Below are 1,153,433 nucleotides of genomic sequence, written 5' to 3'. Positions count from 1 at the left end.
TCTTGTTCGATGGGTACACCTCCCGTGCATGCACAAATAAAAGTTCAAACAAAGAAACTTGAGTCTCATGTGGTATGAAAGAGAGATTAAAAAGATAAAGTTACTCTTTCAAAATGCTGCAGAGAAAGGAAGGAGCAGGCAGATCGTCCAGAAATGTTCACTTCATAGGCTGTTGTCAGGCAGGAAAGGGGCTTCCCTCTTTGTGAGGTTCCCCTTTGACCAATAGAAGTATTTCCTTCTCCATGATCATATCCTTTCTTTAAACCTTATCCCTCTGACCTGAACCTCCTTTATTCTTTGCTGGGCCAGCTAGGTTTATTCAAAATCTAAGACTTAGCTTGAATGCTGTGTACCACCACTTCTCTTTTTGATTGTTTGAGGGTGGAGCATAGAGCTGCAATTAATGAAATGAGAAAGCTTAAAAACTGTTTGCTTTTCTTGTGTGAGAGCAATGAGCTGAGGTGATATTTATGATTGAATGCTCATTGTATTTGTGTTTGTACAGGAAGCCTAAAACATGCAATGGTGATATCCCTTTATGTCCAATTTTTGTCTTTCATTGGTTCTGCATAACATGAACTGACTAATTGGTTGGATGAATTGCTACAAGTTTTAAGTTTTCTACTTACATGGTGAAGGATTCCTTCACATTTGCAAAGTCCATGCAGGAATTGCATAGGATAACAATGTAGTGTTTATGTGTTTAATTACATTGCTGTCCTGTTTATCGATGTATTACTTACATAGACATCTGCACTGTGGCACTGTAACATCTAGACCAGTCACCATTGTGTGAAATAGTGTTTAATGAGCTGATCAACTCAGCAACTCGTGCTATTGAGTTCATTAAAATGACACACCATACGTCCAAATAGTGGGCATGGTGATAGGATTCCCCACAAGACCCACCTCTTATAAATATATTGGATTCCATGAGAAATATGTCCTTGAGGGAACGACGCCTTATGCCTCTTGCATATTACTGATTGATAGATGTTATGTTTGCCTACAAAAGAATAATACTATGGATGCTCAAAATCTGAAACAATCACGGTAGGCCTGGCAGCATCTATGGACGGGGAAACAGAGCTAACTTTTTGAATCTGTTATGACTCTTCTTCAGAACTGAAGAATCTTCAGTTTGAGGCGTTAGCGTGTACTAGAAGCTACCTTTATTAATACACAGGGCCCTATTCTTTGCAGACAGAGAGAGCATGTATATGCCTGTGGCCTATTTTAACTCAATAAAATAGGTGACAGCCTTTCATTAGTTTATTTCTTGGAGTAATTCCCAATTCAATCAGTCAACCTGCCTGGTTTAAAATCTCTACACATCCTAGCAGTTAACAGTCTATCAATGTCAACTGTTACATTCCCCTGAGGATGCTTCTATCAATCAAAGTCTACTTATGAATTGAATCTTTTTGTACAGCATTGATGCTGGCTTTACCCTTTATTGGTATTTCTTGTGAAGTGTCCTGATGAGAACAAGATGAAAAGCTTCAATCAAATAGATCTTTTTTAAGTAATTCACATTTTTTAGCCAATGTGCAGGGGTCAACAAAATGAGCATTTAGAAACATACCAGTTTTCACTGTCTTGCTATCACAGATTGAAGAGCATTCCTGCCAACCTCAGTCCCCAAAGTGATGCAAAAGGAGCTCAGCACACAACATCGAAAAGGTAACCTTAATATCACATATTGACACATGCACATCTGAGGAGCCTTCAAAGTTGTGCTGGTCTATAATTCTCTTAAGGATTACTTTTACACTAGGGCAAGTTTGATATCAGCAGCGAGTGCGTATAATAGCACAAGAGTTTTAGATTTTTTTGACCAAAAGTTGGGTTTGACTTTTATGTGGGGTTGACTATTACATGTGTAGATACAGCAGGGCTTCCTAAAGTGTAGAATTGCATGAAATGAATTTTAGGATAACAAGCTCTGAAGGAGCAATTGGCAGACTGGATTTCAGTTGGATTTCTGGAATACTTCGTGAGCTATGTTTGTTTATCCTGGAAAAAAACTGTTTTTTCATCATCTCCCCTCACATTCAACTCTTGATTCCCACCTACCCCAAGTTATGAACCAGATTCCCCCACTCTCTCTATTTAATGTGAAGTTCCTCCCTCACCTATCCAACAACTATCAACAAACACATTGACTTAGATCCCATTTACCACCCCCAAGAAAAATAACTGGAAATGACATCACCATAGGAAATGATGTCACCACAGGAAATGGTATCTCCAACCCAAGAAAACTCAAACATATAAATAGAAAGCGGGCTACATCACTGGTGCTTCATTTGGAGGCTCACTGAAGATGTTACCTATCATGGTGATGAAACATTTGAAAATGAATCTTCCAGCTTAGTGAGCAAACCTACATCCAGAACTGTCAAACCACTCAAATTTTCACCTGGTTGTCACACAAAATCTGAGGCATTAAAACGTGGTGATAAATAGAAAAATATTTGGGAAGCACTGATATGCAATATCATTGCTCCTTAATTGTTTTCTGAGCACATTGCTCTCAGGATCCTTTTCGAAATACTGGCTCTGTAGAAAGAAACATATTTTCTAACTGTTAATGTATCTACTTATCAGTATCAAGTACCCATAGTCAGATGGAACAGAATAAGATTACACTGACTACCCTAACAATATAGTCTGACCTAACACACTTGGCATTTACATTCATGTACTAGCCGTCATACCAAGACTGAAAATTTATTTGCAGTTATAACTTAATTACAAGAAATTAAGGTTGTATATTTGTTTGTAACAAACAAAATTGATACAGTTTGAACTCAATAGCTTTCTAAACAACTGGCAAAGAGATGATGAATTTGAAAAAAAAATCCAGATTCTGTAGGTGGATGATCAGCGAACTTACTAACTGAATAGGAACTTTAATTAAGATTGTTCTTGGATTAAAGCACAGTCATTTTGTAAAAATGACACTTCTAGCCTTAAACCTTGAACTGTCCTCACAGGCAGTAAAACTTAAAATGAAACTTATCCTTGTCCCACAGTATGACACAAAACTTTTGTTTTGGCAAATTAACTTTTAGCCAGATTTAAGACCAAATGTCCCTTTGTAAGCAATCAGCAGTCCATTCAAGTTATGAAACTGTTCGTCACAGGTTTGGCAGAACCCATTCATGACTCATGATTTTCTAACTTTTAAAATTAAAAGTTACAGTCTCATAAAATTAGAAAGTGCAATTTCATAAGAAGTGCACCCTACATCCAACCAAAACTCACAATTTTATTCACAATTTTGTAAAAATGCACTGAACATAATATGAAACTTTTCTTCATGAGTTGCCATTTGTGCGTGTTTGCATATACTTGGAGTGGAGGTTTTTATACACTGTGTCAGCTTTAAATACCAATGTTGATTTTACGTAATTGAAGTGTTATGGGTGTTAAACATTTGCAAAGCAAACCATTTTTGCAGTGCAGAGACCAATCGTTGGTTTACAGATGTTCAGGACACTGCTAAATTGACCAAAGTCTTGCTTGAGGCAATCTTGAAACAAAACTGCTTCACTGTTTCTTCATCCAGAATCCATCAGTACAAAGTTTGGGAGAAGATTTGTAGCTCGGGTGCTCGTTGTTGTGGTTCTGTTTGCCGAGCTGGGAATTTGTGTTGCAGACGTTTCATCCCCTGTCTAGGTGACATCCTCAGTGCTTGGGAGCCTCCTGTGAAAGCGCTTCTGTGATGTTTCCTCTGGCATTGATTTTGTACCTGCCGCTTTCGGTTGTCAGTTCCAGATATCTGCTGCAGTGGCCGGTATATTGGGTCCAGGTCGATGTGCTTATTGATTGAATCTGTGGATGAGTGCCATGCCTCTAGACAACAACTCACCAGGACGAAGGACCTGATTTTGCATGAGCAAAACCAATGTAGTGTACAAAATCCCATGCATGGACTGCACAAAACACTACATAGGACAAACAGGAAGACAGCTAACGGTCCACATCCATGAACACCAACTAGCCAAGAAGCGACATGACCAGCTATCCTTAGTAGCCACACACTCAGATGACAAGCAACATGAGTTCGACTGGGACAACACTATTATTATAGGACAAGCCGAACAGAGAACAGCCAGGGAATTCCTAGAGGCATGGCACTCATCCACAGATTCAATCAATAAGCACATCGACCTGGACTCAATATACCGGCCACTGCAGCGGACAGCTGGAACTGACAACCGGAAGCGGCAGGTACAAATCACTATAAATGCCAGAGGAAACATCACAGAAACGCTTCACAGGAGGCTTCCAAGCACTGAGGATGTCACCTAGACAGGGGATGAAACGTCTGCAACACAAATTCCCAGCACGGCGAACAGAACCATAACATCCATCAGTACAGTTTCCTTAGGGAAACCTCTACAGTGGTTGTAACTCGGTCAGTCAGAGTAAGAGTTCCCTGACTGGGGCTGTTAACTTGGTTCAATCAGGGAGAACTGGCTGACAGAAATAAACAGAAGTGTCAGTGATTCTGTTCACTCTGAGAGCTGGCTCTGAGGACGCCAGGCCACTACTGTCAAGTGCCATGCACTTGTAAATAAAGGGTAACTTGGTGACTGGATGCTGGCTTCTGTGGAGTTCTTTCACCCTCTTTCCAAACTTCTCAGCCCAAAGTAACACAATGCAATGAAAAAACCATAGGTATAGAAAATGCTGATATAAAAATACAATATACAGAAACACTGACAAAGCCTTATATAAATACCATGCGGCTTTTGTTTCCTTAATGTGTTCCATTAAGACTTTGCTGTATGTGACCCCATCCATTTTAACAGTACGTTATGATAAAGTTACAACTGTATATGGGTATAACTGAATTCAAAGTCCTGGCTCATAACTCTGCTTTGTTTAGTACCCATTAACAACTGTAATGGGATCTTGAAGCATAAATCTCTGTACACAAACAAGGCGATATCTTGTAATAAACAAGCTAGTTTAAATGTTGAATCTCACCATTAGAGCCGGTGGATTAATTATTTCAATATATCGCTATCAAGACACTTTCCCCCTGACAGTTAATTATAGTCCCCCAAATAAGTATGCTTATCTGGAACAAACAAGCTAAGAGTACCAGCAATGAAATAGAATTTTTTTATGCTCTGAAAGAACTGCTGATGTACAATAATATGTTAAATATTTTTATTTATGAAAATGACCGCTGAGGATGAATTAACTCTGCAAAAATATATCATATGAATACATTTTACTCAATTCATACTCTGTCATGGGTAAAAGTCCTGATGCTATTTGGTTGTTAAGTTTTACTCCGAAATCACCAATTACATTTGCTGCACTGGAGATCTCTGAAGGTGGATTCTTCTGCTCTTAAGAAATTATGAGGCATATGGACCATTTCAACATCCCAACTTCACATGGCTCAGAGGCAAAGCCACTTCTGCATTCGGTGTTCAATGAAGGAGAGTGGATAGTGTCCACAGATTGGAGTGGAGGACATTGTGGGCCATTCCAATGGAATGAGACCAATGGAAGTGCTTCAGAGGATCAGGTATGTGTGGTAGCAAGAAGGCATTACAGCCACTATGACTGTTCATGGTGCACCTGAAAGCTGAATGAAAAGGCCAGTTGTGGCATCTATATGCACTATTTCAGAGCTCAGTCCACATGGAAGTGGCATAGACAGTACAGCAACTCTGCCATTTGCTGCTGCTGAGTTTTTTTAAATCTTGGTTTGAACATAAATGATGCTCCAAACTTCAATTGTCTGGCTGCATTCCCCCAGCTTCAGAGGGCACGGGGATGCTGGGAAAGTGGCAATGATGTATAGTGCAGACATCCTTGCTCCTTTCACAAGACCACTCAACACTCTGTTCAAACGTTATAAATTGCCTGGAAGTTAGCTGCATTGCATGTCCTGGCATGATGGATGGCACATTGCTCAGTGGTTAGCACTGCTGCCTCACAGTGCCAGGGACCCAGATTCAATTCCTGCCTTGGGTGACTGTGTGGAGTTTGCACATTCTCCCCATATCTGCATGGGTTTCCTCTCACCATCCAAAGATGTGCACATTAGGTGAATTGGTCGTGCTAAATTGTCCATAGCCAGTGATGAATATGGGGAATGGGTCTGGGTGGGTTATTCTTTGGAGGGTCGATGTGGTCTTGTTGGGCTGAAGGGCCTGTTTCCATACTGTAGGGAATCTTAAAAAAATCATATCTATCCAAAGACATGTTTTCCAGCCTATTCATACAAATTGATTAAGGAGTGTGTGACAACTTTTACAAGTTCCTTTGGTAATTTTATTTTTAAGCACCACAGTATTAACCAATAAGATTTTAAAGGATCACCTTTTGAATTTTCAATTTCTGATTCATTCTTCAATTGTTCTGATATTTTTATATCACCCTTTATTTCTTTCACCAGTATAAATTTACCTGTCCTAATTATTCTCCCTGTGATAGTTTTATTTTAACATGTTAATGTGACATACTTTTCTTTCCTCCTGTTTGGTGGAGGAAGCAAGCTCTGCACATGTACCCTGTCAAGTCCCAAAGAATCTTATACATTTCAATACTCTTTCATTTAAATTCCAAGGAGTACAGAATGCACCTACTCATCTCTCCTCATTAAACAAATAATTCCCTTTGCGCTTAGTATCAACCTAGTGAACATCTCTGGACTGCCTCCATTGCCAGTTTATCTTTCCTTCGATAAGAGGACTGAAACTATGAGCAATATTCCAGGTGTGATCTAATTAATGTCTTGTATGGATTTAGCAAGACCTTCTCACTTTAAAATTCCATTCAATTGGAAATAAAGACTAAAATTCCTTTTGCCTTCCCTATTAGCTGCTGCATTGGTATGCCAGCTTTTTTGAGATTCACGCACAGGGGCATCCAAATCCCTCTGTGCTGTTACTTTCTGTAGCCTTTCTCCATTAAAGTACATTGCCTGTCAAGTTGCGTAATTTCACAGTTTCTCATATTACATTCCATCTGTCAATTTTATTATTTCCTCACTTTAACCTGGTTTTATCCCTCTGCAGACTTTTTGATTCATCCTCACCTCTTGCCTTCCAACCTATATTTCTGTCATCTACAAACTTGACAGCAGTACATTCACTTCCTTCATTCTTCATTATCGTTATCATCAAATATATTGTAAATAATTGGGGTCCCAGTACTGATCCTTTTGGTTCTCCACTAGTTACAGATTGCAATCCTGAATTTTACTCCCTAATTCCTGAAGAAGGGCTTATGCCCGAAATGTCGATTCTCCTGCTCCTTGGATGCTGCCTGACCTGCTGCGCTTTTCCAGCAACACATTTTTCAGCTTTTTCTCCCTAATCCCAAGTCTTTGTCTTCAATTAGTTAACCATCCCTGATCAATGCTAATGTACTACCTCCAATGCCTTAGGTTCTTACCTTATTAAATAAACTTACTGGTTGCCTTTGGTAATACAAACACATTACATCTATTGGTTCACCTTTTTTATCCTGCTTCTTGTCTTTTCAAAGCATTCCAACAAAGTTGACAGACCTTACTACCCCTTCATTAAACTATGGTTTTATTTTGTATTTCTAAATGTTCTGCTATAGCAGTTTTTATAATGAACTCTAACTTTTTCGCAATGACTTGGTAGAAAGGATCCTAAATGATTTGAATGATGTGCCCGTATTGTTGTTACATGTTTACATGTTTTTTTTCTGAGCTGTTTCTCACATAACATTATTATTGGATGGTTATTTGGTTCTGTGTAAGTGTACACTGGCTCATCTTCGTTATTGGTTGTCCTTTAACTCCAAGAATAACATCTGCTGAGGATCATGATTTCTGCTATGGTTGATCAGGCTTTGGTCACAGGACTTTGGTCACATGGACAGGATATTTAACAATGTAATGGAATCCAAAGTGCAGCATTTGCTCTCTTTTATTTCTTCCCCTGCTGCTTTTCTGCCTCATCACGAAAATATTTTGGACTCAAAGCATGATGCAGCTTGATGGATAGATTGTCATCTTGGACTATTGATCTCTGCTCCTCCCAGTTATTAATGTCAATGCTAGGTTGTATAGAGAAGGATATTAGCTATTAGCTCCCCATCTCATCAGTCATCTTGCCTGATTATAGCAGAAACCTTTACTTCCTACCATGACTTTTAGATGAATCCAGATTCCATGCTATAGATCAGTAGTTAATGGAGTCATTCAAGACCTGGCTATTGAAGAAATTGGAGGAAATGGAGACAAATAAAAGTGCTGAATGGATCTTTTCTGACTGAGCAGTAGCATTTCAGTTAGTGTCTCAGAGGTTGATATTAAAATTGTTCCCTTTCTTGTTAAAAGAAGTGACCTCCAAACTATTAAATAGCAAGGAAGCTAATAGCAGAATTCCAGGAGAATGACTAATGAAAAGGATAAACACATATCAGATGAAATTTAATGTGAATAAATAGAGTCACAGAGTCTTAGAATTGCACAACATGGAAACAGACCCTTCAGTCTAACTTGTCCATGCCAACCAGATAACCTAAATTAATCTAGTCCTATTTGCCAGCATTTGACCCATAGTCCTCTACATGTACTGTTCCAGATGCCTTTTAAATGCTGTAATTGTACCAGCCTCTATCACTTCCTCTGGCAGTTCATTCCATACACGCATCATCCTCTGTGTGAAAAGGTTGCCCCTTAGTTTTCTTTTATATCATTCCCCTCTCACCTTAAACCTATGCCCTCTAGTTTTGGACTCCTCCACTCTGAGAAAAAGACCTTGGCAATTCACCCTACCAATGCCTTTCACGACTTTTTAAATCTCTATAATGTGGTGTAGTGCTTTTTGGAATGGACAAGAAGAAGCAGCATAATTAGACGAGAGCAGATGCAAAAGCAAAGGATCTACGACATATCATTCCTAAAATTTTGAATCTAACAGGGCAAATTGATAATGTGATGCAGACAATACAAAGGATCCATGACTTTGTAAATGTGGCAGAGTACAAAGGCATGCAAAGCATTACAGATCTCTCATTAACCTTCATCTGAAGCATTTTGCAGGTGCCCACTTTAGGAGGGAAAGGACAATAAAGAGAGTCAAGAGAAATTTACCAAGAATCCAGAGCTTGGATAAATTCTCCTTTGAGTACAGGGTGTGAAGGGGAAATTTAGTCAAGGTATTTAAAACAATTCTGAGCATTAAAAGAGCAAGTAGGGAAACTATTCTACTGGAAAACGTGTTAGTAACTATGTTTAAAATAATTGCCAAAAGGTCTAATGGGAAAACAAGGAGAATGTTTTTCACACAATGGATTGTTAAGATAGAAAACATAACCTAAAATAAAATGTGATGGAATCAGATTCCATTGGTACTTTCAAGATTAAATTAGATTAGATTCCCTACATGTGGAAACAGGCCCTTCGGCCCAACAAGTCCACACCGACCCTCTGAAGAGTAACCCACCCAGACCCATTTCACTTCGACTAATGCACACTGTGGGCAATTTAGCACGGCCAATTCACCTGACCTGCACATCTTTGGACTGTGGGAGGAAACCGGAGCACCCGGGGCAAATCCACGCAGACACAGAGAGAATGTGCAAACTCCACACTTTCAAAGATGAAAGAGAATGAGGAAGCCTAAATTACAGAGTTAGGAAGAGTGTAGGTCTAAATTAGTCTTTCAAAGGTCCAAGTACAATTGCAATTGACTAAATGATCTATATTGTCCTGTAGGATTATGCGAGGAAACTCTTAGAACTCTTAGAATACAACTGTGATCTATTGACTGTCGTGCAATCAAAACTATTATGGTACAGGCTTGAAAAATGTGATATTCGAAAAACAATGAGATTAGATGGCAGGCTGAGTCACTGCCCTGAGAAAATCAATAAAATTTACTTTGGAGTTTCCATCAACTGAACAAAAACCAAACTCTGGGAGCCAAAGGCACTAGTGTAACACAAAACCAATATGTGTGCAGCTCCTGACTGCCACACTTTCATTCTATCTTGTTCCTTTCCCAGCAGCAGTCAGCAGGGAATAAGATACATTCGCATTGCTTAAATTTCAATGTTAAATGTGGTGCAGGGTGTAGAGGATGTGAACATATTTGAACCCATTTTTAATACATTCTATACTATGATAGTAAGTGTCTCTTTGTGGCCTGTTTTCCAGTAAGAAATTCAAACTGAAATTTATTGTGAAAACAGTGCAGCAAAAAATCCCAGTCACCAACTGAATTATTTGCTCATTTTTCATAATCAAGAGCAAATTTTTTACTATTTGATCAATTTACACTGGAATTAAAAATTTGATTTTTAGTATGTCTATGTGAGAGGGAACCTGCTACAATTATACCATCATTTCTGCTGGTCTTTCTATAGATTCATAACAGAGGAAAATGGATCAGAAACCCAAAACATCAGGTCTCTGTACCCTGAGCCTCTTCCATGAGATCTTTATCTGCATGATTTGGGTTTTGTCTCCAGTAGGGAATTGTACTTGATGTGGCAACACTTACATTACCCCATTACAAAAAAAACCTGGACATGAATGTCAAGATATTGAAGAATCCACTTATTAAATACAAATATTGCATTAATAGGCACGTCAGTATCTAATATCAAACAATTCTGTTACACACAGCAGCATGCTTCTGATAGCCTATCAACCTTAAAATGACCAAAGTTAAGATGAAATATGCAATTTTTGTGTCTTTTGATCATGTGTTCTGATACAGAGATGATATCATGAGCTCATTTCTTAAAAGTATAATGGCATATTGCATCTCTTCAGATACTGACTACGAGACATTACACAACAGTAGACCCAGGAAATATAATTTGTTGTGTGAGGTAGAGGTAGAAGGCAGCATTCCTGGTTTCCTGCCTGGTGTGTTGAAATATCTGTTTGAAGGTTGCTGCTGAAGAGGTCCCTTTGGTCTGGCCACAGATCTCCTCTGAACATCAATATCTAGGACAGATTGAACATAAATACATATGTACACACCGCACAGCCCCTTCCAATTCAGTATCTCCTGAATGCTTCAGGCACTTGAGATGAGATGGCCTTGTGGGATCTATGAGATCTCTTTTTTCTTTGATGTCTAAGTTCAGTTAGGCAAAAGGCCTGATGTAGCACAAACAGGAACAATTATCTCCTCTCAAGTGCGACTGGTCTCCTGTTTTGTTTTCGCAAGATGTCATCTCTTACCTGGCATAACCCTTGTCTCCCCTTCTCCATCCATTGCTAAAAACCGCATTGTTTTCTGACTCAATATTTAAGGAAAAACCATTTATTTTGTAAAATAAAGAAAGAAATTATTATAAATGCACATCAGGTTAGTCAACTTTTGGGAAAGAAAGGATAAAGCTGTGTGTATGGCTCTCTGTCACGACTGAATGTGAGACACACTTGAAATCCTAACTTACCATTTATTTTGGACTTTAAACATTTGCATCTCTAATTTTTTTATTTTCCAGGAACCATTCTGACATTCGGGCATTGTTAAGTAGATTGCCAACCAAGTTAACTGTTGGTGGAACAGAAATATCCTGCAACACAGCACAAGACTAGTAGAGAAAATTGCTGACTATTTTAATGAATGGAACTGCACCTTTGAAAGTTACACTGCAAATGTATAGTTAAGAGTTGAATCCTGATAAAACTAATTGCTTGTAACATTAAAGCAACAAAGTTCAGAAGAGAAAGACAAAAAAGTGTGGAACTAATTTCTAAAATCAAAATCTTCTTAAGCGTGTGTTGTAATTTTCCATTGTACGAATAACTGAAGCAACAATCGACTAAATGATTCATTGAATTGGCGAGGAAGCCTTAAGAGAAAAATAAAAGCTTTCCTTAGTTTAATCAAGGCCACATGGTACCCAGCTTTACTCTTGAGTAGCTGCTGACAGGCTCTCATTTTGCCTGTCAAACTGAGACAACTTCTCTATGATGTCTTCCTTTGTATTGGCCTTCACAAAGGTATTTCCGTCATTATCTGATCTGAGCTCAGTACCCCTTCTGTTATTGCCACAGTTTTTGTCACTGCAACCTTCACATTTATGAAAGTGTGTTTTTACTGATTCTATCTCAGCATACACAGCATCTATTCAAGTTAAAACCCACACATCACATGCTCTTTAAAGGATTCTCGGGCTGAATGCTGATAAATGGTTGAAACCTTGTAGCTACCAAGATGTAAAAGAAAACATGAAACCTTTCATCCACTTTTACCATCTACAATATTTAATCTCCATTATTACATAAAAGCATCAATACTATTTGTTGAAAATGTATAATTAAATTCACCCTCGATATTTTCTTTTTCTTAAAATTTGACCTTTTCCAGAAAGTGATTTTCTCAGTTATTGTAGACATTCAATCTAGAAATTAAAAAAAGCCATTATGAGCAATACTCTTAGAGTGCCTCCAGAGGATTATTAAATCTGTCATGTTGAATTTTGCTGAGATTTCAGGTACATTTTTAGTTATATTGGAGATAAAGACCCTAGATCCTTATAACAACTCCATCGGTGATATTATAACTTAAGCGAGAACTTTGGACAAAAATATGCTTTGCGTGGTTTTGGGCCATTATTTTATTACACAGATTTATATCTGTTAAAATATGCAATGTGATTATACATGAAAAATATTAAAAATTCAAGAATGTCTGATATTTAAGGGTAATATGAGCACTAGAACATCATTATGATGAGCTAGGTTCTCATTGCATGTTAGATTCACACATCGACCACAATGGATTTGGATACTCTCCAGAAAACAAGGACATAAACTATAATTATTTGACTTCAAAGGATTATAATCTTGTTGATATTGGACAGCATCAATACCTGACAAGATGAAAACCAAGAACTGCTTGTGGGGCAAACAGGCAAGGAACAGCCAATAGCACTGAGGTTTCAAATTCTCCGCCAACAGACTGCTTTGTCATTTGAGGCTGATGGTTAACTTTGTGATATTTTTTGGTGTGTTTCTGTAAAACCTAATTCAGGCTTCTGAGTGTTTTTGTTTTTTCAGTGATTTCTTATTTTTGGCTTCTTTTGCAGCAGTAGCCTCATGAATGTTTGGATTTGGAGGGAAAGAACAAGCAGCAAGAAAAGCAGGAACAACCTTACAGAAGAAGGAAGAGAAAGCACTGTGTAGGAGGCTAACCAACAGTGGATCATCAGGGAACACTTCTTATGCATGGAAATTATTGAGGAGCAACATCTTAGACATTGTGCTTCACACAGAATAGTGCCACTGGGTAATGTTAGTCAGTGAAACTACAATTGAAACTTGCAATAGGACAGCATTATCCAGAGCTGTCAGGGCACCACGTCTCTTTAATGTTTAAATTAGGAGCTGCAGCTGGCATCCATGATATTGAACAGACTGAAGTCTGCTGGTGAATCAGGGGTGTCACTGAAGTTCTCTGTCGCAAACAGAACAATTACATTTCAAAGACAAAATGAAACAAAATGTGAAAACACTAACCTTTGCCTGCAGTGCAAGCTTTACATGAATCCAAGGTATAAAGTATACATTAATTGGAAGTAAACATCACTAGCAAGATTTGAACTTTTGGTTGTTCCTAAGAATAAAGGTTCAATTTCACCCTTGGACAACTGCGTAGAGTTTGCACATTCTCCCCGTGTCTGCGTGGGTTTCCTCCAAGTGCTCCAGCTTCCTCCCACAGTCCAAAGATGTGCAGGTTAGGTGGATTGGCTATGTTAAGTTGCCCACGGTGTGCAGGGATTCAGGGATAGAGTAGGGGTGGGTGGGTCTGAGTGGGACACTCTTCAGAGGGTTGGTATGGACTTAAGGAGATGAATGGTCTACTTCTACACAGTAGGGATTCGATGGATCCTATGATTCTAACTGTCTTGATTGTTTTCAGTGGTCATCTTGAGCTTCTTCAGTCTATGTGGTGGAGTTAAATGTACAGTGCGGTTAGTTCAGGAGTTCCAGGATTTTGATCCTGTGTGACTTTTTTGCAAAACTTTCAGCTGGTGGTTTTCTGTGAACCTGATTCCCTTGTTGATTATATGAATATATAAGCATGCGAACCAGGAACAGAAGTAGACAAGTTGACCTCTTGAGTCTGCTCTGTAATTCAATAAAATCATAGTCGATCCATTTTTGTTTGAAAACCTTTGATTGTTTTACTTAACAAGAATCTACCCAGGTCTGATTAAAGATAATCAATAGTCCTGTCTCTACCATGTTCAGAGATAGATGGATGTGTGGCTTTGGAACACTGAGAGAAGGAAATTTCTTTTGATTTTTGTCCTGAAATTTTAAAACAGTGTCCCTTTGTTCTGGACTTATCCGCAAGAGGAAACATTCTTTCCACATGCACCTTGGAAAGACCATTCAGGATCTTATAGATTGGGATGAAGTCTCTCATCAGCCTTCCAAATGCTAATGGAAACAAACTCAGTCCATCCAATCCACCATAAGCCAGCATACTCAGTCTTTGTACTTAGCTATTCAGTAATTCTCCTCTGAACTGCCTTTATATTCCTCTTTAAGTAGGAACAAAGGAAATAAAAGTAGAGTGTTTTTACTCTACATTGTTACGATATGTCTGAAGAGGTGAATCCATGATTGGTGCAGCCTGCACTATGTGGGAAATTGTAGATGTTTCTGACTATCTGGATGACAGTGAGTACAGGAGACCCTCCTGATGAAGGGTTTATGCCCAAAACGTCGACTCTCTTGCTCCTTGGATGCTGCCTGACCTGCTGTGCTTTGCCAGCATCATACTCTCAACTCTGATCCCCAGCATCTGCAGTTCTCACTTTCTCCTAGTAAAGGAAGTCCCTATGGCAGAAGCAAGCTTTAGGTCTTGGAACTTGAGCTGCAGCTAAGGCCACTATGATGCATTTATGAAGCTCGGAGGATTGTGAATAGCTCACGTCAGGAAATCGCACCTCCTGCTATTCAAGAAGATGCAGGCAGAGAGGGAGTGGATGCCCACCACAATTAGGGGATCAGGCAGGTAATGAGGGAATCCTGCTTGCAAACCATTTCTTGGCCTTTGAAAGCAGTGAGAGTGGTGATTCCTATGTGGAGGCCAACCCGAGCTGAAGCATGACAATGTGAGTGGTCCACCTGCTCAGGACGGAGGAGGTGGGGTATGAAGTGTGGAAAGGCAATAGTGCTAAGGAATTCATTTGTGATGGGGTAGACAGGCACTTCTGCAACCTTAGAGGTGACTCCAGGATGACATGTTGCTAGGGGGGGTCAGGGTCAAGTTAGCCATGGAATTGTTGCAGGGTATTCTGAAGGGGAGAGGGTGAACAGAGGTCATTGTTGATGTTGGGAACCAATGACATAGGAAGAAAGAGAAATGAGGCCTTGTAAGCAGATCTTAAGAAATTCGATGGAAAATTGGAAAACAAGATTCTGGATTAGTCCTGATTCCACACAATAGTGAGTATGAGAAAAAAAGGACAGAGCAGATGAATGTGTCGCTGGAGAGGAAGTGCACAAGGGAAGACTTTAGATTGTTAAGGTACTGGGACTGTTTTTGGAGCACATGGGACCCACACAAGTTGGATGGGTTACATTGGAACAGGAAAGGGATTAACATTTTTGTGGGAAGTTTGCTCATCTCTCACATATGATTCACATCACCTGGTCCGGCAGTGAATACAGCAGCCAGTTCAATATGCAAGGGAGGATATGTGTACGAAAGTGAAAGGTTAATTACAATAAAATTTCATCTGTGCCACCTATATACCCTCAGTAAGTTTTCTTCTTCCACTACCCTCCACTTTGTCCAAACGCAATACTGATTTTTGCAGATAGGGTAGAGGGATCCTGCCCTGTGGTTGAACCTGTTGCCTTGGAAAACTTGGGTTATTGCCCTCTAATTGGCTTTCAAATGCCCACACCCCTACAGGGAGTCTTTCAACCATATTCAGGATCACCCTCCTCAGCTCACACTTCTCCAGGCTTTGGTATCAAGGCAAAGGGGAGAAGTGGAGATGGAGAGGCCAGGCATGTTTAGAATGTCTTGGGAAGAAGCTTCTGGGTGGCCTGTGTGTTGCTGTTCCTCTGAGTGCCAGATAGCACCACCTTATCTGAATAAGAAAAAGGAATAGTTGGACTGACCTCAAGATCTCACTTCTTCACCTGGAGCTTCATGCGCATTATTCAGAAGATGGTACATGCGCTGGTCTGGCTTTCTGTGGCAGGCACCAACCTGTCCATAGAAATAACCAGATTCAAACATAACAGAGTCAGCATGGTATTGGCAAAATTGGTGATCTCTTCTATCCTTCCATCCAGTTCACAGAAAACGTCTGTCAAACACCTCTGATATTGCTGTCCATTTTGACAAAGGTCTGAAAACATGGCTGATCACTGATATTCCTCTGACTGGCAGAGACATGGGGTGTTCCTTCGTTGATCAGGAGAGATGTCAATGATGTCAGGTTATGCCCCCAAGTCTAATCGAGAAAGAGCACCCACCAAGGTGAAAGTCTTTGAGCAGGACAAGGCTGTGGCCAAAATCTTTGCCAGTGCACCCTGTGAGGATCCATTGTCTTCCTTCTCAAAGGTAGAGGTGGAGCTGAGGGTCTTTGCTGCTGACCTCTTGTGGAGATTTGCTGGCTGCTACTAATGCCCTATAGGAGAGGAGAGGGAATTAGTTGTTGAGATATTTATAAATGTTTATGTAGATTAGTCATGAGTTAGCATAGTGTTACACAGTGCAATGACATTTACTGGGTCAGATCTGCCTCATCTGAGCAGTTCTGTATCTCTCCAGCCAAATCTTCTCTTTGCAATGCCTCCCAGTCTGCTGTTGGTTTTTAACCTCTTGGGCTGATTGTGGGCTAATAATTCCTGCAATGAGACAAAAGGAAAGATTATGTTTGATGGAAGTGGTTGGAAAAGCAAATAGTGCTGATGCAGGAGCAGGCAAGGTTATGAGATGTGCTAACTCAGACAAGGAAATACAGAGAGCAGAAAGGCCCAATAGTCTGGGTATCAGCAAGTGGACATGATGCATACAACAGTGAGAGTTGTAGTCAATGAACTTAGGTGAGATCAGCATACAGTAGCAGAGTTACAGTAAGTGGTGGCTAGATGTGTGTGAAGCAACAGATGATGGAACTTGCTCTTGTGTGTAATGCAAAGGGTCATTGACCTTCTTTCTGCATTGCTGGACAGCTCACTTTAACTCAAGACTCAGCACTGGCCCAGGCTGCAATTAGTATCCATGCTGGTTGGCCCTGATGGAAGAGCTCAGGCTCACTTCTGCTGGCCTGTCTCTAAATGTTGACCTCATATGGCAACTGGCTGGAAAAAGGAATGCCTTTGTCTCCTTCCCCCAACACCGCCAGGTCCTTGTTCATGAAACAGAAAGCAAGCTTTTCTTTCATCTGCTCAGTATTAGTGTGAGGGCCAATTCCTGGCTTGCAGTGCCTGATGGTCTGGATAGTGAGCATTAAATATGGTGCCAGTGCCATGAAAACCAAAAGTTCCCGCTAGGGGTGAGATCTTCTTCTCTGATCACGTGATTCCCTCCGTAAAGCACCTAAGAGCCCAGATATCATAACTAGTGAGTTGGAGAGTGAAGGATTGTGTAAGAAAAAGCACTCTGAGTTATGTTGAACAGGGCACCATGAATCTCACTTGATAAATCACTTCAACTGAAAATGACCAAATTCCTCCCAATGATTCATCATATAGATCTGACCTTGATAGGTAAGATGGTCCCTGAGATTGAGCAGCCTGGTGTCTTCTGTGCGTGACTGCTCTTTTCCAAAGAAACAGAAAGAAAACACCATAATGCAGCAAAATATGTCTTGAAATATTCTGTCAGCCTGTGCTATCATATTTTTCACTGTGTTTTATATGATTCTGGCTGGAAAAGACAACATGGTTTTGACACTTGAAAAAATATCTATCTACCTGTTCACTCCTATTGATTGATAGGCACTCTGATTTGAAATTGAAATGAGTATCTCTATTTTTCCCAGACAACAGAATGTCAGTGGACAATTGGCTTGGCTTCAAGTGCTAATGGCTTTTAAGAATGAATGACAGCTTCACAAAGTTACAGAAACAGATTGTGCAGTTGATGTAGTTTGTAATTTACTGACACAAACAAACGTGGCAAGACTTCTTGCATATGTCAAATGTATTCGTTCTCGAAGTCAATGGTATTTAGGCATTTACTAGATGGTGACAAATATTGTAAAATATTTTCCACTGAGATTGAATCAAAACAGAACCCTCTACATAGAGCATTCTGCATAAATTGCTATGGAGAATACATGAGGTAAGATGCACAGAGGGGATTGAGGAGAAAATGAAGGGGCATGGAAGAGATATATTGGCATATTGAGGTGGTATAGAGGAAACAAGCAGGCATGGAGATGGCATGAGTGACTCAAGAGTGCATGAGGGTATAGAGGTGCCATGAGAGTGAGTGTGGGAGGTAAGGCTTGTGGTTCAGGAGCTGTTAAACATTATTGGGAGCTGCGATGCTGATTTAGATAATTGAAGATGCATTCTCTCCGGTCAACCATAGTGTCCACCAGTCTCCAATCTCAACTACATCTTCGTACTGGTTAGTGGTTCTGATTTCTGTGTGTTTTGAAAAGCAAGTAACCTGACACTCATGGCAAACATCTTTTAAACTGCTGTTTTGACCAGCAATAATTGAAGATTAGGCTGCAGACAAAATGGAGCAGAGATGTTCTATATTCAGATGGATCACTTGTTGACAACAAGTACCTGACTGGTCTGTGGACTATTGATCAGTTATTGATGTCTAAGACCTTTTGCCTGCCAACAACTGTGTGATTGGTTCTCAGGTGACTGAACAGCTTGGGCTGGGAGCAAAATGCAAAAAGGTAATCAGATCTTCACCAGCTCAGCAATTCCTTCATTGTTCTCTGCAATCAAAACTCACTTTAAACCTGAAGTAAAACAATTTATCCTTCCTTAAACAGTTGCTAGAAGTTGTGACTTTTTAATTAAAAGATCAGAGATTATTATAAGTGAATCAACTACCATGTTCCTCTTGCAAACCATTGAAAGCATTTGACAAAGGAATGTTGAGAAGAAACCCTCTGATCAGTAAGAACAACTCAACAGATCTTGTGAAACAGACTGTGGAACAGCTTTCCCATTACCATTCCATCTATTTGTTTTTTTCCCAGTCCATGACTATGTCTGTCTACAAGAGTGAGTTTATAAGAGGATTAGAGTTTTAACTTGTAGTGTTATGAGCTGTCGGTTTATAACTATTTACCCCTATCTAGAGGTTTAATGCTTGTAATAAATAGTCATTCTTGTTAAGTACAGAAATCTGGTCCATGCTTTCTATCAACCTGTGTTAGAAAATCAAACGAACTGTGTGTTTTTTAAAAAATTCGTTAACTTTTGTAACAATTCTGGGAATAGCGGGGCTTGATTGTTAGCCCAATGAGTCATATAACTTACTCCTGTCCAAAGACTGACATTATGTTACATACCACCTGACATTTCAGGATCAATCGATGTATCAAGAATACAAGAACAAGCCATTATTAAGCTTGTCTGCACATATGAGAACAGGCCATGTGGAGTCATTGAGTCGTGGAGTCATTGAGTCATTGAGTCATACAGCACGGAAACAGATCCTTCAGTCCAACCAGTCCATACCAACCATAATCCCAAATTAAACTAATCCCATCTGCCTGTGCTTGGCCCATATCCATCCAAACATTTCTTATTAATGTACTTATCTAAATTACTTTCAAATGTTGCAACTGTACCCCCATCCATTACTTCCTCTGTCAGTTCATTCCATGCATGAATCAGTCTGTGTGTGAAAAGTTGCCAAATATGGACAGAAACCTCACCTGCTGTTGGCCACAACAATCCCTCCGGATGGTTTTTTAACTCTCATCATTGAGGAGATGTGTTAAACCCTCACTTTTGGCAGATTATGGACATATTCAATCTTCAAAACTTGGGAAATGGTGGTGTGCTTTGGCCCCCTTTAATATTTTATTGCTGGCTCTGGGAGTTGATTAGGATGGATAGGGCATTCAACTGCGACCTGGTCTAGTGTCAGAAAGACTGAGGGAAGCAAATATATTTGATTGTTTTGAGGATTATCTTACAACCAGAACTGTTCTTTTGGGAATCATGAAGCTCCCTTTCTCTGAGTTACCCTCTCCTTTTATACAATTATAGTAAACTTTGATGAAACCTCAATGCCCAGTCGCCACCATTATTTCTTCATTATAATGGGAACTCTTTCTTTGAGCTCCTATTGATGGCATGCTGCTGTGTAATTCCCAGCTCCTGTTGGCAGGCCATCTTGTTATACATATCTGAAAGTATAAATGGAAATGTTGAAATGAGGAACCCAGGTGTGAGTCAATAATGGCTTACATGAAATGATCTATTATCTATTGTATTTGTCTATCTGCTTACAGTTGGTGACATCTAGGAGAGGGTGTGAAAAGGCAATATCTTCTCACTGCCTTATTTTTACCTCCTGTTATTCAGGATGTGGAGCACTTTCCAGAGGCAGCTCAGTGCATTCTGAATATTCAAAAAGCATGGTGCATGACAACCTGATCACCTATAGGCACCATGCCTTTCCTATTATGTGTTTTTACAAGCTTGGCACTTAAATGACAAAGAGCTGTTTAAAATAAAGATTGAAAGGATGTTCTGAAGAAAGCTCACTGGACCCAAAATGTTAACTCTGACTTCTCTCAACAGATGCTGCCAGATTAGCTGAGCTTTTCCAGAAATCCCTTTTTTTGTTATAGAAAGGAAATCTGCAGTTTTGAAAATCAGTCGCTTGACACCTATTCCAGGCATCATGTAAACAATAGTTTGAACAAGCAGTCACTTCAGTTAGAATTGGAGATAATTTACAACTGAGGGGATGTACTGCTTTTTCTGTCGACAAGAAGTTAATTGGTCTATGGACTAATGACCAGTTATCAATGAAAGAGACTTCTCTCTCTCCCTCTCTCTCTCTCCCTTCCTCTTCCTGTCCTTCATATTCTCTCTGTTCTCTGCAGTCAAAGTTCATCGTATGCCTAAAGCAATAGTTTTTGTATGCTGTGATTTTTAACTGTTAAATTAGAGACTTTTTATAAGCATACCAGCACCTTTCAGTTCTCACCAACCTTACAGTCATAGAGTCATAAAGATGTACAGCATGGAAACAAACCCTTTGGTCCAACTTGTCCATGTACATCTCTATGACTCTATGACACCTGCCAACACCTGGCCCATAACTCTCCAAACCCTCCCTATTCATATACCCATCCAGATGCCTTTTAAATGTTGTAATTGTACTAGCCTCCAACATTTCGTCTGGTAGCTCATTCCATACACGTTACCACCCTCTGTGTGAAAATGTTGCCCCCTAGGTCTCTTTTATATCTTTCCCCTCTCACCCGAAACCAATGCCCTCTAGCTCTGCACTCGCCCACCCCAGCGAAGAGACTTTGTCTATTTATCCTATCCATGCCTCTCATGATTTTATAAACCTCTATAAGGTCACCCCTCAGCCTCCGATGCTCCAGGGAAAACAGCCCTAGCCTATTCAACCTCACCCTACAGTTCAAATCTTCCAACTCTGGCAATATCTTTGTAAATCTTTTCTGAACCTTTTCAAGTTTTGCAACATCTTTCCGATAGGAAGGAGACTAGAATTGCACACAATATTCCAACAGTGGCTGAACCAATGTCCTGTACAGCGGCAACATGACTTCCCAACTCCTGTACTCAATACTCTGACCAATAAAGGAAAGCATACCAAATGCCTTCTTCATTATCCTATCTACCTGCGACTCCACTTTCAAGGAGCTATGAACCTGCACTCCAAGGTCTCTTTGTTCAGCAACACTCCCAAGGACCTTACCGTTAAGTGTATGTCCTGCTAAGATTTGTTTTCCCAAAATGCAGCACCTCACATTTATCTAAATTAAACGCCATCTGCCACTTCTCAGCCCATTGGCCCATCTGATCAAGATCCCATTGTAATCTGAGGTAACCTTCTTCGCTGTCCACTCCACCTCTAATTTTGGTGTCATCTGCAAACTTACTGACTGTACCTCTTATGTTCACATCCAAATTATTTATGTAAATGATGAAAAGTAGTAGACCCAGCACCAATCCTTGTGGCACTCCACAGGTCACAGGATTTGAGAAAGATGATTGGAGCAACACATAGGCTGGCACAGATGTCATAAGGACCATCTCAATAACAGAATCTAGGAAAAAAGACAAATGAATTGTCTTTCCAGTATTTTTACCTCGGTCTATTCATTATTTAATCCTGTCTGTTTTGTCTATCTGGGTCTGTGTAAGGGGAGTTTAGATGGAAATTAGAGTTTTAATTCATGTTATTATATACCACCATTTAATAGCTGTTTACCTGTAACTAGAGTTTAAGTACTTGTCATGAATACTGATTCTTGTACAGTACAGAAGCCTGCCTACGCTTTCTATCAATCTGGGTCTGAAAGTCAGGTAAATCAGGAAATTTTGTCTACTCTATAAAATCTTAGACTCCTAGAATTCAATTTCTGCTGTGCTGCCCAGTGAGTTGTATCAACTGTAGTGTCTTATTAGTACCAAGGCAGTCAGGCTCAGCTGGCTTTTTGACATCAGTGTAGGTATTGGTTAAGTCAGAATGGTAGAATCGTGGACTTGCTGCCAACTTGAAATAAGGAAACACACTCCTTCTCCATTCATTTCCCATATTCCTGCACTAATACGTAAGAATTTGTGGCAGGACCTACTTCTCAGGGGCTAGTCTCTTCAGACATCAGAAGTGTCCCATGCTACCTCATGCTCATCACATTTGGTTGATGATAACTCCATTGCTTTCGATGATAAAGGGATGAGTAGAAAATTCAAACTGTGAGGAAATCTGTGCTGGTACAGGAAGCATAATCATTTGGTATCCCAGTCTACCCAAGAGGGAGGTGGTTGTGTACTGGTAATGTCATTGAAGTATAAATCGAGAGCCAACATTAATGTTCTGGGGACAGGTATTGAAATTCCACATACAATTTGAATTCAATGAATATTGGTTCACTAATTTCCTTCCTTTTGGCAGCTAATGATGATTGCCCCTGTGATATTGTGCTATAGTCAATGACTATATCCAGCCAAACAGGGTCTAACTATTTCCCCTTGACATTCAATGGATTTCCCATTACTGAATCTTGCACTATCAACATATGGGGGTTACCATAGAGTCATAGATTCATAGAGAAGTACAACATGGAAACAGACCCTTCGGTCCAACTCATCCATGCCAACCAGATATCCTAACCTCACCTAGTCCCATTTGCCAGCACTTGGCCCATATCCCTCTAAACCCTTCCTATTCATATATCCATCCAGATGCTTTCTAAATGATGTAATTGTCCCAGCCTCCACCACTTCCTCTGGCAACTCATTCTGTACACGTATCATCCTCTGAGTGAAAAAAGTTGCCCCTTATGTCCCTTTTAAATTTTTCCCCTCTCACCCTATACCTATGCCCTCTGGTTCTGGACTCCACCACGCCATAGAAAAGACCTTGTCTATTTACCCTATCCATGCCTCTCATGATTTTATAAACCTCTGTAAGGTCACCCTTCAGCCTCTGATGCTCTGGGGAAAGCAGCCCTCTTCAAAAACCTCAATCAAGTTAATGAGACATGATTTGTTATGCACAGCCATGCTGATTATCCCTAATCAGTCCAAATACATATAATTCCTGTTCCTCAGGATTCCCTTCAACAACTTGCCCACCACTGATTTCAGGCTCACTGATCTATAGTTCCCTCGCATTGGCGAGAAACTGCATAGACTAGGCCATGTCAATACTGTGGCTATAAGAACAAGTCAGAGAGTGGGATTCTGAGATTAATAATTCACGTCTTGATGCCTCAAATGAATCCACCATCTACTTGGCACAAGTCAGGAGCATGGTGGAAAATGCTCCACTTGCCTGGATGACTACAGTTGCAACAGCATACAACAGGCACAACACCATCCAGAACAAAGCAGGCTAGATATTTAGAGTGTGGATGTACCATGGTAATCTTCCAAGAACCTGTACACTCCAGAAAAGTCTCAGAGAATTGGACAACTGCCCATCTAACAGCCTTTTACAAAAAAGGAAAAGGACAAAATAATGGGGAACTAAAAATGTTGGAGAACTTTTTGGAACAGTACATTTCCAGTCTTACCAGGAAGGGAGTTGTCCTGGATCTGATCCTAGGAAATGAGGCAAGCCAAGTGAAGAATGTCAGCAAACATGTTTAAGAAAGGAGCAAAGCAACGTCAATAATGAGGAGGTCATAATATGGGATAGGGAAAGTATATGGTTAAAGAAAAAGAAGTCAATATCAGACAGTCAACATGGCTTAGTAACGTCTGACAAATTATGTTGAGTTCTTTGACGAGGTGACACAAGCAGTGGATGAATGCTGTGGATATTGTATATTCATAAAACATACAATGTCACGTGGCAGGTTGGTTAGCAAATTAGAAATGTTTGGGATTGATGGATCCTTGGCAGCATGGATTAGAAGTTAGGTGCAATGAAAATTTAGAGAAATTGCAATTATTCTGCTTGGAGCAGAGAAGATTGACATTATTGAGGTGTTCAAAATTATGAACAATTTTGACAGGGTAAAGAAGGATATTTTGTTTCCACTAGTTGGTATGTCAGTAACTGGGGGTCACAATGTCAAGATTGTCAGATTGTCAGCAAGATAGCCAAAACCGAGATGAGGAGAAAGTCCTTTACTCAGAGAGTTGTTAGTATTTTGGAATGTGCTGCCTGGGAGAGTGGTAGAAGCAATTTCCCTGTGACGTTTCAAAAGATTGCTTGATATATATTTGAAGGTGATGAATTTAGAGGGCTACGGAGATAGGACTGGAGAATGGAATTAGCTGGGTAGCTCTTTCAGAAGCCAGTAAAAACACTATGGGCTGAATGGCCTCCTTCTGTACTGTAAAATTCTATGTTTCTATCTATAGGCCATTTAACATTGTTATTAGGAAAATGTTAGAATGTATTATAAAGGCTATAATAGTAGAACATCTAGGAAAGCATAATAAATGTCAGTATAGTCAGTATGGATTCAAGAAGGGGCCATGATGTTAAAGCATACATTAGCATGGATTGAGGTTTGGCAACTAATAGAAGACAGAGAGTAGTGATAAAGGAGCAACCTCTGAAGTGCTTTAGGAGGACAAGTTGAGTAGGTTAGGCCTGTACTCATCGGTGTTTAAAAGAATGAAAGGCAACCTTTTCAAAGTATACAAGTTTCTTATGGGACTTGACAGGGTAGATATGGAAAGATTGTTTCCTTTTTGGGAGATTCTAGATCCAGAAGGCATAATCCCAGAATAAGGGGTCACCCAGTTAAAACAGAGATGAGGAGGAATTTTAATCCCAGGGAGTAGTGAAACTGTGGAATTCTTTGACATAGTGGGCTGAGGAGGCTGGGTCTTATGTTTAGCCTGTTTGGCATCTCATCAATGAACTATAACATACATTCTCTTTACTACCAATCTATGGTGGCAGCAGATGATACATTCTACAAGATGCACAGCAGCAATTCAACAATGCTCCTTTAACAGAAACTTTCTAAGTTTCCAAGCTTCACTACTTGGAGGGACAAGATTTGCAGATGTATCGAAATGCCATTTCCTGCAAGCTCCTCATAATGCCACACACTATCCTGATTTAGAATTATATCACTGACACTGGGATAAAACCTTGGAATTGCCTTCCATCCAGCACTGTAATTATATTGACATGCTATGTAGTGCTTCTCATCTTATGAGGTATAGGACACAAATTCTGGTCTCATAGGAAAGGGTAAAAACAATTTGCCTCGTATTTAGATGAGGCCTAAACATCAAAATTAACGAAGCCTCCTGTTGATATCATTGGACAGGTAGATGGTGAGTCTGGATACCCCATCTAACGTATTCCCCTCATTAACTGATCTCCCATCCAAACTGCCATGTTCCCCTTAATTTTATCATCAGCTCTCCCAAGCAAGCATCTTTAAAAAAAATAAGAAATTGGTTGCTCTACCTTTATTAAATACTCCGGCATTTCCTCCTGGATCAGTATTAAATTTGGTAGACAGGTTGTGGCTTTTATTAAAGTAATTTTCAATTAAAGGCTTCTAAGTATTTGTCTGTATTTTGTTGGAAGTTCTCTAAAGTGAATGGGATTTATGAGTTTTAACTCAAAAACGCAGCCAAAAATTAAATGAAATTGAATATTTACACATCGCTTTGTTTTCTTTGATTTGAAATATCTCTTCGTTCATTCTGTATTAACAGATCTATTTGTGCCTTTTTTGTATTTATTAAATTTTAAAACTTTAATACTTAGATTCCAAGGACTAAGTTTACTACTTGGCACAAAGGTATATAATTTGCATTGGTAAGATGGAATCTTCTTGTCAGGGTAATGGTGAAAACCTATTTGAAGTAGTCTTGCATTGATTTTCTTGGTACTGACAGCACTTCAGCTTTAGTTGGCATATAATTTGTCTTTTATTTACTATCTCATTGACTCTTTTCAATCAAAGGAAAATACTGCCTCAGTATAGGGAGCTGGTAAATTGTGCTCAGTGTGTTAATTTATGTATGGAACTTTGATGTGGTGCTGCAAGTGGTCAAAATAAATAACACCAATACTGCACTATTTAATGGAAACAATATATTAATCTAATATCCATCCTGGTCTTTCTCTAGCACAGAACTCATTGTAGGATCATTGGACAATAACATAATCACATGAGGCACTCTCATAACCCAATCTCCTGACCTGCAAAAACATATTTCACAGTCAGAAGTTGGAATAAGAGTCCTGGGTGTTATAATTCAAGCAAAGTTTTGTTTTGATATTGCAAAGTCTTTCGCTATATCTCAATTGTTACTTCTGCTCCATTTACTTTCCTGCTGTGGAACAGCATAGGAAAAACGTAAGCAATTCTATTTTGATGTAATAGTATAGGAGAACAAAAGCAAAAAAAACCTAAAATAGAGATTTTTGGAAGGGGTAGAAAATGGTGAGTGGCTGTGTAAAATCAAATCATGTTTTCTTGCCGAGAACAAGGTTCACAATCACTGTGATCTATTACACTCCAATTATTTTTTCCATCATCCAGATAGGCAATGGATCTCAGCATAGTTGCTATGTGATATCAAAACATTAAAACGCAATACAAATCCTGGTAACTGGTGGCAGCCTCTGGCTAATTATTACTACATTAACTGACTTTTGTTATCTTTTTGTAATCACTGTTCTGTGCACAGTTTCAGTTGGAAGCTAATTCGTGGATGTTAACTTCTTACAAAATAACATATGGATATGGAAGAGAAGATGTTCTGGGTGAAGAGGATTTCTAGGAGTTTGTAAATTTCACTTGCATTGGCAAATGATGGGATCTAAAGTAGTCTTGTTGCAATACTCTCCCAGTGAACATCTAGAAAATTAGACAGTACATAATAGGTAACAACATGAAGACAATTTTTTTCCCACAAGAAAGCAAGACCTACACGAAATTCAACTTGTAGTCTTAAACAAATATCTCATTTTGTACCATCTTTAGTTAAATGGCTGGTGAAACATTAAGTGATCCTACAGTAGGCATTTCCAAAATAAACTAAATGTCCTTGAATATAATTAAAAGAAAATTAGGATTAAGCATAACGGCCATAATCAATCCGGTTTTGAAATAATTGTACAGAAGGGAAAGGAACAAACGCAGGCTGAAAGTAAAATAAACACATGTAGAAATAAAAAATGAACATTAGTCCCTAAGCCCATAAGATATAGGAACAGAAGTAGGTCACTTAGTCCATCGAAATTGCTCCACCATTCATTAAAATTGTGGCTGACCTGATAATCGTCAACTCCACTTTCCTGCCTCACCCCTGGTTTTGCTTACTGATTAAAAATCTATCTATCTCAGCTTTGAAAATAATCAATAACCCAATCCCCATACCCTTCTGCGGTAAAAAGTTCATCAGATTCACTACTGTCTGAGAAGGAGAAATTCCTCCTCATTTCTGTCTTTAGTGGTGGCCCTTCATTCTGAGACCAGGCCCTCTGTCCTAGAGCATCTTACAAGGGAAAACAACTTGCTACATCTACCCTATCACGTACCCTAAGACAGTACAGGTCCAATCTACTCAGCGTTTCCTCATACAACTCCTCCACTATACCCAGTATCAGCCTAATGAACCTTCTGTGGACTGCCTCCAAGATAGCTTTCATCAAATAAGGGACCCAAAGCAGTTTACAATATTCCAGTTGTGTTCTCACTAGTGCATTGTTTATTTTTAGCAAGGCATCCCTATTTTCATAATAAGTTCCTTTTCAAATAAATGCCATCATTACATCTATCTTCTCTGTTACCAGCTGAACTCATATGTTTACAGTATGAAAATCGAATTACTTAAAGATCCAATGCAGTGATCATCCTAATGAAGGACAGGGGTGTAGAGGAATTGACTGTCTATTTTCTGGTTTCAAGATGCTTTTATTTATTGATGCTTTTCACTTTCTGAACCTAATAGTCAATCATTATGTATGAAATATAGCAAACCACACTCAGTGAATTGAAGTATATTCTGGTTTTATTTTCTAGAAGTGAGGCATTTTTGAATATCCTCAGAGATGTACTATATTTCTTTATAAGTGTGAGTTTTTCTGTTCCTCTCAGTTTTTGATGCATACCCAAGAATAAAACTTTCCACAAATGCTCTGAAAGACCATAGAAAAGTGCAATTGGATAGAAACTTGTAAATGAGTTTTGCTTAGGTAAATGATTCTTGTGAATGAAACATCACAGGTCAGTGTGGGCTGTTAAGCAATAAATTCAAGTACACAAATACATTTTATTCATTACAAACAAATATCTGGAGAGTGTGATTAATGTTAGAAATAATAAACAACTGAAGTGTGTAGTTTTCAATTTGTATCATTGTGAATATTTCATATTTTCTAAAATGCTCTGTAATACTGGTGTTATAGTAAAAATACAATGGGGAATCCTTCTATCATTATCAAACCACACCACATCAGTATCGATGTATAATGAAAATGAAAGGTTCTACATGATTCCAATTTCATTCATGATATAGCACTTTAGATACACCAAGAGGGATTTTGATCATTATGCTTATATTTATTTGACTGATTATTATTTAGAGTGATACATTAGCTAGAGAATCTAGTGCAAAAATGATTTTATGTTGTGCTCCGTGGAACAAAAGTGGCAAACTTGAAATCTATTTCATTTCAAACAAACACAATGGGAAAGGGGACATTTTCATTAGATTTGGATCTAAATCCTGATGACAAGATTGGGATTTTTTTGACGCCTAAAGGGACTTGGGTGTCCTTGATCATGAGCCACTAAAACCTAACGTGCAGCTGTACAGAGTAATTAGGAAGACAAATGGTAAATTGACTTTTATCAAATGGGGATTTGACCACAGGAGCAAAGACAGCTTGCTGCAGTAATATCCAGCCTGAGTATATTGTGTTTAATACTGTTTTGGTCTCCTTATCAAAGGAAGGATATATCTGTCACACAGATGACACAGTGGAGGTTCACCAGACTAATCCCTGGGATAGCAGGTTTGTTTTATGAGGAGAGATTATGGAAATTGGGCCTGTATTTTCTAATGTTTTGCAGAATGAGATGTGATCTCATTGAAAACACAGAAAACTAAACAGGATATAATAGGAAGGATGGAGTTTAGACATTTTCTCTGATTGGTAAATCTAGAACCAGGAAACATAATCCCAGGTTAAGGTGCAGGCCATTTAAGACTGGGATGGGAAGGAATTTACTCACCCAGATGGAATTTAGAATTGTCAGAAGGCTGTGAGAGCTCAATTACTGACATATTCAAGACAGAAGTTAATAGATTTGTGAATATGAATTATATCAAGGGATATGGGTAATATGCAAAAAGTGGTTTTGAAGGAGATGATCTAATTAAATGGTGGAACAGGTTCAATGGGCCTATTGGCCTACTCTTGATTCTAATAATTATTGTAGATGGAGAGAACTTTTCCAACTCGTTGTATTATCTTATTAAAATGCACAGGACAAACACAGTGATAATGTACTCGTCTCACTTACCCATGTTCTAAAACAAACAATGAGATCAAGGGCAAATCAATAAATGGGATCATTACTTGTGTGGTTGCACTTCTGCTGGTGAAAAAGCATTGGATAGTTTAGAAATGGATGCCCACAATGTAAAAGCATAGAAGTGAGTTGAAAAATTGCCAGTTTATCTTTCAGAAATTTAAAAGCAGTGTATTTATTAAGTGGGAGCTGTTGTGCACACAATAAGTTGAAACCTATACTATAGATGCCGAAGAACAGATGTGAATCTTCTTTTACTCTTTGTTCATAACCTCAATTTAACCTGCTTTAGAAGGCATGAACAGCATATGTGTCTATTTCAGTATGTGTCCATAAAGTGGCCTTAACCAATCTTCATTCCAGTCCCTGCATGTCTTTGTATTATGCTAAATCATTCCATTTACAACATGGTTTAGTCATAGAGCTTGATGCTATTATTTTAAGTCATTTGCTTTTATTGTGTGAAAACTTGCACCAACATAATGCTGTAAAATTAACCTGTTGCTTATGAGGTACCATTGTGAAGACCTGATGAAGTGATAGGTGCAATATAAATTTAAAGCCTTTTTTCCTTACTTATTGCAAGGCCATGACGAAATCTGTGAAAATATTGGCTTGACATCTAATTTTCGATTCCTTCTTGTGGGAGAACTGTCAACAGCAAAGATGTTTGCAACTAGCACGAATGATGCAGATCATGAGCTTATTTAAATGTATGAAGGAATGTTTATTTTTAAAGATCTCTTTCATTAAAATAGATTATATATTTAAAGCAGAATGAGTGATTCTCACTGTTAGTGAGTGTCACTTGCCAGGTCTGATTGCTTCTGCTCCATTCCCTTCCCAGACAACCTAATTGAGAGAGGGAGGGTAACAGTGAGAGATATTGTGTGCGGAACAGAATTGCTTTCAGGTTCTATGGCTAAGCATGAAGGCTGATCAACGTGTTTCAACATAGACAGTATCATGTAAATAGCTACTTTCCAATTTTGATGAAAATTCTAATTATGTTAAAACACCAAATGCTTGACAAAAATTTATGATCCTCAAGTAATGCCTTACAATTCCAAAGCCTCAATACACACATGGCATGAATCCAGGTATATAGAAAAAAAATACAATAAATAGAGACCTAAGAGTTCTTTTGCCCTAGGGAACTTTAATTGCCTTAACTAATTTTTTTGGCAAGTGCTTTTTTTAACACATATATCTCCCCAATTAATAATTTATGAAATAAATTATTAGATATTTGGACTACAAGCCTTAGCAAAATAATTGGAAATTAAAGGCAGCTATATTTAAAGTAGAAAGTTCAATGGCTGCAATTAATCAATCCACTGTTCATTTCTATGCTGCTCACACTCCAATATGCCAGTTCCTGTGCTGCTGCGGTGCACAGCACATCAGGGGATCTGAACAAACAATCATTATAAACCTGAGTACAAGTCATGCATTCCACAATGAGAAAACCTTCTAAAAATGTTTTTTTCAACATTTTTGTATTTGTGCCCTTCTTAAGTTTAATCACCATGAATCAATATCGACACATAACCTCAACTAGAAAATACTATCAGAAGAGACGTGTTATGTAATTTTTGACTGAATTTGTACCTGGCCATAGTCACATGGAATGATCTTGCTGCTTTCAGAAATTAGTTAATTATCATTGAATGTCAAGGGGATTACAGAATTAATTTCCAATTTTAGTTTTGAAATGTCAACCGAAATAAACTTATGGTCCCATCTGAGGGATAGGTTGACAGACAGAGAAGCATTGTAAAGCTACACTGTTGTCATTCTGCAGGATCCTTAACAAACTTCTTTCAACATGGTCTCTAACACAGATGGACTCCTTTCCTTTCTCGGCAATGATTTGTGCTAATTGTCTGATTGAAAGGGCATGCGAATGTTGAGTTAGGGAAGGTTTTATGAAGACTAACAGTGATTTCTTACTCAACAGAGCACACATATATTTTATGTTGGAGCTGTATTTGTCTGCAGCAATGTTAATAATGCAACTTTCTGGAAATCTTTACTGACTTCAGCCTAAGTTATTGAATGTCATGGTATCAGAATCCAACAGCGTTTTCTGTCAGCATTGGATGTTTGGAGCTCTCCACTGCCTCACTTTTGCAACATCAATTCATCAGGCCATTTTTTATTTGTAGGAGTGACAAGGGATAGTCTGCAGTCTCAAATAAGGGATATTCTTCTTTTTGTTGTTTGAGTTAATGTCCCAAAGCCAGTAAATAAGCATTTAAGTTATACAGCAGTGTAAGTCTCCATAAACAAAATTATGAGATATCATATCACAAAACAACAAGACCAATATTAATTCAAAGCATGAGACTCCCATGTAGAACAATGATACCTTAAAAGTGAGATGCACTTCTGCACAATGAGCTCTTCACATTTAAAGAAGACTCTCCCAAATACAAACACTTACAATTCTTGCCCTGTTACACAAGAAGGTCCTGAGATCCCAAGGGTGAGCCCAACATGGTGATGGAGGGTCCAGCAACAAACGCAGTGATGATGAGAGCAGGAAAGACCAAGCCAGTAGGGGGAAAGTATGCCAGAGCGGAGGAGATCAAGCTGTTGTAGGAAGCACTTAAGAAAGACTACAATGGTTGAACTATTAGCTTTATTTCTTTCTTTTTTGACTTAATACTAAGAGTGACTGTAATGTTTAACTTTTAACTTTGTTCCTTATTTCCTTCTACCTTGTTTTTAATCTTTTGTACCCAGGTACTTCTACCTAAGTTGTGTGTAGCGATATTGAAAACTTTATCGTACTCCTGTACTTGAGTACAAGTGACAAGAAAGTCTGAATCTAAAAAAAACTAAGAAGAGAGACTGCTTAACATATCACCAGTTTAGAACAATAATATGCAAAAAAAATGACTGCTTCATTCACAAATTCATATACCTCTGACATGCACAATCATTAAAAGAATAATATCATTTGCTGCCCTTTTGTCAATGGCATAAATGAAATAGCTGAAAAATGGAAATTTAAGTCATCTCTTTAAAAGTTCTAGACAAGAAATATTAATCATTAAAATTCCAATAGTGAGGAAGAGGAAGAGAGACAGTGGCTTTGTGGTATAGACTCTGGACTAGTTGTGTAGAGAGATGCTCTGGGGACATGGGTTAGAATTTCGTCATGACAGATGGCTGAAATTTGAATTTCATGAATAAATTTGGAATGAAAAACATGAAATGATTGTTGATTGTCATAAAAGCCTTGTGGGAAGGAAATCCTACCATCCTCACTTATTCTGGCTAACATGTGACTTCAGATCCAAAGCAATGTCATTGCTTAAATTCACTCTGAGATGTCCTAGGCACATTATTGTATCTATCCATTAACAAATCTGATAAAAGGAATAAAACTGGATTGATCACACAACATCACCCAAAGCACCAGAAATGATATAAAAAGCCAAAACTGGAAGAATAGGCAGCAGCCCAATGTTGTCATAGCTTACACACATCATTCCACATATGCAACCTCCAGGGACCACTATCACCACCCCCTGGTGAGTTGAAAGCACACTCGCAAAGCATTGGGAGGCAGTTGCACTGGGTCTCTTACACATTGACTTCAAACCTTATGAAGCTTCAAGATATCAGGTCAAACATAAGCAAGGAGGCCTGCTGGTTACCAACTATGGACCCCCCATTTGTTTGAGGAATCATAATTCCTCCATGTTGAAGACCGTTTGGAGGATGCACCAAGCGTGGCAAGGATGCAGAACGTAGTCTAATTTGGGAATTTCAATGTAAGTAAGACTGCCTCTGTAGTACCAGTACTAATTATGCTGATTGATTCTCACAGGGCATATCTGCTGGACTGGGTCTATAGCAGATTGTGAAGGAACTAACAAAAGGGAAAGAACATACTTGACCATGTTCTCACCAATGCAGACACATCTGTCCATGATAGTTTGGTAGAAGTGACCATTGCACAGTTGTTATGGAGACCAAGTCCCATTTCACATTGAGGATACTTCATTGTGTTGTGTGGTGTTGCCACTATTTCAAATAAGATAGATTTCAAAAAGAGCAAGCAACTCAAGACTGGTCAACTTTAAAACATTATACATCATTAGCAGTAGAAGTCTATTCAACAACAATCTGTTGAGGCAGCTCAGTTAAAACTCCATAGGTTTGAAAAGGAACCTGTGATTCGGCTAAGCAAGGTCCCCCACTTGGTCAAGAGGCCTAAAGTAAATCACTTGGTGGATATAAGGGTCAAAGCTAAGCCTAGTTAGTGGAAAGAGGCAGACAGAGGATCAACAAAAAAACTATCAAATGAAGCTGCAGAAACAGAGGCAACTGGACCCTATTTGGAAGCAGTTCCACATGATTAAAATAAAATAATTTACATGGTGAAAGGCAGATTCAAGTTACTTGAGAAGTGCAATTCTAAAACCCTCAAGCATTTGATATTGCTCAGATAGAATTAAATAAAATTTGCTCTGATTGGAAATAAGTGAAGAGGAAAGATTTAAAAATATTGGGAGAACAAACTAGGCAAGAAGATCGTACATTTTGCTTGAATGTACAAAGGCTCAATGGCATTCTTGTAAAAGGAAAAAGGAATTGGACCAGAAATTCACCAGCACAGAAGGAACCCTAAAAGAACCCTATGCTAACTTGTTATTTTGGAGGGATATAATTCATGTGAAAAAATGATCTAACCAGTTGCAGAAATGTTAAATAGTTTCTTTGTAGACTTCCAAAACAAAGAGCCCTTCCAAATGAAGAGGTCCTGCCTGAAATGTTGATTTTCCTGCTCCTCGGATGCTGCCTGACCTGCTGTGCTTTTCCAGCATCACTCTAATCTTGACTCTAATCTCCAGCATCTGCAGTCCTCACTTTCACCTTCCAAGGCAAAGAGGCAGGTGAGACTGGAGCAGCCCCAGAGTGAGCTTTTTTCACAGGAAGAATGAGGAGAGGCAGTATAACAGAAAGGAACTGAGAAGCCTGGGCTATGAGAGTGCCAATCATTGAAGCTAGAGGGTAGGTTGAGAAAGTGCATTAAAAAGGCAGAAAGCAACCCTTGTGTAAATAGACAATTAGGTTACAAAGTCAAGGAAATCATGATAAATCTTTAGAAAATGTATCAGCCTATACTTGAGTATGTGCCCAATTTTGACCTTGTATTTTTGTAAGGATGTGCAACCTGAGAATGCAGAAAAGATGATGAAAAAGAGTCCACTTGTGGATAGATTTGAGTAGCTGTTTAAGGAAAGGGAAGAGATTCAATAGAATTGTATAAAATAATGAGAAGTCTGGACAGAAATAGGGGGAATTGTTTGCATTGGTGAAAATGTCCACCAATGTCTAGAGGACAACTAATTTAAGATGGTTGTTTTCCTCATTGAGTGATGAAGAACTAGCATGTGCTACCTGAGAGTATGGTGGAGCCAGACTTGTGAAAACATTTGAAGGGTCATGGCAAGAAGGTGAAGGGGTTGGATTAGCAGAGAGCCAGCATGGATAATGCAGCAGAATGTTCTTTTTCAGTGGGCGACATGGTGTCACAGTGGTTAGCACTGCTGCCTCACAGTGCCAGAGACCCGGGTTCAATTCCCGCCTCAGGCGACTGACTCTGTAGAGTTTGCACATTCTCCCCGTGTCTGCGTGGGTTTCCTCCAGTGCTCCGGTTTCCTCCCACAGTCCAAAAATGTGCAGGTTAGTGAATTGGCCGTGATAAATTGTCCGTAGTGTTAGGTGAAGAAGTAAATGTAGGGGAATGGGTCTGGGTGGGTAGCGTTTCGGCAGGTCGGTGTGGACTTGTTGGGCCGAAGGGCCTGTTTCCACTCTGTAAGTAAGATTCTATGATTCCCTGAAATAGTATATGGCTCTTTCCAACCATATACTAGAACACCATTCTCCTGCCATCTGACATGATGAGCAAGTTGTTGATGTACGTCTGGCATACCACCATCACACACATTCCCTCATAACAACCTGACTCTTCCGAAATGCTGTTTCCAGATTCTGAAGAACTACCCCTTGCCCAGCCACAACAGCCCAAAGAGAAAGAAAGAGAGCAACAACACAACACTGATGAAAAAAACCACCATTTGATCTAACCCTTACTATTATTTCATATACCATCACTGCACATATCTTTGATGTAATTATAACATTGGATCAGGATATGTTGAGTCACTGAACCTGAGTGACTGGTGCATTGGCTGGGCTCCCAGATAGCCTCCTATCACTGCCAACTAAGAAGCATGAGGAATATGGCTCTAAGTTGATCGAATGCTTCATGTGGAGCCTCCCTGTTCTCCAGCCTGTGTCCCTGTCATGAGGCTGAACTGGCGACAGTGTAACTGCTTCCTCTCCTTCTGTGGCAGTCTTTAAATGGTTTTGCCATCCCTGTGAGATTGTAAAAGTGCTGTCTGGACAATCTAGGAACTCACTGCAAAGAACAGATCATGTCCACATACCTTGGCATAGAAGAGGTTAGTAACCATTATCTTGGGCACCCGTCACTTTACAGAGCGAAGGTGAAGGGTCTAACTTGCAGCTGGGGTCTTGCTTGCAGAATGACAAGTGAATTTGTAGTCTGAACATCTGTTGTGTATATGTGATGCGCTATTACCTCAGCAGCAGGTTGAACTGTGTCATGTCAGGACAACACTCTTTCCTAGCTTTCAGTGCAACCTGTGGTTGCTGGCATCAGTATAATTCTCAAGAGCATGACCCATGCAGGCTGCACCAGAAGCTGTTGGTAACATGGTGTGTCTCAGCAAAATGGTGTTGGCTCTGCTGAGCACAGTCTCCCAAAGTGCAATTCTTGCTCATTATCTAACTGATAAATACCAGTCACATGTCCTTGCATGTGACTTCTCGAAAATTTCATTTGTGCATTCTGCAAATCACTTCACATTGCAAATAACAGCTTCACTTGTTAACTTCTTCTTTCACAGAGATCTTTATTGTTGCCTAAACTACATTGAAAATAAGATTTAAGTGGAATGAATGAAAATGAGACATTTTCATGTGGAAAATTAACTGTTGCAGTGATCTGAGGAAATTAGAATTCTCTATAGTGTGAACAACTGATTAAAGAAAAGCAAAGATCTCAGAAGGAAATTGCCATGTATGCATATTAAGCAGTGGATATAATATTCTATTTAAAAAAGTTAAGCATTTTCCCAAATCTACAATCCTGTGTGATTCTGCCCACCTTATTTTCTTTGTCATGGAGATGGACATGAGCTAGAGGCAGGCAACAGGGATGGCCAGATGGTGAAGCTAACAGTTTAGAAGGTTCATCTTAATTTACTGCACTTATGTTCATGATTGCTAGGCCCCTCTTGGACATTTTTGATGAGTGACCAGATGTTCTGGAGGGAGGAGTAGGGAGGACTGGTGACACTAGGCCTACTGGCAGAGCCCACAAGTACAGCACAGGGAAGCAGAGGGTGGTATGATTTTGATTACATTAGATTCCCTAAGTATGGAAACAGCTCTTCGGCCCAACAAGTCCACACTGACCCTCTCTGAAGAGTAGCCCACCCAGACCCATTCCCCTACATTTACCACTGAACAGTATGGGCAATTTAGCACAGCCAATTCACCTGACCTGCACATCTTTGGATTGTGGGAGGAAACCCACGCAGCTTTGGGGAGAACGCGCAAACTCCACACAGACAGTCACTCGTGTAGAGAATTGAGCCCAGGTCCTTGGCAGTGTGATGCAGCAGTGCTGACCACTGAGCCACCATGCCGTCCATTCAGATAGGCGTGAAGTTGGAAAATTCAGTCTCCATCTCGTGAGCTGGGTAAGAGCTTGGCAAGGCAGTGGGATGGGGCAATGTGAGTTGTTGCTGGTGGGAACAATCAAAGTAAGTTGGAAATATAAGTGATAGAGCAGGTCAGAGGCACAGCAGTTGTGTAATACTATGTACTCCAATGTAGGAGTACAATATTAGTGTTCACACAAGTCTAGAGAATTGAGGAGTTTGAAGTCAAAATTTCAAGCAAAGACTGTGATCTCCTGGAGGATAGCAATGGGTACATAAGGGTAGGGAATTGGACAGTAGCAGTTGAAAATAGAACTAAAATGCATGACTATTTGAGCCATGGGAGGTTAAGCAATGGAATAGAGAAGATTGGGGACAGAGTAAAGTCAAGGAATTGTTGACCAAAGACAATGGCACGCAGTAAAGAGTTTTCTTGGGGACTGACAGCTCAAAAGCCATCTTTAAAACATTCTCAGTGCTAAAAGTCTAGTCAATCGATATGACAGTACTAACAATATATCATTTTCCTAGGTTAGCTAGCTTGCATACTTACTCACAGCTTTAAGTGTCATTTTAAGGTTCTGGACAAACCATACTTGGCATATTGTGAACGGTTTTGGGAGCCTTGTCTAAAGGAGCATGTGCTGGCCTTGGCTCAGGTCCAAAAGAAGTTTAAAAGAATGATCACAGGGATAAAGAGCTTGTCATATGAGGAGTGGTTGAGGACTCTGGGTTATTCTCAATGAAGTTTAGAAGGATTTCTTACAAAATACTGAGAAGCCTGGACAGAGTGGACATGAACAAAATGTTTCAACTCGTACAAGAGACGGGGACTCAAGGGCACAGCCTCATAGTGAAGAAATGACCCTTTAGAACTGAAATGAGGAGGAATTTCCTCACCTAGAGAGTGATCATTCTGTGCAACTCTGTCACAGAATTAAGTGGAGGCCAAGTCATTGAGTATATTTAAGACAAAGATAGATAGGTTCTTGACTAGTAAGGGGATCAAAGGTTACGAGGACAAGGCAGATATCAACCATGATCGAATGGCATAGCAGACTTGATGGGCTGAATAGCTTAATTCTGCTGTTATGGTCTGATGGTCAGAAGGAACTGCTATCGCTGCTTGATTGTTAGAGCCATTAACTTGTAATAACTTGACCTTTCTTTGAAGTGGTTTCTCCAATACCTGTGTGTTTATTTGGGTGAGATTAAGAGGTGGGAAGTGGATTGGAGGTTTTGTGAATGGGACTTGCTTGTGTTTGATTGACAGATTTATGAGGAACTAAGAAGAGCAAAATTTTTCAAAGCAAATGTTTAATGTCAAATTTTTGTTTTGGTTCCTGTTTCCTAGATAAGGGATTAGAATCTTTTGAGAGCCTGTGGACTAGGTTTCTTGCAAACGTTCTGACTCCATCAAAATTACAGTGGGTCTAAAATGTTCATCCCCACATGAAGAAAATGTTGCATGATTCTTTCCGGGCTCTCTACCCAATGATTATTCCAAGCTGGCAACACTTGCTGGAAATAGGCCAAGGGACGGGAATCACAAAAGTCCTTTCACCTCCTTTCTGACACAAACAGAAGAATGAAACTGTGGACAAAGAGTCTGTTTGGATTAACTTGAGTGAGGAGCAGAAGTATGTTGGGTGAAGTATAATGTGGGGAAGTATGTGGTTGTTCAATTTGGTAGGAAGAATAGAAAAGCAAAATATTAGGTAAATGGAGAGAAACTGCAGAATGGTGCAGCAAAGGATGATCTCAGTGGCTTCTAACATCAATTGCAAAAATGCATGCAGATTCAATTAGTAATTAGGAAGGCAAATGGACCATAAGAAATAGGAATAGAAGTAAGGCCATTCAGCCCATCGAGTCTACTCTGCCATTCAATCATGGCTGATGGTATATTATTTGCAATTACAAATGTATGAGCCTTAATGGGAAGAGTGCTTTGCAGTCAGCATAGTGGTGAAGCAGTCTGGGAAGAGGTTCATGCAGTCAGATTCAGTGATGTCAACTGTGGAGAGCGTCCTGCAGTTAGTATCATGGCAAAGCAGCTTGGGAAGTGTCTTTCAGTCAGTGTAACAGTGAAACAGTCCAGGAAGAGTGCCCTGCAGTCAGCATCATCACAATGCAGACCGGAAGAGTGCTTTGTCGTTAGTTGTTGAAAAAGCAAGAGAGACGTCACAAAAAAATCTATACGTTCATTGGGTGTTAAGAAATTGCTGTTAAAGACTATGTATAAACTGTTACAAATTAGAAAAGTGTACTGTTAAGGGGATCAGCAATAAGTGAAATTCAGAATCTATATAATAAATTAATATAAGTAAGTCAATGTAGGGTAAAGGAAGAAGAGTTAAGTTAAGTTAATGTAAGGGAAGTCATTTTAAGACTAAGACTACATAAGGCAAGGGAACCCAATCTGGTTTGTTGCATGGCCTACTCTATGTGGGAAATCTTAAACACTCCTAGTTGTCCAGATACATCATCTGCAGGAAATGTTATTAATTTGATCAGTTTGAGTGCCGGGCTTTGGAACTCAAGGCACAGCAGAGTGAATCTGTGATGTTGAGAGTTGGGTGACAGTACGTATTTAGACATAGTCACTCTCTTAAGGGACTGTATCCAGAACCCAGCTACACAAGGGAGGAATAAAAAGATACAAAGTGCAATAGTGGCCTGAGACTCCTTAGTGAGGAGTAGAGGCAGAAATTTCTGCAATCACAACTGTGACTCCAGGATGATGTGTTGCCTCCCTGGGGCCAGGATGAAGAATGTCATTGAATGGCTGTAGAGCATTCTAAAGAAGATGGACAAACAGTCAGAGATCATGGCTCACCTTAGGGTCAACAACATAGGCAGAAAGAGGGAGGATGTCCTGCAAAAATAATTTAGAGCCAGCTGATTGATTAAAATACAAGACCCTACAGTTGGTAATTTCTGGATTACTCCGGATGCCACCTACTAGTGAATATAGGAATAGGTGGGTAGAACAGGTGAATGTGTGGCATGATTGAAGAGTTGGAGCAGGAGGGAAGAGATTCACCAGAATTGTTGCCTGGCCTGGAATGATCCAGTTTTGAAGAGACGTTGGATAGGCCAAACACTGATGGGGGATCTGATTGAGGTGTACAAAGTTCTAAAGGGCATAGATAGGGCAGATATGGAGACAGCTTTCCCTTTAGTAGAGGGCTCAATGACATGGGCTTTGACATTATAGATGCAGTTAGGAAGTCCCCCCTGTTGGGAATCTGGAAATAGAGTGCTCAGTTTAGATGGAGATGAGGAAGAATTTCTTCACTCAAAGGGTTATTCATGTCTGAAATTCTCTATGCCAGAAAGCAATGGAGACTAGGTTGTTGAATATCCTCCAAGCTGAGTTAGACAGATTTTTGATTTGCAATGGAGACTAGAGCTATCGGGGACAGGCAGAAACGTGAATTTGAGGTCACAGTCAGACCAGCTGCAGTTTTATTGAACGGTAGAGCAAGTTGAGGGGCTAAATGGTGTACTTCTGCTTCTATTTTTTATGTTCAATAGGAAAGACTATCAGCTAGATATGTGCAAAAAAATATTCTTGATTAGTATTACCTTTATAAATTGACCACACCAATATTATTGAACACAATGTTACATGTTTTGGTGTTTATTGAAACAAAAATGATCAATCAGGTGGTATATCCTTGTAGGTTTCTTTCATTTGTCAAGTTGAATTGGCTGTTGTATTCAGGTCACTATTGTGGATAGGAACTTACAGTATAGAGTAAAATATCACATCCATATTCAAGTGTTTTGGCCATCAATGATAACATAGGGAGTGTTTCGTTTTGCCATTACTTTCTTGAACAGACCCTTCATGGCTGTCATGGAAGACACAGTGAAAAAGAACAAAACAACTTCCAAATGAAGAAAAATACAAGGACTGCTGTTTAATTGTTTTCAAAAGCATAAAATGAACCCATAATATTCATTACTATACACACAGTTTGCAATAAATCAGGCTTAATGAATTAAAACTCGAGTAAATTTCAAAGTGCAGCAATGTAATAAGACAAATTATAAAGCTGAAGCATGCATTTCCTGCATATGGAAATGCACTTTTACAGGATCACTCAATTACTACAGTGCAGATGGAGGCCATTTGAGCCATCATGCCTGCACCAGCTGATAGAGGGTACCTTGAATTTTAAGGGCTTCAATGCGATGATCACAGCAGTTCTCAGGTACTACTAGAAAAAGGGCACTAGACAGGTGGTGGAGAAATACCTCACTTACGTAAGTCCCTTCGTTTTGCCCAAGATTTCTGGGGCTTTCTCAGACTGGCAGAGCTGGTCTTGTAACCAGCCCAGACAAACTGTAATGAAAATAAGATGGGCTGGTGCTTACTCATTCTTACACTTTAGCATTTTTTCCATTGGGAGACCCACTACTTTGAAGGATGCATTAAAAAGCAATTAGGCCTTAGTTTGGGAATGTCAGCCACTCAGCACCTTCACAGCACCTGCCTAATCCACTTACAGGGCACTACATTATTATAAACCTGCACCTTGGGGTGCACTGACAACTAGCAGTATATTCTGTCGCAGGAACACTAATTGCACAGAGACAAGTAACCTGGTTGAGCAGGGAAGATCATTGGCCTTTTTTTGCTGCTAGACCTCCTCCCAGAGAGCTGAAACACCAATGACAACCTTGATAACTTTACACCTAGCTGGCAAAGTGTGTTGGTATGGTCTGGAGGAAGAAAATGTCCTCTCACACTAGCTCAGCCACCAGAGGCCTGACCAAATATTTCCATTTTTCTGCCATCTTCAGGGAAAATGTCCATGCAGGAAAAGTCTAGGATGACAGTACCTGTTTGAGTGCACAAAGACTTTTTAAAGATGGAGGGGGGTGCCAGTGATGCCAGTCTATAATGGAATATCATGCTAAATGTTTAATGAGGCAGTTTGAGGTGATAGCAAAAGAAAACCCCGAGAACTTGTGGAGAGAACCCCTTCATAGAATTGAAACAGCCAGAATGTTTGAAAACTCAGCTCATAATCCTGATTATGGAGGTTTCAGAGGTGTCAAGGATTACTTTGTATTCTGACTAGACTATAGGACTCATCTTTACTTCTATTTGTTTCATATTGCTCATGGCTCTTCTCTCTCTATTCCCCAACAAGTTCAACCAACCAGACAAACTTCACTTGAGTTTGAAACCTTAACTAAGGAAAATTTCAAATCTTGAAAGAAACTTGGCCAGCTAAATAAAGCTTTTTAAATAGGCTTCCATTGTCCATTGTAGGTCCACAAACTAAAGCTTATCACTCTGCTTATACTGTCTCTATGAATTCCTATGGTTCAGTTCATTGTCCAATTTGGCTATAGTCCAAGATCCCTAAAATGCCACATACTTTTCTACAATTCTTCTTTATTAGTTTCTTCACACTTATTCAAAATCTCTACATAGTAGACACTATTTTTTTACTTAATCTTTTTACTTGATTAACATCTTATTTTTTTCATTATTTGGCCAATTAGATTAGATTCCCCACAGTGTGGATACAGGCCCCTTGGCCCAACAAGTTCACACCGACCCTCCAAAGAGCAACCCACCCAGACCCAATTCCCTCTGACTAATGCACTTAACACTATGGGCAATTTAGCATGGCCAATCCAGCTGGCCTGCACACCTTTGGACTGTGGGAGGAAATCGGAGCACCCGGAGGAAACCCATGCATACAGGAGGAGAATGCAAAAACTCCACACAGACAGTCGCCCGAGGCTGGAATTGAACCTGTGTACTTAGCGCTGTGAGGCAGCATCGCTAATCACTGAGCCACCATATGGCAAATTCGTTTGCAATCTCGCTGTATTCTGGCTGAATGGAAAAGTTTACAAAATTTTACACCAGCCTACATATCCTGCAGGATAATGAATTGGAATATCTTCAGATCATTCCATGTTTTGGAAGCTAATCCTGAAGTAAAGAACAAAGAATAATACAGTGCAGAAACAGGCCCTTCGGCCCTCCAAGCCTGCACTGACATATTTTGCCCTTCCATTCTAAAACTGTCTTCACTTATAGGATCCCTATCCCTCTATCCCGTCTGATTCATGTATTCGTCTAAGTGTTTCTTGAATGCTGCCATTGTGTCTGCTTCCTCTGGCAGTGTGTTCCAGGCACTCATAATCCTTTGTGTGAAAACCTTGCCTCACACATCCCTTTTAAACTTTCACTGCCACACCTTGAACCTGTATTCCCTAGTAATTGACCTCTCCACCCTGGTTTCCACTCCATCTCATGCTTTCCACTCTATCCATGCTATTCACAATCTTATACATTTCTATCAGGTCACCCCTCAACCTCCTGGGTTCTAATGAAAACAAACCCAATCTATCCAACCTTTCTTGATAGCCAAAATTCCCCGTATCAGGCAACATCCTTTTCTGTACCCTCTCCAAAGCATCCACATCCTTCTGGTAGTGTGGAGACCAGAGTTGTATGCAATATTCCAAATGTGGCCTAACTGAAGTTCCATAAGGTTGCAGAATAACTTGTCAATTCTTATACTCAATGCCCATTCCAATAAAAGTAAAATGCCGTCGGCCTTTTTTTTACCACCTTACCTACTTGAGCTGCCAACTTCAGTGACCTGCACACCCCGATCCCTCTGCATATCAATACTCCTAAGAGTTCCATCATTCACTATATAATTTCTACCTGTAATTAACCTTCCAAAATGCATCACCTCACATCTGTAACATGTACAAATATATAACAGAATATTCAATATATGTTACTTTTATTTAGGAATATCAGGTGCACAGTGTGTTTTGGTTTATACTAGCAACATGTATATTATCGAGAAGCCTAATAACTTTACATTTGAGTTACACAAGACAGTGTGAATTATTACATTTTGCCTTTGCCATAAGTTGCACCATGGAATGTATGAGGAAGAGGCTACAATAAGAGGCAGAATTCTTAGGCCCTAAAAAGTTCTTCAATACATTTTATATTTTAAAGTTTCCTGAAACATTTTAAAACTTTTTATAGATCTCAGTAAGTGATTTGTAAAAGGTGATGGTTTGTTTTGGAATTTGAAGTTAGACTGTGAAGGCCATCACAGCAAATATTTTTGAAATAGTTTCTTTGCACCAAACTCTGCCTGCATTAATAAAAGGAATCCATACAAAAGCTGACATTGCAGCTATAATGCAGGACTAAGAACAAGGGCAAATGGCATTGTTAAAGATTGAAATCATGCAACGTATTGTCAGAGACATTTCATTCTTTTCAAGTTCACCTTGAGTAAGTGAAAAGGAAGCTCTTACTGACATCTCACTTTAGAAAACAATTCTAGAAGTGAGGCTGCCAATTCAAAAACCTAAGACAATATGGAAAACTGACTCATTATTCATGGTTTGAAAGTTGAATAATTGCATCAGCCCACAATGTGGATTGAACCTTAAGCCCCTGAAAACCTGTGAGGTTGGAGTTGGGTAAGATGTTAAAGTTAAGAAAACTTTAAGTCTGACACTGTCTCCAAACTTGCATCATTTCAGGTTTTATTGGCGGTTTGATGAGTGAAAGGTAACTTTCAAAGTGAATTGGAAATCAAAATATTTTAAAAAGGTACCATGCTTTCAATTTTAACAGTGATTTTAATTTTAGATGTGGACAGCTGGGTTTCAGGAGCCTGGGGAAGGTCAGTAGATGTAAGGAGGTGGAAATGTTGAATCAATGAGGTCAGTACAGGAACAGTGAAAGTGTTTGCGCTCAGCTCTACAAGCTTCCCAATGCTGTTTGGGCTGTGATCCTTCCCCCACTACTGTACCTTTACATATCCACTACCTAGCTATCATCTATTCACACTACCACTAACTGCAAACTCCTGACCACCAACTGCCTCTTCAGACCACCAGTGGAATTTCCCTAATCACTGTCAATCATTCCATCAACATACCACTGGGCACCACTAACTATCAATGGCTCCTTGTGACACCATTAGATCTCTCTAATACCATTGGACTTCCTGGAACACCACTGGACACTCCCAACCATCATTTTCTTCTTCTGATCACCATGGACTCTCCTGACCAGTGGCAGATCTCTCCATCAATGTCTACAGTCACTGAGCATCATCAGAACCTCTGGACCACAATTGGACTCCTTATCAGCAATTAGACCCATTACAATCAGGGCTTCCCCCTCATTAGCAGAACACCCTGAGATCTTCCCCAGCCTCTGACTAGACATATCTACCTTCAGAGCAGCTTGACTAGGGCCTGGTGCTGTAGGCGTCCTGAACTCACATTCCTCCATGTTAGGCTATACCTTAACCCCCAACAAACCTTTGAGGTTAGCATGGGGGAAAACATCAATCGGGCAATTAGGCTGCCTGTGGGTTGTGAAACAAGAGGAAAAGCATAAAGGTCCTGGTATTTCAAAGTGCAGCATGTTGGGAAAGTCTTCCTTCTGGGTATCCAGCAACATTACAGCCTCTTCTAATTTACATGGCCTCAAGTCGAGACCTTTAATTCTGCTCAATGTTAAAGGATATTTTGTAGAAAAAAATTGCAGTTTAGCCATTGTTGAAAGAAGCAAGACACTGTAAATCCTACTGTATGTCCAGCCCTTGAACAGTTTTCTCTATGTGGCCAAAGCTTGTCCACTTTGAGAAGTGACTACTTGACCCAGATATTGCCCTTGACCATAGTTCACTGACATTGAAAGATATAGATCTCACTCATTTTTATCCCTGTATTCTCCTGCAGCCCTACACTCTGAAAATTCTGCCTTTTCCTAAATCTGACCACTTGTGTATCCATGATATCCCTGAATGTTAGAACATGGCTCTCTAAGTGCCTCTGCCTTTACTCCATTCTGCCTGTTCACCAACACCTTCATAACTACAGAGAAAATCTTGCTTGCAATTTGAGTATCTCAGCAGAGGGCCTTTGTACCAGCTGGAAAACTGTGGTCATCTTGCTGTAGCCTTACCTCGGAGACCCAATGGGATTTAGCCCAGTACTCACCTTAGTAGTGTCAGGCCTCCCATTGAGTTAAGCTTGGTGCAGTGCAGGACGTCCACTCCCAGTACTGCCATTTAATCAGAGGCCAGCATGTCTCCAGTACTGTCTGTGTCATAAGGAGCAGTGGCCACTGCTGGTACAACACATGGCCTTCATCAAGATTGCCACTGGAGGCACATACAGACAGGTAAGTGGGACAGGGTGGAGATACTCACTAGGGAATCATCTGTGAGGGAGTGGTGTGTAGACAATAATTGAAGGGATATTTTGATCAGCCCTCAAAATGAGGCACCTTTCTAGTAGGTTGTGGTTTTCCCACTTGGCAAGTCCCCTGCTCACTGCTGGTTTAATTCCAGAAATACAGCAATAACAAGATAAGGTCTTTAAGAAGGTTTCAATTGGTCTTCAGGCATGTAGGCCATCTTCTTCCCTATAATCATGGACCTTGATTGAGGGAGTCAGGAATGTGGTTGCAACTCAAACCCACCCCTCACCCCCACCCCCACTTCACTCCCACTTCACCCACACACCCCACCTCCCCACCAACCCCCGCATCCTTTGCCTAATCACAATCCCTGCTTCCAAACATCCCTAGGGAACGTACAATAAATTCTTTCTTTGTCACAACTCATTCAGCCCATTTACTAGCAGGACTTTTAACAGGTCCTTGGAGGCAGACTTGGAGATGGGTGGGACAGAAAAGTTCAGGAAAACTAACAATGGATGAAATCTTCAGGTCCAGGAGAAATCAAGAAGAATGGTGGCTAATGGAACTTATTTGGATAAGAATCTAAGATTTCAGTATCTCAAAGGCAGGCTAAAGCTTAGCGATTAAGTCATTTTACTTTAAAACCACGTTAACCAGGAAGCATATCTGCACACATTTGCGTTCTAGAAAAACACAATTAGCTGGAATTAGTGCCATTATTTAAGAAAGGTGATAATGAAAAGTCAGGGAACAATAGGCTAGTGAGCCTGACATCAGTGGTGGATAAGTTGCTGGAGAGGATTCTGAGGAACAGGATTTACATGCATTTGGAAAGGCAAGTCTGATTAGGGATAGTCAGCATGGCTTTGCGAATGGAAAATCATGTCTCACTAACTTGATTGAGTTTTTTGAAAAAGTAAGGAAAAGGATTGATGAGGGCAGAGCGGTGGACATGATCTATATGGACTTCAGTAAGGCATTCGGCAAGATTCCCCATGGTAAACTGGTTCGCAAGGTTAGATCACACAGAATACAGGATCACATGAAATACAGAACTGGTTTGAAGGTAGGAGTCAGAGGGTGGTGGTGGAGGATTGCTTTTCAGTCTGGAGGTCAGTGACCAGCGGTGTGCCACAAGGACCAGTGCTGGGTCCACTGCTTTTTGCCTTTATATCAATGATTTGGATGTGAATATAATGATTAGTAAGTTTGCAGATGACAGCAATGATGTACTGGACAGCGAAGAAGACAACGGTGCCTTGATCAGATGGGCTAATATACTGAGGAGTGCAGATGGAGTTTAACTTAGATCAATGTGAGGCATGGCATTTTGGAAAGGCAAATCAGGGCAGGACCTATACATTTAAGGGTAAGGTACTGGGGAGGGCTGGGGAGACAAACAGACCTCAGGGTGTAGGGTCATAGTTCCTCGAAAGTGGAGTCACAAGTAGATAGGATAGTGAAGAAGGCTTTTGCCATGGTTTGCCATGACTGGTCTGTGCATTGAGTATAGGAGTTGGGAGGTCATGTTGCAGCTGTACAGGACATTGGTTAGGCCACTTTTGGAATATAGTCTCCCAGTTACAGGGATGATGATTTGGACTTCACAACCATCTGATGAAAGAGCAGTGCTCTGAAAGCTAGTGATACCAAATAAATCTGTTGGACTATAACCTGGTGTTGTGTGAATTTTAACTAGCTATAGGAAAGCTGTTGTGAAACTTGAAAGGATTCAGGAATGGTTTACAAGAATGTTGCTGGGTGAGGTTTGGAGATATAGGGAGAGATGAATAGGCTGGGGCTATTTTCCCTGGAGTGTCAGAGGCTGAGGGGTGATCTTACAGAAGTATATAAAATCATGAGGGGCATGGATAAGTCTTTTTCCCCAGGATAGGAGTGTCCGAAACTCAAGGGCATAGGTTTAAGATGTGAGGGGAAAGATTTATAAGACACCTAAGGAGCAACTTTTTCATGCGGAGGGTGGTTTATGTATGGAATGAGCTGTCAGAGGAAGAAGTGGAGGCTAGTGCAATTACAATATTTAAAAGGCATCCAGCTGGGTACATTAAGAGGAAGGGTTTTGAGGGACATGGGCCAAATACTGGCAAATGGGACTAGACTAATTTAGGATAACTGGTTGATATGGACAGAAGGGTCTGACTTCATGCTATACATCTCTGTGACACCATGACTCTAAGTGTTCAGTATTACTTAAGTTTGATCCAATAGAAACATATATGCCTTCAGATGCCCAATTGCTATAAGCTGCATCTACCTGGTGAGTTTGACTTGTTCCATGACTTTGGAGTAATTTGCTGCTTTCTCATTATGGTTATATGACTTAAAATTAACGCTAGACTGAGTTCCAGTGCAAGATCTCCAAATGGATCTGAAGTGACATAGATAAGGATCAGTGAGGGAAAGGACAGAGTCGTCTGGGTAAGGTTAGGGCCCTATCAGGGTAAAGGTTAGAGCTTGGTCAGGTCTGGAGTAGACATTGCAACATGTCTCTGTCTTCATTCGGTTGGGGTGATGGATCAGAGAGATTCATCATGGTGTCCAGGCATGGTCGATACTGTGGAATGTTCATGTGTGGCGATTTGGCTGTCTGTATGTGTGACAGAGCCTATACTGATAGTCATATGAGGGAGTTGTATGTTATAGAGTGGGAGTCATAAGGTCAAGGGCAGAGCGTACTTGAATTTCCAAAAGGCATTTGATCATATGCCATATCAAAGGTTACTATAAAAGATAAGAGCACATTGTGTAAAAGTTAGCATTTTAGTGTAGATAAAGGAGTGGTCAACTAACCTGAAGTATTTGATGAGGAACAGTGTCAAGGGAGTTTTATGTTCAGTTTAAAAGGGTTAAGGTATGAAAGTAAGAATACATTTTTTGTCACATTGGCACGCTGTCATTAGTGAAATGCCATAGTGATCAATTCTGGCTCCAAAATTACTTGCAATCTATATAAATAAGTTGGATGAGGGGACTAGAGGTATGGCAATGAAATTTGGGTTCATGCTAAAGTTGATAGGAATATAGTCGAAGAGTCTGGTGCTGGAAAGCACAGCTGGTCAGGTAGTATCCAAGGAGCAGGAGAATCAATGTTTTGGGCATAAGGCCTTCATCAAGAATGACGCTTGTGGGCCAAAGGGGCTGAGAGATAAATGGGAGGGGGGTGGGGCTGGGGGAAAGGCAGCTGGGAGTGCAATAGGTAGATGAAGGTGGGGGTGAAAGTGATAGGTTGGAGAGGAGGGTGGAGCAGTTAGGTGGGAAGCAAGATAGATGGGCAGGACCGTTCAAGAGGGTGATACCAAGTTGGAAGATTGGGACTGGGATAAGGTGAGGGGAGTGGAAATGGGGAAACTGATGAAATCCACAATGATCCCATGTGGTTTGAGGGTCCCAAGGTGGAAATGAGGCGTTCTTCCTCCAGGGGTGGTTAGGGCTTGGCGATGCAGGAGGCCCAGGATGTGCATGTCCTTGGTGAAGTGGGAGGGTGAGTTAAAGTGTTCAGCCACAGAGCAGTGGGGGTTGGTTAGTGTGGGTGTCCCAGAGATGTTCTCTGAAACTATCCGCAAGTTGGCATCCTGTCTCCCCAATGGAAGTACAGGTAAATTTCCGTCAGATTAGATTAGATTACTTACAGTGTGGAAACAGGCCCTTTGGCCCAACAAGTCCACTCCAACCCTCCAAAGAGCAACCCGCCCCGACCCATTCCCCTACATTTGCCCCTTCATCTAACACTATGGTGCAATTTAGCATGGCCAATTCACCTAACCTGCACATTTTTGGACTATGGGAGGAAACCGGAGCACCCTGAGGAAACCCATGCAGATACAGGGAGAATGTGCAAACTCCACACAGACAGTTGCCTGAGGCAGGAATTAAACCCGGGTCCCTGGTGCTGTAAGGCAGCAGTGCTAACCACTGTGCCACTGTGCCACCCCGTGCTGTGGAAAGATCCTTTGGGGCCTTGGACAGAGGTAAGGATGGAGGTGTGGGCTCAGGTTTTGCAATTCTTGTGGTGGCAGGGGAAGGTGCGGGCAAGGTGGGGGGGGAAGGGTGGTAGGTTGGTGGGGGAAGGGTATTCTTGACAAGGGAGTCACGGAGGGACCGGTCTCTCTGAAACACAGATAGGACTGGGAAGGGATATATATCTGGTGATGGGGACTGTTTGTAGGTGAGGGAAATGGCAGAGGACCATGCAATGTATACTGATAAAGGGCTTATGCCCGAAATGTCAACTCGCCTGCTCCTCGGATGCTGTCTGACCTGCTGTGCTTTTCCAACAGCATACTCTTTGACTCTGATCTCCAGCATCTGCAGTCCTCACTTTCTCCTAGTTGATCAGAACATAGCATGTTAAAGGATGTAGAGAGTCTGCAAAGGTGTTTAGATCGTTTAAGTGAGTAGGGAATAATTAGGAACAAAATAGAATATACTTGTTAAAAACCAAAAGAACAGCATATGCTGTAAATCAGAAGCAAACACAGAAATTGCTGGAAAAGCTCAGCAGGTCTGGCAGCTTCTGTGAAGAGAAATCATAGTTAAACTTCTGGGTCTGGTGATTCGGTTCTGAGGAAGGGTCACTCGGCCCTAAATGTTAATTCTGATTTCTCTTCACAGAATTTGGCTATTTATTGCAAGTGGAATAGAATATGGAAGTACAGAAGTTTGGTTATAGTTTTACAAGTATTCGTGAAACCACTTCTGGTATACCATGTACAGTTATAGACTCCTTGTTTTGATAAAAAAATATAGATTTTCAGAAGCAGTTCAGGCAGGGTTCATTACTGGGATGAATAAAGATTGAACGAGTCAGGTGCACACTTGTTAGATTTTAGAAAAATGAGGGGTGACCTTGTTAAGACATATATGATTTTCTGGGGACTGCATAGGTGGATCCAGAGAATATTTCCTCTTGTGAGGGAGTCTAAAACCAGATGACACAGTTTAAGAATAAGTGGCTCATAGAAAGGGAAAGTGGTCTTTAGTAGAAGGGATTTGTCAGAAGAGATATTGGGACCTTGGTTGTGATGAGGTCTAGGTCTGGAAGTGGGTAAGTCAACACATGTGTGGATGGGATCTGTGGAAATTGGGGGAGATTCAAAGGTAACAGAGGTGACCGAATGATAAGTCTTTGTGGGTGAAAGATAGGGGAGGAATTTGTTTGACAGGTTTCAATGCTTGGGCTTGAGCCATATTGAGATCTTGGCTAATGGGATTTCATTCTGCTCTATGCCAGCAGCAAGATACTTGGTTTGTTCAGGAAGCAGGTAAATTAGTTTAAAATGAAATTCAACACCGAGAATAGCTGAACTTATTATATTTTAGTCCATTGCTTGCCAGAATACCGCACCTTCATCTTATATGAAGATAACATTAACTACATAATGTATGAATAGCAGCTTTGAAACAATGGAGTGATTTGATTTTTAAATTTCTGCTGGCCATATATTTTCTGCTACTCTTGTTCATTTCTTTTCATCTGTTGGTGTTATGCTGCTCAAGGCTTGCATTTCAAATATCTACCATATTTGATTCGTTTCTAAATTACCACACTACTCTGTCCAAATATTAATAGTGACAGGTATTTTCCCAAGTCTCCTGGTGTTGATTGTATTCCATTCATTTTATTCTGATGTCATGCTTTCTTTAATTTGATGTACAAACTTTATATTTATCAATATTTAATCAGTCTAATTGCAAACATGAACCAATACTCTCTAGAAATCCTCAGCTTTGAAATCAAGCAGTACTCATCAGGAGTACATTGGTATATTTGAAGACATGAAACATAAAATGCACATGCAAAACCTCTTTTATTATCACTTCAGTTTCCTTTTTTATTCTTTTCAATTTTCATTGTTTCCTTCTTAACTGTTTGCCTGCTTCTCTTTTGCTTGGCTGTAATACGATTGACTTGCCCCCCTTCTTAATTGTACAGTGATATTAAAAGGGCAGAAGACCCTTCACCGTGATTTCCCATTTTCACCCCTCTAGAATCATCTTTGTTTCTTTATTTGTTCTGTTGCCCGTTTGTTTTTCCTGGCATCATGAGCCTTTGTATTGACTAATCTCTCATGCCTTCTACCTTACCATGGATCTTCACTTTTGTTCGTCCTCAATTTGCTACATGCCATTGCTGCTTGCAAAAGAACCTTGGACATCTCAGTAATGTGGAAGTGAGCATCAGTGATGCTTCAAGAGGTGAAGTGTTGGCTGAATTTCCAAAGGTGATGTGGGAGTCATACAACATTGCTTCCTCATCAGTCACATAAGTGTCATGATAGTCTGAATGCAATGAGGAGTTGAATGGTTGATGGAAGCAGAGCACTGCAAGGATTCTCTTCTCATTGACATGTGGTGGTCACTCAATTGGTGTAACACTTTCAAACCATTAGTGCACAGGCTGCTCCTGAATGTGTATGGATGATGGAGACATGTCCTAGGATGCAGTTTGTCTGAATGGGGAAGTGTGCTCAGCCTACATCTGAAGAGTATGCCACGGATGACGGTTCTGAGATCTAAGAAAGTCTTGCATTCCTTCTGTTGCCATTTCAGGCCATTTCCACTGAAAGCCTGGTATACTGCCATTGGTGGGATGTTGGTTGGGGATGTTGGTTGCTGTGTCTGCCTTGCTAAGAAGATAAAGGCAGTTATAGGAGGACCAGGACCGATGGCAAACCCAGAGACAGCAACAGGCTGGCACAGTATATGAGCAGCTGCCAGATTAGACAGAGGTTCCTGCCATAGGGCATTTCCTGGGGATGTGCACGGTGCAATACTGATGCAGGCTCTGTATGGCCTGGGACACTGAAGCAGAATTTGTGCTCAATACTGCCAGGAGCTTAATGACTGCCTGAGTCTAAGACCAGCTTATTACAGTAACTCTGAAGGTCACTGCAGCTCTGAATTTCAATGTGACTAGCTCCTTTCAGGGAGTGATGGGTGACCTGCATGGGATCTCTCAGTCGTGCACCACAAATGCATCAGGACAGTGACCTGTGCAAAGGTCACAGCAGTTCATTCCACCTCACGGTGATAAGGTCAGTGTTAAAGCCAGGCAGTAGAATTTAGGAGCATAACTGGCTTCCAATGGCTAGGTACCACTGACTGCACACATGCTGCACTGAGAAGGCAATACCATGATGCTGCAGGATCCGTCGACAGGAAGGGCTTCCGTCCAATTAATGTCCAGGTGATGAGTCATCGCTGTTAACACTTCCTGGAGGTGTGTGCCTGCTACTCGGGACCCACCATGTCTCTTACATCCTGAAGCACTTTCCTGTGTTTGAGGGTCCAGGTGCCTTACAAGGCTTGTTAGAGCGAACAAGAGATATTAATAAGTATGTCACTTAGCTCGCTGAGCTTGAAGGTTTGTTTTCAGATGGTTTGTTACCATACTAGATAACCTCGTCAGTGAGATCTCTGGTGAAGTGCTGGTGGTATGTCCCATTTCTCTATTTATAGGTTTGGTTTCTTAAGGTGGGTGATATCATTTGCGATTTTTTTTTTCAAGTCAAGGTAGATAGGGTGTAATTCTGGTTAGAATGCCATGCCTCTAAGAATTTTCGTGTGTGTCTTTGCTTCCTGTCCAGTTGGTGTTCATGTATTCTTGTATCAAAGACATATCAGAAATGATTTCCAGACTATTCAGCTCCCTTGGCATCATGGTAGCCCACAAACCTACCAACACACTTAAACAGCGACTAATGAACCTAAAGGATTCATTGGGTACCACCAGCAAAACTAATGTCATTTACAAGACACATTGCAAGAACTGCAAAAAACACTACTTCAGACAAACTAGCAGGAAACTTGCCACCAGGATACATGAACACCAACTGGCCACCAAAAGACATGACCCACTATCATTAGTTTCTATACATACAGACAAAGAAGAACACCACTTTGACTGGGACACCACACACATCCTAGGACAGGTGAAACAAAGACACACTCGAGAATTCTTAGAGGCATGGTATTCTAACCAGAACTCCAACAAAAAACACATCGATTTAGATCCTATCTACCTTCGCTTGAAAAAAGAACCGGAAATGACATGACCCACTTTAATGAACCAACACCTATAAATAGAGAGGCGTGACATCCCACCAGCGCTTCACCAGAGACTCTCACTGATGATGTTACCTAGTATGGTGACAGAACATCTGAAAACAATCCTTCAAGCTCAGTGAGCTAACTTACATACTTATCATCAACCTGAGCTACAAATCTTCTAAAAAATCGCTGAGATATTAGTGCAATCACAGCTCATAACGTCATTGCACACAACACTGATGTGAAGTGCAGCTACAATGCTGCATGTGCCTTGTGTAGGACCCTGGCAGAGCAGACGATAAGGATGCTGGAAATACGATTCCACTGCTTGGACTAATCTGGATCATCCAGTATCATCTGGACAGAGTACTACATCAGCCTGGCATGCTGGACTCTGCATCACTGGCACAGGCAATGTGCTGGGTGCTGAGGAACCAGGAAAATGGGAGCAGTTTTCCAAGAGGAGGATGAGGACACTGGGGGTGAGGGAGCTCTCCTTTACCATGACAGAGCTCAGCTGTGCCGGGTGTTACAAGGCAGACAGGATTTGACTGACTCCCAGTTCCAGTCAATGGGACCTGGGTGCAGCAAGACCCTCATGGACTGTGGAATGGTAGTTGGTCCTGATTAACATTGTTGAGTCAAGTCTCAACTTCTATTTAGTTTTGGGCTCCTTTTCGTTTATTGCAAACAAAAGCTCATGTTTGTATTGTCCCATTGTTTGCCTGTATCTGATGTTTCCCTACAGGACAATGACAAGATGCAGATCCACAGATGGCTTTGGGGACAATATATCATTGACTCAGAGAGTATGCAGACTGGGTATAGCTACAGACAGATAAAGTGTCTGGCATGGTAACTAAACAGCGACTGGGGTGAGACAGGTTGTATGTGTAAGGGAGTGTCAACCATGCTGGCTATGTGCCATTGGCAGGGCAGTGCCAAAATGCCAATGATGTTAAGGTGCACAGGGGCCTTTCAAAGATGGCATGGGTGTAAGATATTCTCGTCTTTTGGCTGATACCCTCTGAGTGGGGAGTCTCTGCAAGTCTACCTGGTGGCCTGTCTTCAAAAGTAAGGCTTTAATTCAGATGTTAAGGAGTTGGAAGGAGGGTTCTACCCCTTCTTATACAGCGCCCTCTCTCTTATGTAATTTGCTCACTGTTGAAGCTTCTGGTTGGTGCTCCATCTCTGTTAGCCTGCCCACTGCCTTTCATTTAATCATGAACTTGGCTCCAGGCCAATAGGTGAGGCATCCCCGTGAAAATGGCACTGAGTGACTGGTCACCTGGAGAATAGGTTTGGGACCCAGAAATAATCCCAACATTTGTTTCCTGGTCCCCTAAGGAAAATGCTCTCCATGGCTAAACCTTCGATTTTGATCAAAGCTTGCAATAATCTATCATTCGGATTAAGCAGATTTGTTTGAAACAGTCAAATATATGTCATTTGACATTTAAATTTAAATTTAAAAATAGATCTATATTCAAAAGGTTATGCATTGTAATGCTGTAAAACTATGAATAAAGATAAATGGGTTTTAACTCTGTTGTTTAAAACTGCCAATATTCAACTTTACTGAATTCTGAAAGAGAGGAAAAGCTGGCTTTTAGGAGATTTAACTTTACATTCTAAATTAGGAAATAAAAACAATATATACAGGTTTTGAGGACAATGCAAAGTTTATTATATAGATTGTTATCAACTGTTCTGGAATCCTAGATAATAATCTGCCTAAAGGCTATTTATTACATTTTGTTATTAAATTGCATGCATTAATTCAAAATGAAGACATCAACTAGTTCTCTTTTACATCACACCACTTGAATTTCTGCCTTTAATAATCTCAAAATAGTATATTTTAATAATCTGTCAAAGTGCTAGTCTAAATTTCTGGCTGCATGACTCACTGGCACTGAAAACGTAAACAAATTTTAAAATTGGCTGTTTGGGAAGGAATTGAAGCAGGAAGTGTGTCTGTTGCCTGCGGTAAGGGAAAAAGCTGTATGACGACATTAATGCTGCTTATTTATAGTCCTGTTAAAATTTAGGGCATGATAGAAATCAAGAAAATTGAGATTCACACTGGATCTGAAACAAGTTATTTAAGTATATAATTATTTTGTTTCTTTTACTGCTATTTAAAAACAATCCTTGATATTTTCATGAGAACTGAAATCTTCCCCAGAACAGTAAAAGCTTTCTATCCAAAAGCAAAATTGTATGTCTACACTATCCTAGATAAAAATAACATAAATAAGAACAATAAGTTAAAGCCAAACTATTCTTTTTACTGAGTTTGTGCATGCAGATCAATTGGCGGTTTATTTTTGACAATACCATTTTTACAGGCAGGATTTGTTTGCTTGCTTGGAGCCACTGAATATTTCAGCAACTCTTCCTAAACCCATGTAATTCCTTTAATTTTTCTGAATGAAACTGGAAAACCAGTTGCATATTTCAAAGTTTAGCAATCCTCTTTCACATTGCTGCTTCACTCTTTGGAAATTCTAGAGTTCCAAAATGGCAAGGAAAAAAAATTACAAAGAATTACATTTCAAAAGAGGTATGGAGATGGACAAAACTGGTCCATGGGTTCAAGTTCTAAATTGGGGCAAGGTGAATTTTTATGGAATCAGACAGGAGCTTGCAGGAGTTGACTGGAACACTTTGTTTTGCAGACTAAGGGACATCTAGCGAGTGGGAGGTCTTTAAAAGTCAGATAGCTAGAGTTCCAGGTCTACATGTTCCTGTGAGGCTGAAGGGTAAGGTTGGCAGGAATAGGAAACCCTGGATGACAAAAGATATTGAGGCTTTGACCAGAAAAAAGAAGGCATGGCTCAGGAACAGGTGTCTAGGCTCAAGGGAATCCCTGGAGGTATACAGAGGATACAGGAGTTTACTGAAGAAGGAAATCAGGAGGCAAAAAGGGGGCACAAGATAGCCTTGGCTGAGAAGGTTAGGGTGAATCCAAAAAGTAAAAAGAATAACTGGAGAGAATAGGACCCCTCAAAGACCATAGTGGACATGTAACTGTGGAATTGCAGGAGATGGGAGAGGTCCTCAATAAATAGTTCTCCTCTGTGTTTACCGTGGAGTTACTTGACTAAGTTACTTGAGAAGATTCTGAGATAAGATATACATGCATTTGGAAAGACAGGGTTTGATTAGAGGTAGTCAGCGTGGCTTTGTGAGTGGGAGATCATGCCTCACAAATTTGTTAGAGTTCTTTAATGAAATGCCAGGAAGGTTGATAAAGGTAGGGTGGTAGATATAGTCAATATGGATTTTAGTCAGGCCTTTGATAAGGTTTCACATTGTAAGCTGCTCTGGAAAGTTAGATCACATGGAATCCAGGGGAAGCTGGCAAATTGGATACTCAATTGACTTGATGGTAGGAAGCAGAGGGCAATAGTGGGAGGATGCTTGTTGGACTGGAGGCCTGTGACTCGTGGTGTGCCTCAGGTATTGGTGCTGGGCCCTTGCTGTTTATTAACTATATCAAGGCATGATTATTAAGTTTGCAGATGATACTAAAATAGGCGGTATCATGGACAGTGAGGAAGGTTATCAGAAGTTGCAGTAGGACCTTGATCAGCTGGGGAAGTGGGCTGAGAAATAGCAAATGGAGTTTATTATAGATAAAGTTCAAATCACACAACACCAGGAGAAAGTCCAGCAGGTTTATTTGGAAGCACTAGCTTTCGGAATACCGCTCCTTCATCAAGAAGCTGTGGAGCAGAACCATAAAACACAGAATTTATAGCAAAAGATTAGGGTCATGCAACTGAAATGATAAGAGGAATGTTGATTATCTGAACGAGATGGGCGGGCAGTATTTTGTTCAGATAATTGATTATTCGGATAACTGATTTAATGCCTCTTCTCTGGAACTCTGATGTTTCCTTTTTCCTCGCTTTGCCTGCCTTGTTCCCTCTCTCTGTCTCAGCGTTTGTTTCTGAGCAGACACATATTTGTGTGTAAGGGACCTCCAGCATTGCTAAAGCCTCCCGCCTCCAATCACCCCCACCCCCTCATCAGTTCAATGGGATTGACACAGCAAGCACTTGCTATGTCCGCTCCCTGTTCAGTAGACTAGGCAGCAGCACATCGTGAGCAAGCACCCGCTCCCTCCCCCCCCCACCAGCCGACCCTCCCGTCCACTCCCATCGCGCCCCTATTTGTCCACACCCCCAACCCCCATCTTCCAGGGATGCTGGACTGGACGCCAACAGCAAGATTGCTGCTGTCTTTGGAGGGTGTGAGTCTCAAATTAGCACACACCCACATGTAGCCACACAACCTTTTGACAAGTTCCCACTCTGCCCTGTACAGGACAATGTTGGAGAGATTATCTGGGGAAGGGGGCTTTAGGGTACACTCCTGTGTAGAATTCCAGGGAAAGTGTTGGGGGTGGGGGGGCAGAGAGAGAGAGAGAGAGAGAGAGAGAGAGAGAGAGAGCGGTCAGTCATTTGGAGATTGATGTCCATGACTGTTCTCGGCAGCATTTCACTAAGGTGAGTTCATTTTTAATCATTGTAAACAAAAGCGTGATCAGTGTTGGAAACACCTCTTTGATGTAACGTTTCTATCGGGACCTTGAGATCTTCTTTGGATAATCCGACATTCGGATAATTGATATTCGGATAATCGAGGTTATTGAACAAACCTAGATTGCTGTTAAGTCTGTTGTGCTTTAGCATGGCTTGCAGGTTACGATTCATTAATATGTAAATCCCAGAATTTCTTTTAAGTCACATTCTCGGGATAATTTAAGATTTTCCAAAAAAGGGTGACGTCCTAGCTCAGACAATGAATTAAATGTGTGAGATTAGAGTTTGTCTGTATCCCAATCTTGAGTCAGACAGGTTCTATTTCCAAAGTGGAATTTATAAAATCTTACATGGATTGACTGCCTGCATTGACTGCCTGCAGATTGTGCACTTTTTGAGCAAAATAGAATGTATCTGCAAATATAATTCTGCAAATGCAAATTCACCCCAAAGACTAATATGTGTGTGCGCATGCATGAGAGAGAGATTTACTGCATTTGGAAAGACATTGTTCGCTTAGCAGGAGTAAAGAATGGCTTTGTGCATGGCCTCACACGTGTGAGAGAGACCGTGTGAATGTGTGTGTGTGTGTGAGTGTGAGTGCACATGAGAGAGTGTGTATTTGCGTGTATGCATGCTTGATAAAGTATGTGTGTGAGTGTGATGGAGCATAAGCTTGTGCGAGAGGGTCTGCTTGATGTGTGATTATCTAAGTGTGTGTGTGAGTGAGAGAGACAGTGTATAGTATAGTGGGTTCACCTTTAGTGTGACATGAACCCAAGATCCTGGTTGAGCAACTCTCATGGTTACCGAACTTGGCTGATAGACATATAAAGTGAGCTGCGTACAGTAAGATGTTGCTGATTGTTTTGTGCAGTTATTGCTTATTGTCAATGACAAAATCCATCAATCTGACAGCAACTATCAAATTGACTCTTGGGTAGCTCAACAGTGTGTGGGTGTGCACAGCACAGGCAGAAGCCTTTAGTTAGCAGCAAGGGGAACTGGTGTGTCTTTCTTTCCTGTAAAATACTAAAGCCTGAGGTGAAATAACTTCACCTGTCACCAAGTCACCCTTTATTTGCACATGCATAGTACTTGACATAGGTCTGGCTTCCTCAGAGCCAGCTCTCAAAGTGAACAGAATGCTTGACACTCCAGGTTTTTTTTCTCAAAGGCCAGTATCCTGTCACCAAGTCACTCTTTATTTACACATGGAGAGCCCTCGACACTAATCCAGCTCCTTCAGAGCCAGCTCTCAGAAGGAACAGAACCTCTGACACTCCTGTTTCTTTTTCTTTTTCTCTTTTTTCTTATTTCTCTTTTTAATGCTTATTTTCCCCCAACACCCATGTCATGTGTTTGCAGGTGTAGGATACAGTGAAGAACAGCAAGTGAAGAAATCTTTATTGTATTCCACCATCGGGCCTTTTAGAAGGGGGTTAGAGTTTTAACTGGTAGAGCTATATGTCAACAGTTGATAGCTATTTATCTGTGTTTAGAATCTCTCTATTTATAAGAAATAGTGATTTTTGTTAAGTAAAGAAATCCAGTCCATGTTTTCTGTTAACCTATGTGTATCTGACAGGTAAATTGGGAGTTTTCCACACTTTGATAAAATCCTTTTGACAACTCTGGGAATAGTAGGCCTTGACTTTCAGCACACTAACCCAGTGAATCATGCCAATTCTCCATGTCAACACCTTGACCAATCAAAACTGACCTGTCAATCAGTGTTCTGCTTGCTGCTCTCTTTGAAGTCTGGCATCTGTTCTGTTGAGTGTAGATGAAAAGTTTTGTCAACTTGTCAGTACACCATAGATTTAAAATTACAGAGTTTACATAATGTGGAAAGAGACCATTCAGCCTATTGTGTCCATGCCAGTCATCAAATACCCGTCTATTCTGATCCCATTTTTCACCTCTTGGCCTATTGCCTTCTCTATTATGGCACTTCAAGTTGTCTTTAAATGTTCTTTAAATGTCTTGAGAGTTCTTCCTTCTATCACCCTTTTGGACATTGTGTTCCAGATAACCAACACCTTCTGAATCATCACCAAAGAAATGGAATGGGCCAGTCGATGGTAAGAACTGATACTTGCTCAACTCCTCGTTACTGGTCTGTTTGAGTTCCCTTCGGGCTATTCAGCCCTGAACTGATTACTGCTTTAATCCAAACTTTGACAAAACACAGAGAGCAGGTTGTGTAAACAATTTGGATGAGATGGAAATCAATGAAGACCAAGAATCATAGAATCCCGACAGTGTGGAAGCAGACCATTCTTCCTACATCAACTCTCCGAAGAGTATCCCACCCAAACACTCCCTATCCCCATAACCCAAATTTACCAGGGGGGTTACACCTAGCCTGCACATCCCTGGACTCTCTCTACAAGAATCTCTCCCACTGCAACTCCCAGGTCATTTCCTATGCTACTTTCTCCCCACCCCCACCCTCCTCTAGCTTATCTCTCCACGCTTCAGGCTCACTGCCTTTATTCCTGATGAAGGGCTTTTGCCCGAAACGTCGATTTCGAAGCTACTTGGATGCTGCCTGAACTGCTGTGCTCTTCCAGCACCACTAATCCAGAATCTGGTTTCCAGCATCTGCAGTCATTGTTTTTACCTCATTGATTTTAACCCTACTGCGAATCCTCTTGCAAGGATGCCTGCCTTGAAGAAGTTTTCCTCCTCTCTCTACAAGAATCTCAGGGAGTCCCTCTCCCACTGCAACTCCCAGGTCATTTCCTATGCTACTTTCTCCCCACCCCCACCCTCCTCTAGCTTATCTCTCCACGCTTCAGGCTCACTGCCTTTATTCCTGATGAAGGGCTTTTGCCCGAAACGTCGATTTCGAAGTTACTTGGATGCTGCCTGAACTGCTGTGCTCTTCCAGCACCACTAATCCAGAATCTGGTTTCCAGCATCTGCAGTCGTTGTTTTTACCTTTGGGAAGAACCTAGTGGAATCCCACACAGACACAGGGAGAATGTACAAACACCACACAGATGGTCACCTAAGGGTGGGGTTGAACCCAGGTTCCTGGCACTGTGAGGTAGCAATGCTAACCACTGAACCACATTGCTGTCCCATAGTGGTGGGCGGCACGGTGGCACAGTGGTTAGCACTGCTGCCTCACAGCACCAGAGACCCGGGTTCAATTCCCGCCTCAGGCGACTAACTGTGTGGAGTTTGCACGTCCTCCCCGTGTCTGCGTGGGTTTCCTCCGGGTGCTCCGGTTTCCTCCCACAGTCCAAAGATGTGCAGGTCAGGTGAATTGGCCATGTTAAATTGCCTGTAGTGTTTGGTAAGGGGTCAATGTAGGGGTATGGGTGGGTTGCGCTTCAGTGGGGCAGTGTGGACTTGTTGGGCCGAAGGGCCTGTTTCCACACTGTAAGTAATCTAATCTAATAAAGTTGCATGTGTATGTGGTATACAGGAAAGTAAGGCAATAATTATGGACATTTTAATCTACATATGGACTGGAAAAGTCAAATAGACAAAGAGAGGCTTTAGAAAGGAAAGTTCAGCAGCTGACTAAAGAACAGGCTACACTAGACCTGGTATTGTGTAGACGTTCTCTTGGATGCAAATTAAGAATTTGACTCCACCCTTGCTTGCTGTCTAAAACTATCCCAGTTAATATGTGGATAGTTAAAATCCCCTACTATTACTGCCTTACCATTCACACATTTCTCATGAGATTTGTACATATATTTGATCCTCTATCTCTTCCTTAATGTTTGGGGGCCTATAGTACATAACCAACAACATATTTGCTCCTTTTGTGCTCTGCACTGTGCCTCATATGATATCATCCTTTGTCACTGCTATACTTGATTCCTTGATCAATATTGTGAACATGGTTTCCCTTCTTTCCCCCTTTTTATCTCATCTGAATCCTCTATCAGCAGGAATATTGATCTGTGAATCCTGCCAACTTTCAGCCACCTCTGAGTCATAATAATGATATGATCTCTCATGTGTCTAAACGTACCCTCTGCTTGATTATGTTATTCCTCAGACTCTTTGCATTAAAATATATTTTGCTTTCTTCCTTTGTCATTGGTTGCAACTTGGGCAGTTACCATCCCTTCAGAATACACTGCAGCTGTTCCGTGACGTCGATGACCCTGACACCCAGGAGGCAATGCACCATCTTGCAATCAGGTCTATGGCCACAGATGCTCTTGTCTACTCCACTCAGCAGTGAAACTCTTACCATCAGTGCCATCCACAGTTCTTCCTCCCCATCGCCAAGCACTCCATGCTGGACCATCCACAGTGCCATCACCAAGACCCAGAGTCAAAGTTCCTCTGGCTGTAGGGACCTTCTGCACTCATGGTCATCCTGACCACCACTAGGGTCTCTGATTTCCCATCTAAAGCAGGATATGCAAAGCACAGGCTTGAACTTGCCAGACATTTCTTAGCTAATTAAAATATGGACTCTTGTTTTTATTGTACCCTTTCTCCTTTAAATATACAAATAGTTCTTCTATAATGTGATGGTTGCATTCTTGTGTTACTCCATGTTATAGAAAAATCAGGCTTTAGAAACAGCGCTTAAAGTGTTGATGATGTAATCAATTTACAACCAATTCATGTTTTAAAAGTTTGCACATTAAAAGCAGCATTCCCAATTCTTCAATCGTGTTATAGTGAATTTGTGTCAACGAAACATGCAGAACAACCTGTAGACTAGAAAAATCATATTCTTATATCAAGCAAATGACCAGAATCACCTAACTCTGTCAAGTGAATAATTTTAATTTTGAAGTTATAAAATATTAATTATCCATGGAAATGTTTTAAGCTGTACTTATGGCCTTAGCTTAAATCAATATCCAGTAATAAGAGATAAGAAAGGAATACTCATCACTCACCTACATGCCATGCTGTTACAGCACCCTTCAGTTTTGTTGAAGCTATCTATCTCAGGCTGTCTGTTTCTGGGACCTCTGCTCCTTGTAATCTTACTGCTGCTGCTCCCAAGTCCCACACAGGCCAATCTCCGGTCTGTTTGTATCTGAGACTTCTCTGCTCTTGCTGTTCCTGTTAACTTTGTTGCTACCACTCCCAAATTTCACATGCTGCCAGTCTGCCTGCTTCTGGAACCTCTCCAACTCTTGCTTTTCCTTGTAACTTTGCTGTTGCTGCTTCCATGTTGCACACAGGTCTGCCCCCAGTCTGTCTGCTCCTGAGTTCTTAACTCATCAGCTCTTTTCTGTGATGCTAACTGTCTGTTTTGAGTTCATGACCTTGCCATCTGCTCTTTTAACTGAACAAGCAAGGATGCAGTTGTAGTCAAGAAGACAGTTCATCATCTCTTTCTTATGAGAAGGTAGGGATGTGTTACAAATACTGGCCTTGTCAATGATGCACACAGCCTGTCAATTAACAAATTCACAAGCATCAGAAGAGCTGGCCCCAAAATGAAATTACAAAGCTCCTCTTTGTGGGTATGGAGGTTCAGGAGTGTTTCTTCAGATCCAACAAAGAAGAGTTGGCTCCAGTTCCCACTCCATTCCCTGCATACAAAAGACTCCAGGATTCCGTCTGTGACTTACCTGAGCTGAACAATAACAGAATCTCAGAATTATTACAGCATGGAAGGAGGCTATTCAGCCCATCTTGTCTATATGGGTTCTCCAAATGAGCATCTCAACTCCCGCTTTCCCGCCCCCACCCTCATAATCAATTTCTTCCCTTTCAGAAAGTAGTTTAATTCTTTTTGACTGCTGCAATTGATCTTGATACTACCACATTCTCTATCCTTCCAGACCTTATCCATTTGTTTCACGGCAAGGATTCTCCTGGCATCACTTATACTCTTTCCTTTGTGCTTGATGGTGTACCTCTTTCTGTCCATTTTCTGTGAGTATCTGACTGACCAATGGTTAGTCCTCTTCATTGAAATTGATCCAAACTCTTACATAAACCCAAGGGCATCTAGTCTAGTACCTGTCCACTGTTTTCTGTGGAGGTTCAGTGATTAGCACTGCTGCCTCACAGCACCAGGAACCTGGGTTTGATTCCACCCTCACGTGCCTGTCTGTGTGGAGATCTCTTTGTGTCTGCATGGGTTTCTGCTGGGTGCTCCAGTTTCCTCTCACATTCTAAAGACGTGTAGGTTAGTTGGATTGGTCATGGTAAATTGCCCCATATTGTCCATGGATGTGCAGGCTATGATTCTGTGCTATTCCCGAGGCATAAGTTGCTTTTTAGTACCTTGTTCAAGTGGTCACTACTCTTCTATACATAGGACATTGGTGCATCATAACAGATTTAGGAGTGGGGCCAAGGAAACTGTATACTCCATGGTTCTGTTTATCTGATCAGGAGTTTAGAACTTAAATGGTAGTTATTAAAATCAACGAGTTTGAGGAAGGATAACAGCAACCTTTTTATTAACTAGCACCTATATTAGACAAGTATTGTGCTGGTTGATCTAATATTCCAGTTGACCAAGAGGACCACATGCCCAATGTAAAACACCCACACTAAGTATTACAACATAATGCATGAACTATACGCTTACTTTTATATTTTGTTCATAGCATAATTACTTAAATAATAATGCAACTTTGCCGAAAGTAAAGCTTACTGGCAGAGACCCTTCTCACTCATACCCTCAACTGACTACTTGGACATCATGGTGAACGTGATGATACAGTAACTTCCGGTATTTCAGGTGTGTACTTTCTGCTGGTTTAACTATTGCGCTTGTTCATAAGATGATGGTTAAAACTAAGTTTACTGTATTTGAGAAAAAGTGATTTTGGAAGGCAGTGCTGGAGGGTGGGGAACACATAGTTAATAACAGGGGGCAAGAAAAGAAGATAAATGGAAGAGGAATTATGTCCAGACTGCAGAAAGGTGAATTGAAGCTGATGAAAATAGAGACTATGTGAAATATAGCAAAGATAAACTTGCAGAGATGCAATGCAGCAGAGCATCATGTCCATACTCCACATTTGGTTTATGCACATCCCATGAATGAATAAACAAATTAGACAATAGAGGTGAAGATACAAACAGAATAGAAAATTTAAATTAGTAATTGTTCATTATCAATTCTGATTGGTTTGGATTGAAATTGTTGAGATTATTTGCACACGTTTCTTCGAATCTTCTTTTAGGAACATTTTAAAAAGTCTACTAAGTAAGGATATTGTGATGTTTATTGAATACCTTGTTCAAATGGTTGCTATTCCTTTTTAACTATGGCATTTGTGCACCATAACAGAGTATTTAACTAAAGGAAGAGGGGTCAAGTACACAGGCTGCACTATAGTTCAGCGCAATCTTCTGTTCACCTGGACAGGAGTTCAGAGTTTAGGTGGCAGACCTGACCTGGAATTTTAACTTCCATGACATGTTAGTGATGTCAGATTGGTTTTTTGCAAAGTCCTCAACTTGGCGAAGCTGCTTGGTTTGTTGATACAAGCAATAGTGGCATAAATTCAAACGTTGTACCAAATTGTACCTCATTATCACTTGCAAAGTTGAAACCCACCTCACAGAAGCAGGTTGGTCACCAACCCAAATTCCCGTTTCAGTTACAGCTGGAATGTCATTAGAAAGTACAGTTCTCAGACCTTAAACCATTCTACTCAATCCAAACCATCCTGTCAGTGATTCTCACACCCACTCGCTGGCCTGACTTGAAAATATAGCATCGTTGCTTCACTGTCGCTGGGCCAAAATTTGGAATTCTGTCGCTAAGGGCATTGTGGGTCAACCTACAGCACGTGGATGTGGTGGTTCAAGAAGGCAGCTCACCAGCTCCTCTTCAGGGGAAACAAGGGACTGGCAATGAAAATGCTGGCCAGCCAGAGATGCCAAATCCCATGAGTGAATGAAGAAAAGAAAACACACTCATATCAACAGAAGCACATTAGGGCTCCTCTTGACTTACCTTCCCTCTATTCTTTCTTTTCCATTTCTGCAAACTCCAGAATGATGCCAATATCAAGCACACCTTTTGCTCTTTCATCATTCTGATCTTTCCATGATATCCAGATCCACTCTTCAATCATTGCAGTACTCTGCCCCTTTACTACGCCACTTATGCATGCAAGCTCAAGAGGTACAACAGCTCTTCTTTATTCCTCCCTTCTCACAGACCAAGGATGCAAATACTCCTTCCGGATGAAACGGTTAATTTATTGCATTCGTTGCTCACAATATGGGTTCCCTATGGTGGGATGATCAAACGCAGAATGTCCGATCACTTTTCAAATCAACTCTGTTTACAGTTTGCACACGTGATCTTAAACTTCCAGTCATCCGTAATTTTATTTCTGCACCCTGTTCTCAATCTGATCTTTCTGTCCTCACACTGTTATGCTGTCTCAGTAAATATCAGCATAAGGTGAAGGAACAGTGCCTTATATCTTTTGATTTGGTACGTAACAGCTTCCTTATTAAAGACAGGAAAGGCAGTCCTATGAAGACTTAACATGAGCTACCACGGTTGTGGCCTCTGAATTTCAAAATGAGTTACAGGTAGGTGGCTTTGGTTCATACATTGCCAGGAATAAATGCATCAATGTTTCTGAGATGTGATCATATGGTGTAACTGCTTTCTTTTGAGATTTGACAGTTGTGTATTGGGGGGGTGAAATGGTTACATTTCCGTTGTTTTTGTGTGTATGCCCCTGGGATATTAAACTGTCTTCCATTCAGGTTTGTCTGTCAAACTGATGCTGTCAATCTTTGCTGAATTGGACCAAGAGGTGGCTGTGCCAGAAAATAATGCATTAATGAGTTCTCTCACACTGTATTACCCAGTATACTGGATTACAGCCAATGTAGGCTTTAGCAGGATCTAGAACTATAAACATCAATGTAATCAGTCCTCACTTTTAATAGTGATACAGTCCTATTGGTGCACAGGGTGCCCAGATATGAATGTAGAAGGTAAGGCAGTATTATGACCATGTCTTTATTAATGGCCTGCATTTCTATTCATTAATAGGAATTAATGCTACAATGTTCACTGCCACCAAGGGCTACAATGACATTGCAAATTCCTGTCATCCCACAGTGGCAAAATTTGGAAATTGTACTGTGTGACAATGGGCTCTGGATTACTGCAATCTAAGTGATGCACGCGTATCTTCTCCACCTCCTAATGCTGCCTAGTTTGCTGTGTTCTTCCATCCTCCTGCTTATCTACCTTGGATTCCAGCATCTGCAGTTTTTTTGTCTCTAACAAATTGTATCAGCTGAGATGTAGAAAAATCCACATCATGATCATATTGAAATCAGGCAGTCAGATTTTGAAACGTGGTCAGATTTTGTTGGGGTTGCTATATTTTGTCCTTAGTCCTCATGAGCAAACTTCAAGATCACTTTAGATGTCAGTTGAATGAATCTGAATATTTTGAAGGCAATTAGATGATGCTAAAATATTCTGGCTGGTGTTGTTTGAGTCTTTAATGATGTTATTCGCTATCAATTGATTATTAATGGTGTCAGTTGACCATTGGTGTGTTGTCAAATAATGGCTGAATGACTAATGACTAGACATACACAGGATTCCTGAAGGTGGCCATGATGCTTTTCATGCTCACTGATGTCTTTGGACTTGCAAGCCACTGGTGGTGTGGAAGCAGAGTCATTAGGGACATTTAAGTGACTGCTGGACATGGACATGGATAGCGGTGAGTTGAGGGGTGCATAGGTTAAGTTATTATACTTTACATTAGAATTAAACCTCAGTACAACATCATTGGTCAAAGGGCCTGTTCTGTGCTATACTTTTCTATGTTCTATGTTCTATAAGATAAAATATAACTGGAGGAAGTGGGAACAAACTGGAGAAGTTCAAGTGAGTCTGCATATTATAACCCCTATGGAAGAAACAGTGTGGGTCATCATAGGAAGGGGCATCACTGAGGCTCCCGAACTGGCAAGGCTGGAGTGAACAGCAGTGAAAGTACCTGTAGAGGGAAACCTTCTCCTCATCCTACAATTTCAGAAAACTCAGAAGCTACAGATATTGTACTTCACTCACTTTTCCACTTTCTCATACTACAGCCATTGTCCATTTTTAGTTTCAAATGTCCAAGAGTCAGAAATTTCCAAACCAGAGAAGGAAGAAGAAAAGGATGGTGAAAATGAAGATTCAGCATTGTCGGATCTTACACTTTGGTCAATCTTTTTTCCATTGCTAAATTAGGCATTTTTACAGTCTTTGAGACTCAGGAGTGGATTTAACAATTACAGACCCTCCCGGCAGTTCATTTATTTCCTTCTTTATGTTTGTCTTATTCTTAGTCTTAATCTTCTTTTGCTTTCAAATGGAAAATGCTCATAATGAATGTACAACTCTCCAAATCAGATGAAGTAGGCTCTCTGGGCCTGTGAGCTTTCTCTGCAATTGTGTCACTTACATATGCTCTGGAGAATTCTCCTATTTCTTTACTAGTCCCTTTGGCTCTGTCCCATTAATATTTAAGCCACTTATGAGGGGAAGTGATGGCCTATTGGTATTATCACTGAACTGTCAATCCAGAGTCCTAGGTAATGTTCTGGGGCCTGTGTTTGAACCCCACCATGGTGGATGCTCAAATTTGAGTTGAATAGAAGTCTGGAGTTAAGAGTCTAATCATGATCATGAATCCAATGCCAATTGTCAGGAAAAACCCATATGGTTCACTCATGTCCTTTAGGGAAGGAAACTGCTGACTGGACCACATATGACCCCAGATCCATCACTGCTCTCTAGGATGGCAATAATTGCTAGCATAATCAGTAACATGAATTAAAAATCAAATCATCTTGTTAATTAATTCAAAAAAGAATTATTGACACTCATCTTTGCCCAAATACAGATCTTGCCTTTTGTATTTTCTACTCTCCCCCAGTTCATCAACTTAAAACTTATTACATAAAGTGAAGGTCATCAAACTAAAAAGTTAAATTTGTCTTCGTCTCCACACAGACTGCTGAGTGTTTACAGCACTTCCATTTTTATACCAAAAGACATGTAATTAATTATGTTAGCATTGTTTCACATTCTAAGTTTCCTGATGGGTATTTGAGCTTCATATTATTCCTGTTGGGTGGAAATGGCAAATGTTGTTCTTGAGCTTGGAACACTAAGAAAATAATGGTTGTCAAAAGTACTTTGGCTGCTGAAACACTTTCTCTTCTGGAGATTTTGAGTTTGAGAATCTGATTTGTTGAATATTTTAAATGAAACTTTGTATCAAAGTTATCCTGAAGATCATATACCCATTAATTGTTATATAGATATTTTCCACTGTAGACTAGAGTACACTCTATGAAAGATCTGAATGATATGGGATTATGGGTGACCTTTTTGCCTTAAATAAAGTGCCAGAGAGAATGGAAATAATTCAAATTATATGGGTTGATGTGAATTATCAATTATTTTACAAAAATAAATATACTTTTGGAAAGGTGCTCTTAGTGGAAAGGTGTTTTGAAATATAATTCCTTGTATGAAGCTCTAGTTTAGTTTGTTTTGAAATTTTTGCTTGTACATATTAACTAATTTTTATTTAAAGACAGAAGAAAATCTGTTAATTGTGTATTAATTGTGTTAATGGTTTGGAGGCGGTTGACAGTAACAGAAGATTCATTTGAATCCCAACAAATAGACTGACTGAAGTTATGGAGGTTGAATTAGGATGAACATGCTTGTTATCTATGTCTCCCTAACTATAGCTTGTAAAAGGCTGTAAAGATTAGTTGCAATATAATAATTTTACAGCTGGATTTCTGGGGAAGAATGGATATGATCCAAAGGCAGAAGCTAATAGATTTTTTCAGGGAAAGGGATAAAGAAAACACCACAGATCAGAACGTCTGAAATTGAACAATGTCTCTATTTGAGAAATTAACAGCTGAAATACATGTTGGAACCCATTGCCCTTCGATGGAAAGTGCAACAGCTACATTCGCTGGCAGGATCAAACTTTAAATAAGATATACCCAAGAGATAACATGTTGCTCCAGTTAATTAAGGTATTGATAGGTTTCAAATGGAAAAATTTAACGCTCAATGGAAAGGAATTTACCAGAAAGTTTGAGTATACTTGAGTATGTAATGTCATAAAGGTGAAATAGAAGCATGTTTTACATACTATTAAAAATGTATGAAGGAGCCAATAGCATCAACATCAAGGCCATGATAATCCAAAATTAACTCTGCTCAGTTGGCCATGTGTTTAGGAAGCGTGGGTTCTGATTACCAAAGCAAATCTTCTTCACCCAGCTCAAGGAAAGCATTCATAGTATAGAATCCCTACAGGGTGGAAGCAGGCCATTCAGCCTATCAAGTCTACACTGACCCTCCAAAGAGCATCCTACCCAGGACCACCATTTCCCTGCATTTTTCCATGGCTAATTAGATTAGATTAGATTCCCTACAGTGTGGAAACAGGCCCTTCGGCCCAACAAGTCCACACTGACCCTCCGAAGAGTAACCCACCCCACTCCTCTGACTAATGCACCGAACACGCTGGACAATTTAGCACAGCCAATTGACCTGACCTACACATTTTTGGAATGTGAGAGGAAACCGGAGCACTTGGAGGAAACCCACGCAGACACGGGGAGAATGTGGGAAACTCCACACAGTCAGTCACCCAAGGCTGGAATCGAACCTGGGACCCTAGCACTGTGAGGCAGCTGTGCTAACCACTGAGTCACAGTGCCACCCTAATTCACATAGCCTGCACATCCCTGGACACTACGGGCAATTTAGAATGGCCAATCCACCCAACCTGCATCTCTTTTATTGTGGGAGGAAACCCATGTGGAGACAGGGAAAATTTGCAAACTCTACACAATCACCTGACGTTGGGATCAAACTGGGGTCCTTAGGTCTATGAGGCAGCAGTGCTAACCACTGAGCCACCATGCCACCCTATTCAAAGGAAGGTTGGGGGTTGGGGTGGGGTGGGGTCAGGGGCAAAGGAAGCATTTCAAAGACTTTTTGAAGGCTTCCCTCAAGAAATACAACACAAGTGTCAATGCATGGAAGACCTTCATTCAGAAGAAACTTGGAGGAAACTCCTTTACGAAGGGGCACAGTCTTTTGAGAACACACATCGGCAAGTGGAAATGTGGAAAAGGAACTGGAGAAAGGGATGCCACTTACCTCAAAGCCAAGAACTAATTCCACCAGCCGGAAAGACCTGTCACACGTGTGGTCCAGAGATATAGCTCTTGCATGTAAGAACCTGCAGAGCCCATGACCAGTGACACTGAGTTTAATAACGGACCATTATACATTTATTCGCAAGTATTTGCCAATGACTTAAAATGTCAAATATAATTTGTTTACGTGCCAGAAAAAGACTGAGCAGAAAATTAAGTGACGCTGCAGTGATATCTGAAAAAATAATAGCACTGTGTCAATTCAGTTTGGAAATTCGTTGCGTAGGTTTTTGCAAATTTGGCTGCAAATTCTTGAACAGCTCTAGCCACCGAAGTCACATTTCTGTGCTGGTTTACATGGAATAAATCAGTAGATTCTATCTCCCTCTACAATTTGCTATTCTGTTTTGTTCTCTAGACTACAGAAGACATTTGGAACAATCTAGATCTAGATCTTCTCTCAAACTCGGCCACTGGTCTTTGGCGAGAGAAAATCATTCTCTGGGGCTGAAGAGCAAACATCTTATCAATTCACAGAACAGCAATGTCACTGGTCAGGCTAAAATTTCTTAAGCCATCCCTAATTCCCTTGAAAAGGTAATGTTGAGTAGCCATCTTGATAAGTGAGTGGCAATTTTCAGAGGGTAGTTAAGAGTCACCTCTGAAGTTACATGTAACCCAGATCAGATAAGGATTGCAGATTTTTTTCCCTAAGGGACATTACTAGCCAGTTGGGCTTTTATAATATGATCTTCATTATGCTTTTTATTCCAGTTTTATTCAACTAACCGACTTTAAATTTCCTGGCTGTAATGGGGAATTTATTGGAATACTAGCAACAGTACTATAACCTATTGTACAGTTCCCATTAATTCTGAATAATAATGTATTGAGTTCTTTTGTTTTGAATAATCTTGTCCTTGGTCAGATTTAAAGAAGTACAGGAGCCATGAATTTTTTGTCATGGTAACCTGACATTCAAACGATAGTGCATTGCATTACGACATCAGAGCAGTGTGAATCGGTAAAAAAGATTTTTGGTGAACACTTTCTTGAGAAATAAGAAGTCACTTTAAGACATAACGAATTTCCAGTTTTCATTAAACATTCAGGTATGCGTAGTTCTGAACAATGAATTTGCTGATGCTGATCTACTCAACCTTCAAGTCTCAAAAACTCAATTCTATGCTGATGAATCACCCCTTCTGTTGTTGGTATAAGTCGCAACGGAGGACAGGATTTGGCTGCAATTATGTGCCTGACGACTGTAACATCATGACCAGCTGTCTTAGGGTAAAGGTGGCAAATGTGTTAAAATAACACTTCTTAGTTGAATAAGGAAATTTAAGTTCTTTCATTGAAACATAGCAAGACACCTGATTATATAATATAAGAAATGAAACCAGCTTAAAAAGGCAATGTCTTCAGGCACTATGCAAACAATTTTTGTTTCATTTTCTATAACTTTTTTTGCAAAATGATTGCAACTTGGAGGGAATGTCTATCTTAAAATCTCACATTTAGGGGATGGAGTGATAAAGTCACTGGGTTAGTAATCCAAGACCCCAGGTTAATGTTCCAGGAATGCTGGTTTGAATCCCTCAGTGGCAGATGCTGAAATTAAAAAGGTGAGCCGGAATTAAAAATGTTAGCCCAATAGTAACCATGTAACTACTGTTAATTGTCACAAAAAGCTGACTGATTCAATAATGTCCTTTAGGGAAGGCAATCTGGCATTTTACCTGGTTTGGCCTACATATTATTCCAGACCAACAGCAATGTGATTAACTCTCAGTTGTCCTCTGAAATGGCTCAGCAAGGTCCTCAATTCCAGGGCAAATAGGGATGGGAATTAAATTCTTGTCTAGTTGACAATGCCCACAGTAAAATAATTTCTCAATTTTTAAAAGTTTTTCATGGATCTCCATGCAAGTGCTATTGTGGCATTGGTTAGACTTTTGCTGGGGTAGTGGAAATCCAATAACAGGTTGGAAAGCTAGGGACAAGCCCACCTTGGTTGGTTTCTGGTAATCAAGAGCTAATGAACATTTGGTGGAGTGTCCAAACCTGGAGATGAAGCATGGAATCTGCCTCTTGGAAGTGGCTGAATGGAGACAGGATCATGTGGCTAGTTGGCCAGGCTTCGGTGAGGTTGAGGTGGTAATGGAGCCATGGTGGTTATAGCTGGTGGCAAGGTAGAGTGCTATTGTATTGTGTGATTGCAAAAGTCTCCTGATCCCCTGGTCCAAGGCTGCATGGAAGATATCAGGGTTTACCCTGCAGTCTTTCAATATGGGTACATGCTGCTGGTAAAATACCAATGGCAACTTAACGATCTTCACCTTTCCACTCGCAGATGTAATTCCACAACACTAGGAAGGCAGCAAACATGCCACTCCATACCTTCCTTCACCATTTTGTGGCTGCCACCCACATCCCAGCCCCCAAAATATGGCCCTATATGATATCAATGGTTTATTGTGATGATAGTTATAGTAGTACCAACACATTTCATATTGGACTAATGAAATATGGGTTGTTGATTATTATAGTCCACGAATACTTATATACCTTGTGTGCAAAAAAAGAAAACTCATTAATAAATGTATCAATTAGAAAGCAACAGAGATCTCACCGCAGTTCTGGTGTGCATCCTCTCTACTATGGATGATGCAAGGTTCTTGAGAAAGTGTAGAGGAGAAAACTACATTAAATTAATACAGCAGAGCCCTGATTTTTTCTGGTTCGCAGCTTACAAATGGTCCTTTGAGTTTGAAAGATGTCTATCTCCCTGTCTGGCCTCATTAAGTAAAGGTAACTATCCTCCAGGATTGCATGTGAAATCTCTAGCAAATACATTTTAATGATCAGATACTACCATGAGGAACTGAGAGATAAATCCCAGTGGTATTTTGTAACTTTGTGATTATTTACTTAGGATATGATTGTTCATTTATTTCAACATAAGAAATGAGAAATAAATGCTATTTAACTGGTTGAGATATTGTACACTGGAAATAAAATCTCTAGAAATTGATCTGACCAGATTGCCAACACTATTCTGGTGATGTTCCCACCCAACATCACAGGGATATAGTCATTTGCACCAAAAACATTGTTTCTCTATCATTTATAAAGAGATACAACATGGAAACAGACCCTTTGGTCCAATTCATCCATGTCGACCAGATAGCCTAAATTGATCTAATCCCATTTTCCAGCATTTGGCCTATATCCCTCCAAACATTTCTATTCATATACCCATTCAGATTCCTTTTAAATGTAATTGTACCAGGTTCACCACTTCCCCTGGCAGCTTGCTCCATTCATGTACCATCCTCTGCGTGAAAAAGTTGCTCCTCAGGTCATTTTTAATTTTTCCCCTTTCACCTTAAACCTATGGCCTTTAGTTTTGGACTCCCTCAAGCCTGGAACAAGACCATGACTATTCATCCTATTCATGCCCCTCATGATTTATAAACTTCTATAAGGTCACCCCTCAGTCTCAGATGCTCCAGGGTAAAAAAGCCTCAGTCTATTCAGCCTCCCCCTACAGCTCAAACCCTCCAACCCTGGCACCATCTTTTCTGCACCCTCTCAAGCTTAACAACATTTTTCATAAAGAAGGGCTACCAGAATTTTGCGGTTATTTGAAAAGTGGCCACACCAATGTCCTGTACAACTGCAATATAACCATTTGTAGCATAGAATACAAGAGCAAAGATACTAAGCTGGTTTTGTATAAAAAACTGGTTGGGACACCACTGAAGCCATGTGCAGTTCTAGTCACTGCATAATGGGAAGGATGTGATTGCACTGGAGAGATTGGAAAGGCAATTCACAAGAATGCTGCCTGGACAAGATTGTCTGAGGCCTGAGGGAAGATTAGCCAGGCTGCAGTTGGTTTCCTTGAAGTAGTGAGGGTTTAGAGGGGATTTAATTGGGGGTGACTGAAAATGTGAGGGTATAGATGGTGTGGATAGGAAGGTACTTTTTTCCATTAGTAAAGAGGGTCAATATCAAGGGAGTATGGAGTTAAGGTAAGAAGTGGAAGACTAAGAGGAGAGTTAAGGAGATTTGTTTTTGCAAAGAGGGTGGTGGGAGAATTCACAGTCTAAAAGGGTGTTTGAGTCAGAAACTCATGTAACATTTGAGTAGTATTTCAATATTCACTTGCTTCACCACTGATTCCAGGGCTATGGGCAAAAAGCTGGAATTGGGAATAGTATAGTCAGATCTTTGTTGACTAGCATGGACACAAATGGCCTTCTTCTGTACTGTACACTTCAATGAGTTGTATAGCACAAATGGCAAATGTAATACAGTAGTTAAATGTGAAGCTAAACTGCTTGAGCATGAAAAAACATGAAGGAAGAGCATTAGTTGAACGATGATATATTTAGAATTAAGGATATACAAAGGGATCTGGGTGTCCATGTGCACTAGTCATGAAGATACACCAGATGGATGCCATAAGCTATTAAGAAAGCAAATGGTATATTAGCCTTCATTTCAAGAGGATTTGAGTTCTGAAGTAGAGATATCTTGGTGCAGTTACATAGAGCCTTTGTAAGGCCACATCTGGAGTATTATGTATGGTTTTAGTGTCCCTACCTAAGAAAAGAGATACATGCCACAGCGGGAGTACAGCAACAGTAGAGCTTTGAGGTTTGGTTAACTCCGTTGGCTGGACAGCTGGTTTGCAACGCTAAATGATGCCAAAGACGTGGGTACCATTCCTGCACCAGCTGAGCTTACCATGAAACACTCTCCTTCTCAACCTTTTCCCTTAGCTAAGGTGCTGTGACCCTCAGGTTAAACCATCAGCAGCCAGCTCTCCCTAATGGAAGAGCAGACCTATAATCTGGTAGGACTATAGCAATTTTACCTTTTCACAGCAGAGGTTCACTAAGCTGACACCAGGACTGGCAGCACTGCCCTATGAGGAGAGATTGGTTTGACTGAGTTTGTATTCATCAGAGTTTAGAATTTGATGGAAAAGTACAAAGTTCTAAAAAGACTGGACAGGTGCAGGGAAGATGTTTTCTGTGCCTGAGGAGTCCAGAATCAGGGTACTGTTAGCGCGGATGAAATGATCTCAGTCCGAGCCCAGAGTGCGGTTCGACAATCGGTAATTTTATTAAAGTGTTTAACGCTGACGGAGACCAACCGAGGTCTGAATCTCGATCGCTCTCCCGTTCCCCGCGCGATGTTACAAGTTATATACTTCATGAGTCAGGATGTAGGAGATTGGGTATGAATGAGTGTGAATGGTGGCAATCATGGCTGGAGTATGTGTGAATGTCAAGCTTCCTGCCGTCCTTGGAGAGTCGGCAGCATACACAAAAGGTGTGCTGTTTATCTTTACGTGAATGGGTCCAGGTGCTATCTGCTTGTCTCTCCGTGAGGGCTGGAGGCTAGCACCCCCCTTTGTTACTTCCAAAGTGTCTGTTAGGTTCATCCTGTTTGTTTGGTGTTTGCCTTTTGTGTAGGACTGTTTTGCATGATCAGGTTATGGGTGTGTGTCAGCTGGAACCTTGACGAGATTATAAGGTGGGTTTCGATCTGTGAGTCATGACCATTGTCTGGAGTCCTGACTAGTGTCTGGTCCGGTGTGTATTCGGATCTGTCTTTGGGCCCCCTTCTCCCGATCATGTGGTCGGGCTGGCAGCTGCTGTTTTAGAATGAATACTGTTTGCTTTAAAATGGATACTGCTGGCTCTCCCGATGTGGGCCTTGCTCCACGGTAAACACGGGGCGGTTTATCACCCCCCTTCAGTACATTCTCAGGATACAGGATAGGCCATGCAGGACTTAGAAAAGGAAGCGTTTCTTCATTCGAAGCATAATGAACAGAAGGCTGTGGAAGCCAAATCATTGAACATATTCAACAATGAGAGAGAGATCAATTTTTATATTTGAAAGGCATCAATGAGTATGGGGAGAAAGCGAGAATATAGCATTGAGACAGGTGATCAGCCATGATCATGATGAATGACAGTACAGACTCAAAGGGCTGAATGGCCTACTCCTGCTTTTAGTATCTATATCTCTATGTCTATTACCAGATTGCAGGTTCTGCAGCAACTCAAAATTCTGCAGCAGCATTGATTCATCGAGTTTTGCTGCATGCAAAGAGACCCTTCAGCCCATTGTATCTAAGCTGGTCATCAAGCTGGTCTATTAACTCTAGCCCTGTTTTCTGACACTTGTTCTATAGCATGTTATACCATGGCACTTTAAATGATCAGCTAACCACTTATGTCAAGATGGATCCCAGGTCTATCACTCTTTCAGGCAATGATTTCCAGAAACCTGGGTAAAATAATTCTTTCTTCAACTACCACCCCCACCCCCACCCCTCCCCCCTCCACCCCCCACCAAACTTTCTGTCTTTACCTTAAATTTATATTCCTTGGTTATTGATTCCTCTACTATCTCTTTTCATGGGTAAGTCACTACAGCCCAAGCAACATCCTGATGAATCTCCTCTGCACCTTGTCTAGGACAATCACAACATCCCTATAGTATGATGATGAGAACTGCAAATAGTAATTCTGCTATGGCCAAATTTCAGACAGCTCTATCATAACCTCCCTACTCTTCTAATTTTTGCCTTGATTAATAATGGTAAGTATCCTACATACATTCTTAATCATCTTAACCCAATTGTCCTTTTGCTTTCAATGATCTGTGGACATGCACAGCAATGTCTCCCTGATCCTTTGTAGCTCCTTGGGGCCTACCAATCATTGTGTAGTCCCTTTTTAGTCCTTGTTAGTCCCATCAAAATCCATCACCTCATACTTTTCAGGACTAAATTCCATTTACATTTGTTCTGCCCTTCTGGCAAGCCTCTGATTATGTTCTTTTCGATTGATTTCGTATTCGTGCATGGATAAAATGCTACGTTTTCTGAGCGGGAGCTCCTGCCTCAGACCAGGACATCCCAGCCTCCAGCTTTCAGGCATTATATTTAAATGGTACCTGGATAGCACTTTACTCTCTACAACATCAGTCATTCTCTGCTTATTGCCTTCACCCATCCTGGAGATGTCAGATACCAGGCAAAAGACAAACAACACCATGGTTCAGCAATCGTTCCTTTGAGCATCTCCTGAAGGAAAGAAGGAAATACATTTCCCTAGGGATGACATCAAGTGGCTATTTTGACTGATAAAGGCGGCCTGGACAGACATGGCTGCAAATGTTAGTGCCTGTATGGCTAAAGAGATCCTGGCTCCAGGACTGCAAAAGTTTGAATGAACTGCTGTGGTCTACCAGAGAATGTGTCACCAGCTATGCAGTGGTTCATGCCCCTGTGAGTATGAGTAATAGGGGGAGGCTGGATAGGCTGGGACATTTTTCACTGAACGTAGGAGGTTGAGGGGTTCCTTGACAGTGGTTTTTAAATCATGAAGGGTATAGATAAGGTGAATGGCAGGTGTCTTTTCCATAAGATGGAGGATTTCAAGATGAGGGGGCATACTTTTAAGATGAGGGGAGAAAGAGTTAAAAAGATCATGGGGGCAATTTCTTTACACAGAGAGTGGTTCATGTGTGGAATCAACTTCCCAGAGGAAGTAGTGAATACAGGTACAGTTACAATGTTTAAAAGACATTTGGAAAAGTATATGAATAAGACATGTTTGGAGGGAAATGGGCCGAGCACAGGCAGGTGGAACTAGTTTAGTTTGGGATTATGGTCGATATGGATTGGTTTGACCGAAGCATCTGTTTCTGTGCTATTTGACTCTGTCTCAAATAAGATTTGCTATCATGTGTTTGCAGCAGATGCCCCATGTGCTGTCAATCTGCCTGTAACTCATCTGCCAAGATCATACTTTAAACATAAAAGAAGCTACAACACTCAGCAGCTCACTCACCATTCACTCATTGACCTTTCATTTCAACTGGGAGACTGTACACTCTGATAACTTTCCATCAAAGGCATGTGTGGGACAAGGACACCGCCACAAAAAATGCTTTGTGATGAATCCCTCACAGGTATCTCAGGCGCAGTCATTATGTGGTACTTTATTGAATTGCATGACATCCAACTCTTTGTCTCCTAAAATCCATCATACCACACTATTCTTAATATTAACACATGCAGGTAATCACAACTCTGGGGAGTGACATTTCTATCTGTGTGAATCAACACAAACAAAGTACTCATATACCTGTGATCATATATTTTAAAGCTTCTTTTCTTTCAAGACATTATATACCACAAGTAACAGGCATATCTTCAAAAGAGATTCCCGCTAACGTTAAGTAAATGACAAAACTAATGAAACACATATCAAAACCAAAGTGGTTTTGTCTAAATGGATATTTCTTGCTGAATATTTTTCTTGTTATGATTTATATTTTCTGCTAATTGAATTTTTAACCTGCGTGATATCCATTATTTATTTAATTAACCTAAATGATCTGGACTTAAAAGCATTTCCATGTGAAAATGGGGTCAAAAATTATTAATTTATCAGCAATATGCTTTACAATCATCTGGCATCATATTGGCCTCTTTTTTTTGAGCATTAAGTATTAAACAATGGGAGGACAAATTTGTGTGCTGAATTCATAGCAAAGAAAGTAAAGTGCAGGGAACAAAAGAATTATTGGATTAAGGAAGCATGATAAAATGAGGTAAAAAAGAAAAGGTATATGTACTTTTAATTGTCAACAATAAGTAAAAGCTGAAGAAATGCAATTATTTATTTTTAGAAGTTGGTATTCAGTGCTAGACAGTTTGTTTGCAAATAATTAAAACTTATCAGACTACTAAAAGGGTCCTTTTGACTGCAATGAGTAGACCATTTTCTTGGTGAATAGTGTTTGTGTCAATTATACACAGAAAAGTTATGCTGTTTAATATTTTTAAATAGTGAGCCAGGCAGTGAGATGCCATCTTCAGGGAACCTTGCAGATTTCCTTGTTGGATGATGCATGGTGCTTATGTAAATTTTAGTCTGATAAATACAGAAATACCAGTGGGCACTGGTGGTCTCAATTATTGTTAAACCCAAAATGCAGCCTAAATGTGGATTTTTGTATTCGTTCATGGGATGTGGGTGATGCTGGCCAGGTCAGCATTTATTGATTGTCCTTATTGGCCTTGAGAAGCTGGTGTTGAACAAGAACAGTTGATCGTGGGTGGGTACATCCACAGTGCTGGTGGGAAGGAAGTTTCAAGATTTAGACCCTTTGACAGTGAAAGAGCGGTGATGTATTTCAAAGAAAGGATGGCTTATGGCTCAAAGGGAACATGCAGGTGGTAGTGTTTCCATGCATCTGCTGCTGGTGAGTTTCTAGGTGATAGAGACAGCAGGTTGGAAGGTCCTGCCTCAAGGGTCCTGCTGAGTTGCTGTTGAGCATCTTGTAGATGGTGCACACTGCTGCAACTATGGATCAGTGGTGGAGAGAATTAATGCTGAAGGTGAAAGATGGGGTGCCAATCACATGGGCTGCTTTGTCCTGAATGTTGTTTCATATCTTGAGTGTTGTTCGAGCTGCACTCTACCAGGCAAATGGGGAGTATTGCCTCACTTGATTTGTGCCTTGGAAAATGGGACAGGAGTTGAGTATCACAACAGAATTCTTCGCCTCCAAATTGCTTATGTAACCACAGGATTTATATGGCTAGTCCAGTGCAGTTTAGAACCAATGCTAGAAGAAAAATGTCAATTATACCTTTACTCCAAGAACGTCTACTGAGGATGTGTGTAAGGAGCTATGACATGACGATGTCAGATCTCATGAAATTGAAGACTGAGTCTATACGTTTCCTTAAGATGCTGTCTCTTACTATCTCTTATATATAGTTATGTTTAATAAAGCTTGCTAGTATTCACTCATCTGAGTGTTGACCTGATCTTACAAGATGGTTAGAGTCTCTCTTGATGGAGGTGGTCATTGTCTGGCATTTGAGTGACATATGTTTTACTTGTGCTTTACCAGAACCAGCACAAATGCTGTCCAGATCTTGTTGCACATAGGCACAGATTGTTTCAATATCTGAAGAGTCAGGCATGGAGTTGAACAATGTGCAATCATCACAATTTGCAGGCACATTTGGTCTTGTGATGGTAGGAAGGACATAGATGAAGCAGCTGAAGATTGTTTGACCAAGGGCACTACGCTGAAGTACTTCAGCTGTGCTGCCTTTAGACTGAGTTGACTGACTCATGTCACATCTGGAACTCAACTCTTTTGCCCATGCTTGATCCAAAGCTGTAATCAGATCAATGACTGAATGACTGTGGTGGAACCCAGACTGAGTGCTGTGACTTGCTGAGCGAGTACTGCTTTCCTTCTATCACTTTGCTGATGATCGAGAGTATAGTGGTAAAGCACTAAATAGTCAGGTTGGATTTGTCCTGCTCATTGTGGACAATACATAACTGGGCAATTTTCCATACTACCAAGCAAATTCACCTGCACCTCCACTCACATCATTTACTGCATCCGCTGCACCTGATGTGGCCTTCTCTACATTGGGGAGACAGGCCGCCTACTTGCGGAACGTTTCAGAGAACACCTCTGGGACACCCGCACCAACCAACCCAACCACCCTGTGGCTGAACACTTTAACTCCCCGTCCCACTCCACCAAGGACATGCAGGTCCTTGGCCTCCTCTATCGCCAGACCATGGCAACACGACGCCTGGAGAAGAGCGCCTCATCTTCTGCCTAGGAACCCTCCAACCACAAGAGATGAATGCAGATTTCTCCAGCTTCCTCATTTCCCCTCCCCCCACCTTATCTCCGTCCCAACCCTTGGACTTAGCACCGCCTTCTTGACCTGCAATCTTCTTCCTGACCTCTCCGCCCCCACCCCCTCTCTGGCCTATCACCCTCACCTTAGCCTCCTTCCACCTATCGCATTCCCAACACCCGTCCCCCAAGTCCCTCCTCCCTACCTTTTATCTTAGCCTGCTTGCCACACCCTCCTCATTCCCGAAGAAGGGCTTATGCCCGAAACGTCAATTCTCCTGCTCCTTGGATGCTGCCTGACCTGCTGCGCTTTTCCAGCAACACATTTTTCAGCTCTGATCTCCAGCATCTGCAGTCCTCACTTTCTCCTACCAAGAAAATATCAATGTTGTATTGGAAGTGCTTAGCTTTGGCCAAATTAGTTTTGGATTCAATTGGATGAAAAGGATATGTTGAATGCAAACTTGAACCAAGAGCATCTGAATCTGATCAAAATATCACTAATCATATTCTACAAATATATTAATACATGGACAAGAATATCACATCTTTTCCTGTTAAAAATTTGAAGGGATTATTTATTATCAATATGCAATTATGGATTCTTGGAAGCTTCATTAAACTAACAACACAGAACAGCTCCAAATTGCTCACAGAAATAGTCATCTTGTTAAATTATTATTAGCATTAGATTTTAGAAAAGTTATAAAGCTATCAGTGTCTCATAATGGCTTGACATCAATAAATTTAGATAAAATAATATCATGTTATAAAATGTTTAAATGAAATCTGCATGCACATTAGAAACACAATTAGCAATTCACTTTGCTTACTTGGTTGTTACAATTACCATTGCAACTCATCATATGACAACCACCTGACAAAGAAGTAGCTCTTTGAAAGCTTGTGTCTCCAAATAAACCTGTTGGATTATACCTAGTGTTGTGTGATTTTTAACGTTGTCCTCTCCAGTCCAACTCCGGCATCTCCAAATCATCTTATCCTCATTTGTGTCGCTATACTGCTCTTCTGTATCCGCCCCAATTTTTTCATAAAATCCCCACAGTACAGAAAGATGTAATTTGGCCTACTGAATCTGTACTCAAAGCGTATCCCAGCCCATCCCTAGAAACCTGTTTGGGCTTTCACATTATGGTCAACCCATCGAGCTGGAAAATCGCTGGGACACAATGGGGCAGTTTTCAGCTTGACTAATCCACCTAACGTGGACACCTTTGAAATGTGGGAGGGAGCTGGAGCACCAAGAGGAAGCCAAAAAGATATGGGGGGATTGCGCAAACTCCACACAATCACCCAAGGCTGGAATTGAACCCAGGTCCCTAGTATTGTGAGGCAACAGTGCTAACTGCTGAATCAGTTCCACCCTTCATATAAAATCTAAAATCAACACCACTTTTTAACTTTGACATCTCATGTGACCTCTGTACCTCTGTGGCCTTATTCTGAAATAAGGCCATCACTGACCACCCACATTCTCTTCTCTTTTTCTAATCTCATGCATGGGACTTACCTCTGATACCTTGCTCTCATTCTCACTGAACGGATACCCACTGAACTTCCCATCTGCCATTGCCAATGATTCTCATTCTCAGGAGCTATTCTGATCCCATTCAAAACAAACATCAACCCAAACCCCACCTCAAAACACTTTCTGAGACATTTCTATTATTCATTCATTTTTCTTTCTTTTTTTCTGATCTACACTAGTTCTCGGACCCCCAAAGCCTTTAGTTTAATATTTCTGTCATTGTATTTAAAACTCTTAGTGGTTTCGCACCATCCTATTCTTCCAATATACTCTAGCCCGACAATTCTTCCAATACCTCATGCTCCTCATGAGACCACTGATGGCCGTATCTTCAGTTTGCTACTTGATTCTCTTCACACAGACCTTTACCTCTTTAACTCCCTTTCTCTTTCTCTTTAAGAAAAGAACAAGCTTGTGGTTAACTTTGCTTATTGTGCCCTTTGATGTCCATTGTCTTTGCTTATTCTGAAATACCTTGGGAAGTCCTTTTATGTTGAAGGCATTCTTCAGTTTTGTGGGGTTTTTTCCCATTGCTGCTCCTGTTGCTGAAACTGCAGTGCTTCTGAAAATACTCTTTTATTACTTTACTGCAAAATTGCAGCAAAGTAATTTGGGAAAATACTAGTGCTATTTAGCTGTCTTCAATTTTGTCACAAATCACACAACACCAGGATGTAGTCCAACAGGTTTAATTGGAAGCACTAGCTTTCGGAGCGACGCTCCTTCATCAGGTGGTTGTGGAGACACAATTGTAAGGCACAGAATTTATAGCAAAAATTTACAGTGTGATGTAACTGAAATTATACGTTGAAAAATATCTTGATTGTTTGTTAAGTCTCTCATCTGTTACAATGACCATGTTGCTTTCATTTCTTTCATATGTAAATCACAAAACGTTTTTTAAAAGTTACATTCTCAGGTTAGCTGTAACAATTGGTGTCAGCGCAGATAAGATGTTGAGATGTTGAAGGTGTTAGCCCCCTGTGTTCCCTGTCTGTGCCATAATGTTTAGACCAATTCTAATCTAAAAAGTGAGTTAACAGTCTTACATGGATTCGTGCAGTTTTTGAGCAAAGTACAACGTATTGCTGCAAGTAGAAATTCACTCCACTCATGTATATTTGTATGTGTGCATGTGGGTTTGTGTGTGTGTGTGTGTCTGTGTCTGGGGTGGGGGTTTATGAGTGTCTGTTAGAGACAGCGTATATGTGCGTAAAGTGGTCTAAGCCTGTGAAGGGGTCAATGTGTGAGTGTGGGAGTGTGTGTGTCTATAGGAGTGTGTGTGAGTGTCAGCCAACTAAACATAATCTCAGCAGCTCATAACAAACACTACTCTTCATTTATTAAACTTATTGAGAAGTGAAATATCCATAATTTACCATTGTTTTTGGCAAATGTAGATTCATTCCAAGTAAAAGACATAGGCCCTGTCTCTGATGTGCAAGTCGCTGGGGAACTAGCAGATTGGCTTACAGCTGTTATGAACATGTTACAACAGAAGATGAGAAGAACCATTGGGGAATTTCAGGACCTACATGTCTTGGATTCTGAACAATAAAATGTGGATTGTTGCCTCAAAGTGTTTTAAGAGTAGATCACTTTGTTTGGAAAGGCAGAACACTATGGAAAACTGACTAGAATTTCCCAGTTATTGTGCGCCATTCATTGCACAAGACTGAAGGGATACCTGTTGGGATTGGGGGTCCCTTGAGATTGAATGTGTCTAATACGTGCTGTATAGCAGGATACCTGATTGAGAATATTGCAATTAGCCTTCACCAAACAGTTCTCAGGGGAATGCATGGCAGAAGTGTGGAGGTTCTTTAGGCAGCACCTGCTGATAGTGCTGGACAGGTTTGTCCCACTGAGGTAAGAAAGGGATGGTAGGTTGAAAGAACCTTGGATGACAAGGGATGTGGAACATCAAGTCAAGAGGAAGAAGGAAGCTTACTTACGGTTGAGGAGGCAAGGATCAGACAGGGCTCTAGAGGGATACAAGGTGGCCAGAAAGGAACTGAAGAATGTACATGGGGAGCTAGAAGGGGGTATGAAAAAGCTTTAGTGTGTAGGATTAATGAAACCCTAAGGGTCTGTTTCCATGTTTTACATCTCTATGACTCTAAGACATTGTCCACTTATGTGAAGAACACAAGGATGGCCAGAGTGAGAGTAGGTGGAGGGATAGTGGAGGGAACTTGCGTCTGGAGTTGGAGTAAGTAGAGGAGGTCCTTAATGAATACTTGCTTCAGTATTCACTACTGAGAGGGACCTTGATGTTTCTGAGGACAGTGTGAAAGAGGCTGATATACTAGAACAGGTTAATGTTAGGAAGGAGGATGTGCTGAAAATTTTGAAAAGCATAAGGATAGATAAATCCCCTGGGTCAGATGGGATATACCCTAGGTTTCTACAGAAAATGAGGGAAGAGTTTACTGCACATTTGGTGATGATCTTTGCATCCTCACTGTGCATTGGAGTAATACCAGATGATTAGAGGGTGGAAAAGCTATTCCATTGTTCAAGAAAAGGACTAGGGATAATCCTGGGAATTATAGACCAATCAATTTTATGTCAGTGGTGGTCAAAGTATTGGAGAGGATTCTGAGAGACAGGATTTATGATTACCTGGATAACCATATTTTGATTAGACCTAGTTCAGCATGGCTTTGTGAGGGGCAGGTCATGTCTCACAGACCTTATTGACTCTTTGAGTATGTGACAAAGCATGTAGATGAAGGTAGCGCAGTGGATCTGGTGTACATAGATTTTAGCAAGGTGTTTGATAAGGTTCCCCATGACAGGCTTATTGAGAAAGTAAGGAAGCAAGGGATACAGGGGAAATTTGGCTGTCTGGATACAGATTTGGCTGGACAATTGAAGATAGACAGTGATGGTATATGGAAAGTATTCAGCCTGGAGCTTGGTGACCAGTGGTGTTCTGCAGGGATCAGTTCTGGGACCTCTGGTCTTTGTGATTTTTATAAATGACTTGGATGAGGAATTGGAAGGGTGGGTTGGTAAGTTTGCCAATGACTCAAAGGTTGGTGGAGTTGTTGATAGTGTGGAGCACTGTTGTAGGTTGCAATGGGATATTGACAGGATGTAGAACTGGGCTGATAAATGACAGATGGAGTTTAACCTGGCAAAGTGCGAAATCATTCACTTTGGAAGGTTGAAATTGAATGATGAAAATAGGGTTAAAGGCAGGATTCTTGGCAGCGTGGAGGAAGAGAGGGGTCTTGGGGTCCATGTCAACAGATCCCTCAAAATTGCCACCCAAATTGAAAGGGTTGTTAAGAAGGCCAATGGTATGTTGACTTTCATTTGCTGGGAAATTTAGTTTAAGAGCCATGAGATTATGCTGTAGCTCTATAGAGCCTGGTTAGACTATACTTGGAATATTGTGTTGAGTTCTGGTCACCTCATTATAGGAAAGATGTGGAATCTTTACAGAGGGTGCAGAGGGGATTTACCAGGATGCTGCCTGAACTGGAGGGCATGTCGTATAAGCGAGCTTGGGCTTTTCTCATTGGAGCGAAGAAGAATGAGAGATGACTTGATAGAAGTGTACAAGATGTTGAGAGACATAGAAGGAGTGGATAGCCAGAGACTTTTTCCCATGGCAGAAATGTCTATCATGAGGGGCATAATTTTAAGGTAATTGTAGGAAAGTTTAGGGGAGATCTCAGCGGTAGTTTATTTACACAGAGAGTGGTGAGTGTATGGTATGCACTGTCCGCAGGAGTAGTAGTCAGATACATTAGGGACATTTAAGCGATTCTTGAAAAGGCATTGGATGCACTCCACTCCCTGTAGCGCCCACCTCTCCCTGAACAACTCCAGGGTGTTGGTAGACACCGCGTGCTCCTTCTCCAAGGACACCCGGGCTCTAACGTAACCCCGGAAGAGGGGCAGGCAGTCGGCCATAACACTCTTGTTCTTTTTTTCTTCTTTTTCAAGAGCCAGCTCTCAGAGTGAACAGGATGTTTGACACCCCTGTGTTTTTTTTTTGTCTTTTTTAAATTCTTTTAAACTGCCTAACTGCGGTAGTGCTTATTTTTTCCCCAGCACCCATGGTGAGTGTGCAGGTGTGAGACACAGTGAGAGACATAACGTGTAGGAATCTTTATTCAATTTTCACCACCAGGAAGAAAGGAAACACCCGAGTGGCCAGTGACAAGCAGTGCCCTACACATCAAAAGGCAATGCTGTGTGATCAAACAGTGAAGGGGAGGGCAGGGACTAAATCAAAGTAGAGTTGGAGGGGGAAATAATACACTCCACTCCCTGCGGCGCCCACCTCTCCCTGAACAACTCCAGGGTGTCGGTGGACACCGCGTGCTCCTTCTCCAAGGACACCCAGGCTGTAACGTAACCGCGGAAGAGGGGCAGGCAGTCGGCCATAACACTACTGTTCTTTTTTTTCTTTTTCTTTTTTTTCTTTCTTTTTTTAACCCCCACAACACTACTGCCTAACTGCAGTTATGCCTAACACTCTGGTTTTTTTTTTGTTTTCTTTCTTTTTTTGAAGGGGAGGGAATCCCCTGTGTTTTTTCTCTTTTTTTTCTTTCCTTTAACCCCCACACTACCTTCTAACTGCGGTAGTGCTTATTTTTTCCCCAGCACCCATGGTGTGTGTGTGCAGGTGTGAGCAAAGTGAGAGATACAAAGTGCACGAATCTTTATTCAATTTCCACCACCAGGGAGAAAGGAAAACACCCAAGTGGCCAGTGACAAGCACTGCCCTTCACATCAAAGGGCAGTGCTGTGTGATCAAAACAGTGAAGGGGAGGGTAGGGACTAAATCAAAATAGAGTTGGAGGGGGAAATAATGCACTCCACTCCCTGCGGCACCCACCTCTCCCTGAACAACTCCAGAGTGTTGGTGGACACCGTGTGCTCCTTCTCCAAGGACACCCAGGCCATAATGTAACCGCGGAAGAGGGGCAGGCCATAACACTCCTGTTCTTACCTGCCAGCCAGGGGTCTCTGATTGGACCAGATTAGCAGCCCTGATCAGGGAATTCACATTCTATGTACGCCATCTGGCTGACCTTATTACAATCACTACATCTCTCCCCCCTTGGAGCATTAGGAGATAGGCCTTTTTTTTTGTTTTATTGCTCCACCTGGCGTCTTTTAGCACTGGGTCAGGTTTCTCCAACTCAGACTTGGATATGGATGGCATATAATGCACAGTAGATTGCCTCATGCACATGGAGCATCTCAGAAGTAATTAATTCTCCTCTTCAGGTGGCAAAGACGTTGAGGCACGTCCACTGTGTTCATCTCAGGTATTGAGGTATCTTCAATGCTTGTCAGAGAGGGAGAATACATAACTTCCAGAACAGTCTGAAAGGCTGTCAAGGAGACAGGCACATTTTTGCTCCTGCACCGTTTGCAAGTTTGCAACTTTTATATGGTCCACATGCTTGTTCAAGACCATTGCACCCTCCCGAACTTTATACATCACTGGACTTGACCTCGTGTCGAACATGCCTTGTTCCCATGCAGGGCTATTCCCATGGTTCCTAAGCCAAACTTCATTCCCTGAACTTCATTTCGTGCTTAGCTGAGTCTTGTGTCCACACTGGCGTTCCTGGTGCCATTTCACACTGCCTCCCCTGGCCCAGGAAGATCAGATTAAAACTGTTGTGGAGTCTTCTCTTTGCTGGAGCTCTTCGTGAAATTGCATGAGGGATGGTCCTATAATCAAATAGGAACCAGGACAGTTTAGTATCTAGTGAAGCTGTAGGCTGTTTCTTTAAGCCTGTCTTCAAAGTTTGGACTGCTCTTTCTACCAGACCATTGGATGATGGATGATATGGAGCCGTCTTTGTACGTCAAAAACTCGACTTTATGAAATACTTAAATTCCCTACTGGTAAATGATGCCTGTTATCTTTGACTAACACTTTGGGATCCGATTGCAAAAGATGGGTGCAGTTTTTCTATCATCATACCTGTGTTTAACAAATGAACTCTGTGCACATCCAGGCACTTTGAGCGGGAGTTCACAATAACTAAGTACATTGGGTCCATGAAAGGACCTGCATAGTCGAGGTGTAACTGAGCACAGGGTTTACCCGGCCATTCCCATGAAGTGGGGAAGCTGGTGGTGGCAATTTCTGTCCTTGTTGGTACTCTGGGCAATGCTCCACTAATGTAGCTATGTCTGCATCCAAGCCTGGCCACCAGATATAACTTCTCACCAACATCTTCAGATGACGCTGGAGGTGTTTGACCATATCTGGCAGTGACTTTGCTCAAGACAATTACTCTTGTACCCAATAATAATATGCCATTCTCTACTGTGATCTGGTCTCTCAGAGTCTAAAAGGTTTCAATTCTGGCTGTGATGGCCCTTTGGATTCCCCCATCCCACCAGCTGTTTCAGTTTTGCTAGGACTGCTTCTTTCTGCATCTTGAGTCTGATATTGTCACCTGTGATTGGAAGTGTGTACAGAAAATATAAAACCATCACAGACTGTTCTGGTGGCGGTACCACTGGTAGTGTATCCTTTCCAGCAAGAGGCAGCTCAATGCATCCGCATTTACTACTTGGCCTCCCAGACAATGTTCCAACTTGGAATTTCATACACTTAGTATTAGAGCCCACCACTGAATTTGGCCTGAAGGTATGGGGGTGGGGGGGGGGAGGGGGGGTGAGGGGGCACTTATCCTTTTTATATGGACTTAGCAGGGGTTTATGGTCTGTTATTATTACAAACTTATATCTGAAAAGGTATTGCTAGAACTTCCTGTTTCCAAATATGACCACCAAATCTTCCTTCTCTATCTGGGCATATTTATGCTCTGCATTAGTTAAAGTCCTGGATACATATGCTTTTGGACATTCCTCTCCGTTGGGCCACCTATGAGCTAATACTACTCCTATGCTATATGGAGAGGCATCACATACCAGGTCTTGCCTGGGATCATAGAGCAACAACATCTTAGAGAATGGTAACTATTTCTTCATTTCTTTGAAAGTATGGCTTGGCTACATGACCATTTCCAAGGCTGACCCTTTTTTAAGAATTGATGCAAATGTGCCAGGATAGACACCAGGTTTTGTATGAACCTTCTGTAATAATTCACCAGCCCAAGGAAAGACCTAAGCTCCGGTACAGATGTAATCATCTTCAATTTACCTTCCAATGGTTGTAACCTGGTCTTGTTGACTGAAGCCCAAGTAGGTCACTTTGGGTGCCTGGAACACATATTTTATTTCTAAGGTGTAAGCCCATCTGGGAGATACATCGATAGACTATGTCCAAGTTCTCTATGTGCTCCTTATTGGTCTTCCCTGTTATGTGCACATCATGTAGATAAATTGGATTTTTCAGGCTGATGCTATCCCAGATGGCAGTCTTGTATATTGGTACAAACCCAGTCTGTATCAGTATGGCTACCTGGTTGATTGTGCCACTTGCACATGCTTGTCTCAAAGATTAGGCCAAAAATGATTTGGATGTGAAAATAGGAGGTATAGTTAGTAAGTTTGCAAACGACACCAAAATTGGAGGTGTAGTGGACAGCGAAGAAGGTTACCTCAGAGTACAATGGGATCTTAATCAGATGGGCCAATGGGCTGAGGAGTGGCAGATGGAGTTTGATTTAGACAAATGCAAAGTACTGTATTTTGGGAAAGCAAATCATAGCAGGACTTATACACTTATTGGTAAGGTCCTAGGGAGTGTTGCTGAACAGAGAGACCTTGGAGTGCAGGTTCATAGTTCCCCGAAAGTAGAGTCGCAGGTAAATAGGATAGTGAAGAAGATGTTTGGTATGCTTTCCTTTATTGGTCAGAGCATTGATTACAGGAGTTGGGAGGTCATGTTGCAGCTCTATAGGACATTGGTTAGGCCACATTTGGAATATCGTGTGCAATTCTGGTCTCCTTCCTATCAGAAGGATGTTGTGAAACTTGAAAGGATTCAGAAAAGATTTACAAGGATGTTGGCAGGGTTGGAGGATTTGAGCTATAGGGAGAGGCTGAACAGGCTGGGGCTGGAGCATCGGAAGCTGAGGGGTGACCTTATAAAATCATGATGGGCTTGGATAGGACAAATAGACTAAGTCTTTTCTCTGGTGTGGGGTGGGGGAGCCCAGAACTAGAGGGCATAAATTTAGGGTGGGAGAGGAAAGATATAAAAAGGACCTCAGGGGCAACTTTTTCACACAGAGGATGGTGCATTTATGGAATGAGCTGCCAGAGGAAGTGGTGGAGGCTGCTACAATTGCAGCATTTAAAAGGCATCTGGGTGGGTATATGAATAGGAAAGGTTTAGACGGATATGGGTCAATTGCTGGCAAATGGGACTAGATTAGGTTAGGAGGTCTAGTCGGCATGGATGGGTTGGACCGAAAGGTCCGTTTCTGTGCTGTACATCTCTATACTATGATTCTTTGCATGTATAAGTACATACAGCCAGAACAGTGAAACTGCGAATGGTTCATTAATCAGTCATGGATTAATGTTAGCAAATTATTTAGTTGTAACATACTTCTGGGAATCCTCATCTAACCACAACTGCAAGTATGCATGGCTCATGTCCAGCTTTGTGAAGAATAGCCCCCTGACAGCTTGCCCATAAATTCTCTATGTGAGGGACTGGGTATTTATCTAGCTGAGAATAGTGGTTTGTTTAAAATCTCCACAAAGACAAATTGACCCACCTGGCTTCACCATCAGTCCAACCAGTGCTGCCCCTTCTGCAAACTGTGCTGGTTTGATGATTCCTTCACTTTCCAACCTCATGATTTCTATGTCTATTTTTGCCGGAGCCTTTTCCTACAATTGGTGGTAACTGAACCAGCTGCTTCTCCGAAGAAACAGGAACCAAAGTTGTATTGTTAATCTGTAAAGGTTCCCCAGTATAGGTTCTCTGTTTAGCCGAGGTCTTGTGCAAAATTAAGAGTTGTAGTCCAGAGTGAATTTTTTTAAAGACTGGTTCTGCGATCACTGAAATGACCATGCCAACATCTACTTCCATTTGGGTTACCATTTAACCAGATGTTTATTTTAATTATGGATTTGGATGTTACTAAGCAATTCAACTGCTCCACTCCAGATGTAGGTGGACCTTTCAGTGTGTGACTCTCCTAGATGCTGCCCTCTGAGTTCGCTTACTCAATTTAGGTCTTGTGGGATTCTTTTGCTGTCTTGAGTCCAGTTACTAGCAGCAAATAAAATGGCTAGCCAGCCCGAATCCTGAAGACAATTTTAACCATTTGGCTGAGGCTTGGCTTTTTTTTCGGGATTTGCTGTGGAATAATGTGGAGTCACTCTGTTCAGGATATTTCCTGAGTGAGGCTATGCAATTGCCTTCACTGAAGTAGTTTTCTCTAAGCTTAGTGGGACTGGTGAAGGTGTCCATGTCTACCATAATACCCTACAACCCATATGCTCCACTTGATGCATTTTCCAATGATAATACCAGTTGCAACCCCTGCTTCAAGTCCAGTTGGTCTTCAGCTGGTCTGAGCTTTTGCATGGTCACATTATTAATCTCACATACCAAAAGGAATTCTCCGCATCTCATTAAGAGTTAAACAAACATCACATGCCTCTGCCAGTTGTCTTAACCTGGTCAAAAACCCTGATTTGGTTTCCCCTTGCTCCTGAACTACCAAGTAAAACTGATAGTGTCTCAGAATTAAAGGAGGTCTGTGCTCATAATATTCCTTCCCTAAATCCATTAACTCTTGACAGGCTGAAGTATCTGGTGCCTCAGAAAAAGCTGATGTCCACAAGTTGTCAGGAGAATTACTCATTGCTTCTCATCTGCCCCAATGTCACTTGCCTGGAAAAAGTGTTCTTTCCACATACTTTGTCTGGTCTTCATTGGCAGGTTTGAATGTATTACGCTTCCCAAATAATGGCATGATGCCAGAAATGCAGAGCCCAACTCAAAGATGACTGTTGAGAGCAAATTTTGACAGGACCATGCTTTTCTCTCTTTGCCACTGAAATAACTCCACAGAATCTGGTATCCCATGGCAAAGTCACCCTTTATTTACATATAGAATGTCCTTGACACTGATCCAGCTTCCTCAGAGCCAGCTCTCAGGTGTATTGGATGTCTGACACTGCTGTTTGATCTGTCCGTCAGAGCTCTTGATTGGTTTAGATTAGCAGCCCCAGTCAGAAATCTCATATTCTATGTGGTCAATATTGCTGACCTCATTACAATCACTATAAATAAGATGATGTGTTTGTGTTTCAACTATCACATTCCCACGTGTTCCTGACAATCCTTGATTCTCCTGCGGAACACGACTCCGTCCACCTCTTTCTTAAGAATACTCAATGTCCCTGTTTCCACTGCCCACTGAAGTATTCATAAAGTCCTGTCCTTGGTATAAAGTTAGCAACAAAGAAGATTCTCATAGCATACACCAGTCAGCCATCAACAGTCATGTCTAACGTAAATGGACAGACATATTGATACCTATAGTTCAAGTGGTTGGGCGTGCAAAAATAGATGTTTCGCTGTTGGCAGGTGTGGACGGAGGGGATAGCAAAGGGTGGTCTTCAAGTGCAGTCAGCTGCATGGATCTTATTGCTGCATCTAGATTCAACCCTGAGACGACCAGCTGAGGTAGAGGCAGTCTTCTCAGTGCCCTGTCTAGTTGCCTGTGAGGACCTGCTGGGCATATTCTGCAGGTACGAGGCCTTCAGACCTCCAGCCTATTCAGGTCTCCCCAGGACTGATAGAGAGATGTCCCTCTCTCGGCCTTACCTGTTGGAGCTATTTGGGTCAATGGTGGAAGAGATGAGGAACTCACCCTGTGACTCTCATGAGAGGTAGCCACTGGGGCAGCTGTCAAGCACACCTTCTCCATCTGGGCACAGAAATGCAACTCCATGTGTCCTTGAGGGAGGGTGACTCCTAGGGAACGGTCCAGGGGCCTCACTGCACCATTGTGCCTCACTCAGCTCTCTCACCTAGACACTGCTACACTGAGCCCACAGCTAGAATGATGGGCTGCTGGTCAATGAGCATACGGATTAGATGCTTGGCCTCACTTCATGAATGTCACCGTCCTATGCATGGGTGAAGTTATGCACAAATACCTGAGATATGGTAGAACCCGTGGGGTTCATGGAGCCATCCATATCTTGTGAAAAGCTGCAAATGATCCCTGACACCTCTACCATAGTTTCCCAGAGGCCCTGTTCCACATATAGCACACTTCATGCAGCCACAACCAGATGCCCCTCATCAATGAGGGACTCAGCAGAGATTTGATCCTCATTAGTCCCTGATTATCTTGGGACCCAGCTGTCACGTCCTCCCATAATTGAGGTGTCCTCATCAGTCTGTATTCCTAAATCGAAATACAACCCCCTGTGTGGACAATATGGGATATAATACCTCCAGAGGTCCTCAGCATCACAAATGCCAATTTGAATCACTTTAGGTAATACTCAGAGAAAACTGAAAGCACTGGATACTGCAAAGGGTATGACTCCTGACAATATCCCATTAATAGGCTTGTAAACTTCATTGCACTGGTTACAATAGTACTGAAGGGGAAGTGACTGTGTAATGGGTACTGTCACTGGACTAGTAACCCTGAACCACAGACTAATAATGGATATGAATTTGAATCCTGCTATGGCAGATGGTGAAATTTGAATTAAACAAAAGTTTGGAATAACAACAATTCTAATGGTGGCTGTATAACCACTGTCAGTACGTATAAAAACCCATCTGTTTCTCTAATTTTCTTTTAGGAGGAAAACCTGTCACCATTGTCAATCTGACCTACAATATAACTCCAGAACTACAGCAATGCTGTTGGTTATTAACTGCCCATAGGGCATTTAGGCATGGGCTACAAATGATGACCTAGCTTGTATAAAACTGTGCAAATCCAAATAAAGTGCTACAGAACTTGCTATGAACCTAGCCAAGCTGTCTAGTACAGTTATATCACTGGTATTGCCAATTATGTGAAAAATTACCCAGATACATCCCATAAATGAATACGGGACAAATCTAACCTAGCCAATTATGGTCACATTAGCCTACACTTGATCATCAGAAAAGTGATGGTAGATACGATCAACAGTACCATCAAGCATATTTGCTTCGCGATAATCTGTTCACTGGTGCCCAGTTTGGATTCTGCCAGGGCCAGTCAGTTCCTGACCTCATTACAGGCTTTGTTCAAACAAGGACAAAAGAACTGAATCCCAAAAGGAAGATGACAGTCTCTACCCTTGGCATCACAAATTTCTTTGTCTGAGTTTGATATCTTTGTTCCTGAGCAAAACTGGAGACAATAGGAATCAAGGGAAACCTCCTCGGCTGGTTGGGGTTATACCTAATATAAGTGACAATGATTGTGGTTGTTGGAAGTCAGTGATCTTGAACTAGGACATTTCTCAGGGTAGTGTCCTCGGCCCAACCATCTTCAGCTGCTTCATCAATGACTTACCCTTCATCTTAAGGTCAGAAGTGGAGATGTTTGTAATGATCACACAATGTCCAAAATCGATTGTGAATCATCAGATACTGAAGCAGCCCAAGTCCAAGTGCAACAAGACTTGCACAGTATCAGATTTGGGCTGACAAATAGCAAGCAATGCTTGTAATATAAAGGTCCCTCGTAATAATCATCTCCAACAAGAGAATATCTAACTATAGCCCTTTGACATTTAATGACATTGCTACCATTGAATCTAAGCATTATCAACACGGTAAGGGATATATCAGACTAGAAACTGAGCTGAACTAGCCATATAAATACATTGGCTATTGAAGCAGGTCAATGCTAAGAATACAGCTGTGAGTAACTCACCTCCTGAATCCTTCAAGCCTGTTCACCATCTACAGAGTACAAGTCAGCAATGAGGGGAATACTCCCCACTTGCCTGGATGGATGCAACTCCAACAATGTTCAAGCAGCTTGACACTATCCAGGACAAATCAGCACTTGATTGTCTCTACAGCCACAAGCATTCACTCTGTCCAGCCCCAATGCTTAGCAGTTGCGTTTGCCATCGGCTAGAAGCTCTACATGAATTCATCAATATACTTAGATAGCACCTTCCAAACCCACGAACACTGCCATCTGAAAAGATAAGTTACACGGAAACATCATTGCCTGCAGTTCCCTTCCAAGGCACACACCATCCTGACTTAGAAATATATTGTTGCTCCTTCAGTGTCAATGAATCAAAATCCTGGACCTCCATTGTTAATGGCACAATGGGTAGAGCACTTGGACTGCAGTGGTTTCAAGAAGGTGGTTCACCACCACTTTCTCAAGATTGCGTGGGGAAGCAATAAATGCTAGGCCAGGCAATGATGGCCTCGTCCCAATGCTGGTCAAAGATGATGATGATTAGGCACATATTGGTGCATTCTCTGGGAACATGGAATCTTCATCTCCAGAAGGAGAATCTTCAGTCTCCACCCATGACCATACAATGAAAATAAAAAAAATAGAATGAAGAATGAAGAACCTTCACATTTCATTACATCCATTCTGTGTGAGGGTAAGTCATCAGCATGGTGGTAGCGTAGTGCTTGACTATGATTGATTGTAGAGGTACTCTCTTGTCAGTGACAGTCACTTGTAGCTCCTCAGCTGATATGAGGAACCTAATTTCAGGAACCCCTTCTTCTATGTGACTCTTCTTATAGACATTATGCGTTTGCTATGCTGCATACGAAAATGCAAAGTTAGTGGCATACCAAATGACACCTAACCCCATTTTCTGTGTCCACATCATCACACAAACTGTCCTGTCCTTCACACATTGCCTAGCGTAGATCACCCACTTTGGCCTTAGTTTCCATATGACACAAGACTGATTTTACACTTACACTTGCTCACCATTATTGATGACGAAACAAAAGAACTCTGTTGAAGGCAACATTGAGTCTTACACTTGGGGACTGGAGCAGGTTGTTCACCCATTTTGTCCATGTTTAGTGCAGGACCCTCATGGTTGCAGAACACATCTACCACCTCCATCCAGGCTGCTTTGGTCCCATGGGAACACTTCTTGGTGCCATCTTCAATAAAGATCTCCTGCCATCTTTCTGTGATAATCTGCAGGAGAATGTGCAGTCAGCCATTGCTAAACTATGAGGCTGCTCTGACTCAGCAATCCGCCCTGATGGAACTGATTGAGTCTATATATGGCTCACTCTGTAGCATTAGAATATCCCAACAGCAATGCATAGTTTCTCTATTTGAACATGAGGCTCTTTTATAAAATGTCTGTGGATACAGCATTGTCAACTGATGGCAGGTTTCACCAATGAATAGCTTCCCCTGCTGCTGAATTATACATTTTCCATGCAAACGACCAGCTCCTAAAATGGCAACCATACAGGAAACAGCAAAATCCAAGACCACACTTTTGGTTAGACTGCTCAGAAGGCAGCCTGTTAACTAAATCCCCCGAAAGTCTCATTGAACCTGACCCCTTACTGCATTGTTTGCCTTATGGGGTAAACAATGCCATACAGTGGATCATACTGTGTCTATTTTCTCAATGAAAAAATGTATGTAATAGTCTCCAAATGTTGCTTTATACATCATTATTTCAGTCAGGGACTTGGCAGATTATCGGTCCTGTGAAAAGCAGTTCTGGTAATAACAGAACAATCTTCTATTGTGGACAAGTCAGACCAGAGTTCAAGATAAGAAGCAATTTCTGCAGAAACACCAATTATGCGTGTTGAGTAGTAAGTGGATCTAATCAATAATGGACATTTTGTGGTCTCAGATCACTGAAGAGTCCTGTGAATGTATTATTGATAAGGCCAGCTCAGAATAGCACCACCTTAAAGTAAATCTTTTACCAGGCTCAGTATTATGAGACATAAAAGTGGAATCATCTTAACGTCCTAATCTCAGAGAAGACAGAAAAGAATGAGGGAAAATCTATCACAACTGTGTTGTTAAGTGTAATGAAGTTTTATAATATATTATCCTTATTATTATTATTTGTATACTTGGATTCTAATGCAGAGGTAAATGGATTTCTGATTTTAGTTCTGTAAAACATGACTTTTGTTAAAGGGTCAGAAACTCATTTTCTCTTTCCAATGGGTCAAAACAACATTTCCAACATATCATTAGCATGCTAAATGAATAGACACACTCGATGAAAGGTAATGAATTGCTTATCAAATTGATCTTTTATGGCCTAGAAAAAGAGAGTTCAGAAGCCAGCGGCAAGTCTAATTCAAAATAAAAGAACTAAACTAGCTGAAAGCCAGTTCAGTTTTATCAGGCTCAAAGTTGGAAGTAAGTCTTAGGTTGTTTTAACAGTCCAAGTAAAAAGCCCTGGAAAAAGACTGTAAGCTTTTCTTAAGAGTTCAGTGAGAAAACAGCTTCTTCCCCAATGTTATCAGTCTTAATGAACAGATCTCCCACAGATTAGAGTTGATCTTTTTCTGTATCTTCTCTATAGTTGTAACACTATATTCTGCAGTTTGTTCCATTACCTTGGTATACTTATGTAAGGTATGATGCGTCTAGATACCACACAATACAATACTTCTCACTGTATCTTGGTACATGTGACAGTAACACATTAAATCAAATCAAATGTCAATGACTTAACCTGTGTATCTTGGAGAGAGATGAAGAGAGCCATATGTCATCAATTGAGTAAGAAACTAAAGAATGAAAATAGTAGTGATTAGGTTTGAATGTCTGCAAAGGATATTGCTAGGAAAATATAGTGAATCTTTCTTTATGTGGTTTATGGTAAGATGTTTTCAAATTATCTTATGTAGATATATGTAAGGGTTTTTTTTTCTATTCTTCTGCCTAACAAACCCATATTCTTTTGTTAGCACCCTTACTGAAGTATTCAAATCTTTCTCAATCTAACAAAGTTTTACAGAAATAAAAACAGAAAATTTGAGAGGGACTCAGCAGTTCTAGTAGCACCAGTGGAGAGTGAAATTAAGTTAAAGTTTTGTGTTACAATATGTTTCTCATGGTTGGGGAGTCTAGAGCCTGGGGTCACAGTCTCAGTACATGGGATAGGCTGTTTAGGACTGAGTTAAGGAAACAGTTCTTCATTCACAGGATAGTCAGTCTGTGGAATTTGCTGTCGAGATGAGTCACTGACTATATCGAAGAAAGGGAGAGATATACTTTTAGACATGTAAGGCATCATGGGATGTGGAGAGAATGTAGCTTTGAGATAGAGGATCAGCCATGATCATGGTGACTGGTGGAGCAGGCTCAAAAGGCTGAGAGGTCTAATCCTGCTTCTCCTTTCCATGCTTCTACGGCTCTTCTTCTCTCCACAGATTCTGCCAAACCTTCTTGGTTTCGCCATCACTTCCTGTTTGTGCACCAGATTTCCAACATCCACAGAATTTTGCTTTTATTTGAGAGTTTTTCAAAAGTGGGATAATTGGAATGTTTGAGGAATTAGATTTGGAAAGACCGCAGGAAGAGTAATTCACAACCTGGAGTCACATTGTTCATTTAAAAGAGCACAGAGAGCCGAAGAACTCTGGGGTAATGCCAAAGAACATATGCAAATAGATAATATTCAAACTTTTTAAAGTTAAAAGTTTTTAAGAAGTTGGAAAATTACTCAGCTTAATGTTTGCTTTGTTAAAAACAGACAAAAAAGCATTAAGAGATCAGAGGCCACTCCACAATGCCACCACATGGCTAGAGTCTGCAAATTCAGGCGGACTGCAAGCACTTTGTCTTTTTCCATAAATACTCTCTGCATTAAATAGAAATTTATAAAATATAAATGTCATAGTTCTGTTGAAGAAGACCCTGCTGATTGTTTCACAGTATTCCTTGTTATTATTTTGTATTTCAAGCATCTGTGGTATTTCATTTTGATACAATTAGATGAGTTAGATGGTCTTGCAAAAGGCAAAACATTTATTTGTATTGCAAACCACTATCACACCACAACACACAAATGTCACAGAGACTGCTAACTCACTTAAAATTAATTTCCAATTGACTGACCCTGACGTGGGAGCTTTCAATGCATTTTGAAGGGGAATCTTAACCCACTTATGGAATTTAATAAACATTGGACATACTTAGTGGACTGCTGGTGAAAACTCAATGGCATCTATTTTTCATAAGATTTGCTGTATTAAGTGCCAATCAGGCACTCAACTGGCCAGTAGAAATTCCTTAGGATGATAGAAATGATGGGGAAAAGACAGGCAAATGTCTGTTGGAGACATGGTACGAATACAATGGACTGAATTGCCTCCTTCTGCACAGTAACAATTCGGTGATTCAGTGACTAAGGACTCTGGAAGTGAAAGCAACCTAATGAGAGATGGTGGCCAATCAAAAACCAGCTACTTTCATTGCTCTAAATTGTCACAAAACTACGGCCTTTCCGGTTCTGATGTAGTTTTAAATACTTCTTAGTAATTGCTGTAACCTATTCACAAACTCCTATTATTTCTTCCTTGAGACCCTGTTCTACACATGGTTACTATCAGGGGGCATGAACACATCTCCCACAATCAACCTCTTACCTTTATCATTCATCTCTACCCAGACTGCTTCTATATCTTGGCTTCCTGACAGGGTGAGAGCTGTCACAGACATGCAGCGATCAACAGAAATGAAAGCAGTACAACAATGTATTGGATTTGTGCATTATTTAGCAAAGTTATTCCCTAATTTTTCATCATTAGGTTTGACTGTCTGCAAAGGATATTGCTGGAAAAAAACAGTGAATCTTTCTTTATGTGGTTTATCATAAGATGTTTTCAAATTCTCTTATGTACCTATACATAAGGGTTTTTTTCTATTCTTCTGTCTAACAAATCCATATTCTTTTCTTCGAAGTATATTGGCATCCTCACTGAAGCATTGATGTGTTTGAATGGATCTCTGTGTAAGCCAATTGCTAAGGACATGCAGTGGTATTGTGGCACAAAATGAGAAGCAGCTTTCACTAATGAAATGACTAGTACTCATACTAGTATGACTAGTGCGAACAATGGCTGTACTGAGGTCCAAAGATAGCAATGATGCAGTCACCTTTGCAATATGCTGCCAGTGAGACAGGGCTTGGAGAAACACTTGGGCAGTAAGGCCAATGAACTGCATTAGCATCTCAGGGTATTAATGTAAACAATGTTATGCCTGGATTGGGAAAGCGAAGAGAGCTTGACCATTCCCTTTGCTTGTGAGTATTTTAATCAATATCTAATTGACAGAGGTAAAATGACAGTTGAGCCCAACTACAAGGCAAGACAAAGCATCTTTCATAAACTGTTTTGATCTGCAAAAAATATTCTTTAATTTGCAGAGGTATCTTTGGACCTGACATACAAACAAAGGAAACAGATGTAGATTGCTGTTATGCTTTGAAAACAGAACTAAATTTCCTTAGGGAAAGAAATCTACAGTCATTATCTAGTCTGGCCTACATGTGACTCCACACCAAACAAACGTCTCTCTGAAATGGCCAAGCAAACCACTTACTTCAAGGGCAATTGTGGGTGGGCAATAAATGCTGGCCTTGCAAGGGATATGCACATTCTATAAAAGAATTTTTAAAAAGTACACTCAAAGAAGAACATTTAAGATGCTAATACAGAGTGTGATATCTTCCAGATTCAATGACAAGCTCTGGAGACAAACATTATGATCAGATAAAAAAAATGCAACAAAACACAGCTCTCCAAGTGCTGCTAAAAATAGTGAGATCCTGAAAGCATCAAGGCCTCACCTACTGCTAGAAGAGAAAGAAGTGCTCTAAAGAAACAGAGCTAATGTTTCGAGTCCAATATGTCTCTTGTTTGGAACAGCAACTGCAAGATTCTAACAATCACACTAATGCCCTCTCCAAATTGGCAGCTGGTTCAGCCCACGCAAAAAGGGTATTCATCAAATATTTACAATATCTTCAGCCAGAATTGGTTGATTCCTTTCAACCTCCTCCTGAGGTTCCCGGTATAACAGATACTTGATCTTTGGTCAATTCAGTTCACTCTATATGATTACAAAACATGTCTGATAATTAATGCAGAAAAGGCTATGGACTCTGAAAACTTCCTGAAGCTTGCGTTCAAGAATCAGCTGACGTTTACTCAAGCTGTCAAGTACAGCTACAACACTGGGCATCTATCTATACAGGTATATTGTGTTTAGAAAGAACAGGGGAAATTCAACCCAGTCTATCTAGAACCTAGATAATCAACAAAGTGTGAAGATGTCATTGACTGTGCTATCAAGAGGCACTTACTTACAAATAAAATGGTCACCAGTGGTCAGTTTGGTTTCTACCAGGGTCAGTTGGCATTATAGCCTCGGTCCAAACAAGGCTATAACAGCTGAATGTAAAGGTGGAGTGAGCGTGACTGCCCTTAACACCAGGTGGCATTTAACCAAATGTACCATTAAAGAAAACTTATAAAATCAAAGTCAATGGGAATCAGGGGAAAATTCTCCACTGGTTCAAGTCAATCCTCATAAAGACAAACTGTTTTGTTGTTGGAGGTCAATAAACTAGGAGATTGCTGCATGAGGGCCTCAGTGCTGTTTCCCAGGTCCAAATGTTTTCAGCATCATCAGCATTTACGCTCCTCTCATCATAACGTTACAAGTAGGGATGTTTGCAAATGAATGCAGTTCAGTTCCATTTGCAACACCTCAAGCAATAAAACAGTTTGTGCCAGTTGTAACAGAATCTGGATAACAATCAGGCTGGAACTGATATATTGTAAGTAACATTTGTGATACACAACTGCCAACAGGAGGGAAAATTACCATACGTCCTTGTGTTACATGGCATTATAACATCAGTGTATCCTCCACCATCAATATTCCAAATATTATCATTGATTAGCCATGAAAATATTGTGATTGCAAGAGCACGTCAAAGGCTGACAATTCTCTAGAAAGTGACACAATTCTCAACTCTCCCAAACCAATCCACCATCTACAAGCTGGTTAGGAGTGTGATGGAATCTCTCCACTTGGCTGGTTGTGTGCAGCTCCAGCAAAATTCAACAAACTTGATACCAAGGAGGAGAAAGTGAGGGCTGCAGATGCTGGAGTACCAGAGTTGAAAAATGTGGTGCTGGAAAAACACAGGCCAGGCAGCATCCGAGGAGCAGGAGAATCAACGTTTTGGGCATAAGCCCTTCTTCTGGCCCAAGCCACAGGCACTAGCCGTATGTATCCTTCCCTCAAGGACTCTGGCATCCAACATTCAGTGATCCCTTGCCACCCTTTCCTGAAGAAGGGCTTATGCCCGAAACATCGATTCTTCTGCTCCTCGGATGCTGCCTGGCCTGCTGTGTTTTTCCAGCACCACATTTTTCAAAACTTGATACCAACCAGAATAAAGTAGCCACTTGAATGACTCCTCATCCAATAATTTGAAATTTTACTTCCACCATCACTAGTACATAATAGCTGTAGAGTGAGCCATCTTAAAATGTACCACAGCAGCACACCAGGGCTTTTTTGACACCAAAGGGTGCCAACTTTATTGACTGAAAGAGTGGGGCAGCCTATGCATAGGAGAACCACTGTCTGAAAGCCCTTCTTCAAATCACACATCACCCTGACTTTCTCGTCACTGGGTCAAAATTCTGTAACTCTGTACCCAACAGAGTTGGGTACCCTATGGGAATATATCATCACATTTGAGAAGGTGTCTTACCACCAGTTTCTCAGGGGTAAATAAACATGATAATATATTGCCAGCAGCACCCAAATCCTATGAATGAACAAAAATAACGAATGGAATTTTAAAAGGGTCAGCGTGATGTGTGGAAGAATTAGAAAAGAAGTTGGTGAAGCCCATCTTGAAGTTGACATCATTTCTCTCCATCCTGTGTGCTTTTCACAAGCTACATGGCAAAATTCTCACTTGGCTGTGCCAAATTGCTAATTGACAGCACTTAATGCTTGTTAACCTCCTTCTTGACAGCACAAATTGTCTTATTAATATTTTGCTTCCACTCTTAACTAAACATGCCATCAAACTAATCATCAGGAAAGCTGATCATGGAAACTGGAGTGGGTACTTGATAAATTTAGTTCCCCACTCCCTTCATAGGATCTCCATGTTGCCCACACATAAACTGCAACCTATAGCCCAAGCCACAGGCACTAGCCGTATGTATCCTCCCTTCAAGGACCCTGGCATCCAACATTCAGTGATCCCTTGCCACTATCCTGGTGCACTGGATGCACTGACAGTGTGCCTTAGAAACAGTGACTTGAATACAGATAATTAGCGGTACATAGCTGCATCAGGTACAGTTAGCCTAGGCACAGGAGGGCTGTTGACCAGGGCTGCTCATTTGCTCGCCTGCAGTGCATTCACCTGACACCTATGGGCATGCCTGCAACATGCCATGCTGTGCGTTCTGGTAGTAAGTGGAGCAGTCATGCTACTAGACAGATTGCCGTGCTGCTCAGCAGTCCTCAGACAAGGGAACATACATATTGCTATACAGCAGTATGTCATGCCATTGACCCACTTGACCCAAGCAGAATTTAGTTTGTGGTTCAACTCGATCTTATCAACAAAATAGTCTTTATTAAAAACACCATAAAAGCATTTCCCAAATTAGCACAATATTTACTCTCAACCCAGCTCCATCTGCCTCAGAAAGGATATTACTTACATTCGAGGTGGGAGTGTTTGAACCTCCTTCCTCTCTAATGTATGGCTAACTCTCAGGAATGAAGGTAGGTGTCAAGGTCATGGTGGATTGTCTCTTCCCCGTCTGTCTCTAGGTGTTTGAAACTCCATTACTGGGCCAGGTCGAAACTTTGCTGTGAGTTTCTGCTGTGGGGTTGGCTTCCAGGTGCCTATTTATAGCCCCCTCACACGAAACCTTCCAGAAAGTTTTGTGGCTTTTGGCCAATGGGGTCATGAACTGCACTCAATTTATCCAATGCAGTCATGCCAACACCTTTCACTGATGCCATGACAGGGAGGTATAAAGTACATGTCCTCAGGCAGTCAAGGTGCTAGAAAGTCTGACTTCTCCAATACACAACTGTCGGGCTGGTCATAACTGGCTCTTCCTGAATCTTTGGGACCTCTTTGTCACAGAGAGTAATGGGAAGTTGGAGATAGTTTAAAGTGGGAGGGGTGAAGTAGTCAGGTGGAGATGCATGTGTAAATTGGTAGGGACTTGGGGAGGTGTAAAGCCTGTGGGGTTGATGGGGGGGAACCTAAGAAAGGGACATTTGGAGTCTCAGTAACATGTCCAAGTTGAGGCTGGAGGCTACTGGCAGAGGCGCTGTATGTGTCTCTGATTCTATGACCTCTCACTGTAACTTACTATCAGAAGCAAACAGAAAGTGTGCAATGGGAAAGTAATGGTGGCAGCCACACTCAGAATAGGAGAGGTAAACGAGATGATGTTTGAAGGAGGGAGCTGAGCTTTTGATCATTGGGCTATTAAAAGGGAAGAACCTTGGTGTAGATCAATGTCCTGTTTATACCACGGGCATGAAGGCTGCCCAATCCCTGGTCATTGTGCAGCATTGACCGTCCTTGTGCGTGCACCTCCCTAACACAGCCACTGCTGGGGAGCTCACTGCCGAACAGTCAGGAATGTTGAATAGGGTGCCTAAGCTAGAATGACCCAGGTCATGTACACGTATGGTTAGCTCGAACCAACAATGATCTGTTAGATGCTCAACACACACACCCATCTGTGACACCCCATTATGTTTGTGAAATGATGCCAGAGGATGCAATGAAGTGGCTGTGCCCTACAAAGAGAAACAAGTAATGACATGATCACTGATTAAAAAATATAGTGCATTTCTCAAGCATTTACAGTCTCACCAAGCTCCCAGTCTAGTTTCCATTCTCACTTTTTCCATTGTAGTGATCGCCCCTGTTCTGCACAATGGTGGAGGGTTCCTGCTCACCAGCGGAGCTGTAGGCTCTGGAAACTTGGCATGGTAATGCTGGTGGATGGTATAGGGGATGCATTGTGTCTGGACAACCTAGACATACTGAGTGCCTTCTTGCAACGGAGGTTAGTTGACTCTCCTTAACCTGAATAGGCGGAGGCAGAGGTCTTGGTCACCGCTGCCGTGACCGAGTAGAGAATATCGAGAACTCTGTGTCTTACTCTTCCTCCAGCTGGGTGCTTCCGTGTGAGGACAGGACACCTGGTTTGCGGGTCAAGGTTCTCAGAGCCCCTTCTCATACAGCATGGTCCTGAGGACCAATAGGTGTATTGATGGAGTGTAGATGTGTGCCATTCTCTAGTGGTACTGAGGATCCTAGCCTGTCTCTCTATGGTAGCTGCCAACCTCTCTTGGAAACTGATTAACTGTTGCACAATTTGCTGCACTGGTGCTGCTTTTGGGCACATATACGGGTCAGCCACTCTTGTTCCTCCCAGTACATTTGAATGAAATCACTCCATGCACATGGGCACTTCTCCTTCCTGGGGTTGAGCAGGTGTCCAGGCTCAATCAGTCCTCGAAGTGCCATAGACCAGGAACATTTCTCCCTTGCCTGTTTGCGGAGCAGTCGCTATGTGGCATTCACCAGCCTACGATCCTACACTCTGTGCATCTATTGATCTTAGTGAGGTGTCAGGATCAGAGCTTGAGGAGGTGGGGTGCAGGAAAGAAGCCTTGCCTGATGCACCCTCTGCTGATCAACATTGTTCTTTCTTCTCAGAGGCTGAGGACGTACCTTCTGGGCAGTGCTCCACAAGTATAATCAGGAGGCTGGCTGCATCTGTAAGGTCCAAGGGGCAGAGACATTGTGGCCAGTGGTCAGACATAATGTTTGATGCATGGTTAATGTCAGAAATCTACTACAATGATGTGTGGTACCTACTTGGTTGCTAGGCCATAGATGTCTCTGCATCCTCACAGGAGAATCATAGGCTCCTTACTTAGCAGAAAGAGGCCATTCGGCCAATTCAGACTGCACTACTCTCCGAAGAGCGTGTCTCACAGACTCAGGCCCTCACTCTATCTCCGTAACTCTGGATTTCCCATGGCTAATTCACCCAACCTACACATCCCTGGATACTATGAGACATTTTAACATGGCCAATCCACCTAACTTGCACATCTTTGAGGGACTGACGGAGGAAACTGGAGCACCTGGAGGAAGCCCACATAAACACGTGGAGAACATGTAAACTTTACACAGACAGTCACCCACGGATGGAATTGAACCCAGGTCCCTGGCACCATGAGGCAGCCATGCTAACCATTGTGCCACCATGTCACCCAGTCCTGGTACTCTCCTGCGTGGACAAGGGTCCTTGTCTTTTAGGAAGTGAGGACATGGCTATTGGATGCCAACACATCTGTATAGAGCCACTCCATCCTGTTATGGGATGCCTTCTTCTGTAATGATATAAAGTGGTGGTCAAGGGGGGTGGAGGGGGGGGGGGGAGAAACAGAAGATTAAAGCACATGTGGATGAAATAAATGTTAGTGCTGGCATGTGAGGTGTCCTGAGGGAGTGATGAGGCAGGAGGGACTGCTGACTGAATGCTTTGGGAGGATGGAGGTATAAGGAAGGGTGTTGTATGCAACAGTGTGGATGACAGAGCATGAGCCTTGGTGGCACAGATAGAGAACAAAAAGTAGCAGAGGGCAGAGTATGGCAATTACCCTGGCAGAGCCAAAATGGGTATTGACCTTCTTTTGTCACTGCAGCCTACCCCTCTGCATCCTCAGGATGACACTGACCCTGGTGGCAATCTCCAACCAGACCAGTATCATCTGGTATCTCAGCCTCCACTTTTGGTCCTCCATGAGGAGGGAGGTTTATTATTGTACCATGCTATTGACTGGAGCCTCCATGTTGACAAAATGCAGAGCCAACTGCCCTTCTCAGTCATCTCTCCTTACAATCTCCAAAAACTGAGCAGGACAGCTACCAAATGTCAGTGTTCTTCCAAGTGTGCAGTGGTCTGATGTTAGAGCACATTTTCCTCGAGTGCAAATGGTGCATGCTAAGGTGGGTCAGAAATTAGACATAACGGTCCTTATTGGGACATTGTTGGCAATTATTGCAGTAAGTGTGGTGAGATATAGCGAGAAAAGCTGCTGGAATTTGTGGAAATATTCTCTTGGACTTAGCAAAAAAAAACTAACATTCAGCTCAAAAGATAGAAAAAACCATACAGGGGTGTGTGTGTATAGAATCATAGAATCTCTACAGTGTGGAAGCAGGCCATTCAGCCTCTGAAGAGTATGCCACCCAGACCCATTCCCCTAACCTACACATCCTTGAGCACAATGGGCAATTTAGCATGGTGAATTCACCTAACCTGCACATCTTTGGACAGTGGGAGGAAACTCGAGGAGACATAGGGAGAATATGTAAACTCCAGACAGACAGTCACTCAAGTCTGGAATCAAACCCAGTACCTGGTGTTGTGACGCAGCAGTGCTAACCACTGAGCCACCATACCACCCTTGAAGTGGGACTTGTGTCAGGATTGGACTATCTTGACAGTGGGAACAGCTCAGTTTAACATCGATGCTTTCTGCAAGAGGTGTGGCAAGTTTCTCACTAGGCAGTGGTACGTTGACAATTAAAAGGGATTATTATTATTTGTTAAACATCTTGTTGGCTAAATCAACTTCCTCATTAATATTCAGCTTTCTATCTTACCAAACTCCCAAACACATTAGACATTGATGAAACTCAACAAGGTATCTGGCAACCTCACTTGCTCCAAAGGAACTCCACAATGGACATGGACAATAACATCTCATGACTCAATCGATGGGAACCAGTCACATATGAAACCCATGTTCACGGACGTTGGCATCTGAAATGTGCCAACCTCCAAGATCCCTCAAGGCACATTTCCAATCAACTTAGAAGATGCTTCTACACTTCAGTTTTGCAACTCCAGCTGCACTGACAACTAAACTGTAATGTTGCTGTAAGTTCATTGTGCACTCAGGAACATGGACCCCGCTCATGTAGGATACATATCTGCACACTTTGCCTACTGTCATAGTTCTCACCAACTCTGAGCTCACGTGGATGATCATAGCATCTCTGCTTTGCGTTTTTGCACCTTGCCCCCTCAGCCAGAGACACCAGGCTCATATTACTTCCAACTTGCCTTGCAGTTTAACACAGACATAATGGAAGCAAGCTTGGCTGCAGGCCTTAGTTGTGTTAGGGAGTTAGCCTTTGGTGAGGGGTCCCTGTACAGCAAGTCAAGGGCAGCCTCTATTACCAGTCTGGAATCTTGAAAATGGTCAGTTGTGTGATCAGGGTCAGGATACTCTCCTCATTAAAGCAAACCCCCACTCCCAATCCGTCTTTATTCTTTGTGCCATATTGAGTTTGCCTCCATGAATGAGAGTGAGAGGCAAGTACTATGGAACTTGATAGTAGTTGGACTCTGTTTCTCTCTCCATAGATGTAGCTGGATCTGCTGAGTTTCCCCAGCATTCTTTGTGTCTGTTCCATGACAATAGTGTCATTTTCCTTTTAATTACATGGCCTTCCGTCATCTCAACAAACCTCCCATGTGACGCCCTTGAAGATGCCTTTCTAGAGTCCACACAAATGACAATTCCTGCAAATTTTAACCCAAATTTTCTGTAAGTTCATTTATAACAACATTTATAATTGGTTGGAACAATTGCTTAGTCACCACAAAACAGTTTATCCTTGGCTCATATAAGCAATGCTGTGCTTTTCCAGCACCACTCTAATCTAGACTCTGGTTTCTAGCATCTGCAGTCCTTGTTTTCACCTCTGGATTAACAGTCCAGCAATTACACCACAAGGCCATCACCTTCCCTACATTCATGTCCTGAATGCTCATAGCCAATGTTGAAGTGTAATGTAGGGAAACACAGAAGCCCAATTTTGCACACAGCTATGTCTCATTAACTGCACAGAGATGAGGGAGCACATAATTGGCTTCAGTGATATTGTTCAAGAGAAAAAGATTGGTCAGGTCACAGAGAGAACTTCTGTTCTCATAAGGCATGTGATGGGATCTTCTACATCCGGTCAAACAGACAGGGAACCTAGTTCTAATAAAAGTAAATTACTGTGGATCCTGGAAATCCGAAATAACATCAGAAAGTGCTGGGGAACTCAGCAGGTCTGGCAGCATCTGTGGAGAGAATAAAAAGAATTAATGTTTTGAATATGGTATGACTCTTCTTTGGAACATTGATTTAATATTCCATGATGCACTGCAGCTGAACTGAAGTGTCAGCCTAGATTTTATACTGAACTTGATTTCAGGCTTGTAGGTGTAGCCGATTGCCCAGAAATATCCTCAGTGCTCCACCACCAAGTCGAAGTTGGTACTGCATAAATAAAGCAGTGTAGCTTGTATTTGCTCAACATAGATATACCCACACAATATATTAAAAAGACAGTTACTGACCTGCAGTTTTAAATTTGCAAGCAGTTGCGTTTACCCCTGGGAGTGTACTAGGCACTGTAATGATATTTTCTTGTATTCTGCGTATGCTGCTATCATCTGCAAAGGGACAAGCTATACAAGTGCTGCTTTGGATTATTCCTGAGTGATGTTTTAGGGCTATATTACATGATATAAAGGTTTGATTAGCTTTATTACACTTACAATTATAACTGGTAAAATTATTAGGAAGGTCATTCATCTAACTTTTCCCCTCTGAATTGGAGCCTGAAATTTACAAGCACCCTCGAATCTTCTTCCCTCTAACCTCCCTTGCCAAATGACAATAGCTTATATTGGTCTCTGATTAAAGTTACTTACAACACAGTGTAGCCTCAAAGGCACAGACTGGCTATGACACAGCTCCACAAGATACACAGTAAATGATACACATTTTCTCATTCGTAGTTAGTGGGTGGAAAATCTAGAAAACAATATATCATTTGATTTAATGTGAGAATAGTGCCACAGGCTATCTGTTTTAGTGTAATAATCTTGAATTCCATTCTACATTATTATCAACCATTGTGACAGGAGCATTTATAAAGAAAGGGATACATTTTCAACAAAGCTTATATTTCAGTATAAGAGCTTACTTCACTGGTGAAAGACTGTACAACCTAAGGGGATTGTGTAATTATCAGACCCAGCAATCCATTTTTGTAAAAGAAGACTGATTTCAGCAGTGTCATCTCACAAAGATAAATAACTTTTTATCACAGTAAGTTCATTGAGCTGTTTTTACTCATGGTTTAATTGAAGAAGATGAACGTTTCTTATAATGTTTTCCACTTATTAGTAATGCAAAGGTGAAAATGATTAATATAGGTTTCATACTGGGTGCAGAGCCACATCACACCTACACAACACACAAAAACACATCCATTGGGATTTTAGGGTGGCAAGGTTTCCCTTCTCACCAGCCAAAGAGTTGACGCAAATGTATTGCTGCTGACATAGGCTGCCCCGCATGGAGAGCACATTTCTGACCCTCTTCCAAGAGGATGGCCCACTAATTAGCAGTCAATCTAATTGATTGGCTCCTGTCAAGCCAGAGCAGCACCCGAAAATGCAGTGGACAGGCCTGGGGATGCATGTTAAAGAAGCTGGTGTATTGTAAAGTTAGATTGCCTGATCGGAAATCGAATGCGGGCCGCAGCGCTGAGAGCACCGAGTCCTGACCACTAGGCCTCCAGGGACTGGAACTGCAAGCAATCCCCAGGGTCTAAATCCCAGGAGGCCAGGACTGAGCTCATGTTGAGGATCTCAGGAGTGGGGAGGTGCAGACCAAGGGGTGGGGGTTGAAGTGGTCTTGGGCAGATAGGAAGCTGAAATTAACTTAACTAGCTTGTGACTAACTAATTGACTATTCTTTTCTAATTAGTCTAGAGGCACATTGTAGACACTTGAGTGACTGTGTAAAATTGTCAATGCATGGCCAAACTACCCTTGACAGCATTTCCTAGAAGAATTCCTACTTCCATGCCACTCTGGTTAATCCTTATCCACCTACTCCTTCCTCCATCTTAGACTGTTGCATGTTATTCTTCCCACATGCAGTTAAAAAAAATGTATTTGTCAACAAATCTAACATTTCCTTATTCAGTCCTGAGTTTATGTACACCAGTAGTCATTTATTTAAGTGACAGCTCTTTATTTCCTGTAAAATGAGAATCATAGGATTTCAGCAAAATTACTTAATAAAATCCTATCGCTTAACTATTGCCTGAAGTAAAATGTTACCTTTTATTATAATTGATTAATTTAGCAGGCAGTTTGTACATAGCTAGACATTCCGTGATCAGTGAATGATCAGGTTGCAAAGTTGTTTTTTGCAACCTCTGGGACTTTACTTTTCCATTAACACAAAAGATTGACATTTTCCAGGGAGTTTGGCTAATAAAGTGTTCAGGCTAGGGAATGAACCTTGCTGCAGCATGCTCTCTGTGTGTACAACAGCAGAATACTGTCAAAGGTCTTCCAGGAAAGACCAAAATCATCACATTGCTTTCTTTTGCATAGCCTATTGTGTGAGAGTATGCTTGTAAACAGTGTAAGTGCAACTTTTTAAAAAAGATATTGCCTTTTTAATCAGTTCAATAATTACTGCAGCTTTGGTTGAAAAATTACCATTATGAGTATTCAATTTTGCAATGAAACTCAAACTACTTACTCTAGTGATATACAGACTATGCTCCACACGCTCCAGGGGTAAACATGTCTTGGACATTGGGGCAAATGCCACAATGGAGTGCTGGTTAAATCTATCAAACAACATCTGTTTGAGAAGCATATTGCATGTATCTGTCTGATGTTCACAAAACTAACTTCACATTTGTGGCATACAGGTAAGTACATTTCATTCTCACCCAAGTTGTGCATTAGATAGGAGACAAAAGACATGTTTAAATAAAGAAGAAATTTTTAAAAATGTAAGCCATCCCTTGTGGGCTGTTCGTTTATAATTTCAATACAACTAAACATTATGGTACCATATCAAAATTAATTTGAGAAAGCTAGTTTAGATGCCAGCTATTTAGATCATTAGGTCAGATAAATTGAGGGTAGGAGTAGGATGTTTGATTCATCCTGATGATTCTTTCCTGATGAAGGGCTTTTGCCCGAAACAGCGAATCTCCACCAACTCGGATGCTGCCTGATCTGTTGTGCTTTTCCCATCACACTCTCGAATCTGATCTCCAGCATCTGCAGTCCTCACTTTCTCCTATTCGACTCATCCACCCTACTGCATAATTCAATAGATCATGGTTGATCTGATTGTGGCCTTAATGCTGTTTGCTTGCCTGTCCCCCGTAACCCTTGACTACCTTGTCAATCAAAATAAATAAGAAATTTTCAAAAATGTAAGCCACCCTTGTGGGCTGTTTGTTTATAATTTCAATACAACTAAACATTATGGTACCATATCAAAATTAATTTGAGAAAGCTAGTTTAGATGCCAGCTATTTAGATCATTAGGTCAGATAAATTGAGGTTAGGAGTGTGCAGAACCGTGCAGATGGAAAGAAATTTGAGAAAATGCTGGTGGTGTCCTTCAGTTCCTCAGTCCTTAGGTACAGAGAATCCTGACTCTGATTGTCCTGAGTGGCTGACTATCCGAATCCTAGCCCCTGGACTGATATTGGAGGCTGCCGTTGACTTACTGTACTAGGACCCCTTGACTGAAGGCTATCTTACCTGACTTGACTGAGATCTGCTGACAACCATGACAAGCTTCCTTCTTTTATTTCTGCACTAAATGGCAAGGCAAGACAACAGTAATGTGAGCCTGGTATCTCTGTTGGGGACAAAGGGCAAACAGACAATACAGAGCAATGCAAAGCAGGTATACTGTGAGCATGCAGGTAGGCTCATATAGTGAGTGCTATGATAGTGACCACAAGAGCTGAAGCTGCATTGTGGGCTAGTCCTTGACCTGTGTGCATGCTCCTGAGCGTACGATATCCTAGCTGCTGCATTCCAATGGTTGTTGTGGTGCAGCCCATGATACAACATTGAATGCCTGGGCAACAGTACTTCATCTTCCACCTGAGCAGCCTACAGCCCAGAGGACTTAACATTGAGTTCTCTAATTTCAAATAACCTCCCTTCCAATCCCCCTGACTCGCTTCCCAGCCGCTGCTTTCCATTCCTCTGACCGACCCTTCCTTCCAGTTACCAACCAGATTCATTCCTCCCATCGCCCAACCAGATCATACCCTCTACCTGTGTTCACCTATCCCTACCTCACCACCCTACAGTCCCCTCTTCCCTACCTCCCTCTTTATCTGCAGCTCTTCATGTTCCCATGAATTCGTCAGGTACCTACTCAGATTTCTATGAGGAGTTTTCCTGACATGTAGCTTGTTTGGTGAGATAGAAAGCTGAATTCTTATGAGGTTTCTTGGTCCAACAACAAAGCGTTTCACAAGTGTAAGGCCCCTTTAAGTTGGCATCACGTTCTCACTTGGAAAAAGCATAATGGATGGGATGAGATGCTCCCGATGCTGAGATTGCTTGACATCTCATTCAATTCTGCCACAAATCACACCTTATCCTATGTTGCTCAGAGCCTGATAAGATTCTTTGCTATGTTTTTCAAAACAACTAAATGAATCTCTAGTTGTTCCCTTACTACAAGTGTTATCAAAATCAGTAACCCTCAGTTATATTCTGACCAGTCCTTCATTTCCATGTTACAATAACAACATAGCAACAACGGCTCTGATTGGCATCTCAATGCCCTTTAAACTGGTCTGTCTCCTTTCTGCTAACATTAAAAATTAAACACAGCAATTAAGAGTGTGAGACCACCTTCATGAGATGGCTTCACATCAATTGCCTAAAATTGATTCTTGTGACATTAAACACTTGGATTGGAGATAAATATACAGAAATGGGTGGGTTGGGGTTACGTTAGAGCTTAAAATGTTAAAGATCTCAAATCATATCCCAATCTGACTCTGATCTGCTCATGTCTGAGTTTAAAAGGCACAGAACAGGAGGCAAGTTGCTGATTAAAGATAGAGGTGAGTAGTTTATTTTCTCTGAGGGGTTATTAAGAGTCTGGAATACTCTACACCAGAAGGTAGTAAAGTCTTTAAATTTATTCAAGGCTTCTATAGATTGATTTTTGATGGACAAATTAGGGGGTGCAGGGAGGAACATTAGACCATGATCACAACCAGGTCAATTATACTGGCGTCAGTTCAAAGAACCTCCTGCTCTAATGTTCATCAGCATTTAAATGAAATGAGTAGCCTATAATATAACATATTTTTTCAAACAGGGAAAGAAGCCTACAACTGTCAATTATCAGGTCCTCTCCCCTACATGAAGACTCCTGAGATTGTGAAACAGGATCAGCCACTGTCGACAGTTAGATCTGACCGCCCTGGCATCTGACCAGTGTTCTTCCCCCTCCCCAGGATTGGGATCAAATCCCCCTCCTCACCTTGAAGTCATGGATTGGGCCTACTTAATCCTATGGCCTGGTTAGGATTTCTCTATTCAAACTGGAAGCTGACATTGTTTGTTAGGCTGAAGTCTGAATGGGAAAGCTGTCAAAAGGGCAAAATATGCATGCTCTGGAGGTACAACGTAACAGCATGTAGGTAACACTGGACCAAGTTTCCCATTAAAATCACTCAATCTCTTCCCACATTGAGTCTTTTTTTTAGATTAGATTAGATTAGATTAGATTACTTACAGTGTGGAAACAGGCCCTTCGGCCCAACAAGTCCACACCACCCCGCCGAAGCGTAACCCATCCATACCCCTACCTCTACATCTACCCCTTACCTAACACTACGAGCAATTTAGCATGGCCAATTCACCTGACCTGCACATCTTTGGAGTGTGGGAGGAAACCGGAGCACCCGGAGGAAACCCACGCAGACACGGGGAGAACGTGCAAACTCCACACAGTCAGTCGCCTGAGGCGGGAATTGAACCCAAGTCTCTGGCGCTATGAGGCAGCAGTGCTAACCACTGTGCCACCGTGCCGCCCAAAAGAGACATCGGAGTCATTGGCTGGACCAGCATTTACTTCAAATCCCTGATTGTCCTGAGAAGGCAGTTGGTGAATTGCCATCCTGAACCACTGCAGTCCTATTACTCCCCAATGTTAGTATCCACTAATTTCACAGAATCAGTTATGATGGTGTGGAAGGAGGCCACTTGACCTCATTTGTAATTTTGCAAAACAACATGAATTGTTCAGTACAATATGGCCTCTAAAACTAATATCTCTTTCTAGGCCTAATAATGTGCCATTTTAACTTCCTTTCCTTTGTGTGATCTAATTTGTGATGCAGAGTAGGTTTTGTAATGCTCACAGGGCAAACCACCAATGGTCATGTGGAAAATGAGATAGTTCTACTGCTACTTTTCCCACTCATTCTGTAAGCATCATTGACAAGATCAGCATTTATTGTCCATTCCTAATTGTGGGGCTGTCGCCAGGCAATTTTGCTGTAATTTCATGGGCTGCGCCATGACAATACAACAAAAATAGCTGATGACAGCCCCAACATTAATTGTTATGACTGAGCTGCCTCCTGAACTGCTGCAGTCCATGTAGTGGATGAATGAAGTTAAAGTTGGATAAGGAAACCGCACTTCTCATCTATTTGCATTGCTTTTCCGGTTAATTTGGGACAGAGATATCATCCAAAAGGTTATATGCTTTTTGTACTGATTAGACAGATTAGATCTGTTCGTACTGAGACCTGTGTTGGAATTCATGAACACCAAAGCTGTGAAATACTTTTCCACACTAATCTTTCTCTCTACTGTCTGTAAGAATCTAGATGGAATGTTCTTGGATCTTTCTGTTGCAAAACAAAACATGATGAATGAATTCCATGCCAGAAGTCATAGTGAATATCATGATAAGAGGTACATGTACTTTTATGAGACTACATCTTAGAGTCATAGAGTCATAGAATGTACAGCATGGAAACAGACCCTTCAGTCCAACCCATCCATGCCAACCACATATCCCAACCCAATCTAGTCCCACCTGCCAGCACCCAGCCCATATCCCTCCAAAACCTTCCTATTTATATACCCATCCAGATGCCTTTTAAATGTTGCAATTCTACCAGCCTCCACCACTTCCTCTGGCAGCTCATTCCATACATGTACCACCGTTTGTGTGAAAAAGTTGCCCCATAGGTATCTTTCCCCTCTCACCGTAAACCTATGCCCTCTAGTTCTGGACTCCCCGACCCCAGGGAAAACATCAGGCTTTGACACGGCATGACACGTATGTCTCATGTCCTGTAGTCAGTCCATATGCTGCAGCAGCTGCAGTTAGATGTATATATTTAGCTTTTATCTCAACATTGCCTTACTGCCAAGTAAAGAATGCATATTGTTTCACCAATTCTTGTCATATGTTTGGTACATTTTCCATTGAAAAGAAGAATGTAACAGTGAGGAAAATGGTTGAGCATTTACTAAGATGCTAATTTAAGAAGTTTATACAGCAATCAATATAAATTTAGAAGTTTTGCATCTCACCTCTGAGTCAGGAAGTCATGGATTTAAGCCTTACTCCAGAGTCAATAGCACATAATCCAGACTGACACATTAAGCAATATCAAGGGAGTGCAGAAGCGAAGGTGACATCTTGCAGGCTTCTTAGATCACCATATAAATTTTGATAGCATTATTGAAAGAAGAGCTGCATGTCCTGTCGAATATTTAACATCATATAATCATGTAAAAAAGCAGATTGTCTGATAATTTACTTGTTTTTATTATTTCACTGGACCTCTCTGAGTGCAAGGTGGCAGCTATTACACATTCAAAGTCCTTTATTAAAAGTCCTTTAGGATGTGATGAGGAATTGTACGACACAGAATAAATGCAGGTTCTTTTTATTCTTTTGATTAACTTGTTCAAATTCAGCACGTTAGCCAAATGTGCTTTGGTAAAGCAGTAATCCTCCTGCACCATTTTATCAAGACTTTGGCTGTAATTTTGCAAAGTCTTGGACCACCACAGTTTCCAGTGTTTGCAAAGTGGCAAGGAAGTGAAAGGCATTGCAAATGTCATCAACATTGACATGTGGCTGTTGTAGATATAAGAGAGAAATGTTTCGATGTTGTCTGGAGATATGTTGAAGCAACTGTTAAGAATGTGGCAAAATCAGTTTAGGGGCAGAAGAAAATGTCCCATTAATGATTCAGTAATGCAGAATGGAGTTTATTTTCATTTTATCACAACGCAATGCCATTTGATCAAACTGCTTATTAGTTTGTAGGATGAAAACTTTAGACTTATGTTGGCAAGAACATTTCACTATTTAATTCTGAAAATCATACTGGAAAATATGAATTCCCCTTTCGGTCTGCTTGGCTTAATATTTTCAGAATTTGCAGCACAATTATTGGGAAAGGGGAACCATTGATCTGATGCAATTGAAATTACTCAGATATGCATAAAGGAAACAATATATTTAAATGACCTAGTTTTGTTCACCAAAATAGCAACACTGTACAATCAGTAGTCTGCAACTTCAAACAAACAAGTGAATGAGGATTAGGAGTGGGCTACTTGGCCTTTTCAGTTTCCTTCTCCATTCAATAACATCATGGATGATCTGACTGAATTCTCAATTCCATCTAACTTTATTTCCTTCCTACCCCTGATAACCTTTCCTACTCCTCAGTGATTGTTGAGGATCTATCTAGTTCTGTCTTGAAAATATTCAAAGATTGTTTCCTTTGCCTTTTGAGGAAGAGTTCCAAAGACTCACAACTCTGTGAGAAAACATTTCACATCAATACTGTCCAAAGTGGGCAATGCTTATTTTTAACAGTGACACCTAGTTCTAATGTCTTCCATGAATAAAGCATCCTTTCCATATCAAGATCTTGCAGGTCAGGCAACATCCAAGGAGCAGGAGAATCTATGTTGGGCATAAACTGATGGAGGGCTTATGCCTGAAACATCAATTCTCCTGCTCCTCAAATGCTGCCTGACCTGCTGTGCTTTTCTAGCACCACATTCTCGACTCTGATCTCCAGCAGATGCATATCTAGCTCATCCAACCATCCTTCATAAAGCAACCCATCCATTCCAGGTAATAAGACCATTAGACCATAAGATATAGGAGCAGAAGTTAGGCCATTCAGCCCATTGAGTCCGCTCCAGCATTCAATCATGGCCGATAAGTTTCTCAACCCCATTGTCCTACCTTCTTCTGGTAACCTTTGATCCCCTTGACAAGAACCTATCTATCTCAGTCTTAAATATACTCAATGACCTGTGGCAATTAATTCAGCAGATTCGCCACTCTTTGACAGAAGAAGTTTCTCCTCATCTCATTCTAAAGGGTCTTTCCTTTACTCTAAGGCTGTGCCCTCAGGTCCTAAGCACTACTGCTAATGGAAACATCTTCCCAAAGTACATTCTGTCCAGGCCATTCAGTATTCTGTAACTTTCAATTATATCCTCCCTCATCTTTCAGAACTCCATCAAGTATAGACCCAGATTCCGCAAACATTTCTCAAATGTTAAGCCTTTCATTCCTAAGATCATTCTCTTGAACATCCTCTGGACCCACCTCAGGGCCAGTACATCCCTCCTTAAATTGCTCACAATATTCTTCATGTGGTCTGACCAGAGCCTTATAAAGCTTCAGAAGTATATCCATGCTTTTATATTATAGTCCTCTTGAAATAAATGCCAACAGTGTATTTGCCTTCCTACTGACTCAACCTGCAAGTTTAACTTAAGAGTAACCTGGACTAGGATTCCCAAGTCTCTTTGCACTTCAGATTTCTGAATTTTCTCCCCATTAAGAAAATAGTCCCATGCCTCTATTCTTCCCACCAAAGTGCATGACCTCACACTTTCCCACATCGCATTCCATCTGCCACTTCTTTGCCCACTCTCCTAAACTGTCCAAATTCTTCTGCAGTCTCCCCACCTCCTCAATGCTACTTGTCCCTCCACCGACCTTTGTATCATCTGCAAGCTTAGCCAGAATGCCTCCGGTTCCTTCATCTAGATTGTTTTATTTTATAGATATTTTTATTAGAAATTTAACATTTTTATAAGTTTACAAAAATAAACAAAACTCTCATATACAATCATTGATACACAATTAAATCAAATATACAATAGCCAAAATTTAACAAAAGAAAAAAAAATACCGAAAAAGAAAAAAAAACAAAACTCAACTGTCTACTAATCTAACCTACAACTAACCAGAGTGTATATTTAGATCTCTTACATGCTCGGAATGTATTAGCATCAGATGTAATAAAACCTGTATTCATGCGGGATTCCTCTCCCAGCCAGGTTTGTAATCTCAATTAAATAAAAGCCATTGTTAGGATAGCCGAAATATCTGTATTTATGTAATTCAAGAAGGGCTGCCATATTTTATAAAATAATTCGGTCTTTCGGTGCACCATATTTGTAAGGAAGTCAAGGGGAATACATTCCATAATTAATCTGTGCCAATTTGAAAGTCCAGGAGGGCCCTCAGCCACCCAGTTCACCAAAATATTTTTCCTTTCACAGAAAGAGAGAATAGAAGATAGTCTCTTCCCGTACAGGTCCAGGGAGGGAAAGTTCGAAAAGCCCAAAAGGAGAGATACAGGGTCCACTTTAATTTCCGTTCCTAAAATTTCTGTCAGGGTACTTGCTACTTTAGTCCAATATCTACGGATCTTATGACAGGTCCATAGGCAATGTACAAGAGTGCCCACCTCTATTTTGCATTTGGGACACATTGGAGATGCTCCTGCCTTAAATTTTGCCAATCGAACCGGTGCTATATGGGCCCTATGAAGTATCTTCAGCTGGATAGCCTGGGTTCTGTTACAGATAGTAATTCTTCTAGCGTTTTCCCAAATATCATTCCACGTTTCTATAGAGATTTCTAGTCCTAAATCCTGATCCCCTGTTTTAAGCAGATTGTCCATATCTCCCGATACTTCATCATGTAGTAAATGATAAATAGTACTGACGGAAGATACCCCCACTGGTCGTAGGACACTACATTCTCTATCTGATTTATAAAGACTATCTAATAACGTAGTCTTCTTCTGTATATAGTCTCGAATTTGGAAGTATCGAAAGAGGTCTCCATTAGGTAATCCGAATTTCTGACGCAGCTGTTTAAAAGATATCAGGACCCCATCCTTAAATAGGTCCCCTAGACATGAGATACCCCTGGATCTCCAGAGTTTAAAAGTGGCATCTGTAAACCCTGGTTGGAATCCCCATGCTCCCACTATCGGTGCATAGGGAGATGTTTTATGTGAATTACCCTCATTTTGCCGCATTATATTCCAAGCCTTAATTGTGTTTAGTATTATAGGGTTTTTACAGTGATCTGTAATGATTTTCCTCTTGTCTGAAAATAAAAGGTTAATAAATGGGTATTTTACTTGAGAGGCCTCAATGTCCAACCAGATTGATTGTGGATCAGACAAGACCCAATCAGCTATGTAACTTAATAGGGAACTTAACTGATATTTCCTAAAATCTGGTAAGTCCAATCCTCCCCTTGTCTGTGGAAGCTGTAGCTTCTTCAGCTTAATTAGGGGCCGTCTATGATTCCAGATAAAGGAACCCAGCCAGCCATATAATTTACGTAGTGCCAGGCTCGGCAGCATCACTGGAAGCATTCTCATGGGGTATAGGAGACAGGGCAGGACACTCATTTTAATTAGTGCTATTCTACCCAACCACGAAATTGGAAGGTCTCCCCATTGCTGGAGGTCCTGCCTTATCCTTTCCAGTAAATGCACAAAATTAGCCTTATACAACTGACCAAATACTGGAGTAATAAAAATGCCTAAATATAAGAAGCCCTCCAGGGACCAATGAAAGGGAAAAAGGGATCCGTCCACTAAGTGGGGTGTCATAGCAAGGCCACCCATTGGCATAGCCTCCGATTTTGAAAAATTAATTTTATAGCCTGAGAATGCGCTAAATGTATTAATAACTTGGATTAGGCGAGGTACGGACATCAGAGGATTACTGAGGAATAGAAGAACATCATCTGCATAAAGGGTAATTTTATGTTTACCTGTACCAATCCTCAGGGCCGTTATATTAGGATCAGCCCGTATAGCTTCTGCTAGTGGCTCAATTATTAGCGTAAATAACAATGACGAGAGAGGACATCCCTGACGGCAGCCCCTACCCACACTGAAGCTATGCGAACCTAATCCATTGGTAATCACAACTGCTTTGGGATCACTGTACAATATTGAGACCCGTTTGGTAAATACCTTTCCAATGCCAAACCTTTCCAATGTGTAAAACAAATATGACCATTCAACCCTATCAAATGCCTTTTCCGCGTCTAATGAAACTACTACTCCTGGTATCTTTCCCTGAAGACAGGCTTGAATCATATTCAAAACCCTTCTAATATTATTGGATGAGCTACAGCCCTTAATAAACCCTGTCTGATCCTCCTTTATGATATATGGCAGTACCCTTTCTAGTCTCAGTGCTAACGTTTTAGAAAGGATTTTAAAATCTACATTTAGCAAGGATATTGGTCTGTATGACATACAATCTTCTGGATCCTTTCCTTTTTTAAGGATAAGAGAGATATTTGCCTCTTTCAGCGAAGGCGGGAGACAGCCCTGATTATATGCATAGTTATACATGTCCATAAGTGGACCAGCCAATATTCTTGTAAATTCTTTATAGAATTCAGCTTGAAAACCATCTGGGCCAGGTGCCTTACCGCTCTGAAATTGCTTAATTGCATCAAGTATTTCTTGGACTGTTAGAGGAGCATTTAGGACCGATACCTGTCCCGGAGTTAGGCACGGAAAGGTCAAATTTTTAAAGAATGACTGCATCCTCCTAGTCCTGTCTTCACAATCCTGCGATTTATATAAATCAGAATAAAATTCTCTAAAGATTGCATTAATCTTTTTATGATCATGAGTCAAAATACCCGTACTTTCCTTGATAGACTTAATAGTCTGAGGGGCCTTGTTTTTCTTTGCAAGAAATGCTAAGTATCTACCCGGTTTGTTGCCATATTCATATAACCTTTGTTTTGCAAATTTCCCTCTTAGCCGTTTGAGTAAGCGTAGTGTTTAGAGCTGTCCTAAGAGCCGTAATCCTTTGCAATTTAATAATAGAAGGTCTGTCAGCGTATACTGTTTCAGCTGCTTTTAAGCGAGCTTCAAGCAGACACTGTTGTTCTCTCTTTAATTTTTTCTGGGTCGCTGAATAGGAGATGATCAAATCTCGCGTGTAAGCTTTGATGGTCTCCCACATCATTGATGGGTTGCTAGCCGTACCTGAATTAATTTCTAAAAAAGTTTTAAATTCTTGAGAGAAGTACTTTACAAATTAACTATCTTTCATTAGGAAGGGGTCCGTACGCCAATGCCGAGGGGATGTCCCATTGTTCCTCGCCTTAGTTTCCATATATACAGCAGCGTGGTCGGAAATTGCTATACTACCTATTTTACAGGATGATATGGAATTTTTAAAAATCGAGGGGGCAAAAAACATACCAATTCTGGTATGACATTTATGTGGATTGGAGTAGAAAGAAAAATCTCTGCCCTGTGGATGAAGACATCTCCATATATCTACTAATCCTAATTCTTTGTTCAGATCCACCAATTGTCTAGATCTGGGAAATACTCCTGCAGTACTCTTGGGAATCCTATCTATTTCCGGATCCATAATACAATTAAAGTCTCCCCCTATAATTGTATGATGGGCACCAAAAGCCATCACTTTTGAAAAGGCTTCCGTTATAAATTTAAAGGGGTGTGCCGGGGGGGCAGTACAAATTTAAAATCCCATATTCCTCTCCATTTATGAGGGCTTTAATCAAAATATATCGTCCAGCTTCATCTTTTATCTGATTTAGGATTTTGAAAGGGAAATTCTTCCGAACAAGAATAACAACTCCCCTGCTTTTTGAGCTAAAAGAAGAAAAAAGGCCTGTCAAATCCACCCTGTCGTAATTTCAAGTGTTCTTTATCCAACAGGTGTGCCTCCTGTAGGAGAGCTATATCAACTCTTTCTTTCTTAAGATTTGAGAATACTTTCTTCCTTTTGACTGGCGAATTACTCCCCTTGACATTCCAGGTGCACCACTTAACCGACTGTTCAACCATAATCATCTGGGCAAATCCGAGAACATCCCGAGCATAGAGTATATAAAATTCACAAAAGTAAAGGTTCTCTAATACACTCACAACAGTATAATAAAAAAACTATTTCTAAATAAAAAAAATATAAAACTTATCTAAGTGGAGATTTTCCCGCTTGTTCCCAGGGGGTGGCACTTCCTCTCCAAAAGTCTGTCACATCCTCTCCCAACCAATGCCCCACCCTTGACCCAAGCACTCCTCAATAAAATGAGGAGAATTTAGATATAATACAAAGCTAGAGTTAACAGTGAGCACCCTACCCCCACCCATACCAACACCTGGATATATTCGGTAATGTTAATACCATATATAAACATATAACTATAAAATTACAACCTCAACAAATAATATTTAAATATAATACTACAAAATAACAAGGGAGAAACAACCCCACTCCTAAAGACAGAGGTAAAATAGAATAAGGTAACCACCTCCCCCCACCAACACCAACTAAACACCCCAGCTTATATATATATATATATATATATACATACATACATACATATACACATACACACATACACATACATACATACACACACACACACACACATAATATATATATATATATACACACATATATATACATAAAATAATAAAAGAAAACAACCCCAAGGCGGGGGGGTGGGAGAAAATCAAATCCCTCTCCCCACCCCCCATGATAATATTAAACAGTAAGGTAAGAAAAAAGAAAAAAAAAGGGGGGGTGGATATAAACCAAAGCGAAGGGGAAGGCAAACCAACATCCATTATCTCTTACAGTTTATCCGCCATCTTGGATCCCCCATCTAGATTGTTAATGCATAAAGTGAAAAGTCGTAGTCTCAACACTGACGCTTGTGGAACTCCACTGAGAATGGCCCCTTTATCCCCATTCTCTGCCTTCTGCCAGACTAGCCAAGCTTCTAGTCAAGCTTGCACCTTACTTCTGACACCAAGGGCCCTTATCTTAGTCAGTAACCTCCTGTGTGGCATCTTGTCAAAGGCCTTCTGAAAGATGAAGACACCCACTGGGTCTCCTTGGTCTAACCTGCTTATTACCTCCTCAAAGAATTCTAATAGATTTGTCAGGCATGACCTCACCTTAATTAAACCATGCTGACTTTGCCCTATTTTGCCATGTACTTCCAAGTATTCAGGAATCTTATCCTTCTCAATGGATTCCAAAATCTTACCAACGGCCAAGGTCAGCCTAATTGCCCTGTAATTTCCCTGTCTTTTGCTTTGCTCACTTCTTAAATGGGGGGTTACATTAGCGATTCTTCAGTCCTCTGGGACCCTCCCTGACTCCAGTGATTCCTGAAAGATCACTAACGCCTCCACCAGCCCTTTGGCTATCTCTTTCAGAATTCTGGGGTGTAGTCCATCTAGTCCAGGTGATTTATCTACCTTCAGACCTTTCAGTTTTTTCTAGCACCTTCTTCTTGGTGATGGTGAGGACAGCAAATGCTGGAGATCAGAGCTGAAAAATATGGTGCTGGAAAAGCGCAGCAGGTCAGGCAGCATCGAAGGAGCAGGAGAATTGATGTTTCGGGCATAAGCCCTTCTTCATCTCCCTGGTGATGGCCACTAAACTCAGCCCTGCCCCCGATGCTCTTGACTTTTTGGGATATTGCTAGTATTTTCCACCATGAAGACTGACTCAAAGTATGTGTTCAGTTCCTCAGCTATTTCTTTGTTCCCCATTACTTTTTCTTCAGTATAATTTTCCAGCAGCCAAATATCCACGTTTGCCTCTTTCTTGCTCTATATATATATCTAAAGAAACTCTTGCAATCTTCTTTTATATTACTGGCTAGCTTACTGTCATATTTAATCTTCTCCCTCCTTATTTCTTAATTTGTTGTCCTCTGTTGGTCTTTGTAGGCTTCCCAATCCTCTGGCTTCCCACTGCCTTTTGCTGCATTAGATGCTTTCTCTTTTGCTGTTATGCTATCCCTGACTTCCCTTGTCAGCCATGGTTGTCTCATCTTCCCTTTGTTATGCTTCTTTTTCCTAGGGATAAATTTTTGCTGTGTCTCCTGAATTACTCCCAGAAACTCCTGCCATTGCTGTTCTATTGTCTTTCCTGCTGGGCTCCTCTCCCATTTAGTTCTGGTTAGCTCATCCCTCATGCCTCTGTAATTGCTGTTATTCAGCTGTAATACTGCTACTTCTGATTCCAGCTCCTGCCTCTCAAATTGCAGAGTAAATTCTATCATGTTATTATCACTGCTTTCTAAGGGTTCCTTCACCTTAATTAGGGTTCCCTAATTAAGTTTGCCTCATTGCACAACACTAAATCCAGTATTGTTTGTTCCCTAATGGGCTCCACCACACGCTGCTCCAAACAGCCATCTCGTAGACATTGCCCATTTTCTTATGATCCACTGCCAACCACATTTTCCCAGTCTACCTGCGTTTTGAAATCTCCCATATAACCTTGCCTTTCCTACATGCCTTTTCTTTCTCCTGGTGTATCTTGTGCTCCACATCCTGACTATTGTTTGCAGGCCTATACGTAACTCACATTATAGTTCTTTTACCTTTGGGGCTCCTCAACTCTACCCACATCAGATTTCAAATCAGGATTCTGGGTAATCCAAGATGGAGGGCGGGAAAAATTTCTGGCTGTAACAGCTGCTCCTTTTTGAGGCATTTTAGGCGTTGGAGGTGATTTCCCTCGAATCCCAGGAGCAGCAATTACTGTTTCATATGCTGATACATTGTTTTGGAACTTTGGAGAAAAAAAAATCAAAACAACAGCAGTTTTAAAAGGGAGAGGTACAGACAAAGGAAGCACATGGTGAGGTCAGTGCAGGAGAGAGAGAGAGATAGAAACTGACACCACAGTGAACCTGCATAGTTACTACCTTTGCTGTTTGAATTCATGTATCGCTGGACATCGGAGTGCATCTGGGAAAATTAACAAACAGTGAGATTCACAACTGATCTTGGAGGAACTGTTTGGACAATGTCGCAGCACAGAAACAGATAAGTGAATAGTTTTAAGTGGGGCCTACAGAAAGTCTGCAGTAGTGAGTAGAGTGGGTTCTTTCTTGATTATATGTTTTTTAAGATGTCTCTTGATTAAACTTAAAATATAAACCATAACTATTAACTTAACCTGGAGCAGTGTTTTGCAGAGGAATAAGATGGTGTTATTTTCTGGGTCAGTAGATTGTGAAGGAGCAAAAATGGACTTTACTAGAGTGATAAGCACTTGTTGTCAGATGTGGGAGTTTAAGGAGAGTTTACAGGTTTCTGTGGATTTTATCTGCAATAAATACTGTTGGGTTGCAAATCTTATCAGATTGAGTGGATCAGTTGGAGAGCCAGTTAGAGGCAATGAGGAATTTGCAACAGCAACAGTATGTGATGGATGGCAGTTATAGGAAGGGGGAAAAGTCACAATTATAGTCACATAGATGGGTTAACTCCAGGAAAGGTAAGAAAGGTAGGCAGTTAGTGCAGGAGTCTTCTGTGGCTATCCCCATTTCAACAAGTATGCTGTTTTGGAAAATGTGATGGATTCAAAGGAAAACGTAGCAACAACAGCCAAGTTTCTGATATTGAGACTGGATCCATTGCAATGAGGGGTATATCAGGTTCCAAGAGATCAGTTGTGTTCGGAGACTCTCTGGTCTGAGGTACAGACAGACGTTTCTGTGGCCAGCAGCGAAAAATCAGAATAGTGTGTTGCTTCCCTGGTGCCAGGATCAAGGATGCCTCATGAAGGGTGCCGAATATTCTCAAGGGGGAGAGGGGCCAACAAGAGGTCCATAAGACCATAAGACATAGGAGTGGAAGTAAGGCCATTCGGCCCATCGAGTCCACTCCGCCATTCAATCATGGCTGATGCGCATTTCAGCTCCACTTACCAGCGTTCTCCCCGTAGCCCTTAATTCCTCGAGACAACAAGAATCTATCAATCTCGGCCTTGAAGACATTTAGCGTCCCGGCTTCCACTGCACTCCGTGGCAATGAATTCCACAGGCCCACCACTCTCTGGCTGAAGAAATGTCTCCGCATTTCTGTTCTGAAATGACCCCCTTTAATTCTAAGGCTGTGTCCACGGGTCCTAGTCTCCTCGTCTAACGGAAACAATTTCCTAGCATCCACCTTTTCCAAGCCATGTATTATTTTGTACGTCTCTATTAAGTCTCCCCTTAATCTTCTAAACTCCAATGAATACAATCCCATAATCCTCAGCCGTTCCTCATATACTAGATCTGTCATTCCAGGGATCATCCGTGTGAATCTCCGCTGGACACGTTCCAGTGCCAGTATGTCCTTCCTGAGGTGTGGGGACCAAAACTGGACACAGTACTCCAAATGGGGCCTAACCAGAGCTTTATAAAGTCTTAGTAGTACATCTCTGCTTTTATATTCCAACCCTCTTGAGATAAGAGACAACATTGCATTCGCTTTCTTAATCACAGACTCAACCTGCATGTTTACCTTTAGAGAATCCTCGACTAGCACTCCCAGATCCCTTTGTGCTTTTCTCACCATTTAGAAAGTAGTCCATGCTTTTATTCTTTTTGCCAAAGTGCAAGACCTCGCACTTGCTCACGTTAAATTCCATCAGCCATTTCCTGGACCACTCTCCCAACCTGTCTAGATCCTTCTGTAGCCTCCCCACTTCCTCAGTACTACCTGCCTGTCCACCTAACTTCGTATCATCGGCAAACTTCGCTAGAATGCCCTCGGTTCCCTCATCCAAATCATTAATATATAATGCGAACAGCTGTGGCCCCAGCACCGAACCCTGCGGGACACCGCTCGTCACCGGCTGCCATTCTGAAAAAGAACCTTTTATCCCAACTCTCTGCCTTCTGTTAGACAGCCAATCCTCAATCCATCCCAGCAGCTCACCTCGAACACCATGGGCCCTCACCTTGCTCAGCAGCCTCCCGTGTGGCACCTTATCAAAGGCCTTTTGAAAGTCTAGATAGACCACATCCACTGGGTTTCCCTGGTCTAACCTACTTGTTACCTCTTCAAAAAATTCCAACAGGTTTGTCAGGCACGACCTCCCTTTACTAAATCCATGTTGACTTGTTCTAATCAGACTCTGCTCTTCCAAGAATTTAGAAACCTCATCCTTAATGATGGATTCTAGAATTTTATCAACAACCGAGATTAAGCTGATTGGCCTATAATTTTCCATCTTTTGCCTTGATCCTTTCTTGAACGAGGGGGTTACAACAGCCATCTTCCAATCATTCGGGACCTTTCCTGACTCTAGTGACTCTTGAAAGATCTCAACCAATGCCTCTGCTATTTCCTCAGCCACCTCTCTCAGAACTCTAGGGTGTATCCCAATTTTAAGACTTTTTAACTTTTCGAGCACTATCTCTTTCGTAATGACAACCATACTCAACTCAGCCCCATGACACCCTTTAATTTTTGGGATATTACTCATGTCTTCCATTGTGAAAACTGACGCAAAGTACTTGTTAAGTTCTCCTGCTATTTCCTTATCTCCCATCACTAGGCTTCCTGCATCAGTTTGAAGTGGCCCAATGTCTACTTTTGCCTGTCGTTTGTTTCTTACGTACTGAAAGAAACTTTTACTATTATTTCTAAAATTACTGGCTAGCCTACCTTCATATTTGATCCTCTCATTTCTTATTATACTCTTTGTTATCCTCCGTTTGCTTTTGTATCCTTCCCAATCTTCTGATTTCCCACTGTTCTTAGCCACTTTATAGGATCTCTCTTTTTCTTTAATACATTTCCTGACTTCCTTTGTCAGCCAAGGTTGTCTAATTCCTCCCCGGTTAATCTTTCTTTTCTTGGGAATGAACCTTTGTACAGTGTCCTCAATTATACCTACAAACTCCTGCCATTTTTGCTCTGCTGTCTTCCCAGTTAGCCTCTGCTTCCAGTCTATTTTAGTCAGTTCCTCTCTCATGCCCTCATAATTACCTTTATTCAACTGTAACACCATTACATCCGATTTTGCCTTCTCCCTTTCAAACTCCAGACTGAACTCTACCATATTATGGTCGCTACTTCCTAAGGGTTCCCTTACTTTAAGATCTTTTATAGAGTCTGGTTCATTGCAAAGCACTAGGTCCAGAATAGCCTGTTCTCTTGTGGGCTCCATGACAAGCTGTTCCAAAAAGCCATCCTGTAAGCATTCCATGAATTCCCTTTCTTTAGATCCACTAGCAACATTATTTACCCAGTCCACCTGCATATTGAAGTCTCCCATGATCAATGTAACCTTGCCTTTCTGACATGCCTTCTCTATTTCAAATGACATAGGAAGGTAAAAGGTTGAGATTCTCAAGGGAGATTACAGAGAGTTAGGCAGGAATTTAAAAAGGTGGTCCTTGAGAGTAGTAATATCTGGATTACTCCTGGTGCTACGAGCTAGTGAGGGCAGGACTAGGAGGATACATCAGATGAATGCATGGCTGCGGGGCTGGTGTATGGGAGAAGGATTCACATTTTTGGATCATTGGAATCGCTTTTGGGATAGAAGCGACCTGTACAAGAAGGACGGATTGCACCTAAATTAGAAGGGAACTAATATACTGGCAGGGAGATTTGTTAGAGCTGCTTGGGAGGATTTAAACTAGTAAGGTGGGGGTGGGACCCAGGGAGATAGTGAGGAAAGAGATCAATCTGAGACTGGTACAGTTGAGAACAGAAGCGAGTCAAACAGTCAGGGCAGGCAGGGACAAGGTAGGACTAATAAATTAAACTGCATTTATTTCAATGCAAGGGGCCTAACAGGGAAGGCAGATAAACTCACAGCATGGTTAGGAACATGGGATTGGGATATCATAGCACTTACAGAAACATGGCTCAGGGATGGGCAGGACTGGCAATTTAATGTTCCAGGATACAAATGCTACAGGAAGGATAGAAAGGGAGGCAAGAGAGGAGAGGGAGTGGTGTTTTTGAGAAGGGATAACATTACAGCTGTATTGAGGGAGGATATTCCTGGAAATACATCCAGGGAAGTTATTTGGGTGGAACTGAGAAATAAGAAAGGGATGATCACTTTATTGGGATTGTATTACAGACTCCTTAATAGTCAGAGAGAAATTGAAAAACAAATGTGTAAGGAGATCCCACTATCTGTAAGAATAATAGGGTGGTTATGGTAGGGGATTTTAACTTTCCAAACATAGACTGGGACTGCCATATTGTTAAGGGTTTAGATGGAGAGGAAATGGTAAAGTGTGTACAAGAAAATTATCTGATTCAGTCTGTGGATGTACCTACTCGAGAAGGTGCAAAACCTGACTTCCTCTTGGGAAATAAGGCAAGGCAGGTGCTTGAGGTGTCAGTGGGGGAGCGACCATAATTCTATTAGATTTAAAATAGTGATGGAAAAGGGTAGACCAGAAGTAAAAGTTTAAGTTCTAAATTGGAGAAAGGCCAATTTTGACGGTATGAGGCAGGAACTTTTGAAAGCTGATTAAGGTAAAGGGACGGCTGGACGGTGGGAAATCATGTCTCACAAACTTGATTGGGTTTTTTTAAACAGTAACAAAGAGGATTGATGAGGGCAGAGCAGTAGATGTGATCTATATGGACTTTAGTAAGGCGTTCGACAAGGTTCCCCATGCGAAACTGGTTAGCAAGGTTAGATCTCATGGAATACAGGGAGAACTCACCATTTGGATACAGAACTGGCTGTGGTGGTGGAGGATTGTTTTTCAGTCTGGAGGCCTGTGACCAGTGGAGTGCCACAAGGATCGGTGCTGGGGTCCATTACTTTTCGTCACTTATATAAATGATTTGGATGTGAGCATAAGAGGTATAGTTAGTAAGTTTATAGATGTCACCAAACTTGGAGGTGTAGTGAGCAGCGAAGAAGGTTACCTCAGATTACAACAGGATCTTGATCAGATGGACCAATGGACTGAGGAGTGACAGATGAAATTTAATTCAGATAAATGCGAAGTGCTGCATCTTAGGAAAGCAAATCTTAGCAGGACTTATACACTTAATGGTAAGGTCCTTGGGTCTGTTGCTGAACAAAGAGACCTTGGAGTGCAGGTTCATAGCTCCTTGAAAGTGGAGTTGCAGGTAGATAGGATAGTGAAGAAGGCGTTTGGTATGCTTTCCTTTATCGGTCAGGGTATTGAGTACAGGAGTTGGGAGATCATGTTGCAGCTGTATAGTATATTGTTTAGACCACTGTTGGAATATTGCATGCAATTCTGGTCTCCTTCCTATCAGAAAGATGTTGTGAATCTTGAATGTTGCCAGGGTTGGAGGATTTGAGCTATAGGGATAGGCTGAACAGACTGGGTCTATTTTCTCTGGAGCGTCGGAGGTTGACCCTAGCTTGGTTCAGGTTGAGACCTTCCCGACAGCATAGATCCCTCTTGTTCCATTACTGATGCTAGTGCCCCATGAAAAGGAACCCTCTTTCCCACACCACTCCTTTAACCACATGTCGGACTTCCTGTTTTCTCGCATCCGTGTGCCAACTCGCATGTCACTTGAGTAGGAGTTTGGAGATTATAACCGTTGAGTATTTGTTCTTTAATTTAGTTCCTAGTTCCTGATAATCCCTAAACGGGTCCTCTTTCCTTGTCTTGCCTACGTTGTTTGCCTCAATGTGGACCACAACACCTGTATACTCCCCCTCCTGTTCCAATATCCTTTCAAGAAGGTGAGAGATGTCCCTCACCCTGGCACCAGGCAGGGATCATACAAGTCGGAACTCTCAAACCAGTTTACAAAAGATGCTATCTATTTCCCTAATTATAGAACCCCCTATAGCTACCACTTGTCTTTATGCTCCTCCCTCTTGAATGGCCTTCCGTACCACGGTGCAGTGGTCAGCTGGCTCATCCTCCCTGCAGCCCTGTTCCTCATCCACATCGGGAGTGAGTACCTCATGCTTGTTGGACAAGGTCAATAGCTGAGTGTTCTTTCTTTCTCCGTTTCTACTGACTGACAGAATTTGAGGTAATTGCCCTACCAGGTGTGACCGCCTCCTGAAACAAAGCTCCCAGTAAGATTTCCCCCTTCCCGGATGTGCCGCGGTGTCCAAAACTTGGACTCCAGCTCATCAATTCTTAGCCAAAGTTCCTCCAGCGACCAGATTTGCTGTAGATGTGGTCACTGCAGCTCACAGTGGGTTCTGCTAGCTCCCACATCATACAGCTATATCACATCGCCTGCCCAGCCATCTCTACTTAATCAATTAATTTATTAGGTAGTTAACCTCTGACTGGTTAATTATTTCTTAATTAGTTTTGCAGTATTGTTTTCAAATTTTGGACAGATTTCCTACCAGTCAATTAGGTCACAGCTCTGCTGTGATGTCACTTTTTCACTTTGGCTTCAGTTACTCCACGTGTTCCTCCCTCTGACTCCGCTCCCTGGAAACAAGGCCGTGAATCCCCAAGGTAAGTTAGGTTTTATACTCATTGCACGTGTTCCTCCCTCTGACCCTGCTCGCTGGAAACAAGACCGTGAATCCCCAAGGTAAGTTAGGTTTTATACTCATTGCACGTGTTCCTCCCTCTGACTCCGCTCCCTGGAAACAATGCAGTAAAACTTGCACAAACTGTGTTGGATGCATTTACACCCTTCCAGGCCAATACTGTACGTAGTAGTACAGAATAGAATATCCTTTTATTGTCACTTGTACTCCACTCTAAGTGTATAGTGAAAAGCTTTTGCAATGTCTGCTTTCTTCTGGCGACACCTTAGGTCCAAGCACCTAGGTACAATTCTTGGGTACAGTACAGGAATAAAAGTATTTGCATTACTTTGGAGAGTTGAAAAATAAGTTAAAAATAGGATGCCGTTAAAAAGTTGACATTAAACTAAAGTAAGAAATTTCAAGTAAACGTCATAGTGTAGCAGCTCAGCACAAGGTGAGTCTGACTGCCCAATCCACACCCCAGTCTAACAGCCACCACACTCTGCTCAAAGTCCCAGTCCGCTCTGTGCCTGCACTCTGCTGCTCCAAGGAAAGCTCCAGGACTGCCTTCCCTGTACCAGTCATCGACTGGGACTCGCTGCCTGCATGCTGGTCCAGGGCTGCTTCCACATGCTGCTCAGAGCCTCATTGCTCTGCTGCTCACACAGTTCTGGGCTCACTGCTCAAATAATGTACTGGGCCGCACTGCCCACATTCTGTTCCAGGGCTCACTGTCCGCATACTGTTCCCGGGCTCACTGCCCACATATTGTTCTGGGGCTCACTGCCCACATCCTGTTCAGGGGTTCACTGCCCACATATTATTCAGGGGCATATTGCCCACGTCGTGTTCTAGGGCTCATTGCCTGTGCACTAGTCCGGGCTCGCTGCTCTGGGGACCTGCTGCGGCACCTGGTCCTGCTCCAGGACTCTTCTCCAGTAAAAATGGGGGAGAAGAAGAAAAATAACAGAGGAAAAGGAAACACAAGATGAAGAACAGGCAGAGCTCTGATAGGAGCATCCTATTCTGCTGCCATTTGTAGATATGGTTTCATCAGTGCCCTGTATTACTGAAGCAGAATCTCCCTACCTTTGTATTCATTTCCCCTTGCAATAAACAATAACATTCTGTTAGCTTTGCTAGTTACTTGCTTTAGCTTCATGCTGACCTTCTGCCCCATATTTCTCTGTACCTCGGCGCTCTACAATCTCTCACCATTTACATTCAGCAAACTTTGTTTTAACCAGTCCCTTACAAACCAACACTTTTGATAAACAGGTATCTCAAATACCTGAAGTTTATTGCATTATTGCGGTCTTTGTGATGCCCGAGCAGTCAATTGATGGTGAGAAGGCTCGCTGTTAGTGAATTTTATTAAGGCAAAGTTGCACTGTTACTTAAGTGATTTATGCCAGAAATAAAGTATAATGCAACTTTGCCTTAAATAAAGTTCACGAACCCATTTTATTTTCTTTGTTTTCTGTGAACTAGCCAATCTTTTATTCATGCCAATTTGTTTATGAACATTTGAGTTTTGCAATTACTTTAATCTTGCAGCTACCAAATATCTTTTGGAAACATATGGACAATACATCCAACAGTTTATATTTATCCACAGAGCGTTACTTCTTCACCCAACTCCAATAAATTGGTTAAACATGATCTTCCTTTCACAAAACCGTTTTGAATCTGCCTCATTACTTTGAACCTTTTAAGTGGCCTGCTATAATGCCTTTAATTGTTGCTCCTAATGTTTTCACTATGACAGATATTGAGCTAACTGGCCTGTCGTTTCCAGCTTTCTGTCTTTCTCCGGCTTTAATCAAAGGATTACATTCATTATGTTCAAATCTAATGGAAACTTCCTTGAATTGAGGCGACTTCTGAAAATGAAAACCAATTATTTCACTACAGCTACATCTTTCAAGGCCTTAAAATGAACTCTCTCAGGATCTGAGGGCTTGTCAGCTCACAACTCTAACAATTTCCCAATTCCTCTTCTCTAGGGAATGTAACTTTCTTGAGTTAATCCCTCCCTTCAATTTCTTGAATTAAGGCAGTTTTATAGCTATCAATTTGTTACAGTTGTGTATTTGTGCAGTTTAACTTTATGCTGCATTTCATATCAAAAATAATTAAAATAATGCAACAGTGGATGGAAAGCAAATTAAAATACTTATAGGACATGCAATGGTGTTCAAACAATGAAATGCTTCAAGATGACCCTTAAAAAGGTTAACTGATCAACCGTGGTAATATTCAGGTGCTGTCATATGTGGCATTGTCTATGAAGAATAGATGTGACTCATTAGTTCTGAACATTTGAAAAATTAAGCAGCACAATTAGTTTTTAGGGAATGAAAACCATTTTAAAACTGTTCTCCAGCCTCCAATCTAAATAATGAAGGCAAGAGGTGGAAGAGGAAGCAGGGTACCAAATCAAACATTTGACTGTAAAGTTCAGTTTCTGAGTATCTGTTAGTTGTGCCAGATGGACATGTATATTCGATTAAACCATAATCCTTGTATTTGTGTGATATATTTCTTAATTTAGTTTCAAAAATGGCACCTGTGCCATGTAGGAGAAAGTGAGGTCTGCAGGTGCTGGAGATCAGAAAAGCACAGCAGGTCAGGCAGCATCCGAGAAGCAGGAGAATCGACATTTCACGCTGGAGCCCTTCATCATACCTGTGCCATTTATCCAGGTTGTGTCAGACACAGTATGGATAAGGGTGACAGTGCACATGGTAGCATTATGCAGATGAGGCAGATTGTGCCAATAGTCAGTGTATAAGGCTGATGGAGTCATAGAGCCAAACAGCATGCACATAGGCCCTTCAGTCCATCCAGACCATGTCAACCATAATCCCAAACTAAGCTAGTCCCACCTGTCTGCTCCTGGATCATATGCCTTCAAACCCTTCCTATTCATGTACTTATCCAAATGGTTTGTAATTGTACCTGCATCCACCATTTCTTCTGGAACCACCCACTGTGTAAAGAAATTGCCCCTCATGTCTTTTTAAAATCTATATCTTCCCAACTTAAAAATGTACCCCCTAGTCTTGAAATCCCCCACCATAAGAAAAAGACAATTGCTGTTAACTCTAGCTATACCCCTCATTATTTTGTGGGTGGTATGGTGGCTCAGTGGTTAGCATTGCTACCTCACAGTAGCAGGGACCTGGGTTCAATTCCTGCTTTGGGCATCTGTCTGTATGGAATTTGCATATTCTCCTTCTGTCTGTGCAGATTTCCTCCCACAGTCCAAAGATGTGCAGGTTAGATAAATTGGCCACGCTAAATTGCCTGTAGTGTTAGGTGAATTAGTTGGGTAAATATAGGGTAGGGGAATGGGTCTGGGTGGATTGCTCTTCAGAGGGTTTGTGTGGACTTGTTGGGCCAAATGGCATGTTTCCATACTGTATGGAATCTAAACTTCTATAAGGTCAACTCACACTGCAGTGAAAAGTGTCCCAACCTTTCTTTATAACTCAAACCTTCCATACTTGGCAACATTCTGGTAGATCTCTTCTGAACTCCCTCCAGCGTAATAATATCCTTCCTATACCTAGGCGACCAGAACTGGACACAGTATTCCAAAACAGGCCTCACCAATGTCGTATACAGCCTCAACGTGACTTCCCAACTCCTATACTGATCTTGCTACTCCTCTCAGAACCCCATGTGGTTGAATGTATTTGCTGCAAAAAGGCCTTCCACCAGTGATACTTAAAGAAACCATCAGCTACATTCAGGTTAGTTTCTGATCAACATCTACAGGTTCTGCTGATTGAGTTTTCTCTGTGAACTGCTGTGAGTTTCCTCCTGCTATTTAAAGTTGGTAACATCTACAGGGAATGATTTTTCACTTGCAAAAGGCATTAATGTTCTGACTTGCAGAGTCCTACACAAGCCAGTTTCTCCTATTATGGATACTATTCATTCTCCTTGGCCTGGAGCAGGGAGACTGAGCCAATATAACACAGAGCAGGGCAAACTACTCATGGAGGTAGAGGAGGGAAGGGAGCAAAAAGGCTCTCAGCAAGAGATCTTATCTACCCAGACTCTTCACAGAGCAATCTCTTAACCTCATTTCAGTGAGTACCAATATGGACCTTAATGCAAGAAGTGCTCATGAAAATCAACCACCTCTTGCAGACAGACCTGTAGCCTCATAACAGAGTGAAGGCAGTGTTGAATAGTGGCTGTAAAGGTGACTGTGGTCATGACCCTCTTCAAGTCAGCATTCTTCCAGATTGGAGCAGGTCACACCATCAACATCTTCCAGTTCCCCGTCCATGGTTACATCAGAGATGTGATAGATGCTCTTTATGTTGGGAATGGGGAGTTCACTGCTCTCTCTGAACAGAGAGAATGCACATGGCTCTGTCAGAAAACAGAAGCTTCTCCATGAGGAAGAGTGCCATCAACTGCCTACACTTGCCTGTGTTTAAATTAAATGAAAATAAAACAACTGGAAAGGATTCCAGTCCTGATTATGTAGCTGCTGTGTGACCTTACTCAGTACATTGGGAGGCCCAATGTCCATCACAGAAACTGCCTTTGCTCTGTTTCTGTCCCTGACCTCAAACCAGAGGCCAGTTATAGGACAATAAGATATGCAATAAGTCCAAATATATGTAGGTTAGGTGGATTAGCCATGTTAAATTGCCCATAGTGTCCAGGGATGTGTAGGTTAGGTGGATTAACCATATTAAATTGCCCATAGTGTCCAGGGATGTGTAGGTTAGGTGGATTAGCCATGTTAAATTGCTCATAGTGTCGAGGGATGTGCAGGTTAGTTGGATTAGCCATTGGAAATACAGGGTCATAGAGATAGGGTAGGAGAATGGGTCTGTGTGAGATGGTCTTCAGAGGGTTACTGTGGACTTGATGGGTAAATGGCCTGCTGTCACACTGTAGGGATTCTATGATTCTATTAAGGAATAGCATCAATATTTGACTCATGATTCCCCCGGGGAACCCAACCATCATATAAAGAAAGTCATATTACTACATGAAAGCATTGCTTCCACAACCTGGACCACTGGAGGAGCCTGAATACTCGCCAAAGCATGCGTCCGGATTCATGCTCGTCTTCTCTATCCTTCGAAATCTCTCCACTATTAGGGCACAGGCCATGCCGCTGGCTATTTGACAACTAACTGGGGAATAGGAGGAGGAGGAGAAGAAAAGTTTTTGTTCACTAATATGTCACCTTTCCAGAAAAACTGTCCAGAGTCAGACCCTGTGACTGTAGCAGCAGTGAACAACTGTCCTTCTTTCTGTAAGTCCCCATTAAAGTTAATGTATTAGCTGCAATGTTGATGTAAAATACCAAAATAATCATCCAAAAAAAGCAATTAGTCATTCTCCTGAGTTACTTGAGTTTCTGCCTTGCATTTAGCTTTGCCTATTACAGTGCTCCAGACTGTCCCAGTAGCCACAATCTGTCTACTGATTTTCACTGAGGGAAACTACAGATGGCCTGCAGGACATTTTTGAGCACCTGCAGCCTTGAATGTCTGGCTTTAGACTAAACTACCTCAGCTCATGGAAGTTCATCGATGAATTGTGAGGTGGGGTGGTGGGAAAGAACAAATGATGGCTTTTTAAAAATGGAGAGTACGTTCCAAAGAAACATTGCCATTTTCCCAGGGAGGCTCCAAAGCAAATTCTAGTCATCAATTGGAGGACAGAGTTGTTGAGTTGTTCAAGCCTCTTTCAGCACTGGTACCTACATCCACAAAAGCAGCAGTGTAAGCTTGCATAGCACCAAACTGCACTTGGATGGTGACAAACTGAGATTTCAGTCTGTCCTTCTACTGCCACACTCAGATATTGGATGATTTTGCATGTGCTATGACGTATGTGGAAACATTGACTGCTAAATGCGTCATCATGGCTCAGGCTTTAAGGGTTCTCATGGAGTTGGCCATCATGTCCATGTTGGAATGACATGGACATTCCAAGCTCAGCCTGGGCCCTGTGGGAGATTGGAGCAAGACTCCTTTATGTTCCCAGAAAGTGGCAGCAGGAGTTCTGCCAGGTCAACCAATGCATTACACATTCTGTTCGACATGTCACTGTCCTTTATCGATATGACATCCCATAAAAATGTGTCTGTGCCCTCTGCAGTGGAACTCATGTGTAATGCCATCCTCTCGTAACCTGGTTCTTATGTTATCCTTATCCTCTTAGTTGTCACTCATCATGTACAAATTTTTCTTCTTCGGCAGTCCCTCAGGACTGAGGATCTAATGAAGATTCATCTAGACTCTAAACGTTAGTTTGCTGTCTCTCCATGGATGCTGCCTGACCTGCTGTGATTTCCAGTCTTTTTGTTTCCTTCAGGATTGGGGATGACTCTGTGGATTTGTGGGTTCTGAAGTGACTAAACCGGCTCCATCCCCTTTCCACAGGTAGGGCAGGTAGTCGTTGCTGGAGTGATGGGGATACTCAGATCTCCATAAGCTCCCCTATGCTTGCACTCTGTTAGGATCTGAAATAGTTGGCTCTTTCCTAACTGCTGCTGGGTAGCCTTATGTTAGAGCTTTGCAGATGGGTATCTTTTTTTCAGGGAAGATAGCAGCGGCACAGTAGCTCAGTGGTTAGCATTACTGCCTCACAGTGCTAGGGACCTGGGTTTGATTACACCCTTGGGCAACTATCTGTGCCGAGTTTGCATGTTCTCCCTGTGTCCGCATGGATTTCCTCCGGGTACTCCAGTTTCCTCCAGAGTTCAAAGATGTGCAGGTTAGGTGGATTGGCCATGCTAAATTTCCATAGTGTCCAGGGATGTGTAAGTTAAGTGGATTAATCATGGGATATGCAGATTTATTCAGATGGGTCTGTGTGAGATGCTCTTTGGAATGTCGGTGTGGACTCAATGGGCTGAATGCCTGACTTTTGCACTGGAAGGATTCCATGATTCTATGTTTTGAGAACATCCTTAAAACGTTTCCTCTGGCCTTGTGATGAATGCTTGCTGTAGTAAAGTTTGGAATAGAGAGATTGTGTGGGAAGTCTTGTCATCTCTAAGCTAACCTTGAAAGTATGCGCAATGGTAGAATGTGAATTGCTGGTTAGGAGTGTGAGAGTTCATCAACATCAGTCTCTTGTTCCTCTTGCATTTCATGCTCATAGATCAGTGCCTGGTGAAGTAGCAGTTTTTGGTTATTTGATTTGATTTGTTATTGTCACATTTGAATATCCTTTACTGTCACGTGCATTCAATATAAAATACAGTGAAAAGTGTGTACCGTCACTCGACCATAAGCACAAAGTAAAATGGAAAAAATAAACTTAGAGAGATAACTTAAAGAAATAGCAGGAAAGAAAGCAGCCAGGGGAACGTAGCTGGATACAATGCTAAAAATCACGTTCCTTGACCACAGAATTAATTTTTGCAAACAAATTTTAGGAACTTTAAAGATGGGTTGAACTTTCCAGTGCCAAAATGTATGAAGCCCTATTGTGTGTAGTTGTTGTCATACATACTCATTAAAGCTCACCAGAATTAACTCAACACACAGACACTACAAAGACAGGGTGGGCAGATAGCTATCGGAGCTGAATGCCAGCTTGCATCTTGCAGATGGCGCCAACACAGAGCAACTTCTTGCGAGCTCTCTCCAGCAGATCTTATTCTCACATTCCTTATAACCATTCTGCACCTTTGAACCTAAATTCTAAGTCTGTAAAAATTACTAGTAAGTTCTTTTAAATCTACCTACAGATCTGAAGATCCTATGAACATCCAGACCTCGAGTATTAATGACACTGGATTCACAGGCCCAGGGTAAACCTATCAGCTTCCCATAGGCTCCATTAGGATACCTGGAACCAAAGCTCAAACTCTGACCCGACAGCAATCCAACCCCATGGTTGGTGCACAGCCCAAACCGTCATGGAAACAAACCTCCCATCCATGGACTTCATTTACACTTCTCATTGCTGTGGAAAGACTGCTAACATCATCAACCCTTCCATCTAAGTAATGGTCTCTTCCAGGCAGAAGATACAGAAGCTTAAACACACAAACTGACAGGTTCAAGAACAGCTTCTTCCCCGCTGTTATTAGACTTTCTAACTTCATATAATGTTGATTTTGCTAATGTTGATCTCACTTTATGCACCACCTGTGCAGCCATAACCTTTTGTGCCTCACTCTGTCTAAGCACCCTATGATCCTTATATCCTTGTTTACTATGATCTTCCTGTATTGCTCACAAAATGAAGTTTTTTACTGGACTAAGGTACATGTGACTACAATAAATCAAATCAAATCAGTGTCATCCTGGGAAACTGGGTAAAGTACTTGAAGAAGATGAATGTCCTCACTCAAGAATCTTATACTCAAGAAGCTTGACACCATCCAACACAAAGCTATCCTCCTTCCTGGCCACAAATATTCAGCCTTTCTACCATCAATACTCAGCAGCAACAGTGGATGCCAAATGCAAGATGGACCACAGAAATTCATCATGGCTCCATAGACAGCACCTTCCAAACCACAACCACCTCAATCTAGTAGGACAAGGGTGACAGATACATAGGAATGCCACCATCTGCGAGTTCCCCTCCAAGTCACTCACCATCCTGACTTGGAAATATATCGCTGTTCCTTCACTGTCACTGGGTCAAAAATCTGGAAGTCCCTCCCAAACAACACTGTGGGTGAACCTAAATGAATGGACTGTTGTGGTTTAAAAATGCATGAGGGGCAGGTAGAGAAGGACAATATGTACTGTCCCAGCCAATAATGCCTATAAATAAATAAAAAGATGTGGTAAAGATCTGCAAATACATTTCAAAATCTCTATCCTTTCAGCTCACCCACTAATATTCAATGTCACTCCATTCTTCATCATCCCACAGAAACCCCCGTCACTTTCTGATCAATGTTGTCTATCATTCCATGATTTAAACTTTACATTTATAACCACACCTGACATTTAACACTGCAGTAAGTTTCACACGTACATCTCACAGCTTACACTCACTAGCAGATATTCAACAATGGTAGACAAATCACCCATATAGTTAGGTCATGTAAGCAAATGCATTTCCCTTCAGGACAAACTGAACAAGGAGCACCATCTAACTATGGAAGCAGGCTACATGACCTCACCACAAAGAAACATCATTGGAGTGGCTATAGTTAAGGCCATGACCCATAGAAAGAATGAATCGATTAAGTGTAACACTACCCTCCTACTCATACTCCCCCCTCACATCCAACCAGCCAACACCCATCCAAACCTTATTTACAAGCTGCAAATGGTAAAAGCATGGATATTAGGTTTTTCCTCCCTTCCTTCATTGCAACACTATCCTTGCATCTTCCTCCTCAATAACCATGAAGTGCTTCGAGAGGTTAGTCGTGACTGACAGCAACTCTAGTCTCCCAGCCTGCCTTGATCCACTTACCTACTTTTGCAACAGGTCCATGGTGGACACTATCTCCCTGGCCCTACACTCATCCATGGAACATCTAGATAAGAAGAATACCTACATCAGACTCGTACTTACTGACTATAGCTCTGCCTTCAACACAATAATTCCAACCAAACAATTTCCAAATTCTGAGGCCTAGGTCTTTGCTCCACCCTCAGCAACTGGATCCTTGACTTCCTGCCCCACAGATTGCAATTGGTGAGAAAGGCCAACAACAGCTCTTCCATGATAATCCTCAATACCAACACCCCTCAAGGTTGTGCATTCTGCCCCTTATTATACTCCCTATATACTATGACATTGTGGCCAAATTTCTTCCTAACTCCATCATAAGTTCACTGGTAATACCACCATTGTAGGGTGGTTCTCAAACAATGATGAGACAGAAGACAGGAAAGAGATAGAGTGCTTGGTGGCGTGGTGTAAAGATAACAATGTCTCCCTCAATGTCAGCAAATGAAAGAGCTAGTCATTGACTTCAGGAAGCAAGGTGGAGGGCACGCCCACATCTAGTTCAAGGAACTGAGGTGGAGATGGTTGACAGTATCAAGTTCCTCGCAGTGATGGTCACTAACATCCTGATCCAACCACGGTGATGCTATGGTCAATAAAGCACCACAAGGCTGCTACATCCTCAGGAGTCTAAGGGAATTTGGTGCATCTGTAAAGACTCTTCTGAATTTTTATAGATGCACCATCGAAAGCATTCTATCCAGATGCATCATGGTTTGGTGTGGCAACTGCTCTGTCCAGAGCCATAAAAAACTACAGAGAGTTGTGAACACAGCCCAGTCCATCACGCAAGCCAACCTTCCATCCATTGACTCCATCCATTCTTCTGATCTCTTCTGTCAGGCAGTGTTGATTCCACTCTTTGTGCACCTTCTCTGCAGTCATAACATTGTATTCTTTGCTCTGTTCTGTTACTCTTATGCACTTTGCCTATACTGCACACAAAACAAAACTTTTCACTGCACCTAGATACAAGATGATGGCAGCAGAATGGGCAGCATTTGGGCTGCTGTATCCACGCTTGTCCTCCTTGTCTGTGTTTTTCTTTTTATCTTTTTCCTTTTTTTCCCTCAAACCTACCTGAGAGCTCTATGGCAGGAGATGGCTTTGTTGGGCTCTAGGACAGTGGAAGCCTTTTCAGAGGCAGCGTGGCTGCAGAGTCGGTCAGTCAGCCTGTGAAGCCTGGAGCAGGACACTCACTTCCACATGGAGTGGGTCCCTGACAGAGGCATGGTATGAGCTGGGAATTCCAGAGTGGGACACTCTCTGCAGCATGGCATGGGCTGGGAACGCCAGAGTGGGACACTTGGCATGGGCTGGGAATCCCAGAGTGGGACACTCGGCATGGGCTGGGAATTCCCGAGTGAGACACTCTCTGCAGCATGGCATGGGCTGGGAATCCCAGAGTGGGACACTCGGCATGGGCTGGGAATTCCCGAGTGAGACACTCTCTGCAGCATGGCATGGGCTGGGAATCCCAGAGTGGGACTCTCTCTGCAGCATGGCACGGGCTGGGGAGGGTGGAGTGGCATTCTGGGAGCAGTATGCTGTGGCAATGGAGAAGGAAACACTATCTCTCATGACAGTGCTAAGGAGAAGTAAGAGACGACATCTTGAGTCTTTTTGTCTTTCCTAAACTTCATTTTCTCATCCTATCCAATACCCCAAATGTTCAAAAATCCATCAAACTCAATTTATCCAAAAGAATTCCACAGCCCTCAAATAGTATGGAGGGTGACTGAGAGATGTTGGAGTATGGGGAAAGGAGGCTGGCCAACAGAGAGACAAGCTGTCTGGCAAGGGAAACAGACTGACAGGGAAGTATGAAATGGCTAGAATCTTTAGCTGCAGTTAGCCAATATGAGAGCCTGAGTTATGCACCTGGCTTCCAGGATCTGTCTAATTTGGGACATAATGGGGAGCACTAACTTCTTGCCTGTTCCTCACCAGAAGGTTGGCGGTACACCTTCATTCAGTCATTCACATGTAATGAGCTGAGAACCATGTAATCTCGTGAGAAATATCGCCATGCACCTGAATGCAAGTGATGCTCATTGCAACGTCTGCCAAACCTATACTTCCTCCTGAAAGGTTCCATCTTAGACTGCTATCAAGGAAAACACCTGGCAGCTTGGGGTAGCACAGTGGCTCAGTGGTTAGCGCTGACTGCCTCACAGCACCGGGGCCCCGGGTTTGATTTCAGCCTTAGGTGAATGTCTGTGTGGAGTTTGCTGCCACAGTCCAATGATGTGCAGGTCTGGTGAATTGGCCATGCTAAATTGCCAACAGTGTTAGGTGCATTAGTCAGAGGGAAATGGGTCTCGGTGGGGTACTCTTCAGAGGGTCAGCATGGACTTGTTGGGCCGAAGGGCCTGTTTCTACACTGTAGGGAATCTAATCTAATATCCTCCCCTATTATGTCCTCAAAGCATTCTACATGTTTTGATTAGTTCATTTGCTACTCTTCTGAACTTTAGGGAATGTGGACCATTTCTATTCAACCAATGTCAATCTGGTATCTGTCAGGTACCTTATCATAACTAAAAGCAATATTGAAACAGGAAAATTATGAACTTTATTCTTTAGTGGAGAGAATAAAAGATAGAGTTGATTGATACCTTGCTCCTGCCTTTTAAAGTTACTTTGAGGAATATTGAATGACAAAATAATTGTGCTTAGTAATTTGGTAATGATTGTAATCATAGTATTTTAGACTTGTTGTGGATGTGGATAGAAAATGATAGTGTTTAAGTGGAGGGCTTCATATGAAAGGTAGTGATGAAAAGAAGTATATGTGACCAACCTGTAATAATAGCAGTCCGTAGAGTTATGGTGTCAGTCTATAATTTAAGGAGTCAACAGACCCTGTGAGGTGATGATTTAACCTACAATTAATAGTACTTCATATGTCTCTGAAAAGCAAAGGAATCGACACTGTGAAACAAGCAAACCACATTTCCTGTAAAAGCATGTGATGTTACTGCTGTAATAATAATAACAAAAGTGCTTCAATGAATGTGGAAACCTAGTCAGAAATAGCTACACTTTATACTGCTGGAGGAGTCCTAGGCTATGAATCTATGCTGGAATGCACCTTTTATATTGACACAGATATAGTAACCAATATTATATTAGTGAATTTTAAAGGCCCATAATTATTGAATTTATAAAACATAGACCATGTCTAATGAACCTGGTTGAATATTTTGATGAGGTGATTACATTCGTAGATCAGGCAATATTTATGGAAGTGTTCCAAAATGCATCTTTGACCAACCTCAAGGTTACACCATGGAAGCATGGCAATAAAGTGGATGCAAGTATGACAACACACTAATGAATAGTCAGTCTCCAGCCTACGCATACTTTGTCACACATTGGCATGATAGACAATAGAGGCAAGTTTAATAAGCCATGTCATAGTCATACAGCACAGAAACAAATTCTTCAGCCCAAATTGTCCATGCAGTCTAGATTTCCTAAACTGGAATATTCCCACTTGCCTGCACTTGGCCCATTTCCCTCTAAACATTTGCTATCAATGTACCTTTTTAGATGTTTTTTACATATAGTAATTTAACTCGCCCCTACCACATCCATTGGTAGCTCATTCCATGTGCGTGAAAACGTTGCCTGTCAGGTCCCTTTTAAATCTGTTCGCCAAGCTGGGAATTTGTGTTGCAGACGTTTCGTCCCCTGTCTAGGTAACATCCTCAGTGCTTGGGAGCCTCCTGTGAAGCGCATCTGTGATGTTTCCTCCAGCATTTATAGTGATTTGTACCTGCCGCTTCGGTTGTCAGCTCTAGCTGTCCACTGTAGTGGCCGGTATATTGGGTCCAGGTCGATGTGCTTATTGATTGAATCTGTGGATGAGTGCCATGCCTCTAGGACTTCCCTGGCTGTTCTCTGTTTGGCTTGTCCTATAATAGTAGTGTTGTCCCAGTCGAATTCATGTTGCTTGTCATCTGAGTGTGTGGCTACTAAGGATAGCTGGTCATGTCGTTTCGTGGCTAGTTGGTGTTCATGGATGCGGACCATTAATTGTCTTCCTGTTTGTCCTATGTAGTGTTTTGTGCAGTCCTTGCATGGGATTTTGTATACTACATTGGTTTTGCTCACGCAGGGTATTGGGTCCTTCGTCCTGGTGAGTTGTTGTCTGAGAGTAGCTGTTGGTTTGTGTGCTGTTATGAGTCCTAGTGGTCGCAGTAGTCTGGCTGTCAGTTCAGAAATGTTTTTGATGTGGTAGTGTGGCCAGTCCTTTGGGTTGTGGCACGTCCTCATTCCGTTGTCTTTCCCTTAGGCATCTGTTGATGAAATTGCGGGGGTATCCGTTTTTGGCGAATACATTGTATAGGTGTTCTTCTTCCTCTTTTTGCAGTTCTGGTGTACTGCAGTGTGTTGTGGCCCTTTTGAACAGTGTCTTGATGCAACTTTTTTTGTGTGTGTTGGGGTGGTTGCTTTCGTAGTTTAGGACTTGGTCTGTGTGTGTGGCTTTCCTGTATATCTTTGTGGTGAAATCTCCGTTCGGTGTTTACTGTACCATCACGTCTAGGAATGGGAGTTGGTTGTCCTTTTCTTCCTCTCTAGTGAATCATAACAGCACACAAACCAACAGCCACTCTCAGACAACAACTCACCAGGACGAAGGACCTGATACCCAGCATGAGCAAAACCAATGTAGTGTACAAAATCCCATGCGTGGACTGCACAAAACACTGCATAGGACAAACAGGAAGACAGCTAACGGTCCACATCCATGAACACCAACTAGCCACGATACGAAATGACCAGCTATCCTTAGTAGCCACACACGCAGATGACAAGCAACATGAGTTTGACTGGGACAACACTACTATTATAGGACAAGCCAAACAGAGAACAGCCAGGGAATTCCTAGAGGCATGGCACTCATCCACAGATTCAATCAATAAGCACATTGACCTGGACCCAATATACCGGCCACTGCAGTGGACAGCTGGAACTGACAACCGGAAGCGGCAGGTACAAATCAATACCGGAGGAAAGATCACAGAAGCGCTTCACAGGAGGCTCCCAAGCACTGAGGATGTCACCTAGACAGGGGACGAAACGTCTGCAACACAAATTCCCAGCTCGCGAACAGAACCACAACAACGAGCACCCGAGCTACAAATCTTCTCCCAAACTTTGAACCCTTTTAAATCTTTCTCCTCTCACCTTGAGCCTATGCCATCTAGCTTTGGACTTCACTACCCTGGGGAAAAGGATATTCACCTTATTGATGCTCCTCATGATTTTATAAACTACTTAAGGTCACCCCTGAGCCTCCTATGCTCCAGGGAAAATGGTCCCAGCCTATCCAGTCTCCTCCTTATAACTTAAACCCTCTAGTCTTGGTAACATCCATTGGAATCATTTTTACACCAGTTTAATAACATCCATCCTATAGCAGGACGACCAGAATTGTACACAGTATTCCAAATGTGGTTTTATCAATGTCTTATACAGATTTAACATGATGTCTCAACTCCTGTACTCAATGCTCTGCCCGATGAAAGCGAACATGTCTTATTCACCAAGCTCCCTTCGTGGTGATGCCACTTTCAAGGAATGGTGTACCTGCTTCCCTAGGTTTCTCTGTTCAACAACAGTCCCCAGGGTACTATCATTAATTGTATAAGTCCTGCCCAAGTTTAGAATAGAATATCCTTTATTCTAAACCCGGGTAAGACTGAGATAGTTAAAGATAGAATATTGGGGAGTGTTGCAGAACTCCATCTGCTGTTCCTCAGTCCATTGGTCCATTTGATCAAGATCCCATTGTACTGTTACAAAACCTTCTTCACTATACCACTAATTTTGGTGTCATCTGCAAACTTACCAACTACGCCTCCTATAGTCTCAACAAAACAACAGTGGTCCCAGCATATTGCTGGTCACAAGTCTCTAGTCTGAACACAACCTTCTACTACCACCCTCTGTCTGCTACTGTTAAACCAGTTTCATATCCAATAGTTTAGCTCTCCTTGGATGTGATGTAATCTTACTAAACAGTCTACCATGTTGAGCTTTGTTGAAGGCCCCATAGTATCTTAGAGTGGTGGTGGAAAAGCACAGCCGGTCAGGCAACCTCCGAGGAGCAGGAAAATCGATGTTTCGGGCAAAAGTCCTTCATCAGGGTGGACCCTGGAGGCTCCCTGCCTTCAGTCCTGATGAAGGACTTTTGCCCGAAACATCGATTTTCCTGCTCCTTGGATGCTGCCTGACCGGCTGTGCTTTTCCAGCACCACTCTAATCTAGACTTTGATTTCCAGCATCTGCAGTCCTCACTTATGCCCCATAGCATCTTGTCTAGTTCCCACAATGTCCTAGAATACACTCAATCAGGTCCCAGGAATTTATCTACTTTTATGTGTTTTAAGACCTCCAGCACCTCATCTTCTATAATGTGGAACCTTTTCAAGGCCTCACTATTTAATTCCCTGAGATCCCTAGCTTCCATGTTTTTCTCCACAGTAAGTACTGACGTGAAATATTCGTTTAGGATCTCAGCCGTCTCCCGTAGTTCCACATATAGATGGCTTCATTGATCTTCAAGGGGCCCTATTCTATGTCTATGGTATGCCTCATAAATACCCTGAAATGACAAACTTTTAATTTAGTATGAAGGGCTTGTGGCACAATAGGATACTGCAAGTGGAAATGCAGAAATATAAAACTAGACAAGTGGTTGAATATAATGAGAAGCCATAAACAGAGGTCAGATGGGTCTAACCATGCTGTATGGTCAGATGACGAGGATGACAAGACATTTAGTTTTATGAACATTAAAAAATGTATTGGCACAGTGCTACCAATATCCAGATGCAAAAACAGTACTTTACACAACTATATACTTGTGCAGGTACAAACATCCTTCCACTAGAACCAGAGGGGTATTAATATCCTGGGTGGGAAATTTGCTGATGCTATTCGGGTGTGTTTAACCTAGTTCAGTGGGGGATGGGAACCTGAGGTGTAGTTCCAGTACATAGGAGGATGAGAGTAGGGAGGACATGGACAGGATTTCACGGTCACAGGAATGTGCTGGCAGACAGCACAAAGCCAGAAGTTATCCGAAATAAGATAGGTAAGCTTGCAGCATGAATAGGTACCTGAGACTTCGATGCTATGGCCATTTCGGAGGCATGGATAGAGCAGGGTCAGGAATGAATGTTGCAGGTTCCAGGGTTTAGTTCTTTCATTAAGAACAAGGAAGGCAGTAAAAGAGGGGGAGGTGTAGCCTTGTTAGTCGAGGACAGTATAATGGTGGCTGAAAGAACCTTTGATGAGGACTCGTCTACTGAGGTTGTATGGGCTGAGGTTAGAGGAGAAAGTGAGGACTGCAGATGTTGGAGATCAGAGCTGAAAATGTGTTGCTGGAAAAGCGCAGCAGGTCAGGCAGCATCCAAGGAACAGGAGAATCGACGTTTTGGGCATAAGCCCTTCTTCAGGATTCCTGAAGAAGGGCTTATGCCCAAAACGTCGATTCTCCTGTTTCTGGGCTGAGGTTAGAAACAGGAGAGGAGAGGTCACACTGCTGGAAGTTTTTTAGAGGCCTCTGCAGAGTTCCAGGGATGTAGAGGAGAGCTTCGGCAAAACGATTCTGGTTACAAGTGAAAGGAACAGGTTGGTCATTATGGGGACTTTAACTTCCCCAACATTGACTGGAAATGCTATAACTCTAATATGTTGGATGGATTAATTTTTGTCCAATGTGTGCAGCATGGTTTCCTGACTGAAGGGCCGACAAGAGAGGAAGCCACACTTGATCCGGTGTTTGGTAATGAATCAGGTCAGGTGTTTGACGTAGTGGTAGGTGAACACTTTGGAGAGAGTGACCATAATCCGGTTACGTTTAGTTTAGCAATGGAAAGGGATAGGTACATGCCACAGAGCAAGAGTTATCAGTCAGGCAAGGCAATTATAATGCGATTAGACAAGACAGGATGCATAGAATCGGGTAGCAAAATGCAAGGGATGGGGACAATTAAAATGTGGAGCTGCTTTAAGGAACAGATATTGCGTGTCAATGATAGGTATGTCCCTATCAGGCAGGGAGGAAGTGATAAGGTAAGGGAACCATGGTTTATTACAGCAATTGCATCTCTTGTTAAGTGGAAGAAGGAGGCTTACGTGATGTTGAGACGAGATGGTCCGGATGAGGCGATGGAGAGTTACAGATCAGCGAGGAAGGATTTAAAGAGAGAGTTAAGAAGGGCAAAGAGAGGACATGATCAGTCTTTAGCAGGTAGTGTAAAGGGGAACCCTAAAGTTTTCTTTTGGTATGTGAGGAATAAAAGAATGACTAGGGTAGGAATAGGGCCAGTCAAAGGCAGAAGTGGGAAGTTGTGTGTGGACCCTGTGGAGATTGGAGTGGTGCTAAATGAATATTTCTCATCGGTTTTCAATCAGGAAAAGGAGAATATTGTAGATGAGAAGAATGAGATATGAGATATTAGACTAGAAAGGATCGAGGTTAGTAAGGACTTAGGTATTACCAATTCTAGAAGGAGTGAAAGTAGACAAGTCCCCTGGGCTGGAGGGGATTTATCCAAGGATTTTCTGGGACACTAGGGAGGAGATGTTGGAGCCTTTGGCTTTGATCTTTGAGTTGTCAATGTCTACAAGTTTTGTACCAGAGGACTGGAGGTTTGCAAATATTGTGCCCTTATTCAAGAAGGGCAGTAGAGATGACCCAGGTAATTATAGACCAGTGAGCCTTACCCCTGTTGTAGGAAAAAGTTTGGAAAGGATTATAAGAGATAGGATTTATAATCATCTAGCAAGCAACCATTTGATTTAAGATAGTCAACATGGCTTTGTCAAGGGAAGGTCATGTCTCACAAACCTCATTGAGTATTTTGAGGAGGCAACCAAGCATGTGGATGAGGGTAGGGAAGTTAACGTGGTGTACATGGACTTCAGTAAAGCCTTTGACAAAGTTCCACATGATAGGCTGTTGGAGAAAATGTAGAGACATGGGATTGATGGTGATTTAGCAGTTTGGATTAGAAACTGGCTTTCTGTAAGAAGGCAGCAAGCGATGGTTGATGGAAAATATTCAGTCTGGAGTCCAGTTACTAGTGGTGTGCCACAAGGATCTGTTTTGGGACCACTACTGTTTGTCATTTTTTTATAAATGACTTAGATGCAGGCACAGCTGGATGGGTTAGTAAGTTTGTAGATGACACTAAAGTCGGTGGAGTAATGGACAGTGTGGAAGAATGTTGCAGGTTGCAGGGGGACTGGGATAAACTGCAGAATTCGGCTGAGAGGTGGCAAATGGAGTTCAATGCATCTAAATGTGAGGTGATTCACTTAGGGAAGAATAACAGGAAGGCAGAATACTGGGTCAATGGAAAGGTTCTTGGTAGTGTGGATGTGCAGAGAGATCTTGGAGTCCATGTATATAGATCCCTGAAAGTTGCCACCCAGGTTGATAGTGCTGTTAAGAAGGCATACAGTGTGTTAGGTTTTATTGTTAGAGGGACTGAGTTCCAAAGCCATGATGTCATGCTGCAACTATACAAGACGCTAATGCGGTTGCACTTGGAATATTGTGTACAGTTCTGGTTGCCCCATTACAGGAAGGATATGGAAGTATTGGAAAAGGTGCAGGGGAGATTTACCAGGATGTTGCCTGGTCTGGAGGGAAGGTCTTATGAAGAATGGCAGAGATACTTGGGTCTGTTCTCATTGGAAAAAAGAAGGCCATGAGGGGATTTGATAGAGACATACAAGATGATCAGATTAGATAGAGTAAACAGTGAAAGTCTTTTTCCTAGGATGATGACGTCAGCTTGTATGAGGGGGCATAGCTACAAATTGAGGGGTGATCAGATGTCAGAGGCAGGTTTTTTACTCAAATAATGGTAGGGGCATGGAATGCCCTGCCTGCCAATGTCGTTAACTCAGCCACATTACAGAGATTTAAACAATCCTTGAATGATGATGGGATTGTGTAGTGGGGTGAGCTTAGATTAGTTCACAGGTCGGCGTAACCTCGAGGGCCAAAGGGCCTGTTCTGAGCTGTATTGTTCTATGTTCAATGTTCCATTTTGCATACTGAAATGTAAATCCCCATGATATGTAAAATCATGGCAAGTGATAATTCAGCCATTGACAACCAAACTCACTGTGCATAATAACTTGAAAATCATATCGCAATGATGCGTTTATACACATGTATCGCTGCAGAAACTCATACTGAATTTTCTATGTTGCAGACACCCACTTACCAGTGTATAGGCTCTTATCCTTGGTTCCCATCTATGATATCGTCAAAGCAACCAGGAGGAGCCATAAGGAATTCCATTGGAAACTACTTGGCAGACAAGAATGGACAAACCTTTCCAGTCGCTACACATCAAACGTACCCCATAGTACAAGATGCAATAATCGATAAACAGGGGAAGGTGGAAGATGACTGGCACATAGATAATGAACAATCCATCCTGAACATTGGATGGAAGGTTTGAATACGTTACTCAATTTGTAGGGCATAGAACTCAACAGAAATCATCAGTATATGCTCAGAACCAAGATTGTATCAAGTATGAACACCAAAGAGTATGCCAGTTTATGAAAACAGATGCCAAGCTAGAATAATACTATAACCAGAAACACTGAATAATTGTGCCATGAATAGTACATACTACAAACATGGCACCCTGAAACCAGCATTCTGAAAGATAATTATCAGTACGGCTGGACAGATAACCTAACCGCTAATATGGTTTTGTACTTCTTTGCATGGAATTAGATTCAGATCCAATTTGTGTAATTTTTGCTGTCATGTACGTAGTTTGACTCTTTTAATGGTAAACTGCTAGTTTTGAAGTAAAAGAGATGTTGTGAAATGTATGTTTACCTTTTAAGTGAATGAACCATAAACAGCTGTCAATTGCTGGCACCAGGGCACATGGTTAGCACAGTTGGTTGACAGCTGGTTAGTGATACCAACATCATGCTTTCAATTCCAACACGAGCTGAGGTTACCAAGAAGGAACCTTCATCTCAATGTCTTCTTGTGCCTGAGGTGTCACGATCCTCAGGTTAAACCACCATCAGTTGTCTCTCCTTTACTTCTATATGACCAGTTTCCAGTTAATTATGGAGTCCGATGTCAGCCCTCAACCATCTACAGCCTCCAACATTGTCTATTGATTTTCTTTGCAGTTCTTGCAACATTAACAGTTCTTACACACGTATAAGATTGGTTCTGTTCCCATCATGTACTAGAGGCATTTAACTGTTTGTCCATAAGCCCACAGTCCATAAGTCCACAGGGTAAAGAGCTGGTTTACCAAAATTAGACTTGGACATCCATGCTTAAAATACAAGGACAGCATACTAATGTTACAGTTACATTCTCTCGAATTTCGAAGCTTACGTAGTAATTTGATTGAAGTTTTCAGGATCCAAAGCAGAAGAGTTAGGCAAGTTGATCATAAACTACTTTTCCAAATTGCAAATAACAAGTTAGCATCACACTTGTCTTGCCTCTGCATATCACATCATGGAAAGTTATTAAGGGATAGGGGTAGAAGTTTGAAGAGAAGCAATGATCTCATTGGAAGGTGGAACAAGCTAAATGCCTACTCAAGTGTTATCTGCTTATGCTTAGGTAGATGGAGGAGGTAGTGGAAGAGTAGGAAAGTCACTGAACTAGTAATCCAGAGTCTGGACTAATGTTCATGGCAAATGGGGAATCAGAATTCAATAAAATCTGGAATTAAAATCTAACATAATGGCTCCCAAGTCAATTGTTGGAAAAACCCATCTGATTCTCTAACGTCCTTTAGGGGAGAAAATTTAGAATCATTACTTATGTATGACTCCAGATAAGCAGAAAGTTGTTTCCTAATTGCCCCCTAAAATAGCCTCTGTGTCAAATTTCTCCAAAGTCTAAACAAAGAAATGAAACTGGATGAAATATCTGGTATTGACTTGGTCATCGAAGATGACAACAGGAAACCAGTCACCAGTAGAAAGTCCACCTCATTAACACCTGGGAGCTTGTGACAAAATCACAGACTAGTCAAGTGACATCCTGACATAGTCGTACTCACAAATTATGCCTTACAGACAATTTCCCAGACACCACCATCACCATCCCTGTATATGTGCCATCCCACAGCAGGACAGCCCTACCAGAGTGTGGCTCAATGGTAGACATTCGGGATGAAGTAGACCTGGGAATCCTCAAGCATTGCCTCTGGACCCCACGAAATGTCGTGGCATCAGCTCAAATATGAGCACGGAAATTGTTGACTGATTATCACATTCAGCCCATCTTGCCTAATGACTCTTCTATGTTGAACACCACATGAAGTAAATCATGATGGTGACAAGGACATAGGTTGTACACTGGGTGGGAACTTCAATTCCATTGCTAAGACTACCTTGGTAGCCTGACAACTGACTGTGTTGGCTGAGTACTACAGTTCATAACCGCTGGATTGAGTCAGTGGTAGGTGGTGAAGGAACCAACAAGAGGGGAAAATCTACTTGACTCCATGTTAATTAATTTACCTGTCACAGAGACATTGTCCATATCAGTACCAGTCAGAGAAACCACCCCACACTCAGTGAGGAGACAAAAATTCCATCTTCACATTGAGATCTCAATTTTGCAGTCCTACAACAGTTGTGAATGGTGTTGGCCAATTAAACAACTAAAAGCAGGTGCAGGCTCCAAAAATATCCCATTCTCAACAGTAGGGGAGGTCAGCACATTGTTGCAGACAACAAAGCTGAAATATTTGCATCAGTCTTCTGTCAGAAGTACTGAGCAGATGAGTAATTGCAGCATTCTCCTACAGTCCATAGCATCACAGATGTCAGTCGATTCACTCCGTGTGACAGCTGGAAACACATAGTGACACAAAGGCTGTGAAAACTTTCCAACATGAATATGGAAATAGTTATGCTCTAGAACTCCATAAAGTCAGAAATCAGTACACTCCCTGATGTTTGCACACTGTTTAGCACTGTTCCTAATTATTCATATACTGAAGGAACCATTGTCAATACAGTAAGACCTGAGTAACAACCAGACTTGGGCTAACAAGTGTCAGATATCTCCAATAGGAGAAAATTTAACCATCATCTCTTAATGTTCAATGGCATTACCATCATTGAGTGCATTCTGTTCAACATTCTAGAGTTTCCCATTCAGCAGAAGCAGAACTGGACCAACTATTTAACTACTATGGCTATGAGAGAAGGTCAGTCTAGGAATTATGACTCACCTCAAATCTACCCAATTTTTGTCCACCATCTACAAAATTCAAGTTGCTTGTGTGATGAAATGCTCTTCACTGGACCAGATGTTTTCCTTCTTCATTGGATATGCATTGCTGACCAGGTCAGTATTTATTTCCCATCCCAGAGGGCAATTAAGAACTAAGCACTCTGCTGTGGCATGTCTGCAGTCAAATATGGGACAGACCACATAAGGATGACAGTTGCCTTCATTCTGAATGAGATAATCACGTGACATGTAAATTCAGGTTTTTATTGAATTAAGATTCCAAGATCCTATAGCAGGATTTGAACCCAGATCTTTACCTGGGTTTCTGGATTATCCATCTAGCTATAATGCCACAAGGCCACCACCCACATTGACAGCATGTGGATTGGAACAAATCATCTGGGAGTTCACTTCCGAACCACTCACCATCCTTAGAACTATATTGTTGTTGCTTTGTTATTGTTATGCCAGAATCCTGGAACTCCATCCCTATCGACACTGTAAGTGTCCTTACACCCTAATGACTGCATTGTATCATGGAGGAAGTTCACTACTATTTCTCAGGCCAATTTATGATGGGTAATAAATGTTGTTTGATCCAACGATACCTACACACCATGAAAGAATAACAAAAAAAAAGTGAATGGACTGACATCTGTGATGCTATGGACTGTAGGAGAATGCTGCAATTACTCATCTGCTCAGTACTTCTGACAGAAGACTGCTCTATCATCCATCATAGTTCTCATTCATGCTCAATGTGAGAGTGTAAATTACTGGAGTAACATATTTGCTAACATTACCATTAAGAACTATAGAGGTCACCACCATTTTAATGCTATTCTTCAGCTAGTTCTATTTTCTCCTCAAGAAAGGGTAAGGTATACTGTACACAATGAAGGCTGTAGCCCAAAATCCAGTCTCAGTCTGGAAAATCAATTTCTCTGAAGTAGCCGTGAGCTAATCTGTTCAAGGTCACCTACAACAATGTGGAGAATTACTCAGTTATATCATGCTCATGAAATGTAAGACAATTTTGACCCAGTGAAATATAGCACCCACACCCAATCTATCAACAAACACATTGACTTGAAGCCCATTTACCACCCCTTGAGAAAAAGAACAGGAAATTATATTACCACAGGAAATGACATTGTGAAAGGAAATGACATCACCAACCCAAGGAAACCTAAACGCATAAATAGAAAGTGGGCCATACTACCAGTGCTTCACCAGAGGCTCACTGATGATGTTACCTAGTATGGTGACAAAACGTCTAAAAAAGAACCTTCCAGCTCAGCGAGCAAACTTACGTCTAGGGACCTAGAGTCAATATTTAGAAAGTGATGGATTGTGCTATTAAACATACTTTCAAAAGGTGTTTACTCAGAATTAGCCTCTTCACTGGTGTTTGGTTCAAATGTCACAAGGACCACTCATCTCCAGAACCCATTATAGTCTTGGTCTAAATGTGGATACAGAAGTGAAGTTAATATTAGTATCAAGGTATCCTTGTGATTAAGGGTATCAGAAGACAAACTCTCCATTAGTTAGAAGCATCAAATGTGGATGTTCGTGATCAATCATCCTAGACTCATGAGACCAAAACTGGTGTTTCTCAGACTAGCATTATGGGCCCAACCATCTTCAGATGCTTATCACACCTTCATTGTGTCATCAGCCCAGAATTTGAGGGTTTTTTTAAAGCAATGATTTATAGACCCCACAGTTCTTCTTATAATGAGGAAAAAAATCCCTCTGTAGTACGAACATCCAGGTCTAGACAACTAAGTCTCAGTTGATAAGAAAAATTCACCACACACAGGTATAATGCATCCACAAGAGAAAGCACAATTACCTTTCAATTGCCATTCAATGGGATTATCATTGATGAGGCCTTCTGTCATCAACATTGCAGGGATCAACATTGACCAGAAACTTAACTGAACAATCCACTTTAATGCCATGGCTAATAAAGTTAGTGAAAGGTTGGTTAATGTATGGTGACTAACAATATCTGGTATCCCAAAGCTCTGTTACCATCAATAAATCATAAATAAGTAATGTGATGAAATAGTCTTCTTTTGCCTCACTTGCCTCACTCAATGTTCCAGAAGCATGTGTGAAAAGGAAAAGGAGATGGAATAGTCTTCTTCATAAAGATGTGGATCTGAACAGTGGTAGGTAGTGATATAGATGCAATAGATCAACAGCTGGTATCAGTTGGGTGGAGATATGCAATGGCGAAGGAATGAAGTAATGGGTGGAAGTTGTCTATCGGCCCTTGAAGAACTGCCTCTCTGTAGGAACAAGTATAAATTGAAAAGTAATGGAGATATGTAAGAAGGGCACTGCAATTGGTATGGGTGATTTTAATATGCATATCAACTCAACATAAAAGGTGGGCAAAAGTGATATGGAAGTTGATCTTGTAGAGTATATAACTATTTACTTGTTAGAGCAGCATATTGTACAACCTCGACAGGAACAGGCTATTTTCAGTCGAGTAATGTGATGTGAGTAGGATTAATAAGAGATCTCACAGTAAAGATTCTCTATCACAAAGCAATCACAACATCTGGTAGAATTATAATTTCAGTTTGAGGAACAGCAACTCTGGCCTGAAAGCAATGTACTCAACTTAAGTAAGGGCAATTACAGATCAAAGTGAGAGGGAAAATTGATCAAGGGGAAAGTCAGTAGATGAGCAGTGGTAGACATTTAAGGAGATATTTCTTATTGCTCAATAAAACTTTACTCTGGTCAAAAAAGAGAATGATGAACCACTATGGCTAACAAAACGTGGTCAAGAAGAATACCCAAGCAAAACTTAGGGCATACAAAACAGCAAAAATCAATGGTGACCAGAAGGTAGGGTAATTTTTAGGAACTGGAAATGGATGACTAAAAATCTAATATAGTGTAGAAAAATTGACTATGGAAATAAATAGTCAAAATATAAAAACAAAGAGCACGACTTTCTACAGGTATGTAAAAAGAATAGAGTAGAATAGAATAGAATATAGAATATCCTTCATTGGCACGTGTACTCCAAAAGAGAAGCACAGGAGTACAGTTAAAAGTTTGTACAATGGCTGCCTCTCATGGCATCATCTTAGCTACAAGTACATAAGTATAAATCTTGGATACAAAAGCAAAATGAAAGGAAAAGTAGAAGCATTACTTACAGTGTCTACAAAATAAGTTAGAAATAAGATGGTTATAATACATTACAGTCCAACAAAGAATTTCAAATAGACATAATATTGCAGCAGCATTGCAGCAGTAAGCACACGATCTGACTGCCTGCACCAGGCCCCAGTCCAACCACTATCCTGCTCTGCTCCAAGCTTCCAGTCTGCTCTGCACTGGCACTCAGCTGTACCAACATAAATTGCGCTGCTTTGTGACTCAGTTCCCCTTGCGCTGCACCAGATGCTCTGGGACTCACTTCCTCTTGTATTGCTCAGGGACTGCTTCCCTGAACGTTGCTCTAGGAGAGAACTCTGCTCTGCTAAAAAGAGAGAGAAAAAAAGAAGAAAAAGAATAGGTGGAGCAGAGAACCTTCAGGTGGAGATTCCTACTCTGTTGTCATCTTGCCATTGCTTAGGCAATGCAACTCGGAAATTAATAATAGGGAGCAGGGAATTGGCAGGTAACTTCATCCAATATCCTTTAGAGTGAAGGACACGATAAATACCCAAGACATCAGATAAGCAAGATAGTAATGGGCGAAAATGTCTTGTAACTGTCTCTATCATAAGGGTCAAAGTATTTGACACACCATTGGAAGAAAAGGCAGACAAGACAACAAATCCTGATAGCCTGCATTCAAGATTTTTAAAGGAATTGGCTTCAGAAATAGTGGAGGCAATGGTTGTAAGTATTTCAGAACTCACTGGATTTCAGGAGGATTCTAATAGATTGGAAAACTGCAAATTGATGTCTATATTCAAGAAAAGAGGAAAATGGAAAGCAGGAAACTGTAGGCCAGTTAATCTAAAATCTGTCATTTGCAAAATTCTCGAGCCCACAATTAAAGAAAAAATAGCAGAGTATTTAGAAAAGCTTAATGCAATTATATACCATCAACAAGGTTTTTTGATAGAGAAATCATGTTTGATCAATTTGTTAGAGCTTTTTGAGGATGTAACAAGCAAATTTGATGGAAGAAATCACTAGATGTAATGTATTTACATTTTTGGAAAGCATTTGACAAGGTACCTCATAAAGGTTATTGCACAAGATAGGAGCTCATGGTATTGGGTGCAATGTATTATCATGGATTGAGGACATGGTGAACGCATAGAAGACAGAGAGCCGAGACTAATGTTCTTTTTTCAGGTAGGATAAATGCAACTAATGGAAAAGTGCTCATCCTAGGGTTTCTGTTATTTACTATCTAGTAAATAACTTAGAGGAAGGGGCAGAGTATGATGTGTAGAAATTTGTGATGATACAAAAATAAGTAGGAAGGTGTGTTATGATGAAAACATAAGTGGATAGGTTGAGTGAGTGATTACAAACTTGGCATTTGAAGTTTATTTTAGGAAAGTGCGAGGCCATGGAAGAATCAAAGGGCAGATTATCATTTAAATGTAGAGAAACTCAAAAAATCTATGCGTTCTTATACATAAACCTTAGCATGCAGGTGCAGTAAGTAGTTAAGAAGGCAAATTGAATTTTGTCTTTTATTGCTAGGAGTCTGGAGTTTAAAAAAGAAATGTCTTGTTACAACTGTATAAGATGTTGGTGAGACTGCACATGGCACACTGTGTACAGTTTTGGACCTTGAAATTAAAAGGAGATAGTGGCACTGTTAAAAAGAGATTCACAAGGTTAAGGGATTGATTTATCAAGAATGGAAAAAAACAGGTTAATTTATTACTTTATTATAATTCAATTTAATTTATTCATTAGAGTTTAGAAGAATGTAGGCGTGATCTTGTTGAAACATACAAGATTCTGAGGGCTAGCTGTTGAGAGGGTGTTTGCACCAGTTGGGAAATCTCAAAATAGAAGACATTGTTTTAGAATACGGAGACACACATTAAAACTGAAACGTGCAACAACGTCTTCTCCCAGAGGGTACTGAATGTATGGAATTCCTGGCCTTAGGAAGTTGTGGAGGCAAGATCACTGAAAGTATGTACAGAGGTGAATAGATTTTTAATGTATTATAGAGTTGACAGCTGCTTTAAACTGGCATAAAAAAGGAGTTAACATGCGAGGCAAATCAACCATGTTGAACAATGGGGCAAGCTTGAAGGGCCAAATGTACTACTTCTGTGCTCATTTGTTAGGTTCTTGCCTGGCTGCATATAGCCCCAACAACATTCAAGATTTTCAACCCTTGCCAGATGTCAGCCTATTTTATAAACTCAGCCATTAACTTAAATATTCAATCCCTGCCACCACATGTCATGGTTTCAGTGTTTTCAATCTATTGGACATACTTATGATCATCTGCCAAAGCTTTTTCGCCAACGCTTCCCATATCCATGAGCTCCCCCAACTAGAAAGACTTCGGCAGCAGTTGTATGGAGACATCATTTCATCTAAGGTTAACATCAGAATCAATGTACGGCAGATGGTAAACTAACAAGTAGATCACCAATAATATTTTATCAGCTCTCCCATTGGGATCCTGCTGGGCCCAGAAATACAATGTCCTTATTTTTGCTCTTACTGTATTATTTGATTCATGGCAATCAGATTAATATGTTTAATCAGTTTTTCTAGTGTTTATATTTGACAGTTCCTTTGCTATTAATCAATCATGTCATCTTGTGAGATATAGCAATCAGAAGGCCCCTAGTAAAACTAAACGAGAGCAGGGAAGAAAAAGCAGTAGAAAAGACCTGAAAGCTGACCTCAACTTTGGCTTCATACACTATTCCAATGAAATAACATTTAGGAACAGTTTCGGAAATGAAGACCACAGGATCCATGAGTAAGGATGGGGATTGATTGATGAAGTGGAATAGATAATGGCCTCACACAATGGTTTTCCTGTCATTGATTGAAAATTACCAGCAGTGTTGACTACTTTGCTAAACTTTCTAATCTGCCTTCAGCCAAGAACGAGCTTTTTGCCAAGAACGAGCTTTGTGCCAAGAACGAGCTTTGTACCAAGAAGCATGGTCAATACTGTTTACGTGATGACTTCTGAATCCATTTTCTGCTTAGTACAGTAAAATTCTCCTCCCGTCACACATTTTCTATTTGGGTTCCTTAGACAGTGTTAAATAGTTTACATTTAAGTGTATTTCCAAACCACACTTACTAAAGAATCACAATCCTTCTGAAGGTGATAGCACTATTGGGAAGCTGAGTATATTATTTTGATCTTTCTGTCTTTAATTTTAGGAAAATTTGAAAATTTGGGGATTCTTCTTTAAATATAGTTCTTTAAACCTTTTGTAGATCATACTTTATCAATAGCACAGTCTGCTACTTCTTCGGAAGCAATTTTCTATGCGGTATTTCTTCGGTCTTGCTTTACCCTAACCTTCATTGGGGAACCTTGTCACTTCACTTTAAGTATGTACCATGCACTGCCTTTCCCTTTTGCACCATGTTTGTGATATCTTCAAAGACCTCAGTAAGTTAATTAAGTATGACCTGATTTTCTTGATTTCATGCTGGTTGTCCTTTATCAAGCTGAGCTTTACCAAATGTTCTTCCCTCCCCTCAGACTTGAGAAAACTGCTTGAAGATTTTTCTCTGTGCTAAGTATCAGGCTTTATAGTTTATAGCTCTATACACCTTTCAGATCATTTAAAAGAAAATAGAGTTGTACTTCCTATTTTTGCATCCTTGTGGATCATTAAAGGATCAAATAAAATTTCAAAAATTGCCAATTAAATGATTCCATTTGTATGCCTCAAGTGCTCATTAAACACTTCAAACTTTGATTTCCCACTTTGCAAAATAGCTTTTACATACTTGAAAAGTATGTGGAGGCAAAGAGAATCTGGCTGTTGTAACTGTTCTGTTTAGGATAAGAAAGTGAGATACATAAGCAGACTTTGTAAAATAGCTTTTACAAATTCTGCTTATGTATCTCACTTTCTTATCCTAAACAGAACAGTTACAACAGCCAGATTCTCTTTGCCTCCACATACTTTTCAAGTATGATAAGTCTTACTTCAATTTTTCCTACTAATTGCCTATTTCCAATGGCAAAACATATTTCTGTTGTGATTCTGTCTACTAATTCTTTCAAATTCCAAAATCCTTATGTATGTTGACATTTCATTGTTTGCGTTTAACTAAATTACAACATTTTGCAGTGCAATTTTGATAATTCAGCTTTAAAACTCTCGCTCACGGGTTGGGGCGATGCTGATTCTAAAGATTAACTCTTCATTCTAATTGCTAAGGATTAAATATCCACTCCACTGTAATATCAGTGATATACATATTTTGCTCAAAAAACAAAATTGGCATCGCATCAAGTTTTAAGAAATTTGACACTAGACATTATTAATATGAATTGCAGTCTTGCCAGATGTTGTAAAAATGTAACCTTTCTCTACATTGCTGCTGAGAATGGGAATTTATCCTTATTTTTCATTTGACCAAGAAATTCATGCGATTCTGTTATACAACCCTGAGTGGAGTGGGCAATATTGCAACCAAAATAGGAGTAACCACTTCCCATCCAAAATCCCAGCATCTGCTGACTTAAATATTGCTCAGGGAATGGGGAAAGTCCAGCCGGTAGAGGGCCAGATATATCACAGGAACCTAAATTAATTGGACAGCGAATGGATCAGCAAAGCACTTTACGCTGATGAACAATTGAGCAGCCTTTTGAAGGAGGACCTGAAATGGTTAAAGATAAAGAAGGCAATTGGAAGCTTCTGAAATTTCAGAGACTATGAATAGGATTTGAAGAAAGTAGAGTTCATGTAATAATGTACTTTTCTATGCAGAAGACAACAGCACACAATGTCAGAGAATGCCAGTCTGTGACATGATTATTTTTGTTATTTATTCTTGGGATGTAAATATCACTGGCAAGGCTCGTATCCCTAATTACCATTGAGTAAGTGGATGTGAGATACATCCTTTAATTGCTGCATGTGGTGTAGATACATTCATCCAAACGGCAAAATATTCAACTCGTGATTTTTTTAAAAATTAGTCGTGTTTGAGATGGTAGAGAGGGTATTGAACACATGGGCACCTTTTCCTGGATAGTGTAGTTTCTTGAGTGTTGTTGGAATTTCACTCATCCAAGCCTGTGCAGAATGTTTCATCTCACTCCTGACTTGTACCTTGTAGATGAGAAGAGACTTTGAGGAGTCAGGACGTGAGTTATTCATTGCAGAATTCCCAGGTTTGACCTTGTAACACAACATTGGTATGGCTAATCCTGACAGTGTTCCGGTTGGTGCCAACCATGATGATGATGCTGCTGTGTCATTGAGCAATGCCAATACTGTTGAATGTCAGGGGGAGATTATTAGACTCTCTACTGTTGAAGATGACTATTGCCTGACACAAATGCTCTGCTGCATCCAAGAAAAGACAATTCAATGCCTGAGGAGTTGTGTGACATCTTGAACACTGTGCAATCTTCACTGATCATTTATATTTTTGATCCAGTGTTGGAAGAAAAACATTGATGAAGCCTCTAAAGATGATTGGTACACCAAATAAAGGATCTCATACAGTGATGTGCTGGATTGACATTGAAGAACAACAACCATTTTCATTTGTATGATGTACGAAAATCCCTGATTCCCATTGATATCATTTTTTCTGGGTCCCTTAATGCCACGCAGATAAATATTACCTTGATATTAAGCACAACTGTTGCCTCACATCTGGAGTTCACCTGTTTTGATAAGGTTTAGACCAAGCCTCTAAAGATGTAAATTTGTAAGGCCAAGGGCAGGTAGATTTTTCCCTTTTATTGGTTCCCTCACTCCAAGCTGCTGGCCCAGTCTGGCAGCTGATAGGATCCAATCTGTTTGGTCAATAATGGTGATACTGAGTCACACTTGACGATGAACATTGAAGTCCCCCATTGCACCTATGATTTAACTATCCTCAGCGCTTCTTCCACATGCTGTTTAACTTAAGGGAACATTGTTTTATTAGCTATGGCAGGGTAGTGGAGGATAATCACCCAGTGATTCCCTTGTCTATGTTTGTGCTGAAGCTATGAGACTCCATGTGGTCCAAAGTTAATGTTATGGACTTCTAAGTACACTTTCCTGACTGTATACGAGTGTGTAATCACTCTTACTGGGTTTCTCTTGTTGGTTGCATAGTTGGACAGGACATACCCCGAGATGATAATTGGGTTGTCTGGTTATTGTTGTAAGGAATGATTCAGTGAATATAATTAAATCTGACAGACAGCTCTCATAATGTTGGCACAAATATCCAGATATTAATGTGGATGAGGCGGGGGGGGGTCACCTGGACATGGTGTGTCTTTGTTGTTTCTGCTGCCTGGTTTGATGCAGTGTGGTTCTCCCAGTTTTTGTTTCTATTCAACCTTTCTGTCATTTAAGATCATTTCAGAGGCAGCCACTTTGTTGTTGGTCTCAAATCGCGTTTTAGCCAGATTAATGCCCTTGAGGGGTATTTATGAACGACATTTGTTTTAATAACTATCTGGTATTTTCATTATTATAAAGCTGATATTTTTATTCCAGATTTATCAATAACATATTAATTTCTCCAGCTACATGGTAGGATTTGAACATGCATCCTTGGCACATTGGTGCAGGTTTGTTGAATGGTCGAGGAACATTTTCTTTACACTCCTGGCCTCCCACCTGGTACTTTTGTGAAGGGTGCAGTGACCAAAATTGACTTCATCTTCAATCTGGCCATTGAGATTGTAAGCCTGGCTATATCTGGAATGTCAATAAACTTGGGGTAGAATGAGTCCTCATTATTTCTGTTTTGTGCTTTAAACAGAAAAGGCCAATTTTTCAGACTAACATCCTATGCCCAAAGGAATCCTGAATGATGCCTCATTTAAAAATCTGATTGTGCTATTTTTCAGGGGTCCTTGGCATTTTAGTAAAACAAGGTCTTTTGATACATACATGACAATGCTAGGGCATGTTTTAAGTTCCCGATTAATAAGTTGCACAACACCAGGTTATAGTCCAACAGGTTTATTTGGAAGTAATAGTTTTCGGAGTACTGCTCCTTCATTAGGTAGTTGTGGAGCACGATCATGAGAACCAGAATTTATAGCAAAGGATTACAGTGCCATGCAACTGAAGCAATAAGTTGAACAAACCTAGATTACTGTTAAGTCTTTCATCGTTTAGAATGGGTTGCAGGTTTCGGTTCATTAATATGCAAATCCCACGACTTCTTTTGAGTCACGTTCTCAAAATATATTATTTTTTATTATAAATAAAGGTGAAATCTCAGCTCAGACAATGCATCGAAGATGTGAGGTTAGAGTCTGTCTTTATCCCAGTCTTGACTCTAACCTCACACCTTTAATATATTGTCTGAGCTGAGATGTCACCATTTTTTAAATAAAAATCCTTAAGTTACCTCTATAATTCTAAAAGATGAAAGACTTAACAGTAATCTAGGTTTGTTCAATGCATTGTTTCAATTGAATGGTTCTGTAATCTTTTGCTATAAATTCTGTGTCTCATGATGCTGCTCCACAGCTACCTGATGAAGGAGCAGCGCTCCAAAAGCTAGTACACTCTACTTCCAAATAAACCTGTTGGACTATAAGCTGGTGTTGTGTGATTTTTAACTTTGTCCACCCCAGTCCAACACTGACACCTCCACATCGTTAATAAATTGGACATTTCACAGTGCAGCAGAAATCAGGATTCCTCAGGTGGAGCCTAAACAGTAGCCACCATTGAGAGAAGAGTTTAAAATGTAAAGTGAAACATTCCTGCGAAACTAAGAGAAGCAAGAGTGCTCCACAATTCACAGTATCAGCCTCCCCCAACTCCAAACTCATTCTCACCCAAAGTCGTGGATAAAAGTCCAAATCCCACAAACAAGTGGCAATGGATATTCTTTCTTAGTTCTGAAAATGTTCATCCACCCTCATGTTTCAAGAACTATAGCTCATCAAGTTTTAGATGCCTTGCAATAATATGTTCTTAAGGATGTGATATTTTGTACTTGCCAATTAGATATGGAAAGGTTACTTGGGAACTGCAATTTGTCATGATTTATGATGTGTGAGAATGCACAAAATTACAAAAGATATTCAAATTATAGAAACAGTTACATTGGTTACAGGCTGTTGAGAATGATAAAAATGATAACCATGAGGGCTGCCTTTCCTCTAGGGTGAGCTTGATTTCAAGATTATTATGTGCTATGGCAGATTTGCTTTGTTCTGGACAATAGAATCTGCTTGAATTAAATGTTTGAAAGGAAATTTTCATGTTTCCTTTAATCATGGTGGCTCAGTAGTTAATACTGCTACCTTATAGTACTAGGGACACCTGGTTCAATTTCAGCCTGGGGCAACTGTTTGTGTGGAGTTTGCACGTTCTCTCTGTGTGGGCTTCCCAAGGGTACTCCAGTTTTATTCCACAGCCCAAAGATTAGGTGCATTGGCCATACTAAATTGCCCATAGTGTCTAGGGATGTGGATGCTAGGTGGGTTAGCCAAAGGAAATGGAGGGTTACAGGGACAGGGTAGGGTACCTGCTTCCATACTGTGGGGACTCTATCAATCTGGCTTTGTTGACAATTCTGAATCCAGACATCACACAGAAGGAGAATAAAGATGACAGCGTTGATTTAGTTTGCTTGAGTCTACCAAGCATCCAGGTCATTGTAATAACTCCCATGAGATTAAAGAAACACGATGAAAGCTGAACCAGATTATTATAGTTTCAGAAAATGGTTTATTATACAGATGGAAATTAGAACTACTCTTATTTTACTCTAGTGACCTATTTCATCCCTCTATAACTTGTGTGCTCTTAATAAACATAAACCAGTTGTTTTAATTCGATCCTATATAATTTGCCAATATAATGCTTTCCATTAGTTAATTATATATTCCCAAGTGTGCGGTTTCAAGGTTCAATTTGCAGCATTTTATACATAGGGTCAAATTTCAGTTGACAAGAAGATTTTCCTTGTCTCTAAATGCTGATTTTTGATCTGACCATGAATTAAGAGAATACAAAATAAAAAAGGGTCAGATTGGAGCTGGACTGGCTCAATTGTTAGCTCTCCTCCTTTCTATCCAATAGACTCTGAGTTGAAGTGCCACATGAAGACATGTTGGATACCAAAGTCTGCACCAACTGGTACAGGCAAACTGGTGTGTATTGAGCTCTGTGCCCCAGCCTGAATAGTTGAGAAAGATAAGAATATCTACTATTACATAAGCCAGTAAATCTACAAGATATGAAAAAAAGCTGATTGTAACAGTGTGATTCATTACATTGGAAACATTTCTGCAATTTAGAATATACATTTATTTCCAATGAAACCCTTGCCTAGTTTTGTTTTGAAAAGTTTAATCCCTGTTAATCATAATGTATTGCAACAGAATAAACAAAAATAATTAGTAATGGTCGTATGCAGTCTATTCGATACAATCTTGCTACATTCAATCAGCTGATAGCTGAGATTCTAAAAGTCACATTAGGAAATTATTCTTAGCAAGATTTTACGATTTTTCCACAAATAGCACAACTTTACGGCACTGAATTTGATTTTCTAATGTGATGATCAGAAGTCAATCTGGGTGTCAAACAGCTTGACTGAATTGGGTTTTTTTTACACTCAGTGTGGTAAGAATACTTAAACACTAAGAAAACTGGCAGGGTAAGTGAAATGAAAGCAGTGGCACTATATACGCGCACATATATATATATATATATATATATATATAGTATAGCAGTTGGTGCTCTAAACCGTACCATAATCAAACAGTTCTGACAAAGACATGCAATGCATTTTCAAAGGGTTGTTACAGCCCATAACTCCTTCCAGTCCAATAATTATAGAACATTTTGCATATAATTTTTGAAACATTTTTAAAAATCTTTTTTAAGCCTTAAACTCCCTCACTGAGTGTCAGAAAATAGTATTTCTATTAGCATAATATGCAGGATGAATTTTATCACATGCATTGTGCAATTCAGATTTATGTGGCTGAGCGTGGAGAGAATGCTACTTCATTTGCCACAGCAAGGAGATTAAACAACACATTGACCATTCTCACAGAATTCCCTGAGAACAAAAATAAAGCAAACCTAGGAGACCAAGTTGGATTTCCCTGATAATCATAGAATCCTTGCAGAGTGAAAGCAGGCCATTTGGTCCATCAAGTCCACACCATCCCTCCAGACAGCAGTCCATACTATTCCTGTAACCCTACATTTCCCATGGCCAATCCACCTAACCTGCACATTTTATGAGGAAACCAGAGCACACCCACACACACACAGGGAGAATGTACAAACTCCACATAGATAGACACCTGAGGCTGGAATTGAATCCAGGTTCCTGATACTGTAAAGCAGCGGTGTTCACCACTGTGCCACTCCAGAATGGCAGCACAAATTGCAAGTCACAATTAACCTGTAATTGCAATTTTGTAATTGTGTTGTCCATTACTACTGCACCCAGTCAGAGCTAACTCGGCACACTTTTCTATCTCTCTTCGAGTACCTTGCCCTAAGAGGGCATTAGCAACCATCAACTTCTATTGAATAGGTCCATCATTATGCCTGCAGTAGTTTGCCATTACATTTTGATCAGTATGACTGACCAGGAAGTTATCCCATTCTTCCCACTTGCCATCAACAAAGACTTATATTGTCAACTTGTTTAATCCTGGATGAATGGATTTTATCTGGCCAAAATGCCTTGAAGTAGAACCTGAGGCCAGATCTCCTGGCTCAAGACTACCAACACACAACATGAGACCTCCTCCCTGGACCCATCAGCAACTGAAAATACTGTAAGTGCATAGCACAACTTAAACCCAGTGAGCACTGCTTCAAACTGCTTGCATCTCTTGGAAGGAAGTGAATTGGAGCTGGACTAAATGCTGTACAATATGGGTAAAGAAAACGACTTGTTCTGGTAAAAATTGAAGGATTGCACAACAAAGTGAACATACTGTACAAGGACTTCAGCTCATTACTGCTGGGCTTAACAAAGCAACAGATGTCCTATTAACAAGTGACATTCTCAAAAGGCCTTTCATTGGTGGCTTAATTTGTGGTGCAGAGGGGAGGGTGCAATTAGACCAGGGGCCTTCCCTCCCTGAACTAAATTCATATAGCTAGGCAAGTTAATTTCCCTCAAAAGCCTATCCAATTTCCTTTTCAAATAATAAATCATTTCACTTCCATCGCGCTGATAATAAATAGCAAGTTCCTGGCCAAGTAGAAGCAAAATACTGAGGGTAGTGGAGACCTGAAACCACGAAGGTGCTGGAGAACTTTGACAGATCTGGCAAAATAGAGATAATGTTTCGAGGCTGACATGACTCTGTTTTGGAACTGAAAGGGGCTGAAAAATTATGGTTTTTATCCTATTGAAAAAGGGGAGGGAGAAACAAGTGAACCAAATGGTGAGGGTGCTTGGAAAAAAAGGCAAAGGTAATGTTCAAGATAATACAGGAATGGTATTGATGCAAAACATATGTTAATGGGGGCAATTTCAAAATTTGCAGATGACAATAAACTTGGAAAAATTGTGAGAAAGACAGTGTAGAACTCTGGAAGGACATAGACAAGTTGGTGGACTGAGCAGATAGGTGGCAGATGAGTTTCAATGCAGAAAAGTGTGAGGTGAAGCATTTTGGTAGGAGGGACATTAAAAGGCAATATAAACAGGGGATACAATTCCAGGGAGGGTGCAGGAGCAGATGTACACATGTAACCCATACTACACCCATGCCTCAACACTTTAACTAAAGAAATGCAAAGTGGGTCCGGAATCCCGATTGTTCTGTCTCAGAATTGTAAGTGCCACTACTCAAACTAACACAGGAACCAAAGCAGGTCTTGAAGCACTTAATTTACCTCCTTTTTCTCCATATCCCATGAAACCTTTACAGGATTGATGAGACAAACTCAGTATGGAGAGAAAGATTGAAAAAGTATAAATGAGATCAACTCCAAGCTTGGCAGAATTTTCAAAGCCAAACCTGCATCCTCACAGATTTCAATGTTTATAGATGATGTAGGGGTGTCAATGTTGGACTGAGGTGGACAAAGTTAAAAATCACACAATACCAGGTTATAGTCCAACAGGTTTATGTGGAAGTATTTGCTTTTGGAGTGCTGCTCCTTCATCAGGTAGCTGTGGAGCAGGATCATAAGACACAGAATTTATGGCAAAAGATTACAGTGTCATGCAACTGAAATGATATATTGAACAAACCGAGATTGGTGTTAAGTGTTTCATCTTTTAGAATGGGTTGCCTGACCTCGGTGATGGGCAAGTTGTTGGAGGGAATCCTGAGGGACAGGATGTACATGTATTTGGAAAGGCAAGGACTGATTCAGGATAGTCAAAAATATGTGAATCCCGACACCACCCACCATGTACGCAACAGATACTCATGTGGGTCAGCCAACGTTGTCTATCTCATTCACTGCAGGCAAGGATACTCCAAGGTATGGTATGCTAGCGAGACCAGGCAGATGCTACGACAACAGATGAATGGACACTGTGCAATAATTGCCAAATAGGGATGTTCCCTCCCAGTTGGGGAACACTTCAGCGGTCCGGGACATTTGGCCTCGGGTCTTCAGGTGACCATCGTCCAAGGTGGACTTCGGGGTACGCAGCAACACAAAGTGGCTGAGCAGAGGTTGATAGCCATGTTCAGAACCAATAAGGATGGCCTCAACCGGGACCTTGGGCTCATGTCACACTATGGGTGACCCCACTACACTATACATTCTCTCTCACATATGCACAGGCTTTTACATAACCACACATTCACGCAGACCCTCTCTCATATACACACTTACACACACACACACACAAGCACACACACACACACACATATATAAGTCTTTGGGGTGAATTTGCATTTGCAGAATTATATTTGCAGATACATTTTATTTTGTTCAAAAACCGTTCAATCTGCAGGTAGTCAAAGCAGGCAGTCAATGCATGGAATATTTTTAAAATTCCTACTTTGGAAATAGAACCAGTCTGACTCAAGATTGGGATAACAACAGACTCTAACCTCACACATTTAATGCACTGTCTGAGTTAAGTTGTGAACTGTGTCTTGAAACGGTCAAAGGTGGATAAATCCCCAGGACCTGATCAGGTGCACCCGAGAACTCTGTGGGAAGCTAGAAAAGTGATTGCTGGGCCTCTTGCTGAGATATTTGTATCATCGATAGTCACAGGTGAGGTGCTGGAAGACTGGAGGTTGGCAAATGTGGTGCACGGTTTAAGAAGGGCAGTAGAGACAAGCCAGGGAACTATAGACAGGTGAGCCTGACCTCAGTGATGGGCATTTTGTTGGAGGGAATCCTGAGGGATAAGATGTACATGTATTTGGAAAGGCAAGGACTGATTCATGATAGTCAACATGGCTTTGTGCATGGGAAATCATGTCTCACAAACTTGATTGAGTTTTTTGAAGAAGTAACAAAGAAGATTGATGAGGGCAGAGCAGTAGATGTGATCTATATGGACTTCAGTAAGGCGTTCGACAAAGTTCCCCATGGGAGACTGATTAGCAAGGTTAGATCTCATGGAATAAAGGGAGAACTAGCTATTTGGATACAGAACTGGCTGAAAGGTAGAAGACAGAGGGTAGTGGTGTAGGGTTGTTTTTCAGACTGGAGGCCTGTGACCAGTGGAGTGCCACAAGAATCGGTGCTGGGCCCTCTACTTTTTGTCATTTACATAAATGATTTGGATGCGAGCATAAGAGGTACAGTTAGTAAGTTTGCAGATGACACTAAAATTGGAGGTGTAGTGGACAGCGAAGAGGGTTACCTCAGATTACAACAGGATCTGGACCAGTTGGGCTAATGGGCTGAGAAGTGGCAGATGGAGTTTAATTCAGATAAATGCGAAGTGCTATATTTTGGGAAAGCAAATCTTAGCAGGACTTATACACTTAATGGTAAGGTCCTAGGGAGTGTTGCTGAACAAAGGAACATTTGAGTACAGGTTTATAGCTCCGTGAAAGTGGAGTTGCAGGTAAATAGGATAGTGAAGAAGGCGTTTGGTATGCTTTCCTTTATTGGTCAGAGTATTGAGTACAGGAGTTGGGAGGTTATGTTACGTCTGTACAGGACATTGGTTAGGCCACTGTTGGAATATTGCGTGCAATTCTGGTCTCCTTCCTATTGGAAAGATATTGTGAAACTTGAAAGGGTTCAGAAAAGATTTACAAGGATTTTGCCAGGGTTGGAGGATCTGAGCTACAGAGAGATGCTGAACAGGCTGGGGCTGTTTTCTCTGGAGCATCGGAGGCTGAGGGGTGACCTTATAGAGGTTTACAAAATTAGGAGGGGCATGGATAGAATAAATAGGCAAAATATTTTCCCTGGGGTTGGGGAGTCCAGAACTAGAGGGCATAGGTTTAGGGTGAGAGGGGAAGGATATAAAAGAGACCTAATAGGAAACTTTTGCATACAGAGGGTGGTACGTATATGGAATGAGCTGCCAGAGGACGGGGTGGAGGCTGGTACAATTGCAACATTTAAGAGGCATTTGGATGGGTATATGAATAGAAAGGGTTTGAAGGGATATGGGCCGGGTGCTGGTAGGTGGGACTAGATTAGGTTGGGATAGCTGGTCAGCATGGACAAGTTGGACCGAAGGGTCTGTCTCCATGCTGTACATCTCTATAAGTCTAAATCTTAAGTTATCTCGAGAATGCGACTTAAAAGATTTACATATGAATGAACTGAAACCTGCAACCCATTCTAAAAGATGAAAGACTTAACAGAAATCAAGGTTTGTTCAATATATTGTTTCAGCTGCATGACACTGTAATCTTTTGTTATAAATTCTGTGTCTTATGGCCCTGCTCCATAGCTACCTGATGAAGAAGCAGCGCTCCGAAAGCAAGAGCTTCCACATAAACCTGTTGGACTATAACTTGGTGATATGTGCTTTTTAATTACACTTATAGAGATAATGAGAGCTAACCCTGTATCCTTATAGTTTGCATTCCCATATTTTGCTTGAGATTTTAACCCATTAAAAGCCCATTCATTTATAGTGTTAAACCTGGCCTCATTATTCTTCATTGGCCCTGTATTCCACAGTGATATATATTGGAATTTGGAAGCACAGAGTACTATTCAAATGTCCAAAAGAGGAGTTAAAGCTGAGCAACAAATGTTAACCTTGCCAATGATGCTGAAAAGCTAAGAAAGAATAACCTTACAACTAATCCATCAAAAGGCAGCAATCGTGTAAGTTAATGCAGACAGCATGATAATAGGTGTTGCTTTGATATTCAAACCAAACTTCTGTGTTGAGGAGAAAACATGCCTAACAGCAGAGGTATGTAGGTGTATTTGCCAAACAAGTAAATAATCGCTGGAGAGTTACACCAATTACTCGTGTGATGCAATATCGAACGAACAGCAAATTGTTGCTGTCATTCCTAAAAGAAGGAAAGGCACCCATGTATTTATATCTCTGCAATCTACTCCAGTCCCAAAAATATCTTCCTAATCTCCTGTCTCATTCTATGCATGCCTGACAGTTAGTTCACATGCACTGCTGCTTACTGATTCATTTTATGCATATTTATGAGAATTTAAGGCTGTCCCTGGATGTAGAGGAAGACCAATTCCCCAGCAAGATGTTATGAGCCTAAGGTTACCAAAAAACATTCTCAAAATTGTAGCATTCTTTCTCTTCTCCCTTCCTTGTGCCATAGTAGATAGTACATAAGAAGATTTCTGACCAATCAATGGAAGGAGAGCTTAAATAAACTGAGGAGCAGGCCTTCATAATTTTAATATTCTTTGTTTGTGTCATGCAAGAGTCTTACATGGAATTGGCATCTAATCTCCCAACTCCCTTTCTTTTGACATATATTTCAAAGATTCTTTTATAATTCACTTTTGGGATGTGGGTGTCACTGGCTGGGTGTCGCATAAACGACACTTTCCAAGCCCATGATCACTCCCATCTCGTAGATCAAGAGCAGCAGATACATGGGAGGACCACAACCTGCAGGTTCCCCTCTCAGCCACTCACCATCCAAACTTTCAAATATATCACTGCTCTGTCAGTGTCATTGGATCACCCTCCCTAACAGCACTTTGGTCCACCTATAGTACAGGGATTACAGCAGTGCAAGAAGACACCTTCTGAAGAGCAACTAGGGAAGAACAATAAATGCTGACACAACCAGCCATGCCCACGTCCCACAAGTGAATAAAAATAAATACTTTGGCAATCAATGGAGATTGGGAGATAGATAAAATGCAGTAGCCTGTGATCTTGAATCATTGGGTTTAAGCACATTATTCAACTAGATTATGGATCATACCTGAATAGAGAATACTTTCTGTTGATACTAGACACCAAAAATGGAAATTGTCTCACTCCCCAGTACTGACAACCTTCACAAGAATATTTGGAGCAAGATGGAAGGAGTAAGAAAAGAACACCAGGCATAGCGAAGGGATGAACTACACCAAACATGCTTTTCTTTATATTCCCCCCTTAACATTGTCTGTTTTAATGGTAAAAGCTGGAGTATAGTTTTTCAATTGTAAGATGTAATATTGTCATTACAGAAATGTGTATGATATAGTTAAGACTGTTCAGGCTTTGAAATCTGTATGCTACAGTCGGAAAATAAGAACTGGAAGCAAACTCTTCAACTAACGATGTAATTCTTGATAGGACTGTGTTTGCGCATGAATAACTGAGATCCATACAAGTTCAATATTTCTTTCTTGTTTTATGTTTGACTTCTCAAAATAGAAAACTGAGAGTTAACTTTTCCATTGTTTTTCTTACACACATAAACTTCCCATTTACTGACTGTGCACTAAGGTCCCTCTGCTTTTAAAATCCTTACGATTAAAGACTTTTAGGCCCTGAGCAACATGGGTTTTATTAACATGTGAGGCAGAACTGAGCGACAAGTATCCATCTTGATGCCGAGATTGTTTTGCTCCATCCTTTATGCTTTTCACAAGTGATATATCAAGAATCTCGGTATACAGTGGCGAATTGTCAATTGATGGTGATTATTGTTAGTTAAATTCATTGTCATCAGCCCAACTCACCTTATTCAGGTTCAGATTCTCGTCTTTCAACTCGACACTTGCTGCAAATAATCTTCATATTGCAAACTGGGCACCAAAATCTCAAGGCATGCTCCACAGGCACCAGTGACCGATTCTATACATCTATGGACATTGGCATCCTCTAAGATCCCTCATGGTACATCTCCAATCCACCTACAAGAAGTAGTTCTGCACCTTTGGGCTGCAGTGGCAACTATAATTGTCATACTGCAGCAAGGACATTGTGTGCTCAGGGACATGCGCCCAGCTCACAGACTAGTCCAGGCTCTATCTTTGGGCTCTTCATTTGTTCTCATAGTGTTTACTAACTCTGAGCCTACCTGCATACTCACAACATCACTCTTTTACATTGCCTTGCTTTTTTTTTGCACATTTATCCCCTCAGCCAGATATAATAGGCTCATATTATAGTGGTTCACTTTCTAGTCAAGGGGTTTCTGGCACTGTAAGTCAAGGGCAGTATCCTTCACCAATCCAGGCTCTGCTTGGGGTGGTTCTTTCTACATAGTGGAGTATGTGTCATTGCAGTAATGAGTGAGGGGGTTCTAGAAAGCACCTCAAATGAGTCCATCTTGGTAGAACTCAGAAACGGGAGTGGCACAGTGGCTCAGTGGTTAGCACTGTTGCCTCACAGCGCCAGGGACCCGGGTTCAGTTCCAGCCTCGGGCAACTGTCTGTGTAGAGTTTCCACATTCTCCCCGTGTATGCATGGGTTTCTTTCGGGTGCTCCGGTTTCCTCCAACAGGCCAAAGATGTGCAGGCCAGCTGAATTGGCCATACTAAATTGCCTGTAGTGTTAGGTGCATTAGTCAGGGGTAAATGTAGGGGAATGGGTCTGGGTGGATTGCTCTTTGGAGGGTCGATGTGGACTTGTTGGGCTGAAAGGCCTGTTTCCACACTGTAGGGAATCTAATCTAAATAGGGACAATTACCTTGCTGGGATGATAGCACATTGAAAGGTTGCCAGTACCGTGGAGTGATGCAATTTCCATGTTTGGTGTATAGTATCAATAAAATGTATTTTCTATTCAGGTATGATACATAATCTAGTTGAATAATGTGCTTAAAACCAATGATTCAGGAGCACATGCTATTGCATTTTATCTATCTCCCAATCTCCATTGATTGCTAATGTATTTATTTTTATTCTCTGTGGGGCGTGAGCATTACTGGTTGTGCCAGTATTTATTGCTCTTCATAGGGAGGTAGAGGAACAGATACGTAAGGAAATCACAGAAAGGTATGAGTTATAGTTAGAGGGGACCTAAAATTTGCTAGCATTAACTGGGATTGTCTTAGTATGAAATGATTAGATAGAGTGGAATTTTTAAAATACATCCAGGGAAGTGTTTTTTGTGTTAGAACATAGCTAGTCCTACTGGAGATGGGGCAGAGATGGGGCAGTGCTGGACCTAATCCTAGGGAATGAAGCCAGTCAAGTGGTTGATGTTTCAGAAAGTGAGCAGTTTGGGAATAGTGACCATAACTCTGTAAGCTTCAAAATCATCATGGAAAGGGATGACGATAGTGCACAAGTGTCTAAATTGGGGCAAGGGCCAAATTCAATATCATGAGGCAAGATCTGGCAAAATAGACAGGGAGCACTCAACTCCAGTCTGCATTTGACAAGTGGGAGTCTTTTGAAAGTAGTATAGTGAGAATTCACTATAGTAGATTGGAAGTTTAGTGCACTGGCCTCTATACCGCTGAAGCCAGACGCCAACTCGAAGATACCTTCTCCTACCTCCCCCTTGACCATGACCCCATCCCCCCATCACCAAACCATTATCTCCCAGACCATACAGAACCTCATCACCTCAGGAGATCTCCCACCCGCAGCTTCCAACCTTGTAGTCCAGGAACCCCATACCACCTGATTCTACCTCCTTCCCAAGATCCACAAGCCTGACCATCTTGGCCGACCCATTGTCTCAGCCTGCTCCTGCCCCACTGAACTCATCTCTACTTAACTCGATACTGTCCTATCTCCCCTAGTCCAGGAACTCCCCAGGACACCACCCATGCCCTCCACTTCCTCCAAGACTTCCATTTCCCCTGCCCCCAACGCCTCGTCTTCACCATGGATATCCTATCCCTCTACACCTCCATCCGCCATGACCAGGGCCTCCAAGACCTCCGTTTCTTCCTCTCCCGCCTTCCCTTCCACCGACATTCTCATTCGTTTGGCTGAACTGGTCCTCACCCTTAACAATTTCTCCTTCGAATCCTCCCACTTCCTCCAGACCAAAGGGTAGCCATGCACACCTGTTTGGACCGCAGCTATGCCCGTCTCTTTGTCAGCTACGTAGAACAGTCCATCTTCCATAGTTATACTGACACCACTCCCCACCTCTTCCTTCGCTACATTGATGACTGCATTGGCGCCACCTCGTGCTCCCATGAGGAGGTTGAGCAGTTTATCAACTTCACCAACACATTCCACCCCGACCTTAAATTCACCTGAACCGTCTCTGACACCACCCTCCCCTTCCATCTCCATTAATGATGACTGAGTTGACACGGGCATTTTTACAAACCCATCGACTTCCACAGCTACCTGGATTACACCTGTTCCCACCCTACCTCCTGCAAAAATGCCATCCCGTATTCCCAAATCCTCCGCCTCCACCGTATCTGCTCCCAGGACGACCAGTTTCACCACAGAACACACCAGATGGCCTCCTTCTTTAGAGACTGCAATTTCTGTGTGTGCGTGTGTGTGCGTGTGTGTGTGTGTGTGAGAGAGAGAGAGAGGGACAAGTATTACATGAGATAAAAGTGTGTGGACAATTGTTACTGTTGTCCTGAGTGAGCGGGTTGGCAGCAGAGAGGGCATGTTGGGCTACCGGTGTTGGGGTTGGGGAGGGTGACAGCAAGCATGGAAGATGTTGCAGGCATTAGTGAGAGTGTAGATCATGAGCCTTCATTGGAGGTGGGCACAGTAGAAGGGATAGGTTGAGCACAACTTATCGGAAAGTAGAAAGTGGAACTTACCCAGGCAGACTGGAGAAAGTCATTGATCTTCTTTCTACAATGATAGACATTCCTCCAGGTGGCAGAGAGGTTTAACCCAGATGACAACCATCAGCCAGGCTGGCATGGTATAGTGCTGTAGACTCGACAGCTGGTCCCAGGGGATGAGGCAGTCCCCTGTCTGTACCGTCTCATCCAGCAGGATTACTGGGGCCCTGCCTGGACAGCAGGCACCTATTTTCTCCTGTCTGTCAGATCCGAGGCAAATGTCAGGAACTGTGCAGTGCAGCTCCAACTGATAGTGCTTTCAAAGACGGCACAGTTGCAAGGGATACTGGTGAATTATTCTGGGGTGGCATGTGGTAAAATAGGACTGAAATTAGATGTAAGAGATGCCATGGGGTGAGTTTGGTAAGATATGGTGAGGGTACTTGCTAGGCCTCACAGTGACAAACCATCAAAAAGCTCGAAACAACTCAGACTTGGCCAACAACTGTAAGACTCAGCTCTATATGATTTATTAAGTTATAATTTCCAAAATCAATAATTTCATAATTTTGGCACATTGAACTATATTTACTACTTAGCTGCACTTTATATTTTTCCTCTACAGTTTTTCTGATGCCTCAGTGCTTGCGAACTCCATAATTAAGCATATTGATCAAAGTCCAGTATTTTGATTTTAATTCCTTACTCATAATCATTAAACATATAATAAATAAGAATGTCATCCACATAATCAGCAATAGACTAAAACTTACTACATCTTTCTCATCTAAGAAACTAATATTATGTTTACTGCGCTCAATCATGATAAGCTATGCCATGAAACCTTCTGCCATCTACTCTGCTATCCTTACAACTGCCGCCCCACCCCCCACCCCCCCCACCCCCCATAAAGAATCCACCTACAGATTATCCAGTTTGGGAAAAGAAGCAACAAAGCTAAACATGGGAATACACAAAGGAACCATATTGTAAGCAATTGAATAATAGATTTTTAACAGCAGACTAGGAAGGCTTGCACTCTCTCTCTCTCTCTCTCTCTCTCTCTTTGTCTTGCTGTTAACGTCTCAGAAATCAATACCAATTTGGAGAAATATCTATTTACTGAGAATTCAGATTTCTACAAATTTTGTTACTCCTGAGGATACAAGTTATCAGTTGTGGTCTCAGGTTAAATCTAACATCTCAAGGTCTCAGGAATTTTTAAACTGCCTATTCTTAATCTTCCTTTTTGTGCTCACACTCTCTCCTTTCTAAACACAACATCTGTACTTCTGTGTGTATTTTGCATTTTATTATTTTTCTCAGTAATAAAAACTGTCTTTCCTTCAGTTAAGAAAATCTTATATTACTTCCTTAATTTTGATTAATGTTATATTTTAATTAAAGAGTGATCTAGCTTTGTATTAAAAAAAATTAAAAACCTTTATTGTGACAAACCAATTAATGTTAAAAAGATGGGAGCAGTTTCAATCCTTTTCAACTTGTCGCAACAATAACATATTATTTAAATATTGCTTTATTTATTTCATTCCATTTTGCTTCATTGTTTGCATCATTATCTTTGTCATGTCTATCATGTGCATCATATTAAATATAATCTTTTCAACAAAGAGCTCAGGGAAAAGGTTCTTGATTCACTTGATGACATAAGATAAATTACATTAGGGTTCATTTGTAAAATAATGTGTTATAATCCTTAATTTCGGGCAAATAGCAGTGGGAAAAGATGTTACATTTGTATGTCTACTGATGTACACTATTGGACAAATTGGTAATGGTTTATTTGGCCAGGGTTTGGAGCATTAATCTTCCTGAGTTGTGCTCAGAGTAAACAGTTTTTGTTCTTGAAAGATATTAGCATTGTAGTTATAGATCTACTTGGACATGTGTGCCATCAATAATGATCTGCACTCTGGGAAATTAAAACCAGATAATAAAAATGTTGGACTTCTTCAAGTTGCTATCAATTTGCAATGGTAAAATCAATAACATTATTGGACCAGGCAAACCTATGTTTTGATGAACCCTTCTAATTGGCTTCTTCCAATCTTCTTTCAGGCCTTGTGAATACTGAAGTGATGTGACCACCACAATGCAACAATTTTCTGACTGTACAACTGTAGGCCCGTACTATACCCTATCTGTTTAAAAAAACAGGCACAGATAGAGAATGGGGTACAGCCAACCAAGCCTAATTTTGCAAACATAATGAAGCAGCACTGAAAATGTGGCAAACAGATCAGCTGTTTCCGGCAATTAAAAAATAATAGAATTGATTTTACAAATTTATGCTACCTCATGAAGCTTCATGTGCTAACTGTGAGGGTATGCTACCCATGACTTTCCACTTATTAAAATCAGTGAATTATAAATCCTAAATGGAGCAACAACTCCCAGATAGGGTCGAGTATGGGCCTATCAGTCGTACAGTCAGAAAATCGTCGCATTGTGGTGGTCATACCTCCAAAGCCTAAGCACTGAGCATCTGGAGATGTCGGAACTGAATCAATGTCTCATTAATATTTTTGGCTTTAATGAGCTAAGCAAGCATATTTACCATGCCTCAACACCAATAATATGGAACAGTAGTGTGACAATCATCAAGCCTCCTGTTATCTCAATTCAACCTGAGACTGTTGTTTTCTCAGTTGCTTAAGAGCAGGTAATTCTCTAATATAAGTCAAAGCAGAAAAATTTATCAGATACCTTATGGAAAACACTGCATGCACCTGCTAACAATTGGGCTGCAATCAGCAGAAAGTGAAGGGCCAGAACAAACCAGGTTTCCTGGGGCCCTTTCTCACAACGCTTTTGGAGAATGCTATCAGATCTGAGAAAGAAGTTTAGGTAACTGTGGGTACTGGGCACTTTTCTGGGCAGTGACCAAATGGGCAGCAGCAAATAGATTAAAGGGCATGGGTGTCTGATACTTTTAAATAAATGTTAGTGTGTGGTCTCCCTTTCAGCATTTGTTCCAGATGGGCACTGTGTGGCTGGAGTGCTGCTCAGACGCTCCACAGGCATTATGTGGTTGCTGCCAAATTAACATAGATGTCTGGAACACTAATGAGCTTAATGCACAGCTTGCGCTCGGACTCCCCCTTAGTGTTCACACTGAGTGCCTCAAGCAAGTTGCAGACATCAGACTTGTGCATTTTTATATTTTTAAGGGGAATCGTGTTGTTAGGAGTAATATTTCACAGATTAATTAAATATCCATTTACTTTTATAAACTGAATACTCAATAGGGTTGCAACTTCACACGATTACTTTGGATGACAGGTGGTCCTACTTTGCTACAGAGAATGTTGCTAGCATGAATATACATTTAATATCAATATCTGACAAGCACGAGCTCTTTTACTGAAAGGCTTCTGCAACTTGCTTACATCTTCTCAATCCTTATTCCCTTTGTTGCACAATAATGCCACTGAAACACCTGGGAAGTGATGTGTTGGACTTTGTCTGCCATCAAACACCAGCACTGAGAGCTGCTTTGATGCCTTCTTGTGATTGTTGAGCGCATCACTTATACACCCGCTGTCCAAAAACTAATTGCTGTCAGTGTGGAAAGCCCTTTAACACATCGCAGAAATAATTCTGACCCCAGAAGGTACATTGTGCCAGATACATTATGGTTCATTGCCATTTTACTGTCGGTTTGGTTGATGAACACTGTACACGGACTGCAGGTTTTGAGCTGTAGTTTGGATTTCTCTGTAAGCTGCTGCAAAGACAATTAACTTCACCCTTTGATGTTTCACAGTTAAGCACTACATGCCAGCAGGAAGGGTTCAGAGCGTATAAATTGGAGAGAAATATTATTTTAAAGGAAGGGGTTTATTCCATTTCTTAATTCCGTTCAACATTGGAAACTGTCAAGGTGATTTCTTTTTAAACTTCAAGACCAAAATGGAAAAAAGGATTTAATGCCTTAATTAAAATTTTAAAACAGAATTAAAAGGCAAAGGAATTTTAAGACAAATGCATTGACATTAGTACTAATATCGTGCAGCATTCTCAATCTCTTCTGATTTTGAATATTCAGTTGAATTTATCCACATTTTTATATTTGCAGTATTTAATAGAAATATTGGGTTATCATATCTCTCAGAATTATTATCTCTACACAGCTGTTTCTAGGTTTTCTTTAATCGTGAAGAAATTATATTACATTTGGCCACGACAGCCTTTATATTATCTGGAGATTAACGTTAAAATAATTTACTTACAGCAACATCAGCAATAACTTACATCTATACAGAAGGCAGAATTCTGGACTGTGTAGGTGATGGCAAGTCTGTTGGGAAAATATGGAGAAATTTAGATTCTTGGCATCAGAATGTTAGGTCCAATTTTCTACTGAAGCTTTAATGACAAGATTAGAATCTCACTGGTTAGTGCAAAAAGGTCTGTTTGCCTGAATGAACATTTCTTCATGAACTGAGCTCATCTCTTTTATATGAAAGTTACTATTTTCCCAAACAGTGGAGGGAGACGTTATAGTGGTGATCGCCAACATGGGCAGATACTTGGCAGCTGCAGCTCACCAGCAGTTCTCCAGGACTCCATCTTGACCAAGATTCAGCAGCACCTCAGGGCATGCTCCATGGGCAGCATCTCCTGCATGTCGACCAAGGCTGGCAACAGAAAACACCAACCTCACCTCATCGTCATGGCACATCTCAAACTCACTTACAATATGGATTCAACACTTCAATACTGCACTTTGGAGTTCACCAAAACCTTACATTGTGATTCTGCAGCCATCCTACTTTGCAGAGGGCCAGGCAACTCATCTCCACATCAAAACAAGATACATCTCAGAGCCCTTTGCTTGCTGTTCTCGTGCTCACTCACTTTGCATCTCTGCCTCGCCTTTTTGTGTATTGCTGCCTCATTCAGAACTCACAGCTTCATAGTATTTGTGTCTTGACTTAACTTTTAGTACCAACACCATGCCAGGCAGCCTGCAATGTTTGCCAGTCACGATCAGTCAAGGAAGTGAACATGTTGCTGTAGGATGCCATCCCATGTTAATGTCACATCTGCACCGTATGCTAACGGCTTGCATTGTCTTTAGCCAGGAGGCTCTACCACAGTCAGTCAAGGACATCATCTAATATCAGTCCAGGGACTTGGCTGCAGTCTGTTGGCTACTCAGGGTGTTCAGAATTAAGGATCCTGTATGATTATAGGTTGGGGAATGAGCCATGGTTAGTCAAGCACAGCTGGTCAGGCAGCATCTGAAGAGTGGGAGAGTCAATGTTTCGAGCATAAGCCCTTTATCAGGAATGAGGAGATGACCCAAGAGGGCTGAGAGATAAATGGGAGGCTGGCATAGCTGGGGCCCATGGGGGTGCCCATGGCTATCCCTTTGGTCTGGAGGAAGTGGAAGGCTTCAAAAGAGAAATTGTTGAGAGTGAGAACCCATTCAGCCAATCAGATGAGTGTGTCAGTGGAAGGGGACCGGTTGGGTTGGCAGGAGAGAAGGAAATGGAGGCCTTGGAGGCCTTCATCATGGCAGATGGATGTGTATGTGGACTGGATGTCTATGGTGAAGATGAGGCATTGGGGGCTGAGGAAACGAAAGTCATGGAGGGGGTGGAGGGCGTTTATGGTGTCTTGACCATATGTGGGGGGATCCTGGACCAAGGGGGACAGAACAGCATCAAGGTATGCAGAGATATGCTCAGTGGGGCAGGAGCAGGCTGAGATGATATGTCAACCGGGGCAGTCAGGTTTGTGAATGTAGATTTTACCAGTTTCCCCATTTCCCCTCCCCCCATCTTATCCCAGATCCAACCTTCCAACTTGACACTGCCCTCTTGAACTGTCCTACCTGTCCATCTTCCTTCCCACCGATATGCTCCACCCTTCACTCCGACCTATCACCTTCAACCTCATCTTATCCCCCAATCGCATTCTCAGTGACCTTCCCCTCAGCCCCACCCCCCTCCCATTTACCTCTCAGCCCCCTTGGACCACAAGCCTCATTCCTGATGAAGAGCTTATGCTTGAACCGTTGACTCTCCTGCTCCTCAGAAGCTGCCTGACCGGCTGTGCTTGAAACATTCTTCGGACTCAGACCTCTAGCATCTGCAGTCCTCACCTCTGCCATGGTTAGTCATACAAGTTCAGTCCATCCAACTTGGAGATTAGTGGTATGTCAGCTGGAGATGGCAGTTAACAGTCAGAGGTCTGGTGATTCATCAGTCAGGGCTTGTCTTCTAAGTTGCTCAAGGGTTTGGGCTATGATGAGTCATGGGGTCTGTTCACTGAAAGTCAAGCGGGGATGCTATCAAGAACCACTGCTTTAGTGAGAAAGTTGGGGAAATCAATTCTAGGGACTGGAGGCAGCATGCTGGGATGCAGGGATGGCAATAATTGTGAAAAGGGGTAACATAGCATATGAAGATGGGTAACGATAGAGCATAGAAGGCATGGGTTACCGGAGGAAAGTGACAGTTATTGACAATCAGTTCCACTCTGGCTTTGATGGTGGGGAGTGCATTATTAAGACTGATATAACTAAGCTGTAGTTCTGGGGGTCAGGGTGTGATGTAGAGGTATGGAGATTTACATAAGAGCGGTGTGTGACATAGTGGCTCAGTGGTTAGCACTGCTGCCACACAGTGTCACGGACCTGGGTTTGATTCCACTCTCGGGAGACTGTCTGTGTTTAATGTGCATGTTCTCCCTGCATCGGCATAGATCCAGGTGCTCCTGTTTCCTCCTACAGTTCAAGGATATGCAGGTTAGATGGATTGGTCATGAAAAATTGCCTGTAGTGTCCACGGATGTGCAGGCTAGGTGGGTCAGTTATGGGAAATGCAGGCTTACGTGGAATAAGGTTAGGGGTGAGGGAACTAGGTGGAATGCTCTTCGGAGGATTGATGCTGACTCAATGAGCCAAATGGCTTTCTTCTCCACTGTAGAGATGCTTTGAATTCTTCTGTGAAAAGGAGGGTGAGAATGTGTGGAATGTCAGAACTGATGGGGTCAAATGAGAGGTCAAGGATCACAGGGACATGGATGTTCAAGTTTGACTCACTGTGAAGCTTGACTGAGGTTGCCTTCCATCCTTATCCGATTCACAAATATGCAATGGAAATTAAAATGGCTGCCTCCTAGAGTTTGGTGGAGTAAGTGTTTTACTGTCTGAGCATGTGGGACCTACTTTTGAGTGCTGTGAGGCACTTCAAGGGACAATTGCATTAATCAGGAGCTTACACAGTACAGATTCAAGTCTTCTATAATATAGAATTCTGGATTTGAACAGCAAAAATAGTCTCGAAACTCGACCTTGGCACCATCCAGGACAAAGTAGCCCACTTGATTGGTAGCACATCCACAAACATTCATCCTCTCCATCCATTACCTCCAATGCTCAGTAGTGGCAGTGTGCACCATTTACATAATGCACTGCAGAAATTCACTTTCAAACTCATGACCGCTATCATCTGGAAGGTCAAGGGCAACAGAAACATGGGAACATTATCACCTGCAAGTTTCCTCCAAGCCACACATCAAAGAATCATGGAATCATACAGTTCTGAAGAGGTCCTTTGGCCCACCAGGTTTATACTAACAAAAATACTACCTACACAAATCCCACTTTTCTGCATTAGGTCATGGCCTTCCTTACTTGGAATTATATCACTGCTCCTTCACTATCACTGGACCAAAATCCTGGAAGTCTCATCTCAATGATCTACAGAAAATGGACTGCAATGGTTCAAGAAGGCAGTTCACCACCACCTTCTCAAGGGTATCTAGGGACAGGGAATCAATGCTGTCCCAGCCAGCAATACCCACATTCCTTGAGTGAATTAAAAGAAAGTACTATCAATGAATGAGAATGTTTCTGGATTTTGTAAAAACAGTTTGTGAAATGAAAGGGCAGTGTTCATCCCATCCTGACGTCTATCCAGGTGGCAGGTGTGCTAAGTTCCTACTGAGCTGGCTGCTTCCAAGGGACCTGTGTGGAATCTCTCAAACCTCAACCAACGAATATATCAGAATTGTTACCAATGCAATTTGTGCCATACTGCTTCATCGATTTCTCCAAGAAGTGGCCAGTGCATCGACTTGGATAGTAGGATTTGCCAATATTACAGGCTTCCCTCAAGTACAGGGCACTATGGGCTGTACTCACATTACATTGAGCCATATCATAACATGACAGACTTCAACAACAGAAAGGGGTTCCAATTGGTCAATGTACAAAGTATCTGTGATCATTGGTAACACAACTTAGGAGTTTGTGCCAGGTATCCTGGGAGCTGCCATGATGCCTATATCCCTGATAGCTCTCATGTTCCCATTTCATTTCAAGAGCTGGATGCCTTACAAAGATGGTTGCTGGAATGCAAGGGCTACACTCTGCAACCATGATTGATTAGTCGATATGCAACCCCCAGACTTAAGTCATTTTAAAACAATGCAACCCATTCTCAAATAGGCCATCATGATACAGAAGTTCTGAAAATGAAGTTCTGATGCATGGATCAATCTGAGGGCACCTTATGTATACTCTGGAAGTAGGCAATCTTAGTGATGTCATGAATATGAGGTCAAAAGTCTATCACTGGATCAAATATGACACTAATATTGCAAGCGGACAGCCTTATACACAGACTATTGCCAAGTAGAAAGTTGCAGTCAGTGGTTAGTAAATAAAATCTGAATGGGAGCCCAAAACAATGGCTTTGATCTTCCCAATACTTAGATTATGAACAAAAATGGAAATTGCTGGGAAGACTCAGCAGATCTGGCAACATTTGTAAACTGCAAACAGAGTTAATGTTTCAGATTCAGTCACCTTCTTCAGAACCCTTCAGAACTTACGTTATGATCCCAGCTAATGAACTGTTTGACAAATCAAATATCAGAATGAAATCTGCCTTGACAATTTTTTTTGTTTAATTGGTTAATATGGTAATTAGTCACTAAGAGATATTCTCATGAAGCATGAATTTTCTTTAACAACAAAGCAGAAGTTTATCACACAGAAGACAAAAGACAAAGCAAACCAAGCTGTCTAAAGATATATAGCAGTTAGAATTGTCCCAAAACACACAACAAAAGCAATGTTTCAACCTGTTTCCTGATATTAGCTGTTGCAGAAACTCAAATCCAGAGAAATTACAGTCTGATGTCTAGTCTTTGGAACTCTGCTCATCTAACTCATGACAGTTTCCTTGCTCTGATGACAATTTGATGAGTTCTTTGCAAATTTCTCAATATAAACTTTGTACAAATCTGGGAGTCAAAACTTCCTCAGTTCTAATAATGTGAAAATCTCTAACAATTAGAAGTTTCATAAACTCTTCTTCTAATGGGACTTGTTACCTGACTGATATGAATCCTTCTGTTAGAAGAGAAACCATACCTGGTTATCTAATTAACACTATCACTTTCTGAACTCAACTTAGTAAAACTGAAAATGAAAATGAAGCTAATAGGCTTACATATTTACTTTACCATCATAAACCCAACAGTACAAACATCTTTCCATTAATGCAATAGGAATCCATAGTCACATGGTCTATCACAAAAGTTTACATTTAAACATTGTTCTGGAAAAATGCTCTGACTATGTATCCAAGGCCTATCTGCATCAATTTTGAAACTACAATTCCAAAAATGATGTATATTTTACTGTGTTACATTGGGAAAATTTCTCCTTGTGTCATGCAGAACATCAGCTCAGTAGTCTGATAATTTAGCATTAGTGGAGAGAGGTGATGGTGAGGTAGAATTGGACATTATCAATGTACACATTTGAAATAATAATATACCTTTGGCAATGCTGTCCAGGAACAGCATGTAGATGAGAAATAGGAATGGGCCAAGGATAGGTCCTCAGGAAAATACCCAAGATAATGGTTTAACTTCCTAAAAATAAATAAACTTGCAATGCTTTGGTAACTCCATTTGATTTCTGTTGCATTATTTTAACCAGCATTAAAACAAAATAGATGAGACGTAGTGAGGCTGATGCAAAAAGTCTGCAGAGGAATTTAGACAGGTTAAGCGGGTGTGCAGTTGGAATATAAGGTGGGGAATTGTGAGGTATGAACTCTACAGAATGACAGAAGAGCTGAATATTATTTAAATTGATGAAGACTGAAGAAAGCTACAGAACAGAGGGATTTGGGAGTCCCTGTGCGTGAATCACAAAAAGACTAGCATTCCATTTCAGCAGTAATAGGAAAGGCGAATGGAATGTTGGCCTGGATATGTATTTTTAACATAATGGAGTATAAATGTTGGGTGGTTTTGCTAAAACTATATAAGTCACCAGTCAGACAACAACTGGAATACTGTGAACAGTTTTGGATTCCTTATGTAACAAAAGATATACTGGCGTTGGAGGCATCCAGAGAAGGGTCTCTGGGCTGATTCCAGCTGTCTTATGAGAAAAGGTTGAGTAGATTGGGCCTGTAGAAGAATGGGAAGCAACCTAATCCATGCATATAAGACTCTTAGAAGACTTGAAAGAGCACATATGAAAAGTGTTTCTGCTTGTGGGAGAGTCTAGGACGAGAGGGCATTATCCCAGAAGAAGGAGTTGTATACTTAAAAAAGAGATGAGGAGGAATTTCTTCTCTCAGAGAATCTGTGGAATTCTTACCATAGCGGGCTGTCAAGGTTGTTGAGTATATTCAAAATTGAGATGGACAGATTTTTAGTCAGTAAGGGAATCAAGGATTATGGAGAAAGGCCTGGAAAGTAGAGTTGAGGATTATCAGAATATCCATGATCTTATTGCATTATGGGGCAGACCTAATGGGCTGAATGGCCTTCTGTTTTATTCTTCTGCATCTTATGGTCTTATTAAAACATTAAGATTGCATCATCTAGTTTTGCTATCATTTTGTTAAATCCCTATTAAAAATTATAGTTTCCACACTTAATTTGTGTTCAACTATTTAAAAAAAAAACTGATGCTCCTAATTTGTGTTTGTGGGTTCCTTGAATGTGGTGGAAGATTTAAACCAATCTAAGTCTATTACTTCATATTTCCTTGACAAACCATGTTAGTCACCCAAGGTTGGACAGTAATAATTCACTGAGATTGGGCAAGAACAAAGGAATTTTAATGTCTAATTTGAGCTAGCACGTTTGTTCTCAACTCCATTGCACTTTCCTGGAGATAGGAGAGGTGAAGATTAGGAGCTGGGAGAAGTCTTCTCTGCCATTAAGCAGCAAGGTGCAATTTGGCCAAGGAATGCAGTCACTTCAGGTCAATTACAAGAGACTATTTAGCTGCCTGAAGGCAGTTGTTTGGCTACTGAATCTATTTTTTAATTTTGAAAATGACAGAGATAGGTCACTTGTTTTCTGACTGGGCAAGGTATCTCTTTCACTTGTGGTTGCAAATTGACTATTGGATAAATTATTGCATTTTTATGTAGCTGACAACAGCAGAATATAATATGGCTCCCGATACCATGGGATCAGCATGCTTTACCTTTTGTTGGACATACACAAGCATTCAAATATCCACATAAAAATATTTTTAATTGTTGTGCCATTATTTTTTGAATTTTGCTATTTACTATTTAACTTCTAGATTACTTTATTTGCCATATTTTCAGCATATGTTTGGTAGTTTATACTTTAATATTTCATTTGAATCATGGTTTGTCTCCAAGGCAGAATCTAGCCTTGGAGGTTAAGGATATATTCTTGAAATTAAAACTTCAATATGAAAAGTCTTCACCTTGTAAACGACCATCTACTGGATATTGCATATTTATTTGAGACTAACATGAAAGTTGATTACTTTGTTTATATTGTTTTTCTTGTTTTAGAAATGATTATTATGTGTTGTTGTTAAACTTTCATAATTAGGATTATGGTGTAAATTAGTCATCTTTTTTGGATTCCTTGTAATCCCTCCTAATTAGAGTCCTTTTCACCTCAGTGCTGTAAAATGAATTAATTTCCCCTTTGTCCTTCTTTAGCCAGTTTTACACTGTGAATCATGAAGTGTTTGCTCAACTCATTTGTGATTGTTGTGTATTCGAGCAGAATTTGAAATTTTTGTTCAAACATTCTTTTCCCTTCCTCATGCATTTCACTAATCCTCATTATCAGTGGGAAAGCAGAGGTGGGTTTAGTGAAATCAAAGAGGAATCACTCCCTTTGGAGATCAACATCTCGCTGCAGGCATGTTGCAAATATACCCCTTAGGGACAGTGTACTGGAGTGACAAACAACTGGAGTGACATTCCTTGCAACTATCTCATGCAGTATTACTCCCACGTCAGTTGCCTTCACACTGGGTTGTATGCTGAGCTGTCCATCATTCTTGCAGACCTCATTTCATGTCATCCCATTGGAATTTGTTTCACTTTATTTTTTGCCTTTCATTTCTCATTCCTCTCACACTTTAGCCTTGTGTAGACTGCCCACAGGAACAAAATGCTTTTTATCCCTTTTCAAGATAATTTTGCCAGGCATTTGGCTACTTCGCTTTATGTGACCCATACTTTTAAGCTTCAACCGAACTGTAGGCTTCAGGCTCCCTTGACTGGGCCAGCTCCCTATACATGTTCGACTCATGCTGTAAATAATAATTTGAATGAACTGGACACAGAAAATTGTGCCCAATGGACACATCACACTGCAGGTGAATTTTGTACTTGTTTCAAGCCATCCATGGTTACGCTGCCATTATTGTGGAAACTCCAGGATAATGTGTCTGTGGAGTGAATGTTCTACTGGAAAAGCAAAGTATCCTGAAGACGTATCAGCAAAGTACCTACTTGTTTCTTTGCCCTTTTTGCCAGATTTACACCTGTACCCCTTTCAGATACTCTGTCATTTAAGACCACTACCAGCAGAAATTTAATCCCACTGCTCGTGAGTAAGCTTCCAATTCCAATTTAGTCTCTAATCAACAGGCTGGCCAAAGGCTGTTGTTAGTATTTATAGACTTAAGCATCCAATATTGCTGTTGCACTTACAGTCATTTCAACTGCCAAGATGAAAATTGGTTCCACATGTTTCTTAAAATGTAATAGATACATTTGCATACATTATGAAAATTATTGAAATTCAAAAACACGTTCATTTTGTGAAGCATTTTGAAGTGATAAGACATTATGTAAATGTAGCTTTTATTAGAAAAAGAAAGGCATTGAACTTTTTTTACGCTGTATGATAAAAAAACTGTTCTTGCAAATATTTGCTCAGCATACAGTCTGAATCAGAATGCCTGAGAAATATGACACAAAATTGCACGTATGCTCTGTCAGTATTATCGTTGCTACTGATATGGATTTTCCCATTGTCTACATCGTGAAGATAGAAAATTTATTCTAGCCAGCCAGTGAACATTATTTAATGTGACTTTCTGAACTGGGGTGCCTACCTGAAGCTCATTTCAATGCGGAAAGTTGGACAAAACATGACAGATGATGCAAAACACAGCATGATACGGGAAAGGTCAGTTAGCAGAGTCCTCGAATAGAGTCTGTTGATTTATATCCATTGCCCCAGCAGGATTCATAAGCTTCAGTCACAATTATCTTAAAAAATGTAATTACTACCCACACAAAGGTGTTTGTAAGGATCATGAAAAGGCCTGCTAACAACATCACACTGTAATTAGTCTAGTCAAGCTAACTGCTGAAGGCAGATGAGACTCTAGACAATGGCTGCAATACCAATATGAAATGTTTTTTTAAATGTTTTCCTGCAAATTTAAAATAATTGCTGCAAAATGTCTTCATGAACCTTAATGATAAGTGTAAATATTCTAATTATATACATATTGTTAAAGTTTCCCACTAACATTATCATGTTATTTGCAAGATTTTGAGATATACCAAATTTACAGATACTTTATTTGCAAGTTGATGTCCTTAACATTATTTAATGCATGAAGAAGCCAGCCGTGACTAGATGCAACAATGAAGCTTGTTATGTGGCTGGACTCTATGACATTTATTATCGTGTTGGCTTAACAAGCATCTTTAACATTTGTTTTCACATGCAAACAGCTAGGATCATAGCTTATTATTAGTCACGCTGTGAGTGCTGTAACAGCATGTATGCATTACTTTAAACTAATTCCAAGATTGCTGCAAAATGACACTTTTTTGCAGCTCTGTCATACTGATTCAGAGCAGAAGAAAACAAACATCAGGGAAAGAAAGCAAAAAGTTTGGAAACAGCTCATGGAATTCCTCTTAATACCTGAGCCAAATTCTTCCTCCCTGCATTTAGTACACTAACCAAGTTTTGAATATTTTTTATCCGGTAATAGGTGAATTCATTTTGCTGTTGGTACTAATTTATTTTAGGTTATCATGGAGTAATTGTGGTTGGGGCAGCAGTAACCACCTTTTTTCTCATTTTTGAATTTTTATTTGCAGTTTAAAATCTTTTAATCCTCTCTCTCCACTTCTGTTTGATTTGGAAAACTATACTTAAAAGGCCAAAGAGCCAGCAGTGTGTTCAAATATCAACTCAGACAGATAAGTAGCAATGAATAACTTTACCTGATAGCATTCCTGTCATGCAACACTTTAGTCAACTTAGTTTTTCTGTTGGTGGTTATATACCTTGTCGGAAGGCAATTGCAGAACAAAAGCAAGAAGATATTTACATATTTTGATCAATGGATAATATTAATTCAAGGAAACTAAGACTTTGCCTAGAGAAAGGAGCCTTCAGTTCATTGCCCCATATTTAAACAATGAGCTGAATATGTTTAATTGTCTTCATTATGAACTCGTAGGAATTGATTAGCCTTATTTTTCTGGGTGCATGAGTCACAATTCATGACTCAGCCTTAACGTACTGTTTGAGTTGAACAACACACAAACAATGTGCTGATTTTCAATTCTGAATACAACTTGTGAGCCCTGTTCAGTGCGGAATGGCCCAGCAATGTGGTTTGCAAACCAGGAAGCACTGTATAACCAAGTGGTTAATTTAAAGGCAGATTGTAGTTTAAGAGAGAACCTGCAGAAAAGTAGTGTTGGAATCAATATTATTGTAAAGTAAACTCCAGATTAACAGGGGGACCCATCCATAGTGATGTATGCACTGCAGGCGTTAATGATGAAGATGGACAGATGGGAATGTGCAAAGGACTGCCCTGGAGAGTGGAGGTAAATGAACTCACACAGTCTGGAGCTGACGGACTGGAATAGCAGTTCAGCATGAAGTCTAATGACCTCCTGTGGGGGGGTATGTGCAAGTGAACGCATCTTCACATCACACCTCCTATCCAATACAACATCAACTTCATGTTGTTCAATGCTCAACACCTCTGTGTGAGAGAGTGCTAAGGAGAAATTTCTTCTGTCAGACAGTGTGAATCTGTGAAGAGAGGTGAATGTGACGATTAAAGAATGAGAATGTTATAGAGTCTATATAAAGTGATGGACAAGTCCAATGATTATGGTCTTTGAGGTGTCTGGACTGAGGATGAAATTTCATTGTGGATATGGAAAGTCCCATAAAGTATCAATATTGAAATGATATATTGAGACATTAATCCTGTCATGTCGTACTTAAGTTAGCTAATGTTCAAAGGTTCTATGTAAATCAACGAAAGTTAGAGAAACAGAAAAGAGAGGACCAAGTGTTCTCGGGGCATGTGCTTGAAATTTTGTAGCTTTAGTGTAGTTGTGTGCATATGAACAGCATGTGCACATTAATAGCATCTGCATTGGTTTTTAGCAGGGACAATAAAAAGTTTGGGATGCCACCAAATAGAAACTCTCTTGAAACTCGTTACTAAGTTTAATCCATTCTTGCCAGTCATATAAAGCACTCTGGAAGATGTGGACCTGAAAAGATCCCATACTTGTCGAAAACAATATGTGGAGAATTCAGCAACAAAAACAGAAATTGCTGGAAAATCTCAATAGATTTGGCAGAATCTGTGGAGACAAATCAGAGTTAATGTTTTGAGTCCAGTGACCCTTCCCCTGTTCTGAGGAAGGGTCATTGCACCCAGATTGTTAAAAACTCTGATTTCACTTCACAGATGGTGCTAGACCTGCTGAACTTTTTCAGCAACTTCTGTTTTTGTTTCTGATTTCGAACACCCGCAGTTCTTTCAGTTTTTATTCTGTGATGAGCTCATTGAACGTTTGGTGAAAAAAAGTAAGATGATCTATTTTGAATGTCTTGAGAAAAGAAAGAGCCTTCAATTTATTGACTTTTTAGTAGGTCTTTAATGAATTGATCAACTGATTATTATAGTAAGGTATTTGCAACCTGATGGTGGTTTCCTCATTGAACACTTTCCAAACTGATAGCCCTCAGTTCCCATGCAAATCTTTACATGTCACTCTATGTTTTTGAAAGAAACACAAGTTTTGATAAAATTGAACTCAAAGCAAAAGAAACCTGTCTGATGCAAACCACAGTTGTGTAAAGAAAGGAAATGATTGAGAACAGAAGAAGTCCATGCTGGTATTGTATCTAATGCTGATAAAACACTTGCTCCAAGGGATAGATTTTGAGTGAAGTCTTGGTTGTATATGAAAACAATGTGGTGAAGAAAAGCAACCATATCTGAAAATATTGCAAACACCTATTTTGAATTTGTTGATTGAGATGTCTTGAGATATAGCTGTGTGTATGTCTAAAGTTTCTATGAAAAGTTACCCCAGTGATGTTGATGTCAACCTTGTTGGAGAAATAAAACACTTTCAAGTTTACAACAAGGAAACTTATTCATATAAAAGAAATTTATGCTAGAAAGGCCTGTTTAAAGTGAGCATTCAGTTAGAGAGTCAAAGAGTCAAGCAGCATGGAAACAGTCCATGCCAACCAAGTATCCTGAATGAATCCAGTCCCATTTGCCAGCATTTAGCCCATATCCTTTCAAACCCTAGTTATTCATAACTCATTCACGTGCCTTTGAAATGTTGTAATTGTGCTCCCCCCTCCACCAACTCTTCTGACAGCTTGTTCTATACATGCACTACCCTCTGCATGAAAATGTCTGTTTAAAATCTTACCTGTCTCACCTAAATTATGCCCTTTTGGATTCCCCCAATCTAGGAAAAACCTCAACTATTCACTGTATCCATGCTCCTCATGATTTTATAAACCACTATAAGGTCACTCCTCAGCCTTTGATGCTCCAGAGAAAACAGCCCCAGCCTTTTCAGCCTCTCCCTATAGCTCAAACCCTCCAACCCTGGCAACATCCTTATAAACATTTTTCTGCGCCCTCTTAAGTTTAACACCATAATTCCTAAAGAAGGGTGACCAGAATTAGATGCAGTATTCTAAAAGTGGCCTCACCAATGTCCTGTACAGCCACAACATGATATCCCAACTTCTATATTCTGACCAATTAAGGCATGCATACCAAATGCCTTCTTCATCACCCTGTTTATCTGCGACTTCACTTTCAAGGAGCTATGCATGTGGATAAAGTTTTGCAGCACCTTTTGAGTCTATTAGGCAAGTACTTCAATTTTTATTGACAGAATACATTATTTTTGCTGATACTACTGGGCCTAACTTAGGACCTCAGCACATTTTAATTTGCCCTTCTTCCAGCTGAGCAGGTATGTTAGGCATGTCATCCAAACATAGTGTGACACAACAACAACTTTCCTCCCCTTCTTTTCTAAGAGAGGTGGCATACAACAGAAGAGAGCAAAGCATTTGGTGGCTGTCAAGAATGCCTGAGCCTCATAAACTCAGTGAAAGAGAGGATTCTCTGCATGGTGGAGCAAGTTGTGATGAGACATTTGACGTCTGACATTGCTGGGAACACTGAGGATGTGGACATGTTTCTGTCTTATGCCTCTTCTCAACTCCCGATTTCTCTTCATCTTTGTGCTTGGCTCTGCAAGCAGGACATAACAACACAAGTAGTAGGACCAAGAGTCGGCAATTCAGGTGATGATGTAAACTTATGCCCTTTTGGATTCCCCCAACCGAGGAAAAAGACGTCAGCTATTCACTGTATCCATGCCCCTCATGATTTTATAAACCAGTCAGCTTCTGATGCTCCAGGGAAAACAAGCCCAGCCTATTCAGCCTCTCCCTATAGCTCACCCTGTTCACTTATACTCATGCTAACCATTTCCTTCTGTAATCCTTCTGTCCATCAACCACGAACTGTCTTTTTTGTAACCACAACAGCCTCAGGAGGAAGAAAGGGAGCACTGACCCAGTATAAATGAAGAGGGCCTTGTCACTTGATCTAATGCTCTCAGCTACCAGCTTAGATATTGGTTGCTCATGTACGGAGTTGGGTGTAACATACGGTGAGCAACACTGGCAGATGGGGCCTACAGCCACGCTAGCAGAAAGGATGATGTGCTTGCTGCAGAGTGTGAGATGTTAGAAGAGCAAATGCGTGTAAGGAGCTAACTGAGGCAGGATACAGGTAATCATGAATTGCATCATCACATGAAGGTGCTGGGTAAAAGAGGAGCATTGAGGAAATGGTTCCAAGTTAGCAGAAGACATTACATTGTGCTTATATTTTTGAAGCCTTAGTCCATCCACGTAGTAGTGCTGCAGTTCCAGAGGCACTGCCACCATGCCTTCACCTTTGCCTTTGTGTGGACAGCTCTACTACTGTTTTAAAGTCATCCTTGAGATTGTAGTGGCATCTTTAAAAATTAATACACGAATCATCACAAGACTGCCAAAATTGTTTCAAGTACTTGCAAACAATGAACTTAACTGTAGTCAGGTTGCCTGGGCCTTTAATAACCCTCATACAAGGTCCAGCTCACAGTTCATATGTTTGTTGCTCAAGTTCAGGATCCGGACATTACATCAGCGGGTTCTAGCATCAGGAGTTGCAGGGGAAGTGGCTGGTGGTGTGGTGGGCACAGGGATTGTGGCACAAGGTTTCAGTTTGCCACTTCAGTCATAGGGTCATAGAGTCATAGAGCCATAGAGTCATAGAGATGTACAGCATGGAAACAGACCCTTTGGTCCAACCGGTTCATGCCGACCAGATATCCCAACCCAATCTAGTCCCACCTGCCAGCACTCGGCCCATATCCCTCCAAACCCTTCCTATTCATATACCCATCCAAATGCCTTTTAAATGTTGCAATTGTACCAATTCCTCTGGCAGCTCATTCCATACCCGTACCACCCTCTGTGGGAAAAGTTGCCCCTTAGGTCTTTTTTATATCTTTCCCCTCTCATCCTAAACCGATGCCCTCTAGTTCTGGGCTCCCCCACCCCAGGGAAACTACTTTGCAAATTTACCCTATCCATGCCCCTCATAATTTTGTACATCTCTATAAGGTCACCCCTCAGCCTCTGAGGCCCCAGGGAAAACAGTCCCAGCCTGTTCAGCCTCTCTCTATACCTCAAATCCTCCAACCCTGGCAACATCCTTGTAAATCTTTTCAGAATCCTTTCAAATTTCACAACAGCTTTCTGATAGGAAGGAGACCAGAATTGCACGCAATATTCAAACAGTGGCCTAACCAATATCCTGTACAGATGCAACATCACCTCCCACCTCCTGTACTCAATACTCTGACCAATAAAGGAAAGCATACCAAACATCTTCTTCACTATCCTATCTACCTGCAACTCCACTTTCAAGGAGCTATGAACCTGCACTCCAAGGTCATTTTGTTCAGCAACACTCCCTAGGACCTTACCATTAAGTGTATAAGTCCTGCTAAGATTTGCTTTCCTCAAATGCAGCACCTCGCATTTATCTGAATTAAACTCCATCTGCCACTTCTCAGCCCTTTGGCCCATCTGGTCAAGATCCTGTTGTAATCTGAGGTGTATGTGAAGAGAAAAAGATTAGTAAGGACAATTATATGTCTCCTGCAATCAGAAACAAGGGAATTTATAATGGGGAATACTTCATTCTGTCTGAGTACAGCAAATATGGGGGACTCAGTGCCTCATGGGAAGGAAGGATTGAAAGAAATTGATATTAGTAGGAAAATGGTGTTCAGAAAATTAACGGGATGGAAGGATGAATCCCTAAGACCTGATAATCTCCATTACAGCGCATTTAAGAAAATGTCCCTACAATTAACAAGCACACTAGTTATAATCTTCCAAATCTCTAGATTCTGGAACAGTTCCTGTGGATTGAATGGATAGCTAATTTACCCTTATTATTTAAGAAGGGAGGCAGAGAGAAAACAACAAATTATAGACTGGTATCTTGACAATGTTAGTGGGAAATAAACCTAGAACCCATTATAAAAGACATAATAGTTGAGTGATAACATTGGACAGAGTCAGCATGGATTTACAAAGGGGAAGTCATTGGAATTTTTCAGGAATGGATAAGGGAAAGCTAGTGGATGTGGTTTACTTGGATTTTCCAGAAAGCTTTCAATAAGGTCCCATAAAATAGATAACATGCAAAATTAAAGAAAACAGAATTAGAGGTATTTTACTGAAATCGATTGAGACCTGGTTAGCAAACAAGAATGAAAGAGGAGGAATATACAGCGGCAGGCAGTGACTGGTGAGTTACCACAGAGATCAGTGTGTGGATCCCAGCTATTCACAGTATACAGTAATGATCCAGATGAAAAACTCATGTTGCATCCACAACTTTACAGATGACAGAGAGCTGGGTGGAAGGGTCTGCTGTGAGGAAGATGCAGAGAAGGTTCAGTGTAATTTGGATTGCTTAAGTAAATGGGCAAATGCATGGTAGATGCAGTATGATATGTGTAAATATGAGGTTATCCACATTGGTAGCAAAACAGGAAGGCAGACTATTATCTGAATGGTGATGGATTGGGAAAAGGACAGATTCAGCAAGACTTGAGTGTCCTCATACACTAGTCACTGAAAGTAAACATGCATGTGAATCTGATGGTGAAGAAGGGATGTTAGTCTATATGCCGAGAGGATTTGAAGACAAAGGTATTTTGCTCCACTGTACAGGCCATTGTTAAGATCATACTTGGAGTATTAGTGCAGGTATGGTCTCCTTATCTGAGGAAGGATGTTCTGGCTGTGAAGGGAGTGCACTGAAGGCTGAGCAGGCTAATTCCTGGGATAGTGGGACTGATGTAGAAGAGAGGTTGAATCAATCAGTACCATTTTTAATTGAGTTTAGAAGAATAGGGGGGGATCTCATGGAGACCCATAAAATTCTAACAAGATTAAATAGAGTAGATGCAGGTAGGGTTTTCTCGATGACCGGGGAATGCAGAACTAGGGGTCATAGTCGAAAGATAAGAGATAGGCCTTTTAGAACAGAGATGAGAAGAAATTTCTTCACCCAGAGAGTGGCGAGTCTATAGAATTCTCTGCCACAGAAAGTGTTTGAGGTCAAAGAATTGAATGTTTACAAGAAGGATTTAGACATAGTTCTTAGGGTTAAAGGGCTCAAAGAGTATGGGGAGAAAGCAGGAACAGATTACCAAGTTAGATGATCAGCCATGACTATATTGAATGGTGGAGCAGACTCAAAGGGCCAAATGGCCTATTCCTGCTCCTGTATTCTATGTTTTGATGTACACAAGGATCAATTTATTAAACTGTGTCGAAGAGGCATATAAGTTGATGTTTTCTTGAAGGAAGCACGTTATGTTCAACCCAACTGTGAGGCTCATCCACCAGCCATCACAGAGCTGCACATGCTTAAGCAGGTTACAAACTGACTTTGAGCTACCTTTCTTTCTTTGTTCATTGATTAACTGGGTACACAGCAAAAGCCAGAAGACTATGTTTTAAATATGAAAAAAAAGACATGATTTGCATCTGGCGTCACATAGGCAAGCTTGCTGTGTGGCCTGCAATTGTGGCTAGAGACTGTTTTCAGTAAAGAGAAATGTACCTTATGTCAACAGAGGACACTTGGTTTGATTAAATGTCCGTCTACCAGGCTCCACTGAGAAATATTTCAACTGATGGCAATATTTTAAAGGTACCTATTTACAAGGAAATGTTATTGGGAACAGAAAAGATACATCGTTTACTTTGACATTACTTCTCCACGATACGGTTTGCCATGTAAGTTAATGCTCGATAAAATTGGTTTCAGTGTAGCTTGTGTCTTCATTAGAAGATGATTCTTGAATAGTCCCCCACAAGCTAACAATATAATTTTGTAGCTTTTATTTCGAAATGTTGATGGTTTAGTGCTGATCAAGCCATATGGCTGGGAGTTTAAATATTTCCAATTTTTCTTCATCAGTATCAGCAATGAAGAAGGTCAGATTTGCCAAGATTGAAGGCAAAACTTCCTTTCACTGTACAACAATGTCAATTTATATTTATGCTTATAGTCCCAGCTGATGGTACTGCAAGATAAGTCAAATGCCAGAATGAAACCGAGTGGTTAGTCCTGAAATATATTCACATGAGGCTGCAGATTTTCTTGAAAACAGGACAGAACTTTATTGCAAAAAAGAATAGAAAAAGCAATCTAGCTATCTAAATGTAGAAAACAACGAGAATGATCTTAAAACACACAGCAAAACAAAATTTTAATGTTTCCCAACACAATCTCTTACAGAGACTCAAGTCCAGAGAAATGATATGCCTATCTTAACCCCTTAAGTTTTCTACTTGACTGACAGCTTACAGTTTGTTTGCTGTTAACTGTGGGGACAATTTGAGAAGCCCCTTACAATTTGTCAATGTGAACTCTTTGCAAATCTGAAAACCTAAACTTTCTCAGTTCTAATAATCTTTGTATTTCTAATCAAACTCTCTTGGTTTGGAAGTTTCACAAACTAAATCCATCTTCTGATATAACTTGTTGCTGGACCTGCATTCAGCTCCTTGGAGGAAAATCAAACTTATTTTAAAAGCAACCCATGTGTTTCATGAATTGAATTAAAAAAAAATAGTTTAGACTTTTCTGAACTGAAAACCGAGCTAGCAGTCTTGTATGCTTAATCTATCTGTTATAAACCCAGGCAACTGTGAGGATGGCATGTTGTGGATCCATCCCTATGAATCTATGATGTCTGGGTTGGGTCTGGGTTGTGTATAAGAAGACAATGGGGGGCTTAGATTGCTGCTAGCTGAGCACAGACACCATGCGTGACAAGTGGGGTTTTTCTACAAAAAGATGTACAGAAATGGAATGTTTGGCTACCAGGCCAGAACCTATCTGCCAGAGTGGTGCCCTTCCCAACTTCAGAAATGGGGTATGAAAGATCAAGCCCAGCCAGTGAGAAAGATCGAGCCCTGGTGGGGAAAGCCAGTGCAGAGTGACTGGAGGTTCTAATGTTAAGGAAGGATGGTAATTTGGACTTTAACTTTATTTCTTATTTACAAGTTTATTCTGACACGAACTGTAATGTTGAACTTCTAACTTATTTCTTTATTTTCCTACTCGTTACCTAAGATTTTGTACCTAAATACCTTGTACCTAAGATGATGCCAACAATAATGAAATTGTAAACTTTATGCTATACTCCTGTATCCTTGTACTTGAGTACACATGACAATAAAACCTAATTCTAATTCTGATTCTTGTCTTTGACCATTCAGCTATTAGGACAGAAACCAGGGATTGCCACAGGAGAGACCAGACCAAGGCCAGCAGGAAGGAGTAAAGGAAGATATGTTGAATGTTGGAGTGGAGGCCTGTTACCAGTGGTGTTCCATGGGGATCGGTTCTGGGCCCTCTTTTGTTTGTCATAAATGATTTAGATGAGAATATTGAAGGCATGGGTAGTAGGTTTGTGGATGACACCAAAACTGGTGGCATAGTAAACAGTGAAGAAGGTTTTCTAAGATTACAAATGGATCTTGATCAAATGGGTCTGTGGGCTGAAGAATCGCCGATGGAATTCAATCTGGATAAGTGCGAGGTATTGCATTTTGGTACAACAAACAGGGGTAGGGCTTATACAATTAATGGTAGGGCCTTGGATAGTATTGTAGAATAGGGGGCCTTAGGGATTCAGGTATACTGTTCTTTTATGTTTGCATCACATATAGACAGGGTGGTTAAAAAGTCGTTTAACATGCTTGCCTTCATTGCTAAGTCCTCTGAGAATAGAAGTTAGGGTGTCATTTTGAGGTTGCACAGGACATTGGTGAAACCTCTTCTGGAATACTGTGTCCAGCCTGGTCACCCAATTATAGGAAGGATATTATTAAGTTGGAGAGGGCTCAGAAGAGATTTACCAGGATGTTGCTGGGTATAGAATGCTTGAGTTATAAAGAAAGGCTAGATAGGCTGGGACGTTGTTCACTGGAGCATAGGAGATTGAGAGGCAACCTTATAGAAGTTTAAAAAATAATGAGGGGTATTGATACAGAGAACGGTAGTTCTCTTTCCCCAAGGATGGGGGCTTTCAAGACTATTTTTAAGGTGAGAGGAGAGGGGCAAATGTTTTACACAGAGGTTTGTTCATGTGTGGAATGGACTTCCTGAGGAAGTGGTAAATGTGGGTACAATTGCAATGTTTAAAAGATATTTGGATAAGTTCACGATATACACTTAATGGTAAGGTCCTAGGGAGTGTAGCTGAATAAAGAGACCTTGGAGTGCAGGTTCATAGCTTCTGAAAGTGGAGTCGCAGGTAGATAGGATAATGAAGAAGGCATTTGGTGTGCTTTCCTTTATTGGTCAGAGTATTGAGTACAGGAGTTAGGAGGTCATGTTGCGGCTATACAGGACATTGGTTAGGCCACTATTGGAATATTGCATGCAATTCTGGTCTCCTTTCCATCAGAAAGATATTGTGAAACTTGAAAGGATTCTGAAAAGATTTGCAAGGATGTTGCCAGGGTTGGAGGATTTGAGGTATAGGGAGTGGCTGAACAGGCTGGGGCTGTTTTCCCTGGCGTGTTGGAGGCTGAGAGGTGACTTTATAGAGGTTTACAAAATTATGAGGTGCATAGATAGGATAAATAGGCAAAGTCTTTTCCCTAGAGTAAAGTACTAGAGGGCATCGGTTTAGGGTGAGAGGGGAAAGATATAAAAGAGACCTAAGGGGCAACTTTTTCACATAGAGGGTGGCACGTGTATGGAATGAGCTGCCAGAGGAAGTGGTGGAGGCTGGTACAATTGCAACATTTAAGTGGCATTTGGATGGGTATATGAATAAGAAGAGTTTGGAGGGATATGGGCTGGGTGCTGGCAGGTGGGACTAGATTGAGTTGGGATATTTGGTCGGCATGGACAGGTTGGACCGAAGGATCTATTTCCATGCTGTACATCTCTATGACCCTGACTCTATAATAGGATTGATTTGAAGGGATATGGCTGGTGGGACTAGTTTAGTTTGGGATTATGTTTAGCATGGACTGGTTGCATTATAGGGTCTGTTTCCGTGATGGCTCTAATAGTTTATAGAACAAAATTGTTCTATGGCTCTAACAGTTTATAGAACAAAATTATCCACTGTGAATCCCCTCAATTTAACTCATTTGGATAATAAGCTCAGACTTTTAACACAGCAACATAAACAGACCTTGGATAAAATTAATCTGGACAGTCAACGGGATTACCTAAATGAGAATAAAACAAATTAAGGCAGACCAACACCCGGTAAAGGTGCTAGAAAGGGAAGCCTGGACTATAAAAGAGATCATCGGGATAAATTAGGTGATGGCAATAGACAGCAGAATAGGAACCTGCACATCTTGTTTGACCAGTGGATGATTGAACAGTTGAGGCTAAGCAAGATCTGGTTTTGTCTTGGATCAGTCACGAGCAGATAGTGCATTTGTTCCACAGGAAGGGACACCCCGATGTTTCACATTGTCAATACAGCAACTGACAATTGTAAGGTAAGCCCAGGAAAGGCTGTGGGGATGGTACTGGGGAATCTGATCATAACGCCAAATCAAGATGGGTGATAAGGCTTCAAGGTGGAATATGCTGACATTATCCAAAAGGGAACATGGTTAGGATATGGTGGCACCATTCCTGTTGAGAAAGAGGGAAGATCGGCAGGTACTACCCAGGATAAATGTCAGCAGAAAAATAAAATAATTGAGTCCCTCAATCCTATTTAGTCAAATGAACATGGCTTGTGTGGTTTTCAGACAAATGCCATTCTAAATTGTACTTACTGGATTAGTGGTGCTGGAAGAGCACAGCAGTTCAGGCAGCATCCAACGAGCAGCGAAATCGACGTTTCGGGCAAAAGCCCTTCATCAGGAATAAAGGCAGTGAGCCTGAAGCGTGGAGAGAAGCTTACCTCTCCACGCTTCAGGCTCACTGCCTTTATTCCTGATGAAGGGCTTTTGCCCGAAACGTTGATTTCATTGCTCGTTGGATGCTGCCTGAACTGCTGTGCTCTTCCAGCACCACTAATCCAGTATTTGCTTTCCAGCATCTGCAGTCATTGTTTTTACCTCATTCTAAATTGTACTGTAGAGTTACCTATGGTGAACACAGACACCTCCAGGGTAGCATCAGTTTTCTAAAACACTGTCAGTATGAGACCTTCCAATGCAACATCCAAAACACCACCTTTTGTATTAGGCCAAACAAACCAACCAGGGTAGGCTTAATCGAACTCACAGCCATCCACAGGAGGAGTGAGACCTTTGTCAATGTAAGTGACAAACTCGAGGGGATTATAGGGAGAAGAATGACGTTGGTCTTGAACTCCTACTAGAAAAATTACAGCAGGTCAGGACACAATTGACAAATGCAAATAAAGTTTTTGCTACTGTTATTCAGCAGAAAGAGCAAATTCAAAATGGTATCAGGGAAATAAAAGTTGCTAATTGGTGGAATGACTTCTGGGACCGGGAATCAGATGTGCCGAACACCCATGGGTATGTCTCCTGTCACACCCCTGGTTGTGCTGTTTATTTAGATCTACTTCACCGTTCTCATGGTTAAATTCATCCACTGGAAAAAGGAACTCATCCAGAGACTAGCAATGGACTCTATACTCCTACAATGTGAGCCAGGAGAATAATTAACCTAGACTGAGTCACAAAAAGACTGTAAATTGTTGCACGCTATGAATTTTAATTTATTGAGTGCTGCCAGTCACCATAGCAGCTTGAGGGCTAGTAAGTAAATATAAATAAAGGTTATTTCTCAATTTATATATTAGACTATTTGTATATAGGACTGATAAGCATATTGATGTGCATAAGGGAGATGTTTAGTACATAGGGTATTGTTGTCTATATACAATGTGTAACCTAGACACTCGAGGAGTGAGGACATCTGTCTGAGACTTGATATATGTCTGCACAAGAGCATGATTTAAACCTGTGACCCCATTTTCATGAGAAATTTCACAGGATCAGCAGGAGGACTGTCAAGTGACTATGGCCCAAAAAATGGCCATTCTAAATTGATCCACAACTGGAGAAATCCTAACAGAAAATTGCCCACTAAATTAAACAGCAGCTGGCAGCTATCATAGAACATAGAACATAGAACAATACAGCACAGAACAGGCCCTTCGGCCCACGATGTTGTGCCGAGCATTTGTCCTAGCTTAAGCACCTATCCATGTACCTATCCAATTGCTGCTTGAAGGTCACCAATGATTCTGACTCTGCCACTCCCACAGGCAGCGCATTCCATGCCCCCACCACTCTCTGGGTAAAGAACCTACCCCTGTCATCCCCCCTATACCTTCCACCCTTCACCTTAAATTTATGTCCCCTTGTAACACTCTGTTGTACCCGGGGAAAATGTCTCTGACTCTCTACTCTATCTATTCCCCTGATCATCTTATAAACCTTTATCAAGTCACCCTCATCCTTCGCCGTTCCAATGAGAAAAGGCCTACCACTCTCAACCTATCCTCGTACAACCTATTCTCCATTCCAGGCAACATCCTGGTAAATCTCCTCTGCACCCTCTCCAAAGCTTCCACATCTTTCCTAAAGTGAGGCGACCAGAACTGCACACAGTACTCCAAGTGTGGCCTTACCAAGGTCCTGTACAGCTGCAACATCACCTCATGACTCTTGAGGTCAATCCCTCTGCTAATGAACGCTAATACACCATAGGCCTTCTTACAAGCTCTATCCACCTGAGTGGCAACTTTCAAAGAGCTATGAACATAGACTCCAAGATCCCTCTGCTCCTCCACCTTACTAAGAACCCTACCGTTAACCCTGTATTCCGTATTCTTATTTGTCCTTCCAAAATGGACAAACTCACACTTGACAGAGTTGAACTCCATCTGCCACTCCTCAGCCCAGCTCTGCATCATATCTAAGTCCCTTTGCAGCCGACAACAGCCCTCCTCACTATCCACAGCTCCACCAATCTTCATATCATCTGCAAATTTACTGACCCTCCCTTCGACTCCCTCTTCCAAGTCATTAATAAAAATTACAAACAGCAGAGGACCCAGAACTGATCCCTGCGGAACTCCACTTGTAACTGGCCTCCGGGCTGAATATTTACCATCTACCACCACTCTCTGACTTCGACTGGTTAGCCAGTTCTCTATCCAACTGGCCAAATTTCCCACTATCCCATGCCTCCTGACTTTCCACATAAGCCTACCATGGGGAACCTTATCAAATGCCTTACTAAAATCCATGTACACTACATCCACTGCTCTACCCTCATCCACATGCTTGGTCACCTCCTCAAAGAATTCAAAAAGACTTGTAAGGCAAGACCTAACCCTCACAAATCCGTGCTGGCTGTCCCTAATCAAGCAGCGTCTTTCCAGATACTCATAAATCCTATTCCTCAGTACCCTTTCTATTACTTTGCCTACCACCGAAGTAAGACTAACTGGCCTGTAATTCCTGGGGTTATCCCTATTCCCTTTTTTGAACAGGGGCACAACATTCGCCACTCTCCAGTCCTCTGGTACCACCCCCGTTGACAGTGAAGACGAAAAGATCATTGCCAACGGCTCTGCAATTTCCTCTATTGCTTCCCACATAATCCTAGGATATATCCCGTCAGGCCTGGGGGGCTTGTCTATCCTCAAGTTTTTCAAAATGGCCAACACATCTTCCTTCCTAACAAGTATCTCCTCTAGCTTACCAGTCCGTTTCATACTCTCCTCTTCAACAATACGGTCCCTCTCATTTGTAAATACTGAAGAAAAGTACTCATTTAAGACCTCTTCTATTTCTTCCGACTCAATACACAGTCTCCCACTACTGTCCTTGATCAGACCTAACCTCGTTCTCATCATTCTCATGTTTCTCACATACGCATAAAAGGCCTTGGGGTTATCCTTGATCCTACCCGCCAAAGATTTTTCATTCCCTCTCTTAGCTCTCCTAATCCCTTTCTTCAGCTCCGTCCTGGCTATCCTGTATCCCTCCAACGTTCTGTCTGAACCTTGTTTCCTCAACCTTATGTAAGCCTCCTTCTTCCTCCTTACAAGACATTCAACCTCCCTCATCAACCAAGGTTCCCTCACACGACCGTCTCTTTCCTGCCTGACAGGTACATACATATCAAGGACACGTCGTATCTGTTCCTTAAAAAAGTTCCACATTTCAACGACATCCTTCCCTGACAGCCTATGCTCCCAACTTATGCTCCTCAGATCCTATCGACTACTGAGAACAGTGGAAACCAAGACCAAAGAGCTCACAAAAGTTCAGGGGAAACCAGTTATGATCAGTTTCAAGGGTTGTATTGAAAAAATATTGATCAGACTTTCTGACACCTTGACTTCCAGCCAGTGTTGCGCACAATCATTTTACTTTACGCCTCCATGGCATAGCAACAGTGAAGGGTGTTGGTACAACCCTATTGGATGTGCTGAATCCAGGTAATGACCTCATTTGCCAAAGACCACCGAACATTTTAAAAGGTCTGGTGCAAGGAGCATAAAAGCATACTGAAAGCCATCCCCTCACTGAAGACTCACAGCAAGACCCATGGCAGAAAACCCAAGAGAAGATCCTGAATTACGAGATATATCTTTGTGGTAAAGAGCTGACACTATATCTGAAGAAGATTCCTTCGGCCCAGCTCAAGCCCATGGATCATGGTGGGCAATATCCTGTCTCAGACAGATGGAGCTGAATAGAGAGTAAATATTGTGAGAATGTAGGAAATGCTGACATAGTGTTTTTAATAAATATTTTGTTAATAAGATCAAATTGAGTCAGAAACTGAAATTCCGTGTCCCTTTGTCTGTCTCACTGACAACAGCATTTGGGTAAGCTGTTTTAATATAAAAACTAGTTAAAGTCTCCAACACATGGACACACACACAATTGACCCAATCTCTTCATTCAACAAAAACTGCCATTCCCAGAAATCAGGAGAAAGTGAGAACTGCAGATGCTGGAGATCAGAGTCAAGAGTGTGGTGCTGGAAAAGCACAGCAGGTCAGGCAGCATCCGAGGAGCAGGAGAATCAATGTTTCAGGCATAAGCCTCATTCCGGATGACAGATTTATACCCAAAACGTCCAATTCTCCTACTACTCAGATGCTGCCTGACCTGCTGTGCTTTTCCAGGACCACATTCCCAGAAATCGATCTGGTGAACCTTTGCTACACTCCTCCTTTGTCAAGTTTTTGTTTTCTTAATAAGGTGACCAGAATTGTACACAATACTCAAGACACCGCCTCACTAAAGCCCCATACAATTGTAGTGAAGACTTCATTATTTTTGTACTTAAACCTGCTTGTAATGAAGAGAAAAAAAAAGTGTCACAAATAGAGTCAAATCAGTTTTAATATATGTCCATACGCATATTCAGTAACAGCTTTAAAAGTACTTTAAATTACCCAGCAACAATGGTCTCTACAATTATGTGGCTGGACTTAGTATGTCAGAACTTCTGAGAGTCAATGTCTGTCAATATAATTGATGCCCATGTACCCCCGATAGCTTTGCAATGCTACCTTTTGTAGTATAACCTACTAAAGAGATGATCAGGTAAAAGAAAAACTGTTGCACAATAGAATAGCCAAGTTATATCCATCTTTGCAAGATGTGCTAATGACATCTGCATTAAGACATTCCAAGCCTTTGTCTTGATGGTGATTGCTTCGCTCCCTGTAAGAGGCTTACTCACTCACCTCCCTCAGTACTGATTCTGTTGCCTTTTAACTTAATACAATTTTGAGAAAGCAGACAGTTTTGTGGTCAGCACTGCTCAATAAATAATCTTCTGACAATATAAGGTCCCTTTATATCGTCTAATTCTAGGCTACAAAGGAAAAACCTCTGGCCTATTTAAAAAAAAGTCTTGTCCTCTATTTGTATTTTCTACAGGCAAAATTTTCTTTCATTAAAACAGTGAAGCAGAAGTTATATTTCAGCAAACGTCCTCAGATGAATGTTTGTATTTTTAAAGAGAAGAATCTGTTGACTTTGCACTTGCTGGCTAGCCAATCACTTAGCCCCACAAAGTGCTTCCAGACTGCTAACTCCAATTTTGTACTTTTGTACTTAATCTTAAAAGCAAGGGCATTATTAACCTGGCATGTCTCAGTTGCTTTGTACTTAAGTTGATAATACTTGAATAGTCTCTTTATCCTTTCCAATTCTATCTTGTGTATTTTTTTATTGTCAAAATATACTTTATAAAAATATCGTTAATCTACATTCACAGGTCCTAAAGGAGTTCTGCACAGTCTTTGTGTATCATGAAAAACAAACATTGGAATTTGACATTCCCTACACTTGCAAACACCAAAGGCATGACTGATTTATGCAGGATAGGACTGACACACATTGAGGCAATGAGAGTGAAAACTGAATAGACCTTGTTTTTAGTTTGGCAGAAAGACCTGAGATGACCTGACTACACCTTGGTGGTGTATGTTTGTACATATCCCTGTGTTGTGATGCATTTCCCCATGTCGAAGTGTGTGTGAAATATACCCTACTTCAGATGTAACTTTACCACATTGCTTCTGTGGCTCTTGCAAAGTCAGAATTTGCAAACAGAGGGAGTGAGGAAATATACCCCCACTGTCTAAACAAAAAGTGAAAATTTAACTCATAATCTGCTTAATATTAGGTGGTGAGAGTGGGTGCAAATTTGTTTCAAAGCTTGCATTTGTCTGTCGTACATAGTTATAGTGTTAGAGGGCTCCCTTTTAAGACAACAATGACGGGAGTTTGGAACTCTTTTCCTCAAAGGAGACTGGTTCTTGAAATTTATTTGCGTCTGTGTTCAATTTTTGGTAGACAAGGAAATCAAGAGTTATGTGGTGCACACAGGAAAATAGAGCTGAAGCCACAAATAAATCAACAATGATCTTGTAGGAAACTTTGCGATCCAGCATTTTAAGTACCTCCAGATTGTCCAATCTAACTTCTGCACTTTCAATTCCTGATCATTCTCCAATCCTTCTGATATTTTCAGTTTAGTCCCCATTTCTTTCACTTTCCTCCTGACTATCCTTCCTGCTATAGCTTTTAATGTCATTTTTTATTGTCATAATATTTAATATACTAACTTGACATTCTTATCCTCCTGCCTGGAGTATTGACTGGATAATTCCCATCATAGAGTATCTTTTTGGTTTGATAAAGTCTAGAAAACTTTGCTTTTAATTGTTTCCCAGTGACATGTAACAATACTAGCAGGTTGTCTCCAGCAACAATATTTTCCTTTATCCCACTCATTGGGATATTCTTGACAATATGATTTTCAAAGTTTGATGCCATCTTTCCAATGTACCTTGAGATTATAGGTGATAGCTCAAAGGTATAAATTATCTTGTTCACAAATAAGCTATCATTTCATTGAATAGTTGTGACATTAAAATTTGAACCTGGATCAGATTGTATTTCTTTTGTAAATCCATGTATTGTAACAATTTGAACTCATTTTCTGTGACCATTTGCACAGTTTTATTTCCCCTAAAGGCACTGTTTCCAATTCCTGGTTTTTGAGAAAGGTCCTGCACAATCTGTTAAGATCCTGTTAAGAAGTTATTTAAGAGCTAGTGTTGAGGTCAAAGGCACATTTCATTGACGCCTGAGTGTTTCCCACTACCTCACACGTAAAGCATGTCTGGAAAAATATGACAACTTCTTTATATAACCCTAGTCAAGATTAAGTCATCTGCCATTGAAATTTCATGAACCAATCTCAAAAATTTTGCAATCATACTTAGATGCACACTGTCCATTCCTTAATCAGCTGCTATATGAGATGGTCTTCATTTCCTCATTATTTCTTTGTCCTTCAAGTAATAACTCAGGTCTTGATTCTGATCCAATTTTTGCGTATGCTGGTTGGTATGACTCTCAATTCAGGGTCTACTTGTTGCATTACTTCTGTTAAAAAAGGTGGTCTAGACATGTTAGTATCATTGTCCTTGCTCTTTTAATTTGAATTTTTGAAAATTACCTTTGTTCACAGAATTCCTACAGTGTAGAAGCAGCCATTTAGCCCATCAAATCCATGTCAACTCTTATGGACCAGGACAGAACCCTTTTAAAACTTTTCAGGAAGGTAGCCCAGACCCTAACTTTTGTTATTGTTTTAAGTAGGTGTTAGTGGATATTCCAGGAGTAATGCAGTTGGCCCAACTACTCCGTTTTAAACAAAACAGAAGTTATTCGCACATGAACAAAATAAAAACAAATTTAGAATAATATATCTATTTAAAAACTGCAACATAATGGTGCAACGCCCCTATAAATGCCGGAGAGATGTCCGAGAGAGAGAGAAAGAGAGAGAGCGAGAGAGAAAGAGGATCAGCCTGGAGCTGTCTTTTTTTATCAGCAGCCTCAAAAAACCTGACTGCTTGTTAAAACCAAATCAAACCAAACCAAACCAGAGGAAAACTGGGCTGAGAAACTGGCCACTCTCATTTCATTGTACAAGTCCTTTCCCTTAGAACTTGAAAGCTTTTTGCCTGAGACAGTATCTGCCAGCTATAATCAAATTGGCCTTAAAACCTATACAAACCAGGCACATTGCAATCTATGTGTTTACATCCCCTCTGGGAAAGAAAAATAAAGGGCAAGCAAACCTTGTTAAAGGAGCAGAATCATCACACAACATTCTGGAGAGCATCCCACTCAATCCCACCGATCCCTGCATTTCATCCCTCGCTAATCCACTTAGTCTGTACATTATGGGCAATTTAACATGGCCAATGCACCTAATTTGCATATCTTTGCATTGTGGGAGGAATCCCACACAGACACAGGGAGAACATGAGAACTCCACAGAGACAGCCACCCAAAGGACCTTAGCACTGTGAGGCAGCAGTGCTAACTACTGACCCTCTCTATTCTGATAACAATTTATCAGAAAACTGAATTGCCAAGTAATCTCCTTTTTCTCATAGAATTATCTTCCTCCTGTGTAATTCTATGGACCTGGTAACTAGTTGTAATACAATTAGAAAACAATTTAGGCTGTTTCTCTAAAAGAATCTCAGGTTCTTTAATCTCCACTTATTGATTCATCACACTTGGTAAGGCCAACATTTTTGAGTCATCCAGGGTCATTTCAAGAATTTAATATCATTTTTTTCTAGAGGGATTTGTTTCACTATTCCAACTGTAACTTTACCATTGAGTTACTCTTTAATCTAACTCTGTATAACAGCACTAGTTCATAACTGTCATGTATTATGGACCAGACCAAACCCTCTCAAAATATTCAGAAGATAGTGTAGATCTTACATTTTCCTTTACTTAAAGGTGTTGGATTCCAGATGCACTTCAAATGGTCATACTGTCAGATTTAAAGAAAATCACACTTTATTCATCCACTACACTTAAGATACAACCAAAAAAAGGAATCAAAATAACAACTTTATTGAAATAAAAAAACAGAATAATAGATACAGTAACTATTACTAATTAACTGTTTCAATATGGTACTACCCCATAAACACAGCCTTGGCAAAAGGCAAATTCAGAACACAGGTTGTCTCATATGCAACTTCTGTAGCAGGCAGAGAACCCCCTCCCCCAGCTTTTGTCTGTAACTAAGAGAGGGGAAAGAATGGCTTTCACTTCTTCATGACCGCAACAGAAACTGCTGCTAAATGCTAAAACCTAAAATCCTGGTTAAGTGGTTGGGAGCTCGACCACACCCACTCAGGCTGCTTCTATTGTTCCAATTGAAAAAAAAAGCACCCAAAGCTTCAGAAGTTGTTTATCTTCTTATAGATTGCACACCACCTGCCCCCCCCCCCCCCCCCCAAGCTCTCTTGTCTCAATACTAATTCTTTTTACATTGAGTTTTTTTTTCAGAGAGGAGGTAATTGGTCAGGCTTCAACTAGGCTGAGTTTGAAAGTTTTATTGGGGCCCTTTTGTTTACCCCTAACAGATAATACCTCCAGCCTAAGACTTTCATGTCTTAAGAAACTAGTATTATCAAAGGGGAGTAGCCAGCTAGCTGTGAAGCTAGCCTTCATTTAGATTAGAGTTTATTTTGATCCAGGTCAGAACTTTAGTGAGTTTAGTTGCAGCAGGAGATGTGTGAAACAGGCTGCTGACCTCTGTCTCCCTGACTTTGAAAACTGTAAGCTGCCTGTGACATTTTAACCGTTTGTGCTAAGGGATGCATGAATTGGGAGTGTTGCAAGTATTTTTTGGAACAGCATCATTAAGTCAGATTTGGATAGGACACGTTATCCAACATTCCATTCTTTGTGTTTCATTCCATAACTTTGTATATAAATTCTGTTTGCTTAAAACTTGGCAGTTGAACCAGCTAATTCTCTCCAGAAATATCCACTATATACTTGGCTAAAACAAATAGCAAAGTTACGGTGTGGGCAACTTGCTTAAAAACTATTTTGAGGGGTTGGGCCTAGTCCATAATACTCTCTAAAAGAAACTAGGACAAAACACAGCTCTTAAAGGTACAGTATCGTCACACATGTAAACCTCCATATATATTTTTTTCTTCATCAATACCTCTGGAAGACAAATGGCATCATCAGTTAGCTAAAGGGACTCCAGTATCCCTCAGTATCTTGGTTTACCTCCTTCATTTGAAGCATGAGGAAATACCTCTCCTTTTTAGATAATATACACAGAAGCTCCAGTAGTTTGATTCTCTTTATTGATACCTGAGGAAGAATTTTCTTGACTGCCCTGAGTCACAGAAACAAAAATGAGAACTTCCTATGTATGTGATGAAATGTGACAGAAATACTAAGAAACAAAACATGACAAGGAACCACACAGGTAGATAGTGGGTCACTGTCATTTCACGGGTTGAAAGAATGCCATCTAAAGGGAATGAGTTAATTGCTCCTTGATGTTCAAGAATATGGCAGGCGCAATGATTTCATTGGACTAGGAACCAAAAGTCAGCTTCTTGCAGCTGTGATAAGCTTTAGCAAAATGTAAACCCACCTCAGACCCCAAGTCAAATTACTCACCAAGAGGTGGCAAGAAGTCTATTTGCATGAATCTGCGTCTTATTAAAACCAAACTTGCTGCAATTACGTTTGACTTTCCAAGTAACTTTTGTAAAATTGAGATATTCAGTTGCATATGAGAAGAGCATACTTGTCAACTTGATCTTCAGCTTCCAAACCAGGTGGATTTGGGTTTGCCTGTAGCACAATTTTGCCAATGTTTATTGTCTTCTGTGTTGAGCTAAGTTCTACAACCAGAGTAAGCATTTCTGAGGCAGCTATCTCCCCAGACCATCACAGAACCAAGCTGGAGAATGGCACTGCAACAGCTTTTGTAACTGAATGGTAAGTGTTGCACAAAGGGTTAACCAGCAGCTTGTGTCCCAGAGAGGCTACTTAACACAGAAGGCAAGGCAGTATTTTATCAATGTGGGGAACAATGGTAAGTCAATGAAAAAGGGGAATAAATGGTACCGAAGGACACAGTGCTACCTCAATATCAGAGATGGTTTATGTGCCTTCAGCATTCACGGCAAACATATCAATGTTGAAATGTGAAGGGTTTTGGGGAGCATGGTGACAGTGAATGGGAAAGGGAAGGTGTGGTTAGTTGAGTCAAACTGCACTCTGATTGTCAGAGGGGAATGCCACTATCACTTCAGGGGTTTAGCTATTTCTAGTCTTGAGGTTTGGCCACTTTCAGTCAAGCAGTTGGTCCATTTCAAGTCTGGGATAGGTGCTGTTCCAGTCCGGGGATTTGGCTGCCATCAGTGATCAATTCATGCCATTGGATGTTTAATACTGGTCTCTGACGCTTTATTACAGTAACATAGTCACTATGCAAATATCTTACCAATTTGGGAATCAGAAGTAACATTTCAACATTTCCAGAGAACAAGTTAATTGTTAGTTTCAATAGTGTAGATACAATAGCTTGGATTTTGTCACGGTCAGATAATTCTTTTGACAATGTAGTTGGGAATAGAGCTTCAGGGCCCTGCAGTTGTAGAGGTGGCTCGTACAGATACAGTTAAAGGAAAGCAAAATAAGCATATGAGGATGAAAGAAATAGGAAGCTATGTTGATAGAGATCAATGAAAAAGGGTGGGGCAAAGTACTACTAAAATATAGTCAGGCTGAGCACTCCCTTTCAGTCATACATTATGTTACATTATAGAGTCATAGAGTCATGGAGTAATACAGCATGGAACCAGGACCTTCAGCTCAAACTGGTCCATGCTGACCATGATGCCCACTCAACTAGTTTCAAATTACCTGAATTTGGTCCGTATCCCTCTAAACCCTTCCCATCCCAATGTTGTTTAAGTGTTGCTATTGTGATTCCAACATGCATTTAAACAATGTCTAAAATAATTGAACTTCTTATTCACTTGTCTCGTTTCTTTTTTATTATAATGACAACTTTATTCTCAATCCAATTTGTAGCTCCCCTGATGATGCTAATCAGGCTATTGCCAGACTTCAGGCACTATCATAATTATTTATAAAATTTTTGCATATTTTATTTTATACTCATTGTTGGAGGATGTTGCATCTTGTGTACAGAAGACACACACACACGCACACACACACCATGTGAATTATTAGATATATAGTTTCAAACAGGAGATCCAAAGAAAATCTTGAGGTATCAGAATAAATGGTTAGTCAGCGTTCATGAAATATTACAATGTTTTCACATATGATCAAAGTCATTTACATCCCAAACAAATTCTTTGGCTTTATATGCAGCATTATGACCAGGTGGGGTTTTTTAATGAACACTAATTTGCACAAGACAGTGGAAACAGGACATCATGCTGGGTGAAGAAAGCTGAGACCTTTGAGTTGTTGTTAAATATTTAAAGGGGATTTATTATTAAATTTTAATGTTTGCTTCAAGTTCCTTTTTGTTATTGGAGGATTATAGTGGATTAAATGTGAAACTCTGCTACGTTCACAATGAGGCATGTTTGGGCAATCATGCTGGTATATTATTCATTCCCAAATCAATTAACCAGCTAACATATTTGCAGGATAACATTTTGCTTTGTTCTTGTATTCCCATATGGTCTGTTGTTTGGTATACAAGGTTGTTCCCCTGAGTTCCAGTTGCCATGGCAAAAAGCTTTGTCTTTCTTTCTACATTGCAGTAATTTATAGCAAAGTACATGTGCTGTGAATCACTTGAACATTGATAGGCATTATATCTTACCAAGTGGTAGTGAAAAGAAATAATTAGATTCACAGTGCAATGTTTCACTGTGTTGTGCTCAATATTGTATTAAGTCTTTTGCCTGGGACCTTAACCAATGGTTATGTTAATTCAACAATTTGCAAGTTCCTTCTATTTTCATAATTTTTTGAAATATCATTTGGAAGTTGGTAATTTTAGGCTTATAAACAGTTGACATAATTGTTGCTGTTGTCAGGCATCCGTTAACCAGCTGAACATGATTTTTTAAAAAAAATCCTACAACTTATTCCCTACAGAATATTTTCTTTACAATAACTGCATTTCTCCAGATGAGTGATGCACTCAATGACTGAATAATAAAGATGCTATATATGTACGGTATATGCAGGGCTGTGGCATCTTTCCTGTAATCATTCATAAGAGAGCACTGTTACTTTTAGACTGTCATTTCACATAAACTGTTGTGTTATGCATATTTCCTTGATATAGGCTTTATGCTGTCATAAAATTTTGAAGGAAAAGCATGTTATTGGCAAAACAGTACGCAGAATAAATACAAACCTAATACCACCTGCCTTGAAAAGAGGCTAGTAAAATTGCTGAAATAAATCTGGAAAACTTTGTCATCGATTTTCCTGACAATGGAAAGCTATATCAATGATACTTGCACAATAATAACATTCCAATAAACAGGTCAGACATAACTTTTTTTTTAAAAATAGGTTTAATACTTAAAGAAGCCAGGTTTGAGAAGCTAAATTCTGAGTGTGAATTGGATCAGTTTAATTATAGGACCCCCCAGGGATCAGTACTAGGAGTGCCACTGTTTCTAATCATTTTTAACTGGTTCAATTCAGAAAAGATATGAATCAGTTGGGTCTAATGAAGAAATCAAGGAATAATAAAAGGAGTGAAATAAAATCTTCAGGGCAAAATGCACAGAAGACAAATTATGACATAGGTGATATGGTAACAAAAAAATTAATGATGATGATTTTGAAAGAAATCTAGGAAATTAGCAAACTGAACAGTTAACGATGAGCCTTGGCTCAGTGATCACACCCTAGCTTCTGAAGTTTGGATTCAAATTCTACACCAGAGGCATGAACACAGAACGTAGACTGACACTCTAATGCGGTACTGAGGTAGGAATGCACTATCAGAGAGGTTCTGGGCAGTATCTCCCAAGACCTGCAGATGTCAAATGCTTATCAGGAAGGCTCCCAGTGATACATTTCTGCTTCTAGAGTACCTGCCTAGGGATGGCTGCTTTTTCAACAGAGCCAGATTCAATAAGACAATTTAAATCACAGTTTGGTGACATTTTGGGATGGTCCACATATTTTCCTGCCATTTGTGTCATTTCGGAGGATGCCAGTTAACTTGAGGTAACCTTCCTTGTCGCAGGCCAAGTGACCATCAGAGGATGAGGCTCAATGTCCTGCCCTAGTGATGACAAACTGTTCCTCCATCCATTATACCTTGGAAGAGGGATTTTCCTTCAGACCTTATGGTCCCACACGGCTAAATCATACAATATTTTCACTAAATGCTCAACTTCACCAAGTTACACTGCCTGTGAGGCTGAATGCGATCTCTCACCATATTGTCCCAAACCCACCTCATTACCTAGCCTGCCCCTACAGCACTCTTCTTGCCTAATGTTTCACTGCTATGACCAATGGCTATAGCCAGAAGAACTTGCCACATTATATGTCATGGAAGACCAGCATCTCTGGTGCAAGCATCATCTTTATGCATTTGAATTGCGAAGTTGCCCTTCAGTCGTAATATAAATGGTGTAGCAGCTCCAAACACAGGCTGATGGTGACCCATAGCTAGCACGGCTGACACCTCCTGACACAAGCAGCTCCACCTTGTTGCCCCAGCTACTGGTTAACCCTCATGCCACACAGCTTTCCTGTCCTTGAATTGAATGAATTGAATTGAATTAGCTTTATTGTCACATATACTCAAATGAGTACAGTGAAAAGTGTATAAGACACCACATACAGCTCAATCTTAGGTTACAAAGGTACCTCGGTACACCTTCTTCAGTTATAGCTGAGTTACACTGTGATGATGTCATCAACACACGGCACCATTTTAGATACATAGTACCTAGATACAAACCTTAGTTACGGTGTAGAGAAATGAAGAAAAGCAAGTTAGATGACATTTATATACAGTGTGACCATAGGACAGAAAAAACAAGAAGCAAAGTTCAAAAGACAGACATCACAGTTTCTCTTTAAGGACTGTCCACAGCAGACCAGCTCAGGGGGCCTCCACATGGGCTGACTGTTGGCTGGCATCATCCTCTGTACTGGGCCACTGCTGTCACGCCCTGCACTAGGCCGCTGCTATCTCGCTCTGCTCTGGGTGGCTGATCACTGGTATCCCTGCTCCAGGCCTCTGACCCCATTTTGGAGGCTGAGGCTGGGTGCCTGAGGCTGAGAGAAGAGAGAGAAGGGTGGAAGAGAGAGATGATAACAAGAAAAAGAACAAGTGGAGCTGATGAGCTTTGGCTGGAGTGCCCTACTCCTCTGCCATCTAACAGAGATAGTCTTTTCCAGTCACATCCCCTCAGCCACCCTCTGTAAGCTTCCAAAACTCTATTAACCCCATTGCCCATGGCAGACCAGCATCTGATCACTGTCAATTGAAAGACCATCATAGACAGGCAGACACTTGGACAACTCCAAAGTTTGATAATATATTTACTGTTATCAAAACAAACACAAACAAAACTATTAGAGGCTTCAGTTCACCCAACAGTGTGCACCAAATCTGGCATCATAACCAATAACCATTTTACAGTCCATGAGGGTCTTGCTGCACCCAGCTCCCATCGACTGAAACCCATTGTCAGTCAGCTCCTGTCCGTCCTGTAGCACCCAGCACAGCTGAGCTCTGTCATGGACAAGGAGAGCTTCCACCTCCTTGACACCGCCATCCTCCTCCTCGGAAGACTGCCCCCATTGTCCCAGTTCCTCAGCAACCAGTACACTGCTTCATTGCCTCCATAGCAACTTGCTGTCATAGCCCTGCTCCTTCTCTACCTGCCTTCTCCTCCTTAGTAAGGCTGCCAATCGCTCCACCCTGGGCTGGATCCATGCCTCCTGCCAGCAAGAACTCTATCAGGGAACATAAGGAACAGAACAGGGTCTTAGCTCAGAGAAGGGTCAGTGCTGGCCTTGCATGCAGTTGATGACTGCACATCTTCCTCAACACAATGAACCACACAGTGTGCCCAAACAACATGGGTCACTGGGGTCACAACCTGCTTTAATGAGGTGCTGCACTGGCTCAATGAACAATACAGAACAGACTCTTGGGATAGTTCCATGAGCTCTGAATCTTTCCCATCCCAGTCCAACATCAAACATGAATATATATATTGTATATATTGGCATTTGTCATCACACTCACAGTACGGGTATAGAGGGGATCAGTTCCAAGTCCTTGGAAGTCTCACAAGTGCTGTGTTAGCTGTGGCCAGCATCAACCTTATTTAAGGAAAGCAGCAATAACATTTGGTTCAGAGAAATGTCTAAGTGCAACTTGTGAGGACACGGTGGACAACACCGATGATCACCATTTGAGCCTCAATTACTTTCAAACAGCATGCATTCCACATGCTCAATGATGTGTTTGTAAATGAAGTAAAGCTGCATTTTTGTCAGTGCATGGTTGACATATTTATCCTTTCAATGTTCTTCTGTCCAGTAGAAGTGGAGCCTGTGTTTTTTGCCCATCAAACTCTCATGGACATTGCTCACCCTGGGTACTGTCCCAGGCATTTTCTAGTTGCAGAAGGATACCCTCAGCACCAGGCTCATCCTGGTCACCAGGTATCTCAGGAGAAAGTGAGGACTGCAGATGCTGGGGATCAGAGCTTAAAAATGTGTTGCTGGAAAAGCGCAGCAGGTCAGGCAGCATCCAAGGAGCAGGAGAATCAACGTTTTGGGTGTAAGCCTGAAGAAAGGCTTATGCCCGAAATGTCGATTCTCCTGCTCCTTGGATGCTGCCTGACCGACTACGCTTTTCCAGAAACACATTTTTAAACACCAAGTACCTCCCCCAGAATCTCCTGTACCTGGATACCCCATTTCCAGTAATTGTCCCCATGTGGAAACCCACTATGTACAGCTCTGCCTCCAACCTTCCTCTTCACCACCAAGTTCCAGCATTAGATTTTAATGATGGTCTGTACACTCCTATCATGGAGGCTACGAAAGTGGTCACTGAAAATAGCTCTCCTCCCTCAGCCTTTCATGTGGTGGTACAGGCGTTGGACTGGGGTGGACAAAGTCACAAGTTCCCACGGCACCAGGTTATAGTCTAACGGGTTTATTTATAATCACAAACTTTCAGAGTGCTGCTCCTTCATCAGGTGGAGTGCCTTTCCTGCCCTCGCATGCTGTACAAAGCCTACTTACAGCAACATATCAATGCTAGCTGCCTATGCAACATGCAAGTGAGTTGGAGAGGTGCTATGATAGTTCTGCGAGGTTGGCCATTGTTCGATGCCAGTGGTTTCTAGATGTGAGGTGCATTCATCTGGTGCCCTGGAAAGTGCCTGGAGATGTTGACATTGGGTGACCAAGATGATGGCATGGAAGAGCAACCAGTGAGCTGGAGTCCCAAAGTACGCTCTCTGACTCTCATGTCAGGAATTGTCGATGTCACAGGACCCTTGGCAAGTTACTACATCTTGTAAATAATGCACACAGTTGCCACAATAAAGGGAATGAATGCTGAAAGTCCTGGATTGGATGCCAATAAAAAAGGACGACTGAGTTGGGATGGGACTGAGTTTCTTGAGTGCCATTGAACCTGTACTATTCTAAGCAAATGGTGAATATCCCACCACATTCCTGACTCTCATTTTGTAGTTGACAGATAGACAATGGGGAGGTAGAAGTGACTTTGAGTCAGTGTTGGGGGTTAGATATTCAAGTTTCTGATGTACTCTCGTATATAAAATATTTCAATGGTTGGTTCAATTAAGTTGCTGGTAATGCTAAACCCCCTAAGATGTTGGTAGCTATGGTAATGCTATGGTAATGCCATCGAACATCAAGAGGACAATAGTTAGATTCTGCCTTTTTGGAGGAAAAAGACTTGTGTGGCACACATTTTACTTATCATCTATCAGCTCAAGCCTAGATGCTTGATGCATTTGGACAAGAAGTGCTTTAGCATCTGAGGAGTTGTGAATGGTGCTGAAAATAGTGCAATCATCAGCAAACACCCCCACCCCTGACTTTATGATATGGACAAGGTCATTGATGAAGTAGCTGAAGATGGTTGGGTCTGGGTAACTGCCTCGAGAAACTCCTGCTGTGATGTTCTAGAGCTGACATGACTGACCTTCAATGATCACAGCCATTTCCTTTGTTTTAGATATAACTCCAACAATTGGATGGTTTTCCTACTGATTCTCATTGAGTATGGTTTTGCTGGGGCTCCTTGATGCCATACTCAGTCAAATGGTACCTTGATTTCAAGGGTTATTACTCTCACCTGCCCTCTGATGTTCAGCTATTTTGCTCATGTCTGGACCAATGTGCTGGGTGCCATGTGGACCTGGTAGAACTCAGACAGAGTGTCAGTGAACAGTTTAATCCTTTGCAAGTGTCATTTGATGATCCCTTCCATTACTTTACTGATGGTGGAGAGCAGGCTGATTGGGCTGTGACTGACTGAGTTGGATTTGTTCATTTCTTTTGTTCATGGGACATATCTGGGCCACTTTCTACATTGCTGGGGAGATGCCAGGGCTGAAGCTGTTCTGGTACAGCTCAGCTAAGGGCTTAGTAAGTTTTGGAGCACAATGCAGGAGCATTGTCAGGGCTCATATCCTTTGCAGAATCCAATGTCTTCAGCCATTTCTTGATATCACATGAAGTGAATGGAATTGATTGGAAACTTGAGAACTCCAGAGAACACCAAGATGAATCATCTACCCAGTTTCAGAGATTGAAAATGAATGCAAATGCTTCAGCATTGTTGAGCTGGGTTTCCCCATCATTGAGGATGGGGGTAATTTGTTGTGCCTGGTAGTTGTTAAACTATTCACCAACACTATTGACTGTCAGGACTGCATAACTTAGATCTGATCCATTAACTGTTGCATTATCTCGCTTTGCCAGATGAGGATGGCAAATTCTGTTTCCTAAAAGGTGTTAATGTTCTTATCATAGTTGAAAGTGGTTACATTGTTGCCATTACAGTAGATTTTCTTTTAATTCCATATTTTATTGGAGTCGTACCTCACTATCAGCTATGGTGCAACTTTAACCCATTTTCCCCAAGCAGTACCATTAGTGCTCCTAGTCCATTGACAACATGGGTGGGCCTGGGTGTCCCATCTGGGAGCTGATATCAGGACCTCGACAACTGTTGGAGAATTCAACAGACTGTCTCCCTGAGTCCAGGACTCAGCTCAGACACCAACGTGGTTTCTGGCCCTCCTCCACCATTAAATCCAAGCCGCACGACGACTGGAGGAAGAACGGTTCATCCTCCACCATGGCACCCTTTAACTACGTAGCATCAGTGTTGGTTTCACCAGTTTCCTTATCTTCCCTCCCCCCCCCACCTCTCCCAGATCTAACCCTCCAACTCGGCACCACCCTCTTGAACTGTCCTACCTGTCCATCTTCCTTCCCATGTTTCCGCTTCACCCTCCCCTCTGAACTAATACTATCACCACCCACCCGCATGTACCTATTGCTGTCCCAGCTACCTTCCCCTCCACCCACACCCTCCTGTTTATCTTGCAACCCCTTCTCCCTCCAACATTCCTAGTGAAGGGCTTATCCCCAAACTGTCAACTCTCCTGCTTCTTGGAAGCTGCCTGATCTGATGTGCTTTTCTAGCGCCACACTTTTTGACTCTGTTGGCTTCACTCAGTCCACCCTCTACTACACCACAAACTGTTTCTGATTCTGCTGTTTTGCTATTCTATGCTTTGGCAACAGTGATCTTGTATCACTTAATGATTCTGAATTTAAGTTAATCTGTTCCAACCTACAGAGGTCATCATCTCCTTCTGTTACCTAGAAAGCTTGTATTCTTTTGTAATCATATTTTGTAGTCAAAAGCAACATACTTCTGAAACATTAATTTCTCAGTCCTGTATCTTCCAGCCACCGCTGCACTCACTGTGGACCAGCTCCACACTGTAAACCCATATCTTGTTTTGGATATTGTTGAATGATCTCTACCTTCCTGTCTTTGGTTTCTGATTATGCACTGCTCCAAACTCCTTCTCAACTAGCTTAAACCATATTCTTGAGTACATGCAATGTTTGAATAATTGTTTTTGTGAGGTTGTTTTTATAAGTGAGATGTTTCTTCATGGTTTCAGATTGTACAATCATTGAGATGATCAATAGCTGTGCTATTGTTTAAGCCACTTTCACCCACAGGCTTCTACAGATTGGACTTTAAGACCTAAGACATTGGAATTAAGTAGGTCATTTGGCCCATCAAGTCTACTCTGCCATTCCATTAGATCACAGTTGTTCTGATCATCCTCAATGCTAATCTTCCTACCTTTTCCCTATTTCCCTTGAGTCTGAGGCCCCTGTATTGAGCTTCACAAAAGTAGGAAGATGGAGTGTGAAAACTGGAAAGTGAGACCTGCAGGAATGAAAGAGCAGGAAGGCTCAGGATAACCAAAATTCCACTCTTGCATCAGACAGGAAAGAAAAAGAAAATATGGCACTCCACTCCACAGTGTGGAAGGTAGAGAAAGATGGTCATCGACATTGTACACTTGACTGGATCCCGCTAATCATAAGATCAACAACACAGAGGTCTAATTCATTGACAGGCCTCTGCCATATAGTTTATATAAAATGATCAGATGTTTCAAGTGGACACACACAGAAAAAGGAACATTAAGACTAGTCAGCCACAAGTATTGGTTATATATTATTAGTGCTCTCACGGAGTTTCAAATGCAGTCAAGATTAAAGATAATACTCAAGCAAGGGCACAAAAGAATTGGACCATGTTAGGAAAGGGACAGGAACAATTCTGGAGGATGGAGGAGAACAGACATAGGGATGAGAAAAAAGAGGAAGGGAGGGAAATGCAATGAGCAGGATGGAGAGGAAAAGTATAATAAGAGAGAATGTGGAGACAAACAATGTGACCAGAATGTGGGAGAGGTGTAGATGGCAGAGGGGCCCTTATTTCAAGGGGTTTGGTGTCTGAGTAGGAAAAGTCTTGTTACAATTGTTCAAGGTGCTGGTGAGACCACACCTGGAGTACTGTGAGCAGTTTGGGTTCCCTTGTTTAAGAAAAAATATAATTTGATCCGAGGCAGTTCAGAAAAGGTTCACTAGGATGATCTCCGGAATGGCGGGATTGTCTTATGAGCAAAGGCTAAACAAGCTGGGACTGGGAGTTGAGAAGAATGAGAGGTGATCTCAGTGAAATGTACAGGATTCATCAATGCAAATGCCGAGAGGATGTTTCCCCTCACAAGGGAGTCTAGAGCCAGAGGCTATAGTCTCAGAATTAAGGGGCACCAATTTAACACTAAGATAAGGAGGACTTTCTTCTTTCAGAGTATTGTGAACCTTTGAAACTGCGTGCCACAGAGAGCTATGGGGTCTGAGTTCTTCGGTATATTTAAAGCTGAGGAAGTAGATTCTTAATCAGTAAGGGAATCAAGGGATCTGGAGAATGCAGGAAAGTAGACCTGAGAAATGTTGGATCAGTCATGACCCTATTAACTGGTGCAGCAAGCTCGAGGGGACAAACAGTTTACTCCTGTTTTCATTTTTTATGGCCTTATGGGGTAAACACACACACACACACACACACATACACACACACGCACACACGGACACACACATGCACACACACACGCATACACACACACACACATGCACACACACACGCATACACGCACACACACAATATATTCCATGTAGTGGGAACTCATAGAATATGAGTCCCGTGACTGGTGCAATTAGGAAGCCCCAGCTGATACATAAAAAGAGTGATACTGACTCTCTGGTGCCTGACTTTGTCCTGAAATCAAGGGCAGACCATGTGTGAATAAAGGGTGACTAAATGATGAGATATTGGACTCAATGGAGTTATTTCACTCTATATCTCTGTATAAGAAATAATGATCACCATTTGGGTGGTGGCATCCCTGGCAAGGACTGCAACATTTAGCTAAGGTGTGGCAGTGGAGGTGTGTTTGGTTAAGTCAGGTAACAGGAGAGTAGTGGGTTAATCACAAGAAGCCAGTCAATAAAGTCTAATCCCATTAACTTTTCCATTGACTAGTTTATCACCATTTGTTGTGAATTCAAAATTCAATGTGGGGGTAGAATGAAAAAAAAGCTGTCAACAAATTTGCATGAGTTTGACATGGTTAAAATAATACAGAGCATCAGAAACTGCTGGATCGCTCTGTAAATTGCTCCCGCCAGTTTATGTCTCAGTTCCTGTGTACACTGAGCATTTTGAGATTTTGCTTATGAATCAGGGTTGCCAGTTAGTCCTAATGCAAGAAACTATCCCGATTGCAGGATGATTATCTTTTTGTGTTGCTGCAAAAACACAGGAGCCAGAACGCTGGTGTCAACAATCAAGATACAGTCCAGAAATCAGAAAACTTCTGTTCAGAGGACTGGAGAGTTTTGGAGTACAAGGAATTGGATAAAATGTGATGGAACTGGAAATGTTCTGTTCATTTTACAGTCTAATGTAGATGAATTAAGTACAAGCTCAAACGTTGTACAAGTCTTTGACTTGAAATTGAAGCAGACTGTTTTTCAAGTGTATAGGACATAACAATGATTTATATGTGTTGAGCTCAGGAGGTAAGGGGATTGCTGTACAGCCAACATCAATTAGTGTAATGGTTTTAAAATAAATTATTTTAACAAAGGTTTTCCTGTGGAGCCAGAAGTACTCCTGCTCCTTTCACTAACATCTTCTTAGAAGACACAGGTCAGTCTGTGATTGACATGCACTCCAATTGTTCCTTTCACGGTGGCTTGGTGGTTAGCACTAGTATCCTACAATGCCAGGGACTTGGGTTTGATTTCAACCTTGGGTAAGTGTCTGTATGGAGTTTGCACATTCTCCCTGTGTCCTCTGGTTTCCTCCCATACTCCAAAGATATATGTGTTAGATGGCTTGACCCTGTTAAGTTGCACCATAGTGTTCATGGTTGTACAAGCTTGGTGGGTTAGCTGTGGTGTCATGGGATACAATGGGAGCTGGTGAGATGTTCCTCAGTGTGGACTTGATGGGCTGAATGTTCTCTATCTACACTGTAGGGATTCCATAACTTTTCCCATGAGGGTTGCTGTTAAAATTAGTGTCCCTGTGGTTGGGTCATCTGTGCAGGAGTGAGCTGACTGTATACATTCTAATTGTGGGCTTGAGGTCATGTTTTCCTTCAAAATATGCACGAATAATAGAGAAGGACCAGTCGGTGCATTGCAAAAAATACCCCACAGAGGCAACAAAAAAATATAATTAAAGCTTCAGGATTTAGAAAATGAACACAAAATTTTAGTCATTTTGATTTCAATATCCAAAGGTAAAGTATTGGGAGAACCCTATTTATATCATGTTTACATTCTGTTCTTTTATTTGAATTACTTAATTGGACTAATCTTATCATGATGCCTGAATGAGGTTGATATAATTGTCAATCTGTGCTCCACAATGAATGAGCAATTCATGTTCAATGAATATTTACATTTGCACTTTGTGAAAATACGGTACAGTTGGTGCTGTTAATGATCAGCCATGGTCCTAGACGCTTTTTGAAGATGACACTTGCTTGCTGTAATGTTTCTGCCTTAAAATGCCTCTGTAATACAATGCCCACACTAACAAGGTCTGCTGAAAGCCTCCCATCTCCACACGGTTCTGCACATCAGAAAATGATTCATTCATTCTGCGATGCAATTAATGATCTGCTGTCCAAAATTTTAATTGTCTTGTCATTTCTGTGAGATGCAAACTCTCAGCAAAATGAAAGCAAAAAACAATCATATGTTGCTTTACACATTATTGAACTGCTTGGGATCGAAATTAAAAATGAAAATGTTTAAAATACCCATTGGCTCAAGCAGCATTTGTGGAGAGAGATGGCAGGCGGCAGGTTTAGAGGTGGTCATGTGTTCATAAACCCAGTTGGGAATTCTCCCTGGTGTGGTTGTGCTGCAGGTGAGGATTTTTTTTTAAGGGTTGGGCTGTGAGGTAGACAGTCTCAAGGAAGTTGGCAGACAATTATATTGCATGATTAAAGATTAAAGGGGCCATTGAACAGAGCTGTCTGCGTTTTACTGACAGCAGATACCTGACATGTCTGCAGCCAGCCAGCTTCAGCTGTCCCAGGAAGCCACTGCCGTCACAGAGGTTCACTGTCAGATCTGTGGAACTCTGAAATTGGAATCTATAACTGATTGATTTTGAAATGCCCCCAAAGCTCTGCAGTGCCTGCCTCTCCCACTCAGGCTTCAGAGCTCTGGTTAGGTTGGCAGTCTGCCTCTCCTCCTTGATTGGGTGGTGGCCTCCTGGGTGGTCCGTGAGGAAGCATGATGCAATAAGAATCTCCGAGCTGCTCCTGTGTCCTGCTCTAGTCCATTTCACTCCCTTCCTTCTTCCTCATCTGCCATCTCTCTCTCTCTCTCTCTCTTTGAGCCTGTCTACCATGCTTCTTACAGCCTAGACATAGGGCGGCACAGTGGCACAGTGGTTAGCACTGCTGCCTCACAGCGGCAGAGACTAGGTTCAATTCCCAACTTGGGTGAATGTCTGTGTGGAGTTTGCGCATTCTCCCCGTGTCTGTGTGGGTTTCCTCCGGGTGCCCTGGTTTCCTCCCACAGACAAAAAAGATGTGCAGGTCAGGTGAATTGGCCACACTAAAATTGCCTGTAGTGTTAGGTATAGGGGAATGGGTCTGGGTGGGTTGCTCTTCGGAGGGTCGGTGTAGACTTGTTGGGCTGAAGGGCCTGTTTCCACACTGTAAGTAATCTAATCTAAAAAAAAATCCCCATGGTTCCTCACCACAGACCTGTGAATCACTGTAGAGCTAGAAACCTGAACATCCTGTTGCTTAATGATCTGATCTCTTCCAACAGCATCACTGATATATGAATGAAAACTAAGCCCCAGTAGGCAGGCCTCTGTGGATCCAAATATTTGTGATAAATACTCTGCATGGGAGGAGGGTCCAAAGCTGAATGCGCCCAAATTTCTAGGCTAGTAGGTTCAAAATTGCTGTACCGTTGAAATGTGCAGTTAAAAATTTGACCAATCGTGGAATTTATCAAAGGCACATTTATACTACTGCTACTACTATTAATAAACTGGTAAGCATTATTCTTAATACATGAAGAATATTTATTTCTTACATCTGAATATACCTTAAATCAAAAAACCATGGTATACCCCCATGCATTATTCAGATTAATTTGCATTCAATAGAGTTTACTCGAGGTTAATCAAGAGTAACCTACCAATCGTGTCTGATGATCTCACTGCCCACTAATTGATGCTGTTATAGAGCAGTATTCTTAGCAGGGAGGCAGTAGATGTCCAGTTTGCGGCCACCACCATTCAATGCCTTAAAACGGCAGTGCTCAGACCTCAGACAAGTACCAGTTGAAGGATGTTCAGGTCTGTGGTGGAATCCAGTCAGCGCTTACCCCTGCCTGGACGGAATTTCACCTTGGCCCCAAGGTCTTGTACCTCCCATGGAAACCTGTCCCCCACACCCTGAGCCGCCTCCTGAGTTTTAGTTTTGTCCCTTTCAGGGATGTAAAATGGCAGGACCTATAATAACTGCTGCTGCAAACCATCAAACTCTTCTCCCTCATCCATCACCCAGACGCGCTTTGGCATGCCCATTTGCCACCGGGCAGAGAGAATCTCCAGTGGAGAGTTTTCTAGCAGGAGTCCTCCCCCTTTCTCTCAGGGATCTGGAGTGGAGGGCGCTGCAAGCAGCAGTTCCCTGCAATCGCAGATTGCGGTGATTCACAGACTCCCCAAAGTGTTCTGTGGTGCTGTGGAGTCTGTGGACCATGTATATATTGGGTGTGGGCATTTGCACTCCCTTTTCGTTTTCCTTAAAGATCTTCTTTTATGATTTTGGTTACACTTCAGTCCCATGCTCCTGATTTTTGAGCACCTGGTGCGGAGGAGGGTGGTTAGCTCAGAGGCATTGCTGTTTATTTAGTTGCACAGTCAATTGACTTGCTAAAGTTATGTCGTGGCATAATGACTAACTTGTGCCATCCAGGGACCAAGTTCAGTAGGCAGTGATAATGGGAGTAAAATTGGGTCTCATTGCATGAATTTATCCTGGAGTAATCAGGGTTACAGAGGACCAATTTTGGAGAAAGTTTTCCCAAGTTCTGAGCAGCATTGTAAGCAGGTCCAACTTCATTTTCATTCAAACATCACGGAGGTGGCCCTGGAAACTGGCAGGCATTATTTGCTTTGAACAAGTGAATAAAGGAATTACTTGTTTTAAGATTGATTCCAAAACTTAGTTCACCCTTCGCAGCATCCCAGGCCTGGTGATGTCACACTTGGCTGCTTTATGTGAGCTAACCAAAGAACCCCAATGTAATCATGGGTGCCTCCCCGATGAAGGTATGTTTAATTAAATACATCAAAAGTAACTGAGAGGAGTGGCAGCTCTTCCCCCCTCACCACAGCCCTGCCATTCACCCTTTAACATCAGTGCAGGCCAACACTTAGTTTCCTTTCTTCAATTTTCTCCCACCACTTCCAGGAGTTACCCTAGTGCCTCAAACCTGCAGGGACTGCTGTATAATCTCAAAACGCTGTTACCTCACCCAAAATATTGAGATAAAGGCCAAATACTAGTACCAGGTAGTCTTTGGATTGGCCCTTTCTGCAGCATACAACTTCACTGCAAGTATATCCCCCGGATATGTTTGCCTAGACCACTGTCGAAATGTGTGACATTGGAAAAACACAGCAGGTCAGGCAGCATTCGAGGAGCAGGTGGACTTCATAGAATATGAGTTCCCTGCTTGGGGCTGATCAGATAAAAACTGGAGTGTCAGACTTCTCGCTTACACTGAATAAAATCAAAAACTGGAAAGAACTGCACATGTTGTAAATCAAAAACAAAAACAGAAGTTGCTGGAAAAGCTCAGCAGGTCTGACAGCATCTGTGAAGAAAAATCAGAGTTAACATTTTGGGTCCAGTGACCCTTTCCCAGAACATGTTCCTCAGAGATGCAAGGCATAGCAGTGGAGCAGCCATATAACTACTGTGGCTGCAAGAACGAGCCAAAGGGTAGAAATTCTGTGGTGAATAACTCACTTTCTAAATCTTCAAAGGCTATCCACCATATAAAAGAAAACAAGGTCAGAAGTGTAATGGTGTACTTTCACCTTCCCTGATACCTTTGGACTGCTAATCAGTTGGGTAATCAGGTTCCAAGCTGTTAAGTCTCAGTTTAAGTTCTGGAAGTCAGATGGTTCAATTAACTGTTGGACTTAGGGCTCAGAAAAGGCCCTTGGAACCATGGGGGCTTGGGAGACATCATGTGTCCTCAATAGTTTAATGCAAGGGTGAAGGAAGCCTGCAAGAAGTATTTGCTTGGTGTAACCAAGAAACCTGTGAATTCAGAGAACTATCAGGGCAGCACATGCTTGGTGAAACTAGCTGGCTGCAAGTTGGTTGGAATTGTGCCAGCAAGTAAGTACTGGAGTGTAGCTTCCAGTGTAAAATTCAGGGGAATGTAATTCCAGGAATGGAGGGTAACGTATCCAAACTGAGCATTTGTAAATCAGACCTTGATGATGCCACCTGTGAAGGCATTCTTCAGTCTTTGAAAGAAAACTGTTGGAATCCTTATAAAGTTATAAAGAAATTTGACGATGTACAGTATCTGAGGGATGAGTGAGAAATCTAGGTGTTGTGCTTGCGCTTCCTGTTTGATGTGTGCTGTGAGGTCTTCAACCACCATTTGTCTGATACCCATATTTACCTCAGGTTAATCCTGGATGTTAGATTATAAATTTTAATTATTTATAGTTGATTACATAACTTTTCTAACTTCTCTGGTAAAAGTAATTATTGTTGTTTATTTCAAAACCTTGGAACCTTGTGGCTTCATTCTCTTAGTAAACTTCCAGGATTCCACATTTAACTAAAAACAAAGCTATTACTTCCTAGTCATTATATAACCTTGTGGGTGTGGTTTGGGACTATAACAGGATGTAAAACTTTTTCTTAAACTCTTTATTGTTCAGGTTGCAAGTTGATAGCACATTTTTAATGATTTGAGTGACTTCTGCTTGGGGGCAAGTTGCACTTGCCTGGACATTTTTCTTAGTTTGTTACATATGCATCCTCGAGTAAGAATCCAAATTTGATGTGCAGGAAGTTCTGCCTCTGCCTGGACTTGCGTCCTCCAGCACCATATTTATAAAGGTTCCTAGACAACACTTTCCTCTTCTCAACTCAGGACCATCACCCAAGCTTTGCTCATCACCCACACCCACATCCAAAGATGTCAGCGACCAAGCAAGAAAGATCGCCTGAAGGTTCTCCAGGTGATGGAGAAACTTATTTTCCTTATGGGCGGCAAAAAGATGCCATTCCAGCTGATATAGCCAACAAGGGCAGAGGTCACCCATGGACAGCTTAAGGGAACTTGGCTGCAAGAGGACGAATGACCTGCTGTGCTCTGCGAGGTACCACTGACTAAATAATGCATCATTCCCCTATTAGTGTGAGTTAGCATTGTATGTTTGTCACTGCAGATGATTGTCATTTAAAAGGTCAGGTGATAGCCACCTGCATCATGTACAAGAAAGTCTGTCATTTCATTGCAGCAACCAATGTAGCATTACTGGCTGCACATTGGTGTGGCCTCTTGTACACATGCCAGAGTTTTACACTTCGAACACAAAAGGAACTCCAACACTTAACAGCTGTAAAGATTCAAAGTTTGGGAGTTTTGTAGCTCAGGTGCTCGTTGTTGTGGTTCTGTTCGCTGAGCTGGGAATTTGTGTTGCAGACGTTTCGTCCCCTGTCTAGGTGACATCCTCAGTGCTTGGGAGCCTCCTGTGAAGCGCTTCTGTGATCTTTCCTCTGGCATTGATTTGTACCTGCCGCTTCCGGTTGTCAGTTCCAGCTGTCCGCTGCAGTAGCCAGTATTTTGGGTCCAGGTCGATGTGCTTATTGATTGAATCTGAGTCTGTGGATGAGTGCCATGCCTCTAGGAATTCCCTGGCTGTTCTCTGTTTGGCTTGTCCTATAATAGTAGTGTTGTCCCAGTCAAACTCATGTTGCTTGTCATCTGAGTGTGTGGCTACTAAGGATAGCTGGTCATGTCGTTTTGTGGCTAGTTGGTGTTCATGGATGTGGACCGTTAGCTATCTTCCTGTTTGTCCTATGCAGTGTTTTGTGCAGTCCACGCATGGGATTTTGTACACTACATTGGTTTTGCTCATGTTGGGTATCAGGTCCTTCGTCTTGGTGAGTTGTTGTCTGAGAGTGGCTGTTGGTTTGTGAGCTGTTATGAGTCCTCGTGGTCGCAGTAGTCTGGCTGTCAGTTCAGAAATGTTTTTGATGTATAGTAGTGTGGCTAGTCCTTTGGGTTGTGGCATGTCCACATTCCGTTGTCTTTCCCTTAGGCATCTGTTGATGAAATTGCGGGGGTATCCGTTTTTGGCAAATACATTGTATAGGTGTTCCTCTTCCTCTTTTTGCAGTTCTGGTGTACTGCAGTGTGTTGTGGCCCTTTTGAACAGTGTCTTGATGCAACTTCTTATGTACGTGTTGGGGTGGTTGCTTTCGTGGTTTAGGACTTGGTCTGTGTGTGTGGCTTTCCTGCATACCTTTGTGGTGAATTCTCTGTTCAGTGTTCTCTGTACCATCACGTCTAGGAATGGGAGTTGGTTGTCCTTTTCTTCCTCTCTAGCGAATCGGATTCCTGTGAGTGTGGCGTTTCTGAACATTTCTGAACTGACAGCCAGACTACTGCGACCACTAGGACTCATAACAGCACACAAACCAACAGCCACTCTCAGACAACAACTCACCAGGACGAAGGACCTGATACCCAGCATGAGCAAAACCAATGTAGTGTACAAAATCCCATGCGTGGACTGCACAAAACACTACATAGGACAAACAGGAAGACAGTTAACGATCCGCATCCATGAACACCAACTAGCCAAGAAACGACACGACCAGCTATCCTTAGTAGCCACACACTCAGATGACAAGCAACATGAGTTTGACTGGGACAACACTACTATTATAGGACAAGCCAAACAGAGAACAGCCAGGGAATTTCTAGAGGCATGGCACTCATCTACAGATTCAATCAATAAGCACATCGACCTGGACCCAATATACCGGCCACTGCAACGGACAGCTGGAACTGACAACCAGAAGCGGCAGGTACAAATCACTATAAATGCTGGAGGAAAGATCACAGAAGCGCTTCACAGGAGGCTCCCAAGCACTGAGGATGTCACCTAGACAGGGGACGAAATGTCTGCAACACAAATTCCCAGCTCGGCGAACAGAACCACAACAGCTGTAAAGATATTGGCCTTTCATCACAACTTGGAGAACAAATATCTGATAAACCTCTTAATAAAAGCTTGCATGGGACATGGATCCAAGCACCAAAGATGGTTTGTTTGAGTTGCGCCCCCCCCCTTTTGAATTCAGCCCCAGTCAGGTTTGTGAGCCTTATTTGGGCAGGCTTGTTGGCCCAGATAGACTTCAGTCCTTACCCCATATCAACGCCTGCTTTAAGAAATGATGATTTTTGTTTTCTTGCAAAAATGTATATTATTCATAAAAAATCTTTATCGACATTCACAGGTACTAAAAAGGTTCTGCATAATTTTTATGTATCAAGAAAAACAAACATTGGAATTTGACCTTCCCTGCAGTTGTAAAAACCAAAGGTATTTTTGCTCATGCAGGACATTATTTACATACGAGACAATCTGAAAGCTTAATAGACTCTTATTATAATTTGGTAGAAAGATGGCGGTCTTTCCCAATTGCGTCTTGGCAGCAGCTGCCCAAGCTTTAGTGTGTCCCTCAGCACATAGTCCTGGATCTTGGAATGTCTTGGTCAAGGTCAACTCTGCACTGGAATCCTTTCACTGAGTTGACTGTGTCCCAGGTGCAGTCGATGTCTGTCTTGGTGTGCATCCTGGGGGGCAGACCTTAGAGCACAGAGTTCTGTGTCACAGAGCTGCTCAGGACAAATCTTGACAAAAACAAGTGCAACCCTCTGCAGGTCTGTTCTGTGAAGGCACATTTCAGAAAGAGATGTGTGACAGTCTACACCCATCCCTACAGCCACTTTGAAAGCAGTGCAAAATGGCAGAGAGAGAGAGAGTCTGGGCATACAAGAAGGATCTGATGGGCAATGCCCTCTTTCACCACCAGCCATCTTGGTGCTCGTTGGAAAGTTCTGGGGATGAGGCATTCTACCAATTGACTTTGACAGTCTGCTTTGAGAACTCCCCCCCAGTCCTCACTTTACACCCCACCAACCTCTGTATACATTGCATCTTCCTCTGCCATTTCCACCATCTACAAATGGACACCACTACCACCATATATTTCCCTCCCCACCCCTACCATTCCCTCCACAACTCCATAGTCAGGTCCACGCTTTCACACCCCTCCCAACAACCCACAATCCCCTCCCAACACCTTCACCTGGCACTGCAGGAATTGCAAAATCGGCACCCACACTGGCCCCTCACCTCCGTCCAAGGCACTACAGAAGCTTTCCACATCCATCAAAGTTTTACCTGCACTTCCGCCCAAGTCATTTAATGTATCTGTTGCTCCCAATGCGGTCTCCTCTACATTGGTGAAACAGGGTATCTCCTCGCAGAGTGCTTCAGAGAACATCTCTGGGACACCCACACCAACCAACCCCACTGCAACGTGGCTGAATACTTCAACACCCCCTTCCACTCTGCCAAGGGCATGCAGGTTGTGAGCCTTCTCCATCGCCACTCCTTTATTACCCGATGCCTGGAGGAAGAACGCCTCATCTTCCACCTTGCGTACCTCCAACCCCATGGCATAAATGTGGATTTCACCAGTTTCCTCATTTCCCCTCCCCCCACCTTACCCTAGTTCCAACCTTCCAGCTCAGCACCGTCCTTATGACCTATCCCATCTGTCCATCTTCCTTCCCATCTACCTGCACCACCATCCCCTCTGACCTATCACCTTTACGTCCACCTCCATCCACCTATTGCACTCTCAGCTACCTTCCCCCCAGCCCCACCCCCTCTGATTTATCTCTCAGCCCTCTCAGCTTCCAGCCTCATTCCTGATGAAGGGCTTTTGCCTGAAACGCCGATTTTCCTGCTCCTCGGATCCTGCTTGACCTGCTGTGCTTTTCCAGTATGACATTCCTGACTCTAATCTCCAGCATCTGCAGCACTCGTTTTCGGCGTTCGGGAACCATGTGTCAGGATCAACCTTTTCCTACATACTGACCACTTTCTGATGGATTTGCGATCAAAGGTGATTTTCTTTGCAAGTTTCTGTAAGAGGGACAAATGATATGGATTGGTCTAACTACTTAGAACATTCTATGTTGCCAAGGTCAGACCCATGCTTCACAACATTGGGATCAGGTAGAACCTCATTTCTTCGACATGGTTTATAGACATCTTGATGCAGTTATACACATGCTGGTGGCCATCAGGATGCGGGCAGCATTGAGTACATCTTCCCCCCCAACTAATCCAGAACTTTGTACATGATGTATCTACTAACACAGTTTATCTCTGCAGGTATGCCCCATACCACATACACCAACACTGGGAGTACCTCACAATTTATGACCAGGTTTTTACCCAAAAATGGAAGGTATTGGTGTTCCCATTTGCCCAGACTCTGCCTCATTTTGGTGATACGTTCCTCTCAAGTTTTTTGCACACATTCCGGCCCTCCAATCCACATTCCCAGTGCCATCAGGTAATCTGTCCTGACGGTCAAATGGACAAAAGATTGGTTGGCCCATTTCCCAAAGAACATAGCCTCGCTCTTACCTCAATTTAGCTTGGCTTCTGTGACCAGTTCGAACGAGTTGTAGATGCTCAGGAGTTTGTGCATTGACAATGGATCTGAGCAGAAAATGCTGACATCATCCATGTACAGGGATGCTTTGACCTGCAGGTCTCTGCTGCCTGGGATAGTCAACCTCTCAAACTTGTACTGTTCTTGATTAACTTGGCAAAAGGCTATATACAATACACAAAGCAAGGTAGCAGAGGGTAGGTAGCCCTGCCTGACTCTAGATCTGATGGGGAAGCTTTCTGATTCCCACCCATTGATTGAGATTGCACTAACAGTGTTGCTGTAGAGCAATCAAATCCAATTGTTATGAAGGAACCAAGTCAATGAGGAAGTTTGTATTCACTAGAGCATAGTAGAAGATGCCAAACATGCAATGTACACACCTCATATATATAGTTGGGCTATTGAATACATATTTCTCCATTTTTCATTAGATTAGATTATATTAGATTACTTACAGTGTGGAAACAGGCCCTTCAGCCCAACAAGTCCACATCGCCCCGCCGAAGCGCAACCCACCCATACCCCTACATTTAACCCTTACCTAACACTACGGGCAATTTAGCATGGCCAATTCACCTGACCTGCACATCTTTGGACTGTGGGAGGAAACTGGAGCACCCGGAGGAAACCCACGCAGACATGGGGAGAACGTGCAAACTCCACACAGACTGGTTAACAAGACTGTGCCAATGAACATTATTGGCAGTGGGAGTGTTGGAGTGTTAATAAATATTATGGAATGTTAATGAGCACAAAATCCCCACTTGCCTGAAAAGTTCTGAGAACTTAATAATAAGCTTTGGCCTGTAATTGGGAAATTGAATTTTTGCCCTTCCAAAGATTTCAGACAGGCCCAGAAAAATCAGCCCTGGGTTGATATTTTCATTCCATGTTCATATTTATTTTCACTGTGCTTGTCTTTTTCAGACAGAGACAGCTGGGTCAATTGGTCCGTGGTTATTAAAGGCAAATAAAGTTGGGATTACTCTTCCTGAGTAGCCTGTTGTCTGCTGTTTGCGAGCATAAGTTAGGAGGAACTCATCTGAGGGCCAATGTGTTTAAAATAGGTTTGTCATCAAAATGCACTTATATTAGATGCTGCGCAAAGGATAGAGGAAATGAACATAGAAATAAATTGCAATTAGCTTTCTGTATAATGATTTGCAGGCTTTTATTGTTGTTCCCAAGGGCGGATGATTTCTGATATAACTGCTTCCTGTAATCAGTTGCCTGTTAGGCAATGGTTAATGGCCTCCAACTTTGATGTGGTTTTATCGGTTTTTATTAAATGAAATGAGAAGTTCCAGTCACCAAGCTCTTTTTGAGTTTATTAAGCACAGCTCAACAGATCACTTTTTTCTCCCCCCCCCCCCCCCACCCCATCTGCCTTATGTACCATTTCAGAGAAAAAGTAGTAATCACTTCAGGAGGTGTTATTTGTTCTCTTTATTGCTCATCTTGTCCTAGTCCTTTAGTAATTGGAGATTGCAAAGTAATTCCTTGTAAAAGAGAAAACAGAGAATGAAGCAAACAAAATATTGCACAGTCTGCAAACACGCTTATCCTTACATCCCCTGCATCAGATGAATTCAAAAATGGGTGAGACATTTCATTAGCTAGTTTAAGTTTAAAATAAAGCTGCTGTTACAGAAATCAAATGCAACTGAGAAGTATGTTGTATCAATTAAAAGAAACAATGTCCTGATTCCTACAAGTCTATGCCACACATTTAATTAGACTTAGATTACTTTTGAGTTTAGATAGCTTTTGAGTTTTACAAAGAGCTATTAATTGTTATTGATGGTTCTGAAAGTTTTCAATTATATATATTATTTTCTTTTTTTCTCCAAATTGTACATAATGACGCTGTATAACCTAAAATAACTAAAATTTACCCCAAATTCTCTGTTTAAATCTGCAATGTAGATGTTTGGATCCGGGTGATTGTCCCTTGGCTCCGAGATCACTCATAATATCCTAGCAGTCAAAATAGATAGAAATAATCATCACTCAACTTTTATTGACTTCTTTTCTATATTTCTATCTCTCAAACCTCTATGTTCTTGTGTCCTCACAAAATAATAGCAATATAATGTGATTGACAGCCCACTTAACAAATCAGTTTAGGTCTTGATTGAGTCCATTTTAAATTGTTGGTTGGAAAGATGTACAGAAGCCATTTTGCCATTTAAATACACAGGCAAAGCGTAACAAGAAAGAATCCTTTCAATGCTGCAGCTTTCAGGAGCATAAAACGAATGAAAGATGGAAATTGGCTCAAAACTGAGGATAAACACAAAAGTAAAAAGTTTGAATTCACTGAGCACCATTTCCTTCCCCAATCAGGCATAACTGAAATGAAATTTATGATTTTAATATGATTTGGATAGAAGTGCTAGACAAGATAAAATGATTCAGAATAAATAAATCCAAAGGCATAGATGGTATTTATCCCAGAATTATGAGCTACTGACAACCATTATGAGTCAGGCAGGAGAGGGCTTGTGAGTATTTAACTGGTGGAATCCACTTATAATAACTTGAACTCAATGCTGCTTCAATTGTGGGCCCTACAAATTACAGAAATGACTGTCTATACCCACAAACATTGCTGCTTAGCATCTCAGGATGATGATTGATTGTCCCTTGAAGCGAAGAGAATGCTTATCATAGAGCACAGCCCACAATGCATCTTTTCAAGTCTGTTACGTTGTGGTTATCACATGGGGTATGGTGACCTGAAGACTCTCCTGCTCTTACTGCCTCTCAGATTTGCATGGAATGGACTTACAACCATGTAATCAACCTTTCTCAGCCCCCCATGAACACACCTTCCATCGTCTTCACATCCTATGGAGTGGGATTTGAACCGAGAGCTCCAGGATCAGATGTAAGGACAGTTTCACTGTGCTGTAAGACCTCACTTAGTAAATCCTGGATAGGGACGCAGTGCATTTTAGTATTTTTAAACATTTTAATCGAGGAGCAGGAATGCTCAACTTATCCCAAAGACTTGGGTCTCCTCTGTCAGGTTTTCTCAATGTGTCTTCATTTAACTATACTGGACATGGACATATCCCTCGTTAGGCGGGTGTCTTGCTTGGACCACAAATGCTGGTCTTCTGTGTGCATCTCCCCCTACTGCCCACCAGCCACTGCACAACACATTAGGTTCATGAGGGAGGCAGTTTCGGGACAGGGAGGCAGTTTCGGAACATCACCTAAAGATTTCTGGAAACAGAGTCTCACATTTGTGAGTTTAAGTGAGTAGTTTGGGCAAGATTCTAATAATGCCAACTCTTGATCCATGTCAGAAATTGCCTTAGCTATAGGAATGGACACATAATAAGCAGGTTCATTATGATACAATGTGAATAAAGCAGTTGCAGGATCTTGCTTCATTGTTTTCCAGTAACAAAGGGCACATGGGATGTTTCTTCCATCAGAGGGCTACTCAGGGCCTCAGGAAGGTTTAAAAATTAAAAAGCTGTTTTCATGAAAGCAATTGCTTGCATTCTGGAAATCAAACTAATGGACAATCAACAACACATAATGGTGTTTTTGATCTGTTCAAGTGGAACTGCACTGACGCTGCAGAAATCCACCTCCTTTCATCAGTCAATGCAGCTGGTTCATCAGCACATCACATACTGCCCACGTTCAGCAGAATCTCCAGACGTTAGGATTGTCAACTCTTCAAACTCTTAAGAGTTAAATATTGTGGATACGTCTATGAACAATATGACAAAAAAAGTCCCAAAGGAGTGGGTGACAGTTTCCCAGCCCATGAACATGGGTATTGGCAAAAAAGTTGGAAAAAAGGGTGAGATCAGGATTAATAAGATTCTCGGTGTCAAGAACAAAAATCCTGTTCTCCAGCCACGTGTCAGGTAGTGAAACAAGATTCTTCCTAGTGAGAACTGAGATAGGATTGTCACTAGTGAGTGTTGAGATAGCATTCTCACTAGCGAACAGTGAGACAGGATTCACGCTAATGGTTGGTGAAACAGGGTTCAGACTGATGAGCAGTGACACAGGATTCACACTAGTGAACGATGAGACATGATTCACATTGTGAGCGGTGAGACAGGATTCACACTAGTGATCAATGAGACTGGGTTCTCACTAGTGAGCAATGGTGCAGAATTCTCACTCGTGAGCAGTGAGACACGATTCACACTAGTGAGCAGTGAGACACGATTCACACTAGTGAGCGGTGAGACAGGATTCACACTAGTGACCAATGAGACTGGATTCTCACTAGTGAGCGATGGAGCAGAATTCTCACTCGTGAGCAGTGACAGGATTCTCATTAGTGAGCACTGAGACAGGATTCTCACTTGTGAGTGATGAGACAGAATTCTCACTCATGAGCAGTGAGACAGGATTCACAGTAGTGAGTGGTGAGACAGGATTCATGCTGCAACATAGAACATAGAACATTACAGCACAGTACAGGTCCTTTGGCCCTCGATGTTGTGCCAACCTGTGAAACCAACCAGAAGTTCATCTAATCTACAGTATTCCATTCTTGTCCACATGCCTATTCAATGACCATTTAAATGCCTTAACGTTGCAGGCAGTGCGTTCCATGTCCCTACTACTCTCTGAGTAACGAAACTACGTCTGACATCTGTCTTATATCTCACACCCCTCAATTTAATGCTATGTCCCCTTGTGCTAGCCATCATCATCTGAGGAAAAAAGCTCTCACTGTCCAACCTTTCTAACCCTCTGATTATCTTATATGTCTCAATTAAGTCACCTCTCAACCTTCTTCTCTCGAACAAAAACAGCTTCAAGTCTCTCAGCCTTTCCTCATAAGATCTTCCCTCTATACCAGGCAACATTCTAGAAAATCTCCTCTCAACACTTTCCAAAGCTTCCACATCCTTCCGATAATGTGGCGACCAATACTGTACGTTTTACTCCAAGTGCGACATCATCAGAGTTTTGTACAGCTGCAACATGACCTCATGGTTCTGAAACTCTATTCCTCTACTAACACACTGTGTGCCTTCAAAACAACCCTATCAACCTGGGTGACAACTTTCAAGGATCTATGTACCTGGACACTGAGATCTCTCTGCTCATCTACACTACCAAGAATCTTACCATTAGCCCAGTACTCTGCAACCCTGAAACTCCTTCCAAAGTGAATCACCTCACACTTTTCCACATTAAACTCCATTTGCCACCTCTCAGCCCAGCTCTGCAGCTTATCTATGTCTCTCTGTAGCCTACAACATCCTTTGTCACTATCCACAAATCTACCGACTTTAGTGTCATCTGCAAATTTACTAACCCATCCTTCTATGCCCTCATCCAGTAATTTATAAAAATGACAAACAGCAGTGGCCCCAAAACAGATCCTTGTGGTACACCACTAGCAACTGAACTCCAGGACGAACATTTCCCATCAACCACCACCCTCTGTTTTCTTTCAGCTGGACAATTTCTGATCCAAACCGCTAAATCACCCTCAATCTCATGCCTCTGTATTTTATGCAATAGCCTACCATGGGGAACCTTATCAAATGCCTTATTGAAATCCATATACACCACACCAACTGCTTTACCCTCATCCACCTGTTTGGTTACCTTCTCAAAGAACTCAGTAAGGTATATGATGCACGACCTACCCTCCACAAAACCGTATTGACTATCCCTGATCAACTTATTCCTTTCTAGGTGATTGTAAATTCTATCTTTTAGAACCTTTTCCAACACTTTACCCAGGACCAAATTAAGGCTCACTGGTCTATAATTACCAGGGTTGTCTCTACTCCCCTTCTTGAACAAGGGAACAACATTTGCTATCCTCCAGTCTTCCAGTATGATTCCTGTAGACTATGATGACATAAAGATCAAAGCCAAAGGCTTGGCAATCTTCTCCTTGGTTTCCCAGAGAATTCTAGGATAAATCTAGTGGACAGTGAGACAGGATTATCTCCAGTGAGCAGTGAGACAGTATTTTCAACATTGGAGTGGCAAGACAGGATTCTCACTATTGAGCAGTACAACAGGATTCTCACTAATAAGTGGTGAGACAGGTTCTCACTAGTGGCCAGTGAGATGGAATTGTCAGCTGGGAGTAGTGAGGCAGGAACCTCATTTGTGAGGCAAGATAGAGTGAAAGACTTTAAACTTGAATGTTCTATCTTTCCTTCCAGGACCAATAGGGTCACTGAAACTCTTGTGGTACTGTATCCATGAACCAGTGACTAGGCTCATATCCTGAACTAGTTTAGATTAGATTGCTTACAGTGTGGAAACAGGCCCTTTGGCCCAACAGGTCCACACCGACCTGCTGAATTGCAACCCACCCAGACTCATTCCCCTACATTTGCCCCTTCACCTAACACTACGGGCAACTTAGTATGGCCAATTCACCTAACCTGCACATTTTTGGACTGTGGGAAACCAGAACACCCGGAGGAAACCCATGCTGCCTCGTCTCCTGATTGGGGAGCAGACTTTAAAACCTCCACGCCCCAGAGGAAAGGGATTTAATCAATTAACCGAATAATCGATTATCCAGAGAAAATAGTGCCTGCCCATCTTGTTCAGATAATCGAGGTTGCCCTGCTAAACAGAGACAGTATTTTTGTGTCCATTTGGTACTACACCCTCTCCAATTCGCCAACAGTGATGGAATCGGTGGTTTCGGTTTTTCTATGTGGTTTTAGACAGATCTCAATTGAAAGGGAAAGCTGAGAAAGGAAATTGAGCCTTCAAGTTTCTGAGGAAACTAAGACTGAAACTGAGAGTGGAAACTAAAACTTCTGAGGAGACTGAAACAGGTTGAAACCATATAAAAGGACACAGAAACATCAGAGCTCAGATGATGGTATTAGTGAATCAGTACACGCAGGATGAGTGGCTCAGTGATTAGCACTGTTGCCTCACAGCACCAGGGACCTGGGTTTCATTCCAGCCTCAGCCGACTGTCTGTGTGGAGTTTGCACCTTCTCCCTGTGTCTGTGTGGGTTTCCTCTGGGTGCTCTGGTTTCCTCCCACAGTTCAAAGATGTGCAGATTAGGTTAATTGGCCATGCTAAATTGCCCATAGTGTTCAGGGATATGTAGGTTAGGCGCATTATTAAGCAGTAAATATAGGATAATAGGATAGGGGGATGGGCCTGGTTGGGTTACTGTTTGGAGTAGATGGAATCCGGAGCACCCAAAGGAAGCTTATGCAGATACAGGGAGAATGTGCAAACTCCACACAGACAGTTGCCCAAGGCTGGAATCGAACCCAGGTTCCTGGTGCTATGAGGCAGCAGTGCTAACTACTGATGTTACTGCTGTTTCTATTATTTGAAGATAATATAAATGGATTTATGATTACAAACTTCAGCAGTTTGGGAATCCTAGAATATTTTTGTGAGGAAAGAAAGGTTTTGAAGGACTTTGTGGATGGGGACCAATGAATGAACTATAGATGAATATGCTGAATTCACAAGCTCTGTCTTAATTGTTTCTGCCATGAGTTTTAAAATGTAGTTTATACTCGACTGTGAAGTAACTCCACAGAAATTGGTATCCCATCACCAATCACCCTTTATTTATACATGCATACTATTTAAGACTGATCCGGCTTCCTCAGAGCTAGATCTCTGAGTGAACTGAACCCTTGACAGTTCTGTTTATATCTGTCAGATAGGGCTCCCTAATTAGACCAGATTAACAGTCCCAGTCAAGGAACTCATCTTCTATGAGGTCCACCGAGCTGACCTCAATACAATCACTAGGCTGTAATTTGGCTAGTAATTCATGTTTAACTTAAGTTGATGTGGCTTTTAGAATAGAGGTGGTCACTACAAATTGTATTAGTTGAATTCAGCATAGTCAAAGCTATTTTGTTTTAAACCATGAAGTCTTATGGCTTTGTTTTTTTTCAGCAAATCACCAAGATTTTGGATTTTGTTTTCACAAAACAAAAACCATAGTGTCACCAAGATCATAACTCAGCAATTAAACCAGGAGTATTGTAGCTATCAAATAGAGATGCCATTATATGAGCTACAAATTGCTTTTTTTTCCCAGTCTCCATGTTTATTTTGCCTGTCGTTCTTTTTATCTTCCCATTGTTTTTACTTTCAAGACCTATTGACAGTCTAAATTATAATTTCAAATTACTTGAGTCTTTAGTAGAGATGCTGAAGAGGCCATGTACTTTTAAATTGCCTCATCTCTTTAAAACTTTGCAGTGGCTTTTGAAGCATTGCTAGCACCTACAGCTACCTTTAAGGAACTTTGCCAAGCTCAGAGCGCCAATGCTAAAACATGATTAAATCATGATGCCAATTTTAGAAGATTCTAGTGGTTCAAGTGGCACCTTGAAGAAGATATATAGTTTTAATTTCTGTGAATGGACAATATTACATAAAAGATTCAGATTGTAAGAGTTGTTAACACCGTATAGTTTGGAAAAGTATTACAGAGTTCCAAATTTAACAAAAAACGTGATTAATCCACAGGTGACATTTCTCTCTCCTTCATATTTTATGTGAACTCTGTAGTTTTAATACATCTAGACTTAGCAACAGCATTAATCATTGTGGTCCTAAAGCTTCCACCGTGCACTTGACATCAAATAAATCTGACTTGAAATTGGGCTGTGACTGAATTCTGAAAGGGATCAATAGATTCATTTACACAGGTCCCCTGTTCTTTTACTGGAAACGTGCCTGCACATGCAAAAAAATGGATTATTAAACCTGCAACAGATCTTCTCAAGTAGTTTCAAAACCGAATGGGTCTGGAAGGTGAAAAATAACACATTATTAATAAAATGTGGAGAACAGGTTCTACAAGTTATGTGATCTCTCCAAATAATAAACAAAGAGGAGAATTTTGCACTGTACTTCAAGAAGATAGAAGTATCTCAAATATTGTCTCCTGAGCTTATATTCTGATGAGAACATTAAGTTGATTACTGAGTAGATATATACACAGATATCTGAATTAATTTGCACCTTCCTTATTAATGGATAGAATACATGGAGGCCTAATAGAGATAATTCAGACAAAATTAGTTTAATTAATAACACAGCATGAATCAATTATGTTTGTACAAAAAAATTGTAAGGTTTCTTGGCTATGCCTTTCTTAATATATTTTTGGGTAAGATAAACATTTAAGCAAGAGAAATTAACAATACTCAAGATTTAATCAGACATGAAACAACTCCCTGAGCTGCCTGAATCCATGAGATTATATAGTGAGCTTGGGAACATTGTACAACAGAAAATTAATTGAGTTCAAATGCACCCCTAGATCAGAAATATACAGAGGCAGAAAATGTTGGGTATACCATCAGGCAGAAGGGGACGGCCAGACCTTGATTACTTTTTCCCAACTATGGAGCACACTGAAGAAATCATTGGTGTGTGGGTAAGATTCGCTGGCAAGAGAGGGACAAGTGTCGAGGCTGGAGAAGATGTCACACGGGTTTCAACACATATATAAAATGAAGTACTGCGGAAAACAAAAGCTGCTGGAAATTACAACAGGTCAGGCAACATCTGTGGAGAGAGAGCAAGTTAATGTTTCAACTCCAGATGACTCTTCACCAGAGCCCGGCATTCCTTGAAGAGATGTAGCAGTCTATTAAACAGAATGAAGGAGCAAATTACTGCAGATGCTGGAATCTGTGCTGAAAACAAAAAAAAATGCTGGAAATCACAATGGGTCAGGCAGCATCTGTGCAGAGAGAGCAAGCTAATGCTTCAAGCCTGGATGACTCTTCATCAGAGCACAGATGCTGGAATCTGAAACAAACAAAAGCAGGAATTGCTGGAAAAACTCAGCAGGTCTGGCTTCCTTTGTGCAGAGAAAACAGAGCTAACAATCTTCAGAACATTTTTCTGCAGAACAGTTTTGTTTTTTTTCATGTTTTCGAATGCTTGAGCCTCTTTTTCCTTTCTATCTTATCAAGGACCATCTGTAAGATTAACTGTAGATGCTTTCAGAAACCACTTGTTCCTTCCTGCTTTCCTCTGACATGAAACCCGAATCGTTATTTCACTTCAGCTGCTGAAAGTGTGGACATACCTCTGCCACTTCAGCAAATGATTCCCATCCAGGCTGCCCGAAGCTTGTTCGCCATCTACAAGGTGAAAGTGGGTACTGCAGATGCTGGAAGTCAGAGTCAAGATTAGAGTGGTGTTGGAAAAGCACAGCAAGTCAGACAGCATCCGAGGAGCAGGAAAATCGACGTTTCGGGCAAAAGCCCTTCATCAGGAATGAGGCCTCATTCCTGATGAAGGGCTCTTGCCAGAAACGTCGATTTTCCTGCTCTTCGGATGCTGCCTGACCTGCTGTGCTTTTCCAGCACCACTCTAATCTTGACACCATCGACAAGGCACAAGTCAGGAGTGTGATGGAATACTCCCCACTTGCCTGGATGAAAACACCTCCATTGACACACAAGAAGCTTGACACCATCCAGGACAAAGCTTATCCATAATCATTACTCCTCTCCACCACCAATGCAGAGTGGCAAAAGTGTGTACCATCTGTCAGGAGCACTGCAGAAACTTATCAAGTCTTTTTAGATTGAACCTTCCAAACCCATGACCACTATCATCTAGGGCAGTAGATATATGGGAATACCACTGCATGCAAGTTCACTTCCAAAGCACTCACCATCCTGACTTGGACTGTATTACTGTTCTTTCTCTGTCTTTGGGTCAGGAGCCAGCACAGTTACTGGACTGCTGTGATTCAAGAAGGTAACTTACCATCGTTCTCTCACCGGCAATTAGGGATGTGCAATAAATGCTTATCCAGTAACTGAAACCCATATCCCTGAATGAATGTGAAAAAATGAAAATTCCTAGAGACTATCAGCATCCATAACTTGGTCTGTGGGTGAGGGGTTAAACCACCATGCAATAAGTCACCAGGCAGAAACATGCAGGAAATAGGCTTGCAGCAAATGCTAGGAAAGGGGTCTAGTTGGCAGGATTACTCACCAGCTCTGTTGCAGAGAACTGCCTCATCTTCTGCCTTGGGACCCTTCAGCCACACAGCATTAACATTGGTTTTACCAATTTCCTTATCTCCCCTCCCCCCCCACCTCATCCCCAGATCCAACAATTCAACTCGATACCAACATCTTGAACTGTCCTACCTGTCTATCTTCCTTCCCACCTATCCACTCCACCCTCTGCTCTGACCTGTCACTATCACCCTCCACCTGCATCCACCTATTGCCTTCCCAGCTACCTTCCCTCCACACCCACCCCCACCCTATTTATCTCTTAGCCCCCTTTCCCCATAACATTCCTGATGAAGGGGTTATACCGGAAACGTCAATTCTCCTGCTCCTCAGATGCTGCCTGCCCTGCTGTACTTTTCCAGTGCCACACTTCTCAACTTTGAAATCTTGAGCATCTGCTGTCCTCACATTCTCCTACTGATTTTGTGAGCCTAGTCTGCTGAAGATAGCGGATGGCCAGAATATGCCAAATAATCTGGGAAGCCTAGTTGCCATTGGCTTTTCACAAATGGGTCCTAAAACTAGCATAAAAGACTCACTTTATTTATCCAGTGACCTGATGAGTACACCTTCGAATTGCAGGTAGTAGAGTTCTTGTGACTTGGGGCAAAGATGTGCCCTCAAAATTGGACCATGAGGATCAAGTTTGTTGACTAAAAGATAGCATGGCATGATGGAGTTTCTAAAACTATTTGACGTATTCGATAACCTTTTGAGTGATATGTGGACATTAAATAATGTAGACTATGACTACTGCACAAAGGTAGAAATACATCACTCTGATAAAAGGCATTATTTATATTTTCAATGTTATACAAATATATAGACAGCATTCTCATATTGGACTCAAAACCTTAATTCAGTGTCTCGTTTGCAAATAATGCCAAACTTGCTGAGGTTCTCTAGCAGTCGTTGTGTTTCTTTTACCAAGACATCATTCTCAGATTTTCGAAAGCAATTGACTGTGAATTCATGCCAGCATTGCCTGCAAGACAAAAGCCAGATGATGCATCAAAAGAGCTGAAGGTTTAAGCTTGGAAATGGGTTCGTAAATTGAATTATATTATGCCAGACTTCAGATTTTAGGATTTGCTCTGCCAACTCAAGAGTTTCAAAAGCCAGAAATGCATGTTGAGAATTCAGTTGACAAGATAAGCACACCCTACAGGATTTTCAATGCATTTGTAATCTCTACACTTAACTCTTCAAAACATGTTTAAAGAAAACAAATGGCTGAGTACACAATGTAAGAGCATAATACCAAAGTGGGATGTGATTGAAAGGGAAGTACTGTACTGGCGGTCACTTGTTAAGACTCTACAGATTCTGGAACCACCGTATGGATTGGAGGATAGCTCATATAACCTCGCTATTTAAAATGAAAGGTAGAGAGAAAATAGGGAATTATAAACCAGTTACCCTGCTAGAGTCCAATATAAAAGATTTAATAGCAAAGTCTTTCGAAAAGTAATGACAGAATCGGACAGAGCCATATGGATTTATTAAAAGGAAATCATGCTTGACAAATTGATTGGAATTATTTTAGCAATATGGCTGGTAGTTTTGATAAGGGGGAGTCAGTGGATGTGGTTTACTTGGATTCTCAGAAGGCTTTTGGTAAGGTCCCATGTGTAAATTGAAGTGCATGTCATTGGGAGGTCATGTACTGACATGGATAGAAACCTCATTGGCAGACAGGAGCCAAAGAGTAGGAACTAACAGGTCATTTTCTGAGTGGCAGACAGTGACTAGTGGGGTGCCACAGATATCAGTATTTGGACCCTTAACTATTCGCAGTATATATTAATGATTTAAATGAGGGAACCTAATGTCACATCTCCAAGGTTGCAAATGACACAAAGCTGAGTCAGATGGCGAACTGTGAGGAGGATGCAGAGATCTTTCAGTCTGATTTGGACTATGTGGACAAATGCATGACAGATGAAGTATGAAGTGGATAAGTGTGAGGTTATCCACTTTGGTAGCAAATTCACAGAAGTATTTTATTGTGGGAATGGTGATAGCTGGAAAAATGGGAGGTTCAATGAGATCTGGCTATCCTTAAATACCATTTGCTGAAAGCAAGTATAGTGGTGCAGCAGGCAGAGGAGAAGGCAAATGATATGTTGGCCTTCATAGTGATAGGATTCAAGTATGTCTTGCTGTACTCGGTGAGTCCATACCTGGAGTACTATGTGCCATTTTTGTTCCCTATCTAAGAAGGAATTATATTCTCGCAATGGAGGGAGCACAATGATGGCTGACCAGACTGATCCTGGGATGGTGGCACTGACGTATGAAGAGAGATGCTGGATCAGTCAGGACTATGTTCACTGGAGTTTAGAAGAATGAAGGGGGTTCTCACAGAAACCTATAAAATTCTAATGGGATTAAACTGGATCAATGCAAGAAGGCTATTCCCAATGATCAATGAATCCTGAACTTGGAGTTTGGTAGGTTCTTTTGGACTGAGATGATGAGAAATTGCTTCACTCAGATAGTGCTGAGTCTGTGGAATTCCCTGCCCGTGAGCAGTTGAGCTCAAAACATTGAATGTTTTCAAAGAGTTAGATATGGTTTATGGAGCTAAAGGTATCAAAAGATATAAGAAAACAGTAAGAACAATGTATTGAGTTTGACGATCAGCCATGTTCATGTTGAAGGGTGGAGCTGGTTCAAAGGGCTAACTCCTGCTCCTTTTTTTATCTTTCTATGTTTCTGTAAATTCTTCAATAGTTTGAGTTATTAATTTGTTTTTTTTTCAGTACAATAACTGTTCCCACTTCTTTACAAGATCCAAGGCACAAAGAGTGCAGTTTTTCAGTTCTGCACCTGGGAATGCACCACCATACAGACTGAGCTCTAAGAGTAACTCTTTGTGATTGATTTCATGCTGAATTCCATGCTGCTCATAATTACAGCTTTGTCACTGAGCTCATTTAGAAAATTGCTCCAAACTGTTCCTACTGTAATGAGACAATTCTACTCTTTGCAATAAGTTAGCTTGATTTGTAAATTCTGTACAACATTGAGGCCATTAAAAATTCCCAGAATCAATACAAAAAGAAAGTTCATCAGTGCATCTTACAATAATAAAGAAACAGTCACAGTTAAGAAGCATTTTAGCAATAGTTCCTATGAAACAAAGCTATCTATTTTCAAAATCCCACTTTGGATCTATATTCCCATCAACAAATACAAGTCCAAATAAAAGTCTTTTTGACTTGGGAAATTAACTCACAGATTCATCAGTTTTAATCTACCTCTGTTGTCTTGAATTTGATCTTGCATATTGTTGCACCTTTGGAACTATGCTTTTTGTAACCAAAGCCTTTCAAAAGTGTTTTTGAGTCCTCCAGACATACATGAAGTTAGTGTCTTTCAATTCTTCTTTTTGAAGCCCTTTCACATTCTCAGGACATCAATGCCCCTCAGTGCTGATTGCACGTACATGAATACGAAACATTGAATGTTTCTATTCCAATACCCAGTTCGGCAATGTCTTCTCCTTATCATTTTTTTGTCACTGATTCCATAATGAGAGACTGAGCAAATTGTTTGGACACTCTGGGGTTTAGAAGATACAGGGAGTTTCACTTAAACATACAAGATTCTGAAGGAGTTTTTGATTGAAATTGCTACTGGAACTGAAGGTTTTGAGTTATAAGGAGAAGCTGGATAGGCTTGGACTTTTTCACTGGAGTGGAAGAGGTTAAGAGGTGACCTCAGAGAGGATTATAAAATCATGAGGAACATAGATAAGGTGAAAGCAAAGGGTAGGGGCTTTCAAAACTAGAGGGCATTGGTTTAAGGTGAGAGGGGAAAGATTTAAAAGGGATCTGAGGGGCAACATTTTCACACAGAGGGTGGTTTGTATATGGAATGAACTGCCAGAGGGAGTCGTAGAGGCAGGTACAGTTACAAGCTATAAAAGATATTTGGACAGGTACATGGACAGGAAAGGCATAGAGGGATTTGAGCATATTGCAGGCTAGTAGGACTAGTTCAGTTTGGGAAACCTGGTCAGCGTGGACGAATTGGACTGAAGTGTCTGTTTCCATTCTGTATGACTCTCTGACTGTATGGATGTGATAGTTAGAAAATGAGAGATTGTTTCTTCTGGTCAGATGATCTTGAACAAAACAGCATGTGTAGTGTCAAGATAAAGGTTGGATAATTTGGAACAAAGATAAAAAGGAAGTTTTGACTCATCGGATAATGAATATTTGGAATTATCTACTCTAGACAGTTATAGATGCTCTAACATTAAATATACCTAAAGCTGGGTTAGGTAGATCTTTGGCCTCTGAAGGGAGATGCAGAGCCGGTAAGAAAGTGGAGTTGAAGTTGAAGATCAGCCACTGTTGTACTGAATGTTGCAACAGATTCAATGGGCCAACTGGTCTAATTCTCCTCCTTTTTTAAATGTTCATATAGTAGCCAGAGATGATTTCTCTACACCAGCCATTCGGATCCACTGCTTTTTTCTGCACCCATGGGTTTCTCCACTTGCTCAGGAATGTCAAGAAGGTAATTCCTGAGAATAGGACCTGATCAGCTAATTACTAATACAATATAGAACAACACAGCACAGCCTTTTGGCCCAGTTAAACTAATCCCTACTGCCTGCCTTTGGTCCATATCCTCCATCCTGGCAAACTCATGTGCTGATCTAGAAGTCCCTTCAACACCTCTTTGGTATCTACCTCCATCACTATCCAAGGCAGTGCATTCCAGACTCCAACAATCCTCTGAGAAAAAAACTTGCCGCCCATATCTCCTTTGGACTTACCCACTCTCAACTAAAGGCATGCCCCCTTGTTTTAGATGGTTCAATTCTGGGAAACAGATTCTGACCATCAACCCTATTTATGAATCTCATAATTTTGTAGACTTCTATCAAGTCACCCTTCATCTCTCATTACTCTAGAGAAAACAACCTGAGTTTTTCTTGCCTCTCCTTACAGCTCTTCCCCTCGAATCCAAGCAGCATTTTGGTAAACCTCTCCTGCACCCTCACCAAAGCCTCCATATAATTGCCGTGATCTGACAACCAGAATTGAATTCAATACTCGAAGTGTGGCCTAATCAAAATCTTATAAAGCTGCAACATGATATCTTGACTCTTGTACTCAATTCCCCTACCAATAGAGGCAATCAAGCCATATATTTTATTTACCACTATATCCACTTGTGTGGCTACTTTCAGGGAGCTATGGATTTGAACCCCAAGATCTCATTAATGTTGGAGCAAAGGAAAAGCAGGATGCATATGAGGCCAAACATAGAGGAATGGAGGTTGAGAAAGGTTTAGGATGTTCCAGAATTAGCAGAGATTAGGGTGATATGAGAGAACAAAGCCATAAAAGGATGTAAACACGTAGATGAGAATTTTAAATCTAAGATGTTGGGTGACTAGATGTCAATGTGGATTAGGAAAAGTATGGTTAATGAATAGATGGAGTTTGGTGCAGGAGAGTGAAAAGGAATAAGAGTGTAGGGTAGCAAACCAGCCAGGACAGTATTGGAATAGAAGTGAAAGTGGAACAGAGAAAGTTCCAGCTGCAGATGTGTTTAACTAGGTTATGAATATGTTGGTTGGATAGTCAAGTCTGAGTGAAGAACATGCCAAAGTTGTGAATCAATCTTGCTAGTTTGAGGCAGTGGTCTGAGAATAAGGTAGAGCCAATTGCAACAGAATGAAATTGCTGGCATGAGAAGAAGATATTGGTTTTCATTATTCCAATATTAAATTGGAGCAAATTGCAGCATTTTGACAACAGTGGGCAACGCTTGGGAGGTGATGCAGTGGTACAAACTGGGTGTTGTCAACATAAATTTGGAGTTTGCCCTTATGTCTATGGATATTACCACCAAGCGGTAACATATAGTTGTTGAGAAAATGGCCATGATAGAGCCTTTGGATTCCAGAGCAAATGCTATAAGGCGGGAGGTAAGAACAAAAGAAGATATATACACAGTAGCACTGATATCCATTAAGACTGGAATGAAACAAAGACAGTCCTGCTGAGCTGGCAAATTGTACTCCAATCATATGAGATTACTTTACTCTTTGTAGTCCAACTGAATTAAAGATCCTTTCGCAATGCCTCAGCCAAACTCAGAGACTGAGGTGAATTAGGAATGGCTTTTTTGTTACAAACTGAACATCCGAACATTTCAAGAACTGCTTGCCATTAAGAGCAGTTGGCAGTTATTTTACTTCAAGGGATAAATAGGGCAGATGCAGGTAAGATGTTTTGGCTCTTTATAACAAAAGGACACAATTTCAAAATCAAGGAGAACACATGAAGACCGAGATGTGGAGATTTCCTTGAAGTCATGGTTTTGTGAATCTTTGGTATCCTCGACCTCAGACAGAAGAAAAACGGCACTGAAGTGGTTGCTTAACTCTCATTATATTAAATGGCACAGCAGGATTGATGAGATAAATTATTTCCTCTTACTCCTATGTTCATAGATCATTTTATAATCCTCAATCAAATTACCCTTGGACTTATGTTGGTCTGATCTCCAGCATCTGCAGTCCTCACTTTCTCCCTGAAATACAGAGACGCATCTCTTTCAAGCTATTTCTGCAATTAAACTATAATAATCTGGGAATTAACTGACACCCTTTGAAAAGCCTCAATAAGCCCCAATATTTGATGAGGCAAAAAACAGTGCAGAGCTTTCTAATTGAGCCTTAACCAAAGTTTTGTGCAAGGACAACATGGTGTGTTTAATTGTGTAGAGTATTGCTCTGGGAATATACCTGAGGAAAGGTCTTTGTGGTGCAGTCATAGTGCCCCAACCTCTGGGTTCTAAGGCCCAGGTTCAAGTGCTCCCTGCTCCACATGTGTGTCATAATGTGTCTGAACAGGTTGATTAGAAAATACCTACATTGAAGGAATGTGATGTGCTTTAATTATGTTTTTTTGCAGTTTTGTTTTGATGTTCTAAAACAGTCAGAGTGGAAGTTTACTTTGTCAAAATGTTTCTTCGAGTGATATTCATACAGCCTTGTGCCCCGCTGTGGTTCATGTTGACTTTTATCAGCCAATCTTCTGCTCTTCATCTCAATTAATTATATAATCGACCTCTTCAGCACCTGTCACATGGACTGATGTGGCACGAGAAGCTGAAATGCTTAATATGAGCAGGACTTCATGACATTCAAGCCAATGACACTACATTTTAAGGAGAAAGTGGAGACTGCAGATGCTGGAGATCAGAGTCAAAACGTGTGGCACAGGAAATGCACAACCGGGTAGGTAGCATCTGAGGAGCAGGAGAGTTGACATTTCGAGCATAAGCCCTTTGTCGGGGATATCTCAATTGTCCTTTTCCATGGATGCTGCCTGGCTGGATGTGCTTTTCCAGTGCCATACTTTGTGACACCACGTTTTAAACCCAGCTGTACAGCACTTCAGATGTTGCTAGTCAGGAAATGTGCCTCACACAGCGCTCAGAAGGAAATGGCAGGAATGGCAAGTTAACCACTCACTTCACTGACAGGGAGTTGGAAATGGCTGGTGGATGCAATGATGGAAAGGTGGGAAGTGTTCCTTCCCACTGACTGGGAAAGAAGGTCATACCAACCTGATCCGAGTTTGTGAACTGGGTCAGTTCAGAATCCCAGGTGAAATATAACACACATTGGTGTAGGCAGAAGTGTTCATGATCATCTGAACTCTGCAAGGGTAAGTAATACCTTGTGAAATATAACCTAGCATGTCTTTACCTAAATTATGAATGAAAATAATGAAAGGTAAAGGTACTAATACAAATCGCAACAGGAAGCGCTAATGGCCTGCAAGCAGATCCAAATCCATTCACAACTGCCTTCAGTCTATGGGCATTTGGTCAATTCTCAATGCAGCAGATTGTTGCTGCCTTGTGGAGAAGTCTCTGATGTAACACTATGTCAAATCCTTTCCAAATGTCCACTGCCACTCTGATAACTTGTCAAAAATATAACCTTCTTTTCAAAGCCGTGTCATAGAGGTCTACAGCAGAGATAAAGGCTGTTTAACACATTGAGTCTAAACCGATCAAAAAGTAGTACCTAACTATTCTATTCCCATTTTATAGCACTTGGTCTATTGCCTTGTATGCCTTGACATCACAAGTATAATCTCTAAATATTCCTTAAATGTTATGATGGTTTCTGTGTCTGCCGCCCTCATAAGCAATGAGTTCCACTTTCACACCAACTTCTAAATAAAAAAAGTTTCCTCACATCTTCTCTAAACCCCCTGCTCCTTTTCTTAAATCTATGCCCTTTGTTACTGATCTCTTCACCAAGGGGAAAAGCTCCTTCTGCCTAACTATATATGTCTCACATAATTTTATACATCTCAATCATATTCCCCTTGTATTCAAAAAGAACAGGTTCCCAGTGAACACGGTCCGCAGATTTCTCAACAACAAATCAAGACAAGCAAACAAAATGCATCCAGAAACCCTAGCCACTCTCCTCTACATCAAAGACATCTTGGAAATGACTGCCAGACTACTCAGACCCCTTGGCATCACGGTAGCCCACAAACCCACCAACACATTAAAACAGCAGCTAATGAACTTGAAAGACCCTATACAGACAATAAGCAAAACTAATGTTATTTATAAAATACCGTGCAAAGACTGTAACAAACACTAAATTGGACAAACAGGCAGAAAACTAGCCACCAGAATACATGAACATCAACTAGCCACAAAATGTCATGACCCTCTCTCACTAGTATCCTTACATACAGATGAGGAAGGGCACAACTGCGAATGGGACAACACATCCATCCTAGGACAAGCCAAACAGAGAAACACACGAGAATTCCTAGAAGCATGGCATTCCAACCAGAACTCTATCAACAAGCACATTGAATTAGACCCCACCTACCACCCCTGAGATAAAGAACAAGAAATGACATCACCTTGGGAAATGATGTCACCACAGGAAATGACATCACCAACCCAAAGAAACCCAAAGATATAAATAGAAAGCAGGAATTATCAATAGCGCTTCGCCCGGAGGCCCACTGAATATGTTACCTAGGAGGGTGATGAAACGTCTGAAAATGAGCCTTCCAGCTCAGCAAGCAAACCTGCATCCAGAACCTCAACCTGACTTCTCAAACCTCACTAATATACCCTTTTAATCTTCTCTGCTTAAAGGCAAACAACCTCAGTCCACTCAATCTATTTCACAACAAAATTTCTCCAGCCCAGGCAATAGCTTGGTAAATCTCCTGTGCACATTCACCACTCTCACCCTCCTGTAATGTGGATTCTAGAACTCCACACAATACTTGAGCTGTGGCCTAACCAATGTTTTATACAGTTCCAGCATGACCTCGTGGCTCTTAAAATCAATACTTTGGCTAATAGAGGCAAGTATCGCATATGCCTTCTTAACCACTTGATTTACCTGTCTTGTTACCTTCCCTCACCTAAACATACGCACCATGAGTCTCAGTGCTTCCCAGGGTCCTACTGTTCATGTATTCGCTTGACTTATTTATCCTGTGCAAGTGTATCAGCACACATTTATCGGTGTTGAATACCATTTGCCTCTGATCAGTCCATCTGACCAGCCCATCTATATCCTGCAACCTAGCGCTTCCTTTTTACTATTTATCATCCCATGAAGTTTTATTTCATCCACGAACTTAATAAGCAAAAATCTTGCATTCAGGTCTAAATGATTAATATGTACCACATACAACAAGGGCCCCAAACATTAATCCTTGTGAAATGCCACTGGATGCAGGCTTCCAGTCACAAAATACCCTTCAACCACCAACCTCTGTTTGTTGTCATTTAGCCAATTCAGTGACTTCATAGAATCCCTGTAGTGTGGAAGTAGGCTATTCAACCCTTCGATTCCACATTGACCCTCTGAAGATCATCTTACCCAGATCCACCCCCATAACCCCACATTTCTCATGACTAATCTACCTAGTCTGCACTCTGGGCAATTGAGCAAGGCCAGTTCACCTAACCTGCACATTTTTGGACTGTGGGAGGAAACTGGTACTCCCAGAGGGGACCCACACAGACATGGAGTGAATGTGCAAACTCTACACAGGCAGTTGCCCAAGGGTGGAATCAAACATGGGTGCCTGGCACTGTGAAGCAGTATGGCTAACCACTGAGCCACCGTGCCACCCACATTCATTTCAAAGTCTCAGAAACTCGAAAAACTCTGATGCCAAACCTAAATAAATCACTCATAGTCAGAGTTAGAAAACAAATCAACATAATCTCTGCCAGGTTCATAAAATCATAGAATTATATTGTACAGAAGAGGCTCTTTGGCCTATCAAATCTATACCATCAAATGTGACATGTTTTTTTCTCTGTCTGGATGGATTAAAGTTGGACTCCTAATGATTTCCTATTTATGATATGTGTGCTTTTAGTTTACAGTGTCTGTTTATTCTTGTTTATTTCTTAAAGATTGGGAAGGCGTTACATTCCTCCCAGACTGTAGAGTTCTGACTGACAGGATGAGTCTTGAAATTTCTGCAGCACATACCCCCATCTCTTTCAACACCTCATGTGGAGTAGCTCATACAGTTTGTCCTTGATGGCTATAGATGATCACTTAATATTTGAAACAGTAAACTACCCAAACCCTAAGAATTCTGTCAAACAAGTGCTGTGTAATTCCCAGACTGTTATGCGCGTGACATTCCAACCCAACAGGGGAGTAGGACATCAGACCAGGAATGACTAATGTCCTGCGTAATCTATGTCAGATGCAAAACCATGTGCGAGTCATTGCGATGTCTGTTGGATTTGGAAGCCCAAATCAAAAAAATAGCCAATATCATTAGAATGGAACCACAGAAGTATTACAGTGCAGAAGGAGAATGTTCAGTCCATCATGACATTGACTTTCTGAGCCCTTTGAATTAGTGCCAAACTCCTGCCTTTTCCCCACATTCCTGTATCTTGTTTCTATTTGAATATTCATCCACTATCTTCTTGAATGCCTCAAATTAAATCTACCTCCGCCACACCTCCAATCAGTGCATTTTATATCCTAACCCCATGCTGTATGAAAAAGATTTTTCTCATCTCATATTTGCTTCCTTTTACCAACACTTTAAACTCTGCTCGCTGGTTCTTGATTCATTTAAGAACAGGAACAGTTTCTCTTATCTGTAGGTACCTCATGATTTTGAAACATGCTTCAAATTTCCCTTCAACCTTCTTCTTTCCAAGGAAATCAGTCCCAATGTCTCCCATCTATCCACATAACTAAAGTGTCTCATCCCGAGAACCATTCTTGTAAACCTCTTCTGCCTTCCCACCAATTTATTCACACCCTTCCTAAAGTGTGACACTCAGAACTGTACACAATACACAGCTGAGAACTGTATCTTAGAATATAGAATCATATGGTTGTACAGCATGGAAAAGACCCTTTGGTCCAACTTGTGCATGCCGACCAGATATTTTAAATTAATCTAGTCCCATTTGCCATCTCAACCTCTTCTATTCATATACCCATCCTGATGCCTTTTAAATGTAGTAATTGTACCAACCTCCTCCACCTCCCACTCTGGTAGATCATTCCATACATGCACCACCCTCTGTGTGAAAAAGCTGCCCCTTTGGCCCCTTTTAAGTCTTTCCCATCTCACTTAAATCTATGTCCTCTAGTTCTGGACTCCCCTAGCCAAGGAAACAGACCTTGGCTATTCACTCTATCCAGTGCCTCATTATTTTATAAACCTCTATAAGGTCACCCCTCAGCCTCGGATGCGTCAGGGAGTATGACCCCAGCCTATTCAGCCTCTCCCTATAGCTCAAATCCTCCTTGTCAACATCCTCATCAATCTTTTCAGAAGTCTTTCAAGTTTAGCAACATCTTTCCTATAGGAGAGAGACCAGAATTGAATGCAGTATTCCAAAAGTGGCCTAACTAATGTCCTCTACAGCTGGAACATGATCTCCCAACTCCTATACCCAATGCACTGACTAATAAGGGCAAGAGTAACAAACTCCTTCTTCATTACAAAAGTCAGTGGGCAGTAAAGAACTCTGGTTGTGCTAATTTTTTGTGTGCCTGTGGACCTTCCTATAGAGGTCATCAATACTAATGTGAATCCTGTGCAGCATAATCTGCAGAGGATAATCAATTGCTAACTGCATCACCCGACAGTGAACTTTCTGGAGCATCAGATTCTGCAAGGACACTGGTGAGTGATGCACCTGATTGTGCTTCAGTAATGTACTTTATTTCATTGCTAACCCCCAGGAGTGCTGAATCACTAAATGAATCACAGAGATCCTGTCAAGGCTGAGTTGTTGCCAGCCATCTTACAATCTCCGTCTTTGCCCAATCTTCCCCTGTGTGAAATGAGTCATCCTGTTCCTTCCCCTAAGTCTGTATCTGAAGAGAGAAACAGAGTTAATATTTTGAGTCCAACATAATTCTTCCTTTGGAACTTCTTTGGTGTTCCAAAGCAGTGTAATTTTAACTGTTTCTTTCGTCGTAGATGCTGCCAGGCTTGCTGAGTTTCTCCAACAACTTTCTTTCATTTCAGAAGTCCTGCGTCTGCAGTATTTTGCCTTTATTTTGTCTGAATTGCTTATCTCTGCTTTTCAAAATACGAATGATGCTGATGACTATACCTGTTAGGGATCATTGGTAATGGCCTTTGGTATTCTTACAGATCTGATATACCTTCACAGAGAAAAAATTGGCCACACAATTGCTGGGATTTTCTGCGTTCTGTGTACTCACATGTGTGAGGGAGTCACATCCAAAAATTGCTGCCCGCAAAAATTTGGAAATAGCCCTCTTGAAATCATGAGTTATATCGCAAAACATTAAAAATCACACAAGGCCATGTTATAGTCCAACAGGTTTATTTGAAACCACTAGCTTTCACCAGGTGGTTGAGAGCAGCACTCCGAAAGCTAGTGCTTCCAAATCCTTTACGCAGAGAATTGTGAATGCATGGAATGCGTTGCCAGCGGTGGTGGCGAATGCATAGTCATGGGGGACATTTAAGCGACTGCTGGACAGGCACATGGAGAGCAGTGAGTTGAGGGGAGCGTAGGATTAAACCTCGGCACAATATCATGGGCCAAAGGGCCTGTTCTGTGCTGTACTTTTCTATGTTCTATGTAAACCTGTTAGGCAAGAACCTGGTGTTGTGTGATTTATAACTTTGTACACCCCAGTCTAACATCGGCATCTCCAAATCATATTGCACAAAGAAATGTTAGACACATGGAGTAATAATTCAGGAACATGAAATAAACTAGAAAGTTACACCCCTCTTCCAGCACCCTAAGGTTTCAGGTGTGGGGTTAGCATAATATCAGGGAAATATTTGCTTATGGTAGAGCCATCCTCGACAAAGGATGGATGCCTTCTGTCTCTAGAGCTTAAATTAGATTACTTACAGTGTGGAAACAGGCCCTTCAGCCCAACATTCCTCACCGCTCTGCAACCCACCCCCCTAAGACCATGGCCAATTCACCTAACCTGCACATTTCTTTTGGACTGTGGGAGGAAACCGGAGCACCCGGAGGAAACCCACACAGACACAGGGAGAATGTGCAAACTCCACACAGACAGTTGCCTGAGGCAGGAATTGAACCCAGGGCTCTGGCACTGTGAGGCAGCAGTGCTAACCACTGTGCCACCATGCCACCCACTTATTGCACAGCTTTGTCAGCAGCCTGGTTCCCCTTAAAAATGTGCCACTTGGGATTCGGTTTATCTGGTTCCCTCTGATGGGCCTTGACCTTCAACAGTGCAGCCTCCAATGGGAGCTCGCTGGCCTCCAGTAAGCTCTTAATTATCTGCCCATGTTTGACAGAGGTGCCCCCTGTAGTAACAAATCTTCCCTCAACAGTCATGTAATCGTAGACAATCCCAAGTGCATGGAGGAGAAAGTGAGGACTGAAGATGCTGGAGATCAGAGCTGAAAATGTGTTGCTGGAAAAGCGCAGCAGGTCAGGCAGCATCCAAGGAGCAGGAGAATCGACGTTTCGGACATGAGCCCTTCTTCAGGAATCCTGAAGAAGGGCTCATGCCCAAAACGTCGATTCTCCTGCTCCTTGGATGCTGCCTGACCTGCTGCGCAATCCCAAGTGCATATCTAATATCAGTGTAAATGTTAACCTCTTTCCTGTCACCTCCATGAAGGTCTGGGTGAGGTCCATTAACTCCACCATCTGGGCTGACAGGCCTCCCTCTATTCTCCCCGCTCGGACAATTCATAGCTCCGCATTCACTACTGTCCATCCCATTCGTGACAATCCATCTACATATTTCCACAAGCCATCCACTAGCAGGGTCTCATCTGGTGCCTCCATGGGGACATCCTTTATCCCACTTGCCTCTACTTCATTGTGCACATTCCCACATACATGTGGTTCACCATTGCCTAACATTCCTCCGGCTGGGTTCTCCCAGGTATCTTATACAATGGATTTGGCTGGTGGCAAATGAACAGCCTCCTATTTTGCCCTTCTCATGTTGGAAACCGTGCGTAATTTTCCCATTTTTAACATTTCTATGAGGGTGTGTTTGGTATGCAAAACTATATTCCCTGTCATCACAATAGGCTTACTGATCTTCACTGCCCACGCAGCACAGTCTAAAGCAGCTGTGCATTTGGACAAGCCATTCACTCCAGGACCCTCAGCAGGAGAGTAGAACACTATAGGTCGCTGTTTATTGCCATGGAGCTGGGTTACTACTGCTGAGTAAAAACCTCCCTCTTTGTTGCAGTAAATGTGGAAGTCTTTGCTAGCATCTGGTAATCCCAGTCCAGGTGCTGACATTAACTTTGCTTTTAGTTTTGTGTAGGAGTCGTCTTGCTCTGGTCCCCAGTCAACCGGGTCCATTGCAGGTTTACCCCCTTTTTACCAGTCGTTGTATGGGCTCGACAACTTTGGCAAACTCAGGGATAAAATTTGTGTAGTAATTAAACAAGCACAAGACCCTTCTCATACCACGGACTGTCCTGGGCCATGGCATCTGTTGTATAGTTGTCTTCCTCTCTGCAGACATTTCTTTTGTGCATTAGTAAAGAACTCTAGTTTTCCCAGTTTGAGCTTTCTTTGGGCTGGCTTTTAACCCTCTGTCCTGTAAGTGCTTCAGGACTAAGTATAGCGCCTCCTGATGTTTTGGTTTAGATTCAGAAGCCAGGAGGATGTCACTGACATATTGGAGTATCGTACTGCATGGGGCAGGTCAATCTGCCTGAGGACCTGACTCATTACACGATGAAAGATGGCTGGACTATTATGGAGTCCTGGGGAAGTCTGGTCCAGGTGTACTGTTTATCCCCGACGGTAAATGCAAACTTATCTTGGGAGTCACGATGGAGGAGGACAGACCAGAATCCATTCACAATACTCAGTACAGTAAAGATTTTGTGGGTCAGGGAGAGCCCATTTTTAAGATTGTGGATGGACTGGCGACTATAGGTATAATTTCGGAGCGACCCTATTTCGGGCTGTATAATCGATTGTGAGACAGTAACGTCTGTCAGGTTTACTGACTGGTCATGTGGGGGAATTAGTAGTGCTCATAGTGTCTTGGTGAATTCTCCTCTCCACTAATCCTTTCACAATTTCCACAACTGTCCTACTGGTTTTAGGTTTTATGGGGTATTAATGGTGCGGCTTGTGTTCCGGACCCTCAACAATTACGGGTTCGATTTTAATCAAGCCTGTATCTAATTTAGACTCCACCCATATCCCTGGGACAGAGGTGCAACTGGCAGCAAAGTCATTATCCTCTAGCTGTCAATCACGTCCCATAGAGGAGGAGACTTGGACAGTGCTCAAATGGCTCGCCTAAGTCCCCATTTCTTCCTTTCTCCCATCGGGACGGGACCAGGTTATTTCACCCTCGCCACAGTCTATAAGGACTTTGTACTCCTTCATTAAATCGTTTCCCATTATAGTTCCTTCATTATTTTTGCATACATAAAATTGCATTGATATATACAGGTTATTGATTTCTACTAGAATGGTCTCACTCAAGTACACAGGGGTTTGTTGTCCATTAATCCACTCCACATACATCATTTTGTTAGTGTGGGCAGGGGTAGGTCAGTAATAGATATGGAGACTCCCAAGTCCACGAGCATCTCTCACAGTCTGTCCTCTACCAGTGCAGACATGTGAATCCTTCCCTCCTGATCACCCCTGCCCAAGGGGGTGGCCTGACGTCAGTCTGAGGTATTCTCGGTGTTTGTTGGTTTGCCGTGTTTTTCCCAACAAGTGTCTTCAGAGTGGCTCCTTTTGCCAGAGTCCTGACAGACACAAGTGGGCTTCCCGTTGTTCTGTTTCCTCCCCCTGCAATCCTGGACAAAGTAGCTTGTCTTGCCACAACTGTGACATGTAGGTCTGGATTTTGTCTTTGTGATGGTGCCCAGGTTTTCCTGCTTTACGCACACAGAGGGGTTTTCCTCCTGTGTCCTCCTTAACTCCTGTTGCCCATTCTACCAGGGTGTCATTGTCTTGGATAGCGATGACCCCCATTTCTTGGACTGCCTGGTGCGTGGGAGACAGCCCGTCCTTGAAAGCCTGAATGAGTGCCTGATCAGAACGGTCTACCTGGGGAATCCCTGAGCATTCTTGGTCGACCCTAAAGAGTTGTTCCCCATATTCGGAGGCACCTTCCCCCTTCTGTTGTTTAGTGTTTGTTATTTTTGCCCAATTGATGGGCAGTTTCCCCAAAACACATTGGATTTCAGCCTTAAGTCTGCTGAAGGACTCCTGCTGATCCTCGATATCTGCTTTAATAGGGGTGCCCTGGGTCCATCTACCTCTCCTATAATCTTGACTTCGTTGCTGTGCAGTATCGGATATGTCAGACCCGTCAGATACTAGACGCCACTTCTCCTGAGGGTGTGTAGCCCGGACCAGTTGGTGGATATCCCTGAAATGTAGTTGGTGGCCCACCCACATGGTATCTAATTCAGCCCAAATCCTTGTGTTAATACTGCAGGGCTGTAAGCGACCTAGGGAAGCTGAGATCTGCTGTAATTGACCTGGTGTCAACGGCTTATATTTTGCATTCACGTTAGCTCCTTCCCTATTGCGGATTACCGGACCCGAGTTCATTTCCTCAGGATGGTCGTCCGACGTTTCGGGGGGTGTGACCGGGCATTATACGGTGGCAATGATCCCTACTGACTATCCTCCAGGAACTGGTTTTTCTTTGCCAGTTCCCTCAGTCAGTATTGAAGCATTTGTTTTTCCTTGGTCCATTTCTTTATAGCTTCCAAAGTCTGACCTATGAGGCCAGCCAATTGATGGACCAAAAGGACACCTATTTTCTTGGTGTTATCTTTCTTTTCACTCATGAGCCAATTTCACTGTTGATCTAGGTCTAGGATGGATCCCACCTACTCTTTTGCACCTGTCTAATGAGTGAATGTCTGTCTATCATATACTGGTTAATGACAGACCCGGGGGTCCCCATTGATCTCCCTGTCCTGCCATAACACTGACAGATTCTCTGTCGGTCGGTCATGTTTACCCACCGGCCACGACTGTTGAGTCTTTTCCCACTAGCTGCGTCTTACCCGGAATCGTTCCTATCGGAGTCCGCTGCTACCTGTTTCAGGGAGTGATCATTTCCCCATATCCCGCTTATTTAATCTAGGCCTTTATCTCAGGCAGGAAGAATCACACTGGCTCAGCTCAACATACACTCTCTCATTCACTCTTACCAGATCAACAGCCTCTGTGGTTTGGCCTGCTTTTGTCTGATATCCTGCCCCGACTCCCGGGAGGTGGCCACCCTACCCGAGCCCATGAACAGGACCCTGCTTGCAGCGCCAATTTGTTGTAGTAACATTTATAAAACTCAAATTTAGAAGCAAGTCAATCAAATTTAGAAGCAAGTCAATCAAATTTATTAAATCAAAAGCTTCTGGGAGGGGCGTACCACGCCATTGTGTTCTGTGCATACGTGCAGAGATCGCTGGTTCCAGGAGGGACTTATCATGCCATTGTATTCTGTGCATGCACACGCAGAGGTCACTCGTTCTGGGAACAGCATACCACAACGTTCTGTTCTGTAAGTATTTCTTCTTTTGTTAGTTTTTGTTTTCAGGGGAAACCTGCCAATTGCCTACCTGCTGCTGGAATTCTATGCCATGGCAAAGTAGAAGTGGAGTGACTTGCCCACCGTTAAATTAAGTAGCCAATTTGTGAAGTTGACCAGCACCAAGGGATTCCCAGACTATTATGAGGAGGCCATTTCAGGGATTGCTACAGTCCCAGCAGTAGCTACTGTTCAGACTGGAGAGCTGGTGGCATCTGATTGGCTCCTGGAGATAGGCCATATTCCTACATGGCGGTGGAAGCTGCAACCTCAGGTAGTTAAGAACCTGGTGACTAAAGCTAGCTTTAAGATTCCCAGTTTGGTGGACATGAGCTCTTCCTAAACCTGTCATTCAAGAGTAAGAGCAACTATCTCCACAAAAATATCCTGTCAATAATTCATATCCTCCATACTGTCCCTAGCACCTTCAGGATTTATTGTGTCATAGAGTCACAAACTAACAGTTGTTCTCAAACCTATCTGGTTCACTAAGGTCCATTTGTGAAAAAGAAAATCTGTCATCCTTACAGGTCTAGCGTATATGTCGCTGCAGGTCCACAATGGCCTACTTGACTCTTACTTGGCTCCTGAACTGTTATATTTGTGGGACAAAGCATGCTGTCACCATTCCTAGTGGTGAAGTGATGGTGCCTAAAGAGGGTGACTCCTTCATTGGTGGGTCTGGTGCTGGTATGGTGAGGTGGTAGTAGCACAGGTGTGGTTGGTGAGCTGGCTCAGGGCTCAGGAATCATGGTGGAGGTGGCAGAATGAAGATGGACTCTCTTTCAGTTATAACTTTTTATTCTGAAGCTATTAAAAATGGTGCCGCATTGTGGCAACATTTGAAGCTTTTCACTGTATTTTACTTCCATATACTACAAAATGCAAATAGCAATAAATCATTCATTTATTCATTTATCCTCTTCCCTTTGGATTGGGTATCAAGTCTGTTTGACTTATAGTGGTAATCTTATGAGTCTCTGTAAAAAAATATTCTTACTTCAACAAGAAGTAAGTTGATTGCAATGAGGGTACAAGTTGGAATATCTAGTTAGACATTCCCCATAATTGGGGAATATGGATATATTTAAATGTACACTTGTGATGCCAAGGCATGCAAGGCCAGGCACTGGAAATGTGATTAGAATAGTGAAGTAATTGTTTTTGACTGGTGCAGGCGCTAGGGATTGAAGGGTCTTTTTCTATGCTGTGGGCCTCAATCTGCCCCTTCCAGATCCAGAGCTATTTTCCCGACTTCCCAAAAGCTGTCTGACAAGATCAGATTGGGCGGAGCTTAATACCATCTTCAACATTAATCCTTCCAGAATAATTGCCTTATATATCACAGGCTATTAACCTGCATATCTATGTTGGGTAGGGATGACCAATTAATGATGACTTTGTCAGCAGCCCACGTTCAAATAAAATGTACGAAATGCAAGTGCCATATTGTTTACCTCCATCACTTTAATGCTTCACATCTACTGAAACACAGTTGTAGATACAATCTTTATGGTTCGAGTTCTGCAAACTATAAATTCAATTTTTCCCTCTGGTTTATACATAATCTAAACCTCTATCATTACTCCTTTGAAAAATGTAGGGGTTTGATACACTAAGTTTATCTTTATTGACACCTTCTGTTCAGATGAATAGAAAATATAAGCACTGAAAGCTGTTTTATGTCGTGTAATTTACGTTGCAACACATGTTTATGGCCATGTGTGCAGTATATTAGAAAGTACCTTGGCTGTAGAGTGTTGGAAAAGGAAGTGGTGCTGCAAAGGTAACTGAATGTTCCTCCATGTGGACATTGCAGTCCTTAGTGGCAACTTTCCAGTCTTATGGGCTGATATACATCATCTAACTTTATTATTTCTCTTTACTAATATTGCAAGTATATACATTTTATATATGTATTTTGTCATGACACGGTGTCATGAATTTTGAAAACTTAATTTTATTGATTGCCTTTGGAAAAACGTGCACTGACTTTATTGAATCCCTAAAGTGTGGAAACACGGCCTTTGGCCCAACAAGTCCACAGCAAAGAGTAAGCCACCCAGACTCATTCCCACTACCCTGCATTTACTCCTGACTAACGCACCTAACCTACACATCCTTGAACACTACGGACAATTTAGCATGGCCAGTTTACCTGACTTGCACATCTTCAGACTGTGGGAGGAAACCCAAACAGACACAGGAAGAACATACAAACTTCACACAGATGGTCACCGGAGGCTGGAATCAAACCCAGGTCCCTGGCGCTGTGAGGCACCAGTGCTAACCACTGAGCCACTGTGCCACTCCAAATGGCTCTTCGAGCATCCAGCTGGAATTGATTCAAACACTTCTTTAACTCTAAAGCAAACAGCAGAGGACATTTCCAAACATGAGAGGCACCTCAGAAATCAATGCATGCCCACAAATCCATTGACTTTGATGGTTTTCCTTCAGCACAAAGCACTGTTAAGTGCTTTATCACAATCAAATCTTCAAGGATATGACTTTGAGATGAGAAATAATTTAGATGCTGGAGTGATCATGCTATCTGATATGCTCGCAGATTACCAGAACCCACTGAGAACTTCCCCTTGATCTATATGTTAATGGTCCAGACTGTGCAGACATTCTTAAGGTTAACCTGTTACACTTTGCAATTATTCACATGGGCTCTGGCCAATCTGCAAAAAACTGAAGATGAACAACCACAAAAGTTGCAGGAAATCAATTTCCAGGGAGGGATGCATGATGTTAAAGTAGTGCCCAAGAACATTTGTTCAGTTTGGTATATAATGACAAGTTATTTTCAAGATCAAACAATTGATATCAAAAGAATTACACCAAGGTATCATGGCCATATTATGCCAGGGACACATGGGTACCGTCTCATGCCAAAGACAGCCAGCATAAGAATCAGTGTACTGGCAAGGGATGAATCAGGATATTCAATACTCATGAATGCATGTGAGACATGCCAAATGTATCAATTCCGGTAGTGGAGGAAGCCATACAATAGTCCAACACCACCACCCCCTCCCCCCCACCCCCACCCCCCCCTTAGATGAAAGCAGACCCAAACTATTCATAGACCACAGGGAAGATTTCAGCCCTGTGATGAAATACTCTCTGAACTTCCGATTGTTTGAAAACCTAGTTAGACTTTCACATTGTAACACTAACAGAGAAGGGATTACTAACCCCAGCGCAAGTTATGGCAAGAAGGCAAGTATGAGCAATCTTGTGCAACAACCAATTGTCTAACCGTTCTGAGACACAGAACAGTCCTGTTCACAGACAGCAGAAATACACAGTTAGGGAGCAGGTTGGGAATTACCAAACTTGAACACTGAGCAGAAAGTGCAAAATAGAAATTCAGATTCAGGTAATTGGATACCAGAATGATTTCTAAATTAAGTACTGCCCAGATCATATAATGTTATTACTGGTCATGGTGTTACATTGCCAGAAGCTAGAAGTCAGCTCAGACAAATGCATCACATGCTAATCATGTAAGGAGGAAGTAAGGAAGGATGAACTGACAATGAGTCTCAGGCATACATACTTGTATGATGATGTTTAGCGATAGCAGCCAGCATCAAGGCAACTAAGTTTCAAACAGGAGGCATCAAGCCAACTAGCTTAGTTGTCCAGAAGGCGAGCATCTGGTTCAGAATGTCAGCAACTTTGTCAGTTCAATTCTTGCTATAAATGAGGTAAATGTGGGACCTGATTCCCTGTAATGTGGGGGAAAATAAAGCCAAGAAAAATAGTTCAGGCTGAACATTAAGCCAAAGTCTATCCCTTGAGCTGGGCATATATGAGAAAATGAACACGCATCATAGCATTAATTAGAATTTATGGCCATTTAGTCCAACAGATCTGCAGTTCTGTTATTTCCTCCCTTCTACTCACTTCAACTAACCCTGTCAGCATATCCTCCTCTTTACATTTCCCTCATTCCCTTAACAAGCTTCTCTTTATTTACCTCAATTACACCATGTTCCACATTCTCACCACTCTCTGGATAAGAATGTTTCTCTTGAGCTCCTAATCAAATTTATTCACCATCTAGCATATGTATGACTCACATTTTTATATCCTGGTATTAAGTCACTGCTCAGTTTTCTCTTTTCTGGAGAAAATAACCTCTCCTCTTCTGTCTATCCTTTAAGTTATGACCAGTTTCTTTCGCTCTCTAAGAGGTAATTATGAATTGCTTTTAATTATGTACCTTTGCTTGCACTGCCCCTTCAGTCATCTCAGAGAGAGGAGTAGGCAACAAAGGTGTGGGGTGTGGAGTGCGGTGGAAGGAGGGTTCACAGAGAAAGAGAGAGTGAGAGCCTGTCTGCATGGTACGACTCCTGTACTGATTCCCTATATTGGGAGGAGAGGTGGAAGCAAGAACCAATGGAAGTAACATCTTTTCTATAGGATGGAGCAGGAGGAAGAGAGATAAAGAGCGAGAAAGAAACAAGTGAAGGGGGGTGCAGTGGAGTGCTTATCTCCATTACTTCCTCAACATTATTTCAGTTACACAGCTCTTCCTTGAGGCTTTTCATTGCCTACTTCATATTCTGTAACTAGAAAGCCAACAAAAATAAGTGCTTCATCTCATTAAAGCAGCTTCAGGCCAATTCACATCCAACAAGCTGCACTGAAAACTCTGTTTACATCTTAACAACTGAGAAAAATTCTTCCACAGTACCTGAGACAAAACACAACATTCTAAGAAATCAACCATAACGTTTTGAAAAAAGATTGGTTCAACGCATTTCTTAATGATAACGGATCCTTCACAAAATGCTTAGATCCAGATCTACAACACTTAACAACTAAACAGTTCTTCCTAGGGCCATATCTAATCTGTCTACCAAGTTCTGCTGAAATCCATTCATTTGTTTTGAGATAGTCTGTTACACTATAAACAATTTATCTGATATGATGAAAGCATTATCAACACCTTTCTTCAATGGAAGAAGTAATAACAAGGAGAACTTAAGAAATGGAAGCTTGGAGTAGTTTTATGCTGTCTTGATGTTTCAGGAAGAGAAAGGAAAAAAAGCAAGAATTTTGAGAGAGAGATTTTGGTGGTGTCAGGCCTAGAAGCAGAAGGATCCTCCACTTGACGGCAACACAGGTTGGCTCATGTGATTATGCTCTTCTCAGCTTACTTTATAAGCAAAGATGGGCAAGAAATATTCACATTCACACCTGTAGCACCATCTTTAAAGGTCAGTCAAGCTTCATTTAACCTCTGATATTGTGCTCACAGACAGCGATAAATGTCAGACACCAGGCAGAATGTGGCTCCTTCTCCCGTAGATGTCCTCCCTCAAGCCATCCAAAAGGAAGGGAAATCGTGATTGCACAGAATGGCAACAAGAGGCCTTGGAGACTGACAGTGATGGCCTGGACCATGGTCACTATGGAAGCTAGCAATTGCTGGTGGCTCAAGAGAATCTGGCTCCAATGCCAAATTGGAAAGGTTTAACATGGCTGCCTTTTTGCTGAACATCATCTTGAAGTTGATGAGAATGTGAGATTTACTAACTGTGTTCTGAGGAGAGTTCAGCCTGAGAAACAAGACCAAGTAACTTGAAAAGAAGACGGTGATCAAGAAAAGGGAACTCCTACAAACTTGATTTTATCAGCATGAAAACATTTGGAAAGCTGAAAGTATGCACAGATCCAAAGGACCTCAACATAGCTTTGAGCCCAATACTAACCATTGAAGAAATCCTGCCACCAGTTGACAAGATGCTACCCATAATACAAAGGATGGTTTCTGGCAATCGAAATTGGATGGATACTACAGTTTTCTAATGCCAATCTGGATGCCATTTAGATGGTACAGATGGTTGTGTATTCCATTTGGCATTCCTACTGTTCTGGAAGAATATCAATGTGGACAGCTGATGAGACAGACTTGATTTTGACAACAGAACAAGGAACTGAGGTCAACGTTGCGAGAATGTCACTTCAATCTGACTAGCTAAGTTTCTTTTAAAGTTGCTGGTATTTTTTTTCCTGTCTAACAGTGATGTTTCTCACAGAAGGAGCACTTAGCATTCATCTGGTTGGATCAAAAGAGATCTAAATCGATACTCACTTCAATGTCTCTTGTAATGCTTGTAATTGATAACTGCATAAGCAAGTGTTTACAGAAGTGTAGTAAGCTTAACTTCATTGCTTTCTGGAAGGTAACGCTGCCAACCCTTTATGGCTGGGTATCTGATGGGGCTACTAGCATATAGGGAGCAGTGAGAAGTCTCTCCTGGTAGACTTTGAGGACTCCTTTCTTGATTAAACATTACTATTCGTCTCTCAACTGTCAAATTTCCTGAATCTAGGAACCGAGATTGCTCTGTAAAATCTGAAAAGCATTTTAAGGGAGAAACTGCTCGCTTCATTAAAATATTTCATTTGTCATCCTACCTTCTGGAAATGAATATGTTACCAACATGTTATTGTTATTGACCCCCTTGTCATTTAAACCTGGAAGTGGGAAAGTTGGAGGCATAAACAGGTCAAAGCTCAGATAATTGAAATGTTCACCTCTCACTCAAACTCAACAATTCAAATTCTGTCTGCTATAATTACCCCCACATATTCTGACATGTAGCAGAATGCTGTGAATCTGACTATAATGTTACTTCATGAATTTTAAAGGCAAGCCCTATTAACTTCTATGTCACATTTGTTTCAAATCAATTTAACAGTCAGTTATTTTTGTTTCAGGTTCTATAATTATTCTCATACCATTTTTATCACTGCGCTACACATTTGGAAATCATAAAAGTATCTTGTAAAAATTATCAATAACTATTTTATTTGAAAGAAAATTGTCCAGACACGAGGTTTCCTTCAGAAGTAAATGTAATTTTTTTCTCCATCCAAACTATACCCATGAAGATAATACTTGCCAACTGCATCAAATTGGTAAGGTACTTTTCTTCGGGGGTTCTGCCCATTTTTGTCCCAAAGCCATTGCCTATCAACAATTGATTTCAGGGTCTAGTTCCATTTTTAACTTTGTCTCTTCTTCACAATATCGTTCATTTGATACATTCCTCCTTTTAACTCTGCTAAGCTAATCCACTCTTGGCTGGCTTACTCTTGGTGCGGCATTCTTGAAGGTTTTAGGCAGATTAAAAAATGACTTTAAAATGTCATCTAAAGCATAAAAATAGAATTAAAAGCCAAGAATGGAAAAAGAGTATGAATTAATAAAAGGAAAAGCAAGGATGTTCTTACAACACTGAATGGGATATGCAGTTAATGGAGAAGATGACATTAATTATGCTGTTGAGACTGCCCTTTCTGTACAAGGTTAACATGAATTAAACCTTTACTGTGAAAGAGTGGATGGGGATCAAATTGGATAACCCCCAAAAATGGGCATGGGGATCATGGTGAAAGATTAATTTCTGTCTGTTTATTGCTTTACAGACACTAAATTAAATTGCTATTACCTTCTATTATAAATTTTTGCCTCATAAAGCTAGCACTACTTTTTTAAAGGGATTAAAAAACATCCAAAAGGGTTAATGCTGCAGAGTGCATTAAGTACACCCTAATGAGATGTCATCAGATTGATTCAGGCAGGGGAATCTTTGGCTCTTGAGGGAGTAAGACTTAACATTGAGATATCCCTCATAATCTCAGTCACAATGTCTACCTTAGCAATGTAACTTGTGTCTGATTGCAATAACCTTCATTTTGTTTAAGACAGAAGCCTCTTCTCATGATTTTCCTCTACCACACCAGACCAAGCAGGCCCTGGACCCTAACAGGAAAGAGGATGGAGATAGCAGATGGATCCCACACCATGATGTGTTGTGGTAAGAATTCATCCTACAACAAGACTGGCAAATGGTGCAGATTCCACTTAATACTAGCATTCAAAATGCTGGCAGCCATAGAGATCTGAAGATTCATCAGACACAATTTTACGAAGGCTACTTGTGCAGATAGTCAGCAGTTAAGAGAGCTGAGTCTTCAAAATCCATGCAGAAGAGAACCAAGTAGCAAGATTCAACTGTGCAGCATCTACAGTTGATGGCAGTATAATTTTCAACACTGGTGTAGGACTAAACGGGTCCTGTTCTGAATGACCGGCCATGACCAATGGGCTACCTCAGGGATCTGTGCTTGAATCACAGCTCTTCATAATAGATATTAATGATTTGTATGAGAGAACTAAATGTAATATCTCCAGATTTGCAAATTACACAAAGCTGATTCAGAGAGAGAGCTGTGAGGAGGATGCAGAGATGTTTCAGTGCGCACAGATTGCATTGGCTGATCATCTGTAGAAACTGTCTTGAGATGAAGTCCAGCCAGACACCATATGGGTATTGTCGGCATTATGAATATGGTTTAAATCCCTGGTGGAAAGGAACAACCCTGGAAAAAACAAAGGTACAGTTTACAGGCTGAGAAAGCTAGAAGTAAAATACTTCCAGTTTCAGTCAAGCATCACTGTCACAGTGAGGTAGCTCTATAAAGTCTTGGTTACAGTAAAGAAAATCAAGGACCAAACGTCTCAAAGCTAAATTTAATCAAATAAAATGGTAAATTAGACAGATTAGACAAGTTAAACAGATAAACTTTCATAGAAAAAGAAAGTTAGAAGACGAGTGAAGTGGTAGAAAAGACAGGAGGTTCATTACTTAAAGACAAAGTTTTATTTAATATGTAAAAAAAAGGAAATGGGGAGAAATTCAACAGGTGTAGCAGCATTTATGGTCACAGAAAATGCAAATCATCCAAGCCCAAGGAAATCTGTAAATGGATGGGGATTCATTTATTACCACCATGAAGAGCAAGACTCGTCTGGTTAAATCACTAAATAACAGAATTCATTACTTAAAGCCAGAAACCTGGGGATTAATTTAGCCAATTGTTAAGAAACGGGAATTATTGTTAAAGCTGCAAACATGAGATTCATTTAGTAAAGCGGTTAAGAAAACTGAGAGCTGTTTGTTAAATCTATGATTAGTGGTATTCATTTTGAGAAGCCACAGAAAAAGTGGAAGACATCATTTTGCTTGCAAGAGGTGGAGATCCTCCATTTTGACAACAGAAGCATAGGAACCCTCCAGAATGTGGCTGATTCCTGGGATGGTAAGATTGTCCTTTGAGAAGAAATTGTGGAGAATAGGCCTGTATTCTCTTGAGTTTAGAAAAATGAGAGTTGATCTCACAGAAACCTACATAAGTCTTAGCTGGATTGACAGAGGAGATGCAGAAGAACATTTCCCATGGCTTGAGGGGGGGATCTAGAACTAAGGGAGACATAAACAGAATGAAAGTCAAGCCATGTAAGGTCGAGATGAGGAGAGATGTCTTCACTCAGTGAATCTTTCTGTATTCCAGAGTCCGTGGAAGCTTGGTCATTAAGTAAGTGAGAATTGATAGCTTTCTTGTCATGAATGACATCAGAGGTAAGGCGATAATGTGGGTATATAGCTTTGAGATAAATGAACAGCCATGATCTGCAATGTTAAAACAGGATTGGGTTCTAAGTCACACACTCCAGAGCCCATGTTTTATTGTTCATTAGAAATTTGTCAAATTTGTGAATAGTGTCAGATTATCAAACAGCAAGCAGCATTAAAGTTTGCCAGGAGATGCAAATTTTCAGATAGCAAATATGTACCTCATTCGAATTTGCTGATGAATTTATCAGTATGATAGAATTGATACTGCAACTTAACTTGGTGTAGAGACAATGATGACTGACTTGAAGCTGATGTCTGCTACTTCAAAGATACAATTTCAAGCAGAACATTTTATTCTTATGGCTTCCCAGCAAAGATCATTAGGATTGATGACAGGATCACGCAAAGGAAGAATCAGTCCACAACTTGTATGTTTGAGGAAGTGAACAGGTTTGTTTTGCCTACAATGCAATCAATGTGGTCTAATGAAAGCGTTAACCTAATGAACAAGTTTAATGGAAAAATCGACACACAGATTTACTGAGAGATTGAGAATAAAAGTCTACGCACACAGAGTGAAAATATAGTGTACACAATGCCATGGAAGCCACCATATTGACAGGATGACCAATACATACATTAGCCCCCTGAAGGAAACACTCAGAATGGTTGGACAGTGAATAAGATAAAGAAAAACAGAGACAGACAGACAGAAACAGAGAGAGAGAGAGAAAGGGAGAGATGGTGTGAGTGAAAAAGTAAGAATGAGTGAGAGAGTGTTACAGAGTGAACGAGAGTGAGTGTATGTGAGAGGGATGGAGAGTTTTTATGCAAACAAGCTTTGATCACTTTTGATGTCAGTTCAATGTTTCTGAGCATTTTGTAGATGGGTAAATGACGTTAGATGATCACAAGTAATTTTTCTTGAGTATTGTTGATGACAACTGATAATTAATGATGCCAGTTGACCACTATTTCGGATACTAAATGATCAATTTTGAGGGCAGATGATGACAACTGAGTTCAGATTATGTCTTTTCAATGTAAATGGTATGACTGTTCCAGTTTCTACAGCAAGTAGTATTCAGTTAAGCCTCTGTGTCCTTGGGGGAGTCTTGTGTCAAATGCCTCAAATGGGATGGAAAGGTCTGAAAGCTGGATAACATTTGTTCCATTTAGTGTGATCAACTTTGGTAGTGAAATTATTTCTTTGAAATCCTGCTGGGTTGCATCCCAATCATGTCCAACTTGAGTCCATGTAAGGGATTGATCAGATGCAAATATTGAAAACTCGACAGTATACAGTTCTGTATTTACATAACCCAAGAGGCATCTCATACAACTATGCTGAAATTCAGACACAATGGGTGCTGGATTGATAAAAAAGATTCTAATTCCGTCAATTATTACCTACACAAATAACTGAAAGATTACAATAATTGAAACCATTTTGTAAATTCTTTACTACTTCCATGAATTGTAAAGATGATAACTCAAAGCTCAAATTAATACAGAAAATATTATGTATCTGACACTGCAAGTTTGTTTTGCATTTTAAAATATCAGGCAAAGGAAATTAAAGTAATCGTTTTGAGCAAGAGTTGCAATCATCTATATTAGGGACCATTAAACTGTAGTCAAAATATGATAGAATTCATCTTTGGGCACAGATCAAGGAATATTTTCACAAAATGAGACTAAAAAGAACTGATTGGGAAAACTGTTCCTTTTGCTATACATCTCTCACTCATTCAACATCTCAATATCAATGTTATCAACTTACAAGTTGAGAGTGTGGTGCTGGAAAAGCACATCATGTCAGGCAGCATCTGAGGAGCAGGACATAATGTCAATCCTGATGAAGGGCTTACGCCCAATACGTTGATTCTCCTGCTTCTCAGATGCTGCCTGACCTGCTGTGCTTTTCCAGCACCACACTCTCAACTCTGATCTCCAGCATCTGCGGTCTTCGCTTTCTCCTTATCAACTTACAAAGTCAATTGTAACGAATTTGACTTTTTTCTGATTATGTGGAGACATTTATTGTTTTTCTTTTGTTTTTGTGCATATTATTGATGGAATCACATTTAATTCAATGTCAATTCCATGTTGTCTGCATTTAAATCCATACACGTTCCCTATACTGATTATTCCCTGTTTTGTTTTTGTTTTCAAAATATTCAAGCCACATTGGAACTATAAACGTAGGTTCCATCAATAATTTAGCCTTGAATCTTCCAGTTATTTTAAGCTTCTTTCTCATTTCCGCTAACTTGATGTGGTTGACAGATCCCTTTGTGATCTCCCCAATATACTGCCATTGTTAGCATTTGCCAATACGATTCTTTGTTCCTATAAGCTTCGGGCCTCTAACAATATGAGTGACTGCCAATATACAGGACGCAGCTGTCAACTGTCTTTCAAGCTGTCACTGATCCATTCCCAGTTGTTAGCTTCATTTTTTGATCATGTCGAGGTGTATGTAAGACGCTGAGTCACTAATCGTGTCAGCCAAGCAATTTCTTTTTCCAGAACTCCACAGAAAAATTAATTTGAAAGTGTATGCAAATGAATGCAAAGTGAGGATTCTAATTAAGTCTCTCAAAAACAGTTGCAAAAAGGATAAAGCACTTTTCTATAATTTCATACCGATCGGTCAAGTAATTAGTAAACAAAAATACTACAATTAGCATATGTGCATTGAGCGTTAATTAATTACAAACCTGAATTTTTAATACCAAAGAAAAGTCATGTTTGTGTAAACATACTTGGATAAAGTCACAAATATTTTGGTCTTTCTGTCAACACTGAAGAGTGTGGTGCATTATAAAATGGAAGTTGGGCTTGTTTAAAAGAAGGAAGCATATGTCAGGTATAGACAGGATAGATTGATGAATCTTTAGAAAAGTATAAAAGCAGTAGGAGTATACTTAAGAGGGAAATCAGGAGGGCAAAAAGGGGACATGAGATAGCTTTGACAAATTGAATTAAGAAGAATCCAAAAGGTTTTTACAAATACATTAAGGACAAAAGGGTAACTAGGGAGAGAATAGGGCCCCTCAAAGATCAGCAGCCTTTGTGTAGAGCCGCTGAAAATGGGGAGATAGTAAACGAGTATTTTGCAGCAGTATTTACTGTGGAAAAGGATGTGGGAGATATAGAATGGTGACACCTTGAAAAATGTTCATATTACACAGGAGGAAGTGCTGGATGTATTGAAACGCATAAAGGTGGATAAATCCCCAGTACCTGATCAGATGTATCCTAGAACTCTGTGGGAAGCTAGGGAAGTGATTGCTGGGCCTCTTGCTGAGATATTTGTATCATCAATTGTCACAGGTGAGGTGCCGAAAGACTGGAGGTTGGCTAACGTGGTGCCATTATTTAAGAAGGGTGGTAAGAAAAAGCCAAGGAACTATAGACCAGTGAGCCTGACGTCGGTGGTGGGCAAGTTGTTGGAGGGAATTCTGAGGGACAGGATTTACATGTATTTGGAAAGGCAAGGACTGATTAGGGATAGTCAACATGGCTTTGTGTGTCTCACCACAACTGTCTCAAGGGCAGCTAGGGACAGGCAATAAATGCTGGCCCAGCCAATGATGTTCATGTCTCAAGTGAATTAAAAAAAGGTGGACAGATCATTGAAGTTAACAGGACAGGTGGAGAGACCAGTTAATAAAGGATGTAATATTCTCAGCTATATTAATGGGGACTTAGAATACAAGAGCAAGGACGTGATGTTCAACTTGTACAAGATACCCATCAGACCTTGGCTGGAGTATTGTGTACATTTGTGTGTCGCACGTTATAGGAAAGATGTGAATGCATTGGGGAGAGTACCAAAGTGATAAACAAGAATGGATCCAGAAATAAAGAACTTCAGTTATGCGGACAGATTGAAGAAGTTGGAATGAAGAAGAAAAGACAGAAGAAAGTGGAGAGGAGGTTTGATACAAATAGGGAGAAGCTGTTCCCACTTATAAAAGAGAAAGGATGAAAGGGCATAGAATTAAAGCAATGAGCAAACAAAGCAAGGGTGATGGCCATCTCTATTCGGTGGGCCTGAGAGTTATCTCTGGGAGACTCTGCCACCCCCACTTCACTTCATGAAGAAGCAGAGGACCTTCTGTTTATGATCATTGGTGCTCTGTACTCTTCTGGACTTGACAAACAAACTTGGATTGACAACTCAAAGTAGGAACAAATTACTGCAATGCTGCAATTTGTAATGTTGGCAAAAAACTCAAAATGTTAGCTTGCTTCCTCTCCATAGAAGGTGCCTGACCCACTGTGATTTCCAGCATTTTTTGTTTTCAATATGGATTGATAATGATTTGCCAGTGGACCATACCTTTTATAATATTGAGGCAACTTTTTCACGCAGAAGGTGGCACGTGTACGGAATGAGCTGCCAGAGGATGTGGTGGAGGCTGGTACAATTGCAACATTTAAGAGGCATTTGGATGGTTATATGAATAGGAAGGGTTTGGAGGGATATGGGCAGGGTGATGGCAGGTGGGACTAGATTGAGTTGGGATATCCAGTTGGCGTGGACAGTTTGGACCGAAGGGTCTGTTTCCATGATGTACATCTCTATGACTCTATGACTCTACCTCTTTAAATTATGCTCTTACTGCTTAGGCAGAACCTTGAGATCAAGGATGACATTGTACTACTCCATTTTTATGGATCTTGAAGTGATTAAATATCCCAATACTGGTGACTAAATAGAGGATTCTTGGACCCTGCCTCAAGGGAAGGGGTTATTGGCTGAAATGAGTGGGAGGGAGGCCTGGTTTATTGCACATTGCTCCACTATTTGTATTGGGCCTCCATCTGGGCTTGCTGGCAACAGGTTGGCACTTTTGCAGATGCTTCTTCTCCAGTTTGACTGATCTTGGGTAAAAACAATGACTGCAGATGCTGGAAACCAGATTCTGGATTAGTGGTGCTGGAAGAGCACAGCAGTTCAGGCAGCATCCAAGTAGCTTCGAAATCGACGTTTCGGGGAAAAGCCCTTCGAGTTTCCCATTAGTTAGTGGGGACATGGCATCTTTTCAAGGAGGCTTTGAGGATATTAATGAGGGGTTGCCTCTGCCCCTCCTGATACTCACTTACTGTGATGCAGCACGGAGTAGACAGCTTGGTTTGGAAGTCTTGTGTCAGGTGGCACGGTGGCTCAGTCTGCCTCACAGCGCCAGGGAGCCGGGTTTGATTCCAGCCTTGGGTGGTTGTCTGTGTGGAGTTTGCACATTCTCCCTGTGCCTGCGTGGGTTTCCTCTGGGTGCTCTGGTTTCCTCCCACAGTCGATAGATGTGCAGATTAGGTGGATTTGCCCTGCTAAATTTCCCCTTGGTGTACAGGGATGTGCAGGCTAGGTGGATTAGCTGCAGAAAATGCAGGGTTACAGTGATAGGATGGGAACTGCATCTGGGTGGGATGCTCTTTGGAGGGTCAGCATGGACTCAATGGGCCCAATGTCCTCTTTCTGCAATGTAGGCATTCTATGATGAGTGTGGAGCTGATTGTCTTCAACCAGTGCCTCAAAGCTGAGGACACTGATATTGGAGTGTCTATACTGCCAATGGCTTGGCAGGGCCTTTTGTAGGCATCACTGATAATATTGCTCCAAGGATGTGAGGTGTCTGCTGTATAACAAAATCATAGATTAGTTACGGCATGGAGGAGGCAATTCAGCCCATCACATCTGCACCAACTCTTCTCACGAGCATCATCACCGAGCGCCAATCTCCTGCTTTTTCCCCATTCCCATTCAGACTATTCCTATCCAAATAATCATCCAATGCCCTCTTGCATGCTTCAGTTGTCCATGTTTTGTATACATACATGAGGAGCTGCTCTATAGATCATGAGTTTGTTGTTGTGAATGAGGCACTTGTCATCAAACATTCTGTTCCTCAGATGGCCAAAAGCTGCATTGGCACGCTGGAGGCCATGTTAAATGTCATCAATGTCTACCTTCACTGAGAGGAGGCTCCGAACATATGAGATTTGAGAATCCATGTTTTCCAGTGACTCACCAGTGAATCTTGATAGCTGGGGGATTGTGTTGAATAAGGGAAGCAGGATTAGGTGAGAGGCAAGTTTGAGAAATTGGTACCTTCATGGCAACATCAGTCAGTAAGGAATTGAACCTGTGTTGCTAGCATCATTCTGTTTCAGAAACCAGCCATCCAGTCAAATGAGCTAATTGACACCAAATAGCAGTGAGTGGAAATTTGGGACCAAAAAAGGGACATATAAATAGAAGAAGAGAGCTTGGCACTGTTCTAAATGGGTATCCTGCCCTTGTCTTTACCAAGGAAGAAGATACTGCCCAAGTCACAGTAAAAGGGGAAGAAACTAAGATACTAGATAGGTCAACAATTGAAAGAGTAGAGATATGAGAAATGTTGTCCAGCTGTTCTAAATTCTAGAACTTGCTGCTCCCTTTTTAAAAATTTATCCTATTTTTCTAATCAACATGTTCAGAAATGTTGTTACGCACCTTTAGAGGAGATAAGACGTGAAACCAGGCCTTGCGGTCCTGGAGTAGGGACACTATTACTGTACCCTAAGAGGACCATGAAACATGTTAATAAGCCACAAGACCAAATGGATTTCATCCAGTGATGCTGAAGGAAGTAAGGCTGGAAATTGCAGAGGCACTATGATTTTTCAATTCTACTTAAGTACAAGGGTTGTGCCAAAAGGCTGGAGAACTCTAAATGCCAACCCTTGTTCTAACAGCATAAAGCTAGTAACTGCAGACAGATCAGTTTAACCTTAGTTGCGAGAAAGCTTTTAAGAATGATCATCTGGGATGACATTGACTGTCATTTGGACAAGCTTTGTTAATTAAGGAGAACCAGCATGAATTTGTTAAGGGTAAGTAATACTTAACTAAGATGTGCAATTTATTTAATGGGCAACAAAAAAAGATTAATGAATAATAACATGTGGATGCTATGGCCCCAAAAGAAACTTCATAAAGAACCACACAACAGGATTTTTTGGAAAGTTAAAATGCACGGAATAAACTAACAGTAGCTGCATGGATATGAAGTTGGCTGATTGACAAGAAACAGAGTAATGGTGAATGGCTGTTTTTCACATTGAGAAGTTATTTAGCGGTGCTTCCCAGGATCAGTACTGGAGTCATTGATTTTCTTGATATATAAATGACCTATACTTGGGTAGCAGGGGACAGTTTCAAAATTTGCAGATGCTACAAAATTTGGAAGTACTGTGAACTTTGATAAAGTTTGCAATAGAATTAGATCAGACATAGGCAGACTGGTGAAATGGGCAGGTATCGAGCACATGACCTTTAATACAGGGATGTGTAAAGTGATACATTCTATTATGAAGATGTCAAAGCAAGGCAATATAATCTTAAAGAAACAATTCTAAGAGGGATTCAGGAGCAGTGAGATCTCTGCGTACATGTGCATAAATCTTTGAAAGTGGCAAGGTATGTTGAGAAAGAATTTAAGAAGTACATTAGATTCAGCACTGTATAAATTGGGATGGGAATTCTAAAGCAAGGAAGTAATGAAGAACATTTATAAAACACTAGCTTGGGCTTAACTGGAGTATTATGGCCACTTCTGTGCATTATACTTCATGAAGAATGAGAGGTCTTTACAGACAGTGCAGAAAATATTTTGAGAATGGTTCTAGAGATCAGAGACTTCAATTATAATGATAGATTGGAGTAGCTAGGGTTTGTTCTCCTTACTGAGGAGAAATCTTGATAAAGATAAAAGCACAGCAAGTCAGGCAACATCCAAAGAGCAGGAGAGTCGATGTTTCTGGCATAAGCCCCTCATCCTTATGCCAGAAAGGTTGACTCTCCTGCTTCTTGGATGCTGTGCTTTTCCAGCCCCACCCTTTTCATCTCTGATTCTCCAATATCTGCAGTCCTCACTTTCTCCTCTCCACTGGTTTGAGATCATTGGCAAAAGAAGCAATGAGGAAGACCTTTCTCTGCAATGAGTGATAAGTACCTGGAATGTATTTCCTGGGGCTATGACAGAGGCAGATTCAATCATGGCTTCATAATGGAATTTGATAAGCTCCTGAAACAAAAAAAAAATTGGGCTCTTGTAAAATTGCCAGGGACTGACAGTAGCAGTATTGTTTCTGCAGAGAACTAGTACAGATATGATGGATTGAATGGCCTCTTTCTTTACAGTTCGCATTCTATGAATAAGTTATTTTATGACATTATTTTATGAAAGCAATATTGTTATGTTCAAAATCAATGTATTAATATGAAACAAGATAAATGAATTTCTGGAGTATCCCATGGATTTTCAAAAATTTACTCTAACAAACTTAATTTGAAAGATAAACAGTTTATACAAGATCTTTAAAGAAAATCAATATGGTATTTTATATCATGCTGTTCTGTTGGATTATCAAAACTAAGAATATAATTGTAAAACAGGATAATGTTACCTCTGAGTTTCCCAGAAATGTGAACCTTGTGGTAAGATCTATCAAGTATATTTAACCAGTGACAACTGAACATGTATTGCTGAAATTCATTCTTACCTCAGTACTAGTTACTGTAATTTCTAAATCAAAATTAGCAACATAGAAATTAAAGGAGTATAGCTAAATTTTTAATAACATGCAATCATGATATAGTTTATGAAAATATTTTAGAGCAAAATTCTTAATTTTTGATCTGTTGTTCTTTTTCAGCAATGATCTAGCTTCAACACGATCTATGTATTTTTGTGGGACAATTAAGTAAGCCAGTATTTACCAGCTGAATATGCCAGTCCTTTTGGAAATCTCCAAGTATTTATACTCCAGATTGGAATTACAGTCAGTTATTCTAGCACACTATAGCTTGATGAAATCATAGGGGTCAGTTAGTTAGATGGTTGGTTAGCAATATTGATATGTTCAAAATCAATGTATTAATATGAAACAAGATAAATGAATTTCTGGAATATCCCATGGATTTTCAAACAATTCTCTCGAACACACTTCATTTGAAAGATCAACTGTTTATACACGATCTCTAAAGAAAATCAATATGGTATTTTCTATCATGCTGTTCTGTTGGATTGTCAAAGCTAAAAATATAATTGTAAGGCAGGATAATGTTGATGACAACATCGTGGTTTCAACTTCCATCATCAGCTGAGGTTACCATGAAGTACTCTTCTTCTCAACCTCTTCCCATGCCTGAGAGCCCTCAGGTTAAATCACCACCAGTCACGTCTCTCTCGCCAATGAGAAAGCAGCACCATAGTAAGATAAGGATGATGGCGACTTGATACCTTGAAATTTTAGCAAATTCCCTTCTCTAAAATTTAAAAGGAACTGCTAACGTGTTCACTTAAAATGCATTATTACCTATGTCCAAGAAATAGAACAGAAATTGAGACAAGTCTCCCAAATATTCACGCAATGCCATTAAATGATAGGAATTTGGTGTACAGTGAAGAAGTAAGAAAAAGTCCATTTTTGTAGTAATGGCATTCTGCTTCAGTTATAAAGCCAAGAACTGAATTGATGGATTTTACAACAAGATGGCGTTTGGGGTGAGGATTATACATGGTGCTGAGGGGAGAGGGTGTGGTTGATGGTTCTGAGGTTTCTATGAATGCGCACATGCAGGCTTCCTCTCAAGCTCCAGAATTTTAAGTGCATTTTTTTCATTGAATATAATTTCCACTCAGAAGCTGGCTAGGTTGACAGCTTTGCTGCCCATATGGAAAGGGATCAGTCCAGAAGTAAATAGAGCCAGATAAACAGGTAAAGAACTGCAGTACCATTAATAGATGTACATGGTCCATCTAGCTTATGATTGGGGAAATCTGAAAACAGGGCAGGGTGCAATGTTGGGGAAGGGGGCAAGCTGGATGGGAAGTGATGGGCTGGGGCTGGAAGAGACTTCAGGAGGAAGAATCCCTGCTAGCTCACTGCTGTAACTCCCTGAAAACTGGTATCCTGTCACCGAATCACACTTGATTTACATGTGACACTGACCCAGCTCACTAGAGCCAGCTCCTAAAGTGAACAACAATGCTGACACTCCTATCAGCCAGGGCTCCCTGATTGGATCATGTTAACAGTCTCAATCAGGGAATTCCTAATTTATGAGGTCCACCTGAGTGACCTTTTTCCAATTACTGCATCCTTACTTCCTACAGTTGTCGTCAACAGGTTGCCCCGGATACAAAAATGCAAGGTTCAAATGTGAAGAGGTTATATTTGAACGACCAAGCTCATTAAAATTCAGAAATGGTAGCATGTCCACAGTAGCCAGGCAATTCCCTTTCAGTTCCAGTTGTTGAAGCCAAAGGACCAATACAGCATTGAGATATGACTGGAATAATTGACCTGTGTTCTGGGAGCAAGTTGGCTGTTCACCTTCTTCTGTCTTAGTGAAACCTGAAAGGGAGCAGATGGGATTTTAGAATTAACAAGGTTTTACACCTTCTCTAACTCATGGATAGTTAGGAAATTATATTGGTGCTCTAAAGGCTGACTGGAGTTCTAGAGATGTACAAATACACAAGTCATTTAGAATAATAGTACAGGTTATTTAGGCAGAAGAGAATAAACAAAGTATTTGTTCATTTATTGAGGGATAAATTTGAAAAACAGGAAATTTAAGTTAAATCTATAGTCAGTCTTGGTTAGACTACAGTTGGAGAACTCTGTACATTCCTGGTCTCAATATTGTGGAGTTTGATTAATATGGCTATGGCACCCTGAGGTGTGCTATGATCTCAGCTGTCATGTGACAGGATTCAGCTGGAAGGTTGGAATTAGTGCAAGTCAGATCAAGGAACTTTACTGCATTATCATGTATATATTGTTACTAAATATTGGTTAAAAATCCTGAACCTTATCTGAAGACTAGAAGATTCTGTATTAAGATATGAAAGCTGTGGAGGCACCATTCTAAAGGTGGATAATGTTTTGCTTAGAGGAACCTGAAGAAATACACAGAAAGGTTGAAAATACAGGAGGCAATAGTCAGTGTTCATGGCCTTAACTGTCTTTAAAGGGCTTCAAGATGCAGTAAGTTGGTGACTTATCAGAGGTTAGAAAAGTAGGGAATACCCCAAAGTAGTGGCATTTCTGTACTAGCTATGTAATTCTCTACAATTACCATAGCCCTCAATGCTATTAAAAGACAATACAGGCTCTTAGGTTTTGTGGAAGATGAACTTCCATTGATGCTTAACCACAAAAACATAAAGACAAAGAAAACAGGAATATAGGTCGACTTTGAGCCTACTCCATATTCAACATGGCTGATGTTGGAACCATTACTATGTTTCTTTACACTTCTCATTTTTGGTTTGGAACTGTGAGCTGAAGTTAAGAGTGAACTTTGAACTTGGGCAAAGGTTTGTATTTGTTTTCTTAGAAAAGAAAGAACAAACAAACTGATATTTGCTGATGGGAGCTGGCCTGGAATGTTAATTGCTGCATAATTATTGTTCTAAGAACATTGCAGACATCTAAGCATCTGAGATATATTTTGCGCAAAGACTGGTTGCTGCTTGGATGTTAAAAGGGCAATCAAAGAAAAGCTGATACTGACCAGCAAACTACAGAAAATGTGTAAAACAGTAAGAAAAACCAGGATTGAACTGATTTTAACTGTTATTTTGGGCAAAAGACTGTATCTCTAGAAACGACTAGACTGGCTTCTGTGTTTAACTCCCCCTAGTCTATATTCAGTTATCAAATGGTTGGAAGTTCTGAGGAAAGAACTGCAGTCTATAAGACATAAGCAAAGGTCTCCAGCAGTCTGTGGAAGTAGTTTGCATTGATTGGAGACTGAAGTACAAACAAAATGTACAATCCCATGTGTCTGTGAATAAATTATCATGTAAGGATTACATGAAGGTTTCGAAACCAGTTTGTGAAATCATTTCAGTGAACTGGTCAGTTATAGCTCTCTTTTATTTGTTTAATTTATCCCTTAAGTATGTGTCTGTTTATCTGTTTGCGAGTGGGGAGCTATGATCAAAGAAATTTGGTTTGAATCATAGATACTAATTAGGTTCTAGATTAGAGTGGTGTTGGAAAAGCATAGCAGGTCAGGCAGCATCTGAGGAGCATGAAAATCGACGTTTCGGGCAAAAGCCCTTCATCAGGAATAGAGGCAGGGTGCCTGTAGAGTGGAGAGGTAAATGAAAAGGGGCTGGGGGTGGGGATAAAGTGGCATAGAGTACAATAGGTAAATGGGGATGGGGATGGAGGTGATAGGTCAGAGAGGAGAGTGGGGGAAGGTAGCAAAGAGTACAATGGATGAAAGGGGTGGGGATGAAGGTGATAGGTCAGAGAGGAGAGTGGAGTGGATAGGTGGAAAGGAAGATAGGCAGGTAGGACAGGTCATGGGGACGGTGCTGAGCTGGAAGTTTGGAACTGGGGTGAGGTGGGGGGAGGGGAAATGAGGAAGCTGGTGAAGTCCACATTGATGCCCTGGGGTTGAAGTGTTCCGAGGCGGAAGATGAGGTGTTCTTCCTCCAGGCGTTGGGTGGTGAGGGAGCGGCAGTGGAGGAGGCCCAGGACCTGCATGTCCTCGGCAGAATGGGAGGGGGAGTTGAAATGTTGGGCCACAGGGTGATGGGGTTGAATGGTGCGGGTGTCCCGGAGATGTTCCCTAACGTGCTCTGCTAGGAGGCGTTCAGTCTTCCCAATGTAGAAGAGACCGCATCGGGAGCAATGGATACGATAAATTATATTGGTGGGTGTGCAAGGTAAAACTTTGATGGATGTGGAAGACTCCTTTGGGACCTTGGATGGAGGTGAGGGAGGAGGTGTGGGCGCAGGTTTTGCAATTCCTGCGGTGGCAGGGGAAGGTGCCAGGATGGGAGGGTTGGTTGTTGGGGGGCATGGACCTGACCAGGTAGCCATGGAGGGAACGGTCTTTGTGGAAAGCGAAAATGGGTGGGGAGGGAAATATATCCCTGGTAGTGGGGTCCCTTTGGAGGTGGCAGAAATGTCATCGGATGATGTGGCTTATGCGAAGGCTGGTAGGGTGGAAGGTGAGCACCGGGAGTTCTGTCAGGTTACCTCGCTGTTTCGCTTTGCTATGCTAAAGTTACAGTATTAGTAATAACTAGTTGATTTTTATTTAAAGATCTAAACTTGGTGGCTGAGATCTCTAATTTGTAAACTTTGGTTAGGATTAACTGGGAGTGATTTTGATGGTCAATGAATATTTCAGTTGAAGTATGTTATGATATCCAGTATTAGCGAGTCTGATTTGGTCTGACTTACTGTCACTGTGTCCGAACACTGATCATACTACTCAGTACCTCTTTCCACTTTATCCCCATACCCTTTGATTCCTTTAGTCCCAAGACTATGTGTAACTGCTCCTTGAAACATTCAATATTTTGGCTTCAACCACTTTCTTTGGCAGAGGATTCCATAGGTTGACCACTCTGTGGGTGGAGAAAGTTTTCCTTAGCTCAGAACTAAATGATCTAGCCTTTATGCCTAGACTGTGACCCTTGACTCTGGACTGCCCAGTGATTGGAACATCCTTCTTGCATTTATGCATTCATGTTAGAATGTTATAGTTTTCTATGAGGTCTTCCCACTAGATAACAACTTCCTTATGTATTTTTTCTATCGAGTGGATAACATCACATTTATACACAATATATTTTATCTACCATGCATTTGCCCACTTATTCAATCTCATGTTTCCAATTAAAGACTCAACAGATACTCTTTTATACAGTGGGCTCCACTGCAGTGCATACACTCAGCAGGCAAGGTGTTATTGACAGCTCAGGAAGTTTTCAGATAGTCCTAGCAGGGTTCAATGTTCATTTGAATGCTGAAAACTTTGCTATTGAATGTGGTCAATTCAACCAGTGGTTCCAACTGCCAGAGGCCTTGGTACATTGAGCATTTACGTAGAGTATCAATTCATGTGATGATTCATCATTGATGGATGGGCTCATTCAAATTCTCTACATCTTAATCTCTGGTTTACTGGAGTATAAATAAGTCATACTGGCAGAGCAGGCTGTCTAACAAGCTGAGCTTAGAATACAAAGCCAGGATGATTTGACACAACTCTAAGGTTCAATCTAGGCTTATCAGTTGGCTAGGCCCAAGGGCATGCACCTTAATCAACAAGAGTGCCCTTAATTTGAAAAATAAAAGGTCAGGGACTGCCATTTTATAGTGATATTGTAGTAGATACTTAGCAATGGCAAAATTGATCACTCACAGCACTTTTGTAAGACAAGATAACCTTCAAAAGCAAATCAAATAGATCACTTTCTGAAAGAAGAATTCAGAAAATTGAATAATAAAAAGAAGACGTGGAAATTAAAAACTTTCTCGGTCAAGTGGATATTACTGGTTTTGAAGCAGGTGATTTTGTCAAGACATTTTGGTAGTAAAATTGAAAGTTAAGACTTTAATACATTTTGTTGATTCAGAAACAACTATTGGTTTCATTTCAATGCTTTTAACCAACAAATGTCCAGATGCAGGGTTTGGGAGAGCACACACTTTCAGTTAATGGTCATTTTCAGGCAATACTTGCCTACAATGGTAAAGTTATTAAAAAGCCCAGTTAAGTCTTACAGAATCAAAACTTGAGTTAGCAAGCTTATGTTTAACTTTGTCTTCCATAGCAGCTGCTAAACATTCCAGTCCAGGTAAACCACACTCATGATCATTACATCTGTGAAGAAATACCTGAGCTTCTCCAAGAGCATCAGCTTTCATCTAACAAACATACAGCATTACATTTTGATGTTTTCCCATGGCTTTTCCATCTGACTGAACCTTCATGTTACAAACTATGGTTGATCTCTTGTGAAGAAACTTTTCCAAGAGTTTGATCAGTTGTATAGTACTCCTTCTCCAGTGATGCTAGGGGTGGATGGATCTATTTCTTAAGAAATTTCTGAAATTACTAGACTACAAACTAGTACGGGGCCCAGCTTCATCTGTAAAGGAAGGAAATCCTGTAGTATTTGACTCTTCAGTGTTTCATCAAGATCCCATTGATATTCTTAAAGATGAGTGTGAGCGTAATCCTTCCAAAGTATTTGCTGATACCAATGATCTACTGATAATTGCCAATTGTATATGATCCACTCAATTTTTCCCATTCTGTGCAAGCATTATAAAAAAGCCAATTGTTTTTAAAAAAACAAAGTTGTTTTAAATTGTTTTAAAAAAACAAAAAAAGACACTTTGCTTGACATTTTTTTACATTTGCCAATATAAACATTCATTCATATCTTGAATTTTATGTATTTCCTAGCTCTCTTCTGCTTTTTAAAAAATATTGTGTCCTGTACATCATCAAATGCAGCCAAATTCTTCACCCAGGTCAAAGTACTACATTTTACAAATGTGGCTGAACTTCCAATACTTTCAATGGAATAAAGTGGTCACAATGATTTTTCATCCACAGCAAAAGGTTAAACCTAAACGGATTATTCAAGATTACAGAGAGCAGCGAACTCTGCACAATCAGAAAAGTCCCTCAACTTTACTGAAGCATGAGAATACTGTTCAACTTTTGCATGAGAGCCTAATAAATTCTTTATCTTCATCTTGTGTTCCAGAAATGACAGCATTCAATGTTGTAATTCCTGTCATATAGCTTTTCATCCAGAAAGCTTTGTAGCACTTCCAGACACCATATTGACAGCTCTGACAGAAAATCCTCCAATGCAAGAGGCAATCTCTGAAAAGACTTTGTCAATCATTCAAGGAAGTGAGTCTGTATTCTTCAGTCTTCCTGATGATTTACTGTTCACTTTGTCCTAAATTTGAGAATATGAGCAAGATTCCAATTTACCACTTAGTACTTTTTTGAAGGTGTAACCTTATCATTCAGCAGTGTTTCATTGTCAGATGCTTTTTTCAATAGAAGATACCATGAAAGAAACAAGACTGATCTCCATCCAGTCAAGAGGATGTGGTATCCTCTTGATGAGCACTTCCTGCCTTCCTACTTGTGTAGTAGCTCACAGGTGACCCAACCTTTCAGTACCATAAGATGTGTGATGTTACCAATCCTACTTCATCTCAGGGATGTTCCAGGCCAGCCTACAGGCCATCATCCTCTGATGCCATGTTAATGGACCAGATCAAGGAGGACTGTAAAACCTTCACAACATTTGAATCCATGATGTACAGAGTTTGGAGGGAAATGTCAGGATTGGAAATTCATTCTGTTAAAAGGTAATATTAACATTAATTGTGTAACATTCACTCATTTTTTGTTGAATAGTGGGTATATGAAGGGGTTAACTGATATTATGGAATAACCACTCTCCATTAATTAGCTACAAATATCTGTTGCTGCAAGGAGTAAACCTGAGCTCTGCTCAATAATTGTACATGTGTTGACCAGAGAATAAATACTGCTTTAGATTAGATTCCCTACAGTTAGGAAACAGGCCCTTTGGCCCAACATGTGCACACCAACCCTCTGAAAAGTAACCACCTACATCCATTTCCCTCTGACTAATGCACCTAACACTACGGGTAATTTAGCATGGCCAATTCACCTGACCTGCACATCTTTGGACTGTGGGAGGAAACCGGAGCACCCAGAGTAAGCCCACGTAGACAGAAGGAGAATGTGCAAACTCCACACAGACAGTCACCCGAGGGTGGAATCGAACCCGGGTCCCTGGTGCTGTGAGGCTGCAATGCTAACCACTGAGCCACCGTGCCACCCCTTACTCTTTTTATTCTTAACATAAATTACATGTAGCTAAAGTAATAATATATACTTAATCTTAAATTGAGCCTGGTTATCTTACAAGAGACCATCTGATATCCCAAATGCAATGGAAATAGCTACTACATAATATACAATAAACACAGATATTGTTCATCATCAAGGTTGAACCTATCTTCTACTTTGTGGGCATCCTTTCCACCATGGCATTGGGAACTTAGACTGATTTCAGCAAGCAGGATTGTTGGCAATGAACTTACTCAAGGCATCCCCAAAGGTTCTAGCAGAAGGCAACTTATACAAGATGGTAACATTGATTGTTTTCTGAAGATTTCATTTAGCTCTACAGCATGATGGTAGCAGCAATGGTGATGTTTTTAAAAGAATCTTCAGTTCTACAAAAGTCACAATCATCCAAGAAAAAACAGGAAGAAAAATAAAAATCCAGTCAGAGAAGTGAATGGATTATTAAGTATTCAACAGTATACCAAGAGCCAATCAATTTTAGAGATTGCAAAGGCCAGCAATTACAAAGAATGCAGAAGCAATAACAGTACTAAACATGTCCCGAGAAGTTTGAAACTACTAGGAATGGGAAAAGTTTGAATTGATACTGGGAGGGAATGGGCTTTACCAGAAATGCCAGGGGAAAAACGTGAATCCTACCTGGTATACAATAATAGATATCAGGCATCCAAACTTCCGACACTTGAAGAAAGGGTGAACATTGTTATATTTGAGAAAAATCCTAAGCTCAGGCGCGAATGGAAGACTTAATCTCTGTATTAAGCAACTGTGTATTGATTCATACAGTCATAGAGTCACACAGCATAGAAATAGGCCATCTGACCAACCATGTCTATGCTGACCAACAAACACTAAACTATACTAATCCCATTTACCTGAATTTGTCCACAGACTACTTTGCATTGGTATTTTAAGTGTAAAACCAGATGCTTCTTAAATGTTGTAAGAGTTCATTCCTCCACCACACTCTCTCAAGCAGTATATTCCATATTTCTACACCCCTCTGGATTAAAAACCATTTCCTTCGATCTCTCTATACAATCTAGGCCTCAGCATAAACATATGCCCTCTGGTCTTAGACATGTCTGCCATGGAGGAAGGATTCTTATGGCCTACCCGATCTATGCCTCTCATAATTATGTATACCCTCAATCATATCCTCCTTTAGCCTTCACTGTTCCAAGGAAAACAAATCCAGTGAATCATGTCTCTCCTCATAATGGAGACCTTTCATCCCAAGCAGCAAACTGGTGAATCTCCTCTGCATCCTCTGCAATCACATCCTTTTGATAGTATGGTGACCAAAACTGCGCACAGTATTCCATCTGTGGCCTAATAATCCTCCATACATGTGGAACAAGTCTTCCCTTCCCCAAGATTCTACACCACGGCTCTTGTAGGCAAACATCCTCTTTCACTACCCTGTCAACTCATGCTGATAAACAACTTTAGGGATTTATGCACTTGTACTCCAAGGTACCTTTTTTCCTCAGTACTCCCTAGAGACAAATAGCAAGGCTTCCAGCACTGATCGTCATGGTACACTGCTGGTCATAGGTTTCCAATAAAAAAAACCCTCTCGTGCCACTCTCTGCTTCCTATTTGTAAGCCAATTTTGGACCCGGTTTGCCAAATTGGCACCTTTCTGAAGTCCAGATAAACCACATCAACTGCACTTTCTAATCAAAGGATAAAAGCAAATTACTGCAGATGCTGGAATCTGAAACCAAAAGAGAAAATGCTGGAAAATCTCAGCAGGTCTGGCAGCATCTGTAAGGAGAGAAAAGAGCTGACGTTTCGAGGGTAACTGACCCTTTGTCAGAGCTTTGACAAAGGGTCAGTTAGACTCAAAATGTCAGCTCTTTTCTCTCCTTACAGATGCTGCCAGACCTGCTGAGATTTTCCAGCATTTTCTCTTTTGGTTGCACTTTCTAATCAATGTGTCTAGTCACTTTTTCAGAAAACTCAATTAAATTTGTCACATAAGAATGCCTTCCGACAAATCATTGTTGACTATCTCTAATCAGTAGCTGCCTTTTTGAGTGTTGATTAATCCTGTCCCTCAGAAACTTTTCCCAAAATCTCCTTACCTCTGACATCAGACTAACTGGTCTATAATTACCGACCTATCCCTCATGCCCTACTTAAAAAAGGAACCACATTAGCTATCCTCCAGTCATCCGGCACCTCACCTGTGGCCAGAGCAGTATTGAATATCTCTGGTAGGGCCCCAGCAATCTCCTCCCCTACCTCTCATAGCAGCCTAACAAACATCTCACCAGGCTCTGAGGATTTAGGCACCTTGATACCTGTTAAAACAATCGACACCTCCTCCTTATTAATCTTAACACACTTTACAACCTCACCATCCCAATCTTCATCTACGATGGCCTTTGTTAATACAGATGAGAAATATTCAGTTAAGAGCTCACCCACGTCCTTTGGATCCATGTTCACATTGCTCCTTTAGTCTCTAATAGGCTCCAATTCCTTCCTGGGTAATCCACTTACTCTTAATGCATGTATAAAAAGCCTTGGAGCTTTCCTTAATTCTATCTGCTAAAGATATTCCATGCACTCCTAATTCCTTTTTAAAGCACCTCCCTTATCTCTCTATTCCCATGAAGGGCATCCCCCATTTTTAATGCTCTATAATTAACATGTACTTTTTATTTCTCTTTATCAAACTATCACTATCCCTTGACATTTAGCATTCCTTTGACTTGCTGCCCTTGGCCTTCAATCTGAGAAGAACGCCTTGGCCCTGAGCTGTCATGGCACATATTTTGAAAGACTCCCACTTTTCAAGTTTAGACTTACTTGCAGGTCAGAGCTCAGAGCCTAGGTTTGCCAGATCCTATCTCATAATGTTGAAAGTAGCCTTCCCCCAGTTCAGACACTTCTGCAAAATCTTTATCCCTTTCCATAATGAAATTTAAAGATTTATGGTGACTACACCCAAACTGCTAGCCCACTGACTCTTCAACCACTTGACTGGTTTAGTCCTACGAGAGATAGTTAGACCAGCTACAGTAGGATCATCTGCTTACTGGCACAAAAACCACTCCTCCATGCACTTTTAAAATGTTACCCCATCAATCATTAATTGTTAAAATCATTTAAAATTATCAGGAAATATAGTGGATAAAATATCTTTTCATAAAAGGACCTTTGTTAAGAAATGCATTAAACTGCAGTTTAGTTCAGCCAATTAATTGGAAAGTATATGAAGACAGAGCAAGAGTTTACTAAGAATCAGTGTTTTGAGGGAGAAAATAACTTTTGTTGTCCAACCAAAATTACAGCTTTAAGATTTGAGATCATTACAACTTCTTTTTTTCAAAAAAAAGATGTCAAGAAAAAACATTGAGAAGAAGCACAAAGTGCATGGAACCTCCATAGTGTCAAAAGTGTTGTGAAAATCTCCAAGAAGAAGGGGAAGGTAGTGTGAAACAACATCTTTCCTCCATCTGGCGAGAAAATACAAAATGCAATTTTCTTCATTTTAAAGCATTCCAATGATTTTTCTCTAAATGCTTGAAAATATTTTCTCAGATTTTCTTTCATTTTAATTCACCAAAATGAAAGATGTTTTTGCTAACAGTAATAAGAAAATAGATGATCAATGTGTTAAGTAACTCAACAAATTTTCTTAATTCCTTAGATTCTGAAACATTTTATGTCCAAATGCAGAACGATTCAGACCATATTCAAGCTTGAGATGATAAGTGGCAAGAAATGTTCGAGCCAGCCAAGTGCCAGACAATGATCATCTTCAACAAGATAGAACCTAATCATCACTGCTGAATCCCCATGATCAATGGGTTACCATTGACTAAAAAATGAACTAGGCGAACCATATAAGTATTCTAACTATAAGGGCAGGTCAGAGGCCAGGAATCCTGCAGGAAGTAACTCATATCCTAACTTCTCAGTGCCAGTCCATAATTCACAAAGCACTAGTCAGAAGTGAGATGAAATAATCCTCATTTGCATGGATGACAACATTATATCTGTACCTACAGCAAATGAACTACAACAGTCCAACAAAGCAGGTCATTTAGGGATGGATAATAAACACTGGCTCATCCGACAAAGTCCACATCAGCTCCATGAATACAAACAAATAACGTCCTCAACTCATCCTCAGAATACAGCAATTTATAAAAGGGCAATATTTAAAAAGGAAAACGCTTTTACAGCAAAACTACCTATCTATAATCCCTGCAACAACTTTCAAGTGAGTTATTTAAATAGGAGAAGAAACAGCTGCTAAATAGTGAGTATGGAAACAGATTAAATTTCCAAGCAAATTTAATGTCAGAAATAGTTTGGACAGGAAGTTAAACTAGACTTCATGGGAAAGATAATTAATCCAGTGTAGAATTGTATCGGGATTGCAGAGGAAGCCCAGAGAATAACAAACTAGCACATTTCTATATCCTGCAGATCCAATAACATATCAATAACATATCAGTCTACAGAGGATTGAATTTAAGGGAAGAGATAAATATGTTTAACAATACCACAACAGCATTTGACAATTACTACATATTAAAGATTAGTCACATAGCAGAAAGAACAAGATGTAATAGAAGAGTTCTGCTTTGGTGAGAACCTTTTGACTTTAACAATGATTTTTATATATTGTCAGGATTGTGTGATTATGGTGATTTATAACCAGAACTAATTAAAGATAGAATTGTCAGCAGAATTTCTAATGAATCTCTTTCAGAAATGTTACAAAAATAAAGAGGAGCTCACACTGGAAAGAGTTATCCTGAGTGTGGCAAAAGCTGAAATCTGAAAACAACACAATCATTTAGGATAAAATCATTTAGATATTAAAGCCCCCTTTGTTTTTCTAAGCCCAGATATTAATGGTACATGCCAACTTGGATCTGTTCCTAGTAATATGAGGGCACAGCGTTATTAACAGTACATGCTCACAATGAGACAATGACTATTTAGAAATCCCACAAGTCATGGTCAGTCACAAGTATCAATTTATCAACAGTTTTTCTGAACCATTTGCGTAGCAGCTCACTAAACTGCTCTGTGTAGCTGCATCAGTGAGTTATCCTTAACATATTTCTTTAAACCTTTTCCCTTGTTATGACGGTGTGCCATATAAATTAATAACTATTTTTGGCGGTTTAATTGATTTCTAATTACATCACTGCCCTATTCAAAACGATTGCCGGGATATAGTTCCTCTGCCCTCTTTTTCAAGATTAAGCTTGAAGAAGCACAGACATTTGTCTGGAGTATTATCTCCAGTGCATTATCTATCACCAAGTGAGGACAGCATGTTTATGGTCACAGAAACAGTGGGGCCACAGTTCTCTTATTGTTCCAGCACTGTTTAAGAATTTTCTTGGCAGACTTCAGTCAAGTCTGTGTCTTGACTAATATCTCACAACCTGGTTCTTCCCTGTTCTCACAAATACAATGTAGTTCTTCACTTATGGAGCATTTCTGTTCAGTGTTCCAATTACATCACCAGGAGGCAAACCCGCCACACCCAGTTTATGTTATTTAATATGAAATAAAGGGAAACACAAGTTACATGATGCACGTATAAATCATATCTTGGCTTACAGAATGTGTGTGTGTGTGTGTTACTGAGACTGCATGGTCAGCCATGATCGTAATGAATGGTGGTGCAGGTTTGAAGGCCGAATGGTCTACTCCTACTCCTATTTTCTACATTTCTATGTTTTTTCCACTGTATAGTACTAATCTGTGGAAGTCAGCATTAGTGGTTCTGTTGTTCAATGTTTTTTTTTTACTTTTGCACATTTTCTGGACATGTCAATTTTCCTGCAATTGTTGTATTGGCACGAGAAACCTGGGAATTATAACAATTTGTGTTTTTTTTCAACTTCAAATTGGGATGATAATTTCCAACATCAAGTGGTAGGTGGGGCCTTTACAAACAGGATGGTGTTCACCTGAGCCACAGGGGCATCAATACCCTGGGGGGGGGGCGGATTTGCTAATGCTCTTCAGGAGGGTTTAAACTAGTTCAGCAGGAGAATGGGAACCTAAATTGTGGTTCCAGTATACAGGAGGTTGAGAGCAGTGAGGTCAGAAATAAGGTTTCAAGGTTGCAAAAGTGCACCGACAAGCAACAAATTGGTTTAAAGTGTGTCTACTTCAATGCCAGAAGCATCCGGAACAAAGTGGGTTGGAACCTGGGATTTCAAAGTTGCACCCATTTCGGAGTTATGGGTAGAGCAGGGGCAGGAATGGTTGTTGAAGGTTCCATGACTTAGGTGTTTCAGTAAGAACAGAGAAGTTGGTAAGGGCAGAGTGGTTGGTGGGGGGGGGTGGGGGGGGGGGGGGGAGGTGAGCGGGTGGTGGTAGCGGTGCTGGAGGGTGGCATTGTTAATCAAGGACAGTATTATGGTGGCAGAAAGGTTGTTTGAGGACTCATCTACTGAGGTAGTATGGGCTGAGGTTAGAAACAGGAAAGGAGAGGTTACCCTGTTGGGGTTTTCTATAGGCCTTTGAATAGTTCCAGAGATGTGGAGCAAAGGATTGCAAAGATGATCCGAGAGAGACAGGGTAGTTGTTGTGGGAGTCTTTAACTATCCAAATATTGTCTGGGAATACTATAGTTCAAGTACTTTAGATGAGTCAGTTTTTTTCCAATGTGTGCAGGAGGGTTTCCAATGTGTGCAGGAGTAATGAACCTGGCCAAGTGTTAGATTTGGAGGTGGGTGAGCACTTTGGTGATAGTGACCACAATTTGGTTATGTTCACTTTAGTAATGGAAGGGGATAGGTATATACCACAGGGCAAGAGTTATTGCTGGGTGAAAGGCAATTATGATGTGATTAGGCAGGATTTAGGATGCCAAGGATGGGGAAGGAAACTTGCAGGAGATGGGCACAATTGAAATGCAGAGCTTATTCAAAGAACAGCTACTGTGCATCCTTGATAAGTATGTACCTGTCAGGCAGGGAAGAAGTGTTCGAGCGAGGGAGCCATGGTTTACTAAAGAAGTTGAATCTCTTATCAAGACGAAGAAGAAGGCTTATGTTAGGATGACATGTGAAGGCTCAGTTAGGGCTCTTGAGAGTACACGTTAGCCAGGAAAAACTTAAAGAGAGATCTAAGAAGAGCCAGGAGAGGCCATGAGAAGTTGTTGGTGGATAGGATCAAGGAAAACCCTAAGGCTTTCTAGAGGTAGATCAGGAATAAAAGAATGACGAGAGTAAGATTAGGGCCAATTAAGGACAGTAGTGGGAAGTTGTGTGTGGAGTCAGAGGACATAGAGGAAGTTCTAAATGAATATTTTTGATCAGCATTCGCACTGGAAAAAGATAATGTTGCCAAGAAGAATATTGAGATACAGGCTACTAACCTAGATGGAATTGACGTTCACGAGGAGGAGGTGTTAGTAATTCTGGAAGTCCCTAGGGCCAGATGGGATTTATCCTAGGATTCTCTGGGAAGCCAGGGATGAGATTGCTGAGCTTTTGGCTTTGATTTTTATCGCCATTGTCTACAGAAATAATGCAGGAAGTCTGGAGGACAGCAAATGCTGTTCCCTTGATCAAGAAGGGGAGTAAAGACAACCCTGGTAATTATAGACCAGTGAGCCTTACTTTGTTTGTGGGTAAAGTGTTGGAAAAGTTTACAAGAGATAGGATTTATAATAATCGGTAAAGGAATTAAGTTGGTGACCAAACAGGTGGATGAGAGTAAAGCAGTTGATGTGGTGTGTATGGATTTCAGTAAGGTGTTTGATAAGATTCCCTACAGTAGGCTATTTCACAAAATTTGGAGGCATGGGATTGAGGGTGATTTAACTGTTTGGATAAGATATTGGCTAGCTGAAAGAAGACAGAGGGTGGTGGTTGATGGGAAATATTCATCCTTGAGTTCAGTTACTAGTGGTGTACTGCAAGGATCTGTTTGGGGCCACTGCTGTTTGTCATTTTTATAAATGACCTGGATGAGGGCACAGAAGGATGGGTTAGTAAATTTGCGGATGACACTAAGGTTGGTAGAGTTGTGAATAGTGCTGAAGGATGTTGTAGGTTACAGAGGGACATAGTTCAGCTGCAGAGCTGGGCTGAGAGGTGACAAATGGAGTTTAGTGAGGAAAAGTGTGAGATGGTTCATTTTGGAAGGAGTAACAGGAATGCAGAGTACTGGGTTAATGGTTACCCATTCTTGGAAATGTGGACAAACAGAGAGATCTCTGTGTGCATGGACATAGATCCCTGAAAGTTGCCACCCAGATTGATAGGGCTCTTTACAAGGCATATGGTGTGTTAGCTTTTATTAGTAGAGGGATGGAGTTTCAGAGCCATGAGGTCATGCTGTAGCTGTACAAAACTCTGGTGTGGCCGCACTTGCAGTATTGCGTAAAGTTCCGCTCACTGCATTATAGGAAGAATGTGGAAGCATTGGAAAGGGTTCAGAGGAGATTTACTCAACTGTTGCCTGGTATGGAGGGACGGTCTTATGCGGAAAGGCTGAGGGACTAGAGGCTGTTTTCATTAGAGAGAAGAAGGTTGAGAGGTGACTTAATTGAGACATATTAGATAATCAGAGGGTTAGATAGGGTGGATAGTGAGAGCCTTTTTCCTTGGATGGCAATGGCTAGCATGAGGGGACATAACTTTAAATTGAGGGGTGATAGATACAGGACAGATGCCAGAGGTAGTTTCTTTACTCAGAGAATAGTAGGGGCGTGGAACGCACTGCCTGCAACAGTAGTAGACTGGCCGACTTTAAGGACATTTAAATGGTCATTGAATAGACATATGGATGAAAATGGATTAGTGTAGGTTAGATGGGCTTCAGATTGGTTCCACAGGTTGGCGCAACATCGAGGACTGAAGGGCCTGCATTGAGCTGTAATGTTCTATTCTGTGTTCTATACCTTCATTAGAAAGCATATCAATAAATCAGGTTGTGTCACCTTTGGAAAATGTGAACCAACCTTTCCGAGGAGTAGGAATTGAATCATTTGAGCCAGATATCCTTATGGGTTAAGGATAATTCAACCAATTTCAGATTTGATCTGGGGGCTAGTTCTTTATTATTCGAGAAAATCTTTTGGTGTAGGAGAATGCACCTCAAACCTTCTGATCGATATCTGCATGGTGCAGGCAGAGCATCGCTCAAAATAAAGGGACTGTGATACAGACTCATAGAAAACACCAATCAATACATTATGGAGCTAACATTAGAAATCAACGATTCTCACTTCTGAGCAGAACACATGCTTCACTCTTAAAATTTTACAGAATCTTGCAGAACCACACTCAGATCAGAATCCAAATATAGTGAGTGATGTAACTTTACTCACCAAGAGAAGAATTTCATAGGACTCAGAAGAATGTTACTGAAACCTAAGAGAAAATATACATCCTTTGAGGTTAATCTGGGGGAAATGGTGGAGCAGTAGTAATGTCAGTCCAGTAATCCAGAGGCCTAGGCTAACACTGTGGTGTATGGAATAAAATTCTTCTATTTAAGTTCAAATACTATAAAAGCAAATGCAAAATGTCTCAGTAATGGTGACTATGAAACTGCCATCAATTGTAAAAGCCTATCTGGTTGACTAAAGTATTTAAGGGAAGGAAATCAGCCATCCTGATGTTCACCTAGGAAGATGGTTATGGTTGTTGGAGGTCAGTCATCTCAGCTCCAGGACACCTCTGCAGGAGTTCCTCTGTGTAGTGTCCTAGGAACAACCTTCAATGATGTTCCCTTCATCATAAGGTCAGAAGTAGGAATGTTCATGGAAGATTGCACAATGCTCAGCACCTAGTCCTCAGATGCTGAAGCAGTCCATGCCCAAATGCAATATGACCTGAACAATATCCAGGCTTGGGCTGACAGGTGACAAGTAATGTTTGCGCCTCACTAACGCCAGGAATGATCATCCCCAATAAGTGAAATTCTAACCACTGCCCCATGCCATTCAATAACATTACTATCACTGAATCCCCCATTATCAACAGCCTGGGGGATTGCCTTTGACCAGACACTGAGCTTGTAGCAACAGCTACAAGAATAGATTATAGACTAGGAATCCTGCAAGGGAGTAACTCACCTCGTGACACCCCAAAGCCTGGCCATCATCTGCAGTGCACAAGTCAGGAATATGATGGAATACTTTACACTATTCTGGATGGACACAGTTGCAACAATGCTCAAGAAGCTGGACACCATCCAGGGCTAAGCAACCCTTTTGGTTGGCACCTCATCCACAAGCATTCAGTCTCTCCACCCCTTATGCTCTATAACTGCAGTGTATGCTATCTCAAAAATAGAAACATGCTAAAGATCCCCAGATAACACCTTTCAAATCCACAAACATTGAGAAAGACAAGGGCAGCAGGCACATGAGAACATCTGCAAATACCTGCAAATTCCCCCCCAAGTCACTCACCTGTCTTGGAAATGTAGTGCTGTTCCTTCACTTTTACCTGATCAATATTCTGGAATTCTCTTCCTAATGGCATTATGGATCTACCTACAGCACATGAGCTGCAGCGGTTCAAGAAGGCAGCTCACAATCATCTTCTCAAGGAGAACTAAAGATGTAAAATAAATGCTGGGCCAGTCAACAAAGCCTATGTCCCATGAGTGAATATAAACTGATGTGGTCTACTGGATTAGTGGTGCTGGAAGAGCACAGCAGTTCAGGCAGCATCCAACGAGCAACAAAATCGATGTTTCGGGCAAAAGCCCTTCATCAGGAATAAAGGCAGTGAGCCTGAAGCGTGGAGAGATATGCTAGAGGAGGGTGGGGTGGGGAGAAAGTAGCATAGAGTACAATGGGTGACTGGGGGAGGAGATGAAGGTGATAGCTCAAGGAGGAGAGGGTGGAGTGGATAGGTGGAAAGGAGATAGGCAGGTCGGACAAGTCCTGACAAGTCAAGGAGAGAGTGCTGAGCTGGAAGTTTGAAACTAGGATGAGGTGGGGGAAGGGGAAATGAGGAAACTGTTGAAGTCCACATTGATGCCTTGGGGTTGAAGTGTTCCGAGGCAGAAGATGAGGCGTTCTTCCTCCAGGCATCTGGTGGTGAGGGAGCAGTGGTGAAGGAGGCCCAGGACCTCCATGTCCTCGGCAGAGTGGGAGGGGGAGTTGAAATGTTGGGCCACGGGGCGGTTTGGTTGATTGGTGCAGGTGTCTCGGAGATGTTCCCTAAAGCGGTCTGCTAGGAGGCGCCCAGTCTCCCCAGTGTAGAGGAGACCACATCGGGAGCAACGGATACAATAAATGATATTAGTGGATGTGCAGGTAAAACTTTGATGGATGTGGAAGGCTCTTTTAGGGCCTTGGATAGAGGTGAGGGAGGAGGTGTGGGCACAGGTTTTACAGTTCCTGTGGTGGCAGGGGAGAGTGCCAGAATGGGAGGATGGGTTGTAGGGGGGTGTGGACCTGACCAGGTAGTCACGGAGGGAACAGTCTTTGCGGAAGGTGGAAAGGGGTGGGGAGGGAAATATATCCCTGGTGGTGGGGTCTTTTTGGAGGTGGCGGAAATGTCGGTGGATGATTTGGTTTATGCAAAGGTTTGTAAGGTGGAAGGTGAGCACCAGGGGCGTTCTGTCCTTGTTACGGTTGGAGGGGTGGGGTCTGATGGTGGAGGTGCGGGATGTGGATGAGATGCATTGGAGGGCATCTTTAACCACGTGGGAAGGGAAATTGCAGTCTCTAAAGAAGGAGGCCATCTGGTGTGTTCTATGGTGGATCTGGTCCTCCTGGGAGCAGATTTGGCAGAGGCGGAGAAATTGGGAATACGGGATGGCAATTTTGCAAGAGATAGGGTGGGAAGAGGTGTAATCCAGGTAGCTATGGGAGTCGGTGGGTTTGTAAAAAATGTCAGTGTCAAGTCGGTCGTCACTAATGGAGATGGAGAGGTCCAGGAAGGGGAGCGAGGTGTTAGAGATGGTCCAGGTAAATTTAAGGTCAGGGTGGAATGTGTTGGTGAAGTTGCTGAATTGCTCAACCTCCTCGCGGGAGCACGAGGTGGCGCCAATGCAGTCATCAATGTAGCGGAGGAAGAGGTGGGGAATGGTGCCGGTGTAATTACGGAAGATCAACTGTTCTACATAGCCAACAAAGAGACAGGCATAGCTGGGGCCCATACGTGTGCCCATGGCTATGCCTTTGGTCTGGAGGAAGTGGGAGGATTCAAAGGAGAAATTGTAAAGAGTGAGGACCAGTTCAGCCAAACGAATGAGAGTGTCAGTGGAAGGGTACTGTTGGGGACGTCTGGAGAGGAAAAAACGGAGGGCTTGGAGGCCCTGGTCATGGCGGATGGAGGTGTAGAGGGATTGGATATCCATGGTGAAGATGAGGTGTTGGGGGCCGGGGAAACGGAAGTCTTGGAGGAGGTGGAGGGCGTGGGTGGTGTCTCGAACGTATGTGGAGAGTTTCTGGACTAGGGGGGATAGGACAGTGTCGAGGTAGGTAGAGATGCATTCAGTGGGGCAGGAGCATGCTGAGACAATGGGTCGGCCAGGGTGGTCAGGCTTGTGGATCTTGGGAAGAAGGTAGAACCGGGCAGTGCAGGATTCCCGGACTATGAGGTTGGAAGCTGTGGGTGGAAGATCTCCTGAGGTGATGAGGTTCTGTATGGTCTGGGAGATGATGGTTTGGTGATGGGGGGTGGGGTCATGGTCAAGGGGGCAGTCGGAAGAGGTGTCCTTGAGTTGGCGTTTGGCTTCAGCGGTGTAGAGGTCAGTGTGCCAGACTACCACTGCGCCCCCTTTATCCGCTGGCTTAATGGTGAGGTTGGGATTAGAGCAGAGGGATTGGAGGGCTGCGTGTTGTGAGGGTGAGAGGTTGGAGTGGGGGAGGGGGGGTCGACAGGTTGAGGCGGTTAATGTCCCGGCGGCAGTTGGAAATGAAGAGGTCGAGGGCAGGTAATAGGCCAGCGCGGGGTGTCCAGGTGGATGCAGTGTGGTGGAGGTGGGCGAAGGGGTCCTTGGAAGGTGGGTGGGAGTCCTGATTGTGAAAGTAAGCTCGGAGGCGACGGAAGAATTGTTCGATGTCACGTCGTGTATTAAATTCATTGATGCGTGGACGGAGGGGGATGAAGGTGAGTCCTTTGCTGAGGACTGATCGTTCGTCCTCAGTGAGTGGGAGGTCTGGAGGGTTGGTGAAAACTCGGCAGTGCCGGGAGCTGGGATCTGGTGTGGGTGTGGAGCTGGGATTGGGGTTGGAGCCAGTACCTGGAGTGGGTGTGATGGTGGGGAATGGGGGTGGAGTCATGAGCCGGGGTAATGTTCCTCTCAGGGTTCTGGGGGTTGGGGATAGTGATAGTGGGGTCTGTGGGGGGCGTGTCAGCAGAATGCAGGTGAATGGCGCTGGTGGGGGCGGAAGTGGTGGTGATCATGGCAGTAGGGGTGGCGGAAGTCACTGAGCGTGTGGCATCAGCGATGATGTGAGGGCCGGAAGTGGCTGTGGGAGTGGCCATGATGGGGGCGGAAGTGACATCACCACTCAGCGTGGGGGTGGTAGCTGCATCAGCCGCATGGCTAATGGCGTTTCCGAGGCCAGGGGAATCTTCTGGAATGTTTGAGGAGCGCTGGTTATGGAAGTGGGTGGATAAGTTTGTTGTACTTACAGTTTTTGATGTTTGAGATGGAATTGAAATACTGTTTGTTGAGAGTATGAATTCTCCTGAGGATGTAGTACAGAGTGGGTCCTTTGCAATTCTGAGAGAGTGTAGCCCTCAGCTGAGGCAGGGCTGACTGGAGAGAGGTTAGGTGCCGGCGCATTGCTGCAAGCGTGGAGTGGAGGATCTTGAAGGAGAACTGTTGCTGGTGTTTTTGAATCTGTAGTCTGTACTGCTTGTCCTGTTCGGGTCCGAACTCTGCTGGTTTAAAGGTGGTCCGGAGTCCGTGTGGGATGAGTTGGTTACGGAGGCAGGCACTGAGGAAGCAAATGTGGCTGTGGTGCCGAGTTTGTTTCACGACATGGTTGAAGAGCTTCAGGGCAGAGGAAATGACCTGGGAATTGCAGTGGGAGAGGGACTCTCTGAGATTCTTGTAGAGAGAGGAGGAAAACTTCTTCAAGGCAGGCATCCTTGCAAGAGGATTCGCAGTAGGGTTAAAATCAACGAGGTTAAAAACAATAACTGCAGATGCTGGAAACTAAATAATGGATTAGTGGTGCTGGAAGAGCACAGCAGTTCAGGCAGCATCCAACGAGCAGTGAAATCGATGTTTCGGGCAAAAGCCCTTCATCAGGAATAAAGGCAGTGAGCCTGAAGCGTGGAGAGCTGGATGCTGCCTGAACTGATGTGGTCTAGTCTACTTGTGACTCCAGACCAACAGCAATGTGGTTGACTCTTAACTGCCCTCTGGAATTGGCCTGGCAAGCCATTCAATTTGAAAGCAGTTAGGGATTGGCAACAAACTTTGGCCTTCCCAGAAATGTCCACATCCATGAAAGAATATGTTTTGCAAATAACTTTTTTGTGACTGAGAGATTTTAGATTTCACAGGTTTGCTGGAATTATTCATTTGACTCCCAACCACAGAGGAATTGTCAAAATCTAAATGGCTCATATCTTTGTCACCACAACGGCCTGGAATTAATGGTAGGCTCTTGTTACAATTAATTCAGTTGTTTAAAACAAGCAGTATCAAAAGAGTTCAGTCAGCTTTATTGTATATGAATGAATACAATACTAAGATATTATCCAAAGGAACACAAACGAGAATTGAAGGATTAAATGTAAGTCTAACTTATTACAGCATCAATAGGAAAAGATAAGTTCTTTCAGGAACACACTATCTGCTCCAACATGATTTGGAGAAACTAAAGATCCTCCAAGGGAAACTGCAACACTGACACTAGAGGATATCCTCAGGAAAGATCAAACGAGAAATCAAGATTCTGGCATGTCAGTTAACTTTACCGAAATATTTCAGTCTCATTCAGAAAACCAAAGTTTCTCCAAAGCTTCAGAATAACAATGAATTGTACCTGCATGTTTAATTGTCAAACAGCAGATATTCAGCTGACCAAGTCATCAGTCATTTATAAAATCAGACTTGAGGGGAGTTAGGTGATGATAAATCTACTTATTTGAAGCAACTGTACAAAGAATTTGATCGTCATAAAAACAATTGGGTTAAAGGGAAGGTATAATGCATTTACTATTTGCAATGATTTACTGACACTGCAATGCTTGTTCCGTTTTCCAGGACATACAGGACTGTTCTAGGGAGGAGCGAACCAGATTTTGTGTATGCTCTGAATTCTGCACGTGTTCACCAGAGGGTGTATAGTGCTTCAGTGACTGTTACATATAAACCTGGAGCATTCATCCCCTCCAGCCTGCTCCACCATTCAATAAAATAATGACTGACTTGTATGTGTTCCAAATTCCACATTCCTAACTTCTCCTGATGACACATAGAACAGAGAACATTACAATGCAGTACAGGCCCTTCGGCCCTCGATGTTGCACCGACTGTGAAATTAATTTGATGTCCATCTGACCTATACTGTTCCATTATTATCCATATGTGTGTCCAATACTCATTTAAATGCCTTTAATGTCAGCGAGTCTACGACTGTTGCAGGCAGGCCGTTCCATGCCCCTACTACTCTCTGAGTTAAAAAATTGTCCCTATGTCCCTTTGTGTGAGCCATCACCATCAGGAGGAAAAAGGCTTTCACTGTCCACCCTACCTAACCCTCTGACTATCTTATACCTCAATTAAGTCACCTCTCAACCTTATTCTCTCTAACGAAAACAGCTTCAGTTCCCTCAGCCTTTCCTTATAAGACCTTCCTTCCATACCAGGCAACACCCTAGTAAATCTCCTTTGAACCCTTTCCAAAGCTTCCACATCCTTCCTATAATGCAGTGACCAGAACTGTATGCAATACTCCAGATGCAGCCTTACCAGTGTCTTGTACAGCTGAACCATGATCTCGTGGCTCCGAAACTCAATCCCCCTACCAATAAGTGCCAACACACCATATGCTTTCTTAACAACCCTATCAACCTGGGTGGCAACTTTCAGGGATTTATGCACCTGGACACTGAGATCTTTCTGCTCTTCTACACTACCAAGAAGTTTACCATTAGGCCAGTACTCAGCATTCCTGTTACATCTTCCGAAGTGAACTACCCCACACTTTTCCATATTAAACTCCACTTGCCACTTCTCAGCCCAGCTCTGCATCTTATCTGCCCCTCTGTAACCAATAGCATCCTTCGGCACCATCCACAACTCTGCCCACATTAGTGTCATCCTCAAATTTACTAACCCAACCTTCTACGCTCGCATTCAGATCATTTATAAAAATGACAAACAGTAGTGGACCCAAAACAGATCCTTGCGGTAAACCACTAGTAACTGAGCTCTAGGATGAACATTTCCCATCAACCACCCACCCTCTGTCTTCTTTCAGCTAGTCAATTTCTGATCCAAACCACTAAATCACCTTCAATCCTGAAAGTCCGTATTTTGCTCAATAGCCTAACGTATGGAACTTTATCAAATCCATTGACCAATAAGAATCTTTCACCCACCACCTTAAAAATATTCAATGACCCAGTCTCCACCACATTCTGAAGCAGATTTTCACAAGTTGTTCATCTCAGAGACACAAAAAAGCTTCTCATCTCTGTTCCACAGCAGTGTCTCTGCTCTGGACTCATCTACAAGAGGCAATCCTTTTCATGTCTCCCTTGTCAAGTCTTCTCATATACCTCAATCAAGTCACCTCTCATTTCTTTAAACTCCAGTGGAAACAAGCCCTGTCCATCAAACATTTCCTCAGAAAGCAATCTACTCATTGCTGGTATCAATCTAGTAAATCTCCCGTGAACTGCCTCCAATGTATCTAATAACCCTCCTTAAATAAGGAGACCAAAACTTGATACCGATCCAGGATATGATCTCACTGATGCCTTCCATAACTGAAACATTATATATTTACTTCTAGATCCAATTCCTCTTGTAATTAAGGCAAGCATTATACTGAAGCATCCTACTTCTGGGTCAGAAGGTTTGGTCTTAGTTCTATCTGCCATATAGGTGTATCATAACATATACAAACAAGTTAGCTAAAAGAAAGATGATTCATGCCCTAGAGCTCACAGAACTCTCTGCAGTCATTCTCAACTAAAGTTTGTTTATTCAGTTTTTTCATTCTTCCCGTTAAAATGGACAACTTCCCATTTTTCCATATTGATCTATGAGATTTTTGGCCACTTACTCAAACTAACCACGTTTGTCTGTAACCTCCTTATGTCCTCCTCACATATACTTTCATACATCTTTGTCTCATCAGCAAATATAGCCACCATCCTCATTCAAGTCATTTACATAAAAAGCTAAAGACTCAGCACAAACTTCTGCAATACTTCACTCATCACAACCAGCCAATCAGTAAGAGATCCATTCATGCATATGCTCAGTTTTCTGCCAGCCAGCCAATCTTCCATCAATGTGAATGTGTTATCATCTACACCAAGAGTGTCTCCTTTGTATAGTAACCTCTGTTATGGCACCTTGTCAAGTAACATCTCGTAATACAAACACAGTACATTTTCACACTTCCCTTCATTCACAGCACATGTTACTCCTTGAAATGAGCTCTAATGATTTGTTTAAATAGATTTTGTAAAACCATGCTGACTCTTCCCAATTATCTGGAGCTTTTCTAAGTGGCCAGCATTCTTAGTGTTTGATTCTAACACCTTCCCCACCTGACAACATATATCAAGTTTACTGGCCGACAGTTTCCTTTTCCCAGCTTTCCTACCTTCTGGAATACAGGACAATATTTGCTATTGTAAAACATAATGGATCCTTTCCAGAATTTTTTTCTTTCTTCGTGGTGACAGCACATAGCTAAAGTAGTAATATGTAATAAATTTTAAGTAAAGCTGAATTGACTGACAAGAGACAATCATACTAGTCTGAAAACATCCGATCTCGTCTGATCTTGGAAGCTAAGTAGACTCAGGCCTGGTTAGTACTTGGATGGGAGACTGCCTGGGAGCACCAGGTGCAGTAGGCTTCATGTGGCACGGTGGCACAGTGGTTAGCACTGCTGCCTCACAGCGCCAGAGATCTGGGTTCAATTCCCACCTCAGGTGACTGACTGTGTGGAGTTTGCACATTCTCCCCATGTCCCCGTTTCCTCCGGATGTTCTGGTTTCCTCCCTCGGTCCAAAGATGTGCAGGTCAGGTGAATTGGCTATGCTAAATTGCCCGTAGTGTTAGGTGTAGGGGTATGGGTGGGTTGTGCTTTGGCGGGTCAGTGTGGACTTGTTAGACTGAAGGGCCTGTTTCCACACTGTAAGTAATCTAATCCAAATATATCTCAGAGATGATGCAATGAGTAACTACATAAATGTAATAGGCCTATTTATTGATTATCAATGTTTCAACTACCCTATGTGTATGCATGCCTGCCCACATGGTATCAGTAGCTCAGACTCATATCAGAAAGTAGAACTGGTGACAGCCAATGCAAGGTATTCCAAATGATTTCAACTAAAACCAACATTTGCAAGATTTTTGATTTTTGTTCAATATAGCAGAGCTAATGGAAGAATGAATGCTATTGGAGGAGATTTGTAAGGTTTATGGATTTATTAAAAAAATGGTGTATTTTGATAAGGAAATTGGAGAAAGCAACTTGATCCGTTAAAAGAAAGTCTGATTCAGCAATGAATCCTGACAACCTCCTGGGCTGTAGCATGACATGAGAATCAACCACGGGCAATGGAAATGAAAGTCATGCTCAGAAAGTGGAGGTGGCTGTCAATTAAAGACACTCCATACTCAAGGTTCTCTAAATTCTACCTCAGCTTAGAGCAGTGTTTGATAAAAGAGGGGATGGGAACTGTGTCACGTCCTCCAACCTGAATTCTAGCCACTCAACCGACAAAGGACTGTACTGCTATTTGTCGTAAAGCTTACTGTAGCTCTAAGTCTCAATAGCAGCAGATACTTTCAAGTGAGAGCAGATGATGCTTGCAATATTTCACACTGTGCTGTCCATGTTTGAAACATGAAAGTGACAAAGGCCCTGTGTAGAAGGACAGAGGCCTTTACGGTTTTCTCACAGACAAGAGGGAGGTAGGAGGAATGAGCACACATGGTTTTGCCACACCAACAGGATTATAATGCTGCATGGTGCAATCCATTACATGCATATTATTCTGCAGGCTCCATATTTTAATGGCGACATATACTGGAATCTCAAGTGCTCCTTTTGCTTGTCTGTACACGTGGTGCATGAATACATCCAGAAGATTAATTTGGTGCATGCCCTTTAACAAGGCACCAAATGAACAGCATTCATCTACTGGCAGTGAGTGTCACCAGGCATCATAGGTTTACCACACAGAACCCAAGGCAGGTTGCAGGGTATATAGGAATGCTTTGTGATGACTCCCCTCTGCAACCCTACCATACAAGCACAGCCGACTGATAGTAAGAGCCACGCATAAACTGGGAATGATGTAGAGCAAGCCATTGGCATTCACCTTACAGCATGACAGTTTCACTTTGGGAGAGACCTCCAATAACCAAGGGGCATGGTTAAGGCTAGAGGACTGAATGGAAATATTGCAGAGGACACCTACTCCATACCAACCATTGCAGAAATGTTGCCACAACTTGCCAAATCAAAGACTCTTGTTATCTTTGATGCAAAGGATGGTTATTGGCAAGTAGAGCAGGATGAAAGTAATACTTTTCTATCTACATTCAGGATACCATTCAGGAGATACAAGTAGTTGCACATGCTGTTTGGCATTTCCGTGGCTCTGGAAGAGTATCTACACAGACAGCATGAGTTAGTCAGTGATCTTCCCATAGTGGAAACTATTGTGAATTATCTGTAAGGCTATCGATGAGAAGGCACAAAGAATGAGTCCACCACAGACCAGAATCTATATCTAGTGTGATTGCTAGTAAGAGTTCATCAGATGAATGTGGAACTGAAGAAGAAAACAGTATAATTGATGTTGCCTGAAGATAAGTCCATAGATCATGTACTGGCAAGGAAAGGATTTCACTGGATCCTCACAAAGCAAAAGCTGAAGCAGAGATGTAACAATTAATGGATGTGAAAGCATTGCACATATTATTTTGCTGGATTGTGAACTATTCGTAAAGTTCTTGCCTAATTTTTCAGTGTGTAACTGTGTACTATCATTGCTAAGAACCGACAGTGGTATTGGGCAGCGAACATGGAACAGAGTTCTGATTTGGATGATCAGTCATGGTCATACTGAATGGATCAAATGGCCTATTCCTGCTCTGAACTTCTGTGTTTCTATAAAACAACTTCCACTAGAATCGAACAGGTAGTGACCACAATGTCAGTGCTACTGTGAAGTACTATGTCGATAATTACAAAATCACCTTCTGATTTGATTCTCAGCAAGACAGACTGGGAGTAAGTCTTGACCTGGTTCTCGGGAGCAATGACACTGAGGTTTACAGGAGCATTGAGGGCAGAGAGATCCCCGAGACAGACAGAGCAGCCCCCGAGGACCCATATTGGATTCAGTGTGGGGGTAAAATGAGGTTTACAGGAGAAGTGAGGGTAGAGAGATCCCAGGGGAAGATGGGGCAGCCCCAGAGGACCAGTATTAGACTCAGAGTGGGGGGAAAATGAGGTTTACAGGAGCAGTGAGGGCAGAGAGGTTCCACAGGCAGACAGAGCAGCCCAGAGGACCCGTATTAGACTCAGCATGGGGGTAAAATGAGGTTTACAGGAGCAGTGAGGGCAGTGAGATCCCAGGGCAGACAGAGCAGTGCTCAGCTGCTTCAACAAAATTGAAGTGTGACATTACCAGAGAGCACATCAGTAAGTGGTGGATATTTTTCGCATGATTTGTGACTGGATATTGATGTAAGTTAAGGCCGCAAGTACAGCTTAAAACTTTTATATGGAAAGTTAAGATTTTACAACTGTTTTACTTTCAACCTAAATTTCTTCACTTGATAGAGTTTGCCTGTCTGACATAAATACAAACAAGATTTTTCAAATCTATATTTAAGTAGGAGTAAGAGTAAAATAAAAGGAAGCATCTGTATTCTATTTAGTTATGATAGGAATTAAGGAGTGTAATTTGCATCCAGAGCTATAGGCCAAGAGCTGGAAAATGAGATTAGTGCAGTCAGATCTTTGTTGGCTATTGCAAACATGATGGGTCAAATGGCCTCCTTCTTTGCTGTAAATGTTGCTACACTCAGAATGAAAAAAAAAGAGTGCTTGACTATTTTCTTTCCTTGTGAGTATTTTTAATCAATACTTTATTGGGGATGACAAAGTGACAGCAGACTCTGACTACTTGGTATTTCAAAGCACTTTCCTCAATCTCGTCCTATCTGCTCCAAAGTTTAGGCAAATAATGTCACTTTATTAACAGGGCTATCACCTACATATGCTATATAAGCAAGGAAAACAGATGTACATTGCAGACAAACTATCAAGAGCAGCACTACATATGAAAATAGCTGAGTGTGTTAAGATAGAATGCAAACTCTTCTTAGCCAATGCAATGCTTATAAGAAAAACCATACAAAATAACCTAAAGTAGTGCAAATGATACATAATAAACCAGAGAGACCCTAGATGGAGCTTAAAGTAGACATCTTCATGCTCACATGAATTGATGATCTTGACACCATTGATTTCTATTCAGAGTACATGCAATTAGATCAGCTAATATCAACGACTACTCCAGCACATGTTACTCCTTCAGAAGAACTCTAGCTGAAATCAGAACTATGGGCAGAAGCAGTTTGAAGTGGCTTGATAAGGTTCCCCATGGTAGGCTCATTCATAAAGTCAGGAAGTGTGGGATACAGGGAGATTTGGCTATCTGGATTCAGAATTGGTTAGCTGACAGAAGGCAGAGAGTGGTTGTAGATGGAAAGTTTTCTGCCTGGAGGTCAGTGTTGAGTGGGGTTCCACAGGGCTCTGTACTTGGGCCTCTGCTCTTTGAAGTTTTTATAAATGACTTGGATGAGGAGGTTGAGGGGTTGGTGAGTAAATTTGCAGATGACACAAAGGTTGGAGGTGCCATTGATAGTATCGAGAGCTATTGAAGGCTGCAGCATGACATAGACAGGTTGCAGAGCTGGCCTGAGAAATGGCAGGTGGAGTTCAACCTGGATAAATACGAAGTGATGCATATTGGAAGGTCGAACTCGAATGCTGAATATAGGATTAAAGACAAGATTCTTGGCAGTGTGGAGGAACAGAGGGATCTGGGTGTGCAAGTACATAGATCCCTTCAAGTTTCCACCCAAGTGAAAAGGGTTGTTAAGAAAGCATATGGTATTTTGGCTTTCATTAACAGGGGGATCGAGTTTAAAAGCCGTGAAGTTTTGCTACTGCTCTACAAGTCTCTGGTGAGGCCACACTTGGAATATTGTGTCCAGTTCTGGTCGCCCTACTATAGGAAAGATACAGAGGCTTTGGAGAGGGTGCAAAGAAGGTTTACCAGGAGGCTGCCTGGACTGGAGGGCTTGCCTTATGAAGAGAGGTTGAATAAGCTCAGACTTTTCTCTCTGGAGAGAAAAAGGAAGAGAGGTGACCTGATCAAGGCACACAAGATAATGAGAGGAATGGATAGAGTCAATAGCCAGAGACTTTTCCCCAGGGCAGGATTGACTGGTATGAGGGGTCACAGTTTTAAGATATTAGGGGAAAGGTATAGAGGGGACATCAGAGGAAGGTTCTTTACACAGAGAGTTGTGAATGCATGGAATGTGTTGCCAGTGGTGGCGGTGGAAGCAGAATCATTAGGGACATTTAAGCGACTGCTGGACATGCACATGGATAGCGGTGAGTTGAAGGATGCTTAGGTTAAGCTATTTTGCATTAGGATTAACCTTCGGTACAACATCGTGGGCCAAAGGGCCTGTTCTGTGCTGCATTTTTCTATGTTCTATGTTCTATGTAAGTGAGCTGAGCGATGGTGATAGAAGGGAGAATAGTGGCAAAATGACAGTGCACAGCAGACCTTTCCTCCACAGAGTTACCGCCATTCTTTTAGGGTAACATCACAACAATGTTAGTAATTTATTATAGTACAGATTGCCAACTGCTATGAAAGCTTATGAAACCATTTGAGGACTGGTATTGGCTACCATGGTTGACAGCAGTCTGAGCTGAGTGCAGCAATAACTTGTTATAGTGTTTCTCCTTCTCTTGACCTCTATGACAAAAACCTCCAGTACCACTTCTGAAAACCTGGGAGCTCTTCCTCTGGCACGTTGTTCCATTTACTGTCTTGTAACTCCCAGCATTGCTTGTCTGAAACTCTTCAAGTAGCATCTGCAGCTGCCTTGTAAGAAGAGCAGGCAGCCTTTGAGAGATATAGACTAGCAGCACATCTTGCCATCCATCCAAGCGTCTGTGTTTTGTACTGGGCATGCTATCAGCTGTTTTGCACTGAGCTGCATGCGATAATCTTCTTGATTTGTAAGCAAAGTTTTCATGCTACCTGCGTCTGTATGAATGAGTGCAAGGAAGTCACTTACTGTGATCCCCAACCCGATTCTCAAATTTATTTCAGCTCTTTCTCCCTTGCAATTTGATAAATCACTAGTTACCTTCAAACATCTGAACTTATGCAACAAAGCAGCATATGTTGGCTGAATGACTGCCCCTGTCTTTCAACAAAGTGATTTCTGAAGCAGGAAATATTTATTTTAAAGAAAATGACACAATCAGACTAATGACTTTAGTTTAGCAGCAAAAAGGACAATTAGGTATTCATTATTATTGCTTCATTCACTAATATTCTAGGCTTAATGATGCACACTAAACAAATAATGCAAATAACTATAACAAAAAAAAAGGCATTGCTTCATTCTATTAACAAGCAGTCTGGGCTGCGAGGGCTATGATCACAGCTATGAATGCCAGTTCCCCAGTAGTTTAGAAAACTCTTTTTACCACTGCCAAGACTGTCTGTTATTTTTTTTGTTTCCTGTTACACCTTGTAGAACATGATAACACTCAATGGCATCATTACCAACTTGTTGGAAGTTAACAACCAACAGTCACATGGTGACAGGCTCAAATGAGTAAACTGAAATAGAGATCTTGTAGCTGTGAGGTTCCTAACTGACATAAGAACATAAGAAGACATGAAATATTAGCAGGAGTAGGCCATTCAGTCCCTCAAGCCTGCTCCACCATTCAAACAGATCAAGGCTGACCTTCTACTCCCAGAGCATTGTCCTTCTTTATCCCCAAATCCCTTGATGTTTTAAACATACAGGAATCTATTGAGTTCAATCTCGAACATTCTCAACTTTTGACTGCCACAGTCCTCTGGGGCAGAGAATTTCTAAAATTTATTAACCTCTGAGTAAAGAAGTTCCTCTCCATCACAGTTCTAAATATGAGACTGTCCCTTAGTTCTAGGCCACCAGCTCTATAACAGTTTTGCATGTTTGAATAAGATTACCTCTCATTCTATTAAACCTCAATGAATAAAGTCCTAATCTATTTAATCTTTCCTCATAGGGTAATTCCTTCATCCATTTGCTGAATCTTGTGGTAAGTACATCTTTCTTTATGCAAGGGGCTCAAAACAGTACACAATATTCCAAGTGAAGTTTCACTGTTGCTCTATTAAATTGCTGGAAGACATCCTTTATCTTACGCTCAAACCTCTTGTAATAAAGGCTGATATACCTTTAGTCCTCTAAACTGCTTACTATACCCGCATGTATATTTCTAGTGATTCAGTGAACTGGGAGACACAAGTTGAACATTTTCTAGCCTCTCATCACTTAAGAAATACTTTGTTTGGTAGATGTGTTACTCTGGAGAATACACAGCTTAAAGATGACTGATAATTAACTTCCAAACCAGGCAGTTGATTCTGATTGGTCATGATAATAGCCTAAGAAATGGATCACAGAATGGCTGTTACCTGTTTTGATCAGTTGAAACAAGAGCCGTGTGTTACATTTTCTTTCTGTTTTCCAAGAAAAGAGCCCAGTGTATTAAAATACACAACTTTTAGTCCCTAAGTGTGCACCACATATCCAGCCCAACTGACCATCCTAAATTGTTTGTCAGTGTAATCATGGCACATTTGGGATTATTTAGCTAATGCTGTCTACTTGTAAAGTCATATCTAACATCCGATACCTGTGTCCCCAGAGTTTTGCTAGAAAGAGCTGATTGAATAGTCTTGTTTATTATGAACAGCCAAATGTTGTTTGATATGATCTTCCAGTCCTTGGAGGTGTCACCTATGCACCTAGCATCACAGCAGCAGTGAAATTCATTGACTACATGGTATATCAAAAATAATATTAGAATTGTGTACTGCCTAAATGTCCTGTTATCACATTTTTAAAATAAATAGATTCTGGCATTTTCCATAGGGCTTACATTATAGGTCTGTAGTTGCCAGTTTTCTCCCTCCCTCTTTTCTTAAATATTGGATTGTATTTGCAAAATTCCAATCTGCGGAAACCATTCCAGAATCCGTAGAATTTTGAAAGATCATCACCAATGCATCTACCATCTCTACAGCCACCTCCTTCAGCACTGTAGCTCAATGTAGATTGTCAGGTCCAGTGGATTTATTTAGTTTATGTTCCATTAACTCTTTTCGTACATTTTAAAAACTAATATCAATATTTTGCAAATTATTATTTATCTTTGTCCTTCATTGTCCATTATTTCTAGAAGGATTTTGTTTAGTTTTTCTGCCATTCCCTTGTTCCCCACTATAAATCTTCCTGAATCAGCTTGTAATGGACTCACATCTGTCTTTGATCATAACTTTTCCTCTTTTAGAAGCCTTTGGAGGTTTATAAAAATTGTTTTTATGTTTCTCAATAGTTTACTCTTCTATTCAAATTTCCCTTTCTTGGCCCGTCTTTACAGAACTTTCAAAAGCTCCTGACTTTACCCATTAAATCACCATGATAGCAACATGACAGTTCTATGATCCCAGCAGAATATCAATGGGTATCATAGCTAAGACAGATAGATCCTCAGAACAACTCCTTTTGTTATCAATGGTAACTTATTTGAGTGTCATTATCATTTCTACCACCATTCTCAAAATAGTGCTAAAGATCCTTCAGGATTGGTTCCAGGCTATCTATGGTATGCTTATTAAGAGATAGCTATTATCCTTCAGTGTATTGTAGTTAACACTGCTGCTTGAAACAACCATGTTGTCACTGCCTCATATTCCATGCCATGCTTGACCTCCACTGATTATTCCAACTGCTGACATTTTTACTCACTGTGACTGTTGATATGGAAACATGAATGAAATTCAATCTGTACCTTTAAATGGTACTTAGGCCCTTAATAACCCAAAAGAACATTGACACATGCCTTACTGTGTTAATGTTTATTTATTTAATTTTGTCCTTAAAGAATTTGCACACTTATGCTTCCTATTTAACACTGAACTATATACCAGTGTCAACTAGCATATATATTAGCGCAAATGTGGAAGGGAAACCCACTTCTAGAAAACATAGATTGCATTTGAAAGTTTGAAAAGATTACTGCAAAGGAAGAGATTAATCACCAAAAGATGCAAAACTGAGAGTCTCCAGGAATGAACTCCCAAGCACCGCTGTGCAGGCAGCCAAGAAGAAAAAAATAAATGTAGGGAATTGGCAGTGGAATGATAACCCATAGTTTCACCTTCTCCCTGTAACACTCTTCAAGTGAAAGTGATAGCACAGCAACCATGACAGAAGTGATCCAGAAACATGCCTCTTACACCCCTGCAGTCCAGCCAGACTGTGTGATGCCTATTTGCCAAAAGGTTGATTCTGTTGTGTGGAGAATATGAGACCTGTGAATAGTTGTTGTAATAATAAGTCCAGGGACTGTTCATCCAATGAAATCGTCTGCACTGTAAACAACAAATTGAATGTGTGACCGTTCTTGAATTATTCAGAGATGTGGGAGCATATTTATCAAAGTCTATCATTTTTGCTACAGCAGTCTTTTGTTTGTTGATTGGAATCTGTATAAAATTGTCTTATGCTCAAATTATTCACTATAAAGCCACAAACATTCTACGTACAATCACTTGAAGTGTAAAATATCAGGTGATACAACTACCTGGAGTACCTCCAACCAAAGTTGGCATTCCTAATCTGCTAAAATCCAGGCACTCCCTCTCAATATATCAAGTGGATACTGGCAAGAAATCCTTGAAGAGCAGCTGTTGAGGGATTGATAACATGCTCACCTTCATCCCAAGTAAGATGGCCAAACTATATTTGGCTGCTAGTAGACTGAGCATCTGTTCTTCTTCATGAACACAACCATTCATCAAAAGATATGTAATGAAAATAAACAAAGCAAACACCCATGACATTATTGAAAATAAAACTGCAATATTACTTTTCAGGTTGTAGGCTCAAGCTCCACTTCGGAGCCTTGAGAACAGAATCTCGATTGACACTTCGGTGCAGTATTGAGAACCTGCTAAGCAGGTACCATTTTTTATGGATGTGAAGTAGACATGCAAAATCTCCGGACACCATTTTCACCATCTGGACATGGTTGTATCCTGATAATGCTAGTGGACAAGTGATCCAGAGGCCCGTAATATTGCACTTGAAGATGTGAGTTCAAATCCCACTCTGACCGCTGGTAGAGTTAAGTTCTTTCAATAAATTTAGAATGAAAAGCTACTCTCACCGATGTGCGATGTGCGAACTACTGTACTGACTCTTCTACATGTGACTCTAAGTCAACCTAAATCTTAACTGCCATCTGAAATGGCCTTGCAAGTCCTTCAGTTTTATCAAACCACAGATTAAATAAGAAATTTGGAAAAAGATCAAACAGCTGACAGGGAGTCAAGAAGACACTAACCCCACAATACTCCAACACCATGTTGACTACCGCATTTCAAGAAGGTGGCTCAAGATCAGTTAAATACGAGACATTTGTTGACCTTGCCAAAGACAGTCTTATCTCAAGAACATAAAGGATGAGAGTTATCCTATTGTCCTGGTCAGTAGCTATTTATTTAACAAATCAAAAATGATTGATTCATTTTAATGTTGGTTATACTACATGGATGTGCTGCTGTCTTTATTAAAATATCAATAGTGACTACACCTCTGAGGTACTTCATTGACTGTGAACTATTCTGATGTCAAAATAGGAGTAGCTTTTCTTTCTTCTCCTTTTCTTTAAACTCCATTTTTAAATAAAAAGTGTGTAACATCTAGTTTTGCCCGAGTAATATTGCATTCAAATGATGGTGTGCAGTATTGAAGCATTAATAGTATTAAATAATCCTGTACTAATTTTGCACAAATTAATTTCTTGGCTCCTCTTCTTCATTCTGTGATGTAATAATTTGATTCAGTTTGTTGGCTCAGTTCTGTTTGAATGAACCATTGGGTTGAATTTGAACTGAAATTACTTTGCGATTTTGGTGAACTTCATGAAGTGATAATTGATGGTTGATGGTTTAATAATTTACGGCTGATGGTTTTGATAGTTTAATGTATTATCTCTTACAGTGGGACATCAAAATCTCTGATATGGAAGGCAATAGACTATCTCTATTTAGACATTTGACATAAGGACTTTAAGTCAATCAATGCAGCAGAGCCATGACATGCAAAGATAGTAGGTGATTGTAAATACTATGTGAATACTAATACTTCATTGTTTGTTATGGACCAGATCAAATCCCCCTCAAAATGTTTAGTAGGTCATCTAGACCCTACCTTTTTCTTATTTTAAAAGGTAACTGTAAAATGTGTTCCAGATGTAATTTGCTTGTTAAATTACCAGATTTAAAGCAAAACACACTTTATTTGTCCACTTAAGTTAAAACACAACAAAAGAAAGAAGGAATTTAAAGAACTTAACTCTCTCACTCTTGTCTTAATAACAGATTATTTTACTACTAAACAGTAATTGGTCCAATATAGTAACATCCCAATAACCGAGGAGAAAGTGAGGACTGCAGATGCTGGAGATCAGAGCTGAAAATGTGTTGCTGGAAAAGCGCAGCAGGTCAGACAGCATCCAAGGAGCAGGAGAATCGACGTTTCGGGCATAAGCTCTTCTTCATTCCTGAAGAAGGGCTTATGCCCGAAACGTCGATTCCACATCCCAATAACCAAACCCTTAGCAAAAGGCAAATTCAGAACACAGATTGTCTCACATGGATCTCCTATAGCTCAAGAGGAAAAAGATCCAGGGAATCTCAGAGAGATAGAGAGAGAGAGAGAGAGAGGGTAACAGCCGGGAGAGATTCACTGCCTTCCAACCCTGCTGAGACTCAGCAACAACTGTTGAATGCTAAACCTAAAATCCCTGGTTCTGTGGGTGGGAACTTGACCACACTCATAATGTTCCAGCTTTTAAAAACAACAACCAAATGTTCATCTTCTCATAGACCACTTGGTACCTGTCCCCAAAACTCGCCCTTAAAGACACACCGCTTAAAGCCATAGCATCATCACATCTCCCATCCATCACCCCCACCCCCATCAACCAAGAAAGGCAGCATTGCATACAAGAGCATTTTGGAGAATGACATGGAGAATAAGGTGAAAAGAAATCTGCTATGTGCCCTAGTACAGTGTGTGAGATTCTGAATTGTCATCATGAATTGTGGCCATCAGATAACAGTTTTAAGATGATTATCTTCAATCTGCAAAGACCAATTACATGGCCAAAATTGCTTTCAGTCAGGATATTTATCCCACCCAGTCGGACACTGTGTAGCTTACTATGAATTCACATGAGTTCAGCCTGTGCTGTGAATCACATCTGAAAGGCCTCACATCACTCACAAGTGGAGCCTGCACATTCAGACAGACAGAAGCATTTTTGTATTTACTTGAAGTATTGTCACAGCCTTTTTCCAATTCCAGTGCAAACCTATGATTTGCATGTGTATGGAAGGCAGCACAGGTCACACTTGGCACAGTGAATCAAAGGCTCATTCTTGGCATCAAGGCACCTCATCACAACTGTTCCAACTGCTCCACAACCTGCCCAAAGCTCCATGTTCCTTTTTTCCTGGCATTCCCTGCAGACCCCATCAAGACTGAGCTCCCACACATTCCGACACATTTCAAATTAAGTCTTCGTCTCCTAACATTACCCATGAGCACCAGCCCTGCAGTTTGGACATCCCAACCATCAAGTTACACTGTACTTTCTTCAAGCCCAGGTTATTGTTGATAACCTCCTAGCCCATATAAATCCATGACCTGCACTGAAACATCATCTCAATGAATTATCAATATATTTAATTGTTATGTTCATGTAAGGACATCCGTGGGTCACTTACACCACATGCACTGTAGTGGTTCATGAAGGCAGCTCACTACCATCTTCTGAAGGACAACTAGGGACAGGCAATAAATGTTGGCCCAACCAACAATGCCCACGTCTCATGAGTGGATTTTAAAGCAAAGGGTTTGACAGACCTCTAGTAAAGGAAAGACTTGAACACAGGGCTTCTGGCTCAGATGTAGGGACTCTACCAGTGCACCACAAAAGCCCTTATTCTCCAGTTATGTTTTAAGTTCCTGTCTTCAAAATTATTGTCCCTCTGCATCCCAGCATGCAACCTGCAATTCCTAGAATTGACTATCCCAATTTCCCTACCATAGCGGTGGCTCCTGAAAGCCCTCTTTGACTGTTACTGAACTTTTCGAAGGGCTGACCATAACACTCTGCACCTTGTTCCCCTCACTCCCATACCACCTCCCATCCCCACCACCTCCTGCTGATTTAATTAAACAGTGTCAACTGATGGCTGACCAATTTTGAAGAAGTAACGAAGATGATTGAAGAGGGCAGAGCGGTGGATGTGATCTATATGGACTTCAAGAGTAAAAACAATAAATGCAGATGCTGGAGACCAGAGTCTAGATTAGAGTGGTGCTGGAAAAGCACAGCAGTTCAGGCAGCATCCGAGGAGCAGTAAAATCAACATTTCTACCCCCTCCCCCACTCCAACCTCTCACCCTCATAACGCGCAGCCCTCCAGTCCCTCTGCTCCAATCCCGACCTCACCATCAAGCCAGCAGATAAAGGGAGTGCAGTGGTAGTCTGGTGCACTGACCTCTATACTGCTGGCTCGAGGACACCTCTTCCTACCACCCCCTCAAGCATGACCCCACCCCTCATCACCAAACCATCATCTCTCAGACCATACAGAACCTCATCACCTCAGGAGATCTCCCACCCACAGCTTCCAACTTCATAGTCCAGGAACCCTGCACTGCCCGGTTCTACCTGCTTCCCAAGATCCACAAGCCTGACCACCCTGGCCGACCCATTATCTCAGCATGCTCCTGCCCCACTGAACTCAATTCATTTCTACCTCGACACTGTCCTATCCCCTCTAGTCCAGGAACTCCCCACATATGTTCGAGACTCCACCCACGACCTTCACCTCCTCAAAGACTTCCGTTTCCGTGGCCCCCAATGCCTCATCTTCACCATGGATATCCAGTCCCTCTACACCTCCATCTGCCATGACCAGGGCCTCCAAGTCCTCTGTCTCTTCCTCTCCTGACGTCCCCAACAGTACCCTTCCACTGACACTCTCATTTGTTTTGCCGAACTGGTCCTCACCCTTAACAATTTCTCCTTCGCATCCTCCCACTTCCTCCAGACCAAAGGGGTAGCCATGGGCACACGAATGAGCCCCAGCTATGCCTGTCTCTTTGTTGACTACGTAGAGCAGTTGATCTTCTGTAATTACACCAGCACCACTCCCCACCTCTTCCTCCGCTACATTGATGACTGCATTGGTGCCACCTCGTGCTCCCGCGAGGAGGTTGAGCAATTCATTAACTTCACCAACACATGCCACCCTGACCTTAAATTTATCTGGACCATCTCTGACACCTCCCTCCCTCTGACACCTCCTCTGGCTGAGGGGGCAATGCATAGAAAGGCAAGGCAAAGCAAAACCGAGATACTGTGAGCAGCCAAGCAGATACAATATGAGAGAGTGTTAAGAAAGCAAGTCAGAAGCTCTGAGGTGTCTGTTAAACCCATGAGATGGTGCCTGTCCCTGCATGCAAAGCATCATAACAATCATATTATAATGAAAGGTGCTGCTCCACACCAAAGTACAGACTTGTATTGTAAGTGAGCGGGAAATGAGAACTTGAGGTGTGGGTTACATGCCCGATGCCAACCTCTGTGCTCAAGGGCTGTGATAGTTACTGTCCATGGAGCATACTCTAAGATTTTGGGGACTCCTGTCCAAGGTGCAGGTGATAAATTAGGATTCCAGGTGCCTGCTTGACTTTTATGTTGGGAATCATTGTTACCTAGTCTCTATTCAGCAGGTGGAAGAATAGGAATATTTTTTTCATTCACCAAATGATGGCATTGCTAGCTAGGTTAGCATTTATTGCCAATTCCTAATTGTCCAGAGGGCAACCACATTGCTGCAAGCTTGGAGTTACATGTAGGCCAGACCTGTAAGGATGGCAGATTTCTTTCTCTAAAGGACAGTAAGGAGCCAGTTGGGTTTTTCTGACAATTGACAATAGATTTCATTTAACCTGCATATTAATTAGATGAGATTAGATAATAATGGATATTGATACTTGCAAATAGGACTCTTGTCACTCATTTGGAAGATTGTCACCTATCTGTCCATATCGTGGTTGGACTTTTGTTTCCTCAAGGTTGAGAATCTCATTTCTGCCAACCTTATCTGATTTTCTTGACTTGCCAAGGCCCATATCATTCAGGCGAAAGTGAGGAAGGGCTTTTGCCTGAAACGTCAATTTTCCTGCTCCTCGGATGCTGCCTGACCTGCTGTACTTTTCCAGCACCACTCTAATCTTGACCCATATCATTCAGGGGCTAGGGAGCTTCTGCCAATACTTTCAGAATTAGAGCAGGCTGTTTAATGCAACTCCTAAGGTCACCTGATATCAGATATATGGTCTTTGTAATATAAGCTGGATGTGTTTGATTTCTTCCCTTCTGTTGGACAAATTAATCAACTATTTATATGGAAGTCCAAATGCAAAATCCAACTTAGAAGGCACATAAATGGAATTTGTTACCAACAGAGTTCCAATCCACCCAACCTACATCATCCTTTTCCCTTTCCACTGAAATTCACTTCCCGCTCCACTTTTATTACAATTCCTTCTCCCCTTTCACTGATATTTACCCACCACTTTGCCCTACTTAGGGTTTGAACCCCTAAAACTTCTACATGTTCAAACATCATCAATTTCTGTGAACTGTCACTTCGCAAGATAAATCAAAAATTAACCAATAAATAACTGATGTTTATCAAATTTTAGCTTTTGAACATTTCATTGGAGCAAGGCAAATAACTGCAGATCAGCAATTTACTGATAATAATGCTCTTTATCATGTTATTAGGATGCAGGTAAACATGGCTGTATTTTAAAAATAAGATGAAAGCACTTGGCATGAAAGGTATTAGTCCAGTTTTGTTCACAATGTTTTGAATAAATGTATACCTAAGTACAGATAAATATTATGGAACTTGCTCAATGAGGTTATTATTTGTTTCTGTGACTATTAGTTATTAACAAGTTCATTTTAATGAAACTCAGGTTATATATCTTTGTTAAACTGCAACTGTTGAAGTTGTTTTCTCATCTAATTTCCTCTCAAATAATAAAAAAAACTTAAAATAGAAAATGAAAAAGCAGATTATACATTAACCTAACTCAAGGTTGATTTAAAGGCAAATTAAATGCTCATTTCCTTGATCCTGTATTTGTGGTAAGCTTGAGAAATAGCTTGCTGCAATACTAATTGGATTAAAATCACAGGACATTTGTGACGTTAGCTATTTCTTCATCATATTCTAAATTTATTAAATTAATATGTTTGGTGATACAGGTGAGTTAAAGGCTTTGTTCTGTGAACAAGGTTTTGGTTCAGATCTTACGCTGAATGTTACCATAGATTATTATCTTTCCAAATAGGACTGAATACGTAAATGCAATCATTTTAACGTTTTTTAATTAAGTCAATTCTTCTGAGCACAGTTGAGGCCTGTGCAGTGCCAGCTGCCTTCATCCTGTTCCTCATTTCTTTAATAAGTTTTTTTTCTTAATATTTCTCAGCTTGCCTTTGAAAAATAAGTTGTTCTTCCATTATGTTTTTTTGGTGCTTTTGGGTAGTATTTTCCCTCACAGTATTATGCACAATCAAATGAGATAGTAGCAGAGAATTAAAGAAAATATTGATGGTGAGGCCTATGTCAACTGGGTTCTGGACTAACATTCTCCAGTCCTTCTAAAGACGCACACCACCTATGAATGCCACAGATTCTTACCTGTTCCAAATTTCTGTTGTGGAGCTAGAACATGTGTAGAAACAAGGCCGAGGTGTCTACTGGAATTTTTCACCCCCTATCCCTTGGACCACAACATGCAGGCTCAAATTTGGCCTGGAGAAAATAACATTCATGGCCTCTGTCTCACAATTCTTCCCTCAGTAATTACATGTGAATGGAGACAGCCCATTTGAGCTACTACATTTCTTCCAGTCATTTCAGTACTTCTGTCTTTACTTTCACCTTTTCTGCTCAGATTTTACAAATCTAATGCTGATCAGAAGTAGTTTTTTTTTGTGGAGCAGTCTGGATTGGCACCATAATCTATGAAGTAGACCGCTTGACACATAAAGGCCTAGGGAGAGTGCATGCAGCTTTTTAGATGAGGCAGTGCAGTTCTGGTGGAGAAATTTCAAAGGTAAAAAAAAGTCCTGGGCCTACAGGAGAAAAGGAGACCAATTTCTGTCCCTCTTCAGCAACATGTGCTGCTCACCTGATCTCAAGTCCTCTGCCATTTCTTCTGCACAACATTGGGGTCCCAAAGCAAGGCACTGATGATCAAGCACTCCCTTTCTTCTGGTGGTTGTAGTTAGGTTCCATTTGTAGAGTAAAACAGAATTTATTCTTATTTGGTGATGCACTCAGAGAATTTCCTGAAAAAATATTAACAGAAAGCTAGTGAACACTTCGCAATGTGTCCCAAGAAATCTCCTGACACATTCTAAAAACATCTTCAAACCTCCAGCAGCAATTGAACAAGGAAATTTTCTGCGATAGCTAATTTACTATGAATCAGCTGGCCATTGTTAAGAAAGATCCTTATAGGTCAACATTAACTGCCCAACATTCTGGGCAGTTTCGGACAGAGAGCTAGTGAACAATTCAAATTGGGATCAGTGCTTTAACAATCCTTTGGGAAATCATTCCCAGGGCAAGTTTCCGCTCATTTACAGAGTTGCAGATTACACCAGTCTTGTAGTTTAAGATTTCAGCCTGGCCAAATTGGATACTCTTCAACACTTAAAATATCCCGAATTGCTTAAATACTACAAATTTTCCTCATTCAAATTTGTGCTTTTTCTCAACCACAAATTTCAAAATGTCTACTCTATGATTTTGGCAATCAGTTTATCAAACTTACAGCTCCCCTCTACTGAAGTATAAGAGCATTATCCAGGTAAAAGATCATCTTAGTAACAATAGCTTAACGAAACTCACAGTATGAGGAAGCCATTCAACCTGTTATACCTGTGTTTACTTTTCAAAGAGCATATAGCATATAATCCTCCACAATTATCCAAACCATTCCTCAAATTATTCATGAAATCAGATTCCATCACCTTTTCAGATTAATCCTTGCAGAGCAATTCAAAGACGCTCTGAATGAAAATAAATTCTCATTTTCTCTCATCTAAATCTTAACTACCTTTCCCTCTCAGGAGATGATTGACCTGCCATATCTTTCTTGTATTTCCTACTTTCTGTTTTTAAGTAATTCATCCTGGGTGTATGACCAGTTTGAAGACTAAGGTCACTTTCTAGTGCAAAATGTGCGAAAGATTGTGGGAATTGATTTGTGTGGAATACAATGGCAGGGGAAGGGAGCAGGGAATCAATAAGTATAGAGACTAGGGAAGTCAAAGTGAGACTAAGACAATTAAGATGAAGAGAAGTCGGGAAGAGGTTGCTGAGCTTAGCAGAACTAAAGGCTTGGCCTGTATTTGCTTCAGTGCAAAATATATAACAGGTAAGACAGATGAATTTAGACCCTGGATTAATCCATGCACTTATGAGGTTGATGCTGTCATAGAGACATGGTTGAACCAGGAACAGGATTGGCAGCTTAATGTTCCAGGATATGAATGTTTTAGACGAGACAGAGGAGGAAGAAAAAGAATGGAGGCATTACATTACTGGTTAGGCAACATGTCACAGCTATGTTGAAGAAGGATAGCCTGGAGGGATCATACAGCGAGGCATTGTGGGTAGCACTTAGGGACAGGAAGGGTGTAATCACAATGCTGGGATTGTACTACTGACCTCCCTGCTACCAGTGGGAGACAGGTGAAGAGATATGTAGTTAGATTTTAGAAAGATGTGAAAATAACAGGTTTGTTGCGTTGGGTGATTTTAACTTTACCCATATTGACTGAGACTCCCTTAGTGCCAGGTGTCTGGATGGGAAGCAATTTGTTAGGAGTGTCTAGAAGACCTTTTTTTGAAACAGTATGGGATATTCCATTTAGGGAGTGGGGCATACTGGACCTGGTATTGGGAAATGAGACCTGGCAGGTGATCAAAGTTTCAGAGGGGGAGGATTTTGAGTGACCAAAATGCTGTAATATTTTGGATACTTATGGAGTGGATCATGGATGAAGGTGTTAAACTAGGGAAAGGCCAACTGTAACTGAATTAGGCAAGAATTGGAGAATGTGGTTGTTTAAGGGTAATTTGATATCTGACATGTGGGGATCTTTTAATGACTAGTTGATCAGACTGCAGGGCAGGCATATTCCTGTGAAAATGAAGGACAGGAATGGCAGGATTTGGGAAACTTGGATGGCATGGGAAATTATCAGCTTATGTTAAACAAAAGGTTGCATACAATGAATTAGGAGGGCTAAGAGCAGCTATCAAATGTCCTTAGCTAACAGGGTTAAGGAGCATCCCAAGACATTTTATACGTATATTAGAAGCATGAATGTAGCTAGGGAAAGATTAGGCCCATTCAAGGATAAAGAAGGGAGGCTATGTGTTGAGCCAGAGGATGTGAGTGAGATCCAAAGTGATGTATTTTGGAAGATCAAATTCAGGTGCAAATTATACAATAAGTGGCAGAACCCTCAGGAGCATTGACATACAAAGGGATCAGGGCATACAGTTCCACAGTTTCCTGACAGTGGCAATATCGGTGGGTAACGTGGTCAAGAAGACATACAGCACATTTGCCTTCATTGGTCAGGGCACTGAACATAAAAGTTGGCATGTAATGTTACAGCTGTATAAAACTTGAGGTAGGCCATATTTGGACTATTGTATGCAGTTCTGGTTGCCACGCTACCAGAAAGAAGTGGATGCTTTGGGGAGAGTGCAGAGAAGGTTTACCAGGATGTTGCCTGGTCTGGAGGGTTTTAGTTATGAGAAGAGTTTCGATAAACATGGATTGTTTTCACTGGAAAGGCAGAAGCTGTGGGGTGACCTGATAAAGGTCTACAAAATTATGAGAGACATGGATAAGGTGGACAGTCAGAGGCTTTTTCCCAGGATGGAAAGGTCAACAACAAGATGGCACAGGTGCAAGGTGACAGAGAGCAAGATGAGGAGAGAAGTGCAGGGAACATTTTTCACACAGAGGTGGTGGGTGCATGGAACGCACTGCCTATGGAGGTGGTGGAAGCAGGCATATTATCGAGTCATAGAGTCATAGAAATGTACAGCACGGAAACATACCCTTCGGTCCAACTTGTCCATGCTGACCAGATATCCCAACCCAATCTAGTCCCACCTGCCAGCACCCAACCCATATTCTTCCAAACCCTTCTTATTCATATACTCATCCAGATGCCTTTTAAATGTTGCAATTGTACCAGACTCTACCACTTCCTCTGGCAGTTCATTCCATACACGTACCACCCTCTGCATGAAAAAGTTGCCCCTTAGGTCTCTTTTATATCTTTCCCCTCTCACCTTAAACTTAGGTCCTCTAGTTCTGGACTCTACCACCCAGGGAAAAGACTTTGTCTATTTATCCTATTCATGGCCCTCAAGATTTTATAAACCTCTATAAGGACACCCCTCAGACTCTGAAGCTCCAGGGTAAACAGCCCCAGCCTGTTCAGCATCTCCCTATAGCTCAAATCCTCCAACTCTGGCAGCATCCTTGTAAATCTTTTCTGAACCCTTTCGAGTTTCACAACATCTTTCCGATAGGAAGGAGATCAGAATTGCATGCAATATTCCAATAGTGGCCTAACCAGTGACCTGTACAGCTGCAACATGATCCCCCAACTCCTGTACTCAATACTCTGACCAATAAAGGAAAGCATACCAAATGCCTTCTTCACTATCCTATCTATCTGCGACTACACTTTCAAGGAGTTATGAACCTGCACTCCAAGGTCTCTTTGTCTAGCAACCCTCCCTATGACCTTACCATTAAGTGCAAAGATTTGCTCTCCCAAAATGCAGCAATTCGCATTTATCTGAATTAAACTCCATCTGCCACTTCTCAGCCCATTGGCCCATCTGATCAAGATCCTGTTGTTATCTGAGGTAACATTCTTCGCTGTCCACAACATCTCTAATTTTGGTGTCATCTGCAAACTTACGAACCATGCCTCTTCTGCTAGCATCCAAATCATTTATATAAATGACAAAAAGCAGAGGATCCTGCACTCCACTGGTCACAGGCCTCCAGTCTGAAAAACACCTCCTCCACCACCATCCTCTGTCTTCTACCTTTGAACCAGTTCTGTATCCAAATGGCTAGTTCTCCCTGTATTCCGTGCGATCTAACCTTGCCAACAAGTCTCCCATGGGGAACCTTGTCAAACGCCTTACTGAAGTCCATATAGATCACGTCTACTGTTGTGCCCTCATCAATTCTCTTTGTTACTTCTTCAAAAAACTCAATCAAGTTTGTGAGACATGATTTTCCACGCACAAAACCATGTTGATTATCCCTAATCAGTTCTTACCTCTCCAAATAATGTACATCCCGTCCCTTAGGATTCCGTCCAAAAACTTGCCCACCACCGATGAGGTACATTTTAATATACCCATGAACAGGAGAATAGAAACCATTTATGCCCATTAAATATCAGGTCTAAATAAGGATTAGGAATTGGTGTACATTTGGTGGGCTGAAGCGCTGTATTGTGTTGTATGTATTGTCGTTAAAAGTCTACAATCTTCTTTGTGAATTATGCTCATTCCAGGTACACTGCCCCAAAGTAAACAATACAGCTAAATCAAATCTCTAATTCCTGGCATTTACAGGACATGGGATGCAGATGGAAATGGATCACAATGGTCTTTTCAAGTTATGCACCATTCTGCATTCCTAGGATGGTCTATGTCAGTTCTTGTGGCTATCACTGTGCTGTATAGCAACCATGTTGAAAATGTGTACCAAGTATCATTGGATTACATGACCTGCCATCACAGAAGATGATTGGTCCATTGTAATCCTGATCTCCTTGTGGTTTTCAACTCACACCAGTGCCAATCCAAATGTGAGTGCAGAGGTTAGTAGGATATTCCATTCATGAGTAGAATTGAGATTGTGATTTTTTTAACTTTATCTTCATACATTAAATATTTTAGTAACCTTTGAACATAGTATTGTACTGAAAGTACTTTGGGTGCAAATGGAAACTGCAGGCTATTCATATCTACCAGATCTGGAAATTTTGGTTACATATTCCTTTTTGAGATCACATTTGATTGATTTCTCTTAAGTATATGTCTTGCAAAATTAGATAACCAGGCTTCATTAAACATTGATTGATATGTAAACATGCTTACATATAACTTATGAATGAGTTAGTTGATTAACTTCTTGAGGACAGCTATCAATGTTAAAATAATTATGGATTCTGTTTCCACTAATTAAGGATGTAACATGTTCTATAATGCATTTTTTTCTTGTGTAAATTAAGATTGTCATTGTAAAACATCTTAGTTAATATTTGAGATTCTCAAGCTTTCAATTTAATGAGAGCTATTTTGTCTGATTGGGCAGAGGAATTGAGTGTACTTCCTCAGTGGTTAGAGCCTGGATCTCTGCCATTTCTTAGTGGTATCGTGGCTTGGATTTTGAAAAAAAATGTAAAACATTCAGATGGTATTTAATAAGACAGTTCACAACACAGTGAGTAGTTAGGGATTTAGGAGAAATTTGAATAACTTATGCATATTGGCATACAATGTTGGATGAAATTGAAAAGTGACAAGTGCAAAATGCTGCATATTGAATGAAATAATCTGTGACATAAGTGCAAACCAAACAGAACGGAATTAGCACAGGGTGACTCAGAAAGAAAATTAGGAGTATTAGTGAATTTTTCACAGTCAATAGTTTGATGAAGTAATAGCAAAGCTAATAAACTGTCAGATCCTTGACCATCATTGCACAATGCAAGGCTGCTAACTGCATCATACACTGGTCAGTCCAGTTAGATGTGGTTCAGAGCTCTGCACCCATAATTATTAACGTGGAGGCATTGGTCAAATATAGAAAAGTGAGAAAATAACTGTTCCAAGAGTAATTTGGATGACATATGGGGAAAAATTCAGAGAAAAAAAACCTGAGAGACAGGATGGTTGAAGTGAAAGGAGTTCAATTAGACATATAGACCTAGAAATTAGGCATTTCCAGGGTTAAAAAAGGCAGACTTAGGGTAACTTTTGTGGGAAGGTGACAAACAACATCAAAAATTTTGAGGTCGGATATTGTTATTTTTGATTCATGTGTAGATCAATTTATTGGCCCCTCTTCAAACATCTCAAAACATTTCAACATGGAGTTATTATTTTAAAATGCAGAAACTTGCATAGATGGTAAATAGCATTTTGTACATAATAAAATCCCACAAATAAGCATTGTGCTGAGAGTCTACACAATACAAACTCAAAGTCAGTGAATAATCAGTCAAACATTGCTTGGAAATTGCAGCATCGGTTCAAGGTGAGTGGAGTCAATCAGCTGTTTGCCTCAGTATGAAGCTGAAGACTTCATTGCAAATCTTGGGGATGAATTCACTCAACTAACTATGGTATGTTGGTGGAACTTGAAGAATGCTTCAGTAGTACCTGTCTTGTTTCACCAGCTTGAGGTGAGGAGTACTGAGGTCCCAAAGATCTAGGGAAAGTAAGTAAAAAGATCCTCTTGTTCAAAGGGAGCCACTTCAGCAACTATTAAATCTGGGCAAAGTTCTTATAAAAGTTCTTATAAGAATTTGCATTAGATCTCATTCATGGGATTTACAGATGAAAGTCGAACTGGACAGGAATTTCAAGGAAACTCAGGAAGTCATCCAGATATGGGCTCTTCCCCTGGAGTCAAATATAGCTTGAAGAAATTTTAAATGGCCAATGTAAATGGGGCAGCTGCTTCTTTGCTTGCTCAGAAGGAAGGTAATTGGGTTGAGTGTGGGTTAACACTCTTAAATGGCTGCTAATTGACCAAATTAGTGGCATATTGAGAAGTTTACCCATGGACTTTTAGCCCAGAAATGAGGATGTTGTGAAGGGCAATGACCTCTCCAGGACAATTCATTAGGCAGAAGTGGGTACTGTAGATGCTGGAGATTAGAGTCAAAATTAGAGTGGTGCTGGAAAAGCACAGCAGGTTAGGCAGCATCCGAGGAGCAAGAAAAATCAACATTTCAGTCAAATGCCCTTCATCAGGAATGAGGGGATTCCTGATAAAGGACTTCTGCCCAAAATGTTGATTTTTCCTGTTCCTTGGATACTGCCTGACCTGCTGTGCTTTTCCAGCACCACTCTAATCTTGACACACAATTAGGTGGCCATCTCATCTCGTTTCTCATCACCCTGAGAGAGAGAGAAAAAAAAATCACAAGCAAATTCTTGACTCATTTCAGCATAAGTTAGGATTTTTAACATTTCATCTCTGGAATTTCTCAGCTTATTTAGAGATGTGCAGCAGGAAAGCAGACTGTTTGGTAAAATGGCTTCTCCCTTATTCCCATATTTCTTTCATAGAGTCATACAGTCTCACAGCAGAGACACCAGACCCTTCAGTCCAATTAGTCCATACCAACCAGATATCGTAAATTAATCTAGTCCCATTTGCTAGCACTTGACCCATATCCCTCCAAACCCTTCATATTCATGTACCCATCCAGGTGTCTTTGAAATGCTGTAATTATACATGCGACATCCTCTGCCTGAAAATGTTACCCCTTAAGTCCAGCACTGCTGCCTCACAGCACCAGAGACCTGGGTTCAATTCCCGCCTCAGGCTACTGACTGTGTGGAGTTTGCACATTCTCCCTGTGTCTGCGTGGGTTTCCTCCGGATGCTCCGGTTTCCTCCCACAGTCCAAAAATGTGTAGGTCAGGTGAATTGACCACGCTAAATTGCCCGTAGTGTTAGTTGCAGGTGTAAATATAGGGGAATGGGTCTGGGTGGGTGCGCTTCGGCGGGTCGGTGTGGACTTGTTGGGCCGAAGGGCCTGTTTCCACACTGGAAGTAATCTAAAAAAAAATCTTGCCCCCTCACTTTAAACCTATGCTTTCTAGAGTCATAGAGTCATAGAGATGTACAGCATGGAAACAGACCCTTTGGTCCAACCCATCCATGCCAACCAGACATCCCAACCCAATTCAGTCCCATCTGCCAGCACCTGGCCCATATCCCTCAAACCCTTCCTATTCAGATACCCATCCAAATGTTGGAATTGTCCCAGCCTCCACCACTTTCTCTAGCAGCTTATTCCATACACGAACCACTCTCTGCGAGAAAAAGTTGCTCCTTAAGTCTCTTTTATATCTTTCCCCTCTTACCCTAAACCTATGCCCTCTAATTCTGGACTCCCCAACCCCAGGGAAAAGACTTTGTCTATTTATCCTATCCATGAAACCCTCATAACTTTGTAAACCTCTATAAGGTCACCCCTCAACTTCTGACGCTCCAGGGAAAACAGCCCCAGCCTGTTCAGCCTTGCCAATAGTTCAAACCCTCCAACCCTGGCAACATGCTTGGAAATCTTTTATGAACCCTTTCAAGTTTCACAACAACTTCTTGTACCAGGGACACCAGAATTGAATACGATATTCCAGAAGTGGCCTAACCAATGTCCTTCACAGTCACAATATGACCTCCCAACTCTTCTACTCAATGCAATGACCAATAAAGGCAAGCATACCAAACACCTTCTTCATTGTCCAGTCTACCTGGGACTCCACTTTCAAGGAACTATAAACTTGCACTCCAAAGGCCCTTTGTTCAGCAACACTCCCCAGGACTTTACCATTGAATGTATAAGCCCTGACCTGACTTGCCTTTCTAAAATGTAGGACAAATGAGTGAGTTCTTGAGAAAACTGGTGTTAAGAGGGACTTTCTTGAGTGATGCATTAGCTGATTATGATTTGCCAGGTAAGACGTTGTTCCTGACAACTTTTCCCTCAAAATTAGTATAAAAGGAAACATAAATTATTTATTTTTTATTTCAAATAAAACAGCAGCTTCCATGGAGACTGATAAACCTTTCATCAGATTCTGCTGGTAGATGCTGCAAAAGTTGGTTTGCTGTCAAGGTACAACATTGATTCCTTTCGATCCCAGAGCTAGGTTTGAAATGTACAAATACTAATATTCTCACTTCTTTGAGGGCAAAGATTCAGATAGATCCTAAAGAAACTGTGTTGAATCTTGTGACTTTCCAACAGTGGCTACCTGCTAGGCATTTCATAGAATCTCTACAGTGTGGAAGCAGGCCATTTGGCCCATTGAGTCCACATTGACCTTCTGAAGAGCATCCCAACCAGATGTAAGCTGCTACCCTATTCCTGGAACCCTACATTTCCCATGGCTAATTCACCCAATCTACACATTGTGGAAGGAAACTGGAGCACCCAGAGGAAACCCATACAGACACGGGAAGAATGTGCAAACTCCACACATTCACACAAGGGTGGAATTGAACCCAGGTCCCTGGCATTGTGAGGCAGCAGCACTAACCACTAAGCCACTGTCCTGCCCATTTATTATGGCCCAAGCTGTGCAGAGAACTTCTTCCAATGTCAAATATTCTGCTCTGATATCTTAAATTCGCTAGCTGCTGTACAATTATTTGTCTTCTCTGCAATCTCAATGGCTTTTGGTTGGATGTGGGCTGTGGATCTGTTGTCCATTCTTGGTGCCATAGTATCATATTAGAGGGCAAGAAGTAAATGCATAACAGTGAGTTGCTAATTCTGACAGCTCATATTGACAAGTGCATACATGAGAAGCTGAACAGCCTGCTTTTAAGTTGGTTTGGAGCAGGGTATTTCACTCAGTGAAACATGCCTCTGACTGAACTTTAATATGGCAAAGAAGTGAAAAAAAGGCATTCCCAGGGCTCTCGGTTCAGCAAGCGAACATTATTTGCAGTTATCTAACATTACCTTATTTTATAGCTGATTCTAGACTCAGCTTTTAGAAGATTATCACAAAGTGACAAGATAACAGCCATCACATTTCTCTGGATGCTGCCCTTTCCTTTTGATGGAGCTCGGGGATCTCAAGGATGAAAAGCAGCAGTCTAAACTATTCAGCAATCCTGTCAAGAAGTGGATTAGTTTGTAGCTCTGATTCTCTTATTTATAATTAAAGCTGTGTAAGTAATCCCTTAAGACCTGCACTGCGAGTGTTTGTCTTCCTACTGTTTTATTACTCTTGTGTGCCAATAATTTATTTAATTTCTAAAAAATATATTTTTGGAGAAAACTCAACATTTGCATGAAAGCTGAAAAGTGTTGCTTTATTTTGTCTGGCCCAATGGGAATGGGGAAACCTCAGGTAAGCCCCCTGCTTTACACATGATTTTACTCTCTGATGAAGTCAAATAGAAGTGAAAAGTTTCTAGCAGATGGGTTAGGGTTTATTTGTGATTTCCTATTTTTATAATTTGATAACCAAGGGCAAGGATACAATAATAGGCTTGACACATACACAACTGGATACCTGCTCAATTTGTTGTTGCAACTTCTGGTAAATAGCAAAATTGCTTGTTCTGAAATAACAGCCATTACTTAAATGTGGAACAAAGGCTTGTTGTCATTTTACACGTCAGAGCTATCAATTACCTTCACCTCCCAGACTGTAATCTAGGAATTGAATCACATCTGTCATGGGGAAATTGTTAGAAGTTATGATTAAATAATTTATAGCAGGGTTGCTGAGGTAAATTCAAGGTAGAACCAACATGCTTTGTGAAAAGTAAATTATGTCTGACCAATTAGTTGAAGAAGTAACATGTGCTGCGGATAAACAGGAACTAGGAGATGGATTGTACTAAGATTTCCAGGATGAACTTGAAAAAGGTTATTGCAGAAAAAATGTTTCATCATATAGGGGGGTAACATATTGGCATGGTAGGAAGATTGACTGGCTAACAGGAAGCAGAGTAAGCATAAATGGGTCTATTTCAGGTTGGCAAGTTGAAACAAGCTGCGTGCCACCTGGATTGGTATGGAAACCTCAACTGTTTATGATTTATAGAAATGACTTGCATGATGGAATAGTTGCCAAATTTACTGATGACGCAAAGGCAGGCAAGAAAGTAAATTGTGAAGAGAAAGCAAGGAAATTTCAAAAAGACATTGATAGATTAACTGAGTGGGCAAATACATGACAAATAGAATATAACATGAGGAAATGTAAATTGGCTCATTTTATTAGCAAGAATAAAGAAAGAAGCATACCATCTAAATGGTGAGAGATTGCAGAGTTTTGAGATGCAGATGGAAGTCCAAGTGAATGAATCACAAAAAAAACTAGTTTGCAAGAACAGGAAGTAATTAGGAAAGACTGTTATCATTTATTGCAGGTGGAATTGCATACAAAAGTAAGGAGGTTATACTTCACATACACACTACTGTCTCCAATTCTGGGCAGCAGACTGAAAGGAAGATGTGAAGACTTTAGACAGAATGCAGTTTGAGAATGGTTTCAGAGAAGACAGTTTTCAGTGGTGGGGATAGATTGGAGAAGTTGAAATTGTTCTTCTTGGAGAAGAGGTGGTTCAGAAGAAATTTGATAAATGTGTTAAAAATCATGAAGCATATGGACATTAGATAAAGAGAAATTAGTCCCAATAAGTGAAGCATCAAGAACCGGAGAACACTAATGAAAGGCAATTGGCGAAGTACCCATTATAACATGAGGAAAATATGCTTTACGCAGCAAGTTGTTAGGATTGCAAATTCATTGCGTGGTGTATGTGTGATGGAGGAAGATTCAACCATGGCTTTCAAAAGGCAATTGGGTAAGCAGCTTGTGTTTTTTGCCTTAGGGATGTACAGAGATAAAACACAAGATTCTGTGTGGGTAGAAGCTTTGTTTACAAGAGCTTTTTAAAATGACTGCGCTCTCCTTCCATCTTCCTGTTTTCAGTTTAAACTGTGTTTCTCTCCAAAACCACACCCCAGCTTGACTAATAGCAGACAGGACAGAATTGATGGTTAAACATAATCAAACTAACAATTGAATACCACATGGCTGAAGAAAAAGCCTTGCAGCATTGAAGGACAGGGAATTGGGACTAGCTACAGAGAACAAGTACAGATGCTGCATTACTACTCTGTTTTTAAACATGCAAAGTTATACATGCGTTTGACAGAACGAAATGACCACAACCAACCTCAACATGTGATTTTTCCAAAACATGTGATTTTTCCAAAACATGTGATTTTTCCAAAACATGTGATTTTTCCAAGGGACCATCAACTATTGTCAGGTTAATTTTGAAGAATTTTTATCGCTTGAGTAGGTAAAGGTGATTGCTTAAATGTAGTCATGTAGGAAGGGAGTGGGGTTGCACTTGACAGACTACACTTGATTCTGACTGGAAGGTTTGGGTCAGACTACGTGCTGCCCATCATGGATCTGATAGTTGCAGGCCACTTTGAGCTTCAGCATGAGGGGTCTTGGAACTGAAGTAGTATAGGGCAAGCTACTTGTAGAATGGGTACGGGATGGGAGTGGACTGAACAATGATACTTAGGAAGGTCTTACCTACTTAATGGCACCTGGGAACATTTATTGTAGCTCTTGCTTAAGCCAAGAACAATGGGTACTCCAACTGTGCTTTACAATGCAAGTACTCACAGAACTCTGCCACATTTGACACCCAAACCACAACCTCATCAGGACAAGGATGGTGCAGCCTATGGCTGTGTATGTCACTGAGCATGTAACTCATTGGAGGAGGAGGTACCATAAATATCCCCATCCTCAAGATAGAAGAGCCCAGCATATCAGTACAAAAGATAAGGCTGAAGCTTTTGCAGCAATCCTCGACCAGAAGTGCAAAGTGGTTGCTCCAACTTGGCCTCCTCCAGTGGTCCCCAGCATTACAGATATCAGCCTTCAGGCAATTCAATTTACTGAAGGTGATATCAAGAAATGAATGGAGGTACAGGATACTGCAAAGGCTACAGGCCCTGACAACAGTCTGGCAATAGCCCTGAAGACTTGTGCTCCAGAACTTGCCACTCCCCTAATCAAGTTGATCCAGTACAGTTGAAAGACAGGCATTTATTGACAACATGGGAAATTGCCCAAGTATGACCTGTACATAAAAAGCAGAACAAATCCAACCTGTCCAACTACTGCTCCATTACTCTCCTGTCAATTGTCAGTAGAGTGATGGAAGGTGTCATCAACAGTGGTATCAAGCAGCAACTGCTCAGTAACAACCTGCTCAGTGACACCCAGTTTGGATTCTGCCAGGGCGCTCAACTCCTGAACTCATTACAGCCTTGGTTCAAACGTGGACAAAAGAGCTGATTTCCAGAGGTGAGGTGAGAGTGACAGCCCTTGACATCAAGGCTGAATTCGACCGAGTGTGGCATCAGGAAGCCCTGGCAAAACTGGAGTCAATGGGTATATGGGGCAAGTTTTCTGCTGGTTAGAGTCTTACTTGACACATAGGAAGATGGTTGTGGTTGTTCAAGATCAGTTATCTCAGCTCCAGCACATCTCTGCAGGATTTCCTCAGGATAGTGTCCTAGGCCCAACCATCTTCATCAATGACCTTCGCTCCATCATAAGGTCCGAAGTGGGGATATTCGCTGATGATCCTCAGACACTGAACCAGTCTGTGTCCAAATACAATAAGATCTGGACAATATCCAGACTTGGGTTGACAAGTGACAAGTAACTCATGCCACACAAATGCTGGATTATGACCAACACCAATAAGAAAAAATCTAACCACCGCCTCTTGACATTCAATGGTGTTACTGAATCCCTCACTATCTGCATCCTGGGAGTTATCATTGATCAGAAACTCAACTGGTCTCGCCACATAAGTGCAGTGGCTACAAGAATAGGTCAGAGGCTAGGAATATTGCAGCGAGTAAACCACCTCCTGATTCCTCAACGCTTGTCTACCATCTACAAGGCACAAGTCAGGAGTGTGATGGAATACTCCCCACTTCCCTGGATGAGTGCAGCCCCAACAACATTCAAGAAGCTTGACACAATCCAGGACAAAGCAGCCCACTTGATTGGCATTGCATCCACAGTATCCACTCCATCCACCACCAATGCTCAGTAGCTGCAGTGTGTACTATCTACAAGATGCACTGCAGGAATTCATTAAAGATCCCCAGACAGCACCTTCCAAACAAACGACCACTTCCATCCAGAAGGACAAGGGCAGCAGATATATTGGAAAATCACCACTTTCAAGTTCCCCTCCAAGCCACTCACCATCCTGACTTTGAGATATATCGCAGTTCCTTCATTGTCACTGGGTCAAAATTCTGGAATTTCCTCCCTAATGGCATTGTGGGTCAACCAACAACAGGTGGACTGCAGCGGTTCAAGAAGGCAGCTCACCACTACATTCTCAAGGGCATCAAGGAATGGGCAATAAATGCTGGCCCAGCCAGCAACGCCCACACCCCACAAAATGAATAAATAAAAAAAAACCTGCTGCAACATTTACTGTCAACCACTGCATCAGAGACATGACAAAAGCTGTTTATGTGAGGATTGGCAACATCCTTTTGTTCTCTCTAACTAGAGAGAAGCATATAGAGGTGCATGCATCATTTCAAGGTTAGCTAGCTTCTTCATTGTGCAGCATGCCATCGATGCAGACATGCCACTTTAGGTGCTGTATTTCAAATATGACATGTACAAAAACAAAAAGCTAAATTCACAACTCACTGGATGTGTACAATGTGCATGACCCTGCTGAATTCATCATGCAGTTTGGCATTCTCAAAGGAATTATGATGCTTTAATTCTGAGCTGTATCTCTGTATATATCATCCACCATGTCAAACTGGAGATCGGTGCTGGTCATCTGGAGCTATTTATAATATATGTAAATGATATAGAAGATGGTATCAGCAATAACATTAGCAAATTTGCTGATGATACAAAGCTGGGTGGTAGGGTGAAATGTGATGAGGATGTTAGGAGATTACAGGGTGACCTGGACAAGTTAGGTGAGTGGGCAGATGCATGGCAGATGCAGTTTAATGTGGATAAATGTCTGGTTATCCACTTTGGTGGCAAGAACAGGAAGGCAGATTACTACCTCAATGGTATCAAATTAGGTAAAGGGGCTGTTCAGAGAGATCTGGGTGTTCTTGTCCACCAGTCAATGAAGGCAAGCATGCAGGTACAGCAGGTCGTGAAGAAGGCTAATAGCATGCAGGCCTTCATAGCAAGAGGAATTGAGTATAGAAGCAAAGAGGTGCTTCTGCAGCTGTACAGGGCCCTGGTGAGACCACACCTGGAGTACTGTGTACAGTTCTGGTCTCCAAATTTGAGGAAAGACATTCTGGCTATTGAGGGAGTGCAGCGTAGGTTCACGAGGTCAATTCCTGGAATGGCAGGATTGCCTTACACGGAAAGACTGAAGCGACTGGGCTTGTAAACCCGTGAGTTTAGAAGACTGAGAGGGGATCTGATTGAAACGTATAGGATTATGAAAGGATTGGACACTCTGGCAGGAGGAAACATATTTCCGCTGATGGGGGAGTGCCGAACCAGAGGACACAACTTAAAAATACGGGGTAGACCATTTAGGACAGAGATGAGGAGAAACTACTTCACCCAGAGAGTGGTGGCTGTGTGGAATGCTCTGCCCCAGAGGGCAGTGGAGGCCCAGTCTCTGGATTCATTTAAGAAAGAATTGGATAGAGCTCTTAAAGATAGTGGAGTCAAGGGTTATGGAGATAAGGCTGGAACAGGATACTGATTGGGAATGATCAGCCATGATCATATTGAATGGCGGTGCAGGCTCGAAGGGCTGAATGGCCTACTCCTGCATCTATTGTCTATTATCTATTGTCTATTGTCTATTTACACTTGGTACATGACTCTTCTCTGCCAATGACCAATTTTCATTTAGTGGGAACCATGCTGTCAAGTGAAATGTCAGAGAGCAGACAAATGGGATGCTGAAGCAACTGTTTACTGACCTGTTATTGTGTGGTGTGTGGAGGTTATTTGGGGTGCACTATTCTGTGAAAGAGTCTGAGAGTTTTTCAAAGTGGGTTACATAACATAAATAAATATGTTCCTCTCTTCAGAGTCACCCATTGTGTGATCATTACATTATCACTGAAGTGGCTTCTTACATACAAGTTCAAGAGTTGACTATTGTATGGTGGTCCAGACTAATCGGGAGGAGCCCTACAGTCTCCTGAGTCATGGTGGTCTTCTGTATTCTCCATAACCTGACTTTCAAATGAGCAGAATCTTTGCAACAAGTATAAGGTGAACAGCTCAGTAGCAGGAAGGAGAAGTGGAGTACAAGTAGAGGAGAAGTGAGAGGAAATGAGGCATCAACTGTCACATCCCATTTCTGGCAGCTTATTCATGGTTATCTAATTTATCACCAGCACCACTGAGCACAACCTCAAATTCCCTCATTGCAAAGATGCCCCATATTCTACCATCTCTCTGTTACAACCCATTGATTGAAATGACTTGAATGAAGAGGCAGACTCTATTGTAGCCAAATTTACTGGTGATACAAAATAAAGTAGGACAGCAATTTGTGGGGATGATATAAAGATTCTGAAAAGCAAAAAGATAGGTTAATGAGTCAGCAAAAAATATCAAATGGAGTACAATGCAAGAAAATGTGTGATTTAATGGAATGGAGAGCTATGGTTTAGAGGGATCTGAGTGTCCTGTTACATGATTCATAAGACACCAGCCTGCAGGTACGACATATAATCAGGAAAACAAGTGAATCATTGGTCTTTACTGTAAGGAGGATTGTGTGTGAAAGGTAAACATCTTGACACAATTGTACAGGATGTTGGTGAGGCTGAACCTGGAGTAATGTGTGCATTATTGTACTCCTTAAGGGAGGAATAAATAGTTTAATAAACCTATTCTGAGGTATTGTTACATTCCCTTGGATCAGGTGGGATTGAACCCAGGCCTCCTGACTCAGACCCTGTCACTGTGCCATGGGTACTAAAAAGAGGGATATATTTGCATTAGACGATGAAGTTAACAAGGAGAACTCCTTGGTCGAAAAGAGCTATCTAATGAGGAAAGGTTGAGCCATTGAGCCATTTAGGAAAGTAGTCATTGGATTAAAGAAAGATGAGAAGTTATCTTTTTGAAACATAAACTTCTTGATGGGTAAATATTGGGACAATGTTACCTCTTGTGGGGAGAATCTAGAATTTACAAGAAATAGTTTCAGATGAGGGAGTCTCCCATTGAGATGAAGGTGAGGAGACCTTTATCCTCTGAGGCATTTTTAGTCTTTGGAGTGCTTTGAAGAGCAGTGGAGGTTGTGCTAAGTTGAGCAGATTTTTGATAAACAGACAGTTAAGAGTTCTGGAGGGTAGACAAGAAAACTGAGTTAACATCACAATCAGATCCACAGTATTCTTATGGAATGGCAGATCAGGAGTGAAAGCCTAACTTCCTTTGATCAATTATTTCAGAACAACCTTATTCAACAAATGATTGAATTCAACTAATAAGTTTTGCACATCACTTCCTCCTACCTTGCAGGTGGCATTACCTCATCACATCATCAATCCAATATTACCCCAGCGACTGAAGCATGGATGATGAAAAGTTGCTGACCTTCAGGGAGGAACACTCCAGGTAATCATTTTTGTGGTGAAAATGAATGCTCTGGAGTCTACCTACATCAAACAAGCAAAGATTTTATTCAAGGATATGCAAGGGCGAATACTTCACATACCTAAAGAACTTCTCAGTAATAATATTGAAAACAATACTATAAGACTATGAATTTGAAGCTTGTATAAATAATTCTCCAGCTTAAGCAGGCCTCTGTTACCATAATCTTCAGCTTTAGGTCTGCTTGTTTCAAAAAGTCCTGTTTGACTTTTAGTTTCCCTTAATTCATTTCCCTTTGTAGGAAGGGATAATTCATTTACATAGGCTGCTGTAATCACAAGAGTGTAAAGACCATATGTATTTATGTTTCTGCCTTTTTGAATTTGAACTGAAATTGGAAAAGGACTGCTTTTAAAACCAAGGATTGTGGAAAGGCTTTTCTTTAAACACAAAAGCAAACTGCTAGCATTTATTGTCATGATGTTAAGACTTTTTTTTAACAGCCACTGGGAAGGTTTCTTGCAGATAAACTGGCACAAGGGGAGTGTGTACAAAATGTGATTTGGTTGGCAACATGTGGCTGATTGGTCTGTGGAGTGGCGACCAGTTGTTGATGACAAAGGCCCTCTGCCTGCCAACAAGTATATGCTTGGCTTCCATGTAGCTGAACATCTTGTGGATGTGAATGAGATAGAAGCCTTTGGACTTCCAGAAGGAAAGGTGCTATTCTTTCATTTGCAGTAAAAGAAACCTAATTCCTGAAGAAAGTGAATTTATTTCCCTTAACAGTTGCTGCAAGGTGTTGCTTTGGACAAAGGAGTCAGAGACCTTTTAATTTGAGAACTAGTCATTCTGTGCATTCTGCAAGGAAATGAAAAACTCTTAGAGAGAGAGAGAGAGAGATGGACAAGCTAAAACGATCATTTCAGCAAATTCTATGAACAGGGACCATTGAACTGCCTAATTAGATTTTCCCTCCTCCCAGAACAGTTTTTTAAAATTGTGTCCAATTGTATGTGTGTCTAGGGGGAGTTTTATAAGTGGGTTAAAATTTTAACTTGTAGACGTAGCTATATGTAGATGATTTACAAGTCTGGACCTGTAGAAAGAATCTGTTTATTTGTAATAATCAATAATCCTTGTGAAGTACGGAAATTGGCCCCATGTTAACTTTGGTCTAAAAGACAAGTAAATTGGAGAATATTAGGCACTTTCATAATATCCTAACTTTTGCGAGGCCTCCAGGATAGCAGGGCTTGATTTACAGCATGCTACACTGGTGAGTTGTGTCAACTGATGAACCAACACCCCCAAAACCATCCTTGGTCAAGTATTCCAGCATGCCAGGAAGAAATTAACAGACCAACAGCACATACTTAACGACTATCACACATTTTTAATTTTAACCTTATTAATATTAACTTCCCCCTCATCCTTACTTTAGTCTTGCAAGGCTTCCTCAAACAGCCCTGGATCTAGAAGGCAGAGGTTGGATTATGCAACCTTGGCATAGAAGACAGCAGTCAAGATTAGAGTGATGCTGGAAAAGCACAGCAGGTCAGGCAGCATCCGAGGAGCAGGAAAATCAACGTTTTGGGCAGGAGCTCTTCATCAGGAAGATAGCAGTCTGGGCCAACTGACAAGCAACAGCAAGAACACAACTTGAGCACAAATGACTGAACTGACCCTGAAAACCTTTTGAGAGTTGCTTCCTGCAGCTTTGCTGGCAGCAATCTGAGCTTGTATGGCAAGGAACTGGGATTTCCAGATGGCCAATATCTCTGCTCCCATTTCACTGCTCAGACGTAGAGTAGCTTTTGCATGTGCTCTGTTGATGGCAGTTATGTTACCCAACCTTTGAAGCAGCAATGACTGCAGCCTTCCTCTTCACATTCTTCTTTGAAGCCCCAGAGCCTTCAGCTGAGCTTGTGATGACTTTAAGCCATGACATAGCCCACTATAGAGATGCTAAAACTTTGCTTGCTTCTTACTTACTTCTGTTCACACTTACAATCAGTAGGTGTGAATGCAGAGGGCTGCCACACCCTGGCCGATTCAACCAAAATTGAGTGTGTTATGTTTGGGTTATGTACCATTACGCACTTCTGAGAGGGATCTAGCTGCTTGTCCTCTTTCTATCATCAGCAGATAGCCACATGTACTGTGCTGTGGGGGCAGAGATTCCAGATACAGCACAGGTCAGCCCTTTTCTTTTCCAGAGCCGCCTCAAGTTTGTAATGACTGGAACCAGCAAACTCCATCTCTGATTTCAACAAGCAGCCCATAAATAAATGTGATTAAAATTCACTGTATCAGATGATTAGGGAGCTTGAAGGGTTAGACTGTGGGGCAAGAAACATTTAACTATATGTGAAAAAGGCGTCATGGTGATCTTTGTGCTAAACAATTTTTCTCATCTGTACATTGAATGAAGGAGGAACATTGTGAACAATTAATATATCACAGATACTGCTGACCTCTCCTTCTTTTCTGTTCAGCTTTAAAAGTGCTTCAAAAATCCAGCAATATTTGGTATATGCTTGCAGACACATGTGGCAGTCATACTTGCCTTAACTTCAAAGCGATGCAAGTGAACATTGCAATCCTACCCAGCCACTCTCAGTCTTCGTGTAAATGGAATTACTACCATATCTTTAGAAGTGGCATTAATGAATACATCACTGTTTTGTGTTCATCTCCAAATGGCACATCCTGAAGTGTCACTGTTAAGAGTTGTTACCGTGTTACAACAAACATTGCTCTGACATGTTGATTACCAGAAGATTTTGTATCAGTTAAACAGCTGTAAAATGATAACGACATTAGCACACAGTACATAATATTATTCATATTACTATGTAGCTGACTCACCAAGGGAAATATTGCTTCTTATGTAAGTCTGAGCTAATTGAGATCCTTTTGATCTCTATCATCAAAGAAGTCTTTTATAAAATGTCAGTCAATTAAAAGATCTCTATTGACCAAGATCAAGCATAGGTTTGTACATTTGCTTCCTTTGTTTACAAAGCCACTTTGTTCCAACAGATTTATGGATAAAAAGGAATCGACACAAGTTAGCTAAGTATCCAGGTTAAATCCTGCAAAGCCAACATCTGTGCTTGGCTACTTTTTACATAGAATTTTAAGGGCTAATTTAGCTCTTAGAATGGAATGACGTAATAGAATGTCATGGAGTGGTATTTGGGGCAAAAACCGAGCTCCCTTTTCCTTCCATGTTAACTTGTTCTCCATGCACATTATGAGCCCTGAGATTTCAACCATGTTACAATTACTGTTTTACTTCATTGATGGTTCAATCCTAAGGGAGGAAGAACTTAAGTAATAGGAGTAGGATTGGCAATTCAAACCTGCCTCAACATTCTGTAAGATCATTGCTGATCTGTTACAGGCCCCAACTCCTCTTTTGCGCCAGAATACTCTCAACTGCCCAACATTTCAAAAATCTATCTGGCTTCTCTTTAAATACTTTCAGTGATCCACTTCCACAGCTGTCTGTGGTCAAGAATTCCAGACATTTGCTACCTTATGTGAGAAGAAATTCCTTTGCATCTCTATTTTAAGTGAGTGTCTCCCCTTCCTCTGTAAATACATTTCTTAGTTTGAGACTCCCCCATATGTGGAAGCATTTTCTCAATGTTTACACTAAACCCCTTCAGTATCTTGTATGTTTCAATAAGATTATCCCTCATTCTTTTAAACACTAATCAATAAAGGCTTAATTCATTTAGCTGGTCTTGGCAAGGCAGCTTCTTGATCCCAAGAATTAGTCTAGTGAATTTCCTTTGAACAGCCTCCAATGCCGATATGTCTTTCCTTAAATACAGGAACCAATCAGAGGGGTTGCACAGTGGCTCAGTAGTTAACACTGTTGCCTCACAGCACAAGAGACCCTAGTTTGATTCTAGCCTCGGGTATCATTCTCCCCGTGTCTGCATGGGTTTACTCCGGGTGCGCTGGTTTTTTTCCCACAGTCCAAAGATATGCAAGTTAGGTGGATTGGCCATGCTAAATTTCCCATAGTGTCTAGAGATTTGCAGGCTAGGTGGGTTAGCCATGGGAAATGCAGGATTATAAGGATAGGTTGGATCTGGTTGTGATGCTCTTCAGAGAGTTGTTGTGGACTCAATGTCCTGCTTCCACATGAGGGATTCTATGATTTTGGCGAAACACTTGGAAACTTAGGAGTTGTTTGTTCTGCAATAACTAAGATATCAATGTTTTCTTTAGTGTGGATCCAATGACCTGTTCCAGGTTTGAAAGGATAGACTGTACACTGTTTAAAGTCCTATACCAATTAGCACTGGCCTCTTCCAATTACATATACAATGTGTGTAGGCAGTCTGATATGTTCTCCAATGCACCCATCAACCTCCTTGTTTAAAATGGACCATCCAAGTCCTCATCTGAATCCTCTGCAGCAGAACTAGTAAATGAATATAGTTTCTAGTGAGTTCGTGCTTAACCCACAATAGGTACTGTACTGTGTCTCATCATATACAAGATAACATGATTTAAGATTCAGTGTCAGTTTTCTGCATTTCTCTCCTTCCTTAAGAAGCAGAACATTCAAGAAAGGTTTGGAAAGGAAAAGGGTCCAAGTGTTGGGTTGAGGTGATGGGTTAAAGAAAATACAAACTGTGTGTCTACACCTTCTGGAGCTTCTCCACCAGAGGAGATTGTGGAATTGGCTGAAGGTGGGATTTGAAAAAGGAGGATTTATTATGCAGATGGCCTCATCATTGATCCATCCACATTCTTTATGATGTCCTATTTGGTGATGAGCAAGACCATTTTCGACTTGGAGCTTTTTTTTAAGAATTCCTACATTTTGGAAACAGGCCATTTGGTCCAACAAGTCCACACCGACCCTCTGAAGAGTATCCCACCCAGACCCATTCCCTTTCCATATCACTCCACATTTCTTATGACTAATGCATTTAACCTACACGTCCCTGAATACTATGGGCAATTTAGCATGGCCAATTCACCTAACTTGCACATTGCTGGACTGTGGGACAACACCAGAGCACCCGGAGGAAACCCATGCAGACACAAGGAGAATGTACAAACTCCATATAGACAGTCGTCCGAGGCTGGAATTGAACCCGTGTCCCTGGCATTGTGAGGCAGCAGTGCTAACCACCAAGCCACTGTGCCGTTATGTATTCCATGATGGTTAAAAAAAACGCCTCCTCCAGGTTTTTGCAGTTGCTTCCAGCTGAGTTAAATTGGATATCCGAAAAACAGGCATATTGTCATGCAATTATTTGGCACCTGACCAGGCTGGATATGCTTTGTGCTGCCTGCTAATTTCATTGATTGCTACATGCATGCCGCCAGCATGGGCAACATGCCAATGAACAACAGATGATTGGATTAGCGTGCCTACAGTGTGAAAACAGGCCATTTGACCCATCAAGTCCACACTGACCCTGCAGAGAATAACCAACCCGGACCCATTTCCCTCTGACTAATCCACCTAACATTATGGGCAACTTACCATGGCCAACTCACCTGACCTGCACATCTTTGGACTTTAAACAGTAGGAGGAAAGTGGTGCAACCAGAGGAAACTCACACAGACGTGAGGAGAACATGTAAACTCTACACAGACAGTCACCCAAGGCTGGAATCAAACCAGGGTCCCTGATGCTGTGAGTTTTCAGAGCTAACCACTGAACCACCACATCACCCCATTTTAGAATCCGACAGTGTAACTCACTAGCTCCGTTTTAACCTCACCTATGCTGTTTTACAGGATTTAAATGAAGGGAACATGGTGCCTGAAGCATTCGATGACAACCATAGAGGAAACAAATTTGCTTTGTAGCCCAGTGAAGAACAGACCAATGTGGGACAGTGGAGGCTCCAAGGTTTTTGGACACATTGGAGGCCTCGCTGAAGATAATAAAAGTAACAGAAATAGCTTGTATCTGCAGGGGAGTAAAACAACTTCTACTCATGCACAAAATCTGTAAGAACTGAAAGCCATGTATGTTAAAGCCAAGAATCAGGACAAGGAGCTGAATCCAATGACAAAAAGTTCAGTTGTCTAACCTGAGCAGCCAAGAACAGTAAATTAATCATATCCTACCACCTATACCAGCTTCTGCTGCAATAGCCTCAGTTTTCTAGTGTCAGATACTGCTCAATATTGCACCTCCCCTTCTTACCTATTTCTTCTGATGAGGGCACATCCCTAACATTCATATATTTCACTTCACCTCCATGGGGCATTGCTGCAAGCCTCATATTCATATTTTTCAGCTGGCATACTCTGCTGGAAACATATAAAATTATGAAGGAAATAGGTAAAATAGAAACAGGGAGTTTGTTTCCACTAGTGGGTGAAACTTGAGCTCGGGGGCATGGTCTAAAAATAAGTGAAAGCAGGTTTAGGACTGAGTTGAGGAGGAACTTCTTCACCCAAAGGGTTATGAATCCGTGGAATTCCCTGCTCAGTGAACAGTTGAGGCTACATCATTGAATGTTTTTAAGACAGCTAAACTGCTTAGGAAATTAATGGTTTGTATGAGACAGATTCAGAGGTGGAGCATATCCCAGTGACATTGCTGGATGCAGAAAGGGTTCATACTTTAAAAATGTAAGGTATTATTAAAGGCCAATGGGCTGAGGAATGGCAGATGGAGTTTAATTTAGATAAATGCGAGATGCTGAATTTTGGAAAAGCAAATCAGAGCAGGACTTATACACTTAATGGTAAGGTCCTAGGGAGTGTTGCTGAACAAAGAGACCTTGGAGTACAGGTTCATAGTTTCTTAAAAGTGGAGTCGCAAGTAGATAGGATAGTGAAGAAGGCGTTTGGTATGTTTTCCTTTATTGGTCAGAGTATTGAGCACAGGGATTGGGAGATCATGTTGCGACTGTACAGGACGTTAGTTAGGCCAGTTTTGGAATATTGCATGCAATTCTGGTCTCCTTCCTATTGGAAGGATGTGAAACTGGAAAGGGTTCAGAAAAGATTTACAAGGATGTTGCCAGGGTTGGAATATTTGAGATATAGGTAGAGACCGAATAGTTTGGGGTTGTTTTCTCCAGAGTGTCGGAGGCTGAGAGGTGACCTTATAGAGGTTTATAAAATCATGACGGCATGGATAGGATAAATAGAGAAAGCCTTTTCCCTGAGGTAGGAGAGTCCAGAACTAGAGGGTATAGATTTAGGATGAGAGGGAAAAGATATAAAAGGGACCTAAGGGACAACTTTTTCATGCAGATGGTGGTGCTTGTATGGAATGAGGTGCCAGTGGAGGTTGGTACAATTGCAGCATTTAAAAGGCGTCAGGATGGGAATATGATTAGGAAGGGTTTGGAGGGACATGGGCCAAGTATTGGTAATGGGACTAGATTAGGTTAGGATATCTGGTCGGCATGGACGAGTTGGACCGAAGCATCTGTTTCTTTCTGTACATCTCTATGACTCTCACTCTATGACCATTTTACAGCGCAATCAGCGATAGGGCAATTTCCCTCACCAGATGAAGAGGTCTCTAGCTAAATAGAGCCAGCCTTACTGCAGTAGACTCGGCTCAATTACGCTAATAGGAAATTGAAATAGGAAAGGCAGACCCTGCAACTTCAATGATCTTCATAGTGGAGTTTCTCCTCTTACATAGCTCCATGAGGGATTTTCTTTGAGATTTTCAATCAAATCCAGCTCCCAAAATAACCTGTGTATCTCAGCAGTGATCCCCTCCCCTGGTAGCACTGCAATGGCAACAGAGCTGTTGGCCCTCTGATAGGCCAACAGTATCTAGATTTTGTAAACCAATTTTAATGGCAAAATGGTGGCTGCTTGTGGTAACATCTCTGAGGCACTTCTGCTGTCAGCAAGTACAGAGTAAAGGACCCATTTCTTTTTGCAATGTCAAGATTCCAGAGCCTAGGTTTACATTTCGTTGATGCTCTCTCTCCCAGATACAGCCAGAAATAATTGGAAGGGATAGGTGCACCTACATACCCTAATTCACATGGAAAGATGCTGATTGCCATTAACGCAAAAGTCAAACTGTGCTGTTTTCAATGACAAGGCTGAATTTATCAAAGATAATAGAATGTTTATATTTAATTTTTCTCCTCATATATTACCATCTTCAAGCCAAATTACTCCCTCTTCAGAATAACAAGTTGCACTTTTGAATATTATTGTGTTGCTACTTTTTCCTCTCTCAACTAAGACATGCAAACACATACATTACCCTTGTGGTTTTTTTCCCCCCTTTCAGGTACCCAAGAACTGAAACCTGGTAAGGCCATGAGAGATCAAACAAGGAAATCGTGATGATAAAGGCAGAGCACTTTATCTTTGCAGTTACTAACTCAGATATTGACAGTAAACACATCTAAGAGTTTAGATCCAAGCAGATCTGTACATTATTACTCCTTAATGAGATTGTGCTGTAGCCAAAGAGAGCTTAGGTGCCAGTTCTCTGAAGGGTGAGATCTGACCAAGAAAATCCAGATAAGGCTGTCCATGGTGGAGCCGACAGAAGATCATTGATAAGTATAACAAAACCGATGCATTTCAAAAACCACTTAGGAACACTTCAGCCAATGTTAAGATACAAGGAGGTGTCTAGCAGCAAATTGGTATTGGTCTTTGGTAGTATCCATCTACTCTAGCATGGCTTAGGTCCCCAATCGTGCTCTCTTAGTGTGCAATATCCAATGCTTGATGTTGCATCTTCTATTGCCTCTCAAAGACAACCATTCTCAACATTTGAGTGCCACACTGAATGCTCATATTTACATTATACAAGGTCAGATAGCTGTTATCATGACGGTGGTTGAGTGAGAAAGGGGACTTCCAGGGCAGCAGTCGTAGGAGGGCAGCAATCTGTCCTCCAGCAGATTATAAGGAATGCTGAGATGCAACTGTTGAGTTGTAGTAGTGGGTACATTGGAGAATAAATGTCCATGGTACCCTCATGAAGACAGCGTTCATCCTCTCATCATTGCCTTTCCATGAGTACCCTTCTGTTGTCTGTTGTCTGTCAATTCACCAGCCCAGACAGCAGTTGCTGAGATTGTTCGGTTCACAGTCACACCCTTGAGGCCAAGATTTGTTTGAGATGATACTTCAAAAAGCTACCTTCAATTTTCTCCACTGGAAGTCTGCAGCATTTCACTCCCATTTCCAGAATTTACTGTTTTTATTTCTTTCTCCAGCATCCGCACTTAATTGCATTTTTTTCAAGAGTAGGAATTGGTCTGACTCATCCCGTGTGACCTGTTGCTCAGAGCTTTGCAGGAACAAGTGTTTTTTCCCATTATCACATTTCCCAGGTTGATATGTGTTATATGCAGCCTTTCGTTCATTTATTTGTGGATTTTGAGCTTCAGTGGTATTTAATTACTCATCCTTAATTGCTGTTGAAGTGGTGGTGGTGTGCTCCCTTCTCAAACCACTGCAGTCTATGTGGTGCAGCTATACCCACTTTAGGAGAGAAAATTCCAAGATTTTAATCCAGTGACAGAATCATGATACATTGCCAAGTCAGGATGTCATATGATTTGGAAAGAAACTTGGAGGTGGTGGAAATTCCATGCATACACTGTCTTTATTCATCGAGATGGTCAAGATTGTTGTGGACAGGTACTGTCAAAAGAGGCTTGGTGAGTTGCTGCAACCATTTAGATCATATACTGAGTGCCAATCAAGCAGACTGATTTTTCCTTAGATGGTCTCAAACTTCTTGAGTGTTAGTTGAGCTGTACCATCCAGCTGGAGAGTATTCCATCACTGTTGTGACTTATACCTTGTAAGTGGTGGACAGGGTTTTGGACAATTAGAAGAGGAAGCTTTCACCTCCCTTCCCAGCCCTTCTGATCCCACTGTATTCAAATGGCTGATCCGGTTAGGTTTCTGGTTAATGACAACACTCAGAATGTTGATAGTCGGGGAATTCAGCAATTGTGTTGCCATCGAGTATCAAAGAATGATGGTTAGATTCTGCCTTACTGGAGATGATCACTGACTGCCACTTGTGTGACATGAATATCACTTGTTACCTTTCAAGACTGACCTAAATATCGAGGCTTTGCTTCATGTGAACACATGTGGCATCAGTATCTGAGGTGCGAATGTTGCTGAATCCAGTGAAGGTACCAGCAAGCTTTACCACTTCCCCTATTTGCCCACGTTTGTGCCATAATAGAGAGACTCTCCAACATGGTGGCTCAGTGGTTAGCACTGCTGCCTCACAGTGCTAGGGACCTTGGTTCGATCCCTGCCTCGGGTGACTGTGTGGAGTTTGCAAATTCTTCCCGTGTCTGTGTAGGTGTGCTCTGGTTTCCCCTATAGTCCAAAGATGTGCAGGTTAGGTGAGTTGGCCATGCTAAATTGCCCATAATGTTCAGGGATGTGTAGGATAGGTGTATTAGTCAGGGGTAAATATAAGGTAGGGGAACAGGTTTGTGTGGGTTACTCTTCAGAGGGTTGGTGTGGCTTTGTTGGGCCTGTTTCCACAGTGTAGAGATTCTATGGAAGTGACCTGAAGTGACTCCTGAGCGTATTCATATGAGTGGAGTCAGGCTGGGATTTGTGCATATACATTTTACAGAGAGAGCTGCTCATTAAAATTACCAACTGCCTTGACTGAAATGGAATCTCTGAAAAACAGAATCTGAAACTGAATATTTCAGATCTGCTCTGAGAAGTACTGCATATTGTAGATTTGTTTGGATAGCCTGGGGATGCCTGTGGAGAGGCAGATTAGCTCAACGCATACAGCATATATTGAGAGATGTATAGTACCCTTGCAGGTGCGTGATGAGAGTTGGCAATACTTTGGGATTGATCACATTAGAGAATATTGTGCCTGAAAGATGCAGAAACCCATTGGAACTGTCAGACCTGTCCAGAAGTGTCAAACCGTAATTTTATGAATGATAGCAATTTTGTCAACAGTGTTGTCTGCAATATTATTTTGCTTGTGTGAATGTGTATTAGGTGAGTTGACATGGTAGATTAAGGAGAAAGTGAGAACTGCAGATGCTGGAGAGTAAGAGTCGAAAAGTGTGGCACTGGAAAAGCATAGCTGGTCATCCGAGGAGCTGGAAGTTGACGTTTTTGACTTAAGCCCTTCATCAGGAATGTGGAGAGGTAAGGGGGCTGAAAGATGAATAGGAGGTGGGGGTGGGGAGAAGGTAGCTGGGAAGGCAATAGTTGGATGCAGGTGGGGGAATAATTGTGATAGGTCAGTGGGGAGGTTGGAGCGGATAATTGGGAAGGAAGATGGACAGGGAGGACATGTCAAGAGGGTGGTGGCAAGATGGAGGGTTGGATTTGGGATGAGGTGGGGGAGGGGAGATTTGTAAATTGGTGAAGTTGATATTGAATCCATGTGCTTGAAGATGAGGCGTTCATCCCCCAGTCATCAGATGGCTAAGATTTGGCAGTGTAGCAGGCCCAGGACTTGCATGTCCTTGGGGAGTGGGAGTGAGAGTTGAAGTGGTCGGCCACAGGGTGGTGAAGTTGTTTAGTGCGTGTATCCCAGAGATGTTCCCTGAGGTGCACTGCGAGTTGGCGTCCTATCTCCCCGATGTAGAGGAGAGCAACAGACACAGTGGATGAAGTGGGTGGATGTGTAGGAAAATCTCTGCTGGACATTTCTGAAAAGATCCTTTAGGGCCTTGGATCGAGGTGATAGGGGACATGTGGGCACAGGTTTTAAACCTCTTGCAGTGGCAGGGGATGGTGCCAGGTGTGCAGGGTGACTAACGAGGGAGTCACAGAGGGAACGGTCTCTGCGGAACGCGGCTTGGGGTGGGAGGGAAATTTATCTTTGGTGGTGAGATCTGACTGCGGGTGACAGAAATTTGTGGATGATAATGTGCTGTATCTGGAGACTAGTGGGGTGGAAGGTAAGGACCGGAGGATTCTATCTTTGTTGCAGTTGGATGGGTGAGGTTCAAGGGTGGAGGTGTGGGAAGTAGAGGAGATGAACTGGAGGGTTTTGTTGACCATGTGGGAGGGGTAATTGCGGTCTTTGAAAAGGAGCCCACCTGGGATGTATGGGAATGGAATTGCTTCTCCTGGGAGCAGCTGCGGTTGAGGTGGAGGAATTGGGAGTAAGGGATTGCGTTTTTGCAAGGGAGAAGGGGGAGGAGATGGGAGGAAATGTAGCCAAGGTAGCTGTGGGAGGTTGAAATCGATGTCTATGTTGAGTTGGTCACCGAGGAGGAGATGGAGAGGTCCAGGAAGGGGGGAGGGAGGTGTCAGAGATGGTTCAGGTGAACTTGAGGTCAGAGTGAAGTTGTTGAGCTGTTTAAACTCCTCGTGATAGGACAATGTGCCACCAATACAGTAGTCAATGTAGCAGAGGAAAAGCCGTGGAATGGTGCTAGTGTAACTGCAGAAGGTGGACTGTTCCGTGTGTGCACCATAAGTTGGCATTTGGGGATGGCACTAAGTTAGCATATGGAGGAATACTATATCACTGGTGATGGCAGAGAATGTAGAGAACCATGGATAAGGAATAGAGGGATATTGAGGCAGTATGAGCGGCCACAGGAGTTATGTACAGGCAGTTAGGTACTTGGTTGGGCTTTGGGAGTGTCTGAGGATGAGGTGTTGAGCAATGTTCCACGTTTTCATTTGTTGTTAATATTTGGCACTCCCTGCAGTTTTATGACTAGCCACTGTGGAGCACAGCAACCTCCTCAACTCTTCCCAGCATCCCTGGGCCAATTTCTAATGGAAAAGGAGAAAGTGAGGACTGTAGATGCTGGAGATCAGAGCCGAGAGTGTGGTGCTGGAAAAACACAGTAGGTCAGGCAGCATCCGAGGAGCAGGAGAATCGCTGTTTTGGGCATAAACGCTTCATTCCTGATGAAGGGCTTTTGCCTGAAATGTCAATTTTCCTGTTCCTCGGATGCTGCCTGACCTGCTGTGCTTTTCCAGCACCACTCTAATCTTGACTCTGATCTCCAGCATCTGCCGTCCTCATTTTCGCTTGCCATTCCCAAAGGTTAGTTTTGGAAAGAGCCTGGAACTCTGCTGTCTTTGTGCACCTGTCCCAGGAACAGAAGCTGGGATTGTTATGTAGAGGAAAATTCTTACTACAATGTCCTGGAGCTGAGATGATTGCGTCTAAAAACCACAATCAGCTTCTTTTGTGCTGGGTATGACACCATCAAGAGGAGTAATTTCCTCCTCATTGTCACTAACTTCAATTTTACTACAGCTCTTTTTAGCAACCAATCTAATGGCATCTTGATGTCAAGGGAAGACATTCCTTCATCACCTCAGAATTTGGTTCGTTTGTTCATGTTTGAACCAAGGCATGAATTTGTTTTGAGTCAAGTGATCCAAGCAGAAACCAAACTGAATATTTCTGAGCAGGCTATCAGCAATTAATTCTCAATTGGTAACACTGTCAGCACTCTCTATCACTGCGGATAATTGGAATGCTATTTGGCTACATTGGATTTGTGTTGTTTGTGGTAGCACTGTGGCTGCACTGGAACATCTTGTAAATGAACTTCGCCATTTCTGGAACACAAAGCAACAACTGCAATGCTGTCAGGTCCAATAGCCTCCAGGCATTTCTTGAAAGCACATGGAGTTTTGGTTTTCCCATTGCTTTATACTGCGCTCACTGTATAAATTTAAGGAGGAGACAGGCAGATTTATAATTTGTGGTCAGGTGACCCATGACCACCAGGATTGTTACAGAAATATTGACAATCTTTTCATGAGCATGGATTGAAAAGTCAAAATGAGGAAGCCAACTTTAAACCTGGCCAGACTCTGCAATTACTGGAACAGACAGTATTCACACAGCCAAACCTGAGACAATCAACTTCCCACTGAAACCAGACAGGTCTGGAACTGCCTGGTCGGGTGCTAACCATTGCATTGTTTCAGAATGAACTATTGTTTACATCTCTCGGGAACCTGCTTTGTTGAAAGAATGCGTCGGAGGCTGAGGGGAGACCTTATAGAGGCTTACAAAATTATGAGGGGCATGGATAGGGTAAATAGGCAAAGTCTTTTTCCTGGGGTCGGGGAGTCCAGAACTAGAGGGCATAGGTTTACGCTGAGAGGGGAAAGATATAAAAGAGACCTAAGGGGCACCCTTTTCACACAGAGGGTGGTATTAGTATGGAATGAGCTGCCAGAGGAAGTGGTGGAGACTGGTACAATTGCAACATTTAAGAGGCATTTGGATGGGTATATGAATAGGAAGGGTTTGGAGGAATATGGGCCGGGTGCTGGCAGGTGGGACTAGATTGGGTTGGGATATCTGGTCGGCATGGACGGGTTGTTTCTGTGCTGTACATCTCTATGACTCTATGACTCTATGACTTGGTGGCATCCAGCTCAGTAGATGGCCCAAGGAAGAGAGTGACAACAATGACAACACTTGACAGTAGAAAGTTCAAAAGTATGTTCTGCAATCTTCAAATGTAGAAAATTGTCACCTCAATAGATCTGCCTGCCATTGCCTGATGCTGGTATTGGACACAGGCTGCAGAATCTTCATGAAGGACATGAAGAGGGGGATAAAAGGGTTAACCTGGAGCCCCGCTGGCTCTGCTTTGTGCACATCTTTAAGGTTATCTGCTTGATGGCAGCCTTGCTGCACAGCATCATCAGCTCCAGGTACCTTGTAAGGAACATGATCCGACTGATCAGACCCAGGGAGACAACCCTTGGTGAGACAACCTGAAGACCAGAACCAGCCCTAAATGAAAAGGGATGCCTAAATCTACAACTGCAGATCCGAAAGCATCATCCAACTGTCAAAGAGACAGGAATAGCCTGTCCCAGCCTTATTGAATTGGTATTACCAATCGTTTCAGACAAACAGTAGAATGAACCTATAATAGGGTGCAGTGAATCCTCAGAAGCATGTGTCAGAAATCAAAAGCTAGTGTAGATTTGAGACTATTTACTTAGAGATTGAAGACTGTTTACTGAAGAATCCTATGAAAAGATTGATAAGAGATTGGGTAGAGTTTAATTAAAAGACAATAGTAGAGCCTTACAAATATTATTTTTAGATTAGATTAGATTCCCTAGTGTGGAAACAGGCCCTTCGGCCCAACTCAGTCCACACCGACCCGCTGAAGAGCAACCCACCCAGACCCATTTCCATCTGACTAATGCACCTAACACTACAGGCAATTTGGCATGGCCACTTCACCTGGCCCACGCATATTTGGACTGTGGGAGGAAACCGGAGCACCTAGAGGAAACCAACGCAGACATGGGGAGAATGTGCAAACTCCACACAGTCACCCAAGGCTGGAATTGAACCTGGGAGCCTGGTGCTGTGAGGCAGCAGTGCTAACCACTGAGCCACCGTGCCACCCCACTGCTGCATACTGGGCTACAGACGCACAAACAGCCTCTACCATCACCTTCTGTCTCTAGTCACTCAGCCAATACTTGAGAAAGTTGTTTTGGGCCTTCCCCTTACTGTTGTGCCTTTTGTCCATCTCATGTCCCAGAGTTAAAAAGGGTTACTGAAAATTAATCAAGGTTAACCGGGGTACATTTACCCACCTTTCACTTTCCACTGAAGAATAATCGGTTGAAGGGTTATGGGGACCAGGAAGGAAAGTGGACTTGAGGCTAACATGAAATCAGCCATGATTTTATCAAACAGCGAAGCAGGCTTGAGGGGATGAATTGCCTACTCCTGCATTTAGTTCCTATAATGTTTATAATTGGGCATTTAATAGGATCTTGCTGGAGAAAGTTCCAGCGCATCTTTAAAATGGATCTCTTACATGTTGCTTTTAATTCTTTTTCAGGCCCAGTGACCCTTCTTCAGAGCTGCAGGAGTTGTGTTCATTTGTGTCATTCTACCTTAATGTTTTTCTCTCTTTTAGTTAGATTTGAAGGTAAATTCTTCTAATAACCTATCTCCCCTCAAAAAAAGCCTATGCCCCCAGCAAAAAAAGTTAAGAAATAGGGGGAAAGGACCCTATGTTTTGAATCCTTTGTACTGACTCAGGATTGACAGGATTTGACTCTGGGAACAGGAACTGCATCAGCATTAGCTACAACGCTGTAAAGAAAGAAATTTTTTTTCTGGTGTTCCTACCTTAATTTCCCAAGCTTAATGACACAGAGATGTTGCAAGAAAGAAGGTCTGATGGGATTTGGCAGTAAGACAAAGAGAATAGACTTCTTTAAATTGGTCAATTGAATAACGGACCCTTGGTTGTGGCTAATGTTACTCCAGAATAACAAAATACCATAGGACTAGGCAACCTTTTTTTCATCTTGGTTTTCAATATACTATTGCAAAGGGGGTCAATGGATCTTTTTATATTCAGACTTTGCTTAAGACAGTCTTCTCAGTGGAGCTAGACGAAAGTCAGTACTGCTGAAGCTGGAGATGCTGTCAGGTCCACGCCACCCCAATAACCCACACTCCCCTCCTGGCACCTTCCCCTGCCACCGCAGAAATAGCAAAACCTGTGCCCACACCTCCCCCCTCACCTCCGTCCAAGGCCCCAAGGGAGCCTTCCACATCCATCAAAGTTTCACCTGCATTTCCATTCATCTCATTTACTGTATCCGTTGCTCCAGATGCAGCCTCCTCTACACTGGGGAGACAGGACGCCTACTCGCAGAACGCGTCAGAGAACATCTCTGGGACACCCGCACCACCAACCCCATCACCCTGTGGCCGAACACTTCAACTCTGTTGAGGACATATAGGTCCTGAGCCTCTTCCATCGCCACACCCTTACCACCCAACGCCTGGAGGAAGAACGTGTCATCTTCTGCCTCGGGACCCTCCAACCCCATGGCATCAATGTGGATTTCACCAGTTTCCTTATTTCCTCTCCCCCCACCTTACCCCAGTTCCAACCTTCCAGCTCAGCGTTGCCCTCATGATTGTCCCATCTGTCCATCTTCCTTCCCACTTATCCGCTCCACCCTTCCCTCCAACCTATCACCTTTACCTCCACCTCCATCTACCTATTGAACTCTTAGCTACATTTCCCCCAGCCTCGCACCCCTCCCATTTAGCTGTCCACTTTCGAGGTTCCCAGCCTCATTCCTGATGAAGGGCTTTTGCCTGAAATGTTGATTTTCCTGATTCTCGGATGCTGCCTGACCTGCTGTGCTTTTCCAGCACCACTCACTTCTTAGTAGAGCTGCTCACCTCATTGGTATACTGGAGTGGCAGTTAACATTATCTGGTAGATCACTGAAGTGAGTATTGAACCTACAACATTTTGACTTGGGAAGAATATTACCACTGAGCAAGGCTGAGATGGAACAAGGAAATGTAGCTAACTATTCCTGTGTGTCTCTGGAGTGTTCACTCTTAATGAGCAACTTACTGGAATGTGGCTGAAGACTGAAAAAATAGTTTAGTTGGTTAGGCTTTTACAAACCTCAAGTGCATTTGTCCATTTGTAATGTATATAATGTCAGTTCTAGTTTGTACCATGCCACTCCTACTTAGTCAATGTCTATTGATATATGCAGGTTTATGCAGGTCATAGAAATGCCTGCCATGTTTGATTTTGTAGAGCGAAGCACTTAAATTGGATATTCAGTCTCATTGCTACACATTTCACAGCACTTTATTCCTGGAGTGTCTTCAGCTGAATTTGTAAGAAGTCAATTCAGGGATATTAAATAAGAACAAAACTTGGTAGAAATATTGAATCAGGAAATAGTGAGGACTGCAGATGTTGGAGAGTCAGAGCCGATAAAGAGTGGAACTAGTAAAAGTACAGCAGGTCGGCAGCATTAGAGAAGCGGAAGAGTCGATGTCTTGAGCAAGACTGGGGAGGGGGGATTGGGGTGGAGCGGGAGGATAGATAGGTGGGATGGTGATAGGTGGGTTAAGGTAGGAGGTGATTGTGATTGGTCAGTGGGCAGGGTGGAGCAGATAGGTGGGAAGGAAGATGGACAGGTAGGTCCGACCAAGTGGGTGGTGCCCAGTTGGAGGATTGGATCTAGGACCGGGTGTGGGGGGAGGGGGAGGGGAGATTTGAAAATTGGTGAATTCAATGTTTATGCCATGTGGTTGTAAGCTCCCTAGGCAGAAGATGAGGTGTTCCCCCTTCCAGTTTGTGATTGGTCTTGTTTAGGTAGTGGAGGAGGACCAGAACAGATATGTTTTTAGGGGAATGGGAGGGTGAGTTGAAATGGATGACCACCAGAAGGTGGGGTTGAACAGAGATATTCCCTAGTTTGCATTTGGTTTGTCTGATGTAGAGACACATCTAGAGCAACAGATACTGTAAATGAGGTTCAGGGATGTGTAAGTAAATCTCTGCCAGATGTGGAATGGTTCTTTGGGGCCTTGGACAGAAGTGAGGGGGGAGGTATGGGTGCAAGCTTTGCAACTCTTGTGGTGGGAGGGGAAGGTGCCAGGTATGGAGAGAGGGTTGGGGGTGGAGTGTGGACCTAACGAGGGAGTTGCAGACAGAACAGTCCCTGTGGAATGCAGATAGGAGTGAGGACGGAAATATATTTTTTGTGGTGGGGTATGACTGTAGGTGGCAAAACATGCACTGGATTTGGAGATTAGTGGGGTGAAATGTGAGAACTGCAGGGTTCTCTCCTTGTTGTGGTTGGGGGGAAGTGCGATTCAATGGCAGGGGTGCAGGATATGAGTTAGGCTGTTCAAACTGTTTTATTGTTGACGATTAATCATGTTTACAATAATATTGACAAAATACAAAATATGGACATATAATTACATTGTTAATACTTTTTTTTGTTCAGTTAGTCATAACAGCATTTAAGAAGTATTTAGATGAACAATTGAAATGTTATAGCATATAAGGGTCCAGGCTAAGTGCTGGGAAATGGGATTCGAGTAGGTAAGTGCTTGATAACCAGTGTAGACATGATGGGTTGAAGGGCCCCACTGTATGTTGTAATAGAAAGTAGAAGCAGAAGTAGACAATTTGGTCTTTTGAGCTTACTATATTCAAAATGATCATGGCTGATCATCCAACTCCAAATCCTGTTCTAGCTGTATCCAAATACCCTCTGTGCCCTTTTGCTCTGAGAACTGTACCTAACTCCTTCTTGATATCAATGTTTGGCCTCAGTGACTTTCTGTGGCAGAGAATTCCACAGCCTCACCACTCAATGGACAGAGAAACTTCTCCTCATCTCAGTCCAAAATTGCACATCCTGTATCCTTAAGATATGACATGTTGTTCTGGGCATCCCAATCAGCATGAACACCACATTTACCCTGTCTAGTTCTGTTAGTATTTTATAAATTTCTAGAAGATTCTCTTCTCATTCTTTTGAACACCGGTGAATATAGTCCTACCCATTCCAATCTCACTCCCACCCATCAGTCCTGCCATCCCACGAATCAGGCTGGTATTTCTTTGTTGCACTCACACCATAGCCAGAAAAGGAGAACAAAACTGCCCACACTACTCCAGTTGTTTTCTCACCAACGGCCTCAACAATTTCAACAAGGCATCACAGCTGTTGTGCTTAAATCTCTCTCTACAAAGGCCAACACACAGTATTTGCCTTCTTCATCAACTGCTGCACCTTTATATTTACTTTCAGCAACTGACTTACAAGGACACTCAGACGTCATTGCACCTCCCACTTTCCCAATCGATAACCATTCAAATAGTAATCTGTCGTCCAGTTTTTGCTACCAGAGTGAATAACTTCAAATTTATCCACATTTTGCTGCATATTCTGTGAATTTGTCCAAATCACATTGAACCATCTTTACATCCTCCTCATACGCCAACCAGTTTTGTATCACCTGCAAACTGGGAGAGAGTATATTTAATTTACTGAACCTAGATCATTAATATATATTATTAACAGCATGGGTCATGGCACTAATTCATGTGATACCCTACTAGTTAATGTCTGCCACGTAGAAAAAACCCTTTTATTCTTGCTTTGTCTCCTGCGAGACAAACAGTTCTGAGTCAATGATGAACATTAGATATTCAAACAATTTGGAAAGTTGTTCCAGCTTCTCACAGCAGTGTCCTTCCTACGTCCAAACTGCATTTATAGGGGGAGATGTTGAAGTGGGGTTCTGGATTAAAGTGGTGCTGGAAAAGCACAGCAGTTCAGGCGGCATCCGAGGAGCAGTCTATGCTGCCTGAGTTGCTGTGCTTTTCCAGCACCACTCTAATCCAGAATCTGGATTCCAGCATCTGCAGTCATTGTTTTTACCTAGGAGATGTTGAAGTGCCCTGTTTCCATTTCTGGGACATAACATGAGAACAATTTAATTTCTGGGTAAAAGGTTGAATACCAGATTGATAACAATGGCATAGTTGGCAATACAATGGTCCGTACTGCTGTCAGTATCTAATGCTAATATGTGAAGAAGCATCCAACATCTGTTTCAGGATTCTTCTGCATTTTTAATGTAAAGCCACGCCCATCTCACATAGATTGCCTTTTCCAGTTCTGTGGTACTTTCTGTTTGGAGTAAGGCCATGGCAAACAGGTCTGTCTTAATTCAGTTTGAACGTGAGCCTAGAGGAGCAGATCTGTTTCCCTTAACAACAAACCTGTGGGCTGTGATTGTCCTTTGATGTCTCCCTGCTGCCATTTGGTTCCAACGCCTCCCTTTCCTGGTCCCATTGATAGATTGTCATCAGATGGATAAAAACTAGGGAGGTTTGAGTTGGTGAATTGCTGATGGTTTTGTTTTGTCTACTCTTACACTGGGATCACTGGCAAGGCCAGAATTTGTTGAGCGCATTTATTACCTTTGAACTGACTGACTAGCTAGACCATTTCAGAAGGTAGCCAATCACATAGCTGTGGGTATGGAGTCACATTGAGTCCAAACCTGGTAAGCGTGACAGATTTCCTTTCCTGTAAGGCATTTGTGAACTGGATGGCTTTTTAAAAAATTACAATTGATGATGCTCACACAGTCACCATGAGACTTAGCTTCTTAGTTTCAATTTTTATTGAACTCAAATGTCATCATTTGGGTCAGTGGGATCCAGAATCTGTGTGCCTCCTGAATATTAGCCTGGGATACCACCTCTCCACCTGGTGTTGGAGAGACTGTTAGGTCTGAAGGTTGATAAGTCTCCGGGACCTGATGGCCTGCATCCCAGGGTACTGAAGGAGGTGGCTCGGGAAATCGTGGATGCGCTGGTGATTATTTTCCAGAGTTCAATAGAATCGGGGTTGGTTCCTGAGGATTGGAGGGCGGCTAATGTTGTGCCACTTTTTAAGAAGGGTGGGCGGGAGAAAGCAGGAAATTATAGACCAGTTAGTCTGACCTCAGTGGTGGGAAAGATGCTGGAGTCTATTATAAAGGATGAAATTACGGCACATCTGGATAATAGTAACAGGATAGGACAGAGTCAGCATGGATTTATGAAGGGGAAATCATGCTTGACTAATCTTCTTGAATTTTTTGAGGATGTAACTCGGAAGCTGGACGAGGGAGATCCAGTGGATATACTGTACCTGGACTTTCAGAAAGCTTTTGATAAAGTCCCACACAAGAGGTTAGTGAGTAAAATTAGGGCGCACGGGATTGGGGGCAAAGTACTAGATTGGATAGAGAATTGGTTGGCTAATAGGAAACAAAGGGTAGTGATTAACGGCTCCATTTCGAAATGGCAGGCAGTGACCAGTGGGGTACCGCAGGGATCCGTGCTGGGACCGCAGCTTTTTACAATATATGTAAATGATATAGAAGATGGTATCAGCAATAACATTAGCAAATTTGCTGATGACACAAAGCTAGGTGGTAGGGTGAAATGTGATGAGGATGTTAGGGGATTACAGGGTGACCTGGACAAGTTAGGTGAGTGGGCAGATGCATGGCAGATGCAGTTTAATGTGGATAAATGTCTGGTTATCCACTTTGGTGGCAAGAACAGGAAGGCAGATTACTACCTCAATGGTATCAAATTAGGTAAAGGGGCTGTTCAGAGAGATCTGGGTGTTCTTGTCCACCAGTCAATGAAGGCAAGCATGCAGGTACAGCAGGTCGTGAAGAAGGCTAATAGCATGCTGGCCTTCATAACAAGAGGGATTGAGTATAGAAGCAAAGAGGTGCTTCTGCAGCTGTACAGGGCCCTGGTGAGACCACACCTGGAGTACTGTGTACAGTTCTGGTCTCCAAATTTGAGGAAAGACATTCTGGCTATTGAGGGAGTGCAGCGTAGGTTCACGAGGTCAATTCCTGGAATGGCAGGATTGCCTTACACGGAAAGACTGAAGCGACTGGGCTTGTATACCCTTGAGTTTAGAAGACTGAGAGGGGATCTGATTGAAACGTATAGGCTTATGAAAGGACTGGACACTCTGGCAGGAGGGAACATATTTCCGTTGATGGGGGAGTGCCGAACCAGAGGACACAACTTAAAAATACGGGGTAGACCATTTAGGACAGAGATGAGGAGAAACTACTTCACCCAGAGAGTGGTGGCTGTGTGGAATGCTCTGCCCCAGAGGGCAGTGGAGGCCCAGTCTCTGGATTCTTTTAAGAAAGAATTGGATAGAGCTCTTAAAGATAGTGGAGTCAAGGGGTATGGAGATAAGGCTGGAACAGGATACTGATTAGGAATGATCAGCCATGATCATATTGAATGGCGGTGCAGGCTCGAAGGGCAGAATGGCCTACTCCTGCATCTATTGTCTATTGTCTATCTATTGTCTATTGTCTCTCCTACTGCTACCCTTAATACAATAAAGGTAGATAACCAATTTCTTGGAACAAAAACAGAACTTGGGTTCTGAGAAGAGGCACTAGATTTGAAACATTAACTTTACTTTCTCTCCACAAATTCTGCCATAGCTGCTGAGTTTCTCCAGCAATTCCTGTTTTTGCTTTTGATCTTCAGCATCTGCAGTTCTCAGTTTTATAATCAATTTCTTGGAAATCTGCTTTCCAGCACACAATTGTTCCCTCAATATTGTATATTTAAAACTTTATCAAACCAATCTCTGACCCACCCATTTTAGATGTAATTGATATTTCCTGCAAAATTTATGTGAATTTCTCTTAAAAGATTTCAATTAAAGAGGCTTCAAAGCAGAAGAGGTGACATATTCTGATAATCCTTTGAATCAAACAATCTCTTCTAAACTCTTTCATGTGTTAAGCACCAATCCAGAATTGATACTTTCATTAAATCTCTCCAGCTGCGGTATCCTTTTGTATTGATTTAGACAATGAGATTTTATTGGGCTGCAAATTTATTATTTAAAATGATGTCGCCCCATTTCCTGTTAGGTTCTGACATACCAGTGGGCATCCCTCCACTGAAATTAATGGTGCTGATTTCTCAAGGTCTCTTTAGTGAGGGGTTTCTTTCCTCCTTAGGCCTTCAGGCTTAGGCTTCATCAAACTTGGAACCATGTGGCTAAATTTAGAAGCTTTGTTCTTAACCAGTTAGGAATTAATAATGCACAGTTAAGTGGTGTGAATGTACACACGCGAGTAATTGATTTGACATTGACTTTCCAATTTATCTCCATTCGAGCTTCACGGGCATCAGGGAAAACAAATTTTCATTTCATCAGCCTGATTTGTGGTGAAAGGACAACTCCCTGACTCATCATGTTCCCCAACTTCGACATTGTTCTGTGGCCCATAATTTGCTAAATAGTGTGAAACATGACACAAACCATTTGGGATGTGAAAATTGAACAGCAACTTGTGGCAAGGAAGAGCTGGTTCACGAAATGAGTTGCTGTCTGATTGTACTATGCTATCATTAGTCCCTCACCTTTAACCCTTGCCTGATTTCCATGATGTTGGTGAATTTTTGTGTTAATTGCTCATTAAATGCATGGCAGAATGATGAACTTCAATGTAAAAACTGCTGGAAAAACTGAGCAGATTAAGCAGAATCTGTGGAAAGGAAGCAGAGTTACTGTTTCAGGTGCAATGATTTTTCTTTAAGAACAGTCCTGTGGAAGGGTCACTTGACCCAAAACATTAATTCTGCATTCTCTCCATAGATGCTACCAGACCTCATAGTGTCATAGAGTCATACAGCATGGAATCAGAACCTTCAATCCAACTTGTCCATGCCGATCACGTTTCCCAAGCAAAACCAGTCCCATTTACCTGCATTTGGCCTATATCCTTCTAAACATTTCCCATTCATGTATTTGTCCAAATGTCTTTTAAATGTTGTAATTCTAACTGTGTTTACCACTTGATGATTAGATTAGACTAGATTCCCTACAGTGTGGAAACAGGCCCTTCGGCCCAACAAGTCCACATCGACCCTCTGAAGAGTAACCCACCCAGACCCATTTCCCTCTGACGAATGTACCTAATATGACAGGCAATTTAATACGGCCAATTCAGCTGGCCTGCACATCTTTGGACTGTGGGAGGAAACCGGAGCACCCGGAGGAAACCCACGCAGGCACGAAGAGAACGTGCAAACTCCACACAGACAGTTGCCCAAGGCTGGAATTGAACCTGGTTCCCTGGTGCTGTGAGGCAGCAGTGCTAACCACTGAGCTACCGTGCTGCTCTTATGGCAGTTAATTCCAGAGATGTGTCACCCACAGTGTGAAAAAAACTGCCCCTCATGTCCATTTAAAAATTTTCCCCCTCTCACCTTAAACCCAATGCCCTCTAGTTTTGGACTCCTGTAGCATAAGGAAAAGACCTTTGCTATTCACTCAATTTATGCCCCTCACGATTAGATAGACTTTTAAAACGTTACCCTTCAGCCTCCTACGCTTAAGAGAATAAGTCCAAGCCTACCCAACTTCTCCTTATTACTCAAACCCTCAAGTACCTGTAATATTTTTGTAAATCTTGTCTGCACCCTTTCTAATTTAATAATATCCTTCCTATAACTGCTGAGTTTTTTTTTCGCAATTTCTCTTTGTGTTTCTGATTTCTAGCACCTGCAGTTTTTGGGGTCTTTTTGCAGAATGATAAGTCTAATAATCAACGAGTATTCTTACTCCATTGCCTATTAACCTTCCTCCTCCAGAAATTAAACAGTTCTAAGTACGATATCTCATATCATCAAGTTCCGATTTGTTTTTGGAAATTTTTAAAAATGTCAAATTTAAGATTTAAAAGCTTCTTCCTTCCCATTTCCAACAGTTTTTATCCAGTTTATTTTTCTCTACTTTTACCTGATTGATGTTTAATTTCACTCTCCTCCTCGGTGCAAACCGTTATTATGGATATGTAATTAGATAAGTAATTAAACTGTTTCACCAGGACCCCAAATGCTTTACTGCCCTTCACCACAATGTTATCATTTTGTATGCTTGTTTCGTTAAGTCTGCATGTACATCAATAAGTTTAATTAGCAGGCATGCTGCAACATTCCCCAAACCAGCAACATTAGTTTCATCCTAAGAGTTTTCACACAAATTAACCAAAACATTTTGGGAACCTTAACAAATGAACTGAAACCAGCATGTTCCACACTTCAAATATATTTCAGTTTAATGTGGCAAACAGTTGTGATGATAAGTTGCAGGCTTGTGACCAAACCTGGCTACACTCTTTGAAATATATGCTGGTACCCTGTCACGAAGTCAGCCTTTATGTATATGTGCACAGTACATGACTCTCACCAGCCAGCTCAAAGCCAGTCCCTAGACTGAGGAGACCTTCTGAATTTCCAGTTTATATCTGTCAGCCAGGGTTCCCCAATTGGCCCAGGTTAAAAGCCCCAATCATGAATCTCATAGTCAATGAGATCTACCTGGTCATGGTTCCAATCACCAAGTCCTTAAAAGGCCCTTTTGTGAATAGGAAATAATAAGGAATTAATAAGAATAGGAAATCTCAGGATTTTTTTTAATAGATCATGGGATGTGATGTTGTGAGTAAGCCCATTTCAATCTACTCTTGATCAATAGCAAAGTAATAGAAGAAATTGTCAAAAGTACGATGAAGTGGCACAAAAACAGTGACACTCAGTTTAGGTTTGGCCAGTGCAGTTCAGCTCCTGACCTCATTACAGCCTTACTTGAAACATGGATAAAAATGTGGACTCCAGCAGGGACAATAATCACTGTTGAAATTAAGATTACAATTCACTGAGTGTGGCATCAAGGGGCCGAAGAAAAATATTGAATTTGTGGAATCAATGTGAAAATCTTCCACTGGTTGGGAAATGTTCATCACAAAGGAAATGATTACAGTTGTCGCAGGACACTCACCTCAGCTCCAGGACATCTCCTTCCCACACCAGACCCTATTTGCAAACTGCTTCTCCCCTCACTCTCTTGCAGCTACTGTCTTGTCCACACTTACACCCAGTTCTTGCGGGCACCATGCATGGGAGCTGACAAACATCCAACCCCAGAAACCATGGGCCCTATCCAGGCCCCAGAGAAATGCAGTCCTGTCTTCAAGTTATGAGACTTCAGTTCAAGGTTGTAGCAACTCCCTCATTGTTGGCATTTGTTTCCCTAACTGCTCACTCTTTACCCAGGTACATGTTATTTCTCAATGCTGATCAATAGTGGGCCTATCAGCAGCCAACTTGGGAAAGGAGCAGTTTGTGATTGGAAGAACAGCTCCCAGGAGAAAGTGAGGAGTTGAGAGGTCATGTTGTGGCTGTACAAGATATTGGTTCGGCCAGTTTTAGAATATTGTTTGCAGTTCTGGTCTCCCTCCTCTGGAAAAGATGTTGTGAAATTTGTAAAGATTCAGAAAAGATTTATGAGGATGTTGTCAAGGTTGGAGAGTTTGAACTATAGGGAGAGGCTGAATAAGATGGGGCAGTTTTCCCTGCAGCAATGGACTGAGAGGTGACCTTTTAGACATTATAAAAACATGGGGGACATGTATACGGTCAATAGACAAGTCTTCTCCCTGGTTTAGGAGAGTCCAGAACTAGAGGGCATAGGTTTAGGTGAGAGGGGAAAGATATAAAAGGGACCTAAGGGGCAACTTACTCATGCAAAGGATGGTGCATGTATGGAAGAGTTGCCAGAGGAAGTGGTGAAGGCTGGTACAGTTACAAGGCCTCTGGATGGATATATGAATAGGAAGGGTACAGAGGGATATGGGCTATGTGCTGGCAAATGGAACTAGATTAATTTAGTGTATCTGGTTGGCATGGACAAATTGGAATGAAGAGTATATTTCTGCACTGTACAGCTCTATGACTCCATGACTGCAGTCTTTTTTGTGAGGTTGGGGTGAGAGTGGATCTTTATGTGAGCTTGGGGTTGGATTGGATTTTTTGTGAGGTTGGAGCTGGAGCATTTTTTTGTGAGGTTGTAATGTCCTGAATAAAGATTATGCTTGAAACGTTGACTCTCTTGCTCCTCAGCTGCTACCTGACTTCTGCGCTTTTCCAGTGCCACCCTTTTTCAAATTAGAGCAGCTCCTGATCAATTCTACCGACAGGGGGTGACTTTCCTTCCCACTGTTGTGACTGAGCCTGGAGGAACATGCTGTTCATCAAACTTCACCACTTCAAGATTCTCATCATTTGCCAAGATGCTCTGAGTCAGTCATCAAACTAATTGTTTCCTTTTTACACTTCTTTCCAGAAAAGGGGGACTTTTGCCAGGTTTCTATAAGGAACATAAGATAATCCACTTATCATCAATCAAAGCAAATTTCTAGAAATGTGGCAAAACTGGTTAACATCAAAGGCAAAATGCATAAATAGAACTCTCTCTCCTTTAAATACCAACACAAATACACATGCTTTTATACCACAAATACAAGAAAGATGGCAGAGATACCATTTTAAAAACAGCAAAGGAAAAACACCTTTATTTGTCATGTTCTGAAAAACAAAATACAGAATTTGATAAATTATCACTTTCAGATTTCATATTGATGAAATTGAACTGCTGACAGCTATAGCAGATGAAAAGTTTTCTAACAAACTTTGGTTGAGATGAAAATCCAACTCAGCTCAAATGTTTAGAAAATGATCACAGCTCAGCTTCTCAAAGTTTGCAATGTATTTAAAATACTGAAATGTTGAAACGTTATCATGTTTGAAATTACTTCAACCAATCGAGATGCTTACAGATTTTATTGCAGGAGTTTTGGAACAAAAACCGAGATCTTAATGGTCTGCAAGATAACAACTAGTACAGTGCCCATAGCTACTTTTAAAACAAGTTTTCCAGTAATTAACAGTAATAAATGCCATCTTTTATCTCCCTGAAAGTTTTGTTTGGCTGTTTTTTTCCTAAAAATGATCAATTAGCAGATGGATCATGGCATACTGTTGACCTCATTTTCCAAGACACCATGAGCTCCCTTCTACCTTGGTTAATGCTCTGCTCATCCAGAACATGTCAAAGTTTGATATCGTCCAGTTGTTCACAATGTCCCTAAATTTAGATATGTAGTTCCAAAGGTCATTTCCATGGTTCAATGTTCCCTGGTTGGGATGTTGTGCATTTTTACCATTGGTGACTCATGTGGTCTTTTAGGTGGGACCACAACTTGTGTGGGCAGGACCACAATCAAGGGAGCTCCATATTTCCCAGGCTATCCTTGGCTATCTAAGCCAATGGCCACAGGAATACTGTGTTCCCACTTCAGGTCAAGTGGATCTCAAGTCCTGTGGCAGAGTGCTCATAGTCTGCTTATTTGTGAATGCACTGAGGAGGTTGAGAGAGAGTGAGGCAGTGCTGCCTGAGCCTGCGCCCCCAGTGAAGGCACAAGCCCTGGTGATTGCACGCACTTGTCTCGAACAGGCTCTGCCTCGGATATTGTGTTTGCATACTGAGATTGTATTCCCACGATGTAACTAGAGTTAGGAAATAAATTGAACTATTCTGTGTGAATTTCTCAAAATTCTGTAAAATCAAATAACAAAAGCGAAGCAGGAGCTGCAGCTCTTGAGAGCAGATACCATTTTTTGTAGTCCATGAGGGCAAAGAGAAATGGGAGCTCTTCATCCCAGCCTCTAATAAAACTTTCAGCTTAAATTTTGCTGATAGTGACTTCTCTCTAGTTCCTGCCATAATCACATGACTTCTTCGACAAGCCTGTTAACTTTTCTCCTCCGCCAGGCAAGACAATATTATATTCTTTACTTTGTTCTATTATCCTAATTCACTTTGTATAGTATGATTTGCCTGCACTGCACACAAAACTAAACTTTTCACTGTACCTAGGTACATGTGACAATAATAAATCAAATCAAATCAAATTCTCTGAAAGAATGTTAGGAAATAGATTTTAAAAGTAGGTCCAGATATTATATTTGGGAGGATTTCTATATCATCAGCTATGCCGGGTTCATCAACCACTTACAGGCTTCCCTGTTCACTCCCAGGAAGCCGTCTGAAATATTAGAGCCTTTCTGTTTGGCCCTGGGTTCCCTGCTTTAACCAAAGAGCTGCCTCATATTTACAGAGCCACTGGTATCTCAGATGGGAATTTCACCAAAAAGCATAAAGACATTTCAACAGAAATCAGATGAAATGCAGCCCCAGAACAAGAAACATCCTGGTTAGAAAGAGAAGATTCTTTAGTGCTACAAGAGAAAATAACTAAACAACTATATTAATCCTATTTGATGAATATTTTTGAACATTTTCATTTTGAAACTCCAAGATTATTAGTTTGATGTTTAATATGGTGTCGATGATTAATATGTAAATATCTGCAGTCAGTGTGCTTCACTATATTGGAATAGGATATATTTCAAATTAAGGTAACTAAATACTGATTAGAATCAGGCTGTAGTTCCTATATTAGGAACTGTGGTAAATGCTTTTACTGAAGAGCAGCTTCAATACTGAACATTACAAATGTAAAATATTTACTGCCAAATAGTCATTGATCAAACCATTATAATAACGCAAAGATATAGTGTAAAGCAAAAGAAAATCAGGAGTTTGATAAGTATGTTTCAATAATTATATGTCAATGCATTTTTATAACTCTTGTTAAAAGTATTTAATTACATTATTACTCATCAAGACTGAATTAGAAGCTTATCTGAAAGCAGAAATAAATCAACTAGAGAAGTGTTATTTTGGATTTCATTTCATTAAGGTTTTTCCAAGAGAATGATATGAGTCAGCCGGGTGAGCTGAGGAAAATGAGGACGGCTGAAGGGGGAATCCTTATCATCTCTTGCCAATCTGCCCTTGATAGGTCTGCCAGCAGCAGTATGAGAAATCACTGCAGAGGTAACAGCAGATAGTTCACTGCTATCCTTCTGAGTCAGGAGCTTGGTGTTCATAAAATCCAAACCTTGAGCGTGGTTAGTCAAAAAGAGGGAAGTGTAAAACAAAATAAAAAGATGGCTATAATGACAGAGGGATTGCAAACGCAAAATGAGGGTTGTGGGGATAGGGTGGGTGTGGGTGGAACACCCTTCAGTAGGTCAGTGTGGACTCAATGGACCAAATGGCCTTCTTCCACACTGAAGGGATTCTATGATTCTTATCTGAAGCAACAATTAGTGAGATCAAACATAGTCAAACTTATCTCATCAAATGTGCGTTTTAAAGGAACAGAAAGAGGTTTAGAAAGAGAATTCCAGAATATCAGGGCTCAATAATTGAAAGTACAGAAGCCAAAAGTAGGGCAATGTAAATTGGAAGTGTGCAAGAAGGCAGAATTGGAGATGCTTGGAAATCTTATGGAACAGAATGAGGTTACAGAGGTATAGCAGTGGGTCTCTGCTGGATTAAAAAAACAAAAATGAAGGCCTGGATGTATTTCAGCTGCAGATGGGTTGAGACAGGGTGGGGCAGACACAATAGAGCAACAGTATGCCATTGAGATTGAGAAATAGAGGGTATGGCAGATATTAAAGATTCAACACCACTATTCAAAAAATGGAGGATTTCTCCTAATGTCTTAGATGACATGCATCCTTCAGCTAATATGCCTAAGAAAAAAATTAGCGTTATTCATCCTATTGCTATTTGTGGGACTTTGTTAAAAATAGGTATTGCATTCAGGTAAAAAAAGGAAAGACTGCATTTTAGTCAGTAATTCATTGCCTGTAAAGCACTTTTGGATCAAAAGATCAATATAACTGGATCATATTTCTTCATTTTTTTCAGTTTCTTTCCATAAGTAGTGCAGTGAAACAACCAACGAAGTATGTTGCAAGGCAGATACCAAGAGAAGAACCTAATATAACAATTGATTGTTTTTTATTCATCCAAGTTTTAAGGTTCAGGAGTCATAAACTTCCCAGAGTAGGTGGTCACAAACATATAAGTGATTTTTAAAGTGTTTTCTTAATTTTATTAGGGAGTCACAGTTTAGAAAGGATGTATAAGCTAAAGTTTATTGCCCTTGATCTGCTGTTCACTACAGCAATTCAACTGGCAATGCTACTCTCACAGTGCTGTCAGGTTAGGATTCCAACCCAAATTGGAGGTTTTAGGCCAGTCATTGTTTTCATGTGGAGTCAGGTCTTCTTCAGAAGGACTGCATAGTGGTTACTCTGAGGAATAAAGGCATTGACTGACAAATGTAACAGTTCAATTGGAATAAATATCACCAACAATCTGTCCCAGTCCATTCACATTGATGCAATATTCAAGAAAGGACACCAAAGCCTCTACTTCCTCAGAACGGTAAGGAAACTCAACATGGAGGAAGTGAGGACTGCAGATGATGGAGATCAGAGTGGAAGAGTGTGGTTCTGGAAAAGCACAGCTGGTCAGGCAGCATCTGAGAAGCAGGACAGTTGATGTTTTGGGCGTAAGTTCTTCATCAGGAAATTCATCATGTCCACACTGACTCTTACAGGTTTTTTAATACATGCATCACAGCTTGGAGTAGCATCTGCTCTGCCCAAGACCACAGAACTTATAGAGAGTTGTGAACACAGCCAAGTCTATCATCCTTCCATCCATTGAACTTAGTTTATACTTCCCATTTCCTCAGGAAAGCAGTCAACATAATCAAAGACCCTTGCTACCCTGTTCTACTCTCTATTCTACCCTCTTACATTGAGCAGAAGATTAAAAAATCTGAAAACATGTGCCAACAGCTTCTTCCCTGCTGTTATCAGGCTTTTGAACAGATCTTTCATATATTAAAGTTGATATTTCTTTGCACCTTCTCTGTAGCTGCACTACTACAGTCTACATTCTGTTCTGTTAACATGATTTGTTTAGTTAGCATGCAAAACAATACTTTTGACTGTATCTCAGTACATGTGACAATAATAACTGAAATGAAAACAACTCATATCAAAAAGGGTTGCCTTTTCTTGCCAAGGGTTGACCAGGTTTAAATCAGTATTTTCTTTCCAGATTGTAAGAAAACATACAATGCACCAATAAGTTAAATTTAAAGTTTTAATAATTCAAAAACAGAAACTTTCAGACTATCCCTTTTATTGCATGTCAAATTTTAAAAAGAGTGGTATACAACTTTGAATGCTTCAATATTGAGATTCAAAGGGAAAGAGGACTCAGTTATGATCGAAGTAAGACTGAAGTTCGCTACAACACTGATGGGAAATATAGAGAATTAAGTTAAAGCTAAGGTTAAAAGTGAAGCCTAATTAAAAGTGAATATTTGATCTGAAAGAACATGAATGATCTGAATTACATCAAGTAAACCATCACAACGGCAAAACACAGCATCTCCATCTCCGTCCTATTAAAATATTCATTTATTTATTCACTGACCTTTGAGTTTACAAACTTCAAGTTCAAAGAATCCAAGATGTGATGGGAAACTTAGTCAAATAAGAGTCACCTTCATTCACCTTAGCCCTTTGATTTACATTAACTTAATTTATTCAGCTTAGGATGAACAAAAAACATTCCTTAACTTTAATTACTGTAAAATGTTATTTTCTTGAAATCTTATTTTGTGATATTGATAGGTTGAAATATTTCAATGAAATTCCTCTGTTTTCTACTTTAAATGCATTAGCTGCTTGCATTTAGCTAGTAAACAAACTTTGATAAAGCCATGGAAATCTCAGAAAGTAATGCTTAAGAAATCCATGCGATATGAACATCACTGGCAAGGTCAGTATTTTTGCCCATCCCGAACTACTTTTGAATTCAATAGCTAACCAGTCCAGTCTATAGGGCTGTTAACGGTCAAACATATTCCTATGGGTTTGGAGACACTTGTAGGTAAGACCAGGTAAGGACCACAGAAATCCTACCCTAAATGAATGAGTGAATATGATCAGTATGAAAATTGTCAATAGTATCATGGCCATATTCACTGAGATTTGATTTTAATTCTTGTCTTTCATTCATTGAATTTGAACCTGTGCCCTCACAATGTTAGTTTAGGCTTATGGGTTGCTGGTCTTGTGGTATTATCATCCTGTCACCATCTCCCTTCAATAATACCATTGTTGATGCCATATTTACACATCAGCTGAAATTACAAGCAAAAATTACATTTGATTATATGCCAATCTTATTCTCGGAAATTAGAATCCTTTACAGTCTACAGCTTTCTTTCCTATTATCAACCACACAGTCAAAGATTTTATCATCTGCAAATTCTTTACTTGCACCCCTTATAGCTAATTCTAAATTTCCTCAGTAAAAAATATCACAATGTTCCTTTTAAGAAATAATTACATGAAACTGCTCCAGGAAATTACCTAATGATTTCAATTTGAATTTGAATGATGTTCAGAAAACAGATTCAACCATACTGTTCGATTATGTTGTGACCTTTTACGTAAAGTGTGTGATTTTAGTGGCATGTCTGTTTTGCTCTGTTTAAAAGGGTCTTAATCATTACGTTGTATTTCTTTTTGAAATCAAGTTAAGAGAAAGGGAGAAAGATTACAAACCATGAAAGAATAGTTTTTCCTAGAGGAAAGAGTTAGTTCAGAAAAGTTAGAAAATGGATTACTTCAATTTAAGGATTTTAGTTGAACATTTCAGGCAAGAAGTATTTTGTTGGAAGCCATGGAGATTATTTGAAACAGAAAAAAATCTAAGGTCAGTTTTGTGAAACAATGTAGGGGTTATCAAACACTTAAGGCTATGAATTGAAGGAAACATTTAACTTAAAGATATAGACGTGGTAGTGAAAGGAATTCTCTCTGTTTCTAAAGAAATACCATGATATAATTTGGATTGATGGTTTTGACTGCCTGTTTTGAAATCATTCAAATTGGGTTATTATAGTGTGTTATTGAGTTTATTCCATTTTGACTTCTTTTCTTTAATAAACTTCTATTTTATTGTTAAACAAGATCTGCAGTACTGTGAGCTTATGTTTCAGTAAAAGAAAATAATCTGACCTATCAAGCCAGATTATGGTTTCAGATTTGATTTGGTAGAAATGACATTAGCTTGGATCAGAATACCTTATGTAATAAATAGGTTTTTACTATTACAGCATCGTAAATTAGAAAAAAATTAGAGCCAATCAACACTTTAAAAATGTTTGTTGATGATATTATGAGAAGAGGAATTACAATAGTTGGTCAGAAAAAAAAAACAGATTTGGTGATTGGTTTCCTTTTATCAAGATAATTGAGTCATGAGCTATAATAAAATACTAGGCTGGAATCAAATTTAAACAGATGGGCTGGTTTTGTTCTGCTTTTGGCAACCACGATAAATCCTACATTAAACATATTGTGATAGCTTTAAGTTAGTTCCCATTGGGCATTATTTCATAGCACAAAGTAAACTGAAATAAGCACAAAACAAAATATACCAAAGGCATAGTCTATAAAATAATGCCAGATTGATATTTGTTATCCAAAGGTATTAAGGGATTTGAGAGAAAGGAGGGGAAATGGAGTTGGGTCATTAGTCAGCCATCTCATTTTCTGGGCAGAGGATCCAATGGATAAGTGACCTGTTTTAACATTCATGTGTAAAAACATGAAACTGATTTTTGTGATTTTTCTTGAATGAGCTAATAAACATACCAGAAGATAAGTGGTCTTTCTGCATAGCTGTCTGCTTTTCAAGTCACAGCAACCAACTGAGAGTAGATTAGAATCGGTGGGCGTAGTTTATAACCTTGATGTGCCAATGCAGCGTAATCACTGATAGAAGATTGATACATCCACTACACCTGACATATCCTCAAACCTTTCTATTTCCCTTACGAAAATAAAGAAAACAAAGTTTCAGCCTGCTTCATGACTCAAAAGTTAAAGTACAGCAGTCAAAAGCAACTTTCAGAGATCAAGCCATAAATGATCCCAAGAGGAGAAATTCTGAAATATTTCTTGCAATTAGCAGAGGGGTCTTCACAGAATAAATACATCCAATTATTCTAAAGACAGTTTTAAAAAAAAGCATCCAGAGGAGATGTGGGGAGCAGTTGAGGATCAGCTCAAGGTACAAAGCAACCTCTGGATTAACAGACTCCAACTCCTGTCATACAGAGAGAACCCCAAAGGTCTACTCCATTCAAGCGCCAAGTCCACTGCCCATCCCCAATCCGCATGAGTGCCCGGTCCATTGGCCATCCCCACTCTGCTAAAGTGCCCAATCCACTGGCCATCCCCACTCTGCACAAGTGCCTGGTCCATTGGCCGCCCCCAGTCCGCATGAGTGCCCCATCCACAGGCCATCCCCGCTACGCTCAAGTGCCCAATCCACTGGCCATCCCCACTTTGCTAAAGTGCCCAATCCACTGGCCATCCCCACTCCACTGAAGCGCCTAATCCACTGGCCATCCCCAGTCTGCATGACCGCCCAGTCCACTGGCCATCCTTACTCTGCATGAGCACCAAGTCCACTGGCCATCCCCACTCTGCATGAGTGCCCAATCCACTGGCCTTCCCCACTCTGCATGAGCGCCCAGTCCACTGGCCATCCCCACTCTGCACAAGTGCCCAGTCCACTGGCCATCCCACTCTCCATAAGTGCCCAATCCACTGGCCATCCCCAGTCTACATGAGCACCCAGTCCACTGGCCATCCCCACTCTGCATGAGTACCCAATCCACTGGCCTTTCCCACTCTGCATGAACGCTCAGCCCACTGGCCTTCCCCACTCCTCATGAGTGCCCAATCCACTGGCCATCCTCACTCCACTCAAGTGCCATTCCACTAACCTTCCTCACTCCGCACAAGTGCCCAATCCACTTGCCTTCCCCACTCCACCCCAGCACCCAATTCACTGGCCTTCCCCACCCCACCCCAGCGCCTAGTCCACTGGCCTTCTCCACTCCACTCCAGCGCCCTATCCACTAGCCTTACTCACTCTGCACAAGTGCCCAATCCACTGGCCTTCCCCACTCCAGTCGAGCGCCCAGTCCACTGGCCTTCCCCATTCTGCACGGGCCTGCATCCCACTGGCCATCCCCGCTCCGCTTAAACCTCCAGCCTGCACTACCTCAGGGAGAATGCCAAACAGGGAAAAAAGGGGAAAACAAAAGAGAAGAAAAGGTTTAGAGTGAGAGGGGAAAGATATAAAAGAGACCTATGGGGCAACTTTTTCACACAGCGGAATGAGCTGCCAGAGGAAGTGGGGGAGGCTGGTACAATTGCAACATTTATGAGGCATTTGGGTGGGTATATGAATAGGAAGGGTTTAGAGGGACATGGGCTGGGTGCTGGCAGGTGGGACTAGACTCGGTTGGGATATCTGGACGGGTTGGACCGAAGGGTCGAATTCATGCTGTACATCTCTATGACTCAATGACTCTAAAACAAGAAATAAGCAGAAAGAGTGGAGGCAACTCTAGTTGGAGTGTCCTACTCCACCATCATCTTGACCGGAATACTTTCCTTTTCTCAAATGGTGGAGAATGAAACCAGCAATTGAGTAACAAACTCCCACAACTGTGCATCAGAGAGTGAGAGTCAGAAATCCAATCATAAATACCTAGATACTAACAAAGCCATCTAAGTTACACAGTTCGAATGAAGTCATTTCTGATAGTGATGCTACGTTGCAAAGGAACGGAAACCAGCTCAGAAGAATGTTCAATGGGCTAACCACTCACACAGGGAGTGATGATAGAATCTCTGGCAATACTGATTGTGTGATGATGCTGAGTGACCGCAATCATGGCAAATCAACCAAATTGTGAGCTAAGAGCAACGAAGAATATTAGGTACCTCTCAAAGGATTATATGATTGGGATGAGTTGATGAACTTTCAAAATGTTCTTTCAAAATGTGAAGGATTAATTTTAGTAACACTTCGAACATTAAAATGATTTTTTATGTGTTTCTATAATTGTTCAATTGATGTACATGTTCTGATGTACAATGGCATGTAGTTGTTTGAGATATTGGCTTATGTCTCAGAGCAGATGTGCAATGTACCTTTAAGAGATCTGCTCATGAAGTTATCACTATATTGTGGCCTGTGGCCTAATGGTAAAAAGCTCTCAGTCTCTCTCTCATGCTGAGCTCTGTCCTCTCGCAGCATGATTGCTTTAGGAATTATACTCCAGTACATGCTATTTGCTTAGCTTTTGCCTGAACAGGCAAATGCATGTGATTGTAACCTAAATATGTGTGGTCAAATGACAACAGGTCCAAGACTGGACATCCTATCATGACCCTCAGAGGAGAACCCAGGCCTGACAGTAAATGGGTCAAACTAAATTAAACAGCAGTCAGCAGCTATAGACTACAGAGAACAATAGAAACCATGGTCAAAGAGTTAGAAAGTTTCAAGGGGAACCAGTTACAAACAGCCTAAGGGTTATGTATTGGAGAAGTATTGATCAGATGTTCTGGCATCTTGACTGCCTGAGGAAGTGCATTTTATGCCTCCTGGCAAGGCAACAGTTAATGGTGTTGACGGAACCCCGTTGGATGATTTGAATCCAGCTCATGACCCCATTAGTCAAAGGGCACTGAATATTTTAGAAGGTCTGGTGCAAGGAGTAATAAAAACACATGCACCTGGAAGCAGCCCCTTAGTGAACACTCAACAAACACTCACAGCGAAACTTGTGGCAGAAGACACTGGGAACCCAGGAAGACCCAGGAGAAGATCCATTCTAACTTGTGAGATTCACTTTTGGGCAAAAGAGCCAGCCCTATGTTGGAGAAGAAGGAGATTCCAACAGCCCAGCTCAAACACATGGATCATGGTAGGTAATATCCTTTCTGTGGTAGTGTATTCCATAGGCCTACTGTTCTCTGGATGAAGAAAGTTTTCCTCATCTCAATCCTAAACGTTTTACCCTTGATTTTAAATTTTGAGTCCTGGTTCTGGACTACTGAGTACATCCTTCCTACATGTACTCTATCCAGCCCTATTGGAATTCTATCGGTTTATATGAGATCCACCCTCATTCTTCTAAACTCCAGTGAATACAATCCTAATATCCTTGATCTTTCCTTATATGTCATTCCTGCCATCCCAGGAGTCAATCTGTAAACCTTTGCAGGACTCCCACTGTAGCAAAAATATCCTTCCTCAGGTAATGAGAACAAAACTGCACATAACATTCCAGGTGTGGCCTTACCAACGCCCTGTATAATTGCAGCAAGACTTCCTTGTTCCTGCACTCAAATTGTCTGGCTATGAAGGCCAACATACTGTTTGTCTTCTTTATAGTCTGCTGCACCTATGCACTTACTTTCAGTGACTAGGACACAAGGAGATCCAGGTCTCATTGAACATTCTCCTCTCTCAATTGAAATAAAAATAAATAAATCTGTTTAAATAAAAGTCTGTGTCCCAAGAAGGATAACTTCACATTTATCCATATGATACTGCATCTGCCATGCATTTGCCCACCAACTCAGCTTGTCCAAGTCACACTGCAACATTACTGGGATCCTAGCACACTGCATCCATTTGTGGTACCCCATTAGTCATTACCTGCCATTCAGAAAATACCCATTAATTCCTACTCTGTGACTGAACAGCTTAGAGCTGGGAACAAGTCACAGTGAAAGAGAGAAGAGATCACTCCTTATAAAAGCAAAATACTATGGATGTTGGAAATTTGAAACAAACCCAGGGAATGTTGGAGAAACTCAACAGGTCTGGTACTATCTGATCATATCATGTCTGTGCAATTGCAGAATTGTATGGAGGAACTGCAGAAATCTTGTCTCATTGTGAACAATCATCAACCAATGATTGATTGGCATGAACCTGATGAGGAATGTCATGACAGTTTTGCACACCATACAAGGTCAAGTTCAGAATCAAAATCAACAGTCTTAAACTAAATAAAAACCAAAAGAACTGCAGAAGCTGTATATCAGAAACAAAAAAAAAACAGACGTTGTGGAAAAGCTCAGCAGTCTGGTAGTATCTGTGAAGAGATTTCAGTTAATGTTTCGGGTCCGGTGATCCTTCCTCAGACCCTTCCTTCTTAAAATAAAGACCGACTGATCATCCAAGTCTGAAGAAAATGTCGTCTCGAAATTGTGTACCCTTCAGACTACCTGAATTTGTGAAGTCAGAGACTTGCAGGGAGATGGTATTGTAATAAATGTAATAAAGTACATGAATGTACATATATTAACTTTGGGGGAAGAAAGTGCTGAGACAAGATGTTATAATATTTAAAACATTTTTAAAAATTTGATTTGATTTATTGTTGTCACGTGTACCGAGGTACAGTGAAAAGTATTATGTTGTGTGTTTTACAGGCAGATTGTACTATGCAACCCCTTCACAGTAACAGAACAGAGTACTGGATACAACATCACATCTGCTTAGATGGTGCAGAGAGAGATCAACATTAACGTTAAACAGGTCCATTCAAAAGTCTGATAAAAGTGGGGAAGAAGCTGTACGTGTATACAAACTTTTATATCTTCTGCCCAATGGAAGAGGGTTGAAGAGAGTATAAGCAAGGTGGAGGGGTCTTTGATTATGTTTAAAGACCACATTAAGCCCACCCAGTCTGATGATGTAACACAGGCTTGACTGGGGATAAGAGAAAACAAGAATGATCTCATGAAGTCAAGGTGTCTATCCACAGATCTTTTCATAGTCTTAGTAACAATGGCTATCCTAACTGATGTAACTTTTATCCCTTACAATCATGCAATAACTACATCTTGTTCAAATCAAGAGGTTCTGATTAGAATTCATTAGTTCCTCTGCAACTGTAAATAAATTGGACCCTTAGGCCAAGTTAAGACAGAGGATTGGTGGAGCTTATTTTTTGTGGCAAGAAGGATGTACGACCATGAGCTGTGAGTCAATGCAAGTTTCTGCATGATTTGTTTCAGCTGTTAGCCTTGAAAAAAATTCACAATGGATCAGTTTTATTAATGAAATAAACAAATACATCATTATTTCTATCTTCATGTGGGAATTACAGAAATATGTAATCAAGTTACAGTTGACTTGTAGATGTTATTTGTGGACATTCATATTCCATAGCAGAAAAAAAATCAACAGCCTGATATTTGGACAAAAAACATTAAAGGAAGGTCCAGATATTCAGGAGCTCTTTTATTTAATGTAACCAGAACAAATAACAAATGTTTTCTAAGCAAATACCACATAACTGAGATGCATTTTCCAGCTACTGACGAGAGGCAAATTTAACTCTTTCATGCACTAACAACTTTATCAGTGGTAGTTCAAGAAAATCGCTCTTCAACTCCTTCTAAATGGTGAATATTGAAAATAGGAAGAGGAAAATGCAATTCAATCCTTCAGGCTAGCTTTGTCATTCAACATGATCACGGCTGATCATTAAACTCAATGGCCCGTTCCTGCTTTACCCTCATATCCTTTGATTTCTTTAGCCCCAGTAACTACATCCAACTCTTTCTTGAACTGACACTATGTTCTGGCCTCAACTGCTTTCTATGACAGTGAGTTTCACAGCCGCAGCACTGTCCAGGTGAAGAAATTTCTCCTTGACTCACTTCTAAATGGTTTACTGTATCTTTCGACTGTGATCCTTGGCTCTGGTCTTCTCACCACTGGAACATCCTTCTTGCATATACCCTGTCTGGTCCTGTTAAAAAGTTATGGGTTTCTATGAGATCCTTCCTCATTCTACTAAACTCCAGCAAATACAATCCTAACAGATCCATCCTCTTTTCACACCATCCAGGAATGTGTCTGGTAAGTGTTTTACAACATCTTTCCGATAGGAAGGAGACCAGAATTGCACGCAATATTTCAACAGTGGCCTAACCAATGTCCTGTATAGCTGCAACATGACCTTCCAACTCCTGTATTCAATACTCTGATCAATAAAGGAAAGCATACCAAACGCCTTCTTCACTACCCTATCTACCTGCGACTCCACTTTCAAGGAGCTATGAACCTGCATGTCAAGGTCTCTTTGTTCAGCAACACTCCCAAGAACTTACCATTAAGTGTATAAGTCCTGCTAAGATTTGCTTTCCCAAAATGCGGCACCTCGCAATTATCTGAATTAAACTCCATCTGCCACTTCTCAGCCCAGTGGCTCATCTGGTCCAGATCCTGTTGTAATCTGATAAAACTCTCTTCACTGTCCACTACACCTCTGATTTTGGTGTCATCTGCAAACTTACTAACTGCACCTCTTATGCTCGCATCCAAATCATTTATGTAAATGACAAAAATTGGAGGACCCAGCACCGATCCTTGTGGCACTCCACTGTTCACAGGCCTCCAGTCTGAAAAACAACCCTCCATCACCACCCTCTGTCTTCTACCTTTGAGCAAGTTCTGTATCCAAATGGCTAGTTCCCCCTGTATTCCGTGAGATCTAACCTTGCTAATCAGTCTCCCATGGAGAACCTTGTTGAACACCTTACTGAAGTCCATATAGATCACATCTACCGCTCTGTCCTCATCAATCCTCTCTGTTACTTCCTCAAAAAACTCAATCAAGTTTGTGAGACATGATTTCCCATGCACAAAGCCATGTTGACTATCCCTAATCAGTCCTTGCCTTTCCAAATACATGTACATCCTGTCCCTCAGGATTCCCTCCAACTTGCCCACCACTGACATCAGGCTCACTGGTCTATAGTTCCCTGGCTTGTCCTTACCACCCTTCTTAAACAGTGGCACCATGTTAGCCAATCTCCAGTCTTTTGGTGCCACACATGTGACTGTCAATGATACAAATATCTCAACAAGAGGCCCAGCAATCACTTCTCTAGCTTCCCACAGAGTTCTAGGGTACACCTGATCAGGTCCTGGGGATTTATCCAACTTTATGTGTTTCAAGACATCCAGCACTTCCTCCTCAGTCTATATCTTCCATATCCTTTTCCACAGAAAAGATTGATGCAAAATACTAATTTAGTATCTCCCCCATTTTCTGCGGCTCCGCACAAAGGCCACCTTGCTGATCTTTGAAGGGTCCTATTCTCCCTCTCGTTACCCTTTTGTCCTAAATGCATTTGTAATCTTTGGATTTTCCTTAATTCTATTTGCCAAAGCTATCTCATGTCCCCTTTTTGCCCTCCTGATTTCCCTCTTAAGTATACTCCTACTTTCTTTATACTCTTCTAAGGATTCACTCAATCTATCCTGTCTATACCTTACATATACTTGCTTCTTTTTCTTAAATAAATCCTCAATTTCTTTAGTCATCCAGCATTCCCTAAACCTACCAGCCTTTCCTTTCACCCTAACAGGAATATACTTTCTCTGGATTCTCGTTATCTTATTTCTGAAGGCTTCCCATTTTCCAGCCGTCCCTTTACCTGTGAGCATCTGCCCCCAATCAGCTTTCGAAAGTTCTTGCCTTTCTCCAGTTTAGAACTTCAACTTTTAGATCTGGTCTATCCTTTTCCATAACTATTTTAAATCTAATAGAATTATGGTCGCTGGCCTCAAAGTGCTCCCCCACTGACACCTCAGTCACCTGCCCTCCCTTAGTTCCCAAGAGTAGGTCAAGTTTTGCACCTTCTCTAGTAGGTACATCTACATACTGAATCAGAAAATTGTCTTGAACATACTTAACAAAGTCCTCTCCATCTAAACCCTTAACACTATGGCAGTCCCAGTCTATGTTTGGAAAGTTAAAATCCGCTCCCATAACCACCTTAATATTCTTACAGATAGCTGAGATCTCCTTACTAGTTTGTTTCTCAATTTCCCTCTGACTATTGGGGGGTCTATAATACAATCCCAAAAAGGTTATCATCCCTTTCTTATTCCTCAATTCCACCCAAATAACTTCCCTGGATGTATTTCTGGGAATATCCTCCCTCAGCACAGCTGTAAAGCTATCCTTTATCAAAAATGCCACCCCTTCTCTTCTCTTGCCCCCCTTTCTATCGTTCCTTTAGCATTTGTATCCTGGAACATTAAGCTGCCAGTCCTGCCCATCCTGAGCTATGTAATTGCTATGATGTTCCAGTCTCATGTTCCTAACCATGCCCTGAAGTTATCTGCCTTCCCTGTTAGGCCCCTTGCATTGAAATAAATGCAGTTTAATTTATTAGTCCTACCTTGTCCCTGCCTGCCCTGACTGTTTGACTCGCTTCTGTTCTCAACTGTACCAGTCTCAGATTGATCTCTTTCCTCACTATCTCCCTGGGTCCCACCCCCCCACCTTACTAGTTTAAATCCTCCTGAGCAGCTCCAGCAAATTTCCCTGCCAGTATATTAGTCCCCTTCCAATTTAGGTGCAATCCGTCCTTCTTGTACAGGTCACTTCTACCCCAAAAGAGATTCCAATTATTCAAAAATGTGAATCCTTCTCCCATAACCAGCTCCTCAGCCATGCACTCATCTGCTATATCCTCTTATTCCTGCCCTCATTAGCTCATAGCATTGGGAGTAATCCAGATATTACTACTCTCAAGGGAGTCTTTTTAAAATTTCTGCCTATCTCTCTATAATCTCCCTTCAGAAACGCAACCTTTTCGCTTCCTATTTCGTAGGTTCCAATGTGGACAATGACCTCCTGCTGGCCTCTCTCCCCCGTGAGAACATTCTGCACCCTCTCTGAGAATTCTTGATTCAGGGAAGCAACACACCATTCTGCTTTTTTGCTGCTGGGCACAGAAACATCTATCTGTACCTCACACTAGAGAATCCCCTAACACAATTGATCTCTTGATACCCAACGTACCCCTCGTTACATTAGAGCCAGTCTCAATACCAGAAACTTGGCTGTTCCTGCTACACTCTTCTGAGAATTCATCACCCCCTACATTTTCCAAAACAGTATACCTGTTTGAAATGGGTATATGCACAAAAGACTCCTGAACTAGTTGCCTACCTCTCTTACCTTTCCTGGAGTTAACTCATCTATGTGACTGTATCTGAGACTTTCCCCCCTTCCTTTAATTGCCATCCATCACATACTGTTGCTGTTGCAAATTCCTCATTGCTTCTAACTGTGTCTCCAACCCGATTCATTCGATCTGATAAGATTCGCAGCCAACAGCATTTATGACAGATATAATCCGCAGGAACCCTTAAACTCTCTTTAAACTCCCACACCTGACAAGAAGTACATATCACTCTATTAAAGACCATTTTTGCTCCTTCACATTCTACAGACCCAGAAATTAACACTGTCTTATTCCTTTACAAACACTGCCCTAGGTTAAATTAATAGTTATGGCTTATATTTTAAGTTTAATCAAAAGACATATCTCCAAAAACATATAATCAAGAAAGAACCCACTGTACTCACTACTGCAGATTCTCTGTAGGCCACACATAAAACAACGATTAACTTATCTGATTCTGTGTTGTGATAGGAAGGGTTTGGAGGGATATGGGCCAGGTGCTGGCAGGTGGGACTAGAGTGGGTTGGGATATCTGGTCGTCATGGACGGGTTGGACCGAAGGGTCTGTTTCCATGCTGTACATCTCTATGACTCCATGATTCTCTAAGTGTTCATGGCACTTCCTCAATAGTAAGAACATTCTTCCTCACATATCTGCACACAATATTCCAGATGTGGCCTCACCAAGGTCCTGTACAATTTTCCTGAGGCATCCCTACTTGATTCCTCTTGTTATGAAGGCCAACATGCCATTTGCCATCTTCACTGTATGCTGTATCTGCATGTTTAACTTCAGCAACTGATGTAAGTGGAAACCCAGGTCTTGTTGCATTTTCCTCTTTCTCAATTTATAGCCATTCAGTTAATAACCTACTGTCATGATTTTGTTACCAAAGTGGAAAACCTCACATTAATCCACAAAATACATCTGCCATATGTTTGGCCAGTCACTCAGCTTGTCCAAATCACAATGAAGCTTCGCTGCATCCACCTCACAGCTCACCTTCCCATAGCCATAGGAATGAGAATAAACACAACGCGAGTAAGGAATTACAGCAAGAATTAAATAGAAGCCAAAAGTGCACTTAACAATCAATCTTTAGTGTTATATTGCGAACATATTGGATCACTTCAACAGTCGATGATTCCTTTATATTGTCATACCCAGAGGCATGAAGAAAGATCCTAAATTGTATCATCTTGTTTAAATTCCACTTAAAATGATAGACTGTTGCTGGATATAAACCAATTGTTTTTGAACAGACTGTTCAAGTTGACTACTTCCCAAAGTATCCAGTGATTATCAGAACAAAAACTAATTCATCATCTTTCTGGAATACCACTCCTGCATTTGTATGATCATACCCCTAGTCAAACCAACACAAGAAAAGCCCAGATATCTCCAGAGCCAGTCTTGGTTTGATAGAAAGCTGTCAAAACTCATAGTGCTTAATTTGATGCTATTGGCTCCTCTGCTACCTTTTACAACACATAACATGTTGGATAAAGGGTCATCAAAGTTAAGTTAATTGAAGATAACTAAATTGGCACAATCTATAATCTCGTTCATATGACTAAAAATGCAGATTTAGTTGACTCATCTATAATTATACAGTCTTTCATTTCTCTCCTCAGTCTATCATGCAAGAATAGAAAATATCAAACTAGCTCCAGGCATAGTTAATATCTGGTCTCATTCTTGGTCAATAGTCTGATTTCATTAAAGAATCATATATTTCTCTTAACAAGTGAATCAATTCCTGCTTTATAACTACTGCACCTTCTACTCAATTGACTACACATGAGCTCCTGTGAAATAGACTTCAGCATACAGCCAACTGAAAAGGTCTCCACTGGACATTGACCTTTTGGACTCTAATTCATATGACTATTGTCAATATCTTTGAATTTGAATAATTAATCATTCCCTCTCTTTTTTAAAAATTTGTATTTGTGCTTAAATGTGTACTACAAACCATTCTCCCAGATTTTTAATTCAGTAAAATAATTTGGTTTAACCCTGAAGAACTTGCTGTGGATGATTTTTAAATTAGAATTCATTAAAGAGGGTTTGGGAAATACACGGTTGTCTACTTTTATAAAGAAACAAAAAGAAAACAAATAAGATTATCTCATTATAGACTGGAGAGGAAGACATTAAACATAATTGAATTCATCTTCTCCTCCTGTGTGTGACAATTTTAATTCTTGGCTTGAAAACTTACTATTTTTATGGAAATGGAGATCGAGTTATCTGTTTTGATTTAATTCCTGATCCCCTCAGATGCCTGAAGAGATTTGTCCTCAGATGACCAAGTTAACTGAATTGGGTAACCTAGGTTTTGTTGTGGTTTGTTGAAATGCTAGGTAGGTGACCTTGGTGTGTTTGGTGAGGTTCCTGCAAATTGCTTCTTCCATCTGCTGTCAGACCCCAAACTTGATACCTTGTGTATCCATATGTTTCCCACCATGAACCAAATTATAATCTGAGGATGACTCACAACAAAGAGCCACAGGGATATATCAGAACAAAGCAAATAATTAGCTTTCAGTGTACTAATATAGTTTTCCATTTCCGTCTCAGCAGAAAACCTCTGCTGCAATTCTGCCTTATATTGTACGAAAACAATTTTCCCTAATGCTAAATTTTGCAAATCATTACTCTTTACATATATTCCAGTTCTGACCTTTTTTGAGAGGGATCAATTTGTTGCTGTTTGTTGCTATTATATCACTTAATGCAATAAATCCCACATTTATAATAATAAAATAAATACTATGATTGTGTTTTTGTTTTGCTTACATCAATTTAGATAAAAAAAGGTAAGCACAGACAGAAAGGTAAATGCAGAGCAAGAAAATATGTTAAGTAACTTTTGTTAAAACACCAGTGATTTTTTAGCTCAATCGTACTGATTTCAAATTCAACTCATGCAGGTCAGTTAGTGGTCATTTATACAACCATTTGAGATGAAAAATCAATGTGCCAAAACAGCATATTTATTTTCTTAAAAATAATTGTAGACAAATGTACTATTAAATCAGGTTGTAAGTTTGTTCGCTGAGCTGGTAGAGTTGTTCTCAGATGTTTTGTCACCATGTTAGGTAACATCATCAGTGAGCGTCCAATGAAGTGCTTCTGTTCTGTCCCATTATGTGTCTTGGTCTGTTGTGGTGGGTGATATCAATTCTGGTTCTGTTTCTGAGAGGTTGTTAAATGGAGTCCAAATCAATACGTTTGTTAATCGAGTTCCGGTTTGAATGCCAGGCCTCTAGGAATTCCTGTGCGTGTCTTTGTTTAGCCTGTCCCAGAATGGATGTATTGTCCCAATCAATCTGGTGTCCCTCTTCGTCTGTGTGATGAATTTAAAGGACCCCTTATCAACAATCAGCAGAACAAATGTCTCGTACAAAATGTCCTGCAAGAACTGCAACAAACATTACATTAGACAAATTGACAGGAAACTAGCCACCAGGATACATTAGCACCAATTAGCAAGCAAAAGATGTGACCAGCTATCACTGGTATCCATACACACAAATGAAGAGGAACACTATTTCGACAGGGACAACACATCCATCCTGGGACAGACTAAACAAAGACATGCATGGGAATTCCTGGAGGCCTGACATTCAAACCAGAATTCCATTGACAAACATATTGATCTGGACCCCATTAATCAACCTCTCAGAAACAGAACCAGAAGTGATATCACCCACTACAACAGGCCAAGATAGATAAATAGCAAATGGGACAGAACACCAGCGCTTCGTTGGAGGCTCACTGATGATATTACCTACCATGGTGACGAAACATCTAAGAACAAATCTACCAGCTCAACGAGCAAACCTACAACCTGATCCACAACCTGAAACCTGAGCTACAAATCTTCTCCAAATGTCGCATCCTATTAAATCTTCGCATCTTCATGTTAACATTGTAATAAATGTCTTAACAAGATGCTTAAAATGCCCCATTCAGCACATTCCAGGCAATCTGCTGTCAACAAATAAAACAACTTGTTATCATCATTATATCAGTCCTTTCATTAACTTTAAGCAGACCTCACACTAAGGGACCTTTTGCCCTGGAGCGTTAGAGGCTGAGGGGTGACATTATAGAGGTTTATAAAGTTATGAGTGGCATGGATAAGGTAAATAGTCAATTTTTTTTTTGCTGGGAGAGGGGAGTCCAAAACTAGACGGCATTGTTTTAAGGTGCGAGAGGAAAGATTTAAAAGAGACCTAAGAGGCAAATTTTTCACACAGAGGGTGGAACGTATATGGAATGAGCTGCCAGAGGAAATGGTAGATCCCGTTATAATTACAACATTTAAAATACATTTGGACAGGTACATGAATAGGACAGGTTTAGAAAAATATAGACCAAATGCAGGCAAATGGAAGTGGTTAGGGTTAGGAAATCTGGTCAGCATGGACGAGTTGAACTGAAGGGTCAGTTTTCATGATATATGATTCACTGAATCGATGATTTCAAATCAGAGAAACCAGCAGTGAAGTGAGTAACAAACATGAATTGGCCAGGACTTGTATTGAATAATGGGGCTGGAACAGTGGGGCTAGTGACCTTGAAACAGCTAGTATCAGGGAAAACAGTGAGCCTGAAGCTTGCTGCTTGGAGATATTCTTGCACTGTAAGATTTATGTCCAAGCACTTATTTAACTGGAAAATAATAAGAATATTGGTGGAAATGTGGACAATTTGCATAGAAACATAATTTGTATTTGCTGAAGACAACATTCCAGCTTGGCAATTTAAATTAAAATGATGTATTATGGTTTACTTGTCACATGAGCCATCTGTTACAATACCATCACACACAAAAATAACTTGAGTGTTAAATTGGCATCTCTGTAGGCTAGTGTTGGGTCAATATGTGTCTATTCTCTTCCATCTATCAAGTTAATTTATAATAATTACTCGATTGATACCTGTTTCATGCAGACAAGTGACAGAAAATGTCTATAGGACTGTTAGTTTATTAACCCAGAGTGTTCAATTTGTGTGTAAGTGGTACTAATGATCAGAATGCTTATTCAAAAGGAGAAATGCATGAAATTAGCCAGAAAAACAAATGGAAATCTCAGTGTTCAGTTATGTTGTTAAATCTTGTTCTATCATAATGTCTGGATTTCAGGACCAGGCAAGACAATGTACAATGAAGAAGGGCTTATGCCCGAAACGTCGATTCCCCTGCTCCTTGGATGCTGCCTGACCTGCTGCGCTTTTCCAGCAACACATTTTTCAGCTCTGATCTCCAGCACCTGCAGTCCTCACTTTCTCCAAGACAATGTACAAAAAAAGTTTTTAACAATTTTAAAAATTACTCACAGCTGGCTTCAGACTATGAACAATATACAAATGCACATGTTTTATCAAGTTCACAAATGGAATTTGATCATGATTTGAAGTTTTATTCAGAGACCAAGAAACACAATCTTAAAAATAGTTAACAGCAAAATGTAATGTTTAAGCAATAACTGCTTATGCAATTTCAACGTAACTTCCTTTGCACACCAGAACAGTTCTGGTTAGTTAATACATTTTGCAAATTAGTCCTGTAAACATTAATCATTCATATGATTAGCAAATTGTATGACTGCCACATCCTTTATTAATTATTAAGACTGGTCAGTTAATCAGCATCTTCCTCATCAATATTTATCGAATCTAATATTGTGCACCCTTTAAAGTGGTACTGTCTGTGTATTGTATGCTGCTGTGATTTTTCCAGTCCTTTAGAGGATCTCTGCTGATGTATGCTCTGATCATACTATTTACAAACTTTACATATGTATGTATGTGATTTGCAATATTGTAGATGACACACGTTTAAAAATTCAGTTGCAATACCAAACTATGCTTACCACTCTTCAATACATTATAATTGCAAAGCAAAAATCAGTGAGGAGTGATTGCTTGCTCAATATTGACACACTTATTTTTGATGGTCAAACAGGTGTAAATGACTGAACTACTTTCAAATGATTTTGCCTCAACATGCTTTTCAAAGTCACTGTCAAATAAAGTGGAAAAGGAAAGTTGAGGCTTGGAAATTTGGGAGGACATCATTTTGTGGGATTCCTGTCAAATTCACACAGGCTGTGATCTACCTTAAATCAAATGTGAAATGAATTTAAATTAAGCGCAATGTGATTTCTCCACCGCTATGGATCATATTGGATACATTATATTCCACACAAAATAGACGTAAAGTGAAGCTCCACAAGAGTTAAAATAAATAAGATTCTCAACTCTTCTTTTAAATTTAGTTTTACGGAAACTTCTGAAGCTATCTGCTTTCCTAAAGATGTGCCATTCCCCTTTCTCTGCCTTTCTGTTTGAGGTTTATTTCAAACTGAGAAAATTGATATTGTTCGAACAAATGGTATAAAAATCTGTTAGCAATTAAAGATTTGCACAATTGCTTGACAAATTCACTACAAAATAAATTGAAACAGGTGACTAAAGGTGGGAATCTTGGATTATGAGAGCTTTTACTCCTAATTCTCAATAATTTCTGAAACTTTGACTATAATAGGATCACTTCGATAAAAAGCTGAGTAAAACAAGGTTTGCAAGGAAGGCAAATATAAAGGAGGTGCGACACATAAAATTTTTCTGGAGCTTTGAAATTCAAAGGTAATTGATGAGTTCATTCTAGACTTGGATCTGGGGTTTGACCTGGACATGTGCTCTGTTAGGGAAAAATTTGGAAGAACTGGTTTGCCGATTGTCCAGCAAATGCTAAGTCCAGGGTTGTCTAAATGAGGTCCCTGCCCACAGGCTGCCTGATTGCAGACTGGAAATTGTTTTAAGTCAATAGCCTGTCTCATAGGGTTGAAGCTGAGGAATGGAAGGTACGGAGGAGGTATGAGAAGGTGTGGACGAGGAACTGGAAGGTGTGGAGGAGGGATTGGAAGGTGGGGAGGAGGTACTGGAAGGTGTGGGGGAGGTGCTGGAAGGTGTGGAGGAGGTGCTGGAAGGTGTGGGGGAGGTGCTGGAAGGTGTGGGGGAGGTGCTGGAAGGTGTGGAGGAGGTGCTGGAAGGTGTGGGGGAGGTGCTAGAAGGTGTGGAGGATGTGCTGGAAGGTGCGGGGGAGGTGCTGGAAGGTGTGGGGGAGGTCCTGGAAGGTGTGGAGTAGGTGCTGGAAGGTATGGAGGAGGTGCTGGAAGGTGTGGGGGAGGTGCTGGAAGGTGTGGAGGAGGTGCTGGAAGGTGTGGGGGAGGTGCTGGAAGGTATGGAGGAGGTGCTGGAAGGTGTGGGGGAGGTACTCGAAGGTGTGGGGGAGGTACTCGAAGGTGTGGGGGATGTGCTGGTAGGTGTGGAGGATGTGCTGGAAGGTGCGGGGGAGGTGCTGGAAGGTGTGTGGGAGGTGCTGGAAGGTGCCGAGGAGATGCTAGAAGGTGTGGAGGATGTGCTGCAAGGTGCGGGGGAGATACTGGAAGGTGTGGAGGAGGTGCTAGAACATGTGGAGGAGTTGCTGGAAGGTGTGGAGAAGGTACTGGAAGGTATGGAGGAGGTGCTGGAAGGTGCGGGGAGGTGCTGGAAGGTGCGGGGAGGTACTGGAAGGGGTGGAGGAGGTACTGGAAAGCGTGGAGGAGGTACTGGAAGGTGCGGAGGAGGTACCGGAAGGTGCTGGGAGATTCTGGAAGGTGTAGAGAAGGTGCTGGAAGGTGTGGAGGAGGTACCTTTTGTCTTGATTGTGAATTTGGAGGTGAGTGTAGCATGTTGATTAAGAGACTTTCATATTGGTGATAATGCTATCTACATTACAGAGCTGGGAAGATTTATCTTGTGGTAAGTGAGGATCCCACTACATTACAGGAAGTCATTTTATCGGAAGCCAATTGGACATGTGTGAAGGACCCCTATTTTGCTTTGGCTCCCAGTCTGTGCTGTCATCATGGGCTTACCATTGATCAGGCAATGAACTGGAGCCTCCATATAAATACAGTGGCTCCAAGAACACCTCAGAGGTTGTGAATCCTCCACCAGGTAACTCACCTCCTGAGTTCCCAATGTCTGTCTATCACCTAACAATCATAAGTCTGGAGTATGAAGGATTACTTTGCACTTGGTTAGATAAGTGCATCTCTGACAATGGTCTGGAAGCTCAACGCCATCTTGGACAAAGCAGCCCACTTGATTGGTACTACATCCACCTTCTTCAACAGTCCTCATTTCCACACTGACAATCAGAGGCATTGCCATGTAGCATCTATGAGTGGCACAGCAGAATTCATCCAGTTTCCTTCAGCTGCACCTTCCATATCCATGACTTCTACCAGCTAGAAGAAGAAGTACAGCACATACATGCAAACACCACCACCTGCAAGATCCCCTCCAAGTCATACACCATCCTAACTTGGAAATATATTCTCTTCTTACGCGTATGCTTGGTCAACATCCTAAAACTCCCTTCCTAATTACATTGTGGGTGCCCGATGACCTGCAATGGTTCAAGAAGCCAGCTCTATATCGCCAACTCCAGGGCGATTAAGAGTGGACAATAAATGGGCAGTCATGCCCACATCCCCTGATTCAACCCCCCTCAGTCCTAGTGCTAAGTCTTCCAGAACGCAACAAACTGGGTTCAGCTTTGGATAAAAATAGAATATTTACTTCGCTGAGTTATACAGCCGATTGTAATTTTAAAATGACGTACTCACTTAAAGTCATAGAGTCATAGAGATGTACAGCATGGAAACAGACCCTTCGGTCCAACCCATCCATGCCGACCAGATATCCCAACCCAATCTTGTCCCTCCTGCCAGCACCCGGCCCATATCCCTCCAAACCTTTCCTATTCATTTACCCATCCAAATGCCTTTTAAATGTTGCAATTGTACCAGCCTCCACCACTTCCTCTGGCAGCTCTTTCCATACACGTACCACCGTCTGCATGAAAGTGTTGCCCCTTAGGTCTCTTTTATATCTTTCCCCTCTCACCCTAAACCTATGCCCTCTAGTTCTAGACTCCCCCAGCCCAGGGAAAAGACTTTGTCTCTTTATCCTATCCATGCTCCACATCATTTTGTAAACCTCTATAAGGTCACCCCTCAGCCTCTGACGCTCCAGGGAAAACAGCCCCAGCCTGTTCACCCTCTCTGTATAATTCAAATCCTTCAACACTGGCAACATTCTTGTAAATCTTTTCTGAACCCTTTCAAGTTTCACAACATCTTTCCGATAGGAAGGAGATCAGAATTGCATACAATGTTCAAACAGTGGCCGAACCAATGTCCTGTACAGCCGCAACATGACCTCCCAACTCCTGTACTCAATACTCTGACCAATAAAGGAAAGCATACCAAGTGCCTTCTTCACCATTCTATCTGCCTGCGACTCCACATTCAAGTAGCTATGAACCTGCACTCCAAGATCTCTAGGACTCCCTATGACCTTACTATTAAGTGCATAAGTCCTGCGAAGATTTGCTTTCCCAAAATCCAGCACCTCACATTTATCTGAGTTAAACTCCATCTGCCACTTCTCAGCCCTTTCGCCCATTTGATCAAGATCATGTTGTAATCTGAGGTAACCCTCTTCGCTGTCCACTACACCTCCGATTTTGATGTCATCTGCAAACTTACTAGCTGTACCTCTTATGTACACATCCAAATCATTTATACAAATGGCAAAAAGTAGAAGACCCAGCACCGATCCTTGCAGCACTCCACTGGTCACAGGCCTCCAGTCTGAAAAACAACCCTCCACCACCACCCTCTGTCTTCTACCTTTGAGCCAGTTCTGTATCCAAGTGGCTAGTTCCCCCTGTGTTCCATGAGATCTAACCTTGCTGACCAGTCTCTCATGGGGAACCTTGTCGAACACCTTACTGAAGTCCATATAGACCACAAATACCACTCTGCCCTTATCAATCCTCTTTGATACTTCTTCAACAAACTCAATCAAGTTTGTGAGACATGATTTCCCACGCACATAGACATGTTGACTATCTCGAACCAGTCCTTGCCTTTCCAAATACATGTACATCCTGTCCCTCAGGATTCCCTCCAACTTGCCCACCACTGACATCAGGCTCACTGGTCTATAGTTCCCTGGCTTGTCATTACCACTCTTCTTAAACAGTGGCGCCACATTAGCCAATCTCCAGTCTTCCGGCATGTTCTTCTTTCAGATTTCCTACATTTTAACCTCCGGCACAGCATGAACCCACTTGCTTTGAGAATTAAATGTGTAGCCAATTAACACTCACAAAGCATGTTATTCTTGGTCAATGTTTAGCATACTCCCATCTACATGGCTAAATACCCATCTGGGCTGAGATCTAATTTCTAATGCTGATATTGGTCAACCCCACAGAAGAACAATCAGAATCCTGGTCGCATTCTACTCTGGTGTCATTAATGCTAGGACCTGTTTTTGATCGGGGCTTATGGTCAACTGATGATAGGGAGAATGTAAGAAAAATACAAGTAAGCATTTTGTCAAATTTCTACAATTTCCATTGAGACATTCATTTCAAAGGAGCTACTGTAGAAAAAGAAATGGAGTCAAAAACAATTGGTTGAAGCCGTCATTCATTGGAAATCCCAGTAAGACTGCGTAAAATTTCACAACTGATAAAGGACCTGATTTTTCATGGCAGCAGAAGAAGAAGTTGAGATGCGATTGATCCTTCCTGTTTGCATTTGTCATGCATTTCTGGCCATGAGTTGGCTTAGGCCAGATAGCGTGATATCAATATTAAGTCCCCATGACCAGAAGAAGAGGATTAAAGTACAGAGTTAAAGACTTAATTATGGAAAACCTCTTCACAATAAGCTGCATAGAGGGTCACCATCATTTTATGGCAGTGGATATAAATGTTATCTAAGTGCCTTACTTGCAAATCGAATTTAAGATTGCCCTACTTAATAGGGTCACCAGTTTAACATTAATTGCTGCTGAATGGGTTTGCTAAAGTGTCAGGACATCCAGAAATTTATGAGGTGAGAGCTGTTGCTGTTTAAAGGTAAGTACTATTTCTAGCTCTGCTTGTGAATCAGAAGGAGAAGAATGTTTCCCTACCCCTCAAAGAAGCCTTTGGCCTCTCCCTGCTGATTGTGATCCCACCTTGTAGCTGCAGTCACTGCTCCATTTGTCCTTGATGATCTCTATTTTTGGTGGACTCTCCTGCCCTCAGTACCTTTTTCTCCCGTCCAATGATTTCTTCCACTCTCTCCAGTCCTAATGACTTCTCTCACCTGCCAGATTCAACTTCCTCACTTTCTCCACCCTCAATGGTTTCTCCCTGTCACCTTCCAGCGTCAGTAGCTGTCTCTTATCTTACGCCCACAATGGCCTCTCTCTTTGTCCAGATCTAATGGCCTCTCTCTCCCTGTGCTGAAGCCCTGATTGCCAATCCTTCTTCTGCCTGATTTCTAGGGATCATCTCCAACAGCCTGTTACTATGGTCTTCTGTTGCTTTTTTTCTCCCAGTGAATACCTGGTTGCAAATGGGAAAGCAAAATGCAATTTGAAAGGACACCATGAAGTTCTGTTAGACTCCCAATTCCCTATCCTTAATAGCTTCTTCATCTATTTTTTGGATCTTGTCCAAACCTTTTCAGCCATCTTGGAATGTATGTGTCAAGGAGGTGTTGCCAAATAAATGATGTACAAAGAAGATATAATTAATATTGCTGAGGCCATCTCATCTTTTTTTTTTGTTTTAATCTGCATGGTGAAAACACTCCTTAAGATGCAAACGTGAGAACATGTAACATTCAGATATCTTCTACTAGCGGTATATCGCATGAATGATGCTTGCCATGTTTAATGGTTCACTAGGGAAATATATTAAACTGTATCCAGATTCGACACAAGCAACATGCAGGATGTACGTAAGCATTTGCCAATATTCAGTAAATTGCCTTTCTGTGATGCTACATAAAATTCCAACATGAAATTGCAGGTAAGATAAATTGTTACACATAATAGTACAATCAAAACATTTATCAGCAAACTTTTATTGGCAATCTTCCACAAACAGCAATTTTTCCCTCATTTATACTCCCAAGTTTCAGGCAACTTGAGATGACACTTAAGTCTTGCTATTATCTCACTTGTACTATTCTGTGTCTGTTTTTGATTACATATCAATCTTATCCTTGAGTCCAACTGCCCTTTTCTGCAAGACCTCTCTGTGGGGCCCATAAAGCACACTCCCTACATTGCGCAGCTGAATAATCCAGACTTAAAACGGACAGGCTACCTTTGACAGTTCCATGGATGATATTAAGTGGATAGTTAAGACATCACCTTTGGGCCTTCCCTGGTATTCAGGTTCTCAATGAGCTGAAAAACAATAAGAGGCTGGCAGCTCCTCATTGCTATCAGCACCATTGCAAGCTGCAAGCAAAGTGCCACCAGGAGATCCAGGATCATTGAGAGACACCAGGCTAAACCTGAGTGAAGAAAGGTTGAGTCCATGGATTAGGAAGTGTAGGAAAGGGGCAAGAACATTGGAGGCAGCTTTTAGTGTCCGCCTCCAACCTCTGTTGATGCCAGGTCACTTGGTCAGTCAGAGCACTTGATAATGAAGGACAGCTCAGGAGCTGCCATCAAAACTGATTGAGTTAATTGAGCTGCCTCCAATAGGCAGTACAGCTCCCAGTTAATTCCGGAGTGATCACTGAGTTACAGTGGCCTCAGGTATGATGGGCATTAATGAACCAAATTGACACTTCACTATTGTGGCTGAGAATCCTGCGTCAGCCCCTCTGCTCTACAACTCAATGGGGGTGGGGGGGGTCACGTTACTATCACTGGAAGCCTGATAGAGGGTCTGTTCTTTGATTAGGTGGGCCTTGCCCCATGGACCGTGCCGTGACTGGCTTGACTATATTTTGCCTGTTGTGTTGGCTTTCAATGAGGACGGAGTTTATCAACAAGTCTGTTGAAGTTCAAGTAAATTATTTTTTAACTAGGAAATACAAACTCTCATTTTTAATGAAGAAATCCAATGTCCAGTAAGGAAAAACAAGCTACTTAGCACGATAATAGCATTGAAAATTATTCTTGCATAATTAAATACAGAATGTAATTTAATAAATGTTATATCTGTTTTAACTTTAGACATTTAAATTTAGCAATTACGTATTTAGCACTGAACTTCAATGATGTCAAGTTAGCTATATTTAGTAAAATGTATTTTACATATAGTGGTGAAGTTTCCATAATGCGAGGCTGTATTACTGACTCATCTTGATCAGGAAGCTTTCTTGATTATCTTTCTTGGTGCCTCTTCACTCTTCATGCTTACCTTTCTTGATCTTCTCTCCTTTTTCAAAGGATTTCAATTATAAATGAGAATGTCATGAGCTCAAGCCTCAGTTTAAGACCATGCAGTCCCAGTTCGGGGGCACGTTGGTGCAGTGGTAATGTGCTTGGTTAGTAATCCTGAAGACCCAGGCTGATATGCTGTGGGCGTAGGCTTATTTTGCCACCATAACATATTGAACCTCAATTAATAAAACCTGAATTTAAAAGATTTTCTTCGTAATTGTGCTTATGAATCTGTCTTTGATTGTAGCAGAAACCTATCTGATTGACTAATGTCCTTTATATTGGCAAGTCAGCCATCTTTATGTGGTAAGCGAGACCAAGGGTAAGTGAGTTAAATTGATACGAAGTGGAAATTTGGTGCCAAGTGAGGATGAGCTGCTTTAGCTCGAGTTTACTGCAAGAAGTAAACAGAGCAGAATAAGAGGTGATTGGGAAGGGATAAAAGTGTGGATTGAGATGCTGACCTGCAGCAAAACCAGCAACAGAGAGACATTTTTGCAAGGTTTGTGAAGGTTTGTAGCTCAGGTTGAGGTTTAGGGTGTAGGCTTGCTCGCTGAGCTGTAGGTTTGATATCCAGACATTTCATTACCTGGCTAGGTAACATCATCAGTGGCGACCTCCAAGTGAAGCAAAGCTGTTGTCTCCTGCTTTCTATTTATATCGTTCTCCTGGATGGGGTTCCTGGGGTTTGTGGTGATGTCATTTCCTGTTCATTTTCTGAAGGGTTGATAGCTGGCATCTAGATCTATGTGTTTGTTTATGGCGTTAAGGTTGGAGTGCCAGGCCTCTAGGAATTAGGAATTGTCCCCTGCAATTTTCCAGTAGCTACAAGGTTCTGACAAGCTGTGTGGACATGTGTGAGAAACCTCGGCGGTTCTCTGAAATGTTCCGCAAGTAGGCGGCCTGTCTCCCCAATGTAGAGGAGGCCACATCGGGTGCAGCGGCCTCCTCTACATGGGGGAGACAGGCCGCCTACTTGCGGAACATTTCAGAGAACACCTCTGGGACACCCACACCCACTAACCCAACCGCCCTGTGGCTAAACACTTTAACTCCCCTTCCCACTCCACCAAGGACATGCAGGTCCTTGGCCTCCTCCATCGCCAGACCATGGCAACACGACGCCTGGAGGAAGAGCGCCTCATCTTCCACCTAGGAACCCTCCAACCACAAGGGATGAATGCAGATTTCTCCACCTTCCTCATTTCCCCTCCCCCCACCTTATCTCAGTCCCAACCCTCGGACTCAGCACCGCCTTCTTGACCTGCAATCGTCTTCCTGACCTCTCCGCGCCCCCCCCCACCTTTTCCGGCCTATCACCCTCACCTTCCACCTATCGCATTCCCAACGCCCCTCCCCCAAGTCCCTCCTCCCTACCTTTTATCTAAGCCTGCTTGGCACACCCTCCTCATTCCCGAAGAAGGGCTTATGCCCAAAACGTCGATTCTCCTGCTCCTTGTATGCTGCCTGACCTGCTGCGCTTTTCCAGCAACACATTTTTCAGCTCAGATTGATTTGATGTCAGTTGTAGGACACGAAAGTGGGTTTGGCTGAAAGCCTTTGAACAGTTAGAAGGTAAATTAAAATGTAGAACCTCCAAGATTGCTTCCTTGGCAGAGGAAAACTGATGTAGGATAAATAAATAGAGTCAGGAGTTAAATGTGTTTTCAAAGATGGGTGTGGGTGGAATGGATTTCAATTCATGGGATACTGGCAGCAGTATCGGTATAAAAGAGAGCTCTACTGGTGGGATGGGCTTCTCGAACATGTGCTGGGACTAGTATCCTGATGCATTAAATAACTATGGCTGCAGATAGAGCTTTTAAACCAAATGAGTTGGGGAGTGTGGTATTTAGAAAAGGGGAAACATAGGCTTCTAAAGCAAGAGGATATGGCAGATTTATAGGCCAGTATTTGGATAATGACACCCAGAGTGAATTAGGAAGGGACAAAGGATATAAATGTAGAAAAGAGGGCCAAAAAGGGACATAATGACAAAAAGGCAAAATGAATGGCTCTTGAATGCATGTAGTATTCCAAAAAAAAATGCTTATAGATTAATGGGTATGATCTTACAGCCATTACAGAGGCATGGTTGCAAAGAGACCAAGACTGGCAACTAAATATTCAGGGATATGTGAATTTTCTGAAGGACAGGCAGGAAGGAAAGTCTGGTGGGTTAGCATTGTTTGTATGGGATGAATAAATATGAAAGAAATAAATTATCTTGAATCAGAAGATGTAGAATTCATATAGTTGGAGATAATGAATATAAAGGGCAAGAGAACACTAGTTGTGATGGGACAGAGATGAGAGATAGGATATAGTGACAGCACGCAACAAAGACAGTACATTAATCATTAGTGACTTTAACTTTCATTTGATTGGCATAGTCAGATTGGTAGAGGGAACCATGAGGAAGAATTCATAAGTGCATTTGGGACAGTTTCCTAGAACAATATTTTGTGGATCCAACCAGAGATCAGGCAAATTTGGATCTGGTGCTGTGTAATGAGACAGGTTAAAGTGACTGTGACCATAATATGATAGAATTTAGCATTCAGTTTGAGAGGGAGGTACTTGGTTTGGAAACAACTGGACTAAGTTAAATAAGGATAATAACAAATAAATGATGACGAAATGGACTGGAGTGGACTGGAAAAGGAGTTTTGCAACAAAAACCATTGAAGATTAATGATAGATGTTTAGGACAATGATTCAGGGCTCAGCACAAAGAATATTCAAGGGAGGTGAAAGGCCACCTGTAGTTAACCAAGAAAATTAAAGATAATATCAGATTGAATGAACAAAGAAACATGCAACATAGCAATAACAGAGAACTTGATCAGATGGGCTGAGGATTGGCAGATAGAGTTTAATTTAGATAAACATGAAGTGTTATACCTTGGAAAGGCAGGTCAGGACAGGACATAAACACTAAATGGTAGAGTTGCCAAACAAAGAGACCTTGAAGTGTAGGTTCATAATTTCTTGAAAGTGGAGTGATGGATAGACAAGGTAGTGAAGAAGGTGTTTGGTAAGCTTGCCTTTGTTGTATTGATGATAGGGGCTGGGATGTCATTTTGTGACTGTACGGGACATTGGTTAGGCCACTTTTGGAATACTGCATTTCATTCTAGTCTCCCTGCGATAGAAAAGATGTTAAACCTGAAAGGGTGCAGAAAAGATTTACAAGTGGTTAGAGGATTTGAACTGTAAGGAGAGGCTGAATAGTCTTTGGAAGCTCAGGGGTAACATAATAAAGTTTACAAAATCATGAGGAGCATGGTCTTTGTGAAAGACAAGGTCTTTCTCCCTGGGCCAGGGGTAGGTCCACAGCCAGATGACATAGGTTTAAGGTGAGGAGGAAAAAATGTAAAAAGAACTTAAGGGACAACTTTATCACACAGAGGGTGATGCATATAAGGAATGAGTTGCCAAAAGAAATTATGGAGGCTGGTACAATTACACCATTTAAAAAGCATCTGATTGGACACATGAATAGGAAAGGTTTCAAGGGATATGGGCCAAATGCTGGCAAATAGTAATTGTTTAATTTAAGTTATCTAGTTGGCTTGGATGTGTTGGACTGAAGGGCCTATTTCTGTGTGTACAACTCCCTGACTTTAACTGAGAAAGATTTAAAAACTAACAAGAGGCAATCAAAAAAAGGGAAAAAGTAACCTTTGAGGGTAAACTTGCAGATAACATCAAGACAGACAAGAGCTTCTTTAAATATATATATAAAAAAGGAAAAGAGAAGTCAAAGTGAATATAAATCTCTGAGGTAATGAAGTTGTGGAAATAATAATAGGGAATTGGGAAATGGCAGCAGAATTGAACACAACTTTGCATCAGTCTTCACAGTGGAATAAATTAGAAGCATCCCAAAATTACCAATATTCAAGGGGCAAAAGGACAGCAAGTAAGTATAATAACTATCACTAGAGGAGAAGTGCTAAGAAGTTAATGGTGTCAAAGTCCGATAAATCCCACAGATCTGATGAGATGCATCTTACAATATGAAAGGAGGTAACTACAGAAACAATAGATGCCTGGTTGTAATCTTCTAGAAATCCTTAGGTTCCCACATTATACTCTATCTGCCACATTTGTCCACTCACTCATCCTATCCATCTGCAATCTCCTCGGTCCTTTTCAATATATAATTTTCTACCTGTCTTCTTATTGTTTATGAATTTAGCTACCATGCCTTTGGGCTCTCCTAATTAACTGATGTGAACTGTAAAACATTGAGGCACTAGTGGAAATGTCTTCAGGATTCTCTCATTAAATGTTATTATTCAAAGAAAGACTCATCTATGCCTACTCTCTGTTTTCTGTCAGCTTGCTAGCCAATCTTCTATCCTTATCAAGAATATGTCATTCCCAGCCTCTTCCCCACTGTTATGAAACTTCTGAATGGACCTTTCAAACTCAAACCTAATGTTGATCTTGCTTTATTGCACCTTCTTTGCAGCTGTGAATTTGTATTCCTCACCATGTTCAATCATCCTATGATCTGTCTGTACCGCATGCAAAATAGTCATGGGTTTGGAAGACATTCCACCTATAGGGAGTTCAGTCAGGCCTTTGATAAGATTCCACATGGTAGGCTGCTCTGGATGGTTAAATTGCATGGAATCCAAGGCGAGCTAGCGAATTGGATACAAAATTGATTTATTGATAGGAAACAGAGTGCAATAATAAATCAAATTAAATCAAATCAAATCAATATCACCTCCAAGCTTGCCGCTAGAAGCCTCTGCTTCTGCTTTGTAGGCAGGAGACATTTGTAAGAACAAAACAAAATGTTCTCCGTGCCAGGAGAAGTAGAAGTATTCCTCGGATACAGTGAGGAAAGCTGGGTATTTTGCAGTTGCAGTCTGAGACTTTCCACCTATGAATTATTGGAGTGTGTCCAGGCAGCCTCCTGGGCATCTAAGCTCCACTGCCCCCCACCAGGCAACTCTATCTGCCCATTTAAGACAGGCAGCTGGTTGGCTGAATGCAAATGAGGCTCGATGGTTAAAATTGGCACAGCGTCCTGCTGGTACACCCTGGCAGGCCACCTGCTTGCCCAGCTGGTTTCATGCCCGGAAGTTAGAATTCTCTCTGTGCAGCCTGTTCTCTTCAATTTATTCTGGAGTTCCAGCTTGGTGTTTCTCCAGTGGGAGGGTTAACTGATGAGTAATGAAGATGTGGACACACAGTTCCCACAGACTAAGGAGCTCATTATGAAAAGAAAATTAGTACCACTCATCATATTCATAAAATTCTCATTAGTTGGCTTTAATAATACTGTGCAAGGATCTGTTACTGTCCTTTATAGTGAGTCAGAATTTAACTTTGTTCCTTTTAGAAACCATGGTGGCAAAAACAAATAAATCTTTGTATGTCTCACAGTGAGAAGCAACATTTTACTCATGACATCAAATGAATGTGCTCTTCCATTTTAGATCATCAATCTCATTTGAAGGTTGTAACAAGGGGCTGGTAAATTGATGAGTAGTAGGAAAATGTCTTGTTCATTGAGTTGGTTGTCAGATAGTGTACCAAGATGAAGTCTATGTAATAACAGGCTTTATTACACTTTAGTATATGCCAAGAAATGTTAAAACAAGATGCGTTCTCAAATCTCATTGATCAGACTCCAATTCCAATGTGATCTGGCATTATTTGGAGGAAGCAGTAATACTTTGGTAATTTTAAAAACATTCATGTGATTTGGCATCACTGTTTGGGCTAGCATTGAGTGCCATCCTCAGTTGCCCTTGAGATGTTGGAGGTGATCTGTCTTTCTGAACTGCTGCAATCCATTCGATATAGCTATATCCCCAATCTTGTCTGGTGGGCATTCAAGAAGTTACCTCAATGACTCTGAAGGTAAAATGGTGCATTTCCAAATCAGAATAGTAAATGGCTTGGAGGGAAATTTGAAACTGGCGAAACCTTGTCCTAGATATAAGTAAGGCCTTTGATAAGGTTCCAGATGGTAGGCTGGTCTGGAAGTTAGATCACATGAAATCCACAGTGAGCTGGCAAATTAAAAAAACAATTGGTTTATTGGTAGGAAGCAGGGGGTAATAGTGGAAGGATGCATTTGAGATTGGAAGCCTGTGACTAGTGAAGTGCCTCAAGGCTTGGTGCTGGGCCAATTGTTGCTTTTTATCTATATCAATGATTTGGATGAGAAGGTACAAGGCATGATTAGTGAATCTGCAGATGACACTAAAATAGGAGATGTCGTGCATAGCAAGGAATGTTATCAGAAATTGCAGCAGGATCTTGATCAGCTGAGGAAGTGGGCTAAGCAATGGCAAACAGAGTTTAATATGGACAAGTGTGAGGCCTTGCATTTGGGAAAGCCAAATCAACGTAGGAATTTCATGGTGAATGGTCGGGCCTTAAAGATTGTAGTGATACAGAGGGACCTTGGAGTTCAGGTGCATGGTTCTCTGAAAGTGGAGTCACAGGTCGACAGGGCAGGGAAGAAGGCTTTTGGCACACTGGCCTTCATCAGTCAGGGCATTGAGTATAGAAGTTGGGAAGCTATGCTGTAATTGTACAGGATGTTAATGAGGTGACATTTGGAGTATTGAGTTTAGTTTTGGTCAGCTTGCTATAGGAAAGAAGATAGCATGTTTTGAGAAGATTTGTAGTTCAAGCTGAGGTTCTGGGTGCAGGTTTGCTTGATGAGTTGGAAGGTTCATTTTCAGACATTTCTACTAGGTAACATCTTCAGTGAGCCTCTGGATGAAGCACTGCTGATGTTTCCTGCTTTCTATTTATATGTTTGGGTTTCCTTTGGTCGGTGATGTCATTTCCTATGGTGATGTCATTTCCTGTTTTTTTTTCTCAGGGGGTGGTAAATGGGGTCCAAGTCAATGTGTTTGTTGATAGAGTTCCAGTTAGAATGCAATACTTCTAGGAATTCTCATGCATATCTCTGTTTGGCTTGTCCTACGATGGATATGTTGTCCCAGTCGAAGTGGTGTCCTCCCTTATCTGTATGTAAGGATACTAGTGAGAGAGGGTCATGTCATTTTGTGGATAGTTGATGTTCATGTATCCTGGTGGCTAGTTTTCTGCCTGTTTGTCCAATGCAGTGTTTGTTACAGTTCTTACACAGTATTTTGTAAATGACATCAGTTTTACATGTTGTCTGTATAGGATATTTCAAGTTCATTAGCTGCAGTTTTAGTGTGTTGGTGGGTTTGTGGGATACCATGATGTCAAGGGGTCTGAATAGTCTGGCAGCCATTTCCAAGATGTCTTTGATGTAGGGGAGAGTGGCTAAGGTTTCCGGATGCATTTTGTCTGCTTGTTTAGGTTTGTTGCTGAGAAATCAGCGGACAGTGTTCATTGGGTAACCATTCCTTTTGAGTACACTGTATAGGTGATTTTGCTCTGCTCTGTGTAGTTCCTCTGTGCTGCGGTGTGTGTTAGCTTGTTGAAATAATGTTCTGATGCAGCTTCGTTTATGGATGTTGTGATGATTGCTTCTGTAGTTCAATATTTGGACTGTATGTGTTGTTTTCCTGTAGACGCTGGTTTGAAGTTCCCTATTGGCTGTTCGCTCTACTGTGACATCCAGAAATGTCAGTTAGTTGTTGTTTTCCTCCTCTTTAGTGGATTTTATGCCAGTAAGGGTATTATTGATGGTCTCAAAGGTTTCCTCTAGTTTGTTTCATTTAGTGATGACAAAGGTGTCACCCATGTCGTGGACCCAAAGTTTGGGTTGAATAGTTGGCAGAGCTGTTTGTTCGAGTCTCTGCATTATGGTCTCTGCTAAGAACCCTGATATCGAAGATCCCATGGGTGTTCCGTTGGTTTGTTTGTAGGTTTTGTTGTTGAAGGTGAAATGCATGGTAAGGCATAGGTCCACTGGCTTGACAATACTGTCCTTGCTGATGAATATTGAACCACAGAAACAATCATCACAACATCCACAAATGAAGCTGCATCAGAACATTATTTCAATGAGCCACCACACACTGCAGCACAGAGGAACTACATAGAGCAGAGGAAAATCACCTATACAGCGTATTCAGAAAGAATGGGTACCCAATGAACGCAGTCTGCCAATTTCTCAGCAACAAACTCAAACAAGCCGACAGAATGTATCCAGAAACCCTAGCCACTCTCTCCTACATCAAAGACATCTTGGAAATGACTGCCAGACTACTCAGACCCTTTGGCATCATGGTAGCCCACAAACCCACCAATACACTAAAACAGCAGCTAATGAACTTGATAGACCCTATACAGACAACAAGCAAAACTAATGTCATTTACAAAATACTGTGCAAGAACTGTAACAAATGCTACATTGGACAAACAGGCAGAAAACTAGCCACTAGGATACATGAACATCAGCTATCCACAAAACAACATGACCCTCTCTCACTAGTATCCTTACATACAAATGAGGAAGGACACCACTTTGACTGGGACAACACATCCATCCTAGGACAAGCCAAACAGAGACATGCACGAGAATTCCTAGAAGCATGGCATTCCAATCAGACCTCTATCAACAAACGTAATGACTTGGACCCCAATTATCACCCCCCTGAGAAAAAGAACAGGAAATGACAAAACCATAGTAAACGACATCACCACAGGAAATGACATCACCAACCCAAGGAAACCCAAGCATATAAATAGAAAGCAGGAAACATTAACAGTATTTCGTTGGAGGCTCACTGAAGATGTTACCTAGTAGGGTGACAAAACGTCTGAAAATGAACCTTCCAGCTCAGCAAGCAAACCTACATCCAGGAAAGATGTTATTAAACTGGAAAGAATGCAGAAGAAATTTACAAGGATGTGGCCAGGACTCAATGGTTTGAGTTATAAGGAGAGGTTGGACAAGCTAGGACTTTTTTCTTTAGAGTGTAGGAGACTGAGAGGGTACTTATAGAAGTGTATATGATTGGTGAGAGGCATGGATAAAATGAATGCACTCAGTCTTTTTCCCAGGCTTGGGGAATCAGAGATTGGAGGGCATCAACTTAAGGTTAAAGGAGAAAGAATGAAAGGGAACCTGAGGGGCAATTTATTTACACAGAAGGCGTTATGCATGTGGAATGAGCTGTCAGTGGAAGTGGTTGAGTCTGGTACATTAATAACATGTAAAAGTAATTTGTACAAATACATGGATAGGAAAGGTTTAGAAGGATATGGGCCAAATGCAAAGAAATAGTGTTAGCGCTGATGGACATTCTGGTCAGCATGGACTAAATTGGGCTAAAGGGCTGTCTCCATGCTGTAGGGCTCTGTGATATTATTTACAGAGCCTTGGCGAATTATTGCAATGCATCTTGTAGATGGTACTCACTGCTCTTACTGTGCATTGCTGGTGGAAGGAGGAAATGTTTGTGGATGTGGTGCCAATTAAGCAGACTGCTTTGCTCTGGATGGTGTCAAATGTTTTGCTGAGTATTATCGGAATTACATTCAACCAGACAGGTGGAAGCTATTCCATCACACTCCTGGCTTGTAGTTGTGGACAACCTTTAGAGAGCCAGTGGGTGGGTTCCTTGCTGTTGGATTCCTAGCCTTTGACCCACTCTCCTGCTCTTGTAGCCACACTATTTGTATGGCTGGTCCAATTCAGTTCTTGTTCAATGGTAACCCCCAGGATGTTCATAATGGGGTTTCAATGATGGTAATTACATTTAATGTCAAGGCATGATGGTTATATTTTCTCTTTTTGGTCACTACCTAGCATTTGAGTTGCATGCCTCTTGTCATCTTATGCTTGAACATTGTCCAGATTTTGTTGCATTTGGTATGGACTGGTTGGTATCTGAGTAGTTGCTAATGATGCCGAATATTGTGTAATCATTAGCAAATATGCTCATGTAAGACCTTATTGATGAAATAGTTTCAGGTGGTTGGGCCAAGGATATGAAATTGAGGTAGTCCTGCAGAGATAGCCGCAAACTAAAATGACTTACCTCCAACAACCACATCTTTCTTTGTGCCAGGAGTGACACAAACCAACAAAGAGATTTCCCCAAATCCCTTAGTTCCTCATAAAAGCAAAATACTGAGGATGACGGAGATCTGAAGTTTAAAAAAAACAAATGCTGGAGAAACTCAGGCAATCTGATTGTATGTGATTTTGGCGAAACAATGTTAATGTTTCAAGACCAATGTAACCCTTCCCAGGAACACAAGAGCTAATCCTTCACTCTGCACACTGTTTAAATCATTTTACAGATTGGATCTCTTTTGAAATAATGCTTACTTGCCAGCAGAACCTTGAAACTTTACTTCCAATGTAATGGGTGCTCTTGTTATTATCTGGAGGCTCAGAGATCAAGCTTGATAAGTGAGTGATAACTGAATGTATGATTTTGGTGTAACCTTAAATGGAACTTGTACAGCTTCATCTGAAACTGCAGAAACTCCCCTGACATAAACACGGAGGCATGGGTAACTCCTACTCCCCAAAGTGGAAGGATTTAAATTATGTGAAGAATGAATAATATGTTCTGCGGTTGCACAGGTACTCTCCAATAACTTTAAAGATTACTGTTTCAGCTGCAAAAAAAAACATTATTTGTGAACTGAACTGGCTTCATAAGGGCAAGCCGATTTTGCTTCTTGGGCATCTAGCATCAACCTCTTGGGGCAAATTTCCAAAAAAAAGATTGAGCCTTGAGTCAAAGGTGGGCCAGCATGTGACATACGAATAGAGGCTTGAGTGTCAGTTCCTCATCATGATCCCATTCCTGAACCATTTTAAATAGACTGACTCAGAGCTAGATTAATTGCCCACAAGGAAATGCTGCCCAGCCAATTTAGGACAATTATTTATAGTTAAGCGGCTTATTAAGGTCATATTTTCATGTCAACTGGAATTTAGGATTGGCATAGTGGGCAGTCTATAATCACCTGGTTGTCCCTCTAGATTTATGGACAAGAAACCTTTGCATTTTTGACAAAGAAAATTATATTTGTAGGCCTTCATAGACAATTAATAGAATGAAGTCTCTTGTAAACAATTGTTCATGTTTTTCCTATGGGTTTGCGACAATATAAAAGATAAACTGAAAATTTAAATATATTGGTTGACATTGTCAGGCTCCCAACAGCATCCCATTACACAAGAGGAAATCTTTTCTTGTGTTTTATTTCAATCCCACCCCCTTAGTAAAGACGCTTCTTTTATACATGTGGACCATGGATTAAATGCAGTTTTTAACATTTGATCAGTCACAGAACAAAGATGTTTTTTGATACGTTAACGTTAGTATGAATCCTTTGCATAAGTCGGGGTAAATACAAGTATTTATAAGCAAATGAGGTAAATGTTTACGCAGACTTAGTTGAGCTAAAATAATTATATATGGTTACACTTCTCCAAACAATGTTCCTGAAAGTAACAACAGATGTTATAAAATTATTGTAACATTGTAAAATCTAAGCTATAAGCAAATGCATAATACAGAGGAATCTCGATTATCCAGCATTTGATGATCCAAATTTTGAATAATCTGCCAAGATCGCAAGGTCTTGATGCTTGGATAAACCATATTATCTGGCATTCAATTATCTGGAATTCGATTAACTAAACGACATACTCCCCACCCTTGTCCTTTGGATAATCGAGGTTCCTCTGTATATAGGAAAGCAAAATGAAATTGGTGTTTTTGCAGTGTTTATTTAGCCTTTTCAAAATAAACTATTTGTACAACAATAATCCTGGTTTATTGTATGTCCCAGTTGTACCAAAAGGACCCTAAAGTCATTCTCTGTGACTATGATCATGGTTCAGAATCCCTCCTCATCTACCTTCAAATCTGAAGTGCTCAAAACACAACCTTCTTCAAATGCCTCTCCTTAATTATCAATTTGTCCATTCTTAACTCATTGATCCTGTCCAGAAGATCTCTAGCAACACTCCCTTTATCTGTCCCTGTAATAACCTAAAGTCCCTTAGGACTTCATCCTTGACTTCTGCTCATTTATTTCTCTCCCACATACTCTCTTACAGATATTAGTGCACCAAAACATCTTGAATGACTAATATCAGAGCTATACAGAATTGTTTCCACAGTTGTGAGAGTTAGTGAGGGGAATAAAACCAATTGCAGTTTCAGAAGGAAGTCAGACAAGGGCATCTTTTATCATCCATTCTATTTAGTTCTGAGAAACAGCATTGAGGATGGTCCATGAACAGCTATGAGGGAGAAATGGCTGCGACTTAGAAGGTTGTAGCATTACAATGGATAGGTATATAGATGATCCCACACTCCGAACCAGAGCAAAGGAAGAGCTAGAGACTGTGACAGGCTGAGTCAGAAACACAGTGAGTCTTTTGGATTCAATATAAATGAAGCAAAATCCAATGTTATAGCTTTGAAGGACAATGGAAAATTTTCGATTGGAAACCCTGCAATAGACAGCAGACAGTTTCAAAACCTTGGTTCAAAGATCAATGTTACATCCAATAATTAAATCCAAGTTAAATAAACAATGGCGATTCATGTCCATTGACTTGAAAACTATTTAGACATCTATAAACATTTGAAAAAGCTAACAAAATGTTTTGTTCAGCCACTAGCACAGAGTGATGGACTCTTTCAAGACAAGAATTGAGCACTGAATAAAAGATGATGGAAGACTGAAAATGGATTTTGAAATGTGGGTGTGGCAGAAGATCTTTAAGATCAGCTGGATGGATAGAAAAACAAATGAGTTGGTTAGATCAAGAGTAGGAGTTCAGAAATCCAAATGGTTGTTAAGAACAGTTGAGAGAAAGAAAAATAGTGAAGGACACATATTGGACACAAACAACAAAGTCTTAAACTGAAACAATTGAAGGTAAATTAAGGTGGCATTTTATTTCAAAGGGAACAGAGTATAAGAATCTGGAAGGCTGGCACAAACTATATAAATTACTTGTCAGACCATAGCTGGAATACTTTAACAAGGAAAGATTTACTGGCATCAGAGGCAGTCCAGAGAAATTTCACTAGTTGATCCTGGATATGGAGAGACTATCTTATGAGGAGAAGTTGTGTAGTTGGGCCTCTGGAGTTTCGAAGAATGTGAGATGACCTTATTGAAACATAGAAGATTTCTAGGGGACTTCACAGGACAGATGCAGAAAGGTGTTTTCCTTTATGAGAGAGTGTAGTGTAGATCCAGAGGAATAAACTCAGAATAAGTAGTCACCCATGTAGTACAGATAAAAGGAGGAATTTCTTCTCTGAGTTTGCATTTTTGATTCATTCACAAAATGTGGGCATCACTGTCTAGATCAGCATTTTTTGCCCATCCCTTATTAATAGAGAGCATCTAAGAGACAACCACATTGCTGTAAATATGGAGCTACATGTAGGCTGGACTAGGTAAGGTTGGCAGATTTCATCACCAAAGAACATTAGTGAACTTGATGGGTTTTTCTGATGATCAATAATGGTTTCATGGTCATCATTAGATTCTTAATTCTAGATTTTTATTGAATTCAAATCTCATCATCTGCCATGACAGGATTCAAACCCAGCCTTGCAGAACCTTATCTTGCTCTCTGAAATAATAGTCTAGTGATAATATTACTAGGCCATTGTCTCCCACTAAATAGACTCACCCTGATTCTGTTGAGTTCTTCACTGCAGAGGGCTGTGTTATGAAACAGGCAGGCTTTTAATCAGCAAGGTAATTGAGGGCTATGGGGAAAGAGGCAGGTAAGTGGAGTTGAGGGGATTATCACATCAGCCATAATCTCATCAAATGGCAGAGCAGTCTTAATGGGCAGAATGGCCTGCTTCTCCTCCTATGTCACACTGATGAACTCAACAAAACCAGTAACAGTCTTTCATCAGTTCACTTCTCAGGGCAGTGCTCTGACCAATCAAAGTCAACCTGCCTTGTTCAAAATCATCAATTAGTGCATTCTGCATGGCAATGCCCTACAATCACCAACAAATTGGTCATCTCCTCTCATGTGGTATGATTTTGTGGCGTAGTGATAATCTCACTGGATTAGTAATCCAAAACTCCAGATTAATGTCCTAAGGATATAGGTTTGAATCCCACTGTGGTGGATGGTGAAATTTGAATTCAATAAAAGTCTGGTGACTAATGAGGACCATATAACCAGTTCTAGTTATGATAAAGAGAAAACCATCACGTTCACAATGTCCTTTAGATAAGGAAATGTTCTCCCCTTACCTGGTTTAAACTTCAGACCCATAGTAATATGGCTGACTTTCTGAAATAGCCCAGCATTTGAGGGCAATTAAAATTGGTCATTAACCATGGGCTTACCTATTACACCCACATGCCAAGAGTGAATTTTAAAAAGGCTGTTTTTCTCTTTGAATAGGTATTCATGCAAATTGTCCTGATGAGTTTCAGATGACAAATTTTGAGCAATGCTCAAGTTCTGTACAACCACATGACAAAGCATTCCTGATGACTAGCTGATACAACTTTACTGAATTATGTAAACTCTTTATTTTCATTTGTTAATCAACTTAGACAACCTTAGTTGCCATTTGAAGTTACTTGACGGATAAACTAAACATTTTCACATCCTTACTCAAATTACTGGAAGCTTACTCTCTACACAGCATGACATTGTTAATGGAATTGATGGTTCCGTTTCCCAGGAAGTGTTAAGGATTTCTGAATGAGTTCAATTCGGATCTACTGCTCGTCCTTGTTCTCAGTGTTTGCTTTTCTCTGCATACTATGCTTGAGTTTTATCCTCTGATTTGTCCTCAATGATGACAAAAAAAAGTTTTCCAGACCAAAGAATCATAGAGCCATAGAGGTCTGCATTGCTGAAAAGGCCCTTCAGCCTACTGAGTCTGTCCCAGTCAAAACCAACCACCTGACTCTTATTTTTCCAGCATTTGGGCCATTGCCTCGTATGACTTGGCATCACAAAAGCGCTTCTAAGTACTTCTTAAATGCTATGACAGTTTCTGTCTTTACCACTTTTGCATGCAGTGACTTCCAGATTCTCAATGCAAGCTAGGTGAAAATGTTTTTCCTCACATCTTCTCTAAACCTTCTGCCTTTTCCCTTAAAACTGTGCAACCTGGTTATTGATCCCTCCAACAAGCGAAGAAGTTCCTTTCTGTCTGCCTTGACTATATACTTTTCATATCACAATCACATTGCCCCCTCAATCTTCTCTTCTCTCGATCCAATCTCTCTTTATAATTAAGACTCTTCAGCTCAGGCAACATCCTAATAAATCTCCTTGGCCCTCTTTCCAGTACAATCGCATACCTCCTATAATGCAGATTCCAGAAGTGCACCCAATATGTTAGCTGTGTAGGATATTATTACATAAAAGGAATTCAAGTTATTTCGATACTTCTGTTCACCATGCCATTGATTGAGCTCTGGGTGTAAACTTGGCAATATCTGAATGCTTCCAATGGGTCATGTCAATTCCAATATGTCTTCCCAAAGGGAACCTGGAATAACTAATTGTCTATTATTAACAAATAAGTTGACTATGATTATTAAATGCTGTCAGTATTCAAAGTAAATGTTTTCAACATTTTTGCACTGGCCATCTTTCAACACAATGCCATTAGTTGGTTAGACAATCTTGGTCACTCTTTTGCTCATGCGAAATTTGGTTGCATCTCTCTTGACTTGCTGACAGTGGATTTTTCTCAGTCATATGAAGCATTTCTCCTTTGCCATCATAGTTAATCTCAATATATTCCTCCTTTTTAGTGTTCTTCCATGAATCTAACAAAACCAAAGAAATCTTCTATCGGTTGCCACTTGATCAGTTGCTTGTGTGATGATACCATGGCTGTAAAAGTTGTGTTTTGTCCTGTTTTTTTTCTGAAGAGAAGTTTTAAGCTATAGGTACTAAGCTGTTTCCTCCAAAACCAATAAAATAAACATCTTGTGAGGCCTTGAATGTTCTTTAACAGATGGAACAATAGAAGCATCCCGAATGGGTGAAGTCAGGCTCCCAGAAAACCAGGGTTTTAGTTTTGCTTTCAGCAGTTGTCAGAGTTTTGAACATGGATATGAAAGCTATTACACATGTCTTGGCCACAGCAAAAAGTTAAAGTTCTCTCTCTCAACCAGAATTCTCTGCTGCTGTCAGAATCACATGTGAGCCAATCTGTTTTACTGACTTTGCCTTTGCCAAGTCAGTATTAAGATATCTTTCACTTGCCTTCAAATAAGAAAACGTTAGGGTCTAGGCTTCCTCCTTGATATATTTGAAAGGGATTTGGTCTGATCCATAACAGTTGACAATTGTTTGTTTCTGGACCAGTAGTTTCCATGAATTAATGTATCTCTTCTGCCCTCTTGAAGTCAAAGCGTATTGAAAATCAAAAGCAAGGAATGTTGATTGGAAGTTAAACAAACATGTTCAATTCAATGTTGCAGAGTAATTTGAATATTGATGAATTATTTGAGTTGGATATAGTTCAAAGGGCTAAAAGTACCAACAGATATAAGTGAAAGTGGCCACAAGGCACTGAGCTGGATTGTGTAGGAAGCTTGAAGGGCCAAATGGTCTATTCATGCTCTTATCTTCTATGTTTATTCAAAACATACCTACAGAGTTAATGGAGTCTCATCTGTAGTCTCATCTCATCTGGGTCCTCGACTTCTTAAAGTGCAGACTGCAATCAGTAAGGATAGGCGCCAACACCTCCTTCATAATAATCCTCAACAGCAGTGTCCCGCAAGGCTGCATAGTCAGCCACTTCATCTGCACCGAATACACTGTTGACTGTGTGGGCAAATTCAGCTCTAACTCCATTTACAAGTTTGCTGATGACACCACCATAGAAGGTCAGATCACAAACAATGTTGAGTCAGAGCACAGGGAGCAGATAGACAGCTTACTGCCATGGTGTAAAGACAGCAATCTCTCCATCAATGCCAGCAAAACAAAAGAGCTGGTCATCAACTTCTAGAGCCTTGGTGAGTCATTACAGTTCATCATGTAGATTGCATGCATTGTCACCACTATACATTCAGTGGTAGAGGGAATGAATGTTGAAAGTATTAAATAGGATGCCAGTCTACTGGGCTGCTTTGTCTTGGATTGGTTCAAAGCTTCTTGAATATTCTGGTGAGACGACATTGATGAAGAAGCTGGAGATTGGGCTAGGTTGGGCCTGGGACAGCTGTGGTAAGGGCTGTGGGTGATATTCAGCAGGAAGCTTCTTGCCAATGTTTGACGTGAAGCCATGAAGATTCATGGAATCCAGCTTTGCAGTTAAGAATTCCTAGGTCAACTCCCTCCTAACCTTATACCACTATGTCAACACCTCAGGGACAGTAATACTTTTGCCTCGGACGTTGTATCATATGTTACAGACATTGAGGATGTTTATGTCAGGCTGTTGCTTGACTAGTCAGTGGGAAGTATCCCCAATGTTGTCACACAATCTGAAATGTTAGTAAGGAGGATGTCATAGTGTTGGTAGGGTGTCTGTGTTATTGTCATTTTTGATGCTATTATCTCTGCCAAATGACCAGTCCAGCTCCTTCCTATCTTTCAGACTTTGGAACAGTTGGATATAATGGATTGGCTTGCTAGGCCATTTCAAAGGACATTAAAGAGTTAACCACATTGGTATGGATCTGGATTCACATAGAGCTGTTAGCCTGAATTTCTGGGTTATCAGGAGACAATGAGGACTGCTAGAGATCAGAATCAAAAAGTGTGGCACTGGAAAAGCAGAGCAGGTCAGGCAGCATCCTATGAGCAGGGGACTCTACATTTCGAGCATAAGCTCTTCTTCAGGAATGCGCATTCCTGTCCATCATTCCTGACGAAGAGCTTTTGCTCGAAACGTCAACTCTCCTGCTCCTTGGGTGCTGCCTGAGCGGCTGGGCTGATTTGGATTATTTGACCAGTGGCGGCATCAACTAAGTAATTACCTCCCCTTACAAGATGTAGCTTCCTCTCTGGGCATTAGCTGGGCATTAGCTGTGAATCTGAATGTTTGCTGTTCCACAGTGCTGACACTGTCCCATTTCCCTACTTTGGGATTAATTCTTATTATTGTAAAGCCATTTTAAATTTATATCATTTCAATGCAGGTTGAATTCTACTGTTCTTAAGATTGTCTTCAGTATTCATCAGATTTTCTGCAGCAATGTTGCAGTAATTTCTTTATCTACAGTCTCTTTAATCACAATGTGGCATCATACTGTAATAAATTTATCACTTAGGCTTTAAATGTAACAAACAATATAGACAAAGGAGTAGCAGTGGATAAAAATAATTTAGATTTTCAGAAGGTGTTTGAGGTAAAACATATTAGGCTACTTCATTAGAAATAGCCCGTAGTAACAGAGGTAGTTTAGAGGCATGGATAGAGGATTGGCTGACTAATAGAAGGCAGAGAGTTGGGATAATATGGGGGTGGGGCAGGGAAGAGTTATTTTCAGAATGGCAAACTATAACTAACGGAATATCACAGGGATTAGTGCTAGGGCAACAATTACTTACAATATGTATAACAATAATTTGGATGAGGAAAATGAATGTACTATAACCATGTTTGCAGATGCCACTAAGATAGGTGGGAAGGCAAGTAGTAAGGATGATAGAAACAATCTGCAGAGGGACATAGACAGTTTAAGTAAGGGGGAGAAACCATGACAGATGGAATATAATGTGGAGAAATGTGAGGTTATGCACTTTTGCAGGATGAACAAAGGAGCTGAATGTTGTTTCAACAGAGAATGACTGCAGAACACTACAGTATAGAGGGATTTGAGAGTCCTAGTGCATGAATCACAAGGAGCTAGGATACAAGTTCAACAAGTAAAAGGAAAGGCAATTGGAATGTTAGCCTTTGTTTCAAGGAGAGTGGAGTATTAAAATGGGAAGTCTTGCTAAAGCTATAGAAGACACTAGTTAGAGATCAACTGGAACACTGTGAACTGTTTGAGTCCATTTAATCAAAGGAAAGACATAATTGTATTTGAAGTAATGTCGAGAAGGTTCACTAAGTTGGTCTCAGCTATGGAGGTATTAGCTTATGGGGAGGAATTGAGTAGTTCAGGCCTTGCTGGAGTTTAGAAAAATAAGAGACAATTTTATTCAAAAATTCAAAATTCTTACTATGCTTGACAGGATAGATGTAGAAAGGATATTACCCCATTCGGGAAAGTCCAGGACCAAAGTGCATAATCTCAAAGCAAGGGGTAGTCCAGTTTAGATAGAAATGAGGAGGATTTTCTTCTCTCAGTGATAGTGAATCTGTGAAATTCTTTATCACATAGCATCATAGAGGCTGGCTTGTTAAGTCCAAGACAAAAAGATTTATAACCATAAAGGAAAGCAAGAATTATGGAGGCAAGGTAGGAAAGTAGAGTTGAGGATGATCAAGTCAGCCATGATCTCATTGGATAGTGGGGCAAACTCAATTGCCTGAATAGCATAGTCCTCTCCTAGTCTTATGGTTGTATATGCCTGTTTTGTAGTGTTTTACTGTTTTCAAGATTTTGAGTATTGTTTCATTGTAATATTGTCTGCACTGCTTGCTCTGGTTTTGGATCCTTTTTCCACAATCAAAATTCTGACTTCTCAGCTTTTTCAGGATTGTACCTCCTTCTGCAGTGTGATGGCACTGTGCTTTAAGATAGATTTGTTCTGTGCCGTTTCTCTTGCAGAGAGGTGTTGCCATAGTAGTGCTAGGATGTTTGCTTCGGAAGCAGTAGGTAAATAGCTTTGAGCTCACCGAGTTTTTCTTTAAATCAGACAAAGGAAGCATGAGTGGGTGGAGACGGGCTCACACAGAGCTAAGCTGTTAGTTTTGTTTTCAGTTGGAGTTTAGAGTTGGCTTTTGAAGTTGATAGATACAGCTCACTCTCTGCTGCAGCAAAAAGCTTGAGTTCTCTCTCTGCTGCTAGCTTGACATTTTTCCATGTTCCTTTCACCTGAACAGAAGGGAGATAGCACATGAGGAAAATCTGTTTTGCTGAATTTGGCTTTGCCAATGGTTTGTTTATGGAAAGCTGCTATATTGGAACAATTAAGATTAGTAGTTAAACAATACATTATTTTATTAATTATTTCATTAGAATTAAAGTTATACCAATTCTTTTTTTGTTTGTATTTTAACCTGTGGTGCAAGAGAAAAGCCTGTTGTGCTTAAAGCCTAGTGGTGGACCAATCGAATCATATGTGGAACACAGTGCCTTCCAGTTGCCTTTAAATGAAATAAAAAGTTAAGGTCTAGTCTATCTCCTTGATATATTTAGAAGGGGTTTAGTCTGGTCCATAACAGCAAACAAGATGGAGATTTCCTGCTTCCTCACAGGCAAAATATGATGTTTTTGCATCTTTTGCGGTTCAAACCATAACACACTTCATATTGCATAATCTCTTCAGTTATATTCAAGTTCTACACTTATCTTGTATGGTCTCTTTCTTCTCCTGGTGCATTTGGAAGGCCAGTGGAGGTTGGGAAGACAATGGCAGCTTCCCTGCTTAGGTTGGAATAAAATTGTAGTTGCAGTCTACAGACCCCATGAGTTTTCAGTGGATAGCCGCACTCTCAGTCTCTAAGCCTGACTGAAAGCAGGACATTATAGAATGAGGCAAACAGCCTGGAGAAGACACGCCCGTCTGTTTTTTCTCCCTGGAAGATAAGTTGAAATTGCTGCTACATCTGTTTGGCTAAGATCTTTGTTTCATCCATTAAAAATCCATTTTGCTGGCTGCTGTCTTATATGATCTGAGGGTTGGGGGCTATTCAGCATCAGACGGGAGGTCTGGCACACATGTGTTAATATCAGAAGCATGTCACTTGTTATAAATGATCCTACTGCTGATCAAAGATTCATAAAATTCTCCAGAAGAGCAGTACTGTATTGAGTACAGCTCTCCAGGTTCCCTGTCCCCAGGAAACAAAACAAAATCAAAACATTTGACTCATTTACCTTTTGCTGAGTGATGGGTCATCATCTCTGTTCGAGTGCATTCTCCTAAACCTCGAGAAATATTAATTGCTCCTGTATGGATGTCTTTCTGGTGTCCGGCACTTTATGTGCCATATCATTTTAGTATTTGCTTTCTTTGAACAGTCACAAATATTTGCAGATGTTTATTTTATTATTTGCCAACCTGTAGTAAACATATAGAACTAATGATTGTTTTGATGTTTAATCTGTTCCCCAGTGCTATGTGTGGGCTTTAATTGACCTTGGCATTTCACAATGCACAATATAAAGCTGGGGCTTTGTTGATAATGCCATCAAATCTCTGCAGCATTTATTGGTTAAGGGACTAGAGTACTGAGCAAAGTCCAATTTAAATCTGGGGTTATGAATCAAGCAGTTGCACCGCAAATGAAATGCTGTGACGTTGTGAGCATAGGGCTCAAGCTATTTTAACTCCTTGATTTCATTTAAATATGACTGACTGGATCCTCATGGATTCATACTTTGGCATCAGCTAGCTTTCGTAGCCCCATGAAGCTGACTTGCACTTCTTAAGGACGAAAGTGAGTCCTGCAGATGCTGCCGATCAGAGTCAAGATCAGAGTGGTGCTGGGAAAGCACAGCAGGTCAGGCAGCATCCAAGGAGCAAGAAATCGATGTTTCGGGGCAAAAGCCCTCAATTCTGCACTTCTTAAATTTAGGAATAGAACTTGAATTTGCTATTTCTTGGGAATGTTAAAAGGGTTACTGGACCGATTGGAACTAGGTGGACCTCATTGTTTCCAAGGTCCTTGATTGGGATGTTAACCTGGGCCAATCAGGAAAGCCCTAATGAACCAAAATAACCAGGAGATTAGATCTCTTCAGTTCAGGCAACTGACTCTGAATGAAATATCAGTGTCTGTGCAGTTATTTCAGTTACCATACAAGGTTACCATACCACCTTAGCTGATTTTCTCTTGACTCCCAACAGGTCCTGCTAGTGGAGTTGAACATCTGCAAAATCATTCATGGAGTTATCTTATCTACACAACTACAGCCTAACGCAGAGTAATGCCAATGCAATGGGTTCAAGTTTTATACTGGCTGTTCACGGAGGCCTGTCTCTTTACCTTGCAGAGTTGGGCCCCTCAAGCTAGATAACCCTCAATCTGGAGAATCACCTGTCTCTCTCTCTCTCCTGAACTGAGGAAGATGCCTATGGTCACTTGCAGGTTATAAGCAACACAAGAGCATGTCTGGTCTTATATTTATGCAAACCTGAACAGAGATGACTAACAGGAATCATCGTTGGTTTGATATATGAAGAGGTCAGATAATAATAATAACTTCAAGGATGGGAATTGCACCACACTTCTATATTTTTGCCAACCATATGTGATAATAGATAAAGAAGAATTACTTAAACTATGGTTAGCAATCATTATAAAGAAGGCATTCCATTAATCTGGATTATATAAATCATTGAAAGAAGTGTGGGTGCTGTTATGGACTAGACCAGACCAGTCAAAACATGCTTTCGCAGGCAGCCCTTGACATAACCTTGCAATTTGTTTTGGCAAGGAACAGGTTTTAGTAAAAAAGGGACTAGCTTTGTGACAGTACAGATTGTGGAAGCCATGGCCACCATCTTTCAAATTATGTTCGGGGAGAGAGGATGGTGTTAGAGGGCTCAACATTTGGAAATACGACAACTCTATTTAGAAATGTTTAGAAGGATAAAGCAAGCCGCTACAGGCCAATCAGCCTAATGTACAAGACAATGGACAGCATTTTAACTTGCAAGCAGTGGGTTTAGATTCTAACTGAATTTAACTCATCAGTACATATCAGCATATTACTAACAAAAGGTTCTAATTTTATTTGTTTTTACGGGTATGCTATCAAAGTCATGTGGGAAATCCTAGTGGACATACTGAGTATAAATCATTCTGACTTTAACCTAACATCCTGACTTTAACACAAGGACTTGGATTTTCCACGTCAAGTGAGACATTTCAGAGTCAAAAGATGAGCGTGCAATAGGATTGCTCTGTGAAATTGACACTGAAAAATCTTCAAAGACTAAAACTGTGTAGCTCTGTCCATAAAGTAAGCTTTTATTCACAAGACCATTTCTATAACTGTTCGTTCATTGCTTCAGAGATGTATTCCAATTTCTTGGAAGAAATTTCAGCTACTTTGAATTTTAATCATTGTAAACTGTACTTCCCAGCTCTCAGCCCTCACTTTTGAAGACAGCCCTGGATATGTTTTGATTTGGAGATGCCGGTGTTGGACTGGAGTGTACAAAGTTAAAAAACACACAACACCAGGTGATAGTCCAATAGGTTTATTTGGATGCATAGCTTTCAGAGTGCTGCTCCTTCTTCAGGTGGTTGTGGAATATAAGATCCTAGAATTCCGAATTTATAGCAAAACATTTACAATGTGATGTAACTGAAATTATATATTGAAAAAGACCTGGATTGTTTAAGTCTTTCATCTTTTAGAATAACCATGTTGGTTTCAGTTCTTTCATATGTAAATCGCAAAACTTTTTTAAAGCTACATTCTCAAGTGAACTTTAACAATAGGTTTGACAAAGGGTCAGTTAGACTCAAAATGTCAGCTCTTTTCTCTCCTTACAGCTGTTGCCAGACCTGCTGAGATTTTCCAGCATTTTCTCTTTTGGTTTCAGATTCCAGCATCTGCAGTAATTTGCTTTTAACAATAGGTGCCATGCTGGCCCAGTTAATGCATTGAAGGTGTGAAGTGTCCTGTGTGAGGCTGTCTGTGTCCCAATGGTCAGACTGATTCTAATCTAAAAAAGGGATTTACAGAATCTTACATGGATTCATGATGTTTTTGAGCAAAATAAAATGTAATTCTGCAAGTACAAATTTACTCCACAAATGTGTGTGTGTGTGTGTGCAGTGCATTGGGGTCACCTGTAGCGTGACATGGACCCAAGGGTGGTTCCCAACTTGTCTATCAGCCTCTGCTCAGCCACTTTGCATTGTTACCTGTCCTGAATCCACCTTGGAGAATGGTCACCTGAAGGTCCAAGGTCAAATATCCTGGACCGCTGAAGCGTTCTCCGACTGGGAGGGAACATTCTTGTCTGTTGATTGTTGCACGGTGTCCATTCATCCGTTGCCATAGTCTCTGTTCGGTTTCACCAATGTACCATGCCTCAGGGCATCCTTGCCTGCAGCATATGCGATAGACAATGTTGGCTGAGTCACATGAGTATGTGCCACAAATATGGTGGGAGGTGTCCAACATGGATATGTTTCCAACATCGTAATGGTGATTACATTTCAGATAGCTGCGAAAGGCGTTATGTAAATGCAAGCTTTTCTTTAGTCATTCCTTTCGATGAGGACAAGTGAAGCAGCTGCAGCATCACCAACTGGAACATGAGAAGCAGCTACCTTCCTGCCTTCCCCTCACCCAGCTGTTAATCTACAAGCCATGCAGCATGAACACAAAGCTTCAGCACAGCACAGAGCTGAAGACCAGCTTTCTTCACATGTCTCAACCTCAATGCATCAGGAGAGTTACACATTCTCAATAGGTCATTCCTGAACTTAAAGTATCCTGCAACAAGAATCCATTCCCAGTGAATCAAGTAAGCATCATCGTAACACTGAATGTCTTTTCTTGCCTCTGTCTCTTCACAGGGATCAGCTGGTGATGTGTGCAGGTTTTCACAAACTGTTGCTTCTTGAGTCCACATGCTAGGAGTTGACCTTCCTGGCCATCTGCTCCCACTCTCACTGAGAGTGGATCTTGAAGGTCTATTGGCTATTTCTTGCATGACCCCAGTGTCTGTCCTTCTGTCAAAGTGCCTGGTGACTTCATAAACACATGCAAAGCCTGTTACTACCATTTTGGCATTGCTCCATGTGTCATCTGTTAAACATGTGTGAAGTTAAGATTAATACGAGGCGCTGGTGTTGTCCACTGGGGTGGACAAAGTTTAAAAATCATATGACACCAGGTTACAGTCCAACAGGTTTATTTGGAAATACAAGCTTTCGGAGCTCTGCTCCACAGGGAGCTAGTGGAGTAGGATCATTGGATTGGAAGAGAAACCAAAAGACAAAGAATGGCTAGAAAGGTTTAGAAAGCCAGAGATTAACAGTGACAGGCCAGAGAAAGAGACAATTTAGGAAAGTTGGGACATCCAACCAAGATACTGAGAGAATGAGCACGGGGAAATAGGGTAATCCTGGCATATATAAGGCATAGTACGTAATAGTCCACTGTGGGATATGTGAAGCCACACAGTAGGGCGAGCTGGCATATTGTAATGAGGGTCCCTTAATTATTCAATTTATTTGTTCTCTTATGCAGGTCACATGATGACTCAGGTTGAAGAGGTTGCCCTCAGTTATGAATTGAATGTGTACTCCTGTGTTGAGATTTTTAAGTTCATATTGGAAGATGATCAAGGTGTTATAATGCAGCTGAGCTGGAGTCAATTCACAGAAAAGAGTTTGATGACACACCACTTTGCATTATGTTACGACATGGGGTAAACCCTCCTGCTTAATTTAAAACCAGCAACACAGGAAAGATTTATCCCATGCAGTAATCTATAAAACTTCGAGTGGCCAAGAACTATTTAAGGTAAAAATTAACAACTTTATTTCTTCAGGTATAACAGAGAATAATTAACTAACAATTATTTCCAAGTCCTTACTCTAAGCTATCTTTTACCTTCCCTTCTATAACAATAGTCCAACAAAACTCCTGATTACGATTTACAAAACAAAATGTTTTATCTCAAAACATGGCAGCTTTCGTTCTTCTCAGTATTTCAGTGTTTTTTTAGATTAGATTCCCTACAGTGTGGAAACAGGCTCTTCAGCCCAACAAGTCCACACCGACCCTCCAAAGCGTAACCCACCAATGCACCCAACAACTATGGACAATCTAGCATGGCCAATTCACCTAACTTCTCAGTATTTCAGTCTTTTCTTCTTCTTCTTGGAAATCCCACTTTACAGGTTACTGGTCAATAAAGGTTCCTTTTAAGCAAGCTATTTTCTGGGTATGTGCAGATGTGGTTGGCTTGGCAGTTCTCCTCTCAACTTTCAATTTTCCCAGTCTTATACCCTCAAAGCATCCGACTGTGTCATTGGCTTTTAAGACTGTCAATATACTAAATTCAAACTGGATTGGAGTTTGGTATTTTTCGGGGTATAATTTAAACTGATTGGCCTCATTCGAATTTGTTTTGTCATTTCCAGGCAACCAGCTAATTGAGTTTTTCGACCAACTGTTACATTCTCTTTCTTTCCAGAACACGTGGTTTTGTCAGGTAGTTCTGTTGCTTTTAACTCTCTTAAAGGTACAGTACACCCACATCTTCATAACAATTATGTGGCCCATGATTCTATCATGAAATGAACAAATTACACTTAATCAGATTTTCAGGGGAGTTGTACTTGCACAGAATCTTCTATGGAGCTACCTGGTGTCAAAAGCCTTGGTCAGTCAATGAGAATCTTATTGAGTACTGATTCTATGGGTGGGACTTTTTATTGAGTTTGACATACTGCAAAGACCCTGTCTCCAGACCTGCAGAGAAGTCACAATGTTGTTTTGGGTAGCATAGTCAATAACATGAGTACAAAAGTTTGCTAGTTTTAGAGTATCTTTTCTAATAACAATACATTTGATGAAAAAAAACATTCATTGCTAGAAAAAAACAAGATCTCTCAATCACATAGAATCAGTAATCAATAAGATTCTCATTGACTGACCAAGACTTTTGACACCAGGTAGCTCCATAGAAGATACTGTGCAAGTACAACTCCCTGGAAAATCTGATATGTGTCATTTGCTCATTTCATGATAGAGTCATGGGCCACATAATTGTGATGAAGATGTGGGTGTACTGTACCTTTAAGAGAGTTAAAAGCAACATGACTACCTGACAGAACCACGTGTTCTGGAAAGAAAGAGAATATAACAATTGGTCGAAAAACTCGATTAGCTGGTTGCCTGGTCAAAGAGTTTGTCTCAAAACAAGGATCAAAGTTTACCAAGCAATGATTCTTAGGTCCCTTCTTTATGCGGAGTGAAAGACTTGGACAAGTTATTGGCATCACATAAAAGCAACTTGAAACATCCCATCTTCACTTTGAGAGAGCTATTTGCAACATCAGGTGCCAGGGATAATCCCTGCTCAGTTTTGCTGGGTTGACCATGTGGTTCATGTCGAGAATTCCCACATTCCAAAGTATCCCACATGTGGCTGAAATTGGAAAAGCTCACCACAGGACCTCCTAAACTGAGGTATAAAGACAATCTAAAGCAAAACTCAAAGCTTGCCAGCTGGATCCCAACAGTTGGGGAGATAAAACCAACCTTGGCCACCCAATTGAAGTTCAAAAGAAGAATCGCATCGGACTCAAAAATGTTCATTCTGTTTCTCTCTCCACAGATGCTGCCAGACCTGATGAGCTTCTCTGGCATATACTTATCACAAATGGAGAAGTCTCTGCTACCAAATGACTTCAACATTTTAGGATGAGAGAGTCAAGTGTCTTTTGCAGCCTAAAGCCAATTCCTCCATCCATTCTACCAGTATTGAATTCATATGTTGCATTTCATTCTGATCTTTGATGTTTTATGCAGGGTAATTGTAAATAATATTAGTAGAGGTTTCAAGATGGACCTTCAAGGCCTTCAAAATTTTTCCTATCTAACTTTTCTGCTCCTCATTGAGATATAGAACAATACAGCATGTAGCATTCTTTCCCAACAAAGCTGCTACTCATATTTGTTCACATTTTTTGTATAACTGTGAATGTTTCATAATTTTGCCATTGAAACTGAAAGATGCTATATCCTGTCCACTAGACCTACCTGGAATACCTTGGTATCCTTGAGTATACTCACTGCCACCAATCCTTGCTATTGTTATTAGCTTAAGTGACTGATATTTGCATAAGGTCTTCTGTGGAATAAGTTTATTACATAATACTTAATAACCAGTCACACTATATATGATATACATGAAAGTCCTTTGTAAAACCACAGGTTATACTTAAGAGTAAATGCATATTATTTCTCCTGAAAGATTTTGGTATGCGACTGACAGATGACTGGACAACTTGTTAGTTTCTTCCAGGGGCTGCTCTTTATATCCTGTTTGGTGGAGTTTATCTGATGATGTCATTTAACCCTCTCAGGTACTAACTGGTTCATAAAGTTCCAGTTCCTTCTCAAATTGCCTTTCATCTACCCAGGAGCAGGGCCCAGAAAATTCAAGGCCATAACTACAGTAGAAGGTCGCAGATTGAAGTTTGAATTATTACTTGAAGTTCCTTATAGTGGCGAGCTGTCTCACAGCACTACAAAAACCTCACAATTTGAGCTTCACATTCTGACACCATTTTCAATATTTTAGTTTTAATTATTTCTACTCATGATTCAATACATCAGAGGACTGCATCAGAGGTCACAAGTTACAATTTACAAATACACTTCTCCAAATGCAGGTGATTTTCAGTAAATGCAGAAACAAAATAAATTTGTCAGACTTTCAGTCAGATTTTTTCCCATTTAATTTTATAGTTCCACCCACGAAATGATCTGCAAACTGATCCCAAATGCTCCTCTCACATTTAGATGTTTAAATCTTGATTTGATTTGATTTATTATTGTCATATGTACTTACATACAGTGAAAAGTTTTGTTTTGTGTGCAGTACAGGCAGATCATACCATACAAAGAGATTAGGGATAATAGAATAGAGTGAGGAATACAATATTATAGCTGCAGATAAAGGTGTGCAAAGAGTGAGAAAGACATTAAATTTTTAATCTGAGAGGTCCATTCAGAAGTCTAATAACAGCGGGAACGTAGCTGTTCTTGAAACCGTTGGAGTATGGATTTAAGCTTTTGCATTTTCTGCCCGACGGAAGAGGTTGGAAGAGATTATAACTGAGGTGGGAGGGGTCTTAGATGAGGTTGGCTGCCTTCCCAAAGCAGTGAGAAGTATAGCTGGAGTCAATGGATGGAAGACTGGTTCGTGTGATGAACTGGGCTGTGTTCACAACTCTCTGTAGCTACTTTACAGTCCTGGGCAGGGCAATTGCCACACCAAGCTGTGATGCCTCAGGATAGAATGTTTTCAATGGTGCATCTATAAAAATTGGCAAGAGTCTTTATGGATATGCTGAATTTCCATACTGCTTTCTTGAACATGGTATCAACATGGGTTGACCAAGACAAATTGATTGGTAATCACTCCCAGGAACTTGAAGCTCTCAACCATCTTTACCTCAGCACCATTGGCAGGGGCGTGCCCTCCACCCTGCTTCCTGATGTCAATGACCAACTCTTTCATTTTGCTGGTGAGGGAGGAATTGTTGTCTTTATACCACACCACCGAGCACTCTCTTTCCTGCATTCTGTCTCACCATTGTTTGAAATCTGGCTTACAACAGAAGTGCCATCAGCAAATTTGTATATGGATTTAAGGTGGAATTTGGCCACACAGTCATGAGTGTATAGGAGCAAAGTAAGGGGCTGCTAGAGCCTTGTGGGGCACTAGTGTTGAGGATTATTGTGGAGGAGGTTCTGTTATCTATTTACACTGATTGCAGTCTGTGGGTCAGGAAGTTGAGGATCCAGTTGCAGAGGGTGAAGCAGAGACCTTGGTCTCAGAGTTTAGAGATTAATTTGGTTGGAATTATGGTGTTTAAGGTAGAGTTGTCGTTAATACGTAGGAGCATAATGTAGGTATCCTTGTTATCCAGATATTCCAGGGATGAATGTAGTAGGCAAAAGTGAGAACTGCAGTTGCTGGAAACCAGAGTCTAGATTAGAGTGGTGCTGGAAAAGCACAGTAGGTCATGCAGCATCCAAAGAGCAGGAAAATTGACGTTTCAGGCAAAAGCCTTCATCAGGACTGAAGGCAGGGAGCCTCCAGGATGGAGAGATAAATGGGGGGAGGGTGGGGCTGGGGAGAAGGTAGCAAAGAGTATAATAGGTGAATGGGGTTGGGGATGGAGGTGATAGGTCAGAGAGGAGGGTGAAGTGGATAGGTGGGGAGGGAGATTGGCAGGTAGGACAGGTCATGGGGACGGTGCTGAGCTGGAAGGTTGGAACTGGGGTGAAGTAGAGGGAGGGGAAATGAGGAAATCGGTGAAGTCCACGTTGATGCCCTGGGGTTGAACACTTCAACTAGCTGGTATATGCTGGATCTGAGTGCACGGCCAGGACTCCATCTGGACCAGTTGCTTTCTGTGGGTTCACTCTCAAAAAGGCCAACCTGATGTCTATAGCTGAGACTGAGGGAACAAGTGTATCTGAGGTTGTCGAGACAGGTGAGCTGTTTCATTGACCTTCTGTTTGAAACAAGTGTAAAATGTATTGGGGGTGGGGATGTGTTTTTGTCAGCTATTCTGTTCTGCTTCGGTTTGTAGCCCGTTATATTGTGTAAGCTTTGCCATAAGTGGCCGGTGTCCATATGATGAGTTTGGGTCTCTAGCTTAGTGCAGTTTTGCCTCTTGGCATTTCTAATGGCCTTGCAGAGGCTGTGTCTGGATTTCCTGTAAAGGTCAGGGTTGTCTGACTTGAGTGCTTCACAAGTTAGAATCTTCGTCAGTGTGAAGTATCTGACCCACTGTGAGTGCAGATTGGAAAATTGCAGGTGCACTGCCTTTAATTTTCCAATCTAGTTCTGTTTCAATTTCTGACTTGCTGTCTGCTGACTCGGTTACCAGGAACAGCTCTGCAAGGCCTTGAAGGTGCTGCTGGATTTTTATTAACAGCAATAAGTATCATAGCAGGAGAGAGACGAGAGATGAGAACCTGGGACTGGAATGTCAATGCTGCCTTTCAGAGCCCCCATCTCTCTTATCTATAAAACCCAGACTGAGTTCACATACATTTCTGGTCAAATTTTCAAATTCTTCCCTTTCTTTTAATATCAAACCTCCTACCGTTTTTAATTTCCTCACTCTTGATAGTCCCTAATTTCACCAATATAGTCCTACTCTGTCTATTGAGCTGTCTTCAACTTCTCTGCATAAACATTTTGCTTTCTATTCTGGCTGTGATTTTCTAATCTGTTCTTTATTTTCAAACTTTACCACCTGTTTAGTGCACAATGCTTTACAATATTAATGTAAAACCCTTTAGGATGTGTCTTTACATAAGGACTGTTACAGAACTGCAAATTATTTTCTGTTGTACTCCTGATTAAGTGTTGGATTTTGTACTCCCCACAGGAAGATCTGAAGGGCTGTTGAGAAGTGTCTGCCCCTGACCTGACTGAAATGTTACAGGGGCAGGGAAGTTGTCCAGTGGCCTGCCGTCCCTTGTTTCTACTGCTACTATAATCCGCAGTGGGGGAGAGGTCGATGCCATTTGAGGTGCCTTCCAGTTTTAGATGCATAAGCTGGCGCAGGCAAAGGGGAGAACCTGGGTGCATTGGAACCACTCATGTCCTGTAACTTTGTCCAGCTGGCCACTCTTCTGAGACTCTTGGCTTGGTGGAACTGCCTTTACTGCCATTAGATAGCTGGCAGCTCTCAAAGACAAGACCTCCTCCTGAGCAAGAGTGGCCACTTGCCCCTTCAGAGGAGTTGACTGCTCTTGGCATTGATTTGCTGTGTAGTAGCCATTGGAGACGTGGGTTTAAGTTTAACAGGGAAGGGGGGGGAGGGGTTTGTTGGGATTGAGGACTCCATAAAGTCCTGCCCATATAGGTATCTAACTAATCCAAACACTAATAATACAACTAATAAGCAAATCAAACTAATGTAAGCATCACTGACCTAATTATTGAAACTCGTACATTTTTCTGGAGGGTCTTTCAAACCCTTTGGTGATTACAGGTTCAAGTATGGATTGAAGGATAGAATCACCACCTTGTGGATAAGCCTGGAGGTGACAGCAGCCTTTATGCAAGCAAGCCGTAATGTAGCTAAACTTCCTGTCTTCCCACCTCCAAAAGCATTACGTTCTGGCCAGGAAGGCCTAGGGATGAGCTTTTCTCCCCACCACCTATGGAGGCCATTAAAGATTGATTAAGGATCACTTCAGGGCCTCAGCGAACCACCACTAGGGTAAACCCAGCTGCAGGTGAGCTTATAACCATACTGCGTTCAAGATAGCTATTACACCGAGGTCAGCTTGTTACCCATAATTGAGTTTGGAGGGAGGGGGGCATCCTTTGGTCAAAAGCAGTCAGTGCTGGAGCAAAAAATACTGGACTTCAGGGAAAAGGGAACCTTGTTTTTAATTGCACCTTCTAAACCCTCTTCCAGCAATCCCCAACCTGAGAAACCTTCCTCACATCATCACATACCATTGCCTTAGGTCCTCTGTGATGCCAAGATTTCAGAGGCTGTCATCTGGCAACAGCCATGACCGTCTATACTGAGCACACAACCTGCTGGCCTCTGATTGGTTGACAGAGTTTGCTATGCGGGATTACATAACCAAGGGACCTGATTCACTGGTGGCCATGCCACTGCCTGATTAGTCTTGCTGAAATCAGGCAACATGGGTCTCTTCTAAGGTCTCCAGCTGGATGACATGATCATTGACAACTCAAGAAGATTTTGTGAGAAGGTTATGTATCTGAAAGGTGTCTCCAGAACCCATTTCAAAATAAGGCCTATTGAGTTCCTTGTTGTTGGGCAGGGGAGAGAACACACGCAATTTTTAAGCTGTAAATCAGTAAGTTCAAGCAGTCTGATGCACAACACCCTTTTCTCTGTTCACTATTCAACTGATATCTCAGAGGAGGTTGTGTGCAGAAAAGGAAGACTGTAGCTGTGAAAGAGCTTGCCAGAGGAGAACAGGCAGCACTCAGAGAACCAGACACCTCAACACACATAAAAAATAATCAAAAAGCAATGGCCGAACAGAAGGGAAAGCACATGATTGATCAAGGTTCCTGGAAACCCTGACATTTTTCACCTAACTTTTTGAACCCAACAAATATCCAGCATGTGCATCAGACTGCTTGAACTTACTGATTTACAGCTTAAAAATTGCGTGTGTTCTCTCCCCTGCCCATCAACAAGGAACTCAATAGGCCTTATTTTGAAATGGATTCTGGAGACACCTTTCAGATACATAACCTTCACACAAAATCTTCTTGAGTTGTCAATGATCATGTCATCCAGCTGGAGACCTTAGAAGAGACCCATGTTGCCTGATTTCAGCAAGACTAATCAGGCAGTGGCATGGCCACCAGTGAATCAGGTCCCTTGGTTATGTACTCCCACATAGCAATCAGAGGCCAGCAGGTTGTGTGCTCAGTATAGACGGTCATGGCTGTTGCCAGATGACAGGTCCTCTTGATGCCAAGACTCCAGAGGCTAAGGCAATGGTATGTGATGATGTTATCTTGAATCATTGCTGTCCTTGGCATTAACGACACCTGCAATGCTGTTTGGAGGAAATTACCGGATGATGACCTAGTCACAGTAAAGGAACAGCAATATACTTTAACATCGAAGTTATGAGTTGCTTGGAAGAGGGGTTGAAGGTAATGGTGTTCCCTATATCTGCTGCTCTTGTCCTTCTAGATAGTAGAGGTTGTGTCATTGGAAAGTGCTTTCTGAGGAGTCTTGGTGAATTAATGTGGAGCATCACATAGATGGCGTGCATTGTGCATCAATGGTGAAGGGACTGAACGTTTAATTTGATGGACAGAGGGCCAGTCAAATGGACTGCTTTGCCTGAATTGTGTCAAACCTTTTGAGTGTTGTTGGAGTTACATTTATTCAGGCAATTGGAGAGAATTTCTTCACACTCCTGAATTATGCGTCATGGATGGTGGACAGGAAATGTGTAGACAGGACATGAGTTACTCACTATATCCCAGCCTCTGACTTGCTTTTGAAACAACATTATTTCCGTGGTTGCTCTGTTTAAGTTTCCAATTAATGGCAATTCCCAAGATGTTGATGACAGCACAACTAAATTTGGGATTTTTAAAACTTTAATAGTCAGGCTTGCTTCAGCACCATCTAAAGTGAGAATATAACTGGCATTAGACTCCCCACAGGAATTACATGGCCAATTTAAGTGATCACATTTAAACTGTGTCTGTGTCTTATTTTTAAGGAGAAAGTGAGGACTGCAGATGCTGGAGATCAGAGCTGAAAATGTGTTGCTGGAAAAGCGCAGCAGGTCAGGTAGCAACCAAGGAACAGGAGAATCAACGTTTCGGGCATTCTGAAGAAGGGCTGATGCCCAAAATGTCGATTCTCCTGTTCCTTGGATGCTGCCTGACCTGCTGTGCTTTTCCAGCAACACATTTTCAGCTGTGTCTTATTTTTAATCAAGTTAGACAAATTTAGCTTCTGATTTGTATTATTTATTTCCTAGTTTGTCATTGCATGCAATGTGGAGTCATTTTAGTTAAGGTTAATTATTCATTTTGTCTCTGTATTTAAGTCCTTGAATTCTTTTTTCCCAATTTTATTAAATTATTGATTGTTTAAATAAAAATGAATGACTCATTCATTCCAGGGGTTTAGACATGATGTAAAGCCAGTATATTACCTTGACATTCAAGTATGTGATGTGAAATGCAATTGTTTTTTTGTCTGGCAGCATTATCTATAAGTACTATATTAGATTTTGAAAGTTACCTTTTTTTGTCTTTCATTCATTCATGGATTGTAGGCATTGCTAACAAGGCCAAGATTCATTGTTCACCCCTAATTGCCCTTATGAGCCAGCATCTTGAACTGCTAGATTCTGTGTGCTCTGATATGGTCAACCACGTCTATAGTTAGAAATAGTTCATGTTGCAAGGCCGCCATCAGCAGAGTCGTGTGAATGATTTGCTGACCCTTCGCTTGTGGTGATGTCAACACATTCTGACATACCACTATGATGTGCTTGTCCTTGCTACAGAGCCTGAGTGAGTCATTCTCAGTTCTGACGTGGGTACAAAATATTTGAAAGGGAACAGTGAAATATCAAAGTTACCGATGGAATGAAAACATGCAATGTGCCTTTCATGTTGAGCTATCTGTCACGAACTACTCACTAAAGTTTAAGAAAAACTGTTCATCCCATGATATCACCACTGTTAAAGCAGGCTGTTCAGTATTTGAGCACACTTCTGTATCAGGGCTTATGATTGGAATAATTTTGATTGTTCATTTGTAATTTTCTCTTTAATTTTGTGTCACTGCAAATGATGTTATAAGATAAGTCATTGATACTTACCTTGAATTTGACACCAAAGCAGTCATTGTTACTTGATATTATTTGTTGGTGTCAGACAAAATTGTGTTTTTATTCTCCTGTACCTCAGGTGGTGGCAGGGGTTGGGGAGGTGGATTCGTAGGTGCTCAAAGGACAGCATTTTCAACCAAAGTAACCAACTAAGATTGGGTTGGGTGAAGAAAAATCCTAAAACTCAAAATCCCAATTAAAACTGGCCCCAACCCACCCACTTCTATCATTTTAGTCAATGTCTTCTTCAATGGCTGGGGATTTTACTGGTAAGATCAGCATTTGTCCATCCTTGAACTGAATGGCTTCCTATGCCCTTTCAGAGGGCATTAAGAGTCAATCGCTTTGCTTTTCTGGGGTCATATGTATGTTAGACTTGGTAAGACTGGCAGATTTTCTTCCCTAAGGATGATAATGGACCAGAGGGTTCTTATATGGCAATTTATGATAGTTCAAAGGTCAATGTTAAGATTAGCTCTATATTCCAGATTTAGCAATTAAATTTAAAGTACACCAGGTTCTTTGGTGTGAGTTAATCCCATGTCCCCATAGCCTTTGCTGGGTCTTCTGGATTACTGCCGTTTCCCTCAGGTAAAATTAGATGGATGACCAACACATTCTGAGGAGGTCATTTGTCACTTCAACAATGATTAAGCAGCTGCGACTGGAATTGTTATTCAACCTCACATTGTCAAATGAGTTTCCTGAGCCTAATCCAGCTGAGGCCTGTGCAAAGCCAGGGGTTGATCTAACACCAGACCCAATGTGTTTGCTTTTGCCTGAGTAAATCTCTCAATCTGGTACCCCATCCCCAATTTTCCTAACAAGAGAAAAGATATCTTCCTCAACTCAGACCTTCAATTTTCTTCTCAGGACCATTCCCAAGCTCACACACTTGGCCTTTGTCACCTCACTAGGCCTCCAAACCTCCAGGTTCTTCCCTCCTTCCAAAGTCACTGGCTTCTCCCCACAGATTGATCCATCTCAGTCTAGCTGGGATTACACAATCCTGGGCACCTCACATCCCTCTGTTGATACCTTCCCTTCACCAAAATAGACTCCCTTGATGTAGATTCAGAAGTAGGATTCAGCCCATTGACTCTGCTGTGCCACTCAATGAGATCAAGGTTTATCTGATAATCCTCCACTTCTTGTCATTTCTCAGAACCCTCAATTCCCTTACTGGTTCAAATCATGTCTATCTCAACTTTTGAATATATTTAATAACTAGTCTGATCAGTTGTCTGCGGTAAAAATTCTACAAATTCAAAATCTTCTGAGAGAAGAAACTCCTCCTTGTCTTTGTCTTAAATGAGTGGCCCTTTATTCTGAGATCTGCCCTCTGGTCCTAGACTTTCTCACAAGAGGAAACAACCTTTCTGCATTTACTCTGTCAAGTCCTCTAAGAATCTTAACAAAAAGCAAAGATTGCCGATGCTGTAAATCTGAAACAAAAACAGAAATTGATGGGGAAATTTAGCAAGTCTGGCAGAATCTGTAGACAGAACGCACACTCAATGTTTTGGGGCCCAGTGACCCTTCTTCAGAAAGATCTTCCTGCCTACCATGGAAGCTCAATCTAAAGCAATGCCATTCTGTATTCTGAAGAAAGGTCACTGGATACGAAATGTTGACTGTCTTTCTCTACACAGATGCTGCTGGACCTGCTGAGTTTCTCCAATAATTTCTGTTTTTGCCTCTAAGAATCTTGAATATGTCAATCAGGTTGCCCCTCATTCTTGTATATTCCAATGCGTATACATCTCCATTGTACACATGTACAATCTACTCACTCTTTCCTCATTAGACAATTCCTCTGTACCTGGTATCAGCCGAGTGAACCTTCCCTGGACTGCCTCCATTACCATAAGACCATAAAAACATAAGACATAGGAGTAGAACTTGGGCCATGCAACCCATCAAGTCTGCTCCACCATTCGATCAGGGCCGATGGGTTTATTCAACACCATTTTTCCACTTTCTCCCCATAACCTTTGATCCCCTTGGCAATCCAGAAGTTGTTTATTTCTGTTTTAAATATACTCAATGACCTGGCCTCCATTCCTTTCTGTGGCAATGAATTCCATAGATTCATCACTCTCTGGCTAAAGAAGTTTCTCCTTATCTCCATTCTAATGGGTCTTCCCTTTACTCTAAGGCACCTTTACCCTCGTCTCTCCTGCCAAAGGGACCATCTTCCCAATGTCCACTCTATCCAGGCGATTCAGTGTTCTGTAAGTTTCAATCCAATCCCCCCTCAAGCTTTTAAATTCCTTCAAGTATAATCCTAGACTCCTCAAACATTCCACATATGTTAAGCTTTTTATTCCTTGGATCATTCTCACGAACTTCCTCTGGACCCACTCCAGAGCCAATACATCCTTCCTGAGCTATGGGGACCAAAATTGGTCACAATAGTCCAAATGTGGTCTTACCATGGACCGTTAAAGCCACAGAAGTACATCCCTGCTTTCATATTCTATCTTTTTGAGATGAATGGCAAAGTTGTATTTGCCTTCTTAATTACTGACTCAACCTGCAGGTTTACTTGAAGAGAAACCTGGACTAAGATTCCAAAATCCCTTTGCACTTCAGATTTCTGAATTTTCTCCTCATTTAGAAAATAGTCCATGCCCCTATTCTTCCTATCAAAGTGCATGACCTCACACTTTCCCACATTGTATTTCATCTGGCACTTTATCCCCCACTCTCTTAACCGCTGTGCTGCCCACTAACCTGTCTAAATCTTTATGCAGGCTCCCCACCTCCTCAATAATACTTGCCCTCCAACTATCTTTGTATCATCTGCAAACCTAGCCAGAATGCTGTCAGTTCCTCCATCCATTTCATTAATGAATAAAGTAAAAAGGTGTGATCTCAACACTGACCCTTGTGGAACATCACTAGTCAACAGCTGCTATCCTGAGAAGGACCCTTTTATTCTCACTCTCTGCTTTCTGCCAGACAGCCAGTCTTCTATCCATGCTAGCACCTTGCCTCTAATACCATGGGCACTTATTTTACTCATTAGCCTCCTGTGTGGCACCTTATCAAAAACTTTCTGGAAGTTCAGGTAGATGGGCTCTTCTTGATCTAACCTGCTTGTTACCTCCTCAAAGAATTTTTGCAGATTTGTCAGTCATGACCTCTACCTGATGAAACCATGCTGACTTTGCCCTACTTTAGTATATCTTTAGTGTGTCAGTGTATCTTTCCTTAGATAATGGGACTAAAACAGTTAACAATATTCCAGCTGTGATCATCCCTTTCCACTCTTTGGTGTTTTTCTTCACTGAATTGATTGAAAGGCTGGAGATTTACAAACAAGAAACAATGGCCATCTTTGAAGATAGGCTGACCTGCTGGCGACCTTCAGTGTTTCAAAGCTTCCCTATCAAGTGGCGTGCATAATCGAAAAAGGTTTGGGATGTTGGTACCAGAATTTTATTTTCTAACAATGATTAATTGAAGGACTGAATGAGCATTTGTACTGCAAAGTAGGGTTTGTATTGGTTAACCATGTCTCCTACGGCTGGGGTGGTAGCTTCATTCAGATACGTTTTGAACAGTGTAGTGCACAGGGTCCTCTCTCAGAATGACACTGCCTTAGACAGCTCTCCAGCTGAGCTTCCACAATCGACTGGAAGATTTTCTAATTCTGTGATTGCATCAGAACACACGTAACAGAAAAAGAAACACATTTCAATGATGGAAATTCTTGAAAGTATTTCTTAGATATAATGATTAACACTATTGTGGTGCATAAGGTCTTTCTGCAAATTATTTCTTTCTGCATTTATATTAAATATTTTAATTTTTAGATTGTAGTCATCAGTAAAGTTCATTATGGTTGCTGAAACTAGTAAATAATTTAACATCTTGATAAAGTAACCTTAGAGTGTTTGACGATCAGTTGCTTTCTCTACTTGTCTAGTAAACCATTTTGTAATTGGCTTATATAAAGCCAAGCTATATACATGGTGTGAGCAATCATAAATCAATTTTTCTAATGATACTTCTAAGTTGTGATATTTAGTGGATGTGCATTAAATGTAAACATTATGGCAAAATTATAATGCTCATAATTATACATATTTAACAAATCTGTATTTCCTTATGTTGACTTAAATCTAATACCAGTTATTCTTGAATAAACTTGGAAAATGCTGGAGAAATGCAGCAGGTCTTGCAGCAACTTTGAAAAGAGAAAGCAATAATTTTTTAGTCTGATCAAACTCCTGCAGTAGTTTGCTTTATTTGCCCAAAATTATTAAGCATCCCTCTCAATTAGCCAGTCCAAATATGTCAACAAATGCCAACATGCTAAAGCTACAACATAGGATTATATGTATACTAAACAACATACTATACATGTGATCCCATAACCAATAGTTTAGATTAAAGCTCTGCTGTCCAGTCATGAATGATGGTAGACAATTAAATAAGTGACGAGAGGAGACTCTGCAACTAGTTGTTCTTGATGATGTAGGAGCACAGCGGCACAGTGCAAAGGAAAGGCAGAATAATCACTACAATCCTCAGCCACCAACATTCAGTATGGGTCCCAACTGGCCATGCAGCTCTTGACTGTAGTACAGATTTGGTATAAATATGTAAGAGTGATCAGTCTTGACATCAAGGCAGCATTTAACTGAGTATGATATCAAGAGCTCAAGCAAAATTGAAATCAATAGAGTCAGGATGAAAACTTGACACTGACTGGAATTATACCAGCATAAAGGAAGGTAACTGTGTTCATTGGAGTCAGTTATCTTAGACCCAGGATGTTGCTGCAAGATTTTTAACATAGAACATATGTTAAAACATACGGCCCTTGATATTGCACCAATCTGTGAAACCAATCTGAAGCCCAACTAACTGACACAATTCCATTATCATCCATATATTTATCTATAGACCATTTAAATGCCCTTAAAGTTGGCGAGTCTACTACTGTTGCAGGCAAAGCATTCCATGTCCTTACTACTGTCTGAGTAGAGAACCTATCTCTGACATCTGTCCTATATCTATCACCCCTCAATTTAAAGCTATGTCCCCTCCTGTTAGTCATCATCATCATCCAAGGAAAAAAACTTTCACTGTCCACCCAATCTAGTCCTCTGACCATCTTGTATGTCTATTAAGTCACCATTTACTTAACCTTCTTCTCTCTTACAAAAACAGCCTCAAGTCCCTCAACCTTTCCTCCATACTGGGCAACATCCTGGTAAATCTCCTCTGCACCCTTTCCAAAGCTTCTACATCCTTCCTATAATGTGGTGACCAGAACTGTATGCAATACTCCAAGTGCAGCTGCACCAGAGTTTTGTACAGCTGCAACATGACCTCATGGCTCCAAAACTCAATCCCTCTACCAATAAAAGCTAACACACCACATACCTTCTTAACAAAGTGGCAACTTTCTATGAACATGGACACCAAGATCTCTCTGCTCATCCACACTACCAATGACATTACCATTAGCCCAATACTCTTTATTCCTGTTCCTCCTTCCAAAGTGAATCACCTCATACTTTTCCACATTGAACTCCATTTGCCACTTCTCAGCCCAGCTCTGCAGCTTATCTACACCTCTGTAACAGGCAACATCCTTCCACACTATTCACAACTCTGCTGACTTCAGTGTCATCCGCAAATTTGTGAACTTATCCTTCTATGCCCTCAATCAGGTCATTTATAAAAATGACAAAACAGCAGTTAGTGTCCTCCGGTTAGTGTCCTGAACCCAATCATCTTCAGCTGATTTATCAATAACCTACCCTCCATCATAAGGCCAGAAGTGGGATATTTGCACAATGTTCAGCACCATTCATGACACTTCATGTACTGAAGAATTCTATGACCATATGCAGTAAGACCTAGACATCATTTATGTTTAAGCTGATTGTTTATGTTGCAGTTATCCCACACATGCATTATGTAAAGCCCATTTCCAACATGAGAAACTAATCTTTTGACTGATATTCACTGATATTCCTGTCACTGAATCTCCCAATATAAGTATCCTGAGGATTGAACCAGTCATGTAAATATTTTGGCAACCAGAGCCACTCAGAGGGTGGGCATTTTGAACAGAGCCATCAACTGCCTTTTATTGAACACATACAAATTTTGTTCCATTGTTTTCAACAAAAGACATGTCAGTAGATACTGAAAAGTGAAATTTGGGGTTCAGTGTAGGAAGTGATGGGTGCATGATCCTCGCCAACAGATTACTTGCTGAATAGCAAGGGTCAAATTACTTGCAACATCTTCAAATGATAGGGAGGAGAAGTAAAATTAAAATATGAGATGTAAAAAATTTAAAATAACTCGTGTTTTGTCTGGCTGAATATCCTGGACATCTCTGTGTACATTATAATTAGAGATTGATTTGCAATTTATTCATTTGATGTGAAATTGTCATGGATGAGGTACTGCAGCTTTAATTAGAAAATAACCAATCTGTGATTTATTTCTCTGTCTGCCTGTTTTCCTCTATTTTTTCCTGTTGCTGTTGAGGTTTCAATGCTCATTAATGAGACTGAAAAACCAGCACAGTTCCAGCATTTAAACCACAGATGTTAATTAGTAAAATCAATATAACAGGACCAGAACTTGAAGTGAAACATAAGATAACACACCTAGCACATCCTAAAGGGATGTTGAAGCATGTTAAGCATTTGTGCATCCCCAGATGGATCAGTGAATAAATCTATCACAAGCCCCCATGTGAGTCAGAAAGGTCCCTAATCCCTGTTTGGTTCCCAACTTCAGCTGGGGCAGAAATATAGAAGCCTATTATGGTATTTACCTTAGGCTAGAAAAATAGTGTTCAGTCATAAACTCACGCTTAAAATGCTTGTGCACATGATGATTGAGCTCTGGTGGTGTTATTGATCTAAATTTTCACTCCCAAAAATGGGAGTCACTTTGAAAGTTCGAATACAAAGAATCTGGAACAGGAACTGAATGCACATTGAACCGTCCACTCAAGTTGAATGAAAATGGGACAAGCAGTGACTACACCCTTCTCATTCTTATACGGGTCTTGCATCCAGAATAAAAGCTAGTTCACCAGGTCCTAGTATTCACTTTCAAGGCAAATACATGAAGAATGGCTGCTAAGATGAGGTAATTGGTGATCCTGAAAACATATCAAAATATCTAGTTACACTTCAATACTGCTATGTTTATGGTACCCAGCAGTTTGGGGAACAAAATAGCCCGGAAAAGTATCTCCAGGTATTGTCCTTGAGAGCAGAAAATCCACTGTCCTTACTCAATCTGGCTTATATGAAAGATCATGTAAACCAAACAGCCATGTGGGTTGACCCGACTGATCTATAAGAAAAGCCCAGCAAGCCACTCAGTCGTATCAAACTACAGGGAGAAACAGTATATAAATTCCTAATGGGCCACCTGGCATTGAACATATAAACGTACAAATTAGAAGCAGGAATAGATCATTCGACCCTTCGAACCTGCTGTACCATTCAATGGTATCATTAAGAACCGGAGAATGTCCTCAACTCCACATTTCTGCCTTCTTCCAAAAAGATTTCACTCCTTATTAGGTAAAAATCTATCTGTTTGTCTTGGAAATATTGAATGACTCTGTTTTCACTGCTCTGTGAGGACGATCATTCCAAAGACTCATGACCCATTGACCAAACAAAAAAAATGCTTTTTACCTCTGTCTTACATCGAAGACATCATATTTTAAAATTGTGTACATTAGCTTCATTCTGTCTCACAAGGCAAAACACCCTTTTTACACTCAATCTGTCATGTCTTTTCAGCATCTTATATTCTCAAGAAGGTCAATTCTTATTCTTCTCTGCTCCAATGGATACAGGCCCAGTCTGTCTTATCTTTCCTCATAAGAGAACATTCCCAATCCATGACCAGCCAAGTGAAATTTCGAATACATTTATATCTTTTTTTCAAATAAAGGGACCAACACAATCTGTACTCTAGATATAGTCTCACCAGTGCATTGCATGATGTTGCAGAGACATTAGCCTCTGAAAGAATTCATGTTGAAGACAGTCTTAAGTATCACTGACTATGATGTTGACAGACTGACATTGTTTGAAGGGGTATGTGGCAACCAAATAGTCCTGGTGCAGATGGTGTTCACCATAACTGCATTCCTTGCCATCACTTCCCATTTTCTAGATGTGCAATGAAACTGAAAAATGGCTTGGACAATGACAAAGATGGACAGAGACAGTAGCACTGTGAAGGGTGAAAGTGCTGATCGCACCTGCAGGACATCAGGACATTGAAGGGCCAAATATAGGAAGAATACATTTGCAAACTCCAGCCATATTTCATTTGCAAGCATTTCTTCACACATGTACAATGTATGAAGATGTGCTGATGTTTCAAATATTTCAAATATGCCATTGGTGCTAGCTAACTGACATTGTCATCTCAGTGATGCAACAGTTGGTGGCAATATCTTAAAAGGAAGTGAATGCTGGCCAATAGAACCCCATCAGATGTGGGAGTTCCAAAGGGATAAAAGGGGCCATTGCTGTATCATAAGTCTGGGTCTGAGATGAGAAAGGGATGAAAGTGCAGCAGGCACTTCTTTTTGGATGTAATACAGCAAACACTACAATTGAGCAAGTTATTGTACATTCAGAAATGTCTACAGTACATATTGATTAAATACTCATCCGTCCTTGTACTCTCAAAACTTCTTTCTTTGGAAGTTATTATGTGCTGGCCTGACTGTAAACCTGGTGACTGGTAATTCTGGAGACTGGGATGACGTTGGTGGACATTCTCTGCGGCTCACAGTCTGGAGAGCACAGCATGCTGAGAGCCTCCTGTACAGATGTAGGTATATCCTCCTCTGCCTGACTGGCTGTATGGACTGGCTGGGGAGGGGGTGGGATGGAGAGGTAGAGTGTCAATGGAATGCACTGCAATGAATCTCCTTTGGTCCCTACTGTACCTACTCTTCTGGATTTCGGTTGGTACTCTTGAGATTAAGACATCTCACTGCCTTGTCACCTTGTCATTGATGCTGTGCACTCATGGCTACAACTGCATAAGAGGGGTTGCAAAAGTACTCACTCCAGGAGCCACAACAGTTGTCAAAAGTTGGATTGATTTCAGCATCATGGTTGATTTTCACCTGTATGTTTTTGCAAGTTGACTAATAGTGATTCAATGATGTTTGTTAGGGAAGGACATCTGCTGTCCTTACCTGGTCTCGCTGATATGTAACACTACACACACAGCTATGTGGTTTATTCATAACTGCCCTTTGTAATGGTTGAAAAAATCACTCAGTTATATCAAACTGCTATGAAGTCTAAACAAAGGAATTGAATTGGACAGACTACCTGCCATTGACCTAAGTACCAGAAACAATAATGTAAAATGTAATAATGCTGACCCTGAAAAGAGTATTGGCTTGTACTACCATTCAGCTACCTATCCCATAGACAGTCAAGCAACAGCCTGACATTGTCACATTCGTGGAACCAAAATTTACAGAGAATGTCTCAGACACCGTCATTGCAGCCACTGTCCTGTCCTGGTTATACAGACCCAACAGAGGTGGTAGCACAATGGTGTACAGTCCAGAGGGAATTTCACTTTTAATCATCAACATTGACCCTGGCTGCAATGATATCTGACCAGATGTAGGCAAGGAAATTACTTGATGATTACCATCCACTGCTGTCCCTCAGATGATGAATCACTGTATGCCCATGTTGAATGCTAACTTGAATTTGAAGTGTTCAGGGTGGTGAAAGTACAGAACGTACTCTGGGTGAAGGATCTCCAATGTACATCACCCAGAATGACTAGGTAACACTGTTACTGACAGAGCTGGTCAAGTTCTAAAGGACAGAGCTGCTTGACTGGGTCTGCTACAAGTGGTGAGACAGCAAAGAATGAAAATCTGACCTGACCTCATCCTTAACCATCTGTTCATTTCATTGTTTGCAAGAGCGACTGCTGCACTGTCCTAGTAGAAACGGTCTTTACACTGAGAATACCCTCCACCATGTTGTGTGACATGATCATCATGCTAAATAGGTTAGCCTTTGAACAGCTTTAACTCAAACTGGACATCCATAAGCCTTCTGGGCCATCAGTAGCAATAGGATTGTATTGAACTACAATTTGTAGCCACATGACCAGATTAATTCCAACTGATCATTGCCATTAAGCTGATGAATCCACACAGGTTCAATGATTGGTATATCAAAATGTGAGGTATCAACCTGGTTAAACTGCAACACAGGGCTACCTGCGTGTCGAAAAGCAGAAACAGCATTTCATAGATAGGGCTGAGTGATTCCACAATGAATGGATCAGATCTAAGCTCTGCAGATTTTCCACATAGAACATTGGAATAGGAGGAGGCTATTCAGCCCCTTGAGCCCATTCCGCTATTCAGTGAAATCATGGCTGATCTGTGGCTTAACTCCATGTACCTACATTTGGCCCACATCCCTTAATAAGGTTTGTTTCACAAAAGGTTATATTTCTCAGAACTAAAATTAACAACTAATTTGTGGAAGAGACTTCCATTGTGGAAGAGACTTCCAAACCCCAACCATCCTTTCAATTGACAATAGACAATAGGTGCAGGAGTAGGCCATTCTGCCCTTTGAGCCTGCACCACCATTCAATATGATCATGGCTGACCATCCTTAATCAGTATCCTGTTCCTGCCTTATCTCCATGATTCCACTATCCTTGAGAGCTCTATCAAACTCTTTCTTAAATGAATCCAGAGACTGGGCCTCCACTGCCCTCTGGGGTAGAACATTCCACACAGCCACCACTCGCTGGGTGAAGTTTCTCCTCATCTCTGTCCTAAATGGTCTACCCCATATTTTTAAGCTGTGCCCTCTGGTTCGGCACTCACCCATCAGCGGAAACATGTTTCCTGCCTCCAGAGTGTCTAATCCTTTAATAATCTTATATGTCTCAATCAGATCCCCTCTCAGTCTTCTAAACTCAAGGGTGTACAAGCCCAGTCGCTCCAGTCTTTCGGCATAAGATAGTCCTGCCATTCCAGGAATTGACCTCGTGAACCTAAGCTGCACTCCCTCAATAGCCAGAATGTCTTTCCTCAGATTTGGAGACCAGAACTGCACACGCTACTCCAGGTGTGGTCTCACCAGGGCCCTGTACAGCTGCAGAAGAACCTCTTTGCTTCTATACTCGATCCCTCTTGTTATGGAGGCCAGCATGCTATTAGCCTTCTTCACTACCTGCTGTACCTGCATACTTACCTTCATTGACTGGTGCAGAAGAACACCCAGATCTCTTTGTACTGCCCCTTTACCTAAATTGATTCCATTTAGGTAGTAATCTGCCTTTCTGTTCTTGCCACCAAAATGGATAACCATACATTTATCCACATTAAACTGCATCTACCATGCATCTGACCACTCACCTAACCTGTCCAGGTCACCCTGTAATCTCTCTCCTAACATTCTCATCACATTTCACCCTGCCACCCAGCTTAGTATCATCAGCAAATTTGCTAATGTTATTACTAATACTATCTTCTATATCATTAACATATATTGTAAAAAGCTGCAGTCCCAGCACTGATCCCTGTGGTACCCCACTGGTCACTGCCTGCCATTCCAAAATGGAGCCGTTTATCACTATTCTTTATTTCCTATCAGCCAACCAACTTTCAATCCAAGTTAGTACTTGGCCCCCAATACCATGCGCCCTAATTTTGCTCACTAACCTCCTATGTGGGATTTTATCAAAAGCTTTCTGAAAGTCCAGGTACACTACATCTACTGGATCTCCCTCATCCATCTTCAGAGTTACATCCTCAAAAAATTCCAGAAGATTAGTCAAGCATGATTTCTCCTTCATAAATCCATGCTGACTCTGACCTATCCTGTTACTACTATCCAGATGTGTAGTAATTTCATCCTTTATTATAGACTCCAGCATCTTTCCTACCACTGAGGTCAGACTAACTTGTCTATAATTTCCTGCTTTCTCTCTCCCATCTTTCTTAAAAAGTAGTACAACATTAGCCACCCTCCAATCCGCAGGAACTGATCCCGAATCTATCGGACTCTGGAAAATAATCACCAACGCATCCACGATTTCTCGAGCCACCTCCTTCAGTACCCTGGGATGTAGACCATCAGGTCCCGGGGACTTATCAACCTTCAGACCTAACAGTCTCTCCAACACCAATTCCTGGCAAATATAAATTCCCTTAAGTGCAGGTCCTTCAGTCACTGTTACCTCAAGGAGATTGCTTGTGTCTTCCCCAGTGAACACAGATCTGAAGTAACAATTCAATTCTTCTGCTATTTCTTTGTTCCCCGTAATATATTCCCTTGTTTCTGTCTTCAAAGGCCCAATTTTAGTCTTAACCATTTTTTTTGCCTTTCACATACTTAAAAAAGCTTTTACTATCCTCCTTTATATTTCTGGCCAGTTTACCTTCGTACATCATTTTTTCTTTGCGTATTTCCTTCTTAGTAATCCTCTGTTGTTCTTTAAAAGCTTCCCAGTCCTCCGTTTTCCATCTTGCCTTTGCTATGTTATACTTTTTCTCTTTTAACTTTATATTTTTCCTAACTTCCCTCATCAGCCATGGCATCCCATGCCTCCTCCTAGGATCTTTCTTCCTTTTTGGAATGAACTGATCCTGCATCTTCTGCATTATACACAGAAATATCCGCCATTGTTCCTCCACTGTCATCCCTGCTAAGGTATTGCGCCATTGAACTTTGGCCAGCTCCTCCCTCATAGCTCCATAGTTCCCTGTATTCAACAGAAATATTGTCACTTCCGATTGTACCCTCTCCCTCTCAAATTGCAGATTGAAGCTTATTGTATTATGGTCACTACTTCCCAATTGCTCCTTCACTTCGAGGTCCCTGATCAATTCTGGTTCGTTGCACAGTACCAGATCCAGAATTGCCTTCTCCCTAGTAGGCTCCAGCACCAGCTTTCTAACAATCCATCTCGGAGGCACTCCACAAAGTCTCTTTCTTGAGGTCCAATACCATCCTGATTCTCCCAGTCTACCTGCATGTTGAAATCCCCCATAACAACTGTAGTAACATCTTTGCAACAGGCCAATTTCAGCTCCTGATTCAACTTACATCCAACATCCAGACTACTGTTTGGGGGCCTGTAGATAACTCCCAAGAGTGTCTTTTTACCCTTAGAATTTCTCAGCTCTATCCAAACTGACTCTACATCCCCTGATTCTAGGTCCCCCCGCGCAAGGGACTGAATATCATCCCTTACCAACATGGCCACCCCACCCCCTCTACCCGTCAGTCTGTCCTTACGAAAGCACGTGTAGCCTTGAATATTCATTTCCCAGGCCATGTCCACTTGAAGCCATGTCTCAGTTATCCCCACAATGTCGTATCTGCCAATTTCCAAAAGAGCCTCAAGTTCATCCATCTTATTTCTAATGCTTCGTGCATTCATGTATAGTATTTTTAATTTGTTACTGCCCTCACCCTTCCCATCAACTCCTATTTCATTCAACCTGACAGCATGATCCCTTTTTGAGTTTTCTACCTCATTGATGCAGTTGTCTTTCTTGACTTCCCTCCCTTCAATTTTGTTCTTAAACATCCAGTTTGTCCCCTCCCCCCACCCCCCACCCCCCCCCCCCCCCCAACCCCTCTACTTAGATTAAACGTAGCTGTGTTGCAGTAGCAAACCTGCCTGCCAGAATGCTGGTCCCTAACCTATTAAGGTGCAAACGTCTCTCTTATATAATTTACGCTTACCACAAAGCATACCCAGTGATCCAAGAATTTAAATCCTTGCTTCCTGCACCAGTTCCCCAGCCACACGTTCAAGTCCATTATCTCCCTGTTTGTGGCCTCTCCAGCCTGAGGAACTGGAAGCAAACCGGAGATAACCACCCTGGGCGTCCTGCTTTTCAGCCTTCTTCCTAGTTCTCCAAAGTCCCGCTGTAGTACGTTTTTCCTCTTCTTCCCGACATCATTTGTGCTGACATGTACCACCACCTCTGGCTCTTCACCTTGGTCCTTGAGGATTTCCTGCACTCTGTCTGTGATGTCTTTAACCCTGGCACTAGGAAGGCAACACACCATCCTTCAGTCCTGCCTGCTGCCACAAAAACCTCAGCCAGTTCCTCACACTATGGAGTCCCCTATTACCACGGCTCTGTGCGATGTCCGACACTTCCACTCTGCCTCCACGCCAACTTTTGATTGACAGACCTGGCCGCCTCGCAGACTGGCAGTGTCATCTGTCTCTACTGTTTCCAAAAGATTCAACTTGTTCCGACAGTTACTTCCCTTGGCGTCTCTTGCACCTGTCTCCTCTTTGCCTTCCTTATCGTCTGCTCTCTTCTGGTATGGTTGGTGTAATAACCTCGCTGGAGGTCTTGTCCAGAAAGATCTCGTTCTCTCGGATGAGCCTAAGGTCCTCGAGTTCTTTCATCAGTGCTGCAATATGCTCTGTCAGTAGCTGAACGTGCCCATATTTTCCACACTTATACGAGCCAGACACACCAGAGTCATTGACCTCCCACATCAAGCACGTAGCACACTGAACCAGCTTGGCAGTCATGTCTTCACCCTCTTCAACTGTGGCGTAATCACTTCACTCAACCTCCTTGTCAAAGACTCCTGAGCTAAAGCCTCACTCTTCAATTCACAGGAACTTCCTTGGACCCTCTTTTTGGGCCACGTCTGTGGACTTTTAATTTAGGTTAGAGGAGGCCCTACATTGTAGGACCTGGGGTCTAGAACACACCCACTCAAATAACAATCACTTACCTTCCCGACCGGCTTTGCGCTCTGACTTTACTTCTGCCCAGCTCCCGCTGCGCTCTGCTGCGAAAAAGCCGTAGAAGTTAGGGGCGGCACGGTGGCACAGTGGTTAGCACTGCTGCCTCACAGCGCCAGAGACCTGGGTTCAATTCCTGCCTCAGGCGACTGACTGTGTGGAGTTTGCACATTCTCCCCGTGTCTGCGTGGGTTTCCTCCGGGTGCTCCGGTTTCCTCCCACACTCCAAAGATGTGCAGGTCAGGTACATTGCCCGTAGTGTTAGGTAAAGGATAGATGTAGGGGTATGGGTGGGTTGCGCTTCGGCGGGGCGGTGTGGACTTGTTGGGCCGAAGGGCCTGTTTCCACACTGTAAGTAATCTAAAAAAGTGCTTCCTAACATCACTCCTGAATGACTTGGACCTAAATTTTAAACTATGCCCCTTATTTCTAGAATCCCCAACCAGTGGAAATAGTTTATATTTATCTATCTTGTATTTTCCTGGTTTTATCTTGAGACTTAGATCAGATCAGCTCTTAACCTTTGAAATTCTCGAGAAATCAGGCCTAATTTTTATAATTTCGCCTTCTCCTTATGTCTAGGTTTCATTTTTGTAACCCTCTCTAAGGTTTAGTGCCCTGGTCTGCTCACAGTGCTCCAAGTGGAGTCTAACAGGGTTTTGTATAACTGCAGCATAGCTTCTGTGTCCTTGTATTCCAATCCATTAGATAAAAATGACCAGCATTCCATTAGCCGTCTTGATTATTTTCTGCATTCGTTTGTGACATTTTAAAGATCCACATACCTGCACCCATAAGTCTGTTTGGACATCAATTGCATTTAACTTCATAGAATATACAAAGTACACTGGACTCCCTTTTCCCAGTCCAAAATGAATACCTCACACTTGCTTACATTGAACTCCATTAGCCATAGTTGTGAATTTGAATTTGAATTGAATTTATTGTCACGTGTGTCTAACAATGCCCCTTTGTAATTTTATTCTATCATCCACATTATTCACAATCCTTCCAAACTTTGTGTCATCGGCAAATCTGGATATATGACTTTGTATGCCGTTAACCACATGGTTAATAAATAATGCATAATAATAAATAAATATCTCGTCATGAATGGTTGTGGACACTTAAAAAAAACTAACAGATAGGGGAGGGTTTACAAATACCCTGAACCTCAATGATAGGGGAGCCCAGTACATCAGACTAAAAGTCAAATATTTGCAACAATCTTCAACCAGAAATGTTGAGGAAATGATTCACCTTGGCCTCCTCCAGGGCTTCCTGGAATCACAGATACTGATGTTCAGCCAATTCAATTTGCTCCATATAATGCCAAGAAATGGCTGAAGGTATTGGATAAAGGCTAAGGGCACTGACAATATCCCTACAAAAGGACTGAAAACTTGTATTCCTGAATTAGCTGCACCCCTAGCCAGAAACAGCTACAACACTGGCATCTCCAAGACAATGTGGAAAATTGCCAGGGGCACTGTGCTCACAAATTTAATGAAAAATCAAGCTCAGTCAATTACTGCCCCATCTGTTCTAAAGAAGAGTTATGTTGAAATGTTAACAGTTTCTTTCACCCTGGATGCTGCCAGACCCTCTGAGCTTCTCCAGCATTCTCTGTTGTTTTTCCACCCTACCAGTTTACTCTGTTTAGTAATAACATGCCCACTGCCGCTCAGTTTGAATTCTGCAAAGGCCACTCAGCTCCTCAACTCATTACAGGCTTGATTTAAAAGACCTTCCAAAGAATAACCACCCCCCCCCCCCCCCCCACTATTCTATATTTGCCCCTGACTATTGCACCTAACGTACACATCCCTGAACAATATAGGCAATTCAGCCTGACCAATTCGCCTAACCTGCACATCTTTGGACTGTGGTAGAAACCGGTGCACCCAAAAGGAACCCAGGCAGAGACAGGGAGAATGTGTGAGCTCCACCCAGACAGTCACCTGAGATTGGAATTGAGCCCAGGTCCCTGGTGCTGTGAGGCAGCAGTGCTAACCACTGAGCAACCTCTCATTTTCCTTCCCGATCACATACTAACCTTTTGCGAATTATGCACTTAGGCACCCAGATCAATCTCTAGTTCAGAATTCTGCAGTCTCTTTCCATTTAAGTAATATGGTGTTTTCCTATTCTTCCTGCCAAAGTAGAAAAGTTTACATTTTCCACAATTTACCCATCTGCTTAACTTTTACCCACTCACTTAATGTACTTAATTCCATTTACAGACTCACTATGTCCTCTTCATAACTTATTTTCCTATCTGTCTTTGTGTGAACAAATCTAGCAACCACGCCTTCAGTTCCTTCATCTAAGTCATTTATACAGATTGTAAATAATTGAGGTGTGAATACTGATCCCTGTATCACACAAATTGTCACATCCTGCCAGACCAAAAATAATACATTTATAGTGATTATTTGCTTACAATTAGCTGAACAATATTGTATCCATATTAATATTGCCCCTCACTATGACCTCTTATTTTGCATAGTAACTTGCTTCCTCCAAGGCTGCAGATCCATGTCAGTGATATGCTCATTAGATTGTGACTTCACGTCTCCTCTAGATTGTATCATAGAATCCCTACAGTGTGAAAGCAGGCCATTCAGCCCCTTGAGTCTCCACGAACTTTTTGAGAGCATCCTATCCAGACCCACACCCCCTACCCTATTACCTGTTTTTTCCCACAGCTAACCCACTTAGCCTGCGCATCCCTGGATACTATGGGCAATTTAGCATGACTAATTCACCTAATCTCCATATATTTGGACTGTGGGAGGAAACCAGAGCACCTGGTGGAAACCCATGCACATACAGGGAGAATGTGCAAACGCCACACAGACAGGCACCCGAGGCTGGAATCGAACTCAAGTCCCTGGCACTGTGAGACAGCAGTGTTAACCACCATGCCACTATGTTGCCCCAGTATATTGAACAAAATGATCATCACTGTAGTAGTGGAGGGTGTAATAATATTTTTGTGTAATCTAAATATAATACACATGAGCCACACAGATTCTGTTTATTTAAAGATCTCTGGTGAATTTATTTACTGCTTACCAATATATACAGTACAGAATAATCTCCAGATACAGACAGTGTCTTGGCTGTTACAGCCAGTGGCCTTGTGTTATGGGACAACATTCAGGCATTTGACTCAGTTCCATGTTGAGCTCTTAATGGGACACCACTTCAAAGGTGATAACACAACAGAAGGTATAGGTGAATGCTGTGTCATGGCTCTTGCTGACATTTCCAAGCTATCATCTTTGGAGGTGGTGCTGCAGTTGCTTGGGGAAAGGTGGGTGTGAGTGGGGAAGGGGATTGGGGTAGGGCTGGTGTTATGGGGGAATGGATGGGAATGAGAGCAGTGTTGTGGCATCTTTTGCTTATTCCTCTTGTAGGATCTGTTAGCACCTGTCAAGGAGAAGAGAAAGAATCCATTGGTGACAATAAAGGCTGTACAATTCTTTATGCAGATCAAAATGTATATTTCAATTGCGTGCTTATGTAAGAAGTGCAAACTACCACAGTCCTCAACTGACTGCTATCTCCTGATCAGTGCAGACACCCTCACCTGCCATCTCTTCACTAGGGGCATGGATTCAAAGGTCTGCCACTCCTCCATGTGAGCCCTCTCTCCTGTTGTGGGTCATCTTGCCCTGCAAACAGAGAAAGAGAAGATTGAATATGTTGGCAATGGTGCATGAGTCCTTTCTGAGTTTTCATAGGCATGTCAAATCTTGGGCCATACCCACTGAGAGATGATAGGGTATGATGCCCAGAAACTGTCAGAACATTAGCAACATAAGGTGGCTGCAGACCCTTTGGTGCATATTAAACATGTAAGAAGGGTCATTCTATGTTCTATCAGAAATTATGGTCTTGAGTATGCCTGACTCAATTTTTTGACTTCAGAATGGAAAGCCCCATCCTAAAAATTTCTCTTAATCAACATTTTACATATAGACATTTAAAGCTTGTGGGTTAAGCAACATCATAGACGCTGAATGCAGTCTCAGTGTTAGGAACAGGAAGTAACACGAGCTCCATTATGTTGCCTAACTACACTTCCAAAACATTACTTGTTATGTCGACAACAAAATTGTGCAGGAAGTCTGTCTACTTGCCTATTAACTGGTAGTATTCTGAAATTTGTAGTTATTTGTACCTCTGGAATAGAAACACCCCATTCTAATTGTTCAATATTGAATTTCTATTGAATTTCTCTCCATTAAAAAGAAAGCATACTAATGATGCAGTTTCTTAATAAAATTACAGTAGAACATTGAATTAATTCTTTATTTTTGTAAATAAAAATAAATTTTCTTCAGTATTGCATTGACAAGTTTGACAACAAAAGAAAATTACAAAAAAATGCACATTTATTAATGTTTATATGCCAATATTTGTACAGTATGTGATTTTTATTTTTTCTCGTACATTGGATTTGTTAACTCTGTATAGTACAAATTAGTTCTTACATTAAAATTACAAAGTAATTTGTAAGTTGTCATTAATTGTCTAAATGTAAGGTTTAGGCTTTTTGTTGTTGATTTTCAAAGACACTTCATTCCATTAGTCTGACATGAACTAAAATGCAAAATAATCCATCCTTAAACTTTTATTTAAAGTGATGTTGCCAGTTTAAACGAGGGATGAAAAGTAGAGAGATTTAGGGAAAGAATTCCAGAGTTTAAGGCTTGCATCTGAAGACACAGCTGTCCATGCTGCTAGTGATTAAAATCAAGGATACTCAAGAGGCTATAATTAGATCAGCACAGATATTTGAGAAGATTGAGAGGATAGAGGAGATTACAAAGGTAGGCATTGGTAATGCCATTGTGGGATTTGGAAGTATTGATGGGAATTTTAAATTTGAGATGCTGCTTAATTGAGAGACAATTTAGCAAGCATAGGGGTGATCGCTAAGAGGATTTGATATGCATTAGAAGGCAGGCAGCAGAGTTCTACATTAACTTAGGTTTGTGCAAGATAGAATTTGGGAGGCCAGCCAGGAGACTATTGGAATAGCCAATAGTGATTAAGGTTACAAAGATATAAATGTGGGTTTCAACAACATGTAAGCAGAGGCAGGACAATATTATGCAAATGAAGATGGGCCATCTTAATGAACTCCCCCAGTTTACTGTTACGAGTAGGTAAGAGATTCGTGGATATCTTAGGAAAAGGGTGTGCGAGGCTATTTTTGTCCCATTTCTACTGGGGATCTGCTATTTTTCCATTGGAGAAAGAACACATATTTTCTTGGTGTTTATAACAAAATCTATTGATATTACATATAATACCATATTGAATGTGTTAAAATTTGTTTGGTTTAATTGAATAAAGTCACTTCATTGCCTCACTTTACTTAGACTCTGAAGCCTTATTGGCAGAAAATTATAATGGCCTGAAAGATGTGAGCTATACCAGAAAATGAGGCAGAACCAGGCAAAACAGCCAGCAAAGCTATCTCAACACTAGGAGAAATGCCCTTGCATCACGGCGAGATTCTTGGTAAATAGCAGTGACTTCCCCATTCAGGTGAATTATTGCTTGTTGACAACTTTATTGACTGCACAGTTCATCTCATTAATATACAGCATTTTATTTTCCCATCCCTAATAAGCAAACAAGACACTTAGAATTCTCAACATGGAAGTCAGTGACAATATCTGGTGATTTCAGCTCGCCACTTGCTCCAAAGGACTCCCGTATTGGACAGCAGGAACCAACATCTCAGACTATGCTCTATGGTCAGTGGCACCCTATATTGACGGGCTTTGGCATCTGACATGTGCCAACTCTAAGAACCCTCATCGCACATCACTGATCCACTTACAAGATGCTTTTGCACTTCAATGACGTATCTTGGGAGTATGCAACATCAACCATCATTGTAATGTTGGAGTAAGGACACTTTGCACACAATGAAATGCACCCTGCTCATGGATTGGACCAGGCTGCATCTCTGCTTTGACTGTCTTGTGTTTTTGCACCTTGCCCCCCTCCCCCAACTAGGGACACCAAGCTCACAGTACTGCTGTGTTGCCTTGCCATTTAACATAGACACAAAGCCAAAATATATGTCACAGTTGTCAGCAGGCTTCAGTTAAGTCGAAGAGATGGACTTTGCTCAGGTGTTCCCACACAGTTAGTCAAAGGTAACCTCTGATTCCAGCATGTCCTCGAGATCCCAGTCCACAAAATGAGGCACAACATTTCTCTCCTCTGCTACATCCAGAGCAAATATCAGGAATTCTGAAAGGCAGGTCTGCACTAACTTGTGCTTGGCGAAAGTGAGGACTGCAGATGCTGGAGATTCGAGTCGAGAGTGTGGTGCTGGAAAAGCACAGCAGATCAGGTAGCATCCGAAAAGCAGGAGAATCAACTTTCAGGCAAAAGCCCTTCCTGATGAAGGGCTTTTGCCCAAAACATTGATTCTCCTGCTGCTCAGATGCTGCCTGACCTGCTGTGCTTTTCTAGCATCACATTAAATTGTGCTGGTCTGGTTGCACAACTTATAAATATGGCACAGATATCAAGAGTGCTGGTGTATTCTGGGATATCTGGCAGTTATGGGCTGTTCTGGGATTGATGGGTGGTAGGATGGAACTAAACTTGTCTGAGAGGGATGTCTTGGGATGAGAAGGTAGTTAATGAAGTCGGTTTGGTAAGATGCTGTCAGAGATCTCGCCAGCCCTAGTGGAATGAAAGCCTCAATGAAACAAGACACATTTATTCAGATGACTGAGAAACAGTTATGATGTTGTGGTTAACTGTCCTTGAATCTTTTTCATAAAATCTATCAGTTTAGAAGAAAACTATTTGACCCATTGTGGCTGCTTCGGTTCTTTTAAGGAAGTATTCAATTACTCCCACTCAACCAATGTTCCCTGACAAATCTTTCCTTTTTAAGTCTGTGTCCTGAAAAATTAGAATTTGATGGGAGCATCAAAAAAGGATAAAATAAACTCAAATATTGCTTTTAATTTAAATATTGTGCCTAGGTCTGAGGCCAATATCTTTGCTTATTTACTCTTAATGTGAATTTGTATTTAAAAAGTGGTCTGATAAAACTATCAAAAATGTTGTTTCCAGTCAAATATGTATCAAAGCTTGGTGGCCTTAACCTTTTAAATAACTTTAATGAGTAAATCATTCATGTACTAGAAAATCATACCATAGTTCTCATTTTTAAAGTCATATGCTTCATTAAAATTTATGAATGCTTACTCATGTGAGGTAGTGTGACAACATATTCTCACAAATTCTCGAAACCTGCTTAGAGTGTCTGTCACAAATGTACACTCATCAGACATTTCATCAACAAAGAAGGTGATAACACTGAAATAATTTGAAAGACAGATAAACTGCATTTGACAGATGATTCACGAGTGATTATGCACCATGGTGATAGTTCATTATATAAACGTTGCCATTTACAAAGAAAAAGGCATGGTAACAATTGCTTATTTAACAACACATATTCCTGCACTCAGTTCCTCCATTGTGACCTTGCACATGATTTTTTTCCTGCCTGTTTCCTTTCACTACCATGATCAGAAACACAGCAATCAGCTACCACAAGGTCATTTCAATTACCTTTACAGTATTTGGATATCATTTGAAGATCCAAAAATTATTTTGATTTGTAAAGGAGCAGTCTACATCAATAAAAGTTCTATATGGAATATTTACTAAAAGCAGAATCATACCCAGATGCATAAAAAATAATGTGCTGGGTACTCCTAGCATCATTACCTTAGCATAGCATTTCGATGACTAATTTTTATTAATTTTATCTCTGAAGACCAATCATTATCCAGTTATGAACAAGGTAATCCATTATGTTAATTACTGCCCAATTTAGAAGCTTTAGCTTGGTCTTATGTCTAAATGTGTTAAGGAAATGAACAGGACTAAATAAATCTAATTAGTCTCAGTGGCATTTGAAAACTGTTCCATTCATATAGAGGAATTTTTTTGCAAGGTTTGTAGCTCAGGTTGAGGTTTAGGGTGTAGGTTTGCTCATTGAGCTGTAGATTTGATTTCCAGACGTTTCATTACCTGGCTAGGTAACATCATCAGTGGCGACCTCCAAGTGAAGCGAAGCTGTCGTCTCCTGCTTTCTATTTATATGTTTGTCCTGGATGGGGTTCCTGAGGTTTGTGGTGATGTCATTTCCTGTTCGTTTTCTGAGGGGTTGATAGATGGTATCTAGATCTATGTGTTTGTTTATGGTGCTGTGGTTGGAGTGCCAGGCCTCTAGGAATTCTCTGGCATGTCTTTGCTTAGCCTGTCCCAGGATAGATGTGTTGTCCCAGTCGAATTGTCCCATCCATGTATAGGGCTACGAGGCAGAGAGGGTCGTGTCTTTTTGTGGCTAGCTGGTGTTCGTGTATCCTGGTGGCTAACTTTCTTCCTGTTTGTCCTACATAGTGTTTGTGGCAGTCCTTGCATGGAATAGAGGAATCCATTTTAAGGCATGGACAATGAGTTGTTGGAAAATGGTCAGCACTCTACGATAACTCTACTTTGGTACTTTGCATCTTTAAAACAGTTTTCCTGAAGCTATATATCACTTTTAAGGATATTGTTTTGAGGAACATTGGCTTGACAGAATGATTTTGATTCTTCATTTTCGTTATGTCCTATTTTCTGATGAAAATGCTTTAGATTTGCTACCAATGTTGCCACAGTGTGCTACTCTTAACTTTGAAGAAAAACAGCACTCTAGAAATTCAGTTGTGTCTTTAGTTTGTGCAGCTGGTTAAGTTTCTGATCAGTGTCTTGGGGAGAGTTGCAGTCTAGCTTCTGAACGAAGGACAGAAAGCTATCTGCAGTGAGCAATGATTGGGCATCAGTGTTTCCTTATCCTGCCATGAATGCCTTGGATATGGACAGAGGAGGAGATATAATTTGTCCCCAGCAAGCAGAATACCTTTGAGCTTACACTCCACTGCCAGTGGGAAGGGATTGCTAAGGAGGTCAACATACATCTTCAAGAATATACCACAAAAGATTTAAAGAACTCAACAAAGCTGTCAAGCTAAGAATACTGATCCCTTCAGCCTGAGTTTTAATGGAGCTGGAGGGGTTGAGCCAAAATTATTCACAATGAATGGTACAGTGTGTCGTGTCACAAAACACACAGTCAAATGGTCATTCAGGCCATTGGAGTTATACTCTTTCACTCTAGAGATGCTGTAAATCTGACCCAGAGCCCTCCCTGGGACTCCTTTCAGCAACTTTGGCAGTGATGTGGGAATCCTTTCGGTGACTTCAGTGGCTATTTTGATTGGCATCGGTTTGAATCCCCTTGTGGTGGCTTCAGTCGGTCTGTGACTCCACGTGATGCTTCCTTTGGCATAGTGGTGGGTCTGGCCATGGATTCCATTGGGGGTCAGGTCCTTGAGCCCAGAGCCATGAAATGGACTATGTGGGCTTTGTCTTAAGTTCTCTTTTCTTAATTTTTTTGTCTTTACTGTATTATTGTGGAAGGGCTCTTATTATGAACCTCTTACTTCTTTATTTTTCCAACCTATTACTATGACTTTGTACTTTTGAAGGTCTACAATGCTGGACTTGTTATTTTATTTTTTAAATTTTGCTTTTTTGTTCTCATGGGAATTTGAACTCAAGAATCTGCACTCAGGTACTTTGGTACTTAAGATGGCGCCATAAGTGGTGACTTATAAACTTTTCACTATATTCATGTGATGACATGTGACAATAAAGCTAAAGCTAATTCAAAATGGTACTGGGCATCTGTCTCTATAATTCTATCCAATAAACCTGGCATCCACTATTTTTAACAGTGAAGAACAAAGGTATGTTTTCATTTGCACATCCATGGCTCACAGAGATAACTGCACATGAAAAAAGCTACTATCTTAAAACAAATGCAAGCTTCATTAGTGAGATGTCTAAAATATGATACATGGGTTTCAGAGCTTTGTGTAAAAGGTCTAAAGTTTCCAGAGTTTTTAAGGAGGTGGGGCCAGGAATCCCTTTTGGGTGTGTCCAGGCACTTATTTGAGGATAGTTATGTGCCCTTTGGGAAAATTAAGAATAGACAAGAATGTACATTAAAAAGTGGTTCAGCACTATAAAGTTGTCAAGCTTCCAAGATATTTAAATTTTTAAACTTTACAGTTTTAAAAAAAGGCTATAGTCAAAAAAAGGTTAGTGAGTGCATTTTTTCTGTGCCTGTTGATACAAGCCTGAGTGTTACCATTATAATATTAATGCTGTATGACTGATTTCACAACCTATCATTTTAAAAATCGGGTGGAAGGGATTCTGACGGTTCACATTGAGATTACAAATACCAAGAAATTATAAAGCCTTTGCTGTGAGACTATGAATGTAAAGCTGCTTTTTCATTGAGATTAAAAACTTGAATGAGATGTTTGCTTTTATAAGCATTATGTGGTTGAAGAAATTTACACGGATTGGATTAATTTTTAAGAATGACTTTGATAAATCAGAAATTTGCAAAAGACACTTAGAGCTTTATCTTACTTTAACTGATCAGGCCTTCTGCCATCTGCCCATGATGGATGTAGGAGAAAGTGAGGACTGCAGATGCTGGAGATGAGAGTCAACAAGTGTGGCATTAGAAAAGCACAGCAATTTTCTCACAGCGTCCGAGGAGCAGGAGAATCACCATTTCAGACATGAGCCCTTCGTCAGCAATGTAAATGTAGGGTAAGTGAATTCATACTTTGAAAGGAAATATCTGCAGGACTATGAGGAAGGAGCAAAGGAGTGAAATTAATTCCACCATTCTTTCAATAACCATGACAAACATGAATGGTTGGATGACCTTGTTCTGTGCCAAAGGATTGCTTCATTCTGTGAAGGACAGATGTGATGTTTGTAAGCCCACCGACACAACATCTTGTTGTTGTGAAACCTTCTAGTCATCACCAGCTAGAGCAGAGTCATGGCCACAGCAGTTGGCAATACTTAAGGAAACACCATACAAGGAAATGCACATCTTGTCCTCCTTTCTCCCATATTGCTTTTAATTAAGCTTCCATGCTCTACATGAACAATTGTCAATCATTTTGTCAGTCACATGCCCTTCTTTCACAGTAAAGCTAACACTTCACCCCCTCTCGAACACACAAATGTGTATGCATCTACAGTAACCACCAAAACCAGGATCAAGAAGCCTAAACCATCATCCTTGCTCCAAAAAAAACCATTCTCAGTTCATTTGCACATCCCTCCACGTGATCATCCCAAAGCCAGTACATTTTAAACCCTTTGAAACTATACATTGTAGTGGAATATGTCTTTCCCTGTGACTTGCCAGCTAAATTCAGATGAGGCATAAACCTGTGAGTAGTTTGAGCTTCTTGAGAAATGTTTTAGGGCAACATTGTGGACTTTAGGCCTGTCTGAGAACAAGTTGAAAGTCTCCCCTCTATTTCTGACTTGTGTTACTTTTTGGAACTGGGAGACTGACCAAAAGGCTCATTTTAAATATTTCCTCTTTTTGATTGCTGTAGGTTGTAAAAAAATAATTTGCTCTGAGTTATACTATGTAAGTGAAGGAAATAAGCAAATTGCTGTAATGACATAGTTTACGAGGTTTATACTCAGTAAGGGAATTGTAGCATTGTGATGATGCTGCTGGATTAGCAATCCAGACACCTGGACTAATGATCTGGTGAATTTCAAATTCCCCACACAGCAGTTGGGGTATTTAAATTCAATTAATATAAAATCTGCAATAAAAACCTAGTAGAAAGCTACCAGGTTGTCATTAAAAAATCATCTACCCTAATGTCCTTTAGGGAGTGAAATCTTGCTCATTCTGTTCTACATGTAACTCCAAAACCAGAGCAACATGGTTGACTCTTAAATACTCTTTAAAATGGTCTTGGAAGCTATTGGTATTGGGAGATAACTGCCGGTCATGTTTATGTGCAATATGCTGGTGCAGGTTTTGATTGGTCATCTTAGATGGCACGACACGCACCTAGAATGAATAATTTGATCCAATTAATATTTCACAAACAAACAGGCAACAGTGATAACAGTGCTCCTTTAATTATATGGTACATGATGACTGAGCAAGGCATGCAGCATGTGAGAATGGTGAGATGGCAGAATGCACAGTGTGGAAATGTTATTAGCTTTGTGAAGCTGTTATCAATTGTTGTTGTCTTTAGCTGGCAAAAGAAAATACTTTGCATTCTAAATAGCAGGTTGTTTACTTCTGCATAGTTTTTCTTTCCTTTTTGGAAGTAATATAAATCTTTCAACAGAATGTAAGGGCAAAAGTCAAGGCTATGACTATAAGGCAGCAACACTACTGTAATTGGCAATAGAAACTAACAAGTCTAAATGCTCTATGGCCTCTAAATTTGAGTGTTCTTTATGCAGCCGGAAACTAGTAAGGATTTACTAGCCAATAAATCACAGCGAACATGTGTACAAGGTACATGTGTATGAGCAGATATTCTCTTAGCAGGTTTGTGGGGATGAAGATGCGGTGTGTGACTAAATTTCAGCTCTTACCAAGCTAGCACTGGTGCAATGGGCCAAGTGATCTCCTACTGTGTTTAAGATGTATTATTCACCATAGCTGCAGTTGGAGCTCAGTTGGTGTCTCCCTGAGTCAGAAAGTTCTGGATTCAAGTCTCACCTAAATATAAAAATCAAGGCTGATGCTCCAATGTGAGAAAGTGCTCACTCTCGGAGGTGTGATGTACTTTGATGAGATGTTAAACTGAGGATCCGCTTGGGTACATGAGAAAGTTCCTTGGGCACAGTTGTGAAATTGTGAAGGAGCTACCCAATGTTCCTGGCCTATACATAACTCCCAATAAACTGATTGATCATTGTCGCATTGCTGTATGTGGGAGGTTGTTGAGTGTATTTTTAAAAATCTGTTCATTAGAGGCCAGCACTTCCAAATAGGCCAACATTTACCAATACCCTCGTTGCACTTGAGAAAGTGGTGGTACCTTCTTGAATGAATGATATCCATTCAATGTAGGAATGGAGAGGTACTGTATTGATAATCATATTTGACTTATAAAATAGTTAATCCATGTTGGGGCATTGGTTAAAATCCCATCAATGGCTGCTGGTGGAATTGGAATTCAATTAATACATTTCAAATATAAAGCAAGTCTTAGTAAGCATGACATGAAGCAATAATTGGCTGATATAAGAGCCCATCGTCTTTTAGAAAAGGAAATCTACCATCCTTACCTGGTCAGGCCAGACATAACTCTGCTAATGTGATTGACACTTAACTGCCTTCAGCAATGACAAAGTAACTTACTCATTCCAAACTTTCCAAACATAAACTGAGACTGTCATAATGTTAAGGGCTTGGAATTTGTTAGGTGTGGTTAAGAAAATTTTCTTTATCAATATGTGGATGAACCTACTAGAGAAGGAGCAAAACTTGATCTTCTCCTGAGAAATAAGGCAGGGCAAGTGACTGAAATGTTAATGGGGGAGCACTTTGGGACCAGTGATCGTAATTATATTAGTTTTAAAATAGTTATAGAAAAGAATAGGCCTTGTGTAAAAATTAAAGTTCTTATTTGGAGAAAGGCAAATCTTGATGGTTTGAGATGGGAACTGTCAAGATAGACTGTTCACACATAAAGGGTCAGCTGGTAAATAGGAGGCTTCCAAAACAAAGATAATGAGAGTTCAGAGGCGTTATATTCCTGTTAGAGTGAAGGTTAAGGCTGGTAGGAGTAGGGAACAATGGATGAATAAAGATGTTAAAGTTCTGGTCAACAATAAGGAGTCATATATTAGATTCAGACAATTGGGATCATGTAAATCTCTTGAAGAAGATAAGGAGTGTAAGGGCATTCTCAAGAGGGAAATCAGGAGGGCAAAAAGGGGTTATGAGCTAGCCTGGAGGATAAAGTCAAAGGTATACAAAGAGATTCTGCAAATACATTAGGAGCAAAAGAGTGACTAGGGAGAGAATGGGGCCCCTGAAAGATCAAGAAGGTCTTTTATGTGTGGAACCACACGAGATGGGAGAGACACTAAATAAATATTTTGCGTCAGTTTTTACTGTGAATAAATAAATAGAGGGTAGGGAATTTGGGGAAATAATTATTGATGTCTTGAAAACAGTCCACATTACAGAAGAGGAAGTGCTGGAGGTTTTAAAAAACATAACGATGGATACATTTGTGGGACTTGATCAAATGTATCCCAGGATATTGAGGGAAATTAGGGAAGAAGTTACAGGGCCCCAGCAGAGATATTTGTATTATTTACAGCCATGGGTGTGGTGCAGGAGAACTGGAGGGTGGCTAATGTTGTGCCTTTATTTAAGAAAGGCTGTAAGGAGAAGTCTGTGAACAATAGACCTGAGTTTGGCATCAGTGGTGGATAAGTTGCTGAAGGGGATTCTGAAAGGTAGGATTTACATGCATTCAGAAAGGCAAAGACTGATTAGGGGTAGTCAGCATGGCTTTGAGAATGAATAGCATAGAAAAAGTGAATAGCAAACTTGTTTGAGTTTCTTGAAGGCATGACTGAAAAGATTGATGAGAGCAGAGCAGTAGACATTGTCTCAATCAGTTGAGCTAATGGTTTGAGGAGTGGCAGATAGAGTTTAAGTTGGATAAATGTGAGGTATTGCATTTTGGTGAAACAAGCAAGAGCAGGACTTTTCAGTTAGTGACAGGGCCCTGGATAGTGCTGTCAAACAGAGAGACCGAGGGGTTCAGATATGTAGTTCTTTGAAAGTTGAATTGCACGTAGACAGCGTGGCTAAGAAGGCATTTAGCACACATACCTTCATCGTTCAGACTTTTGAGTACAGAAGTTGGGACATCATGTTGAGGTTGTCCAGGATGTTGATGAGGCCATTTTTGGAGAACTGTGTACAGTTCAGGTTGCTTTGCTGTAGGAAGGATAGGATTAAATTGAAGATGGTTCAGAAAAGATTGTTACCAAGACTGTAGTATTTGAATTATAAGGATAGCCTAGATAAGCTGGGACTTTTTTCACTGGAGCGTAGGAGGTTGAGGTGTAAAATCATGAAGGGCATAGATAAAGTGAATAGCAAAAATATTTTTTTCTAAAATGAGTGAGTTCAAAACTAACGAGCATCTTTTTCAGTTGAGGAGAAAGATTTAAAAGGCACCTGAGGGGCAACTTTGTCACACAGGATTTGTATGTGGAATGAACTGACAGAGGAAGTGGTAATTGCAGGTGCAATTATAACTTTTAAAAGACATTTGGATAGATACATGAATATGAAAGGTTTAGAGGGATATGGGCCAAAAGCAGACAAGTGGAACTCTTTTAGTTTGGGAAATTCGGTCAACATAACCAAGTTGGAGCAAAAGGTCTGTTTCCATGCTGCATGGCTCTATGACTCTAATCTAATGAGAAAAGTTTTTTGTCTATAAAAAGGGTAGGAGGGTATCTAATAGGGATTTGAACAAAGTAGGCTGAGGTAAAGGGTGTGGCAGAATTGGGAAATGGGAGCAATGAGGCATATCTCACCCCATCTTTTCACAAGCAGCATAGCAAGATGCCAGTTGATTGTGGTTTAACAGTTGTTTAAAGCCTTGTCAATGGCACAACTTGCCTCAATGTTATTCAGCATCTAGTTTTACCAAACTTGTCAAATAAGACCATTATCAGGAAAACTCAGCAAGCAAACCAGAGAATTTATCCAGCAGATTCAGCTTGCCACTTGCTCCAAATGACATTCATGTTGATCAAACCACAGTCCAGGACCTAATAGCTGGGCATCAACCACATACACCTTTTATCCATGAACATTAGCATCTGCCAGCCTCTTACAACCAGCATAGCATGTCTCCAATACACTGGCACGGTGTTCTGGAAACACAGGCCTGTATTACAGGATGCACTAGGAACCAGCAGCAAAGGAGTACAGTGGGATCACTTTGCATACAGGGACAGTCATCCAGCTTCCAGACTAGACCAGGCAGAATCCTAGCGATACTTGCTTGCTGTCTTAAGGCTCACTCACTGATCACCAATCTTTATGGTGGCTGGTGCTTGCTTTTAACTTTTTCAGATACTTACACCATTATATAATAGCCAGCATAAAGATTTTTTCAGAAAAGGCAATGTTCAACAAATGACACGTAATGCCTCAACTTAGGTTCAAAATGAACCGCAATACATTGGTCATTTTTTGACAATAAATATGCTTGGCAAATCGCTTCAAATAATTTGTGAGGCATTCAAACTTTCAGAAGAACAGAAGTTTAATTAAAGATGTGTGCCTTTCAAAGGTCAAATTTGTAACTGATTTTCACATTGCTTATATTTGTGGAGAACTGTCAGTCCCTTGTTAATTTTCCATCCAAGCTAGGAAGCAATGTTTACTTTAACCAGACTAAGCCGATTAGGAATTGTCCCAAAACACATCCAGGATTTTCTTCTGTTCTATTAGACTAGACAATTATGGGCAGCACGGTGGCACAGTGGTTAGCACTGCTGCCTCACAACACTAGAAGACCCAGGTTCAATTCCCACCTCAGGTGACTGTTTGGAGTTTGCACATTCTCCCCGTGTCTGCGTGGGTGTGCTCTGGTTTCCTCCCACGGTCCTAAAATGTGCAGGTTAGGTGAATATGGAAGCTATCGTGGAATTTCCCTGTTAGCAACAGCAGGAAAGATCCTCACCCGTGTCATGAACAACTGGCTCAAGGTTTCAGCTGAGAAGATCCCTCCGGAGACACAAGCCATTTTAGATCATTACGTGGAACAATCGACATGACCTTCACTATGCAACAACACAACAAAAATGTCGTGAACAACTTCAACCTTTGTATATGTCATTCATCAACCTCACCAAAGCCTTGACTCGGTATCAAGGGAACTCCTACATGATGCCCTATCCACCTATAGATGCCCTGAAAAGTACTCCTCCATGATAGCATGCTTGCCACAGTTATGGTCAGCAACAGCAAGTGGAGCCTTTTCAAGTCAGATCAGGAGTAAAACAGCAATGTGTGACTGCACCAACTTTGTTCACCATTGTTACTGTGACAATCATCTACATTCTCAAGGACAACTGTTCCACAGGAATCAAAATTGTCTGCAAAACTGACAGCAGATTTTTCAATCTCGCCCACCTTAAGTCCAAACACAAAATATCTATGAGCTTCCTCATCGAGTTCCAATATACAGATGAAAACAGTGTTGCAGCTCTCTCAGACAACCACCTATAACAGATTCTCACTGCCTTCAACCACGCATTAAAGAAACTTGGACTTACCATCAATTTCAAGAAGACTCCGATCATCTATCAGCCATCACCAACTAAGACAAATCGGATAGAACCAACAATTAAACTTGGTGAAACCGTCCTGGTATACATGGACCAATTTCCGTATCTTGGAAGTCACCTCTCCTCCAATATCGACTTTAATGATGAGATCCAACATCATCTTAATTGCACTGGAACAGCTTTTGGACATCTCCAAACAAGAGTCTTTCATAATCATGACATCTGAACAGACATCGAAATGTTGGTTTACAAAGCAGTGGTGATCCCAATACTCCTGTATGCATCAGAAACTTGGACAACATACCAATGACATCTGAAGGCACTTGAAAAGTTTCATCAACCCTGCATTCGAAACGTCTTGAATATCAGCTGGGAAGGTAGAAGAACCAACATCAGCTTGCTGAATGAAGCAAAAACAACAGGCATTGAAGCCTACATCATCAAGAACCAATTAAGATGGAGCGGTCATGTTGTTTGGATGAAAGATGATCATCTGCCTAAACAAATCTTCTACTCCCAGCTTAAAGAAGGCAAACGTAAAAAAGGCAGATAACAGAAGAGATTCAAAGATGCTTTAAAAGCCAGCAAGAACAAATGTAACATTGACATCAACAATTGGGAAACCAATGCCATGGACAGGAAACTCTGGCAAACCATCATCCGAGAAGGAACAGCAACTTTCATAGTCAACAGATGTGCAGAACTAGAAGAAAAGGGAAGAAAATGGAAAGTGAGGCAGCAACAACCAAAGCTCAATCTCCCATCTGGAACTACTTATCATGAATGTGGAAGAACATTCAAAGCCACGATTAGACTCATAAGCCACCCGAGAGCCCATAAATAGATCAATGGAACGAAGACCATCATCCTTGATCTTGAAGGATATCCACGGCAACGACACAGTGTGACGCCAAAGATAGTTTTAAATCATTCATAAATTCAAGTGAAACAGCAGGAGCAATAATCAGAATTAAACATTTGTTAAAACTACAAAGTTTAATAGCACAAGTTCACAATCCTACAAACACATCTTTGTTTCTATGACGTGTTTTCTTGGACAGAAATTTTTGGAGGCATTACTTTGAAATTTTTTCTTTACCATAAAATTTATTTCCTTACCTCATTTCTGTAACTGTGTCATTTAGTAATTATTTTTGCCTGATCTCTTGCTTAAGATTTGTTTTACAAGCATTGGGGCACAATCAGTATTTTATTCAAATGTCTGTTATGTATATCTGCATGCACCAGGAGGGATGGGAGGGAAGATGTGGAGTGGGGGAATGTTAAACTTTAAACTTGAAGTGGGTTTGGGGACAGGCAGCATATTAAAAGGGTAGGAATTGATGTCATACTGGGAAGCCAAGAGCAAGCTGCTGACATCAGGCTTTAATTTCAGCATTTTTGGCTTTGTGCAGGAAGCCCCCTCGGAATGGAGCAGGTTGACAATTATAATATGTAATTATAATAGGAGCAGCTGCTTAAATGTGACCTTCTGAGATTAACGCTCTGTCACACGTGTTTTGCAGGGTTCCAAGAACCTGCTAATGAAATCAACATGGGAATTGAGGGAGGTGAAGAAATGACAGGCAAAATATCTGATTAATACTCAGAATTCATTTCTGTTTCCTTGCTCAACTGAGAGGCTTTTGTTCACAAGATTCCATCAGGCAATGCACTTCCACTACTCTTGAGATGATTTCCAATACTTTGTGCTAACTTGTGTTTGTATATTTCCCATGGGTCAGAGATCAGTTTAGAACCGATGACATTTGTGCAGCGCTGCCCAGGATCTCCGATGAGGACTCAGATGGGCAGCAGAGAGTGGAAGCAGGAACAATCCCAACAGCAGGAGCAGCACCGTCTCCTTACCAAGCTGCCACTTATAAATAATAGGCACTTGAGGAAAATACTGATCATGTCCAATACTGTGAAACAGATCTCAAACAAGAAACCAACCCTTTCAGGCTTAAAAGAACACTAAATGACACAGTTATAGAAGTGAAGTATGGAAAGAAATTTACAACATGGTCGAATTGATATATAAAAAGATGTCTTGAATGTATGAACTTGAACAAAACAAACATAAGCAATAATGATTAAGTGAATATTATGTTAAGAGAAGATAATGATACTTGAATATATACATCATTTACGCAATTTAAGCAACTTTCAGGATTAAGATGAGGTAGTTTCTTTGAAGAAGTCACAAAGAAGATTGATGGGGGCGGAGCGGTGGATGTGATCTACAATAAGGGGTTCGACAAGATTCCTCATGGGAGACTGGTTAACAAGGTTAGATCACATGGAATATAGGGAGAACTAGCCACTTGGATTCAGAACTGGCTTGAAGGTTGAAGACAGAAGGTGGTGGTGGAAGGTTGCTTTTCAGACTGAAGGTCTGGATGTGATCAAATGGGCCAATGAGCTGAGGAATGGCAAATGGAGTTTAATTTAGATAAAAGTAAGGTTCGGTATTCTGGAAAGGCAAATCAGAGCAGGAGTTAATGGTAAGGTTTGGGGGAGTGTTGCTGAACAAAGAGACCTTGGAGTGCAGGTTCATAGCTCCTTGAAAGTGCTGTTGCCAGTAGTTAGGACAGTGAAGAAGGCTTTTGGTATGCTTGCCTTTATTGATCAGTGCATTGAGTAGAGGAGTTGGAAGGTCATGTTGCTGTTGTACAGGACACTGGTTCCACTACTTCTGGAATGCTGTGTGCTATTCTAGTCTCCCTGATATAGGAAGGATGTTGTGAAACTTGAAAGGGTTGAGAAAAGATTTACAAGGATGCTACCAGTTTGGAAGGTCTGAGCTATATGGATAGGGATAGAATAGGTTAGGGCTGTTTTCCTAAAACATGGGAGGCTGAGGGATAACCTTATAGGGATTGATAAAATCATGAGTGGCATGGATAGGGTAAATAGACAAAGTATTTTTCCCAGAGTGGGAAAGACCAAAGCTAGAGAGCACATGTTTAAAGAGAAGGGAAAGACTTAAAAGGGACCTAAAGGCCAACATTTTCAGGCAGAGAGTGATGCGTGGATGGAATGAGCTGCCAGAGGAAATGGGAGAGGTTGGTACAATTCCAACATTTAAAAGGCACCTGGACGATTATATGACCAGGAAGGGTTTAGAGGGATATGGCCCAAATACTGGCAAATGGGACTAGATTTATATAGGATATCTGGTCAGCATGGATGTGTTGGACTGAAGGGTCTGTTTCCATGCTGTATATCTCTATGTCTCCATGACTCGACAAGTAACAGATAACAGATAAACTGTGGTTGAATACCCACAAAATGCTCTTTAAATATCTGACGTGGTCAATATCCCACTGAGATGAAGGTGAAATTGTGAGTCATGAAATCTTATTCAACTCTGTCTCCTTTACAAGAAATTCCAAATCTTCAGTTTCAAAGATTTAATTTTGGAAACCTTTAAAAAGTTAAAGACTTTGATTGCCTCAATGACTGCTCATCTCTTGGTAGTTCGATGTGTTCTTGCAAATTCAAATTTCCCATGAATTCAGAGACTAGCATCTAATTATTGGCACAATTTCAGTTTTTTTTCAAACAGTAAACGTCATTGAGCTGCACATAATACTTGCGGATTCCTTTTACCCTCCCCCCACCTTCACCTACACTGAACTATCAATGGCAGCCAAGCTAAAACTAATATTTCATCCAAAGACAATGGACAGAATCTTATTGGGGCCTGAAAGGCTGGGCTATCATGAGATTTGTGTGGCCTATCTCGATGTTGGGAGCAAATTACTTTATGCAACTTCCGGGCTTCAATGGGAGAATCTTGCTGGGCAGCAGTGTGTAATCTATTTATGGGATTATTGCTTGTTAACAACCTTATCAACTGCACATCTCATTTCATTATTGTTCCGTTTCCTGTTTTATCAATTCCACTGAACAAACTTGATGCTGAGATTTCTCGACATAGAAATCCGAACAGTTCAGCTTGTTGCTGGCTGACATGAGGTTCCATGCTGTTCAGCACCAAACAGAATTTCAGGGCACTATCCAGGGGTCCCTGCATCTCATCCCTGAGCATTGACAACCAATAATTGCCAACCCTCAGCTTCCATATGGCACCTCGATAATTTACTTGCTGGACACTTTGAAAACACAGCCCTGTATACCATGATGGACCAGCAATCAGTGCTGAATTGCTGTTGCAAGGTCACTTTGCACTCATGGACAGGCACACATATTGGACCAGACTGGATTAACATAAGCTGCTTACTTGCTGTTCTAGTGTTTGCATACTTATTACCCATGTGCATGTTGTCAGCATTCATGCCTTGCCTTGCCTTGATATGTTGTGTCAACCTGTTAGCTCATTGGTATTTCAACCAGAGCCTAAAGGCCATCAGCACCATCATGTTGACTTACCCTTTTGTGCAGATACGTTGACAGGCTGCTTTTCATGTTGCCAGTAAGGATCTATGTTGCCAGTGAGGCTGGGGGTTAAGTTAGGGGTTCTAGAAGTATATGATGGGAGACAGTAGTGGTGGTACAGTGGTTAGCACTGCTACCTCACTGCACTAGAGACCCAAATTTGATTCCACCCTTGGGTAATTGTCTGTGTCAATTTTCAACTTTCTCCCCAAATCTGTGTGGGTTTCCTTTGTGGTGCTGCTGTTTCCTCCCATATTCCAAAAACGCATCAATTAGGTGCACTGGCCATGCTAAATTGCCCATTGTGTTCAGGGATGTGCAGGATTAGCCATGGGAAAGACAGGATTTTGGGTCTAGGTGGGATGGGTTTTTTGAGGGTTGGTATGGACTCGAAGGGCTGAATGGCCTGCTTCCACATTGTAGGAATTCTTTGATTTTAAGTTTTGGATAAGGATCATGATGGGGGATCTCAAGGTACAAGGAGAGTTGGAGGTCATGTTTGGCCATGAGATGGGTTTATTGGCAGCAACCATCATTGTTGCTTCCAAAGGGAGAGCATGAGCAACCAGGGTGGGGCATCACTGATATAATATCATGGCTCAGGGCAGGGAGGACAGCTGGAGGCAAATGTCAATGTAGTGTTTCTTCATATTGGGAGCCCATTATTAATGATGTACACAATAAGTTATGTCCCTGCCACCACTTGCTATTCTTTAGATACTAACTGCTGCTGGACAATGTTGAGGACAACACGAGAGTGGCTGGAGTCAGTGTCACTTTGATGGGTAAAGTGTAAAGTACAGAATCTATTCTGCTGTTCAGTATAACATTGAAGCATGCATTTGCAAACACCAGCTACATTCACTGCAGAGTGATCTCGCTCTGCAAGTTCAAAAACTGCTAAAAGGTGATTTGCGTGAAAACTGAACAATGGCATAATTGCAGTTAGTAACAATGATCTAAACGGATGTGAATGTTGGCCAAAAGTGACCCATCGGAGGGTTGGTGTGGACTTGTTGGGCTGAATGGCCTGTTTCTACACTGTAGGGAGTCCATGATTCTATGATCACTTGTGAAACATCCAAGGATTGGTGTGAGGCAGAGAACTTTGCTTTTTCAGATGTCATGCATGTATCAGGATGGAATGCAGTGAAAAGTAAAAAATAGAATAAGTGATATGGGTATGGAATTGGAAGAGTTTTGGAATGTATCAGGCACTCCACTTTTGTATGGAATGTGGTGGTCACTTCACAAATTTGGTGCACAAGCTGCAACCAGGGCTGTGGTGAAGCAGAAAATAGGGCTTCTGATGATGTGGAGCTGTCTGGGCTGTCCTCAAGTATAATCCAGACAGAGTGTGCTACACTACTCTGATGTATTGTACTCTGCACAATTGTCTCTTTGTCCACTTCAATATCCTAAATGCTGTGGAACTGGGAGAATGGGAACAGTCTTCCAAGGTGGAAGAGGAGGAGGAGGACATTGAAGAAGACAGAGCTCAATTGTTTCAGGTGCTATCAGTCCGACAGGAATGCTGATTCAAAGTGCTGATGTTTGATGCTATTATTTCCATAGAGGAGGAAAAATAACTTAGGAGCACTGTCCATGGAAGGATTAAAAGTAACAGTGAACCTCTTAGAGGTGGAGCTGTGGCCAAAAGTCATGAAAAAATTGAAAAGTTGGCAACAAAAAACTCAGAGAGCTAGAATCTGAAGACATTTGAAACAGATTAATTAAAACTGGAACATTAGAGATTAGAATTAAAACTCCAGATGTGAAAGGAAGAGAGAGAGAGAGAGAGAGAGAGAAACTGGAAAAGAGAGGAGAGAGAGAATTCAAAGAAGGGAAAATGGAAGAAAAAACTGAGAAGGAAGACTGAAAGCAGTTCAGGTGAGGAAATCATATCTAACTCAAATTTGAGAGCTAAAGTATTCAAATTCACTGATTTAAACTTGATGTGTAAGAGGTGGAAACATTTCTTTCCCTTTTGAAAGATTAACACAATAGTTAGTATGGCCAGCCCATTGTTAGATATTGCTATTAAAGAGCAATGCTGGCGTGTTCACAAAGGTCTCCCCATCTTAGCTGAGGAGCATGACACTGACTGTGAGGCAGCTAAAGGGATTATTTTTAGTTCATAACAGTTAGTGACAGAGGCATAAAGGCAAAAAAATTCCATCCCCTCAGATAATAACCTGACCAGACATACTCCGATTTTGGACAGTTTATGGGCTTATTTTTGACCAGTGAATTACTGGTCAAACAACAAGTGACCCTGCACTTAAAACTGAAGCCACCATCGAAAATCTTTGTGACATAATTCTCCTTGAGGATTGAAAGTTTCCATAATCTTTCCAATTTGGACTCATGATGAGGAACATAATGTGGAAGGTGCAGGTCAGGCAGATATTATGGCTGATGGCTATGATTTAATACACAGGTCCACGAATTCAGGGAAAATTGGATAAGGGTGAGGTACACCTGAGGCAAGCTGGAGAGGAAAGGGAAGCCAGTTGGAGAAACCAGAACTGCCACTGACCATTAAGGGGAGAGATTCAGATAGGAGACAAGTGGGATGTTCTGACTTAAAATGGTTACTGTGATCACTTGACTGTGTTGAAACACACTTATGAAGCCATCAATAAAATATCAGTCTGAGCCAAAATAAATAGCATTTCAAAGGTCATTGAAATTTAGATTTAGATTTCCTGGTTGGTTCACGCCTTTCCAGTTGCTGCATATTGAGATGATAGGTTGATTGCAGAGTGTTCAACTTGGAAAAATAAGACACAGACTGAGAAAAGTAGAAGTGAATCTTTATCAACTCTGTTTCTGTTAGATTTTGGAGGTACATACGTTTATCTAAATATAAGCAGTCAAATATCTGTAAGGAATTTTCAGACAATTTATTACATTTTTTCAGAAGTAGCAGTGTAGATATGATATAAAGATAATTGGACAAAAAAAATATACAACTCATTTAAATTTGTGTAAGCAGCATCTTGCTCTTTAGCCAAACTGTTAGGGGAGACTTCTCTTTCTCAAATTCCTTTAATTCATTTTTTATCTGAAGAACAAAGCCTCTTCATAAAGACTGTAATGTAAAAGAACATCCTGATGAGGACTGCCCTCTTAACTCTGAAAACTTGATGCTATCCCCAATTTCTCAGGGCACGTAACTTACGCTGTGTAAATCAGTTGTCCGAATTGTTTTGGCCAATGTGCAGCTACTCATGATGTCAGAGTGGTCAATTTCCCTTGCTCACCTTCATTCAAAGATTTGTTGACACTCTTTCTTTCTAAAACCAAAACCTCCTGTATTCCCAACTCATGTCCTGTCTCCCCAAGGCCAGCCCATCATCTATAAGGCATAAGGCAGAAGTATGATGAAATAATCCTCACTTGCCTGGATGGTTGGAGCTCCAACAATACTTAACAAGCTTGTTATCATCCAGGGCAAACCAGCCTCCTTGATTGGCATTCCATCCACAAGCATTTACTCCTTCCACCACTAATGCTTAGTCACAGCAGTCCATACTATATACAAGATGCAATGCATAAAATCACCAAATGTCTTTAGATAGTACTTTCCAAACATACAACCACTGCCATCAAGAAGGACAAGGAACAAGATACAGAGGAACATCATCACCGACAGGTTCCTCTCCAAAGCCATTCACCATCATCACTTGGAGATACATCAAATTCCATCGGTGTTGCTGAGGTGATGGCTGAGTGGTATTATTGTTCGACTATTAATCCAGAGACCTAGCTAATGTCCTAGGCACCCGGGTTCAAATGCTGTCATGGCAGAAATTAACCTGGAATTAAGATTCTATTGAAGACCATGAAACTATTGCCAACTGTTGGAAAAAATCAGTCTTATTCACTGATGTCCTTTAAAGAAGAAAATCTATCGTCTGCTCTTCATCTGGCCTTGTGTTTCCAGATCCATAGCAATGGGATTGATTCAACTGTGTTTTGGGCAATTTGGGAGGGGGAATAAATGCTGGCCTACCCAGTGATGCCAACATACTTTCTCTGTCTTTCTCTCCCCTTCAAACTTAAAAGTCAGATGCTGGTGAAAAAGCAATTTGGTAAAAAGTATTGCTTCACCAAGAAATCAAACCACCACTCCTGAGGAAACAGTCCAATAGCAAACTATTTGGACTCAGGTTTCACTCTTATAAGACAATTAGAGTCGAGTTGTGGTGCTGGAAAAGCACAGCAGGTCAGACAGCATCCGAGAAGCAGGAAAATTGACGTTCCAGGCAAAAGCCCTTCATGAGGAAAGGCACTGTCTCCTCCGAAAGGCAAATATTTCTTGGTCAGTCACCAACATGATACATTTGGGATAAAGAAAAAATTGGTAAGATCAAAGTAACTCACTGACCAATTAGTTTAAGAGGGAGATTTTAAAGGAGCAAAAACTGCTACAAGGATCTCTCTCTCACGGCAAGCCCTAGGTCATCTTTCACTCTCATAGGTCAAGGACTCCTGCAAACTTTAAACAACAACTGCCCATAACTTCCTGTTTGTGTAGATGCCCTCTGCACCCATTCATCCATTTAAGTTTTATGCCTGTATGGGGCACATGTGGTAAGAGATTGCATTTTCTCTTTTTCTTAGGTTTAATAGGTAATGAAACTCAAATGTCTTTCTTTTTAGAAAATTATTCTTTCTGTTTTGATCTGGTTAAGTAAGCTTATAAGAAATGGTGTGAAAGTATATTAAGATGAGTATGAGTGTCTGTGATGACTGGTCGGATGGGCATAGGAGGCAGTGGCTTGACATAGAATGATGTGCAGCAGTTAAGCTTGGGAGGGCAGGGTCAGGAAGGCATTGGGTTTATAAGCAAGTCAGGATATTTGAGTGTGCCTTTGCATTTACACTGATCATTAGATAATGTTGGTACTGCTTCTGTATCCATGTACGTGCCGATACACTTTTGCACTAACTTTTACAGCAACTTCCAGTCACACCTTTTTGTTCTCTGTGGCAAGCTTCTTCCTCTCATTGGCATGAGGGAGAATCTCTCAGTGGAACCTTTGAGCCCTTAAAGCACTAGACCCAGAGCAAAATCAGTGAGGGGAATGTGCTATCTTGTGAAACTGTGAATCCATTCCCGCAGTTGCTTCTCTGCTGGAAACAATGCTTCAACTTTCATCTCAGCCATGGTCCTTTCAAATATTTCAGTTGAAACAGTTGTCATCATGCCTGCCCAGACTAATTAATGGGGAAATCCGTGATTCAGATGCTAATGTAGTTGCTGGGTTTATGAGCCACAGTAAACATGCTGCTGACACATTCAGGTTCCCCATGCACTACTGACATCCCTCACTGCAACTGTCAAATATCTATGTGTCAATTGGAGAGCAGACCTCAGCCAAGATCTACCTAGTGTCCACCTAGTCTTCATACATTGTCTGGGTGACTGAACAGAATTTAAGGTTGAAATCTACTACAGAGCTCGCATTTTGCCTATTGTTCTACTTGGTAGATTCTGTGGCAGAAACCCTGCTCACATGAAATACTGCTGATGGATTGGGAGCAGTGCTGAGAAATTACCTGGTCAGGAGTGTGATCTGTTCACATTTTGTCCCTTTATTAATTTCGAGGCACTGAAGCCAATGTGAACCCATTTACAGCTGCATTGGCTGAGATCAGCCAGAAACATGGGCATTAATTACTTTCAAACCTTCAAAATCAGCCGGGCTTAGCTACTTAGTGAGATAAATGTATGTCAGGGAATATTTATTTACCTCCCTGCCTGCATCCTCATGTGAAATATGGCAGTATGATCTAGCAACCTATCTGTAATTCTGTACCTTTTTCATGGGTGTTCCTGCTGAGGGAACGAGTTCAGCGGATTTCTCCTCTTAGTTACCCAATGCAACAAATTATAGTGGATTGCAGCTGGGAAGATTGCATTTGGATTGTCCAATTTTCCACTCAGTCTGAAAGTGTGGCCTCAAGAGCACATCACTTCAGGTTGGTCCCACATGGATGTTGACATCTCACAGGGACAAATGACTGTGAGCAAAAACTAGTTTTTGGCTGAAGTCTACTTTTTCATGCTCACTGCTGAAGAGTACTCATAAATTGCAAAGCATTAAGAGATTGGATTGAATCATAATCGTCCTCTGACATAGCCAAGCAAGTTGTAGATATTTTCTCTAATCAACCTAATCAGAGATGTTACAACACACCTCTGAAGCAGATGAGATTTGAACCCGGGCCTCAAGGTAAGGAGTCCATTAGCCACACGGTTATTTCAAAACTGCTCTTGTGGACGGCAGTAGTTCAAGAAGATGGCTCACCACAACCTGCTCAATGGTAGCCAGGAATGAGCAATGAATATTGGTCTTGTTAGAAGCACCCACATGCAGAGCCTGACAAAAATCCAATGTAATACATTAAGAGGAATACAGACTTTTTCATGAACTGTGAATATTGTTTATAAAAATCTAGGTGAGGTACAATGGGCAGCTGAACCCCTGGAAGTAGAGACAGGACATGATTCTTTTGCTAACACAGGATAGAGACTGATTGAGACAACTGGACTTCAACTGGGAGGTAGGCGTTCAAATGGATCACATGCTAGTGAGGTGGATTGTGTCAAGTCTGACAAGTGAGAGGTGGCCTGGGTTTGGTGGCTTAAATCTGGGGGTCAGAGCTTGTGTGGGGGAGGTGAGGCAGTTTGTGACCTGTGGGGTCAGATTCTGGACTGGGAAGAGTCTTGGGAATAATGCCACAGAGTGAGGGAGTATGGGGGAAGTGAGGTTGTGTCCATGGAGTTAGGGGCTATAGTGGAAGGTTGAGAAGACAAGAGGGGTGGTAGGGACTGGGGGTGTAGTCTTAGTTCTGGGAAGAGTTCAGGCCAATGTTGATTTGATGTTTGGGTCAAAGGGTGTCATGTTTGGTGATGAGAAAGGATATAGGATGGGACAGTTGGGAGGGCTGGCAGGGGTGCTGTAGATTTTGAGAAGTGGTGGGGGGGGGGGAGTGGTATGGGGTGTTGTAGAGCTGTCAGGCTGGTGTCCTGGAGTGTCGGTTCAGGTCCGGGTGATTTTGGGTCTAGATAGGGAACAAATGACAAGCCAAGATCTAGTCAATCATGAGGTGAGTCCAGTCTGACCAGTGGGTTGGGTTGTCAGAGGTACCATGCTGGGGATGTACAGGCATCAGTCAGGAGTCTGGGCACTTCTCATCCAGTGCTGTCAGGTTAGGTTAGGTTTTTCAAAGGTCATGGAAACCGTCATACTGAGGAGTTGTTCTTCCTTGATCGGGAGAAGCCTGGCTTCAAGTGCATGACGAGCATGGTCATCTGCTATACCAGGTTTGGTGGAGCTAGATGTGTAGGCGATTGGGGAAGTCTGGAGGCTCAACTGACATATGGAGATGGTGCTTTCCAGCCACGAGCAGAAGATTGATCACTGTTTCCTTCGTTGTGCTGGAAATAAAAAGTACAAATGCGGAAGCGCATAGCTGCAACTACGCATAATGTGAGAGGGGCAAATGTCTCAACCTGTGCGCAAGGGGTTACAGGACCCATTGAGATGGTCCTTAAAGAGAAAGAGCACAGAATTTTGACCTGTACAGGACACAGAGCTGTGGGGTCCCTATTCCCTGCCAAGCTTAAAACAGTGAATCGCTGTCTGCTGTATACCTCCCTTCCCTAGACATCGCTGACCATCTCATATACATTAGCACTTGTGGATGGAGAGTTCAGGGAGAGTATAATATTGTTTCTGTAAAATGGGCAATGGTGTCAAAGATTGTTCATATTGATCATCTACATGCCATAGCAGGCTTTCAATACAGATAGTGATCCATGGCGCATCCCATAAGGACATGACATTAGCCTCGTTCTGGTACTGTCATATTCAGACTATACAGAGAGCCATACTAACACATGTATTTCAAAGAGTCAGTGTTGTACAACACAGGGATTAGTATTGGATCTTTTATTGGTTGTGATATATGTAAATGATATAGATGAGCATGTGAGGAGGATGATAAGTAAGTTTGTGGATGACTTGAAGATTGGCTGAGGGCTAATAGTGAAGAAGGTCTCAGGTTACAGGAAGATATAGATGGATTAGTTGGATAGACCGATCAGTGACAGATGGAATTTAACCTGGAAAAGTGTCAGGTGATTAACTTTGGAAGTTGTAACCATATAAAAGAATACTTAATGAATGGCAGAATATTAGGAAGCATAAGCAAACAGAGGTATTTTAGAGTATTGGCCACAGATCCCTGAAAGTAGCACGATTGGCTAATAAGGTGGCTAAGGAGGCATATAGGACAGTTGCCTTTGTCAGTTGTGGCATAGATTATAACATTTATGCAAATGTGAGATATTGTATGCAGTGAATTGTCACCAATGTGACCCCAATGTGCCCTCAATATGTTTTCTTATTTCTCTGTCTCCCACTGTACTTCAGTGCAGTGCCGGGTTCCCCTGCTGGATTGAAGGGAAGCTGCTCAGCAGTGGAACCATTGGCTCTGGATGTTTGGTCAATTGACTTTGTGTCCGGACAATCCCAACATAAAAACATCAGAACGTGAAACCTAGGAGCAGGAATAAGCTATTCAGCCCCTTGAGCCTGCTCAGCCACTTGATATGATCATGGCTGATCTCATATTGAACTCAACCCCACTTTCCTGCCTGGTCTCCATAACCCTTCAACCTATGTTTCTGATGAAAAGCAGGATAAAGGCCTGATCATGTTAAATGGCAGAAAGGGTGCGAAGGTCTGAATTGCCTACTCTCACTTTAAATTCTCATGTTCCTATGAATGCAATCCATTACTTCATGACCAAAAGAATACAATCATTCAGGTCTAGACTTATTGCCATGATAGCCACCGTCACTGCCATGATGAAAATGCAGACAAACATGGTGAATCCTAAGAATTGTTCCAAAGCCAACATTTCTCATTTTCAGTGTGAACTGTAGTTCACGACTTTGTGGTTCCTGGACACAATTGGCCATTCAAATGATTAGTTGCCACTGCTGACATGGGACTTTGGAGTCCCTAGTGACTGGAACCTGGAACGTGGAGGATAGACCACATTTGTTCTCAGGTTATTTTTTTCAGATTATCCCTTTGAAGTATTTCCCTTTGAAAAAGCAGCGGGCTAATCTGTTATTTGAAAGAGCCTACTAGTGGTGTGGTTGCTTAGTTCAGTTGGCTGTTCAGCAGTTTTGCAGTGCAGAGTGATGCTAACAGCATGCGTTCAATTTCCAGACTGACTGAGGGGACTGTGAAGATCCTGCCTTCTTCTCAGCCTTGCCCTTTGCCTGAGGTGTGGTGACCCTCAGGTTAGACTTACCACCGGCTTCTCTCTCTCTCTTCCTATAGTGTGGTGACCAGAATTGCACACAGTACTTCAGCTTTAGCCTAACCAAACTTTTGTACAGTTCCAACATAAGCTCCATACCCTTATAATCTATGCCAAAAATGACAAAGAAAAGTGTCCAAAATGCCTCCCTAACCATCCTATTAACCAATCATGCTGCTTTCAAGTATCTGTGGATGAAATCCTAAGATTCCTCTTTTTGCCTGTGCTTCCTAGTGTTCTGTCATTCATTGAGTATTTCTTTGTCTTGTTACAACTTTGAAAGTTAATCGCCTGACACTTTTCAGGGTTAAATTCTATCTGTCACTGATCTGCCCATTTGGCAAACCCATCTATATCTTCCTGTACCCTGAGACCTTCTTCACTATTAACTCTTAGCCAATCACCAGGAGACGCAGAGAGTTCTTCAAGAAGTAGGTCTTTTATTTGCAAACAAAAAACCGTGACACTGAGAAAGCAGATTCTTGAATGCCCATGAACCTCAGGGTCTGTGGATTTTTATATATTTTTTATTATGTTTCTGTTAGCTTGTCAACATGTCCAACTATATTAATCAAAGTACCTCACTCTAGCTACGCAATAAACCAGTGGTGTTAGTTCCCATTATCTCTTTAGTTGTACATTCTACTTAATGTTATTCTAATGTCACGGTTAGGTATTTATTGCTAACTCTGCTCCAGTGATCTTCCATTCCAGACTAACCTGTCATGAGAGATATTTAGCTATTCCATCTATTATAATAGTCTCCTGTCTCAAGCTGACTCTACTAACTATTAATTAGATATTTTAATGTCATGTCCCAAATATTTACGGTCCCAATCCTGCCATAATAACACTTAACAGAGAAACTTGCTTTATTACTTGCGTTATCTCATCTCACCATAGTGACCTTTCAGCCTTAACCTTACTCTGCTAATTGGTGTAAAAACACTTCACTATTCTTATCCCATCTTGCCTTCCACAGACCACAGATTGTCAGTGGTCTTCATGCTTTAACTCTTATTTTCCATAATCCCCTCGACATGCTCATCTATATCATTTATGTATATCACAGCCAATAAGAGGTCCAGCACTAATCCCTGTGGTACAATCCCTGTGGGTGGCACGGTGGCTCAGTGGTTAGCACTGCTGCCTCACAGCGCTAGGGACCCAGGTTTGATTCCAGCCTCAGGCGACTGTCTGTGTGGAGTTTGCACATTCTCCCCGTGTCTGCGTGGGTTTGCTCTGGTTTCCTCCCACAGTCCAAAGCTGTGCAGGTCAGATGAATTAACCTTGCTAAATTGCCCATCATCCTAGGTGCATTAGTTAGAGGGAAATGGGTCTGGGTGGGTTACTCTTCGGAGGGTCAGTGTAGACTTGTTGGGCTGAAGGGCCTGTTTCCACACTGTAGGGAATCTAATCGAATATTGGATACTGGCCTCCAGACACACAAATAGCTTCTACTCTCACCCTCTGACTGCTCCCACAAAGCCCTTTTGGATTCAGTTTACTAAGTTACCCTGAATCCATTGCGCCTCCACCTTTTTGATCATTCATTCATGTGGGACCCTGTCAAAGGCTTTGCTGAAATCCATACAAATGGATCAATGCTCATCTATACACCTGATCACATACTCAAATATTTGAATTAAGTTTATTAGGCATGACGTCCCTCAGATTATCCCTGATTACACTATGTCTCTCCAAGTGGAGATTAAATCTCCATTTCAGTATTTTCTCCAATAGATTCCCTTCTACTGATATGACACTTTATCTCTACCATCCCTTTTGAAAAGTAGAACCATGTGAGCTGTTCTCTAGTTCTTTGGCAGCTCCTCTGTGGTCAGAAAAGAATTAAAATTTTGGGTCAGAGCCCCTGTAATTTCCTTCATCGCTTCCCACAGCAGCCTGGAAAATATCTCATCTACATCTGGGGATTTGTTCACTTTTATTCCTGCCAAAACCTCCAATACTTCCTCACACGCTTTGTTAATCTGATCAAGAACCTCACAAATCCTCTCCCCAAATTTTGTATCTACATCCCCCTTCTTCTGAGTGTAGATAGAAATGAAATACTCATTTTAGCACCCTGTCAATGTCCTCCATCTCCAAGTATAGATTGTCCATTCTGCCCTTAATGGTCTGACTCTTTCCCTAGCTTGCACCTTCCCTTTAACATATATGGAAAAAGTGCATAAACCCTTGGAACTATTCAACTTGTGCATTCAGGAATGTCAACAATATCCACCTGTCAAGACCTGTCAAGATGTGTCAAAATGTGTCTTTTTTAACAAATTAAAGTGCTTTTCTCATTGGAATGTAATGTGCAATATAGAAGTTAAAAATGAACTATTTTCTCCCATTTCTGTGTGTACTTGTGGATACTTAATAAGGTGGTATGGTAGATAAAAGGGGAACAGGTAGAGGGTGGTATTGGGCACCGAGCTTGCATAGAGATAAGAAGGGCCATAGGGGTTAGTATAGCTTGATATAGGGACTGTGTGGAGGTGAGGAGGAGTGAGGATATGTCGAGAGGCACTTCCTCAGGACGCTGAAGAAATTTGACATGTCAATAAAGATTCCTACCAATTTTTCTAGATGCACATAGAAAGCATCCTGTACGGATACATCATGGCTTGGTATGGCAACTGCTTTGCTCAGGACCAGAAGAAACTACAGAGAGTTGTAAACACAGCCTAATCCATGACCCAAGCCAACCTTGCATCCTTACACACCCTCTATATTTCACACTGTCTCTGGAAGGTAGCTGACATCATCAGACTCCTCCCGGCCAAGCTATAATCCCTCCCAACCTCTTCCATCAGCCAAACAATACAAAAATATAAAATTTAATGTTGATCTCGTTCTTTGTGCAGCTTCTCTGTCGCCTTAATATTGTACTCTTTGGTCTATTCTCTTACCCTAATACACTTAGTATGATATGGCCTCTCATACTGCACATAAAACAAAACTTTTAACTCTACCTAGGTATATGTAACAATAATAAACCAAATCAAATCGAAACACTTCTCATCTTTTAGAGAGGGCAAGTCACCCTAAGGATCAGATCATGGGGTACATTTTATGGAGATAAGGTGACCTTCAGTAAAGGAAAGGAATCCTCAGCATTTGCAAAAAGGCACGTTTATGCTAAAAGGCGCATCATTCATTGAAACTGCAGAAGCCTATTTTTCACCTTTCAGGAATATAAGTCAGCATTTGATGCTCCTCTGTTGTGGTGTGATTTGAAAGTATGTTTCCTGAGCTTTACTTTGGGCCTCTGATTTAATTCTGGAACCCGAGGCAGGCTTTCCATCAAGCCCACCTCAGGAACTGACACCCTCTTTGGCTTTTCGTGAGTTGTCTGGGTGGATTTGCAATCCAGCGTGCCCCTTAGGTAGGAAGCTGGGAATTATACCGTAAGACATTGGAGCAGAAATAGCCCATTCCGTCTACTAGAGTCAAAAAGTGTGGTGCTGGAAAAGCACAGCCAGTCAGGCAGCATCTGAGGAACAGAAAAGTCCATGTTTCAAGCATAAGTTCTTCATCAAGAACATTCCTGATGAAGAGCTTATGCTTGATACGTTGACTCTCCTGTTCCTCGGATGCTGTCTGACTGGCTGTGCTTTTTCAGCACACACATTCTGACTCTGATCTCCAGCATCTGCAGTCTTCACTTTCTCCCATTCAGCCTATTAGGTCTGCGCCTCCATTTAATGACATCATAGCTGATCTGATAATCCTCAACTCACTTTCTTGCCTTTTCCCCATAGCTTTGATTAAAGATCTGTCCATTTCAGCCTTGAATATAATTAATGATGCAGTCTGTACGGCCCTCTCTGGTAAAGAATTGCTCATAATCATGACTCTCTGAAAGAAGAAATTCCTCCTCATCTCTGTCCTAACTGGGTGATCTGTTACTATGAGATTACATGCTCTGGTCCTGGATTGTCCCAAAAGGGGAAACATCTTTTTAGTCTCTATCCTGTCATGCCCCCCCAACCCCCCGACCAACAACCTTGCATATTCCATTAAGGTTGCCTCTCATCTTCAAAACTTTAATCAGTTCAGCCCAAATTATTCAACCTCTCCTCATAGACAATCCCTTCATTGTAGGATCAATTAGAGAATATTCGCAGACTGCCTCCATTGCCAATATATCAGATTAGGGGACTAAAACTGTTCACTTTATCCCAGGTATGGTCTGATTAGTGCCTTCAATAGTTTTAGCAAGATTTCCCTATTTTTATATTCCATTCTCTTTGAAATAAAGGCCAACGGTATGAGAACCTGAAACTCATTCTGTGCTATAGCTTTCTGCAGCCTTTTAAAATAATTTGTTCTGTCAAACAGCATATCCTCACATTTTCCCATTTCATATTTCATTTACTAAACTTTTGTCCGCTTGTTTAACCTTTCTATATCCCTCTTCAGACTCTTTGTGTTATCCACACCACATGCCTACTTTTTGTGTCTTCTGCAAACTTGGCTATAGTTTTGGATGTAGGTTTGCTTGCTGAGCTGGAAGGTTCGGTTTCAGACGTTTCGTCACCATACTAGGTAACTTAATCAGTGAGCCTCTGTGGGGCTATAGTACATTCACTTCCCTTATCCAAGTCATAAATATATACATATAGTAAATAATTGTGGCCCCAGCACAGATGCCTGTGGCTCATCACTAGTTGCAGGTTGCCATTCTGAAAATGCCCCTCTTATCCCAAATCTGTTTTCTATTAGTTAGCTAATCCTCTATTCATCCATATTTCCTCCAAAACCGTGGGTTCTTAACTTATTAAGTAGACTAACAAGCTATGAGTCTAGATTAGAGTGGTGCTGGAAAAGCATCGCAGGTCAGGCAACATCTAAGGAGCAGGAAAATCGACTTTTAGGATAAAAGCTCTTCATCAGGAATCAGGCTTTTGCCCGAAACATTGATTTTCCTGCTCCTCGGATGCTGCCTGACCTGCTGTGCTTTTCCAGCACCATTCTAACCTGGACTCTGGTTTCCAACATCTGCAGTCCTCATAAACCTCCTCAAAGTACTTCATGCAGGAGAGAGCCAGATCAAAATGTTTAACACATAAAACTTGCTGGCTGAAAGCATATTCAACTACGTGGATTTTGAGGAAGTTTGTAAAATGAAGCTGCAAGCAGCAAGATTGTGGGAAAGTAATTCAGGAGATGGGAAAAGATGGTTCAAAATCTTATGCCAGACAAGGAGCTGTGGGGGGTAGAAATGTGCGGTAGTTCAGAGCTGACAGTCCGTAGAATCTAAACTGGGATGTACCACTCCAATGTTGCAGAGGAGAGATTACGAAGGGGTTGTAAGTGACAACAGAGGTTTAAAATTTGTTTTTATTTTGTTTATGTTTCACAACTACGTTACCCATTTAAGATGAAATTTACAATTTTGATCACGTCAAGTGGTACTTAAGAATAAATTTCAACAAAGTCATCTTGTTCAACATCAAATGATCACCAACAGCAGAGGTTGGAACTTTTTGATTTCTTACACAAACATTCCCAATGACATAGTCAATACAGAGATGGTCAATTAATGGAACAATGAAGTGTCCTGTACCTTTGCTTAAAATGGCACTGCCCACATTTTGTACAGATCGCATAACAACAAAATAAGGACAGTTCTTCCTATGTGCTCTCTGAAGAAGAGTACTGGGGCAAATTCCCATCTTTGCCGCTGAGGGGTAATTTAGTTAACTGGTTAACCTGGCCTTGACAGAATATGCCCTATTTTCATTTCATTGAAATGTTTTGTATTAACTTTCATTTGCAGTGAATGGCAGTTTTCTTAACTGTTTTTATATTACTGTCATGACTGTTATCTCCTCACACTAAAACAGGTGTTAATTCTGCAGAGTTGACTGAGCGTGGGTGTATTGAGTTCTTTGGCAGCTGCTATAAATTAAAAGTGTTAGGAAATTTCATTAGACTATAATTGCAATCCTCTGCTTTTTCATGGTAAACACACAGTCATATGTTGGGGCTTATATGAAGCCAGCAATGCAAATAAAATTTGAGTAGATGAGAAGATAGACAATGAAGATTAAAAGAAGTTCACATTCAGTATATTTTCTAACTATTGATTGTGATCCAGATTCATTGCATTTCTGCATAGCCTAATTTCAGGATTAACACCAATTTAAGTGTACATAATTGCCCTAATAATTATCTGCTAATTTATTTCTGTTTTACGGATGCTAAATATTCAGTGTTTTTTTTGTTGTAAACCGGCACATACTCAGGGTGGGGAAAGACAGTGAGGAATCTATAAATAGAAGGATAGGTAGCATTAACTGCAGTGTATTTCTCTGACGCATTTCAGAAACATTGCTATTCTCAGCAAGAATGTGCTGATTTGAGGAGTTATTTGAGGAACACAGCCATTTGATAGAAAAGTACACCTTAAGACCATAAAATATAGCCAATTGGCCTATCAAGTCTACTATTTCATTCAATGAGATCATGGCTGATCTGACAATCCTCAACTCCACTTTTCTGTCTTATTTCCATAATCCTCGATTCCTTTACTAATTAAAAATCTGTCTATCTCAGCCTCAAATATACTTATTGACCCAGCCTTGACAGGTCTCTGCAATATAGCTTCACACAACTCTGAGATAAGAACGTCTTCCTCATCTTTGTCTTAAATGGGTGACTCCATCTGTGAGACTCCTTACTCTACTCCTGGCCTTTCTTTCCACAGCTCTCAGGTCCCCCAAGAATTACACATGTTCCAATAAGATCTTCTCTCAATCTTCTAAACTCCAGTGAGTACAAACTCAACCTAATCAAACTCCCCTCATAAGAAAATCCTTCCTTATGAACTGATCTGCCTCCAATGACCATATACCCTTTCTTAGATAAAGTGACCAAACTGCTCACAGTATTCCGTATGTGGTCTGACCAGTGCCTTGATTAGTTTAAATAATCCATTCCCTATGAAATAAAGACCAACATTCCTTTCCCCTTCCCTATTATCTGCTGAACTTGGATGTTAGCTTTTCATGATTTATACAATGGGTCCTCCAAAGTTCTCTGCACTGGCTTTTTCTGCAATCTTTCCCCTTCTAACTAATATTCAGCCCTTCTGTTCTTCCTGCCAAACTGCATCAATTCATGTTATTCCATTTGCCAAGTTTTTCCTCATTCAAATGTTTAAGGCATGGGCATAACATTTTTTCATTGTCATGCCCATTGGATTATAAAGATGTGAGGCAGGTGCTTACAATGAATGAGATCTTCTTTTGCTTTCATTCAAACCTTTGATCCTGCACAGAGTCCTGGACTAGGATATTTTGAATTGCACATTCTAAAATCTATTGTGTGTTTCATCCTCATGTTTTCTTTTAGTAACTGCTGAAAAGAGAAGAGCAAGTAGTTAAAGTGAAACTGCTCTGAAAAGAATTATGTGGAACTGGTATGATAAGTCACTCCTGTATCAGTCAAATTTCTGGCAATTTGCTTGCACAAGGGTCTAGCGACTCCAAGTCAATTAAATTTCACTTTCCTGTGGTTCATATGATTTGAAGCCAAAATTGTCATAGTTACAGAGGTTTACAGCACAGAACATAGCCCTGGGGTCAGTCAAAAACAACCACCTGACCATTCTAATCCCATTTTCCAGCACTTGGTCCCTAGCATTGTATGCCTTGGAAATGTTTCATAAATATTCTGAAGATTTCTGCCTCAAACTCCATTATAAGCGTAGTGATATTTCACTGGTGGCCGAAGCCTCCCACTTATTCTACACCTCTCATGTCTCTTCACAGTGCCAGACTAGAGTCAAGCTCAACAGGGTCTTCTTTCCCCGCTAATTCTGCCAAGCCCATTCCCTTGGCTGTGGTTTCGCTAGATAGTAGGTAGGGACAGTGGGAATCTCGTTCATCCATTCATGCACGTCACTAATTTCATCCTCTGGGTGAAAAAAGGTTTTCCTTACATCCCCATTAAACCTCCTGCCTCTTACTTTCAATCTATTCCCCTCGTCCTTGATCTCTCCACCATGGCAAAAGTTTTGTCCTGCCTATGCCATGACCCTCCTAACTATATACATCCCAATCTTGTCCCCCCTCTCCCAATCTCCTCTACTCCAAGGAAAACAACCCTAGTCTAAACAATCTCCCTTCATATCTAAAGTTCTCCTGTCCTGGCACCATCCTGGTGAATCTCCTCTGTTCACTCTCAACTGCAATGGCATCCCTATTTTATTATGGACTCCAGAGCTGTGCGCTGAAGTTAAGATTTTAATTGAATTTTCATCGGTTGCAAATCTCAGAATTCAAATCTTGATCCAATCTGACAAGCACTCTGTCTCATGATGGACTTGGCAGGCATTGACTGCCCTAAACACAGCAAAATCAATGCATGGTCACCAAGCTTCACGCTGCTAAATAGAAAGAATGTGAAAAGCAACTATGAGCATCCATTTCCTTCATAATTGAGCTCTGGTGCCTTTTCTCCAATGAATTTCATTACTTTAAAATGACAATAGTCATTCCTATGTAAAACCATATCGACTTCAATAGTTTTTCTTGTAATTATTGATTAGTGCTGCTGGGTAGAATATGCTAATTAGAGTAAATTAGTTAAGTCATTGAGTTTCCTTTTTGCTTACAGCTCTTGAATATTAGTAGAGATACAGACAGCTTGAAGCATTCACCAGGAGATCCATTTTGCATTTGAGAGCCAGCTTAGCTGTAATGTTATTTCTCATACCACCTGCATGGGTGAGATTTGATAATGAAGGCTGCTGGTTGGATTACTACCAGTTCAATTCAATTCAATTCACATTTTACTGTCCATTCAGAAGTTCAGTGCAGGTACATTGTTCGTTCATTAAAATTCACACAGAGTTAGAACGATGAGTTACAGCATCAGCAGATGTAGCAAAAATAATTTTTTGATCATTTTTGATTATCCCAATCATTTTTGTGGATATTCTGATATCACTGTCTCTCAGATGAAATGTCAATGACTCTTGAAAATCTTGAAGAAAGAAAACCATGAATAATTTAGAATCCCATGTTGCTGCAGTGTTAGCCATTTTCATCATACATTGTTAAATGTCCAATAGCTCAACACTTTAACCCCACAACAGGTCTGGATACTTCCCCTTTCTAGATATGGGGCAATCCAAAATGTCAGGCCATAGTTTTAGGCTAAGGAGTGGCAGACCTAAAACACAGATAAGGAGGAATTATTTCTCTCAAAAGGTTGTGAATCTGTGGAATTTGTGACCCCAGAGTTCAGCGGATGCTGGGAGACTGAATAAATTTAAGAAGGAGTCCTGTAGTCAATACTCTGACCAATAAAGGAAAGCATACCAAATGCTTTCTTCACTATCCTATCTACCTGTGACTTCATTTTCAAGGAGCTATGAACCTGCACTCCAAGGTCTCTTTGTTCAGCAACACTCTCTAGGACCTTACCATTAAGTGTATAAGTCCTGCTAAAGTTTGCTTTCCCAAAATGCAGCACCTCGCAATTATCGGCTCATTGGCCCATCTGATCAAGATCCTGTTGTAATCTGAGGTGACCTTCTTCGCTGTCCACTACACCTCCAATTTTAGTGTCATCTGCAAACTTACTAACTGTACCTCTTATACTCCTAGTTCTTATGTATTTACATGCATTTTAAATTTACAACAGATTCACACTTTCAAGTATACATGTTGTTGTTTCACAATACTAAACATGCATCATATTCATGAAGTGAAATGTACAGCGAGTCCTCATTTTGAATGTACAGCAGATTTATAGTGCTCGATACTGATTCATCATATTTGCCCATCAGAGAGGTGTAGTTTTAACAGCAGCATTGAAATGTATTTGAGAAACAAAGGCCTTTGAGTTGAAAGTTAAAAACATGAAGAATAGAAGCAAGAGTAGACCACATAGCCCATTATTCAACAATCAGTTTTGATCCTGGGCTTCATTTTCACTTTATCCCGGATGCCCTGACAGACAAAAAGTCTATCTCAGCGTTAAATATATCCAATGATGTATTCAATGCATAATTGTCTGTAGTAGAGAATTTCAAACATTTACAACCTATTCAATAAAGAAACTTCTTGTCGAAACCTAAATGATCAGCCAATTTATCCTTAAACTCTGCAGCCTTGTGCCCGACCTACCTGGCCAGTGGAAATGGGAGACTTCTGTTCCCAGGGCATAAAATTCCCCTTCTTTCAAAACCCACTTGAAGCTACTTTGTCCTGAGATTAGGGTGAGGGGTCAGTGTGGGAGGAAAGGCCTACCAGTCCCAAACACAGATTGGAGACAGTCAGAGTGACTTCAGAGGCCCATGCAGGTTCACTGGGAATTGTTTCAGTTGTTTACTCATATTTTATTTCATCTCACTCTCACCTTTCATATTTCCTTACCCTTCCAATGCACTCATGCTCAAACCATGTTAATTTATAATTGTGACATGTGGTCAATGTCCTCCATATTTTCCATTCCAAAACACACCTCATCACCCAACACGCTGGGTCATCATGCCCTCTATGAGTCCCCACCTCAAGGGCCCCAATCTAATATACTTGGTCTTCATGCATTCAGTGCCAAACTATGTCTCCTACTTATATCACCACTAGCATCAAATATCCCATGTTAACTTAATGCCGTTTCATGGCAATGTTTGCCCACCACCCTTCAGCTTTTGTAGTAACAGTGCCTATATTAAATCACAAACTATCCACCATAGGCATAATTAAAGATTCATATTTGGATGGAATTAAATTAAGTTCCGCAGATTTAACCATGTTAGAACAAAAGATACACTCATTCAAAATTTTAAAATCCTCTCAAGTACATATTCCCTTATGAAAACAAATGACTCGTAACCCCACATTAAACTTGCTGAGACTGCAATCTTTACAGTTTATATCAATGGCATGGATGGAGGGAGTGAAGTTGTGCAGGTAGTCATTTAAAGGCCAGCTGCTTCCACCATTAACTCTGTGAACTCCTGCCATTCCCATCCGGCCCCCATGGAAATAAGAGATGCAAAGGTTGAAGGCAGTATTTGCAATTCACAGCTTCTTCGGACATTTTTGCCATGGTAGAGACAATCATTGTCGTTGCAAAAACTTGGCCGAAAGTCTTAGAATATTTTTAAACAGAGGTGGATTGTTTCTTGGTAACAAGAGGGTAGAAGGTTATCAGTGGGAGCTGTGAATGAGGAATTGAGATTAAAATCAGACCAGTTAAATCTTTTTGAATGGCAAAGATGGCTTGAGTGGCCTACTTTGGCTACCATCTTGTCGTGTCATCTGTGGGCATATAAGTATAGCTAATCTTTAAGCCCCATCAAAAAAAACCTTTAATTTAGGATCTTATGCAGGGAATAATTAAATATTTTGGAAAGCAGTCAAGCATTTATAATCATCTAATGATAGCTCTTAGGATAATGTCAACACATAGCTACTATAATTGCTATTTCAAACTGACCAATGCAGTTTTGTAAAGCTGGGGATTTAAACAACTTCATTGCTTGACAGTTCTAAAGGCCTTATCCATCCTTCAACTGCACTTTCTTGCACTGTAATTATGGCTAACTGCCATACTGCAGGTTAAAATCCTTGCAATAATGGAAGAGGGGTCTGATTGAAGTCAGCATTCAATCTGAACAGCCCAGCTGGGCTTGGGTTATCCTCACACGTGAATCAGACTCAAAACATGTCCACCTCCTCATGAAAATGGCACCACTTGGAAATGAGGAGTGGGAAATGGATCTAAGTCTTTTGGATCTAGGTCTGATCTTTATGGAAGGTCCACAACTCCACAAACGTCAAGGCCAATATCTCAACATCTAACCTGGTGAAGCCTCTTCATAAACTTTAACCTTCAATGCAATCACCATTCATTCTTCTAACCTCTAGAGAATATAGACACAATCTAAACTCTCAATACAGGTTAACCTAAGGATCAATCTAGTCAGCATTTTCTTAACTACCTCCAAAGCAAATATATCCTTCCTTAAACAGAGAGACTAAAGTTAGACACAGTAGGCCAGGTGTGGTCACATCAAGTTCCAGTACAATTATAACAAGAGGCCTATTTGTGCTGAAATCTAGTTAAAATCAGTTGAATAGAAAAAGTTTAGAAGGTTTGTAAAGTTACAAAAAACTTCTGCATAGTTAATTCATTATGCTTTCTTAAAAGATCTTGAGGTGTGCACAAAGTGAAATATTTTTGAATTCTTGTCACTTGTTGACATTGAGTGAAAAAACAGAATAAATCTTGCATAACATTCTTGTGTAATCAACACTGAAATAAATTCATGTTTTACATGTTGTGAATCAAATTTGACCTTTTTAAAAATTATTTCTTTATGGAATGTGTGCATTGCTGGAAGGATAGTATTTATTTCCTATCTATAACTGCCCTTGGGGTGATGGTGAGCTAACTTCTTGAACCACTGCAGTCCTTAGGGTATAGGTACAGTGCTAGGTAAAAACAAGGACTGCAGATGCTGGAAACCACAGGCTAGATTAGAGTGGTACTGGAAAAGCACAGCAGGTCAGGCAGCATCCAAGGAGCAGGAAAATCAATGTTTCAGGCAAAAGCCCTTCATCAGGAATAGGTCTATTGCTGATGAAGGGCTTTTGCCCGAAACATCGATTTTCCTGCTCCTTTCAATGCAGCCTGACCTGCTGTGCTTTTCCAGCACCACTCTATAGGTCCAGTGCTGTTAGGAAGGGAGCTCCAGGATTTTGACCCAGTGATAGTGGAGAAACAGTAACAGCCAGGATGGTGTGTTCCTTGGAGGGGAACTTGCAAGTAGTGGTGTTTCCACACATCTGCTGTCCTTCTCTGTTGAGGCTGTGGGTTATGAATGTTCTGCCAGAGGTTATTTAATGTATTACAGTAGTACATCTTGTAGATGGGCCATACTCTTGTAACTGTGCATTGATGGTGAATGGAGTGAATGTTGAAGTTGTTAGATGGCATGCCAATCCAATGGGAAGCCTTGTCCTGGATGGTATCACATTTATAGAATGTTGTTGGGGCTGCACATAACCAGGCAAATGGAGAGCATTCCTCACTTGTATCTTATGGATAGATGACAGGCTTCTGGGAAATGTGGGTATGAGCTACTTACTACAGAATTACTAGCCTCTGATTGCTGTTGTGGACACAATATTTAAATAGCCAGTCCAGTTCAGTTTCTGGTCAATGATTAACCCCCAGATGTTACTAGTGAAGGAATCAGCTATTTTCATAACATTGAGCATCCAAGGGTGATGGTTACATTTTTTGTTGTTGGAGTTGATATTGTCTGATGCCTGTATGTCATGAATGTTATATTCCTTCATTTCCATCCAGGGCCCCAAACAATCCTTCCAGGTGAGACAGTGGTTCACCTGTCTTTCCTCCAACCTATTTTACTGTATCCAGTGCACCTGATGTGGTTTCTTTACATCGATGAGACCAAACGTAAACTAAAGGCACGCTTTGCCGACATCTCAGCCGGGCCCGTAATGGTCAGCCTGATCTCTAGTCACTGCCTATTTCAATTCACATTCCCAATCTCTCTCCGACATGATTATCCTCGACCTCCTCCATTTCCACAGTGAATCAGACTACAACCTGGAGGAACGACACTTCATCTTCTACCTGGGTAGCTAACAGCCCGGAGGATTCAACATTGAGTTCACCAATTTCAAATAACTTCTCTTCCCATTCCCGACTCCCTTTTCAGCCCCTCACCCTCCCTTCCATTCCTCCAACTGACCTTCCTTCTCACTACCAAACAGATTCATTCCTCCCATCAACCAAACAGGCCATTCCCTCTACCTGTGTTCACCTATTGTTAACTCACCACTCCGTCCTCTAGCTGCCCAAAACCATCCCTCACATCCCCCCTCTTTACCTGCAGCTCCTTATACATTCACCCCTAGTCCTGAAAAAGGGTTACATCTGAAATGTTGACTTCTCCATCTCCTGATGCTGACTGGCTTGCTGCATTCTTCCAGCTTCCTTGTCAATTAAAATGCCTCATCTTCCGCCAAGGAACCCTCCAACCACAAGGGATGAACTCAGACCTCTCCAGTTTCCTCATTTCCCCTTGTCTCAGTCCCAACCCTCAAACTCAGCACGACCTTCCTAAACTGCAATCTTCTTCCTGACCTCTCCGCCCCCATCCCCACTCGAGCCTATCACCCTCACCTTAACCTCCTTCCACCTATCGCATTTCCAACGCCCCTTCCCCAAGTCCCTCCTCCCTACCTTTTATCTTAGCCTGCTTGGCACACTTTCGTCTTTCCTGAAGAAGGGCTCATGCCAGAAACGTCGATTCTCCTGCTTCTTGGATGCTGCCTGATCTGCTGCGCTTTTCCAGCAAAACATTTTCAGCTCACAATTAAAATGAGTCTAGTTTTGTCTAGGTCCGGCTATACTTGAACACAGAATGCTTCAGTGTCTGTGAGGTCACCATGGTTTTATGTATCATACAATCATCAGTGAAGATTCCCATCTCTGACCTTATGTTGGAGAGAAACTCATTGATAAAGCAGCTGAAGATGGTTTAGACATTGGACACTATCCTGAGAAACCCTTGAAAAGATGCTGTGGAGCTGAGATGATTAGCTTCCAATTGCCACAACGATCTTCCTTTGAGCTAGGGACAAGACTTGAACCAGTGTAGAGATTTGACTCTAAATTCCCACAAGAACTCCTTGGTCAAATGTGGCTTAGATGTCAAACACAGTCAATCTCACCTCACCAACCTTTTGTCTATATTCAGATCAAGATTGTAATGAGATTAATAAATGTGTGGCCCTGGCAGAATCTAAACTGAGCTCCAACGAGCAGGTTATTCCTTTGCAAGTGTCGTCTCATAGCACAATTGATAAACTTTTCATCACTTTGCTAATAATCAAGAGTAGACTGATGGGGTGGCAATTGACCTGGTTGGATTTCTCCTGCTTTTGTGCTTTTCCCATATTGTTGGGTAGGTGATAGTGTTGGAGCTTTATTTAAATAGTTTAAGAGGTGGGGAGACTGTGATTGTGAAAGGCATCCTGGAGTTTAAGCCTTCAGTGCTATTGTTGGAATGGTACCAGGACCCACAAACTTTGCGGTATCCAGTGTCTGCACCCATGACTTGATGTCATGTGGAGTCAATTGAATTGGTTGAAGATTGGCATCTGTGAGGCTGATGGCCTCAGGAGGAGGCGAAGGTGGATAATTCACTCAGAACCTCTGGCCCGTAGACAGATGCAAGTGCATTAGACTTGTCTTTTTGCACTGATTTGCTGGACTTCCCATCATCGAGGATAACAGTACTTGTGGAGCTTCCACCTCTTGTTAGTTGTTTAATTATTGACCACCATTCACGGTTGGATGTGGCCAAGGCTGTAGAGCTTCAATCTGATCAGTCAGTTCTGGAATCACTGAGCCCTATCTAATGCATGTCGCTTTCCCCATTTGGCATGCAAGTAGTCCTGTAGAGTCATCAGTTTGACACCTCATTTTCACTATGGCTGATGCTGCTTCTGATAGGCAGTCCTGCAATCTTCATGGAACTAGGATTGATCCTAGTGGTTATTGTAGAGTGTGAGATATTCTGGGGCATATGGTTATACATAAATTTGAATATAATTCTCCTGTGGCTGATGGCCTGCAGGGCATGAGGGATGCCCCGTACTGAGTTGCTAAATCAATTGGATTTCTGCCCCACAATGCAGAGTGAAAATATCATACAATCTAGTAAAGGGTATCGTCAATTTAGGGTGTAGGTTTGCTCGCTGAGCTGTAGGTTTGATATCTCAGATGTTTCATTATCTGGCTAGGTAACATCATCAGTGGCGACCTCCAAGTGAAGCAAAGCTGTCGTCTCCTGCTTTCTATTTATATCTTTCTCCTGGATGGGGTTCCTGAGGTTTGTGGTGATGGCATTTCCTGTTCATTTTCTGAGGGGTTGATAGATGGTATCTAGATCTATGTGTTTGTTTATGGTGCTGTGGTTGGAGTGCCAGGCCTCTAGGAATTCTCTGGCATGTCTTTGCTTAGCCTTTCCCAGGATAGATGTGTTGTCCCAGTCGAAATGGTGATTATTTTCATCTGTGTGTGGGGCTACGAGGGAGAGAGGGTCGTGTCTTTTTGTGACTAGCTGGTGTTCGTGTATCCTGATGGCTAACTTTCTTCCTGTTTGTCCTATGTAGTGTTTGTGGCAGTCCTTGCATGTAATTTTGTAAATGATTTGGTTTTGTCCATGGGTTGTACTGGGTCTTTTAAGTTTGTTAGTTTTTATTTGAGAGTGTTGGTGGGTTTGTGTGCTACTAGGATTCTGAGAGGTCTTAGTAGTCTGGCTGTCATTTCTGAAACTTCTTTGATGTATGGTAAGGTGGTTAGGGTTTCTGGCTGTGTTTGGTATCGTCAATGTCCCAGGAATTCATCTCTGAAAGGACTGTGCAGTGATCTCCCCTACCAATACTATTAGGAACAGACACATTTGTGGCAGGAAGATTGGTGGACACTAGATGAAGTAAATTCTTCCTTCTTGTTGGTTCCCTCGCCAACTTCCATGTACTCAGTCAGCAGTGATGTTACTGAACCACTTTTGGTCATGACCATTGAAATCCCCCACCCAGAGTACAATCTGCGCCCTTGCCAACCTCAATACTTCTCCAAGTGGTGTTCAACATGGAGAGGTGCTGATTCATCAACTCAGATGGAAGTTGTAGCTGGCGGTTTTCTTACCCACATTTGTCCTATTGCCTTGTGTGACCTTACAGAATTCCAGCTGTGCATTTTCTTGGCTTGTGGTGTGAACTTTAAAAATATTTGTTATTTTTTAACTCATGGCCATTAAAAATATAGATCCCTCAAAATTTACAGTTACATTTATTTTTACAATTTTTCTGGTTTGAAGAAGGCCCCTTAATGAAAATTGAATGTGTTGTACAAATGGTTGGTGACTTACTCACCAAATTTCCACCCAGGCAGTAAAGATAAGCATTTCCCACTTAGATATTGATTGAAACTGGACAGCGGTCATGAAGTGAATGCCTGAGGAGTCAAACAATACACACAAGCTAACTATCACTTACATCATCAAGTAAGGTGATGTGTTTCATTTTGACAGGTGTTTTGTTAAATTCCCTGACAGTGAGAAAGAGCTGATTTATTGCCAATAGATACACAGACAAGGTGTTGCTATCCTCTTTCAATGAGGTTAACAATAATACTTAGCAGTTAAGCAATTTTTTTTATCTAAAAGAGAGGAACAAGTAGAACTGCATCTAGAATTATATTGTTCCTTTGGGAACTGAAAAGTTGTATTTTGGTGTTAAAAGCTTGGCGTATTCCTGATTGCAAACTAGACATCAAAACTGGGTGGAGCAGTTGTTCCAGCTATACAAAGAATACACACATTTTAAATTCTGTTACTCCATACTGAGATACATTCTACAAACTATAAGCAATTGTGTCTGGGAATGGTGTAGAAGACCAGGAGTCAATTACATGCTGAAGGTAAACAGAACAGCTGTTTCATACTCACCAGTGAATAATATACAGCATACTGCTGACTACATGCTAATAATGTTAATTTTACATATGCACATTTAAACAGGTTCGGGGTTACATTTGCTGTGGCTTTGAACATGAACTTAAGCTTCACTAGCTGTTGTGGGGTTTGAACCCCCGCCCTCAGAGCATTAAGCACTTCCTTTGGATTACTTGAGCAGTGACATTACCATAACACCATCATTTCCCATGTACAAAGTTAGTCAAAAAATTGATTTAGATTAGTTTCATTTCATTCATGTACATGTTTTTGGTATACGTCACCATTCTTTGTTAAAGTGCTGTGCAAAAGGTAGCAACTCTAATAAGTTCATAATGATTCGCTGATCATTTATTTTGTTGGAAAAGCCTGAAATATGTTGGGAAACAGAAGTGTGTTTCCTGGCAGGCTAAATCAATGACGAAGAGAATTGGGACTAAATTAATTCTGAAAAGCAAGTTTTTATTTCCATCCTTAATTCCGTTATAGGACGAAAGAAATAGGATGACTCCTTTCAAACTCACAGGGTAAAAAAACCTCAACCCCTAGGATTTGTCCCCTTTCTTAACTGTGAGACCCTCAGTGAACTGCTGGTAAAAGACATCTGGGAAGTCAATTTCTATTGAGTCACAAACTTTGTAGCTTCTACTAACTTGGCTCGGTGTTTATTCAGTATGATTCAAATGAAGCCTCAGAGTGAAAATACCTATTACATCAGGAAGAATTTAATACCAACTCTTCTTGTGAATTTGGGCATTTAGTCAGGCTGGAGGGTGCCATCCTTCCACATTCACCTCAATTAACTTGGGGAATACTTGAACATGGCCTTCCTAAACACCACAGCGGACAATTAGTACCCAATCAAGGGCCTCATTCCATTGGTGAACAACAGTTTTTATGCTTGAACGTATAGTGAGTAAAAACAGCCTTGTACAAAATTGCTTGCAGATTTGTGGGGTAGCAGTATTTTGTAACATTTTTCTATATGTATGATTATGGACTGAAATCAGAAAATGATTGTTTTAAAAATCAAGGTTATTTAAAGCAAGTAACCTGAGGGCCATTCTAAGTGCTACTTACACAGCTGCTTTTTCAAGCAATACCTGAAGCCTAGTTTGCAGATAAGTTGAGCTGAAGGGATTTGGAGCTTTAGCTGGCAACAACTAGCTGATTGGTCAGTGGACCAGTGACTAGTTATCAAGGACAAGGGACTTCTTCCTGCCAAACCTATGTGGTTGCCTCCCGGATGGCTGAACAACTTGGGCATGTTAATCTTTTGGCAGAAACCGCTGGACCTCTGGAGGAGAAGGATCCATTTTTGCTCTGCAGTAAGAAAACCGCAAACTGAAGATAGCCAGTTCTTTTCCCTTTTCTAGTTGCTGTAAGCTGTTATTTAATTCATAAGTTATAGACCATTACAAGTGTCTCCTGCAAATAAGTGAAAGTATCTGAGAAGAGCGGTCAAGAAGCAATGTTCTGGACAGCAAAAAAATCCTGTGGACGGGGACTATTGTCCTGTCTTCCCTGTATTGCTTTCCCATCTTATAACATCTGTGTTGTGTGTGTGTGCGCGCGTGTGTGTGTAAAGGAGCCGTTTATAAGGGGACATATATATTGCTGTACGGCAGTGTGCTATGTCAGTCTCATGGCTGCCTCACGTGCCAGCAGCTTATGTAGCAAACACACTGTACATGAAATAAGCAAGTGGCTATGTCTGAAAATCTAAGAGGAGTGGTCCTCACCAAAGTCCATGCAGGTTGTGGTCAGACAGGAGGTCTTAGAACAGTAAGTCAAGGATAACTCCCATCGCTATCCAAAGGAGTGGGCACAGTCAGGCATCCCTCACATGCATATGGCTGGACAGGCCAAACATGCCAAGCATCTTCTTGCCATGAGTCTCACAGTGCCAGAGACCTGGGTTCGATGCCAGCCTTGGTGTGGAGTTGACATGTTCTCCCTGTGGCTGCAAGGGTTTCCCCTGGGTGCTCCATTTCCCTTCTAAAGTCTAAAGATGTGCAAGTTAGGAGGATTGGCCATGTTAAATTGCCCATAGAGTTCAGGGATATGCAGGCTAAGTGGGTCCACTATGGTAAATGTAGGGTTACGGGGATAAATTCTTTGGTGGGGGAGGGGGGTGTGGAGAGCAGTGAGGACTCAAATGTCTAACTGGCCTCGATCTGTGCTGTGGGATTTCTGTGATTTAAAGGACCAATACATCAGAGAATTACAGACCATATGTAGGTATCTGAAAGATCCTATGCAAAAACAGTTGAAGGATTGAGGGGAACCTCAGTGTCATTGGCAGTAAATTCCACATGTTTGTTCAGCATTTTATTTGGTTGAATTATCAGCACAGCCTCCCTGGTAATCCATAACATTTACAAACACTTTCTTTTTGGTGCCCACATAGCTGATGCCATCATGGTAGAACCTTTTTCCTGGGACACTACCTACTGTAACTGATGAGGTTCCACTGCTTTGTTTGGAATTAGGCCGAAGGCAGATGGCATCTTTTGAATCTAGATCAATTTGCTTCATTGATTTAAATTGCTAATAACTGCATCAATATATATAGCAGCTGTTGCTTTCAATCAGAACCAGTTTTCGATATATTTCTTGATAAAATCCTTCTCATCTATCCTGTCTAATGCCTAAGTAAACTGGATTTATACAAAGTTAAATTTACTTTATCCATTCTTGAGATAACTCTTGGCTAAAGTAAGTAGAAACTGTCTGAAATCAGGGGAGTTCAAAGGTGACATCTAATGATGCAAGATCAGAACAAAGTCCTCGGCAGGTCTGCAGCACTCCAGTGCAGTTAATAATTGACCATTTAGGCTGCTTCGCTAATAAAATCTGACAGATTTCACTGGGGTTGGAGATTCTTCACATTTGGCAACAGATAACCTTGAAGTGCAATGCCTTAATAAATATAAACTTAAAAAGGTGTTGCTATGGTAACCATGTAGTGCTAGCCATGCCTGACTTTTCATAGGATACATGGATCAACTTCTGTTTGATTTTGACTTTGGTTCAGTCTCACTTTTTTTTGTACATTATGATTGTATCAGTGGCGCCACTTACTTTCACACTGAACTGAATAATTTCATCAGAGTCAAGATTAGAGTGGTGCTGGAAAAGCACAGCAGGTCAGGCAGAATCCGAGGAGCAGGAGAATTGATGTTTTGGGCAAAAGCCCTTCATCAGGAGCAAGGAGACTTCCTAAAGTTCCTTCAGAGAATCCATGTTAAGCTAAAATCTGACCGATAAAGGCTTGTTGCTATGCTGGACACTCCTGAATCTATAACAGCTGGTGACATTTAAAAAGTCAATCAAAAGACTGTCTCTGGGTGAAACTGTCCTTAACACACACAGGTCTAGACTCAATGTCCCCAAAAGCATCATTGGGCTGAATGTTTTGAGATTATTTTCACTTCATGAAGCATTTCTCTCATCAAGTCCTTTTCATAGGACGAACTTTTGTCTGATTTTGACTTTGGTTCAGTCTCACTTCTTTCTCTTATACATTATGATTGTATCAGTGGTGCTACTTACTTTCACACTGAATTGAATAATTTCATCAGAGTCAAGATGAGAGTGGTGCTGGAAAAGTACAGCAGGTCAGGCAGTATCCGAGGAGCAGGAGAATTGGCGTTTCAGGCAAAAACTCTTCATTAGATGGTACAAACTGTTGTTGTGGTCGAGGGAATGAGTGTTGACAGCTGTGAAATAGATGTTAATCAACCCACTGCTTTGTCCTGGGTAATGTTAGATTTCCTACGTTCTTTTCGAGCTGCATTCTGCAAGGTAGCTGAACAGTATCTCCACACTCCTGACCTGTACTGGTGGATGGTGCACAGTTAATAGAGTGAGGAGAGGAATTACTTGTTACAGATTTCCCAGCCAGATCTGCTGTTGTAGCTTCAGTTTTATTTGACTGCTCCAGTTCATTTCCTGATCAATGATAACTCCTCAGGATATTGATATAGGGGCCTTCAGTGATGGTGGTTCAATTGAATGTCAAATAGTGATAGATGGTATGTTGGACATGGTCATTGCCTGGCACTTGTGTTGCATAAATGTAAACTCACTTAAAAACCAAGTCTGAATGTTATACAGGTCCTGTTGCATTTAGACACAGATTGTTTCAGTATCTGAGGAGACAAGACTTGTCCTAAACATGGAACAGTGAACATCCCCACCTCTCATCTTATGTTGGAGGGAAGGTCATTGATAAAACTGCTGAAGATGGTTGATCCCTGGATGTTACTCTGAGGAACTCCCACAGAGGTGCTCTTGTGCAGAGATAATTGCCTTCCACTCACCTCACCTCTGTTTGAAACAAGGCTATAATATGGTAACTAGTCTTGGCTCAGCCTAAACTGAGTGTCAGTGATCAGATTGTTGCTAAAATGACTAAACATGGAATTTCTACAATAGTTATCAAGTTTTATTCATTCTCAATCTCAATGCAGTTTACAAATAGAAACTGTTGTAAACATGACAAGTGTGCATATTTCATAAAATTTTATGGGGGGGGGGCGGGGAGAAGGGTAAAATATTGGTATTTCATATTATATTCCAACTACCATCTGTTCACTCACATCACCCATCTATGTCTCTTTGCAGTCTCCTGGTGTCTTCTCCACAGAGTACCTTTCCAACTGATTTTATATCATCACCACAATTTTTCAACATTAAAGGAATGGTTCTGAGTCAAGGGAGCTTGAGAGATTTTAATTAAAGCATCATAAATAAAGCATTATAGTGTTCTCACCCGAATACCATTAATCTCTGTTGTGTCAACTCTCCACTCTGGAGGGGTGGTCACTGCTGGAACTTTACCTAATGGGAGAAGCAGCATAGACACTGCTCTTTGAAAAAAGGGTCACTGGGGTCAGACACTGTTCAGGAATGTAAGTGGCTGTTTAGGACAAGTGGTTACCATAGTTGCCACCCATATGAGCTATGGAAGGCCCCAATCCCCTACTTAGCAAACTTACCCCTCAGTCTCCTCATTAACATAATACGAGAGGTGGTGAGAAGAAGCCTTTAATTAGCCATTCAAGTGGCTCGATTGGCCTCTGGTTGGTAGGGTGCTTCACCATCGTCTACCACTGGCAAAATTACCCAACAGCTGAAAGGCAATAGGCATGCAAACCTCATCCACATGACTTTTCAGTTTCCTCAGCGACTCCTGTATGGGTCCATCAGGCACCGTCAAATCTCAACTCAAATATTGCATGATGCCTTGCTGTTTCTGAAGCGTGCTGCAACAAACAAAAACAACAGAAACACTCTGGAAATTCTTTTTTTCTGACATGCATCAGCCAGCTTGTCTCAGTAGGTACAAAAATAAAAACAACTAATTTCAGCTTTGTGAAATTCTTGTTTTAATCTCTGCAATTATACAATCTACACTTTCATAGCTGTAATGTGACACAGCTCCCAAGGTAGTTTTAAATGTTTTTTTCTATTTATTAATTCTATCTATAGTCTGCATTGCATTTTGCCTCTTATTACACCTCTTAGCATCAAAATTCTCTCATCCTTTAATCTCGAAGGTTTTTCCTCCCCTTCTATCATTTTCTTTCTTTATTTTTCTGTAGACTTTATCATCTGGTTTACTTAGCCTCAGTTTCCAGCCAAGTCTCAGTGACAGCTGTATAATCTTCAAGTTAAATTTGCACATTCAAATCATTGAAGTTGTTCTTCATGCTCTACACACCCATATAAATAAATCTAACACATCCTTCTCTGCAATAACTTATTAACACATCTCTTATGGTCTTACATTTACCAGAAGTGCTTAGAGCACAATTTCTGTCTGTTACGCTACTCTCTTACAATTCCCTTTATGTAAAGACACTACATGTCTTAGCTGAGCCTTTCCTCAAGATATTTGGTTAAAATACTCATGTCTTATCTATTTATCTTTTCTGCTAGGACCGCATTCCCAGCTTAGCTTAAGTGAAGCTCATTCCAGCAATACAGTTCCTTCCTGTCCCAATATTGTGCAAGGTTTTCGCGCATTGCCCTTAGCCTTACATTTCCTAATCTGTGTATTTCTGCATCAATTTGCTTTGGTTAATAACCCAGCAATTATAACCTTTGAGGTCATATTCTATAATTTGGTTCCATGCCCATGGTATTCTCTAAACTATGGCTCTTACCTTGATATCTCGATGCCATTAGTCCAAATGGGGACTATGACAATTGGATCCACCCCATTCTACTCCAGCCATAAGGAAATGGTCTGAATCCTGGGGCAGGGCAGATAACACAACTTTCAGAACTCCTGATCAAGGCTGCAGAGAACACTGTCTATCCGCCGAATATCTTGTGTGCTATTGCTATCCTATTCCTTTTCACTCAATCCCTCTAGAATGGTCTATTGTAAAATATTGCCATTCGCAGTTGACTCGCAGATGCAGCAGATTTTGTCCTCATTTACACAGGAAACAAACTTCCTACCTATTTCCCATTCCAATTTAGGATGGACACTAAATGCTGACCCTGCTAACAACACCCACATCTTGTGAATTAATACTTTAAAAGACTATCATGGAAATTGTGTTTAGACTGTAGATATCGGGAAAGAATGAGTGTTGTTGGAAGAGTAAATTCCAAATGTTGGGTTGTGAGTGTAAAGGTAGGATAGTCAGCAGGTTTTGAGTTCTGTGAAGGGACTGACTCATGCATTCTGGAGGAATTAATCCCATTGACATACAAGCTGTGCTTAAATGCATATACTTTATGCATTCAACCAGTCTCACCTCTTTTCACACTTCAGGGAGTTTCTTGAGCCCAAGAAAAGCCCAGCAGCATTAGTCTAAAAAGGACATCATGCAAAAACCTAAACAGAAAAGATTTCAAATACTGACCCACCTCATAAGAGTGAAATAAGGCTAAGCCTGATGAATCTCTGTTAAAACAGAAAATCGGTTCAAGTTTCAAATTTAAAATTTGTTTGATTCCCATCCATCCTCTGCCTACACATTCTTGCATTTAAAACTTAGTCTCTGTTCATAGGAAGGAAAATTTGCCCTTAAACTCCAATGATCTGGATATTTTACAAACATAATTAATGTAATAGTAATATATTTTTCTTAGCAGTTATATTGGTCAAATGTATTGTTCATTTAACATTCTGATACTTATAACTCTCTAAACAACTTGTGACATAATTAATTAGGGAATGTAGTTATCATTAAAATAATTATAACAGTCATCAACTTCCCAATATTTTAGATAATATGAATAAACCTGATGTATTATTTCAGTAAGGCTGTCTCATTCTGAGATGAACAACCACAAGCTTAAGAACTATGACACAGAATGGTTACAGTCTGAAGATAAACAGAAACAAATTCATCAACACTACAGAGACAAATAACTTCAAGCTATCTTTTTGTAAAGATTGTGGAACTTTGGGAATTGGACATTAAAAATTATTCCCTGTAGGACACAGCTTCTGCTAAAGGTGATCTGTTAATGTACACTTTCACTGTTTAAATTGCAGTAATTATGAACTGGCAGTGGTATTGAGAAATTACAAGCTGAGAGATATCTTTATGCTTTAAGGCGAAGACACAAATCTGTCAGAGATGACGTTTTTTAAAAAGTCAGCATCTAAAATGTAGAGGAAGCTTTATTAGCCTGCATGGACCCAGATATTTTCTTATTTACAAATAAAGTTCTAATATTTCCATTTGATTAACTAGAAGCAAGCTCAAAACTTGATTGAAAAACACTGCCAATACTACTTAATGTAACGTGAGTAATGGCAAGAAAGTTGGGAAAGTATAGAGAGAAAGCAAAACTCTAAATTGAGAAACCCTTTTGTGACTTTCCCCTTAAGTTTAAATGGCGAATTCAGAATCTCACCATTAAGTGGCAACAATCTCACTTCTATGCATTTGCATCTTATTAGTGCTCCACATATCCACTTTCAATTCTCCACCCCATCTCCAAGAAGCTACATGGTGAAAATTCCAACTGTAACTCACCAATTGCTTATTGTGATTATCCAGTTGTTTCTTAGAAACAAGTTCCCTCCATGCTCAATGACCACCAATCTATCAAACCTTTTTTCCAAGCAATTTTATAATAGTACATCATCAGCTTCATTAGTTATCAGTCCAATTTATGCATCAGTTTATGGACACAGCATCGGTATGTTTCTGCCAGCTGACTTTGCATGCAGGGACATGTACAACGCTGAGTGCATCTCATTGTTCTTCACTTGATCTCTTAGTGTTTGCATGCTTTGTCTTACATGGAGGCTGTCAACTTTTGTCTACTTCACATTGCTTCAGCACATAGTCACTGACTGCAGAATTGACACACAGATTGCCGGCCTGTGAGTAACTCACATTGCTTTTTTAACACGCAGAGTCTTTAGTGCTCAATTACAAGCTGCCAGTCTATTTGGCTTGCATCACTTTTCAGCAGAAGAGGAGAGGTAGCAGCTTGTCCCATTGTGGGGAGCACTGAACAGTCAGAGACTTTGGCTCACTGTCAGGCCTGCAGGTTACATGCATCCAGTCAGGTGGGTCAGTCAGACTTCTGTGGAGAATCAGTCCAGGAGGTGGGATACACATAGTCAGGGTTGTCCTGCCATGTCAGTCTGGGGTTTGGCCATTGTCAGTCCTGAGTTTTGGCCAATATTGTCAGAGGGTTTATCACGGGGCAGTTCCTGGAATCCTGGGGAAGTACTCAACTGTAGTCTGGTGATGTGCTTTATTGTGTGGGTCATTGCAAGAGTAGTCACTGTGATAGGAATAAATTATAGATAGAATGGTGTGACTTCATAGAGAACAGAAGGGAAATGATAATTCTCATTGATCATGGTCACTTGGGACACAACAGGGTTTAGGATTCATAGGATATGGGAGCTTCCAAAGACATAATCTCTGAGGGAAAAGATAATGCATTTACTTGAATACAAAAGGTGTCAGGGAACCAGGGTAGGTTGAAAGAACCCATGGGGGCATCAACACAAAAGGAAACATGAAAAATGGGGGAAATTCTTGCCTCATAAGTGAAGCTTGCAAACCACTCACATGAGCATGTATCGAATCAAAAGCCAATGATACAATACATGGATAAATGGCTGATATGCATGTAAATTGGATGAGGATAGGTTACTGTTTCTTTCTTCCTGAACAGAATAAAATTCTCAGAATTCAAAGTCAATGGAGATTGCAGTAAACTTGGCTTTACTGAATCAATAATAGCATCAATCTGGTCTCAATTTGAACATCATTGGCAGGACATTCATTGTCCAAAACTGTGCATTCCAAATCTTGATCTCAAGCACTGAAGAGCATCATACTGTGAGCACCAATACTGTCAATGCCATGTCAGTGAAGTATCTGTCAGCAGACAATAGCACTTCAAAGTGGAACCTGAAGTTCCCCATTTCCCATAGGCATCTTGTAGCTAATACTGAAACACAACACATAGCAGCTACCAGATTCTCACACTGAAATGTAACTCTGTAAGGCAAATGGAAAGGAGTATTTTCCTTTGATGGGGAAAGGTGTTTAATGGTGGCTTACTGATAGAATTCTACTCCCTCAATGTAACATGAAAATTTTGGCTGTGCAACACATAATTGGATAATGTCACATTCCTCAGAGCTTATTATGGAAGCATGGTAATGACTTCTTGGGAGGCTTCCCTGCTACACTGTGTGAGGGGCATACATCATTGTCTTGGATGTAATGGCTGAGGAGCTCCTTCATTAAATCTGTGCTATCTTTATGAGATTCCTAGATGGTCTGCTCATGGGAATCACATGGAGATCACGATGGCTACAGTCCTGAATGTCATGATTTAAGGATTACTGATATATGAGGCTACCTGCAGTCAAGGACATAGTTGCTTCTGGGGAAAGATCAATACTTGGTGATTGCAACATATTTCATCTTTGTAATGTCTGAAGACCCTTCTCACCTCTCATATGGGTGTGATGTAACCAGGAAGTGAAAATTATACTACAGCAGGCAGGTTACCAGAACACTATCAGACCAGAGGAAGTAGGAACAGGAGGAGGCCATTTCAACCCCTTGAGCCTGTTCTGCCTTTCAATAGGATCATCCAGTTTTCTGCCTTTTTTCCAAAACCCTTAATTCCCCTGCTGATTAAGAATCTTTCTATTCATCCATAAATATACACAACGGCACTGCTCCTGCAGCTCTCTCTGGTAAGGAGTTCAAAATACTCAACCCTCTGAGAGAAGAAATTCCCCTTTATCTCAGTCTTAAATTGACATCTTTTTATTTTGAGATAATGCCCTCTGGTCCCAGACTCTCCCACAAGGAGAAACATCCTCTCAGCATTTACCCTGTCAAGTCCCTTAAGAATCCTATATGTTTCAATGAGATCAACTCTCACTCTTCTAAACTCCAGTGAATAGAATCCCAATCTGTTTAACTTTGGTCATAAGACAATCCCTCCATACCAGGGATCATCCCAGTGAATCTTTTCTGAAATGCTTAAATTGCAAGTGGTTGAACAGTCATTTACAAGGATGTTTTGTCCATGCCACCTCTATGCCCTCAGTAAGTTTTATTCTTCCTCTGTCTCCCACTATGTGTAAGTGTAGTCCTGACCTCTGCAGCTGGGCTGGAGGGAGCCTTCTCTGGGAGATACCCTGTTGGCCTTGGCCAGTTGTCTGCAGGTGTCTTTGGACTAAGAAGGCTGGGCCAGCTGACAGTCTTCATACCAGATACAGTCTGACCCTCTTCACTTGACATGTTGTAGACTTTGTTCGCATAGCTGGAGGTTGAGGAGCCTGGGATTTCTGGAGGGTCTTGGGAGGAAGCTCTTGGGCCTCACAGTATGTCTTTCTTCAACTTTCCATTGATGCTGTGTATCTATGGCTAGACTGATCAAGTGCATAAAGACTGTTACAGATGTTATTTGTGTGAAATCACAGCAGTTCATCTCATTTCCTAGTGATGAAGTCAGTGCTGCAGCCCTGGCCAGTAGACTTTGCCAACATAGCTGGCTTGCCCCAGTTGCAAATTGTGATAGATTGTACACACATCACATTAAGAAGGCCATTTCCTAATGCAACTGACTTCATCAATAGAAAAGAAAAGTATTCCATTTCAACAATGTACAAGACATTGGTGATCATTGGTAATCCATCATTGGGTTATTTACCAAGTACCCAGGGAGCTGCTGTGATGCCTATATCCTGCAAACTCTTATGTTCCTGCTTCATTTTGAAAGTTCCATATCTTATAAAGATGGCTAGTGGGACAATGGTTACCTTCTTCAACCCTGGTTGGTGTCTCCATTTCACAAGCTCCTGACTGAGGAAGAGGCAAGGAGGGAATGTGATGGATGCTCAAGAGTTGAGAGAGGCGCTGCAGTCCTCTGAAGAAAACATAAGGATCTTGAGAAGACGGAATATCTTCTGCTTGATAAAGCATAGCCAAGGTTAAATACAACAAACCAGGCAGGACTTACTGGTTCCAGTAAATAAGAGCTGTGTATAGTGATCAGTCATTGACTGCATATTTGTTTTTGATTGAAAGACAGTTCCCAGAGGCAAATACAGCTTCTGTGTTTTGTTCTATTTTGCTGTTGTTGAATAAAAGTGAATGTTTTGAATCCTTTCAGACTTTCCAGCATGTGATGGTCCCGCATTGAACAATGAGTTGATGTGAGTTTACATTGGACATTGAGAAAAGACTAACACTCCCTTAAACAGGGTTCTGGAATGGGATGTGGCTATGAGTGAGTAAACTGTATGGCTGTTCTTAAATTGCAATAGGTGTAGGAATGGGCAATGCTTCATTTCTGAAGAAGTCAGTCCAGATTCAAAACATTTACTCTGTTTTTCTCTCTCCATAGATGCTGCCAGAACCTGGTGAGTTTCTTCAACATTCTTGTGTTTGTTTCAGGAGTCAGGATGGAAGGTCCCCTCAGGCTGTGGAGGAGGTACAGGAGGCCCAGAGTCCATTCTCCTCAATACAATTTCCTCCAGATGAGTGAGGTGACTTGCTGCTGCAGACTGCCAGTGTCTTGGAACGGAATTATCCACTCGAGCAGAACTTGTAACATGAAAAGGCAGGTGGCCATCTTATTCCAGTGACTACATCTTTATGCAAATGGTGCTTCCAAGGATCCACTGGTAACCTCTGTGGGAACTCTCAATGCTTGATCCACATACATATTAAGGCTGTTACTAATCCAATTTGTGCCTGATCACAGAACTTCACCTCAGTTCACCATAATGAGATTAGTGCTGTGGCCCTGGCTGTAGTCTTTGAAACAAAGCTGGATTGTCCCTGTCCCCACACTACACACACATCACATTGAGGGAGCCATATCATAATTTAACAGACTTCATCAATTAAAACAAATTCCATCGCATCAACATCTGTCATAATAGGTGCCATATCTTAGAATATAGTACAGTACAGCACAGGAATAGTCCCTATAGCCCATCATGTCTATGCTAACCATAATTTCATTCTAAACTAATCCCATCTGCCTGCACCCCATTGTCTGTATCCCTCTATTCCCTGTCTGTCCATGTTTCTGTTTAAATGCCTCTTAAATGTTGCTATCATATCTGCTACGACCACCTCTCCTGGCAACATGTTCCATGCACCTACTATCCTCTGTGTAAAAAAACGACTTTCCTTGCACATTTACTTTAAACTTTTCCCCCTCACTTTAAACCTGTTTTCACCCTGGCAGCTACAGTCTCGCACCCCAAATTCCCTCTGTATATCAATGTTCCTTAGGATCCATTTAGTGTAATCATTTGTCATGCATTTAACCTCCCAAAATGCATCACCTTACACTTGTCCTGATGAAAATCCATTTCTTGACTAAATTTTTCAACAGATCTATATCCTGCTACATTTCTTAACAACATTCTTCACTATTCACAACTCCATCAACTTTCATGTCATCTGCAAACTTACAAGTCAGACCAGGAACATTTATATTCAAATCATTCATAATATATATATATACAAACAACAGAGATCCCAGCACTTTTTCTCACAGAATCCCACTGTCATAGACCGCCAATCAGTAAAACACCCCTCCATGATTACCCTCTGTCTTCAATGACCAAGCCAATTTTATACCCAACCTATCAACTCAATGTGGATCCCATGCGACTTAATCTTCTGGACTAGCCTACCATGTAAATGCTTCAGTAACGTCCATGTAACAATGTCCACTGCCCTGCCCTCATCAATAAACTTCATCACTTCCTCAAAAAATGAAATTTGGGAAACAAGACCTCCCTTGCACAAAGCCATTCTAATTATCCCTATTAAGTCCACTCATTTTCGTATGCTTGACATTACAGAACATAGCATCATGAAAGCACAGGGTGAAATAAGTGACATCACAAAGACAGGAAGCCTTTCTGATTATTGGCTCATTTCTCCCAACCCTGGGCTTCATTACTGAATTATCCCTGATTAGCGACATATAAATTACTTCAGCATTCCAACCTTACCGCAAAACGTTTTTTTCCTGCACAGGTCATTCCGATATCCATTCTCTTCCTTTTCAGACAAGGGATACTTCAGCCATCTGTGAATTTGTTATCATCTACAACTGACAGAATCAAATCCAGTAAAAGGCTTTCAACTTTGTCAAGTCCATTCTCCTTGATGGATGGGAAGGGTTGCCTCATCAAATGCTTGCTTTTAGATCAGAATACTAATGGTTTTCAATCCATTCTGAGGCTTTCACATTGTGTCTTTATGGAAAAGATATGCTGTTTCTTTGACCTTCAGAGTAATACCTTTGAAAGATCTAAAAAATATATAAAAACGTTCCATCTGACATGAATGACTTGCTTCAGTTTTGAAATCACTTCAACACCACAGCTTCAATAAACACATCAACTCTATTCTCATCTTTAACTTAGTGGCAACTAGTTGTGTTGAAAAACTGATCTATAAGGTAAATTCTATCTTCACATTGCATAGAACCTGAAAATGATGACTGCTGTGATTGAAATAATCAATGTCCATTTGTATCAGAAAAAGTTCCGGATGAGCCCTTAGTGCTGCTTCTAAACCAAAGGACTGCTGATTCATAATGATCTCTTTGTACCTTTGGTGTTCATTGACAATAGTTGAGATTAGATTAGATTAGATTACTTACAGTGTGGAAACAGGCCCTTCGGCCCAACAAGTCCACACCGACCCGCCGAAGCGCAACCCACTCATACCCCTACATCTACCCCTTACCTAACACTACGGGCAATTTAGCGTGGTCAATTCACCTAACCTGCACATCTTTGGAGTGTGGGAGGAAACCGGAGCACCCGGAGGAAACCCACGCAGACACGGGGAGAATGTGCAAACTCCACACAGAGAGTCGCCTGAGGCAGGAAATGAACCCGGGTCTCTGGCGCTGTGAGGCAGTAGTTATATTTCCATTTCTGGAGAAACTATAGTGCCTTTAAAAAAAGTAACAAATTCAATAAATCCATTAGAACTTTCTTTATGAATGAGTCAAATGTGGAATTTGTTAGCACAAGGATTAGTTGAAATTAATAACACAGATATGTTTAAGGGAAAGCTCGATAAACATATGGGACTGCTTCATGTTCTCAGTTCACTCTGGCTAAATGATAAAAGGGGTCCCAATGGCTACCCTGTACCATTTATAACTAGGAAAATCTACAATAAATAGATGGAAGAAACAAATGATCATTACAAAGAAGTTCGCAAAGTGCTTCATTTCTTTGAGTGCTACTTCAACAGAATGAACAGAACCCATCTTCCCATTGATAACACCTCAGGACCAACCACAAAAGAAGCACAGTTGATCAACAATAGGGGTGGAACATAGAGTCATCTTCTGAAAAGTGCTCTCCTTGAACTTGTACCATGAATGCTGAAGGCCACTACATTGCTATAGTTTTTGTGAGCACAAATGAGGAAAATTGAAACTTATTTGCAATGTGGATGATATATGTGTATGAGCAAGCTGCATTGCCATTTATGGATGCCATACCAATTGTATATAGCAAATAATCTACCAGAAAAAGAAAGCAATGAGACATGCTAAAGAGTTGTTAGAGTACTAGAAGGCTTGACTCAGAATAGCTACAATGAAAAGAAAACCATTGAGATGGAGGAGCATTTATGTTGTTAAAAGGAATGCTTCTTTTAGTTTATCCCGGGACCTTGAAAGTTACATGATGAGAAAGTGATGAGCTCATTATCTTGATTGTCTTGAAAGTATCTTTGGTAAACCGTTATTCAGATGGCCTGAAATTACATCCAACTTTGAGTTACAAACAACAATTAACCAGTTGCAATTAACTGCTTCATGGTCTCAGTTTAAAAACTTGCAAACAGCTACCATATTTGTAAATACCATATACCAAGTATAAAGCTTTCCAAATAAGTCCTGCATGTTTCAATGATTAACATCTTAAGAAATAAAAACAACCAATTCCATGATTTTTATAATTTGCAGTGTCCAATGGATGTAGTGACACACATACTCAGCACTTTATTTCTACATATAATAGAAGTTTATCAGTAATACTTACCACTAACTCAAAATCTGCCAAAAATCTGTTCACCTTTTTGCATCATAGAGCTGTGCATTAGGCCTTGTTGTTTTGTACATACTCATTTTCATGAAAATGTGCCCAATCAAAAGCTGAATGAATTTTTTACTTATATTTGTTTAGAAGTTTCTTGGATTCTTCAGATAAAACATCAACATTCTTGAGGCATACTATCAAATTAGTTGTTCGTTTTTTTGTCAATGCTAAGAAAACCATAACATGCTGGTCAGGAACCCAACTATAGTATGGGCTGCTGTCACACGTGACTTCTTCTCTTCATGATCATGTCCCCCTGTTAAAATTTGCCATTCGGTGTGTGTTGTGCAACCATTAGGCTCTACCCTCAGTTTGGAGCCAGCCACTCACTGGGAGGTGATAGCCTAGTGATATTATCGCTGGACTATTAATTCAGAGACCCAGATAATGTTCCGGGGACCTGGGTTTGATTCGTCCCATGGAAGATGGTGGATTTTGAATTCAATAAAAATCTGGAATGAAGAGCCTAAAGATGACAATGAATTGATGGAACAACCCATCTTGGTGACTCATGTCTTTTAGGGAAGGAAATAACCATCCTTACCTGATCTGGCCTACACGAATCCAGACCCACGGAAATGTGGTTGACTCTTAACCTCCCTCCAGGCAATTAGGGATGGACAATAAGTGCTGGCCTGGCCAGTCATTCAGTTAAGACCATTCCTTTGAAGAGCATTCCATCCAGAATCATCCCGACCTTATCCATGCATTCCCATGACCAGCCCATCTAGCCTACGCATCCCAATGGGCAATTTAACATGGTCAATCTACTTAACCTGAACATCTTTGAACTGTGGGACAAAACTGGAACACCCATAGGAAACCCAAGCTGACACAGGGAGAATGTGCAAACTCCACACAGACAGTCCTCCGAGGCTCGAATCACACCCAGGTCCCTGGTGCTGAAAGGCAGGAGTGCTAACCACTGAGCCACTGTGCCACCCTAATGAATACATTAAAATAATTGATTCAATAGGCCAGTCCTCCAAGTCAAAATCTTCCTCATATTCAGTTCTGAAAGATTATTTAGTCAGTGTTAAAACAATTGAATCTCAAGATAAGTTAAGTGTTTTCATATTGGAATGTACAGTAGCATATTCAAAATAAAAGAGGGTTTTTTTAATGTTCCATCCTGCCAACTTAACATGAGAGAAGTCATACACCAGTGGAACCATTGAGTGGGTGATGCTATCACTGAATTTATGCTGTTTTGAGAATGTAAAATTAACATAATTAATTTGACTCATGCTCTAAATAAATGGAATAAATGCATTCATGTAATCTCATGTGACTTTTCTCAGGTCACACGTTTCATCGTTGGAGGGTGACTCATTCAAAATCAGTGGAAGAGCAAAATGAAATCGACATTTGGCTGTGAAGAGTACTTCAACTCATTATATCCCACCTAATACGAGACAGATTTCATTATTTTATAAGTGTACTTAGTTATCTACTCACATGCAACAGGGTTAGTACAAAAAAATGCAGAACTATCTGTTAACTCAGAGGAGTATTGTGTGTTCTGCCGTTGACTGAATACAGTTTCATCATTTATTCATAACAAGTGGTAAATTGTAAGTCTTGAGGTTATTCACATATTCTCAAAACTGAGAATTTAAATAAGACAGGAACATACTCAAATATCTGTATTAGATATTACGATTTATTAGGTTAGCAGATTCCAAATATCAAAATCACACACAAAATAGGCCTACTATGACCTATTTGGCACCGAAATATAGTACAAGAATTACAAATAAAATCACAAGTATTGGTCATTACATGTTGATTGTAGTCTCTTAAATGAGTCACCCTGTCATTCTTCCCTCGGATTGCCATAATGAGGTCCCTTTAATCACTATTCCTTTATATTATTGCTTACTAGCAAGCAGGATGTTACACAGATAGAACTTCAATACACAATAAAAGTTTTTTATTATATGAAATATGCATTGGAGCATCAAGTTCTTTTTATAGGTTGAATAATAAGTTAAAGACCACCTTTCTTTTGGGCTTTGGGCTTCTAGAGTTTTCAAGTACGTTCTTTGACCAACCAAGCTTTTACATGATCTTTCCTTCTTTCTTCCTCAGCTATTATTTACAACTCTATTGTCTTCAATCTGTAAATTAAGTTTTAGCTTCCTTATTTAATTAGAAGCCATTTATGCTCAGCACCATTCATAATAACCATCCAGACCCAAATGTCTTTATTTTATTATGTAATTTTAAAAAACGTGAAGGTTTTAAGTGTCAAGGAACATGGTAGTCATGATTTAAAGGTGCTGGTGTTGGACTGGGGTGTACAAATTTAAAAATCACACAACACCAGGTTATAGTCCAATGGGTTTATTTGGAAGCACTAGCTTTTGGAGTGCTGCTCCTTTACCAGGTGGTTGCACTCCACAACCACCTAATGAAGGAGCAGCGCTCCAAAAGCTAGTGCCTCCAAATAAACCTGTTGGACTATAACCTGGTGTGTGATTTTTAACAATAAACATGATATTCTACTTTAAAATTGAAATACAACAATAACCTTTCAATGGCTTTGCCACCCTTGAAACTCCTACTATCAAAGGCTCAATGATTACCATTGACCAGAAACTAACCTGGGTCAATTATATAAATACTACAGCTACAAGAGGAAATCAGAAGGTAAAAAATCTGTGGCAGGTGGTGGTTTTCTCATGTGTCTGCTACACTTGTCCTTTTAGGTGGTAAAGATCATGGGTTGGAGCCTTGCTGAAGGAGCCTTGATGAGTAACAGAAGAGCATCTTGCAGATAGTATACACTGATGCTACAATACATTCATTAGTGTGAAAAAAATGAATGTTTAGGGTAGTGGATTGGAAATCAATCTAGCACATTGCTTCTCAAGTGCACCTATTCAGATATATCAAATATATTTTATCACTCTCCTGTCTTGTGCTGTGTTCATGATTGGTAGAACTTGTGAGTCAGAGGGTGTTACTTGGTGCAGAATTTCTAGCCTCTAATCTGTTGTTTTCGCCATAGTAATTATATAGATGGTTTTGTTTTGTTTCTGGCCATGATGACTGTTGAGAGTGAAGGATTTAGTCATGGTAAGACAATTAAATGTGAAGAGGCAATTGTTATTGATGCCTTGATTTGTGGGTTATGGGCATCATTGGCTAGACCAACATTTAATGGCTGTTTCTAGCTGCTCTTGAGAAGGTAGTAGTGAGCTGCATTTTTGAGATATTGCAGTCTATGTGCTGTAAGTAGACTAACAATGCCACAAAGGAGGAAATTCCACAATATTGGCTCAATGACACTGAAGGAATGGTGATATATTTCCACGTCAAGATGATAAGTGACTTAGAGGGAAACTTGCAGATAGTGGTGTTCTATGTATCTGCTATAACCATCCTTTTAGATAGAAGTGGTCATGGGTTTGGAAGTGTGTGTCTAAGGAGCTCTGGTGAATTTTTGCAGTACATCTTGTGGATAATACACACTGTTGTTATAGACCTTTGGCGGTGGAGGGACGAGATGGCTGTAGTTGTGATGTCAATCAACCAGGCTGCTTTGTCCTGGATGGTTTCAAGTGTGTTGATTGTTTTGTTGGATCTGCACCCATCACAGCAAGTGGGTATCAAATTGTTCCCCTAACTTGTGCCCTGTAGAAAATGGACAGTCTTTGGTGAGTCAGGAGGTGAGTTGAAATGGTCCTTGTCTAACACTTTTGTAGCGTGAATATTACTTTCTGCTTAATAGTCCAAACCTGGTTATTGTTCAGATCTTGCTACACATAGACACAGACAGCTTCCATAACTGAGCAGACATGTAAATTGTTATGCATTGTGCAATTATCAGCAAATATCCCCACCTTTGACTGTAGGATATTAAGTTACTTGTCTGTTGATGGAGCTGCACTCACCCAGCCACACTTCTGACTTGAACCTCATAGATTGTGGACAGTCTTTTGGGAGTTACTCTGCAAGATTCCTGGAATCTGACCAGCTTCTGTGGATGATGACTAGCTGGGATGAAAGGTAATAGGAATCCTAGTGGACTCTGAGGAGCTTGTTGAAGTCAGGGAGAGTGAAGAGTTGCTGGAGAAAGAATCTGATATATTTCCTGACTATGGGGTCACACAATCTAGATAGTCAAGCTCAGGCAGTGAAGGCTGAAGTGGTGCTATACGTGAATGACCCTCCAGTCTGGTTATCTGAAAAAACAATCTAGGAATCTAGAAAACCACAAGAAGGTTAGTGAAACAATGTCACCTGCCCCGACAGATTCAGGTGTGCCCACAGTCACTATCACAGACAACAGATTGGGCCTCTTGGAAAGCAACTGGCCTGGATGGAATCCCCTGCCGTGTACTTTGATCCTGTGCAAACTAGCTGATGGAAGTATTTGCAGACATCTTTCACCTCTCCTTAGTATGATGTGAGGTTCCCACCTGCTTCAAGAAGACCACTATCATCCCAGTGCCAAAGAAAACTCAGGCAATGTGCTTTAATGTCAACCACCCGGTGGCTCTGACATCTATCAGGGCTTTGTGAGGTTAGTAGTGGAACACTCCAGCCTCCCAGATTGCCTTGATCCACTATAATTTGTCCACCATCACAACAGGTCCATGACAGACACCATCTCCTTGGCCTACACTCATCCCTGGAACGTCTGGATAAGAAAAACACCTGTGTCAAACTTTTAGTTATTAACTTTAGCTCTGCCTTCAACATCGTAATTTCAGTAAAACTCATCTCCAAACTCAGGCCTAGAACTCTGCTTTGCCCTCTGCAACTGGATCCTTGACTTCTTGACCTACAGACTGCAGTCGGTAAGAATAAGCTACAACACCTCCTCCACGATAATCCTCAGCACTGATGCCCTACATCGTTGCATACTCAGCCCCTTATTATACTCCTTATACACTCATGAAAATGTGGATAAGTTCAGCTCTAACTCCATTTGCAAATTTGCTGGTGACACCACCATAGTAGGTCAGATCTGAAACAATGACGAGACAGAGTACAGGAAAGAGATAGACAACTTAGTGTCGTGGTGTGAAGACAACAATATCTCCCACAATGTCAGCAAAATTTTAGGAAGTGGAGTGGAGGACATGCCCTTATCTGTATCCATGGTGTTAAAGTGAATATTGTCAAGAACTTCAAGTTCCTAGGAGTAAATACCATGAACAATCAGTCCTGGCCCATCCATGTCACTGCTACAGTCAAGAAAGCACAGAAATACCTTTACTTTCTCAGACAGCTAAGGAAATTTGGCTTGTCCACAATGACTTTACCAATTTCTATAGATGCACCATAGAAAGCATCCTATCCAGAGGGTTGTGAAAGCAGCCCAGTCCATCACACATCCAGCCTTCCTTCCATTGACTCTATCTGCTGCTTCAGATAGGAAGTAGCCAACATAATCAAAGACCTCTCCCACCCCAGTTATACTCTCTTGCACCCTCTTCTATCATACAAAAGGTACAGAAGTTTGAAAACACATACTAACAGATTTGAGAACAACCTCTTCCCTGTTGATATCAGACTTGTGAACGAATCTCTCACAGATTACAGTTAATCTGTCTCTGCACGTTCTCTGGAGCTGAAACATTATATGATGTATTCTGTTCCATCACTCTGATGTACTTATGTAAGGTATGATTTGTCTGGATAGCAAACAAAACAATATTTTCACTGTATTTTTGTAAATGTGATAATAAATCAATCAAATCAAATCAAATCAGCAGAACTTCATGAACAGCAGACAACAAGCAGTTCCACTGTTAAAAACACTGGCTCAGGCTGATCACACTGAAGCTGAGGGAGAAGCAGTTCTTATGACTGTTAAAATAAAAATGAGGTTCTGATGAGGAAATATAAACCTCTCTTCACTGAAACTGCACTTTAGAAATAGATGGTGATCTACCAGGTGGTGTCACTGGGGTATCTGACAGAAAAACTGCAAGGAACTCACAAACTCCCTTTGGCTGGGCATGTGGTATGTGCAAAACTCACACTCACATCAACCTTGACCTAGAGTCATAGTCATAGAGATGTACAGCATGGAAACAGACCCTTCGGTCCAACTCGTCCACGCCGACCTATATCCCAACCCAATCCAGTCCCACCTGCCAGCACCCGGTTCATATCCCTCCAAACCCTTCCTATTCATATACCCATCCAAATGCCTCTTAAATGGTACAATTGTACCAGCCTCCCCCACTTCCTCTGGCAGCTCATTCCATACACATACCACCCTCTATGTGAAAAAGTTGCCCCGTAGGTCTCTTTTATATCTTTCCCCTCTCACACTAAACCTATGTCCTCTGGGTCTGGACTCCCCGACACCAGGGAAAACACTTTGCCTATTTATCCTATCCATGCCCCTCATAATTTTGTAAACCTCTATATAAGGTCACCCTCAGCGTCCAACACTCCAGGGAAAACAGCCCCAGCCTGTTCAGCCTCTTCCTATAGCTCAGATCCTCCAACCCTGGCACATCTTTATCTTTGTAAATCTTTTCTGAACCCTTTCAAGTTTCACAACATCTTTTCGATGGGGAGGAGACCAGAATTGCACACAATATTCCAAAAGTGGCCTAACCAATGTCCTGTACAGCCGCAACATGACCTCCCAGCTCCTGTACTCAATACTCTGACCAATAAAGGAAAGGATATAAAATGCCTTCTTCACTATACTATCTACCTGCGACTCTACTTTCAAGGAGCTATGAACCTGAACTCCAAGGTCTCTTTGTTCAGCAACACTCCCCAGGACCTTACCATTAAGTGTATAAGTCCTGCTAAGATTTGCTTTCCCAAAAAGCAGCACCTCACATTTATCTGAATTAAACTCCATCTGCCACTTCTCAGCCCTTTGGCCATCTGGTCAAGATCCTGTTGTAATCTGAGGAAACCCTCTTCGCTGTTCACTACATCTCCAATTTTGATGTTATCTGCAAACGTACTAATCATACTAATCGTACCTCTTATGCTTGCATCCAAATAATTTATGTAAATGACAAAAAGTAGAGGACCCAGCACTAACCCTTGTGGCATCCAGTCTGAAAAACAACCCTCCACCATGACCTTCTGTCTTCTACCTTTGAGCCAGTTCTGTATCCAAATGGCTAGTTCTCTCTGTATTCTGTGAGATCTAACCTTGCTAATCTGTCTCCCATGGGGAACCTTGTTGAACGCCTTACTGAAGTCCACATAGATCGCATCTACTGCTCTGCCCTCATCAATCCTCTTTGTTACTTCCTCAAAAAACTCAATCAAGTTTGTGAGACATGATTTCTCACACACAAAGCCATGTTGACTATCCCTAATCAGTCCTTGTCCTTCCAAATACATTCCCTCCAACAACTTGCCCATCACCAATGTCAGGCTCACTGGTCTATAGTTCCCTACCTTGTCCTTACCGTCCTTCTTAAACAGTGGCACCACATTAGCCAGCCTCCAGTCTTCCAGCACCTCACCTGTGACTATTGATGAAACAAATATCTCAGCAAGAAACCCAGCAATTGCTTCATTAGCTTCCCACAGAGTTCTCGGGTACACCTGATCAAGTCCTGGGGATTTATGCACCTTTATCCATTTCAAGACATCCAGCACTTCCTCCTCTGTAATATGGACATTCTACAAGATGTCACTATCAATTCCCCCACAGTCTATATCTTCCATATCCTTTTCCACAGTAGATACTGATGCAATATATTCATTTAGTATCTCCCCCATTTTCTACGGCTCCGCTCAAAGGCCACCCTGCTGATCTTTGAGAGCCTCTATTCTCTCCCGAGTTACCTTTTTGTCTTTAATGTATTTGTAAAAACTCTTTGGATTCTCCTTAATTCTATTTGCCAAAGCTATCTCATGTCCCCTTTTTGCCCTCCTGATTTCCCTCTGAAGTATAATATTGCGTGCAATTCTGGTCTCCTTCCTGTCGGAAAAATGTTGTGAAACTTGAAAGGGTTCAGAAAAGACTTACAAGGATGTTGCAAGGGTTGGATGATCTGAGCTACAGGGAGAGGATGAACAGGCTGGGGCTGTTTTCCCTGGAGCGTCGGAGGCTGAGGGATGACCTTATAGAGGTATACAAAATTATGAGGGGCATGGATAGGATAAATAGACAAAGTCTTTCCCTGGAGACGCGGAGTCCAGAACTAGAGGGCATAGGTTTAGGGTGAGAGGGGAAAATATAAAAGAGACCTAAGAGGCAACTTTTTCACGCAGAGGGTGGAACGTGTATGGAAATGAGCTGCCAGAGGATGTGGTGGAGGCTGGTACAATTGGAACATTTAAGAGGCATTTGGATGTGTATAGGAATAGGAAGGGTTTGGAGGGATATGGGCCGGGTGCTGGCAGGTGGGACTAGATTAGGTTGGGATATCTGGTCAGCATGTACGGGTTGGACCGAAGGGTCTGTTTCCATGCTGTACATCTCTATGACTCTATGATTCTATGACTCTTCGAAGGATTCACTCGATCTATCCTGTCTATATCTTGCATATGCTTCCTTCTTTTTCTTAACCAAACCCTCAACATCTTTAGTCATCCAGCATTCCCTACCAGCCTACCTTTTATACCAACCAGCCTTTCCTTTCACCCTGACAGGAACATACTTTCTCTGGATTCTCGTTATCTCATTTCTGAAGGCTTCCCATTTTCCAGCCGTCCTTTTACCTGCGAGCATCTGTCCCCAATTCAGCTTTTGAAGGTTCTTGCCTAATACTGTCAAAATTGGCTTTTCTCCAATTTAGAACTTCAACTTTTAGATCTGGTCTATCCTTTTCCATCACTATTTTAAATCTAATAGAATTATGGTCACCCACTGACACCTCAGTCACCTGCCCTGCCTCATTTCCCAAGAGTAGGTCAAGTTTTACACCTTCTCTAGTAGGTACATCCACATACTGAATCAGAAAATTGCCTTGTTCACACTTAACAAATTCCTCTCCATCTAAACCCTGAACACTATGGCAGTCCCAGTCTATGTTTGGAAAGTTAAAATCCCCTGCCATAACCACTCTATTTTTCTTACAGATAGCTGAGATCTCCTTACATGTTTGTTTCTCAATTTCCCTCTGACTATTGGGGGGTCTATAATAAAATCCCAATAAGGTTATTAACCCTTTCTTATTGCTCAGTTCCACCCAAATAACTTGCCTGGATGTACTTCCAGGAATATCCTCCGTCAGCACAGCTGTAATGCTATTCCTTATCAAAAATGCCACTCCCCCTCCTCTCTTGCCTCCCTTTCTATCCTTCCTGTATTCTGGAACATTAAGCTGCCAGTCCTATCCATCCCTGAGCCATGTTTCTATAATTACTATGATATCCCAGTCCCATGTTCCTAACTATGCCTTGAGTTCATCTGCCTTCCCTGTTAGGCCCCTTGCATTGAAATAAATGCAGTTTAATTTATTAGTCCTACCTTGTCCCTGCCTGCCCTGACTGTTTGACTCTCTTCTGTTCTCAACTTTTGCTGGCCTCAACATCACATTTCTTGCAGATTCCCAAATATTAGATGGTCACCACTCCCCATCATTTTTATTCAAGGTCACGTTTTAGTTTACCTCATGCTGAAGGCTTCTTGCTAACCTCCCAGCAGGCACTTCCTGGCAATAGGTTGAAGACACATAAGCATACCTCAAGAGGACCCGTTATATGTTTCTTTTTCAGAAAGAGAATGAAAATAGTTTATTGCTGAGGTGGCCTTACGCTATGTTTACCAAGTTCATAAGAATTCTATACTCATTCCAAAAAGTAATGCTTTTTTCAAATTTCTATGTCTAACATGGAATGTTGCAGACCTAGACACTACATAGCTCCCATAATTCTTGCAGACCTGATGTGTGTCTATATGCAATGAAATCCTTTACCTTTACTGTATGGATGAATTAAGTGACTGTGAACCCCAAAGATAATCTTCCAAACCTCCAAAGACTTCACCACAGTGTAGTGATTGTAATGAGGTCAACCAAGTGTGCCTCATAGAATATAAGGTCCCTGATTGGGGTCTTAATCTGGTCCAAAGACCAAGGGTGCGACGGGTCTTTGATGATGTTAGCAGCTTTTCCGTGGCAACGAACCATGTAAGTGTAGTCCATTGATGGAAGTTTTGGTTCTGTGATGGTCTGGGCTGTGCACACCATGTTCTGTAGTTTCTTCCAGTCCTAAGCAGAGCAGTTGCCACCCAGACAGTATGTTTTCAATGGTGCATATGTACAGGTTGGTGAGAATCCTTGTGGACATGCCAAACTTCCTGAGCTGCCTGAGGAAGAAGAGACGTGGTTGTGCCTTCTTGACCATCGCATCTACGTGGGAAGACTAGGTCAGATTGTGAGTTATCGTCACTCTGAGGAACTTGATGATGTCCCCAAGCCTCTTCTAATTCTGAGACGCTATCATTTTACTCGGCAATTCGAGAATCAGGGGAATTTGCATTGGGACTTTTGACGAAGTTAAGATGACAGACAGAGACATGTAATGTTGGTTTAATCCTTCATGATATACTTAATGACCAACTGGGCTTCAAATAGGCACTGCAACTTGCTACATCATTAGAAAATGCAGCTAGTGGAGCGTATGAGTTTCAGGGTATTCCTATTGTAATGGACATGTTCGCCAGTCTGACTGAGCTTGGGGAACACCACGTGAGGGAAGGCAATTGCATAGTCTCACTCAGGACATATCCTGATCAGTGGGATTCTCAGTCAGCCCCCATCAAAACCCAAAAACAAAGCCAAGCCTTGGCAAAATATTTAAAAGTTTCTTCAGGATCAGGCCACCAAGCCACTTAGTTGTTGCCGATATGCATACTCAAGACAGCAGAAGAGTCCCATGAAAACTAAATTGTGTAAGTGAACTCGGAGGCCAATATCCAGGAGAGTTCACATTCTGGAAAGTCCACCTACATCTGGTTTGGAACTGTTATACTATTTAGCAACATCTCAATCAGAACCAATCAAAATAAACGTCTGGTTAAATGGTAACCCAGTTCTAAGGGAGGTCAATACTGGCGTTGCCATTTCAATGATCACACAACCAGTCTTAATAAAATTCAATGCAGACTGCAACCCTTACATTTGCACAAGAGCTAAGCTAGACTGAGAACTTATATTGCGGAACCTTTACAGATTAAATGGACAACTTTGGTTTGCTCTTGTATGAGAAGCAGAGGGGTCAGTTACCTCTGATTGTAGTAAAAGGCTTGGGCCCAAGCTTGATGGGGCAGAATTGGTCAAGAAAGATTCACCTAGATTGGCTCAACATTTGAGTATTTCCTAAAGTCAAATGGTTTTTGACAAATAAAGACAGCTCCATACCATCCATTATCCAATGATCTGGTAGAAAGAGCAGTCCAAACTTTGAAGGCAGGCTTCAAGAAATAGCCTTCAGCTTCACTAGATACTAAACTGTCCTGGTTCCTATTTGATTATAGGATCACCCCACATGCAACCACAGGGATACCTCCAGTAGAGTTGCTAATGGACAGAAGACTCAGCACCAGGTTAAATCTGACCTTCCAAGACCTGGGGGAGGAGGGTGAAATGGCATCAGGAACGCCAATGCTGGAGACAAGAACTTCTCTAAGTGAGAGAGGCAGTTTGGTGTAAAAACACAGAAATAGCCCTGCATGGGTAAAAGGCATAGTCAACCCAAAGGTCAGATCCAGTGATGCATAAGTTTCAGGTGATGTGATGGTCCTGACCAAGCATGTGGATCAGCGTCAGAGTATGATAAGCTGCAAACTTGCAAATAATGCGAGAGCAAAATGTGCTCAGATCCTTGATAGCCTTCCAACTGTTCCAAAAACCACGGCTCTCCTTCTCAATCAAGCATTGAAGATATCTTGGAATCTGAGATGGACATGGTACATGTTGTAACCTCAATGTCTTTGCTGCCTGAAGAAAAGAATGAATTTCTTCCAAGATCTCCAAGCCTCTGATATGCCACCCATATCAGAGGCAGAGTTGGAGGAACCTGATCCGGTGCTAAAACACCCCCAGGAGGAATTACATAAAAAAGAACCTGCCTAAATCCTCAGACTCAAAGAGGGAAGGATGTAGTGACTGTAACAAGGTCAGCCAGGGAACCTCTTAGAATGTGAGTTCCCTGATTGGGGCTGCTAACCTGGTCCAATCAGGGAGCCTGGCTGATAGATATGAACAGGAGTGTCAGATATCCTGTTCACTCTGAGAGCTGGCTCTGAGGGAGCTGGATCAGTGCCAAGGACTCTCCATGTGTAAATAAAGTGTGACTTGGTGATGGGATACCAGCCTCTGTGGAGTTATTTTATATGGCAGAGGTAATTTAAAGGGAGCTGAAAATGTGTTGCTGGAAAAGCGCAGCAGGTCAGGCAGCATCCAAGGAACAGGAGAATTGATGTTTCAAGTATAAGCCCTTCTTCTGGAATGAGGCAAGTGTGTCCAGCAGGCTAAGATAAAAGGTAGGGAGGAGGGACTTGGGGGAGGGGCGTTGGAAATGAGATAGGTGGAAGGAGGTCAAGGTGAGGGTGATAGGCCAGAGTGGGGTGGGGGCGGAGAGGTCAGGAAGAAGATTGCAGGTTAGGAAGGCGGTGCTGAGTTCAAGGGATTTGACTGAGACAAGGTGGGGGGAGGGGAAATGAGGAAACTGGAGAAATCTGAGTTCATCCCTTGTGGTTGGAGGATTACTAGGCGGAAGATGAGGCGCTCTTCCTCCAACCGTCATGTTGCTATGGTCTGGCGATGGAGGAGTCCAAGGACCTGCATGTCCTTGGTGGAGTGGGAGGGGGAGTTGAAGTGTTGAGCTACGGGGTGGTTGGGTTGGTTGGTCCGGGTGTCCCAGAGGTGTTCTCTGAAACGTTCCGCAAGTAGGTGGCCTGTCTCCCCAATATAGAGGAGGCCACATCGGGTGCAGCAGATGCAATAGATGATGTGTGTGGAGGTGCAGGTTAATTTGTGGCAGATATGGAAGTATCCCTTGGGGCCTTGGAGGGAAGTAAGGGGGAGGTGTGGGCGCAAGTTTTGCATTTCTTGCGGTTGCAGAGGAAGGTGCCGGGAGTGGAGGTTGGGTTGGTGGGAGGTGTGGACCTGACGAGGGAGTCATGGAGGGAGTGGTCTTTTCAGAATGCTGATAGGGGAGGGAAGGGAAATATGTCCCTGGTGGTGGGGTCCATTTGGAGGTGGCGGAAATGACGGCGGATGATACGCTGTACATGGAGGTTGGTGGGGTGGTAGGTGAGGACCAGTGGGGTTATGTCCTGGTGGCGGTTGGAGGGGCGGGGCTCATGGGCAGAGAAGCAGGAGGTGGAAGAGATGCGGTGGAGGGCATCGTCAACTACGTCTGGGGGGAAATTACGGTCCTTGAAGAAGGAGGCCATCTGGGTTGTACAGTTTTGGAACTGGTCCTCCTGGGAGCAGATGCTGCGGAGATGAAGGAATTGGGAATATGGGATGGCGTTTTTACAGGGGGCAGGGTGGGAGGAGGTGTAGTCTAGGTAGCTGTGGGAGTCGGTCGGTTTATAGTAAATGTCCGTGTTGATTCGGTCGCCCGAGATAGAAATGGAAAGGTCTAGGAAGGGGAGGGAGGAGTCTGAGACGGTCCAGGTGAATTTGAGGTCGGGGTGGAAGGTGTTGGCAAAGTGGATGAACTGTTCCACCTCCTCGTGGGAGCACGAGGCAGCGCCGATACAGTCATCGATGTAGTGGATGAAAAGGTGGGGGGGGGGTGCCAGTGTAGCTGCGGAAGATGGACTGTTCCACATATCCTATGAAGAGGCAGGCATAGCTTGGGCCCATGTGGGTGCCCATGGCTACTCCTTTGGTTTGGAGGAAGTGGGAGGATTGGAAAGAGAAGTTGTTCAGAGTGAGGACCAGTTCAGTCAGTCGAAGGAGGGTGTCAGTGGAAGGGTACTGGTTGGTACGGCGGGAAAGGAAGAAGCGGAGGGCTTTGAGTCCTTCGTGATGGGGGATGGAGGTGTTCAGGGAATGAATGTCCATGGTGAAGATAAGGCGTTGGGGACCGGGAAAGCGAAAATCATGGAGGAGGTGGAGGGCGTGAGTGGTGTCCCGAATGTAGGTGGGGTGTTTCTTGGACTAAAGGGGACAGGACCATGTCAAGGTGTGCAGAGATGAGTTTGGTGGGGCAGGAGCAGGCTGAGACAATGGGTCGGCCGGGGCAGTCAGGTTTGTGGATTTTGGGCCGGAGGTAGAAATGGGCGGTGCGGGGTTGTGGGACTATGAGGTTGGAGGCGGTGGATGGGAGATCCCCTGAGGTGATGAGGTTATGGATGGTCTGGGAGATGATGGTTTGGTGGTGGGGGGTGGGGTCATGGTCAAGGGGGCAGTAGGAGGAGGTGTCCGCGAGTTGGGTCTAGCTTCAGCATTGTAAAGGTCGGGGCGCCAAACTTCTACCACGCCTCCCTTGTCTGCTGGTTTGATAGTGAGGTTGGGGTTGGAACGGAGGGAGTGGAGGGCTGCACGTTCTGAGGGTGAGAGGTTGGAGTGGGTGAGAGGGGTGGAGAAGTTGAGGCGGTTAATGTTGCGGTGGCAGTTGGCTATGAAGAGATCGAGGGCGGGTAAGAGGCCAGCACGGGGTGTCCAGGTGGATGGGGTGTGTTGGAGGCAGGAGAAGGGGTCGTCAGAGGGTGGGCGAGAATCCTGGTTGAAGAAGTAAGCGCGGAGGCGAAGGCAGTGGAAGAAATGTTCGATGTCACGCCGCATGTTGAACTCGTTAATCCGAGAGCGTAGGACCAAGCCTTAAGTTGGAGTTATCCTTTTAAACATTATCCCTTTAAAGGGCAGTACAGTGGTTCAGTGGTTAGCACTGGGGCAGCACTTGGGACCCAAGTTCAATTCCTGTCTGTGTGGAGTTTGCATATTCTCCCCATGTCTACGTAGGTTTCCTCCGGGTGCTCCAGTTTCCTCCCACAATTCAAAGATGTGCAGGTCAGGTGAATTGGCCATGCTAAATTGCCCATAGTGTTAGGTGCATTAGTTTGGGGTAAATATACGGTAAGGGAAAGGGTCTGAGTGGGTTACTCTTCAGAGGGTCAGTGTGGACTTGTTGGGCCGAAGGGCCTGCCTCAATACTGTAGGGAATCTAATCTAATCTAAACTATATTAGTGAGTGAGCAAACTGAGTGCATATTTAGCTGACACTGGTGATCATTTGTGTGGACTCAATCTGTATGTTTCAAGTTTCAAAGGCATTGCATCTGTTGGATTGGATATTTGATAATACAGTGTGACAGTGTGACTACATCTAATGATTGCAACACACATAGACAGTCCTGTGCTTGTGCCCATTCCAGCATGGAATCTCATTCTCTTTGAACTGCTGGATATTGCCACACCAGTTACAGACCCCTGAAACAAACAAAAAAAATGCTGGAAAAGCTCAGCAGGTCTGGCCACACCTGTGGAGAGAAAACAGAGTTAACAAGGGACTCTTCTTTAGAGCTGGAAGTTCTCTAAACAGATGCTGATTTTTCCTAGGAATTTCTGTTTTGTTTCTGATTTCCAGAATCCAGTTATTTTGTTTTTTTTATATACAGACCTTGGTGATTTTGCCATGCCAGGGTCACATGCTCTACATAGTCCAATTTTGTGACCTCTGTGAATTCTTTAGTGGTCTCTTTACTCTTTGTTTTTCTGACTTCTGTGTAATTTCTAAAAGCTGAATGTTTTGAAAAGCTCCCATTAGTTTTTTATTTTGCTTGCCTTCCACTGTTACTCTTCTGTGTTTTCCTTTCTCCCATTTTCTTGAAGAATCCTATTCTAATTCATCTTATAAATCATTGTAAGAAGATCTGCTAGTTAGTTTTAAATATAGCCACTTAATAAACAAAATCCACACCACTCGGAAAATGAACAAAGCTGGCTGGCAAGGAGAGAAGCAGCAATTAGAGGCAAAATATTTCATAAATCCAAAGCCCAGGAAGAATGGATGGAAGGCGAAAGCCACATTTAACATGTTCAAAAGCTGACATGAATATCCATTGTTTTACGATACTTACAAAGAACCATATCAGAAGAGAGAAGTACGGAAACCAATTTGGGTTTAGTATTAATTAGGAAATGAATAGTGCTGCTGTCTCTTTCATGAAATACCTGACATAATACAGATGGCGGTATGTGCAAAGTACTTAACGCAGACACTGTCAATAATGATAGTCATGATTACTTCACGAGCTGCTCGGACCATTACTCAGTCAAGCCTCATTAGCAACATAGTTGTGACAAGGTACACAATAGAATACATTAAATTTTCATCTCTTAAATCTGCCTTGTGCTTTCAGTACAATCCTGAGATGTCCCTAGAATAACAGCAGTATACTAGAGCTCATTGCTGAAACCATACACTTGCTATGAACTAATAGGTAAATGTTACATCAAGATATTATTTCAGAACTTGAAATGGATCAATAGATACTTAAAAGTACAATTATGTTCTTAAGGTTTGTAAGGTTGTAAAGTTTGTCTGCTCTGCCTGGACTTTGTTTTGTGGGGTGGAGCACAATTAGGCCATTCAACCCACTGAGTCTGCTCCATCATTCGATATTGGCTGAGACCTTGTCTTCTTTACATAACCTTTGATTATTCAAGACTGATCTATTTCTGTCTTAAATAGACTCAGTGACTTGGCCTCCAACAGCCTTCTGTGGCAATGAGTTCCATAGAGTCACCACCCTTTGGCTGAAGAAATTCTTCCTCACCTCAGTTCTGAAGGGTTGTCCCTTCACTGTGAGATAATGCCACCACAACCAAGTCGCTCATGTAAATGGAAACATCTCCAAGACCACTCTATCTATCAGTTTCAAAGTATTCCCCCTTATCCTTTAAAACTCCACTGAGTACAAACCCAGATTCCTCAACTGCTCCTCATATGATAAGCCCTTCATCCCCGGGATCATTCTTGTAAACATAAGAACATAAGAACTAGGAGCAGGAGTAGGCCATCTGGTCCTTGTAGCCTACTCCGCCATTCAATAAGATCATGGCTGATCTTTTCGTGAACTCAGCTCCACTTACCCATATCAACTACTTCACTAGGCAAGGAATTCCATAGATTTACAACCCTCTGCATGAAGAAGTTCCTCACAATTCAGTCCTAATCTGCTCCCTCTAACCTTGAGGCTATGCCCTCTTGTCCTAGTTTTACTTGCCAGTGGAAATATCCTCTCGACATCGATCTTATCTATTCCCATCATAATTTCATATGTTTCTATAAGATTCCCCCTCATTCCTCTGAATTCCAATGAATATGATCCCAGTCTACTCAGTCTCTTCTCATAATCCAACCCCTTCAACTCCAGAATCAACTTAGTGAACCTCCTCTGCACCCCCTCCAGAGCCAGGACATCCTTTCTCAAGTTAGGAGGCCAAAACTGCATGCAATACTCCAAGTGTGGCTTCACCAGAACCCTGTACAGCTGCAACATGACCTCTCTGCTTTAAAACTCAATCTCTTTAGCAGTGAAGGACAACATTCCATTTGGCTTCCTAATTACTTGTTGTACCTGCAGACCAACCGTCTGTGATTCATGCACAAGGGATACCCAGGCCCTTCTGCTCAGCAGCATGCTGCCACCTTTTACCATTCAAGTAATAATCCTTTTTACTGTTACTCCTAGCAAAATGGAAGACTTCACATTTATTAACATTGTATTCCGTCTGCTAGACCTTTGTCCACTCACTTAAAGTATCGATGTTGCTTTGCAAAGTTTCACAGTCCTCTGCACACTTCCTCTGTTATTCATCTCAGTGTCATCTGCAAACTGTGACACACTACACGTGGTTTCCAACTTCATATCATCTATTTAAATTGTGGATAATTGCAGTCCCAACACTGATCCCTGAGACACATCACTAGTTACTGATTGTCAGCCAGAATAGCACTCATTTATCCCCACTCTTTGCTTCCTGTTAGTCAACCAATCCTCTATCCATGCTAATATCTTAGCTGTAACGCCATACATCTTTACCTTATGCAGCAGCCTCTTATGCGGTACCTTGTCAAAGGCCGTTTGGAAAGTTGTAAACCTCCTCTGGACCCCCTCCAACACCAGCACATACTTCCTTAGATTCAGAGCCAAACTCTGCTCACAATATTCCAAATGCAGTCTAACCAGAGCCTGATACAGCCTCAGCAGTACATCTCTGCACTTGTATTTCTGCCCTCTCAAAATGAATGCTAACATTATACTGAATGCTCTTGGTCAGATCCACCAACGTCAAGCCGGTGTTCTTCTCTGACCACTGCCTCCTGCTGGCCGACTGTCCCCTACAGGACGAGCAGCGGGCTGGTAAGGGAACGTGGAAGCTGAACACAAAGCTGTTGACCCCGGGAAACATTGAGGAGCTCAAGAGGGACTACGCAGGTTGGAGAACCGTGAAGCATCTCTTTGAGTCCCCAGCGGACTGGTGGGAAACAGTAAAAGGGAACATCAAGAGGTTTTTCATCCTCAAAGGTGTTCAGGAGGCAAGAGAGAGGTGGGGAAAACTGTCCCAACTCCAGGAAAGTATGCAGAGCCAACTCCTGCTGCAGATGATGGGGGTGGATGTCACGGAGGACCTCAAGAAGGTGAAGGGTCAGCAAGCCTCGCTCTTTTCCTTGGGGGCCTCCAAGATAATCTTCGGTCCAGGGTCCACTCGGTGGAGCAGGACGAGACGTGCTCATGTTTCTTCTTCCAGAAGGTACACAAAGAGAGCTCCATGCTCAGCAGCCTGAAGGAAGAAGATGGCTCGATAACGTCATCTCAGGCTGATGTCATGCAGATCAGTAAATCCTTCTATGCCAGTCTGTATGACGCGAAGCTGACCGACAGCGCGGCCCCCCAGTCATTCCTGTCCTCTATCACGGAGGTCTTAGACGACAGAACACGCAAGAGGCTGGACTAGCCGCTATCTCTGGATGACCTGACAAAGGCCCTCGAGTCCTTCGAAAAGAATAAAACTCCCAGAAGCGACGGCTTACCGGTCGAGCTCTATTCCGCTCTGTGGGACTTGATTGGCCAGGACCTGCTGGAGGTGTATGTCAGTATGCTTCGGGCAGGTACCATGAGTGAATCCATGAGGTAAGGCATCATCACCCTCATCTACAAGCAGAAGGGGGAGTGGGAGGAACTCAAAAATTGGAGACCAATCTCACTGTTGAATGCGGATTACAAAATTCTGTCAAAGGTTATTACCAACCGGGTCAGGTCTGCTCTGGGATCAGTGAGCCACCCTGACCAAACCTGTGCTGTACCAGGTAGGAAGATCGCTGAGAGTCTCGCACTCCTCAGGGATTTGATCGCCTACGTGCAGGACAGAGGGTTGGACACCTGCCTGAACAGCCTGGACCAGGAGAAAGCCTTTGACAGGATATCACACATGTATATGAGAGATGTTCTCTCCCAAATGGACTTTGGGGAGAGAATCTGGAATTGGATCAGACCTACACCAACCTTGTCAGTGAAGTCTCAATCAATGGGTGGGAATCAGATAGCTTCCCAGTCAGATCTGGAGTCAGGCAGGGCTGCCCTCTCTCTCCTGCCTTGTTTGTGTGCTGCATAGAGCCATTTGCCGAGTCCATCAGGAAGGATGCGAGCCTGAGAGGGGTGACTATTCCTGGCAGCGGGGGCCTAACAGGTTAAGGCCTCCCTGTACTTGGATGACGTCACTGTTTTTTGCTCGGATCCGCTGTCCGTGAACAGACTGATGTGCATATGTGACCAGTTCGAACGGATCTCGTGGGCCAAGGTAGTGGGCGGCACGGTGGCACAGTGGTTAGCACTGCTGCCTCACAGCACCAGAGACCCAGGTTCAATTCCCGCCTCAGGCGACTGACTGTGTGGAGTTTGCATGTTCTCCCCGTGTCTGCATGGGTTTCCTCTGGGTGCTCCGGTTTCCTCCCACAGTCCAAAGATGTGCAGATCAGGTGAATTGGCCATGCTAAATTGCCCGTAGTGTTAGATAAGGGGTAAATGTAGGGGTATGGGTGGGTTGCGCTTCGGCGGGTCGGTGTGGACTTGTTGGGCCGAAGGGCCTGTTTCCACACTGTAATGTAATGTAATGTAAACCGAGGCAAGAGCAAGGTCATGCTCTTTGGGAACTAGGCCAACCAATCCTCCATCCCCTTCACCGTCAGGAACGACCACCTGAAGGTGCTGGGTATTTGGTTCAGGGGTTCTGGGGCGTGCGCCAAGTCTTGGGAGGAGCGTATCAGCAAAGTGAGGCAGAAACTGGGCAGATGGAAGCTACGGTTGCTCTCCATCGCGGGAAAAAACCTGGTCATCAGGTGTGAGGCACTGTTATTGTTGCTATACGTGGCACAGGTCTGGCCTATTCCCAGAACCTGTGCCGCTGCAGTCACCCGGGCCATCTTCCAATTTATATGGAGATCAAAGATGGACCGGGTCCAAAGGGACTCGATGTATAAAGAGCTGGGCAACGGGGGAAAAAACACACCCAATGCCACCCTCACCCTGATGGCCACCTTTGTGTGTGGCTGCATCAAGCTGTGCGTGGATCCCCGGTACGCAAACACCAAATGTCACTACGTACTGAGGTTCTACCTGTCCCCGGTGTTGCGAAGGATGGGCCTGGCCTCGCTGCCGCAGAACGCTCTGAGCAGTTGGACCGTTCCGTATCACCTGTCCTTCGTGGAGAAGTTTATGAAGAAAAACACCTTTGATCACAAGTCCATCAGGAAGTGGTCAACACATAGTGTCCTTGAGACCCTTTGGGAAAAGGAGAGGGTGGATCCTATCGAGTGGTTCCCTGAGCAGACTGTCAAAGCCATTTGGCAGAATGCCTCATCGCCAGAACTTTCCAACAAGCACCAAGACATGGCTTGGCTGGTGGTGAGAAGGCCTCTGTCTGTGAGATCCTTTATGCACGCCCGGACTCTCAGCCGCACCGCACGCTGCCCTCGAAGTGGCTGCGGGTGGGGACAAGACTGTCACACACCTCCTTCTGGAATGTGCCTATGCAGAAGAAGTCTAGAGAGGAATGCAGCAGTGTTTGTCGAGGTTCGTCCCAAGCAGCGCCATGACGTGGGAGTCCGTGGTCTACGGCCTGTTCCCCGGGACGCACACCGAGACGAACATCAACTGTACCTGGAGGATCGTCAACTTGGTGAAGGACGCTCTCTGGGCGGTCCAAAACCTGTTGATCTTCCAGCTGAGGGAGTTGACCCCGACTGAGTGTTGCAGACTGGCACATTCCAAGGTCCAGGACTACGTGCTGAGGGATGCGCTGAAGCTTGGGGCAGCTGCCACCAAGGCGCGGTAGGGAAAGACCACCGTGTAACATCTGCCTGCCTAAGCACAGGGGTCCGACGCAGTAAGGGGACTCCGCAGACCTCCCTGCTAAATATATGGATAATAATCATATAGACCTGTATATATGAATGATTACTCTGTCTCTGTATGCCAAGAAATGGAATGTTTACATATGTATGGCACGACCAATTGTACAGGTCATCAAAATATTTATGAATAAAGCATAATTTTGAAATAAACAAAAATATGCCTTCCTACCCACTAACTGATTCTGTATATTAAGCTGACAGAATTATGAACTAGGTCTCCCAAGTCCCTTTGTCCTTCATATTTCCAAAGCCATTTCTCATTTAGAAAATAGTCTCAAAGTGTATAATCTCATGCTTTGCCATATGTCACTTCTTTGCCCACTCTCCCAGCCTGTCCAAGTCCTTCTGCAGCCTACCTCCAACATTACCCATTCCTCCATCTATCTTTGTGTCATCTGCAAACTTAGCAACAATGCCCTCCGTTCCTTCACCACGACCCTTAATGTATACAACAAGAATAGTTCTGGTCCCAACATCGATCCCTATGGAATTCCATTAGTCAACGAATGCCGTCCTGAAGAAGATCACTTTATTCCTCGTCTCTGTCTTCTGCCAGTCAGCCAATCCAGTATCCATGTCAGTACCTTTCCTCTAACACCACGGGCTCTTATCGTATTAGCAGCCTCCTGTGTAGTGCCCTGTCAAAGATCATCTGGAACTCCAAATAGATCATGTCCACTGGCTCTTCTCGGTTGGGTCTTCTCTGACTTCAAGGAATTAGAATGTGCCATAGCTATTCTAAAGAGCTATAGGCTGCAGAAGCTTACAAAGATAGGGCAGGGCCAGGCCATGGAGAATTCAAGTTGGATGCAATGTGACTGTAGGTCAGTAAGCACAGAGGCAATGTGTGAGTGACCTTTGATGCAAATTAGGACTCGGACAGCGGAGAGTTGGACAACCACAGTTTTAGAGAAGGTATAAACTGAGAAACAATCCACAGTGCCTTACAATAATCAAATCTGGAGTGAGTAAAAGTGTGCATGAGGACTTCAGTAGCAGAAGAGCTGAAGTAGTAACAGACTGGTGATGCTTTGAGATGATAATAAGGTGGTCTTACTGATAGAGACGTAGATAAATGATTGAAATTTCATCATGGCGCTAAACATAAAACTGATATAGTGAACAATCTGCTTTAGCCTCAGATTGTTAAAAGAGAGGTGGCATGACTTGGTGGCAAGGGAAGACAATTTTTTTAGCAGTAACTGAAGACCTCACCTGCAAAGTTGCAAAATGGAGGAAATTTCTGTATATCCAATATTGGATGCTAGATAAGTAGTTTAACAATCTAGAGACCGTGTCATCTGTTACAATATTGAGCTCTGGCTGAGGGTAGACTGCAGCCACCAATCCTTCACTCAACTTTTTAAACAGCATGGTCCCAGCGGATTGCTCTTTCATTAAAAAGAGAACTGGTGGTGTGTTCAACCTGAGGATCCTCACACTTCATGAGAGACTGAGGAGACAGAACCTTCATGGTGACCTCAGGCAGTGAAAGAATGCAACCCATGCTGTTGGTATCACTGCATACCAGATGTTCAACGAACTGAGCTAACCAACTCCTCAATTTTTCTTTCTCCACTGTATCTAAAGACCTATTTGGTTTGCAGTGGAATAGGATAAATCACTAGAGACACTTGTCTAAACAATACAGTATGATTTATTGCATGATAGCCACAGCTCCATGTTATATCAAGTTGTTAGGTATACTCAGTCATCTAACAGGGGCTGGAGAGAATACATCTGACGTCATTGGAATTTAGAGCTGACTCAGATTCTCTAGCCACGATTGTGGGACTTTACCAGATTTGGTCAAGTCTAACGCGATCTCCCATACTAACGCTTTCAGAATCATTACCTTAAACACCAAGTTCTCCCAGACTTTTATCCCTGTGTGTAATTAACATTTCTACATTCATGTATATAACTATTTTTACATTCACTACTGCCATCATCTTCCCCAAGTTTTTGACTTGACACGTTCAGACATTCTGACAATAAGATAGTGACACATGTTGTTGAACAAATCGATAAGATAGTGATAAGGATTGTTGTATCAGGCTTAAATTAAGATGTTCATTTGAAATAAGGAAGTTCCTTCAAACTCAGGTGATTTGAATTGTCAATATTTACGAGGAATGTTTCTGCTATGTTTCCCAAAGGTGGAAGTTCCACCTAAATAACATTTTTAAATGAGTAAACTGCTGCTTTGTTTCTCTGTCATATTTCTACACATCTGCAGCTAGTGTTATGTAGTTTTACAGATTCAACTTTATTTTGTCATATCTGGGCACTGCTTTTACTTCTGAGGCTTTCTTTGATTCATAGCATGGATAGTGACACTGAGTATCTACTGAATAACCTACTTTTGTGTTGATGTTTAATGTGTGGTCATAGAGTGTCTGTACCTTGTAAAAGTGGAAACTTTCTATTGCTCCTGTGGTATTGTTACCCCTCTCCTCTAAGGATTTGCCTGTGGTTCCGACAACAATTCTGTCTCTTATGAATTCTGACTTCAAAGGTCCTGTACTGGTTGAGGTCACCATGAAGGCACTGCCTTCTTAACTTTGAGATCTTGAGGCCTTCAGCTTAAACTCACCATCTCTGTCTAATGAGCGAGCTGCCCTCGGGATTATACCAACTTTCCCTTTATAGCAATTTTTCTTCCAATAATATTTTAGATTTAACATTGGAGAAATGCTGTAATGTTAGAATTCTTCTAAACTTTAAATGCTGCTAAATAGCACTATTGTATTCCTGTACTGGTTGCAGGGTGGGTTCCTGCCATTTTGATCATCAAAATGGTGGTTTGCCACAATCTGTAGGCAAAATGTAATTTTCCACATCTTCTAAAACCTGGAACGAATTTTCCTGCTTCGTCACAACCAAAGTGAATACTGTCTTGCCATTCATGTCCTAAAACACAATACACATCCCTTTCTACAATTCTTCAAATAAGCTTATGCAGCTGTGGCTTTAATAAACTTTTCCCACCAAATCTACAGTTTAATTTATGTACCTCCTAATCTTATCAAATGCCTAAACTTCTTCTATCTTCTTCTGTCAGACTCTGTCTTGTAAATCTTTTAAATTGTCCATTTCTCACGGTTAAGCTATTCTACAACATTCCTAACTTTGTGGCCTCAGTATGAACTAGTTTAATGACACTAGGCTCTGTTACCTTAATCATGCCTTACAAAGTATGCTCAATATAGTGACAATGCTCATTAGAAACACAAAGTGCTTCTCTTCATTTTTTGTCCTTCCCAGCCTGGTCTTTTGTGCCAATTACATAAAGTTACTTCCTCCTGGTCCAAGTTCACACTATCTTATTTGCTCCTCTTCCCAGTTCTGAGGTAGAGGTTTAAGCTGGGGGTACTATTTTTGTGCTGTCGTCCCTTCCACAGGAGAAAATTGATTTTCATTAATATCAGAAAACCTACTCTGCACTGTGTTAACACAGACCTAATTGATTAAAGGTCTTTAACAAAATTGAGTTTTGAATGAATATCCTTTGGAAATCAGAACATAAGGCCCAACAAAATAATTTGTGATTTGTATTATTAAATATTTTTGTATTATTTAAAACAGAGATAGAATGCTAAATACCACAATTAAAAAGTGGTATAAAACCATTATTTATCTTTGATAATACTTTCTTTTGATCACCATTTTTAATATCATCAGGAGCATAGACTATAAATCACCATGCTTATTTCCATATCACCTTCCAAGCACACTTTGCCTTGAAGGACAAAGGCGACAGATGGATGGGAACACCATAGCCTGCAATGCTCCCTCCAAGGCACACACCATTCAGACTTGGAAACATATTGGTTCCTTCACTGTTGCTGGATGGATTCATGGAATTCCTTTCCTGACAGCACCCCTGACAGACCTACACCACATGAAGGCAGCTCACCACCACTTTCTCTTGCGGAATTAGGGAATAAGCAACAATGTCCACATTCCAAGAATGAATAATAAATAAAAATCTTGATTCTTGACTCAAGAAAAAAGCTAAAACTGACAAGCTTATCTTTATCAATGCAGTTGACCAAAGAAATTATAGTTGCTGCCCAGAGATTTAAATCTTTGCATTATTAAACAAACTACTTCTCAGTTATTTGTTTCCTTTGGAAATGGCAATAACCTGATATTTCATCTTCCAAACAAATTGAAAAGAACAGAGCACTTGGCAGCTTTTTGAAAAAGACTGAAGGACAGAACTGAATAATCAGAAATTGTTGACTTTCACTCCAGTTGGAAAGCCGACTGGGCGCTTATGGATTTTTGACTGGCATTCCTCCCTCAACCAACACTTCCAAGTTAATTCATCTCCTTGTTGTTTGGGGGCCTTGTTGTTTAGGAATTGGCTGCAGCATTTTCTTGAACAGTAACTATGTTTAAAAAAAATTAATTGGCTCTGAAGCACTTAGGGATATCCTGAAGCTTGAGGAGGACTGTATAAATGTATGCTCTCTTTTTATAGGTAGCTTTCAGATGCCTTTTGTTCTCAATAATCCTAAAAAAAAATGGAAACTGATGGTTTTGAGTTATCTTCTGGGGTCAAGATGCAAATGTGTTGCTGATTAAGAAGATAAAAATGAAAAAGACAAGGTACTGTGTTGTTCATCTAGTTTAGAATCTATAGACCAATATATGGCTTTCTTTCAGAATTTTAGGTCTCCTTCAGATAGAGAACTTATTTACAGATAAGGTGTAAAATACATGTTTAAGTTAATAATAAAGCTATATCCTGTTAAGTAAATGTGAAAAATACAGTAACATGTCAAACTAAGACAATATCAACATCTTTTTGAAAACAAGTTGTAAAGAGTTGTAAATAATTGTGAAATATATGTCCATAATTCATGCTTCCATGACTTTGAATGATTGGTGTAAAACAGACTTATTTATCACAATTAGCATATTCTGTGAGAAACTGAAAAGGCATTCAGATGTCAAGCCTAAACTCCTCTCCAAAAATTACATACACCTACTCACGTAGGCTTGCAGGAAAGACTGTGGCCTCACAAAAGCAATCTGCACATGCACAGCAAGCAGCATTATAAAAATAGTTCCTCTGAAGTAAACTTCCTAATTGCAGCAAGTCAGTTAACATCAGTCAACTGCATGCAGGTTTCTTGTCAACTTACATGAAGAACAACCAGTAGGGGAGAACTGGTGGAAACAAAAATCCCTTACGTATATGCATAAGCTAGTTTCCTTGTCTGCCTGCAAACTCCTGCCACCTCCCGGTCAGTTTTTACACATATGCCTTCCCAATTTAGGTTCTCCTCAACTTTCTGTTATTTATGTTAAACAGTTCTTCATCAAACATCATTCAGAATGCATTCACATCTCACTTTTCCACTTGATCGCACTTCCAGCAAGATCATTGAAGGAAATGGTAAAATCAGTCATTTCAAGGTCATATCAAGCCGTGGTAGATGTCAAATGTTTCAAGTCAGTCAGTGGAACCTCTGAAGTCTCCACCTCTGCTGCAGACTTGGAAACAGTTTCGAAAGATTCCAGATGCCAGGCAATTGCCCAGAAGTATAAACTTCCCAGGAATTACCTTGCAGTCAACGATTTGGGATTTCTGAGGGATCCTGTAAGGCATCTGTCAGGATCTGAGTGAGCTATGCGGAGACTGGAAGATTTTTAGTCCATCTGTTCTCAATCCACCCCTGTTGCCTGGCTCTGCACATGCCAATTACCCCGAGCAAGCATTGTCAATGTCTTAAATGATGTTGTTTAGCTAAATGCCTGAAAATGGCTGGGATAGTGGGCAGATTGCTCATCTCACTCTCAAAAGGAAAATTCCTCTATGTGCTGACTCATCCAGTGGAAGCCTACCCCATAACTATGAGGTAACATGGCTGGCCTCCATTCCTCTTAATGGAGAGGAAGCCCCACCTCTAGGAGCTGCTGGTAAATCTGATTGATTCTGTGAGCAGACCCACAAAGACTGCCATGAAATCTGGCCAAAGAAAATTCTGGGGGGGGTGGGGTTGGGTCAGAATGGGTATTGAGGGGAAGGACGGTCTTGGGGTACAAGGGGGAAGACAGGGACAATCTCTAAATTAAGAGGACTAGGTTAGGGCTGAGTGAGAAGGTAGAGGACTACCCTCCACCCAAAGCAAACGGACAAAGATATGCAATATCACTTCAAGTTGGAGGCAGAGTAGGATGCTCCAACTAGAGCTCCACTGTTTCACTAGTTCCTTTTTCCCTGTTAATTTCCTTTTTCTTCTCTTTTCTGCAGTTGCCCTCCTCTTCCCAAAATTCCAACCCCCTCCCCCCCACCCCCGCCCGCCACCACACCACCATTTCCCCAACTTTTCACTTCTTAAACTTACCTGGAGCAAATGGAAAATGAAGGCGAGTCTGAGTCCAGCCCAATCTGGGAGACGAGTCAGAGACCATGCTGCATGGGAGATGGGTTCCTGAGGTGAGTTGTAGGCCAGAGCCTGGAGCAGGACGCAGTCTGAGCCCAAGCTAGCCTGGGGGATGTGTCCCAAAGGTGAGCCACAGGGCTCAGGCTACAGGTGGGAGCCTAGAGCAGGAGGCAGTCCAAGCCCAAGCTGGCCTGGTGGATGAGACTCAGAGGAAAGTTAGAGGTGAGTCACAGGCTGGAGCCCAGGACAAGATGCAGTCTAAGCCCAGGCCGGTCTGGGAGACGAATCCCGTAGGTGAGTCCCGGAAGTGAGTCCCGGAAGTGAGTCTGGTCTGGAAGCCAGGTCACAGAGGCAGCAAGGCCTTGTGCTCTGAAACCCAGTGGGCATAGACTCAGTAAAAAGGGCTATCATTTGAGTACTCCTTAAAGATACATTTATTCTTATTCTGGACTTTGAGGAAGTTGAGTACTGTTTAAAACTTTGGATTACTATGCTAAACATTTTTTTTACTCTTTCAATTCTGTAAGTAACACTTCAAATATCTGTACCTAGGTACCCAATACCTAAGTTGGTGCCAAAGCAGCGACATTACAAACTTTTCACTGCACTCATTCAAGTGCATGTGACAATAAAGGCTATTCTATTCTATTCTATTCTATTCTATTCAAATTAATGTCTTTGTAGAAAACTGCATTCACCCCAAACTATCTAGGCAATAACCCAAAGAGCTGAACTCATTTTAAACTCTTAGCAATTGAAGGAGAAAGAAAACCTTTCCCCCTATCTGTAGACGAACAGCAGAAACCTCATAAGCAGTTGGAAAGTAGTGAGCAGGGTTTTCTTTCACAGACACAGAGCAGAGCTTTCCCTTTCCATAGATCAGTGAGTGTGAGTGATCAGTGTGTGACTCACTGTTGTCAGCTTGTACCGAGTGATATTAGTGTAAGATTAAGAAATGGTTTGATCTCCTTATTCCATTGTGAAGGCTCAATTGAAATATATTTTAGTTCTTACTTCTTCCTAACCTACAAGGAAAGTAGAAATAGGAGCTGAATATTCAGCCCATCAAGCCTACTCTGACATTTAATACCTGTGCAGCCACTTTAGTGACTTTTGCCCACACCATCCCCTTTTACCCTATACATTATTGATAATCCAAAATCTATCAATAACTACTTTAAAGAGACTCAAAGACTAATCTTCACAACTCTCAAGGGCAGAGAATTCCAAAGATTCACCTCCTCTAAGTAAAACAAAAATTTTCCTCATCTCAATCCTGATTGGTATCCCACTTAATTTTAAAGTGTGCTCCTTGGTTCTACATGCCCAAAGCAGGGGAAACATCTTAACCACATTGACTATTTGCACTCCTTCTGTGGCAAAATACGTTTCCTGAGATGAAGAGCGCAAACTGTATGCAGCACGCCAAGTGCGGTCTAACCAAGCTTCTATACTATTGAAGCAAGACTTCTTATGCCTCTTGTGATAAAAGCTAACATTCCATTAGCCTCCATGATAGCTTGCTGCACCTGAATTTTAGCCTTGAATAATTTATTGTCAAGGACTTATATTTCTTTGTAAATCTAAACTTTCCAAACTTACATCATTTAAGAAATACTCTACACATTTGTTCTTCTTATTAAAGTAAGTAACCTCACATTTTTTCATATTATATTCCATCTCCTGTTTCTTGCCCAAGCACTAAGCCTATCCACATCCTGCAAGTAATGTTTTATGTCTTCTTCCCAATGCACATTCCTACTTAGCTTTGTATCCTCTGCAATTTGGGAAGATTACATTTGGTTCCTATGTCCGATCCATTGATACATTGTGAAAGATACAAATGTATTGGAGAAAATGCTGAAGCAATTTACTGGAATGGTTTCAGGCTGAGAAACGTCAATTATGAGGATAGATTGAAGTTGTTGGGACTGTTCTCCCTGGAGAGAAGACGGCTGAGAGGAGATCTTATTGACATTTTCAAAATCATGAGCAGGTTGGACAAGGTCTATAAAGTGAAGTTATTTCCAGATGTAAAAGATACAAATGCAGCAGGGCATAGATTTAATCTGATGTGCAAATGAAGCAAGAGTGATGCGAGAGAAAATGTTTTTTCACACAGCAAGTAGTTAGAATATGGAATACACTGCCTGGAAATGTGATGGAAGAAGGTTCAATTGAGGCATTAAAGGGGGCATTAGATTATTTTGGATAGTCATAGTTTTTAAGGATATGCAGAAAAGGCAGGAGATTGGCACTGGGAACAAAGCTGGAATGGTCTCCTTCTGCACCATAGTAATTTTATGATTCTGTGACTGTGAACAAATAGGGCCCAAGTATTGATCCTTCTGGTACACCATTAACCACAGACTGTCAAAAGGAGAATTTTTTCCTATTCTCTGTTCACTGTCTGCTAGCCAATGCCAATATAAAGCTTCCTATAACATTCTAATGTTGCCAATCAAAAGCCTTCTGAAAATCCAAATATCCTACATCCATTGACTCCCTTTTCTCAATTCTATTGGCAATGTACTTAAAAGCTATAACAAGTTTCACAAACATGATTTTCTATTTGCTAATCCATGCTGACTATACTTAATCAGATCATTTCTTAGCCAATTTGCCACTTATAACCTCCTTTATAATAAAGCATTTTCTTTTATACTGATATAAGGCTGACAAGTCTGCAGTTCTAAAAAAAAATGCAGATGCTGGAATTCTGAAACAAAAACAGAAATCTTTGTTTCAGCATCTTTGGAGAAAAAGCAGAGTTAATGTTTTGAGTCCAGTGACCCTTCTTTAGAACTGTCTGTGCTTCTGATTATTTCCCTTTGCTCCATTCATGGGGAGACATTTGTAAGTATCTAATCAGCAACAGTTCAAGAATTAATGGAATTTTGGAAGATGATTACCAATGCACAGACTATCTCTGTATCCAAACTTTCAACATTCTGGGATGTAGATGATCATTTCCATGGGACTCATCAATTTTCAACCCCATTACTTTCTCTAGTACAACCTTTTATTATTACTAATTTCTTTCAGCTTCACATCTCCCTCGTCACTTAGATTACTAATCTGGGAGACCTCTTGTATCTTCCTCAGTAAAAACAGACACAAAGTAATCATTTAATATCTCTCCTGACTCTGCTTTTAATGGATCCACATTTGTCTTAGCTAAATGTTTCCTTTTTACGTATATAATGAATATCTTATCTGGTTCAGTTTCTAATTCAGGTTCTGTTCATTTACAAGAATAAATAATTGAATGAAAATCAATGAAAGCATATTTAAAAATTAGAGATACTTCAGCAATTGAAGGATTAAAACTGTACTTGTTCCATCAGACCTCTTACCAGCATTTTGGATCCAATAACACAGTAATGTTAGGTGGCATAATTTCTTTACTGGTATTTATCCTCAAAGTAGGAATCATAAATTGAATTTCTTAATTTTTAAAAATCATTTTAGCATATGTTCAAATACTAAGATTTCCTGAGCTGGAACCTTTCTCAACATCTTTGATGTTCTAATATTTATCAATTCAATTAACATAGACAAATTAAATCTGTCATCTCATGAGCTTGAGGTAATAAATACTATATTGAGTCTGACAGTCAGTATTTCTGCACTGCTGAAACATTAATGAAGTAATGTTTGTAAATAAGGACATTCCCTTCCTTTTTTAGAAGTTGTTGATACAATTAATTTTTCTTGAGAAACAGCTGGCCAATTAGAAAACGATGTTCCAGACAGCTAAATCTTATTTTGCATGGCTTCACATTTTTCCAAATGTGAATCCCAAAAATCCTAAAAACATGACTGATTTGTCATCATTAGGTTACGAAAATAGGTGGTGCAGTGATTGTGTCCTTACATCTGAGCCAGAAGCTTCAGATGTAGGAGGTTGAGAGATGACCTTTATAGAAGTTTCATAAAATAACGAGGAGTACAGATTGAGTTAATGGTAGTCGTCTTTTCACTAGGAGGGGGAGTACACTCGGGAACACCGTGTGAAAGGAGAGAGACTTTAAAAAGACATGAAGGGCAAACATTTTACAGAGTATGGAATGAACTCCATGAGGAGGTGGTTAATGTGAGTACAATTACAACATTTTAAAAGACGTTGGAATAAGGACATGAATAGGATAGGTTTGGGGGGATATGGGTGAGGAGAAGGCAGGTGGGACTAGTTTGGTTTGGGATTATGTTCAGCATGGACTGGTTGGACCAAAGGGTCTGTTTCCATGCTGTATGACTCTATAACTCTAAGTATGTATTACACTGGGACTTATTGGCCATAAAGGTGCAGTCACAATGCAACTAAACAAGGCTGCAATTGATGACAAAGCTGCAAATCCTTCCAACAAGCCTAATTATGGGCAGTAAGAGTGAGGTAGTCTCTGGTCAACCATCTTGCATAAAGTAGTGTCAAATCCCTGCAGTATTTTATCCATAGCGTGGACCAGTCCAATAGAGGTCAATGCCCAAACCCTCGGGGATAAGGATGGGAGAAAAGACACATAGGGTACAAAATTAAACAGAAGATTCTTGAATTAACTAGCAGGATAAGGAGTGTCTGTACTGTAGATGGTTTTGGGGCTGCATTGTGTGCTGCTTCTGGGAATGGAAAGCAGCTTAGCTCTGAGAGGTTACCAATGGTAGGACAAAACTGCAGTTTTGAGTTGTTCGACGACTAAAGATGGGGTGTGCTTCCTGGCACCACGTTGTAAGCCAAAATTAAGTACACATGAGTAATTAATTCCCAACTCTGTATAAGTGGTATGCAGCATGTGAGGTTCACATACTTGTCAGAGTTGGAGTGAGCAAATGTTGCTCTTCCCTCTTTGAAGATTTGTGGTGGAGCATGATTGAAATTGAGGGGTGGCAAGCATAAAAACATCATGGGAAGGCAGAAGGTTGGCTGCCAGCTGCAGGGTGAGAAGGAGAATGTCCCAGGCAGACAGGAAAGGTGAGGATGTAGTGATCATTCTGTTGGGTGAAGAGGAGCAGAAATGGCTGGATGGAGATGGAACTAAGGAATTGGTCATGGTAGGTCCTGGAAGTTTAACTAACAGTAGTGGGAAGCAGAGAGAGCAGTCAATATTACTGGGTGGCTGATATGATGGGGTGGGAGCTCTAAGATCATGGTCAGATATTAGATGGTCACATGATATGGGATGTCATGGAATTGAATGGAATAGGTGGCATGGTTAACAGAAGGGATCAGGGAAAGACTGGGGGTGGTGATGGCAGTAGCTGTAGGCACAGGCATGGAGCATGGGAAAGGGAGTCAGCCTGTACAGAGTGATGGTTATAGGCTGAAAGGTCATGGTGGGATGTCCTTAGACATCAAGTTTCAAAGCAATGACCGCTCCTATCAAGTAGGACTACAGCAGTAGATGAATGTGAATACCCTACATGCAAGCTCCTGTACAACTCACTCACCATCCAGGCTTGGGAATGTATCACTACTCCCTCATTGTTGCTGGGTCACAATCCTGGAACCCCTTGTCTCATGGCATTGTGGGGCAACCGAGACTAAGTAGACTGCAGCAGTTTAAGAAGGCAGCTCACCACCAACTCCTTAAGGGCATCAAGGGATTGGCTTCTTCAGTGCCTTGAGAACTTGTTAATTTTTCATTCCTTTCAAAGTGCAGCACTAACATCCCCAGGTTCAGGCAGCTTGCGGACTGCTATGTCCTGTTGAATATGACGTGTTGGCTACCAGACTCTGGTACTTCGAGGTCTGGATATGTCCAGCCTGCTAAAACACTCAACATAGATGTGACTGCACCTTCCTTGGCCAGGTTGAGACAATGGGGTCTCTTTGTATGATCCTGAATGAAACTGCCACATTTATGTAATGGTCCTGAATGAGACTGTTAGCTACAATCCCATCAAGAATGAACAACTTTTCTGAAGAAGTTTGACATCCCAGATACTTCCTAAAATGCAATAGTTTTTACATAGAGGGAAAAAAAAACTTTTCCTATACAAAGTTAGAAAACAATCCATACAGAATGGGTGCAACAAAGAAATACCAGCCTGATTCCTGCGATGCCAGGACTGATAGGTGGAAGTGAGATTGGAATGGGTAGGACTATATTCACTGGAGTTCAAAATAATGAGAAGAGAATCTTCTAGAAACTTATGAAATACTAACAGAACTATAGACAGGGTAAATGTGATGTTCATGCTGATTGGGATGTCTAGAACCACGTGTCACAGCTTAAGATATGGGGATAAAGCTAGAATAGGATACTGAGTTAGATGATCAGCCATGATCATTTTGAATATAGTAAGCTCAAAAGACCAAATTGTCTACTTCTGCTTCTACTTTCTATTACAACATACAATGGGGCCCTTCAACCCATCATGTCTACACTGGTTATCCAGCACTTACCTACTCGAATCCCATTTCCCAGCACTTAGCCTAGACCCTTATATGCTATAACATTTCAATTGTTCATCTAAATACTTCTTAAATGCTGTTATGGATAACTGAACAAAAAAAGTATTAACAATGTAATTATATGTCAATATTTTGTACTTTGTCAATATTATTGTAAACATGATTAATCATCAACAACTATACAGTTGCGCTGTTTGGTAAAAGGCACGGCATGGTAGCTCAGTGGTTAGCACTGCTGCCTCACAGCACCAGGGTCCCAGGTTTGATTCCAGCCTTGGGTGAATGTCTGTGTGGAGTTTGCGCATTCTCCCAGTGTCTGCATGGGTTTCCTCTGGGTGCTCCAGTTTCCTCCCACAGTCCAAAGATGTGCAGGTCAGGTGAATTGGCCAGTCCAAATTGCCCATAGTGTTGGCTGCGTTAGTCAGAGGGAAATGGGTCTGGGTAGATTAATCTTCAGAGGGTCGGTGTGGACTTGTTGGGCCGAAGGACCTGTTTCCACACTGTACAGAAGCTAATCTAATCTAAAATATAAAACACCTACGCTAACATCCAGAATTAGCTTGAGTTAAGTATCAATGGACAATCAAATTGTGGTTGAATATTCTACACAAGACATAAAATAACAATATGGCCATTGCAAATCCAATGGATTTTTCAGCAACCTACACAGATGTTAGTGACACTGTGGGTCACTGAATCACATTTTAAAAGTAGATTGCAATTTTTCGCTATTGAGAGTATAGCCTTAAATACCCCTTGAAGTCATTTCATCATGGATTGCTTTACTCACACAATGGTCGGACACAGAATTGCAGAATTGCAAAATTACCACAGCACAAAATCAAGCAATTCAGCCGATCATGTCTGTGCTGGCTGTCCAAATGAGTATCTTTAAGGTGATTCTCCTGCCTTCTCCCCATCACTCCGTTTGTCGTTACTTTTCAAGGAAGAGTCTAATTTCCTGTGGAATGCCTCTATTGAACCAATGCCTCCACCATGTTCTCAGATACTGCATTCCTGACCCTAATTATTTATGTTAAAAATATTGCCTCATAACGTTTTTGCTTCTTTTAGTCATTACTATGAAGTTGTGCCCTTTTGTTTTTGATTTTCTCAGGAGTGGCAAAATGTTTGCTGTAGTCAGTTAATTTTTACTTTACTCTAACCTTGCATCAGAATTTTTACTGTGACTTTTAAAAAAAAAAGTTGCATGTTGCGGCTTTATTCCCTTAATAAGCTCTTGGGACTTCAAACTTGCTCTATTTTAAGCTAAAGAAAAAGAGACTACTGACTCTTGATGGGGTCATCCGTAAATTTGCTCAGACCTCCCATGATTTTGAATACTTCAATCAGATCTCCTCTTGCCCTTCCCTTCCCAAAGGAAAATAGTCTCAAATTAAACAAACCTTGTTTTAAAATTCAAATTCCTCATTTCTGGCATATCATTCTCTACCTCATTTTTCTGCACCCTCAGCTCTCCCTTAAGCCACATCTCTTTTATAGCCACCACACTATAATGGAAAGGTGATAAATTGTGCCTGCATGCCTGCATGAACCAATCTTATCTATCATAGTCTATGCATTTATTTACATGCAAAGGAACCCTGCTTTAGATTTTATTATTTTCAAATTTAGTCTGACCTATTAACTTACTATTCTCGATTCCAGCACTATCTACCTCTCCCAGTATTAGTGCATCTTGATATCTCTCTCTGATATGATCTCCTGGTTTTCACAACCCTGTCTAATAGACACATTTCGAAAGTACCGACAAAACGACCCACTGTCAATCTCCTCTCTTGATGCTGCACTCCTGAGAATTCCTGAGACTACTTGCAAGCATCTAATCACAAACACAATTTCAACTTCGAAACAAAAAAAGCAAGGCCTTTGCCCCTGAATCTCTCTAAGTTCCAATCTATTTCTGCTGCACTGGGCAAAAGCTACTTCAAAGCTTTCTTGTTCTCCTTTTCAGCTGCATTGAAGTATCAATGGCTCCCAGCGCTTCTGCTTTGCCCTATCCTTTCCATGACATGGAACCAACAAGTGAGTGCTGAAACATCAGCTAGTAGCATCTCTTCAGCTGCATAAAGCCAACTTTTCTGACTCTGACTGACTAAAACAAAATGAATACTAACTCCTGAACTGCTGTTCAATGAACGTTGAAATGATTTGAGCGATCTGGAAAAACTTTCCTCGAGCAACCCGCCAATTTTATGGGTTTGAATCATATGTAATCATCAAAGGCAAATTCTGCAGCAGAATGTTACAATTTCTACATTGTCAGATTTCCCAACAGCAAAAAAATGGAATTTTATCACAACTGGTAAAAGGGAGATATCAATTCATCTGTCAGAGTTGTCGTGAAAGGCCAGTGAAAAGTTCTGAACATTTTGAGTTTATCATCTACCTGTTACCTTTCCAGATTTTTTGCTGCTCTTCCATTGACATTTCAGTGGACTAGCTGAAGAACACTGATGAAAATCAACTGCCTTTGGTGTGGTTAGTCATGATTCAGCCACTGGCCTAGTATTGTCTTGTGTTAATTTCACCATAGAATCATAGAAAATTCCAGCACCCAAAGAGGCTAATTTATCTATCCTATCTCCATCCGTCTTAGAGTCATAGAGTCATAGAGATGCACAGCATGGAAACAGACCCTTCGGTCCAACTCGTCCATGCCGACCAGATATCCCAACCCAATCTAGTCCCATCTGCCAGCACCCGGCCCATATCCCTCCAAACCCTTCCTATTCTTATACACATCCAAATGCCTCTTAAATATTGCAATTGTACCAGCCTCCACCACATCCTCTGGCAGCTTATTCCATACCCGTACCACCCTCTGTGTGAAAATGTTGCCCCATGGGTCTCTTTTATATCTTCCCCCTCTCACCCTAAACCAATGCCCTCTAGTTCTGGACTCCCCGACCCCAGGGAAAATACTTTGTCTATTTATCCTATCCATGCCCCTCATAATTTTGTAAACCTCTATAAGGTCACCCCTCAGCCTCCGACGCTCCAGGGAAAACAGCCCCAGCCTGTTCAGCCTCTCCCTATAGCTCAGATCCTCCAACTCTGGCAACATCCTTGTAAATCTTTTCTGAACCCTTTCAATTTTCACAACATCTTTCCGATAGGAAGGAGACCAGAATTGCACGCAATACTCCAACAGTGGCCTAACCAATGTCCTGTACAGCCACAACATGACCTCCCAACTCCAGTACTCAATACTCTGACCAATAAAGGAAAGCATACCAAACGCCTTCTTCACTATCCTATCTGCCTGCGACTCCACTTTCAAGGAGTTATGAACCTGCACTCCAAGGTCTCTTTGTTCAGCAACTCTCCCTAGGACTTTACCATTAAGTGTATAAGGCCTGCTAAGATTTGCTTTCCCAAAATGCAGCACCTGACATTTATCTGTCTTCTTTCCTTCTGTTTAAAGGCAGATTTCAGAAACAAGATAAACATGATTAATCTTGACATTGTGAGCTACACCTTCTCTTAAGAGTAATAACAAGAGAAAGAATTAGGACCTTGCTGTGTCTGTTTCATATCAGCCAATAGGAAAAAAGAGCATTGTAGTACTTAGGAGCAGTAGTGGGCCATTTGACTGTTTGAGCTTACTTCACATTTATAATAAATAAGATCAAAGCTGATCTGATTGTCTTCTCAGCGCTATTTTCCTGTCTGCATTCCGTTATCCTTGACTTCTTTATTTGTCAAGCAGCCATCGACCCAAGCTTTGAATCATTTAAAGACCCAGACTCCTATACTTTCTGTGGAAGAAAATCTCACATCATTATAACCCTCTTAGAGTTAAAAAAAACTCTCATCTCTGTCTTAAAAGAGATACCTCTTATCCTCAAACTATTTCACCCAGTTTTAAATACCTCCACAAGATGAATATCTCTTGGGTAGCCATCCTTTCCAGTATCCAAGATATTATGATTGGAATCTTACTTTTTTTTTGGATAATTCTGAGTTGTGTTGAGTATTTTGGAAGCTTTTCTGCCATGAAACCTAGTGAGATTTCTCAATGTATCTTACCAATGCACCTCATTAGTTACCTACTCCACTCTTATGGAGTCTCTCCTGTTTGACTCTGGCTCTAAATGTCGATTCTCCTGCTCCTTGGATGCTGCCTGACCTGCTGCGCTTTTCCAGCAACACATTTTCAGCTCTACCTTACCACATGCCATTCCCGGAACTACACACCACTCAGATAAATGGGAATTGTATGGCACCATGTTTAAAAGTCCACACTGCATACTAGTCAAGCACTGTGATTCCAGAGCTGCCCTGCATGGTTTCCAACATTTGCTGTGGACAGACAGGGGAATATCAGTGAACTGCTTGCAGGAAGGGACCTGAGGCTCCTGCTGGATAGCCTGGTGCACAAACAGCTCTTCCCCTTCCCTCAGGACCAAGAGCGGAAGCCATGCCAATCTGGTATGAGGTTGCCACCTGGGTTGTGGCCGGGTTAGCCTGGAGGAATACTCAGCACTATAGATAGAAGGTCAATATCCTTCTCCACCCTGCCAGTGTACATTCCACCATCTCATCTATGCTATCTCACACTGAGTCTATCGCTGCTATTGTACCCACCTCTCATTGCGACTCTCTCATAATTGCACACATCTTTCCTCACTTGCTCATTCTCCCCCACCACAAACTTCAACACCACAAATCCTTTATGTCCTCTGTGCTGCCTACTCACTCACTCTAGACACTTCCCTTCTCGCATTGACAGTAATAGTTGTGTCACCCACTTTCATTTTCCCCAATACTTTTCTAACTCTTATTCCACCCCACAGTAGGAAAGAAAGAGTCACTCTGTGTGTGTGCTATCTGACATTTGGCTGCTCAGTCCCTATGTAGTGAACAACATGACTCTGACCACCTCGATCAGAGCCAGGGCTGGTACCCGAGTCTTCCCTTGACCTATTGCGCTGGGACTTCCTGAGTGAAGTCTAACCTCCTTAACTTGACTGAGGCCATCTGACAACTATAACAAGCTTCCTGGTCATACGTCTGTGCTCAGTGGCAGGGCAAGACAGTAGCAATGTGAGCCCAGGAGGTCTGACTGCTGGATAAGGAACGGCACAGCAATGCAAGGCCAGGATGCTGTGAGAATCCAGGTAGTCTCAGAGTGAGTGAGCACTGTGAGAGTGAGTGAAGAGCCCAGAGATGCAGCCTCATCCAATCCATGAGCTGGGTGCATGTCCCTAAGTGCATGGTGTCCTTCCTGCAGCATTATTATGGTAATTGCTTGTGCAGCTCAAGGTGTAGCATTGAAGTGCAAAAGTATCTTGTAAGTCGATTTGAAATGAACCATAAGCCTTTTTAGAATCTGGCACATATCAGACATCAATGGGCATGTTGGATACATATGGCCGGTGCCCTCAGAGAGTGCTTGGAGTTGTTGGTGACAAATTTCCAAAATGGAGGTCATTTGGAGCAATCAGTGAACTGAGTCTACCAGATGTTTGCTCTGGTTACCATTTTCCTGACATCTAGCTTGTTTGGAGAGTTTGGTAAGATGGAAAACTGAATATTAGTGAAATAAGTTAGGCTGTTTATAAAACTTTTATTAAGCAATAATCATTATCAGTCAGCAACTTGCCACTGTTTAGTGAGAATCTCACCACAGCACTTCCAGAAAGCATAAAATATGGCAAGGATTGCTCCCGGCACAGAAATAGGCCTTGCTGTGCCTTTTTGCTGATCTGCCACACACCTCACTGCAGGCCACACACGTCACCACAGACCACAACCTCAACGTAGACAACACACCTCACTGTGTGCCACACACCTCACCTTGGGCCACACACCTTACTGCAGGCCCCAAACCTCACCGCAGGTCACACACCTCACCGTAGACCACACACCTCACTGTGTGCCACACACCTCACCGTGGGCCACACACCTCACTGTAGGTTACACACTTCACTGCATGCCACACACCTCACCGTGGGCCACACACCTCACCGTGGGCCACACACCTCATTGAGCTTATCTATAGGTTTCAATAAGATTATTTCTCATTCTTCTAATTTCCAATGGATATAAGCTTAACTGGTTCAACCCTTCTTCATGAGATATGCTCTTCATTCCTGAAATGAGTTGAGTAAAACTTCACTTAACTGCTTCCTGTGAAATTATATTTGTTTTCAAATAAGGGGACCAAAACTGAACCCAGTATTACAGATGTGGTTTTACCAAAGCTATGTACAACTTTAGTAAAACTTCACTACTGTATATTTTCTATTTCTCTCGCTATAACCAACAACACTCTATTTGTCTCCTTCTAATCACATACTGTACCTACATACTAACTTTATGTGAATTATATAACAAGACAGCTTGATTGCTTTAGGCTACTGAGTTCTACACCTGTCTCCTAAATATTATATTGCACCTCGTTTCTACATGCCAAAATGTGTACAGTCAAATTTACCCATGTTCTAAGCAATCTGCCAAATTTTCACTCACCTACTTAATCTGTCTGTATCTCTGCAGACTTTTTACAATCTCTTGAAAGCTTTATCCATGTCTCTATAATGTCTATCACATCATACATATTTATTTGTACTTGTGGTAATAATTCATTCCTTTTGTTATAAATGCTGCTGTATACATTCAGATATAGCACTTTAGGCTCTGTTTTTTATCTCTATTTTACAATCCCTGGCCTTATTTGCTGAAGTGCTTTAATGCTTCTATTGTTCTGTTATTTTACTTTACGATATTTCCCCTCACTTGATCCTTTCCATCCACTGTTGAGTTTAAAGCCCGCTTTACTGTCCTAGCTGTAAAACAGTGATCTAAGCATACTTCAGACGCAGAATGTCACAATGCTGCAGATCCCACTTTCCCTAATACTGATACCAGTGCCCTAGGAATCTAAGTCCATTTGCCCCACACTAATCATTGAGCCATGTATTCATCTCAACTTTAGGTTCCACTTTTTAATTTGAACCTAACTGCTCATACACCCTCAGCAATACCTCGTTTGTAATTCTACACAGGTCATTAATAACCTAAATGGGCCACTGAATCATTGTCCTCGCACTGCAAATTCCTGCCCAACCCAGAGCAGATGATCCAAGTTTGAAGGCAGGAAACACAGACATCAAGCCTCCCATTCTTGGCTGCAGAGAAACACATCGGTTCTCTGATCAGGTTAATCCCTACAATCCTCCTGGAATAAAGAGTACAGATAATTTTCCCTCTCCCTGATGCATTTCGGTATCCGCAGCTAGGCCTCCAGCTCATAAACTCCAAGCTGAAACTTTTTGTGCTACATACACTTACTGCAACTGTTTGCTCTCAATCACATTGGCATCTCGGAGCTCCCACATCCTGCAGCCACAATGCATCACCTGCCCTGCTATTGTTATTGTATCTTAATTAACTTAATTTTAATTAATTTATACTTAGTAGTTCTGCAGCTCCCAATAACCTTCATCACCGCTAGTTAGCTTTGGTAGTATTAAGACAACCTCTGAATTCTTAATACATATGTCAAAGTTAAGTGAGCCATATACTCACCAAACAATCATTTACCTGTGTTTCTGTGATGGAAATTCATAGATTACTTACAATGCCATTGCAGATTTCATAGTGCTGAGCTCCTGTGTCTCTTTCTCCCCTCTCATGCAAATGTTCAACACCTGCTCTCCTAGGGGCTGACAAAGTGAAAGAGCACTTCCACCCTTCCTCACCCAATCTCCTTGCTTACCAAACATCCAACTTTGTTCTTTGTTGCAAGCTGTACGCAGACAAGATTTAGTTTGGCATCCTCTATTTGTACTAGAAGCAATTCAGATGAATAGGTGATCTTGCAGTTACAAAAAAGACTAAGTCACTTAACTAATTTTGCCTGCTTTCCTGCAAAGAGCATGTTACTGCCCTGTCCAAGCTTGATTGTACGATCCTCAAACATTACTCTTTCCTTTACTCCAGACCCTGCTCTTCCATTCTAATTCAAAAACTCTGAATCTTCCTACATCATGAGCGTCACTTAGTCATTTCAGTACTAAGTCTGGAAACTTCTCATTCTGTCGATGCACTAATACAAAATCTGATCTTGAATCTAAAATACACCTTTAATAATGATCTTGCTTTGCACAAGGCTGTCTCCATTCCTCATTAAGGACATCCAGTGTGTTGTAAACAAGGTATGCAATGAAAATGTTTACTTACATTGCAACACTTTTCACTCCCATCTAATTCCTCATTGATGTTATTCAATGATATAGAGCGTCATACAAATTTATTACCCTGTTCTGTTGCCCTAGGTCATGCTTTCAGAAATAGGGCATTCATCATGAGAGGATGTAAATCATCTGCTGCAACAGTTAACACAGTCGCAAAGATTGTACATTAGATTTTCTGGCAAAAGAAATAGATGGAAAGATTTTGTTTGAAAAATGACATGAGTTGTACATTGATCATTATCAGGCTGAAAGGTCAACATGGGGGCCTTGGACTGATCTCACTGGTGTCTCCGTTTGCTTGATGTTGCATTACTATTTTACTTGAGCTGGTAGGAAGATTGCAACTTTTGTTTAAAAATGATCGGTATATTTTTTGTTGTTATTTTTGTAATCACTTCGATCAGTGGACTTACAAAAGTAATTTATTTATCATGGTAATAATTCCTTTCTTGATGCCATGTGGCCAGCATTCTGGGAAGGATAAGGAAGATACTATTAAGACACTGTCCTTAAAGCCTGTCAGCGTGATATCAGTAATTGCCACTAATCATTTAAGGCAGCAACAACTTTCCTGTTGACCTGCATTGTGCTAAAAATCCAAAAGCCTTGATGCTGAATTAGAATTGTTGCAGAGAAAATCATGTAATCTGAATTCAACCACCTCATGAGGCACCATGGGGTGGGGGGGTGGGTGTGGGGGTTGGGGGCATAATCTCATCACCCTGATTGGATATCTTCCTTGAATCAAGGGGCAATTGATGATGACTGACTTCTGATGACTGATGAAGTTCACGAGCTACGGCTTGGACTTGTAGTAAATCAATTTAAGCAAAACCGTTTTTACAATATAGTTCACTGCTTTATATCTTAGACTTATAGAAAGATGTCTATTGCACAGAAAACAAGCCTTTTTTCCCATCAAATCTGTGATGGTCAAAACCAGCCACCAACTATTATAATTCCATATAGACATAGAGGTCTACATGGACATCTACAACTGTTCACGTGTCCCATGTTTGTAGTGAGGAATTATAATGACAATCTATGATCCAGAAAGTGCTGGAATCCAGACATGACTTGGCCCCAAGCATTCAAGCTGTTAAAGGTTCTAATCTATGGCTATCATAACAATAATGTGGGCAACACTGTCTGAATGCATTATGACAAATTAGGGGGTTTCATTTTAAATTTAGAAATTTGATTTGGGCCATCACCAAGATTAATCGCAAAAGATTTGGCTGCAAGAATGAAGGAATGATTATGCACTTGTGAGTTCCAATTTTTCTGATCAGTTCTACTCTGATGCACAGCAGCAACAATAACTTTCATTTATGCAGCATCTTTGATGCAATAAAGCACTTTTAAAAAGTTTCCATTTCTGTTGACACAGCCTCATAATGAGATGACAGTACAGATGATCAAAATATCGTCAAAATGATAGTTTTTGTTTAAAGGGGAGGAGGAGATGGAGGATTGAACAGGCTTAGGGAGGGAATTCCACAGTGTAAGTCCTGAAGGGAAGATGATCAATTGTAGCTGGAAGGAAGCAGGGGCCAGAGGAATACAAAGTTTCAAGCGGATTACAGGACTGGAAGAAGCTACAGTGAGAGGTAACACCTTAGATTTGAAATGTTCCATGACAATTGTAGTGCTGAGCCGATTAAGCTTTTCTATAAATGAAGTTATTGCAGAATGGAGACAGCTGACATTTGATTTGTTCGCTCCCTCTGCAGGAAAAACTACTCATTTTTTTATTCTTGCTGTACATTCATCATCTTTAATGTTTTGTACTGATGTGGAGACCATATCTGTGTATATATAGATTTTCTTGGCAATGAAAAATGCTTTTGATGATTTCATTTAGGCAGTGATGACGTCCTATGTGACTGATGACTTGAAAAGAAAAGAGTTTGAAATCTTAGAAGGATATATTCTCCTTGCTACAGCACTGGTAGTCAAGTTGACTCTTAACCTCCCTCTGGAATAACCAAGCACACCACTGAGTTTGATCAAACCTTACAACATAAGAAAAGGAATGAATCTAGTGGCATTGATCTAGGCACCAGACATGATAATGGAATGCAGACAGACCTGTCAATCCCACAAAATCCTACTTCCCAACATCTGGGGCCAGTGCCAAAATTGGGACAGCTGTCTCACAGACAAACCACAGCCTGACATAGTCATACTGACAGAATCATATTTTATAAAATCCCAAACACCAACATCACCAGCCCTGGTATGTCCTGTCACAGCAGCATGGCAGACCCAGCAGAGGTGACAGGACACAGATGAATAATCAGGAAGGAGGTGCCCTCACAGTCCTCAACATTGACTCCAGAATTCCCAAAATCTCATGGCATCAGCTTAGATGTGGGCATGGAGAATATTACCACCTATCACTTGTTCTGGACCAGTCCGGATCCCCTCAAAACATTTTAAGAAAGTACCCCAGACCCTGACTTTGCTCGTTGTTTTCTGCAGGTGTGAATTGGATATTCCAGGAATGATGCAGTTGGCCCCACCACTTAGTTTCAAACAAAACAGAATTTATTGGTGAGAATAGTGAATGAAACACAAACGAAAGAGAATAGAATATAAAATAACTTAACCTATCCAAAAACCCAACAGAGTATCCCAACTTAATGACGCTGTTCCAAATACTTGCAGCAATCCCCAAAAACACCCCTTGGCAAAAAAGGAAAATCAAACACATGGTCTTACTGGAGAGAAAGAGAGAGAGATGACAGAGAGATTCAGAAATGGAACATCTTCTTCCATGTAGCTGTTTCTTTGACCAGCAGTGCTAAATCTGACTGACCGCTTGCTCTGAACAGCCAGACTACTAAAACCCGAACCAAACCAAACCAGAGAAAAGCTAAGTTGCAGAATTGGCCACTCCCCTTTCATAATACAAGCTTTTTTTAAACTTAAAAGCTTCTTCTAGTAGATCAAGCCAGACATTTCGGAACCTATACCTCGTAAAACACTTCTGAGAAGGACAACACCACCTTGCTCCTTGAGTGGCATCATCACACACTCATTCACCAACCGTCCTCCCCTATCTATGATAGCCCAATTAGTGAGGATGGGTCAAGTATGTTTTTCTTTCTTGTTAATTCCCTCACCACTTGCCACTGATTCAATCTAGTAGCTATGTCCTTTACTTAACATAGACATTGAAATCGCTGACTCAGAGTACATTATGTACCCTTGCTACTTACAGTGCTTCTTCCAAGTGGTTATCAACATGGACGAGTACTGATTCACCATCCAATTTTGATAGGTGGATAAGGACATTGAAAATAGATTAAACATACGGTGGTCGTAGAGGGATGATTATTTTGGAGGAATTCAAAAATTTACTTCCTGAAGTAGTGATAACTCATATGGAAGAGCAGACACTTAAGATTGCAAGATTAGCAGTGGAAATGGCTGATGATTATGAGTTGGTTCATAAATCAAAGTTTGGTTTCCAATATCAATTTCAATCTGTGAGGGTTAGAAATTGGGGAGAAGAGAAATCATCAAGTGATTAGGGAAAAGGAGATCTTGTTAAACATAGTAAAAACAGTTTACCACAGAGTAAAAAGGAAACCCATGAGGGGAAGAGAGAAGTAAAAAAGGTCAGGTGTTTTCATTGTAAGTCGCAGTGTTGGTGACTTAGAGTCAATAAAGCATGGAGCTGGAAAAAGCACAGAGGTCATGTAGCATCAGAGGAGCAGGAGAGTCAATGTTTCAGGTCAGGACCTTTAATCAGTTCTGATTACAGGAAGTATATCCCATGATTTTTCCTCACTGTGCTGTAACAAGGTCACAAAGCAATAGGTTAAAGCAGGAGGAGAAATCAAGGAATGAAAATAAGCAAGTAGAAGTTCAATTATCAGAGACCGTGTTTGATCAAATGATCGAGAGAAAAACAAGGATAGATGGAGGACAAAGTGGACATTTTTAGTTCAGAGAAATTAACTGAATTACAATAGAAAGAGAAAAAACTAAAGATGTTTTATCAGAAAGCATACACATAAGAAGAATCTATGTGTATCCAATAATGCTACTATATTAAAAATGACATCTTGATGAGGAAATAGAGAGCATCACATATTCATGATGTGCAAGTGCTGGTGTTGAACTGGGGTGGACCATGTCAGAAGTCACATGATACCAGGTTATAGTCCAACAGATTTATTTGAAATCACAAGCTTTTGGAGTACTCCTCACTGCACTCGATGAGGAAGCAGCTCTCTGAAAGCTCATGATTTCAAATAGACCTGTTGGACTATAACTTGATCACATATACAGAAAGTTGAGAAATGAGCAGCAGTTCATCAAGTTGTAATACTGGCGGATTATAGGAAGGAGGTGTTGTGGGTAGCACATGAATTACCAGTAGGAGGTTATTTGGGAGTAAAAAAACTCAGGCTAAAATAGGAAAACATTTTCATTGGCCCGGATTGCATAAAGATGTGGTTGACTTTTGACAGACATGTCGTATGTGTCAGGTAATAGGCAAACCACAAGCAGTGGTAAAAGCAGTACCCTTAGTACCCATTCCCACATTTGAGGAACATTTTACAAGAGTCTTAGTTGCTTGCGTAGGACCCCTGCCTAAAACAAGAAGTGGGAATCAGTATTTGTTGACCATAATGATTGTGCCTTTTCGATTTTCAGACGCTATTCCATTATGCAGTAACAGGGCTAAAAGGATTGCAGAAGAGTTATTCAATCTTTTTAGTAGATATGCACGACTCACAGAAATATGATTGGATCCAAGATCAAATTTTATATTGAAGTTATTCAAGGAAGTTATGGATAGTTTAGGAATAAAAAAATTCAAATCCACTGCCTACCATCCAGAATCACAGGGAACAATGACATCACACTTTAAATGTTGAAGGCTTATGGCAAAGATTATCTAGAGGATTGGGATAAAGGAATTCCATTTGTACTTTTTGCAATTAGGGATGCACCTAATGAATCAACCAAATTCAGTCCATTTGATTAGTTTTGGTGCATGAGGTGAGAGGATTACTGAAAGTAATTAAGGAGAAATTGAGGTCAGAGTTCAGGGACCACACATTTGATATGTATCAAATTTTAGGGCAAGATCAAATAGAGTGGGTGAGTTGGCTAGACAGCATTTGAATGGAGCACAGCGTGTAATGAAATAGGAATCTGATGAGTGATCAACAATTTGTAACTTTGCAAGTGGAGATAAAGTGTTAACGTTATTCCCAGTGGTTGGTGACTCTTTAAAATCAAGATTTAGTGGGCCTTTTATAACAAAAGGAAATTGAAAGAAGTAAATTATTTGATACAAACACCCAGGAAGAAATTTAACAGTGTTTGTCATGTGAATATACTTAAAAAGTATTTTGATAGGGAAGGAAAACAAAAGGAGCATGTGTTACCCATTTCAACACAGAACGAAGAACCATGTTCAGATGATTCTGAATTAGTCATTCCCCTAATTAAATTGGACAATAAGGAAGTTCTCAGAAATTGGGATACCTGTAACTTGCCTTCCAGGGGAAAACTGAAATGACCTGAAACAATTATTGCAATCACATAGGGTGGCATGTGGGAATAAGCTGGTAAGTTCTAATTTAATTATGTGTGATGTAGATAAAGGAAATGCTGTTCAATTAAGAAACATCCTGATAGACTTAAAATTGGCACAGGTTCAAAAAGAGATTGAATGAATACTCAAGGACAACATAATTGAAATGAGTTGCAGCGACTGGAGCAATCTCATAGTAATGGTGCCCAAACCAAATGGTACCCAATGATTATGCGTGGACTATTGCAAAGTCAATGCAGTTACAAGATCTGATTCATATCCTGTTCCATGAAAGACTGCATTCAGAAGGTAGGCCAAGCAACTTATATTTCAATTTTGGACTTACTCAGAGGATGCTAATAGGTGCCTTTGTCCAAAAGAGTGAACAAAACTTGGCTTTTGTGCTGGCAAATGGACTGTTCCAGCTTAAGTCATGCCATTTGGTATGAGAAATGCCCCAGCCACATTTCAAAGACTAACCAATAAAGGCATTTCGGGATTATCCAGTTGTGTGTTGTACATCAATGATCTGGTGATTTTTAGTCACACAAGGAAGGAACATTTGGAAAATCTGTTGGATTTGTTCAATTGACATCAGGATGAGGGTGTGGTGATAAATCTGGCTAGAAGTTAGTTCGCAAATGCCCATGTCACATCCCTGGATTATGTCATTTGTCATGGACAAATGGCCTCATGGGATATGAAAAGAAAGGGCTATTTGGGAGTTTCTCATACCATCAACAAAAAGGAAAGCAATGCAATTCCTGGGATGGAGTGGTTTTTATTGGACAGTCATGCCGAATTTTATCAGTGTGGTTGCTCTACCTACTGATCTGTTGAAGAAGAGCCGGTAATGTCAGTGGACAGATGAATGTCACAAGATATTTGACAGCGTGAAATCTGTGTTAACCACTGCCCGAGTATTAGCCACACCTGATTATGCGAAGCTATTCAAAGTAGCTATCGATGTGAGCAATGTGGGTGTTGGTGCTGTACTCTTACAAGAAGATGAAGAAAAGTTAGAAAGATCAATTGGGATTTTTTCCAAAAAATTAAATAACCACCAATAGAAATATTCCACAATTGAAGAAACCTTGAGTTTAGTGTTGGCATGGCAACATTTCAACATTTATATTGCTAGTGACGTTTCTGAGATATTTGTATGTATTGATTATAAACCCTTAAAGTTTGAGAAAATTTAAGTATAAAAATTCCAGACTCTTTAGATGGAAGTTATTATTGCAGCTATTCAATTTGAAAATTATACACAAAGAAGAACGAGAGAATGTCACTGTGATTTTGATGAACAAAGACAGAGGCATTCTGTGGCAGAAACGAACTGACTGAAATGGACTGTTTTAGTGAATGTTTGTAGGCTTTGAGGCAATGTAATGTATATCCATTGTAGTTTACTAATAGAGTAAGGCTATGGGGTTTTAAAAGTGAAGCCATCTTAGAATATTAACTTTTTTTAAGGGGGGAGTTATGACAATACAATGATTTTAACAGGTGTATTTTGACATTTTTTTGTGAAGAAAAGTTGAGACAGATCAAGCCAATTATGTAAACAACTTGTGAGCTCTTTGTTTTTATTTTAAAGTTGGAATAGTAGAAGCAGCCTGATCGGGTGGGGTCAGGCTTCCACAGAGCCAGGTCTTTTAGTTTTAGCTTTCTGCAGTTGCTAGGGTCTTGAAACTGGATATGGAAGCTGTTAATTCTCTCTGTTATAGCTAAAGGCTGAGGGTTTTCTTTCTGCTGCTGGAATTACCTGTGAGACAATCTACTTTACTGAACTTACCTTTGCCAAGGGTGTGTGTATGGGCTGTTACTATATTAGAACCATTAATTAGTAGCAGTTAATATATATTATTTTAAGCATTTTGACAGTGACTTAAACTAATTCTTTTCAATTTTATTTTGTCTGTATTTAAACGATTGTGTAAAAATAAAGCATATTTTCCTTAAAGTCAAGGAGTTTGACCAATCGAATTTCATCTGGAACACAATGCCTTACACTTACCTTTAAAATAAGAAAATATTGGGGTCTGGGCAACATTTGTAATATACCTCGAAGGGGTCCATAACAATGTGGCATCAGGAAACTGCTGAGGCATTGAATGCTGCAAAGGCAATGGGCCCTGACAACATTCTGGCAATAGTACTAAGGACTTGTGCTCCAAAACTTGCTGAATCCCTAACCAAGCTGTTCCAGCACATGTTTGGAAATATTTAAGGTTCAGAAAACAACAGCTCAATGCTTTATTGGAACAAAGTAAATTCAATTGAGTGATTAATTGCTATACAACTGAATGCTGGAAATGTTTTGGTCATTTTGCAACAATTCCCTCGCTATTTTTGCAGCTATTTGATTGTATGGAGCTTTTGATAGCTCTGTCATCCAGCTCTTAACCTGAAACTGAGTTGCAGTATCTTTAACATTTACTCTCTTCATTAGTCATAAGTTATCACTTGATTTCAATTGCAGTATGCTTTTACTTCTCTCTTATTTTAGTTATAAATACTGCCCATGGTGCAGTTACTTTAGGTGGAAAAATGGCTGCAGAACTTTCAACGTGAATGCAGATAGTGAAAAAAAAGCATGATTTTATGTGTTTCTCCTATCTCTTACTGGATGGATTCTTTCCAGCACAGTTTGTAGCATTTTAACATTTCCTTGACCTTCAGAACAGGACAATGGATTTACAATAAAAACAGAGATGGCTGGAAAAAGTTTGTTTCAGATTTCCAGCATCTGTCGTTTGTTGCTTTTTTTCTTGTTTTAGCAAGGGATTTGCTCCTGCCTGTACAATTCTACATTGGGACTACATTCTAGAATCTGCTGTTTAATGTCTGTTCCTACTTAAACCTCACAGCAGTTACACATTCACTAGGTGAGCTCTCTCAAACTTGAATAATCTTATTGGAACCCAATATTTGCTGGCAGGAATGAAGTGCAGCACCAGAACAAAGTGACAGTATCTAGCATTTCGACAAATCTGTGACATTACTTGCGTAAGTGGGTCTTGGTGAGATGTGTGGTAGAATCAGATAAGGAATCTGCTGAGGCCCATCTCAATATTGCCAACACCTTGCTCCATTTTTTATCATTTTCATAAGCAGTGTTGCGAGATTCTCACTATGAAGTGGTAAGATACCAACGGATGTAGATTGATGTTTGATAAACACCCTATTAAAACCAAATTCACTGAATTACTATTCAATCTCACATCTTAATAAACTCACCAACCAAGCTAGGCATCAGGAATACCTGACAAGGAAACTAGGGCATGTACGTGGTGGATTCAATGTGAATGACCTCAATATTATCTGCCACCAAAATACAGCCTGGGTCATGACGAACAGATACCAGGTGCATGACCCCTCCTCCACTAATATGGGCATCCATAATCTGCCAACCTATCACAATGATCCTGGCATGTCTATTATTCAATGACAGTGTGATCTGGAAGCACAGACTTGCATTGCTAGGCGCACCAACAACCAGTACTGAAAGGCCATAGTGGGAACAGTTTATGCACAGGCACAGTTCACAGACTGTACTAGGCTGTTAGAGATGTTTGCATGCTTTTCCCAGTGCTTACGCACTTACTCATAACATCACTGCCTTGCCTTGCTGTTCCAATTAGTTTAGTCACAAAACCAGCGAGCTTGCTTTGTTGCTAAGCAGCCCTCAGTCTAGGGGGTGCACAATTTAATATATGGCAGTGCGGTACATCAATCCTACAGTTGATCTATGTGCAAGTCTGGAGTGTCAACATGACGGCCATGCATCCAACACTCAGGGGAGTTGTTTTCAATGATGTTCATTGAGGCAACCATCAAGTCAAGGGGTCCTGGCACGGTAAATCAAGGGCACCTATTTGCCAATCAAGAGAATTGGCCATGGTCAGAGTGTTCTTGGTTAGGAGGTCTGTATCTCTACAGGCCAGCGAGTGGATCATGCTCAGTCTGTTGGTTCTGTAGCTGTCAGTCCATTGAGTAGGGCTAATGCTATTGGGGAAATGTATTGGTATCAGTTTGTGTTCTGGATGCATCTTGACCAGATTGCCTGGTCATGCTAGTCAAGGGGCGAGTGGTAAGTCCATCTACAGACACTAAAGGGAAATGGGATGTGTGTGTGTGTGTGTGTTTGTATGGCTGTACTGCAGGCATGGGATAATTGTGAATGGGTGTGGAAGCAGGACTTACAAGAGCGAAATGCAGTAAAGCTTGGCTAGGAAAATTGTCATGTGGGAGGTAGTATCGTTCATGGTCAGGAGCACCCTGGGTTCAGTGGGGGAGGAGGGGCAATGAGTGATAACACCAAGTATGGTCACCTTTATCTGCTATTGGCTGACAGGGATGAGTAAGCAGGTGTAGGTGGGAGTTTGGGTGGAGACTTTGGAAAGGTGAAGCCTGTAGGCTTAATGGGATGGACTAATAGGGAGGGAATCACTAGCATGTTCAGGCTGAGGCTGGAAGTTATGTGCTAAGGAGTGCTCACTGTCACCTACCATCATACTGGAAATGGGAAGTATGCAATGGGGAAGGAAAGAGCTGTGAGTACACTTCGAGTGGGGAAGCTAAGTGACTCGACCAATGAGTAAGGAGGCTGCAGCACTACTGATCCTCAGGCTTTTAAAGGGAAACAACATTGGTTATGGGTCCATGCAATGTACCACACACAGGCTGCCCAGTCCTGGCCATCCCTTTCTGTAAATTGTGCCTCCCTGGCACAGTTACAGCTGGGCAACTCTTTGATATCTATGTGTTTGCACACAGAGGTAGCCATGCCTTAAGGAAGTTGGATGAGGAGGGACAGAAGTGTTATCATGACCCATGTGCATTCATGTGTCTCCCCCACCCTAAATGATGCAATAGGTTCTCAACACTGACCTCCATCCATGGAGCTTTGTCGGTGCCCAGGAAGTGTCGCTGGATGATGTGAAAATGCAATTAGCGTAGACACAGAGAGACTAACAAACACATGGCAGTTAACTTCAGGAACATTTATGCAGAAAGTGATAGTTACACACAAGCTTTCTCACCAATGCTACCAAAGTGACCTCAATATGTTTTCATCTTTCTCTTCAGCCCTCTATATGTCAATGTATTCCTTTGTTTCACAGCTGGACTGGAGTAAGCCTGTTTAGCACATTGATCCTGGGGTCTTTCTGGGCATCTTTGACAATGCAAGTGTCTAGACGTGCTTGGATTCCTCTTTCTGAAAGTGTCCTTGGCTTCCGCTTCCCAGGGTCACAGAAGGGCGGGCGGGCTCACAGTGGAAGGTCCAGCCATCTCCACTGTGTCTGAGTGTGGGTCCATTGCCAGCAGTGTCTTCTGACACTGTCCTTAGTCTTCGTGAGGAGATTGACATTTGGTCTGGGGTCTAAGTTCTGTGCCTCCAACAGCCATGTGTCTCCAGTAGCCTCTTAGGGTGATGGACCTGGCTGTCCATGGCACTGCAAATCTGCTGCAGTTCCTGGGTAATGAGGATCATGTCCATTTTCTGCTCTTTTCACCTCCCTCCCCCCCACCCCATGTATGTGGGTGATGTCGGTGATGTCTGTGATTGCTGACTGTACTGGGACCCTTCCTGCCTGGCACTAAGCAGGTGCCTGGTATCTGGCAGTCCTTCCAGAGGCAGTAGCATGGAACATTTCTTCCTTGTCCAGCTATGGAGCCATTGCTGTGAGGTCCTGATCAGATTATGCTCCATGTCTATAGCTCCTCCTTGTTGTGGTTCTGTTTGCCGAGCTGGAAATTTGTGTTGCAGACGTTTCGTCCCCTGTCTAGGTGATATCCTCAGTGCTTGGGAGCCTCCTGTGAAGCGCTTCTGTGATTCTTCCTCCAGCATTTATAGTGATTTGTACCTGCCGCTTCCGGTTGTCAATTCCAGCTATCCGCTACAGTGGCCGGTATATTGGGTCCAGGTCGATGTGCTTATTGATTGAATCTGTGGGTGAGTGCCTTGCCTCTAGGAATTCCCTGCCTGTTCTCTGTTTGGCTTGTCCTAAAGTAATAGTGTTGTCCCAGTCGAATTCATGTTGCTTGTCATCTGCGTGTGTGACTATTAAGGATAGCTGGTCATGTCATTTCGTGGCTTGTTGGTGTTCATGGATGCGGATCGTTAGCTGTCTTCCTGTTTGTCCTATGTAGTGTTTTGTACAGTCCTTGCATTGGATTTTGTACACTACATTGGTTTTGCTGATGAGCTGGTGATGATCTCAGAACTCTTGTGCCCATGTGTTAAGGAGGGAGCTTCTAGGGGAGTTCTCCATTTCTCCACAGAGGTCGCTAGGAGAGTGTGGAATCTGCAAGACAGAAAAGAGAGGTGTCACAGCAAATAGTTAGAAATGGTGTACAACTTACTTAAGTAGATGGCAATACTTCTGTTGATTTGTAGAAGTGATTGAAGACATGAAGAAAGGCACCAAGGGAATGTACAGATGTACATTTACATGCAATAAAGCATGATTTCATTTCTAGATTTAGTTTGAAATTGTTTGTTTTGTCATCACTTTAATTTTAATATTCTGACACAGTGGAAACTCACATGGTCAGTGACAGAAGGAAGGAAATACTTGGGATTGTTAGTGAATAAGGAGGTAGGCCTGCAGTTATTCATACTCAGAAAAGTTATTCATGTATAACCCTGACAGAAAGAAGCTGTCTAGACTGTTGCCTTACCTTCTGCTTCAACCAAGCTGTGGCATCTCCTGTAGAGTGCTCCAGTTAACAGTTTCCTTGGTTCAGCACACTGTTGGTCCACAGTATCACATTTACGAGGAAGGATGGATCCAATTGTCTGTGAGCTATGCATGTGGATTACAAAACAGATTCACGAGCCATGTCCTGAGTACATTGGCCTTGTCACCCAAGAGCCTCCCTCTAGTTTGTCTTGCTGCCTGCACAGTGGACAGCTGCAGAGTACACTGCCAGGATACTGGAGACTGGCCTGTAAGATTCTGTATGTATGGTCAGCATGTCATCAATGGCACCCTGCTCCATGCAATCAGAGAATACTGCTGTGCTTATTCCACCTTGTCATTTCTGGTAAAAAGAGATGAAATAAAGTTAGCTCTCTGCACTTGGAGATAATAGTGATCTCTCCTATGCAACAGTGGATAGCAAACTGTGAAATGTTGTAAATATCTCCTGCCAAGAAGGCAACATTGTGTAAAAGTTTATTGCCGCCATCACTTCCACAGCTGCTGGTGATGTAATTGGCCCTGATCTGAGTTTGCAGACTTGACTGCAGAGCTGTCGGATTTCAGTGAAAACATCCTTAATTAAGCATAGGATTCTGACTTTTTTTGCTGAGATTCAGGTAGGAGAATTGATCACTGCAATCCCTATGTAGATATAGCTTCTTGCTGAAAGCCCCAGTACTCCCTACTCCTCCTTCCTTTAGACGGCTTGTCTCACTCTGTATGCACTCTGCTCCAGGCATTGCTATATAGCTGTAGGGAAAAGCTTACTAGTTCACCCTTGTCTAGAAACTACTGTTTTGTTCAAAAACATTGAAGTCAGGAAGGAGTATTTCAGCACTTCACCCACCATTCTCTACAGAACTTTGAAATCTGAAACAAAAACTTGGAGAATTGTAGCAATGACCATAATAAATCAACCAGTAACTATTCCAGAAAATGTTGATAATCTCTTTAAAAGTCCTAGTAGGGTGTGGGATCCTTCCTTCTATTTACCGTGTTCTACCAGGTAGGTTTGAAAGATGTTAACTGGGGCATGACGGGCTCCACAATGGTCATGCTGAGCTTAAGTGGCTGGTGCAAGCTGACTGAGAAAACACTTCATCTCTTCTGTATATTTTCAGTGCTAACATTTTCAACAAGATGATGTCCAGTTTTGCATCAGAAATGTGTGTGTGTGTGTCTGTGTCTGTGTGTGAGTGTACACGTGCCATTTTGGAACGCTAACAACATTCTTAGTGCCTAAAAAATGGCTACCTAGCCACATATCTCAGACAAAATGTCTTAATTATAGTGGTTAAATGTGGAAATTGGCAATTTGCGCACAGTTTACAAGCAGGAATGGAAAATAACGAAGTTTGAGGAGAGGATTAACTTTCGAAGTTGGTATTGGTAAGGAGGATGATGGACAACTTCAGTTCTTATTTCTAATACTTTTGTTCACATCACTTCAACTGCTACTATACACAAACACATCTCACAACCCAAACTGAGATTATATGTGTGTATGGAATATTTTCCACTGCACCTCAGTGTGACAAGATTCAGAGCTAGTTGTTGAGTGACTGTTTTGTGTTTCTTTACCAGATTAATTCAACTCAGGCCAAAGTTCAGATCATTTGCTGAAATTTGATCTTTAATGGTCTGATTTCAGCAATTCAGGGAGAGCTGGGAACTCTGTGGCTATCATGAAAAAACAAACAAACATTAATAAACTTAGATGGAAATTCTCCTGCCACCTTTACAGCTTCAATCCCTCAGCAGCAAGCTATCAGTGAAGAAAAATTTCAAGTCTCTAGGGATTTCTCACTCTGGCACTGAATTCTCAATTATTGTAAACAATCTCACTTAAAGATGAATTATTATCCATCTGCAGTGCCCTCTAGTGCTTAAAATTGGCTCTGCGCTACTCAATGCTGGAGCCTGCACAACCACAAAAACCAGAACAGAGGTAAAACTAGATATTCCCTGACCAGAGGTAAGGGGGTGTGGTGGGGGGGATGTACCCCCAAATCCATTCCTTCTAAAGCTTTGTGCTTCCTGCTGATTTATGTGGTAGTTACATGCAAACCAGCACAAAACAATTTATGCAATCCCCTCGTTCCATGCAAGGCTAGCACCTTGGCTAGCTAATCTATGCTACTTAAAGCTTAAAGAGTAGGTGTATTTTGGCTGATTTAGCAAGGGAAATTATTTCCAGCAGGAAGAACAGACTAATGGCATGACAAGATAGAGAGCATGCTACAACATTCTATGATAGAGCACTAAAGGCGTTGGGATGGTACCGATGAAATGGAGTAAAATGGTTACCTAGAAAAAGTAAGACTATTAAATCTGAGTCCTAGGTTACACTTAAATTGACCTTTGAGCATAGAAGTTGGGTCGTCATGTTGAGGTTGTACAGGACGTTGGTGAGGCCGCTTCTGGAGTACTGTGTTCCGTTCCAGTCACCTTGCTATAGGAAGGATGTTATTAAATTGGAGAGGACTCTGAGAAGACGTACCAGGATGTTGTCAGGAATGGAAGGTTCGAGATATAAAAATAGATTGTAAAGCTCGGTCTTTTTTAACTGGAGTGGAGGAGGTTGAGGGATGACCTTGTTGAGGTTTATAAAAGCATGAGGGGCGTAGACAGGGTGAATGACAAGGCCTTTTTTCATGAGGGTGGGATAATTCAAAACCAGGGGGTATATTTTTAAGGTGAGAGGAAAAAGATTTTAAAAAGACATAAGGGACAACTTTTTTTACACAGTGATGTATGGAATGAACTGCCAGAGGCAGTGGTGGATGTAGGTAAAGCTACAATGTCAAGAAGACATTTTAGGTAAGCTGATGAATAGGAATGGTTTGGAGGAGTATGGGTCAAGCACAGCCAAGTGGGATTAGTTTAGTTTGGGAACGTAGTCGGCATGCACAGGTTGGAACGAAGGGTCAGTTTCCATGTTGTATGACAGACATGAAGAGGGGATTCACTGTCTCTTTACAAAGGAGCAGGAGCAGGCAAATACAGAAACTGCAGTGGGATCAGATTACAACAGTCTGGTACTGAGGTGGCACAGTGGCTCACTGGCTGGCACTGCTGCTACACTGTGCCAGGGACCCGGGTTTGATTCCCACTTCAGGCAACTGTCTGTGTGGAGTTTGCACATTATGCCTGCATGTACGTGAGTTTCCCCTACAATCCAAAGATGTGCAGGCTAGACGAATTGGCCATGCTAAATTGCCCATAGTATTCAGGGATGTGTAGATTAGGTGCATTAGTCAGGGGTAAAGGTAGAATAATAGGATTGGAGAATGGGTCTGGGTGGGTTACTCTTCAGAGGGTTGGTGTGAACTTGATGGGCCAAAGGGTCTGTTTCCATACTGTAGGAATTCGATCCTATTCTAATGTTGTGTTGAAAGCAGTTTAAGCATCTCACGTAATTAGCCAGGGTATGTGAATGCATCTTTGAATGCCATAGTCTTAAACCTGAACTACTACTCATGCTCACTGTTTAATTCACAATGCCACCTATTACTTACCCATCAACAATGCCTGTAAATCACAACTCATAATTCCACTATACATTTAATTTTGCTGCAAACCTCAGATCCACTTTTTAAAAATTTAATCATGCCATCAATGTTCGCTGTAGGCTGTGTAGGCTACATGTACACACAACCGCTCCAGGGTTCCATTTATGGCGATCAGAGTCCGTATGCCAATTGTAGCAATGATTTCTGGTTCTGGACATGGAAGTCATAAGGTGATGATTGCACAATATTCAGCACTATTCACGCCTCCTCTGGTACCATTCACATCCATATACAGCAGGATCTGAACAACATCCAGACTTGGGATGTTTAAGTGGCAAGTAACATTTGCACGATACAAGTGCCAAATAATAACCATCTCCAAAAAGAGAGAATTTACCTATCTCTCCTTGAAGTTCAATTGCACTGTTGTCACTGAATTCCCCACTACCAACAAATTGGGGTTTTCATGTACTAGAAATTGAACTGGATCACCCATATAAATACCATGGCTAGAAGAGAAAGTCAATGATTGGGAATACGGTGGCAAGTAAATTGCCTTGTTTCTGCCTACTGCCTGTGTACTAGCTACAAGGTTTAATTCATAAGTGTGATGGAACACATCTAATGAATGGGTACAACTCAAAGAACAATCAAGAAGCTTGACACCATCCAGGATGCTTGATTGACATCCCACCCACCATATTCAACATTTACTCCCTTTACCACCAATGCTCAGGGGCAACTGTGTGGACCATCTACAAGGTGAACTGCAATGACTCAGCAAAGCTCCTTTAACAGCACAATCCAAACTGCGACCTCTACCACCTAGAAGGACAAGGGCATGGAAACATGTGGCCTACAAGTTTCCCTTTAAGCTACTCCCCATTATGACTTGGAACAACATCGACATTTCTTCATTGTTGCTGAACCAAAATTCAGGAATTTCCTTCTGAATACCCATGTGGGTGTCCTTACTGTACAAGAACTGCTATGGATCAAGAAGCAGCTCTCCACTACCTTTACAAGGGCAACTAGAATTGGCAAGAAATGCTGGTCTAGCCATCAACACCCAAAACCCATGAACAAATAAAAGTATTTGCCTTAATTTATTTAAGCTTGGGAATGTGGTGGAATAAGCCTGTTGGGGGCCACCAAGGTGATTCAGGAATTTGGCGGGAATATATTGGAAAGTTGGGGAGGTGGGGCTGGTGGACGATGTGTGCTTGAAGTGAGTGGGCAATGTAAGATGAATCCTCACCACAGTTCATGATATTATGTGAGTTATCTATATTATTGGCAGATTTCCTGCTGCCATCCCACTTTCAGGTTCAAAACTCCAGGGTCTAATTGGTCTAATGTGGTACAGATTATCTGTAAACTCATCTAAAGAGAAGAATCTCTTGTTTTAAGCAAGATGTAGTTTATGACGCAATACCAATCGGGTATGTTACAAAGGTGTGTGCTAGATGTTGTTACTAAGGTGGCGAGGGAGAACTAGTTGACAGATCCATCTTTTCATGATGCAAAGCTGTTGTCCCTCAAGTCTGTATGATGTCATAATTTTCAAACAATGCTGAAGGCATTCCTTAGCAATAATCCTTTCAGAAGTAAGACTTTATGAAACAAGGGCAAGCTGCAATTTTAAACTTACCAATTTTCTATTGATATATCATTAAAAATAACCACATGTCATTGAACTGAAGGCAGTCCTAACAGGTATGTTTTTAACTCATGATGTTAAAGGAAGCGCCCTTGCCATTAGATCTGTACTTCAGCTGGGAGAATGCATTCCCATTACAGTCAACAGAAAGGCCAAGAACGATGCTCTTAGTGCATCAGTAGCGTACTTCCTCCACTCCCTGTTAACTATATAATCTAATAGAACATAGAACAGTACAGCACAGTGCAGGCACTTCAGCCTCGATGTTGTGCCGACCTTTTATTCTACTCTAACATCAAACTATCCTATATACCCTTCATTTTACTATCATCCATGTGCCTATCCAAGAGTTGCTTAAATGTCCCTAATCTATCTAACTCGACTACCACTGCTGGCAGTGCATTCCACACACCCACCACTCTCTGTGTAAAGAACCTACCTCTGACATTTCCCCTAAACCTTTCCCCAATCACCTTAAAATTTTGCCCCCTCGTGATAGCCATTTCCACTCTGGGAAAAAGTCTTTGGCTATCCACTCTATCTATGCCCCTCATTATCTCGTACACCTCTATTAAGGCCACCTCTCATCCTTCTTTGCTCCAATGAGAAAATTCCTAGCTCCCTCAACCTTTCTCCATAAGACTTGTCCTCCAGTCCAAGCAGCATCCTAATCTGGGCCATTAAAATCAACCAGAACTCATTCAATTACTTTAACCTCCGTTTCCCTTCTCAAACAGGCACAAGTTTTGGAATAACATTTCGGGGCTGAATTCATTTTTGGGATCATGACTTGGGGACACTGGCTGCTTCTGGCGCCCAGTCCTTTATTTTCCCATTCATGTTACTCTGACTGGCTTTGGGCCAGACATGGTTGTGAATATTGAAATGAGTTTGAGCGTTTTAAAAAAAAGTTTGCTTTTATTCTGATTTGCAGCATCATATTGGGCCCAATACTGAATTGTCCTCATTGTTTCTGTCCACTTCATTTGAAATATATTATGCCTTTTACATTATTGGTGTATTCAATTAAATAATGGCTGCAAACCCTCTGGAAAATATTATCCAAGACTTTAACTAAGCATAGCATTGCTTGATCTCTTTTGTATTATTTATCTGTTTATAGCATTAAATTGATTACTAAAATGACATCCTTAAAGTTATCCTTGAATTTAATGCTGCTATTTTTCATCAATCTTCAGCCCATAAGGAGGTGACAGTGTTGAAATATCATACATCTCATCTAGAGGCTTCCATTCCCTGCTGTTCAGCTGATGCTGAGTTGAACCAGTGATGTGTCTCCCAAGTATTCAGTGGCGCTGTTTTCCTGACTGATTTTAGATTTTAAATGTCACTGACAACATATTTCTGTTAAGCATTTTGTACGCACCATAATTCCAATCCAGCTCAGCCATTGACACCTGCATGCAGTTGAGCTATTAGTGTACAAAATGGAATCGAGTCCACTTATTGAAAATATTAGTTACAAAGAAACAACGGAAGAAATTTGAGTTATACAATTCCTTCCATACCGTAAACTCTGCTTCTATACTTGGCAGGAAAAGGTCAGGTATCTCAACCGACAGAAGTAGCCCTCGATCTGACATTTCAAACCTGTCCAATTGATCAGATTTTCATTATTATACAACTAAATAAATCTGAAAAAGAATAACACTAATTGCTATAGTTTCATCCAATCTGAATGCAACCTTATTTTTTAATGCTGCTACCACCTTCAAATTGACCAGAAAGGCAAAGAGAAGTGAGGAAAATATTCAAGTTATTTTTAATAAGAGATTAGGATATTAAGTAGAAATAAAGTGACAATAAAATTAAAATGATAAAATACTATTTGGTCTTTGTTGGCATTGCTCATAACTAATGAGTTGGATTTAGCAGCTGCCTCCTAGCTTTTAACCTGTTCTGTTGTTAAACTAGAATTCTAGGCTTAGTTAAAATCCCAGAGTTTGACTAAGTCCAGGGCTGCAAACTATGTAAACCCTCAGGTTGCTATGCAATTATAGCAACAATCCACTCAGCTGTTCCTGTTGAGCATCTGCTCACCAGCATACAATAAGAAAGAATACCTGGGATGGAACTTCACTAAATTTCATGGTCAATGATAAAATCCATTTTGTTTCCAACCACGTCTGCTGTTAAAACCAACAACCACAGGCTGATGCACCATTATTAGCGACATTGGATTCGACCGAATAAAAAGTGCAAGACCCTCTGTGGGTGTTTTAATAGGTAACTCAAATGGTTCAAGGATCGGCAAGTTCAGAGGCAGTCAGTTTTTAGTTGTAGGGAATCTGAAAAAATCTCTTTGTTGTGGAAAATGTTCAGAATAAAAGGAAGACCTGAGAATCACTGTAGTTGAGAGTGGAGGCAAGGAAGCCAACAAGCAATATTTGTTTGGCACAGTCAAGAAAGTTTGGAGAAAACAGAAATTCAGAGATAGTGGCTTAGCTGTTCGAGAAAACACTGAAGTTGTATCAGTAACTTGACTCTTGGAACAGTAACCCTAAGCAACTTAATCTTGGAAGAAGAGATGGACATATGAAGATATGAGCTGAGGCGGTCCAATTTAGAGCTGGTTCGAGAGGATTGCAAGGCTACATACTTGAAAAATGTGAATTTGGTGACCCAAATTGTCACTAATGTCAGGATAGATTGTTGAAAAATCTAAGGGATTTGTCTTGACTGCATCTGCTATTTGATGCGCTTTGTAGAGTCTTCAACCAATTTGTTAATCTACATTTTATTTACCTGATGTTAATTCTGTATTTTACGATATAAGTTGCAGAGTCAATGAATTTTATATCATGAAAGTGCTTTTTTTTTTCAAAAAGAGGCATTTTGTGACTTTATTCTATTCGCATGTACCTAGAATTTCAAATTTTAATCAAAAAGGTTAGTGATTCCTAAACAAAACATAACAAATATTTAGTGGTCTTGTCCAGGATTGCAAAATAAATTTGACGGTCTTGCCTGAGAGCATAACATGACACTTCATTCTGACAGTTATCTCACTGGAAAATAATAGATAGGGCTCAACAGATGACAGGCAAAGTTTGTTTTCCTAATGTACAAGAAAAGGGAAAGAGAATTTTATAACATAGGAAAGGTCACTTGGCTCAATATTCTTGTTCCGGCTCTTCGCTAGAATGATTAAAAACAGACTCAAATGTGATACCATGCAACTTACTCTGTTCCAAGTGTTTATCTTTTGTTTAAAAAGGTGTCTAAAATACACTTTGCTCCCATAATATCCCATCAGATTTCCTTATTTTCTTAATGACAACTTTAAAATTGATAACTCAAATATCAAATCCTTTAATAGGTTAGAATATTAAATCCTCTCCTACCTTTCTTTAAATGGTCTTATTAGAGGTTAGTAACCCTAATAATATTCATTTCTGCTTAAAAGTATAGTCGCCAATAACTGACATCAACCCATTTCTTTCACAGGTTATATTACCCTTTCTCTTATGAGAAGATCAAACTGCATACATCCTCTGTGGAAAATTTCATTTTTTTGTTTCTTTGTTTTCTTGGGAAAGAAATCACCTCACACTTCTCCCAAATTAAAATGTATTTGCCACTGAATCTGCCTATTACACTAACTTTCTAATGCTTTTCTGAAAAGTGTTGGAAATATTTTCACAAACACTACCAGAGATGCATGGTTACAAATACCGGCAAAGATTAACAGGCTGGGTCTCGCTTCTCTTTAAATAAAAGAAGTCTAAGGCTTCACCTTCATTTCAAAATTCTGAAAGATTTTGAGAGAGTAGATACAGAGAAGATGTCTCCTCTGTAGGGAAAAACATAACTAGTGATAATCAATAAAATATAGGCATCAGAAATCCAGTAGGGAATTCAAAAGAAACAGTACTCTTTACCAAGGAGTAATAAGAATGTGGAACTCATTGCATGGGGAATGATTGAAGTGAACAATATCGATGCATTAAAGGGGAAGCTAGATAAACAAGATAGAGTCTGTGAGTGTGGAAGACGCTATTGAAGGAGCTATGGTGAGCTGCTTCAGTGCATCTTTTATGGGCAATAAAGAGAGTTAAATTTAAAGGTGATGGTGGGATACCAGCTGCATTAGTCTGGATTGTGTCAATCATCTTGATCTTCATTAGAGTTACATTCATCCAGCTAAGTGGTGAATAATGCATCTCACTCCTCTCTTGTTCCTTGTAGATGGTTGACAAGCTTTGGGCAGTCAAGAGGTGAGTTACTCACCTCAGAATTCCCAGCCTCTGACCTGCTTTCATAGTCAACACACTGAAATGCCTGATCCAGTTCAGTTTCTGGTCATTTTTACAATCTAGAGTGTTGATAATGGAGATTCAGCCATGGTAATGTCAATGAAGGTCAAAGCACAGCAGTTGGATTCTCTCTTGTTGCAGATCATGATTTGTGACACTTGAACAACATGAATATTACTGGTCACTTATAAGTTCAGATCTGAATGCAATCTAGGTCTTGCTGTACACAGGCATGGACAGATTCTTTATCTGAGGAGACATGAATGGTTACTGAACATTGTACAATAATCAGTAAATATCTCCATTTCCGACCTTAAAATGGAGGGGCAGATGAAGCAGTTGAACATGTTTGTGCCAGGGGCATTGTACTGAGGACCTCCTGAAGCAACGAACTGGAACTGAAACAATAGACATCCAATAATCTTGGGATGGGTGGAGGTCAAGGGGATGATTTCTGGCCATCCTCCAGATTCCCTCTGCCTGTGATTACCACTTTGAGATATGAAGGAAGAAAAGACATATGATCTCATTGCTGGAGTATGCCCTGAACTGTGAACTTTAGGACTCCGAATCTGCTCGCCTCTGGTCAGCAGCTTCTGGTGACCAAGGTGCCTGTATCAAGGCTTGTGATGGGGCAAGGTACTCAGCCTTGCTTTGCATGCCAGTTGCATCACATTTGTTCCTTTTGCAAATCACTTTAAATCTGTGCCTTTTTTTTCTTTCTTTTATGAGCAGGAACAGTTTTTCTCAGTTTTTCAAGGCGAGAAATCTAGTGTGGGAAAGTGGGACTGATATAGGTAATAGTATATTTCAGACTGTACAGTCTCAAAGGGACTCTACTGTACTGTATGATACTCTATCAAGCTCCATCATGATTTTGAAGACCTCCATCAGATCTCCTCTTAGCCTTGTTCTGTTCAATGAGAATAGTCCCAACTTCTTCATTCTAGCTTCATAACTGAAGCCTCTCATTTCTGGAACCATACTTGTAAATCACTCTGCACTTTTTCCAATGTATTCACGTTCCTCTTATATTGTGGTGCACAGAACTGTACACAATACTTATGCTGAGGTCTAATGAGTGTCTTATACACATTAACCTCATATCCCTTGCCCTTATGCTCTAATATAAAACTGTAAATATCAATATTTTTAAAAAAGTTCTGAAGAGACATATTTAACTCAAAATGCTAACTTTGCTCCTCTCTTCACAAATGATGTTGGTCCAGCTGAGATTTTCCAGCCATCTGTTTTATTTCCTTTAACTAATGTCTAGACCAAACACGAGACAGTAATAACATGTGTGGTATTCTAAGATAGCATCTGTCCATCTTGGGAGATCATTGAGCACAGTATGAATGCCACTTCTGTGTTAAACATCATCCTGTGTTGCTGATTCACAACTGGCTATCCTTTCTGCTGTTGGCAAAGATGACAAACTTTAGCCTGAGGTTGACTGATACTTTTACCTTTCTTTTCTACCATTTGGTTATTTATTATGTGCTCTAATTTTTGGCATGTTCTTATTGATTTCTCTTTGTTGAGGCGACCATTAAGACTGTAATTCATTTTTCTCTTTGAAACATCTTGGCCTGTTACTTAATGTTTGAATTGTGTTGATTTTATTATGATTGTCACAGTGAACGTTTGAAAATTGGAATTTTATATGTTGATTTTCTTTCCAATGGTTTCCTGGGGGTTTCTCTCTTTTAGAAGTTATCAGCTTCTGAGGGAATTAAAAAAATTTTAGGTTAAACTTCTTTAGTGAAGCAAAAGGTCTTTAGTAACACTTCAATGAGGAATTCCTATGGGTAATGCAGGCAGTTGCACTCTGCTATTTGATTTGATTTATTATTATCACATATACTGAGGTACAGTGAAAAGTATTGTATTGCATGCTAATCAGACAAATCATACATTTGCATAAATACATCAGGGTAATACAACAAAATGTATAATATAATGTTACAGCTACAGAGATGGTGCAGAGAAAGGTCAGTTTTAATTTATGAGATGGCAGTTCATAAGTCTGATAACAGTGGGAAGAAGCTGTTCTTAAATCTGTTGATATATGTTTTCAAACTTTTTTCATCTTCTGCCTGATGGAAGAGGGTAGAAGAGATTATAACTGTGATGCGAAGGGTCTTTGATTATGTTGGTTGCTTTCATAAGGCAACAGGAAGTGTAGATGGAGCCAATAGGAGGAAGACTGGTTTGCGTGATGAATTGGGTTGTGTTGCTAACTCCCTGTAATTTCCTATGGTCTTGGGCAAAGCAGTTGCTATACCAAGCTGTGATACATCTGGACAAGATGCTTTTTATGGTGTATCTATAAAATTGGTAAGAGTCATTGCGGATTTGTTGAATTTCTTTACCATTTTGAGGAAGTAGAGGAGTTGGTGTGTTTTCTTGAATATAGCTTCAATGTGGATTGACAAGGTTTAGATTGTTCCTAATATTTACTCCCAGGAACTTGAAGTACTTGGCCACCTCCACCTCAGCACTGTTGATACAGGCAGGGGCATTTTCTCCACTCGGCTTCCTGAAGTCAATGACCAGCTCCTTCATTTTGCTGCCACTGAGGGAGAGATTGGTGTCTTTACACCATGCCATTAAGTCTATGCCTTTCCTATACTCAGTCTCGTTGTTTGAGATTCGATTCCCTACGGTGATGTCACCAGTCAATTTTTAAATGGAGTTCGAGGTGAATTTGGTCACATAGTCATGGATGTATAAGGAGTACAGTAAGGGACTGAGTCCACATGCTTGAGGAGCACTGTTGTTTAGGATTATTGTAGAGGAGATGTTGTCGCCCATCCTTACTGACTGCAGTCTATGGGTCAGGAAGTTGAGGATTCAGTTGCAGAGGGGGGAGCAGAATTTGGAGATGAGTTTGGTTGGAATTATAATGTTGAAGGTGGAGCTAAAGTCAACAAATAAGAGTCTGACATAGGTGTTCTTGCTAGCTAGATGTTCAAGGAATGAGTGTAGGGTCAGCTCTATGAAGTCCTCGAATCCACATTGCATGATTTAAAGCAACGTAGAGTCATAGAGTCATAGAGATGTGCAGCATGGAAACAGACCCTTCAGTCCAACTCGTCCATGCTGACCAGATATCCCAACCCAATCTAGTCCCACCTGCCAGCACCCGGCCCATATCCCTCCAAACCCTTCCCATCCATATACCCATCCAAATGCCTCTTAAATGTTGCAATTGTACCATCCTCCACCACAACCTCCGGCAGCTCATTCCATACACGTACCACCCTCTGTGTGAAAAAGTTGCCCCTTAGGTCTCTTTTATATCTTTCCCCTCTCACCCTAAACCTATGCCCTCTAGTTCTGGACTCCACGACCCCAGGGAAAAGACTTTGTCTATTTAAGACCATAAGACATAGGAGTGGAAGTAAGACCATTCGGCCCATCGAGTCCACTCCGCCATTCAATCATGGCTGATGGGCATTTCAACTCCACTTACCCGCATTCTCCCCGTAGCCCTTAATTCCTTGTGACATCAAGAATTTATCAATCTTTGCCTTGAAGACATTTAGCGTCCCGGCCTCCACTGCACTCTGCGGCAATGAATTCCACAGGCCCATCACTCTCTGGCTGAAGAAATGTCTCCACATTTCTGTTCTGAATTTACCCCCTCTAATTCTAAGGCTGTGTCCACGGGTCCTAGTCTCATCGCCTAACGGAAATAATTTCCTAGCGTCCACCCTTTCCAAGCCATGTATTATCTTGTAAGTTTCTATTAGATCTCCTCTTAATCTTCTAAACTCTTTATCCTATCCATGCCCCTCATAATTTTGTAAACCTCTATAAGGTCACCTCTCAGCCTCCGATGGTCCAGGGAAAACAGTCCCAGCCTGTTCAGCCTCTCCCTGTGGCTCAGATCCTCCAACCTTGGCAACATCCTTGTAAATCTTTTCTGAACCTTTTCAATTTTCACAACATCTTTATGATAGGAAGGAGACCAGAACTGCATGCAATATTCCAACAGTGGCCTAACCAATGTCCTGTACAGCCACAACATGACCTCCCAACTCCTATACTCAATACTCTGACCAATAAAAGAAAGCATTCCAAACGCCTTCTTCACTATCCTATCTACCTGCGACTCCACTTTCAAGGAGCTATGAACCTGCACTCCAAGGTCTCTTTGTTCAGCAACACTCCCTAAGACCTTACCATTAAGTGTATAAGTCCTGCTAAGGTTTGTTTTCCCAAAATGCAGCACCTCACATTTATCTAAATTAAACTCCATCTGTCACCTCTCAGCCCATTGGCCCATCTGGTAAAGATTCTGTTGTAATCTGAGGTAACGTTCTTCGCTGTCCACTACACCTCCAATTTTGGTGTCATCTGCAAACTTGCTAACTGTACCTCTTATGCTTGCATCCAAATCATTTATGAAAATGACAAAAAGTAGTGGACCCAGCACCGATCCTTGTGGCACTCTACTGGTCACAGGCCTCCACTATGAAAAACAACCCTCCACCACCACCTTCTGTCTTCTGCCTTTGAGCCAATATCCAAATGGGTAGTTCTCCCTGTATTCCATGAGATCTAACCTTGCTAATCTGTCTCCCATGGGGAACCTTGTCGAATGCCTTACTGAAGTCCATATAGGTCACATCTACTGCTCTGCCCTCATCAATCTTCTTTGTTACTTCTTCAAAAAACTCAATCAAGTTTGTGAGACATGATTTCCCACTCACAAAGCCATGTTGACTATCTCGAATCAGTCCTTGCCTTTCCAAATACATGTACATCCTGTCCCTCAGGATTCCCTCCAACAACTTGCCCACCACTGAGGTCAGGCTCACCGGTCTATAGTTATCACAAGTAAAGTTCTGCTCCCATTAATATGCAGTCTGAGGTTTGTATTAAGTTAACTGAATAAAAAATATATTTCTCCTTTATACATCTGTCCTTCTTTCAATTTCTTTTGTAACAAGATCAATAAAAGAAATATCTGTTTTTTGCTTCATGTGTCTTTTCTTTGTCCTTTAGCTTTTCTTCTTTCACCTCTATGTTGTACTAATTTTCCTGCTGTGCAGTCCAAGTCTTTCCTCCATCTGATTCAGCATTACTTTCTATTTCTGGTCTTTCTTCCACTATCATCAATTCATTGCATCATAGACATAAAGACCACAAAGTTAGGTTCAGAAGTCAGAGACCCATCCAGTTTAACCTTGCACTGAACATTCCTTCTCCATCACAGCATTAAATGTCATCTTTCGAGATTCAAAAATTTGTGCCTTTAGCTTTATCCTGAAGACCATTCTAGATACCAATTTTTGTATTCAGTTTGGAATCACCTTCTCCCTACTCTTCAGTAAAGCACCGTGTGTTCATTCATTACCTTGCCCAAAGGCTCCAAAATGGTTAAGAACCCTTTATGAAAGATATTGAATCACAGAGTCATGGATTAAGAACCCACCATGAAAGATAGTGAATCACAGAGTCATAGAGATCTACAGCTCAGGAAAAGGCCCATTGATTCATCATATCTGTACTGATCATAAACGACCATGTAAATATTTTAATCCCACTCTCCAGCACTTGGTCCATAGTCTTGTATGTCTTGGCAAAGCAAGTATGCAATGAAATCCTCTTCAATGTTAAGATTATTTCTGTCTTTATTACCCTAACAGTCAATGAGTTCAAGATCTTACCACCTTCTAAATAGATCTCCTGTAAACGTTCAGCTCCTGTAAGCCTTCAGCTCCATACCTTATGCTGCTTAATCAATGATCCTTCCATTGAGAGGAGAAATTCCTTCCTGACTACCCTATCAAAGCACCTTATAATTTTATACATTTTAATCATGTCCCCTCTAAATCTTCTCTTTCTTAAGGAAAATAACCCCAGTCTGTCCAATCACTTTTCATAACCAGGTAACCAATCCAGGTAACATTGTGGTAAATCTTTCTTGCACCCTCTCCAGTGCAACCACATCCTTCCCATAATGTGGATTCCAGAACTGCACACAAAGATTCCAGAATTGCCCAGAATTGCCTCACAGCATTTCAGTAAACCAACTGCTATTTAGAATTCCAATTATTTTGGCAAGCTCAGCCCCTCCTAACATGATAGATAAAAACAATGACTGCAGACGCTGCAAACCAGATTCGGGATTAGTGGTGCTGGAAGAGCACAGCAGTTGAGGCAGCATCCAAGGAGCAGTAAAATCGACGTTTTGGGCAAAAGCCCTTATTCCTGATGAAGGGCTTTTGCCTGAAACGTCGATTTTACTGCTCTTCGGATGCTGCCAGCCTTGCTAACATGATGTTGACTTGCTCTGAGGTAGGTTTAATGAGCCATACTATGATCTCAGTTAATAGTGATTCTAGAGTGGAACCAAGCTTGATAGATCTTATGTTTATCTTTGCAATTTGCTTGCTGTGGTGGTCAGTCAATGGATGCATTCACTAAACATTGCCAATGTTCTTTTAACAAAAGAGTTTCAATATTTATTACACACAAAGTTAATAAAAGATTAACTATAAGTACTAAGAAACGATTTTATCGCAAATATCAGAAATAAAGGTTCAACATTTTTACCCTCATTAATCTGCAGATGCTCAAACCTCAGAGGGAAGGGTTGATTTATTTCCACTTTAAAGCTCTTTGCTCAATTAGCACTACTTCATTTGTTTATTTGTCATAAACCTCTGCAGTAATTTGCTATTCTCTCCTGTAGTTAATGTCTCTTCATCAACCCTTTAACAAACTACTTATATAGCTCACTTATTGCTTAGCATATGTTCCTTACACTCATGCATTCAATTATTGGCTGACTCTCTGACACTTTAAAGGCTTCTGTTTTGGGAGCTTTCTTTATCTTACAAACTTCTAAGCCACTCATGACCTCTTATCAGTTGACTTGACAGTTTTGAAGATGGCTAAATTGCATTGTGTGTGTTACAGACCTTTTCTCTTTGGAAAAAAACACTCAGACTTTCTGGATGATTCTGTTTTTCTAAAACAATTTTTCGCCTTCTGTGTCACCCTGTGTCATAGGACACTTCATTGATAAGCAAGAGCTCAATTATTTTCTCTCTTCTACTTTTTGTTTTTCAAGCTATTTAATTATTCACTGCAAGTGTTTTTTTTTACCAAGCTTCATTTGGAAACAACTTTCCAGATAACCTGTGGCCACTCACAGAACTCAAAAATGAAACTAAAACTCTTCTTATCATACACAACATAGAAATACAAATTAAACTTAAGGGCTATAAATAATTCTGTTCACTTCAGAGCATAAATGTCCCAAATGACAATGTTTCATGAACATTCATCATATTCATTTATCTTCAGTCCAAAAAAATCAACAATGCCAGATGTGTCTGTCCATAGATTTCAAGAACATTTTCGTTGTGAGTTGTTATTGTGAACTTAAATTAACACAAGATTGTTTGTGTCTTGTTCCCTTCACTTTGTAGTGATTTCATTAGGTTTAAACAGAGCAGTGCTGTTATCATCTTGGCACCACATCATGCAAAAGCTGCAATAATAACCTCTAAAGTGATCTTCTATATTCAGATTCATTTCATAACTCTAGAAAATGTAAAGCTCACATGCTGAGGTCAAATTAAGACATAGAATTTCCAGTGATTAAATCTCAGAGAAAAAGTGCTCATGTCATATGGAGAGCCTTAAACTATTGTAGGTTAAAACTATATGTAATTTAAATAATTCCAAATCCAATTTATATTAATAAGTGTCTATAATGAACATGGAAAATGCAAAGTGACGAGGTCACTCAGTAAATCACATGCCTTCAACATGCTGTCTTAATTCAACATTATTACAATTGCAGTACTCTTCCTTGGGTGTCTTGTTGTCCATTGGATGCTCTGTAACTACAAAGGTGAAAGGTAAGCCACTTAATGAAGAACTTTCATCTCACTGGAAAGGTTTCAGGACAATCCTTGTCCAACAACCTGCCCTGAAAATTCTACTCATGTTGTGCCAAATAGTGGAGAGAAGCAATCTAAAACAATCAAAAATATTCTTTAAAAAATGTCAATTTATGCTATATATCAATCTTAACACATCATTTAAAAAAAATCAGTATCAGGATTTGGATTCATTTAATTGACAACTAATCAGTTTTTTTTTGGATTATATGCTATCTGTATATCAAGTTTCATTCATATCTGTCCATTTAATGTTGGAGATATGTTGTTGATAGACAAGCAGGCAGGAGCAAAAACATTATGAGTATTCCCTTCAGTAGCAGATGTAATAGATCATGGCTTTATATTCTTGCTAAATTGTGTGTACCCTTATTTTGATCAATCTGGCATTAGATGCATGTCACAAATCTGTTCAACTTAATGTATTCTTTGTGAAGATGCACTCAACAGATAAATAAAAATTAGGGAGGTGAAAAAGGAGAGAATTTATCCCTAGAGAAATTTCATCTTATGTTCTGAGTGAAAGTGGAGACACGGTGACTACACATGGTGAATACTTAAAGGCCAGCTTCATGACAATGGTCAAAAGACAAGTTTGGTTTCCCTGGTAACAGTGCACTCTAAAGCTACCAGCCTTGTCTCTGAGGACCTTTGTTGAAAGTTAACGTACTGCTCTTTGATTCATTCCAGTAATATTTTCAGCGAAGCTAAAGCAGACCTCTTTACACATAATACATACCCACAAGCTCAAAAACGAGAGATCCTAACTCCGTATATACAAAGCGGAAAGTTCTGTAAGCTTGATGGGAAGCTGTCCATTTATCCCTCAGACATACTCTAATTAAAATGTGGCGCTGGACCTATGTCGTCTACTGTGACATTTCATTTATGTCAAGTCTCCACATTATGCAGCATTACAGTCTTAACATATTGATTGAGAAGCAGTTCATGACACAATAGTAAAGATAGGTAGGGAATCTAATAAATCCTTCAATAATCCAATGTAATGCAAGTTATATCATACAGACTTTGATTTTTTTATTTTGCAACTTCTAAAGACACAATAAGAAAGCAATCTTTCTGAGTTCTCTTCATTTACATTTTGATGAGTTACTCATTTGTTTGTAAATTATATTTTTCCTAATATTTCAGAAAACCATTTCTTTAATGGGAAGTTCTTTGGAACTGAGAAAATTCATATTAAGTGGGATTTATATTCTGCATGGTAAAGGAATGTATGAATCAATTTAAATTTTCAATGGTACCTTCAATATTATTGTTTCCTTTGTCACTCGTGTTATCTTGAACTAGGTACTAATACAAGTGATTAGTACAAACCCAATTGATAGACACTTCCATTAAATGTTTTACGAAGAAGTCTTAATTTGATTCTTTCCTTCATTATTTTTGAATCATATTTTGTGATTTCAGGAACATACAAAGTTTTTAGAAAGGCCTACCCACCATAATCTCACTATTTTAACCACTGATTCAGATTTAAAATCACACCAAAATTAAAGACTGACATGTCCTAATTTGGAATCAGTTATTTGATTCATTAAATGAAATCATTTTGTGCATTTTTGTGTTAGCTTCCTTAATGTCTAACGTTGAGACACCTCTACCATTATGTACGGACAAGGGCTGTTTCAGATAGTTCATTGCCATTAATCCTCCTTTGCCTTTGACCTGTGTAATGATTAGTGAAAAAGAAAATACCACAACGGAGTGCCGATAAAAGGGACACTGTTCCTAAACAACTCAAAGGTTTATTGCATGATAGCTATAAGAACAGTTCTAACTGGATAGGCATGATTTCGAGAGCTTTAAGGAGCCAGTATATCTGTTCCCACTGAAAGATGGAGTTGAAGAAAAATGCAGTACAGAGGAACCTCAGTTAGCTGATATTTGATTATCTGAACAAAATCGCAAGGTCCTGATGCTTGGCTAAATTGTGTTATCCAGCAGTCGATTATCTGAACATTTGACGACCTGAACAAAATACTCCCCGTCTGTGTCATTCCGATAATCAAGGTTCCTCTGTATTATGGAAAGTGGAAATTATTCATCTGTCAAAATGGGAGAGCCAAAGCATTGTGAACTTTAACTCTTTTAGAACAATTATGTCATGCAACAATTTTATGTAATTGGGATGTGTACTTGAAAGAAAGTGTCATAGGCTCAGATTTTCTTCCTATTTACAATCTGTTTGTGACAGACTCTGAGTAGCTGTTTGAACAGAGGAGCTAAACATGAAGCAAAATTAAACTTCTTGTTTTCCGTCCTTGATGTGTGCAGCCTTCAGAATCCATCACAATCCCTGTATTTTAGGCTGTGAAATAACCCATTCCCCAAGACTACTCCCAAAAAGCCCCTTCAAAGAAAACATTGCTGGTTTAGAAAAAGTCTTAGGGGTTGATTGATCACAAATGGTAGCCAAAGTTTATTCAGGTTCTACCATACTTTGTCAATGAAACCTGTCTGTTATGAGATTTGAAATGTCTAATGAGGAAATATCTGAAAGACTATCCCCATAAATAATTTGCTCCAGCAGCCACTTCCCAAGAGGACTCTATTTCCTATGCTAGTTCCTTAACTTTGTTTTAAAAAGGGTGAAAGCAAGTTGCAGAAAGTCTGTTCAGACAGTATCACAGAAAGGACTATTTGTATGGTCAGCAGAACAGTATGAATTAACTGGCGCACAACCAACTGGAATTAACTCATTTGATTGCCTTTTATTTCTCCGTCTCCTCATTCAGATGTCTTGGTGCAAAGGTGGGAAACATTCATCTTCATCAGGGAAAGTGATGGTTAAATTTGACTACAGTTGATTTTAGTCACTGCAGAATTTCTAACATCTGCTCTGCTCTTGTAACCACAACATTTATTTGGCTGGGACAATTAAGTTTATGGTCAATGGTAATCCCTCGGTTGTTGGTAATGGAGGATTCAGAGATGGTAATAGAAATGTATTTAAATGGCAAGAGGAGATTATTAGATTCTCTGCTGCTTGGGTTGGTCGTTGACTGACACTTATATGGCACAAATATTATTTGTCACCTATCAGCCCAATCTTGAATATTGTCCATGACTTGCCTCATTTGGACAGGAACTGAAGAGTTGCAAACTGTGCAGAACATTCTGTAATCATCAGCAAACATCAACATCCCTGACCTTATAGTGGAAGGAGGGTTGTTGATAAAACAGCTAAGATAGTTGGGCCGAGGAATCTGACCTGAGGAATTCCTCCAAAGCTGCTCTTGAACTGAGATGACTGACCTCCAATAACCACTATCTTCTTCTTTTGGGTTAAAAATGACTCCACCCATTGGACTGCATGTTGGCAATTCCCATTGATTTTTGCTTTACTAGGTCAAGTGGTCCCTTGGTGTCAAGGTTAGTTACTATCATGTCACCTCTTCAGTTCAGCTCTTCTCTCTGTTTGGATTAAGTTATAATGAGGCCAAGCAGAGTGGCTCTAAGTGTACCCAAATTGTGCAATTCGCTAAGAGGTTATTGCTGATGGCACTAGTTGAGATAATTGAAAGGGAGCATAACGTTAAAATAATACAAAGTACTTTAAATATTGGCAATGTGAAATAAAAACATAAAATATTGGAAACAGTGTTTCAGGAAATATATCAGACCCACTTAATATTTCATTTTATGTCTTTAGTTGATTTGCTTAGATATTTTCAGGCATACAAAACTAAACCAGAAAAAAAAACAATACAATGGATGCTGGAAATCTGAAACAAACATATAAAATACTGGAGAAACTCAGCAGATCTGATAGGATTTGTGGAGAGAAACAGAGTTAATGTTTTGAGTCCGATATGATTCTTCTTCAGAGCAAGACCAAATAATCACTGGAACAAGTTCAGTAACATCACCAATTCCGAATTACAATATAATACAATATTGTAAAATTAATTGCTTTACACCATTACTTAGTATTACAAAAGTATTATAAAATACAATGGTTAATCAGTAACAGTATGAGGAATGCAGCTGTGAAAAAAAGCTTTTCCAGTTGAAATGTTTTAATTGGAATGGATAGTGCATTGCACTTTATTAATAGGGAAGCTTCAGGCCTCTGCTGGAATTGTCAGGTTCAGACAGGATTATAGGAGTGATGTATCATTCTATGTCATTACAAAAGGCTAGAAACATTTAAATTATCTGCAGTTCTTGCATCTAACCACTTATCAGTGGTACCAATGAGAGAGTGAATACTATATAGGGACAGTATTGGAGTTTGTCGGTGATATCTACCATAATTCAAACTTTACACTTAATACACAGGAGAAATGAGTAGAAAAACAGGAGCAAAAAAAAAAGAGCAATACCTGGATAGAAATCCAAAGCCCTTACTAGGCTTCCATTATGAAGTACACAAGATGTATGTATCATTTGTAATTTTTAACTTAATTTTCCTAAATGATTGACAGTTGTATATAACAAATACTGTTTAAAACTTTATCTACTAAAACGATCTACTTCTTCAGCGCATTCTTTTCTCAAGTATTTCTGAACTTGCTTTTATATTTGTTCATGGGATGTGAATATTGTTAGCTTGGCTGGCGTGCTGTGCCCATCCCTATTTATCCAAGAGGACTGTTCCTGTATAACTACTCTTAGGGGCAGAAGTTTTATGTTTCTTCTTTATCCCAGTGATCAAAGTGTTTCTTGTGTGACATGCTTGTATTTTCTTACCCTCAGAGTGGTGATCCTTTTTAAGTAATTCCATTAACCAAGCTTTCATGTAAGTTTTAAAATCAAGAAGGTTATATATTATCTTATACATGTCCATGGGATTTAAAATGTGACATTTCACTCACTTGATTCATACACAATATAACTTAACAAAGATTAAATGTAGTTGAAGAAAACATAAAATACAATAGACAATTGTCTTGAGTCTCTCTTTTGTGACAGATTTACAGCTTCTTCATTAATTCAAATGAAGTTCAGGTAAACTAAGGTTTCTCTGTAAGCTGCAAGGCTTTATGTAGTTGAATTTCCAAAAAACATTACTTCACAGCTGAACTTGAAGTTGGGACAGTTCTTTTACATAAGATATAACAGTTTATTACCTTGTCTACGGAAATAATGTCTGTCTGCAGACCTGCTCCTATCTGTTCGAAAAGGATGGACCAAACATTGTTGTTTTGTCAATGTGATCTTGTTATCAATTTGAGTATGATTCTAATAGTGTAATGAGTGAATAAACATCCTGTGTTGTGTCTTTTTACTCCCTGAGAATGTGAGATGGCTAAGGTCTTTCTCTTCAGATGATGGGCAACATATAACAATGGAAGTTTGGGATCCATTTCACATTTGGCTAATATGCATTGAGTTTGGGTTTCATTTGTCTACAAAGAACAAAAAGACAAGTTGGCTGGTATGTTATACAGCGAAATCATGATTAATTAAACTCAGATCACACAACATTCTGTTTGCATCAAAGTCATCAACCATTTCTGCTGAAAGAGCAGCAAATTACATGGAATACTGCCCATGATAAACTGAAATTTCATACTGGCAACTCTGACTTGGCCAAACCTGTCTAGGTTTGTTATTGGATCATGCTATTCCATCAAGGTGGAATTCAACCACATAACAGAATGAAAATATGGAACACTGGTCAATCCATCATTTGACATCAGGGACAAATTGAATAAAGACCTTTTCACACAGTTACTCTTTTACTATGTTTTCACTTGGCTTTTGAATCTGTTGTTTTTTATATAGACTGCATTTGCAATCATATCCTGTCACTTCAAGCTGCAGTCATGTGGAAATTAGCCTCCCCAGCTCTCATGAAGCTCTGCTTAACATGAATTTGTGACCAGATTCCCCTGAGACTTGACTCATAGGAATTTTACAGCAATTCTTTTTGTTCATGATCCATCTTTAAACAAGGGATATGTGAATTTCCCAGGTGTCTATCAGTGTCGATATTTAAATAGCCATTTACCTGAGGCACAAGAATATTTGCAAAATATTTGATTCTGTAAAAGGTTACAGGATTTGCAGTAGCCATTTAAAAAGGTTGTTCTAAAATTTCAAAATATTGTCTTAAATCTTCTGATGCTTAGCAGCATGATAGTATGTACTCAGATCAAACATTGTAACTATTTGGCACTATTGGTATATTTGACTCTACATTAGTTACATACCAGTACAGCTTGGGCTGCTAGAGTCCTGAAGTCATTGTTCAGGAATGTTCAGTCTACACTTAGCTTAACTTTAATGCTGGAAACCTCATCTATTAGTTTGACTACTCTGAGTTTTCCACCTGGACCAATGGTGACTTTTCAGAGGTATAATTGCAATTGATGGAGTAACAATTTGAGTGTAGAAGGTTTTAGACAAACAATATGCCAGCAATTGTTGTTAATCCAATTTCAATTTTGATCGTTTCCAAGTATATAGGACAAAGTGAAAAGATTTGAAATGTAAACAAAGTTTTCTGGTCATCATGCTTATTCTTGCTTCTCAGGTTTACACAAAACAGATCAATTTAATTGTATTCAAAGATGTTAATTTACCAGAAATTGTGTGATTAATATAGGGGAGACCTATCTTCTCATTAGAAAAACTGCCTCGTTCAAAAGGAATTGACAAGTCCTCATTTTTGAAAAATGTGTTGCTAGAAAAGCGCAGCAGGTCAGGCAGCATCCAAGGAGCAGGAGAATCGACGTTTCGGGCATAAGCCCTTCTTCAGGAACGTTCATTCTCCTGCTCCTTGGATGCTGCCTGACCTGCTGCACTTTTCCTGCAACACATTTTTCAGCTCTGATCTCCAGCATCTGCAGTCCTCACTTTCTCCAAGTTCTCATTTTTCCAAATTTGAATTTTTGTCATATAACACGGTCCATGTAATGGCTATAGTGTTAGTGCTTTGGCTAATACTTTGTAGAAAATTTTGACTTGGATTGTCAATACAGGACAATAGACAATAGGTGCAGGAGTAGGCCATTCTGCCCTTCAAGCCTGCACCACCATTCAATATGATCTGGCTGATCATCCTTAATCAGTATCCTGTTCCTGCCTTATCTCCATAACCCTTGATTCCACTATCCTTGAGAGCTCTATCCAACTCTTTCTTAAATGAATCCAGAGACTGGGCATCCACTGCCTTCTGGGGCAGAGCATTCCACACAGCCACCACTCTCTCTGGGTGAAGAAGTTTCTCCTCATCTGTCCTAAATGGTCTACCCCATATTTTTAAGCTGTGCCCTCTGGTTCGGCACTCACCCATCAGCGGAAACATGTTTCCTGCCTCCAGAGTATCAAATCCTTTACTAATCTTTATGTCTCAATCAGATCGCCTCTCAGTCTTCTAAACTCAAGGGTATACAAGCCCAGACACTCCAGTCTTTCAACGTAAGGTAGTCCCACCATTCCAGGAATTGACCTTGTGTTATTCTATCAATTGCAATTGACTTGGAGCATGTGCCAGATGTAGATAGTTTGTCATGCTGATTTGATGCTAGTGCTACCATCTTGAAGATGATGAGTTTATCTTCCCTTAACCTTAACCCTCAGTACTTCTTTTATACTCATTGTTGTGTCTACATAGTCTCGTAGAATCCCTGCAGTGTGGAAACAGACCATTTGGACAATTATGTCCGCACAGCGTTATCCCTATAATTCTGAATTTCCCATCACCAATCTACACATTTTAGCACTGTGGGAAGAAATCCACGCAAACAAAGGGATAATCCACAAATTCCACACAGTCGCCTGAGGGTGGAATCAAACCTGGGTCCCTGATGCTGTGAGGCAGCCCTGAAAACCACTGAGCCACCATACTTCTGCTCTCTTCATTGTAATTAAAGCTATTGTCTTTCATTATAGTAATTTTGTTCTGAGTTTCCTTTTCGGAATAATTTTTTTCTTAACTCTAATAAGTTCCATGGCTTTTCTTCTTGAGCTCCCACATTCCAAACAAATGTTACCTTCAGTTCCAGGCTCATTAATTTCTGATCTGAGGAGGAGAGTTTGGGGCACTTCCAGCTATCCATTCACTGCCTTGACAACTTCTTTTTTGCTGTCCATTTTCTATCCCTTTCAAATTTGAGGGTGATAGGAAATAGGTTAAGTTTTATGGATTAGATCATAATCAGCAGCTATTATTGTTGCCTGTCGAACTATTGGTTTTTGACATACATTCTTATTTGTGGTTTCAGCTCATCCTGCTCATATCCAATGCTTAACGCTTTCAAATTCAGTATAGACTTGCTCCAGCCATTTCCTTAACTTCCAGGACATTTGCTATAAGCATCAGCTACTAACTTACATGCCGTCAATATAGTTTTCTTTACAACATCATAATCCTGAGAAACCTTCTCTGACAGTGAAGCATAAATGTCCTGTGCTTTTCCTGCCAACATAACCTACATGATCAATGTTCAGGCGTTTATTGCACAATTCATTTGCCTAGCCATTTTCTCAAATGACATGAAGACTGCCTCAATTTCTCTTCCTTAAATTTTGCTAGGGCATGTGCAAACTTAAATATTTCCTAATTCGACTCTGATTACCTTCACCATACTGCATCAATATCTGACATCGCCTGTGTAGTATCCCTATAATGTGGAAACAGGTCCTTCAGCCCAAGTCCACACTGGCCCTCAGAAGAGTAACCCATCCCCTCCACTCAATATTTACTGCTGACTAATGCACCTAACCTACACATCCTTGAACACTTTGGGCAATTTAGTATGGCCAATTCATCTAACCAGCACATCTTTGGACTGTGGGAGGAAACCAGAGCAAACCCACGCAGATACAGGTCTGTCAAATTTCCCTTATCGTTGCTAGGGGCAACTCTACCACCTGCAGGAAACTCTCTGCTGTTTTCAGTGTCATGTTTTAGATGTAGTACAGAAGTTGGTATTTCTCTCTAGCTGAATAAAGATAAAATACTGCAGATGCTAGAAATCTGATGAAGACTCAGGGAATGCTGGAGAAACCCAACAGGTATGTCAACATTAGTAGACAGTGAAACAGACCTAATATTTGGAGTCAAATACAACTTCTTCAGACAAAAAAAAGACATATTAAGAACCAAGGAGGAGTCAAATTGACTCAAAATATAAACTCTATTTCTCTTTCCATGGACGTAGCCAGACCTGCTGAGTTTCTCCAGACTTTTCCGTGTTGTTTTCCTTTACCTGTTTTTATTTACTAATACCACACCCAAACCATCATTGCCTCTGTTTCACATGTATCCTAGATGAGCCCCTAACTTTGTCACACCTCCTTTCAGTGGTGTGTTGAAAATGAAGCCCGAATATTCATGCAATCACTGCAAAGGCTAAAGGCTATGAAAAGTACAGAAAGATTCCCTACTAACCTGACTTTCAGATGAGATTTACAGAAAACACGGACCATGTTTCTGCATTTAACAAAAATTCCTGTGTATTGAAAGTAGGTAGCTAAACAGTTATGACCTATCTGCATGTACTGAGAATGGAAAATCTATCCTCCTTATGCACAGGAAGACATGGACAGGGGAAAAATGGATGTTATGGATAGTGGGGTTGTGGCGGGGCTGGGTGGTGGTGGGGGAGGTGTGGTAGGGGGCAGTAGTTGGAATATAGTTCCATTCTTCTTGGTCATAGAGTTGCTGAGGTGATTCTTATGATTATTTGTGTTAGTCAGTCTGTTGCTTCTTGGTCTGCCTCATCTGAAGGCTTTCACTGATTTGTTGGAGACACAAGGGACCGGTTCCTCCTTACTAATTAAGAGTCACAGCTACAACAACTGCTGAAGAAGAAAATAAGCTGGTTTTCTAAATGCTTACAGTAGGTTTTATTGCAGAGAACAAAGCAATCTCCAAAGGAGGTAGCCATCTGAAAAGTTCTCTCTATTTTGTTCATAACACCATGTTATTCAGCTACCTGAGAACCAATCACACAGCTGTTGGCAGGCAGAAGGCCTTTGCTATTGGTAACTGCTTATTGGCCAGAGACCAATCAGCTACTTGTACTGACTGAAGCTCCATTTGTATACAACCCCTTCACTCCAACTTATCTGCAATCACACTTTAACTAATGATGGTACCAGCAGCAGCCTATAAACTGTGTTTACAGTGAGTGTCAAGTTATTCACTTTCAAACGTGCAGCAATACTCCAGCAATCCATGTTTTTTAAGACTGTTATTTTCTTGTTTCAGTCCACAAATAAATATACAGAGAAAATAAGAAGGTACAGTCTTTCACAGGAACACTTCTGTCTTGTGAAGCAGGTGGTCTCAGTGGAGATTGCAAAGCTATATTGTTTTTCTGTTTTTGGATCTCCTGTGAGCTCTATTGAGGTAAGGGGAAAGTAGAAGAGACATGCTTATATCAACTGCAACCTGGGAATCAGAGAAATTATGGAACATATAGGGAAGTGCTGAATTAGATGAATGTAAAAATTCCCTGGAACTATTTTAAAGAACAGCATGAGCATTAATTATTCGTGGGACCATGCTGCGTATAAAATAGTTGTCATGTCTCCTGCATTATAGCACACTCATCAAAAGTATGTTGTTGGTTGAAAAGCACATTGAGAAATCCTGTGGTCATGAAGTGGTCTTTATTCATTTTCTATTAGATTATCTCTGCTCCTCTTTGGTGAAACTATCGAATTAACAGCATTGTTGAAACCTCTAAGGAAATATGATGAACACAATTGTGTATAAAGTTAATCTTAATTGAGGCACCACAATAATTATAACATGTAACAATAGGCTTTCCCAAAAATAACAACCGAGATTATTGTGTCAAAATAGCACTGCTATTTAGTGCACGAGATATAAAAATTTCAGGTGAAGGATCCAAAAATGGCTGTCTGAACTGTTGCTTTATCACTTAGCTTCCTGAAAACGAATTCATCATTGAAATGTACAGTGACTTGAAGTTGATACATCTGTGTGTGTGACATGAATATATACTACATTATGCCAAGTATATTAGCCACAGAAAGTTAAGAATATACCAGATTTACTGCCATTTAATGATTATTGTTAATTATGTGATGTGAATATAGCTTACTGTCCACCTCTCTGTTACTGAAAACTAATTGTTATAAACTGGAGTCGCATTCATTCAGGTTGCACATATTCTCTGTTAAAAATATTTGGGAACTTAGTTGGGTTTACTTTTTTTTACTGTATCTGATTTGATATTAAATTCACCCAACTTAATGTACATGTTCCCCAAAGTCAGTAATCGTTCTGTTAATATTACAACCCTTCAACTTGATTATTTAAGGATATCCATAGTTGCTCATCCTGTTCACTCAGGTTCCAAACACCCTGCTTTACTCTCTATGCCATTACCAGCTCACACTTTGTGCAATGGCCACAGAAACACTGTAACAATCTAACATATCCAAGGACAAGTTTAACAAACAACAGTTATCATTAAATAGCCTACTGCAGCAATTAGGGCACAAGTTGTAAGTGATGGATGAAGCAGTCATTTCTAAATGTCACTAGAAGTGACTGAACTCTGCTAGAAAGCTCATCTCATTTATTAAGTCTGTACTTGATTTTTTGTATCCACGAATATTAAACCTTACACTGTTAGCATAAGAAAATAAAATGAATTAATTTGGAAAACATTCACACCATAAACTACGTTTTTAAGTTTTAAATGGGAATTAGGAGATTTTCTGAATGTGTGACTCCACCTGCTACCTGGCACTGATGATGTGATTTAAATATGGGCTGGCAGAAATTGTGTCGCCTCAAGCAGCAACCCTAAAGGAGGCTAGAAGCTGGCTGATGTCAAGGCAGATAAGTTCATCTCCATTCGCTGAGACATTGGCCCTTTTCTAGTGATGGGGTTAACCATGGTGTCACCTCAACACCTGCTCACACCTTAAAACACTCAATCCTGTGACATCCCTTAACCCTGTAATTCTCTGTACCATCCCAAATCTTAGCCCTTTTCTCTAATATCCATTACAAAGAGCACTCAGTCTTATAACAAATTTTGAAGTTTTTAAAAAGATTATCTAACTATTAAAATAAATACATGAACATACAGTTAAGAAGTCCTCTATGAAAAGTTCATAAATTTGTCAGAATAAACAAGTTCATTTCTCTTTAACTAGTCATCAGTAAAACCCTCCATATCAAATCCATTCCCATGAACATCTATATAAACACCTCTTGAGCAGAATTAATTAATGGGTTAGAAGTTAATGAAGCACTCTTAATGAGATTCTACTGAACAAATATGTCATCAAGCCCTTTTGTGCAGAATCTATTAAAACCCATGAACACATATATAGCAACATTTGAAACAGCCAAATAGATGGATGAGATGAACTTCAAGGGAAAAGTAATCAAAGTAGTTGAAACTTTTCACATTGTAAGAACAAGTTTTAATCATACTGGAGCATGGTGTTTTACCCAGTAGATAATGTACTGTAATGCATATGTTTTTTTTCCTCTTTTGTAATGCTTTCTCTGTTAAAAACTTATTAATGTCAGGAGTGACAACCTGGCCACCACGTTATTTAATTGGCATTTACATTTGCAAAAAGCACTCCAATTGTTTGCTGTTCTGAAAGGATTTATACTTTGTGCTATAGGATTTCACTATCTCATGAAAAGAAGGCAACACATTATTGTACATGTTCTTGAAATGTGTCTCAGCACCAAACTATGGTTTCCCCATGGTTCACTGCTCAGATGATTTATAATACCTCTAAAATGACCCTGACACCATCAAAATTGTGCAAACTCTGAAATGCTTCCTTCTACAATGGTGCCAATAACTTCAGTACAACAGTCTGTGGTCTTCTAACCCATTGTCATGTTGGTAGCAATTGCCATCACATTGAAAAGGAGCGAAGCACCCCGATTCCAGTTGCAAATGTACAGTGTTAAAATTATTTGTAAACATGATTGATTTTCCACTTTATTTCACTTACTGTGCCTGATTTGATATTTGATTCACCCATTATAACATAAATCGCATTATGCTTCAAGCCTGCCTGAAATACTTTGGCCTAAAAGCAAGACAAGAAAATCCAGCCCCAGACCACTGTACTCACTCAGCTAACGTTGAATATAGAGCAGTACTGTACGGATTGGAACCAGGTGGATCTTAGTGACTGAGAGATCCTTGGTTGGGGTTATTAACCTGGGCCAATCAGGGAGCCCTGGTTGACTGACAGGAACAGGGAATTCAGAATGTCCTCACTTCAGGGACTGACTCCAAGCTGGCTGGCCATAGCCAGTGTACTGTGCATATGTAAATAAAGGGTGACTTGGTAATGGGATACCGAACTCTGTGCAGTCATTTTAAGTACAACACAGGAACAGGCCTTTTGGCTCATCATGTCTTGCTGAACATAATGCTATTCTAAACTACTCCCATCTACCTGCACAAGGTCTGTGTCCCTTCATTTGCTGATTCTCCATGAGGCTGTCTAAATATTTCTTAAATATTGCTATCATATGTGTTCTACCACCTCCTCTGGTAGTGCATTCCAAACACCTACCATCCTCAGTACAAAAAGCCTTCCTCACATATCACCTTGAAACTTTCTCCTCTCACCTTAAACCAATGCCCTCTAGTGATTGACATGTTCAGCTGAGGAAAGAGACTCTGACTATCCACCCTATCCGTGCCTGTCATTATATTATATGCTTCTATCAGATTGCCCTTCAGCCTCTGACGCTCTCGTTTAAACAATCCAAGTTTACCTAACCTCTCCTGATAGGACTCCAATCCGGGCCACATCCTGGTAAACCTCTTTTGCATCCTCTTCAAAACCTCTGCATCCTTCCTATGGTGTGACGCTGACCAGAACTGCACACCATACTCCAAATGGGACCTAACAAAAGTCTTATACAGCTGCAACATGACTTGCCACCTTTTATATTCAATGTCCTGATTGATGAAGACAAGTGTGCTGTGTGCCTTCTTTACCATGTTGCTACTTTCAGGCAGCTATGGACTGACAGCTCAAGATTCCCTCTGTAATTCAAAGTTTCTAGAAGTCTTGCTATCATTTTGTTTCCCTTACGTTTATTTCCCTTCTGCTGCTTTTCTTGCATCTTAATCTTACTTTGTTGCATGGGCATGTTTTTTCCTCCTTTCTTTATTTTTCCTATCATCGACTATTAGTCTCAGTGATTCTGTATCAATATCTTGCTTTTACTTGTTGTCTTCAAACTTTCTGTTATTTTGCTCTTCTCATTTCTCTGCTCCATATTTTTCTTGCTTTGACAAGATTCTTTTGCTGTTGTCTAATTCTTCAACAAGAACAATTAGATGCATTGACATATTGGTCTCTCAATGATGTTGACTTACCATGCATTGTTAAACTGTATCAACATTTCTTTAGTGATAGTCAAAACAGGAAACCACTTGAGTAGCTAGTGACTCTTTGAAGACCTGAAGAAATGTTAAGTAAATATTTGAGACAAATCAGATGTTGGGAGACAGCAAATTATGGCAGATTAATTCTAACTGGGCACATTTGGCCAAGCTCTGGTGGTGGACTAAGAGGCCGAGGGGTTATCCAAGCAGGTGGGTTAAAGAGGGGGTTTGCTACGTCCATCACCTTCCTGCTTTATCAGGAGAACAGCCTGCCTATCCTTAGGCCAATTGAAGTATTTAGATGGCCAAATAATGCCCTGCTGAGGTCTCAAACCAACACCCTTAGTGATGGTAGATAGGCACTTTGCTACCTTATTGCTTCCCTGCAGGTCTGGAGGTCCCTCAAGTTGACTTAATGATAGCATCAGCTTTTCTTAACCTCACAGCACTCATTGGCATTTACACGTGCAGCAGGAAGTGGTTCAGGATTCCTAAGATGATGATTATTCAAAACATTACAATCTGTTACGAGGATGCAGTTCCATAATGTACTAGCTCAGACATGAAATAACTCCAGACGCTGGTATCCTGTCACCAAGTCACCCTTTATTTACACGTAAAAAATCCTTGACTATAATACTGTTTCTTCTGAGTCACCTCTCAGTATATGAATCTCTGACATCTGTTTTTATCTGTCAGCCAGGGCTCCCTGATTGGACCAGATTAACAACCCCAATCAGGGAAATCATATTTTATGAGGTCGACCTGGCTGATGTCATTACAATCATTAGAAAATATTTACATTTTAAAGAGTATCATTTCAAAACCTACAACTATGGTTCATTTCTGGAGCTATGACTATGACTTCATGAGTTACCATGACAGGGACAACAATGGAGATTTCATGGAGTTGCATACAGATGCCAAAATTTAGGCTCACCAATAAAAATGTATGATATGTCGGCAGATATTCCAGCCTTTATGTTGGATGCTTGTAGAGAAATTCGAATAACTCATCTAACACATGAATGATGTCACACTGCAGGCTAGTGGCCCCATACCTGGAACGACAAATAGGGCAACCGAATAAGAGAATGTGGAATGATCTCCAGTGCCCCGCACATGATAAGTAACACCTTGAAAAGGTTCATTGAGACCCCATACCCACAGGTCTTGTTAAAGGCCTCACTGACCAATAACAAAGGACCCCCCAGCTTATTGCCAGCAGAAAATGCAATGTCTGGAACCCTCCAAAAAGAGTCTCCAACTCTAGCACATTACCTCCACTTCTCGCAATCCGCCCTCGAACCCCACCCCTCCAACTGCAACAAGGATAGAACCCCATTGGTCCTCACCTTCCACCCTACCAATCTCCAGAAACAATGCATCATCCTTCACCATTTGTGCCATCTACAGTCAGATCCCACCACCAGAGATATATGCCCAAGCCCACCCCTATCAGCATTCTGCAGAGACCACTCCCTCAGCGACACCTTCATTAGGTCCATGTCCCCAATAATCCACCCTCCACTCCCGGCACCTTCCCCTGCTACCGCAAGAGATGTAAAACCTGCGCACACACCTTCCCCCCCATTACCTTCATCCAAGACCGAAAGGATCCTTCTACATCTGACAAAGATTTACCCATACTTCCACATATGTCATCTACTGTGTCTGTTGCTCTCAATGTGATCTCCTCGAAATTGGGGAGACAGGACGCCAACTCAAGGAACGTTTCAGAGAACATCTCTGGGATACAGGCACCAAACAATGACACCACTCTGTGGCCACCCACTTCAACTGCACCCCCCCCCCCCCACCAACTCCGCCAAAGACATGCAAGTCCTGGGCTTCCTCCACCACCAAATCATAGCCACCTGATGCCTGGAGGAAGAACGCTTCATCTTCCACCATGGGACCCTCCAACCACATGGTATCAACGTCCATTTCACCAGTTTCTTCATCTCCCCTCTCCCCAGATCCAACTCAGCAATGCCGTCTTGAACTGTCCTACTTGTCCATCTTTGTTGCCACCTTTCTGCTCCACCCTTTGCTCTGACCTATCATCATCATTCCTCCACCTGCATCTACCTATCACCTTACAAGCTACCTTCCCCTCAGCCCCACCCCCCTCCTAGTTATCTCTCAGCACCCCCGCTCCCCATATTCCTGATGAAGGGCTTATGCCCAACTCTCCTGCTCCTCGGATGCTGCCTGTCCTGCTGTGCTTTTTCAGTGCCATACTTTTCAAATCTGAATCAGAGTCAAACAGTTTGGATGGTTCTAACTGAGATACTTGAATAGCTAGCCAAAACATTTTCAAGGAAATAAAATGTCTAACTGTAAAAATGAACCTTCCCACTCATCAATAAACACTAGTCCTGATGCCCCACAGACATTTGACGTCCTGCCCAAAACTCTGACCCCACAAGGGGACCCCAAATCTCTTCCCTTAACTGAAAAATCCCTCTTCCCCAACTCCCAATGCCAACAGACCCAATCTGACCCTATGAACCTCCCACCCGGTCAAATGGATCTGATAACATGCCCTCTAATTCAACCCCCAGCCTTCCAGGACCAGACACCAACATCTCCCAACCCACAGCTCCCACAGTCTCTCCACCTCCCCATGGACCCAAATTCCACCTCCCATTCCACTAGGACACTGTCTCAGACTTAAACCCCCCCATCACTTGAATGTCAACCCCCTTGAACCCTACATCTTCATAGCTGCTGGCCCAAGATTTCACCTGACTCAATCCCCAGGTGATTCTGTAAACCTTGATTAGAGAAATTCCCTGAGATATGACGTCTCCATTCACTCTGCACCACATTTCCCACCAGCCCGACTCCCATTTACACAGACTGACTCAACTTGGCATTGAATCAACCTGCACTGAGAGCCCCCAATTCTGTCCCATTGATGCAAACCCCCAAATATGTTCACTCACCTGGCACCTTCTCTCCTCAGCCATTTGACATCTGTATCCATCAATCACCTGGCACTTTACCTCTTGGCATAGCTGGCATGTGCACATGTTATCCTCATGGCATCATTGCCTCACACTTTGATTAGATTAGATTAGATTAGAGTTGCTGGCACTTTGCTTCACTTTTCCCAACTGAAGACTAGCCCCCCATTCCACCACATACCTGCCAACTATATCATGCATCTGACATTCTATCCCGTCATCCACTTGGCATCCTACTCCACCAGTCCATTCCACCCTACTATCTCAGCCACTTACCAGTCAGCTCCCTCATTTACCTGACATACTACCATCTCTGAGTAATTGGCTTAAGGACTCCTGAAACACAGACTATGACCTACAGTGCTGTAAAGTGGAATGTACTGTCAGTGCCAATCCTCTCTACAGCTCTCTCATTGTTTCAGCTGGGAAGCTTCTCATCCTGAAGGTTCACATAAAACCTGTACCGCAAGTCAGTTGCCAGTTTTTTTTTAGTTTATCCTCAGTTGCAGACACAGGACTTGGACCAAGATCTGAAGATTCTGGTCTTAGGTGGTTGCAGAACTGCATTTTGTTTGGGCCATCATTGACTAGGGATGAATGTGACTTTTGCAAGTGATCCAGAGAATCATAGAATCCCTAAAATGTGGAAGCAAGCCTTTCAGTCCATTGACCTTCTGAAGTGCATCCCTCCAAGACCTACTGCCCGCCCTGTACCTGCAACCCTGCATTTCCCATGATTAATCCATCTGCACATCCCTGGATACAACGGGCAGTTTAGCATAACTAGTCCATCTAACCTGCACATCTTTGGACTTTGGGAGGAAACTGGAGCACACAGAGAAAACCCATGGAGGCATAGGGAGAATGTACAAAATCCACACAGTCACCTGAGGGTGGAATTCAACCTGGGTGCCTGGTGCTATGAGACAAACCACTGAGTCACTTAAGTGCAGTGGTAGACCTTAAGTGAACTGCAGAATAACAAGTGCATCCCGTGCAGTTACATCAATTGCTAGCACTACATTGCGAGCATTGCATTCTGCCTTTACCACCTCTTTGACTGTAGAATTATCTGAAGTGCGTAACTGCTCTGCTCCTTCTTCTCCAAGGTTGTGCAAAGTGTAGCATACATGACAATTGAGGTGACCCTGGTTGGTGACTACTAAAGGGAGAATCTAGAGATAGTTGGACACCTGAGGAGCATCCTTTGCCTATTATTGGTCTGTTCCATCTCACATCTGGTGATCATGCAATACTCATCATGTCATTGCTGGACTACATTTTTCAGAATACTTAGAGTTATCATCAGCCATTTTTTAAGTGAGCTTCCCTTGTCTCTTGTCACCAACATGGAACTCAAGAATGTTTCAATGATGAAGATGTCAGGGAAGATGGATTACTGCAGGCCAAAAATATCACAGCAGCTGTTTGGGAATCTGATGCACACATTTGCATAAACATCTTTTGTCCAATTAGATCTTTGTAAATATTTCTAACAGAGCTCTGTAGGAAGCTAAATGCAAAAACACAGATGTGGTGATAGCGGGCAGAGTTCTCCCAACCCCTTTGAGGGAGTCTTCAAGTTGGGTTGGTGAATAGGAATGTATCATAACACTGCTTTAGGACAGTTCACCAACACTGTCCTGCTTCCAGAAAAGAAACTTGGTGTTATGGATGGAACAAGGTTGCAATGGCAGTCCTTCTCAAAGGCCATCAGCCAATTGCTCCAGATAAGGCCCCAGTCAAGGGTCATAACCTCATGCTAAAGGAATTTTCCCACCGTTGGACAGGCACTGCAGTTGAACCAGGAGGACAGCAACTACTCAGAGGTGACCTCCTCCCAGGAGGTCAGAGGTTCATCACAGCCTCCTCTGAAAGCATCAAAGAAGCTGCTAAACTGAAATAGTCACAACCATGGTCACAATCATTCCTGTGGAAAGGTTTTCCCTTCCTTACCCCCCAACAGCTCTGTTCTATGGCAATTTAAAAGCACTCCCATTTAAGATGCACTCGCACCCAACCTCCAATGGGCAGCCATTGTGTGCTGTGGGTGTTCTCATTGAGCCTGCCAGATCACAATCCCATCTGCATTCTCAATTAGAAAGATGAACATGGCATCCATTTGGGGATAATGTCACCCCACAGCCATCAAATACCAATGAAGTCAGGACCTGGACATGGTGCTTATCTGAGATTATTTTGACAGCCACTGGTCAGATATGGTCACTAGGTGCAGTTGGCAGCAGATCTTGTTCTAATTGATGGTCACTGTTTAATGTGGCACTCTGAGCCTTTTGAAACACTGGTCTTCTGACATTTTGAAGAAGCTTCACATGTGTTTTAAACCTGATATTGTGGGTATAACCTCTTGTGAACTGTAACTTTCTGCTGAAGCCTCTCTCCCATGATCAGCAGAGTGTCCCTCTGGGATCTTTGTTTCCATTTGAGATTAGATTAGATTAGATTAGATTCCCTACAGTGTACAAGCAGGCCCTTCGGCCCAACAAGTCCACACCGACCCTCCAAAGCGTAACCCACTCAGACCCATTTCCCTGATGAATGCACCTAACACTTTGGGCAATTTAGCATGGCCAATTCACCTGACCTGCACATCTTTGGACTGTGGGAGAAAACCAGAGCATCCGGAGGAAACCCATGCAGACACAAAGAGATTGTGCAAACTCCACATATACAGTCGCTCAAGGCTGGATTTGAACCCAGGTCCCTGGTGCTGTGATGCAGCAGTGCTAACCACTGAGCCACCGTGCCCAGATCTAAAAGTAAAACCTGAGAAGAGACATCAATGGTGACTTGATAGTTAAAAACTCTAGGTCAGATACTCTCAACCAGCCAAGACTAGATGGTATCCCCAAAGTGGGGTAAACAATCAGCATCTGTGTTATGAAGAAACCACTTAATACGAGGAAGTAGGAAAGCAGTTGTGATTACTCAATAAGAACTGGTATATTTCTCTGTCATGGATGCAAACTATTCAATTATCAATGTTTTCTCACCTTCCATTCACTGGTGAGTTTCAGGAAAGCTCCAAAGGTTAAATTGCAAAGATTACATTAATATTGAGTGATTAAGAGATCTCAATTAACTTTCCTAATGGGATTGAATGCATGTAGTGCAATGTACTGCAGTCAAATATGAAAACCAATGGGTTGGAATTGGCTTCCTGACATATACAAAATTGTCTCTGTTTCAGCCTCCCCAACTGAATGAAATGTGTTTTTATATGAACTTTTTGTGTGTCTCTCCCTGGAGATATATACAGGTTGATTGTTTGAAAAGTACAGTGTAACTGAGCCTGTTAACAGAAACTGGATGCCATTGAACTGAACCAAATGCTAAATTAGAGGAAGTTGCTACTGTAAAGCCAACAATGAGATTGACTGACTCATAGAAATAAACAGCACAGAAACAGACCCTTTAGCCGAACTCGTCCATGCTGACCAGACATTTCAAATTAATCTAGTCCCATATGCCAGCATTTGGCCCATATCCCTCTAAACCCTTCCTATTCATGTACCCATCCAGATGCCTTTTAAAAGTTGTAATTGTACCAGCCTTCACCACTTCCTCTGGGAGCTTATTCCACATACGTACCACCTTCTGTGTGAAAAAGCTCTCCCTTAAATCCCTTTTAAATCTTTCCCCTCTCACCTAAAACCCATGCCCACCAGTTCTGGACTCCCGCCACCCTTGGGAAAAGACCTTGTTTATTTACACTAACTATGCCCCTCATGAATTTATAAACCTCAACAAAGTCACCCCTCAGTTCTGGATGTTGGCTTGCTCACTGAGCTGGAAGGTTCATTTTCAGGAGTTTCATCACCATACTAGGTAACACCTTCAGTGAGCATCCGAATGAAGCACTTCTATTTATATGTTTGAATTTCGTAGAATTGGTGATGTAATTCCTGTGGTTATATCATTTCCTATGGTGGTGTCATTTCCTGTTCTTTTTCCCAGGGGGTGGTAAATGGGTTCTGAGTCAATGTGTTTGTTGATAGAGTTCCAGTTGGAATGTCATGCTTCCAGGAATTCTCATGCATGTCTCTGTTTGGCCTGTGCTAGGATGGATGTGTTGTCCCAGTCGAAGTGATGTCCTTCCTCATCCGTATATAAAGATATTAGTGAGAGAGGGTCATGTTGTTTTGTGGCTAGTTGACGTTCATGCATCCTGGTGGCTAGTTTTCTGCCTGTTTGCCCAATGTAGTGTTTGTTACAGTTGTTGCATGAAACAAATTAGAGGAAACATTCAAAACTATCAATTAACACAGTCTGCCGATTTCTGAGCAACAAACCCAAACAAGCAGACAAAACACGCCCAGAGATCCTAACCACTCTCCACTACATCAAAGACATCTCAGAAATGACTACTAGACTACTCAGACCCTTTGGCATCGTGGTAGCTCACAAACCCACCAGCACACTAAAACAGTAGCTAATGAACTTGAAAGACCCTATACTGACAACAAACAAAACTAATGTAATTTACAAAATACCTTGCAAGAACTGTAACAAACACTATATTTGGACAAACAGGCAGAAAATGAGCCTTCCACATCTGACAGAAATTTACCGGAACTTCCATACACATCATCCATTGTATCCATTGCACCCAATGTAGTCTCCTCTACATTGGGGAGACAGGATGCCAAATTATGGATCGTTTCAGAGAACATCTCTGGGACAGCTGCACCCACCGACCCTACCACTCCGTGGCTGAACACTTTAACTCCCCCTCCTATTTCACCAAGGACATACATGCAGGTCCTGGGCCTCCTCCATCGATAAACCCTAACCACCTGATGCCTGGAGGAAGAATACCTCATCCTCCATTGGGACCCTCAAGCCACATGGGATCAATGTGGAAATAAGGAAACTGGTGAAATCCACTCCCCCTACCTTATCCCAGTCCCAAGCCTCCAACTCTGCACCTCCCTCTTGACCTGTCCATCTTCCTTCCCACCTATCCACTCTACCCTCCTCTCCAACCTATCACCTTCCCCCCCACCTTCATCTACCTATCACGTTCCCAGCTACCTTCAGCCTCAGCCCCACCCGCTCCCATTTATCTCTCAGCCCCATGGTCCACAAGCCTCATTCCTGATGAAGGGCTTATGCCTGAAATGTTAATTCTCCTTGTCCCCATATCCTAAATTCCAGTCCTTTATAACGTTATCCGCCTTGTTGTAGGCAGCATTATGATTGGAATACTATTTAAATAGTATAAAAGTTATTGAGAAAAAAAGATGCTCAAAACACTGCATTGTTGGAGATGTCTTCCGGGTGAGATTTATTTTACACTGGAGACAAAATAAAGTAAAATATTGCAGATGCTGGAAATCTGAAACAAACATAGAGAAGGCAGCAAATACCGAAAATTTTCTATTTTATGCTGAATGAAGGCTAGGAATCTTGTCTTCAGGGAGAGCTCACAAGATGAACTGGCTAACTTTAAATTCAAGTTATATGCTAATATACAAAATTCTACTCTAATTGTTCTTAGTGATTTAAAATGTTTCTGTCAATACAATTTCATCATTAAGAAGGGACCTCTGTAAAAATTGTTCTGGAAATCCTTCTGATACTCCTTATCAGCCACATTTTAATTGCAAGCATCAAAGACTATCAGGAGAAAATTCCTTCCTATTTGTTTATCCTCTTCATGTAATCTTCTGTTACCGACTGCGACAAACCTTTAAGAAAGGAAAGTACAACTAAGAATGAAATAAAAACCGAAAATAACTCAAGCTGATCAGACAGCATAGGTAGAAGCAAAGTTAAATGATTTAGGCCGCTTAATTCCTCAAGATAAAAGGACATCAATCAGGAATGGTAACTCTGTTTCTCTGTGCAGACCTGCTGAATGTATTCTGCTGTTCTTTCCGATTCCTGACATCTATGGTATTTTGCTGTTATTCCAGTGAATTATGGCTAGATGTACCTCATTAAGATGAAAGTAACAATGAAAAGTTTGGATGGTGTTTACTGCTACTAAGATGAGATGGCAAATGTCCAAGTCTGCATTAATTTCTAGCTTGCACTGTCCCATTGAATCAGAATGTGGTTTTTACAAGTGGACCCCAATTAGTCGAAGCATTGCTATGGAGAATGAGCCAGGCAATAGTTTCCCCAAAGCTTTTGCTGAAATTTTAAAAGAATCAAGTCGACCTTGGATGGTTGAGGTGTATCATAGGTAATGTATCAGTGACCCCCAAGCTCCTTCTCTCACTTTTCTTTTGTAGTACAAATTGTTGTTCCTTGGAAATTTGGTCTATTATATCTGTGTTCTAAGCGTAAGATGTCAAGTTTCAACAGCATGTGTCTTTTTCCAGGAACATTTATGACACTGACTTTAAGGACATGATAACTTCTGTATGAACCAGGGAGAAAGGAGAGAGTTAAAAAGGGGACACATCATTACCACCTTAAGGGTTATTGTTAATTTTACATGTTGCCTGATGCATGTTGACAGTATAGTGGGAGAAATAAGAAAACATTGTCAGCGTTACATTATTGGAAAATCATAGGATGCTCTGCTCTTTAATTCAGATGTAAGGAAGCATGTCCCTGAATTCTTAACATGCATAACCACAACAAGAGCATGTTCATACAAATACTTGAGAAACTGTTTTCTCTAATATCCTTGAATATCCGTCTAGAATCTTTGGTATACTGTGTAGCAATTCTCTTGTAGGTTTTAGCTCCTATATATATATTAATATTTATATATATGATTAGTTTTGTTGCATGTATATAAATCAAATGGAAGGAGAAATGCAATCATAAATATTAAAATATTCTGGTCAGGGAATGACTTTTACTTTAATAATTAATATTAACATATTGAATAAATGTTTGCTTTTGTTATTTTCTTTCTTGTAATTTATTATTGCACCTTTATAAACATAAGTAAAGAAATCAAAAGCTTTATGTAGATTTTTCAATAGTATGGACAATACAGATGCTGAGAAAATAGAAATATGCTATTTATTAGCACATGCAAAGAGTTTGTTAGTTTCACTCAATCAACACCAATTCTTTCTGCTCAAATATTGCTCTTTATGCTAGCTTTCTTGACATACATTGCACTTTTTTCCCCAAGGTGCGAAATATGAGCATTGTTGTTCTAGTTATGTTTGACTTTAAACGCTGATTACCTGAGTCATTTTGATGCAGCCATTGCATGTAGCTAATTCATTTTGGCTATGGATTCTTCAATACGCAGTTACCCTGTTATTTGCAGCAAATCTTTTTGTCCTGTCCTTAACTATAAACAATTCAATAATTACTAATGATTGCTTGTCTGGAAATCTTGTCCATGTTTATGTTTGACTCACAGATAATGTGTAACCTTATTTTTCTTCAAGATATTGCAAATGATAATTTTAGAAACATTAGAAAAGCCATGCCCACATTAATATTATGCGTAGCAATACTAAGAAAGTTTTAAACAACAGCTGCACTCATTTAATCATTTGCAAAGCCTCTTTTATCAATTTGCATAGCTGAAAAAAACAAGCATAGTGTTATCACGGCATGAATCACATTCAAAACATTGTGTTCATGAGCAACTGCATAATGTTGGCTATACGGTTGGATACGAATATGCTCAAAATGTCTCAGACATCTTTTAAAAACTCAGTTTGAGTTTGAAAGACACAGGGAATGTCTGTAGTGCACTTAAAAAGAATGTCCCATAGTGCCTCACAGGAGTTTTATAAAATTATATGATACCGAACCATATAGGAAATATGGAAGAAACTGAGGTAAAGGTGAAAAGATCTAGAAAGGAAATTTCAGAGCTTGGGATCTGCACAACTGAAAGACGGGCCATCAACTTTGGAGCAATTGTTCTTTGGAATGTACATGATAGCAGAATGAGAGAAGAGCTGGAATGTCAGAAGGTTATAGGATTGGAGCAGGGTCCAGAGATAGGGAGGGGCAAGACCATGAAGGGGTTTGGAAACTTGGGTGAGAATGTTAAAAGTATGACTTTGTTTGGCTGGCAGAACATGTAAGACAGAAAAAACATCAGTGAATCGGATTTTACTGCAAATTAAGATATTAGCGGCAGAATTATGAAAGACCTCAAGATTAGAGTTAAAAATCACACAACACTTGGTTATGGCCTATCAGTTTTATTTGGAAGCGCTAGCTTTTGGAGCACTGCTCCTTCATTAGGTGGTTGTGGAGAATAAGATTGTCAGGCACAGAATTTGTACTTGCAGAATTACATTTTACGTTGCTTAAAAACTGCATGAATCCATGTAAGATTCTGTAAATCCATTTTTTAGATTAGAATCAGTCTGACCACTGTGGCATAGACAGCCTCACACAGGAAATCTCAAATCTCAAACCTTCAATGCATTATCTGAGCCAACATGACACCAATTGTTAAAGTTCTCTTGAGAATGTAACTTTTTAAAAAAAAGTTTTGCGATTTACATATGAAATAACTGAAACCAACATGGTCATTCTAAAAGATGAGAGACTTAACAAACAATCCAAGTCTTTTTCATTATATATGATTTCAGTTACGTTACACTGGAAACATTTGCTATAAATTCTGTGCCTTACAATATTATTCTTCACAACCACCTGATGAAGGAGCAGCACTCTGAAAGCTAGTGCTTCTGAATAAACCCATTGGACTATAACCTGGTGTTGTGTGATTTTTAACTTTGTACACCCCAGTCCAACACCAGCATCTCCAAATCAATATCAGAGTAGACAAAATAGGAGAAACCAGCTATAGGGTAAAAACAAGGACTGCAGATGCTGGAAACCAGAGTCTAGATTAGAGTGGTGCTGGAAAAGCACAGCAGGTCCAGCAGCATTCGAGGAGCAGGAAAATCAACGTTTCGGGCAAAAGCCCTTCATCAGGAATAGAGGCAGGGTGCCTGCAGAATGGAGAGATAAATGAGAGGGGGCTGGGGGTGGAGAGAAAGTAGCATAGAGTACAATAGGTGAGTGGGGGTGGGGATGGAGGTGATAGGTCAGAGAGGAGGGTGGAGTAGATAGGTGGAAAGGAAGATAGGCAGGTAGGACAGGTCATGGGGTCAGTGCTGAGCTGGAAGGTTGGAGCTGGGTTAAGGTGGGGGAAGGGGAAATGAGGAAACTGGTGAAATCCAAATTGATGCCATGGGGTTGAAGTGTTCCGAGGCGGAAGATGAGGTGTTCTTCCTCCAGGCGTTGGGTGGTGAGGGAGCGGCAGTGGAGGAGGCCCAGGACCTGCATGCCCCCGGAGAGCGGGAGGGGGATTTGAAATGTTGGGCCACAGGGCGGTGGGGTTGTTTGGTGTGGGTGTCCCAGAGATGTTCCCTAAAGTGCTCTGCTAGGAGGCGTCCAGTCTCCCCAATGTAACTATGCAAATTAGAACAGTGTCGATGAACAAATTGTGAGAAAAGACAGAGCAAGGGAAAGAGGGGAGCAGCTAAAAGGGAACACATAAACACAAAAATAAAGAGAATGAGGTGCAAAGTGAATAAAAGATGGCTTCAAAAAAAGCATTGTGCTAAAGAATGTTTATTTCCTAGAATCTCTGCTTGGGACCATGTCTCTGTATGTGCTTCGTTTACATGGTGTGTGGTGATGATAAAGCAGTTCATTTATATCGAGCAATTTTAATCAAGCTCTCTGACAAAATAAAATTTCAACTGTGGACAACTGAGAGGGAAGTCAGATTTCAACACTTAAAGCTAAGGTTTATGATGCACTTAATTTTGTTACGTTAGTTCACTGTTACCACAAATGAATAAAAACATAACTTCTGCTTTGCAATTAGATAGAATGAAAGCACAAAGCAATTTTCCTGCAATCAAGTTAACCTGTTCATCATTTTCCAAGGCAGCCCTACTATTCAAAACCTTCTTAGAAGTTGTCTGCATGAGTCAGTAAGATCAACAATATCCATAGGTTAATTATTAAACAAAATGAGATGTGGTGAACTGTGTTATCAGCCCAGTAAAAGCACACTTCCATTTTCAAATGTTTTACCATTTAATCAACTTAAATTAGCAAATCAAATCAATATAAAATTACAAAATAAAATTCCAAGAACTTCGGGTTTTACTAAAGGCATTTTTTTGTAGCTAAGGTCTGAACAGTCAGTGTAATTTTTTGAAGTTAGCAAATATCCCTTGACATTGTTCATGGATATTCAGATTCTCCAACAGCACTGCTATTCATTTCCCATTCACATAATGGAAATTATGCCTGCCAATGTAATTCCTGCACCTGTGCCCTTAGCAACACTGCGCAGAGAACTCATCTGCATCCTGCATGCAGTATTTTTTGGAAATTGTATGTGATTAAAATTTAAACACCCGATATCTAGCATCTACAAACGCTTGTAATCTTTTGTTTGATGCATTGCAAATTTACAGCTGAATAACAGACTGTGAAATCATAGCATCCTGAGAACTCTGCACTGCAATTTTACCACACCGGTTGTCTCAGTGTATTGCTCCAAAATGATGAAGCCTAGATAACAAGCGGCAAGCCGGAGAAAAGGTTGTACAGTTTTTACCTTCACTGTCTCAGATGTAGCGTAGGCATTTCTTAGCTGGGTAAGTCATCAATTCTTGTGTCTTGGAGCGAATTCCACCAGCAGACACTGCAAACCAGTGAAAACTAAGCTGGCTCAGCAGCATTCAATGAATTGCCAATGATCGAAGGTGCGAAGGTTTTCTGTATGGTGAATTGGTGACAGGGTCACAAACTACCGGGTGTCCATTCTTTAAATTCAAAGACACCTGCAAGTGAGATTTTAAGATGGTATAAATTGTCTCCCACTTGAGTGTCAGTCATTGATGGCTGTGACCTCTGCAGGCTGTTAGGAAGGGCATTGGAAGAGGAGAGCAGAAATGAAATGCACTGGTTTTGAGAAGAGGGGCCCAGAAACAAAAAAAAAGATGCTAGCACACCCTACAGCTTCTAAACACACGACCTTCCTCTAGAATAAATATGGCAGAGATTGCCTTAAGAATGGGACTCCTGAACCACACCAGATAATGTGATCTATCAGGTCAGCCCATTCTAGACCAAGTTCCACTGTCTAACCACTCACATCAGCCCCCTACCCCACCAATCTGATCCACATAACCCAGTTACAGATGAGTTCTGGATATTAGGATGGATTCAGAGGTAAATCCCTGGTGATATCTACTCCTGGAAATTCGAGCAATCACTATTTTAAACTGGCACGCATTCGTAATCAAAAGTTCCTTATAAGATGTTCTCTGATTAATCTTACAAATATAACTAGGCCAATGACAGGCTGAAAGTCTGCGACTAGCATTAATTTGCCTGTTTTGAAGATTGTTTTGTATCTGTAACAATGCCATGCTAAGAAGTGTAGCAGCAGGGGTTGGATAGGTGCATTCTTAGTGTCAAAGACCCTTCAGTCCAACTCATCCATGCCAACCAGATATCCTAACCTAATCCCATTTGCCAGCACTTGGCCCATATCCCTCTAAACCCTTCCTAATCATGTACCCATCTAGGTGCCTTTTAAATGTTGTAATTGTACCAGCCTCCATCACTTCTTCTGGCAGTTCATTCCATACACACACCACCCTTTGGGTGAATAAGTTGCTCTGTAAGTCCCTTTTTAAATCTTTCTCTTCTTACCTTTTTAGGTGTATGCGTGCTAGCAGAGCTCCTGTGACATTGCTCTTTAGTTGCTGTTTGTTGTACAGTTGTCATTTTTTAAAACATTTTAGCATGTCCCTTTAACATATTCCACTTAATAAGCCAATGTAGATAAGTGTGGCTATCTTTAATCTACAGAAATCAATGAGAGGGTATGTTTATCTATGAGGGATAGCAAGCTGAAGAGTCGCATCTGGTATTAACTTTCCTCTGTTCCAGTAAACAAGATCTCCCATTCTGAAACCAATACAGAGGAACCTCGATTATCCTAGAGGACATAGGCAGGCAGTATTTCATTTGGCTAATCGAATTCCGGATAATTGAATGCCGGCTAGCATAGTTTAGCCAAGCATCGGGACCTTGCAATCTTGTTGGATAATCCAATATTCAGATAATTGAATGCCAAATTATTGAGGTTCCTCTGTATTGAACAAAAATCAAGCAACAGAAGATTATTGCTGAGTAACTAAACAGTGGAAATGATCAGATTTGTAGGGAATAGATATTTGTAGATGGGGATGAATTAATCATCACAATCAGGCCGAAGTTCAGTGAGGATAGGAGTGCATGGGAATGGTTTACTTGTGAATGGTTCAGAACTGCTGCAGTTTTAAGTGGGAGGTAATGGAAATCCAGCCAGAAAAGCATATGACTCTGGCAGCAACATAAGGTGCATAGAAGTTTCACAGATCATTGGCGGACTTCATGACCCCACTTTCCTGAACCATTTATCTCTCCACCCTGCAGGCACTCTGCCTCTATTCCCGATAAAGGGCTTTTGCCTGAAACGTCGATTTTCCTGCTCCTCGGATGCTAACTGAACTGCTGTGCGATCGAACACCAGTCAAATCTAGAATCTGGTTTCCAGCATCTGCAGTCCTTGTTTTTACCTCCCCTGAATCAAGCCAATGTACTTGCAGGTGAGAGTCAGGTTAAACAGGGCAGGTAGTTAGCCCATGGCTTTCCACATTGTCAGCCAGTTTAAGTGGCTATTTCCACTCTCACTGCAATAATCTGTGAGGCTGACGAAAGAAGAGTGAAGGAGAACAATGCAGTGCTTCACCATCCAAGAAGGAAATTCCACTAATATTGATGAGGGACACAAGCTAGTTCAACTTGCCTTTTTGCTTCATAATTGGAGCTCCAGTATGCCCACTTTTCTTCATGCTTCATTTCCAAACATTGTTCCTCTTTTTCTTCCTGTTTCTTCCCAATGGGATCTCAAGTGAAAAGGGAGAAGGAATGGAAGGGTACCTCCATTGAGGGGTTCCCTCTGCTCAATGAGGAATTCCTCCCATTAGATATTATATCTCATACTTCATGACTCCCTCCTGGATTTCCGAAAGCCAATACTCCCCCACCTCCTTTCCCCCTCCCTATAGTATCTGGGAATCCTCTGTTTAACTCAAAGATTAACCACTTTCTGCTTGGGCCTGTATGTGGTCCTAGCAATGGTCACAATCGAGTCATAGCATTGTTGATATTATTCCGCTATTGGCCAATCAGGTTGGTCAACAGGTCTTGAAAGCAAGCCTTCCTTAACCCTCGTGGGCTCTCTTTTCAAGGTCAGTCTTGGTTTTGTTCTGGGAGGATGGTGAGCTATACACAACTCCGTCCTCCTCCCCACACCTGTAAAATTCAGCCCACAGAATTGTTACATGGAGCAGGGAATTCAATCTATAATCTCTCAGTCGGTTGTGCGAGAGAGCAATTAACCAAATTCTACCCCTCCACACTCTTTCTGTGGCTTTACACATTCTTCCATTTCAGAAAACATTACAATTTCTCCTTCAATTAATCCAAACCTAACTCCACCACAGTCATAGGGAGAACATTCTAGACCCTAATCACTAGTTGTATGAAAAGTTTTCTCCTCATGTTGCAATTGCCGATATAAATTACCTTATAACTGCGCCATCTTGTTCTTGATTGGTTCACTAGAGTGAACATTATTCCCTGATCTAATCTGTCCAAACCCCTAGTTATTTTGACTACCTCTATCAAATCTTTCAACTTCCTATTCAACAAAAATAGTCCCACCTTTACTAATCAATCTACATAACTGCCATTCTTCATATAGAACCAGCACATGAATCTTTTCTGCACTCTTTCCAATGTCTTCACATCATTCCTAAAGAACAGGGCATAATATTCTTGGTGAAGCCAAACCAGTCTTCTATATAAATCTCGCGCAACTTTTATATTTTGTGTCCCATTGATGGAGTGGAGAAGAGTGGAGAAGGGGGAGCCAGAGGATGTGGTTTACTTGAATTTTCAGAAGGTGTTTAATAAAGTCCCACATTATAGAACAGTGTTTAAATTAAAGTGCGTGGGATAGGAGGTCATGTACTGAAATGAATTGAGAGCTGGTTGGCAGGCAGGACCGAAAAGTAGGAATAAATGGATCTTTTTCCAAGTAGCAGGATTGGTTAGTGGGGTACTGCAGGGTTCAGTGCTTGGACCTCAGCTATTCATAATTTATGCTGATTTAGATGAAGTTCCATATCACATTTCCAAATTTGTAGACACACACAAAGCTGGATGGGTTGGTGAACTGTGAAGAGGATGCAAAGAAGCTTCAGTGATATTTGGACAAGTTAAGTAAGTGGGCAAATATATGACAGATTTATTGTGAATAAATGTGAGGTTATCCACTTTGATAGAAAAGCAGACAGCCAAATAGATTGGGAAACAAGGAGGTATAATGAAACCTGAATGTCCTTGTACTAAAAGTACACGTTGCTGAAAGTAAGCATGCAGGTGCAGCAGATCATGAAAAGAACAAATGGTCTTCACAGCAATAGGATTCAAATACAGGAGCAGGGATGTCTTGTTGCAATTTTATGCTAAGACCACCTCTGGAGTATTATGTGCATTTTTAGTCTCCTTATCTGAGGATGAGTGTTCTGTCTATTGAGGCAGTTCAAAGAAGGTTTAATAGACTGATTCCAGGGATGGCAGGATTGATTTATGGGGAGAAATCTGGATTGGTTAGAAATATATTCCATAGGGTTTAGAAGAATGAGAGGGGATCTGTTCAAAACTGTATAAAATATGAGCAAGATTAGACAGGGTAGATGCAGGAAGGATGTAGTTGATGGCTGGTGTTCAGAGCCAGTTGTCACAGTCTGAGGATACAAGGTTGGCCATTTAGAACTGATTTGAGAACTTTCTTCTCCAGATAACGATAAGCCTGTGGAACGTTCTGCCACAGGAAACTGTTGAGGCCAATATTTTCAAGCAAGATGTGCATATAGCTCTTAAAACTGAAGAAATCAAAGAATATGGGGATAATACTGGAAACAGAGGACTGAGTTAGATTATTAGACTTGATCATATTGAATGGCAGAGCAAAGTCAAAGAGCTGAGTGGCATTCTCCAATATTCTATGTTTCTATGACACTTATGCTTTATGAACTTTACTGTCACAAAACCAACATTTGAGCATTACCATCTGCCTCCTGCCACTAACCAAGTTTGGATTCAATTTGCCAAACTGTCCTGAGTTCAATGGACTCTAACTTTCTTGATCTGTCTCCCATGCAAGACCTTATCAAAAGCCTTATCAAAATCCACATAGACTGCATCCACCACATTACCTTTATCCATACATCTAGTTACGTCCTTGAAAAGTTCAATCAGAATCTGTCAGATTACAAAGACAGGCTGACTATCCTTGATTAATTCTTGCCTCTCTAGGTGGAGACTGATTCTGTCTCTCAGAATATTTTCTAATAGTTTACCGACCACTGATGTTAAACTCGTTAGTCTAAAGTTTATCGCTATCTCCCTTTTTGAATAATGATACCACATTAGCTGTCCTCTAGTGACTCTCCTGTTTTAACAGAGGATTTAAAAATTAATAACAGAGCCCCTGCAATTTCCTCCCTTGCTTCTCATGACAGCCTGGGATTTGATAAGGAAAACAAATTAAACTTCTCGTAGATAGAATCTTAAAACTATTGAGGTGTATTGAAAATGCAAGAGATTACCTAAAAACAAAATAGAAGCACGCATGAAGAAACACTTGCAGGTAAAATAAAAGAAAGTTCAACAGAAATTAATAGTTAGATTAGGGAGCAGATCCCGTTTAATCATATGAAATTCAACCTTCCCTCAATTCAAAACCTTTATTTCTCATCAACATTTGTTCTTATCCAGGATGACCTTAAATCTTACTGAGTATCTTATCAAATTATGGTGTCTATCACTGAAATGCTTATCCACTGACAATCTCTATGCTTGCCATGCTTTGTTCTCTAAAGTTAAGTCCAGTACTGCACTACAAGTCTCTTGTAGGACTTTTTGCATGTTGGATTAAAAAACTGTCCTGCATTCATTTTAGGAATTCCAACCCTCTAAGCCTTTATTTATATTTATTTATCCTGGATAATATTAGGTAACTTGAAATTCCCTACTATTATTAACCTATTATTTTTACACTTCTGTGTCTTTACTGTATATGCTCTGCCTGCAAGACTGACTTGGCTTTTCTTCGACATTTTTCTATGCATCATCCACTACTGGACCTCTACTCTGTATGCCATTCCCCACAGTCAAACCTCACAAAATGCCTTTTGGAAAATCCCTTTTGTGAGGATTTTGCTTCTATTGCAGTTCACTTGCAATCGGTAGGACATATACAGATCTCACATTGCCCAGAATCTTTTTCTTTTATTTCATTCATTTGTGGGACATGGTCCTCCCTGGCTGGGCCAGCACTTATTGCACCTGTCCCAAGTTGCCCCTGAGAAAGTGGTGGTGAGCTGTCTTCTTAAGTCCACCTGCTGTAAGTTGATCCGCAGTGCCTTTAGGGAGGGAAGTAAACAGTGAAAGAATGGCATTATATTTCCAAGACGGATGGTAAGTAGCTTGGAGGGAACCTTGCAGATGGTGGTGTTCCCATGTATCTGCTGCCCTTGTTCTTCTAGATGGATGTGGTCATGGGTTTGGAAGGTGTTGTCCAAGGAAGTTTAGAAGACTGAGAGAGGATCTGATTGAAACGTATAGGATTATGAAAGGATTGGACACTCTGGCAGGAGGAAACATATTTCCGCTGATGGGGGAGTGCCGAACCAGAGGACACAACTTAAAAATACGGGGTAGACCATTTAGGACAGAGATGAGGAGAAACTACTTCACTCAGAGAGTGGTGGTTGTGTGGAATGCTATGCCCCAGAGGGCAGTGGAGGCCCAGTCTCTGGATTCATTTAAGAAAGAATTGGATAGAGCTCTTAAAGATAGTGGAGTCAAGGGTTATGGAGATAAGGCTGGAACAGGATACTGATTGGGAATGATCAGCCATGATCATATTGAATGGCGGTGCAGGCTCAAAGGGCTGAATGGCCTACTCCTGCATCTATTGTCTATTGTCTATTGAATGGTGGTGGAAAGAGTGAGTGCTTGGGGATGCGGTGCCAATCAAGTGGGCTGCTTTGGCCTGGATAGTGTCAAGGTTTTTGAATGTTGTTAGAGCTGCACTCATCCACACAAATGGGGAGTATTCTGCCACATCCCTGACATGTGGCTTGAAGATGGTGGACAGGCTTTAGGGAGTCAGGAGGTAAGTTGACCTGCAACAGTATTCCTTGTGTCTGATCTGCTCTTGTAACCACTGTGTTTATGTGACATCCCCAATTGAATTTATGATCAATGCCGACCCCAACAATGTTGATACTGGAGGACTGAATGCTGGTAACGTCCTAGAATATCAAGGGGTGATGATTATATTGTCTCTAATTGAAGATGGTCATTGCCTGGCATTTATGTGGTGCAAGTGTTACTCCCCACCTGTCAGCCTCAGCCAAGACATTGTGCAGATCCTGTTGCATTTGAACATGGACTCGTGCTGAACATAGTGCAATTATTGGCAACGTACCCACTTCCGACCTTATGGGAGAGGGAAGGTCATTGATGAAGCAGCTAAAGGTGGTTGGGCCTCAGACACTGACCTGAGGAAGTCCTGCAGACACGTCATGGAACTGAAATATTCTAAATCTCTTTCTCCTGACAATTCTTCAGTCTTGTATTCAGTTGCTCTGTCTATCTATTCCTATAGTCACTAGTACAGTGGAACTAAGACAGAGAGTACAACTGCCACCCTCACTTGGTCTGGCCTACATGTGACTCCAGACCTACAACAATGTGGCTGATTCTCAACTGCCCTCTGAAATTGCCTAATGAACCACCAGTTCAAGGGCAGCTAAGGACAGGCAATAGATGCTGGGCTGCCACCGAAGTCCATGTGCCACAAGTGAATAAAAACCTTTGTTGTCCTGCTTTCCAATCTGCAGTCTAGCTCTTGAAATGCTTGTTAGTGAGCTCATCACTTTTTCTGCCAATGTTGTTGGTCTTAATGAAAACAATGACCACCGACTATTGGCCCACCTTTTTCAGAAAGATCTGCAAACCTTTAGTGACATCTGTGACCCTGGACTCAGACGCAACACACCATTTTGAAGACAGGCTTGTGGTCGCAGAAATACCTGCCTATCCTCTCCATTACTGAGTGTCCTACCATTGTACCTTTCCTTTCTTTCTCCACCTTTTCTTGTGTAGCTGGGCTCTAACAGCACTTTCTTAAAGTCCTCCACATTCTCACCGTTTTCCAACACAGAATATCTGTTCTCGAGTGAGATGCACTCTGGGGTTTTCCTGACTGACTACCTGATTCTCTTCTTCTAACTGATGGTCACCTATTCCTTCTCTGACTGCACTTTCTTAAGCTGCAGAGTGAACATGTCTGAAAACATGCTGTCCACATAACTCTTGGCCTCCCGGATTCGTTGCTGTGTCTCCAGCTGACATTAGCTCCAAAACCCGGCACTTAAACTGACCTTCAGACAACCAGGAACATCTAAGATTTTACACATAAAGCAGGCTATGATACATACAGGACTGAGCTCTCCTGTCTTAACTCTAGTTAGAACAACTCTTACCCAAAATTTAAGCCAAACAGAAATTTAATTCTTTTTTTACAAAGAAACTTGAACTCATCTTTCTTAATGTAACTTTGAAGTGGACGAAAACAACTTACCACTACTTACAAATCAGATCACTATTTTGTCTTAATGTCACTTTCATCAGTCTTTTCGAAGTCTGATGGGGTTCCTGCTGGGGTTTAGCTGCTGCTCAAATTGTGCTCCATCTGGGTTACACGCCTCAGGCATTTATCAGGAAGTTCTGCTGCTACCATTTCTCTCCTTGTTCGCTCCATTCTGTTACTGATCTGACTTTCTCCTCTTTGAGTCAAAGTAGACTGCGGACTAGAAAAATCTGAACTTTATTTATTTCCCAAGTCCCACTCAGGTCTGTTTTCCTAGTCCACTTCATGGTGATGCTGACTTGCTGTATTCTCCAATATATTACAGTTTTCTTTGGATAGATTGTCTTATATTAATGTATTATAAGAAGCAAAAGTCTTGATAATGTATCAGAATCTATTTGAATTCAAATTAAACCTGATGTAGGTCATACTCGGTCTCAGACACACACACACACTCTGCCACACTCTGCACACACACACTCACACTCCCTCCATCTCTCCCACTCACACACACTCTTGCTCTCCCTCACACACACACTGTCTCGCTCTCCTTCACACACACACTGTCTCGCTCTCCTTCACACACACGTGCATACACACATACATAAGTCTATGGGGTGAATTTCCGTATTTGTATTTGCAGATACGTTCTATTTTGTTGAAAAAGCACACAATCTATAGGCAGTCAGTCCAGGTGACAATTTATAAATTCCTACTTTGGAAATAGAACCAGTCTGACTCAAGGTTGGGATACAGACAGACTCTAACCTCATACCTTTAATACATTGGCTGAGCTGTCACTTTTTATGTTTATAAAACCTTTACTTATCTGGAAGTTGTGACTTGAAAGAAGGTCTGTGGTTTACACATTAATCAATCAAAACCTGCATTCGCATTCTAAGTGATTAAAGACCCAGCAGTCAAGGTTTGTTCAGTACATTGCATCAGTTGTATGACACTTTGATATTTTACTAGAAATTCTGTGTCCTATGACCCTGACTAAGGAGCAACACTCCGAAAGCTAATGCTTCCAAATAAGTCTGTTGGACTATAACCTGTCCAACACCAGCATCTCCACATCATAGGTCACATTTATGAGGGATGATCACGGGAGAAAGCATAAATGATTGGATGAGCATAAGCGGGTCATAAAATCCTTGAAAGAAGCAGACAAACTGACCACAAATGCTTCTTATATTGTTTCACTGGGATGGGTGTTGTTGGCTAGGCTGGCACATATTGCTCATCCCTAATTGCCATTCAGAAGATGTTAGGCAAACGTGAGTATTGTAGATGCTGGAGATTTGAGTCGAGAGTGAGGTTCTGGGAAAGCACAGCAGGTCAGGTAGCATCCGAGGAGCTGGAGAACTGATGTTTCAGGCAAAAGCCCTTCATCAGGCATGAGGCTGTGAGCCAAGGGGGTAATGAGATAAATGGGAGGGGGGGGGTGGGGATGCTGGGGGGGGAGGTAGCTGAGAGTGCGATAGGTAGGTGGAGGTGGGGCAATGGTGATAGGTCGGAGAGGAGGGTGGAGCGGATAGGTGAGAAGGAAGATGGACAGGTGGGGCAGGTCATATGGCAGTGCCGAGTTGGAGGGTTGGAAGTGGCATAAGGTGGGGAGAGGGGAAACGAGGAAACTGGTGAAATCCGCAATGATGCGATGGGGTTGGATGGTCCTGAGGCAGAAGATGAGGTGTTCTTCATCCAGGTGGTTAGGGAGTGGCGATGGAGGAGGCCCAGGACCTGCATGTCTTGGAGGAGTGAGAGGGGGAGTTGAAGTGTTCAAGCACAGGGCAGTGGGGTTGGTTGGTGTGGATATCCTGGAGAAGTAGGCATCCTGTCTCCCAATGTAGAGGAGACCACATCGGGAGCAATGGATACAGTAAATTATGTGTGGAAGTGCAGATAAAACTTTGATGGACTTGGAAGGCTCCTTTGAGGCCTTGGATGGAGGTAAGGGTGGAGGTGTGGACACAGGTTTTGCAACTCCAGGGGTGGCAGGGGAAGGTGGCAGGAGGAGAGGGTGGGTGGTTGAAGGGCATGGACCTGAGGAGGTGTATAGGGACTTGATGTCTATGGTGAAGATGCGGCGTTGGTGGCCAGGGAAAATGAAAGTCTTAGAGGAGGTGGAGGGTGGTGTCCTGAACGTATGTGGGGAGTTCTTTGACCAGAGGGGGATAGGACAGTACTGAGGTATGTGGTGATGAGTTCAGTGAGGCAGGAGCAGGCTGAGACAATGGGTCGGCTGGGATAGTTAGGCTTGTGGATCTTGGGTAGGAGGTAGAACCAGGCGGTGTGAGTTTTCCAAATTATGAGTTTGGAAGCTATCCCCCCTTGATCCAGGAGCTCCCCACACAATTTCAGGACACCACACACGCCCTCCACGTCTTCCAAGACTTTCGTTTCCCTGGCCTCTACCACCTCATCTTCACCATGGACATCCAGTCCCTATACACATCCACCCACTACGATGAGGGCCTCCAAGCCCCCCTCTCCTGATATCCCCACCTGTACCCTTCCACTGACACTCTAATTCGTTTGGTTGAATTGGTCCTCACTCTCAATAATGTTTCCTTTGAATCCTCCCACTTCCTCCAGATGAATGGGGGAGGTAGCCGTGGACACCCACAGGGGCCCCAGCTATGCCTGCCTCTTTGTCGGATACGTGGAACAGTCCATCTTCTGCAGCTACACTGGCACCATTCCCTACCTTTTCCTCCACTACATTGATGACTGTATCGGTGCTACTTTGTGCTCTCACAAAGCGGTTGAACAGTTCCTCAACTTCACCAACATATTCCACCCCGACCTTAAGTTCACTGGACCATCTCAGACACCTCCCTCCCCTTCCTGGACCTTTCCATCTCCACCAACGGTGACTGACTCAACACTGTCATCTTCTACAAACTCATCGACTCCCACAGTTACCTGGACTACACGTCATCTCTCCTGTAATCATTGCTCATGATGCAGTCTCCTCTATATTGGGGAGACAGAATACCGACTCACAGATCGCTTCAGAGAACATCTCCAGTTCACCCGCATCAATGAATCCGCACGCCCCATGGCCGAACACTTCAACTCCCCTTCCCCGTCTGCCAAGGATATGTAGGTCTTAGGCCACCTCCATCATCACTGCCTAACCACCTGGAAGAAGAACGCCTCATCCTCCACCTTGGGACCCTCCAATCCCATGACATAAATGTGGATTTCACCAGTTCCTCACTTCCCCTCCCTCCACCTTATCACACTTCCAACCCTCCAACTCGGCACCACCCTTATGACCAGTCCTAACTGTCCATCTTCCTTCCCACCTATCCGTTCCACCCTTCTCTCTGACCTATCAGCATCACCCCATCTCCATCTACCTTTTGCACTCTCAGCTATCTTACCCCCCAGCTCCGCTGCCCTCCCACTTATCTCACCATGCCCTTGGCTCACACCCTTATTCCTGATGAAGGGATTTTGCCCAAAAAGTCAATTCTCCTGCTCCTTAGATGCTGCCTGATCAGCTGTGCTTTTCCAGCACCACACTATCCACTTCAGCAGATGTCAGTGAGTTGCCTGCTTGAACTATTACTCTGCGAGTTCTGTGGGATAAGAAGTTCCAGATTTATTAATTTAATTCAAACTTAGTCATCTGTCATGGTGGATATTTAAACTCATTTCACCAGGGCATTAACCTCGGTCTCTTGATAACTAGCCTAATGACATCACCATTACATCACAATCTCCCCTTAAAACTGTTCATTGCACAGGTACATGACAGTTGGTAACCTAAGTGCCATGTAACTTAGGCAATGTATTTCACCACATTTCATCTGATTTTCCGTCTGGTCACATGCAGTGATGACATTCAAAATAAGAACCCAATGTTTGTATGTTCATGTTTTAGGCTAGACCTTGATTTAGATTTTGGCAGTGTAAAAATGTAAAATTGGTAACAGTGAATTGATAGTCTGCTTTACATCTCTCCTTATGAAGTTTTTTTATTGAAGACCGCCAGAATAAAATTGGAGGACATTTGAAACAGGCTGCTAATTCACCATCATCCATTTTCCACTGCTATACAAAGACAAGATCTAGACTTTGATCATCAAAATCAACGTCCAATGTGTGTGAAGAAAGGACCTTGGTTTGAAACGCCTCAAGATTTTATTACTTTATTATTGCAATATTTGCATTAGGATAAAATTATTTAGCTTTCCTCAAGCAGAATAATGTGCAAACTATGGCAGTTGCATAATTACAAACCAATACTGGAATGTACAGAAGATAAGAGCATTTGACCAAATCATGATAGCTTCTTGACTGACAGACTCTGCTGATAGTGTGAAATATGAAACCATATTTTCAGGATTATTGAGACAATGAAACTTACATTCACATCTTCTCAGCATTTTAAATTTTGTTATTGTGTTGTGCTTTTGAAATTAATATCTTTTCATCTCATGCCTTATTTTTAAAAGACAATGTCTTTATTGCTGATCAAGTGCAATCTAGTTCAAAGGTATTGGTAAACTAAGAAAAAGCAACAAAAGAAGAAACATGTGTAGGAATTATAAAGCATATAACCAACCTGAAGTTCATAATGAGAATTGGTTTGGAAAACATTCCAAGTACTTACTTTATAGCTGATGACAAGGAAGTTGAAAAGAAGCATGCCAAGGTTACCAGGAGACATCAGACTACCCTTATCTATATCTAGGCAAAAGTGAGGACTGCAGATGCTGGAAACCAGAGTTTAGATCAGAGTGGTGCTGGAAAAGCACAGCAGGTCAGGCAGCATCCAAGGATCAGGGAAATTGACATTTCGGGCAAAAGCCCTTTATCAGGAAGGATTCCTGAAGGAGGGCTTTTGCCCAAAACGTCAATTTTCCTGCTTCTCGGATGCTGCCTGACCTGCTGTGCTTTTTCAGCACCACTCTGATCTAAATATCTATATCTAGGCCATTTTTAAATTTGAGATTCAGATCCTTTCTGCTGAAAGACTCTTAGTGTTATGCATCTTAAAATGTAACCTTTACCTTTATTATAGTTTATTTATTGAATTTTGGTGTCAATTGTGCAAAGTCGATATTCATTTCCTATCTCTAGACGCTTTGATATTTACATCATGGAAAGAGACTGTTCAGCCTATTATGTCACATGGTTCAAAGACATTCTGACTACCCTAATCCCATTTTCTAGCTCTAGGTCTATATTCCCGGAGGCTATGGCAATGAAACTGATTTAGATTTTTAGATACAGCTAACATATTGCAAGGATTTCAGACTCAAATTGAGTGGGTGATGGTAAGCTATTTACTTGAACTTTTGGAGCCCTGTGAAGGTACACTCACAAAGTTGTTGGGGAAGGAGTTCCTGAATTTGATGTGAATAAATTTTGACATAAGGCTTTGCTCTCAAAATAAATGTCTTGGACTGGCACACCTAGCTTGGGTAAGAATGCAGTGAATGAGGCAATGATTAGATTACTTACAGTGTGGAAACAGGCCCTTTGGCCCAATGAGTCCACACCGACCCGCCACCCACCCCTTCCCCTACATTTAACCCTTTACCAACACCCTACGGGCAATTTAGCATGGACAATTCACCTGACCTGCACATCTTTGGACTATGGGAGGAAACCAGAGCACCCGGAGAAAACCCACACAGACATGGGGCGAATGTGCAAACTCCACATAGTCAGTCACATGAGTCAGGAATTGAACCTGGGTCTCTGGCGCTGTGAGGTAGCAGTGCTAACCACTGTGCCACCGTGCAACCCTACTCAGGGGTCAAGTGCAGAGTGCAGGATGGAGCTGGACTCAATGTCACCATGAGACCATAAGATGTAAGGACAAGGAAAGAAGTTGTTCTTTGATGATATGAGGAGCTAGGAACCAAATTGAAGAGCAGACCTCAAGAGAAAGAAATTATACTATAAAAAGGAAAATAACTAAAAATCTTTAAAAAAGAAGAGTAAGTATAGTGTCAGTCCTCTTCAGTGTGAGATTGAGAATTAACAGTAGATCACAAGGAAATAGTGGATGGACTAAACAAATGTTTTGCTTCTGTTTTCAATATAGATGGTACAAAAAGAATTCTGTAGTAGCTGTAAATTTGGATGTTGAAAGAAGACAGGAACTTGGTGAAATTGCAAATCAGTGTGAAGTGATACTATGGAAATTGTTGAAGCAGTGGTCTGATGAGTTCTAAACACTTTCTTTTCACCTTAAATAGAAAGGAATTTTAAATAAGTTGGCAAATTGATATATACATTACCTGCCCTTCAAGAACCTTTACATCTTTACCATTAGGTTGCTCAAATTCATACCTTTCAAATATACTGTTTCAAATCAACATGCTCTACTCTCAAACAGCAACAGCAAAGCAGATCACTTCAGATCAATATTCAGTTTTCTAGTTCCATAGAAAACTACTTTTTTTGTTTGCAGCATTTCACTATTTTGCAGTTAATCGATCAAACACAAACTATAGGTTGAAGCCATACTGGAAGTAAAAGTCAACTCCATGTGTCCTGTGCACCCGTAATTCATGTTTGTGGGCTTAATGTTCTGAAACCTTTCTTCTACTGACAAAAATTGATTTGCTGTAAATAGGGGCAGGGCTTCCAATTTCAAGCCATACCCACCCTATTGAATGAATTCTCTATTTCTGCAAATGTTGGGCTCCTTTGAAACCAAATTGCGATATAACTTGGAAGGGAACTGCTGTTCCTGCCCTTCTAGGTTGGAGAAGAGGAAGCTAAATCCATCTTTCAAGATTGAAATTATCATAAAAGCTGGTATCAAGGGTGGGGAACTCAAATTAACTTGCCCAAAAATAGATCAAAAATTAGTGAAAGGTGACTGCTGGCTTCTGGTCACTTGCACTCTCTTTTAATCATCATAAAGATGACTGAATGGAAGATGGTGTTAAAGAGATTCTCCAACTAAAAATGTGAAAAAGGTCAATAAGAAGAAGCATCTTGTTCCAGAGAACCATTGAGACAATTCAATGATGATCTCCCTAGTAATATCAGATGCATGCGAACCCTAGTTTTGGGTACTATGAACATATGTTGACCTGAGGCTGGTGATGTGGTGTCTGGAGAACTGAAGGCTCTATAATTCCTTGCTTGACCCAATAAAGGACACATTCTCTTTTGAGTTCCACAAACAAAACTGGAGAAGTTATTTGTTGTGGCCTCTTTATGTTCCTTCAGTATTTATTGTCCCAGCTTGTTGGGAAAGCCATGACAATTTCCCTACTAAGGTTTGCAGTAAAATATCACTTAAGGCCTGATGAGGACCTTCAATTTTTAGCTGCTGATATAGCTGCCTCTCCAGCAGCCTGACTAAAAGCTACAGGGTACAGAATGGCATTGCTTTTCGAAGGTTATTAACTTGAGATATCTTCAGTCCATATGTCATCTCATACAATAATGTCAACGTTGTTTCTCTTACTTTTAGAATCTTATAATCTGCATACCAATAAAGTCAAAATTTAATCTAACTTTTCAAAATCGCGATTCTCACTTTTACCTTGTATCTTTGAGTTGTATGTGAGTGAAATCAGGATCAAAATGTGAAGATTTGAATCAGTCATTGAGCTCTAAGAAGTAAGGTCATTACACAAGGCTCAAATTTCAATGGCAAGCCTTCTTTGAAGCATTTGAATACTTTGAGTGTGCAGAGTGCTATAACTCAGAATTAAGAGCAGTCAGAGAGATATACAGCATGGAAACAGACCCTTTGGTCCAACCTGTCCATGCCGACCAGATATCCCAACTAAATCTAGTCCCACCCTGCTAGCACCCAGCCCATATCCCTCTAAACCCTTCCTATTCAAATATCTAATGTGGTGCCACTGTTTAAGAAGGGTGGTAAGGACAAGCCAGGGAACTATAGACCGGTGAGCCTGACGTTGGTGCTGGGCAAGTTGCTGGAGGGAATCCTGAGGGCCAGGATGTACATGTATTTGGAAAGGCAAGGACTGATTAGGAATAGTCAACATGGCTTTGTGCATGGCAAATCATGTCTCACAAACTTGATTGACCTTTTTGAAGAAGTAACAAAGAGGATTGATGAGGGCAGAGCAGAAGATGTTATCTATATGGACTTCAGTAAGATGTTCAACACGGTTCCCCATTGGAGACTGGTTAGCAAGGTTAGATCTCACAGAATATAGGGAGAACTAGTCATTTGGATGCAGAACTGGCTCAAAGGTAGAAGACAGAGGTTGGTAGTGGAGGGTTGTTTTTCAGACTGGAGGCCTGTGACCAGTGGAGTGCCACAAGGATCGGTGCTGGGTCCACTACTTTTTGTCATTTACATAAATGATTTGGATGTGTACATAAGAGGTACAGGTAGTAAGCTTGCAGATGACACCAAAATTGGAGGTGTAGTGGACAGCAAAGAACGTTACTTCAGATTACAACAGAATCTTGACCAGATGGGCCAATGGGCTGAGAGGTGACAGATGGAGTTTAATTTAGATAAATGTGAGGTGCTGCATTTTGGGAAAACAAACTTTAGCAGGACTTATACACTTAATAGTTAGGTCTTAGGGAGTGTTGCTGAACAAAGAGACCTTGGAGTGCAGGTTCATAGCTCCTTGAAAGTGGAGTCGCAGGTAGATAGGATAGTGAAGAAGGTGTTTGGTATGCTTTCTTTTATTGGTCAGAGTATTGAGTACAGGAGTTGGGAGGTCATGTTGCGGCTGTACAGGACATTGGTTAGGCCACTGTTGGAATATTGCGTGCAATTCTGGTCTCCTTCCTATCAGAAAGATGTTGTGAAAATTGAAAGGGTTCAGAAAAGATTTACAAGAATGTTGCCAGGGTTGGATGATTTGAACTATAGGGAGAGATTGAACAGGGAGGGGCTGTTTCCCTGGAGCATCGGAGGCTGAGGGGTGACCTTATAGATGTTTATAAAGTCATGAGGGGCATGGATAGGATAAATAGACAAAGTCTTTTCCCTGGGGTCGGGGAGTCCAGAACTAGTGGGTATAGGTTTAGGGTGAGAGAAGAAAGATATAAAAGAGACCTAAGGGACAACATTTTCACACAGAGTGTGGTAAGTGTATGGAATGAGCTGCCAGAGGAGTGGTGGAGGCTGGTACAATTGCAACATTTAAAAGGCACTTGGATGGGTAAATGAGCAGCCAGTTAAAGATAAGTGGCAATATTATTTTAAACATTTCCCTTTTCCCCTTCAAGACTAGAATCAAAACTGAAAGTGTCTGTATGGAAGCAGGAAACAAAATTAGGGGAATATAACAGCAGATTTTTATCCCCATCATTCTTCTGTAAAAGGTCTAGAGAGGTGAACATGTTACTGCATAAGGTGAGTGCGTGTAGAAAGTTCTCTAATTTGGAACTTCACAACAGCTATTGCACAGAATAAAGGGGTATCATGTCTTGCAGGAGATGACACTATTGCCTACAGCATTCAAAATACCAGGAAACAAATGCAGGTCAGTGTTTTCGGGAAATGCAGGTCAGTATTTGAAACTACTACGCATCATATAGGGAGATCAAAATTTTATGCCACAAAGCTTTATCTGTTACTTGGTTTCATGATTGCTGATGTCAATTTTTCAGCCAATCTCCTTATATAGTCATACTTCACAGACCATACAGCACACACAAGTCAAAGGTCTTACACACATTTTGTTTCACACATTACAACACTTAAACCCAAAGGCAACAAGCTAACATCCATAAAAGACTTCAATATTGGCCACATGGCATTCATTAGTGAAATGTAACATTGCAATGACATTGCATAGAAATGCCATGCATTTTGCAGGATTTGGAATGGAAGCCTGGGTTGAACTATGCATCAATATGGGCAACACATCAGCTGAATTTCTGACGCTGGCCAGGATAAACCACAAGCATGATAGATGATGCAAATGCCATATCTGCCAACCACTGGCATTGCGATTCATACTTTCTGAGTTGGCTACAGATGGCAAATTTCTGCTCCGCTGATGAAAGGAAACTAAGCCAGTGTCATTGATCATTGGCAGACACATATATCAAATACTGCAGATCTAGTTTAGTATTAGCTGACCATGCTGGCTCACCTTCTTTTGTATCATTTTACTTCAACCATTACATATTTTACATAGGAACATTGACACTGAAAATACCTTATTGATACACAAGTCTTTTTTCTGAAAATAACTATTGATTAAAAAGATTCAGAAAAATATTGCACTTTTAGTTAATCAACACAGTAAAAAATCGCTTCAATATTGTCAAAATGAAAACAGAACCTGTGACCAGACAACACTTTTTTCTCCCTATTAAAGCATCACTTTCACCCACTGTAAATAATCAATCACACAAAGAAGAGAAATCCAGAATTGCAGATAATTTAGTACAAATCCAGGATTGTAGATAATTTTGTGTTAAAGTTGGAACTGTAATGATGCTAAGGTGCCCTCACTCTGAATTGCAGAAAAGCATTGAACTGCAACTTTGTAGGAATTTGACATAGGGCCTGATATCCCAATTCTTGTTCCTGTGCACTGCCAGTGTACCTGCTCTTTCAGCAGCCAGAGCTACTGAAGTAAACCCATTAGATACAAAAGCAAGTTGCCTCATAATTGATATAATGCAATGAACAAATAAACACCAGAGTCACACCAAAAGAATGATTATAGCTTCATGCAACTTTCATAACAGGATCAACCTAGTTGTTACTATAGCAACAGAAGTGCAAATTGTAAAGATTTCCTTGCTCGTGCTCTTTCCCCTATTTGGACACAGATGTACAGCTTTATCCATACACAGAAATACTCTATTCTGTCCATGGTATAAACCAGTACTCACATGGGAGAAACTGCAGTCAATGATGAGGTACAGTTATGCTTGTTTCTACTCAAGTCAAACTATAATGTACATCCCTAATTCTACAATATGGTTTGTCTCTTTCTTTTATGTATTGTAACATTATATTTCTGTACTGACTGAAATTTCTGGATTGTAATAACCAAAATCAAAGCTGGAAAACTGAAGAGTATTTCCCCACTGCCCCACAACATCATCAGTCACTTACCTCCCACTCACAGCTAAAGCAGCAGGGATCAGCTTTTGCATCAAGTCATTGCTCATGATTTAGTCCCATCAGACCAATTATCTTGCAACATATTCTTTCTCTCCTTTGAACTATTAGAAGAATTATTGTTTACTCCATAATACAATACATTATGCTATTATTCCATTATTTATTTGTTGCATGTTCAACTGCTTCTGAAGTCTTACATTATGGATTGTCATTATTTCCTTGAAAGGAAAGAAAGAACCAAAATAAAATTGACACCACCGGTGGGCAGGGATTGAAATATTTTAACACTAATAAAACATCGTAACTGTAAATCAATAATGTATTGATCTCAGCACTGAATGTCAGAAGATTATTTGACTTGTAAACTAAATTGAACTGGAGTGGGTGAAGATATCATAGGTTTATGTAAAGATTTGTATGAATGTCACTATTGCATCAGACAATAGATATACCAGTAGTATCACTTGAATGCTTACAGCATGGAAGGAGACCATTCAGGCCTATGTGTCCGTGATGGCTGTCCACAAGAGCAACGTACAGGAAAAAAAAGTGACACTTTGCTTTTTATTAAACACTTCCAGGGAACAAAAACACTTGCTGAAGGGAAAGCCCTTAAACTACAAGCACATTTTAAACAATCATAAAGTATCTTCAAGAATTTTAAAAAGTACAAAATTATTGCACTCAGGTGTGTTTTTTGAAATTTCTGTAAGAGTGTTTTGAAGAACTTAATGTGAAGCTTGCTATTGCAACTCATTTAAATTTTTTAAAGTTTAACGTGATTTGCATTAAGTCCTTCCAGAACTGTGTCAGATGGTCCATTCAAGGCAATATGGAAATCATTTCACAGACAATATTATGCTTTTATTGGATTTCCCTGGGTAATTAGCACATTCAATTGCTTTCTTGGAAGAAAGGCTCTGTAAAACCTACCTCTTCCAGATTCATGAAGAATAGAGCTGCAAAGTTTTCAGAATAAAAGGATTTCCGCTCTACATGGATAGAGTGACTTAAACCCAGCATCAAGAACAGCTTCGAGTGAAGCTGATTTGCCCTCGTGATTTAAATTTTGAAAATGTTAAAGATTTTCTTTCGTCTGTGAGGAACAGAAGTGAACTTGTATTATCAATAGCAGCTGCAGGCAGTGAGTAGTTTTTCCTGGATCTTTAGAACTACTAATTTGATTTATATGAGAAAAAAAATTATAGTTATGAGATGGTGCAGTGTGTCAGACTACTGTGATTTGCTTTTGGGATCTAATTTATACCCAATTAAAGTGTACTCTTTCCAGCAACTCTGATGGATTTAATCAATTTGAAACTTACTGATTGACAAAATTTTATTCATTCGTTTCTAATTAGTGCAAAATTGTTAGTTCATGTTCAAGGACGGCAGAAGCACAACATCTTAGGAACTGGGTTTTAAAAGACATGGGATCAATCTCTTGCTATGTACGAAATGTTATGGAATTATGAGAGCATTTATAAATGACGTAGTTACAGTACATATAGGAGAAGACGTCTTCCCCTAGGTTTTAAGGATGAGTCTCACGTGGAAAAATGTCAAAATTGCAACACGATTACAGGCTCTTTTGATCAACGGGTTTAATCCTCCACATGAGCAATTGTTCAAACTCTATGTTCCCACCCTTTTCCCATAATTGAATTGAATTGAATTAGCTTTAATGTCACGTGCATTCAAAGGAATTCAGTCAAAAATTGCAATGTAGCTGCTTATGGTGCCCTGGTACAGATACTTAAATATTTGATATAGAATTGAAATAATAGAAGTCCATCATAAGAATAAGAAGCTTTAAGAAATACTTGAATTACAGTCCTTTTCATCAAGCCCGTGCCAGCACCTAGTTTCCAGACAACATTGGGCCAAGTCTACAGACCACTGCAGGCTTCAAAACTCGATGCGTCACCTCTAGTCTACAAGGGCCTCACCCCACAATGGTCTCCAGTCCGGGACTCATTTCCTGTGCTGGCCTCTAGTGTGGGACTCGTCTGTAAGGGCCTACAATCCAGGAGTCGTCACCTCCATTCCCCTCCATGGAGGTTGAGGAAGTTAAATGTTTGAAAGAAAACACTTCAGAAAAGAGAAGAAAACAAGTAAAAGAACAAGTTGGAGCAGAGTAGTTCCAGCTGGGAGTGTCCTACTCTGCTGCCATCTTATTTCTATCTTTTAGTCCTTTTATCTACAATTGTTTGTAGGACCCAATGGCCTATTTCCACGAGAAAGAAAATCTTGTAAAACTAACAAATTGTCTAAGCCATCTGTATGTTTAAAAATGGAGAACCAGTGTGAGTAGTACGTTCATTTCAAAGTATTATCATTATTCCCTCTGGGTTGTGTTGTAAATACTCTGCAATATCACAGTTTGTATAAATTTAGCCCACGCATAAAAGGTGAGTTAGTTTGCATCCCAATCTTTAATTATCAATGCATTCCAATTCTCATGCTTCTGTGTAAAAAAGGTTTTGTTTGCCCATTGTCCTAAAATGTAACATTTCACCATTTGTGTTCCCCTTTATAATCCTCCCGATCACTGCAATGTATTTCTATCTGTTCTTATCCCATTCTTTCATGATTTTAACACCTCCTCTAAAATCACTCGAAAAATTACAGAAGCCTCTACTGTCATCTCATTTAACTGATTGTCATTCTGAGATGGGCTGAAGAGCCATTTCCCTCACCAGGAATGTCCAGTTAGAAGCCCGCAGGAGAATCAGGAAACCACTTCTTCTCCCTTTTCCTGTTGATCTGAGGAATGATAGGATCCAGCAGTGAACCTGTGGGCATTGTCCACATCTCTCTCTCAGCCTTTAATGTGGATCTCTGACATCCACTGGCAGAAAGAGCTTTCTTTTATGGTCACCATTTGTCTTTTTTATTTATGCATTCACAAAATGTAGATGTTACTGCCAAAGCTGAAATTTATTGCACAACCTTAATTGCTATTGGGAAGGTGTTGTGAGCTACCTTTTGAACTTTTGCAACCTGTGTCATGTAGGTAAAGCCACAGTGCTGTTCAGAAGGAACCCCAATGACAATGTTAATGACAATGACAGTGACAGATATGGTTCCGAAACAACAACAGAAATTGTTGGAAAAGCTCAGTAGGCCTGGCGACATCTGTGGAGAATGACCCTTCCTCAGAGTTCCAAGTCCATATTCCATGATGTGAATCTTGGAGGAAACTTTCCAGTGGCGGTGTTCCCATGCATCTGCCATCCTTGTCCTTTATAAAAGTTAAGCAAAATGTCTGGCAAGCAATGAACTGCAAGATTCTGATGGAAATCTAAAAAATAGAATTGATTAGTTTGAAAACCTGTACCTTGCTAATGGATAATTGAAGTAGTGGTAGGCATAAGATACCCTGAAATAAAGTATTTCAACATTTTCTAGAAGAGAAATCTGTATTGGACAAAACAAATTCTTGAGGTGGGATAAATCTGGCTCTGACTAAATTCCTTCGTTAACTCAAGACAGTTAGACAGATTAGGACTATTCAAATGATTCTTGCTGATTATGGCCTAATGCTTTGACTAGATCATAAGACTGAAGAATACAAAATGCACTGCTCCTTATGGATCAACTCCATTTGTTTGTTTGTCAGGCTAGCGAATGTTTCCGAGGAGACTGCCACTCTCAGTTATGCAGAATAGCATTCCCCTGCTTCTCCGATTAGATCATCAAATCTATGGCCAATAAACAATTCTCAGGACTAGTGCAGTTTGAAAAGCACCGATGGCTTTGACCTCAATTTAGGTAATCTGTGACTGCCAGACCAAAACCTTTCAGCGCTTACCAGAATGTGATTGTTATTGAATGCCTACCAATGTGAGGGTATCTGTGCTGGTTGAGGGAACTGGGGAATTATGTAACAATGACTGTTTTGACTCTCCCATCTCTTCCTTAAAGATGGATGTCTTTCCCCCAGCTGTCTCTGAAGCAGTGTCCTCCAATCTTAGATCTGTGTAAGAATGTGCATTCTGTCACATCTTTCAAAATACTCCTAGTGTGGAATTCCCGTGTTAACAGTGGATGCCACATGACCATTAGGCCTCATGTTCACCAGAGGCTGTCTTAAACTCATTTATTAAGTTGCTCAATCCCTCTTGTCTCCCTCTAATATCTCATTATCTTCAATGTAATAACCCATATGCTGGCCTCTGGGTTCCAGAGCTTCCTCTTCTATTGAGCTAGGATGGACTGGTGTGGAAATATTTTTGGTTTTTTTAGATTAGATTAGATTACTTACAGTGTGGAAACAGGCCCTTCGGCCCAACAAGTCCACACCGACCCGCCGAAGCGCAACCCACCCATTCCCCTACATTTACCCCTTTACCTAACACTACGGGCAATTTAGCATGGCCAATTCACCTGGTCTGCATGTCTTTGGACTGTGGGAGGAAACCAGAGCGCCCGGAGGAACCCACGCAGACGCAAGGAGAACATGCAAACTCCACACAGTCAGTCGTCTGAGTCGGGAATTGAACCCGGGTCCCTGGCGCTGTGAGGAAGCAGTGCTAACCACTGTGCCACCGTGCCGCCCGGTATTCAGAGTTACAATGGCAGAAATAGGATCAAAAGATTCACACATTGTTATTATTACTAGTCATCCACCAATAATATGCACAACACTGTGCTGATAACAGACTGATCATCAATTGTTTACTACCTTCATTAGTAACTCAGAGGAGGGCGCAGAGAGTAATGTCCCTAAATTTGCTGACAATGTGAAAACAGGTAGGAGGGTATGTTGTGATGAGAACATAAGGCATCGACAGAAGGATATAATTAGATTAAGTGAGAGGGCAAAAATTTGGTAGATACAGTTTAAGGTGGGGAAGTATAAGGTCATGCATTTTGGTGGGAAGCACCAAAAGGCAGCCAGTTAGTGAAATGGAGAGAGACTCTGAAAAGTGCAGTACAGTGGGATTGGAGTGTTCTTATGCATGAGAAACAAAACATTAGCATATAGGTACAACAAGTAATTAAGAAGGCAAATGGAGTACTGGTCTTTATTGCTAGGACCATGAAGATTAACAGTGGAGAAGTTTTGTCACAGGGTGTTGGTGAGGTAGTGCCTGGAGTATTGTGTACAGTTTTGGTCCATGTTTTTAAGAAAGTATGCACTGGTATTGGAGTCAAAATAGATTCATTAAATTGATTGCTCAGATGAAAAGGATGATTTATCAAGAACAGCAAGACAGCTTATGCATTTATTCATTAAAGTTTGGAAGAATGAGCTGTGATCTTATTGAAACATACAGGATTATGAGGGACCATGAGAGTGTAGATATTGTGAAGCTTTTCCATTAGTGCGGTACGTGAATTTGGAGACTGTCCCCTTATTTTATAGCTGTCATTTAGAATGTGAAGGAACGTCTTCTCCCAGAGAGTAGCGAGTGCCTGGAATTCTCTTCCCCAGTGAGTTGTGGAGGCTAGATCACTGAAAATATTTAAGAAGGCAGTAGATAGATTTATGAAATATAGAGGATTGAAGGCTATATTGAGTAGGCATGAAAGAGGAGTTGTGGCCTGGGACAAATTTGCTATGATTTTATTGAAATGTCAGGTCAATTGAGAGTGCTTATGGCACAGTGGCAGTCTAATAATCTCTGAGGCAGGAGGCCTGCATCTGAGTCTCATCTGGCCCAGAGGTGTACCGTAACATGTCTTGAATGGCAGGCCAGTCTTGAAAGACCGTATGGCCTACTCCTGCTCCTACATCTTAATTTCCTGCATGAAGCAATGCAGACGCTACAATTGACTACTTATCACGGAGTGGAATTCTTTTCATTTAGCTCCAAACATACATAGCCAATTCATGAGCAGTAGCCTTATCACTGCACATTGCCAGAAGGGTTAGCCAGTTTTGGCTGAATAAATTCCAGCAGCACCCATACACATTCCTAACAGGAAAAGTGTCACTTCGCCTCAAGTGAAGCTAACCCTCTTCTAAGTTTCCTGCCATTAATTAAACGATGTGTAGAAGTAACATGGTGTGAATAGAAATGTCTGAATTTTTGGGTACTTTGGTGTAATGATACTTAGAAAGGAGAGTCAAAATGATTTTATGAGAAAGACCAGGATAAATTACTGCAGTTTAAAAGTATCAAGTTATGTGGGGATAAAGTGGGATAATGGCATTGAAACAGAGAATTAGACGTGATCCTATTCAATGATGGAAAGGGCTTGAAAAGTTGAATGGTTTACTCCTGTTCCTAGCTTCTATATCTCTATGATCAGGAAATTATGCTTGACAAGTATATTCGAGCTTGCTGAGGAAGAAACTCATTCAGCAGATGAGGAAGAAGGAATACATGTCATCTACATCAATTTTCAAAGGACATTCCATATTGTACTATACAAGAGGACGCTACAAAGTTTTATGACTCATTGTGTTGTGTGGCGCTATCAATATGGTAAATGGGACAGACTTCCAACAGATTCAGCAACTCAGGACTGGGCATCCATGAGATGCTGTGGGAAAAAAAACAGCAGCAGAATTGTCTTCCAGCGCAGCCTGCTACCTCATGGCCCAGCATATCCCCATTCAACACTACCATTAAGCGAGGGGATCAACCTGGTTTAATGGACAGTGTAGGAGGACATGCCAGGAGCAGCACCATGCCAATAGAAATGAGGCATCAGTCTGCTAAAGTAACCCCAACAGGACTCCTTATATGCCATACAACAAAAGCAGCAAGAGATAAACAGGGCTTAGCGAGCTCACAACAAACAGATCAGATCGAAGCTCTGCAAGCCTGCCACAACTAGCCATGGATGGATGGATGGTGGTCAATTGAATAACTCACTGGAAGAGGATGCTCCATCCTCAATGATGGAACCCACACATAAGGTAAAAGACAAGGCTGATGCACTTGCACCAATTGTCAGCCAGAGTATTGAGTGCATGATTTATCTTGGCCTGCTCCAATGGTCGTGAGCATTAAACATACCAGGCTTCAGCCACTTTGATTCACTCCACATGATATCAACAAACACTTGCTGGCAAAGGATGTAAGCCTTGACAACATTCCGATGATTGTACTGAAGACCTGTGCTCCAGAAATTCCTAGTCACCTAGGCAAGCTGTTCCAGTATAGCTACAATACTGACATCGACCTGACCATGTGGAAAATTGCCCAGCTCTGTGCTACATATAAAAAGCAGGACAGATCCAACCTGGCCAATTATTGCCCCATCAGTCCAGTCTCAATCATCAGTAAAGGGATGGGAGGTATCATCAACAGTGCTTCCAAGTAGTACCAGCTCAGCAATAACATGCTTAGTGATGCCTAGTTTAGATACCATCAAGGCCACTTAACTCCTGACCTCGTTACAGTCTTGGTTCAAACATGGACAGAACAGCTGAATTCCAGAGGGGAGGTGAGAGTGACACCCCTTGACATCAAGACTGCATTTGACTGAGTGCAGCACCCTAGTGAAAATGGAATCAATGGTTATCAGGGGGCAAAATCTCTGCTGGTTGGATTCATACTGGGCACACAGGAAAATGGTTGTGGTTGCTGGAGGTCAGTTATCTCATCTCCAGGACATCTCTGCAAGAGTTCCTCAGGATAGTGTTCTCAGCCCAATCATCTCCAGCTGCTTTATCAATTACTTTCTCTGCATCATAAGGCTAGAAGTGGCGATGAGTGCACAATGTTCAACACCATTCTTGATTCCTCAGATACTGAAGCAGGTTATGTCCAAATGCAACACGATCTGGACAATATCCAGGTTTGGGCTGACAAGTAGCAAGTAACAGTTGTGTTACACAAATACTAAGAAATGACTAGCTCCAGTAAGAAATAATCTAAGCACCACCCCTTGACATTCAACATGTTACCATTTCTAAGTTCCACAGCTCTTAACATCCTTAGGGTTACTGTTAACCAGAAACTCACCACATAAACACAATGGCTCTGAGAGCAGGTCAGGGGCTTGGAATACGGTGGCAAGTAACTCACTTCCAACTACAGGGTACAGTCAGGAGTGTGATAGAATACTCCCCACTTGCCGGGATGGGTGTAGCTCCAACAACACTCAAGAAGCTTGATACCATCCAGGCCAAAGCAGCCTGCTTGATTGGCACCACGTCCGCAAGCACCCAATCCCTCCACTACTGATGCTCTGTAGCAGTGGTATGTATTATGTAAAAGATGCACTGCAGAAATTCACCAAAGATCCTGAGACACACATTCCAAACCCATAACCACCTCCATCTAGAAGGATGAGGGCAACAAATACATGGGAATACCTGCAACATCCTGCAAGTTCCCCTCCAAGGCATTTACCATCCTGACTTAGAAATATATTGCCATTCTTTCTCTGTTGCTGGGTCAAAATCCTGGGATTCCCTCGCTAGGGGCATTGTGGGTCAATTTGGATGGCATTGGTTCAAGAAGGCAGCTCACTACAATCTTTTAAATGGGAACAATGGACAGGGAATAAATACTGGACAAATCAGTGATGCCCTAGACCCACGAATGAATAAAAAAAATTTACCAACATATAATAGCCTGGTTTGAGTGTTTATTAACGAAGTGAAAATAGAGATAAGGAATAAATGGCCACATACAAGTTGGCAAATTATAACCCAAGGAGTCAATTGAACATTCGGCTTGTAGTTGGATTAAATTTCAACATTTGTCACATGCATATCCAAGTGAACAGCTTTCACCAGTTCTTAATTGGACTCCTAATTTAAAGGCTCTGGTGCTCAGAAGACAAATAAAAAGGGATCTGGGGCTGACAAAGACTCTCACTTAGTACTTTTCTTTCCTTTTCTAACATATCTTGACCTTCTAACTAGCAACCCATCAACTCTTAACCAATCATACATTGGCATTGATAGAGGTTATGAAGAGATTTTCCTGATTTCATTATGTCAACGTTCTGTCTGATAAGAAAATTAAAACAGTGAATGTACAATATAGATCTATTTGCAGATTCTGTTTAGGACATCTCTAAAAACTATTCTGCTGCATTAAGAAATTGATGACAGGGTGCCGTCATGAGATGATGCATATAAATAATTAATTTCGTATAAAGGCAATATGGGATTACTGGAAGTGGATAGACAGTTTCTCATAAAACCATACATATTAGAGTAGGAAATATGATCATATGGTTTATGGAAAGAGATTGCAAAGAATAGGTGAGGAGGGGTAAAACACATCCCCCCCTTCTTAACCCATTCGGTTGGCGACAACAAAAAATTATATTCTTTTTAGCATGCAGCTCTTAGCACTTCAATTCAAAACGTAATTAACTGAATCAAAATAAAGGAACCAAGGTTGCCTTGTGTGAAAGAATTTTGTTTACCTGCTAATCCTGAGAATAATAATATAATGCATAAAACTTACACACTAGGAAAGGTACAATATCTAAGAAAGGGACAGTTTCTAATACAATTCCTCCCAAGCCATTGTCACCCTATTTTAGTTCTTGAAATTTTCCATAACCCCTTGGTGATAACTGAGAGGAGAGCAGTGGAAGGCAAAATACCCGTGAGAATGGGGTGAGGGAGACGTAGAGCTCCACATTGGCTATTGCAGCCTTGAAGCACGTAGCCCAAAATATCAGCTCATGACCCCATTTGGATATTGACCCCCAATTTTAGGAAGACCTGGTCTGGTATCAAAAGGAAGATACAAATTCTGCAGTTTAAGAATTTCTCAATTTTTTGTGTTAATTGAACCTGAGACCATGACTATTTAATTCCTGTCTTGTATCACCACTGGTAGCACAAGTTTTAGAATTCTTGAACTCTTTGTGAATGCTGTGTTTCTGATTTGTTGTATCAACAAAAATGACATTTGGTATGATGAGAAGGGAACAAGGGGAGAAAGAAGGAAGGTGAATATTCCACATCCTTGGTGTTAGTAATTCATTTCTCTCTTGTTATTTGCTGCTCTGTCTTGAAACATTGATCATTTGTGTATTCCAGAGTTTGGCTCCATCATTATGCAAAGCTGGGTAATTGCTAAAGACCATTTCATCTCCAATATATGCAACCTCTCATATTAGTGTAAATAAAACAGTAGTGGAAGTTTCAATATCTTTAGATAAAATTATGATTTTAGTTCAGGCAGTTTTGATTATTCTATATTGCTTTCCTGATCTTGCCTTAATCTGTAGTTAGGTGATAATTGCTGCCATTTCTGGGTAATCATTCTTGTTTTCTAAATCTAATTTTATAATAGATTCCCGACAGTGCGGAAAGAGGCCCTTCGGCCCAACCAGCCCATTCCGACCCTCCGAAGAGTAACCTACCCAGACCCATTTCCCCTCTGACTATAGCACCAACACTAGGGGCAATTTAGCATGACCAATTCACCTGACTTGCACATCTTTGGACTGTGGGAGGAAACTAGAGCACCCAGAGGAAGAATGTGCAAACTCCACACAGTTGCCTGAGGCTGGAATCAAACCTGGAACCCCAACTGTGCCACCCTAGACCATTAAGGGTTTTAAAATCAGATGATGGAATTTGAAAATTGCTTTGATATTTTATCATACCTTATCAATTCCCAAACATGAGAAACATATGCAAAACATTGTGTGGAAATTTATAGGGTGTTTAAGGGTGGAGTGGAGGTGGAGCAGTTGGATCATACCCCCAGAGAAAAATGAAGGCTAGCTAAGAGATGAAGAATACGCCTATCAGGCAGTAATTGACTACAGCTAGAGTGGTAGAGAGTGAATCTTCCATCTTTCAGTGGAACTTCCACCACCCCCCCACCCCAGGTCAAGTTGGCCAGCTACTTAAACAGTCCTGGCTGCATCACAGCTCCATAATGAATTCCACCGTGGCTGTAACCAGTCCAAGGATGAATGCCCAATGGGTTCCCATATGCAGTGGGTGAGGAAGTTATTGCCAGTGTACAGAGGGGTAGAAAATGGTGCCAATGATGAACTTGAAAGTCCATATGGATAGGAAGGTAGGCAGTTACTATTTTATCAGAGGGTGTCCCCAGTGGTTAAGGTATTCTCCAAAGAGAGTGCCCATTTTACTTCGGTCCCTTTTAAAAACTTCAGAGAAAAAAATAACAGGCTGCCCATGCCTGCCTGTATATGAGAACTTTATTCCAGCATGGGCAGGGTAGTATTGGAATAGCATTGATGAGTTATATGCAAATAGTGGTCAGGCTGCCAATTTTGATGCTCACCCCGTACTTCATGTTGTGCAGTTGTACTTGGTGTGGATACAGAAGTGGTGGACAAGATTCTGACTTCCTTTCCTTGGTTCCCTGCCAAAAATACACCTGATGGGATCATATAATATTAAATCTTTCTGCTGACTGTTTCCATGACAAGACCAATATGAACAAGCAACATCAACATTTAATGCAAACACAATCTGCATTTACTCTCTTTATCATAGCCAGGGTTCAAATATGAAGTTGTTTGCTGAGGAGTGTTACCTTTCTGAATATTAAACTTTCACTGTCTTCTCTGTTTTAAATTCCCTACCTTGTGGAAACAGGCCATTTGGCCCATTGAGTCCGCAACAACCCTCCAAAGAGCATCACACCCAGATCCACACTCCTACCCTTTCCTTGTAGCCTTACTTTCCCATGGTTAAATCACCAAGCTTGTACATTCTTGGACACTTTGGACAAATCAGCATGGCCAATCCACCTAACCTACATATTTTTGGACTGTGGGAGGAAACCAACGGAGACATGGGGACAATGTGTAAACTCGACACAGAAAATTGCCCAAGGGTGGAATTGAACTCAGGTGCCTGGCATTATGAGGTGTAAGTGCTAACCACCCAGCCACTGTAATTCATACAGGATTTTGGTGAATGGCAATCTGAATGTTGCTTCCTGTAATGTGTCTGGACTTGCATCCTGGACCTCACTCTCACTTCACTTGACACAAAACTTGTTGAATTTGATTTTGCTCCTTTGAACTACAGAGGATAACTCTGTTTTTAATTCACTCACCTGTTCATGGTCAGTTCTGCCAGTGGACTCCCATGTAGAATAGATTTCCTTTACCTTTCCCTTCAATTTTGGGAATGGGTTTTGTGTTAACCTGTTCCAGGAATTCTGGCAGCTTCAGGTAGATGTTCACCTTCTGTCATACTTCTCTGTAGCTCTTTCACTAAGTGCATCTTTACCTGCACAGTCTCCTCAGCTGACTGCGAATTCCCTGGCATTCTTGTACACTCAACAAGTAGGTCTCTGGCACTGTCTTGTAATCTTTTATCATCATATTGGTTAACTTCTTCAAGTCAGATCCTGATCATTTCTGAAAAACTGCTGGCCTGTCTTCAATCCTGTTAACTGAAGTGACCCTTCCTGAAGTACCATAAACCCAATGTTTTTTTCTGGCCTTTGAAGTCTTCAGAACCTCACACAGTTTCCAGTCTTTCTGTCATTTGTTACAGAATTTCTCCAGCCTTCCTAGTCTCTCTGGACTTTTTTTTTGCTTCAGCAATATAATTTACTACCTGACAAATTATCTCAACCATTAAAGTATCTACCCCTGGCATTCATAAACTTGGGATAACCCTTACTGTTTCCAAACTGTAGCAAGTTCAGTCTCTAAATAAACTCGATACTCTTCCTAAAGAGCTCTTTTACTGGAAATTAACCTTCTTCCAGGTGTGTAGTGATTGTAATGAGGTCAGCCAGGTAGATTTCATTGAATATGAGTTCCCTAATTGCAGCTATTAATCAGGTCCACTCAGGGAGCTCTGGCTGACAAATAAAAAAGGGAGTTGCTAGTAACGCCTTGTGCCTGATGAGTTGGTATTAAATTCAAGGACTGGTTATGTGCTTTTATACAAACAGGGTGTCTTTGTGACAGGATACTGGCCTCCATTATTTTGAGGTGGAATGCCTTTTAACTTTCCAGCAACCAAAATAGATGAGCACATGATATCTCAGAGAATGCTGATTTTTTGCTTTCTGATTAGTTTAAACACTCAGTTGTCATAGTTCCTTGTGACACAAACTCTGACAGCCATTATGCCTGAAAATACACTAACCACCTGCAGTGGTATAAACACTGGTTTTGTAGCTTGGCTTTCTGTGGAATGCCAAAACAAACAATTTTCCTCTCCATGTACTACATAACCATAATGTGATTTCCATCCTTTTTTTATTTAATGATTGGGAACAGTTATATTTTCTTTATCTGGCTTCCCTTTTCCTTGCATCTTGTTTCAAATATATTTACATTTCCCTTAATTCTTGTTGGTTTGTGACAGTTTCCGGTTGAAGTCTGTTGGAGTTTATGGACCTCTTGTTTAGTTGTCAGCCTGTCTGCACCCTGCTTCCCTCTGTTCCTCTTCATGTATCCAATTTGGAAACAGTATTCACTAATTGAGCACCTTAAGAAGAATTACCTCATGCATATTTTCATAGGTTCCTCAACTTTAAGTGATCATATCCATGAGACAAAAATGAGTCTCTCAAACTTCAGGTAGATTTCATTCAGCCATTTCTTGAAGATATGGAATTTATTCCTATGCACCTGTCACTAACTAGTATGCACTTAAATTAGCCCTTTTCCTGCCTCATTGTCAGTGGCACTTCCCTCAGGCAAGAGTGAATAAACTTCATGAGCTCTCCTTGTCAGCTTGTTCAATAATTGAAAGGTCAATTGTTGGAACGACCACAGTAACAGTTGTTAGCCTTTTAAAGCTTTTTCAAATGCAGCATTAAATGGATAAGCTTGAATACCTGAGTCCTTTTATTCTCAGTAGCTTGTGATTCCCTCAATGGTACAGCCTGCATTGGAATTCTCCTTTCTCAACTTAAACTCCCTTCTCTTTCCTGAAATTGTCTCTCTTCTTCCTGATGAAAGGCTTTTGCCTGAAACGTTGATTTTCCTGCTCCTAGGATGCTGCCTGACCTGGTGTTCTTCTCCAGCACCACTCTAATCTTGACTCATTTTAATTCTTCAAGTACAAGCATTTAATTTTTGGAAGGTATTTCATGCTGTTCTACAATATAGTACCATAATGTACAAGCCATTTAGCTCTTTAATTTTACAGACCCAAGAAAACAGTTTTGTTTTGCTAGAAAGGAGCTTTAGGGGGTATAACTTATTTCCCCAACTACAATTTCATTTACTAGCCTGTGGGAATTTACCACCTTGAGTCATGCAGTTGTTATAACTAGGGGAGGACAGGTGAAATGTTTTTTTTTATTTTTAGCTCTCTCATTTGGCATCAACAAAGATTTAAAATTATGTTTAACGTGCAGCTTCAATTCAATGTATATTTAAAATGAAGAAGCTAATAACAAGGTTTCCTCCAGCTTAAAAAGAAGAATAGTATTATTTGCAAATTGCAAAAAAAGTGAAACATGACATCAAATACAGACAAAAACATAGTTACAATGTTTTAAAAAGGAAGGGTATTACAGTAGGTTAAAGAAAATGCAGTTTAAAAGGTTCTAAGAGTCTTTGAGAAATTTTAGTTGAGCCAGAGACCATGGCTGTTTAGTTGATGCCATGCATCCTCAGCAATAGTGAAATTTGTAAAAATTTGAGTTCTTGGTGAATTGATATTCATTTAATTTGCTTTACCAATGTGCTGACTTTCAAAATGAGGAAAGGGAAAGAAAGAGTGTTCCAGTCCTTGCTGTTACCCATCTATTTTCATTCTTTCTATTTGCCCCTCTACAAAGAAGCTACTTAACTAGCCCATTCACAAATACCTGAGTCTGGCTGCATTGTCTTTTCCAAGTTAAAAATCACACAACACAACGTTATAGTCCAACAGGTTTATTTGGAAGTTGAAGCATTTGGAGTGCTGCTCCTTTCTCAGGGAGCTGACAAAGGAGCAACGCACTGAAAGCTTGTACTTCCAAATAATCCTGTTGGACTATAACCTGATGTAATTTTTTAACTCTGTCCACCCCAGTCCAACACCGGCACCTCCACATAATGTTTTCCAAGTTAGATAGTTTTGAGCAGTATTTACATGTCCATTATATGCAAATCCTTATATAAAATGTAAAGTAAAATAGGAGATGCATATTTGTTGATGCCTGCCTAAATTAAATAGTTACAATGTCTTTAGATACAATTGTAATTTTAGTTCCGACAACTTTATTTCACTTGTTTTCTGGAACATACCTTAACCTGTAGCCAGGTGATCTTTATAGCAAGGTCTTTTTTTTCTTGTTTTTTTCTTTTTTTTCTTTTTAAAAGCTTATTTAGTTCATGAAAATGTCAGCTATTAAAATCAGATGATTGATATTGAAAATTCGTGATATTTTACCACTCTCATGACAAAAAGGATAAGTATTCATGGAGTTGAGGATAAATAGCATTGAGATGTGAAATGTCTTGTATTTCAAGCTTTCCGCTCATGCATTTCAAGAAAACTATGGTAAGATTGAAGAAGATTTTTTTTTTCTATTTTAGTGCTTATTAAAGAGAGCAGATAAATATAAAGCATTTTTAAAAAGCGAAAGAAAAGAAATCTGTCATAAAACCGTGGCAGCTACAAATGGTTTTGGATATTCGGATCTAGAAGATTGACTCTGGTAGATTTGTGACCTGAATTCTGAATAGCAGCTTTGACAGCTTATAGAATTATGCTGTCATCTGGGCTACAACAAGCTGTGAAAAATATGCTTTCCTTTACTGATGTAATCAAGTATATGTTTGTGCTATACTTTACTAAAAAGATACCAATTATTATGTTTGACTTGTCAGTGTACACTGACTAATTAGACAAGCTGCTTTTGAGAGAAGTAAGTGGAAATAAAAGGAAAGTTGTAATGTGAATGGAGTCACAGAGATGTCCAGCAAGGAAACAGACCCTTCAGTCCAACTTGTCCATGCTGACCAACATAGAACATAAAACATGACAGCGCAGTATAGGCCCTTCAGCCCTCGATGTTGTGCCGACCTGTGAAACCAATCTGAAGCCCATCTAACCTACACTATTCCATTCTCATCCACATGTCTATCCAATGACCATTTAAATGCCCCTAAATTTGACGAGTCTACCACTGTTGCAGGCACTGTTCCACGCCCCTAAGACTCTCTGAGTAAAGAAACTACCTCTGACATCTATCCTTTATCTATCACTCAATTTAAAGCTATGTCCCCTCATGCTAGTCATCACCATCTGAGGGAAAGGCTCTCCCTGTCCACCCTATCTAACCCTCTCATTATCTTATATGTCTCAATAAAGTCACCTCTCAACCTTCTTCTGTCCAAAGAAAACAGCCTCAAGTCCCTTAGCCTTTCCTCGTAAGACCTTCCCTCCATACCAGGCAACATCCTAGTAAATCTCCTCTTAACATTTTCCAAATCTTCCACATCCTTCCTATAATACAGTGACCAGAACTGTATGCAATACTCTAAGTGCAGCCGCACCAAAGTTTTATACAGCTGCAGCATGACCTCGTGGCTCTGAAACTTCAATCCCTTTACCAATAAAAGCTGTATGTCTTCTTAACAACCCTATCAACCTGGGTGGCAACTTTCAAGGATCTCTGTACCTGGACACCAAGATCCCTCTGCTCATCTATACTACCAAGAATCTTACCATTATCCCCCAGTACTCTGCATTCCTGTTACTCCTTCCAAAGTGAATCACCTCACATTCTTCCGCATTAACCACCATTTTCCACCTCTCAGCCCAGCTCTGCAACTCATCTATGTCCCTCTGTAATTAACAACATCCTTCATCATTATCCACAATTCTACTGACCTTAGTGTCATCCACAACTTTACTAGCTCCTCCGTCTATGCCCTCATCCAGGTCATTTATAAAAATGACAAACAGCAATGGTCCCAAAAGAGATCCTTGTTGTACACCACTAGCAACTGAACTCCACGATGAATATTTCCCATCAACCACCACCCTCTGTCTTCTTTTAGCTAGCCAATTTCTGATCCAAATCACTAAATCATCCTTAATCCCGTGCCTCCGTATTTTGTGCAATAGCTTACCATGGGGAACCTTATCAAATGCCTTACTGAAATCCATATACACCACATCAACGGCTTTATTCTCATCCACTATCGTGTGTATTTTTGAATGTAAAGTATTCTCTGAATTCTGCCATTCAGGTAAACGTTGACACTTTGTAGTATATGTGTAGTATTTATTTACCAGATCCCCAAAATAGCAGAAGTTGTTGGATGTCTTCTGATATGTAGAATGCAGCTGAGCTGCAACACCTATCCCAATTAGTGCAAGCCTTGAAGCTTATATTTTAATAAATCTACTTCTGGTAGTACAAAAAAAAATGGGTGGCACGGTGGCTCAGCAGTTAGCACTGCTGCCTCATAACACCAACAACCCAGGTTCGATTCCTGCCTCGGGTGTCTGTCGGTGTGGAGTTTGTACATTCTCCCATGTCTGCATGGGTTTTCTCTGGGTGCTCTGGTTTCTTCCCACATTCCAAAGATGTGAAGGTTAGAAAAATTGGCCATTTTAAATTGCTCATAATGTTAGGTGCATTAGTCAGGAGTAAATATAGGGTAGGGGAATGGGTCTGGGTGGGTTACTCTTCAGAGGGTTAGTGTGGACTTGTAATCTAATCTAATCTAAATCTAATCCACCTGTTTGGTCACCTCCTCAAAGAACTTTTGTGAGGCACGATCTACTCTTCACAAAACTGTGTTGATTATCCCTAACCAACTTATTCCTTTCTAGATAAGTATAAATCCTATCTCTGATAACCTTTTCCAACACTTTACTCACAACCAACGTAAGGCTCCCTGGTCTATAATTACCAGGGTTGTCTCCATACCCCTTCTTGAACAAGGGAACAACATTTGCTGTCCTCCAGTCTTCTGACACTGTTCCTGTAGACAATGACATCATAAAGATCAAAGCCAAAAGCTCAGTAATTAGGATCCTAGGATAAATCCCATCCAGCTCAGGGAACTTTGTGTATTTTTACACTTTGCAGAATTGCTAACACCTCCTCCTTGTGAATCTCAATCCCATCTAGTCTGGTAACCTGTATCTCAGTATTCCCCTTGACCACATTGTCTTTTTCTAGTGTGAATACTTATGAAAAGTATTCATTTAGCGCTTCCCCTATCTCCTCTGACTTCCCACTACTACCCTTGCTTGGCCCTAATCTTACTGTAGTCATTCTTTTATTCCTGATATATTTATGGAAAGCCTTGAGGTTTTCCTTGATCCTATCTGCCAACAACTTCTCATGTCCCCTCTTGACATTTCTTAGCTCCCTTTTTAGGTCTTTGTCGGCTAACTTGTAACTCTCAAGCGCTTTCACGTCTCATCCTAACATAAGTCTTCTTCTTCCTCTTGACAAGAGATTCAACTTCCTTAGTAAACCACGGTTCCTACGCTCGACAACTTTAAATTAGATTCAATTACTTACAGTGTGGAAACAGGCCCTTTGGCCCAACAAGTCCACACCAACCCGCCGAAGTGCAACCCACCCAGACCCATTCCCCTACACCTAATACAACGGGCAATTTAGCATGGCCAATTCACCCCAACTGCACATTTTTGGACTGTGGGAGGAAACCAGAGCACCCGAGGAAACCCACGCAGACACAAGGAGAATGTGCAAACTCCATACAGAAAGTCGCCTGAGGCAGGAATTGAACCCAGGTCTCTGGCATCGTGAGGCAGCAGTGCTAACCACTGAGCCACCATGCCACCCACTTCCTCACTGCCTGACAGGTACATACTTATCAAGGATGCACACTAGCTGTTCCCTGAATAAGCTCCAGATTTCAATTGTGTCCATTCCCTGCAGTTTCCTTCCCCATCCCATGCATCCTAGATCCTGCCTAATTGCATCATAATTGCCTTTCCCCCAGCTATAACTCTTGCCCTGCAGTATATACCAATCCCTCTTAGTTTTTAAAGTAAACGTAACTGAATTATTGTCACTATCACCAAAGTGCTCACCTCTCTCCAAACCTAACATCTGGTCAGGTTCATTACCCAGTACCAAATCAAATGTGGCCTCGTCCCTTGTTGGCCGGTCTACATACTGTGTCAGAAAACCGTCCTGCACACATTGGACAAAAACCGACCCATCTAAAGCATTTGAATTATAGCATTCTCAGTCAATATTTGGAAAATTAAAGCCCCCATAACAACTACCTTGTTACTCTTGCTTTTATCAAGGATCATCTTTGCTATCCTTTCCTCTACATCTCTGTAACTATTTTGAAGCCTATAGAAAACTCCAAATAGGGTGACCTCTCCTTTCCTGTTTCTAACCTCAGCCCATACTACCTCAGTAGACAAGTTCTCAAATATTGTTTCTGCAAACATAGTACTATCCTTGACTAACAATACTACACCTCTCCCCTCTTTTACCATTTTCTCTGTTTGTACTGAAATATCTAAATCCTGGAACCTACAACAACCATTTCTGTCCCTGTTCTTCCATGTCTCCGAAATGGCCACAACTTCGAAATCCCTGGTATCAACCCATGCTACAAGTTCACCCACATTATTCCGGATGCTCCTGGCGTTGAAGTAGATACATTTCAAAACAACTTCTTGTTTCCCAGTGCCTCCTTGCGACCCTGAAACCTTATTTCTGACCTCACTATTCTCAACCTCCTGTATACTCAAACTACAATTTTGGTTCCCATCGACCTGCTGAATTAGTTTAAACCGACCCAAAGAGCATTGGCAAATTTCCCCTCCAGGCTATTAGTACCCCCCTGGTTCAGATGAAGGCCATCCTATTTGTAGAAGTCCCACCTACCCCAGAAAGAGTTCCAGTTATTTAGGAATCCAAAACCCTCCCTCCTGCAGCCATGTGTACAAATCCTCTTTCTCCCTATTCCTGACCTCGCTAGCACCTGGCATGGGCAACAAACCAGAGATAACAACTCTGCTTGTTCTCACTCTAAACTTCCCTGAATTCCTGCCTTAAATCCCCATCTCTCTTCCTATCTATGTCATTGGTGCCTATGTGGACCATGATTTGGGGCTGCTCCCCTTCCTTGTTAAGGATCCTGAAAACACAATTAGAGACATCATGAACCCTGGCACCTGGCAACCGTGAGACTCTCTCTTTCCTTTCTGTCCCCCTAACTATGGAATCCCCAATGACTAATGCTCTGCTCATTGTCCCCCTTCCTTTCTGAGCAACAGCGACAGACTCTGTACCAGTCACCTGTACCCCATAGTGTCCCCCTGGTAAGTCATCCCCCCCCCCCCCCCCCAACAGTATCAAAACAGTATACTTGTTGTTGAGGGGAACAGCCTCAGGGGAACCCTACACTGACTGCCAGTTCCCTTTCCGTCCCCTGACAGTAACCCATCTACCTTCTCCTTTTACCTAAGTTGTGACTACCCCTCTGTAACTCCTCTCAATAACCCCCACCTTCTCCGAAATGATCTGAATTTCATCCAGTTCCAGCAGCAGTTCCTTAATGCAGTTTTTGAGGGGTTGAAGTTGGGTACACTTCCCACAGATGAAATCAGCAGGAGCACTCGTGGTGACTCTTACCTCCCACATACTGCAGGAGGAACATTCAACTGCCCAATCACCCATTCCCACTATTCTAAATTCCCAATGAGTTTACTGAAAAACTAATAAAAAACAAAGAAACTAGTCACCTTACCAATCTGGCGCAAAGAACCTTTTTTTGTGGTTAGAGGAGGAGGAGGACGGGTGAGAGACACTACCCAAGGAGTGTTTCCTGTAGAGCAACCACCCAAATATAAGGCCTCACTTACCCAGCAGACCCATGTCCGCTCCTGCTTAATGTGCGCTCCGCCTACACATGAAGTAAGGTTTTATATTTTAAATTTACCTCCCTGTCGGGCCTCTGATCCTCGCTGTTGCTCCTCCCACTCCATCTGCCGTTGAAAAAAATGAAGATCCTAAACTAATCTAATCTATTTGCCAGCACTTGGCCCATATCCCTTTAAACCCTTCCTATTCATATACCCATCCAGATGCCTTTTAAATACTGTAATTGTACCAGCCTTCATCAATTCCTCTGGCAGCTCATTCCATATATGCGTGACTTGCTGCATGAAAAAGTTGTCCAGAGGTCCCAGTTACATCTTTCCCCTCCCACCCTAAACCTATGGCCTCTAGCTTTAGACTCCTCCCACCCAAGTGACAAGTCCTTATCTATTTACCCCATCCATGCCCCTTATGATTTTATAAACCTCTGTAAGGTCACCCCTCAGCTTTTGACATTCCAGGGAAAATAGCCCCAACCTATTCAATCTCTCCCTATAGTTCAAATCCACAACCCTGGTAACAACTATGTAAATCTTTTCTGAATCCTTTCAAGTTTCACAACATCCTACCAATAGGAGGGAGACCAGAATTGCACACAATATTCGAAAACTAGCCTTACAACTGATTTCATTTTTGGTGGTCTGTCAATGTTGGCTGGTGGCTTCTTGATCAGGGACCACCAAAACTTTGAGCTGAATATTTCCAAAACCTCCTGTCAATTTTGGAAAGTTTCATGGAGATTTAAGTAAGAGAGGTTAGGTGAGCAAAAGGTTGGCAAATGGGCAATGATGTAGAAACATGTGAAGATGTTCAATTTGGAAGGGAGAACAAAAGCAGTATTATTTAAATGGGAGGGAGGAACCTGTAGAAAACTCCAACACAAAGGGACTGGGGGTACCTTTACATGAAACACTGTTTCAGTAGGTAGTTGGAGTAAAAGTGTAGAGAGGTCCTATCTGCAACTGTATAAGGTGCACGTGGGACTACATCTAGATTGCTGTGAGCAGTTTTGGTCCCTTTATTTTAGGAAAGATATCATTTCATTGCAGACAGTTCAGAGATGGTTCAATGTCTTATGAGCAAAGGTTAAACAGGTTGAGATTCTACTCACTGGAGTTTCAAAGGAGAGCTGACCTCCTGGAAACTTGGGGCTTGACAAAGTAAATGCTGATATGATGTTTCCCCTCATGGGAGGGCCTACGACCAGAGGGCATAGTCTCAGAATAAAGGAGTGCCAGTTTCAGACTGAGATAAGGAGGAATTTCTCCAGATTTGTGGGTCTTTCGAACTCCTTGCCACAGAGAGCTGAGACAGCAAATTCCTTCTATATATTTAAGGTTGAGGTAAATAGACTCTTGATCAGTCAGGGAATCAAGGGTTAAAGGTAAAATGCTGAAAAGTGGACATGAGGAATATCAGGTTGCCCATGATCATCTTGAATGGCTTACTCCTGTTCTAATTTCTTATGGGCTTTGATTTCTCTCTGTGAGCTCCAGTGAGTTTCACTCTTGCTGCCACTCTTGCACTATATTTCACTCACCAGTGGCAAAGACCCGCACTGCCGCTAGGAGGTGCCGATTTCCCAACACCAGTGCCATATTTAAAAAGCCCAGCTCCAGGTCAGATGTTCAGCCCAGGAATCGACTTTTCATAGCTCTAGTGCGAGAAGAATTGCCACCGAAATAGCCAATAGAAGGAAATGGGAACCTTGATTTGCTGACATGGACCTGGAGATTGTGCTGGATGGGATAGCAAAATGGGTGTCCATCCTCTTTCCTTAGGATCACCAAGTGATCCAAAGTTGCCAGCTGGTGTGGTATTCATGCCACATGGATACTAATGCAATCTGCAAGTGTATGTCCCGTTATCTTCTGCCTGGTATCTCACACTCACTCTAACTCTAATGTTGCACTCACCTCCATCGAAGCTCACGGTCTGCCATATTTACTGTTGCAGTGGATGTAGCATCTCTCAATGGCTCTTACCCACATCATTTGTTGCAAATTAATCATGTTTTCTTTGTGTTTTTTACTCACTCACCATGGAATACCTCGCCAACCTTCTCCTATGTGCACCAACACTAAGATCTGTGCCAAACCCTTTCTTACACAATCACTGTTCTTGGCTCATTCCAAGAGTAAACTGCTGATCGTAATGCAAAGCAGGGCAAGACAGGTGTGGCATACTTAACATTTTCCATAAAAGGCAGAATCCTTGAGCTTGTGTGAAAGGATAGAGGTCACTCATGGTGATTCCAAGAATCCATATCCAAGTTAACAAGTAAGCTTTATTATCAAGTGCTATGTTGTGCTCCCATTCCCAGCACTGTGACTGTATTCTAAACATGCTCAAGATTCCAGCCTATTTCGCAACTCATTGTCTTTCTCGTCTTCTGTTGGCACTTGAAGCATCAGTGTGATCTCTTCCTTGAAGAGACTACCCCCTCCAGTCAATATCTCCACATGTGATATGATGTGTGATTTATGTATTTTAATATCAGTTATTAGAAGGTGGATATTTGAGTTTGAATTATTGTCCTTTAGAATTTGTGTCTGAAGTGGCGTTTAATGATTAACTTAATAATTTAATGTTTAATGTTTAATGATTTCTGTGACCATGATGATTTATTTTAAAACAAGTGTAGGACAGAAACTTTCTAGAGACTAACAGTTTTTTGTTTACATTGGAAGATTTTATGCCTGGATTTTATTTAAATTTTGGGGACATGCCTAGAAGAATTTTTTTTTAGTTTCAGTTAGGGCAGTTTTGCAGGATACTTTGTTAAAGCAGGATGTATAAAGCAGTTGCTCCTGAAAGAATTTAGAATTCTTAAAAATAGGTTACCTCAGTATTAGGAGCTTAGCAATAATTCTAGAACAGTGGTGTTTGTTTAAAACCCTGAAGAGGTTATTTGCAATTGAGGAATGTTAGGCTCAGTTATTTATCAAATCCAGTAAGATGCTATCAGATCCTTATGAATGGGAATTAAATCTTTTAATCTTAGATGTGAGTTATATGTAAATAGATTGGTTTTATCTAATGAATCATGTTTTTATTTGCATAATAAACTTCTGTTGATTTTTGTTAAAATCAAATCTGCAATATTGCGTACTTTTACTTTGGTGAATGACTACCTGATTAAAATAAACAAACTTTGAATATGATCTTTTAAGCCAGATGTTAATGCAAGATTTGACTTGTTCAGTATCAACATCAACTGGGATCGTAACACTCCTGAGCAAGAAGATATGCACACCGCTTAGAGGAAACACTGAGAAAGCTCTCCCCTGCATCCTGTACCAGCTTAAAGTACTGATACCTCGGTAGGTACATTAACTAAGTTCGAATTGAGATTACTGGCTGGACAGCACATAACTATCTTGTCTCTGTCAAGGAAGAAACAGTCCAGGTGACTGGCACTTAAAGGCCTGCCAGGCACTCCTCATCGCCAGGCAGAAGAGGATTCCGTGATGTTGGCAATAAATTTAATCAAAATGCATAAGCTGACACAAAAGCAGCAGACAGGCTTGTCAGAGACACTTGGTAAACTGGATTGAAGATTGAAAGAATCTAATGCTGTCTGTACTATGTGGCTTTGGTATTCATCTGTCTGTCTTCATGGATAGGTTGGTGTCTACCACGGATACCCAGGTCCAGTGCTCTGTCTCCTCTGAATATGCACATAGGCTTGTACTCCTCCATTGTAGCTTCTGGTACTCAGCTCCAGTAATGTGCCAATAAAGGGGAAACAAAACACATTGACCATTTTCGAGGATCCGTTTCTCACAATGATAGACAGGTGCCAGCAGGCATCCAGCTGGAGGAGGAGCCACATGTAATTCCCCCAGAAGTCTCTTCTCTGGACACTGCAGTAATGCATGGTCCCTCCATCTCATCCTGCCTGGGACTCTCAGTCTTGTGGATATTCAAGCTGAGGAGGGTAAACTTGCTTTGTGTAGAACACTTTCTACATCTCTGGACCTTCAAGACACAAACACCTCTTTGCCTACCCAAGGCTCCAAGTCAATCAGGCTCCTTTATAAAGCAGGCTCCTTACATCCCAGTTGTGGAGACTGAGATGCAGTAGGAGAGAAAGGGTAAGACAACTTTTTAATGGCACAAAGATGATGAGTGAAACATCATTGTAAATAGAATAACACTTTTGTAAGTATATGTTGACCTCACATCACTAACTATGTGATAGACTGCTATTTTAGCTGCAGCTATAAGAGTGAGGCTAGAGAGACTAATCATCCTCAGCACCACACAATGTTCTAACTCTGTCTAATGGATAGCAATTCTTTCCTTAGCAACCACAGTAGCATGAAATTTTGTTGTGATAAAACAAAGAACTGGAGATCTCATATGAAAACTGATAGTTCTGGAGAAACTCAACAGGTCTGGCAGCATCTGTGCAGTGAAAAAACAGTTAACACTTCAAATCCAATGACCAGTCATCAGACCCTTTGAAACTTTGTCTTGATTAAGTGAGGGAGTATCACATGTTGTGAATGCTTCCATTAATTTGTAACCTCAAATTTTATTAAGCCACAGGGAAACTAAAGGTAAAAACAAGCAGTGAGCTACTGTTGTGTGTGAGATTATATGGGTTGCTAATCTCTGTGGATGCTCTTTGTGCATCGACAACAGAGACAACACCGATTCTGTGCCAGGATCCACTGGGGATAGTTCAAATGAACCGAAGTAGGAATATCAAAAACAAAACAGCTCCTCAGCAGTGCGATTATTCAATTGTCACTCTCAAATAATATTTAAACATCATCAAACATTGGGACAAGGTATCTTTGACAAGAAGGAAAATGGGGTGGGTCTACATGGATCTTTTATGTCATAAGCTTGAATCAAATATGTGCTACAGAAACCATTTGGTACACATCCTGTACAAAAGTGTACATGTGGTGAGAAAAGCAGATTTTAAGATCACGGTGTTGACATTTTATAGTCAAAGGTGTAAAGTGAGTAGTTCCTGGATCTTCTGCAGACTATAACACCTTTGAAAGTGTTTGTAAATTGTGTTAACTCACCTGACTGTTCTTCTGCTTCAGTCTTCCTCAGATTCATTTGTCATTAATGTTTAGTGACATGGTCAGAAATGTTTGTGGCCAAGCCTTCTATTTGACATTGTTGGCCACTGCATGATGTTATCACAGGATTCTGTGGTGACTCAGCAGTAGAGCCCACTTCCACATAGATTAATGAGTTAATGAGTTTTGAGAAGATTTGTAGCTCAGTTGGAGGTTTTGGATGTTGGTTTGCTCGAACTGGAAGGTTCTTTGTCAGACGTTACGTCACCATACTAGATAATATCATCAGTGAGCCTCCGGATGAAGCACTGGTGGTATGGCCAACTTTCTATTTGCATGTTTAGGTTTTCTTGGGTTGGTAATGTCATTTCCTGAGGTAAGATCATTTCCTGTGGTGATGTCATTTCCTGTTCTTTTTCTCAGGGGGTGGTGAATGGGATCCAAGTCAATGTGTTTGTTGATAGAGTTCCGGTTGGAATGCCATGTTTCTAGGAATTCTCATGCTTGTCTCTGTTTGGCTTGTCCTAGGATGGATGTGTTGTCCCAGTCGAAGTGGTGTCCTTCCTCATCTGTATGTAAGGATACTAGTGAGAGAGGGTCATGTCGTTTTGTAGCCAGTTGATTTTCATGTATCCTGGTGGCTAGTTTTCTGCCTGTTTGTCCAACGTAGTGTTTGTTACAGTTCTTGCAAGGTAGTTTGTAAATAACATTAGTTTTGCTTGTTTGTATAGGGTCTATCAAGTTTATTAGCTGCTGTTTTAGTGTGTTGGTGGGTTTGTGGGCTACATGATGCCAAGAGGTCTGAGTTGTCAAGCAGTCATTTCTGAGATGAAAGTGTGTTGTTGGAAAAGCACAGCAGGTCAGGCAGCATCCAAGGAACAGGAGAATCGATGTTTCGGGCATCAGCCCTTCCTGAAGAAGGGCTGATGCCCGAAACGTCGATTCTCCTGTTCCTTGGATGCTGCCTGACCTTCTGCGCTTTTCCAGCAACACACTTTTTCAGCTCTGATCTCCAGCATCTGCAGTCCTCACTTTCTCCTCAGTCATTTCTGAGATACCTTTGATGTAAGGAAGAGTGGCTAGGGTTTCTGGATATGTTATGTCTGCTTGTTTGGGTTTGTTGCTGTGAAATCGGTGGACTGTGTTAATTGGGTACTTGTTCTTTTTGAATATACAGTATAGGTGATTTTCCTCTGCTCTTCGTAGTTCCTCTGTGCTGCAGTGTGTGGTGGCTCATTGAAATAATGTTGGACAAACAAGCAGAAAATTAGACACCAGGATATATGAATATGAACTGGCCACAAAACAACATGACCCTCCCTCACTAGTATCCTTACATACAGATGAGGAAGGACACCACTTCGATTGGGACAACACATCCATCCTAAGACAAGTCAAACAGAAATATACACGAGAATTCCTAGAAGCATGGCATTCCAACTGGAACTCTATCAACAAACATATTGACTTAGATCTCATTTACAACTCTCTGAGAAAAAGAACAGAAAATGACATCACCAACCAAGGAAACCTAAACACATAAATAGAAAGCGGGCCATACCACCAGTGCATCATCCGGAAGCTCACTGATGATGTTACCTAGTATGCTGATGAAATGTTTGAAAATGTTTATTCAGCTCAGTGAATAAACATACATCCAGATTAATGAGTTTGTGAGCAATGCCTGGGGCAGGGAGAGGGTGGCCAGAGATTTAGTACTCTGTTGGTCTGTGTTCAGTACACTGCATGGGCCTGTGTGTAATGCTGTTTCCCTTTAAACATCATCATAACGCTGCCCCTTCCCTTGCAGGCTGAATCACTTATCCTGTCTGCTCCAAGACTGATCATGGTCATTTTCTTCCTTGTTGAGTACATTTGACTTGCAGCATAATGAAAGGTAACAGTGAGAGCTGTTCGGACTATGGATTCCAGTCTTTGCCTCTGTGACAATGAGACTTCAAGCAGTCAAATAGCCTTTCTGGTAGTCTTTTCTGTGAACCTCATAGCCTTCATGCTCCCAGGTCCCACTTTCATGAACATTCACTTGCTCACTTTGCCCCCTAGGCCCTGGCATATGAGGTGACTATGCCAGGCATATACTGTCACTCCTCTGTCCATGGATGAAACCCCTTCTCCTATGACTCAGTACTTTTAATGTATTCCCTTTGGCTCCCTTCAGAATTCTCATATACCCACGTCCCGCTGGCCTGCAGCCTCAATGCCTAGAAATAGATTGCTGAGTCTCATTCCTGCAGGAGCAGTTCCCCCTTCCATCCCCAATTCTCCCTTCGTTTCTGTGCTTGGCCCCTATGGTACAATCTGTAAGCTGTGTTTTTGGCCCTTTCAATGCTAATAGATAGTGTGCCCTGAATTGCAATACTGCGCTTCCAGAGCAGCCTGAAAATGGATTAGTGAGGTTCCGGGATGGCCATGGAGGTTTGACAAATCCAAACCGCCATAGATGAGGACTATATGAGGCTGGGATCTACGGATTGAGCTCCGCCATGCTCTCAGCAGGGTGCGGAAGTCTCTAGGTACCCACTTTGACTTCCATGTTGAGATTCCTTGATGTCTAGGCTTGTTTGGAGCATTTAATAAGATAGGAGGCTGGATATTAGGCAATCTGCAATATGAGCAAAGCATAACCAAGCAATAATCCTGCTTAATTACAATGCCAAATGAGGAAAACATTTTGCCACTTGACAAAGCCATGAAAAATGCATTGGGTAAGCAAAGAGGCCCAGTAGTTAACACTGCCAGTTCACATGGCCAGGAATGGGGTTTGATTCCATCCTGGGGTAACTGTCTGTGTGGAGTTTACATGTCCTGCCTGTGTCCCCGCAGGTTTCCAACAGATGGTCCAGTTTCCTCGCACAGTCCAAAGATGTGCATGTTAAATGGATTGGTCATGCTAAATTGCCCTGTAACGTTCAAGGATGTGCAACCTACTTGGAATAGCCATGGTTAATGCAGGGTTATGGGGATAACATAGGAGGCTGGGTCTGAGTGGGATGCTCTTTGGAAGGTCGGTGCAGGCTCAGTGGGCTAAATAGCCTCATTCTGCACTGTAGGGGTTCGACGGAGTTGATCGAGGTGGGCCTTGTTGAACTTGTCATCTGATTGTACCACAAATCCCCCATCATCCATGTCACTCGGGCCTCTATAAGATTCTGTCCTTCTTTAAGTTTGTTATAGATGGTTATTCTTATACCAGCCTCATGTTTTCTCCCCATCAGTCCATTATGCATTAAATACATTCCTGACTAAATTAATCTCGTCATCACAAGTAACAGTGAATACCTGCAGAATTCAGTCATTATCACAGTATAACTTCACTGACAGAGCAGGATTGGAGATAAATAATAGTTATGCTGTTTCTCTAGAGTTTCAGGCTTTGTCTTGCAGTGGAGTTACATTGAAGCAAATCCAATGTCTATTTGTGCACAACACACACTGCAGATGTGACCAGTGTAAATCTGAATCAACCAGAAAGAACCTTATCTGTTTAGGAGACTTCAGATCTGAACTATTTTTAGGCTGGATTTGGTTTTTAGTAATACACAAGCAGCAAATGCGGCAAGACCTGTGCGGGATCAGATAGAAAACCTATAAGCTTGATCAGAAGATTGCCTCAATGCTGTTAGTCATTACAGTACATATTGATAACGTACCAACTTAGTTTCTTTTGTGCAAAGTTTCGAAAGATGATGGGGGCTAAATTCAATTGTAATCTAAAACAGAGGTGGAGATCTTATTTAGATAAGATTGGGAGCTCTGGAGAAACTCAGCAGATCTGGCAGCAAGTGAAACAGATGACAAAGATGGCCCCAGTGCAACAAGCAAGAGGAGTAGTAATGATAGCAGGGGAAGAATGTAGATGAAAAATAGGTTTACTGATATGTGTCATTAGTAGAAAAAAAAAGGTTAGGCATGTAGAAAACAAAGACAAAAGTGAGGACTGCAGATGCTGGCGATTAGAGTCAAGATTAGAGTCAAGATTAGAGCACAGCAGGTCCTTTCCTGATACAGGACTTTTGCCCGAAACATAGATTTTCCTGCTCCTCGGATGCTGCCTGACCTGCTGTGCTTTTTTCACTCTAATCTTGACTGTGGAGAACAAACTCATGCAAACAAAATACTTAGGGAAAGGAGCAGAATTGAGATAGATTGAATTCTGAGATTGCTGAATTTGATGATAAGTCCTGAAGGCTGGAAAGTGCCTGTATGGAAAATGAGTTGCTGTTCATTCTGTTCATATTGAATCTTGTTGGAGCATGGCAACAGAAAAGTTGGCGTGAGTCATGGAGTCATAGACAGTCCTAATCTGTTCAGCATGGAAAGAATGCTTCAGTGCATTGTATCTGCCTTGGTTATCATGACAGCAAAATTGGATACTGAAATGGTCTACAACTGGAAAGTTAGAGCTTAAAAATGTGTTGCTGGAAAAGCACAGCAGGTCAGGCAGCATCAAAGGAGAAGGAGAATCGACGTTTCGGGCATAAGCCCTTCTTCAGGAATGAGGAGGGTGTGCCAAGCAGGCTAAGATAAAAGGTAGGGAGGAGGGACTTGGGGAGGGGCCTTGGGAATGCGATAGGTGGAAGGAGGTTAAATTGAGGGTGATAGGCCAGAGTGTTCAGCCACGGGGCGGTTGGGTTGGTAGGTGCGGGTGTCCCACTTTAACTCCCCCTCCCACTCCGCCAAGGACATGCAGGTCCTTGGCCTCCTCCATCGCCAGACCATGGCAACACGACGCCTGGAGGAAGAGCGCCTCATCTTCCACCTAGGAACCCTCCAACCACAAGGGATGAATGCAGATTTCTCCAGCTTCCTCATTTCCCCTCCACCCACCTTTTCTCAGTCCCAGCCCTCAGACTCAGCACCACCTTCTTGACCCGCAATCTTCTTCCCGACCTCTCCGCCCCCACCCCCTCTCCGGCCTATCACCCTCACCTTAACCTCCTTCCACCTATCGCATTCTCAACACCCCTCCTCCAAGTCCCTCCTCCCTACCTTTTATCTTAGCCTGCTTGGCACACCCTCCTCATTCCTGAAGAAGGGCTTATGCCCGAAACGTCGATTCTCCTTCTCCTTTGATGCTGCCTGACCTGCTGCGCTTTTCCAGCAACACATCTTTAAGCTCTGATCTCCAGCATCTGCAGTCCTCACTTTCTCCTAACTGGAAAGTCAGTATCATTTTTATGGGCAGAGCAGACTGGTTCTGCAAAGTACTCAGCCTGGTCTTGCCAATATAGAGGACATCGCACTGTGAGCACTGGAAGGCATGTTCCCTCGATGGTAGAAGCTGTGGGTTTGTAAGGTACTGCTGAAGGACCTTTTAGTGAGTTTTTGTAGCATATCTCATAGATGGTACATACCGAAACCATGATGCACCAATGGTAAATGGAATGAATGTTAAGTTGGAGACAGTGACATTCAAGAAAACTGGTCCTGGCTGGTATTGAGTTTCTTCAGTCTGTTTGGAATTACATTCATCCCAAAAAGCGAAGAGGATTGCTGTTAGTTTTAGAAACCAGGGATTTTCTCAGAGCAATACAGATGGCAGTGATCATCAGTCCCCAGTTCACTTACTGGCAGAACTAGCAAGCATTGTGGCAGAAGAAAGTAAACATCAAGAAAATCCACATATAACTTTACAGTTCTTCATTATTTACTGTGCATTCCCATTCTCTATGAATAGATTGTAATTACAAATTAATCCTTTTGCACACAAGTATCTTTAAAAAAGCAAGTCTTTCCAAAAATTACTCCAGATTGCACTGTTAAATTATTAAATTATCTAGTGTTGGACTATGTGTGTCTGTTGACTACTCACTGTGTAGTTGTTGAAAGTTAGGTGTTCCCATTTGAAGAGAGACTGAACTGAGGCTGGTTGTTGTAACTTGGAAACTCATATTTTAAGACATTGAAAATAAAGCTCCTGAATCCGGTGTGTCATCTCTGCATACTTCTGAGCAATAAACAGCTCTAATGTACGGTCAGGTGGTGCTACATAGGCAAAGCCAATTCAGTTTGGATATTTTATGTACTGCTTAAACCTCCAATGTTACAAGCCCACTTCTTAGCTTGCAGGTCAAAATGGTATTTCAAAATTGAAATCTAAACCAAACTGAATTACCAAGGAATAAGTTCCTTGGAGAAGACTTTGGATATCGTAAGACTCTGGGAATGAGAAATGATAGATGTTTCAAAGTTAACTGTTAGTTGCACTCTGCCCTTGTAATTACTTTATCACTTTCTACTCACCCATTCGTACAACCAACATTCTAAAATGTTTCTGTTTTATTTTTTGGTTGAGATATTGGGAGCTTAGAGGCTTGGTGTGAGGCCAGAATACTAGTTCAGCAGCTGTATCATTGCAATTTGCTATTGCTGAAATAAAACAAAATCTTAAATTGGCTTTGGGTAAAACTTTGCAAATAGTAGAAAAGACTGCACAGAAGCAAAGATGAAAGAGGGGTCCACTTTTTTAAACAAAGCCTTGGGATTGTTTTTATCGAGGTAACGCATGGTTGTTACCTTTGATAGCTGCTTTCAAAGAAAGGTTCCTATGTACGTGTGTAGGAGAAGCAGCACACAGTGTTAGAAAAATTTAAATGGTTAGGGCACATGACAATTTAATGAAGTTCAAAGGAATGGTCTCTATTTGAATTTATTTCTATCTGTTGAGGCTCTGTTGCATGGCAACAGCATTTACTTTTAACTCAACCAACTTTACTTCACATAGGACCCATTTGCATCATTAGTGAACTTTTAAAACTATTTGAAACTATCTTGGTGAAACTGTTAGCATAATAACAATCTTGTATAATTGCAGAAAAAGGATAATGTAACCAAAGGTGAATACTATCAACTGAGTGGTGGCACACAAATCACAAGCATCTAATGCACTTTGAGCATATAATTTCAGAGATTGTGAACTGAATTTGCAGACAATTTATTTAAGGTCATAAATTTCGCTTCCAACTTTCACCTGCACTCTCCTTTACTGGTCCATCTCTACATTCTCCCTTCTCTTTCTTAACATCTCTGTTTCCATTTCTGGGGATAGGCTAGCCATCAATGTCTTTCACAAACCCACCAACTTCTACAGTTGCCCTGACTATCCACCCTCAAGCTCCACATCCTGTAAGGATTTCATTCTGTTCTCCCAGTTTCTCTCCAACTCTGTTGCATCTGTTATGACAATGCCACCTTCTAGAGAAGGGGCATCAAAGGTATCCACCATTTTCCTCAACCAAGAATTCTCTGCTAGTGTGGCTGACAGGGCCCTTAGCTGTCTGACCTATCTGCCCTCACCCTTCCCACAACAGTGATAGCAACCCCCTGCTGCTCACTTACCACCCCACTAGCAATCTCATCCAATGGATTGGAAGCTATCTTTCATCACCAGACACATTCCCCCTCCATCTCTTCTCAGCCTTCCACATGGGCGATTTCCCTCTGGGACACTCTGGTCCATTCCTCCACCACTCCCAATACCTCCCCATCACACCCCCCCCCTCCCCCGCACCACTGCCCTCACCCCCCACCACTCCCCAAACACCTGAGAGGTGAAACAGCCATTTACCTGTACTTCATTCAATCTAATCTGCATTCAGTACTCAAAAAGTGATGTCCTCTACAATGGGGAGACAAAACACAGATTGGGCGACTGCTTTGCAGAACAAATATGTTCTGTCCATAAAAAAAGAGCCCAAGCCTTCAGTTGTCTGCCACTTCAACACACTGCTGTTCCCATACCAACATCTCTCTCTCAGGCCTGGTTCAATGTTCCAGCAAGACTTAGCACAAACTCAAAGAACAGCATCTCATTTTCTGCTTTGGAAATCCTCCAGTGCCTAGGACTCAATGTTGAATTCAATAGCTTTTGAGCTTGATTCCTTCCTTCCATGTTTTTTTACCCACTCCCATACCTGTTCCCATTATGACATGGGTTGCTTTTAGCGGTCAGCCATTTTCACCCATTATTAAGCCTATTGTCATATGACATGGGTTGCTTTCAGCATAGCCTACCCATTATCTGATATCCTCAGCTCTCACTTTCACTTATTCAGCTCCTCTTCTGTCATAACCTGCATGCATCATCCCCTCATGGATCTACCCCCTTCATAGGTCCCTCCCTCCACCTCCCCTCCCCCTCCCTCCACCTCCCCAATATCATCTTAACTATAAATATTAGTTTTTACCAAGCTGTTAACAGTTCTGATGAGTCAGTAGACTTGAAATGTTAACTCTGCTTTCTTCCCGTAGGTGCTGCTGGACATGCTGAGTTTCACCAGCACTTTCAGTTTTTGTTTCATTTAGCTGCTACCAGGCTTTACCAGGTGCTTTTTTTCCTTTCCTCTGAATTTGTCATCTATTCAGGCATACTGTTAATAGGAAATTTGGCAAGCACTTAAACACTATAGGATGCTCAGTATTGGCAAGTGGAAACTGTTACAAAGATTGTGATGATACGAGCAATAGATTATTTCTTCTGCTGATCTTCTCTTGATATTCCTGAAAAGCAGTAACTTACAGTGCCTGAACACAACAAAGCTTCCACCTTCTAATACTTAGGAATGCTCTACCTATTTTCAGAAATCATTAGGCCAGGAATATCAACTTAGGTACTGTGCTGTTTTTCAGACCTATGTGTCTATCGTAGTCATAGAGTCATAGAACTGAACAGCATAGAAACAGACCCTTCCGTCCAACTTGTCCATGCTAACCAGATATCCTAAATTAATCTAAATTCATTTGCTAGCATTTGGCCCACATCCATTTAAACTCTTCCTATTCATACACCCATCCAGAAGCCTTTGTACTAGCCTCCACTACCACCTCTGGCAGCTTATTCCATACACACCAACCTCTGTGAAAAAGTTGCCCCTAAGGTTCATTTTAAAACTTTCCTCTCTCAACTTACACCTATGCCCTCTAGTTTCAGATTCCCCTACCTGGGGAAAAAGACGATGGCTATTCACCCTTTCCACGTCCCTCATGATGTAATAAACCTTTACAAGGTAACCTCTCAGCTTCCAAAGCTCCAGGGAAAATAGCCCCAGCCTATTCACCTCTCCCTATAGCTCAAACACTCTAACCCTAGCAACATCCCTATAAATGTTTTCTGAACTCTTTCAAGTTTCACAATATCTTTCCTATAGCTGGGAGACTAGAATTGAATGGAGTATTCCAAAATGACCTAACCAATATCCTGCACAGTTGCAACATGACGTCCCAACTCCTATACTCAATACACTGACCAATAAAGGCAAGCATACCAAATGTTGCCTTCACAACACTTTCGACCAGCAGCTCCACTTTCAAGGAACAATGAACCTGTACTCCTGTACTCCAAGGTCTCTTTGTTCAGTAACACTCCCCAGGACTTTACAATGGTATCCATCCAATATAGCAGAGTGTAACCTTCTTGCATTGAAAAATGCCAACTTCCATATCAGAAAAGGCTGTAAAAGAGGCAGCTATGAATGCATTCAAGGAAGTGGTGGTGCATCTACAGCCTGACCAATAAAGGTACTAATAGAGAAAGCTGTCATAGACATATGACAGTTGAAAAATATTTGCCTATATTTCGAGTCACAAGTTTTTTGAAGAGGTAACAAGTAGGTTAGACCAGGGAAACCCAGTGGATGTGGTCTATCTGGACTTTCAAAAGGCCTTTGATAAGGTGCCACACGGGAGGCTGCTGAGCAAGGTGAGGGCCCATGGTGTTCGAGGTGAGCTGCTGGGATGGATTGAGGATTGGCTATCTAACAGAAGGCAGAGAGTTGGGATAAAAGGTTCTTTTTCAGAATGGCAGCCGGTGACGAGCGGTGTCCCGCAGGGTTCGGTGCTGGGGCCACAGCTGTTCGCATTATATATTAATGATTTGGATGAGGGAACCGGGGGCATTCTAGCGAAGTTTGCCGATGATGCGAAGTTAGGTGGACAGGCAGGTAGTACTAAGGAAGTGGGGAGGCTACAGAAGGATCTAGACAGGTTGGGAGAGTGGTCCAGGAAATGGCTGATGGAACTTAACATGAGCAAGTGCGAGGTCTTGCACTTTGGCAAAAAGAATAAAAGCATGGACTACTTTCTAAATGGTGAGAAAATTAATAAAGCCAAAGCACAAAGGGATCTGGGAGTGCTAGTCGAGGATTCTCTAAAGGTAAACATGCAGGTTGAGTCTGTGATTAAGAAAGCGAATGCAATGTTGTCTCTTATCTCAAGAGGGTTGGAATATAAAAGCAGAGATGTACTACTAAGACTTTATAAAGCTCTGGTTAGGCCCCATTTGGAGTACTGTGTCCAGTTTTGGTCCCCACACCTCAGGAAGGACATACTGGCACTGGAACGTGTCCAGCGGAGATTCACACGGATGATCCCTGGAATGACAGGTCTAGCATATGAGGAACGGCTGAGGATACTGGGATTGTATTCGTTGGAGTTTAGAAGATTAAGGGGAGATCTAATAGAGACGTACAAAATAATACATGGCTTTGAAAAGGTGGATGCTAGAAAATTGTTTCTGTTAGGCGAGGAGACTAGGACCCGTGGACACAGCCTTAGAATTAGAGGGGGTCATTTCAGAACGGAAATGCGGAGACATTTCTTCAGCCAGAGAGTGGTGGGCCTGTGGAATTCATTGCCACGGAGTGCAGTGGAAGCCGGGACGCTAAATGTCTTCAAGGCCGAGATTGATAGGTTCTTGTTGTCTAGAGGAATTAAGGGCTACGGGGAGAACGCTGGCAAGTGGAGCTGAAATGCGCATCAGCCATGATTGAATGGCGGAGTGGACTCGATGGGCCGAATGGCCTTACTTCCACTCCTATGTCTTATGGTCTTATGGTCTTAAGTTTCAGTCATGGTCATTGGATATTGGCTGTGTCACCTAGCTCACTCAGCAACTGAACTGCCACCTGAGAAAATCTTTAATTGGGAAGTGGTCAGCAAAAACAAACAAATATGGCCCCACAATCTTCAGTGTACCAAAAATATTTTTATATGAATGGATCACCAGTATCCAATGACTAAATTCACCACTAAAGGACTGAGGCAAAATACTGTTAAAATAATGGCTAGTTTTGCTATTCCAGAAAATGCTGGTGTATTATATCTAATTCCAAATGGGATGTAAATCACAAATATAGATAACATTTGTTTGTGGCATTTGAACATGAGCAATAAAATGCCATTGGCCACAATTCTCTCCAGCTCTACCCTTTTCCGTAAGGGGTGGACAGAGGCTTTCCCCGTCATCTGCTCCTTAGTAAACTATAGATGAAATCACCCAAACAGCATGGTTTCAGAATCAGTACTTCTGTACTGTTTCCCTGCATATCACACTTACTTCCCATTGGGATTCATGGTCCATGATTGGTGGAAACCCCACAGTAATGTATTTTAAGATTTTCTTTGAAGTTGGCTCAAAAATAAATGAGAATAAGGTATTCGTCTAAGTGCTGAGATCCTCCATGATATGAAAGTTAAGGGAAACTCTTCCTTCCCTTACCATTCACAAGAATCTATGTTACTAGCAACACATTAGGGTTGGGTGACATAGGAACATTTGGAAAGAGTGAGGTAATCTATCTTCAGTGAAGGCCTCAATAATGACCACTTCTAAGCAGATTGTTTTTTTTTTGTTAACACTAATGGCCTTTAGCTAGAGTTGAATTTAAAACTATGCACTCTGAAAAATATTCTTCTTTGGGGAAACCAAGTTTCAAATTCTGAACATTTTGCAGGAAGGAAGCACTCAAAAGCTGTACACTGATACCAGACATTCTTCTACTTATCATAAACTGATTTCCACTGAACTCTCAGTAGAGTAATTAATTAGCCCTGGTGGCATCCTCTCCGCACCATAATAGTCAAAGAACAGATGATCTTTGCATCCCCAGAGAGCTTTTCTTTCTGTCACCTGACCTAAATCTGACTGGGATGAGACCAGAAAATTTTCAAATTTTCACTCCCACAAATGTTTTTCTTTTACTTCCAAAGAAATCTAACTTATACCAATCTGTTTTGTTGTTTGTTCTTAGTATTGGTTAGGGAAGACCCTTGTTTAGGAAGATGATTGTTTTGACCAGTAATTTGAATACTCATAAAACCGAGTTCATGTCATGCTATATCAAAAAAATCCCATAGAAAATATTAAAGAAGAGAAGTCAAGACTAGCTTTAGTGATCAGAAATAAGAAATATGAAAAATATTTGAAAAAGAATATTCCTGGAATTTGCACACTAAGGCAATTTTGATTGCTGAGCAACTGGTAACTTGAAGGGATTAAGAATCAACTCAACAGTGTGAAACTGGATTCATAGCTGAAAATGTGTTGCTGGAAAAGCGCAGCAGGTCAGGCAGCATCCAAGGAACAGAAGAATCGACGTTTCAGGCATAAGCCCTTCTTCAGGAATGAGGAAAGTGTGTCCAGCAGGCTAAGATAAAAGGTAGGGAGGAAGGACTTGGGGGAGGGGCGCTGGAAATGCGATAGGTGGAAGGAGGTCAAGGTGAGGGTGATAGGCCGGAGTGGGGTGGGGGCGGAGAGGTCAGGAAGAAGATTTCATGCATACTCCAGATGGTAAACCAGTTAGCTATTGGTTAATTTTTGGTGTTTGCCAACAAATTATCAATTTAGAAGAAAAATAGGTGTCAGAACATATCATGGGGTGGAGAGCTTAAATGTCCAAGTTGTTAGCTGACCAGTGTAATGACTAGGTTATCAGTAAAGATTTTGTATGTTTATTTTGTAGATATTGAAATATATGTGGAAATGTTGAGGTCATTTTACTAGTTAACATCAATATAATAATTAGTTACTTGATAGCAGAGAACTTGTGCATTGCTAAGAAAAGATACAAGCAATCAAAGCTTTTTGTTAAACTCACCAGAACAAAATTGCAAGAATATCAATATCTAAGATGCTGATTGTTTGGATTGTTGATTTGAAGGGAAGTTATGTCTGATTAATAAGTGTTGTCAGGAAGAACAAATAATTGCTAAACTTTTGTTTCAATTCAAATAAGGCAAGTCAACTCTGTTCGAGGCATTGTCATGAGGTTTTTTATTTATTCAAGGGATGTAAGAGTTGCTGGCTGAACCAACATTGAATGCCTATTCCAAGCGGTTCTTAACAAGGTGACAGTGAGCTGCCCTGTTGAACCACAGTGGTCCATTTCATGTTGGTAGATCCACAATGCTGTTTAAGGAGAGAATTCCATGGTTTTCACCCAGAAATAGTGAGAAAACTATATCTTCAAGTCAGAATGGTGAGTGGTTTGGAGGGAAATTTGCAGGTGATGGTGCTCCCATGTATCTGCTGTCCTGTCTTTCCAGAGGGTTATTGATTGTTATTTTAGAAGGTGTGTCTTTAAGGAGCCTTAGTGAATTTCTGCAGTACATTTTGTAGTTGGCTGCAGACTTCTGCCGAACAACAGTGCTGAAGGGAATGAATATGAATTTAAGGCCAATAAAGCAGGCTGTATCAGAATAAAAATCGAAATTACTGGAGAAACTCAGGAGGTCCGGCAGCATCTGCGGAGAGAGAGCAGAGCTAATGTTTCATATCTTGGACACAAAACATTAACTCTGTTTCTCTCTTCACAGATGCTGCTAGACCTGTTTTTATTTCAGATTTTCAGCATCCATAGTTATTTGTGTTATATGTCCTGCAAACATTACATTATTGATTAGAAATGATAAAGTGGCACAATTCATGTGCAAAATATAAAATGATGACCGGTACAGCAGTCTATTATTCAAAGTAATCTGAATTTTTTTTATTTGTAACCAACCCCTTTTAGTCCTGCATAATGTGAATTACGGTGAGAGTGAAAGATGATATATAATGCATTGTGTTAACTGAGGGAAGATCAATATGGATTCAAAATTGTGGTGAGCTTTGGTTTGGTACCTTCAAAACCTGGTGACACATCTACAAAGAAATAAATCTCATTCTGCACATGTTTTTTTTTCATTGGCTGAACCAACTTTGATATTTTATTCTTCACATCCATATGGAAAAGTGATTTTAAGAGGTTCAAAATTGGCATGATTTCTCAAACTAGAAAATGTCTTAATCTGATTAGTAACCTGCAGTTATGCCACACAGAAACCTAACTCGTACATTTAACTCAAGTTTATTCTTCATGATGTTTTTTAGAAGTGGCTTATACAAAAAATAAATGTCATCTTGCTGCATTTTTGAAAAAGAAACAAGAGATGTTCAAGCCCTTCAGTTGCCCTTAAATTGTCCTGAATTATCTGATAATTCTTGAATACGTCAGTTAAACTCTGAAAACAGCATTTTGCTAGATATTTTGTTAGTACGTGCCATAATAATTATTATTTGATACATTTTCCTTTAAGTCCATGAAGTTAATGATTGATACTTCAAACAATCATCCAAAAATACTGAATTGTGATAAAACTGAAGGGCCATGATATTATTGTGACACGAATCTCATATTCCTACCTGTCCCTCAGCTTTGAGAAATGCATCATATTATTACTTTGTCTTGTTCAAAGCCAAAATATGGTTAGCTGAGCACACTTCAAATTAGTGATGTCTAAAAATATCATCCAAGCTGCCAAGAAATCAGATACAATTTATATTGTGTCAAATTTGATTCCAATCCGTGCCACATTTCCATTTTCCTCTGACTATTCCATCAGCTTTTGAACAATCGAAAGAAGCACTGTAACAAAGAGGAATACTACTTGTGTACTGCTTGGCATTTGGTGAAGTTTTTAGAATATTGTGTCTCACACAATGGATTGAAGAATGACACAGTTAATGTGCTCTGAAGGCACGACCGCAGGCCACAGTAATATAATCAAGAGAAGTATGTTTCAGCAGGGCTACATCGTAATATTCATGCTGTATTTATGGTGAATATTTGGTTCAACGGTTAGGGCAGCTTCCTTAAAAGAAGAATGCCCAGAAATTGATGACTATATTAAATGCAAACACACCAAAATTAGTGTCGACGATAGAGATCTCATTTCTCTACACAAACCATTACTTACCAATGTTGCACATTGAAGACACTCTGCAAGCATTTACATAAATTTCAGTAATTTGCAGCCTGATATAGCTGTTGAATTTTATTATTGTGGTTGCAATTTTGAACTAATTAACTGATTTTTATGCAGAAATTTTATTAATTTATGGAGAAAGTTAATGATTATGAGTTTAATGTGTAGTGTATTGAATGTAAAGCTCAGCTGGTTCACATACCATGTGTCTTTTAGTACTGGTTTTATTACCAAGGCAACAGGCTTATAAATCTAATAAGTATTTTATAGCTTTGAGGAGCTGTTCACTGTTACTGCCGTTGAGAATCGATACAATCTTTTGTTGTTGATCATGTTCAGGTAGTTGAAATAAAGACATTAACTTCTAATAGACTCTCCTTGCACATCATCTAGTTATCTTGAATGTCAAATTATGACTAATTTATATCACATCTTGAGAAAATTTAGAGTTACCTATTGTTAACCAACTAAAGTTTCCCAATCACCTCACTGCTTTAAACTTCAAGCCAGTATCAGCGTATGCAGAATGAAAAACGATGTGTACTGTCAGCACAAAAATTTAGTTTAAGGAACAGCAGTTATGAGATAAAATGAAATGAAATAACAATGGTGAAAGCATCACTGCCCAGGCTTTGAAACCTTGAGATTACTGATAGATTTTCTTGCAATATGAAGGATTTGGACTCTCTTTTTATACCCAGGTCTCTTGCTGATTCTCAAACTGGGGCCAAATTGTTATTAATGACAGCTGTCTTATCTATATATATGCGAGTGGAAGATGACTCATGCAGGGTCATCGAACTGCTTTCGATCAAAACCCTGGTGTCCAACTTTTCAGGTGTTTCTGATTAACAAGGCCACACTGAAAATAAACAAGATGGAATCCTATCACAGCATCCTTTATTGCAATAAGCTTTTAGCTAAACTCAGGAACTTGTTATCGAGGCATGGTGTACTCCATGCAATTGTGATCAGCAATTCAATGTGACAGAAGAGAATAATTGAGACAATTTGCAACCAATGATTTAAGAACTGCATCAAAAACAAAATTGACCACGTATGATTTCTCATGGCCCGTGCAACAAATGCTTGATAGATGAATAAGCATTCTAATTATTTCCCAATGGTTTGCCAGTATTGTATCATTGAATCTATTTCAGGTTGATTTAGATATATCTAAATCTGCAAGGAAGCTAAAGGTTAAGGAAGAGACAGAAAAGTGGAGTTAAAGTCAAAATCCAATCAACTGTGATCTTATCGAATTTTGGAACAAGCTCAAGGGACCAATTAGCTGCAATTTTGTCAGGTTCTTATGTTCTTAATGTCATTATATTGTATAATTTAATGACTGATAATGAATATAGTGTGATAATTTTTATCTTACCCACCATTACAAATTTGAACCTGATGTATAGAACAGGTAACAAAGATTTAAGAGGTGGGGCACTTTTTTACATTTTAATTTTGGATTTTGATGATGTTATTGACACCAAATTGTATGATTTTAACTGATGGCCTGAGAGGGAAAGTTGATGTGGCTTTGCTAATATTTGAAGACAGAGCGAAGGGAAAAAATGTCAAAGAACTGTGGTTGCTGGAAAACTGAAACAACAACAGAAATTGCTGGGGAAAAAAATAACAGCAGGTCTTGGAAAGTCTGTAGAGGAAAAAGCAGAATTAATTATTTAGGTCCAGTGATACTTCTTCAAAACAGTGAGGGAGCTAGTTCTGGAGTAAAGAAAATGTTTGAAGATAGTTACCAATATGTTTAGACGATTCTAATTCATAGAAAGCCTATTCACAAATGGAAGTTCTGATGTAAAGTATTGGAGAAAAATATAATAAACGTTCTGAGTCCAGGGAAAAGTAGGGATACAAAGCCATATACACTTTCAATAGAGATTGTTCGATAAGTCTGGAAGATTCATACTGAAGGACAGCAACTTTTGCTAAGCACTGGAAGTGATGCAAGTGTTCTAAGATGTAATCATTTAACCTTGGTAATGGTAGCAGCCAAATAAAAGGTGATTTGCAAAATATTATTTATTGTTTTAATAGGTACAGTACACTGCACAGTTTGAAAAAAAATGGTTTATGATTTTGGTAAGTAGCCAGAAAGGACATCTTACATTTCACACATGAATTGTGTCATGGTTTCACTTTGAATCAATTTGTTATAAAATTCAGATATAAACAATCTGGAGACTGCAGAGCTTCAAAGCGTGAGGTCTGCATTCATCACATACATTCATAGGCAGCAAGGTGATAATAACCATAGAGCATATGAGCCAGAAGGAAACATTTAAGTAATTTTCTATATTTGACTATGAGTACAAAGTTAGACCAATATTGCCCAACACAAATCATTCATTCAATGTTCCTCAAATACAGTATATTAAGGTCCTTTAAAATATATCTAAACTGGTTATTTTTATTCTTTGGCATAACAGCTTTACGTTTAGGATAGTATTTATTTCTCATGGCTAATTAATCTTGAGATAGTAGTGTAGAAACACACCATACTGTTAGGAAGGAAGTCCCAGGATTTTGATGCACTGACAATGAAAAACAGTGATATGTCTCAAAGTCAGGAAGGTGTATAGCTTGAAGGGCAACTGCAAGTAATGGTTTTCCTATGAATCTGCCACCTTTGTCCTCCTGGTAGAGTTCCTGGGTTTGGAAGGCACGATGGAAGGAGCCTTGGTGAATTACTGTGATGAATATGATAGCTGGAATTGCTGGTTGATGGTTGATAAGTTGGCAAATGTGTAGGCTGCTTAACTTAGGTGGTATCAAGCTGCTTGAGTGTTTTTGCAGCTGTACTTATCCAGGTAAATGGAAAGTATTTGACTCCATACGTGACTTATACTTTCAAGATGGTGATGTGTTTTAAATGTTAGAAGTGCAGCTTTTCAAACATATGAATATTCCATGACGCAAAGATTGGTGGAGTAGTAGAAAGCATAAGGGACTGTCAGAGAATACAGGAGGATATAGATAGACTGGAGAGTTGGGCGGAAAAGTGGCAGGTGGTTTTCAATCCAGAAAAATGTGAAGTGCTGCATTTAGACAAGACTAATTCTAGAGGGAATTATACAATGAACGGAAGAGCCTTGGGAAAAGTTGATAGGCAGAGAGATCTGGGAGTACAGGTCCATTGTACCCTGAAGGTTGCTGCACAGGTGGATAGAGTGGTCAAGAAGGCATATGGTATGCTTGCCTTCATTGGACGGGGTATTGAGTGTAGGAGCTGGCATGTCATGTTAAAATTGTACAAGACATTGGTTCGGCCGCATTTAGAATACCGTATACAGTTCTGGTGGCCACATTACCAAAAGGATGTGGACACTTTAGACAGTGGGCAGAGAAGGTTTACGAGGATGTTGCCTGTAATGGAAGGTGCTAGCTATGAAGAAAGGTTGAGTGGGTTAGGTTTATTTTCATTAGAAACAAGGAAATTGAGGGGGGACCTGATTAAGTTTTACAAAATCATGAAGGGTATAGACAGGGTGGATAGAGACAAACTTTTTCCCAAGTTGAAGGATTCAATAACGAGAGGTCACACTTTCAAGGTGAGAGGTGGAAAGTTTAAGGGGGATACACGTGGTAAGTACTTCACACAAAGGGTGGTGGGCATTTGGAACGCGTTGCCAGCAGAAGTGGCAGAGGCAGGCACGATAGATTCATTTAAGATGCGTCTGGACAAATGCATGAGTAGGTGGGGAGCAGAGGGATACAAATGCTTAGGAATTGACTGACAGGTTTAGACAGTACATTTGGATTGGCTCAGACTTGGGGGGTTGAAGGGCCTGTTCCTGGGCTGTAAATTTTCTTTGTCTTCTTTTTGTTCTTTCCATCAGACTCCTGACTTTGCCTTGTGGATGATCAATCAACAGTGGGGACACAGAGGAGTTACTTTCTGCAGAATTTCTACTCCTTGACCAATTCTTGTAGCTGCAGTCTAAATGTATCTCATCTAGTTTAATTTCTTTTCAGTGGTAATTCCCAATGTGTTCATTGTGGGGGACTGTGATAGCAGTGAGTGTCAAGAATTAGATATACTTGTTGGAAATGGTCATTGCCTGATACTTGTGTGGCATGAAACATTACTTTCCACTTATCAGCTTAAGTCAGGAACTCTGTCCAGGTTTTGCTGCATATGGACAATTTTGACCTTTTTGATGGAGAGATGATCATTGGTAAAGCAGCTGAAGATGGTTGGCCCTAGGTCATTACCCTGAAAAACTCCTGCAGAGATGTTCTGAAATCGAGATGAATGGCCTCCAACAACCCAACTATATTCCTTTTAAGCTGAGTATGACACCAGCCAATGGAGAGGTCTCCCCATGATTCTACAGTGACTCCAGTTTTGCCTGACCTCTTTGATGCCACCCTGTCCAACGTGACCTTGATGTCAAGGAAACTCGTTCTCACCTCCTCCCTTGAGGTGAGTTCTTTTGTCCAGGTTTGGACAAGGTGGTAATGAGGTCAGAGTCTGATTAGTCCTATCAGAAATGAATAGACTGATTAGTTAGGTTGGATTTGTCCTGCTTTTTGTTTAAGGACGTAATTAGTTAATTTTTCACATCGCCAAGAAGATATCAGTATTGTAGCTGCACTGGAACAACTTGACTAGGTTATTTCTGGAGCACACATCTTCAATACTACTGCAGAAATGTTGGTAGGGCCTACAGCACTCAGCACTTCCAGCTATTTCCTGATATTACCTGGAATGAGTTGAATTGGCTGAAAATAGATGATTGATATGGATGATGTCATGGAGAAGTGGTGGAGTGCCAGCTGTGTTTCTGAATCTTACTGTCCAGGCTTCAGCACTCACCATGCCATGAGGGATTAAAATCAGTCAGTATGACCTTGCGCAGGTGGCATCTGTGACTGTCCTGATACATTTGTGGATGAGTTGCTCTCTGGAAGGAGCCAGTCACACACAGAAGTACATAGTGGCTGGTCCCCGCCACAACCACCAGCAGAGGATGACTTCCTGCTTTGGCAGCCCTGAGGTCCTCCTCAAGCAGCCAGCATAGCTGTGCTGCAGTGGCCTGAGTTTTCACAGCTTGCTTGAGAATTGTGTCTCAAAGATCCCAAAAAATTGAGTCAATGTCAAAAAAAACCCTAGGCCTTTTGTATCACACACACACACACACACACACACACACAAACACACACACACACACACACCTACCTGCCTGGGCTGGGTGCTCCTCTGTGGCTGCTCCTAGCCCTGGATCTCCTGCATCTACTTTCAACCTTTTCTGAGATAGGCAATTACCAAAGTCCCATGCATGGTTAGCTGTATGACTCTTGCTGGCAATGACATATGTTGGAAACTTAAGGAGCAAATGATATCTTTGCTCTGAGAGTTAGGAAGTGGTTTACACTGCAGATGGGGGTTGCGCATACTTCTCCATACACGTAGAGTGCAACACCCCAAGAGCCATATCTCCCCCTTCATCATATGCAGCAACTTGATGAAGGTGCTCCAAGAACTGAGTGATCAATACATCACATCAAAAAGGGATTGCCTACTGTGCTCCAATCCCTTCTTATCTCAGACCTAGATCAACCATGAAACTTCTCATTGCATTCAGTAGAGTCTATTGTCATACATAGATGACAGATGATGAAGCAGTCATCTCTACCACCCACAACACACTGGCAGATGTCATGAGTTGTAGCTCTCTTTTGATCAGCACTTGCTTCTTTTTAAGTCATTGCTGCTAACATCTGCATTGTTGTGGAGCAAATGTTCAGTTTGCAAGGATCATGTTGCAAATCATCTTTGATCAATATCTGAATTTAAAAACGTTCACTCACTCTGTATGCATTGCAAATGAATGATGAAATAATTGTAAATGAAATTCATTTAATTGTAAATGAAATTCAATGAATGAATTGCTCTGTGACTCCTGACATTGCACTTTACCAATGTCCATCATGGTCGTGTAGTGTGTTAGCAGTGGTGATCACTGCCAATAAAACCGCCTCCCCCACCCAAGAGCCTACCATGCCCTCTGATGCAGTACTGCATATCTCCCTCATGCATCTGGTTTACTCCACCACCAGTCTCGACTGTCCCAGCTCCTTGGGCAATTAGACCCCTTTACCCTTGCAGCACATCTCTCACTCAGCCCATACCCCTGGGAATGTGGTCATCCAGGAATTCTGACAGTTCAACAAACTGCCTAAGACATGACAGACAATAACTCTGGTTACTGTCATTGCAGCTCCCCAACTGACAATACATGATCGCCCTGACTGTTTGTTTTAGCTGGCCCTACAAGCTTGACTATTTCCCATTCCTTGGCTTATACTCCTAGCCTCTGACCTGCTCTTGTAGCCACTGGGTTTATACAGTGCAACCAATTGCGTTCCTAATCAATGATAACTCCCAGGCTATTGATAGTAGGAGATTCAGTGATGGTAGCACCATTGAAAGTCAAGGAGCGGTGGGTTAAATTGTCTCTTATTGGTGATGGTCACAGGTGTGATGCGAATGTTACTTGCCACTTTCAATCCAAGCCTGGATATTGCCCAGATCTTGTTGCAGTTGGATACAGACTGCTTCAATGTCTGAGGAGTTGTGAATGATGCTGAACATTGTGCAGTCATCAGCTAACATCCCCACTTCTGACCTTATGATGGAGGGAAGATCATTGAAGCAGCTGAAGATGGTTGGGCCAAGGACACTACCCTGAGGAACTCCTGCAGAGATGTGTTGGAGCTAAGCTGACTGGCCTCCAACAACCACTGCCATCTTCCTATGTGTTAGGTATTGGCCAGCAGAGAGTTTGTCCCCTAATACCCATTGATTGCAGTTTTGCTTGGTCTTCTTGATGCCACATTCAGTCAAACACAGCCTTTATATCAAGGGCTTTCACTCTCTCCTCACCTCTAGAATTCAGCTCTTTTGTCCATGTTTGAACTAAGGCTGTAATAAGGTCAGGAGCTGAGTGGTCCTGACGGAATCCAAACTGGATGCCACAGAGCAGGTGCTGCTTGATGGCACTTGGTGACACCTTCCAATCACTTGACTGATAATCGAGGATAGACTGCTGGGGCAGTTATTGGTTAGGTTAGATTTGTCCTACTTTTTAGGTACAGGTCATACTTGGGCAATTTCCCCCATTGTTGGGTAGATGCCAGTGTTGTAATTGTACTGGAACAGCTTGGCTCGGAGAGCAGCAAGTTCTGCAGCACAAGTCTCAGTGCTATTGTCTGAATGTTGTCAGGGCCCGTAGCCTTTGCAGTACCACTTCTTGACATCACGTGGAATTAATCGAATTAGCCGAAGACTGGTATGTATAAATCTAGGGACCAGTGAAAGAGACCAAGTGGGATCATCCACTGCTGTGAAAACATCAGCATTGTCTTTTGCATTGATGTGCTGGGCTTTTCCATCATCAAGGATGGGAACATTTGTGGAGCCTCCTCTTCCAGTGAGTTATTTAATCATTCACCACCATTCGCAACTGGATGTGGCAGGACTGCAGAGTTTAGATCTGACCCATTGTTTGTAAGATCGCTTAGCTCTGCACCTTACGGCTTATGGTGTTTGGCAGGCAAGAAGTCTTATTTGGTGGCTTCACCAGGTTGACACCTCACATTAGGTATGCCCGTTGCTGCTCCTAGTCTGTGCTCCTGCACTTTCCATTGAACTAGGGTTGCTCCTTTGACTTGACAGTAACAGTTGAGTGTGGGATATGCCAAACCATGAGGTTACAGATTGTGCCCTCTACCACCGATGCTCAGTAGCAGCACTGTGTACTATCATTAAGATGCACTTCAGAAACTCACAAAAGATCCTCAGACAGCACCTTCCAAACCCATGAACACTTTCATCTGGAAGGGCAAAGGCAGCAGATACATAGGAACACCACTACCTTCAAGTTCCCTTCCAAGCTACGCACTATCCTGACTTGGAAATATATCCCCATTCCTTTACTGTAGTTGGGTCAAAATCCTGGAACTCCCTCCCGAATGACATTATGGGTCAACCCATAGGAGGTGGACTGCAGCAATTTAAGAAGGCAGCTCACTACCTGCTTAAGCGCAACTAGACACAGGCAAATGCTGACTAGCCAGCAATGCCCACATCCCAGAGAATAAAAATTCAGACATGTCTCCTGGCAATTCCCAGCCAGAGCTGACACATATTCTGGACTGTGTGCAAACTGTGTTAATGCGGTAGTGCTGATAGCCTTTAGGCTGAAATACCAGCATATGTGCAGTCATTTCATGGCAAGGCAAGGATACTGCCAGGATTTATTTGTTATTAAGCGTACGAGTGTTAACAGAGTAAGTGAGCAGCCTTGAGCTACGGCCTGGTCCATAAACTGGGCGCTTGCCTCTGCTCACAGTGTCCTTCCAGCAACCTTTCCATTCTAATTGCTAGTGCACCCTGCAATGCTTTTCTGTACTTCCTCAGTTTCCTGCGAGTGGATTGAAAATATGCCATGAGGATCCTGAGTGGTGATGATTGGATGCTAATGACTGTGGATGAAGACTACAAGTGGCTCATGCCCATGGATTGTGCCCTCAGGCATTGTTGGGTGGAGTAGAACATGGGGACTCTTCACAGCCAGCGGTGAGCTGAAGTCACCAGGTACCCACTTTGACTTCCGCGTTGTGAATTCTCAGCGCCAGTTCGCTCATGATGGGTGGTAGGATAAAAAGTTGCATATTATTCAGATAGGACGTTAAATTAGATTTAGATTTAAGTTTTATTATCACTTGTGCTGAAGTACGGGATAAAAGAGAAAGTCGCTGTGAGAAGTGTACAATGTGGTCTACAATCTACAAGCACTACTGTGTTCTTAGTATAAATGCAGGAAATTAAAGTCATGTTTAAAAAGTCAAAAATTACACTTCTTTCTGAAGCTGTGGGCCTGCAGACACTTCAAACTGGGCTTTGTCCAAAGGGGTCACTCTTGCCGGTGTTGGGCCAAGACCTACCTATGCTTGCCAGCCACCTTTGCCACGAACCTCCATCTTGCTGCTACTCACAAGGCTTTGGCCCGCAACCACCATCTTTCTCTACTGACTGTCGCTGCTGCCATCCAGGCTCAAGCTGGGCCCCATTTGCTGCCACACTCTGTTATTGCGTTAGCCCCCTCACCACAGAGTACTGCTGTGGTACCATTCCGAACACCGGTGAAGCCGCAATGCTGCCAACTGCAACCAGCCACCTCACGGTCCACCATCAACCTCCCCGAGCTGCTGCCACCACAACTGTGCTCCCTCTTCCAGGTATCTGTTTAAAACAAAATTGCTGGAATAGCTCAGCAATAGTGAAGAAGGAGTTTGGTATGCTTTCCTTTATTGGTCAGAGTATTGAGTACAGGAGTTGGGAGGTCATATTGCGGCTGTATAGGACATTGGTTAGGCCACTGTTGGCATATTGTGTGCAATTCTGGTCTCCTTCCAATTGGAAAGGTGTTGTGAAACTTGAAAGGGTTCAGAAAAGGCTTACAAGGATGTTGTCAGGGTTGGAGGATTTGAGCTACAGGGACAGGCTGTGGCTGTTTTCCCTGGAGCTTTGGAGGCTGAGGGGTGACCTTACAAAGGCTTACAAATTTTGAGGGACGTGGATAGGGTAAATAGGCAATGTCTTTTCCCTGGAGTCTGGGAGTGCAGAACTAGAGGGCATAGGTTTAGGGTGAGAGGGGAAAGATATAAAAGAAATCTAAGAGGCAACTTTTTCTCACAGAGGGTGGTACATGTATGGGATGAGCTTCCAGAGGATGTGGTGGAGGCTGGTACAATTGCAACATTTAAGAGGCATTTGGATGGGTATATAAATAGGAGGGGTTTGGATGGATATGGGCCAGGTGCTGGCAGGTGGGACTAGATTGGGTTGGGATATCTGGTCGGCATGGACGAGTTGGACGGAAGGGTCTATTTCCATGCTGTACATCTCAATGACTATGACTCTAAGTCTTGCAGCATTTGAGTCCAGTGACCCTTGCTCAGAATTAATTAATAAATATGTAAGTTTGCTCTCTGAGCTGGAAGGTTTCTCAGTGAGCTAACTTACATAATTAATTAATAAAATTGTTCATCAGTAGTAATCTGCCTCCTTTAATAGACAACTTGCCTCTGCCTAGCAAAACACTTAGCTCGATAACTGGCACTTGGTCAAATGATGCAGTGAATTGTTCATGATATCACGATAGACCTTGTTGGAATTTTTGTGTGATTCTGCCATATTTCTATTGTTCAAGCCCATGTTCAATTTCACTCTTGGTCTCATCAATATCCTGTTTAACTGAAGCAGAACATCATTCCATTTATGTTTGATTTGATTGAAGTTTATAGGATCCAAATAGTCTTGATAAAGTGGATATTGAAAGGAGGGTGTGCTCAAAACTGTGGGGAAGTGTTTTAAAGTTTGGTGTCTTCCTTTCAGGATGGATGAAGGAAATCCTTTTTCTCTCAGTGGGTGTGTGACTTTGGAACTCTCTCTTCCTTATGGTGATGGTGACAGGACTATTAAGTATTCTTAAGGCAGAGATGGATAGATTCTCGTAAGGCAAGGGAACAAAGGTTACCAGGAGTCCATGGCAATGCAGTATTTGGAACTCAAACAGATCAGCCATGATTTTATTGAATGGGAGCACAGATTTACAGGGCCAACTTATCTACTTCTGCTCCTAACTTGTATACTTGCATTATACCAAGATCTCTCTGCACCTTAGAATTCTGCATTCATTCTTCATTGAAGTAATAATCTTCACAATTTCCCATTGACCGTCTGCTGAGCCCTTTTATGATACTGGTTTCTGCCAACCAATCTTCAATACAAACAAATGCTGGAGAAATCATCTTGGAGAAAGTGAGGCTGTAGATGCTGGAGATCAGAGTCGAGAGCGTGGTGCAGGAAAAGCACAGGAGGTCAGGCAGCATCCGAGGAGCAGGAGAATTGGCATTTCAGGCATAAGCCCTTCATCAGGAGTGAGGCTTGTGAGTGGGAGCTGAGAGATAAATGGGAGAGGGGTGGGACTGGGGGTAAAGTAGCTGAGAATGTGATAGATAGATGGAGGTGGGGGAGAAGGTGATAGGTCAGAGAGGAAGGTGGAGCAGATAGATGGGAAAGGCAATGGACAGGTTGGAGGCTTCTAACTAGGATAATGTAGGCAGAGGGAAAATGAGGAAACTGCTGGTCCACATTGATCCCGTGTGATTGGATGGTCCCAAGGTGGAAGATTGAGGTGTTTTTTCTCCAGGCAACAGGTGGTAAGGGTTTGGCGGTGGAGGAGGCCCAGGACCTGCATGTCCTTGGCAGAGTGGAAGGGGGAGTTGAGGTGTTCAGCCATGGGGCGGTGGGGTTGATTGGTGCAGGTGTCCCAGAGATGTTCTCTGGAACGATCTGCAAGTTGGCGTCCTGTATCCCAGATATAGAGGACACCACATCAGGTGCAACAGATGCAGTAGATAACATTGGTGGAGGTACAAGAAAATTTCTGGTGGATGTGGAAGGACTGCTTTGCACTTCCTGCGGTGGCACGGGTAGGTGCCTAAAGAGAAGGGTGGGTTCGTGAAGGACGTAACCTGATGAGAGAGTCGCAAAGGGAATGGTCTCTCCGGAACGCTGATAGGGGTAGGATGGGGAATATATCCCTGTTGGTGTGGTCAGTTTGTAAGTGGTGGAAGTGGCGGAGCGTGATACGATATATACGGAAGTTGGTGGTGTGGAAGGTGAGGACCAGGGGGAATTCTATCCTTGCTGCGTTGGGAAGGGTGGGGTTCAAGGTCAGAGGTGTGAGAAGTGGAGGATCTCCAGCACGTCTCCTCCACTTCCCGCACGTTAGTGTGTTACCCCCATTATATGAGCTCTTACTTTATACAACTACCTTTTATATGGCACCTTGCCTCCTGGAAATCTAAGTGCAGCCCTCCAAGGGATTCCCTTTATCCATAGCCCATTGCTCTTTCAAAAGCTCCAAAGAACTGGCTAAACATGATTTGTCTTCCACATCATGCTAACACTTCCCAAAGACATTTTCCTCATTGTCCAGCTATGTGCTTCTTCATGATCAGTTCTAATACCTTTCCCACAAGAGATATCAGACAAAAATATTTCCTGTTTTCTACCTTATCCTGCTTCACCCTCCAGTGGGCTGGGAGTATGGGGTAATGGGAACAGCCTGGCACATGGATGGACTACTCTATCTTCAGGCCCTGGTGGCTCAGTGGTTAGCTCTGCTGCCTCACAGCACCAAGGATTGGGTTTGATTCCAGCCTCTGGCGACTATCTGTGTGGAGTTTGCACATTCTCCCCGTGTTTCCTTCAGGTGCTCCAGTTTCCTCCCACAGTCCAAAGATGTGCAGGTTAGGTGAATTAGCCATGCTAAATTGCCCATAGTGTGCAGGGTTGTGTACGTTAGGTGCAACAGTCAGGGGTAAATGTAGGGTATGGGAATGGGTCTGTTTGGTTTACTGTTAGGAGGGTTGGTTTGGACCAAATGGCCTGTTTCTAGACTGTTGGGATTCTATGGCTCACCATTTTCATGAGTAGAGGACTTCCTTATTTGATGATACTTGTTCAGAATCAAGAGAACGTTGGAAAATTAGCAACAACACATCTACTATCTCATTAGCCACATCCTTTAAGAGCTTACAATGAAGTCCATCAGAACCTGGGATCTGTCAGCCTATAGCTCCTCCATTTTGCTCAGAACCACTTCCCTGGTAATTTTATAATTACACCAAATTTATTTTCTTCCTTCGACCTCCTGAATTAGAACTATTACTGGAATACTTCTCATATTGACTATAGTGAAGACAGAGCAAGATATTTGTTCATTTCTTCTGTCATTTCCTTATACGTAATTAGTTCCATTCTCGTCCTCAAGAGGAACAACATTCATATTACTTTTTTCCGAGTTAAATACCTCTCAAATATTTTTCCATCTGCATTTTTAGCTAGCTTCCCCCATACTCAAATTTCTTTCCCCTGGTTACTCTTTTAGTCATTTTCTGCAATTCTTTCCAACCTGTCTTCTTTGTACAATTATATTTTTCTTTCAGTTTTGCTTTCCTTAAGTTTGCTTTCCTTAAAAGTCTATAGTTAGCAATGCATGGTGGGTCCACCCCTCACATTTTTCCTCATTGTAAATAAGGTACTTATTCTGAATATTCTGACAGATTCTCTTAAGTCTGCCACTGCTTCTCTATTTTTTAATCTCCTAGACCAGTATCCCAGTTCGTTTTTAGTTAGCTCAGCTGTCAAGAAGGGTTACTGGTTACTTGCCCATCATTTAATTTTAAAATACTAATATTTGACCCATTGTTCTCCCTGACAAACTGGATAGAAAATTTAATCATTTTGTAGCATTTAAAGAGCCAGCTACCCTGATTGCAGGGAAGTAATTTTTTGTTTAAATTAGCAGATGTCTGAAAGTGCTTAGTGTTTTGTTGAGCTGTTTGATCCATTTGCCAGTGATTCTATTTTCCTGAATTTTTAAGGTTGTGGGCATTGATGGCTGGGTCAGCATTTATTGCCATTCCATAGATGTCCTTAAGAAGGTGAGTTGCCTGGTTGAACCCTTTCAGATCATTTGGTGCAGATACAGCCCCAAAGCATTTATAAAGGGTGTTTGAGTATTTTGCCCCAGCAACACTGAAGCCAGAGAGACATATTTTCAAGTCAGGACAGTGAATGCCTTGGAGGGGAATTTGCAGTGTCATTACCGACAAGTACAGTGATGTGGAGCATCAGTGATAGCAGGAGGACAGATTATCTGATGGATACAAGGTTGCAATAGGTATGGGGAAACAGTGACTGTGCTTCAGAATCTGTAACACTACAAGGAGGTGGAGCAGAGGCTTTGAGGGATAAAACTTTTCACCTTGCCCCCTGCTAAGTTGGAGCCAGGCCAGAGACAGAAGGCTGCCTGAAGGACTAGTCACCCAACATTTCAGTGTACGTTTACATCAACATTCCACTCAATAATGCCCCTTTGAGCCTACAGGAAAAGTTGTTTATCTGTTATGTTGCCTTGTAGTAAGCTGACAAATGGACCATCTGTCTGGATAGGTGAGCCTTTCTCCACCATCACTGAAGCTAATAGAATAGCAAGGCCGAAGGAAAATGCCAGGTACTCCAGCCTTTGACTTCCCCATACCATTTCCAGTTCTATTGCCTCCCACCTTGTTCCTTGACACCTAAGAAAATTCAAATGAGAAACTCTCCTTTGCTTTTTCATTTTACTATTATAGCTGAAAGAGGAAAAGGAAGCGGGTTAGTTGTGATTTCTTGACTGGTGATACCACACAGCAATTATCAGCTGATAACTTGTAAACAATTGACTTGCAATCTCTTGCCTGTGTGTTTTTACTCTTCTGTCAGTGAGGAGCTATCTGCTTTCTGCTGGGGATATCTCACTGAGATGTCTGAAATCAGGACCTCACTGTCTAAGAAATCAAAACATTAAAAACCAATATAAGGGAACTTAGAATGTATTATCATCAAGACTGGGATCTTGGTGTTTTTGATAGAAAAGAACTGGATAACTATGAACAATATTTTTAAGGTTACTTCATTGGAACTTTGTCAGAACTATTCTCTCTGCAGATCCTCTGATATCCTCAGAACTCCGATGATGTATCCTGATAATTAGCATGGTAGCTTTTAAATTCTTCTGTTACATCAAGCAAAATCTATGTTCGCTTCGAGAAGCACAATTTGAAGCAAAACATCAGCCATAATATTTTAAAGTAATCTTTAAGCAGTGATTGAAATGAAACAGAATAACATTAATTTCCCACTCATACCACTGCAAACTGAGTGATAGATAACAGATGGAAAAATGTACAAATCTTACCTTCTCTTTAATACAGAAAGTAAATTGCTTCATTGCAAATAAATGATTTTGGTTTTCTCAGCTTTCTTAAACCTAATCTAAAATCTGAGATACCACATTATTCTTTAAAGGTATGTAGAATTTCATTGCATTGATGGAGGCAACTTGTTTATTATATCTGTTTAGCTCCTGAAAAGAGCCAACCACTTATTTCCATTCCCCATAGTCTCACCAGTTTTCTTTCTCAAGTGTTTAATTACATCCACCATTGTTCTTGTCAGATAATTCTATGTTTCAACAATGATCTGCATATAAAAATCATCTAACCACCCCCTTAATTATTATGATAGTCTTTAAGTTATGCCTTCTCGTTAATGAGTCATCAACAAGTACTCTGGTTGATTCTGATTCTACCAAATCTAGAAAGAACTTTTTTCCCTTTTCACTTTGACAAAATCCTCAAACATTAAGTATATAGACTTCCCCTCAACTATTTTTGCTTCTCGTCTGTAATTTTGGTCCTGGGTTAGATATTAAATATATTTACCATGTGTGCTGCTGCCTCACTGAGTGTAGGCTCTTTAAAGAAAAAGGCAAAGGCTAAATCTGCCTTTAGGCTTTAAGTTCAAAGTAACACTATTTATTATGCATTAATACTAAACACCGATACATAGTTATTATGGATATTCCAGGCTCTGACTTTTAATTACATTAAGTAATGACTAATGTCTTCATGAGATCAAGTCCACATGCTCTTTTTCTTTCAGAAAGTCTCATTGTAAAGTGTCTCCCTGAGTGATCTCTGGGGTCTGTTTTAACTGTTGTGTAGCTCCATACCATCACTACAAGGTACTCTCCAGGCATTTTATTGCCTTTACACTACAAATATGTAGTTGGTGTATTTAAAGTAAGAATTATAACATATGAGCAAGAGCAGCCTCACAAGCTTGATTCATCATCCTCGAGATTATGACACCTACCATTATTTTTCTGAGATTATTGAGATCCTTTCTCAATAATCTTAGCTTTGAAATTTCAATACATCTACCTGCAACAACTCTCAAGTGAAAGTGTTTCAAATTACCAAAATAATTTGAACGGACAGTATTCCTCACATTACCTCTGGTTTCTGCAATCCTGGAATCTCATTGCATATATAGCTTCAGGTGCTCTTAACTAAATGTGAAAATGTAACTTGCACAATTAATGAGGTTACACCATCACTATATTTGCTTTAAAGGTGATAAAATATGAATGGTTTTCACGCTGTCTTTTACAAAATGCAAGCACGCAGGCTATAATTTCTTCGGTTGCTGTGATATCGAAGTGACTGTGCTGAACTTCCAGAGTGATGCATTATTAAAAGCAAAACTTTTATTTCTGTCATATTCATGACAACGGAAGGTAAGAAATATTCACCTGGCTGCTTGCCAGGTCATAGCAAATATTAGAAAATTGGGCTGATTAGAACATATCCCAGTCAAATAATATGCACCATTTTCTTGCCAGGGATTCAGTTCATGTGAACATATACCCAGAAGCATGTACCTTTAGGCCTTTCATTGTTGCAATCATCAAAACTTATTGTTTCATGACAAAATCCTCACGGTAGACAAAAAAAAACCATATTTTTGGAAGCTGCAAAAGTGATCTCTTAGTTCCTTTGAAATTGACAAGAAGCCAGAGTAGATAGGAGGAATATTTCCATTAAATTCTTTTCTGGAATACTAGTGTATTAAGGCTTAACTTGTTCCTTGAACTTCTAGCTCTACTCATAATGCCTTTACTAAACTAATGCAGGAAATAATATCAGGTAAGTGTGCAATAGATTCCCACATTAGCATTCCAGGCTTAACTTAAGAAGTCATCGCTTAGAAATTGTTGCTCATTTTTGGTTACAAAATGCTCAGCATGATCCCGATGTATGACAACCTATCAGGCCTCATCTTAATAATTCCAGTCATTTGCTGGTGACTGTCTGTTTGTTTTCCCCTCCAGATGCAGCTTGTTGGTTTGTCTCCCTCCATTAGCTAGCTGTTTTGTTGCAGCAACTTAGTGGACAGTGCTTGATGATAGTAGGAGAATGTGGCTAGTTTGGGCTATTACCAGCCCACAATTGTGCTGTCAAGCTGGGAGGTGCAATCATGCTCCTCCTGACCGAGCCCCTCATTAGTTTCTAAGAATTTTATGTCGGCAGCCTCCAATGGTCCCTTTTAAGACTGCTAGTTAAGCTGTTGATAAAGTTAATTAGAGCATTTTGTCGCTGTTGCACTCAGAACCAATCACCAACATCAATCCTGAAGCAGCCACTAGGCCCTTTATATGAAAAGGTCTAATGCTTCTTTTAGGTGGCTACCAGAGAAGCCGAAATATCTTCACGTGGGGTATTGATCATATTTCAGTCTCGTTGGGCTATAGGAGATAGGAAGTGAAATTAATACCTTGTACCTCTGGAATAAAAACAGAAGTTGTTAGAGAAACTCAGCAGGACTGGCAGAATCTGTGGAGAGAAAGCAGAGTTGGATTTCATTGACTATATATAAACTAAAGTAAGTGCACATACAGTGAGTTTTCTCATTTTGCTAAATAGCTGCTTTGAGAGGCAGCTATTCATCTGTTTATCGTTGCACCTTAATTTCACTGAATTGCTTTTTTATTAAGCAATTAATTGTCTTAAAATAATACCTCAGTGTAACTAATATAAAATAAAAATCTCAAATTTATTGTGGGTTGTTTAGGCACATCTTCCACGGTCTTGCAATTTGAGATAAGTAGTGCTGCAACAGGCCTGGAAGAAAAGATAACTGAAGAACACAAATGAAACAGTGGAACCAGAAAAGTGAACAATTAATACATGTCTGTATTGAGGCTAAAAAAAAACTGGGTGGTGAAATTCAAGATTGGCAGGGGAATAAAATGGGTGTTAGCAAACCAGCTGGTCAATGTACAGACCAACAATGGAAGGAAAGTTGGAGTGGTGAATTCACCACAAATTGCAATTTATGTCTGCCAATGTTTAATTTTACCCCAGTGTAGATTCACACAATGGACCTGTGGGCTAACAGTGAAATGTCTGCAGAGCATGATGGGAACAGAAGCCAAACTTACACAAGTATAAGAGTTGCTGACGTTACAAGAGCTGCAAAGAGAAAATGGAAGAATAGACAAATTTGAGGGAGGTAAAAACAATGACTGCAGATGCTGGAAACCAGATTCTGGATTAGTGATGCTGGAAGAGCTCAGCAGTTCAGGCAGCATTCGAGGAGCAGTAAAATCGATGTTTCGGGCAAAAGCTCTTCATCAGGAATCAGGAATAAATTTGAGGGAGTACCATCCGATTCCATAGCTAGCAAATAACTGGTGAAGCAGAAATACTGTGAGTAATCAGGGATGGAGAAAAGAATCATGATTAACTGAGACTTGGTCAAGCAGATGTCGAGATTAAATCTCAATGAGACAATATAATTGGGCCATATGTATCATGACCTGGCAACTTGGATAAAAGAAGAATAGTCATGAGATTGACAGTGATAATCTGCAGGAGCAACAGTTATGAAGGAATGCTGAGCCTGAGATTCATACATCGGAATGGGTAATATCTAACTCCAAGCTGTGAGTCATGATACTTCTGTAATGGAGTCATGATATTGCATGCGATAACTCAGTTTAAATCAGTAGTTGGTAAGATACAGTAAAGGAGATGGTTATATAATAGTTTAAGAGTTTGAGTGTCATTGTCCATGACATAAGTTCTGCTTAGTCAGAGGCACAAGACCAGATAAGCCATTTTGAGCAGGTAACCAGATAATGCTGTAACTGCGTAATTAGAGATATTTGTCTTGAAATTCAATAGCACTGCATCAGCTTTAAGGCAAAAAAAAGAATCCAAGCGTCCATTATAGCAGTCAAGGCACATCAAGTACACAACTTACTATACTACAAAAATCCTGCGGATGTGCCTCTTGCCTGGTTGAAGAATCTTTTTACAAAAATGTTTTTGTCTGAACATAGTTAACCAGCTGTGTTTAGAAAAGACTGATCTATACAGACTAACTAGAAGTCCCAAAATCAATAGAAATGTAAACTTAACATATTCAGGGAGCTGAAAAATGCAGGAGTGGTCCTGACTTCACTACAGTGCTAAAATCCATTGTTGGATCTCACTTGATAACCTTCCACTCTTCACTCACTCTCCCAATGAGCACCTAAACTCCTTATTTACTATAGCTCCCTCCTGACAATAGCAACATTGAAAATGAGAGCTGGAACAGGCTTTTTGATCCTTTAGTCTGTTCCATCATTCATTACGATAATGGCTGATCATCCAACTTAATAGCTGTTCATGTTCTTCCCACATGGCCTTTGATGCCTCTCAGCCCTAATGCTGCATCTAAGTTCAAATCCAAGCAATGTTTTAGGCTTGACTGCTTTCTGTGGTAACAAATTTCACCAGCTCACCACTCTCTGAATGAAAGAATTTCTCAAGTCAGTCTCAAGTGGTTTATTGCATGTCCTTAGACTTAGACTGAGACTCCTGTCATTGGAAACATTTTTCCTGCATGTATCCTGTCTAGTCCTGTTAGAATTGTAAAGACTTATTTGAGAATCCCTCTCATTATTCTGAACCCCAGTGAATATAAGCCTAACTGATTGAGTCTATTCTCAAACATCAGTCCTGCCAACCCAGGAATCAGTCTGGTAAACCTTCGCTGCTCTCTCTCTGTAGCAAGATCATCCTTCCTCAGGCAAGGAGACCAGAACTGAACACAATATTCCAAATATAGTTTCACCAAAGCCATGTATAATTGAAGCAAGACCTCCCTGCTCCTGACTCAAATCCTCTTGTTATGAAGACCAAACAAACCACTAACTACTTCTCCCAGAACCTAGGTGAATAGTGTTATTGATATTGCAGCAGCCCAGAATTAAAGTCCCCTTCACTGTCAAGCTGTCTGCTATTATCCAGCAGGTATTTCTAAGTTGTTGACCATATATAAATGAGATCCAGGTCCCAAGTCTATCTTGAACCTTTCTGTTCTAATGAAAGGATGGCATCAACTTTGCACTAGCCCATCAGCTGTTTTTTCTTCTATGCCCTCAAGAGCAACAGAGAGACAGAAAAAAATAAATTATTTGCTTCTATGACATCATATCGCAGCTATCTTGCAGACAGCAAAATTACAAAAACAGGAAAAGCTCATACATTTCTTCTGGTACTCCTAGTTAAAATGTTTCAGAATATTGACAAGATACTTGTTTTGCTTTTCTTAGAATATCCCTGAGAATCCTGAACACCCCTTCCACAACCGCACCCCCCCCCCCCCCCACCCCCACTCAATATCCAGCACTGGGCCCTAGAGGTTCTGGTCAGAATCTGAGAAAAGACAGAAGCACATGGCCTATGGTGAGATATGTGGGAAGGTCCAACTTCACTTCAATATCATCTCATTCCATTTGTTTTGCTTTTCACAAGTGACATGGCAAAATTGTCACTAGGCAGCATTGAGATAATAATTGATGGTTATTGTTGATTGTTAAAAACCTTGTTAATGCTTAAACTCCCATATTACTAAACTCAGCAGGCAAAATAGATGTCCGTAAAACCCAACAAGAAATCCAGAGCAAGCAGCTGGCAGATTTCGCTCACTGCCTGCTTTGAGCCACCTCAGTTTTAGAAACCAGGTACCGACATCTCTGGGCACGCTCATGAACAGCAGCCACATGTACCCCATGTTTACGGATATTGGCATCTGACATGTGTCAGCCTCTAAGAGCATTCATGGTACATCTTCATTTCACTACACCTGTATCTGCACTTCTATGCCACAGCTCAGCTACACCAGAAACAATCATTGCAATGCTGCAAAAAGGATGCCTTGTACTCATGGACCCAGCTCAAGGCCTGGATCAGCCTGCATCCCAGAACTCTCTACTCTCTGTCATCTAGGCCCTACCTAGATGCTCACAGTATGCCTGTCTTACCTTTTTATGGTATGTCCCCTCAGTCAGTGATACCGTGCTCACATTGCTGCTTTCTTGTCTTGTTTCCTTCAGCCTACTAAAGCAGAATGGTTGACAGCAGGCCTCTACTCTGTGCTTCCCATCAGAATTAGTCAAGGGCAGGCTCCAATACCAGTCCAGTCGCTGTCAGGATGGTTAGAGTCAGAATCCTCAGCTCAAAACGTGTGGGGAGCAACGTAATGGACAGAACACCACTTCTTAGACTATTTTTTGCCCTAGTGATTGAGAAAAACAGGAGATAAAAGTGGATGGGATAGTTCCTGTTGGTGCAGTGGGAGAGATGTCCCATGTAGGCAGCGCAGATCGCACTTGGGTTAGTGGTGCTGTGAGTTGAAGTGAGTGAGAAAAAGTAGGAAATATATTGTATTAAATAGTGAGAATAGTAGAACATGAGCTGGATGGCGATCTCTCTTATGGTCAGCTCTCATGATCTCCCCTGTGTCCTGGGGAATGTCCTGCCTCAGTACCACCCTGTCCAGCGATACCTCCAAAACACTGTCTGCAAAAAAGGGACAGGCCAAATTCTCACAGTCAGCCATGTCCAGGACAAATTACAGGAAATATATAGGGTAGCTCTTTTAGGGCAGAACAGCTTTTTAAAGATGGTGTGGGTACAGGTTTCCCAGAGATTTTCTGGACATCACTTAGTGGTGAGTTGCTCTAGGAGTGGCAAGTGGCAAAACGGAGTGGAAGTTGGACGTTAGAGATTCCATAGACGTGTGGTCGGCAATTAATGAGGCGAGTTTGATCATTTAGCGCAAGAAAACTCACTAGGCCTCAGAGTAGAAGCCCTAAAAAATTTCCACAGGACTCAAACTTAACAGAAAATTCTGTAAGATTCAGACCCCTATTTCTGAGCCAGATCAGATTAAATATTAAAGACTTATCTTTAAATGTTTTCTGCGTTGGTAATTCCTGGATGGGGGTTCTTTATAAAGCAGCTCAGGAATCATAAAATCTAACAGTCAAGAAAATCCTCTGCGAAACCATACCCCTTGATGCAACAGAATGTGTGCTGTGTAATTTAACTGTTTAGGCTATACCACAATGCTCTCTGCCAGCTCCTGAAAAGGAGAAGGATGGTAAGTGTGTAGTTTGAGTGGCAAGTGCAGTAAGAGGATTAGTCTCTAAGTATTTCAGAAGGTTGATGTGAGGATTATGCCAGGTGGATGAGGTTAAGAGAGTGAAAGATGGGTCAGGTAGCAAACAGGTAAGGTGGGTATGATGCCAGGGTGCTAGGTAAGTGAGAAAGTTCTTGGAATATATCAGGAGTTGGGATTGTTGGATCCAATGATGTGAGAAGGGGCTTTGTCATGATTGACACGTGGGAGATTGTCATTCAGGAAGTGAGACCCGGGGGAAGGGTCAAGTGTTCAGGCATGACGGGTGGTGAGAGGGGGGTTTTTGCTTCATATTAACAGGGTGGTCAGGTCTGGTTGGGGGTGTGGGGAAATGGCAGGTCAGGTTGGTGTCCTGTTGGGATGGGTGAGGGGTATCATGCGTGACAAGTAAGTGAGGTTGTCCTGTCCTTTGTAATTAGGGCAGTGAGAGGCAGCGTCAGGTTTGGGAATGTCATGAGGATGTGGGCATATGGGAGGTAGGACAAAATGGCTGAAGGAGCTGCACAAAATGACTTCTGCATTGTTTATCTGCACAGAACCAGACAGAAACAAGAAACCACAGACAGATGTAGATCCAATTAATTGCAGAAGTAATGGTTTAACCCTAACCAATAGGCAGGACATAGACAATTCCAAGAATAGGTTGTTTGCAAGAAATCCTGATAGGTAGGACAGAATGCACGAGGGCTTTATGCAATTAGATCAGTTGTTATTATGTGATTATGCTCCATGTCTGACTATGAACAATGTAAATAAACCCTATGCAATCTCTGTAAGTCATCAGATGCTTTTGTGGTCAAATCAATTTCAGTAGTGAGCGGGGGAATCAGTTTAATACCTATTTCTGATTAATCCTCCACAGTTTTTACAGCACTTCCAAAATTCCTACTATATTTATTCTCTGTCTAGCTCTGTCATCTGAGAAAGGATATTACCCACAAAACTCTGTTTGAGCTGGGCCTTGAGCTGGAATCTCCTTCCTCTCCAACATAGGGTTGGCTCTCTTCCTTGAAGGTGGGTCTTGCAGGTCAGAGCGGATCTTCTTCTGGGTTTTCTTGGGTTGCTACGCAGATTCCACCATCAGTCTTTACTGAAGGGGTGGCTTCCAGGTGTGTGTGTGTTTAATCCCCCTCAGCCTGGACCTTCCAGAATGTTCTGTAGCCATTGACCAATGGGGTCATGAGCTGAGTTCAAAGCATCCAATGAGGTTGTGCCAACACCCTTCACTGTTGCTATGGCAGGGAGGTGTAAAGTGCATGTCCTCAGGCAAAGGCTGGAAGTCAAGGTGCCAGAATGTCTGATCAATACGTCTTCAATACACAACCCTTGAGCTAATTGTAACTGCTTTCACTGAACCTCTGTGACCTCTTTGACCTTGGTTTCCACTCTTCTCTGTAGCCGATAGCTGTCAGCCTCTGTTTAATTTAATTTGGCAATTTTCTGTCTGTCCCCTCCAGATCTGGATCAATTTAGAATGTCCAATTTTGGGCCCATGATCACTTGACAACAGCTTAATTGAGTTAAAGTTTCCAAACTTAAAGGGTTTTTTTGTTTTGGAGGGTTCGACATGAAGAGTAACTGTCCATCAGAGAGTTCAATTTCCCAGACAATTCCCATGGAGTCTTCTGCTTTGGGCATTCCACCTGGTCCCAACATGAAACATGAGTTTGCATTGCTCCAATGACTCTCTGGACATTGGACTATGTGGAATAGGGTCTCAGTTTGATGTCTCATCTACAGGTGACACATCTGCTAATATATTGGAGATTGATGTATTACTCATGATGATGAGTGCGTTCTATGTCTTTTCATCAGGCTGATTCTCGATACACAGACCTTTTGACCACAGGGTAGTAGGATTGAGCTTGCATGATTCGCTTCCTTTATTCTTCTGTCTTGCTACTCTGTTTCATCACAATAAGATGTTGTGACTCTATATTTGAAGCAATTGGCTGGGCAAGTTGTCACTATTCTAAGCAATTTGTTGCAGGACAACAATATAAGTGCTACTGCACATCAAAGAAAGCTTCAGAGAGTCTTTGAAACACTTGCTTTGTCCATCCCTGGATGACTGCCATTAAAGTTGAAATAACAATATCTGACAAGAAGAGATGCCTTTCAGATACCCAAAATCAATATGAGTTCATCAAAATTGACACAGCAGGCATTTTACCTGGATACCTGTGGAGCTGACTTCAAAAATGACAGTAGCATTTGATTGATGCTCCTCCCATTTTATCCAAAAGATATGGCAGAGATCTTGTTGATAGAATTTCTCTTAGTGATGTTTTCTATTGCTATTACACAGTCCAGGTCTCACTGCAGTACGGGAGTATGAGGACATGAACAAAACAACACTAGAAATCCTCTTTGCAGCTGTGTAAACAATCCTTAACAGCCTAAATAATTTAATAAGTATTGAAGCTCAGCAATGTATTCATAACAAGATGCTATATGGTAACTGTATCTGAAAAGCAGGAAAGGCAGATGGCCAGGCTTCTGTTTGTCTGATAATCTTATTCTAAATGCCTGGCTGAGTTGTGAGACTAAGTAATGGATTCAATCCTGTTGTGAATGTTTACATAGTTGTGAAAGTGATTTCTAGCTTTGTTTCAGAATGAATCTTCAGTCCAATAGATTTTGTCACTTCTAGTCTTGATGATTGCAGTAAACTTCTGGTTGGCCTCTTACACATTTTCCTTCATAAACTTGACACAATCCAAAACTCTACTGCTGCTGGTAACCTCACCCATGCCAAGTACAATTCACCAACCACCCTTGTGCTCACTTTCTACATTGCTTCGTAATCAAGCAATGCCTCCGTTTTAAAATTGTAATCCTTTTCAAATTTTCCCCTTGGTCTCACTATGCCTTATCTCCATGAAATCATCTTTCCCTGCATCTGTCCTAGATATCTGCTCTTCTTCCATTCTGGTTCTTTTAGGTTCACCCATTATAATTGTTCCACCATGAAATGCTTTGCCTGAAGTTACCAAGGCCCAAGATCTGGAATTTTCCATCTAAAACCTCACTACATTTCCTTCCCTTTTTTACCTTTTTAAATACTACCTCTTCGACCAAGTCTTTGTTTTTTTTAATGTAGCCTAGTGTTATGTTTTGAGTGATAAACTGCCTGGAACCTGACATGAAACATATTTTAGATTAGGCATCCATTTATTTCTTGCTGTGTGCCTGTGAAGTGTCTTATACCATTTTGTTTTTTTCCAAATGAAAATATGTTGTTTGCTAGATGTACCACAACTGTTCACCTTGCATTTCTGGGGGGGGGGAATTTTCCCAACTATTTAATGAGTGGGCATTGTCAGGAAAGTTGGGGTAATCATGAAATTGCCAGGGAGGATTTTCACACAATGTGAACAAAAAAAAAATCCTCCTTTTTCTAATTAAACCTTGAGTGGCAAGACTAGATTCTCAGTGATAAGTGGCAAGAGGCCTATTTGCATGCTTTTGCAAATGTAAGCATCTCAGTAATATGGAGCTTCTAATTTTCCACCCACCATGTAGAAACTGGTGCCAATTATTCTCTGTTCAACATTTCTGTTCAAACCATGTAAGGCAGCTATGAACTGGATGCATGTCTGGGCTTTAAAGATGGCACTGCGGCCAGGAATTCTAAGAAAAGCTGGTGGTGGTCAGTTTTTTTCTACCTGTAGCAAGTAGTGCAATACAATGAATGCCATGGATCATGGTGCATAAATAAAGATGTGAATTTGGGAAGAGAGTCTGAGAGTCTAGGATTCGCAAAGAAAAAGCCTGCATGAAACTCACCAATAATGACACTTGACTGATTTCTGGTAAGATTCAGTCTGCGATGTGCATCTATCAAGCCAAAGCCAAAGCAATGACCTGGTGACTCCAGTTTAACCCCTGCCTCTCCAAATCTCACTCAGTCACCAAGAATTGGAGGGTTTTAGTTTTAGGGAAAGGCTGGGGCTGTTTTTCCCTGGAAATTGGAGGCTGTTGGGTTACCCTATAAAGGTTTAGAAAATCATGAGGGACATGGATGGGTGAATTGTCAAGGTCTAAAACTAGAGGACATAGGTTTAATGTTAGAGGGGAAAGATTTAAAAGGGTTTTGAGAGGCAGCTTTTTCTCACCGAGGGTGGAGTGGGAATGAAATGAGCTGCCAGAGAAGGTGGTGAAGGATAGAACAATTGCAACATTTAAAAAGGTATCTGGATGGGAACATGAATAGGAAGGGTTTAGAGGGCTATGAGCCAAATGCTGGCAAGTGGCACGAAATTAATTTCGGAAATCTAGTCAGCAAGGACGAGTTAGATCAAAGGGTTTGTCTCCATGCTGTATATCTCTATGACTCTATCTCAGGGCATGCTCAATGGGCAATGACCACATGCACACCCTATCCAATACAATCCTCCAGATCTCTGTTAACAAAGCAGGGTGCCAATTATTCTCTGTTCAACATTTCTGTTCAAACCATGTAAGGCAGCTATGAACTGGATGCATGTCTGGGCTTTAAAGATGGCACTGCGGCCAGGAATTCTAAGAAAAGCTGGTGGTGGTCAGTTTTTTTCTACCTGTAGCAAGTAGTGCAATACAATGAATGCCATGGATCATGGTGCATAAATAAAGATGTGAATTTGGGAAGAGAGTCTGAGAGTCTAGGATTCGCAAAGAAAAAGCCTGCATGAAACTCACCAATAATGACACTTGACTGATTTCTGGTAAGATTCAGTCTGCGATGTGCATCTATCAAGTTGTTAATTGTTTTAAATAAACACAAAATAAGGAAATATGCCAAGATACATCAACAGGCCCAGATGGTCTATACAATGAAATACTGAAGAAAATTCATGGTATTAACCATAATTTTTCACACTCATTTGAAACACAGATTACCTCAGAAGGTGGCAATTGCTATAAAAGAAATGGACTAGGTAGTTGTTAGAGAAAATAATCATTTGTTAGAGAAAATAGATTTGTGTTTATGTAATGCCACTACTTCTTTCAGCGTTTTTTGAAGTTCTTTTGGATTTGAACAAAAAGATAAAATAAACATTTTTGTAGCTTAGTCACCATTATTTTGTTGATGAATTCATCAACCAGCTTGCCTACAGCATTGTCTCATAAGCAGCAATGAGATAATGATTGGAGATTAAAATAGGGGATAACGTATACTGGAAAATTATAGGATAATTAGAATCAGTTCATATAGATTTGAAAAGTCTAGGTCATTCTTACCTCAGTTAATTAAATTGTTTGACAAACTTACTGACAAACAGGATTCAGTGAATGTGAAGTATTTAAATATTCAAAAGTGTATGGTATAAGTGTCCGATTTACTGCAAAGATTAAGGTCCATAATAGTACAAGGAAAATCAATAATACAAATAATGATATGATGGAAAAATAGATGTAAACAGTCAGTAGATCTAAACAGATGTTTCCTGGATTGACAAGATGTAGTTAGTAGTGTGCTCCTGGGACATTGTTAGGTCATCACTTGATGGCGAACAGGGGTTCTGATACGCAGACCTTTAAAAGTCGAATTGCTGATTAGAAAAATCAAATGAGCAAATGGGACCTTAGTTTTAAATAAGACAGGTAAGCAACTGATGCCGGATCTTTTCAAGATATTGGCCAGGCTACAGCTGAAGTTCTGAAGAAGAGTCACAGGATTCGAAATATTAACTCTGTTTTCAGTTGTTGCCAGACCTGTTGAGTTTCTCCAGCAATTTCTGTGTTAGATCTCCAGCTTCCACAGTTCTTTGTCTTATATTAGTGCGAAGTGCTGTGTATAGTTTGTTTTTCCCAGTTCCATTATACAGAAGGTAATGGAAGCTTGGATAAGTTCTAAGTTGGATTAACTTGGATGGCATCAAAGATGAGAAGATATGATAAATATAAGCTTGAAAAACACGGACTTGGGAGACTGGAGCAGAGGAAGTTAACTAGATGTCAAATGAAATATTAGCAGAAAAAATAGTTTTGGTAATCGATAGTAACACAGAGAAAATAAATCCAGCAGTAACACCAGAAGCTTAATGGAAAAGATACAATACCTCCTTATATGCACAGAGTTTGTAGAGAATGAACTATTATAATGGGTAAAAAAGAGCATGTAGAGTAGGATTTTTGAAGGGACTCATAATGTAGATATTTGTGAGAAATTTGGGAAAATTGTATGAGATCATTAGTAATGAGCTTCTTGATGTTGATCAAGTTTCTATTTTCCAACAAGTCTTAAATGCTGAGTTGAAATCCTTGCTAGTGAGAGGCCTATTTACATGTATTAGCATGTATTAACAGTTTGATGTTAGTCACTTGTGTCTCATTTATTTCCAAATTCCCATTCTCCCACCACTGGATCAAAACTAAATGTCTGCCATCTTTCATAGGAATGCTGCTGCACTAAAATACTTAGCACACAGGGTAAGGCATCTCTCTTGTGAATTGGACCAATCTGTATCTCCGAGAAGCTCTCAGTATTATTGTCTTGCCATTTTGCATGTTTTCTCCTCTGCCATGGTGGAAGTGCTCACCATATTTCTTTCTTGACTTGCCTTTTAGATACAAAGAAACGTGGCCAGTCATGGGTGTCATGAGAAGTCAATGGGCATGCCTGTGGCACCCTGGTTATAGGTTACATACCTTAACACATGCCAGACACCCAGTTTGGGTTCAACCAGGGCCACTCAACTCCTGACATCATTACAGCTTTGGTTGTCGATAAAAGAGCTGAATTTCAGAGGTAAGATGAGAGTGACAGTCCTTGACAGCAAGGCTGCATTCAACTGAGTGTGACATCAAGGAGGCCAAGGAAACCTAAAGTAATTGGAAGTCAGGAGAAATCTCCACTGGTTGGAGTTATGCCTGGCATAAAGGAAGAGTATCCTGATTGTTGGAGGTCAGTTCCAGGACATCTCTGAAGAGTTCCTCAGGGTAGTGTCCTAGGCCCAACCATCTTCAGTTGCTTCATCAGTAGCCATCCCTCCCTCACAAAGTCAGAAGTGGGGATGTTCACTGATGACTGCACAATGTTCAGCATCACTCAAACATCCTCAGATATTGAAGCAGTCCATATCTAAATGCAGTAGAGTCTGGACAATGTCAAGCAGTGGGCTGAGAAGTGGTAAATAACTTTTATCCTTTGTGTGGAACCACAGAAAATGAGGGAGATACTAAATGAATATTTTGCATCAGTACTTACTGTGGAAAAGGATAAGGAAGATATAGACTGTAGGGAAATAGATGGTGACATCTTGCAAAATGTCCAGATTACAGAGTAGGAAGTGTTGGATGTCTTGAAATGGTTAAAGGTGGATAAATACCTAGGATCTGATCAGGTGTTCCGAAAACTCTGTGGGAAGTTAGAGAAGTGATTGCTGGGCCTCTTGATGAGATATTTGTATCATTGATAGTCACAGGTGAGGTGCTGGAAGACTGGAGGTTGGCAAACGTGGTGCCGCTATTTAAGAAGGGCGGTAAAGACAAGCCAGGAAACTATAGACCAGTGAGCCTGATCTCAGTGCTGGGCAAGTTGTTGGAGGGAATCTTGAGGGACAGGATGTATATATATTTGGAAAGGCAAGGACTGATTAGGGATAGTCAACATGCTGTTGTGCGTGGGAAATCATGTCTCACAAACTTGATTGAGTTTATTGAAGAAGTAACAAATAAGATTGATGAGAGCAGAGCAGTTGATGTGATCTATATGGACTTCAGTAAGGCGTTCAACAAGGTTCCCCATGGGAGACTGATTAGCAAGGTTAGATCTCATGCAATACAGGGACAACTAGCCATTTGGATACAGAACTGGCTCAAAGGTAGAAGACAGAGGGTGGTGGTAGAGTGTTGTTTTTCAGACTGGAGGTCTGTGACCAGTGGAGTGCCACAAGGATCAGTGCAAAGTCCTCTACTTTTTGTCATTTACATAAATGATTTGGATGCGAGCATAAGATGTGCAGTTAGTAAGTTTCCAAATGACACTAAAATTGGAGGTGTAGTGGACAGCGAAGAGGGTTACCTCAGATTACAACAGGATCTGGACCAGATGGGCCAATGGGCTAAGAAGTAGCAGATGGAGTTTAATTCAGATAAATGTGAGGTGCTGCATTTTGGTAAAGCAAATCTTAGCAGGATTTATACACTTAATGGTAAGGTCCGAGAGAGTGTTGCTGAACAAAGAGACCTTGGAGTGCAGGTTCATAGCTCCTTGAAAGTGGAGTCGCAGGTAGATAGGATAATGAAGAAGGCATTTGGTATGCTTTCCTTTATTGGTCAGAGTATTGAGTACAGGAGTTGGGAGGTCATGTTATGGCTGTACAGGACATTGGTTAGGCCACTGTTGGAATATTGCGTGCAATTCTGGTCTCCTTTCTATCGGAAAGATGTTGTGAAAGTTGAAAGGGTTCAGAAAAGATTTACAAGGATGTTGCCAGGGTTGGAGGATTTGAGCTATAGGGAGAGGCTGAACAGGCTGGGGCTGTTTTCCCTGGAGCATCGGAGGTTGAGGGGTGACCTTATAGAGGGTTACAAAATTATGAGGGGCATGGATAGGATAAATAGACAAAGTCTTTTCCCTGGGGTCAGGGAGTCCAGAACTAGAGGGCATAGTTTAGGGTGAGAGGGGACAGATATAAAAGAGACCTAAGGCGCAACTTTTTAACATAGATGGTGGTGTGTGTATGGAATGAGCTGCCAGAGGATGTGGTGGAGGGTGGTACAATTGCAACATTTAAGATGCATTTGGATGGGTATATGAATAGGAAGGGTTTGGAGGGATATGAACCGGGTGCTGGCTGGTGGGACTAGATTGGGTTGGGATATCTGGTCGGCATGGACAGGTTGGACTGAAGGGTCTGTTTCCATGCTGTACATCTCTATGACTCTATGACTTTAAATGCCAGGCAATAACTATCTCCAACAAGACATAATCTAACCACTGCTCTACTATCAACATCCTGTGAGTTACGATTGACCAGAAATTGAATTGGACTAGTAATTAACAACAAGGTCTACAAAAACACTGAAGCAAGTAGCTCAGTTCCTGACTCCCTCAAGACTGTCCACCATGTACAAAGTACAAGTCAGTGATTGAATTCTAGCTACTTAGCAGCTCCAATAACACTCCAATATCCATGACAAAACCAACTGAGTATCATCACATCCACAAACATTGTTAAGTCCCTTTACCACTATGTCATATCAATCTTACGCTTGTACCATGTTCACAGGTATGACAAAAACATTGTATGTGTTTCAATCAAATAGCTATGTCTGAAAATCTCAGGGGACATGTTTTCAGTCAAGTCAAGGGAGACACCCTTCTGATAATGGGTCCTGACACAAGTGCACAATATCAGCTTGTTTTTGGCCAGTCAGCTGTGGGAGTCTGTTTTTCTACAATGGGTCATGGTCAAACCTGCAGGTCCAGTGTAAGCAGTCCAGAGAGTCATCAGAGGTTAGTCAGGGAGCTATTTCAACCTGGTTTAAATTCCCTCTCCCCTCATATACAGACAAACCTACAAAAGACAAAAACACTATGGATATTAAGAAGTAAAGTTAGAGAAATGTAGTTTGTTAGCATGGTGCACAGAGTGTTGGTGGGGTCCTGCAGTCTTTGGGTCTGCTTGCCTTGTGCGTCCAACAACCTGTCAGCTGCTTCTGCATTTGCTTGTATATTTCAATGATGTTATGAATTACCAACACCGGGGGTCACTCCATTTCTGGGACTGAAAGATTGCCTGGTCTCTAGCAGTCCTCTGAATGCCAGTATCCTGGGGAATGTCTCTTCCTCAATCAGCTGTGGAGATTTTGGCAATAATGGGGTCACCAGCACCTCATCGAAGTGTCGGTATCTGAGCTGGTCAGGGAGAGCAACCCTTGAGAGATGTGTGGCTTTTTCCTCAGAGGTTGAAGAGGAGTTGTGTTGCTGAGCTGACCTCCTGGCCACAGAAGTGATGCTGATTCCACTGGTACCTACAGGGGACAAAGAGAGAATGCATTGCAAACAAAGGGTGGAAGATGGGGCATGTTTAGAATACATTCATAGTGGCAGTAATGCAAGAGTAACGCAGCAATGAACGCTGCTTTTTTATTTTATTCATTTGTGGAAAGTGGGCTTTGTAGGTTGGTCAGCATTTCTTGTCTGCCCCTAGTTGTCCTTGAGAAGGTGATGATGAGCTGCCTTTTTGAATCACTGCAGTCCACGTGATGTAGGTTGACTCACAATGTTGCTAGGGGGGAGTTCCAGGAATTTGACCCAAAGACAATGAAGGAACTGCATTTTATTTCCAAGTCAGGATGGTGAATGAAGGGAAACTTGCAGGTGGTGGTGTTCACATAAATCCACTGCCATTATCCTTCTCAATGAAGGTGGTCATGGGTTTGGAAGGATCTTTGGTGAATTTCTGCAGTGCTTCCTGTAGATAGTACACACTGCTGCTACTGAGCATCGGTGGTGGAAGGAATGGATTCTGTGGACGTGGTGCCATTCAACTGGTCTGCTTTATCTTGGATGGTGTCAAGCTTCCTAGAGCTACACTCATCCTGGCAAGTGGGGAGTGTTCCATCACATCCTGACTTGTACTTGGTGGTCATGCTTTGGGGAGTCAGGAAGTGAGTTACTTGTTGCAGTATTCCTATCCTCTGACCTGCTCTTGTGATATGGAGAGTCTAGCTGAGTACCTGATTAATGATAATCCCCAGATGTTGATTGTGAGGGATTAATGATGATTATACTGAATGTCAAGGGGTGGTGGTTAGATTCTCCCTTACAGAGAAGATCATTTTCTGGAATTTGTATGATGTAGATGTTACTTGCCACTTGGATATTGTTCAGATCTTGTTGCATTTGAACATGGGTTGCTTCAGTGTTTGAGGAGTTGCAAATGGTGCTGAGCATTGAGCAATCATCAGTGAACATCCCCATATCTGACATTATGATGGTCATTGATGAAGTAGCTGAAGATGATTGGGCTTATGACACTACCGTGAGGAGCTCCTGGAGCTGAGATGACACACCTCCAAGAACTGCAACCATCTTTCTATATGACATTTATGTGTGAAATTTAGTTAACGGGAAAATTGAAATGTTGCTGAGTTGGATTGTTGCTGACTGTGTCACTTTAACTTACGAAGCCTTATCTCTCCTGACTATCCCCGAACAACATTTTCCATCAAGAAATCTTCCAAGAACGAAGTTCTGCATTTTTCAACTCTTCCACAATTGTTGGGTTTTTTTTCTAAATAGTGGAGATGTAAAGGGCAGAGCATGCAAATGCAATTACTGTTAACTGATCCCCACAGTGAAATTAGAAGATGGAAAAACAGAAATAGCTGGAAAGCTCAGCAGCTCTGGCAGCATCTGTAGAGGATCATTGGGTTTGGTGTATTGCTGAATTTTTTTTTAGTTTACAGGTCTCCTTGAGAGTATGCATGGATCACCATGGTCTCTGCAGACCAGCAAGAATACATCATCAGCAGGAAGGGCTTCCAATCACTCAAGTTTCACCAGGTCTGTGTCCACAGTAGAGACATCCATCAGGTGACTGCTCAGTCCGAGGAGGCAGCTATGTGTCTTAGTACTTTAGCAATTCCAGAGACCATAGTTTTCCAGCCTCCTGTAAACCTTCAGGGATACTGGATGATAAGGGATACCCACTGTATTCATTGCTCCTACATCTACAAGGATCCATGTATGGGTGTACAGGAGAGATGCAACAGCTGCCATAGGCTATCCCTTTGACCATTGAGCAGGCCATCGGGTTTCTAATTATGCTGTGCCCTGATTGATCTGGTCAAAGACCTTCAGTACCGCACAACAAGTGGTGGAACTTTGACAGGGCAGTATTAAGAAGTATAATATTATGGGAGGCATGGCCTAGGTCGACAGGAAATAGCTGTTCCTGTGAGTTGAACAGTCGATAACAAGCAGCATATTTTAAGATGAAGGAAAGGAGATTTAGATGGATTTGAGTGGGAATCTGGAATGCATCGTCTGGGAGGGAGTAGAGGTGGGAAACCTCATAATCTTTACAAAATATGTGGATGAGCACTTGAAATTTCATAACATTCAAAGTTATAAATCAAGTGCTGGAAAGTGAGACTAGTGTCGATACGTTATTGTAGACTTGACAGCCCAAAGGGCCTCTTCTTTTCCTGTTTGACTACAATGTGCCACAAGACCCCTCTGATTTTTTTTTATGAATATTTTTCTAATCAATGTGATAGTTTTCCACATCTCTGGAGTTGGTGGGACTTGAACTCGGGTCATCTGGCCCAGAGGCCAGGGGCTCTATCACTGCACCATCAGAGCCTCCTATTGCTATGTAGATAATTTCTCATTAACTTGCTTTGAGAGGTTTATGATACATCTTGGGGACAGATAGGATTTGAAAGGTGGAAAGTAATTGTTCCTATTGTCTGAAGGGTTAAGACCAGAGGAACGAGATTCAGAGAGAATGTGAAGGTGACATGAGGAAAACGCTTTTAGACAATGAGCAGTTGCCACTTGGAATGCATTGTCTGAAGGTGTTCAAGTCAACTTTAATCATGTCTTTCAAAAAGAAATTGGATAAGCACCTGAAGATTTTAAAAAAATTCAGAGAATGAGCTGGGAGTAGAAGAGGGTTCTTGCAGAGGACAGACTGTGGAGGGGTAAACTGGGAAGATCTGGATGCGATGGGTAGGTGTGAGATTAGTAAGTCAAGATAAGGGGTTGAAGATCCCAGCAGACACGTCCATCTCAGGACATTGGCTGCAGAATATTGAGTTCTCCTGCAACATTTCAATTAGTTCCACAAAGAGTCATGTTGGACAATGTCCTTTACAAAGTATAGAAAAGAGGGCCAGCTGAATGCAACAATTCAGTGACATCCACAAAGTGGTGAACTTGACATTGGACATTATCATGAACATTCAATGTAGAGTGAACAAAGAAACACAATATTGTTTTTTCCACAATAAAATAAATACTCTAATCTCCTTTGTAACTCTCTGTGTACCAAACATGAGGCATGTTAAATTTGGTTTTGAGCGTGCCATCCTGACACCAACCTTGGACAAGTACAGCATTTCTGTTCCCATTCTTTTTGACTTTTCCCATGTGATTACAATGACAATTGAAAGTGCCAACAGTGTGTTTATAAGGAAAAATGTAACTTTTTAATCATATTAGATGCTGTTGTAACACCTTCCCTGAGGATGAACAAAATCAATGTATTAAATTATAAGATATATGACTTGCTAATAAGCTTAGTAGAAGCGAGTGTAATAAAAGAAAGCAATGAATCACCACTTAACTGTAAAAAAAAGAGACTTACAGATCTTTGAATTTTAAACAGAAAGTAAAAGTAAAGCGGGAGCAAGGTTAGTCGGATGAATATTTTAATTTGTATGGACATATGTGTTGCACTTCCATCCTAGAAATCTACTCTCAGAAATTCAATCATGAGCCACAGCTAACTTTTTATAAATGTTGAATTGTAGAATTTCACCAGAGAAGGGGAAAAAAAATGGAATCTCAAAAAATAATTTTGTTGATTGATCAACCCAAAAGATTAGAAGGGGCAGGAGGTGGACAATATTCTCACTTTGTTTTGGCAGCACTGTGGCTCAGCGGTTAGCACTGCTGCCTCACAGTGCCAGAGACCCGGGTTCAATTCCCACCTCGGGCAATAGTCTGTGTGGAATTTGGACATTCTTCCCATGTCTGCATGGGTTTCCTCCCACAGTCCAAAGATGTGCAGGTTAGGTGAATTGGTCATGCTAAATGGCCCCGTAGTGTTAGGTGCATTAGTCAGGGATGAATGGGTCTGGGTGGGTTATTCTTCGGAGGGTTGGTATGGACTTGGTGGGCCGAAGGGCCTGTTTCCACACTGTAGATAATCTAATCTAATCTAGATTTGGAGATGCCGGTCTTATACTGGGGTGTACAAAGTTAAAAATCACACAACACCAGGTTATAGTCCAACAGGTTTAATTGGAAGCACACGAGTATGCAGACAAAACTAACCCAGGCTTTCAATCTATTTGGCCTCAAAACGCTGTCTGAGTATAATAGTGGATGATAAGCAGAAAACGTTGAATAACGTATGTCATGGGGCAGTCAAAATTATTTCTTTAGTTCCACAGCTTCACAGCAATTAATGTGTGATTTACAATGGCCCCTGGACCTGGACTTTGTCAGGTGTAGTGCAATCAAAACACATTTTGCATTCTTTCCTTCCAAATTAAAATCCAATGACTCCACTTTGGTGCTTTGATCTATTGTTGACTGTACTTAACTTCATTTCCATGATCGATCCTTTGTAAATGTTTATTGTTCCTTCCATAGTCTAATGCATTTTCCATATCGCTAAACTTTCTCTACCCATCCTTCTCCCCTCCTGACCCCAAGTTCACGTGTTCTTTTATATATAAAACCTGTATGTTTCTTTCGAAAGTGAGTTGCTTTGCAGTTTTTCCTTCATTTTGCAGTCCACGAGAAAGCCTATGGCCTGGCCAGTAAAAAAAGACTTTCCACATTTTGCCCTGAGCCAAAATATAAAATGTTTTTGCATCTCCTATTGAATGATTCATAAGACCATAACACCAAAAGAGAAAAAATTAGGCCATTCAGCCCATTGAGTCTGCCCCACCTTTCAATCAGGGCTGATACGTTTTTCAACCCCATTTTCCCACTCTCTCCCCATAATCTTTGATCCCCATGGCAATCAAAAAATTATTGATCTCTGTTTTAAATATACTCCATGACCTGACCTCCACAGCCTTCTATGGCAATGAATTCCACAGATTCAACTCTCTTTGGCTGAAGAAGTTGCTCCTTATCTCTGTTCTTCAAGCTCTTCCCTTTACTCTAAGGCTGTGCACCTGGGTCCTCGTCTCTCCTGCCAAATGAAACGTCTTCCCAACATCTACTCTGTCCAGGCCTTTCAATGTTCTGGAAGTTTCAATTAGATTCTTGCGTTATCCTTCTAAACTCCATTGAGTATACTCCTCAAACTTCCCTCATAGCTGGGTCTGTTTTCCCTGGAACGTCGGAGGCTGAGAGGTGACCTTATAGAGGTTTATAAAATCACGAGGAGCATGGATAGGATAACTAGACAAAGTCTCTTCCCTGGGGTGGGTGAGTCCAGAACTAGTGGGCATCAGTTCAGGGTAAAAGGGGAAATATGTAAAAGGGACCGAATGGATAACTTTTTCACACAAAAGGTGATGCATGTATGGAATGGGCTGCCAGAGGAAATTGTGGAGACTGGTAAAATTACAACATTTAAAAGGCATCTGGATGGGTACCCGAATATGAAGGGTTGAGAGGGGTATGGGCCAAGTGTGGGCAAATGGGACTAGATTAATTTAGGTTATCTGGTCGGCATGCATGAGTTGGATTGAGGAATCTGTTTCCATGCTGTACATCTCTGTTACTCTGTATGTTAAGCCTTTCATTCATGGGATCATGAACTTGCTGTGGACTCCCTTCAGGGCCAATACATCCTTCCTGAGGTATGGGGCACAAAATTGCTCAAAATATTCTAAATGTGGTCTGAACGGACCCCTACAAAGTCTCAGAATTACATCCCTGCTTTTATATTTGAGACAAATACAATGTTGCATTTTCCTTCCTAACTACCAACTCAACCTGCAAGTTTACCTTAAGAGAATCCTGGACTAGAACTCCCCAAGTCCCTTTGCACTCCAGATTTCTGCACTCTATTCTCCCTGTGTATGACCTCAAACTTTCTCACATTGTACTCCATCTGCCACCACTTTGTCCACTCTGTCTACTTTTTTCTTCAGCCTCCCTGCCTCCTCAATACTACCTGCACCTCCATCTATCTTTGTAACATCTGCAAACTTAGCCAGAATGCCTTCATTCCTTCATCCAGATCATTAGTGTATAAAATGAAATGTTCTGGTCCCAACACTGGCCCTTGTGGAACACCACTAATCATTGGCTGACATCCTGAGAAGGACCCTATCCACCCCACTCTCTGCCTTCTGCCACACAGCCAAGCTTCTATCCATGCTAGTACCTTTCCTCGAACATCATGGGCCCTTACTTTACTCAACAACCTCCAGTACAGCACCTTATCAAAGGCCTTCTGGACATTCAGGTAAATAACATCCATTGGCTGTCCTTGGTCATACCTACTCATTACCTCCTCAAAGAATTCTAACAGGTTTGTTTGGCATGATCTCCCCTGGATGAAACCATGCTGACTTTGCCCTATTTTACCATACACTTTTAAGTATGCAGAAACCTCATCCTTCGCAATGGACCCCAAGATCTTATCAATGACTGAGGTCAGGTTAATCAGCCTATAATTGCCCATCTTTTTCCTTACTCCTTTCTTAAATAGGGGGGTTATATTAGCAGTCCTCTGAGAAGCTCCCTAACTTCATGATGCCTGATAGATAACTACTGAAAGTAGTATCAGCTATCGCCTTTGAAACTCAGGCATGTAGCGCATCTGGTCCAGATGATTTGTCCACTTTCAGACCTTTTCAGTTTTTCTAAAACCTTCTCCTTGGTGATGGCCACCTTACTCATTTCTACGCCCATTCTCTTAAATTTTGGGGATATTACTCGGGTCTTCCACTGTGAAGACTGATGCAAAGTATTCATTCAGTTCCTTGACCATTTTTTTGTTCCCCATTATCAGTTCTCCAACATATTCCAACAGCCCAATGTCCAATTTTGCCTCTTTTGCCCTTTATATATCTAAAGAAACTCTTGCAATCTTCCTTAACTTCAATAGCATAGACACTTTAGACGCTGGAAACCTGAAATGAAAGGCAAACTGCTGGAGAAACACTCAGGATGTTTTCATGTTGTTTTTATTACCAGCAGTATTTTCTGTTTACAACAGCACATCTTTCTCATCAAACACTGAAATTAGCTGTGGTGGAAATCGACAGAATAAATGAAGTTACTAACCAATAAAGTGCAAGGAAGTTTACTTTGAAGAGAAAAAAGCTACAAATGCTAGAAAGGTATTGTAGGGATCATAGTCCTCCTCAGAGTATGCCATTAACATTCGTGACATTTCAGTGATTAAGTATGGACTGAAGTCTCTAAAATTGAAGCTATCAATGTGCATTTTCAGGGTTTAGAGAGCAGACAGTGAAAATACTATCTTGGAGCATCTGGTAGTTTATTCATTGATTATTGGACCCTGCTATCCTGATATAACAATGCCTATATAATATAAGAAACTGGGTAGATATCGTCGTGCTGAAGAATTTCATAGACATTTGCTCCATCTTGTTATTAAATGCAAATGTTACAATCATAGGCACTTAAGTGTCCAGGCTCCCTTCAATCTATTAAGTTATACAAAGCAATATGCTTCCAATAGCAAGTCATGTTTCTTTATACCATCCGGTCACATGTTATGATACAGTAATGATGCAATAAGCATAAGTCTAAAGGTACACTGACACACTCCCCTTTAGAGATACCATAACACCCTCTTTTTTTTTCCCTAAAATGAGAACTTACCCAAACAGATACATGGGCATGTGTTGAAAATTTGATAAGAATACAAACAGATAAAACAGAATTTACAAGATTACATTTCAAGCTTCAATGTAATACCTTGGAGGTCTGACAACTTGTCTTGATCTGGTGATCGTATACCTGTTTGGAAAGGTATATATGGTTTTATTTTGCATTTGTTTGACAACTTGGTTGCCTTGCTACTGATCGCTGTCACTCAACATCATCACACAAGTGTCATGTCATAGCATTTGTCCTCATTCTTTTCAGATAAGATTCCTTTTCCAAACATTTGTCTGAGTTGGCTTCCATTGCTGGTTTCTAAGTATTTGAGTCTTATTCCCTGCTCAATGCACAGTTGTGGTGTTTTCCTACCTATTCACTCATCATGTATCTTTTTCATTCTGCCCTATAGTTGAAGAAGAAAGTCTCATGTCTTGGTGCTATGAACGTCCAATATTAGTCAATTATAAGTTGTAGAGAACCAAATAGGATGGCAGAGGGTAATGATGTCGGGGATGCGTACTTAATGGTGTCTATCTTCTTTATATTCCATCATCACTCCTGGCAGATCAAAACCCAATGTCTTAGACAAGTACATGTCTAATATTGTGAAGCCAGCTGGTGTTATTCTTGGATAGGTTAGTTGCCAGAATTAAATTTGACTTGACAGATCATATTTTATTTTATTTCTAATTTAAAATAGTGGTCTTTTGCTGAAACATACATACAAATGGTGCAGATTTGACTTTATAAAACAAAAGTTTATTACATAAAATACACCAAAACAAAATAAACCAAACCATGCTACCTAAGTATAATACAGTTTAAAGATTTCAAAACACACAGTGAAACAAAGTCCCATCTACTTCCTAACATTAACTGTTTGTAGTTACTCAAAATTCAGAGAAATCGTTCTTTCCTGTCCAATCTGTCAGTTTGATTTAATTGCTTTATTTCAGTTTTTGATCTGTGACATATAAAGTTGTTTTCCTTGAATATTCACATAATTGAGAGCTTAGACTTTCTCAACTTTGAATAATCTGCAGGGTTCTAACTAAACACCCCTGTTCTGAAAGTTTTCACAAGCTATAACCCTTATATTGAGGTAACCTATTCCCTTAACTGCCCTGTAATGATTACTTTATTAGTACATTCTCACAATGCATTTAACTGCAGATTAGAAAAATCAGTCTCCATACTTCATTATGTAGTGATTATTTCTGGTAACAGCAACAAAGTACGATTGATTCTCCATCAATTTGATTTATATGTTAGCAATGGCACTATGCTAATTCTAGAAAGTAGATTTTACCTTCTACATCTGTGCAAAATTAAACTGTTAGATTGTAGACATCAAATGCCACAGGGCAGACTTTTTTTTATTGAATAGGGAATCAGTTGGTTTAGTGGCCCAGAATATGAGTCAACATTTATTGGCAGAGAATATCATTACAGTTATACATTAGTTTGATTTTTAATAGGAATTTTTTTTTCAATGTAGCTGAATATTTGACTTGCTTTTAGATTATTTGTGCTGAAAGGATCTAGATAAGTATTAAAATTTAGGTAACTATAAATCAGAACATGTACTTAAGTTGACTTGACCTATAAGACTGCTCCATTTTTTTTGGCCCAGAATTTATGTTTTCACACATACTCAGCATGGAACTAAACCATTATCTCCTTCAGCCATGATGTGCTGTGCTTGCATTAATAGCGACTCTCAATTTTTCACCCCACAAATGCAAGTTTTACTTATTGATACCTTAACTGGGTGCAAGGGATTTAGCAGATCATCTGGCAAAGGTGTGAAGAGATGTGGGAGTTTAAGCCATGTGTTTTCTGTGTTCAAGCGCTGAAGACATTTTAAAATAACAAATATGCTGGTATTTTGCTTTAATGCATGAAATGTAAGTCAACCCCTACAGTTAGAGGAATTTTACGAACTTCAAAGTTCTACTTCTGACATCTGTAGTAGTTATTGTGGCGGTAAATGTGAAAAGATTGCTATGTTGTGCACATTGCCTCACATGTTGCCTTTGTTCACAGTTAGTCACAGTTTCTACATGAAGATAAAGTTCTTATAAATCATAAGCTATATTTTCATCCATTCTGTTTGGAACTCTTTATCGCTCTGATATCTTTTGTCAATTGTCTACTCTTTCTTGGTCCACTCAAGCATTATTGTCTATAACTTATTGTTATTCTTTTATTACCAAATGTTCTTTCTATATAAGATCAAACTCCCAGTTTAAATTTCCATTTTTGACTCTGATTCTATTCTTTCTCAGCCATTCCAACTTCATCACCAACCTCAAAGATCAAAGCATCTTTCCACCTAATTTTACCGAAATGAAGTAAAATGGGCTTCTTCTTACCAGCCACTCACCAAACTGAAGCTGCAAAGACATCAGAGGTGGCCATCCTCCTGCCTGAATTAATCCAACTCACACCATCATGACTTGTCTCACCAACTGTCCAATCTCAAGTAAAATATAACCTATTCACATGTTATGTCCTTGAACTAAACTGCAAACTTTTTTTATTTTTTATTCATGAGAAATAGGTCTTGCTGGCTTGGTAAGCATTTATTGCCTATCCCTAATTGTCCAGAGGACTGAGAAATGTCAATCACATTACTGTATTTCAAGTCACATACAGAACAGACCAGCTAAGAATTGCAGATTTCTTTCCTTCTAGACATTAGTGATTTAATGTCAATTGCCAGTGGCTACATTGTCACCATTAGACTAGCTTTTTATTTCAGATTTTTATTGAATTAATCTGCCACTGTGGGATTCAAACAAATGTCACAAGACCATTAGCCTGTGGTTCTGGATTACTATTCCAGTCACATTACCACTATGCCACCAGCTCCTCCATAAACGTGCTGGAGCAGAAATCCTTAAACAATTTTCTCATGATTGTGAGAAGATTTGTAGCTCGAAACGTCTGCAACACAAATTCCCAGCTCGGCGAACAGAACCACAACAATTTTCTCATGACTTTGCTATTTGTACTATTCTCATTTTAAACAATAGAGGCCTTCCCCAAAATTATAGTGAGTATTTGAGGAATTATTCCCCTCAATTCAAATGTGACTTTTGAGGAATAGTCAAAAAAAAGCTTTTGAAGCATTGGAGCAGGATTCCATTAAGACCTTCCTAACACCAACAGGGAGGATTTTTTATTTAAACTGCAGACAACTTATTTACCACATGAAACCGCTAACTAAAGGAGATGGACAGTTGTAGCTTGCAGTCTCCTGTTCTGCAGTCACTGCTTGGAATGTATGTCTATTCCTTCATATCTCTTTCCTGCCATTTTCTCTTGTACTTTAAGCTTCTTCACTTCCTCAAGCCTCAAGAGGGAATTTAAGTTCTCATGACTGTTCCTTTTCTACTTCCTGTTCTCTTTTACCACAATCTTGAACCCATTCCTATAAATTATTTGCCATTTCCGTCCATAACATCCCAATCCCACACCCAAACTCAACCCTTCTTGTGGTTTATTGCTTTCACCTGCATGACAATACCAACCCACTTCTTATCCTTCACCACTTCCTCATACCATTGTTCATTCTGAGCACATGACTTTCATTCACCCCATTGTTTCCAAGTGCCATTGCTGGCAACGGTCATCTACAACTTCCTACCTAAATTGAACAATCCACTTCTTTCCGTCACTTAACACACTTTGTAGTTCATGAACCTAAATCTAATAGAAATGGGAGCAGATGTAGACAATTTACCTCATTAAATCTGATCTGCCATTTAAAAGGTCAGGGGTTGTATGATTGTGCCTTCATTAAATTTCAATTTCCATCCTGTCCCCAAAGATCACTCCCTCATCAAACAAATATCCATCTAACTCAATCTGGAATATATTCAACACCCCAATCCCCACTGCTCTTTGTGGAACAGATTCACAAAGGCCAATGACCTTCTGAGAGAAGAAATTCCAATTCAACTCTATTTTAATTGGAACACCTTTCACCTTCAAATAGTGCCTCCTTAGTTCTAGATTCCCCCACATGTTCAAACATTCTCTCTGCAAGTGCACTGTCAAGCCCTTCAGGATCTTAAAAGTTTCAAAATAATCAAATCTCTTTCTTCTAAACCTGAGTCATACCTGTCCCTTCACATTGCAACACTTTAAGAGTCCAATGTTATTTTTGAATGTTACCAAACACAACTAGTATCTCAATTACACCTAAATTCAAGAAAATGTCCATTGCTGTCAAACCTTTTGAAATGTTTGCCACATACTCCATACTCTTGCCATGCATATGCCATATATTTGGAATTATGAGGATCTTTAGAGTATTTTGATATGCATCCTAAACTTTAAATAAGCTAAAGAGTCAAAAATAAAGAATAAATAAATACCTTAAAAATATTCATTTCCAACTTGCAATTTTAAAAAAATCATCGATTTCCATTTATCATTCCCAAGACTACTTCAGATATCAGAATACCATACCAGGAACAGAGTGTCTCATAATCAGTTCATGCAAAACAGGTACTCTGTCAATACATTGTACACCATACAATTAATAATTCCCAAGTTAAAAATCAGCATTTCTCTAACCCACTGTTAGCAACCAATGAGCAGCCTGCTATAAGAAGTTGAAAGCATGTACTGTACCTTGAAGAGAGAGTAAATGATGTTCTGCATGGATACCAGTCTGAGAGTGTACTGGAAAATTAAAAATATGTCATATTTGGCCATGAACTAGATGCCTGAGTTGGTTGCTGTTCTGACAACAATTTGAATTTAACCAATCAGTTTAAATTATGTCCCAGGATATTAAAACATAATCAAGTTTAAATTTATTGTTTTGCGAACATTGAACCAATGAGACGATCCGATGTTGGGGATATGAAAAAGGCAGGAATTTTGAAAAGCAGGCAGAGCAACTGCCATTGAGATAGAGACCCAAGACATTGAAACCTTCCTTTTCAAATGAAACATATTTGCACGAAAATGAAAGGAAATGACCCAGGAAGATCTTCAGCTAGAAGAAGAAAGACACTGAAGACAACAGCTGCTGTTTGCTTTTGAAATTACGTTGATGTAATTTTAATAAGTGTTTTATTGGAATAGTATATTGTCATAGAGTTGGGCACAGATAATAAACAGTTAAGAGAAAGGGGGACTCAGAGTTGTTTAATGTTAGAGTTAAAGATTAATTTTTTTTTAATTGTGGAATTTGGGAGTTCTCTGTCATACATATTTGAACAGATTATGAGGGAGGTGAGTTTTTCTGGGTGTCATAGAGTCATAGAGATGGACAGCATGGAAATAGACTCTTCGGTCCAACCTGTCCATGCCGACCAGATATCCCAATCTAGTGCCACCTGCCAGCACCTGGTCCATATCCCTCCAAACCCTTCTTATTCATATAGCCATCCAAATGCCTCTTAAATGTTGCAATTGCGCCAGCCTCCACCACATCCTCTGGCAGCTCATTCCATATATGTACCACCCTCTGTGTGAAAAAGTTGCCCCTTAGGTCTCTTTTATATCTTTTCCTCTCACACTAAATCAATGCCCTCTAGTTCTGGACTCCCCGTCCCCAGGGAAAAGACTTTGTCTATTTATCCTATCCATGCCCCTCATAATTTTGTAAACATCTATAAGGTCAACCCTCAGCCTCCGATGTTCCAGAGAAAACAGTCCCAGCCTGTTCAGCCTCTCCCTCTAGCTCAGATCCTCCAACCCTGACAACATCCTTGTAAATCTTTTCTGAACCCTTTCAAGTTTCACAACATCTTTCCGATTGGAAGGAGACCAGAATTGCATGCAATATTCTAACAGTGGCCTAACCAATGTCCTGTACAGCCGCAACATGACCTCCCAGCTCTTGTACTCAATACTCTAACCAATAAAGGAAAGCATACCAAACGTCTTCTTCACTATCCTATCTACCTGCGACTCCACTTTCAAGGAGCTATGAACCTGCACTCCAAGGTCTCTTTGTTCAGCAACAGTCCCTAGGACCTTACCATTAAGAGTCTAAGTCCTGCTAAGATTTGCTTTCCAAAAATGCAGCACTTCGCATTTATCTGAATTAAACTCCATCTGCCACTTCTCAGCCCATTGGCCCATCTGGTCCAGATCCTGATGTAATCTGAGGTAACCCTCTTTGCTGTCCACAACACCTCCAATTTTGGTGTCATCTGCAAACTTTCTAAATACCTCTTAAGCTCGCATCCAAATCATTTATGTAAATGACAAAAAGTAGAGGACCCAGCACTGATCCTTGTGGCACTCCACTTGTCACAGACCTCCATCATCACCCTCTGTCTTCTACCTTTGAGCCAGTTCTGTATCCAAATGGCTAGTTCTCCCTTTATTCCATGAGATCTAACCTTGCCAATCAGTCTCCCATGGGGAACCTTGTCAAACGCCTTACTGAAGTCCATATAGATCACATCTACTGCACTGCCCTCATCAATCTTCTTTGTTGCTTCTTCAAAAAACTCAATCAAGTTTGCGAGACATGATTTCCCATGCACAAAGCCATGTTGACTATCCCTAATCAATCCTTGACTTTCCAAATACATGTACATCCTGTTCCTCAGGCTTCCCTCCAACAACTTGCCCACCACTGAGGTCAGGCTCACCAGTCTATAGTTCCCTGGCTTGTCTTTACCGCCCTTCTTAAATAGTGGCACCACATTTGCCAACCTCCAGTCTTCCAGCAGTTCACCTGTGACTATCGATGATACAAATATCTCAGCAAGAGGGCCAGCAATCACCTCTCTAGCTTCCCACAGAGTTCTTGGGTACACCTGTTCAGGTCCTGGGGATTTATCCACCTTTAACTGTTTCAAGACATCCAACACTTGCTCCTCTGTAATCTGGACATTTTGCAAGATGTGACTATCTATTTCCCTACAGTCTATATCTTCCATATCCTTTTCCACAGTAAACACTGATGCAAAATATTCATTTAGTATCTCCCCCATTTTCTGTGGCTCCACACAAAGGCCGCCTTGCTGATCTTTGAGGGGCTGTATTCTCTCCCTCGTTACCCTTTTGTCCTTAATATATTTGTAAATCCCTTTGGATTCTCCTTAATTCTATTTGCCAACACCATCTAATGTCTCCTTTTTGCCCTCCTGATTTCCCTCTTAAGTATACTCCTACTTCCTTTATACTCTTCTAAGGATTCACTCGATCTATCCTGTCTATACCTGACATATGCTTCCTTCTTTTTCTTAACCAAGCCCTCAATTTCTTTCGTCATCCAGCAATACCTATACCTACCAGCCTTTCCTTTCACCCTGACAGGAATATACTTTTTCTGGATTCTTGTTATCTCATTTCTGAAGACTTCCCATTTTCCAGCCGTCCTTTTACCTGTGAACATCTGCCTCCAATCAGCTTTCAAAAGTTCTTGCCTAATACCGTCAAAATTGGCCTTTCTCCAAATTAGAACTTCAACTTTTAGATCTGGTCTATCCTTTTCCATCACGATTTTAAAACGAATAGAATTATGGTCACTGGCCCCCCACTGACACCTCAGTCACCTGGCCTGCCTTATTTCCCAAGAGTAGGTCAAGTTTTGCACCTTCTCTAGTAGGTACATCTGCATACTGAATTAGAAAATTGTCTTGTACCCACTTAATAAATTCCTCTCCATCTAAACCTTTAACACTATGGCACTCCCAGTCGATGTTTGGAAAATTAAAATCCCCTACCATAACTGCCCTATTATTCTTACAGATAGCTGAGATCCCCTTGCAAGTTTGTTTCTCAATTTCCCTCTGACTATTAGGGGGTCTATAATACAATCCCAATAAGGTGATCATCCCTTTCTTATTTCTCAGTTCAACCCAAATAACTTCCCTGGATTTATTTCCGGGAATGAGGATGGTGTAGGTTTGTTGTAGCACAAACTGCACAGGAACATGATGTCTGTTGACAACCATAAAGTGCTTTGTGGCTTTATCTTTGTGCTGAAAGGCAAGGTGTGACAGAAATACTGTGAGACTTTCAGCTCGGGCTGAGGAGGAAATATTCAAGAAGACAAGGCAAGAAAAAGTTGCATGAGAATCAAATAGGCACAAAGTGAATGAACGTTAAAAGAGCAAGTGAACATATCTGGGATATATTCGGATCGAATCCATGAGTTGGGTGTCTGTCACTCTATGCAGTGTGTCCTTGTAGCAACATGGCAATTAAAGGTGCCAGTGTGCTCCAAAGTACAACAGGGCAGTACAGTAATGTATTGTAAGTGAATTGCAGATGTACCATGATGATGTAAAGAAGCTGGCATGTGTCAGCTCCAAAAATGCATGGACATGGATTGTATATCGTCGCTGCTCATGGAATATTCCCTGAGATGTTGACACTGGGTGCCCAAGATGGAGACCTGGAAGAGTAAACAGTGAGCTTGAGTCACTAGGTTACAGCTCTGACTTACATATCGGGAATTCTTGACATCTAACTGCTACCCAGCTGGTGGAGAATGGAAAACTTCCAGTTAATGAGGAGCAATTAGACAATGATGATGTGTTTAATTGAATGATAACTGATGCAAAATAGGGTTCTCTCTGCACATTGGCAAGAATCACATTTTGACATTCAATACTTGATTGGAAAATGGAACGTTCTGCTCTTGAGGTCAAGAAGGTCCTTGCATGACGTCTCAATTTACCCAACCTTCTCGCCATGACTTAATGTTCCAGGATACAAATGCTACAGGAAGGATAGAAAGGGAGGCAAGAGAGGAGGGAGAGTGGCATTTTTGAGAAGGGTTATTTGAATGTCAAAAGAAGTTGAACAGCCTCGGGCTGTTTTCCCTGCAGCGTCAAAGGCTGAGGGGTGACCTGATAAGAGGTTTACAAGATGGATAGAATAAATAGACAAAGTCTTTTCCCTGGGGTCGGGGAGCCCAGAACTAGAGGGCATAGGTTTCGAGTGAGGGGAAAGATATAAAAGATACCTAAGAGACAACCTTTTAGGATCAGCACGATGGCTCAGTGGTGGGCACTGCTGCCGCACAGCACCAGGGACCCGGGTTCAATTCCAGCCTTGGGCAACTGTCTGTGTGGAGTTTGCACATTCTCCCCGTGTCTGCATGGGTTTCCTCCGGGTGCTCTGGTTTTCTCCCACAGTCCAAAGATGTGCAGGTCAGGTGAATTGGCCATGCTAAATTACCCCTAATATTAGGTGCATTAGTCAGGGGGAAATGGGTCTGGGTGGGTTACTCTTCGGAGGGTCAGCATGGACTTGTTGGGCCGAAGGGCCTGTTTCCACACTGTAGGGAATCTAATCTAATCTGAAAGGCAAATCAAAGCAGAACTACTGTGAGACTTTGAGTTAGTCAGGGAGTCTGTACCTCAACAGCCTGGGAGTTAGCCACGGTCAGACCTGTAGGTCCAATAAAAACAGTGTGGGGAGTTGCAGGGAGACAGTCAGCGAGGTATCCAGATGTGGGTCAGGCGCCTTGTCACTCATCATTTGGGCCTGTCCATCTAAATCACTCAAGAAGCTCCACCATGGTTTAGTCCTTGGTTGGGGGGTTGAGTCTGTCCAGTTAACTGTGGTTTATTGGGGTCCTGCAAGAAGGAAGCTGGTCAACTTAATTTAGGAGCTTGCAGATGAGATGCTAGGATGTAGAGGGGACTACAATTGAAAAAGGAGAAGGGGCAACCCAAAATAGCAAACATACCTAAGAAAGTATTAATAGGAAAGGGGCAATGTGGGGTGGGGTGGATCATCGACAATTAGCATATTCTGGCTTTGATGGGGGACAAGGCAGTATCAGCATGTTTACTTGATATGAATGGGACTACAGCGAGGATGTAAAGTGGGGAAACAAAGACTTATGAAGATGATTTAGATTACACTATCCTCATCCGCATATCTAATCACCTCTTCAAAAAGCTCAATCAAAGGCATCCGACATGATCTTCCCCTGACAAAGCCACATAGACTATCTGTAATTAATATTTGTCTCTTCAGATGGAGGTTAATTTTATCCCTCAGATTGTTTTTTCTTCCCTACCAGTGATGTTCGACTCACTGGCCTACAGTTCCCTGCTTTATCCCAAAACTCATCTTTAATAATGGTTCCACATTAGCTGTCTACTAATACCCTGGTAACTCTCCTATGTCCGGAGAGGATTTGAAAATTAATGTCCAATCCCCTGGAATCTCCATCCTCAGTTCCCAGAGCAGCCTGAGATACACCTCATCCCAGCATGTGGATTTGCCCAAGTTTAAGCCTGCTAAAACTGCTGGTGCCTATACCCTCTCAATTAGAATTTGTTCAAGTATATCACAGCCTTCTTCTGATTTCTACATTATATTGCTCTTCTCATTGTGATTATAGATATAAAGTTGTCATTTAAGCCATGCCTTTTTCTTCTGGCTCCATCCACAGTTTGTCACTCAGGCACTTTATCCCTGGTTCTCCTTTTGTCTCTAATATACTTACAAAATGCCTTTGGATTTTCTCTTACTTTAACAGCCAGCATTTTCTCATAACCCCTTTCCATTTTCTTATTTGAAGTGACCCAATATACTTTCCATATGCCTTTGGGGCTTTGGGTGTTTAGAGCCCTTGGTAACTATCTTTGTTTTCCTTATCTAATCTGGTATATGCTGCTCTTTTCAGACAGGAATGAAGGGAGTGGTGTGAATGGTGAGGGAAGCAGGGGAAGAGGCTGAAGACTGCCATTAAAGAGGTAATCAATTCCCTGGACCTGACAATGTCCATCTAAGGTTTAGAAAGAGGCAGCTACAGATCTATGGAACACATTACTTCTAATCACCTAGAATTCATCAGATTCTACGAAGAGGTTCAAAAATTGCAAGACCCAGCCCCACATTTTGTAAAGGAAGTAAGGGAGAAAATGGACAACTATGGGCCAGGCAGTCTAACATCGGTATTGTAAATGTTATAACCAGTTACTTGAATTATGTTAACAGGAAATTTAAAGTATAATTAAGCAGAGTCAATATAAATTAAATGAAAGGAAATCTGTATTTGACAAATCTGTTAATCTTATTGAAGATGCACCTAGTAAAATGAATAACAGATGGATTGTGTGCTCTTATTCAATAATGTTGCTGCACGATATGCTATTACATAAAATGCATTCTTGTGGGAATTAGGGTAATATACATATTGGGGTAATATAGATTAATGATTGAAGATTAGAAATTGAGGATGTTGCCATAAAACTGTTACTTCAGACTGCAAATATTAAGAAAGAGAAGTTTAGTAGTTTGTTTTATATTACAAAACCAATCAAAACTAATTGTAAAATAAATATTTTGTTTGCAATGTTTTCTATACTAAAAGAACAATATGATTGAGCAGAAATAGAGTAATCATTGTTCAGAATTTTATTGTCCTTGGGAGAATGCAAATGCAAATTACCAGGATGATTCACTTCCAGGAATCAAGAATGTGAATTATGAGCAAGGTTTAGGGGACTATCCGAAGTTTTCAAGATTATGAACAAATATAACAAAAAATGATTTAAACTGTTCTTTTTGGACAAGTGTTCAAGTACACAAGCAAACTTTTCAGAAAATATCTTGAAATTAATTCAAGTGCATAGTATAGTAGGGTTCAAAAAGATTTAATTAATACTTGATTCAACATTAAGCAAGAGTGAATTTCTTGATTTTCATTACACATTGAATTTTACTGAGTATGGAAGTCAGAGCTGTGACATAGTGACTCCATCTTGGCTCTTCCTCCTCTGGACTTCCATCTTCAACAGCTGCCACCAACGTCTCAGAGCACACTCCATTGGCAGTGACCACTTGTAACTTTTGTCCATAGACCTTGGCATTCGCCACCTGTTTTCCTTCTCCAGATGCTGCCAGGACTGCTGAGATTCTCCGGTAATTTCTGATTTTGTTTGTTTCAGCATCTGCAATTCATTGTTATCCCAGACTTGCCCCGTCTCTCCTCATAAGTAAAACTTTCCAGCTCAGGCAACATCATGGTAAATCTCCACTGCACTGTCTCCCTTGCAATCACAATAATACAGTATCCAGCGTAGCACACAATACTCTATTCGTAGCTGAGTCAACTTTTTATACAATTCCAGCATCACATCCCTGCTCTTAAATTCTATTCCTTGGCTAATAAAGGCAAGCATCCCATATGCATTTTAAACCACTTTGTCTACCCACCCTGCTACTTTAAGGGACCAGTGGATATGCACACCAAGGTCCCGCTGATCAGTGCTGCTTCCCAGGATCCTGCCTTTCATCATGTATTCCCATGTCTTGTTTGTCCAACCCATGTGTCATCTCACATTTATCCAGATTGAATTCTATTTGTCATTGATCAGCTCCTGATCAAACCATTTATATCATCCTGTAATCTAGTGCTATCTTTCTCACTATTTACCACCACATAAATTTTTGTACCATCCATGAAATTACTAATCAGTTACTAATTGATAAAGGGTAGGTCATGCTGCATAAACTTCATTGAGTTCAGTGAGAAGGTGACCAAATAGGTGGATGAGGGACAAGTGGTTAATGTGGTGTATATGGATTTCAGTAAGATGTTTGGTAAGGTTTCCCACGGTAGGCTATTGCAAAAAATATGGTGGCATGGGATTGAGGGTGATTTAGCGATTTGGATCAGAAATTGGCTAGCTGAAAGAAGACAGAGGGTGTTGTTTGTTGGGAAATATTCATCCTGGAGTTCAGTTGCTAGTGGTGTGCCAAAAGGATCTGTTTTGAGTCTATTGAAGTTTGTCATTTATATGGCATAAAAGGATGAGTTAGTAAATTTGCAGAAGACACTAAGGTTGGTGGAGTTATGGATAGTGACGAAGAATGTTGTAGGTTACAGAGAGACATGGATAAGCTGCAAGCTGGACTAATAGCTGGCAAATGGAGTTTAATGCAGCAAAGTGTGAGGTGATTCACTTTGGAAGGAGTAACAGGAATCCAGAGTACTGGGCTACTAATAAGATTCTTGGTAATGAGGATGAGCAGAGAGATCTTGGTGTCCACTACATAGATCCTTGCCACCCAGATTGATAAGGTTATTAAGAAGGCATTTGGTAAAGGGATTGAGTTTTGGAACCACAAGATCATGCTGCAGATGTATAAAAGCCTGGTGTAACCACATTTGGAGTGTTGCGTACAGTTCTGGTCACTGCATTATAGGAAGGATGTAGAAGCTTTGGAAAGGGTTCAGAGTAGATTTACTAGGATGTTGCCTGGTATGGGTGGAAGTTCTTATGAGGAAAGACTGAGGGACTTGAGGCTGTTTCGTTAGAGAGAAGAAGTTTGAGAGGCAACTTAATTGAGACATATAAGATAATCAGAGGGTTAGATAGGGTGGACAGTGAGAGCCTTTTTTTCTCGGAGGGCAATGACTAGCACGAGGGGGCACAGCTTTAAATTGAAGGCTGATAGTCATAGGACAGATGTCAGAGGTAGTATCTTTACTCAGAGGGTAGTATGGGTGTGGATCAGCCTGCATGCAGCAGTAGAAGACTCACCAACTTTAAGTGCATTTAAATGGTCATTGGATAGCAATGTGGATGAGAATGGAATAGTGTAGGTTAGGTGGGCTTCAGATTGGTTTCACAGATCGGCGCAACATTGGGGGCTGAAGGGCCTATATTGCACTGTAATGTTCTACATTCGATGTTCTATGTTCTAATTACTCATCTCCTACATTCAAGTGTGATGAGAGTGACAGCCCTTGACATCAAAGCTGTATTCAATTGAGTGTGGCATCAAGGAGTATAAGCAAAACTGGAATCAGAATGAATGTTTCTCAGCCTGGAATATGCTGAATAACCCAACTTCAACGCACCTCGAAGCTAAATAATTCACACACTGTCTACCCTCTGAGGGAAGAAATTTCTCCTCATCTGTCTTAAATAGATGTCCTCTCATTCTGAGATCATGCCCTCTGGTCCCAGACTCTCCCACAAGGGGAAACAATCTCTTTGCATCCAACTTGTCAATTTGTCCAAGAATCTTGTATTTCCATAAGGTTGCTTCTGTACATTGTTATACAAGTACTCCGCGAGTGGTTGGAATCTGTACAGCACAGTCTCACTATCATGTACAGTCTAAACATTGTTTAAAAGTAACAGAAGTTTTGCCTGAACTTATGTGAAGAAATGGAAGACCTGTATTAGACCATATTACAACAGAATCCACTTATCCCCATGGAGAAATATGGACCATGTAGTGTCGCAAAGATATTGCTGAATCTTTATTTCCTTTTGCCTCATTTAGAAATGGATGTTAAAGTTCACTTGTTTCTGTCTGTGAGTCACACAGGTTCATTAAGCTGACGGGTGTATCTAGACTTCCTCCAGTTAGATTCATGCCTCATGAATTTGCTAATCTCACAAGACAAAAAGCAACCAATTAGCAGCCACCTGCGCAGTGACATTTTTGCACTCTCAAGCAGTTAACAAGCTGTTTAATTAGGCTGCAAATACAGTGATGCATTGAGGAGCCCAAGTTGTACAAGAACTGGCTGCTTTCAGTATTCACAAACTCAGGCTCTGTGACATTGATGTAATCCGACTTCATGACTTAAGGAAAAGCAAGGTGCCTTTTTCAGATCTAGATCACACCGACCACTTGTCTGGTGATATTGGCTCAGAAATCAAAAGGTTTTGGAAGGATTAGAAGGTAATACCAACACAGCCACCAAAGTAATGTGAAGAAATGGAACTACAATGTTGCACGTTTTAATATGGATATAAACATATTTTTATCCAGGGACAGCTTAAGGAATTTCAACAGATATTTCAAAAGCCTTTGTTATCTACTCAACAAATGTAATTGAGTAAATATATACTAATGAAGCTGATTTGTTCCACAAAAGTTATCTCAACCTGTATTCTTATACGTCAAAGACATTCTAGACACAGTGTTGAACATCTAATGCAGGAGCTTCTTGTGGATCTGACTCTGTGGTAATGTTCAGTGAGATCACTTTTTCAGAAAATGGTGGCTATTAATATGAGGACCTGAAATGTTGCCCGAGAGTTCCCACACTGCATTAGTAATCCTGACATCTTTTAAAACCAAGGCATACTGGTCATCTTGAAAATTGACAAAGTTATAAAGCATTTCTTTCTAGAGGTACAAAAGAGTCACACACACATTCAATTTTCAGGCAATCATTTAATTTGTAAAACAGGTGGTCTTGCAGTTTCTCTGCACACAGAACAAGACGTTTTGAAATACCATATATTCTTGAGTAATAGTCAAATATTTTGACCACTTTTTAAGGTTAAATCTACAGGGTTGACTAATACATGGATACTAGCTTTGAAGGGCTGAAATTCATGCCCATCAAAGTTCATACCATATTATTAGCAGAAGCCTAAATGATCTCTCAATGAATAAAGAAAACAAAGTGAATTATGGTAATTCTGAAAGCCCGGAGCAGACTAGAACAGCCAGCGGACTGGAAGACCGGGAGCAGAGCAGAACAACCGGCACACTGGAAAGCTGGAGCAGGACGTGATGGCCAGCACATTGACTCATAAACATTGTTCTGTTATCTGTGAAGAACTCAGGTTGATCTTTACATGAGATATATGGAAACTTCCAGGTTATTTGGCCAAAAATAGGGGGTCAACTTTTACATGAGATTGACTATTACTCAAGTATATATGGTAAATCAGAACAGAAGTAAACTATTGTAGATGCTGGTGATCGGAATTAAAAATGGAAAATGTTGGAAGTTTTGGTTTCTTTAGCTAAGGAAAGATACCAGCATTGAAGCCAACCTAGGGAAAGTTCACCAGACTGATTCTAGGTATGGAAGGACTGTCTTATGTGGAGAGGTTGTGTACATTGGGCCTGTAGAGTCATTTCAGCTATAAAGCAATAGTCGCATTCCTGTGTGACTCTGAGCTATACAAAAGTCACATAATACAAATAACACTTAAAGTATTGGTGATCTAATCATGTTATAGCCAACACACATTTTGCAAGTTTACATTTTAGAAACAGCATTCCAAATTCACCAATCACGTTACAGCCAATTCACATTAACGCAAGACACTTTACAGTAGAAATGACTGTACTCATTGAAAGGTAGAATAATGGATTGCAACCTTTTGGAAATGCAAGATTCTTGGACAAATTAACAAGTTGGATGCAAAGAGATTGTTTCCCCTTGTGGGAGAGTCTGGGACCAGAGGGCATGATCTCAGAATGAGAGGACATCCATTTAAGACAAATGAGGAGAAATTTCTTCCCTCAGAGGGTAGACAGTGTGTGAATTCTTTAGCTTCGAGGTGCATTGAAGTTGGGTTATTCAGCATATTCCAAGCTGAGAAACAGATTTTTAACCAGTAGAGGAATCAAGGGTCATGAGGAAAAGGCAGCTAAGTGGAGTTGAGGATATCAAATCAGCCACTTATGGACTGAATAGTCTACTTCTACTTCTATGTCTTACGGTCTTGTTAGCAGGGATAGCAACAGCATCTATGGAGAGTGTAATGAACTTGATTTTCAGGCTCTTCTGGGGATGTGTTCAGCAACAGATCTGACAGGGGATGGCTGCAGGGATATTTACCCAGAGGCAGGACTTGGTTGATTCAAATCAATCTATTATGGTTCCCCCAAGTTTGGAGATCCAGTAAAACACCTTCAGAGACCAACAATCCAGACAGTCCAAAAAGACCTAACCCTAACCGAGACTGCATTTTACACCCTCACCACCTTCAGTGCTTCCTCCAAGTGTTGTTCAACATGGAGGAGTACTGAATGTTCAGCCAAGGCAGGACAGCACTTTGTAACCAGCAGGAGGTTTCCTTGCCCGTGTTGAACCTGAAGTGACGACACTTCATTGTTGAGGTCTCAGGTGGGACAGGGCATATCCAGGGATGTTGGCGGTGGTGTCTGGGACATTGTCTGTATGATATGATTCCATGAATATGACTATGTCAGGCTGTTGCTTGGCTTGTCTGTGAGACAGCTCTCTCAATTTTGGGACAGGCTCCCAGGTGTTAGGAAGAATAACTTTGCAGAGTTGACAGGGCTGTTTCTGAGTCGAGAGTGTGTTGCTGGAAAAGTACAGCAGGTCAGGCAGCATCTGAGGAGTAGGAGAATCGATGTTTCCTGATGAAGGGCTTATGCCCAAAAAAATCGATTCTCCTGCTCCTCGGATGCTGCCTGACCTGTTGTGCGTTTCTAGCACCACACTCTCAACTCTGACCTCCAGCATCTGCAGTCCTCACTTTCTCCTAGGGTTGTTTCTGCCAGTGTCTTTTCTGGTGCCTAGGTCCAGGTGGTCTGTCAGTTTCATTTACTTGTTGAAGCTTTAGCAATTGACACAACTGACTACCTTTCTAGGCCATTTCGCGGAGCAGTTAAGATTCAATCTCATTGTTGTGAGTCTGGAGTCACATGTAGGCCAAACTAGGTAAGGATGGCAAATTTCTTTCCCTGAAGGAGATTAGCATTGAGATGGGTTTTTCCAACAAGAATTCATAGTCATCAGGAGATTCTTAATTCCAGATATTTTTTCCTTGAATTCAAATTCCACCATCAGCTGCAACAGGATTTGAACTCAGGTCCCAGAACATTAGCTCAATTTCTGGATTTTAACAGGTTGCAGAAGTTCCAGCCTATTTCTGATAAATCCCATTTTTCTGGGTAACGGTGCAAAGGGGCTTAATTCACACAGGAGGGGTATCCAAATCTCAGTATAGTAATTTGAAGTTAGCCATAAGTTCAAACAGACTGAATCTGCCTGTTGAGGACCTGAACGTACAATGTAGGAATCATGAAGTTATACGGTAAAGGTATTGACTTTTGAAGTGTGCATGAGGTCTGCTTAACTGTCATGACCTGGTGCTCTTAAATCTATTAGGAGAAAGTGAGGACTGCAGATGCTGGAGATCAGAGCTGAAAAATGTGTTGCTGGAAAAGCGCAGCAGGTCAGGCAGCAGTCAGGGAGCAGGAGAATCGACGTTTCGGGCATAAGCTTCGGGCTTCAGGATTCCTGAAGAAGGGTTTATGTCCGAAATGTCAGTTCTCCTGCTCCTTGGATGCTGCCTGACCGGCTGCGCTTTTCCAGCAACACATTTTTCAGCTCTTAAATCTATCACTCTTTTAAACATGTAATAACCTTCAACTGTCAATGATTGTTGGAAATGAAACTTGACGATTGCTTTAATTGATAAACATATTATCATATCATTTATTTAAGTAGTTTCAATTGAATTAATTGCTGATATTTCCCCAAGCTTCAAAAGTCACAGCTTTGTCAGCAGGGGGATGTTCTATGTCTATAGTTTGTTTTTTCCTTCTTTCAAAAAAGTATGGGTAACACTTAAGAGTCAGTATTTCTTGCCTATCGCTAATTACAAATGAAATTTCAGCCATTTCAGGGGGCAATTATGCTTCAGCAGATTCTGGAGTCAAACGTAGGCCAGGCCAGGCAAAGATTGTCTGAAGGATAGCAACGAATGAAATGGATTTCATAACACATTCATCATAACTGGAACTAATTAAAACATATTAATTGAGCTTCAATTCCACAAGAATTAGAAGGTTAGAAACAGAAAAAGAGAGGTCACCCCGTTGGGTGTTTTCTATACGCCTTCAAATAGTTCCAGAGATTAGAGGAAATGATAGCAAAGATAATTCTGGATAGAAGCGAGAGTAACAGGGTAGTATATACTTTATACTATTATAAGTTATGGGTGACTTTAACTTTCCAAATATTGACTAGAAATACTATACCAGAGGTACTTTAGATGGTTCGGATTTTGTTCAAGGTGTGCAGGATGGTTTCCTGATCGAGTAGACAAGTCAACAAGGAGGCGAGGCCATATTGGATTTGGTATTGAGGAGTGAACCTGTCCAGGTGTTAGATTTGGAGTGGGGGGAGCACTTTGGTGATAGTGACCACAATTTGGTTATTTTCACTTTAGCGATGGAAAGGAATAGGTATTTAGCAAGACATTGCTGGGGGAAAGGCAATTCTGATGCGATTTGTCAAGATCTAGGATACATAGGATGGGGAAGGAAACTGTAGGGGATGGGATTCCTTATTAAAGGAACAACTATTGCATGTCCTTGCTAAGTATGTACCTGTCAGGCAGGGAGAGAGGAAGTTGTCGAGCAAGGGAGGAATGGTTTACTAAAAAAGTTGAATCGCTTGTCAAGAGGAAGAAGAAGGCTTATGTTAGGATAAGATGTGAAGGCTCAGTTAGGGCACTTGAGAGTTACATGTTAGCCAGGAAAGACCTTAAGAGAGAGCTAAGAAGATCCAGAAGGGGGGATATGAGAACTCATTGGCAGGTAGGATCAAGGAAAATCCTAAGGCTTTCTATAGGTATATCAACAATAAAATGATGACGAGAGAAAGATTAGGGCAATCAAGGATAACAGTGGGAAGTTGTGCACGGAGTCCAAGGAGATAGGGGCAGCATTAACTTAATATTTTTCATCAGTATTTACACGGGAAAAAGACAATGTTGCCAAGGAGAATACTGAGAAAAAGGCTACTAGACTAGGTGGGATTAAGGTTCACAAGGAGGAGGTGTTAGCAATTCTGGGAAGTGCAAGAATAGATACGTCCTCTGGGCCGGATGGGATTTATCCTACGATTCTCTGGCAAGCCAGGGAGGAGATTGCAGTTCCTTTGAATTTATTCTTTATGTCTCATTGTCAGGAATAGTGCCAGAAGACTGGAGGATAGCAAATGGTATCTCCTTGTTCAAGAAGGGGAATAGAGACAACACTGGTAATTATAGACCAGTGACCCTTCCTTTGGTTGTGGGCAAAGTGTTGGAAAAGGTTATAAGAAATAAAATTTATAATCATCTAGAGTGGAATAAGTTGATTAGGGATAGTCAAGACAGTTTTGTGAAGAGTGTCATGCCTTACAAATCTTATTGAGTTCTTTGAGATGGTGACCAGTTGATGTGGTGTATATGGATTTCAATAAGGTGTTTGATAAGGTTCCCCATGCTAGGCTATTGCATTAAATATGGAGGCATGAGATTGTGGTTTGGATCAGAAATTGGCTCATTGAAAGAAGACAGAGGGTGGTGGTTGATGGGAAATATTCATCCTGGAATTCAGTTACTAGTGGGGTACTGCAAGGATTTGTTTTGGGGCCACTGCAATTTGTCATTTTTATAAAGGACCTGGATAAGAGTATAGAAGGAGGGATTACTAAATTTGTGTATGACATTAAGGTTAGTGGAGTTGTAAATAGTGCTGAAGGACTTTACTGGTTACAGAGGGATATGGATAAGCTGCAGAACTGGGCTGAGAGGTAGCAAATGGAGTTTAAGGCAGAAAAGTGTGAGGTGATTACTTTGGAAGTAATAACAGGAATAAAGAGTAGTGGGCTAATGGCAAGATTCTTGGTACTGTGGATGAGCAGAGGGATCTTGGTGTTCAGGTACATAGATCCCTGAAAGTTTCTACCCAGGTTGATAGGTTTGTGAAGAAAGCATAGAGTGTGGTAGCTTTTATTGGTAGAAGATTGAGTTTTGGAGCCATGAGGTCATGCTGCAGCTGTACAAAAGTCTGGTGAGGCTGCACTTGAAGTATTGCTTAATGTTCTGGTCAACACGAAGGATGTAGAAACTTTGAAAAGGGTTCAGAGGAGATTTACTAGTACGTTGCCTGGTATGGAGAGAAATTCATATGAGGAAAGGCTGAGGGACTTGAGGCTGTTTTGTTAAAGAGGTGACTTAATTGAGACATATAAGATAATCAGAGGGTTACATAGAGTGGACAGTGAGAGCCTTTTTCCTCGGATGGTGATGGCTAACATGAGGGGACATAGCTTTAAATTGAGGGGTGATAGATAGAGGACAAATGGCAGAGGCAGTTTCTTTACTCAGAGAGTAGTAAGGATGTGGAACATACTGCCTGCAACAGTAGTAGACTCACCAAAGTTAAGGGGATTTAAATGGTCATTGGGTAAACATATGGATGAAAATGGAATAGTGTCAGATAGGTGGGCTTCAGATTGGTTCCACAGGTTGGCACAACATTGAGGGCCGAAGGGCCTGTGTTATGAAGATTTGGGCATACTGTATCTTAAGGGAGTTAAAAGCTAGCAGTGACAGCACCAATTGTTCTCAATAAGATACAATGTAAACATGTGGTCCAGCTACTGGGAAGCTACGGTGGTTAGTTGCCTGGAGACAAAAATAGATTTGAATTAGGCCAATCAGTTTAAATATACCCCAAAACAAATGCCAAATTCCAATCAAGTTTGAATTTAGTATATTGACACTCTTAAAAGCCAATGACACAATCCAATGCTTTGGGGGTATAAGACCAGGAAAAATTAAACAGTTGTGAGGAGAACTGCCAAGCTACTACCATGTAAAGACTGTCTGAAAAATAGCTCTCTTAAAGGTACCTTCACCGAACAGTAACGTGTGAAGCAGAATCCCCAAGAAGAAAAGAAGACAGGAATACAGAGAGAACTGAAAGCTGCCTGGTTTGGAGATAACAAGTTTTGTTTTGTAAATCTTAATCGGGGTTTTATCGGACTAGTATTATAGAGGGGAAGGTATAAGATAGGTTAGAGGAAGGGGTTGTAAATAGTTATTAGTTAATTATTATCTGTTATACTTTAAGAAATAAAGTTGTTAATTTTTACTTTAATTAGTTCTTGGCCTCTCGAATTTTCACAGATTGCTGCATGGGTTAAATCTTTTCTGTATTGCTGCTTTAAATTAAACAGGAATGTTTACCCTGTGTCATAACACATGTATTGTGTTATAATGTTCTATGTCCTAAGACTTGAATAATAGAATTCTGCTGTAATTGAATTTTATCTGTTTTCCCAGATGACTCGCCTGGACTGCTAATCCTGTGATATTACCACTATGGCATCACCTATCATGTACCAAAGAAGTACTAAAGAATCAAGAGCATAATTCAACATTTGTCTTCTATTCATTCATGGCAGGTGGTTTTGACTGGATGGGCCAATATTTATTGCCCATCTCTAGTTGCCTTGGAGTAGGTGGTATTAAGCCAGTTTCCTGAGCCACAATGCTGTCCATTTGGTGTACATACACCCACAATGATGTCAGGGAGACAGTTCCAAGATTTTGACCAAATGTGAATAAAGGAGTAGCAATATATTTCCAAGTCTGATGGTGAGTGGTTTAGAGGGGAACCAGCAACTGGCAGTATTTCCATATATTTACTGCTGTTGTCCTTCTAGAAGGACATGGTCATGGATTTGTAAAGATTTGTCTATGGAGCCTTGGTGAATTTCTTCAGTGCAACTTGAAGAGGGTACACATTGCTGTTACTGACTGTTGTGGTGGAGGAAGTGAATGCTTTTGAATGCCAATCAAGCAATTGCTTTGTCCTGGAGGGTGTCAAGTTTCTTGAGTTTTTCTGGACCTGGAAAGTGGGAATTATTCCTTTATATACCTGAGTTGTGTCTTGTAGATGGGGCAGGTTTTGTGGAGTCAGGCTTGAGTTACTCACTACAGGATTTCAAGCCTCTGACCTGTTGTAGTCTAATCTTTGTGTAGTTAGTCCAGTTTAATTTTTTAGTTAATGGTAACTCCTAGGATGTCGGTAGTGGGGGAATTCAATGATCGTAAGACCAGTGATTATTAGGGCTGGTGATTAGATTCTCTTGTTGGAGATTGTCAGTATTGGACACTAGTGTGACATGACTGTCACTTGCCACTTGTCAACCCCAGCCTGGATATTGTCCAGAGCTGAAAATGTGTTGCTGGAAAAGCACAGCAGGTCAGGCAGCATCCAAGGAGCAGGAGAATTGACGTTTCGGGCGTGAGCCCTTCTTCAGTAATGAGCATTCTTGAAGAAGGGCTCATGCCCGAAACGTCGATTCTCCTGCTCCTGTCATTCCTGAAGAAGGGCTCATTCCCGAAACGTCGATTCTCCTGCTCCTTGGATGCTGTCTGACTTGCTGCGCTTTTCCAGCAACACATTTTCAGCTCTGATCTCCAGCATCTGCAGTCCTCACTTTCTCCTGGATATTGTCCAGGTCTTGCTGCATTTGAACATTGATTGCTTCAGTATCTGAGGAGTTGTGAATGGTGCTGAACATTTTGTAATCATCAACGAACATGCCCACTTCTGACCTTATGATGGAACAAAGGTCATTGATCAGATGTTTGAGCTTTGGACACTTTTAAATTAGATTAACAATTTAAACTCTTTGTACTTTCATGAATAGGAGATTTTTTTGCATTGTGAAATTTGTCAGAGCACATTTTTAGGCCTTTAGAAGTTTACATTTTCATTTCTATAGGTACTGAAGTGAATTCAAGTCAGCAGTTAGGTGAATGTCTATAGATATGGCATTGGAGGCTATGAGGAGCCATGGACATGGGTGGCAGTCGTGAGTTGGCATGGAGGTATGAGGGGCAATGTGGTTTAAATGGGAAGATGTTTGCACTGAGTCAATATGGGGATAATGAAGATCCTGAGGGTGAGGGGTAAATGCTTTGTAAATTTAAATCCAACAGGTCCCAGAGAACTGAGACAGGCAGCTTATTAAGCCTGCATCAACACTCACTTACCTTTACACCTTCTGGATGTGCACACCCGACCTTATTCCAGATGTGACCTTCACCCTCCCCACCCATCAGAATGAAAATCCATGAGTCAGGACAATTTATACTGAAATGGGTCTGGTGAGTTGTGAAGTTTTGCCATTCAAGCTACCAATGCAGTTCGACAAACTTTAGCTTACCTTCTCTGATTTGGATTTTTGCTCCCAGTGTAGATAGCTCAAGTTTGTCTATAGCCTGATTTATTGGGTGTACCTCAGAGAAACAAATCTCAATGTGACAATCTTCCATCTCAGGGAAGAGCTTTGGGGTAGAATTAAGCCCATCGTACCCAGAAACAGAGATGAGTGAGAGCCAAGCTTGATCCCTCCCCCCAACACCCCTCCATGACCACAAATATTCCCAGTGCTATCTCAGGGCCCTCACCCACTGTGCACAGTCTTTTACAATGCAATGACCTTTCATGCTACATCATGTATCTGCCCAACAGATATGGCCTTTTATATTCCCATGTTAACTAATACCAACTCACCCACCCTCTTACCTTCAAGCACTCACCTCTCCCTATAACCTCTGTGGCAACTCATGTTCCTCACCTACTTTGTATCCCCATGCCGACTAATCTCCCCTGATCCTGTGCTGTGTTGACTAATGTCAACTCATCCAGGATCAACCTGATGCAGACTTACAGAGCAATGTGCTAATTAAATAAAAGAGAATAAAAAAGAATGAAACCCTAACCCTAAAAATCTACAATTTTCAACCTTGATTCTTGTTTATCAATCCCATTCATGAAAGCATATTCAAGGCTTTTCTTAAATCTCAAAAGTATTCATGTCCTGAGCTTTCCTATACTTTTCTAACTGCTCCACAGGCCTTCATGCAAGCAGAATGTGACACAGAATATTAATGAGAATATCTGAAATAACTCATTCCCTAAAGATGCTGAGGATATATTGTGATGTATGTTTGAGTAAAGACCCATTTCGATAAGCCCACTTGACCGTTAGCTGAGTTTATTATCTGCTAATTCACAATTCACAAGTGAATATGATCAGACAACATTGTCAGAGACAGAAATGGAGAATCTGAACTGTGGGGCACAATTCTGACTAAGCTGTGGTCAGCTGGATATAGTTAACGTTTTCCCAGAGTTATCATTGAGAATGGAAATGTTGGAGGTGCATCAGTAACTGGGAATGCACTGATAAATGAACCCTGTGCACTCTCCATCATTATGGAGTGGAAGTAGTAATCCTGATCAGGAGGATGAGAGCTGCTTGCTAATTATTACTAATCTCATTCAAACGGACTATGGGAATAATACATGGAAGGCAAGTAGATGTGTTCAGCAACACTGATGCTTAGCAGTTAGTTGATAGGTGATACAGACAACTTTAACAAGCTTTCCATGTGGTTACAAGCTGACCATCAAGTGAGTCCACGCAGGCCATGAGCACAGCAATGCAGACTTTGGGTGCTAAATCTCTTCTATTGAAAACAAAGTAACAGATATTGTGGCTTTTCAATGCATTATTGAGCTTCACCATGTGGGCTGCAGCAGAATAATTGAATTGGATTTGTACTGGCCCAGGAGAGGGATGAGAGAAAGTTGGAAGGCGAACCTGATTGAAGAGGAGACTCCACTTAAGGTACTCCCCACATCTCATCTATTGTCCCTCACCTTATCAGTACCTGATATGCTGCCTCATCTTGTTATGGTTCATCATGTCCCTGCAAGGTTAAGTTCTGAAAAGGCGTCTTTTGTGCTTCCCACTGAGTCCAATACCCAGAGGGTGTACTTCAAGAGCATCTCAGCTGTCAGATTAGATCAGGAAACTGAGGAGAATCCTGAAATTACAAATGAGTTACTGCAAAGAGTTTTATAAAGCAGAAAATTTAACATTTGTTGGATACCAAATGTTTTCTCATGTCATTTTGATGTGGATTATCTTTTTTTTTGCCCTTTTTAATAAATTTCATGTTTTTTTTCATAGATGACAATCCCACTGCAGGAATATTAAAAATTATTTGTTCAAATTAAGTTTGATAATGTTATATGCACATCATCAATTCTGGTGCCACAGCCCACTGATGAACCTGCTTGTATTTTCAATCTCCCTATGTCATCTGCTTCTAAAGAGAAATAAATAAAATCTATATGATTCTTGTTATACAGGGCACTTAAGACCAGAAAGAGTTACTGATATCATTAGTAAGCTATGCCCATCAAGATGTAAAGGACTGTTCCCAGAAGGTTGAAACCAGCGTTCACTGTGCTGTATCCATCTCCAATGTGTGTCATAGAGTCATAAAGCACAAAAGAGGGCCTTCAGCCCATTGATTGTATACTAACCTATATACACTAATTCCACTTTCTAGCACTTGGCCAATAATCTTGAATGTTATGACATTTAAATTGCTGTCAAAGTATTTTTTAAAGGCTGTGAGGATTCCCACCTGTACTACCCTCCCAGGCATTGTGTTCCAGATTCCCATCACTGACTGGGTAAACAAGCTTTTCCTCAAGTCCTTTCTAATCCTCCTGCTGTTCACCTTAAAATTATGCCCTCATTATTATTGACCCTTCAAATAAGAGGAACAGCTGTTTCCTATCCAACCTTACTCTGCCACTCATGTTCTTATACACCTCAATCTGGTTCCCTCTCAATCTTTCCTGATCTAAAGAAAATTACCCGTGCTTATCGCCTAAATGCTCCAACCCAGGTAGCATCCTGGTGAATCTCCTCTGCACCACCTCCAGTACAATTATATTCTTACCATAGTGAGGTGGTCAGATCTGCACACAGTACTCCAGCTGTAACCTAAGCCAAGTTCTGTACAGCTCCAACATAACCTCCCTTCTCTTATAATCTATGCCAACACTGATTAAAACAAATGTCCCATATGCCTTTTTAAGCACCCTATTAACCCATCGTGCCAACTTCAGCAATCTACGAGCAAGCACCCCCAGGTCCCTGTTTTTCCCTGAGCTTCCTAGTGTCCTATCATTCATTGAGTACCTTCTTGTCTTGTTTCTTCTCCAATAGTGCATCATCTCACACTTTTCAGGTCAAATTATAGGCAGCACGGAGGCACAGTGGTTAGCACTGCTGCCTTGCAGCACCAGAGACCCGGGTTCAATTCCCGCCACAGGCGACTGACTGTGTGGAGTATGCACATTCTCCCCATGTCTGCGTGGGTTTCCTGCAGGTGCTCTGGTTTCCTTCCACAGTCCAAAAATGTGCAGGTTAGGTGAATTGGTGATGGTAAATTGCCAGTAGTGTCAGGTGAAGGGGGAAATGTAGGGGGATGGGTCTGGGTGGGTTGTGCTTTGGTGGGTCGGTGTGGACTTGTTGGGCCAAAGGGCCTGTTTCCACACTGTAAGTAATCTAATCTAAAAAAAAGCTGTTTGCCATTGAACCAATCTATCTATATTTTCCTGTAACCTATGACCTTGTTCCACACTATTAGCCACCCGGTCGTTTTTGGTATAATCTGCAAACTTACTTTTTAATCTCTCAACTTTCTCATCAATATTGTTCGAGCATATCACAACACTAAGGGACCCAGCACTGATCCCCGTGGTACGCCATTGGATACCAGCCTCAAGACATAAAACTTGCCTTATGCCGCCATTCTCTGTGTCCTAATACTAAGCTAATTTTGGATCCATCTTGCCAAGTTACCTGGATCCCATATGCTTTACAAACCTTCTTTATCGGTCTCCTCTGTGGGACCTTGTCAATGTTTTTACTGAAATTCATATTAACTGTATGAACAACTATTAAAAGAACTCCACTACCCTCATTTACATATCTGCAGCGGTTCAAGAAGGCAGCTCACCACCACCTTTCCAAAAGTAGCTAGGGACAGGCAATAAATGCTAGCCTAGCCAGCAATGCCCATATCCCATGACTGCTTAACCTAAACCTTCACCAACCTCCTTACCTACCTGGACTATTTGGTCACCTCCTCAAAACATTTAATCAAATTTATTAACATGGCCTCCTTCTGATAAAGCCATGTTGAGTATTATTGATCAACCATGCCTCTCCAAATGGAGATTGATTCTATCCTTCTGAATTTTCTTCAATAGTTTCTCTACTACTCACTGCTCTGTTATTCCCTGGTTTATCCCAACCATCCTTCTTGAAAAATGGTACAATACCAATTCTCTAGCACTTCCCCTTTACAAGAAAGTAATAATTCCTCACTCCCTGTGTCAAACTTATCAAGGACTTGAAAGCCCTTCTCCCCAAATTGTGTGCCTATATCATCCTTCTTCCAAGTCAAAACAGAATTGAAGAGCATGTTTAACACCCTACCGATGCCCTCCAGCTCCAAATGGATTTGTTCTCTTAGTTCCCCTAATGGGCCCTACTGTTTCCCTGGTTGTTATCTTCCTCTTGTTATAATTGTGTAAAATCTTGGGAGTTTTTGGGAATTCTTTGGAAATCTCTCTAATTTTACCTGCTCATGTTTTTCAAGCACACTCTTTGTTTTTTAATGGTTTTCTTAAAATCCAGCTTGTATACACCAACTTTCTATTAACCACTAGGACCTCCATTGATTCGTTCCCTTTGTACCTGTTAAAATACTTCCCTTCTCTTCTTATCCAGTCCTGAATATTCCTAGACATCCAGGGTTCTCTGGGCTTGTTGTTCCTACCCTAAAATGGTCATCCTAAAGGAATCAACTTGGTCCTGGACTCTCCCTATTTCCTTTTTGAATGGACTCCATGAGGCATGATTTAAATAAAATCTTCCTTCCCCCAAAGCAAAACGTACTGTTGCAGATCATTTCTTTCTTTACCATAACAAACTTAAATAGTAATGCATTGTGGTCACTATCATTGAAATGCTTCCCACTACCACCTTGAATACTTGGCTGGCTTTATCCCCCAACACTGCACCATCCATTATTAGGCTATTTACAAGTTGACATGAAAATCTCTTCTGGATGCATTCCAAGAAATCCACACTCTCCAAATCCTTCACACTCTGCGTATTCCAATTAATGGAAAAAGACAATATTGTCAATGAGAATACTGAGATACAGGTTACTAGACTAGATGGGATTGAGGTTCGCAAGGAGGAGGTGTTAGTAATTCTAGAACGTGTGAAAATGTATAAGTCCCCTAGGCTGGATGGGATTTATCCGAGGATTCTCTCGGAAGCCAGGGAGGAGATTGCAGAGCTTTGATCTTTATGTTGTCATTGTCTACAGGAATAGTGCCAGAATATTGGAGGATAGCAAATGTTGTCCCCTTGTTCAAGAAGGGGAGTAGGGACAATCCTGGAAATTATAGACCAGTGAACCTTACTTTAGTTGTGAATAAAATGTTGGAAAAGGATCTAAGGGATAGCATTTATAATCATCCAGAAAGGAATAAATTGATTAGGGATAGTCAACACGGTTTTGTGAAGGATAGGTCGTGCCCTACAAACCTTATTGAGTTCTTTGAGAAGATGACCAGACAGATGGATGAGGGTAAAGCAGTTGATGTGGTGCATATAGATTTTAGTAAGGTGTTTGATAAGGTTCCCCATGGTAGGCTATTGCACAAAATACAGAGGCATGGGATTAAGGATGATTTAGCAGTTTGGATCAAAATTTGGCTAGCTGAAAGAAGACAGAGGGTGGCGGTTCATGGGAAATATTCATCCTGGTGTTCAGTTACTAGTGGGGTTGTGCAAGGATCTGTTTTGGGGCCACAGCTGTTTGTCATTTTTATAAATGACCTGTATGAGGGCTAAGAAGGACAGGTTAGTAAATTTGAGGATGACACTAAGGTCGGTAGAGTTGTAGATAGTGCTGAAGGATGTTGTAGGTTATAAAGGGGCATTAATATGTTGCAGAGCTGGGCTGAGAGTGGCAAATGGAGTCTAATATGGAAAAGTGTGAGGTGATTCACTTTGGAAGGAGCAACGGAAATAAAGAGTACTGGATGAATTGTAAAGTTCTTGGTAGTTTAGATGAACAGAGAGATCTTGATGTCCATGTACATGGATCCCTGAAAGTTCCACCCCTGTTGATAGAGCTGTTAAGAAGGCATACGCTGTATTAGCTTTTATTAGTAAAGGGATTGGGTTTCGGAGCCATGAGGTCATGCTGCAGCTGTACAAAACTCTGGCGTGGCCGCACTTTCAATTTTACGTACAGTTCTGGTCACTACATGGTAGGAAGGATGTGAAAGCTTTGGACAGGGTTCAGAGGAGATTTGCTAGTATATTGCCTGGTATGGAGGGAAGTTCTTATGAGGAAAGGCTGAGGGACTTGAGGCTGTTTTCGTTAGAGAGATGAAGGTTGAGAGGGGACTTAATTGAGACATATAAGATAATCAGAGAGTTAAATAGGGTGGACAGTCAGTGCCTTTTTCCTCGGATTGTGATGGCTAGCACAAGGAGATATAGTTTTAAATTGAGGGGTGATAGATATAGGACAGATGTCGAGTCAGTTTTTTTACTCAGGGAGTAGTAAGGGTGTGAAACTTACTGCCTCCAACAGCAGTAGACTCGCCAACTTTAAGTGCATTTAAATGGTCATTGGATAGACATACGGATGAAAATGGAATAGTGTCTGATGGGCTTCAGATTAGTTTCACAGTTTGGTGCAACATTGAGGGCCGAAAGGCCTATACTGCGCTGCAATGTTCTATGTTCTATATGAATAGTCTGCCTAATAACAGTAAGAAAGATCTACCCAAGGTATCGCAGATGGCTCTGATAGAAACCAATATTTACAACATGCTATCAGTGTGGTGCTGGAAAAGCACAGCAGGTCAGGGAGCATCCATGGAACAGGAGAATCGACGTTTCAGGCATGATGCTGTGTGACCTGCTGTGCTTTTCCAGCAACATGCTCTTGGCTCTGATCTCCATCATCTGCAGTCCTCACTTTCTCCAACATGCTGGCAGTGCTAGCAGACCTATTGTTATAACTGTACAATACATTTTTGAAAATGCATTTAGTTAATAGTGTAGCTTGTATTTTAAATAATTCTAATGTATGCCCCATGCATAATTATTATTGCTGATAATAGACTCATGCTAACTGTGTGTAATCACAACCACATTTATCATTTTTATATTTATATGAAGTTGTATGGGAACAACTATCTTTTTTGCAATATACTATCACTGGTTTCAAGCATCTTAGGTTTAGTTATTTTGAAAGCAAACTAGAAAACATGAGTCAATTGGTCAGAAAACGTGGTGGTCATGAGCGAGTTGGTACAAAAATACAGAATGATGCTTTTCTAGTTGAACCTGGCTCAGATATTGTCATCAAACAGGAAAAAAAAACGAACTGATGTTATATAAGATTGTATGAATTTCTGTCAGAATATTATACAAAGCAGTTAAAAACAAACATCATGAACTGCATTCCCAAGAGAGAAAAAACAGCGAACTAATGTAACATTTTGCAAAAACATAACAGTCTTCCATTTTGAAGTATACAAAATGAATATGTGTCATTCACAAGTTTTACTGTTATTTTCTTTTAGTATGGCAAACTGGCACAATCTATCATCAAACTGGATAAGTCGCTGACTAATACCTACAACTTTAAATTGATCACTTAAGGAAAAATTCTCCAGGCATTTTATTTCCTGTTTGACATGTGTTGAGTGCCATGTAAAACTTGACTTTAATGTGTATCTTATTGCAGAAGACAAATACTTACACCGATGACTTTTAGGGAAGTCAATTTTATTTCTAAATACACACAATTCAGCTGTTAATGAGCTGCACATTATCTTCCATGCTTGTCTCTGCATTTCATTTTTTGGAGCAAGTCAGCAGATTTCATCATAATAAAAGGTATGTTCCTACTTTTAGAAAAATCTGATTTAACATAGTTTATTTTTAAGTCAGAGTTCCCAGATGAGATTTATTGTTGACAGCAAAATATTAACCTATTAGTATACAGTGTCGATATAATCTTATTCTCTAATAACATGACAAACATTGTGGTGCAGTGAGAGTGTCCCTGCCTCTGTGCCATTGAGTCCAGGTTCAACTCCAACATGCAGCAGAGAATGCATAATAACATCTGTGCACAGTTTGATTTTTTAAAACAATAAATCAATGTATTCTGTTCAATACACCACATTTTTTATCATTATGCAAAGCACAGTGGATAATTACAAATTTGATCCAACAATCAAAATGACTGTGCTATATCACTTCAACGTTTCTTTGAGGAGCATTCAGTTGTGTTGTGTGTCCAAATAATTGTTCAACTATTGCAAGATTAAAATTTTATTTTTCCAGCATATCATTTATGATTTCCAAAGTACATTAAAAAAAGTAAAGACTGACAAATCCAATAAGTCCTAATGATAATCTTCCACAACTTAGTTGGGCACTGAGAAACACGGAAGCTAGGAACAGGAGTAGGCCATTCAGCCCTTCGAGTCTACTTCTCCATTCAATAGGGTCATGGCTAATCTTCTATCTCTCAATGCCTTGTCCCTGCTTTTTTCCCCATGCACCTTGATGCCTGTCAAATCTAGCGATGTAATTTTCTGTTTCTTGAATATATTCACTGACTTGGCTTCCATAGTTTTTCACAGGTCACTACCCTTTGAGTGAAGATTTTTTTTCTCATCTCAGTAATAAATAATCTACCCCATATCCTGAGACTATGTCCTCTGGTAATAGATTCCCCAACCAGGGAAAATCACATCTATCCTTGCATCTAATTTATACGTTTCAATCAGATTCCTTCCCCTCCTTATAAATTTGAGTGAATACAGGTCTCGTTAAACCAACCTTTCCACAAAGAACACTCTTGCAAACCCAAGTATCAGCCTGTTGAACCTCCGCTGCACATCTTCTATAGAAGCATATCCTCTCATAAGGAGGGAGACCAAAATGATGCATAATATTGAACACGATATAACTCAGAGGCCAGTATCCCGTCGCCAAGTCACCATTTATTTACACATGGAGAGTCCTTGGCACTGATCCAGCTCCCTCAGAGCCAGCTCTCAGAGTGAACAGGATATCTGACACTCCTGTTCTTATCTGTTATCCAGGGCTCCCTGATTGGACCAGATTAACAGACGCAATCAGGGAACTCATATTCTGTGAGGTATATCTGACTGACCTCATTACAATCACAAGAGATACTCCAGTTGTTGTCTCAATAACATCATGTAAAACCACAGCAAGACATCCCTACTTCTGAACTCAAATCTTCTTACAATGAAAACCAACATCCATTTGCCTTCCAAATTATTTGGTACATATCTACTTTCATTCAATTATATACAATTACACTCAGATCCTATTGTATAACCACGTTTCCCAATATGTCACCATTTAAATAAAATTCTTCCTTCTTGTTTTTCACACCAAATCTATAAGTTCATTTTAGCTACATTTACTTCATCTGCCATGTGTTTGCCCACTCACTCAACTTGTTAAAATCACTTTGAAGCCTTTGTGTATTGTCCTTGCAGTTCTGAACCCTATCAGTTTTGTGTCATCAGCAAACTTAGAAATTTTGCATTTGATTCCCTCATCAGAGCCATTTCTATACATGTACAGTTTATGTGTATACATCATGAGTAACTGGGGCCCATGTACTGGTTCTTGCAGTACTCCAGTAGTCACTGCATGCCTCTCAGAAAATAACCCATTTATTTTCATTCTCTGTTTCCTGTTTGTCAACTAGTTCTCAATCCATATCAATATATTACCCCCATCCAATGCACTTTAACTTTGCCCATTAAGAGAACAAAATTATCCAGTCCACCTCATAGTACACTGGAAGGGTAAAGTGTCTCAAACATTTCAACATCAGTAAACATGTGGTAAAATGCAGGAGTAACATGAGTATTACTCTTTATTATCAGCATGTTGCTATGATGCCAAAATGACATTCTGCCCACAATACATATGTGTTATATGAATTTCAGTGCTAGTGTAATGCTGTATATCAAATATCATGTCCCTTTGGATGTTCACAACAGGTAGTGTACAGACAATGTACTATCGTCCTGTGCTTGTAAATTTCACATCATAATGTCCAACATTAAATGCAATCCCAAATTGGAGAACATCCATTTATGCTAAGAACAACACCAACAATCAATTCAAGATCATCAGTTGGTCTTGTGCTGTGACACACTTATATCTGGTGGAAGTCACGTATGTCGACAGGCAGTGCCATAGTCTTTGCAAATACAAAGAATTCTAACCCTATTCACTCATTGACCTTTTTCTGACTTAACAATAGCTTGTTTCTTTGGTGCATTCTCCATTGCAATACCTTGACCAATCAGAGTTGACTTGTTTGGTTTAAATTTAAATAAAAGCTTAAATACATTCATGCATGTGAATCAAAAGCAGTAGGTCACAAGGTCCTTTAAGCCTTCTCCACCTTTCAAAGACATCATAGTTGAACTGATTTTAACATCAACTTTCTGCGTACAGCTTGACAGCTAACTGCTTCCTGGAGCTTTCTTCATAGCTATGACTCCACTTGACAATCAATCAGGACCATCTTCTCACGAAGCATATGTGCTGTTCCCATTGAGATTTTGTATTCTTCTGATTCTATCCCGCTGAATGAAAAGTTAAGAACTTCAATAGTATGTTTGTGAGTTCAGCAATACTCAAGTTCTGTATTACCAAGCCACTCTTTGTATACTTTGGGAAGAGATACAACAAAGACCAAATTCAGGACTACGATAGCAAAAATAGAATGAACAGTTTAAAAATAAAGTTCATTAAGGGGAATATTAGTATTTTCATGTGAGTCACAAATTTTAATCACATCTCAAATGAGAAAGCAATTTTTGCTAACGTTGGAGGTTAGTTCTCCAGTAAATTTGCAGCATCAGCCAGGAGACACCAGAAGATATGAAGTAATACTTATACGATCAATCTGCAGGTTTGCTGAAATGGAACATCATTTCAACGAACATTTCAGGTACCAGGTGAAAGGTCTTACTTTATGGAAGATGTAATATCAAATAACAAGCCTTTGAAGTTAACATGCCAGGATAGTTAGTAAAAATAACATCTACAGAGACAAAGCTGATCTCCTGAATCTTTTAAGAAACTAGGCTGCATGCGTTTATTATGTGTGGCCATGAAATAATTTTAACAAATTCAAGGACAACTTCTTACATACTGCTATCTCTGGTTGCGCCTCAAGTCTCCAGTGTGCCCCATTTTTCAGCCAGCAAGTTCCCAATTGAACTTCAGTGAGGCTAAGTGTAACAGTTCTGACCGAGAGGCAGCCAGCGGTATGAAACTGACCAACTGTGAGGCTTGTTGAGAAGCTAGTGAGACAATCAGGGCCAGGGAGGCAAGCAAAATGTTTCTGTAAATGGTCATGCTTTTTGGGTGACATTCTGATACAATCCCTTTCAAGACCAAAGGCTTGTCTGACATGCAACTGAAAAAGCTAACCTTTCTAGATGATAACTAGCCAACAGTAAAATGTTCCTTTTATCCATCCAGAGCGTTTAATTATTAAGTACTTCTTTTCCTAATTGAGTATCAGGAAGTTTGAAATTATGTGTTAACTTGACTCCAAAATAAGTACATAAACCTTAGTAAAGTATAACTTGAAAATAGAGCTCTTCCTGTTGTGATTTCTTGGAAGTTATCACATTGGAGCATTTAAATAACATATTGACAGAATAGATATTATTCAGTTAAAGCACAACTCCAGATTTCCCAAATTGTTCTTGTTTGTGTTTTTTTTTAATTTACTCATGGGACGTAGACACTATTGTTTGGGCTAGCATTTACTGCTCATCCCTAGTTGCTCTTGAGAAGGGGGTGGTGAGCTGTCTTCCTGGACAGTTACATTCTATTTGGTATAGGTACCCCTCAATGCCATTAGGGAGCATTCCAGGATTTTAACCCAGCAGCATTAAAGGAACAGCAATAGATTTCCAAGTTAGAATTATGTCTCAATGTGTAAAGGGAATTTGTACGTAGTGGTGGTTTTCCCAGGTATGTGCTGTATTTGTCCTTTTGAATAGCAGTGGACATGGGTTTGGACAGTGTCTAAGGAGTCTTGGTGACCATATTCCTCATTGATGAAGCAGCTGAAGATGATTGATAAAAAGATATCACCCTGAGGAACTCCTGTCGATATGTCCTGGTGCTGAGATGACTGACTTCCAACCAGCAACCTTTGTGTCAGGTATGACTCCCACCAACAGAGAGTTGTCCCCCTGATTCTCATTGACTCTAGTTTTGCTAGGGTTCCTTGGTGCCCATTTGGATCGATGCAATCTTGATACCAAAGTCAGTCACTCTTCCCTAATCTCTGGAATTCAACTCTTTTGTCTGTATTTGGATGAGTAATCCTACAGGCACTCAAACTGAGCATCAGTGCACAGGTTAAGTTGCTAATTTAATAGTAATGTTACTGACATCTTCTATCACTTTACTGCTGATCGAGAGTAGACTGATCAGGCAGTAATTGGCCTGGATTGGATTTGTCTTTTTTAAAAAGGACATGCCTGAGCAATTTTCTACATTGTCGTGTAAATGCCAGTGCTGTAGCTGTACTTGGACTATAGCTTGGCAAGGGGCATGGCTAGTTCTGGAGCACAAGTCATTAGTACTATTGCAGGAATGTTGTCAAGACCTACAGCTTTTGCATCATCCAGTGTCTCCAAACATCCTTACATGATCAACATACGACTCCCCAAGCAAATGCTTTACTCCCAGCTTTGAAACAGCAAGTGAGCACCAGGTGGACACAGGAAGCATTTCAAGGATACCCTCAAGGCCTCCTTAGCAAAATGCTGCATTCTCACAAACACCTGGAAATTACCAGCCCAAAACCAACCAAAGTGGAGGAGGAGCATCTCAGAAGGTGTTGGGCACCTCGAGACTTACTGTTGGGAAAAAATGGAAACCAGATGAAAATAGCGACAGGCGTGCACTGCCACGGCAAAGCCACACCTACCCCTTCCTGTGACCTCCACCTGCCCCAAATGTAATAGGGCCTGCAGTAGCCGTACCAGACACCTGTACAGCCACCGATGGACTCACCCTGAGAGTGGTATAGAGTCACCCTCATCTGCGAGAGATAGCTGATGATGATGACCTAGTGTTTTCAAACATTTCATGAAGTCACATGAAATGAGTTGAATTGGCTTAAGACTGGCATATGTGATGGCAGGGACCTGAGATGGGTTGATTATAAAGGGTTCCATGAGAAATTCAATAAGATAGTACGTAACATCAGTCAAAGGAGTTTACATATTTTCCAAGTAATGAGTTATAAGTTAAATATAAAAACCTGCCTGTGTCTAACAATGTTTATAGTTAACCTATTCAGCCACACTTCTGGGGAAGGTGTGACTTGAAACTTTTAAGATTAGAGTGGCGCTGGAAAAGCACAGCAGGTCAGGCAGTATCCAAGGAGCAGGAAGATCAACATTTTGGGCAAAAGCCCATCATTTCTTAAATCTTTTAACTCAGCAGTAGGAATAATAAGTCTACATCACAAGAACTTGATATACTAAAGATCACTGCATCTCTTAAGGACTTTTGCTGGACAGATATTCCCATTCTTATTCTTAAATACTACAAATACTACATTTCTAAGCGTCTTTTACATAGAGTCACGGAGTCATAGAGTCATACAACATGGAATCAGGACCTTTGGCCCAACTCATCCATGCCAATCAAGTTTCCTGAATGAACAAGTCCCATTTGCCTGCATTTGGCCCATATCTCTGTAAACGTTTCCTATCCATGTACCTGTCCAAATGTCTTTTAAATGTTGTAACCGTACTTAGCTCCACCACTTCCTCACCTTTGTGCTTTCTCATGAAATTTTACAATTTATGCATTATTTTGAATTGAACACTAATCTTGTTAAGTATGCAAAAATACTAATTACAGCCAATATATCAGTTATTAAAGAACAACAATTTACATCTTGAGTAGAATGTTTATTCTGTTCTGGTGGTAATCTCATAAAAGTTAATTGGACAGACAAATGCGCAACTTTTCATTCAGCTCTTTAGAGCTTTTTATGTTAAGGTTTCAATTATTGCATGCAGCCATATGAACTGTATGCCCTTTCAATGACATGGAAAGATTTGTTTACAAATGTTAACACAAGCAAGTTAACATTTGAAGGATAAACTCACAGCTGATAAAGATCGTGGTATAATTAAGTCTTTATCTTAGAATTGGGGCAACATGTAAAGACTTTAAAATTAAAGTTCATAATTTTACCATTGAATAACAATATTAAATAGATATCATCAATAGCAAATAAGTGCATATCTGAATTTTTAAAAATTAGTTTTATTTTATTAAATGTGATTAGATATTTGAGATACATCTTGTCAGTGAATTGGTCTGTCATAGGTGATCTATGTGACTTTACTGTTGAAACCAAAATAATTGATTCTGAAGTTACTCTATGGGTTGAATAAATATTAATAAATCCTGCCCAGCTCTTAATGATAGAGTGTCATCAGCAAACATATGTCAGCTTAGTGCAGCGGTATTAATCTGGATAACTGCTAAAAAGTGAGCAACATCAGCATAAGATTAAATATTCTGAAAAGAAAAAAACAGGACCTTGTTAGATAGTGCTATTCACAATTCCAATAAAATGTAACCCTATCCCTTGACCTTTAAATATCTTACAGAATGTCAGCTGTGGTTTTTTTCTTTTGAGATTAAATATGTGTATTTCTTACCGTCCTACTGGACATACATTTTCATCCATTTCTCTACAAAAGGTACTGAATTTTATTTCCCATTTAAAGCATATAATTTCTGTAGTGAATCAAACAGTGTGCAATTATATTAAATGGGAAATCTAATTGAATTTAGAATAACAAACCGTAAGTACTTGTTTTATTTAATAGTTTGCTTTATAGTGTCTAGATTGTTTTCCATAACTCAGTATCAAATTGCTATTTCTTTGGCAATTTCATGGAGACACAGCAGATCAGGATCATGTAAAGAAAAATCAAAACTAGTCAGAGGCTGAGGGGTGACATTATAGAGGTTTATAAAGTCATGAGGAGCATGTTAGGGTGAATAGCCAAGATGTTTTTCCAGAGGAAGTAATTGAGGCTGTTTGCAATTACATTGAAAAGACACCTCAATAGGTACATGAATGGGAAGGGTTTAGAGAGATATGTGCAAAATGCTGGCAAATGGGACTAGATCAGATTGGGATATCAGTCTGCACAGATGAGTTGGACCGAAAGGTTTGTTCCCTTGCAGTATGGCTCTATTCATGCATTATTCAGAACTTCAATTAAATTAGATATTGAATAGACTACTCAAAAGTTGCATGTACCTGAAATAATGAGGTCAAAAGTTTACATTTTTATGGCAGTCTATTAAATAATGCTGGTCTTATATCTTCCACATGCAGCTAAGTCAGGGTGAAGTTAACTGGGGTTTCGAGAATATTAACAAAACAAATGTTGCCTCTACAGTCAAGATTTCTAAAACTCTTAACAGTGGTACACCGAAATAGTCTGGCATAAAATCATCACAGAAAAGAAAGACTCAAATGCAAATTGGATAAGCAGTCATCAATGTAGCAATTTTGCCCCAGAGCTCTTACCCCATAGTCCCAGTGATTGTCAGTGTAGTTCAAGCTTCAATCCTGCGATAAGCAATAACAGTTGCAGCAAGGTGATAACAATTATAACTTGAGAATGTGAAACAAGCAGGTCTATACAACTCTCAATTATTCTGAAGCTGTTATGATGAACTATTACAATTCAACCACTGTTGCTTTTAAATAGAATCTATATTTTAAGGAAGGAAATCTGTTTTGTCTGGCCTATATATGACTCCAGATTTTGAGCAATCTGGTTGTTTCTTTACAGCTTTTTAAAATGGCCCAGCAAGACTCTTAACTTCTCTCAAATCTCAAAAGGAAACAAAACTGGATAGTCTGCCCAGCACCAACCTAGGCACCAGAGACAACAAAGTCAAACTAAGCTCTGTTGATCCTATACAGTCTTCCTCGCTGGAAGCTAAACACTTGGTAAAGTGTCAGAACTCAGGCAGCTGTCTCACAAACCTGTCCACTCAGACATCTTACAGACAACCACCAGCAGGACAGGCAAAGCAAAGGTGTGGGACAGTGGCATACAGTCAGAAAAGGAATTGCTCGGAGAGTCCTCAGCAGCAACTCTGCACCTCAGGAAGTCTTATTATCAGTTCAAACATAGACAGGAAAAGAAAATGATTACCATGTTCCACCCAGCTCCTCCCTTCAGCTGATGAATCAGTGCTTTTCTAAGTTAAACAGCACATGAGAAAGCACTGAGAGTGGCAAGAACACAGAATGTACTTTGGATAGGAGACTTTAATGTCCACCACCAAGAGTGAATTGGCAGCACATTGCTGATTGAGTGATAAAGGATACTGCTGGGAATGATTTGTCTTGCAATTAGGCCATTCAACCCTTTGAGGAGAAAGTGAGGACTGCAGATGCTAGAGATCAAAGTCGAGGGTGTGATGCTAGAGAAGCACAGCAGGTCAGGCAGCATTCAAGGAGTAGGAGAATCAATGTTTTGGGCATAAGTTGGATACTGCCTGACCTGCTGTGTTTTTCTAGAACCACACTCTCCATTCAACCCTTTGAGTCTGCTCAGTCATTCAAAATGATCTGACAGTGCAGTGGATGTTCGCTAGGCTGACACTAGATGAGGGAAGAATTATTCAGTCAAAAGGCAATAAACCTGTGGAATTCTCTACTACAGAAGACGGTATAAGTAAGGTCATTGGATACATTCAAGATGAGACAGACACATCTTTTAAGTTTGAAGGTATTATGGGGTATGGGGAGGAAGCAAGAATATGGCATTGGCAGAGGATCAGCCATGATCATACTGAATGGAGGAGCATGCTCAAAGAGCTGAATGGCCTAATCCTGTTCATAATTTCATTGTTACTATTTCAGAGCTAAATGATTTGATAACTAACAGATTAGCTCCAACATCTGCAGTCCTGCCACAACTAGTCTTGAATGGTGGTGGTCAATTAAACAACTCATTGGAGGAAGATGTTCCACAAACATCCCCATTGCCAATGAGGGGGGGCACAACATATCAGTGCAAAAGATAAGGTTGAAGCAATCTCTAGCCAGAAGTGTCAAGTGGATGATCCTTCTTGGGTTCCTGCAGACGTCCCCAGTTTCATAGAATGCCAATCTTCAATCAATACAATTCACTCTTCATGATAACAAGAAATGGTCAAAGACACTGGATACTCCAAGGGCTATGGGCACTGCCAACATTTCAGCAATTAGTACTGAGGCTCCAGAACTCGCTCAGCCCTTAACCAAATTGTTCCAGCAGAGCCCCACAACATTGTATCATACCTGGCAGTGTGGATGTAGGTTTGCTCACTGAGCTGGAATATTCACTTTCTGACATTTCGTCACCATACTAGGTAACATCTTCAGTGAGCCTCCGGATGAAGCATTGTTGATGATTCCTGTCTTCTATTTATATGTTTGTGATTCTTAGTGTTGGTGTGTCATTTCCTGTGGTGATGTCATTTCCTGTTCTTTTTCTCGGGGGTGGTAATTGGTCCAAGTTAATGTGTTTGTTGATAGAGTTCCGGTTGGAATGCCAATGTTTCTAAGAATTCTTGTGTGTGTCTCTGTTTGGCTTGTCCTAGGATGGATGTGTTGGCCCAGTTGAAGTAGTGTCCTTCCTTATCTGTATGTAAAGGTATTAGTTGATGTTCATGTATCCTGGTGGCTAGTTTTCTGCCTGTTTGTCCAATGTAGTGTTTGTTACAGTCCTTGCACGGTTTTTTGTAGATGACATTAGTTTTGCTTGTTGTCTGTATAGGGTCTTTCAAGTTCATTAGCTGCTGTTTTAGTGTGTTGATGGGTTTGTGGGCTACAAGTGTGAATTTAGTGTGAATTAAAAAGGTAATTATAACTCATTTCAATTTTGTTTTGAGTCCAGATTCTTTTTTGTGCCTGTAATTATCAGCTTCTAATCTATCATATTCCTGTAAAGATACAAACATATTCCAATTCAAATGTGTATCATGTAGTGAAAAAGGGACTATTTCAAAAAATACTACTTCATGTTAACATGACTTCACACAAATCTGGTTCAGTAAAGAGGCTGCAGTATTCATATATGCAAAGGAGAAAGTGTAATTTATGTATGAGCAGACACTCAATTTAGATTTAATTTACAATGAATTAACACAAGGAGCCCTCACAATACTGGTTGCCGTTTCACCATCTTTAGTCTGTTAATTAAGTTCACCAAGAAGATGCTCCAATACCAGATTTGTATGATTAATTCTCATTGGCTGTTCAGTCAGTAGCATTTCCACCTCTGAGTTATAGTTTGTGTGTTCAAGTCCTATTCGAGTACTTGAGCACAGTAATCTTCACAAAGTCCATTACAGTATGGAGGGATTATTGGACTCTCCGATGTGCTGTCGTTCAGATGAGACATAAAGTACAAGGCTCTGCCTGCCATCTTAGCTGAATTTAATCAGTATAGGCCCAACCATTTCAAGCTGTTTCATCAGCTATTTCAAATAAGCACAGGGGTGTTGTCCCTGGTGTCCTGGTCAACATTTATACCACTTCATAAAAACTTGATTTTTGTCCTTCACTGAATTGCTGTACATCAGAGGTTACTATTGCATTGTGGGAGATTGCTCTGACCAAATTAACTGCTACATTTCCATCATTGCAAGAGTGGCAACAATTCAAGAACACTTTGGGTTGTGTGAAAGTTGTGAAGTGTGGCTTATGAATGCATGTTTCTTCTTTTTGCACTCTCTTTCCCTCTATCAGTAAGAACTTAAAAATTTAAACCAATTACATGTACTTAAGGGTATATTCTTATACAATATTTATTTTCATAACCAAAGTGATAGAACCTCTTTGACATGGCAGCAGAGATGACGCACAGTGAAAACAAATTTATACTCTCATAATTCCAAACAGTAATAACCATAAATCATGCAGACCTCTGCAGCCAGAATAAGAGAAGCATGCAGGCTTGGCAAATGAGGTAATATTTTGTGGTAGTTGATGGTCAGCAAATCAGGCTAAAGTCGCTTAGTGACACCTCGGGAAGCTTCAATGTTTTGACCTATTGGCAAAGCATAATTTAGATGCAGCACACAAGAAAGAATATGAGGTGCTTGTACCCCTACACCAGTAAAAACAGTGAATATCAAAACCACAGCTTTTTTGTCTAGAATTAAGGAGAGAAAGAGCACTACTTTACAATGGAGAAGGACATACTCAGGCGTCAAACTTTCTTTGAGCTGCAAGTGGACTCTGAATTCGTAACTCAGCCCATATGAAGCCACAAATTGCATCCATGCCAGAAAAGCCAGTGTCCTTGCCCAAGCAATAAATTTCCGAGGGAGCATGTCTTATTTCAGCATTTCATAGGAAAACATACATTATTTTATGAATTACAGTATCAGGGTAATTACACTACTATATTTTCTTACAGTACTGATGAACCCTGATCCCTTTACAGCATACACATCATGAGCTGTCCCCAGAAAACAACTGCTATTCTTCAACATTAGCGAGATAAATTACTTGCAAAATGGGCAGAGTAAATTACTGATTTTCTTTTTGGGAGTGAAATGTAAATTACTTGCATGTGAGAGCCTGCTAGAGGCAATTGTATTCATCTAGCATCCATTGATTCAGGAATGCCACCCAGCTGACATTAAACTGATTTTATTTGTGGGTAATTCTTTTTGCAGCAATTAACTTTAAAAATCATGGCCTTGAACAATCGTGGCTGTTACATGTTGTGATGTCCAGAGACTGAGTTGTTACGGTTCTGAACAGATGTGCCAAATTGTTCAGCATCTGTGTGAGAAGAGAAAAACTGGCTCACCTTCTTTACTCATCCAACCCACACCACTGTTCAGTGGCTACAAGATTCAGTTAAAAAGGATCTCTCCCTTGTGGATGCCTTTCTTCCAGACTAGATTAATTTATATTTCAACAGGCGCCAATTTAATCAGGCTTCCTTGAGTCAACAGAACAGTGACTTTATTAGTTACTATGTGCAAGATTAATTAATAATGTAATACATATACATACAGAGTAAGATTATGAAACAAGCCCAAAAAAGACAAAAGTTAAAAGACATAAAATCAGTCTGTCTGGTTGGTTCATGATGTGCGATATAGGAATGTTGATAGTTGAACAGTTGATTGCTGAATTATTAGCTTTTCAGTTATTTGCATGCTTTTTATCTTGTTTCTTTTTGACTGGCTTGCTCGCACTGGCTTCAAGCACTCAAATCAAAGGTGTACTTTTACCTGCAATGCAGGTGTGATTGGGGGTCTTTCCTTGATTGTGATCTTCATAACACATTAGCACTTGAACTCAGGCTAGTACACAAGAGACCTCAATTCACTGATATTTTCTTCCGCTAACTAGCAAATAAATACACGTGCGCGCGCACATACACACACTATTCATGGAAAAGCAAAACACAAAAATGTCTGCAAGGATGCTTTCCTCTGACAGTCGGAGATAGTTAACACTCTTGTTAACTGTTCCTGTTATGTATTTATTTCTTTTGAAGTTTCTCTGGCATTTTACAGGTACAACGTTCCATGGGTCCCATACAGGATTTAGATAACCCCATGGTGAATTTGCATCTGCAGTCTAATTTTGTTTACAGCAGTCCTCTTTTAACAAAAGCACACCTTGTGCAACTAAAGGTTAAAAATGCCTGCAGTATATTGATGTTCTGATCCATCATCATGACAGTTCTTTACATCAATTGTGCCACTGTTATGTCAGGAAAGCAAAGCTCTGAAGATGCAAATGTTAAAGTCTTACCTGGTTTGTCAGTTCTGCATCACGTCCTACCTGATACTGGAAGACAATACTAAATCTGCTACCAAATTAAGTGCTACCAAATCTGCCAAATACAGACTTAACAGTAGCAGACAAGGATACAGTCTTTGATATTCACTGTGGTATATGTTTTGGGAGGGCATTCTTTTACATTGGTTAAGTGTCTGAAGTTTGCTCCTCTGATTCATCATCAATATCTGGACCTGCAACATATATCTGGATCAGAGCTCCAAGTCAAGGCTTGACATTGCCTTTCTTGCAAAATTTCTGTGTCAGGGCATTACATGCTGTTTCACAGTGATTGATATGAGGGATCAGGAGTATCATTGCTGGTGTGCCATTCAGTTCTGATATTTCTATGATTACCTGCACATACAGTTGACGTGGTAGCTGCATTTGGAGGATTTCTTGTGACTTTATTGAACATGCCACCATATCATTAAAAAAGACAGTGATTACAACAGTATCACCAAGGAGGTCAGAAACCTCTGCATAGCCTCCAGAGGGACAAGCAGCAGTCAGCGAGACAGAACAATAACATCACTTGCTGCTAAAGATAGTTGGCTTTAAGGCTTTAGTCAGTCTCTAATATCTGAGTGCTGTGCAGTACAGTCTCTCATGATAAGCAACAGGTTGAATGCAATCCCAGCTCACATCCTTCCATCACTGCCTCATAATGTTCCAGGATTCATGTGCGCTGTTAAATTCCCCTGAAATGCTTGAGGATCCTGTAGAATCTGAGAGTATACATTTTGTATAAATTCCCTCATCACGCCACTGAGGTTTAAGGAACAGTGGAGATGTGAACTTCCCATTGTGTACCTCCCAACCTGGAATGGCAATGCACCACCTTGAAAATATGAAAGTAGAATGAGATGTTGCTTTTAAAGATATGTGGAGTCATCACTGATTCCATCCTCTTAATGGCAGGATGATTGTAACTATGGATGATCTATTCAGGGTAGTCACCAGTAAAATCCCTGCGCACTGCTTATAGTCTCAGTGTTGCTCATATTAAAGTGCAATGCTTTGGCAGGAGCCAATAATGTCACATGTTCAAAGACCTGGGACATTTGAGACTTTTGACAGTCAAGTAGTTGGTTGCTTGTGAGAGATGAGTGGGTGTTAGTGGTCAAAGCTTCTTTCAACCTGATGATTTCTGAACATATCTCACCAGGTTCGATGGTCATAAAGAAACCAGAGCAGAGTGTAAGTGAATATAAATTTACAAAAGTACATTATGCGCAATGAAGTGTTACCCATGTTGCCTGTGTTCCCTGAGTATGTTCTTTCCCATCCTTTCCCATCCTTTCTCATCACTGTATTGAAGTGCAGTCTGACTTCTACAGCTGGGATAAAGGGAACCTGCTGTACAGTTGGCCCTGATGGCCTGGAAGACATGGCTGGTCATCCTCCAGGGGTTTTGGGCCTAGATGGCTCAGACCTGCTGAGAGTCTTCGGCCCAAATGTAGGCTCACCCTCCTTGGCCTGAACTTCTACAAGCTTTGGCATTATAGGCAGGAAATAGGTGTAGGAGCTGGGCAGCTCTGGAGGGTACTGTAAAGAAGTCCCTGTATGTGGTTTCTCCTTCTTCAGGTTATCTACTTGACCACCTTGTCTCCCTTATAGAAAGGGGTACCTGGAGTGAGGTCAAGATCCCAAATCCCCCTTTTGCTTTGTCATTGATACTAAGCACCATTGGCTGCAATGATGTACTGAAGGTCAGTGTGCTCTTCTAGCACACATTGAGCATGTTGAATCTGGGTCTCCATGCCAGTTGCTAGCCTATCCATGGTGATAGCAAGACTAATGCATGCTGGAACTAACACAAGACTGATAACACTGGAGGACACATCCATCCTTTGATCCAGTTTTCTAACAGTCTCTTACAAACTGTTCTAACCCTGTTTGCACTTTTTTAGAAAGTCATTAACAGCCAACAGCTCTTGATCATCTTCTGCCTGTGGAGCAGTGTATGAATGGTCTCTACAGCAGTCCTCCAAGTGATAGAAACATGGTCCTTTCCTTCCCTGCCTAGCTGCAGAGATGCGTTAGTGATATGTTCATTAATTTGTGCTCCTAACGCTAATCTAGATGACCCAGTCCATCAGCACTTCGAGGTGTCAGTCTGAGTGCCAACTTGCCTTTCTGAGCCATTTTTGAAGTTGGAACGATGCAGACCACAGTTCCTAGGCCAGCTCCTAGTTTGCGGTCCCTGAAGTGCGCTAGAACTGGGAGTTAAAAATAGGACCGGTGTCATAAATACCACAAAGTGCCAGAATCTGGTAGCATCTCCATTTCTCTTACTATACAAACCAGGTGCATAATAAATGAGCCAAAATGTAGAAGATTGCATGGGAAAAATTGACATGGGTCTTGGCCAACCACTCACCACAAATCTCACAGAAAGAATCACTGTCAAAAAATGGGAACATTTCAGTCCTGTGTTAGTGTTGAATCTAAGATATGCTATCGTTATGGCATTGCTTACCTGAGTGATCCAGTCAAGAGCTAGTTGAGTCAAATGGGGATGATCACTCTTGGTTCCTGCAATGCTGCAGATGTTTAGTTATATGAACAATGTTATTCTTATTGATAGTTAAAAATCACACAACACCAGGTTATAGTATGTTGTGTGATTTTTAACTTTGTACACCCTAGTCCAACACCGGCATTTCCAAATCATTCTTGTTGATGTCATCACCTGGATGTTGCTGTTTGGTTAAAGGTTCAGTTCCAAAAGTTGGCAATTGTGTTGCAGTGTCCCTGCGCAATGTTTCTTACTGAGTTGAGGCAAGTGACATTTTGGAGGTACTTACACTGAATGTTATTATCCAATGGCAAAAAAACCTCCCAAGAAATAGCTTGATGGAATATATGTCCTCCTCTTTTCTGGAAAGCGGTGATGGTATTATAGCTAGACTATTAGAGACCCAGAAAATTGTTCTGGTGACCTGGTTCAAATTCTGACTCTCAATTTTACTTTATGCTGTTAGTAATGGATTAAATACTGTTTGAAATAACCATATTTGAAGATGGAAAAGCTTTGAGCTCTTTATGTTTAATACAACTGCTATGCTGCTTGATAGTAGAGTGCTTATGCTGCTACTGTTCGACAAGGTGCCCCATGGGAGACTGATTAGCAAGGTTAGATCTCATGGAATACAGGGAGAACTAGCCACTTGGATGCAGAACTGGCTCAAAGGTAGAAGACAGAGGGTAGTCGTGGAGGGTTGTTTTTCACAGAGGGTGGTGGAGGCCTGTGACCAGTGGAGTGCCACAAGGATTGGTGCTGGATCCTCTACTTTTTGTCATTTACATAAATGATTTGGATGTGAGCATAAGAGGTATTGTTAGTAAGTTTGCAGATGACACCAAAATTGGAGGTGTAGTGGACAGCGAAGAAGGTTACCTCAGATTACAACATGATTTGGGCCAGATGGGCCAATGGGCTGAGAAGTGGCAGATGGAGTTTAATTCAGATAAATGCGAGGTGCTGCATTTTGGAAAAGCAAATCTTAGCAGGACTTATATATTTAATGGTAATGTCCGAGAGAGTGTTGCTGAACAAAGAGACCTTGGAGTGCAGGTTGATAGCTCTTTGAAAGTGGAGTCGCAGGTAGATAGGATAGTGAAGAAGGCATTTGGTATGCTTTCCTTTGTTGGTCAGAGTATTGACTACAGAGGTTGAGAGGTCATGTTGCGGCTGTCTAGGTCATTGGTTAGGCCACTGTTGGAATATTGCATGCAATTCTGGTCTACTTCCTATTGGAAAGATGTTGTGAAACTTGAAAGGGTTCAGAAAAGATTTACAAGGATGTTGCCAGGGTTGGAGGATTTGAGCTATAGGGAGAGGCTGAACAGGCTGGGGCTGTTTTCCCTGGAGCTTCAGAGGCTGAGGGGTGACCTTATGGAGGTTTATAAAATTATGAGGGGCATGGATAGGGTAAATAGACAAAGTCTTATCCCTGGGGTCAGGGAATCCAGAACTAGAGGGCATAGGTTTAGGGTGAGAGGAGAAAGATATAAAAGAGACCTAAGGGGCAACTTTTTCACACAGAGGGTGGTAAGGGTATGGAATGAGCTGCCAGAGGATGTGGTGGAAGCTGGTACAATTGCAACATTTAAGAGGCATTTGGATGGGTTTGGAGGGATATGGGCCGGGTGCTGGCAGGTGGGACTAGATTGGGTTGGGATATCTGGTCGGCATGGACGGGTTGGAGCGAAGAGTCTGTTTCCATGCTGTACATCTCTATGACTCTATTGACTATACAGAACAGCCATGAATGTTATCATCTAGAACATTTACTGATATAGCTAGTTCCTTACTAATCATTCCCTAGCTCTTTCCAGATAATAGAACAATATATAAAAGCTAAATTTCAATATTGACAAAAAAGTTGTGTCGTTCATAAATACCTCCATCTTTAGTCACTATGTTTCTGCTAGTTTCTTTTAGCTTGAATATCACATTTATTTCAGGTAAGCTAATGTAATGTGGAAGTAAAGTAAATCATTAATAAATTTGTATGTTCCACTACCACTTAGAAAGCTATTAACAAGCTCATTTTAAAAATGTCATGTCTGGTGATACTTTATTCCAAAAGTGACTTTGGGAATATGGGGGATAATGTTAATATTATATTTGGTTCAGGAGAATCCAAAGGGATTCGACAAATACATTAAGAGCAAAAGAGTAATTAGGGCGAGAATAGGGCTCCTCAGAAATCAGCAAAGCTGCCTATGTGTGGAACTGCAGGTGATGGGGAGATATTAAATGAGTATTGTGTATCCGTATTTATTGTAGAGAAGGATATGGAAGTTAGAGAACTTGGAGAAGTAAATAGTGATATCTTGAAAGTGTTCATATGACAAAGGAGGAGGTGCTGGATGTCTTAAAATGCATAAAGCTGGATAAATCCCTGAGACCTGGTCAGGTGTACCCCAAAACATCGTGGGAAGCTAGGGAAGTGATTGCTGGGTTCCTTGCTAAGATATTTGTATCATTGAAATCCACGGGTGAGGTGCTGGAGGACTGGAGATTGGCTAGCCTGGTGCCATTATTCAAGAAAGGTGGTAAGGAAAACCCAGGGAACTATATATCAATGAGCTTGACATCAGTGATGGGCAAGTTGTTGCAGGGGATTCAGAGGAACAGGGTTTCAATATATTTGGGAAGGCATGGATTGATTAGGGATAATCAACATGGCTTTGTGCGTGGGAAATCTTGTCTCACCAACTTGATTGAGTTTTATAAGGAAGTCATGAAGAAGATTGATGAGGGCAGGGCAGTGGACATGGTTTATGTGGACTTCAGTAAGGTGTTTGATAAGGTTCAGCCTGGTAGACTGGTTAACAGAGTTAGATCACATGGAATACAGGGGGAATAAGCCATTTGGATACAGAATTGGCTCAAAGGTAGAAGACAGAGGGTGGTGGTGGAGGGTTGATTTTTGGACTGGAGGTATGTGATCAGTTATGTGCTGTAAGGTTTGGTGCTGGGTCCACTGCTTTCTGTCATTTATAATGATTGTGATGCAATTATAGAAGGTATGGTTAAAAGTTTGCAGATGACATTAAAATTGGTAGTATAATGGACAGTCAAGAAGGTTGCCTCAGAGTACAATGGGACCTTGATTAGCTAGTCCAATGGGCTGAGGAGTGGCAGATGGAGTTTAATTTAGATATATGTGAGGTGCTGCATCTTGGTAGGGAAAATCAGGGCAGGACTTACACATTTAATGGTAAGGTCCTGGTGAGCATTGCCGAACAAAAGGACCTCAGAGTACAGGATCATATTTCCTTGAAAGTGGAGTCGCAGGTAGACAGAGTGATGAAGACAGCATTCAATTCAAGTCTTCAAGTGATAGGAAAAATATTTTGAAACTTGAAAGGGTTCACAAAAGACTTACAAGGATGTTGCCAGGGTTGGAAGATTTGAGCTATAGGGAGAGGCTGAATAGGCTGGAGCTATTTGTCCTGGACAGTCACAGGCTGAGAAGTTTCCTCATAGATGTTTATAGAATCACGAGGGGCATGGATAAGGTGAACAACCAAGGTTTTTACCCTAGGGCAGTTGGGTACAAAACTAGAGGGCATAGGTTGAAGGTTAGAGGGGAAAGAATTAAAAGGGACCGAAGGAGCAATTTTTTTCATGCAATCATAAGTCATCAAGGTCCACATGCTGTAAGGTTTGCGACTAACTCTCATTTTTAAACAGCATGAGGAGCCAACTCACTGGAGAAGGAGGCTCCACAATTATCCTTATCTTCAATAAGCGAAGAGCCTAGCACATCAGTGCAAAAGATAAGGCAGAAGTATTTGCAGCAATTTTCAACCAGACGTGCCAGGTGGATAATTTGTCTTAGCCTCATCCAGAGGTCCCTAGCATCACAGGTTTCAGTCAATTCGATTCACTCCACGTGATCTCAACAAACAGTTGGTGGCGCTGCATATTGTGAAGTCTGTGGCCCCTGACAATATTCTGGTAATTGCACTGATGACTTGTGCTCCAGAACTTGCTGCATCATTAATCAAGCTGTTCCAGTACAGCTACAACACTGGCATCTACCAACTATTTGGAAAATTGCCTTGGTGTCTCCTGTATATAAAAAGCAGAGCATGTTCAAAATGGCCAATTACTGCCCGATCAGTCTAATCTCGATCATGAGTAAAATGAGGGAAGTATCATGCTTAGTGATGCCTAGTTTGGGTTCTGCCAGGGCCATTCAGCTCCTGACCTCATTACAGCTTTGGTTCAATCATAAACAAGGGTTGAATTCCAGAGGGGAGGAGAAAGTGACAGCTGTTGACATCAAGGCCACTTTTTGACCAAATGTGGCTTCAAGAAGCCCCAGCAAAATTGGTATCAATGGGAATCAGTGGGAAAACCCCTCACTGGTTGGAGTCATTCGTGGCACATAGGAAAATGATTGTAGTTGTTTAAGGTCAGTCACCTCAGCTCCAGGACATTCCTGCAGGAATTCCTCAGGACAGTCTCCTAGGCCCATCTATCTACAACTTCATCAATAACCTTCCCTCCTTCATAAGGTCAGAAGTGGGGATGTTCACTGCTGATTGCACATTGTTCAGCACCATTCAAGACTCTTCAGAAATTGAAGCAGTCCATGTTCAAAGGCAACAAGATCTGGACACTATAAAGGAATGAGCTGAGTAATATCTGTGCCACACAACCTGCTGAAGATTTATGCTAAATCGAACTGTTAACTCTGTTTCTTTTTCCACAGATGCTGCAAGACCTGCTGAGTTTCTCCAGGTTTCTTGATGGGTGGCTCCCTAGACTTGACTCAGGACCACAAGCTTCCTGCAAAGCAATACGTAAGTACTGTGAACCCAGTAGCTCCAGCTTAGGGACCCTACTGCAAAAAAGGCAAGGCAGGGCTGCCATCAGAATCCAGGGAAGCTGAAACTGAGTGTGCGCTAAGAGAGTAAGCAAGCAGCCTGAGATGTAGCCTGGTCTAATCCATGAGCTGGCTCCAGAACGGACACCATCCTTGCAACAGCATTTCACTGCTAGTTGCCTGTGCTCCCCAATATGCACCTTCAACATACAGAAGCATCCTGTAAGTGGATTGGAGAAGTTGCACGTAGGCCCTCTGATGCTGATAGGTGTCTGATGGCAGCGTCAGCAGACTGGGGACTGAGTGATTTGATTTGATTTATTGTTCTCACATGTACCGAGAGACAGTGAATGGTGTATAGGCAGATCATATCATACAAAGTGCAACAAGATAGCAGAGTGGAGTGCAGAATACACTGATGGACAGGGGCATGCCCTGATTGGAGGGCTCCAAAATGGAGTCCTGAGGAGGGAGTGGTAATCTAGGGTGGCCAAGTACCCGCTCTGGTTTTTCATATCAGGCAGGTTCAGCATCTGCTTTCCTCACAGTGGATGGTTGGATAGAAAGCTGCACATTAATAAGGTGAGATATGCTGCTAATGAGGGTAGTAATATGCATAAATCCCCTTAATATGCACCTTGAAACTGCCGAGCAAGAATCTCGCCTTGAGGTTCAGAACTCAGCTGAAAATGATGGCGAGAACAGCCTTGCTAGTCTTCTCATGTGATTCTCCCAGATTTTTCATCACAGTTCACATCATTCAGGGCCTGAAGAAGGTGTTTGATATACCTGCCTTTATTGGTCAGTGCGTAGGAGAAAGTGAAGAGTACAGATGCTGGACATCAGTCAAAAAGTCTAGCGCTGGAAAAGCGCAGCAGTTCAGGCAGCATCCGAGGAGCAGGAGAGTCAACATTTCAGGCATAAGCCCTTCATCAGGAATGTCGACTTTCCTGCTCCTCAGATGCTGCCTGAACTGCTGTGCTTTTCCAGCGCCACACCTTCTGATTTTATTGGTCAGTGTATATAAGTTGGGAGGTCATGTTGCACCTATACAGGAATTGGTGAGGCTAATTTTGGAATATTGTGTTCAGTCCTATCCTGTAGGAAGGACGTTGTGAAACTTGAAAGGGTTCAGAAAAGATTTATGAGGATGTTGCCAGGGTTGGAAGGTTTGAGCTATATGGAGGGATTGAATAGGCTGGAGCTATTTTCCCTAGGCTGAGGGGTGACCTTAGAGAGGTTTATAAAATCATGAGGGGCATGGATAGGGTGAATAGCCAAGGTCTTTCCCCATGGTAGGGGAGTCCAAAACTAGAGGGCATAGGTTTAAAGTGAGAGGGGAAAGATTTAAAAGGGACCTAAGGAGAAACTTTTTTACTCAGAGGGTGGTGTGTGTCTGGAGTCACCTCCCAGAGGAAGTGGTGGAGGCTGTTATAATTACAAGAATTAAAAGGCATTTGGATGTATATGTGAATAGAAAGGGTTTAAAGGGAGATGGGCTAAATGCTGGTTATTGGGACGAGATTTATCTAGGATATCTGGTTAGCATGGATGAGTTGGACTGAAGGATCTGTTTCCGTGCTGTACATCTCTATGACTCTATTCTACCCTGGGTTTTAAAGCTTTATTGTTTTTTAAAGTCCTTTTGTAATAAAACAATTTCAGAAATACCTCTTTGCCAAAATTTGACATTTTCTTCAAATTGAGATATCAATTTTGAAGAAGATTGTATTATTTTCAGGGGGGCAGTTACACCTGTTGGGAAAGGCAAACGAGGTTTGGGGGCTTTTTTTCTTTTGAAAAGAGAAGTCTTAAAAATGACCCAATAGAGGTCTTTAAATTTATGAATGAGTTGGAGAGGGTGTGGGAATATCCAGAACTCTCAGACCATGAATACAAAATTACTCCTAATAATTCAACAGGGAAATAAGGCGAAATTAATTTACTCAGAATGTTGTTAGAATGTGAAGCTCAGTGACAGTGAATGGTTGATGCGAACAGCTTAAATGCTTTCATAAGAAGACTAAGTTAGAGAAAGATATGCTGTATGGCTGAAATGAGGTGTATATAAGGAAGGGAGCAAGTATACAGCACAAAAATCAGGGCAAACTAGTTGGACTGCCCTGGACATTCACTTTTGTATAAATTTCCTAATCCTGTTATCACTAGTTATGGTTTGTTTGAAGTTACTCATTATTAGAAGAGTGATAACATCTTCTGAGAAATACTTTAATGAGCCTGTGCTTTGTGCGCTATTAAATACAGGAGAGATTATTTTGTCAAAAAGGTGAAAATAGGTGCTAAATAGGTGTTGTGTTAATAAGAAATCACTGTTGGAAAGTTTCGAGTTAGTGTGCAATTTCCAGGCGAATTGATGGTTATTCTATTTTAAATATGCCTGCAGACTACAAAACCAGCAATTGCAGGTTTGAAGCAAGCATTGATTAGGTAGTTTTTCTGCAGCAATACATGCAATTACCTACTTACACAGGCTGTGTGGTGGGAATGTTGGCACAGATATAGATAGAAGATACCCGGTTCTCCAGTGCTACAGGATATCCTGGTGACTTGCCCAAGAGTATTCACACACATCTTTCCCTAACCCAGAGGAGCACTACCATACAGAGGCATCCACAGATCCTTGAACGTGGACACAGGTGGGTAAGGTGGTCAAGAAGGCATATAGTATGCTTGCCTTCATCGGCTGGGGCATTGAATATATAAGCTGACAGGTTATATTACAGCTGGACAAAACTTCAGTTCAGCCACATTTGGAATATTGCATACATTTCTGGTTGCCACACTAGCAGAAGATGTGAATGCTTTGAAGATGGTGCAGAGAAGGTTAACCAGAATGTTGCCGGGTCTGGAAGGTTTAAGTTATGAGGAGAGGTTGAATAAACTTGGATTGTTTTCTTTGGAGATATAGAGGCTGAGGGGTGACTTGATAGCGGTCTACAAAATTCTGAGAGGCATAGATAGGGTGAATAGTCAGAAGCTTTTCCTCAGGGTGGAATTGTCAACTGCAAAAGGGCACAGGTGCAAGGTAAGAGGGGGAAACTTTAGGGGAGAAGTGCAGGGAAAGTTTTTCACACAGAGGGTGGTGGGTGCTTGGAACGGACTGTCGGTGGCGGTGGTGGAAGCAGGCATGTTAGCAACGTTTAAGATATATCTTGATAGACACATTAACACGAGATGAACAAAGTGATATAAACTGCATATGGGCAATAAGTAGTGGGTCTAAATAACAATTAGGAATCTGCGCAGACTTGGTGAGCTGGAGGGCTGTTCCTGTGCTGTATTGCATTGTATTGGGTGAAACTATATGGCATGCGTTTCAATTCAGAAAATACCAAAACCATTGCATATCTTCCAATTTTTAGCATTGGCCTTAAATATAAATATATAGCTCCTTCAATGGTAGGGGAAGGTGTCCACCTTATTCTGTGGGTTCACACAGAGCTAAGAATCCATCCTTTGCATGATAACGAGGATCAATTTTAGCCAGTGACCTGTAAACCTCAGCAGCATCTATTGCCTGAGAACTGTGGTTGCAAAATTCAATGCAACTGCCGTAATTTTGGGATACTCAATTGAAAGATACATACTGAATATATTCAACTATCAGAGATCTGTCCTCCAGTAGATGATGGACGAAAAGAGAGAAGGTGAGAATATTGGAGCATGAGACTGATAGATTGCTGGCATTGATACATCTTTCCTCCATTTTCTTGTGGTACTCCTTTAAATAAGTGTAACATTCTTTTTATATGTATGTTACTGGAGGGGGTGTATTGCGTGATTCACAACACTGCCAACAATTTCTCAACTCCTTAATAGATGAACCTATGCATTTATGTGAACTACTTATACACGGTTGATTCCCTGATGTTAATAAGCTAAAAGCAAAGAAAAACACAATATTCATCTCTCCACTACAGTTGCCCGGCAACCCAGACTACTGAAGAACAAGCAGGATTGGTATATTCTGAAGCAGGAACACTACAGCTCACAACCTCTCAATGACATTGCAGAAGGCCAACTGAACAACCCTCTCTAGATTTTCAGCAGCCATCCATACCACTGTAGCCATTGGAATTGCTTTTATTTTAAGAAAGTTATCTTCCCCACAGATCATTGAGCACAGATGTAACATGTGGTTGGCTACTAGGGGGCAAGGCGTATTCCCTGATGTCATGTCTTATAACTACTCTCAGAATCCCCAGCAAACCATTCACAAATTAAGAGTCCCTCAACTCTCAGAAATATCATGGAGCAAACGATCGGGTTCCTAAACTGGAGGTTCATAAGCCTTGATCAATTGGGAGCAATACTCTACCAAGAAACCCTAAACATTTTTTATGATTTGTTTTGTGCTCCACAATGTGGGTGCGCATGAGAGACCAGCCATTATCACCTGTAACTGAAGCAAAGGCTCAAGTTCAGGATCCACAAGAGATAGAGATATGGATGGAATCTGGTGTTCGCATGGAGCTTCATTTGGATGCAGGATGACTATGCGATATAGTGCTTTCAACTTGTCACCAGCTTTATGGTCAGCTATAATGAAAGTTCACATGGCATTTGGGAAATCCCTCATTGCCCAACCTCCATGTTCTGCTCTCCATTTCTTTGAGCTGATCTGAACCCAGCTCCCAGCAGGCTAACTGCCAGCTAAAGGAAGCACAGCAATAAGAATATAAAGCATAATAAATAAGAGTAGGTCATTAGGTCCTTTCTGCCTTCTCTGTATTCAAAGAGATCATCTATCTCAAACTTCATCTTCAAATACTATTCTCATGAAAGTCAGACAGATCCCAAAACCTAGCAACATTTAACTTCAATGTTTGGAATGGAACATTTCAAAGCTTCATGACAGTTTGTGTGAGGAACTTTGTCCTTATTGTAGTTGTAAATTCATAATAAGCCATTCAGTCCATAAATCCTGCTCACCATTCAATAAGATCATTACTCATCTGGTTTTGACCATAATTCCATTTTCCTGTCTGTTTCCCATAACATTTGACTCTCTTGTCAATCAAAAATCTTTTAAATTCAAAAACAAAAGAAAAATTGTGGAAAAACTCAGCAGGTCTGGCAGCATCTGTAGAGAGAAATCAGAGTTAACATTAGATATCCAGGGAATCTTCTTCAGAACTTTCCAATTTAACCTTGAATACATTCAATGATCTCCTCATCACTGCTTTCTAGGGAAAACAAATCAAAGACTGAAAACCATTGGAAGAATGAATTTATTTTCATCTTCATCTCAGATGGAAGAGTCTTATTTTTAAACTGTGACCCCTGCTTCTAGACTCTCTCAGGAGAATAAACATTCTTGAGCATCTGCCAATTCATTCCTGTCAGAATCTTGTGCAGTTTAACAACATTCTTCTAAACTCTGTTGTATACAGGCCCAATCTGATCAACCTTTCCTTATATGATCCCTTCATTTAGGAGTCAGTCTAGTGAACCTTCTGTGAACTGCTTCTTTTTTATTCATCAACAGGATGAGGTATCAATGGCTGGCTCAATACCCATCCCTAACTGCCCTGCAAGTCAGTCAAGAGTCAACAACATAGCTGTGGGTCTGGAGTTACACTGAGGTCAGACCAAGTAAAGACTACATGTTCAAGCAGTAATGGAATTCTAGTTTGGAGATGAACTGGAGCCAAGGGTATGTACAAATGGAACATTGGAGGACAACAAGTAGCTGACCGGTTGTGGAGTGGAGGCCAGTTATTAACAAGATTAAGACCGACTCCCAAGCCGCTGAACATCTTGGGGCTGTGAATGTCTGGGGAAAGCAATCTGATTTCTGCAAAGTCAAAGTGGTCTCTTTTCTCTGCAGTAAAATGCATCTCAAGCCTGAAGAAAGCTGACTTATTTCCCTTTTTCCTGTTGTTGTAAATTGTGATTTTTAATTAATATTTCAAATATCTTTTACAACTGGGAACCAGTCTCTCTGTGCCTCCTGTAAACAAGTGAAAGCAACTGGAGGAAGAAAATCAATCACCAATATTCTGACCATCACAAGAATAATTTCAGCAAATCCTACAGACAGGGACCAGTCTTTCCCTTTGCTCATAATACCCATGGTTATTTTCTGTGTGTGTGTGTGTGTGTGTGTATATATCCGGACGTGTGCAATTATAAGGAGATTCAAGATTTAACTACCATATCATGTAGTCGTGCAATTATAAGGAGATTCAAGATTTAACTACCATATCATATAGTCTATTTTCTAAGGTTAAATTTATGGGGTCAACTTTTATGTGGATACTACTTTTAAGGAAATTCATGATACAGTCCAAAATAGTGTATCATTAGCAGAACCCAATTGGCACACAAAAAGAGGAGGTTGTCACCTGACTCTGACCTGCTGCATCTTAAACTTTCATGCCAAATTCTTCCATTTCCCTCTGTTTTCTCTCATTTACTGTGATTTTAGTTTTTCAAACTAACATTTTAAGCTTTTATTTCTGATAAAAAAAATGTTATTAGATATTTGACTCTCATACAGTCTCACTGATCATTGTAGTCGTGAGAAATCATTAACAGCTGCACGTCCAATCGATAAGGGATAGACTAGAAATACATAATTGTAGTGAAGTAAATACATATAGGTCAATCTTTATGTAGGAAATGATGGTGTGATAAATTCTTGAGCTTGTTCGATAATGAACTTAAATCTGTAGCCTAATGTTGATTTGAATTGTACATTATAATAGCACAAAAAATTTCCTCATCACAACATTTATGTCCAAGATAATACCTTGACTCACAAATGTTGATCTGTTATCTGTGAAGAACTAGGGTCGGCATTTACATGAGATGTCTGGAAAATTCCAGATTGTTTGACTAGAAGTAGGCATTTGACCTTTACTGAGATTGACTTTTATTTGAGTATATACAGTAAGAGATTTATATGTCAATGATTCTTAATTGTTTAACTGTAGCTAGAGTCAATTGATTTGTACTTAGTAGCGATGCTCTGAATGCAGAAATCTGGTCCATACTTTCTGTCAACTTGGGTCTAAACAACAGGTAATTATTTAAGAAGTCTTTAACATGTATGATGACATGATTTCCATTGTGCTACTCGAATGAGATGGAGCAAATTTTGGGGCTCATTCAGGATTACTTTGAAACAAGCACAATGAGGATTTTGGTGTTATATTTTGGTGTAAGTAACACAAGTGAGCAAAAATGGAGGTTCTGTCCTGAATTTAAGACATGGTGCAGGAAACAGCAAAGGATTTCCTAGCAGTCTTAAGAGAGCTTTCAAAGACTGGGTTGACTGACTTTGCAGGTAAACTGGAGGTAGGATGTAGCAATAATTGAGGTACTAGTATGATACTCAGGTTTAGAGAAAATAAGAGAGACCAAGTACTTTGAGTAGTGAAACATCAGAGTCAAGTAATATTCAGTTATGGTTAACACAATTTGAGCATAAGGAGAAAAACAAGGAAAGGGAGGTGACAACACATTAAAAATGCAAATTATAAACTAGAATTAGAGGGACAAACTTCAAAGAGAAGGAGAGAACATGACTATAAGCTATGCAGTTGAAAATATTAGATTAGATTCCCTACAGTGTGGAAACAGGCCGGTCAACCCAACAAGTCCACACCGACCCTCCGCAGAGGAACCCACCCAGTCCCCTTTCCCTCTGAGTGATGTCAACAGGTAAAGTATAGGAAATTTCTGCTTCACTGTCAAAGGTTTCTCAGGGCTGTGACATCACAGAAAGCTGTTTTGAGTGTATATCAGTAAGTGCTGATGGCATACAGGCAAAAGTTTTAGAATTTAAGGAAACAATAATTAATTAAGGAATGAATAAAGTGAAATGCTAGAGTCCATTATTAAGGAAGAAATAGCTGGACATTTATAAAAGTTTAACGCAATCAGACACAGTCAACTTTTTTCTGAAAGGGAAATCATATTTGACAAATTTGCTAGATTTCTTCAAGGATATAACATTACATTCTTTTATCAGGCAGGAGATTTCTTAGGATATATTTACCAGTGTCATCAGACCATGATTATAAGTATAGAGTACAATTATGTGCAGTGTGGGCCCATATGTTCTGGGCCATTTTGTGACCTTAACTGGTCTGTTAAAAATTTTACCCCTCAAACTACAACATTAAATTATGAGAATATTATTAGATTTATATTGTGTGTGCTGGCTATGCACAAGCTGACAGTCATATTTCCAATAATACAACAGGAATTACATTAACAGCAATTCAGTGGTTGGAAAACTGTTTAGGTGTCTTGAGATTGTTAAAAGGTGCTAGATAAATGCAAGTCTTTCCCTCTTTTCCTTCTTGCCTTATCTGGAACACAGTCAATCTCACTTCATCCCTGAAGAATTGAGTTTAATTTAGTAGAATTTGTTTAGCTCACCACAAAGGAACATAACAGCATAGAAACAAAAGTAGAAAATAAACCAAAGGGACCAAGATAAGTGCATTGAAGTTTATGTTTTCTCTCATGAGATATAAAGCATCTCCCTGGGAGATGCAAATGCATGACAATCTCTGGTCTTTGGGGTAGCCAGTCCTGCCAGCCATATCCCTTGTGGGGCAAATACCCTCTGTTCACCAGTCTACTGCCTATACAAACTTTGGCATAGTTGGGAGATTAATCTGTGAATAGGCACACTATGGCACTTATGTTGGTTCCTGACCGCCCTATGTATTTTACACTCTCTCCATATTTGAAACAAGCACAAACAGCTATTGGTGCCTCAATGCAAGCAATTATTTGAAATTGAGGTTTGCTGGCCTTTTAAACATTAGAACTAGAAACATCAGGCAGTACAGCCTATTTCACTGTATACCACCAGGGCTTTGAATTTCAATGCATCAGCGTTGTTCCTGTCAAATGCCAGTGATATATGTAATGTCAGCCTGTTTTCTGTACACATGTATTACAAATACCTTCTTCCTTCTTGCCAAGACTTTCATCCAATTCATCATGGATCAACAGCACCAGTAGGCTAGACTGACAGCTCTGTTTTTAAAACAGATTTCAGGACAATATAGAATCTATGAAATTACACACATGAACCTGATACATTTAAAGATCATTGTTATTTTCAGGTTTAGAAAGCTTGCAGAATTTATGTTCCAAATCAACCATTTAGCATAAATTAGATGTGTTTATTTACAATGATTAATTTAGTTATTCCAAATAATTCATTAGAATTCCAAATAATGGCATGCAGAATGGAATGTAAATCTACATGTTAAGACAGCATTTGAGCTCACAGAAATAAAGAGACTTCGGTACAAATATCTCAGTTAATGTTGCAGTAAAGCTTTACGACATTTTTAAAATGTACTCAGTCCTGATTTACAAACACAACTTTGTCATTTTAAAGTCCACAGTAAGCAGAATGTGAGTTTTAGATTTATGGTTGGATTTGAATTTTTAAAATTCAAATCAATGTACAAGGAACATTATTATAATGCAAAATGAATTGTCTGTTGTGACAATACTATCACAATTTGATAGGCTTTGCATAATAGCAGTGGTCTAACCATGTATTGCTTTACTTATATACATTTATTTTCTTAACCACAACACCTCCATTTCTACTGTACCTTGAATATTAACAGCTTATGGCTTTCCACACAAACAACTATTCATTCTGAATGTGTACGGCTGAACAGTCAATGTTTCTGTGCTGTTTTACAATAGGTAGAAAAAAAAATCATATTCAAACCAAGTTCTCTCTTTATTTATACAAAGGCAAAATACTCTCAATGCTGGAGGTTGGAAATAAAAACAGAAAATGGAGAAACTCAGCAGGTGTTCCTGCTGTGGAGAGAAAAACAGTTAACATTTTGGGACACGACAAAGGGTCTCATGCTTTTTCTTTTTTTTTTTGCAGGTATATGTCCACAAAGCTTTGTAGGTGGCAAAGTAGGTTGTGAAAGTGGTTAATAAGTCAGGCAGGATCAAGGGTTTTATAAATAGAGGTATATTCTACCAAAGCAAGGAAGTTGTGTTTAACCTTTATAAAGTTCTAGTTCAGACACAATGGAATTTTGATAGGATTTTACAGCGTGCCACTGAACCCTGGATGTTCAGAAATAGTCAGGACTGGATAAAAAAGAAAAGAGAGGCTTTTAACAGGTACAAAGGCAGCAAATCAATGGAGGCCCCACTGGACTATAGAAAATGCAGAGGGCAGCTCAAGAAAACAGTTAGGAGAGCAAAGAGTGGGCATGAAAAACCAGTGGTAGGTAAGATTAGAGACAAACCCAGCAGTATGTCCTACAGTATATCAAGAGGAAGAGAATAAACAGGGAAACAGTAGGACCTATTCGAGACAAAGAAGGAAATTTGTGCATGGAGCTGGAGGACATTGGTAGAATGTTAAACAAATATTTCACATTCGCTCAGGAGAAGGAGAATCTAGTATACAGAGTTCAAGAAGATGATGGACTGTGACATTCTTGAGCAGTTTGATTGAGGGAGTGAGGAGGTTTAGGTAGGTTTTTAAGTGGACCAGGTCCAGATGAGTTAAATCCCAGGCTGCTGTGATCAAAACTTTGAATTCCTCTCTAGCCACAAGCGAGGTGCTAGTGGACTGGAGGACAGTTAATCTGGTTTCATTTCTCAAAAATGGTGCTAAAGGAAGACCAGGGAATTAGAGGCCAGTGAGTCTCACCTCAGTGGCAAGCAAATTTCGGAGAAAATTCTGAACAAGAGAGTTAATCTGCATTTAGAGAGGCAAAGAATAGACAGCATGGCTTGGTCATGGCATGGCATGCCTAACAAATCTGGTAAAATCTTTGAAGATGTGACCAAGTATGTAGAAAAAGGTAGTGGAGTTGATGTACTTTATATGCATTTCATCAAGGCCTTTAACAAGGACCCACATGGGAGACTGATAAAGAAGATAAAGCACATGAAATTCACAGTAAGTTGGTGAGTTGGATATAAAATTGGCTTTGGGGTGGAAGACAGAGGATGGTGCTAGAGGCTGTTATGTGACTGGAGGCCATTGTCCAGTGACATACCCCAAAGATTAGTGCCAGGTCCCTTGTTGTTTATGATTTATATATAAACAATATAGATGAGGATGTGAGGGAGATGATAATTAAGTTTGTGAATGACATGTGGATTGGCCAGGTGGTTGTAAGAAGGAGTTAAAGAAATACATCTTAGGTTTATAGGATTGTGTAGATGATTGGTCAGATGGACAGATCAGTGACAGATGGACAGATCAGTGACAGATGGAATTTAACCCTGATCACCATCCATAGATCTCCATAAATGCTGCCAAACCTTCCAAGTTTCTCCAACATTCTCTGTGTTTGTTTTGGATTTCCAGCATCCATAAATATTATACTTCTATCGAACTAGTATGGTTTAGATCTAGTTACAAAATTCAAACAATCAGACTATCATTTTCCTGTATAAATAAATAGTATAAAATACACTAACTGAACAATACGACTAATTGCAAATGCAGAATATCTGGTTAACAGTTAATGCTTTGGAAATTTAGAATCCATATATTTGTGACAAATTATACCTTTTGAAGCAAGAAAGAGATAGGAATCAAAACTGGAAATGAATTCACTTGCATGTGTTATCGTCAACAGATAGAGAGAAAAGGATCAAGAACTCAAGAGGAACAAACTTAAAGCAATTTGTCAAGAAATAAATGCAAGGCAAGAAAAAACATTTCCACATTGCATTCATTAGGGTATGGAATGCCCTGCCTGGAATTGTGGTAGAGATAAGTTCAACTGAGGCATTCAAAAGAGTATTAGATGATTATTTGGATAAGAATAATGTGCAAGAGTATGGGAAATAATCAGGATATTGGCAGTGGATAATAATGCTAATTTGAAAAGCCAATGGAGACACAATGGACTGAATAGCTTCTTTCAGTGCTGCACGGTGGCTCAGTGGTTACCCCTGCTGTCTCATAGCTCCAGAGACCTGGGTTTGATTCCAGCCTTGGGCAACTGTCTGTGTGGGGTTTACAAATTCTCCCTGCATCTGTGTGAGTTTCCTCCAGGTGCTCAGTCCAAAGATGTGCAGGGTAAGTAGAATGACCATGCTAAATTGTCCCATAGTGTCCAGGGTTGTATAGGCTAGGTGAATTAGCCATGGGAAATGAAGGGGTAGGGGATAGGTCTGAGTGGGATACTGTATGGAGGGTTGGTGTGGGCTCAATGGGCCAAATGGCCTGTTTCCACACTGTAGGGATTCTATTCTATTCTAAAACTTCTGCTTTGCCTAATCCCATTGTTCATATATAGTCAAACACTATACAGAGGTTGCAGTGACTAAATTAGTGCCAATTCTTATTCAGCAAACAAAATATTTGCCAGCAGTAGGCTGAGACAGACAATGTTGACGTGATTGCTTTGTTAGCTAGTTTCAGAATCTGGGACTAAATGAAGCAATAACTGAAGGTTGATTGTGTAGTAACTCTGAAAAAAAATTTACTTGAGTCCAAACTTCTCATGGTTTAGTTATATGTATGGTAATGACTTTAGTTATTGTTAATGTGGAGCTTTCTTGATAATTTTAAATAGCTGTGATGGCAATTGGATGCCATTAAAATATTAAGACCATAAGTGCTGACAATAGTGAACCAAAATAATCTGGAGGGTATATGCTCATCTACACTTTACCATGCAAAATATAAGTCCCATTTCGATCTGCATTGTGTTTTCAACTCCCATGTGGTCAGAAGTGCCCAGAGAGTTGATTTCTGGTGTGGGTGCAGTTTCAAAACTGAATTTCTAGATGTTATCTCAGTATTCTGATTTCTCAGGACAATTTGGAGTTTTCAAAAGACTAGCAGCGACTTGGGAGTGTAACCTATTCACCACTAATTATCAGCTCCGTCAGCACCATTATGAGCTTCTTCAAGGTTCTGTCCAATGAAAAATGTATTTTTAATATCTTTTTTGGTGAAAATAAACCTGATACATGTCAATAACCAGATGACAAGAGACATTGGAAAGTTCATCTAACTTTGTGGATGACTGAATTTTGATGGGCCACCTCGCCTTCGGTCAAGTGCTTTAAGGTTAACATGTTTGCATAGCCACTTTCCTCTGTGGTTAGCTCCTGGCCTCCTGATCAGATCACGTCACTGTTCTCTTTAGCAAAGCATTGACAACCCTCTACATGGCTGCCATCTGCATTTGTTGCCAAAGCTGGACAGGTGGCTCCTGCCTCATGGAGACACTTGGTGTCACTGGTTGGACAGGAAATTAGTTTGGTGCACAATTATGACACCAGCATTGAAAGAACCCTACTGTTGAAGTCCAATGTTGGGTCACAGAATTCATCTGCAGTTTAGGGCTCCTGATCCAGGATTGAAAGTCCAGGCCTTAATTTCAATGCCTGATATCTTCTGAGATCTCTTATTAAAATTAATGTCCTTTGTCCTTCTAGCCCACACCAAATTCTAAGGTTGTGGTGTTCATCATTTACTCTTCATCACCCTGATTGATGCACTAACATCAATGTGGTTGACTCTTAGGGATGAGCCCTCATCCTATGAATGAATAAAAATAAATAATAGACCATAATTATAAAATTTTCTTCTTTAAAAAATTAACATGTAATTAAGATCAAAACAGGACATTTCCAGCACAGACATGGTGTGCTGAAGGTTCTGTTCTTTACTCTACTCTGTTCTATTTAAGTGAGAGTTGATGTACTTTGGAAGAAGTAACAAAACGAGGGAGTACTCAGTGATTGGCAAGACACTAGAAAGCTCAGAGGAACAGATGTATTTTGGGGTTCTTGTCCACAGAACCCTGAAGGCGGCCGGACTGGTCATTATACTATTTAAGAAGGTATTCAGGACACTTGCCTTTATCAGTCATGTCATAGATTGTAAGAGCAGTAAGATTCTGTTGAAGCTGTACAGGACTTTGGTTAGGTCAAGCTGGAGTACTGTGTACAGTTCTGGCCACTGCACTGAAAGAAGGAATGCTTTGGAGGGAGTACAAAAGAGGTTCACCAGGAATATGCCTGGGATGGAGCATCTCAGCAATGAAAAGAAGCTGAACAAGCTCAGGTTGTTTTATTTGGAGAAGAGAAGGTCGTGGGGGTCCTGACTGAGGTGCATAAAGTTATGAAGGGATGGGAAGAGTGAACTGAAAGCAACTGCTCCCCTTAGTTGAAGGATCAGTAACATTGGGGCGCACCTTTAAGATGAAATGCTGGGGGTTTAGAAGAGAAAAATGTTCTCACCCATTGGGTCTCGGGGCTTGGAATACATTGCCTGAGAGGGTAGGGGTCTGAACTGTAGTCCCTGGAAGGGTAGGGGTCTGAAATGTACTCTCTAGGAGGGTAGGGGTCTGAGATGCACTCACTAAGAGGGTAGGCTCTGAAATGTACTCCCCAAGAGGCTAGGGTCTGAAATGCACTATCTGATGGGGTAGGGGTCCTAACTGTACTCCCTGGGAGGGTAGAAGTCTGAAATGTACTCCCTGAGAGGGTAGGGGTCTGAACGTTACTCTCTGGGAGGGTAGGGGTCTGAAATGTACTCCCTGAGAGGGTAGGGGTCTGAACTGTACTCCTTGGAAGGGTATGGGTCTGAAATGTACTGCCTGAGAGGGTAGGGGTCTGAAATGTACTCCCCATGAGGATAGGGGTCTGAAATGTACTCCCTGGGAGGGTAAGGGACCGAACTGTACTCCCTGAGAGGGTAGGGGTCTGAAATGCAATGCCCGTGAGGGTAGGGGTCTAGAATGTACATTCTGGGAGGGTAGGGGTCTGAACTGTACTCTTTGGCAGGGTAGGGGTCTGAACTGTTCTGACTAAGAGGGTAGGCGTCTAAACTGTACTCACTGGGAGGGTAGGGGTCTGAACTGTATTCCCTGAGAGGGTAGAAGTCTGAAATGTACTCCCTGGGAGGGTAGGTTTGTGAACTGTACTCCCTGGGAGGGTAGGGTCTGAAATATAATCACTTGGATGGTAGGGGTCTCAAATGTACTCTCTGGGAGGATAAATGTTTTTGTAACCTCATAAAGTATAAATATATTTGAATGAGGAATTCAAGTCCCATAATATTCCAAGCTGTAGGTCTAGTACTGGAAAGTGGAACTATAGATTTAGTGTATTTTTAGCAGGACAGACATGATGAACTGAAGGACCCTTTCTGCACTGTATGATTCTATGACACTGGGAAAAAGAACCTTCATGCAGCCAGTGATTAGAATTTGAATACACTATGTCAGAATGTGGTGATGGTAAGTTCAATTAAGGGCTTAAAAAAAATTAATTAATTTCCTGAAGATTAAAAGATTACAAAGCTATGGGGAAAGGGACTGACTGAATTGCTCTTACACCGAGTTGTCATGAATTCAATGGGCTGAATGACTTTCTTCTGATTTGCATTGATTCTATGATTTTTCTGAAGTGTTAGCTGTCAAGACAAATTCATGAACAAATTCATTCAAAAAGCCACGTCTCACTCTACTGTATTTTGTCCTCCAATTCAATTATTCTTGTTGATCATTGTTAGACACAAAGCTGCAGACTGTAGAAGTGACTACTTTAGCATTTGCAATATTTGCCAGTCACTGTTTCTCATAAACTGCTCTGTTTACATTGGTCATTGGAATTTCAAGAAGGAATAGGAGTGCAGAGATTTCTAGCTAGTTTTGTCACCTGGAGACATTTATCTGGAGATTCATTTCATCGCATATCAAGCATCAGCTAATTTTTTATACATACTAATACAAATATATTGCCAGTAGATTCTTTGTGGCACAGCAGACATTTGACAAAAGGGCTGCATCTTACATTTCCTTTGGTTTAAGTTTCAGTTGGGTTGAGATTTTTAGAAGCATTTCTCTCTGACAAGTTGAGCATGATTTCTTACCCTATCTTACCAAACACATCTCATTAACTGGCTACCCATGGCATCCCTTGTGTTGGCTTTAGCCTCACCTTATCATGTGCAGTTCCCAGAGCAACTCATACTCAATGGAGATTTGTCAAAATACCAGCATCCCTCAGGCCTGCCTCATCTTTAAAGACTGCTCTGTCTACCCAACTAACTGTTGGCATTTGGCATTGCCCCTCACCATAATGGCACAAAACTACATTACACATGGCACATAGCCAGCATGGTTCGCCACCCCTCAAATATGTAAACTCATTTTCTCATCCTAGTCACTGTTTAGACACCAAGCCATATATTTTTCCTGTCCTTAACTGCATCAAGTCTAAACTTCCACTCTAAGGGCATCCCTACTCTGTCCCTAATGTCCATAGAAAATGCTGAAGAAACTCAGCAGATGTGGTGGCACGTGTGGAGAGAGAAACAGAGTTAATGTTTCAAGTCCAATGTGACTCTTCTTCTGGTCTGAGAGACCACTATAGGCCCACAGTTTGCGCAGGAAGTGATCATTGCATACAGTGGGACAATTCTAAATATGAGCTTTTATTTGCAGCAGCCAAAGTGAACACAAACAAAACTGTTAGAGTTTGCAGTTCACTCCCTCAGTGTACACCAAACGCTGACATCATAACCAATTGCCATTCTACAGTCCATGAGAGCCTGCTGCACCCAGCTCCCAATGACTGGAACCGGGAGTCAGTCAGCTCCTGTCAGGCTTGGAGCACCTGGGACAGCTGAGCTCTGTTATGGACAAGGAGAGCTCCCTCACCCTCAAAGTTCTCATCCTCCTCCTTAGAAGTCTGCTCTCATTCTCCCAGTTCCTAAGCCTTCAGAACATTGCCTCATAATATGCCATACTCTGTACAGACTTTACTGGAGAATCAAATCCACCACCACAATTCCTCCACCACCACCGCCACTACCATCCCTGCTCCCCACCCCCCCACCACCCTGCCCAGACTGTTCCACACAATAAAACCACATCTTCAACAGCCCCATCATCTACTCCACCTTGACCCTGGTCACAATAAGTGCACCAACATGGATGAAGGTATGTACTGGGCAAAAGTAAGGACTGTAGATGCTGGAAACCAGAGTTTAGTTCAGAGTGATGCTGGAAAAGCACAGGAGGTCAGGGAGCATCCGAGAAGCAGGAAAAGCCCATCAACAGGAATAGAGGCATGACGCCTCAAGAGTGGAGAGATAATTGGGAATGGGGATGGAGGTGATAGGTCAGAGAGGAGGGTGGGGGAAGGTAGCAAAGACTACGGTGGCCGAAATGTCGGCGGATGATATGGTTCCGCCGCCTCCAAATGGACCCCACCACCAGAGATATATTTCCTTCCCCACCCCTTTCTGCTTTCCGCAAAGACCATTGCCTCCATGACTACCTGGTCAGGTCCACACCCCCCAACAAACCACCCTCCCGACCTGGCACCTTCCCCTGCCACCACCAGAATTGCAAAACCTGCACCCACACCTCCTCCCTCACCTCCATCCAAGGCCCCAAAGGAGCCTACCACATCCATCAAAGTTTCACCTGCACATCCACCAATGTCATTTACTGTATTCGTTGCTCCCGATGTGGAATCCTCTACAATGGGGAGACTGGATGCCTCCTAGCAGAGCGCTTTAGGGAACATCTCCGGGACACCCGCACCAATCAACCACACCGCCTCATGGCCCAACATTTCAACTCCCCCTCCCACTCTGCCGAGGACATGGAGGTCCTGGGCTTTCTTGACCACTGCTCCCTCACCACCAGACACATGGAGGAAGAACACCTCATCTTCCGCCTCAGAACACTTCAACCCCAGGGCATCAATGTGGACTTCACCAGTTTCCTCATTTCCCCTCCCCCCACCCTAGTTCCAACCTTCCAGTTCAGCACCATCCCTATGACCTGTCCTACCTGCCAATCTCCCTTCCTACCTATCCGCTCCACCCTCCTCTCTGATCTATCACCTCCATCCCCACCCCCATTCACCTATTGTACTCTTTGCTACCTTCCCCCACCCTCCTCTCTGACCTATCACCTCCATCCCCACCCCCATTCACCAAATGTACTCTTAGCTACCTTCTCCCCAGCCACCCTGCCCCCCTCCCCACCCCCACCCAATTATATCTCCATTCTGGAGGCTTCGTGCCTCGATTCCTAATGAAGGGCTTTTGCCTAAAATGTCGATTTTCCTGCTCCTTGGATGCTGCCTGACCTGCTGTGCTTTTCCAGCACCACTCTGATCTAAACTGAAGGGATGCACTGGCTGAGTGACCAACACATTACATTGAAAAAGGGAGTGACTGTTGCATTCCAAAACCCTTCTCATCCCAGACCTACATCAATCATTCAAGATTTCTTTGCATTCAATAGAGTCCATCATCATACTTAAGCGACATATGACGCAACAATAATTCCCTCATCCCACAGCATCCTTGGAAGTTTCATAATTTATAGGATGCTTATGCCCAAAAATCACTTGTTTTTGGGTTTTTGCCCCTGACTTCTGCATCACTGAGATGTCAATGTTAGATTTGCAAGCCCCAACGTCTTAATGCCATTCACCTTTGACCAACATTTTACCACCAAGCCCATTCATTGGGTGCAAAATTTATTTGAAATTAAATGTAGCTACATTTGCAAAAATATGCTTCTTTTATTGATGTTCAATGTTCTGGTGTCCGGCAGACCTGGATCCTGGGCTTTTTTTTCATTAAACTAATGCTGACTCCACCTGTCCTAAGCATTAGCCCAGCCTATTACATTTAGAGAACTGAAGTGATGGCAAGGAATGAACCTTGCAGTAGACACAATCAGCACTAGGTTTTGCCTGATTGACAGGTACCCTTACCCACCAAACCCACCCCCAAGCTGCAATGTGTCCTTTTATCTTGCACTACTCTGACAGTCCATTTCCATCCATTATCTTATGTGAAAACCTATGACACTCAACTTTGCTTACAAATGTCCTCCATTTTCCCCTAAGTCCGGACATTAGAATTTAATGATGCCAATCCTACCTTTCTGTGCTTCCCCTGTGGAGGGCACAGTGCTGGTGATTGTCAGTAATATCCACTCTTATTGCCTGCCAAGTCCTCTGTTGCTGTTCCACATACTTCTCCTCATAACTTCACATTCTGCTGCCTCCCCACACCAACGCTGACTGCCCCACCCCTTTCCCACTCGTGATTCCCCATTGCCTCTGGAGCATCCCTTGAACCATTCTCAATGATTGATGCATAGATCTCCAGGAGTGTATTGGTCCAGACTTCTGACCAGCATCAATGAGCAACCCCAAGACATAACTGAGCAGACCCCTAAGCATTGCCTTGAGCTCCCTGACAATACATAATTCATCTGACTGCTTGTGATAATCCTACAGGACTAAGTCCTCAGTCTGTAGTCAGACAAATCCAGTAACCATCCCTAGCCCAAGTGGATGACTGTCATTGGCTAAGCCACTGACTGTGTGCAGATTGTGCCTGTGAGTGACTGTACCAGCAACCCCTGAGTGACAGCAGTGCCCATTTCATTGGATTGAGGATTAGCCCCCAGCCACATTCAGCTATAGCTGTTTGATTGAACAAATGTGCAGCGTATTTGCCACACAGGCAGCTGGCACATGCTTAGATGTTACATTGATATCCCAGTGTGCTATACAGAAAGATCTACTCCAACCCAGACAAATCACTACTGACAAGAAGCTTGTCTCTGTTTCTGTACAAAACTGCACATCAATAGGGCAGCATTGATAACCCTTAGGCTTTGGCTGAATGGGCAATGTGGACAAGTGGTGCATATGGCTGGTGCCCATTCATCGTGCCCTGAGAAGCTGTTCTGTGTTGAGTAACATGGAGGCTCCTCATAGCTAGCTACATGCTAAAGTCACCAGGTATCAGTCACTCAGAGTTCCATATCGAGGATTCTCAATGTCAAGTTTGCTTCTGAGTTTGGTAAGATTGGTAACTGCATATTAATAAAGCAAAATGTGAAGTTACTAAGACATTTACCAAACAATCGTGCTCCTTAATTGGCAACTCAATGCTGCCTGGTGAGACGTTAATGTCTGGCAGATGCATTAAAGAAACAACGTTTCTCTCAACATCGAGACGGCCTTGGCAGATTTCTTGCATGATTCCACCACAATCTCCACATAGCGCATTTCATTTAGGCCCCTATAAAACCCCACACAAAGTGTTACTTTGTCAATTCATCTGCAGAACATAATTTGTTCAAGTTTCTTAACAGATGGAACCCAGGAAGATCCCAGTTCTCCAAATTACAAGAATGCCCCACTATCAATACTAAAGCACAACTGTGCCCTCTCCTGGATCACAGAATGTTACTGCTCTTATCTGTTGTGATTTCAAACAAAGAAACAGAAACATAATCAGTCCTCAGGGTGTTGGTTTCACTTTACAGATGTGTCTTACCTATTTCAAAACCTGGAATTCAGAGGAAATTTGAGTTTAATTTGCATTGGCAGAATTGATGGGGTAACAATTGTATTTTTGGGTACAACTACCAGATTGATCACAGGGAGAAATTTTTGGGAAAAAAGTCTGTAATATTTTCACAGAGGTCTGGTACAGATCGAATGGCTTCTTTCAATGCTCTAAACTGATGTTTCCATGTGAGAATCGTACATGTCTAGATGTGAAGGAACAGCCACAGATGCAGTACACGGAACAATTGAAGTGCACTTATGAACTATCCTGCTTTCGAAGTACTACTGCTTCCAAATAAACCTGTTGGACTATAACCTGATGTTGTGTGATTTGTTAACTTTGTCCACTCCAGTCCAACACCAGTTCCTCCAAATCATAATCTTACAGTCATTTAAAATTGTTTCTCATATTTCAATATTCCCAAATCCTGGATACATTTCCTGCTGCATCCTCACACTGTAGAATTTAACCAGTGTGGTGATTTCAAAGGACCCTTAAGGCACATAATCCAAATGTTACCAAAGGTAAACTGTTTGATACGATAGAGTCATTCTGATTTCCTAATGCTTGTTCAAGTACAGTTGTCATACGAATAGTTTGTTGATACCGTACTTAGAAATTAAACCGGTTTTCAACTCCAACCTCTGGCAAAACAAAAATGACAAATCTTTTATTTCTTTTTCATAGATATCCTAGCTTTTCCCACAAAACAGATACCATTTCACTCAACAAATGATGTCAAAGCTGATTCTAAAACAGCCTCCATGCTAAACTGACATAATGCCCCTTCTGCAGTTTAACTCTGATTCAGCTCAGAGTGCTGCAAGGCAAAGGACGTGGTTAAAATGAGAAGAAAAGTTAAAGCAGTGATTGTTTACATTCATTCAAAAGATGTAGCTGCTGGCAAGGCTAGCATTTAGTTTCTGCAACTCATTGTCTGTCAGAAGATAAGCTACTTTCTTGAATTGCTGGGGTTTGTGGGCAAAAGTACTCCACAGGATGAAGTTGCTAGGATGAAGTTCTAGAATTTTGACCCAGTGACTGAAAAGGAATGACAACATTTTTCCAAGTTGAGATGGTGTGTGACTTGCCAGAAAACCTACATGGTGTTCTCACGTGCCTATTACCCATGCACTTAGTGGTAGAAGTCATGGGTTTTGAAAACATTATTGAAGAAACCTTGGCAGGTTGCTGCAATGCATCTTTCATGATGTGCTAAATTTTATCTCTTAGCTAAATCGGTTTGTTTTTCCTTTCCAGACATCTGCTTCACTCACCATCTGAATGGTTTTCTCTAGATTTAAGTCCTCTTTGGGCAATAATACATCTGACAAAGAATCATCATTAATGACTGCACCAAACTGGACTTCTATGAAATCTGACTTGAAATCACACATAATTGAATCTCTCCACTGGCCTGTGGAATTCATGAATGAAATCATTGATTAATTCACGTAGATGTTGCACTGTTCTGTTGAATGTTGCTTTTTCCAGGATTTTCTTGGATCCGAAGTTGAAAAAATCATCAAGTGCTTTCAAGATCTCTCCAAATTTGTTTGACATTTATTCACTCCTTGGGTGTGCAATAACATCATCTGGTATTTTCTAAACTGTGTACTGAAATCTATTTACTAGTTCAGTTTCTGTCTCATTTAGAAGCTATTCTGTACTTTAAAGATTATCTTATTCAGAATGTTCAACTTTGTGTTCTATTTGACCTATCACTGAAATTAATTCTTCCTGGCAATATTATCTCTGAACGCATACCTCTTTGATGTGATTGGGAACTTGTTCTAAGATTTGTATTCTGCAGTTATGGAAGCTCTCCATGTTTCCCTGCTATAATGGAGCGATTCCTGCCCTTCACAGCTGTAATGGAGCCATTCACACCCTTCACTGCTATAATGGAGATATTCCTACCTTCTGGTCTATGACCCCCATTGTGCTGTCCTTGTCTCCCAAAAACAGTTTGCATTAGACCAGAATCACAAACTTCTTAAGTTGTCCAGAGCTTATTTGCTTTACGTGGCTTGGTTTGGTATTTCACTGGCTCTCCGCTCATAGAACCTGCACGTTTTGTCTCGTGAACCTCTTAGTTTTGTTTTCCCAGAGCTGCCCTGTGGTATTCATGCATTATAGTAGCAATGCTCAATTGGAGCTGAAATTTATTTTTAAATTGGTGTCCTTTCATCCTGAATGATTGCATGATTTAAGGTTTCCTCTTTTATACAAGGGATGTTTATTTTGACTCAAGCAAGTTTTGATGTCCGGTCAGATCATCAGCTCAGCTGAACTCAGACCACTTCTACAGATCTCACGATGCAGCCAGTACCTCTGTCGGGAAGCTGCAGATTTCTTCTGCTTCTGTTTAACCTTTGCCAGGTATGAAAAGCTTACTGTGACATTCTCTAAAGTATTTCATGTTCAGTGTTCCCACAAGGTTTGAGAGTTCACTGTCATCAACAATTTTTATGTTGAAGTCACCTGGATTCTGAGCATGTTTTAACCCCTCATTTGTATCGAAGGCTTACATTCTAATTTCTTTTCGTAGGCACTATTTAGAAGTGCTCATCACCACTATTTTGTATTTCATTGCTACCATGATGGTTGTGGATTCCTTCAAGTGATACAACATGGGGTAAACCCTCCTGCTTATTTAAAACCAGCAACACAGAAAAGATCTATCCCATGCAGTAATCTGTGAAAATTCAAGAGGTCAAGAACTATTTAAAGTAAAAATTAACAATTTTATTTCTTAAAGTATAACTGCGAATAATTAACTAACAACTATTTACAACTCCTTCTCTAACCTACCTTTTATCTTCCCCTTTATAATACTTGTCCAATAAAGCCACCGATTAAGATTTATAAAACAAAACTTCTTATTTCAAAACCAGGCAGCTTTCAATTTTCTCTGTATTCCTGTCTTCTGTTCTTCTTCTTGGGGATTCTTCTTCAAAGGTTACTGATCGATAAAGGATCCTTTAAGAGAGCAACTTTTCAGGCAGTCTTTACATGCTGGCAGCTTGGCAGTTCTCCTCTCAATTGTTCAATTTTCCCAGGTCTTATGCCCCAAAGATTGTAAATGTACTAAATTAAAACTGGATTGGAGTTTGGTATTTTTCGGGGTATAATTTAAAATGATATGCCTAATTTGAATCTGTTTTGTCATTTCCAGGCAACCAGCTACCCTAACTATTCCAGTAGCTGGACTGCATGTTACATTGTATCCTATTGAAAGCACTTAGTGCTGTCACTGCTAGCTTTTAACTCTCTCAAAGGTACAAGCCTGAAATGATGTCATGTAGGTTAGGACATCCACCCTGTTGGTCTAACTTGAAATGCCTTGTGAGTAAATAAACTAAAGTTTTTTTTCAATATTGAAATGATTCACAGAATCACAATGGTGTTATGGCGTAGAACGAGACCATTTGGTCCATCGTGCCCATACTAGTTAATTAAATGAGCATCATTAGCACAAGGTAATCTTTTGCATCTTTTCCCATCCTTCTGCACATTACTTCTGTCTAAATAGTCATCCAATGCCCTTTTGAATGCCTTAATTAAATTTGGTTCCTTCACACTTCCAAGCAGAGGATTCCATACCCAATCTACTCACTACCAGAAGTCGCACTACACCAGTTTATAGTCCAAAAGATTTATTTGAAGTCACAAGCTTTCAGGGTGTAACCCTTTGTTAGGTGAAGTAAGAGAGAGGCACACATAACACAGAGTTTATGGGCAGAGACATCAAAGGTGTGACTGCATTGTCAAATAATAACTTGCTGCAGGTGTTCTGAAGTGTTAGTGTGAGTAAAGTGTCAATGGCTGAATAACAAGTGAATAATCCAGGCAGCGAGATAATTAAAAATAAGGTGGTGCTGAAGACAAACCAAATGATTGGACTATCATGTTACTTCACCTGGCGAAGGACCAGCGCTCTGAAAGCTTATGATTTCAAATAAACCCATTGCAATATAACCTGGTGTCTTGTGACTTCTGACTTTGTCCACCCAGCCCAACACCAGCACCTCCACATCCTAACTCCTCACTGAGTGAAAAGCTGTTTCCTCACTTCACCCTTGCTTCTTTTGCAAATCATTTTAAAAAGGACTTTTGTGACCCAGATGGGCTATAATGGTAATCAGCTCTTACAAGGTTACCAGTAGGCTAGGGTTTAATTCTAGACTTTTGTTGAATTCAAATTTCACCATCTGCCACAGTAAGATTTATTAACTCAAGGTTCTGGATTTCTAGACTACTTACATTAAATTACACCAACAACTCACCCCTAACAGATAACCTGCATTAATACAAAGACTGTTAGGAGCACACTAGCCCCAGTTTGCTTTTCAAATTCATTCATGGGCTACAGGCATTGCTGGCTAGGCCAACATTTGCTGTCTACCCCTAATTGCCCTAAAGGACATAAATGAACCAGATGGATTTTTCCATCAATGAACAACGGTTTAATGGTCATCATGAATTCTGTATTTTTATTGAATTCAAATTCTACTATTGAGTCCTAGGGCAGAGATATCTTGCTATAATTATACAGGCCAGTGATGAGATCTCTTCTGGAGTATCGTGTGCAATTTTAGTCTTCTTATCTGAGGAAGGAGTGCAACATTTCTTTTATAAGATTGTTTCAGCCTTAAATATGAGGAAAAGTTGAATCTATTGGATTCTATTCGCTGTAGTTCAAAAGAATGAAACCTATAAAATTCTAACAGCACTGGACAGAGAAGATGCAGGAAGGATGCTCCCAATGGCAAGGGAATCCAGAACCAAATATTACAGTCTAACGATATGGGGTAAAATATTTAGGACTGATATGAGGAGCAATTTCTTCATTTAGAAAGTGGTGAGTCTGTGGAATTCACTACCACAGAAAGCAGTCAAGGCTAAAACATTGTATGACTTCAAAAGGGAATTGGATAATGCGCTTGCAGCTAAAGGAATCAATGAACATGGGGGAAAAGCAGAAATAGCGTATGGAGTTGCATGATCAGCTATGATCATCACAAATGGCAGAAGAGGCTTGAATGGCTGAATGGCCTATTCCAGCTCCTATTTTCTATGTTTCTATGACCAAGACCAATTCTACCCTTGTGGAGAGATCATGACCACCAGAGAAGGCAAATCTTCGCTAACTAATTCTCCTCCTTCATTTCCATAGAACTGAGTAGCCAACATGCCTGTAAACAGACCAGGGCACAAAGGCTGCTCTGCAGCAGCACCATCATTTCTGTGGATGACGCCTGTAAATCCTCAGTGGGTACTATTGCTAGATTAGAGCCTATGATACAATTTGTTGGATATTTTATTGACACATGTCCACAGATAGTGGAGGAAGAAATGTCAATTCAAAGAATAGTCAGGAACATGCTAAATCCCTTTCAGAAGAGATAGATATAGACTCAGCATTACTGGCATGCTCAACCTACAGAGGAAGGGAATATCAGTCAGGAGTTCATCCATTCTCTATCTATCACGGTGCCTCCAATGTGCAACTGCTTGACAGAATCCACAGAAATAATTGCTTAAAAGACATGTATTTAGCATAATGCTCCAGTTCCAGTGGAGTTCCAGTACTGATATCTACCTGATAAAAACTGAATATTGCACAGGTATGTCCCATTTACGAAGAAAGGAGGAATCCAATCTGACCTACTGTCTCCCATCAATCTATTCTCAAGATCAACAAAATGATAGATAATGTCAAATAATCCTATCAAACTCAGTGTAAAGTTGCTTATCGATATTCAGATTGGGTTCCATCAATAACGTAGCATTGGGCAGATTCTAGCACCATGACAGATGGAGTCAATGGGAATCATAGGGAAAAGCTGTTACCGGGTAAATTCATATTTAACACAAAGGAAGTTGGCTATGGTCTTCAAGCCAATCATCTTTGTCATTAATTATCAGCAAACCTCAGTATTAAATGCTTGAGGACTATATAAAAGGAATGAAAAACTGAGCTTAGCAAGGAATTCCAATCTTTAGGTCTAGAGAAGAACAAGTTAGCTACTCATAATAGATTGTAATTCAACACTGAAAATAGAGAGGATGTAAATATATAGGAATTTGTATTTGGAACTTAAAGTAAACAAGTGATGAATACTCAGAACACTGTGTCAATAAAATCAGAAGAAATAAAAAAGACTCTGTGTTGTTTACCAAAATCATGACCTCGATCAGATGCTTTACTCGCTCTACTCTCTCTATGAAAGCTTCAAGCACATGCATAGAAACATAGAAAATAGGAGTGGCAGTAGGTCATTACAATTGTGACATTTAAATGGCATTTGGATGGGTATATGAATAGGAAGGGTTTGGAGGGATATGTGCCGAGTGCTCAGGTGGGACTAGATTGAGTTGGATGGGTTGGACCGAAGGGTCTGTTTCTGTGCTGTGTAAACCTCTATGACTATGACTCTATTTGTCCCTTCCAGCCGGATCTACCGTTCAATAGGGTCATGGTTGATCATCAAACATTCTTTTCCATTTTCTCCCTATAACCTTTGACCTTTTAAGCCTGATAATTGTATTCAACTTCTTTTTGAAAACATTCAATGTTTTGGCCTCAACCTCCTTCTGTGGCAGAGAATTTCACAGTCTCACCACTCTTTGGGTAAAGAGAAGTGAATCTTGTTATCAGCTAGTTTTTATTAGCAGAAAGTGAGGACTGCAGATACTGGAGATCAGGATTGAAAAGTGTGGTGCTGGAAAAGCACAGCAGGTTAGGCAGCATCCAAGGAGCAGAAGAATCGATGTTTCGGGCATAAACCCTTCATCAGGAATGAGTTTTTATTAGTCAACTGTCGCTTCTGGCATTTTATATAATTAGATGTCTTTATTCTTCCAGCTGGAAAACTTTCTCAGTGATAGAAAATTGTGCATTGGGTAGAAGGTCTCATTCACCAGGAATGAAAAAGATATTTTGAACTGTTACATTTTTGTTCCAATCTGGTTAATGATTCATAAAATAATATTCAGATCACATATTCTTTGACTGTTGAGACTTAAAATAACTAGTGAAATGGGTTTGTGCTTAGGTAGGTATTTGTAATGTCAAAATTATAGATAGCTAGGACTATATAAAGATTTGGAAAAACCATTAGGACAGGAATAGAGAATCCATTAGAATGAGTCACATGAAGTATTTAAGATGCACAAATGGTCATTGGCAGAGCTTTAGAAAGAAATGTAATCTTGTCAATCAAAAAATAAGCAGCTTTCTACAATAAACATGCCCATTATAATAGCATTAGCTCAAAAGTCGGATAATAGGAATTGGAAAAAAACAGAACAGCACTTTTATCCAATAATAAAAGCTAAATATTGCTACAAGATACAAATGTCTTAAAGAATGAGCTGTTTTTGTATATTGATCTGAGATCAAATATTGAGTAGTTTATTTTCTCAGGCTATTATTTACATTGGAAATTTACTTCAAACTTTAAATGTACAAAAACAGAAGAACTAGGAGCAAGAATAGATCTTAGAACCTATTGAGCCTGCCCTGCCATTCAACACAATCATGGTTTGCTTTATGTTTCAATTCCATTTGCCCCACTCCAAAAATCTGAGAAAAGTTAAGCTCATTTGTGTGAGTACCCAAGGAAGAGGCTATCAAAATCTCAAGACCAAGAACTGAAAGGAGCAGTTACATCAAACCGATGGATGTGATAGACAAGGGAATTCTGTCTGATGTTGGAGTACTGTTACATAATGAGATTGAGATAAGTGGGATTGCATTTTACATTGTATTTTGAAATATTTGTGTTATATGTAAATAGCTTGAATTATTCTATTTCATCATCATTTCATTTGTATAACAAACTTCATAGCAATGTCTGCTTTGTTTAAGTACAAGACCCATTAAATGGAAACATATGATCTATGAAGACAGATCTCAGCTTGGAATCTGATTTGAAGGATCTGACTTGCCTACTATGTTTTAATTGGGTAATCCCTTACCTTTAAACAGTAACCACTAGAGTCCCCAGTTCTAATTTCTTCCCTAAAAGGAAACATTTGCCCTGTCTAAACCTACAGGATTTTATATGTTTCAATCCAGTCATCTCTGATTGTAGTAATGGATAGAAACCTGTCCAATTTTTCTTTGTAAGACAACCCCTTCCAATCCAAATATTAGCCTAGTAAACCTTCCTGAACTGCCTTCAATGTATTTGCATCCTTCCTTAAATAAGGAGACCAATATTGACAGACTTCATAACCAATTTGAGTTTTCATTGGTGTATGATTCCAAGTGCCTATTAAAGTGCCATTATGAAGATAGCTGGGATTAAAGCGTGGTAGAGTTTTTCCACGTCATACTTGGCAACTTATAAAATTCTCCATCTTGAAACCACAAACTAAATAACAACGTAATGTCTTATGGATAAAACCTAAATTGCAAATAAAATTTTAAAGTGACAGGTTGCCCAAAGTGAAAACTACAGATTGATCCATGAGTGAGTAAATTTATCTGATACAATCTTGCCTTTTTCAGGGTAAATGATGTCATCCTTTGTGGTCAATAGTGATAGTGATGATGGTTGAATGCCTTGATGCAGAGGGACCCTTAACATCAAGTTACAGGATTCAAAGCAATGGGCCCACAGCCAGAAAGTCATCTATATGGTGAGCTAACTTATTCCAGAGGCAAGTCATTTTGAAGGCTGCTAGGGTGTCTTATCTTGTTGAAGGGACTATTTAAATCCAAGTTATAACACTGTCAGATTCTCATTTTGATTTTAATTCAGAGGAAATTTTAACCAAATACAGGATGTACATCCTGTCACAGTGTGGTATCATTCCCAGCCATCCATCTGATCAGGAAAGTTATCAAAATAGCAACTCATCAGTCTAGATGACAGTGGCTAAGTGAACCTTTGTTTGAAGATGATTCAAATCCCATCACAGAATCAATTAGTATTAGAATTAGTTTTATTGTCACTGAAGAGTTGGGAATTAAATTCAATTAATAAATCTGGAAAATAAAGCTAGCCTCATTAAGAGTGATCATGAAACCATCATTGATTGTTGTTAAGCCATCTGCCTCATTAATGTCCAGGTTGTAAACTCTCATCAGCGTGAGAAAAAGTTATAACTACAATACTTTTTAAGGAGGTGAAATGAGAGAAGATAGAGACTATAGAGAACTCTGTGATCGGGCAGAAGAGGGAAAACATTAAATGAATAATGTGAGAACAGCAAAAAAAAAGTAATGATGTGGCAAATAAAGAAACACAAAGGTATTCCCAGAGGAGGTATTAGTGGGTAGGATAATGAAAAGTTGAGAAAACAAGAACATCTGGATGAAGTTTGTTGCATACAAAGGGGGCAAAATGGCAGGGACGCAGTGTGGGGCATCATAAAGACAGAGATTATGGTCTGAAGTTGACAAACTCAATGTGGAGTTTTTGTCCAGTTTCAAATTTAAATTTGATTCTGTTTAATTTAGTTGCACATATCTAATTAGTCAGTCCCAAATTAACCCTTTAAAACAATTTAGATTGAAAGGCTCAACCATCAGGCAAACACTCTAAAATAGAAAATAATAACAAAGATCATTTTTAAAAAAAGAAAAGTAACACATCCAAATACACTGCAGACTTTTACAAATTCTGTTGGGCGATCAATCCAGGTAAATTGTCCTCAAATTCTCTTGCTGACAGTTTCAAAATCCTGCCCCAGGGTGCACTCAGTACCAATACTTGTTTCTATTGTTTTCTGCCAGATACTTAGCTAGATTCATTGCTACTTATCTTGCTTGCTGGTGTAAGTCTAAGCTACTGATATCATTTAGAAAAGGATCTCATAAACATCTTTGGCAGGAGTAGGCTTAATCTTCATGAAGAGTAAGTAGGTTCATCACATGCACCTTCATCACCACTTGCAGATCATGTAAGTTATATGGTTATCTCTTATAAGATATCAAGCTCAAAGTGAGAGTAAATTCAAATTACAGCATTGTTAACAAGCATTAACATAAAAAAAAACAAAAATGCTGGGAAACTCAGTGGGTCTAGCAGTATCTGGAGAGAGAAACATTTAACAAATCATATAATAACAACAACTAGAGTTCGAAAGTATTTCACTGCATGGCTGTGGTTATCGGGCATCTGAAGGGAGTTTTACAAAGATGAATGTTTCTTTCTTAAATTTAGTCAAAAGTGTCCTCCTTCTGATTTAGTTTCCTGGCAGGCCAAAGGGAGCAGGCATACTACTCCAGGCTGCATATGGAAGGTTGCTGCCCAATATCCTTCTCTGGTCAGGACTGTTCCTCTAATTATCCCATTACTGTTGTGCAAAGGACAACTCCTCTGTTGTCATCCTCCACCAGATGACTTCCACTTCAGTTGAAATATTTTGCGCAGAGCAATCAGAAGTCTATGTGAGAACAACAAAAATGAGAGAAACCTTGCCTCTGGCTCTGGGTGGCTATCTCCAGAAGCAAAATTCTAATTAGTGGAAAGCCACTCCAAACTGAAAAGTTAGCCAGTGGCAAGAAACTAAGGCCTGACTTTTAAAGTCAGCCAAACCTACTCACTATCATTCCCAGGTGAATATATTGCTGTGCTCTCTACGTGAATTCAAAACTGAGGTAATTTCTTTGTGAAAACAATCAAGGATTTTGTTAAACAGCAAGCTTTATTTCTGGGTATAAAATTCCCATCTAGAACAGCTGAAATGGATCAAAGATAAGAAAGTTAGGGAAATATTCAAATTCAACAGAATCCCAGGAGCTGCAGGAAACATATTGGTATTGAATGTAACATTACATTCCTCAACACAAAATAACAAATGTAACTGAAGAGAAGAAAAACTGATCACCAGAGAGAGATCACATGACAAGTAAGTACACCGGTCTGCATTTTGTTGTTGCAACATCAGTATCTTGCTATTGATCTGTTATACTGATATAACCTCTGCTATCTATTTTGTCCTTTTCTCTGTTTTTTCAATCTTCTTCTTTTATTTTACTTAACTCTTGAAGAGCTGGGTGGTGGCGATGGCATTGGCGATGGTGAGTGGGCCCAGCGGGGACTCATGGTGGTGGCTTCTGAAGCGAGTTTGTGTTTCCGGCAGCTTTTGCATCAACAAGGTAGTCCTAATACCGACTCATAGCTGCTACAATGGAGACATATTTGGCTTCCCGGCAGTGTTAGAGTCCATTGCGGGTTCATGGAGGTGGTAGAGGCACGTTTGGGCTCAGTACAAGATCTGGCAGCAGTGAGTTGGGCCGAAACCAAGCTCATGGTGGTGGCGGAGTCGAGTTTTGAGTTGGGGGGGGGGGGGTACCCAGCAACATCGGTAGCATCTGTAGTGGCAAGGTCCATTGAGGACTCATATTGGCAAGGCATCGGTGGAGGTGAGATGGTACTGAAGAGTGGTGACCTTTGTCCCAGTGGCTGCAATGTACTGAAGGAGACCCATGCCTGACCACCAGGCTAATGGCAGAGCACCTAACAAGTAGGACTGAATTGTTGGACACTTTTCCTTGATTTCTTCATTTTTGTGCCTTTATATGCTTTGGTTTATTTTTCTGTGTTTTAAGATGGCACCAGAGAGTGGTGACACTATACAACACATTTCACTGTATTTTGTAGCAAAAGTTAAATCAAATCAAAATGCAGAGGTAAACACAGAAATCTAGAGGTTGCCGCATGTTATTTATTCATGGTGAGCAACTATTCCATTTTTCTCCTGGAAAATCATCTCGCCCAAGTTTCTAAAGCCTTGATTGGGCATTGATCGGGGAGACTTCGCTGAGCTGTGCTGTAGTCCCGCAGTCAGCCACATGGTGGCAGTGGACTTGAAGATGGCATGTCCAAATCCAACCACAGTACTGTATCTGGAATTTATATAAACTATGGATGTTCAAAGTTAGTTTGCCAACCTTCATTGCTAAATGTGATAGTGCAACAAACTACAGACATTGTAATTAATCTTTTCAAAATTCTAAACAGATTAAGGCTCTCCCTCTGCTCTGATGGTCACCAGGGGTCCTACCCAGCATTTGCCACTATCCCCAACTGTTACTGATACCAGCAACCTATCACTGACCACCCTCCAGTCAGGGACACCAGCACCTTTCCCATATCACTCACACAGTCACCATCTCACTCCTTGTCCACCTTGTCCCAAGGTTGAAGTGCCCACTTGATTAATTCCAAAAGAGTTGCTCATACTGGATTGCTTGCTCCACCAGGAATATAATGTTTATTTGGCTTCAATTGCAATCATGTGCAAACGTGCCTCTTGGTCTGCCATGAGTCCTGTTATCTCCACCATGAGACAGACCGACAGCTATCTTAGAAAAATCTCAATATGATCAAGGTACACATCAGGTAACATTCCCTCTAAGCTGAGCAACTGTACAACCACTGGGAAGCTCTGTGCATGTCAACCTGTCTCCCAATGCAAAGCTTCCACTTCTGGGTGAGACTGCCATGCACAGAGCTCAGAGGTTCTCATGGAGGAAAATTACAGGGATCGCTGAATCCAAGTTATCGTTCCGTAATCAGAGTCTGGTATCAGGAGTGGGAGCTGAGACTGAGTGTTAAAGAGCTGCATAGTAACACAGATTCTAAAAGAGGAACACAGACATCTTCAGAACTGTGAAAGTCACTATATAAAAAAAAATCACTGAAACAAGAACAAAGAAGCAAGCCAAAGCTTAAAAAGTTTGCGAGTCAATAATGGCTGCAGATTTCCTCTGCTGGCACTGCTCAGAATGAAATGTGATATCAAACAGAAATGGCACATTCTCTACACACAATGGCAAAACTATGGGATTGTGACAGATTTAATTTATAAGCCAGAACAACTAAGAGTAGCTATGCTATTATCACTGCTGTGGCTAGAATATTTCAAAGTGTATTTCATCCAAATTTCTCTGAGGAAGAGAATGAAAACTGACTGCAGAAATTGCGAAAACCTTGAAGGCATGCTTTGAACCCCAAGTGAATGTAACTTATAAATGTTATATGTTCTATATTAGAGATCATGATGAAAAAAAGCTTAATCATAGATACTGGACTGCATCAACACAGTTCACGGAAACTTGCACATGTAGGCACTTGAAAGATAATCTCATTAAAGTTAGAATCATCTTAGGCATAAGAGATCCTTCAATGGCAGCACGACTGCTAAAAGAAAAGAATCTGACTCTTGAATAAGCTATAAACATGTGCAGAAACTCAGAGCTTGTAAATCAATATCTACAGCACATGTATAGGAGAACAGTGTTCACAATGTGAAGAAGCAGTCCAGCTCTGTGAACTATTTTGGTTAGTAGCACAGACTTGAACACTGTGTTGAAAAGGAATCTAAACATACAAAGTTCAGTACTGTCCCAAGAAGCAATGGCTATCCAAAGAAGGGCCAACAGAAAGATAAAGGCCAAAGGAGAGGTTTCAAATATTGCAGAGATTATCTCATAATGCAAAAGAAAGTATGTCCCATGTGTTTGATTGCGAGAATCCAGGTCACTTCAGCGGCAAGTGTTTAGCTAGGAAGCAAACAAGTTTATCCTGATTCTAGCGATGATCATTATAGAGCTGCTATATGACAATTCAGACAGTCCAAGTGGAAGTACTAGAGAATATTGAATGGAGATTTGGACCTGTCAACCTATATCTTAGAGCAGGTTGGCTATGACAAGTCTAAAGGAGAAAAACGGCTTGTATCTATTGCAATGAAGAGAGCTGAAGAAAGGCATGAAATGAACATGAAGGGCCAGGTTGAGAGTGGTGTTTCCTAGAACATCATCAGCTTCGCTTGACAGACCTGTGTAATGTTACACCCAATAGCAATCCAGAAATGAAACACTGGAAGGGAAATTTGAGGCTCTGTAACAGAATAATGCTCATCCCGAGAGGCCAAATTAGTCTGAGAATCCAATTCTGTTGGAAGAGTGAAGATTTGGATTGTTGATATTATATGTGATACTAAAGCCATCATCTCAGAAAGAGCAAATCAAACACCTGGACTAATAAACCCAAACACTGCAGAAGAGGTTTACAGTGTTTAGCATGCCAGGTCGCCTGATAAACAAACAAACAAACAAAGTGTGAGACAGAGAACACCTGACCCAAACAGATTTTCATGCTGAAGTTGAAAAAATGAAAAATATGCCTTACTGGACACAACTAATACAACTGAAGGAAAAAAGTGCCGAAGGCAATAGCATAAATCAGTAGAGTTAGCTGGGGAAATTTCAAATCTGAACCAGCAAGTACATCATTTCAACCAGCAGGTGTTGAAGTTGAGCTGACAACCCATGTGTGCATCATCACAAGACACAAATGTATAATCATCATGTGTGCAAATAAATGGATAAAGTTACACTTTAGAAAGAAAAACAAACCATCGTTGATGTGAGAACCATGTCTACGCAGTGCATTACTTAGGTAAATTACATCTACACATCATGTTAGAATTGACATTCAATAAGGTACAAATGTGTTTACTGGTTTTCCATAGTCATGTGACCTCCACCATGAGGCACTCACAATGCAGATAGCCAGTATCCAAGCACTTTAATAAAGATAACGTGAACCCAGGGCTGTGGTTCTGTGAGCACTAAACCCTGTTACCCACAGTGAAAATACAGGAGGTCAATGCAGTGGTCGGAAGGCACCAACTATCCATTTTAATGGATTCAAATGACCAGTAATCTTTAGCATTCATTTATAGAGTTGTTAAGGCATGTTTTCATTTGCACATCTTTCTTGAGGTTATAATGCTTACGTGTAAAAAACTTTGTAGAGTAGCTGAGACCAGATTTTCTAGAACATTTACACATTCATTTGCTTTCATAAATGTTTTCCACATGGACTGGATCATATTGAAGTTGTGTGATAGAGAATGCCTTTTCTACTCATTATGCACTTTCTATGTGATGGGAGTTTAGAATACAAATACTTACTTTGGTGTCAACATAACTAAAGAAGAAGCGAAATCAGAAAGAGAAGGAGAAGCAGGTTAATCCACATGAACCCATAAGCTTCAAATGGATAGGACTGGCCATTTCAGCAGTGTAAATAGAGAGGCAAATAATGGGGAAAGGAATCAAATTTGGGAAGATACGTTAATCAAAGTATAGTTATAAGAGAATAAGATCTTGACATGGACAATGATTAAAATGACTGTGACAGAGACATATAGACAGTACAAATCTAAGTGTAAATGAAAAGATAAGACTAAGTTTACAAAAATAAAAGAGTAAAACTCAAGGCTGTATTTGAAAGCACATGGCATCAATGCAAAACAGATAAACTCATAGTGCGAACAGAAATAAATGAGTACAAACTGATAACCATTGCAGGGACATGGCAGCAGGATGACTTAGATTAGGATCTGAATATTAAAGAGAACATGTAATTTAAGAAGGATAGGGATCTAGGAAAAGGTGGAGGAGTGACTCTATTAATTCATGATAGCATTAGCACAATTGAGAGGGATGATGTAAATTTAGGAAACCAGATGTGGAAATGGATTGTGCAGAGATGAAAAATAATAAATGTACAAAGTCACTTGTGGGAGTTCTGTACAGGTTCCTTAATGGTAATCACTTAGTTAGGTAGAATATAAAGGAAGAAATAATGAGAGTTTGTCAAAGCTATAGACAGGCAAAATCAGACAGGCAAAGGTAGAGTCGATGAGAACTCATAGAATGTTTTCAGCACAGTTTCTTACAGCAGCGTGTCTGGAGCCAAGCTGAAAGCAAGTGATAGTAGACCTGCTATTGTGCAATGAGAAAGAGCCAATGTATTCCCTTATATTTAAGGAAACCTGAGATAGCAATGACCATAATATGATCATATTTAGCATTCAGTTAGAGGGACATAAAGATGTGTTCAAGTTTAAAGTATTTTAAACTTTAATTTTAAAGTTTCCTTTATATAAGGGCATGAAAGTGAATTGGCAAGTCCCAATAAGACATTGATCAGTATATATGTATTGCAAACATTTAAAGGGATATTTCAGAATACTCAGAAGAGATATATTACAAGAAGAAAAAAATCAAGAAATACTATAGGAGGACTCACCACCTGTGGGGAATGAAAAAAATTACTTGCTGTAACAAAAAACCAAACCAGAAATAACTTGAAAGGATCAGTGGGTCTGGGAGCATCTGCACCGATACACGCAGTCTCTGGGTTACAAATAGATTCCATTTTTGAGTCTATTCACAAGTCAATTCATATACAAGTTGGTAAACAATGGAGGACAATATAAAAGAGCCTGTAAGTACAGGGAATGTTCCTCAGTCAAATCTTTAATATTTCTAAGTACAAGCATTCGTAAGTCTGTCATTCATAAATTGGGGACTTCATGTATATTAACCTTCTTGTGGTTCATACATGAGTACACCCAGATCCCTTTTCATCTCAGCGCTCTGAAATCTCTCACCATTTAGATGTCATGCTTCTTTTTTATTCTTCCTGCTACAGTGAACCGTTTTACAATTTTCCACTGATGATTGCACATTACTCCAAGCTGTAATGGTTTGGTGATTTTTGAGAAGCTGCCTTCAAAAATGGCTTCTATTTGTCTGATGTAGGTACCTACATCCAGACTAACAGAAGGAGGCCATTGGGTTTAGTGTACCTGCATTGACTCTTCAAGCGAGCAACATTACCAACCTCCTGTTTTTCCCCATAGCCCTGAATGCCACTTCTATCCAAGTGACCATCCAATGGTCTCTTGAATGCTTCAACTAAACTTGCTTCCAACACATTTCCAGGCAATGTATTCCATACCCTAGCTACTAACTGTGTGAAATGTCTTTATTTTCTCACATCGCCCTTGCTTCCTTTGCACATCACTTTAAATCTATGATCTTTCATTCTTTTTCTTTTATGAGGAGCAACAGTTTTTCCCTATCAACTCTCATGATTTTGGAAACCTCCATCAAATCTCCTCTCAGCTTTCTGTCCAGAGGAAACAATCCCAACTCTTTTAGTCTATCATCTTGACTAAAGTTTCTCATTCTTAGATTCATTCTTTTACATTGTATTGAAAAGAGTACAATGACAATCTCATCCTTCATGTGATATGGCACCCACAATTATCTGCAATACTCCAGCTGAGATCTAACAAGCATCTTGTAAAAGTTCAACGTCATCCCCTTGCTTTTGTATGCTATGCCTGCACTAATTAAGCCCAAGGTACTGTATTCACCATGAACTGCCCTCTCCACTTGTCCTGCCATCTTCAGTAATCTGTGTACATATGTACCCAGACCCCTTTGCTCCTGCACTTTCTTTGGAATTATACCTGTACTTTACATTGCCTTTCAATGTTCCTCCAACCAAATGGCATCTTTTTGGACTTCTCTGCATTGTACCTCAACTGCCACCTATCCTCCTGCTTCACCAACATATCAATATCTGTTGGAGTTGCACACTGTCCATTTCAGTGTTTATAATTCTTCCACGTTTAGTGTGTTTTGCAATGTTTGGAATTTTCCCTTGCACTCCAAGAGCCAGGTCATTGATGTATATCAGGAAAAGAAAAGGTCGCAACATCTACCCCAAGAGCAATTAAGGATGAGCAATAAGTGCTGGTTTAACCAGAAATGCCCACATCTCATGAATGAATTTAAATAATCCAAAAACAAACGTTGATACACCTTTTCTATTTTCAAGGCACCTTGATAGCTTTGACAATGGGCAATTAAAAGCTCTTTTTAAACATGTGTTCTCTCATTTGCTGTCAAAAGGGGCGGCACGGTGGCACAGTGGTTAGCACTGCTGCCTCACAGCGCCAGAGACCTGGGTTCAATTCCCACCTCAGGTGACTGACTGTGTGGAGTTTGCACGTTCTCCCTGTGTCTGTGTGGGTTTCCTCCGGGTGCTCCGGTTTCCTCCCACAGGTCAGGTGAATTGGCCATGCTAAATTGTCCGTAGGGTTAGGTAAGGGGTAGATGTAGATGTAGATGTAGGGGTATGGGTGGGTTACGCTTCGGCGGGGCGGTGTGGACTTGTTGGGCCAAAGGGCCTGTTTCCACACTGTAAGTAATCTAATCTAATCTAAAAAAAAAGTCACTTTCACAGGATCAAAATGTGTCCTTGTGCAAAGTTATGATTATAAACTTGTCTGTTAATGACAGAAAGGCAATGACATAATGATGACTGACAAATGGAATAGATAGCTGTCCTCTTTCCCTCTCTCAACAGCTGTTTTTAAGTTTAGACCCACATTCTGTTACAAGTTAGGATGCATCACAGAGATAGAGAATTTAAAAATAAAAAGAACTTCAAGTATCACGCTATCCAGTTTGAGAAAGTAACATTTGCAGTTTAAAAGAAACTTCTCCAGAAAAGCAACCTATTTACTTCAGTCACATTACCCTGACCTTCGTGAAAACTAAGAGGACATTAACATGTAGAAATATTGTACTCATGGGCCTTACTGCTTTCCAAGGATGGGCAATGACTCAGTGGTATTATTGGACGACTATTAATCCAGAGAACCAGGTAATGTTGTGGGGACCTGGATACAAAACTTAGCATGGCAGCTTGAGGAATTTTGATTCAATAAAATGTCTGGAGTTAACACGCTAATGATGACCATGAACTAATTGTCAGGGGGAAAGCCCATCAGGTTCACTCGTGTCCTAGAGACTTTTAGAAATAAAAACAATTCTTTACTTTTTAACGTTTTATACCTTTACAAATGGCCAAGTCTATACTGAATTGAAAAAAACACATCTTTTAAAAATTCAAACTCTATACCAACATCAGGAGTGAAAGGAGAGGATTTCATTTCTGCTTCCAGACTTGGCTGTAACATTGACTATAATCATCTTCTGACAAGATGTTTTCTAGTAAATTGTGATACTTGTTCCAACTGTTGATTATTCATTTTGATCTTTACTTCTGCAGCATTGCTTCTAGCAATCTTAATAGTTTTCATTTCTTTTGTAATAATTTCATTCCTCAACATTAATTACTTCATTCATTTCATCCTCTTGTAACAACACATATTCTGCTGTGCTAGCAACTAGGAACTGAACTTCTAGAAATCTCATGTCCTTCGCCAATTGGTGATGCATTGGCAGGGAAGTGATGATGCAATGGTAAAGCTACTGGACTAGTAACCCACAACCCCAAGTTAATATTCTGAGGTCAAGTGTTTGAATTCCATCATGGCAGCTGATCAAACTTGAATTCAATCAAAAATATAATCTGTAACTAAAGAAGCTGGCTTATTGGTGACCAAATAGCTATTGTTGATTGTTGTAAAAACTCATTTGATTCACTAATGTCCTTTAGGGAAAGCAACCCTGGTGTGGCCTACATATGACTGCAGACTCACAGCAATATGATTGACTCTTAACTGCCCTCTGAGCAATTTGGGTTAAACAATAAAGGTTTTTTTAAAATCATGGTTTCTATATAGATATTAGCAATGATGAGAGCAGACAGCTTTGTATCATCTCATGCCAATCCTAATCGTAGCAGTCTGTCCCATGTACAGAATTATGATTATTCTTATAACTCTCCAGCCATCCCTGATATACTCCAACCTTCACTGGCAGCTTTGGAGAAGTCACCTGTCCGTAAACTTTTCATAATCCACCAAGTGGGTGTACGCAGCTTGCTTCTTTTGCTCAACACTCTTATCACTCCAAAGGTCTCTCTCCTTTCATATTGATCTTCCCCAAAACAAAACTGATCACAGTATTGATGCCATGCTTGTCAAGCAGTGATATTGAAACAACATAAAGAGTTCAAGAGCCTGCCCTGGTACAGACATGGACACTGTTCACAACATAATCACCGTGGAAGGGGAAGAAAGAATCATCAGAAGCGAATCAAAATGAAATTAACAGCCAGAGTGAGTAAAATAGAAGATGCCAAACTTGGAGGGGTCAGGTTTTGTGAAGCAGTACAGCAAAGTTTAGAGATTAATAAGAGTTGAGTAAACAATAACCAAAGTCATTAAGATAGATTGAAAAATGGTAGCTTAGAAAGAACAGTACTAAAGAAGATATTGGTGTGGTTAAAGGAAATAGATTAGCAAGTCAAGGATCTCAGAACAAATGTTGAAGGAAATAGATGAGATGAAAGTGGAAGAGCAAAAATACAAAGGTAAACAAATGTATAAGAAACAACGCAATCAGTTAAGAAAAGAGATGAACCATGCAAAAGATCCTATAGCAGTGGATTGGAAGAACTATAAAATGAAATAGGGACTCTTTGTGAGAAAGTAAAGGAACTAACTGGAGGGAGGAAAGGGAAGTAAATACAAAGCAGGATTGATAGTAAAGATAGGACACTGCTTATAGGAAGTAAAGAACAGATGGAAAAAGTACATTAGAAATACTTGTGACAAAGACGACACGCCAGTAACATTGGAACTAGAACAAGAAGAATATATTTTCTTGGATAATTTAGGACCTAATCTTCGGGAGTGTGAAATATTTAAAGCTTTATAAGGACAAAAGCCAAGAGAAGCAGAAGGTTGTAATGGAATCCCTGCACCAAGAGAACTAATTAACTTGTGTTAAATTATATTCATTCAGGAAGAACAATCAGAAGACTTCTGAGAAGCAGAATACACTGGTTAAAGAAATCAAATATAAAATGTGAAGGACAATCTAACTTTGAATACACGTGGATTTTAGATAATGTTAAAGATCATAGAAAAGTGATTGGAAGCCAAGCAAACCATAGTAAATTATATTAACTCATCACACTCCTGTCCAAGATTGATATACACTTGTAGCATGATACGGGTAGTAACCATAAGATTTCTCTGCCACTTCCTTCATTACCAACAGGCTAACAATTTCCAGTGCCCTATATTTCTTGTCCCCTAGAAGTTATTGAAATCACAGTTCCACCCAATTGAGGAATATATTAAGATTCTTGTTACTATAGTTGTGAAATCACCTCATCTATTTTTTACTTTGACATTTTATTTTCTTCAAGCAGGTGCATAGCTTTTTAAAATAAAGTTAATTACATTGCCTTTTTAAAAGGCATTGATTTCACTTTGTCAGTTTTTAAAAATAATCTGCCCTATCCTTTGCCATTTTATTTAAAATTCTTCCAGAAATGCCTCTCGCTTTAAAATAACTAAAAGATTATTTAAACTCTACTCCCCTCTCTTAATGAATTTAGCTGAATTGTGGCCTTATCCTTATGTCAGGCTCGTCAGACTTTGTGGCAATGTCTTGTGGCTGCCCTGTGTTCAGTTCACTGGGAGAGAACGCCACACAGAAATCACACACGTTTTCTTTTCACTTTGAGGGTAGGCAGAAATTTATGCATTGCTTTCTTCAAGGTGAGGAGACAGCACCATCTTCAATTCTAACTATAAGATCCAGCCATCAATAAATAAGGAGTTCCATGGAATAATCAGGATTTATTGAAGGAAATGTAAACAATTTGTGCAGATGTGGTATTTTGTGGAGCACTTCCACCACTCAGAATAGGTGTCATGTTTGTCAAAATCACAAAATGTATTCTCAGGTCCTCTATCTCCTCATCAATCTAAATTTCTCCCTGCTCTTTGGTTCACTATTGCGTTGTATGTTAACTCAGAGGATGGATAGTTCACCGAAACTTGAGTCACCAGAAATGGCTATGATGCGCCTTAACTGACAGTGGCTAACTGTCAAAAATTATGGAAAATGGACTTCAGATGAAACATGAATGTGAACTGGGATAAAGCAACGTCTACTCATTAATAAGGAGAAAGTAGGAAGAGCAAAAATACAAAGGTAAACAAATGTATAAGAAACAACACAATCAGTTAAGGAAAGAGATGACAGGTGACCCAGAGTCAAAACGTGTGGCACTAGGAAAGCACAGCAGGTTGGGCAGCACAGCAGGAGAGTTGATGTTTCAGGCATAAAGCCATCCATCAGGAATGATGAAGGGTTTATGCCCAAAATGTCAACTCTCCTGCTCCTCGGATGCTGTCTGACCTGCTGTGCTTTTCCAGTGCCACACTTTTCAACTCATTAATAAGCTGATCAACGGTGTTCAGTTTGGGTTCATCAAGAACTATCCAACTCCAGAGCATATCGTAGTGTTGATCTATGCAAAATGTGGTATTAAGAATTTAAGAATTGAACACTAGAGGAGAGGTGAGGGTGGCTGCCATTGATATCAAGGTAACAATTGACTGACTCCAAGAAATTAACTAAAACCAAGCTCAACAGCGAGAAATCTCTCCCATATATGACAATAGGGCAGATCATTTGTAGTTGTTGGAAGGCAGTTATCACTGCTACAAATAACTATTTCAGGAATTTTTCAAGGAGGCGTCCTGGGTCTAATGATTTTACATTGCTTCATCAATTCCTTTTTTTTCCATCATAAAGTCAGGGAGTGATTTGATTCACTAACAATTCCACAGTGTTTGGCACCATTCATAGGATATCATGTCTGTTAGCCTGTTCCATCTTCTCATACACAGGCTCACGTTGACATATGGCAAATAACAATTCACGCCATCCAAGTGCCAGGTAATGAACATCTCCAACAACAGAAAGCCCAGTCCTTTCCTTTTGACATTCAATAACTTCCAAATCCCTCACCACTGATATTATAGAACTGAAGGAACCTATTGCAACAACACTGGTATTACAGTAGTAATATAAACCTCAGCTACTCTGTAAAAAGTAGCTCATTTCCTAACACCTGACATTTTCTCAAATATCTGTGAAGCTCAAAACTTAAGAAATTCAACAGTAATCCTCACTAGTACTGGCACACAGAAATTACAGTCTCCATATTCTTTGGGATTAACTCCAGTAGCTCAGCAGGATGCTTTGATAGCAGCTCCCTTGCATTCACCATTACTACAAGTAAGAACAGCCATGATCACTATCATGTCCCTCTGACTAACTCATCATCTTGTCTTGCAAATACCTCACAATTCCTTCATCGTGCCTGTGTCGGAATTTGGAATTCATTTGTTAACTGTTGGGAGTATCTTCACCCTGTAGACTGTGCTATTTCAAGGAGATAATCTATCAGTCATAAGCAGGACAGTTAAAATATCAATAAAATATCTTGTCCTTGCTTGTATCACCAAGAAAGAAGGAACAAATGAAGAATCTGGTGCCTGGGATTTCCTTGGATATTTGGTGAGGTATACATCTAGGAGAAAGTGAGGACTACATATGCTGGAGATCAGAGTCAAGACTGTGGTGCTGGGAAAGCACAGCAGGTCAGGTAGCATCCAAGGTGCAAGAGAAAAGACGTTTCGGGCATAAGCCCTTCATTAGGAATTCCTGATGTAGGGCTTATGCCCGAAACGTTGACTCCCCTGCTTCTACAGGTGGAGGCCTGTAACCATTTGTTAATTAACCCACAGGTGAATGGATGTTTGTTGCCTCCCACATTGTAAAATACACAAGGACGTGGCAGTGGCTAAAAAACTTGTTGCTGTGGTATCTACTTCTTTGCCCTCTTCCAACTAGCCCTACTTTGAAGCAGGTGGGATTAAAATGCAGGATTAGTGGTGCTGGAAGAGCACAGCAGTTCAGGCAGCATTCAAGGAGCAGCGAAATCGACATTTTGGGCAAAAGCCCTTCATCAGGAATAGCTTCATTCCTGATGAAGGGCTTTTGCCCGAAACGTCGATTTTACTGCTCCTTGGATGCTGCCTGAACTGCTGTGCTCTTCCAGCACCACTAATCCAGACTCTAGTTTCCAGCATCTGCAGTCATTGTTTTTACCTTCAAAGTTTGGGAGAAGATTTGTAGCTCGGGTGCTCGTTGTTGTGGTTCTGTTCGCTGAGCTGGGAATTTGTCTTGCAAACGTTTCGTCCCCTGTCTAGGTGACATCCTCAGTGCTTGGGAGCCTCCTGTGAAGCGCTTCTGTGCTGTTTCTTCCGGCATTTATAGTGGCCTGTCTCTGTTTTTGGCGAAAACGGATACCCTCGCAATTTCATCAACAGATGCCTACGGGAGAGACAACGGAACGAGGACATGCCGCAACCCAAAGGACTAGCCACACTACCATACATCAGGAGCATTTCTGAACTGACAGCCAGACTACTTCAACCACTAGGACTCATAACAGCACACAAACCAACAGCCACGCTCAGACAACAACTCACCAGAACAAAGGACCCGATACCCAACATGAGCAAAACCAATGTAGTGTACAAAATCCCATGCGTGGACTGCACAAAACACTACATCAGACAAACAGGAAGACAGTTAACGATCCGTATACACGAACACCAACTAGCCACGAAACGACACGACCAGCTATCCTTAGTAGCCACACACACAGACGACAAGCAACATGAATTCGACTGGGACAACACTACCATTATAGGGCAAGCCAAACAGAGAACAGCCAGGGAATTCCTAGAGGCATGGCACTCATCCACAGACTCTATCAACAAACACATCGACCTGGACCCAATATACCGGCCACTACAGTGGACAGCTCGAGCTGACAACCGGAAGCGGCAGAGACAGGCCACTATAAATGCCGGAAGAAACAGCACAGAAGCGCTTCACAGGAGGCTCCCAAGCACTGAGGATGTCACCTAGACAGGGGACGAAACGTTTGCAAGACAAATTCCCAGCTCGGCGAACAGAACCACAACATTGTTTTTACCTCTGAGATTAAAATTCAGTCCAATGCAGGTTAATTTTGTCATCAATACCCCATGTCCAAAAACGCTTGAAAGACATATGACCCAATATTATAGTGGGTGTTCTTTTTGTAGAGATCCATGAGAATCAGATTTTTAATTGCTTAAAAAATCATTGCTGTGAAGCCAGGAAGAGTAAGAATATTTCCCTGACTACACAGTATCCCATTCAGTGGGCCTCACTATTTCCATTGCTATTCCATAGCCCCCTCACTGAATTGACCTGTGAAAGATTACCAGCATGGTAAATAGCCCAATGTTTGCTTCTACACGTGGCTGAGCTGTTTGCGATCGGCTCCCCCCATGAACATTAAAGAGACTGTCAGCTCAATTTGAGTCTATGGGTTTGGACGCACATTGCAACTACTCTAAGGTTCAACATCAGGTTTCAGGATTATCCTCTCCAATTTTCCTTGCCATTTACTCAATGATTAGAGCCAATGGACAGGACTTCCCAGTCATTCATATTCTCCTCATATTGGTCAATTAATGCAAAAAGGACAGGCTCATTGGCCAAATAAGATAATGGGTGGATCTCAAAGAAAGACAGCTGATTGGAAGAAAGTGGGGTGAGGGACTGACTGGCTCAAAATGGAGGTGGCACCTCTTTGACTTGGGAGCCATACAACTGTTACAGTACAGAAGTGGGCCATTTGGCCCAGAGTGTCTGTGTTAGTTCTCAGAATGTGATGCCATTCTGCTTTCCTGACACTGCAAAGTTGAACATTCATTCTCTTTAAATAACCATCCCCTTGAATGCACCCCCCCCCCCCCACCCCACCCACTGAAGCTCCACCACACTTTGCAGCAGTGCACCCTACACTCCTGTCAGTCTCATTTAAAACCCGAAAGAACTGTGGACGCTGTAAATCAGAAACAATTACAGAAATTGCTGGAAAAGCTCAGCAGGTCCAGCAGCATCCGTGAAGAGAAATCAGAGTTAACGTTTCAGGTCCGGTGACCCTTCCTCAGAACTCAAAATTTGATTAAAGCACAGACTCCCCAGACAGCTCAGTTCAGAACAAATCTCAGCTCTGTTCAGGTGCTATGTGTCTGGGTCCCATCCCATCCCCAGACTAGTCCCTGAGCCTCATGAATCTAAAACCCTCCTTTCTGCATCCTGTTTCCCTTCACATGTTCATCTATCTTATCCTTCTATTTCTGTACTCATTTGTGTGAGAAATCCACAGATTGCTACTGTCATGATGCTGGTTTTCTAAGTGTCTGCCGAGCTCCCTAATTCTAACTGCACGACCATAACCCCCTTTCTACACATACCAGCCATGCCTCCATGAACCACAACCTCTGGCTGATCACCCTACCCGAGAAAAATGTTACAAGTGTGCTTCGCAGCCAGTCCAGCACTGTCACTGGAGGAAGGCTCGTACAAGGCGAACTGGTCCACTGCTGCTTGATGGAACACAGCAGCTGACTGGAAGATCCCTATTAACCATTTTTTTAATTGGCCATGGATCAAAACAAGCCATATCCAGGCAGTTAGTCCTGCATCCATCTACCACCCCACTCCATGCCATCTCTGTCAAAATGGCCTCTGAGTACGATAGACCCAGGCCTGTTTTTTTAAGTTACTTTCCTTCGACACTGAACATACTAAATGAGTTGAAAAATCTACCCTGACTTTTGATGGGCTCGTAAAGTGATACTTGCTGCCCTCTGGTGGTTTATCTATTTCATTGCTTTGTACTTGCATTTGAAACTTACTTATAATTACTTATAACAGGTAACATCACATTACCTGTATGTCTGCAACTGAGAGATAAACACTTGAGAAAAGTTGACCGGAAGTGAGTTAAGTATTTCGATTTACGATAGCAGTTCCCCTTTGAAGTTGCTGAACCTTACCTGCAAATTATTAATGCCGGTTGAAGAGTTCTTTTTAATGTTACAACTGGATTTTTGAGATGCAATGGCATTGATAGTCCCCTAAAGCAGCTACAAATAAGCAGCTTGAAAAACATTGAAGTCGTTCCTGCTCTGTGAATCCTGACCAGCATCTTTAACTCATTTTTAGACATAAACAGCATTTCTTTTGCTGGCCTGAAAGCTGTTTGGCATGATCATGAAGAAAAACAGAAAACTGAGTGTGGGACAGGAAAGGAGTAGCAAGCAAAATAGCACTCCATGTGTAACTCTCTGGTCTGGGGAGGGTGGAGGCCTTGAATGGTGTTTGAGGAGTCGGAGGAGCTGACTGCATAATGGTCATGTTTCAGTAATGGCTGTATGATGACTTCGTCCAAATGCAGCAGAATGCAGTATTAATGAAAATAGTTAAATATACAGTTAAATGCAGAATAAGTAAAATTCACCATGGAATGTATAATCTATCAATCTGGATCTTTGTAGACATCAGCAGAGGACAGTGTAGGGTTATTCAGCTGACAGCTGAGTAGTTAATCAGGTTTGTCAAGTCCTGCATGGAGCAAGGACAAGAAACAAGACAGGATTTCTGGTTACCCCTGAGAAAGAGGGAATGTAGAGGACACGCATCAATGAAGGCTATCCCACAGAGCGCCATGAACAAAGCAGACTTTCACTCCCTTAGAGAATATCTGTTGGCATGCTTGCACACAGAAAAGGGAAGGGGATACTGATGCAATTATATAGCTCAATTCTATCATCTCTCATATACTGCTGGGCAAGAGGAAGGAGTGATCTCCAGTGTTGATAGTTACCCCTTACTACTGTAACTCATGAAACCTGGATGCACTTCTCAGATCAACAGTAAGAAGGAAGAGTTGCTTGATGGGACCACAGGATTGATGAGTAGATTGAGTGATGAGGCTGACGGCCATTGTTGTGGTTGGGTGGTTACAAGGGCTAGAGTGGCAAGTGGCTGCTGGACGAAGGAGTAGACTGGTAAGTGGGTGGCAGAACAGACAGGGTGGTTGGTGGGTGAGTGAGGGAACAGGTTGGATGAGAGATTGTTTCCCAGGTGACTGGATGAGGGATAGGGTGGTTGATGATTGTGTGGAGGCCATTCTGTCACGTGGATGGGTGAGGGTTGAGGTGGGAGAGCAGGCAGGGTGATGGGTGTGAATGGGATAGGCTGGCAGCTAGAACTATGAGAGGTGGAATGGAAAGTGGGTAGATGAGGGGCAGCAGCTAAGCATGACAAATGCTGCTAGCCTTGGAAAAAAAAGACCCTTAATTAAATATGTATATTGGTTACCACTTACATGGAGCAGTCAGCCAAGCAGTCTCATGGGGAGAAGGTGAGGACTTCAGGCACTGGAGAAGTCAGAGGTGAAAAGGGTGGCAATGGAAAAGCACAGGAATTCCTAATGAAAGGCTTATGCCTGAAATGTTGACTCTCCTGCTCCTTGGATGCTGCCTGACCGGCTGTGTATTTCCAGTGCCACCCTTTTTGTCTCAAACAGTCTCACAGTCCAACTCCTGTTCACCTCTGCAACTTGAGCCTGCCTCCTCTTCAATCTCAGGCTATGCATTCCAAATCACTTGCTGAATTCAACACAAAATCCTTATGTCACCATCGGTACTTTTCTCATTCCCCTTAAGTTAGAGTCTACCATTTCTTGAGTCTTCTCACAAGCTACTCTTTCTAGATCCCCCAAGATTTTGAAAAGCTGTATCAATGCGCTTCTCTAAAGTGTCATAGAAGGTCACAATTCTTCTGCAATTAGTAATTTATACAAGATCAATTGTTAGTGTTAAGCCGAGAATGATAGATTTTAGTTAACCAAAGGGATGTTAAATAGGACAAAGGCATGTATTTAGAGTTAGGTCACGATTCAGTCACGATCGCATTAAGGACTAAGCAGCCTATTTCTCTTCCTATGTTCTGATATTTCTAATATTCTAAACCAATTAACAGCTTGTTTAAAAAAGAACACAAATAATTGCTCTGATCCATACATTAGCTGTTGGTATTACTGTAAAGAGTCACTTTTAAGATGTAACTTTTTGCTTAATCTTTACAAAGCAGAAATCTAAAAGGATTATTTGCATCCTTTAGTGCCTTCTCATAAATGGGCTTCATTCGGAATCCCTTATCATAACTAAATGTCTGAAAAAAACATTTCTGTCAACGTTATTTGGTTTTCAAGAGAATGGCCTGTTTTTGTGCTGTAATGTTCTATATTATATGTTCTTGCGCCAAATGGAGAAAATGGTTTCAAGGATCTGGTCTGCAGTATACCAATGTCAGAATCTCCAGTCTCGAAGATCACACCCTTAATTCTGCAACTTTCTTTTGGAAGTTACCCTAAAATTAGAAAGCTTGAGTATACTCTACCTATTAATAACTTTAAAAAAAGCTGGTAACCAGAATCAGTAATGCAGAACCACTTTATTTTTCAAGTAAATCTGAAACTCTATTCCCTGAAGAGCAAAGAGATGCAGTACTAGCAGGAATAGAGAGGTAATGACAACGTCAGACCTACAATCCAGGAATGACAAAATGCCAAAGAACATCAAAATAGAACTGGAGATGAATGCAGAAGAAGAGCTTGAGAAGAAGTCAACAAAACTGATATTTCTCAATGTATTGCCTACATAATACTGTATCTTTACATCAATGGTGATTTTCTATTTCAAAAGCTTTTGTTCTTCACAAATTTATACAGTGGATATATCGAACTGATTCAGAAAAACTCCCAGGAGAGTGGATTGTCTGACAAGTGGCCCTGAAAAGCATTTCAAATTGCCAATCAACATTCTGTGGTTACCCTGCACAGTTCAGCAACCTTGTTTGAATAAGACATGGGTTGCATGGAAGAACTAGTATTAAAGGCAGTTTTACAGTTATTACCCTGAATATGAACTATAGTGTGCTTTGTATCTGCAAAGTACTCATCTGGTCAGACAGTAGAACAAGTACATGCCAGGATTATGGGAGCATAACTTTGTCATCAGCTGATTAGCACCTCGTGTACCTTACCTGGATGCAATATCATAACACATTGCTTTAAAAATTACCAGTCAGGGACAGCACTGATTTCCAGGAATCACTCATTTAAATGGTCTCTTACACATTAAGCAAACTTTTCAGAAGGTTTAGCGAGTAATGTCTGAACTACTGCTCATTATAATATTTTAACAAATTAAGTTTTAGTAGCACCTCAGAAATACTGAACATACAGATTTACAGCATATTATTCAGCATAGGTACAAAGATCAGGGAACAGCAAAAAATAGCAGATGCTGGAAATTTGAGAGAAACAGAAAATGCGGAAACTACTTAATGGGTCTGACAGCTTCCCTGAAATCAAAAATCCCGCAATACCAGGTTATAGTCGAACAGGTTCATTTGAAAAGGCAAGCTTTTGGAGCCCCACTCCTCCTGAGGTTGCGATTTCAAATCAACTTGTTGCATTATAAGCCAGTACCTTGTGATTCTTGACTTTGTCCAACCCAGTCCAACACTGGCACCTCCACATCACAACTTCTGTGAAGAGAAAAACAGAGTTGAGAGGCCTCATTTGAATTAAACTGGCACCTTGCAGTGGGGGAGTGACAATGGGTCAGCAAAGTGATTGGTTCATCAGCAGGCTTTGCCACAGTTTTTCCACTCAGTCACTTCATTAGCAGGCCTCCCCCCCTCCCCCCACCATGTCTGTGTTTCAGACCACAGTCACTGGGGATAGGCATGATGGTGACATACACCTGCCAGTGCAGGTCTCTTCATTTAAGGAGACCCTTGGCAGGGACCAGAATGTCTGTATCCAACATTGTTTTTAATATAAGCAAGGAGCAGAGGGTGGAAGTAAGACAAAGGAAAGTAACTCTTAGTTCGGTAATTCTTCCCTAGAGTTGTTGCTGGAGGTGTTGAGGGTCTGGAGAGCTGTGTTGTTTCACCTGGTTGTAGGAAGGGCCTAGTCATGAAAAATAAACAGACCCAATTGGAAGTCTCTCAATCACAGTTCTCACCCCTCGCCAGCCTTACCAGTCAGAGCCCCACATGCTCCCTCCTGACCACAGGGTTAAGTCTCTCTGTATAGTGGGCTAGCCTTTCTTTTAATTCTTCCATGGTGTGCGAACATTGTGGACAACACCAACGCTTATTGCCCTGCTGAAATCTGGCTTGCTAAGCCATTTATTACAATGGAGCTGATAGAAATCATTCCAGTCCCTTTACTCCTTTGGTCACAACACATAATTAAATACTTTACCCAAATTCCCAGTTATATACATTATCCATATTAGCTTTGAAATACAAAATGATAATCTGTCTAATAAAGGTGACTTTATAAGCAACAATATCATTGATTTATTAGATATATTCAACAAAGATGCAAAAGCTGATTGACACATAGTTTAAAATATAAAAATATGAATATTAGTCCTTCTGAATCACCTAACTTGCATGTACACACCAGCTAAAGAGAAGTACACAGGACAGAACATTTCAGTTACTGAGAAATGTGGATCATGGTGAGAAATTTGGGGAAAGTGCTTAAGATATCCAGCCAGGACTTTATTGACATCAAGGTCAAAGTCACATTTTCTAACCAAGTGTTGGCTGGTGAGGTGAAATTCTTTCCTGTGGGCAATGAGGGGCCTATTAGCATGGATTATCACCATCATTGCCTCCTAATCTAGTCCATCCATGGACTGAAACTGGATTCAGAGAATTTCAGGCATTAACATCTAACTCTAGCTCACTAGCTACTCTTCTGGGTCTTCATCATCTGCCACCAATGACTCAATAGGTATTCTATGGGCCAAAAGCACCTCATATCTACAGAGCTTGGCATCTGACATGTGTCAGCCTCACCACATCATTATGATAGATCTCTGATCCATCTGCAGTATGTTTCTGCACTTCAATACTGCACTTTGGAGCACACTGGCACTTTACATTGGAATGCAGCTGCCAGGAATTTATGTGCTGAGTCGAAGACCCAGCTCATGGTTTGGACCATGGAGCATTGCAGGGCTCCTTGCTTACTCTCGTAGTACTCACAGCATTCCTTACCTTGTACTGCCTTTTTGTGCTATGCCATACTAGTCAGAGTATAAAGACTTACAGTCCATCTGTCTTTCCTAGCTGTTTAGCACAGGGATACAGCTTGTCATAGTTGTTAGTAGTCATCAGCCAAGAAGTGACCATGTTGATGTTTGGCACCATATTGCATCAATGTCAATGTGTCAGCCACATATATGCCAAGCACCAAGTCTGTGCATCAACTGAGGTGGTCATGTCTTTAAGTCTAAGAAGGGTGGTACTCAGACGAGACAAGGAGGGACCATTCATTTTGAGGTTCCTGGCCCAGTAAATCAAGGACAGCCTCTAATATTGATTCAATGGCTTGGGCACAGTTTAGTTGATGTGCCCGTCTCACAGTGAGTCACAGGCAGCTCCGTGAATCCAGGACTTTGAGTCCAGGGAAGGCAATCAGTGGTCTATAGAGATAGCAGCCAGGGATCTGGTCACTTATCTTTTAGGGCTGTACATCTAACTCACTCGAGGTGATGGCCATGATCACTCCACCAATGGAACTGAAAATGACTTGCTCCAGGAAAGTAATGGAGAAATTCAGTTGCTCTAGGTCATTCAGCGCAATGGTTTAACAGTTTCATGAAAGCATGTTCACATAAGTCCTGGATGTTGTTGAGTCTTCAATCAATAATGAAGCATCAACCCTCTTCAGTTTATTATTCTCTGCCATATTCACTGATAGCTTCCGTGCTGGTGCTCCTGCTTCAAAATCAAATCTCAGTGGGTATATCAATAGGGGCCACTGCCTTTTTCTATCTTAAGTACTTTTAGTTGCTTCTTGATGTTGTATGGAGTACAATGAAGTAGCTAAAGATTCATACCTATGAAAGTGGAAACTAAGCAAGATCATCCACTCAGAACAATTTAGTATAGATATTTTAATCAACCTGCACTCACAACCTGTCACTGAACATGTTTTTGATTGTTTCAGCTTTGATCTTTGCATGTCAAATCTGTGCTCATTGACAATGGGGACTATCATGAAGCTCCTGGTCTCAATAGTTGTTTAATTGTTCCTCCATGGACGATGATAAGATGGGAAAAGATTGAAAAGCTTTTACATGATCCATTCAATGGGAATGTTATCTATGGCAAATGTTTCTAAAAATTAACCCAATCATTTTACTGCTTTACCTCAGAACTGCTTATTCTTTGAGTGCAGTCTTACAGTGGACCTATGCAATAGGTGTAACTCCTTGATGCAAACCTCTACTGTCACATTGCTTAAAGATTTGATTCATTGTCTGTAATTTTCAGTTTCTCCAGTAACTATGTTGTTATCGATATGAATTGATTTTTGTTGGAGCTTCATTCTTGTGCATTCTATGTGCCTGTTTACATAGACTGTTAAATCCTTATAATATTACAAGAAATATTAATTTTGATTGCAATTAAGCTTAATTGTCCTGGATGCTGACAATTCAATACAGTTCAATTTTTATTTTATTGAGCTTATTATTTCTTTACTTCTTCAATATTAACAGTCCTTTCTGCTCATCCCAAAGGTAATCTAGTTACTAATTGCTTTGTTGATTATTTCATGTCCCTAACAACCGTTTGAAGTCTGACATGTGATTTAACTCATTTTTAAATTGTTTGCAATTTGTCCAATGAATATAGCCAAGTTGTAAATAATTGATCAGTTGCTTCCATCTTCAATATTCAGCTCTTCTGTAATTTTGTTGATTTCCTCAGGCTGTGTACCAGTGCTTACTGATCTTAACAAATGTCTTAATGCTATTACCAGTGATGCAAGTATCGAGGAGAAATGGATGTTTTCCCTTGTGGGCAAATCTAGAATGAAAGGTCATGGTTTCAGGCTTGGGGGTACCAGTTTTAAAACAGTAATGAGAAGGAATGACTTCTCTCAAAGGGTTGTGTATCTATGGAATTCACTACATCAGAGATACTGGCAGACAGAATAAATTTAAGGAGGAGACAGACAGATTTTTGCTCAATAGGCTTCTACGTGCTATTTATTTGCTCAATAAGTTATATATAACGTTCCAAGTTAATTAAAAAACTTAGAGTACTCTGTTTAACTTGGTTGATGCATTTTTTCTTGGTCTCTGCATATGTAATTCAAATGATATTTTGATTTTATCAATGCATTTATAAAGTTCTAAATTAAAATTTCAAAACATGATAATAATTGAGCATTTCACAGTGATGTTAATTATGAGTATAACTCCACTTAAACAATAGGTATTTGATGGTAGAGATGGGTTCCATGTGGTTCTGTTTGGCTTTTAAAATTTAAAAACTGACCTTTGTCTTCTGCTAATTATGTTTCTTTATTTTCATTGAATTTGTACATTCTGAATTTGAAAAGGACTAACTTATTTGCAATGTGGTAATACTAAGTTACTGTGGGAGCAAATTACTGCAGATGCTGGAATCTGTATTGAAACCAAAAAATGAAATCACAGCGGGTCAGGCAATATCCATGGACAGTGAGCAAGCTAAAATTTTGGGTCTAGATCATCTAAACTTGAAATGTTAGCTTGCTCTCTCTCAATGGATGCTGCCTGACATGCTGTGATTTCCAAGTTTAGTTGGGGGTTATTTTAACTTTGTCAGATAATGTAGAATGAGTGGAGTTAGATCAGCATCCATTCCTCTCAAAATTTCACAAAAGAAAATGAATTTTCATTTCATGCAAATGAAAACTCGAGGTGATATACACTGACTGATGCATCATTCAAAGTCAAAGCTACAAACACGTGTTTAAAGCTGATTTTTACCACTACCTACATTTCTAATACTTTTAACAAGTTCACTTAAGTGCTCTTTACTTGGTGTTCTTCCTCTATCCCCAACTACCTTTGGAAGAGGCAGTGATTTCGTGGTAATGGGCTATATTTTTCTGTTCAAGGATATTTCCCAATTTGACAAAGGGTCAGTTAGACACGAAACGCCAGCTTTTTTCTCTCCTTACAGATGCTGTCAGACCTGCTGAGATTTTGCAGCATTTTCTCTTTTGGTTTCAGATTCCAGCATCCGCAGTAATTTGCTTTTATCCGAATTCTACTCCTTGCCTAGAAAGAGAGAGCGCACCCAAAGTCAGGATTTTATTAACATATAATCATCACTTGTTTCCTAGTTTCATTTGGTCACAGGCATCCCGCCAACCCCTACTAGATGATTACAGATTCCCTTTTTATACTTTACAAAATAATTCAGTACATAATGAATGATAAATAAGTTATAATAAAAAAAATGTAAAAATGGAAAATTGCAACCCATTGCCAAAATGACAGCTTACTATATTCCCACTTTTTTGGTGTACATTACAGTTGCAAATGTCTTTTTTGCCAGTATTTTTAATCATTTCTGAGAGCTTGCTCATTTCTTCAAAAAGCAGTCAGATAGCTGACTGTTGCTAGTCACATATTCCAACTTGGTGATTTCTTTATTATCCAGTTTAAGATTAGAACATCAACCCTCACACCTTTCTGATTTAAATGCTTATTAAATGCATATTATTCTACAGTGCTTATTATTGATGTAGACCTCAATGGATTTTGTTGCTGAATCCCATTTTAGAACTAAATCCAACATCTTTGCTTGGAAAAGTACCATATCAACCATCTTAACAAGAGTAAGACCTTCTCCCCCTCAGAGAGTTCTTAATACTCATCTAATCTTTGAGCACTCCAAGCTAAGGAGCAATAACTACGCACTTCTTCCAAAGATTGTGTGAACTTCTGAGTGTTGTGGCATTCTTGGTTTATATTATATTACTTGACCTTGTTAAATTACTCCCTTTATCTTGCCTTCAATATTTCTATACTATGACTGTTTGATCACTCCTCTAAATAACAGGAATATTTTCAATGGTTCGTGATTTCCTTCCAGGGCATCTTCACTCCCACAGCCATTACATTTACTGTCCTTCCATTTTGTACTTCACGTCCTCATTCCATTGCCTTAACATCTTGACTCTCATACTATTCATTCAACCAAATATTATATTTTCTAGTAGCCTTCCCTGCTACTTGAGTAATAGTTACTTTACTCCATTCATTCCTCTTCTGGTAAATATTTGACTTTAGGGCTCACTGTTGGAAGTTGTCCTGTGAGACCGATGGTCTCATGTTGATTACCAATTGATCTGTCCTATGTCAATAACTGCAATAGTTTCACCCTCATAGCTGTGTAACATATAGGAATAAATGTTGCAGTTTTTTGAACTAAGCTAGATTAATTCACCATAGTCCATATAACTCAGACCCTTTACGCTTCCAATTGTAATTATGAGAAGTGCCTGGTTCCTCATTATTTTCCACACTTCCTTTACTGTTTTCTCATTTGTAGTCCATTCGAAGCAATCTTGAAAATTGTAAAGTTTGAAAACTTTTACTGTTTACCATTTTCTTTTATGTCTCTACTAATAAAATTTTACATACCCCTCTACTCTTTAAGTTGCTTTCCTTTATAATAAACCATGTTTCCTGATTGAAACAGGTTTCCAATAACATCATATTATGTATTAAGACTTAACGAATCCTCACTGAGATTTCAGCTTCAGTGAAAGTCTTTCTGCTGGCATATTCATAATTATAAAGTTCAAATTCACATATCTCCAAATCCATCATTAGCAAACATACCCCTCCTCACATTAGCAGTCTAGTGCCTATGCATTTTTCCATGATGTTAACCTCAACTATTTTCTTATTGTTAATATATATTTTTGTTAACTGAAAAAATCTGATTGCCAAATCCTCAAAACATAAATTCGAATTTTTTTTTTCCTTTGTCCGATATGTTTAATTCCAGAACCATCTCTTGCTAAGGGCAGGCTTACTGTAGATCATGATGGTGTCCTTCAATGATTCTTACAAATCTCACTTTTTAAAAATTTACTCGTGGGATGCAGGCATTGCCAGCTGTCCCTAGTTGCGATCGAGAAAGTGAAGGTGAGTTGTCTTCTTGAACCACTGCAGTCCATTTGGTGTAGGTAGTTCCAAAATGCTGTGAGGGAGGGAGTTTCAAGGTTTGATCTAGTGACACTGAAAGAACAGTGGTATGTTCCAAGTTAAGATAATGAGCGGCTTGGAGGAGAACTTGCAGTTACTGGTATTCCCACATATCTGTAGTCCTTGTCCTTCAAGATGGCAGTGGTCATAGTTTTGGAAAGTGCTGTCAAAGGAGACTTGGTGAATTTTTGCAGCACGTCGTGTAGATCATACACCCTGCTGCTATAATCTATTTGGGTTCTCTACTGTTTGCTTACCATAATTCTATTCCGTATTCCTAATTCTTTAACAATAAATTATACTTTTTAAGAAGATGGATGAACAAGTTGCCAATGTATTTTAACACAATTGACTTTTTTGTCTCCTAAACTTCTAACCTTAATGCTTATAACACTTTTTTAAGTTGAAATGTTACATTCCATTAAAGAAATACAATAATGTCCAGACTGTGTAAATTACAAATTCACAGATATTTTAAATACAATAACTTTGTCACCTTGTGTATTCAGTTTCTTACGTACTTTTTTTATCAATAGCATACTTATTAACAAACATATATCAGCAGATGCTACACACATACGAATCAAATGATTAATTCCATCTATTTTACACATAATGATTACTCTTTTAAAATATTTTTCTGTACTATTATCACCAAACCTGAAATGTGTAGAACAGTCAAATTCCTTAACTTTGTCCTGATCTTTATTAGTCAGAGAGTCTCGGTAGCATTTTAGGAGGTCCTGTTTATTCCATGAAAATAAGAGGCCAGTCGACCAGTAACTCAGAAACCTGGATTAATACTCCGGGAATACACATTCAAAATGCACCATAACAGCTGACAGAATTTAAAATTCAAGGTGTAAAGTGCTTTATTTCCCCTTCCAACACCAATTTAATTTTAGCCTCCTCCCTCTCTCCCCACCTCTCCCTTACTTTTGGTGGTCTGCATTGCTCTCAATGGGCTTTGCATGTAAATTAAGCAATTGGCAAGTATGGATGAATTACATGGTGGTTAGTCAATGAAAAAATACCGTGGGTGATGGCAAAAAAAAGTGTTCAGTTGTGTGTAAAAGCATTTCTAATTTTGGGAAGAAAGAAATCTCCAATCAAAAAGGGTTAGACTCAGAAGCACTACAATTAGACCAGGGATTGGTTAACTCTGTTGATTGGACCACTAGTTTGCAACGAACAATGATGCCAACTGCATGGGTTCAATTCTGCATCAGCTGAGGTTACCATGAAGTACTCTCCTTCTCCACCTCTCTTCTCACCTGACATATGTGGTATCCCTAAAATTAAACCACAACCAGTCATCTATCTGTAATGAGAGCTGCCCTTTGGTTACTAGGGCTATGACTACTTCTACCATTGAGCTATTTTTAATAGATTTTAAAACAACCTGGTTCACTACCATCCCTTAGGAAATAAATATGCCTGCCTTATCTGTTGTATTGTGACTTCAGCAATATAGTTGGCCATTAAATATCCTCAGAAATTGCATTGCAAGCCACAGTTACATCAAAGAGCTGCAAACTTCTAAAAGGCTTGAATGGATCACTTAGCACTGACGTGACACTGGATATGAAAGTGGACCCTCAGCACAGTCACCTTTTCCAAGTTGTCTCTCCTAATATCTGGAGTTCAACCAAAATTAGGTGAGTTGTTCCACAGAGCAGTTAAGCACCAATCTGATATAATCATACATATTGAATTATACCATATTCTTGAATTGATAAGATGAGCACAGCTCAAAAAACACTTGTTAATTAATTGGACACTGTCTTTTAGGGCTATCCCATGACTGCAACTAAAATGTCCAACAACAGTCGCAAAAGCTTTGCAGTACATGTTTAACAGAAATTATAAAATATGAGAAACACTTGTTTAATGTGTTCTCAGCATAGAGGACAATATGAGTCTGTTTACTACAGTAGGATTGAATGTGCAGCATGTTTTGCTGTCCTAAAGATAAAAGCAATTTATACCAATTAGTTATTTCTTTTAAATCTTTTTCTATTCAATTATTTATAATACTACAAGCAGGTTTTAATTAAGATTGTTTAAGATACTCATTGACACAGATTCTGAGATGTTATAGAAACATTATATTAATCGTTAACTATGAGAAAGAAAAGTTTTAAACTCATTACAAGGGGCCTCCCATATCTGTCTTGTTGGAGAGGCACAAAGTCACAAGTAACCATGGAAAACAACCTTGCCACGTACCAAAGAGGTCCATTTGGATCATAGCAACAAGACTATTAATTAAATGATGTACTGGAAACCCAATCATAGTTGAACAACTCAGCACTAATTAACCAACAGTATACATGGGGAGGGACTATGTGACTCCATGTTAATGTAGCAAGAAAAATATATAAAAGACATTTTACTTGGAGTTGAAATTAGAGTGTGTTTGAATTTTCTTCCAATCTGAGCTGCAGATTAAGAGGGTGCTTGAACCCTCAAGTGTAGGTCAGATTGAGGGAAGTCTTTGGCTTCTCCTTTATTGTATCAGTGGAATGCATGAATAAAATTGTCACATGACAAACTCTGTTATTTCCTAAAAATTATTATCTCCATAAGATTCACTCCTACACTGTCCAAGAAAAACAGTGCATTTAGTTGGTACTGTATCCTTCATGGTAAATCTTCATTCCTCCACCACTAATTGGCTAGAATAATGCTCTTCTACAAGATGCACTGCAGTTACTCACCAAGGTCCTACCACCTTCCAAGTCCACTACTCTACAATCTAGAAAGACCTGGACAGGAGATATAGGAGAATACCACCAACTGCAAGTCCTCTTCCATGCCACACACTATCCTAACTTGGAAATACATTGCTGTTCCTTCACTGACATTGGGTCAAAACCTCCTTAACAGCACTGTGGATATACCGACACCAAATAGGTTGCAATGGTTCAAGAAGGCAGCTCATCACCACCTGCCCAAAGGAAATTGGGATGAGAAGAAACAACTTCTACATCCCATGAACAAGTAAATACCTTTGTCATTGAATCAGGGAAGAGTTGACTAATGCCAAAGTAAATGAAGATACATGGCTTTCTTCATTTTGATTAACATCTATGGGTTGTTGGGTATATTCAGACACTAAAAATGATAGGTTTAAAAAAATCTACTGCATGTAGAGTGAATAAAAAATAATAGGACACAATGAAAAACATTGAGTCAGGGCACATAGTTAAGACATCATCTATCATTAGAAAGTTTTAGCTTATTCTAATTGTACATAGATGTTTTTATTTAGCTGGCCATTTTACCAGGATTTGATTTTTACTCAAGTTGATTTCTGCATAATTGTCATTAATTCACTCATGTTGGTATTATACTTGTGTAGGCATTTCTTTTTTAAAAAATATACACTGACTAAATCAAAGATGGCTTAACATTCTAGCAAATTAATCAACAAGTCACTTTTGCTTTTATTTTCATTTTGATTGATAATCACCAAAAAAACCCTCCAATTAACTGTTATCAAAACCATTCATTAAATGTTAGCATCATTATTTTTGTATTTTTAATTTTGAAGTTGTTTGCATGTGTTTGATATCCATCTAATACCCTTTCCTGATGGGATATCCTCCAACCAGCCATGCTCCAACAATTTTGCAGCCATAGCTCAGAGATTTTTCTCTCTTAACCTTTCATTCTTTACCTGACGAATTATGCAACTGGCCTCTTTGACACCCTTGTAAGGGAATCCTGTCACCTAAAGGCAAAGTTGCCATCCAGCTTCACATGTAAAGCTTAACTGCATCAATTGAAATACTGCAAACCAGAAAATGGCCTTCACATGTGGTGTCCATCACTATAAGTGTGTTAGTGGCCCAGTGAACAAAGCTCAGACTCCTCTTTGTGGAAAGGGACCTGACGATGTTGGTGCAAAGGTGGCGGGGGTGGGGGGGAGCACGGTGTGGGCATTCTTTTTCCTGCAAACTATCAAAGAAGGTCATGCCATTGAACACAATTAAAAAGTGTGGTGCTGAAAAAACACAGCCAGTCAGGCAGCATCCGAAGAGCAGGAGAGTTGACGTTTCAAGCATAAGATCTTCGTCAGGAATGTTCCTGATGAAAGGCTTACGCTCAAAACGTCAACTCTCCTGCTCCTCGGATGCTGCCTGACGGTCTGTGTTTTTCCAGCACCATACTTTTTGACTCTGATCTCTAGCATCTGCAGTCCTCTCTTTCACCTAACACTGTTAGCCTGAACACAGATAGTGGTTTCATTCAGTGTATTCACTCTGCTATCTCACGCTCCCTTTAACTCTGCCACTCAACTCCCACCCCTCTCATCATCACAAATTACTAACCATCTTTGCCCTCTGCATTTCCTTCTCATTCCTGGGGGACACTTCACCATCTTTCTCACTCAAGCACTATCACTGACTGCTCACCATTTTGCCACATTGGAGGAAACATTATCCCACAACCAGGCCAGGAAGGCGAAGACCAGCAGGAAGGGGTGGCAGACATCAGGCTGATCTCTCCATTCAAAGAGAAGATTCTCAATCTGGGGTGGCGAAGAACATGACTGCTGATGGAGAGACCTCAATAGCCAGCCAATCTTCCAAGCTTCACTGTGTTGTACTACATTGGTCTCCCATTGCTACCAGTTGTAACTCATTCCTTACTGGCATAAGTTTTTTATAATTCTTACACAATGTATTGCCTCTATCTTCTTAGGCAAGTACCAAAGGCACCCGATAGACCTCTGCAAGGAAGATGCTAGTATTGGAGACTCTAAACTCCACTTGCGCTTCTGAGGAGGAAGTCATTGAACATTCAGGTAATATAATGACAAGGCTTTCACCTGCACCATCCACCAACTCAGAGACTTTAACCTTGCTGGATTTTCTACTAGATAAGATTTAGGAGCATAGTCTAGAGAAATGCTTCCACACTTTATCAAAGAAGACACATCCCAGATCCTTACCACACAAAGCTCTATGGGAGATTAGGTACCTGTTCAGACCCAGGCAGAAGACAAACCACTTTTCTTGGCAAATAATGGCCTTTTCAAAATAGTTGGATAGATGCTACATATTACTGTGGGAGTGCACTGGAATGTAAGCCCTGCTTTTCCCAGAATCAATATAGAAGTTAAAGATTTTATAGAATTACGCAAAATTCCCAATTGATGTCTGTTTGATCCAGCATAACGGAAAACACAGATCAGGTTTCTGCACTTGGCAAGAATTACTATTTATTACATTGACAAGTTGATGGAGTGGGCAGATGCATTGCAGAGAAGTGTAATGTGGGAAGAACATTGCAAGATAATATAAAATACAGGCTATAATTTTAAGAGGTGCAGGAGCAAAGGCACCTGGTGTATATGTATACAGATCATTGAATGTGGCAGTCTAGCTGGAAATAGCAGTTAATAAGTTGTAGTGTTCTTGGCTTTATTAGTAAGTAGTACATGAGCAAGAAGGTGATGTAGAAGTTCCACAACAGCCCCTATCCATCGTGTTCATTGAGATGATTGATTTTGCAGGTCAGGACCCTCTACCTCTAGATCGTCCTTCTCCAGGAACTTGCACTTCTTTGCAGAAAGCGCAGAGTGACAGGTTCACATTTCAAGCTTATAGTGTTTTTGCTGCAGAAAGTAAGGCAGCTCCTTTCTTTCCAGAGATTCGATGACGTCTGACACAAACATTCACACCCACAGGCTGTTCAGCTACCTGGAGTCAATCACCCAGTTGTTAACTGGCAGAAGGCCTTCTTTCTGGAAACTGGTCCATATTGCCCAGACCAATCAGCTACATGTTGCTGACCAAATCTCCATTTATACATACTCCTTGCTCCAGCTCATTTGCAACTAGTCCATCCCCTCTACTGATTGAACAGTAGAGTAACAGTGCTTACAATTAGTGTCAGCTTGCTTTTCAATGGGCAGCAACCTTTCCATAATCTTTGGTTTCTGAAACAGTCCTTTTTCTATTTTAGTCTACAACTGAAAGCACAGAAAGATAACAAGAAATGATGTTTACACCAGCATAGGGATACCAGGCAGATTTGTGAAAGCCAGTAGATAAGTAGAAGGTTAGCAGAGTGTAGCAATGTTATCAGTTCCATTCCAGCTCCAGAAGATGTGCTGTTGGACTTTTCATATGAACAGTCTGGTCACTGCCAAGGAGACCCAATGCAGTACACTATATCTGCTAGATATGCACATGCTCTCAATCACTGTAGATATAGATGCTCTGTATCAAAGGCAAGGCTAAAGAACCTTTATCATTTCTAGCCTTAGATTGCAAATCCTGTAGAAGTTCAAGCTGAGGTGGGATGAGCCTACATCTGGGAAGAATACTGTCAGCAGGCCTGGATGCTGTAGGCCCAAGAATACCTGGAGACAACTTTCCAAGTCTTCCAGGCCAACAGTGTCAAATACAAAGCAGGCTCCGTCCACCACCACTGTAGATATTTGTACTACAGTAAATGTAAAGGACAGAAGAGGAAGAACAAACCTTATTGAGGATATATAGATAGTGTAGGTAAGGGATGCACAATAGAAAGTAACCTTGCACTTCTGTAACTATCTCTTCACTTGCAGTCTTGAAATGACTGTTCCAGTGCCTTTTACATAATGGTGCCTCTCACAGGTTCACTCCTGTCCTAGAGAAGACAAACATTTCAGGGCAGCTTCTCAGACTAACGTCCATTCGAAAACATTGAAAGATCATCGATGCTGGAAGATTCAAAGAGAGATTCCTCAGAATTGCTCTCACCCTGTTGGCTATTATGAGAGACTTCACTGCACAACACTCAGACATGAGTGTGAGAGGTGATGGCCTAGTAGCATTATCACTGGACTGTTAATCCAGAGACCTGGATGATGTTCTGGGGACCTGGTATGAATCCTGCCATAACAGACGGTTGCATTTGAATTCAATAAAAATCTGGAATTAAGAGTCCAACGATGATCATGAATCTAGTGTTGGAAAAACTCCTTTGGTTCACTAATGCCCTTTATCAAAGGAAGCAGTCATTTTTGCCTGGTCAGGCCCACAGCAATGTGCTTGACTCTGCATAGATGGGCAATGAATGTTGGCCAGACAGAGATGTGCCCACCCCATAAATGAATATAAAAGTACAAACAAAAACACAGAATGGTGGAGGAACTCACATGGTATGGCAGTATCTATGAAGAAACAGAGTTAATGTTTCGAGTCCAGTATGACTTTTCTTCAGAAATGATATACGATCTAAAGCCTTACGAACACTCTAATTTTAGTGTTAACTTTAGTTGTTAGTTCATGCTCTCACAGACTGTTGTTTTTCCCCAAATGATTAGTAAGACACATAATGTGGAGATACTTGAAAATGGGATCACACCAAGTGTACACTTAGATGGTTAATGAGACATTTATTCATTAACAAAAAGATGCAAAAATAACAAGATTTACATATCTTTTGCATTAAGTAGGGATTATTTTCCAGATTAATAGTAGAATCTTGAACATTTCAACAAAGTGTTATTTCAGCTCGTTCATCCTGCAAGTAGATTTCAGTAAGGTCATTTCTGGTCTCACTGGCATGACATTTTGGTCTTTGGTACCTAGCTTTATAAGAAGTGTAATACCTTTATTTTTTTCCATGTTTTTTATTCATACCTAAGATTTTGTACCTAGGTATCTTTGTACCTAAAATGGCTCTGGAAATAGAGACTTGTACACATTTTGCTGTAAGCTGTATCCCTGTACTTGAGTACATGTAAAATAAACTGAATTCTGATTCTAAAGGCATGCTTTATTGTCCTGTCATGCTTTCTTGTTTAATTTCCTTGTCTTCATCTTCTGACAATTGTTGTCATTCCCACATTTTGGCTGCATCCAGGGCAATCCTCCTTTTTCAGTTACAGTTGTGAAAGGACCAGCATGTCACGATGATATGGACACATGGCTTGGCCTATATTTTAGTGCTTCTGTAGAGCAATTTAAGCATCAAACTCATCTGGAAGGGTCCTATGGTCTGTTCCAAATTGGCCCTAGTGGTAGCATAAGCAGTATTGTATTTTCATTAATGCGTCAGTCTGAGGGCTTCATAAAAATTTCATGAGTCATGTTTGGAGAGGAAGCCTTCGTCTCCCAGAAGCCACCCCTGTGTGGCCCAAGGACTTTGAAAGAAGGCATTAACCTATGATTTAGGAGTAAGTGAGGACTGCACATGCTGGAGATCAGAGTCAAAGAGTGTCGTGCTGGCTAAGCGCACCCAGTCAAGCTTCATTCAAGATGCTGGAGAATCAAAGTTTCGAGCATAAGCTCTTCATCAGGAATGTGGGCTTATGCCTGATGAAGGGCTTATGCTCGAAATGTTGATTCTCCTACACCTCGGATGCTGCCTACCAGGCTGTGCTTTTCCAGCACCACACTCTTCTACATTAACCTCTGATTTCTCCAGTATGTGAGAGTCATGGAAGGTCCCAGGTATCTGGGACAGACTTTCAATATCTGACTTCAATGGTCACACATCATTTGAACATGAATGGAGTGAAAGCCTTTCTGTTGATGAACTCTGCAGGTCAGTGAAAAGGCAGTCTGAAAGCAGTCTGGGCACAGTTAATAGCATGGTGCCAGTGATGGTAGAGAATCCCTCTGCCCAAACTGCTTGAGTATCATTGTCATGAGGGAACAGCTTGTGACAATTGCATTAATTTCATTCCAGGTGTGTTTATCAGTTGAGGATTGGGAGACACCACATATTTGCTCCTGGAAAAGTGGCATAAATGTTCAGGACAGCTGCAACCTTGCCAGCCACCAGGATGAGATTGCCACCCAGTCCTTCCAAGCATAGGTTCTGTTCCAGGAAATGACAAATTCGGTGCTGATGTCCTGGGACATTGTTGATCAGCTCCTGCACTTTCTTTCAAACAGTTGAAAAAATTGACAATGAGGCCTGTAGATCTAGTATCTCATCATTGTCATTGACCTTTGTGGTAGATCTTGTCGTGCTGCCTCTCTCTCTCTCTGGTGGATGTGCAGTAGCCACTGGGAGTTACTGTTTTTGCTGGCTGGCTGGAAAAGGTAGAATTGCTGCCTCCTTCTACATTATCTTTTGATTTGAAGCATGAACACAGGATCTCCAACCACAGTGATGTACATGTTAGATCCACGGTCAGATAATTTGTGGGAAATTTATGAAAGGTCATGCAGTTGTGTTGCAGGAACCCCTGAGCAATCACATCCACCACTATAAGGCCTTAAGTTATTCCTTCACAAAATGTGACTTAGTAGCAACTCAATAATGTCATTTGCATGCTCAGTAAGAATTTCTGAAGTATGTGACCTTATCCAAATGTACATTGCACAAAGTTTTCATGGCGAAGGAAAACTGTGGGAGTAAAGCAACATGATAACCACTGCCCCCCCAAAACTTCAAAGAAAAATGTCCCTTTCGCCTCACAGATGAGTATGTCAATGTGACATCTGCAGAGTGCTGATGAAGGGTTTATGCCTTGATTCTCCTGCTCCTCGGATGCTGCCTGACCTGCTGTACTTTTTCCAGCATCACACTATCGACTCTGATCTCCAACATCTGCAGTCCTTACATTTTCCTCCCTGACATCTGCTAAGTATTAGTTTCCGGTCATAGAGTCATAGAGATGTACAGCACAGAAACAGACCCTTCAATCCAACCCATCCATGCCAACCAGATATCCCAACCCAATCTAGTCCCACCTGCCAACATCCAGCCCATATCCCTCCAAACCCTTCCTATTCATATACCCATCCAAATGCCTTTTAAATGTTGCAATTGTACCAGCCTCCACCACTTCCTCTAGCAGCTCATTCTAATGAAATATGTTTCTGAAATGAAAATCTCAGGTGACGCTTTTAAGTGTGTGTGGCTAATTACATATGTTTGACTGAATGACAAGGGTGTCAATTAGTATATACAGTATATTGGTCATAATTACTTAAGGCCATAATTGTTATAGTGCGTTCTTGGCTTGCCAGTGAGGTGCAAGTTGAAATCATGTAGGTGACCTTTAAGCGGCATTTGGATAGGTACATGGATGGGTGCTTAATCTAGGATAGAAGTTAGGCACAACATCGTGGGCCGAAGGGCCTGTTCTGTGCTGTATTGTTCTATGTTCTATGTTCTATGTTCTATGGTATTACTGAATCACTCTGACCATGATTATTGCTACTATCCCTTGCAGGGCCTGAAATTCTCAAAGTTTTACTCCTTCCTCCAAAACTTATTCCGTGCATGGAGCATGCATTGTCACTCATTTTATGTAGTCATTTATATTGCTATAACATCAAAAATGGCAAGATTCTAACTCTTTATTCTTGTGAGTGAGTTGTAGGCTCATTTTATGATGCAAAATGATTTCCCAACCTCCACCTTCAATGTTTCTTTTTGTGGTTCCAATCAGGTTTCAACCTCTCCACATTTCTGTGATGGCCTTATTTATGTCTGTTAATGTCCCATATTTCACACCCCCTCTCCCACTTGAGGCCATAGCTTTACAAATTGCCTTTTTAGCCCTACATTGTCCTCATGTGGAGGCCGGAGTGACCACATTCTATGAGAGCCCCTTTTTCTAGGAGCTCTCAACCCCCATTTATGGTCTACGAGTTCCCGCCCTTCTGTCTAGAATTGTCTCCTTTCACTTTGATCATTCCCTCAGTGACCCAATGTAGATAATTCCAACCCCAGACTTGAATTGCCTGCATTCCCATGATTCCATGGACTGTCCCTGACAAGCCCCCCCCCCCCCCCCCCCCCCCCCCCCCCCCCAGATCAGTAAACCCCAGAATTGACTGAGGCACATCCTCCAGACTGACTTAGAAGGGTAATGACAACTCACCATGACCAATCTCCGGGACTAATATCTTCACAGCATCTCAGCTGACCCATCTATAAATCCCCAACTGCTTGCATTTGACCTGGAAGACTGACCAATGCCCAGTCTTTGGACAGTAATGACATGGGTCACATAGACTCTGACAGGACCAAGTATCCGACTGTCATGACCATTCAATGGTTCAACCGTTATTGAATCCACTACTATCAACATCCTGGGTTTACCATTGATCATAAACTCAGTTGGACTCACTATATAAATACAGTGAAGTAAGATCAGGTCAGAGGCTAGGAATATTGCGGCAAGTAGCTCCACTCCTGAGTCTCCAAAGCCTGCCCATCATCAGGCACAAATCAGAAATGTGATGAAATACCACCCACTGGCCTGGATGGGTGCAGCTCCAACAACACTCAAGACATTATCCAGGACAAAACAGCCTGCTTGATTGGCACTGCATCCACAAACATTAACTCCCTCCACATTTGACCCCCAGTAGCAGCAGTGTGTACTATCTACAAGAGGCATTGCAGAAGTTTGTCAAAGAAACTTAGGCAGCACCTTCCAAAATCCACAACCATTTCCATCGAGAAGAGCAAGGACAGAAGATTCATGGGAACACCACCACCTGCAAGTTCCCCTACAAGCCTCTCACCATCCTGACTTGGATATATATTGCCATTCCTTCACTGTCACTGTGTCACAATCCTGGAATTCTCTCTCTAATGGCATTGTGAGTATACCTACAGCACATGGACTGCAGCGTTCACAAAGGCACCTCCTTGCTACCTTCTCAAGGGCAAGTGGGGACATGAAACTAATGTTGTCCTAGCCAGCAATGCCCACATCCCACAAGAGAATTAAAAACAAAAATGGCCATTTGCTTAGCCCCTGCCAGTGTGTTTGCTGCATAAACTGCCAGCACATTCTACAGGGTGTGACATTAATGTTGAACTGAGCTATACAACAAAATATCCAGCCCCTTGGACTATTCAGTGCTCCCAACTTAATAATTTGCCACTCATTCCCTCTGTGTTAAAATTATAATGCAATTATAATGCTGGCCACCTCCAAATAAGTGCAAAGTGAGTGAGTGCTAAGGAAACAAGCTAACAGCTATAAGATGTAGCCTGGGAAGGTGTATAAGACACATGTTTGTCCCCTTTGTGCAAAGTGACCTGGCAGATGCATGTTAGCCATAGGTGTCCCTGAGCTCCAAAGTAAAGCATTGATGGGCTGACATGATGGGGTGAGTTGCTCTAAGAGCAGTTCGTGTGGTGAGGCTGATGGTTTACTGCTGCCGACTTGCTTGGATGAAGGTGAAGGAAGCTCTTGGACATGGACTGTGCAAGGATAATGTGCTGCAAACACAAGTTAACAATGGCCAAGACCGCAGTTGGTTTGCTACAGCCACACTTGACTTGCACGTTAAGGATTTGTGCGGTGGATGTAGGTTTGCTCGCAGAGCTGGGAAGTTCATTTCCAGATGTTTCGTCACCCTACTGGGTAACATCTTCAGTGGGCCTCCGGGCGAAGCACTGTTGATAATTCCTGCTTTCTATTTATATGTTTGGGTTTCTTTGGGTTGGTGATGTCATTTCCTGTTGTGAAATTATTTTCTGCTCTTTTTCTCAGGGGATGGTAGATGGGATCTAACTCAATGTGTTTGTTGATAGAGTTCCGGTTGGAATGCCATGCTTCTAGGAATTCTCGTGCGTGTCTTTGTTTGGTTTGTCCTAGAATAGATGTGTTGTCCCAGTCGAAGTGGTGTACTTCCTCATCTGTATGTAAGGATATTAGTGAGACAGGGTCATGTTATTTTATGGCTAGTTGATGTTCATGTATCCTGGTGGCTAGTTTTCTGCTTGTTTGTCCAATGTTTGTTACAGTTTATGCACGGTATTTTGTAAATGACATTAGTTTTGCTTGGTGTCTATATAGGGTCTTTCTATTTGTGCTGTCTCGTTTCTTAGGAAGAAGAAATGATGGATAATGATGGATAATTGGAAATGATGCATAAGTAAGGCAAATAATGAGATGGAAATGTAAGGGAGTCTCCATTCACTAACAAGATTCTGAAGTCATGATTTAAAGCTAAAGTGGAAAATTGGATAGAATTTTCTTTATTTTGAGATTCTGATTTTATTTTCATTCTCACCATATTTTATTTTCCCTTCATTATCATCATTGCCTCACCAGGGAGGTAAACAGTTTGCAAAAACATTCCTATGCAGATAAAAGCATAACAGCGCAGATGCTGGATATCTTGAAATAAAAATAAAAAATGCTGGAGAAACTCAACAAGTCAGACCGCTTCTGTGGAGAATGAAACAGAATCAATGTTTCTTGAGTCCAATATGACTCGCCTTCAGACTTGAAGAAGGTACTGAAGTTGTATCAAACTTGAAACATTAACCCTATTTCTCTATCCACAGACGCTTCCAGACTTGATGAATTTATCCAGCAAATTTCTACTTTAATCTTGCGTCGATGTTTGTCTAAGTTGGCATTTATGGAGGATGGAATGAGAGGCCACTTAAGACAGAGATAGATCAGTTCTTGATTGGTAAGGGGATCTAGGGTTATTGGGAGAAGGCAAGGAAATGGGCTTGAGAAACATATTAGCCATGATCAAGTAGTACAGCTCACTCGATGGGCCAATCGGTTTAATTCTGTTCCTATGCCTTTATAGTTTTATGATCTGTGGCCAGAAAAAAGAAGTTAGCAACAGTGGTACTGCAGTTAACTTCAATGTCCCAGATTCTGTAAGGGACCTGAATTTCTTTCTGATTTCTGTTCAGTTATTGAAGCTCCATATGGTCAATAAAGAAGAGCAGGATTGAGTCAGCTGTGATTGTTAATGAAACAACCACTGGGTGTTCATATTCAGTTGGTGGGCATTTCTTGAGCTCACCTGTGCTCATCACATTAAGTGAAACCTCATTGGATGTTGTTAACAAATTTTATTATCATAAATCCACAGTGTCGGACAAGCTGTCACTATTTGATTCACACACCAGGGCAAGCAGCTAACACCTTTAGCTTACTCATGCAGTCATATCAGGCTGAGTGTCAGGAACAAACTGCATGTTTTTGAGACCCGTGTATTGTATAGCTGTGAAACACAGGTGATGTACATGTATTTGGAAAGGCAAGGACTGATTCGGGATAGTCAACATGGCTTTGTGCATGGGAAATCATGTCTCACAAACTTGACTGAGTTTTTTGAAGAAGTAACAAAGAAGATTGATGAGGGCAGAGCAGAAGATGTTATCTATACGGACTTCAGTAAGGCGTTCGGCAAGGTTCCCCATGGGAGACTGATTAGCAAGGTTAGATCTCATGGAATACAGGGAGAACTAGCCATTTGGATACAGAACTGGCTCAAAGGTAGAAGACAGAGGGTGGTGGTGGAGTGTTGTTTTTCAGACTGGAGGCCTGTGACCAGTGGAGTGCCACGAGAATCGGTGCTGGGCCCTCTACTTTTTGTCATTTACATAAATGATTTGGATGTGAGCATAAGAGGTAGAGTTAGTAAGTTTGCAGATGACACCAAAATTGGAGGTGCAGTGGACAGCGAAGAGGGTTAGCACTGCTGCCTCACAGCGCCGGAGACCCGGGTTCAATTCCCGCCTCAGGCGACTGACTGTGTGGAGTTTGCACGTTCTCCCCGTGGGTTTTCTCCGGGTGCTCCGGTTTCCTCCCACAGTCCAAAGATGTGCAGGTCAGGTGAATTGGTCATGCTAAATTGCCCGTAGTGTTAGGTAAGGGGTAGATGTAGATGTAGGGGTATGGGTGGGTTACGCTTCGGCGGGGCGGTGTGGACTTGTTGGGCCGAAGGGCCTGTTTCCACACTGTAAGTAATCTAATCTAATCTACCTCAGATTACAACAGGATCTGGACCAGTTGGGACAATGGGCTGAGAAGTGGCAGACGGAGTTTAATTCAGATAAATGCGAGGTGTTGCATTTTGGTAAAGCAAATCTTAGCAGGACTTATACACTTAATGGTAAGGTCCTAGGGAGTGTTGCTGAACAAAGCGACCTTGGAGTGCAGGTTCATAGCTCCTTGAAAGTGGAATCGCAGGTAGATAGGATAGTGAAGAAGGCATTTGGTATGCTTTCATTTATTGGTCAGAGTATTGAGTACAGGAGTTGGGAGGTCAGGTTGCGGCTGTACAGGATATTGGTTAGGCCACTGTTGGAATATTGCGTGCAATTCCGGTCTCCTTCCTATCAGAAAGATGTGAAACTTGAAAGGGTTCAGAAAAGATTTGCAGGAATGTTGCCAGGGTTGGAGGATCTGAGCTACAGGGAGAAGCTGAACAGGCTGGGGCAGTTGCCCCTGGAGCTTCGGAGGCTGAGGGGTGACCTTATAGATGTTTATAAAATTATGAGGGGCATGGATAGGATAAATAGACAAAGTCTTTTCCTTGGGGTCGGGGAGTCCAGAACTAGAGGGCATAGGTTTAGGGTGAGAGGGGAAAGATATAAAAGAGAACTAAGGGGCAACATTTTCACGCAGAGGGTTGTATGTGTATGGAATGAGCTGCCAGAGGATGTGGTGGAGGCTGATACAATTGCAACATTTAAGAGGCATTTGGATGGGTATATGAATGGGAAGTAGTTGGAGGGATATAGGCCGGGTGCTGGCAGGTGGGACTAGATTGGGTTGGGATATCTGGTCGGCATGGACGGGTTGGACCGAAGGGTCTGTTTCCATGCTGTACATCTCTATGACTCTATGACTCTATGAGTTATGGAGACTCAACAAATTTCACTCATGCTGTTTGTAATGTATTGTGAGCCTCACATGGAAAGTCAATTTATAAATGTGGCACTCCTCTCAACAGGAAGTCTCCCAATTATGTTTGCATTCATGAGGTAGAGGCAACTTTTCTGGTAAAGGCACAGTTAGCAAGATCAAAATTGGATGACTGTATGGTGAGGTACCCAGAGCCAGTTGTTTTTTAATTTAATCACAGGATATGAGCATCACAGGCCAACATTTACTGCCCATCCCTAATTCCCCTTGAGAAGTGGGTGGGGAGCTGCCTTCTTGAACTGGTCCAGTCCATGTGCTGTGGGTAGACCCACAAGAGGTTCCCAAAGCTTTTAATATAATATGAAGGCCCTAATCAAATTGTCATAGCTGGGATCCAGTAGCTAATGACAAAGAAAAATGGCACCATCATCTCAAAATTACTATGCATCACCATAACAATCAGTGGCTATAATGTCTTAGTAACAGATGCCCCACATTGATCCCTGATAACCATCTTATATGCAGCATGTGTTACAGAATCTTCTTCTCAGCGATTGGTTTCTTTAGCAATTTGTAAAAGTGAAATAGATTTGACGTCCAGCATGTTATACAGATAGAAGGATGTCAATCGCATCAATGTTCATATAAGTACAGGATGTAAGTGATGTCATTGGGTTGAAATGCATGATGCATAATGTGTGCATCCCTCCCTAAATGAGTTTGTGTAACATTGGGGGTTAGCATCTTTGTCTATTAACCTGAAGCTCTGGCTTCAAGTGCTTCCCTTGGACTTGATAGTCAATTAAAGTATGTTCATAATGTAATCAACCAAGTTGATAATCAACATGCAAATCCTTCCAATACACACCAATGGCACACTGTAAGAGTCGGAGAGATTCTTGATCAGCCATGAGATGTAAAGAGCATTTGTGTCTCTACCATCACTATCCAAAGCTCCTGATTAAAACTTACATGCATTCGTGCATATTGTCACAGCAACCCAGACTCCCTGATTGAACAGCAGCACACCATCACCACCACTTCCCTGTAAATATAACATTGTGAAATTATGAAGACAAGTTTCCAGTGGGCAATTTGAGTTCCAGCAGTGAATCCCTTCAACCTGCTGACATTCACTACCTAACCTCACATCTGCCAGTTTGTCAGTTTTGATAAGGTTTTGGAAAACTGAGGCTCCTTCAGCAAAGCTAACAAAAGCCTGTATCTTTGGGGCTTAGACAAAAAAAAATGTTTTTCTCCAATAATCTTGCAATTTAACAGAAATTTTAATTTCATGAAATGTTCATAAGAACAAAATTGTATTAAACACCTGAAGCAGGTTGCAGTTTATTTTCTGATTTGGTAAATATAACGTATTATAATTTAACTTCAGACAACACCGCTGACCATACATTCTAATTCAATCTGAGTAATTAGCTTCAATTCAATTCGCCTATCTTTATCATTGGAAACCTGGGCTCAGCTGCCAGACTGCTTTCTTATGCAAAGTAAATTATTTCAGCTAAGTGTACTCACTAAGATCCTCATGTCTCTCCTTCATAATTCACTATTTCCCTGGAGGGAGAGATCAAGGATCACAATCTGTGAGAGGTGCCGATGGGTGACAAATTGTTACATAGGAACAGAAGTTGACCATTCAGCCCCCACGCCTGTTCCACCATTCAGAGACATCATGGCTGACCTGTAGCCAACCTCCAGACACTTGACGTTGGACCCTAGCGCTTAATATCCTTGCTTAACAAAATATTATTTAGCACAGATTTAAAATTAACAACTGATCCAAAATCTAATGCCATTTGTAGAAGAGAGTTCCAAATGACTACTACCTTTTGTGTGTAAAAGTGCTTCCTAACATCTCTCCTGAACAGTCTGGCCCTAATTCTCAGACCATGCCTCTAGTTCTAAAATCCCCAGTCAGTGGAAATAGTGTATCCAAATATACCCTGTCTTTTCCTGTTAATACCTTCAAACAGATCATCCCTGAAGCTTCTAAATTTTAGAGAAAACAGGCCTAATTTGTACATGCTCAGGGGGAGTTTGCAGACATTGCAGTGTTTTTTTTAGCAGAGCGAAACATAGCCTAATTCATCAGCCAAGGGCTGAAAAGGGTGTTATTCTGGCAACAGACTTTATGACTTTAAATTCCAGCCAACACCAACATAGGGATTGAGGCAGTTCAAGAAGGGGCTTACCGTCATTTTCAAAATAATCAGGTATACCCCACCTACGTTCGGGACACCACCCACGCCCTCCACCTCCTCCATGATTTTCGCTTCCCCGGTCCCCAATGCCTTATCTTCACCATGGACATTCAGTCCCTGTACACCTCCATCCCCCATCACAAAGGACTCAAAGCCCTCCGCTTCTTCCTTTCCCGCTGTACCAACCAGTACCCTTCCACTGACACCCTCCTTCGACTGACTGAATTGGTCCTCACCCTGAACAACTTCTCTTTCCAATCCTCCCACTTCCTCCAAACCAAAGGAGTAGCCATGGGCACCCGCATGGGCCCCAGCTATGCCTGCCTCTTCGTTGGATATGTGGAACAGTCCATCTTCCGCAGCTACACTGGCCCCACCCTCCACCTTTTCCTCTGCTACATCGATGACTGCATCGGCGCTGCCTCGTGCTCCCACGAGGAGGTTGAACAGTTCATCCACTTTACCAACACCTTCCACCCCGACCTCAAATTTACCTGGACCGTCTCAGACTCCTCCCTCCCCTTCCTAGACCTTTCCATTTCCATCTCGGGTGACCGAATCAACACGGACATTTACTATAAACTGACCGACTCCCACAGCTACCTAGACTACACCTCCTCCCATCCTGCCCCCTGTAAAAATGCCATCCCATATTCCCAATTCCTTCGTCTCTGCCGCATCTGCTCCCAGGAGCACCAGTTCCAAAACCGTACCACCCTTCTTCTTCAAGGACCGTAATTCCCCCCCAGACATAGTCGACAATGCCCTCCACCGCATCTCTTCCACTTCCCGCTCCTCCGCCCTTGAGCCCCGCCCCTCCAACTGCCACCAGGACAGATCCCCACTGGTCCTCACCTACCACCCACCAACCTCCATGTCCAGCGTATCATCCGCCGTCATTTCCGCCACCTCCAAACGGACCCCACCATCAGGGACATATTTCCCTCCCCACCCCTATCAGTGTTCCGAAAAAACCACTCCCTCCATGACTCCCTCGTCAGGTCCACACCCCCCCCCCCCACCAACCCAACCTCCACTCCCAGCACCTTCCCCTGCAACCGCAAGAAATGCAAAACTTGCGCCCACACCTCCCCCCTTACCTCCCTCCAAGGCCCCAAGGGACACTTCCATATCCGCCACAAATTCACCTGCACCTCCACACACATCATCTATTGCATCCGCTGCACCCGATGTGGCCTCCTCTATATTGGGGAGACAGGCCGCCTACTTGCGGAACGTTTCAGAGAACACCTGTGGGACACCCGGACCAACCAACCCAACCACCCCGTAGCCCAACACTTCAACTCCCCCTCCCACTCCACCAAGGACATGCAGGTCCTTGGACTCCTCCATCGCCAGACCATGGCAACACGACGGTTGGAGGAAGAGCGCCTCATCTTCCGCCTGGGAACCCTCCAACCACAAGGGATGAACTCAGATTTCTCCAGTTTCCTCATTTCCCCTCCCCCCACCTTGTCTCAGTCAAATCCCTCGAACTCAGCACCGCCTTCTTAACCTGCAATCTTCTTCCTGACCTCTCCGCCCCCACCCCACTCCGGCCTATCACCCTCACCTTGACCTCCCTCCACCTATCGCATTCCCAACACCCCTCCCCCAAGTCCCTCCTCCCTACCTTTTATCTTAGCCTGCTGGACACACTTTCCTCATTCCTGAAGAAGGGCTGATGCCCGAAACGTCGATTCTTCTGTTCCTTGGATGCTGCCTGACCTGCTGCGCTTTTCCAGCAACACATTTTCAGCTATAAGCAATAAATACCAGCCTTGCCAGTACCCCCATTTCCAATCAAGGCACAAAAAAAAAACTCATGATGAACAACTTAACAACACTGTCCTAGCATTAACTGGTGGTGGTACTCTAAGTCACAAGGTTATGGGTACAAGTTCCACTCCAGGGCTTGAGCACAAAAAAACCATGTCCGATATTCCAGTGTAGTATTGAGAGAGCGGTGTACTGTTGCAGGTGTCCACGGACAAACAAAATGCTAAACTGAGGCACTACCTACCTACTTGAATAGCTAGCTGCCTACCTATGACAATATTTGATGGAAAACAAGAAATCTATCTCCACTGACCTGACTAATGCTTGTTCCTCTTTGACATCTCAAAAATAATTAACCTCGTAATATTCATTTTGCTGTTTGTCATGGGTTACTATGTAAAAATTGGATACCCATGTTTAATACATTGCAACAGTTACATATCAAATGCAGTTTATTGGCTGTAAAGTACTTTAAAGAGTAAGGTAAACATGGGAAAAGCACTATAGTGATACCTTATTTTTAAATTCACTCGTGGGACATGGCCATCGCTGGCTGGCCAGCATCTATTGCCTGACCCTTGTTGCCCTGGAGAAGGTAGTGATTAGTTGCTTTATTGAACCAATGCAGGCTATGTGTTGTACTAGACCTGCAATGCTGTGAGGGAGAGAATAAAAGATTTTGGCTCAGCATCACTGGAATGGTGATATATTTCTGAGTCAAAGTGGCGAGTGGATTGAAGGGGAACCTGTGTTTAGAGCAATACACTGAGGAACTTCTGCAGAGATGACTGACCTCCAACAACTACAAACATCTTACTTTGAGCTAAGTATGACACCAACCAGCAAATAGTTTTCCCCTGATTCCCATTGAGTCTAGTTTCACTGAGCCTCCTTGTTTCACAGTTGTCTAAATGCAGCCTTGATGTCAAGGGCTGAGACTCTCACCTCACCTCACCTCTGGAATTCAACTCTTTAATCAATGTTTGAACCAAGCCTGTAATGAGGTCAGAAGCTAAGTGGCCCTGGTGGAAGTCAAACTGGGTGTTAGTGAGTATGTTATTGCTGAGGAAGTGCAGCTTGCTTGCACTGTTGATGACACTTCCCATCACTTTCCTGATGACTGAGAGTAGACTGAAATGGTAATTAGCTGTTAGATTTGTCCTGCTTTTTATGTACAGGTTAAATCTATCAATTTTCCATATTGTTGGGTAGATACCAATGTTGTAGCTGTACCTGAACAGCTTGGCCAGGAGCATGGAAAGTTCTGGAACACAGGTCTTCGGTACTATCCTGTCAAACATAGCAAAAGAAACCTCATATCAGTGCCCATAACCTCTGACGTACTTAAAGCCTCCAACCTGTTTTCATGTAGACTGAATCAAACTGACTGGATACAGGCATCTGTGATTCTGGGGTCTCTGGAGCAGGGTGAGATGTAACAGTCGAGGATTAGTAACGGTCGAGGATTGTTACTAATGCTTTCGCATTATCTTTTGCACTGAAGTGTTGGCTTCCATCATTGAAGATAGAAACATTTGTGGAGTTTCCATCTCCAATGAATTGTTTAATTGCCTAACACCATTTACAACTGAATGTGGGAGGCCCGCAGAGCTGAGATCTATTGTTTGTGTATTGCTTATCCCTATGACTTCCTGCTTGTACTACTTGTCTTGTAAGTGGTTGCCAAGTACCCTCGCCAGGTTGAAATTTCATTTATAGGTATGCCTAGCACTGATCCCGACATGAACTTCTGTATTATTTATTAAACCAGTTTGGTATTCTGGCTTAAAATAAAACTGAGAAATGCTGATGCTGAAGATCTGAAACAAAAGCAAAAATTGCTGGAGCTTTTGGTAATAGTAGAATGGGGGAATATGCCAGACCAATGAGGTTACAGATTATGTTTTAGTATAATACCTGCTGTTGATGGCCCACAGAGTTTAATAGATGGCCAGTTGAGTGTTGCTGGATGTATTTGAAGTCTATCTTACTTAACTGAGCGACAGGACCACACAAGACAACGAAGGATGTTATCAACATGAAGATAGGCTTTAGTGTCCACAAGAAAGGTGCACCATTGTCTGAGATGGGCAGGATGAGGTCAAGCATGGTTTCCCTTTTGTTGTTACCTTGTCACAGACCCAGTCTCACAATAAAGTCCTTCGGACTCAACCAGCTCAGTCAGTAATGGTGCACCCAAACCACCCTTGGTGGTAAACATTCATGTGTCCTAGCCAGTTTCTAGTTGGTATCCTTGCCACTGTCAGGACTCCCTTCAAATTGTGATGAGCATGAAGGAGTACTGAGTTAGCAGCCAAGGTAGAGTGCAGAAAGAGACTATTCAGCATATCAGGTCTGCACCACCAGTCCAAAGAGCATCGTACTCCCATTCCCATAATTCCACATTTCCCATGGCTAAATCCACCTAACCTGCGCATCCTGTACATGATGGGCAATTTAGCTTGGCCAACTCTGTAACTTGCACAAATTTGGACTGTGGGAGGAAACTGGAGCACCCATAGGAAACCTGTGTAGTCACAGGGAGAACATACAAACCCCACATAGTCACCCAGGGCTGGGTCTCTGGTGCTGTGAGGCAACAGTGTTAACCACTGAGACATCATGCCACCCATGCAATCAAAGAGGAACATGGTAATCAGTATGAGGTTTCTTTTGCTATGTTTGACAGGATGCCATGAGATTACATGGAGGATTCCCAAGGCAGTTTCCTTTAAATTGAACACACCTCCATCTATAAACCATGGTCTCTGTGCCACTGTGCTGCCACAGCTGCTGAGTCTGTCCTTCTAGTGGGACAGGATATGCTCACAGATAATGCTGGTGCTGGTATTGCCCAGGACATAGTGTGAGAGGTATGATTCTCTGAAAATGAATATATTAGACTAGTGTTTGACTGGTCTGTGGCATTGGAGCCACAAGTTCATCTGGGAGACTTTATAAGGTCACAGAGCTGTGTTTGCCATCATCATTTTTGGGATCTCAGTCGATACCAGGTGGTTTGTCAGTCTCTTGTTTCTTTTTTGGAGACTTTCTAGAAACAGTTTAAAATGATTGTGCAGCTTGGTTGGCTGTTTTAGAGAACAAGGAAGTGTAGGCCAGAGCTAGTAAGGATGGCAGTTTCCTCCTATAAAAGACATGAATGAACCAAATGGTTTTTTACAAGAACCCAGACAATGGTTTCATGGTCATAATTAGACTTTCAACTCCAAATTATATTGAGTTCAAATTCCACCATTTTCCATAGTGGGACTCAAACTCAAGTCATCTGATCATTACCTGAGTCTCTGAATTACTTTCTAGGATTATCTTGCCTTCTCCTCCCATCTTGTTTGCTTGTAAACAATTTTGAGAACCATGGTTTGTAGATGGAGGTGTGCTCAATGCAGGAAAACATGCCGCTAATATTTCCATAATAACTGGGGATATAAATTACATGGAATTAACCCATCAAGATTAACAACCAAACAGCTAAAAGATCCCTGAAAGTTATGATTCTTATTGGAAGGCCAACTCAGAGTCAGATTAAACTTTTATGTTCATGAACTAGAAATCTTATGATTTAAACAGAAGCCTACAGAACCCATAAACCGTTATCAGCAAATGCAAAGAAATGGACTCATTATGTGATTTTTCATATAGGGAACTAGCAATTGTTGAGTTGGTGGCTCCATCCTCAGCCATGGAAGCTTTCCAGAAAGCTTTGCTGACAAAGGTGCAAACTTATAGCATCAAAAATCTGCAGAAGGGAGGATATAAGTATGAAGTGATTTTTTCAGGTCTTTAAAGCTTTTTGGTCCAAAGTACAAACTCTATGGTTGATGTAATCACTCAAACATGCACACATAGCAAGATGTGTGGAAAATGTGGCCTTGTGTAAGGAAATGCCTCGCTTTCAATCAATTTTGCAAATCATATGGCAGAAAAAGTCATTGGCCAAAGCAATGCACTAAAGCAAAGGTGAATGTAATTATAAAGAACTGTACGCTGACCCGAACAGAACACTGCATAAAGTGTACCTTCAAGCTACCCCCCCCAGAGGCATATACATAAAATTATCGACAAACCGGAACCTGATGATATATGCAATGAAACAAAAAGTGGTGATATAATGTTTCATCCTACCAATCTTCTGGAAAATGACAATGTCACCGTTCTATCCGAAATGTTTGCAAAAATTCATATGATCTGCCTTCAGAAAATTAGTGAGCATTTGTTAATAGTTAATGTTCACATAAGATCATATGTCAATACTATCTCTGCGAACTTCTAAAACCATGTAGCCACAGGTATGGGAAGCTGAGACATAACCTCAGATGTAAAACTTTATTCATACAACAGTTAGCCAACTCCATGTACAAGGTTAATAATGCTGGAGTGTAAGTACAATCAATTTGTCTGAATGTTTATTCTGTTGGCCCATTACTTAGGGGTCAGTTAGCTCAGTTGGCTGGGCAATTGGTTTGCAATGCAGGATGATGTTAACAGTATGAATTAAATTCCCTATCCCAGCTGAGGCTACTGTCAAGGACTTACCTTCTTGACCTCTCCTATCTCCTGAAGCAGTGGCCCTAAGGTTAAACATCTCTCTCTAATGAGAGAGCAACCCTGTGATCTGGTAAGACCATGGTGACTTTATCTTTATCCACAACATGGAGCTGCAGACTACTCCTGAGACAGTCCCTTCAGAAATAATGCCAGCAATGATGCTTTCATGAAAAGACTCAAGCAGGATATTGAGGATACCGAACAACCACTAAAGCAGCAAATGGAAAAGGTTCAGGTTTCACAGAAAACAAAATGCTTAAAACAAAGTGCTGAACATGCTAGACAGTTATTAGAGTAGGTTATGAAGGAGAAAATATACTGGACCGAAAAGATTGAAACTTGCATACATTCAGAAGAATCCAGGATGTAAAACCAGAAACTTCAAAATAAGCTGATATGTCTTGAGGATCAAAACTGTAAATACAACAATTATTTACACCACTCAAAACAAGTGGAAGAACGAGATGAGTCAGCTGCTAATTTGGAGCAAAATCTGGCTGTAGTGCATCAAGATAAGCATATTCTGCACTTGCAACTGCAGTCCATGAAGAAAAACTTTATGATACAAACGGGAGTGATGGACAATATCATTGACAAGAGAAATCAACAGCACTTCCAGATCTACCACCATATTAAGTGCATGTTATAGAGACACATAGGCTTACTTGTTACTGTTAATAGTTAAACCTTTCTCTTGAGAAGGAGGGAGATGCTGTACGAGTATTGTGCCTTTAAGAAAGTTCACTTTTCTAAGGGTTCCATGTGCTGTGTACACAATTTGTGACTGCTTGCCAGTCAGCCCGCTGTCGGTGTGCAAGATGCACATACAGAAACCTGTAATGTTTGCCACATAACTTGCAATGTATTTTCTTTTCCTGTTTTAAATAAACTAACTCATGGATTTAATGAATCCCTTTCAAACGACTGATTATCAGGCCACTATCATAACAGGACAGAGTAGGCCATCAGTTGAATCCCCTGATAATTTGAAGTTAATATTATAGATTGGCCTTTTCTGAGCCATGCACTATCTTGTAAAAATCCATAAGCTCATCTCTCAGTCCTATTTTTTCTAGCCCATGTTTCTCCAGCATTTCAATACAACGTAGAACTCTTACACAGGAATCAGACTGTAACTTTCTCACCACTGACACTAATAGTTGATTGTCTACCTTTATTCTTCGTGATGATAAATACACACAGTGCCCTGTCTGATCAATATGGCCTGGGTTGCTAGTTTCACTGAGTAATGCTCCAAATTCTTTGGAAATATCAGTCATCTTTCTTTGGTCAGTTGTACAACAATATACTCAGTTGAGTGAAACTTGTTTGCTTTTAGTAACAAAATGTTACTGTAGAAAAGCATGAAAATCATGTACTTGTTATCAGAATCCTAATTGGAAAGCCATTCTTTGCAATATTTTTCATGGGGATTTTTCTGCCTGATATTGTCTCGAGATCAGAAACCAATAATATGTTACCTTATTCGGCACTTCCTGTGCACTCATTATCTTTTCCCCATTGCATTGCCTGCTAGAAACATTTACAGGAATTGAGTTAAATTCACACAAACAAGAAACAGTGACCCACTTTCAACATTCTTTGCTTGTATCCACTCAGTGTTTAAGCATACTTAGCAGTTCAGAGGTCACTGACTGCAATGGCAGCTGTTAACAAGTGGCATTGGAGAATTCATCACAGGGTGGAATCCTCCCACTCACTCCCATGCTCTCTGAAGCCTAACACATTAATGATGCATCTCAGAATACCGTCCCAGGGTCTGACACTTTCAATTTCACTCCATGGCAATTTCACCATTTCACTGATCAAAATCGCATCAGTGTTGCCCTTGGCTTGAACTGTTCGGCATTGCTACCTGCAAAGAAAAAGACCTAAATGTGATTGCAAAAGCATTTAAAACTTTAAAACAAATAATTATAAAAGTAGACTGCATGTTTTTCCCCTTTTGTTTAATAATGTATGTGAAATGGATATGTAAGAAATAATAAAGGTGCAATGGAGTCACATGTCAACCAAGACTAGCTAAGGACGGAAGTTTCCTATTATAAAGGGCATTAGTGTACCAGATGGGCTTTTTCCCAACAATCAGCAATGATTTCATGATACATCTGATTTCAGATTTTCCTTTATTGAATTCAAATTCTACCATCTACCATGGTAGGATTTGAACCTCGGTCCCCAGAACATTATCTGGGTCTCTGTATCAACAGTCCAACGATACTACCGCTAAGCCATTGCCTAGTCACCAATTCCTATCAATAAATGGGGGGGCGAATCCTATGTTGATATGTTTATGATTGACAGTTTCTAAATTGTAACAACTCCTAAATGGGCAGTGGTGCAACTTCCCCAAGATCAAGGACCCCATGTGTGAAGCCGTGTCCACTGAGAGCTGCTGGGCTCTGTTGAATTGGCAGCATCAACACAAAGATGGCGGCTGTTGCTGCTGCTGCTGCTACCTGAGGCTGAGGATCATCCTTCCTAATGATGGATCAGGGACTGAGTGCCTTTGAACAGGGGATTCCCGATAACAGGGCTATAATAGTAGTAGTGATAGGTAAACAAGGGATAGGGAAGCAGTTTGTCGGTAAAAGGATGATATGACTTTCAGAATTGTTCCCCTTTCCCACTAATGGGTCACTTGCTTATGCATTTTTGTCTTTGCACAAGGGGCCACAAGTGAAGCCTGCAAGCAATGCCCCACAGTATTGCTCTTTGTGCTTCTTGCAAAGTGAGCTCTCCCATTTGCTGCTGGGTCATGGCAACAAGCAGGAGAATGAGCCCTTAAATAGTCTTTAAATGGACTATTACCTTTTAAGAGCTTGAATTGAACTGGCCACCCGGGTGTTCTCCTATCTTCCTGGTGGTGGAAATCGAATAAAGATTCGTGCACCATGTGTCTCTCACCTTGTCTCACACCTGTACACACACACCATGGGTGCTGGGGAAAAAATAAGCACTACCGCAGTTAGGTGGTAGTGTGGGGGTTAAAGGAAAGAAAGAACAGGAGTGGGCCCCCAGTGGTGGGCTCTCTATATGGGAGAAAAAAACAAAAAAAAAGAAATAAACAAAGAATGACGAAGGGCACTGCTTGTCACTGGCCACTTGGGTGTTAAAATAAAAAGGAAAATAAGAGCTTGAATTGATTCTGGAACAAAAAAGGCTTCCACCATCAGATTTAACTGAGGTGGAGACAGGAAGGTGGAGCCCATTACATTCCTGTCTGATTAAATATCCACCCACCACCAAACTTGCCATAGGGAAGGGCATTACATTCCCCACTCTGTTTCTCTCTACACAGACACTTCTGCAATGCTGAGCATTTGCAACATTTTCCTTTTATTTTAACTTTCCAACATCCATAGGATTTTGTTTTTCTTTCAAATTCCACCTGTACTCAGTAATTTTAAGTAGTCCTCTGTCAGCACCTTGGCTTCTCATGAACATTAATGATGGAAACCAGAAAATAAAATTATTTTGAGGGAACTCAATTGGGATCAGAAATTCGCTGTGCCACAAGATCGTCCACATTTTCCAAATGCTTTCCCTCACTCTGCCACTCAAAATCTGGCTGTGTTAACAATGGCAGTGCCCACCACACTCCACCACCCAAGTGGCAGTCACTCTGGTTTGTTCAAGAGCAGTTAAATTATTTTGCGCCTGCAGTAAGTGCAAGCAAAGGCAACTCAAGTGAACTGTTGTGTTGACCATCTCTCATTCTGCTGTGGTGAGCAGAACCTCATCAATCCTCTTCACTCAGAGGATCAGAGAGAGTGACGATTTTCATTACCTAGCACATTGTTAAAAATGGGCCTCCCAATTCTCTGTCACCACTTTGTGAATGAAGTGAAAATTCACCTTCAACGTGCATTATACATAATTCTAGAATGCAAACTTCACAATATGTTGATAACATTTGCCAGCATTTGGCCCATATCACTCTAAACCCTTCCTAATAATATAACCATCCAGGTGCCCTTTAAATGTTGTAATTGTACCATCCTCCAACATCTCCTCTGGCAGCTCCTTCCATACATGCACCAGGGGTAACAGTTTTACGTAGAGGGTGGTGTGTGTATGGAAGGAGCTGCCAGAGGAGATGTTTGGAGCTGGTACACTTACAACATTTAAAAGGCATCCGAATGGTTATATTATTAGGAAAGGTTTAGAGTGATATGAGCCAAATGCTGGCAAATGAGACTAGATTAATTTAGGATATCTGGTTAGAACGGACAAGTTGGACTGAAGGGTCTGTTTCTGTGCTGTACGACTCTACGACTATTTTACCCTTGTAGTTTTGTGTCAAAATACAAGCAGAGGCATTTTATGTAACTAAATATCTATTTTATTTCCCCTGTGCATTCACTCTATGTTTGCTATTACCTGTCTTGATATTAACTTCAAGGCCATTTAGGAAGCACATGTTGAGCATGACCTTGCTCTTCCTGACCACTCTCCAAATTAGGTTGTTGCTGAGGCAGTGCACAGCTTGAAGCAAGCACGGTTTAATGAAAAAAAATGAGCTTTCTCACAGCTTAAAATTATTTCTCCTTACTAACCGAGGCCTAACTTGCTACCTGCAGCAAACCTACTAATTTCTTGTGACATCTGTAATGAAACATCATTTTATTAGCTATTTGAGTGCAAGCATTGTCACTTCCACTTGTAATGACAAGAAATATAGCTTCTTTATCATGATCCCCATATCCACAATCAGGAAATAGGACCTTTGAGTCAAAACAAAAGTGTAATGCAATCTATTTCAGAACATGAAACAGTTTCATTCTAAATCCAAACTGAAAGAAAGGGAACCAAGTTGGGTAGCAAAGCAAAGATTATAACAGAGTTATTGTTTTTGACAGAAATAACACAACTGCAGATGGCAAAAATTAAGTAATTGGAATAGATTAATAAACTGAAAAGCAAAGGAGACAGTTGTTAGGGTTTCATGTGCCGAGATTTAATTGATAACACTGGAGAATGTGTGCCTATTAAGTAAGCTTGCATATCCAGTACATGCCAATATTAATATTTAATTTTCCTGGAGAATTTTATTCTCATTAAAGCTAAAGATTGTCAGGATATTGTGTCCATTGTTAGTGCTTATTGTTCAGTTACGGATTAGGCCAGATGCAATGCAAAGTTTCTCTCATCACCAATTGGCTGTAATTTCAGTATCAGAGGATATTCTTAAGCACAGAAATATTAACTCATTTTGGAGGAATGAAAGGAAATGTCATAACTAATACACATTGAATTGTTTTAAATAGAATTAATATTCAATCTGTTCCAATTAAATTTAGTTTGATTTGTCACAATAATAACTAAGTGGTTAAGATTAGTTATTATCTTTGATCAAAATTCATCAGATGGCTTTTGTCTTGAAGTCAATTATACTCTCCTTGTATTAATAGCTTTTGTCCTATTAGATATTGGGAGAATGGGGAATTGAATAAATATGCTAAGGCATGTGTATTATCAGACTGATTTTGTCCTATGAGGAAACATTTTCCTTTTAATGTTTTCCTTTTTAGGATGGTAACCATTAGTTCTAAATTCTCTCACATGAAGAAAATCTTTTCCACATGTTCGCTGTCAAAACTCATCAGGATCTTGTATCTTATAACTGAACCTCCTCATCTAAACACTGGCAGATACAAGCTTAACCTGTCCAATCTCTCCTCATAAGCAAACTGCAGGCAACTTTTTGACAAAGTAAGGGTATTGCACCTTCATTTAAGGTTGACAGTTTTATGTGAAATTTGAATTATCATTAGAATTCTTTGAAGAAGTAATATGTGCTGTGGTTAAAAGGGAAGCAGTTTCTAACTGTGCTTAGTTTTCTGAAAGACAGTTGATAAACTGCCACATGAAATGGATTTTTCCTTGGATAGAAATGGTGTGCAGGGTTATGGGGAAAAAGCAGATACGCATTGGCAAATAGAATGGGTGCAGTCACAATGGGCTGATTGACTGCCTCCTGCATGGTATCATTTCTGTGCATCTATGAAATTTGTTACAGAAAACAAAAGCTCATAGTGTAGGGGGTAATAACATATTGGCATGGATAGAAGAATGGCTGTCTAATTGGAAACGAAGAGTAGACACAAATAAGCTATTTTCTGATTGTCAAGCTATAATTAGTGGTATAGGATTAGAACAAATCCATGAATAGCGGTTTGCTTATGAGAAAAGATTGGACAGGTTAGGCTTGGTGCTGTATCTAATGGAGTTTAGAATAAGAGTTGATTCAATTAAAAGATACAAGATTCTACAAGGCATCAGTTTAAGGTTAGAGGGGAAAGAATAAAAGGGAAACTGAGGGGCAACGTTTTTACATAGAATGTGATACGAACGGGTTGCCAGTAGAAGTACATTACCATTAACAATGTTTAAAAAGCATTTGGACAAAAACATGGATAGGAAAGATTTAGAAGAATATGGGCCAAGTGCAGGGAAATGGGGTTAGTGTGAACGAACGCTTTGGTCAGCATGGACCAATTTGGGCCAACGGGCCTGTCTCCATGCTGTAGGACTCTATGACCCTATCGTGATGAGTCTTGATGGTGCATGTGGAAAGGATGTTTCTTCAGGTGAGAGAATCTAGAACTAACAGTTACCGTCTTAAAAAGGACAAAATTAAAAGGAAAATATTTTCTCACACAACATTGGGAATATTTGGATCTCTCTTCCTCAAAAGTAGCTGGAAGCAGACTGTTTGAATTTATTTAAGGCAGAGACAGATTCTTGGTAAGTAGGAGGATGAAAGCTTATCAGGGGTAGGTGGGAAGGTGCAGTATTCAGCCATGATTTTATTGAATGGTGATTAGGCTTGGTGGGCCACCTGACCAGCTCTTAATTGTTATGTTCATATTTAATCACAAACTTATATGACAGACCCAATTCAGAGGTGATGCATTCGGAATGATTATACATCTGGATCATGTCAGTATTCCAATCAATACATTCAACTGTTCGATTTATAAAGTAGAAATGTGTTAAATTTGGCGCTGTTGATGGACTTGCACCACCAGCACTGTAGTTCTTCAACAAGGTGACTCACCATCACTTTGCCAAAGGTAATTAAGAGATGGGCAATAAATGGGCCTGACCAAGAAATGTTACCTACCTAGAATGATTAAAGGAAAGAATGGCACAACAGGTTCAAACAGCTCAATGGTCTACTGCTGCTTCTAGTCCTTATATTCTATTGTTCTAAAATATTTGCAACCATCTTGAAGGCATTGGAATGAGCATGCAAAATCTTCATGATGTTTTCCTAATTTAATCTAACTTCATGAAAATGGTCCAATAGGGGAGCCCTGCCATCTTCTTTTAGTTTAAAACCAATGTGATGTGAAACAACAAGGTAGGCCTTCTCATTCAAAGGACAGCCACCCTAATGCCAGCTGCACAAAGTTACAGAGTCACAGAGTCATACAGTGTGGAAACAGACCCTTCAGTCCAACCAGTCCATGCCAACCATGGTCCCCAAAACAAATCAGTCCCACCTGCCTAGGCTTTGTCCATATCCCTCCAAACCTTTCCTATTCATGAACATATCCAAATGACTTTTAAACATTTTAACTATTCCTGCATTCATCACTTTTTCTAGCAGTTCATTTCACACACAAACCACTCTTTCTGTCAAAAAAAACGTTGCTCCTCATATCGATTCTAAATCTTTCTCCTCTCCCTAGTTTTGAACTCCCCCACCTTAGGGAAAAGACCCTTGTCATTCACCTTATCTTTGCCCCTCATGATTTTATAAACCTCAAGATCACCCCAAAAACTCCAGTGAAAGACGTCCCAGTCTTTCCAGGCTATTTTTATATCTCAAACCCTTCATTCCTGGCAACATTCTGGTAAATCCTTTCTATATCTTCTCCAGTTTAGTTATATTCTCCCTATAACAGGGTGATCAGAACCCCATGTTAGTACAGAGGAACCTCGATTACCCAAAGGGCACGGGTGGGGAGTATTTTGTTCGGTTAATCAAATTCCGGATAATCAAATGCCAGATAACATAGTTTAGTTAAGCATCGGGACATTGCGATCTTGCTGGATATTCTTATATTGGATAATCGAATGCCGGATAATCAAGATTCCTCTATACTCCAGGAGAGGCCTCACCAACATCCTGTATAACCTCAACGTGAAACTTTTGTGAACCTATTAGCAGAATAGCAACCTTCGGATATTTGCATGAAAAAGCATACGTTCCTCACCAGATGTTGTGGAACCATTTATGAACAAATAATAAAAGCAAAATACTGTAAATGCGGGAAATCTAAAAATATTATTAGAACATTTTCTATAGCAAAGTGTTGAAATGTTCTAGAAAGATTTTTTGGAGGGGATTTGGTCCAGTTGCCTGAGGCTGTTGCCATTGCATCCTTTCAGCTTTATTTTGGGACATCAGACCTCTCCTCCTAGCTTCCAATGGTGTGCTCACAGAGAGCTATCTGGAGGCTGGGTATTCAAAGCTGGCAAGATAGGTGACAGTGTTTGACAAGTGTACTGCAACAATAGTCATCCTGAAATGATGAATGTGGGGCTGCACTGCGAAGCAATCTTTGATTAGAAAAGCATTTTGATAATGTATTGGATACCAAGCTGCAGTGGTTTGGTAGGCAAGGTATTCTTTCTGCTCTCCACCAGCTCTGGACTTGGTGCTTCAGTGGAGGTAGGAGTCTGCTGCAAACTCAATGACATTGTCACAACCTGTACTGATGTCACTGTCAAAAGGTAAGTTCCCTAACGTAATCACAAGTCGGAGCTACAAACTTAAACATTGCACCTGTTATGTTGCCCTGCATCCTTGATAAAATTGATAATGATCTTGTATCCTGTACCTCAAGTCAATTATTCGTCTCATGAATTGGTGCACAAAACTCAATCCAAGATTGTGGCAATGTAGAATATAACACAATTCATTGCTGAGGAGTTACATTGTAACATGGCTTATTAAAATTAATAAACTAGATGCTATTTTGATTTCATAGTGCTATGAATGTGTTTTGCATTTGAATTATTAAATTGGAATTTAGAACAGACAAAGAAAACATCTGTATAAAATATTTTCAAAAGTTACTTTTAATTGAGAGAATATCCATGTCATTTTTATAAATGTAAAATCAACTCTTATCTCTATCACAGAGCTTGGTTTTGGTTCAGAGTTTACAAAGTTGGGCTAGTTATTGACGAGAGCAATATCTTTAGGAATAGTTTCAAACAATTTTAAAATCATTGCATGTTCTGATCCTGCAACAGAAATATTGCAAAGTTGTACCTGCAGGATAAGGAAAATAGCACAATAACTCAAGTAAATATCCTTTGACTGATTTAAGGTTGAAACACTTCCATCTTTTTGATACATAGCTTGATACTGATATGCAATGACATATGATACTCAAAGGATCTATAACTGAAACAACAAAATCAAACATGCGTCACATTTTTTTAAACTAAAAGCAGAACGTGTTGAAAATATTCAGCAGGGCAGGGAGCATCTGTGCAGATTTGATGACAGGATTAATTTTTCCTATGAATGATTGTCAATGTGAAACTTTAACTTTACAATCTTCTCTTCACAGATTTTGCTTAAATTGCTCAGTGTTTCCAGCTTTTCCAGGTTTTATTTTGGATTCAAGCATACAGTATTCTGCTTTCTGTGTTGCTTTTATAAGTTTGACTTTACTTAATTCTTTTTAGTGTTGCTTTCCGTGGATGTTGAGGCATATTGTGGAGAGGGTTGCAACTAAGTTTGTGCAGTTCATTGACAATAACCCTTTAAAAAAATGGTGCTATTTGTGTAGTTTATGAGATGTTCATAGAACTGAACTGGAAACAGAAGCAATTACTACCAGCCTGCTATCAGCCAACTATCACCACAATTACATACATATATAGTGATGATATCATAGCTTTAAGAGGTGTAAGTTGTTTTTTTTTTAAGAGAGGTTTTAAGACAAAGGTGAAAAGCTGTCTATTTAAATCCAAGACGGAAGCAGTTTGTGACACCTTGAGTTTTTTTTTCAAAGTTGCAACAATAGAAGTAACCTGAATGGGTGGGGAAACAGTAGTTGGAGAATCCAAATCTTGTTCTCAGGTATCACAGCCTTTATCCAACCTTCATATAATTGAACTTGTTTAGATTGGGAATAACTAACAATTTAAGCACTAGTTCAGACAAATAGGTTTGCACCTAATCTCTGAGAGCCCAATAGGAAAAGCATGACTGTAGGCTTTGCAACTCAATTGCAAACATTTGTTCATTTTCAGAGGAATTCATGTAGTTATCTTACTCAATATGTTTGGATATGTTGTGGCTCACCTCCAGAACAAGTACGACTTGAACCTAAATCTTTTGACCCAGAGATGGTGGCACTACCACTCCACCTCAAGACCCATTACAAATTGATGCATACATTGTCACTGGATTATATAATGTAATGGACCAGACCAAACCCCCTCAAAATATATTAAGAAGTTAGACTAGACCCTAACTTTTTCTTAAGTTGAAAGCAAGTACCAGGCATTGCATTCAGGATGCAATTTGATTGGCTAAACTACCAGTCTTGAAGCAAAATACCCTTTATGCTTATACTATAAAATAAAACAAAAAAAAATTGAGTAATTTAACTCAATTGGTAAACTTAACATAACAATATATTATTTAACTACTAAACAGTAACTGTTCCAATATAGTAACATCCCATACACACCTCCTTTGTAAAGGCAAATTCAGTAAAATTCTCACATACAATTCTCCAGTGAAGCAGAAAGAAACATCAAGAGAAAATCCTGAGAGAGAGAGAGAGAGAGAGAGAGAGAGTGAGAGTGAGAGTGTAGCAGGGAGAGATGTACCGTGGCTTTCAAACACAGCCTCACGACCTCAGCAACTATTGAAAATCTAAAACTAAAAATAATGGTTTTTGTGGGAGCTTGACCCCATCCATTCAGGTTGCTTCTATTATTGCAACTTTGAAAAAAAAAACCAAGGTCACAAACTGCTTCCTTTATTGGATTCAAATAGACAGCTTTTTACCTTTGTCTTAAAACCTCTTGTCCAAAAAAAAAGAACAAAAAAGAACAAAAGAAAAAAGAACAAAGTGATGGTATCATCATAATATATGTATGTAATTGTGGTGGAAGTTGGATGGTAGCAGGCTGGCAGTAATTGTTTCCATTTCCAGTTCAGTTCTCTGATCCAGAGACTGTCAAGCCTTTTTTTGTTTATGTGTGACAGTTATGAGAAGACCAATAATTGAACAATTTCTTCCCACTCTGGAGGTGCAAACCATACTGCCCTGCATTTTCATACACAATAAAAACAGAGATTGCTGGAGAAAATCTGGGGTTTAGTCAGCATCTGTGGAGAAAGAATGTTTTGAGTGCAATATGACTGATGGGATTGTGAGGAAGAGATGTACTAGATTTGAAACATTAACTTTGTTTCTCTGTCCACACTTGCTGATAAACCCACAGAGTTTCTGCAGCACTTTCTGCTTTTATTTCACATTCCAGCATCCAGAGTATATTGTTTTTATTTGGCTGTATTTCTGCTTGTTTATTGGCATAATGAATACCTAAGTCTTTAAGACGTCCGAAATAGATGTTATGGATAAATAAAAGCCACCACAAGCTGGTATTTAAAATTCAGATCTCCTTTTATAAGCTTCATTATAAGCCTAACAGCATTAGAGATGAATTTATTGTAAGTGTAAAATTCAGTGAGATGGAAAATTCCCACAAAATATTTCCATTGCATTAAAAAGTGAAAACAATTTCTTTCTAAAACTCATAGGAAATAATTTATTTTTTCATTATTATTCTCATTGGGCCTTTGGAGGAATCCCAAATGCATTTGTTCATATATTACCATTACTTGTGAATGAGCGAGTTATTATTCTTAAATATACAGCCAGTCCTATGCTCCAGTAAAGGCAGTAATGCTCCTGGACTAGTGATCTGATTCACAATTAAGGCCTAAGTATGGACTGTGGTGGAATATTCATCACTTGCCTGTGTGAATTCAACTCTAGAACACTCAAGAAACCTGACACCATCCAGGAGAGAGCAGCCTGTTTGAATTGGAATATCATGTGCTACTTACTCTCCAATCTGCAGGCCATGTTGATATGGAAACATGCCACCATTCATTCAATGACACAGGACCAAAATCCTGGAACTTCTTTCCTAACATGAGGATGACTGCAACGGTTCAAGGACATCAGTTCACCACCATCTTTTTGAGGATGATTAGGGATAGGCAACAATGCAGACCTTAACAGCAACAATCAGAGCCCTTGAAATTATATTGAAAGATGATGTGTCACTAATTAGAGAAACTTGGTGCAAATTGGGCCAAATTGTGAATTAAATACCACAGGTGGAAATTATTCAACTCAATATTTGTGCATGGGATTGGGGTTACAATTTGAGGCATTCTGGCACCAAGTTACTGGAGGTCTGTAAGACACAACATGTGCCTATGCAATACAGCTGTAATGTAAGTTCTTGCATCTTCAGAGTAGGTCTCCTCATCTGAATACTGTCAGTGATCTCTGCACACAACAAAAGGTAGGAGCAGTGCATTGACATCCACCTGATACAGTCTATTATCTCATGAAAGCAAGTTGCATCTTATAGTGAAGGTTGGGGTAAAAGAAATCTCTCAAACCAAACTAAACTAGGGCAGGCAGAGGGATGTGCTGCTGAAAAAAGTAGTGGTCAAGATGGACAGGAGTTTAGATGACATGACCCCTTAGGAACCAGGAGACTACAAATCCCACACTGAGAAGACAGTGGATGCAGAATGCTAAGGAAATCGACTGTCCAAATACCAACCCAAAGACATGACAGCAGTGTCACAAGAAGTCAAATTACCTCAGATGGAAGATGAGTGTCAGTGAATGTATCCTCATGTGATACCTCACACTGACCAAAACATAAACCTCGCTCACTGTCCAATGTATCATATCCACCATCCTTTGCCCAACAGACTTGCCTGGCACTCAGGCCCTCATGACTCACATAGAAATACTCCACCCTCAACCCCCACGCCCCCCCCCATCCCCCCCACCAACACACACACACACACACACACACACACACACCTGCTGTTGTCTTCAAATATACCCACCACGTGCCACGCGATCATTAAAATTCTACCTTCTCTCTGTCAGAAGAAGATGACGCCAAATACAGGGCAGCAGAGTAGAACCAGCAGAATATAAGGGCAATGCATTCCCCAGGTCTGATAGAGAAGACGTGAGGCTAGCTGTGGTAGGATGAGGAGGATTATTTTCTCTCTCAGACAGTAGAGAATCTGTGCAATTACTTAAAACAGAAGGCTGTTGTGGCTGTGTCATTGAGTATATTCAAGGTTGAGATTGACAAAATTCTAATTGTTAAAGGATTATGGGGATAAAGCAGGAAAGTGGAGTTGAGAAGCATCAGATCAGCCATGATCTATTGAATGGAGGAAAAGATTTGATCAGCTGAATGGCTTACTTCTGCTACAGTGTGCTCTTGTTTTGCGATTTTACAATAAAAATGCTGATGAGAACTTTTTTTTAAAGACACTATGCTCTTATACATCCAAGAATTAGTACAGGTACAGTAACTCAAGGAGTAAGGGGGAGTAACGGCAGAGCGCTGATTAAGGACTCATTCTATCTAACATCAACAGCCATTATATCTACTCAGAATGCTGTCAGATTGGGAACAACATGTGGTGGGTCCAGTATAAGTACCAAGGCCAGCAAGTGATGATCGTTTGGCAGATTGCAAGAAGGTAAGACACCAGACAATTATTGCTGGTAACGACTCATATGAACTCCAAATGTGCAGCATACAAGTGAATACTGAATGGACATATACAGATGTTGGGTACAATTCAGGAGGGCTGCTGGTGTCTAGTGGGGTCTGCATTGAAATCACAGCTACTCACATTATGCATTAATAATCTGGGTGAAGGAATTGAGGGCATTGACACAAAGAGGGACAGGTAGGGAGACGCAGAAGAACTTGGACAGGTTGGGAGAGTGGGCAAAGAAATTGCAGATGGAATATATTATGGGAAGGTTAAATACTATGGTAGAAAGAGGAGTAAGCTTTTTTTAAATGGGGAAAAGCTTTGGAATCTGAAGCACAAAGGGACTTGGAAGTCCTGGTTCAAGATTATCTTAAGGTTCAATTGGCATTTAAGAAGGCATGCCATGCTAGCAATCATTTCAAGAGGGTTAGAATACAGGTGCAGGGATGTACTGTTGAGAATGTATATGGCTCTGATCAGAATTCATTAGGAATATACTGAACAGTACCTAAGATCTTAGATACAATGTATCTAAGGAAGGATGAGCTCGCTATGGACAATGGGTTTAGATCAGAGTGGTGCTGGAAAAGCAAAGCAGGTCAGGCAGCATCCAAGGAGCAGAAAAATTGACATTTCTGGCAAAAGCCCTTTATCAGGAATAATCTGGATGAATATTCCTGATGAAGGGCTTTTGCCCGAGATTTGATTTTCCTACTCCTCGGATGCTGCCTGACCTGCTGTGCTTTTCCAGCACCACTCTGACCGAAACTCTGGTTTCCAGCATCTCCAGTCCTCACTTTAGCCCCCTTGCTGTTGACAATGTCCAGAGGAGGATCACAAAAGTAATCCTAGGAATGAAGGACTTGTGATATGATGAGCTTTTGAAGACTCTGGGTCTATACTTGATGGAGTTTAGAAGGATGAGGGTGGATCTCACTGAGAGGCCTAGATACAGTGGACATGGAAAAGATGTTTCCACTATTAAGAGAGTTTTGGACCAAAGAGCACAGCTTCAGAGTGAAGGGACAGCCCTTTAAAACTGAGATGAGGAGCAATTTCTTTAGCCAGAGGGTGGTAAATCTGTGGAACTCACTATGGCAGGAGGCTTGGAAGCCAAGTCATTGGGTGTCTTTAAGACAGAGATAGGTTCTTGATTAGTAAGAGGATTTAAGGTAATGTGAAGAAGGCAGGAAAATGAGATTGAGAAACATAACAGTCATAATTGAATAGTGCAGCAGACTCGATGGGTCAATTGGCTTAATTCTTCTCCTATGTCTTCTGATCTTATGGTTTCATGGACTGGCCTATCCAACAATCTCCTGTCACTGTCAAGGGACTTAGTGAGTTTTGAGAATATTTGTAGCTCAGGTTGAGGTTTTGGATATAGGTTTGCTCGCTGAGCTGAAAAGTTCATTTCCAGACGTTTCATTACCTTATTAGGCAACATCTTCAGTGGACCTCATGCGAAGCAATGCTGAAAATTCCTGCTCTCTATTTATATGCTTGGGTCTCTTTGGGTTGGTGATGTCATTTCCTGTGGTGATGTTATTGTCTGTGGTGAAGTCACTTCCTGTTCCTGCTCTCATGGGGTGGTAGATGGGGTCTAACTCGATGTGTTTGTTGATAGAGTTCCGGTTGGAATGCCATGCTTCTAGGAATTCTCATGCGTGTCTTTGTTTGGCTTGTCCTAGGATGGATGTGTTGTCCCAGTCGAAGTGGTCGAACTTGAAAGACCCTACACAGACAATGAGCAAAACTAACATCATTTACAAAATACCGTGCAAGGACTGTAGCAAACACTACATTGGACAAACAGGCAGAAAACTAGCCAGCAGGATACATGAATACCAACTAGCCACAAAAGGACATGACCCTCCCTCCCTCACATACAGATGAGGAAGGACACCACTTCGACTGCGACACTACATCCATTCTAGGACAAGCCAAACAGAGACTCACAGTGCGGTGGTGAGGAATGATAAAGGTGCAATAGTGAAATAACTTTGTGTGGAAATAAGGAAGAGCAAGGGAAAGAAGTCACGGATTGGAGTTGTCTTTAATCCCCTGACTGTAATCTCCTCACTGTAGAACAAAGTATAAATGAGGAAACAATGGAGTTGGTTAAGAAGCGTGCTACTGGACAAACCAGATGGACAAGGATAACATGGAAGATGAACTTGTAAAGTGCATCAGGGGTTGTTTCTTAGAGCAACAATCTACCCAGCAATAGACTAAGTTAGATCTAGCGATGTATAATGAGATAAGATTAATTTAGAGAATTCAGGCTCATAGTCAAAGATCCTCTGGGAGTAGTAAACACAGCATGGGAGAATATCAAATTGTGGGAGAGCAACTCAGGTCTCGAACCAATGTCCTGAACTTAAGCAAAAACAATTGCAGAGGGATGAAGAAAGAGTTGACTAAAGCAGACTCGGAAAATAGATGAAGGGGAAGGTCAGTAAATGAGTAGTAGCAAACATGTAAGTAGATATTTCAAAACACTAAGGCAAAACTTGTTCTAAAAGATTGACTCAGTGAGAAGGATGAACGGCCCATGGTTAACAAAGGTGATCAAAGAGAGTATAAAATCACAAATTTCAGCATTCAAACTCGCAAAAACCAGCAGGCCAGAAGATTGGCTAATTAGTAAGAACCAGCAGCAGATGACTAAGTGTTATTGAAAGTGAAAAGATGCTTATGACCATAAATTGACAAGAAATACAAACAAACCTTCTACACATTGATTAAAAAGAAAGAGGGTAACGAAAATGAGTGTGGGACCTCAGAGGATGTGACTGGGTAATTGACAATGGGGAACAGGGAAACCACAGATAATTCTTACATTGGTGTTCATGGTGGAGGACAACATTAACAAAGATAACAGATAAGCAATGTGCCAATCGGAGGCAAGATTTTATAACAATCTATCACAAAGTACAAAATATTTGACAAACTAATGGGAATAAAGGTCGGCAAAGGGATTGGGCAATATATTCCAGAACTCATTAGATTCAGGGCAGCTTCTAATGGTATGGAAAACCACTAACATGATGCCCCTGTTGAAGAAGGAGGGAAACAGAAAGCAGGAAGTGAAATGCTAGTTTGCCCAACATCTGTTGTTGGGTAAATTCTAGAATCTATTATTAGGGAAGAAATAGCAAGATATTTAGAAAAGCTTAATGTAATCAAACAGAGTCAACACAGGTTTGGGAAGGGGAAATCATGTTTAACATGAGAGTTGGGATTAATAGGGTTTTTTCAGGAGTGTCAGAAGGATCAGTCATAGGGCCTCCATTCTTTAGCATCCAAACAATAACTTGGAGGATGGGATAAATTGTAAAGAATCCAAATTTGCTAATGTTACAAAAATAAGTGGGAAGGTATGTGAATAGGTTGAGTGAGTGGACAAAAACATGGCAGATGGAGTTTACTGAGGGAACGGGTGAAGTTATGCATTTTGATGGGCAGAATCAAAAGGCAGACTAATATTATTGACTTCCACTAGAGGGAGAATCTCAGAAAGGGGCATAGTTACTGGATGATGGGACATCCATTTAAAACTGAGATGTAAAGGAAATTCTTCTTTCAGATGGTTGTGAATGTATGAAATTCTGTAATCCATTGAGTTTGGAGTCTAGATAACAGAAATTATCTACGATTTCCCTGCTCCCCATTGTCAATTACCCAGTCGCATCCTCTGAGGTCCCACACTCATTTTAGTTACCCTCTTTCTTTTTATCAATGTGTAGACGGTCATGCTGTTTGTTTTGTATTTCTTGTCAATTTATGTTCATAAACATTTTTTCCCAAATTTAAAGAGGAAATGGACAGTTTTTTTTAAAATTGAGGATGAGGGCTATGATGAGCTGGAACAAAAGAGGAGCTAAGGCTAGTGATAGACCACCCCAATGACAAGGCAGCTTGAGGGGCTGAATGGCCTATTGCTGCTCTATTTCTTATATCCTTGCGTTCTTATCAATGCAGATAAAAAGAAGGTACTAGCAAGCATAGCAGTGTTAAAAGTGGATAAATCTGCAGGCCTGGATGAGACATACCCCAGGCTGTTGAGGAAGATGAAAGACTAGACTAAGGCATCCTGACTAAGTTTAAAATCCTCTCTGGATGCAGGGGTGATGGCAGAGGACTAGACAAATGCTGCCATTGTCTCAGTATTAAAGAAAAGGAGAATGAGATAGACCTGGAAACCACAAGCCAGTCAGTCTAACCTCAGTTTTAGACTGAGGTTTTCTAATTAGAAAGAATTGTGAACAGCAAAATATATCTGCAGTTGGAGAGGCCTGGATTAATCAGGAATAATCAGTATGGATTTGATAAAGTAAGTTGGACAAATGTGATCAATTTTCTCAAGAAAGTGACCAGGAGTGTTGATTGACTTTAGCAAGACATTTGATGAGGTTCCTCCAGGCAGGCTGATCAAGAAAGTTAGATCCCATAGGATACAAGGGATCTTGAACCCAAAACTGTCAGAGAGGGAAGAAGCAGAAAGTCCTGGTAGAGGTGACTGGATTTCTGTTTCCAGTTGGGTTCCACAGGGCTTGTGGTATGATTTAGTGATTTGGAGTTAAATGTAGGGGATCTGATCAAGATGTTCACAGATGACATGCAAATTGGCAGGGTTGTAAATAATGGAAAGGATAGCCATAAACTGCAGGATGTTAATGGACTGGTCAGGTGGGCAGAGCAATGGGAAATGGAATTGAACCCAGAAAATGCATTTGGGGACAACAAAGGAAGAGATTGCACTCTGAATGGTACGACCTTGGAAAGTTCTGAAGATCAGAGGAACCTTGGTATGTTTATTGACTGACCTCTGGTTTGTGGATGGTGGCCCCCTGATTTTCTTTTCAGACTGCATGTGCCTCCATGCACAGAGTATTGGAGCCATGCAGATGAGACAGAACATTGCTGTGGTAAAAACAATGACTGCAGATGCTGGAAACCAGATTCTGGATTAGTGGTGCTGGAAGAGCACAGCAGTTCAGGCAGCATCCAAGTAGCTTTGAAATCGACGTTTCGGGCAAAAGCCCTTCATCAGGAATAAAGGCAGTGAGCCTGAAGCGTGGAGAGATAAGGTAGAGGAGGGTGGGGGTGGGGAGAAAGTAGCATAGAGTACAATGGGTGAGTGGGGGAGGGGATAAAGGTGATAGGTCAAGGAAGAGAGGGTGGAGTGGATAGGTGGAAAAGAAGATAGGCAGGTAGGACAAGTCCGGACAAGTCATGGGGACAGTTACTGAGCTGGAAGTTTAGAACTAGGGTGAGGTGGGGAAAGGGGAAATGAGGAAACTGTTGAAGTCCACATTGATGCCCTGGGGTTGAAGTGTTCCGAGGCGGAAGATGAGGCGTTCTTCCTCCAGGCGTCTGGTGGTGAGGGAGCGGCAGTGAAGGAGGCCCAGGACCTCCATGTCCTTGGCAGAGTAGGAGGGGGAGTTGAAATGTTGGGCCACGGGGCGGTGTGGTTGATTGGTGTGGGTGTCCCGGAAATGTTCCCTAAAGCGCTCTGCTAGGAGGCGCCCAGTCTCCCCAGTGTAGAGGAGACGGCATCGGGAGCAACGGATACAATAAATGATATTAGTGGATGTGCAAGTAAATCTTTGATGGATGTGGAAGGCTCCTTTAGGGCCTTGGATAGAGGTGAGGGAGGAGGTGTGGGCGCAGGTTTTACAGTTCCTGTGGTGGCAGGGGAAAGTGCCAGGATTGGAGGGTGGGTTGTTTGGGGGCGTGGACCTGACCAGGTAGTCATGGAGGGAACGGTCTTTGTGGAAGGCGGAAAGGGGTGGGGAGGGAAATATATCCCTGGTAGTGGGGTCTGTTTGGAGGTGACGGAAATGTCGGCGGATGATTTGGTTTATGCGAAGGTTGGTAGGGTGGAAGGTGAGCACCAGGGGGGTTCTGTCCTTGTTACGGTTGGAGGGGTGGGGTCTGAGGGTGGAGGTGCGGGATGTAGACGAGATGCGTTGGAGGGCATCTTTAACCACGTGGGAAGGGAAATTGCGGTCTCTAAAGAAGGAGGCCATCTGGTGTGTTCTGTGGTGGAACTGGTCCTCCTGGGAGCAGATCCGGTGGAGGCGGAGGAATTGGGAATACGGGATGGCATTTTTGCAAGAGATAGGGTGGGAAGAGGTGTAATCCAGGTAGCTGTGGGAGTCGGTAGGTTTGTAAAAAATGTCAGTGTCAAGTCGGTCGTCATTAATGGAGATGGAGAGGTCCAGGAAGGGGAGGGAGGTGTCAGAGATGGTCCAGGTAAATTTAAGGTCAGGGTGGAATGTGTTGGTGAAGTTGATGAATTGCTCAACCTTCTCGCGGGAGCACGAGGTGGTGCCAATGCAGTCATCAATGTAGCGGAGGAAGAGGTGGGGAGTGGTGCCGGTGTAATTACGGAAGATCAACTGCTTTACGTAGCCAACAAAGAGACAGGCATAGCTGGGGCCCATACGTGTGCCCATGGCTTTCCCTTTGGTCTGGAGGAAGTGGGAGGATTCAAAGGAGAAATTGTTAAGGGTGAGGACCAGTTCGGCCAAACGAATGAGAGTGTCAGTGGAAGGGTAATGTTGGGGACGTCTGGAGAGGAAAAAACGGAGGGCTTGGAGGCCCTGGTCATGGCGGATGGAGGTGTAGAGGGTTTGGATATCCATGGTGAAGATGAGGTGTTGGGGACCAGGGAAACGGAAGTCTTGGAGGAGGTGGAGGACGTGGGTGGTGTCTCGAACGTATGTGGGGAGTTCCTAGATGAGGGGGGATAGGACAGTGTCGAGGTAGGTAGAGATGAGTTCAGTGGGGCAGGAGCATGCTGAGACAATGGGTCGGCCAGGGTGGTCAGGCTTGTGGATCTTGGGAAGGAGGTAGAACCGGGCAGTGTGGGATTCCCGGACTATGAGGTTGAAAGCTGTGGGTGGGAGATCTCCTGAGGTGATGAGGTTCTGTATGGTCTGGGAGATGATGGTTTGGTGATGGGGGGTGGGGTCATGGTCGAGGGGGCAGTAGGAAGAGGTGTCCTCGAGTTGGCGTTTGGCTTCAGCGGTGTAGAGGTCAGTGCCCCAGGCTACCACTGCGCCCCCTTTATCCGCTGGCTTGATGGTGAGGTTGGGATTGGAGCAGAGGGATTGGAGGGCTGCGCGTTGTGAGGGTGAGAGGTTGGAGTGGGGGAGGGAGGTAGACAGTTTGAGGCGGTTAATGTCCCAGCGGCAGTTGGAAATGAAGAGGTCACGGGCAGGTAATAGGCCAGCGCAGGGTGTCCAGGTGGATGCAGTGTGTTGGAGGTGGGCGAAGGGGTCCTTGGAAGGTGGGCGGGAGTCCTGATTGTGAAAGTAAGCTCGGAGGCGGAGGCGACGGAAGAAGTGTTCGACATCACGGCGTGTATTAAATTCATTGATACGTGGACGGAGGGGGATGAAGGCGAGTTCTTTGCTGAGGACTGATCGTTCGTCCTCAGTGAGGGGGAGATCTGGGGCCACGCTTCAGGCTCACTGCCTTTATTCCTGATGAAGGGCTTTTGCACGAAACGTCGATTTCAAAGCTACTTGGATGCTGCCTGAACTGCTGTGCTCTTCCAGCACCACTAATCCAGAACATTGCTGTGGGCTAACTGCTCTTCAATCCTACATCACTGTTTTAGAAAGGCTGATCACTGATCAGCAAGTTCCTGGAAGTTCAAATCTCACCCACTGGACAAGATATTCAAAGCAGCAAGTATGCTGACATCTGGAGAACACATCTCTGTGCAGTGGACAAGGCATGCATTTGATTGTAGTGGTCCATATTCCACAAGTTTTTGAAAACCTGTCCATGGGAGAAGGAGTTTACACACCTGCCAAAAACCCACTATACTTTAGATTAGATTAGATCCCTACAGTGTGAAAACAGACCCTTCGGCCCAACAAGTCTACATCAACCCTCCAAAGAGCAACCCACCCAGACCCATCCCCTACATTCACCCCTGACTAATGCACCTAACACTATGGGCAATTTCCCATGGCCAATTCACCCAACCTGCACATCTTTGGACTATGGGAGGAAACCGGAGCACCCAGAGGAAACCCACGCAGACACGGGGAGAATGTGCAAACGCCACACAGACAGCTGCCTGAGGGGGGAGTTGAACGCGGGTCTCTGACGCTGTGAGGCAGCAGTGCTAACCACTGAGCCACCCTGCCACCCCTAATGGATGATGGACAATGAGTTTAGAAGGTCTGCCAGTGTGTGCAGATTTTTGTTGTCCTTCAATTTTTATTGACAGCCCACAGGATACAACATCTATATTCAACTGAGTAGAACTTGAAAAGGATTGCACCGTCTGAAGCAGTGTTGCTGCCACCTCTGTCTGTCCTTCAATGTCAGCCATCAAATGAAATCCTGCTTAACTGCCAAACTGGCTGCTCTAAAGTGTAAGCGTCTGCACGGGTGTATTGTAAGCATGAGTTCTGTGATGGTGTATTCTGGAAGAAACATCAATTCACCATTTGTGAAGTCTACTGATTGCTATTGTATGTATTAGGTTTGATGCAGAAATAGAATCAATAAACTGAGGAGCTGAAAAAAGCACAGCAGCTCAAACTGCATCAGAAAAGCAGGAAGGTCGACATTTCAGGCAGAACCCTTCATCAGGACTGCAGGAATGCAGAAAAAGCATGAATTAAGACTAACAAGGAAGATAATTGATACACAGCTCTATGAAGATGATTATATCCTGCTTGCTGCTAAAGTGAAGTTAATATAACGTGGTGGTGAATGATATGTGACTCACTGATATTTAATTCTATTTTTAAGTAGTTGCAAATCTTGTCCTCTCAAATGGCCTAAGATGCCAAAATATCCTCATTGCCATCATTTTCTTCCCTTTCAACTGGGAACTCTGAAGAAGAAACCTTCAGTTCCAGTCTCCTTAATGTTTGCATTCTAATCCTCTTGGAAAGGGAGTAGGAACAATCCACTGAGTCAGTCAAATGAATGGATGCAGTGCAGTGTACATGACGATGTTGATAACTAGAAGCAACTTTAAACTATGAGAATGACAGACATCAGAACAGGAGTAGGCCATTCTGATTGTTGAGAATTTACTTAAGTCTTGGCTGACAATCTACCTCAATCCACCAAGGCAGATGGTGAAATTCGTTTTCACTAAAAACCCGTTCTTCAAATAAAAAACTCACCTAGTGGTGATCTATATCCATTGTTTGTTGTCATAAAGACTCATATGCGTGGCTCTGCCCACCATTTAGTCTGTTGTAGTTCTGAAAGCTGCATTTCCTGTAATATCTGTATCATAACTTCTAATTTATATTACTGTTTTAAAGAAACGAACCCAGTGAGTTGCTCAATTGATCTTGATTCTAGATTAGTGGTGCTGGAAGAGCACAGCAGTTCAGGCAGCATCCAAGTAGCTTCGAAATTGACGTTTTGGGCAAAAGCCCATTCCTGATGAAGGGCTTTTGCCCGAAACGTTCAATTTCGAAGCTATTGGATGCTGCCTGAACTGCTGTGCTCTTCCAGCACCACTAATCCAGAATCTGGTTTCCAGCATCTGCAGTCATTGTTTTTACCTACAATTGATCATGAGACTATTATCATTAATAATCCAAGATGGAGGACACAAAAAATTTCTGGCTGTAAGAGTTGCTCCTTTTTTTGAGGTATTTTAGGTGCTGGAGGTGATTTCCTCGAATTCCAGGAGCAGCAATTCCTGTTTTATATGCTGTTGCATTGTTTTAGAACTTTGAGAAAAAAAGTCAAAACAACAGCAGTTTTAAAAGGGAGAAGAACAGACAAAGGAAGTACATGGTGAAGACATTGCAGGAGAGAGAGAGAGAGATAGAGAACCTGCACAGTTACTGCCTTTGCTGTTTTTGAATTCATGTGTCGCTGGAAAACGGAGTGTGTCTGGGAAAATTAATAAACAGTGAATTTCACAACTAATTTTGGAGGAACTGGTTTGGGCGAAGTTCACAACACAGAATCAGATAAGTTAATTGTTGTTTTAAGTCTGTCCAAGAGAAAGGCTGTATTAGTGAGTACAGTGGGTTCTTTCTTGATTATATGTTTTTGGAAATAAGTCTCTTGATTAAACTTAAAATATAAGCCATAGCTATTAATTTAACCTGATGCAGTGTTTTGTAGAGGAATAAGACTGTTATTTTCTGGATCTGTAGATTGTGAAGGAGCAAAAATGGCCTTTGCAGTGATATGTATTTCTTGTCAGATGTGGGAGTTTAAAGAGAGTTTAAGGGTTACTGCGGACTATATCTGCCATAAATGCTGTTGGATGTGAATCTTATCAGATCGAGTGGATCAGTTGGAGAGACAGATAGAAGCGATGAGGAATTTGCAACAGTAACAGTATGTGAGGGATGGCAGTTATAGGAAGTGGGGGGGGGGGGGGGGGAGTCTCAGATACAGTCACATAGATGGATTAACTCCAGAAAGGGTAAGAGAGGTAGGCAGCTAGTGCAGGAGTCTTTTGTGGATATACCCATTTCAAACAGGTATGCTGTTTTGGAAAATGTAGGGGTTGTTGGATTCTCAGGGGAATGTAGCACGAACAGCCAAGTTTCTGGTATTGAGACTGGCTCTAATGCAACGAGGGGTACGTCAGGTTCCAAGAGATCAATTTTGTTAGGGGATTCTGTAGTCCGAGATACAGACGTTTCTGTGGTCAGCAGAGAAAAAGCAGAATGGTGTGTTGATTCCCTAGTGCCAGGATCAAGAATGTCTCAGAGAGGGTGCAGAATGTTCTCACTGGGGGAGAGGGGCCAGCAAGAGGTCACTGTCCACATTGGAGCCAACAATATAGGAAGGGAAAAGATTGAGATTCTGAAGGGAGATTATACAGAGTTAGGCAGAAATTTAAAAAGGAGGTCCTCAAGGGTAGTAATATCTGGATTACTCCCAGTGCTACGAGCTAGTGAGGGCAGGAATAGGAGGATAGAGCAGATGAATGCATGGCTGAGGAGCTGGTGTATGGGAGAAGGATTCACATTTTTGGATCCATTGGAATCTCTTTTGGGATAGAAGTGACCTGTACAAGAAGGACAGATTGCATCTAAATTGGAAGGGGACTAATATACTAGCAGGGAAATTTGCTGGAACTGCTTGGGAGGATTTAAACCAGTAAGGTGGAGAGGTGGGACCCAGGGAGATAGTGAGGAAAGAGATCAATCTGAAACGGGTAAAGTTGAGAACAGAAGTGAGTCAAACAGTCAGGGCAGGCAGGGACAAGGGAGGACTAATAAATTAAACTGCATTTATTCCAATGTAAGGGGCCTAACAGGGAAGGAAGATGAACTCAGGGCCTGGTTAGGAACATGGGACTGGGATATCATAGCCATTACAGAAACAGGGCTCAGAGATGGACAGGACTGGCAGTTGAATGTTCCAGGATACAAATGCTACAAGAAGGATAGAAAGGAAGGCAAAAGAGGAGAGGGAGTGGCATTTTTGATAAGAGATAGCATTACAGCTGTGCTGAGGGAGGATATTCCCAGAAATACATCCAAGGAAGTTATTTGGGTGGAACTGAGAAAGAAGAAAGGGATGATCACCTTATTGGGTTTGTATTATAGACCCGCTAATAGTCAGAGGGAAATTGAGAAACAAACTTGTAACGAGATCTCAGTTATCTGTAAGAATAACAGGGCAGTTATGGTAGGGGATTTCAACTTTCCAAACATTGCCTGGGACTGCCATAGTGTTAAAGGTTTAGATGGAGAAGAATTTGTTAAGTGTGTACAAGACAATTTTCTGATCCAGTATGCGGATGTACTTACTAGAGAAGGTGCAAAACTTGACCCAGTCTTGGGAAATAAGGCAGGGCAGGTGACTGAGGTGTCAGTGGGGGAGCACTTTGGAGCCAGTGACCATAATTTTATTAGATTTAAAATAGTGATGGAAAAGGTCTAAACCAGATCTAAAAGATGAAGTTCTAAATTGGAGAAAGGCCAATTTTGATGGTATAAGGCAAGAACTTTTGAAAGCTGATTGGAGGCAGATGTTCGCAGGTAAAGGGACGGCTGGAAAATGGGAAGCCTTCGGAAATGAGATAACGAGAATCCAGAGACAGTATATCCCTGTTCAGGTGAAAGGGAAGGCTGGTAGGTATAGGTATTGCTGGATGACTAAAGAAACTGAGGGTTTGTTTAAGAAAAATATGGAAGCATATGTCAAGTATAGACAGGATAGATCGAGTGAATTCTTTGAAGAGTAGAAAGGAAGTAGGAGTATACTTAAGAGGGAAATCAGGAGGGCAAGGAGGGGACATGAGATAGCTTTGGCAAATAGAATTAAGGTGAATCCAAAGGGTTTTTATAAATATATTAAGGACAAATAAGGTAGCTAAGGGAGAGAATAGGGCCCCTCGAAGATCAGCAAGGCGGCCTTTGTGTGGAGCCACAGAAAATGGGGGAGATACAAAATGAATATTTTGCATCAGTTTTTACAGTGGAAAAGGATATGGAAGATATAGACTGTAGGGAAATAGATGGTGACACCTTGCAAACTGTCCAGATTACAGAGGAGGAAGTGCTGGATGTCTTGAAACGGTTAAAGGCGAATAAATCCCCAGGACCTGATCAGGTGTACCCAAGAACTCTGTGGGAAGCTGGAGAAGTGATTGCTGGGCCTCTTGCTGAGATATTTGTATCATCGATAGTCACAGGTGAGGTGCCGGAAGTCTGGAGGTTGGCAAACGTGGTACCACTGTTTAAGAAGGGCGGTAAAGACAAGCCAGGGAACTATAGACCGGTGAGCCTGACCTCAGTGGTGGGCAAGTTATTGGAGGGAATCCTGAGGGACAGGATGTACATGTTTTTGGAAAGGCAAGGACTGATTCCATATAGTCAACATGGCTTTGTGCGTGGGAAATCATGTCTCACAAACTTGATTGAGTTTTTTGAAGAAGTAACAAAGAAGATTGATGAGAGCAGAGAAGTAGATATGATCTATATGAACTTTAGTAAGGCGTTCGACAAAGTTCTCCATGGGAGACTGGTCAGCAAGGTTAGATCTCATGGAACACAGGGGGAACTAGCCATTTGGATACAGAACTGGCTCAAAGGTAGAAGACAGAGGGTGGTGGTGGAGGGTTGTTTTTCAGACTGGAGGCCTGTGACCAGTGGAGTGCCGCAAGGATCGGTGCTGGGTCTTCTACTTTTTGTCATTTACATAAATGATTTGGATGCGAGCATAAGAGGTACAGCTAGTAAGTTTGCAGATGACACCAAAATTGGAGGTGTAGTGGACAGCAAAGAGGGTTACCTCAGATTACAACAGGATCTTGATCAGATGGGCCAATGGACTGAGAAGTGGCAGATGGAGTTTAATTCAGATAAATGCGAGGTGCTGCATTTTGGGAAAGCAAATCTTAGCAGGACTTAGACTCTTAATGGTAGGGTCCAAGGGAGTGTTGATGAACAAAGAGACCTTGGAGTTCAGGTTCATAGCTCCTTGAAAGTGGAGTCGCAGGTAGATAGGATAGTGAAGAAGGCGTTTGGTATGCTTTCCTTTATTGGTCAGAGTATTGAGTACTGGAGTTGGGAGGTCATGTTGCGGCTGTACAAGATGTTGGTTAGGCCACTGTTGGAATATTGCGTGCAATTCTGGTCTCCTTCCTATCGGACAGATGCTGTGAAACTTGAAAGGGTTCAGTAAAGACTGACAAGGATATTGCCAGGTTTGGAGGATCTGAGCTATATAGGGAGAGGTTGAACAGTCTGGGGCTGTTTTCCCTGGAGCGTTGGAAGCTGAGGGGTGACCATATAGAGGTTTACAAAATTATGAGGGACATGATAGGGTAAATAGATAAAGTTTTTTTCCTGGGGTGGGGAGTCCAGAACTAGAGGGCATAGGTTTAGAGTGAGAGGGGAAAAATTTAAAGAGACCTAAGGGGCAACTTTTTCATGCAGAGAGTGGTACGTGTATGGAATGAGCTGCCAGAGGATGTGGTGGAGGCTGGTACAATTGCAACATTTAAGCGGCATTTGGAAGGGTTTGGAGGGATATGGGCCAGGTGTTGGCAGGTGGGACTAGATTGGGTTGGAATATCTGGTCGACATGGACAGGTTGGACCAAAGGGTCTGTTTCCATGCTGTACATCTCTATGACTCTATATGGCATGGTGGAAGTCATCATGCTGATAAGGCCCAATGTGCATGCACAGTCATATAGCAAATTAATGTACAAATCAAACACATGACCAGCAGTGTTCAATCAAATTCAAGTGAATGAGAAAAAATTCAACAACTTTGTTCATTACAACATCAAAGAGAATTGAAAACAGAACTTGCTGATAAGCAGACTGAGATAACTGCACAGAGACCAGTACCCCATCACCAAGTCACCCTTTCTCTACATGTGCACTGTACACAGAACCTGACCAGCCAGCTCAGAGTGAGGGCACTCTCTGAATCTCTTGTTTATATCTGTCAGTCAGGGCTCCCAGGTTAACTGCACCAATCAAGAATCTCATAGTCAATAATACCCATCTGGCCCTCATTCCAAACACTGCACAGACAAACCCATATTGAAATGCAAGTTTAACTGACTTGAGAATGGCACCTAACCTACACTAACCCACTATCCTCCATATACCTATCCAATGCCCGCTTAAATACCCATAAAGAGGGAGAGTCCACTACTGCTACTGGCAGGGCATTCCATGAACTTACGACTCGCTGAGTGAAGAACCTACCCCTAACATCAGTCCTATATCTACCCCCCCTTAATTTAAAGCTATGCCCCCTTGTAATAGCTGACTCCATACGTGGAAAAAGGTTCTCACTGTCAACCCGATCTAACCCCCTAATCATCTTGTACACCTCTATCAAATCACCCCTAAACCTTCTTTTCTCCAATGAAAACAACCCCAAGTGCCTCAGCCTTTCCTCATAGGATTTTCCTACCATACCAGGCAACATCCTGGTAAACTTCCTCTGCACCCGTTCCAGTGCCTCCACATCCTTCCTATAGTATGGCGACCAAAACTGCACACAATATTCCAGATGCGGCCGCACCAGAGTCTTATACAACTGCAGCATAAAGTGCTCAAAGTGTTTAGGGATGTGTAGGTTAGGTGCATTAGTCAGGGGTAAATGTAGATGGAGAGGGAATGGGTCTGGGTGGGTTACTCTTCGGATGGTCAGTGTGAACGTCTTGGGCCAAATAGTCTGTTTCCACACTAATGATTCTATGATGCTTATGTTTGCAGGCATAGCTAGGTTGACCACAACTGGAATGTGGCTGACTCCAAATGGTTAACATAAAAAAGACATCTTTCCCATCTCAAAAAGGAGTAATATGATATGAGTGTCAGTGCCAGTATGATCCCAAGTACGTAGGACATATGTCCCAACTACTAGCACATCACATCAAACAACGTATCCCACTGATCATCCCACTAAATCCAATCTGAGAATGCCATCTTGGAGATGATAATATCTCAATGGGTTTTAAGAGGATTTGTACTCAGGTTGAGGTTCAAGATGTAGGTTTGCTCGTTGAGCTGGAAGGTTCATTTTCAGATGTTTGTCACCATATTATGTAATATCTTCAGTGAGCCTCCGGATGAAGCACTGGCGGTGTAGCCCACTTTCTATTTATATGTTTGGGTTTCCTTGGATTGGTGATGTCATTTCCTGTGGTGATGTCATTTCCTATAGTGATGTCATTTCCTGTTATCTTTCTCAGTGGGTGGTAAATGCGATTCAAGTCAATGTGTTTGTTGATAGAGTTCCGGTTGGAATCCTATGCTCCTAATAGCAAAATAGTAAATTACAAAATGCCTTGCAAGAACTATAACAGGCACTACATTAGACAAACAGGCAGAAAACTCACCACCAAGATAAATGAACATCACCTGGCCACAAAAAGACATGACCCACTCTCACTAGTATCCTTATATATGGATGAGGAAGGACACCACTTCAACTGTGACAACACATCCATCCTAGGACAAGCCAAACAGAGACACGCACGAGAATTCCTAGAAGCATGGCATTTCAACTGAAACTCTATCAACAAACACATTGACTTGGATCCCATTTACCATCCTCTGAGAAAAAGAACAAGAAATTAAATCACCATAGGAAAAACACCACCACAGGAAATGACATCACCAACCCAAGGAAACCCAAATATATAAATAGAGAGCAAACTATACCGCCAGTGCTTCACCCAGAGGCTCACTGAAGATGTTACCTAGTATGGTGACAAAACGTCTGAAAACAAACCTTCCAGCTCAGGGAACAAACCTACATCCATGATGAAGTCTGTAAGGGCTACTTCTGCTGAGCTCTCAAAGATAATAAAGAACTTAAGGAAATGGAAGTTTGGAGAATAAACTACAAACTCTGTATCATCAATTCAATAAAGGTGTTTCTGGTTTACCAAAAGATCTCTAGTAATCTAGATCAGTTATGATCTTACTGAACAGCGGTGCAGAATTGATGGGCTGAATGCTCTATTTCTGCTTTGACATTTTGTGTTCCTATAGTCTTATGATCTATGGTGTGTGGTCTAACTCACATGTAAGGCAGATCAGGAGCAGCAGGAGCAGCCACAAAAACATAGCTTGAACTCAAAGGATTTTGGAGAAATTACCTGACTTAGAATAGAATGGAATAGAAAAGCCTTTGTTGTCATGTGCAGTCAGCTACTTTGGCACCCTCTTAGGTACAGAGTACCCAGGTACAGATATTTGAAGTGTTTGTTACAGAAATGAAAGCGTACAAAAAAGTCTTGCACAGGAATACAAAGTTTTAAAAAGTGCTCAATTTACTCAAAAACCAGAATAAGAATGAAGCTTATCTTTAAAAAGGCCTCAATTTATAGTCCTTTCCACTGGGTCTGTGCCCACTGGGCTTCAGAACAAAGAGTTTGCTGTCTCCATTCTCCAAGCTTTGGCCCATGACTCGCCTCCAGGACTCAGAATGCCTCCTCTGCGGAACTCTGGTCTGCAACTTGCCTCCAGGAATCATCTCCCAGGCTGGCCTGGACTCAGACTGCCTCTTGCTCAAGCCCTGGTCTGTGACTCACCTCCTCTGTTGGCATGGTCTCTGACTTGTTTCACACGTTGGCTGGACTTGTACTCGCCTCCATTCTCCATTGCCTCTGGGTAATTTTAGGAAGTTAAAAGTTGGGGAGGATGGGGAACAAAGAAGAACTGCAGAAAAAGAGAAGAAAAAAAAGAAAGTAAAAGAAAAAGGAACTTGCGAAGCAGAGGAGCTGTGGCTGGAAATTCCTATTCTGCCACCACCTTCGACCTGCATTTAAAGGTAGAGATGCACAAAGCAAGGAGCTAGAAATCATTAATGAGATGGCCCTTTCAGAAAATAATGTCAATAATGATGCTCTAGTGAAAGAAGCCCAGCAGAACATAAAGGAAACTAATCAACTGCTTAATCAGCAAGTGGAAGAGGCCTAGGCTTTAAAGAAAATAGAAAGGGGAGAAAATGGAGAATGTGAACACTTATTAGCAGGTTATGAAGGAATATATTGCACCCAATGAAACTAAAACTTTGGTACAATTAGAAAAATCCATTAAAACAAAAAGCTCCAAATTAGCTGGTAGTTCTTAAGACTCAAAGAAGTAAATGCCTGAAAGGTTTGAACTACTCAACATAACTTGTAAAAAGAAATCGGTCAGTGGCTGATCTGGAGTAAAAGTGGCTCTAATGCATCAGAACAGGCACATTCTGAAGTAGCAACTGCACCACATGAAAGGAAAATGTAATATCACAAAGAGAATAACAAGCAATATCTCTGACCACTGTGGGCAATTGACCACACCTCCACATGAACAACCATTCTGAGACCCGGCTGGATCAGCAAGCTACCTATTTGGTGTTTATTACACTTATTATTTACACTTATTATTAATACATTATAGAGACTCAAAGCTCACTTGTTGTTGTCAATAGTTAATTATTATCTTGGAAAGGAGAAAATTTTGTATGTGTAGTTTATCTTTAAGAACACCTTTGCATGTCTGATGTTGTGATTCTGACTCCAATTAGTCTGTGGTTGTTCTGAAAGCTGAACACAAGTAAATCAGTTTGTTTGCTATAATGTCTGCTTCATAGCTTATAATGTTTTTAACTGTTTTTAATAAACATACTGACAGAATAAATGTATCCCTGATGAGTGATTGATATTTTGACCATTATCACTGACCTGGCATAAATAACCTATCCCTTATTCTGACATCAGTCTGCTGGTTTTAGATTCATCAGTTCCAGGGAAACATTTACAATCACCTTGTCGTACCTAGTACGAATTTTGAACGTTTCAGTGAGGGCACTAGTCATTCATCAAAACCCTAGGAGCCCAGAACCAATATCCTCAATCACTTCTCATGAAGTAATCCTACCATTCAAAAGATTAATCTGGTGAACTTCCTCTGCATGCCCTTAATGCAAATGAGGTAATGTGCTTTTTTATGAGTAGTATGTGTTTTTCTTGCTCCAGCTTCCTTCTTACAGCTATGTCATGTAACACAAGTATTAATCATAAATGAAATACTATATAGCTGAGATTAATTTTTATGTTTCCCTTATCCAATTAATTTTGTACTGTGTTTCTGAGCAACATTTAAGCTCGGGTGTACTTATTAGAGCATGAACAACAATAAAAGCAATGAAGGCAACTACTCATTGGAGTCCAGTAACTATTTTAAATTGCCGAACCCCAATTTTCATTTGTCAAAAGTGAGTAGTCAATGGTAGAAATAAACAGATAAACATGAGGATGTCATACAAAAGGAAACAATGAATAAAAGTTGTTTTATTTGAGTTTAATTATAAAGTTAATTGTCAAATACAGTTGACATATGCTAATTCAAAGGATTACATTCTACCACAATATAGCTTGCAAAATAATATTTTATGTTGTTATTACAATAACTCATGATGAATTTGAAATAAATAACTAATTGATCATGATAATATTCTTAAACCAGAACTCTTTAGCCTTGCCTAAGGAGATATACTTGCCAGAGAGGAAGAGCAGTGGAAGTTCACCAGACTGATTCCTAAGATGGTGTGACTGTCCTATGAGGAGACTGAGCTTATATTAGGGTTTAGAAGATTAAGAGATGATCTCTTAAAAACTTGCAAAATTCTTAAAGGGTTAGATAAAGTAGATGCAGAAATGTTGATAGCTTTGAGGTCTAACTCTAGACGACACAGTCTTGGAATAAAAGGCAAGCCATTAAGGACTGAGATAAAAAGTAACATCATCACTCAGAGGTGGCAATGGCTTGGAATTCTCTTCCCCAGAGGGCTGTGGAAGCTCAATCATTCTGTAAGTTGAAGGCAGAGTTGGATATCTTTCTAACTACTAATGATGTCGAGAGGATCGGCGATAGCGAGGAAACGGCTTTGAGGTGGATGATCTGCTCTGGTATAGAATGGCAATGCAAACTGAAAGGACCTCCTCATGCAGCTATGTTCCCAAATTGCAAAACATATGACTTGGCCATAAATTAACCTTTGATCTGATTTAGATGTGTGTGATACTCATAAAGCTAACATTTAAAAATCAGGAACAGGACACTCAAGCTAGCTCTGCCATTCAATACTATCTTGGTTGATCCTCTATCTCAATGTCATATTCTTGTTTCCTCTCCATGCCCCTATGTTATAAATACTTCTTGTCAACCTATTCAGACGTGCCTCTGGAAGAGTTGAGCCTTGAACGCAGACTTTTTGGCCCAAAGGCATCACCACCACTTTGTCACTGAGACCTCTTTTATTTGCCATCTTTAATTGCTCTTGGGTAAGTGGTGGTAAACTAACACTACATTCCATGTGGTGAAGGTAAAGCTGTAAAGTTGTTAGAGAAGGACTTCCAGTATTTTGGTCCAGTGATGATGAACAATTGGCAACTTATTTTTAATTCAGAATAGCATGTGACTTGGAGGGAATTTTGAAGAGATGGGGTTCCTGTGCATCTGCTGTCCTTGCTGTTCTAGGAGGTAAAGTTATGAGGATAGGAGACACATTAAAATGATTGCAAGGTACCTTTTAGATGGTAAATATTGCTGCCATTTTGTACAAGTGCTGCAGAAAGTGAAGTTTTCAGGTGCCTATTGGGAGGCAGTCAAAGGACTCTGGGTGATGAATGTTGAAAGCCCCCAGGCAGATTACATTCAATGTCTTTAAAACCCACTGCACATTGAAGCAGCGTTCAACATGGAGAAGTGCCAATTCATTCATTGAATTTGTTATTAATCACCAGGAGTTTACTTGTTCATGTTTGACCTGATGCCATCAGACTTCGTAGGATTATAGCACAAAGTAACAATGTTACTGATGTAGTTATCCTAAGATATAAGTTCAAAGCTCACCATAGCTGCTAAAGATCTATGCTCAATTCATTTTTATTTAATCTTTACTTAAACAATGGGGACCATGAAGCTTGGTTTGTTGTGAAAGCCCTTCCAACTCACTAATGTCCCTGTATTCAAGAAGGAGCCTCACCAGCATCTTCTCAACTTTAATTAGGATAGAAAATATGTATTTGCTCACCTTGACTTCCATGTGAGTCAATGAGTAAAAACGATGAAACATTTATCTGTCATATTCAGATCGATAAAATACAAAAAGGTGGACAATTATAAACAGTCTTGATTGGATGTAGGCCAAACAACCTGTATGTGCTTCCTAAAAAACTATCAATCTATCATAAGAAGTAGAAATAAAAATTTTCAGTCATCATTTACAGTGTCCAGCATTACTTGTGATTCCTCAGATACTAAAGCAGTCTGCGTCTACATACAGCAAGGCCTGCACAACATTGATGCTTGGGCTGATAAGTAGCAATTAACATTCATGCCACACAAGTGCTAGGAAATGACCATCTCCAACGAAGGATAATATAATTCCTCTCCTTGAATTTCAGTGCCATTGCCCTCACTGATTTTTTCTTTTATTCATTCATGGGGTCTGGGCATCACAGTTGGACCAGCATTCATTGATCAGAGGGCAGTTAAAAGTCATACATATTGTTGTGGGTCTGGAGTCACAGGTAGGCCAGAGCAGATAACGATGACAAATTTCCTTCCCTAAAGGAAATTGTGAACATTGGTTCACTAATGTTACCATTAATCCAACTGTTTATTACAGTTTTTTTTTGTTACATTCAAATGTCACTATCTCCCATGGTGGGATTTGAACCCAGAACTGAGGCAAATGTTTTGGGTTCAAATCCCACCTTCGTCCCAACAATCCAGAAGATCCATATCATCCAGGACAATGTAGCCTGCTTGGTAGACTCTCTATTCATCTCCTTCAATTTGACTCCTTTTGCCATCAATGCATGGTGGCACTATTGTGCAACCTCTACAAGGGCAATTGCCATAACTCAACAATGTGCCTTTGAAATCTGTGATCTCTACCAGCTAAGAGGACAAGGGCTACACAAATATGGTCACATCTTTCCATGTTTTCTTCCATACTACACACCATCCTGATGTACACTATATTACCATTCCTTTACTACCGCTGGATCAAAATCATGGAAATCCATTGCACTGTGAGAATACTGGGATCCTGCATGAATTCAAAAAGGCAGCTCACCACCATCTTCTCAAGGGCAATTATTGACACGGGATAAATTCTGGCCTAGGCAGTGACACCCACATTCCGTGAACAATATTTAATTCAAAAAGAACAAGTGTCAAGTTATGAGTAGCAATTACATAAACTTGACTTGTATTCGCTGGAACATGGAAGATTAAGAGTTGATTTGATTGAGTTTTAGAATTTGGAAGGAATTCGATCAGGCAGATAGAAAGAAGCTTTTGTTAGTGGGTGTGTCCAAGACAAGGGGAACACAACCTTCTCATCAAATTCAGGTTATTCAGCAGAGAAGTTAGGATATATATCTTCAAGCAAATGGTGAACTGTGTGGATCTCTCTCCCACAAAAAAAGGAGATTTTAGCTCAATTAATAGTTTTAATTTTGACATTGGTAGATTTTTTGCCAGAAGCATATTTTGGCATGTAAAGCTCTGCCCTAGGAAAGTAATTTCGAATTTGGATGAGCTCAAATCTTACTAAATACAGAACATGCTAGAGGAGTTGAATAGCTTACTCCTGTTCCTTTTGTTCCCTTCTGAAGCAAGCATGCTCACTTTAAAGATCTGACACTCTGAATACCAAAGGTTTATTTACAAATCCTAATTTGCCCTTGGTACATATCAAAAGCACTAATTGCCAATTCAAAAGTTTTAGCCTAGATGAAATCATAATGATAGAAAGAGCTCCTACAAAAGTCATAGACAAGTTGACAGTAGCTCAGTCAAACCCCCTTATAAATCACTAATTATCTGCAGCCACAGGAGACTTGTGTGGCTTGCATTCAGTGGGAGGAACAAAGTCGCAGTGAATTCCCTCTTAAATTAACTGACAAGCCAAAGTGATTGCCTTCCCATCATAAGCAGCCGGTGAGCTTGCTGCATTCTGAACTTTCTGAATTAATCACACAATGTTTTCTTGCTGATGGCAATCTGATATGTGCCAAGATGAAATGCCCCATTCCTGCTATCTTTGCCAATACAAGATTGTTAAATTCTACCCACATAGTCCGAGCAAGTGACTCGGCAGCATGATCCCAGTATAATTGCTGAGAATTTATTTGTAAAAGTTGGGCTCCAACACGTTTCTAAACTCTGAAGAAAGTCTGTAGTAGTTTATGACTTCTTTCCTCAAGAGTACACATTCCAGTGTTCCAGAATTCGAAGGAAGTCAATCCGAATTTACTATATTATTTTGAAATGAGAAGCAGAGGGGAAAAAGTTATAATTGTATAAGCAAGATGTTTACAATTCCATCTGCTTTTCAACCAAGTATTCTATGGTTGCTGCGCAATAATCAAATCCAAACTATCTAAGATTTGTATTTGATGTTTATCAGCTCTGGGTTTTGCTTGGCCAAGAAATAATTTGAAAGGAAATCATTAAAGCACTGAAAATTCAGTTGGTGTGTTGTTCTGCAAATCTATTATTTAATGGATACAGTTTCCAGAAAACAGATAGCAGGTAGTTTAATTGGAAATGTTAAAAAAAGTTTTCAAAGAATTTGAGTTAATCCCATTTGATTAAGCAACTAAACTTTATTTGGATCTGTAACATTAAGCATAGGAAAAGACTCACTAAAACTACTTAATAATTAGATTACCTACAGTGTGGAAACAGGCCCTTCAGCCCAACAAGTCCACACCAAACCTCTGAAGAGCAACCCACCCAGTCCCATTTTCCTCTGACAAATGCACCAAACGCGACAGGTAATTTAGCATGGCCAATTCACCTGCCCTGCACATCTTTGGACTGTGGGAGGAAACCCATGCAGACACAGGGAGAATGAGCAAGCCCCACACAGATAGTCGCCCGAGGCTGGAATCAAACCTGGGACCCTGGTACTGTGAGGCAGCAATGCTAACCACTGAGCCATCATGCCATCATTATGACTTTAACTTAAGACAAAGACAATACTGTATTGGAAAGACTAATATAACCACTGGATGTGCTAGGAGTAAAGTGAGGGTAAATCAATAAAGCCACATGCAGAAGGCTTTCATACATGAGCCAGAACAATACCTTGAGAAAATGATCTGAACAATGGTGAAGAAATATTTCAAAGTTCTAAAACTGACAGAGAAAACACTTACTGACATTTTTTAATAATTCATGGAATGTGGGCATCACTAGCATTTATTGTCCATCCATAATTGCCCAAAGGGCAGTTTAGAGTTAACCACATTGCTCCATTAAATAGATAATATTTTTGAATAATGGCAAACAACTGAAATAAATAGTGTTCTGATTGATTTGTTCACTTTAATGATAATAGTTATGAGAGGGAGACGTAATACACCTACATGTCTTTGCAAAGTCCCAAAATCTAACCCTAACTCCTTTGATTCATAGATGATGTTTTGCCTGAACTAACAAATGTAAAACTACTGATGTTTCTGGATACCAAGAATGAGTTTTAGTATTTTGCATTAAATGAATAATTTACTCCACTGAGCATCATTTGAGGCATTCCATATATTATTTTGAACCTCTCTAGCTCTTCGGCAATTTTGGAGCAGACTCATAAACATGTAAAATTTGTAAACAGTTATTGTGGCCAGACAGTTTATTGAGAATGCTGCTGACAGTGTCAGTATTTATTGGTTACCATTTGAAATGATGGTGAGCTGCATTTTATAACTTTCACAATCCATTTGTTTTAGGAACACCCACAAATTAAGAAGGGTATTTGAGAATTCTGACCCAGTGACATGGAAGGAATGGCGACCTATTTCCAAAACAGTATGGTGAATGGCTTAGAGGAAAACGTGCAGATGGTGGTGTTCTCATTAGGCTGCTGTCCTTATCCTTCTGGTTGATAGTGGTCATGTGTTTGAAGGTGATGTCTAAGGTGCCCTGGTAAACTTCTGCAGTGCATCTTGACACATATTGCTGCTGCTGAGCATTGGTTGTGGAGGACATTCATGTTTGTGGAGGTGATGCCAATCAAGCCTACATAAGGATTGCAATCTATACGGAGCTCTTCTATTTGTGATCTGAAGGCTTGTCTGAATGCTCAGAAGATTCAGCAGTATCATCGGGTATATTCTTTGCAAGATTTGGTAATGAGAAGAACATCTAGCTTTGGCACTCCTTCACATATAGAATTTCTGTATTAAAATGTGCCTGATATTGTGCCTTCAGGAATATGAACAGACAAATTCATCTTTTTAATCAGCTTTTTCAAGCAAATGTTGATTCTCCCCAAAAGATTCAGCAGAATTAGGATCATGGTCATCATTACACTGCCTTCAAAGAATAAAGGAAGGCTCATAACCTCCTTGTCTAAGAAATTATCATCAGTGAAATCATCATTCTAACTTACTCTTCTTTGAAAGAACAAATGAAGTTCTAGCATGTCATAATTTGCCTGGTCACCTCAGCCTTGCTGCACAACTGTTCCCCTGCATCAAGCCTCATGTCAGAGAGAAATGAAACAGTGTATGATATCTCTCTAAGATAGTAGGAACGGAGTATCTTCATGAAGACGAACTTACATCCTTTTTCTTTATTCACTCATGGGATGTGGACGTTCCTGGAAAAGTTGCATTTATTGTACATTCATTATTGCCCTTGAGAAGGTTTGGTTAAGCTGACTTCTTGGACTCTAGTCTTTGGGATGTATGCATGCCCACAGTACAGTTTGGTGTAATGTTCCAGGATTTTGACCCAGCTGAAGGAATGATGATATATTTCCAATTCAGGATGTCATGTGACTTGAAAGAGAACTTGCAGATGGTGGTGCTACAATCTACTTTCTTGACTTTTTAAGTGTAGAGATTGTGAATATGGGAGGTGCTGTTATATGAGGATTGGTGAGTCACTACATGCATTTTGTAAATGGTACACACTGCAGATACTGTGTATCAATGTTGAGAGGAGTAAATTTTGAATGTGGTGGAAGTAGTGCCATTCAAGTATGCCGAATGTTTTCAAGCTTCTTGGATGTTGCTGGAACTGCATTCACCCAGGCAAGTAGGGGATGCAGTCAATCACATTCTTGATTTATGCCTTATAAATGGTGGACAGGGTTTGGGAGACAGATGAATTACTAACTACAGAACCCCTAGTCTCTGACCTACTCTCATTGCCACAATATTTATATGACTTGTGCAGTTCAGTTTCTGATCAATAAGTATCCCCAGGGTGTTGATTGTGGATGATGCAGCAATGGTCATATCAAGTATCAAAGGATTATTGTTAGGAGCTCTCTTCATGGAGATAGTCACAAGTAATGAATCAAATTTCATATTTTTCAACCAACAGTAAATAAGGAAGATTCAAAGCCATGCTGCTTACTAAAGAACAATACCAATTAGAAATGATATATCTCATCATAATGCAGGCAAGGAGCAAGAGTGATGACTGTGCCCAATGCCTTCCTCCTCTGCTTCCTTGTAGGGACACTGGGGAAGCCTGTCAATGCTTCAGTGTGATTAGATTAGATAACTTACAGTGTGGAAACAGGCCCTTCGGCCCAACAAGTCCACACCGCCCCGCCGAAGCGCAACCCACCCATACCCCTAACCTAACACTACGGGCAATTTAGCATGGCCAATTCACCTGACCTGCACATCTTTGGACTGTGGGAGGAAACCGGAGCACCTGGAGGAAACCCACGCAGACACGGGGAGAACGTGCAAACTCCACACAGTTAGTCGCCTGAGGCGGGAATTGAACCCGGATCTCTGGCGCTGTGAGGCAGCAGTGCTAAGCACTGTGCCACCGTGATCATGGCTAATCATTTAACTCAGTACCCTATTCACACTTTCTCCCTATACTTTTTGATCCCTTCAGTCCAAAGCACCATATTTTACTCCTTCTTGAATGCATTCAATGTTTTGGCCAACTGCTTTCTGTAACAAAGAATTCCGGTAGTTCACCACTCTCTGGGTAAAGAAATTTCTCCTTTTCCCAGTTCTAAATAGTTTAATCCTTATCCTTAAATCCTTGCTGCATTCACCATGTTTGAATGGCATGTCTGCTGAAATATAGTGACTGTGGAAAGTAATCACAAACTGCTAGTACCTATTTTGAAATGATCCATTTGTGTTCATAGATGATAGTTTGGAACCAACAAAAATTCAAATCATCAATTTGATATAAGGGCTGCTTCTATCTGATGATGCAATGATCATGACTAAACAAACCTTTGGCTACTAGACAACCTGAATGGTTCCCTAGCTTGCTGTGTACTTCAATGATACAGATGAACTCAGTGTACAGGATGAATATTCAGTGGTAAATGAGTCGATGAGGGAAAGGATAAAGATACAGTTCATTTGAGAATACCAATAATTCTAGAAAGTAATACAAGCCTCTGATAATCAAGACCAACAGCAAAGGCATTTACTGTTTACAAAAGTTTTGTAAATAAAGATGTAGAATTCAAAATCGAGAAAAGTGTGCTAAGCCTTTGTAAAACTCTGGTTAGGCCCCAACTGGGAGAGGATACTGAAGAGACTTACTGGAATGATATCCATGATGTGGAAGTGCCAATGTTGAACTAGGGTGGACAAGGGTCAGTAGTCACATGACACCAGGTTATTATTCCAGTTCAAAGTTTGGTAGAAGATTTGTAGCTCGGGTGCTCGTTGTTGTGGTTCTGTTCGCCGAGCTGGGAATTTGTTATTCCAGTCATTTGCCTTGTCTCCAACACCACCAATCTTTTGTAATTATCTCCCTGCCTCAATTAATCAAATTATAGGTCATCCCTTCACTTGCTATTCAGCTGTTGACACTCTACTCACACTGTCTGACACTCTTAATCACCTGCTGAAATTTATTATTTAGCCTGTCTACACTCTTCTCACAGAATTTCCATGATCTCTTGATCTCGCTGATTATAAATTCTGCACGTGTTTGCTTCTCTTCACTTCACCTGACAAAGGAGCAGTGCTCCGAAAGCTTATGATTTCAAATAAAACTGTTGGAGTATAGCCTGTTGTACTTTCTGACCTAGAATGGTAACAATAGTCTTGGGCTTCAACTACATGCAGAAACTGCAAAAGTTGAGACTGTTTTCCTTAGAGAAGAAAAGGTGAAGGGGAGACCTAGTAGAGGCATTATAAATCCTGAAGTATTTTAGTCTTGCAAATAAGGAGAAACTGATCCGTGTGGCAAGATGGAGGGTAAGTAAACAGAGGTAAAAATGTTTTTTGTGCATACAAACATGCGATCATACAAATCAGGAGTAGAAACAGCCCTCTTGGCCCCTCTAGCCTATCCTGGCATTCAGTAAGATCATGGCTGGTCTGATCAAACCATGTTTCACAAAACAAGTGAGTGATGAGGAAGCTGCTAAATATGAAGAGGTCGTTAAGAGCTTTGATTCATGCATTCAAAATGAGGCTGTCATTGATCAGGAAGAATTTGGCAAGGACACCCGTTGATCTGAAGCAAATTTTGATTCCTTTTCTCAAAATAATCAGGATTAATTATAGTCCAATGGGTTTATTTGGAAGCACTAGAACACCTGATGAAGGGGCAGCGCTCTGAAAGCTACTGCTTCCAAATAAATCTGTTGGACTATAAGCTGGTGTCGCATGATTTTGAACTTTGTACACCTCAGTCCAACACTGGCACCTCCAAATCAAAGCATCCATTAAGCATCTATCCCCAAGAACTTCTCACCCCTCCTTACTTTTCAAGAATCTTTTAAATATCCCTTTTTATGATGGAAGAGGGGCAAAGTTCCTCTCATTATAAGCTCCCTCTTGGTTAGTTGCATCAATTTTTTTTGTTTTAACAGAAGGCTATTACACTTTAATTAAACTTTGTTGAACAGATTGAAAAAAAGAGAGTCAATTTCAAGGTCTTTTTGGCTGTAGGAGAATGTAAGTTTCATTATTTACTACACTGAAGAACAATTAAAAATTATCAAACACACACATAAACAGGGATAATGAACGAACAACGGCTGCAGAAGTGTCTAGAACAGACAGGAAGATTGCAATTGCAGATATTAAGAGAACTTAGGTTTTTCAATCATTGAAAACCAAAGTCCAATTTGCTGCTCACACCACTGTCTCCTCTACACTGGGGAGACAAAACGGAGACTGGGTGAGCAGTTTTTGGAACGTCTACATTCTGTCCACAAAAATCATCATAAGCTTCCAGTTGCCTGCCATTTCAACACACCATCATGTTCCCTGACCAACACTTCTGTCTCGGGATTGCTGCAATGCTCCAGTGAAACTTAGTGTAAGCCGGAAGAACAGCATCTCATTTCCTGCCTGGGAACCCTACTGCCTCCAGGACTTGATATCGACTCAAATTATTTTAGGGCTTGGGCACTTTCTCTCATGTCCTTACCCCCACAGTGCCACACACCAGGTCTTCAAATCACTTGGGATGCTTTCATGACTACCAACCGATTTTGTCATCCACTGATGATCCCCAATAGCAACTTTCTCTTTCTTCCTGGTTCACCATTATCCACGCCTTTGTCTAAGAGCTATACTCTCTCTCTCTGAGCTCCATCTCCAGCAATCATGTACTCCTTCCCAGCTCTCCCACCCCCAAACCCCTGCACTGTATTCAGCACATACACCATCTTTTCCTAGTTATAATCTGTTCTGAAGAAGGGTCATTGGACCCAAAACATTGACACTGCTTTCATTCCACAGATGCTACCAGACCTGCTGAGGTTCCCAGCTATTTCTGTTTTTGTTTCAGACTCCCAGCATCCAAAGTTCTTTGCTTTTTGCCAACTGTTTAGAGTTTGTCCTGTTCCTTTAGCAGTGACAAGGTTTGCTGCTTTTGAGTTCTCAGATAACTGTGAATTTTCTATCTTGCTTTTTCACTGGTCCTGCTATCTGAGATTGAGACTAAGTATGAAAGAGACAAAGAGTTTCCAATATCCTAGCTTACATAAATCCACTTTGTTTTCTCGCTCTCTCTTTATGCTCAAAGACTGCTGAATAATATACCTTTCCATTGTCGACTCCAGTGTTTGTGCTGTTTCATTTCAAGGTGTATAGTTGTAGGCTACCTTTCATCTCTCAATATCTGAAGTTAGTATGCAAGTATGAACAAAACAAGGAATGAAAATTTCTTGACGCCCCACTGAGTTTCAGTTCTTCTTGATTAAAATGGTAATTTTGAGACAGTCAGTCTTATGTGCGCCATGTAGATTGCCTGGAATTGTCAGGTGAATTCAAAAGCCATTTTAGGTCTTTTTAAAACCATTTTTCACTAGCCTCATTGTTGGAGTCACACGTAGGCTAGATCAGGTAAGAGGGTCAAATATCCCACCTGAAGGGACAATAATGAACTTTTTTTAAAAATGAGAATCATAAATGGTTAGAGCTAGCTTTCTATTCCACATATAAAAAAACCTCAACCATTCGGCACGGTGAGATTTGAACCAATGTCCCTTTGGAATAGTATCAGCATGCCACCAGATCTTCTTTGTAGAAGTCTTTCAAAGATCAGTAGGAAAGGCTAGCACCCAAGGGCACAGCCTCAGAGTGAAGGCACAACCCTTTCGAACTGAGAAGAGGAGGAATTCTTTTCAGCCAGAGGGTGGTGAATCAGAGGAACTCTTTGATGCAGACGTCTGTGGAGGTTAAGTCATTGAGGGTCTTTAAGAGAGAGATAGATAAGTTTTTGATAAATAAGGAGATCTAGGGTTATGGGGAGTAAGGGAGAGAATAGGATTGAGAAATATATTCGCCATGATTGTATGGCAGAGCAGCCTCAATGGGCCAAATGGTCTAATTCTACTGCTATATGTTATGGTCTATATGTTATGGCCTAAACATCATTTGGATTTATAATCTTCTTAGACAAAAACTTTCTCTACACTGCTGTCTTAAATGGCTGACACCTTACCTTTAAACAGGAATCTCCTCGTTCTAGATTATCCCATTGGGGGAAACATCCCTTCCACAATTATCCTGTCAAGACCAATTGGGATCTTATTTGTTTTAATCAATCCACTTTCCACTCTTCTAAACTCCAGCGGACACAAGCCTAGCCTCTGTCCAATTTCTCTTTGCTGATGCTGGGTGTGAGCCCAGTTAATGTTCTTTGACCAGTTCCAATACATTCATAGCCTTAAGTGAAGATTGAAGTAGATTGAGACTTAGCTACTGAAAAAATTAAATACACTGGCATAATGAGCCAAATCATTCTGTGTGGATCCTTGATTCCATAAAATTGGAAGGCAATAAAATGCCATTAACACTCTAATGGCAGTCTGAGATGAAGCACACAAATCTAGTACCGATCTCACATCTGTTAGATCATATAACACATCAAATGGAGATACTGTGGAGGTCCCCGGGTCAAGACTAAAGGGTAGAATTCACAAGTTTTCATTATTGCACTTCCAATACCATAATATGCTTGTTGTGGACATATGTCTGATATAAAAGGGCAGACGTTTTTAATAAATGTTTTTCAAATGATGGAAAGGAAAGTAAGCGTTTAGGAGGGTTTCCTTTGTACATCAGTAACACCCCTTCAGAATATAGTACCTCCTTTTCTTCCTCAATACCAGGACATTTCATTGATTATTAGTTGCAGTCAATTATATTTTTGTGCTCTATTTGTATGGCTGTGACATATTTCCCGAGGACGATCTAGGCAGTTTCATTTTTATTATGGAGCACATAGTTCACGCAGTGTTGATTAGGAACACTTACACCCTTGAGCACATGGTCTTGTAACCTCTGTGACAATACCCTATCTGCAGCCATCAACTGAGTGTTATCCTGAATCGTCATGCATCCAGGTCATGCCAGTGATCACTTCAGGCATCTGGGCAGCATTCTGCAGTTGGAAGCTTAGCACACCATCAGACAGGTCATAAATGCTCTGCTCTGGGGCAGGGAACTACATCCATTTTGCAGACAGTTAGTGCAGGCACAGAGGTCAGATCTCTGGTCCCAGGGTCATCCATTTTGCACCCAAATAAATGCTGGAGGCTAGCTTTTCAGGTCCAGTCTAAGAAACCTAATGCAGGAGGAAAGTCAGTTTTTATGACATTTTGTTAATTGTAATAAGCTTTGAAGTAAAACAAATTTTTAATTTGAAGATATTGCTCTATGCCATAAAAAATGTTTTGATTATGTGATTTTCTTTTGAAACAAGAAACAGTTAAAGTAACACCCAGTTACACATGCCTTTGGAATTGGATCCTGTATTTTGTTTTGTTGTTATTTATTTATTGTATCCTTTTAAATATATTGATTAAATATATTATATTGTATCTTATATGTATATTTGGCTACATCAGTTTTAATACTCTGGTTGTCTTTATGAATTGATTTTGATACAAAGTCTACCTAGATTTTTACATTGGAACAACTTTTACTCCATTATTTTTAGTTAACTTGCTGTGGACTCACTGAGCAGTTTTGGAATCTTGCAGGTATTTTGTTGCAACAATTATACATTTGCGATGATTAATCATTAGGGTGTTTTACCTCATATCCTCGACGCATACATACCTCGGTGGCACCTCCTTAGCTTACTAAATTTCTAATTTTATTATCAGTGGAAAATGGTAAAGAAACAGATATTCCTATAAGTGAATGTCATCTCGTGGAAGAAATCAGGAGAGAGTAATAAGCAACATCAGTAAGATGACCATCACCATGAAGAAACCAATTGGATTTTGGGCAGGTACTGCCTCGCCAATCGGAAATTGATCAGGTGCCATCCTAGGCTCAACCATCTTCAACTGCATCATAAATAAACTTCCCTCCACAGTGAGAACAGAAGTGGAGATGGCACTACTTGGTACACATCAGTTACTGAATCAATCCATGTCCAAATGTAATAAGGCTTGGGTAACATGCAGACTTGGGTTGTTAAGTGGCAAGTAATATTCATGCCACACAAATGCCAAGTAATGACCATCTCCAAAAACCAATGCCCGATGACTTTAAATGGAATTATCATCACTGAACTCCCCCACCATCACATCTTGTGAGTTAGCTTTGACCAGAATGTAAATTAGAACAGCTATATCAATACTAGGGCGACTAGAACAGTTCAGAACCTAGGAATTCTGCAGTGAGTAACTCATCTCCTGATTCACTAAAGTTTGTCCACAATCTACAAGGTGCATGTCAGTCCTGTAATAAATTCTACCCACTTGCCTGGATGAGTACAACTCCAACAAACCTCATGAAACATGACACCTTCCAAGACAACACAGCCTGCTTGATTGGCATCCCTTTCATGGTCATGAACATTGACTGCAGCAGCAGTGTACAACATACAAGATACACTGTAGTAACTCCCTATTGGTCTGTTGATGGTAATTTCCAAATCTATGACCTCTACCAGCTAGAAGAATTAGGGCAGCAGATGCTGGTAACACCAGCAGCTACTACTATTCTTTCCAACTACATATTATTCTGGCTTAGATATATATCTCTGTTCCCTCACTGATGCTGCGTGAAAATCCTTATACTCTCTTTCTCTGTGCCTGTTCCTACACCTCAAGGACAGCAACTTTAAGAAAGCAGCTCACCGCCACCTTCTCTCGGGAATTAGGAGTGAGTAATAAATACTGACCTAGTCAGTGATGCTCAAATCCTATGAGTAAATAAAATATAACATAAAGAAAACTCCAGCTAAGATCATTCCTCCACCAATTGTTCATATTCATTAAATGTTTGCATCTGACAGATTCTATAATGATTAAGACTCCTATCGACATCATCAGGCAGGCAAAGCTAACAACATCTGCCTGATTTCAAAATTGAACATGGGTCGGTAACATCCTTTTAGGTAAGCCTGCCACCCAATGTTTAAACAGCGAGGCTTCCTAAACTACAATGAAAACAGTAACAAGAATCTGTTTGCTTGTTATGGTTGAGCAATAAAGGTTGACTAAGCTAAATGCCCTCATTTTCTTTATATATGGCTATTGAACTTTTTACAATCACCTGAGCAGAGTAATGATATACCATCTCCTCTGGACTATTAGTGCCTGTGACAGTAATGTATTCATGTATTACTTTACTCAAATGTCAGCCTGGATTATATTATTATGTGCTGGAATGGGGTTTAAACTCAAGACCTTCCAAGTCAGAGGCAAGAGGATTAAAGACAGCAGTTTGAAAATAGTGGGCATCAACATTAACAAGTTATCCAGTCATTTAATAATTAGAAGTAAAGATGTTTAAATGCCCAAAATGAAAGATTTGTCAGATCAATAGCCACTTTATAAAAATGCAAATTATCTAAGTGACCTATTGAGTGGCTGGGCATTTACCTGTCAACGTAAATTTTAAATGAATCATAAAGCTTTCAGACTTTCCTTGTATTATCATTTACTCCACATTCACAATGCATATTAAAATGCCATAGTTTGGGTCACAACCATATCTCATAATGCCTACAAATTATATTATTCAGGCAAACTTGAGCCACTTGTATTGTAAATATTATAGATGATGTATTATATTTTAAGCAGATCATAATTACAAAGCATGATAAAAGAAAACTAAGAGCAGAGAGGTCTATTGAGTTACTACATAGTTCATGGTGAAATATATTATTTGCAAGATGTTGAAGCATTTTAGAATGTACAATATGTTGTGATACCCGTGGAAAATGTATCACGTTTTATGTTAAAGAGAAAGATTGGATAATAGGAACCCATTTTGAAGCAGCTCACCTTCCCCACTTATGATGGGCACTTGGTTAATTCACTGACTTCAAAGGAAGGAGAATTGACAGAGTTTGGTATAGTTAATCATACATTGTCCATTTTACATGACCAATAAAAGCTACAATTACCTGACTATATGTCAATATATTTATCGCTTATCCCATCTCTTCCAGCTTTTCGCTCATCAGTGAGAAGATGGTGAAGTTCCCTGTCTATGCAGGGCTTCTCAGGACTTCAGCGTCTGTCTGTGAACTGTGAAATGTTGCTGCCACCCAGTTACAATCAGAAGGACTAGTGTAGAAATGTGGATTCAGTAATCACCTCCCAGACCTGAGGCGCGGTGGAGGTTTGTTATGTACTCCTGTCATAGGTAGACCTTCCATACAGTGACATCCTCATTCTACCTCTGTTGAATACTTCCTTTCTCTGCTGCCAGAGCTCTAATTGCTTGTCATCATCTCAAAATAGGATTATATCTATGGCCTCATAACTCAAGCAAGCAGAAAATATCTTTGATCGCTCCCACCACAGTCCAGCATCACTCTCTCAAAATCACAAAACATTAACAAAACGACTCCAAGAACACAACAGTTATTTCAATAACCCTTTCATTAGCAAAATTAAGTCAAAACAGTTTACCTGGCTTTTGGATTATAGCAATTCCAGTATGTGCAGGTCACATACAAAAGCTCTTGTGTGGTTTAACATGTTCAGCTGGGAGTGACCTTCAGAGAGCAGTAACTGGATCTGTGCAGCAAATCAATATTGGAGACTATTTGATGTCAAATCCAGGCAAGAGCTTTTGCCCAAAACGTCGATTTTACTGCTCCTCAGATGCTGCCTGAACGGCTGTGCTCTTCCAGCACCACTAATCCCGAATCTGGTTTCCAGCATCTGCAGTCATTGTTTTTACCTACCACACTGCATACATGTCACTCCATCAGTGAAGGCAAACTACATGGGAAATGACAGAGGTGCCTGAAAGCAATCCAACCATTCATCAAGGCATGTCAGGGCTTCCATTCTACTAGAATCACCTGTTTTACAAAGTTCAACTTTACAGCCCAAAGCTTTTGATATGATTTATTTTTTAAAGATTGTGTTCCCAATAATTAGAAACCCGACTGTCAGGGAGCATCTTAGTGACATAATAACAAGACCAAAGATGTAACAGAGTCATATAGTTGTATAGCATGGTAACAGACTCTTCAGTCCAATTCATCCATGTTGACCAGATATCCTAAATTAATCTAGTCCCATTTGCCAGCATTTGACCCATATCCCTCTAAACCCTTCCTGATCATATACCCAACTAGATGCCTTTTAGATATTGTGATTGTACCAACTTCTACCACTACCTCTGCCAGCTTATTCCATACATGCACCACCTTCTGTGTGAAAAACTTGCCCTTAAATCTTTTAAATCTTGCTCCTCACCTTAAGCCTATGCCCTCTCTAGTTTTGGACTCCCCCTACCCTAGGGAAAAGGTCTTGACTAGTTACCCTATCCAAGCCCTTCATGATTTTTAAAAATGTCAATATGGTCACCCTTCAGCCTCCGATGCTTCCGGGAAAATAGTGCCAGCTTCTTAAGCCTCTGCCTATAGCTCAAGTCCTCCAACCCTGGCAAAGTTCTTGTAAATCCTTTTTGAATAGTATGAACAAGGGAGCAAACTATTCTAGATCTGATCTTATTTAAAGAGACCGGAATAATTACTGATGTCATAGTCAGGGATTCTGTTGGGAGGAGCTATCATAGTATGGTTGAATTGAGAATACAGATGGAAAGTGCAAACATAAAATCCAGTACCAGGTCCAGTGCTTAAACAGGGGAGACTATAATAGGATGAGGGTGGAGTTGCCTAAAGTAGACTGGAAGCAAAGACTTTATGGTGGGACAGTTGACAAATAGTGGGGGACTTTCAAAGCAGTTTTTCAAAGTGCTCAGCATAAGTATATACCAGTGAAAAGGAAGGACTGTCAGAAAAGGGGTAATGTGTCGTGTGTCTAAGGAAATAAAGGAGGCTATCAAATTGAAAGAGAAGTTATACAAAGTGGCCAAGATTTGCAGGAAACTAGAAGATTGGAAAACTTTAGAGGTCAACAGAAAGCAACAAAAGGAGCTATAAAGAAAAATAAGATAGAACATGAGAATGAACTAGCTCAGAATATAAAGACAGATAACAAACGTTTCTATAAATATATGAAACAAAAAAAATGGCTTAAGTAAACATTGATCATTTAGAGGATGAGAAGGGGCATTTAGTAATGGGATATGAGGAAATGCCTGAGGCATTGAATAGGTATTTTGTGTCAGTCTTCACAATGAAGGACACGAATAACCAGTGCCAGTATTTGACAAAGAGACGAAGGTAGGTGAGGACCTGGAAACAATCACCATCACGAAAGTGGTGGTGTTGGGCAAGCTAATGGAGCTAACGCTAGGCAAGTCTCCTGGCTCTGATGGAATGCATCCCAGGGTGCTAAAGGAGTTGGCAGGAGAAATAACAAAGTAATTATTCAAAGTTCACTGGACTCTAGGGCAGTTCCCAAAGATTGGAAAACAGCAAATGTGACACCACTGTTTAAAAAGGGAAGTAGACAAAAGATGAGGAATTATAGACCAGTTAGCCTAATCTCTGCAGTGAGGAAAATGCATGAGTCCATTTTCAAGGAAGAAATAGCAAGGCATCGAGATAGAAATTGTCCTGTTAGGCAGATGCAGCGTGGGTTCACAAAGAGCAAGTCATGCTTAACTAATCTTTTGGAATTCTATGAAGACATTACGAACATGGTGGACAATGGGGACTCAGTAACTGTGGTTTATCTAGATTTCCAAAAGGCATTTGACAAGGTGCTGTACAAAAGTCTGCTGCATAAGGTAAAGATACAAGGCATTAAAGGCAACGTATTAGCATGAATAGAGAATTGGTTAACCTGCAGGAAGCAAGTATTGGGAATAAATATTCTGGTAGGCAATCAGTGATTAGTAGTGTGCCTCTGGGATCAGTATTGGGACTGCAATTGTTCACAATTTACTCTGATGATTTGGAGTTGGGGACCATGTGAAGGGTGTCAAAGTTTGCAGATGACACTAAGATGAGTGGTAGAGCAAAGTGTGCAGAGGACTGTGAAATTTTGCAAAGGGACATAGATAGTTTAAGTGAGTGGACATAGGTCTGGCAGGTGGAATACAATGTTAATAAATGTGCAGTCTTCCATTTTGGTAGGAATAACAGTAAAAAGCGCTATTATTTGAATGGTAAGAAATTGCAACACTACTGTGCAGAGGGCCCAGAGTGTCCATGTGCATGAATCGCAGAAGGTTGGTCTGCAGGTACAACAGGTAATTAGGAAAGTAAATGGAATTTTGCTCTTCATTGCTAAAAGGGTTGTGTTTAAATGAAGGGAGGTTATGTTGCAGCTGTACAGGGTGCTGGTGAGGTAACACCTAGAGTACTGCATACAGTTTTGGTTTCCTTACTTGAGAAAGGATGCACTGGCACTGGATAGGGTACAGAGGAGGTTCACTAAGTTGATTCCAGAGTTGAGGGGGTTAGCTTTTCAGGAGAGACTGAGTAGACTGGGATTGCATTCATTGGAATTTAGAAGAGTGAGGGGCAATTTATAGAAACATATGAAATTATGAAGGGAATAGATAAGATAGGAGTAGAGAGGATACTTCCTTTGGCAGGTGAAACTAGGACAAGAGGGCATAGTCTCAAAATTAGGGGGAGCAAATTTAGGACTGAATTGAGAAGGAACTTCTTTACTCAGAGGGTTGTGAATCTATGGAATTCTCTACACAGTGAAGTGATTAAGGCTTCCTCAGTAAATGTTTTTAAAGCTAAGATAGATTTTTTTTGAACAGTAAAGGAATTAAGGATTATGGTGAGTGGTTGGGTATGTGGAACGGAGGCCACAGAAAGCTCAGCCATGATCTTATTGAATGGCGGAGCAGGCTTGAAGGGTGGGATGGCCTACTCCTGCTCCTGGGTCTTATGTTATGAACGTTTTCAAGTTTCATCCTTCCTATATCAGGGAGTCCAGAACTGAACATAATATTCTAAAAGTGGCCTCACCAATGTCCTAGTCACAACATGACCTCCCAACTCCTGTACTGAATGCACTGACCAATAAAGGCAAACATGTCAAACGCTTTCTCCACTATCCTATCTACTGTGAATCCACATTCAAGAAACTATGAACCCATGCTTCAAGATCTGTTTGTTCAGCAATACTCCTCAGGACCTGTGGAGTGTATTAGTCCTGCCCTGATTTGCCTTTCCAAAATGCAGCACCTCACATTTTTCTAAATTAAACTCCATCTGCCACTTCTTAGCCCATTAACCCATCTAATGAAGATCCCATTGTAATCTGAGGTAACCTTCTTTGCTGTCCACTACAACACCAATTTTGGTGTTATCTACAAACTTACAGACTATATTTCCTATCTTCACATGTAAATCATTTATATAAATGACAAAAAAGCAGTGAACCCAGCACCGATCCTTGTGGCACTCCACTGGTCACAGGCCTCCAGTCTGAAAAGCACCACCACCCTCTGTCTTCTACCTTTGAGCCAGTTCTGTATCCAAATGGATGGTTCTCCCTGTATTCCATGTGATCTAACCTTGTTAACTAGCCTACCATAAGGAACCTTGTTAAACACCTTACTGAAGTCCATATAGACCATGTGCACTGCTCTGCCTTCACCAATGCTCTTCATTACTTCTTCAAAAAATTCAATTAGGTTAGCAAAACCTGATTTCCCACGCACTAAGTCATGCTGACTATTCCTAATCAGTCCCTATCTTTCCAAAAACATGTAAATTATGTCTCTTAGGATCTCCTCCAACAACTTGCTCACCACCAAATTCAGGCTCTCAGATCTATTTTTCCCTGGCTTTTCCTTACCACCTTTCTTAAGTTATGGCACTATGTTAGCTAACCTCCATGTCTTCTGGTACCTCACCTGTGGTATTGGTGATACAAATATCTCAGCAAGAGGCCCAGCAATCACTTCTCTAGCTTCCCATAAAGTTCTAGGTTCACCTAGATCTGGTCTGGGGATTTATCTACCTTTGTGCGTTTTAAGGCATCCAGCACCTCCTCTGTAATATGAACATTTTTCGAGATGTTGCTATTTATTTCCCAAGTTCTCCAGCTTCCATATCCCTAATTAACAAAAAAAAACTGGTGAAACTAAATATGTTTCTCTGGATTGATTTATCCCCTGATTAGAATGAACTGTTTAAGAGTATGGATGATAACACAGGTGTTAATTCTGCTGAGCTATGGAATTGAGAAATCTTCTGAGTTGAATGTGCAGGTTTGGGCATTAATAATATCAACTTAGGCAAGGTATTAGCATGTCAGGAAATCTCCATATAGATTAAAGAGCTCTTTGGTTTCACTTTCCACCTCAGGGCCTTGTGATTGGGCAATTAATGCCCATTTAAGGACCTAATATACAACTTCTGGTATTCAGCCATAGTAGGTGTCATCTTGCCAGATTGGGAGACCTGATTAGTAATCCTTTGTTCTTGTGGCGTGGGGTGAGTAGGTCCCTATATCACAGGCACTCCATAGCTGACCTCGGCCTTGGCATCCGGAAGAAGGGAAGTGCTACTGAAAATCACCCCTGCCCTTCCCACAAATCCTCTCCTCACCTCACTAGAATGTCCCTCCTCATGCTCCTCAAGTTATTATCATTCCACCTTCTCCAGGAATCCAATGATGCAGCCTGATATAATTCCAAGTGTGTATCCAGCAGCAACTGCTCCATGAGTTGCTGTCTGAAATGGAGAGTTCCCAGTCTCTGTTTGAATGGCAATTCCTGACCGCGAGATTTCTAACCTTACTGGTGAGTGACCCAGAATTGTTGCCACAGAGGGTCAGTGGCAGTGCCAACAGTTTAGGTAGTAGATCTTATGGCACTCCGTTAGACTGCTGTTAAAGCCTCCATTAACCTTCCTACCACGCACTGGGCCATCGCCGTGGAACACTCTAACTGGCTAGGTTGGAGTGTTAAAGATGCCATCATGAACACAGCATAGGGCGGCATAATAGCACAGTGGTTAGCACTGCTGCCTCACAGTGCCAGAGACCCAGGTTCAATTCCCACCTCAGGCAACTGTCTGTGTGGAGTTTGCACTTTCTCCCCATGTGTGCGTGGGTTTTCTCCGGGTGCTCCGGTTTCCTCCCACAGTCCAAAAATGTGCAGATTAGGTGAATTGACCATGCTAAATTGCCCGTGGTGTTAGGTGAAGGGGTAAATGTAGGGGAATGGGTCTGGTTGGGATGCTCTTCGAAGGGTCGGTGTGGACTTGTTGGGCCGAAGGACCTGTTTCCACACTGTAAGTAACCTAACCTAATCATGCTACAGAAACCTGAGTGACACCTGGCAAACTTCAGCTTACTGCTTGCTCTGAAGAACCTCCATATGAATTCAGACCAAGCAGTATCTCAAGGCATAACCCACGGGCATGAATTGCATGCACCTTTCATCCAAAAGCATTGGCATTGAGCATTTGTCAATGCTTCAGGACCATCGCGGCACATCTCCTATCCACTTGTGGGCTGCTTAGAAAGCACAGAGCTGCGTTGCAGGGTACACCAGCATTAAAAGGCTGTAGAGAGGACATTCTGCAGTGTAGGACAAGCAGCCAACTCACAAACTGGGACAGGCAGAATCTCGGGTCTGCTTACTTGCTCCTTCAGTGCTTGCACGCTTACTGCCCAATTGGATGCTGGAAGCGCTCACATATTGCTTTGCTGTGCCATTTAAAGAAATCAAACAACTAGGTAGCTTGCTTTGTTGGTCAGCAATCCTCAGTAAAGGACATGCATCTTGCTGTGCAGTAGAGTGCTGTGTCGACCTTAGACCTACACCACGTGCTAGTAACTTAATCGGGAAACACATTGCAATGGCAGTAGTAAGCGGCCAAGTCTCAAAATTCTCACCAAAGTCCATGGAGATCCCATTTGTCAGGGGTGTCAGCACAGTAAGTGTCAGTCCAGTGGATTGGTCACAGGCTGACATCTTGTTAAGAAGTTCCCAATCAGTGAGTCCATCTCTCTGCAGTCCTGGGAATGGATAATGATCACTCCTGTGGCTCCACATCAGCCCATCTAACGGAATACTGCTAACCTGGTCAGGAATCTCTAGTCTCAGCTTGTCTGATTAGGTCACCAGTGTTTGGCCTATTGGGCCCTCCCACAGAAACTGTGGGGAAGTGGTGAGAAGGTGACAGGGTCTGCTGCTGCTGGAATGAGACTCTACGAACTGGTCTTTAGGACAGGGGCTGCATCCTGTGAATGTATGAAAATGGCTGTAGAGAAAGATAATTGAGAAAGTGGGCAGCAAGATGAGGATATGATAAAGTGTGGCCTCCTTCTGTAAGTTACTATTATGTTCCAGTTCAATGTTCCTTTAGAAGTTAAAAAATATATCTGATGTATTCTGCGGTGAACAGTGGGCGTTGCACATGTTACAATTTATGGATGCTTTCGGAGATTATGCTGTTACCTTCCACATGGAGTTGCTTGTATTTGTCATGGCAACTGTTTCCACCACAAAGATCAAACTATCTGCCAGTTTCAATGTTTTTTTTCATCTTCTTTGAGCATTTTCTATTGCATAAAGCCTTTCATGAAATTCTGATTTTCCTTCAGAATCACAGCCCAGTAAATAAATATATATAATCCTCTTGCAAGTAAAAAAAATGTACAGGATATAACTGCCAATACAATTGTTCACATATTCTACTATTTATTCCTAAAATTAAAATTCTTAAGACACTTAGGTTAAAAAGTAAAATTTATTGTCCCTCTTCTTTTCAATAACAATAGGCTGGAAACAAACTGATAACAGTACATTGGATTTGCTGGTCTTTGGAAAGGGAAAATGAATCCCACACTCACTCCCATCCCTCATCATATCTCAGTGAATCAAAAGTTGGACAGCCAATTAGCGTTCATCTTGTGGGAGGGTGACCAATTAACAGAGTGAAGGGAAGCTCAGTACCTAATCACATATAACTATGCATGGATGTCAAGCAGAGGGCCCGAAGCCAGTCAAAACCGCTAACTTAAAGGACACCTCCCGCTTCTTTACATCTTATGTCTGGATCAAGGCTGAGAATAAACAAAAGGCAAAAAACATGCATATGTTACCTCCTATTCACAATAGCAGCATTCAAGAAGCACCTGGATGAATACATGAATAGAAAGGGAACAGAGAGATATGGATCCAGTAAGTGAAGGCAGTTTTCATACGGAAGGACAAAATGTGGCAGCGCAGGCTTGGAGGGACGACGAACCTGTTGCTGTGCTGTATGGTTGTTTGTTTTTTGTAGTCTCTGCTGCTGCATGCAGCCATATCAGGGCTAATTCTTTCTACCCACTTTGGCCTTTCCTCAAACCTATCACAAAGCACTGTCAACCATTTTCACAAATGGAGTGGGCAGTGAAACATTGTGTACAATCCCTATCAGATATCTTTCAACATCTCTTTCTCCTGACTGTTTTTGTTCATTCTAAAAGATAATCTTTCAGTCATCCCTTGAGCTTACTAACACTGAACTGCAATCTTTAAGCTATCAGTTGATATCAATTGCACTCATAAGTTATAAATTGACATCTCAAATGGCAATCAATTGACATAATTGTCATTAATTAAACCAAAAGACCATAAGATATATGAGCAGAATTCAGCCATTAGGTCTATCAGGACTGCTCCATCATTCAATCATGGCTGATATATTTCTTAATCCAATTGCACTGTCTTCTCCTCACAATCTTTTATGTCCTTACTAATCAAGAGTCTATCAACCTCTGTGTTAAATGCACTCAGTAACTTGTTTCACAATCTTCTCTGGCTGAGTTCCACAGATTCACCACACTCTGGCTGAAGAAATTCCTCATCTCATTTCTCAAGGGTCATGCCTTCACTCTGAGACTGTGCCCTCAGGTCCTAATCTCTCTTACTAGTGGAAACATCTTCTCCACATTCACTCTATCCAGCCCTCTCAGTATTCTGTAAGTTTCAATTAGATCCCAATCTCATTCTTCCAAACTCCATCGAGTATGTACCCAGACTCCTCAAGCACTCCTCATATAACAAGGCCTTCATCCCAGGATCATTCTTGCAAATGGTCTTCAAGGTCAACACATCCTTCCTTAGATAAGGGTCCCAAAGCTGTTCATGATATTACAAATGCAGTCTGACTAGAGCCTTACACAGCCTAGAGCTTCTGTGCTCCTAGACCTCTCAAAATGAAAGCTAACTTTGTATCTGCCTTCTTAACTGCCAACTGAACATGCATGTTAACCCAAAGAGAATCCTGAACTAAGACTCCTAAGTCTCTTTGTACTCCAGATTTCCGAAGCTTTTCCCTACTCAGAAGTAGTGATTGCCTCAATTTTTCCCATCAAAGCATATAACCTCATACTTTCCTTCATTGTATTTCATCTGCCGTTTCCTTGCCAACTCTTGTAGCCTATCCAAGTCTTTATGCAGCCTCCCCACCTTCTCAACACGACCTCCCCCTTCACCTATCTTTGTGACATCTGCAAACTTATTGGCATAATTGGCATTAAATGTAACATGACATCTGAACCACTAGATTCAGGTTCTACTTGCTCCAGAGGTGTGTCATAACATATCTGAACAGTTGATTAGGAAATATTAAGCTTTTGTAAGTTGACCATCTCTTGATTTCCTCCAACGTCTTTTTTCTTTGCTTGACTCTAAGTCCCTACAGTGAGAGAATTTGACTTTGTGCCGCTGCAGGGACTAAGGTTCAGTTAGCTAAAAGTATTTGACAGGCCCTTATTTTATCCTTTTCAAAAGCCCTGTGGTCTGAGTGTAGTTTTGTCTTCAAAGTTCTGATAAATTCATATTGCTTTGAGACATTAAGTGCGAGTCAATAACTTTTTGGTGATTATTTAATAACATTTTATTATAACACTCAATGATGGGTTATATTATAATGATTGTTGCAATTTATGACAAGGTAGAGTATGGAATAATTAAAATAGATGCTTCACCTATATCTGATAAATGAGTAAATGTCAACTTGGAAATTGTTTATATACTGTAGGTGTCACTTCTTATTGACCAATTATGCTACATGTATATCAGTATTGAGGCATGACAGGAATTATGAAGAGGTAAGATACATTGACATTTCTTGGGCCTCGTATACATATAAATCATCATCTACAAGGTGACAGCTACAACATTTGGCAGCTGGGCAGAATCAGTGAAGCCAGCTGTCTTGACATATTTTAAATCATTGTCAAAATGGTTACGACAAATATGCAAATTCAAGATCCGACTTGTCCCTATCCATGCCAACACCAATGTACACGTAAGTATCTTTTACGGAGCTTAAAAGGAATACTGCTAGTTGACAAGATTTGCCTCATACTGAACACAACCGCTGAAATGTAATTCCTAATAACTGATAGTTACAGAATCCAACTGCTGTATATGTGAAACAGGAGATTCGACGTTTCGGGTATAAGCCCTTCATCAGGAATGGGGCTTGTAAGTCAAAGATATAGAGAGATAAATGGGATGAGGGGTGGGGCGGGTGGGGGGGTGGGGGGAGGAGCTGAGGGGAAGGTAATTGAGACAGTGATAGATAGATGAAGGTGAGATTGAAGGTGATAGGTCAGAGAGGAGGGTGGAGTAGATAGGTGGGAAGGAAGATTGACAGGGAAGACAGGTCATGAGGGCAGTGCAGAGTTAGAAGGTTGGATCTGGGATAAGGTGGGGAGGAGGGGAAATGAGGAAACTGGTGAAATCAGACCAATGGATCTTAGTTCGGAGGAAAGAGAATAGGGCTTTTGGCACCCATCATGTGTTTTCCACAGCAAATAAAAGATCCTCATTTACTGATAACACTTTTCCTATTACATAGATTTCCTCTGCAATGGCAGTATTGCTTTGAAACTTAACACCTAAATTATAAAAGTTATTCTACAAGGTTTTAACCTTGAAATCAAAAGTCAATCCCATGGCAAGTTCCGGAATTCAAATCATGAAGTTAACAGTATTTGATATCCACTCTATTATTCAGCCCTTCGAAAGAATAGCAGATGCAAAGTGTTCACAAGGCCTGAACTTTATCAACTAAATATAGCAACTAATGCACATTTATATTCATGTGGTTATCAGTGCACGTGTCTCCAAATGTTGCACAGTAGTGATCAACTGTCAACAAGCTCGGCATTTTCTATTCTCTCCTTGCTTGTTATATAAAAAGAAGCAAATGGTACTAATAAATATCTTCAAGTAGAATGGTGTACACCACAGAGTGGTATAAACGACATGTCTGTATTCTTTCCCCTTCCATTATATCCATTTGCCATTTGATAGTGAGAGATTAAGCTTCATGACTTTATACTAACTTCTGATTAACTAAGTCTACATATCACGGAGTGTGAGTAGTGATACATGAGCTTAAACCAGCACCTGAGTTGCTACCTGACAAATCCTAGAAGGTCAGCACGCATATCGTCGATGGCGGTTCCTCATATCAAATCTCCGGAGAGGAAAACTGCAAAGGTTCCTTTATTCCCTGCACTGACTTTCCATTTGCTTCAACTGTTATTGCATGTTGAAGGGTTTCTCTGTGATTCCTGTGAGCTCCGTCAACATTCTCAAAGTCAGATAAAAAAACCTGAAATGACCTCTACCACTCCTACCACTTGTCTTACTTGTCTGCAATTAACACAATTGAACTGCCCATTAAAATATGCCATATTTATGATACTATCTTTTGTGGGTAAATCATCGGCTCCATAAATGGAGAAGACCATTGATGTTTATTTCTCTTCGGTAGTTCACACCAGAACCAGACATGTACAACTTTCCCAGTGTTTCACAAAATGGCTTCAGGTAAGAAAAAAGGCATGCAATCTGGGGCTGCCAAGAATGGCTTGGCTCGGCTCATTCTTTTAGCAGGAAAGCAGGTTTATGGTAGTGAAGTAACAACCCTTAACAATCCCATAAATATGTTCTGTGAAAGCAATGTGATTATGGTTGGACAAAAATACCCTATGTTGGAAATTTCACTGGTGTGGAGTGTCGTCATAGACATGATAATGATATTCAAGCCTTTATTCCTCATGGTGACCACGTGCAGGAGATTCTGATGAAAATTATATTCCCTGAATAAGTCGGAGAAAGTGAGAACTGCAGATGCTGAGACACAAATCTTCATGTCTTATGAAGGTATATTAAGTGTTCTTACTTCACTATCTCTTTGGATGCTATCTGACTGGCTGTCAAAGTTTATAAGTTTCACAGTTAGAATTTGTGTGCTAATTAATTTCATCATGTGCCTGTCACAATAATCACAGAACCTATGAAACTTAAGTGGAGATTTCAGTACAGTGCATTGATTCTGAAACAGATGCAGAAATGTATTTCACAATAGACAATAGACAATAGACAATAGGTGCAGGAGTAGGCCATTCTGCCCTTCGATCCTGCACCACCATTCAATATGATCATGGCTGATCATCCTTAATCAGTATCCTGTTCCTGCCTTATCTCCATAACCCTTGATTCCACTATCCTTGAGAGCTCTATCCAACTCTTTCTTAAATGAATCCAGAGACTGGGCTTCCACTGCCCTCTGGGGCAGAGCATTCCACACAACCACCACTCTCTGGGTGAAGAAGTTTCTCCTCATCTCTGTCCTAAGTGGTCTACCCCGTACCTTTAGGCTGTGTCCTCTGGTTTGGCACTCACCCATCAGCTGAAACATGTTTCCTGCCTCCAGAGTGTCCAATCCTTTAATAATCTTATATGTCTCAATCAGATCCCCTCTCAGTCTTCTAAACTCAAGGGTATACAAGCCCAGTCGCTCCAGTCTTTCAGCATAAGGTAGTCCCGCCATTCCAGGAATTGACCTTGTAATTAATCACGGATTCAAGGAAGGGCAATGCAATTCAGTGAGATGTGTCAAATTATCTGGACATTCACAGAAAGTCCATATCTGAGTACAAGGATCAATGTCAATGTTCCAAGACAATAATGGAGGCATCTGCACAGAGGAGCAGTTGTCTGCATTAACTGTTCAATTTGAATAACTTCCAACTGCCAGTTAAAGTTCCTCTTCTAACAAAGGTGTGGTCTCTTGTATTTTAATCAACTCATCTTCAATGTTGATGATTCCAAAAGAAACAACTCAGTGTTAAGCATGTGAACACATGTTGAAGAGGAGCATCCTTGTTTCTCATCACTTTCTCAGACTGTGGGGATATGCCAAGGACCATGCATTGTCTGCCTGCTGATCACACCAACAGGCTTATAAACAAATGTTCTGTGCTTGTGCTGTGCTGCAATCCTCTTGCTGCAATAGATGAGCTGCAGAGGGTCTCTGACCCCACCCATCCTCCCACACCACATGAGGCGCCCATTCCAGTTTCAGTTAGGGCTGCGAATTCCGACATGCAAAGCCGGCTGTGGGCAGATGAGACCATAAATTCAGCCATACAGTCAGTTGGATGCAGGGTGCCAGCAGTTGTAGCTGTGGCGGGCTAGTATGGGCAATGAATGCCCTAAGTTTGGCTGCAGAGAGCTGAAGACTATGGTGACAGTAGTGAACCACTTTGGGGAAGTGATTTAGGCCATGGAGTGGCAGCCAGGAGCAATTGGAATCATAATTTCAGATGTGAGGGTCCAGATGGGGGCAAAGGGAGAAATAGGGAAGGTCCATATTGGATAGGGGTAACCAGTAGCAACAAGGAGAGGGCCATTGGCAGCCAGATAGGATCCAGTAAGCAGCCACAGCGGGCTAGGGAGGTGGAAACCCATGAGGGGACAAGGAGGAACCAATGAGGCCAAAGAGAATTTTGGGAGAGAATGGAGGCACTAAATTGAAGCAAAAGTAGATTGCGATAGTTGTTTTGATTTTCTTGCCTCAGCAAATGGTGAGCAGACTCTTCAACTGTCCATTATGTTGTTTCATCTGGTTATTGGAGACCTCATTGTTTCTGCCATGCATGAAACTCCACCATAGCTGAGGTAAGTTATATCCCAGACAGAAACCTGACTTGTCAGATCTTATTTTGTTTAGTTTTGGTTTTAATGAGGTGGTCTCTCATTGAATCAAAAGCACACAATGTTGCAGATTTTGTTTCAATCCTTAACATAGGTTTACTAGCCAAAAAGAATTGAATTATAATAGAATAAACCACATTATTTACTGGTAACAAAGTTTTTAAACAGTAGAAGTATAACCTCATTAGTCACTAAACATTTCTTTAAAAATTGCTTTCCAAAATTAAACAACATCCCTTGTATAGTACCCATTGTATATTATTCACAGCAGTCAAAAAATCTTTTCGATCACCATGATAGGTTTAAGATAAATGACTTCATTTCTTCAATTGTAAATCCTGATAGTTTCTCCCTGGAGCTTTCTAAATATACTCTAAATATACCCAACTCAACTCATCTCGTCAGAGTTTTAGTCTCATACCAGAAATATTGGAGTATCACTAACCCCCGTGATAGAAGGATCTCAGTAAGATTATTTAGTATTGGTGTGTAATGCATGTAGATACCATTCTTTTGATTGATTGTCGATACCTATTAGCACACAGGTGATCCAGCTCAGAGGTTTCACTTCTCTATTGCCAAATGGCTTTTCTGGATAACTTCTTTCTGCATTGTTTTTGCTTATGGCTATTCTCAATCTGGCCAGCAGAATGCCATCTTTTAGAGATTGATCCAAACTGTAGTATTACTGGCTGGGTTTGCTAGGTCACTTACTGAGACAACATTTATAACTCTTCATCTTTGCTGCTCTTGTCTCTAATCTAATTCCGTTTCAGTGGGTTTAATGTACAGTATGTGGTGAATCTTTACAACAAAATCTTTGTCCCTAGTTTATCATTTGGTGACAACCAAAATAAGGCATCATTTCCACTGTGCATTTCAGACTGAAATCATAACTCTGAAGCCTGTGCAGTTTAACAATGCTTTACACAGATTTTTCATGGAGAAATGTTCCATGATAATGCCCTCCACATTGAGATTTCTCCTGTGGAATTTCTCAAATCCATACATGTCTGCCCAAAGTTCTCTTTCTATATTTGCATATCTACTCTCCCCTGATATTGCAGCTATGGATGCCACGACAATTGGTTTTCCCTTTTATACCAGGACTGTTGCCAAGGTTGTTAAAAATATGTTGGTGACTGGAATGGTTATATTGATGTATTGAAACAATATATGTTTTAAAGAAAAAGCAATGTTTTATTGTTACCTTATTTGAAAAATGTTAGGAATATATTGTTGAACACATGTATGCATATACATCCAGAATAGAAGATCACTCACTACATTCAGGATACCCAGTAAAAATGTAGAAGCATCTGCTTGTGGAATGGTAGGCTTCTCTCTGCTGCAGTATGACATGCTTGTCTCCTTGCATGTTACTTCTCTAAGCTGGTGAAACTCCTTTCACCTGACTCTGAATACTGCTACTCACAATCTCTCATCAGTTGTGATAGATTCCCTGTGTGTTTCACTATGGGAGAGATGAAATAACCGATGCATTGGATCAAACCAAGGACTGTTTCAGCTCTTTTTTTTTGACTCTTGCAGCTTCCATCTGAGAGATAGCTATGTCTTTTTTGGGGCTGGCTTTCTGTCGCCCCCAAAATATGTTCATTTGTATTGAGTTTGATGCTAACTTTCTTGTTTCCCCCCATTATTTATTTCATGCAGATTGAGTCATGCTCCTTTGCATCTCCACCATAGATCTTGGTATTATCAGCCATGGCAACTTCTTCTATGCATCCCTTACATCTCTTAGCTACATTCTACTGGTATATTTCCTTGCTCACTTTCAAGTAAAAGCATGGTTCAGTATGTGGATGTACTGATGAAGAAAAGTGTAAATCTTGACCTACTCTTGGGAAATAAGGTATGGCAGGTGAATGAGGTGTCAGTGGGGGAGCACTTTGGGCCAGTACCATAATTCTATCAGTTTTAAAATTGTGATGAAAAGGGATCTAAAAGTTATAATTCTAAATTGGAGGAAGGCCAACATTGACGATATTAGGCAAGAAATTTCAAAAGTTGATTGGGGGCAGATATTTGCAGGTAAAAGGATGGCTGGAAGATAGGAAGCCTTCAAAAATGAATTAGCGAGAGTCCAGAGACAATATGTTCTTAGTGGGGTGAAGGGCAAGGATGGTAAGTGTAAGGAATGCTGGATGACTTGGGAAATTGAGAGTTTGGTTAAGAAAAAGAAGGAAGCATATGTCAGGTATTGACAGCAGGAATCGAGTGAATCCTTAGAAGAATATAAAGGCAGTAGGAATTTACTTAAGAGGGAAATCAAAATGGCAAACAGGGGACATGAAATCACTTTGGCAAATAGGGTTAAGGAGAATTCAAAGGGATCCTACAAATACATTAAGGACAAAAGGGTGACGAGGAAGAGTATAAGGATCAGCAAGACCACATACGTGTGGAACCACATGAGATGGATGAGATACTAAATGAGTACTTTGCATCAGCGTTCACTGTAGAGAAGGATATAGAAGATATAAAATGTGGGGAAATAAATAGCGGAATCATGAAAAATCTCCTTATTACAGAGGGGGAGGTGCTGACTATATTAAAATACATGAAGGTGGTTAAATACCCAGGACCTGATCAGGTATAACTTAGAACTCTGTGGGAAGCTAGGGAAGAAATTGTTGGGCCCCTTACTGAGATATTTGTATCATCGATAGCCACGGGTGAGGTGCTGGAAGACTGGAAGTTGGCTAACATTGGCCACTATTTAAGAAAGGTGGCAAAGAAAACTATAGACCCATGAGCCTGACATCAGTGGTGAGCAGGTTGTTGGAGGAATCCTGAGGGATAGGATTTAAATGTATTTGGATAAGCAAAGACTGGTTAGAGATAGTTACCATGGCTTTCTGTGTGGAAAATCATATCTCATTAATTTGATTGAGCTTTTTTGAAGAAGTAACGAAGAGTATTGATGAGGACAGAACAATAGACATGATCTATATGGACATCAGTGAGGCATTCAACAAGGTTCCTCATGGTAGCCTGGTTAGCCAGTTTAGCTTGCATGGAATACAGGGATAACTAACTATTTGGATACAGAATTGGCTCAAAGGTAGAAGACGGGGTGGTGTAGGGTTGTTTTTCAGTCTGCAACCCTGTGACCAGTGGAGTGCCACAAGGATCGGTGCTGGGTCCACTGCTTTTCATCATTTATATAAATGCTATAGATGTGAACACAGGAGGTATGGTTAATAAGTTTGCAGATGACACCAAAATTGGAGGTGTAGTGGACAACGAAGAAGGTTACCTCAGAGTACAATGGGATCTTGCTCAGATGGGCCAGTGGGCTGAGGAGTAGCAGATGGAGTTTAATTTTGATAAACATGAGATGCTGCATTTTGGAAAGGCAAATCAGGCAAGGTTCATTAACTTAATGGTAGAGTCCTAGGGAGTGATATTGAACAAAGAGACCTTGGAGTGCAGATTCAAAGTTCCTTGCAAGTAGAGTTGCAAGGTAGATAGGATAGTGAAGAAGGTGTTTGGTACGCTTGCCTTTATTGGGCAGTGCAGTCAGTATAGGAGTTGGGAGATCACGTGATGACTGTACAGAACATTAGTTAGACCACTTTTGGAATCTTGTGTTCAATTCTGGTCTCCTCCCTATTGGAAAGATGTTATGAAACTTGAAAGGGTTCAGAAAGGATTCACAGGATGTTGCCAGGGTTAGAGGATTTGAGCTACAGGGAGGTGCTGAATAGGGTGGGGCTGTTTTCCCTGAAGTGTCGAAGGCTGAGGGGTGACCTTATAGAGGTTTCTAAAATCATGAGGAGCATGGTTAGGGTAAATAGACAAGGTCTCTACCCTGGAGTTGGGGTGGGGGTCCAAAACTCAAGGGCATAAGTTTAAGGTGAGAGGGGAAAAATGTAAAAGGGGCCTAGGGGAACTTTTTCATGCAGAGAGTTATGTGTGTATGAAATGAGCTGCCAGAACAATTGGTGGAGTCTGGTATTTAAAATTCATCTGGATGGGTATATGAACAGGAAGGGTTTAGAGGGATAGGGGCTAAATGCTGGCAAATGGGATTAGGTTTACATAGGATATCTGGTCAGCATCGATGAGTTGGATGGAAAAGTCTGTTTCTGTGCTGTGTATCTCTACGACTCTCAAAGGTAGACGCAGGAATTTGTGCGATCAGAAGGCTGTGTTGAATATCTTTAATAGTGGAGATTCTTCATCAAGCTTCATGTTCCGGTAGCCATTTCTGGAATCAAGTTTTCTAAGTGCTGGTGGCTATCTCTTCTAGTGTTAGAATAGTAAGGTATTAGGCATCCTGGCAAATTCATAGCCATCCATTTGACTACTCTCTCACCATTATGGAATTTATCCAATCTGTAGGATCTTTGACTGTGGCAATCAGCTTGACTCTTTTTCCATCACTTGCAACTCTCTTTCAAGATTTTGATTGAATTCTGTTGATATTTTACATGGGGATGAATTTACTGGTTTCTTTGTTGGGTCAATCAGTTTGTGAAAAATCTTCAAAGCATCAACCACCTTATCGTAACACTTTGATGTATGTCTTTCTCGCTTCTGATCAGAAGAAACATTTCAATGGATGTCGCATCTTCAACCCTCAGTGTCAATCTTTTATCTGGTGGTTTACTGAGATCAGTTGCACCTCTTTGTGACTCCCTATTCTCAGGAGTGAAGAGCCATTCATTTCCATGATGTAAAATATGTTGTTAACAACTCCTTTGTTCGTCTCTTTGATTTGGATTGGCCCTCGCTGTCAGATCTTAATTCTACTGCCATGTGTCATTCCCATGATGAATGGCTTCACAGCATCTTTCTTTGGGTCACCTAAAGACCGTATTATTTTATTGTTCTGGATTTTATGGATTGAAAGAGGAAAAGGATTAAAAAAGCAAGGATTGTGGCAGAGATTGCTGCGTTTATAAAAGCAGCTACCAATACTTATTCTCAGAGTTGCTTACATTGTTTGTTCAAGCAGTGGCTGCAGGTTGCTGAAGGAAGACATGCATCAAGAAGTGTTTGTGCAAGCTGAGATTTGGCTGTGAACAAGTAGCTGATTGGTTTGTGTATTAGCAACCAGTTCCTGGTGACAAAGCAAAGGCCCTCTTCCTATGTGATTGGCTTCCAGATAGCTGAAAAGCTTGTTATATGAATGATATAGCCAGAAGCATTTGCACCTCCAGTATAGAGAGATGGGGGTCTTTCCTCTGCAATAAAACAACCAGCTAAGGCATGAAAAGAGCAAATTTATTTTCCCTCACCGACATTGTTCAGTTCTGAGGAAGAGTCATACAGGACCTGAAACGCTAACTCTGTTTTACTTTCTCTAGAGATATTACCAGATCTGCGGAGCTTCTCTGGCATTCTCTGTGTTTGTTTCAGATTTCCAGCATCTGCAGTATTTTTGCTTTTATTTCGTGCAGATGTATAATTCCTAAATCTATTGTGTCCTCAAACTGATTCCAGGCATATGGATGTATTGGCTTCATCTCCTCTTCATTAGCCCTGATAACTCATTTATCTTTTATTTCTTTGTTCTCTATATCTTTTCCCAGTGACTAGGCTTTTCACAAGTTCTACAGCTTGAACCACATGTGGAATATTTGTTTCTGCCAGTAGACTCAGGTGGTCATCTGCACATCTACACATTCTTTCTCCATGTCTGCATGTATTCTTTTGTTGCTGTTTCACTACATTATTTTTTCTGGCTTCTTTTCTGTTAACTGAAGGCTAACCAATTAAATAGTCAACATTTTCATCTGCATATTCATGAGTTCAAGTGTTCTAGCAGTGTCAACAGCCTGTGATATTGTGAGTTTGTCCTGCCTGATCAGAGCTTTTTGTATATCACAGTGTACAGAGTCCCAAATGAGATGATAATCTCCCAGCCTTTCATCTCTAGCTTTGAATTTATATTTACTAGGAATATTCTTCTTTATATTTAAGAAATTATCAAAAGACTCACCTGTTCCTGCCTTAGGCTTTGATATACATATCATGGATATTTGGACTTTTACTATCATCTTCACTTATCTCCCAGCTATTAAACAGATCGTGCTAGATTTTCTGAGGAACAGGTTGACATTCCACTCATTTTGTACATAATGAAACAGCTCTGCATTGCAGACAGGAGACTTCAGTCAGAGCTCTTTCAGAAATACAGAGCTGTACTTTCATTCTGGTAGATCCCATGTAGTGCAGAACGGTCAAGGGAAGACAAAACCATGCCCCATTTTTAATAGCCGTAAGTTCCCGTGTTGTGTGTTTTCAATGTCCAGCATCACAGACAGCCACTTTGACAGCTCCTGTGAAAGACTAAATATACAAGGTATGTCTGAGGTTAGTAGGCCAGGGGGATAGGGTGTCAGGTGAGTAGTGTGTATGTAACCAGATAAACAATCTTCTGTGGGCATGCAGTGCCAATTGGTGGGGATGGGGTGCCAGGTAAGTGAGTGCCAGATGTAAGTGCCGAGGTAGATAGGGTGCCAGAACAATAGATGCAAAGGGACCAGGTGATGGAGTGTCTAGAGCAGGTCAGAATTGAGGAGATGTCAGATTTAGAACAAAGAACAAAGAAAATTTACAGCCCAGGAACAGGCCCTTCGGCCCTCAAAGCCTGAGCCGATCCAAATGTACTGTCTAAACCTGACGGTCAATTCCTAAGCATTTGTATCCCTCTGCTCCCCAACTACTCATGCGTCTGTCCAGATGCATCTTAAATGAATCTACCCTGCCTGCCTCTACCACCTCTGCTGGCAACGTGTTCCAAATGCCTACCACCCTCTGTGTGAAGTACTTACCTCGTGTATCCCCCTTAAACTTTCCAGCTCTCACCTTGAAAGCATGACCTCTTGTTGTTGAATCCTTCACCCTGGGAAAAGGCTTGTCTTTATCCACCCTGTCTGTACACTTCATGATTTTGTAAACCTCAATCAGGTCCCCCCTCAATCTCCTTTTCTCAAGTGAAAATAAACCTAACCTACTCAACTTCTCTTCATAGCTAGAATCTTCCATATCAGGCAACATCCCCGTAAACCTTCTCTGCACCCTCTCCAAAGCGTCCACATCCTTTTGGTAATGTGGCGACCAGAATTGTACACAGTATTCCAAATGAGGCCGAACCAATGTCTTGTACAATTTTAACATGACTTGCCAGCTCCTACACTCAGTACCTCATCCAATGAAGGCAAGCATACTATATGTCTTCTTGACCTTGCTATCCACCTGTGCAGCAACCTTCAAGCGACAATGGACCTGCACTCCCAGATCTCTCTGACCATCAACTTTTCCCAAGGCTCTTCCATTCATTGTATAATTCTGTCTAGAATTAGACTTGCCTAAATGCATCACCTCACATTTTTCTGGATTGAAAACCATCTGCCACTTTTCCACCCAACTCTCCAGTCTATCTATATCCTCCTGTATTCTCTGACAGTTCCTTATGCTTTCCGCTACTCCAACAATCTTTGTGTCATCTGCAAACTTGCTGATCATACCAACAGTGGCCTCTTCTAGATCATTTATGTATATCACAAACAATAGGGTAAGGATAATGTCAGGTCCAAACAAGGGGGAATGGATATAGTATAGTGTCTTCTTTAAATAAGAAGAAGAGTTATACTGGACTCAAAATATTAACTCTACTTTCTCTCTCCACAGATACTGCCAGAACTGCAAAGTTTCTCTCGTGTTTTCTAATGTGGAGATGCCAATGTTGTGCTGGGGTGGACAAAGTCAGAGGTCACACGACACCATATTATAGTCCAAGAGGTATATTTAAAATCACAAGCTTTTGGAGTGCTGCTCCTCACGTGATGAAGGAGCAATGCTCCTGTGTTATATCTGACTAAAGTTCTCTAAGTTTGTTGCTTATAATTACATCTATTAAGTTAAAATCGCAACACCAGGTTATAATCCAACAGGTTTATTTGGAAGTACTAGCTTTCGGAGAGCTGCTCCTTAATCAGGTAGACATGTCACACAGCTACCTCACGAAGGAACAGTGCTCTGAAAGCTTGTACTTTCAAATAAACCTGTTGGACTATAACCTGGTGTTGTGAGATTTTTAACTTTTTCCACCCCAGGTCAACACTGGCACCTCCACGTTCTATCTATTAAGAATAGCCTTTGGTAAGTTCTAATGCTTTCAACTGCCTGTATTTTCTATCATGAAGTATTCCAATTTTAACAAAAACATCATTCTGTAACAGAATGAAATAAGAATTACAATTAACAGCAAGAGTCATGGATCTCAAGCCACTGAGACCTGAGCAAAATTCTATACTCTCAGAAAACAAAACACTCACTTCTATATTAGAGGGAATGCACAGGCTGTTACCTGGCAACCACAGAGACAGTTCTGGCATCATTGAATTTTAGAGCTGATTTCCAAATTAAACTTTAATTGAACTTGGAGGGGGTGGCATACCTTTCAAATCAAGCAATGTTTAATTTTCATTTATTTACTTTTACATTGAAACTATCAATAACTCATACAAAGTTTTAATATTTGTTATAGCACATTTTCCTCTTATTTTGTACTGCATAATAAAATCAAGACCAACCTTTTAGTGCACAGAGACCAATGTGACAGGGTTATATGAATTGATACAGAAACTTGCATAGACAGAACTCAAGCAAAGAATTTCAATCTCCACATTTTTAAGTAATGCTTTACTGTAAGATCAAACACTTCATGCAATTTAAAGCATATATGTGGGACCTTTTTTTTGTCACAGCTTAAATGTGAAGGACAGCATGGGTTAGCAATGACAAACAATATGTTGAATTTATATGGACAATCTTTATTCAATTCAACAGCATTGCATTGTAACCTCAGTTCTTTATATGTTACAAAGGCAGCAAAATTGAGCTCTGAGCTAAATGCACGTTATTTTGATGTTTTGGGAAATAATTTGCTATGAAAATAGCATCCATGCCATGCTTTCTTCCTGTGTGACCATCAGAACAGTACCTCAGGAAAGAAGTTGATAGAAGTGTTGTTTTTCCAATGTTAGTGGGAGGTAAAGAGGTTTAAATAGCATGGAATTAGTTTACTTGAAAATCTCAAACTGGTTCGTTTAAACAGCTCAGATGACAACTTGCAGCTCGGCTAACTATGCATGCATCCTCCTTCTAGATACTTCTGCATAAATGGCATATGACAGTTAGTCATACAGTTTCATTGGCATGTTCATGTATACGGCTATTAAAACAATAAGACAACATAAATTTGTTTCCACAAGATAAAAATGTGCACGCGGAAATACCTATACATTAGTTGCAAAACATTTTCTATGAAAAAAGAATTGAAGCATTTAATAGTTCAAGTGTCAATATGGCTGTACAGTGTATGGGGGAGATTTTTAAAAAAGCACGGCAGCACTGTGGCACAGTGGTTAGCACTGCTGCCTCACAGCGCCAGAGACCCAGGTTCAATTCCTACCTCAGGCAACTGACTGTGTGGAGTTTGCACATTCTCCCTGTGTCTGCGTGGGTTTCCTCTGGGTGCTCTCGTTTCCTCCCACAGTCCAAAGATGTGCAGGTTAGGTGAATTGGCCCGTAGTGTGAGGTGTAGGGGTAAATGTAGGGGAATGAGTCTGGGTGGGTTGCTCTTCGGAGGGTCAGTGTGAAATTGTTGGGCCAAAGGGCCTGTTTCCACACCGTAGGTAATCTAATCTAAAAATCTTGTGATTATATGTATTAGCCTTATGGCCATTATCCAAGCTCATTTTTCTGTGTGTTCGGTTGGAGTTCTGTAGAGTTCCCTGATTCGACAACTGTTTCTCCTCAATGTTGCTGCATTCAGCATTCAATGACTAGAGGTTTATATGCAACTATAAAGATTCCTGTTTAGATATTCAGCAAAACTGCTGAAAAGTTTCTCTTGCTTTTTTAAAATCTATGCCTTGTGCTGTTTTAAATGGCAGTGCAAGTTTTTTTAAGAACAATGCAACTCATAAATTAATAAGGCAACAAAAAGAATTAGGCTTATGTGTTAGAATTAGAAAGATTGTATGTGAGTATTTTACTGATTTGATGTGAGGACTATCATTTTTGACCTCAGCACTTCATAAAACACTTCAGCATTCACCCAGTATTCCAGGAAGCATTTCACTTACCTCAACCTATTAGCTAGGTGTGCGCTGTCTGCATTGTGTAAAAGCAGTGCTCAGAGAACTGTCACCTCTTGCAAACAGAGCTTCAACCTCAGAACAGGACACTACCTTTGACTGTGAAAATCCTAAGGTTGCTTGTGACATGATCTTTCCAAGTTGGAGAAGCAATACATGCAACAACTCCCAGTTAGCTACTCTGCTGCACTAGTGATGCTGCTAATGAGAGGAAGGGGAAGTCCATTTTGCTCCCTCTAAAAGGTGGGATGCAGTCCGAACATGCACATCGCATTATGGATGGCATAGTGGTAAGCACTGCTGCCTCACAGCACCAGTGACCCAGGTTTGATTGCAGCTTCAGCAACTATGTGTACTTTGCACATCTTCCCTGTGCATGTATTTCTGCCGTGGGCTCTGCTTTCTTCCCACAGTTCGAAGAGGTGCAGGTTAGATGGATTGGCCATACTAAATTGTCCCGTTGTGCTTGGGGATGTGTAGGTTTGGTGGGTTAGCCATGGTAAGTGTGGAGTTGCGGCGATAGGAATGGGTTAGGTCTGGTTAGGATGCTTTTCAGAGGGTTGGTGCAGATTGAATCGCCTCTTTTTGTACTGTATGGATTCTATGATTACCAGGATTAGGAATTTTCTCATAGGTCAAGGCACATTGACCTTGCACAAGTGGCACTGCAGATTTCTTTCTGGTTTTTTGCTGGAACATGGGTGTCATTGGATGGGCCAACATTTAAGGCCTATTCCTATCCGTCCTTGAGAAGGTGCTGGTGAGCCACCACATTGAATTGCTGCAATCCATGTACTGTAGTTACACTCACAAAGAGATTTGGCCCAGCAAAACTGAAGGAATGCTGATATAATTCCAAGTCAGGATGGACAGTGGCTTGAAGGAGAACTTGCAGGTGGTAGTGTTCCTACAGATTTGATGCCGCTGTCCTTCTCAATGGTAATGGTTGGAGGGTTCTGTCTAAGGAGGCTTGGTGAATTTCTGCAGTGCATCTTGTAGATAGTACACACTACTGCTACTAGTGTTGGTGGTAGATGGATTGAATATTGTAACTATTGTACTAATCAAGGTTGTAAGGTTGTTGCATTGTCCTGGGTGGTGTCTCCCTTTGTGAGTGTTATTGGAGCACACTCATCCAGTCCAGTGGGGATTATTCCATCACACCCCTGACTTGAGCCTTATAGTAGGTGGACAGGCTTTGAGAAGTCAGGAGGTAAGTTACTTACTGCAGTATTATTAACATCTGACTTGTTCTTATAGCCATGGCATTTATATGGCTAGCCCAATTCAGTTTCTGTTCAATGAAAATGCCCAGGATTTTGATAGTGGGTGATTTGGTGATTATAATGCCATTGAATGTCAAGAGGTGATGGTTATATTCTCTCCTTTTTGAGATAGTCATTGCCTCGCACTCAGTGGCACAAATGTTACTTCCACTTATCAGTCAACCCTGGATTATGTTCAGGATTTACTGCATTTGTACATGGCCTGCTTCAGCATCAAAGGAATTACAAATGGTGCTGAACATTGTGCAATCATCAGTCAACATCCCTATGTCTAACCTATTAGTCTATTAAGTATAAGTGGAGGGAATGTAATTGATGAAGTTTCTGAAAATAGTTGTGCCCCAGACACTGCCCCAAGGAACACTTACATAGATGTCCTGGAACTGAAAGGACAGACCTCCAAAAACCACCAAGACATTTGCATGCATGACATGAAGGTTCTAGACATCGACTACCAAACCTGGGAGCCACGAACTAATGAAAGAGGAAAAAGGGGTCACTTCTGGTGGACTGGCAACACCACCATGATGAGCAGAGGCTGTAATAGCTTGAAAACAGTGTTAGCAATGATACATATTGACACTCAATAGCTTGATGTGTAGAACTTATGAATAAGCCTACCTCTCAAAAATCCATGTCAACAGCAAAGAATCATCTGAAGATATCCCATCTGACATCAATTTGTTTGCTGTGCGTCCATCAGCTTTTTGTAGGATACAGACATAAAAATATGTTCCAATACAAGTACATACAATTTAGGAAAGTACTTCTCAGATAAGGCATTGTCAATAGATAAACTTTGTCATTTATTCATTTATTCATTTATTGGAAGCAACATAATTGTTAACAAATTGTATATTTTCTCTTTTATTCCCTATTCATTTCTAGACCATTTATGCATTTCTAACATTTATTGGTTCCTCGAGCTCTATACTAAGCTTTCTCACTTATCTGTTGCCAAGGTAACAATTACCTTACCCAGGAGGGTATCCTGGCTCTCAGATTGTTATCGGCATGCTTGGTTATGGCATCCATTCTGTCTTTTCCCTGTGTTTTCAGTAGACAAATAAATGCTTCACGAGAAAGCTGTCATTCTGTAATGTGCTTATCAAACTTTAATGATAGAATGAAATTGTTTTTCTAATATATTTCAAATCAAACCTTTTTGGTCATTCAACCACAATTAACTCTAATTTGGACAGACAAAATGTTTGATATGAGACATAATAGTTAACATTCATATCTCTTTTAGCACTGCACTTGCCACTAAAATATGGTCAATTCCAAAGAGACCAGACATCCTGTTAAAAATTGACATTTTATTTGAGAGTGCGAACTTTTCTGAAGTTACAGACCACTTTAATGTCTCTGCGGGTAAAGCCAGCTTTCCACGAGAGTACTAAATTATCCAAACTGGAAAAAACCCAGTCCAAATCCCAGTTGGTACCGAATGTATTTTTTTCTCAGTAGTGGATAATTAAGGAAGGAGGGTGTGGAATGGGGAAGGTGGTGTGATGGTGGCAGTGGGGATTAAGGGAGGGTAAATCAACCAAGTGTCACTTCATTGGATTTTAGTTAAGCATAAGAGAATGCAGAGGAGATTTTGCAAGGGCGAGATCAAAGCCGCATGGTTTCATACAAAACCAAATGACAGGCTGGATCTTCGTTTACTAGAAAACCGGAGGGTAAGTGGTGACTAATAGTGATGTATGAAATTATGAAGATTTGGATAGAGTTGATAAAGAGAATATGGGCTGAATCTTATGAGTTTTGGCCAAGTATAAGCTCCATTAAGTTTTTAGAAGGTTTTTCAATCAAACCAAATGATTTTTCACATCCTATTTTTGCAACATTAACAACATTCTCTGACCCTATTGCATCCCATAGCAGAGGTGATAGCAGAATGTTATGCAGTCAGGAGGGAGTTGCCCTTGGATTGCTATTGATTCTATGAAATACACAAAGTTTCATGGCATCAGCTCAAGCAAGAGCAAGGAAACCTACTAATTATTACCTACCATCTTCCCTTAGCAGATGAATCAGTGTTCCTCCATGGTGAACAGCATTTGGGCAAAACATTGAGGGTGGTAAGGGTGCAGAATGCACTAATGAGCAAGCTGTTCTGGTCAGAAAGGACATAGTTACTAGATTTGGTCTGCGGCAGGTGGTGAAGGAGCCAATGAAAGGGAAAAACATACTATCTACTCAAAGTTAGCCATCCATGAGTCACCATGGACTGTCAACAGCAGCAGAATTGTTTCCAACACAATCTGCAACCTTATGGCCCAGCACTCAACGATGACCAAGCCTGGGCATTAACCTTTGTTCAATGGAGAGTTCAAGAGGGCATGCCAGGACCAGCACCAAGCTTACATAAAAACAAGATGTTAACCTGATGGAACTATCAAACAGGACTTCTTGCATGTCAAACAGCATAAGAGGAAGCGAAACGATCTCACAACCAAAGGATTTGATCTAAGCTCTGCAGTCCTGCCACATCCAGTCCCGAGTGGTGTGAGACAATTAAATGACTCACTGAAGGAGGATTGATGGAGATCCCTGAACGTCAATGCAAAAGATAAGGGTGAAGATCTGTACCCTAACCCTAACACTACCTGATGCATCTTAACCATTGCCAGAGGTCCCCAAGTATCACAGGTGCCAGTCTTCAGCCAATTCGATTCACTCCACATGATATCAAGAAATAATTAGTGTCACTAGATACAGCAAAGGCTGTGGGCCGTAACAACATTCTGACAATAGTACTGAAGTCGTACTTCAGAATTTACCATCTTCCCAGCCAAGCTGTTCCGGTACAATGATAACACTGGCATCTACCTAACAATGTGGAAAATAGCTCAAAGCATGTCCTGTACATAAAAAGCAGAATAAATCCAACTCAGCCAATTACCACACCTTCAGTTTATTCTCAATCATCAGTAAAGTGATGGAAGGTGTCAGCAACATTGCTATGAAGCAGCACCTGCTCAGCAATAACCTTCTCAGTGACGCCAAGTTTGGATTCCGCCAGGCCCACTCAGTTCCTGAACTCATTACAAACTTGGTCCAAACATGGACAAAAGAGCTGAAAATCAGAGATGAGATGAAAGTGACAACTCTTGATATCAAAGCTGCACTTCGCCATGTGTGGCATCAAGGACCCTAGGAAAACTGGAATCAGAAGATAAAAAACTCTCTGTTAATTGGAGTCATGCCCAGCACGTAACAAGATAGTTGTGGTTCTTAGAGGTCAATCATCTCAGCTCGAGGACACCTCTGCAGGAGTTCCTTAGGATAGTGTCCTAGGTCCAAACATCTTGAGCTGCTTCATCAATGCTATTCTCTCCATCATGATGTCCAAAGTGGGTGATGTTCACTGGTGATTGCGCAATGTTCAGCACAATTCACAACTCCTCACATACTGAAGCAGGCCACGTTCAAGTGCAGCAAAACCTTGACAATATCCAAGTTCAGGCTGAAAAATAGCAAGTAACATTCATACTATACAAATGCCAGACAATGACCATCTCCAATACAAGATAATCTAACCACTGCCCCTCAATAATCCATGGTGTTACCGTAATTGAATCCCCCACTATCAACATCCTGAGACTTCCTATTGAACAGAAACTAAACTGGATTGGCCATCTAGCATGCTTTATTAAAGGAATCAAGGAATTCATGTTAAGTTTCAAGGAATTAAAGTGAGGCTGTATATTAAAGCTAGGAGTATTATAAGTAAAACAGATGAGTTAAGGGCATGAATTTGCACATGGAATTACATGCCTACAAACGGTCCCCACTACCACAGATATATTTCCCTCCCCACCCCTATCCACTTTCCGTAAAGACATTCCCTCCGCAACTCCTTTGTCAGGTCCACGTCCCCCACCAAACCACCCTCACTTCCTAGCATCTTCCCCTGCCACCACGGGTATTGCAAACCCTGCGCCCACGCCTCCCCCCTCATCTCTGTCCAGGACCCAAAGGAGCCTTCCCCATGTATCAAAGTTCACCTGCACTTCCACACATGTCATTTACTGTATCCGCTGCTCCTGATGCGGTCTCTTCTACACTGGGGAGACAGGACGCTTACTCGCAGATTGCTTTAGAGAACATCTCCGGGACACCCGCACCAATCAACCCCACTGCCCTATGGCCGAATACTTCAATTCCCCATCCCACTCCGTCAAGGACATGCAGATCTTGGACTTCCTCCATTGCCACTCCCTAACCACCCGCCCCCTGGAGGAAGAACACCTCATCTTCTGCCTTAGGTTACTTACATACTTACAGTGTGGAAACAGGCCCTTCGGCCCAACAAGTCCACACCTACCCTCCGAAGAGCAACCCACCCAGACCCATTCCCTTACATTTACCCCTTCACCTAACACTAAGGGCAATTTAGCATGGCCGCCAATTCACCTAACCTGCACATTTTTGGACTGTGGGAGGAAACTGGAGCACCCGGAGGAAACCCACACAGACACGGGGAGAATGTACAAACTCCACACAGTCAGTTGCCTGAGGCGGGATTTGAACCTAGGTCTCTGGTGCTGTGAGGCAGCAGTGCTAACCACTGTGCCACCGTGCCGCCCCTTGTGACCCTGCATGGCATCAATGTGGATTTCAACAGATTCCTCATTTCTCCTCCTGCCACCTTATCCCAGTTCCACCCCATACTATAGGAAGGATGTGGAGGCACTGGAACAGGTGCAGAGGAGGTTTACCAGGATGTTGCCTGGTATGGTAGGAAGATCGTATGAGGAAAGGCTGAGGCACTTGGGCTGTTTTCATTGGAGAAAAGAAGGTTTAGGGGTGACTTGATAGAGGTGTACAAGATGATTAGGAGTTTAGACAGGGTTGACCATGAGAATCTTTTTCCACGTATGGAGTCAGCTATTACGAGGGGGCATAGCTTTAAATTAAGGGGTGGTAGGTATAGGACAGATGTTAGGGGTAGATTCTTTACTCAGCAAGTCGTGAGTTCATGGAATGCCCTGCCAGTAGCAGTGGTGGACTTTCCCTCTTTATGGGCATTTAAACGGGCATTGGATAGGCATATGGAGGATAGTGGGCTAGTGTAGGTTAGGTGGGCTTGGATCGGCACAACATCGAGGGCCAAAGGGCCTGTACTGCGCTGTATTGTTCTATGTTCTATGTTCTATGTTCCAACCTTCCACTTGGCACCACCCTCATGACCTGTCCTACCTGTCCATCTTCCTTCCCACCGATCCACTCCACCCTCCTATCCGACCTATCACCTTTATCCCCACCTCCATCCACCTACCGCACTCTTCCCTCAGCCCACCCTCCTCCCATTTATCTCATCACCCCTTGGCTCACAGCCTCATTCCTGATGAAGGGCTTTTGCCCAAAATGTAGATTCTACTGCTCCTCAGATGCTGCCTGACCTGCTGTGATCTTCCAGCCCCACCCTCTTGACATAGAATTATGATATTGCTGTTATCCAGAGATATGGTTGAGGAAAGAGCATGTCTGGGATCTCAACATTCCAGAGCATAGGATCTTCAGGTAAAATAGAGGAGGGTGTAAGAGAGGTGGTGGTGCTGCATTATTACTTAGGGTGTTAGTTACAGCAGTAAGGAAAGAAAAATTGGGTTTTTAAATGGGGCTTGGTAGGTGGAGCTCAGAGATGTAAAGGGAGGCAGTCACATTGCGAGGAGTGCATTATAGACCAACAAACAGTCAACAGCCAGTAGAGGAGTAGATGTGTAAGAAATTCACTGAGGTGTTTCAAAACAAAAGATAATCATTGTTGTGGTTCTGTTCGCCGAGCTGGGAATTTGTCTTGCAAACGTTTCGTCCCCTGTCTAGGTGACATCCTCAGTGCTTGGGAGCCTCCTGTGAAGCGCTTCTGTGATATTTCCTCCGGCATTTATAGTGGCCTGTCTCTGCCGCTTCCGGTTGTCAGTTCGAGCTGTCCGCTGTAGTGGCCGGTATATTGGGTTCAGGTCGATGTGTTTGTTGATAGAGTCTGTGGATGAGTGCCATGCCTCTAGGAATTCCTGGCTGTTCTCTGTTTGGCTTGCCCTATAATGGTAGTGTTGTCCCAGTCGAATTCATGTTGCTTGTCGTCTGTGTGTGTTGCTACTAAGGATAGCTGGTCGTGTCGTTTTGTGGCTAGTTGGTGTTTGTGTATACAGATCGTTAGCTGTCTTCCTGTTTGTCCGATGTAGTGTTTTGTGCAGTCCTTGCATGGGATTTTGTACACTACATTAGTTTTGCTCATGTTGGGTATCGGGTCCTTTGTTCTGGTGAGTTGTTGTCTGAGCGTGGCTGTTGGTTTGTGTGCTGTTATGAGTCCTAGTGGTCGCAGTAGTCAGGCTGTCAGTTCAGAAATGCTCCTGATGTATGGTAGTGTGGCTAGTCCTTTGGGTTGCGGCATGTCCTCGTTCCGTTGTCTCTCCCTTAGGCATCTGTTGATGAAATTGCGAGGGTATCCGTTTTTGGCGAATACTTTGTATAGGTGTTCCTCTTCCTCTTTTTGTAGTTCTGGTGTGCTGCAGTGTGTTGTTGCCCTTTTGAATAGTTTCCTGATGCAACTTCGTTTGTGTGTGTTGGGGTGGTTGCTTTCATAGTTTAGGACTTGGTCTGTGTGTGTGGCTTTCCTGTAAACCTTTGTGGTGAATTCTCCGTTCGGTGTTCTCTGTACCATCACGTCTAGGAATGGGAGTTGGTTGTCCTTTTCTTCCTCTCTAGTGAATCGGATTCCTGTGAGTGTGGCGTTGATGATCTGGTGTGTGTTCTCTATTTCTGCGTTTTTAATTATTACAAAGGTGTCATCCACGTATCTGACCCAGAGTTTGGGTTGAAGTTGTGGTAAGACTGTTTGTTCTAACCTTTGCATTACTGCTTCTGCTATGAGTCCAGAGATCGGTGAGCCCATGGGTGTTCCGTTGATTTGTTCGTATATTTGGTTATTGAACGTGAAGGGTGTTGTGAGGCACAAGTCCAGTAGTTTAAGTATGCCGTCTTTGTTGATAGGTTCAATGTCCTGTTGTCTGTTATGTCTATCCAGCAGGTTGTCTATTGTTTCTTTGGCTAGTGTTTTGTCGATGGAGGTGAACAGTGCCGTTACATCGAATGAGACCATAGTATCTTCCTTGTCTATGTGTATATTTCTGATGATGTCCAAGAATTCCTGTGTCGATTGTATAGATTGTCTGGATCCGCTGATCAGGTGTTTCAGACCCATAGTATCACTACCAGGGACACCATCACACAAACTGGCCAAAGAACTACAGCAGAAACTGAAACGACACGACCAGCTATCCTTAGTAGCCACACACACAGATGACAAGCAACATGAATTTGACTGGGACAACACTACCATTATAGGGCAAGCCAAACAGAGAACAGCCAGGGAATTCCTAGAGGCATGGCACTCATCCATAGACTCTATCAACAAACACATCGACCTGGACCCAATATACCAGCCACTACAGTGGACAGTTCGAACTGACAACCGGAAGCGGCAGAGACAGGCCACTATAAATGCCAGAGGAAACATCACAGAAGCGCTTCACAGGAGGCTCCCAAGCACTGAGGATGTCACCTAGACAGGGGACGAAACGTTTGCAAGACAAATTCCCAGCTCGGCGAACAGAACCACAACAACGAGCACCCGAGCTACAAATCTTCTACCAAAAGATAATCATATTATATTAGGGCATTTCAACTTCCCCAACATTAATTGGGATATCCAGAGTGTAAATAGGGTGGATTTCTTGAAATATATTCAGGAGAGGTCCAACAGGGGACAGTACAGTGTCAGACCTAAGTCTGGGAAGTGAAGCCAGACAGTATGCAAGATGACAATTGGGAGCAGTTTAGTGAAAGTGACCACAGCATAGTACAATTAAAATTTGATATGGGAAAGGAAAAAGATGGTCTGCGAAATTAAACCAGAGACAGCTAATTCAGGGAAAATGTAAAGTGGTAGGTGGGAGGTGTTCAAAATGGATTTGGCAAGTGTACATGCCCAAGATGTTCCCATTGGAATCAAACGTAGGAACAACAAGCTCAAAGAACCCTGGATAAATTCTGACCAGTCAGCAATACCCACATCCCACGAGTTAATTAAAAAAAAAGAAAACTATCGGAGGATTCTGGGTAAGCCAAGGCAGAGGACAGGAAAAATTTCTGGCTGTAACAAATTACTCCTGTTTTTGAGGTATTTAAGCTATTGGAAGTGATTTCCTCGAATTTCAGGAGAAGCAATTACTGTTTTATATGCTGTTGCATTGATTTGGACATTTAGAGAGAAAAAAGTCAAAACAACGGCACTTTTAAAAGGAAGAGGAACAGACAAAGGCAGCACATGGTGAGGTCAGTGCAAGAGAGAGAGAGAGAGAGAGAGAGTAAAGAAACCCACACTGCTAACTGACATAGCAGTGAACCTGCACAGTTACTGCCTTTGTTGCTGAATTCATGAATCACTGGACATCGGAGTATGTGTGGGAAAATGAACAAAAAGTGAAATTTACAACTGATCTTGGAGGAACCTGTTTGGGAGAGTTTACAGTACAGAATAGATAAGTTAATAGTTTTAAGTGTGACCTTGCTGTAAGTCTGCAGTAGTGACTAGAATGGATTCTTTCTTGATTATATGTTTTATTGAAATATGTCTCTTGATTAAACTTAAAAATATAAGCCATAAGTATTAAGTTAGCCTGGAGCAGTGTTTTGTAGAGGAATATTTCTGGGTCTGCAGATTGGAAGAAGCAAAAATGGCCTTTAGTAGAGTGATATACTCTTCTTGTCGTATGTGGGAGTTTTAGGAGAGTTTACGTGTTACTGAGGATTATATCTGCAATTAATGCCATTGGTTGTGAATCCTATCAGATCAAATGGATCAGTTGGAGACATAGTTAGAAGCAATGAGGAATTTACAAGAGCAAGGGGATGTGATGGATGGCAGTTATAGGAAGGGAGAAAAATCGCAGATACAGTCAGATAAATGGGTTAACTCCAGGAAAGGTAAGAGAGGTAGGCAGCTAGTGCGGGAGTCTTCTGTGGCTATCCCATTTCAAACAAGTATGCTGTTTTGGATAATGTAGGGGGTGATAGATTCTTAGGGAAATGTAGCACAAACAGCCAAATTTCTGGTATCAAGACTGGCTCTAATGCAATGAGGGGTACGTTGGGTTCTAAGATATCGATTGTGTTAGGGGCCTGACTGGTTTGAGGTGTCAGGATCATGGATGTCTCAGAGATGGTGCAGAATGATATTAAAGGGGACTAGAAGGAGGTCATTGTGCACATTGGAATCAATGACATAGAAAAGTAAAAGTATGAGATTCTGAGGGGAGAATATAGAGAGTTAAGCAGGAATTTAAAAAGGAGGTCCTCAAGGGTAGTAATATCTGGATTATTCCCACTGCTATGAGCTAGTGAGTGTAGGAATAGGATGATAGAGCAGATAAGTGTGTGGCTGAGGAGCTGGTGCATGGCAGAAGGGTTCACATTTTGGATATTGGGCTCTCTTCTGAGGTAGAAGTGAGTTGTACAAGAAGGATGGATTGCACCTGAATTGGAAGGGTATGAATATATTGGCATGGAGATTTGCTACAGCTGCTCAGGAGGATTTAAACCAGTAAGGAGGGGTGGTGGGACCCAGGGAGATAGTGAAGAAAGAGATCAATCTGAGATTGGTACAGTTGAGAAAAGGAGCAAGGCAAACAGTCAGGGCAGGCAGGGACTAAGCAGAGAACAAGGTAGGACTAATAAATTAAGTTGCATGTATTTCAATGCAAGATGTCTAACAGGGAAGGCAGATAACTCAGGACAGGGTTAGGAACATGGAACTGGAATATCATAGCAATTACAGAAACTTTGCTCAGGGGTGGACCGGACTGACAGCTTAATGTTCCAGGATGCAAATGCTAAAGGAAGGATAGAAAGGGAGGCAAGCGAGGAGGAGGAGAGGCACTTTTGATAAGGGATAGCATTGCAGCTGTACTTGGGGAGGATATTCCTGGGAATACATCCAGAGAAGTTATTTGGGTGGAAATGATCACCTTATTGGGATTGTATTACAGATTGTGTAAGAGTCAGCGGGAAATTGAGAATCAAATTTGTGAGGAGATCTCAGTTATCTGTAAGAATAATAGGGTGGTTATGGCTGGGGATTTTAACTTTCCAAACATAGACTGGGACTGCCATAGTGTTAAGGGTTTAAACAGAGAGGAATTTGTTAAGTGAGAACAAGAAAAGTTTCTGATTCAGTATGTGGATGTACCTACTAGAGAAGGTGCAAAACTTGACCTACTCTTGGGAAATAAGGCAGGGCAGGTGATTGAGGTGTCAGTGAGGGAGCACTTTGGGGCCAGCGACCATAATTCTATTAGCTTTAAAATAATGATGGAAAAGGATAGACCAGATCTAAAAGTTAAAGTTCTAAATTGGAGGAAGGACAATTTTGAAGGTATTAGGTAAGAATTTTCAAAAGCTGATTGGGGGCTTATGTTCGCATGTAAAGGGATAGCTGGAAAATGGGAAGCTTTCAGAAATGAGATAACAAGAATCCAGAGAAAGTATATTCCTGTCAGGGTGAAAGGAAAGGCTGGTAGGTATGGGGAATGCTGGATGACTAAAGAAATTGAGGGTTTGGTTAAGAAAAAGAAGGAAGCATATGTCGGGTATAGACAGGATAGATTGAGTGAACCCTTAGAAGAGTATAAAGAAAGTAGGAGTATACTTAAGAGGGAAATCAGGAGGTCCAAAAGGGGACACGAGATAGGTTTTGGCAAATGGAGTTAAGGAGAATCCAAAGGGTTTTTACAAATACATTAAGGACAAAAGGGTAACTAGGGAGATAATAGGGCCCCTCAACGATCAGCAAGGCAGCCTTTGTGTGGAGCCGCAGGAGATAGAGGAGATACTAACCAAGTATTTTGTCTCAGTGTTTACTGTGGAAAAGGACATGGAAGAAATAGATGATGCCATCTTGAAAAATGTCCATATGACAGAGGAGGATGTGCTGAATGTCTTGAAACTTATAAAAGTGGATAAATTCCCAGGACCTGATCAGGTGTACCCGAGAACTCTGTGGGAAGCCAGGGAAATGATTGCTGGGCCCCTTGCTGAAATATTTGTATTATCAGTAGTCACCAGTGAGGTATCAGAAGACTGGAGGTTGGCTAATGTGGTGCCACTATTGAAGAAAAGTGATAAGGACAAGCCAGGGAACTGAAATTGTTGATAGGTAAGTTGTTAGAGGGAATCCTGAGGGACAGAATGTACATGTATTTGGAAAGGCAAGGACTGATTAGGGATATCCAATATAATTTTGTGAGTGGGAAGTCATGTCTCACAAACTTGATTGAGTTTTTTGAAGAAGTAACAAAGAAGATTGATGAGGGTACAGCGGTAGACGTGATCTATATGGACTTGACTAAGGAATATGACAAGGTTTCCCATGGGAGACTGGTTAGAAAGGTTAGAGCTCATGGAATACAGGGAGAACTAGCCACTTGGATACAGAACTGGCTTGAAGCTAGAAGACAGAGGGTGATGGTGGAGAGTTGCTTTTCAGATTGAAGGCCTGTGACCAGTGGAGTGCCACAAGGATCAATTCTGGGTCCACTACTTTTCATAATTTATATAAATGATTTGGATGTGAGCTTAAGAGGTATAGTTAGTAAGTTTGCAGATGACAGCAAAATTAGAGGTATAGTGGACAGCAAAGAAGGTTACCTCAGATTACAACAGAATCTTGGTCAGATGGGCCAGTGGGTTGTGGAGTGGCAGATGGAGTTTAATTTAGATAAATGAGAGGTGCTGCATTTTGGGAAAGCAAATCATAGCAGGACTTATATATTTAATGGTAAGGTCCTTGGGAGTGTTGCTGAACAAAGAGACCTTGGAGTGCAGGTATGTAGCTCCTTGAAAGTAGAGTTGCAGGTAGATAGGATAGTGAAGAAGGCATTTGGTATGCTTTCCTTTATTGGTCAGAGTATTGAGACAGGAGTTGGGAGGTCATGTTGCGGCTATATAGAACATTGATTAGGCCACTTTTGGAATAAATTCTGGTCTCCTTCCTATTGGAAGGATGTTGTGAAACTTGGGTTCAAAAAAGACTTACAAGGATGTTGCCAGGGTTGGAGGATTTGAGCTTTAGGGAGAGATTGAATAGCTGGGGCTGTTTTCCCTGGAGCGTCAGAGGCTGAGGGCGTGACCTAATAGAAGTTTATAAAATTGCTTTCTTTATGTATGTCAATACAATCCAGCTTGAAATTCGCAGACATTCTATCAGTTTCAAAACTGTTTCATTGTCATATGATCATGTGTTATTTTAAAGGTTAAGAAATAAAGAGAAAATCTTGAAAATTCTTTTATGTATTGGCATTCTAAATTTTTGAAATATCAGACAATGCATTTCTGGATTACAGTGATCTCTAGTGGTCAAGTTTTGAATACCAATTTAAACAGATATTCCAAGAAGCCTTTCTTAAATTTGTGTGTGACTGCATTCACCGATGAAATATAAAATGTCAGCTATCAGTCCAGGGAATTCAACTCGTACTTATGTGCAATGTGATTTTATGAGTTAGTGATCAGGTATGGTATTTAATTGAAATAGGTTGTCCATGGAACTGGTACCATTCTTTTGGGATTTTGTTTGACCAGATATGGAGTCAAAGCTGGCATTTGCCTTGCAATGAATTAAATGCAGATATGTGCTTTTGCCTATTAATAACAAAGCTAAAACATATAATTACTGTAGCTTTCAGTAAGAGTGAACCAAGTCAGTTTTGCTGAAGGTCCCCAGCAACATCCTCTTAAGTCATGTCAGGAAGAGTCAATGACATGCACAATTCAATAGTTAAAAAACAAAAGTACAAGCATTGCTTTTCTTCCCATCTTTGATCTGTTTCTTTCTTCCCCAGTTTATTTCCTTAATTCATGTATTCATAGAAGTTTCATCCTGTATTTAGTTAATCTGTACAATGTGTCAGAACAGCCTTTCAATTCAAGGATCGGCGTTACTATATCCTGTAACACATTACAAACTTTTTAATATTTCTCAATGGTGGTTCAATACCTTTAACATCATGCTCTCTCTTTATCTTTGGTTGAGAGCCTGGTCATTGAGACAAACACAAGATGCAATGACTTAAATCCTCTCTTTCTTCGGCTTTCTACTTTGAGTGCATTGGATCTTATCTAAAGTATTGCAAAAAGTGCGCACTATTGCCCAAAGCTTTGAATTCCCAAAGTGCCCATTGAACTCTCACGTTTAAATCTATGATCTCACTCCACCCTACAGCCATCATGTTTCAGGTCAACATGCAGCCATTCCCAGGCCAATTGCTTACTTCTGGCATTCTGTTAGATTACTGGTAGCAATGTTTTCAATCACTGTGTCCAAATCCTCTGGAACTTTTTTCTGTAATCTTACTTTTCAATCCCGCTTTATCAACCTTACATGAAAGACATTTTGTTGGACTGTACCAAAGCCTCATGTTCTTTTAGTTTTGTTCTCTTGGTTGTTCTAAAGATTTGCTCTCCTTGTGCAAGGTGCTGGAGAAATATTCAGTATTGTTAATTGTCAGCTGAAGACAGTGAATAATATCCACAGTTGCACTCAAACCTATAGTTTATTAGTGTTTCATTAAAGTTGTTATTCCCCACAAATACATACGTATCTGCCATCCTGGCAATAATTGTTACTAAAATGCAAAGAATCCTTACAGTTGGATGTGGCCATTTGACCCATCGAGTGCACACTGACCTCCCAAAGCGCATCCCACTCAGACACACCATCGCTCCAAAAGCTAGTGTGCTTCCAATTAAATCTGTTGGACTATAACCTGATGTTTGTGTGATTTTTAACTTTGTACACCCAGTCCAACACCGGCATCTCCAAATCATGACTTCTCAGAGGTGTACTTTATTCTCTCTGCTCGAATTGGGAGCTGTTAACCAATCAGATACATTGGAATACAATGGTGCACATTATCAGAAGTATCAGATTCTGAATAGCAAAAATATTTATTATTAAGATTGTGGTATATCTGACAAACACATTCAATCCCTGCTCTTACCATCAGGACTAAAATAAAATGACATTAGCTCAAAGGGGTGACAGGAAATAGTGAAATGGATGGGGGTTTGGGAATCTATATTTTGTCTTCATCCTGGTCAATCTCAACTTTCCTGTGATGATGACAGTGACATTAAAAGCATGAGTTCCATGAATTAGACACAACTGGTAGAGCAATCTGAGAGCACAGGGTCGACGAAACATCCAAAAGGTACCGTGTCAGGTATGCCGTCATCACTCTTGGCATGCACAGGTAAAATCTCATTCACTCAAATGACATTGGGTCAGCACTAAGGTAAAATGCCTGAGCATGGGACAATAGCAGCAAGAAAGACAGAAGATAGGAGACAAGGAATTCCCTCATCAGACCTAGTTGCAGGCTTTACATTCCAAAGATTTTTTTTTCAAAATATGACAGGTTGTTGCAGTTATCGTGTGAAGTGCCTATAGACTGCCACAGCATGAATGCAAAGGTACAGAAGGAGTCTACACTTTTGTGAGGTCCTGGTGATATGATCCTGGAAGTACATGTGTATCCTCAGATTGAGTAGCTGTACCATATCTGTTATGCAGTTCAGCACAGAGGAGACCTTGTATTTTGTATTACGTTTTCTTGGCAATACTCAGGCTAAAGCTTGAAGACTTGGCTGCCCTATGACAATCTCCATGAGCGAGTTCAGTAAAGAGTTTCTTCAGAGAACAAGAGAATCTGCTCCATATTCTATCAGTCCTATCACAGAAGCCAAGTAACGTCAAACTGAAAATGAAAAGTGATTGAGAATCCAAGAAAAAGAGAGATCAGAACAGGCAATGGGTGATGGTACTCTCATTTCAGCAGGTTCAATTTCCTTCACTATCAGTCTCCATACTCCCAATCCCAGCCCTTTCTCCCAGTTGAACTGAATATTTAAAGGACTTGGGATCAAACCTGAAGCAGCAAAAGTTACAGGCTGACTAATCATATGCTCTTAGAAATCAAGAGCTTCTTTGGAGGCAGGCGAATCAGGTTCAGGGGTGAATATGGAAGTAAATTGTGTAAAAGTGGCATTGGAACAGAATTCAATGTCCTGTTGATGAATTTCACTGGGTAGGTTTTCAGGTGAAGGGGGAGTTCCCTGGAGCTGTTGAGTTCGTCAATTACTGTATGGAAATAGGTCATTTGCTGCTGTTGTAATTCAGGATTCGATCTGTCTGTAGTAGCCAACACACTAATTTCCTGAGTTACCAGCAACTTGCCAGGGTCAACAAAGTGAACATTATATGAAAGGCAAGACAGTATTAGTCCTCTTGTTCTGAGGCATAAGCTTACAAATCACAATAAGGATGCAACAGTTTCCATTGCCACAGTTACAATAATGTAAGATTTGCATTCTTGTGAGTGAATAGCAGAAAGCTTTACTGAACATGACTCTATCTGTCCTATGAGAGGACATATAGTATGGCTACACACTTTGACATTTTGTACATGCTTAGTACCTTTTTTCGGACTACAGGTATAATTCATTGCATTTTACATATCACCCCATCCCACCCAACTTCTTTTATGGTAGCCCAGTTAACACTTTATGTTTAATATGGATACTAATTCTTGGGTCCCACTTGCCTTATCTCAAAGTTTCTTTGAATAATAGACATTTACAGCATGGAAACAAACCCTTTAGTCTAACTCATCCATGCTGACCAGATATTCAAATTAAATGTAGCTCCATTTGCCAGAATTTGGCCCATATCCATCTAAACCCTTCCTATTCATATACCCATTCGGCATGCCTTTTATGTGCGATAATTGTACCAGCCTGCACCAATTCTTCTGGCAATTCACTTCATACACGCACCACCCTCTGTATGAAACAGTTTCTCTGTAGGTCCCTTTTAAATCTTTTCCCTCTCAACATAAACTTATGCCCTTTGAACTCCTCTATCCTGGGAAAAGACCTTGTCTATTCACGCTCTTAATGCCCCTCATGATTTTATAAACCTCTATAAGGTCATCCTTTAGCCCCCGATGGTCCAGGGAAAATAGCCCCAGCCTATTCAGCCTCTCTCTCAAACTCAAACGCTCCAACCTTAGCAACATCATTGTATATCTTCTCTGAAACCTGCAAGTTTAACAATATCTTTCCTAGAGGAGGGAGACCAGAATTGCACACAGTATTCCAAAAGTAGCCTAACCAATACTCTGTACAGTCCCAACATGACCTCTCAACTTCCACATTCAATGTACTGACCAATAAAGACAAATGTACCAAACATCTGCTTCACTATCCGGTCTACCTACAACTCCACTTTCAAGGAACTATTGAACCTGCACTCCAAGGTCTCTTTTTATCTTCTGGCAATTTTGAACCATTTTCTCCAACCATTTCAAGGATGGCAGGTGTGGATGGCATGTATGTGCTTCTCTTTGTAAAATAAAAGACTTTGCTCGGTTGGAGTTTTAACATCTGATGATAAATTAAAGGCATTGGTTCTGCTTCTCTATTTGCATGAACCTGAGGCTGGTTCAGAGTGGACAAGATTCTCTGCACCAATGACAAGAATTGTTCACTTCCAAATATTATGAGGACTGTCACACATGCTTCATTCAGCCATCACTCCTCTCCATTGATCAAAAGTACCTGGATGCCAAGAGAAAGTGGGGTTTCACTATCAGGAAGAAAAGAAAATGTCAGAAGTGGACATTCTGTGATCCTATCATCACTAATGTGATTTCTAGGGAACTGTCCTGCAATACACTGACCTACAGACTTGATGAAAGATTGCATAATAATAAGACATGTAAAGGCTGTCACGCCCCCCCCCCCACCCCCCCTCCCCCCAATAAATCTAGATCCCATCAGGACTTTGGACCGCCTGAATTTAAATTCAATTTTTTCCACCACATTGTTTTCTAATTTCTTCCTCAAAAAAAATAATGTTTCTGCGGTTGATCTCTCTCATTAATGAGGTTTTGCTTTCCTAGGATAGTCTTCTGCAAACTTGAATCGTTCTCAAATTCTCAAATTGTTCCCTCATTTGAGAATTTTATTTTTCAGATACAAGATCATTACTTGTAAGATGATATAATGTTGTCCTCAGCCATTTGGATCTCTCTTGGATGTTTTGACTATTGTGTAAGAATTCCAACAGTCTCTGCACAAAACTTGTGGAAAAGTAATGAAATACACAGATACATAAATGAGAAATGAGAGGCAAGGAAGCAGGTAACAGGTAAAAAAATAAGATATAAAAATCATTTTGGAGCTTTTATTGTCAAGAGTAGATTGTAAAATGTTGAGGCCATTTAGTCGAGTGATTCCAAAAGCACAGCCCTGACAGTTGAGCTGTTGTTCTGGAGATCCTTAGTTTTGCAAGAATACACCAAGGAATAGTTGTATCCCACTATTTATTGAATTCAAAAATGCATTATGTCTGAATACATTCCTTTCTCATGTCGATGAAATGTCCGTGTGAATTAACATATATTGCTTCTAGCAAATGTAAGTGAGCCACTTTGCAATCTTAAATTTATAACTATTGGTACGATCAGGGTTGTTTAGCAAATACCGTATGACAAAAGAATTGTGCTGGGCATTTTGTAAGTACAAGCTGGTTGAGTACAGTCAATACTGTGTCTATTGCAAACAGCCAAAGGAATATAGATGAGAGTGGTGCTGGAAAAGCACAACAGGCCAGGCAGCATCCGAGGAGCGGGAGAGTCGACATTTCGGGCAAAAGCCCTTCCTCAGGAATGAAGGGCTTTTGCCTGATTCGTATTCCTGATGAAGGTATTTTGCCTGAAACATTGATTTTCCTGCTTCTCGGACACTGTCTGACCTGCTGTGCTTTTCCAACGTCACTCTAACCTCTAATCTCCAGCATCTGCAGTACCCACCTCCACCGAGCCAACGGGATATACTATTTGATATAATCTTCCAGTCATTGGGATGTATGACCTACATTACACTGGCAAAAAACTTCATCTACTGCATTTCTGATTTATATTGTAGACAACATGTATTTTTCAGCTTGATTAAGACCAAGAGAAATTGGAAATTCAGTAGGCCATTCAGCCTGTTGGGTCAGCTGCTCCATTCAATAGGATCAAGGTTGATCTAACTTTCCTCATATCCATTCGCCTTCCATTCTCCCATAACCCTTGATTTCCCTGCTGTTCAAGAATCCATCGATCTCAGTCTTAAATATACACAAGGACTCTGCCCTCACAGCTCTCTAAGACAAGGTGTTTCAAAGACTCATAAACCTCTGAGAGAAGAAATTTCTCCTCATCACAATCTTAAATTTGCACCTCTTTATTTTGAAATTATGTCCTCTGGTCCTCGACTCTCCTTTGAGAAGAAACATCCTCTCAGCATTTATCCTGTCATGTCCTTTAAGAATCCTATATGTTTCAATGAAATCACCTCTCATTCTTCTAAACTCCAGTGAGCAATTTAGCCTTTGCTCATTGGACAATCTTTTCCATACCAGGGATTATCCTAGAGAACCTCTGTTAAACTGCTTCCAATGAACGATATCTTTTAAATAAAGTGGCCAAAACTGCTTGCAATACTCCAGATATGGTCTTACCAGCACCTTGTACAATTGCAGTAAGATTTCCCAATGCTTGTACTCCAACTCACTTGAAATAAGCACTAACATTCCATTAGCCTTCCTGATAATCTGCTGCATCTGCATGCTAACTTTCTATATTTTATGCACAAGTACCCCCCAAGACCCTTTGTTGCAGCTTTCTAGAGTTTTTCTCCATTTAAATAATATTCTATTCTTTTGTTCTCCCTTCCAAATGAACAGTTTCACATCTTCCCACAATATAACCAATTTGCCAACTTTTTGTCCACTTAGTTAATCTATCAATATTGCTCTGTTTGTATCCTTCTCACAACCTGCCTTTCCACCTGTTTTTGTGTTTTGCTTATAGTACGTTTACTTCCTTCCTGTAAGACTTTAATATATAATGTAAACAGTGGCCCTAGCACTGATCCCTGTGGAACCCCACCAGTCATGGGTCCCCAACTTGCAAAATAACCCATTATCGCCACTTGCTGTTTCCTGGCCATGAGCCAATTCTCTAGCAATGCCTGCAACACTGCGGCCTCTTATGACTATAGCTTTTGTGAGATACCTTGTTGAATGCTTTCTGGAAGTTCAAATACAATATATCTACTGTTTCTCCTCTATCCATTCTGATTGAGAATTCCTCAAAAAACTTAAATAATATAGCCAGATCCAATTTCCTTTTCATGAAGCCATGCTCTCTCTGCTTGATTAGATTATGATTGGATCGCAAAGTGGTCATATTCATTTAAGAGCTCATAGTCTGGAAGGCCTCTCTAAAGACCACTCAAGAATAGATTAAATCCAGGTTTCCTTTTATGGCTTGGCCTGGACAATGACCTAGAATCACTAGTCTCCAGCCAATCTCCACCTTATCAATCTGGAAACCCAGTGCGTCATCGACCACCACTTTCGCCACCTAAAGTAAGACCCCCACCACCAAAAATATATTTTCCTCCCCACCCCTATCTTTATTCTGTAGGGACCGTTCCCACCACGACTCTCTTGTTAGGTCCACACTCCCCACCCACTCCGTCTCCACTCCTAGCACCTTCCTCTGTCACTGTAAAAGATGCAAAGCCTGCACCCATCCCTCCTCCTCACCTCCGTCCTAGCTCCCCCAATGATCATTTCAAATCTAGCAGAGATTTACGTGTACATTCTCTAATCTCATTTATTGTATCCAGTGCTTTCCATGTGGTATCCTGTATGTGAAGTCATGGAATGGTTCAGGGAACATATCTTGTCTGTATGCACAAACTAACCACCCCCTCCTATGGACATCCACTTCAACTCTCCCTCCCACTCCCCCCATGACATGCTAATTCTGGGCCTTCTTCACTGCCTAAACAAGGCCACCTGCAGTCTAGAGGAGGAACACCTCATCTTCTGCTTCGGGAGCTGACAACCATGCGGCATGAACATTGAATTCACCAGTTTCTGAATCGCTCATCCCTTACCCCATCCCAGATCCAACCCTCTGACTGATCCATCCCATTGACCTGACCCACCTGTCCATCTTCCTTCCCATCCTATCTGCTCCACCCTTTCTACTGACCTATCCACTATTACCTCCCACCTTTGCCTACCTATCACCTATCTTTCTCCGAGCCCCACCTCCCCAATTCTTCTCTCAACCCTTTTTCCCCTCCCCAATCCTGAAGAAGGGTCTTGCCCAAAGCGTTGACTCTCTTGCTCCTTGGATGCCACCTGACCTGCTAAGCCTTTTCCAGTGCCAAGCTTTATCGACTCTAATGTAGAAGTAAGCCACTTAAAACTCCATTACAGTCATTGGTATGAGCTACTCATACAATTCATAAAGACTTTGTGAAAAGGAAAATTATAATTTCTTGATACTTACCCATAGTCACAAAATGGCTTGAAGTAAAATACCTTAATCAAAGCACCAGCTGAGAATGAACAATAGATGAAGTTGATCCTCTTGTGGTTCGATAATCTATCGACTTTAAATATAGCCAGTGGCCCTTCCTCACCATGTTGGAAAAGAGAGTTCCAAGGATTCATATTTGACTGAGAGAAAAATATCCTCCTGAGCTCCAACTTAAATTGGAGACATTACTTCTAAACTGTGTCCCCTAGTTAATATCCCCCCCGCCCCCCACACACACACAGGAAAAGATATGCTTAGCATTCACCTTGTTAACCTTCTCAGAATCTTCAATGCATCAAAAAGATTACGTCTCATTCCTTGAAATTGCAATATATGCAGACCCACTCTGTCCAACCTTTCTTCATAATATAATGCCCAAAACTCCTCCATCCCACATATCAGGTGAGTGAACTACTCTGAACTACTTCTAACATATTATCTTTTCTTAAGTAAGGAGTATTCCAGATGTAGTATCACCAAAACTCTGTACACACTAGCAAAACCCTCCCTACTTTTATATTCCATTCCCCTTGCAATAAATGACAATGTTCCATTTATTCTCCTAATCATTTGCTGTACCTACATAGTAACTTTTTGTAATTCATGTACCAGGACACCTAGATTCCTCTGTATCTTAGAGTTCTGCAGTCTCTCTCTACTTAAATAACATGTTGCCTTTCTATTATTCCTGCTAAAGTGGACAACTTCACATTTTCCCACAATCTCTACAAGCTGCCATTTTTGCCCATTTGCTTAATCTATCTAGATTTCTTATGACCTTTTCACAACTTACATTCCTGCTTATCTTTACATTAACAACAAATCTAGCAATATACATTCAGACCCTTTACTCAGGTTGGCACTGATTGTTGTGGCACACCACAGGTTACAGCTTATGAACTTATATTGACCCATTAAGCACCCTCTGCTTCCAATGGAAGTCCATCAGGACCACGAGAGTTATCAGATTTTAGTTTTAATAATTTTCTCAGTACTCTTTTCCTGGTGATTGTGATTGTTTTAAATTCCTCGCTCCCATTCACATGCTGATTCACAATTATTTCCAAGGTATTATTTCATCTCCTGCAGTGAAGAGAGCTGCAAAATATCTGTTCATCTTCTTTTTCACTATTTTCTGATATTTAACTCCCTAGTCTCAATCTTTTGCGGACCAATGCCCAATTTATGTCCAGCATTTCTTTTCAATTGTATGTTTTTTTAATTCCCAACTTGCTTTCCGATGTACTATAATTTCTTCCACATAATTAATCATTTAGATATCTTTGCTGTTCTTTATATTCTGTTCAATCTTCTGACCTATCACATTTTCGTTATAGAATTATACACTTTTCTTTCAGTTTGACACTTTCATTAATTTGCATAGGTAGCCACAGATGGTGTATTTTTCCCCTGGAGTCTTGCTTTCTCACTGAAATGTACATTTTCTGATTATGCTGAAATATTTCCTTAAGTGTCTATGTCAACCAACCTATTTCTTATTCTAGTTTCCAAGCTCCCTTTAGTTGACTGTGTCTTCAAGCCCCCCATAAATACTTTAGTTTAAAGTATTTGAAATACAAGTGTTCAATTCATTTCTCTCCCTTAAACTGAGTGCTAAATCCAGATCACTGTTATGTATGGATGTCTTCGCTCTGAGGTTATTAATTAATCCTGCTTCATTGTGGACTACTTGAGAAGCATGTCTCAAATAATAGCCCATAATTTTGTTCTGCTCCATGTCAAAATTTCATAACAAAAAGGTTCCAAACATATCCTCACTTCTCCCGATCATTTGACATTAAATGGAGTAACTGAAACTCTTTTGGAATTGTGAAAGAAGCACTTAAAGAACAAGGAAAACTCAGTGTGATGCAGCATTGAATTTTGCAACTGAATTATAGAACAATCCTATACTCCACTATCCAGTAGACATCTGCTGAGGTTTTGACAACTTTTAGCCTTATCTTAAGTTTTATTTGAGCATAATCTGACCAAATTATTAAACTATTAAAGTTGAACATCAAAAACACTCAGTCAAAAGCATTAATTTGACACTAACAGAGAGAATACAGTTTCCTGAGCATAATTGTGTTTTATGGACCATACTCATCTCACCTCCTCATCATAAGTCACAACAGTGGAGTGTGAGAAATCTCATAGAAATGTGATGGTTGAAGGTGTTGGAAAAGTGAGAAATATCAATGTGGACTACCTGATCCCAACTAAAGGAGGAAACAGAGTACATGATGTACTCGATCATGAATTCATTCTTAAACATGAACCAGTTTTGTTTACAATGTCTTAAATATAACTTTATGAGGAAGAAACAGGATTGTCTTTGAGAATGGAAGTCAAATGGTGCAAAGTCTGACTTGATGCCAAAACCTGTCACAAAATCAGAAAGATGTTATAAACCATTTTCTAAACCTGAGTTGTGAATACAATTCAAAATATAATTCAAGGAGAAAAGTACCCAGAATAGTTTATTTTTGTAAAGTGGGAAAGTGGTGTATTATGAGCAATTTCTTTACTGTATGGGCTATGAATCTTTGGAATTCCCTTCTCCAGTAGGTTGCGGATGCTTCATTAATGAATATATTTAAAGCTGGGATAGGCAGATTTCTAGTCTTGCAAGGTAACAAAGGATGTGATGAGTGGACACAAACATGAAGTTGAAGCCCACGATCAGCCATGATTATATTTAATAGGGGAACAAGTTCTGACAAAGGGCTACTGTTGATCACTGCACAGGTACTGCAAGACCTGCTGAGTTTCTCCAGCAATTTCTGATTTTGTTTGTTTCAGATCTACAGCTTCCACAGTTCATTTATTTATCAACAGGTCCTTTGGTTTTTTCCTGCTTTTATTTCTTACATTGTGTTCTAATGTGTTCTAATTGTGCTAATGCCACTCAATATGTTACATACTGAATGTTATTAAACACTCAGCACAAAGTAGGTACATGCTGCTTGCAATTTTTTGACCATGCACAGACTAATTGCATATTATGATTCCAATGACAATTTTGGGTGATATCAAGTATTTAGTCTTTAGTGCATCTTAACAGAATTTATTTACTGAATGTGACAAATGCATTAACTTATTCTCACTATGATTTATGCAATTTTTAATCTGTTTATAGCAGCTCTTTTGGCAAGAGAGAAATACAATATTATTATAGGTAGAGACTGAATTATTTTCAAAAAAGTTCCAGTTGAAGTGTTCAAGTATTTGTAAAATATAAATCATAAAAGCTATTCTGTATGTCAGTGTTTTCACTTTCGCTATTACAGTTATGGCTTTCCACTGCTGTGTGTTACTTTCAGTGAAACATTTTAATCACATTCATTAGTGTTCATAAGCAGCTATTGTTATTACAATTGCCACTAATGACTTCCGTTCCAAATCCAGGTGGCTGGCAGTGGCTGACAGCGCCAGATTGATATATTTTCCAATTAAGCAGAAACTAATGTTGTATTCAATTGCATTCTGAACACAGGTTGACCCCATCATGATGAGGTGAAATATTTTTAATCCCTTAAGTATGTTCCCAGAACAAACATAGTTCCAGCAGCAGGTCAATCTATCAAACGACTTGCGTGGAACCTTAGCATATAAAATTTTATAGTGTTGGAAATAAACATTGTCATGGTCATCAGAAGCTTGGCAACATAATATGGAAACATATGACAAAAATACTGAATGCATGTCTTCGGAAAGAACGCTGACTTTTAAAATATTCAAAGTTGCTGGTAATTCATTGTTATTGCCTAGCATTTCATTGCTCACTGGAGGCTTTATTTCATCCTCTAACTTTACATATTTTATGATCTCTGTCTCTAGACAGCAAACTTGGAAGGAAGACTGTTTACTTCAAATGAAGTAAGAGCCTGAGAAAGGTCCTCTGGTAATAATACAAATCCTGAACTAATACTGCGAGTCAATTACTTTGTTTTTCTCTCTTTTACATAATGATTCTGAAAGCGTACTGAATATATTACAAAAAACAGATGAGCAGCTAAAATCATTAAAGGTCCTTACCACCAAACTCATAAAATTTTCATTCAAATGTGGCTACATAGTATTTTATTATAAGATAAAGAGTTCTTCTAACTAGTCATAGGATTTATTTTGTTTATAATCCTCAACACCAGTGCCCCACAAGACTGCATACTCAGTCCCCTACTTTACTCCATATCCCCTCATGACCATGTATCCAAATTCTGCCCCAACTCCATTCACAAATTTGCTGAAGAAACCACCATAGTGGGACAGATCTCAAACAGCAACGAGTCAGAGTATAGGAAAGAAACTCAGTCTTAGTGGCATGGTGTAAAGACTTCGCTCTCTCCATCAACATCAGCAGGAGCTGGTCATTGACTTCAGGAAATGAAGTGTCAATGGTCCTGAGGTGGAGATGGTCAAGAGCATCAAGTTCTTCAGAGTGATGATCACCAACAACCTGTTCTCATCTACCCATGTCAAGAAAGCACAACAATGTCTCTTCTTCACCAGGAAGCTAAAGAAATTCAGCATGTCCACAAAGATTCTTATAGATGCACCATAGAAAGCATCCTGTCTGGATGCATCACAATGTGATGTGGCAACTGCTCGTACTGCAAGTAAGTACAGAAAGCCTGAACACAGCCTTGTCCATCACACAAATCTAACCTTCCATCCATTAAGTCCATCTATACTTCCCATGCCTCAAGAAAGCAACCAACATAATCAAAGACCAACTACCCTGTTATGTTCTCTTCCATCCTCTTCTGTCAGGCAGAAGATAGAGAAGTTTGAATGCATGTACGAACAGATTCAAGAACAGCTTCTTCCCCAGTATTATCAGTCTTTTGATTGGATCTCTAAAATGTTAATGTTGATCTCTCTCTCTACAGCTGTAACACTGCATTCTATGCTCTGTTCTGCTACCCTGGTGCACATTGTATGGTAAGATCTGCCTTTATAGCATGCAAGACAACACTTTTCAATATATATGTAACAACAATTAATCAAAATAAATCAGGTGACTATTTATACTATGACATCTGGAATACTAATTACGCCCTAAATATTTTGTACATTTGACCAGGAATTCTTCAAATTATTTCTTGAAGTCAATATGAAATGATCAGATTTTCAAATTAAGCTGAGATGACTAAATGAAACAAGGTTTAGATGAGATTAGGCCTGTCTATAAAAATGAATTAAAATCTTTTTGGGTTCTGACATGGAAGCCTATAACATAAAGTTCTATCACTGGACAACCCTACTTCATGATAAAACAGAAACCAAAGTTTTGCATGGTTGACAAGATAAAATGATGCCTAAATGACTATGTTTATTTATTTAAACTATGACTTAGGAAGTTCTTTTGCCAATGAAAAAATTATAGTTAAAGCAGCAATTGAATAATGAAAAGTCAAAAGCCTTCTAAGGAGCATGCAGATCCCAACCTTTTTTCAGAGCCAAACTATTGGACTACAGCCAAAGATATCATCAGCATTCAATGCTACAACATTGCCCAATCCTGTTCTGTACATAAACTTCCTTGGAGCTTTATCCCTGGCTCCAAAATTCTTTGGTTGCCGGGACATGTAAGTTATGATTTCTGCCTTTACAGGGTCAGGAGATGTTATTCGGGCTAATGCACGATGGTCTTCTTCGGGAGAAATTTTCTACACAAACATCACCCTGTATTAGAAATAGCTGCAGAAGCAAAGTCAAACAAAACATTTGGCACAGAATGATGCAAATCATGCAAAATAACAGGAGTATTGCCTCTTCATCAACTCTTGAGAACATGTGCTTTTGTTCAAATGAGGTTAGAGACAAAAAAACTGCAGATGCTGAAATTCCAAGTAGACAGGCAGGCAGCTGGAAGAACCGAGCAAGGCAGGCAGCGTCAGGGAGTGAAAAGTCAGTGTTTTGTGTATAACTCTTCTTCAGTACTCGGGGTGGGTTAGGAGGAGCTGTAGATAAAGGGGGTGCATGGGCAAGGTGATGAAATGGGGATAGGTGAAAACAGGTAGAGGGTATGGCCTGATTAGTCAGTGGGAGGAATAAATATGGTTAGTGGCTGGGAGCAGTGGAAGGGATGGGGAGGGGCTAGGAAGGGAGTCGGGGGATACGGAGGGAAGTTATTTGAAATTGGAGACCTCACTGCTGAGTCCTCTGGGCTCTAGGCTGCCCAGGCGGAAGAAGAGGTGTTGTTCCTCTAATAGGAGCTGTGGTTTGTTTTGGCAATGGTCAAGGCTAAGGATGGTCATGTGAGAAAGGGAGTGGTTGGAGGAATTGAAATGGGCAGGAACTGGGTGGTCCAATCAACCCCTCCATGCCCGGCCGAGATGCTTGGCGAAGCATTCCCTCAGTTTATGTTAAGTCTCCCTGATGTAGAGAAGACCACATCGGGTGCACCTGATGCAGTAAACTAGGTTGGAAGAGAAGGAGGTGAACCTCTGTCTCACCTGGAAGGACCATTTGGGGCCCTGGATGGAGGTGAAGGGGGTGGCGTACCGGCAGGTTTTGCATCTTTTCTGGTTGCAGGGGAAGGTATTTCGGAGTTGGTGGGGGAGAAGAGTTTGCAAACCAAGAACTGTTGAAGGAATGATCCTTGCAGAGGGCAGAGTAGGGTGGTAAGGGGAAGATATTCTTGGTGGTGAGGTCTAGTTGGAATTCGCAGAAGTGTTTAAGGATGATGCATTGGATGCAGAGACTAATGGAGTAGTAGATGAGGACAAGGGAGAATCTGTTTTTATTGCATTTGGAAGGGGGTTAGAGCAATAGAACAGGAAATGGAGGTGGTGCAATGGAGTGTTATCTGGATGACAGAGGGAGGAAAAGCACATTGTTCAAAATAGGTAGACATCTGGGATGGTTGCAAGTAGAATGTCTTCTCATACGAGAAGATGTGGCAGAGGAGGAGGAATTGGGAGAATGGGATAGAGTTCTGACAGGATAGTGGACTTCCAGCCAGCCTGGTCTGAAATTGTCAGCTAGGTCAATGCAACATCCATAGTCTGGAAGGAAGAAGGTCAATAACCCTTTCTGCTCCAGCAGGGTTGATGACACCATCTTCTCTCTGCTGCTTTGCAGTCAAACTCTGCTAACCGAATACATGATCCATGAAGACTCGTGTTCTACCACTCTCTCAACTGTAAGCAACATCTTTCTTCACTTGTTCTTGCCCATCCTATCAATAGCCCTACTGACCCTGCATGCCATCTGTGCTGTTTACCCATTCACTTGGGACATCTCAGCATATTTCACCAACTGCACCAGCGTTAACAGCTGGACCAGCCACTTCATCTCACTCAATCCCTCCCTTTCTCTCATTCCAAGAGAAAACGTTCTGCAAGCCAAGTCAGATGATGTGATACCTCAAATTTATCTGCTCACACACTGTGAAGAGAGGACTCTAGCTGGAGAGGACCATGAACACTCATATAGTGATACTGAGTCCCCCATGTCCTGGCAACCAAGTAAGATTCATTGCCGAATACTATGCTGGTCTCTTGTTACCAGAAGTGGGAATGTTGATGTTTTCTAATCAACCTGTTCAGAGATGTTATTACACACCTCCTAGTTTAGAGGTAGGGACACTATCTTAACATGACAAGAGCCTTTTCAAAAACAGTGCAGTCAGTCTAATATATCACAGTGGGCTTTGGTGAGGATTTCTCGTGCTACATGGTGAGCAATGGTACAGATTGTGTTTCACCATCTCATACTACATACTTGGCAAGAGACTTAGTCTTCCCTTTTGTGTTCCAGTGCCAGAGTTGAACTGATATCCAGAATTTTATGATTCTGCAGAAACTAAGCCATTGCTGAAAATACAGAACAATGTTCTGTGATAATGTTATACACTGAATAGATGATCTAACTAGGTAATTCCCATTTAATAACCAATCTAATTCCAATAACTAATTTCTGAATATGCATGCATCTTAAAGTGATAGATGCTTCAATATCAAGTGGAAAAATAAAAGAAACGGAAGGAATTGGTCTTTTGGTATCTTAAATTAATTCCACCATTCAGGGTTGAACTTATACATCAGCTGCCCTGTCTTTATATTCGTTGCCAAAAATCTATAATCTGCAGCCAATGCCTACTGAAAACTATATGGATGCAATATTGCGAGATCACCAGTGCCAGTCAGAGATGTTCCAGCAAAGGAATGGGGCAGAGTTGTGATCAGGAGGAGGAGAGAAAAGCAAGCAAGGGTGATATTAGGCACCATTATGTGGTGTCACTTTTGAGTACAGCATGAACAAGCTCACAGGCAGGTCAGGATTGCTTACCTGGCTGTTGGATAATTTAAAACATTCTATAATAAAATTCAAAAGCAACCAAATCACCCAAACCTTCATTCGGAGCTCATGAGACAATTGCTAAATTGGAGGAGGACAGAGCTAGGAACGTGAGCAACCACTTACTCATAAGGTTGACTAAGTTGGCAGTAGGGGGCAGGTAGAATCCAGACATGCATCTAAAATGGCACATGTGCATCTATTCACCTGTTTACTCATGGTTGATTTTTACTTTGATGAATGGCCACAGGATATTATAATAACAGCTCTGGGTGCATGGAAGCAATGCTAGAAAGTGCATTTGAGTCTAAATTATTTAACTGATAGATGTAGATTTACATTATAGTTCCTATGCTAATATAGCTGAGATGGGAGTGAAGTATCATCTGCAGAGGGCATGATGGCAAAAAAAAACAGATGAATTATATTGGAGTATTGTCTGATTGCTTTTAGGAATCAGGCAATTTTCCATACAGAAAGTGCCCTTAAGCAAACGCCTGTAAAAATGAAAAGCATATATGGATTCATAGTGGTGTTTGAGGAGCCAAATCAACTTTTCTTGCTTTTTGATTTCTTTATCTTCTTACATATTTGTGTTGCTGCTGTGAGCACTCAACTAAGAACCAAGTAAGTAATTTGAAACAGCCAGCAGATTAATAAATTGGTGGGATTTAACAAGTCACTGTGGAATTATGATTTCATTAATACTGAAAGGTTATATTTGTCATGTATGCAGATTGACCATATTAATAATGAGAATAATAGACCTGTTTATGAAGAAAACTCAAGTTGAATTTATCAATGGTAGTAAAATAGGTGTTCAATAAACTCCCTGTCAATCAAAAACTAGATAAATATGGGTGACAAACATTACTGGCACAGTCAGTACAGCACCAAGAAGATCTCAAAGTATGTTGACAGTGTATGAAGGATAGATAGTTAATCTAAATTCAATTCAATAAGGATTAAAGTTTGATTAATATAAGCAAGTACAAACACAAGCCTGATATGTTGTCAACCTAGATTACAGTAAAACAAGAAGATATAAAAATAAAGTGTTATAAAGTAAAGAAGCTCTGAATGGCTTAAAAGATCCATAGACAAAAGACTGTGGCAGAGGAGTTTAATGATCACTTGCTAAGAAATAAGTAAGCTGTGCTAGTAGTTTGTTAAGAAGTTTCACAAAGATACATTGACTAATGAAATGGAATGGAGTGAATGCAAAAGTTTGCTAAAAATAAGCCAATTATAATTGTGCCACTAAACAAAGAATTCCAGTGTAGAAACAGGGTGATACTGCACAGCAGTTTGATTAGCCACAAAATTGTTGTTGAGGGTAAAATATTTGAATCATTCTTTCTGATGTTTGAGATAATACTATTTCAAATATTTCCTTTATAGTACCACATTGTTTGTGATTTTTTTTCGTAAACTTTAATGTCCTCCTGTTAAAGGTCCACTGGCATCCTCTGCTGCAAATATGTTTAATGACTGACCATGCTTGTAAAAATATAGCAAAAGTAAAACTTGCAGTCCATCAACCCAGGTTTCACTCCAGGATATGACTCATCCAGTGTTAGCCTTGGAGAAAATTATGGGAAAAATTATGGGAAAAATGCTTATAGCAAAGTTAGTTCAATTTTTTTTTGCAAGATATAGATCACCTAAAGTAATACAACCAGATGAATGTTCAAATTTTATAGCTAGGAGAAAGTGAGGACTGCAGATGCTGGAGATCAGAGCTTAAAAATGTGTTGCTGGAAAAGCACAGCAGGTCAGGCAGCATCCAAGGAGCAGGAGAATCGATGTTTTGGGCATAAGCCCTTCTTCAGGAATCCTGAAGAAGGGCTTATGCCCGAAACGTCGATTCTCCTGTTCCTTTGATGCTGCCTGACCTGCTGCGCTTTTCCAGCAACACATTTTTAAGCTCAAATTTTGTTGCACAAATATTCAAAGAAATAATAAATAGATTGAGAATGAACAAATTATTTCTTCAACAACAAAAACCGGAGTTGCTGGAAAAGCTCAGCAGGTCTGGCAGCATCAAAGGAACAGGAGAATCGACGTTTCGGGCATAAGCCCTTCTTCAGTTTTTCCAGTTCAAACTTTTCCAGTTTGTCATCCACAATCCCAAGAAGTGTTGGAAGGTTAGCATCACTCCTTAAAACCATCATTGGAGCTCATTTTCAGGAATGCCCTAATTATTGGATTAAAAGGATTTCCTGACACCCATTTGTCATTTGACGTTTCCCTAATGAGCCTACAGGATTTATTCCCTTTGAACATGAGGTGAAAGGACTCGTTAAGTTAATTAAAGAAAAATACATAAAACAAATCTCGGAAATGACACTTCCAACCTGTGTTGTGTTTCTGAAAAAAACGAGCCTAAGTTTGTGAGGTAGCTAAAAACACATTTGAAGAGTGTTCTGCAAACAATAGCAATTAATGCACATTAAAATATCAAAGCATGGAATTATCTCACTGGAAATGTTAGTACCATTAACTGTCCTGGGGATGCAATAAAAAGCAGATTTCAATGGATCTTATCAAATCAAAAACAGCCTCGCTTAGCTTTGCCTGAAAACTGATCAACTTATGAATTCAGACTTCCAAATCTTTAACACATGGACTGCAGCAGTTGAAGATGACAGCTCACCACCATCTTCTCAAAGATAACTAAGTGCATTGGGCAATGAATGTTGTCCAGCCAGTGACACCCACATCCATCAGAGAGTAAACTCAAAGATGTGAATGATGTAGTGAGTTCTCCAGACAGGAGGAAAAATAGATCAGTGTGTCATGCTACTGAGTTATAGGGCTATTTTGGCAAGGAGGATAGTCAGAAAAAAAGTATGTTTCATTGGTAGTGTGAAATATGGAGGTGAAATGCAAATGAGGATAATTAGAGAATCAATCAGAAATTGAAAATTCTGAAGGTCACCCTTCAGTTATTAAACTGCATGAAAGGTTAGATGGAGCAGTCTGCTGTCTCTCAAAAATCTTTCAAAGTGACTTACAAAAGTCATTACACCCTCATAAATAAATGTATCCTCTGTATACAGGCCAGGCAAAATGTCTTTGGTTATACATGATTTTAATATGGCAGATGACTTCCCATAAAGTAATATCTTTCCATTTTAAAGCAGAGAAGTTAGTCAAATTGAAGGAAGAAATCAAGTGCATGATGAACAATGACATAGTCATCAGGCTAAATCTTATGTTTTTCTTTGGATACGTGTGAGTTGCGCAGAGGTTTTTTGGAGGATTTCTTGGCCCAATAATATTTCTCTTTGTATCTTACTAAATGCCCCACACTAACAACCTGCTCAACCCTCTGAATCCCTTATGTCTGATTCTATTTACATCCCAGAACAACACTGCTCTACTCAGCGGATATCAATCAAATGATGGCATCCCTTATGCCTAAGCCATTGTTAAAAGGCCATTGTGCTCTAGGCAAGTGTTCGCAATGCAGCTCTGCACATCACCAGAAAGATAATGGCATAGGAGCCACAGCACCACAGTGCTCATGCAGATAACAACTCATGCAGATAACTTTATTCACTCACCATTGTAGAGGCTGTTTAACCACCATAGTACACAGTTTATTCATCCTGAGCTACATTGTCTATACACACTCTCTCAGTTATAATTACTCTGTAAATGTGCAGCACATTGCTCCCAACTTTGAGCTCGGCCTTGTAAGACTTCTTGTCCAATTCATCTACAAATCCTGCCATAGCCCACATTGCTCAGCCTGCTATAAAATTCCACCCCAAGTAGTTGCAGCTCACTTACTGTGATAATGTGGAAACCAGATGGATAACAATGATATCATGCCCCATTATTCCCACAGTCATCGCAGAAGTTAAAGACTTTATAAGTTATGCTAAGTTCCCTAACTTATCTGATGTTCGGGCCCAGAATAATAAAAGGTATAGATCAATTTTCTGTACTGTACAAGAATCGCTATTGTTGCGAGTAATTAGACCTTAGCTATAGGCAAAGGTTTGTAAACCATCAGCATATAATACCGATTACAATCCTAATTCCCTAAGAATCGCCCTTTACACATACATAGATAGACAGCATCAGAGAGATTATGGACAGAGGGGAAAACCTGGAAAGTCATTCCAGTTGACTTTGGTCTGAGGTTCTGTTGTTGATCCTTGTGTCATTTCTGTTGGCCAATGTGTTGCTCCAATCATTTTTCTCTGGTTTCTTCCACTTGGTGAGTAACAGGAGGTGTTGGCACATGGATAATCCATTAAAAGTCACACTTAGAAAAATTTGATAGAAAGATAAACTGATTTACTTTAGATTTATGGTGAACTTTGACTGCAAAGAACAGAAAGACACCTCCTGAGCTGAGGAAGAACTGACCACTTCCCTCACTCTCTGTAATTTGTTTCCGGTTTCAATCTGTTCAGTTGCATTTTTATCAGACAAAACTATTAACTTCTTGTTGCCAGCAAAAGTTGCACCGATAGAACTCTTCAGCTTCAAATTATTTTCAACTCAAACCACAATTACTGCTTCAATGGACAGTTGTTTACACAATGCCTGGCATGGGTGTCAGATTATTTGCTTCCAAAACTGTAACCACTCTTTCAGCCATTGCTTCCTTTTAAACAAAACAACTGCTCTTTCGTAATTCAGTTCCCAGTTTTTAAAGACACAAAATTCTTTGATTGAATGATTTTTGCAAGGATTAAATAAACTCAGTTCATTACAAGAAATACTTTCAGAAAGAGCATTGGCAACTTCCATAGATTGATACAGCCAAAGAAATATTAGATTACTTAATCAATGGAAAGTCATAGCACCCAGAATTAAAAATAGACCACAGAATTTTTGGTACTTTATTAAAAAGATAATTGAAAGATCATGCAAATAGAACAGATAACATAGAACAGTACATCACTGTAGAGGCCCTTCAGTCCTCAATGTTGTGCCTGCCTTTTATGCTACTCTAAGATCAGCCTAACTTTTACACCCTTCATTGTACTAACCTCCATGTGCTTATCAAAGAGTTGCTTAAATGCCCCTAATGTATCTGACTCTATTCCCACTGCTGACAGTGTATTCCACACACTTACCACTCTCTGTGTAAAGAACCTATCTCTGACATCTCCCCTAAAACTTCCTCCAAATACCTTAAATTATGCCCCTTCATGATAGACATTTCTGCCATGGAAAAAAGGTATGTCTGGCTATCCACTCTATCCATGCCTCTCATCAACTTGTACACTTCTATCAAGTCACCCCTCATCTGTCTTTGCTCCAATGAGAAAAGCCATAGCTCTTTCAATCTTTCTTCATAAGACATCCCCTCCAGTCCAGGCAGCATCCTGGTAAATCTCCTCTGCACCTTCTCTAAAGCTTCCACATCTTTCCTATAATGAGGCGACCAGAACTGAATACAATATTCCAAGTATGGTTTTACCAGGAGTGTATAGAGATGCAGAATAACCTCGTGCCTCTTAAACTCAATCCCCCTGTTAATGTAAGCCAACACACCATACGCCTTCTTAACAACCCTATCAACTTGGGTGGCAACTTTGAGGGATTTGTGGACATGGACCCCAAGATCCCCCTGTTCCTCCACAATGCCAAGAATCCTGCCTTTAACCTTGTATTCTGTATTCAAATTCAACCTTCAAAGTGAATGACTTCACACGTTTCCAGTTTGAACACCATCTGCCATTTATCAGTCCAGTTCTGCATCCTGTCAATGCCCTGTTGCAATCTGCAACAGCCCTCCAAACTATGCACAACTCCACCAACTTTCATGTTATTAGGAAAGCAACTAACCCACCCTTCCACTTCCTCATCCAACTCATTTACAAAATCACAAAGAGCAGAGGTCCCAGAACTGATTCATGTGGAGCCCCAGGCTGATTATTTTGCCTCTACCACCACCCTCTGTATTCTATGGACCAGACAATTCTGTATCCAGACAGCCAGATTTCCCTGTATCCCATGCCTCCTCAGTTTCTGAATGAGCCTACCATAGGGAACCTTATTGAATGCCTTGGTAAAATCCATGTACACCACATCAATTTCCTGCATTCCTGGGTTAAAGTCAGAATAAAGCTTCTTCTACTCTGCCTAAGTCTGCTCCAGCATTTGTGCCTTTGACCAACAGAACAAAGAACAACAGACCTAATGTCGGTGAGTATTGGTGGGAGTAAAACACCTTCTGCAACCAATGGAGAAGTTATCCCCATTTCCTTCCCATTAGGATGCAGCAACTAATTTGGCACATCATACATTCCCGACAGCAGGCCATTCAGCCCACTGAGTCCACGCTGCCCCTCCAAGGACCAAGCTCCTCCTACACGATAACCCCATATTTCCTATGACTAATCCATCTAGCCTGCACATCCCTGGACACAATTGGAAATTATCGTGGCCTATACACCTAAACTGCACATCTTTGGACTGTGGGAGGAAACCAGAGCACTCAAAGGAAAGCCATGCAGACACAGGCGTAATGTGCGAACTCCACACAGACAGTTCCTGTTACTTGGAATGCTGAGATTGCCTTGAGGCAATTCATTGACAGTTGGAATTGAGCCTGGGTCCCTGGCATTGTGAGGCAGCAGTGCTTACTGCTGAGCCACCATGCTGCCCTCAGTATCAGTAGCTCATTATTAAGCAAGCAGAAAGTTAAGCAATCATTCTGGATCATAAAAGCATAATGTCTGTAGTTTGGTCTAAGTGGAACAGATGCTAATTCAGCAAGGGGATGGGAATCTAAATTGTAGTTCCAGTTGAGAGTAGTGAGGTCAGAAATAAGGTTCAAGGTTGCAAGAGTGCACCAGCAAGCAAGGGGTTGGTTTGAGGTGTGCCTACTTCAATGCTAGGAACATCTGGAATAACATGTGTGAACTTGCAGCATGGGTTGGTACCTAGGATTTTGATATTTTGGCCACTTCAGAGACATGGGCAGAGCAGAGAAGGAATAGTTGTTGCAGTTTCTTCGATTTCGATGTTTCAGTAAGAATAGAAAAGTTGGTAATGAAGGAGAGGTGTGGCATTGTTAATCAAGGACTGTATTACGGCTGCAGAAAGAGCGTTTGAGGACTGTGGGCTGAGATTAGAAACAGGAAAGGAGAGGTCACCCTGTTAGGAGTTTTCTATAGGCCTCCAAATAGTTCCAGATATGTAAAGATGATTTACAAGGATGTTGCCAGGGTTAGAGGATCTGAGCTACAGGGAGAGACTGAACAGGCTGGGTCTGTTTTCCCTGGAACGTCGGAGGCTGAGGGGTGACCTTATCAAGGTTTACAAAATTATGAGGGGCATGGATAGGATAAATAGGCAAAGTCTTTTCCCTGGGGTCGGGGAGTCCAGAACTAGAGGGCATAGGTTTAGGGTGAGAGGGGAAAGATATAAAAGAGACCTAAGGGGCAACTTTTTCACGCAGAGGGTGGTACGTGTATGGAATGAGCTGCCAGAGGATGTGGTGGAGGCTGGTACAATTGCAACATTTAAGAGGCATTTGGATGGGTATATGAATAGGAAGGGTTTGGAGGGATATGGGCCGGGTGCTGGCAGGTGGGACTAGATTGTGTTGGGATATCTGGTCAGCATGGACGGGTTGGACCGAAGGGTCTGTTTCCCTGCTGTACATCTTTATGACTCTATGACTCTATGATTCTCAATAGGAGCAAGAGTAACAGGGTAGTTGTTATGGGGGCCTTTAACTTTCCAAATATTGGCTGGGAATACTATAGTTCAAGTACTTTAGATGGGTCAGCTTTTGTCCAATGTGTGCTGGAGGGTGTCCTGACACAGTATATAGACAAGCCAACAAGGGGCGAGGCCACATTGGATTTGGAACTGGGTAATGAACCCAGCCAGGTGTTAGATTTGGAGGTAGGTGGGCACTTTGGTGATAGTGACCACAATTTGGCTCTGTTCACTTGAACAATAGAAAGGGATAGGTATACACTGCAGGGCATGAGTTATATATGGGGGAAAGGCATTAATGATGTGATTAGGCAAGATTTAGGATACATGGGATGAGAAAGGAAACTGTAGAGGATGGGCACAATTGAAACATGGAGCTTATTCAAGGAATAGCTATTACGTGTCCTTGATAATTATGTACCTGTCAGGCAGGAAGAAGTTGTTGAGCAAGAGAGCCGTGATTTACAAAAGAAGTTGAAGCTCTTGTCAAGAGGAAAAGCAAGGCTTGTGTTAGGATGAGACGTTAAGACTCAGTTAGGGCATTTGAGAGTTACAAGTTAGTCAGGAAAAGCCTAAAGAGAGAGCTAAGAAGAGCCAGAAGGGGACATGAGAAGTTGTTGGCGGATAGGATCAAGGAAAATCCTAAGGCTTTCTATAGGTATATCAGGAATAAAAGAATGACTAGAGTAAGATTAGGGCCAATCAATGATAGTAGTGGGAAGTTGTGTGTGGAGGCTGAGGAGATAGGGTAAGTGTTAAATTAATATATTTTGTCAGTATTCACACGAGAAAAAGACAATATTGTCCAGACGAACACTGAGATACAGGCTACGAGACTAGACGGGATTGAGATCCACAATGAGGAGCTCTTAGCAATTCTGGGAAGTGTGAAAATAGATCAATCTCCTGGGCCGGATGGGATTTATCCTAGGATTCTCTGGGAAGCTAAGGAGGAGATTGCAGAGCTATTAGCTTTGATATTTATGATGTCATTGTCTACAGGAATTGTGCCAGAAGACTGGAGGATAGCAAATGTTGTTCCCTTGTTCAAGAAGGGGAGTAGAGACAACCCTGATAGTTATAGACCAGTGAGCTTTACTTCAGTTATGGGTAAAGTGTTGGAAAAGCTTATAAGAGATAGGATTTATAATCATCTCGATAGGAATAAGTTGGTTAGGGATAGTCCACACGGTTTTGTGAAGGGTAGGTCATGCCTCACAAACCTTATTGAGTTATTTGAGAAGGTGACCAAACAGTTGGATGAGGGTAAAGCAATTGATGTGGTGTGTATGGATTTCAGTAAGGTGTTTGATAAGTTTCCCCACAGTAGGCTATTGCACAAAATACAGAGGCATGGAATTGAGGGTGAATTAATGGTTAGGATAGAAATTGGCTAGCTGAAAGAAAACAGAGGGTAGTAATTGATGGGAAATGCTCATCCTGGAGTTCAGTTACTCGTGGTGCACCGCAAGGATCTGTTTTGGGGCCACAGCCGTTTGTTATGTTTGTAAATTACCTGAATAAGGGTGTAGAGGGATGGGCTAGTAAATTTGCGGATGACACAAAGGTTGGTAGAGTTGTGGATAGTGCCGAACGATGTTTGAAGTTAAGGAGGGACATAAGTAAGCTGCAGAGCTGGGCTGAGAGGTGGCAAATGGAGTTTAATGCAGAAAAGTGTAGAGTGATTCACTTTGGAAGGAACAGCAGAAGTATAGAGTACTGGGTTAATGATAAGATTTTTGGTATTGTAGGTGAGTAGAGACAACTTGGTGTCCATGTAGATAGATCCCTGAAATTGCCACCCTGGTTGATAGGGTTGTTAAGAAGGTATACGGTGTATTAGCTTTTATTGTTAGAGGGATTGGGTTTCGGAGCCATGAGGTCATGCTGCAGCTGTACAAAACACTGGTGTGGCCATACTTGGAGTATTGTGTACAGTTCTAGCAACCGCATTATAAGAAGGAGGTGGAAGCTTTGGAAAGGATTCAGAGGAGACTAATTAGGATGTTGCGTGGTATGGAGGGAAGTTCTTATGAGGAAAGGCTGAGGTACTTGAGGCTGTTTTTATAGAGAGAAGAAGGTTGAGAGGTGACTTAATTGAGACATATATGATAATCAAAGGGTTAGATAGGATGGAAAGTGAGAGCCTTTTACCTTGGATGATGATGCCTCGCATAAGGTGCAGAGATTTACATTGAGGGTTGATGGATAAAGCACAGATGTCAGAGGTAGTTTCTCTACTCAGCGAGCAGTAAGGCATGGAACGTGCTGCCTGCAACAGTAGTAAAATTGACAACATTAAGGGCATGTAAATGGTCGTTGGATAAACATATGGTTGAAAATGGAATAGCATAGGATAGATAGGCAACAGATTGGTTCCACAGGTCAGTGCAACATTTAGTGCCAAAGGGCCTGTACTGTGCTGTAAAGTTTTATGTTCTATGTTCTATGCATTGTATACAGGAAGATCCGCAGCCATTTATTTCTTCCACTATTACTGCCATTGGTAAAGCAGGTTAATGAAACATTGAAGTAGACAAAGGAAATTTTCAACTGGGCACTGCAGGATGATATTCTGTTGTCAAATAGTGTTTTAGCCTCTGTGAATCAAAAAATCATAACGCTGTTGTAAACTTTACATATCAAGAGTATTCTTACTGATCTTAGAATGTAGGGTGACAAGAATATTGATTTGGTTACTTGGGCAAATATTGCTAATACTATCACTGGATGGATTTAGTGAGTTTCTGAACATGACCAGTAATGCTGAGGAATGCAGATTTTTCACCTGATTATATTTAAGTTGCTGTCACACTGATTGCAGGTAATTATTGAACCCTCCCACTTTCTTTGTACCATTAATATTGTCTCTCTTCTCATGCTGAATTCCTCATCCCATCCCACTTCTTTGTGTTCTCAATTACAAACAAAGATGATGTGGCACTCAGTCTAAGTAACTTACATGGCATTCAGTTTGGGTTGCTCATAGATTGGAGGAAGTCTTATTTCAAAGTATACAAGTTTATTGTACATACTGAAGAATTGACAATGTTGTGTAATGCAAGTTTGAGCACAATGAATGCACAGAGATTGCTGTCCAATAACTCTCACCAAACGTTTTCATCAAAAGAGTTAAGACACAAAAAAAACTCTAGCATGCTGATAACTCAATCCAAATCAACCAGCTTTCCATGCTCAAAGCACTGACACCACCTCCCAAACCAGTGCAACCTCTCTCCAACCACAAAGGGTCTGGACCTGACCTGACAGATGGCCACTGTTGGAACCTTGGGATCCATCATTCAGGCGTGCAACAATAATCACCCGACCAGAGTACCCCACAGAAGGTCCAGTGTCCAAGCCTGCAGATCAGAAGTTAGAGGTTGGTGTGACTTTCCACCTTTCTTAGAATCATGGTATCATCTACTATTAGAAGTGCTGCAGAGGCTTAGAATTCCCATAGGAAGCTAGTCATTAGAACAGCACAGACAGGAATTTCCTGTTGGGATCCCAATGCAGTTGACTCAATAGGAATTACTCAGAATGCTGAGAGTGTCTTCAGGCAATTAATTTACATTTGAAACCTTCCAAAAAAGTCTCTGATCTGAGTTAGAGTCAGTTATTTCAGAGAGTCATTCAAACTTGCTCCCCAGGAAATGATTGAGGATTTAAAGCCCACTCTAACTCCTAGGTAACTATTAAACTCAATTTCTGACTCATCACTGACCCTCCTCAATTGACTGACCTGATTGATGACAACCCCAGACCAAGACCACTGAGTGCCCTCTATTCCCCTCACTCCAAACTTGCCTGATCTGGCCACGCCATGCCTCCTGACCTGTATATCCCCTGACCCTGCTGGGCGAACACTCACCCTGACCTCCCACTGAACACCCTCAGACCCATCCCCACTACCCACTTTCCCAAAGTCCAACCCATTCCTGTAGGCACAGACCTGACCTAACCCTCTCAAATCAGACGTGTACCACATCCCTCAACCAACATGAAAACACCAGCCCTCCACTTCCCCACCCCCACCCTAAACACGGCCAATTCAATCCTACTGGACTCAATGTCACCAAAGTAACTCTTAAACTGAACTCATGATTGACCAACACACCTTGACATTCCACAACCCAATACCACCTACTTGCCCATTCAAGACACCCTCAACTACATCTGAGCAAACAGCCCAACATCCCAAAATCATGCCCTTTTAACCCATTAGCCTCCAATGCTACACAACAAATAACCCCATCCTTCAACTCTCATCTACTTGCCTGACACCCTCACCAGCTAACATCCTATCCCTAGGGCACAAATACCCCTTCACCTACCTTCCTTACCCATGTGGTGCTAGCATCTTTTCATTCACCAGAAAGCCTACCCACCTCACTTGCTCGGCATCCTACTACCCTCACCCACCTTCTAACCTAACCTTTCATTCATTTTACATACTTACCTTCACTTGGTAATTGCCAAAATGTCCAAGATATATAATACTTACTGCTGGTTCTCTGTGCTGCAGGCAATGTATTTCCTAGATCAGTCTCAACTGTTTCAGAATAGAAGGATCTAGGTCAGGAAATTCAAGAGCAGAACTGACCAAAATGGAAATGCCTTTCTTTTTGTGGAGGGAAACAGAGTTAGTGTTTCACTTCCAGTCTGACTTTTTCTCAACTGTATGGACCTTGACATCTGACATGCACCGGCCTCACTATATTTTCATGATACATCTCCAATCCATTTACAGTGCTTTCTGCAATTCAATGCTACACTTTGGAATGCATCAGCACCTTCCATTGCAATATTACTGCAGGGATACTTTGTACAATGGGAGAAAGTGAGGATTGCAGATGCTGAAGATCAGAGTCGAAGATTGCGGTGCTGGACACGCACAACAGGTCAGGCAGCATCCAAGGAGCAGGAGAATCGACATTTCAGGCATAAACTCTTCATCAGGAATGTGCTGCTGCTTCTCCTGCTCCTCGGATGCTGCCTGACCGGCTGTGCTTTTCTAGCACCACACTCTTCTACCTTGTACAATGGGACAGGCATCGATCTCATGAATTGGGCCAGGCTACACCTCAGAGCTACTCACTCAATCTTTTAGCACGCAATTATTTTGTAAATACTTTAATAGTCACAGCATTCCTGTCTTGTTTGGCCTTGCATTTTGGTGCTTTGCCCTCTTAGCTAGAACTTAAAGGATCGCAGTATTTCTGGCATGCCAAGCTGCTTAGACATAGATGTCATCAGTGATCAGTCAAGGAGGGGGACATGTTGCTGTATGGCACAAGCTTTGTCAATCCCACCCCCATAGCGGTGCCCACATCCAGGGCAGCAATCACAAGATAAGAGCATTAATTAAAGGACCATATCTCAAAGTCTAAGAGGAGTCTTTTCCAGTCAACTCAAAAGGGGGTTCCCATCATTTATGGTTCCCACTACATCGTGCAATCTAAATCTAGGGTTTCAACATTTATGTTGATCACATGGGGTAAGCACAGTCAGACAGTCTTTATCATGGTAGTCTGAGGAGTGGGCCACAGTCAGTCTTGGAGATCCAATGCAAACAGTCAGCGAACTCACACTAAGTTTAGAGGGGATGTGAAGAATACATTTTTCAGTTGATGGATGGTGGGAATCTGGAATTCACTGCCTGTAAAGGTGGTAGTCAAAAACCCTTAAACACTTAAGAAGTATTTAGGTGTATATACAGTGCCTAGGTTATGGACTAAGTGCTGGAAAAAGGGATTAAAATGGTTTGGGTGATGGTTTTTGACTATAGCAGATGCGATGGGTCAAAGGGCCTTTTTCTGAGCTGTAGACTTCTATGACTATTAGGGAACAACATGATGGATTGTGATTAGGGAAATTCAACATATAAGTTGGGAGAGGGAGGGGAGATAATATTTATGGGAGAAGATGGTACAATGCAGAGGGAGCTTAGCGGTGACCTCATGGCCTCCACAGGGTGCTATGCAGCAAGACAGTGGGCATGAGTACTCTGTAGAACTGGGGCACGGGTGGTGGTGATATTGATGAGAGCTGCAGATGTAATACCAAGTGGTATGTGGGAACATGTGGAGCACCAGTACTGATGGACTAGCCAAGGTATGCCAGTATTTCTCTCATTTCAGTTCACAATCCAAAAGACAGAAATACAAAACCGTACAGTCTTTACAGTGTGCATAATTCAGTGAACCAAGAAACACAATGGCAAGTAAGGTGACAAAATAGAGTGAGAATGAAAAAAGGAGAAAGTGAGGACTGCAGATGCTGGAGAGCAGAGTCAAAATTTGTGGCGCTGGAAAAGCACAGCAGGTCAGGCAGCATACGAGGAGCAGGAGAGTCAATGTTTCCGGCATAAGTCCTTCATCAGGAGGAAGGGTTCACGCCTGAAATGTCATTTCTCCTGCTCCTCAGATGCTGCCTGACAAGCTGTGCTTTTCCAGCACCACACTTTTCAACTGAGAATGAGAAAAGCCAGATTCTCGAAGTTGAGGAAAGCTCTCTCAATTATACCCTCAAAGCTTGAATGGCAACTTCAGAATCTTACACTTGAGGAGCAACCACCTTACTTCCATGTATATGAATCTCATTAAAGCCTGTTTATGTCCCATTTCAAATTCTTCCTTTCACCACTAAGCAACAAGATGCCACAGATTTCTGACAGATAACAATGAGAGGTGAGTTGATGTCTCAGCTCTTGTACAAATCCTTTTTCTGACCAATGCTCCATGGCCACCGTCACCCCCAAACTTTCATCCATGTACATTGACCTCAAGAAATCACTGGCCTCACCACCTCATCTTGTCTGCTCTCAGACCAACTCAGTCAACCACTGCAGTTCTCCAACATCTGGAATTGCTTGCTTCTGCCCCATTGCTTTGAGCCTCAGCTCAGGCGCACACCTCGTGTCTCGACCCAGGAGGCTTTTATGTTGAACATAGACACACACATCTTGAATGTCTCAGCTTGCTTTCTCAATGCTCACTCATTTGAGTGCTTACTTGGAGACTGTGGGTCTTATTGCTTTCTTAGCATACAAGATCTTCAGTACTAAGTTATATGCCCAAAATGTTAGCTTGATTTTTAATGAAAATGGAGTGCCAAATAGTTTGTGATGGAGGGAATCACTGAACAGTCAGTCTATAGTCAGATAAGGATGGAACGACACTTTATGGCCACCATTCATCACAGCTGCAGCATATTCTAGGAGATCACACAACAAACACACTGCCCGGGCTACTATGGCTATGAAAGTTGGACACAAGTATCATTAGTGGGTTAAAGGGGACTATACTCAATCAGGGGACACTGCCACAGTCAGTCACAGGCTAGTCCTGTTCCAGTGCAGGAGCCTGGCCATGGTCAGTCAGGCATTTGGACCTCAAAGAGATTAGGCAGTTGTTACCTTGCATTAACAGCCCATGGATTAGGCTGCAGTCAATCATGTAATGAAGTACCAGTGGGTATAAGGATTGCAGGTGGGTCAGTTGAGGTGCTATTCAAGCATCAGTCCAATAGATGTGCCACAATCAGTCAGGACAGTCCTGCCAAGTCCATCCAGCAGTGGATCACTAGCATTTGGGGAAATGGTCAGGGGCTAATTGGAGTGCAGACCACCGGGCCCTGGGAAAGTGCACAACTCATGTCACAGAATAGGTGTCATAGAGACAGAAAATAGGAAGAGAAGTAAGTTATTTGTCCCATCTCCACCATTTAACATGATTGTGGTTGATCCTCTATCTCAATGCCATACTCTTGTTCCCTCCAATCTGTCTGTTTATTTCTTTCTTGAACATATTCAAGTGACTTGGCCTTCACTGCCTTCTGTGACAGAGAATTCCGCAGGGTCACAAGTATCAATGACAAAATTTCTCTTCATCTCAGTTCAAAATGGCCTAACTCTGTTTTGAAACTGTGACCCATTTATCTGGACACCTGGCCAGGGGAATCACCATCCATTCAACCAGTTTGTCCAGGTCTGTCAGAATTTCATAGAATCCCTACAGTATGGAAACAGGCCATTCTGCCCAACATGTCCATACAAATCCTTTGAAGAGTATTCCACCCAGACCCACTACCCTACCCTATTATCCTATATTTACCTCTGACTAATGCACCTAACCTACACATCCCTGAAAACTATGGGCAATTTGGCATGGCCAATTCACCTAACCTGCACATCATTGGATTTTGGAGTTAACCAGAGCACCCGGAGGAAACCCACACAGACACAGGGAGAATGTGCAAACTCCACACAGTCACCCGAGGCTGGAATCAAATCCAAGTCCCTGGCACTGTGAGGCAGCAATGCTAACCACTGAGCCATCATGCTGCCCATGCATTTCTGTAAGACCCCCCTTTCATTCTTCAAATCTCCATTGTATAAAAGATCAGTTGACCCAATCTCTCCTCAGAGGATGAACCTTCTAGATCAGGAATCAGTCACTGAACCTTCACTGCAGTCCTTCAATGCCAAGTACAGTACAGAGGAATCTCGATTTTCCAAATGAGATGGGCGGACACTATTTTGTTTGGATAATTGATTATTCAGTTAATTGATTTCCTCTGGGGCTCAGTGTTTTCTGTGAAGTCTGCTCCCTGTTCAGGAGAAAAAGCAGCAGCAGACTGCGCGCGAGCCCCCACCCCTTGCCCGCCACCAAAACCTCTCCCCCCCAAATGCCATCTGTCCCTGCCCACCTCCAAACCTGTCCGCACTTACCCCTCGCACCCCCCCAACCATATCTGCCCTACCCCCCCAGGGGCAGCCAGACTGTGCATCAACATTAAGACTGCTGCTGCCTTTGTGGATCTTCCAATAGCACACACACAACTTTTTTCAGGTTCCACCTCTGCCCTGTACAGGACAATATTGAAGAGATTATCTGGGGAAGGGGGTTTAGGGTACACCCCTGTGTAGAACTCCAGGGAAAGTAGGCGGGGGGGGGGTTGCGAGCGGTGAGAGTGTGGGAGGTCAGCCATTTGGAGACAGTGCCTGGACTATCCAGGACTGTTCTCAGCAGCATTTCAGTGAGCCGAGTTCATTTTAAATCATTGAACCTGTAAACAAAAGATGCAATCAGGGTTGAAACAGCTCTTTGATGTAATGTTTCTATCGGGACCTCAACATCTCCTTTGGATAATCTGATATTCGGATAATTGATATTCAGATAATTGATATTCAGATAATTGAGGTTCCTCTGTATATGTTATCTTAGGATAGGAGACTAAATCTGCACACAATACTCCAGATGTAGTCTTGCCAAATTGCAGTTGCAACCTAATTCAACCTTGGGGTACCTGAAGAGGCTGCTCACGTCTGATGAGATTCAACTAAGTCTGACAGTGAATTATACTACAGCAGATATTGTAACAGTGCAAGTGAAAATGTATTAACCAGTTAATACTGGTTATTTTCAATGAAAGAGTGCACCTGCTCTTAGTCTGGTTTCTTTATCCACTCCCTCCCACTATATCTAAGTGCAGGATTAACTTGTGTAACTGAAGAGGACAAGGGGACCCAGAACTGCTGACAGTGTCAGGTCAGATGCAAGCTCATCCTCATGGGTTTATACTGTTTCAGGTTTTGGGATCACAGGCAGAGGGAGGTAGAAAGCCAGGCACCTCTGGAATATCCAGAGAAGAACATCCTGGAGGCAGTGGAGTGTATTTTACTCCTCCTCCCTGTGGGCACCTCCTGACACCACTCCTTCTCCCTGAGAGGAAAGAGCATAAGGAGTAATGTCGAGGTGTTTATCCTCCTCTTACCTTGTCATTGATTCTGACCTGCCTTGGCTAAAGCCATTGAATGCACATCTGTGCATCTATCCAGCCGATAGTGAGTGTTCTGCTGGCTTGGGACTCCCCATGAGTTATCAAACTGTCTGGGGAGTCAGCACAATATTAAGAACAGCAGTGAATTTCTGCGTTCTTAAATCCAGCTTGTCTATTGCCCCCAACAAACCAACCTGATGCTCCTGTGCCTACCTCAACAGCTTGACCAAGTCATTAATGCTTGAGAACATTGACAGACCTTCGATTTGAGGCTGAGCAGATGCCTGATCTTCAACAGTTCTCTAAACACCAGGAATGTGGAGCATTTTTTCCTTCATAGCCACAATGGTGTGTCAGTGATGTACCAGACTGTGCTCTTGATTCTAATCTAGAAAGAGCACCCACTGAGGTGAAAGTCTTTAAGATGGTAGAGGGTGCTGGGGATGCACCTCAATGATGCACCCTGTGAGGATTGTGGCAATACTATGTTTTTAAAGAGGTTTGTTTTGTCCTGGTTTCTTTTAAAGAGTGATAGTGGGACAGGAGTCGAGCAGCCTGTGATAAGATAAACAACTTGTAAAGCCTTGGATTTTTTTAAAAGTTAGAACAATAGAAGCAGCCTGGGTGGATGTGGTCAAACTCCCACCCACAGAACCAGGATCTTTAGTTTAGATTTCAGCAGTTGCTGTTGGGGTCTTTTAGAGGCAAAAGTTTTTTTTTGTCCCTCTCTCAGTTATAGCCACAAGTTTGTGGGTTCTTTGCCTGCTCCAGCAGTTACACGTGAGACAATCTGTTTTTTTCTGAATTTGCCTTTTGCCAAGGAGCATGTTGATAGGATGTTACTACATTGGGACAATTACTGTTTTGTAGTAAAATAATCCATTATTTTTTAAGTTTACCAATAGAGTTAAATTATTCCAAATTCCTCTTTCTTTTGTTGTATTTTAACCATTGTGTTTGAGTAAATTGTGGTCTGCTTAACCTCAAGCAATTTGACCAATAAAATTGCATTTGGAACACAGCACCAATAAGATGAATTAAGGGTCAAGGCTCTATCTTCTCAATGTATTTTGAGGGGGTCTGCTGTAGTTCATAATAGGATTCACTAGCATCCTCCTTGGACATGGAGCTGAGGATCTCCTATATTGGTCTCTTCTTAGTGAAGGATACCCAGGATCTGCTAATGCCCATGTAAGAGAGCAAATTGGTTGTAGAAACTACATAAAAGCCTGTGCAGATAAAAGCACAGCACAATGAATGTTTCTGGCATGGCACTGGAGTCTCTTGTTTACTGTTCAAGAGAGTGAGAAGCCTTATTTGCAGCAATAACCCCCTTCACCCAACCCCATTCCCCACCATTCCTGCAATTTTTTCCTGCAATTAAAAATGAGGAAGGTGGGTGAAAGAGCATTTAGCAGCATGATGCATAAGCAGGAGACATGTGAGGTGTCCTCAGTGAACGAGTAGGAGGCATCACAAGACACGAAGGATTAATAGTTTGAGAGGTGGAGTGATTGAGAGACCCTGAGCAGACATGATGCATGCAATAGTTAGAGTTACAGTGGTGGACTCTCCCTCTTTATGGGCATTTAAATGGGCATTGGATAGGCATATGGAGGATAGTGGGCTAGTGTAGGTTAGGTGGGCTTGGATCGGTGCAACATCGAGGGCCAAAGGGCCTGTACTGCGCTGTATTGTTCTATGTTCTATGTTCTAGTTGTAGTCCATGAGCCTAGGTGAGATGAGTGACCAGTAGCTGTATTAGAATATCCTGTGAATGTGAAGGAGCAGAAAGAAGACAGTAGTATTTTTGCAAAGAACAGAAAATCATCTTTCTGCACTGCTGGGCACCCCATCTGACTCAGGACATAGCACTGACTCAGAATGAAATTTCTATCTGGGCTGACTGAGTGTATAGGTGTAGCACGCTTTGTCAGTTAACAGGGAAAGAAACAGATGCTTGGATTTGGGGAGACAGCTTGCTTTTCCTTTGTGACATTTCTAAACTTCAGGGTAGAGAAGAGTAGTTTGAGGTTTAGTCCCTGGCTTGCAGCATCTAAATATGGTACCAGAAACATGGATGGCAGATAAGCATGTCAGGGTGTTCACTGTGCAATTCCCTGAGAAACGTACCCCACAACTTGGCTGCATAATTAGTGAGGCAAAGGATTGCATGAGAAAATTCATCCTGGACCGTGGTAAGTGATTCACCATGGAACTCATTTATCTTCCTCCGTTAAGCAAATAGGAAAATGTATACCCTCAGTGATATTAATAGGGGCGTAGAATACAAGAGCAAAGACATTGTGTTAAACCCATATAATGAGGCCTCAACTGGGGTACTGGATTCAGTTCTGGGCACCATACTTCAAGAAGATGTAAAGATATAGAGAGAGTACAGAAAAGATTCATATGAATGGTTCCAGGAATCAGGAGCTTAAGTAAGATAAATAGATCAACAAAATCAGCACTGTCTTTCTTGAAGAAGAGAAATGTGAGAAATGTTTTCAAACTCCTGAAGGATTTAGACAGAGTGGATAGTTGAAACTGTTTCCATTGTTGGAAAGATTGGGATCTAAATATCATTTATTTAAGGTAATTGTCAAAAGAGGAAATGATGATATGAGAAAATCTTTTTGCAGGGAGAGTGTTTCAAATGCACAGCCTGAGAGTATGGTGGAGACAAATTCAACTGAGACCTTCAGGATGAATATGATTACTGTCTGAAACACAAGAACATGCAATGTCAACAGAGAAAGTGAGGGAAAGGCAATAGATGAATTGCTCATCCTATGGCCAGCAAAGACATGACCAGCCAAATGGCCTCCTTCGATGTTGTAATTATTATGACATTATTTATAAATCAGATGCTACAAGGTATAAAAGATTTTGCAAGCACTTTTTCTAAAGTTCTACTCTTATAAACAGCGAACTTCATTTATTTCAAAAACTTTCGTTATGCATAAATTAAATGATATGACATCTTTAAATTAACCACCCAGAACCTGATGTGACTGATGAAGGAAATTTCTTTCCCTATGCATGAACAATTGCTCACAGATTTAACAAGCATGTCAACAGACAGTTATACTCTTCCAGCATCCATTTGAATTTGGCATGATCTGCAGTGAACGAATGGTATCTATGGCCTGGGCAGGCAGCAGGGAAGCTATTTAATCAATGAGATTTAAAAATCTACACCAAACCATGCAGTAAGGAAGTATAAAGCAAGAAATATAAATTGCTTTTATGTAATTGTACAGGAAGTGAAATAAACATTGGGAAATCATGTAAAATTAAGGAAGATGTGTTTAGTACAAAAAAACAAAAATATAAAGTACATACATTTTCATTTTTTAAAACTGACTTTTTTCTGAGGGAATAATATTTTGTGGTTATAACATTAAGTTTTTAAGACCAAAGATGTTAACATTAAATTTGATTTGCCATTTAAAGTTTTGTTTTTGTTGATGCTATAAGCTCTAATTTTATCATTGTTTTTTAAGATAAAGAATAGTGGACAATTGGCCCAAATCCATGCGATAAAATTGGTCTCTGCTTAGACTCTATTTGAAAGGACATGTTGTGACGTGTGATGGTGTCACTTCCTCTGGTCCAAAGGCCTGGGTCCAAGTCTCACTTGCCCTGGAGGCATGTCATGACACAACTGACAAGTTGATTAAAAATGTTTAATTGCCATTGATAAAGATTGCAACAGTGCACTTTCTAGAGGAGGAGGGTAAAATTGAAAAGAACTTTTTGACTCCTATGTTCAATTGGCCAGTGACAATGAAATTCAGACTATATTTATGTTTAGCAAGCCACCGATACTTTATACCAAATTATATTTTTAATTGTCATAGTGAAAATGCTATATCTGTTTAAACTGTGCCATTGTTGTAAGACAATAATTGAGATTTTAGTGAACATTAGACACTTACGTTAAGATAAATAAATACACCCAACTGGTTACACTGCAAGTTTCGTATGATCAGCATTTTAATTTACAACAGGATGCTAATTAAAAGAGCAGATCAGAATTTCTCCCAACCAAATGTATTTAAGCCCAGCCATTGAATGAGCATGAGGCATTATGGTTACTAGTATATTATAATGAATGTCAACAAATTTACGAACACACTATAGTCATGGCAAAGATTATAAATCGGAAGCTAATACTGACCTGAAGTGGTGACAATATCTAAAGGAAGCAAAGTGACTCATGTTAGACTTATCATTTCCAGAGAGTAAAGAGACTTTCCTTTACACTAAATCATTATTATTGAACTCAACAGAATGAACACATGTATTGGCTATGAAATCTAAATTAAAAGTAATCAAAAACTCACAAATATCGCAGGATTCTAGGAAATAATTAACAATCTTGAGCAGATGTGATGAAAATGTTAAATAATTTAACAAAATGAATGAATGATTGAATTGAATGAATTAAACTGAATTTATTGTCATGTGTACTGAGGCACAGTGAAAAGCTTTGTCTTGTGAGCAATACAGGCAGATCACATAGTTAAGTATCAAAGAGAGTTAAGTAGCAAAGACAGCGGCAAAAACAAAAACGCAGGTACAGACAAATGTTAAGAGTTTGTGAGTCCATTCAGTATTCTAAGGTATAAGGTGAAAGCACTGATATTACCTCTGCTATTATATTTCAGTTGCAGTCTACATAAGGTCCAAAAATCTTTACTGGCTCCACAGAAAAAAGTGCTCTTGAATTTAAATACAGAGCTCACTCTCAGTATTCAAAGGAAAAAAGTGACCAGACTCAGGAGGTCATGACATCCCACGGTGAAGAGGACACACTAATCTACAAAGAAAATGTAGCATTCTCACAACAAAGGCCACCTGACAGAAAGCCCAATTCAAATAATAGATAATTGACAGAATCTTATTCAGGATACAGTATATAATTTTGCTGGCTTTCAATGACAGGCAGAACTATATCAATCTTAAGAAAATGATCTTGGCTTCCATAACTTCAGTATCATTCAGGACTATGCTGGAAGAAGCGTCATCTCTGTTATATTAAGTCATTGGCAATATCAGTGAGAGCATTCAGATGCCAAAGAACACAGCTACAATATTCTCATAAGCTTGTCACAGTTGACAAATTGCCCTCCAATCTATCTAGTCACTACACTGGTTAACAGCAAACAATCTACAAAAATAATAAAAGGGCAAAACTAAAACTTTGTGTTTGAATGCACATTGCATTTAAAACGAAACAGATGAAGTGCAAATAGAAATACATAAAAATGTTGAATTAACCATTGTAGAGATTTGGCTGCAGGGTGGCATAGATTGAGACCTGAATATTAAAGGACATGTGGTATTCAGGAAGGACAAGAAGCTAGGAAAAGATGAAAGAGTGAATATGTCAATTAATGATGGTGTTAGCACAATAGAGAAGGGTGACAAAAGTACATGAAACCAGGATGAGGAAAGAGTTTGGGTAAAGACGAGAAAAAATAAATGTAAGAAGTGTTGTGCAGGCACTCTCATGGTAGGATGGAGTATACAGGAAGAAGTAATAGAAGTTTGCCCAAAAGATATGCAACAACATAGGATTAATTAATAACACTACACTAAACTGGATAGCAATAACTAAAATATGATTGAACTTTATACTCAGATTGAGGCAGAGGTGGGTATGTACAAAATTAATAATTGTGATTGCATCAAAGTGAACGAGAAAATTAAGCCAGGGATAGTTCAACAAAACTACAGTTTAAAGGGATATTTTATAATACACTGAATAGATAAATTCCAACAAGAAATAAAGATTTCAAGAGAAGAACCCAACATCCATGTTCAACTGAAAAAAATGTAATATTAAACTAAAAAGGAAAAAATATGGATGTCAGGTGAATAGACTGGATATAACATGTTTAAAAAGCAGAGAAATACTAATGAGTTAATATGGAATTAAAATTAAGAGAAAGCTAGCTGGAAATCTAAAATTAGACAGTAAAAGTATCTATAGATATTCAAAAATGATGTGTTTCCAAAGTGACCATGGGCCTAATGAGTCTGTGGAATTCATAATACTGATTGGGAATGATCAGCCATGATCATATTGAATGGTGGTGCAGGCTCGAATGGCTGAATGGCCTACTCCTGCATCTATTGTCTATTGTCTATTGTCTATTGTCTATAATAGAAAATAAGAAGATGGCAGATGAATTGAACATATGTTTCACATCAGTCTTCATTATAGAGGAAACAACATCCATAAATAGTTATAAACAAGAAAAGGCCCAGAATGGAGGAACTCAAGAACACGTCAATCATGGGAAGTAGTACTGAGTAAATTGTTACAGACTGACAAGTCCCCCAGGTCCTGATCAAATTCATCTTTGAGTCTTAGAAGAAGTGTCTAGTGAATTAATTGATGGAGCAGTTTCAATTTTGCAAAAGTTTCTGGAAAGATTTCATTAAACAGGAAAATAGAGAATGTAACTAATTTATTTGAAAAAGCAGCAAAACTTAAAGCAAGAAACAATAAGCAAGTTAGCTTAACATCTGTCATAGGCAAGCTGTTAGAAGCTATTATCAAGAACATTATAGCTCAGCAGTTAGAAAGTTTCAATGCAATAAGGAAGGATGTAAATGTCTTGAACATAGTTTGGAGAAGGCTTTAGAACTTAATACATAGAAATGCATAATTGTCTTAAGAGGACTAATTGACACACTAGGCGTGTTTCTGCTGCTGTTCAGAAGACTAGGAGCAGACTTAATTGAAACACATGTAATCCTGAGAGATCTTGACAGGGTTCATGTGAAAAGAGTGTCTTCACTTATGTGAGAACCTAGAACCATGGTTAATAGGTGCAAAATGGCCACAGGTGATTTGGTAGTGGAAAAAAAGCTGAAGAAAAGAAAAACTAGAACTGAAGGTCACTGTTTAAAAATAAAGAGTCACCGATTTAATACAGAGATAGGAATTTTTCTTATCCTCACAAATTAGTGCACTGGCTTTAAATTCAATGGAATAGAAATAGAACTTTATTGCACTCACTTCATGATGTACAATAGTGGTTAGTCTGTCCAATTTTTGGGATCAACACCTTGCCCCTAAGAACAACTGAGGGATAACATCATTGCACCTGTCTCATTCAGGGCAATAAGCAGCAAGAATTCACTTTGGTACTCTCCTCCTCAGGTAATTAAAGCAGGATTTCTGAATATATTTTAAGGCAGAAGTAGACTTTTGGTAGGTGAGGATGTGCCAGATTATTGTGGATTGGCAGGGAATGTGGAATGATGAGATTCGTCATGACTTTATTGAGTGGTAGTCTATGCCTAGTGGCCTACTTCAGCTTCTAATTCACATGTTTGAATATCCTTGAGGTATAAAGTCAATGCTGTTTTGCCATAAACATGCTAAACTCATTTATATCACAAATAGGTTTTTGTGCAACAGCGCATATGTTGCTATATTGCACATCACAATGGGGGAATGAGCTGGCAAAGTTTAGAGCCCCTGTCAATTCAATATCCTGAGCAATTTATCTATTAACATGACTGTGATGAGGATTATCACTTTGACCACACAGCGTTCAACTTGCAAAAGAATCCTCTCTGACTCATCATTTGTAAAATCACAAGAGATAACTGCCTCTATAATTAAACATTTTGCATCTGACAAGAGGCCATCAGGCCTGGGAACAAGTCCAGCACACATTCAAAATGTCAGAGGGGCAAGAAATCGTGATTGGTTCACATATTAAATTAATTTTTAAAAGGTAAATCACTGTTGGGTGAACTATATTAATCAACTGAAATGTCACTAACAAACTGGCAAATCCTACCAAAAATTAAGCAGCTCCTAACAATTAAAAACTGGATAGTGCCAAAAATTAAACAATTAAATATCTTGCAATATCTTTCAGTGTTTTTTATGTAACTATAACATGTTGCTTTCGAATTCATCGTCTATAAATCTATTGTAAAAATAATGAAAATTAGTTCTTTAAAATAACTCTCTGTGCCAACATTATCCTGCAATCTCAGTTTAAGTCTTCAGTGTGTTTCACTGTTCTATTACCCTTCTTATAAGTATTTTCTGTGCTGCGTGATTTCAAGGTTTATTAGTGCACTGGCTTTAAATTCAATGGAATAGAAATAGAACTTTATTGCACTCACTTCATGATTATCAATAGTGGTTAGTCTGTCCAATTTTTGGGATCAACACCTTGCCCCTAAGAACAACTGAGGGATAACATCATTGCACCTGTCTCATTCAGGGCAATAGGCAGCAAGAATTCGCCAACTGCCCTGTCTGTCACAATATCATTTGCTTCACCCCAGGTGGACTCCAGCTCTTAGAGTTCTTCTTCAAATCTACTTTGCCAATCTACTTGTTTTAGACTACCTTTTATTATTCTCCTGACTGGTATTATCCAGCAATATTATGGATACAGAGTCACAGCTTCACTGGTAGATTGTTCATCTTGGATACTCAAAATTTATAGAGCTGCTGGAAGACCAATGTTGCTTTGCCAATTTTCGTGGGGCATCGATTGTTACATTCCCTTCCCTGGAAATGTTGATTGAGTGATGTTCAATCCAATATTGTGTTACACAATTTTTCAGACATTGTGGTGCTTGCCTAAATCAACATTTTATTGTAAGAGAACCAATGTTTAGTTTTTAGATCCCTCAGGAGGTCAGGTATCTACCTCCATTCAAATTATCCACGTGGCAATGCAGGAAAAGGATGGGTGCCTTCTTTTAGTGTGATGAGGACCCTGTCACTTCATGTGTTCTCCTGACACCACAATAAGCCAAAGAGGTGTTCACAACTTCAGTTATCCATTTTCTACCTCTATCCACACACCGCTCAGAATTAGCATTGATCCACTGCCTGTGGTGGTGAAACAGATAACACTGCATTTCCTAAGTAATTCTAAGGAGATCTGGTGCTCCAATTTCAACTTGGCCTTTAACTTTCCAGTCGTGATGCACACAAAATCCATAGAACCCAAAGGAGACTCTCAAAAAAAGTTTTAAAGTTTTTTTTTGGATTTCTATCCTGACATCTCTGAGAAGAATTCCCATAATTAAAACTTTGCATGAATCTGGCATCTCAGAAGTTGTTGTCCATCGTATGCAATAGTAACCCATTCAATGTTTTACACTGACAAACCTTTTGGCAGTGGCTGAGCATTCTATTAAACTGCTTGAAGGACTGTAGGAGAAATGAAAGTCTGATACACGATAGATTTTGCAATGGAGGTTAAGTATGTTTCATATCGAGCAATGAATTAAAAGTGTTATGATTGTGGTGGGATGTCAATTACATGATGAAATTTAATGGACATTTAAAAGCTTCTACCAACTGATTCCTCCACTTTGCAAGTGATATCTGAGACAAATGGAGCTGGTAAATCCTGATATGACCTGTTTAAACATGTGAGTGCTCTACGATAAGTCATGACACATGTGGAATATTTGCATCTATACTTTCAGATTCCTTTGATGCGTGTACACAGTATTTTAATCAAAGCAACTATAACAATGAAAGCAAATATAACAGAATTTGTACTTGTACATGCCTCAGAATGGACAGTAACATGTTTTGATTTGATCATTTGTTTTTAATATCTTCATAATTGTAAATAAAGTATGCAGTGCAGTAGCTGCAAACTTTAATATGCATTGTCTTGTGCCCGGCCTCAGGAATGATGGATTAGTTTCTTTGAACTATTGTCACTGATTAAGATGGAATAGGTGTCAGACTTGTAAATCAGTCAGAATGACAGGTCAGAAATCTTTAACATGTATTGCTTTGTGCATAAGTGGCCTGATTCCAAATTTCAATCTCCAGTGATGGCACTATTACAGTCAAAAGAGGAATATGTAACTATCCTGTCATTACAATGTAGTTAAAATTCAGATCTATAGTAACTGCATTGATATTTATTGCAAACATGTTGGTGTGGCAAGCAAATTGCTCCTTTTATCATTTTTTCAAAGTGCCATTTTCAGCATCATCCCAAAGTAACTCATTAGAATTTATTTCCCTTAGATCAAAATTTAATCAGAATGTGGCATCAGATGCCATAAGTTCTGCATTGCGGCAGTTTACATTTCATAAAATATGCAAGGATATTGAAATGTTAGAATAATTTAAATGTTAAATTGAAAAACATTTTCACTAATTTTCAGCATTCATTTTTAACTATATTGGCAAAAGAAATTAACTCCACAGTTCACTGGTACATTAACATGAATGTGATTCATAACAATAGTTAAAAATAACTAATAATTAGCATCTAGTTTGCACATCAGCTTTGAGGCTTAGTTAAACACTGTATTCTCAAAAGAATCCAATGTGTAATTTGAAGAATTTACTGAAGTGTCTTTGGACCCCAAAACCACAACCAGATCAGATGTTCAACATATATATATTCAACCATGTTAGCAGACCAAACACTAGAGGGTTGGGGAATGACCACATAATCTTCAAAATGCATTGCTCGAGAGCATTGCTTCATAATAGTTTTCGCCAGTAGTCCCTTCAAAAAAGTTGTTCTTCATCTCAATAACTTTCTTTGACAATTAATTCATATACATATTACCTTTTCGTGTAAAATAATTGTGACTTTTTTTCATTTACTCTTAATTTTTTGAATGATCAAATTATAGTCTAGAATCATGACTTTCAGCTCTGTGAAGTGATACCTGGATTAATAATTGTTTAAATTCCTGTTCGATTACTTTGAAATCTTATTTCTAGTGGACCAATTCCAATTTTCTTATCCTTCTGCGTTACTTAAATTCCCAGAACCAGCTCTCATTTAGGTTATTCTATGAAGCAAACTGTCACAATTATTTTTTAATATCCAATGTTGTATTTGCTATTTCAGATAGAATATCCAGTACTTACTACATTTTTAACAGTTAAAGATCGTATACAGTCCCACAAAAAGTTGTTTGCTTTACTACAGTCACTTGCAATATTATTAGATTTCAGTATTTAAAACTGCTTTTTAATATCTATGTGGCCTCCTTCTATCCATCTCAAACTTCTTCAGTGATAGACTTATTTTCTCCTCAGCAGACAGCTCCTCAACCCAAGAAGTCCATATTTCTCAAACACTCATCTTGCATGACAGATATGTCTCCAACTGATATAAGCTTCCATTTTTGGGGTCTTGTTCCCTGGCTATGTGAACTCAGTGCTATCAGTGACAGAATTTTGTGGACATTTAGGATTATAGCCCATTGATATTTAAGAACAAAAGCATTTTTGGGGCTATACTTTGGTTTGATGAGTCATTATTTACAGGCAACAGGAATTTGTAGAGAATTAAAGATAGACAAATAAAGGATTTTCAGAAGCTACAAAAGAATTTACAAAAGACAGGCTGATCCCAATCGGGGATTCCTGACCCCATTTCTGTACCCTTTACTTGCTAGCACATACGGGCGGCACAGTGGTGCAGCGGTTAGCACCAGAGACCTGGGTTCAATTCCCGCCTTGGGCAACTGTCTGTGTGGAGTTTGCACATTCTCCCCGTGTCTGCATGGGTTTCCTTCGGGTGCTCCGGTTTCCTCCCACAGTCCAAAGATGTGCATGTTAGGTGAATTGGCCATGTTAAATTGCCCGTAGTGTTAGGTGAAGGGGTAAATGTAGGGGAATGGGTCTGGGTGGATTGCTCTTCGGAGGGTCGGTGTGGACTTGTTGGGCCGAAGGGCCTGTTTCCACACTGTAAGTAATCTAATAATAATGATAAGGGTAGCGAGTCTAAACCCTCACTCACTACCTAGACAGCTCCAATGTGGTAAACAGATATCTCTTAGCACCCACCTACCTTCATTTGTCCAGCTTTGGAACAGCATTGATATGATTCATGGCCAATGGAGTCAGAAGTGTCAGTTTGGAGTCAGGAAACATTTGATAGGTAAGTTCAAAAGGTCTTCTCCATGTCCCTCCATGCTAGCTCAATTTCTACTCATGCCCCATACACAACACCAATGACCTCTCACACTGTCCATACAATCACATGACTCTTCCATTGCTATTCACCCAATACACTTTTTGTACAGAACAAATAATTTTGTACGAATGTCCAACTTATGAACTTTCATACTTACAAACATGATCTCACGCAAGGATGTAATTTTAAAGATCTGACATACAGGCATTTTCTGTACTTATGAACAACTCCTTTACACTGTCCTGTATTATGTTCTGATTTGTGTATAAATAGACCAGCAAATAGATTTAGGAATGGAACCCATTTGTGTTTGTAACAATTTCATACATGAAACTGCTTAAAAAAGAAACTCATTCAGTTTTTTTTAAAAACACTGGTGTGCCTAGAAAAGGTTCAATCAAATAGATAAATCAAATTAACTACCCATTCACCACAATCCCTTTATTGGACAGAACTTTGAATAGGCATCAAGGTTAAGGTTAAGATTAATGATAGTGCCAATGTTTACACCTCCTTTACCTCACTAGAGTACCTGGCTCCTGAATAAGGAATTCCCATGATGGCTAGATATTGGCATTGTAAAGGCCACTCTCTCAAATGTTTTCACCGAGCACCTGAAACCACTCCGTCTCGGTTGTCTCCAAATACAGCCATGTACTCTCAGCCAAATGGCACTATGGACGATTGAACCTAAGTCCTTGGTACCTGAACTCGCCCACCTCTATGTAGTGACTGTGCTGCCCCAGTCATTCTGCGAAGGCTAATGGCCTGAACTAACTACCCAGTTACTGGCTTCATATACCTGCCAGTACATAGATGCCCAATACACACGCTGCAAAATTCAATCAGGTTCATAAAATGACTAAGGAACACTATGACTAAGGAACACATTCTGGGAACAAAAGCCCAGAATGCAGATAATCTCTGAATTTAATGTGACCTCTATCATTTATTTTCCTCTATTTCCCAACTGACAATGAGCTTAGAACCCTAACAACCAGCAGAGGTTTATAAGAAGTAGGATATGAATGTAAGTGGGGCATATCATTTTGATTCTTTCTGACTCCAGATTGTCCTTGTCCTTGGTTGATTTTGAGACCATAAACTCCCCTCTGGCTTGAAGTTGCTTATTTCCACAAGACCAAACTCTCTGCTGTTTTCCTATTTTCATTAACTCTCAGGATGTGAGTCAAAGCTGGTAAGGCCGCATTTATTGCCAATAGTTAATTGCGCTGAGACAAGTGTTCGACTAGATTATATGATCACATTCTGGAGCGCTGCTTAAATTTTCTGACTCAAAGGAGAGGATGCTATCAGTGGGGGTGGGTTGACATTTCCTTTGGAAAGCTAAAATAGAAAATGAGGCTAGGACAGCAAAATATATAATGTCAAGCATTTCTAAAGATTTTGTCAGCAAGTGAATATAAAATGGAAACTTTTGGGCCAAAGTTGACACCACAGGCAGCCCCTCCATCCTCTCCACTTCTGCCAAATTGTGTTCATGATGTCATCATCAATACTCCTGCCTTGCAAGCTTCCTTGAAAACTGCAGAGCTAATGAAATCAGCATGGATGGAAGATACACCAGGAAAAAATGTCAGAATGTGGAGAAAACATATGTCTTAACATTTAAGTGCACATTTTCTTGCTATGGGGCCAATTAGGAGGGCAAGGTGCTAAGGCTAGCATCCACAGTTAATGAGGTCTGATAAATCGTGCAAAACCAGGGTTGCCTTGAATCAGTTGGTTTTGATCTCCATGCAACCCTCACTCTTCCAAAAACATAAATATATATTGCAAGGAAGGTTGGATCTTGGGACATTTTCTAGTCTCGACATTGATTAGTGATATGCATTAGTGAAACTCCCCAGTGCTCTCCACCACCTTTTCAAGGGCAGGTAGGGATGACCAATAAATGCCAGCCAGTAATGCCCTTATCCTATGGACAAGTTAAAAATTACAATTGTCTAGCTTTTCTTTGAAATCTTGGTGAATGTTGGTCACTTGCCTGACAAAAGTAAACATCTCATGCAATTGCTTTTCATTGTTGGGCTTATCTAATCACTTCAGGATGTTAGTGAGTTTTGAGAAGATTTGTAGCTCAGGTGAAGGTTCTGGATGTACTTTGCTCGCTGAGTTGAAAGATATATTTTCAGACGTTTCGTCACCATACTAGGTAAAATCATCAGTGAGCCTCTGAATGAAGCACTGGTGGTATGGCCCACTTTCTATTTATGTGTTTAGGTTTTCTTGGCTTGGTGATGCCATTTCCTGTGGTCATGTCATTTCCGGTTATTTCACTTTGGGGGTGGTAAATGGGATCCAAGTCAATGTGCTTGTTGCTAGAGTTCCAGTTGGAATGCCATGCTTCACAAATACTTGTTTCTGTCTCTGTTTGGCTTGTCATTTACAAAATACCTTGCAAGAACTGTAACAAACACTGCATTGGACATACAGGCTGAAAACTAGCCACCAAGATATATGAACATCAACTAGACACAAAAAGACATGACCTACTCTCACTAGTATCCTTACATACAGATGAGGAAGGACACCACTTTGACTGAGACAACACATCCATCCCATGACAAGCCAAACAGAGACACACACGAGAATTCCTAGAAGCATGGCATTCCAACTGGACCTCTATCAACAAACATGTTGACTTGGATACCATTTACTACTCTCTGAGAAAAAGAACCAGAAATGTCATCACCACAGGAAATGATATTACCATAGGAAATGATATCGCCAATCCTAAACACATAAATAGAAAGCAGGCCATGCCAGCAGCGCTTCATTTGGAGGGTCACTGATGATGCTACCTAGTATGGTGATGAAATGTCTGAAAACGAATCTTCCAGCTCAGTGAGCAAACCTACATCCAGAGCTTCAGGATCTCTTATTCTGATGGAAACCAATGGAGTTTTCCATCAAAACTGACATTTTTTTAAAAATGAAAATCATATTTATCAAAACAGAAGTATTCAAATTATAGAGTTATACATTTAGAACACGCTGCCTCTAAAAAATATTCCTGCTCCACAGCCAAATATCTGTTAGTTATATTCCTTATATTACATGCCTCAAATGAAGAAAGCCCACTAAATCAAAGAGGAAAGCATAGTCTTATAAAATGTAATGATGCTATCCTTTCCTCCACCAGCCTGAACCCATCCAACCTGCTGGTGAACCATTATTCTGTCATAGTCTAAGCTTTAAATCTTTAATAATTATTCTGGGATTGAAAAAGAGTCAGCAATAACTCTATTTGGAATTAGCTATTTCTTGAAATGAAAGGGACAAGGAGATTAATTCCTTATAAAGGAATTAAACATAACATGCTAATGAGCCATCACTGAGAAGACAGATTAGAGGGAACATGAACAAACGGTTTGCTGAGAGAGAGGAAGTAACACTGCTTGATAATCTGCTGTCTTGTGACAAATTGACAATTAAGATTACCTGCAGAAAGAATGTCCTGAGGTAAAGGAGTTAATGTCAGGAAAGTTTTGTGTTGAGCAGACCGTTAATGCTGAATGTCAGAAGGAACACGGAAGCTACTTCTGATAAGAAGGCAAGTTATAGACTTGAGAGCTCCAGAAGTGTAATCAATGTACAGGATGAACAGATCTAAAGGATCATCAATAATTTCACATCTGAAACTTCACAAGACAGAAATTCCTATCAGAATTCAATTACAGAATTATTCAGTGGCAGAACTTTGAAGAATAATACTGCATATGCTTCGAACCCTGGACATCTAGAGACAGCTGTAGTTGGTTGGAATTGTGCCTAAATTCCATCATAAATGAGAGAATTGCTCAGTTGAGTTGTGAGGTTTAACATGTTTACTTGAGGGGTCTTATTTTGGTTACCACATGCAATAAAGCTTCAATCATTGTTTCAGTCCTTAATTGTCTGCAAGATACCTTAATAAGCAACTGAATTAAAGGTAGTTTCTGGGAATTAAAACACAACAATTCAATTTTATTTCAAGTAAAATTTGACTGTGGGTTGAAACTGAAATGGTTTTTCTCACTGCTGAGGTTATAGAAGAGACTTGCAATGTTTTTGGCTTGCTCCATACCAAATGTAACCTTATCTCCAGTGTCCCCATTTTATCTGTGGTGACATGTCTGGTGAGATTTTGATGACAATTTTCGAAGAAGACCTATGGGTAAGATGGTGATAGGCGAAAGTGAGGACTGCAGATGCTCGCGATTAGAGTCAAGATTAAAGTGGTGCTGGAAAAGCACAGCAGGTCAGGCAACATCCGAGGAGCAGGAAAATCGACGAATCGGGCAGGAACCCTTCATCAGGAAATTGTGGGTAAGGCGGTGATGTCAATGTTCGTTTTTTTTACCACGAAGCTACCTCACTGTTCCTTCTGGAAAGCAAGTAAAACATTATTTGTTCTCAATATTGTCCTTAGACACCACTACAAAAAAATTAAAAGTGGGATAAGAGTTTTCTCAGTTTCTTACGTGTCTAACAGTTGAGGATTGGCTACTTCCCGAGAACAAGCACAGTGATTCTGTTGTTTATTAACCCATACCCAATGTTTGAAATGCAGCCAGCATACCAATATATAGGCACAGATTCCTTGCTGTTCATTGTCTGTACACATAAGCAGATGACCCAAAATTATAACTGCCCTCAGATGCTGCCCGACCTGTGTGCCACACTTTTTGACTCTGACTTGCACCTTCTGCAGTCCTCACTTTCTCCCAGCACTTCTTCAATGTAGCATGAACTGACTGGAGGGAGCAGGGTGCTGGACTCATTCGGAAAGAGAACATGACCAGGGAAACAGTGATAAGCCCATAACATACAAGGGTGCTGGCTGCAAGGTTCTTGCTACATTGGCATACATTGTAGATAACATGAGGATGAGCTCCTTAAGGCACATCAACAAAAGCAAGTGGGAACAGATAGTCATTGCAGTCAATACCCCTAGGTCCTGGATATTATGGGACAAAAATATGGTCACTAAATGATCTTCAAATGCCATATCTTACCAATTGTGCATCTAGCCTCAGCCAAGACAGCCACTATGCTGGTTTAGGAAAAGCTGGGAATGGAATCCATTTGTTAATTCTGCTGCAATTTCTATCAATCAGATGCATACCAAACACTCATCTCACATATCTCAGCCTCACACACTTAACATTGCTACAGATGCCACATCCACATATCAAAGGTTGGTACACACTGACAAACATTTCAACATGACAGAAATATTAACTAAAAATGGCATTCACTGGTACACTTTCCTTTCATTTGCAAGATAAGGTGGTGCACAAACAGCAGCAGCAGGAGTTAATTATTAGGAGGACAGAATTCGCAACTTGTGCTATTTCCTGTGAAGGAGCTGGTACTAGCCATTATTGGAACAACCATTGTTAAGACCAGAATTAGTGGCAGGGTGATTCAATTAAACATGACAGTATCCTCCAACCTAATACTCTTTCTCAGATTCCATTTATGTCTCATCCTGCAATTCTTTCCAGTTTACTTGCTGCAGATGTTGTAAGAACATGCATTATAACTTTTTCCCCAGTTCCAGCCATACCTTCTGCCTTTTAACTTCCAGATATTTAAGAATTGCAAGCTGGCCTGGCATTGGATGAAGACAAGAAAGAGATTCACTAACGATAAAGGAATACCATCCGTTTGTTTCACACTCACAGCTAATGTTGTAAACATTGTGGGAGAACAGTAAAACAAAATAAACAGCTACAGATGACCCCAATGAAGGAATTGCTTACACCTTTTGCAATATTTAACAAATCTGAATCGAAGTAAATTCAACATGATTTAACGGGAAAATTATACCTAACTAAAATGGTAAAGTTCAATTTAGTCAATGTAACAAAGAAATGTGAAAGAGAAACAGAAGGTGATGGAGAAACTAAGCACAACTGGCAGCACCTGCAGAGAGAGAATCAGAGTTCACATTTTGAGTCCGGTGACCCTTTGTAAGAAATGAAAATTGGTGGGAAAGGGTGATATTTATAGTGATGATGGGATGAGGAATATTGGGAGGGGCCAGGGGCTAGAATAGTGTGCATGGAGATGGTGCCTAGCGAGAGAGAAAGAAAAAGGGATAGGCAAACAAAGAGATGGCTGATGATAAGCAAAGTGAGATATAAATGTTGGGTGGGGTGCTAATGAAAATTGTAGGGGACTGAAAATGAGTTGTCTCTATGGGAACAGCCCATACAAAATAGGACCTAGATGTGTGGGGGAAGGCTAACAAATATAAAGGGTGTTCATCGAGAAGGAACAACACCCCACCTTATGCCAAGGTACCTTACAGCCTCTGGACTCAACATTGAATTTAACACTTGTAATAAAGATTCGTAAACAACTTGAAGTTCATCCTTTCCAGTGTGGAAATGGTGGACAAGTCCTTGAGCACACATCTGGATTGAATCTTGATGCAGAACCTGACAGCCAATGACTCAGTTTCCATTGCAAAAAATGACTATCCATGCAACATCTGTGTGTTTTATTGGAAGCTGCCATAATAATTCTGGATGCCACTCTGTACAGGGACCACCTAGATGTTACAATGCATGTGTTATCCAATCCATGCACTTCCTCCAGACACTTATGGATTCCTATTCAGAATCTCCTATTACCTCTACCTCCCTTTTCCTGTTCGTTGTTGAGCAGCATTTCCTGTACTGTTAACTTTCCAGTGATGTGCATGACAAGAGAAATTTTTATCATGCCTCCAAATCTGCCAACAACAGTCATGAAAACAAATCTTTCATAATTTGATTCACTCCATATATCAAGACATGGTTGGAGGCATTAGGTACTACAAAGACTATGGAGCTTGACAACATTTTGTTACTAGAAGATGTGGGCTCTGGAGACTACCCTGAGGAACTCCTAAATACTTAAGCATGTCCAAATTGAGCAACATGAGGCTTGCGATGAGAAGTGACAAATAACATTCATTCCACTATGACTATTTCCATCAAGAGAGAATCTGAAATCTTGCCACACTCCTGGCCAAGCATTGGCGTCTACTGAAAAATTATGCAAGTTTCCCAGGATTGTATTGTACACAAATAGCAGGATAAATCCACTACTCTGATAATCAGTAAAGTGATGGGAACATATCATCAACAGTGCTATCAAGCAGACTTGCTTACTAGTAACCTGCTCACTGATATTCAACATGCTGGAGCCACTCATCCTCCACAGCTCAGTACGGCTTTGGTCCTAACATGGGAAAAAGAGCTGGATTTCACAGGCAAGGTGAGAGTTACAGCACTTGACATTTAAGGTCACACTAGACTGAGTGTGGCATCAGAAACTCTTATAAATCTGGAGTGTATAGGAATCTGGGGAGAAATCTCCACTGGTTGGATTTATGCTTGGCACAAAGGAAGGTGGTTATGATTGTTGGAAGTGATCATCTCAGCTCCAGATCATCTCTGTAGGAGTTCCTCAGGGTAGTCTCCTAAGCCCAACCGTCTTCCACTGCTTCACCAATGGCCTTTCCCCCATCATAAGGTCAGAGTGAGGATGTTCACTAATGATTACATAATGTTCAGCACCATTCGCAACTCCTAGATACTTAAGCATGTCCAAATTGAGCAACATGAGGCTTGCGATAAGAAGTGACAAATAACATTCATTCCACTATGACTATTTCCATCAAGAGAGAATCTGAAATCAATCCTTGACATTTAATGGCATTTCCATCACCTTCTCCCCCTCTACTGACATTCTTGAGGTTACCATTGACCGAAACTAAACTGGACTAGCTATATAAAAACAGCGGCTACAAGAGCAAGTCAGAGGCTAGGAATACTGTAGTGAATACCTTATCTGCTGACTTCACAAAGCCTCTTCACAATTTACAAGGCACAAGTCAGGAGTATCATAGAATACGTGCCTGATGAGTGCACCCCCAATAACACTCAAGAAGAATACTATCACCCAGGACAAGCTCCAACTTGATTGATACCACATCCACAAACATTCACTCCCTCCACCACCAACTCTCAAATCAGCAATGTGTATCACTTACAAGATGCACTGCAGAAATTCAACAAGGCACCACCCAAACCCATAACCATGTTCATCTAAAAAGACAAAAGCAACAGATACATGGGAACATTAGCAACTCCAAATTCCCCTTCAAGCCTCTCATCATTCAAAACTTGGAAATATTTTACCATCATGTCACTGTCTCTGAGTTAAAATTCTGGGACTACCAGTTGGACTACAGCAGTTCAACAAGGTAGCTCACCATCACCTTGTCAAGAATGGGCAATAAACGTTGGTCCAGCCAATGATGTCCACATCCCATGAATAAATGAAACAAATGTCAGTGAAAAGTCCTGACACACCATTCCCTGTAGATTTCAACAATATAAAGCAATTATGGAAAACACCAAAAATGAGGAAGTGTAACAACATTAACACAAATACAATGAGCAACTAACCTGTAAATTGTTCATGATCACTTGCAATTAAATTGCAGGGTTGCTTTTCAAGCTGTTCAATGCACCCTCAGCTTTGTGAGATTAACAGGGGCTGTCTATGGATGTGACATTCCAAACAAATAGCAATGTAGTCACTTCAGCATGACATGGTCTGTAGAAAATTGCAGTCTTCAAGCAGGCATTAACTATGTACATTAATCCCAACACAAATTTAGCATCAGGTCTGCAATATAGCACTCACAGTGCCAACACAGGTGCCAACAAGCCAATTTGTGGCATTCAAGCAGCAACAGGTTCATAGAAACAAGGTTTGCGCAATTCTAAAGGAAGCTCTGTAATACATGTCATTATTAGATAATATTGTATGCCATATCCTTTGGTGATGGTTACAATCATTTACTAAATCAATATTTTGTGCAGCGAAATTAATATTTTATTTTGACTATAATAAAAGGACCGTAGCATGGAGGCATTCTTTTGATTATTGTAGGAAAGGTTGGGCTCTAAGTTGATATTTTCAAGCAGTACATCCAGACTTAGTGGAGGTTAGTAGAATTAATAAAAAAAGTCATTAGAAGTCTAGAATTTTTAGCTACATTTATTAGGCCAACTGTAGATAAGTGTGAACAGCTCTAGGAAGCCTGACCTAAAATTGCTAAGGGCTGAGCTTAGAACTATGAGTTTAGAGGACACATTGACTCAACTGTCAATGTTTATCACAATATAAGCTAAATTTAACGAATATGTTAATCATGAAAGTTGATGCTATTTGCGGGTCTTAAACTAATGTTATACAACTGACTAATTAAAGGCCAAGCTATAGTTATAGTTTCCTTCTTGTAGGATAATGTTGTTCTACTGAAAATTTAATATAATAAGATTCAATTTAATATTAAGTAAAATTTTTGTTTGTGTTGAATGGATGGATGGTTGAAATCATGACAGGTGTAGAAGATGCCCCCACTACAACACACAAAGCAGATGGAGGAAACAGACATGAACATGTAATTTTACCATGGGCAGCACAGTGGCTCAGTGGCTAGCACTGCTGCCTCACAGCACCAGGGACCTGGGTTTGATTCCAGCTTCGGGTGACTGTCTGTGTGGAGTTTGCAAATTCTCCCCATGTCTGTGTGGATTTCATCCAGGTGCTCCAGTTTCCTCCCACAATCCAAAGATGTGCGGGTCAGGTGAATTAGCCATGCTAAATTGCCCATAGTGTTCAGGGATGTGTAGGTTAGGTTAGTTAGTGTTAGGTGCATTAGTTAGGAGTAAATATAGGGGAATGGGTCTGGGTATGTTACTCTTCAGAGGGTTGGTGTGGACTTGTTGGGCTGAATGGCCTTTTTCCATACTGTAGGGAATCTAATCTTTCTGTTCTATGGATGGTCAAAATAGGCCAACCACTGACTGATGTTCTCAGAGATAAGAGTCAATCATGGATTGTTGGTGTCAAATAAATGGACCAATAAGAAATTGTGTATGTGTCAAGGAGGGAATTGGATATCTAAAGTAGACCTCAGAATACAGGTGATAGTAATAGTTTACAGAATTGCTGGAATCAACAAGACTATTAAATATTTGTGGCTTGTGTATTGGTACACTTTATCTAATTCCTCTTTTGTTACTAGCAATTATAGAAGCATCTAATGTGTGTCATTTTCCCTGACAGTAGGTGCCTTCTGCTCAGATTATTTGAAAAGAAATATTTAGACTGGTGAAGTTCTTCAGTCCAGACTCCACTTTAAGCAATTAAACAATCACAAATGCATCAGCTAGATGATCTCAATGGTATGACTTTCATTCAGAACTCAAGGAATTAGTATTCACAATCATTTCTTCAGAGCATCTCAGCAAACAGACGTTGCATCAGAATTTTTGACTCTCGTCTCTGTTTCAAGACTTCTTGGAGTCTAATTTTAGTCTGCTTTTACAATTAGCCTAAGGAAATAAGTTTGCAATATATATTTCACAACTTCACACTGTGTTGATGTGCTCAGTGAACTAATGTTTCAGATTGCACTGCTTTTTAACTGCAGAAAAGGGATTTTGAGTATTTTTGAGCAAGTTTAAATGTGGATTACCGTGCTAATCAACAAATTAAATTTGTCTATATAGAAGATGACTTCAATTTTATTATAAACCAAAATCATTGTGGAATATTGCCCATTTTCTACAGTGCAATGCATCATACATATTTAACATTGCTTTCTCCATAGCAACAGCATGCACGAGGTATGCAGATGATAACGTCAATAAAACAAGCACATTATGATACTTCTCATTTTTCTTAAGAAATAATAGTAGTGGGATCCGATGTAATGCTATTCAAGGTAATACATTTTGCAACCCTAACAGTCTTGAATAGTACACAGACATTTCTGTCTTAGCATAGCTTAGTTTTATGATAGATCATTCAGATTTCTAGCATCCACAGTATTTTACTTTGATTAATATATTTCTGAATCAATTCTAAAAAACTTAGGATCAACATTAGACAATCAACTTGCTCAATGTTTTACACTTTGCATACTAATATGGCCATGTTTTCCTTGTTGCACATAAATAATTTTGTTTGCATTTGTAAATGCACAAGTGCAAATAAGAGTTTTCTGATAGTAGTTACCAATGCAATGAATTCACTCAATATGTTTAGTAGTAAGTTTTCAATTGAGATGCAAGTATCACAACCAATTATTTCACAGATTTGAAGCAATTAATACACTCCTTAACTGCTTACATTGTCATGTAATTTGATTTTATGTCGCTGTAGCCTGAGACTCCATGATCATGACTGGTTTTACAAACAAAAAGTAATCTTAACAATTTTAACTTGTTACTGCATTCAAAATTAGGGTAGCTGTTCATGAACTGGGGAAGAGACCATGTAAAATGAAAAAAGTTAAGGAAAAATAAATGAATACATTAAGGAACAATCCATCATACATAACTTGAAACTTTATTTAAAAAAAAGATTCGTGACTTCAAAAAGATCAGTGAAACTCAATTTTGGGTTAAAGAAACAGCGATGTCCTCTTACACAGTTATATTATCTCAATGGGGAAACAAAATATTAATTATTAATTAAATATGCCATCCCTTAAAATGAATACCTTGGACAAATCTAATGTAAAATGGAAGTTGCATCAGAAATATTACATTCTTACAGATAGTGTTAAATGAAGCATGGGAGTGCACAGTATCCAGTGAAAGATTGCATTATCACGGCTTAAATCAGCCTGTTGGATTTCACATTCCTGTTGTTGTTACTGGGAGAAATGATATGTAATCACCTTGTGCGCACAGGCACAGATGGTGGTATTGATACCCATAAGGAACTGACATCCTTTGAGGAGATGACAGCATTACAGCAAAGACTATTATAGGCACACCCCTGCAGGAATATGAAATTACTCATAGCCCAGCTGCCATATACCTCATGTAGGCTAGTTGTTGGATTTGCAAAGTATACAACTTCTACAGTAATGCACTCACAAAACAATATACAACAAGGACATTTGACAGAAAAAATGCCTCAAGACGTTTCCCAGAAGAAAATGGACACTAAGGTGACAAGTGAAGAGGGAAGAGATTAGTTCAATAACCAGATGTGTTCTTCCAAAAGGTAGGTTTCATGCAGAATCACAACAAAAGCAACAGGCAGTGAGGTAGAGAGTTTAGGGAGAAATTTTAAGAAGCTGGGTAATGACACAGCAACCAGTTATGAAGTAGGAAAAGAATGAAGCACAGAGGTGGGAGTCAGTATAAAAAAAGAGTTTAGAAAGAGAGGTGGCAGGCCAACAGGGATTAAGGATACCTTTTCAGAGAAAGCATCGTCAAGCAATAATAGGTTCAGGAAACAATCATTGAGGTTGGCTTTCAATTCCAGATAAATTAATTAATTAATTGAATTTGCTGGTGGCTTCTTTCATATCCTGGAATCCCAGTCTCAAAGGCTCATGATTCAAGGGTTTGGATTTTACCAGAACTCTGTAAATAGGTTAAGAGACTTGGGGGCGGAGGGAGGGAGTACACATGGGTGATTTAAAAAGCAAGAAAAGACAGTGGCGGTTGTTACAATAGTGCAGCTGAAATTCTTTCTGTAGTGTCTCTGTCCCAACCCTTCTTGCTGATATTAATCTGAGCTACAGATACCATGTTGGGGAGAATGCCCATAATAAGCTTTTCACAGAGAGAAACATAATCTTGGTAAACAGTAAGCAAGTGTATTGTACGTTACTTAATAGCCAATTACAATATGTATGATTTACCTAATGATCTCTTGTGAAACAGTAGGTTCAACCTGAGAATAAGTTTATATTACTGCAACTGAAATATTTTCAGACAGCTTTGAGAACACAGAGACTAATTCACTGCTTCACAGAGCATTCATCTATATCCCGATGGGTCCAAGTTATTTTAGGCAGTGACTTATGTAATATCTCTTCCCAAGCTTTTTCTGATTATTCAATTTTTTTAATTGTCAGGGAAACCTGTGGGAAAGAAATCTTTGAGAAAAACAGCATTCACCAAGAAAGTCTTTAAACCTGTAAGATTGTTTCACCAATGCACAGAAAAGGCAGATAAAGAAGATGAGTTGATTAAAATCAACTATTTTGAAGTAAAAACTGATTTTTGTTGTGCACCTGAAAGATGTGAAGACAGAAAGTGCCATTTGTTAAGTTTAAGTGAGTGAAAATCTCAGAAAGTAGTCAAAGGGGCACCAATTATCCTGAATATGAAACATACTAAGAAGGAAAAATACAAATTAAGTCTACTTCTCCATCTGGGAGAAGACTTTTTTTAAAAATCTTCACTTTACATAATTTCAGTCATCTTCAAATTTTGAAAATAATCATTTTTATCAGAGGTAGGTGTTCAATTCTGATGCAGACAAAAGCTTTTCAATGCCAATTTACTGACATCAAAAAAATTCTTAAGTTGAAAATAAGAAGGCAGAAGTAAAAAAAAAGTTTCTGAATAGTAAAGGTTTATTAGCAATTTATCTTCAGTAAGCAGTAAATAAATTAAAAATATACTTACAATATTTAAATATTCACTGAATATTCAACATTTAATACAACTGGAGTAATTAGATTATTTAAAATGCTGGACAGTAAAACCATCTACAATAAATTTAGAATTCCTTCAGCAGATTTCAAATCAATCACTGAAATCAGGGTAAGTAACAGCAGTTAAACAGCCGCAACAGAAAATGATATTACCAATGCAAGCAGATATAAGATATATAGAGTAGATACTTCAGACAAGGAGTTAAACTGGAATGTCCAAAAAAGACTATTTGTAAAACACAGAATTGGTTGAGGATGCAATGCAGCAGACACTAAATCCGATAGTTCAGAATGAACAAGTAGTGATTAATTCCATTGAGAAAGAAAGAAAAATTCTAAAGGCAGGAACTACCATCAAGAGCTAAAAAAAAGACAGTATCAAACTTAAACAGAAAGCATATAAATACATAAAGGTTGGTGGCATATCAGAAGTATTGACTGGAACTTGGTGCCCATCAGTCCTGTTTGCCCATGGAACACCCAATGCAGCTGTGCACTGTTGTGGACAAGAAGATCTTTGTCCAGCTCAATGTCTTCACCTCATCCTCTGAAGATTGCTCCCATTCTCCTAGTTCCTCCCTATGTATCACCGTATTTTATGGCCAGCTCCAGTCTTACAGAGCACAGCAAGTCAGGATGATGCAACACACTTTGCCCAGAGTGTAGTTGAGGGCACAGCAGACCACTCCAAGTTGCAGAACTAGAGCTTCAGTAACACTAGATGTGTTCCATTAGGGCCTAGTTACAGCATGTACACCAAAGTGGTGAAGGTGAGTGATCAACACATTGCATCCAAAAAGGGACTGCCTGCGATGCTCTGACACTCTTCCCATCCGAGATCCATGTCAACCATTCCACTTTCCATTTCATTCATTGTTTATTATCAGATAAATATAATCCACATAATGTAACATTTGCACATATGCAAACAAATGTTTACAAATAAAATGTACCTGGAGTTTAAAAACCCACTCTTCATGCATTTGCCCTTCCAATGTCCTAATATCCAGCAAATTTGCCCAACAAAGTGATTTTGACTCTGCCCACACTGGACATTGACTGAGCCATGTTTCTGTTCCATTAAGCATCAGAAAATGGCAAATGATGGCAAGGACAGCAGGCAATTCCCACCTGCTCCTCAGCCCTGAGTCCATATGACCCCTTTCACCTCTCATTAGCATGTCAGTCCATTTCTACCCATCCCTCAGTGTAAACACCCACCACACTGAAGATCTGTCTGCCTGCCACCTAAACGCAACATTACACTTCATCATGCCCACTCTATTCCCTTATACTTCCCCTACACTGCTGGTCACTGCCAATAAATCCTCGAACCTACCTTACCAACAATTCCTATCCCCACGTTTCCCATTCCCCCACTTAGCCTATCACACTCCGCAATGCTGTTCCACATACTCCATATACACCCCTTATCTTGGATGCTGCCTGACCAGCTGTGCTTTTCCAGTACCACACTCCCTGACCCCTTACCTTTGCACTATTTTGTCCCCACCTCCCCAAATGTCCCTGCTTTCCCCTCCTGGATTGCCCCCACCTGTTTTGGCAGTGATATAACAAAGGTCCTACAGGATTCACTTGTATAACTCCTCAACTATGGAAGGATGGATCCCGAGGACTATATGCATACCAGATCTCTGACAGACTTCAACAAGCAGCCCCTTGACATGATGGAGAGCCCTGGCCTCTCTCTTTGCAGACAATAGATAATTTCCCTGAGTGCTGCTGCTTGGCCTGACAGCAGTGAATGTTACTCAGGCTGCAGTTGGACAGGTCCCCTGACAGTCAGTATCACAAGCTAATGGCACACAATGGACAAGCCCCTGGCCTGTTTATGAACAGCATCTGTGATGAACGTTATTAGGAACCACTGTCTAACAGCCATATGTGACCTCTTGTGTGGAATGAAGACGAGCGCCCATCCAATCTCCAGCGTGGCCAGTTGGTTGAATATATGTACAGGCAGTTGATACACGTTACAGAAGTTAAACTATCTTGTTTATCCAAAATGGCAGCTAGGAAGGGCTTCTGAGCTGGAGCTTGTCCACTTCAACCACTTTTCTTTCTTCTTTTCTCACTTTTATTTCCTTCTTCTCTCTTTTTTTAGTTTTTTTTCTCTACATACCTTCTGGAAGAAGTTTGGTAATGGAGGCAGCAGCAACAACAACAGTGATCGGGCCCAGATTGGTGACTTTGGTCAGCTGCATGGTGATGGGTGTGCCTGGGCAAACTCTGGTGGTCGGCAGCATCGCAGAAGCAGCTGAGGCCCAGTGCAACACCAGTGTGAGGCAGTTGGTGAGATCCTCAGAAGACAATCAGTGGCAAGTAGGCAGCGCAGAGATCAAGCCCAACACAGGGGGAAGATCAAGGGCAGTGCAAGAGAGAGATTGAGCACTCATGGGGAAAGGCCAGCATGAAACAACTGCAGGTCAATAGCTAAAGAAGGACTGTAATTTGGAAATTTTAACTTCATTTCTTATTTATTACTTGGTACTGAGAAGAACTGTAATGTTGAGATTTTAATTTATTTCTTTATTTTTCTACATTTTAACCTAAGATTTTGTCCCTAGGTGCCTTGTACCTAAGATGGCACTGTGAAATGTACCATTGTAAACTTTTCACTGGACTCCTGTGCCCCTGTACTTGAGTACACACGATAACAAAATCTAATTCTAATTCTAAACTGATGTCTCAGTGTGCCGTTATGTCAAAATTACTCTCATCTTAGACACATTCTGACTGATAGGCAATCTACCTAGGTGACCACCCAAAACAACATGTCAATGCAAAAGAAGTGACAGCTTTTGGCTCTGGCTAAAGCATTAATGTGCTAACAGGAAATGCAAGACATGGAGGTAGGTGTAAGTGAGCAAACACAGAGAGCAAATGAGTCTGAAATTGAGACTTAAAATTCAGTCTGGTCTAATCCATGAACTGTGTGCCTTACCCTGTGCACTAAGTGTCCCAGAAGCAGCAGCTGTTCAACATTATTTGCCAGTGTGCCTTGCAATTCAAGTCCAAGCTTCCTCAGCTTTCTACAAATGGATCACAGAAGGTTGTGAACAGTTGGCACAAGCTGGATGTCAGTGTTTGCTGGAGATGGGGGGGATGATAGTGTTGGTGTGATGTGGGATGTCCTGTGGCTGGTGCACCTCTGAGTTGCTGCTTAATGTTGAGCAACATGGAGGCTCTTCTCACAGCCAGCAATGAGCCGAAAGCCCTGCTTTCAATCCCATGTTGAGATTTCTCAATATCTGGCAGGTTTGGTGAGTTTCCTGAGGATAGGAAGGTGAACATTAATAAGATGAGTTGAGACATTAATAAAGACACTTAGCAAGCTAGAATATCCCTTAATTGACAACTTCCATTGCCAAACAAAAAAATTGCCATGCCGTTTATTAAAAGCATAAAGGTGCAGTAAGTTGCTCACATAGTTGAGATCGCCCTAGCCAGACTTTTTGCACAATGAGGTTCACACCATCATACACTTCCAACATCATTGGAAGAAATTCCATACTACAAAGACATATCTATCATTATATGACAAAATACCTCCTTTGGATGATGTAGCTCAACCATTTCTCTGTGTAATAGGTAAATTCTTTCAAACAGTTAAGACAAAGATTTCATCCAATCCATTTGAAACTTGACACCAGGGTGTGTTTTACTTTATTAACTGAGAAACAGCCCTTGGTTCGGAAAATGTAATTGCATCTTCCTACTTTTTTCTCTCTTACACATAGACACACTTACTTAGCTTTTACAAAATAACCCCTGTAATGTTTTGTTTGTTAAGGTTAAGTTGTTCTACCAAATCCATTCAAAGATATAATTAGTTAAAAGACAGCTGCAGCTTACAGACAGACCCATGTTAATATAGACATTATAAGTAGTACACACTCCGTTTTTTCAACTATAATCTCAGGGAGAGGAAGCAAACAACTTTTAAGTAAACATAGAGAGTAGGGGTAATTGGCCTTTCTCATACTGACAGGTTGTGACTGGAGGGGTACCAAAAGGATCAGCTTTTCACAACATACGTCCATGATTTGGAGATGGGTACCAAACGTAATGTTTCAAAATTTGTCAATTAGAAGCTGAGTGGGAATATGTGTTGTGAGGAAGATTTAAAGCAGCTTCAGAACAATTTAACATACTTAATGACTGAACAAGAATATGGCAGCTGGAACATAATTTGGAAACATGTCACATTATCCACTGAAGGCTAACATACAGTAAGCTTTAAGAAGATTCATGGAATGTTAGCCTTTATTTCAAGATGAGTGTAGAAATAGTGAATCTTGGTTGAATTAAAGAGGAACTTAGCTAGATGGAACCAGGAGTACTACAAGCAGGTTGGTTTCATTGCTTCAGAAAAGTATTATTGCCAGTGAAAAAATGCAACAGAAGTTTATCAGCCTTGTTCCTGGAATGGCAATCATTCATTCCTAATTAATTGCTATACCAATATACTAAACTTTTGCAATTCATGGGAGACATATACTGCAAGTTAGCATCACTGTGAGTAGACTGAAAGAAAGGATCTGAATTAAAATGGCAGGCAGCAGGAGATAAAAACTAATGGGACTGAGTCTTTTCAACCTGTTATTATGTGTCAGAGCCAAAGTGGAACATCACAGTCAAACAGGTAGATGATTGATGGATATAGGTGAAGGTGAGTACAGAGGATGCTGGAGATTAGAATCAAGATTGTTGTGATGCTGGAAAAGCACAGTGGATCAGGCAGCATCCGAGGAGCAGGAAAATCGACATTTCGGGCAAAAGCTCTTCGTCAAAAATTAATGAGATGATATTAAAGCTGAAGGGATAGGAAATACACTTTTCAAATATTTAATATACAAATTAATTCACAAAATAGAGTAGAGATGACAAAGAAGGTAATCTATTGCAGTGGTAGCATGTGAAAGTTGATGGATGCTTGTCTAATCAATGGTGATCACATTGACAGGAAGTCTTGGCTGCTTGAGGAACTTTGGCTCAGAGTTGATGAGCCAGAGTGCCAACCACTTAAGAGACATTTAACTACCGTGCTAGCATCATCCTTTCTTGTGGAAAAGGCCTCACTCATTTAGAAAACCTGTCAACTATCACTAGCAGGTAGCGAAAGCCTTGTTTGGTCAGCCTGTGAACAAAATCTATTTGTAAGTGGGTGAAAGGTCCTTTTGGAGCTGGCAGATGGTCATACTTGGCCACGGGTCTGGCGCTGTTATTTTGAAGGCAGATTAGATATCTTGATAAGAAAGCCTGAGCTGCAGAAGTAAATCCCAGGACATACCGAGATCGTGAAACAGCATGTGTTATTCCCCGTTTTCCTGTATGGCCGACCCCATGAGTGGCCAATGCTAGGGGATGGAGATGGGATTTAGGGGAAAGGACCTGACCATCAGGGTGTATCAAGAGTCCCAGAGTAGAAGACTTTCTGGCTCCCAAATGGGCCAATTTGTCCTTTTCAGACTGAGGGGCAGCTTGCTGAGCAGCATAAATTCCTTCAGTCAGGTCAAGGACAAAAGGGACCTGCTTTATTCTTGGAATCTGTAAAGCATGCACCGTAGGGTTGATAGCAGCCTGACGAGCCTCCTTGTTAGCAAAAGCATTTCCGCGGGTGACAGGACCATCAGCAGTAATGTGGGCAGCACACTTGGTGACTGCTGTAGCGGAGGGGAGAAGGACAGCTTCTAAAAGATTGTTAATGAGTTGGCCATGCTGCAAGGGGTTTCCAGAGGAGGTGATAAAGCCTCTACACTTCCAGAGGGTGCCGAAACTGTGTACCACCCCCAAAACATAGCAGACGGGAGTCTGTGTAAATATTTTCTTTAGCGAGGATACAGGCCCTAGTGAGAGCAAACAGTTCAGCTGCTTGCTCGGATAATCCATTTGGCAGCACAGCACACTCAAGGGTATCAAAAGGTGTGCATATTGCATAGCCAGCTAGTGTTTGATGATCAGAGGGTTGAAAAGACGAGCCATTGGTGAACAAAACCATATCTGGGTTATCTAATAGGGTCTTAGAGAGGTTGGAGCAATGGGTGACAACCTCATGGACAACATGCAGACAATCATGTTCTTCTGTCAAAGAATCGTCAGTGGCAGGAAGTAGGGTTGCAGGGTTCAGCACTGGGGTGCGACGCAATGTGATATTAGAACAAGAAAGCAGGATGACCTCGTAGCCTGTACACCTATATGCCATAAAATGTTGGGTTGCTGCAGAATTCAGCAGCAGGACAACTGAATGTGGAACAAGTACTGTGCATGGATGATCCAGCACAATAGAGATGGACTTTTCAACCATTATAGCAGCAGTCACCACAGCTCGCAAAACAGGCCAGCATTCCTCTCCCAACAGGCGCTAACTGTACAGAGTGCTAACTGTACAGAGTAAAAAGCTACAGGGCGCTGGAGATCCCCATGCATTTGTGTCAGAATGTTTGAGGCATACCCCTCCTTCTCAGTTACGTAAAGCTGAAATGGCTTCACATAATTAGGAATGCCTAGAGCAGGCGCTGAGGTCAGTTGTGATTTCACCTCCTCGAAGGTGTGTGTCATCTCAGGCGTCCAGTGTACTTTAGTCGGCTGATTCGGCAAAGATGCTTCCTGAAGTGGTGCATCAATCTCATAGAGATCAAGTATCCAATGCCTACAGTATTTCACCATCCCCAAGAAAGACATCAGTTCAGTGCGTGTGGCAGGGGGAGGGAGACTGACAATGGCAGTGAGGCGCTCAGGAGCCAGTGCTCTGGTACCATGTCAGAATTCAAAGCCCAATAAAATGGGCTTTCGGCTGACAGAGTTGCATTTTCTCAACAGAGACTTAGTGGCCATCCTGCACCAGGCAGTGGAACAGGGAGACGGTGTCCTGCATGCAGACATCGGCAGAGGTAGAGGCCACTAACAAGTCGTCGGCACACTGAACGCGGACACTATTGCAAGGCACTGGGAGGGTTTCATGCGTTCTCTGCACTGTGGCGGCATAGATAGTGGGGCTGTCCAAATACCCTAAGGGAAGCAGCATCCATGTGTATTAGCAACTGCCATAAGTAAAGGTGAAAAGGTACTGACTTTTGGGGGTCAATTTAATAGAGAAAAGGGCGGAGCAGAGGCCAATCACTGAAAAACAGGTAGCAGAGGTGGAAATGTTAGTGAAAATGGCACTGGGAATGGGAGACAACAGTGGCATTCACAGCTCTTAAATCCTGCACAAACTTCCAACGGTCCGGTTTGCCTGTTTTAGGGATCGGGAGGATAGGAGTATTGCAGGAGCTCAGTGTGGGCACATGGATGCCTCGTTGAACAGGAGAGGTCATTGGTCATATTCCTTCCATAACAGCAGTTGGCAAAGTGTACTGCCGGACTGAAGGTAACTGAGCATCAGTCATCAGGGAGCCGAAATGACCAACCCCGTTTGGTTAGAACGGCGGGCCCACAAAGCAGGTGGCAAACCGTGAAGGAGTTGAGGGTGCTTATAGGAGGGCACAGCCAGAGGGTCTTGGGCAATATAGGCAGCGTCAATGGTGAAAGCCTGATAGCGTATGCAAAATCCATTTGGTTTGAGTATAGCAGCATGTAGCAATGACAAATCGTCAAGGTTGAGGGGTTAGAACAAATGGGGTAAATCGCAAAGGTGTGCAAGCATGGAAGCTAAATCGTCATGGTTCCGTGGTGTCTTGAGTCCAATGCGAATAAAAGGCATGGTGGCGAGCCGAGCTAGCTGGAGTTGCTCAATTGTGAGTAAGACCTTGGCAGCAAGCCCTTCCTGACCAACATCATAAAAACCAATCAGGGTGATGTTAGATTTCTCATTTAGGTAGGACTCAGCAAGTGCAGAATAGGATAGGTCAGGACTGCAGAGGTGAGCAGCTGTGCAGTGAAATTCCCGGAGGAGACGACTGATCAATAGGACTCAGCGCAAAAAGGAGACTGTAGGGGATGAAACGGCTCTCCGCAACTCTGTTCGAAAGAACTCGAAGCGGGCATGTATCGGAGCAGTAGCGCAGTGCCAACTATAAAGGACAGAAGTGGACTGTGGTGGTGGCAGGGTGTCTAGCGCAGAACGCAGCATGGCATAACAGAACTCAGGAGTCTCTAAGATGAGACTTTGTGGGGAAAAATGAATAGAAGCATTTAATTTGCAGAGGGTTTCATGACCCAGCAGGGCAACCGGACAGGAGGGGGAGATAATAGCTGAGTTGGGGACCATGACAGGCCCAATAGTAATGGAGACAGGGTCACAGAGAGAGACTCAACCATGGGTATTCCAGAGACACCCACAGTACGGACAGTGTCATAGCTAAGGGGTAGATCTGCTGAAGTAGGTGCAGAAGAATGAGTAGCCCTGGAATCCACCAAAACTAGGTTGCCCCAGCTCCACAGTCGTTATTGGGTTCTCAGAGATGGGAATCGGGAGAGACGTATGGAGGCAGCCTGCTGAACCTTCCTCCCGTGGCAGCCCGAGGTAGTTAGGGGCGTGGGAAAAAGGGTCCTGTGAGCAGGTACAACACAGTGGTGCAAACAGTGATGGTTGTAAGGTCGACAATCACTGCAGAGCAGCCAAGCGGCAATCGCGCTCCCAGCGGTCAATATTACCACAAGCCCAGCATTTACCAATTCTCCTGGCTCAGTGCCATGAGCCCTGTGCCCTAACAGATGTTTGTTCTAAGTGCTGGTAAGCCTCTCTGTCACATTTATTATCAAAGAGTTCCTGTCAGTCTATATTATTCAGGGTAGTGAGCGTATATTCCCAAGAGGCTGTCTTCCAGGTAAGATTCTGGGCTTTGTTTGACTTGAACATGTTGTGGCAACAGACAGTTGATAAGCTTTTCATTTTCCTCAATAGGAATGCCCACAGAACTTTCCCATGTGTCTCTGAAATGAGCAAGAGACTCAGGGACGAGCTCAGCTGCCTTTTGCAGGCAGTGAGTGACTTCACTGAAGTCACACTGCTTCCGTGCCGTGTTCATGATGGAATCTTTAACAGGCCAAACTAGCCAGTTAGAGTGTTCCTCTGCAGTGGCCCAGTGTGTGGTAGTAAAGTCAATGGATGCTTTAACAGCAGCCAATAGGGTGCCATAAGCTAAATGGAGCAAAGTTTGAACATGCTGTGGCAAGCAGGTGTAGATGCCACAAATTTGTAAGACCAATTGTAAAATGGAACTGGATGCTTAATAGTATCTGGGGTGTCCTGAAGCATGCCATGGACCACAGCATGGGTCCAGGGTTTGTCAGGCAGAGTATTCCCAATCATTACTCTGGGTAACTGTGGCATGAGCGGGGTAATAGCGTCCAAAGGGGTGCCTCCTTTGGAATTAGAACGCTGATACCGCCGTTTTAAATGGCTATCATTGTGGTGACCTGAGGTAGTAGAGTCAGGTACCACAGGTGGCTGTGCTACTGTAATGGCACCAACCTCGGGGGTGGGGGTGGGGGTGGGGGGGTGGGGGGGGGGGGGGGGTGTTGGTGGGGGTGGTGGGTGATGTCCAAGAGGTGGTGCAGAAGCATTGCCAGCATGACCCCCATTGCCACAAAGGCAACAATCTCATCCGTGAGAGGCTCGGGGATTGGGAATTGGAACAGGGATTTTGGGCTACGGTGGAGAATAGGGCAGAGTTCTTAGGGGGACAAGTTCTTAGGGGGAAGGGTTTTCTGAAGACTGACAGCAGTCCTTAACCTTAGGGGACTGATGTCCTTTAGCAACTTCTTTAAACTTTTTCAGATTTCAGAACATGTAATTATCATTCCAGAAGGAATCACCACACCCACCCTCAATATTAACGTGCCAATAATCAATTTTCCCCAATTTAAACAAACCCTCATAAGACCAATTACCATGGGACCATCCACATAAATCAAGGGTGAAAGGACTAACGTAATAACCATCGTCTGTCTCCTTCCAAACAATGTCAGCTGGCGAGCCTGGGGGAATCAATGGTTCTCCTACCTTACTCTTGCACTTCACATATTAACCATGGTGCTGTTGTATCCTTTTTGAGGGAGTGAAAGGACGCGGGCCACCCTTCTCAGCAGGATGAGGTAAACTCAAACCTGTCGGCATCCCATCACCGGCAATATGTCAGTCAAATGAAACAAAGAATAAAACATTAGACAAGTGAAGTCAAGCAGACAAAAACAGTAGACAACAAATATCAGGATCCCTGTCAATTTCTCAAGGTGTAGACAGCCGAATTAGTTTGAAAACTCCAGCATGGTCTTTCCTTCACCCCAGTCTTGCCACAGCGTTTCTCCTTCACTCTGAGGAGCAGCCCGTGGCTAGGGGAAACCCATTCCCAACTCCCACTTTTTGGCTTGGGGGAGGATCATGCATTCAGCTGGTGGATACTTTTGAAAAATTCCAAAATTCAACCTGTGTTGCCATGCGTCTTTCCACAATACCAAGATCAGCTCATAGCTCAGAGGTGCTCATTCCTACTCCTGTCCTATTGCGAAATTTGCGGACTCAGAGAGTTACACTCAAAGGGAGAAAATCAAACAGGTTCAGGGAGAACCTCGTATTGTAGATGTCACGCTGGCTGCACCAATTGTTGGGGAAAAATCGGTTCACTAGAGGGTGACTCGCCCACAGTGGTCAAATTTAGAAAGTAACATGCACATAAACCTTGAGTATTGACACATTTATTTGTGATATCACCAGGAGAAACAAGGAGACCAACTGAATTAGATGGTTCCAAGTCACTACAACAAGTTACAGAGATTTGTGAAACTTTATAGGTTACAACTAGCTGACTGTTAATTACAGAATAATGGGTACAGGCATGGGGCAACCAGTCACATAGTGTCTGGACCAAGTCAGTTATTAGCTGATAAGTAGGTGTTTGTATCAAATAGGTTCTTGCAAAGAGAAGAATGGCTTCATGCAAAGAGAAGACTTAGTATATCAGGTATGTGCACAGCTGTAAGGCCAACTGTTTCTCAGGCAGACATGGGAAAACAAGCTTTCTATAGCACAGGCACTGAATATGAGGCAAAATGGTTCCCAAATGTTAGTATGTGGCAAAATGGCTTTCACAATTCTTTCTCAGCAACATTTAATAAATCAAACAGGATCAAAAAAGTAGCAATGTAGAGTAGTGAAGAAATAAATGATATTTAAATTACAATAGGAAGGGACAGAAAACATAAGCAGAAGAGTGCAGCAGAAATTAAAACCAGAATAGCAATACTGGTAAAAATCAAAACTTAAGGCTCTTTATCTGAGTACACTCAATATTTGTAACAAGATAGATGAGTTGATGGTAAAAATATCAATAAATTAGTGACTTGATATTATGGATGCCTGGTTGCAGCATGCCAAAGACTGGGAACTGAATATTCAAGGGAATTTCACATCTGTAAAACTAAGCAAAAAAAAGGAAGTGAGTAGCAATATTAATAAAAGAGGGTAGCAGCATGGTCGTAAGTAGTGAGGTAGGTCCAATGGATCATGGCTTGGAATCAGTTTGAGTGGAAATAAGGAAGAGCAAGGGAAAGAAGCCCTTGGTGGGAATCATGTTTAGGGTCCTGAAGAGTAACTTCTCTGTAGAACAAAGTATAAGTCACAAAATAATGGAGGCTTGCAGGAAGGGCAGTACAATTATAATGGGTGATTTTAATTTGTGTAATAACTAGACAAATTAAATATCTAAGGGTAACAGAGAAGACAATTTTGTGGAGTCCATTAGTGACTGTTTTACTTATTTCTTTGGATTGCCTGGAAACCTCATTGGAGAGATAACACACCTCTTTGCATAAAGTTCCTGTACACCTGAGCAGGAAACTACTGGAATAGGTAAGATGCCCTTTGGAATGGTTAAAAGTAGTCAGGAATATGTACAGAAAATGTATAAGCATATTAATCAGCAAAGGCACTGGAACAGCCTTTTTTTTAAAGCAACTGTTGGGAGAAACTGCCAAAATGTCATGAAGGTCTATTAAAAGGATCTGTCAATATTACAAAAATGTGCAGTCAAGAGGGCCAACCAAAAATATGTTGTTAAGGTACTTAAACCTCCTGCATTTTAAATATTAGTTAAAAAATAATTGCTCTTTCATTATGTCTGTTGACATAAACCTGAGGGCTTTCATTACTGGATTACAGTTATGCAAGTGATTTCACAACTCTCCGATAACACAGTAGGGAGATTGAAATTTCACTGTTTTATTGACTGCTTCAAATGTTTATAGACTATTAGGATTGGGACTATAAATGAATTCTGATGGTCTTTGCTCTGAGGAATCATGCACTTAAATGAAACATTTGTTTGTATAAAGCATTCTGTATTTCGAAGAAAATATAGCTGGCATTTTTTGTTAAGTTTTCTTTCAATGTAATGAAATCTGCAGAACGCTCTAAGAACTTTTCGAGTTACACTTCATTTTAAACCATCCTGACTCTTATCATGGGTCCTGAATTCTCCATATTGTGGATATAATATGCAACTTTGTTTGTTAAAGGTAAGAGCAAAGATAAGGTTTGGGCTTTCTGGATCATGATCATGAGCTGTCACTAAGTTGGTATGGGGTTATAAAGTGGCATGGAAAAGGACATAAGGCATAAGGTAGCAAGGAAGCTGTGACAGATGATGGGGTTAAGCACCAAAGCATATGTTGGCATGGATTATATGAGCTGATATGGGACATAGGACAGAGTGCAGGGTGTTATGAGTTGACATGGAGGGAGCACGCAGAGTGTGTGCTGTTTTGGAGGCTGAGAGGTGAAGGTTGGAGAGCAATTTAATGTTTTATTCTTTTTTTAAAAAATCTCAAAGCAGTGCCTATGCACTGAAGCATGTCGTTCACCCACACTAGTGTAAGGGAAAGCAAAAATCCCCATCAGATACCCTGTACTATAACCCTCTGACTTTGGGACATGAGTTTGTAGAATTCGGATTTTGAAGTATGATTGACTGAGCTTTCTGGCTAAGACAGACTTGGCAATATTAAAGCCTAGGGACTGCTGTCTGGAACAGAGGATTAGCTAAAGGAAGACACCCACAAACGCCTCAGCTAAAAATCTACCTCAGGACCCTTCAGCCCCAGGGCATCAATGTGGACTTCACCAGTTTCCTCATTTTCCCTGCCCCTACCTTACCCCAGTACCAAACTTCCAGCTCAGCACTGACCTCATGACCTGTCCTACCAGTCGATCTTCCTTCCCACCTATCCGCTCCACCCTCCTCTCTGGGGGAGAGTCTTTTCCAACATCAGCTCCTGCCGAAAAAGTTTCTCCACATGTTCTAGCACCAACAAGCAGCCTTGGAACCAAGAACCACCGAGGCCAAACTGAGAAACTGAATCAGGAAGACAAACCAAGAGCATCATTGTAACAAAGGACATCCGAGAAGGTAGGAAGCCAACCAAGAGCTATCCGAACAAGAACTTCCAGGCACGAACCTGTTTCAAGCCAAGACAACTGATGGCAAGACTATGTTTTCCCCAGTGGTGAGTTGAAACTCCCAAGACCCCAAAATTTCCAACCTCACTAGCAGAGAGGGGAAGGTAGGTGGTGACAGTGCAGGGACTTCAAGGTTGGAAGCCTAAAGAAAGTGTCTGAGATTAAAACTGCTCTTTTGTTTTGAATAGTGTTTTAACCTCTGTTTAAGTTGAGAGCATAATTAATTACTATCCTCTGTATAACTGTGTAGCAGAAAGTGACGACTGCAGATGCTGGAGTTCAAAGTCAAAAAGTATGGCGCTGGAAAAGCACAGCCAGTCAGGCGGCATCTGAAGAGCACGAGAGTCGATGTTTTGAGTATAAGTTCTTCATCAGGAATGTATGATGAAGAGCTTATGCTTGAAACGTCAATTCTCCTGTTCCTCGGATGCTGCCTGACCAACTGCGCTTTTCCAGTGCTACACTTTTTGACTCTGTATAATTGTGTCTATTTGACTGTTTTATTGCATTTGCCTTTTTAAAATTTCTTGTACTATGTTTATATTATGTAAATAAATAAACACAGAGGTTCTTTTGCCTTGAAACACCTGCTTCTTCATTTCACATTCCCTAACTAAGTCTAATGTCAGAACCAGGGATCTGGGGATGATTTGAACCACCTAAAAATCAGCAAACTACTGATCATAAACCAGAAATCCTTCAATAGAAACCTCCATATTTGTTTCAAGGTGACTCAACGCAAATTCCAAAGTAGCTCACCGTCGTCACAGATTGAAAACCCAGTTGACCGTTTCAAAAAATCAAATTCATGGATTGACACTTCACCTTACTATATTACACATTATTTACAAATAAAACCCGTGCCATTGTCTTAAAATGAGAGTTGAGCTTTTCAAGAATTAAACAGAGAAATATGTTTATATACAAAGGGCGATAGAAGTGTGGAATATGCATCAATCTGCAAATGGTAACTTATGTAAGGTTAAATGTTTATTTCAAGTCTGAGGCTACTAGATTTATGTTATGCACATACAATAAGGAAAGGGCAATAGCCCAACTGAAACTATGTCACAGCTGAGCCATAGGCTCATTAAATGATAGGAAATAAAACCATAAGACATAGAAGTAGAAGTGAAGCCATTCGGCCCATTGAGTCTGCTCTGCCATTTAATCATGACTGATAAGTTTCTCAACTTCATTCTCCTGATTTTTCTCTTTAACCCTTGATCCCCTTGACAAACAATAACCTACCTAATGGCCTGGCCTCCACGGCCTTCTGTAGCAATGAATTCCATACATTCACCACCCTCTGGCTGAAGAAGTTTCTCCTTATCTCCATTTTAAAAGGAGTTCCTTTTATTCTCATGCTATGCCCTCAGGTCCTAGTCTCCCATACCAATGGAAACATTTTCCCAACATCCACTCTATCCAGGCCAATCAGTATTCTGTAAGTTTCAATTAGATCTCCCCCCCCTTATCCTTCTAAACTTCCATCAAGTACAGACCCAGAATCGTCAAACGTTCCTCATTCCTGGGACCATTCTCATGAATCTCCTTTTAACACACTCCAGGGCCAGTACATGTGTCTTGAGATATTTGGCCTAAAACTGCGCATAATACTGAATGCAAGGCACTGAACCAATGTTTCTATTTCCGAATCCCCAGCAGAATTGAGGCCCTGGAAACCCTGATCTTAATTTCTTATTTAAGCTGGCATGCTTTCTGATATTTCCCTAAATTATCAGTGCATTTGTTGTAGTACTGTCCTGCTACACCTGGAATAGATCCAAAAAGAAATTTGTCTTCAGAATTTTTAGTTAATACTTGCATTGTCTAGAATACCAAAATAATTAATAACTTTACCAAATATGGTCAAGGGAAAGCTTTCTGCCTATCATTAAGTAAAATTAATATCTAAGTAATTTAATGCTCTCCAAAATACAATCTTAAACCAATTATGCATAGCCCCTAGTTACACAGAATAGAATTTAATTACCGTCAGCATTAGCTAGCTGCTTGTCAAGAATATGTTCACGCATATTTAATCATGCATAAGCAATAAAATAGCCATGTGTTGCATAACAATGCTTCTTTTCTCCCCAATGATAACCAGCTAAACAGTGAATGGTCAAAATGTAGAAGAACATAGAAACAATGGAATATTCTAATTACTTCCTTTCCACATTCTTTGTTACTTTACAGGTGACGTTTGTTGGAAAGTAACTTATTAACTTCTCCATCTTTCTTATATTCCAAAGTTGCATTAAAGATGTTGGTAACAAATATTTAAGATCTTTAGTAATGTAAGTCAACTTTAAAATAATAGTTCACTTGAAAAGTTGAGTTCATATTTTGTGCCATTGTCACTTCAAAATAATTAAACTTAGGAACTTTTATATTGTATAGATCAACATAAGTCAGGGTTACAAATATTGAAGCTTGATCAGCAAGATGGATTAATTAATTATTGAATAACGTATAATGTGTTCATACCCATCACCAACTGCATTAACACAGTAATCATATTCAGGTGCTCAGCATATTTACATTCACTCATCCTTCATTGCCATTTCTTACAATCAAAACATACAACCCAACAAGATTACTAATTGCAGTCACACTATTTAATCACTCTCACACTGCTGTTCACATTGAGATGACTCATCGCATTCACAATAATTCAAACAATTGTTATTACACATCAAATTCACATAACCATGTTCAAACTGCTCATCATATTAGTGGGTGGTTAGTACTGCTGCTCACAGTGCCTGAGTCCCGGGTTCAATTCCCGCCTCAGGCGACTGACTGTGGAGTCTGCACATGCTCCCCGTGTCTGTGTGGGTTTCCTCCGGGTGCTCTAGTTTCCTCCCACAATCCAAAAGATGTGCAGGTAGGGTGAATTGGCCATACTAAATTGCCTGTAGTGTTAGGTTAGGGGTATGGGTGGGTTGCACTTCGGTGGGTCTGTGGACTTGTCAGGCCGAAGGGCCTGTTTCCACACTGTAATGTAATCTAATCTAAACCCAGGGAGAGACCTGGATTGGGAGGGGTCATGCTATATGGGGTGTGATTTACCCACATTCAAGTTTTGGGCTACCTGCCATCACTCCAGAGATCCAGGAGGTCTCTCCCTGGGTTCCTCACCTGGGTGGGGAACTATCCATCACAATTATTATGCATATTGGCATTCACTTTCACACTACTCAACACAGACTCAACACACCCACATTCTTCATTAAATTGAAATTGCATTCAAGACTCTCATTATGTTCAAAGAATTTATAGTACTCATCACCATAACATTGTTCATTGCAGTAATTATCAAATTGATAATGATATTCACACAACTCATAACATTTACACTAAAACATATTTACCTGTATTCATCACATCCACATTATTTATTATACTTACTGCTCTTCACAATCACAGATCTAATTATCCAGAAATTGATAAAATATTAGAACAATAGAATGAGAATAAACTAGCAAGAGATTGGAAAATGCTCACATTCAGAGTTATCTAGGTTTTCATGTCCATAACTAATAATAAGTTTGTGAGAAAAAGGAGGAAGAGTAGATTATTTGCCCCATCAAACATGATTCATTATTGAATAAGATCATGGCTGATCTGGTTGTAGTCTTAGCTCCACTTATATGCTTATTCCCCATAGCCCTTGACTCCTACACCTGGCTTCCCTCAGATTGGGAGGGGTCATGCTATATGGGGTATGTTGTACCCACATTCGAGTTTTGGGCAACCTGCCATCACTCCAGACATCCAGGAGGTCTCTCCCTGGGTTCCTCACCTGGGTGGGAATGTTCTCTCCCCCAACAGGAATCTATTTGCACTGCTAAGAAATTAGCCAGCTGAGGACAGTATGGGAGAGAATTGCAAATGATATGGCTAATGCTCTAACCGTGATTAACGCCAAACTACTCGCCGTCATGACTGTGGCCCTCCAAAACCATTTGGCACTGGATTTCCTGATAGCCAAGGAAGTCTGTGCCATTGTGGGGACAGAATATTGCAGCTACATCCCTGATGAGTCCACCAATGTCACGGACCCCTCTAAACACATCACACGGGAAATTCAGATTGTCCAAACTATCGACAGGGGGTTTAGTGATGCTATGGGAAGATGGTCACTAGAGGGCATCCTTGGAGGATTGGGAGGCCTGCTGGCACATATCGGAATCACCATACTAATTGTGATCTCCTGCATTTTAGTACTCTGGTGCTTATGGCCACTGTTGTCCGAATACTTCCATAACAGGCTGGGGGAGGGGGGGGGGGGAGGGGTAGGGAGTGTGGCTGGTTGATCATTAAATGATCAAAAGGAGGGAATAAGAAAGTTAAAATGTCACAGAGGGGTCAGTTCTATGCTTTACTTCTCTTTTAGGGCACTTTGGGGACTTTAGGGTTAAAAATCCCACGACCAAAGGATTTACTGCAACAAGAAATGAAAGCCTGAACTCTTTCAATCCACACATGTGGATTCCCCCATTCCACACAAGTAAGCCTATACAAGACCTTTGTCCTTTCCAGACAGGATTAATAGCCCTGGCCCCAACCCACTTAACTGCCTCCCTCTACCATTGTCTTACTTCCCCTCCATATTAGCATAGGTATGTGAGTCCCCCATTTGTAACAGGCTAAACCTTTCTGCCTTAATTTCTTGCCATTAACACATAATTATGGAAGATATGATAATCGGTTTTGATAGTCCATTCACACATTATTACAGGACATCAACATTTATTGAGTTTTGTAAATTCGTAATTACCTACTTTAAATTATGTGATGACAATCATCCATGTGACTGATAAGTCTTTGTTCAATTTCTATAAAATATATTGTCTCTGGGTGTAAAACAGAGATTCATGAAGAAGAGTCACTACAAGTAGACACTCACCAAGACATGGCTTGGCTGGTGGTGAGAAGGGCTCTGCCTGTGAGATCCTTTATGCGCTCCCGGACTCTCAGCCGCACCGCACGCTACCCTCGAAGCGGCTACAGGGGGGACGAGACTGTCACACACCTCCTTCTGGAATGGGCCTACGCAGAAGAAGTCTGGAGAGGAATGCAGTGGTGTTTGTCGATGTTCGCCCCGAGCAGCGCCGCGACGCGGGACTCCATGCTCTACGATCTGTTCTCCGGGACGCACACTAAGGCGAACATCAACTGTGCCTGGAGGATCATTGACTCGGTGAAGGACGCTCTCTGGGCGGTCCGAAACCTGTTGATCTTCCAGCTGAGGGAATTGGCCCCGACTGAGTGTTGCAGACTGGTACATTCCAAAGTCCAGGACTACGTGTTGAGGGACGCGCTGAAGCTTGGGGCAGCTGCCGCCAAGGCGCGATGGGGAAAGACTCCCGTGTAACGTCTGCCTGCCTAAAGAAGAACAGGGGGCCCACGCAGTCAGTTGGGCTCTGCTGATGCCTCAGCTAAAAATGTAATTGTACAGACCTGTAAATAGGAATGATTACTCTGTTTTGGTATGCAAAGAAATGGAATGTTTACATATGTATGGCATGTCCAACTGTACAGACCATCAAATTATTTTATGAATAAAGTATATTTTTGAAATAAAAAAAAACTTTAGAGACACTTTGAATCTCTCACCTGCTGTCCAATAATAAAGCTACTGCTGTTGCACAGAAAACTTGTGTCATCCAGATTTGTGGAACAAAGCAGACTTCAAAACTAGGGCAGAGAATACAAAGACTAATGACCAACTGAGAAAAGAAAATCCTGCTCAACTTGTTTCAGACACTGTTTTGATTGGACCCCGCATCCTGTTCTAGACATCTCCATGAAAAGAAGCATCTTATCAACATCAGAACCTTATGTTTCAGTAAGATCACCTCTTGTAAGTGATTTACAAGTATAAATGCCATCTGCTCAATATTTCCTCATATAACCTTTCATCTCAGGAATCAGCTTGAACATTCTAAAACTGCTTCTAATATATACATATATTTTCTGAAGTAAGCAGGTCAGATGTCTTTTCTTTATTTATTCTTTGAGCATCCCTGGAGCAAGGCCACAATTTGTTGTCCATCCTTAATTACACTTGAGCTGAATGGCTAACTCAGCCATTAAAGAGAGCATTTAAGAGTCAATCCTATCTTTGAAGTCACATGTAGGCCAGGCAGAATAAGGATAGAAGATTTTCTTCCCGAAAGGATATTAGTGAGCGAGATGGATTTTTATGAATATCAATGGTAACCAACAATGACAAAACTACAAAAAACTACATTTGATATGGTCTTACCAATTCCCTGAGTGATTGTAGGATAATTCCCTTACATTTAGACTCTTTTTTTAATCACCTTTACAACTTGCTTTCCAACCTATCGTTGTATCATTAACACACATGCCAATATACAGTACTCTCCTCATTCATGGCTGTAAGCTATCATGCAAATGCAGCAACAAAACAGAGAAAAAGTTATATGTTGGGCTTTGTGATAAGGAATTGGACTCTTAAAGCATCACATTCTTACTACAGTTCTGTTGAACCTTGGTGAGACCACACATGGAGCATTGTGCTTTCTACATCAGACAGTTTTGGATGCTTATTTTTTGGGTATAAAGGTAAAGTCAACACTGTCCCAGAAGACTCATCTCTCATTACAGAGGGATGACTGGTAGTGGTTTAATCTGACGGTCACCATGCTTCAGGTGAAGAGAGAGATTGAGAAGGAGGGCCCTTTATAGTAATCTCAGCCAGTGCAGGCATTGAAGCCATGCTGTTTACATCACCAACTGGCTGTCCAGCTATACTGAGCCTGACATCAAAGGCAGTGACCATCAGGTTTGGTGGTACTGGGTAACTGAGCGATATGAGGACATTATAGTCAGGTGAGTACTGTGAGAAGATCTCACGAAATCTTATTGAATAGTAGAAAATATTCAATGAACTGAACAGCTTACACTTTTTCCATTTCTTACATTCTGATGTTCTTGTATGTAAACTTTTTATTTTATCCTTCCTATCAAACACATCCATGTTACTCATCAACATTGAATTTTCTCTATATTTACACCAGACATATATCAGCAGGCTGGATATCCATCTACTCAGCCTTCAAAATGGATGAACTTTGGCCAAATGTTTGTAATAAACATGACTACAAACACACAAAACACCCTGAGTTTTTGCACAAAATAACATTTTGGGCCTGAGAGTATTTTTTAGCTATGAAACTTGCCAACCCCTGAGCTACAAAGATTAATATGTGAATTTCTTGTAATTGTGCTTGTTTAAAGGTGCTTTTAAAATTACCATTTGATTTTAAGATGAAACTGGAAACAAAGTCAACTTTTGTGGCATCTTACTATAATTTTCTGAACTCTTCTTTCAAAGACCGTATCCCTATTGGAGTAGGGCCAAATGACTAGAGGGTGGCAAATGTTATTCCTGTATTCAAGAAAAGGAAAAGGGATACTCCTAGGAATTACAGACCAGTCAGTTTTATGTCTGCAGTGTGCAAAGGATTGGAGAGGATTCCGAGAGACAGGATTTATGAACACTTGGAAAACCATAGTTCGATTAGAGATAATCAGCATGGCTTTGTGAAGGGCAAGTCATGCCTCACAAACCTTATTGAATTCATTGAGGATGTGACAAAACACATTGATGAAAGTAGAGCAGTGGATGTGATGTACATGGATTTTAGCAAGGCGTTTGATAAGGTTCCCCATGGTAGGTTCATTCAGAAAGTAAAGAGGCATGGGATACAGTGAAATCAGTCTGTCTGGTACAGAGTTGGTTGGCCCATAAAATATAGAGGGTGGTGGTAGATGCAAAGGATTCATCCTGGAGCTCGGTGACCAGTGGTGTTTAGCAGGGATCAGTTCTGGGACCTCTGCTCTTTGTGATTTGGATGAATGACTTGAATAAGGAAGTGGAAGGTTGAGTAATTAGGTTTGCCGATGACACGGGATTGGTGGATTGTGTGGAGGGTTGTTGTAGGTTGCAACAAGAAATTGACAGGATACAGAACTGGGTTGATAAGTGGCAGATGGAGTTCAACCTGTAAAAGTGTGAAGTCATTTACTTTAAGAGGTCAAATTTGAATGCAGAATACAAGGTTAAAGGCAAGATTCTTGGCAGTTTGGAGGAACAGAGGGATCTTGGGATCCATGTCCTTAGAATCTTCAAAGTTACCACCAAGGTTGATAGGGTTGTCAAGAAGGCGTATGGTGTGCTGGCTTTCATTAACAGGGAGATTGAGGTTAAGAGCTGTGAGATTAAGCTGCAGTTCTTTAGAGTCCTGGTTAGACCACATTTGGAATATTGTGTTCAGTTCTGGTCACCTCATTATAAGAAAGATGTGGAAGCTTAAGACAGGGTACAGAGGAGATTTACCAGGATGCTGCCTGGACTGGAGGGCATGTCTTATGAAGAATGATTGAGGATACTAGATCTTTTCTCACTGGATGAAGAAGGATGACAGGTGACTTGAAAAAGGTGTACAAGATATTGTGAGGCATAGATAGAGAAGATAGCCAGAGACTTTTTTTCTCATGACAGAAATGTCTATCACGAGGAGGTGTAAGTTTAAGATAATTGGAGGAAGGTTTAGGGGTGATATCAGAGGTAGGTTCTTTACACAGTGAGTGGTGAGTGTGTGGAATGCACTGTCAGCAGTGGGAGTAGAGTCAGATGCATTAGGAACCTTCAAGCGACTCTTGGATAGACACATGGAAGTTAGGTAAAACAATGACTGCAGATGCTGGAAACCAGATTCTGGATTAGTGGTGCTGGAAGAGCACAGCAGTTCAGGCAGCATCCAAGGAGCAGGAAATTCGACATTTCGGGCAAAAGCCCTTCATCAGGAATAAATTTATCCCTGATGAAAGGCTTTTGCCTGAAACGTCAATTTTACTGCTCCTCAGATGCTGCCTGAACCGTGTGCTCTGCCAGCACCACTAATCCAGAACATGGAAGTTAGTACAATGAAGGGAATGTAGGTTAGTATGATCTTAGAGTAGGATAGAAGACCAGCACAACATCAAGGGCTGAAAGGCCTGTGCTGAACTGTACTGTTCTATGTTCTATGTATTGAGATTTACACTATATTTCCTTTTTCTTTTATTATGTTTTTATGGTATCAGTAAAATTCTCATCATAAATTGAAAAACTTGCTCAGTAATACATTCTTAAACACGCACAGTGCCTAATGTACATGAATGATGTGCTGAAACTTTCATTTTCATGCTTAACGAACAATATTGTATAAATTCAGTTCTTTAGTTGAGCCTCAACCTTTTATGATAATTTACGCTACACACTTAACTACTTTTTAGATTCATGTAGTCATACTGATATCGCTCATCACACCATTTATCACATCCACATTACTGAGCAAAATCATACTTGTGTTTTCAAACTATTCACCATATTCACACAACTTAACCCATTGCTAGAATCCATCACATTCATATTATACAGTACATGATATTTATACTAATTATATTCAAGCTACACATCTGTTCACCATACTTACTGCATTTTACCCTACTTACCAGATTAACTCCCTCAACATTTTCACATTACTGATGACAATCACTTATCACTTTGCAGCCTTACATTGTTTTCGCAATACTTAGCAATTTATGTTATCTAGCACTTCCTTGTTACTCATGACACTTACAATAGGTCTTGCATTCATACTATCACCATATTCACAAAATTCAGAATATGGCATTCATTTTATGAAAAATGGCTTCAAAGCATTCCCATTGCTTAATATAATTAATATGTGACTCAAATTATGTATACATTTGCCTAATGCTTCAGGAGATTTTCATATTATTTTTAACATGGCCTTAATAAGTGAGTTTACAAATTGCATCAAGTCAACTCTTCAGAAAAGGTGCAAGAAAAGACAATAGTTCATGATCACTTCTATCCATTTATGTGAGATCCATTACTTCATAACAATCATGACAACAAAGAAGAAAACATAGTTTTCAGAGTGCGTGTAAAGATCATAGTGGCTGTGAGCACTGCATCAAATATATTTACTTTTCTTCAGCAAGAAACTTAGAAATGTCTTTCACAGTAAATTACGGCTTTGCTTTTAAGAAACTTTCAGTAAAAGTAATTGGAGCAGTGATCATTTAGGCATGCTTCAACAACAGCAGGGCACAGGAACGCTGAGATATTCAAACACACTGCAAGTCACTGGCAACCTTTGATTTTCCTTTTGTTCAGTGATCTTTATATACCACTGATTTCCAGCAAAATCCATATTGATTCTTTTTCTGTCCATAGACCTTTGTACAGCTCCCTGTAAACAGAGAACAGTATATCCAAATCGAACAAATATTACTCACATTTAGAGTTTTGTATTCCGAAGAAGTGTCACTCGACTAGAAATGTTAACTCTGCTTTGTCTCCACAGATACTGCCTGACTTGCTGAGCTTCTGTAGCATTTTCTATTTTTCCATGAGATTTTCAGAATCTGCAGTTCTTTTGGTATTTTTTAAAGCGTTGTTGTTGCTAATGTGGTGAGCCCATGTGTATTCTATTATGAAATATTTCTCTGTTGATTTGGAATTCTAAGGTTAGATGAATGTTGTTCGTAAGCTTCTAACTCTGGATGTGTGAATACATTTCAAAAGGGTCAATGCTTTCAGAATTTGAATTGATTTTGCCACACAGGAATTTAAAGGCATCAGTTACACATGCATTATTTCCGAATGCAGCAATTTATAGTCAGGTGCCGGAAACCTGGAGGTTGGCTAATGGGGTGCCACGATTTAAGAAAGGTGGTAAGGAAAAGCCAAGGAACTGTAGACCTATGAGCCTTGCAGTGGAGAAGTTATTGGATGCAATCCTGAGGGAAAAGGTTTGCATGTATTTGGAAATAGTGTCTCACTAACTTGATTGAGTTTTTTGAAGAAATAGTGAAGAGGATTACAGAGGACAGAGCAGTAGACATGATCTATATGGACTTCAGTAAGTGTGTGACAAGGTTCCTCATGGTAGACTGGTTAGCAAGGTTAAATATCATGGAGTACAGGAAGAACTAGCCATTTGGATACAGAACTGGCTCAAAGGTAGAAGACTGGGTTGCTTTTCAGACTGAAGGCCTGTGACAAGTGATGTGCCACAAGGATCAGTGCTGGGTCCACTGCTTTTTGTCATTTATATACTGAGGAACCTTGATTATCTGAACGAGATGGGTAGGCACTATGTCGTTCAGATAATCAATTGTTCAGTTAATCGATTAAATGCCTTTCCTCTGGGGCTCGCAGTTTTTTAAGTCTGCTTCCCATTCAGGAGACGAGGCAATAGCACACCGCACGCAAATGCCCACCCCACCCCATCCAATACTGCCCCCCACTCGACCCCCAACCCTGTCAAACGCCGCCACCGCCCACCCCCCAACCCCGTCCAACACCGTCTCCCGCCCAACCCCCAACCCCGTCCAACACCGCCCCCACCCACCTCCAACCCCATCCAACACTGTCCCCCGCCCACCCCCAACCCCGTCCAACACTGTCCCCCGCCCACCCCCAACCCCGTCCAAAACTAACCCCGCCCACCCCCAACCCCATCCAACACCGTCCCCCGCCCACCCCCAACCCTGTCCAACACCATCCCCGCCCACCCCCAACCCTGTCCAACACCGTCTCCCGCCCAACCCCCAACCCCATCCAACACCGTCCCCGCCCACCCCAACCCCGTTCAACACCGCCCTCGCCCATCCCCCCAACCCTGTCCAACACCGTCTCCCACCCAACCCCCAACCCCATCCAACACCGTCCCCGCCCACCCCAACCCCGTTCAACACCGCCCTCGTCCGCCCCCCCAACCCTGTCCAACACTGTCCCCTGCCCACCCCCCAACTCCATCCAACACCGCCCCCACTCACCCCCCAACCCCGTCCAACACTGTCCCCCGCCCACCCCCCCAACTCCGTCCAACACCGTCCCCCGCCCGCCCCCAACCCCATCCCCCGCCCGCCCCGCAAACCAGTCCAACACTGCCACTGCCCGCCTCTCCAACCCTGTCCAACACCGCCCCTGCCTGTCCTCAATCCTGTCCAACACCACCCCATCCCGCCCCCAATTCCGTGCAACACTACCCACCCACCCCAATCGCGCCCAACACCATCCCGCCCGCCCCCCAATTACATGCAACACCACCTCCAACCCCATCCAACACTGCCTCCGCCCGGTCCCAATCCCGTGCAACACCGCCTCCGCCCATCCCCAATCTCATTTAACACCGCCTCCCCCAACCTTGGCAAACACTGCTCCCCTGCCCGCGACCCCACCCTGTCTAACACTGCTCCCCCACCCGCTCCACAACCCCTTCCAACACCACCACCCCCCCGCCCGAACTCCATCCAACACTGCTCCCCTGCCCATCCCACAACCCCTTCCAACACCACCACCCCCCACCCCGAACTCCGTTCAACACTGCTCCCCTGCCATGCATCCCCCCACCACAGTTCCCCCCCCCCCTCTCCAGGCCAGCCAGACTGCACACGAACAACAAGACTGCTTTTGCCACTGCTGCCGCTACTTTTGTGGGATAAGTCTCCAAAAAACACACACGCAATCACACACACATAGACACACACACAATCACACACACATACACACAATCACACACACATACGCACACACAATCACACACACATACACACAATCACACACACATACGCACACACAATCACACACAGACACACACACACAACCACACAAAATCACACACACAATCACACACAGCCACACCCATGTGCACAACTTTTTACTGCAATGTTTTGACAGGTTCCACCTTTACTCTGTACAGGACAATGTTGGAGAGATTATCTGGAGAAGGTGGGGGGGCGGGGTTTAGGGTACACCCCTGTGTAGAACTCCAGGGAAAGTGTAGCCAGAGGGTGAGAGGGCGGGCGGTCAGTCATTTGAAGATGGTGCCTGGTTAATCATTGTAAACAAAAGACACGGTCAGTGTTGGAAACATATCTTTGATGTAATGTTTCTATCGGGTCCTCGAGATCTCCTTCGGATAATCCGATAATTGGATAATTGATATTCAGATAATCGAGGTTACTCTGTAAATGATTTAGATGTGAACATAAGAGGTATGGTTAGTAAGCTTGTGAATGACACCAAAATTGGAGGTGTAGTAGACAGCAAAGAAGGTTACCTTAGAGTCCAATGGGACCTTAATTAGATGGGTCCATGGGCCAAGGGGTGGCAGATGGGTTTTAATTTAGATAAATATGAGGTGCTGCATTTTGGTAAGGCAAATCAGGGCAGGACTTACACACATAATGGAAAGCTCCTGGGGAGTGTTGCTGAACAAAGAGACCTTGGAGTGCAGATTCATAGTTTCTTGATAATGGAGTCTGAGGTAGATAGGATAGTTAATAAGGCATTTGGTATGCCTGCCTTTATTGGTCAGTACATTGAGTACAGGAGGTAGGAGGTCATGTTGCAGCTGTACAGGAGATTGGTTAGGCCATTTTTGGAATAGTATATTCAATTCTGTCCTCCCTGCTATAGGAAGAATATTATGAAACTTAAAAGGGATCAGAAAAGAATTGCAAGGATGTTTCCAAGATTGGAGGGTTTGAGCTATAGGGAGAGGCAGAATAGACCAGGGCTATTTTCCCTGAGGTGTCAGAAGCTGAGGGGTGACCTTATAGAGGTTTATAAAATCATGAGGGGCATAGATAGGGTGAACAGCCAAGGTCATTTCCCGGTGTAGGGGAGTCCAAAACTCAAGGTCATTGTTTGAAGGTGAGAGGGGAAAGATATAAAAGGGACCTAAGGAGCAAAGTCTTCACACAGAGGGTGGTGTGTGTATGGAATGAGCTGCCAGTGGAAGTGGTGGAGGCTGATACAATTTAAAGGCACCAGAATGGGAATATGAATAGGAAGGGTTTAGAGGGATATGGGCCAAATGCTGGTAAATAGGACTAGATTAATTTAAGATATCTGGTCAGCATGGACAAGTTGGACCAAAGGGTTTGTCTTCATGCTGTACAGCTCCATGAATCTATGAGTCTGACAGGTAAATGAAGCATAATTATATGCTCAGTTCCTCTATACGCATTATCGTCTGGTTTTAGCACTGGTTTTCCAGAATATTAATTCATTAATACTGTTTTCTAAAAAAGTCCACACTTCTGTATTTCTTTTTAAAATATATATATGTATCAGGCTTACTGTCTTTTATTTATTGTTAGGTATTGTAAGCAACAAATCAGTTGAGAAAATTAGCGCTTTTATTTGGATTTCAGATAAATGAAGACCTTATTAAATGATATCAGTGTTCAATAACACATTAACTTTAAAACTGAACTGCAATCTGCATACAAAGTGTACTAAAAAAAATTATAATTGTATCACACTGACACAATCCTCATCACTCTCATAAAATCAAAGATTACAAACACTTCTTGAGGAGGAGAAATCACTTTAAGCTGATACAACATTAATGATTAGAGGTTATTGTTCAGAGGAACAATATTAGACCTAAACAGTAAACTTCAACAGTAAAAGTTGCAAGAGGTTTCTCATTTGAATCATTCCAGATTCCTAAAGCATTAAGAAATAGATGCATTGTTTGTTGGCAAGTGGAATCCTTCCATATAAGTAATTTAGCATCTGTAAAACTACTTTTGGTATACAGTATTAAATACATACAATGTTTGTGGCTATCTTAAACTTAATTAGACGATTTTTTAAAACATCAGGTATAATAGCCACAAACATTTGCATTCATTAGATATATGAGACTACAATATGGAACTGACCTGAAACAGACTCTTCAATCAATGGACTGAATAACACTACAGTTGCTAGGAAATGGCATTTCTGAGCTCCTGGTCTGGGCTACCTGTAACTCCAGATACATAACAATGTGGGCATGAAAGCAGATCTAGCAATAGTAAGTTGACATTTTAATTAAGGGATAGGTCAACAGAGATGCAGTGGCAAACATTTAAGGAGCTATTCCAGAAGGTACAGAATAGATACATTGCAACAAATAAGAAAACTTTCAAGGGATGGACCAGCCATCCATGGTTAATTTAAGAAATCAAATATAGTATCAAACTCAAAGAAAAGACATATAATTGTCCAGACAGGTGGCAGTCAAAAGATGGGCCAGATTGTTACAAAAGCAAAGATGTACTAAAAGATTAATTAGGAGGGAAAAGTTAGATTGAGAGACAGAGTTAGCCAATAATATAAAACCAGATAGGAAGGGGTTTTCCAGGTATTGAGAAGAGGAAAGAGGTAATAAAGTAAGTGTTAGTCCTATAGAAAGTAGGACTGGGAAATTAGTAATGGAAGATAAAGAGATGACATACAAATTGAACAGATACTTTGCATCCATATTCGTTAGAGATAATAAAAGTAACATTCTGGAAATAGCTGTAAATGAGGGATTGAAAGGGAGAGAGGAACTCAAGAAAGTTATAACTACCAGTGAATTAGCACTGAGTAAATTGTTCAAACTCCAAGTTGACAAGTTCCTCAGATGTTGATGGATTTCATCTCAGGGTCTTAAAGCAGTGGCTAGTGAGATCATTGATGTGCTAGTTTTAGCTTTCCAAAACTCATTAGATTTGGGGAAGATTCTTTTCAACTATAAAATGACAAATGTAACTCCTTTATTCAAAAAGAATGGAGAGAGGCAGAAAGCAGGAAATTATCGGCCTACTGGTTTAACACCAGTCATGAGGAAAAATTCAAAGCTAATAATAGAGGTTGGATAACTTCAAGATAATCAGGCAGAGCCAACATGGTTTTAGCCAAGGGAATTATCTTTGAAAAAATAATTTGTGCTGTAGATGAAGGGCAACCCATGGATGTACTGTACTTAAATTTTCAGAAGATATTTGATAAGACATCAAGTCAAAGGTTACTACAAAAAATAAAAAGCTCCTGATGTAGTGAGTTACATATCAGATGTAAGATGGACTGGCTTACTGGAATTAGAAAGTAGGAAAAATGGATAATTTTCAGGATGGCAGGATGCCACAAATGGTGTGCTACAGGGGTTAGTGCTGGGCTGTTAACTAATTACAATCTGTATAAATGATTTAGATGAAGGGAGCAAAGATATGGTAGATGAATTGGTAATGACACAAATACAGTAGGAATGTCAGTTGTGAAGAGAACATGAGGATTGCAGAAAGGATATAGATACATCAAGTGAGGGCAAAGATCTGGCAAATGGAGCACAATTTGGGAAAAATAGTCAATTTTGACAGGAAGGATATAAAAAAGCAATTTATCTGAATGGTGAAAGGTTGCAGAGCTCTGAGAAGCAGGGAGTTCTGGGTGTCCTAGTGCATGAATCATAGAAGGTTGATGTGCACGTACAGAAAGAATGTTATGTATTAAAGAGAATTAAATGCAAGTGTAGGGAGATGTTTCAGTTATACAGGGCATTAGTGAGAGTGCACTTGGAATACTGTGTATAGTACTCATCACAGTGATTATGGAAGGATGTTAATGCATTACAAGTAGTTCAGAGAAGGTTCATTCAAGTAATACCTGGAATGAGTAGACTGCTTTATGAGGAAAGGCTCTACAAGCTAGGTCTGAATCCTCTGGAGTTTAGAAGAGTTAAAGGTGATTTAATTGAAGCACATAAGATACCAAGGGGGCTTAACTGGGTGGATGCCCTAAAGACGTTTCCTATTGTTGAATAATCTAGAACTAGTGGGTTGTAGTTTAAAACAAGGGGTCGTCCATTTCAGACAGTGTTGAGGAAATTACAGATAGATCTGCAAATATCCTCTCCTGAAAGAATGCTGATAACATCACATCATGTCAGAAAGAATTTATTGTCAAACTCAATTCATATGTTTAATCAACAAGAACACTGTGACCAGTGACAGAAACAAAGTTGAACATCAGAGAAACAGAGAAGGGAGCATTATACCTTACCACATGTCAAGATTCTATATGAGGCTGGCCAGAAAAAGAACTTGCAGCTCATTCATAAAAAAACTTGTTTTGAACAGGCACCATTTCATTATTTCTTTTCATTATCTCTCATTCTCTAACAGCAGTTATTCTCGACAAGGTACATTGGAAAAAACGACTGAGGAAAGATGCATCATAGAGAAACTTTGGAGTCTTCATTCATAAACTACAAAAAAACAAGTTTGGTGGATAATAGGGAGGGCAAATAGAATGTTCCCTTTATTTCAAATGCAATGGCGTATGAAAATAGGGAAGCCTCACTGAAACTATTCAAAGGCATTAGTCAGAATACAGCTGGAATAATGTGAACAGTTTTGGTTCCATTATCTAAGGAAAGACATCGGAGGTTGTCCTGAGAAGGTTCACAAGGTTGATCCAGGGTTTGGAGGAACTGTCTTATGAGAAAAGGTTGAGCAGGTTGGCTTGTACTCATTTGAGTTCAGCAGAATGAGAGTTGACCTTATTAAAGCATTCAAGATTCTTGAGGACTTAAAAAGGTAGATGCTGAAACATTGTTTCCATTAGCAGGAGAGTCTAGGGCCAGTGGGTATAATCTCAGAATAAGGTCTCCTCCAGATCGGGCAACTCCAACTCTCCAGGGTCTGGCACACTTTCACCCTTTAGGACCCAACACCAACCCCCTCCTCCATCACAAGACGTAACACCCCCCCCCCCCCCCCACCCCGTCTTCTAGACACCTGACGTCCTGTTCTTTCTACCAGATCTTCCCCTAAACACTCAATTATTTAACTGGCGAACCTATTACTCTTCACTCTGATCCTTTGGTAGTTACCCTGCTGGTACCTTATATACCTGACACTTTTGCCTCACACCTTACCTACAGCCTGGTTCTGCTATAACACAGTAGTTCTGTTCTCATGCAATCCCGTGTTATAAGAAAATTGTGTAATAGCAACACCATTTAAACTAACAGGGCTGGAATTGTGTTATAACCAATATATGCTTTACAAGTTTGTGCTTTAGGAACAGTTCATCAATCTTGTTATAGCAAATGCCCATTAACGAAACATGTGTTATGGCAGAATGGCCTGTACTTATTCCTTCACAGGAGCTGTTAAATTAGCTTTCTGGACATTTAATTGTGAGAATTCATACGATTACTGCCACTGAGAAACGGAGAGTAGTTTGCCTACCTGACTATCCTGCACAATGAGGTGACAATTGCAATTAAAGTAGGCTCCACATTTCTGTAGGATCTGTGATTGAAATCTCCTGCTAGAAATATGGAGTTCTTCCTTAATGTACAAAAGTGTCAGCAGAGGAGCAACCTGACAATAATAGGTTGCCACTCCTCAGTAAATCCTGCCCAATGATCGCACATGTTCTCTCAAGTTCTTAGCAAGTTCTTGATACTTTCCTTGCTACTGTTCAATACATGCATTTAGCTTTGAGAAAAATTGAGATTATGGAAGCATAATTCAAGGTTATTTTTGCTCAATAGTTTACTTCATTTTTCACATGACTATACCCTATGGATACATAAAAGGGCACATTGAAGAATATGCAGATATCTATTAAGTGAAATTGATTTCAATGCAGTACCTACTACATAAGTACATGTCTGACAAACCATTTTCTTTTCCTTTTGATTAAAACACAGCATGATGTGATAAATCATGTCAACATTTACCACTGAGTCACTTCCAGATGCTGAATATGATGTACTGCTTATCTGGTTCTTCTTCTCAAATGAAAACAAATGGGTGGTGACCTTCTTTGTTAAGATGAAGCTTTCATCTTAGCATTTATACTGTTTTACAGAAATGGTCAAGAAGAGGATAGCTTTACTGAGCAATCTGCATAAAATAGTAAATATGTACAACATATATGTTTTTCACCAATAAATCTTCTTTTTTTCTGTTAATAATCTGACTGTTAGATTTTAGATAAAATTAAGAACATTCACCATATTTAGAAAGGAAGATGGTAAAGTTAGTAACTTGCTTAAAGGAAGCCTTACACAAAGCCCAGGAGTATAGAATGTTTTCATCAGTAGCTCACACTGGCCTGCAAGTTAATTCCACTCACCCCAGCATCCTAGTTGGAGGTCTGATCAAGTTTCATTTTTCTTCCTCACTTAAGTACACAATCAAACCAAGTTTAATTATTGCTGCTTGTGGTAGCGTGGCATTGAGAAGAGCTGGGAATCTAACAGGTCTACTGCTACATAAATGCAGTCAGACATCTTTAAAGGGGCTTTTGAAAGGCAGTCGCCGAAATGTGTGTTACTGAGACAGCAAAAAAGCATGATGTTCAGCCATTTGATTCTCAATGTAGCTGTGGAGATGCTCATGAGGTAAGTAGGAACAGAAAGGAAGTCCTATTTTTGTCTGATATACTAATACATTTCCTCTTCCCTCTCGAGTTTGAGGGTATTTATTTTCTCTATCCCTTTACTGTAACTTTTCATTTTCCACTACATTTACTGAAGTTTCAAACTGCAAATATTATTACATAATAGAATATAAGGATCAGATTGCCTTTGTGAACTTTGTGAATGCTGTCTTCATCACTGACTTTACAAACAATTAATTATACTCGGAAGGAGAATGCGAGTGGAGAAATGACAAAGTCTGTGTACAATTGATGCTTGGCAGCAAATTGTTGTGGAATTCTTTACAATGAGTTTGCAATTCATTACCTTTGGATTATAAGTGATCTTGATGAGACAATATTTAATAGCCTAATAGGCTCAAGGAATTGATTAGCTTTCATGAGCTCCTTTGTTCCAACGTAAATAAGAATATAAAACAGTAAAAGCATTAGAAATGAAATCAGGAATAAGACCATTTGTCTTCTTCAATATTCAAATGAAATAACCCAAATGATGCTAGTCAGGAACCCTCAGATGTCCCATTACATTGACTGTGAGTAAATAGCTGGGCAGTTGAGGGGTAGTGTGGACTTGATGGACTGAATGGCCTGCTTCCACACAGTAGGGATTCTATGATTCCATGTTTCTTTGATTTTAAGTTTAAACTTCTTAAATACCTTCAACTCTGAAATAGAGTTGTAGGTTTCAGAAGGCTCTTACCTGGATATTTTCCAGGAAATATTATGAGGATTAAAACCATTTGTATCTCCAGGAAATGTTACTGGCCTCCTGAGTCCCCAATGGCTCCCATCTGACCCCACAACTACACTGCCCCCTAAGCACACCCTAACCTAGCCTCTCCCTCCACTGACTACGCTGTCAACTTGACCAAAACCCACCTAACCAAACTCACCTATTTCATTGTCCTGACCTGAATAGATATCATTCCAATTTTATCTGAACCAAATCCTCTGACTGTCCTGACTAATCCCAGCTCAAAGTTTCTACCCAACCATGCACCCAACTTTATTATACCACCTCTTCAGACCTTCAACTCCCTATCAAGATTACTACTCAATCCTCTAACTCCCTCAACCTGATGGAATTACTTTGCAACATGATATGCCTCCTCATTCATCTGCCATCCTAACCCCTCACCTACATATTTGCCACCTTATCCCCACATCATCCCATTTCCCTTTATCAACCTGCCACCTTGTTTTATAAGGTATTGGCTCTGTTAATATTATAATTGTATTGAGCTCCACCCAATTTGAAGATATCACACTGTATTTGGGTAGAGAATCAATTAGCATTGCACAAGCTGCAGATGAAGACAAATGTAACATATCCTCGTTTCAGTTGTAGTTATGCCTAACTGGTTAACATTATTTTTCCTGTGGTTATCCTGCAATAAAATACTGTGCTATGTAAGAGAAGTGCCTCTTTTTGTTAAAATGTCTTTCATTAAACTGAAAGACCAAGGTGATTTTTAAAACAAATAAGGACCTTTAGAAAAGATAGTAAAATGATTGTGAAAAATTTCAATCTTCCCATAGATTGGATTAATCTAATTCACAAAAATAGCCAACAGTTTCTTCAATGCATTCTGGAGCCAACAGAGAAATAATCTATTTTAACTTGGTAATGAGCAAGGATTAATTAATGATCTCAGTGATTCTCTAGGCAATAGTGATCAAAATATGATGGAATTGAATTGACTGGGCAAATAGGTTAAAAGACAAGATGTTAATGAGAAAGTGCTCGATATTTAAGGAGATCTTGCATAACACTCAAAGAAAATTAATATCCATTAGAAAAGAAGGGCTCCACAGGAATCATGTACCATCTTTAATGAACTAAGGAAGTTAAGAATGGAATCAAATTGAAAGAAATGATTTTCACTGCAACAAAGATAAGTAGTCTGCCAGAAGGTTCAGAAATATTTGGAAACTGGTTTCAAAATGGCTGAGACCAAGTTGCACTGAGTTTATTGGAGAGTTGTGTCATGAGGTTGTGTCATGAGGCCTAGTAAGTTGGCTCACTATATCTTATTAAACTTGCTTTATTAATTAGCCATCCGACCCCACAGTATCCATCACAGCTGATTCTGGCCCTAGCTTACCACGTGCCATTCCTAAAACAACTGAGTGGAAAACTGCGGAAGACTGAAATCCCTTGTGCCAGAGTTAAAAGGTCGCTGTGTCTCTGGATGAGTTCTGGCATTTTATAGCTGCCCTGCTCATTCAAGGACAGAACATGAATATGTTGAAGAAGGAGTAAGATGGCATCACACTTCTCCCATAGAGATCTAGATACCATAGATGGTCTAGTCGATGCGTTGGTACAGAACAGATTGCCCTCTTCCCAAAGGACCAGGTGAACAAGACTGCACCACCAGACCCAAGCAATCTGGTCCAAAGTTGCTCAGCCTGGGTCAGTGCTACCTCCACAACCCAGAGGAATGACGAGTGGTATAATATGATGGTCAACAACGTTTTCCGCTGGGCCAGGTTGAGTACATTCCCTCTGCCACAGTACACTCACTCTATCCATACTAATGCACCAACATCTCACCAAGGCTCTGCCACTCTCACTATTGCCTACAGCAGCATTGACATGTTACCTACTTTCACCTCGCTCAATCCCAGCCCCTTCTCTTTTTATTGGAGAAGACAGAACATAAGAAGACAAACCAAAGCTGGAGGGACGTTTGATATTAAACTCCACATGTAGGAGAAGCTCCACATCCCTATGAGATGTAGAAACATCCATATCCTGCCAATTGTGGAAGTACTATTCTTCATTCCACTGCAACTTTCACATTAACCCTCACATTATCCATTCATAAAACTTATAACTACTGCCACAATGCCTTGTCTCTCTTGTGTCTTGCAGGTTGTACAAGCGTGTCTAACACCACCACTATCCCACTTGGGAAACGGCCATCTCTTGTTGAAAAATCCACCCCCTTGACCTCCGAGGCTGAGGATATTGAGGCCTCTGCAGCAAGGTGCTTCCTGCACTGCCCACAAGTCCGGATACTGACACCTCGACTGGTTTTGTAAGTGTGGGAGCACAATCTGGTGAGGACATCACTGTGACAGCTCCACAGCAGGCCACTGGTCCTCAGAGGACTGTCAGAGAGCAGGTACCTACCCTATGCAGGGCAGGAGAGGACCCTATGGGGTCAGTAGTAAGGAGCTTTGTTCACATAGACAGGGAAGGAGGGAACAGGAGTAACTGTAGAGATATATGGGAGGCAATAGCCCTCACTCCTGAGAGCCTAGAGCACAATAGAGTATCCTGCCATCTGCCTCCATGAACAGATTGGTGGTTGCTATGGAGACCCCGTCCAGCATCTTTGGGATCTGCTGGGAAGGTGCAGAAACCTCCATTCCATTACCTTAGTCATTGGTCCTCAAACATGGTGGCAGGGGGACAAGTGCAACTCACAAGGAGGGCAAATGGTGGCAGGGATGGGGTGGGGTGGGGTAGTACCCAGCTGAAGGAAGAGCTACACCACCCCCTCAGAGGTTTCCACTCAGGACACTCCAACTTTCCCTCCACACTGCCTTTCCCCTCCAAGTTCAGGATGAAGAGCGTCAACTTACCTCTGGCAAGAAGACCCTGGACATGTCTGGCTCATCCTGGGGTATGCCAACTGAAACCCGAGAACCATCTGGCTCCACTGCCAAGCAGATTCCCTCCATCTCACCTGAGGAACAAGGGAGTGCATTGAAATGCAATGGGAATTAAAGCACATTTTGATGGTAAGGATGACGATGAACCATACACTATTTTGCACTTTTTTTCACTGATTACATCTACTGCTCATTTCTCCATGTAGCCCTGAATGGCGTTGTTACAACATCAAGCATCATTTCTCTGCCAAAAACATGAATGCCAGGAACACCTTTGGCCCTTCTCATTCTCTGACCCTATTCCTTTGTAGCCTCTGTATTCAAAAGTAAAGCTGCCAATGAGTTGTTCAGTAATGTCTGTGGTAGGAAGGCGCAACACACAGAGGGGTGAGGTAGATGAGAGAATAAAGACTCCACAGTACAGTACGTAAAATGCCTACAGTGTGGAGGCAGGCTACTTAACCCTTTGAGTCCACACCAACCCTCCGAAGAGCATTCCACCCAGACCCATTTCTCTACCCAATCCCTGTAATCCTACATTTCCCATGGCCATTCCACCTAACCTGCACATCTTTGGACTGTGGGAGGAAACCAGAGGACCTGGAGGAAACACACAAAGACACAGGAAGAATGTATAAGAACCACACAGACAGTCACCAGAGGCTACAAGGGTCGGTCTACAATATTATTTCCCTTTAAAGGCTTTAACAAAGCGGGGACATGCATCTCCTTTGTTCACAGGTCATGTCACTTACCCCGCTCACTCTGAGTGTGGTCACACCTACTTTCTTCCCCATTCTGTACTTTCCATTTCCAGCATGATGAAAGGTGACAGTAAGAGCTCCTGTTTGAGTGGCTTGCAGCCTCCACCTCAGTGTGGCAGTGAGCCTCAAGCATCCAACTGCCCTGTATAGCCACCCATCCAGTAAACCCCATTTGTGATAGACCTCCCATGTCTCCATCCAACCCAGCTTTATGCTCCTGTACCTGCCCACCTTTAGTACTCAGCCTCAAGCGTATGAAGTAATTATGCTAAGTCTGGGAATTTACTGCACTCCCACTTGAAGCCAGGATGCCCCTGACCACTGAACCCCTCCTGTGCGACCCCTTTCCCATCCAGGCTTTACCATTTCCCCTCTTGCTGATCTTTTTCTCCCCACTCACAATTCTCAGAACCCTCTTCTTTCCACTTAGCACCACAAGACAAGGAGCGCAAGGCAAGAATAATGTGAGCATAAGCACTAAGCTACGTTAACTGAGAAAGCCAGGAAGAGAGCAAGTCAACATCATGTGATGTAACCTCCTCCAATTTGTGAGCTGGGCACCTGCAATGTTCCTCTGCTGCAGAATTTCAATACCTGCAATACTAGCCTGTGTCTCCAATGAACACTGCACCAATTGCATGCAGATGATGCCCATGGATCATGCCCGGAGGGGGATTTGAGTTGAATGCTATATGGAAGTTGCTCAGAACAAATATTGAGCTGAATCCACCAGGTACCTGCGCTGGTCCCATGTTGAGTTTTTTTTGGATGTTGAGCTTGTTTTGGCTAGTTTGGAACAATAGAAAGGTGACTATTAATGTGGCGGGTTGGGCTGCTAACAAGGCATTTAACAAGCACTAATCAAGTTTAATTAGCAAGTTGCCACTGCCTAACGAAAGACTCACCAAGCCGTTTATGCAAAGAATAAAAATACTCCCAGCACCGAGAAGGGCATCATTGGACTTCTTGTCCGACTCTGTCATAAATCTCATATTAATATCTGACCACTATTTTCTTCTAGTTGCATTCTATAAATAATGGCATTTATGCTTAGCATCTGGCACCTGTTTGATTGTCATCAGAAAAAGAGAAGTAGTATGAGATGGTGAAAGAGATATCAGGTGCATCCATGGTGAAAGCTAAAACTCTGGGCAGCTGTGCTCAGTACTGACAGTAAATAAGTACACGTGCCCAGTTTTATTTTCCATATCTTATCATGTCTTGTACATCTTTGTGCAAGTATCTCTGCCTGTTTTCCACTCCATGCCCCACAACTTAGAAAAAGGGACAACCCTGAATCAAGAGATTCTTGATATTAACAAAATATCTTTTGTTAAGACTTCAAGATATATTTTGATAGATTCACAGAATTTCTTATGCAAGCATTTGGATCACATCTTTTCATAGCAAGAATATCATGGTAGATGTGTTTGTGGCCTTAACTACACTTCCTGGCCTATCCTAATAACCCTTGACCCCTTTTTGGTCAAGCAAATGTTCAATTCAGTCATGAATATAATCAATGACTCCACTGCTTTATGGGGCAGAGCATAATGACACTCTGGGAGAAAATGACCTTCCTTCCTTCCATCTTGTATCGGAGTCACCTTATTTTAAAATTGTTCCTTCAATTCCGGACTTCCCCAGGTGCAGAAAGACTCTTCCAGCATCAAGCCTCCTCAGACTCTTGTATGTTTCAATAAGATCATTGCTTAGTTTTCTAAACGCCAATCAGTACAAATCCAAAGTACACAACCTTTCCACAAAAGATAACCCTTTCTATAACACCCTTTCTAGAATTCAGACTATTGAGTGTACCCTATCATTCAATGATGGAGTAGTCTGATAATCTGATAATCCTCAACTCCATTTTGCAGTATTTTCCCTACAGTCCTTGATTCCCTTACTAGTTAAAAAAGCTGTCTACCTCAGCTTTGAATATACTTAATGACCCAGCCTCAACAGCCATCTGTGGTGAAGAATTCCTCAGACTTATGACATTCTGAGAGCAGAAATTCCTCCACACCTCTGTCCTAACTGGGTGGTGCCTAATTCTGAGATTACATCTTCTTGTCCTCGACTTTCCCACAAGGGAAACAGCCTGTCCAGCCTGACATTCAATTCCTTCCATGATCTGTCAACTGCCAAAAGTGAGCTGCGAGTGGAAAATGCCTGGGAATATGTCTGCTGTAGGCAGAGTCAATGTCAGCTTGATGGCCAAAAATGCTGGTTCTACTGATGGGAGGCTGCTCAAGGGGCAATTTCAGCAATTGTGCATTTGCAGAGTGTTGGTTCTCACCATTTGCAATCATATCACTTGTGCATGTGAAATTTATGCAGTGTATGTGGGTTGCAAATGCTGGCCACGAGCAAAGTTATTTATGTCATTGGTCCTTGCAAATTGAAGATAGGAATCTCTGTGAAGCAAAAGTAACCACAGGCAACCTTAAAAGAGGAATCTGTGAGCCACAACACCCACATCTAGTACAAGAAAGCCTTGGGTGCAAACTAATTCCCTCTCCACCTGAGCTGTCAGCATATGGCAAGACTCTATTATGTATAATAATGCCTTAAGTGGGTGTGTAGTCAGGGAGGAGAAGGGTTCCTTATGCATGCAGCAATCAGATTCTATTGCTATCTATTTTCAAAATTTTTGGTGAAGCACTTACAAAGTAAGGTCCTATGTTAAAATGTCAAGATTAGTCATTGCATGCTGCTACCCCTGTCAGAATGCCCCATGTCTCACTCTATGAAAGAGTATGTAATGTTGTTATTTGTACAGGAGATGACTGTAGACTCTTCTCAATTCCAAAGAACCTGTTCCATTCCTTACACTCACAGTGCAGATTCATTGCAGGCATGACTGATGGATCCAGTCATAGAGAGCTGTGGAAGCTCATGCTTTGAGTATGTTTAAGGGAGAGATTGATAGATTTCTGTTTTCTGACATGCAGGGATGAGGTGGGTCAAAGGCAAATAGCAAAGTGATCAATTAACCATGTCTGCATCAAATGGTGGCACAGACTCAATGGGCTGAGGTACAGTGTCAGTGCAGGCTGAGGATATCCTGGAACACTGTGACTGAACTCTGCAAAATGCTGGATGAGGACCTGTGAACTGAAAGAGCGGGTGGCCATCCCATCTCAGTGGTTGTCAAGATGACAACCGCACTGAACTTTTATGTGACTGACTTCTTCCAGGGAGCCACAGCAGACTTGTGTGAGATTTCTCAATCATTCTCCCATGAATGCTGAAAGATTGTGACCAATTCCATCTGTGCCAGATCACAGCAGTTCATTTCATTTCCCACTGGCAAAGTGGATGTAGCAGCCCAAGCAGTCAGGTTTTGCCAACATGGCTGACTCACTCTAGGTGCAAGGTCACATTGATTGCACACATGTCACACTGAGAAGATCATCTCATAATGCAGCGGACTTCATCAATAGATTTGGATACCAATCCATCTGTGATCACTGATTTTACTTCTTAAAGGCTGGCACACAATTTGTTATGAGTTAGCCATGACTTGTAAGCGCTTGTGTTCCAACTGTATTTTAGGGTCTAGGTGACTTATAAGGCTAGTTACTGGAGGACAAGAGCTACACCACTGTTCTCACTGCTGATGACTCCATAACACAACCCCCTTGCTGAAGTGGAGCATTGAAACAATGCAGCCCAGATTTTAACCAGAGGCATAACGGAGCAGATCATATGCCTGCTAAAGATGAGGTTTTGATGCTTGGATACTGCTGGCAGAGTCTTATAACACAGTCCAGTCATAATATGCCAACTAATCCCAACATGCCTTGCTCATTATAACTGGAACAGGCAACAAGGAGACGTGATGGATGCTGACAAACCAGGACAGCAGAAAGAAACCTCTTCCTCCAAGGAGGATGAAGACATTGAGCAGGAAGAACAGCACTTTCTGCATGTTAGAGTGATTCCTGATGAAGGGCTTTTGCCCAAAACATCGATTTTCCTTCTCCTCGGATGCTGCCTGACCTGCTGTGCTTTTCCAGCACCACTCTAATCTAGACTGCTGCAGCATCAGACACTGCAAATCAGACAGGACTTGAATGAAACTCAGCCCCAGTAAATGAGAGCTTAATACAGCAATCATTCATTGACAGGAAAATTATTGTTGCTCAGCATTTAGTTGTCTTCTCAAGTAAAATACAGCATCTGCTTGTTTGATTTTTGTTTGCTTTTGATGTTTGTAAATATAAGAAACACTTCAGAATCATTTGACGGATTTGCTGTATGTGAAAGCACCATATTGAACATTAATAAGACACTGGGCTACAGTGAACACTGAAAAAAAAGTAGCAGCATTTCAGAGATGTGTGTAAGATTGCATGTAGCTAAAGACCAATGAGATGTGCAGCCTGGCACCTACATAGCCATAGGCGTAGGAATGTGCAGTTGCATGTGCAAGGAAGTGTCACTTGTGCCATCTTGTGCCCTGACAAGCAATGCTTTGTAACTGCTATGCCCACTATAGTGATGGCAAAGGAGAACTTCAGACTGCCGGTATCTGACTGGTGCGTTGTGGAAGTTTTAAGATGGCACCAGTGCCAAGGATTTCGATTTATTCCAGTGGTGAGCTATTCTGATTATGTCAAGTGCTGGAATCATCTAGCCTTGAATGAATGAGGTGTCATAGGGTGGTAGTTATTGATGTAACTTTGGAATTTTAGTGCAAGAAAATCTGCCAAGCCACATTGAGTGAAACCCTTTATAAAACCTAATGAAAATGACTCTGTGCCAAATATGGTAAATTTCACCACATGGAAGCTTTGTGAAAGTTCAGAAATAAATGTATCTGCATCTATATTAATAGAAATGGTAGAGTTCAAATTTTTAACATGTTTCTGGTTCACTAAGCAAATCAAAAGTCTCAATTGTCTACCCCAATACTTTCTATAGTGTGGAAGAAGGAAGAATGTGCTGAGGAACTCATAACCGAGCCCTTTAAATTGCTGAAAACATAGATCATGCTGATCTGAACAGTTCATTTAATCTAGACTGTGAAGCTACTCCTACAAAATTAATGAGCCTAAAATGAGACTATAAAAAAATGATGTCCTTGAATTTCTGAATTATTTAAGTATCAAAAATGAAGCCAAGTGTAGATCTGAGTAAAACTCAATTAAATCTGGTCTCTAGCTCTTTTCCTTTCCTATCAATATGTTCTGTTTCTTTGGGAATGATGCGTTTTGTATCACATTGCAACCTTAGTGCAACAGACTCCTCTGTTCCTGTCATTTAGCATTACAAAGAGATCAATGAAGGCTTTCAAATTTAAAATAACGATGATTGAAAACAGCACAGTAACTAGATTATTCCCAAAGTAAGGAACATTTTTAATGTTTTAAGATCTCTGGGTTTGTTAGAGACTTGCATACATTTAGACTGATGTCCATGTGCATTTGTCATTACATGAAATGGGAGAAATTCAAAAGCGGACTGACAGAGACATAGAAAATAGGAACTGGAATAAACCATTTGATCTGTCGAGCCTGCTCTACCATTCAATATGATCATAGTTGATCATCCTATTGAGGACCCAGTTCCCACTTTCTCCCCATACCTTTTGATTCCTTTAATCCTATGAATTGTATCCAAATCCTACTTGAAACCGTTCAATGTTTGGCCTTAACTGCTTTTTACAGCAGAGAATTCCATAGACTCACCACTCTCTGGTTGAAGAAATTTCAGTCCTAACTGGTTTAACCCCTAGCCTTATACTGTGGACTCCCTCATCAGTGGGAACACAGTTCATACATCTGCCCATATCTAGTTCTGTTCACATTTTATAGGTTTCTTTAGGATCCCCGTCATTCTTCTGAGCTCTAGTGAATATAATCCTAACTGATTCAACATTTCATACATCAATCCCACTGTGACAGGAGTCAATCTGATAAGCCTTTGCTGCACTCCGTCTGGAGCAAGTACATTCTTCCTCAGATGAGTAAACCAAAACTGTTACATGCAAAAAAATATTGAAATGAAACTGTTGCTACTGCAACCTACTTCCTTTTTCTAACCAAGCCAAACCTCCAGCAATACTTTATCAATCCAATCTTTATTTCTGCACCTTTACCTTCCTTCTATCTTATGTTACTATACCCAAAGACACCAGTAATGTTCAGATATTTGAATTCCCAGTGATAAAGTCAAAAGAATCTCATGAAAATATTTCAAGTTTTAAGTCTTTCAGCATAACAACCAAATTGAAAGAAAAATTATTTGAACAATACTTAAATCCAGATTCTCATGACGGTTAAATAAATATGGAAAGAATTATTAATGCAGTAAACCAGAAAATAAAACAGAAGTTGCTGGAAAAGCTGAGCAAGTCTGGCAGCACCTGTGAAGACAAATCAGAGAGAATTCTGAGGAAGGGTCACTGGACCCAAAACGTTAACTTTGATTTCTCTTCACAGATTTTGCCAGAACTACTGAGCTTTTCCAGCAACTTCTGTTTTCGTTACTCATTAAGATTGATGGGTTGTGTCCTCATATCCATACTCACCATTTTCAACATGAAGCAAACAAGGAAAGGCAGTGTACGTATTTCATATATCCATACAGGAATAGATTCAGAGGTGCAGATTTCTGTGCTTCGAAACATCAAAGCACTTTAAACACAACTTGTGGAATTTACAAACATGAAATCAAATTTTAAACCTGCCGAACTTCTGGGGAAGTGTCTTTTAGAAAGGGCAAGTAATCTTTTGGGGTTGTTAAGAATAAAAGAGAATGTATTTATTGAGTGGACAAGGGTTGTGGAGCTGTAGAGCTGTTGGGGCATTTAAATCCTCAACTCTTTAAATATTGATTAAACCCAATCTGCAGTTGGAAGAAGTCTGCATTTGTACTTTCAGTAGATGTTTGATGAAAATAGCTGGAAGGCAATCTTTATCGTATTAGTGCTGCTCGACTGCTTCCACAATCTATTATTACTGAAATAAACATGAGGACATAAGAACCAGGAGCAGGAGGAAGAAATTCAGCTCCTCAAGCCTGCTCTGCCATTCAATACAATCATAACTGATCTCATCTTGGTCTCACTCTCACTTTCTGCACACTCGTTATAACCCTTTAATCCATTACTACTTAAAGATTTGTCTATCTCCTCTTTAAATTTACTCAGTAACCTAGCATCCACCACAGAAAAATAATTTCTCTTTTTCTCTGTTTTTAATTTGCTAGCACATTATCCTAAAACTATAATTACTCATTCGAGATTACCCACAGAAAAAGAAATATCCTCTCCATGTCTACTTTTTCAATCTACTTTAACATCTAATATATCTCAATTAGACTAAAGATCTAAACTGCTTAATCGCTTTTCATAAGACAGACCTCTCATCTCTGTAATCAATCTAGTGAGCTTCCTCTGAACTGTCTCCACTGCAATTACATCCCTCACTCAAGTAAGGGGACAAAAATTACATGTGATACTTCAGATGCTTTCTCACTAATGCCTTGTACAGTTGCAGCAACACTTCCCTACCTTCATAGTTTCTGAACCAGTCTATATTCAATTGTAACAGCACTAGGACATTATCCAGGCTTGAGTTGAAAAGTGACAAGTATCTGGCCCCACACAAATGCCAGGCAATAACCAGCTCCAAGAAGACACTACCTAACCTTTGACACTCAATGGCATTACCATAACTGAATCTCCTACTTTCAACATCCTGGGGAGTAACATTGACAAGAAATTCAACTGGATCTGCCACATAAGCATAATGGCTACAGGAGGAGATCAGAGGCTAAGAATACCGCAACAATTAACTCACCTTCTGACCCTCCAAATCTGGTCCACCATCTACAAGGCACAAGTCATGGGTCTGATGGAATGTTCCCCACTTGCCTGGATGAATGCAGCTCCAACAGCACTCAAGGAGCTTGACGTCATCCAGGCCAAACAGCCCGCTTGGTTGGTATTACATTCATAAGCATCACTCTCTCCACCACTGACGCTCAGTAACAGCAGTATATTCTATGTGCATTGAAGAAATTCACCAATGATCCTTACACAGCACCTTCCAAACCCACGATCACATCAATCTAGAAGGACAAGGACAGCAGAAACCATGGGAGCACAACCAAGCTACTTACCCACTTGGAAATATATTACCATTCCTTCACTGTCACTAGATCAAAATCCCTCCATACGGGCATTATGAGTCTATCCACAACACACAGACTGTAGTGATTCAAGAAGGCAGCTCACCATCACCTTCTGAAGGGCAACTAGGGTTGGGCAATAAATTCTGGCCCAGTCAGCAACACCCATGTCCCATGAGTGAATAAGATTCCTCTGCACCAGCATTTTGAAGTGTTTCTTTATTTAGATAATAAGTTGCCTTTCAATTCTTCTGATCAAACTGGATAACCTAACACTTACACTCATCAAAATCCATCTTCATAATTTTGGTCCATTCACCTAAACTGAAGAGCTTGCAAGTTTACAATTTGATTAACAAAGTGGGATTCTAAAGTGAGTGTAGGAGTAGAGAGACCTGAATCTACATATGCACAGATTATAGAGAGTGCAGACAGTTGGGAGATCAGTAAATAAAGCATACAGGCATGGGAGGTGATGAACTTCTAAAAGACACTTGTTAGAACTCAGCTGGAGTATTGTTTACAGTTGTGGGCATCTCATTACGATATGGATGTGAGCTCATTAGAGAGAGTCCAGAGTAATTTACAAGAATAGTTCCAGGAATGAGTAACTTCCGTTATGAAGGTAAATTGAAGAAGTTTGGACTGTTCTCTTTGGAGGGAAGAAGAGAAGGGTTATAGAACTTTTCAAAATCATGAGTGGGCTAGATAGAGTAAATAAAGAGAAGCTGATCATCTCATAAAAGAGAATAGAATGAAAGGCATAGATTTAAAGAAATATGCAAACAAAGCAAAGGTCATATGAGAAAAAAACACTTTCACACAGCAAACAGTTAGGATACGCATTACACTGCCTAGACATGTGGTAGAGATATGCTCAACTGAGGCATTCAAAAGGACATTGGAAAATTATTTGGATAAAAGTAGTGTTCAGGGATGTGGGAAAAGGCAGGAGATTGGCAATGGGTAACAGAACAAAAACCATTTGATGGACCTTCCACACTGTAACAATTCTGTGATTCTGTCAAGAAGTTAGCTTGGATCTATAAATACATGCTTGCTATTAAATGGGATTAAGTACTCAAAAGGATTTGTTTTTTTTCGATGGGTTTTCATAACTGAGAGTATTTCAACATAGTGAAGTCTGTAACAGATACTTAGAACTTCATTTCATCCTAGCCTGACTCCTGAAGTCTGATCATGGTAGATACTTGGGATGACAGTGTGTGGGGAAAAGATGGTGCATAAGAATAATGGATTGGTATGAATTGTCTTAATTGACAAAATGGCTATGAGGCTCCATGGGGGTGAATAGGAAGCATGGGTTAGCATGGAAGAAATGAGGGGCCATGGGAAGTGGATAAGGGAGTATAGGCCAAAATGAAGGGCATTTTGGACATGGAATGTGGGTAGAGGATTATAAATTGGCATCAACAAATATAGAATGTGTATTGAGGACATAGGTGGTGTGAGTTGGCACTGAAAGTGAATAGTGAATGAGGAAATGCGAATATTAGATAACCTTACTATTTTTCATTGTAATGGATCCTATGTCCCAGTGCTCTGAGGTAACCCCTTTAAACATTCCATCTCAGCACACAGCAACACCTGTAGCTGTCACCACCATACAGTCAATACCCACAATCTAGCAGTTTAGGGAGCCAGGAAATTTCCTGAACCTGATCCAAGAGCAAAATTGGAAGACCCTCCCTCAAGTGCTGCTGGAAAACTAGATTAGGTGGCAGCTCCAATACTCTGTAGTGGTTGCTGGTGGGAGAGCAGGACGGGCCATGCAGGAGGCCATGGATTGTGGATCCAAATGCATCAAAGGGCTTTGGGCTGAGTGATGTCGCTAACTCGGGGAAGGCATGAGGGGACATGGGGTGAGCTTCAAACAATGTGTTGGTGGGAAGGAATATGGGATTCTATCTTCTCAGCAGATGCCCTGATAGTAAAAGTTACCAACTAGTGGTTTGTTCCTGCCATTTTATGTACTTTAAAAATATTACAAATCCTGCTCTCATCTGGCTGTTTATACAAATCATATTGGCCCAGTTGACCCTGAATATTTTGTTAACATATTTTGGTGAGCTGTAAATCTTGGATCTCACCCATCCTCTGTATGATGGAGGATGTATAGGAAGGTAGTGGGCTGAGCACTCTCCCAATATTACTTGTTCCCCTGCTCACAGCAAGCTCATCAGAATATACAACCCTCTTCTCTCTCTTCGCTTCAGTCCCAAAATCCTGAAGACTGAAAGTCCATTCATAGTCAGAACAGCATATGTTACATTTTCATTAAGATGACCTCAGCCCAAGTCATCCAAGTCACCCAAGCATCCAGAGAAGGCAAAATCGGATGTAATGGAGAGAAGGCAAAATTGGATGTAATGGTGTTACAGTTAAATAAAGGTAATTATGAGGGCATGAGAGAGGAACTGACAAAAATAGACTGGAAGCAGAGGCTAGCGGGGAAGACAGTAGAGCAAAAATGGCAGGCATTTGTGGGTATAATTGAGTACACTGTACAGAGGTTCATCCCCAAGAAAAGAAAGATTATCCAGGGAAGGATTAGACAGCCATGGCTGACAAAGGAAGTCAGGAAATGTATTAAAGAAAAAGAGAGATCCTATAAAGTGGCCAAGAGCAGTGGGAAATCAGAAGATTGGGAAAGGTACAAAAACAGAGGATAACAAAGAGAGTAATAAGAAAGGAGAAGATCAAATATGAAGGTAGGCTAGCCAGTAATATTAGAAATGATAGTAAAAGTTTCTTTCAATACATAAGAAACAAACGACAGGCAAAAGTAGACATTGGGCCACTTCAAACTGATGCTGGAAGCCTAGTGATGGGAGATAAGGAAATAGCAGGAGAACTTAACAAGTACTTTGCATCAGTTTTCACAGTGGAAGACATGAGTAATATCCCAACAATTAAAGTGAGTCAGGGGCCTGAGTTGAGTATGGTTGCCATTTCAAAAGAGATAGTGCTAGAAAAGCTAAAAAGTCTTAAAATTGATAAATCTCCTGGCCCCGATGGGATACATCCTAGAGTTCTGAGAGAGGTGGCTGAGGAAATAGTGGAGACACTGGAGTCAGGGAAAGTCCCGGATGATTGGAAGATCGCTGTTGTAACCCTCTTGTTTAAGAAAGGATCAAGTCAAAAGATGGAAAATTATAGGCCAATTAGCCTAACCTCGGTTGTTGGTAAAATTCTAGAATCCATCATTAAGGATGAGGTTTCCAAATTCTTAGAAGAGCAGAGTCTGATTAGAACAAGTCAACATGGATCTAGTAAGGGGAAATCATGCCTGACAAACCTGTTGGTATTCTTTGAAGAGGTGACAAGTAGGTTAGACCAGGGAAACCCAGTGGATGTAGTCTATCTAGACTTCCAAAAGGCCTTTGATAAGGTGCCACATGGGAGGCTGCTGAGCAAGGTGAGGGCCCATGGTGTTCGAGGTGAGCTACTGGGATGGATTGAGGATTGGCTGTCTGACAGAAGGCAGAGAGTTGGGATAAAAGGTTCTTTTTTGGAATGGCAGCCGGTGACAAGCGGTGTCCCGCAGGGTTCAGTGTTGGGGCCACAGCTGTTCGCATTATATATTAATGCTCTGGATGAAGGGACTGGGGGCATTCTAGTGAAGTTTGCAGATGATACGAAGTTAGGTGGACAGGCAGGTAGTACTGAGGAAGTGGGGAGGCTACAGAAGGATCTAGACAGTCTGGGAGAGTGGTCCAGGAAATGGCTGATGGAATTCAACGTGATTAAATGCGAGGTTTTGCACTTTGGCAAAAAGAATAGAAGCACAGACTACTTTCTAAACGGTGAGAAAATTCGTAAAGCCAAAGTACAAAGGGATCTGGGAGTGCTAGTCGAGGATTCTCTAAAGGTCAACATCCAGGTTGAGTCCGTGATCAAGAAAGCAAATGCAATGTTGTCACTTATCTCAAGAGGGTTGGAATATAAAAGCACCGTTGTGCTACTGAGACTTTATAAAGCTCTGGTTAGGCCCCATTTGGAGTACTATGTCCAGTTTTGGTCCCCACACCTCAGGAAGGACATACTGGCACTGGAACGTGTCCAGCGGAGATTCACACGGATGATCCCCGGAATGGTTGGTCTAACATATGAGGAACGGTTGAGGATCCTGGGATTGTATTCATTGGAGTTTAGAAGATTAAGGGGAGACTTAATAGAGATGTACAAGATAATACATGGCTTGGAAAGGGTGGATGCTAGGAAATTGTTTCCGTTAGGTGAGGAGACTAGGACCCGTGGACACAGCCTTAGAATTAGAGGGGGTAAATTCAGAACAGAAATGCGGAGACATTTCTTCAGCCAGAGAGTGGTGGGCCTGTGGAATTCATTGCCGCAGAGTGCAGTGGAGGCCGGGACGCTAAATGTCTTCAAGGCAGAGATTGATGGATTCTTGTTGTCTCAAGGAATTAAGGGCTACGGGGAGAATGCAAGTAAGTGGAGTTGAAATGCCCATCAGCCATGATTGAATGGCGGAGTGGACTCGATGGGCCGAATGGCCTTACTTCCACTCCTATGTCTTATGGAATTCAGAGCAGGGCACATGACAGTTTTCATTCCTTCATTTCATGTGGAATTAAAGAGGCACAAACAAAACCAAATCGTCATATAAAATCTTACATTAATAACACTCCTGCCAAACACTCTACAGATTCACTTTGACCATGAGAACAATTTCCTGCTTCTTTTGCCTTTTCATCACTAAATTACTCCACAGAGTGTTTGTCCAATATCCAGAATCATTCACCAATAAATATTAGGATGAACAATTTTATTAAACCCACCACCACCATAAACGCAGTACCTTTGCATTGATTCCATTTAATAACCCTTCACTTACTCCACCAGAACTTGACACTTGTATTTTCTGCCTCATGCGAACATCAGTTGGTCGTTGGTTTCTTTTCTCCATCCTCATTAAATGTCTTCATCGCCATTTGGCAATTTCATTCATTGTCATCATGGTTACCTATCCTCTTACTCACATTATTCTCTTCTTCAGTGTCAGTCCAATTCCACACCCTTTCCTAATATCCCATCTGCCACCATTCCATCCCTTCTCTTCCCCACCCAGTCCCCAGTCTCATGTTCTTTTATCCTCTCCCCATCTCCTCAATCCAGTTCTTTCTCTTCTCCACCTCCTCTTTTGTTTCTTCCTCCTGCCTTTACCATCCCTCTCACCTGCCTCCCCTTCCCTCCCCCATTTCGATCCAGTTATTCACAGCTATCAGACATGTGATATAAATAATACATTAGACATTGATCGTTCAGTACCACAAGTATTGGATAAATACCATTTAAAACCAAAGCATGCGGTATGAAAAATGGTTAAAATTTGCATCCTTCTTGCAGTCTTTTATTGTATTCCTTCATTTCATTCTACCTCCTAAATCTATAAGATCTGTTCCTAATTTAATTAACTAAACAAATTAAAACTGTAAAAAGTACAATAGAGTCCCATTGTAGTGAGAGTCGAAAAGTGCAGTGCTGTAAAAGCACAGCAGGTTAGGCAGCATCCGGCAAGCAGGAGAGTCGAAGCTTTGGGCATCAGGAATGTGGAAAGGAAAAGGGGCTGAGCAATAAATAGATGGGATGGGAGTGCGCCCCCTTCCCCCTTCACATTCCTGATGAAGGGCTTATGCCCGAAACTTCAACTCTCTTGCTTGCCGGATGCTGCCTGACCTGCTATGCTTTTCTAGCGCCACACTTTTCAACTATGACTCTCCAGCATCTGCAGTCCTCACTTCCAGCTCCTTCTAAATGTAGTAAGTTAAAGGCTGCATGCTTGAGTTCCAGTATTCCATTGGAGCTTCACAGTGTGATCAGAACTTCTGAAAATGTATTGTTTGTAGATCTCTTTTTGCATAAGTATCTTCTATTCTTTGTGCCAATTTGAACACACAAGCTCTTTTGCATAAGGAAACATTAATACCTTGATCAAATGCCATCATTATCCTGTCACCTAGTCACCCCTTATTTACACATGAAGAGTCATACAGTCATAGAGTCAGAGATGTACAGCACGGATACATACCCTTCAGTCTAACTCATCCGTGCTGACCAGATATCATCTACTGAGGTAGTATGGGCTGAGGTTAGAAACAGGAAAGGAGAGGTCTCCTAGTTGAGAGTTTTCTTTAAGCCTCCAAATAGTTCCAGAGATGTAGAAGAAAGGACAGCAAAGATGATTCTCGATAGGAGCGAGAGTGACAGGGTTTTTGTTACAGGGGACTTTAACTTTCCAAATATTGACTGGAAAGCTCGAGTACTTCAGATGAGTCAGTTTTTGTCCAAGGTGTTGTGCAGGATCAGTTCCCGACACAATATGTAGACAAGGGGCGAAGCCATATTGGATTTGGTACTGGGTAATGAACCCAGACAGGTGTTAGATTTGGAGGGAGGTGAGCACTTTGGTGATAGTGACCACAATTTGGTTATGTTTAGTGATGGAACGGGATAGATATGTACCACAGGGCAAGAGTTATTGCTGGGAGAAAGGCAATTTTGATGTAATTAGGAAAGAGTTAGGATGCATAGGACGGGGAAGGAAACTGCAGAGGAAGGGCACAATTGAAATGTGGAGCTTATTCAAAGAACAGCGACTGCGTGTCCTTGGTAAGTATGTACCTGCCAGGCAGGGAGGAAGTGTTCGAGTGAGGGAGCCATGGTTTACTAAAGAAGTTGAATCTCTTGTCAAGAGGAAGAAGAAGGCTTATGTTAAGATGAGATGTGAAGGCTCAGTTAGAGCGCTTGAGAGTTATAAAAAAGAGAGAGCTAAGAAGAACCAGGAGGGGACATGAGAAGTCATTAGCAGATAGGATCAAGGAAAACCCTAAAGCATTCTATAGGTATATCAGGAGTAAAAGAATGACTAGACAAGGATTAAGGTCAATCAAGGATAGTAGTGGGAAGTTGTGCGTGGAATCCGAGGAGATGGGGAAGTGCTAAATGAATACTTTTCATTAGTATTCATGCTGGAAAAAGACAATGTTGATGAAGAGAATACTGAGATACTAGCTACTAGACTAGATGGGATTGAGGCTCACAAGGATGAGGTGTTAGCAATTCTGGAAGGTGTGAAACTAGATAAGTCTCCTGAGCCGGATGGGATTTTTCCTAGGATTCTCTGGGAAGCCAGGGAAAAGATTGCAGAGCCTTTGGCTTTGATCTCTATGTCATCATTGTCTACATGAATGGTGCCAGAAAACTATAGGATAGCAAACAGTGTCCCCTTGTTCAAGAAAGAGAGTAGAGACAACCCTGGTAATTATAGACCAGTCAACCTTACTTTGGTTATGGGTAAAGTGTTGGAAAGGGTTATAAGAGATAGGATTTATAATCATCTGGAGTGGAATAAGTTGATTAGGGATACTCAGCACGGTTTTGTGAAGGGTATGTCATGACACACAAACCTTATTGAGTTCTTTGAGATAATGACTAAACAGGTGGATGAGAGTAAAGCAATTGATGTGGTATATATGCATTTTAGTAAGGCATTTGATAAGGTGCCCCACAGTAGGTTATTTCACAAAATACAGAGGCATGGGATTGAGGGTGATTTCACGGTTTGGATCAGAAATTGGCTAGCTGAAAGAAGACAGAGGGTGGTAGTTGATGGGAAATGTTAATCTTGGAGTTCAGTTACTCATGGTGTATCACAAGGATCTGTTTTGGGTCCACTGCTGTTTGTCATTTTTATAAATGACCTAGAATAGGGTGTTGAATAACAGGTTAGTAAATTTGCGGATGACACTAAGGTCGTTGGAGTTGTGGATAGTGCTGAAAGATGTTGTAGGTTTGAGAGGGACATAGATAAGCTGTAGAGTTGGGCTGAGAGGCGGCAAATGGAGTTTAATGTGGAAATGTGTAAGGTGATTCACTTTGGAAGGAGGAACAGGAATAAAGAGTATTGGGCTAATGGTAAGATTCTTGCAGTATGGATGATCAGTGAGATCTCGGTGTCCATGTACATAGATCTCTCAAAGTTGCCACCCAGGCTGATAGGTTTGTTAAGAAGGTATATACTGTATTAGCTTTTATTGGTAGAGGGATTGAGTTTCAGAGCCACGAGGTCATACTGTAGCTGTACAGAACTCTGGTGCGACTGCACTTGGAATATTACGTACAGTTCTGGTCACTGTATTATAGCAAGGATGTGGAAGCTTTGGAAAGGGTGCAGAGGAGATTTACTAGGATGTTGCCTGGTATGAAGGAAAGGTCTTATGAGGAAAGGCTAAGGGACTTGAGACTGTTTTCATTAGAGAGAAGAAGGGTTGAGAGGCAACTTAATTGAACATATAAGATAATCAGAGGGTTAGATAGGGTGGACAGTGAGAGCCTTTTTCCTCAGATGGAGATGGCTAGCATGAGGGAACATAGCTTTAAATTGAGGGGTCATAGATATAGGACAGATGTCAGAGGTAGTTTCTTTACTCAGAGAGTAGTAGAGACATGGAATGTACTGCCTGGAACAGTAGGAGTCTCGCCTAAATTAAGGGCATTTAAATGGTCATTAGATAAACATTTGGATGAAAATGGAATAGTGTAGGATAGATAGGCAGCAGATTGGTTTCTCAGGTTGGTGCAACATCAAGTGCCAAAGGGCCTGTCCTGCACTGTAATGTTCTATGTTCCACTTCCTAAATTAATCTAGTTCTGATTGCCAGCACTTGGACCCTATCCCTCTAAACCCTTCCTATTCATGTACCCATCCAGATGCCTTTTAAATGTTGCAATTGTACTAGCCTCCACCACTTCCTCTGGCAGCTCATTCCATATACGCACCACCCTTTGCGTGAAAAAATTGTACCATAGGTCCCTTTTAAATCTTTCTTCTTTCACCCTAAACCTATGCTCTCTAGTTCACCCCCAACCTAGGGAATAGACCTCATCTATTTACCCTATCCATGCCCTTCATGATTTTATAAACCTCTATGAGATCACCCCTCAGCCTTTCATGCTCCAGGGATAACAGTCCCAGCCTATTCAGCCTCTTTTTTTAAAATGTTCTTTTAAAAAAAATGTTTATCATACAGTGCAGATGACAGTTTATTTCAATATGACTGACACTTCTGCTGTATTGGTCATATAACACTGTTCAATTACAAATATTTTCAACAGGATAACCAATGCCATATTTAAAGCAAACAGTTTCAATTAAAAAAATTACTTAAAAATGCTATTATTTGCAACATGGTAGGGTGTTTGTCAAAACATAACCTTTCTTTCTCTTGGCTTCATAATTAGGACTATTTGTAACACTGCTGCCTAGAATATCACAAAGAAACTGCCAAACAGATACCCAGTTCTGAAATAAATATGCACCACATTGAAATCGTACAAGTCTGCAGTCTCTCAAAATTATTTCTTTGAGATGAGATCTTCATTTGCTACACAAAAGAACTTCAAATGTTCACGAGATGCTGGGAGACACTTCTGTTCTTTTTTTTCTTTTTTTTAGTGACAAGCAGTGGCCCTTCACATCAAAAATCTCCTGTTTATTTTTTTTCTTTTTTTCTTTTTTCTTTTTTCTTTTTTTTTAAAAACCCCCACACTACCACCTAACTGCAGTAGTGCTTATTTTTCCCCAGCACCCATGGTGTGTGTGTGCGCAGGTATGAGACACAGTGAGAGACACAAAGTGCACGAATCTTTATTCAATTTCCACCACCAGGAAGATAGGAAACACCCGAGTGGCCAGTGACAAGCACTGCCCTTCACATCAAAGGGCAATGCTGTGTGATCAAAACAGTGAAGGACACTTCTGTTCTTTTTTTTTCAAACTCCAAAAGGAAGGAAGGAAGGAAGGAAACACTCAAGTGGCCAGTCACAACTCCAGGGTGTTGGTGGACACCGCTTGCTCCTGGGCTCGAACACTCATGTTTTTTTTTTGCTTTTCCTTGCACGTGTGCCACACAGAGTCACAGTCCTACACTAATCCAATTTCTCCAGAAGGGGGGAAAACACCTGAGTGGGCAGTGACAAGCACTGCCCTTCACATCAAATGAAGCTTTTTCTTTTTTTTTTCTTTTTTTATGGTGTGTGTGTGCAGTGTGAGACACAGTGAAAGACACAAAGTGCACGAATCTTTATTCAATTTCCACCACCAGGAAGATATGAAAAACACCCGAGTGGCCAGTGACAAGCACTGCCCTTCAAACCAAAGGGCAATGCTGTGCGATCAAAACAGTGAAGGACACTTCTGTTCTTTTATTTTTTTTTTCTTTGCTTTTTTTCTTTATTTTCTTTTTTTCTCCTGTTTTTTTTCTTTCTAAAAATTTATTCTTTTTTATTTAACCCCCACACTACCGCCTAAGTGCGGTAGTGCTTATTTTTTCCCCAGCACCCATGGTGTGTGTGTGCAGGTGTGAGACACAGTGAAAGACACAAAGTGCACGAATCTTTATTCAATTTCCACCACCACGAAGATATGAAAAACACCCGAGTGGCCAGTGACAAGCACTGCCCTTCACATCAAAGGGCAATGCTGTGTGATCAAAACAGTGAAGGACACTTCTGTTCTTCTCTGACAGCCAGGGCACCATGATTGGTCCAGATGAACAGCCCTAGGGATAGGATAGGAGATTGTGTCTGGATGAGATGCTCTTTGGAGGATCAGTATAGACTCAATCAGCTGAATGGCCTGCTTCCACACTGTAGGGATTCTATGAATCTACTTCTAGTTCTATTTTTATTGGTATTCAGAATGTTACACAGTAGTCATTTTTTACAAATTGTCAAAACTGCAGCCATTTTTCATGATGCAAGTATTTAAAATTCTTCATTTTAAGAACATTCGTGATTCACTTACAAATATGGAATACTGAATCAGAATTCTAATCAAAAGTTTGTGCACCCAGATACTGTTTCTCCAAGGTCTAACAAATCAACAAACAAATCAACAAAAAATGCACTGGAATACTTATTTTATTGTTGATTTTAGCTCACAATTAAAAATGTCACAAAAGTGGAATCACTTCACAATTTTTAAAGAAAGATTTTTTTAATGAAGGATTGTCTAAGTAGTACTCACAGATTTTAGAATGTGCAAATCTTACACAATATTAATGACTTCTTTTAATTTATCTTCAAGTCAAACACTTTTTCATTCTTCTGTGCTTAATATATTTTCTGATTAAGAATACATTGTTTGCTCAGCCTTTCTTGCTTTATTGTCATACCTCGTAAAAATTCAAAAGAGAAGGGTTTTTCTTGCTTCCCAAAGACAGCGCACCTTCTGTTTAATAACTTGTACCAGTTGATATTTTATTCACTAAATGCTTTGTCATTTGCAGTCTCCCAAGCCTTCCACTTTCCCTGCAGCATGGTACAAGAAGCAAGACAAGTGTACTCACATCAGATGCTACTTAAAAGCATCAATGCTTTCAACAGATGTTGGTCAGATACACCAAAAACCTTTTTAAAAATATACATTTCTTCTCAGTTTATGCAAGGTTGTATGCTGTATAACTATGTTGGACAGCTGATGCAACAAAAATGGATAATAACAAAATCTACAATCAAAAAAATTCTACAATACAGAATTAGAATTAGAATATCCTTTATTGTCACATGTACTCAAGTACAAGAATACTGTAAAAAGTTTTTACAATGTCACCTCTTACGGAGCCATCTTAGGTACAAAGTACCTAGGTATAAATCTTAGATACAAAAGAGGAATAAAAAAGAAACATAGTTGCATTACTTTACAGTGATTCAATGTATAAGTTAGAAATATGACATAGTTAAAAGGATAGAAATTACAGTGAGATAAACAAATGACAAATAGACATTACAGTACATTGCAGTAGCTCAGCACAAGGGCTTCCACACATGGTCTGAGTACCTGTGTCAGACCCCAATCCAACAACAGCCCCCACTCTGCTCCAAGTTTCCAGTCCATGCCATACGAGCTCTCAGCTGCTTCAAGGTGAGTTTCCTCCAGTACTCGATTCCTCGCACCAGCCTCCAATCCAGGAGCCACCTCCAGGACTTGCCAGCTCCTCCATTTAAGTCCAAGTGAAAAATTGAAAAAAAAAAGAAAAGGAGGGAAAAAGGAGGGGAAAAAGAAAAAGAATGGGCAGAGCAGAGGAACTCCAGCCAAAGCATCCGACTCTGCCGCCATCTTTTCACAATCAGAAGGAAGCCCTGCAGTCCATCTTGTTCTTACAAGGCATACAACATCTGGCTGGCCTGATAAACCCCCCATTGTCCACAGGTTTGTAGATTAAAACACTGTAAGTATCCCCATGACAGCTAGAACACAGCCGTTGGTGATGTATCTTAAACACAGAGGGATCTTTTCTTTTCATTTCTTTTCTCTTAAATTGCTGTTTTGGAGGCCTTAGGATTCAACTTCTAAATACTTCATCTCACTATAGGAAATAAACTAAATATTCTCATTTTATTCCACTCTGAAGAAAAGATCATCAATTCATCATTGCCCCATATAAGCAAAACAAACATGTGGAAACCTTAAATTCCTGGAGAATACCTTAAGGTTATCATATACTATAATAGTACAGCATAATTTCACCGCAAATAATTCTTCCTTGATTTTCTTAAATAATTACTTAATTATCCTGAACACAGTGTTCTATTTCATTTTTGCTGACATTCGGTAAATGTGAAAAAGATTGGGTTGATACAGGTCATCACTTGAGGAAAGATGAAAGCATTCACTCAGATTGACCTCCCATTCGAAGTCCTTCAGCTTCGCATGGCACAGCTGCCAGATCCTCAGGCCCAGACTCTCGGACCGGACCTACCCGAGCAATTTGTTGTAGGCAAGATAAAGGGGATAAATTGGGTCAGGTTCCCAGAACAAAGATCTTGCATCTGAAAGAAAAACAGAGCAATTAAAGAAACTCGATTGGACATTTAAATTGTCTCTGCACTCAAACAACACTGGATGCCAGTTTTGAGGTTCTGTAACTCTGCACTGTGAGAAATGCATTACAGCCAAGGAACTTCTGAAGGAAAATAAAACATTGAAGGAATAAAATTTGAAGAAATATGTTTAAAAGGCATCTGGATGGATATATGAATAGAAAGGGTTTAGAGGGATATGAGCCAGATGCTGGCAGGTGGGACTAGATTGGGGTGGGATATCTGGTCAGCATGGACGAGTTGGACCAAAGGGTCTGTTTCCGTGCTGCACATCTCTATGACTCTATGACTCACTCAAGTTGCCACCCTTGGGTGATAAAACATAGAAAATATAAGTAAGAGTATGCCATTCGGCTTACGGAGTCAGTACTCCACCCAGTATGAAATTGGATGATCCACTATCTCAGTGTCATACTCCTGTTCTCTCCCTTAGTTCTTGGCCTAGGCCCAAAAAGTCAACAAAATAAGAAGAGTGGTTAAAAGGGCCCACTTCAACAGTGACCAATGATCCCACCGATACAGAGTTTACTAATCTAATATTGAACTATTTAGTTACCTCAGGACTCATTACAGCAGCGTGGAAAAACTTATCATCAATCCTGGGGGACTACTTAAGTAAAAGGACGTACAGAAACACTGGCACCAGTGAAAGTGATACACAGGGAATTGTACATATTGAGCATTCTGATGGAACCCCATATAAAGTATTTTGAGAAAAAAAAAGTTCATTGAATGCTATTTTGATAATCAATTTCTTTGAGATAATATTTAGTCACAGAATGTCTTTGAGAAAAGGTTGAGAATTGACTTTGTTGGTCTAAAGGAAATGTTAGAGAAAACAAGACTGAAGTAAAGTGGATAGAGGCAAGTCATCAGTTATCAAAGTTTTACAAGGAGGAATGGTTGATCAAAGAAATTGTTAGATTTTTTTCTTTTGTGAAGCATTGTGACAAATATTTGATTACACTGCAATAATTTAATTACATTATAAAGCTCCTGTTTAAAAAAAGAGAATCCATTAACAGTTAGTTAACTGTATTTAAACAAAGGGAAAAAGTGAGAACTGCAGATGCTGGAGACCCGAGTTGAAAAATGTGGTGCTGGAAAAACACAGCAGTCCAGGCAGCATCCGAGGAGCAGGAGAATCGACGTTTCGGGCATAAACCCTTCTTCAGGAATCGAAGGACTTATGCCCAAAACATCGATTCTCCTGCTCCTCGGATGCTGCCTGGCCTGCTGTGTTTTTCCAGCACCATATTTTTCAACTCTGCATTTAAACAAACACTGGTAAAGGTAATGTTTAATGAAGGACTGAAACCACAAAGACAGTCAACTAAGATACAGGATGAATTGTGAGGAGACAGAAATTTACAAAGCTGCATCTGGTGAATAAACCTAACTAATAAGGAAAAGAGCTGTATTTTGTTTTGTGCTTCACTTTCTGGCTTGGAGCCATTTAACATGACTTTCGTCTTACTAACTTACAGCCATAGAGTCCTATAACTTCTTGCTCTTTCTTCATGACTGAACAATTGGATATGTGAAAGGTTTAAAAATTGGTTTTGGTTATGATGAAGTAAGAAGTGCATGCTTATGCCAATTGTACTTTGGGAATCAGAGGAAATTGTGGAATAAAAGATGTAGGATATGAGAATGAGAATTAGAACATAGATGCCTTCATCTTTAACAGTTCAAAGCTCACAAACATAAAGCATTTCATATTTCTCTTTTCATTCTCAGATTCTCAGTGTCTTGGTATTATCATAATATTTTACTGTTTTTCGTTTGCTTTCTTTTGCTAACCAGAGAAAACATGTCTGGTTACCCCAGCTTTCATTTGTCAGGATAATAAAGCTCAGCTCTTTTACAGCTCATCAGTTGACTAATGAGCAATTAGTGATTATCCTCTAAGAAGATGGAAGCCAAGGTTATTTTTGCAGTCAAAGTGGTTGCAAGACAGAATGAATATTGCTGGACCTTTAGGAAACTAAGTCAGCTCTTTATGACAGACTGACTAATCTGATGCTTAAGCGAGGCAGGTCTGCAGACCATTACTGAACATTGAATAATCAGACTTAAAAATCACACAACACCAGGTTATAGTCCAACAGGCTTAATTGGAAGCACACTAGCTTTTGGAGCGACGCTCCTTCATCAGGTGAAGGAGCGTCGCTCCAAAAGCTAGTGTGCTTCCAATTAAACCTGTTAGACTATAACCTGGTGTTGTGTGATTTTGAACTTTGTACACCCCAGTCCAACACCGGCATCTCCAAATCTTGAATAATCAGGTTATCTCAGTAATGGAGCCTGGTAGGGTATATTTGTTACGAAGGTTTAAGGTTCTTTCTAATTAGCTCCAATACTGGCAGAGAAGCAGTGGAATGCTTACTGTTGTTAGGTATTGGTGGACTATAGGATTTTATACTGTTGAACCACAGCAACACTCCAATGCATGCATAGGAGTTCAATAAACTTTGGTCCCCATTAGTCTGGGACGAATTAAGTGGCATTTAATCTAATGAAGAATATGTGCACTCAATTTCAGATATCTATAGTCTGTATATACTGGACATCACTCAATATATCAGCACCTTTAGACAATAAGTATGTTATATGCTCAATATATATAAATTGTCATTGGTGATAAGGGATTTATACAATACATTTTCCATTTCTCTCCCAGTGGCATATTATAAATTGAAGTGAATGACCATGACTTTTCAGCTGAAATTTGTATCTTGTTTCTCGCTTCACAAGGGTTTTGTGACTGCCGGAGCACCATTTTCCATTTGGATTTCCACCACTTACAGTATTTTGATTTTGGATTTTCTTAACAGGTTCTTAAGTTGGTTCTCAAAGTCAAGATCATTGTAAAAATTTGTTTGGAAGGACTGAGGAAACATATTGCATAGATTTTAGAGCTCCTATGTAGCTACTTTCTGAAGAAAAGTTTACTACAGGAGATGATCAAAAAGGAAATAAGAAAAAGTAACAAAGTAGGTGGGAAAAAAATAAGTTGACCAATCAAAGCATGTGGTCTACATGTATAAATAGTGATAACGATTTTATAGAAAATAATTCTTTGTATTATGACAAAATATTCTATGTTTTCATCATAAGACCATAAGAAATAGGAGGAAAAGTCTGCCATTCAGCCCATCAAGTCTGCTCCACCATTCAATGAGATCCCCATGGCCGATTTGATAATCCTCAATTCAACATTTTGCATTTTCCCTATAACCCATGATTCCTTTACTGACTAAAAAATCTATCTCAGCTTTGAATATACTTAATGATCCAACCTTGACAGCCCTCTGCAGTAGAGAATTCCACAGATACACAATCCTTAGAGAAGAAATTTCTCCTCATCTCTATCTTAAACGCACAACTGTTTCTTTTTTAGATTGTGCTCTCTGGTCTTAGATTCTCCCATAAGAGGAAATGACCTTTCCTGAAAATGCCCTTCTTATCCAAATCTCTATCTTCTATTACTTATTCAATCCTCTATTAATGCTCATATACTACCTCAAAAACCATGGGCTCCTAGCTTACCAGGTAGTCAAACATTTGATACCTTATCAAACATCTTCTGAAAATCTAAAAATCAAGTGATTCCACTTTATCTATCCTGCTTGTTACCTTCTCTAGGAATTCTTGTAAATTTGCCAGGCATGATTTCCCCTTCATGAAGCCATGCTTACTCTGCTTGATCATATAGAACATTTCCAAATGCTCTATTATTAGATCCTTTATAGACTCTAACATTTCCCCAAAAAAGATGTTAAGCTAACTGGTCTATAGTTAAATATTTTCAGTCTCCTTCCCTTTTCAAATAAAGATTTTACATTGGCAGTTGTCCAATCCTCTGGGACGTTTTCAAAATCGAAATCTTCTTGGAAAATTCCTATCAGTGCATCCACTATCTCTGGATCTACTTCCTTTAATTTACTAATATGCATCAAATTGTAATTCATCCAAGTTTGCAGCAGACACAAAAGGTGGGTGGGAGAAGGAATTTCTTCTCTCAGAGAGTTGTGGATCCATGGAATTCATTCCTACAGAAGACTGTAAAGGCTCGAAATTGTTATCCACATACTTTTCCTCTTGTTTTGTAATCCTACTTTACTTCTTTTGCAAAGACTAACTGTGTGGAGTTTGCACGTCCTCCCCCTGTCTGCGTGGGTTTCCTCCGGGTGCTCCGGTTTCCTCCCACAGTCCAACGATGTGCAGGTCAGGTGAATTGGCCATGCTAAATTGCCCGTAGTGTTAGGTAAGGGGTAAATGTAGGGGTATGGGTGGGTTGCGCTTCAGCGGGGCGGTGTCGACTTGTTGGGCCAAAGGGCCTGTTTCCACACTGTAAGTAATCTAAAAAAAAATCTCCCCACCATCCCCTACTAATTAGTTGAAAACCCTTTCTACAGTCCTAATTATTCACCAGGACACATTGAAGCCAGTCCAAGTGAAGCTAATCCTACCATAATAGCTCCCTTCCACCCTAGAACTGTGTTAGTGCTCCATGAACTGAAACCCATTCTACTCAGATCAGTCTTTAGGCCACACATTTACCTCCTTGACTTTATTTACCCAATACCAGTATGCCTTAAGGATGGTGTGTTGCCTTCCGGGTGCCAGGGTTAAAGACATCACAGACAGAGTGCAGGACATCCTCAAGGACGAAGGTGAAGAGCCAGAGGTGGTGGTACATGTCGGCACAAATAATGTCAGGAAGAAGAGGAAGAACATACTACAGCAGGACTTTGGAGAACTAGGAAGGAGGCTGAAAAGCAAGATGTCCAAGGTGGTTATCTCCAGTTTGCTTCCAGTTCCTCGGGCTGGTGAGGCCAGAAACAGGGAGATAATGGACTTGAATGTGTGGCTGGGGAACTGGTGCAGGAAGCAAGGGCTTAAATTCTTGGATCACTGGGGTATGTTTTGTGGTAAGCATAAATTATATAAGAGAGGCGGATTGCACCTTAGTAGGTTAGGGACCAGTATTCTGGCAGGCAGGTTTGCTACTGCAACACAGCTACGTTTAAACTAAGTAGTGGGGGGGAGGGGACAAACTGGATGTTTAAGTAGGAAATTGAAGGGAAAGTTAGAACAAGGGAAGTCAAGAAAGACAACTGTATCAATGAGGCAGAAAACTCAAAAAGGGATCATGCTGTAAGGTTGAGTGAAATAGGAGTTGATGGGAAGGGTGAGGGCAGTAACAAATTAAAAATACTATATATGAATGCACGAAGCATTAGAAATAAGATGGATGAACTTGAGGCTCTTTTGGAAATTGGCAGATACGATAATGTGGGGATAACTGAGACGTGGCTTCAAGTGGACAGGGCCTGGGAAATGAATATTCAAGGCTACACGTGCTTTCGGAAGGACAGACCAACAGGCAGAGGGGGTGGGGTGGCCATGTTGATAAGGGATGATATTCAGTCCCTTGCGCGGGGGGATCTAGAATCGGGGGATGTAGAGTCAGTGTGGATAGAGCTGAGAAATTCTAAGGGTAAAAAGACCCTCTTGGGAGTTATCTACAGGCCCCCAAACAGTAGTCTGGATGTCGGATGTAAGTTGAATCAAGAGCTGAAATTGGCCTGTCGCAAAGATGTTACTACAGTTGTTATGGGGGATTTCAACATGCAGGTAGACTGGGAGAATCAGGATGGTATTGGACCTCAAGAAAGAGACTTTGTGGAGTGCCTCTGAGATGGATTCTTAGAACAGCTGGTGCTGGAGTCTACCAGGGAGAAGGCAATTCTGGATCTGGTATTGTGCAACGAACCAGAATTGATCAGGGACCTCGAAGTGAAGGAGCCATTGGGAAGTAGTGACCATAATACAATAAGCTTCAATCTGCAATTTGAGAGGGAGAGGGTACAATCGGAAGTGACAATATTTCTGTTGAATAAAGGGAACTATAGAGCTATGAGGGAGGAGCTGGCCAAAGTTCAATGGTGCAATACCTTAGCAGCGATGACAGTGGAGGAACAATGGCGGATATTTCTGTGTATAACGCAGAAGATGCAGGATCAGTTCATTCCAAAAAGGAAGAAAGATCCTAGGAGGAGGCGTGGGATGCCATGGCTGATGAGGGAAGTTAAGAAAAATATAAAGTTAAAAGAGAAAAAGTATAACATAGCAAAGATAAGTGGGAAAGCGGAGGACTGGAAAGCTTTTAAAGAACAACAGAGGATTACTAAGAAGGAAATACACAGAGAAAAAAATGAGGTACGAATGTAAACAGGCCAAAAATATAAAGGAGGATAGTAAAAGCTTTTTTAAGTACGTGAAAGGCAAAAAAATGGTTAAGACTAAAATTGGGCCCTTGAAGACAGAAACAGGGGAATATATTACGGGGAACAAAGAAGTGGCAGAAGAATTGAATTGTCACTTCAGATCTGTGTTCACTGGGGAAGACATAAGCAATCTCCCTGAGGTAACAGTGGCTGAAGGACCTGAACTTAAGGGAATTTATATTTGCCAGGAATTGGTGTTGGAGAGACTGTTAGGTCTGAAGGTTGATAGGTCCCTGGGGCCTGATGGTCTACATCCCAGGGTACTGAAGGAGGTGGCTCGAGAAATCGTGGATGCGTTGGTGATTATTTTCCAGAGTTCGATAGATTCGGGATCAGTTCCTGCGGATTGGAGGGTGGCTAATGTTGTACCACTTTTTAAGAAAGGTGGGAGAGAGAAAGCAGGAAATTATAGACCAGTTAGTCTGACCTCAGTGGTGAGAAAAATGCTGGAGTCTATTATAAAGGATGAAATTACGACACATCTGGATAGTAGTAACAAGATAGGTCAGAGTCAGCATGGATTTATGAAGGAGAAATCATGCTTGACTAATCTTCTGGAATTTTTTGAGGATGTAATTCTAAAGATGGATGAGGGAGATCCAGCAGATGTAGTGTACCTGGACTTTCAGAAAGCTTTTGATAAAGTCTCACATAGGAGGTTAATAAGCAAAATTAGGGTGCATGGTATTGGGGACAAAGTACTAGATTGGATTGAAAGTTGGTTGGCTGATAGGAAACAAAGAGCAGTGATAAACCGTTCCATTTCGGAATGGCAGGCAGTGACCAGTGGGGTACCGCAGGGATCAGTGCTGGTACCGCAGCTTTTTACAATATATATTAATGATATAGAAGATGGTATTAGTAATAACATTAGCAAATTTGCTGATGATACTAAGCTGGGTGGCAGGGTGAAATGTGATGTGGATGTTAGGAGATTACAGGGTGACCTGGATAGGTTAGGTGAGTGGTCAGATGCATGGTAGATACAGTTTAATGTGGATAAATGTATGGTTATCCACTTTGGTGGCAAGAACAGAAAGGCAGATTACTACCTAAATGGAATCAATTTAGGTAAAGGGGCAGTACAAAGAGATTTGGGTGCTCTTGTACACCAGTCAATGAAGGTAAGCATGCAGGTACAGCAGGTAGTGAAGAAGGCTAATAGCATGCTGGCCTTCATAACAAGAGGTATTGAGTATAGAAGCGAAGTGGTTCTTCTGCAGCTGTACAGGGCCCTGGTGAGACCACACCTGGAGTACTGTGGGCAGTTCTGGTCTCCAAATTTGAGGAAAGACATTCTGGCTATTGAGGGAGTGCAGCGTAGGTTCACGAAGTCAATTCCTGGAATGGCGGGACTACCTTACGCTGAAGGACTGGAGTGACTGGTCTTGTATACCCTTGCGTTTAGAAGACTAAGAGGGGATCTGATTGAGACATATAAGATTATTAAAGGATTGGACACTCTGGAGGCAGGAAACATGTTTCCACTGATGGGTGAGTGCCGAACCAGAGGACACAGCTTAAAAATACGGGGTAGACCATTTAGGACAGAGATGAGGAGAAACTTCTTCACCCAGAGAATGGTGGTTGTGTGGAATGCTCTGCCCCAGAGGGCAGTGGAGGCCCAGTCTCTGGATTCATTTAAGAAAGAGTTGGATAGAGCTGTCAAGGATAGTGGAATCAAGGGTTATGGAGATAAGGCAGGAACAGGATTCTGGTTAAGGATGATCGTCCATGATCATATTCATTGGTCGTGCAGGCTCGAAGGGCAGAATGGCCTACTCCTGCACCTATTGTCTATTGTCTATTGCCTGTGGCTCAGGTAGCAATCCAAAAACGATTACCATAGAGGTGTAAAGAACTCCTAACTCTTCAGAATATTTCAGCAAAACATCCTTTCTAGCCCTACCAATATCATTAGTAACAACATGGATGACAAAAATTACTGGATCCTTCCTTCTCCCTCTTCTTTTCAAGTCCTTAACCTGAGCACAGGACTACACAGCCTTCATGATTCCCATTCACAGCTGCGGAGAATAGTATCTATGCCCCTAATTAAACTGACTCCTACCAAGTCTACATTCTTAATTCCTACCCCTACTTGAACAGCTGCCTGAACCAAAGTACTGTGGTCAGGTTGATCATCCTCCTAGCAATCCCTATTCCTGTCCATACAGCTTGCAAGAACCTTGCAGTTGTTGGACAATGTTAGACATGGGAAAAGTGTTGTTTTTGCAAATATAGAAAAAGCATACAGAAAAGGGATACAGCAAGAGAACTATTAACTCTGCAGGTATTTAGGAAAGAGTATCTCTACTCTTCAGTGTATAATTGTGGTTAATTAAATACTAACTTTGGTGTGTAATTATTATAGCAAATAAGTTCTTTTTAAAAATAATGTTTTCAGCAAAAAGCTGAGGTAAACGAAATGCTTGGGCTATACAAAATGATACAAGTTAATGAAATGACAGAGGGTGGAATGTATCAGCAGAATTGATACAAAATGTTAAACCAGATCTTGATCTACTGTCGACAAAATAATGTGTGTCAGCACTTACAGAGAGGAAGGTTGCCAACCTAGGGAAGGGGGCAATGAGCGTGGAGCATAGATGGGCAGAGGCAAAATACTAAGAGAGATTGGGTAATGCAGGAGTTGGGAGAGGTGACCTCATGCAGCTCAAAAGTATAACTGTTTGAATAATCATCACTTCAATTGCTTTCTGCAATTGGGGTCCTTTCTTGCAAGATCGTAGAATAAATTGTCTTGTTTCTAGTGGGCGGCACGGTGGTTAGTGGGCAGCCCGGTGGCACAGTGGTTAGCACTGCTGCCTCACAGCGCCACAGTTTCGGGTTCAATTCCCGCCTCAGGAGACTCTCTGTGTGGAGTTTGCACATTCTCCCCTTGTCTGTGTGGGTTTCCTCCGGGTGCTCCGGTTTCCTCCCACAGTCCAAAAATGTGCAGGTTAGGTGAATTGGCCAAGCTAAATTGCCCGTAGTGTTAGATAAAGGGGTAAATGTAGGGGAATGGGTCTGGGTGGGTTGCGGGTCGGTGTGGACTTGTTGGGCAGAAGGGCCTGTTTCCACACTGTAAGTAATCTAATCTAATTTCCAGCTTTAGCGGTCTTGTCTAAATTTTATTGAATTTTGTTTCTAACAGACAATTGTCTCACAATCATAGCACAAGGCATCTTTCTTCAAGGATATTTCATAATTTAATAAGACAAGCAGCTGTTTTGGGAAAACCATCTGAAAATTGGCAACTCAAGGTAGTAGGAAAGGCAGATAAAGTGGTTAAGGAAACATATGGGATACTTGCCTTTATTAGCTGAGGGATCAACTTTAAGAGCAAGGAGGTGATCTGACACTTTATAAAACATTTAGGCTACAGCTAAAGTATTGTATACAGTTCTGGAATTTAGATTTAGATTTATTTAGTATTGTCACTTGTACCTAGGTACAGTGAAATGTGGAAAATGTCGCCATGTTGCAGTGCCATTTTGGATTACAGAATAAATTATTAAACAACTTGTATAAGTGGTAAAATACGGAATGCTAAATTGATATTACTAAAATGGAAACAGCTTCAAAGGTTCATCTTTCCCTGTCATTGGCCTTCACCCTCTCTGCTCCTCCAGTCGCCACCATCCAACATTTTCCTCTTGTTCCTGGCAATGTGCTCCTTTCTTGCTACCACTGCCACTTCATTTCTGCTACTGCCGCCTCCAAGCTGGAGACAGTTAATGCTGAGCAGGTCCTGCGCCTCCTCTGACGCTGGACATCGACTGATGAGTCCTGGCTCTGAGTCAACCAACGGGGTCCTAGCTCTGAATCAACCAACAGGGTCCTGGCTCGACCTCTGATGCCGTGACCAAAATGGGTCAAGTATGGGGATGAACAGGGCCACAGCTTCTCAAAGAAGGTCATCAGGTGAAGGCCCCAAGGTCCCTAAACAAAAAAAAAGTTACTATGCTGGAAAGAGAATGATGAAGTTGTATGGATGTGGCAGAACGTCATGTGAGCTATGGGTGGCGCAGCCCCACTCTCAGAAGCCAAACACTGCTGTCTCCACTGTTGCCATCTTGGAATTAATCTCCTTATCAAACTCCTACATGCCCATAATTATGGGATGGATATGATTGCACTGGAGAGGGTATAGAAGAGATTTACCAAGATGTTGCCTGGGCTGAAGAATTTGAGCTATGGAAGGAGATTGGACAGACGGGGTTATTTTCCTTATTGCAGAGAATTCTGAGGGTATGTATGACTGAGATGTATAAAACTATGAAGGACACAGACAAGGTAGACGGGAAAACACTTTTCCCCTTGATGGAAGGATCAATAACCAGGGAACATAGTTTCAAGTTAAAGTGCAGGAGATTTGGAGGGGATGTAAGACATTTCTTTCACCCTGGGAATCTGGAACTCATTGCCTCGAAGAAACCCTCATAACATTTAAGAGATATTTAGATGTACATTTCTATTGCCAAATGGAGAGGGAAAGGAGCAGCTACCAAGGGAAGATATTTAATTGGGGAAAAGGAAATTATGATGCTATCAGACAGAAGTTGGAAAGTACAGACTGGGAGCAATTGTTCCACAGAAAGGGCTCAGCAGACATGTGGAGACTGTTTAAGGAGCTGCTGTTGCAAATGATGCACAACTTTGTTCCTCTGAGACAGATAAGAAGGGGTAAGATTAAGGAACCTTGGATGACAAGAACAGAGGAGCTTCTTGTCAAAAGGAAGAAGGCAGCTTTGGGCGGCACGGTGGCACAGTGGTTAGCACTGCTGCCTCACAGCGCCAAAGACGTGGGTTCAATTCCCGCCTCAGGCGACTGACTGTGTGGAGTTTGCACGTTCTCCCCGTGTCTGCATGGGTTTCCTCTGGGTGCTCCGGTTTCCTCCCACAGTCCAAAGATGTGCAGGTGAATTGGCCATGCTAAGTTGCCTGTAGTGTTAGGTAAGGGGTAAACGTAGGGGTATGGGTGGGTTGCGCTTCAGCGGGGCAGTGTGGACTTGTTGGGCCGAAGGGCCTGTTTCTACACTGTAAGTAATCTAATCTAATCTAATCATAAAGTGGAGGAAGCAAGGATCTCGCACAGCTTTAGAGGATTACAGGCTTGCTAGAAAGGAGCTCAGAAATGGACTGAGGAGAGGCAGGAGGGGGCACAAGAAAGGGTTGGCAAGAAGGATTAGGGAGAACCCAAAGGCATTTTACTCATGTGTGAGGAATAAGAGAATGATCAGGGAGAAGGTAGGGCTGGTCAGGGATAGCATAGGGAACCTGCGTGGAGTCTGAGCAGATAGGGGAAGCTCTAAATGAATTTTTTGCTTCGGTTTTCACTAAGGAAAGGATACGGGCTTGACCAGATCAAGATTGATGAAGTTTATGTGCTGGAAATTTTCACAAACATTAAGATTGATAAGTCCCCAGAGCCAGACAAGATTTATCCTAGGCTGCTCTGGGAAGCACAAAAGAAGGTTGCTAAGCTGTTGGTGAAAACCTTTGCCTCCTTACGTTCCATGGGAATCATACCAGAGGATTGGAAGGAGGCAAATGCTGTTCCTCTTTTCAAGAAGGGTAATAGGGAAATCCCTGGCAATTACAGACTAGTCAGTCTTACATCTGTGGTCAGCAAAGTTTTAGAAAGAATTCTAAGGGATAGGATTTATGACTATTTGGAAAAGCATAGCATGATTAAAGGCAGTCAGCATGGTTTTGTGAGGGGCAGGTCATGCCTCACAAATCTTATTGAGTTCTTTCAGGAGGTGACAAGACAGGTCGACGAAGGTTGAGCAGTTCAAGTGGTGTATATGGACTTCAGCAAGGCATTTGATAAGGTTCCCCATGGTAGTCTCATTCATAAAGTCAGGAAGTATGGGATACAGGAGATTTGGCTATCTGGATTCAGAATTGGTTGGCTGACAGAAGGCAGAGAACGGTTGTAGATGGAAAGAATTCTTCCTGGACATCAGTGTTGAGTGGGGTCCCGCAGGGCTCTGTCTTTGGGCCTCCATTCTTTGTAGATTTTATTAATGACTTGGATGAGGAGGTTGAGGGGTGGGTTAGTAAACTTGCAGATGACACAAAGGTTAGAGATGTCATTAATAGTATCAAGGGCTATTGCAGGCTACAGTGCGACATAGACAGGATGCAGAGCTGCGTTGAGAAATGACAAATGGAGTTCAACCTGGATAAATGCGAAGTGATGCATTTTGGAAGGTCGAACTTGACTGCTAAATATAGGATTAAAGACAGGATTCTTGGCAGTGTGGAGGAACAGAGGAATCTTGGTGTGCAAGTACATAGATCCCTCAAAGTTGCCACGCAAGTGGATGGGATTGTTAAGAAAGCATATGGTGTTTTGGCTTTCATTAACAAAGGGATCGAGTTTACAAGCTGTAAGGTTTTGCTACAGCTCTACAAGTCCGTGGTGAGGCCACACTTGGAATATTGTGTCCAGTTCTGGTCGCCCTACTTTAGGAAAGATACAGAAGCTTTGGAGAGGGTGCAAAGAAGGTTTACAAGATACTGCCTGGGCTGGAGGGCCTGCCTTATGACGACAGGTTAACTAAGCTTGGACTTTTCTCTCTGGAGAGAAGGAGGAAGCGAGATGACCTGATCATGATATACAAGATAATGAGAAGAATGGATAGAGTCAACAGCCAGAGACTTTTTCCCAGGGCAGGATTGACTGGCATGAGGGATCATAGTTTTAAGATATTAGGAGAAAAGTATAGAGGGGACGTCAAAGGAAGGTTCTTTACGCAGAGAGTTGTGAATACATGGAATGCATTGCCAGCAGTGGTTGTGGAAGCAGAATCATTAGAGACATTTAAGGAACTGCTGGATGTGCACATTTAATTGAGGGGTGCGTAGGTTAAGTTATTTTATTTTACATTAGGATTAATGTTTGGCACAACATTGTGGGCCAAAGGGCCTGTTCTATGCAGTACCTTTCTATTTTCTATATTTTATATTCCAAAACATACAAGGCTATGGTTTAAGTGCTGGAAAATGGGAATTAAATAGTTAGGTGGTTGTTTTTGACTAGCACAGACCAGATAGGCTAAAAGACCTTTTTCTGTACTGTAGAGCTCTATGACTCTATGATTTGCTAGGCTTTTTGAGAACCCACTTTTCTTTCCAATATTCCCTTCACACCAGCAAAGACAGTTCTAGCATTTTATCTGTGATACCCTTTGTTCAAAGAACATTGACCCAAAGAGAATTACTTTCCACGTTACATTCCATCCACAATTTCTTTCTCAAATTGTCAATTATATTGAAGTTGCTTCAGAATATTGGACTAATCTTTTTATTTTCTTAGTCTTCCAGACCAATTGACAATATTATTACTCTATCCCACCAAGTTAATACAGTCATAGAGTCATACAGCACAGAAGCAGATCCTTCAGTACAATCAGTTCATGCCGAACATAATCCCAAACTAAACTCAGCCAATCTGCCTGCTCCTGGCCCATATGTCTGCAAACCTTTCTGATTCATGTACTTATCCAAATGCCTTTAAAACATAATAACTATACCCACATCCACCACTTCGTCAGGAAGTTCATTCCACAACAAACCACCCTGTGTAAAACGTTTATCCCCATGTCTTTTTTAATTCTGTCTCCGCTCATCTTAAAAATATGTCCCCTAGTCTTGAAAATCCCCAACCTACCATTAACCCTATCTATACCCTTCATGATTTTATAAACCTCTCGATAGTCAACTCTCAACCTCCTATGCACCAGTGAAGAAAAGTCCCACCCTATCCAGTCTTTCTTTATAACTGAAACCTTCCATACCCAACATCATCTTGGTAAATTTCTCCTGAACCCTCTCCAGCTGAATAATATCCCTCCTATAGCTGGACAGCCAGAACTAGACATAGTACTCGAGAACAGGCCTCACCAATGTCCTGTACAGCTTCAACATGACTTCCCAAATCCTATACTCAAAGGACTGAGCAATGAAGGCAAGCATGCTAAACGCTTCTTAATCACCCTGTCTGTCAATCACACAAACCTCAAAGAATTATGGGAATATTGGAAAGAAAAGAGGGTTCTCAAAAAGCATGGCAAATCATAGAGTCATAGAGCTCTACAGGTCCCTCTGTTCTACAGCACTACTCAAGGCTTTACCATTATTTGCATAAGCATTGTCCTAGTCTGTTTTACTAATATGCATTTACCTCACAAAATGAACTGCATTTGCCATGTTTCAGCTCATTGACCCATTTCATCAAGATTCCTTTGAAATCCCAGAAAACCCTTTTCACTGTCTAAAATGTCACTAGTTTTGGTGTTTATGCTCTACAGGAATATCCAAATGAAAATTTACATACAAAGCAGTACTGAAAATGACCAATGTCATTAGTTTCTGAATTACTCAGGCTGGAATTTCTCTATTTTTCATTAAATTTAATTTCTTTTCATGTTATGTGTCTCCTGCACCATAGCATGTTTTACAATGCTACTCAATTATAATAATTAAAACTTATCAAGTTGTCAATGTCCCTCTCGTCAGCCCTGCCATTCAACAAGATTATGGATGATCTTTCCCAGGCCTCAGCTCTTCTTTCATATGAATGCAGCACAGCCATCAATCCCCTGCTATTTCAAAAATCTATCTACCTCCTCATTAAATACTTTCAGTCTTCTAGCCTCCATAACTATATGGGGTATAGAATTCACTCACCTCCAGAGGAAGAAATTCCTTTGCATCTCAGTTTTTAAATGACTATCCCATTTTCCTGAAACTATACTCCTTAGTTTGAGATTTCCCCACTCATCTTCTCAACATCTACCCTGTCAAGACCCCTCAAAATCTTGCATGTTTGCATAAGATTATTCCTCATTCTACTAAACCCTAATGAATAAAGGCCGAATGTGTTTGGTTATTTTTAAGTCAAACTCCTCAGCTCGGGAACCTGATGAATCTTTTTGAACTGTCTCTAATGCCAATTTTTCCTCAATGGCCTATCAAATTTGTTAACTGTTTCTATCTTGGATGTAGGATCCACTTTCTGTGAGGCTTTGGCTCTATTTATTGGATATGATTGGCATGTTATAAGTAGGATTGTTGATCCAAGGCTGCTCCTGACTTACTCTGCTTGATATTGAATTCTATTTAATTAAGGTCCCCTGAGCCCTGACTACCAATCTAAAAGCTCCTTTTTTATTATTTTATGTGTCACACATTCCTTGAATTCTGTAGAATCTCCCCTTAGCAAATCAACAACAGCATCCCAGTCCTAGTTTTTTCCTTTGATAATTTCTGTGTTCATACATACCAAGAAAACACTGCTGGGTCTATTTATGTCTGATTTCAATTCACCTTCAGCAGGACAGACCTAACTGAGAAACACCACACCTTGATGCATCATTCAATCCGTAAACACACTTGTGTAATTTCCACACTTGATTTTCTATATTGCCAGTTCTTCAAATGGCTTCAAACTGTCCTTCCTTTCAAATAGCTCCTCTTGGAAAAAATACCGCCGATATTTCACATGATTTACATTCCCAGGAATATGCAGCAAGAGCTAAGAAAATCTCCAGGTCCACTTTTCTGCTGTAGAAGTATCTACTTTATTTTGATATCCAATTCTTCATCTGAAACTCAGGCCATTAGTCTGACTTTAGCCTCATACGTACCATGAGGAGGTACTTTTTCTGTGCATTTCCAACGGTAATGATAAGGCTGGCAGTTTTCCATCTGGTACTTTAGTCTGTACACCAATTTTCTTCCAGCTTTTCAAGCCTTTGTTTGGAATACTTTAGCACTTATATTTCAATGACTAACAAGTTAGAATGTTTTAAGACAAGGAGTTCTATTTCTCATGATATTCCTACCCTGTTTCATGATGTTTGTTCGAGCCAAGCAATTGCATCTTCTCACCATTCTGGGGAAATACTACAACAAGATCTTCCCCACTATGATCAGAGTTCCATTTGCATGTCTATAACTTTTTTTCCAAGAATATTCTCACTTCAGAACTCAATGTGTTTGCTGAACTGCCACATTATTCTCTAATTCTGTAATTCCATGAAATTTGCCTTCTGTCCTTCATCATGCAAAGATTCATTAGCCTCAGCGGGTTTTGAGAAGATTTGTAGCTCAGGTTGAGGTTTTGGATGTAGGTTTGCTCGCTGAGCTGAAAGGTTCATTTCCAGACGTTTCATTACCTTACTAGGTAACATCTTCAGTGGACCTCAGGCGAAGCAATGCTAAAAATTCCTGCTTTCTATTTATATATTTGGGTTTCTTTGGGGTAGTTATGTCATTTCCTGTGGTGATGTTATTTCCTGTGGTGAAGTCATTTCCTATTCCTTTCCGCAGGGGGTGGTAGATGGGGTCCAACTCGATGTGTTTGTTGACAGAGTTCTGGTTGGCATGCCATGCTTCTAGGAATTCTTGTGTGTGTCTTTGTTTGTCTTGTCCTAGGATGGATGTATTGTCCCAGTCGAAGTGGTCGAACTTGAAAGAACCTACACAGACAATGAGCAAAACTAACATCATTTACAAAATACCGTGTAAGAACTGTAACAAACACTACATTGGACAAACAGGCAGAAAACTAGCGACCAAGATACATGAATACCAACTAGCCACAAAAAGACATGACCCTCTCTCACTAGTATCCTCACGTACGGATGAGGAAGGACACCACTTCGACTGGGACAATACATCCATCCTAGGGCAAGATAAACAAAGAGACACATGAGGATTCCTAGAAGCATGGCATTCCAACCAGAACTCTACCAACAAACACATCGAGTTTGACCCCATCTTCCATGCCCCGAGAAAAGGAACAGGAAGTGACTTCACCACCGGAAATGACATCACCAACCCAAAGAAACCCAAACATATAAATAGGAAGCAGGAATTTTCAGCATTGCTTCGCATGAGGTCCACTGAAGATGTTACCCAGTAAGGTAACAAAATGTCTGGAAATGAACCTTTCAGCACACCGAGCAAACCTACATCCATTCATTAGCCTCTTCTGACATGTACCCTATTCTAGTACCAGCATTTGGTACTCTGGGACAAATAGCCTTATCCTATTATTTAATAACACTATATCCATATTCAGTCAACCCTTTATCTGCCATAATCTGAATATGGGTATGCAATGTATATGCTGCCTCATCATTTGCTGTGATTTGTTGTGATTCTGTGCTTGCATAATTAGCCTTGAATAATGCACCCCAATAGGTAGTTTGCAATGTTGTAAAGGTCACATTTGTCCCTTCACTACCTACAACTGTATATGGACCTTTACATTCTTTCTGCCCTTCTCTTTTGCAATACACCATGTCCTCATGATTAAAATGTGTTTCTGGTCACTTGCTAAATTTTCTCTGAAACCTCAAACTTAAGGATCATCCTTCTCTGTGCCTGCAAGCCATTTAAGTACTCAGGAACAATGGAGCTAATTGTAGCATCTTCCCAAAATAGGGAAGATTTCTCAATACCAAAGAAAACTTTTACACTTTTCCCACAAGCAAATTGAGTTGAACTGCAGACTGAGAATCACGGAATATTATGGTGCAGAAGAAAGCCATTTGGCCAATCATGCCTGCATCAGCTCTATATCCAGTGTCAATAAACCTGCCCTTTCTCCATATTCCTGTACACCATTACTATCCAAATATCCACTGCCCTCTGGAATGCCTCAATTGAACCTGCCTCCACTAAACGTCCAGATCTTGCACAGCTTAGCCACTCACTGAGTGAAAATGTCTTTCACATTTTTGCTTCTTATCCATATCACTTTCAGTCAATGTCTTCTTCTCCTTGTTCCCTTTACCATCAGGAACAGCTTCTCTCTTCTTCCTTATTCAACAAGTTCATGATTATCAAAACCTCTAACAGATCTTCTCTTAACCTTCTTCTCTCAAAGGTGAACAGTCCCAACTTCTTCAATCAATCCTCAGAATCAAAGTTTCTCATTCCAGGAGCAGGTTCTGCATTCACATTAATGCATTCCTTATTATAATTTGGCACCCAGAACTCTACTTGGTATTCCAGCTGAGATCTAGCAAGTGTTTTACAAGTTCAACATCACCTCCTTGCTCTTGCACTCCATGCCCTTATCAATAAAGCCAAGAACATTATATACTTTAATTACTGCTCTCTCCACTTATTCTGCCACTTTCAATGATCTATGCTCTGCTCCGGCACTGCCTTTAGAATTGTACCCTTGTTTTATATTGTCTTTCAGTGTTCTTCTGGCCAAATGCATCATCTCACACTTCTGTGCATGATGCCTCTTTTTTTTTCCCACTGCCCTCCTCCCAATTTGCAATTCTCCCAAGTCTAGTGTCATATTGCAAAGTTGGAGTTTGTCCCCTGAACACTAATATCCTGGTCATCAATATTTTTCCAATGTTTCTGAATAAGACCAGAATGTTGACAATTTTGCTCATTTTCTGGTGCCCTCATGGAGTCATTATGAACAGTGCTGTGATCATTTTGATCCCCACCTTTAAAATCCATGAATGCATCACAACATTTCCTGGCACTTTGTTGACTTCAAGTGATAACAATCTATCCAAAACTTCTCCCTTAATAATTTTGAACCCTTCTCATGATAAACTCACTAAGAAAAATCACAACCTCCTACCAGTTGCATTGAGGGATTTGTTTGGATTACCCACACCAGGACAGTTGTTGGTTCACAACATGACAAACACTTAAGGAGACAGTTAATAACTCACAGCAAATATACATGTTACTTTGAGAAGGAAAGATGTTTCTGAGAGAATGCACCAGCATAATTAACTAAAGAAGTTAAGGATGACATAAAATTTAAAGAGAATGCATACAATGATGCAACGATTAGTGGTAAACCACAAGATTAGGAAGTACCCTCAACAACTGTTGAACAATAATATTGTGAAAAATTATGGTATGAGCAAAAACTAGCATGAGATTGAAAAACAAAACATGAAAGTTTCTACAAGTATGACTGTAGACAAAATTCATTAAATTAGGCATGATTCGCTTAAAGGAGAAGTCTGGGGGCTTAATAGTGGGAAACAAGGAATTTGCAGAGAATTTGAACAACACTTTGTATCTGTCTTCACGTAGAAGACACAAAAAAACTCAAAAAATAAAAGAAAATTGAGAAACAAGAGGAAAGGTGAAACCTAAAACAAAATGGAAGAAAAAGAATAGGTACCAAAGACTGATAAATGCCACCAACTTTATGACCTGCATCCTAGAGTCTTAATACAAGTTATCTCCCTCATAACTCAAAATTTTCTGCAGTCTGCAAAGGTCCTGTGAATTAGAAAACCACAAATATAGCACTTCCATTCAAAAAAGGAGAATGGGGAGAGAGAAGTTAGGAAATTACAGGCTAGTTAGCATAACACACCATTTGGGAATATCTAGAATCATTATCAAGAGGTGGTAGCATGACATTTAGAAAATCAGTACAATCCACCTGTCAACACATTTGTGAAAGGCAAGTGATATTGATATATTTATTAAATTATTCTTTAATAACAGCATACATAAAGAGGAACCAATAGATGTGGTGAGGTTTTAAAAGACATTAATAAAATGCCACATATAAGTTTGCTGCATAAGACTGTACCATTGAGGTTATGTATAAACATGGATAAAAGACTGGCTAACTAACAGGAAAAAGAGTATCATAATAAATGGATCATCTGTAACCAAAGATTGGCAATTACTGGAATGTCACCGAGATTAGTACTGAGGCCTCAACTATTCATGATTTGTATTGATAACATGGATGAACAGACAGCAAATTTGGCTAAAATGCAGTCTGACAACACAAAAATCGGTAGGAAAGAAGTTTAGATTAGATTAGATTACTTAGATTAGATTAGATTACTTACAGTGTGGAAACAGGCCCTTCGGCCCAACAAGTCCACACCGCCCCGCCGAAGCGTACCCACCCATACCCCTACATCTACATCTACATCGACCCCCCCTTACCTAACACTACGGGCAATTTAGGATGGCCAATTCACCTGACCTGCACATCTTTGGACTGTGGGAGGAAACCGGAGCACCCGGAGGAAACCCACGCAGACACGGGGAGAACGTGCAAACTCCACACAGTCAGTCGCCTGAGGCGGGAATTGAACCCGGGTCTCCGGCGCTGTGAGGCAGCAGTGCTAACCACTGTGCCACCGTGCCGCCTGTGACAGAGAGGCAAAGAGTTTAAAAAGCAATATCAATGGGTTGAGTGAATGGGCTTGAATTTGATGGATGAAATATAATATCTGAGTATAATAGGGAAAATGTGTGATTGACAATTTAAGTTAGAAGTTTAGACTAGCAAAACATTATTTACATGTAGAGAGACTGCAGAACGCTACAGTACAGAGGGGCATGTATATTGTAAACATTAGCGTGCAGATACAGCAAGTAACTAGAAAGGCAAAGGGAAAAGTAGAGATGTCTCGCTAGAACTGGATAGAGCATTGGTGAGACCGCACCTCGAGTATTAATCATAGTTTTAGTTTCCTTAATTAAGGAGCGATAAAACTGTATTAGAAGTGGTTCAGACGGGGTTCATGGTATTGACTTTGGGATAAAGGGATTATCTTATGAGGAAAGGTTAAGCAAAGTGATAAGATACCTATTTGAGTTTACCACAATGACTGTGTGGAGTTTGCACGTTCTCCCCGTGTCTGCGTGGGTTTCCTCCGGGTGCTCCGGTTTCCTCCCACAGTCCAAAGATGTGCAGGCCAGGTGAATTGGCCATGCTAAATTGCCCATAGTGTTAGGTAAGGGGTAAATGTAGATGTAGGGGTATGGGTGGGTTGCGCTTCGGCGGGGCGGTGTGGACTTGTTGGGCCGAAGGGCCTGTTTCCACACTGTAAGTAATCTAATCTAATCTAATCTAAATATGACCTTATTGAAATGTATGAGAAGCTGAAGTGGCCTTCTCAGACCAGAGGATATTTCTTCTTGTGAGGGAATTTGGAATTAGAGGGCACATTTTAAAGATAAGGAATATAATTTTACATTTATGCCAGAGATCGGTATGTTTTTATCCTTCAAGTCACTCCTTCTATGTTAAGCATTTCCAATTTTCGGTAAAGAGACCAAAACTGTAAACTATACTCAAGGTCCAATTTGTTCATGTTTCCATTTAGGCTTTCAATACTAATGGAATGTTGTCATCTTGCTTGTTATTTAGTTCTGGAACAGATTTTTACTTTCATATCTTAGCTCCTTCAAGAATTTTTGAGGTAACATAAAAAGGAATCAAAAGAATTGTGTTATATTTTCGAACCTATCAATTAAGTTCACTGTGATTATATGCACATCTGGTCGGTCCCATGTCAATGGAATAAATTCATGCATTTTAAAAATACTGATAATTCATGAAAAATGCATAAATGGTTGAAACACGGCCCATTGCATGACCTTAAAACTGAGTTCCATATGTTAAAAATCTAATTCATTAACGTTCACATGCTTGCAATTTATTTTGGCAAAAATCAATGTTATTTCTTGGCATTTATGAAAAGTGTGAAGTTTAACATTACATTCAATTACCCTTACAGTTAACTCTAAAATTAAATTGACCATTAGCTGAGGAAAGTATTTTCCTGGTTCCATTTTCCAGAATAATGTAGCACTTTATATTTTATGATATTAATTTGGTCAAATAATTTGAACTGAGTCGCAAAAATGGATTAAGAGATAACATTTTTTTAAAAATGTTATATCTCTTATGGCATTTCTATTTATCATTTGAAAATTTATTTTTATTATAATTTGGCCTAAAACTTTATTTGGGCCTGACAACAGAAATGCAGCAATGAGCCAAACGCTGGATGTGCCCATGAACATTATTGTAGACAATGAAAACTATTACCTACCCATTATTATGGTTTAGGCAAGCAGTCAACAACACAAAAACTGTACATCAACAATGCCCTGTTTGAGGCATTAATGTCAGGCAAGTCTGACACCACTTAAAGTCAATCAGCATTTCCTACAGTCTGGCTGCAAACCAAAGGAAACAGCTTAAAAGGCAACTGAGCTCACTGAGAGTGTATTGGCTTTGTCTGATGCTGCCATTGAATCTTTAGTGCAGGCAGTGATCAGAAAGAGTGAGCTATCCTTTCCTTCAGGAGACCAAAGATCTTCTAGCCAAAACTTTCACTTCCAGTTGGACGACATCATAGAGGAGGTCAATGTCAGCAACACAGTGTTAAGATTGAGAATATGACTACAATGTCAAAAGGTGGTCGTTGATGTAATCAGTGTAATCAAGGCAATAACTGTCTGTGCATACAAATGCTACTTCCAGCACCAATAGTCACAATATACCCATCCCTACTGCTGCTTATTCCCCTGTCCTCACGACAACATGTTCCTTCACAGCCTAAACACAGGCAACAATATTATAATCCTGACTGTTCTAAGCAAGAGTCATATCGGACTCAAAATGTTAACTCTGTTTCTCCCTTCACAGACACTGTACTCTCTAAATAAGTCTTATTAATTGGATTAAATCATTATGCTTTATAAGTTATGTGGCTGAGCCAAGCTTTGAAGTTATGTCACCTCTGCAATTTCCACTCCCACTTCCTTCAGTATCGTTGGATGCATCTTATCCAGTCCCAGTGCCTTTTAAATACCAACATTCCATCTAACATTTTTCCCTGATCAATTTTGAACCTAGTGAGTTCCCTCCTCTATCAACGTGGCCTGGCTAGCATCTACCTCCTTAAGAAAGACAGATATAGGTACTCATTTTACACCTCAGCCATCCCTCTATTTCTACATGTAAAATCTCATCTTTGTTCATAACTGTCTACACTCGTCCTTTTATCACTCTTTTACTATTTATATGCTTTTACTATAATTCTATTTCACATCCCCATTGAATCTATTGTCCAGTCAGTTCTTCTGTAACACAATGGTTGCATTCTTGTGCAACCCTGTATTTTAGAAAAATCACGCTTTCGAAACAGCGCATAAAATGTTGGTGCTGTAATCGTGTTAGAGCCTACTCATTTAAATATCTGCACTTTAGAACTAACGTCACCAATTCATCAATCGCAATACAGCAAATTCGCGTTGATGAAACATGCGTTATAACAGAATGACCTTTACTTCTTTTGGTCCTTGAGGTAGTTTCTACCTGACACCTGTTATAAACATACTTCAACTTCTTTATTTTAATTCTGATCCCCCTTGTCATTGAAGGGGCAGTGGATTTGTTTGCCCTATCATTCCCATTTGAGAGAATACATGCTCATTGTTTCTGAACCACCTTCGATTTGAAAATAGCCCATTGTCCAGTTCTAGTTTTTCCTCCGTATCTTTCATTTTAGCCTACCCAGCCCAGCTGTTTTTGTTCTGTGGAAGTTGGCTCTTCACCAATTCATTATTCTTATTCTAAACTGATCATTGTCATTCTCTACCATTATCCTAAATCTTTCAAATGAATGATCATTGCCTCCTAGCATGTTCCCCACCAATATCTAATCCACTTGGCATACCTCATTTCCAAGAATCAGGCCCAACAGTGCATCCTTTCTTGTTAAACTGGGCACATACTGCTACATAACATCTCCTAAACATACTTTTGCTGCTCATTGACTACCAATATCCCAAACTATATTTGGTTAATTAAAGTCCCCCATTATAACTGCTCGATAATGTTGGTATCTCTTTGTAATTTCCCTGCAGATTTGTTCCTCAGTGTCCTTCTCACAATTTGTGACATTTAGCAATGTAATTCTATGTCTTTTTCCTTAGATCTAGCCAAAATGATTCTGTCCATGAGACCTCTTTCTTTAGCACTGCAATGATCTCTTTTAACAATACTACTGCTCCTCCTTTTCTTATTTTCCTATCTTTTCAGAACATCTTGTACATAGGAATATTTGTCATCCACTCTTGGTCTTCATTGAGCCAGGACTCTATTATCACCATGACATCATATTTCTACAACAAAATATTGTTCTTATACTCTGTACATTCACATCAATATACAAAGAATGGGAGTGGTGGATGCTGGATCTTTCGTTAATTTTAAACCTGAAAATATTTTTTGTAAACAAAAATATTTAGGGATATAGGCTCAAGGTGCCACAGATTAGCTGTGATCTCACTGAATAGTGGAAGCTGAAAGGCCTACTCCTGTTCCTCTGTTCTTATACAGTCAGACTTCATTACTTTCTCCCTTACTCCAACTTCAGGTACTAACTTCCCATCCTTGATTTTCGAAGCAATCCTTGTCCATTTCATTTCACATCAAAAATATAAGCTCAGGAATTAAATTTACTCAAGACATTTTAAACTGTTTAGCTTTGTCTGAGTAAATATCTACCTAACTGTAGTGGTACCCTCTGAATTCTCTGATTTAAATAATACTTTCCGAGGCAGAGGGAACTGCCCAATAGAGTTATAAGTTTCCCACGCAAATCCATTGGAATCTATTGTGTTTGGACTCAAAATGAAATTCCCATCTATGCAATAGAAACAACTGCCTGACCATTGGAATATCTGGGCCTACATATTGAATTTGAAAGTTAGGACTTTAGCCAGGATAGCTAGTGGGATCATTTGTGAAGAAAATGTTGAGAAACATTTCTCTATAGTGTATCTGAGCAATATGCTTTACTGCACTGTTGCAAATGTTTCACTTTCACAAGGGCATCCTATTCCTGGCTTTTCAGTGAGCTTTTAATGAGGAGAGTTTGTTAAAACAAATGATCTATAAAGGATTGAATCCACTTGGCACACCTCATTTCCAAGAATAAAGAAAAATAAAGGATTAAGGAACAATTCAACTGATATTTTCAATTACGGGAACAGATAGGGTAAGTAGAGAATCCAGGATCAAGGGGCATAAACTAAAAATTAGCACCAAGTCTTTGAAGACTGAAAAGGGGAAACATTTCCCAATACAAAATTCCATCTCGAAATGAAAACTTATGGTTGATGAATTGTTAACTTTAAACCAGCAATTAATGGATTTGAGATAGTTAAGGATATGGACCAAAACTGGGTATATCAAGTTAAGATGCAGATCAATTATAATCTTACTCACTAGCAAACAGTGGTTAAATGCTGCAATATTGCAACTTTGTCCGCCAGGAACAAAAACAAAAATTGATTTCAGAAGTGAATTGTGCAGCTACTAAAGGCAAATGTTATCACTCGTCTTGGGTTGCTCAGGTCCCTGAGGTAAAATAAATCAAGCAATGTTTTTGGAGATAATGTTGGACCTAACCTTATGTCCAGTGTATAATTGACACCTGATTTAAACAGTGCCGTTTATCACAATGATTAAAGTAAACTTTGGTAAAGCAATTATGTTCATTCCCATGATATCACTATCAGGTTTAGCAAATAACAGGCACGCTCTGTGGTGGTGATGTTTACTTTACCTTCTGACAGTAATCACAATGAAAAAAATAGACAAGTTCTTCAATGAACAGGTAAACAACAGACTAATACTGATGGATGAAGCTGAAATTTGTTCTCCCGACACAGCAAAACAATATACTTACAGCATAATATTTGTTCTTAATTGGGTGTCTTGAAACCATTATTTGGTACATTTAGACTAGTTACAGGATCCTAAAAGTGCACTAACTTTAAAATCAATGATTGAATGCTCACAAGAATATAATTGCAGGAAAATGAGGGAAGGCAGCAAGGGAAGAAATTAGATTAGTACAATTCCTTTCATTATCACAAGATGTTCCAAAGAGCTACCTAGCAAATGAACTATAATGAAGTCTGGTTATTGGTGCAAAATGTCATGAAACCTGATTGGTCCATGCAACAGGGCATTTGGAATCTTAGTTGAACACCTGAACTGAGAAATTAACACCAGTCCCTCAATATCATACTGAGCAGTCAGATAATCTGTTTGAAAATCCCAAATGTTTACTGATGTAATTTGGTTCCAGCAAGGAGTGTTACCTGATGTGACAATGCTTATATTATCCCTAACACAAAAGAAACTGACCTTGGATGGTATGAAATTGAAGAATACAGGAGACGTTTATTACAATTGACTATTGTGTACACGCGTTACAGTCATTGGCACTTAAGGGCCTGGGCTAATATGAAGCTATTAGGATATCATAGAACAACATCGAGCAGCATGCTTCCAGTAGCATGTCATGCTTCAGATGATCCCAGAGTATGAGATTTTTATACCCTGAGATCACATGCTATGATACAGTGAGATATGAGTGAGATAGCATATCCCTTACTCCTATGACAGTCCACGCAGCACATTCTGCCAATTAGATAAAGACTCATTCAGCCAGCCAATTTTCTACTAATGAAAATCTATTACAATGTATACATGAACTTTTATTTTCTCCAATAACCTTTGATGTGAGACCCTTCAAAATGCATTCTGAAAATCCAAAAACAGTAGGTGTACAGGCTCCACTTTATCTGGAGAGTATGTTATCCTTACAGCGAATTTCAATAAATTGATTAAATATGATTTCCCTTTGACAGAACCGTATTGACTCCCTAAGATTAATTTTTTCTCAAAAATCTCTTTCATGATCAATTCTAACACCTCCCTCATGATTGATATCAAACTAACTGGTAACATCAAGAAATTAGGAGAGAAGTGCTGTCAAGCATACAAGCACACAGCTACAAAATTAAAGGGAGTAATGTCCAGCACAAAAAGAAAATGAAAGGGCTGTATAGTTTAAGATCTTAAGGTGTAAATATTTTAACCTGAGATTTTGATGGTATTAGGCAAAAACTTTCAAAAGCTGATTGGGGGCAGATGTTCGCAGGTAAAGGGAAAATGGGAAGCCTTCAGTTAGGGTGAAAGGAAAGGCTGGTAAGTGTAGAGAATGCTGGATGACGAGAGAACTTGAGGGTTTGGTTATGAAATAGAGGGAAGCATATGTCAGGTATAGAAAGGAGAGACCGAATGAATCCTTAAAAAAGTATAAAGGGAGTAGGAGTATAATTAAGAGGGAGATCAGGGGGGCAAAAAGGGGACATGAGATAGCTTTGGTAAATAGAATTAAGGAGAATCCAAAGGGTTTTTACAAATACATGAAGGACAAAAGGGTAACTTGGGAGCGAATAGGGCCCCTCAAGGATCAGCAAGGCTGCCTTTATGTGGAGCCACAGAAGATGGGGGAGATACTAAATGGGCATTTTGTATCAGTGTTTACTGTGGAGAAGGACATGGAAGATATAGAATGTTGGGAAATAGATGGTGACATGTTTAAAAATCTCCATTTTACAGAGGAGAAAGTGCTGCTTGCCTTGAAATACATAAAGGTGGATAAATCCCCAGGACCTGATCAGGTGCACCCGTGAACTTTGTGGGAAGCTAGGGAAGTGATTGCTGGACTCCTTGCTGAGATATTTGTATCATCAATAGTCACAGGTGAGGTGCCAGACAATTTGAGGTTGGCTAACGTGTTACCATTATTTAAGAAAGCTGGTAAGAACAAGCCAGGGAACTATAGACCGGTGAGCCCAACATCAATGATGGGCAAGTTGTAGGAGAGAATCCTGAGGGACAAGATTTACACATATTTGGAAAGGCAAGGACTGATTAATGATAGTCAAAATGACTTCATGCATGGGAAATCATGTCTCATGAATTTGATTGAGTTTTTTGAAAAAGTAACAAAGACGACTGATGAGGGCAGAGCAGTGACATGATCTATATGGACTTCAGTAAGACGTTCAACAAGGTTCCCATGGGAGACTAGTTGGCAAGGTTAGATCTCATAGAATACAGGGAGAACTAACCATTTGGATACAGAACTGGCTTGAAGGTAGAAGACAGAGAGTGGTGGTGGAGGGTTGTTTTTCAGACTGGAGACCTGTGACCACTGGAGTGCCACAAGGATTGGTGCTGAGTCCACTACTTTTAATCATTTATACAAATGTTTTGGATATGAACATAGGAGGTATAGTTACTAAGTTTGCAGATGACACCAAAATTGGAAGTGTAGTGGATAGTGAAGAAGGTTACCTCAGGTTACAATGGGATCTTGATCATATGGGCCAATGGACTAAAGAGTGGCAGATGGAATTTAATTTAGACAAATGCGAGGTGCTGCATTTTGGAAAGCAAATCTTAGCAGGAATTATAAACTTAAGGGTAAGGTCCTGGGGAACATTACTGAACAAAGAGAAGGATTCTGGGTAATCCAAGATGGAGGACGGGAAAAATTTCTGGCTGTAACAGTTGCTCCTTTTTTTGAGGTATTTTAGGTGCTGGAGGTGATTTCCTCAAATTCCAGGAGCAGCAATTACTGTTTCATATGCTGTTGCATTGTTTTGGAACTTTGGGAAAAAAAAGTCAAAACAACAGCAGTTTTAAAAGGGAGAAGAACAGACAAAGGAAGCACATGGTGAGGTCAGTGCAGGAGAGAGAGAGAGAACCTGCACAGTTACTGCCTTTGCTGTTTTTGAATTCATGTATCGCTGGACATCAGAGTGTGTCTGGGAAAATTAACAAACAGTGAATTTCGCAACTAATCTTGGAGGAACCGGTTTGGGCGAAGTTCACAACACAGAATCAGATAAGTTAATTGTTGTTTTAAGTCTGTCCAACAGAAAGGCTGCAGTAGTGAGTACAGTGGGTTATTTCTTGATTATATGTTTTTTGGAGATAAGGCTCTTGCTTAAACTTAAAATACAAGCCATAACTATGAATTTAACCTGGTGAAGTGTTCTTTTGAGGAATAAAATGGTGTTATTTTCTGGGTCTATAGATTGTGAAGGAGCAAAAATGGCCTTTGCAGTAAGATGTACTTCTTGTCAAATGTGAGAATTTAAAGAGAGTTTAAAGGTTACTGTGGATTATATCTGCCATAAATGCTGTTGGATGCGAATCTTATCAGATCAAATGGATTGGTTGGAGAGACAGTTAGAAGCGATGAGGAATTTGCAACAGCAACAGTACGTGAAGGATGACAGTTACAGAAAGGGGGGAAAGTCTCAGATACAGTCACAAAGATAGGTTAACTCCAGGAAGGGTAAGAGAGGTAGGTACCTAGGGCAGGAGTCTTTTGTGGATATACCCATTTCAAACAGGTATGCTGATTTGGAAAATGTCTCTAATGCAATGAGGGGTACGTTGGTTTCCAAGAGATCAATTGTGTTAGGGGATTCTGTAGTCAGAGGAACAGACAGACGTTTCCCTGGCCAGCAGACAAAAAACAGAATGGTGTGTCGTTTCCCTGGTGCCAGGATCAAGGATGTCTCAGAGAGGGTGCAGAATGTTCTCACAGGGGAGAGGGGCCAGCAAGAGGTCATTGTCCACATTGGAACCAACGATATAGGAAGGGAAAAAGATGAGATTCTGAAGGTAAATTACAGGGAGTTAGGCAGAAATTTAAAAAGGAGGTCCTCGAGAGTAGTAATATCTGGATTACTCCCAGTGCTACGAGCTAGTGAGGGCAGGAATAGGAGGAGAGAGCAGGTGAATGCATGGCTGAGGAGCTGGTGTATGGGAGAAGGATTCACATTTTTGGATCATTGGAATCTCTTTTGGGGTCAAAGTGACCTGTACAACAAGGACAGATTGCACCTCAATTGGAATGGGACTAATATATTGGCAGGGAAATTTGCAAGAACTGCTCAGGAGGATTTAAAGTAGTAAGGTGGGAGGGGGGGGTCGCTGGTGGGACCCAGGGAGATAGCGAAGAAAGAGATCAATCTGAGACAGGTACAGTTGAGAACAGAAGAGAGTCAAACAGTCAGGGCAGGCAGGAACAAGGTAGGACTAATAAATGAAACTGAATTTGTTTCAATGCAAGGGGCCTAACAGGGAAGGCAGATGAACTCAGGACATTGTTAGGAACATGGGACTGGGATATCATAGCCATTACAGAAACATGGCTCAGGGATGGGCAGGACTGGCGCCTTAATGTTCCAGGATACAAATGCTACAGGAAAGATAGAAAGGGAGGCAAGAGAGGAGAGGAGTGGCATTTTTGATAAGGGATAGCATTACAGCTGTGCTGAGGGAGTTTATTCCTGGAAATACATCCAGGAAAGTTATTTGGGTTGAACTGAGAAATAAGAAAGGGATAATCACCTTATTGGGATTGTATTATAGACCCTCTAATAGTCAGAGGGAAATTGAGAAACAAACTTGTAAGGAGATCTCAGCTATCTGTAAGAATAATATGGTGGTTATGGTAGGGGATTTTAACTTTCGCAACATAGACTGGGACTGCCATAGTGTTAATGGTTTAGATGGAGAGGAATTTCTTAAGTGCGCACAAGACAATTTTATGATTCAGTATGTGAATGTACCTAATAGAGAAGGTGCAAAACTTGACCTACTCTTGGGAAATAAGGCAGGGCAGGTGACTGAGGTGTCAGTGGGGGAGCACTTTGGGGCCAGTGACCATAATTCTATTCATTTTAAAATAGTGATGGAAAAGGATAGACCAGATATAAAAGTTGAAGTTCTAAATTGAAGAAAGGTCAATTTTGACAGTATTAGGCAAGAACTTTCGAAAGCTGATTGAGGGCAGATGTTTGCAGGTAAACGGACGGCTGGAAAATGGGAAGCCTTCAGAAATGAGATAGCGAGAATCCAGAGAAAGTATATTCCTGTCAGGGTGAAAGGGAAGGCTGGTAGGTATAGGGAATGCTGGATGGCTAAAGAAATTGAGGGTCTGGTTAAGAAAAAGAAGGAAGCATATGTCAGGTATAGACAGGATAGATCAAGTGAATCTGGAAGAGTATAAAGGCAGTAGGAGTATACTTAAGAGGGAAATCAGGAGAGCAAAAAGGGGACATGAGATAGCTTTGGAAAATAGCATTAAGGAGAATCCAAAGGGTTTTTACAAATATATTAAGGACAAAAGGGTAACTAGAGAGAGAATAGACCCCCTCAAAGATCAGCAAGGCAGCCTTTGTGTGGAGCCACAGAAAGTGGGGGAGATACATAATGAATATTTTGCATCAATATTTACTGTGGAAAAGGATGTGGAAGATAAAGACTGTAGTGAAGTAGATGGTGACATCTTGCAAAATGTCCAGATTACAGAGGAGGAAGTGCTGGATGTCTTGAAATTGTTAAAGGTAGATAAATCCCCAGGACCTGATCAGGTGTACCCAAGAACTCTGTGCGAAGCTAGAGAAGTGATTGCTGGGCCTCTTGCTGAGATATTTGTATCATCGATAGTCACAGGTGAGGAGCCGGAAGGTGGAGGGTTGTTTTTCAGACTGGAGGCCTGTGACCAGTGGATCGGTGCTGGGTCCTCTACTTTTTGTCAGTTACATAAATGATTTGGATGTGAGCATAAGAGGCACAGTTAGTAACTTTGCAGATGACACCAAAATTGGAGGTGTAGTGGACAGCGAAGAGGGTTACCTCAGATTACAACAGGATCTTGACCAGATGGGCCAATGGGCTGAGAAGTGGCAGATGGAGTTTAATTCAGATAAATGCGAGGTGCTGCATTTTGGGAAAGCAAATCTTAACAGGACTTATACACTTAATGGTAAGGTCCTAGGGAGTGTTGCTGAACAGAGACTTTGGAGTGCAGGTTCATAGCTCCTTGAAAGTGGAGTCGCAGGTAGATAGGATATTGAAGAAGGCATTTGGTATGCTTTCCTTTATTGGTCAAAATATTGAGTACAGGAGTTGGGAGGTCATGTTGCGGCTGTACAGGACATCGGTTAGGCCACTTTTGGAATATTGCGTGCAATTCTGGTCTCCTGGAAAGATGCTGTGAAACCTGAAAGGGTTCAGAAAAGATTTACAAGGATGTTGCCAGAGTTGGTGGGTTTGAGCTATAGGGAATGGCTGAACAGGCTGGGGCTGTTTTCCCTGGAGTGTCGGAGGTTGAGGGGCAACCTTATAGAGAGGCATGGATAGGATAAATAGACAAAGTCTTTTCCTGGGGTCAGGGAGTCCAGAACTAGAGGGCATAGGTTTAGGGTGAGAGGGGAAAGATATAAAAGAGACCTAAGGGGCAACTTTTTCATGCAGAGGGTGGTACGTGTCTGGAATGAGCTGCCAGAGGAAGAGGTGGAGGGTGGTACAATTGCAACATTTAAGAGGCATTTGGATGGGTATATGAATAGGAAGGGTTTGGAGGGATATGGGCCGGGTGCTGGCAGGTGGAACTAGATTGGGTTGGGATATCTGGTCGGCATGGATGGGTTGGACCAAAGGGTTTGTTTTCATGCTGTACATCTCTCTGACTCTATGACCTTGGAATACAGTTTCATAGCTCCTTGGAAGTAGAGTCACAGATAGATAGGGTAGCGAGGAAGGCGTTTGGTATGCTTTTCTTTATTAGTCAGAGCATTGAGTATAGGCGTTGGGAGGTCACGTCACAGCTGTATAGGACATTGGTTAGGCCACTTTTGGAATATTGCATGCAATTCTTGTCTCCTTCTTATTGGAAAGATGTTGTGAAACATGAAAGGATTCAGAAAAGATTTACAAGGATGTTGCCAGTGTTGGAGGATTTGAGCTATAGGGAGGGACTGAATAAGCTAGGGCTGTTTTCCCTGAAGCATTGAAGGCTGAGGGGTGACCTCATAGAGCATTATGAAATCCTGAGAGGCATGAATAGGATAACTAGACAAAGTCTTTTCCTTGGGGTGGGAGAGTCCAGAATGAGAGGTCATAAGTTTAGAGTGAGAGAGGAGAGATATAAAGGGGAACTCAGGGGCAAATTTTTGGTACATGTATGGAATGAGCTACCAGGGGAAGTGGTGGAAACTGGTACAACTGCAACATTTAAAAGGCATCTGGATGGGTTTATGAATAGGAAGGGTTTGGAGGGATATGGGCCAAGTGCTGGCAAATGAGACTAGATTAGGTTGGGATATCTGGTCGGCATGGACGAGTTGGACCAAAGAGTCTGTTTCCATGCTGTACATCTCTATGACTCTATGATACATCTGTTTAACTGATGTTGTATAATGGCAAATATTACTAAACTGTTTAAGTTCTCAGTAGCTGGATGTTAACCGCCAGTTTGTAATGTCACTAGCTGATTTGACCTTCTGAGCAATGGCTAGAGAGAAGGCTTTCTCCCATTTGTTCCACTCACAAATCTATTTCCTCTACTCTGTAATTCTTGCTTGTTTTTATGTATTCTATTGCAGAATTTATGTTAGGAAACCAAAGGTGGGGATGGGCGGGGTGAAGACCTTCTTCTGTACTATAGATCTCTATGACTATAAAGCATTAATTGGCAACTCAAGGTGCTCAGTTAGGATAAGGGTGGCTAGCTGGCAAAGATAAAATTGAGGGGAGGTTGAGAAAACAAGAAGCCAATGGCAAGGCCATCTGAGGAATTTTACAAACTCCACATCTCTATCAAACCCACTGGTTGGGCAATATAAATTCTTCATGATATTTTATACTCACTAGTTCTTGATTTGTTTTGTTTCTTTATAAACCTGATGTCTCTCTGTCGACTAACCTTCTCATCTAGGTTCTTCAATTAATGAAGAATTTATCTTCCAAATTTGCAAAATACCTTTGCATTCAAACTCCTAACCCATTTCAATTTCACAATCCTAACCTGAGAAAATATGTACCAAAGAAACCAACAGTCATAGCAGCTACCTTCAGTTCTAACCGAAGGATTATTGAACTTGAAGCACCTTCTCAGCTTTTCTCTCTACAGAGCTGCCGAGTTTCTCCAGCACTTTCTGCGTTTGTTACAGTACTTGCTAGCTCTGGTGAGAAAACTAACGAGCAAAGATATTTACTGACCCCCCCCCCCCCTCACTTGCGAACATCCCATTTTTACCTAAAATGTCTATACTTCAAAGGAGAAAAATTCGTATGAATTGCAGACAGCAATAACATAAAAGACACTTACATCAAAGGTCAGAGTATTTCAGAAAATTACTTTACAAATGAGGATTGTAACAAGATCTCAGACTGGTTGCTCATTTATTTTCTATTCTGCACTAAAGTGACTGATCTTATTTTGTCCAGTGTAGAGGATAATATCTTTGGTCTTTATGTTTTATGGAGTTAAGGCATTGGGGAATTTAATCAGGATTTATACCCCAATCACGTAGGAGATTATGCTCCCCCCTAAAGTTAGCTCTTCACTTTTAGAATTATAGGAACAAGACACTGAGTTTGGCTCAACCTCAAATTCATTCGTATATTGAACTCTCACAATTTCTTCTGAAGTGCAAATCCTCCTGTGATGTGTCTGGAATTTACCTAAACCCACAACACAGAAGTCTGATACAAGGCTGCTGGAAACTTACACGAGTTACCACAGTTCAAACGCCTCTGCGATTTAACTTCAATCTATAATAAAGAGGAGCAGAACTCAGCCATTTGGCCCATCAAGTTTCCTCTGTTATTTGATCATGACTAATATGTTTCTCAACCTCATTCTCCTGACTTTTCCCTACAGGATCCCCGTACCAATAAAGAACTGATCAAGCTGTGTTTTAAATGCACTCAGTGACTTGGCCTCCATAACCTTCTCTGGCAATGGGTTAGTTCTACAGATTCACAACACTCCGGCTGAAGAAATTCCTCTCTAGCTCAGTTCTAAAGGATCATCTCTTTGTTCCTGACATGAACCCCTGAGAAACTCAGCTAGTCACTGATTGAAAAAAAAACATTGTTCCTACTCTTTGCTTTCTACCAGTCAGCCACTCCGCTATCCAATCCAGTACCTTGCCCCTAATAACATGGGCTCTTATGTTATTCAGCAGCCTCCTTGTGCAGCATCTTATCAAATGCTTTCTGGACATCCAAGTAGTCACATCCACTGGCTCTTCTTTGTCTAACTTGTTTGTTATTACCTCAAAGGATTCTAACATACTAGCCAGACATGGCCTCCCCTTGACAAAGCTCTGCATACTCAGCACTATTTTATCATGCACCTTACAATCCTTAATAATGGACTGCAAAACCTGACCAACAAACAAGGTCAGGCTAACCAGCCTATAGTTTCCTATCTTCTGCCTCCTTCCCTTCTTAAACAGGAGTCTCCCATTAGTCATTCCCTAGTCCTCTGACACAATCCTTAACTCCAATGATTCTGTGAAAGATCACCACCAAGGCCTCCACAATATCTTCAGCAATCTCTTTCTGAATTCCAGGGTGCAGTACATCCAGTCCAGGTGATTTATCTACCTTTAGACCTTTCAGCATGCCCCACACTTTATCCTTATTAATGGCCATTTCACTCATCTTTACCTTCTGTGATGCTGCTGGTGTGAAGACTGATGCAAAGTATCTATTTAGTTCCTCTATCATTTCTTCATACCCCATTACTACTACTCCGGCCTCATTTTCTAGTGGTCCAATGGCCACTCTTGCCTCTTTCTTATCTTTTATATGTGTTAAAAAACTCTTACTTTTTTTATATTATGAGCTGGATTACTCTGACATCTCATCACTCACCCCCCACATTGCATTTTTTAGTTATCCTTAGCTGGCTTTTAAAGGCTTCCCAATCCTATGGCTTTTCTCTAATCTTCACCACATTGCATGCATTTTCTTTTGCTTTTATGCTGTCTTGAATGTCCCTTGTCAACCATGGTTGCCTCACCCTCCTGTAAGTATTTTTCTTCTTCCTTGGGATGAATTTCTGCTGTGCCTCTCGAATTGCAACTCCACTGTATTCCCTGCTCAGCTCCCCTGCCAATCAATTCTGGCAGCTCCTCCCTAATGTCTTTGTAGTTACCTTTACACAATTGTAAAGCCTTACATCTGATTCCAGCTTCTCACTCTCAAACTACGGGATGAATTCAATCATATTATGGTCACTGCTCCTGAGGGGTTCCTTCATTTTGAGCAACCTGCCTCATTACACATCACCAAATCCAGAAGTGCCTGTTCCCTAGTGAGATCTACCACAAGCTGCTCCAAAACGCCATTTTGTAGACATTCTACAAATTTCTTCTCTTGAGATTGCTACCATCCTAATTTTTTTTAGATTAGATTAGATTAGATTACTTACAGTGTGGAAACAGGCCCTTCGGCCCAACAAGTCCACACCGCCCCGCCAAAGCGTAACCCACCCATACCCCTACATCTACATCTACCCCTTACCTAACACTACAGACAATTTAGCATGGCCAATTCACCTGACCGGCACATCTTTTGGACTGTGGGAGGAAACCGGAGCACCCGGAGGAAACCCACGCAGACACGGGGAGAACGTGCAAACTCCACACAGTCAGTCGCCTGAGGCGGGAATTGAACCCGGGTCTCTGGCACTGTGAGGCAGCAGTGCTAACCACTGTGCCACCGTGCTGCCCACCGTGCAGTCCTTCTGCATTTTGAAGTCCCCCATGATTGTACAATAGTGCCCTTCCTACATTACTTTTCTATCTCCTGATTTATTTTCTTCTCCACAGCCTGACCAATGCTAGGAGGCCTGTACCACAAATCCCATCAGGGATTTATTGTTCTTTGTGATTCTTCAATTCTACCCACCAAGCTTCTTCAACGCCTTTTGATCCTATACCGCTTCTTGCTATTGATTTTATTTCATTCCTTGTTAACAAAGCAACCCAGACCCTTCTGCCCATCTGCCTGCCCTTTCAATTGACATGTATCTGTGAATATTTAATTCCCAATCCTGATCTCCTTGCAGCCACGCCTGTGTGATTCCCACTCCATTGGACCTGCCTATTTTAAACTGTGCTATAAGCTCATTTACCTTGTTTCATACACTGCATGTGCTTAAGTACAACACCCACAGTCTTGCATTGACTGCCCCCTTCTCATAGCTAGAATGCCTGAAGTTGCATTCCTGAACCATCCTATACTTTCTATCCTATTACTTGTTCTGGAAATAGCCTTTGCTGAGCCCTCCCTCTATAAATGTTTCTATAATTTTCCATGCAACTGAACCCACCCTCCCTCACTATTTTGATAAAAGCCCTATCCGCAATCCTAGAGTCATAGAGATGTACAGCATGGAAACAGACCCTTCGCTCCAACCCATCCATGCCAACCAGATATCCCAACCCAATCTAGTTCCATCTGCCAGCACCCGGCCCATATCCCTCCAAACCCTTCCTATTCATATACCCATCCAAATGTGTCTCAAATGTTACAATTGTACCAGCCTCCACCACTTCCTCAGGCAGCTCGTTCCATGCACGTACCACCCTCTGAGTGAAAAGGTTGCCCCTTAGGTCTCTTTTATATCTTTCCCCTCTCACCCTAAACCTATGCCCTCTAGTTCTGGACTCCCTGACCCCAGGAAAAGACTTTGTCTATTTATCCTATCCGTGCCCCTCATGATTTTGTAAATCTCTATAAGGTCACCCTTCAATCTCTGACGTTCCAGTGAAAACAGCCTTAGCCTGTTCAGTCTCTCCCTATAGCTCAAATCCTCCAACCCTGGCAACATCCTTGTAGATCTTTTCTAAACCTTTTCAAGTTTCACAACATCTTTCCGATAGGAAGGAGATCAGAATGGCAAGCAATATTCCAAAAGTGGCCTAACCAATGTCCTGTACAGTCGCAACATGACCTCCCAACTTCTGTACTCAATACTCTGACCAATAAAAGAAAGCATACCAAACACCTAGTTATGTAATTTGCCAGGACTCTGGTCACAGCAAATTTCAGATGGAGCCTGTCCCATCAGAACAGCTCCTTTATACCTGAGTGTCTATGCCAATATCCCATGAATTCAAACCTATTTCTCCCACACCAATCTTTGAGTCATGTGCTTCCCTCTTTAATCTTGTTGACCCTGTGGCCAATTTGCTTGTGGCTCAGGTAGCAAGCTAGAACTTACAAAATTAGCCCAAGAAATGTCTCTATGATTTGTCTATAATCTTACAATCAACCACACAGTTGGTGCTTACCAGTGTTAGTTTTAGGCCTATGTCTGAAGATGACCAATCTCCCAACTGCGGTAACCACTCTCAGGTGTTGTCCTCCTTTTATGACAACTCACATCACAATACCACAAATACGAGTCGTTCTGCTACAACATGACAGCTATAGAAAATCGCACTGTGGAAAACAGCTATAGAAAATCACGCTGTGAAGGATCACTATAGAAAATTGTTATACCCATTCAGTAGAAAGTTTGCTTTATCCAAACAGTTTCCACAATGCGTCAATCGTATTATAACCAATTCATGCTTATGATACATACATTATACCAGAACGATCTGTTCATCTCCTATTATAACCCTGCTGAACTCCTCTTATCCCTAGTTTATTCCATGCCTTGGCCTATGAAGAGTTTGATGGATATGATGTTTCTATAACAGTAATGTCAGGAACCTCACTGATTTTCCTTTGTTTTTAATTATTTCTAGTTTTGGTTGCGAACTGTGAGCTGAGAGCTGAAGATGACCTGTAAGCTATAAGCAGCAACTTCTTTTAAAAAAAGAGAGAATAGACAAACTGATATTTGTTTATGAGGCCAAACATGGAAATTAATTGCAGGTTGATTGTTGTTCAAAGAAAACTGTAGACACTTTTGTTCCAGAGAGACATTATGCTCAAACTGATGGTGGATGTTTGAATCTTAACAGGAACCATCACTTGGCACCAACTAGCTTAACAAAGGGAATGCTGAAAAAGCAGAAAAAGAAACAAAGTTTGTATTAAAAGGGTTGTGGCGGCCAAAGCCAAGGGATGGAGGTCTGACTGCTCTCTGGTTATCATCCTATTAATAACTTAGTGAAAGATCAGAGAGTAGAATCTCAGTTAAGGTATTCAGGGAATATTCCTTGGCGCCTATTGGAAGCTATTTGCATTGGTCGGTGTCTTCCAAAGTCAGGCAAGTTACAATTTCCTGTGCCTGTGATACTACAAACATGAAAACTGTTTAAGCAACTACCAGTTACATTTTATTTATTTTTCTTTTGATTTATCCCTTAACTCTGGGTCCATCTGCCTGCCTTTGTGTGAGTGAGGGCTAGAATCACAGAAATTAATTAAATTACCTTGTTGTTTAACTTTGTCCTGCTAAAGCTACTGCATTATTAATAAATTGTTAATTATTTAAATTATAAACTTGGTATCTTACTTATTCATTCACAGTTTTTAAGTATCTCTGATAAGGCCAATACTTACTACCCAGAGGGCCATTATGAATCAATGGTCTGGAGTCACATGTAGACCAGACCAGTGAAGAATGGCAGTTACTTCCCTAAAGAACATTAGTAAACTGGATGAATTTTTCCCAAACAAATGATAGTGGTTTCATGGTCATCATTAAATTCTTCATTCCAGATTTTTATTAAATTCAAATTCCATCATCTACAAGGCAGTATTCAAGCCTGTGTCCCCAGAATATTACCTAACTCACTGGATGAATATCTAATGCTAATACCATGAAGCTATCACCTCCATTTATCTGATATCATTTTTCAAAAAGTCTGTTTAGGAACAATTAGTTAATTTTGAGTGCCATTGAATGCTTTAGTTTTACAATGTTGTAAATAAAGGCTGGCTGATTTGATTGTTGGGACAGAAGGCAACACAACCCTTACCCCATTGTGAGGGACAGCTGGCTCCAGCAGTGATGCAAATATGAATATGTACCATTATTTATGACAATGTATCTCCTGGTCTCTTAATTGTATTTGCACCCTTATTTGTGATAATGTTACTTCCTGTTTTTAATCACCAAGACTTTTCACAGACTTCCATTTCTTCAAAGTTACCCCCTTCAAACCTGTAGCGCTTCTCTATGGTTTGTGGTTTATCTATGTTATGTCTGTGGTTTGAGGGCAGGAGAGATTCTGTCCTTCAATCGCTAATCAGGGACTCTTCTTTGCAGTTAAAAGGGGATTGGGTGAATGAAAAGTTACTGTCAATTGAGATTTTACCTTGTTTGAACTGGATTGTGGTTTGTGGTTTGGTTCCAATGTTGGATCCGACTTGGATGTCATTTTGGTTAACTTGTGAATGGTCATTTATTATTAAGCTTTCCTCTGCTGAAGATATTAAGCTTTCCTCTACTAAAGAGTAATTATTATCTGACTCTGATAGGTTTCTTAAAAAGTCCTTATATACAGATTCTACTGTGAGGCAGAACCTTCTCTTTTCTCCAGGTCCAGCAGATGACTGCTGATCTCACTATCACATCTGCATGTACGTCATTATCTCTCTACATGAAAACACTCCCTGTGTGGTCACACACATTTGATGAAGTACCAAAAGTTGCCAATATATGAAAATCACATTCCTGCTTGAGTGAGTCTCATTAAAAAAAAGTTAAAAACAAAATGGATACCTACCATATGCCTTCATTTTGGCACCCCCCCACCCCCACCCCCACCCCCCCACCCCCCACCCCACTCCTCCACCTCTCCATCCTCCATTTATTTCTGTCTATTTCAATTCTTAACCCATTTCCCTTCAGCCTTAGCAATGGGTTCAGGTACCAGCGGAACCTTCCCAAAAGGCATTTGAACATTTTGAGCTATTCATCTGGTATTACACCTGTTTCTTTCCTTTTAAATTTCTCGTACACATAGCTTTTCATCACATCACTGCATTTATCAAGACAGAACTATAGAAGTGATACAGCAAAGAAAGGGGCCATTTGGCCCATCCTGTCCATGCCGACCCAAAGACACCCAGATGCCATTTCTAATCCCATCTTCCCACATGTGGCCAATAACCCTGCAGTTTACAACACTTACGTTTTTAAGAGTCTAGGGTGTGTATTTACTTTTGCATTCATTCTTAGCAGATGGATGCTTTGCGCATCCCTCTTGAGCCTTGACTAAGTGAGTGATGGTACATCACCATCTTGAATTGCTGCAATCCATATAGTGATGATACACCACATACACAGTGCTGTTAGCTAGGGCAGTCCATGATTTTGACCAGTAATTGTTGAAGAACTGCTGTATATGCCCAAATCTGAATTTTATGAGGAATCATTTGGATCCGCATATTAGCGTAAATGTAAGTGCTGGGCCAAAACAAGTCAACAGTGGGACCCACTGAGTGATTTTACCACAGGCAGCCTCCTAATTGGCCACAATTAAGGATGGCAGTTGGTCTTTTGGTGCTATTCACCGAATTACATAGGTGGTAAATCTGAAACCTCAGTAAATAGGAGTGATAGTCAGGACAGCTACAGCGAATAAGAGAGATGTAAAAACAAATAACATTTCAGGGGTTGGAGGGTGGTGGGTAAATTCCTCTGGGAATGTAATTGAGCCTCCTGACCCTCCTTGCATCTGGATCCATCTTTGTATTATGGAGGCACACTCCTCCCACTCAGGGGGTCACCTCCATTTGGATGGCAGCCTCTCCATACAGCAGAGGGTCAGTCTGCTGTTGGCAAAATGCAAATGGCAATGTAAAATGGCCCCAGTTGGGTCTTTAACGGTGTTAATTGGCTCTCTGCTTATTTGAGAAGAAAGTGAGGACTGCATATGTTGTGAGATCAGAGCCAAAAGGTGTGGCGCTGGAAAATCGCAGCGGGTCAGGCAGCATTTGAGGAGCAGGAGAGTCAACATTTCGGGTGTAAGCCCTTCATCAGGAATGCATCTGCCTATTTGAGGCAGGATGATTGAATTAATGACAAAAGGTAGTGGGCAGTGATTGAAAATTTCATGAAGTCAACCTGACAATGTCTGATCCATGGCTTTTAACAGAAAAGCAGAGAGCAGTAGACTATCATTTCTATTCTGCAAACTATAGGATCCTGCATTTAGCAACATAATATAGTATATGCTGGAATGATCATAATTGTATGATGTTTTTATTGAATTCTTTTGTAATTGCCTACTAATTTCTCATGCATTTATAATTATTTATTTTAAACATTGTCACAATTCAGCATTTTTACCATGATGATTTTTCAATAAAACAATTATTTATCTGCAATCAAAAACCTGTGTACTATTCCAAAATTGTGGTGCCAAGAATTAGATAAATGTTCTAGCTGGGGCTGAACTGGCACTCTATTTAGTTTCAGTATAATGTCTTTACTTTTATTAAACACTGGCTTCTATATGGTTTAGTAATTTCTAACCTGTCCTGCCAACTTTAAAGATTTGAGCATCAGTTTTACAATTGAAACATTTAGCTTGTAATTCCTCCTCATTCTTCGAACCAAAATTTATCACCTCAAACTTCTCAGCACTGAATGTGATCTGCTCTGTGTTCACTCATTCCTTGATCTGGTCTATGTTCTCTTAACACCTATTATTCTCTTCTCTGCAGTTTACAACACTTAAAAGCTTTGTACCTTCTACAAATTATAAAACTGTATCACAAACAAATTGTTGCTGCAGGCCCACAATCACTAAGAACTGATATAAAACTGTCCAAACTCATTTTATATAGGGTTTTTACAGATAACACAATATTTTTTATGAAATCACTGGGAGTTGAATTTGAACCCAAGTCCCAGAACTGCAAAGACAACTTACTAAACCAATTTGACATTGAATATCAAATTCTACTCCAAATGCACCTTTTTTTTTGCTTTTTGCTATGCTACCTCTCATTCATTACTCACTGAATTCTGCTAATCAGTTATATTAGTTTCTTCTTTGAAAACTATCACCAAAGAAATTAAAAGTCTGATAGGAATAGGGGTAGGGTGAGCTACAAACAGCTACAAGAACTGGTGGGCAGCATGGTGGCTCAGTGGTTAGCACTGCTGTCTCACAGTGCCAGAAACCTGGGTTCAATTCCCACCTCAGGCAACTGTCTGTGTGGAGTTTGCACATTCTCCCCACGTGGTGGGGGTTTCCTTCTGGTGCTCTGCTTTCCTCCCACAGTCCAAAAATATGCAGATTGGGTGAATTCGCTGTGCTAAATTGCCCCTAGTGTTAGGTGCAGGGGAATGGGCCTGGGTGGGCTGCTCTTCAGAGGGTCTGTTTCCACACTGTAAGTAATCTAATCCACAACTTTGTACCCAAATATGAAGTTATGGATAAAATCTAATTGAGTTCAAGCAATTTTGACATAATTTGGCACTTTAAAGGGTATTCTGTTTCTGAATCAGGAAAATGGGAGGCGGGGGGTTAGCTTCTAGCTATAAGTGGAGTTTGAACTCAGCTCCTTTTTATTGTCTCCTGTATTACTTGATCAGCCTTCATTGGATTATGTTTCACTCCAGTGCAACCTGTCACGTTATTTTCCTGTCCCTCCAGCTGTCCTAACCGATCGAGAGAAAGAAAATTACAGTCTACCTGTCGGACTGGTGATTGCAGTTAGCCATGGGAGAGCTGTATTGTATGTGGAGAGGCTAGGGTGAGCAGAAATAGAGCATTTTTCTTTGTTGTTCTGAAACAAGTAACAGGTCTCACAGACAACCCAAGAATGAAAGCTGGTAAAGGGTTCAGTATATTCATTTTATTTGCTATTTGTGATTTGATTTTATATTGCACAATCAAATGAAGAGAAGGTTGTCTTTATATAGAATCTTCCACAAGGTGGCACAGTGGTTAGCACTGCTGCCTCACACCACCAGAGACCCGGGTTCAATTCCCACCTCAGGCAAATGTCTGTGTGGAATTTAGATTAGAGCGGTGCTGGAAAAGCACAGCAGTTCAGGCAGCATCTGAGGAGCAGTAAAAGCGACGTTTCGGGAAAAAGCCCTTCATCAGGAATACAGGCAGAGTGCCTGAAGGGTGGAGAGATAAATGAGAGGAGGGTGGGGGTGGGGAGAAAGTAACTAAAAATGTGTTGCTTCTTCAGGAAGGCTCATGCTCGAAACGTCGATTCTCCTGCCCCTTGGATGCTGCCTGACCTGCTGCGCTTTTCCAGCAACACATTTTCAGCTCTGATCTCCAGCACCTGCAGTCCTCACTTTCTCCTCCGTGGGGAGAAAGTAGCATAGAGTACAATAGGTGAGTGGGTGAGGGGATGAAGGTGATAGGTCAGGGAGGAGGGTGGAGTGGATAGGTGGAGAAGAAGATAGGCAGGTAGGACAAGTCATGGGGACAGTGCTGAGCTGGAAGTTTGGAACTGGGGTGAGGTGGGGGAAGGGGAAATGTGGAAATTGTTGAAGTCCACATTGATGCCCTGGGGTTGAAGTGTTCCAAGGCAGAAGATGAGGCATTCTTCCTCCAGGCATTTGGTGGTGAGGGAGCGGCGGTGAAAGAGGCCCAGGACCTCCATGTCCTCGGCAGAGTGGGAGGGGGAGTTGAAATGTTGGGCCACAGGGTGGTGTGGTTGATTGGTGCGGGTGTCCCAGAGATGTTCCCTAAAGCACTCTGCTAGGAGGCGTCCAGTCTCTCCAATGTAGAGGAGACTGCATTGGGAGCAACGGATACAATAAATGATATTAGTGGATGTGCAGGTAAAACTTTGATGGATGTGGAAGGCTCCTTTAGGGCTTTGGATGGAGGTGAGGGAGGAGGTGTGGGCGCAGGTTTTACAGTTCCTGCGGTGGCAGGGGAAAGTGCCAGGATTGGAGGGTGGGTTGTTTGGGGGCGTGGACCTGATCAGGTAGTCACAGAGGGAACGGTCTTTGCGGAAGGTGGCTAGGGGTGGGGAGGGAAATATATCCCTGGTAGTGGGGTCCGTTTGGAGGTGGCGGAAATGTCGGCGGATGATTTGGTTTATGCGAAAGTTGGTAAGGTGGAAGGTGAGTACCAGGGGCGTTCTATCCTTGTTACGGTTGGAGGGGTGGGGTCTGAGGGCGGAGGTGCGGGATGTGGACGAGATGCGTTGGAGGGCATCTTTAACCATGTGGGAAGGGAAATTGCGGTCTCTAAAGAAGGAGGCCATCTGGTGTGTTCTGTGGTGGAACTGGTCCTCCTGGGAGCAGATACGGCAGAGGCGGAGGAAGTGGGAATACGGGATGGCATTTTTGCAGGAGGTAGGGTGGGAAGGGGTGTAATCCAGGTCGCTATGGGAGTCAGTGGGTTTGTAAAAAATGTCGGTGTCAAGTCAAGTCGGTGGAGTTTGCCCATTCTCCCAGTGTCTGCGTGGGCTTCCTCCGGGTGCTGCAGTTTCCTCCCACGGTCCAAAAATATGCAGGTTAGGTGAATTGGCCATGCTAAATTGCCCATAGGGTTAGGTGAATGGGAAAATGTAGGGGAATGGGTCTGGGTGAGCTGCTTTTCGGAGGATCGGTGTGGACTTGTTGGGCCAAAGGACCTGTTTCCACACAGTAAGTAATCTAATCTAATCTAATCAAACCTCAGTACTTCATATAGCACTTAACAGTTAATGAGTTATTTTTAAAGTTGATCTGACCAGGTGAGAGGGCACGAATATCTCCCAGCATCCAACCCCACACCCCCCACATCCAACCTCTTACTTTTCTCAGTCTCTTCAGTTGGCCACAATAAACTTATAGTTTTTAATATGTGGCCATATTTATCTCTATTTAAAATGGAATTTCCTAACATATCTGTAAGAAACCATGCATAAGGTTTCCATGCGTAAAAGAAAGAACAATTTTAATATCTATTACTCTCCAGAAAAATAATCAATTCTATCTATTTTCTGTTTTTATACATATAACGTCAATTATCAATACTCAAAATTAAAGAATATAATGCAAATAAATTCTTCATGGATTGTGCTGAAGGTAGATTTTGATTAATGTCAAGGTGTTCCAAACATCATGTTATGTGACACATATTAATATCTTGTTTTCACCCAGAATATATGTGCTAATTATAGAATGTTACATTACAAATCCAGGAAATGAGAATTGCTAGGAACATTGTTACAATACTTGTGAAGTAGGTATCGAGGCTAAGGTATAAAACAGATTGAACAGACACAATTGATGTAGAGTCATAGTGTCATACATTTACACAACATAGAAATAAATCTTTTGGTCCAATTCATCCATGCCAACAAGATATCTTAAATTAATTTAGTCCCATTTGCCAGCATTTGGCCCATATCCCTCTAAACCATTCCTATTCATATACCCATCCAGATGCCTTTTAAATCTTGTAATTGTACCAGCCTCCACCACCTCTTATGTCCACTCGTTCCATACATGTACCCCTTCTGAATGTAAAGGTTGCCCCTTAGTCCCTTTTATATCTTTCCCCTCTCATGTTAAACCTATGCCCTCTAGCTTTGGACTCCCCTACCCTGGGAAAAAGATTTTGGCTATTCATGCTATCCACGCCCCTCATGATTTTATAAAGCTCTGTAAGATCACCCCTCAGCCTCCGATGCTCCAGGGAAAATAACCCCAGCCTACTCAGCCTCTTCCTGTAGCTCAAATCCTCCAACTATAGCAACATCTTTGCAAAGCTTTGCTGCACCCTATCAAGTTTAACAATACCTTTCCTATAACAGGAGGACCAAAATTGAATACAGTATTCCAAAAGTGGCCTCACCAATGTCCTGTTCAACCACAACATAACTAGAATACAACAAATGTTCAGGACAATTTAGATATTGATATGACACATGAGCCACATTTGTGTGAAGATTGTGTGTTGACTTCATAAAACTGTAAAAAAATGTAATTGGCTAAATGGTCTTTTCCTATTCCCAGAAAAAAAACTTTGTTTATGTGTAATCTCCACAGAAAAATAGTTGCTGATGAAAAAGAGTCTTGAATGCCAACTGTTTGGAACAGCATGGTGGCATTACAATAGTTTAAGAAAAGGATATTGAATGGTGAGTCAATTTGTTCTATCAATCGAACTCAGCAAAACTGTGTAATATTGTGTGTATCTCTATGATAATAGACTGTGCCCATGTATAGACTCTATTTCTGGATCATTGAAGCAATAACATTTCTCCCTCTCACAGTCTGGGGTTGCCAACATTGGTTGGAAATATTCCAGAAAGTTTCACCTTGCCTCCATTTGTCACTATCACCCAATAAATCACCATTTATGGTGTGCTACCTTCCAATCCCAATTGGAATAAAGTCATTACTGCCTGCTCGTCTAGCCTTTCAGTCAAGAATTTTTTCTTCTACAACTAATTGTTTTTTAATCCCTCTGTGATTTCTCTTGTGGAAACTTCAGGGAAAATCAGTATGGTTGGCAAGTCTAGCAGGGCCCAAGATGGGGTAAGAATATCTGACTGACATTTTTCACACATTAGTGTAAATCCCTATTCTGCAGTGCTTAGCTTTTCCTTTGTCAGTGATTTTTCTGGATTATTATATTGGTAAGTTTAAACCTTCCACATGTCTTGCAATTTGGAAGATTTATGGACACGTAGAGTCATAGAATCATTCAGCACAGAAACAGACTCCTCAATCCAACCAGACAATGCCAACCACAGTGCCAAACTAAACTGGTCCAGCTACCTGCATGTGGCCCGTAGCTCTCCAAACTTTTTTTGTCCATGTACATACCTGAATGTGTTTTAAACATTGTAACTGAATCTGCATCTACCACTTCCTCTGGAAGTTTATTCCACACTCGAAAAATTCTCTGTATAAAAGAATTGCCCCTTGTGTCCTTTTTAAATCTTGCTTCTCTTACCTTAAAAGTATGGCCCCTAGTCTTGAAATTTCCCCACCACAGGGAAAAGATACCCTAACTATACCCCTCATGACTTTATAAACCTCTATGAGGTCACCCCTCAACCACTTATGCTCCAGTGAAAAAATATCTCAGCCTATCCAGACTCTCCTTATAACTCAAACCTTCATTCCTGGCTATATCCTAGTAAATTTATTCTGAACCTGCTCTAGTTTAATAATATCCTTGTCACAATATCTTGTCACAATCATAGTGTGGAGGGCTGGTACATTCTCACTTATCTCTTGGTTCAAATACTACTGACTGTAATGGGATAACTGATTTATCAATTTGGTAACAGTCTCAGGAGAATTTTATTCCACAAATCTCAAGTCATGTTTTAGTAGCTATGATGTCACAAAACAAAAATTATCAATAATATACCAACTTAGTGCTAATTAGTGTTTACATAACAACGTCCTGTGAGTGTCTGATTCACAGGTCTAAGAGTTCTGTTGCTGGGTATGAGGCTACTGAGATTGATTTAAAATTTAAAAAAAAACATGCTGAACAAAACACAAGTTAGAAAATAATTATTTACCAGAGTTTGCAAATTAACAAGATGCAATATGAGGCTGAAATTCCATGGGGGAGTCCAACAATCCTCCTATCAATACAGAAATAGACCGGAGAATCTTCAGCAAAATTGTAGAAATTGCCATTTTCTTGGAGGTTCTGCTGTTGTCTCATGAAATTTACTGTAATGCTTGGCCTCTAGGCTTTCAAACAGTTCCAAGGAATCATCTGCCAGATCTGACAGTTCAGTCAACTTGCTGTCCATTCGTGTACAATGCATTTCAGGATAGCCAAGTTAATTACAGCTTCAAGACATCAGGCTGTCATGACCTGCTTTTGGACTGAAAGGTTTCTACAACTTCCTGGAACCATATACTATACTCATGTGGCTTTATCAAGCCATTTGATTATTTTAATGGCTTCACATCTTTAAGGTCAAAATTAACTGACATAAATGTCTGTATGCCAATGTCCAGTTTGCAGGGAATTGCCATCAATCCTCCACCTTTCAGTCGTTCAGTGTGATTGAAAGGAAAGGTATTGACTTAGTTCCTGAACAGAAAGGCTATCTGTCTTCATTGAAAAGGAGCACAATGAGAGGCTCATTACAATGAGTTACAGTTGAATTAAAATTGAGTAGAGTATTGTTATGCAGGAGGGGAAAAGTTCAGATGTCTCCATAGGTTGACAGTTCTCTCCATAATGCTTGCACTGTTGAATGATTAAGAGTCTTGCCCTTCTAAATTATCCCTCACAATTTTTACTCTTCTATAAAGTACAGAAATAGAGATTCTTGTGGAGAAGACAGAGTCATATGCTGAATATCCATGATTTACAAACTTAGACAAGGAGAACATAGATATTATATCACTACAAAGTAAATTTTAGAAAGATCTTTGCTATCATTTCACAATATTCTGAGCAATTGATTTGATGCTCAATTTGTGAGACAATCTGATGAATAAAAAGTTGTAAGCTGCCTAAACCATTTTGACACTCCCAGGGATATAAGCTTTTGAGAGCTAACAAGAAATTTCCAATGAGTCAGGTGATGTTTTAAGCAGTCCCAGCATTAAAGCCATGCAAGGCAGACTTTTTAAAAGTGATTTATCTCTTAAAGTGGTATCATTTTTAAAATTTCACACAACCACATAATTTTTACAGCTACCTGTTTATCCAGTCCGCCAACTTGTCCACCTCCTTTTGAGGTTCTTACACTGTCACTCTCTCAGTTTATGGCACTTTCAAGGTTTTCCATCATCAACAACCTTGGAAATTGTACTCTGTATACCAAACTCTACATCACAAAAACATCAGGAAAAACCATGGTCCAACTCCATAAGTCTTCTTCCAGATTTAAAAATATCAGTTTGCCATTATATGTGTTTTCTATCTCAGCCAATTTTGTATCCTTGTTGCTACTACCCTGATAATTTCATGACTTTTTTTCACATGCCTGTCATGCGACACTTTATCAAATGCTTTTCAGAAGGAATTGTACACAACATCAACAGAATTACCTTCATTTGCTCACTGCGTTATCATTTCAAAAACCTGCAGCACATTAGTTCAACCTTATTTTTTGTCTTTAAAAATCTACTCTGGTTCTTCCTAATTAATTCATACATTTTATGTGGCTATTAATTTTATCCTGAATTATTGTTTCAAGATGTCACACAATCGTTGAAGTTAAATTGGTCAGTTTATAATTGCTGGGTTTACTTTTCCAACCTTTTTTGAACAAAGCTGTAAAACCTGCAATTCTTCAGTCATCTCCCCTGAGTCCAGGGAAGATTAAAAAGTTACACACAATGTTTCTGCAATTTCAGCTGTCACTTCCTTCAATATCCTTGAATGCATCTCACCCTGGCACCTTAGTTATCAACTTTAAATAGCAACATTCTTTCCAATTTCTCCTCATTATCAATTTTAAACGCTTTGAGAAATGAAACAGCACAAAGGCTCCAGCACAATTAAGACCAAGATCATTTTCAGGGTAAGATCATTTTCATATGGTATTTTCAAAATATTAGTCCAATTGAGGGAGCAAAAGGAACTGCCCTTATCCTTTGGAAGGATTTAAAATCCAAGTTTGGCACTTTGTAGGCTGAGAGGAAGATCTCTGAACAATCAATGCAGAATCTCTCCCAGAACACAGCTGCAATGTGGTAAAAGGTGAAATAACTCCACAGAGGCTGGTATCTCACCATCAAGTCATCCTTTATTTATACATGGAGAGTCCTTGATGTTGATCCAGCTCCCTCAGAGCTAGCTCTCAGGGTGAACAGAACCTCTGACACTCCTGTTTATATCTGTCAGCCAGGGTTCCCTGATCAGACCAGATTAACAGCCCCAGCCAGGGAACCCATATTCTATGAGGTCCACATATGTGACCTCATTACAATCACTAGATCCCTCCCCCTCTGTGTCTGAGGGCATAGGCCAGTGCATTTGCCGTATAGCTTCTCTGGGTGTATTGTATCGCCAAATCAGATTCCTCCAACTCTGCCTTTCATACAGGCGACATGTAATGCACAGTAGCTCACCTCTTGCACCCAGAGTGCCTCAGAAGAAATTAATTCTCTACTTCAGGCTGCAAAGGTATCGAGATGGTGAAATCCGCCATGTCCACCTCAGATTCTAAGGATCTTCAGTGCTTGCTGGAGATGGAGAACCTACATGCTCTGGAACAACAGGAAAGGCCGTCAAGGAACCAGACAAGTTTTGCTTCCACACCTTTTGTAAGTTTGCAGCTTTTATAAGATCCACTTGCTTGATCAGGACCAGCATACCTACCCAAAGTTTATACATCACTAGGCCTGACCTCACATTGACCATGCCTCTTTCCCATTCAGGGTTATTCCTGTGGTTCCTACACCACACTTCATCCCCTCAAGTATACTGTCACTCTCTCTTAGCAGACTCTTGTGTTCCTAATGCCATTTCACCCTAGCCCCCAGGTCCAGGAAGATCAGATTTAACCTAGTGCAGAGTCTTCCCCCATTAGCAACTGTGCTGGAGCTATCCCTGTAGTTGCATGAGGATTGTTTTATAATCAAATGGGAACCAGACAGTTTGATATCAAGTGAAGCTGTAGGCTGTTTCTCTAAGCCTGCCTTCAGTCCAGACTGTTCTTTCTGCCAGGCCATTGGATGATGGAAGGTATGGACCTGTTCTTGTACGGCAAATACCATTTAACTTTTGGAAATACTCAAATTCCCTGCTGGAAAATGATGGCCCATTATCTGTGACCAGCACTTCCAGGAGTCCGTGTATTGGAAAAGATGCATGCAATTTTTCGATCATTGACCCCGTGTTTAATGGATGAACTCTATTCACATCTGACCATTTTGAGTGAGGGCCCACAATGACTAAGAATGTTAAGCCCATGGAAGGATCTACATAGTCGACGTGTAACCAAGTCCAGGGTTTACCCAGCCATTCCCACAAATGTGAGGGAGCTGCTGACAATAATTTTTGCCTTTGTTGATACGCTGGGCAGTGCCTCACCAAAGCAGCTATGTCTGCATCCAAGCCCGGCCACTGACATAACTTCTCACCAACATTCATTTTGGAGATCCTTGGATGACCCTGCTAGAGTTCAGCCAGTATCTGGTGGTGACCTTTGCTCACGACAATCTTGCATCACATAATAATTTAGGAGAAAGTGAGGACTGCAGATTCTGGAGATCAGAGCTGAAAATGTGTTGCTGGAAAAGCGCAGCAGGTCAGGCAGCATCCGAGGAGCAGGAGAATCAACGTTTTGGGCATGATTCCTGAAGAAGGGCTCATGCCCGAAATGTCAATTCTTCTGCTCCTTGGATGCTGCCTGACCTGTTGCGCTTTTCCAGCAACACATTTTCAGCTCACATAATAATATACCATCCTCTACTGTGATGTGGTCTCTCTGGGTCCAAAAAAGTTTCAATTCTGTTTGTGATGACCCTGCGGTTTCCCCCATCACCGCCAGCTGTTTCAGGTTTGCTAGAACTGGATTTTCCTCTGTCCAAAGTCTGATATTGTCAGATGTGACTGGAAGCATATTCAGAATATTTAAAGCCATTATGATTCCTCCAGTGGTGGTACCACCGATGGTGTATTTGGCAGCAGGAGGCAGCTCAATTCATTCTCTTTTTGCTAGATTTGCTACTTGACCTCCCAGATGATGTTCCATCTTGTAATTACACACACTTAGAATTACAGCCCACTGCTGAATTCAGCCTGAAGCTATGACAGCACTGCCCTGTCCTCTTTAAGTAGACCTAACAGGGCTTTGTGATCTTGTATTTACATTCATAAAGGTAGAACTTCCCTTTCACCCCATCAATTTTGAGCTTGAGACTTTTACTACAATCAGTGATAACTCATCCAACTGCCTCCCATTAGAGACTGGAACCAAAGTCGTACCTTTAATCTGTAAGAGTTCCCCAGTATAAGTTCTCAATCTAGCCAAGGTCTTGTGCAAATGTAAGGCTTGGAGTTCAGACTGAAATTTGTTAAAGACTGGTTCTGCGATCATTGAAATGGCCTATCCTGTATTATTCTCCATTAGAAATGTGTGACCATTTAAACAGATGTTTATTTTGATTGGTTCTGATTTAGATGTTAATAAGCAATTTAACCGTTCCAAAGCAGATAAAGGCAGACTTTCTGGCCCGGGTGTCCTTGGAGAAGGAGCACGCGGGTGTCCACTGACACCCTGGAGTTGTGACTGGCCACTTGTGTGAAAAAAAAAAAAAAAAAAAAAAAAAAAAAATAAACAGGAGTGGGTAGGGTTTGGTGCCTAGCTTTGCTGCTCCTCTCCCTTGTAAAATTGCTGTTGTAAACAGCTGTAAATGTTAACTGTTTTTTGTAAACTGTGTTTTGTAATTTGGTTAATAAAATAAAAAAAAATATAACCAGAGGGGAAAAAGAAATAAAAAAAAAAATAAAAAAAAAAATAAACAGGAGTGGGGCCCGGGTGTCCTTGGAGAAGGAGCACGTGGTGTCCACCGACACCCTGGAGTTGTGACTGGCCACTTGAGTGTTTCCAAAAAAAAAAAGAAGAAAAAAAAAAAAAAAAAAAAAAAAAAAAAAAGGCAGACTTTCTACGTTAGAGCCCGGGTGTCCTTGGAGAAGGAGCACGCGGTGTCCACCAACACCCTGGAGTTGTTCAGGGAGAGGTGGGCGCCACAGGGAGTGGAGTGCATTATTTCCCCTCTCCAACTCTATTTTGATTTAGTCCCTACCCTCCCCTTCACTGTTTTGATCACACAGCATTACCCTTTGATGTGAAGGGCACTGCTTGTCACTGGCCACTCGGGTGTTTCCTATCTTCCCGGTGGTGGAAATCGAATAAAGATTTGTACACCTTGTGTCTCTCACTGTGTCTCACACCTACACACACACACCATGGGTGCTGGGGAAAAAATAAGCACTACCGCAGTTAGGCAGTAATGTGGGGGTAAAAAAAAATCAGGAGAAAAAAAATTTTAAAAAAAGAAAAAAAAAGGCAGACTTTCCAGGATGGGCACTCTCCTATATACCGGCCTACAAGTTCTTTTACTCAGTTTAGTCCAGTGGAATTCTTTTGGTGCCTCGAGTCTGTATACTGGCAGCAACTACAATGGCTTGCATAGCCAGATAAAGAAAATGTTAACCGTTTGGCCAAGGCCTAGCTTTGTTTTGGAGGCCTGACCGAGAGTCCCTCTCTTCAGGATATGTCCTGAGTGAGTTTATGCAATTGCCTTCACTCAAGCGGTACTTCCCAACTCAGTTGGACTGGCAAGGATGTGTCTAACCCTGCAACTCTGATGCTCCACTTGCTGCATTTTCCAATGAGAAAGCTAGCTGTAGTACCTATTTGAAGTCCATTTGGGCTTCAGCTAGTAGGTGCTTTTATATAGTTCCATCATTAATCCCCTTCATGTTGCCAGTGAAATAATTGCACAGAGGAGAGTATCCCTTCACCAAGTCACCCTTCATATAGAGTGTCCTTGACACTGATCCAGCTCCTTCAGAGCCAGCTCCTGCAGTGAACGGAAGCCCGGACACTCCTGTTCCTATCTATCAGCCAGGGCTCCCTGCTTGGATCAGAATAAGAGTCTCAATCAGGAAACTCATATTCTATAAGTTCGACCTGGCTGACCTCATTACAATCACTACAAAAGGTTTAACGACTTGACATGCTTGGCTAAAGTAAGTTCCATTATCTGTGATGTCTCCTTCTTCATATCACCCAATCACAACTCTTTCTCCTTAACTGCCTGCACCATAACCAGCAATGGATCTAAGCTTACCATCCTGAGAATTCCAAGTGCACTACCAGCAACCGTGCTTGCCATATCAACAAATTGTTTTGAGGGCCTTGTGGCACAGTACCAGTGTCCCTGTCTCTGGATCAGGAGATGTGGTTTAAGTTCCAACCGCCCCTGGAGGTGTGCAATAACATCTCTGAACAAGTTGATTAGATACCAGTGAGTGCATGGAGAAATCTGACACTTTTATTTGTACTTTTGAAAAAGAAATCACTTACCTGCTGTGTTTCTCCTCTTGACACCTCCCTATGCTTGTACATCAAGTTAATCACTTACACATCAGCACATCTCACACAAATTTACAAGACTTTGATTGAAACTCAATCATGAACTCCCTTTCTTCCTGCAGAACTAATTCACATGAAATATCAAGAGTTAGCACTGCTGCCTCACAGCGCCAAAGAACCGGGTTCAATTCCCGCCTCAGGCGACTGACTGTGTGGAGTTTGCACATTCTCCTTGTGTCTGCGTGGGTTTCCTCTGGGTGCTCCGGTTTCCTCCCACAGTCCAAATATGTGCAGGTCAGGTGAATTGGCCATGCTAAATTGCCCGTAGTGTTAGGTGAAGGGGTAAATGTAGGGGTATGGGTGGGTGTGCTTCAGCGGGTCGATGTGGACTTGTTGGGCCGAAGGGCCTGTTTCCACACTGTTAGTAATTTAATCTAATCATTACTTGTTATATGATTGACTTAATGTAATGATTGACTTAATGTAGTGATTGAAAGAGAGAAGACAAATTTCTATAGAATTCTACATTTAGGTAAGGCTGGGTTCAATATAGTGAGTCAGGGAAGTATCTGGACATACTCCTTAATTGGCTAAATGACAGAAGATTAACAAAGATGTTCAAAAATAATTTAAAATGAAATGGAATGCTTCTAAAAGTTTATGCTTCTAAAACATGACAGCTTAACTTGCCAAAAAAAAAGCTGTTGTCAGCTACAAAGATACACTGAAATAAAGAGGGTGACATTTACCTAGCCCTGACCAATGTAGGAAATGGTGAGTCAATTCGGAAATACAGCAAGATCAGAAAATCAAGATTCTCAATGTCAAAAAGAAAATGCTCAAATTTTCACCCAAAATTTTCAATAGTGAGATGAACATTTCATTAGTAAGCAGTGAGAGGTCTATTTGCATTTATAGCTCATATTTAACCATTCCTGACAAACTCATCTGTGGTTTGCTATTCTCCCACACAGCGGAGAGGAACTAAACAGTAGCAACTCCTGACATGGAAGTGTACCTTATGCTTACCACTTGATCCTCCAGGCTTCTACTATGTACAGTAATTCTCATCACATCAAGACATAGTCCATTGGCAGTGATCACCTGCCCCCAACCCCCCACCCCACCTTGATTCACAGAGGTTTGCATCAGACATGCACAAGATTCACCATGACTTCATGGTACATCTCCAACTCACTTATGATACAATTCACCACATCAATACAGAACTTTGGATCTCACATTTGCTGAAATGTTGCTGACAGTGCACGTTGCACACAGAAACACATGCATTGGAACAGGGCACATCTCAGGCTCTCAGTTCACTCTCTTAGGCTCACTAACCTTGTGGTAAAAACAATGACTGCAGATGCTGGAAACCAGATTCTGGATTGGTGGTGCTGGAAGAGCACAGCAGTTCAGGCAGCATCCAAGTAGCTTCGAAATCGACGTTTCAGGCAAAAGCCCTTCATCAGGAATAAAGGCAGTGAGCCTGAAGCGTGGAGAGATAAGCTAGAGGAGGGTGGGGGTGGGGAGAAAGTAGCATAAAGTACAATGGGTGAGTGGGGGAGGGGATGAAGGTGATAGGTCAAGGAGGAGAGGGTGGAGTGGATAGGTGGAAAAGAAGATAGGCAGGTAGGACAAGTCCGGACAAGTTATGGGGACAGTTACTGAGCTGGAAGTTTAGAGCTAGGGTGAGGTGGGGGAAGGGGAAATGAGGAAACTGTTGAAGTCCACATTGATGCCCTGGGGTTGAAGTGTTCTGAGGCGGAAGATGAGGCGTTCTTCCTCCAGGCGTCTGGTGGTGAGGGAGTGGTGGTGAAGGAGGCCCAGGACCTCCATGTCCTTGGCAGAGTGGGAGGGGGAGTTGAAATGTTGGGCCACGGGGCAGTGTGGTTGATTGGTGCGGATGTCCCGGAGATGTTCCCTAAAGCGCTCTGCTAGGAGGCGCCCAGTCTCCCCAATGTAGAGGAGACCGCACCGGGAGCAACAGATACAATAAATGATATTAGTGGATGTGCAAGTAAAACTTTGATGGATGTGGAAGGCTCCTTTAGGGCCTTGGATAGATGTGAGGGAGGAGGTGTGGGCGCAGGTTTTACAGTTCCTGCGGTGGCAGGGGAAAGTGCCAGGATTGGAGGGTGGGTTGTTTGGGGGCGTGGACCTGACCAGGTAGTCGTGGAGGGAACAGTCTTTGTGGAAGGCAGATAGGGGTGGGGAGGGAAATATATCTCTGGTAGTGGGGTCTGTTTGGAGGTGGCGGAAATGTCTGTGGATGATTTGGTTTATGCGAAGGTTGGTAGGGTGGAAGGTGAGCACCAGGGGCGTTCTGTCCTTGTTATGGTTGGAGGGGTGGGGTCTGAGGGCGGAGGTGCGGGATGTAGACGAGATGCGTTGGAGGGCATCATTAACCACGTGGGAAGGGAAATTGCGGTCTCTAAAGAAGGAGGCCATCTGGTGTGTTCTGTGGTGGAACTGGTCCTCCTGGGAGCAGATCTGGTGGAGGCAATTTCTCCTTTGAATCCTCCCACTTCCTCTAGGAATTGGGAATTAGGGATGGCATTTTTGCAAGAGGTAGGGTGGGAAGAGGTGTAATCCAGGTAGCTGTGGGAGTCGGGTTTGTAAAAAATGTCAGTGTCTAGTCGGTTGTCATTAATGGAGATGGAGAGGTCCAGGAAGGGGAAGGAGGTGTCAGAGATGGTCCAGGTAAATTTAAGGTCAGGGTGGAATGTGTTGGTGAAGTTGATAAATTGCTCAACCTCCTCGCGGGAGCACGAGTTGGCGCCAATGCAGTCATCAATGTAGCGGAGGAAGAGGTGGGGAGTGGTGCCGGTGTAATTACGGAAGATCAACTGCTCTACGTAGCCAACAAAGAGACAGGCATAGCTGGGGCCCATGCGGGTGGCCATGGCTACCCCTTTGGTCTGGAGGAAGTGGGAGGATTCAAAGGAGAAATTGTTAAGGGTGAGGACCAGTTCGGCCAAACGAATTAGAGTGTCGGTGGAAGGGTACTGCTGGAGACGTCTGGAGAGGAAAAAACGGAGGGCTTGGAGGCCCTGGTCATGGCAGATGGAGGTGTAGAGGGATTGGATATCCATGGTGAAGATGAGGCGTTGGGGGCCAGGGAAACAGAAGTCTTGGAGGAGGTGGAGGGCGTGGGTGGTGTCTCGAACATATGTGGGGAGTTCCTGGACTAGGGAGGATAGGACAGTGTCGAGGTAGCTAGAGATGAGTTCAGTGGGGCAGGAGCATGCTGAGACAATGGGTCGGCCAGGGTGGTCAGGCTTGTGGATCTTGGGAAGGAGGTAGAACCGGGCAGTGCGGGGTTCCTGGACTATGAGGTTGGAAGCTGTGGGTGGGAGATCTCCTGAGGTGATGAGGTTCTGTATGGTCTGGGAGATGATAGTTTGGTGATGAGGGTGGGGTCATGGTCGAGGGGGCAGAAAGGAAGAGGTGTCCTCGAGTTGACGTTTGGGTTCAGTGGTGTTAACGCCCCTGGTGCTCACCTTCCACCCTACCAACCTTCACATAAACCAAATCATCCACAGACATTTCCGCCACCTCCAAACAGACCCCACTACCAGGGATATATTTCCCTCCCCACCCCTATCTGCCTTCCACAAAGACTGTTCCCTCCGCGACTACCTGGTCAGGTCCACGCCCCCAAACAACCCACCCTCCAATCCTGGCACTTTCCCCTGCCACCGCAGGAACTGTAAAACCTGCGCCCACACCTCCTCCCTCACGTCTATCCAAGGCCCTAAAGGAGCCTTCCACATCCATCAAAGTTTTACTTGCACATCCAATAATATCATTTATTGTATCTGTTGCTCCCGGTGCGGTCTCCTCTACATTGGGGAGACTGGGCGCCTCCTAGCAGAGCGCTTTAGGGAACATCTCCGGGACACCCGCACCAATCAACCACACCCCCCGTGGCCCAACATTTCAACTCCCCCTCCCACTCTGCCAAGGACATGGAGGTCCTGGGCCTCTTTCACCGCCGCTCCCTCACCACCAGACGCTTGGAGGAAGAACGCCTCACCTTCTGCGTCGGAATACTTCAACCCCAGGGCATCAATGTGGACTTCAACAGTTTCCTCATTTCCCCTTCCCCCACCTCACCCTAGCTCTAAACTTCCAGCTCAGTAACTGTCCCCATAACTTGTCCGGACTTGTCCTACCTGCCTATCTTCTTTTCCACCTATCCACTCCACCCTCTCCTCCTTGACCTATCACCTTCATCCCTCCCCCACTCACCCATTATACTCTATGCTACTTTCTCCCCACCCCCACCCTCCTCTAGCTTATCTCTCCACGCTTCAGGCTCACTGCTTTCACTAACCTTGTGTCTATCCAAGTGACCACAGCATCTCTGCCTTGCTTTACCATTTTTGTGCATTGCTACCTTATTCAGTATTTACATTCTCAAAGGTCTCTGTCTTGCCTTACTTTTTAGGGCAGGCACAAAGCCAGGCAGCTTATTGTGTTTGCCAGTAATGTGCAGTCAAGGGTGTGGACCTGTTGACATTTGGGTCACATTATGTCAGTGTCAAATATGCCAGCAGCTTAAGTGGAAAGCACGCTGTATATGCTTCAGACAAAAGTCTCAAAGTCTAAGAGGAGTAGGCCTCAGTCAAGTCAAGACAAGAGGTCTGTTGTCAGTCAAAGAACATCAGGATAGGTATTTCAAGATGTGGAGGTGCCACTGTTCGACTGGGTTGAACAAGGTCAAAAATCACATGACAGCAGGTTACAGTCTAACAGGCTTATTTGAAATCACAAGCTTTCAGAGAACCGCTCCTTCATCAAGTGCTAATGAGAAAGGGAGACTTTACAGACTGAATTTGTAAGGAAAAGATCAAAAGGTCATACAATTCCTGCAAATGAATTAAGCACACATAAGATGGCTCTTAAATCTTTAATCAGTTAGAATGGCATTGTAGGTTTCAATTGATTAAAATGGATTTCCCAGAATTAATTTCAAATCACTGCCTCGAGATAACTAAAGTCTTATAAATATAAATGAGGTGACACCTCTGGTCAGAATGTGTATTTTAGGTGTGAGGTCTTGTTTGGAGTCTGTGTCTTAACCTGGAGTCAGACTGGGTTTTTTTCCAAAGTAAGAGTTTATAAAATACCACATTGACTGACTTTCCACAAATTGTGCATTTTTTGAACAAAATAGAATATATCTGCAAATACAAATCATCAAATAGATTTATATGTTTGCGTGCATGTGTTTGTGTGTGTTTGTGTGTGTGTGAGAGAGTGTGTGTGAGAGAGGGTGTGTATGTGTGTGTGAGTATTAGGGAGTCTATTCCTCTGAGAGAGTGTGTGTATTTGCCATACTTTATGAACTTCCTTCATTTTGAACCTATCCTTATCTGGAAGAAATGGGATTGAGGATGATAGACTCCTGACCTCCTGTCTATCCTACACATGTTGGGGGTCCTTCAGCTGGGCCTTCGTCATGTGGATGTTGTTTCTCAGCCACTGGAGGTTGTTTCTGGTGCTGGGCTTATTGATGCATTTCTTGTATATTCATTGCAAGTTGAACTCAGAATTTTTATTTTTGTTTCTCTCCCAATACATGCATTATGATAGAGTATTCATGGCAGGCAGTGTTTAACCTGGCTTACAGCTGGATTTTAAGTAAGGCACTAACAATAGAAATCCCTAAAGCTCCCCGCAGCAATGAGTACTCTGCTGAATGCGATGACTCACTAGAATCATAGAGAGAACCCTCCATGAAATTCCCTGAAATTGACCAACTTTATTGAATTTGTGGAAGAGATAACCAAACGAGGACAATACTTTTGATATAGTCTACTTGGACTTCAGCAATACTTTTGATAAGGTCCTGCATGGGAGACTGATAGCAAAGGTAACAGCCCATGGGATCCAAGGAAATTTGACAAATTAGATCCACAATTGGCTGAGTGACAGGAAGCAGAGGGTGATGGTTGAGGGGTGTTTTACCAACTGGACGTCTTTGTCCAGGAGAGTCCCACAGAGGTTGGGGCCCATGCAGTTTGTAGTTTATTTAGACTTGAATGTAGTAGAGTCAATCCGTAGGTCCGTGAGACAGAAATACAAAAGTTGGTTGGGTGGTAAATAATGAGGAGGGTAGACTTTTATTACAGGACAGTATAGATGGGCTGATCAGACGCAAATGGAATTCAATCCTGATAATTGTGACATAACATCTTGAGCAGGACCAACAAGATGAGGGAACGCATGATGAATGGTAGGGAAAAACCAAGGATCAGAGGGACCTTGGCTTGCATATACACCAGTCCCTTAAGATATCGGGACACATGGATAAAGTTCTTAAGAAGGTATTCGGTGTGCTTGCCTTTATTAGCCCAGACATTGAATTTAAGAGCAGAGAAGTTATGCTGGGACTGGATAAGATGTTGGTTAGGCCATAGTGTGGTGTGCAGCTGTGGAATCCATATTATAGGAAGGATGTGATTACACAGGAGAAGGTGCAGAGGAGATTTACCGGGATGTTACCCAGGCTGGAGATTTTCAATTCTGAATAGAGAGACTGGATAAACTGGAGTTGTCATCCTTACAGTGGAGGAGATTGAAAAGGGGCATGATTGAGATATATAAAGTTATGAGGGGCATAAATTTAAGGCAAGAGGCAGAAGGTTCAGAGGAGATGTCAGGGAAATATTTTCACCCAGAGGCTGATGGGATGAAGAACTCACTGACAGTAAGGTTGGTAGAGGGGGAAACTTTCGTAACATTGAAGAAGTATCTCGATGTACATTTGTGATGCCAAGACATGCAAGACCATGTGCTGGAAAAGGGATTTAAATATTTATGTGTTTATTTTTGACCAACATGGACACTATGTGATGAAGGACCTTTCCCTATGCTGTAGATCTCTCTGACTCTTTGTCACTCTGCCCAAGTTTTGGTGAAATTCAGCCCAGAGAAATATATCAGAACACTGGAGCAGGAGTACATCAATCAGTCCTCAAGCCTATTCTACCATTCAATCAGAATATGATGATCTGCATTTGAGATATACCCACCTTTGTTCTTTATATCTTGATATTTTTACATAACAAAAATTTAACAGCCTCAGTTTTAAATTTAGAAATTGATCCAGTATAAATTTCCATTTGCAGAAGAACATTGCAAACATCAACCAGCCTTTGGATGAATCAACGTTTCCTAATTTCACTCCTGACAGATCTGACACCATTTTTTACATTGCACTCTTAGTCCAAGACTCCCAACTAGCAGAAATAATTTATTGCAATTTACTTCCTTGCGTATTTTGAAAATGTTTCTCAAATCATTCCTCCAATCCTTAAATTCTTGAGGGTGCAACCATTTTTTTGGTAATCTCTCACTTGGTTTCAGGAATCAATCTCATAATGAAACATTGCACTCCCTCCCTCCATGGCCAATATATTCTTCCTGATGTGTCTATCCAGAACTCTTGCAGTAATGAGGTGTGACCTAATCAAAGTCTGTATAGTTAAACTATGACATCAACCCCTTGTGTCCCATTCTCCGAGAAATCAAGGCTAGCATTCGTCTAGACATTTTGATTATTTTCTGTACCAGTTCATATCAGTTTAATGATAGAGTCATACAGCATGGAAACAGATCTTTCAGCCCAACTCATCCATGCTGACCAGGTTTCCAAAACTGAATGAGTCCAATTTGTCTGCAGTTGGCCCATGTCTTGTATTCTAAATCTTTCCTATCCGTGTACCCAATCAAATAGCCTTTTACGTGTTATAATTGCCCTCACCTCTACCAGTTCATTCCATGCACGTATCATTCACTGTGTCAAGAAGTTGCACCTCAGGTCCCTTTTAAATCTTTCCCTCTCACTTTAAACCAATGTTCTCTACTTTTGGACACCCCTAAACTGGGGAAAAGACCATGGCTATTCACCTTATCTGCACCCCTCATGATTTTATAAACCACGATAAGATCATCACCCCTCCCCCCCGCCACCACCCCCCCCCCCCCCCCCCCCCCCCACCCAGTGATGGGCATTTATGAAAGATTCCAGCTTTTCAGCGGCATTGAGGATCAGGTTGACAACAGCTTTGGAATTTAAAGCTCTTGGACATTAACAGCCCTAATTTCTGTGCATTGGAATCCACAAATTGAACATCCAGAAGATAAAGCTACGGAGAGTCATAGAGTCACAGAGCGTTACAGCATGGAAACAGACCCTTTGGTCCAACTCGTCCATGCCGACCAGGTATCCCAACCCAATCTAGTCCCACATGCCAGCACCCGGCCTAAATACCTCCAAACCCTTCCTACTCATAAACCTATCCAGGTGCCTTTTAAATGTTGCAATTGTTCTAGCCTCTACCACATGCTCCGGCAGTTCATTCCATACACGCTCCACCCTCTGGGTGAAAAAGTGCCCCTTCGGTCTCTTTTATATCATTCCCTTCTCACCCTATACCTATGCCCTCTAGTTCTTGACTCCCCCACTCTAAGGCAAAGACTTTGTCTATTTACCCTATCCATGCCCCTCATGGTTTCATAAACCTCTATAAGGTCACCCCTCAGTCTTCGACACTCCAGGCAAGACAGCTCCAGCCTGTTCAGTCTCTCCCTATAGCTCAATTCCTCGAACCCTAGCAACATCCCTGTAAAGGGTGGCATGGTGGCACGGTGGCACAGTGGTTAGCACTGCTGCCTCACAGAGCCAGAGACCCGGGTTCAATTCCCACCTCAGACGACTGACTGTGTGGAGTTTGCACATTCTCCCCATGTCTGCGTGGGTTTCCTCTCGGAGCTCCGGTTTCCTCCCACAGTCCAAAACATGTGCAGGGTAGGTGAATTGGCCATGCTAAATTGCCCATAGTGTTAGGTGAAGGGATAAATGTAGGGGAATGGATCCGGGTAGGTGGCGGGTCGGTGTGGACTTGTTGGGCAGAAGGGCCTGTTTCCACACTGTAAGCAATCTAAACCTAAATCAAATCTTTTCTGAACCCTTTCAAGTTTCACAAAATCCTTCCGATAGGAAGGAGACCAGAATTGCATGCAATATTCCAAAAGTGACCTAACCAATGTCCTGTACAGCCACAACATGACCTCCCAACTCCTATACTTAATATTCTGATTAGTAAAGGAAAGCATACCAACACCTTCTTCACTATCCTATCAACCTGCGACTCCACTTTCAAGGAGCTATGAATCTGCACTCCAAGGTCTCTTTGTTCAGCAACACTCCCAAGGACCTTACCATTAAGTGTATAAGTCCTGCTAAGATTTGCTCTCCCAAAATACAGCACCTCACATTTATCTAAATTAAACTCCATCTGCCACTTCTCAGCCCACTTCCCCATCTGATCAAGATCCTGTTGTAATCTGGGGTAACCTTCTTCGCTGTCCACTGCACCTCCAATTTTGGTGTCATCTGCAAACTTACTAAATATACCTCTTATGCTCACATCCAAATCATTTATATAAATGATGAAAAGTAGTGGACCCAGCACCGATCCTTATGGCACTCCACTGCTCACAGGCCTCCAGTCTGAAAAATAACCCTCCACCACCACCCTCTGTATTCTACCTTTGAGCCAGTTCTGTATCCAAATGGCTAGTTCTCCCTGTATTCCGTGAGATCTAACCTTGCCAACCAGGCAAGGGGACCCTTGTCGAATGCCTTACTGAAGTCCAGATAGATCACGTCCACTGAACCTCCCTCATCAATCCTCTTTGTTACTTTTTCAAAAACTTAATCAAGTTTGTGAGACATGATTTCCCATGCACAAAGCCATGCTAACCCGAATCAATCCTTGCCTTTCCAAATACATGTACATCCTATCCCTCAGGATTCCCTCCAACAACTTGCCCACCACCGACTCAGGCACAGCGGTCTATAGTTCCCTGGCTTGTCCTTACCACCTTTCTTAAAGCGTAACACCATGTTAGCCAACCTCCGGTCTTCTGGCACCTCACCCATGACTATTGATGATACAAATATCTCAGCAAGGAGCCCAGCAATCACTTCCCTAGCTTCCCACAGAGTTCTAGGATATACCTGATCAAGTCCTGGGGATTTATCCACTTTTATGTGTTTTCTTAGTTAAAATATAAATCCCGTTCAGTTAGAAGACCAGTCTTCCTTTTCACAAAAAAAAGTATTATTTACTTATTTTCTGATTGAGAAATTAAATAGAAGAGAAAAGTTACTTACAGCTTAAATAGAAAGCTCTCCTGAATGAAATTAACACTTTAAAAACCATGAAACCGTGTTTTTTTTAAATTAAGAAAGCTTTCCTGCGTGAAGAGGCTAAGTAAAAACCAATAAACTGCATAATTGGAGGTGCCAGTGTTGGTCTGGGGTGTACAAAGTTAAAAATCACACAACACCAGGTTAGAGTCTTACAGGTTTATTTGGAAGCACTAGCTTTCGGAGCGCTGCTCCTTCATCAGGTGATTGTGGAGTATTAGATCGTAGGACACAGAATTTATCGCAAACTTTTACAGTGTGATATCAGTGAAATGATATATTGATAAAGACCTAGGTTGTTAGCTAAGTCTCTCATCTTTTCGAACGACCATGTTGGTTTCAGTTCTTTCATATGTCAAGCCCAGAACCTTTTTTAGTTACATTCGCAAGTGAACTTTAACAATGGGTGCCATCTTGGCCCAGATAATGCATTGAAGGTGTGAGGGTCCCTGCGTGAGGCTGTCTGTTCCCCAATGTTCAGACCTCTTCTAATCCAAAAAATGGATTTACAGAATCTTACATTGATTCATGCAGTTATTGAGCAAAATAAAATATAATTCTACAAGTACAAATTCACCCTGCAAACTTATATGTGTGTGCGTGCATGTGGGTGTGTGTGTGTAGGGGTGGCAGGGGGGAGGTTTGAGTGTTTGTGAGAGAGTGTGTGCATGTGTATGTGTGGGAGTGTGAGTGTAAGAGGGTATAAGTTTGTGGGAGGGTGCATGTGTGCGTGTGAGTGTGGGAGTATATGTATGAGCATATGAGAGAGAGTTTGTGTATGAGAGACGGTCTGCAGGAATGTGTGCGTGTGTGTGTGTGCGTGTGTGTGTGTCTGTGTCTGGAGGAGTGTCTGTGTGTAGTGCAGTGGGGTCACCTGTAGAGTGACATGAACCCAAGATCCCAGTTGAAGCCATCCCGATGGGTACTGAACTTGGCGATCACACCTTCAATGCATTATCTGGGCCAACATGGCACCTATTGTTAAAGTTCACTTGAGAATGTAACTTTTAAAAAGTTCTGGGATTTATATATGAAAAAAACTGAAACTAACATGGCCATTCTAAAAGATGAGAGACTTAACAAATAATCCAGGTCTTTTTCAATATATCATTTCAGTTACATCACACTGTAAACTTTTGCTCTAAATTCTGTGTCCTACGATTTCACAACCACCTGAAGAAGGAGCAGTACTCCAAAAGCTAATGCTTCCAAATAAATCTGCTGGACTATAACCTGGTGTTGTGTGATTTTTAACTTAATAAAACTGCAGATGCTGTAAATCAGAAACAAAAACAGAAATTGCTGGAAAAGGTCAGCAGGTCTGGCAACATCTTTGGAGAGAAATCAGAGTTAACATTTCGGGTTGAGTGACCCTTCCTCAGAACTAGGAAAATGTCGATTTATATGCAAAAGATAGGGTTGGGGGTTGGATAAGGAGTAATCAATAGATGGGGATAAAGCCCAAACAGGCAGAAGAGCAGTTGAACAGTTGTGTGTGGAAAGGCTGTTTGCTTATGCCATTTGTCACTTCAAATCAGCACCAAACAGAGGAAAACACATGTGATATCATAATTCCTTATTTGGTATGAATGCAATCCAGTGGCAGAAAACTCTTACCAGCCTGAATTCCTTAAATGAATAAGGTCAGAGGTAGCATGACACCAGCTTATAGTCCAACAAGTTTATTTGAAATGATAAGCTTTCAGAGCATCCTTCGTCAGGTGAAGCAACATTCCAAAAGCTTGTGGCTTCAAATAAACCTCTTGGACCAAAACCTGGTGGTGTGTGACTCTGACCTTGTCCACTCCAGTCTAACACTGGCACCTCCATATCATCCTTAAATGAATGGTCTTCAAGTGATTAAAACCCAATAACGGAGTAGCAACCATCACAAATAAAGTAAATAGAGCAGAAAGAGGAAAACAAGAAGACAGAAATAAGAAACAAAGTAAAAGATAGAAGAAATAACTTCTACTTGTATTCTACTTCTAAAATGCCTTCAACAAAAATGGCAAGCAAACATAAAATTATATCGTAAAGAAGAGGTCCTTCAGCCCGTCAAGTCTGCACTGCCAAGACTATGCTAAATCTATACTTGTCCCACTTTCCAGGTCTAAGCCAATAGCCTTGACTGTTATGACATTTCAAGTGTTCATCCAAGTTCATTTTAAACGTTTGAGATTACCTGCCTCAACTACCCTTGCAGGCAGTGCATTCCAGACTCCAACAACCAAACCAACAAACAGTTCATTATCGATTGGACAATTAAAATGAGCTTGGTTGAATTATAACTATTCAAGCAACATATTCAGTTCTTATTTTACAGAATAATTGATAAATGATTCTGGGAGGGGTTTCTGAAAACCTTGTGTAACAACAGCAATGAGAGTCTTCACAGATTAGTATATCCAGTCTTTCTGTGAAAGATCAAATAAAATCAAGTAAGGATTTAAAGGGCATTCAAAAGCGAAATCAAGATAAGAAGAAACTTCAGGATTAACAGACTCCAACTCATGTTATACAGACAAAGACTCCAAGAGTCTGTTAAAGAGTTTGTTGCAAAATGCCACAGCAAAGGGCATATCTCATGAGAAGATCTCTTAGAAGAATCATTGAACTAGTAAGCACCACTGCACCAATTATAATCTTCATGGATGCTGTCTGGGGCAATGGAAATTACCATTGACCCATTACTTGAGGATAGACGCAAACATGAAGTCGTAGTGACAAGCCATCAGCAACTCCATGGTTTAAACACAGGTACACAGTAACATGATGCAGTTAACACCATTAGCGATGGTTAATTAAGTGCACAAACCAACAAGAGCTGTAACAGATGGGATTTGTCTCACCTACCCAAAATCCATCCAATTTTTCATCATATAATAAAGAATTGTGGCACCAAAGGACATTGGGTATGCATGTTCCAACGACCCAAGCCAGACTGCAGGACAAAACACAACCAACTGACAAGATGGTACAACAGCTATATCAGTTTAATTACTACCAACCAATCTCTCTGAGCTTCAGTGACAAAGCTTCAGATGAACTGGCAGATAATATTAAGACTGTGCCCAAATTCAAACACAAAGGGCTTCATTGTCTACTCCTGTTTATCTGGTGCTATATTATTCATGAACACACACAAGCAGAAGGAGGGATAGCTTCTATTCAGAGAAGGTTAATGGAGGCAGTGTAGTTAATGCTCTTTTATATGAAGTTTCAAGGGCATGACATGAAATTTTGCGAAATGACCTTCTAGAGGCTTCACTCACACAGTTAATCATTGAAGTCAGGAGGCTGTTGTCCGAATTGACCTGCTCTGCCAGAAGCAAAAACAATAATTGCTGGAGAAACTCAGTAGGTTTGGCAGCATCTGTGGTGAGCTGAAGTTCTGAAGAAGGGTTACTGGACCAAAATGTTAATCCTGTTTTCTCTCCACAGATGCTCTCAGTGCCAGATCTGCTGAGTTTCTCCAGAAATTTCTGTTTTCATTTCAGATTTCCAGCATTCGCAGTCCTTTGCTTGACTTAAATATTGCTTTTGTTTTGGTCATAATGGTATCGGCTTTAACTGATACAGAAGGGCATAATGTTCTTGCATGATATATACCTAGTAATATTTTCAAAACAGTATAGTTCTTAATTATTTGGGTTAAAGTAAATTTTCAACTGCTATATCAGTTTAATTAATACCAACCAACGACTCTGAGGTTTAGTAACAAGGCTTCAGATGAACTGGTTAAGGAGTCATAGAGCTAATTTCCCTTCTCACACAGGACAATGCACTGAAATGGTTTTTGGATCACATCAGGTTCCAGGGCAAAACTGTGTAGAAAGTCTGTTGGCAATTGTAAGTGCAATGAAAAATAGGCTTGCATTCCTTAAATACTGAGAGAAAAATCCAGTCTGATAACTTTTACAGTGCAGCAATTACTCATTCTGTTTGTCGTCTGGCTGAGCCGTTTAATCAAGTCATTTTTAGATTGGGTAGCTCTCCGTTTAGTCTTAGCCAGCCAAACAAATGCCATTCACTATGAGTGACAATCATTCAATTTAAAGCATGACCTTTCCAATGCATGTCAATCTTAGAAATAAACAGATCCCTGTATCTCTCAATGTATTTCCAAACCATGTCCAGTTTCCTTATTATAAATGTCCTAAATCCTAAAAGTTGTTTCGTGTGAGAACTTTGAAATTAACAGTAACATAAATCATAAGTAATTTCTGCTCTAAATACAAGCTGGTTTCCTCTAAAGTATTATAATTTCCAAGTTTAGTTGGTAGAATATTAGCAGTGCTGCTACCATTAAAATTAACTATTAACAAAATAAAAATCAAGAAAACAAATCACTGGAGGTAGGTTCAATAATAACGAGCAGCATAAACCAACTAATTATGCTCAAGCAAAGATGAATGTCTAACCACAACATGTACACATTTCTTTCTCGGGAAAAAATCCATTGGTCGGCAATCAGAAAGACAATGGTGACTTTCACTTCTACATCAAATACCTTGCAAGTAATAAAAGAATGATTTAATCGAGGAGAAATAATCAGTAATGAGGATGAGGGACATAAAATTTAAGTTAATCATTACAAGGATTAAACAAGAGGGTAGGAAATATCGGGCTAGTTATAACTCTGGGTCAGTGAATGAATTCTGGGGGAGTCAAAATTTATGCTTTTGCACAAAACATAGGTCTCCACAACATGTCATTATTGATGTACAGTCTATTTAAAAGAAAATTAGTTACTTAGAAAGTATAAATCTTAAGAGGAAAAGGGTTTTCAAAAGAAGGGGGCATCATATTAAACGGTTCAAAGAGAGAAAGGTACAAATTTATGAGCCATTAGGCCTGTATTAGTGTAGGTCCCCTAGATGTCAACTCATGCTCGCATTTCTTATATTCCTATGTGACCTGTGGATAAGTAATCCTAAGTGGATTTGCGTTGCAATGTTAGTTCAGATGCTCCGTGTCAAAAACAATTTCCTCCTTTGGTGAAACAGTGCAAGGTATGGAAGACTGAGTCAATGAGACAAATCAGTGACACTTGCATTGGAGTCCTCATTCTAGAAATTACCCCTTTTACTGCTACTATGAAAGGATATCATCCTTCAAGACTGATGATGCAGAATGGATACTATCAACCCTGAGGAAAGGATTTGTAGAGCTCAAGTGAGCACAGTTTCAATGTTCAAACATTAATAGGTATTGCAAGAAAATGCTCTTGTGCAAAAGTTGAATAATGTAGAAGTAACTAATTGCTTTGCTGGTTGCTGCATGCTCTATCCCATCACACAACTCTGCACAAGTATAAGTATATGATGTTTTTATAAGCATATTAGTACATGGTGTTTCTTGAAGCATAGTGTCCACAGTGACGCCTACAAAGGTGATCCCAGATATTGATATGGGTGATCAAAATTAGTCATAGGTCGCAGAGAATCTTTAACATCTCATACTGGCCACCAGTTAACTTTTCAGCCATTTATCAGTGTTACATCTTTACCTGAAGGGGCATATATGTGAAGCATTTACTATCAATAATCACAAACATACTTACACAAGAGAAAATCATGGAAGCAAAATACACTTAATACATTTATCAGTGACACTGAGAAAGGGTATTCACTTTTACTGTATTTGTAATATATTGTGCTATCATTGTATCTAGAAAAGAATGAGCAACCTTTCACTTTTAGCAGACCCTAAGGCAGAAGGTACTGAATCAGGTGCCTGCAACACCCTCACTGAATTTTCCTTCCCATGGATTTGAGGTAGTGAAAATTTGCATAATAATATGGGGAATCAACAAGAATGAGAAATGGTATGGGCTTCATGAGGGACATGGCATCGAAGATGCTCATATATGAAAAGCTGTGAAAATGTGACGCTGCATTATAAAGAATGAAAGACCACAATTACATAACTGTAAATTTGGAAACATAGTTTGAATGACATCGGAGAGGTTTTTCTTTCAAGTGGCAGATGAAGAATGAAGGGAAGTTGGAAGAGCATAATGTAGTATGGGATGTGAATAATATGCATTTAATATGGCTAGGAATTCATGAAGAGATTGGCAATTGTCAAAGGAGGATGCTTTCTAAACAGTATTATTTCCAAACATTCACAATCCACCTTTCTCCTCATGTGAGTAAATTTCAAGGTATTATGTATGTAAATTCAGGTGGTAGAGAATACATTTCAATTGTTAATTAAAAAGAAGTGAAGAACACTGGGTGCTGGAATTCTGAAACAAAAACAGAGAGCACCCAGAAACTCAGCAGGTCTAACAGCAGAGAGGAAATCGAAGTTAGCATTTCAAATCAAGTTACCGTTATCAGAACAGAACGTACATTTCAATAAATAGCGTGTAATGATGTTGTCCAATTAAGTATTGCATAGATAGTGAATTTTGCGGCTCTTCTTTAATAACATTGATATAGAAAAAGTAAAATATAAAGGCTTTGTGCTTTTCTTTTTCTCTGTGATGTCCATGAATGTTCGATAACTCACTATTTAACTTTATTCTATTCTTGCAAGATCCAGAGTGGATCATGGGTGGATTTGCGGGAATACTTACCTTAGTACTGCCCTTAAATGTGCAAACCTTAGAAACGATATCAAAAAATGCTGAAAATGTTCAGCATGTCACTCAGCATCTGTGGAGTGAACCGACAAGTTATTATTTTGAGTATAGATCCTTCATCAGCACTAGAAAATATTACAGAAGTTACAAGATAGCCATTTCAGTATATTGTAGGAAGAAAGCATGGTGGAGAGGTAGAGATGTATAGGAAGGAAATTCTAGAGTTTAGGGACTATGAAACTGAAGATAGAACCACGAATAGTAAATAAATTAAAATGAGATACTCAAGAGGCCAGAATCAGATGAGTGCTTGGAGGGTTATGGAGCTGCAGGAAATCAGAAAAGACAGGGAGGGCCCAGAACATGGAGATGCAGTACGCTCTCCATCGCAGGTCTGCTTGGGGAATGGGGCTGATGGTCACATGAATCTGCTAGTTGAATGAGATATATGCGTCTTCCGACTGCTTTAATGAAAATTGTTCGTAGCATGTATGGTCCAAGTCTTCAAGCTTAGAAGAATGAAGTGTGCAATGCCACTCTGCTTTGATCACTCTCAGATTTCACAAAGAACTCCTCAAGTTTCTGACTTTACACTTTAACATTATTGATCCTTAATAAAGCAACATTGAATTTGTGCACAGACACATTGCAATTTTGACTCTTTTCTACATTCATTCATTTTAGTGCTAGCAAGAGAGTTTTCTTTGGTGACATAGTGGATTGATGGGTGAAAGATTTTTGACCTAATGTAATCACAAATACAACAAACCACTTCTCTAGTGCCACCCACGTGAGGGAGGACATTAGGAGAGCGTTACTGCTGGTGGTTGCCACAGCTACCACAAGTTGGATAAATATATGTGCATTGGAACTCAGTGTGCCATGGTCAAATCAATACCTTGGAAGTAACTTTATAGAACGGTAAGTTTTTTTTTGCTGGTTGCATGAGAATTCTGGATGCTTGGTTACTGGATAATGGACTTGGAAGCAAAAGGAGAATTTTAATATCAAGATATCGACCACAAGACAGTAGGTCAATGAGCACAACAGTAATAGATAATTGGAACTTGATGAATTAACAGCAGAGTTTTTCATGACCTCAGATTTATGAATGGTGTTCAGTGGAAATCAGCTAAAAATGTATTAGAGCAGTAACTCTACCAATAATATAGGAATTAGTAAGTGTTGCACAAGAGTTGAAGTCGGGGTGTAGTCTGGCAATGTTGCAGAGGTCAGAGTAGATGGTCTTACTAATGGCACATATAAATGAATAGAAACAAATCCTCAAGGGTAACTATAACCATGAGAGCACAAACAATCTGGTCTCATCTCAGATTGTTACTAAGAAGCAAGATGGAGTCAGTAAGTAGCGAACAGAAATTTCAACAGGGCCCAAAACAATAAGAACATATGCATTTGGAGCTGGAGTAGGCCACTTTATCTATTGGAAATGGAGGTCAGAGTTGAGTGTGTAGTGCTGGAAAAGCACAGCAGGCCCAAAACGTCGATTCTCCTGCTCCTCGGATGCTGCCTGACCCACTGTGCTTTTCCAGCACTACATTCCCCACTTCATCCACTGAGCCTGCTCTACCATTGAATATGATCATTGCTAATCCGATTACTCCATGTTCCCACCTATCCCAAAAATGTTTCACTTGCTTACCAAGAATCTTCTTACCTCAGCATTAAAAATAGCCAAAGACTCTGAGTTGAATCTTTTGTTTGTTTGGCTAAGTCTCATTTAGTCTTTTGGAGGTTTTGTGAGTTCTCTCACCCAATCATTCCAAATTCATCTCATTAATTCGCTACCCCACCCCACTGCATCCCTCACATTTGATTTTGAACCAACCTTTACAAACATTGTTTCCGCAATAGCTCACCACTCACTGGATATCCATTGAGACTCAAACACCCTTATAACTCCAAGCCATTTTTGAAAGGCTGCTTTTTACCTGGACAAGCACTGTCAGTCCAAAGATGCTTTGCTTAGTTCCTGACATTTGTCCTGGACATAGAAACAGAGAAAATAGGAGCAGCATTAGGCCATTCAATCATTCAAGCTTACTCTGTTATTCAATATGATCATAGCTGATCATGTAACACAGTTTCCTGTTCCCGCTTTGTCCTCATGCCCTTTGATCCCTTAGCCCTCAAGAACAATATCTAACTCCTTCTTGAAAATGTTCAATGTTTTGGGCTCAACTGCTTTCTGTGACAGAAAATTCCACAAGCTCATCGTTATCTGGCTGAAGAAATTTCTCCTTATCTCAGTCCTAAATGACCTATCCCATATCCTTAAACTATGACCCTAGGTCTGAACTCCCCAGTCATTGGGAAAATCCTTCTTGCTTTACCCTGTCTCGTCCTCTTAGAATTTTACAGGTTTATATGATATCCCTCTCCCATTATTCTAAACTCCAGTGAATATAGTCCTAACTTATCCAGTCTCTCTCCATACATTGGTCTTGCTGTCTCAGGAATCAGTCTGCTGCTTCACTTTCCCTCACCTTGAGGTGCTGCTGGAATGGTGAAACCAAGACAGAATTTGCTGTTCCCCAGGGCCAGGAGTGGAGGTCATGCCAACCAAATCAAGCCAGCCTGGTCTGAAGTGGCCACCTAGGCTAAAACAGTCTTGGCCATCTGCAGGAATGCCAGTACATTAGGAAGGAGATCAATATCTCTACTCTATCAAGGTTAAGTCCTGCCATCATCTCTCAGATACCTTACACTCACTCTATCTCTGCTTCTGTACTTACCTCCCAATAAGCTCTACATTCTCACTATTGCCTGAAACATCTTCCCCTCTCACTCTCCCCCTCCCTATATACAAATACCACTAACTGTGCATGTCCTTGGTGCTGCCTACTCACTTGCTCAGGCCATCGCCCCACCAACAGCGATAGGTGTGCCACCCATTTTTGTCTCTCTCACTTTCACTTTATTTCAGTTTTACAAGCTTTCTCTCTCTCTCTCTCTCTCTCTCTCTCTTTCCAAGAAGAAAACAGCCCAAAATTAGGCAGACAGAGTCAAGACAGCTGATGTAATTCAGTTCCTCACACTTAACATGGAGAAAATCCTGACTCACCATCCTGAACAGATCCCAGACTAGTATCAGAGGCTGCCTTTGACTTATTGTGCAGGTACCCCTGTGTGAAGGCTATTAGTCTGTGATGTGAGTAGGGCCTGCTAACAATCATGTCAAGCCTCTTGACCTTCTCTGTGCACTAACCAGTAAGACAAGGCAGAAATAATGCTAAAGTGTGATATCTTTGGTTGATGGGGTAAAGTGCAGAAAGACATGGTAAGTAATTCATGACAGTGAAGGTGTGACCATCTACATAGGCACGGAGGCCTTTAAGACAGATCCCAGATGTTACTACAGCTGTGCATCATGAAATCTTATCACCTCTCCACACGTGATTTCAATTGTTCAATTGCTACTCAACCCTTGGTGGTTCAGTCCCTTCTCCCAAGATCTGGGTCCTTAGGACTCCTGATATTGTTGCCTGACATCTTATTACTAGCACAATTTCAGCCTTTGTCAAAGAGCTAGCTTTCCTGAACTGCTGCTGAATTTCACTCAGCTCCAATCTTACACAGCTTCATCAAGGAAATGCTGCTTGTGGGCTTCTTTTACTTCACACTCAGCTAATCTGAACTATCAATGGCTCCAAGGGACTTCTTCCTGAAGTGTGCTTACAGTGGCACCTCTTCTGCTTCAGCATCGTTTCAACTCTCTAACTGGAATTAACCTCACTGAGTAAGCATACACATATAAATTGAAACAGAAAACCTTTGGAAGTTTCACCTATATGACAACATAGCCTGCTCTGCTATCCCCAAATTGACATTTAAGGTTTTACTGAATGAAATTAATTTAGTTCTAAATTCTTCTGAACTTCCATGACTGCAAACGCCACAGACCCCACATCTTCATTTAAGGAAATAAAATCTGAAAAAACTGTGGATGCTGTACATCAGAAACAAAAACAGAATTTGCTGGAAAAGCTCAGCAAGTCTGGCAGCATTTGTGGAAAGAAATCAGAGTTAACATTTTGAATTTGAGAAAAGGTCACTCGACCTGAAGCATTAACTCTGATTTCTCTCTCACTTTCTAATACTTGGCCCACAGCCTTGAATGTTATGACACTTGCAGTGTTCATCCAAGTACCATTTAAAGTATGAGAGATCTCCCACCTCCACTACCCTCTCAGGTAGAGTGTGCTAGATCACTATCCCCTAGGAGAAAAAAAGTTTTTCAAATCTGTCTAAAAGTCCCGCCTTTCACCTTAAAATTATGCTCCTTTATCGATCCTTCCACTCAAAGGGAGATTGCCTCCTACCCCCCCCCCCGTCAATGCTCCTTATAATCTAATTGGAACCCAGAAGTACACCACTGGACATTGGCAACAAACAGTCTTCTACCAACATCCTCTGTCTCTTGCCACTAAGTCAATTTTGGACTCAACTTGCCAAGGTAACCCTAAATCCCATGAGCTTTTACCTTCTTTTTCAGTTTCCAGTGTGAGTCCCTGTCAAAGGCTTTGTTCAAATCCATGTAAACTAAATTTTCTGCACTACCCTCATCTACATGCTTGGGAACCTCCTTGACAAATTCAGTCAAATTGTTTAGGTATGATCTCCCTCCTACAAAATCATGCTAATTATCCCTGATTAAACATTACCTCTTCAAGTGGAGATGAATTGTCTGTTTCAGAATTTTCTCCAATAATTTCCCTACCGCTGCTGTTGGACTTTCTGGTCTATCATTCTCTGTTCTATCTCTACCATGTTAGCTGTCCTCCAGTCCTCTAGCATCTCCCATGTGGCCACAGAGAAATTAAACATTTGGGTCAGAGCCCCATTAATTTCCTTTCTCATTTCCACAGCAGTCTCTCAATACAACTCAGCGGCCCCTGGGATCTGTTCACTTCTAATCCCACCAAAACCTCGAATATCACCTCACTCCCTACGTCAAATTGCTCAAAACCCTCACTGTCTGTCTTCTTGAATTCTTTACCCTCCTTCCAAGTACAACAGATCTGAAGTAATCTGAAGGAGTTTTTGCGAGCAATTCAGGAGGCACAGCAGAAGTTCATCCGAAGAAGGAGAAACATTCTAAGGAGAGGAAAAGGCAACTATAGCTGACAAGGGAAGCCAGATACAGTTTAAAGGCAACAGAAAAAACATACAATGTGCTGAAGATTAGTGAGAGGCCAGAGGATTGGGAAACCTGTAAAAACCAACAAAGGCAGCTAAGGAAGGAAAAGGATGGAAAAAATCAGCTAATTAGTGACATAAAAGAAGATTGCAAAATTTTTTTTAGTATATAAAAATATAAGAGAAAGGCAAGAGTGGTCATTGGACCACTGGGAAATGAGACATGCGAAATAGTAATGGGGAGCAAAGAAATGGCAGAAGAACTGAATGGGTGCTTCACAGAAATCTTCATGGTAGAAGACACCAATAGCATACCAGAACTTCAAGACAGATAGGAGATAGAAGTGAGTGTAGTTGCCCTTATGAAGGAGAAAGTTCAGGGGAAGCTGAAAGGCCTGAAGGTGGATAAATCACCTGGAACAGATTGACTACAGAGTTCTGAAGGATATAGCTGAAGAGATTATAGACACTGGATTCGGGGAAAGCCCCAGAGGAACGGAAAATGACTGATGTAACACACCTGTTTAAGAAGGAACAGAGGTAAAAGACAGGAAACGATAGGATGTTTAGCCTGACTTTGCTCGTTGGCAAGATTTTAAAGTCCGTTATTAAGGATGAGGTTGTGGAATAATTGAAAGTGCAATGTACAATACGGCTGTATCAGCACAGCTTCATCAAGGGAAGGTCATGACTGTATTAGGAAGTTGAAGGTGTGTACTGTACCTTTAATAGAGTGTGAATGCTGTTCTGAACTGAGAGTTTACAAGTACCTGTGTCATATGATTAGATGGCAGTCTCAGAGTGTATTGGAAAATTGAAAGTACATAACATTTGACTGTGAAATGGATACCTGAGTTAGTTGCTGTTTTGACAACAATTCAAGTTGTACCAATCAGTTTAAATTATGCCCCAGGATACTAAAACCCAATTGCGTTTGAATTTATTGTTTTGCCAACATCAAGCCAATGTGACGATCCAATGTTGGGACTATGAAAAAGGCAGGCATTTTGAAATTAGGAAACACTCTCTATCAAAGGTACCTTTTCATGTGGAAGATATTCACAGTAAAAAGAAAGAAGATGACCCAGAGAGATCTTCAGCAAGAAGAAGACAGACACCGAAAATGACAGTGGCTGTGTGGTTTTGAAGTTAAGTTCATGTAATTTTATTAAGTGCCTTATTGGAACAGCATATTGTTATAGAGTTGGAGGCAGATAATAAGCAGTTAAGAGAAAGGGGGCTAGAGTTGTGAATAATTGTTGTTTAATGTTCACTTTTAGAGTTAAAGAATAAATTGATATTATTTTCTTTAAATAGTGGAATCTGAGAGTTCTCTGTCATTCATACTTTAACAGATTATGAGGTGAGGTGAGCTTTTCTGGGTGGTTGGTTTAATTAACAGTGGGGTCACTGCTGTGTCCTAAGTTTGAATTCTTTGAGGAGGTAATGAGCACATTAGACAATGGAGAGCTAATGGACATAATCTGTTCAGATTTCCAGAAGGCCTTTGGCAAGGTGCTGCACGGGAGGCTGCTCAATAAGATAAGAGCCCCATGGTGTTAGGGGCTAGATACTGGCCTGGATAGAGGAATGGCTGACTGGCAGGAAGCAGAGATTGAAGATAAAGTGATCCTTTTCAGGATGGCAGCTGGTGACTAGTGGAGTTCCACAGGGGTCAGTGTTGGGACTACAACAGTCATGTGATACATTAATGATCTGAACAAAGGGACTGAGGGCATTGTTTCCAAATTTGCAGGCAATGCAAAGGAGGGTTAGGTGGAGGGTTAGCTTTGCTGAGGATGTGGAGAGAGGAAATTATTTTCTCAACAGAGAAATGCTCCAAACGTCTAAAGCACAAAGGTACTTAGGAGTTTTAGTTCATGATTCTCTTAAGGTTAACATGCAGGTTTAGTTATGCAGGTGAACAGGCAATCAGGAAAGCAAATGTAATGTTAGCACTTATTTCATGAGGACTAGAATACAGCAGCAGAGGTGTACTACTGAGGCTGAATTAGGCTCTGATTAGACCATATGTGGAATATATTGAACAGTTTTGGGTCGCATATGTAAGGAAGGATGCGCTGGCTTTGGAATGGATCCAGAAGTGATTTACAAGAATGATCCCAGGGATGAAGGGCTTGTCATATGAGGAACATCTGAGGACACTGGGTCTGTACTCTATGGAGTTTAGAAAGATGAAGGGGAGCTTATTGAAACTTAGAGAATACTGAGAGGTCTGGTTAGAATGGATGCAGAGAAGATGGTTCCACTAGTCTGAAAGACTAGAACCGAGGACACGAGCTCAGAGTGAAGGGACAACCTTTAAGAACTGAGATGTGGACAAATTTCCTCAGCCAGACTGTGATGAAGTTGCTACAGAAGGATGTGCAGGGCAAGTCATTGAGTGTATTTAAGGCAGAGATAGATAGGTTCTTGATTAGTATGGGGATCAAGTGTTATGGGGAGAAGGCAGGATGATGGGGTTGCGAAGCACATTAGCCATGATCAAATACAGACACGGTGTGCTGAATAGCCTAATTCTCTTCCTATAGCTTATAGTCTTATGGTTTACTAATTGCTTCCTTAAGACCCCCCTTGCACTTTCCACTTTCCACTAAGATCTCCATTGATTTGTTCCCTATGAACCTGTTTAACACCTCTCTTTTCCTTATTATCCAGTTCTGAATATTCTTAGACATCTCTGGGATTGTTGCTCTTACCTTTCACTCCCTAAAAGAATCTCTCCTAATTTCCTTTTTGAAATTCCAGCAAAAATCGAACTCCCGATCCCTGATATTCTGTCAGTTTGAGCAGTCTGAATTAGCAGCACAACAGTCGTGATCTGATGCAGGTATATATTTGCAAGGTCAACATTTTCTCAGATTTTCAAACACTGGCTGGAGAAAAAGGAAGGAGCAAAGGTTAAACTGAATTAATGTATTGATTAGTTTGAGATAATTAAATAATTTAAATAGTACATGTCAAGCTGGCAAAGGCATTGATTTATGTCCCATGCGAGCCCTGCAAATAAATCAAGGTTAGGAAGGATGCCAAATATGACAGCTGCTCTAAGCTGCCATTTAAAATTACTTTTTTAAAAAAATGACTTAATCCTCTTTGGTGGTAAAATGGAATGAAACAAATTACCGAGTGTGACAGGCAGTAACTAAGAACGAGTAGTTACATTTGCATTTTCCTCAATTATTTAGATCCAGTTTATAAAACAAAAATTAAATATGTATTATACTTCATAATAGTCTTGATTTAATAATCTTGTTTAAATCAGAAAAGCTTTTGCACATAACTGGTTTAGCTATCCACTGCCAAACCTTGTTCAGTTACACAAAATACTATGGTTCTATGTGTTTTTTTTTAGAATGTAAAAATAAACCTCCTTTATTCTGTGTTGTGACTATTTATTGTGGTTCATGTGACTTAGTTTTAGTTATTTAAGGTATACAGTCAGAGAGTCATACAGCATGGAAACAGACCCTTCGGTCCAAATCATCCACGTCAACCATGTCCCCAAATCAAACTTGTCCCACTTGCCTGCGTTTGACCCATATCCTTAGAACTTTTCCTAATCACGTACTTATCCAAATGTCTTTTACATGTTGTAACTGTACCCGTATCCACCACTTCGTCTGGCAGTTCATTCTACATACGAACCACTTTCTGTGTTAAAAGGCTCCCACTCATGTCCTTTTTAAATCTTTCACCTCCCACCTTAAATATATGCCTCATAGATTTAAACTTTCCCAACATAAGAAAAAGGTCTTAGCTATTTGTTTAATATGCCCCTCATGATTTGATAGACCTCTACAAGTTCACCCCTTAACCTTCTTCGCTCCAGTGAAAAAAGTCCCAGCCTGTCCAGACTAACTTTATAACTCAAATTTTCTATTCCTGGCGACATGTTGGTAAATCTTTTCTGAATCCTCTCCAATTTGATAATATCCTTCCTACAGCAGAGTGACCAGAACTCTACACAGTACTCCAGAAGAGCCAAACCAACCTTCTGTATAATCTCAATATGACACCCTGACCTTACACTCAAAGGTCTGAGTAATGAAAGCAGGAGTCATGAAGTAATTTTTAGTTTTATGGAATTAAACTTGAGCAGTAAAATAAAGGTTAAACGCAATGGAACGACATGAAAATTTCATGAGCTACATAAGTAACATGGCATGTAACAAGCTATAATCCCCCCTAATTGGCATCTTTCTCATGCCTAGTAAGAAACTTGCCTCACTGCTCAGCAAAACCATCGCAGGTGCAGTGAGATGCTCGCGATGTTGAGATGGGCCTTGCCAGATTTCTTGTCTGGTTCTGCCACAAATCTTGTCATGACCCATGTTACTCAGACCTCTATAAGATTCATGTTAAATATGATGTTGAATGGATTGCAATGCAGTAGACATCTTAATGGGCATGGTGGCCTTTCTAATCGATCTCAATCTCTCTTGAGAATCATTTTCACTACATCTCATGGTCTGTGATCATGCACATTTCCATTGGGCCCCTGCTTCAATGTTGTGTGCCCTCATTCTGGCATATTGAGCTGGTTTCTACTGCATAGACAAAGATGAGTGAGATAAGGCAATATATGTCTCTAAAAGAACGTATGAGTTGCTGCCACCCTCTCAAGGATGATGCCCCAATCAGTGATGCTCAAATTCCATGAATGATTTTTTTAAAAATTGCTATCGCCAGCATGGCTTTGTGGCTGCTGCAACATTACATCAGTGGCAATGCCAGATTACCAACACTTCTTGGGTGCCTTTCAAAGATAGTAAGGGCACAAAGGATAGCAGAGTTTTGGTGTGATGTTCTGGGAATGGTGCAAGGTAAGAGTATAGAATAATGGGACACCTTATGGCCAGAGCAATTAGTTAAGTTTGTAAGATACAGAGAGATATCTCATTGTGCCTTGCTGGGACAATCTCTCCAAAATCCTTACACTAACCAAAACAAGCAATTAAATACAACACAAAGTTGAATTGGAGGGAAGCCTCAGCATTTCAGAGGCTTTAGCTCACCTCGGCTAACTCTTGTGATCACTTTTTATGTCACCCATAATTTCAGACTAATTTAAAATTAATAACTTTAGAGCCTGATTATATTTTTATGTAGCCCACACCCATTCCTGTCATGATTGCTTTCAGCACAGCCTACCTATTGTCTCCTACTCTTAGCTTTCATTATCACTTATTCAGCTTCTCTTCTGCCCTATTAATACTTCCCTTCTCTGCCGACCCCTTTCATAGTTCTCCCTCCCTCTCTCTCTCTCTCTCTCTCTCAGCTCCATCACCACTATCCACTCACCTTTCCTTGGCACCCCATTTTCAGCATAATGAGCTCTATACAGAAGCTAGGAGAAAGTTTTGCTGGAGATCAGAGTCAAAGGGTGTGGCGCTAGAAAAGTACAGCAGGTCAGGTAGCATCTGAAGAGTAGGAAGGTCGATGTTTCGTGCATAAGCCCTTCATTAGGAATGTCAGTGGGGAAAGGGCCCAAGGGGACTGAGAGATAAATAACATGGGGGTGGGGCTGGGGAGAAGGTAGCTAGGATTACGATAGGTAGATAAAGGTGGCGGGTGACGGTAATAGGTCGGAGGGGAGGATGGAGCGGATAGGTGAGAAGGAAGATGGACAAGTAGGACAGTTCAAGAGAGCAGTGCCTAGTTGGAGGGTTGGATCTGGGATAAGGTGGGGGAGGAGAGATGAGGAAACTGGTGAAATCGACAATGATTCCGTGTGGTTGGAGGGTCCCAAAGCAGAAGATGAGGTGATCTTCCTATAGTCATCAGGTGGCTAGGAATTTGCGGCGGAGGAGGCCCAGGACTTACATGCCCAGGACTTGCATGCCCTTGGTGGAGTGGGAGGGGGAGGTGAATTGGTCGACTACAGGGCAGTGGGATTGTTTAGTGCATGTGTCCCAGAGATGTTCTCTGAAACATTCTGCAAGTTGGTGTCCTGTCTCCCCAATGTAGAGGAGACCACATCAAGAGCAACCGACATTGTCGATGAGGTGCTTGATTATGCAGGAAAATCTCTGCTAGATGTGGAAGGATCCTTTGGGGCCTTGGATAGAGGTGAGCAGGTTGGTGTGGGTGCAGGTTTTACACCTCTTGCAGTGGGAAGGGAAGGTACTTAGGGTAGTGGGGGTGTGGACTTAATGATGGAGTCGCGGAGGGAATTGTCTCTGCAGAATGCTGAAAGAGCTGAGATGTGAAATATATCTCTGGTAGTGGATCTGACTGTAGGTGGCGGAAATGGCAGAGGATGATACATTGTATCCAGAGATTTGTGGTGTGGAAGGTGAGGACTGGGGTTTTTTTATTGCAGTTGGAGGGATGTGGTTCAAGGGTGGAGGTGCAGTAAGTGGAGATGTGCTGGAGGGCATTGTCAACCACATAGGAGGTGTAATTGCAGTGTTGAAGTAGGAGGCCATCTGAGATGTTCTTGAATGGAATTGATCCTCCTGGGAGACGATGCAGCAAGAGGCAGAGGAATTGGGTGTAAGGGATAGCACTTTTACAGGAAGGGTGTGGGAGGAGATGTAGTCCAAGTAGCTGTGGGATTTGAAGTAGATGTCCATGTTGAGTCAGTCACCAGAAATGGAGATGGGGAGATCTAAGAAGGGGAGGGAGGGAGATGTCTGAGATGGTACAGATGATCTTGAAGTCAGGGTGGAAGGTAAACATGAAGGTGATGAACTGTTCAACCTCCTCATGGGAGCACGAAGTGGCGTTGACACAGTCATCGGTGTAGCCATGGAAAAGGTGGGGAATAGTGCTGATGTAACTGTGAAAGATGGACTATTCCACGTATCCAACGAAGAGGCAGGCATATCTGAGGCCCATGCTGGTGCCTGTAGTTACCCCTTTGGTCTGAAGGAAGCGGAAAGATTTGAAGGAGAAATTGTTGAGGGTGAGGGCCAGTTCAGCCAATTGAATGAGTGTGTCGGTGGAAGGGGACTAGTTGGGTTGGCGGGAGAGGAAGAACCAGAGGGCTTGGAGGCCTTTGACATGACGGATGGACCTGTAAAAGGACTGGGTGTCCATGGTGAAGATGAGGCAGTGGGGGTCAGGGAACTAAAAGTCATGAAGGAGGTGGCCTCCCCACAGAAGCTGTTAGACCTGCTGAGTTTCTTCAATAATTTCAGTTTTGTTCAGTCATGGAATATGGGTATACTGGCCAGTCCCAAGCCTCCAACTCTACACCGCCCTCTTGACCTGTCCATCGTCTTTCTCATCTATCCACTCCACCCTCCTCTCCAACCTATCAACTTCTCCCTCACCTTCATCTATCTATCGCATTCTGAGCTACCATCCCCCCCCCACCCACCCCCCCCCCCCCCCACAACCCCACTCCCGTCCCAGTTATCTTCAGCCCCCCAGCCTACAAGCCTCATTTCTGATAAAGAGCTTATGCCCAAAAGGTTGATTCTCCTGCTCCTTGGATGCTGCCTGACCTGCTGTGCTTTCCCAGCACCACACTCTCGACTCTGATCTCCAGCATCTGCACTCTTCACTTTCTCCTCGTATACCGGCTAGATCAACATTTATTACCCATTGATAGTGGCTCTTCAGAAAGTGGTGGTGAGTTGCAACTAAGGACAGCCAATAAATAGCTAGCAACACCCTTGCCCCCACGAGTGAATAAGAAAACATCTGGAGCTTGGGTTGATCTTCTTCTCTGTTTACTGCTTCTAACACATCCTGTATATATCTTTCCAGTCCTGAGAAACCAGTGTCAGTGTTATAGGCCAACAATGTCTCTTAGACACAGGCAATGTCCAGTCAACATAGAGGAATACTATATTTTTTGAATTGTGAATGATTTCCTGAAGATGTGTGAAAGTTTCAGATCAACGAAAATAAAGCTGTCACTTCCTCAAACAAGGAGAAAGTGAGGACTGCAGATGCTCAGGATCAGAGTTGAAAAGTGTGATGTTGAAAAAGCACAACAGGTCAGGCAGCATCCAAGGAGCAGGAGAGTCGACGTTTCGGGCAGAAGCCCTTCATCAGGAATGTTGGGGGGATGGTGGAGCTAAGAGATAAATAGGAAGGTGGGGTTGAGGGTAGGCGAAAGGTAGTTGGGAAGGCGATAGGTGGATGCAGGTGGGGAGTGATAGTGATAGATCAGTGGAGATAGTGGAGCGGATAGGTAGGAAAGAAGATTAACAGGTAGGACAGTTCAAGAGGGCAGTGCCATGCTGGAGGGTTAGATCAGGGATGAGGTAGGGGAGGGAAGATTAGAAAACTGCTGAAGTTGATACCGTGTGGGTGAAGGGTCCCATGGTGGAAGATGAGGCGTTCTTCCTCCAGGTGTCAGGTGGCTTGGATTTGCCGATGGAGGTAGCCTAGGACTTACATGTCCTTAACAGAGTGGGAGGTGGAGTTGAAGTGGTTGGCTACAGGGCGGGAAGGCACTAAACAACCCCACCACCCAGTGGCCAACTACTTCAACTCCCTTCCCATGCACAAGTCCTGGGCCTCCTCCATCCTCTATCCTTAAACAGAACAGTCACTGTGCTAGGTAAGCAACAATTTTTCAGTAACATTACTCTCATTGCAGGCCTCGTTCCATATCAGCTTATTGTCTTAGAACATAGAACATAGAACATAGAACAATACAGCACAGAACAGGCCCTTCGGCCCACGATGTTGTGCCGAACTTCTAACCTAGATTAAGCACCCATCCATGTACCTATCCAAATGCCGCTTAAAGGTCGCCAATGATTCTGACTCCACCACTCCCACGGGCAGCGCATTCCATGCCCCCACTACTCTCTGGGTAAAGAACCCACCCCTGACATCTCCCCTATACCTTCCACCCTTCACCTTAAATTTATGTCCCCTTGTAACACTCTGTTGTACCCGGGGAAAAAGTTTCTGACTGTCTACTCTATCTATTCCTCTGATCATCTTATAAACCTCTATCAAGTCACCCCTCATCCTTCGCCGTTCCAACGAGAAAAGGCCGAGAACTCTCAACCTATCCTCGTACGACCTACTCTCCATTCCAGGCAACATCCTGGTAAATCTTCTCTGCACCCTCTCCAAATCTTCCACATCTTTCCTAAAGTGAGGCGACCAGAACTGCACACAGTACTCCAACTGTGGCCTAACCAAAGTCCTGTACAGCTGCAACATCACTTCATGACTCTTGAATTCAATCCCTCTGCTAATGAAAAATGCTTTGTTCAAGAGCTTGGCCTGGATTTTATTGTTCTTTCAGTCTCCTATGAACATGTCTCTAAGGTTGATTGCTAAGTTCGAGAATGTAAATTTCAGAATCTAATCTACTATAGTTGGCAAATACTTCCTGTGACAGAACATAACTCTCAGTGCAATTTCACTCTTAGTTATGCTATAATGAGTGCAGAATCTCATTAATTTCAGGATAATCTGTGCTACTGGGGTCTTGTGGCCAACACTGTTTTGACACCACCTCAAAAGCACCTGGATCCATCACAATGAGAAAAACATTCACTTTAACTTCACATTTTATTTAAATCACTCTCCATCACATAACTTTCATTGGTAATTACATCAGTCCTCTTTCTTAAGATTAAATCCCCACATTGTCTCCAAATATGTTTTTTTTCTCAGTTACATATTGTGCTGACTCACTGCCTATTTGAACATGATGTGCATCCGGAACAATCTTTCAAAATGCTCGAACTTCTACAAAATCAACATTAGAAGTTCCAAAAATACGTAACAATTTCTTCAGTCCTTAATTTCTCAAATGAAATGCAAGATACAATTCAAATCTCAACTTGGTTTCCATCTTTCTTTTGTGTATCATACAGCATAAAATGAATATACTTTACTAACACCAAATCAAATCAGATGCTTAGATATTGCAATGTCTGGCAAGAAGTGCAATGATTTGACATAAAATGGCTTTATAACTGACTGCCCTTTTGCTGCCATATTATCAGAACAGGGTGTGAAGTAATACACCTGTTCTTTGCTGTTTAACAGTTAACATCTATATTATCTGCCAAATACTAAACTAATTCTAGCTGTTGTGGTAGGAAGACTGGTCCGTTTTAAAATGTGTCATCATCTATCAATTATTTATTCTAGTGCTGAGATTTAAGGTGGAATCTTCCAGCACACTGGAGCCAGGAATGGTAACAGGTGGGAGATGAAAATTCCCACACCTACTGTGGGATTTCTCTTGGCATTCCTAGTGCTGACCATTTTAAAACTGGGGCATAGGTAGAGCAGCTCCACTATCTGATCTAGTCAGTAATGAAGGCCAATTAAGAAGGTTAAAGTATTCATTAACAGTCCATTAAAGAGAATATTGTATTTTCACAGAGATGCAGATGCTGCATGTGCTTTGTGGGAGAGACCGGTAAAATGGAGTTAGGTCCGCATTGGGAGCCAACTAAATAGCCGGGCCCCACAAAAAGCTGAAGGGTACCAAGGGAAAAGTTGGCATTTAGAAATAGCTGCCAGATGTGCAGTGCAGGTGGTAAGTAGATTGAGCAGTGGGCTATTTCCTTGATTGCTCCAACTAACACCTCAGAGTATTTGCCAATTCTGCCAGTATGTGGTTTAGAGGAAGTGTTGTTTGAAGTAGTTTATTGCCACCTATCCTCCTTTTTCTATATTTTATCTAGGACCTGTCCAGTGCTCAGTGGTAGAGAATACACCAGAACAGTCTTTCCAGAAGTGGCACTGTTCTTTGTTAACAAGATGGTTAATTGCACAATAGCAATAAGTACAGTTTAATTACTAGTCAAGCAGAAGGCACCTGAAAATGTCCAACCCTCTCAGAGGAGAAAAGTGCTCCATCTCTCCTAAAATGGAGATTGCTAATTTTAGAACAGTATCCCCTACCTCTGAACTTACCACAAGAGTAAATAATTTTTCCACATCCACCTTCTCAAGACCATACACAAATTCAGTCAAACCAACCCTTACTCTTCAGAAGTCAGAGTATTGAGTACAGGAGTTGGGAGGTCAGGTTGCAGCTGTACAGCACATTGGTTAGGCCACTGTTGGAATGTTGCATGCAATTCTGGTCTCCTTCCTATTGGAAAGATGTTGTGAGACTTGAAAGGGTTCAGAAAAGATTTACAAGGATATTGCCAGGATTGGAGGATTTGTGCTATAGGGAGAGGCTGAATCGGCTGGGTCTGTTTTCCCCGGAGCGTCGGAGGCTGAGGGGTGACCTTATAGAGGTTTATAAAATCATGAGGGACATAGATAGGATAAATAGAACAAAGTCTTTTCCCTGGGATGGGGGTGTAGGTTTAAGGTGAGAGGGGAAAGATATAAAAGAGACCTAAGGGGCAACTTTTCCATGCAGTGGGTGGTACATGTATGGAATGAGCTGCCAGAGAAGTTGTGGAGGCTGGTACAATTGCAACATTTAAGAGGCATCTGGATTGGTATATGAATAGGAAGAGATTGGAGGGATATGGGCCAGGTGATGTCAGATGGGACTAGATTGGGTTGGTAAAAACAATGACTGCAGATGCTGAAAATCAAATACTGGATTAGTGGTGCTGGAAGAGCACAGCAGTTCAGGCAGCATCCAACAAGCAGCAAAATCATTGGGCTATCTGGTCGGCATGGACGAGTTGAACTGAAGGGTCTGTTTCCATGCTGTACATCTCAATGACTCTAAGTCCATTGGAACAAAATCCAAACTGTCCAAATCTAATCTACAATTGTTCACCCTTTAAATAATACTCCTTTTTTTATTCTTCTTGTCAAAGTAAACAACTTCACACTTTCCCCCATTATTCTCTATCTGGCAGATATTTACCTATGAGCTTAAACCAGTTACATTAGTTTGCATCTTTGTAATATCACTTTCTTTGTGTCATCTACAAACCTGGCCACTGTGCCTTTGATCCCCTCATCTCAGTTATTGATATAAGTTGTAAGTGTTGAGGGTCCAATTGTAACATCCTGTCAGTCTGAAACAGACCCACATACTCATTCTCTCGGTTTCTGTACCAACCAATTTTGGCCCCTACCACGAGCTACTGCTTTGCACATTAAATATTTATGTCAAACCTTGCCGAATATGTTCTGGAAATCCAAGTAAACATTAATAGCTTTTCCTCTTCCACAGCACATTTATTACTTCAAAGAAATCAAATAAATTTGTCTATCAAGATTTCCAATTCCCAAAACCATGCTGACACTTCTCCATTACCTTGAATTTTTTCCACCTAGTTAAAATAATTGATACTAAAATCTTCTCCATGGCAGCTGCCAATGTCATTGGCCTAGAGCAGCTTGTTTTCTACCCATTCCTTTCTTGAATAGATGGGTTATATTTGATCCACTCCAATCTGATGGAACCTTTCTAGAATCTAATATATTATGGAAATTTAACATCAATGTATCCAGTTCATCATGAGCTACCTCTTTTAAGACCTTAGGGTGACGTCCATCAAGATTCAGAGACTATCTACTATTAACTCCCATTGTGATATGTACCCTTTGGAATTTATATGTATCATGTTTTATTGTTATTTTGCGATAAGCTTGGATTTCTGCTTTTAAGCTACCAGCTGGCGGGTTTTCTGTGTGTCTAAAGTTAATAATCAACTTGTAAGTGTGTCTGTAAGCAAGCAATTTCTTATAATGAATATATTTTGAAATCTAGCTGTGGAGTGAATGGATTTTGTGCACTAATGGGCTTTTGTTTACTTCATATTGTCTGTGATCCAACTTGGTAAATAATGGGACCTCTACAATGGTTTGTTAAAGAATTCTGGAATTAGTTTTTTTTAGCTCAGGGCAACATACTTAGCTGAGAGAAAGAAACTTTTAGTTTCACTTTTGAATTTAAGTGGGTTAGTCCTGTGAAGAGAAATCGGAGTTAATGTTTTGAGTCCAGTGACCCTTCTTCAGAATATATCAAGGCATTAGGTACAAGGATTCTGATATGAGTATTATACAAGTGGTGTTTTTGGGAAAAGTGCCAGGACTGGTCATAAACAAAAGCTCTGATGATTCTTTTCAGTTTGTGTAGGAGTGTTCTGGGATCTCTTGAGTGCTTAAAACCTTTGAATGTGTATTATGAGTAGATAGCTTGGATTATTCTATTTTATCATTTTTTCATTTATCATAAACCTCCATTTTGTTATTAAAGCAAAATCTGCGGCATTGCATGTTTATGTTTCAGTGAGAGAACATTTCATTAAAATGAAAAGAAATAGAATGCAAAGCTCAGTTCCTGATTGGGATCTAACTTGTCTGATAATAACATCTGGGATTATAAAACCATTCTTATACATGAGAGAACCAACACTCACTTTTCTTTCTCTTTTTCTTTTAGAAACTCTTGCCATCTGCTTTTTCATTTCTAGCTGGCTCATTCTCATGCTCTAACATATTTGTCCTGATTAACCATTCAGTCATTTTTTGCATTCTTTGTAACCAGTCATGAAACCTGCAACTAACCCTTGCATAATTAAGTGTTTTTCTTAAGTTTGATGGTCTCTATAACTTCTTCAGCTAACTCTGAATGGTGGGTCCGCCCTTCAAAATTTTTCTTTACACAGTCAGTTCTTGTATAACATAATGGTTGCATTCTTGTGTAAGCCCGTATTAAAGAAAGATCGTGCTTTAGAAACAGCACTTAAAGTGTTGGCAATGTAATCGAGTTGTGGCCAACACGTTTAAAAACATTTGCACTTTAGAAACAACATTCCAAATTCGTCAATAATGTTACAGCAAGTTCACATTGATGAAACACATGTTACAGCAGAATGATCTGTAATAGGATTTTACTTAGTCTGAGTATTCTGAAATATAGGCTGTTCAGCTCATCGAGTCTGCTCCAATATTCCATCATGGCTGATAGGTTTCTCAACCCAATTGTCCTGCTTTCTCTCCATTTTCGTTGGTTCCCCTACTGATCAAGAACTGTCAATCTCTGTCTTAAATAACTCAATGATTTGGTCTCCACAACCTCTAGCTGAAGAAATTCTTCCTCATCTCAGTTATAAAGAGTCATCCTTCCACCCTGTTCAAGTCCTTCTGCAGCCTCCCTGCTTCCTAAGCCTGTTCCTTCAACTATTTACAAACTTTGTAAAAGGTTGTTCAGATATAACATGAATAATTGTAGTCCCAACATTCACCTCTGCAGAACTCCATTAGTCATTGGCTGCCATACAGAAAAAGATCCATTTATCCCTACTCTCTGCCTTTTGCCAGTCAGCCAATTCTATATCCATGCCAATATCTTGCTCCTAATGCCAAAGGGTCTTTTTTAGTAGCATTGTGAGGCACCTTGTCAAAACCTTCTGGAAATCCAAACTAATCACCTCCACTGTCTCTGCATTATCAAACTTGCCCGTTACCTCCTCAAAGAATTCTAACACGTCTAGCATGACCTCTCCTTGACAAACCCGTGCTGACCCAACCCTATCTTATGCACTTCCAAGTATTCTGCAACCCCATCCTTAATAATGGACTCTAAGTTCTTACCAAAGACCAAGGTCAGGCTAACCGGCCTATGGTTTCCTGTCTTCTGCCTCCCTCCCTTCTTTAACAGGAGCATTACATTAGCTATTTTCCTGTCCTCAGGACTCTCCCTAATTTCAGTGATTGCTGAAAGGTCATGACCAATGCCCCTATAATTTCCTCAACTATCTATTTTAGAACTCAGGGTGTAGTCCATCTGATCCAGATGGTTTATCCACCTTCAGACTTTTCAGCTTCCTCAGCACCTTCTCTTTAGTGATGGCCATTATACTCATGTTTGCCTCTTGACTCTTGAAGTTCTGCTTTGTTGCTGGTGTCTTCCACTGTGAAGAACAATGCAAAGTACCTATTCAGGTCCACTGCTATTTCCTTGTACCCCATTATTACTTCTGCAGCCTCATTTTCCAGTGGTCCAGTGGCCACTCTTGCCCTTTTCTCACAATCTTTTTATAGTATGAACTAGCTTACTCTCATATTTCATATTCCCCCTCCCTGCATTGCCTTTTTTTAAGTTATCTGCTGTTGGTTTTGAAAGGCTCCCCAATCCTCTGCTTTCTCACTAATCATCACCACATTGTTTTTCCTTTTGTTTTATGCTGTTTATGCTGTCCCTGACTTCCCTTGCTAGCCATGGCTGCCTCATCCTCCCCCAATGTGTTTCTTTTTCCTCGGAATTGATTTCTGGCTTGCCTCCTAAATTACCCCCAGAAATTCCTACCCTTGCTGCTCCATCATTTTCCCATTTCACTTCAACTAACTTAACTTTCATGTCTAAATAGTTGTCCCTTTATTAAATTTAAAATACTAGTCTGAGAAGTACTCTTCTCCCTTTCAAACAGCATATAAAAATAGCCACTAGCTAGGGATACCATGACTATGTGGTCATTCGTAAATCATGTCACATTATGCAATGCCACGATTAGCATAACCCCTTTTTTTGGCCAGTTCCTGAATGCAGTGTTGTAAGAAATGTCTCTAAAGCATTTATGATATCCTGAACAAGGCTACTATTACCAATCTGACTTCTGTAGTTTATACAAAATCTCTCATAATTCTTTCTAATGCTGTGGTCATTTTGTATATCCTCCCTTTAGCCTTTGCCCTTGTCCACATTGGAAGTAAGAACCTATTGGACAAAGGATCTGCCTGAGGTTCCTCCAAAGCCAGGTTCTGGATCCCATACCTGCCTCACTTGCAAGCAAACCTTCATGGCCCTGACCCTAGACCAAATTAAAAGCAATTCATCTAAGGGATGTGATTGCCTCCTGAAATGTAACATTAGGTAATTCTCCCTGCCCCTGATGAGTCACAATGTCTGCAGTCTGGAATGTAGTTCATCAACTCTGAGCCAAAATTCCTTCAGCAGTCAAAGCTTTCTGCAGATATGGTCACCATGGATTGCACCAGTGTTCCATCAGCTTCCACTACAGCTGCAACACATTACCTGCTCAGTTATCTCTGTTCCACATACTTAATCAATTTGGATGTTAAATATTTTAAAAGCGAATTTCTTTACTGTATTCTTCAAAATCTACTGTTTGGCCAATCTCTATTTCCCATATTCAGCCCTCTCTATTTCCCTAGTTATGTCCTAGCATAGTTGAGTTGGAGACCAAGTAGATGCTACAGATCTTTCTAAAATCTTCCACATTTGTATCAATTTGGATCATGAGTAGCTGCTTGAAATGAATCAACATAAGAGTCCCAAAATGCAAAAGGAGGCCATTTAGTTATATGGTGCTAGCAGCCTCTTTGAGATAACTTTCCAATTCATCCCAATTTCCTGATCCTTCTCCGTAGCCCTACATTGTTTTTCATTTCAAGTAGATGTCAAATTCAGTAACATTATTCACGCAACTTTACAAGGTGAGTTTGCAGCTGCTGCTGTCCTCCCTGGCAACAAGTAAATGACTTATGCTTAGACATTGGAAAGTGTTCCTACACAAGAATGTTAAGTCAATTGTTTTTATTCAGCAAAATGAGAGTACCTTTGTGGACAGATTTTGGATCGAATAAATAATTCAGAATAAAAACAGAAAATGTTGAAAACATTCCACTGGTCTGACAGCACTGATGGAAAGAAAAACATTAGGCTGAATTTTACACAGGCATCTGAAGTCCCACTATTTAGACTTAAAGTTGGGAAATGGTCCTGTTTAGGCCAGTAGTGGGATCCAGGATAAAGCTTTTGGTAAATTACAGTTAATTTTCATGTTTCAGAATGAAAGGTCATCAACCTCAGCCTGTAACCTTTCTTTTATCTTTCTACATGTGTTTGGAGAATTTTAAAATTTCATTTCAGGTTTCCAACATCCATGTTGCTTTTGCAAAATAATTTAAAGTCTAATATTCCTATTTTCACCAATTTTAACAAAATAAATGTTATGCTTCCTTCTCACGTTATAAAAAAACAATGCGGGTGTCCAAAAATGTCCTTATCCATAATTCATTCAATCATTTCTCAGTTTTATAGATTACTGTTTGGACACTGAAAACAAGTCACGTTGCATGTCCATGTATCATTTAGCCTGCAAAAAAGTGTTCAACTTGAATCTAACATCTGTCTTGTAAACTGACCTTGGCAAGCTACCAATTACATCTAATTAGTTTGAAACCACAATCAGTGACTCAACTAAGAGCCAGAACAATTTAGAATTTGAAACAGGAAGAACTGATTCAAAATTCAATGTTGAAATCTCAAATGTCTGAACAACTGCCCTCCACTGCACTGACCATTTGTCACCTGATAGCCATGTTTCAGTTATGTTTACCCATATGAAGAACTTCAAATGAAAGACTGGCTTCAACTGTACATTCTTCAGGTAACATTGGCATGGCAACCATGCCAAAAGGAACAATTTACAACAAATGGGGAGGTAGCAAAGGCCATTTTGTTCCCTAACTTGAACGAGACAGCTTCTTAGGCATACAGCAAAGAATTAGCTTCCATTTTAATCATGTACTAAGTATCATGTGGGTTTTCTGTCCATTCACCTACTTGACTGTGGTTCACCCCTGTGCATTATTATCAGGCAGATCAATTTAGAAATTGTTAATCCCCAGATAATCTGGAGAACCCACTTTTGGTGTTCTTCTTTCATCCTCTAACCTAGGATGCTCTATATACTTTTACAATTTGCATCACAAGGTGCATATACACTGATATTAAAAAGGCTCCTTCAAATGCACTTTCAAATATGGATTTTTCCCCCCTTTTAAGAAACAATGGCTCTTTTATCTTCCACTTATTTGAATTATTTATTAACTTCCTTCCAGCACATTTTGCTTTTCATGCAAGGTGTGTCACAGTTAAATCATACTTTCTTGGGTGTCACTACCACAAAGTGATGTGAATTACTACTATATATGTCACTCCAACAAAGTGTTTTGTTTGGACTACATTCATTTGCCCTAATCATGTTTGCCCTGCTTATTCCAACAACATCTCAATGCAATCCCAGATAGAAAAAGATTGATTACCTCTTGCACCAAGAAAACAATTCACAAACATAAAACAAAGGCATATGGGTAGTCTGATGCTGTCAATAGTGTCTGGTACTGCAACAAACCAGTTTAGGACCATTAACTTTGAAATATGACCAGTTAGACAGGGAAATTACTTTAAAGCTAAACTCAACATTCTTCCTCCTGTTTATGATTTCTAAGAAGTGATTGACTGCAAGCATCCTGTAAATATTTTGTGGTACAAATTAGTTATTCCAGCAGCAATTGAAAAACACTAAGATCAGGAAACTGATTTCTGATTTGATGAGGAACAGATTAGCTATCCTCTGTAATACATCGGAGTGAATGCTGTTTAAAACATTTAATTTTGTTCACTTTACTGCAACTGCCTTAGGCATTTGACGGATTTAGGACAAAAATAATTTACACTTAGGATGGGGCTAATGGTGACACCTCTGAGCAAAGCAGGCCTGCAAATCTCACTGAAAACTGTGCTTTCATTGATAGATGCTTGCTTTTGAAAATTCATTCTTTTTCAAAATATCAGTTTTTAAAAAAGCTAACAAAGACTTGAATTGTTATAATCTGAAATAATACTGCTTGATAAGGTGGAAGAAGTAAATTGAATAACAGCGTTCAAAGGATAATCTGATATGTGTCTGAAAGGGAACATATTGCACGATAATGAAAAAAAGAATAGGAGAGGTGAGACACATTGAGCAGGTCTTTCAAAGAGCTAGCACAGGAAAGACAGAGTGAATGGCCTTCTGATGTGCTGTATTATTTGAAGATTTTATGAACAGCAGAATTTTTCTCGCTGAACTAATTTGTGCAGAATAGTAATATTGTGTTGAACTGCCATGGGCATTTGGATAAGAAGTTAGTTTATATTCAATGCGACCAATGGGTGAGGAAGATCAGGTGTTCCAAATGCTGCCCTCAGGCAGCAAGGGAAAGCTAGAGGGAATGAGTGTTCATAACATGTCAGAGCTGGAGTTGGAGCAGGAAGATCGAGGTGACTGGAGGCCCAGACTTTCTTTGGAGAGTGCAAAGGACCCCTCCTGTTCCTCATTGATTCATTTCCCTGGAGGAGCTTCACGGGTTTCCCAGCAGCTTTATCTAGCAAGGCACCTGTCACAAGTAGCGCACTCCGTACTGACTTAATACGGCATCAGGCATCAAAATTCTTTGCACATTCAGATTCATGGACTTGCATTTATCAATCAACTTCCTGATAGAATTCAGTTGAACAACATCACTTAAATTATAGATCAGCAAAGCAAAAAAAAATGAAGCTACTCCATTTTAATTGTTCCTCATTCCCGTCTCACAAAACTGGCAATAGTAGCTGTCATCTCACTTCTCCAGTTTGGACATCTTGTACCATCTAAATGATAGTTGCATATTGGCAATGGTTTCAACTGAAATGTCAGCAATAGTGTGTAATTCACCCTGAGGTTTTCATCCCTGTCCTGTGTAGCACAGTAGAGAGGACTTCTGGTAATCTTTCTCCCAGGTTACAAGTGCTGCTGCTTCAACCCTGCATCACCCAGATGCTGGATGTTTCATCACATGTAAAACAGGAAGGGGGAAGATGTCTAAGAGTTGGTTTCAAGCAGAGATGCTGCAGATGTTGCCAGGAAGTTAATATCTCCTGAGTTTCACAACTGTCCAGTTACACATTCTGCTGCCTCCCCCCACCCCTGCTCAGCATCAACCCCCGTCCCACAATTCAGACCCGTACTGCACTGAGATAAAAATCAAGTCATAATCTAAATTCTGAATCCTAAAGTTTTAAAAAAAAGCATTTTCACATTTCTGTGTTTTCATGAATATGTAAAACTGACATTGAAATATTTAGGAGACTATTTGAAAAAATTGGGTCATGAATCATGATGCTTTCCCAGATAATCAATCAAGCTATTTCAGGAGAAATGTTTAAATGCATTCTGTTTGCACATCGATTCATCTATTCCCTTTGCCAATGATGGCCTGTTACACAGTTCTTATTAAAGCAAGGATAAGTCAGAGATTTTAATTTAGAGTGGAAATTGATTCATTGGGTGAATTTGAAACCTGTTCTCTTCCGGATTCATTAATTGGAGGTGTTTATTCAGTTGGTAATTTTAAGTTATTTGGAAATAAAGATCTGCCTTCTCAAGGAATAGTTTAACATGCTATAAACTGGAGCCAAGTGGGTTCTTGGCTCAAAGTCCCTGCAAACTCTTTGAAAACAGTAATGTTTCACAAACACTCCAGAACACAAACATGCCGTGTGGAAGTGCTATTTTGAATGTGCCCTGTCACACCACCAACCCCACCCCTACCTGTCGCTCCTCAGCATCCCATTAGCTTGAAAATCCTGTCTTCACCAGCAAGGCCTTACTGTTAAAATGTTTTTCTTCATTTCTAAACCCCTAATTCAGGTTGTTTTTAAATTCCTCCTTAGTCCCTGTGTTCCCTACTTTTGTAACAGTCTTCAGTCCTTCAACCATCTGAATTCTTTCAGCTGCTCCAATTCTGGTTCCGGTCTAAGTTTCATAAATGCTATTGGCAGCTGAGATCCTAATAGGAGTCTCTACCTTACACTTCTCCAGCTCTCTTCCTCTTTCTCTGCATTTTAAGAGGTACCAATGTCAGCCAGGTGGACCTCATAGAATATGAGTTCCCCAATTAAGGCTGTTAATCTGGTCCAATCAGGGAGTCCTGGCTGACAGATATAAACAGGAGTGTCCCCCTTCACTGTTTTGATCACACAGCATTGCCTTTTGGTTTGAAGGGCAGTGCTTGTCACTGGCCACTTGGGTGTTTTCCTATCTCCCTGGTGGTGGAAATTGAATAAAGATTTGTGCACTTTGTGTCTCTCACTGTGTCTCACACCTACACACACACACCATGGGTGCTGGGACAAATATAAGCACTACCGCAGTTAGGCGGTAGTGTGGGAGTCAAATTTTTTTTAAAAAGAGAAAAAAATAATAAACAGGCGTGTCAGAAGTTCTGTCACTCTGAGAGCTGGTTCTGAGGGAGCTGGATCAATGTCAAAGGCTCTCTATATGTAAATAAAGTGTGACTTAGTGATGGAATAGTGGTTTCTGGGGTGTCAAAACAATGGCGACGAGAGAAATGCACGCTTCTGAAGAAATCCGCTAGCACCAGTCTTCTTTGAGTCATGCTGCAACTTGGGCAGCTTGACACATTCGATCTTGCCTATGAAGACTAGGGTGATAGGCCGGAGTGGGGGTGGGGGCGGAGAGGTCAGGAAGAAGATTCAGGTTATGAAGGTGGTGCTGAGTTTGAGGGTTGGGACTGAGACAAAGTGGGGGAGGGGAAATGAGGAAACTGGAGAAATCTGAGTTCATCCCTTGTGGTTGGAGGGTTCCTAGGTGGAAGATGAGGCGCTCTTCCTCCAGCCGTCATGTTACAATGGTCTGGCGATGGAGGAGTCCAAAGATCTGCATGTCTTTGGTGGAGTGGGAGGGGGAGTTGAAGTGTTGAGCCACGGAGTGGTTGGGTTGGTTGGTCCGGGTGTCCCAGAGATGTTCTCTGAAACATTCCGCAAGTAGGCGGCCTGTCTCCCCAATATAGAGGAGGCCACATCGGGTGCAGTGGATGCAGTAAATGATGTGTGTGGAGGTGCAGGTGAATTTGTGGCGGATATGGAAAGATCCCTTGGGGCCTTGGAGGGAAGTAAGAGGGGAGGTGTGGGCGCAAGTTTTGCATTTCTTGCGGTTGCAGGGGAAGGTGCAGGGAGTGGAGGTTGGGTTGGTGGGGGGTGTGGGGATG

At 41.1% G+C, this 1,153,433-nt stretch overlaps 1 pseudogene; it reads left to right on the top strand.

Moving 5' to 3' along the window:
* Positions 1–313,407: 313,407 nt before the first annotated feature.
* Positions 313,408–313,526, top strand: LOC140477524 (5S ribosomal RNA; annotated as a pseudogene).
* The last annotated feature ends 839,907 nt before the right edge of the window (positions 313,527–1,153,433 follow it).

Source organism: Chiloscyllium punctatum, chromosome 5, assembly GCF_047496795.1.
Source record: "Chiloscyllium punctatum isolate Juve2018m chromosome 5, sChiPun1.3, whole genome shotgun sequence".
In the NCBI taxonomy this organism is placed as follows: domain Eukaryota; kingdom Metazoa; phylum Chordata; class Chondrichthyes; order Orectolobiformes; family Hemiscylliidae; genus Chiloscyllium; species Chiloscyllium punctatum.
Note: the sequence above shows the minus strand (reverse complement) of the source record. Positions and strands in the feature narration are given on the sequence as shown.